Source organism: Heterodontus francisci, chromosome 3 (genome assembly GCF_036365525.1).
Source record: "Heterodontus francisci isolate sHetFra1 chromosome 3, sHetFra1.hap1, whole genome shotgun sequence".
Lineage (NCBI taxonomy): Eukaryota > Metazoa > Chordata > Chondrichthyes > Heterodontiformes > Heterodontidae > Heterodontus > Heterodontus francisci.
In genome coordinates, this window is record NC_090373.1 from 70,345,839 (window position 1) to 71,499,271 (window position 1,153,433).

At 43.2% G+C, this 1,153,433-nt stretch overlaps 3 protein-coding genes across 9 annotated transcripts; 1 reads left to right on the forward strand and 2 right to left on the reverse strand.

Annotated features, from left to right (window-relative positions):
* Positions 1–60,674: 60,674 nt before the first annotated feature.
* On the reverse strand, positions 60,675–89,461 carry LOC137357104 (uncharacterized). 4 transcript variants are annotated; one of them, XR_010971141.1, is made up of 3 exons: positions 88,357–89,460; positions 66,709–66,759; positions 60,675–61,037 (listed from the first exon to the last, which is right to left on the reverse strand). XR_010971141.1 is itself a non-coding variant. In XM_068023141.1 (3 exons), exons 1-3 carry the CDS (start codon positions 89,029–89,031, stop codon positions 64,973–64,975), a joined length of 1,011 nt encoding a protein of 336 aa, XP_067879242.1. In that variant the 5' UTR covers positions 89,032–89,460; the 3' UTR covers positions 61,105–64,972. The 4 variants fall into 4 exon arrangements, 1 of the variants encoding a protein (XP_067879242.1); XR_010971140.1 differs by having other exon boundaries at positions 88,369–89,459; XM_068023141.1 differs by lacking the exon at positions 60,675–61,037 and adding an exon at positions 61,105–65,289 and having other exon boundaries at positions 88,389–89,460.
* Positions 88,839–251,663, forward strand: atad2b (ATPase family AAA domain containing 2B). Of its 2 annotated transcripts, XM_068023118.1 has the most exons (28): positions 88,841–89,174; positions 133,858–134,024; positions 135,417–135,466; positions 136,889–137,042; positions 138,148–138,256; positions 141,429–141,555; positions 143,390–143,503; positions 145,105–145,180; positions 145,448–145,549; positions 148,748–148,859; positions 158,933–159,048; positions 163,120–163,294; positions 163,402–163,490; positions 180,271–180,430; positions 182,893–182,983; positions 190,568–190,879; positions 192,917–193,058; positions 198,246–198,432; positions 198,584–198,769; positions 199,884–200,019; positions 211,337–211,533; positions 213,848–214,007; positions 215,741–215,863; positions 218,841–218,957; positions 237,276–238,037; positions 245,178–245,305; positions 246,205–246,333; positions 249,709–251,663. In XM_068023118.1, the coding sequence occupies exons 1-28, from the start codon at positions 89,073–89,075 to the stop codon at positions 249,748–249,750; spliced, it is 4,365 nt and encodes a 1,454-aa protein (XP_067879219.1). In that variant the 5' UTR covers positions 88,841–89,072; the 3' UTR covers positions 249,751–251,663. The 2 variants fall into 2 exon arrangements, with proteins under 2 accessions (XP_067879230.1, XP_067879219.1); XM_068023129.1 differs by lacking the exons at positions 245,178–245,305; positions 246,205–246,333; positions 249,709–251,663 and adding an exon at positions 241,855–245,164 and having other exon boundaries at positions 88,839–89,174.
* A 31,781-nt stretch (positions 251,664–283,444) lies between these two features.
* On the reverse strand, positions 283,445–828,252 carry LOC137357118 (kelch-like protein 29). 3 transcript variants are annotated; one of them, XM_068023165.1, is made up of 14 exons: positions 828,161–828,252; positions 631,483–631,796; positions 509,281–509,428; positions 477,466–477,987; positions 473,551–473,628; positions 413,811–413,949; positions 399,639–399,835; positions 382,251–382,510; positions 369,042–369,240; positions 363,553–363,735; positions 361,937–362,117; positions 330,743–330,936; positions 325,958–326,102; positions 283,445–285,975 (listed from the first exon to the last, which is right to left on the reverse strand). In XM_068023165.1, exons 2-14 carry the CDS (start codon positions 631,753–631,755, stop codon positions 285,792–285,794), a joined length of 2,703 nt encoding a protein of 900 aa, XP_067879266.1. In that variant the 5' UTR covers positions 631,756–631,796; positions 828,161–828,252; the 3' UTR covers positions 283,445–285,791. The 3 variants fall into 3 exon arrangements, with proteins under 3 accessions (XP_067879266.1, XP_067879274.1, XP_067879281.1); XM_068023173.1 differs by lacking the exon at positions 828,161–828,252 and adding an exon at positions 824,339–824,397; XM_068023180.1 differs by lacking the exon at positions 473,551–473,628.
* Positions 828,253–1,153,433: the final 325,181 nt, after the last annotated feature.

Here is a 1,153,433-nt window from a genome sequence, read left to right on the forward strand (position 1 = left end):
TCAATAAACAAACAAATGACAGGTTTTCTTGTAGGTTCAAAGAAAGATAAATGCTTATTAAACAATACCTGAAAATATTCGCAACTTCACCCACTCACACACACCCATGCACACACACAAGATAGAAATTAAAACATAGCATGCATTTAGGTCTGATGGTGTTAACAAACTGTTCATTGTGAAACCTTGTTTTTTTTTACAGGTGTAAGATTTAAAAACAGGGCAGGCTTGTTTTTCCTTTATCCGGGTTCACGGCCGTCAAACGTTTAGAAGTTGTAGGTGGACAGATGCTTTGCAGATTCTTTGGTTAAATCGCAATCACAATGTAATGGCAGAAATCCTGTTATAATTGCTCAGATAGGGAGTTTCAAGGTCTCCTTGCATCACTACCTCTAAATAGTTTAAAGATGGTATTCTGACAAGGTCCTTCTTCTTGCTGGGATGGATCTCTCTTCCTTCTGGCTTCTGGATTTCTCTCTTTCTGCACAGAAGATGTCTCATTAAAAACTCCTTATCAGTGACTTGGTTTCTGTCAGGTGACTCAAGTTTCTATACCATTGTGTTTGATGGTGTTTGATGGTGCAGCCATTGTTAGACAATAGGTTTGGACGTTGCTCATCTCTGTGGCCATCCAGATAAAGTGGCATTTTTTTCACACCCATTATCCTGAGCTTGAGTCTGGAGTCTCCATGTCTGCCAAGTCATTGTTAGTCCAACTTCTTGAAGAGAGGTAGCCATTAACATTGAATGGGCCATTTACATTTCTAATTCTTTCTTCAACACTTGACTAGACATAATGATTGGTCCAGGGTTCCAGCAGTTACCATGTATATTCACAGTGCAAGAGAGGTCAGCTGACCTCTTACTCCATTTTGTTTTACAGCAAAAGGTGTTTATTTTGAAATCAATTCATCAGTTTACTTTATAGTTCATAATTTGTCCTTGCGTGAGCGGAACACCTCCCTGATTGCAATGTCCATTTTGTCCCTCTCTTCTGTGAAAACAGATGCAAAGTATTCATTAAGAACCTCCACACACAGGTTATCCCTATGGTCTCTAATAGTCTCTACCCTTCCTTTAGTTATCCTCTTGCCCTTTATGTATTCATAAAACATCTTTCGTGTTTTTGTTGATTTTACTTGCCAATAGTTTTTCTTGCCCTCTCATTGCTTCCCTAATTTCCTTTTTAATTTTGCCCCTACATTTTTTATACTCCTCTAGGTTTTCTGCAGTATTGCGCCCTCAGTATCTGTCATAAGCTTCCCTTTTTTTCTTTATTCTCTCCTTTAAGTCCCAGGTGGCTCTGGATTTGTTAGTCCCATCGTTTTCCTTTAAGGGAACATACTTGTTCTGAACCCTCACCATCTTTTCCTTGAATGCCTCCCACTGATCTGGCACTGATTCACCTTCAAAAGTTGTTTCCAGTCCATTTTAGCTAAATCAAATCTTAGCTTAGTAAAATTAGCTTTTCTCCAATTGATAACTTTTAATCCTTGTCTTTGTCCTTTTCCATAACTACCCTAAATCTAACTGAATTTTTATCACTTCCACCAAAGTGCTCTCCAACTGAAACCCCTTCCATCTGCCCAGCTTCATTCTGTAAAACTAAGTCCAGAACCATACCCTCTCTTGTTGAGCTTGTTACCTACTGGCTAAAAGGTTCTCCTGAATGCATTTTAAGATTTTTTCTCCCTCTGTGCCTTTCATGCTAATTTTTTCCCAATTAATATTAGGGTAGTTGAAATGCCCTATTGTTTTTGCACTTTTCAGAGATTTACCTACATATTTGTCCTTCTCTCTCCCTCTGACTGTTTGGGGTCTATAGTACACTCCCAGTAGTGTGATTGGCACTTTTTTCTTCAGTTCAACTGCCTTGGCCTCATTTGATGATCCTTCTACCATATCATCCCTCCTCATAGCTAAAATTTTTTCTTTAATCAATATTGCAACCCACCTCCTTCCTTTTTATCCTCCTTTCGATTTCGTCTGAAAATACTGTAGCCAGCAAATGTTGAGCTGCCATTCCTGCCCTTCTTTCAGCCATGTCTCAATAATAGCTATAATATCATACTCCCACATGTCAATCTGTGCTGTCAGCTCATCTGCCCATTCTGTAGACTTTTAGCATTGAAGTATTTGTCATTTAGCACTGTCAAACTCCCTTGTTGTCTATTTTCCAGCTTTTGTTTCCTCTGCCTTTCAAACATGCTTACTAATTTCCTGCCTTCCATTTCCAAATTTTCTTCTGTCCCTTCAGAATCTACTCTCAGGTCCTTGAACATCAGTGAAGAATAATGTGAGAGATGTCTGCGCTTCAATAAGGTGGTCCTCACTGCAATCTGCCACCTGCGGCAGCCACAATTTCAACTGGAGTAGGTAAGGACTACATTTCCAGTGGCTGTGAAGGTGACCACGGATGAACTTCTATACGCATCACTCCTTCCAGGCTGGAGCTGGAGATATTAGCAGCATCTTGCAGTTTGCTGATCGCTGTTGTGTAAGGGCAATCATTGAGGCTCTCTATTTAAAGAGAGCTGAATACATTTCATTCCCTCTTGCCAGAGAAGATTGCCAGCTTTTCCATGGTGCAGGGTGGCATTTACTGCATGCACGCTGCTTGCAGGCACCAAATGCCAACTCTATCATGTACCAAAACTGAAAGGGCCACTCCCTCAACGTCCACCTGGTTTGTAACCATAGGTGGCATATCATGCCCGGTATCCTGGCAGCAGCTATAATGTCTTTATTCTGCAGCATTTTGCCGTGTCAGCTCCATTTGAGCCACCACGGCAGGCCAAAGGGTGGCTACTGGGTGACAAGGGCTACCCACTGACAAGATAGCTCATGACTGCAGTTTGCAATGCACACACAAGTGCACAGCATGTATACAATGAGAGCCATGCTTGCACAAGAAATGTGATAGAGCAGGCTACTAGTGTGTTGATGCAACAATTCTGCTGCTTGGGCTGCTCTAGAGGAGTCTTGCAGTATTCAGCTGAGTGGGTCTCATACTCATGGTGGTCTGTTACATGCTGCACAACATCGCCATCATGAGCGGACAGGCCTTGCCACTAGCTATATGGCAAGCAGTTGAGTTGCAGGAATATGAGCAGGAGGAGGAAGAGGAAGAGAAGAACGAGGAACAAAGAAAGCAACCTCGATAGCCCCTTCTCTGGCTATATATGAAGAACTAATTTGAGTGAAATACAAGTATCCGCAACCCCAATTCCCCATTCACCACAGTCCCACAATCCTTACTTTCCCTCTGTCACTGAGCATCACATCGTTGTCTTGGGCACAATGCAAAAATAAAAGCCTCCAAAGATTCCGAAAAAAATCAAAGCATGCCATATGGCATGCAAATGTAAATGAATCACCTTTGTGCAATCCTTTCGTGCCTGTCTTTTGTGTGCTTTTGCATGTCTTCAAGCTCCATATATGAGAGGACAGCATGCTCATGCTTGGGGTGGCACCTTAGCAATACTAGTGATCTGCTGGAGGACAGATTGCTGGGCTGCTGTGACACCGTGCACGCTTCTTTGAAGACTGGTATCTGCAGGCATGATGGGACAAGTCTGAGCCTGCATATGAGCAGTCTATTCGGCCATCAGGTGCTGCATCGTGGTAGGGTCCACAAGTGTGTTGATGGAATTGGTCACCACTTCCAAACTGGGAAGGATGGACTCCAAGCTTTGTGCAAAGCCCTGTGCCAAATTGGTGCCACCATGCCCCTTTATATTGAATGCAGGCTTTCTGGCAGGCTTTCCAATGCACCAAGCACTTTTTGTTCGGTAGATTCATCAACCTTCTTCCTTAGCCTGCCTCACTGACAAAAAAAAACAACAACTTGTATTTATGTAGCACTTTTAACATTATAAAATGTTGCAAGGTGTTTCGCAGAAGCATTTTAAAGGAAATATGACCAAGCCACATAAGGAGATATTTGGACAAATGACCAAAAGTTTGATCAAAGTGGTAGGTTTTAAGGAAATGTCTTAAAGGAGGAGAGAATGACGGAGAGGTTTAGAAAGGGAATTCTAGAACGTAGGGCTTTGGCAGCTGAAGGCATAGCCACCAATGGTGGTGTGAGTAAATTTGGGAATGGCAAAGCCATTGAAGGATTTGAAAACAAGGATGAAAATTTTAAAATCAAGGCAATACTTAACTGGGAGCCAATGTAGGTCGGTGAGCACAGGAGTGATGGGTGAACGGGACTCAGTGCTAGTCAGGACAGCAGCAACAGAGTTTTAGATGACCTGAAGTTTACAAAGGGTTGACGTATGATGCTGACCAGGACTTTCATGGAACAGTCAAGTCTAGAGGTAACAAAGGCATGGACGAGGGTTTCAGCAGCAAAAGAGCTGAGGCAGAAATGAAATCGGGTGATGTTATGGAGATGGAAATAGGCGGTCTTAGTTATGGAGCAGATATGTGGCTCGGAAACTCATCTCAGGGTCAAATGTGAGAACAAGGTTGTGAAAAGTTTGGATCAACCTCAGACAGTTGTCAGAGAGAAGGATGGAGTTGGTGGCTAGGGAACAGAGTTTGTGGAGGGGCTGAAGACAATGGCTTCATTCTTCCCAATATTTAGTTAAAGGAAATTTCTGCTCATCCAGTACTGGGTGTCGGACAAGCAGTTATGTTTTTAGATGGTGTTGTCGAGGGGCAGCATGTAGGTGAGAAATAGGAGGGGGTCAAGCATCAATCCTTGGTGTGGTAAACCAAAGGTAATGGTACGGGAGCGGGAGGAGAAGCCATTCAGGTGGTTTTCTGGCTATGTTTCAATACAGGAAAGGGAGGTTGGAGACAGGGCGATAGCTTGCAAGGATGGAGGTTTGAAGGGCTGTTTTATTGAGGAGAGGGATGATGAATACAGATGTGAAGGAACAGGGGACAGAACCTTAGGAGATGTAACTGTTAATAATATCAGCTAACATGGGAGCCAGGAAGGGAAGTTGGGTGATCGGCAGTTTTGTGGGAATAGGGTTGAGAGAGTAGGAAGTGGGTGTCATGGACAGGGTGAACCCAGAGAGGGAATGAGGGGATAAAGGAGAGGAAATAGAGAAGGATTCAATTTCAGGGTTAGGGCAAGGGGGAATCTTAGAGGAAGTCTAACCTGGTAGGCTAGGGGAAGGGAGGAAAGTAGCAGGGGCAGCTGATCTCAAACTTAGTAACCAAGAAGTCCATGAGCTTATTTTTGCAGGTGAGGGTGGAGGAGACAGAGGAGAGGGGTTTAAGATGGTTTGCAGTAGATAAAAAAAGCCAGGGGTTATCTTTGCATTCCAGGATGACCCTGGAATAGTAAGCAGTTTTAGCAGATGAAAGCAGGACCCGATAGTGCTTTATATGGTCTTGCAGATCTGGAGGTGGATAGCTAAAACAATTGTCTACCATATTTGTTCAAGTCTGTGACCCTTGGGGATGAGGGCAATACCAGGCAGAATGGCCAGGATGAGAAAGCATAATTGTTTTAATGGGGACGAGGGAATCAAATGTATAGGTGAAAGTGTGGTTGAACAGATCGCTAGCTGTCGAAATGTTTAGTTTTAGTTTTAGAGATACAGCACTGAAACAGGCCCTTCGGCCCACCGAGTCTGTGCCGACCAACAACCACCCATTTATAGTAATCCTACATTAATCTCATATTCCCTACCACATACCCACCATTCTCCTACCACTTACCTACACTAGGGGCAATTTACAATGGCCAATTTACCTATCAACCTGCAAGGCTGTGGGAGGAAACTGGAGCACCCGGCAGAAACCCACGCAGCCACAGGGAGAACTTGCAAACTCCACACAGGCAGTACCCAGAACTGAACCCGGGTCGCTGGAGCTGTGAGGTTGCGGTGCTAACCACTGCGCCACTGTGCCGCCCGAAAAGCGGTTGTGGTGAACAGATGCCTAAAGGCTAGACAATTGGGAATTTGCAGGTGTAGCTTTAAGTGAATTGGGAGCAAGTTTTTGCATGGACTAACACAGAAAGAAGTAGAGTTGGAAGGGGGAAGGGGAATGTGGGTGGAGAGCAATATAAGAAAGTTGCGAGAGTTGGCCTTATCTGTTAATGATATGACAGGAGTAGCCAGGCCATGTGAGATGGCAAGGTGAAGGGCCATGAATATGGGTTGGGCAGGTGACATGGAGGGAGAGATTAAAGGAGAAAAGGAGGGGCAGTGAACTCAGAGGAGAGAGAACATGGTGAGATGGAGGTTGAACTCACAGAGGATGAGAAGTCATTAGGTACGAAGGCTGAGGGAGGAAAGCAATGAAGATAGGTCGGTGAGAGAATTGGCCTGGTACTTGGCTGGGTGGTAGAGAACGGGGGTTTTAAATGAGAGGTGAGGGGGTGGAACAAGGTGAGATGCTCAAAGGAGGAGAAAGTGCAGAGGAGTAGGTGGACAGACCAAGGTGTGAATTGGTGATATGTGCCACACTGCCACCATGACTGTCTGGGTGGGGTAAGTGGTAGAAGGTCTAACCTGGCGGGGAAACTCCATCATTTATGGGGAAGGTATCATCACCCTCAGCCAAGTTTCCATGAAGGTCATAGTGTCAATGCAATCATTCACAATAAGTTAATGGATGATAGGGCCTTGTTTACAAGTGATCGGACATTCTGGAAGAAGTTGCAGAGAGGGGCAGGGAGAGCTGATTGCTGGCAGAGTCCACCGTATCAGCAGTGAGAGGGATGAGTTTTACGGGGAGGAGATTGGCAAAATTAGCCCCCAGCGGGCATGCTGGGTGGGAAGATCGGCAAGAGAGTAGGATGGGGCAGTTGGGGTTGCTGTTCGTAAGGAGGCAGACAAGACTGCCTTGATGGGCCCTTCAGAGGATTATCTAAGATCCAGTCAAGCCTGGATGGCAGTAAGAGAGCAGGAAGGTCGAGGAGCACAGAAACGTTGGGGTAGGCATTTGGAAGAGCAGAGTACCTGAGAGGGGAAAAGTGAAAGGAGGCATGATGACAGGAGTGAGTGGTCTAGGAGGATTAAAGAGAAACGAAGTAAAAAAGGGGGAGAAAAAAGTGGAAAGAGAAGTGATGGGCTCAATATGGAGCAACAGCCGAAATGTGCATGTGAATGGTCACAGATAAAGCTCAAGTTTGGTTACATAGTGTCATGAATGTGCTGAATGATGATTTTTAATTCATCGGTTGGAAACCTAAATTCAACTTTTAAAAAGAAAGCAGCAAAGATGGCCACCGCAGTTTGTATTGCAATACCTCACATTCCAAGGTATCAAGGTGGAGATGCATGTCTGAATAGCCCTCATCCAGCACAATGGCTTGAGCAGCTTGAATGAGCTATTTGGAATCACGTTCATTAGCAAGACATTCAAAGCCATCTTGGAATATTATCACTAGTGGAGACAAGCCTCCAAGGGTAAACACTGAAACAAGGAGACCTGAGAGAGATTGGAATTCTTTGACTTGGATCTCATTGAAGTGCAAAAGAGAAAACACTGGGACATCAGTCTCTCCATCTGTGTGAAAATTTGGAGTTTTGTTTGGCATATCAGACAAGTGTCAGGCAAACCCCCCGCCCCCCACCTGCCAAGAATGAGAGAAATTAATTTTGCCACATGAACATTGATTTTAAACAGTTGTTGGTGAAGAAAGAACTTGCTTTAAAAAGCAATTGGAGACTTTGGCTGGAGAGAGACATTAGCATATCCACAGACAGTACTTAAAAGAACAAAGGGGCTATTTCATGCTCCAATTTAATCCACAATGGACTTTTGATTACCAGACATTGAAGGTGGAAAGGCTAGCATTCCAGGTTAACTGCTAAGATGGCCAAATACACATACAGATGTGGTCGGACCAGTTTGGCCACACGGCTGGCTGACTGTTGGAGTTGCTTGAATTTTGAACTTGCCACAGAGTGTTTGAAACTCAGCCGGCTGTTTGCTCCTGGACTGAGAACACCTCTCTCCTGTTTGCTCTCATCTCTTTCTCACAGAACTGAAGAACCACTGAAACCACACAAACTCAAAAGAGAGAAAAGTCTCCTACGTGATAAGGTTTAAGAAGAATCCTGGGCCCCAAAGAAAAGTAAGAGCTGTCTACAATCAAAGACTCTATGGTGAGCTGGAAACAAAGAAACAGTAACAAGAAACCCTCTTCTGACATTGCCTCAAGCCTCTCCATTTTAGTTTTCTCCTGCTCTTTTCTGTCCCTATTTGCATGCGTGTATTGTGTGTGCATGCTAGCATGGACGCGTCATATATTCTTGGGCGTTAACTGTGTTAGAGTTTAAGTTTAAGGTTTAATAAATTTTATTTTTCTTCTTTAAACCTAAAGAAAACCTGGTGTGTTCATTTCTTTGCCTTATAATTGGAAAGCTGTGAACAAGGATTCACAAAAAGGGGGAGCTCAAAACACAGTTTGTTTAAATTTAAACCCTGTTACAATAAGACCAGGTGAAGACAGTAAGAGACCCCTAAACACCTTTCTCACCTTGTTGTAACACAAGCTTTTGAGTTTAAAGCAGTGCAGGACCCAAGTGGTCTGTCTCTCTCTCTCTCCAGGCAACACTGTAAGTTTTGAACCCTGTCTATGGGCTGCAAAACAACCAAGTCTATCATTGTTGCAGACAGAGACTCCGGGGAGAAAATTATCTACATCGTGGTTTCCAAGAAAACCCTGAACCAGGTGGCTACCTCTACCAGCCAGAAAGTTCAGGATCACGAGTTCAGCCAGAAGACAACTGAATTACCAGACACAACAGACTTATTTGTTCTGGATTCTAATCCAATCAATCTATTCTTCTTCACTCTGTAACCTATTTGTATGTGTGTGTGATTCTCATGTATGTATGTGCGTGAAAGTTGGAACTTTGCTTATTATTTTTACTTAGATTGGGTTTTGATTTTAAGTACAATAAACTAACCTCTTGCTTGTTTAAACTCAAGAAATCCTGTCCGATTGGTTCTTTTATGATCATTGTACATAAAGGATTAAGCACCCACTGAATTGGTAAGCACATTCACTGTTTCACAGAAATAAACCCTGTTGTGGTCAAACAAGGAGAGGGACAAGAGTGGAGCCTTTTAACCCCTCTTCACCTGATCATAACAGAAATTCAGGTGCTCTTGTCTAGGATCGAAACCAAAAGGCAAATGAGAAATTTGAAGTGGGAAACCAAATTGATCCCGAGCAAAAATTTTAAAACTTCAATACAGGTTTTCTTGTAGTTTTCAGTGCTAGAGTACTCAAATGTCCACGTTCAAGGCCAGTACCTAGACCAGAGTGAAGTAACTTGGGACAGGTTAAAAGCCCTATCAATTGAAGAGTTGAGGAATGTAGCTGGGCATATAGGGATTGCTATCCATCCAAAAGCTAGGAAACCCGAAATCCTAAAACATAGCCAACCATTTTGCACTTGAAACTGAAGAATCGGAGTCAGGTTTAGAGTCAGAAGCAGACAAAGTAGCATTAGTTAAGGTACAGCTAGAACAAAGGAGAGTAGAATTAGAATTCCAGAAGGAGAAAGAGGAAAGAGAAAAAGAAAGAGCTTTCCAGAAGGAGAGAAGAGAGAGAATTTCAGGAAAGGGAAAAAGGAAGAGCTTTCTAAAGGGAGTTAAGGTGGCTCAAATTAACTAGGCAAAGACACAATGCACCCAGTGAAGGTACCGCTAGTGAGGGAACTACCCCTAGTTCAGAATCGAGTGCTGAGCTCTTAATGTTCTCCCAGTTGATACCAAAGTTCAATGAGGGGGATGTGGAAGCCATTTTGTGCCTCTTTCAAAAAGCTTGTAAAACAGCTGAATGGTCAGCAGACAGCTGGACTCTAATTGCAAAGCAAACTAACAGGAAAAGCCCATGAGGTTTATTCACTGTTGCCTGATGAGAGTTCATCAGACTAAGAGATAACCAAAAATGCTATCCTGAGTGCATATGAACTGGTACTGGAGGCTTACCGGCAAAAATTCTGAACCCTCTGAAAGCAACCCGTACAAACTTACCTCACGTTTGAACTCGCTTTTGATCAATGCACATGGGCACTCAAGATACAGCCCACGTATGAAAACCTCAGAGAAGTGATCCTTCTTGAGGAGTTCAAAAACTCGTTTCCCCTTTCCATAAGAAACCCACATAGAGGAACAAAAGGTTCCAAGAGCCAGCAGGCAGCAACCCTGGCTGATGAATTTACACTTGTCCACAAGCCCTTACCCCAAGGGAAACCCTTCCCTAGTCACCTCCAAAAACCCAAAAAGGATAAAAGGTGGGAGGGTGATAGGATCCTGAACAGCCATGGGTGAGAAGGGAAAGCTGAACACATAGGGGGACCACCTCAGGTAGAAAAGGATGGTGCTGAAAGCAGGAGTGATGCCCGAAGCCTGTGTGTTTCCATTGTAACAAGGCAGGACACCATCGAGCTGACTGCTGGAAGTTACGGGGAAAACCGGTAGGATTAATTAGGGTACACCAGACCAGTGCAGGAAAAGGGGCCCTGATGGAAAGCACAGCAGAGCAGGCTGTGGCTTTAACTGCAGCAGGAAGACCTAGTAAACATACTGCTGAGAGTGGGGGTAAAAGTAACAAAATCCCTGAGAGTTACCAGGATTTTGTGTCCCAAGGAAAAGTGACCCCATACCCCTTGAGTGAGGCAAGCAAGCCCATAGTCATACTTAGGGATACAGGGGCCTTCTGCTGGGAAAAGGAATGACCTTTCCCCCAGAGAGTGCATTGAATGCTAGAGTGCTAGTAAATGGTATTGGAGGAAAGTATATGCCCATACCTTTATATCGGGTGCACCTGGATTGAGACCTTGTTGCAGGATGGGGATTGTCCTTAGTTTACCTGTGGACAGGATTGACTTGCTCGTGGGTAATGATCTGACGGGGGCGAAGGTGGAAGCTTCCCCAGTGGTTTGAGAGAGACCGAAAGAGGTCAGGGAGACAGAGCAGTTACAGGAAAAGGTCATCAACATTTTCCCTGACTGTGTGGTGACCCGGTCCATGGCCAAACAAGCTCCATCAGAGGAGGCTGAACTGGCACGGCAGACAGATGACCCTACTGTCTGGTTATCTGAAAACTTCTTTGGGAAATTAGAGGACCCAAAAGATGGTTTAAACAGGTCTTCCTTAGTTGAGGCTCAACAAGCCAACCCAGTATTAAAAAAGTTAGCACAGACTGCCCAAACTGAAGCCAAGGCAGAGGGAGTCTCAGAGTGCTACTGTTTGAAGAATGAGGTGCTGATGAGGAAGTGGAGACCTCCTCACAGACCTGTGGATGAAGATGGACAGTGGTTCATCAGATAGTGGTGTCACTGAGGTACCGTACGGAAATTTTAAGAATAACCCACTATCTTCTAATGGCAAGACAAGTGGGTATATGAAAAACCCAAGCCCACATAAGGCAGCATTTTGACTTGCCAAAAAATAAACCCTGTAGTGGTCAAACAAGGAGAGGGACCTTTCAACCCCTCCCTACCTGATTGTAACAGTAGCAATTATTAGATTGCATATATTCTGGTAGTAAGTGGGGAAACAGAGAGGAGACAATAGGAGGGAGTCCAGAGTTTAAAGTCAGAGTTCCCGTGGGGGGATAAAGTTGAGCTAGGTAGGGTGGAGTTGGCATGGAGCATCAACAATCTGTTGTCCAAGTTTGGAGACAGGCGTGGCAGGCGAGTGAAGTCCAAAGACTATATGAGGGTAGAGAATCAGAGGATGGACTTATGGAAATATTTTCCTGGGAATGAAGGAGGTGTGAAAATCAGTTGCAGGGCAGAAAGGTGATGGCAAAGTTGACGGCCACCATAAGATCCAGAAGCAGTGAAGAAATGCACTGGGGCACAGGAGAGTGGATCTCTGGCCAGTAACAGCTGAAGAATCTAAGTCTTCATTTTAGTCCTCTGCAACCAGAAATTATGTGCGACCTCACCCTCCAGTGATCTGGCATGTGTGCTATGCTAGCCCCCTACCCTGGCTACAGCACACTCATGCCCAGTGTCTCATCACATGCAGATCTCACCTCAAATCTAGCCTCTGTGATATACACAGCACCAGTATCTGAGCTGTTGGGTGTGAAATTAAGTTATGGTGTGTCTCCATCATCACTCTCCTCTTGATGTTCCTCCACTGCCTGGCCAGGTTGCACTTCTTGAGTATCTGAAAGAAGAAAGGCACAAGGATAGGATTATAGTGAGGTGAGAGAGGAAGTAAGAGTTGCACCATCTCCAGCATGTAAGTCAGAAGAGATTGAGGGAAGAGGAAGAAGTGGGATGTGAGAAGGAAGATTAGGTATGAGGATATTGTAATCTGCAATTGATTCAGCCCCACTGCTGGCCAGAGCCTTAGGAATGGTCATTCCAATCATCTCCTCCAAGCAGGGTTAGGACAGGCAGGTGCTCCTCTCCCCCTCTGTTTAGTTCCTGCTGCCTCCAGTTGTACACCACCTTGTCCTAAGAGAGAGGGACATTTGTCAGTGAGTGTTGTGCAGTCTGTGTGATGTGGCTGTCATGGTTGAATAGCTGGAAACGTGTGCAAGTTGTGAGATGTGGGTGTGAGGTCTACAGCAGCACTAAGTGTGTGAGGGTGAGGTGAAGCATTGCAACATCAGGTATGAGTCCTGATTGATAGAGGTTGTTGGTAGCTGAGTGATGGGGAAGTGATGAATTGAAGAATGTCTGAGTCTGGTGGTACAGTTGGTAGGATATGGCATTTGAAAATGCATTCACTGACCTTAGCCATGAGGTAATTGAACTTCTTGCAGCACTGCATTCAAGTCCTCAGGGCTATACACGTGGCATTGACCTCCACGGCTATCTGCTCTTACTGCCTTTTGATCATGTGTCTCTAGGTCCTCCTGCCCCCTGTGCATCTCTTCCACAAGACCTCAAGAGCAGTGTCTGAAAATCTTGGAGCCTACTTGCTTCCCTGTTGTGCCATTCTTCAGTGTTTCCCAGGTCAGATTCACTTCCTGCAAAACTCCAGCACAATGTGCTCCCCCATAAGAGGTGCAGGCTAGCTTTAAGCAAAAGAGTCTAGTTTTAAGTGGTGCTGACAAGTTAGGATTTTGAGCCTCTTGCTGATGCATGCAGCTAGTGACCATTGTGGTTACTGCTGGCTGCATGCAGAAATCATGTTAATCAGCAGGCAATGTAAAGATGGCATTCTGCCTGTATTGCAATCAACCTGCTATGATATTGCTTTAACTGCCTGAATACTAGTTAGCATACTACTGAATATTTAAATATTTGATATACATCATTATAGGAAGTAATGCAAGCTAACATGTGATACAATAGTTGGATTAGTGTTCGTCAACAGGTAACATGTGTATTGAAGAACTGTCCTGTAATTCTGTTATCTATAATAAAGAACCCTTCATTCAACTTACCAAACATCCTCATAATGTTTGGTACATTTGTGTTCGAAACCAGTAACATAATATGGTGGCAGTGGAACACTACAAGATAGCAGCGATGCAGAGGTGCTCGATATGTTAGTAGCGGTGTTAGACTCTGTGACAGTGATCACAAGCGCAATATTGTGGACGACGGCTTCTGCCATGTAAATCCATAAAAGCCACCTACCACTGAGTGGCTTGCTCGACCACTTCAGAGAGCAGTTAAGAGTCAACCACATTGCTGTGGGTCTAGAGTCACATATAGGCCAGATGATTTGCTCCCCTCAGGGGCATTAGTGAACCTGATGGGTTTTTATGACAATCTGGTAGTTTCATGATCATTATTAAGGAAACTAGCATTTTATAATTGAATTTAAATTCCTCCAGCTGCCATGGTGGGATTTGAACTCATGTCTCTGGAACATTAGTCCAGGACTCTGGATTACTAGTCTAGTATCATTACCATGATGCTATCGTCTCCCTGCACATTGGAGTCATAGAGTCATTTAAGGCATAGAAGGAGGCTATTCAGCCCATCAAGTCAATGCCAGCCCTCCATGGAGCAATCCAGTCAGTCCCCCTTCCCCACGCGATCCCCATAGCCCTGCAAATTTATTTACTGCAAGTGCTCATCCAATTTCCTTTTGAAATCATTGATTCTCTCCACTTCCACCACCCTTGTGGGCAGCGAGTTCCAAGTCATTACCACCCGCTGTGTAAAAAAGTTCTTCCTCACATTCCCCCTGCATCTCTTGCCAAAAACTTTCAATCTATGTCCCCTAGTCCTTGTACCATTAGTTAATGGGAACAGTTTTTCCTTATCTAATTTATCTAAGTCTGTCATAATCTTATACACCTTGATCAAATCTCCCCTCAATCTCTTTTGCTCCAGGGAGAACAATGCCAGTTTTTCCAGCCTAACCTTGAAACCAAAATCCCCCATTCCTGGAACCATTCTGGTAAATTTCCTCTGCAACCTCTCAAGGACCCTTACCTTTCCTAAAGTGTGGTGACCAGAACTGGATGCAATACTCTATTTGGGGCCTAACCAGTGCTTTGTAAAGGTTCAGCATAACTTCCCTGCTTTTGTACTCTATGTCTCTATTTATGAAGCCCAAGATTCCATATGCTTTGCTAACTACTCTCTCAATATGTCCTGCCACCTTCAAAGATTAATGCACATGTACCCCCAAGTCCCTCTGTTCCTGCACATTCTTTAGAACTGTGCTATTAACTCTCTATCCTTTCTGCCAAAATGTATCACCTCACACTGGTCTGTATGAAATTTCATCTGCCACTTGCCTGCCCATTCTGCGAGCCTATTTCCTGTTGCAAGTGGTTCGTATCATCCTCACTGTTTGCAACTTCTCCAAGTTTAGTATCATCGGCAAATTTTGAAATTGTACTCTGAATTCCAAGATCCAAGTCATTTATATATAACAAAGAAAGCAGTGGTCCTAGCACTGACCCTTGGGGAATACTACTCTCTACCATCCTCCAGTCTGAAAAACAACCATTTACCACGACTCGCTGTTTTTTGTCCTTGAGCCAATTCTTTATCCAATTGGACACTGACCCTCCTATTCCATGAGCCTCAATTTTGTTAACCAGCCTTTTATATGGTACTTTATCAAACACTTTCTTAAAATACATTTGGCCAACATCCACTGCATTCCCTTTACCAACCTTCTCTGTTACTTCATCAAAAAATTCAATTAGATTAGTCAAGCATGATCTGCCTTTTACAAATCTCTGCTGGCTATCCTTAATTAGCTCAAACTTCTCCAAGTGCCTGTTGATTTTTTCCCTGATTTTTACCATCCCTGTCCATTTGCAGGGACTATCCAATTTATAAATACAAGTTGTTATTGTTGTTGTTATTTGATGACACCTGCAGGAACATATCCAACCAAAGTTGGGAACCCTACAAAGCGTATCTCGGATCAGTGCTGATCTAGATTAGGAAAACAGCTGGGCGCATGAGAGTTGGCCTCAGTGTCCTCTGGCTGTATGAAAAATTCGTTCGGGCTTCAAATTTTGATCACCTTTACAGTAATCATGATGGAAATTGAGCTTGTGTACATCAGGTGAGGATTGAACAGGGCCCCATCATGATGCCTTCAAGCATGAATTACCATCTTCTGGAAAAATTAAAAGAATAATGAACTTCATAAATATCTCTCCAAAACATGTAAACAACAAACTTAAAGATCGCAAATAAAAAGACAAACTGCAGATTGGTTAATTTTGTGTGTGTATAACACAAATGGTATTCGCAATGTTTCTTTTTGTCTCAAATTTTCAAGTTAAGAAGTTGGCAAGTTGGAAATTAGGAAGTCACCCATAAAAAAAGTCAGGTAATCTTTTATCATCCATAGAATTATAGATAAGTAGAATAATTGACCAGGGAATGCAATTGATACAGACAGTATAAAGAAGTTAGGAGGCAACTAGATGCATTTCTGGACAAGAGATAAAATTGAGGGCAATGGTGAAGGGTGGATGGGACAATTTTGAAAAGGACCAGTGGACTATCACAGGCATTTCCCAATGCCACTGGGACCAAATATCACTACAATTCCCCTGTTTAGGCAGGCAGCATTAATATATCATTAGCACAAATGATGCATTAACATGCTACAAATAAAAATAAAATTAAATCATGATTTCATTCTTTTCATTGATAATACAGTTGATGTCTTGTGGTGCTCACAGGTCACGTACCGGTGGAGATTAAATGAACGCGCTCAAGGGTCAGTTCGGTATGCACAGGCCGCAGAAAAAGAGCACATACTTGCAGCAACTCCAACCACCAAAATAACAGCACGCTTGTATATGGCACCTTTAATGATATAAACATTCTGAGCTGCTTTAAAAGAATTATTAAACAAAAATTGGCACCGAGCCACATAAGGAGATATTAGGCCAAATGGCCAAAAACTTGGTCATAGGGGCCTTAAAGAAGGAAAGAGAGGGAGAGAGGTGGAGAGAGTTAGGGAGGAAATTCCAGAGCTTAGGGTCTGGACAGCTGAAGGCACAGCCGCCAATGATGGAGCAATTAAAATCAAGAGGCCAGAATTTCCTTCGCTCCATAGATCTTATGCGACCTGGATCTATGAGTTTTAGCCAGGCCCAGGAGTAGACCCATAAGGAGGTTCTCCAATCTACTTGCCCATTCCACAAACCAGGTGAATAAAGACAAGGAATGTTGAACAAAAATGCAACCAAATGTTGCGAAGAGGTCCCTTTAAATATTGAAAGAGGGGCTGCAGCCTCTGGCATTGTAAAATAAATATGGAAAATTTCTTCATCCCTACCACAGAATTGACAAATGATCTGGGTATCTGTAAAGTGGCTAACAACAATATTCAAAACCACTGCATGATGCAGCATTCTCCACCCAGGTCCCCAGTGATGCCGGGAAGGATCCTCAATGGCAGGGCTTTCCATACAGGTAAACCTGCCTCCGACGGCAAGATGTAACACCAACGTGAAGTGGGAACAGGATTGTTAAGTCCCATTGCCTTTTCTTGCTTTTAAAACCTCTTATGTTCCAACTGACTAATTCCATATTACTTTCTTTGTGCATCTCCAAAACTATATCTCAAAGCTCTAATACAGCACAGAACATCTGAAGGGAAACTAAGAAAGAGATCTGTGTCACCAGATAACAAGAGGAAAAATTTAAAGAGGCAGCTACAGGTGCCTGACGGCAATTCCTGCAGAATAATGAGCCTCCAAATTGTACAATTTAGCTTCTAAGACCCACCACACTTGTCCATGTACCAGCACTCCAAGTACTTGGATCAGGCAGTTTCATCTGCACCGTATCACCAGGATGTATTGCTTTAAGTAGTTTAACATGCATGTTGTAGTAATACTGTTTATGTTGCTTCATGTCGGCAAGCACACGAGTATTGAGGCTGCATAAGTGTTCCAACTATAGGAAGTAGTGTCCTGTGCCTATAACTCATAAGTCTCTTTCAAGAGCTTGAGCCCACACCTTCACTCGGCATGTACCGTTGATCTAACAGAGCCAAGAACTCTAACTGAACATTGATCGTGAAAAGTCATTTGAAGGTCTTTATGGCATGTTCAGTTTTGCCATTGGACTGCAGGTAGTGTGGTGATTATGTCATGTTTTAAATCCCCTCATCTTGGCAAATTCTGCTGATGCAAATTGTGGACCATTATCCATTACTAAGAGGTCTGGTAGTCCAAATCCCACAAACATTTCCTTGAGTTCTCTCAGAGCATAAGAACATAAGAAATAGGAGCAGGAGTAGGCAATTTGGCCCCTCGAGGCTGCTCCACCATTCAATAAGATTATGGCTGATCTGATCATGGCCTTAACTCCACATTCCTGCCTGCCCTGCATAACTGTAGACTCCTTTGTAGATCAAAAATTGTCTAACTCAGCCTTGAGTATATTCACTGACCCAACCTCCACTACTGTCAGGGTATAGAATTCCAAAAATTAATGACCATCTGAAAGAAAAACTCCTCCTCATTTCCATTTTAAATTGGAGATCCCTAATTCTGAAACTGTGCCCCGTAGTTCTAGATTCCCCCATGAGGGGAAACATCCTCTCAGCATCTACTCTGTCAAGTCCCCTCAGAATCTTATATGTTTCAATAAGAGCACTTCTCATTCTTCTAAGCTCCAATGAGTATAGGCCTAGCCTGCTCGACCTTTCCTCATAAGACAACCCCTTCATCCCAGGAATCAAACTAGTGTACCTTCTCTGAACTGCCTCCAATGCAAGTATATCCCTCCTTAAATAAGGAGATCAAAACTGTGAGCAGCACTCTAGGTGTAGTCTCTGTTGTGTGATTGCTTTTAAGCGTGATATCCCTTTAAGAGCTTAGTATGTTAATGAGCTGAATGCCAAGATGCAGTCATGTGATTACATGCCAGTCTCACTCTGCTACTGTAACACCAAGAGGAAAGTTCTGTAAATAGTTAGCTCTGTACTGTATAATAGTTTAGCTGTAAATAAACCTGTTTGAGATCTTCAACTAACTGAACTCCACCCATCTCATTTATGTTGCATCAGACAACATAAAAAGCTTCTCATTACATGGTGGCAGCTGTGGTGAGAAGACAGAATCCAAGATTGAAGACCACAGGAAAACAGCTTTAAAAATTACCTCCCAACAGCTAAAAGAGAGAAAGTAAAAAAAAAATAACTGGCTCAAACAGAGAAAGAAGAAAATACTTTTCTCATGCTCTAGAAGACAGAGCTCTGAACGATAGGCTGCAAATCGATCACTGTGATCGGGTGAGTCAGTGTGCCGTCGGTACAGGAATCCCTATTTTAAAAAAAAGCTTTGAGGTGCTTCCAAAGTTGATTTTTTTCTAAAAGTAAAAGAAAAAAAAAGGGAAAACCCAATCCCTATCCTAGGCTGATAGATTGTTTTCAAAGTCTCCTCCAGGCTGATTGAGGTCTGTGCCATTACAGGAGGTGTCCAACAGCAAAAAGTGTGGGAATCCTCCATTCATGCAGCTCACAACCTAAGCTATAAAAGTAAACTATTAAACCACTCCAACACTGCAGACCCTTCACTCACTGAGCCAAAGTTTTTTTTTAAAAACCATAAACCACTCAAGCATGAAGAATTACCTATTGGTTTACTGTATAAACAAACTCTAGCAAAGAAAAGCACTTGAAATGCCTATTGCACTACTGTGTAAACAGACAGACTAGAGGCTGGAAGCTAGAAAAACAGACAAGCACTGATCAACACCTGCTGCTGTCAATCAAAGCAGCCAAGAGAGTTTCTTATAGGGAAAGCAGTACAGAGTCATAAAGCAAGTTCTTAAAGCAAGTTTTAAAGTTAAGGAGCAGCAGGAAGGTGGATACCAAATTTTCCAGCATGAACTGGAAAGCCATAGATATCCTATCCGAGTTCCAACTGTTCAAACAAAGAATACAGTTATGCTTTACAGACCAAGTAATTATAGAACCAGAAAAAAACAGACTGTAAAATACTAACAGCAATTGGAAATGAGGGCTTGCACAGAATTGATATCTCAGGCATATCTGAAGAGGACCAGAAAGATCCTGCAAAGATATGGAAAGTGCTGGAAGATCAACTCCGATTATGAGTGAATTTTAGCATTCACCGCCTGGAATTGATGTCTTACAGGCAACAGCCACAGGAAGCAATAGACCAGTTTGTCAGTAGATTCCCTAGCAAGGGCAACAAGTGCAATTTTTCAGAATTTCAGCTGTCAGGCTGAATAACTGAGCTAGTGAAGCATTTCAGAAAGACCTCTTGAGGAAAAAGAAAGGTCACAGCATTGATACACTGCTGGAAGATGGCAGGAAATACTAAGCCATTGTAGCTGGACAACAGCACTTGCAAGTACTAGGTGCAGCCAACAGTATCGGCATCATAACCAGTTCGAAAAGAGCAAGCAAGCTGTGTGGTAAGCATGGTTGGTCCCACCCACGGCGAAGCTGTCCTGCATTTCAAGCCCTGTGCAAGGCGTGCGATGCAAAAAGACACTGGGCCCAGCTATGCAGGAATTCCGGCTCCAAAGACATGGCCAGAAGTCACAGAAGGACACATGCAAACAGAAAACAGAGCAACAGCTACAAGGAAAACAGCAGCGACCTGTATAAACGCAAGGGTTCCACAGCGAAGCAGACCTGAGACTAAACTCAGAGAGAAGTAGTTCTCAGACAGAAGTCAAACAGGCATTCCATAGTGAACCTGACACATCACGTCTATTTATTTATTTTTTTTTCATTCATGGGATGTGGACATCGCTGGCTAGGCCAGCATTTATTGCCCATCCCTAATTGCCCTTGAGAAGATGGTGGTGAGCTCCTTCTTGAACCGCTGCAGTCCATCTGGGGTAGGTACACCCTCAGTGCTGTTATGAAGGGAGTTCCAGGATTTTGACCCAGCGACAGTGAAGGAATGGCGATATAGTTCCAAGTCAGGATGGTGTATGACTTGGAGGGGAACTTGCAGGTGGTGGTGTTTCCATGAATTTGCTGCCCTGGTCCTTCTATTAGGCAGAGGTCGTGGGTTTGGAAGGTGTTGTCTAAGGAGCCTTGGTGTGTTGCTGCAGTACATCTTGTAGATGGTACACACTGCTGCCACTGTGCGCCGGTGGTGGAGGGAGTGAATGTTTGTGGATGGGGTGCCAATCAAGCGGGTTGCTTTGTCCCGGATGGTGTCGAGCTTCTTGAGTGTTGTTGGAGCGCACATCCAGGCAAGTGGACAGTATTCCAACACACTCCTGACTTGTGCCTTGTAGTTGGTGGACAGGCTTTGGAGGTGGAGTTGCTCGCTGCAGGATTCCTAGCCTCTGACCTGCTCTTGTAGCCATGGTATTTATATGGCTACTCCAGTTCAGTTTCTGGTCAATGGTAACCCCTAGGATGTTGATAGTGGGGGATTCAGCGACGGTAATGCCATTGAATATCAAGGGGAGATGGTTAGATTCTCTCTTGTTGGAGATGGTCATTGCCTGGCACTTGTGTGGTGCGAATGTGAGAGTTCAGGGCCAACATGTTCCCGTAAAGGTGAAGAGTAGGGAACAAATCCAGGGAACCCTGGATGTCAAGGGATATAGAGGATTTTATCAGGAGAAAAAAGGAGGCTTATGGCAGATTCAAAGCACTGAAAACAGCGGAGGCCCTATGGGAGTAGAGAAAGTGTAGGGGGGTACTTAAAAAAGTAATTAGGACAGTGAAGAGGGGACATGAAAAAACACTGGCGGGCAAGATAAAGGAAAACCTCAAGATGTTTTATAAATATATTAAGGATAAGAGGATAACCAGGGAAAGAGTAGGGCCCATTACAGACCAAAGTGGCAATTTGTGTGTGGAGCCGGAGGACAAAGGTGAGGTTTTAAATGATTACTTTTCATCTGTGTTCACTATGGAGAAGGATGATGTAGGTGTAGAGACCAGGGAGGGGGATTGTGATGTATTTGATAAAATTAGCATTGAAAGGGAGGAAGTATTAGCAGTTTTAGCAGGCTTAAAAGTGGATAAATCCCTAGGCCCAGATGAGATGCACCCCAGGCTGTTATGTGAGGCAAGGGAGGAGATAGCAGGGACTCTAACACAAATTTTCAAATCCTCTCTGGTCACAGGAGAGGTACTAGAGGACTGGAGGACAGCGAATGTGGTACCATAATTCAAGAAGGGTAGGAGGGATAAACCAGGTAATTACAGGCCAGTGAATCTAACATCAGTGGTAGGGAAACTATTGGAAAAAAATTCTGAGGGACAGGATTAATCTCCACTTGGAGAGGCAGGGATTAATCAGGGATAGTCAGCATGGCTTTGTCAGGGGGAGATCATGTCTAACAAACTTGATTGAATTTTTCAAGGAGGTGACTAGATGTGTAGATGAGGATAAGGCAGTTGATGTAGTCCACATGGACTTCGGTAAAGCTTTTGATAAGGTCCCTCATGGGATATTGGTTAAGAAGGTAAGAGTTCATGAGATCCAGGAGAATTTGGCAAATTGGATCCAAAACTAGCTTAGTGGCAGCAGGCAGAGGGTGATGGTCAAGGGTTGTTTCTGCGAGTGGAAGCCTGTGACCAGTGTGCTGCAGGGATCTGTGCTGGGACCCTTGCTGTTTGTAGTGTCCATTATTTGATTTAAGCGTGAATATAGGAGGTATGATCAGTAAGTTCGCAGATGAGATGAAAATTGGTGGCGTCGTAAATAGTCGGGAGGAAAGTCTCAGATTACAGGACGATGTAGATGGGCTGGTAAGATGGGCGGCGCTCTGGCAAATGGAATTTAATCCTGAGAAGTGTGAGGTGATGCATTTTGGGAGGACCAGCAAGGCAAGGGAATATACAATGGATGGTCGGATCCTAGGAAGTACAGAGAGTCAGAGGGACCTTGGTCACTGAAGGCAGCAGCACAGGTAGATAAGGTGGTTAGGAAGGCATATGGGATACTTGCCTTTATTAGCTGAGGCATAGAATATAAGAGCAGGGAGGTTATGATGGAGCTGTATAAAACGCTAGTTAGGCCACAGCTGGAGTACTGTGTACAGTTCTGGTCACCACACTATAGGAAGGACGTGATTGCACTGGAGAGGGTGCAAAGGAGATTCACCAGGATGTTGCCTAGGCTGGAGCATTTCAGCTATGAAGAGAGACTGGATAGTCTAGGGTTGTTTTCCTTAGAGCAAAGAAGGCTGGGGGGGGGACCTGATTGAGGTAAACAAAATTATGAGGGGCGTTGATATGATACATAGGAAGAAACATTTTCCCTTAATGGAGGGATCAATAACCAGGGGGCATAGATTTAAGGTAAGGGGCAGGAGGTTTAGAGGGGATCTGAGGAAAAAAATTTCACCCAGAGGGTGGTTGGAATCTGGAACACTCTACCTGAAGGGATGGTAGAGGAAGAAACCCCCACAACATTGAAGAAGTATTTAGATGAACACTTGAAATGGCACAGAATACAAGGCTATGGGCCAAGTGCTGGAAAATGGGATTCAAATAGATAGGTGCTTGATAGCTGGCACAGACACGATGAGCCGAAGGGCCTGTTTCTGAGCTGTATAATTCTATGACTCCATGATTCTATGCCACTTATCAGCCCAAGCCTGGATATTGTCCAGGTCTTGCTGCATTTCTACACGGACTGCTTCCGTATCTGAGGAGCCAAGAAATGTGCTGAACATTGTGCAATCATCAGAGAACATCCCCACTTCTGACCTTATGATTGAAGGTAGGTCATTGATGAAGCAGCTGAAGATGGTTGAGCCCAGGACACTACCCTAAGGAACTGCTGCAGTGATGTCCTGGAGCTGAGATGATTAACCTCCAACAACCATCTTCCTTTGCTCTAGGTATGACTCCAGCCAACAGAGGGTTTTCTTCCTGATTGCCATTGACTCTAGTTTTGCTTGGGCTCCGTGATCCCATACTTGGTCAAATGCTGCCCTGATGTCAAGTGGAGTCACTCTCACCTCACCTACCTCATACTAGCAAAAGTAATATATACAATACAGAGCAAACTATATGCAGAAACTTTGTCTAAGATGTTACAATTGCAGAGCGACTATGGCTTCTAGGCACATGACTACATCCTGGTACTTAGCTCATCAGCATACTGAATTCTTAAAGGGACATCACTCTTTCCAAAGATAAGTCTCCTATGTTACAAGTCAAAACACATAAAATTGGAAAATATCAAAATGAGTTATATGGATAGGTATTGTAAAATTTACAAGTATAAGGATAGGGGTTGTGAAATTTACGAGTGCAGAAGCTTAAGAATCCATATATCATTTCGGTGGTTTGACAACTCTTCCAGACCTTGTTATGGTATAACCTTCTGGGGATGTGGATTTCACCCTTGGCAGTCTTTGGTTTGCCGACATGTTGTTAATGTGTTGGTTGTTGTCCTGATTGTTCCATCACACCCTCATCGTCGGCATGTGTTCTTTTGAGTCCGCTGTGCACAATTGGAGTATTGCACACTTCTCTTAATTGGCTTCAGTTCCTCCTCAACACTGTTCCATTAGATGTTGTAACCTCATAGGACCTCGGCTCACTGCATACTTGGGATACCTCTGCGGGTAACCACGTTCTCATTGTGGAGTGTATGACCCTGACCTTTTGTCCTACGTGTAGCTGAGGAAGTTCCGCCCCTGCATGTCGGTCATGCACCATATTCATTCTACCTTGTTTTTTTAGCAGTGTCTCCTGCATCTCGGAGAATTTGGACAGTTGATGGCTTGGAAGAATCATTCGCACTTGTCTGTCAAACATGATATCTGCTGGTGATGGTCAGCCCATATCTATAGATGTAGGTCTAAGGTGGAGCATGGCAACACAAATATCTTGTTTTGTTGTCCAACACTTCAGGATAAGTGATTTAACTGTGTGAACCATTCGCTTGGCAAGACCATTAGATCTAGGGTAATGTGGTGAGGACGTCACATGGTTTACTCCCCATATGCACACATATCCCTGAAAGGTTTGCCCGTATACTGTGGCCCATTGTCAGAAATAATTTCTGCAGGTGCACCAAATAGACTGAATATGACATTCAATGTGTCTGCAACAACCGCGCTTGAGTGTCTTTTATCTGTCTGACAATTGGAAATTTGGAGAAATAATTGGTGACTAAGATAAAGTCGGCTCCATTAATCGAAAATAGATCAGTGGCGATTTTGGACCAAGGGACTGACAGAATCTCTTGAGGGTGTAAAGGCTCTTTATGTTTTTGTGGCTGGTGGTTACAGCTGACAATGTTTGTTTGAGAGACTTAAACATATACTGATAGACCTCGTGACACACATATGGTACATCTTTCTTTAAGAGCTTCCTCAATGATGATGCTTTGTCAGAAAAATTTGGAATGTATGGTGCTAAGAAGTTGAAAAATACAGACATCTCTGTGGATCTTCTTTGTCTTGTGGGGTAAGCATATGCCTTACATCTTCGACTTTGCCTGGGTCAGGATGGATTCCGCAACCTGAATAGATGAAGCCAAGGAGAGGCAAAGGACACACAATGTACTGAAGAGGCAGAGGAGGAATGAGTTGAAGCATTGTCTATTGGCTCTTTGAGATGAGGTGCTGAAGCTTTCCAAGAATGGCAAGACCTCAAAAGTGGTCATCTTGAGAAAAGCAACAGAGTACATTATCAGGCTGAAGGCAGAGCAACAGAAACTGAATACAGAAAGGAAGAAACTTCAGAAAGAATAGCAACAGATGAGACGCAAACTCCCTGAGCAAAAGTTGTCAAACCACCGAGACAATATATGGACTTTTGAGCCTCTATATTTGTGAATTTCACAATCGCTATCCATGGATAAATAATTTTGATGTTATCAATTTTAAGTATTTTTACTTTTAGCATACGAGTCTTATCTTTGGGAGATGTTTAAGAGCGATGTCACGTTAAGATCTTAGTATGCTAATGAGCTAAGTGCCAGGATGCAGTCTTGTGACTCAGAGCCAGAGTCACTCTGTAACTGTAACACCAAAAGGCAAGACCTGTTTGAGATCTTCAATCAACTGAACTGCACGCATCTCATTTATGTTGCATCAGACAACATAAAAAGCTTCTCACTACAATTTCTTCCTTGAGATTTTAGTAACAGAGGGCTGGTATGCTGGTGACTGCTACTTTGAGTCACTGCATGCCAATTCTTGTGATTCTCTCCAGAAAAATCCTGTGTCCTCTGCATCAAATCTCTGAGCTGTTTTGTGATGTCTGATAGATGCAGAATAAACTTACGCAGATATAAAGCAAGTCTGAGCAGTCCTGGATACCAGCGACAGCATTCGGTGATGGCATCTACAAATTGCTTTAACTTTGGCTGGATCATTACAAAGTCCTCTCCCTGTAGCAATGCATCCAATAAAAGGAACTTGTCCATGCACTTTCATTTTGTCCATGTTTAACGCAACACCACATTGGTTTTATCGATGAAGGAAAGCTTCCAGATGTTGGTCATGTCTCAAATTGCTCCTTCAAACATCTCTCCAAAACCAACTATTACAAAACCATCTGCAATGACCGCTATCCCTTGCTGTGCTACCAGCAGCTTTTGCATCTTGTGTTCTGCTGGTTCTGAACAGATTCCAAATAGGATACGATTCCAGTAATATTGACCAAAAGGTGTGTGGAATGTGGTTAGATATGATGATTGTTCATTGAGACTCACATGCCAAAACCCATTGTAGATGTCAAGAATTGTGGAGATTTTGGCACCATTTAGACATATAGCTACATCTTCAATCGTTGGCAGAGGATAATGGTCTCGCTTGATAGCCTTGTGTAAATCTTTGGGATCTAAGCAGGTGCATAGTGTGGCATTCTTCTTAGGTTCAACTACCAACGAACTGATCCATACGGTCAGCGTTGTTACAGGAGTGATGATGTCCTGTCTGACCAAACCATCCAAGGTTTCCTTCAGCTTATCACAAAAGGCCACTGGTACTCAACATGAGACATGCTGGACTTGATCTACTGCAATGTCAAGCCTGACTCAGTTCTCGCCATCAACTTGTCCTACAGTATCACTGAAGACTCGAGGATGTTTCTGTGGTAAGCACTCCTTGGTCAGTGATTTGTAGTCGTTGAGCATGAATACTGATACACCAGTAGAGGGTGTTCTAGCAATTTCATCATTATCTGTATACTTAACGATGGTCATGCTCAGACAGGCCTTTCTACCCAGCAGAGGGCATACTGTCGTGCTATTGACAAGCTTACAGTCCAGCTTACATCTAAAGTCCCCACATTGGACCTGGATTGGTACAGGGAGAGTTGAACTGCCATAAATTACAATCTTGGTTTTAACTGGTTCAACCTTTGTCAGCTTAGAATATCTTGTTGCCTTTTGACACAACTGCAGCGGAATCACCACATTGTGCACCCCTGTCTATTTGAAATTTGGTGCAGTTACCTGACTCCAGCTTAAGGGTATCATATTACAAATCAATCAAACCAATTTCACTGACCTCACTGATGATGAAGACTTCTTCTGTCCTTGGTTCATCATTTATTGCTCTAGCTGTCTGTCTATGTGCAGGTGATTTGTTTCCACTGTATTTCATTGCAAAATGGCTACTTTTTGTCGTATAAAGGTAAGAAAGGGTTAATCTCGAGCGAGTGTAAAGATTACCGCCCACCGTGATGGTGTAAGAGCTGAGGGCAGTCGGACCTGTGTGGTAACAACCAGAACCAGGAGCGGATAAATCCAGCGCAGGGCTTGGGGCCTTCACTTACCTTCAGGAGCAGAGTGCAGTCAGACCTGTGTGGAAACAACCAGAACCAGGAGCGGATAAATCCAGCGCAGAGCTAGGGGCCTTCACTTACCTTCAGGAGCGGACAGCAGTCGGACCTCTTCAGCCTCTTCAAGCATGCCAGAGTTTTGAAAAAAAAGAGAAAAAAAAAAGCCAACAGTGACATCACAGGAAAGCTGCAAGGTGATTGGTTGGTGAGTCACTGCTGTTAGGGAATAGCTCTAAATAGCTGGGTAAGTATCTAAGGTAAGAAAGGTTTACAGTTTATTTTCATATATAGTAAGTAGTGTTTTTTTAAGGAGTTCTGTAGTATTGAGGACCAGGGAAGAAGGGCCCAAGAGTAATTGATATTATTTGACATTAAGATCTTCCAAAAGGTTAATTTAAAGGGTTAAGTCATGGCAGGAGAGCTCAAAGCCGTGGTGTGCTCCTCATGCTCCATGTCGGAAACCGGAAACATTTCCAGTGCCTGGGACCGGCATGTGTGCAGGAAGTGTCTCCAGCTGCAGCTCCTGGAAGCCAGGGTTTCGGAGCTGGAGCGGCAGCTGGGGACACTGTGGAGCATCCACGAGGTGGAGACTATCATGGATAGTTCGTATAGAGAGGTGGTCACACCACAGGTTCAGGCAGGAAGGGAATGGGCAGCGCAAGAGGACTAGGCAGGCAGTTCAGGAATCTCCTGTGGCTATTCCCCTGCAAAACAGATATACTGCTTTGGATACTGTTGGGGGGAATGACCTCTCAGGGGAAAACAGCAACAGCCCAATTCGTCGCACCACGGTTGGCTCTGCTGCACAGGGGAGAAGTAAAAAGTGTGAGATTGCAATAATTATAGGGGATTCGTTTGTAAGGGGAATAGATAGGCATTTCTGTAGCCGCAAAAGAGACTCCAAGATGGTATGTTGCCTCCCTGGTGCTAGGGTCAAGGATGTTTCAGAGCGGTTACAGGACATTCTGAAGGGGGAGGGTGAACAGCCAGTGGTCGTGGTACACATTGGTACAAATGACGCAGGTAAAAAAAAAGGATGAGGTCCTAAAAGCAGAATATAGGGAGCTAGGAAGTAAGTTGAAAAGTAGTGATCTCAGGATTACTACCAGTGCCACGTGCTAGTCAGAGTAGAAATAGCAAGATATATCGGATGAATATGTGGCTGAAGAGATGGTGTGAGGGGGAGAGTTTTAGATTCCTGGGGCATTGGGGGAGGTGGGACCAGTACAAACTGGACGGGTTACACCTGGGCAGGACCAGGACTGATGTCCTTGGGAGAGTATTTGCTAGAGTGGTTGGGGAGGGTTTAAACTAAAATGGCAGGGAGATGGGAACCGTTGCAAGGAGTCAGAGGAGGGGGGAATCAAAGACAAGTACAAAAGAAAGTAGGGGGAATAAGAAAAGTGATAGGCAGAGAAATCAAGGGCCACAATGAAAAATAGTGGGAAGGGGACAAGTAATGTTAAAAAGACAAGCCTTAAGGCTTTGTGCCATCACGCACAGAGCATTCACAAGAAAGTGGATGAATTAATCGCGCAAATAGATGTAAACGGGTCTGATATAGTTGGGAGTACGGAGACATGGCTGCGAGGTGACCAGGGATGGGAAATTAACATCCAGGGGTATTCAGTATTTAGGAAGGACAGACAAAAAGCAAAAGGCAGTGGAGTTGCATTGCTGGTTAAAGAGGAAATTAACGCAATAGTGAGGAAAGATATTAGCTCTGACAATGTGGAATCTGTATGGGTAGAGCTGAGAAACACTAAGGGGCAAAAAGCGTTAATGGGGGTTGTATATAGACCCCCAAACTGTAGTGGTGATGTTGGGAATGGCAATAAACAGGAAATTAGAGATGCATGCAATAAAGGAACACTGTAGATTGGGCAAATCAAATTAGTCACAATACTGTAGAGGAGGAATTCTTGGAGTGCATACAGGATGGTTTTCTGGACCAATATGTTGAGGAACCAACTAAAGAACAGGCCATCCTAGACTGGGTATTGTGTAATGAGAGAGGAATAATTGACAATCTAGTGGTGCGAGACCCCTTGGGGATGAGCATAATATTCTTCATCAAGATGGAGAGTGACGTAGTTGATTCTGAGACTAGGGTCCTGAATCTTAATAAAGGATTGGGAAATGTTACTTAAAGGGATGACGTTGGATAGGTAATGGAAAACATTTAAAAAGCGCATGGATGAACTGCAACAATTCTTTATCTATGTCTGGCACAAAAGTAAAACGGGAAAGGAAGCCAAACCATGGCTTACAAGGGAAATTAGAGATAGCATTAGATCCAAGGAAGAGACATATAAATTCGCCAGAAAAAGCAACAGACCTGAGGATTGGGAGCAGTTTAGAATTCAGCAAATGAGGACCAAGGGATTAAGAAGGGGAAAATAGAATACGAGAGCAAGCTTGCGGGGAACATAAAAACTGACTGTAAAGGTTTCTATAGGTATGTGAAGAGAAAAAGATTGGTGAAGACAAATGTAGGTCCCTTACAGTCAGAATTATAGGGGAATTTATTATGGGGAACAAAGAAATGACTGACCAACTAAATGCATACTTTGGTTCTGTCTTCACAATGGAGGACACAAATATCATACCAGAAATGTTGGGGAACATTGGGCTTAGTGAGAGAGAGGAACTGAAGGAAATCAGTATTAGTAGAGAAATGGTTTGGGGGAAATTGATGGGATTGAAGACCGATAAATTCCCAGGGCCTGATGGTCTGCATCCCAGAGTACTTAAGGAAGTGGCCCAAGAAATAGTGGATGCATTGGTGGTCATCTTCCAAGATTCCATAGACTCTGGAACAGTTCCTACAGATTGGAGGGTAGCTAATGTAACCCCACTAGTTAAAAAGGGAGGTAGAGAGAAAGCAGGTAATTATAGACAAGTCAGCCTGATGTCGGTAGTGGGGAAAATTCTAGACTCCATTATCAAAGATTTTATAGCAGAGCACTTAGAGAACAGTGGTAGAATCGGGTAGAGTCAGCATGGATTTACAAAAGGGAAATCATGCTTGACAAATCTACTAGAATTCTTTGAGGATGTAACTAGTAGAATTGATGAGGAGGAGCCAGTGGATGTGGTTTATTTGGACTTTCAGAAGGCTTTTGACAAAGTCCCACCTAAGACATTAGCATGTAAAATTAAAGCGCATGGGATTAGGGGTAGTGTATTGCAATGGATAGAAAATTGGTTGGCGGACAGGAAACAAAGAGTAGGGATAAATGGGTCTTTTTCCAAATGGCAGGCAGTAACTAATGGGGTACCGCAGGGATTGGTGCTAGGAACCCAGCTATTCACACTATGCATGAATGATTTAGATGAGGGAACTAAATATAATATCTCCAAATTTGCAGATGACACAAAACTGGATGGGAGGGTGAGTTGTGAGGAGGATGCAGAGAGGCTTCAGGGTGATTTGGACAAGTTCAGTGAGTGGGTTAATGTATGGCAGATGCAGTATAATGTGGATAAATGTGAGGTTATCCACTTTGGTAGCAAAAACAGGAAGGCAGATTATTATCTTAACAGCTATAAACTGAGAGAGGAGAATATGCAGCGAGTCCTGGGTGTTTTCGTACACCAGTCGCTGAAGGTAAGCATGCAGGTGCAACAGGCGGTAAAAAAGGCAAATGGTATGTTGGCCTTCATAGCGAGAGGATTCGAGTACAGGAGCAGAGATGTCTTGCTGCAATTATACAGGGCCTTGGTGAGGCCACACCTGGAATATTGTGTGCAGTTTTGGTCTCCTTTTCTGAGGAAGGATATCCTTGCTATAGAGGGAGTGCAGCGAAGGTTTACCAGACTGATTCCTGGGATGGTGGGACTAACGTATGAGGAGAGATTGAGTCGGTTAGGATTATATTTGCTGGAGTTCAGAAGAGCGAGGGGGGAGCTCATAGAAACCTATAAAATTCTAACAGGACTTGACAAGGTAGATGCAGGAAGGATGTTCCCGATGGTGGGGGAGTCCAGAACCAGGGGTCATAGTCTAAGGATATGGGGTAAACCTTTCAGGACTGAGATGAGGAGAAATTTCTTCACCCAAAGAGTAGTGAGCCTGTGGGATTCGCTACCACAGAAAGCAGTTGAGGCAAAAACATTGTATGTTTTCAAGAAGGAGTTAGATATAGCTCTTGGGTCTAAAGGGATCAAAGGGTATGGGGCGAAAGCAGGAACAGGTTACTGAGTTGGATGATCAGCCATGATCATAATGAATTGCGGAGCAGGCTCAAAGGGCCAAATGGCCTATTCCTGCTCCTATTTTCTATGTTTCTAGATCATGTAGGAGAGACTCGAGAACAGATACAATGTGGCTTTTGAAGGAGTCACTCAGGCTAGTTGGAGTGTATATAGTTGTTATGAAATAAATATTACGTTTAAATACTACAATCTAAGAACCTTTCTGGCAGACTCAATAACGTGGCAGCATACAGATCCAAGCATATAATATGGCGAACAGTGGTTGGATGGTGAACAGCAGAAAAGTTTGACGCAACCACCATCCTTCAGCCAGAAGAGAAAATTTAAAACAACTGGCTGAGAAGAAAAAAAACTACAGACCTTAAGAGGTGGAGAGAAGCTCCACAGAACGGAAGAGTGGCTGCCTGCAAATAAATCGATCGGGTGAGTCATAGTGCCAGTGGACAAGGAATTCCAGTTAAAAAAAAGCCTTTGAAGAGCTTAAAATTCTTTTCTAAAGGCATTGTGTGAAAAAATCGGGGAAAACCCAATCCCTCACTCGGACTGAATGTGAAGGCAAAGAGCAGGAAACCCCCAAAAAGTGTGCGAACTGCCGAAAAGTGCATGAAACACAGCAGGGAGACTCCAACATGGGTACAGTGCTGCAAGAGGATCAATGACCTCCTTCATTCTGCCAAGGTGACTGCTCCATACCTCTCTCCTTTTTGGGTTTGCATGTGGCTATGCAGGAGGAAGTGGGACATGGGGAAGGAGGCACCACAAAGGTGATGGCAAAGGGTGTTAACCATCACCTTATCCTGACAGATGCATGACTTCATCTCAGCCACAGGCCACCCTCTTTCACCGCAGTGGTTAGCACTGCAGCCTCACAGCTCTAGTGACCCCGGTTCAATTCTGGGTACTGCCTGTGCGGAGTTTGCAAGTTCTCCCTGTGACTGCGTGGGTTTTCGCCGGATGCTCTGGTTTCCTCCCACAGCCAAAGACTTGCAGGTTGATAGGTAAATTGGCCATTATAAATTGCCCCTAGTATAGGTAGGGGAATGGTGGGGATGTGGTAGGAATATGGGATTAATGTAGGATTAGTATAAATGGGTGGTTGATGGTCGGCACAGACTCGGTGGGCCGAAGGGCCTGTTTCAGTGCTGTATCTCTAAATAAATAAATAAATAAAATAAACTCCTGAGAGCTGACAGGAGGATGAGCTATAAAGGGTATCCCAGTAGGGGACAAGGGCCTGCCACTAACAGAACTGTCATGTTGATCTTTCTGCGAAGTATGACTAACTCCCTCTTTCCACTTGCAGGACAAGAGGGCTCACAATAGCAGGGATACACCACAGACCAGTGGAGGCATGGCAGACAACAGGCCTCTCTTGACAGCTGAGGAGGAGGCTCTTGAACTAGTAGGTACCCAGGGCGGCCGCTCTATATCAGATGGAGAGACTGGAGTCTCTGCACAAGAGAGTGAAGATTGTCTTCCATCAACATACAGTTCACTTCTGGAGATCCATATCACGCAGGGCTGGCATGATGAGATCTGCACAGCCTAACCCATACATGTTTTTTTTCTGTCATGCAAATTGACGTCCACAGGAGACTCTAGTAGAAGAGGGACCTAATTCCAATGCACCATCACATGGCTCTCCTGCATCTTCCACTTTCACTTTGATGGGTTTCCGCTCGGCTTTAAAATCGGGGTCACAAGCTGCTGAGAGCACCGCACACGCACCCAAGCAACTGGCTGAGGGTTCTTTATATTCTGACTAATCATCTGACCTGTCACTCATCCTGGTGCAATTATATGCCTTTTCCTTAAGTTTGATGCTTTCTTTAACTTCTTTAGTAACCATAGATGGTGGGTCCTCCCCTTAGAATTTTTCTTTATCATAGGAATATGAAAGGGAGGAGGAGAGGCTTGCCTCCACAGCTGGGGGCTCCCCTCAGGGCGCTCTGAGTGTGGACAGTGGGTCCTCGGCCCCTCTGCCAGCGAGCCCATCTTCAGTATCCGTGACACCTGAGGAGAGTCCTGCAGTAAACCCTCAGGCAGCAGGGCCCTCCAAGTTTCAGGCAACCAGAGGATTCCTGCCGAAGTCATCATAGGCCAAGGGGCAGCATGATCAGCAGCCTGCCTCCAGCCCAGCTGCTAGCACTCGGGTCACACCTCGTAGAAGTCCTTGTAAACACATAAAGAAAACAACCTAGAGACACTTGGGTTTCAAGGGTGTTTGACATTTGACATTTGTTTTCTCTTGTAAAGTTCTTTTGTTTTTGAAATTAACTTTCACTGTGGAAAATTATTATTCTATCATGTCTTAATTGCGAGATGGTGACTTCACCCTTCCTCCTTAGGAGCTGCCCTCATTTGATTAGCATCTCCCAGCGGCCATAGCGCGTGGTTCAGCTGGGCGTTAGGCATGGAAGAGAAGTAGAAAGGAGGCGACAGACTGCATGCATTGAGGTGAAAATGAAAAGACAGCATGACTCAATCTCACACTTGCAGCCAACAGCTCAGAGACTGATACTCGGATAGTTTTAGTGTGAAAGGAACTGAGGGAGCAGAATTCTTGACCTGCATTCAGGAGAACAAGAGAGGGCGCAGTTTTGGACTTAGTTTCAGGAAATGAAGATGGGCAGGTGTAAGGAGTGGGTGTGGGAGAGCATTTTGGTGGTAATGATCATAATTCGGTCAGTTTTAACATAATTATGGAAAAGGACAAAGATAGGAGTTAGAGTTCTCAACTGGGGCAAGGCCAATTTTACTAAGCTGAGGTGTGACTTAGCAAAAGTGGACTGGAGACAGCTACTTGAAGGTAAATCAGTGTCAGAGCAGTGGGAAGTATTCAAAGGGGAGATTCAAGGGGTTCAGAGTAAACAAGTTCCCACAAAGAAAAAGGGTGAAATGGCCAAATCTGGAGCCGCTGGATGTCAAGGAACTTACAGTGTAGGATAAGGCAGAAAAGGAAAGCTTATGTCTGACATTGTGAACTCAATACTACAGAGAGCCGAGAGGAGTATAGAAAGTAGAGGGGTGAAATCAAAAAGGAAATTAGGAAAGCAAAGAGAGGGCATGAAAGAATATTGTCAAGCAAAATGAACCCAACAATGTCTTATCAATACATTATGAGAAAGAGGATAACCTAAGGAGAGAGTAGGGCCCATAAAAGACCAAAAAGGTAACCTATGTGTAGGGGTGGAAATGTTGGTAAGGTTCTAATGAATACTTTGCGTCTGTCTTCAGAAATGAGATGGACAATTCAGATTTGTAGTTAGGGAGGAGGAGTGTTAAGTATTGGATGTGATAAACATAGGGAGAGAGGAAGTATTAATGGATTAGCATCCTGGAAAGTGGGTAGATCACCATGGCTGAAATGTACCCCAGGCTATTAAAAGAAGCCAGAGGGGAATAGCGGAGGGTCTGTTCATCATTTTCCAGTCCTCACTGGATACAGGTGTGGTGCCGGAGGATTGGACGACTGCAAACGTTGTACCTTTGTTTAAAAAGGGAGCAAGGGATAGACTAAATAATTACAGGCCAGTCAGTCTAAACTCAGTAGTAGGCAAATTATTGGAATCAGTTCTGAGAGACAGGATAAACTGTCACTTGGAAGGGCACAGGTTAATCAAGGATAGTCAGCATGGATTTGGTAAGGGAAGATCTTGTCTGACTGACTTGATTGAATTTTTTGAAGAGGTAAAAAGGAGGATTGATGAAGGTAATGCAGTTGATGTGGTCTACATGGATTTTAGCAAGCCTTTTGACAAGGTCCCACATGGCAGACTGGTTAAAAAAATAAAAGCCCATGGGATTCAGGAAAATGTAGCAAGCTAGATACAAAATTGGTTCAGTGGCAGGAAACAAAGGGTAATCATTGATGGGTAGTTTTGCGACTGGAGGGCTGTTTCCAATGGCGTTCCGCAGGGTTCAGTACTAGGTCCCCTGATTTTTGTGGTATATATTAACAATTTGGACGTAAATGTAGAGGGCATGATCAAGAAGTTTGCAGACGACACAAAAAATTGGCTGTGTGGTTGATAGCCAGGAGGATAGCTGTAGACAGCAGGAAGATATCAATGGACTGGTCAGGTGGGCAAATGGAAATCAACTCAGAGAAGTGTCAGGTGATGCATTTGGGGAGGTCAAACAAGGCAAAAGGGTACACAATTAATGGGAAAATACTGAGAAGTGTAGAGGAAGTGAGGGACCTTGGAGTGAATGTCCACAGATCCCTGAAGGTAGCAGGACAGGTCAATAAGGTGGTTAAGAAGGCATATGGCATCCTTTCCTTTATTAGCTGAGGTATAGAATATAAGAGCAGGGAGGTTTTGCTGGAACTGTATAAATCATTGGTGAGGCCACAAATTGAGTATGGTGTGCTGTTCTGGTCACCTCCTTAGAGAAAGGATATAATTGCACTAGAGAGGGTCCAGAGGAGATTTGTGAGGATGTTGATAGGACTGGAAAAATGCTGCTATGAGGAAAGATTGGATAGGCTGGGGTTGTTCTCCTTGGAACAGAGGAGGCTGAGGGGAGATTTGATTGACATGCACAAAATTGTGAGTGGCCTGGATAGAGTGGATGTGAAAGGCAGAGAGGTTAGTGACTTGGGGACATAGATTTAAAGTAATTGATAGAAAGATTAGAGGGGAGATGAGGAAAATATTTTCACCCAGAGAGTGATGGGTGTCTGGAACTCACTGCCTGATAGGGTAGTAGAGGCAGAGCCCTTCAATTCATTTAAAAGGTGTCTGGATATGCACCTCAAGTGCTGTAACCTACAGGGCTATGGACCAAATGCTGGAAAGTGGGATTAGGCTGGGTGGCTCATTTTCCATCTGGCACAGAATCGATGGGCCAGTGGTCTCTTTCTGTGCTGTAAACTTTCTATGATTCTATGTCCCCAGTGGATCCTTGCACACAAAAGTTGTCACATGGTGATCTTCAAGGCCACTGGCATAGGGTGACCACCAAATCCCATAGGTTGCAACTCATCCTGCAGCAGGGTGCATAAGTCGGTGATGGTCTCCCTGGAGAGCTGTAGCCCTCGCTGGAAATGCCGCTCAGACATTTGGAGGTAGCTGATCCGAGTCTGGTGCAGTCTCTCGTGCAGATGGGCCCTTTTTGGCATGGCCAGCTGCTTTCACTTTCGTTGTGGAGTTTCAAAGGCAGGTGCAACTGCATCTTGGCCCTCCCTCCGTCGGAGACACTGCATCACATCACGGGAGTCAAAAAAGACAGGGTGTATGAGACCCATGCCTGTGAGCAATAGAGAGCCCTGTTCTTGCAGAGACAAAACTGCATTGGCAGCTTTTCCATTGCTACTTCTCTCAACAGACTTGCTCATGGCCCTCAGTGCCCACCCTTGCTGATAGCTGACCCTCTCACCCAGCAAATGTGCACCCGATAATGCCATCCAACAGTATGGGCACCTGATACTACCACTCAAAACCAAGCCCCCCCCACCCCCCTGCAGACCACCCGAGAACCAGCCCTCCCCTCTGCAGACACCCGACACCCAGCACTCCCTTGCAGACCACCCAAGATGAAGCTCACCCGGTACTGCCACCCGAGACCCAGCCCACTCATTTACAGCACACAGCACTGCAGTCCGACAATGGCCTCCACTTCACCCCTTCCCCTATGCAGTGCTGGTCGTTGCTCCCTACTTGTCGCAGCACTGAGGCCTCACCTCGGTCCCACCAGTTTTCAATGGCCGGGGTTCTGAAGGCACATGAGGGCTGCCCATCGTCCACTTAATTTGAAACCCACCCACCCCCTCAATTGAATCACTTTAAATTACATGCAAATGCATTAAATATAACTGTTCTACAATTTAAATTGCAGTCCCATCGCGTCGGGGAAGCAATGCAGCCTTGGTGCTTTTCCACAGCTGACTAAATCCGGAACCGACATCATGACGCCGAATGTTTGGGCGGTTTTGTCCAGAACTATTCTTCATCCCCCATGATTCCATTCCACTCAAAACGGCCTGACCAATCACTCACAATCACTCACCTATGATTTTCCCCAACCTGGCCAATTAGTGGCCAGAGGGCAGGCTTGCCATCCAATTAAGGATGGCAGGTGGACTCTCAAAGCTGCAGGGCCAATAGGAGGGCCTCCACCTTGAGAAAATGGCAGTAGGATGCCATGGCAGGTAAGTGAGGGAGAGGGTGCCCCAAAATGGAGGCACCCTCTCTCCAACATTTTCAAATTTAAACTAAGAAAAAGGCCTTTATAACGGGGCAACAGTTGTCAGGATGAAATCCCTCTACAGGGTGGCCTGTGGCTGCTGCTGCACCAAGGCCTGCGGGGACCTGGAAGCTGACTGGAAGATCCCAGTCGACCTCCAACAATAGGCCTTTGATTAGCTTAATAGGCTACTTGCCAGTTGCAGGTGGGTAGCCCTACCGCTCCACCCCCCCAACACCACATCCCACCTCCTGGAAAATGGCCAGGGGATGGGATGACGCCGGGGAACAGGTATGCTGGCGGGCAGCCAGAACTTTTCACCCACCCACCTCCATTCTCGCCTCTGATGGGGGCTAAAAGTCAAGCCCCCATTATATGCTTTTCTCATCATATGAAAGTAGTAGTATGAATAATTTGATCATGCACAGCTTGGGCAGAAAAATGTTCTTTATGTTGTAGCCTCCCTTCCTCTGCCTGTTCCTCCACTTCCTGGTGCAATTCCTCCTCCTCAACTTCCACCACTTTCTCCTCCTGCTCCTGCTTATGCTCCTGTTCCTCAGCTTCTCTCCAGCTATGTGGTGGCCAGGGCCAGGTTGTGCAACATGCAGCATGCTACCACAAATCTTGATACCACTCAGCTGAGTACATAAATTTGTGTGCAAATCTTTAAGGTAGCAGAATAGGTTAACAAAGCAGTTAATAAAGCAAATATGAACCTGAGCTTTATAAATAGAAACATATGGAAACTTGGATTGTTTTCTTTAGAGCAGAGATGGCTAAGGGGAGATTTGATAGAGGTGCCTGAACTCATGAAATTATCTAGATGGAGTAAATAAAGAGAACTGTTTCCAATGGCTGAAGGGTCAATAACCAGAAGGCACAAATTTAAGGTGATTGGCAAAAGAACCAGAGGCAACATGAAGAAAAACTGTTTTAAGCAATGAGTGGTTTGGAATGCACTGCCTGATAGGATGATGAAAACAGACTCAACAGTAGCCTTCAAAAGGGAGTTAGACAAATACTTGAAGGAGAAAAAAATACAGGGATATGGGGAAAGAGCAGAATGGGACTCTGGATAGCTCTTCGAAAGAGCCGCCACAGACTCAATGGGCCGAATGGCTCCTTTTGTGCAATGCTATTCTATGATTTGATGATTCTACTGCAGGACTCCTCCAGAGCGGTCCAGGCAGCAGAATAGTTGCTTGAGAACGCCAATGGTGTGCTCTATAATATTCTTTATGGCAGCATGTCTCTCATTGTCAGCCTGCTGTGCATGTGTGCATGGGTTCCTGAATGTAGTCATTAGTCATGTCATGAGGTGATAACCATTGTCACCCAGCACCCAGCCTTTGACTTGCCCTGGTGATTCAAATACAGGTGGATCAGAGGACTGCCACAGAATCATGCCTGGATACTGGGCACTCACCAGCATTGTGCATTGCCTATGTTTCCCATACCAGCTGCATATTGAAGGAATGGCCGAATTCACATGAGGTGCACGTACAGCAATGTGCATGCAGCCAATGGAACCCTGCACCATGGAGAAGCCTTCAATCTAATCAAACACTTGTTTTTGCTCCATCTGATTTTCTCTAGCATGAGGGAATAAGACAAAACTGCTTCTCTATGTGTGAGCCTCAGAGCCTTCCCTTATGTAGCTGTGCACTGCAAACTGAGAGATGTTGCTTATGTCTCCAGCAGCAGCCTGGAAGGAGCCGGATGCATAAAAGTTAAGATCCACCGTCAACTCGATAGTCAGAGACAATGTTGTCCTTGCCCTGTTTTGATATTGCTGTTGTGATTATAGCAGTTCTCAGATTTCACTCATAACCTCTTTTGTGAAACAAAAACATCTCAAGCATTGGTTGTCACTGAAGATGAGGTAAGAGAATTGCTCCCTGAATAATCTCGGCAGATATGGCCTCCTTCTGAGAGGCTTTCTCCCCTTCTCCTCTTTCTTCTTCTAGCAGCTTGTCCTGTTCTGCATTGCCTATCTTCATTCTCCCAGTCATCTTCAATTCCAAATGAAGGCCTACCAGGCTTCCCATGTCTGGAAGCAACTTGTTTCAACACAAGATTTTAAATGACCAAAAAAGTACTTCAGAGCAGCAGTATTGAAATGTTGGCCATGTAAGAAAGCTTCAAAAACACATATAATGGTACTAGCAGCCAGAAGAAATAATCTAACAAGTAACCTGTAAGTAGTTCACGATCCCTTTAAATGGCACTGGTGGGGGTTCCTGCATTCTGTTTAATGCTGTCTTCAGCTGTGCAAGGTTAAGACAGGGAGTTGGTTGGAGTGCATAACTTGAAATGCCAGAGCTGGCACCAAATCAGCATTGCACACTGATTCGTGTCATGATCTACCTGCTCTGCATGCTACTGGTGGTCATTAGGTGCACGCACGCAAACTCCTTTACCAAGATGGCGTTCTGTGCATTTACCATCAGAAGTGTGTGTGTGCATCTCAAACCTCATTTTTGAGCATTGGGTTGCTGCATGATGCCTTAAGAAAGGGTACTACATGGCCCAATTTAGCCCCCATAAAATCTTTGATTCTTTTGGAATATTAACAAACAACTAGATCATGGCTGATCTTCTAAACAAAATATCTGGCTGCTTTATCTCTGAGATATTCTTTAGAACTATGCAACAGACCGATGCAAGTTAAAATCTATATATCCAAAAAAGACCAAATACAGTTGTGCATTGTACCATCAGCATCTCTTTTGCCATGATCACTTGATTTGAAAATGGTAAATTTCATGTATTTTATTCAAGACTGTAAAGTATCACTAATGGTTAATGTGGTTTTGTATCATAAACTCAATAACCTGAATACTTAATTAACTTGGAAAATTAAGTAAAATACACAATAGGTTGCACTTGATTTGCAATGCAAAGAAGGGTTGCTAAATTCTGTTTCATCTCAAGATACCAGATTTAGTATTACATCAGAGAACAGTTAGTGTTCTCTGGTGAGGGGATTCTCCTCTTTGAGAGTTCAAGTGGAAAGGACCTCTCCCTCCCCTTCCATATCCATCATAGCCCCAATTCATTTTCCTGGATCAGGACTCATAGCAGGGTTCCTGACATAGGAATACGGGAACTAGGAAATAGGATCAGGAGTAGGCCATTCAGCCCCTCAAATCTGCTCCACCATTCAACTAGATCATGGCTGATCTTCTATTTCAACACCATTTTCCCGCACTATCCCCATATCCCATGATATCTTTAATATCTAGAAATCTATCGATCTCTGTCTTGAACATACTCAATGACTGAGCCTCCACAGCCCTCTGGGTAGAGAATTCCAAAGATTCCCCACCCTCTGAGTAAAGAAATTCCTCCTCATCTCAGTCCTATATGGCCTACCTCTTATTCTGAGACTGTGACCCCTGGTTCTGGATCCCCCAGCCAAGGGACACATCCTTCTTGCATCTACCCTGTCAAGCTGTGTAGGAATTTTGTATGCTTTAATGAGATCACCTCTCATTCTTCTAAACTCTGGAGAATATAGGCCCAGTCTCCTCAATCACTGCTTCTCGGACAATCCCGCCATCCCAAGAATCAGTCTGGTGAACCTTCGTTGTACACAAAACTCAACTCAATACTTCAGGTGCGGTCTCACCAAGGCTCGATACAATTGCAGCAAGACATCTTCACTCCTGTACTCAAATCATCTTTCATTTGCCTTCCTAATTGCTTGTTGCAGCTGCATATTAGCTTTCAGTGACTTATGAACAAGGACATCCAGGTCCCTTTGGACATCAACACTTCCCAATCTCTCACCATTTAAGAGTGGATAACTTCACATTTTTCCACATTATATTCCATCTGCCATGTTCTTGCTCATTCACTTAACCTGTCTAAATCTTCCCAGAGCCTCTTTGCATCCTCCTCACAACTCACATTCCCACTTAGTTATGTATCATTAGCAAACTTGATTCCCATAGCCAAGAGGGAACCCAGCAGTGTGAGTGAGGAAACTCTGACATTGCTGCACAGGCAGTGCAGTGGGACCTTAAAGGGGCAAAAGCTATCTGAACATTGGACAGTAGACTCCTATTGACAGCCTCAGACAAAACCAGAGGGAGCAGTGGGGAGGGAGGTGGGGGGGAGGAGCAGTGGGAGGGGGGGAGGAGGAGTGGGAGGGAGGGAGGAGGGAAATTCCTAGTCATGGAGGTAGACCTCAACATGCAAAATTTTGCAATATTGTTTCCTACAATCACGTCCAATTTAGGCAGGATCAAGGAGAGAATTCCTGTCCCCCACTTAGATCTGACACATGCCAAATTATCAGATCAAGTGGGCTGGATTTTATAGAGCCCTTGACGTCGGGATCCGTGGCGGGGGCGGGTGCATAAAGATTGCCCCGGATGAGGCCCGCCATGGACCTCGACGCAGGCAGGGCCCGGCCCAGCCCGATATTTCCAGCAGCGGGACCGCCATTTAAATAATTAAATAAATCAAATCACCTGAATTAATGAGTCTCGTGTTGCCTCCTGATCTTCACCGTGATCTTCACCCTGGCAACCGGCACTGCTGTGCCATCGGATCCCCGTCCTGGGAAACGAGGCACAACACTGGTGGGGAAGAGGTATGTTTCTCAGCGCGGAGGAGTGCGGGGGGGGTGGGGGGGAACAGGGTAAAATTAGTGCCATGGGTGTAGGGAATGGTGGAAAGGGTTATAGTTTAAAGTTTATGTAGTTGGGGGAAGGTCGGATAGTAAAGTTAAGGGTTTTGTGCGGGGGGGGGGGAAAAGAGCAAATAATTAATTTAATTGTTATTGGGGGTGGGAGAGGGGCAAAAGAGATGTATTTATTTTATTTCATGTAATCTATCTTTAAATATTTAAATTTACCGGTAGGGCTGACAGGCCTTTAAAAATGGCGTCAGCGCCTCGCACAGTACAATTAGGCACGCTACAGCCAGACTGAACATTGAATTAAATAATTTCAAAGCATGACAGGTCCCCCTTTTTATGTTTAGTTATTTTTTCTTTTTTTCTGTTTTCTTTTTGATTTGGTTATTTGTTTTGGGTCTTTTTTATGTGGTTATTTTATTTTAGGTTTTTCAGTGTGTTTAGTTTGTTTCTACTGTGCCTACCCACTGTTTTTGTTCAAAAAAAATTTTATTTAATGTTTGTCCTTGGAGCTCTTTGTGCTTTACTGTCCATTCACACCCTCTCTGTACTAACGCTTTGTCTTTCAGCATACTATTAACATACTATTTGCCTTTGCTCCATGACCTACTGGTCAGTTCTTCTCTGTGACCTTGTCCTATCAACACCTTCTCTTTTGTAATCTCTTGCCCTACCCCCCGCTTTACTTGCTTAAAATCTTTTACATTTCTAATATTTGTCAGTTCTGATGAAGAGTCACTGACCTGAAATGTTAACTCTGCTTCTCTCTCCACAGATGCTGCCAGACCTGCTGAGTATTTCCAGCATTTCTTGTTTCTATTTCAGATTTCCAGCATCTGCAGTATTTTGCTTTTATTATACAGCTGTCTCCATTGCCAGGGACGGACAGCCCACCACTTCCACATGATCGGGGGGTGGGGGGGACGGCTCATCCCGGCTATTTAAATGAGTTGCCATGCTTGAAATTGCGGCGGCTCTTTGATGTACGGCCCGCACGAGTGGGATGCCATTTTTTTCAGCAGCAGACTTATAAAATCCAGCCCAGTGTCTTTGAATCTGGTAACGTGTCAAATAAAAAATTAACTGAAACAAGCTCCCTATGTGTGCACATAAGTAGAGGGGAAATAGGAAAATTGAGACCAGTATAAAAAGCTTCAGTTATGCAATAATGATGCAACAAAAACACGCAAGTAAATAATTGTATTGTGAATGCTTTAAAAAACTCATTCCTTAAAAAGAATAAATGCTTAGCTGTTTCCTTGATTGTCTAGAGGGAAAGGAGCAGCAATAACATTGTCTGTGTTAACATTTGCACTTTGAAATGTTTTATCCTCCAAATTGAGGAAAACAACATGGACCATGGAGGGCGAGTATAACCTGGAGGGGAAAGAAATAGTCAGAGGAAATTTTACAAAAGCAATGCTTTTTCTTAATTCTTTTCTTTAAATAGCCTTGCATCATACTGGTTTCCATCAGAATGGTCTTTAACACACAAAAGCTATCCATATTTACTTGAATCTGGTGTTACTATCAATTATGAAGCTGCGCTGAATTAACACATTTTGTGGTACTGCAGAGCAACAACAAATAGGATCACATAAGTCTACATAGATTCAGATCGTGCAATCATGTGTTTTAACAAAACAATCACCTGTGCGAGTAAAGTGAGCACATATGTGAGCATGTACTTGTGCAGTTGGTTGCCCAGAAAAGGAAGCTAACAATAATTAGCAGCCACTGATGCATGCTTTAAATTACAGCTCTGCAGTTTCCTTTAATCTAATATACTGTATCCCAATGTAGTTGAAGCTTGGCAATATTACATAGTTGGAATAAGTTGATACTAATCTCAAGGAATATGCAACGTTAGTTGTTTTCTGCACAGTTGCATCAAAATGCAGAATACAAATGGGATATCTAAAATTTGGGGGATAGAAAGTAATTTCTGACAGTAACTGATAATCTCATCAAATTCTTATGCTTCTTATTCTCTAGACAAACAGAGAAAATGAAATGGGTTCTTTAGTCACTTGAACTAAAAAAGGGATTGATTTCCAGGTCCCTGGGTGAAAATGTCAGGAGAAAAGGGGTTTTTCAGGGTATTGCTGAGGGGTGGGAAAGAAGGCCTATCAAAGGCATTCATATGAGCCAGGAAGGCCATCGACAGCGAGAAGATCCTATTCTCCAAGAGCAACATGTAGCTGTAAAAACTGCTCTTTCCCAATCCCCAATCCAAAGAAAACCTACACATTTTGTGTTTCAAGTAATATTTAGTGTTCTTTCTTGAGGACTAATATAAGTAAGACTGAAAATGCTTAACATAAAGAAAATAAGTTGTTTGTTGGTACACATGAGTACTTATGAACATGAGTCGGTCATTCAGCCCCTCGAACTGAAGTCAATGGGAATCAGGGGTAAAACTCTCCGTTGGTTGGAGTCATACCTAACGCAAAGGAAGATGGTTGTGGTTGTTGGAAGTCAATCATCTGAGCTCCAGGACATCACTGCAGGAGTTCCTCAGAGTAGTGTCCTAGGCCCAACCATCTTCAGCTGCTTCATCAATTACCTTCCTTCAATCATCAAGTGAGAAGTGGGGATGTTCGCTGATGATTGCACAATGTTCAGCACCATTCACGACTCCTCAGATACTGAAGCAGTCCATGTAGAAATGCAGCAAGACTTGGACAATATCCAGGCATGGGCTGATAAGTGGCAAGTAACATTCGCACCACACAAGTGCCAGGCAATGACCATCTCAAACAAGAGAGAATCTAACCATCTCCCCTTGACATTCAATGGCATTACCATCACTGAATTCCCCACTATCAACATCCTGGAGACTACCATTGATCAGAAACTGAACTGGAGTAGCCATATAAATACCGTGGCTACGAGAGCAGGTCAGAGGCTGGGAATCCTGCAGCGAGTAACTCACCTCCTGACTCCCCGAAGCCTGTCCTCCAACTACAAGGCACAAGTCAGGAGTGTGATTGAATACTCTCCAATTGCCTGGATGGGTGCAGCTCCAACAACACTCAAGAAGCTCGACACCATCCAGGACAAAGCAGCCCACTTGATTGGCACCCTGTCCACAAATATTCACTCCCTCCACCACCGACGCACAGTGGCAGCAGTGTGTACCATCTACAAGATGCACTGCAGCAATGCACCAAGGCTCCTTAGTCAGCACCTTTCAAACCTGTGACCTCTACCAATTAGAAGGACAAGGGCAGCAAATGCATGGGAACACCACCACCTGCAAGTTTCCCTCCAAGTCACATACCATCCTGACTTGGAACTATATCATCGTTCCTTCGCTGTCGCTGGGTCAAAATCCTGGAACTCCCTTCCTAACAGTACTATGGGTCTACCTACCCCACATGGACTGCAGCTGTTCAAGAAGGCAGCTCACTACCACCTTCTCAAGGGCAACTAGGAATGGGCAATAAATGCTGGCCTGGCCAGTGATGCCCACATCCCATTAATGAATTTAAAAAAACCTGTTCCACCATTCAAGTAGATCCTGGCTGATTTAAAGCATGCAGAATCCCCCATTATTTCATGATTCATTATTCTTTTGACTAATTTTGTGCAGAGGATTCCTCAGAAAATTAAGTACCCAAACTGAAAGAAAACATTGAAAAACAACAGGCTTCTAAACAAAATGGTCATGAAATAGGGAGGCTGAGAAAAAGAAGCACAGTGCAAGGAATTAAACAAAATTACAGAATCTAGTAAAGATGAAAATACACAGCAAATCTTCCCCTGAAGGCTCCATTCAAAAATAACACTAAACAGGTGATCATATGGAAGCTTAAAAGATAAAGGTAGCATTTTGTGGACCTTGCCAATAATTTAAGGAGTGAAAAATAATACAATCATATAATAATATTTAATTCCACAAAATAACTGAGTGAGTGGTGACTCTATTTAAAATGCACATTTTCAAACTGGGCTCAGCAAGAGATATTAGAGGCTTACTGATTTCATCAGTCTTCTGCTCATTTGCTGAATTTTCTGACATGTTGGGTTGGATTTTCCCATTTGGTTTGCAATCCTGATGTCAGTTTCAATTCCGGGTCGGGGACTGGGAAGTAGGCATGGCGGAAATTCGATCTCAATCTTCCCAGAGATGGCCAATTAAGAAGCTGCCTCTGGGAGCCCTGTCCAATTAAGGATGATGTGCTGACCCACAAAGCAGGAGGCCCAGAGGGACAAGGTTGCAGCCTTTGATCTCCATGGCCCCGTCATTGGGACATGGAGCCAATGAGTTGGTGGCCTCTGCACATGGTGGGGGCTCGCTCCAACGATGGGAAAATACCAGCGCCATTACATAATTGTCCTAACTGGTTGCTCACCTCCATGGAATGGGCAGCCGACCCAGTTCCCAGCCCTTCCCTGGGATAGTCACGCATCGAGGAGCTGTCCTGACACAGTTCCCCATATTTTCCTGACTGCACTGCTTCCAACCTTGTCTTCACAGGGCTATTATTTCTGTATAGAAATTAAACAGTTTTTCTGCAATGTTAGCAGTTTTCCTTCGGGTAGCTAAAACTGTATTTTGGAAGTTTGAACAGGAAGTCTCTGTCAATATTAGTAGGGGATCTGTCAGACAGAAAAGTTTAAAAGTTACAATATAAATTGTTCTTTCCCAATTCCCAATCCAAAGAGAACTTCCGCATTTTGTGTTTCAAATATGTGCAAACACTATTTAGCATCCTTGCTTGAGGACTAACATAAGTAAGACTGAAAATGGTAAACAGAAAGAAAATAGTTATTTGTTGGTACAAATTCAACAAACAGAACTCAGAATTGCATCACATTAATGGTTAAAAGTAACATCAATATTTCCATTGTCTTTCTGCTGCTGCGTGTAGGTCTTGATGAAAAAGCTTGCAATAATAGAAGCAAAAATCTCAATTAGTAATTCCTGAAATTTTCAGCCAGTTTTATCGCACTTATGGCTGCTTTGTGTAAGTTTGCTTCCTCCAGTGACAGTGACTCATTTCTCAATTCCCTATAATGATATTGCAAGTATGAAACAACCACTACTTCAGGCTTGCTGTTTTTTTGTAATGAAGTTCCAAATATAAGAAATCCTGCCAGATGAGAAGAAAGGAAGAAATTTAGGTCAAATTAGATCATGAGTAGGAGATATCAAGGTAAGAGCACAGGCTCTGTCAAATTCTATGCTGGAACAGAGAATCTCAAACTGAGCCGATCACTCAATATTTCCAAAAGAACCTCTTTTCTTCTGTTCTTTATATTCTCCCCTCTTTTTTAAACTTCTCCATAACGCAAAACCTAAAAGGACTTACATGCATGCTGCTTTCAGGCCCCTACCAAGGCCATTGTTAAACTAGCCGCTAGAATGTTTGGGCCTCACCTCTGATTTCTCTGCTCTGTGAAGAATCAACTAGACATGGGCTTGTTCCCACCCTTGATGACCATAAGATAAGCAGTAAGGGGGAATTACAGAGAAAATCTGTCCCTTACTATGCATATCAGAGAACATTGGAGTAGAACTACACCAAGTATTTTTTTTATTTGTTCGTGGGATGTGGGCATTGTTGGCTAGGCCAGTAATTATTGTCTATCCCTAATTGCCTTTGAAAAGGTGGTGGTGAGCTGCCTTCCTGAACCGCTGCAGTCCTTGGGGTGTAGGTACACCAACTGTGCTGTTAAAAAGGGAGTTCCAGGATTTTGACTCAGCGACAGTGAAGGAACAGCGATATAGTTCCATGTCAGGATGATGTGTGGCTTGGAGGGGAACTTGCAGGTGGTGGTGCTCCCATGCATCTGCTGCCCATATCCTTCTAGATGGTAGAGGTTGCAGGTTTGGAAGGTGCTGTCAAAGGAGCCTTGGTCCGTTGCTGCAGTGCATCTTGTATGTGGTACACACTGCTGCCACTGTGCGTCAGTGGTGAAGGGAGTGAATGTTGAAGGTGGTAAATGGGGTGCCAATCAAGCAGGCTGTTTTGTCCTGGATGATGTCGAGCTTCTTAAGTGTTGTTGAAGCTGCACTCATCCAGGTAAGTGGAGAGAATTCCATCACACTCCTGACTTGTGCCCGGTAGATGATGGATAGGTTTTTGGCAGTCAGGAGGTGAGTTACTCGCTGCAGCATTCCCAGCCTTTGACCTGCGTTTGTAGCCACAGTATTTATGTGGCTGGTCCAGTTCAGTTTCGGGTCAATGGTAACCCCCAGGATGTTGATAGTTGAGATTCAGCGATGGTAATGACATTGAACATCAAGGAGAGATGGATAGATTCTCTTTTGTTTGAGATGGTCATTGCCTGGCACTTGTATGGCGCGAATGTTACTTGCCACTTATCAGCCCAAGCTGGATGTTGTCCAAGTCTTGCTGCATCTGGACACAGGCTGCTTCAGTATCTGAGGAGTTGTTAATGGTGCTGAACATTGTGCAATCATCAGCGAACATCCCCACTCTGATCTTATGATGCAGAGAAGGTCATTGATGAAGCAGCTGAAGATGGTTGGGCGTAGGACACTTACCTGAGGAACTCCTGCAGTAATGTCCTGGAGCTCAGCTGATTGGCCTCCAACAACCACAACCATCTTCCTTTGCGTCAGGTATGACTCCAACCAACGGAGAATTTTCCCCCTGATTCTCATTGACTTCAATTTTGCTAAGATTCCTTGATGCCATACTCAATCAAATGCTGCCTTGAAATAAGAGCAGAAGTAGACCAGATGGCCCGTCGACCCTGCTCCGCCATTCAATACGATCATGGCTGATCTTGGGCTTTCTCACATCTGGAGTTCAGCTCTTTTGTCCATGTTTGAACCAAGGCTGTAATGAGGTCAGGAGCTGAGTGGCCCAGGCGGAACCCAAACTGAGCATCACTGAGCAGGTTATTGCTGAGCAACTGCAGCTTGATAGCACCGTTGATGACCCCTTCCATCACTTTGCTGATGATCGAGAGTGGACTGATAGGATGGTAATCGGTCAGGTTTTATTTGTCCTGCTTTTTGTGCACAGGACAGACCTGGGCAATTTTCAACATTGCTGGGTAGATGCCAGTGTTGTAACTGTACTGGAACAGCTGAATAGGGGCACGGTTAGTTCTGGAGCACAAGTCTTCAGTACTATTGCTGGAATGTTGTCTCGGCCATAGCCTTTGCAGTATCCAGTGGCTTCAGCCATTTCTTGATATCACATGGAGTGAATCGGATTGTCTGAATACTGACATCTGTGATGCTGGGGACCTCAGGGGAAGGCCGAGATGGATCATCCACTCAGTACTTCTGGCTGAAGATGGTTGCAAATGCTTCAGCCCTGTCTTTTGCACTGATATGCTGGGCTCCCCCATCAATGAGAATGGGGATATTTATGTAGCCTCTTCCTCCTGTAAGTTATTGAATTGTCCACGACCATTAATGACTGGATGTGGCAGGTCTGCAGAGGGTTGTGGGATTGCTTATCCCTGTCCATTGCATGCTGCTTCTGCTGTTTGGCATGCAATTAGTCCTGTGTTGTAATTCCACCAGGCTGACACCTCATTTTGTGCCTGGCTCTGCTCCTGGCATGCCCTCCTGCACTCTTCATTGACCCAGGGTTGATCCCCGTCTTGATGGTAATGGTTGAGTGGGGGATATGCAAGGGCATGATGTTACAGATTGTGGTTGAATACAATTCTGCTGCTGCTGATGGCCTACCACGCCTCATGGATGCCCAGTTTTGAGTTGCTAGATCTGTTCAAAATCTGTCCCATTAGCACAGTGGTAGTGCCACACAACACAATGGCGGGTATCTTCTATGTGAAGAAGGGACTTCGTCTCTACTAGGACTGTGCGGTGGTCGCTGCTACCAATACTGCATTGACAGGTGCACCTGGGACAGTTAGATTGATGAGGGTGGGGTCAAGTATATTTTTCCTTCTTGTTGGTTCTCTCACCACCTGCCACAGACCCAGTCTAGCAGCAATGTCCTTTAGGACTTGGCCAGTAGTGGTGCTACCGAACTGCTGTTTGTGACGGACATTGAAGTCCCCCACCCTGAGTACATTCCGTGCCCTTGCTATCCTCAGTGCTTCTTCCATTTGGTATTCAACATGCAGAAGCACTAATTCATCAGCCGAGGTGGGTGGGGCGGGGGGGGGGGGAGGGGGTTGGGGGGAGGGAGGGGTGCTGTAGGTGGTAATCAGCAGGAGGTTTCCTTGCTCATGTTTGGGCGGATGCCATGAGACTTCCTGGGGTCCAGAGTCAATGTTGAGGACTCGCAGGACATCTCCCTCCCAATTGTATACCACTGTGCCACCACCTCTATCAATGGTACAGGACATACCCAGGCATGGTAATGGTGGTATCTGGGACATTTTCTGTAAGGTATGATTCCATGAGTATGACTATGTCAGGCTTTTGCTTGACTGGTCTGTAGGACCGCTCTCCAAATTTTGGCACAAGCCCCCAGATGTTAGTAGGTCAATGCCGGGTGGTACATGCGGTTTCATTTCTTTTCTTAGACGTCGTCGCAATTTGATACAGTTTGCTAGGCCATTTCAGAGGGCATTTAAGAGTCAACCACATTGTTGTGGATCTAGAGTCACATGTAGGTCAGATCAGGTAAGGACAGCAGATTTCCTTCCCTAAAGGACACTAATGAACCAGATGGGTTTTTACAACAATCAACAATGGTTTCATGGTCACCTAGATTTCATGGACTAGATTTTAATTTCAGATTTATTAACTAAATTCAAATTTCCCCATCTGCCGTGGTGGGATTCGAACCCATGTTCCCACAGCATTAGCCTGGGGCTCTGGGTTAATAGTCTAGTAACATTACCACTATGCCACCACTTCCCCGTTGGTGCAGGCACCAAAAAATATAACTGCAAATCGTAGCTTTCCAAAAACTGAGTAGGCGGGATTTTATCAGCCTCCCAACATCAGGGGTCGTGATGGCGGGACCCAGAAAATACCTCTGGGAGAGGCCCACCATGGGCCTCGATGCCGGGAAGGCCCCACCCCATATTACCGGCCGTGGCGTTGCCTCATAGCAGCCCCTCCCACCGCTCGGCAATGGGAATCTCATTTAAATATGGAAGTAAACGTTAATTAATGAAAAAATACTTACCTTATTGCGATGGCCGTCCCACTCTGATATTCCGGCAACCAGCCGTTCTGAGATCCGAGGCGGAACACTGGTGGGGAGGGGGAAGGAGTTACATTTTCAGGGTGGGGGAGTGGGGAAAACTCGCGCTTGGTGGAGGGGATCGTGGGAAGGGGTTGTAGGTGAAAGTGAATAAAATTTAGGGGGCAAAGGATGGGATCGGAACGTCAGTTGTTTTGGGGGGAGAGGGCAACTAATAAAGTTGTTACTCATGGTGAGGGTGATAGAGGGGATTGCAACTGTTAATAAAGTTGTCAGTTTAATTTTTCATGTCCTGCAACTTTAAAAATATAAATCGAACTGAAGGGCTGGAAGCACTTTAAAAATGGCACCGGTACCTGCACGGTGGCACTGGACGCCATTGCCAGGGATGGAGTGCCAGTCCCCTCCACATCCACCAGGGGTGGATGTTCCGGCCCCTCCGTGTAAATGAGCTGCTGCCCTAAATATCACAGCGGCTCTGCGGAGCGAATCCCACATGTGCGTCCTGCCATCTTTGAAGCTTGCTGTCGATCTCTGGATAAACTCCAGCCAATGTATGTAGTTTTCCATTGTGATGAGGGCTGTGGAATCAATCCTGAAGTATAAACAGGAATGGTTGGGCAACAGTGACAGCAAAGCCTCAAAACTACCACAGAACCATTTCTGATGGGTGGTGGGTAAACTGGATAGATGTGGCGGGAATTATTGTGATCATGCAAGCACTCACTCTATGCAAGAATGCTGAGTTGCAACTTATATTGCAAGTATCTTGCCGCTGTCAGCATTAATTTGACAGTCTCCATCATACCTAAACTTCCTGGTCTTAGCTCTGATTGGGGGGAGTTGACCAGCTTGTCAATTATCATGCTGCATTGATGGGTAAGTCGTTGCTCATTGGTTTTATCTGGACTCATAAACACACGAGAGGTTCCTCCCATGACCAAAGCAGGGAGAGAACTGCAGGATTCAACTCTACATATTCATTACTTCCACACAACAGTAACCACTGCATTGGTGAAAAAGAATCCAATTTTAGAGAAACTCCTTTTGGTTCCTCTGTCCTTGATGCAAATGAATCCAAATGTTATAAATAGGAATGGCCATTTGTTCTACCACATCAGCACATGCCTTCCTGGTGTTCACTCAGCTTGAAGAGCATTGGGAAGGGGTTAAGGAGATCATTTCTGGCTGGCAGAGATGACTTCTGGAAATGGAACCAACCAGTGGAAAAACGGTCAGAGATCCGGAGAAGGAAGAGAGAGCGGGACCAGGAAGATAGGCAAGGTGGAGCTGAAAGAGGTTAAATGGGGACTGGAAGCATGGAGGGAATTTATGCTGGAAGAGAGAGAGGATTGGAGCTTGCGGGTGGTGGGGGAGAGGAAAAGGGAGACCGGGGACTGTGGCTTGGGTGGGGGAGAGGATAACTGGAGGCTGGCAGGAAATTGGGAACTGTGGGAGTGAGGAATGCGGCTCAGTGAGGGGAAAGAAGGAAAGGGTACTGGGGCACACCAAAACAGTTTTAGCATTCACCAACGTGGCACAGTGGCGCAGTGGTTAGCACCACAGCCTCGCAGCTCTAGCAACCCGGGTTCGGTTCTGGGTACTGCCTGTGCGGAGTTTGCAAGTTCTCCCTGTGACTGTGTGGGTTTCCTCCGGGTCCTGGCGTTTCCTCCCACATGCCAAAGACTTGCAGGTTGATAGGTAAATTGGCTATTGTAAATTGCCCCTAGTGTAGGTAGGTGGTATGAGAATTGAGGGAAGGTGGGGATGTGAGAAGAAAATGGGATTAATGTAGGATCAGTATAAATGGGTGGTTGATGGTCAGCATGGACTCATTGGGCCAAAGGGCCTGTTTCGGTGCTCTATCTCTTGATGATTTGATAACCTCCCCATCATCACCACCTCAAGTAAAAAGCAAAACTGGTAAGTACACAAAGACAGGCAAATCTTACTGACTGAACATAAAGTTATTCAAATTTCTATGACATTTTACATTTAATAAAAACATTTCATTTTGGCATTTTACAGCAAATAAAACTTGATTAAATCTTTAGTTCCCCATCACTCAAAATTTCGCAATGGGTAGGCCAGATGACTGAGGTCATGTTGTGTAAGATTTAAGGGAACGTTATATTCAAAACTGCAAGAAAAGCACCAGGATGAGGCAATAATCAAGTTGTAGCTGTAAAGCCAGAAACACTCCACAAACAAGACAAACCACAGAAAGTACAGGGTGTACCCTCGATATTCAACTGAAAAAAGAACTGTTACAGTGTTAATTGTTTTGGTCTGCAGTGGCCAGCATTTTACTTTTACTTTACTATTTGATTTGTGCTTATATGTACATGGACAAAAAGAAATAGTGACCTCATTTTTAAAAGGAAACCCAGGTTTGAAAAGAAGTTGCTGAATGGGAAGTGGTCCTGGGTGTTATAGTACATGAATCTTTGTAGGTTGCCAGTGCTGTGAGGCTATTGCAAGAGTAAATGGAGTGTTCGGCTGTAATGTCAAGACAATTTAATATGAAATAATCAATACTATTCTTTCTGGATACAAGGCCTTGGTCAAGCCTTATCTAGAATTCTGTGTCCAGTTTTGCTCCCCTCACAGGGCTGATCATATAAAGGACTGGGGAAAAGTTCAGAGAAGGGCCACTGGATTGATACTTAGTTCAAAGTCCTTCAGTTACTACAATAGGCTTAGAGAGATAGCGAGCTGGAGGAGGGGGATGTAGTCGGGGGAACGTGGGAGATGGGAGAGGTTTACTCAAGAGAAGCATAAATTTTGAGGAGGCCTGGAAGGGTTTTGATCCCTTTATGTACATATAAGAAAAAAATGTATGTCAACATGTTGGCAAATGTACCAAATAAAGTGTTAAAATCAACATTTTCTGGTTAAGCATGACCACAGACTTTAAAAAAAGAAATTCCTGTCCATGTTATATATGAGACCCACTTCTAAAGTTGTCACCACACCACGGTTCAGCCACAAAGAACAAGGGTACAGGGTCAAAGCTCCTGCCTTATTTGTTGAAATACCAGAGTAATTTCTTTTTGCCAATTTGTCCCCTTCTAAAGGTTTTCTGAGATATGATTCCATGAGCACCCTACAGTACCTCATCAAAGTGGCCAAATATAACATTCATCTTCCTAAACCTCAAACTCCACTTTTACCATACACCCAGTCCCACTCCACACATCACAAAAAACATGGAGAACAGCAACTCAACTCACCCACTGAGGATTTGGAAAATTTATAATTTTGATTACTTATCTAATCATTTTGTGTTCTTGAAAGAAACACCTGATTCTAATCATATAACTTTTCTCAAATCATTAATGACAGAAGGATTGTAGGTGGTTTATTATCTGGGTGCATAACCACTGGCACACAGAAACCTTTTGCCCCAACTGGGGAGCTCAAAGCCGGCCCTGAAATTGGAAGATGAGCTTCATTTACATTAGCTGGATGAGCTGCCAGTGCCAGATGTGCCTCCATAGCCAGCGTGCCCATTTCACATTGTTTAATATCAATCTGCAGCATTCCTAAGATAAGTCCCAGAAGTGGGGCAGGGGAGCTACTGGGGAGGTGGTGTTGGAGCGGCAATGGTGGGGCAGGGGATGATCATGCGCACCCTGGAGATGGGGAGAGCTCCTTTGGCTCCACAGTAACATTTTCTGTCTTTAGAAGCTAAAGCATTACGATCTGCATACAAAATTTCCGAGTAATGGATTTGTTTCAACAGACAAGAGCAAGCAGGAACTTTCAAGATGGTGTTAAAGCTGTCCACATACGTAGAAGATCTGTCCACACTTCGTTGAAATTATTGAAAAATTCACATTTCTTAATGCAAAAACCAACTTCAAATTATCAGGAGTGGAATTCTGAGGTGATGGGTGGACTGAACATGTTTCTACAACTGATAGCAGATATCAGAGCTATTTGTCTGACTCAGAATATGTTTTCCACTACACTCAAAGGCAATAGAAATGTTTCCATTCAGTTACTAATTATTAAGTATTTTTAAACTTAAGTGGTAATTTTTTTGTTTCGAAGTTGTGGATTCAAGCCCCATTTCAGAAGTTGTGCTCATAGCCTGGGCTGACACTTCAGTTAACTGCTGAGTGACTGTTGCATTACTGGATCTGCAGGTCCTGAAATTCTGTGGGAGATTGGAGTAAGCTCCAGAGAAATTATGACGCCACTGTATTTTGGATATTAAACGGAGGCCATGTTTGCCTATTCAGGTAGATGTAAAAGATCCTCTGGCACTTTTTCAAAGAAGAGCAAGGAGTTCTTCTAGTGTCCACTGTCAACATTTATCACTCAGCCAACACCACCAAAACACATTAACAGGTTATTTATCACATTGAGATTGGTGCAACTTTGCTTCGTGCAAATTGGCTACTGTGTTTTTACATAACAAGTGGCTGGAGCTGAAAAAAGTGCAGCTGTGAAGCATTTTGGGACATCCTGATGCTGTGTAATGTGCTAACTACAACTACCACAGGATTACTGGCCAATCTGCTTTAACATACAGTTCACTGTCTCTGCAATGGCATTCACTTTAGTCTCTCGCAAACAAAAACTGCTGTTATCATATTTCCTTGCACATTTATCTAATAATGGAATCTTTCACCACTTTTATTTGCCTTTCGTGTATATTTATTATATGTTCTCCTTTCTCAAATGTCAGTCATTCCATTCATTTTGACATTATGTAAGGGTTTACATTGATTAGTCCTTTAAATTGCTTTCTATTTTTGCTTCCTTCTGTCTTGTTGGCTTGACCTATAGCAGATATCAAATACGTCTTGTGATTGTTTCATTTCCATCCATGATAGTCAGGAACATTTTTAAGGCATAAGAGAAAAAGATTTGGTGCATGTTTCTTTCATTTATTTGCAAACATATGCCACAGCAGCATAAATAATATTTTTTTTAAATCACTGTGTCTTTTGCCATATGGTACCAGGGGAAATGTAGCAACAATAGGAAGTTGGTTGTCTGATAGGAAACAAAGAGTAAGGATTAATGGGTCTTGCTTTTGAGAAGGGCTGGAGAGTGTACCACAGGGATCAATGCACTTTTGTTCTTGATATATGTATATATTGGATAGGCACACTCAGCAAGATATTGAAATTTTCTGAAAGCAAATTGGGGCTGTAAAGGGGAAAACGTGTGGCAGATACAATTTAGTTTGGAGAAGTGTGAAGTAATACATTTTGGTAAAAATAAAAGGAATGGAAGTATACACTCAATTAAAAAATGCTGAAGTGTGTCAGTGAATAGAAAGATTGAAGAGCTCAAATATAAAGTTCCTTTACGTGCCGGTAGATAAAGCCATAATAAAGGGCAATAGCATTTTGGGTTGAATGAATATAGACATATAGAAGAAGAATAAAGAAGTAATGATAATTTTTTATAAAGCAATGATTAGGCCCCACTTAGAGTCCTGTGTGAAGTTTTGCACACCCATTCGAGAAAGGACATTAAAGTCATATAATTTGTTCATTGTAGATCTGCCAAGATGATTCAAGGGACAAGAAACTATAAAACTACAGCTATGAGAAGAGACTTGAGATTCTGGACTAGTTCCACTGGAGAAGAGGTTATGAGATGGTTTAATAGAGGCTTTGAAAAATTATCAAAGGCTTTGATTAAATGAATAGGGAAAGACTATCTCCTTTGATTAAAGAGTCAGTGATCAGACAGTCATCAATTTAAAATTATCAGTAGGAGTGTGGGAGAGGAGTAATTTGTTTATGCAGAGTGTTGTTAAAGTATAATATCCTTTGTGGCAGTGAATAATTGAGGCAGAGAACAATGGAGTAATTTCAGCTTCACAGCCCTCTGCAGAGGAGCCAAAACAGTGAGGGAACAACCACACAGCAACATTCTTTCATGAATCCTCTGACAGGCACCATTGAGGTTTTGAGCAACCAGTTACAGGATTTCATAGACTGGTTGATTCATTGCAAAGAGTAATTATTGCAGGCCTAACCCACATTTCAAGATACCATATATGCAGACCATAGGGCATGCAGCTGGGACGGAGTGTGTGGCAGGAGAAAGGTCCCATGTAACATATTCCTTTCAGTCCTTGTGGAGATGAAGTCTCATCTTTACATTGAGGATACCCACCATCGTGTTGTGTGGCACTACCACCATGCTAAATGGGAAAGATTTCAAACAGACCTAGCAACTCAAAACTGGGCATCCATGAGGCACTGTGGGCCATCAGCAACAGCAGAACTGTATCCAACCACAATCTATAACCACATGGCCCGGCATATCTCCGATTCTACCATTACCATCGAGCCGGGGTATCAATCCCGGTTCAATGAAGTTGCAGAGGGATATGTCAGGAGCAGCACTAGGCATACCCAAAAATGAGGCGTCAACCTGGTGAAACTACAACACAGGACTGCATGCATGCCAAACAGCAGATGCAGCATGCAGTAGACAGGGCTAAGTGATCCCACAACCAACGGATCAGACACAAGCTCTGCAGTCCTGTCGCATCCAGTCGTGGACTGTGGTGGACAATTAAACAACTAACAGGAGGAGGAGGCTCCACAAATATCCCCATCCTCAATGAAAGGGGAGCCTAGCACATCAATGCCAGAGAAAAGACTGTAGCATTTGCAACCATCTTCAACCAGAGGTCCATCTCGGCTTCCTCCTGAGGTCCCAAGCATCACAGATGCCAGTCTTCAGCCAATTCCAAATTATATCAAGAAACAGCTGAAGGCACTGGATACTGCAAAGGCTATGAGCCCTGACAACATTCCAGCAATAGTACTGAAGTCTGTGCTCCAGAATTAGCCGTGCCCCTAGCCAAGCTGTTCCAGTACAGCTACAACACTGACATCTACCCGGCAATGTGGGAAATTGCCCAGGTATGTCCTGTGAACAAAAAGCAGGACAAATCCACCTCAGCCAATTACCACCCCATCAGTCTGCTCTCGATCATCAGCAAAATGATGGAAGGTGTCGGTGACAGTGTTATCAAGCGGCATTTACTCAGCAATAACCTGCTCACTGATGCTCAGTTTGGGTTCCACCAGGTCCACTCAGCTCCAGACCTTATTACAGCCTTGGTCCAAACATGGACAAAAGAGTTGAACTCAAGAGATGAGGTGAGAGTGACTGCCTTTGACATCAAGGCAGCATTTGACTGAGTATGGCAACAAGGAGCCCCAGCAAAACTGAAGTCAATGGGAATCAGGGTAAAACTCTCCACTGGTTGGAGTCATACCTAGCACAAAGGAAAATGGTTGTGGTTGTTGGAGGTCAATCATTTCAGTCCCAGGACATCACTGCAGGAGTTCCTCAGCGTAGTGTCCTAGGCCCAATCATCTTCAACTGCTTCATCAATGACTTTCGCTCCATCATAAGATCAGAAGTGGGGATGGTCACTGATGATTGCACAATGTTCAGCAACATTCACGACTCTTCAGATAATGAAGCAGTCCATGTCCATATGCAACAAGATCTGGACAACATTCAGGCTTGGGCTGAAAAATGGCAAGCTACATTTGCGTCACACAAGTGCCAGGCAATGACCATCTCCAACAAGACAGAATCCAACCATCTCCTCCTGATATTCAATAGCATTACCATTGCTGAATCCCCCACTGTCAACTTCCTGGGGGTTACCATTGACCAGAAATTGAACTGGACCAGCTACATAAATACTGTGGCTACAAGAGCAGGTCAGAGGCTTGGAATTCAGTGGTGAGTACCTCACCTCCCCAAAGCCTGTCCAGCATCTAAAAGGCACAAATCAGGAGTACAGGAATATGTTGGAATACTCTCCACTTGCCTGGATGAGTGCAGCTCCAACAACACCCAAGAAGCTCGACACCATCCAGGCAAGTGGAGTGTGTGGCAGGAGAAAGGTCCCATGTAACATATTCCTTTCAGTCTTCCACTTGATTGGCACCCCATCCACCACCTTCAACATTCACTCCCTCCACCATTAACGCACAGTGGCAGCAGTGTGTACCATCTAAAAGATGCACTGCAACAACTCACCAAGGCTCCTTCGACAGTACCTTCCAAGTCCACAACCTCTGCCATCTAAAAGGACAAGGGCAGCAGATGCATGGGAACACCACCACTTGCAAGTTCCCCTCCAAGCCACACACCATCCTAACTTGGGACTATATCGTCTTTCCTTCACTGTCACTGGGTCAAAATCCTGGACCTCCCTTCTTAACAGCACCATGGGTGTACCTACACCATGAGGACTGCATCAATTCAAAAAGTTGACTCACACCACCTTCTCAAGGGCAATTAGGGATGGGCAATAAATAAATGCTGGCCTAGCCAGCAATGCCCACATCCCATGAAAGAATAAAAAAGAGACCATGTAAGTTCCCATTCTAGTATTTAGCAGCACGCACAAACATGGATACTACACACTCAATTAAGTGGTCAAGAAGCATGTAGTTGATCAACTATCACAAACAACTGTGTCTGGGAAGACCCTCAGAAAGTCCTAATTTATTGGACTGGACTTTCAAAACATGGCAATGTGATAGGACATTCTGTAACTGAAGCAAATTACAAAGTAGCTTCTAAAAGAATAGTTATCATAGCTTTCTTCCCAACTGAAGGTAACAGTACTAGCTGACATTGAAGGCTACATACCCTCAATATTGTAACAACTTATGTTACTTCAGTCTGGGAAGGCACTTCATAATATAAGACTTCAATAATCAAGATAATTTTCTGCACAAGATGTACTAGTTTTTTTTTATTTAGGTTGAAACAATGCCCCAAAAAATATAACAAACATTTTTTTTTAGATCAGATACATTTTTAAAGAAAACTGTCCAGACCTTCAAAGCATGACATGCATTTGAAATTCAGACTCTCAACAGACAGCAAAGTTACATAGTTTATGCTCTTGCTCGCGGCGGATTTTGTGGCAGGGCAAGCATGTAATCAGATGGGATGGTGACGGCGGGGGGGGGGGGGGGGAGGGGGTGGGGTGACCTCACCACCTTCCCGCCTCCGCCCAAATTAAGTCCGGGGTGGGAAGGCCTGTGAATGGCCTTCCTGCCCTGCTGCAAATTGAGTCGCTTAAGTGGTAATTAATACCCAATTTAGGACCTCATTCCACCGCTGCCGCAATTATCCCAGTGGCAGGTGGGCCTATCGCCACACAGGGAGCACAGCAAGAAAAACCATGTGGGTTGCTTGCCGGTTTAGGGGATGGGCCCCTCATTAAAAGGCACTTAGTGCCTTAATGAGGAACCCAGTATCGGGAATGGTGGTGGGGGCGGGTGCCAGGGCGCTGAGAGCCCACCCCTCTGCTCTTGCTGACAACCCCCCTACACCCCTCTCCCTGCAACCCCCACCCCGCAAGACCCCTCCCGTCCTTATGTACATGTGGCCGGGGTCCAACACCGCTCCTAGACCTCGGGTGGGTACTCCACTGGCAGCAGCCCTGGCGCTGCTCAGTTAAAGAGCTGCCAGCCTTGGGGTCCTTGATTCTGTCGAAGGCCTACTGCTGTCCAGTTAAGTGCTTAATTGACACGATTCGGGGGGCCTCCCACAGAAGGGATGACACGGGGCTCTCGCCGGCATCTTGGCCAGAGGTCAAGATCCCCATAGCCCAGATAAATTCTAGTCAGTAATGCTGACAAGGTTACAGATGGACGTAGAAATAGATTAACTGTTATTTTTTAGCACCCCTCGGAGCTTTTCATTCTTCAAAGACGTGAAAACCCCTGTTATGTCTCCTGGTTGTCTTCTGGTTCCTATAATTTAGAAATAATCACACTTTAGACTTGGAAAGGATGAAGCTCTTTTTTATTTATTCAGCTTCCATGCTGCCTGGTAAGGACTGCTCTAGAGCGGTATAGTGTTACACATCAAATGACTGCAATACAGCAGTGAACATCCTCTTTCTTTAAAAAACACAATGCCTCCATATCAATATAACTGCTCCAATCAGTAATGTTTAGAAATAAACTAAACCGCTTTTACAGTCTTTTTGTACAGCTTGTTTTCTTTTCTAAAAATATTATTCAGAATAGGTGGTAAGATGTTGTGCCTCCATCTTGTAGATTTGGCATTCGGCGCTCTCAGTGGTGAGTTGGCACACTGCACAGGCGATGTGTGTGTTGCTCCTGGCATTGTAAGAGTCTTGCTTACTGTTGCTAATGTTGTGTCACTTGCTGGTGACATTGTTAATGTTGGCTCGCTAGGTAATGATGTTTCCTGTGTTGTTGATGATCATTTCTATTTTTCCAGCTCAGGTGTTGGTCGAATATGGACTCTGTTCCTTCTCATTGGCTTACTAGTTTTGGTCTCAATGATGTATGACCTTAGAGTCGCAGCTTCACCAATAACTTTTGCTGGGCTCCAGATTTTCATGATTGGATCCTGTACATGTACAGTTTGCCCTTTCAACAGCTTGGGTAGGGATTTAGCCTGCTTGTTGAGTGTTGATCTCCTTCTACCTGTGCTTCAGTGAGTTGTTGTCTCACGTCTTCCTGGTCATTTGGAGGATGCATTTTGTTTGGCAGAGTTGTCTTATACTTTCTTTCATTCAACAGCTCGGCTGGTGATTTCATGTTAGCCTTAAGAGATGTGGATCAGAGTAACAAAAAGGCAAGGTTTGGATCTTCCTTCATCTCTCCGTATTTCACAAGGGTTCTTTTGACCGTCTGGAAGTCCTGTTCTATAAATTCGTATCCCTGTGTGTAGTGTGGTGATGAGGTGATAGTGTTGAACCGAAACCGTTCAGAAAATTCCTTAAATTCTTTGGATGTGAATTGGGTGCTATTGTCACATATTAATCTTCAGGAATCCCTTGATCAGTGAACAGATCTCGTACTGCTGAGAGGATTGTTGTGGCTCTCAAATCTTTCATCTTCTGGATAAAAGGGAACTTTGAGTAGTATTCTGCGACGATGAGATACCATTCTTGATTGCATGTGAATAAATCAGCTGGTACAAAAGGTGAAGTCACATGGGATCAGAGGTAAGCTGGCAAGATGGATACAGAACTGGCTCGGTCATAGAAGACAGAGGGTAGCAGTGGAAGGGTGCTTTTCTGAATGGAGGGATATGACTAGTGGTGTTCCGCAGGGATCAGTGCTGGGACCTTTGCTCTTTGTAGTATATATAAATGATTTGGAGGAAAATGTAGCTGGTCTGATTAGTAAGTTTGCGGACGACACAAAGTTTGGTGGAGTTGTGGATAGTGATGAGGATTGTCAGAGGATACAGCAGGATATAGATCGGTTGGAGACTTGGGCGGAGAAATGGCAGATGGAGTTTAATCCGGACAAATGTGAGGTAATGCATTTTGGAAGGTCTAATGCAGGTGGGAAGTATACAGTAAATGGCAGAACCCTTAGGAGTATTGACAGGCAGAGAGATCTGGGCGTACAGGTCCACAGGTCACTGAAAGTGGCAACACAAGTGGATAAGGCAGTCAAGAAGGCATAAGGCATGCTTGCCTTCATTGGTCGGGGCATAGAGTATAAAAATTGGCAAGTCATGCTGCAGCTGTACTGAACTTTAGTTAGGCCACACTTAGAATATTGCGTGAAATTCTGGTCGCCACACTACCAGAAGGACGTGGAGGCTTTGGAGAGGGTACAGAAGAGGTTTACCAGGATGTTGCCTGGTCTGGAGGGCATTAGCTATGAGGAGAGGTTGGATAAACTCGGATTGTTTTCACTGGAACGACGGAGGTGGAAGGGCGACATGATAGAGGTTTACAAAGTTATGAGTGGCATGGACAAAGTGGATAGTCAAAAGCTTTTTCCCAGCGTGGAAGAGTCAGTTACTAGGGGACATAGGTTTCAGGTGAGAGGGGCAAAGTTTAGAGGGGATGTGCGAGGCAAACTCTTTACACAGAGGGTGGTGAGTGCCTGGAACTTGCTGCCGGGGGAGGTGGTGGAAGCAGGTACGATAGCGACGTTTAAGAGGCATCTTGACAAATACATGAATAGGATGGGAATAGAGGGATATGGGCCCCGGAAGTGCAGAAGGTTTTAGTTTAGGCAGGCATCAAGATTGGTGCAGGCTTGGAGGGCCTAATGGCCTGTTCCTGTGCTGTTCTTTGTTCTTATACAGTATGCTATGGTCTGGGTGGTATTTCAGTAGCTATCATCTCTTTCTGCTGTGTGTTTTTGTACTGCTGGCATACATTGCATGCAGACACCATATTTTCAATGTTTATGTATAAGCCTGTCCAGTGCACAGCTGATCTGGCTCTGAGCTTACACTTCTCTATTCCCATGTAATCTTCATGTATCTTCTGGAGAAGTTCTTCGTGCCTTGTTTTGGCTATGATTATTCTGGATCCGGCTAGCAGAACACCATCTTCTAGTGAGATGTCATCTCTGATAGACCAGTACTGTCATATTGCTGGCTGCGTTTGCTGAATCTTATCAGACCATCCCTGGGTCATTTGCAGACAGAGCAGCTGTAACTCCTCATCTTTGCTGGTCTCATCTCTAATTTGACTCAGTTTTGGTGGTGTTACGTTCACTAGGTGATGATTCTTTATACCTAGATCTTCTATCTTGTGTTTCTCCCTGAGATAGAGTATCTACCAGCATCATTTCTCTTCATGGCCTGTATTTCAGAGTGAAGTTGTAACTCTGAAGCCTCAAGAGTAACCTCTACCGTCTACTTATGTTTTACATAGAGTTTTCTTGTAGATCTGCTCCAGTGGACGATGATCACTTTCCACTATGAACTTTCTCCCATAGATATATGTATGGAACTTATCACATCCATACATGACTGCCAAAAGCTCTCTTTCTATGTTCACATATCTGGTCTCAGCTGAGGTTAGAGCTTTGGATGTGAATGCTATTGGCTTTCCCTCTTGTACCAGGGTTGCTCCCAGTCCTTTTGGAGAAGCATCTACTTGCAGAGTGACAGATTTCTTTCTGTCCTAGTATGACAGACTTGTCTTCTTGCACACTACCTTTTTGAGTTTGTTGAAACTCCTGTCATACGACTCTGACCACTAGTACTCTACATCTTCTTTCATCAGCTCTCGCGGGTTTGCTGTGCATTCCGATATGTGCAGTATGAAGGAGCTCATGTATTGCATCAAGCCAAGGGAACTTCTCGGTCTCGCTTCTCTCTTGGGGCTTCCATCCCAGAGATGGTTGAGATTCCTTCAGGACTCAGCTTGACTCTGTCAGGTGTGTACACCATTCTGAAGAACTAGCATTCTATCACTTTCACAATGTATTTGTCTGTGTTTAGCTTGATCCCAGCTTTCCCAGTTCTCTCCAAAGCTTCATGTAGATAGTAGTCATAATCTTTTCCATCTACACCATGCATCTGGGTATCACCAGCTATACCGACTGCTCCTTTACATCCTTGGCATGTCTCATCTACTTTCTGTTGGAACACATCCTGGCTCACTTTAAGGTCAAAAGGTAGACGCAGGAATTTGTACTCAAAGGATGTGTTGAATGTTGTCAACACGAAGATTCCTCATCAAGCTTTACATTCCAATAGCCATTTCTGGCATCAAGCTTACTGAAAACTTTTGCTCCTGCCTATTCTGGTGTGATCTCTTCCAGTGTTGGAATAGAGTAGTGATTTATTGCTTGATTAAGATCTTCAGGATCCAGGGAAATTCTTAGCCGTCCATTTGGTTTCTCTCTCACCACGATGGAATTTACTCAATCTGTAGGCTCAGTGACTTTAGCGATCACCTTCTTTCTTCCATCTCATGGAGCTCTCTTTCAAGCTTTTCTTTTAGTTCTATTGGTACTTTACATGGGGGATGAATCACTGGTTTCATCACTGGGTCAACAGTGATGTGATATTCAAAATCTTCAAAGCATCCAACTGTCTCATTAAAACACCCTGGGTACATTTGTACCAGATCTTCTTTGCTTTTGATTGGAGGGTGCTCTTCAATGGGTGTACTATCTTCAACCTTCAGTGTCACCTCCTTCACCTCATGGTTTACTAAGATAATCTGCAGCTCTTTGCAACTGCTCGAACCCGGGATAGCAGGACCATCTGTTTCAGAAACATAGAACATAATTTAACATCTTTTCCTTTGTGTGTCCCTCTGATTTGGGCTGTACCTAGCTGTCGAATCTCAGTCCCCCCGTATGCCATTAGCATGACATTGTTCGGTTTCAGAGCACCTTTCCTTGGATAACCATTTTTTCCAAACTTTCAGGAAAGATCTTCTGGTATAGTCTGAGAGGGATGATGTTACTCTATGCTCTGGTATCAATCTTCACCTTCAGATTTATCATTCAGGGCTATATTTCACCTCCCTGATCTGAATGGTTGTCTGAATTTCTTTGCTCTGGGAACTGTCGCATGCAGACATTTCATGCAGTTGTTTGGTTCCTTGGTCTCTCCAGTTCTCAAACTCACTGTCATCTTCCAGGGTATGGATATTTCTTTTCCTACTCATTCTCCCTGTTGCTCTATCTCTGGTGACTCGTCTACCATCTTCTTTCATTGTTCTGCACATCTTTCCACATTGGCCTTTCCACAAGTTCTGCAGATTGATCCATATGTGGGACATTTCCTTCTGCCTGTGAATTCATGTGGTCGTTCACAGCTGCTGCACATCTTTCTCTCTGTCTGGTGTACATTCTTTTGTTTCAGTTTCACTGCATCAACCCTGCTGCCTATCTCTTGGCTTAAATGAAGGCTAGTCATTTCGGTAGTCAGTGTCTTTATCTATCTGCTCGTGGCTTCATGTGCTCTGGCAGTGTCTACAGCCTGCAATATCCCACTATTCATGGAAATCTTATATGTCTCTGCAAGACATGTTGACATTTAACAACAAGGAGGTCAGAACTACTGCAGGATGAGTTCCTGCTACAGTAGACACCTCTTTTGAGGTTAGGATAATAGAGCTCCACCAAAAGCTTTTTGTACTTCAGGGTGTGCAGAACCCCAAATTAGCTGATCTATCAGCCTTTCATCTGTGTATTTAAATTTACATTTTCTGGCTGCATTTTTCAATCTCATCACAAAATTGTCAATCGGCTCACGTAATTCCTGTCTAAGGCCTTGAAATTCATATCATTAGATCTGAAGATTTAATTTTGGCTGCAGATGGGTGCTTAATTTCTGCTGTCCTCTTCACTTAGCTCCTAGCTATTAAACAAATGTAATCCTTTATCTCCGGCCCACAGAGGGTAATAGCTTACCTTCTCCTCTTCATTCGTGCCTTTTAGAAAACTACTGAATGTCAATCTGCACTTTTGTTTAAACTTCTCAAATGCCTCAATGACATCATCAGCTTCCCAATTCATTATGGACTGTAGCTGTGCATTCATAGCTGTGCCGGCTGTCATTTTTGTTTTCACGCGATTCACTCAGCCTTTTCTCTCTCTCTTCCTGGCACTAATTTGGGTCGATGTTTTGCAATCTGATTCAGCAATAAATTCATTAAAAAATGTTTAGGCTTACTCATAGACACTTGCTGCCACCATATTATGTCTCCTGGTTCTCTTCTGGTTCCTATAAATGAATAATAATCACACTTTAGGCTTGGAAACACTGGACCTCTTTGTTTATTTCATTTAGCCTTCATGCTGCCCGGTAAAGACTGCTCTACAGCAGTGTAGTGTTACACATCACATGACTGCAGTGCAGCAGTGAAATGTGGCCCCCTGTAACACACTTACACATGACAATTAGTTCCCAGCTAATTAGTTCCTAGCTCTTTACGAATAATATAATATATAACACCCACTATTTATGGAAATCTTATATGTCTCTGCAAGAGATGTTGACATTTAACAACAAGCAGGCCAGAGCTACTGCAGGTGAAATTCCTGCTACAGTACAGAGCGCATTTGAGGTTAAGGTAATAGAGCTCCATCAATGCAACTTGAGAGAAGTGGCAACTGATGAGGGTGGGGATGCCTCCACAGAGGGTTCATTTTCTCTTTCCAACCAGTCCTGGGTAATGTGCCTGAAAATATAAACTTTCAGGAACTTCTTGTGTGATTGAGCATGATGATAAAATCCAGAAGTATATGTTCACCTTTTAATGTACCTTTATGTTTGTCTCTTTTCATGTTTTGAAGGAATGCAGAGCAATTAGAGGCTAGACCCTCCATGGAACCTGAAAGAAGCATTTCATTAGGTACCTTGTCACAGTCTCAAGGCTTGGCATGCAGAAGCTCAGTTATGTCCACTCAGGAGGTTATAAATAATGAGTATGAATGGAGGAGTGAAGAGAATCATCACAGAGAAATGGAGAGCAGGAAGAAGAAAAACTGGAGGGGGGAAGAAGAGGAGACCCATTATTTGAAGATAAGTGAGGATTGTTTAGCAGCTGTACAGGCAAAGCACACAGGTCTCCATAGATCTTCATTCAAAAGTAGAATGTTCTATTAGACTGTCGCAGTCATTGGCAGGTGTACCTCGCAGTTTTAGCGACATGGTGACAGATGTGGCGGCATCAACATCCCGCTTCTGTAAGGTGTTGATGTTCAGTAATGAAAGCATGTAGATCTCCTTGGAGCAGCTGGCAGATTGATGGCCATAGCTGAGGCCTTGTTTCTGCTCTTGGGTTCGCACATGAATGCTCAGTCTGATGCAATACAGGCCCTCAGTTGCACGATGGCAGCCTTATTTGCCAAGTTCACAGAAGGGGTAAAAAAGCGAGTGCTATAAATCTGGAGTGAAAACAGAACATGCTGGAGACACTCAGCAGCTAAGGCAGCATCTGTGGAGGGAGAAACAGAGTTAGCGGGCTGCATTTTTGCCACAGAGGCGGGAAACAGGAGTTGGAGTTGTTTTTGGGTCAGGAACTCTCCTCTGGTGGGAAACTGAATAAATTCACGATTTTCACAGGAGTGGGCCCTTAATTTATATGTAGATAGGTTCCCTGTCAAATTAGAGCCAGTGGGGCAGGGACGGAGGTGGGTCAGATGAAGTGGGGTCTGATTTAGACTCCCCACAGTAGACATCACCTAGGCTGCCGTTATTCTGAGGGGAAATCTGCTGATTGTGTCAAAGCCTTTCACAGCACCAGAGGGAAGCAAGATGTCACAGGGGAGCCGGAGGCCTGGCACTCAGGGCAGGATTGCCCCTCGCTTCATCGATGCTAACTTGGATCTAATGTTGGAGGCCATGAGGGAGAGGAGAAAGGTCCTCTCCCGGAGGGTGGCAGCAGGAGACCACCAGGTCATATGGAGCACTGAACCCTGACAGGAAAAATGGTACAAGGTGGTGAAAGAAGAAACGGGATCCATCATGGAGGGCAAAGCCTCTGGGAAGATGTGCTTCCTTCATTGGCGGTAAGTGATTAGATGTTCCAGGCTGCGTCTTCCATGCATGTGTTAGCACAGGTATCTGAGTCTCCTTTCCATGCCATGCCCCTCAACCTGGGTCAGAGGGGCTCAGGAGATCCCTGACATTCTTGGCATCCTCACGAGCCCTTCACACCCTGAGCCGTGCCGGGCCACCATTTGTTCAGCATCATCTCTATCCACCTCATTTTCCTCCTCCTCTCTCACATTCTCCTCCTGCTCTTCCCCTGATGAGCTGTCTTCCTCCAGGGCCTCACCATCCTCAAGGTCCACACCTGTCTGGAGGTCCACGTTATGGAGAGCACAGCACCACTACAATGACAGAGATCCTTGCAGGGCACCAACTGACCGGTCCAGGCACCGGAAGCGCATCTTCAGAAGCCCGATGGCCTACTCAATGGCTGTTCTACTGAGCAGGTGGCATTGGTTGTATTGCCTCTAAATGTCTGTCTGTAGTTCAGGGAGAGGGGTGAGTAGCCATCTCTTCAAGGGATATTCCTTGTCCCCTAGGATCCATCCAAACACTTTGGGGGTTGGAGTGAAGATCCAAGGCAGCCTGGAGTGTCGGAGGATGAAGGAGTCATGGCAGCTGCCATTAAAGCAAGAGCACAAATGGAGGAAGCCCTTCTTGTGGTCACAGAGCACATTCCATGTGGACGTTGAGGCAGTGGAAGCCCCTCCTGTTGATGGATCTGAGTGGCTGGTCACTGGGTACCTTGATGGTCACATGGGTGCAATCAATGATGCCCTGCAGCTAGGGGAATCCAGTGATGGAGGCAAAGCTCAATGCCCTCTGTCCCTGCAAGGCTGCGTCTGCCATGGAATGAATGTACTGTCCAGTTCTGGAAAAGAGTGACCTACGAGATGCAAGGGTGTGCTGCCATTTCAGAGGTTCCACCAAGGTGCACAACTGATCCTGGGAAGGAGCCAGAGGCAAAGTAGTTCAAGGCCACAGTGACTTTGCAGGGAATGGTAAGCAGTGCTTCAAGGTGCAAGGTCTTTGGTCTCGAGGGCATGGATCTTTGTGACCATCCGTCTGGAGAGTTGCAGTCTCCCGTGGCACTGAGTCTCGGTCATTTTTTTTTATTCGTTCATGGGATGTGGGCATCGCTGGCCAGGCCAGCATTTATTGCGGTTAGATACAACTGAGTGGCTTGCTAGGCCATTTCAGAGGGCATGTAACAGTCAACCGCATTGCTGTGGGTCTGGAGTCACATGTAGGCCAGACCAGGTAAGGACAGCAGATTTCCTTCCCCAAAGGACATTAGTGAATCAGATGGGTTTTTACAACAATCGACAATGGTTTCATGGCCATCATTAGACTAGCTTTTTAATTCCAGATTTGTTAATTGAATTCCGCCTTCTGCTGTGGTGGGATTTGAACCCATGTCCCCAGAGCAATACCCTGGGTCTCTGGGTTACTAGTTGAGTGACAATACCATTACGCCACCGCCTCCCCGTCTTCGGCGGTAGATCCTGTGTTGAGGGATTGACCTCCATTATCTGGCAGCCTCTCTTTCCTCTCCCATGCCCTCCTGCTGCTCGGGGTTCCATCCTTCCTGTGGAGGGTGTTGCCATTCATCGCCTCAATTTCTGACAGTCAGTCCCCCATTGCCAGCTGCAGCCTTCCGTGTTGACAGGTGGCCACCCCTATTGTGATTGGCAGCCTTGCCCCCTGCTCCTCTGCCCCGGTGATGCCAGGGGATACTGACTCTGTTGAATGCCCAGGCACTGAGAGCCCACTCTCCCTGCCACCTGCGCAGTGCCAACGGCACCTCCTTTGCAAATGCCGAGTCCTCCTTTGCCCCGCTGACCCTCTTGGGACCAGGACAATTCCCTGTGTGGCCATGAATGACTCCCCACTCTTTACCCACCTCCCTTCAGCTGATCTGTTACAGAAGGCATGTGCAACCCATGCGCCCCTTTAAAAATTCCACCATCCAACCTTGACAAGCTCTTAATGTTTCTAAAATGCTTTAATTGGTCTCAATTGGGAGGAGAGTGGGATTCTTGTCCCACCCTTCCCCGCCCTGGTGAATATTGCCAGCACCGGGTACGGCGTCCCGCAACTGACACGCCAGCCAGCACTGGTATTTTCGGGGTCCCCCCCCTTTATTGGGCCCCGAACATTCAGCCCAGCATTTCAGGTCGACCAAGTTCTGATAAAAGGTCACTGACTTGAAATGTTAACTCTGTTTCTCTTTCCACAGATGTTGCCTGATCAGCTGACTATTTCTAGCATTTTCTGTTTTTATCACAGAACAGGTAGCTCAAACAAGGTGGGAAATAATGCTCGCACCCCATCAATCTAGCATGGGGTCTAACAACCCTCAGATCGACATGCAGAATAGTGAGAGGCCAGGAGAAAGGGAAGGTTAGAACTGATACAAAAACAAGAAATGCTGGAATCACTCAGCAGGTCTGGCAGCATCTGTGGAAAGAGAAGCAGAGTTAACGTTTCGGGTCAGTGACCCTTCTTCGGAAGGTTAGAACTGATGGCTGATTTTGGTGCTATTTTCGAGAAAGCTCTATCCTTTGACTGCACAGGAGCTTTGAAGCAAGCAGGGTCAGATTGTCCACACTGGAGCAGATGATCTGTAGCCTACAGAGGAATGCTAAGAGGGATGGATGGAACATAGGGGTTATAGTGATGCTGACATTCAATGAATGAAGTTTTGAAAAATACAGTTTAGTGGAGGCTGATGTTCTCTCCATGCACTGCTCTGACAATCTTATTACTAAAGCAGAGCTTCCAGAGGCAGGCACCTCACAAAGATCTGGGAGCACTCATTGACATCTATAAACCCATTGTGTTCCTCTGAATTGGTGTTCTTCCCCTCTGTTCCTATCTTCCTGCTCTTAAAGCCAAAAGAGTTTCCTGCTCATCGTCATTATCATCATCAACATGATCATCATGATTATCCTGTTCCGCCTCTAAATTGCACAAGTACAGAGTGATTCCAAAGGAGATCTCCATCATGTAGTTGTAATGGTAATCCTTACTGCAGCCAAAACTTTTGAGAGACACTATTCCTTCATTGTTTAGAATAAAACAAAGTGATTAGGCTTTCTCAGCGACTAAATTCTTATACCTTAGAATTCAGACTACACAGTGCTCAAAAGCTATTTGTTTTTGCCAGCGTACTCCTTTTATGTGGGCAGCTATCACATGACATACAACTGTTGTTGTGACAGGAAATTGTGTCGCAGCTCGTTCTGATGTTACAAATGTAAAAAACCAGATTAATTTTAAAACCTGCACCTCCATCAGGTACAGCAGAAGCCCAAGTGCTGCTTCCTATTGCCACTTACCTCCTTTCACCCTTTACCACTTCACCTCCCCTCCCTTTATCTTTTATCTTTTTTACACTCTTTTCCCTGTCTTCCCTCCACTTCGATTTTTATTAGACAGCACTGAAATAGAGGACTGAATGCTCCTTCCTAATAGTGTTCACCTGATTCAGCGTTGTTCCAATGCCTCTGTCAGATATGTCTATGAAGTCAATGAACTCTTGGGTATAATCTGGTCTAGCTAACACTGGTAGTAGTGTTTGTCCATAGTCAAAGATGACCATGACATCAACTGGAATTCACTGAGTTAAGTTCCAGGTACAATGTGTTTGAAGATGACTAACCAGTCCAATTTGAGCATGAAAAGACGTGTGACATGTTGGAAACACATACATTGTTGGTGTGGAAGAGGTGCTTGCGACTCTGGACTTGTGAAGCTCAAAGTTCTCATTGGCCAGTGAGACTCTGTTCTGTTCACAGGAGGTGGCACCTTTGCTGATGCAACTGATGCAGATATAGAGTGATCTTCCATGTCTCAGAGGTGATGTTGAAACTCGTCAATGAAACCTTCAGGGTGTCCTTGAAGTGCTTTTTCTGGTCTCCATGTAAATCTTTCCCTTCAATTAGCTTTGCCATAGAAGAGCTTTTTTGGCAAGCACTCATCAGGTATTCTGGCAACATGTCCTGCCCATCTTATCTGAGCTCTCTTCAGCAGAGTGTGGATCTTAGTCTTGTCGGTGAGGGAGAGAATCTCAGTATTAGGAACCTTGTCTTGCCATCTGATCTTGAGTAGTCTCTGCAGTAAGGTCATGTGCAAGTTATGTAGCTTGTTTGTGTGCCTGGAGTAAACTGTCTACATGTCACAAGCAAACAAGAGAGTGGGAAGGACAACTGCTCTGTATACTTTCACTTTTGTTGAAAGACTAATTACTCTTTACTCCCAGACAGCTTTCTATAGCTTGCCAACGGTAATGCTGGCCTTTGCTAAAATAAAAGCAAAATATTACGGATGCTGGAAATCTGAAATAAAAACAGTAGGTGCTGGAAATACTCAGCAGGTCTGGCAGCCTCTGTGGAGAAAGAACATCTGTGATGCAGACCTGAAAAGTTAATTCTGCTTCTCTCTCCACAGTTGCTGACAGATATGCTGAGTATTTCCAGCACTTTCTGGTTTTATTACTGGTCTTAGCTATTCTGGTGTTGAGGCTACATCATCAATGTGAACTGCTGTGGAGAGGCTGTTGCCAAGACAGGTAGACTTGTCGATTGCTGCAAGCCTTTGACCATTGATGGTAATAGCTGGCTTCACAAACTACTTTTGTGGGGCAGGTCGGTGCATGACTTCAGTCTTTTTGGTGCTGATGGCGAGACTGACGTTATCACATGCTAATGAGAAGCGATCCATGCTATGTTGCACTTCTTGTTCTGAACAGGCATTTAGGGTACAGACATCAGTGAAAAGAAAGTCACTAACCACAGCTTCATGCACTTTGGTTTTGGCTCATAGTCTCCTCAAATTGAAGACTTTGTCATCTGTGTGATATCTAATGTAGATACCACTTTCGCTAACACAGAATGTTTCAGAAAGCATGGCAGAGAACATCATGCTGAACAGGGTAAGAGCCAACACACAGCTCTTTCTCACTCCATTTGTTACTGGGAAGTAATCAGAAGACTCTCCACTGTCCAGGACACGAGCAAACATGCCATCGTGCAATTGTTGTACCATAATGAATTTTTCTGCACAGCCATCTTCCTTAGTGCTCATAACTAACTGTGTTGAAGATTATAGTGAAATCAACAAATGTTGAGTATAAGTTGCAGTTCTGCTCTTGGCATTTCTCTTGGAGCTGACATGCAGCAAACACCATGTCAACTGTACCACGATCTTTTCTCATGCCACATTGACTGTCTGGTAGAAGGTCCTGTTTGAGATGCAGTGTCAAGCGGTTTAGCAGGACTCTTGCAAGTACTTTCCCAGCAATACACAGTAGGGAGATTTGTTGGTGGTTGTCGCAAGCTCGACAATTTCTCTTCCTTTTGTAAAGGTAAACAATTAATGCATCCTTGAATTCCTGAGGAATGAGTTCCTGGTTCCACATTACCTGGAATAGTTTGGTGAGTTTGTTGGTGAGTATTGTGCTTCCCATCTTACATATTTCACCTGGTATTGCATCTGACCCTGGTGCCTTGCCGCTCAACAGGAGACTGATTGCTTTCATGGTCTTGGCTTTGTTGGGGGTGTCAGAAAGTGGTATGTTGACTGCAATTTGGGGCAAGCAGGCAATTGCCTCATTATTGATTGTTGAGACCCGATTCAGAACATTGTTAAAATATTCTGTCCGTCTCTCCAGGATTTTGGTCTTGTCTGGAATCAGTGTGGTTCCATCAGCACCGAGAAGAGAATTTCCAGAAGCCTGCGGATGATAGATTGTCTTCTAAGCATCATAGAAGTGATTAGTATTGTTTCTGAGTGTGTATGATTGTAGTTCTTCTGCCTTTTTGCTTAGTCAGCGATCCTGCATCTCTCTCTCTCTAAGCTTTGACTGGATGATTTTACGCAGATGAACAGTCATTTTGGTAGGATCTAAGGAGATGGTGTTTCTCATCCAGCAGAGTTACAATCTCCTCATTGTTTTCATCAAACCAGTCCTGGCGCTTACAGGTGGTGGGTCCCAGATATTCTGGGGCAGTAGAGTGCACCAGGTCTCCATGCAGTGCGAGACAAATTTAAGACCATCTAGCTGGCAATCCAAATCTTCTTAGAAATTATGCCTCACAGTATCCATTTTGAGTTTTGAGATGTTCAGTCTCATTGATATTTTCCCCTGGGGGCATCGCTTGGGCTGAATATGGATTTTGAGCTTTGAGACAATGAGTCTGTGGTCACTCCAACAATCTGCTCCAACATGGCTTTGGTCACTCTGACATCCTGCCTGTCCTTCCTTCTGACTATAATGTAATCAATTAGATGCCCGTGCTTAGAGTGAGGTTGCATCCAGGATGTCATGTTTTGGTTTGGCAGACAGAATGCAGTGCTGGTAATGAGGAGGTCATGCTCTCCACATGTCTTCAACAGAAGGCCATTGCTTTAACTGTTACCGAAGGTTTATGGGGTGCATCTGGGAGGGGTGATATCTCTGAATTTGTCATACTCTTCAGAGTGGTTCACCTTTTGATGGTCCTCACTGGCATCCAGCTTTCATCTGTGGCTCCAAGTAGTAGTTTGCGTGCAATAGTAACCACACCATAACAAACTGTCTCTACAGGTAGTCAAAATCAGGTGAGGGTAGCCAATGTGTCTCCCCGTTGGTGAGTTAGGATTTGACTATCTTTGCATGTGAATTCTTACTTGGTGGAGTGCGCAGAAGAGTGTTCAGCTAACACTAAGTCTACATACAAGATGCAATTTTATAAAGACATGCTTTTGACACAGATCCTCCCTTGCCTTGGGTACATATTAAGAAATAACAGGCTTAAGGTAAGGAAGGATCTGTGCCCAGAACATGTATTTGCAAAATCAGCCCTGTTAAGTCTCTTTCAACTTTGTAAACATGATTTCACAATTGACTTGGCTTCGGCTTTCAGGTCAGATTATTCATGGCACACCTATAAAAGAACTTACATTTACATAGCATCCTTCACTTTCTCAAGACAGCCAATAAATTATGTTGAAGTGTCGTCACTTGTTTTTTAATCTCCCAAAAACAGCGAAATATATGGTGCTGTTGGTTTATTAAGGACAACTCCTCTGTTCTTTGAATAGCATCAAGAGTTCATTTACACCCACCCGACAGTGCAGACAGGGCCTCAGTTTAACATCTATCTGAAAGTGAAAACCTCTAGCAATGCAGCACTACCTCAGTACTGCACTATAATATCTGCCTGGATTATGTCCTTCAAATGGAACTTGAACACAGAACCTTCTAACACAAAAGTAAGTGCTAATCCTGTGCCACAGATGACATTATGGCTGGGAATAAACATCTTCTTAGCTGTTCCTGCTTCACCATCATGTCTTTGCTGGAAAGGTTGGAGAAGAAATGTTTTCTGCACTTCCAGCAAAGTTTTGGCAGCAGAGCGTGAGCCATTCCAAAGTAATTCCCAGCTACATTTCCAATAATGGTCAGCCACTTCAAGGAATGTGTCAACATGGGTCCTTTGTGTGATGGTGTGCACAATCACTTAAAAAGATTAATACAAAAGAAAAATACTGCAGATGCTGGAAATCTGAAATAAAAAGCAGAATATGCTGGAAATTATTCAGCAGGCCAAGCAGCATCTGTAGAGAGGGAAACAGAGTTAACGGGCTGGATTTTGCTGAGACCGTTGGGACCCTGACATTGGGTGGAAACTTGGAAGCAGCTGCGATGGGACATTGGATCACAGTCTTCCCAGAGACAGCCAATTAAGAAGCCACCTCCGGGAGCCCCATCCAACTAAGGATGGTGGGGAGGGTTCTAAGGCTGCAGGTTCAAGCAGGGGACCTGCAGCAAAGCCCCACTGGGAGACGTGGGCGTTGTTGAGGCAAGCAGCGAGCTTGAGGGCGCCTCAAGATGGAGGCGTCCTCTGAAGAATTCTAAAAGTGTAAAAGGTAAGTGTGGCCATAGTTGCCAAGCCATCAGTGTGGAGGGGGGCCCTCTGGAATCTGGAACTCATGGGGGGAGGGTTTTTAAAGGAGGACTCGCTGGCCCCTTGGCCTGATATTGGGAGGCCACCTCCAGACAAGCTTCAGCCTCAGCGAATGGCCCATCCACCCTTGGGAAGATCCCGGCGGTGCCACAATTTGACCCCAAGTGGGGACATAATTGAGCATAATTAGCTACCCGTTGCTGCCAGGCTGGTAGCTGGTGCCGGTCAGACCCCACCTCTGGCAAGATTGCTTGGAGATGGGATCGCACCAGGGAGCTGCCCCAAGGCAATATTCTCTAATTTGCTTCAGGTCCCACCTCCAAACCCATCTCCACGGGAATGGGAAAATTCAGCCCAATGTTTCAGGTAGTTTCAGATGTTGCTGAGTATTTCCAGCATTTTCTGTTGTTATTTCAAGTAAAAAAAATTCTGATCCACATTATGACTGAAATACAACATCTCAGCTATACTGGTGCTTTTTTTTAGCTTTTGCTGTAACCTTGCCTTCTTCAACTTCCATCTGCCATCTGTGGCATCTACGTCTGTGGGCAAGATATTTGTTCCGTGCCTACAATTGGTGAACTAAAATTGAACTGAGTACTGCTACAGAGTGGGTAGTGGAGATATACTGAGCTTAACCATATGGCTTGTTCAACCAGAACAATGTTGCATGTAATATGTTAGGATATAGTCTTCAGCTTTAGCCAGGAAGAAATTGCAGCAGTGCTTGGAATGTTGAGGTATTTTTTATCCTGAAGTGCAATTGGGCTTCTGTATTCATGATTTCTGCCAATGATCAGGTTGACCATTATAAGAATTATAAGATAATTAGCACCCCTAGATTCTTAAGAATCTCCTCCATGTGAGGCATATGGTGCACATCAGTTCCTGTAAATTTGGGTCTTAATAGTGTAGCCTCTGAGCCTTGATAATGCATTCCTGGAAGGACAAGCAACTCAGTTATATTTGTATTTATAGTCCTTATTTGCTGGTTTGTCCTTTTTTGAATTTTGTGGGCCTGGAGGTTCATAAATTCTTAGTGCTGTTGCCTCATTGGTGGATAAACCCTAAATTGGAATGCCAAGAGCAGTTAGTATCAGAGTTTGTGATATAGAGAAGTGAATGGAAATAGGCTACAGAGAATGGAGCCAAGAGGAGTGGCATTCCTGTGTGCACACTTTGTGCTTGCTTTTCAGTTACAGACTATGCTCAGCATGGGAAATTTGTCACTTTTAACTTTCAAAAGCTGTATTGACACAGAGCACCCTGCAAATAAACAATGCACAAAGAAAAGAAAATAAGCAAAAAAAAACTTTTGGGTCGTCTGGGCTGCTGTTATTACTGTTTTCGAAGATCTCTGGGCAAAAGTGAGCCAGCAGCAGTGTAGAAGAGAGAAAAGTCTGTCAGTGATCAAAAGAAATAGAGAGATCAACCAGGGAGAAGATGAAGAAGTGGAAAGAGAGAGAGAGAGATTAACCATAGGGTTCAACCCAGATAGAAGAGTTGACAAGATCCAAGAACTTCAAAAAATACTCAATAAAATGTGAATTGGACATAGTGAAGCCTGATTTTGTTTGAGTCAAAGCTGATTTATTAATATGCAGTATACTCACTAGCTCTGACACATGGATCCAGCCCATTACTCTGTAAGCTTAGATATCCCTGCCTAATGTGACCTAGGACTGAGTAAGTGCAATGACACCAGAACTGGAATGATTACATTGTTGTGCATGATCAGATTAGTCTGTAAACAGTGACTGAAAAGTATGTAATAGTTCCTTAGCATGCTGTTCCCACGTATGAGATAGCTGAGCTGATAAATTAATCTTATGCATCTTGGAGTTCTTTCTGCTTTCCTGGGAAAAATACTGTCCTCTGGAGTGGTAATCTTACACATTACCACCTCTTCCTGCCCAAGATAAGATTTCAGCTTGTAAACATGGTAGACCCTTCATTCGTGCCAACCTTGAGCACTGTCAAAAGCTAACTGACAGCCTGAGAAAAGTTGTCACTGCTCCAAAAAAGCCCTAAATACAGGCAAAGGAGAGAAGTTAAACTGAAAGTACAATAGGGCATGGGTTAGTCAACACTCAATCATTTTTTATTAGAGGTCAAAAGGTCATGTATTCCTGCAGCACTTCGCTGCCTGATCGACTGTGTAGTCCTTGTTTCCAAAAGTCAGAATGCCTTTGTAAATTTTAAAAATTCTGTTTTATTCCTGACTTTTCACAGCCAGGATGAGATCAAAGAACTCCCAACTCAAGCAGTGTCAGGTGTTTATCCCTTCTGAGGTTTATTTTCTTGTACTGAAAATAGAACCACTATCATAGAAAAACTAAAATGCACCAAAACATGGCTTGCAAGAATGGCAGCTGAATATTGTGTTTTCAGTGGACCTGACTAACCTCCTTCTTCTATACTCAAGGGAATACATGTCTAGTCTATGCACTTTACCAGGTCCAATCCATCTTGTCACTCCTTTAAACTCCTCGTTCTCTACTGCCCAATCAAACTCCACTCCAAGTTTCTCACTGAGATAAGCTCACTCCTTTCCTCTGTCACTCTCTACCGAGTAATTTGTTTTTATACTCAGGGATTTCATCCTCCAAATCAATTGACCATGACTTCTCTCCTCTGAGTGCACTGCTCTCCTGTCCTCTTTTAACCTCGCCCTCCATATAAACTCTCCTACCAAATTACAGTCATTCACCTTACCATCTCACGTGGCGCCCCTATTCCCATCGTCTCAATCAGAGACATGGCCATCTCTGATCACTCCCTCATATCTCTCACTACCCACATCCCTCTTCCAACCCCCATCCACTTCTGCACCTACTCCTGCAGAAATCCCTTTCCCAAGTCACATACAACAGCACTTTCTAGTCTTTGGCCCTCCTTTCACAGTACATCTGCAGCTAACAATCTGCTCAATCACGCCTAAACTCCACTTTTCATGGCTTTGTCTGTAATAAAACCCTTACTCTCTCTATACTGATCTTTCCCTTAAGTCAAGGGCCACACACTTGAATAGATATGCTCTTTTCTGCTGAGATGGCTCGCTACTCCTGGATCATCCTGAAATTTTAAAAAACGGTCTTTTTCTCTCCAATATCAACATTCTCCATAAATTCCTCTCCCCTGGCCCCGTCACCCTCTTCTCCAACAAGATAAAAGGAGTTCATAGACTTTTTTGTCATTAAGATTGAGCTGTCTGTGCTGCATCCCTCCTTTCTCCTTGTTCATCAAGCTATCTCACCATCACCTCTCATATATCCAAGTTTGTCGATGACACAAAGATTAGTGATATAGTAAGTAGTGTAGATGGAAGTTGGAGTGACCTTTGTTTGAGTTTTAATCACACAAAACCAACTTCACTGGACGGGCCATGTCACTCGCATGCCTGACACCAGGCTCCCAAAGCAACTGCTCTACTCTGAGCTTTGCTATGGCAAGACTTCCAGGAGAACAGAGGAAACACTTTAGGGACATTCTCAAGGCATCCCTGAAGAAATCCAACATACCCACCGACTCATGGGAGTCCCTGTCCCTTGACCACTCAAAGTGGAGAAGGTGCATTTGGGAAGGTACTGAGCTACTCATGAGATTTAGATCGGAGCATATGGAAGCCAAGTCCAGGCAGTGGAAGGAGCGCACAGCCCCCCAAGTAATTTGCCTATCCAACTCTTCAAACACCACCTGCCCCACATGTGGTAGAGTCTGCAGTTTGCACATTGGACTCGTAGCCATGCTAGAACACAATGAACTTGGGTGTGGTTGTACAAGGAACACAGAAAGTTAGCATGCAGAAACAGTGTGCAATTAGGAAGGCAAATGGCATGTTGGCCTTTATTTCAAGGGATTGGAGTACAAGAATAAAGAAGTCTGGCTATACTTGTACAGGACTTTGGTGAGACCACACCTGGAATACTGTGTGCAGTTTTGTCTCCATATAGGGAGGATATACTTGCATTGGAGGCAATACAGCGAAGGTTCACTAGATTGGTCCCTGAGATCAGAGGGTTGTCCTATGATGAGAGACTGAGTAAACTGGGCTTATATTATCTGGAGTTTAGAAGAATGAGAGGTGATCTCATTGAAACTTACAAAATTCTGAGGGACTTTACAGGGTAGACACTGAGAGGTTGTTTCCACTGGCTGGGGAATCTAAAACACGGGGACACAGTCTCAGGATAAAGGGACGATCATTTAGGACTGAGAGGAGGAGAAATTTCTTCACTCAAAGGGTTGTGAATCTTTGGAATTCTCTACCCCAGAGGGTAACAGATGCTCCATTGTTGAATATGTTCAAAGCTGGGATAAACAGATTTTTGGTCTCTCAGGGAATCAAGGGGAGCAGGCGGAAAGTGGAGTTGAAGCCCACGGTCAGCCATGATCATATTGAATAGTGTAGCAGGATCGATGGGCTGTATGGTCTACTCCTGCTCCTATTACTTTTGTTTTTATTTCTTATGTTCTTATGTGAACACGACTGCCAAATTCAGCATTTATTGTCCATCCCTAATTACCCTTGAGAAGGGGATGGTGAGCTGCCTTCTTGAACTGCTGCAGTCCATTTGGTGTTGGTACACCCATAGTGCTGTTAGGGAGGGAGTTCCAGGATTTTGACCCAGCAACAGTGAAGGAATGGCAATATAGTTCGAAGTCAGGATAGTTGTGATTTGCAGGGGAAACTGCAGGTGGTGGTGTTTCCATGCACCTGCTGCCATTGTTCTTCTAGGCAGTAGAGGTCGCAGGTTTGGGTGGTGCTGTTGACGGAGCCTTGGCGAGTTACTGCTTTGCATCTTCTAGATGGTACACACTGCTGCCACATCTGGAATACTGACTGCAGTTTTGGCATTGGAAGAAGTGCAGCGCATATTCACCAGACTGTTACCAGGGCTCCAAAGGTTAGATTGTGTGGAGAGATTACATAAACTAGATTTGTATTGTGTGGAATATAGAGTGTTAATGGATAATTTGAAGTCTTAGGATGTTGAAAGGAATTTATTGGGTAGGGGAGACGGTGGCGAAGTGGTAATGTCACTAGACTAGTAATCCAGAGGCCCAGGCTAATGCAGCTGGTGGAATTTAAATTCAATTGATTAATAAAATTCTATAATTGAAAGCTCGTCTCAGTAATGGTGCCATAAAACTATCTTTGATTGTTGTAAAAACCAATCTGGTTGACCAATGTCCTTTAGGGAAGGAAATCTGCCGTCCTTACCTGGTCTGGCCGACATGTGACTCCAGACCCACAGCAATGTGGTTGACTCTTAACTGCCTTCTGAAATGGCCTAGCAAGCCACTCAGCTCAAGGGCAATTAGGAATGGGAAACAAATTCTGGCCTTGCAAGTGGTGCCCACGTCCCATGAAAGAATAAAAAGCAATATAGAGAAACTTTTTCAGCTGGTGGGGGAGTCTAAGGACAAGCAACACAACCTTAAAATCAGAACCAGGCCTTTCAGGAGAGAAGGTAGATAAACCTCTTCATGCAAAGAATAGGAGAAGTGTGGAACGTTTTTGCATAAAATGCAGTAGGTGAGAGCTCAGTTAATAATTTGAAATCTGAGATCGATAGATTTTTGCTTGTCAAGAATATGAAAGGAGATGGAGCCAAGGAAGATGGATGAAGTTAAGACACAGATCAGCCAGGATCTGATTGAATGGTGGAATAGGCTTGAGGGGCTGAATGACCTATTCCTGTTCCCCCCACTTCCTCTGTGATGTCAGAGAGTCCTGGATGAGCTGCAATGTGCCCCAATTAAAAACTGGGAAGACCAAAGCCATTGTCTTCTGCCCTTGCCACAAATTCTGTTCCCTTGCCACTGTTTCCAACTCACCACCTACCCCCCATCTTAGGCGGAAACAGACTGTTTGTAACCTCTGCATCCTACTTGATTTGAGCTGGTTTGAGCTTCCATCTCCATAGATTCACCATCACATTGACTGCCTACTTCCACCTCTGTAGAATTGCTTACCTCGTTCCTTGCATCAGCTGAATGCTGCTGAAACATTTATCTATACTTGTGTTACCTCCAGAAATGATTATTCCAATGCTCTCTTAGCCTGCTTCCCATTTTCCACCCTCCAGAAACTTGAGCTTATCCAAAATTCTGTTGCCTGTGTCTTAATCCGTACCAAGTCCTGCTCTTCCATCGCACTGTCAGCTGACATACATTGGCTCCTAGTTTAATGACACCTTGATTTACATGTTCAAATGTTTCAATGGCCTCCCCACTCCCTATCTCTGTAACCTCCTCCATCCCTACAACCCTCCAAGAACTCAGGGTTCCTTCAATCATGGTCTATTGAGTATCCCCACTGTCATCGCCCTGCCATTTGCAACCATGCCATTAGCTCTATAGGCCCCAAGCTGTAGAATCCCCTCCCCAATGTTCTCTATCTCTCTCTCATCCTTTTAAGAGCTTCTTTAATACCTACCTTTTTGATCAAGCTTTTAGCTACCCCTCCTGATATCTTGTTTTTTGGCTTGTTGCCAATTTTTGTCTGATTACACTCCCATGAAGCACCTTAGAATGATTTCCTACATTAAATGTACTAGATGTTTGTGAGGACAGGAAGCCAGGGAGGGGTGTTGAGCAGAGGGTTCCAGTTATGATGTGCATTGTTGCATTCAATTGAGTATCAACAAGATGTGTGTGTGATGACCTATGCCAGACAGGTGCACAGTACTCTGCTGCTGAGTATGATAGGGCAAGTGCTGAGGTCTAGCTTCCTAACCTCGCAAACATCACTCTCCAACACATCCGCCGACTGACGAAAACCCACAAGCTGGTTGAAACCATCCGTGTTGCACATCACTTACCACTCCATAATGACATCTTCAATCCACCTACTGCCCACCTTCCATCTTGGCGCCCCATATGAAGCAACCTTCCTGAGCAAGATCTACCAGCAGACATCCTTTGGATCAAGGAATGGGAAACATGGGAAGTCACTAACAAGGTCCTTGTGAAAAACGTTGAATGGCAGGCTTTGAACTACCACGTCGAGAGTGGTCCTTGTTAAACAGGTTCAGGACAAGCCAGGGCCCCTGCACAGCCAACCTCCACTGCTGGGGCCTCAGTATAAACCTCTTATGCTTTTTTATTCCCAAAAATATACTTTATTCATAAAAATCTATAAAAAATACATTACAAAACAGTTCCAAGCTGACATTCCAGAAAGTGCAAAAGAAATCAGTTTTCTTCAATACAGAATGTGAGTTGCCTCACAACCCTTCCATTCTATTTTACATGCAATGTACATTTGCATTTCATAGCAAAAACATATTTTGGTGCATACAGCCCGAGGGGTTTTACACAGGTTCCAGCCCCTTGGTTCACTATGGCGGGAGGACCTTACACAATGGCCTTTCCCCATTGAGCCTTTGCGGCGGCTGCCCCAACCTTACTGCGTCCCTCAGCACATAGTCCTGGACCTTGGAATGTGCCAGTCTGCAACACTCTGTTGTGGACAACTCTTTGCAATGGAAAACCAGCAAATTTCGGGCAGACCAAAGAGCATCTTTCACTGAGTTGATGGTTCTCTAGCAGCAGTTGATATTTATCTCAGTATACATCCCTGGGAACCGACCGTAGAGCACAGACCCCTGTGTTACGGAGCTGCTCGTGATGAACCTCGACAAAACCCATTGCATCTCTTGCCGCACCTGCTTTGCATAGGCACATTCCAGAAGGATGCCTTTCCTCATGGATTCTGACATGCTGCTGGCCAGAAGCATACTCTTATATACTTCCAGCTGATCTGGGCCGATCCAGTCCCACAAAGTCGAATACAACTTAACTGGTAAGCCATCGCTTCCGGGAGTTTTACTCTTCTTGTAGGACCTGACGGCTTTTGTCAGCTTGTCCAGAGTTAGCGGTTTGTCCAGACTCTCCCGCGTACTGTCATCTAAGACCTCCGCGATAGATGACAGGAAGGACTGCGAGACCGTGCTGTCCGTGGGCTTCACGTCATACAGCCCGAAATAAAAGGATTTGCTGATCCTTAATATGTCAGGCTGCGATGATGTCACTGAGCCATCCTCTTCCCTCAGGCTGCTAATCACAGCTCTCTCTGTGCACCTTTTGGAAGAAGAAACGTGAGCATGTCTCATCCTGCTCAACGAGTGGACTCTGGACCGGAAGATGATCTTGGAGGCCTCCGTGGCAAACAGCGAGGCCTGCCTGCTCTTCACCTCTTGGAGATCCTCCTTGACCTCGACCCCCATCGACTGCAGCCGGAGAAGATTCTGCATTCTTTTCTGGAATTGGGACATTTCCCTCTGTCTCTCTCTCTCACCTTCTGAACAACTTTGAGGATAAAGAACTTCTTGATGTTTTCCTTGATCACTTCCCATCAGTGCACCAGAGATTCAAAGAGGGGTTTCACGGTTCTCCAACCTTTTTAATCCCTTTTGAGTTTCTCAGTGTTTTCTGGGGTCAGCAGTGCAGCATTGAGCTTCCATGTCCCCCTGCCATCCTGCTGATCCCCCTGTAGGTAACAGTAGGCCAGTAGGAGGCAGTGGTCAGAGAAGAACACCGGCTTTGTGTCGGTGGATCTGACCGTGAATGCACGGGACACAAATAGGAAGCCAATCCTGGAACGGGCAGAACAGTCCGATGTTGACCTGGTGTATCTATGCTGTGCTCCGTCTGCAGGGTTGCTGAAGACGTCGTGCAGCTTGGCATCTTTTACTGTTTCCATTAGGAATCTGGACGTAGCATCCAGTTTGCTGTCGTCACTGCCGATCGTCCAGCTGCATCAATGATGCAGTTGAAGTCACTGCCTAGAATGACTGGTCTGGACGTCATCAACCGCTCGCTGTATTGGATCGGGGCGTACACGTTGATTAACCGGAGTGGAGCATTGTTGTATAGTACATCTGCTACGAGGAGGCGACCGCCCACCATCCCCTTAACTTCGGAGATAGTGAAGTTGCCTCCCCGGATACCCAGGCCAGAGGAACGGGAATCATTTCTCCCGATCAGATCGATGGCCCGTGGGACCACCATTGTGACCACTGCCTGTAAGTGCTGAGGTGCGGTATCCCACACTCCTGCAGAAACAGCAGGTCGGCTTTGACCTTGGCGAGGTAACCCAAGGTCGAAACACATCGCATGGTGGATTTAACTCCACACCCGTTAATAGAAGCAATCTTTATACCCATTTAAAACAGGATGTTGCTTACCACACCAGGTGTCCTTACTAGTCCCAGTCCTAGGGTATTTTCCTGCACACCCATAGTGTGCACAAGCTGTTGCACATGTGTTGGGCTCAGAAAGCCCTTCTGGTCACTCACGGGGGGTTTGTTCAATTAGGGTGACATCGGGAGGGGGGGGGGGGTGGTGGTCTTGTAGGCAGCAAGGTTTGGACTGTCCTCTGCTGGTGGTGTCTTTCCCCTCTGTTCCTCCTCAAGGACATTTCTGCTCCCGGCTTCCCGGAGCTGTAGTGCGCTGGACTCTTCGCTGCTCTCAGTCTCCCGGAGCTGGAGTGCGCTGGGCATCTCGTTGGGTTCAGCGCTTTGGGGTTGGGGCATGCTGGGCGCATCGCTGCTTCCAGTGCCATGGAGCTGGGGGGGGCTTTCTCTTCCAGTTCCTTCGCGTTCTGCTGCTTCTTTTGCATGTGCCATCTTTCCGGCCCTTCCTTGTCCAATGAGGAGCAGCTGCTGTAGTCTGTCTCAGATGGTAGCCTCCTCTTGTCACTGATCTGGGTGGTGACCTGTTCCTCCTTTTGACCACTTGCCACTCATCTTATTGTCCCACTGCTGCCTCCTCCTCCATGGATTCTGTGTGTTGAGGAGGAGTTTCACAGGGTAGGTGTTGGGTCGCTGGTTGCAGTTGCCTCTCTTTTCCTCTGCTTCTCAGATGGATTTTCCTCGCTGCTGGGAGGGTTGCTGATCTCCTTTGCAACACAAGGCGCTTCACCGTTCCTTTGCCCGGCCTTTCCTGTGATCTTGCCGCCTGTGCGCAACTGAGGCAGCGTTTGGGGCAGGTCTTGTAGAGGTGGCCTGCCCCACCACACAGGTTGCAGCACTTACTCTGCTTTCCGTCCTTTGTGATAGCCTTCCTGCTTGCAGTTCTTGCAGAGCACTGATGTGACCAGATTTGCCACAGGCTGCGCCGCGTAGACCAAGAAGCCTCGACTTCCCCCGGTAGAGAAGCTGGAGGGAGGATGGATGATGGCTCCATTGGCATCGACCTTCAAGGTCACCTTGACCTGCCGCTTGCTGGTCCAAATCCCAAAGGGGTCCTTGACCTCGGTGCTGCTGCTGGCCACCTTGACGTACCTGGTGAGGAAGATGAGCACATCGATGACAGGGACATGGGAGTTGTAGAGGTGGACTATCACTACCCGGTTGTGTTGCAACGGCAGCATGAAGAGCAGCTCCACTTTGAGGATGGACAACGGTGCCTGGTTTCTTCCCTCCTTGAACATCTTCAGAAACTTGATGCATCCTACCACATTCTTGAAGGTTACGTCGAAATATCCACTGCTGGGGAAGTCCTGCAGGCAGAAGTTGTCCCCAGCTAGGAATCCACAGCATTCGATCAGGATTTTCTTTATGAAGACGCAGTCAATGGGTGCACCTCCTTCGCTATCTTTCACCACCAGCCCAACAGTGTTACGCACCCCTCTGGTGTTGGTTGCAGCCATTTTTTGCTTGAAGCTTTCCTGGGTCAGGCATTAAAACCCCACCCAGTAGGAAAACAATAACCACGGTAGATCTCCAATCCCAAAGGGAAAAATGCTGTAAAAATGGCGCTGAAACCCCCCCAACAGCCCCCAAAAAAACCACGAAAACAGCACCTCCAGGATCAAAGGCCTGATCATAGTTTCTCCCCTGCCAGTTAAGTACAAACCTCTTATGCATTTGTGGAGAGACACAAACATTGCTGCACATTACTGAGGAGTATCCCCTCTACAGACCAAGTGGTGGACTAATCACCTTAAACTCATCAAATGAGGAGGCTATCGCTTGGCTCCAAGGATTTGCATTCGCTTAATAAATAATGTACTAGAAAAACGCAAGTTTCTATTGCAACTCTCAGAGATCATCAGCTCATCTGAAAACATTTCTGCCTTAAATTAAATGCGAGAAAAAGTAATGTATCATTGGTAGATTCCTTCCAATAGCCTTCAATCCCATCATCCAACCAATGTATTGATCCTGATAACCTAGACTCATGATGAAAACGTTGACTTTGCTTGTAGAACATTGGTGGTAATTTATAAAGCTGCTTTGTAAATACTTAATGCACTTGACCCCATCATTCATCTTGTTATATTTTCTTTCCACTGTGTATGGACAGTGTCCGTTATAATTGGTTTTGCCTCTAACACCCTCTGGCCTAGCACATACTTTCAGTAATAAAAACAAGAAATGCTGGAAACACTCAGCAGGTCTGGCAGCATCTGTGGAGAGAGAAGCAGAGTTAAAGAAGGGTCACTGACCTGAAACATTAACTCTGCTTCTCCCTCCACAGATGCTGCCAGACCTGCTGAGTGTTTCCAGCATTTCTTGTTTTTATTTTAGATTTCCAGCATCCGCAGTATTTTGCTTTTACATACTTTCAGTACCTCATTTCACAGTCTTTGCCAACACTACAGCTGGTACGTAACGCATATTGGGACATTTTCCGATGTTAAAGGCGCTACATAAATGCAAGTTGTTGTTGAGTATGTAAACGCTTTTTAAAAAATTAAGTTTTAAAAATGAATTATTTACTTCGAAAAGACCTAAATTAAAAAGTGAGGTTAACCCAAGCGCCTCACTGTCTGGCAGTAAGCTGTCTCATTAAAATGTTTTGATTATGCCAGCAGGCGATGTCAGATTCGTGCTGCCCAGCCCACACCACTTTTAAATACCAAGAATAATACCAGGCCTCCGCTCCTCTTGCCTGTCACTGAACACTGAGCGTTGTCTGGCACAATCTTCCTGAGTTCCCGATCCTCCTCAGCCCGAGCCGAAGGTTTCCGATTGGAGCCGATCCCCCCAGCCCGAACCAAGGCTTTCCGATTGGAGCCGAACCTCCCAGCCCGAACCAAGGCTTTCCGATTGGAGCCGAACCTCCCAGCCCGAACCAAGGCTTTCCGATTGGAGCCGAACCTCCCAGCCCGAACCAAGGCTTTCCGATTGGAGCCGAACCTCCCAGCCCGAACCAAGGCTTTCCGATTGGAGCCGAACCTCCCCAGTCCGAGCCGAGGGTTCCCGACTGGAGCCGATCTCCCCCAGTCTGAGTCGAGGGTTCCGATCGGAGCCGATCTCCTCCAGCCCGAGCCGAGGGTTCCCGACTGGAGCCGATCTCCCCCAGTCTGAGTCGAGGGTTCCGATCGGAGCCGATCTCCTCCAGCCCGAGCCGAGGGTTCCCGACTGGAGCCGATCTCCCCCAGTCTGAGTCGAGGGTTCCGATCGGAGCCGATCTCCTCCAGCCCGAGCCGAGGGTTCCCGACTGGAGCCGATCTCCCCCAGTCTGAGTCGAGGGTTCCCGATTGCCGTTCCGTTGAGTGACACAAGAGGAGAAATGGCGCCCAACGATCCATAGAGTCGGAGCGGTCGGGAGGCAAGGGGCTGGCAGAGGAAAATGGTGCGGACTCGGCGGAACTCGGTGTTGGATTCGGAGCTGATCAGCGGCCGCATCTCGTCCAGGACCCGCTCCTCCGCCAAACATGACGACAGTAAGCGGGTAAGTGCGGGCCCGGCTCTCCTCGCCTGCCCAGCCCGGTCGGTGGCTCAGGAGAGTCCGGGGATGTGAACCTGGGCCCGGCGCCGACTCTTTTGTTTCGCCTTTTAGTTTCTCCTCAAAGGGGGAGTGAGCGCTACGACAGTCCGGGGTTGTGGTGTCAAGTGTCGGCCTGTCTGGCAGCTGTTATCCGGAGCGTTTTTTTCTCTCTCTCAGTCTCCCTCTCTTCTGGGGAAAAGTCTTTGTGTGTTTGCCAGTAAGAGTCTGTGTGCGGGGGGAAGGGACAGGGAGGCGCCATCAGCGACCAGCTGCAGAATTACAAGCAATAATAAAACTTCAAATCAGCTTGACAACCGAATCTCCTCCGACTTGTTATTAATTATAAAGCACGTTTGGAAAATAAACATAAATGTCTTTATTATTTTCTGTCAACTCTGTTGTGGGATGAACTGTCGAAATCATGTCGTGGTTTCACCAGCTTTTAGATGTTCGTAAGACGGAAATATATAGTCTGTTTTAAAGTTTAAGAAAAATGCTGTGATACTTGTGCCTACGTGTTTTTGTTATATTTAAAATATTGAGTTGTAGAAATTTTGATCTTTGCAGATGTTTAGAGAAGGAAAGCTTATGCGATTGATACGCCATTAAGTACTTTGAAACTTCTCAGTCGGCAAGAAAATTACATACTTGTCAGGTTGTAGGTTTTTGCTCCAAGCTCTTGTTATCTAGACGCCTGGAAAATGCATTTCAGAACGGCATCTCAATTTGGTATTTTATTTTTAATGAGATAAAGTCTGTGTTACAATGGTTTTGTATGGTTTGGTTTAAGCCCTAAACGAAACTGATAAAGGTTTTTAAAATGCTAAACTGATCAACATTAAGTTGACTTTGAAAAGCAACTTCACCCGTACTGCTCGAAAGTTCAAATGTCTTAAAACAGATACTTGATAACGTGAAAATATTTCATATGCTACGAACACAATATATAATAAATTAAGGATTTTGGATGTAATCTATAAAAGCTAGTTCCATGACACAAGGAATTAAAACGATATATTTACTGCATGGTGTCTTGTCCTTCACAAAGATGAATGCCAAACCCAAAAGTCTAAATGTGGTTCCTATTAATATACAGTATTTACAAATATTTTGCAGTGTAAAATTTGTTTTGAAGTATAGCCATAACCATGTAAGCAAAAGCTGAGCACATAGGGCGGCGCAGTGGTTAGCACCGCAGCCTCACAGCTCCAGCGACCCGGGTTCAATTCTGGGCACTGCCTGTGTGGAGTTTGCAAGTTCTCCCTGTGACCGCGTGGGTTTCCTCCGGGTGCTCCGGTTTCCTCCCACATGCCAAAGACTTGCAGGTTGATAGGTAAATTGGCCATTATAAATTGCCCCTAGTATAGGTAGGTGGTAGGGGAATATAGGAACAGGTGGGGATGTGGTAGGAATATGGGATTAGTTTAGGGTTAGTATAAATGGGTGGTTGATGGTCAGCACAGACTCGGTGGGCCGAAGGGCCTGTTTCAGTGCTGTATCTCTAAGTAAGTAAACTAAGTAAGTAATGCATCTTTTTCCATTTTTAGTGGAACATCTCTTTGCTCGCCCCCCGCCTTTTGGTTTCTGTCCTCTGGCCTTCCCTTTCCAGGTCTTTGCCCTTCTCTTCCCAAAGCCCAGCCCCCAAGTTTTCCCATTGCCTTTGTATCATTCCCTACTTCAAGTATTTATCCAAATTTTTTTAAAAGAAGCAACAATCTCTGTCTCAACCACTCCTTGTGACAAAGCATTCTATGTAGCTTTCTGTGGCCACAATTGGGTTCTTACAACCTACACACAGTACTTGAAGGTGGTATAACCAGTATTTTGCATAAATTCGTCTTTACCTATTTATGCTACTTGCCTGGATGGGTGCAGTTCTAATAACACTCAGGAAGCTCAACAACATGGACGGCACAGTGGCTAGCACCGCAGCCTCACAGCTCCAGTGACCCCGGTTCAGTTCTGGGTACTGCCTGTGCTGAGTTTGCAAGTTCTCTCTGTGACCTCTTGGGTTTCCGCCGGGTGCTCCAGTTTTCTCCCACAGCCAAAGACTTGCAGGTTGATAGGTAAATTGGCCATTGTAAATTGCCCCTCGTATAGGTAGGTGGTAGGAGAATGGTGGGGATGGGGTAGGGAATATGGGATTAATGTAGGATTAGTATAAATGGATGGTTGTTGGACGGCACAGACTCGGTGGGCCGAAGGGTGGTTGTTGGAAGGCACAGACTCGGTGGGCCGAAGGGCCTGTTTCAGTGCTGTATCTCTCTATCGCTCAATGACCATCCAGGCCAAAGCAACCTACTTGAAAGGTATCCACCACCTTCAATATTCACTTCCTCCACCACCGATGCAGATGACAGCAATGCAGAATGGCAGCAGTGTTATCTATAAGATGCACTGCAGCAACTCACCAAGGCTCCTTTGACAGCACCTTCCAAACCCGCGACCTCTACTACCTAGAAGGACAAGGGCAGCAGATGCATGGGAACACCACCACCTGCAAGTTCCCCTCCAAGCCACACACCATCCTGACTTGGAACTATTATCGCTGTTCCTTCATTGTTGCTGGGTCAAAATCCTGTACCAACACACCAGCGATTCAAGAAGGCAGTTCACCACCACCTTCTCAAGGGCAATTAGGGGTGGGCAATAAATGCTGACATAGCCAGCGATGCCCACATCCCCTGAACAAATAAAAAAAATTCTTGTGTTCTGTGCCTTGCTTTATAAAACTCAAAATTCTGTTGGCTTTTTTAGGAATTTATTTATCAGCACTCATTTGTAGGAATTATGTATTTCAACCCCTTGTTCTCTGTTCATCTATACCCTTCTAACAGGACTTGACAGGGTAGATGCAGGAAGGATGTTCCCAATGGTTGGGGAGTCCAGAACCAGGGGTCATAGTCTAAGGATACGGGGTAAACCTTTCAGGACTGAGATGAGGAGAAATTTCTTCACCCAGAGAGTGGTGAGCCTGTGGAATTTGCTACCACAGAAAGCAGTTGAGGCCAAAACATTGTATGTTTTCAAGAAGGAGTTAGATATAGCTCTTGGGTCTAAAGGGTATGGGGCGAAAGCAGGAACAGGTTACTGAGTTGGATGATCAGCCACGATCATAATGAATGGAGGAGCAGGCTCAAAGGGCCAAATGGCCTACTCCTGCTCCTATTTTCTATGTTTCTATGTGTCTTTTCATTAAATGTATACTTATTCCTTGTTTTCAAAATGTACAACTGTACACAATTCCACATTAAATTACATATGCCAGCTGCCTGCCAGATTTGTGTATGTTTTCTTGAAGTATATTATAGTCCTGTTCATTTTTGTTCAAACTCTTAATTTTGTGTTGTCAGCAAATTTTGACATGTTTCTAACCCAAGTACAATCATCTTCATATACAGAGAATAAAAGTGGACCCAGCACTGACCCCTTGGATACAACACTTCTATAAGTGTTATGTTTTAAATGGATCTTTAATCATTTAACTTGAAGCCTGGATTAAAAAATAAACACATTTGAACTTAATTTAAAAAAAGATAATATCTAAAATAATTGCTTACTTTGTAATTTAGGTTGAGATCTGAGTAAAGTAATGGCAATGATATGAAATGGTGTGTTTCCCTCCCCACCTTTCTCTGAATCTGGAGACTAGTATTAAATATAACAAATGGTAATCAATCATCTGTATAAGAATATTTTTTTTTATATATTGTTTTAGTTCTTTAGTTTCCTAACTCTTAGAATGGCTTTCATATAATTCAGTATCATTGTTGCAAAACACAATGTTGCAAATAAACTAGTTTTCATCTCTTTTTACTAACATTCAAGTCAGGATAACATTATGCCAGAATCAGGTGTCCAGAATTGTATATTTTAAGATTGGGATGGGAGGGAAACAAGGCCTCTCTATGAAAAGCAACTGACCTGGTAGTTGTTTAGCGATCATTTCTGTGGCCTCGTTGATGTGGGTGGAACATAAGCATGTGGTCTGTAATACATTCCCTCCTCCATCTGCATGCTACGTGTCCATAATACATTGAATGCAATTAACTCAAATTAATACCCAATGCATATAGAAATCAAAAATCTGAAATGGTTTTCTGTACATAGTATTGACAGCATAGAAACAGGTCTTCACCCCCAACTGGTCCAAATTGGTGTTTACACACTACACGAGCCGCCTTCCACCCTTCTTCTAACCCCATCAACACATCCTATTCCTTTCTTCCTCGTGTGTTTATCCAGCTTTCCCTTAAATATATCTATGCTAGTCACCTCAACTACTTCCTGTGGTCACAAGTTTCACATTCTATGGATAAAGAAGTTTCTCCTGAATTCCCCATTGGATTCATTTGTATCCAGTGGATCTATATCCTTTTCATAATATGGAGAATAGAACTGTTATGGTCTAACCAAGGTTCTATATAAGTTTAATATAACTTCTCTGCTTTTCAGTACTATTGCTCTAGAAATGAACCCCCAGTTCTTTGTTTTCTTTTTTTGATGTCCTTATTAACCTGTGTCACTACTTTTAGTGATTTGTGTAACTGTACCACAAGATTCCTCTGCTGTGCAACCCCTTTAGACACTTCTTTTCCAAGGAATATGTAGCTGCCTTCTTCCTACCAAAATGAACCACCTCAAACTTGCACAGATTAAAGCTCATTTTCCAATTACACATCTGTTCTGCAAGTTTATTTAATATCTTCCTATAATTTGTCGCAGTCCTCATCTCAATGATACCCCCCAAACTGGTGCGAATGACAGATTTTTTGAAATTGTGCTTCCGAGTCCAAATTGTTTATGTAAATTGTGAACAGCCGTGGCCCCAACACTGGTTTTTGTGCAACACCCTTTCCCATCTTTTGCCAGTCTGATTAATTAGTTTTAACTGCTATTCTGTTTTCTATTTTGTAGCAAGCTTGCTCTCCATTCTGCTAATTGTCCTCTGACTGCACATGTTCTGGCTTTAAGTCATGAGTCTACTATGTGGTACCTTATCAAAGGCCTTTTGAAAATCCAAATATATTACGTCTGCTACATCATCCTCGTCTACCCTTTCTGTTATTTCAAAGAATTCAATAAGGCTTGTCAAAAATGACCCCTTTTGAAATCCTTGCTGACTACTCTTCATTATATTTTCAGTTTCTAGATGTTTTTCTATTGCACCTTTGAGCAAAGATTCCGTTATCTTTCCTATTACCGACATCCCAAAACTATCTCATTCAGGTGAGAGAATATATCTAACAGGTAGCTCAGAAGAGCCAGGAGAGAGAATATATCTGAAAAGAGGCAGGCTGTGTCATGCAAACAATGAGAGTGGGAATTTGTGGTCTACAAAGAATAACTTGACCTCGGAGTGAAATTGAATGGAACATACTAAGACCTTGTCATGTGGTAGCCATCAAATCTCCGTGTGGCACAACAGATTGACTTGCTTGCTTCCTGCCTCGTTACATAGAGTGGAAAATATTCTGGAATTCAAAGGTTGTGCTTTTACAGAGTTCACTATCTTCACAGTATTGTCCAGCACCTCCTTCAAGTTAGTAGACATGCTTTTGGCAGTGAATACTTTCCTTATGTGTACTGCAATGCACCCACATTACTTTAGAATCAACTTCTCTGATATGTGTCACTTCTCCACCATGCTTATCAGCCATTGACTTTGTTCCATCAGTGCAGATGTCAGTACATTGTGACCAGATGATATTGTGTTGATTTATGAAGCTATCAAGCAACTGGAAAATCTCCTCAGTTATTCTGGTAGCCAGTGATCGGCAAAACAAAATGTCCTCATTTATTGCGCCTTCATAAATGTACCGGAAGGTGAGCTAAGCCTGCCATGTCTGTGGATTCATCCAGCTGTAAGAGCAAAGTACTGGCTGCTAATGACCCAGGTCATGAATTGAATTAGGACGATGTTGACCAAGTCATTAATTTGGCCTGACACTGTTGTTTGATAGCATTAACAGAATTACTTTTGGGCCTGCTTTCCAAGCATAGTGCTTACCATATCTCCAGCCACAGATAGTATTAGTTCCTCTGCTATGGTGTGAGGTTTTTCTGACTTCGTAACTGTGTATCACAAAATATTCTCATCAGGAATGTGCAAAACTGTCTTGCTCGCCATTCGCTGTCCCCACGTCCATTTGAAAAATTTGGGGGTTTGTCTTATGTTAATATTTTGTTTCCAAGTGTCTGTGTAGAAGAGTCCGTTATTCAACAGGACTTTACCACATAATACACTCTAGCTGAGGGTATTCATCAATTCCAGTCTAAGTAATCAATGTTCTTTTTCTCATATTTACGTCTCATTGATCTCAATTCTGCTTTGTGCATGGTCTCAACATTTCACTTCAAAGGCTGAGATTCATATGCTGAATTAGTAGTCGTTGTCTCACCAGCAATTTCAGCAAGTGCACTGGTATTACTTAGCTTCTCATCACTGATACTTTGTGTGTTCTTCTTAACAATACCAATCTTTTCGCCATCACTTTTACATCCTGGTAGATATAGTTATAGTGCACCATATATAACCAAAAAAAGGACTTAGTTCTGTTGACTGGACAGTTGTTGGGAAACTGAAACCATACTAGTGTACGGTGATTAGAGGCAAGGGCTCTGTATGCCATTGTCAGTATATCTGTGTTCTTATTGGTACATCTTGAAGTGAATTAATTACTTTATGTAATAAATTTCCAGAGTTTTAAAACTTTGTCTGAGTGACTGATTATAAAAATGCGATGAATAATTAATAAGATCCACCATTAGACAATTTCTGGGGGGACACATACCACAGTTTGGGAACCTCTGATTTAAATCAATGTGACAAATGAATACTCAGATTATACATTTTATCATGTATAATCTTTCAGGATTATCATGTTATGTATAATATATTTCTTAGCCTTTTGCATGAGATGTATAAACTAGCTTACGTGAAGTGCAAGATTAAAAAAAGTGCTACAAATTTAAAATAAAATAAAAACAATTACTGCTGGAGATACAGAGCAGGTCAATCAGCATCTGAAAGAAAAGACCAGTTCACATTTTGTGTGGGATCCTTCAGCAGGGTTCAAGATACTAACAGTATCACATGGGAAATATTGTTTCTTTAACACTTCCATGTTGTTACTATATCCTGTGCCCACACTGTTAGAGTTTCAGATTTCCAGCATACGCAGTATTTTGCTTTTATTCTGTTAGAGTACCCTATGGATCTGTCCTTTCCCTCCTCTAATTCATCATCTTGTTGCTCCTTGGTGTTGTCAACTGCAATCATGGGAACCAATTTCTGCATGGGTGCTGATCACAGCCTGTTCTACCTTCCTACTGCCCCTTTGTTGTTCGACACATTGTCCAGTCAAGTCAGCCTAAATTTCCTGCAGTTCATCACTGGGAAGACTGAAGCCGTCATCTTTGACCCCTGTCACAAATTCTGTACTCTCTCCACTTGCATGCCCCATACTATTGTCTTGGTTTGTTCACAATAGGAACATCCTTTGTGACCTAGGTAGAGTACCCAACCCTGTATACACTTCATCACAAAGACTGCCTACTTCTACCTCGATAATATTGTTTCTCTCCATCCTCATTGTAATCCATCAGCCGCTTAAACTCTCATCCATGCCTTTGTCATTTCCAGACTTGACTATCCCAGTCAGTTATTCTCTGTAACCCTGTCCTGTCAACACCTCCTCTTTGGTTATCTCTTGCCCCACCCCCGCTTTATTTGCTTAAAACCCATTACATTTCGAGCCTTTGCCAGTTCTGATGAAGGGTCACTGACCTGAAACATTAACTCTGCTTCTCTCTCCACAGATGCTGCCAGAGCTGCATTTTCCAGCATTTCTTGTTTTTATTGCTATTTTTCCTGACTAACAATGCATGTGGAATAATATGCAGAAAAAGTCAAGCTATAATATAACTGATTTGTTTAGATATCACCATGTACATGTCATTTTTGGAAGATCATGTATGACATCATGATCCTGGTATCAAAAGAAAAAAAATGTTTTTACGAACGTGCAACACTTACTATTTCTCTTTGCATCACCAAACTTAATTTCACTGCTTTATTTTTCACTTATAAATGCTATGCTTTTGTGTTTTTTTTTAACTGATTACAAGGGATCTTAATTCTCCATATTCCTACTTGGTTATATTATGTACAAAGTGCGATTCTGTAGCAGTGCATTGTGAAATAAAGCTTGATGACACTTTCGGATTAAATGTTATAACATCATTGTACTTGATTTCAAATTGTGATTTTCAATAGGTTGTGCTTTCTGATGTCCAACAACAGAAAATAATACTTGTAAGGCAAATAATAAAACTGCTTCAAACCCCACCTGTTCAATCTCTAGCCCCTGCTGTTAACGTGTCTCACCTGGAGTCTTAGTAGTAGAGATGTGACAGTTTGTCTCAGTGCCCTTTGGCTGTGGGAGTGGAGAGAAGAGAAATATGCTAGTGTTCAGTTTGTCTGATTTAATTTATGTCAAAGATTGCTTGTTCTGTTTTTTAAAAGATAGGATGAGAAGTTAACAACAACAACTTATAATTATATAGTGCCTTTAACATAAAATGTCACACAGCACTTCACAGAGGCATTATAAAACAGAATATGACCCCAAGACACATAAGGAGATATTAGATCAGATGACCAAATTCTTGATTCAAGAGGTAGGTGTTAAGGAGTGTCTTAAAGGAAGAACGTGAGGTGGAGAGGCAGAGAGGTGTAGGGAGGGTATTCCAGAGCCTGGGGCCTGGGCGACTGAAGGCATGGCCACCAATGGTGGAATGATTAAAATCGGGGATGCTCAGAGACCAGAATTAGATGAGTGCAGATATCTCGGAGGGTTGTGGGGCTGGAGGAGATTACAAAGATAGGGAGGGCCAAGACTATGGAGATATTTGAAAACAAGAGTGAGCATTTTAAAATCAAGATTTTGCTTGACTGGGAGCCAGTGTAGGTCAGCGAGCGCTAAGGGCTGATAGGCGAATGGGACCTGATGCTAATTAAGACATGGGCAGCAGAGTTTTGAATGACTTCAAGTTCACAGAGGATAGAATGTATGAGACCAGCCAGGCGTGCATTAGAATAGACAAGTCTAAAAGTAACAAAGGCATGAATTAGGGTTCAGTGGCAGATGAGCTGAAATGGGGTGATCTCAGGCAATGTAATGGAGGTGGTAATCAGTGATCTTAGTGATGGTGTATTCGGAAGCTCATCTCTGGGTCAAATACAACACCGAGGTTGTGAACAGACTGGTTTAGTCTCAGATTGATGCCAAAGAGAGGGGTGGAATCAGTAGCTAGGAAACAAAGTTAGGAGTGGGGACGAGAAACAGGGACTTCAGTCTTCCCAATATTTAATTGATGGAAATTTCTGCTCTTCCAGTACTGAGTGTTGGATAAGCAGCCTTAAAAGGAAAGAGAAATATGATTTCTACTTTGTGAAACATACACTCTTTTCTGTACAGCTGTTTGTATTTAATCTTTTGATAATGCCTCTGTGTAAAGTGCTTTCCTGTGTTAAGAGCACTAAGTAAATGCAAGTTGTTTTTGTTTAAAACAATAATCCTAAGGTTTTTTAAAATATATATATATAAACCCACCCAGTTGTTTCTACTGTTCTGAAGTCAATGACGCTTTCTGGTAACTTGCCCAAAGGGTTGATTTGAATTAATTCAGCACATGCTAAGGAAACAACCTAAAACTTTCTTGAGTGGCTGACCTGTGCTGTATTGTGCGGTACTTTTATCCCCTGAGCCATAAGGGTGGTGGGCCGTTGTTAGACTTTCGGCTACACATGGGATGTTACGCCACAAAATAGTGGGATGCTTATCTGTGCCTGTGACTTCTTAATCTCCGTAGCTGTTAGATATTTAGTGGTCGTAAATATTTCTGCTCTGGGGATAACCAAGCCAATTGGCAAGCCAGTTGTGTCATTATATCACAGAATAATACAGTGCAGAAGAGGCCCTTCGGCCCATCGAGTCTGCCTGTCTACCTAATCCCATTTGCCAGCACTTGGCCCATAGCCTTGAATGTTATGACGTGCCAAGTGCTCATCCAGGTACTTTTTAAAGGATATGAGGCAACCTGCATCTACCACCCTCCCAGGCAGGGCATTCCAGACCGTCACCATCCTCTGGGTAAAAAAGTTCTTCCTCAAGTCCCCCTTAAACCTCCCGCCCCTCACCTTAAACTTGTGACCCCTCGTAACTGACCCTTCAACTAAGGGGAACAGCTGCTCCCTATCCACCCTGTCCATGCCCCTCATAATCTTGTACACCTCGATCAGGTCACCCCTCAGTCTTCTCTGCTCCAGTGAAAACAACCCAAGCCTATCCAACCTCTCCTCATAGCTTAAATGTTCCATCCCAGGCAACATCCTGGTGAATCGCCTCTGCATCCCCTCCAATGCAATCACATCCTTCCTATAATGTGGTGACCAGAATTGCACACAATACTCCAGCTGTGGCCTTACCAAAGTTCTGTACAACTCCAACATGACCTCCCTGCTTTTGTAATCTATGCCTCGATTGATAAAGGCAAGTGTCCCATGTGCCTTTTTCACCACCCTATTAACCTGCCCTTCTGCCTTCAGAGATCTATGGACAAACAGGCCAAGGTCCCTTTGTTCCTCGGAACTTCCCAGTGTCAGGCCATTCATTGAATACTTCCGTGTCACATTACTCCTTCCAAAGTGCATCACCTCACACTTTTCAGCGTTAAATTCCATCTGCCACTTTTCTGCCCATTTGACCATTCCGTCTATATCTTCCTGTAACCTAAGACACTCCACCTCACTGTAAAGCATTCGGCCAATCTTTGTGTCATCCGCGAACTTACTGATCCTACCCCCCACATAGTCATCTATGTCGTTTATATAAATGACAAACAATAGGGGACCCAGCACAGATCTCTGTGGTACGCCACTGGACACTGGCTTCCAGTCACTAAAACAGCCGTCTGTCATCACTCTCTGTCTCCTACAGAGAAGCCAATTTTGAATCCACCTTATCAAGTTACCTTGTATCCCATGTGCATTTGCTTTCTTGATAAGTCTCCCATGTGGGACCTTGTTGAAGGCTTTGCTGAAATCCATGTAAACTACATCAACTGCACTACCCTCATCTACACACCTGGTCACATGCTCAAAAAATTCAAGCACATTTGTTAGGCATGACCTCCCTCTGACAAAGCCATGCTGACTATTCCTAATCAAATTTTGGCTCTCCAAGTGGAGATAGATTCTCTCCTTCAGAATTTTCTCCAATAGTTTCCCTACCACTGACGTGAGACTCACTGGTCTGTAGTTCCCTGGCTTATCTCTACAACTTTTCTTAAATAGTGGGACCACATTAGCTATTCTCCAGTCCTCTGGCACCTCCCCTGTGGCCAGAGAGGAATTAAAAATTTGGGTCAGAGCCCCTGCAATCTCCACCGTCGCCTCCCACAGCATCCTGGGACACAAATCGTCCGGACCTGGAGATTTGTCCACTTTTAAGCCTTCCAAAACCTCCAATACCTTGTGACAATTTGCTCAAGAACCTCACAGTCTCTCTCTCTAAGTTCCATATCTAGTATGTCTTCTAACACCTGATTACAGAGTTAGATTGCAGCGGGAGTAAGTTTTCTACTTCCCCTTTGGTAGGGAGGCACAGTGTAAGCTGGAAAAAGTTGTGATTGGGGGGCAGAATTTAACAGAAACAAAACTGATTAAGAAAGGGGATTATTGTCATGTATTTAACTTTTTTGTTAACTTTGTATTACTGAATCTTGGTATTTTACTGTTGGTAAAACTTATTCACTTTCAGATACTGGCCGAAGCCTGGAATTGTGTTCAAGTCTTGAAGTGCCGCTTGAGTGTTCTAGATTGCTTCTTGCAATAGGAACAAAGGAATAGGCAGTTCCACCACTCAATTAGATCGCGACTGATCATACCTCAACTCCACTTACCTGTCTTTGATCCATATCCCTTGACACCCTTTCCGAATAAAAATCTGTTGATCTGTCTTGAAAATTTAAAATAATGAAGCATCCACAGCCTTTTAATGGAGAGAATTCCACATTTCCACTACCTGTTGTGTGAAAAGGTGCCTCCTCTTTTCACTGGCCGAGCTGTAATATTAAGATTGTGCCCCCTTGTTCTGGATTCTTTCATCAGAGGAAATAACCTTTCTGTATTGATTCTATTTATTATTTTAACCATTTCCAATTAGATTACACCTTCTATACTCATAGGAATACACCCAAAGTTTATGCAACCTATCTTCATAACTCAACCCCAATGTTCTTGGTTTTATGGTTACTTTGACGTTTGGAGTTGCTCCAGTTTATTGTGTGTTCAAAATGTATTCTTTATTTACTGAATGAAAAAGATCTTAATTTTAATCGAAGCGTGTTGTCATGCTAAGCCCCCACCTGCCAAGAATGAGGCACATTAATTTGTCATGAACATTGATTTTTAACTGTTGTTGGAGCGAGGAAATGACTTGTCAAATGGATCAGCCGTGGCTGAAAAAAACATTTACATACTAGAACAAAGAACAAAGAAAATTACAGCACAGGAACAGGCCCTTCGGCCCTCCAAGCCTGCGCCGATCCATATCCTCTATCTAAACATGTCGCCTATTTTCTAAGGGTCTGTATCTCTTTGTCCTGCCCATTCATGTATCTGTCTAGATACATCTTAAAAGACGCTATCGTGCCCGCGTCTACCACCTCCACTGGCAACGCGTTCCAGGCACCCACCACCCTCTGCGTAAAGAACTTTCCACGCATATCCCCCCTAAACTTTGCCCCTCTCACTTTGAACTCGTGACCCCTAGTAATTGAATCCCCCACTCTGGGAAAAAGCTTCTTGCTATCCACCCTGTCTATACCTCTCATGATTTTGTACACCTCAATCAGGTCCCCCCTCAACCTCCGTCTTTCTAATGAAAATAATCCTAATCTACTCAACCTCTCTTCATAGCTAGCGCCCTCCATACCAGGCAACATCCTGGTGAACCTCCTCTGCACCCTCTCCAAAGCATCTACATCCTTTTGGTAATGTGGCGACCAGAACTGCACGCAGTATTCCAAATGTGGCCGAACCAAAGTCTTATACAACTGTAACATGACCTGCCAACCCTTGTACTCAATACCCCGTCCGATGAAGGAAAGCATGCCGTATGCCTTCTTGACCACTCTATTGACCTGCGTTGCCACCTTCAGGGAACAATGGACCTGAACACCCAAATCTCTCTGTACATCAATTTTCCCCAGGACTTTTCCATTTACTGTATAGTTCACTCTTGAATTGGATCTTCCAAAATGCATCACCTCGCATTTGCCCTGATTGAATTCCATCTGCCATTTCTCTGCCCAACTCTCCAATCTATTTATATTCTGCTGGATTGTCTGACAGTCCCCTTCACTATCTGCTACTCCACCAATCTTAGTGTCGTCTGCAAACTTGCTAATCAGACCACCTATACTTTCCTCCAAATCATTTATGTATATCACAAACAACAGATGTCCCAGCACGGATCCCTGTGGAACACCACTGTTCACACGTCTCCATTTTGAGAAACTCCCTTCCACTGCTACTCTCTGTCTCCTGTTGCCCAGCCAGTTCTTTATCCATCTAGCTAGTACACCCTGGACCCCATGCGACTTCACTTTCTCCATCAGCCTACCATGGGGAACCTTATCAAACGCCTTACTGAAGTCCATGTATATGACATCTACAGCCCTTCCCTCATCAATCAACTTTGTCACTTCCTCAAAGAATTCTATTAAGTTGGTGAGACATGACCTTCCCTGCACAAAACCATGTTGCCTATCACTGATAAGCCCATTTTCTTCCAAATGGGAATAGATCCTATCCCTCAGTATCTTCTCCAGCAGCTTCCCTACCACTGACTTCAGGCTCACCGGTCTATAATTACCTGGATTTTCCCTGCTACCCTTCTTAAACAAGGGGACAACATTAGCAATTCTCCAGTCCTCCGGGACCTCACCCATGTTTAAGGATGCTGCAAAGATATCTGTTAAGGCCCCAGCTATTTCCTCTCTCGCTTCCCTCAGTAACCTGGGATAGATCCCATCCGGACCTGGGGACTTGTCCACTTTAATGCCTTTTAGAATACCCAACACTTCCTCCCTCCTTATACCGACTTGACCTAGAGTAATCAAACATCTGTCCCTAACCTCAACATCCGTCATGTCCCTCTCCTTGGTGAATACCGATGCAAAGTACTCGTTTGGAATCTCACCCATTTTCTCTGACTCCACGCATAACTTTCCTCCTTTGTCCTTGAGTGGGCCAATCCTTTCTCTAGTTACCCTCTTGCTCCTTTTATATGAATAAAAGGCTTTGGGATTTTCCTTAACCCTGTTTGCTAAAGATATTTCATGACCCCTTTTAGCCCTCTTAATTCCTCGTTTCAGATTGGTCCTACATTCCCGATATTCTTTCAAAGCTTCGTCTTTCTTCAGCCTCCTAGACCTTATGTGTGCTTCCTTTTTCCTCTTAGCTAGTCTCACAATTTCACCTGTCATCCATGGTTCCCTAATCTTGCCATTTCTATCCCTCATTTTCACAGGAACATGTCTCTCCTGCACGCTAATCAACCTCTCTTTAAAAGCCTCCCACATATCAAATGTGGATTTACCTTCAAACAGCTGCTCCCATTCTACATTCCCCAGCTCCTGCCGAATTTTGGTATAGTTGGCCTTCCCCCAATTTAGCACTCTTCCTTTGGGACCACTCTCATCTTTATCCATGAGTATTCTAAAACTTACGGAATTGTGATCACTATTCCCAAAGTAGTCCCCTACTGAAACTTCAAACACCTGGCCGGGTTCATTCCCCAACACCAGGTCCAGTATGGCCCCTTCCCGAGTTGGACTATTTACATACTGCTCTAGAAAACCCTCCTGGATGCTCCTCACAAATTCTGCTTCATCTAGACCTCTAACACTAAGTGAATCCCAGTCAATGTTGGGAAAATTAAAATCTCCTATCACCACCACCCTGTTGCTCCTACATCTTTCCATAATCTGTTTACATATTTGTACCTCTATCTCACGCTCGCTGTTGGGAGGCCTGTAGTACAGCCCCAACATTGTTACCGCACCCTTCCTATTTCTGAGTTCTGCCCATATTGCCTCTGCTCGAGTCCTCCATTGTGCCCTCCTTCAGCACAGCTGTGATATCCTCTTTGACCAGTCATGCAACTCCTCCACCCCTTTTACCTCCCTCTCTATCCCGCTGGAAGCATCGATATCCTGGGATATTTAGTTGCCAATCGTGCCCTTCCCTCAACCAAGTCTCAGTAATAGCAATAACATCATACTCCCAGGTACTAATCCAGGCCCTAAGTTCATCTGCCTTACCTACTACACTTCTTGCATTAAAACAAATTCACTTCAGACCACCAGTCCCTTTGCGTTCATCATCTGCTCCCTGTCTACTCTTTCCCTTCGTCACGCTGACTTCATTATCTAGTTCCTTACAGGCTTTAGTTACTACCTCCTTACTGTCCACTGACTTCATTTGGTTCCCATCCCCCTGCCACATTAGTTTAAACCCTCCCCAACAGTGTTAGCAAAAGCACCCCCAAGGACATTGGTTCCAGTCCGGCCCAGGTGTAGACCGTCCAATTTGTAATAGTCCCACCTCCCCCAGAACCGGTCCCAATGTCCCAAAAATCTGAACCCCTCCCTCCTGCACCATCTCTCAAGTTACGCATTCATCCTGACTATTCTTTCATTTCTACTCTGACTATCACGTGGCACTGGTAGCAATCCTCAGATTACTACCTCTGAGGTCCTACTTTTTAACTTGGCTCCTAACTCCCTAAATTCTGCTTGTCGGGCCTCATCCCGTTTTTTACCTATATCATTGGTGCCTATGTGCACAACGACAACTAACAGACATCGAAGGTGAGGAAGCGCATTCCAGGGCCTGCTAAGGAGGATACAATCCACAGCGCCAGGACTGGTTAGACCAGCTGGTCACATGACTACCTGGCTGTTCCAGGGTTTTCTTTTGAACTGGCCAGAGCTTGAACTCCGTGTTTGTTTGCTCCTGTATTGAGAAGATCTCTCTCCTGTCTGCTCCCATCTCTTTCTCACAAACCTCTGAATCAACTGAAGACACAAGAACCCCAAGAGAGAAAATTCTCCAACAGTGAACAAGAAGAATTCTGGGCCCCAACGAAAAGCAAGATCTACCTACAGTCAAGGACTCTACAGCGAGCTCTAAGAACTGTAACAACAACTCTTCAGATATTGCCTCAAAGCTTTCCACTTTATTTCTTTTCTCTTTCTGTCTCTACCTGCATGTGTGTATAGCGTGTGCACGCTAGCATGTGCGTGTCGAGTATCCGCGGGCGTTAACTGAATTAGAGTTTGTTTAAATAAATTTCAATTTCTTTAAACTTAAGAAAGCCTGTTTGTGCTGGTTTCTTTGCCTTATAATTGGAAAGTGGTGAACAAGAATTCACCAAGGGGGAGCTAAAAACATGCTGTGTTTAAAATTGAACCCTGTTACAGTAAGACCACGTGAAGGCTCTCACCTGGTCGTAACTGTGTGCTTGCATCATAATATGTGAAGGGTTTTTCAATACATGTTTTTGAAGCATGTCAGAATAAATGTATATGGTGAGATGATGGGCTGGAATATTTTAAAGATTAATATTCAGGCCTTATGAGAACATTTTTAACTCAACTAGTTGATCTTGTGTGTTTTTAAAATTCATTCATAGGATGTGGGCATTGCTGGCAAGGTCAGCATTTATTGCCCATCCCTAATTGACGTTGAGAAGGTGGTGGTGAGCCACTGCCTTGAATTGCTGCAATCCATGTGGTGAAGGTACTCCAACAGTGCTGTTAGGTAGGCAGTTAAAGAATTTTGAACTGGCGATGAAAAAACGGTGGTATATTTTCAAATCAGGATTTTGTGTCATTTGAAGGGTAGTGGTGTTCCCATGTGCCATATGCCCTTGCCCTTCTAGGTGATGGAGGTCACGGGTTTGGGAGGTACTGCCGAAAAAGCCTTGGTGAATTTCTGCAGGCATTTGGTAAATGGTATGCACTTTAGTCATCTTGCATTGGTGATGGAGGGTGTGAATATTTAAGGTGGTAGATGGGGTACCGATCAGTTTTTTTAATTCATCCATGGGATGTGGGCGTCGCTGGCCAAGCCAGCATTTATTGCCCATCCGTAATTGCCCTTGAGAAGGTGGTGGTGAGCTGCCTTCTTGAACCGCTGCAGTCCATGTGGGGTAGGTACACCCACAGTGCTGTTGGGAAGGGAGTTCCAGGATTTTGACCCAGCGACAGTGAAGGAACGGCGAAACAGTTCCAAGTCAGGAGGCTATGTGACTTGGAGGGGAACTTGCAGGTGGTGGTGTTCCCATGCATCAGCTGCCTTTGTCCTTCTAGTTGGTAGATGTTGTGGGTTTGGAAGGTGCTGTCTCAGGAGCCTTGGTGCATTGCTGCAGTGCATCTTGTAGATCTTGCTGCCACTGTGCGTCGGTGGTGGAGGCAGTGAATGTTTGTGGATGGGGTGCCAATCAAGTGGGCTGCTTTGTCCTGGATGCTGTCGAGCTTCTTGAGTGTTGTTGGAGCTGCACCCATCCAGGCAAGTGGAGAGTATTCCATCACACTCCTGACTTGTGCCTTGTAGATGGTGGACAGGCTTTGGGGAGTCAGGAGGTGAGTTACTTGCCGCAGGATTCTTAGCCTCTGACCTGCTCTTGTAGCCACGGTATTTATATGGCTACTCCATTTCAGTTTCTGGTTAATGGTACCCCCTAGGATGTTGATGGTGGGGGATTCAGCGATGGTAATGCCATAATGGGGAGATGGTTAGATTCTCTCTTGTTGGAGATGGTCATTGCCTGGCATTTGTGTGGCGCGAATGTTACTTGCCACTTATCAGCCCAAGCCTGGATATTGTCCAGGTGTTGCTGCATTTCTACGCGGACTGCTTCAGTATCTGAGGAGTCAGTTGGTCTATTTTGTCCTGGATGATGTGGTGCTTCTTGAGTTTATTTGGAGCTGCATTCATCCAGCCAAATTGAAAGGATTCCATCACACTCTTGATGTGCCTTGTAGATGGTGGAAAGGCTTTGGGAAGTCAGGAGGAGTCACTCACTCCAGAATATCTAGCCCTCTGATCTGCTGTTATAGTTACAGTGTTTATTTGGTTGGTTAAGTTTCTGGCGAACGGTGAGCCCCAAGGATGTTGATGTAGGGGATTCAGTGAAGGTAATGCCTTCGAATGCTAAGGAGAGATGGTTAGACTCTCGTTGCAGATGGTCATTGCCTGGCCCTTGTATGGCATGAATATTATTTGCCACTTGTAAACTCAAACTTGGATGTTGTGCAGGTCTTGCTGCATGTGGGCACAGACTGCTTGATTATCTGATGAGTTACAAATGGAACTGAACACTGTGTAATCATCAGTGAACATCCCTTCTTCTGACCTTGTGGAGGGAAGTTCGTCGATGAAGCAGCTGAAGATGGTTGGGCCTAGGCCACTGCTCTGTGGAACTCCTGCAACAATGTTATGGGGCTGATATGATTGGCCTCCAACAATCACAACCATCTTCCTTTTGTACCAGGTATGATTGCAACCAGTGGAAATTTTTCCCCGATCCCCATTAACTAGAACAATACGTTGTGGTACCAACTAGGGTGAAAGCTATTTTAGGTCTGGTACTGTATAATAAAGCTGGATTAATGAGTAATCTCATAGTAAATGATCCTCTGGGGGGGAAAAAGTGATAATTGAATTCCACATCAAGTTTGAGAGCGACATGAGTCCAAAACAAGAATCATAAACTTAAACAAAGCCAGTTACATAGATATGAGCGGAGAGCTGGCTAAGGTTGATTGGGTAAATAGACTAAAAGGTATGGCAGTCAACAAATAGTGGGAAACATTGAAAGAAATGATCCAAAACTTTCAACAAGAATACGTTCCATTGAAAAAAAAACTCAGCAAGCAGGATCCATCCATGGCTTACTAGGGAAGTTAAGGGTAGTATCAGATTAAAAGAGGCCTATAATGTTGTGAAAAATATTAGTAAGTCTGAAGAATGGGAGAGTTTTAGAAACCAGCAAAGGACGACCGAAAAGTTGATGAGGGGGAAAAATAGATTTTGAGAGTCAACTAGCCAGGAATGTAAAAATGGATTGTAAGAGCCTTTACGAGGATTTAAAAAGGAGAGTAACCAAAGTAAATGTTGGTCCCTTAAAGGCAGAGATGGGAGAAAATTATCATGGGGAATGAGGAAATGGCAGAGACATTGAATAAATATTTTGTCTGTCATCACAGGAGAAGGCACAAATAGTAAACTAGAAATAAAGGGTGGCCAAGGTGCTAATAAGAGTGAGGCATTTAAAGTAATTAATAGCCAGGGAAAAATTATTGGAGAAATTGAAGCTGACAAATCCCCAGGACCTGATGGCCTATATCCAAGGGTTCTCAAAGAGGTAATTGCAGCGATAGTGGATGCACTAGTCATGATTTTCCAAAATCCCCTCGATTCTAGAAAACAGTCCCAGCAGATTGGAAGTTAGCAAATGTATTGCCATTATTCAAAAAGGAGGGAGATAAAAAACAGAGAACTAAAGGCCAGTTAGCCTAGCAGCAGTTGTCAGGAAAATGCTGGAATCTATTAAGGAATTCTTACTATGGTTTTTGAAGTGCATGTTATGATCAGACAGAGCCAGCATGGCTTTGCAAAAGGAAACTTGTGTTTGACAAATTTATTAGATTTTTTTGAAGACATGACTAGGAGGGTAGATAATGGGGAGTCAGTGGATGTCGTATGCTTGTATTTCCAAAGGTATTTGATAAGGTGCCACACAAATTGTTAATATGCAAAATAAGGGCTTGTGGAGTTGGGGGTAATATATTGGCGTGGATGGAGGATTGGTTAACTGAAGTTGAGAAGGGATAAATGGGGTATTTTCAAGTTGGCAGGCTGCAACTAGTGGTGTACCATAAGGATCAATGCTAGGACCTCAGCTATTTACAATCTATATTAATGACTTAGATGAAGAGACTGAGAGTGATGCTAATGATCCAAAGCTAGGTGGGAATATAAGCTGTGAGGAAGCGACAAAGAGGCTGCAAAGAGATACCGACAGGTTAAGTGAGTAGGTAACAAGGTGGCAGATGGAGCATAATGTGGGGAAGTGTAAGGTTTTTCACTTTGGTAATAAGAATAGAAAAACAGGTTTGTTTTGAAAAGGCGTGAAACTTCTAAATATTGATGTTGAGAGAGACTTGGGTGTACTCGTACAAGGAGCACAGAAAGTTAGCATCCAGGTACAGCAAGCAATTAGAAAGGCAAATGGTATGTTGGCCTTTATTGCAAGGGGACTCAAGTACAAGGAGGTCTTGCTACATGGCTTTGGTGTGACCACACCTCGAGTACTGTGCGCAGTTTTGATCTCCATATCTAAGGAACAATATATTCAATTTGGAGGCAGTGCAGCAAAGGTACATTAGATTGGTTCTTGGGTTGTCCTATGATGAGTAAATTGGGCCTATACTTTCTGGAGTTCAGAAGAATGAGAGGGGATCTCCTTGAGACAAACACAATTCTGAAGCGGTTTGACAATGTAGTCACTGAGAGGTAGTTTCTTCTGGCTGGGGAATTGAGAACATGGCGGAACAGCCTCAAGATTAAAGGGTCGATCATTTATGACTGAGATGAGAAATTTCTTCAGTCAGAGGGTTGTGAATCCTTGGAATTTTCTTCCCCTAGAGAGTTGTGGATGCTCCATCATTGAGTATATTCAAGGCTGGTGTGGATAGATATAGATTTTTGATCTGAGTGAATCAAGGGATATGGGGAGTGGGCAGGAAAGTGGAATAGTGGAGCAGGCTCGAGGGGCCATATGGTCTACTCTTATTTCCTATGTTCTTCATCTTACTAGGGCTGTTTAGTGCCACACACAGTTAAATGTAGCCTTGATGTCAAGGGCAGTCCACTCTCATCTCGCCTCTGAAATTCAACTCTTTTGTCCATGATTGGACCAAGGCTGTAATTGTGTCTGCAGCCAAGAGCTCCTGGTGGAACCCAAACTGGGCATTGGTTAGCAGGTTACTGATGAGTATGTGCCATTTAATGGCATTGTTAACGACACCTTCCATCACTTTGCTGATGACTGAAGTAAGCTGATGATGTAGTAATGGATTGGATTGGATTTGTCCTTTTTATGGATGGGACATACCTGGGTAATTTTCCACTTTGTCATGCAGATGCCATTGTTGTAATTGTATTGGAACAGCTTGGCTAGAGGTGCAGCTAATCTGGAGCATAAGACTTCAGCCGGGATGGTGTCAGGACCCATAGTCTTTGCCATATCCAGCACACGCAACCATTTCTTTATCATTTGGAGTGAATGAAATTGACTGAAGACTGGTATTTGTGATGGTGGGGACCCCAGGAGGAGGCCGAGATGATCTTCCACTTGACATTTCTGGCTGAAGATAGTGTGAATGCTTCAGCTTTGTCATTTGCATTCATGCTTGGCTCTGCCACCATGGACATCTGCAATGTTGGCTGAAAAATATGATGCTGTGAGTATAACTGTCAGACGATTGCTTGACTAATCTGTGGGATAACTCACCCAATTTAGGTGCAGGTCCCCACATGTTACTTAGGAGGACTTTGCAGGGTTGGCTGACTGTGCCTTTATGGTGTCTGAATCCAATGCCTGCATTGATGCTGGGTGGTCCATCTGGTTTTGTTTTTCTTTGTCCAAGCAGTTTCTAACAACTGAGTGACTTGCTAGGCCATTTTGGAGGGTAGTTAAGAGCCAACCACTTTGCTGTTGATCGGGCTCACATGTAGGCCAGACCAGATCAGGATGGCAAATTACTTTCAATGGAGGAAGAAGATTAGTGAATCAGATGGGTTTTTGTGACAATCCGATAGTTACATGCTTTTATTTCAGATTTATTTATTAACTGAATTTAAATTGTCCAATTACCATGGTAAGATTTGAACTTGTATTTCCAAATTATTGTTTGAGGCCTCTAGATTATGAGTTCGGCAATATAACACTATGCTATTGTACCTTGTGTTATTGCACAAAGGAATTAAGGCCAAGTGCATTCTTTCACTTAAACAGGTCTGGAGGGTTAAAAAATAATTACACCACGGTGGGGAAAGGTCAACCGGGTGGTAGGAGAGAGGAGAGTTGTTGTGGACGAGAGGACAGTAAGGATGGGGGAAGAGTGTTGGAGGGAGGGATGAATGAGTGGCCAAGGATTGGATCCCAGATCTTAAAAACATGCTAAGCATGGGAGGTGGAGCTGGGGGGTGAAGGGGACTGTTGTGGGTCAGAGTGCGAGGTCTGGTCGAAGGGCTTAAAATACATTTTTGGGAGTGAGGTGGAGCAGTTGTAGCTGCTGAAGATCGGACCCAAGGTCTGAAAGCACGCATAGCAGGGGCAGGGAGGAAGAGCAAGTGAGCGAGAGAAAGAACACATTGACAATTTATGTTTCCTTTGCTTTCCTTTACCAAAATGGCTAACACCACCAGAGGAGTTCAGAACTTTGGCTGCTCTATTGTTTATTCCTTGGGCAAAAGCTGCAACTTCATGTTGACTCTCATTCTCAGTTTAAAATAGCAACTAGGGTGTTACTGGTGTTAGCTATGACTAGCATTGAAACTACTTTTGCAGTGGCAGATGTAACAGCTATTGTAGCTACAGGTAATGGAAAAATTACGTTGCCTTTATGAAGAGGATTTCAATGCATTTTGAACTGGAATGTTGCAACCCCTCAGCAGTTTTATTATATGGTAGATTTTTTTTCATTAAAAATGGAATGTCGCTTCTGTATTCAAGTTGAGCAGAAAGCTGATGGACAGCTAGTCAGTGCTACTTCATGAAACTCCGGTCTGTCTGCAGAATAAATTCCAAAATTTTATTAATAGTTGTGGAAGTTTTAACCAGGACTTTATAAACTTTGGGACATTATTGGCAGTCAGAATATCTGTTGGATGGTGGTGGGTTTGTAGGGGAATAGAGATCTCATTTACTTAATTACTCTTAATTATGCATTGTGCTGTTATATAATGCAGTTTTAAAAGGTGGTAGGCGATCCGAGTTATTAATTTCACATTCACCATTATCCTCATTGTATTTTCTGTGGTACAGTTAACTAGATAACTTTTTTTCTTCTCGAATTGCTGGTGCTAATGAATCTGTAGGAAAAGACTAACATATAATCTTTGGTGATTGGCTTGAAGAAGCAGCTACCTCTTGTCGAGTGGGGCGGGGGGGGGGGGGGTGGCGGCGGGTGAATGAAACTGAATATTCTTGTATTATTCATGAACAAATATCCTAGCAAATAATTTCTTTCTTTAATTCTTCACTGTGAGTGTGGTAGTAGTTGTTACTAGTTTAACTGAGTATGGGAGGACCTCGTAGAAAGCCTGGTCCTGTCCTTACCCAGTGTTCATATGTTCACAGCTTCTAGGAGGAAGTGGCACGTGGTGATGCAGAGGAGGAGCCCTGGCTATTCTTCCAGTTTCACTCGTCTGTCCACCTTTCCCCTAAACAGGGTGCTGAGATCAGTTGTAGCACTTGATTTCACCCCCCTGCCCTGCCCCCCCTCCCCCCCCCCACCCCCATCCCCATCCCTGTTGAGATCAGCTAACTCGCCCATCTCCAACTTGAGTGCCAGCATGTGCCTTCATTCTGCCAACTCCCCCTCTGGTGCATACCCTTCCTGTTGCTTCATTTTTGGTAGCTGTCCATGGTGATTTTATACTCTGGAACTCTTCTATAAACCATTGTCTTACTAGCCCTCAATACCCCCAATAGCCTCCTCCAAACCTAGCTCTTCTACTAATACCTGTTTAATGGTCTATCTCCACTGTCTTGGGATATTTTCTATGTTAAAGTTACATTGTAAATGCAAGTTGTTGTATATCTGTTTCTATCATCTCTGCCCTTCACAGCTACAGTTTCATATTCCTTGGAAAGGCTGATCACAGATCTTTTACTTTTTCTTGGTTCTGATGGAAATAATTTCCTTTATCTTTGGTTTTCTCAGCACAGGTTTTCTTATCAGTGCTTCCATATCCAGTGGGGAGGGGCAGAAGAAGGATTCTAGGATGTCTGATTATAAGTTCTTCCAATTTCTATCCACCTTTTTATTTAGAGAATTTCTTCACAGACTCTGAAGAAGACTTTTTTCAGTTTTGAAACTGTAGTTGAATTCTGTAAGAACTAACTATTGATATTAATTGTGCCAACTGTAATTATAATTACTTTAGTAATGGATGCATTTTAATTCCTCCTTCTGTCTCATTTCATCCATTGTTGTTTGTAAAAAGCATTGCTTCTAGCAGTCAATAGCAGTACTGGTGGAAAACCTTTGTCAAAAGTCCCAGTGAGAACTGATGCAAATCTGTGTCAGATTTGTTATGATCTGCTATGCTTCTTAAGCTTGTCAAGGAGAACTGTCTTACTGTATTAATATTTATTTCCAGAACTCTGGTGACCATTCATACAGACTTATGCCTTTAGTCTTTTTTTTAAACTGTGGCACCAGTGAATGGATAAACAGGTGCATAAGGTATACATTGAAGCACTTAATAGTAGTACAAATTTCCTTGGTTTCTGTTTTTGAAATATATGTGGTTACACTGTATTCTTTTTAAGCATTGTTATGTAGCAAACCAAATTTCCAGAAGGTGATCTTCATTGGATACTATTGAGTGAATTATTTTACTAGATCTACCAACCATGTTTAGATTTAAAAATTAACATTTCTTCACTGATTGCTTTGTTTATAATTTGTTTTAGCTCGTATACTTTGTTGCAGACAGAAAATCTGGCAATATTCCTTCCATCATTAATGTTAGCAGAAAAAAGTTGGGTTCAGTGGTGGTGCCCATTTTATATATACACACTGACTGACTTATTCCACCAATAGAGGTCAATATACTCTGCCATCTTTCTAGTATTCTCATTTTTTTCTCTAGAGATTTTCTTAATACAGACCATGCTATCTCACCAAAATATAACTTAATTCTTTGTCACAAGTTGTCTTTGTAACAAGTCATGTTGTTCAGTAGATTACAGTCCCATTCACTACTTGCAATTCCTATTAGGCCTTAAGAAGTTATAAATTTTTACATTTAATGTCTAACATCCTATTCACACTTTTCATTGCCTGCAAAGATGTCACTTCAGTAACGTCATTCCCTTAAAATAGTGATAATTAGCTATATTCACAAAGAGTTTCCTCTGATATTGGATTTCTGTTCTCCCTAAAGAAAAACATGAGTCAAATACGTTGTATTTGAAATTTAATTTGTTTTACCAGCAGCTGGAAAAATATTTCAGATGCCGAGTGTTGTGTCCTGATATAAAGATGTTAAAGCATTTAAATGTGTACAGTTATGCTGTAAATGATATCCCATCATAATAGCAGACATCTTGGTTTCAAACAGTCTTATGTGACTTCCTGTCATCACACACATTTGTTTGGAAAACAATTAACATGGTGAGAGCTTTGACATGTCAATCATCAATTAGTATCAATATTGACCACATACTTAAAATACCTTATAGATTATAGGTTATATTGGTCCATAATTTGTTGTCAGAATACTGACAAAGCTAACAACAATTGTCATTATTTATGCGCAAATGTTACATCAATTTCAGGCGAAGGCAGATGCATGGCTTCTCTGCTTCACTATTGAAATACGTTGAGCAATGTGAAGTTGCTGTAGTTGTGTTGTAGATACGATCTAAGCTACTGCAGAAAGTTAAATCTTGTCCATTTTGGTCTAAGTACACTTTTAACAACATGATAAATGTTAGTGCCAAACAATCTCATTGCTGAAAATTAACTATTATAAGTTTGGAGTCTCATTTCTTCAGGTTTTAATTGTTGGACATTTTAGAAATGTAAAATGTAATTTTTAAAAACTTTCTCTCTCTCTCGTAATCCAATTTTTCTTTCCCTCTCTTCATTTCTCTTTCTTGTAACTGGGCATTGAATTCACCTCCTCTGATTTATACTTTCTGTTCAGTCCTTGCGCTGTTAATTTCCCAATACTTCCTTCTGATTGGTGTTACGCTGAGGTGGGAGGAGTGCACTGTTTATTCTAGTCCCACTTCTCCACAGGTCGCAACAGATTTTAAACTTTTCCACTTATTGATACAGTCAATCATATACTCTATTTCCCCCAGAATAGAACACTAACCAGTTTCTTTAATGAACAACCAAATTATCAGTTTATTATAAAACAAGTCTTAACTAGTAATGAAGTAAACCATAAACACACAGATTTAAATTTTTAAAGTTCCCTTTTTACCCTAGTCCCTTCGCACTCATATGCACGCGCGCGCGCGCGCACACACACACACCGGTTAACTGCAAAGATAAAAGGAATTTTTATAAATTTGGAGCTCTGTTACAGACAAAAAAAAAATACATGCAGCGATTACTTGCTCAATTTTGAAGAAAGCAGCAGATGAGATATGTTGTTCCAAAACTGGCAGACAGTCTAACTTCTGAGTACACTTGGACAGGTCACTAGGATCTTCCAGAACAGTTCTTTTCAGGTGGTGTTGAAAAGTAATTTAGCAGGCTTTTTTCAAATACAAGAAATGAGATGTATTGACACAATGAACTTCTCAGGGTCCTTCAGAGATATTGGAAAACGAAGCTGGTTGTAGACTTCTTTCCTTTTTGCACTTCTGCAGCAAACTTGACTTTATCTCACTCCAGAAGGTAAAACACACTGACAGACAAACAGAAAGCTTGTGTTTTCTGCCCATCCAGACGTGCTCTGCTGCTACTGGGCTTGTCCTGTCAAAAGGCTGCTTGTCACTTCTCTGCCCTTGTTACCAGGGTTTCTGTTCTATCTTTAACTTGAGTCATGTGACAACCAGTAACATTGTTGCCAATCCGGCTCCCTCAGTGTCCTCTGGATGCTCTTTTTTTTTAAGAAAAAAAACTGGTCCAACATTTATTCAGTTTAACTATAAATTCCTTAAAAAAATATTTTAACAAAAAACAGAATCACTTTCATAACATTAGCTAAAGAGATACACAGTTGTCTGTTCACTTGGGCCGCAAATGCCAATTTTCCTTTCCTGTGACTTTAATGACACGTATCTCCAGAAACTTGCACCACAAAATATCTGATTAAACGGGCAAGATGAACTAACAGTGGATGCAGTTTGTTCCCTGCTATAGCAAGTTATGGTCCATTATTATTACTGTGTTCTTTACATGTTTTTTTTAAAAAAATTTTTCAAACAGTCCTTTTAATTTACATTTTATAAACAATCTTCTGTCTACTTTCAAATGCTTTTCATAGTTTTATTAGTTTTAGGATAATTTTTTTCACATTTATAATTGCTTTTTGTTTTTACTGAAATTAAGTAGGTTTGAAATGACTTTTGCTGTGGAAATGTTTTTGATGCTGATTGTTCAAAATTTTGCTGGCATTAGTGCACCAATATATGTTGGACAACCTTTTCTTGCAGCGCCTGTTTGTCATACCTAAAGGTAAATTGTTCCTGTGACTCTTAAACAAGCAATTGACAATCAGTAAGGAATTGCAAATAAACAAGTGGTTTGAAAAAGGGAAATCTGTGGTAATATTTACCATTATAGTTGGGAGTAATAACTAAGAATTGTTTAATAGGAATGTATTATTGATCTATGGAATGAGGCTTTGGCAAGTTGACATTTATTAGAATTATTTCCAAGTGGTTAATTGTAGGTGGTATGCTCAGTTTCATGGCTTGCATACAATATTGATCTTAATGCTGTAGAAAGCCAAGTCTGCTAAGGCTGCTTTATCCCTTGATGATTTAAATTTCTTCTAAGTTTGAGTAAAATATAATTGGCAAAGGTTTTGTCCAAACTTCTATGTTTAAACCAAGAATCTTCAATGATTTCTAAGTATGTCTGTTTTTGTGCCAGTCCAAAGCAGTTTTCAGCTGCTTATCATTAGAAATCATCAGTATCCCTTTATTCAGCTTGATGATCTGTTTCCACCACTAAGCTCCAAACTCTGTTCCTTAGCTACTGACTCCATCCTTCTCCCTGGCAACAGTCTGAGATTAAGCCAGTCTGTTTGCAACCTCCAGTGTCACATTTCACCCTGAGATGCCATCACTAATACTGCCTATTTTCACCTCCTGTACCATCGCTTACTTCGCCCCCGTCTGCTGCTGGAACCCTCTTTCATGCCTTCGTTACCTCTAGACTTGACTATTTCAGCGCACTCCTGGCTGGCCTCCACATTCTACTCTCCATAAACTTGAGGTCGTCCAAAACTCTGCTGCCCCGTCTTAAATTGCACCAAGTCCTGTTCCCCTATCACCCCTGTGCTCACTGACCTACATTGGCTCCGGTAAAGCAAGGTCTTGATTTTAAAACATTTCATCCTTGTATTCAAATCCCTCCATGGCCTCGCTCTTTATCTATGTTATCTCCTTCAGCCCTCCAACCCTCTGATATCTGCGTTCCTCTTGTGCATCTCTGATTTTAATCATTCCACCTTTGGTGGCAGCACCTTCAGTTGCCAAGGCCCCAAGCTCTGGAATACCCTCCCTATACCTCTCCACCTTGCTTTTGTTCTTTAAGCCACTCCTTAAAACCTATCTCTTTGACCAAGCTTTTGGTCATCCGACCTAATATCTCGTATGTAGCTCAGTGCCATAACTTTGTTTTATATGCTCCTGTGAAGCGCCTTGGGATGTTTTATTCCATTAAAGGTCCTATATAAGTGTAGGTTGTTGGTAGTTTCACACTATTTCAGAATTCCGACTGAGCGAAGTATCACTCTGAACTAATGCAAAGGCACACTTTAAAACAGTCCAGTTAGGATTTTCTGGAGAATTTAGAAAGTTTTTATTCAATACTTTTAATATTTGGAGAAAATGGACATTGTTGCCTGCACTTGCATAACATTAAAATATAGGTGCTTGAGAAGCAGTGCTCTGCATCTGCATCCATGCATGTGTCCATTTAATTTCAGTGTGAGGTGTATTTATGGACTGCGAACTGATTGCACCTTAAATAAAGTTAATGCAAGTTTATTTCCTTTTGCTAAATAAGTTGCAACCTGAGAAAAAGGTTTGGAATTCATGTGTGCTTTCCTGTGGATATCTCAATGCAGTTGGCATTGGTGCATTATGTTGTAATATAATTGGCACTTGACATTCCAGAATAATTTTATCAAGGGCAAAAGGTTCTTATGCTTGTAAATAGATCTTGTTACTCAGTTAATCAGTTACTCAGTCAAAAAAACGTTTTTTGACGAATACAAAGTATAAATATTCACTTTGGCAAGCTTCCAATTAAACTTGGCTTCTCTTTTGTTATCTAAATGTGATGTATGTAGATGGTCAGGCAGTATTTAGAGTAAATAAAAACAGAAAATGCTGGAATTATTCAGGTCAGGCAACATCTGTTGGGAGAGAAACAAAGTTAACATGTTTAAGTACCTGATTTTTCAGTGAACTGGAAGATAGTAGCAAGTGCAGAGCTGGGGAAAAGGTGGCAGGGCAGGAAAAGAATGAGAGAGAAGTATGTGATAGGGTGGAGGGCAGGAATGAATTCCTCACAGATTAACAACATTGCTAAGAGGCAGTACCTGTGAACGCCAGTTCATGTCATGGTTGTTTCTTTGGCTGGGAAAGAAAAATGTTTATCCAGAATGGATATTGTTTAAAGTCAGTCTCCTCCTTTTCTTTGCTACCTTTAATTTTCACTTTTTAAAATTTGAGACTTGGAGGAATTTTTGGAAAACAACTTGGAAATTGCATAAACAATGATCCTTTGCATATTGCAAAGCAGTTTTTGTTTGTGGCATCTTCCTTACTAAAGACTTTATAAGTCGAGAAATTTACTAATAGTGCGCACAATTTTCAATTTCTCTGCTCCTGGCATTTACTGGAGGTTGTATTTTTTTTAATTCATTCATGGGATGTGAGCGTTGCTGGCAAGGCCAGCATTTATTGCCCAACCCTAATTGCCCTTGAGAAGTTGGTGGTGAGCTCCTTCTTGAACCGCTGCAGTCCATGTCGGGTAGGTACACCCACAGTGCTATTAGGAAGGGAGTTCCAGGATCTTAACCCAGTGACAGTGAGGGAACAGCGATTATAGTTCCAAGTCAGGATGGTGCGTGGCTTGGAGGGGAACTTGCAGGTGGTGGTGTTCCCATGCATCAGCTGCCCTTGTCCTTCTAGGTGGTAGAGGTCATGGGTTTGGAAGGTGCTGTTTAAGGAGCCTTGGTGCATTGCTGCTGTGCATCTTGTAGATGGTACACACTGCTGCCACTGTGCGTCGGTGGTGGAGGGAGTGAATGTTTGTGAATGGGGTGCCAATCAAGCGAGTTGCTTTGTCCTGGATGGTGTCGAGCTTCTTGAGTGTTGTTGGAGCTGCACCCATCCAGGCAAGTGGAGAGTATTCCATCACACTCCTGACTTGTGACTTGTAGTTGGAGGACAGGCTTTGGGGAGTTGGGAGGTGAGTTACGCGCTGCAGGACTCCGAGCCTCTGACCTGCTCTTATAGCCACGGTATTTATATGGATACTCCAGTTCAGTTTCTGGTCAATGGTAACCCCCAGGAGGTTGATAGTGGGGGATTCAGCGATTGTAATGTCATTGAATGTCAAGGGGAGATGGTTAGATTCTCTCTTGTTGGAGATGGTTATTGCCTGGCATTTATGTGGCATGAATGTTCCTTGCCACTTGCCAGCCCAAGACTGGATATTGTCCAGGTCTTGCTTCATTTCTACATGGGCTGCTTCAGTATCTGAGGAGTTGCAAATGGTGCTGAACATTGTGCAATCATCAGCGAACATCCTCACTTCTGACTTGTTGATTGAAGGAAGGTCATTGATGAAGCAGCTGAAGATGGTTGGGCCTAGGACACTACCCTGAGGAACTACTGCAGTGATATCCTGGAACTGAGATGATTGACCTCCAACAACCACAACCATCTTCCTTGGCGCTCGGTACGACTCCAACCAGCGGAGAGTTTTCCCCCTGATTCCCATTGACTCCAGTTTTGCTGGGGCTCCTTGATGCCATAATCTGTCAAATGCTGCCTTGATGTCAAGGGCAGTCACTCTCACCTTACCTATTGAGTTCAGCTGTTTTGTCCATGTTTGAACCAGGTTTGTCATGAGGTCAGGAGCTGAGTGGCCCTGGCGGAACCCAAACTGAGCATCATGAGCAGGTTGTTGCTAGGCAAGTGCCGCTTGATAGCACTGTTGATGACACCTTCCATCATTTTACTGATGATTGAGAGTAGACTGATGGGGCAGTAATTAGCTGGGTTGGAATTGTCCTGCTTTTTATGTACAGGACATACCTGGGCAATTCCCCACATTGCAGGGCAGATGCCAGTGTTGTAGCTGTACTGGAACAGCTTGGCTAGGGGCACGGCTAATTCTGGAGCACAGGTCTTCAGTAATATTGCCGGAATGTCGTCAGGGCCCATAGCCTTTGCAGTATCCATTTCCTTCAGTCATTTTTTGATATCACACAGAGTGAATCGCATTGGCTGAAGTCTGGCATCTGTGATGCTGGGCAGTTCAGGAGGAGGCCGAGATGGATCATCAACCAGTCACTTCTGGCTGAAGATTGTTGCAAATGCTTCATCTTTATCTTTTGCACTGATGTGCTGGGCTGTCCCATCATTGAGGATGGGGATATTTGTGGAGTCTCTTCCTCCAGTTAGTTGTTTAATTGTCCACCACCATTCATGCCTGGATGTGGCAGGATTGCAGAGCTGAGATCTGATCCATTGTTTGTGGATCACTTAGCTATGTCTATCGCATGCTGCTTAATCAAGTAGTCCTGGGTTGTAGCTTCACCAGGTTGACAACCTCATTTTGAGGTATGCATGGTGCTCCTCCTGCACTCTTCATCCCCCGGCTTGATGGCAAGGGTAGAGTGGGGTATATGCCGGGCCATGAGGTTACAGATTGTGGTTGAGTACAATTCTGCTGCTGCTGATGGTCCACAGTGCCTCAAGGATGCCCAGTTTAGCGTTGCTGGATCTGTTCGATATCCCATTAAGAAGCTGTATGACCCCAGCCCATAATTTTGGTTCCATTAATTTTAAGTAGAAATTTACACTTGTGCCTTTGCTTTAAGGCAAGACAATAAAAGACAGGAACTGGCTGATGGAGCATTCCTGAGGAGGATGCAGACATGGGAACATGTGGATTTGGGGTGGCGGGTTGGCTACTATAGAGAGAGAGCCAGGGCCAACCAGGCAGTTGAGTACAACTTTCTTGGACACTTCTTTCATACAAGGCTGTTACAGCCTGCTCCCTCAATACTGCCAGATTCCAGCTGCCCAATCTTCTCCTCCAGTCCTGCTGGACTTCCAGACCCCCTTCCCCAAATTTGCCCTCACTGCCAGATACATGGTTTCTTGCCGGTGCTCACAACTTATAGACCACATTCCCAGAGCTCACAGTTGCTAGAACCACCCTGTTGAACTGAGGCCTTAAGACTTCCCTCCCCAGTGCCCTGAAACCCCGGAATTCCCCCTCTCAGATATTCCATATTTAGTTTTTTAGTTTTAGAGATACAGCATTGAAACAGGCCCTTCGGCCCACCGAGTCTGTGCCGACCATCAACCACCCATTTATACTAATGTTACACTAATCCCATATTCCTACCACATCCCCACCTGTCCCTATATTTCCCTACCACCTACCTACACTAGGGGCAATTGCTAATGGCCAATTTACCTATCAACCTGCAAGTCTTTGGCATGTGGGACGAAACCGGAGCACCCGGAGGAAACCCACGCAAACACAGGGAGAACTTGCAAACTCCACACAGGCAGTACCCAGAATTGAACTCTGGTCACTGGAGCTGTGAGGCTGCGGTGCTAACCGCTGCGCCACTGTGCCGCCCTGACCTGGAGCTTTGGGGCCCCATCAAAATATTGCTAGAGCCATGTCCAATACTGCCTTCCTGCTGCTCACAACTCGCATGGTTGCCTCTAATGCTATAGGCCGGTAATAGTTCCAGTTCTGACAAACTGGGTCTGAAAGGTTAACTTTTGTTCCCCCTCTCCACAAAAGCTGCCTGACCTGCTTAGTATTTCCAGCATTTTCTGTTTTTATATCAGATTTCCAGCATCCACAGTATTTTGCTTTAGTATTTACAGGGACACTGACTTAACATTTGTTTTCTTAGCAAACGTTTAACTAGCTGTGAGCAATGGGAAATCTTCTAGTATTATTAAATTTCTTAAGATTGCATGCTCTTCCTGTATAACACTTTATTACTTTGCATGTCAGGGCAGTCATGCATTGCAAAACTGTTGATACTTGGTAAAGAAGTCACGTCTAAGTAATGCTTCATCACATTAATTTGTCACACCTATGAAATTTACCATTATACTTGCATGTAATTGCCTTTTAGTACGTTTGCCATTGACAGCTCTGTTACATTTAACACTGCTTCACTGGAAGAAGACATGCTTTTCAATTTTGCTCCAGAAAATAAGATACTTTGTTACTAACTTAATTCTTCCGAACTTTTATCCTTCCAAGCAATTTTAACACTCTCTTCTTATTCCCCCTTGGCTATCTGGCTGGGAAACAAATAATTAAATATCTGGTACCACCATTCCTAAAATAAATAAATGGCACTGTCCACATGTATTCTTTTAATAAATCTCCTCAACTTTAATGTCTGTCACTTCAATTCCCAGTACTTCTCTTTATTAAATGAACCACCTCACTGTCATCATAAAGCTCTCCATTCACTTATTTGTCTTTATATAAAATTCTTGGGACTCTTGTTTGCTATTCCTATGTTCTGTTACGATTTAGTAACATTTTTCTCACATGAGCTATGCCTTGAATATAGCAACTTTTGCATCTTTTAAATAAGTAACAGTGTATCTTCTATTCAGTCCTCCCACCACTGGTGGTTTGAGTCATTCCATTTTGTCTCGTTAAAACAAGCAGTTAGAAGACTAACAGTGAGCAAGGACATGGGTCATCCACTCATTATATAAATTATATATTGCACATAGAGGGGATAGGATGATCACAGTATGTTACATGAAAACATGCAAAACTTGAAGGAAGGGGTGCAGGATGAAAAAACAGCAAACAAGAGGGTAAGTAGGAAAGCAGAAGTATTTTGAATGTTTAATAAAATGAAGGAACTGTTACCAAAGCTTAATTGACTGCAGAATAGTTCTTGTCAACTGCTGGATTAAATATATTTAGAAATGTGATTGCAGCTGTAGCTGAATTCTGTACAAATGTTTAAATATTTTAGAGAATTTAAACAAAAAATGATTTCTTACTGAAAATCTGTTACCTAGTAATTTTCAGCAAAAGTGTTCAGGCTAGGAAGTTGTGTGCACCATTTTTCCTCTTGACTGTGCATAACATAGGTGAAGGCATTCTTGGAATTGTAAAATTCAGTAGAAGCTCTTGCATATTTCTTTCAAGTTGGCCTGCAGATCTTTTCGTTCCTACAGTGCCATTGGATCTTTTTTGTTGCCATGAGTTTTTCTAGAAATACAACTTCACCCGGTTTTTCAAGGGGGATGTCACTTGTGGTTGGAAAATGTGACTGACAGAATTTTAGCATACACCCAAATCTAATTCTGATTTAATTGCTGGGTTAGGTAACAAGCTTATTTTGAATTGTGTGCACTGATGGATTATGGTTACCTTTGTGCAATATTATAGTTTTTCTCTATATTGAAATCCAATACTTCTTTGTTTTTATTCTGACAATATTTCTTGATAAATGATCCCAGATGGGAAATGGAAATGTTACTCAAAATACTGCTGAGAACTGCAAATTATAAAATGTATGGACCATTACTTGGATACTGATTCATGATAACCCATGAGGAGTTCCAGCTTCAACCTCTGGTCTGTGGTGAAATTAGCAGCAGTGTGTGGGTGTTGGTAAAGATTATATCTGGCTTGGCAGTAATGAATCTCAGTTGAAAGCCTGCCAATATTTATTATGCAGGCTTACGAGTGAAGAGTAGTCCCTTGTGTAAAGTTCCGGAAGGTTGTGGCACATGCTCACCTATATTGCAAAAAATTGTAAGAGGGAAAAAAATTTTTTGGTATGGGCGTTGGGGTGGTAGTGAACGTTCCTCACATTTTACATAGGATTTTCCCTTCATCACCCACTAGGTTCTGTTCTAGTATACTGAACACCTGTACACTTGGATGCTTCTCTGTCAGTAGGAAGTGCTCTCCTACTGATTTTTGTCAAATGCAGTAGTTCTGCTTTTTATTTCTGAGCCTAACTGTTACTTAAGCCACTTTTACCCTGGCACTTGTCTAATTGGTTATTTGTCTCTTTCCTTTTTGTGAGACATTGTTACGAGCAAAATAGTTGTTGTATTTTCCTATATCCCGCACTACAGAGTAATTTGTGATGTTCTCTCGGACATCCGAGAGATGATAAGGTACTATATAAATGCAGGTTTCTTTTATTCAATTATGAACTTGCAGTTGTTTGCTTGAAGTGACGCCTTCGGTAACTTCCCCTCTTTTATTTTTCTCTGTTGTGTGTGGCCTATCCGCTTAAGTGTGCAGGGGCTGACTTGTGCTCGGCTTACGCGAGAACTTTAGGGTTTGCAGCTTAGAGGGAACTTTGAACTCTGTAAGTGAACACATATTTTCTTCGTAAAACTCATGGAATTTGCACCCTTGTGCATGTGCACTGAACTTTATGTTTAAAGTCTTTAGGGTTCATTGCAACGCTGATACTTTGCTTATGAATTGTATGATTTGTTTGTTCATTCAACCAGTATTTTTTGGAGTCAATGCAATAATAGCTGAGCATGAGATAAATTTAGGTTTTCCTGGATGCTGTTGGTTCTCTTTAAAATGTTAGATTTATGAATCTGATTTGTGTATTTTGAGCTGGATTAGAAGTTATAGTTCTCTTGAACTACATAATGTTTTTGCCCTTTTATGTATATTAATTGGTTCTGCCAAGTGAATTACATAGAATATAACCATTCGGTCCAACTAGCCTGAGCCGCAGTTTATACGTCACACTAGTCTCCTCCATTGTACCGACCTCATCTCAGTCTTTCAGCTTATCTTTCTATTCTCTTTTCTGTCATGTTTACGTTCTGTTTGAAAGCACCTAAGCTGTTTGCCTCAGCTATTTCTTGTGTAACAAGCTCCATATTCTAACCACTCACTGAGTAAAGAAATTTCTCCTTATTTCCCTATTGGATTTATGAGTGACTGCCTTGTATTTATGGCCTCCAGTTGTGGATTCTCCCACAAGTGGAAATGTTCTTTCCACATCTACCCTGTCCAAGCCATACATAACTTTAAAGACCTCCACCAGGTCTCCTCCAAGTCTTCTCTTTTTCCTGAAGAGAAAGCTCCAACCTGTTCAGTCTATTCCCAACAGCTATAATCTCTTAGTTCTGGCAGCATTTTTGTAAATCTCTCTTTTTGCACTTTCTCCAGAGCTTCTATGTCTTTTCTATAGTATGGAGACGAGTACCGTGGAGTGCACTCTTGAGTGTGGCCAGACCCGGGTTCCTATACATAACTTCACCACTTTCCTCTATTGCCCCCAAAGTGTAGGTGATATTTCTATTTTTTTCTACCAAAGTGTATCACCCCACCTTTCTCTGTTAAAAGTTCATTTGCCACTTAACTGCCCAGTCTGCAATTTTTCTAATGTTGCCTTGTATTATGTTGTATCCTTCCCCTCCCAGTTTGGTATCCTCTACAAATTTTGTTACTGTATTGCTTGTTGCCAAGTCCAAATCGTTAATGTAAATGATAAATTACAGTGGTCTGAGCAGTGATCCATGTGGAACAATGCTTTCTACCTTCCTCCAATCGGAATAGCTTTTGTTCTAGCTGCAGTCCCAAAGGACCATAGGCATCTCGCTTCATTAGAGAGACAGTTAGTAATGTATAGCTTGAGGGGCACCACTCCTCAAGCGTGGGGCAAGGCAAGGAGGCAGGTCTCCATGAACAGCCAGTAAGGGGATTGAACCCACACTGTTGGCATCTTTCTGCATCACGCTGTAGCCGTCTAGCCAACTGAGCTATCCAACCCCTAATGGGAATAAATGCCCTTTACCCCTACACTCTCTCTTCTGTTTTTAATCACTTTGCTAGCCATTCAACTATTTATCTTCTGATTTCCCATGCCCTAAACTTTGTAATGAGCTTATTTTGTTGTACCTTATCGATGGCTTTTTGAAAATCTAAGAATATGATGTCTATTGCATTACACTTGTCTACTTTTTTCCATTACCTTTTCAAAGAATTCCATCAGGTTAAACATGACTTAGAGTTTTGGAGTCCATGCTATTTTTATTACGCTTTCTGTCTCTTGGATGCTATTCTATCACTTCTTCTCAAATACATTGCAGTATCTTTCCCATCACTATGTTAAGCCTACTGGTGAGTAGTGTTCAGGTTTTGTTCTGTCTCCTCCTTAGTTTGAGTATGGGTGGGTGCGTGCCATCCAGATCTCTCTTAATTTTGCTAACTTGTCAATTATTTTCTCTCTTTATCACCATCTGTCTTAAATCTCTTAAAACTCATTCTCTAATGAGATGTCTGTTTTGTTACTTTAAGAAAAACTGAAGTGAAGTAGTTATTCAACACTTTGGCTAATTGTTTGTCATTATCTGAGAGTATTTTGCTCATTTTTTGGTGGCCATGTCCCTACTTTAATTTTCTTTGTGCTATTTGTGTCTGTTTGGCACTTCAATTTCTTTTTATATTACTTGATTTTGTAATTTCTCTTTGCCTTCCTTAATAGGTTATTTTAAAAAACTTCTCTCCTAAGTTCTTTGTATTCCCTTTTTTGTCCTCTGCTTTAAGCACTTCTTATATGTCTTTTTCTTTAGATTCAGTTTTTCCTTCAGTTCTTTATTCATCTATGGTACCTCGTATTCAAAGAACAAAGAACAGTACAGCACAGGAACAGGCCATTCGGCCCTCCAAGCCTGCGCCGATCCTGATACCTGTCTAAACTAAAACCTTCTGCGCTTCCGGGGACTGTATCCCTCTATTCCCATCCTATTCATGTATTTGTCAAGATGCCTCTTAAACGTCGCTATCGTACCTGCTTCCACCACCTCCCCCGGCAGCAAGTTCCAGGCACACACCACCCTCTGTGTAAAGAACTTGCCTCGCACATTCCCTTTAATATTTGCCCATCGCACCTTAAACCTATGTTCCCTAGTTACTGACTCTTCCACTCTGGGAAAAAGCTTCTGACGATCCACTCTGTCCATGCCACTCATAACTTTGTAAACCTCTATCATGTCGCCCCTCCACCCCCGTCGTTCCAGTGAAAACCATCCGAGTTTATCCAACCTCTCCTCATAGCTAATGCCCTCCAGACCAGGCAACATCCTGGTAAACCTCTTCTGTACCCTCTCCAAAGCCTCCACGTCCTTCTGGTAGTGTGGCGACCAGAATTGCACGCAATATTCTAAGTGTGGCCTAACTAAAGTTCAGTACAGCTGCAGCATGACTTGCCAATTTTTATACTCTGTGCCCCGACCGATGAAGGCAAGCATACCATATGCCTTCTTGACTACCTTATCCACCTGCATTGCCACTTTCAGTGACCTGTGGACCTGTACGCCCAGATCTCTCTGCCTGTCAATACTCCTAAGGGTTCTGCCATTTACTGTATACTTCCCACCTGCATTAGACCTTCCAAAATACATTACCTCACATTTGTCCAGATTAAACTCCATCTGCTATTTCTCCGCCCAAGTTTCCAACCGATCTATATCCTGCTGTATCCTCTGACAATCCTCCTCACTATCCGCAACTCCTCCAACCTTTGTGTCGTCCGCAAACTTAGTGAAATTAAATTCCTCCTTCTCACACCACTCTTTTAGCCATGTGCTAGCTTTCTTCATCTGTTTATCCCTGTACCAATTTGTATGTAGCTCGGGTAATAACTTTTAACTCCTGATACTCCCTTAGCAGGACCTCTTCCCTTATCTTTCCTATGTCATTAGTTCTGACATGGAGCAAAACAACGGGATTCTTTTTCTCCCTTTCCAGATTCTTTTCCAGCCATTTCTAGATATCCTTTGCGACACCAATAGGCAACATGCCCTTCAGAATTCTCAATCCTGTCTGTAAAAAAATTCTATCTCTTTTTCTCTAATTATAACTACAAGCTTTCTACTCTGCATCTTATCACTTTGAACAGATTGCTGGTCCTGCCTTGGTTGGCATTTTGGCTGTCCTTTCCACACTCTTTTTCCTTATCTTCACAGGTGTTGAATATTTGTTGGACAGGAGCAGTATCTGCTGGACCTCCTTCACCACTTCTACGTTCACCTTGCCCAGCTGATTGTCGGTCACACACTCCCATTCTTGCACCAGTGCTTTCCTCGTTTGTGCGTGACTACAGTAAATTATCCAGTAATTCCTCCTCATCCTCCTCCCTTGTGTGTCGGACTCTAGCTCTGATCCAAAACGTCTCGAGGCAGAGACAAATGCAGGTGTGGCAGTCTGCGACAGTCTTGTTGTCCACAAACTTCCCACACGCTGCCTGCACTACTATATGTTATTTATTTATTTATTTGTAGCTGTGAATTCACACCATTCCCGACAGATTCTGATCTCCCTAGTATCTTCCCAAACTAGTTTGTGTGAGAAGATTACTTTGTCTGTAGTTCGTAGTCTGTTTATCTAGTTTGGAATAAGCGACTATGAACTAATTAAATACTTGGCTGTTCTATACATGCCAAACAAAAATAAACAAAAGCTGGTACCGCCCAGAGCAACTCTCAGCATCAGAGAAACTGTCACATCAATAAGGTCTTATAATATGTAAAGACATGGGATGGCATTAAAATTACCTTGGGAGATGGACAGTCAAAACTGAAGCTGCAGATATATCCAAAATATGATTGCTTTTATTTTAGCAGCAAAGTTCTAATTTGCACAAAAGTGCAGTTTGCAGCAGTGGTACTAAAGGAAGTTCAGAAGATAGCAAATTTATTTTCATGAGGATCTGTATCTCTGCCACCAAGTTTTGAATTTTGACATTTCGTATTTTATATTATCCAGCATTTTGGAGTCTACTAAATTTTGCCTTTCAAATCCGTTTCTTTTTCCTGGAAGAGTTGAGACATTTTAAATGCAATGAAAACAAATGCAGTTGTGTAGGCTTTGTATTATATAGTTAAAATAAATGAGTTAATGCCCCTTTGCGAAAATATCAAAGCATAAAAATGTTATTTGTACACTAAGTTTTCATTTATTATTGTCAGTAAGTTTTTATCCTATCAATTCTTTTGAACCTAAGATTTATTTTCTGCTCATGAAAAATCATTGCCTACTGCGAATATTAAATATTCAAAAATATGGTTTCTAGTAACTGGCACGGGGGCTAATATTTACGCTCAGTTGCACCTGTCTGAAGTTTACAATTTTTTTTTGGTAATGTTACTCATATTTCCCCATGGATGTTTAATGTTTTCATATCGGTGGTGTGGGCTATCTTCCCAGTTGTTCTATAGTGATTAAAGGTCTTCAACCATATGCAAGTAAACAGATTGAAAACAGCTAAGTTGCATAACATTACTAAGCATTTCCAATTAGGCGCAAGGCAGCGGTCAGCATCACGCTGCACAGCAGTACGCTGTTAAAATCCTAAATATGTGGATCTGTATGTGTAATTTGCTTAAATTAAAACTGATCACTTCTACCTCATTTTCAAACTCCATCATTTCCACCAACAAAGTGGCAGGAATGTTCAACAAAGCCAGTTAATGCATTTACATCAAGGAACATCATCTTTATCTCAAAATAATTGCTACAACCACTCTTCCAAAAACTTTCAGGAATTGTCACTTGGATTGTGGGTGAAAATTCAGCATTTCAAAGTCCCACCAGAATTCCCATGCCTGCTGGGTCTGTTGTACTTAATTTGTGCCCTGGATCCATTGTTGGACCTGAGGATTTTCAGGCACAAATTGTGGGACAACCACGAAATAATCACATCTGCAGATATGATTTTAAAACTAATCAGCTCAGGTAAACTCTGCCTCAAGTTTGTGCTCAAGCAATGGGGAGAGAAAAAAATTGGTTCTAACAGCATTTGGTTCTGCTCTCCAACTGAAAAGCAGGGCAGTTCTCTGGTTTTCTGACAAACATTTATCCCTCAACTAACATTAAAAACTGTTTAATCAGTCATTTATCACATTGCTATTTCTAGGACCTGTGTTATGCAAATTGGCTGCTTTTAATTGCAAGTTTGTTTTTTGTTTTTCTCTTTTCCAGAATAATGTATTTGTGTTGGTACTCAATACATTTTAGCAGTGGTGCTTACAATGTTGCTTCCTATTGTTTCACTCATTTATACTCAGTATGACTTTGCTCCATATGACTTCAGGTGTTTGTTCTTCATTGACTGTAAAGCACTTTGAACCATCCGGTGGTCATGAAAAGCGCTATATAAATACAAATCTTTCTTTATAGTCTTTTTAACTTGAGGGTATTAACGTTTTTGGGATTTTTTTAACTATCCCTCTTTCCTTTTGCTGTAGTACGTTGATGTGACGTTGGTTGGCATTGTGGCTTTTTACAAAGATATAGTGAATGACACTGCTCTATATCATGCTGTATCTGGGTAGAAACACAATTTTGCATTTGTCATCCTTTTTGTCATGTCCAAGATAGGACTGTGAATGCCGAAAATCTAATTTAAATACAGAAAATGCATGACAACTCTATCAGCATATGAAAGGGGAGAAAAGGATTAATTGTTTGGGTGAAGATGCTAAACTATCCTTTGCTGCAGGGTGTTCTAGTCTAATTCATTATTTTGGTTGATATAAACTTGCTTCTTGCAGCCTACTGTCCCTTCTATAATCTTCAGGCTTTTAAAACTCAATCTAGATATCACCTAATTACCACTTCCTGGTTTGCATAATTTTATTTCTCTTTTCAGCTTTGATTATCATTGAGAAACCAAGATGAATATCAAAGAAAATCAGGACTGCTGTGTATATTTCTATTTGAGACACTCCACATTCAGATCATCAGTTTGGATCATGTAGAGAATTCAGATTTTGGAGTCTTTAAATCAGAATGTGTTCTTTATACCTGCCTTGTAGACAGGGTCATATTGTATTAGGAAAGCATCTTCCATGAGGCTGAAGGAAGGAATTGGTGGTTTGAAGTCACAGCTGATAACAATATCCCCAATTTTTATCTACCGGTACTATTTGAGGGGAGCGTACTGGAAGTTCACTGAGCCTGCAGGTAACTTGTTTGAGAGCAAGATCCTACAAACAGCATTGAGAACAATGACCTAATGATCTCCCTTGGTGATGTTGGTTGAGGGATAAATGGGGACCGGACAGATGTCCAGCTTCATTCAAGTAATATAGGTGTAGATGAGGTCTCACTATTGAATGTAGCCATGAAGGGAACCGTAAGCATCTTGCGACATTTTGCTACGTTAAAGGCACTATATAAACCCTCTCAGTCTGGGTTGTAAAAGCTGAAGGTTGGAAAGGTTGAAAGATAAGCCGCATAAAAGAGAAATAGGTTTTTATAGATTTCTGTTTTAAAACAGCAGCTAATGAAGTGTTGAAATCATTGAAATCCATTTTAGGGTGGTTATATTTGTTTAAATGTTCTATTATTTGTGACTGTGTGCATGATCCTATGCTATTGGTTGGGAGGCACTTTGCAATAGGGCAGTACAGTGATGATATACAGTTGGTAGAGGAACTGGGATAATGAGTGTAGGTGTGAAGAATGAGTGTATGGCTAAAGGAAAGGGGTAATAGTTTGACTGAGGCTGCTTTCTGTATTCCACATGGCCTGGAGAAGGATCGGGAGATTATTCTTCTGTGATAGGGGACCAGCTATTAGTGATTTAGGAGAGGACCAGGTAAACTTGTTAAGCGGCTTGTGATTGTTTCTCATTATCTACCTTTAAATAAGTTGTGGTACAAGAAGGGGGTGGTAGAATACTGAAAACTCCCTCCATCTAAGTGTACGTGCCCAGTTGCATTTAGCAACTGGACAGTAGCAAAACCATTTGTATTCAAAAAGCTAAGGATAAATTTCTTTATTGACGATATTGGGCTGTTACTTGAAGGCCAAAAGCACCTAAACAGCAGACCAGTTTGGTGCACATTTCCTCTCTGCACTCATGGTTTTTTTTGGACATTATTTATAAGTCATGTAGAGGGAAATTTGCCCTTCTATTTTGTTTGAGAATTCACTGCCTCTGTTCCAAATCACTGACTTCATTTTTCAATGCTAAGTTAAGATAGTACCACTAGGCAAATTTAGAAACTGGGAAAGATCATTTGGCTTTATAAGCTTGCCCATTTTTCTTGTTCTTCACCCACCTTCCTACTTCCTCACTATATTGCACTGTTCCTTTTGCTCCTGGCCAGTTCCTACTTGAGCTCATTTATGGTATTTACTTCAACGGCTCTTATTGGTGATTTGTACTTTCATAGGTCTTTCATCCTTTGTGTGGCACAGTTCTCAACTTCTCAATTTTAACATTCCTATTTTTAATTTCTAGTTTGAGCCCAAGATTTTGTCACTAACATATTTATCCCCTTCATAATTTGAAATATTTTGTTAATCATCTCAAAATCTCTTCACTGATAAACCATCTTCCTGATCTTTGCTTGTAACTTAAATTGGCAGGACCTGGTTCCATCTTTATTGCTCTGTTGTGGGCTCTCAGAAGCAGTAACATGATTTCTATACAGAAGCAAAATACCGCGGATTCTGGAAATCTGAAATAAAAGCAGAAAATGCTAGAAATACTCAGCCGGTCAGGGACCATCTGTGGAGACGGAAACAGAGCTAACATTTTAGGTTAATGACCTTTCATCAGAACTGGAAAAAGTTAGAGATGTAACAGGTTTTAAGCAAGTACAGAGGTAGGGGAAGGGGGAGAAAAAAACCAAAAAGGGAGGTCAGACACGGAAAAGGAAACAAAAGCAAGTAAGGTCCTATTTCCTTTGATGTGACGAACACATTTCTCTATCTGGGATGTAACCTTGTACAGTAATGATATTAACTCTGGTGGGGGGGGAGGAGGGGCACAGTGGGATGGGTGATGGGAGAAAAGACAGACATACTAGTGACAGAATACAGATTGTTACTATTATGTACCGGATGATGATTTCAGTTACTTTTCATAACTGATCATTTTACTTCTTGACTGTTCCATTCAACACAGATTTCCCATTTTGGTTTCTTGCTGCCATGGAATTTTATACTTCTGTACAGCGAATTGCATTTGCCATCGACTGGCAAAATGCTGAAGAGACAGGATTGGAAAGGAAATCATAATGAATCCTATAGACTAAGCTAACTTAGAATCGTTGCTCAGTTTAGATTTGTAAAGACCTTAACTTGAACCACATGTTTGTACTAGAATTATTCTTGTAATGTGGTGTCTGATGTGAACATGTTGGCTGTGAGCAGGAAAATACTTGTTCAATAGGTAGGAATAGATTATTTTTAAAATAGTTATTTCCCCCCCTCCCTCATTAAAGTTTGATTAGCATTCCCTAAACTTTTTTTAAAGCAAAAATATTAATTTTTGCAGCTGGATGCTGGTAATGACGAAGCAAGTTTGAGCGATAGTCAGACTGAACCACCGGCAAAACTTAGGCGAAGGAATGCAGATCCAGTTTCTAGTGATCTTTCAACTGAGCGCAGTCCGCATAACAGTGGTCCAGCTGAAGAATGGTGTGGCTCAACAAGGCAATCCAGGTGAGGTGAATTTGCAGCACTTTTTGTATCAAGTGGTAATAGGAATGCATTGAGTGATTAAACCAATATTCCTGTATTACAGTTCTTTCAGATTTTCTTATTATATAGCTTTGGAAATATGTATAGGAAGCATTTTTAACTTAGAATTTGAAATTCAGCACAGGAGGTGATCATTTGATCCAAAATGCATGTATTGGTGCTAGTTCCCCCATGAGAACTAAAGTCTTTAATTCCTTTGTTATCTTTCACCTCCATATCTTTCAATTTTTAATTCCTTCTCCGTTTCAATAACTACCTGAGATAAATAAACCTTTGCTAGGAAAATATTTCTCCCGCCTTTCCTTTTATGTTCTGGTACTAATCCTAAGTGAAAACCCCTTGTTCATTGGCCAGTGGAAATACCATTTCACTATTTGCCTCCTTAATATAGTTTTGAGCACTTAACTTAGATCAGATGTCCTTAAATATCTCTTCCACTGTATACAGCGCTGTCTTTTTAAAGTCTTTCATCATGACTATATATCCTTTCATCCCTGGTATTCCAGTGAATATAAATTTAACCTTTTCATGGCTTCAGTATTTTTATAATGGGTTGCCTAAAACTGCTTCAACATATATGGAAGCATCCAAATTGTTGTATGAATTTTTCTTAAATATTTAATTCCATTTACGCTGCCAGTAATAGTGATAAATGATTGCTTCTTCAGATGTATTCTGCATGGAATTTATTTCATAAACCTGAAATAGCCACTCCACTAACTTGCTTGCAAATGGCTGTCAGTTAAAAGGAAATGCTGCTGTGCACATGCTGTCAGCACTGATGAGTGCCAGTTATAGCCATAGCAACTACAGCTGAGCCTTCTGTGTTGTTTGTATCACAAATTGTACTTGCACTACACGACTAACATGAATTTAAAAAAAAATCACAATTATTCTTGGAACCTGAGTGTGAGTTCTGTTACTGTCGTGTTACTGTAACTGCGCACTCATTACCTCCATCACTATATAGAATTAAATGCACAACAGTACTTCTTCAAATTGGCAGAAATATACATAAACATAGACCAGTTCAGAGACTGAAGTGTTGGTGGTCATATCCTTTGTTTGTAAGTGATATGAATGGTCACTGGGCCCATTAAAGAACAGGAAGAGATACTCGGACTGACTTCTGCTAGAAAGTATCAGAGAAATTCACCAAAAATGTTATTGTCCTTGATACCTTACTGGAAACTGACTTAAAATGTATGCAAGCTTTCATAACTACTTCAAGGTAGTCGATGTATAGTGTGACCTGAAATCTACTTCAATATCACACTTGACATACCCTTGTCAAATTTACAAGAAATCCTCCTTTCATACCACAATAATAGTTTTGAATTTTTACTTTTCCAGGTTAACTACTCGTGCAGGTGCTTCAATGCAAAATGGTCACAGTAGTTTGGGTAAGTTGCTTATCTTACAGTGAAAGAGTGTCAAAAAAGTTGTATACAGCTATCTCAAAGGGAGCACGTTTCCATTTTAAGCTGAGTTGCTTGAGGAGAAACAGGCCCTTCGGCCCATCGTGTCTGTGCCGGCCAAGCACCTATCTATTCTAATCCCATTTTCCAGCACTTGGCCTGTAGCATTGTATGCTCATCTAAATACTACTTAAATGTTGAGGGTTACTGCCTCTACCATCCCTTCAGGCAGTGAGTTCCAGATTCCAACCACCCTCTGGGTGAAAACATTTTTCCTCAAATCCCCTCTAAACCTCCTGCGCCTTACCTTAAATCTATGCCCCCTGGTTATTGACCCCTCCACTATCCTATCAATGCCCCTCATAATTTTGTATGCCTCAGTCAGGCCCCCCTCAGCTTTCTCTGCTGTAAAGAAAACAACCCTAGACTATCCAGTCTCTCTTTGTTGCTGAAATGCTCCAGCCCAGGCAACATCCTGGTGAATCTCCTCTGCACTATCTCCAGTGCAATCACATCCTTCCTATAGTGTGGTGACCAGAACTGTACACAGTACTCCAGCTGTGGCCTAACTAGCATTTTATACAGCTCCATCATAACCTCCCTGCTCTTCTATTCTATGCCTCAGCTAATAAAGGCAAGTAAAAGCTGGTCAAGAAAGGATTGCTTCCTACAAGGATCATGTGTATCTGCATGGGAGTTGTCATGCTGGTCAATGTAATCTGTGCAGATTGGAAGCTCTTGTCCATCATATGAGGATTTAAATAGTATTTCTGTTGTAACCTGCGAAGCCCACGAGTTTAGAAATTATGTGTTTGGTAACACTAAAATTTTTCTGCTCGCCCTTCCCATGCTGCTGCTGTTGTTTACTTTCGTATTTACGTGTAGATCTATTTTGGAGCACCATCCCTTCTAGATGCCATATTTTATATAAAATGACAACAAATAAGTACTGAGTGACTTATGCTGAATGATGAAAGTTCATCGACCTGAAATGTTAACTATGTTTCTCTTTCCGCGGATGCTGCCTGACCTGCTGAGTATTTCCAGCATTTTCTGTTTTTATTTACAATAACTGAATGACTTTTTTTTTTAAAAAGAGAAATAAATCCAGCTACTTTCTGTAGTTCAAATAACAAAGAGGAAGATCAAGCAGCTGCAAATCCACAGAAACTTCAACACTAGTTAGCCTATATTTGACTTTGGACTTAGACCATTTCTGAACAGGAAATGCCTGAATAGTGGTCTTGCCCTGTTCTGTGTCTCTGTATCAGCTAAAAAAAAAAGAGTGCTGCAGACCCAGACTCCCCGTGAGCAACATCACATATCTGTGTATACCTAAGTACAACTACTTCTAAAACATATAAATCAAAATGATAATTTATAGTAAACCATTACTATTCTAAAAAGTTCTCAGAAATCCTGGAAGCCGACGCGAAAGCCAAGAGGATGGGGACCATTCTCACATGAATGGTGATTCAGAAGTTAGAAGAAGTGGACGAGCAAGGAGGAACAAATTTGAAACACTCAACCAAAGCCTCCTGTTTGATCAACTGGTAAACAGGTATAGTACTTGTGCTGTAGTTCTCTTGTTATTAAGCAGCTTTTAAGGTAGATTTTCTTCTCTCATAATGGCTGTCTGTATGCAGTGGGTTTTACCTTGATTAACAGCTAAAATGGGAGAAATCAGCCTCTGTTTAATAATTCAAATGTTTGCCATATTGTCAGAAGAAGGTGTCATGTATAAATCAAGGAGGCAGAAAGTGGAGGGCAAGTTAGCCAGGGCTGCTCTTCTGTACGTTCCTGCAGCCAGCTGAAAAATGACATTGGTAGACGATTGGAAGCAGGTTGTCTGGCTGCACCCTTAGCTTTAATACATATTTTGTCCTGAAATACCTCCAAATAAATTTATATTTTGTTACTATATCTTAGCACAATATGGTATTTCCATGCACTCCAGAAATCACAGCAACAGGTTTCTTTTGGGCCAGTTCTGTATTAATAGGTTCATAATAGTTTTTGAGTGGGTTTCATCCACTTCAGGGGGCATTAAGAGTCAACCATGTACTGTGGGATTGGAGTCGAGTAGTAAGAGTGTCTAGGTTCCTTCACCTGAAGTACATTTGTAAACCAGTTAGTTTTTTTTATGACCATCCAGCGGTTTCCATGGTAATTTTTTCTGGTGCCAGCTCACAAGTTACCAGATTTTGTTGAATTCACTTTCATAACTTGCCATGGCATGATTTGAACTCCTGACTTTTGGATTGTTTGTCCAGCACCATAATCACAAAATGTGTATGTTTCTAGGAATAAATACACTGAACGATTACTACACAATTTGCAATTCCATTTACAGTGTACTTGTGTAAAGATGTTTGGATTTCCAGGTCTGCATCTCCTGCCTGACTCCTTTTTTTTTTGAAGTTCTTTTTTTCATAAATCAATTTGTGATTCCAACGTCCAGTTTGCTACCTGCAGATCCTAAGGCTCAACCAAATATCAACCCTCATATAAGCCTTGGTAATGGGGACTACCTGGACCTGTCATCTCCACACCTGCCCTCCTGAGACACAGCCTTACCTCCTATTGTGTTAATTATTTTCTGTGTGCATTATAGAAAAGATCATATTTTGAACTCATTAAATATTTTTTGTATTGTATTAATCTAGTACTGCAGAAGCTGTTCTGCAAGAAATGGATAACATCACAAGTAACATTAGACAAAACAGAAGACCAGGAGAAGTGGAGCGTCTCAGGATGTGGACAGATACAGAGTTTGTGAGTATCTGTTGTTTTTGATAAGTCAGCAGACAGATCATTCTGAAGATGTAGCACTTCATTAAAAATCACAAATGTGATTTTAAAGTTGCCAGATTACAGTAGGTTTTGAATACTTAAATGTAGATTGTGCAGAATGAAGAACATCTATAAATACTCTACCATGCAAACCTGGTACTAGTCTACATTTAGCCAGTGAACTAAAATATGACAGGTTTCTAGATATTTGACTTTATAGAAACTTTGAAATCTTAAAGGGTTCCAGATTTGGAAGCAGATTCTCCATTTGAGTGCATTTACTTTGAGGAGATGGATTGGTTGGCATCCTCCCATCTACGAAAGATGATGGAGCAAACAATTCATTTCGATGAGGTGCCTTCTCTTGGTGCACCTGTGCTGATGGCTGTCGAGGGCAGTCCTTGAGAGGCAGGTTCAGTCACAATTGCCGCACGTGAAGTTGCCACAATTGCCACCCGTGAAGCTGCCAAGTGATGCTGTGAGTTGTTTTCAGCATTGGTGCCTGTTGCCAAGCTGCTGTAGCCACTGGACGTCATCATAGTACACGCCAGGATGTGTCGCCATTTCCCTCTTTCGCCAGCTGGTGACTCCCAGGTGCGGTAATCGACATTTAGGGCCTTCATGCCACGCTTGCAAGCATCCTTAAAGCGGAGATTTGGGTGCCCCACTGGCCGTCTGTCGTCGTCCACCTCACCATATAGGAGGCCCTTGGGTATGTGACCGTCTTCCATCCTGTGGATGGGTCCAGTCCACTGAAGCTGCCTGTGTTTGATTAGTGCCAACACACTTGGGAGCTCTGCCTTTAAGAGGACTGCCGCATTTGTGATTTTCATCCTGTCAGGATATACCAGTTATGCGCTGCGGACTTTTGTTGGGAGATGCATTAGAAAAATGAGCACATGCAAAATGGGCGGTTTCTTGTAAAAAGAATTTAGTAAATCACAAGATGATCACACAGCATTTATTAAAACAACAGACAGTGTTCTACAAAACTTTTGTTATGCCTTCATTCTTCATGTTTTCAGTATTGGTGCTTCACACATTATCAACACATTTGTAAACTCCAGCTCTGATTATGATAGTACAAGTTATATTGCAAGCTATATCATTATCATTGAATATATTTAAAGTTTATTTTTCATATCTCTCCTGGTGCTTTAGTGGTTAAGGCACAGCCTGATGCGATACTAAGCTATGCTAAGTTAGCTGATTTCAGCCAGGGACACAGTATGGAATACTTCCACACTTGTGGGTTCGAGGGAAGAGCAAGAAAATCTCTGCTGGAAACTACATGTTGGTGGATGACATAATTAGATTCAGCTGTGATGACTCATGGTCCAATAGTTTGCTGACACTGAGCACAGCTCAGGGTCAAACCTGGAACCGTGCCCTTTTATATGGCTCAGTACTGCATACAGTGTATTTGAGCTAGAATCAATGTTTCTTTAGTTTATACTAAATTTTAAATGTATGACCATGTTTTGTAATTGATTGCATAACTAATGTTGGTTACTCAATACTGTTCTGGTTTTATCAGGGTAAATTTGGTGTACTTGAATTGCTTCTGCTCTCTCTATTAATTAAAATGCATTAAACTAATTGCAAACAAAAAACAGTTTATGAAGAAAGCACTTGGAAATGTGATCTCTGAATTTTAAAAGCTTATTATGTTGACTTCTAGAATGTTCTCAAAATTTAGTAGTATCTTCCTGTTTTCATACTGTCCAACCTCTGCATTGCAATATTATATTCAACTGACGGAATAAGAGAATTATTAATCAGTATTGGATGAAAACTAAGTTATACAAGTGAATGTTTATGATAGATAAAATGAACTGTCATACCTGTAGATTGCCTTTTTGCCTCGAGGCTTTTACTATTTACTCATCTCAACAGTGATCTCCTGTGGCAAAACCTCCGACTGAAGCACTTCAGTGCTGGACAGAAGTGTGCAAAATTTATAGGAATGCAATCGTAATGACACTTTCAGGTCCTGGATAGTCAGTGCATTTATCTAATAAGGTCTATTACAATCATCATGTTGTACATGCTGAAGCGTCAGCTTTACTATATTTTATATATATATTTTATGTATTAAAGCATGTTGTTCATGCACTATAGGGGAGAAAGGCAGTGAATTGTAAATAAGTTCTCTGGAACTTAAAAGTGCCAGTATATTCCGGCAGGAATGTTCTGTTCTCTAATGTTCAGCTCTCATCTTAATTACCAGAAAAATAAGCCCCCACTGTCACCCTGACTTGCTCGGTCCACCTGACCCCGATCTATCTAATCAGTTAAGTCACAGTGGCTTAGATTTGTTTTCAGTGACAATATTTAGAAGCATTAGTTCAGAGAAACACCTGAATGCCTCCAGGCTTCTATTTTGGATTTAAGTTGCTATGGAGCATCTGTTTTCAAGAAGGACTGAAGACTTTTAACAACTCCAGATTAAGAAGTAACATTACTTGATTATTTAGCTGTTGATTTGCTTTTAGCTTCTTTAATTGAAACCTTATTTTCTGTTCGTTAATACTCAGTAGTAACTAAGATATTACAGTGATGTGATGTTTGGTCACATTTGTGCTCAAAAGCTGCAGTTCCATGGAAAGATAAAAAGAAAATACTTGTGATTAATCTTAGACTCTTGCTTCATTCACATACTAAATAAAGTTAAAAAGTTCATTTATTTCATAAGTGGTTTGCCTTCAGTTCCAAGTATTAATTTAACGTGTCCTTTTCTTAAATTAGCCATTTACTTGTGTTTTTTAACCATAAATATGATCTGGAACCTCACATTTTGACATTAGAATTCACCAATTCCTAGGCTGGTACTATTGGTCAGTCAGGATCTTTCCCACGATGCTGCAGCTTCTGATTGGAGTGTGGACTTGCATCACATTAGTTATTTTGAGGTTCGTCTGGGAGTTCTGGTGAGTACTTGTGATTAAAAATTCTTCTTATTTTCTTTGTTTAGGTTTAAATAATTTAAAAACAATATTTATTCCAGCAGTGATTTTATTTCTACTTGACCCTGGTTATTGGAAGCCTAAAGTACTCTTTTAATACAGTGAAAATGTAAACTTGTAAACATTTCTGAAAAATGTGCTTGTATAACATTGTGTAATTTGGAAAGATTTCTATAACTTAATCATAGGAAAACATGGATATGTATTCCCGTGTGAAGAGGAAAAGGAAACCTTTGAGAAGAAACATGTATGGAATGCCTATCCATGTTGAAGAAGCTAGTGAAGGAGAAGAGGAGGAGGAAGAAGGAAGTGAAGGTATGGTATATCTTTTATTTGACTAAAGTTTTCTTTATCTTTAATTTGTTGGTACCTGTCACCTTTTGTCTTAATCTTCAATGATAAGCAAAAGGAATAGGATTTTTACTCTTAGGAATATTACTACATGCTCTCCTTCCTATTTTGTGCCCAGAAATATGGAAAAAGAGTGTAGTATGGCTGCCATTCAGGTGTGCAAGAGTGGCTAGAGGACATCATACACTGATTTGCCTATGGGCCCAGTAGAAAAATGTAGTTGCCTGCACTCAGGTTCTCGCTACAGTGATGTAGCTAAGATCCGGAATTCAGTGTGGGATATCAAATCTGTATTTGATCATTTTGGAGCACAGCATATTGATGCTCCCTTCCTAACAGCACTTACCCCACATGGACTGCACCCACATCCCATGAAGGAATAAAAAAAAATGCTCGATACTCCAATATATGGCATCGGCTTCTATCTACTTGTGACACAAAATTCTGAATGTTTGTTCGTGTGGTACCTTTTTTTTGTTGCCAGATCATGGTGCTGTGAACAGTTCAGTGCAAATGTTTCATGTGTCTGGAATGGATTAATAATGCCCGTTCATAGGTGAATGCAAATGTGAATATTGCTCATGAATGTGGCTTTAGCAATTAATACTGCAGAGATAAGGTGGAAGCTGCATCTAAACTTGCACTAGTGCTTCCCTGAGTTTTCACCGAGTATGTGTGCACCAAATTTGTAATAGTTAATTACCAAATTACCAACAAAACAGTGTGCAAACATTCTTTACTTGAGAAAAGTAGCCCCTGTGCACACGTCTGAAAGTTCCCAGCTTATAAGCTACTTTTTAAAAAAAAACTTTAAAAGCCACATAAGCTACTTGGTTACTTTAAATGTGGTAGAGGATCCCTGTTGACAAAATGAACTGTAAATTCTTCTTCTGTTTTACACTCTGGCTTACTGAATAGACTTGTTTTGAAATTCTGTAAATTTTACGTGCTGAACTTTTGGGCCTAACCCTTCCAAACCTTGGCATCATTATAAATATATTCAAATAAGCTCTGGAAAGTGAAGCCTGCTTTCCGTTCATTCATTGCTAAAAAGGAAGCATTGCTCACAATGTTGCAGTGGCACTAAAATCAGGATACTAGTCCTGGCAGTGTGAAGGTGATTTGTGTGCGTGCATGTGTGTGGAAGATGGAAATGATCTGCTAACCAGAGTTGTTTGATTAGTTAAGTGGTAGCACTTGGCAGGCAGCACTAACTGAACCCACCGGAGTGTCTACAGCCAATAGAGCCTATTGTGCGAGAGTTGACTTCAGTTTCTGCCAGTTAAACTCTAATAATATTTAATACAACGGAAAGTTCAACAGTCCATCTTGTTTCACATTTCCATTATTAATTTGCATGCTATATTTATTTAAGAAGGGAATACTAATATATAGCATTAATATTACAAAGGCAATTCTAACTAAACACTTTTTTTTAATTCATTGACCACAGGAAACAGTACCAGATACACCTGTGTTCAAAGAAAATAAAACAGATGACAAACTATGCTCTCAATCTACCACTTAAAGTGAAAATAAGATATAATCTTTACACTGTAACAAATTAATTGAATGACTAATATCTTCAAAGAATGAAAACATAAGTTATTAAAACTTAAAGCAGTAGCTTATATCCAATTAATCATATGCCCTTTCTTGTTTAGGTTAAGGGATAATTAGCATGTGTCTTTAATATTAAGTAAAGCAATGTTTGGTAAAACCAATGATTATTACACGTTCAATTTGATAGTTGCAACCATAAAATACATTTTGATCTTTATTGTTTGTGTTTTAATAGAATCTCAGGAAGAGGAGGAAGATGGAGATGAAGTAGAAGAGGCTGAAGAAAACGACAGACCGTACAACTTGAGGCAGAGGAAGGCTGTACAAAGATACCAAGCCCCTCCAATAGGTAAATGTGAAATACCATAATGGTCACAGGCACAATAATATTTCTTTTCATTCTCATCACACTATTGAATAGTTTTTCATTAATTGTTTGCAACATCCTACATACCTGCTTTGACATACTCAAATTTCAGTGATGTACACTAGTCCAGATTTTAATAAAATTATTTTAAAACTTTCTGAAGTTTTTTTTAAGAGCATATTTGTTTCTGGTTGTGAAAGATGCAGTAAATCCATTATATTTTCTAGTTGAAATCACAATCATGAGAATTGACTTTCTGAAAATAGCTTATTTTTTATGATTTTACAAACAAACGAATTAGGAGCAGAAGTAGGCCATTCGACCCCTCTAGCCTGCTCCGCCATTCAATAAGATCATGGCTGATCTGATTGTGCCTTGAATACCACACTCCCATTATCCCTGAAAACCTAAGATTCTTGTTAAGCAAGGGAATCAATCTACCTCCGCCTTAAAAATATTCATTGATCCCACCTCCACTGCATTGAGGCGGATTGTACCAAAGTCGCACAACCCTCAGAGAAAAAAAATTCTCCTCATCTCTGTCCTAAAAGGGTGACTTCTAATTTTAAAACAGTGCCCCCTAGTTCTGGACTCACCCACAAGAGGAAACACCCTTTCCACATCCAGCTTGTCGAGACTGTTCAGGATCTTATATACTTCAATCAAATCTCCCCTCACTGTTATAAACTCCAGTGAAAACAAGCCCAGTCTGTGCAACCTTTCCTCATAAGACAACCCACTCATACCAGATATCGATCTAGTAAACCTCCTCTGAACTGCCTCCAACGCATTTACATCCTTCCTTAAATAAGGAGACAAAAACTGCACACAGTATTCGAGATGTGGTCTCACCAATGCCCTGTATAACTGTAGCATAACATCCTTACTTTTATTTTTAATTCCTTTCGTAATATAGGATAGCATTCCATTCGCCTTCTTTATTACTTGCTGTACTGGTCTACTAACACCTAGATCCCTCTTCCCCACCGAAATTCTGCAGTCGTTCTCCATTTAAATAATTCTCTGCTTTTTTAGTCTTCCTGCCAAAGTGAACAACTTCACATTTTCCCACATTATACTCCATCTGCGAGATATCTGCCCACTCACTCAACCTATCAATATCGGTCTGCAATCTCTTTATGGCCTCTTCACAACTTACTTTCCTACTTATCTTTGTGTCATCTGCAAATTTAGCTACCATGCCATCGCTCCCCTCATCTAAGTCATTGATATAAATTGTAAGAAGTTGAGGCTCCAGCACAGACCCCTGTGGGACTCCACTCGTCACATCCTGCCAATCAGAAAAGAACCCAATTGTGCATACTCTGTTTTCTGCCAGCCAGCCAATCTTCTATCCATGCTAATGTGTTACGCCCTACACCACGAGCTCCTACTTTGCGCAATAACCTTATAAAGTAGTGAGTAAAATGTTTGTCTAAAAACTGAAAATAGTGCATTTATTTTACACAAGAACACCTCATAAGTTGTTTCAAACATTTTGTGTGCCTGATGTCATCGTTATAAGGCATTGTTGTACCCAAGCTAACAGTTCTTTAACTGTAGGGATTGATTTGTGTTTTTAGAGCCTGTTCATCGGAGACAAAGACAAAGCACACTATTTGATACACTCCGATCTCCAGCAAGAAGAAGTCATATCAGGTAAACCCGCTCAAAAAACATGAAACAAATTTGCCAGTTTAACTTATTTGTGAGGAAGGCAAGAGTGGGTTATAGAAAACTCTGATTTTTTTTTTTGCTTTTTGTGTTTGGCAGCATAGATAGCAGATGAATGGGAACATTTTCTGGGATCATATGAACATACAAAAATGGCAGACAGGAAAAGTCAATCTGGTCCATCAAGCTTATTCCACAAACCTATTTTCAATTGGATGCCTAGGTTGATTACTTTTTGTTTGTCTTATAAAGGAGAAAGAAGCATGCAATCCATAGCAGTGACACCACTTCCTCATCTGACGAAGAACGTTTTGAAAGAAGAAAATCTAAAAGCATGGCAAGAGCCAGAAACAGGTGAAGCATATCATTAGTGATCTTTATGATTTTAAAAGATCTGACCAATTGAGAGTTTTTGCATGGTTTAAAAGAATTAACATATAATTTTGTACGTGCTGTCAAAGCAGAAAGGCAATGTAATTATTTTTAAAATAGGCATTACATTATGGTTATAATTTATATAACTTGTTAGGTTTTTGTTCACTGTGAATTTGCAGTTGATAAACTAGTGTAACTATTTTCAACTATTTCAGTTTTTTGAGCAGTTTATGTGCATGCTGTCGAATTTACCAGAGTCTGTTGTGCTACTGTATGCAAAACATTTAGTCAATGAGCATTAATTTTCAGAAAAGTAAAGGTGATGTGATGCATGTTATTCTTAGAATCGAATTAGGTCAAATTGATGTGATTGCTGTTATTTGTTGGGCAGTCTCAATCCAATTCTGAATAGTATGGTTTCTTGCTCCTAATTTCACACTAATTACATTCTTACTCTCACAGACCACAGAAGGGCTGGTATACAAAATGGAATATGATACACTAGTACCACAGGACTTCATCCTCTTAGACACCAAAAACAAAGTGCTGGAAATACTCAACAGGTTAGGCAGCATCTGTGGAGAGAGAAACCGAGTTAACGGTTGGAATTTTACGTCACCCCAGCGGATCAGATGGTGGCATGGGGGTGGCGTAAAATTGAACGGCAGGCTCCAGGAGGCCTACCCGCCCCACTTGCGCCTCCGGACAGGTTTACGGCGGGGGGTGGGAAACGACCCGCCCGCCCGCCCAAGGCCAATCCAGGCCGGAACATTGGGTAAATTTAAGTAGGAGATAGACAGATTTTTAATTAAAAATGGGTTGAAGGGTTATGGAGAACGGGCAGGAAAGTGGAGTTGAGGTCAAGATGAGATCAACCATGATCGTATTGAATGGCGGAGCAGGCTCGAGGGGCTGAATTGCCTACTCCTGCTCCTAGTTCTTATGTTCTTATGTTAAGTGGCCACTTAAGGGCCCTCACCCACCTCCACGGGTATTTTACCGTGGCAAGCGGGTGTGCTGGGGACGTGAAAGACCACCCAGCGATAGCTGCCGGCCTTTCTGCGTCCCGGTGGGAGGCCATGGCAGTTGGGCACAGGGTGCTTGATTGAGGGGTGCCCCCGCCTCCCAACCCACCCCCGGGACCCAAGACACCCCCCTCCCCCCCAAATGACCACTCCAGCCTCACTAGGGAAGAACCGAGCCCCCTGGTGAGGCATGCCCCTACTTGCCTTCCCTCCTTGATCCATGGTGTTGGCTGGGCTGCAGTCCCAGCAGTGGCCACCGCTCCCGGTGGTGCTGCTGGGACTAAGCTGCCGGCCTGCTGATTGGCCGCCTGCTCACTGAGGCGGGACCTCCTTCGTCAAGTGGGTGGAAGTCCTTCCTCGGGACAATTAAAGCCCGGGGACCCGTAAAATATGGGAAAGATCCCCGGGCTAGGCGGAAGCGGGTTCACCACCGACATTCACGTCGGAGTTCGGCTCCCATCCATCCACTGTAAAATTCCGGCCAACATTTCAGGTCGTGACCTTTCATCAGGACAGTTCTGATGAAAGGACACGACCTGAAATGTTAACTGTGTATCTCTCTCCACAGATGCTGCTTGACCTGCTGAGTATTTGCAGCATTTTCTGTTTCAAATTTCCAGCATCTGCAGTATTTTGCTCTTGTATTCTTCCTCTTAGGTTGGACCAAAATTAGAGAGCTTTTAATCTACATTTAACTGTGGTATGGCCTGATGAGAGTTGTTGATATTGGCAGTGTTGTCGACAGTGCTATCAAGCAGCGCTTAGCAATAACCTGCTCAGTTTGGGTTCTGCTAGGACCACTCAGCTCCAGACCTCATTATAGCCTTGGTCCAAACAGGGACAAAAGAGCTGAATTCCAGAGGTGCGGTGAGAGCGACTGTCCTTGACATCAAGGTAGCAGTCAACTGGATGTGGCAATAAGAAGCCCGAGTAAAATTCAAGTCAATGGGAATCAGGTGGCTGGATGCATACCTAGCACACAAAGGAAAATGGTTGTGGTTCTTGGAGGCCAGTCATCCTAGCTCCAGAACATTGCTGCAGAATTTCCTTAGGGCAGTGTCCGAGACCCAACCGTTTTCAGCTGCTTCATCAATGGCCTTTTGGACAGACGTGGGTATATTTGCTGATGATTACACGGTGTGCATTTCCATTTGCAACACCTCAGATAGTGCAGCAGTCTATGCCCACATGCAGCAGAACCTAGGCAACATTCAGGCTTGAGCTGATAAATGGCAAGTAATATTTGCAGCACACAAGTGCCAGGCAAGGACCATCTTCAGCAATAGGGTGTCTAACCATCTCCCCATGATATTTAAAAGGATTGTTATTGCAGAAACCCCACCATGAATAGCCCGGGGGTCATCATTGACCAGAAGCTTAATTTTACCAACCACACAAATGCTGTGGTTACAAGAGCAGGTCACTGGCTAGGTATTTTGCAGCCAGTAACTCGTCTCCTTGCTCCCAAAAGCCTTTCCAGCATCGACAATGCACTAGTCCGGAGTGAGATGGAATATGCTCCAGTTGCCTGGATGAGTGCAGCTCCAACAAAACTCAAGAAGCTCGACACCACTCAGGACAAAGCAGTCTGATTGATTGGCATCCCATCCACCACCTTAAATATTCACTCCTTCCACCATCATTGTAGTAGCAGTGTGTTCTATCTGCAAGATCCAGTACAATAACTCACCAAGGCTTCTTTGATGGTGCCTTCCAAATATGCGATCTCTGCCTCCAGGAAGGGCAAGGACAGCAGGTGCATGAGAACACCACCTGCAAGGTCCCCCTAAGTCGCACACTATCCTGACATGGAAATATATCACTGTTCTGTCATTGTTATTGAGTCAAAATCCTTCCACTCCCTCCCTAACAGCAGGTGTACCGACACCACATGGACTAAAGTGCTTCAAGAAGGCGGCTCGCAACTACCTTCTCAAGGACAATTAGGGATGGGCAATAAATGCTGGCCTTGTCAATGATGTCCACATCCCATGAACGAATAAAAACAAATTTCCCAGCAGCAGTATGTCTCATCTTGATGAGCAAAACAGTGTAAAGTAAAATTTAAAAGAAACCTTTTTTTAAAAAAAAGGTAGAATTTGGAAGTTTTCAGAAAAAAGGTAAACAGTGTGCCAATGTATTTACTAACCAGGTGTCTTCCGATGAACATTAGAACAGAAGATTTAACAAGTGAAATCCTTAGGGAACGTGTCAAAGTTGGTGCCAGTCTGGCTGATGTAGATCCGATGCATTTGGACGCGTCAGTAAGTATTCTTATTTAAAAACAAAATTGCTCTTGTACAAAGTTGTTGCACAAGACTTTGTTTCAATGTGAATTCAGAATTTTGGACAATGTTTGGCAGCATAGCCCAATGATATAATTGGTCTGAAGGTTCCAAAATGGTTGGCCAACATAAAGTATACGAACAGAAACGTTTCCTGGCCAGTTCCAAAATCAAACTTCTCTCAGTTGTCCAGTCTTTTTAAAATTTTTATCCATTTTTCCTTGTATCTTGTGCATTATCTTTCTCTACTACTTTCCTGGACAGTCCATTCCACACATTCACCACTATATTAGGTAGTTGTTTAAGCTTATGTCTATTCCCTCGTTCTGGAGTTGGTGACAATTTCCAACATATTATCAGGTTCAATGTCCCTTGAGCCTACTCGCAAGAGTAAACAATCCCATGATTTTTAAAATTCTCAGTTGCTTTAAGCTAGGTATTAGCTTGGCTGCTGTTTTCTGCATTGCCTTCCATGCATGGATGTTGTTACTGTGCTATAGTGTGGCATTTTTTACAGATTCATTATTGTTGTATGAGGTGTTATGTTTTGGTATGTTAAAGGTGCTATATAAATATAAGCTGTTGTTGTACCCTGTCCCTCTGTCTTATACATATCCAAGTTAGTTAGCTTTCCTTGATGTTGCTATACACCTTTGGGTTTCAGTGAGCTGCACCAATACCGCCAGATCCCTCTCCTGTGTTGTATCCTACAGCCTGGAACTGGTTAGTTTATTGTCTTCCCTCGCCTTGCAGTTGCTCACATTAAGTGCCATTGTCACCTATTAGTCTATCTCCCCAACCTTTCCTGATATGTGTATTTAGTTTGCCACTGCTTTGTTGTTTAAAATCTTCCCTCGTCCTAAGTTTGGTGTCTGTATATACGAACATACGAATTAGGAGCAGGAGTAGCCTGCTCAGCCATTCAATGCGTTCATGGCTGAACTGATTACTCCACATTTCCACCTACCCCTGATAACCTTCCACCTCCTTGCTTATCAAGAATCTATCTACCTCTGCCTTAAAAATATTCAAAGATTCTGCTTCCACGGCCTTTTGAGAAAGAGAATTCCAAAGACTCACGACCCTCAGAGAAAAATTTCTCCTCATCTCTGCCTTAAATGGGCGACCCCTTATTTTTAAACAGTGACCCCTAATTCTAGATTCTCCCACAAGGGGAAACGTCCTTTCCACATCCACCCTGTCAAGACCCCTCAGGATCTTGTATGTTTCAATCAAGTCGCCTCTTACTCTTCTAAATTCCAGCAGATACAAACCTAGCCTCTCCAATCTTTCATAGGAAGATAGGAACAGGAGTAGGCCATTCAGCCCCTCGAGCCTGTCCCGCCATTCAATGAGATCATGGCTGATCTGCGTCCTAACTCCATATACCTGCCTTTGGCCCATATCCCTTAATATCTTTGCTTAACAAAAATCTATCTCAGATTTAAAATTAACAACTGTTGTAGCTTCAACTGCTGTTCGTGGGAGAGAGTTCCAAACCTCTACCACCCTTTGCGTGAAGAAGTGCTTCCTAATATCTCCTGAACGGTCTGGTCCTAATTTTTAGACTATGCCCCCTAGTTTTAGAATCTCCAACCAGTGGAAATAGTTTATCTTTATCTAGCCTGTCTTTTCCTGCTAATATCTTGAAGACTTCGATCAGATCACCCCTTAACCTTCTAAAATCTAGCGAAAACAGGCCTAATCTCTCCTCATAACGTAACCCCTGTAGTCCAGGTATCATTCTTGTAAACTTACATTGCACTCCCTCCAAGGCCAATATATCCTTCCTAAGGTGTAGTGCCCAGAACTGCTCAGAGTACTCCCAAGTGGGATCTAACCAGAGTTTTGTACAGCTGCAGCATAATCTCTGTGTCTTTATACTCCAGTCCTCTAGATATAAAGACTAGCATTCCATTAGCCTTTTTGATTATTTTCTGCACTTGCTCAGGGCATTTTAAAGATCTAGGCACTTGAACCCCCAAGTCTCTTTGGACATCCACTGTACTTAACCTCTTGCTGTTTAGAAAGTACCTGCTCTGTCCTTCTTTGGTCCAAAATGGATAATCTCTCACTTGCCTGCATTGAAATCCATCTGCCACAGCTTTGCCCACTCACCTAGTCTGTCAATATCTCTTTGCAATTTTATGCTATCATCTAGACTGTCTACAATGCTGCCTAACTTTGTATCATCAGCAAATTTGGATATATGACTTACTATGCCATCATCTATGTCGTTAATGAATAATGTGAATAATTGAGGCCCCAACACAGATCCCTGCGGGACACCACTAGTCACATCCTGCCAATCGGAGTACTTCCCCATTATCCCCACTCTCTGTCGCCTACCACTCAACCAACTTCCTAACCATGTCAATAATTTGCCCTCAACTCCATGGGCTTCTACCTTAGTTAACAGTCTCTTATGTGGAACTTTATCAAATACCTTCTGGAAGTCCATATAAATAACATCCATAGACATTCCCCTGTCCCTACCTTAGTCATCTCTTCAAAAAATTCAGTGAGATTTATCAGGTATGACTTTCCCGTCATGAATCCATCTGGCTGTCCCTGATTAACTGAAATTTTTCTAGGCGTTCAGTCACCCTATCCTTGATTATAGACTCCAGCAACTTGTCCACCACAGATATCAGGCTAACTGGTCTGTAATTTCCTCGGTTCCCCCTTTCACCCTTCTTAAAAAGTGGAGTGACATGCAACTTTCCAATCCAGAGGGACCACTCCTGAATCTAGGGAACTCTGAAAGACTATAGTTGGGGCATCTACAATGTGCTCCCCTACTTCCTTTAACACCCTCGGATGGAAACCATCAGGTCCTGGGGATTTCTCACTCTTTAATTCCGTTAATTTCCTTGTTACTGATGTTATACTTACAGTAATTGTATTAAGTCCCTGTCCCCTATCGGCGATTAATTTTTTCGGGACTTCCGGCAAGTTTTCAACTGTAAACACTGAGGCAAAGTAATTGTTCAACATGTCTGCCATTTCCCCATTATCAATGACAATATCTCCATTTTCAGCTTTTAGTGGGCCTACATTGCTCTTGACCATCCACTTTCCCTTTATGTAACTATAAAATTTATTATTGATTTTGATGTCCCTTGCAAGTTTCCTTTCATAATCTCTTTTAGTAGCTCTTATAAGCTGCTTTGTGACCCTTTGCTGGACTTTGTATTGATCCCATTTGGCTGGATCTGTGCTGTGTTTTGCATTTTTGTAAGCCCTATCTTTTTGTTTTATGCGATCCCTAATCTCTTTAGTTGTCCATGGCTGTTTTTTCCTTTGAAGTGGAGCTTTTTCCTCTTAGGGGTTTATACACGCTCTGTATTTCGTTAAATGTTTCTTTAAATATTCTTCACTGTTCTTCAGTTGCTTGACCCATTAACAGATCTACCCAGTTTACCGTGGACAGTCTCTGTCTCATCCCGGTAAAGTCAGCCTTACCCAAATCTAAAATTCTAGTAGCTGAATCATGCTTTTCACTTTCAAATGCTACCTTGAATTCGATCATGTTGTGATCAGTATTTGATAAATGTTCACACGCAGTTAGGTTACTAATTAAATTTGGCTCATGACTAATAAATAAATCTAATATTGCCTGTCCTCTTGTTACATCTAGGACATATTGCTGTAGGAAACTATCCTGGACACATTTCAGAAATTCACTACCTTTCTGACAGGTGCTAGCCTGCCTCTCCCAATCTATGTGTAAATTAAAATCCCCCATTAATACTACTCTGCCTTTGTTACACACTTGCCTAATTTGTGCATTTATACAATCTAACACCTTAGAACTGCCACCAGGGGGTCTATACACAACACCTATTACAGTTTTAGATCCTTTTCTGTTCCTCAGTTCCACCCATAAGGTCTCTACTGGATGTTTTCCCCTCATTATATTCTCCTTCACCAATGAGGTGATATTATTTCTAATCAGTAAGGCTACTCCACCCCTTCTGCCATTTTCCCTGCCCCTCCTGTAGACTTTATAACCAGGTATATTTAGTTCCCAGTCCTGACCACCCTGCAGCCACCTCTCAGCAAAGGCCACCACATCATAATCTACCATTTGAATTTGCGCCTGCAGCTCATCTAGTTTATTCCTTACACTCTGTGCATTTGTATATAGAGCTCTTATTTGGGCTATACCCCCTAACCTGTCACTCAGCACTGCTGCTTTATTCGCCTGTTTATTATTTCTCTCTTCTGGTTTAACCAGTATACTATGGCAGTTTGGCAACCATCAACCTCACCACTAACCTGCACTCCTACCTTCTCCTTTAACTTCCTGTTTTTCCATGCAACTGAACCCCCTCCCCCACTATTTAGTTTAAAGCCTGCCTATAGCCCTAGTTGTGCAATTCGCCAGGACTCTGGTCCCAGCATGAGTCAGGTGGAGCCCGTCCCATCGGAACAGCTCCCTGCTTCCCCAGTACTGGTGCCAATGTCCCATGAATTCGAACCCATTTCGCCCACGCCAATCTTTGAGCCACGCATTTACCTCTTTAATCTTATTGACCTTTTGCCAATTTGCTCGTGGCTCAGGTAGTAATCCGGAGATTATTACCTTTTTTTGGTTCTGCTTTTTAATTTAGCCCGCAGCTGGTCATATTCCCTCGGCAGAACCTCTAACCTCGTTCTACCTACATCGTTGGTACCTACGTGGACCACAACAACTGGATCTTTCCCCTCCCACTCCAGGTTCCTCTGCAGCCCAGATGAGATATCCCGAACCTGGCACCAGGTAGGCAACAGAGCCTTCGGGAATCTCGATCCTGGCCACAGAGAACAGTGTCTATGCCCCTAACTATACTATCCCTGATTACGACTACATTTCTCTTTTCTCCCCCCATTTGAATGGCACCCTGTACCACAGTGCTGTGGTCAGTTTGTTACAGTCCCTGCTCTCGTCCACACAGGGAGCAAGAATCTCGAACCTGTTGGACAAGGACAGTGGCTGAGGCTCCTGCAGCACTACCTCCTGGACCCCTCTACCTGCCTCACTCATAGTCACACCCTCCTGCCCCTGACCACTGGCTGAATTCACGGTAGTTAATCTAAGGGGTGTGACTGCCTCCTGAAACACAGCGTCCAGGTAACTCTCCCCCTCCCTGATGTGTCGCAGTGTCCGAAGCTCAGACTCCAGCTCATCAACTCTGAGCCGGAGTTCCTCGAGCAATCAACACTTGCTACAGATGTGTTCACCAGGAACCACAGTGGGGTCCACCAGCTCCTACATGATGCAGGTACAACACATCGCCTGGCCCTGCATCTCTATTTTATTTAATTAGATTTTAATTTGTTTTTTAAATTTCCGACTGATATTTAGTTTTTAATCTGTAAAATATTTCTCCTATTCACCTTTAATCTGAAATCAACTTAGAATAGGTCATTCAAATTAGCAGTTACTTACCAACCAATGAACTTACGGTTTTCCTGTGATGTCACTTTGTTTTTTCACTTTGTGTTTACTCCCTTAAATTACCCAAAAATTTGATTATTTGCACTAACCTTGATTTTCCCCCCCAAATAAAACACTACCTATTATATTAAAAAGAACTGTAGATCTTCCTCTTTACTTTAGTTACTAACCCAGCTATTTAGAGTTATTCCCTGACAGCAGTTAGTCACCAACCAATCACCTTGCAGCTTTCCTGTGATGTCATTGTTGACTATTTTTCAAACCTCCGGCGCTGTCTGAGTGAACTCTCTCTCTCGCTCTCTCTCTCTCTCTCTCTCGCGCTCTTTACCCCCCGGGTCTCTTTGTGCTCCGGATCCGCTCTCGCTGTTTCCCGCTGTCTGAGTGAACTTGCTCGCGCTCTCGTGCTGTCTCCCTTGGAATTTTTCTTCCTCGTTGAAATGTATCTATTCTGTGTATTCTGAAATATCCCCTTAAATGTCTGACACTGCATCTCTGCTGACCTATCCTTTAATCTGATTTGCCAGTTCACTTTACTTTCACGTTCACTCTGCTTTCATGCCCTCCTAATTGCCCTTATTTAAGTTTAAAATACTAGTCTTGTACCCACGCTTCTCTCCCTCAAACTGAATGTAAAATTCAATCATGTTATGATCGCTGCTACCTAGGGGTGCCTTAACTATGAGGTAATTAATTATTCCTGTCTTGTTGCACAATACCAGGCTTGGTTGGCTCCAGAACGTATTCCAAGAAATTATCCCGAAAACATTCTATGTACTCCTCATCCAGGCTACCTCTGCTCATCTGATTTTTCCAGTCTATGTGTAGGTTAAAATCCCCTGTAATTATCGCTGTACCTTTCTGACAAGCTGCCATTATTTCTTCCTTTATGCCCTGCCCTACAGTGTGGATAATGCTAGGTGGCCTGTACACCACTCCCACAAGTGACTTCTTGCCTTTATGATTTCTAATCTCTACCGAAACTGCTTCTATATCCTGGTCTCCTGAACTTAGGTCATCCCTCTCTATTTCACAAATACCATCATTAATTAACAGAGCTACCCCTCCACCTTTTCCTAGCTTCCTATCTTTCCTATATGCCATGTATCCTTCAATATTCAGGTCCCAATCTATGATCCTGCAGTCATGTCTCTGTGATGGCTATCAAATCGTACTTATTTATTTCTATTTACGCTCTCAGTTCATCTGTTTTGTTTTGAATGCTATGTGCAATCAGATACAGCGCCTTTAGTTGTGTCCTTTTATTATTTTTGTAACCTCTAGCCTTATCTGTTGATTTATTCTTAGATTTGTACGTTCTGTCCCTTCCTGTCACAGTCTATCATTTCCCATTCTCTCTTGCCTTGCCTCTACCCCTGACCCGTAGCTTTACTTCTGTCCACGGCAACAAATTATTTATACACACTGTAAACAGCAGGGCCCACACTGATCCCAGTGCCATGCTGCTCTTAAGATATTCTTTCCTATTGCGCTCACTAGATTCTTGAAGTGGGCTACAAACTGATGTGCACTGCCCGACTGTTGAGAGTTGGATTTGCCTTAGAAATAGCTCATCATTAGCGATAATGCAAATAATATTGCCCAACTATAATGACCACCACCTCCTTCAATCTTTAGTCTGCAGGGTGAATGATTCTAACATTAATTGGCAGGTCAGTGAGCTACAGATGAGGGTTTTTTTCATGAACGTTACAGTTCAAGATTATAAATTGGCCTGCATTTTTAAAAATCTCAATCAGAAGCCAATATACAGATTGGAAATCACCTATGTGAGTACAGGTACCAGACATTTGTGAAAATTTTAGAGATCAGGATGACTTTTTTTTTTAAAAAGGGAGAAATTAGAATGTGAGAGTAAATTAGTAAGAAATATAAAAACAGATAGTAAGAGCATCCACAAGTGTATGAAAAGGAAGAGAGTAGCTGAAATAAGTGTTGGTCCATTAGAGGATGAAAGTGGGGAATTAATAATGGGAAGCTAGGAAATGGCAGAGACTTTGAACAAGTATTTTGTATCTGTCTTCGCGGTAGAAGATACTAAAAGCATCCCAATAAAAGTAGAAAAATCAGAGAGCAAAAGGGAGGGAGGAACTTAAAACTATCACTTGAGAAAAAATACCAGGCAAGCTAATGGGACAGGCTTGCCAGTCCCCTGGACCTGATAGCCTGCATCCTATGGTCTTAAAATAAGTGGATGCGGAGATGGTGGATGCAATGGTTGTGATTTTCCAAAACTCTCTAGATTCTGGAAAGGTCCCAGTAGATTGGAAAACCTCAAATGTAATGCCTCTATCCAAGAAAAAAGGGAGACAGCAAGCAGGAAACTATAGGCCAGTTAACCTAACAGCTGTCTATTGGGAAATGCTGGAATCCAGTATTAAGAAGTAGGAGCAGGACATTTAGAAAATAATAGTACAATTAGGCAGAGTCAACATGGCTTTATGAAAGGTAAATTGTGCTTGACAAATTTACTAGAGTTCTTTTTGAGGATGTAACAAGCAGAGTGGATAAAGAGGAACCGTTAGATGTTGTGTATTTGGATTTCCAAAAGGCATTTGATAAGGTGCTACATAAAAGATTACAACACAAGGTAACTCATGCTGTAACTCATCCATTTGCATGGATAGAGGATTGGAAAACAGAGTGAGGATAAATGCGTCACTTTCAGGTTGCAAACTGTAACTAGTGGGGTGCCATTAGTGTATGGTAGCCAAATTAGTTGCTGATACAAAGATAGGTGGGAAAACAAGTTATGAGGAGGATGCAAGGAGTCTGCAAAGGGATGTAGATAGGTCAAGTGTGTGGACAAAAATTTGGCAGTTGGAGTATAATGTGGGAAAATGTGAGGTTATCTACTGGGGTAGGAAAAGCAGAGTACTATTTAAATGGAGAGAGACTACAGGATGCTGTGGTACAGAGGGATCTAGGTGTCCTCGTACATGAATCACAAAAAGCTATCATGCAAATACAGCAAGTAATTAAGGCAGCAAATGGAATATTGACATTTATTGCAAGGGGGATGGAGTATGAAAGTAGGGAAGTCTACAGCTGTACAGGACATTTGTGAGACCACACCTAGAGTACTGCATCTAATTTTGGTTTCTTTATTTAAAGAGGCATATGCTTGCATTGGAGGCAGTTCAGGGAAGGTTCACCAAGCTGATTCCTGGGATGAAGGGGTTGCCTTACAAGGAAAGGTTGAGCAGGTTAGGCCTATACTCATTGGAGTTTAGACGAATGAGCGGTGATCTTATTGAAATGTACAAGATTCCAAAGGGGGCTTGACGGGGCAGATGCCGAGAGGAGGATGTTTCATCTTCAGGGGGAATCGGGAACTATGGGGCATAGTTTCAGAATAAGGGGTCGCTCATTTAAGATTGAGATGAGGAGGAATTTCTTCTCAAGGGTCATGAATCTTTGGAATTCTGTACTCCAGAGAACTTTGGAGACTAAGTCATTCAAGGCTGAGATAGACAGAATTTTTGAACTACAGGGGATTGACGGTTAGGGGAACAAGCAGGAAAGTGGAGTTGAGGCCAAAATCAGATCAGTCATGATCTTATTAAATGGCGGAGCAGGCTCAAGGGGTCGAATGGCCTACCCCATCCTATTTCGTATGTTCATATTACAGAAATTTAACTTAATAGTGCAGATTTAATTAGAAATTGAGATGTGAAAAGTAACGTTTCATTAAATCATTAAACTTTTTTTTAAATGGGGGAGTGAGTCTCCTTGAAACCCCGAGCAAGACAGACAGGCACGCTGCTCATAGCCTTGTGAAAATCTTAGTGTAACTGACCACTTAGTGCATGAGCAGGTTGAGTGCAATTCCTTTCAGGCTTTCCCTTTTCCTTGCTGCCTTTTATGTGCCCAACTGAGATTGCAGTTATATCATGTAGGCAGAATCCTAAGTCCTTCCACTGCCTAGTGTACCCCATCACTACTCTACGGTTATATAGTGCTGGGCCAGTCTATTTCTACACAAATAATTTGTTCTTGATTATTTGTGTGCATATCCTGTTGCTTTGATTAACAATGCAATTTTATCTTAAAACTCTTAAGCTGCCACTATTGCATTTGGTAAATCTCTTAACACATACAAGGGAACCAACAACAGTCATGTTACATAAAAAACATAGAAAATAGGAGCAGGAGTAGGCCATTCGGCCCTTCGAGCCTGCTCCGCCATTCATTATGATCATGGCTGATCATCCAACTCAGTTACCTGTTCCCGCTTTCCCCCCATACGCTTTGATTCCTTTCGCCCCAAGAGCCATATCTAACTCCTTCTTGAAAACATATAATGTTTTGGCCTCAACTGCTTTCTGTGATAGCGAATTCCACAGGCTCACCACTCTCTGGGTGAAGAAATTTCTCCTCATCTCAGTCCTGAAAGGTTTACCCCGTATCCTTTGGCTATGACTCCTGGTTCTAGACTCCCCAACCATTGGGAACATCCTTCATCTTCCAGCTGACTTTATGTGCCATTTTTATTCATGTACTGTGGTTTACTTTTCAGTGAAGTAGTTCAAATCAAAACCTCTGAGCTGCATGATTGCTCATTTAAATTTTATGGACTTGGTTTTATTAGGTGCGGTTTGATAGTGTGGGAGGGCTTAGCCAGCATATTCAAGCTCTCAAAGAAATGGTCGTTTTTCCTCTGCTGTACCCTGAAGTATTTGAGCGATTCAAGATTCAACCACCCAGGTATGTATTTCTAAAGGAGCTAGGAATTGATAAATCTGACAGGTTGGTCTTTCCATATACCAGTTATGTACTGAAGTTTGCAATAAACACACTTGTGTTGCAAAAGTAACTTGCTAAATAGGCCTTATCACATTTACATCAAGCATTGTAGTAACCATCTCTTGTCACTTGGAGACCTTTCCAGAATGGATCTGCTGAGAATTGTGTGGATATCCTGATTGGTTGTCTGATATGTTATCTTATTAACTAACCTTTCTTTTAATTGCATTCCTATTGGACTTGTTTAGAGATCTGTGTTGAATAGCCTTTTGCAGTGTGTATTCCTTTGTTTCACTGTCCATTTTTGTCAGTTTACATTTTTGTGAAGCACCTTGTGAAACTTTCCTTCCAGTAATGAGGCAATATCAACCCAAGTTGTTCTGCTGGAAATCAACTGTATATTGTTAACAAGTTTGAATGCTGTTTTTTCACTGTAACCAAAGATATTTTATCAGTTTTTGTGAGACATCGCTTCTTCTTGCACATATGCTGTTTTGGAAATTTTGTTGGAAACTGTATCATCTCTGTCAGCTTCCACACAGACTTCTGACATAGAGGCCCCATGAGAGCCTTGCACTGCTCATCATTTTGCTGTACACATCTACTGTGCAGTCTGTGGTCTCCACTCTGTTCCATTTATTCCTTCTCTGAGGGAATTAATTAACCACTTGCACTGCTTTCTGAGACTTCTAATGTCACTGTTTGAGTGTTCATTGTGTTTTTGGACAGTTACCTGTGGCTATTTATCGATCATGGCTAAAGTATGTTTTGTTTCCATCTTATATGTTGCCTAATATTTCTGTTTTCTGTTAACTTTACTGCCTTGCATTTCACAAAATCAAATACTTTGAAACGAAAGAGGTGATTTAAAATATGCCCATTTGGTAGAAACAGGATGGGTAGACAGTTAAAATTGCCCGGCACATTTGCCCTATGACATCCTGCTCCCTTCCTGCGATCTTCCATTAGCTGATAGAACATATGCAGGAACTGGTGGGGTGCTTCCTTTAATATGCAGGTCAGACTCTAATTCTTGGGGCCTCACTACTATTTTAACTAGTGGGCAGAGTGGGAAAGTAGTTTTAACATTCCTGACAGGTTAACCTAGTGGGAAGAAGAATTGAGGCCATGCAAGGAAGTTTTCCAACATAACTTTTCATGTGGAACCTGGAGGAAGTCCTCAGTGATGGTCTTCTGCCACCCGTCTTTATGTCTCATCTTGCCAGCCAGGTGCAGTTTCCAGATTCTACCAAAAACAGTATTTTTAGAGACATTACAGAACAGAAGGAGACCATTTGTCCTATCAAATCCATGCTGACACTCTGTGGAGCAATCCAGTCAGTCCCATTCCCCTGCTCTATCCCTGTAGCCTGCAAGTTTATTTCCCTCAAGTGCCCATCAAATTTCCTTTTGAAATCATTCATCGTCTCCTCTTCCACCATTCTCGTAGGCAGTGGTTTCCAGGTCATTACTACTCGCTGTGTGAAAAAAAAATGAAGTTCTTCCTCAAACACCCCACTACATCTCTTGCCAAAAATCTTAAATTTGTGTCCCCTAGTCCTTGAACCATCAGCTAATGGGAACAGCTTTTCTTCATCTATCCTATCAGAACCTGACATAATCTTGTACACCTCTATCAAATATCCCCTTAATCTCCTTTGCTCCAAGGAGAACAACCCAGCTTCTCCAACCTAACCTTGTAGCTAAAATCCCTCATCCCTGGAACCATTCTGGTAAATGTCCTCTGTACCTTCTCAAGGACCTTCACATCCTTCCTAAAGTGTGGTGACCAGAGCTGTATGCAATACTCTAGTTGGGGCCCAACTAAAGGTTCATATTGGTTCAGCATAACTTCCCTGCATTTTGTTTTTTGCTCAATATCTCTATGAAGCCCAAGATCCCATATGCTTTGCTTACTATTCTGTCAATATGTCCTGCCACCTTCAAAGATCTATGCACATGAACCACCAGGTCCCTTTGTACCGCCACACTCTTTAGATTTGTGCCATTAAGTTTAAATTGCCTCTTCCTATCCTTTCTGCCAAAATGCATCACCTCTCGCTTCACTGTGTTAAATTCCATCTGTCGCCTGTCTGTCCATTCTGTTAGCCTATCTATGTCTTGTTGCAGTTGATTGGTATCATCTTCACTGTTTGCCACAATTCCATGTTTGGTATCATAAGCAAATTTCAAAATTTTACTCTGTATTCCAATATCCAAATCATTTACATATATCAAAAAAGCAGTGGTCCTCACATTGATCCTTGGGGAACACCACTGTCTACCATCCTCCAGTCTAAGAAACAACCATTTACCAGGCCTTGCTGTTTTTAGTCTTTAAGCCAATTTTTTGTCCAAACTGATGCTGACCCTCCAATTCCATGAGCCTCAACTTTGTTAACCAGCCTTTTATGTGGTACTTTGTCAAACACTTTCTTAAAATCTATTTGGACAACATCCACTGCATTTTCCCTTCATGAACCTTCTCTTACTTCATCAAAAAATTCAATTAGATTAGTCAAGCAAGATCTGTCTTTTACAAATGCATGCTGACTCTCCTTAACTCACTCTCATCTCTCCACACTTGTTGATTTTTCTCCCCCCCCCCCCCCCGATTATTATTTCTAAAACCTTACCCATAACTGATGTTGAACTGACTGGCCTGTAGTTACTCAGAATGTCCTTGTTCCTTTTCTTGATCAAGGTTGTCACATTTGCCACTTCCCAACGTTCCAGCAACTCTCCTGTATCAATGGAAGATTATGACAAGCCCTTCTGCTATCTCCACCCCTGCTTCCCTTAGCAACCTTGGATGCAAGCCATTCAAACTAGGCGACTTATCTACTCTAAGCCTTTCCAGTACATCCTGCCTATAAATTTTCACCCCATCCTTTTCCCTCTACCATCTCCGCTTCTACCAATATTTACTGATTTATACCATTTGTGAGTGAGATTGGATTTGTATTTAACATTAATACAAAAGCAAATGGAACAGATTCTGGAAATCTGAAATAAAAACAGAAAATGCTGGAAATACTTGGCAGGTCAGGCAGAATCTGTAGAGAGAGAAAAACAAAGATTATCAGCCTGAAATGTTAATTTTACAAACGTTTTCCCAGCATTTTCTGTTTTTAATTCATATTTAACATATTCTATATGTTGAACTGTGGTCGTTTTCAGTTGACAGTGTACATGTCAGAACATTAATCATTAAGATGTAGGAATAATCCAAGTATCATTGTCAGTATCCCCCTGTTGATTGTTCTCTACTATTCTTCCTAGTAATATCATAAAGGAGACATGGCTGCCTTTGCCAACCATGACAACAATAACTTGCATTTATATTATGCCTTTAATGTACAGAAGAAATCCCTGAGAGGCATGATCAAAAAAAGTAAAAGTTTTGTTCAACAGTCTCGATCAAAACCAAATTGAAGTAATTTTAAGCCATTTATTACCTAAGCAATGCTTTATTTACATGGATATCTGTTCATTCAACAAAAGTAATGTTTTTATAGACCAATTTTTAATTTTAAAAGTTGCTCAATCATTTATGTTTAAAACTAAACATGGGGGCTATTTCTTTTAGAAGGTTAAACTGCAGCAAGCCATAATGTCTGACCATTTACATAAAACACTCTCCCTGAATACTTATTAGCCCATCCACATGTAGAAAAACTCTGATTATTAACTAACTCTTGGCCTTGCCTCAATGGTTGCACTCTTGCCTCCGAGACAGAGGGACCTGGATTCAAGCTTCTATTCAGAGACCTGAACGCCTAATCTAGGCTGACACTTCAGTGCAGTACTGAGAATGTTCTGCGCCGTCTTTCGGATGAAACATTAAACAGGCCCAGTCTGACTTTTCAGAGGGGTGTAATAGACCCCATGGAGGGAGGGAAGGGAAATGAATAGCCGAGCCCAGAAGTTCTTTGGAGTCATGAATTTCAAAATCAGAAGCAAATATTTACAATATATTTGAAATATTGATGTACATTTATAAATTCTTTTCTTTGTTGTTGGATGATATAGGGGTTGTTTATTCTATGGACCGCCTGGAACTGGCAAAACATTGGTGGCTAGAGCCCTGGCTAACGAATGCAGTCTAGGAGACAAGAAAGTTTCATTCTTCATGCGGAAAGGTGCAGATTGTCTAAGCAAATGGGTAGGGGAGTCTGAACGACAACTTCGGCTCCTGTTTGATCAGGTAAAGAAAGCAAGTGGCAGCATGTTTCCCGTTTTCTTCGAATGCACAATTATAATTTCTAAATTTAATTTGTAGACATAATTCATTGTTACTTTAATTTTTTTCAGGCCTACTTAATGCGACCCTCCATTATTTTTTTTGATGAAATTGATGGTCTGGCACCAGTTCGTTCAAGCAGACAAGATCAAATTCATAGGTATGGTTTTATGAATTCTACAGCAACTATTTAAAATCTAATTGAGCCTTTAAACATTTAGAATTATATTAGATTAGAAAGCAGAGCTGTAATTGAGAATTGCAGTGCTTGCTATGTGTAGGATCATTTTGAATACTGTTATTTTTTTCAATGCTTTTACAATGTTGCTACATCCAGAGCAATTCTTTCTCTCGTGTTGATGGAAATGTCAAGAAAACTAATTGTTGAGCATATATGTTTAATCTGTTTTCCCGATGTCTGCTATTCAATAATTTTTACAATATATAACAGAATTTTCTTAACTACTTACTACTCTGTCACCATGAAATTACCTAATTTGACTTTATCTAATACTTCAGTGCTCACTTAACATATTGGTCTGTACCAGAAAATTGACAATTCAGATTGAATCTTAAACTTAGCATCAAGTTTGTTGGGGAATTTCTAGCTATCTGGTCCAGTGAGGGGTGGGAGGGTGGGAGCAAGCATTACCAATCAACCACTTGATAAAGTTAAATATCACCGTTTTCTGCTTGAATAAATTGTTCAACACAGTGTGCCTAGCTCGAGTCAACTAAAGCAAAAGATTTGTCCTCACAAGAACACAGGAAATAGGAGCAGGAGTAGACCATATGGCCCATTGAGCCTGCTCCTCCATTCAATACGATCATGGCTGATTTTAGGCTTTCAACTCCACTTACCCGCCCACTCACCATGTCCCTTGATTCTAAGGGGTGTGACTGCCTTCTGGAACAAAGTGTCCAGGTAATGTTTCCCCCTCCCTGATGCATTGCTTTGTTTAAGAGGCTTGGATACATTACTAATAAGTAACAAAAAATTGAGCAGAATACTTTGTATAGGGAGTACATTTGTGAATTTGTTTCCAGCACCTTTTCGTCATGAATTATTTAGCATTGCCAAGCTGAGAAACATCTATTTGCCCTGCTGGTTTTCTGTCCTGTAGCTGTTCCGTTCATGCAGTCATTGCACTTTTGCTACAATGGATCTTAATTTTTGAAACAAATCTCTTGCAGAAAATCTTTTTGAAAGTTCAACTATACCTTGCTCACTGAATTCTTTGTGTTTATATACTTAATTTAACAAATTTAACAAGTTAAGCTTTAGTTGCTCTTTACAAATTGACAGTATCACAAAGTATTTATAATTCCATTTGGTTATATGAGTACTGATAAAATGAAAGCTACTTCATTAAGAATTGGTATGATAGACACTTTTCAAGCAAAATACTTGAGTCAAGACAGAGTTCTTGTCAACCCATTCCAGATTTCACTTATATCAGTCTGGAAATGCCAAGTTTAAAACTGTTCAACAGTGTTTTCACTAAACTTCATAAGTGTGTTCTTCCTGGTCAGACATTAAAAATAAATTTAGTTAGAATTGACATCTTTATAGGAAGAGATGGTGCCTTAGTAAACTCTTCCTATACTGTAATGAGACTTTATGGTTGATTTGTTACAAACTCTACGGTTTCTGTCAATATTTTACTTAACAGCTCTTTGTTGCTAAGGTAACTGGCTTACTAAGCTTGATGAGGAACTATTTCTGATCAGGTTGTTTTTCCTATTCGGCAAGCTGACCACTTTATCCTGATATTTGTGGATCCATAGGGCTGGATTTTCATGGCGGGTGGGAAACTGAAGTCTGGACTGTTTCTGGGTGCCGAACCTGCCTGCAGTGGTGGTGGTGGCAACAGAATTGAGTTATGATTTTCACAGTGACGACCCCTTAATTGATGTGGAGATGGGTTTGGTGGTCGACTAGCGGCCGCAGCGTGTGGGGGAACAGAGGTGGCCCAACTGAAATATGCGCCTGATTTAAACTCCACTGCTGAAGGACGACAGAGAAGATTCTCATTGAGCTTTGGGCTGCATTGTTGTTTTCATGATGTCTCAGGGGAACCAGAGGCCTGGCACCCAGGACAATAAGCTCCTCGTTTCTTTGGACAGCGATGGTCATGTTGGAGGCTGTGAGGGAGAGAAGGGAGATTCTCTTCCTGGGAGGCTGACAGGAGGAGGCCACCTGTTCAGACCGAACAGACCTGGGTCGAAATCGCAGCCACAGTCAGCGGCAGAGGTGTTGTAAAATGATCCTGGTTCCAGTGTAGGAAAAGGTTCAGTGGCGTCATATGCTCTCACAAGGTGAATGCAACCCCAAATAGCAGGACAGGCCTCTGGGAAATGGACTCGATTCTCTGCCCATGACTCTGCACCGCCTCAGGGAGCTCAGACGTGGGCACACATCTGCTGCTGATCTAAGTAGAGCCTTCTTCCCTGGGACTCCTGAGGCCCTCCATATATCAATCCATGTGTCAAGCTGAAAAGGGCTGTGTCTATCCTCGAGGGGAACTGACCACAGTTGCCTCTGTCTCTGGCATCTCCTCCTCAGGGAGCATGCTGCTCCTGAACATGGGAGGGGGTTTGGGCACAGGACACTTCCTGACACCTCTGAATGGCTGAGTCATAGTGCTGCAGAGAACTTGCCAGCACTGAATTATGCAGATTCTAATGAACAGAAACATAATGCTCGCAAACAGGCGGAAGGGTACCATAATTTAGCATCATCACAGGATTGAGCGATGGAAATATCCAGGATTGCGAACCTGGAGGAAATTAGCCTTGGTGGAATGGGCACTCCCGGTGGAGATGGTGATTACTGAGGGCAAAACACTCATTGTGTTCCACCTCAACCTACAGCATGCTGAACACTGAGTTGCATTGGGAGGCCTCAGCACTGCAGAGGCTTAAGATCTCCAAGGCTAGCTGTCATGATTTCCTCTTGTGTCTCCCATGGGTGCAGACATCTGCCCCATGAGACCTTCTCCGTCCCCCTCCGTGGCCCTAGATGACCACCAAGGAACCGAAGAAGCACCATCACACCTTACAAGTGCACCATCCATCAGCTGAGCAACTGTCAGCTGAGTGGGTGCTTGCACATTTAGATAGGGTGGCACTGGGTAAGGAGCACAGCACAAGTGTGCAGGAGGAGGTGCCAGAGACAGAGGTAATGTGGTCAGTTCCCCTCGGGAGGATCGAGGATAGACACAGCCCTGCTCAGCTTGACACATGGATTGATGGATGGAGGGCCTCAGGAAGAAAGCTCTACTTTGATCAGCAGTAGGAGATGTGTGACCTCATGTCTGAGTTCCCTGAGGCGGTGCAGAATCCTGCGCAGAGGATTGAGTCCATCCAACTTGTGCGCCACAATGGTCAGGGTATGAGCACATGAACTACTCCATTGAGAGTGGCCAACCTCATGGAGAGCCATATGCAGTAGTACTTGGAGTCCGTGCAGGAACTGTGCACTGACGCCCATGATGCACTGTCTAGCCTGGACCGATGAGTGGCACTGGTGATGCTGATACGTTTGGAGGCGTTGCCTATTGCATCCCAGCTGGCACCCCCTCCAGCCTCCGGAGTGCCCGCCAAGCGCTGAGGATGTTAACGAGAAGGATGAGGGTGCTGCTGCTCATTGGGCGCCATCATCATAGAACATAGAACAGTGCAGCACAGTACAGGCCCTTCGGCCCACGATGTTGTGCCGAACCTTTAACCTACTCTAATATCAAACTAACTACCTACCCTTCATTCTACTATCATCCATGTACCTATCCAAGAGTCGCTTAAATGCCCCTAATGTATCTGCTTCTACTACCATCGCTGACAGCGCATTCCACGCACCCACCACTCTCTGTGTAAAGAACCTACCTCTGACATCTCCCCGAAACCTTCCTCCAATCACCTTAAAATTATGCACCCTGGTGATAGCCTCCTTGGCTCCTCTGACAGTGGGAACCTCTGCAGCAGGACCAAGTGATGGAGGCTGCCCCTACAATGGTGTAGGTGCAGCAGCCTCTGGAGATGCCCCCACGGAAACCTCCATGATCAGGATGGCTGCCATATTCATCTGGGCCGCAGGCGAAGATTAGCGAGCAGCCTGTTTCCACCTCCGAGGTCACGGAGCACCATGTAGAAACGGCCGAACGCGGAGGTCACACCATTGTGCTGAGCACTGAATGGGTCACGAGGGTGTCTTCTTGCTATGTCTGTGCATGAACACTGTTGATAACACTTTAAACCACACATCTGAGACTCTTTTTATTGATGGCGGGGCAAGAAGAGGTTCATGGTGGTGAATGAGATTAAGGCTTCCTCAATGTTGATGGCAAAGCCTCTGGTTCGATGTGCTTCCCTCATTGGTGGTAAGAGTTTACATGTTCCAGACTGCATCTTCAATGGATGTGTTAGCACAGGTACCTCAGAGTGACTTGCATTCTATGCCCTTTATCCTGGGCTGAGGGGCTCAGCTGAAATCTTCCTGAATAAGATGATCCCTGACATTCATGGCATCCTAATGAAACCTTTGCGCCCCGCGCAGTGCATGGCCACCTCCCTGTTCAGCCGGAGAACCTCTTTGTTCTCCATCTCCTCTTCCTCCTTCTCCTCCTCCCACCTTCTGCTCTTCCTCCAATGAGCTGTCTCCTTCCAGGGCCTCAGCATACTCAAGGTCCACACGTCTCTGGAGGTCCATATTTTGAAGTGCCCAGCAGACCACCACAATGAGCAAGATCCTTGTAGGAATGTATTGAAGGGCACCACCCGAATGGTCCAGGCATTGGAAGCATGGTTTCAGGGCTCAGTGGTTGCCCTTACAGGAACGGTGGTGGTGTGGTAATGTTATTGGACTAGTAATCCAGAGGCCCAGGCTGGCTCTGGGGACAGGAGTTCAAATACCACCACCAAATTCAATTAATTAATAAATCTGGAATAAAAAGCTAGCCTTAGTAATGGTGACCATGAAACTATCGATGGTTATAAAAAAAAATCTGGTTCACTAATGTCCTTTAGGGAAGGAAATTTGCCGTTCTTACCTGGTCTGGCCTACATATGACTCCAGACTGTCATGATTGTGGGTGACTCTTCACTGCCCTCTGAAATAGCTTTGCAAGCCCCTCGCTTGTACCAAACTGCTACAGAAAAATTGAAAAGGAATAAAACTGGACAGACCACCCAGCAAAGCTGGGAGAGCTTTCCCACAGCTGGTTAAGCAACAGCCTGACAAAGGTATGATTTGGTGAGTATGACTTGTAGCCAATGTCCCAGACTCCTCCAGCACCATTCCTGGATATGTCCTGTCCCACCGACAGGAGAGACCCACCAGAGGTGGCAGAACAGTGGTACACAGTCAGGACGGAGTTGCCATGGGAGTTCTCAACATTGACTCCGGACTCCATGAAGTCTCATGGCATCAGATCAAACATGGGCAAGGAAACTTACTGCTATTTACCACCTACCGCCCTCCCTCAGCTGATGAATGTTGGACACTACATGGAAGAAGCATTGAGGGTATCAAGGGCACAGAATGAGTGGGGGACGTCAATGTGCATCACCAAGAATGGCTTGGCAGCACCACCACTGACAGAGCTGGCTGAGTGGTGAAGGGCATATCTGCCAGACTGGGCCTGCGGCAGTTCGTGACGGAACCAACAAGAGGGAAAAACCTGCCTGACCGTATCCTCACCATTCTACCTGTCGCAGATGCATCTGTCCATGGCAGTATTGGTAGGAGTGACCACCGCACAATCCTTGTGGAGGCGAAGGCCCGTCTTCACACCGAGGATACTATCCATCGTGTTGTGTGGATCAACCATCATACTAAGTGGGGTGGATTCAGAACAGATCTGGCAGCTCAAAACTGGGCATCTAGGAGTGCTTTTTTAAAATTCATTCATGGGATGTGGGCATCGCTGGCTAGGACAGCATTTATTGCCCATCCCTAATTGCCCTTGAGAAGGTGGTGGTGAGCTGCCTTCTTGAACCGCTGCAGTCCATGTGGGGTACATATACCCACAGTGCTGTTGGGAAGGGAGTTCCAGGATTTTGACCCAGCGACAATGAAAGAACGGCAATATAGTTCCAATTCAGGATGGTGTGTGACTTGGAGGTGAGCTTGCAGGTGGTGGTGTTGCCATGCATTTGCTGCCCTTGCCCTTCTAGATGGTAGAAGTTGTGGGTTTGGAAGGTGCTATCTAAGGAGCCTTGGTACATTGCTGCAGTGCATCTTGTAGATGGTATATACTGCTGCCACTGTGCGTCAGTGGTGGAGGGAGTGAATGTTTGTGTATGCGGTGCTGCTCAAGCGGGCTGCTTTGTCCTGGATGGTATCAAGCTTCTTGAGTGTTGTTGGAGCTGCACCCATCCAGGCAAGTGGAGAGTATTCCATCACACTCCTGACTTGTGCCTTGTAGATGGTGGACAGGCTTTGGCGAGTCAGGAGGTGAGTTACTCGCTGTAGGATTCCTAGCCTCTGACCTGCTCTTGTAGCCATGATATTTATATGGCTACTCCAGTTCAGTTTCTCGTCAATGGTAACTCCCAGGATGTTGATACTGGGGGCTTCAGCGATCATAATGCTATTTTATGTCAAGGGGAGATGGTTAGATTCTGTCTTGTTTGAGAGTCATTGCTTGGCACTTGTGTGGCACGACAATCATTGCCATCTTCATCAACAGAATTGTATTTGGCCACAGTCTGTAACCTCAGGGCCTGGCATAATCCTCACTCTACCATTACCATCAAGTCAGGGGATCAACCCTGGTTCAGTGAGTGCAGGAGAGCATTCCAGGAGCAGCACCAGGCATACCTGAAAATGAGGTGTCAACCTGATGAAGCTACAGCACAGGACTACATGCATGTTAAACAACGCAAGCAGCATGTGGTAGACAGAGCTAAGTGATCCCGCAACCAACAGATCAGATCAGTTCTGCCACATCCAGTTGTGAATAGTGGTAGACGATTAAACAACTAACCAGAGGAGGCGGCTTCATGAACATCCCCATCCTCAATGAGGGGGCGCCCAGCACGTCAGTGCGAAAGACGAGGCTGAAGCATTTGCAACAATTGTCAGCCAGAAGTGCCAACATGATAATTCTTTTCAGCCTCCTACTGAGGTTCCCAGGATCACAGATGCCAGTTTTCAGCCAATTCAATTCATTCCACATTATATCAAGAAACGGCTGAAGACTCTGGATACAGCAAAGGCTATGGGCCCTGAAAATATCCCAAATGTAATACTGAAGATTTGTGCTCTAGAACTAGCTGCGCCCCTAGCCGAGCTGTTCCAGTACTGCTACAACACTGGCATCTATCTGCCAATGTGGAAAATTGCCCTGGTATGTCCTGTCCATAAAAAAAAAATGGAACAAATCCAATTTGATCAATTACCGCCCCATCAGTCTACTCTCAGTCATCAGCAAAGTGATGGAAGGTGTCATCAACTGAGCTATCAGGCGGGACTACACAGCAATAACGATGCTCCGTTTGGATTCTGCCAGAGCCAGTCGACTCCTGACCTCATTACAGCCTTGGTCCAAGCATGGTCAAAAAAAAGCTGAATTACAGAGATGAGGTGAGAGTGACTGCCCTTGACATCAAGGCAGCATTTAACTGAGTGTGGCATCAAGGAACCCTAGCCAAATTGAAGTCAAAGGGAATTGGGGAAAACACTCCATTGTTTGGAGTCATACCTAGCACAAAGCAAGATGGGTGTGGTTGTTGGACGCCAATCCTCTCAGTCCAGGACATGGCTGCAAAGGTTCCTCAGGCCCAACCATCTTCAGCTGCTTTGTCAGTGACCTTCCCTCCATCATATAGTTAGAAGTACGGATGTTTGCACAGTGTTTAGTACAATTCGCGACGACTCAGATGCTAAAGTAGTCTATGTCCATATGCAGGAAGACTTGGACAGCATTCAGGCTTGGGCTGATGAGCGGCAAGTAAAACTCGTATCATATAAGTGCCAGGAATGACCAGCTCAAGTCTAGTTTTTGTTTACATTTAGCAATTAACTAAAATTATGGTTTAAATTAAGAGGCAAGTTGTTTCTTCAGTTTTAAATAGGGATATACATGCTTTCTTAGAGTAGCTGTAACTAGTTAATACTGGTTTCTGAGCTCTAGCAAAGCTGACACTGTTTTTCAGAGAGCATAAATTCAGGGGTCTCGAGTGCTGCTTGAGTGCACAGTGTGAAGAAGCGAGTTTAGTGAGTGGAGTGAGGGAGTTTTGTGAAGAGGGGAACTGTAAATTTAATTCAACCCGGAGAAGTGTGAGGTGATGCATTTGGGGAGGTCAGACAAGGCAAAGGAATACATGATTAATGGGAGGATACTGAGAGGTGTAGAGGAAGTGAGGGACCTTGGGGTGAATGTCCACAGATGCCTGAAGGTAGCAGGGACAGGTCGATAAGGTGGTTAAGAAGGCATATGGGATATTTTCCTTTATTAGTTGAGGTATAGAGTATAAGAGCAGGGAAGCTATGCTGGAACTGTATAAATCATTGGTTACTGTGTGCAGTTCTGGTCACCTCATTACAGAAAGGATGTAATTGTACTAGAGACGGTACAGAGGAGATTTACGAGAATGTTACTGGGACTAGAAAAATGCAGCTATGAGGAATGATTGGATAGACTGGGGTTGTTCTCCTTGGAACAGAGAAGTCTGAGGGAAGATCTGATTGAAATGTACAAAATTGTGAGGGGCCTGGATAGAGTGGATGAAAAGGGCCTATTTATCTTCGCAGAGAGGTCTGACTCGGGGGCATAGATTTAAAGTGATTGGTAGAAAGGTTAGAGGGGCGATGAGGAAATATTTTTTTAACCAGAGGGTGGTGGGGGTCTGGAACTCACTACCTGAAAGAGTAGTAGAGGCAGATACCCTCAACTCATTCAAAAGGAGTCTGGATATACACCTGAAGTGCCATAACTTGCAGGGCTAGGGACCAAATGCTGGAAGGTGGAATTAGACTGTTTTTTGGCTGGCGCAGACACGATGATTCAAATGGCCTCTTTCTGTGCTGTAAACGTTTTATGATTCTAACACACCAATAATGGCAGGACAGGTGATGTGTTGCAGCTGCAGAATGTGGAAGTTCTGGATTCCACGGCAATCCATGGCAACCACGCCTGTAGTGTCTGTGGCTTGAGGAGCTTCGGCTCAGAGTAGATGAGGTGGAGACTGAGCTGCAGATGTTGTGATGCATCAGGGAAAGGAAAATGTACCTGGATACTTTGTTCACATCCCTTAGGATAGGGCCGTCTGATTTGGTAAGTGGTCAGGGACAGGGGGGTGTGACTGCGAGTCAGGCAGGTAAGGGGATCACGAATGTGGGAGTGGAGCAGCCTCGGCCCTTGCAACTGAGCAACGTTCGAGGTTCTTGCAGCTAGTATGGACAAGAGCAAGGGCTGTAGTGTGGCTGAGCAGACTGACCATTGCTCCATGGTAGAGGAAGCTGTTCAAGTGGGGATGTTAAAAGGAATGTAGTGGTAGTAGGGGACATTATAGTCAGGGGGATAGACACTCTTCTCTGCAGCCGAGAGTGAGAGTCCAGAAGGCTGTGTTGCATGCCCGGTGTCAGGACTCGGGACATCTGCTCAGGGCTTGAGAGGAACTTGCAGTGGGAGGGAGAGGATCTAGTGATTGTGGTCCACGTAGGAATCAATGACATAGATAGGACTAGGAAAGAGATTCTGCATAGGGAGTATGAAGAGCTAGGCACTAAATTAAGAAGCAGAACCTCAAAGGTGGTAATCTCTGGGTTAATCTCTGGAGCCATGTGCAAATTGGCATAGGGTAAATAAGATTAGAGAGATGAATGCGTGGCTCCAAGACTGGTGTGGGAGAAGTGGGTTCCGGTTCGTGGGGCACTGGCACCAGTACTGGAGAAAGTTGGGCCTGTAATGTTGGGGCAGACTTCACCTGAACTGTGCTGGGACCAGTGTTCTAGCGATTCGTAGAATGAGGGAAGTAGAGATGCTTTACACTAAATAGGAGGAGGAAGGGATCATGTAGGGGAGGATTGAGTAAATTAAAGGGAAATGGCAAGACAATAGATCAAGGTAGCAATAAAGGTAATGATGATCAGAGTATGGCAGGAAGGGACAGTGATTGCAAACTTAAGAGTGTGCCAGCAGATAGGGCCAGAATTTACAAAAACAGTAAAAAAAAAAAAAAAAAAAAAAAACCTGAATTAAGGGCTGTGTATCTGAATGCCCACAGCATTCGCAATAAAACTGATGAATTGTCAGCTCAAATAGAAATTCATATGTATGACCTGTTGACATTACAGAGACGTGGCTATAAGGAGACCAAAGCTGGGACCTGAATATCCAAGGGTACGTGACATTCAGGAAGGGCAGGAAGCTTGGAAAAGGTGCTGCTAATTTAAGAGGGCTGTAGTGAGAGAACATAACGTAAGAAATAGGAGCAGGAGTAGGCCATTCGGCCCCTCAAGCCTGCCCCGCCATTCAATAAGATCATGGCTGATCTGCCCCAGACCTCAACTCCTCTTTTGTGCCAGCTCCTCATAACCCTCAACTCCCCGATATTTCAAAAATCTATCTACCTCCTCTGTGATCTAGCCTCCACAACTCTCTGGGGTAGGAAATTCCAGACATTCACTACCCTCTGAGAGAAGAAATTCCTTTGCATCTCAGTTTTAAATGAGTGTCCCCTTATTCTGTAACTATGTCCCGTAGTTTGAGACTCCCTCACTAGTGGAAATATCTTCTCAACATCTACCCTGTCATGCCCCCTCAGAATCTTGTACGTTTCAATAAGATCACCCTTCATTCTTCTAAACTCTAATGAATAAAGGCCTAACCTGTTTAGCCGTTCTTGATAAGTCAACCCCTTCATCCCAGAAATCAGCCGAGTGAATCTCTTTTCAACTGCCTCCAATGCCAGTATATCCTTTCTTAAATACGGGAACAAAAACCGTACACAGTACTCCAGGTGCTGCCTCACCAACACCCTGTACAATTGTAACAGAACTTCCCTATTCTTAAACTCCAACCCCCGAGCAATAAAGGCCAAAACTCCATTTGCCGCCTTAAATACTTGCTGCACCTGCATGCTAACCTTTTGTGTTTTATGCGCAAGAACACCCAGAGCCCTCTGTGCTGCACTTTTTTGTAGTCTCTCTTCATTAAATAATAGTCTGCCTTTTGATTCTTCCTACCAAAGTGCGTGACCTCACACTTTCCTACATAAAACTCCATCTGCCAAGTTTTTGCCCACTCACTCAACCTATCTATATCCCCTTGCAGATTCCTTATGTCCTCATCACAACGTGCCCTCCCACCTATTTTTGTATCGTCAGCAAATTTGGATATATTATACTCTGCCCCCCTCCTCCAAGTCATTAATATAGATAGTAAATAATTGAGGCCCTAGGACTGAACCTTGTGGCACTTCACTAATTATGTCTTTCCAACCTGAAAAAGACCCATTAATTCCAACTCTTTGTCTTCTGCGAGTTAACCAATCCTCAATCCATGCTAATACGTTACCCCCAATACCGTGAGTTCCTATCTTGTGCAATAATCTTTTATGTGGCACCTTATCGAATGCCTTCTGGAAATCCAAATACACTACATCTACCCGTTCCCCTATATCAACTCTGCTTGTTATATCCTCAAAGAACTCTAGCAAATTTGTCAAACATGATTTCCCTTTCACAAAACCATGTTGACTCTGTTTAATTGCATTAAGCTTTTCTAAATGTCCTGCTGTTTCTTAATAATGGACTCTCGCATTTTCCCAATGACCAGTGTTAGGCTGACTGGCTTATAGTTTCCTGCTTTTTGTCTCCCTCCCTATTGGAACAGGGGCGTCACGTTAGCGGTCTTCCAATCTGCTGGGACCCTCCTGGAATCCAGTGAGTTCTGGAATATTTCGACCAGTGCCTCCACTGTCTCTTCCTTTACAGGCTCGAGGGGCTGAATGGCCTATCCCTCGTGATAGAGACTGTTACAAGATCTTTCCTCCCATTAGCTCCTTGCTTATCTGATATCTGTGGGATGTTTATAGTGTCCTCCACCATGAAGAACGATGCAAAATATTGGTTTAAATTATCTGCCGCTTCCCTGTTCCCCATTATCAATTCTCCAATCGCATCCTTCAAGGGTCCCGCGCTCACTTTAGCTACTCTCTTATATACCCGTAGAAGCTCTTGCTGTTTGTTTTTATATTTCTTGCCAATTTGCTTAATCAATTTTCTCCCTCTTTATTAGCTTTTTAGTCATCCGCTACTGGTTCCTAAAAATAATTCCCAATCTTCTGGCCTCCCACTTGTTTTCGCCGCTTTGTATGCCTTAGTTTTTGATTGGATACTCTCCTTGACCGCCTTTGTAAACCACGGGTGGTTAATCCTTCTCATCGAGTCCTTTTTAACCGAGATAAATTTTTGCAGAGTGTTATGAAATATCTGCTTAAATGTCTGCCACTGCTCATCCACTGACCTTCCCCTTAGTTTATTTTCCCAGCCCGCTTTAGACAACTCTTTCTTCATCCCTTCGTAATTGCCCTTGTTTAAGTTGAGGACACTGGTTTGAGACCGGAGTTGCTCCCCCTCAAACTGAATTTGAAATTCGACCATGTTGTGATCGCTACTCACTAGAGGATCCTTAACTACGATATCTCTTATTAATCCTACCTCATTGCACGTTACTGGATCTAAAATATTCTGTTCCCTGGTAGGTTCTGCAACATATTGCTCTAACAATCCCTGATGCACTCTACAAATTCGTCTTCCATGTTACCTCTGCTAATCTGATTTGTTCCGTGTCCAGATGACCTTCGTTCTAAAGATTAAGATGTAGAATCAGTTTGGATGGAAATAAGAAACAGCAATGGGCAGAAAACATTGGTCAGAGTTGTTTATAGGCTACCAAACAGCAGCGGTAATGTAAATCACTGTATAAATCAGGAAATTAGAGGTGCATGTAACAAGGGTAGTACAGCAATCATGGGGAATTTCAGTCTACATATAGACTGGGTGTACTTTTAGTACTAATGTTGTGGAGGAGAAATTCTAGGAATGTATTCTAGATGGCTTTCTAGAGTAGTTAAGAATAGGAAAATAGAATTTGAGTAAATTAAGGAGAAACATAAAAATGGATTGTCAAAGCTTCAAAAGGTATGCAAAGACAAATATGGGTACATTACAAGCGGAGTCAGAGGAATTTATATTGGGAAATAGGGAAATGACAGAGAAACTAAACAAATACTTAGTGTCTGTCTTCACGGAGGAAAATACTAAAAACCTCTCCGAAATAATGGCGAGTCACAGGAGTAGAGTAAACGAGGTACTGCAAGATGTTAATATTAGTAGAAAAATAGTACTAGAGAAATTAATGGGACTTAAGGTAGATAAATCTCCTGGACGTGATGGTCTACATCCCAGAGTGTTGAAAGAGGTGGCTGTAGAGATAGTAGATGTATTGGTGGTCATCTTTCAAAATTCTATTGACTCTGCAGATTGGAAGGTGGCAAATGTAACCCCACTATTTAAGAAAGGAGAGAGAGAGAAAATGGGGAACTACAGACCTTTTAGCCTAACATCAGCCGGAGGAAAAATGCTGCAATATATAATAAAGGATGTGATGACAGGACATTTAGAACATGATTGGACAGTCAACATGGATTTATAAAAGGGAAATCATGTTTAACAAACCTAATGGAGTTTGTTGAGGTTGCAACTAGCAGGATAGATAAGGGGGAACTGGTGGATATGGTATCTTTAGATTTTCAGAAAGCTTTTGATAAGATCTCACACAAGAGGTTAGTAAACAAAATTAGAGCATGGGATTGGGAGGAATATACTGGCATGGATTGAGAACTGGTTAACGTAAGAAAACCGAGTAGGAATAAATGGGTCATTTTTGGATTGGCGGGCTGTGACTTGTGGGTACCACAAGGGTCAGTGCTTGGGCCTCAGCTATTCACAATTTATATCAATGATTTGAATGCTGGGATTAAATGTAATATTTCCAAGTTTGCAAATGACACAAAGTTAGATGTAAGTGTGAGTTGTGAGGAGGATGCAAAGATGCTTCAAAGGGATTTGGAGAGGTTAAGCAAGTGGGCAAAAATTTGGCAGATGGAAACAATGTGGAGAAATGTGAGGTTATCCACTTTGGTAGGAAAAACAGAAATACGGAGTATTTCTTAAATGATAAGAGGCTGGGAAATGTTGAATTTCAAAGGGACTTGGGTATCGTCGTTCATGCGTTACTGAAAGCTAACATGCACATGCAGTAAGCAATTAAGGCAGTTGGTATTTTGGCCTTCATTTCAAGAGGATTTGAGTATAAGAGTAAAAATGTTCTACTGCAATTACATAGTGCTTTGGTGAGACTGCACCTGGAGTATTGTGTACAGTTTTGGTCTCCTTACCTAAGGAAAGATATACTTGCCATAGAGGGAGTGCAAGAAAGATTCACCACACTAATTCCTGGGATGAAGGGATTGTCCTATTAAATAGACTGGGACTTATTCTCTGAAGTTTAGAAGAATGAGGTGATCGCATTCCAATATACAAAATTCTTACAGGGCTCCACAGGGTTGGTGCAGGAAGGATGTTTTCCCTGGCTGGGGAGTCTAGAACCAGGGGACACTGTCTAAGAATAAGGGGCAAGCGATTTAGGACTGAGATGAGGAGGAATGTTTTCACTGAGGGTGGTGAATCTTTGGAACTCTGCTCCAGAGGGCTGTGGAGGCTCAGTCATTGAGTATGTTTAAGACTGAGATTGATAGATGGGGACAGTGCAGGAAAATGGTGTTGAAGTAGAAGATCAGCCATGATCTATTGAATGGCAGAGGAGGCTTGAAGGCTGAATGGCCTACTCCTGCTCCTATTTCTTGTGTCCCTGTAACCATCTCCCCTTTGATGTTCAATGGCATTGCCATTGCTGAATCATCCACCATCAAAATCCTGGGGGTTACCATTGACCAGAAACTGAACTGGACCAGCCATGTAAATACTGTGACTACAAGAACAGGTCAGAGGCTGGGAATTCTGCAGCAGGTAACTCACCACCTGACTTCCCAAAGCCTGTCCGCCATCTAGAAAGCACAAGCAAGGAGTATATTGGATATTCCCCACTTACCTGGATCATTGCCGCTCCGACCACATTCAAGAAGTTCGACACCATCCAACAAAGCGGCCCATTTGATCGGCACTTTATTCACCACCTTCACCATTCACTCCCTCCTCCACCACCGGCACTCTGGCAGCAGTGTGTACCATATACACGATGCACTGCAGAAAGTTGCCAAGCCTCCTTGGACAGCATCTTCCTGACCCGTGACCTCTACCACCTAGAAGGACAAGGGCCGCAGATGCATGTGAATACCACCACCTGCAAGTTCCCCTCCAAGTCGCACACCATCCTAACTTGGGACAATATCACCGTTCCTTCACTGTCGCTGGGTCAAAAATCGGAACCTCCCTTTCTAACATCACCTACACCAGATGGACTGCAATGGTTCAAGAAGGTGGCTCACTACCACCTTCTCAAGGGCACTTCGGGATGGGCAACAAATACTGGCCTTGCCAGCGACGTTCATATCCCATGAAAGAATTTTTTTTAAAAGGTGCTGGCATTGGTTGTAACGCCTCTGTGCCTCCATCTGGGCGCCTCGTAGAGGTGTGAGTAGCCGTCTCTTCAAGGGATATCCTTTGTCCTCGAGGATCCACCCACAGGCATGTGGGGGTGGTGGCGGTGGAATGAAGAGCTGTGACAGCCTGGACTGGTGGAGGATGAAGGAATCATGGCAGCTGCCAGGAAAGCAAGTGAACATATGGAGGAAGCTCTTACGGTCGCAGAATGTTGAAGAGTGGAAGCCCTTCCTGTTGATGAATCTTACTGGGCAGTCACTTAGTACGTTGGTGGCCACAATGGTGTAATCGATGATACCCTGCACCTGGGGAATCCAGCGATGGAGGCGAAAGGGCTCATCTGTTGTGAACTGAATGTACTGCCCAGCAACTAGGGCACCAGTGACCTGAGATGCAGTGATGTGCAGCCATGGTCACCAACGTCCGCAGCTGATCCTTGGAAGAAGCCAGAAGCGAAGAAGTACAAGAGCACCGTGATTTTGATGGCCACTGGTAGACATGGCAAGCAGTGTTGCAAGGTATGAGGTCTTCAGCGATGAGGGCACAGATGTCTCTGACTGTCTGGCTGGAGAGTCTCCGTATCCTGCGGCATTGGTTCTCCGTCTTCTCCAGGTAGTTCTTTCTTTGTCGGTAGATCCTATGCTGAGGGTATAGCCTCCATGTCGCTCCTGCCTCCGCACCCCCCACACCCCCCCGCCGATGCCTGGGCCTCTGCCCTTCCCGCTGAGGGTGTTGCTGCTTATTGCCACTGGGCTGAAAATCTGTGTCATGCCCACCATTGCCAGCTGCTGCCTTCCTTGTGGTCAGCTGGCTGCCAATTGCTCTTGCAGCCATACCCCAGTCTTGTGCCCTGTGATGCCAGGAGGGTGACTACCCAGCCTCGTCACCTGCGCCAAGGGCACCTTTTTGTCAATGGCTGAGACCCCTCGCGCCATTCACCACTCCCCTCCCTTCATCTGGTCTGCCCCAGACAGTGTGCAACCCGTGCACCCCCTTGAAAATCTCAGCACCCGTCCCATTAACGAGCTCTTAATGAGCCCGTCAATCACGTTAATTTACCTTAATTGGGGAGTTTCAGGCCCCATCCAACTTCGTTCCTACCCCCGGTGGGATCCAAAAATTCAGCCCATAATTTTTTTTAAATATTTGTGGTTGTGGTGAACAAAATGGTTAAAAAGTTGCAGATTCACATCTAACTTTTTTTCTCCTAACATTGTACATATATTTGATATTCGAGTTAATCATAATGTGTTCTGGTTATTTATAATTACTGTGGAAAAAATGTTTACCTATATTTCTTTATCAGCTCTATAGTGTCTACGTTGCTGGCACTGATGGATGGACTGGACAATAGAGGGGAAGTAGTTATAATTGGTGCTACAAATAGACTTGATTCCATTGACCCTGCGCTCAGGAGACCTGGTCGTTTTGACAGGGAATTCCTTTTTAACCTGCCTGATAAAAAGGTACTTTGGAAGGTCTCGGCATCCTGTTTCTTTCCTGAAGCTTTATATTGCAGCTTTCCTGTGGTTCATGGATAATGTCTGAGCTGGGTTGAAATTTATGATGCTTCCTGTGGTCTCTTAGCTGTTTCATAATAGCAGTGACTCAGTTTTTGCTGTAATACAGCAAGTTTACTGAAGCAATATTACATGAGTGGTGTAAGGTAAAAATGTTAATGGACGTTACTGGTACTGAAATATGGATTTCTCATTTTTAATACTCCTTGATTTTCTGTGTTGGTCCAGCATCTCCACAGGAATTTATAATGGTAAATGTTGGCAGGAGGTGCATACGGATGCAAGAGTAATAGAAGCAAAGTTTAGTTTAGAGATACAGCACTGAAACAGGCCCTTCGGCCCACCGAGTCTGTGCCGACCATCAACCACCCATTTATACTAATCCTACACTAATCCCATATTCCCACCACACCTGTCCCTATATTTCCCTACCACCTACCTATACTAGGGGCACTTGCTAATGGCCAATTATCCTACCAACCTGCAAGTCTTTTGGCATGCGGGAGGAAACCAGAGCACCCGGAGGAAACCCACGCAGACACAGGGAGAGTTTGCAAACTCCACACAGGCAGTGCCTATAATTGAACCCGGGTCGCTGGAGCTGTGAGGCTGCGGTGCTAACCACTGCGCCACTGTGCCGTAACTTTGTTTTTCCCTCTCCAAACCCCTCTTTAAGTAAATTTAGTATTTTTTTTTAACCCTACTGCCACAATTTGTAGTATTTTTACGAGAATGTACAGCACAGAAACTGGCCATTTGGCCCAAAGGTCTATGCCTGTGTTTATGCCCTGCTTGAACCTCCTTGCTCTTGACTTCATCTTACCGTGCCAACATATCCCCTATTCCTTTCTTTCCTCATGTGCCTATCTAGCTTTTGCTTAAGTGCATCTATGGTATTCACTTCAACTACTCAATGTGGTAGAGCAAGTTCCTCAATCTAACCACTTTCTGGATAAAGAGGTTTTTCTTGAATTCCCCATTGGGTTTATTAATGAATATTTTGTATTTGAGTCCCAGACTTGAACTGCCCACGAGTGAAAACATCTCTCTGTTTTTCCTATCAAATCCTTTCATAATTTTAAAGACCTTTATCAGGTCATTCCTAAGCTTTTTTTTCCAGAGAGAAGAGCCCCAGCCTGTTCAATCTGTCCTGAGAGTTATAGCCACTCAGTTCTGGTATCATCCTTGTAAATCTTTTTTACTCCTTTTCCAGTACCTCTACATCCTTTTTGTAATATGGAGACCAGAACTGTGCATAGTACTCCATGTTATGTGCATGTTTAACTTAACTTATTTGCTTTTCAATTCTATTCAAGAAATGAACCCCAGTGCTTTGGTTGCATTTTTATAGCCTCTGTAACCTCTGCTGCTGCTTCTAATTTGTAAATCTGTACCCCGAGATCCCTTTGCTCCGCTACCCTATTCAGACTCTTGTTTTCCAAGGAGTCATAGAGTCATTACGGCACAGAAGGAGGCCATTTGGCTCATCTAATCCAGGCCAGCGTATGTGGCTTCCCTATTTCTCCTACCAAAATGCACTACTGTAAACTTACTTGCTTAAGGTGGAGTTGCTCCATTATCGCTTGACAAAAACATTACCTAATTATAAAACATACTTTTTAATTCAATTTTTTTCCTCAACTGGATTGGAAGTTTTTATTGATGCTATTTCAAATGCAGCCTACACTCTGGTTTCTAATGATAGGAACTTCAATAGGTGGTCATCCACCTTGGTCCAGACTTAACAGGACAGCAACAGTATCTGAGCTCAGTATCTAAAGTGTCTCATAAGCATCCTATTCTGTCTCAGTGCAAATTTCTCCTCTTTCCCTTTTTCCTTTTAAAAGGAAAGCCCCAAACCACTATTTGGTTCTGACTTCCTACATTTTACTGCTTATATTATATAACATGATGTGAGGGAAGGGGTGGAATACAAATATTTTATTTCATTCCTCCTGTGTCTGCTTCATTATTGCTGTTCCTACATTTTGTCTGGTTGTCGTGTGAGTCACTTTATAATGGTGCACCCTTGGTCGTTTCACAGTGGAGGTGTGAACATTGTAGCTCCCATGTTGTATCTCTCAGAAACTAAGGTTCAGGTAAAATTGCTGACACTAGGACTAAGGCAGTTCTCTAGGAGGATCTCCTTGCAGGAATTTCTAATACTAAATGATTAATTTGTATGTATAAATTCTAAATTATTGAAGATATGCTTTTGTTAGAAACTTTGTTTTAATACTGTACCATCCTGTTACTGAAAAAGCAAGATGATGGCTGAAAACATTTTTAACATTGTATTTTTTAAAAATAAGTAGTTTAAATAGTACAATTCTAAATTTGTTCCATTTTACAGTGTTATGGGAGCCAAAATCTAAGGTTACATCTTGTTGTTTTTGTTAAACATTTAGGCAAGAAAGCACATATTTCAAATACATACCAGAGACTGGAATCCAAAACTGTTGCAGGGTTTCCTTGACGAATTAGCTGAAAAATGTGTAGGTGAGTAACTTAAAATCCTTTAAAATATATTTACATTATTATTGTATATTGCAGTTTATGATTACATTAGATAATATTTGCTTGAGCAACTGCATTGCTGTATTACATGTACTGAAGGTGGATGAATAAAAGTAGGGTTGAGTCTAGTTCAATGGGTGGGTGTTTAGCATATCCTGAACATGCAAGTATCTGCACTTCAACTAGATTAGCTCCAACCAAATTTGGAGTTCTTTTACATTTCAGCAAGCGTCTTAACCTTTATTTGTTATTTTGTTCATTATTCCTTTTTTAATTTTGTGGGGATGAGCTTCTTGTTTTCTCAGTATTAATGAAATTCAGTTTTTAAAAAGTTCTTTCTCTGAGTGTCGCTGGCAAGATTGGCATTTATTGTCCATCCCTAGTTGACTTGAGGTAGTGTGGTGGCAACTCCCTTCTTGAACTGCTGTAGTGTGTGTGATGGTGCTAGCACAGGATGTTTCAGGATGTTGACCCAGCAATGCTGAAGGAATGGCAATTTCCTGACACCAAAGGCCCATTTATACTGCCAGATCGGTCTTGGGATAACCTAGAACACTACTTTCCTGTACTTACACTGCACTTGCTTTGCAAGTCTCCCACTCATCCTGCTGCTGTGAATTGCACATGGACAATGGTTATGACAAATTAGTTATTGTGTACGTATAGCATAAGGGCATTGTTTGATATCACAACACGCCAGATGTCTGACTCAATAAAGAATTGTCATGATCCTGTCAATAATGTCATGCTGTAATATGATGACGTCAACAGCAGGCTTTGTCAATTTTCGTGCAGCTGCTAAAAGAGCGTCTTTGATGACCAGAGTTAGACTTGTGGCAGGTGCTAAGATCCAGTGGAAAAACAAGACTTTATGGCCATTGGCCTCACACAATCTGGCTGGCTGGAGGAGACTCAGGCTATGGGAGCCAGCAGCCGAAGATCAATATTAAAGCAGCTGTGTATGGAGAACCGCACAATGGAAGTATTACAAACGAGTGGCTATTACATAATTGTCATTTTGGTATGGCCACAGATTCATTTCATTCATAGGTTAACAAATCCTTCAAACCCCAATGCAGTCCTGGTCAATTGCATTTAGTGTTGCAGCTAAATCCCTTTATATGTATGTGGTGTTGCTGAGTACGCTTAACTATGCAACCTGTCCGAATTCAAAAATGGGCAATAGGAGTACAGCTTTCTTTTGTAGTTGATGACATAAGTATACATTATTTAAGTTTTAGCAGCCAGTTGCTGCCATTCAGGAGTGATTAATCTTGAGACAAATACTAGAGAGTTCCTTCGCATTCTTTTTAAATAGTAAGGCATGTTGATAAATGGTTTTGCGAGAGTAGATAATGTAGCCTTGGTCATTGATTCTGCATTGTGCAGTTCTATGTATTTTGGATTGTAAACTAGAAAACGTTTTGAAAAGCTGCTGTTTAATCATCATGTCGACCACTCAACAATCCTTTCAAAATCTTAGATTAATTAAAGGATCTTTACTGCAAGATAAGGCATAAACAGAAAATGTGGGACATACGTAGCAAGACCTCCAACATCTGAATAGAGTACAGCTAAGTTAGTAATTTGGATGCCGATATTTCGGAACTGAAAACCAGATTATCAGTCGATGTGTAAAATTTAACTAATTGGTTTTCTTTTTGGATGTGAACAGGCCACCTGTGTATTTCGTGTTCTTATTAGATTTTCTGCATTGGCATTTTTTTTTCTTCTTTACTAAAAGGTCAAAGCAGTTCTTCCTGCCCTATAGCATGCTGTTTCTTTGCTCAAAGACTGTACCTGAAGTTTTTGCCAGTGTTGTCTTTGAATTAGCTGTTGAGAGCTACGTAAAAGAAATGTGGTGGTGAGACCAGAAGTTCTTTTTGAAATTCTGAAGTTGACCTGAAGCCCTCGATGTGTTTTTTTTTTAACCACCGATTTAATTTGTCTTAAAGTCAAAAATATTTTTGTTAAAAGGCTGCACTAGGTGCATACTGCAAAATATTTATAAACATGACTCTCAGTAATAAAGAGGAAGTCATAAGGTCATAGGAAATAGGAGCAGGAGTTGGCCATTTAGTCCTTTTGAGCCTGCTCTGCCATTCGAATAGATCCTGGCTGATCATCTACCCCTGCGCCGTTTTTCCCCAAATCTCTTGATGTCATTAGTATCCAGGTATCTATCGATTTCTGTCTTGAACATGCTCAATGATTGAGCTTCCACAGCCCTCTGGCGTATTACAGAATTCCACAGATTCACCACCCTCTGAGTAAAGAAATTCCTCCTCATTTCAGTCTTAAATGGCCTGCCCCTTATTCTGAAACTGTGTCCCGTGGCTACAGACTCACCAGTCAGAGGATACATCTGATCCATATCTACCCTGTCATGCCCTGTAAGAATTTTGTAAGTTTCAGTGCGATCACCTCTCATTCTTCGAAACACTAGAGAATACAGGCCCCGTTTCTGCAATCTGTCCTCGTAAGACAATTCTGCCATCCCAGGGATTAGTCAGGTGAACCTCTGTTGCACTCCCTCGGTGACAAGTAAGGAGACCAAAACTAGATACAGTACTCCAGGTGTGATCTCACCAAAGCTTTATACAATTGCAGCAAGACATCCTAACTCCTGTACTCAAATCCCCTTGCAATGAAGGCCAACATACCATTTGCCGCCTTAATTGCATGCTGCACCTGCATACTAGCTTTTAGTGACTCATGAACAAGGACACCCAGGTCCCTTTAGACATCAACACTTCCCAAGCTCTCACCATTTAAGAAATATTCTGCCTTTTTTTTTACCAAAGCGGATCACTTCACACTTATTCACATTATATTCCATCTGCTATGTCCTTGCCCATTTACTTAGCCTGTCCAAATCCCCTTGAAGCCTTGTTGCATCCTCCTCACAACTTACATTCCCACCCAGATTGCGTCATCAGCAAATTTGGAAATATTGCATTTGGTCCCCAGATCCAAATCATTGATATAGATTGTGAACAGCTGTGGCCCAAGCACTAATCCTTGCAGTATCCCATTGGTAACAGCCTGCCATCTTGAGAATGACCCATTTATTCCTACTCTCTGCTTTCTGTCTGTTAACCAATTCTCAATCCATTGCAGTATATTACCCCCAATCCCACATGCTCTAATTTTACTATTACTAACCTCCTGTGTGGGACCTTATCAAAAGCCTTCTGAAAATCCAAATACACCACATCCACTGGTTCTCCTTTATCTAGGCTACAAGTAACATCCTCAAAAAACTCCCAACAGATCTGTCAAACATGATTTCCCTGTCATAAATCCATGTCAACTCTGCCCAATCATATTGTTGTTTTCCAAGTGTCCAGTTATCTCATCCTTTATAATAGATTCTAACATTTTCCCTACTACTGATGCCAGGCTAACAGGTCTGTAGTTCTCTGTTTTCTCTCTCACTACCTTGTTAAATAGTGGGCTTACATTTGCTACTTTCCAGTCCACAGGAACCCTTCCAGAATCTATAGAACCACCAATGCATCCACCATCTCTGTAGCCACCTCTATCAATACTCTGGGTTGTCGCTCATCTGATCCAAGGGATTTATCAACTTTTAATCCAGTTTTTCGAGTACTACCTCTTTATTGATACGATTTTCTTTCAGTTCCTCATTTTTACAAGTCCCTTGTCCCCTAGTATTTCTGGGAGATTTTCTGTGTCTTCCTCCATGAAGACAGACACAAAGTAATTGTTTAGTCTCTCCGCCATTTCCTCATTCTCCACCACAAACTCTCCTGCCTGCGCCTGCAATGGACCCACATTCATCCTTGCTCATGTTTTCCTTTTTACATACCTAAAGAAGCTTTTACAGTCTGCCTTTATGTTTCTAGCTAGCTTGCATTCATAATCTCTTTTCCCTTTATCTGTTTTTTTGGTCCTCCTTTGCTGGATTCTAGATTGCTCCCAATCCTTGGGTTTACTACATTTTCCGGTGACCTTATAAGCCACTTCCTTTGACCTAATGCAATCTTTAACTTCTTTTGTTAGCCACGGTTGATTCACCTTTCCTGTTGGGTTTTTGTGTTGTAGAGGAATGTGTATTTGTTGAAAACCATGTAATACTTCTTTAAATACTAGCCATTGCCTGTCTCCTGTCAGATCTTTTAATATATTTGTCCAATCCACCATAGCCAACTTGCCCCTATACCTTCATAGTTTCCTTTGTTCAGATTTAAGCCCGAGTTTCAGAATGAACTATATCTCTTTCAAAGTTAATGTAGTAATCTATCATATTGTGGTCACAATTTCCCAATGTCTGTTACAGCAAGGTTATTAATTAGCCCTTTCTCATTACATAATACTAAATCTAAAATAGCCCAATCCCTAGTTAGTTCTTCAACATACTGCTCCACAGCATTAGTGCTTATTAGGTTTGCCCAATCTATATGTAAATTGAAGTCGCTGATTATTACTGTATTGCCCATGCTACATGTGACTCTAATTTCCTGATTTATACCGTGCCCAACATTACCACTACAGTTTAGTGGCCTATAAACATCTCCCACCGATGTTTGCTGCCCCTTGCTGTTCCTGAGCTCCACCTTTGATCCAGGATCCTCTCCCACTAATGTACTGATCTCATCCTTTATTAACAGTGCAACCCCTCCTCCTTTCCCCTCTGCCTATCCTTCCTAAATGATTAATATCCCTGAATATTCAGTTCCCAGTCCTGGTCACCCTGTAACCACGTTTCCGTAATAGTAATTAAATCATACACATTTACCTTTATTTGTGTCTTTGAATCACTTACCTTGTTGCGAATGCTGCATGTGTTCAGATAGAGTGCCTTTAATTTTGTCCTACCATTTTTTTCTCATTCCGATCCTATTTGATGTTTGCCGCCTTCTCGTCTGTCTTCTAATTTCACTCAGTACTTTTCTACTTCCTGTTAGCAGTTTTGCTTCCCTCTAATTTGAGCTCCCTCTTAGGTTTCCAACCCCCTGCCAATTTAGTTTAAACCCTTAAACCCTCCCCAACAACACTAGCAAATTTTCCTGCCTGGATGTTAGTTCCAGTCCTGCCAAGGTGCAACCCATCCATCTTGTTCTGGGGTAGGTGGAACCTGTACAAGTCCCAATGCTTCAGAAATTTGATGCCCTCCCTCCTGCACCGATTCTCCAGCCATGTGTTCAATCGCTTAATCCTCTTATTTCTGTGCTCACTAGCACGTGGCACTGGGAGTAATCCTCAGATTACTGCTTTTCAAGTCCTGCTTTTTAATTTCTTTCCTAACTTCCTAAACTCTGCTTTCAAAACCTCATCCCACTTCTTACCCATGTCGTTGGTCCCAATGTGGACCATGACCTCTGGCTGTTCACCCTCCCCCAGAAGAATATCCTGCAGCCACTCAGTGACATCCTTGACCCTGGCACCAGGGAGGCAACATACCCTCCAATTGTCAAGTCTGCAGCCACAGAAATGCTTGTCTGTTCCTCTAACTAATGAATCCCCTATTGCTATTGCCCTACCGCTCGTCTTCCTCCCCTTAGAAAGGCTGGCTGTACTTAAAGTTGATAAGTTGTTAGGACTAGATGAGATGCATCCAAGGATGCTGAGGGAAGTAGGAGTGGAAATTGCAGAAGCACCGGCCATAATCTTCCAATCCTCCTTAGATGCAGGGCTGGTGCCAGAGGACTGGCGAATTGCAAATGTTGCATCTTTGTTCAAAAAAGAGTGTGAGGATAAATCCAGGAACTACAGGCCAGTCAGTTTAATCTCAGTGATGAGAAAGCTTTTAGAAATGATTTTTTTCCAGATTAATAGTCATTTGGACATGTGTGGCTTAATTAAGGGAAGCTAATATGGATTTATTAAAGGCATATTGTGTTTAACTAACATGATTGAGGGTTGATGAGGGTAATGCGGTTGATGTGGTGCACATTGACTTCCGAAAGGCGTTTGATGAAGTGCCACGTAACAGGCTTGTCAGCAAAGTTGAAGCCCATGGAATAAAAGGGACTGGCAGCTTGGATACAGAATTAACTAACACAAGAAATAGCAGCAGGAGTAGACCATATGGCCCATCGAGCCTGCTCCACCATTCAGTACGATCATGGCGGATATTGGGCTTCAACTCCACTTTCCCACTCACCATATCCCTTGATTTCCTGAGGGACCAAAAATCTATCTATCCCAGCCTTAAATGTATTCAACAGTGGAGCATCCACAATCCTCTGGGGTAGAAAATTCCAAAGATTCACAACCCTTTGTGTGAAGTAATTTCTCCTCAACCTAGTCCTAAATTATCAGCCCCTTATCCTGAAACTGTGCCCCTGTATTTTAGATTCCCCGGCCAGCAGAAACAATCTCTGTGTCTACCCTATCCAGCCCTTTCAGAATCTTGTATGTTTCAAGGTAAGGCTAAGTGCCAAGAAACAGAGAGTATTGCTGAATGGTTGTTTTTCAGACTGAAGGAACATATGCAGTGGGGTTCTCCAGGGCTCAGTACCAGGATCACTGCTTTTCTTGATATATATTAATGACCTAGACTTGTGTGTTTACAGGGCACAATTTTGAAATTTGCAGATGTGACAAAACTTGGAAGTATTATGAACTGTGAGGAGGATAGTGATAGACATCGAGGACATAGGCTGGTGGACACGTGGCAGATGAAATTTATTGCAGAATAGTGTGAATTGAAACATTTTTCTAGGAAGAATAAGAAGCAACATAAAATAAAGGATACAATTCTAAAGCGGGTGCAAGAGCCGAGAGACCTGGGGGTATATGTGCAGAAATCGTGAAAGGTGGCAAGGCAGGTTGAGAAAGCGGTTAACAGGCATACGGGATCCTGGGCTTTATAAACAAAGCCATAGAGTACAACAGCAAGGAAGTTATGTTGAACCTTTATAAAATACTGGTTTGGCTTTAACTGGAGTATTCTGGCACCACAATTTAGGAAGGATATGAAGGCTTGATAGAAGGTTTACGAGAATTGTTCCAGGAATGAGAGACTTCAGTTACATGGATAGATTGGAAAAGCTGGGGTTTTCTCCTCAGAGGCAAGAAGGTTTAGAGGAGATTTAATAGAGATGCTCAAAATCATGAGGGGTCTAGACAGAGTAGATAGAGAGAAAATGTTCCCATTGGCAGAAGGGTTAAGAACCAGGAGACACTAAGGTCATTGGCAAAAGAGCCAACAGCGACATGAGGAAAATCTTTTTTTACACAGCAGCTGGTTAGGATTTGGAATGCACTTTCTGAGAGCTTGGTGGAGGCAGATTCAATCATGGCTTTCAAATGAGAATTGTTTAAGCATCTGAAGAGAGAAAATTTTCACCGTTACGCAGAAAGGGCAGAGAAGTGGAACCAGCTGAGTTGCTCTTACAGAAAGCTGGTACTGATAAGATGGGCCAAATGTCGTCCTCCTGTGTTGTAACCATTCTATGATACTACAGATTTAACTCACTATCTGTGAATAAAATATCTTACATTTTAGTACAGTGATACTACTTTACTTTTGAATTGTTGTCAAATTGGTGATTTGCTTTGATTTTTTTAAAAAGAATATTTTGATTTTGTTTTAAGGGTACTGTGGGGCTGATATTAAAGCACTTTGCACTGAGGCAGCCTTGTTTGCCCTTCGCCGCCGCTATCCTCAGATTTATGCAACTAGCCAGAAACTGCAGCTGGATGTCTCGTCTATTGTTATAAGTGCACAGGACTTCTACCTTGCCATGCAGAACATTGTGCCTGCTTCACAACGAGCTGTGACCTCTTCAGGAGAAGCACTATCACACATCATTAGGCCTCTGCTGGAAAATGTCTTTACTAGAATTCTGATTGCTTTGTACAAGGTTTTTCCCCACGCTGAACAGACACAGAATGACAGCAAAGATGGTCTGTATATAAATTGTTTATTTTATAATTGTCATATAACTGCTGTATTCATAGAATGACTAGTAAATTGTTTTGAGATTAGGGACCATCTGATCCATAAAATGATGGTATAAAATAATTACTTTAAACTGCGCCCTAGTGTACAAAATATTAATGATTTGGAATACCGGAAAAGATGGTGTAGGTTCCTCTTTATTTGTTGAAAAATCAAGTTGTAGTATTGATAGTCATCTTGGCCAGTATACTTCCAACATATATCCCATGTCATACCTCCAGGCATAACTCCAGCGTTGTAAGATTAATTATACAGTTAATATAACAGAATATACCTGACATGGGTTTATTCTAGAGTATTTTCATTTTTAAATATTCTGTGGTGGTTAAGGTAACTCTGGCACTTTCACCATTAAATGGTATTGGAAAATCTCAGCATCAATGAAATAGTCTGCAATACTATACCATAATGGTATGAGAAAAAGATAAGCGTTAAAGAAAACTCAGTGTCAGGTTTAGATTGTGAGCTTTAACCAATAATTTGTGGGAAATTCAAGTCACTAATCCAATCTTGGAAAATCAGATGACATTTTTAAACTGCTTAAACTTTATTCTTGTTATCTGAATCCTCTTGATCGTAATACTATGTAATTCAATTAGGAAATCAATTCTCTTCTACATATCATAGTGTTGTTTAACATTTGTATTTTCCATTGTAGTATAGTTATTCAATAGCTTTTTGTGTAGATGTATTTTGTCTTTTCAATCAAAGTGGAAATAATATATTCCACTTTGGTATACTTGGGCTGGGCTCTGTAAAATTCTAGAAGTTCTTGGTCATTCATTGTTCAGGTAGTGTTTGTAAATCAAAATAATTTGGCAGTCTTGATCTGTTCATATTATCCAACAGAATATATATATTTTCTATATATATTATGAATAAAGTGCTGTAGAATATATCAGGGCCTGGTTTATTTCCAGTGGCAATCATTCTATCTTAACGTCCATACAATTTAAAAGAGTGCTAAAATTATATGATGTATAATGTTAATAGAACAGTTGGTGCTTTTTGTTTCTTCCCCATCACTTCCTGAGGAGAATATCTGTATTCCACTTGACAACTGCCCACAGTGATAAATTTAAAATCAGGAGTTCACTGTGCATGGAACCACAGGTATAGATCTGTATGGTACAGAGCATTGGCATTCATAAAGAATTCATGGAAAGAACTACATGAGATTATAAGCCTGAATGAATGTTAGTAACATTGCAATAAGTACCTCAGCAACAATACTACAAATGACTAGGAGAATTTTTCTCTAAATGTAACTTTATATTTCATTACTTGAAATTTATAACAAACTCTTTTTTTAACATGACACATTTCGTAAAAAAAAATTAAAATAGCAACCCCAAAGTAAGTTTTGAACTTCTAGTTAATGATCATTATACTATTATTTCTATTTGTCATTTCTGGAACATTTCAACATTTCTTCTTTGTTCCAAAACTTGGGTAACTTATTCATTATTTAAAATATTTTTCAAACATTTATTTTAGGACCTTGCTTAAAGAACATTTAATTTGCCCATTTAACTGGCATAATGGTAATTCCACTAATTTACACCACAGTTGAATTATCTGTAATTGGTGATGCGTTGATTTTGCTAACAGTACAGAGAAACTTGTCAAAGATAATAATTAAGACTTGAAGTTAACGCAATGCTTGTATTTTTTGGGTGGTGAAGAGATATTAAGTCCAATAGTTGAGGATACCTAGTAGTTGACTCTATGGAAATAATAATACCTTGTTTAGTCTAACGATAGTAATACAAAGGAGGTTTGCAAAGCTTGAATTCCTCCTTGACATGATCATAATGTTGATCTAATATTTTGAAAACTTGCATAGAAGGCTAAAAGTTTATTGAAGAGTAAACGTTTGAGACATGCATGTACTTTGAACAATTTTTATCTGTATTTTACTTTATTAAATAGTCTTAAGATAGTGTTCATGCTCCATTACATTTAATTCATTGCTTTGTCAGATGCTATGAACCACATTCTGGAAGATTACATCCCCAGTGATGATGAGGTTGAACCAGCAATTTTTGACAGTAATTCTTCAGTGGGATCACCAAAGAAACAGCCACCAGCTGCTAAACATAAGCCCTTTATGCACTTCTCCATGTGAGTAATTGCATATAATATACTAAAAGTCATTGTTTTAGATTGTTGATTGGATATTTCTTACCTTTAAAAGCAAATCCACCATAATTAAAAATTCCCCTGTCTTAAAAAGCTTGCTTGCTTTCTGCTTTATTTTTGGCACAGTAATAAAAAGTATAAAACTCTAAGGGATGCAAGAGGCAAACATTGGTAATTATACCATGCTTGTTGATTTTAGCAAATGTTTAAATTCTCCCAAGATATTCTGTGAATTGCATGATAACTTAGCAAAAGACATTTTTACTTTTTTTATTCGTTCATGGGATGTGGGTGTCACTAGCAAGGCCACCATTTGTTGCCCATCACTAATTGCACATGAGAAGGTGGTGTTGAGTTGTCTTCTTGAAGCACTGCAGTCCATATCGTGTAGGCACACCCGCAATGCTGTTGGATCCAGGTTTTTGACCCCGCCACAGTGTAGGAACGGCGATATAGTTCCAAGTTCTGGTTGGTATGTGGCTTGGAGGTGATTTTGCAGGTGATGGTGTTCCCATGTGTCTGCTGCCCTTGTCCTTCTGGTAGTAGAGGTCGTGGGTTTGGAAGCTGCTGTCGAAGGAGGCTTGGTGAGTTGCTGCACTGCAGCTTGTAGATGGTACACACTGCTGCTACTGTGTGTCAGTGGTGGAGGGAATGAATGTTTAAGGTGGTGGATGGGGTGCAATCAAGCAGGCTACTTTGTCCTGGATGGTGTTGAGCTTCTTGAATGTTGTTGGAGCTGCACCCATCCAGGCAAGTGGAGAGTATTTAATCATGCTCCTGACTTGTGCTTTGTAGATGGTGGACAGGCATTGGAGAGTCAGGAGGTGAGTTACTTGCCGCAGAATTCCCAGCCTCTGACCTGTTCTTGTAGTCACAGTATTTAGGTGACTGATTGAGTTAAGTTTCTGATCAATGGTAACCCCATGGATGTTAATGATAGAGGATTTTGTGCTTCTAATGCCATTGAACTTCAAGGGGTAATGGTTAGATTCTCTCTTGTTGGAGATGGTCATTGCCTGGCACCTATGTGGCCTAAATGTTAGTTGCCACTTATCATCCCAAGCCTGAATGTTGTCCAGGTCTTGCTGCATTTTTACACGGACTGCTTCAGTATCTGAGGAGTCGCGAATGGGACAGAATACTGTGCAATCATCAGTGAAAGTCCCCACTTTTGACCTTATGATTAAGGGAAGGTCTTTGATGAAGCAATTTAAGATGGTTGGGCCTAGGACACAACCCTGAGGAACTCCTGCAGTGATGTCCTGGGACCGTGTTGATTGGCCTGCAACAACCACAATCATCTTCCTTTGTGCTAAGTATGTTATCTAGCCAGTGGAGAGTTTCCCCCCGATTCTCATTGACTTCAATTTTACTAGATGCCACACTCAGTCAAATCCTGCCTTGATATAAAGGGCAGTCACTCTAACTTCACTTCCAGTGCAGTCACTCTTATCTCACCTAGGCAGTGCACTTGAGTATAGTTAATGGCATTCTCAAGTATGAGCAAAACAACCTCCATATAATCAATGTCAGTGGATGCCCCCCTTTTGTCAATCCCTCATCTGTCATAGAGTCATAGTTGTACAGCATAGAAACAGGCCGTTCGGTCCACCGCGTCATTGCTGACCATAATGCCTAACTGTACTAATCCCACCTGCCTGCATTAATTCCATATCCCTCTATGCCTTGCTAATTCAAGTACCTGTCCAGATGCCTCTTAAATGTTGCTACTGTTCCTGCCTCCACCACCACCTCAGGCAGCTCATTCCAGATACCCACTATTCTTTGTGTGAAACATTTACCCCTTTGATCCCCTTTAAACCTCCTCCCTCTCACCTTAAATCTATGCCCTCTAGTTTTAGTCACCCCTACCATGGGAAATAGACTCTGGCTATCTAGCCTATCTGTGCCTCTCGTAATTTTATGTACCTCTATCATGTCCCGTCTCAGCCTCCTTCGCTACAGGGAAAACAGACCCAACCTATCCAATCTCTCTTTATAACTCAAGCCCGCCAAGCCAGGCAACATCCTTGTGAATCTTTTCTGCACCCTCTCTAGCTTAATCACATCTTTCCTGCAGTGCGCCCACCAGAACTGCACACAGTACTCCACATGCGGCCTAACCAACGTTTTGTACAACTGTAACATGACGTCCCAACTCTTCTACTCAATGCCTCGGCCGATGAAGGCAAGCATGCCGTACGCCTTCTTCACCACCCTGTCTACCTGTGTTGCCACTTTCAGGGAACTGGAATAGCGACGTCAATCTGAAGCTTGTTAAATGCATTGAGATGGTTCAATGGGCAGAAGTTTATTGGCAGGGTGGTTGGGGAAGTCCCGATGTCGGGACTATATGCGGGTCCCAAATCCGCACCGGCGGGCAGGGGACCTCATCAGGAATTTTACACAAGGTGGCCTTTTAATTCGCCAGCGCCAGGCCTGCTGACCTATTAAGGATGATTGGGCCGGCAACATCAGCAGCAAGCCTGTCAGAGGGCTGGCAGCTCTGGAGCCTCAGCTGTGCCCATATTACCCCGTGGCGCTGCTGAGGCAGGCCAGCGAACATGCGGGCGCCTCAACATGGAGGCGCCCTCGAGAAGCTAATTTGAATTTTTAAAAATATTAGGTGGCTAAAGGCAGCAGTCCCCACCAATTGGAAGGAAGATCCCTCTGGATACATCCTTGGAGCCGTGGGGGTGGCCTTTTCTGGCCGCAGCTCCCTCTTCGGAGACTCCAATGCCCACCCGATAAGCCACTAGGAGTCTGCCTCCATGCAGCTGGCGCCCTTCCATGTGACAGGGGTGCTGCTCATCTGCTGGCAAAATGCCAGCGGCCCGGGAAAATGTCCCTTAATTGGGCCTTTAATTATTCAAATTTGCTGCCCGTCTACTGGTGAGCACGCAGCCCACCACTGGGAAACTTCCCCACTTTTCTAACTGCATCTGGGCACTCTCCCGACGTGGCTCCCTGGCATTTTGCTGGTCCACCTGTCTCCCAGTCCCTTGTCCCAGACCTGGTAAAATCCTGGCAAATGTGTTCACAGGCTTGCATTGTGTGACGAGTATTGACTTTGCATTGCAAAAGCATTCCAACTAATGAAATTTAACTTAGCAGCAATTAAATCAGCCTGATTTTCAGGGTGAATTGTTTTGGAAAGTTCTAGTTTTAAAAAGAATGGTTGCGACTATTGTGAAAACACTGCAACATGTAAATATCTCCCTCTCCTCCTTTAAGACCATCTTTAAATCTGACCACTTTGACCAAGCTTTTGGTCACTCCTTGTATCTACTTTGTTTCCACAACTATTTATTTCTGATTACGCTTCAGTGAAGTGCTTTGGTATATTTTTCTGTATTAAAGCTGTGATCTAAATAGATGTTGTTGTTGCATTGGGGAGCAGCACATAAGTTTATATGTATTTCTTCAATAGAGATATTAAGGCTGTATTTAAAAATGATTGTTATAATGACTGGATTATTTTTGCAAGACTTTCCCTGAAGCAAATGTATCAGTGAATATTTGTTTAATGATACTTTATTAAATCAGTTTGAATGGTAGTAATTTTACTTTCCATGAATCAGAATAATTTTAAGGGTGTAGATAGTTTGCGTGTAAACAGAAACAGAGGTTGCTACAACAAAAAGGAATGCATTGGGAAAAATGTGAAAAGATGGTTCTGGATTCCAGTTTAGTACATTTACTCTGTACTCAAAACTTTTTGGCAACCCTGACCTTCATTCTGTTGGTTTCGGCACGGCAGTTTGGGTAGCGAAGATTCTAAAATCCAAATTATTATTGTTTTAAATATAGCAGTTTTACAGTGAATCAAAAGTGATATTTGGAGCTAATAAGTTTTACCTGCTAAGCAGATGTGCACTGTTTCTAATGGTTTGTTTAACTGTTCAGAACAAATATGTACCTAATCATTTATGAATTACTGGATTGTGTAACTGATTTTCCTAAAAAAAATGTTGTAGTCTGTTGCCATCTTCTGGAAGGTTTCAGCTTTGCAAACTATATTCATGGTGAAAGTAAAACATAGAGCTAGTTCTTCCCATTTGTAAATTTTAAAGTTCTTGAAGATTGTCTGCTATGAACAATCAGTTCTAGAGGTGCTGTTAAGAAGTCCAAGACTATCAGGGAAAATTGTTAAAAACATCCACAGAAGTTTTTTATACTGTACTTAGTAAATGCATTCTTCAGAATTGCACTTATACTGGAATTTTTATTGCATGATGCTATTCTTTGATTTTTGTTGTTGCCTTAAAGGATCGTGCTTCTAAATAGCCTCTAACAGATTATGCCAAAAGTGTCCAACAGAAATATGCAGCCATAGATAAAGGGAATTAACTGCTGTGTCACTTGTTTGGGCAACAATATTTTAACAAGTGCCAGCATACCGTTATTGGATATTAATATTGGAATAATTTAGTTTTTCTTTTGAGAGTATGATAGCTTGTTAATTTTTTTTTCACTTGGCATTTTTGCAACTGATACGGTTGAAACCAGGAAGTTGCTGTAAGGGAAATTGTAGGAGCATATTGCTTTTGAATGCAAAGGTAATGTGTGTTCTGCACTCGCCCCAGAAAGTTAACATTCTAAGTTTGTGTGCTAAAACCTAATATTTTGGTTATCGTTACAATCACTGCTGTTGAGAAGTGAATCTTGGTTTCTGAAGGGTTTAAATATTTAGCTCTTCTGTTAACCTAAAAATGTGGAGTTGTTCCAACTTTATTCAAAAGAAAGGCACACTTTTTTATGTAGTGTAGGACGATCACAGGACCTCCTAAAGCACTTTACAGCCAATGAAGTACTTTTTGTAATTTGGAAACGTGGCAGCCAATTTGTGCACAGTAAGCTCCCACAAACAGCAATGTGATAATGACCAGATAATCTGTTTTTGTGATGCTGATTAAGGGATAAATATTGGCCAGGACACCGGGGATAACTCCCCTGCTCTTGTTCAAAATAGTGCCATGGGATCTTGTACGTCCACTTGAGTGGGCAGATAGAGCCTCTGTTTAATGTCTCATCCGAAAGACAGCACCTCCGATAGTGCAGCACTCCCTCAGTTATCTGAAAAGTTAGACCTGCAGTCTTACGAATACAAAACATGATAATATGCATATGTTTTAATTGGGAAATACTCAGTCTGATTTCTTCTGGCAGGTCAGCACATCACCAGCCAACATCCCATCGTCCTAGGTTACTTCTTTGTGGAAACAAAGGATCTGGTCAGAGTTCACATCTTGCTCCTGCTTTGCTGCATTCACTTGAGAAATTCTCCGTGCATAGGTTAGATTTACCAGCATTGTACTCAGTTAGTGCCAAAACACCAGAGGAGTCATGTGCACAGGTGAGGAAGTGAGAAAACTTAGTACATATGATTCATATGGATAACTTTTAAACGAAGTGTTGAAAATCTTAAACTACTTTGTTTTTCTCTCTCCCTTTCTGTCTCTTCTTTCTCCCTTCATTGCTCTCCTTCCCTCGCCCTCTTTCTCTAGGTTTTCCGCGAGGCACGTCGGACAGTACCAAGTGTAATTTATGTGCCTCACATTATAGAGTGGTGGGATGCAGTCAGTGATACAGTGAGAGCTACTTTCTTGACTCTGCTTCAGGACATACCACCCTTTTCCCCTATTTTAATATTGGCTACCTCTGAAACACCGTATTTTGAGTTGCCAGATGAGGTAAGCTATCAACTTCACTAAACTACATATAGGATCATAGAATGGTTACAGCACAGAAGGAAGCAATTTTTGCCGTTATGTCTGTGCCGGCTCCCTGCAAGAGCAAAACTCATGCATACTTGAGAGCAACCTGCATAAACTGTGTTGTATGATAAGTATGTTCATCTTACATCCTGCAAAAATGTATATTAAATCTAAAGTATAATGGAGATACATAGAGCTAGGGATTTTTTTGAGTGAATTGTTCAACTCCTATAGAGAGGGTGAGTGAGAGAGACTACAAGCAATAGGATCATCAAGAATTTTTCCATTGAGAAAATATCCTTTAGTGTCTGAATTTATTTCATTTGCTATTCAACTTCAGATCTTGGAAGATAGGAAGTGATGCTGTAGTTCAGATATGCATGCTCAGTGAAATTTGCATGGTGTCACGGTGACACAAACTCAGTGTTTGGGTGTTCTGTGCAGCGATAACAATTTGAAGCCAGAATGTTATCTACATTGTGATTCAACCTAAAAGTAATGGCAGTGCTTTCATACGTTGTTTTAAATATAAGCATGGCTCATTATATTTGAGGCTCTGATATATGGCTGAGCATTTAAAAAAAAAAGTGTGTTCGAATTTTAAACTTCTGTAAAGCTAAATTTACAATTGATATGTTCAGTTCAAAGTACTTAGAGCAACTTGCATTCTTGTAAACTTTCTGCCAGTCCTGTTGTTCACTGTCACAAATGTACATGCAATGCCCTTATTCAGAGTTTCCATGGTAAAAAAAAATGACGAGCCTAATGTTTTAAAATATGCACATTTATTTTGAATTCAGGTATTCAGCAGCAGTTCTGAATGTCAGAGTAAAATATGCACCATAACAGTGCTGTATGTACATACTAACAGTAATGTACAACAAATGTGCATGAATATGTTGCTATTTTTCTGAGTAGTAGAAACTTAAATGTCATTTGCTAGGCCTGACCTATTAACCTGCCTATTCTTTTGTAATTTCACATCCTATAATTTATTTAGTGGTACGATTATCTGCTGTTCTTGAACTGAACTATAAGTTCGTTATGCGGACAAATATTTTTAATGAATTTTCTTTTTTCTTAAATTAAGGTTAGATGCATTTTTGAGATCAATTATGAGGAAGTTGTAGATTTACAAAAACCTAATGAAGAGGAAAGAACTAAGTTCTTTGAAGATTTGATATTAAACCAAGCAGCAAAGCCTCCACCAAGGAAGAAGAAAGCTGGTAAGAGCTAATGAAAAGAAAGAAAAGCAAGTTATGTGTTTATCAAGATTTTGAAATTACAGATGATGCAATACCATGATGGCCAAACTAAATATGATGCAATTAGAGATGAAACTGTTTCTATATTGGTAGCACCAGTAATGAGTATATTACCCTATCATTCTTTACACATCATTGGATAGTTGGTAACAAGTCACTTTTTACTAAGATTTAGATCACAGGAAAGCTGACTTCCCCTTAAGATACTTTGATACAACATCCATATGACCAATTCCACTGCTATAAAACAGCTAATGCCATTGTGAGGCACCAATTTTCCTTTGTATGGAATGCTTTTGGCATTCACGTGTACAACATTATATTGTTTACTCATTCATATCACCACCGATAATAGTCATTTATCTCATTGCTGTTTGTGGGATCTTGCTGGGCACAAAATGGTCTTGCATCCAATTAAATAAATCTCAGCAGTAATTTTTTTGTTCATGGGATGTGAGCGTCGCTGGCTAGGCCAGCATTTTATTGTTCATCCCTAAATTTCCCTTGAGAAGGTGGTGGTGAGGTGCCTTCTTGAACCACTGCAGTCCTTGGGGTGTAGGTACACCCATAGTGCTGTTAGGAAGGGAGTTCCAGGATTCTGACCCAGTGATAGTGAAGGAATGGTGATGTAGCTCCAAGTCAGGATGGTGTGTGACTTGGAGGGGAACTTGCAGGTGGTGGTGTTCCCATGCATCTGCTGCCCTTGTCTTTCTAGGTGGTAGAAATCACTGGTCTGGAAGGTGCTGTCGAAGAAGCCTGATGAGTTGCTGCAGTGCATCTTGTAGATAGTACACACTGCTGCCACTGTGCGTGGGTGATGAAGGAAGTGAATGTTGAAGGTGGTAAATGGAGTGCCAATCAACCGGGCTGCTTTGTCCTGGATGGTATCAAGTTTCTTGAGTGTTGTTGGAGCTGCACGTATCCAGGCAAGTGGAGAGTATTCCATCACACTCCTGACTTGTGCCTCGTAGATGGTGGACAGGAGGTGGGTTACTCTCCACAGAATTCCTAGCCTGTGACTTGCTCTTGTAGCCGCAGTATTTATGTGGCTGGTCCAGTTCAGTTTCTGGTCAATGGTAACCCCCAGGATGTTGATAGTGGGAGATTCAGCGATGGTAATGCCAATGAATGTCGTGGGGAGATGGTTAGATTCTCTCTAGTTTGAGATGGTCATTGCCCAGCACTTGTGTGGCGTGAATGTTACTTGCCACTTATCGTCCCAAGCCTGGATGTTGTCTAGGTCTTGCTGCATCTGGACATGGGCTGCTTCAGTATCTGAGGAGTTGTGAATTGTACTGAACATTGTGCAATTATCGGCAAACCTCCACACTTCTGAACTTATGATAAAGAGGTCATTGATGAAGCAGCTGAAGTTGGTTGGGCCTAGGACACTACCCTGAGGAACTCCTGCAGTGATGTCCTGGGACTGAGATGATTGATCTCCAACAACCATAACCATCTTACTTTGTGCTAGGTATAACTCCAACCAGTGGAGTGCTTTCCCCCTGATTCCCGTTGACTCCAGTTTTGCTAGGGCTCCTTGATGCCATACTCCGTCAAATGCTGCCATGATGTCAAGGGCAGTCACTCTCATCTCACCTCTGGGGTTCAGCTCTTTTGTTCATGTTTGGACCAAGGCTGTAATGAGGTCAGGAGCTGAGTGGCCCTGACGGAACCCAAACTGAGCATCACTGAGCAGGTTATTGCTGAGCAAGTGCCGCTTGATAGCACTGTCGCGACCCCTTCCATCACTTTGCTGATCGAGAGTAGTCTGATAGGGCGGGTTGGATTTGTCCTGCATTTTGTGCACAGGACATACCTGGGCAATTTTCTACATTGTTGGGTTGATGCCAGTGTTGTAGCTGTACTGGAGCAGCTTGGCAAGGGACACAGCTAGTTCTGGAGCACAGGTCTTCAGTACTATTGCTGGAATGTTGTCAGAGCCCTTAGCCTTTGCAATATCCAGAGCCTTCAGCCGTTTCTTGAAATCATATGGAGTGAATTGATTTGGCTGAAGACTGGCATTTGTGATGCTTGGGATCTCAGTAGGAGGCCGAGATGGATCATCCACTTGGCATTTATGGCTGAAGATTGATGCAAATGCTTCAGCCTTATCTTTTGCACTGATGTGCTGGGCTCCCCTGTAGTTGAGGATGGGTATATTTGTGGAGCCGCCTCCTCCGGTTAGTTGTTTAATTGTCCACCACCATTCATGTCTGGATGTGGTAGGCCTGCAGAGCTTAGATCTGATCCGTTGTTTTTGGGATTGCTTAGCCCTCTCTCTTGCATGCTGCTTCCGCTGTTTGGCATGCAAGCGGTCCTGAGTTTTAGCTTCATCAGGCTGTCACATCATTTTTAGGTATGCTTGGTGCTGCTTATGGTATGCCCTCCTGCACTCTTCATGTGAAGCCCCTTTTGAAGTTTGGGAGTTGTGATAAGGCCTTATGTAAATTAAAGCTTTTTTCTTCATTTTCAGTCATCTCATCTTTGATCATTGACACTGGTTTCCAGTCTTCTTCAAATAAGATTGGTACTAATCTTACTGAATTTTTTTTTTAAAAAGCTGATCATGACTCATATCCGTTTCAGTTAGTGCACCAATTGTTACTCAGCCTTCAGGTTGGCAGATTGCCACAATAGTTGGTTCACATGCCTTTCCATCAAATATGAGAGTACTACTTTGTGGTGGAAACCTGACAGTACCTTGGGTCTTGAAGACCATGACCTTATATACATTCTGTATCCCTCTGTGTGGAAACCTTAGTTTTTGCATCGATGTTAGATTAGTTTACCTGAGGGACCTTGGCTGTGGCTATCCTGGTAGCCAAAATAATTTTGTTATCAGTAGCATTTGAGTCAATCAATCAAGATCACAACTGGCTTATTTCTATTGGAGATCCTACATAGTTCCACAAAGTGGAAAGGATGCTGTTCAGTTCTTGAACTGATATCTCTGTTACTGTTGTTATGGTCAAGATAACACTGCTGCAGAATATTTAGGCAGTATGCCTAGGAGACTGGTTGGCTGCAGTTAGGCTTGTAAGACACTAAGTTTCATATTGCTGAATAGTTATCATAGCTGCAACCCTAAAAATTGAGCCTGTTAAAATACAGTATGTTCCCCTTCAGTCTTTCTTCATTTCCCAGGCTTTCACGCAATGTCCAACAGTTATTGTAGTGCGTTTCGTACAGTGGCATCTGTAAATAGGCAATTGGCTCATAAGAGCTTTCTGTTCAGAGAATGCTCAGCTTGAATCCAGCAAGTAGTTATTACAGTTTAGCAACTCAGCTTGGTCAACTGTCTGCATTCTTTTGCAGAGCCAAGGTAGGACATGACATTAATAGAGGTTTTTCTTCAAACAGCCATGTCGTTTTGCCCCCACTCTGATTTGCAGCTATCTCGATTGGTTTCTCTTCCTCACAGGTTTTCACAAATCACAAATGAAACTGTTTGTTTATGTCTAACTGCCATCTTCTTCATTCCAAATGCTGGACTATTTGTTAGATCTCTATGGCTGAATGCACAATGTGCTTGGTCTTCTTAGAAACCATCTTTATGTTGTCTTATGAGGAATGGTTGGACAGGCTAGGCTTGTATCTGCTGGATTTTAGTAAAGTAAGAGGTGACTTGATTGAAACATATAAGATTCTGAGGGGTCTTGACAGGGTGGATGGGGAAAGGATGTTTCCCCTTGTGGGAGAATCTAGAACTAGGGGTCACTCATTTAAGACAGATGAGGAGAAATCTTTTCTCTCAGACAATTGAGAGTCTTTGGAACTCTCTTCCTGTAAAGGCCGTGGAAGCAGAGTCTTTAAATATTTTTAAGGCAGAGGTAGATAGATTCTTGATAAGCAAGGGGATGAAAGGTTATTGGGGGTAGACGGGAATGTGGAGTCGAGGTTACACTCAGATTGCCATGATCTTCTTGAATGGCAGAGCAGGCTCGAGTGGCCTACTGCTATTCCTAATTCGTATTTTCGTATTTCCATGCGTTTGAATAGGTTAGTCCTTGGCTCTTGATCTGGGTTACTGCTCCTAGGAATATTGTCCTTCAGAGAATTTTGCTACATACAAGATCTGCTCAGTTAGCACTGATGATTCCTTGTACTGATGGGAGACTCAGTTACGGGATGAGTGAATCAAAGCAGATAGCCTAAGGGCAAGTCTATCTGACACATCACTGTGCTCAAATTCAAAGTGGTATGCTTTGGGATTCTTTTGCTGCATACCACACAATACAACAGTCATGTTCGGCAATGACCATCTCAAACAAAACAGAGCTTAACCATCCCTCATTGAAATTCAATGTCATTATCATCATTAGGTCTCTCACCATCAAGGTTCTGGGGATTACCATTCACCAGAAACTCAACTGGACCAACCACATAAAGGGCGTGGCTACTAGAGCAGGCCAGAGGCTGTGTATTCTCTGTCGAGTGGCTCTCCACTTGACTCCCAAAAACTTTTCCAGGTACAAGTCAAGAGTGTGATGGAATACTGCCCACTGGCTTGGATGGTTGCAGCTGCAATGGCATTCAAGAAGCTCGACACCATCCAGGATGGATCAGTCCACTTGATCACATCGACGGACCTAAACATCCACCCCCTCCACCACTGCTGTACTGTGGCTGTAGTGTATACTAGAAGGACAAAGACAGCGAGTGCTTGGGAACATCACCTGCAAATTCCCCTGTAAGTTGCACACTATCCTGACTTCGACATATATCGGCGTTCCTTCATAGCTGCTGTGTTAAAGTCCTGGAGCTCCCTACGTAACAGCATTGTGGGAGCATCCTCACCATGTGGACTGCAACAGTTCAAAAGCAAGGTCATCAACCTGAAATGTTAATTCTGTTTCTCTCTCCACAAATGCTGCCAGACTTGCTGAGTATTTCCAGCACTTTCTGTTTTAGTTCAAAAAGAAGGCCTACCGCCATCTTCTTAGGACAACTAGTGATTGACAATGAGTGCTGGCCTTGCCAGCGATGCTTTCATCTTCTTAGATTTTTTTTTAAGTTGTCAGTTACACTAATAAGATTGGGACAGCCTCTGTTAAGGCACTTTACATCTTCTACAGTTGTAGGTTTGTGATTGAGCCAGAGGTAGAATTCTAGGCACGACTCCAGGCATTGATTAATAAAGCAACAGCTGGTGCTCAGTTTAGTTAGTGACCCTCTGGCAGAAGATGTACGCCAAAATATTTTCTACATTTGGGGGTACCTCTTTCCATCACGGAAAATATGTAACTCCCTTGTTTTTGCTCAAAAAAAATGATAGTGGCACTGAATGGTCTTTCCTGCTAATGGAAACAATTATTTATTTGCACACTTCCTGTTTTTTTCCCCAAATCCAAATATATTGGAAAATCGGTCAGCTTTATTTATCTTGGTGTTGAGAAGTGAGATGTTGAATCAAGATATAGCACCAAAGGTAGTGAATGCATTATAGGCTCCATGGAAATCATCAAATTGGACTTGTAACTGGAATTGAAAAAAAATGTATATTGCTTCTTTAAGAGCTGAAAGGGAAGTTGTACCTTGTCAAATTTAATTTCTCTTTTATTTCATGGAATGTGAGTATCATAGGCAAGGCCAACATTTGTTGCCCATTCCTAATTGCCCTTGAGAAGGTGATGTTGAGTCACTGCTTTGAACTGCTGTAGTCTGTGTGGTGTAGGTACACCCACAGTGTTGTTAGGAATTGATTCCAGGTTTTTCACTCAGTGATGACGAAGGAGCGGTGATATAGTTCCAAGTCGGGATGGAGTTTGGCTTGGAGGGGTACTTGCAGGTGGTGATGTTCCCATGAGTTTGCTGCCCTTGTCCTTCTAGGTGGTAGAGGTAGTGGGTTTGGAAGGTGCTGTCAAAGGAGGCTGGGCGAGTTACTGCAGTGCATGGTATAAATGGTACACACTGCTGCCACTGTGTGCCATTGGGGAAAGGAGTGAATGTTTAAGGTGGTAGATGGGGTGCTGATCAAACGAGATGCTTTGTCCTCGATGGTGTCGAGCTGCTTGAGTGTTGTTGGAGCTGCACTCATCCAGGCAAGTGGAGAGTATTCCATCATGTCCTGATTTGTGCCTTGTAGATGGTGGACAGGCATTGGAGAGTCAGCAGGTGAGTTATTAGCTGGAGAATTACCGGCCTCTGACCTGCTCTTGTAGTCATAGTATTCTCTGGCTGATACAGTTCAGTTTCTGGTCAATGGTAACACCCAGGATGGTGATGGTAGGGAATTCAACAATGATAATGCTGTTGAACGTCAAGGGGAGATAGTTAAATTTATTCTTGTTGGAGAGGGTCATTGCCTGGCTCTTTTGTGGCATGAATGTTACTTGCCACTTAACAGACCAAACCTGAATGTTGACCATGGCTTGCTGTATGCGGGCACGCGCTGCTTCAGTATCTGAGGAGCCACGAATGATACTGGGCACTGTGCAATCATCATTGACTATCCTCATTTCTGACCTTATGGTGGAAGGAAGGTCATTGATGAAACAGTTGAGGATGGTTGGGCCTAGGACACTACCCTGATGAACCTTTGCAGTCATGTCCTGGGGCTGAGAGGATTGGCCTCCAACAGCCACAACCATCTTCCTTTGTGCTAAGTATGACTCCAAGCAGTGGAGAGTTTTCCCCTGATTCCCATTAACGTCAATTTTACTAGAGCTCCTTGATGCCACACAGTCAAATTCTGCCTTGATGTCGAGGGCAATCACTCTCATTTGGAATTCAGCTCTTTAGTCCATGTTTAGTCTAAGGCTGTAGTGAGATCTGGAGCTGAGTGACCCCAAACTAAAGATCGGTGAGCAGGTTGTAAGTGCTACTTGATCGCGCTGTCAGTGACACCTTCCATCACTGTGCTGCTGATTGAGAGCTGCCTTCTTGTTGGGGGTACTTGGATTTGTCCTGCTTTTTGTGGACAGGACATAACTGGGAAATTTTTCACATTGTCAGGTAGATGCCAGTGTTGTAGCTGTACTGGAACAGCTTGGTTAGGGGTGCGGCTAGTTCTGTAGCACAAGTCTTCACCACTATAGGCAGAATGTTATCAGAGCCCATGGCTTTTGTTGTATCCAGTGTCTTTAGCTGTTTCTTGATATCCAGTGGAGTGAATCAAATTGGCTGAAGATTGGCATCTGTGATGCTGGGGACCTTGGTAGGAGACCAAAATGGATTGTGCACTCAGCATTTCTGGCTGACGATGGTTGCAAATGCTTCAGGCTCCTCTTTTGCTCTGATGTGCTGGGCTGCCCCATTATTGAGGATGGGGAAGTTTGTGGAACCTCCTCCTCTGGTTAGTTGTTTAATTGTCCACCACCATTCATGACTGGATGTGACAGGACTGCAGAGCTTTGATCTGATTCGTTGATTGTGGGATTGCTTAGCTCTGTCTATTGCATGCTGCTTCCGCTGTTTTTTCACACATGTATGTATTGTAGCTTCACCAGGTTGGCATTTTTTAGACATGTCTGGTTCTGTTCCTGGCATATTCTCCTGTGTTGCTCATGGAACCCGGGTTGATCCCCTGGCTTGATGGTAATGGTAGAGTGAGGGACGTGGCAGACAATGAGTTTACAGATTGTGGTTGAATACAATTCTGCTGCTGATGAACCACAGCATCTCATAGTTGCCCAGTTTTGATCTGCTAGATTTGTTCTGAATCTATCATCTTTAGCATGGCGGTTGTGTCACATAACACGATGGAGGGTATCCTCGATGTGAAGACAGGACTTGATCTCCACAAGGAATGTGCAATGGTCACTCCTACCAATACTGTCATGCGCAGATGCATTCATGGGATGTGGGCGACGCTGGCCAGGCCAGCATTTATTGCCCATCTCTAATTGCCCTTGAGAAGGTGGTGGTGAGCTGCCTTCTTGAACCGCTGCAGTCCATTTGGGGTAGGTATACCCACAGTGCTGTTAGGGAGTTCCAGGATTTTGACCCAGCGACAATGAAGGAACAGTGATATAGTTCCAAGTCAGGATGGTGTGTGACTTGGAGGGGAACTTGCAGGTGGTGGTGTTCCCATGTATTTGCTGCCCTTGTCCTTCTAGTTGGTATAGGTCGCGGGTTTGGAAGGTGCTGTCTAAGGAGCCTTGGTGCATTGCTGCAGTGCATCTTGCAGATGGTACACACTACTGCCACTGTGCGTCGGTGGTGGAGGGAGTGAATGTTTGTAGATGGGGTGCCAATCAAGCGGGCTGCTTTGTCCTGGATGGTGTCGAGCTTCTTGAGTGTTGTTGGAGCTGCACCCATCCAGGCAAGTGGAGAGTATTCCATCACACTCTTGACTTGTGCCTTGTAGATGGTGGACAGGCTTTGGGAAGTCAGGAGGTGAGTTACTCGCCTCAGGATTCCTAGCCTCAGACCTGCTCTTCTAGCCACGGTGTTTATATGGCTACTCCAGTTCAGTTTCTGGTCAATTGTAACCCCCAGGATGTTGATGGTGGGGGATTCAGCGATGGTAATGCTGTTGAATGTCAAGGGGAGATGGTTAGATTTTCTCTTGTTGGAGATGGTCATTGCCTGGCACTTGTGTAGCGTGAATGTTACTTGCCACTTATCAGCCCAAGTCTGGATTTTGTCCAGGTCTTGCTGCATTTCTGCAGGGACTGCTTCAGTATCTGAGGAGTCATAAATGGTGCTGAACATTGTGTAATCATCCGCGAACATCCCCACTTCTGACCTTATGATTGAAGGAAGGGCATTGATGAAACAGCTGAAGATGGTTGGGCTTAGGACACTACCCTGAGGAACTCCTGCAGTGATGTCTCAGATGATTGACCTTCAACAACCACAACCATCTTCCTTTGCGCTAGGTATGACTCCAGCCAGCGGAGGGTTTTCTCCGATTCCCATTGACCTCAGTTTTGCTCGGGCTCCTTGATGCCATACTCGGTCAAATGTTGCCTTAATGTCAAGGGCAGTCACTCTCACCTCACCTCTTGAGTTCAGCTCTTTTGTCTATGAATCAAGGCTGTAATGAGGTCAGGAGCTGAGTGGCCCTGGCGGAAGCCAAACTGAGCGTCACTGAGCAGGTTATTGCTAAGCAAGTGCTGCTTGATGGCACTGTTGATGACACCTTCCATCACTTTACTGATGATTAAGAGTAGGCTGATGGGGCGGTAATTGGCCGGGTTGGATTTGTCCTGCTTTTTGTGCACAGGACATACCTGGGCAATTTTCCACATTGCAGGGTAGATGCCAGTGATGTAGCTGTACTGGAACAGCTTGGCTGGGGTGCGGCAAGTTCTGGAGCACAGGTCTTCAGTACTATTGCCGGAATATTGTCAGGGCCCATAGCTTTTGCTGTATCCAGTGCCTTCAGTCGTTTCTTGATATCATGAGGTGTGAATCAAATTGGCTGAAATCTGGCATCTGTAATGCTGGGGACTTCAGGAGGAGGCCGAGATGGATCATCAACTCGGCACTTCTGGCTGAAGATTGTTGCAAATGCTTCAGCCTTATCTTTCGCACTGATGTGCTGGGCTCCCCCATCATTGAGGATGGGGATATTTGTGGAGCCACCTCCTCCAGTTAGTTGTTTAATTGTCCACCACCATTCACGGCTGGATGTGGCAGGACTACAGAGCTTAGATCTGATCCATTGGTTATGGGATCGCTTAGCTCTGTCTATCGCATGCTGCTTCGGCAGTTTGGCACACAGATAGTCCTGTGTTGTAGCTTCACCGGGTTGACACCTCATTTTGAGGTATGCCTGGTGCTGCTCCTGGCATGCCCTTCTGCACTCTTCATTGAACCAGGGCTGGTCTCCTGGCTTGATGGTAATGGTCGAGTGGGGGATATGCTGGGCCATGAGGTTACAGATTGTGGTTGAGTACAATTTTGCTGCTGCTGATAGCCCACAGCGCCTCATGGATGCCCAGTTTTGCATTGCTAGATCTGTTCGAAATCTATCCCATTTAGTACGGTGATAGTGCCACACAACACGATGGATGGTATCCTCAATGTGAAGGCGGGACTTCGTCTGCACAAGGACTGTGTGGTGGTCACTCCTACCAATACAGTCCTGGACAGAAGCATCTGCGGCAGGCAGATTGGTGAGGACAAGATTAGATTTTTAGATTAGAGATACAGCACTGAAATAGGCCCTTCGGCCCACCAAGTCTGTGCCGACCGTCAACCACCCATTTATACTAATCCTACACTAATCCCATATTCCTACCAAACATCCCCACCTGCCCCTGTATTTCCCTACCACCTACCTATACTAGTGACAATTTATAATGGCCAATTTACCTACCAACCTGCAAGTCTTTTGGCTTGTGGGAGGAAACCGGAACACCCGGAGAAAACCCACGCAGACACAGGGAGAACTTGCAAACTCCACACAGACAGTACCCAGAATCAAACCCGGGTCCCTGGAGCTGTGAGGCTGCGGTGCTAACCACTGCGCCACTGTGCCGCCCTAGGTCAAGTAAGTTTTTCCCTCGTGTTGGTTCCCCCACCACCTGTCACAGACCCAGTCTAGCAGCTATGTCCTTTAGGACTCGGCCAGCTCGGTCAGTAGTGGTGCTACTGAGCCACTCTTGGTGATGGACATTGAAGTCCCCCACCCAGAGTACATTTTGTGCCCTTGCCACCCTCAGTGCTTCCTCCAAGTGCTGTTCAACATGGTGGAGTACTGAATCTTGTAGAGTATCTGAATCTTGAGTAGAGAATCTTGATTCTCTCTCCACCTGCTGCAGGCCCGGTCTGGCTTGGTAACTAATGACTTCAGGCTAAACAGGATGCTATTTGGAGAATGTAGATGGATCTGCAAGCAGTCAACCTCTGAACCACCTCAGAATGCATGATATTTTTGATTTGAGCAATGTGGTTTGTTACTTCACTGCACACTAACACGTAGTGTACTGTTCAAGACTGAAATATTTGCCTGAAAATTTCTTTTATAGATATATAATTTTTGTTGATTGCTACACAATGGCTCAGTGGATAAGTGCAATGCATTATACATACTTGGGAAAGTCCAGGGCTTTTCTGTGTCTGTGTGACTATCTGATTCGTTTCATCTCTGGTTCCTAGAGTTGTTGGATCCAACAATATAAAGCCTACAATTTTGCTTCGAGAAGCTGAAATTATTCACAGACTATTTCTAAATGTGACATTTAGTATACTTGCTACTGTTTATTTTGAAGATAATCATTGGAGAAAACTATATAAACTTTCAAAAGATAAAATCTTTAAATTCACATTTTGAAGAAACTTTATACAGACAAGTTACATTTTACCATTGTTGCATCTTTTTAAGCTTTACTTGCCTTGGAAGTCCTTCCACCAGCATTGCCTCCTGCACCGAGACAACTGTCAGAGGAAGAAATAAAACGGTTGGAAGAACAGGAGGAAAATACCTTTCGAGAACTTCGACTATTTCTCAGGGATGTTACCAAAAGACTCGCCACTGACAAACGTTTTAGTATCTTTAGTAAGCCTGTGGATATTGAAGAGGTATGTTAAGGTAGCTTTTAAAATTCTTCATTTGTTACTGCCGATATAAGGAGAATTTTCTGCCAGGGACCCTTGCAATAATTGGCTATGCTATGACTCCCCAATGTATCAAAGTGTAAATGCACTATGATGTAATGATGGGTCGTATGAATCACGATCATCCTGCATTTGATTCCTGATATTTGCTGAGTTATTGCATCTCAGGAGTGGCAGTACAGCAAGAGAGTGGGGCATGAAGAAAATCATCAGAGTTCTTGCTTCTGATCTCCATCTAGTAATCCCTCCTGGGACTTACATGATTGCCACATGAGAAAAGGAATGAGCTTGGTTGCGTACCCACATTGGATGGCTAATGAGTACAGTTGAGAGATGTTAAATTAAAAGGCAAGTGCAAGTTGAAGTGAACCATCTGCATTAAGCTAAAGTGATAAAGTTGCAACCAAGGGAAGTAAAAGTTAAAAAGGACTACCTGAAGGAAAATTTAAAATTAAAACTGAACATGCAAGTATTGTAAAAGGAGGCACCCAAAAGATATATCACCTAATCTGGAGCATTAGAGAAGTAAAATTAAAAGTGAGTGGATGACAGAAGTAAAATTAGAAGGGGAGCAGCTGAGAGTCATTTAACCAAGATGAAAGCTATGAGTTATGCTCGATGGGCGAAGAGATGCCACATTTATTTTAAAGAAAAAGTTATGGCTTTACAGAAAAGGTAAAGAGTGAATGAAAGCACGACATTTAGAGGGTTCTCAGGTGTAAGTGGGTAGTGCTAGATCCTAAGTGAATCATCACACGCTAGTAAAATGGCTGGCTTAGTATTGCACCTAGAGAGTTAATCATTATGGATAGCAGTTGAAGTATAATACAGTAGCAATGTTGCCATGAAACAGAATCAAATGCTGGGAATAACTAAGAAAATGAGGATACTGACTGAATTAAGGTTGGTTTGCAAGGCTTATTCTTTAAAACACTAAATTAAGAACCCCTGTGAAGCTACTTGAAGTTACAATAAACAGCAGGTAACAGACACTGTCAACATTCTAGAAGGAAAAAAATGTAACTAGAAAGCTATAGAAGATGGCTAGGTCAAAAACTTAACAACTGGACATTGTAGGCCTGGGAGACTCTGCTCAGCAAAGTGCATCAACAGCTGTGTCAGTTTACCTGGTGCTAGAATAGGACGTATTGAGGAAAAGTTTGAGATACTAAAGTAAACAGGATGGGATGGAATACTGAGGGGTAAACAGCATAAGGAAAAGTAATATTGGAGCCTTCAAAGTCATGCAAGTAAGGATCCTCAAAATCTCAAGATAGGAAATGCAGAAAAATGTTCTTTGAAAAACTTTTGGTGTTTGGGCAAAGAGGGGAGTTGAGCAGAAAATTGAGAATGTGAATGAGTGTCTGGCAACCTGGTGTGAAAATATCCTGACATACGTAATTAGAAATACTTTCAGAAAAAAAGTACTAATACAGGAGAGATGGATGCACCTGAACCAATTAGTAACAATGAGAACTTGTGAGGAAATTGAGGTAGCTATTAAATCATTTAAACTAGATGGTGGTTGGCGAGTTGGGGGTACAGGGAAGGAAATAGATCCCAGGGTGGAATGGAGGCAACACTGAAACATGACGACATAAAGGAGCCAGAGACCAGGAAAAGGCAGACATTACATCAAGAATGAAAATTAATCTCTGATGAGATGCAAAGATGATTGCTAGAACCATTAGAAATAGAGATGCTGGAACTGGAGGCTGCTATGATAATTGATGGATATGATGTGGAATATAGATAACTGAAGATGGTAATGAATATACATTAGGATGTAAAGAGTGTTCAAAAAAGTAGGTGGTGTAGCCTTATGTACCTGGGTATATGGGAGGTAAATGAAGTCAATTCTGTGGGACGTGGAAGATGACATAATGAACTGCTCTGGTTAGACATCTCTAATGAAGAGAAAAGCAAAGCAAAGTTAACACAAGGAGTATCTTAAAAGCTACCTATCAGCATAAGAAGGAAGAGCTGTTCTGTGAATATTTAGGGAGGATAAGTGATAACAGAAGAGATATTTGATTAGGTGTTTTCAATCAGCCAACTAAAAATTGCAAAAACCCAAGTGATTTAGAATCAGCTGATAAATGTATGACTCAGCGTGTCAAAGAATCCACAAGAAGCAGTGTTGAATCTTAGAACTCTTCAATTAATATTGCAGAACCACTTCTAGTGGTTTTTTAAAGTTTTAACTTCACATGTATTTTCTTCTTTCATGAGTTCAATTTCTTTGATCACCACTTAGTCTTTAAAAAAATATTTGTAGGTTTCTGACTATCTGGAAGTCATCATACAGCCAATGGATTTATCAACGATGATGATGAAAATTGACAACCACAAATATGAAACTGTGAAGGATTTCCTGATAGATATTAACCTCATCTGTAGCAATGCTCTTGAGTATAATCCTGATAAAGTTCCTGGAGGTAAGATGGGATTCACAAATGAACTAACAAAGCTAATTTTGATTGCAAGAAATAAATACAATTCTTACTAGGATCACATCTCAAAATCTTATTAATCCAACCATAATGGAACAAACATTGTGCTTATTGCTATTGTGGAGTTGCTGATAAAAGTATGAACTAACCATAAGAGTATAGAAAGCAACAGTAGTACAGTGGTTTACTCTCTGCAATCTAGATTCAAATCCATCTGTTGGCTGTAAGAGTATTGCATGACATTGGTTCTGAATGACCTCAGTTCCTTTTGGATGAAGATCCACAATCCACTGCTGATAATTTGGCATCAATAAAGCTAACAGTCTCACCTAAAGTTTGGGCTTGCTGGTGTAGGGAAATGAAAAATCATTACATTAGGGATTGCAGACTTTCGAGGTTGGGATTTAGATGCATTGTTATTATTTAAAGAGGGAGTTCTACATTCATTCGACCATGTTGTGCATGATCTGGGAGTGTTTTATAATGGAGTGCCCAAAATGGAAAGCATTCCATTCCCCAACACCAATGCTCACCCCTGGAACACAAAAAAATCACTTTGAAAGAAAGTGAAAACTTTAATTTTAAGTGACCTTTACCTTTTTTGAAGAATATTTACACCACTGTATATTTTGTCAAGTTTAGTTCAATGTAACATAAACTGTAAGCTCACACAAATTTTTGATTTCATTGCAACGTTGCTACTGGCACCTCTTGCCTTAAGCTAAATAGAAAAAAGTTGCTAATGACCTATAGCAATTAACATTTAGTAATGGATTAATTTATAACACATTCATTTACTGTGAAAGGAGAGGTCATCTGCTGGTAAGTAATTGGGAACCAATGTGACTTGTTCCAAGTTGGATGTGATAGTTGATTTGAAGCCAGAATTGCCTTACTTATGGGATTCTAGCCATGTTTCTATCTTTTTGTATCAGAGAAATATTTTATGTTTTTAAAAAAAAACTGTATGGGTTAATTTCAGATGTGATTCAAAATACAGATATCTGGATATTTTATTTTGAGCAGATGAATTTAATTATTTGTAGTAGCAAGAGCTGAGGTGTCAGGAATTTCTAAATTACCTGTTTTATTTCCCCTTCACCAATCTTTCTCTCCCAAGTTAAAATTTTCCCCCTTCTAAGTTGCATTATACTTCTACGCAAGAAGGTTGTTGGGTAATCTGCACCCAGGTTTTTGGCAAAAGTAACCTTGAGCCAGCCCCTAGGAGCTGAGGGATCTCAAGTCACAGTAGCTTTTCTTTTTTTTCCCCATCTTCCCTGGTTAGCATAGATAACCAACTCAACAGAGCCATATGTTGGCATGTCAGGCTGCTGCTCCATTGCACTACCCTGTAATTATTGGTGCATTCCAGATGTTTGAATAAAATCAAAACCATCTGATCTTTAAAATGTGCCAAGGATGGCCTGAGTTCCCTTCAAAAATTAAACTAACAGTGAGAAATCATATGCAATACTGTGAATGTTTTGATGCCTTGATTGTACTCTTCAAATTAAAGAACACAATTCTATGTTTTGATGGTACAGTAGTATTCCAAAGTAGTATTTTATTTAAATTGATCAGAACATCCCTTCTTGTTGAGCTCAATTTGTGCAAATCATTTGCTTGACAAGTATAGGAAAACTTTTATTTCCATTCAGGAATGTTCAAAATGCATTTTGTTTTGTGCAAAAATAACTCCTTGGTGTTTGTTTTTGTAGATCGCATAATTCGACACAGAGCCTGCACACTCAAGGATACTGCACATGCAATAGTTGCTGCTGAGCTAGATCCTGAGTTTAACAAACTCTGCGAAGATATCAAAGAGTCCAGGAGAAAGCGGAGTGAGTAGCCACTGAAGCAAATAATACCTCTAATAGGCCAGAAGTCTTTAAAGAATAGATTGGAACCAGCAGCTTTCCATGTTATGCTACTTGAATATATAATATATCCTATAACATGTAATAATTAGTGCACTTAGGATGGGTATAATGTAGACCAGTGGGAGTGCCTTTCTCCCCTTAGCTGACCTGACTAAGCATGCTTTTATTTTCTGAAATTATTTAAATGGCTGTTGTAAATCTTTAAATTGTGGACCAACCAGGATAGAGGTATATTATTTAATACCAAGATCAAATAATTTAATATTTTGTATTGTGTAGTAAGCTTGGGTCTTTTAATGATAACTGATAGCATTGCTTCAATTTTCTTGTACTTGAATATGACCTCAATTGATCTGGATCATTTCTTCCCGAGATGGTCCCATCATCTCCTCGAACTGTAGTTTAAGATACAGCCCTTTTACTTCTATGACCGTTTACTTGTACTGATGTATCTTATTTTGGTGTTAAGGGAATTGTGAAAGTCAGTGCTAACTGTTTTTAGAGAAAATTACTTCAGTACATATCCGTCAATTCCACTTAACCATTATCTGAGTAAGGTAGACTTAATGGGCTGAATTTTACTTGGGCGGATGGGACTTCGCCACCGACGTACAAGTCGGTGGCGAACCTGCACCTGCCCAGCCCAGGGACTCAACATGCATTTTACGGGTCTCCGGACTTTAATTGTTTCGAGGCAGGACTTCCACATGCTTGAGGGAGGAAGTCCCGCCTCATTGAGCTGCTGGCCAATCTTCGGGCCGGCAGCTCTCAGTCCTAGCAACGCCACCGGGAGCGGTGGTCACTGCTGGGACTGCATCCCAGCTGAGGACACTGAGCCAGGACTGAGGTAAGTTTGGTTTGCCTTGCTGGGCAGATCAGTCGCAGCCCAGCGAGGCAAGGCTGGTCATTTGTGGGGTGGGGGGGGAGGGGTGCGTCTTGGTTGGGAGGTGGGGGCGGCCCTCTGTTGGGCACCCTGTGCCCGACTGCCATGGCCCCCACCGGGGCACGGAAAGGCTGACAGCTGTCGCTGGACGGCCTTTCACATACCCAGCACGCCTCCTTGCCACGGGTAAAATATCCGTGAAGGGCCCCCCCCCCCCCCCCCCCACCACCGACCGCCATAAAGTTGACCTGAGGCAGGAACAGAGCGAGAAGGCCTCCCAGAGCCTCCTGCTCAATTTTATGGCACTCCCACACCACCATCAGGCCTGCCAGGGCGGCTGAAAGTTCAGCCCAATGTATCCCAAATTCACATTGTGATGGCTGTCATTTGTATGGTACAGATTTATTATAGCAATGGACTGGGGGTATTGTTACTGAAGCTGATTGATCCCTATGTTTTTCTTTCTGCACTGTTCATATTCTTTGATTATATTTTGTACTCTTACATTAACAAGCTGGAAAAGCTCTCATTGCTGACCAGGTTGTAGCTGAACGTACAAAAGCAGAAAGAAAAATAACTTTATTTATACAACACCTATCACATCCTCAGGATGTCCCAAAGTGTGTTACAGCAAGTTTTGAAGTGTAGCCACAGTTGTAATGTAGGAAACACAGCAACCAATTTACACACAGCAAGGCCTCAAACAGCTAATGAGATAATCACCAGAGTTTTTTTTATTCTTTCATGGGATCTGGGCATCACTGGCAAGGCCAGCATTTGTTGCCCATCCTTAATTGCACTTGACAACTGAGAGGCTTGCTAGACCATTTCGGAGGGCAGTTAAGCATCAACCACATTGCTGTGGGTCTGGAGTCACATGTAGGCCAGACTGGGTAAAAGCAGCCGATTTTCTTCCCTGAAGGACATTAGTGAACTTGATGTGTTTTTATGACAATCGATGATAGTTTCATGGCACCATTACTGAGACTAGCTTTCAATTCCAGATTTTTATGAATTAATTAATTGATTTTAAATTCCACCAGCTGCCATGGTGGGATATGAACCCATGTCCCCAGGGCATTAGCCTGGGCCTCTGGATTACACCACCATCTCTCCCTCACTACGCCACCATTGCTGGAGGGATAAATATTGGCCAAGTCTCCCTGCTCTCCAATTTTTTTTGAACATTTCCTATTATTCTGCTGTGGGCTTCTCATAAATTTTCAATTCATTTTCTGTTCCTTCGGTATCTGAATCCTAAAAGTTTAATGTCTCAAGTGCCATTGCACTTTCTACATGTCCTCACATCCATTTCAGATCTGATTGATAATAAGATCACCAGATCGTGTTGCCTCCCAGTTCCAATTTAATTTATAATACCTGAGTCATTTCTCAATGTGTGGCTGGAGTGGCCTCTGACCCTTTTAACTGTTCATTATGTGTAATGAAGCAATTCTACACTACCCCTCAGAACATACATGGTTAGTTTTTTCCACAGCTTATACCCAGTTAATTATCTGGAGAACTGAAATCTCCATTATGCAGATTCAGTAGCATTATATACGGTTGTGTTACAGGGCTAGTAATTCAGAGGCCTGGACTAATAATCTTGAGGTGTGAGTTCAAATCCCACCATGACAATTTGTGAATTGAATTCAGTTAGTGAATAAATCTGGACTGTAAAGTATCAGTAATGGTTACCATGAAGCTAATGGATTTTTGTAAAAACCCAACTGTTGCAATAATCTCCTGAAGGGAGGAAACCCACCATCCTTGCCTCTCATGGCCTAACTGTGACTCCAGGCCCACATCACCTCTTAACTGCCCTGTGAAATGGCCTAAGCAAGCCACTAAGGCAGCTCACCATCACCTTCTCGAGAGCAATTTGTGATGGGCAGTAAATGCTGGCCTTGCCAACGATGCCCATGTCCCTGAATAAATTAATATGATTTAAAATACTGCTTAGTGACTTAAAAGGTTTATTTCTTGCAATATATCTGGTAAGGTACTACATTGAAGATTGTTTGTAAAATCATGTTTATTTACTGTGTGCAGACTTACAATCAATAGCAGAGCAAACAAATCACAATATAGAAACAAATAGAGACGTGGCTCAAGACTCATCTCGGAATTTAGAAGCAAGTACCATAAATGGGGAATGCAAGCATACAAGTAAGTACTAAGAATGGGCATGATGGTTGTAAAACGATCCTGTTCAGTTTTTAATCTTTTATTATCCTCGCTTTTTGGAGGTATAGTTTTGGTACCTTTGTTCCATGACCAAATTTTTGAAGTTTTGCGCATTGTCCCATGATTTGTGTGCCATGAGCATAAATATTCCACTTTGCCTATAAAATTTCAATTTTCTCCCCATATGCTAACAATTACCTAACACTTACTCCTGCTACTTGCCATGTAACATATGCAAAATTATAATTTTGTACTCATTGTGGTTGTAACTCTTTGATTCCCTTGGGCAATAAACATCATTTGCTCCAGCATACTCCATAGATCTGTAAATATGCCATCCAACATTAAATGGGTGTGAGCTGTGGGACTTTGCCTCTAATCACTAAAATAAATCAAAATAGTTTTTCTTTTTAAAAAAAAAAACCTGTACATAACTACTTCAACTACTTCATTAACATCATTAAAACATTTGAGTAAGGTCTTCCATAATGGGTGAAATGTTGCAGATGTTACAAAAGTGCCTCTGTTTTGTTAAATATATTTTTTGAGGGTTCATTTTTGAAAGACTGAAGAAATGTTAAACTTTGGGGTTTTCAAAGTTTGTAAAGGCCACTTGATTTAGAAAAACAGTCCCTGGAAATTTTTTTTTAAAAGGGGCACTGAGAGGTCTTGTGAGGAAAACAAACCTTTTCAGGAAATCACTTGGCTTCCAGCAACAACACCAAGCCTTTCTGGGAAACCGCCTGACTTCTAGCTCAAAAAACAACAGAGAACTTTGGACACCTGGAGAAGTTGTTTTTAAAGAAGTGACAGGTCAAAATTGATGGAGGTCAAAAGGTTGACCTCTTGTCGGTTTCGCTTTTGAATTGTTTTGAGTTAGGGTTTAACTGTATAAAAAGAGAGAGAACTTCCAAGGAGAGAAGAGAATTCCCAAGGAAGGAGAGAAGACCCCAACCCAGCTCAGCTTTCCAGCACCCCTTTAAAAGACCCTGAGAAATCCACTGTGTCGATTCATCTCGTCTCCTGTCTTTAATTATTAATGCCACCTGAAAAGAACTGTTCTAAAAGATCCCAGTGACCCGTCTACATGTACTCGGAGGCCAGACTGCCAGTTTTGGACACAGTATATCTCATCTGCTGTTTCTTCAAGAATGAGCAAGTATTCAGCCCGAGTGGGTTTTTTTGTCTGTAATAGAGCTCTAAATACAAAAATCCCTTTATTTTTCTGGTTAACGTACGTGTGTGTGTGTGTGTGTGTGTGTGTGTGTGTGTGTGTGTGTCTCTAAGGTAAAAAGGGAACTTTTATTATTTGGATCTGTGTGTTTATGCTTTGCTTCATTACTGGTTAAGACTTGTTTTGTAACAAATGGATAATTTTGTTGTTTATTAAAGAAATCTGATTGGTGTGTTTTATTCTGGGATAAAAATAGAGTCTATGATTGACCACATCAGTAAGTGGGAAAAAAATTAAATATATTTTGTGACCTGTGGAGAAGTGGAACTAGAATAAACAGTTCACTTCTCCTGCCTCGGTCATAACACAGGCCATCTTGGATCTGAACATGTAGCTCATTGTCTGTCATGGTAAGGTGATTTGCGTGAGGAACCACCTGATCTAACCACAAAGGAAGTGATTAACTATTACAATGCAGACAAATTTTGACTGACCTGTTTACTGTAGTAAAATGTGATCAGAGGTGTTGTCTAAAAATGCAGATTTGAGTGAACAAAAGTTGTTGTTGATGCAGATGACTTCGTCAAAATCTGTGCTCAATTATTGTAATAAACCAGGAAACTGTTAATATAACATCAAATGATGTAATACAGACGCAGTGCCATCAAATTTCTCGGCCCCTGTATAGTAATTGTGTATCCAGTTTACCAATTGGGGGAGGAGGAATCGACTTGCTAGGTTCATCAAATTTTCGTAATCCTTATTTATATTCCTATTTGTCCTGACTAAATTAATACCTCAGCCAGTACCACTAAAATGGATTAACTAGGCATTTATCTCATTGCTGTTTGTGGATCTTGCTGTGTGCCAATTGCCTGCCACTTTGCCCATATATCAACAGTGACTTTCCTTGAAAAATAATTCCTTGGCTGTAAAGGACTTTGGGACGGACTGAGAATGTGAAAGATGCTAATATAAATCCAAGATCTTTCCTCCTCTTGTCTTCCTTTCGAGGTTTGATCTTCATTTTAAGTTTAGTTTTTCATATACAAACACTGCTTATATAAGTGAAATCACAAGGTATTGTCAGGCGGGCTGTGAGATCTCACAAATGTTATAATGTCATGTATAGAAGGAGCCATGATGAAATAAACAATGAAATGGAAGAATTATGAATTTAAAAAGCTAACTGCGAAACAAAACCACAAGAACGTGGACACTTGTACAACAGTCAAAATGGAGTAGCGGTTTGAACCTCGTCTGAAATAGCTCTGGGGAGAACCCCTTTGAAATTGGAAGGAGGATTATTGCATACTAATGACTGAATTGACTTGAATAGATTAACAAAGGGTGCTGGAGACAGTCTGACTCAGAGCCAAAACCGGAATAATAGGTGTGAAGTAGCCACATCATAAAAGAATGGTACCCATCCAGACGTCAATAGATAGCTGTAGATTCCACATCCTAGTCCATTGTGTGGTCACACCAGAGGAGAAGGCCCTAACTGTGGAAAGAGATCCAGCGAAGCAACAAGCAGCCCTTTGCTAATTTTACACTTCAGTTTGCTGCAGCAGAGAAATTAAAGTGACCACCACCTCCAGTCTGAAGTTTTAACCACCCGGAAATCTATAACATCTCAACAAGTTCAAGACTGCAAACATCCAGGCTTGCACCTTTAAAAGAAACTGCCCTCCTGAGAAAATTCAGCAGGTTTTTGAACTTTAAACCATTTATCCTTTTTCTCTATTTATCTATTCTTGTGTATGTGTGCGTGTGTGAGTTTGTGACCATTTTGGGTATTGTGTAAAAATTGGTAGCTTTTTTTTAAAACCTACGAGAAAACCTATCATTTGTCTGTTTGTTTGACCCTAAAAAATTACTCGGGGACTAACATCATTTTTAACAAAACGGGATTGCAGTCAGTTGGGAGGTGAACAGCGGGAACCACCCACACCCCTTTCTGCCTGTCCGTAGCAGTAAAATGCTTACTCCTGATTTTGTTTAGTCCCTATAAGGGGTTAAAGTCATAAATCATTTCAGTTTCAGCCTCTGTATTTTGGAATATTCTCATAGGTGAGTTTTTAACTCCTAATAGACTTGACACTCGGTGAGCCGAAGGGCCTGTTTCAGTGCTGTATCACTAAACTAAAAACTAAAAACTTCATCAATTGAGGCAAGATGGGAGCTGGAAGGAAGGAGGAGCACAGCTCAGGGTTAATTTCCCAAGAACTGGAGCAACATAAATGCAAAATTTAGATTGGCTGATTTAAGAGTAATACTTATGAGAATTGAATTGATTACTTGGGCTACTTTAACGAATCCTTAACTAGCAAAGGCTTTAAGACTTCAAATTTGTTTCAGTGCTCAGCAGTACACGCTGTTAATGTTGAAGTTTTTGTTTAGTTGACACAAGTGCTGAGCAGAAGTACAAATATTTTAACATTATACATTAAAGAACATTTGAAAAAGGCAACTTCAAGATTTAAGACACTTTTCACAGATAAATTCAGATTTCCATTATTATTCAGTTGTCGTGTTCAGTTTCTGTTGGAAAAACGGTGATTTTAACATGTTTCTCTTATAATTCTCTTTGTTTTTACTGACGACTCATTTTTCATTACTATTACTGCCATTGTAATGTTGCCCAAAAGTTTAGTTTTTCTCCTTGTGTTTAACACTATATGACCATCTCTAGATACTTTAAGATCATACCATTATAAAAAGACAGGAATTTACAGTTTCATTTTACATCCACTTCTGGCCACCTAAACTGAAATTGAGCAGTCTCTTATGTCAGATTCAGTTGAATTTACAAATAAGATTACAAAGGAAACACATTGGAGTATCTGTGTAGAATTAGTAAAATAACACTTTTAAAAAAAAAAAGTATTTAGCATTGGTAGATATTTCTCCACGATGGGTTAGAGTTTGGCGAGTCATTATTACAGTCTTATTCCAAAAAAAGGATTTTAATTTGAGTTGGCTAAGGGAGATTGGGAAACTAGATTAAAAGATATGACAGACAAACAATGGAAAACATTTAAGTAAGTAGTTCATAATTTGCAACAAATATACTTCCCTTAAAGAATAAAAATTCTACAGGAAAAGTGGTCCAACCGTGGCTAACAGGAGAAGTTAAATATAGTTTAAGATTAAAGGAAGAGCCTTGTGATGTTGCCAAAAACATAGAAACATCGAAAATAGGAGCAGGAGTAGGCCATTCAGCTCTTCGAGCCTGCTCCCCATTCATTATGGTTATGACTGATCATCCAACTCAGTAACCTGTTCGCGCTTTCCCTCCATACCCTTTGATCCCTTTCGCCCCAAGAGCTATATCTAACTCCTTGAAAACATACAATGTTTTGGCCTCAACTGCTTTCTGTAGTAGCGAATTCCACAGGCTCACCACTCTCTGGGTGAAGAAATTTCTCCTCATCTCAGTCCTGAAAGGTTTACCCTATATCCTTAGACTGTGACCCCTCTGCTGGTTCTGGACTCCCCCACCATCAGGAACATCCTTCTTGTATCTACCCTGTCAAGTCCTGTTAGAATTTTATAGGTTTCTATGAGATCACCTCTCACTCTTCTGAACTCCAGTGAATGTAATCCTAACCCACTCAATCTCTCCTCATACGTCTGCCCCGCCATCCCAGGAATCAGTCTGGTAAACCTTCGCTGCACGCCCTCTGTAGCAAGAACATCCTTCCTCAGATAAGGAGACCAACCGGGATAGTGACCATAACTCTAAGATTTAAGGTTGTTATGGAAAAGGACATAGAGGGACCAGAAATAAGAGTACTGAATTGGGGGAAGGCAGATTTCAATGTGATGAAACAGGATCTGGCCAAAGTGAACTGGGAGCAGCTTCTTATAGGGAAAGTCTACATCAGACCAGTGGGAGTCATTTAGAAGGGAAATTGTGAGTGTTCAGGTGCAGCATGTTCCTGTAAAGGTGAAGGGTAGGACCAACAGGTCAAGGGAACCCTGGATATCAAGGGATATGGAAGATTAGATAAGGAAATAAAAGGAGGCGTATGGCAGATTCAGAGTGCTGAAAATCGCGGAGGCCCTAGAGGAGTATAGAAAGTGTAGGGGGGTACTTAAAAAAAAAAAGTAATTAGGAGAGCGAAAAGGGGGCATGAAAAATCACTGGCAGACAAGATAAAGGAAAATCCCAAGGCGTTTTATAAGTATGTTGGGGCAAGAGGATAACCAGGGAAAAAGTAGGGCCCATTAGGGATCAAAGAGGTAATCTAATCTGTGTGTGGAGCCGGAGGACATAGGTGAGGTTTTGAACGATTGCTTTTCATTTGTGTTCACTATGGAGAGGGACGATGTCGGTGTAGTGATCAGGGAAGGGGATTGTGATATACTTGATCAAATTAGCATTGAAAGGGAGGAAGTATTAGCTGTATTAGCGGGCTGAAAGGTGAATAAATTCCCAGGCCCAGATGAGATGTATCCCAGGCTGCTATGTGAGGCAAGGGAGGAGATAGCGGGGGCTCTGACACAAATTTTCAGATCCTCTCTGGCCACATGAGAGGTACCAGAGAATTGGAGGACAGCAAATGTGGTACCATTATTCAAGAAGGGTAGCAGGGATAAACCAGGTAATTACAGGCTGGTGAGTCTAACATCAGTGGTTGGGAAATTATTGGAAAAAGTTCTGAGAGACATGATTAATCTCCACTTGGAGAGGCAGGGATTGATCAGGGATAGTCAGCATGGCTTTGTCAGGGGAAGATCGTGTCTAACACATTTGATTGAATTTTTGAGGAGGTGACTAGAGGTGTGAATGAAGGTAAAGCAGTTGGTGTAGTCTACATGGACTTCAGTAAAGCTTTTGATAAGGTCCCACATGGGAGATTAGTTAAGAAAGTAAAGCCCATGGGATCCAGGGTAATTTGGCAAATTGAATTCAAAATTGGCTTAATGGAAGGAGGCAGAGGGTAATGGTAGAGGGTTGTTTTTGTGAATGGAAGCCTATGACCAGTGGAGTAACACAGGGATCCGTGCTGGGACCCTTACTGTTTGTAGTGTACATTAACGATTTAGACGTGAATATAGGAGGTATGATCAGTAAGTTCGCAGATGACACTAGAATTGGTGGTGTCGTAAATAGTGAGGAGGAAAGCCTTAGACTACAGGACGATATAGTTGGGCTGGTAAGATGAGTGAAGCTGTGGCAAATGGAGTTTAATCCTGAGAAGTGTGAGGTGATGCACTTTGGGAGGTCTAACAAGGCAATGGACTATACAATGGATGGTAGGACCCTACGGAGTACAGAGAGTCAGAGGGACCTTGGTGCGCTTGTCCATAGATCACTGAAGGCAGCAGCATAGGTAGATAAGGTGGTTAGGAAGGCATACGGGATACTTGCCTTTATTAGCTGAGGCATAGACTATAAGAGCAGGCAGGTTATGATGGAGCTGTATAAAATGCTGGTTAGGCCACAGCTGGAGTACTGTGTACAGTTCTGGTCGCCACACTATGGGAAGAATGTGATTGCACTGGAGAGGGTGCAGAGCAGATTCACCAGGATGTTGCCTGGGCTGGAGCATTTCAGTTATGAAGACAGACTGGATAGACTAGGGTTGTTTTCCTTGGAGCAGAGAAGGCTGAGGGGGGACCTGATTGAGGTATACAAAATTATGAGGGGCATTGAAAGGATAGATAGGAAGAAACTTTTTCCCTTAGCAGAGAGGTCAATAACTAGGGGGCATAGATTTAAGGTAATGGGCAGGAGGTTTAGATGGGATTTGAGGAAGAATTCTTTCACCCAGAGGGTGGTTGGAATCTGGAACACACTGCCTGAAGAGGTGGTAGAGGCAGGAACACTCATGACATTCAAGAAGTATTTAGATGAGCACTTGAAATGTCATAACATACAAGGCTACGGGCCAAGTGCGGGGAAATGGGATTAGTTAGGACGGGTGCTTGATGGTCAGTGCAGGCGCGTTGGTCCGAAGGGCCTGTTTCTGTGGTGTAAAACTCTATGGCAATATTCCAGGTGTGGCCTCACCAAGGCCCTGTACAATTGCAGCAAGACATTCCTGCTCCTGTACTCGAATCCTCTCGCTATGAAGGCCAACATAGCATTTGCCTTTTTTACTGCCTGTTGCACCTGCACGCTTACCTTCAGCGACTGGTGTACGAGAACACCTAGGTCTCGTTGCATTTTCCCCTCTCTCAGTTTATAGCTGTTCACATAATAATCTGCCTTCCTGTTTTTGCTACCAAAGTGGAAAACCTCACATTTATCCACATTATACTGCAAAGAGAAGTAAGCCTGAGGGTTGGGAAGATTTCAAAATTCAGCAAAAGATAACCAACAAATTGATAGAGAAAATAGCATACTAGTAAAAGACATAAAAATATATTGTGAAAGTTTCTATAGGTGGATAAAAAGGAAGATTAGCGAGAGTAAATGTGGGCCCCTTACAGGCAGAGACAGGAGAAATTATAATGGGGGAAATAAGGAAATGGCAGAGATATCAAACTGTCTTCACGGTAGAAGAGACAAAAAAACGTTCTGGGAATAGTGGGGAACCAAGGGTCTAGTGGAAATGTGGAACTCGGGGTATTATTATTAGTGAAGACATAGTATTGGAAAAATTCATGAGACTTAAAGTCAACAAATCCCCTGGACCTGATGGCCTGCATCCTAGTGTTTTAAAAGAGGCAGCTACAAAGATGGGGAATGCGTTGGTTTTGATCTTCCAGAATTCCCTAGATTCTAGAATCATCCCCTTGGATGAGAAGGTAGCAAATGTAACCCCACTATTCAAGAAAGGAGAAGAAAACCGGGAACTATACGCCAGTTAGCCTGACATCAGTAGTAGGGAAAATGCTTTATCTATTATGAGGGACATGGTAACAGAGCACTTAGAAAATCATATTATGATTAAGTAGAGTCAACATGAATTTATGAAAGGTAAATCTTGTTTGGCAAATCTATTAGAATTTATGGAGTTTGTAACTAGCAAGGTAGATACCAGGTAATTACAGGCCAGTAAGTCTAACATCAGTGGTAGGGAAACTATTGGAAAAAATTCTGAGGGACAGGGTTAATCTCCACTCGGAGAGGCAGGGATTAATCAAGGATATTCCGCATGGCTTTGTCAGGGGGCGATCATGTCTAACAAACTTGATTGAATTTTTCTAGGAGGTGACTAGATGTGTAGAAGAGGGTAAAGCAGTTGATGTAGTCTACATGGACTACAGTAAGGCTTTTGATAAGGTGCCGCATGGGAGATTGGTTAAGAAGGTAAGAGTCCATGGGATCCAGGGCGATTTGGCAAATTGGATCCAAAATTGGCTTAGTGGCAGGAGGCAGAGGGTGGTGGTCGAGTATTGTTTTCACAATTGAATGTCTGTGACCGGTGGTGTACAGCAGGGATTGGTGCTGGGACCCTTGCTGTTTGTAGTGTACATTAATGATTTAGATGTGAATATAGGAGGTATGATCAGTAAGTTCGCAGATGACATGAAAATTGGTGGTGTCGTAAATAGTGAGGAGGCCTTCTATTACAGGACGATAAAGTTGGGCTGGTAAGATGGGGCGGAGCAGTGGCAAATGGAATTTAATCTGGAGAAGTGCGAGGAGATGCATTTTGGGAGGACTAACAAGGCAATGGAATATACAGTGGGTGGTAGGACCCTAGGAAGTACAGAGGGTCGGAGGGATCTTGGTGTACTTGTCCATAGATCACTGAAGGCAGCAGCAAAGGTAGATAAATAAGGTGGTTAGGAAGGCATATAGGATACTTGCCTTTATTAGCCGAGGCATAGAATATAAGAGCAGGGAGGTTATGATGGAGCTGTATAAAATGCTGGTTAGGCCACAGCTGGAGTACTGTGTACAGTTTTGGTTGCCACACTATAGGAAGGATGTGATTGCACTAGAGAGGTTGCAGAGGAGATTCACCAGGATATTGCCTGGGCTGGAGCATTTCAGCTATGAAGACAGACTGGATAGACTAGGGTTGTTTTCCTTGGAGCAGAGAAGGCTGAGGGGGGACCTGATTGAGGTATACAAAATTATGAGGGGCATAGATGGGAAGAAAATATTTCCCTTAGCAGAGGTGTTAATAACCAAGGGCCATAAATTTAAGGTAAGGAGCAGGAGGCTTAGAGGGGATTTGAGGAAACATTTTTTCACCCAGAGGGTGGTTGGAATCTGGAACACACTACCTCAAGGGGTGGTAGAGGCAGGAACCCTTTCAACATTTAAGAAGTAACTAGATGAGCACAAGAAACTCCATAGCATACAAGGCTACGGACCAAGTGCTGGAAAATGGGATTAGAATAGATAGGTACTTGATAACCGAGAGGGACACGATGGGCTGAAGTGCCTGTTTCTGTGCTGTGTAACTCTATGACTCTATAAGGTTGAACCAGTGAATGTAGTCTATTTGGATTTCGAAAACGAATTCAGTGTGGTTCCACACAGATTATTATACAAAATCATGGTTCATGTGATTGGGGGTAATATATTAGCTTGGATTGAGGTTTGGTTAATGGATAGAAGGCTGAGAGTAGGTATACACAGGTGATTTTCAGGTTGGCAGCGGGATACTGCAAGGATCAGTTCTTGGGTCTCAGCTGTTTACAATGTAAAGCAATGACTTAGATGAGGGGACTGAGTGTAATGTATCCAAACTTGCTGAGAGTACAAAATTAGGTGGGAAAGTAAGCTGTAAGAAGGACGCACAGGCTGCAAAGTGATGCAGGAAAAGTTAATTGGGCAAGAACATGGCAGATGGAATATAATATGTGGAAGTGTGTTTGGAAGAAAAAAAAATAGAAAAACAGAATATCTTTTAAATGGTGAAATGTACATCTTGTACATGAATCACAGAAGTTTAATATGTAGGTACAGCAAGCAATTAGGAAATCAAATGGTACGTTAGCCTTTTTTACAAAGGAATTTAAGTATACGAGTGAAGAAGTCTTACTGCAATTGTATAGGGCCTTGGTGAGACTATACCTGGAGTACTGTGTACTGTTTTGGTCTTCTCATCTAAGGAAATGGCTCAGGGACAGAGGGAAAGGGCTCACAGGTTCTCGGACATGGCACTGGTGGAGGAGGTCCAGGAAGTAGGGATGTCCTGTAGACACATTGGGGGATAGGAGTCCACCTCGCCCTCTCGAACAGCTGGTGCTGCTTTGCTTGATTTCATGTCTTCCTCCTGCAGATCAAGGGGAGGTGGAAGATGCCCGTGACCAAGCCCACTCTTTCTTCTGGTGACTTCTATAGAGTGTTCCGTTAAGTAGAGTAGCAAAGCAGTTGATTGTTTAAGTGAAGTCCTCAGAGAATTTGCAGAATAAATGTTGATAGAATATTGAAATCTTGACAAACTGTCCCAGAGAGTTTCCTGATGTGTTTCAGAGGTCTTCTTCACAGCTCCCAGCAGCAAGTGAGCAGTAAAAGGTGAGTGTGCCTTAAAGTAGCACTTGCAATCCTCAGCAATGACTTGTTTACTCCTGTTCAGCTGGTCAGTTCAGGAGAAGGCAGTAGGTCGAGCGCTGGCCACCAAAATGCCACACGACCTCTTTAATGAGTGCCAGCAAGTGGTTGAAATGGCATTCAAACCCTAAACCATCCTCTTTGCAGCCATTCCGAGCACATTGTTCAACTCCTTTACCTTCTGCTAAACAAAGGTGTTTCAACAAGACCCCATATGGCCACCTTGGAAGCTCTTTATTTCCTAAAGCAGCTGGCAAAAATCGCTGTCACTTTGACTCCAAAGGAAGTACCCACAGCTAGATATGGCCTTTTTATAATTTGAAGCTGATAGAACTTCTGCCAAATTCAACCCATCTGGGTCCTAAGCAGTATTTCTTTCAAAAATGTATTTGTTCTATTGAAGTTCAGTATTCTTTTCTTCACCATGAATAACATTTATCACCATAATGCACACACATTCACAATGGTTTTTCCTTATGCGTTGCTTGAACTCTTGTGAGGTTGTACATATGGGGCAGTATTTTATGTTCTCTCTGGTGGTGAGTTTGGAGGCAGGGAGGGCATTTAATGGGGCGGGATGGTGGTGGGTGGGGACCCCACCTCCACCCTGATTAAGCAATTAATGTCCAATTGAGGGCCTCTTCCCACTGCCATTGGTATAAGCTCTAACATTTCATTCATTTTCCACAGTTCTATGTTTTTGCTGTTTATAAGAACTGTTCTTTGTAAAGTATTAAAACAATGGGCTAGCAAATCTGGGGTTGCTTATGGTCTCCTGGAGTTGGTGGGGTGGGTCCCTCATTCAAAGGCAGGGAGTGCCTGATCGAGTGTCCTGGCATCAGGAAGGGAGGGGCCCATTGAGAGCCATCCCTCTGCCCTCTGCCAAATTCCTCCCTCACGACCTCCACCCCGTGAAACCCCTTCTGCCATCACTTACTTCTGGCCTGGGTCACTCTGTGATCCCGGGTCTCCGGTGGGTGTCCTTCCGACAGCAGCCACCGCCTCCCTGGTAGCGCTGCTGAGCAAAAGACCTGCAGGCCTCAGAATGTTTGGCAGCTCTCGGCGGACAGGGTTTCCCAACTCTGGGGTCCCGATCCCAGGAAAGGCCCGGCAGTGGCCTCTCAATTACCTGATTGGCTCGTCATTCGGCGGGCATTTCCCAAAGGGGGAAACGCATGTCTCGCTGGCTCTGCAGCCGGTGGCCGAGATCCCCGTCGCCTCCGTAAAATTTTCTCCGAGGAGTTAAGGAAATGGACTCTTCAGGTCAATCATCGTTAGAGAATGGTGGGGGAGGTTTAAAATAGTTTTAGGGGTTAAGAATGGCTTATGATTGCAGACAAAATGTGCCAAAGTGGGGAGGAGAGAATTTAGTGAGATACCTTTTTGTGGGGTTGGTGTGGTGGCAAAAAAGTAGAGGAGGGTAACAGACTGCGGGGAAAGAGAGAATAAAGTAGAATATGGTAATTAGATAGAGAGGGGTAATGTGGTTTTGGGGGATAGTAGCATAATATTAGAGGTGAGGGGATGGAAGACTAGGGTTAGGGGGAGTGGGAAGGACGGGGATAATAGTACTTGATAAGAGGGTAGAGGAGAAATAGAAACTTGGGGGGGGGGGGGGGGGTATAGGAGTGAAGAGAAGAAGAATTGAAAGCAATTTAATGATACCAGGATGGGGCTGGAGCCCCAGAGTAACAGCTGCTCTGTTTATATCAGTACTGTTTTGCTGTTCAGAGTGGAACTGATGGGGAGAAGTTGGGATCAGTGTAAGTATGTTGACATTGGGGAAGGAAGGAAGAATAAATGAGGGAGGGAAGGGACCAAATGGGGTAAGGAGAAGGAAGTGAGCTCCCAGTTGGCTCACTAGAAGTCAATCACTCCATTATAGGACCTAGGCCAGCAAAATGAAAAAATAAATTCATAGTTTCCCTTTATCTGTAAGGCCCTGTTAGTCACATCTGCCTCCCAGCTCCATATTATTCTGCTTGCCCGCCTGCTGTTCTGATTGAAATTCCTCAATGAATGCTCAAATTGGCTCTGTTCTAGCATAGGCCATTTGCTTGGCGCTCTTCCTGATTTGAGTTTACAGTGATACCAAGGGGTCTTCAGAGGCGAAATTAGTTAGGCTCTCTGATCTTTGGAGCTCCAGGCTCCATTCAAACTTTGACTAGCTGCATGGGCTCATTCCTGGCTGCACCTTTCTAATCTTTTCTGAGAGTGGGTTTGGGACTCCTATGTTGGCAGCTCTGAATGGATTGGTCTCTTGTAAAGTGGCAGTGGGGTGGGGGGCCGTATGAACCGTGCTTAGGTGGTTCTTGTTCTGGGATGAAATTGTTTTTCTTTCCCTACAAGTACCAATGAGGGAATAACTTTTTTTGCAGCTCCTGGTGCTCTGGGCCAAGATAGCAACACCACTGCTAATTAGAGGGAGCTGCTAATAAATGGGCAGCAACCTGACAGGATCAAATATCTTCTCTTAGAGCATCCAGCAGTAGTCGAAAAGCTGGCCTGTTGGGGGAAGAAGGAGGAACTAAAACACATGCATTTAAAACAAACTTATAAGTTTAAACAAATGTTGCAAAACAACTTGCCTGGAAGCTTACTCACCTCAAGCCAGAAAAACATGGCAACCAGCACAAAAGAACAGATCAGAATTTGTGATTTAAAAATAAAAAATGTTGGTAACACTCAACAGGTCAGGCAGCATCTGTGCAGAGGGAAACAGTTAATCTTTCCTTTCATCAGGTCTCCAAGAGCTCCAAGTATAAAGCACTGGCCGGATCTTACTGGAAAAATAGCTGCCTGTTAACACCACATGCCATTAAGAAATATGCCATGAGTTACAAAACTCCAGAATTTGTTGGTTGGTTTACATCTTGCACTCAGCCTTCCCTTTTTTTTAAAAAAAAAAACTTGCTGGATTTGCACATTAATTGCCCTTTAAACTCAAACATAGAAATTTACAGCACGGAAGGAGGCCATTCGGCCCATCATGTCCGCGCTGGCTGACAAATAGCCATCCAGCCTAATTCCATTTTCCAGTTCCTTCAAATCTGCCGTCATCACCCCTCTGCTCAAAAAAAAAACCCTTGACCCTTCCATCCATGCAAACAACAGCCCCCATTTCCAATCTCCCTTTTCTCCAAAGTTGTTGAACATATTGTTGCCTCCCAAATTCGTGCCCATCTTTCCTGGAACTCCATGTTTGAATCCCTCTAAACAGATTCCCACCCCGCCACAGTAGCAAAATGGCTCTTATCAAAGTCACAAATGGCATCCTATTTGACAAAGGTAAAGTATCCCTCCTCATTCTTCTTGACCTGCCAGCAGCCTTTAACATAGTTGATTACTCCTCCAATGCCTCTCCATTGTCGTCCAGCTGCATGGGACTGCATTCACCTGGTTCCACTCATAGCTATCTAATCATAGCCAGAGAATGGCGTCTTTTCCCATTCCCACACAGTTACTTCTGGTGTCCCCCAAGGATCTATCCTTGGCCCCCTCCTGTTACTCATCTACATGCTGGCGTTCAGCAACATCATCGAAAAAACACGTCAGTTTCCACATGTATGCTGATGACACCTAGTTCTACTTCACCACCACCTCTTTCAGCCCCTCCACTGTCTCTAAGTTGTCAGACAGCTTATCTGACATCCAGTACTTGAGCAGAAATTTCCTTCACTTATATATTGGGAAGACTGAAACCATTGTCTTCGGTCACTGCTGCAAACTTCATTACCTGGCCACTGACTTCATCCCTCTGCTGAGCAACTGTCTGAGGCTGAACCTGACTGTTTGCAACCTCGGTGTCATTTTTGACACTGAGACGAACTTTCAACTATTTATCCACGTCGCCGCTAAGACAGCCTGTTTCCACCTCGGTAACCTTACAATGTCCCAGACACCGCCATCACCATCCCCATCCCCAGGTATGTCCTCTCCCAGCAGCAGGACTGACCCCAGCACTGATGGAGGCACAGTGGTATACAGTCAGGAGGGAGTTCCCTGGGAGTCCTCAACATTGACTCCAGACCCCATGAAGTCTCATGGCATCAGGTCAAACATGGGCAAGGAAACCTCCTGCTGATTACCACCTACTGCCTTCCCTCAGCTGATAAATTAGTACTCCTCCATGTTGAACAGCACCTGGAGGAAGCACTGAGGGTGGCAAGGGCGCAGAATGTCCTCTGGGTGAGGGACTTCAATGTCCATCACCAAGAGTGGCTCGGTAACACCACTACTGACCGAGCTGACTGTGTCCTAAAGGACATAGCTGCTAGTCTGGCTCTGCGACAGGTGGTGAGGGAACCAACGAGAGGGAAAAACATACTTGACCTCGTCCTCACCAATCTGCCTGCCACAGATGCATCTGTCCATGACAGCATTGGTAAGAGTAACCACCGCACAGTCCTTTTAAGACAAAGACCCGCCTTCACATTGAGGATGTCCTCCATCATGTGGTGTGGCACTATCACCGTGCTAAATGGGATAGATTTCGAACAGATCTAGAAATGCAAAACTGGGCACCCATGAGGTGCTATGGGCCATCAGCAGAATTTTACTCAACTGCAATCTGTAACCTCATGGCCCGACATAAGAACATAAGAACTAGGAGCAGGAGTAGGCAATTCAGCCCCTCGAGCCTGCTCCGCCATTCAGTACGATCATGGCTGATCTCATCTTCAATGTTGAAAATTGCCCAGGTATGTCCTGTACACAGAAAGCAGGACAGGTCCAACCCGGCCAATTACCACCCCATCAGTCTACTCTCAATCATCAGTAAAGTGATGGAAGGTGTCTTCAACAGTGCCATCAAGTGGCACTTGCTTAGCAATAACCTGCTGAGTGACGCTCAGTTTGGGTTCCGCCATGGCCACTCTGCTCCTGACCTCATTACAGCCTTGGTTCAAACATGGACAAAAGAGCTGAACTCCAGATGAGATGAGAGTGACTGCCCTTGACATCAAGGCAGCATTTGACTGAGTATGGCATCAAGGAGCCTGAGCAAAACTGGAGTCAGTGGGAATCGAGAAAAACTCTCCACTGGTTGGAGTCATACCTAATGCGAAGGAAAATGATTGACGTTGGTGGAGGTATATCTTCTCAGCTCCAGGACATCACTGCAGGAGTTCCTCAGGGTAGTGCCCTAGGCCCAACCATCTTCAGCTGCTTCATCAATGACCTTCCTTTAATCATAAGGTCAGAAGTAGGGATATGCGCTGATGATTGCACCATGTTCAGCACTATTCGTGATTCCTCAGATACTGAAGCAGACCATGTAGAAATGCAGCAAGACCTGGCCAATATCCAGGCTTGGGCTGATAAGTGCCAAGTAACATTTGCGCCACACAAGTGCCAGACAATGACCATTTCCAACAAGAGAGAATCTAACCATCTCCCCTTGTCAATCAACAGCATTACCATCGCTGAATCCCCCACTATCAACATCCTGGGGGGGTTACCATTGAGCAGAAACTGTAGTGGAGTAGTCATATAAATACCGTGGCTACAAGAGCAGGTCAGAGGCTAGGATTCCTGCGGCAAGTAACTCACCTCCTGACTCCCCAAAGCCTGTCCACCATCTACAAGGCACAAGTCAGGAGTGTGATGGAATACTCTCCACTTGCCTGGATGGGTGCAGCTCCAACAACACTCAAGAAGCTTGATACCATCCAGGACAAAGCAGCCCGCTTAATTGACACCCCATCTACAAACATTCACTCCCTCCACCACTGATGCAGTGTGTACCATCTGCAAGATGCACTGCAGCAACATACCAAGGTTCCTTAGACAGCACCTTCCAAACCCACGACCTCTACCACCTAGAAGGGCAAGCAAGGGCAGCAAATGCATAGGAACACCACCACCTGCAAGTGCCCCTCCAAGCCACACACCATCTTGACTTGGAACTATATCTCTATTCCTTCACTGTCCCTGGGTCAAAATCCTGGAACTCCCTTCCTAACAGCACTGTGGGTGTACCTACCCCAAATGGACTGCAGCGGTTCAAGAAGGCAGCTCACCACCACCTTCTCAAGGGCAATTTGGGATGGGCAATAAATGCTGGCCCAGCCAGCAATGCCCACATCCCATGAATGAATTAAAAAAAAAATCACCCTTCTCCACCCCTGCTTCTCTTTTCTGCTGCTGAAACACTTATCCATGCCTTTGTTACCTCCAGACCTGACTATTCTTTCGTACTCCTGGCTGGTCTCCCACATTCTACACCCCGTAAACTTGATGTCATCCAAAGTTGTGCTGCCGTGTCTTAACTCTCACCAGGTCACCCATCACCCATGTGGTTGCTGACCTACACTGGCTCCCGGTTGAGCAATGTCTTGATTTTAAAATTCTCATGCTTGATTTCAAATCCCTCCTTGCCCTGGTCGCTCCCTCTCTCTGTAATGTCCTCCAGCCCCTCAATCCTTTGAGACATCTGTGCTCATCTTATTCTAGCCAATTGAGCATCCTTGATTTTAATCGCTTCACCATTGGGGGCTGTGCCTTCAGCTGCCTAGGCTCTAAGCTCTGGAACTTACTCTCTAAACCTCTCTGCCTCTCTGCTTTTTTCCTTTAAGACACCCCTTAAAACCTACCTCTTTGACCAAGATTTTGGTCATCTGCTCTAATATCTCCTTATATGGCTAACTGTCATACTTAGTTTTATAATGCCTCTGAAACACCTTGGGAAGTTTTATTCTATTTAAGGCACGATAGAAATACAGGTTGTTAAATTTCAAGCATTGCTTTCACAGCTGCCTGGAATACAACCTTTGGATCCATAGTCACTTAAGCATTTTGGTAACTTTTAACATATAAGTAATACATTCCTGCTTTTAGCAACCAATTTTCCACTTTAAGTACAGTAACAAACCTTAAACTAAATACAAATTAACCAGCACGATGGTCATCTTAATCAGTCACTTTATTAGAGAAATGTTACTGTTTCAGGACCTTGGAAAAAATAAGTTCTGTTATCTAGGTGAGGAAGTGTTTGAAAGAAAAACTGTTGGTTCAAGTTCGAAGACTATGACGGTGACTTGCTTTGTATATCATCTGTACTACAGATAGGCAGCTGGTTAATTTATTCTGGTGGCACTGTGCACTAAGTGCTGCAACAAAGGAACTCTGCATGCATGCTTGTATGGAGCAGCTTTGCTCTTTGGGAAATTAACTTAATGTTAGAGCAGCAGCTCTCTTAGCATTCCACGCTAAATTTCAAGTTCCCAGGAGATCAGAAGAATTAGCTGGTCACTTTTTAAATGTGCAGTGAGACGGAAACGCATATTTAAGTTTAATCTGAATTAGTCCCTTCTAGTTTTTATTGTGCCCCCATCTCTACTGTTTGAAATGCTCAGGTTTTTAAAGCATAGAACAATATTTGGAGCATGTTACTGTTCATAACCTGGATCTAGGTTGGGATGAAAAACATGGTAATGTTTAAAGAGAATTGCTTCATTCAAAGTTATGACTCATTAATGTTGAATATAACCAGCTGAGAATTTGTAGCTATTCTTCTGCACTGTGGGGCATCTACTGGTAAACACTGAAGGCAATTATGAAGTGAAGTAATTGCTTTTATAGGAATGTAGTAGTCAGGTCTAATGTATAGTTTCACTTTAGTATTTCATATTAATTTCTGTTTTATGTTACTGAACAGTTCACATTAAAAGGAAACCACGTCGGCGTTCCAAATGGGGTCGAGGTATTATTAAGAAGCCAAAAAAGGTGATCCACCTGAAGAAAGAAGACGATGATATTAAAAATGGTGAACATGATGGTGACCAAGGTGAAGAAAGTGAGCTAGCAGAGAATGGAGAACTGGAAGTGAGTACAGATTATCACGAGAATGGTGATCTCTCCCTGACCAATGATGAGTCGTCGTGTGACATCATGGATGTTGCCCAGGTGGGAAATAAACTTGAAAATGGTACAATGGAAAAAGGGAGTGGTGATCTCAAATCCACAGGAAAAGAGGACTATCAATTAGATGGGAATAATGGTTTTTCCATAAGAAAAACGAATGCTGCCCCAGGAGAACAGTGTGTACCTAATGATGCATGCACTCCTGGCAAGAGGTTGGTACCTAATGAGTGTACGTGGAGTGATGAATCTATGGCAAGTGCTGAAAGTGAACCTGTGCAAGAATGTTTGGCTAGCAGGACGTGCATATCTGGTAATCCTGCACCTGGTAATGATTTGTCTGATGCAAAACATGAACCTGGAAAGGAACGTGAACCTACCAAGGAGTCCATGACTCAGCTTGTGCCAAACTCAAAGTTACCTGTAATGGAAAAAGACAAAAATCAGCTGGTTGAAGATAGTTCTCACACTGTCACTGGTGCAGCACAGGCAGCCATTGCAACAAAGTGTTCTCAAAATGAAGATGTTGATCTAAAATCACTAGGACCTGAAAAAGATGGTAATCTTTTCTATTTATTTATAGGCACTTTATGTGTAATACACAGGTTTGAATGTCTAAAGTTATTGTAAAGTCTAATATATATGTTTTTGTCAGTTGTAAGTTACTCCACTATTTTCAGTTGTCACTGGTAAAATAAATTTGTACTGGGTCGTTATTTTCCTGTGTGACATAAAACGGTATAAAGCTATTAATTGTTAACACATTATGGTATACGAAACCATGAACATGAAGTACTTAATGTAAAATGGGTTGATGGATGACAAACTGACTGAGTTAAAAACTTTCATTTCTGAATTTAAATCCAACCCAAATCAGTAAGAGAAGTCTTTTCATGATGAAAGCTGCAAAAACTGTAAGTGAAGAGTCTAGATAATTGTAAGCCACTTCCTATTAAATATGAGTCTGCATCCCTCGATATTCAAACACACTGGTGTGTGAAGTGTATGTGTCACTTTGAGGTTGGTGTTGAGGCAGGGTAGAGGACATTTGTGTGTCATTGGAGCAGAGTAGAGTAACTTTACACTGTATCTCATCCATGATGGACTTGACCAGGGAATACTAACTAAATGTGGAGAGAAAAGAAACTTCTATTCCTTAGCACTCACTTTGTTCTTTTTGGAAGTACAAAATTTGTCTGCTTCAAAAGTAAGGTGACTAGCAAACAAATTGCTGATTTGCTGTCCGTTCAAATTATTAGGCTAATTAATTATTACAAAAATATAATTAAGTTTTGTAATACAATGCTGAACATTATTAAAATCATAGTATCCTAATAACTTAAAAATCAGTTTTAAAATTTGTTGTTTCTTTTGGTTTAAGATTTGGGTTCAAGGGATATCGGCATTCTCCATTGCATTTTCTTAGTGTCAGTATGTTAATCAGTGATCTGTAGGGTAAAGTTACTTATACTGTGACTGGCAATTTGCTTCAAGTGCAGCTGGAATAGTTTGAATTTTCCATTTTGCATGCTCAACATCCTTGGAACCTCTAATGGCAAATTAATAGTGACTTTTTTTTCTACGAATGCATGCTTGCTGAGAATGGAACGGAAATTTGATTTATCGCAGCCTTACAGCTGGCAGGCAAAAGAGATTCTGATATAATCAGTCTGACTCAGAGCAGGGTTTAGGGCCAAGCTCTTTCTGCTTTAAACTAAATAGTTGGGAGAAGGGGTGTTGGGAGGGTTCAAGTAAGGGTAAATTTGAAAGGTTAAAGAGAAAAGACAAGGCAGTAGTGCAGAGTAGCGATTATGGATAATAACCAGAGTGTGATGGGAAGGGACAGAGCATACAAACATAAGGGTTAGAGTAGGAAAAATGTTTGTTTTAAAAGACAAAATTAGAATCATAGAATGGTTACAGCACAGAGGGAGGCCATTTGGCCCATTATGTCAATGCCTGCTCTCTTTAAGAGCAACTCAGCTAGACCCGCTCTCTTTCCGTTTCCCCATAGCGCTGCAAATTTTTTCTGTTCACATAATTATCCAGTTTCTTTTTGAAACCCAAGATTGAATCTGCCACCACCACACACTTGAGCAGAGCATTTTAGATCCTAATTACTGACTGCATAAAGTTTTTTTCTCATGTCGCCTCTGGTTCTTTGGCCAATCACCTTAAATCGGCGTCCACTGATCCTCGACCCTTTTGCCAATGGGAACAGTTTCTCCCTATCTGCTCTGACCAGCCACCTCATGATTTTGAACACCTCTATCAAATTTCTCAACCTTCTCAAGACAGCAGCCCCAGCTTCGGCAATCTATCCATGTAACTGAAGTCACTCATGCCTTGAACTGTTCTGTAAATCTTTTCTGCACCCTCTATAATGCCTTCATGTCTTTCCTAAAGTGTGGTTCCCAGAACTAGACACGATAGCCAGAACTTTCCTCTTGGCAGACGGAAACCTTCCGCTGACTGAAAGGTCAATGGCAAACCCTCCTCCGCCTGGCCTGGGGATCCAGACTGCATTTTACGGTCCACAGGCCTTTAATTGGTCTGAGGCAGGACTTCCACTCATTGAAACAGGAAGTCCCGCCTAATGGAGCTGCCAGCCAATCAGTGGGCCAGCAGCACTTGCTGCTGGGACTGGTAGCCACTGCTGGGACTGCAACCCAGCTATCGGAAAGATGATGTCAGGGAGCCCCAGAACGAAGGTAAGTTTCTGGTGCCTCGCCGGGGGTGATCAGTCGTAAAGCCTGGTTTGGGTATCAAATTAAAACCTGACCTGACAACAGCCAAACCGACCCGGGCCCAAGTCTTTAATTTTTTTTAAATGCCCAACCTGACCTGAAAATAACAAACAGAAATAACAAATAATGAAACAGAAAAAAAATCATAAATTAAAATGAAAACAGTACGAAACAAAATAGTACAGTCCAGCCCGACCCGACCAAAGTCCAAATGCTGGCCAAACCAAAGTTTTATAAAGGTTCACCATAACTTTCTTGCTTTTGTGTTCTGCCTCTATTTATAAAAAACAGAAGTCTGTATGTCTTAGCTGCTTTTTCAACCCGTCTTGCTACCTTCAATGATTTGTGCACATATACCCCCAGGGCCGCCTTCTCCTGCACCCCCCCCCCCCTTTAGAATGGTATCCTTGGTTTTATATTGCTTTTCCTCATTCTTCCTACCAAAATATATCACGTCACAATTCTCTGCATTAATTTTCTTCTGCCACATGTCCACCCATTCCACCAGCCTGTCTGTCTTTTATGAGTCTTTATTTTAATGCACAGCATTCATAACAAGATAGATGACTTGATGGCACAAATAGAAATAAAATGGTATGATCTGATAGCCATTACAGAGATGTTGCAAGGTGACCAAGGCTGGGAACTGAATATTCAGGGGTACTTGACATTTCGGAAGGATAGACAGAAAGTAAAAGGAGGGGGGTAGCTCTTTAATAAAGGATGAGATTAGTACATAGTGAGAAATGATCTTGGCTTGGAAGATCAAGATGTAGAAGATGTAGTTTGGGTGGAGATAAGAAATAGCAAAGAAAGAAACCATTGATGCGAGTAGCCTACAGTAGCACTGTAGGACAGAATATAATTCAGTAAGTAATGGGAGCTTGTAAGGAAGGTACTGCTATGATTGTGGGAGACTTTAATCTCATAGATTGGACAAATCAAATAGACAAGGTAGCCTTGAGGGCGAGTTCATAGAGTATGTTCGGGACAGATTCTTAGAACAGTATGTTATGGAACCAACCAGGGAACAGGCTATTTTAGATCTGGTAATGTATAATGAGCCAGGATTAATTAATGATCTCGTAGTAAAGCATTCTCTAGGGAAGAGTAATCATAACATAGAATTTCACATTCAGTTTGGAGTGAGAAACTTGGTCCTGAAACTATTGTCTTAAACTTAAATAAAGACAATTACAAAAGGTTGAAGTCAGATTTGGCTAAAGTGAACTGGGAAAATAGATTAAAAGATAAGATGGTGGATAAGCAGTGGCAGACATTTAAGGAGGTATTTCATAACCCTCAATAAAGATATATTCCATTGAGAAAGAAAGGCTCTATGAGAAGGATTAAACATCTGTAACTAAATAAAGAAGTTAAGGATGATATCAAATTGGAAAAAGAAGGCATTCAATGCTGCAAAGATTAGTGGTAGGCCAGAAGATTGGTAAAAAATATAGAAACCAGCAAAGGATGACTTAAAAAAAAAAAAAGAGGGAGAAAATAGACTGAATAAATTAGCAAGAAATATAAAAACAGTAAGAGCTTTTACTTAAGAGTATATAAAAAGGAAGAGAGTTAAGTAAACATTGGTCCCATTTAAATAACTTTCTTTTCTATTCTTCCTAGGATGAGATTGGGGAATTAATAATGGGAAACAAGGTAATGGCAGAGACTCTGAGCAAATATTTTGGTTGTGTCTTCACAGAAGAAGACACTAAAAGCATCCCAGTAATAGTAGAAAATCAGTGGGGAGAAGGGAGGGAGGAATTTAAAACATTATCACTAGAGAAAAAGTACTGAGCAAATTCATGGCACTAAAGGCTGACAAGTCCCCTGAATCCTAGGGTCTTAAAAGATGTGGCTGCAGAGATAGTGGATGCATTGGTTGTAATCTTACAAAATATTTTAGATTCTGAATGTCCAGCAGATTGGAAAACTGCAAATGTAACGCCGCTATTCAAGAAAGGAGGGTGACAAAGCAGGAAACTATAGGCCAGTTAGCCTAATATCTGTCATTGGGAAAATGTTGGAATCCATTATTAAGGAAGTAGGAGCAGGATATTTAGAAAATCACAATACAATTAGGTAGAGTCAGTATGGTTTTACAAAAAGGAAATCATGTTTGACAAATTTATTACAGTTCTTTGAGGATGTAATGAGCAGGGTGGATAAAGGGGACCCAGTAGATATAGTGTATTTGGATTTTCAAAAGGCATTCAGTAAAGTATCTCAGAAAAGGTTACTGCACAGGATAAGACCCATGGTGTTGGGTAATTTATTAGCATGGGTAGAGGATTGGCTAGCTAACAGAAAACAGAGTCAGGATAAATGGATCATTTTCAGGTTGGCAAACTATCTAGTGGGGTGCCACAGGGATCAGTGCTGGGCCCTCAACTATTTACAATCTATATTAGTGACTTGGATGAAGGGACCGATTGTATTGTAGCTGAATTGCTGACGATACAAAGATAGGTGGGAAAGCAAGTTGTGAGGAGGATGCAGAGTCTGCAAAGGGATATAGCTAGACTGTGATTAGGCAAAAATTTGACAGATGGGCTATAATGTGGGAAAATGTGAACTTACTCACTTTGTTAGGAAAAATAGAAAAGCAAAATATTATGTAAATGGAGAGAGACTACAAAATGCTGAAGTACAAAGATCCTCGTACATGAAACACACACATTTAGCATGCAGGTCCAGCAAGTAATTAGGAAGGCAAATAAAATGTTAGCCTTTATTGGAAGCGGGATGGAGTGTAAAAGTAGGGAAGTCTTTCTACAACTGTACAGGGCGTTGGGGGGACCACACCTAGAGTACTGCATATAGTTTTGGTCTCCTTTCTTAAGGAGGGATATACTTGCATTGGAGGCAGTTCAGAGAAGCTTCACTAGGTTGATTCCTGGGATGAAGGGGTTTCCTTATGAGAAAAAGTTGAGCAAGTTGCACCTATACTCATTGGAGTTTAGAAAAATGAGAGGCAAGCTTATTGAAACACAAGATTAGGGGGCACAGTTTCAGAATAAGAGGTCATCCGTTTACAATGGAGATGAGAAGGAACTTCTCTGAGGGTCATGAATCTTTGGAATTTTCCACCCCAGAGAGCTGTGGACGCTGGGTTACTGAGTATATTCAAGGCTGAGAGACAGAATTTTGAAATATAGGAGAGTTGAGGGTTATGGAGAACAGGCAGGAAAGTGGAGTTGAGACCAAGATTAGATCAGCCTTCAAACATCTTGTACTATTGTCAAATTTAACCCATACTGTTTCTCAAATAGTTTGTATGCCTTGCTGGTTAAGGTATTCTGTTCAATTTGCACAGCATGTCACACGGTCAGTCAACCAGACTATAAGAAACTCTGTGGTCACAGTTCAAGAACAGGTCACACTTGGGATAGGACTATTAATTGGCTGCCATCCTTTGCAATTGACAGCTCAGTGGTCAGCGATTTCACCCCTCAATTGTTTTGGCAGCCTTTTGGCGTTTCATGGGTCCAGATATCTATCAGTTTATGTGAACCTTGCAACCAACAGTCAAAAGGCTGTTTATTTGTGTTTTAGAAGTCTTAAGAGAAATGTGCTAAATTGAAATTTACAATAAGTGGTCTTTTGTTTTGAAGTACCACTCTGGAGAGAAAATGAGTTGTTTCTTCATTGTTTAATATATTGAGAATGGAAATCTGTTTTATTGTTCAAAGCCTGCCTCTTAATTTGTTATATTTAAAATTTTCAAAAACCTCCAGAAATAATTTACGAGCAGGACTGAGCTTCCACAGTTTCACTTGTGAGTTTGATGGCAAGCTGCTGTTTTTTTGAGGCTGATGACATTTGCCCAGCAATTTGTGGTGATTCGCAACTCAGTGTATTATTTCCTCGCCAAAAATTGCACACGAGTTTGCTGTTATTTTTCCAATAATTCTAGGCTAATATAATGGCCCGGAGTTTGCAGTGGTAATGACGACAAACCGCCAGCGTTCACCGTTGTTACCCCACTGAAACTGAGAGGAACTTCTAGAGTTCACACATGCGCAGTTAGAAGCGGAAATCCAGAAGTTGCTCTCATTCATTCTCTACTTCTCCAGAGGGCGCACTATTGAGGTGCCCCCTCTACTATCCAGAATGCAATCCCAACTAGAAATTATTGAAAGTTTGCTTATGTCTTTCAGCTTCTACCGTAATCACATATGTATGTCCCTATCTTTATTTTGCTCTCTGTGAAATTATATTAAAAAGTGAAGGATAATCAGTGCTTATAACTTCCTGATTGCTTTCTGAGAATTCTTCAATGCAATTGGCTGCTTACCCTGCTTGATGACATCATTGTTGCTGGATGTCTGGAGATGCCCTTGTCAGTGCCAGATTCAAATCAATGTCGGGAAAGATGAAATCCACACCTTAGATCACTATCTTTGTTGGCAGCTTTCTTTAAGCTCAGCAATGAGCGCAATCGCTTTGCTGCTGACTTCAAAATCTGGGCTATTATACTTGTGCAAAAGGGTAAGCATATGTCTGTATAAAACTCCAAAGACTCATTTCTGTTAAGTAAAACTGACATGACTTCATACAGAGCTTAATTAAGAGGTTGCAGTGTTTGTTTTTCTGCAAAGTTCCTTTTGGACTTGTTTTTAAAATTCTGTCACTTAATGTGTAGCAGGCAGGGAATGTTCTTGAGACGTATGATTTTAATTTTAAAAAATCAATCCATGTGCTTGTATGTGGCTACCTTTCTCAAACCGAGGTCAGGACAAATGACTCAAAGATGAAATACAGAACTGGTATATGTTATTGCAATCTTTGTGAAAAGAGTAGGATACTCATTTGGCTTTACTGTTAGTAATTTAAGGAAGTGCTTTCATAATTTCTGTGCATTTAATCTGTAAAATTACTTAATAAGTTATCTCTGGCTGTTGGGGTAGAAGAGTTTCAATGTATTTACTAAAAACCTACTTTAGTTTTGGGCAGGATGAAACCAGATCATCCAGTACATGTAGAACAGAAGACAGTTGTGCACATGGAGCAGGTCTCTGAAGATTCTTCAGAACCCATTCCCCCAATAATTGTGGATTATGCACGACTAAAGGTAAGTGGCAGTTGATTGATATCTGAAAATCTCTGTTGGAGTCAGTTTGCAAAAATATTCTAGGACTTATGTTTGTTCGTGCTTGATGAATTCTTATCACAATAGAAGAGGGAATATTAATCAATGTTTTTATTCTGCTTGTATTATGGAGGCAGCCCAGTATCAAATTGTAGAACCACAGAAATAATACGTGTCCACCACGATATTTTTTAATGTGTATATATTTATACTAGTCATCTGCCATGTTTGTCTGTATTTTTCCCTTTTGCATGCTTCCTTCCCCTTTCCACATAGCAAACTATCTAGATATTTGTTTGCTGTTAAAAGGGATGTGTAAGAACAAAAGAAATAGGAGCTGCTTTAGGCTATTTGTCCCTTCAAGCCTGCTCTACCATTCAACTAAATCATGGCTGATCGCCTACCTTAACTCCAGCTTCCTGCACTATTCCTATATCCTTTAATTCTTTTAGTACCCAAAAATCTATCGCTCTCTATTACTCATGAACCTTTGCACTCCCTCAAGGGCAAATATGTCCTTCCTTAGGTAAGAAGACCAAAATTGCACATAGTACTCCAGGTGTAGCCTCACCAATGTCCTATATAATTGTATTAAGACTTCTTTACTTTTATACTCCAGTACCTTTGCAACAAACGCTAACATACCATTTACCTTCCTAAATGCTTTCTTATCTGCATATTTTGAAATTTAAATTTTGTCAGAAGTTTGAAATATTCCTTTAAAAAGGATATGATGAATATCTATCAAAGGTTTTGAAGTCAAAAGGTGTAACCATTGATGATCTAATACTGTAGAGGTTCATAACTCCTGTGCTGAAGTCATCTGTGGTTTGCAGGAAGTCAGGATAGCCTAACAAGATAACTTGCATCTTGTTTTGTAGCATATTCTCCAGTTCGCCACTAAGACGAGCAATAACTTCATGGTTGATCAACTCGAAAAGCTTTACTCCTTGCTTAGTCAATGCATCTATCGTCATCGCAAGGAATATGACAAATCCCGTCTACTTGAGGTAAGCAGTAGGTTTAAATTCAACAGGATGATTACTCTGTCAGAGCTGTTTACAGTTGGGCCAACAGAAGTATTATGTCTTGAAGATTAATAATTACACGATATGTTTTGTATGTTTACTTCAGACATCTCGGATATTGCAGTTAGCTTGTGAATGGTGTAACATTGCTTCTTTAGTTTCTGCAATAAGGTGCTTGTTTTTCTATTTTTTAAACATAAAAGTGACTTTCATGTAAAAAAAAAATCTGATAACATTACAAGTGGTGCTGCTTTTATTTGGTAGATAAGAGCCTGTGTAAACAATAGAACCTTATTCTGGTTTGGGCTCAACATAAGGATGAGTCATGAATGGATGCGAACCCCCTTGTGAATTATGTTGTGCATTTGAGTATTAATGTCAATCCCCATTTTATACAGCATGTTTTAAGTTTGTACCTCTGCGTTCTGATTGCCAAAAATGGAGGAGAAAGGTCAAGTGGAACAGCCACTTGAGAAGAGTCTAGCTTTAGGACCCAGGAGATCCCAATCCAACCTGTGTGGCCTCGAAACTGTAACCGTTTGTGAGTACAGCCTGTTCTCCATTATACAGCTGCTGTGTGCCAGAGACACAATTTCCCTGCAAGAAGCTATAGCCTGTCTTCAAGCTGCATTGACTTTTCTCTCTCTAAGGCCTTCTCAACAAGAAAAATTAAAGAGAAGCCACACTTTGAAAAATCCAGCAAGAAACAAACCAACACGAAGACAAGCTGCCATAACAGCAGAAAAGGTCTGATTTCTACCCATTTCCTCTCCGACCAAAAAAGGTGTCTTCAGCGATTTAGTGGCCTCTATTATTACCTTTGAGAGTGCAAAGACAAAGAAATTTGCAAGAGAAGCGATATCTCCAACAGCTCCTCCTCTTTTCGGCATTTTTCATCAGTGATCTCCAATCTTTGGACTTTTTTTTGATATTCATAGACACTAGTTTAGATGAAATCCATATTAGCTAGTAGTTGAGATAAGTTTATATTAGTAAATGTCCTTCCTTTTTAAAATATTTTTTAACCTTTCCCTGAATGTTTGTAAGCGTGCGTGGCAAAGTTAAGCCCCTTTCCCGAGTTTGAGTGTGTTAATAAACCCTACTTCTTTGTTTTAACTTTAAAATCCGTTTTGTTGAAGCATTCATTTATTATTAGTGTTTAAGGGAGGGAAAGAAATTCACTCACAAATCTAGTTATGGACAGGTGGTTGAAAAAACAGGGAAATTTGATCAGAGGAAATAAAAAAAAATTAAATGAGCTGCCAGTTCAGAACAGATGATACAAAATCTGGCATGCGTTACAAGGCAGTGACTCATTAAAAGGGTGCAAGAGTGTACCTGGATCAGTGTATTAACCTCATCCTGGTCCAGATATATATTGTTGCATTGGAACATATTCCAAAGTGTGTAATTTAAAATAAATGCAATTGTTTTGGTGACTGATAGTCGAGGAATATCATTATTTTCAGTGTGTTATAATGCAGTGTTCTCAACTCACCCTTACGCTGAATCTTGAAGTCTTGTGATGACAAACTAATCACATAATGTGTGCAACTTCAACTAACCTTTAAGAAAATAAAATGCCTAAGTTTTAGAGAAAATGATAACTAAGTATTAAATGCTACAAATTCTTGCCCTGTAATTGTAGACGATTGATATATTTTTCACAATTATAAGTATCAGGAAATGTCATGTGTTGCATGTTTTGAGAAACTAAATTGGATATGATGATCACCTTGTGTATGGTATTTGTCCAGAAATTTCTGGTAATAGTCATTTTAATTTATGTCCAGAGGTAAACAGCAAAGGACAGCCAGCTGTTTAGAAAAAGATGGTGCTTTGATGGTTATGGGAGGTATGAGAGCAATGGAATTGATATTTACTTAGATTTGTAGAAAACTCTTGAAGGTTTCACACATATAGTAAATGTCCAAGATGTGGAGTTGCAGAATATTCGGTGAAGAATGACCCAAGATAGTTACCTGAAAAACTGGAAACAAATTAGTCATAAATGGGAACTTTTAAAGTGGAATCATTTGGTCCTAACGTACAGAAGTAAAATCATGCGTTTACAGATGATAAAATAGAATGAGCTAATGTGCAGGTACAGGCCCTGACCCTGAATTCAAACTGTTGGTGTGAAGCAACATCACTTTGCATTAACACGACAGGTGTAGTGTAAATTCACCTTAAAGTCAACACTGGAACTATCCTATCCTATAAAATACACTTCTGTTCAGTCAGAATAAAGTTGCATTCATAATTGAAGCAGTCAGTGGTCAGTATGATCATGCTGTTGTATATGAAAGTGCACTGTATTAAGGATATGAATATGGATTATCTTAAAATACTGCTTACCTGGATAGTATTTTCAATTATTTAATCAATCAATTAGTTAAGAAAATGGACTTCACTACTAAGTTGTGCAATTAGTTATTATAGAATTCAGCATCAATCATTGCCATTGAAAGTATCGTGTTCATTACTGCAAGTTGGGACAATTGGTCACATTCTAGTCAGTAATTTATGAAGCTGTAAGTAATAGAGTAGCCAATGTGAGTAATGTAAAGACCCTTTTTTTAAAAAAAAATGTTTGCGGTTAAATACAGAAAATACTGGAAATACTCAGCAGGTCTGGCAACAAGTGTAGAGAGAGAAAGAGTTAATGCTTCAGGTCTGTGACCTTTCAGGACCTGTGACGTTCACAGACCTGAAACGTTAACTCTGTTTCTCTCCACAAATGCTGCCAGACCTGCTGAGTATTTCCAGGACTTAATGGTTTTATTTCAGATTTCCAGGATCTGCATTATTTTGCTTTTATTTTATTAAAAGTCTTTGGTTCTAAGAATAATTACCCACAATTTAATTCTGGTGCCAGCTCTACCCAAACATCTTCTCCAGCCTGCTAATCCATGAAGCTTTCCATAGCTTAAACCTTGATCTTCTGTGTGACTTTAAAGTGTCTTTGATACCATTTAAACTTTTATAGATGTTCCGTGTTCCAGATTGTGTTTGAAACTAATTATTCCTCAAGTTTACTATTTCATGAAACTGACTACATGTCTATTTTTCTCTAAGCAGTTAATTTTTAATTTTTTTATCTGTTTTCTGCCGCTAGAATGATAGGGGAATTTATAAGAGTTACCATTTTTAAAAAGTTAAACAGGGAAAACGGTTTTCATTGAAAAGAATGCTCTTGTCCTTCATTATTTATGGCTCACTTCACCGTTTACTTCACTGTTTAATCTGGCGAGATTTGCAAATCTCTTCACTGCCATATTAAACAGTGTTCTAGCATAGCTGTGGTGCAGTTTGAAATCTGCTTATTGATGCCTTTTATGATTTTGATTGATTTAGGAAATGGAGAATCTATTAAAGACCTTTCATACATTCCTGTGAACCTAAGAAGAGGAGCAGGTTCATCACACAAACTGCTTGCAGGGAAGCAGCCTTCTGAGCCATTCAGCAACATTCAGAGCCTTGGTCTTAATCTCTCTTTTAGTGAATTGGTGCTATTGTCTCAGGTACCTGGAACAGACCAGCCTACAGAACCAAACTGGACATAATTGAGATTACATATTCAAAACCACTTGCCATCACTGTCGCACAGTCTGGTGCTATAAAATATAAAGGTGGTTCTCATTGGTTTTCCTCCCCAACATTAACTTGCCATCATTGAATGCAATGGAGCAAAACATATAATTTAAGAAACTGGATAGAATGATTCAGGCTATTTTATTAATTTTTGATGGCATTTAGCTTAAGATTCGCTTTTATATTGATGGATTTTAGAGTTTTGAATGTTCATTTTGTAGTGGATTAAACCCTGTCAATGCTTGCGTCACGATAAATAGCTGGAGTAACTGGATGCAATTTTGAGAGTGATTTTAAAGCCACCGACTGCTGTCATAGTGTAGGCTTTAGTCCTGAATTAAAGCTGGTGTTTTGTTTTCTTTCCTTTATAAGCACAGAATGTGAGGATTAACACACAATTGCAGGTCCAGTGTTACAAAACCCACTATCCAAAACATCCACTACAGATTTTTCAAAATGTAAGGTGCATTATAACAAAATATGCAAAACATACTCGCTTGCAAAAGAACAGTGATCTTGGACTACTGCAGCTATATTGTTGAGCTACCTCAGCTTTTTCAGTCACACAGTTTACCAGTTACCATCAGTGTTTACTGAATACTGTAAGTAGTGTGTGCATACTACAGTTTACTTTCTAAAGCTAAGGTACTTGATTATAAGACATTTTTGCAGCTCCTTATACAACTTTTTTGGCTTCAAGAAACTGCAGTAATCCAAAGTGCTCTTCAGAATTCCCATTTGAATCTTGAACTCCCAACTTGAATAAATTTCAGTAAAATGACTGCTTGGGACGATCTATTTAAAATGTAGAGAAATAAAAGTTTATAGAAATTTAATAAAACTAATAGGAACTCACATGAATTTCATTGACACCCATTTTCACAGTGATGTTTTCCTTACCTATTTATTGAAGAAGTATAACTGCAAGAGGGTATTTTACAATCTAAACTACACTAAACTAACAGCATTTTTTATGGAGCAAATTTGGGAAATTGTTATTACAACTGTACATTTGTTGAAAAATATAGCTGAATTTTGTAGCAAGTTTCTGATTAAAAAGGGTTAAATAGGTCTCAGGAACTGCTGCATCCTTACTGTTTTTGAAATGAATTCTTTGTTCTCTATTCCATTTGCAATTTAACGTCCTGTGCCAGTAGCAGCATTGGTAGCATCAAACAAAATTTACAAATGTTTTTACATGTGTTTACCAAATTTAATAATCTTTTAAATCTCCTCCCTTACCTGATTTTCCCCCATGCCAACATGTTCTATCTAAGATTCCTTTCAGCAGAAGATGTTTCTCATCTTTCATGTTTGTTTATGTCATGTGTTTCATAATCCCACCTCTACTGAATATGGGAATGCCAGGTCATGTAGATGAACATGGATTTCATCATAATATAAGCTTGAATTCCTTTGAAAAGCAGCATTGGCTGTTGTATTTGTACATTTATTTTCCTAGTCATTGGTGTCTTGTTTTGGTTTCATATATAAAGGTGTGTCCATTTTTGTTTGAATGCTTAGCTTTGCAACATTAACTATGATATAATATTGAATTCTATAGTTATTGAGCATTGTATTAAAATGACTTTCCATTTTTTGAATCTCACAATAGTGAGAGATAATAAGTTATTTAAATGTTTTGTTTTTAAACTTTGGAATTTGGAATACTTTTACTGTAATTTGTAAGCCAACTGCTGTGAAATACTTGAATAAAGGTGAGAAATAAGAATATTGTGACTGTATTTAAATCATTTAATGTAAAAGAGATTTACAATCTGTAGATGTCCTCAGCTTTAGTTGTTTGAGTCAGTGTTGATAGTCATTTAACAGATTACTTTTAACCAGCTACAGATTAATTAACTTCGTATCTGTGCACCATCAAAAATACAATTCTTAGTTAATACTGCAGAACTACTCACTGGAATTAACTTTTCCTGTTTATCTATAGGAATAGTTCTGCAGTTCTTAATACCTTATTTTAAAAAAAAAAACAGCTTTGTGTTTGTGTCCTCCTACTGGTTTGCAACTCACCTTTCAAATAAAGGAATGAGTTTTGATATCAAACTCTAATGGTGGACAGATGAAATTTCCAGTGTCCTCGTGAATTGTGGAAGAGCACCAGAATTACAATTATAAATGTTGCCCTTCCAAATGTGAGTTCATTTTGGAGAGAGTATTTTGAACTATACAATACTGAGGGAAATTATTGGTGACCACATGTCTGTCACTACTGCTATGAGCAATTTAAGGTGATAAATTCAGTGTCACATAAAGAGTATTGGCACAGCACTAAAGGTTTAAGTTTAACTATTCCTACAGTAGCTTGGCATCAATTGATTGAACCTACAAAATAAAACAACATAATTTTCATATGCATTATTACTATAGGGAAAGTTTGCAATTTGTAGTTTGTTTACAAAGAACAGTACAGCACAGGAACAGGCCATTCGGCCCTCCAAGCCTGCGCCGATCTTGATGCCTGCCTAAACTAAAACCTTCTGCACTTCCGGGGACCGTATCCCCTATTCCCATCCTATTCATGTATTTGTCAAGATGCCTCTTAAATGTCATTATCGTACTTGCTTCCACCACCTTCCCCGGCAGCAAGTTCCAGGCACTCACCACCCTCTGTGTAAAGAGCTTGCCTCGCACATCCCCTCTAAACTTTGCCCCTCTCACCTTAAACCTATGTCCCCTAGTAACTGACTCTTCCACCCTGGGGAAAAGCTTCTGACTATCCACTCTGTCCATGCCGCTCATAACTTTGTAAACCTCTATCATGTCACCCCTCCACCTCCGTCGTTCCAGTGAAAACAATCCGAGTTTATCCAACCTCTCCTCAGAGCTAATGCCCTCCAGACCAGGCAACATCCTGGTAAACCTCTTCTGTACCCTCTCCAAAGCCTCCACGTCCTTCTGGTAGTGTGGCGACCAGAATTGCACGCAATATTCTAAGTGTGGCCTAACTAAAGTTCTGTATAGCTGCAGCATGACTTGCCAATTTTTATACTCTATGCCCCGACCGATGAAGGCAAGTATGCCGTATGCCTTCTTGACTACCTTATCCACCTGCGTTGCCACTTTCAGTGACCTGTGGACCTGTACGCCCAGATCTCTCTGCCTGTCAATACTCCTAAGGGTTCTGCCATTTACTGTATACTTCCCACCTGCATTAGACCTTCCAAAATGCATTACCTCACATTTGTCCAGCTAAAACTCCATCTGCCATTTCTCTGCCCAAGCCTCCAACAGATCTATATCCTGCTGTATCCTCTGACAATCCTCATCATTATCCGCAACTCCTCCAACCTTTGTGTCGTCCGCAAACTTACCAATCAGACCAGCTACATTTTCCTCCAAATCATTTATATATGCTACAAACAGCAAAGGTCCCAGCGCTGATCCCTGTGGAACACCACTAGTCACATCCCTCCATTCAGAAAAGCACCCTTCCACAGCTATCCTCTGTCTTCTATGACTGCGCCAGTTCTGTATCCATCTTGCCAGCTCACCTCTGATCCCGTGTGACTTCACCTTTTGTACCAGTCTGCCATGAGGGACCTTGTCAAAGGCTTTACTGAAGTCCATATAGATAACATCCACTGCCCTTCCTTCATCAATCATCATTGTCACTTCCTCAAAAAACTCAATCAAATTAGTGAGACACGACCTCCCCTTCACAAAACCATGCTGCCTCTCGCTAATAAGTTTGTTTGTTTCCAAATGGGAGTAAATCCTGTCCCGAAGAATCCTCTCTAATAATTCCCCGACCAGTGACATAAGGCTCACCGGCCTATAATTTCCTGGATTATCCTTGCTACCCTTCTTAAACAAAGGAACAACATTGGCTATTCTCCAGTCCTCTGAGACCTCACCTGTAGCCAATGAGGATGCAAAGATTTCTGTCAAGGCCCCAGCAATTTCTTCGCTTGCCTCCCTCAGTATTCTGGGGTAGATCCCATCAGGCCCTGGGGACTCATCAACCTTAATGCTTTGCAAGACACCCAACACCTCCTCCTTTTTGATAATGAGATGACTGAGACTATCTACACTCCCTTCCCTCGGCTCATCATCCACCAAGTCCTTCTCTTTGGTAAATACTGATGCAAAGTACTCATTTAGTACCTCGCCCATTTCCTCTGGCTCCACGCGTAGATTCCCTTCTCTGTCCTTGAGTGGGCCAACCCTTTCCCTAGTTACCCTCTTGCTCTTTATATATGTATAAAAAGCCTTGGGATTTTCCTTAATCTTGTTTGCCAATGACTTTTCATGACCCCTTTTAGCCCTCCTGACTCCTTGCTTAAGTTACTTCCCACTGTCTTTATATTCCTCAAGGGATTCGTCTGTTCCTAGCCTTCCAGCCCTTACGAACGCTTCCTTTTCCTTTTTGACTAGGCTCACAATATCCCTCGTTATCCAAGGTTCCCGAAACTTACCAAACTTATCCTTCTTCCTCACAGGAACATGCTGGTTCTGGATTCTAATCAACTGATGTTTGAAAAACTCCCACATGTCAGATATTGATTTACCCTCAAACAGCCGCCCCCAATCTCAATTCTTCAGTTCCTGCCTAATATTGTTATAATTTGCCTTACCCCAATTTAGCACCTTCACCAGAGGACTACTCTTATCCTTATCCACAAATACCTTAAAACTTATGGAATTATGGTCACTACTCCCGAAATGCTCCCTTACTGAAACTTCGACCACCTGGCCGGGCTCATTCCCCAATACCAGGTCCAGTACAGCCCCATCCCTAGTTGGACTATCTACATATTGTTTCAAGAAGCCCTCCTAGATGCTCCTTACAAATTTTGCCCCATCCAAGCCCCTAGCACTAAGTGAGTCCCAGTCAATATAGGGGAAGTTAAAATCACCCACCACTACAACCCTGTTACCTTTACATCTTTCCAAAATCCATCTACATATCTGCTCCTCTACCTCCCACTGGCTGTTGGGAGGCCTGTAGTAAACCCCCAATATCGTGACTGCACCCTTCCTATTCCTGAGCTCCACCCATATTGCCTCGCTGCACGACCCCTCCGAGGTGTCCTCCCACAGTACAGCTGTGATATTCTCCTTAACAAGTAATGCAATACCCCCACCATCCCCCTCTATCCTGCCTGAAGCCTCTAAATCCTGGAACATTTAGCTGCCAATCCTGTCCTTCCCTCAACCAAGTCTCTGTAATAGCAACAACATCATAGTTCCAAGTACTAATCAAAGCTCTAAGTTCATCTGCCTTACCTGTTATACTTCTCGCATTGAAACAAATTCACTTCAGACCACCAGTCCCGCTGTGCTCTGCAACATCTCCCTGCCTGCTCTTCCTCTCAGTCTTACTGGCCGTGTTTACTAGTTCCCCCTCATTTATTTCTCTTGCTGTCCTACTGCTCTGGTTCCCAACCCCCTGCCACACTAGTTTAAACCCGCACGAGTGACTCTAGAAAACCTCGCAGCCAGGATATTTGTGCCCCTCCAGTTTAGATGCAACCCATCCTTGTACAGGTCCCATCTGTCCCTGAAGAGATCCCAATGGTCCAGATATCTGAAACCCTCCCTTCTACACCAGCTGTTCAGCCACGTGTTTAGCTGCACTATCCTCCTGTTTCTAGCCTCACTGGCACGTGGCACAGGGAGTAATCCGGAGATTACAACCCTAGAGGTCCCGTCTTTTAACTTTCTACCTAACTCCCTAAACTCCCCCTGCAGGACCTCGTCACTCTTCCTGCCTATGTCATTGGTACCGATGTGTACCACAACCTCTGGCTGTTCACCCTCCCCCTTCAGAATGCCCCCTGTCCGTTCAGACATCCTTGACCCTGGCACCAGGGAGGCAACATACCATCCTGGAGTCTCTTTCACGTCCACAGAAACGCCTATCTGTGCCCCTGACTATAGAGTTCCCTATAACTATTGCTCTTCTGCGCTTTGTCCCTCCCTGCTGAACAACAGTGCCAGCCGTGGTGCCACTGCTCTGGCTGCTGCTGTTTTCCCCTGATAGGCCATCCCCCGCCAATAGTATCCAAAACGGTATACTTGTTCGAGAGGGGGAAAGCCACAGGGGATTCCTGCACTGACTGCCTGCCCCTTCTTGCGGTCACCCATCTATCTGCCTGCACCTTGGGTGTAACCACTTCTCTAAAACTCCTGTCTATGACACTTTCTGCCACCTGCATGCTCCTAAGTGCATCCAGTTGCCGCTCCAACCGATCCATGCGGTCTGTGAGGAGCTGCAACTGGGTACACTTCCTGCAGATGTAGTCGTCCGGAACGCTGGAAGCGTCACGGACCTCCCACATCTCACAGGTGAAGCACTTCACCCCTCTAACTGACATTTCTAGCACTAATTAATAAATTAATTTAAAATAAATAAATACTTATTAAATCCTTACTAAATTGTTAGAATTAACTATATGGTCCCTCGTGCTAGATTCCTACTATAAATATTAAATGCTAAGTAAATACAGCAACCTCCTCCCTCTGGTTTAGTTACTCTATTTATTAGTTAGTTAATTAGGGTTTTAATCAATTTTTATCAATCTTTTATTTTCAAATTCAGTCAAAAAAAACAATTCCCTACCAGCCAATCAGGTCACAGCTTTCCTGTGACGCCACTTTCAGGTTTTTTTTTTACCAGAGGTAAGTTTTTTTTTATACTTACAGGTCCGGAACTCCGTCCTCCGAGTCTTCTCCCAGTCAGCTGTGCTCTTTGGAAACTCTCGGCTCCCCTCACTCTGAGGACAGGTAGGAAATAAAGGAGCTCCTTGCTCCCTCCTTACCGAACATCCTCAGTTACCAAACTTCCACTATAGCACTCTAATGCAATCCAAGTCAGCACTCCAGTGCAAACAAAGTCAGCACTGTAAGATGGCTCACTTTTATACTGACTGACTCTAGCCCCTTGAAAACTGGTTTAAGCCAGTACGGAACCAACATATTTGGGTATGGAGCACAGTGAACTCCTCATTGTATCCAGATTTAAAAATATAAATAGCAGCACAAGTAGGCCATACAGCCACTCAAGCCTGATCCACCATTCAATGAGATCATGGCTGATCTGTGACTTACTTTATATGTCTGCCTTTGCCTCATAATCCTTAATTGTGAACTATACAGGAAATGGAAAAGTTCTGGGGAAAATTGATGTGCAGAGAGATTTGGGTGTTCAGGTCCATTGTTCCCTGAAGGTGGCAACGCAGGTCAATAGAGTGGTCAAGAAGGCATACGGCATGCTTTCCTTCATTGGACGGGGTATTGAGTACAAGAGTTGGCGGGTCATGTTACAGTTGTATAGGACTTTGGTTCGGCCACATTTGGAATACTGCGTGCAGTTCTGGTCGCCACATTACCAGAAGGATGTGGATGCTTTGGAGAGGGTGCAGAGGAGGTTCACCAGGATGTTGCCTGGTATGGAGGGCGCTAGCTATGAAGAGAGGTTGAGTAGATTAGTATTATTTTCATTAGAAAGACGGAGGTTGAGGGGGGACCTGATTGAGGTGTACAAAATCATGAGAGGTATAGACAGGGTGGATAGCAAGAAGCTTTTTCCCAGAGTGGGGGATTCAATTACTAGGGGTCAAGAGTTCAAAGTGAGAGGGGAAAAGTTTAGGGGGGATATGCGTGGAAAGTTCTTTACGCAGAGGGTGGTGGGTGCCTGGAACGCGTTGCCAGCGGAGGTGGTAGATGCGAACACGATAGCGTCTTTTAAGATGTATCTAGACAGATACATGAATGGGCAGGAAGCAAAGAGATACAGACCCTTAGAAAATAGGCGACATGTTTAGGTTGAGGATCTGGATCGGCGCAGGCTTGGAGGGCCGAAGGGCCTATTCCTGTGCTGTAATTTTCTTTGTTCTTTGTTTAATATCTTTGGTTAACAAAAATCTATCAATCTTAGATTTAAAATTAACAATCGAAGTCCTCATCTGAGTCATGTGCAACAGAACCTCTGTGTGACCTCACCCTCTGGGGAGCTGGCATTCATGCGATCCTTTCCCCTGGCATGGATATAGCCTGCTAGTGCCCACTAACTCGCCACGTGCAGATTCTGCCTCTATGCTACCCTCAAGTTCACACAGTGCCAATAACTGAGCTGATGGCTGAGAATGTTAAATCGAGTGGTGTGTTTTTTCCTCCTCAGCTTGTTCTCCCTCTAAGCCTTTGGCCTCCTGCACCACTGACTGGCCAGTTCTTGGGTATCTGAAAGCATAAAAGCACAAGGGCAGGGTTGTGGTGAGGGTAGCAAGAGATATATGTTTACACCATCTGCAGATTGTACATTGTAACAGTTTGCAGAATGAGGGTGGAAGTGGGATGCGAGCAGGTAGAGTAGGCAGGAACATACCATCTGCCTCGGTGATTTCAGCCAGGCCGCTGGTCACTGCCTCAGTGATGGCTGCTCCAATTATTTCCAGCACCATCTCCTCCATGGGGGTCAGCACATGCAGCCATGCCTGACCCCCTTCCACTTAACTGCTGCTGCCACCTATTATGTGCCACAATAGAGAGGGAAGTGTGTCAGTGAATATGGTGCAATGTGTTTGGGTGCTGTGCCTGCTACAGTTGAATAAGTGGTGATGTGTGCAAGCTGTGAAATGAGTGTGCTAAGGGTGTGAGAGCGAGGTGAGACAATGTAAGGTACACATCAAGGTTGACCAGGATTGTTGGACAATGAGTGAAGTTGCTGTGATGAATGGGGCAGTGTATGAGGCTAGTGGTGTAGTTGATAGGATATGGCATTTGAAGGTGTATTCACTGACCTTGACTACTTGTGAGGCCATTAAACCTCCTTTCAGCACTGCGTCCAGGTCCTCGGGGCTAGACTGCTGACATTGGCTGGAATGGCTATCTGCTTTCACGGCCTTCTCAGTATCTGAGGAATGTTGGGGCAAGCTTTCTGCCTGTTGCACAATTTTCGTACATTATTGCAGGTCTTCAACTCTTCTGTAACCTGTACCAGCCCTTGCTGCAGCCAGAATGTGTTTCTTGCCTTTCAGAAGTTTTAAGTAGTGCAGGCTAGCTTTAAGTGGTGCTCAGCTCACATGAACTTGGGCTGCCTGCCAAGGTGTGCAGCTACTGAACTATGCTGTATGAGTCACTTCAGTCGGGTGCGCTGGGAAATCGTGCATCGTGGTCCCATGTCTGATTTCAGGAACTATCCCATTTAGCCCCATATCTCCTTAACCAATGAGATTATAAAGAATTGAGAAAGAGGAAGTACTGAGAATTGGAGTGGATGAATCCAATGTCAAATCAGGCACAGAGAGAGAAAGATTAGGTTAAGAGTGCAAAGCTGAAGGAATTAGACTCTGCACTTTTAATTAACTTTCTGGGCCAGAGAGGTTGGCGGTCATTAATAGTTATCATGTCATTAAGAGGGTGCTTATGCTGATAATTACAAGACTTCACTTTCTGTGGTGAGTTTAGTGGCCAATTTATATGCAAATGCAGGAACATCATGAAAATCCTGGAGGCTGAGGGTGAGGTGCCATTTTCATGAAGCTAACAATGGAGCAGCACAAATCAGCGAGTAACTTGAGGCGATTTGCAATTCATAGGGTATCTCTTCCTTGCTGTAAGTTGCTGGCTGATTTGTACATTAATAACGGCATGTGTTAATTTAGATATGGGAATTTATTTCCTTGTTGCACTTCATCGAGTTCTAAATTGTTATGCAAAGTAGAAGCTCATTCTATTTATGCTATTTTTGCATATGGGTCACTTAAGTGTTTCTTTTGGACTTTATGTAAAGAGTAATTCTTAGATAAATTTCCATGAATACTATCTTGATCTGCAATATAGCAAGCAGATATATGCTCCAGTGTAGCCTTAATATTACTGGTTGCCTACCTTTATTATTAAAGTATATGTGACAAAATAGGGAATATCTTTATATGACTATCTAAATATGGTTTAAAGCTTGAAACCGCTAGCTGTATTTCTAAGAGAAGCTCATTGTTTTGTGGCAAATGTGACTAGTACATGTATGTAGCTGTACAGTCAAACCATGGCAATAGGAAATGTCTGTTCTTGATTCTGTCAACCCCTTTGCCCAAAAATTGTGATAAGTTGCTTGAAGGCTAACACTGATGTTTTGAATGGTTAACTTAAACAGGTTAACAAACAATGAAGGAGTTGAATTTAATTATATTGGCTAAACTTTGAGAGATATTGCAGATGACAGTATTATTCCTGACGTTTAACATTTCCCCACAACATGTTGGTTTTTGTGCTCTTTGCCTATAGACTTCAAAGGGATGAAAGGTTTCCCATGACTTATGGAAACCACCATTTTGCTCTGAATGCAAGACGGAAGTGATGAGTGGCATTATGGCACAGAGGAGGCCATTAGGCCCCTCAGGTCCATGCCAGCTCCCTGTAGACCAATTCAGTCAATCCCATTCCCCTACTTTATCCCCATAGCCCTGCAAGTTTATTACCCCCGTGCCTATCCAATTTCCTTTTGAAATCATTGATCATCTCTGCTTCTACCACCGTTGTAGGCAGCGAGTTTCAGGTCATTACCCCTTGCTGAATTAAAAAGGTTCTTCCTAATCTCCCCTGTATTTCTTGTCCAAAACTTTAAATCTGTGTCCCCTAGTCCTTCTATCATCAGCTTTTCTTTGCCGACTTTATCTAAACCTGTCACAGTCTGTACACCTCTATTAGATCTCACCTCAACTTCCTTTGCTGCAAGGAGAACAGCCACAACTTCTCCAACCTAACCTAGCTAAATTCCCTCATTCCTTGAACCATTCTGGTAAATCTCCTCTGCATCCTCTCAAAGACCCTTCTATCTTTGGCCTCCTTGTCTCGAGAGACAATGGGTAAGCGCCTGGAGGTGGTCAGTGGTTTGTGAAGCAGCGCCCAGAGTGGCTACAAAGGCCAATTCGAGAGTGACAGACTCTTCCACAGGTGCTACAGATAAAATTGGTTGTCGGGGCTGTTACCCAGTTGGCTCTCTCCTTGCGCTTCTGTCTTTTTTCCTGCCAACTGCTAAGTCTCTTCGACTCGCCACACTTTAGCCCCGCCTTTATGGCTGCCCGCCAGCTCTGGCGATCGCTGGCAACTGACTCCCATGACTTGTGATTAATGTCACAGGACTTCATGTCGCATTTGCAGACGTCTTTAAAGCGGAGACATGGACGGCCGGTGGGTCTGATACCAGTGACGAGCTCGTTGTACAATGTGTCCTTGAGGATCCTGCCATCTTCCATGCGGCTCACATGGCCAAGCCATCTCAAGCGCCGCTGGCTCAGTAGGGTGTATATGCTGGGGATGTTGGCCGCCTCGAGGACTTCTGTGTTGGAGATACGGTCCTGCCACCTGATGCCTAGAATTCTCCGGAGGCAGCGAAGATGGAATGAATTGAGACGTCGCTCTTGGCTGTCATACATTGTCCAGGCCTCGCTGCCATAGAGCAAGGTACTGAGGACACAGGCTTGATACACTCGGACTTTTGTGTTCTGTGTCAGTGCGCCATTTTCTAACACTCTCTTGGCCAGTCTGGACATAGCAGTGGAAGCCTTTCCCATGTGCTTGTTGATTTCTGCATCGAGAGACAGGTTACTGGTGATAGTTGAGCCTAGGTAGGTGAACTCTTCAACCACTTCCAGAGCGTGGTCGCTGAAAGTGATGGATTGATCATTTCTGCCGTCCTGTCCCATGATGTTCGTTTTCTTGAGGCTGATGGTTAGGCCAAATTTGTTGCAGGCAGCCGCAATCCTGTCGAAGAGTCTCTGCAGGCACTCTTCAGTGTGAAATGTTAAAGCAGCATCGTCAGCTAAGAGGAGTTCCCTGATGAGGACTTTCCGTACTTTGGTCTTCGCTCTTAGACGGGCAAGGTTGAACAACCTGCCATCTCATCTTGTGTGGAGGCAAACTTATTCTTCTGAAGACTTGAACGCATGTGAGAGCAGCAGGGAGAAGAAGATCCCAAACAGTGTGGGTGCGAGAACACAGCCCTGTTTCACGCCACTTAGGATAGGAAAGGGGTCTGATGAGGTGCCGCTATGCTGAATTGTGCCTTTCATATTGTCATGGAATGAGGTGATGATACTTAGTAGCTTTGGTGGACATCCGATCTTTTCTAGTAGTCTGAAGAGACCACGTCTGCTGACGAGGTCAAAGGCTTTGGTGAGATCAATGAAAGCAACGTAGAGGGGCCTCTGTTGTTCGCGGCATTTCTCCTGTAGCTGGCGAAGGGAGAACAGCATGTCAATGGTGGATCTCTGTGCTCGAAATCCACACTGTGCCTCAGGGTAGACACGTTCAGCCAGCTTCTAGAGCCTGTTTAAAGCACTCGAGCGAAGACTTTCCCCACTATGCTGAGCAGGGAGATTCCACGGTAGTTGTTGCAGTCACCGCGGTCACCCTTGTTCTTCTGGAGGGTGATGATATTGGCATTGCGCATGTCCTGTGGTACTGCTCCCTCGTCCCAGCACAGGCAAAGCTGTTCGTACTGTGATGAAAGTATAGCAGGCTTGGTACTCTTGATTATTTCAGGGGTAATGCCGTCCTTCCCAGGGGCTTTTCTGCTGGCTAGAGAATCAATGGCATCAGTGAGTTCCGATTTTGTTGGCTGTACGTCCAGCTCATCCATGACTGGCAGAGACTGGGCTGCATTGAGGGTGGTCTCAGTGACCATATTTTCCCTGGAGTACAGTTCTAGGTAGTGCTCCGCCCAGCGGTCCATTTGCTTGCGTTGGTCTGTGATTGTGTCCCCTGATTTAGATTTGAGGGGGGCGATCTTCTTGATGGTTGGCCCAAAAGCTCTCTTAATGCCATCATACATTCCTCTTATGTTTCCGGTGTCGGAGGCCAGCTGAATACGACTGCATAGGTGTTGCCTGTAGTCATTTGCACAGTGCCTGGTTGTTCTTTGTGCAGCAATTCTGGCTGCTTTAAGTGCTACGGATGTTAACACGCTGGGGGCTTTCTTGTAGTTCAGCAGTGCAATGCGCTTAGCGGCTATGACAGGTTCCAGCTCTTCAAAGTGAGATTGAAACCAGTCTGCATTCCGCTTCTCATGTTTGCCATAGGTGGTCATTGCTGAGTCATAGATGGCGTCTCTGATGTGGGCCCACTTGGTCTCAGCATCCCCTGTAGGAGTGTTTTGAAGGGCTTTTTCAAGTGAATTTAGAAACTTATGTAACAGCTGTGGATGAGAAATTCTGCTAGTGTTGATGCGCGGGCGGCCCTTCTGCTTGGAGTGATGCAGCTTCTTTGGTTTGAGTCTAACCTTGCTGCACATCAGGGAGTGGACGGTGTCACAGTCCGCACTGTGGAAGCTGCGTGTGATTTGAATGCTGTTTAAAGAGGCTCGCCTTGTGACGATGAGGTGCAGCTGGTGCCAACGACGTGATCCTGGGTGCCTCCAAGAAACCTGGTGACAGGGTTTAGTGTGAAAGAACGAGTTGGTGATGCTGAGGTTATGATAGGTACACAACTCAAGCAGTCTCTGTCCATTCTCATTCATCCTTCCAATACCATAGCGCCCAAGGCAGGAGGGCCATGAGTCATGGTCGGCCCCAACCCTGGCATTAAAGTCCCCCAGCAGGAACAGGTGTTCGGTATTGGGGATGCCACTAATGATATTATGGAGTTCCTTGTAGAACTGGTCTTTAGCTTCAGGTGGGGAGCAGAGTGTTGGAGCATAGATGCTGAGTAGGTGTACTTGACCAGAGGCGGTGAACAGTCAGATGGACAGTATGCGTTCCAAGCCATTTGAAGGTGGCTCTATCATGCTGAGCAAAGAGTTTCTGATGGCGATGCCCACTCCATGCTGTCTTGGTTCTTCAGGATCCCTAGCCTGCCAGAAGAAGGTGTAGTCTTGCTCTCTTCGAGATCCGCTCGCAGGGAGGCGTGTCTCCCGAAGTGCTGCAATGTCCACATTGAGTCTACTGAGCTTGGCGTTAATGATGGCGGTCTTCCGAGAATCGTTGATTTGTGTAAGGTCTTCTGACAGGCAAGGACACACAGTTCTGGCGTTCCAGCTTGCAAAACGAAGGGCTGGTACCTTCTTTCCTTTTTTTTGTTGTTCTGCTTGGTGCGGTGCTACCGTCCACTTGTCGAGCAATGACCCTGAGCTCCAAGCACCCATTGAAGCAGGTGGACTATGGCGGGACAGAACCTTCCTGACTGGGGGCTGCCCGGTTTGAGGCGGGTGGTAGCTGTCCAGTGAGATGCGATGACCTCCCCCGCCGACAAAGGCAACCCGTGGTGCCCAATCTCTACGCCAATTGAGCTGGACTTATAACCCGTAACTGCTGCCTTCCGTGTTGTTTTGGTCGCTGTGAGGCGACTATGGAGTGACCTCTCCATGGCGCATGCCTGGGCGGATGTATGGAGGTTGTGAGTTGCCCAAGCGTAAAAAGCCCTCTCTCGGCCTTCCTGGTGGGGTCCAAAGGAGTGCAGATCACAACGTTTGGCACCGATATGGCTGCAGGAACTACCGGAAACATGCCAAAGGTGACACATGACTGCCTTTGGGGTTCTGCTCCGGATTTTCTGTTAGGGTTTACTCCCTTAGCCTTGTTGTCTCCCGAGGCGCCCACAAAGTAGTGGGGTTGTTAGGGCCCCTACTCAGGGGTAGGTGGATGCCGGTGGGAGGAGGTGGGGGAAAGGGGGTGCGTGGGGGGGAGGGGTGCGGTGGGAAGGGGGTGCGAGCGGAAGCTGGGAAGGGGGCTGCAGGGGGTAGGGGAGGGGTTGCGAATGGAAGATGGTGCGAGGGGGGAGCTGGGAAGGGGTGCGAGGGGGGGGTGAGGGGGGAGGAGGTGGGGGAAGGGGGTGCAGGTAATAATACATTTTATCAGCTCCCACCATTGTCCACTAGTGATCCTCACTCACTCAGAGCGGCGTCCTCCCTGGAGCCCGGCATGGCCGCGCCACCCTTCACACTCGACACTCCTTACATCCTTCCTAAAGTGTGGTGACCAGAACTGAACACAATACTCTAGCTGTGGCCTAACCAGAGTTTTATAAAGGTTCAGCATAATCTCTCGGCTTTTATACTCAATATATCTATTTATGAAGCCTAAGATCCCATATGCTTTGCTAATTATTCTCCCAATGTTTCCTGCTACCTTCAAAAATCTATGCACATGACCACCCAACCCCTCCCCCCTCCCCCCCGGGGTCCCTTGGTACTTACACACTCTTTAGAACTCTGCCATTCAGTATATATTACCTCTCCCGATCTCTTCTGCCAAAATGCATCACCTCAAGTTACTCAGTATTAAATTCCATCTGCCACTTGTCTGTCCATTCTGTTAGCCTATATATGTCCTGTTGCAATCGGTTGGCATCATCCTCACTGCCACACCTTCAAGTTTGGTATCATTGACAAATTTTGTAATTTTACTCTATTTCAATATCTACGTCATTTATATACATGACATGAGGAAAAACTTTTTTCATGCAGTGAGTGGTTAGGATGTACTGCCTGAGAGTGTGGTGGAGGCAGGTTCAATCGAGGTATTCAAGAAGGAATTGGATTGTTATCTGAAAAGGAAGAATGTGCAGGGCTACGGGGAGCAGGTCGGGGAGCTGCACAAGGTACATTGCTCTTACAAAGAGCCGGAGCAGACCCGAGGGCCCAATGGCTTCCTTCTGTGCTGTAACAATTCTGTAATTCAGTGATATGTAGAGCAGCAGTCCTAACACTGAGCCTTGGAGAACGCCGCTGTCTACCATCCTGCAGTGTGAAATACAGCAGTTTACCATGACTCCTTAAGCCAATTTTTTTTATCCAAGCTGACACTGATGCTCCTATTCTATGAGCCTCAATTTTGTTAACAAGCCTTTTATGTTGTTCTTTGTCAAACGCTTTCTTAAAATCCATGTGGACAGCATCCACTGCATTCCCTCCATTAATCTTCTCTGTTACTTCATCAAAAAATTCAGTTAGATTATTCAAGTGTGATCTGCCTTTTACAAGTCCATGCTGGTTCTTTAATTAACTTAAAGCTCTCCAAGCGCCTGTTGATGTTTTTACCTGATTATAGATTTAAAATTTCTCAAACCTTACCCACCATTGATGTTAAACTGACCGGCCTGTAGTTACTAGGAATGTCTTTACACCTTTTCTTGAATAAGGGTGTCATGTTTGCCATTCTCCAATCCTCTGGCACCTCACCCTTATCAAGGGAGGATTGGAAGATTTATGGCAAGCACCTCCGCTATCTCCACCCACAGTTCCTTTAGCAATCTCGGATGCAAGCCATCTGGACCAGGCGACTGATCCACACTAAGCATAGCCAGCCCTTCCAGTGCACCCTGCCTATCAATTTTCACCCCATCCATTACCTCTATCATCTCTGCTTCTATCAGTATTTTGTCATCATCCTTTTCTTTAGTAAACATCGATACAAAATACTCGTCGTGTTCTAGCCTTGCCTATGTCGCTAAGCATAACCTTTATCCCTAATAGGCCCCACCCTGTCTCTTAGAATCTGCTTACTATTTGCACGATTTTTGGGTTTCTTTGTTTCATCATATTCTCCATCTCCCTCATCATCTAAGAAGCCCTGTCTTTAGTACCCCTGTCTTTCACTCTTGTTGGAATGTACCTAGCCTGTACCGGAAACATTTCTTCCTTAAAGATCTGTGTTAGGAAAAAGCTCTAATCATTACATTACAGCTCAGCTGCATGTTGTGGATGAAAGTAGAAATGTGTCTTGAGGGTATAGTCTTCCTCATGAGTTTTTGAATGCTTTCTCGTTTTTGATGTGTGTGATTGTCCTGGTATCAACCTGGATTCCTCTAGTGCTGTCTCAGAACTTAGAAGAGAGGCCAGAAACAAGTCTTCGGTACAGATTGAAGGAGATTCCACATTCTCACTGGCATCCAATAGAATTTCTCCATACTTTTGTCTGCTCTGAGTATTTAGCTCAAATATAACCCAATTCCTTCATCATGGTTGAGTTAAAATCCTGGAACTCCCTACCTAACAGCACTGTGGAAGGACCTTCACCACAAGGACTGCAGCAGTTTAAGGAGGCAGCTCACCACCACCTTCTCAAGGGTAATTAGGGGTTGGGCAATTAATGCTGGACTTGCCAGCAACACCCACCTCACATGAATGAATAAAAAAAAGTAATGCCTGAATAATGGCAAGTTTTGGGAAGTGGTTGCAGTGTGTCATTTTACTCTGTTAAGTGTAAGTCCATTGAGAAACTTTTATTTCAAATTTAACAGTTTTGATTCAAAACATTTCCTGAATATGACCTCAACTCTAAGGCTTTTGGACATTAACCTGAAGTATGTTTTTGTTTGCACTGAAATAACATTTGCAGTATGACAGATTGGTTGATTTCATTCCTGTGATTTTACAAAACTCGACTTGATTCTAGGGTAGATCAGGCCGTTAAATTGTTAATCATGTCATTTGATGTAAAATTCCTATATCATGAAGCAACTCATTGCAAATTTTCCACACTGCTGACATATATCTGGAAATATGAGGATGCAAGGAATGCACACAAATATGATTTTTGCTATATAAAGTGTAAAACTGCAGTAGTTACATTCTACATCAGATATTTGTTGCATTATTGGTATTAATGTAAACATTACAAATTAGAATTAAATGAATAACTAAGTATTTACTGCTTAGATTTGGTCAGCAAAGAGAGGATTCTTTTATGCAGATGATTCAATTCCTGCTGACAGCAAGACCAGAAGGGAGTCAGAATTTGGTAAGCCATACCTTGATAACCAAATATGTTTTTTAAAGGGTAATTACCGATTACAGATTCATCTCATTTATTTGTGTTGTATTGATGGAATTTACCAAATTTGTGGTTCATATTTCCATCGAACTGTGTATCCATTAATTCTAAGTCTGAGCATACTGTGCTCGTGTGTAATCTCCGCTTATTCAAAAGAAGTTTGTAGTTCAGCACAAGAATAGATTTAATCCAGTTTACAGATTACTGAAAATAGGGTAATCGTCAATGCTTGGGATTGTAGAACTCTGCAAACGTTATTCAAAAGTCATGGATATGCCTTTTATGATTGCTGACAGGAATTACACAATATATTCCAAGGAAGATCTAACAATGCGTAACCTGAAGATTTGTATTCTACTATGTAGGACATATATCTCAGCATACAGTTTATTGTCGAGATATTGAAAATATTCAGCTCTCATTCCCAGGCCCATGTCAGTGAGACACTGAGTAATGCAGGATTTGACACTGTTGAGGACTGCTATAGTATAGAATTCGGGCTCTTGGACACCACAGTTTTGTGCCAAAATCAGTCATGTGACATCTGAGTTAGTATGTAGATGTCAGCTATGACACACTCACTGCTGAGTCAGAAGGTCAATGGATTCAAACCCCTCTCCAGAAATTTGAGCATATAATTCAGGCTGACACTTCAGTGCAGTACTGAGGGAGTGCTGCAAGGTCTGCGGTGCTGTTTGCTCTCTCAAAATTGACATAAAAAGTCCCATAGCACTATTCAAAGAAGGGCAAGAGAGTTCTCTGTGTTCTAGCCGATAGTTATCCCTAAACTAACTCCGCTAAAGCAGATTTTGTCATTTCACTTATTCGTGGTTGTGCGACCTTGATGTGCGCAAATTGGCTGTCAGATTTCTTAAATTACAATAGTGAATACAGCCAATTAAGTTTGAAATGTAACATGTCCTCCGGATATCCAAAAACATCCAAGACTCTTTATAAGTGCAAATTCTTTCCTTTAGTATGAGTGACAGTTGCAGACAAGGAAATTGTACAAGTAAATGTTTCAAAACAGGTATAAATATGTAATAAAACTCTGTCAGGTGAGCTCAGCGTTGGGGATATCCTCGACTGCTCCTAACACCTGCGAGTCACTTGCTGTTGAGTGCATAAAAGTATTACTCGCATGCTGTCTGATAAAATGTCAAGATGATCTGATTCTTGGCTCTCAAGTCTTTATTCACGAAGTGTGGATCACACCAACAGCTGGCTGGAACTGAGCAGCACCAGCATGGGTCCAGTGCAAAATATAAGTGTCTTTAGGGGTGTTCCTTTGCACAGTATTCATGACTAACAGAGATTCTATTCCACATGTCCACAACTCTGATGAATTGAGGGAGAGAAGAGAGGAGTCTCCGAATCTCAAATCTAGTTTGAAGCTTGTTAATTTTATATGCATGTCCTAGTTTCAGTTAAATAATCTGTTTGTGTCCACATTATCCTTTCCTCTCTGGTATCCTTTCCTGTAAAGTAAAAAAACAGCCATGATCTTATTGAATGATGGAGCAAGCTCAAAGGTCAAATGGTCTACTCCTGCTCCTATTTATGTTCAATGTTTTAATGATCTGAATCTCGTTTTATCATTCTTGCTCACATAGTTGAGGCCTGATCATTGCTTTTTCCTGTGCCTAAATTGAGATGCAGTTCAGAAATAATCCTTGTATAATATGGAGAAGGATTCTTCTCTCTACTCTCTTGAATTCTCAGCTTAAACCTGTGAACCTCTCTTCTCCATCATTAAAAATCTTCTAAAAATCCATCTTTCCAACCTTGCTTTCAATCACCTGACTTTTCCATCATCATTTGTAATCCATTCCTTTATATAAATTATTTTCTATAAAGTACCTTGGTTATTTTCCATGTTCAAGATCTGCATGAACTTCAAGATGTTACCAATATGACAGTGATTACTGTTTTTATTTGAAGTACTGTCCCTCTACTTTTTATTTACTGTAGTCCCCTTTATTTTGACAATTACATTTCACTCCCCAACTCCCCATCTTGAAGACACTGTATCCTTGCTGGAGTATGACTCCATGGGCGTATGGCAGCCATAGAGTTGTACAGCATAGAAACAGGCCCTTCGGTCCACCGCGTCCATGCCGACCGTAATGCCTATCTATACTAAGCCCATCTGCCTGCATTAATTCCATATCCCTCTATGCCTTGCTCATTCAAGTACCTGTCCAGATGCCTCTTAAATGTTGCTACTGTTCCTGCTTCCACCACCTCCTCTGGCAGCTCATTCCAGATACCCACTATTCTTTGTGTGAAAAATTTACCCCTTTGATCCCCTTTAAACCTCCTCCCTCTCACCTTAAATCTATGCCCTCTAGTTTTAGTCACCCCTACCATGGGAAACAGACTCTGGCTATCTAGCCTATCTATGCCTCTCATAATTTTATATACCTCTATCATGTCCCCTCTCAGCCTCCTTCGCTACAGGGAAAACAGACCCAGCCTATCCAATTTCTCTTTATAACTCAAGTCCTCCAAACCAGGCAACATCCTTGTGAATATTTTCTGCCCCCTCTCTAGCTTAATCACATCTTTCCTGTAGTGCGGCGACCAGAACTGCACACAGTACTCCAAATGCGGCCTAACCAACGTTATGTATAACTGTAACATGACGTCCCAACTCTTCTACTCAATGCCTCAGCCGATGAAGGCAAGCATACCGTACGCCTTCTTCACCACCCTGTCTACCTGTGTTGCCACTTTCAGGGAACTATGTACTTGCACCCCCAAGGTCTGTCTGCTCAACAACACTCCCTAGGGCCCTGCCATTCACTGTATATGTCCTGCCCTGGTTTAACTTCCCAAAATGTATCACTTCATACTTGTCTGTGTTAAATTCCATTTGCCAATCCCTTGCCCACTTTCCCAGTTGATCTATATCCTGTTGTAACCTTAGACAACCTTCTTCACTGTCCACTATACCACCAATTTTCGTGTCATCTGCAAACTTACTAATCACGTCCCCTACATTCACATCCATGTCATTAATATATATGACAAACAACAGAGGGCCCAGCACCAATCCCTGCGGCACACCACTGGTCACCGGCCTCCAATCTGAAAAACAATCCTCCACTACCATCCTCTGCCTCCTATCACCAAGCCAATTTTGTATCCAATTGGCTAGCTCACCCTGGATCCCATGTGTTCGAACCTTCTGGACCAGCCTACCATGCGGGACCTTGTCAAAGGCCTTGCTAAAGTCCATGTAGACAACGTCCACCGCCCTGCCCTCGTCAATCCTCTTGGTCACCTCCTCAAAAAACTCAATCAAATTTGTGAGACATGATTTCCCACGCACAAATCAGCCCTTGCATGCCTTAAACAGGGATGAGCCTGGAATGTGTCAGAAAATAGTTTCACTATGAAAGGCATGTACATGTGACAGCAAAGGCACTGGACACCGGAGCTAGAATTCTGGCTGAATTTTCTTTTCCAAACCCCAGGAGAGTTGAGCCTATCTGCGTCTGTTGGTGAATCTGGTTTATTTGGTGTAGACTGACTGTTGAAACTTGTCTGTATGGCTTAGTGCTACAGGTAATGCATTTCCCTACATTACTCAGTCGACTTTAAAAGTACTTCATTGGCTGTGAAGTGCTTTGGGACATCCTGATGTGGTGAAAGGCATTCTTTTCTCCCATCTGGCCCTCCTTTATCTCTATCGCTGTAGGTGGTTGCTGGAGCTCTCTGTATAGCAACTCAAGAATGGCGGCAATTCTTATTTGTATGTGGAAGTTGAGCTTTCTTTAAAGAATAAGGAAGCCAATGATAAGTCATATAAATAGTTGCTTGGTAGTATAGAACTTGAGTCTTGCTGAAAAAAAAATCTTGCACTCATCAGTATAGTTGCAAGGATGTCAAATTTCAAAGGCAGCAACAATTTATACTGCATGCGATAAGGAAAATTGGTTGGCAACTTTTGTTCAATTCAAAAAAGCACAACGCCTGCAGAGGACAGCTAGCATGGGAACCAGGTAGGAAGGTTAGGCGTTTCGTAGTTCAGTGGGAATAGGAGGTGAGGCTCATGTACAAGATGAGCTCCTAGCGTCTATTGTCTCTATTAATACTGACAAGTGTGAGGTGATGCATTTTGGCAGAAGGAATAGGGAGAGGAAATTTATACTTAATGGTACAGTTCTAAAGTGTGTGCAGGAACAGAGGGACCTTGGGATGCATGTGCATCAATCTTTGAAGGTGGCAGGACATATTGAGAGAGTGGTTTGTAAAGCATTTGGGATCTTGGGCTTTATAAATCAAGGCATTGAGTACAAAAGCAGGGAAGTTATGCTGAAGCTTTGCAAAGCTCTGGTAAGGCATAACTGGAGTATTGCATCCAGTTCTTGTCACCACACTTTAGGAAGGATGTGAGGGCCCTCGAGAGGGTACAGGAGATTTACCAGAATGGTTTCTGGGATGGGGGATTTTAGATCCAGGGTTAGGTTGGAAAAGCTGGTTTGTTCTCCTTAGAACAAGGGAAGTTGAGGGGAGATTTAATAGAGGTGTACAAGATTATGACAGGCTTAGATAAGTTTGACAAGGAAAAGCTGTTCCAATTAACTAATGGTACAAGGACTAGGGGACACAGATTGAAGGTTTTGGGCAAAAGATGCAAGGGGAATATGAGGAAGCACTTTTTTAATGACCTGGAGATTGCTGCCCATGAGAGTGTTGGAAGTGGAGATGATAAATGACTTCAAGAGGAAGTTGGATGGCCACCTGAGTGAAATAGACTTGCAGGGCTTACCAGGATTGAGCTGGGGTGTGGGACTGACTGCATAGCTCTGTGGAGAGCCGCATGGCCGCCTCCTATGTCATAAATGACTCTATGGCTCTAGAGGGCATGAGGAGAGGTGAGAGAGATGCTGGAGATAGACGTAGGTTCAGGGCTAGGACAGGGGGAGTCTGGTGGGAGGTTTGGCTCAGTGGGCAAGGCAAAGAAGGAAAGCTGTTGGGCAGCTGAATGGATGATCTCAATCTTAGTAACAAAACAGTTCATGAACTTCTCACACTTAAGATGAGCGTGGAGGAGGTTTAAGGAGATGGTTAATGTTATCCTTGTTCTTCAGGATGATGCTGGAGTCATGGGTGGGAAGTTTTGGAAGAAGAGAGCAAGGCCTGATAGTGATTGATGTGATCCAGTCAGAACTGGTGATGGATAGCTCAACCATTTGTTTAGAGATACAGCACTGAAACAGGCCCTTCAGCCCATCAACCACCCATTTATACTAACCCTGTACTAATTCCATATACCACATCCCCACCTGTCCCTATATTTCCCTACCACCTACCTATACTAGGGGCAATTTATAATGGCCAATGTGCACCAGATAACTCATATTTGTGCCTGTTGGACTTGAGGGAGTGCAGATGGAGCCATACCAAAGGGTTTAACTGGAATGTGAGAGACTGAAGTGTTGCTCAGAACGAGGGCTTCAAAGGTAGACATGAGAGATTGAATCAGCAGATCAATAGCTGCAGAAGTAATGTGGCAAATGGAGTGCCAAAGGCTAGGCAGGTGGGATGTCTGGAGAATTTTTCCAGGGATGAGCACAGAATTGGGGTTGGAAGGGTATAGGTGATGTGGCTGGTGTGTGACACAAACCTGAACAGGTAAGTCTCCTGAAGATAGATGTACAAAGTATTGGACACAAGATCACATCTGTAATCCCTAAGCAGATGAAACGAAGCATAGACCGGGTACTTTCTCACAGAGGGAAAAGAGATCAGTCACCCTGAGCCACATCTCGATGCATTTAGCAGCATTAATGAAGAGCTGGGAGCAAGATAAGTGCCATTCTATGTTAATCATGCCTGTACCAATGTGAGGAAAGCTTCACCTCTCAAGCTAGTGTCTCGGAAGAAGATAAATACAGAATGTGAAATATAGTTTCAGTTGAAGAATGATGACAATGACTTATCAAAGTAAGGTACTTTGCTTCTTTTGGTCACATTCTGCATAATAGGCTACCACTTTCATAATTGTGCCTTTATGGAAGATTAGAACACGCTTATCTGGGATTAGGGGAAGAGCTCAGCACAGTTCTGCCAGACTGAAGATTTTTTTTAAAGCACTTGGATTTAAGCAGCAGCACTTGATCACAGGGTACAGAGTACATCAGATAACCTTGCAGATGTAATCTTGCATATACCTTCTTATTGATCAATCCTGTAGATATCTTCAGGTGCTATTTGAACCAATTAACAATTACTTTGTAAATATAATTTCCCTAATCCACACATTTCTCTCCTGTGGCAGCTAAATCCGTGTTCATATAATCGGTTAGGATGATTGGTATTTTCTTGTGTCAACATAGTACCACTGCTTTAATTTTGAAAACGTATCTGTCCTCTCCTTTTTGTCTCTTTTTAACATGTTGGTTCAGGACTGAGGAGGTAGGCAGATGACCAGCTCTCAGGCCCCTCTGGTGTCAATTGAGTGCAATTGCAGCTTTCAATTATTTACTAGTAGGTGTATTCCTAGTAATAGGAGTCTAGTTCATGGAAATGTGCCTCCATTTGGTTTATTCTGAAAACAACCTGGGCGGCTCAGTTGTTGTTGGTTTATTCACCTCTTTCTTTTCTTGATATTCTCAAAATATTTTTCCTCATGTTTAAATCCCTCCATGGCCTCACCCCCGCCTTTCGCTGTACCCTTATCCAGCCCTACAGCTCCCCTTGAACCCTCTGTTCCTCCAACTCTGACCTCTTTGCTTTACCTTTGCCAGCCATGCCTGCAGCTGGTTGGGCCCCACACACTAGAATTTCATCCCTACGCCCTTCTGCCTCCATCTCCCTCAACATATTTAAGATCCCCCTTTAACCACAGCTCTTTGACCAAGCTTTTAGTCACTCCTCATGTCTCTCATTGGCTCCACATCCATTTTTGTCTGATTACACCTCTGCATTACAACTTGAGATGTTCTTCCTATGTTATAGGTGCTATTTAGATGCCACTTGTTGAAAAGGTGCAACTGTGCCAAGTGCTGTCAATTCTATGTAATAATATAGAAAACTTAAACACAAGGTCTAAATTAACATTTCACTTTATTGCATACAAAAATGATGTATCATATAGTATAATTTAATAGTCATCTCTACGTAAATGCAAAAAAACTTTTCTACAGACATTATTTTCTAAAACATTCTTCTATTGTTAATACTGCAATCAAGGAAAAAACATTTCAGATATAATTCTGTTACTGTCCCATGTTCACTTTGCATCATTGTGCTTTTTCTCAGCAAATGATAAACATTAGCTATTGTAGGTCAAAAGAGTGACATTTTTAATACCACACAATTTCTATTTGATTCCCTCAATGGGGAAAATTGTTTCTAATTAAACCACTAAATAATTGTGATGCTGATTGTATCGAAATTCTGGGCGATGTTGGGGAGGGGGAGAGGGTTTGCAGAAACTTGGACTCCAAGTTCCTGTTGACTGGAATTACTTAGATGGCATAAAGAGCTTCAGTTTTAAGTCTTTGTAGATGAAAGTAACACTGATGTAACAAAATTAAATTTGACACCTTTATTTTGAATATAAATGCAGGGAATATGAAATGGGGTGCAAAAGCTGAGCATTTTAAGGTTGTATAGGCGGAGACTTTATCAAATCTGCATTGTTAGTACTTTTTGCTTTCAAAAGAAACCAATCTTGAAATTCAGTTTAGTAATGGAAATAGATCCCTAACCATAAGTGGTGTCCTGAGAGGCAAATGAAATGTCGACTTTGAAAGGGAGTTTTTTTATATGGTTCATCCAACAATGTCTGAGCAAAAAACACTTTTATGCGATTAAAGTAAAGGGTTAGTGTTTACTTCAATACTTTCTAATATGCCATCTCTTGACACTTGGCTCAGTGCTATATCAGCGCAAATGCAAATGTGGGAGAGGAAAGTAAGGCAGTTTCTGTTATGAAAACAAATTATTAAAATTGGTGTGGCAAAGTAGTTTCTTTCTAATGACATATTTTGTCTGATCTTTGGATTTCTTTCAAATGAATTCCATTCAAATCAGTTATGGAATATATTGATGGAGATTAAAGCTCCTTTTATATTGCTTGATAAAATGTACCAGCCTCAGAAGAGGCTCTACTGCACCTATATGAATTTCTTTTCCAATTCCATAGTTGCCATCCTTGGTCTCTGAGTGAGAATGCTAATTTAGTGCCAAATTAGATTTGTTAGGAATGCATTTTCTTTTCCACTTCAGGACCGGTATTCTGAAAGATCCAGGAACAGATGTTATGGAAGTGTCAACTGCCGAGTAGGAACATCTTCATTCTTTCTAGGTATAGCCTAGATTTCTCTAATTGTTGGGAAACTGCACAATTGAAAACATTATGACAATGCAAATGGTCAGTTCAACACTTTTTTTTGTTGTGTGCATCTATTCGCGAGTTAATTTCTATCTGGAACCAAATTGAATCTAATCACTTAATACAAACTGCCAAAAACACTGCCTGTAAAAAACCTGGTGGAATGAATGTGTGTGTGTAGTGTGTGAAGTGGGGATGCATATTATTTGAAGGATAAAGACACTATTAGGCAGGCTTATCTATCTTTCATTCTCAGCACGCCAAAGGAGCATACCAAAATAGCACAAATTTTGAATGAGCCGTAACATCTCCCTTGGAGTTCTTTCGTACAACGTGATGGCAAAGGTGCACATAACCACAATCGACGGTTTGCCTTTGGCGTTTGCACCATGAAAATGAAATTCTTTCTACATGAGTCTGAATGAGAGACATAAATGGCCCAGAATTTTGCAGTAATAATAACGGTGAAGCTTTCAGCGTCACCATTATTGCTGTGTAAAACTTGACAGCAATTTCTGGCATCCGCACATGCCCAGTTAAAAGTTCAATCTCAACCTTTGTCAGTGATACCCTGATCCTTCACAGGGTGCGATGTTGCAGTCTTAGCAGATGGTATTGTTTCAAAATCACAGATTTCCTGTGAACTTCAATTGTTCACACACTATTCTCACAGTAAGGAGCAATAATAAAGTAAGTCTTGTTCATTTGGGAATAGTTGAGTTTTTAATGGTGTACTAAATTATAATTACTGTTGAGCAACCTCTCATGACCCTGAAAAACTAATTTTACAAGTGTGGAGTCTCATTCATTCAGAAAGAAAATATAAAAATTGCAGATTTTTAATCAAATAATGTTTTTGTTCTGATTTTGCATTTCTCCCTTAATCCCACGTGTATGCCCCAATCTTTGTTTATTGTACAATGATTGATCTCTAATTTTTTACTTCCTGCTTTACTGTGTCAGAATTCTTCAATTTGATTGGCTGATTAGTCTGTCTGCTATCTCCCCTGTTGCTGGACTGAACAGATCTCATGCAGGAGGTGCAAAATTCAAGCTGCTGCCAGAAAAGAGGAAGTCTACATTCTAGAGCCTACTGAACCTTTTGTGGGCCGCTTTGTTTCCAGGTCAGCGTTAAGCACTGTTCCTTCGCCATTGACTGCAAAATCCAGGCGAATAACCTGTTGCATTTGGTCCCTGATTAGGAACAGGGGCGGCGCAGTGGTTAGCACCGCAGCCTCACAGCTCCAGGGACCCATGTTCAATTCTGGGTACTGCCTGTGCGGAGTTTGCAAGTTCTCCCTGTGACCGCGTGGGTTTTCGCCGGGTGCTCCGGTTTCCTCCCACCGCCAAAGACTTGCAGGTGATAGGTAAATTGGTCATTGTAAATTGCCCCTAGTGTAGGTAGGTAGTAGGGAATATGGGATTACTGTAGGGTTAGTATAAATGGGTGGTTCTTGGTCGGCACAGACTCGGTGGGCCGAAGGGCCTGTTTCAGTGCTGTATCTCTAAATAATAAATAAATAAATTATGAATAACTGTTTAAAGGTATTTTCATGATTTTTTGTTTAAGAGGACTGCAGCATCTCTTTAGGTGGATGGGAAGTGGTGAGCAGAAGGCAATAAATTTGCTTGTTTTTATTTTGCTTTGTCCTGAAGAATATGTGTTACCAACTGACACTGACATTCGTTCAGTAATATTGTCTTGTGTGATGCTGGAATCTATAAACTGAGGAGTCCCTGTCTGAGGGGAGATGTGCTACCCCAGACATTAGCTATAATCTGCCCTTGATTTGCATAGACTGTGCCATTGTTCAATGCCAACAATATATTGGTACTAGTGACCTCTTGGCATTAAAGGGTCTTTTCAGCCATCTTGACATTGCTAGTGGTGAGTTCCCAATGTTACTCAGCAATGGGGGACAAAAGGCAGCCATTCCGTATGGATGCTGTTTGTGAATCTGAGGTTAAGTTGCAAGTGTTGTTGAGGCGAGGACCATTTTGTATGATTGTGAGCATCAGGGAATGTCAATGGACTTCTGCATTTTGCACAGTATATTTATGTCAGTGCTGATATTGTAAGCCAACTATGGAAGCAAATAGTTGCCAACTGCTTGCATTTTGCATGAGCAGCTAACTTTTTCATTGGCCACTGTGAGGCCCTCAGATTATCTCAAGACCTTATATTGGGTATCTTTTTTGCACATGGTATCATTGTGCGTGTACAGAAGAGATCATTTGCATGTACCTCTTGTGGGGCGATTCTCAAATGCTACCAGTGGCAGGTAGGAAGGTAACTTCAATTCAGTTGACTTCAGATTATGAATTAAGTTTATTGGCTCTGCTGTAATTACAATTAAAGTCTCACTCTTATAAAACAAGGAATTCCAGCTCTTGGGGACCAAATGCAGCAGGTTATTGGCCTGGATTGTGGTCAGTTGGGAAGGAACGGTGCTCACCACTGACCTTGCAAAAAGCTGCTCACAAAGGTTTAGACAGCTCTAGAGTGCAAACCTCCTCATTTATGATGTCAATTCGAATTTTGCGTATTCTACAGAGGATCTGTGCTGTCCAGCAACAGAGCAGGCAGGCCGATCAGCCAATCAAATCAAAGAATTATCACAGGCACTAACTCTGAGTCCATATAATGATCTCCCCAAGGTCTGGTGCATGTGTATGAGCAAAAATTTTAAATAAAGCAGCTACATAGTTGACTACATGAACTTACTGTAACTCTTGTAACCTTCGAAACTAACTGAACAACAAAATGGTATTGCTTCCACAGGCCATAACCATTGGTATTGAGCTCCAATTCCAGTCCTGGAAGTTCTCATCAATTACACAGTCTCAATGTGTAATTGTGCTACCGCAGAATGTGATAGTAATGATGGCAGCTGGGATTGCTAAGCCTGACCACTGTCCTGCTATCATTGCTCTGCTCTAAAACGGTGTGACTCAAGGATAAAAACTGGAGAATGGCAGCTGCACACAAGTATCGATCCGAGGTGCCTGATGCATCCATGCAACATGCTGAGAATGGTGACAGCATCGATATGTGCAGTATTTAAATAAAGTTGCCTGTTTTACTGTACTGTTTACTGAGGAGCCCATTTAGGGCCCGTGGGACAAAACCAGAAAATGCTGGTCGCACACTGCAGGGTCAGTCAGCATCTGTGGAGAAAACCAGACAAATTTACAGATTGGGTTTGGATCCTTTCATTCTGAAGGAGGGTCTACACACAAAATATAAACTCCTCTTTTCTTCACAGATGCAGACTGACCTGCAATACATTTCCAACATTTTTTGTTTTTTGTTTCAGATATCCAGCATCTGCAGCATTTTGCTTTTTACTTATGAATATATTGAGTTTCAATTTTCATTAAAAAGAAACTCAAAAATCTTGAAATCCAAATGTAATAATAAGGAATCTAACTTATTCAGATGCCTTGAAGTAGTGGCCCTGGTCATAGGCTTCAACTCAGGCCTCTTTTTCCATTGTCAGCTTTTCTTTTTGAAGCTGTTTGAAAGCATTTCTGATTATGGTAGATTTGCATGTATGGAGGCACTGAGTTTGTTCTGAGTCTGTACTGAAAGGCATACTTATGATAGCCCACCTGACTGAATATAAAATTACAGTTTGTCCCTTAGCCCCTTGTATGCTTGTACTTATGTTTCTGCCCACTTCATTTAGTCCCCTATGATTATTTAGAGAACATAAGGCTGGGTTACTGCTCTTAGCATAAAGAAAAAAAAGCTTTTCTTGTTTTTGTATGGTAACAGCATGCTCAGCCTACGAAGGACAGCCTAAGCACAATATTTCCTGGTAATTTTGGTGCTCAGTGCTGACTGGTGTCAATACCTTAGGCACCTGGGAAACCTGACGAAGAAAACATAAGTTCAAGAGGACTGGTTTAAATAATAGAATATTTGATGCTCTGTCTTTCTAATCAAACCTACTTCTGTCGAGAACTAATGTATTTGATCAGAGCAAAGAACATTTAGTTGGTGAGAAAATGCACTGTCTCTATGATGCCAACCATGTATAGCTTGGCTTCTCTTCTGGAATTTGGTTAGCCAGTTAGCAACAGCAAAACTATTTTGGTTGGATTGCACTGGTCTATGAAGCATGAGGGCACAGACCTATGGTGGTGTATATTGAGCCAAGAATACATAAAGGTCAGAAATCTATGCAGCTTCATGTGGAAAAATAACGGACAGGTGTTAAGAGAAATTAAGGTTGATGTGTAATATATCCCAAAAAACTAATCTGTATTTGACTGCTACTTGAAACAAAAATGTTGCTCTCACAAAGCATGAGAGTCAAAGACTGGTGGAGATTCAACAGCAATGTGACCACAGATTATTACGAGAGGAACAGATCAGCAACATTGGAGATGCATGTTATAATGTGGTGTGTCATGTCCAAAACACTTATTGTGCATTTTTTATTTCATTTACTTAGATTTTGGCATGGATAGAAGATTAGCTAGCTAACAGGAAACAGACAGTAGGCACAAATGGGTCATTTTCTGGTTGGCAAGATGTAACGAGTGGTGTGCCACAGGGATCTGTGCTGGGGCTGCAACTTTATACAATTTATATAAATGACTTGGATGAAGGTATCAAAGGTATGGTCGCTAAATTTGCTGATGACACAAAGATAGGTAGGAAAGTAAATAAAACTGACCTGACCTGACCTGAAACGTTAACTTTGCTTCTCTCTCCACAGATGCTGCCAGATGTGCTGAGTATTTCCAGCACTTTTTAGTTTTATTTCAGATTTCCAGCACTGCAGTATTTTGCTTTTAGTTAGTTAGAAATACAGCACTGAAACAGGCCCTTCGGCCCACCAAGTTTGTGCTGACCATCAACCACCCATTTATACTAATCCTACACTAATTCCATATTCCTACCAAATCCCCACATTTCCCTACCACCTACCTATACTAGGGGCAATTTATAATGGCCAATTTACCTATCAGCCTGCAAGTCTTCTGGCATGTGGGAGGAAACCGGAGCACCCGGAGGAAACCCACGCAGACACAGGGAGAACTTGCAAACTCCACACAGGCAGTACCCAGAATTGAACCCGGGTCGCTGGAGCTGTGAGGCTGCGGTGCTAACCACTGCGCCACTGTTTTATATATGGGTAGGAAAGTAAGTTGTGAAGAGGAGGTAAGGAGGCTACAAAGGGATATAGATAGGTTAAGTGAGTGGGCAAAAATCTGGCAAATGGAGTATAATGTGGGAAAATGTGAAATTGTCCATTTTGGAAGGAAGAATAAAAAAGCATATTATCTAAATGGTGAGAGATTGCAGAGCTCTGAGATGCAGAGGGATCTGGGTGTCCTAGTGCATGAATCACAAAAGGTTAGTATGCAGGTTCAGCAAGTAATTAGGAAAGCTAATAGAATGTTATCATTTATTGCAAGGGGAATTGAATACAAAAGTAGGGAGGTTGTACTTCAGTTATACAGGGCATTGGTGAGACCACATCTGGATACTGTGTACAGTATTGGTCTCCTTATCTAAGGAAGGATGTAAATGCATTGGAAGCAGTTCAGAGAAGGTTTACTATACTAATGCCTGGAATGTGCGGGCTGTCTTATGAGGAAAGGTTGGACAGGCCAGGCTTGTATCCGCTGAAATTTAGAAGAGTAAGAGGCATCTTGATTGGAACATACAAGATCCTGAGGGGTCTTGACAGGGTGGATGTGGAAAGGATGCTTCCCCTTGTGGAAGAATCTTGAACTAGGGGTCACTGTTTAAAAATAAGGGGTTGCCATTTAAGACAGAGATGAGGAGAAATGTTTTCTCTGAGGGTCATGAATCTTTGGAATTCTCTTCCTCAAAGGGCGGTGGAAGAAGAGTCTTTGAATATTTTTAAGGCAGAGGTAGATAGATTCTTGATAAGCAAGGGGGTGAAAGGTTATTGGGGGTAGGCGGGAATGTGGAGTTGAGGTTACAGTCAGATCAGCTGTGATCTTATTGAATAGCGGAGCAGGTTCAAGGGGCCGAGTGGCCTACTCCTGTTCCTAATTCATATGTTTGTATGTTGATTATATGTGACTCCTGCTCCCAGCAGATGCAGAAATGCATCAAGAATTACTTTGTGTGACTAACTATTAAAGTGATAGATCTGAGAAAGGACAAGGAGGGAAATAAAATAAGTGAATGCAGAAGTTGAAAATAACAGAAGATGAGTAAAAAAGGAGGAAATGAGGAAACGGAATAGTGAGAAAGAGGAAGAAGATAAAGAAATGAAACATAACAATGGCTGAAATTAAAAATGCCTTTTTAAATAGTGTTTTAAAGATGAGTTTTAACAAACTCATCAACTGAATTCTTTAGTTCTAAGTCAAATTTTGAAATGTAGAAAGATACATGCAACACTTCAGTCAATAAATGCCAAGAGGCTCCAATCTTAAATGTGAATGGGCTTTCTGTCATGCCATATTGGTCTTTTGAATTACAGTGCCAACTGAAATTGGTTTCAGCACCCAGGCTAGCAGGAAGAGCGTAAGAGAGAGAGATGCATTGAGGCTAGAAGAACCAACATTGACTCCCATCTAGACCTTTGCTAGGTTGGTGAGGGAGGTAAGTAGAACCTGTCTGAATTTAATTGGAGATTCATGACCTATGGGGCTGGATTCTAGTAGCATGCCACAAATTGCAGCGGTGCACTTTAAAGTTGGTGGTCCGCCCACTTGGATCCGCTGTTGCTGAGCCCCCGTGATATTTCATTTAGGAGCTCAATTAAATGGAGTGGGTGGCATGGCCACCCCCAATGATGTAGGTGCCATTTTTAAAGGGCTTCAAGCCCTGACAGATTATTTGAATTTTTAAAGCCACTATCACCTTTGAATAAAATCAGTTCATTACACATCAAAGCCCCTCTTCCACCTCCGCAATGAAGAAACAATGTATTTATTTCCCTCTCACCCTAAACTTTGCACTCTTTTCCCTTCAACCCCTTTCCATCATCCGCTCAGCCAAATGAATCAGTTTTCACCGCTCCCTTCCCTGTCTCCCACCCTGAGAATTTCATTGCTCCCCCCTCCCCATCAGTGCAATGCCTTGGATGTCCATGCAGACATCTGAAGGCACAGAAATTCTGGCCAGCGGCCAAAATATTGGTATGGGACAGCCGTTGGATCTAGGTAAGTTTATTTGCATGTTTTAAAATTAATTTTAACATTAAAATGAAGGCCTGATGCTTGGCGGGGTGGGGGGGAACCGCACTGAGGTCTTGCCACCACTGGTAAAATGCAGCCCGGCCTTCTCGGCATCGGGGGCCGTGGCAGGTCTCTCCCGGAAGAATTCTCAGGGTCCTCCCACCATGACCCCCGATGCCGGAGGGCTAGTAAAATTCAGCCCACACTATTTGTAGTCTCATGACAACATGCTGAGCCTCTGGTTGAGTTAAAATGGATGAAGCCCCAGGGTATACTCTTGCAGTGTGTGGCAGAAATGCAAGGAAGGAATAGGGGAATCTTTCAGAAGTCATTAGTTATGTCCAAATAGGATTAGCTGCTTTTTAGTTTTTATGTCTTTATCTGATGATGTCTGTTTCATTCATTAAGTGTTACATTTTTAAATTTCAGTGTAAATATGTGCTTTACTTGCATATCAATTGATTTGGGAACTCCTCTTTGGACATGGGCCCATTGCAACATGTGGCTGAAAATGCCCTAATAATTTATTAAATAAGATTACAATTTTATCAGAAAATACTGTACAGAAGTATTTTGGTCCATACATTGCTGTAGATCTACCTTACATATATATATATATTTTAATATTGGAAGTTTACAAAAAACCATACACACTGCTAATGAAAAATTGTGCCTATATTTTGAACTACTGTACATGGTATATTCAATATTCAGAGGGTTGAAACTCAGGACACTACCTAATATGTCAATAGATAAAGCATGTTCATATAGTACGTAGTACAAAGCTGAAACTAGTCTGATCATCGCACTAGATTTGTACTGGAAATCTAAACTATCAGTACAGGTACACACCGATGCATCAATCCAAGATCATAGTACTCATAACAATCAGCTACTCTGCCATAGATGGAGAGCCAGTATAGATTATCTGTTACTCCGACGAGTTGCTATTGAGCCATGAATACCAGACGTAAATGCTTCAGTAGCTTGTTTCCTTCTCCCCTTATTCATTTACAGATGTGGGCGTGGCTGGCAAGACCAGCATTTATTGCCCCTGAGAAGTTGGTGGTGAGCCAACCTCTTGACAACCGAATGGCTTGCTAGGCCATTACAGAAGGCAGTTCAGAGTTGCATTGCCCACATTGCTGCGGGTCTGGAGTCACGTATAGGCTAGACTGGATAAGGACAGCAGATTTCCTTCTCTAAAGGACAATAGTGAACCAGATGGGTTTTTACAACAATCTGATAGTTATATGGTCACCATTACTGATACCAGCTTTTTATTATTCCAGATTTATTTAATTAACTGAATTTAAATTCTCCTTACTGCCATGGTGGGATTTGAACTCATATCAGCAGTACAGGCCTCGGGATTGCTAGTCCATATATATATATATATATATATATATAATGAAGCAAATTCATCACGTGATGGCACTTAAGTGTAAAATTGAATGGAGAGTTATTTTACCAGGATAAAATTTGTACTATTTTAATTTTTTTTCAAAGCCTTGTGATTTTGCCTTGTTTAACTTTAGCATTTTTTTATAATAAAATGGTGCTTTTCGTCTGATAACCTAAAATGAAACATGCCAAATAAGTAAAAATATCCCCCAGCTAAATGGCACTTTTACATAGTCTGCTGTAAAAGGGATCACAGAAACCAATACTAGGTCTATGCATATTTATTGTAGTGCAGCATGTTTGTCAGATATCATTTGTGATATAAACATGGAAAGAATCAATGCAGATGGCAAGGTAAGACATCACAACTACACCCTCTGAACATTTATGACATTAATCTCACTGCTCCTGCTTCTCAATAATAATTCAGAAACAGCATTGCACACCTCTAGGCATTGTTTAAAATCACCACTAATGGGGGCACTGATAATAAAACAAAGGGAATCTAAAATTCTTCTTTCAAATATAGTTGCTCCCCCCCAAAATCATTTGGATTTTCAATGTTTTTTTGACTGGCTTTGCAGCTGATACTTCACATAATTGGAGAAAACTGCCTCTAGACATGATTTGCTATTTTTTAGTATACTGATTGCAAAACTTTCAGTGCAGTTTTCTGCGGCTGTACATTTTAGCCATGCACAACTTATGGAACTATCCAAGCTTTCTGTCAGTGTTGTCCCAGTGTACAATTGGATTTCTTGAGATATTCCACCATGTTCTCTAGGATTTCTTGTGCTCTGCGGGACTGCGTCTTGCTTTTACTGAATAGTGTACATGCTGCTACACTCTGGTACTGTAGATATCACACTCTACAAACCAATTTACCTTCTAAATGGCCTTTAACAATATAAAGGTAACTGTTTGAAAGCAAAACTGATGATTGTTATAAAGCAGGCATTCAACCTGAATTGCCCAATATCTAAAACAAGTGCCAGGTCTTGTGACACTACTAGAAGTACCATAAGTTATACTATATACATCCATCGGGATTTTGTCCCTATTTCACCTAATGGTGAGTATGGAATCTACATTCAATGTAGACAGTAAAGAGCAACATATTCATTGTTTTAAAGCACTGCTACAGCAGAATAAAACAATTCAGGAACTGTTATCATGTCACAGTGTCAACCACTTTGAATGTATTTTTTGATGACTACGCACCCATGCCTGAACACTGGGCAAGGCATGTTTGGCAGGAGTGTCCAATTGTTAGTGTGGGGATCATAAGTTTCCATATTTCCCAATGCAGGTCCTTCACTACTGACGATTCCTCCTGTAGCATAAATTTTCCCATCCAGTACGACGGCACTGTAACAGAGACAATTGTTTTGAGTGAACCATTCAAGTGATCATCATATCATTTTCAAAGCACAAGAATAAATTTTCAATTGTCAAACATACCGTAACCCCTGTGATAGATATAGATAGCTGAATGCTTACGTTTTTTTTTATCATTACTGTCATGCCACAGCAACATGACTTATCCCATTCTTACAATTATGTGTCGACAATATTATAGAATATCTTTCGACTGATCAGTGTATTGAGATCCCATTGAGTACCATCTGAGTAAACAGCACCTACAGACAGTTTGATGAAATGATAACACCAAGTTTTAAAAAAGAACTGTTGGAATTTGTAGCATTGATGACACTGATTCAACAACTCTCTAATACAAAGAAAGTGCAGCACTCTCAACATTTTCTGGTTGTGAACAAGATTAGAAACTGACTTCAGCTTCTTCAGTATTCAATTATCAGATTGAATCCCGAAACAGAGTTCTTTTTTTAAAAAAAACTAAGTTTCTAAAATGTGTAACTAATCCTGTTGCATGCCGTGTTTAGTTGCGTCAGGCCTAAAAGTGCAATGAAACACTCCAGTTCCACCGTCCTGGTGTCAATGTAACTTGACTTTGGGGGAGGTTGTTGCATAACTGAAGCTGATTTGAAGCTTTGCTTTTTCTTCTTTTATCTGTATTTAAACAACATTTTTAACATTATTTTCAAACTTGTTCCCCCCAATTAATAGCAATGCATCTGTACAATGTTGTGTACGTAGTGTTTTTTAAAAATTTGTTTCATGGGATGTGGACATCACTGGCCAGGCCAGCATTTATTGCCCATCGCTAATTGCCCATGAGAAGGTGGTGGTGAGCAGTCTTCTTGAACTACTACAGTCCATGTGGGGTAGGTACACCCATAGTGCTATTAGGAAGGGAGTTCCAGGACTTTGACCCAGCGACAGTGAAGGAACGGCGATATAGTTCCAAGTCAGGATGGTGTGTGGCTTGGAGGGGAACTTGCAGGTGGTGATGTCCCCACGCATCTGCTGGCCTTGTCCTTCTAGGAGGTAGAAGTCGCGGGTTTGGAAGTGCTGCCTGAGAAGCATTGGTGCGTTGCTGCAGTGCATCTTGTAGATGGTACACACTGCTGCCACTGTATGTCGGTGGTGGAGGGAGTGAATGTTTGTAAATGGGGTGCCTATCAAGCGGGTTGCTTTGTCCTGGATGGTGTCGAGCTTCTTGAGTGTTGTTGGAGCTGCACCCATCCAGGCAAGTGGAGAGTATTCCATCACACTCCTGACTTGTGCCTTGTAGATGGTGGATAGGCGTTGGGGAGTCAGGAGGTGAGTTACTCACCGCAGGATTCCTAGCCTCTGACCTGCTGTTGTAGCCACGGTATTTATATGGCTACTCCAGTTCAGTTTCTGGTCAATGGTAACCCCCAGGATGTTGATAGTGGGAGATTCAGTGAACGTAATGCCATTGAATGTCAAGGGGAGATGGTTAGATTCTCTTGTGTTGGAGATTGTCATTGCCTGGCACGTGTGGCGCGCTTGTTACTTGCCACTTATCAGCCCAAGCCTGGATATTGACGAAGTCTTGCTGCATTTCTACACGGACTGCTTCAGTATCTGAGGAGTCGGGAATGGTGCTGAACATTGTGCAATCATCAGCGAACATCCCCACTTCTGACCTTATGATTGAAGGAAGGTCATTGATGAAGCAGCTGAAGGTGGTTGGGCCTCGGACACTACCCTGAGGAACTCCTGCAGTGATGTCCTGGAGCTGAGATGATTGATCTCCAACAACCACAACCATCTTCCTTTACGCTAGGTACGATTCCAACCTGCGGAGAGTTTTCCCGTTGTTGGCACTATATGAGCAATACCAATGCCACAGGATAAAGTAATCTATTAATACATAATGACCAGTTGTTTTGTAACTACAATCATTGTTTTGTATTGATCTCATGAAGCACATTTACTACTATTTATGAACTTAAAAAAATAGATGATTTCCATTGTAACAGGAATATTCTAATCAGTTATATAAGTAAAGTACAAGGTAAGAATCTTCTCTTAGAAGTGGTGCTTTAATATATTTAGGTCCTTTTTAGGCAATTAGTACCAATTTAGATGCTTTCATTGCAAATTAAAGCATTTTATTTAGTAAATATGCCTAATATGAACATGATGGCATATTTACTTGTCAACAATCAATAACTTGCATTTGCAGGGTAATATCCCAAGGCATTTCACAGGAGCGTAAGCTGACAAAAAGAGACTCAGAACCAAAGGGGAGATATTAGGATAGGTGACCGAAAGCTTAGTTAAAGAGCTCGGTATTAAGGTATGTCTGAAAGGAGGAGAGTGAGGCAGAGGGGTTTAAGGAGGGAATTTCATAGCTTCAGCTATACAGCTGAAGGAGTGGCCTCCAATGGTGTAATAAAAGGAGTGGGATTGCACAAGAAGCCAGAATTGGAGGAATACAGAGGTATAGGACTGGAGGACAATTTTAAAATCAGTGTGTTGGTCGGCCGGGAGCCAATGTAGGTCAGTGAGCATGCTGTGTTGTGTGAGCAGAACATGGAAGATGCCTAACAGAACATTAGAATAGTTGAGTCCATTGGTACCAAAAGTACGGGTGATGATTTCAGCAACAAATACACCGAGACAGGGCAGAGAACAGCGACGTTACGGAGTGGATGTGGCAGTGAGGATATGGGGTCAGAAGTTCAGCTCAGGGTCAACTAGAATGTTGAGATTGCAAACTGCTTCAGCCTGAAAGAGCAGAATTGAACTTGGAGGGAGTCTCTCCAATATTTGCTTCAGGTTTGTAAAGTCAGCTCATATTAGCACCTTGAAAACCCAACTGAGTTAGTTAGGAGTCACTTGCTGATATCACAACACATATATTAACAATATTGTTAATTTTGGAGCTATTAAAAATATGAAGATTATCCCAAGAGTAGCAACCAATTGAAAGATGATTTTAGATATGATTACAATTTTTCATCTGTAGCACCCCCCCTCAACTTTGCAACCTGAGCCACCGAAAACAAATTTGTGCTGCAATCTATAGTTCAGGTCTGAAATCACCAGGTATTGGGTGTTTCACAAAGATTTAGGTTTACAGATCGCTTAATCTGACTTCCATCCTGCTTATGTGCGATCTCTTGAAATATAGTGAAGTGGTTTTTGCTTCAGTGTGTCTCAATCTGTGTGGATACACTGAGTTTCAAAGTACAATAGATAGGCATATGCATCCGCAAGGTCTTTTCACCTGTGCATGCATTACTTTTATATTGCTATTAGCATTAGGGGTATATGTGCTTGCATGATGAATCAAAACATAACATATATCTGTAGATAATTATGGCGCTTTCCTTGAAATTATGATGAAGTGTCGTAAGTAATTTTAGAGTGATGTTGTCATTTACGGCATAGAAGCAGGCAATTTGGCCCATCGAGTCCATGCTGGCTCTCCACAGAGCAATCCAGTCAGCCCCCTCCCCCTGCTCGATCCCCTTAGCCCGGCAAGTTTATTTCCTTCAACTCCCTATCCAATTTCCTTTAGAAATCATTGATTGTCTCTGCTTCCACCACCCGCATAGGCAGAGTTCCAAGTCATTACCACTCGCTGCATACAAAAGTTCTTCCTCATATTCCCCTGCAAGTCTTGTCCAAAACCTTCAATCTGTGTCCCCTAATCCTTGTTCTTTTCTTTCTTTTGGGCCTCCTTATCTCGAGAGACAATGGATACGCGCCTGGAGGTGGTCAGTGGTTTGTGAAGCAGCGCCTGGAGTGGCTATAAAGGCCAATTCTGGAGTGACAGGCTCTTCCACAGGTGCTGCAGAGAAATTTGTTTGTTGGGGCTGTTGCACAGTTGGCTCTCCCCTTGCGCCTCTGTCTTTTTTCCTGCCAACTACTAAGTCTCTTCGACTCGCCACAATTTAGCCCTGTCTTTATGGCTGCCCGCCAGCTCTGGCGAATGCTGGCAACTGACTCCCACGACTTGTGATCAATGTCACACGATTTCATGTCGCGTTTGCAGACGTCTTTATAACGGAGACATGGACGGCCGGTGGGTCTGATACCAGTGGCGAGCTCGCTGTACAATGTGTCTTTGGGGATCCTGCCATCTTCCATGCGGCTCACATGGCCAAGCCATCTCAAGCGCCGCTGACTCAGTAGTGTGTATAAGCTGGGGGTGTTGGCCGCTTCAAGGACTTCTGTGTTGGAGATATAGTCCTGCCACCTGATGCCAATTATTCTCCGAAGGCAGCGAAGATGGAATGAATTGAGACGTCGCTCTTGGCTGGCATACGTTGTCCAGGCCTCGCTGCCGTAGAGCAAGGTACTGAGGACACAGGCCTGATACACTCGGACTTTTGTGTTCCGTGTCAGTGCGCCATTTTCCCACACTCTCTTGGCCAGTCTGGACATAGCAGTGGAAGCCTTACCCATGCGCTTGTTGATTTCTGCATCTAGAGACAGGTTACTGGTGATAGTTGAGCCTAGGTAGGTGAACTCTTGAACCACTTCCAGAGCGTGGTCGCCAATATTGATGGATGGAGCATTTCTGACATCCTGCCCCATGATGTTCGTTTTCTTGAGGCTGATGGTTAGGCCAAATTCATTGCAGGCAGACGCAAACCTGTCGATGAGACTCTGCAGGCATTCTTCAGTGTGAGATGTTAAAGCAGCATCGTCAGCAAAGAGGAGTTCTCTGATGAGGACTTTCTGTACTTTGGACTTCGCTCTTAGACGGGCAAGGTTGAACAACCTGCCCCCTGATCTTGTGTGGAGGAAAATTCCTTCTTCAGAGGATTTGAACGCATGTGAAAGTAGCAGGGAGAAGAAAATCCCAAAAAGTGTGGGTGCGAGAACACAGCCCTGTTTCACACCACTCAGGATAGGAAAGGGCTCTGATGAGGAGCCACCATGTTGAATTGTGCCTTTCATATTGTCATGGAATGAGGTGATGATACTTAGTAGCTTTGGTGGACATCCGATCTTTTCTAGTAGTCTGAAGAGACCACGTCTGCTGACGAGGTCAAAGGCTTTGGTGAGATCAATGAAAGCAATGTAGAGGGGCATCTGTTGTTCACGGCATTTCTCCTGTATCTGACGAAGGGAGAACAGCATGTCAATAGTCGATCTCTCTGCACGAAAGCCACACTGTGCCTCAGGGTAGACGCGCTCGGCCAGCTTCTGGAGCCTGTTCAGAGCGACTCGAGCAAAGACTTTCCCCACTATGCTGAGCAGGGAGATTCCACGGTAGTTGTTGCAGTCACCGCGGTCACCTTTGTTTTTATAGAGGGTGATGATGTTGGCATCGCGCATGTCCTGGGGTACTGCTCCCTCGTCCCAGCACAGGCATAGCAGTTCATGTAGTGCTGAGAGTATAGCAGGCTTGGCACTCTTGATTATTTCAGGGGTAATGCTGTCCTTCCCAGGGGCTTTTCCGCTGGCTAGGGAATCAATGGCATCACTGAGTGGTTCCTAATCCTTGTACCATCAGTTAATGGGAAGAGTTTTTTTTGTCTAACTAATCTAAGCCTGTCATAATCTTATACACCTCTATCAAATCTCCTCTCGATCTCCTTTGCTCCAGGGAGAACAATCCCAGCTTTTCCAACCTAACCTTGTAACAAAATCCTCCATCCCTGGCACCATTCTGGTAAATCTCCTCTGCACCCTCTCAAGAACCTTCACATCTTTCCTAAAGTGTGGTGACTAGAACTGGACACAATACTCTAGTTGGGGCCTAACCAGAGCTTTATAAAGGTTCAGCATAACTTCCCTGCTTTTGTACTCTATGCCTCTATTTATGAAGCCCGAGATCCAATATGCTTTACTAACCACTCTCTCAATATTTTCTGTCACCTTCAAAGATCGATGCACATGCACCCCAACTTCCCTCTATTCCTGCACACTCTTTAGAACTCCACCATTAAGTCTATATTGCCTCACGCTATCTCTTCTGACAAAATGCATCACCTCACACTTGTCTGTATTAAATTCCATCTGCCACTTGTCTGCCCATTCTGCTAGCCTATCTATGTCCTGTTGCAGGTGGTTCATATCATCCTCACTGTTTGCAACTCCTCCAGGTTTGGTATCAGCGACAAATTTTAAAATTCTACTCTGTATTCCAAGATCCAAGTCATTTATATATAGCAACAAAAAAAAAAGCAGTGGTCGTAGCACTGATCCTTGGGGAATACCACTGTCTACCATCCTCCTGTCTGAAAAACAACCATTTACCACGACTCGCTGATTTCTGTCCTTGAGCCAATATTTAATTTAATTCTATTCCATGAGCCTCAATTTTGTTCACCAGCCTTTTATATGGTACTTTATCAAGTGCTTTCTTAAATTCCATATAGACAACATCCACTGCATTCCCTTCATTAACTCTCTCTGTTATGTCATCAAAAAATTCAATTGTATTAGTCATACTTTCATTCCCTCCTGACAAACTGTTGATTTTGACTGATCTCCTCAGTCAAACAGAACTTCACATCAATGGTGAAAAATTATGGTTAGCATTTACTATTTCCTGTTGATTACTGATCACAAATTATATGATTCAATGGAGATGCACTTTCCTGAACTATAATTAAAAGATAAACAAAAACATACATGAATGCACCTCAAGGCTATATATTTTCCAAATCTCATTCAGACCTCAGTACCCAGCAAGATCCACTGGTGTATCCTTCTCGTTTGACTTAGTTCTTCACACGAGAACATTGGTCTCGCCAATCCTCTTTATGTAGTGCTACCAGAACTAAGCAATATTTTCAATGTAAGTATCTATAACTATCATTAATGCAAACTGTAATTAACCACAGCACATGTATGAACTTTACTGAATTACATTAAACATTTATATGAAACTAACTGTCCTTGAAAATAGCTCTTGCAATTTTCTCTGTGTTGCTTCTCTCTTTTTCCAGAAGGTGCTGACTTCTTGCTGGGGTATGGTTTCGCAGCGACCATTTGTTGCCTCTCCCAAGTGCCCATTTTTTTAATGAGAGTCTCGGTAGTAGGTGACAATATATTATTTGAGTGTTTGGAGGAACCTCAACTGAACCTGTGACTGTCCTCACCTTTGCACTTTAAGCAAGGGTTGCTGGATAGTGATCAGGAGCAGTTAACCTAGAACTTTCCTTGCCTGTATCACTCAGCTACCAATGGGAGAAACTCACTCAGCTGTTGCTGGAGTAAAATAATGCTACAATATATTGAATATTTGATGCTTTTAAAAGTTTCACTCATGAGGTAGACTGGGTACAACTAATTGTTCCTAAACTACTTTTGACTATGGTTCTTCCATCTTACAATGAAATACATTTGACTCACTGATAGTGCTCTTGCCTCTGAGTCACAAGGCTGTGGGATCAAGCCCCACTCTAGAGATTTGAGCGCATAATCTAGGCTGACACCTCACTGCAGTACTGAGGAAGTGCTGCACTGTTGGAGGTGCCACCATTTGGGTGAGATGCTAAATTGAGGTAGATGTAAAATACCCCATTTTACTATTCAAAGAAGAGCAGGAGAGTTCTCCTGGTGTCCTGGGCAACATTTATCTCTCAACCATCACCAAGAACAGATAATTGGGTCATTTATTTCATTGCTGTTGGTGGGACCTTGCTGTGCATAAACTGACTGCCATTCTACTCACAGTAACTATACTTAATTGGCTGTAAAACAATTTAGGATGTTCTGAGGTCATGAAAGGCACAATATAAATGGAAGTTCTTTCTTTATCCTCTTTAATTCCTTAGACATGAAATGACTTGCATTATTTAATGCGATGGCTTCAAGTATACTATGAGAAATTTGCTTAGGGAAGAATCTCTTAAATGGAGGCTCCTTTACTCTGAATAACACTTCATAACAAACTGTATATATTATTCATGAACGTAAGTACAACTTCCCATAAGTAGAAAACAAAATGATAATTTGTTCTTTCAAGATCACTTTGGTTTTATTGATTTGTAACCACTTGTAGTCTATTGAATGGAACATGATTAACTCTAAGACAAGAAAAAATGTATTACTGTTCAATTGAAGAATATCATTTTTGTGGAAAAAAAAGTGTTTTGCATACAGCCGGAAGGTTAATTGCTGGCATTTGCTGAGTTTGCCTGCACTTCAAAGTAATTAACTGCATGTGAAACATTTTGGGATCTTTATGAAAGAGATTATAAATGGATTATTAATTTATTAGTACAGGTTCCTTTATTCAACTTACCTGATCTCAGGCTGATTATAGGGGCACTGCATTAAGTGTCTCCAGGCAACGGAAGAGAAAAAATGACAGTGTTCCTGCTCCTCCTTGTTATGAATGTTGAGTGAGGACAGGGTCAGTCTTTGCTTTGTTAGTTGACTATCTTGGCCACTTATATTTTTTGGACTCATACATGAAAAAGAGTTACTTTGGTTAGGTACTCCAGAGGTTTGCCTGACCTTTGCAGCCATTTCCTGATATAATTCACTGCTTTTGAGAGAGAAGCAGAGAAGATTTTTTGGAATTGTGCAAATCTTTGTCTATCAACTCATAATGTAATGATGTGAATGACTTAATTTCACCTGAGAATGATGTAATTTCATGAAAAAGGATGCCCAGTTCTTCTCCCTCCTTAACTGAAACTGCTTCGCTAAACACTTTTGGCAGTGCCCCATTAAAACAGGGTTCAGCTTTCGCTCTTCCAAAGCACAGCTTGTTTGCATGCCCCACAGCTAGATGTCACTGCTGCATTCTGTACACACTGTACAGTATGAGATTAGATGCATTCCTTGAGCTTTTTCAATAAGTGTAAAATTGGTATGTGATGGAAATTATGCCATGGTCACATTCTCTTTTCTATACCATATGCATCAGCATATTTAATTATGAAAATGTGTATTATCTCCCAAGATGATGTTGCATGAAGGAAAAATAATTACATCTGTGCCTGTTGACTATTAGTCCCTAAGACCCCTTTTATGTCATATTCTTGTTGTAGGTACAATAATGCTATAAAGTTGTGTATAAATACTGTTATGACCCGGTGAGAAAGAGATCTAGGGTTCCCTTTCAGCCTTCACCTGGTCTTACTGCAATAGGGTTTAATTTTAAACACACCGTGTTTGGTGAATCCTTGTTCACCGCTTTCCAATTATAAGGCAAATAAATCAGCACAAACAGGTTTTCTTAGGTTTAAAGAAGAAAAGTTGAAATTTATTAAACTTGAACTTAAACTCTAATTCAGTTAACGTCTACAGATACATGACGTGCTCATGCTAGCATGCATACGCGATACATACATGCAAATAGAGACAGAAAAGAGCAGAAGAAAAAAATAAAGTGGAAAAGTTTGAGGCAATATCTGAAGAGTTTTTGTTACGGTTCTTCGAGCTCACTGTAGAGTCCTTGATTGTAGGTAGTTCTTGCTTGTCATTGGGGCCCAGTATTCTTCTTGAACCTTGTTCGCTGAAGGAGATTTTTCTCTCTTGGGGTTCATGTGTCTTCAGTGGATTCAGAGACTTGTGAGAAAGAGTTGGGAGCAGACAGGAAAGATCTTCTCAGTCCAGGAGAAAACAGTCTTTCTCAGTTCAAAATCTCTGTGACTGGTTCAAAAAAACCCCTGGAACAGCCAGTTAGTCCTGTGACCAGCTGGTCCAACCAGACCTGGCCCCTGTGGATTGCATCACCCCAGCAGGCCCCAGAATGCGCTTTCCCCACCCCCCCCCCCCCCCCCACCCCCCAGATAATCAACATCCATTGTGGGTTGAATGTGTCAGGAAATGGTCCTTTGTCTACACAAGCACGGTCTGTTAGTATGCAAATGTTTTTCAGAGCCACGGCTGAATTGTTCAAGTTATTTCCTTGCTCCAGCAACAGTTAAAAATCAATGTTCATATGACAAAACCAATGTGCCTCATTCTTGGCAGGTGGGGGCCTGCGTGACAATAGAGATGATTAAAATCTGAGAGGGAGCTATATACATTCATGACTATATTCTCTGATGTTTTGTGGATTAAGATATAAAATAATTTATCTGAATGATATATATATATAAAACCTTAATCCAAAAGCAAGAGTTCTGAAATCTGAAATTGTAGCATCTACTATAAGGATTTTTAATTTTAAATTAGCTTCTAATTAGTTTCTTTCTTTTATACATCAGAACCTTGGGAGATAATCTATATTTTCAGCATTAAACATGCAGTACATTTTCTAGCATGACAGACAATATCAACTTTCATTTTAAGTACTATGTTTCAAAGAATGGGGTGGTGGGCAGTGAAAGACAGTCCTTCTTTAAGACCTTTCCTTCCGCATAATTTGCCATCTTTCACGTTTTTTTTTAAAGTAGCCTCTTCTGCTAGAATAGTAAGGATTACATGTCTCCAGAGTTTGAGGAATACTTATTGTGCCTCAACAAGATGCCTGAATCTCAACCTCAGGAGAATACCGGCTGCAACACTGACATTTCCATTTCCACAGCAGCCATCCTATCCTCATAGTTCTTTTGATAAACTCCCAATTTCTGCAACATTTTTGGGCAGATTTATGGTGTGAACTCCATTAAACTGAGACTGTTTAAACCCATTTAATTTAAAACTGCTGCAGTCATCAGAGATCTTAACCCTGCTTCCAGACATGAAAGGATCCAGTTTACACTCTCAACACATGTCTAATCTGTAGTTATTTATGAACATGATGCTGTTAGCTGAAACTCCTCCTGGTGTAATATATCTTCCACCAAGCCAAAGGGTTAGGGACATCAGCTTCCTGCTTGGACTGTTGCCATGGCAGAGAATATCCTTTGAGTATAACTACACAATAAATCGGGGAACCGTGAGACACTGGAAGTTGGCTGGGAGCACAGATCCCGCCTGCTTATTAAGAACAAAGAACAAACAAAGAACTGTACAGCACAGGAACAGGCCATTCGGCCCTCCAAGCCTGCGCCGATCTTGATGCCTACCTAAACTAAAACCTTCTGCACTTCCGGGGACCGTATCCCTCTATTACCATCCTATTCATGTATTTGTCAAGATGCCTCTTAAATGTCGCTATCGAACCTGCTTCCACCACCTCCCCCTCTGTCTTCTATGACTGAGCCAGTTCTGTATCCATCTTGCCAGCTCACCTCTGATCCCGTGCGAGGGTTTATTTCCTGAGCTATTTCTGATTCCAGATAAAAGTGTAAATAAGTTATGGATGATAAAATAATGAAATAAGAACTATCTGGAAATATAATTAATTTATAACTTTTTTATTGAATTCCAAATTGACTGACTAAAAATTATCAGGAATACTGGCAGTTAAAAGAGCATTTTGTTTTTGGAAAAATCATTTTTTTCTCTTTGTGAGAGAGAAGGGCTTTCTTAATGTTATTATCTGCAGGTGTCCCAGTAACACCTTTCAATGCAATTCATATTGTTTTGCCTTAGGAACAGAGGAACAGGAGTCGGCCATTCAGCCTCTCGAGCCTGTTCTGCCTTACAGCCTAAACTCCACATACCCACCTTTCATCCCTAACCCTGGATACTCTTACCTAATAAAAATCTGTCAATCTCAGTCTTGAAATTTCGACTGACCCAGCAGCCTTCTGTGGGAGAGAATTCCCGATTTCCACTATCCTTTATGTGACGAAGTGTTTCCTGATATCACCTCTGAATACCTACCTCTAATATTAAGGTAATGCCTCTTGTTCTGAACCCCCATACCAGAGGCAATATTGAATCCCTTTATCATTTTAGTACCTCAATTAGATCATCTTTCAACAGTCTAAACACAAGGAACTACAAGCCAAGTTTATGTAACCTGTACTCCTAAAATAACCCTTTAACCCCCTGTGTTGTTTGGTAAATTTGCCCGTTACCCCCCTCCATGGCCAATATAACCTTCCTGAGGTATAGTACCCAAAACTGAATGCGATATCCAAATGGGCTCTGACCAATGTTCTGCAAAGATGAAGCATTATGTCATCAACTTTGTATTACAGCCCCTTTGCGATAAAGTCTAACTTTCTATTTGCCTTATGATTACTTTTTGTACCTGTTCATTCGCTTTTAGTGATTTCTGTACTGGACCAAAATCCCTTTGCTCCTCGACAGTTCTTATTCTTTTAGAATTAATAAAATGTTCTGCTCAGTCTTTCTTGGATCCAAAGCGGATGATCTCACACATTCAACTCCATTTGCCATATTTTTGTCCACTCACTTAATCTGTCTACGTCACTTTGTAACTCCCTGATCCCAGCTACACAACATAAGGTCTACAGGAAAAAGAGAAAAATTCAGAGAGAGAGGAGTAACCTTACTGAATAAGGATGAAATTATTTCAATAGTAAAAGAGGATATAAGGCAGCATTAGAGACTTTATGGTAGAATTAAGAAATAGAAAAGGATTTAAGAATGTGGTGGGAGTTGTGTATAGGTACACTGGTAGCAGCTGTGAAGTGGCAGATTGTATAATTGCAGAAATTAGACAAGCATGTGGCAAAGGCAGAGTGGTTTTAATAAAAAAAAAATAAGCATTTGCATTTATATAGCACCTTTCATGACCACAGGACATCACAAAGTGCTTTAGAGCCAATAAAGTACCTTTGAAGTGTAGTCACTTTTGCAATGCAGGAAATGTGGCAACCAATTTGTGCACAACAAGCTCCTAAAAACAGTAATGAAAAAATAACCAGATAATGTTTTTTGCAATGTTTATTGGAGGATAAATATTCGTCAGGACACCAGGGATAACTTCTCAGCTCCTCTTTGAAATAGTATCATGTCTCATCAGAAAGTCTCCTTCAATGCTGCACTGGAGTGTCAGCCTTGATTTTTGTCCTGGAGTGTGAACCCACAACCTTTTGACTCATGTTAGGACCAGGTCAGAAGGGGTCTAAGGGTTCCCCCTCAGCCTTTGCCTGGTTTAACCGTAACAGGGTTTAATTTTTAAAAACACTGTATTTTTTGTTTCCCCCTTAGTGAATCCTTCTTCATTGCTCCAATTGTAAGGCAAAGAAATCAAACAGGTTTCCTTAGATTTAAACAAGAAAGGTAGAAGTTTAATCATCTTAAACTCTAATTCAGTTAATGACTACGAATATGCAATGCGACCATGCTAGTATGCATACGCGATAAACACACACGCAGCTAGAGACAGAAAAAGTAGAAGGAATAAAGGGGTAAAGTTTGAAGCAATATCTGGTAGTTGCAGTCCTTTCAAGTTCAATGTGGAGTCTTTGGTTGCCGATAAGTCTTGCAATTTGTTTGGGCCCAGTTCATGCTTCAACTTGTTCCAATGTAGGAGTCTTTTCTCTCTTGAGGTTTACATGTCTTCCCTTGGTCCGGTGGCTTGGGAGAAGGCGAGAGAGAGAGAGAGAGAGGCTTCCTTGTTCCATCTTCAGTTGCACACTGCCTTCTGAATTCAAACTGTCCTGTGGCTAGTTCAAAAAAACTTGGACCAGCCAGTTAGTCATGTGACCAGCTGGTTTAACCAGTCCTGGCTCTGTGGATTGTATCATCTTAGCAGGGCCTGGAATGCGCTTCCTTACACCTTCAATGTTTGATGATCAAAATCCATCTGGGTTAATTGGAGCAGGGGATAGTGCTTTGTCTCCACAAGCAGGGTCTCTTAGTATGCAAATGTCCTTCCAGCCCAGTGTCTGGTGATCTTCAAACAAGTAATTTCTTCACTCCAGCAACAGTTTAAAATCAATGTTCATATGACAAAATTAATATGCCTCATTCTTGGCAGGTGGGGGTCTGCATGACACTTAGAAGCTACCAGCTGGGCCACAGCTACACCTTGGGGGGATTTAAACTTTTGAATAGATTGGGATAAGCAGATTAGCACATGTCAGAATAGTAGTGAATTTCTTGAGTGTGTCCAGGATAGTTTTTTGCAGCAATATGTCCTAAAACCAACATGGGGGCATGTCATATTAGATTTAGTAATGGGTAATGAGCCAAATTTAGCTAACAGCCTAATGGTGCATGAACATTTATCTAATAAAGATCATAATGTGATCGAGTTCAACGTAGTGTTTGAAAGAGAGAAACGGAAAACAGCTACTAAGATTTAGGTAAAGCTGACTTCAATGTGATGAGACAGAGACTGTCCAAGATAAACCGAGCAAATCTGTTAATGGGTAAAATAATAGATGGTCAGTGGGAGGTGTTCAAAAATAATTTAATGTGATACAGAAATAATCTGTACCCTGAAAGGCAAGAGCTCTACTTGCCAAAAAAGCCATTAATAAATAAAGGGATAAGAGACAACAAAAAACTAAAAGTATAAAAATGCAAAAAAAATGCACAAATCCTGGAGAAAGGGAAAGATACAAAGAATGTTAAAGGGTGACAAAACAGGTAGTAAGAGATACAAGAAGGGAGTATGAAAATAAACTTGCAAGGGATATCAAAGTCAACACAAGTTTTTTACAATTATATTTGGAAAAAGAGGGTGGTCAGAAGCAATGTGGGCCCCTTGAAAAGTGATAATGGTATATTGTCAATGAAAATAAGGAAACGGTAGACATGTTGGATACTTACTTGGCGTCAGTATTTACAGTAGAGGGAGAGGAAAGCATGTCAGAAATCCCAAGGGAACTAATATTGAATCAAGGACAGTGACTCTCAAAATTAACACATGCAAAATAACAGGAATAAAGACAATAATGGAACTAAAGAGTGACAAATCTCGAGGATGGGTGTCCATCCCAGGGTTTTAAAGGAAGTGGGAAAGAGGATTGCAGATACCCTAACTATAATCTTCTGAAGTTCTCTCAATTCAGTAACCTTTGCTTTAGATTGGAAAATTGCATATGTCATTCTGCTATTTAAGAAAGGTGTCAGAAAAAAACAGGGAATTATAGACTAGTTAGCCTAACGTCCGTTGTCAGGAAATTACTAGAGTCTATAATTAAGGATAGGGCGACTGAACACCTTGAAAATTTTCAGATGATGAGAAAGCATCAGCATGGATTTGATGAATCTGATTGAATTTTTTGAAAAGGAAACTGAAGTAGGGGACAGGGGAATGTCTATGGATGTTATTTATATGGACTTCCAGAAGGCATTTGATAAAGTCCCTCATAATAGTATGTTAACTAAAGTTGAAGCACATGGAATTGAAGCAAATTATTAGCCTGGTTAAGAAATTGGTTGAGCAGGAGACAGTAGTGATAATGGCAAGTGCTCTAATTGACAGGTTGTGACTAGTGGCATCCTGCAAGGATCTGTTTTGGGGCCTCAACTATTCACTGTATTCATTAACCACTTAGAAGATGGGATAGAAAGCTACATATCCAAATTTTCCGATGACAAAAATATGGGTGGTATTGTAAGCAGTGTAGATTGAAGCCAAAAATTAGAAAGAGATATTAATAGAGTAAATGAATGGGCAAATTGTGACAAAAGGATTTCAATGTAGGCAAATGTGAGGTCTCCATTTGGACCCAAGAAGGATGGAACAGAGTACTTTCGAAATGGTGAAAAACTAGAAACAGTGGTGGTCCAAAGAGTCTTGGGGGTCCAGGTACACAGATCATTACAATGTCATGAAAATAATCAAAATAGGCTAACAGAATGCTGACCTTTATATCTAGAAGACTGGAACACAGAGAGTAGAAGTTGTACTTCAACTACACACCTGGAGTACTATGAGCAGTTCTGGATACCACACCTTAGGAATGCAATGTAGGTTGACCAAAATGATACCTGAACTCCAAGGGTTAAATTACAAGGAGAGATTAAACAAACTAGGGTTGTATTTCCTGGAATTTAGAAGGGGTGATTTGATTGAACTTTTCAAGATATAAAATGGAACTGATAGGGTAGATAGTGAAACTATTTCTGTTGGTTGGGAGTCTAGGACTAGTGGGCATAGTGTTAAAAATTAGAGCCAGACCTTTCAGGAGTGAAATTAGGAAACAGTTCTACACATAAAGGGTTATAGAAGTTTGGAACTCTCTTCTGCAAATGACAATTGATGCTAGATCAATTGTTAATTTTAAATCTGAAATTGATGGATTTTTGCTCACCAGAGGTATTATGGGATGTGAGGCAAAGGTAGGTATATGGAGTTAGGTCGCAGATCAGCCATGATCTCACTGAATGATGTAACAGGCTAGAGGGGATAAATGGCTTAGTTATGTTCCTATAACTTCACAAATCAAACCATTGTAAAAAAAAAACTTTGCTAGTACTGGCGTCCAGGATGGACTTTGGGTTGAGTATGTGGCTGCTATCATTGATCCCTTGTACTTTGGAAAATAACAGCAATGAGATGACACAGGGCAGCTGTGTGGAGCAGAAATGCCAAACATGGACTTGTTGGGTTGGGTTGTATAGTCTTTTACATACTTTAAGTTATATGTATTTCTGTATCCCATATTTATATAACACGTAGATCTATAGAAATATTACTGCCACAGCCATCAAACTATTAAATCCAGGGTCAGTCATTGAGATCAATGCAAGGGAAATGGAACTTATGACTGTTGGGGGGGGGGGGGGGGGTTACAACACTTATCTGCTAAAGGAAGGAGATTCTTTAAAGATCAAAACAGATTTTAAAAATTCTGATCAATTGGCCTGAAAAGATCATTAGTTCCTGCGCCCTACTTAGTCAACCTGAGAGAAAAGGATTCAATAAAGCTATAGGATGATGAACTTAATTTTATACACCAGAAAACTAGATCAGACTGTCGCAAAATGACAGACAAATCAAGAAAGCAATCTATTATTTAATAGTCAGCAAGGTCTATGGAAATTACAGGAACTCAACAGTGGCTCTGTTGAATTGTGAAAAGAAATTCATGGTTAGGATATTAAGTATGTGTTCAAAGATAAAGAGATTGTCACTGATATTGAGACACAAAATTTACCTCCATTTTCAGATTAGGGACATGCTGTAAGACTTGTATAATGTGCTTTTAATAATGAAAAGGTATATTTTAATTTGTGAAATTAAGTTTTGGTTTCTTCGCATTTGGGGAACAGAGGAGTTAAATGTTATATAGTCTCATGAAGAACAATAGTTTTGAAAAAATCTACTGCAGAAAAGTGATATAAGTAGCCTAGAAACAGAAACTGCTGGAAATACTCAGCGGGTCAGGCAGCATCAGAACCCTGATGAAAGCTCACAGACCTGACACATTAACTTTGTTTCTCTCTCCACAGATGCTGCTAGAAATTGAAAGCTGATGGAACTATATTCTGCCTAAGAATATTACATTCAAGGCCTCACACTTGATTGTGCAATGATGTAGTAACGTGGCTGATGCCAGCCTTTTTGCTTTTCCTTCACAAGTGGCTTTCTCAGCAGAATCAAAAATGGCAAAACAGGCTAAAATATCGCTTTTTTTTGAATTAAGCAAAAAAGCTATGCTACAGTGGCAGATCCTATTAAGCTACTTGATTGACTGGTACATAAGCAGAAGCAGCTATGCTAATATCCATATGATAGGGGTTAAAAGATGGAGATGGGGCGGATTGCCACAGGGGTCCTGGAATTCAGGGAGGAATGTTTTTATTGCCCATCCCTAGTTACCTTGAGAATTGACCGTAAAATGTGGGACTTATGTCACATGTAGAACAGACTGAGTAAGGGTGACAGGTTCCCTTTCTTGAAGGACATTAACAAGCTGTTGGGTGTTTATGATAATTCAGCAGATTTCATAATCACTTTTTTATCTGGTCCTTTCAGTTTGGAAACTTGGTGTGATTTGAACATAGGGCTGCAATATTTATGGGGAGGGAGCAGGGGAACGTTATTGTGGGAGTGGGGGGGGGGGGAGGGGGGGAACCCAGAAATCCTAAGTACGTGGAGGACCTGCTGAATGTAATGCCAGGACCTCATTATAATTTTCTTTTTCTACTTTCCACCTGACAGCCAGCCAGAACAACAGGCTGACCGGGTGAAAATGTCAGTGACACGAAGCCGCAGCCAGGCAAATGGAAAGGTCAGTGTTTCTTAGAGGTGTTTGGGGAGTTGCAGTCTGGCAATTGGACAGGAAAGATTGGTTTTTTTTGGAGGGTTAGTGGGGAGGTAGTGGTTAGAGCTTGGGAAATGGGACAGAGTAAGGGAAAGATTGGTGTTGGAGGATGGATATTTGGAGCCCAGCAAACGGGAGAGAGGAAGGATAAGATCAGGGTTTTGGGGGTTTCAGGAGGCTAGAGAACATGGCTTGATTGGGGATGGGGTTGTGTGCTTATCACAGGGCAGGCTGAAATTTGGGGATTGGAGTGTGGAGGAGATCACTAACCAGGGCTGTGTGGAAAGGCCGCGATTGGGACATGTGAAGGTTTGCTTGAGTAGCCAGGATAGGGTGTGGGAAGGACTGCAGCTCCTTCAAGTCCACAAGCTGTTCTCTGAAAATGCTAACTTGCTGCAGTTGGCCACTCCCGTTTCCATTTTACTGTCGGATTTCCCGAACGTATTGTGGGAGTCTGATTTAATTATAATGAAGTGTCCTGCTCTCCCAGATGGGAAGCACACACAGTGTACACACTGCTGTAAAAATGGTAGAAGGTGGTTGGGGACAAGTTCCCTGATTTTAATTTTTTACCCCCACCCCCCCGTTGACCTTCCCTCACCCGTTGTGGAATGTTAATATCAACCCCAGGATCTCCGAGTTGCTAGTCCAGTACCATCATCACCAGGCTACTGTTCCCATGAATAAATAGGAAAAGAAGTGGTGGGAGATGGTTTATTTAGCTCAGACACATTAATAATCTGCACATTTATAGAGTGGAATCCCTTCTGTTCGTAAAGCCATTGGGGTCCATACGGGGAGTCCTGGTGATCCAGTCAGTTTGACTCTACGATACCCCTGCAGTCTGAGGAAAACATTCTGTTCAATGCAGTTTCTGGGTTCTCCAAAAGACTGTGGCTGCTGGGTCAGTTGAAATTTTCAAGGCTGAGGTCAATAGATTTTTGTTAGGTAAGGATATCAAGAGGTGTGGATAAATGAAGTTAGTCTTCAGATCAATCATGATCTAACTTAATAGTGGGAATGGTTCATGGGCCTGACTGGCCGACTTCTTTTCTTATGTTGATTTCCACATTGAAAGCTATGAAAGTGTTTTCTTTGGTGAACATGGTGTCTGTTATTTATTCCATCTCTGGACAGAACACTGGCTGAGTTGGTGATGTTTCTTGTGGTAGCATCCTACAGCATAAAGAGGCTCTTGCTGTTGTTACCTTCACAGCTATGGAGAACACTGGACAAGACCACGAGGGAGTCTGCTCAGCCTGCAGCAGGCGGTGAAGCATGATCAATGCCTCTCTGGTAAAGTGGAAATTATGGAAGATAGAGGTCCTCTGACCTCCCCTGGTATGACCAGGGTACTCAAATACTTGGGGTATCACTAAAGCCTATGTAGGCCCTGAGGGGCCTTTGCATCTGAAGATGGTGCACCCCCATTAACTTATCCTTCTCTTCCTTGTGACACAATGTGATTATAATACCCAATTGAGCTCCCATCCTTCCATCTTACTGCGTTACATCTTGTACAGTGCCAGTAATGGCTTAGACTGCAAACTTGAAAAATGTAAGCTGCAGTATAAACCCAAAAAAACTGACAATAAATGAACTATGTAACATGTATAATAAAGCAAAACAGTATTTATCTGTCACCAAAAACTACACTGAGATCACCAATGAAAATCCAACAACTGAGCTTGAAGAAAATGTCCAAAGCTGGCTAGGTCCATTTCCCAGAAAAGTGTCCATTTTATATGAGCAAAGAGCATGTTGTAGGTGATATCACAGTTGACCTTCAGAAACTTGGCACATTAGATTAGAGATACAGCACTGAAACAGGCCCTTCGGCCCACCGAGTCTGTGCCGAACATCAACCACCCATTTATTCTAATCCTACACTAATCCCATATTCCCAACAAACATCTCCACCTGTCCCTATATTTCCCTACCTATACTGGTGACAATTTATAATGGCCAATTTACCTATCAACCTGCAAGTCTTTTGGCTTGTGGGAGGAAACCGGAGCACCCGGAGGAAAACCCACGCAGACACAGGGAGAACTTGCAAACTCCACACAGGCAGTACCTGGAATCGAACCCGGGTACTTGCAGCTGTGAGGCTGCGGTGCTAACCACTGCGCCGCCCTACGTTTCCTCTAATTTTGCTTTCAGAGCACATGGACGATTATTTAAGTGCAAGGCCCCTTTCAATGTTTTTGCATGGTTGTACATGTGCAATAATTTGAAGGGGCTGACTTGTGATGGGCCAGCTTGGAGACTTTCAGGCTGCTGCATGGCCGTGCCGCTTAGAGGGAACATTGCACATGACCACATTTTAATAATTTGAACATGTACACTTGTGTTTTGCAGACCTTGAAAGGTGCCTACTTTTGGACAACAAAATTGCCAGTCTGAAAATCCGACTTGGTACAAATGCAGTACACAGAACTATGAAGCTCAAGTTGCTAACCATCATAGCTCTGCACTACCTATGGTATCTTGGAGAACTTATCTTTATAACTCAGGAGTCAAGCTTGAATCTAAGTGTAACTGCGCTCCTGGCAAAAGATGTGAGACCATCTCAAAAGGTCATCTCATCGCTTATTGGCTTTCATCTGAAGTGAAATCCAAAGATTCAAACTTAAATTTTTAGAAGTAGATCTATTCAATGTTAGTTATGAGCCCATGCTCTTCTAACACTAAAATTTACCAGGCTGGCAAATGCAGCTTTCTGTTGCTGGGTGGAGTGCGATGCTGTCCTTTACTTCAGGTCTGCCAATGTGCATTCACTATCTGCGCCTGGCTCCTATGCTGGTAGTGGAGATGAAGCTTGAGGGCAGTTAGCCTGGGGCTGAATTTTTAGGCCCTACTGGGGGTGGGATTTGAGGTGGGCGGGTGCAGAACTTCAGCAATCAGCCAGCATGCCCGTTTCCTGCTCCATCCTGCCCCGGACCATCATCCCAGCGGCAGGATTGGGGGGGGGGGGGGGGCGCTACCTGCATGCAAGCGACGGGTAGCCAATTCACCTTGTTAATGGCCACTTAAGGTCAATTGTTGGAGGCTGACTGGGATTTTCCATTCGGCCTCCAGATTCCTGCAGGTAGCGGGTAACAGTGCAACTGCCTGGAGGCAGCCTCCCGGTGGCAGATCAGCGGGCCACTGCTCCAGGCAGGCTTAGAGAGCCTTCCTCCCTGCCTGCCTGGGTTCAGCTGCAGCTGCAGGCCACTCTGTAGAGGGGTTCCCTTCATAATCCTAAACACCTCTATCGTATGATTCTGTGATCCCCTCTGTTCAAGTCTTTTGTTGCATTTGTACTTCTTCATACTTACCAGCGTCTAGTGAACCTGCACTAAATCCTGTCTATTGCCTCAACATCCTTTCTCTAGTGTGGAGCCAGAAACTACACACTATGGGCTGCACTTTATTCTCCCGCCAGCGGGAGACGAAAAAAATGGTGGCCCGCATGTATGGGCCACGCAGCAGCTCATTTCCATATGCAGGGCGGTCTGCCCCCCCAATCACATGGCAGAGGCGGCCTCTGTGCAGGCGCTGGCGCCATTTATAAAGTGCTGCCAGACCTATATAGTGAGTACAAAGTTCAACTCTGGAACCACCACCTCCCCCAACCACACTGTACTTAAATGTGTGACCTGCTCTCCGCCCCATCTCTCCCACAATGCACAGAAAATAAATGGTAACCGCGTTTCCTCTCCCCTCAAAACACTTACATTAAATAGTTGACCTTTCCCCCCAACAACTGCACAAAGTGCAGAGGTCACTCCCTTCCCCCCCGCCCCGCCCCCACACTAGTAATGCAGAGTTGACCCCGTTTCCCACCGCCCCTCCCCCAACACACTAAAAATCCTAAGTTCCCCTCTTCCCCACCTTGGTGGCGCCAGCTTTCTCTGGACGGGAAAGTGAAGGGGCGTGAGTGCTGGCCATTGCACAGAAGATTGCAGACAGCCAATAAGATCGCGGGAATAGTATGCTAATTTATTTATTTATTTATTTTTTAGAACATTACAGCGCAGTACAGGCCCTTCGGCCCTCGATGTTGCGCCGACCTGTGAAACCATCTGACCTACACTATTCCATTTTCATCCATGTGTCTATCCAATGTCCACTTAAATGCCCTTAAAGTTGGCGAATCTACTACTGCTGCAGGCAGGGCGTTCCACGCCCCTACTACTCTCTGAGTAAAGAAACTACCTCTCACATCTGTCGTATATCTATCACCCCTCAACTTGAAGCTATGTCCCCTCGTGTTTGCCATCACCATCCGAGGAAAAAGACGCTCACTATCCACCCTATCTAACCCTCTGATTATCTTATATGTCTCTATTAAGTCACCTCTCCTCCTCCTTCTCTCCAACGAAAACAACCTCAAGTCCCTCAGCCTTTCCTCGTAAGACCTTCCCTCCATACCAGGCAACATCCTAGTAAATCTCCTCTGCACCCTTTCCAAAGCTTCCACATCCTTCCTATAATGCGGTGACCAGAACTGCACGCAATACTCCAGGTGCGGTCTCACCAGAGTTTTGTACAGCTGCAGCATGACCTCGTGGCTCCGAAACTCGACCCCCCTACTAATAAAAGCTAACACACCATATGCCTTCTTAACAGCCCTATTAACCTGGTTAGCAACCTTCAGGGATTTATGCACCTGGACACCAAGATCTCTCTGTTCATCTACACTACCAAGAATCTTCCCATTAGCCCAGTACTCTGCATTCCTGTTACTCCTTCCAAAGTGAATCACCTCACACTTTTCCGCATTAAACTCCATTTGCCATCTCTCAGCCCAGCTCTGCAGCCTATCTATGTCTCTCTGTACCCGACAACATCCTTCGGCACTATCCACAACTCCACCGACCTTAGTGTCATCTGCAAATTTACTAACCCACTCTTCTACACCCTCTTCCAGGTCATTTATAAAAATGACAAACAGCAGTGGCCCCAAAACAGATCCTTGCGGTACACCACTAGTAACTAAACTCCAGGATGAACATTTGCCATCAACCACCACCCTCTGTCTTCTTTCAACTAGCCAATTTCTGATCCAAAGCTCTAAATCACCTTCAACCCCATACTTCCGTATTTTCTGCAATAGCCTACCGTGGGGAACCTTATCAAACGCCTTACTGAAATCCATATACACCACATCCACTGCTTTACCCTCATCCACCTGTTTGGTCACCTTCTCGAAAAACTCCATAAGGTTTGTGAGGCACGACCTACCCGTCACAAAACCGTGCTGACTATCTCTAATGTACTTATTCTTTTCAAGATGATTATAAATCCTGTCTCTTATAACCTTTTCCAACATTTTACCCACAACCGAAGTAAGGCTCACAGGTCTATAATTACCAGGGCTGTCTCTACTCCCCTTCTTGAACAAGGGGACAACATTTGCAATCCTCCAGTCTTCCGGCACTATTCCTGTCGACAATGACGACATAAAGATCAAGGACAAAGGCTCTGCAATCTCCTCCCTAGCTTCCCAGAGAATCCTAGGATAAATCCCATTTGGCCCAGGGGACTTATCTATTTTCACACTTTCCAAAATTGCTAACACCTCCTCCTTGTGAACCTCAATCCCATCTAGCCTAGTAGCCTGAATCTCAGTATTCTCAACAACATTTTCTTTCTCTACTGTAAATACTGACGCAAAATATTCATTTAACACTTCCCCTATCTCCTCTGATTCCACACACAACTTCCCACTACTATCCTTGATTGGCCCTAATCTAACTCTAGTCATTCTTTTATTCCTGATATACCTATAGAAAGCCTTAGGGTTTTCCCTGATCCGATCCACCAATGACTTCTCGTGTCCTCTCCTTGCTCTTCTTAGCTCTCCCTTTAGATCCTTCCTGGCTAGCTTGTAGCTCTCAAGCGCCCTAACTGAGCCTTCACGTCTCATCCTAACATAAGCCTTCTTCTTCCTCTTGACAAGCGCTTCAACTTCTTTAGTAAACCACGGTTCCCTCGCACGACAACTTCCTCCCTGCCTCACAGGTACATACTTATCAAGGACACGCAGTAGCTGCTCCTTGAATAAGCTCCACATTTCGATTGTTCCCATCCCCTGCAGTTTCCTTCCCCATCCTGCGCATCCTAAATCTTGCCTAATCGCATCATAATTTCCTTTCCCCCAGTTATAATTCTTGCCCTGCGGTATATACCTGTCCCTGCCCATCGCTAAGGTAAACCTAACCGAATTGTGATCACTATCACCAAAGTGCTCACCTATGAATAGGGCACCTATTCATGCCCTTTATTTCAATATTTAAGTTGGGTCCCGTCGCCAAGTGATTGGGGGGTGAAGTTGTAGGGGGGGTGGTGGTGGTGGTGGTGGTTGCCACAGAGCCTCGCCGTCACCACGAAGATCAGGCCCGGCAATCCTGGCGTTGGGCTCCGTGGTGGGCCACTGTGATCTTCTGGCCCCCATGCCACGGAGACCAACGTCAGGAGTTTCACAAAATTCCATCCAGTATTCCAATTGGTGGCTTACCTATATAAATTCACTATTACATCTTGATGTTTCAATTATATACCTTGTCATAAACCCAGTACATTTTATAGCATTATCCACTCAAGGTGGTGCTTTTAATATCTTGTGAACATAATTGGTGCAGTAGAATCTGCTCTTTTGATGTTGAGATTAAGGGACTCTGAGATACAGAGGGAGCTGGGTGTCCTAGCGCACGAATTGCAAAAATTTAGTATGCAGGTACAGCAAGTAATTAGGAAAGCTAATAGAATGTTATTGTTTATCGCGAGGGGAATTGAATACAAAAGTAGGGAGGTTATGCTTCAGTTATACAGGGCACTGATGAGACCACATCTGGAATACTGTGTACAGTACTGGTCTCCCTATTTAAGGAAGGATGTAAATGCATTGGAAGCAGTTCAGAGAAGGTTTACTAGACTAATACCTGGAATGGGCAGGTTGTCTTATGAGGAAAATTTGGACAGGCTAGGCTTGTATCTGCTGGAGTTTACAAGAGTAAGAGGCGTCCTGATTGAAACAGGGCGGCACAGTGGCGCAGTGGTTAGCACTGCAGCCTCACAGCTCTAGCGACCCGGGTTCAATTCTGGGTACTGCCTGTGTCTGCGTGGGTTTCCTCCCACATGCCAAAGACTTGCAGGCTGATAGGTAAATTGGCTATTATAAATTGCCCCGAGTATAGGTAGGTTGTAGGGAAATATTGGGACAGGTGGGGATGTGGTAGGAATATGGAGTCAGTGTAGGATTAGTATAAGTGGGTGGTTGATGGTCGGCACAGCCTCGGTAGGCCGAAGGGCCTGTTTCAGTGCTGTATCTCTAACTAACTAACATAAGATTCTGAGGGGTCTTGACAGGGTGGATGTAGAAAGGATGTTTCCTCTTGTGGGAGAATCTAGAACCAGGGGTCACTGTTTAAAAATAAGGGGTTGCCCATTTAAGACAGAGATGAGAATTTTTTTCTCTCAAGAGGGTCGTGAATCTTTGGAACTCTCTTCCTCAAAAGGTGGTGGAAGCAGAGTCTTTGAATATTTTTAAGGCAGAGGTAGATAGATTCTTGATAAGCAAAGGGGTGAAAAGTTATTGGGGGTAGGCTGGAATGTGGAGTTGAGGTTACAATCAGATCAGCCATGATCTTATTGAATGCCGAAGCAGGCTCAAAGGGCCGAGTGGCCTACTCTTGCTCCTAATTTGTATGTTCATATGACATTGCTGGGACAGAGTAAAGGGCACACAATGCTGCAATCTAGAGTTAAAGGTGGAAAATTGTTCCTTTTCTCAGCAATGACCTTGAAAAGCATATACATTCATTTAAAAATATCTATATAATTTATTTTATGCATCAGCATTAGACCATTCAGTACAACCTTTCAGGTTCAACTCTCCCGTTTCTTGATTTGATTGTTTTAATCTGGTTGGCCAAAATAAATTCTGACAATGAGTTTTGGCAGCCAATTCTTCATATAAAAACAGAAAAATGTCACATTTTGCAAATTTTACATTTTTTCTGAGACTATTTTTATATTGTTTAACCTCTGTTTGAGAAATATTGCACTCTTTTTCAGTAACAGTCTTGTTGAATGTAAGTGGCACTAAGCAGCTTCAGCTCAAAATACTTGAGCCTCCCTATCTTTGACAACCAGCTGCTTTGCAGGAAAGCTGCCATGTATCCTAATTCTTTTTGTGATGTCTTTTCATAGCGTCGTCCATAATTATTGACTTGGGATTGTTGAATGTGTGATACATAATATATTGTACTGCCTTATTACATTCAGGAATGTGTGGTTTCAGTGGAATAAATACCACAGCATTCATTCTTCAGAAATATCCAATAACCCCTGACTTCAACACTAACAAATGTATCAGGCCTCTAGAAGACTTGTAATGTTAAATGGCTCTTTGAATAATTACACAGAACACCCTCTCTCTGTGGCATTTACCTTTTCCAAATATGTATTTCAGCTGAATAACTTCAAAGTGTGAATTTGTATCAATAATAGAAATCTGAAATATTTTCTTTTAGTAAATAATTTCTCACAGGTGCATCTACTATTTCTGGAGCTTAGTGTATTACTAATGCTGAAATGTGATTTGAGGTCATTGTTCACATCAGGTAAGCACATTTCATTACATTGCTATGTGGTTAATCCCGATTTCTACACAAATATCATTTATTACAAGACAGCAAACCACTACATTAGCAAGAATGCTTTCCATGTAATTAGAAAACAACCTCACAAATTATTCAAATCTATAAAGCATTACAATACATTACAATGGGTGGGATTTTGCTGTAGAAATAACATTGACGCTAACAGAACTGAAGTGTAAATTGGACAGTCACATCCAGTAACTGCCTGTGCGCAGTGAAACGCGGAAATAAGGAAGTGACTTTCCGAATTACCCTGCTTCTCCAGAGCTGCACGACACTGGTACCTTGTTAAGAGACTCGGCATTGAAATGCATGGAATGGCATGAAAGTGCTGTACTTATGTGTAAGATACCAACTAAACCTGCCAGAGAAAGGGCTTGTCCATTAAAATCTGTTCATTCCTTCAGACAAGTTACGCCGATGATATGAAAATTGGTGTTGTAAATGGTGAGGAGGAAAGCCTTAGATTACAGGATGATATGTAATGGATGGTAGGACCCTAGGAAGTACAGAGGGTCAGAGGGACCTTGGTGTACTTGTCCATAGATTACTGAAGGCAGCAGCACAGGTAGATAAGATGGTTAGGAATGCATATGGGCCGAGGCATAGAATATAAGAGCAGGGAGGTTATGATGGAGCTGTATAAAACGCTAGTTAGGTTACAGCTGGAGTACAGTGTACAGTTCTGGGCACCACACTGCAGAAGGATGTGATTGCACTGGAGAGGGTGCAGAGGAGATTCACCAGGATGTTGCCTGGGCTGGAGCAGCTCAGCTATGAAGAGAGACTGAAAAGGCTAGGGTTGTTTTCCTTAAAGCAGAAAAGGCTGACGGGGGGACCTGATTGAGGTATACAAAATTATGAGGGGCATTGATAGGTTAGATAGGAAGAAACTTTTTCCCTTAGCGGAGGTGTCAATAACCAGGGGGCAGAGATTTAAGGTAAGGGGCAGGAGGTTTAGAGGGGAATATGAGGAACAATCTTTTCACCCAGAGGGTGGTTGGAATCTGGAATGCACTGCCTGAAGAGGTGGTGGAGGCAGGAACCCTCACAACATTTAAGAAGTATTTAGAAGAGCACTTGAAATGCTATAGAATACAAAGCTATGGGCCAAGTGCTGGAAAATGGGATTAGAATAGTTAGGTGCAGACACGATGGGCTGAAGGGTCTGTTTCTGTGCTGTGTAACTCTATGACTCTAATTTATTAATGAAAATTTTTTTTAAAGTATATGGTTTAGTCAATTTTTCTGTCTCTTTTACATCTCTCAATCCCATCTTTCATTCCCTCTATTTTGCTTTCTGTACCTGATTTGACATTGAACATAATATTCTAGTTTACACCTCTTGGTTCAGACTGTGAAGAATTGTTAATGACGAATGCAATGTGATTGATTAAGGAGATATTCGGTTGCTTGCCCTGTTCACACAGGTCTCTGATCCCCTGTAGAGGGCGCTGTGCCAAAGTGGATGTCTCATCACAAAGTCTATTGGTAAGTGCAAGCGCAATGAAGGACTGGCAGTGTTCGTTCGACGCTGAGAGCAAAATTCGGCTCATTATATTTGGAATCTTTTTAATAGGCAACATAACAGGCCCACTGACTTACATAATTCATCTTGCCTACAACCAGGAGTTTTTCTCTAATTGGTTTTGAGTGGGTATAATAAAATTCCATGGTACATGGTATATGTTTATATATGTTACCTTTTTTGTGTACAACAATTTTCTTTCCTCATTCAGAATAATAGTTAACTTGATTAAATGTTAAGAACACTGAATATATTATTTGTTCAACTTTTAAAATTTTAATGAATTTCCTTAATTAATTAATTCTTCTAAGGTTTCCCTTTCCCTAGGTCTGAACTCCTATCTCCACTCAGGTCGTCTTTGAACTCATCTTGTTCATGAAACCCAGCAAACTGCTTACCACCCTCCTTCCCTTCCTGGCGCCTGATATTGTTAATGGCATCCTTAGGTACCTCCACCCCACCACCCCCCCACACCCAATAAAACTTGCTGCCATATTACCTCTTCTCAAAAAAAAAACATGCTTGACCTCTTTGTCCTTGCAAGCGAGTGCCTTCTTTTCCTTTCCAATATCACTGAATGTATTTTTACCTCCCAAATCCATGCTCATCTTCCTAAAAACTCCATGTTTGAACCCGTCCAATCAGGTTTCCACCCTGCCACGGTACTGAAACAGCATTTATTAAATTCACAAATGTGATAGTCACCATGATAAACTCTCTCTCCTCATCTTTCTCCACCTGTCTGCAGCATTTGACATGATTGACCATGCCATCCCCTTCTATGCATCTCCTCTGTTGTCCAGCTGGGTGGGACTGCCCGTGCCTGGTTCCATTCGTATCTATCCAACATAGATGAAGAATCATCTGCATTGACTTCTGTTCACGTTCCTGTAAGGTTACCTCTGGAGTCCCCTATGGATTTATCCTTGATCCCCTTGTATTTCCCATCTATATGCTGTCCCTCAGCGATATCTGAAAACATAATGCCAGGTTCCACATGCACACTGATGACACTCAGGTCTGCCTCACCATCACATAGAGTCATAGGCAAGATTTTTCTGAGGTGGCAGAAGTCCTGCCGCTGGGGCCATAAGTGGGAGGTGACCCTGCTTCGATGGGCAGCGGGAAATGGCTCCACATTTTGTCTGTGGTAGTTAATTAAGTTGCTGTCGTCCCATTAAGGATGGTGGCCTGTCCCCAAGAGCTGCCGGCTCATGAGAGGGCCAGCAGATCAACAGTGCCATCCTAGCTAGTGGTGGCCATTGCTGAAGCTTCAGCTGCAGGATGAGGGTGCCTCAATGGCTTGGTACCCCAAAGAGGTGTAGGTGGGGTTGGTGGTACCTGGGCCCCAGTGATTTGGGTGGGGTGGGGGGAGGGGGTGGTTGCTGAGGCCAGGCGATGCTGTTGCCCAGGGGCAACCATTACCACTGGGGCCCCTCTGTGGGTCAAGGAGGCCCACGCCCCAGAGTCTGTTGGGAGGCTGCCAAATTTCATTGAGCCATCGCCCCCATCTGGCAGAAGACCCTCCTGAGGCAGGAAATGGCCCTTAATTGACAACTTAAGTGCCTCAATTGGTCTCCCAGTGGGTGGCCGATCTGCGCTCCCCCCACCCCACCCCTATGCCTTCCCATGCCATTTGCCTGCCTTCCCTCCTCCCAGGCTGAATCCAAAGCGCTGGTAAAATCCAGCCCATAGAGTCGTCATGGCACAGAAGGCGGCCATTTGGCCCATCAAGTGCATGCTGTCTCTCTGTAGAGCAATCCAGTCAATCCCATTTACCTGCTTGATCGCCGTAGCCCTGCAAATTTATTTCCTTCAACTGCCTATCCAATTTTCTTTTAAAATCATTGGTCGTCTCCACTTTCACCACCCTCATAGGCATTGAGTTCCAGGTCATTACCACTTGCTGTGTAAAAAGGTTCTTCCTTACATCCCTCACATGTTGCTTGTCCAAAACCTTAAATCTGTGTCCCCAGTCCTTGTACCATCAGTTAATAGCAACAGCTTTTCTTTGTTGTATCTAAACCTGTCATAATCTTGTACAACTCTATCAATCTCCCCTCAATCTCCTTTGCTCCAAGGAGAACAACCCCAGCTTCTCCAACCTAACCTTGTAACTAAAATCCCTCAATCCTGGAACCATTCTGGTAAATGTCCTCTGCACCCTATCAAGGACCTTCACATCCTTCCTAATGTGTGGTGACCAGAACTGAACACAGTACTCCAGTTGTGGCCTAATCGGAGCTTTATAAAGGTTCAGCATAATAGTTCTCCTTTTTTACCCAATACCTCTACTTATGAAGTTGAAGATTCCATATGCTCTGCTCACTACTCTCCTTAATATGTCATATCACCTTCAAAGATCGATGCACATGAACCCCCAGGCTCTCTGTCCCTGCACATTCTAGAACTGTGCCATTAAGTCTATATTGCCTTTCCCTATCCCTTCTGCCAAAATGCATCACGTCACACTTCTTAGTATTAAATTCCATCTGCCACTTGTGTGCCCATTCTGCTAATCTATCTATGTCCTGTTGCAGTCGATTGGCACCATCTTTACTGTTTGCCACACCTCGAAGTTTGGTATCATTGATAAACTTCGAAATTTTACTCTGTATTCCAAAATCCAAGTCAGTTATATATATCAAAGAAAAAGCAGTAGTCTTGGCACTGACAGTTGGAGAGCACCATATCTCTTGACCCCCTCCACTGCCTCTGATTTGTCATGCACTGGATGGACAGAATTTTCCTCCAATTAAATATAAACTTCTTCCCTAGCCACAGACTCCATCCCTCTGCCTGGCCACTGTCTGAGTCTGAATCAGACCCTTCACAACCTTGGCGTTGTATTTGACCCTGAACTGAGCTTCTGACTCCATATCTTCACCATCACATAGACCAGCTACTTCCATCTCCTTGACATCGCCTATTTCTGTCCCTGCCTCAGCTCATATGCTGCTGAAACCCTCATGTATGCCTTTGTTACCTATAGACTTGCCTATTCCAATGTTCTCTTGGCCTTCCTCCCAGCTTGCACCCTCCATAAACTTAAACACATCCGAAACGCTACTGACGGTATCCGAACATACAAGTCCTGTTCACCTTCTCATCCTTGTACTCAAATTCCTCCATGGCCTTGCCCCTCTCTATCAGTATCTCCCACTTCAGCCTGATAACCCTTTGAGATATCTGTGCTCCTCCAATTTTGGCCTTCTGCATTTCCCTGACAATCTTCGCTCCACCTTTGGTGGCCTTGTCTTCAGCTACCTAGGCCCTAAGCTTTGGAATTCCCTCCCTAAATCTCTCTGCCTTGCTACCCGTCTTTCCTCCTTTAAGACTCTCGCTAAAACCTGCGAGAGTCTTATGCGGCTCAGTGTCAAATTCTGTTTGATCACTCCTGGGGGTGTTTTACTATGTTAAAGGTGCTATGTAAATGCAATTTGTTGTTGTCCATTATCCATTCTATTGCTGTCTACCTGAAGGATGCATTTAATCTTCTATTGAAAGGGTTCATGTTGTATAATCTCTCACAACACTGCCCCCTCACCAATCATTGGCTAAAAATGAATTGTACCAATAAAAAGCTGAAAATTCAAGCTTGCAATTCTTCTTGAAGTAAGGTTAAATAATACCCTATTATAAAGCAATGTCCAAGATGTCAGAATTATATATTTGTATCATATAAAATGCCTTATACATGCAAGACTATTTTGAATAATTGGGGAAAAGTCAGAGGTGATTAATGCAATATGTTTACATTATCACAGTTGCTAAGGAGTACTGTAGAAGTAGTAGTAATGGAATCACTGTGCAGTCATTGTCAGGAAATAGCAATATTTCCTTCAGAAATATGATTGGAATGGTTTATGTACATAGGCGGTATCATATTTCTTTTGCTTATTATAAAATAGGAAATAAGATTTAGTTCCTTATTGATTCCTCAGATGGTAGATTTAATTTTAAATACTAAATAGGTAATTAGAAAAATAAAAGAATTGACTCTATTGAGTGATCACAAACAGAATTTTGATATCCTATGCTTATATGCATTTAACATCCTCTGTATGTTTTCCACAAATTGTTTTCGAATATCATTCACAAAACTAGTATTTTTAAATGGTACAGTGCTGAAAAACTGCATATGAAAATATTTAAATTCATTTTTTTTTTATACATGTAATTAACCTTTTTTTATATACCAGATCTCAGGAGAGGTGCCAGCTGGAAAGAGTTATCCCAGGCTTCAAGTACCAAGATTGCTGTTAGCAATTCAAAGCATTTTAATGAGAAGGTTGTGTCACAAGTATTAGATTCTGGGATAAGGGTGAAGTGAGTAGAAAAATAGATTGAATAAAAGTTTATGGCTTGGAATCATGCTGAGCAAAATATGAAATGTTGCATTTGTTAAGCCATTAGTTCATTTATATATAAATTGATGAATAATAACTTTGTTGAAGCATTGAACAGAAGGATTTATCCAAATATATCACTGCATTTGATTCTAATATTGCAATTTCATCCCTTTGTTTTCGTAGTCAACATGAGGACTGTAATGCCCTTCATGAAAGTCCATCAATTTTCTTCTTTACACATCTGTTTCATACTTCCTCATTGTTTAAGCCACTGGGGTGGATTTCCCCCAAGTGGACATTAGGTGACCTGCCAGTGGAACACACCAGCCAGCGCCTGGCAGACCTGGCATGAGGCCCAGTCCAGCTTATAAACAATGCAATGCAGTACAGGTCTTCCCACATCTCCAGCAGCCAATGCGAGATCTAGCTCTCCATAAGAGTCTCCAATCTCTCAATGGAGGAAGCCAGACACACACCTGTCAGACAGAGTGCTGCATCCAAGGCTTGGAGGGACTTCTCCATCGTCCACACTTGGGCAGGCATAGCCTCTGGCATCTCTGCCAGATGTTGCCTAACCTCTTGCTGCAGCATTTTCCATGTTGATGAAAGCAGATGCTGCCTGACCTGCTGAGTATTTCCAGCATTTTCTGTTTGTGTTTCAGATTTCCAGCATCCACAGTATTTTGCTTTGTAACAGTGATTGCAGGGCTGGCAGCCTTTTAAATATGGTGCCAGCAGCCACTGTTGAGTCAGATGATGAAACCATCAGCACCTTGTTTCCCGCCTCTGGTGATTGGCTGCACAGGTCCCTTGGCCGGCCACCACGTGATGGCAGTCATCCATCTGCATTTACCTCGTGTGGCAATGGCACCTGCTTCTGGTGCCGCTGCCAAGACCCACGCCACTCAATCAAAATTTCGGCCCAAGTATCCATGGGCAGCCTCTGGGCCTCAAGATAGGTAGGTAAGAAGAGGTGGCCCCGGGCTCTGGAGGGAGGGAATACCAGAAGAGTGGTTGAAGATCAGGCATATTTTGAACAGCCTGGAGCAGCAATCCTGCTCCTTCCACATCCATGAAAATAACAAGGAAATGGGATTCTCTTTGGTTACGGACTGCCAGCTGATAATGATCCGGGTGGGATGACAATAGGTCTGTCCAATTCAGTCCAAAAATGCCAATTGGGGTCGTAAGTACATCGCTGGAAGTGAGTGTCATTTAAAGTGGACCTACCACATGACTCGGGGGGGGGGGGGGGGGGCTGCTCCACTTGCTCCGTGGAAGGCTTTCACGAACGTTGCCACTGCCTTGCTGGCATTGGGCCAGTAGATCTCTACCATAATTTTCATGGTGCTAATGCCTTGTTTCCACGAGGCAGGAAGCCTGAGAATTCAGCCTACTGTGTTTCTTTCTCCTTTCTAAATGGTTTTGTTGTATTTTTGTGATATGCTAATCATATTTCAAAAAGTTTTCACCCCTGCCAAACATTCTACAAAATCATATCACAGCAAAAAAAATCTCCAAACACAGCTGCATGGTAGTTCCTCAAAAAGCATGTTCTAAGTAATAAGCACATGGACAAATGTGGATTAATTAGGGAAAGCCAGCATGGATTTCTTAAGGGAAAATCATGTTTAACTAACTTGCTGGAGTTTTTTGAGGAACAGAAAGGGTTAATGAGGGTAATGCCTTTGATGTGGTATATATGGACTTTTAAAAGGCATTTGACACAGTGCCACACAACAGACTTGTGAGCAAACCTATAGCCCATGGAATAAAAGGGATGGTAACAACATGGATACAGAATTGGCTGATTGACAGAAAACAAAGAGTAGTGGTTAATGGACGTTTTTTGGGCTAGAGGAAGGTTTGTAGTAGAGTACCCCGGGGTCAGTGTTGGACCCTTGTTTTTCCTGATATGTATTGACATTTATTAATGACCTAGACTTTGGTTTACAGAGCACAGTTTCAAAGTTTGCAAATGATACAAAACTTGGAAGCATCGTGAACTGTGAGGAGGATAGTGTAGAACTCCAAAAGGACATAGACAAGTTGGTGAAATGGGCAGACAGGTGGCACATGAAGTTCATTGCAGAGAAATGTGAAGTGATTCATTTTGGTAGGAAGAACATGGAGAGGCAATATAAAATAAAAGGTACAACTATAAAGGGGGTGCAGGAGCAGAGGGACCTGTGTGTATATGTCCATAAGTTATTGAAGGTGGCAGAACAGGTTGAGAGAGCTGTTAACAAAGCATACAGTATCCTGGGCTTTATTAATAGGGGCATAGAGTACAAGAGCAAGAAAGTTATGTTGAACTTGTATAAAACACTAGTTCGGCCTCAGCTGGAGTAGTGTGTCCAGTTCTGGGCGCCGCACTTTAGGAAAGATGTGAGGGCATTGGAGAGAGTACAGAAAGGATTCATGAGAATGGCTCCAGGGATGAGGAATTTCAGTTTTGAAGATAGATTGGAGAAGTTAGGACTGTTTTCCCTGGAGAAAAGAAGGCTGAGAGGTGATTTGATAGAGGTATTCAAAATCATGAGGGGTCTAGACAGAGAGAAACTGTTCCCACTCGTGAAAGGATTGAGAATGAGAGGGCACAGATTTAAAGTCTTTGGTAATAGAAGCAAAAGTGACATGATGAAAATCTTTTTCACGCAGCGAGTGGTTAAGGTCTGGAATAAGCTGCCTGAGAACGTGGTGGAGGCAGGTTCAATTGAAGCATTCAAAAGGGAATTCGACTTATATGAAAAGGAAGAATGTACTGGATTACGGGGAGAAGGAAGGGGAATGGAAGCGAATGAATTGTTCTTTCGGCGAGCTGGTGCGGACACGATGGGCCAAATGGTCTCCTTCTGTACTAACAATTCTGTGACTTAGTGGTTGGGAAATCATGTGTATCACATCAGCATTTCTGATATGTACACTCAGCAGGTGAGGCTTTCCACAGGATATGTGTATTGCAAAAATGACCCCCTATAAACTAGTAAAATATATCACATATAAAATATTTCAAACAAAATAAATCTCATACTTATCCATCCCACCACTCAATTGTACTGATGTCTCCTTCCTCCCCATGAAAAATTAACAGCCTCGAACCTGGAGACATTATCTCCTGCTAGCAGATAGAACCATATCTGCCTACAATGCTGAACTGCAGGGTCCAGTACAACTCGGTCTTGAAGACCTAAAGCTCAACATAAAAAACACAAGGGTGTGCTTTGGAGTAAAGGCTAACATGGTGATGATCCTAGCTTCTCTCTGTCCTGTCTACTGACTAACTGGTCTGTGATCTCTTGCAGCTGGCCACTCAATTCTGGTGATTCCCCAATCCTCCAAATCTGGTCAACATAAAAGCAAAATACTGCAAATGCTGGAAATAATCAACAGGTCAGGCAGCATCTGTGGAGAGAAAAGCAGAGTTAATGTTTCAGGTCGATGACTTTTCATCAGAACAGGCAAAGGTTAGAAATGTAACAGGTTTTCAGCAAGTGAAAGTGGGGAGGGGAGAAGAAGAACAAAAGGGAAGGTCTGTGATCGGCCGGATGGCAGCAGACATTAAATGATAGAAGGTTTCATGGTACAGAGCCAAGTAAAGAAACAAAAGATGTGTCTGGATGAGGTGTAGACAGCAGTACAGCAGCAGTCCAAACACAAAGTAAAGGGATAAAGAAAGAAGCAAGTTGGGGGGTGGAAAAACAAAACAGCAAAGAACAAACGAGAAAAGGAAATGGAAAAAATGGAGGCAGAGGTTATGAATTTTATATTTTTTTTATATTTAGAGGTACAGCACTGAAACAGGCCCTTCGGCCCACCGAGTCTGTGCCGACCATTAACCACCCATTTATACTAATCCCATATTCCTACCACATCCTCACCTGTCCTTATATTCCCCTACCACCTACCTATACTAGTGGCAATTTATAATGGCCAATTCACCTATCAACCTGCAAGTCTTTTGGCTGTGGGAGGAAACCGGAGCACCCGGAGGAAACCCACGCAGACACAGGGAGAACTTGCAAACTCCACACAGGCAGTACCCAGATTTGAACCCGGGTCGCTGGAGCTGTGAGGCTGCGGTGCTAACCACTGCGCCGCCCCTATCTAAAATTATTGAACTCAATGTTGAGTCCAGAAGGCTGTAAAGTGCCCAGTCGAAAGGGTGGTGGTGGGGGAAGCCTTAGTTGAGGAAAAAGGAAAACATATCGTAAGTGCTTGTATAGAAGGCTGCATCATCTGAACAGATGCGAAAAAGACGCAGAAACTGGGAGAATGGAATTGAGTCATTGCAGGAAGTGGGGTGTGAGGAAGTGTAGTCCAGGTAGCTGTGGGAGTCCATGGCTTATAATGAATATTCGTTGATTGTCTCCATTTCTGGCGATCAGCTAAGAAGTTGAGGAAGGGAAGGGAAGAGTCAGAGATGGACCATGTGAAGGTGAGAGAGGGTGGAAATTGGAAACAAATTCAATGAAATTTTCCAGTTCAGGGCAACAGCAGGAAGTGACATCGATATAGTCATCAACATACCAGAAGAAGAGGTGAGGGAAGGGGCCTGAGTAGTACTTGAACAAGGAATGTTCCACATATCCCACAAAAAGGCAGGTATAGCTAGGACCCATGCGGGTGCCCATCGCAACACCTTTGATTTAGAGGATCAAATCTGGTCTTGGCTCCTGCATCCATCAGAAATTATTGAAGGAAAAGGCAGCAGTTGAAGATTGCTGCAGTAACACAAAGTACTAAAAGCAGCAAAAGTCAAAGAAAAATAAACACAGAGAAAGGAAAGTGTATAGTTTGCAGATGAGAAAAATGTGGCAACAGAAAGATTGACAGGTTGTTGGAGAGAGTGACAATGAGAGAATAAAAAAAGCAGAGTAAGGGAGACAGTAACCTAGAGCATGGGGAAAGGACATCACAGATCAGCTCTTGCAGAGAGCTCTTAAACCTTTTGACTTAATTGTAGAAACCAGGCACCTCCAAGGAGGCCACCTGAGTTGCAGTGGCAGTGAAATCTTCTAAGACCCTCACATGCTTTGTGTTAGCTTGACTCAATTATTAGCCTTCTGACCTGAAGTGAGAATGCTGTGGGTTCACATTTCAGTGCAGTGCTGCATTGTCAGAATGCTGCTAATTTGGGTAGACAGTAAAAACTGCAGTGGGAAGACAGTAGGGTTTGTATTCTAGAAGGATGTGATCAAATTGACTGAAGGGCCTTTTCACTGTAACTTATCTTGTGATGAAACTGCACGCTTAAAACTTATCTGACCTCAGCTTCATAGGTCTGAAATTGATTCCCAAAAGCTATCTGTTCCCAAACAATCCTAACAGATAAACAAATTCAAGGAATAACTACAGGACCTTAATGAGAATCACAGCTGTAATATCAGATCAGAAAGAAGTAACAAATGTAAAGACCATATTCCAAACTACTCATGAGCAATGCCACAAGGACCATCTCATTCCCAACATGAGGTTCCCAAGACGTAGTTTAGTCCCACCTCCCAATCTCCTGTTAATGGGAGTTCACTTACAAGCAGGACTAGGACTGGTAACATTGCACCCACATAACCATCATGGAAAAAGTGGGTCAGAGGGATTCACCCTGTTGATAAGTCAATGTTGGAACTCAATCACTTTTCTATTATTCACAGAAAAAACAAATGTGAATGTATACACAGATTTAGGGTTAGGAGGAAAGTTTGATTGGGTGGATTGTTTTTATAGGATATGGGGTGGAGCAATTTATAGAAAGGTGGAAGGAGGAGTCCTGCCCTTTATCAGTGATGCAGTTGCTGATAACTCTGGAGAGGGACAGATGAAATATCTTCAGCAGCTATCAAGACAGCTTGTGCTTGTCGCTTAAAGCATCTTGCAAAAAAGAGGGAAACCCACTGCACCAAACATGGGCCGAGATTTTCAATCGCCCATGGGGGTGAGATCGGTACAGGTATGCTTTGAAAATAGTGCTCCTGGATAGCATATCAATGTCCTGACGTCTTCGGGACAGGCTGCTATCTTCAAAGTGAGGGTGGGGAGGGGCAGAGAAAGGGCCGGGAACCCACTTGCATCCAATTCACTACCCATTGAGCTCTTTGAGAAGCCTGTTAACAGGCTGGGAAGGGCCAGGTGATTTTGAAATTGCAGACTGGCGAACCCCAACAGTCTAGTGCATGTTACTTTACAGCTGTCGGGTGCAATGCGGGGAGCCATTAAGTCATGTTAATGGTGAAGAAAATGGTTTGGTGAAAAGGGCTATTGTGTCAGAATACCTTCTCGTTAGCCGTTTGATCACTTCTCTGCACTGAGAGACTGCTGGTCCTCTGATCTCCTGCCTCCTCTATTATGTAAGGCAGCGACAAGCCCAGTCATGGCTGTCGTGTGCCTTTGATGATTGTACTCAGCACTCAGTTCCGACCTCCTGGCAGCGCTTGGTGCCACTAACTGGGCGCCGAGCTCGTCTCCAGCCCAATTAGGTGATCTACATTTGAAGATAGTGTCGCGTCAGCGGTGCAAATGCGGTATGGGGTGGTAACCTGGAAACCATCCGGGCATTGGGTTCCTGACCTCGCAATGAAAATCAAGCTCATGGTGTCTATGTAGGAGTGAGATAAGTTCTAACTTTCTACCATTTCTGAAACTGAAAAGCTACTTTTGGCTTTTCAAAGAAAAGTGAAGATCTTTCACAACAGAAACGGTCTGTCTCTTTAAGATAGATAACACCTAAATGGCTGCTTTGGAAGCTATAGTGCCAGTTTTCTTTGGGGAGCAGTTTGTCCCTGAACTGCATCCCATGCAAGAGAAGGAAATCCGAATACGCATGTTCGATACTTATTTGCATGCAAATTTACTTTGGGGCACCCTCTTCAAGTGACATCACCTGAAAAGCCTTGCAGGAAATTAAGATGTAAAATAGGGACAATATATTAGCACCCACTTTTCCTGTGCAGATGGTATTTGGGTACTAAATCCTGGAAAATTGCCTTTATGAAATCCACATGGCTACTGCCAGTCACCCTCATGTTAATTTGACAGGAGATCGATATTTGTAGGTTGCAACTGAACTTATTGGTCTTTTATTCCCCCTGGGATGGAGTATTTCGGTTCAATAAAGTAGGCCATTTATTCAGTCCTGCTGAGGATCAGTGCAAATCAAGCATTCAAGGGCAAATAATGTTCAGATGAGAGTTGACACTGGGATTCAGAAGTTGTCTGAATCAGGACAAAATCTTTACTACTTGAACAATCAGGTGCCAACCATTTCTCTTTGAATTGAACTTAAAGTAAATGTTTAATTGTGGTGCAGAATTTAAATTGGCCCAAAGCTAGACCTTTCACTGTGGCTGACTACAAATACTTCTGCTAAAGTGTTGAGAACAAAAGATGTTAAAGGCAACAGAACTAAATTTTTATTTTTCCAATTGATCTGCTTATGCTAAGTGTAAAAAGGCTGCTGTGTCTGATTATTCATACCTGCAGAATTGCCTCGAGTGATTCATGTTCGGCCCTGCTTTGATATTGCCTTTATCAGGATCATAGATAGTAGTAGCTCTGGCATAGGCACCTCCAAGAATAAAGACGAAACCATTGAGTGTGACTGCTGGGGCGTACTTGTTATCTGTTGCCGGAACAAAATAAATCCAACACTTACTACATGTGGAATTTTCTCATATGATTATCTTAATCATTCAGATAGCTCATTTCAAAATAATGTAGGTCTAAAAATTATGAATACAATACCTTTCTAGAATAGTTAGTATTCTGCTTTCTAATGTATTTGATACATGTTTCTGCTTAAATCTTGAAATTTCTGCTGTATTAAAAATATTTCTACCAAAAATAACTGATGAGACCAATAAGCTTATTGAAAGAAATCAGTGAAAACAAAATTTGTGACAAACAAATTCTCATAGAAAGCTGGTAATGAATAGCAAACTTGTAAGTTAGTGAACATTTCTTTCTTTCTTTGGCCTCCTTATCTCGAGAGACAATGGATACGCGCCTGGAGATGGTCAGTGGTTTGTGAAGCAGCGCCTGGAGTGGCTATAAAGGCCAATTCTAGAGTGACAGGCTCTTCCACAGGTGCTGCAGAGAAATTTGTTTGTTGGGGCTGTTGCACAGTTGGCTCTCCCCTTGCGCCTCTGTCTTTTTTCCTGCCAACTGCTAAGTCTCTTCGACTCGCCACATTTTAGCCCCGTCTTTATGGCTGCCCACCAGCTCTGGCGAACGCTGGCAACTGACTCCCACGACTTGTGATCAATGTCACAGGATTTCATGTCGCGTTTGCAGACGTCTTTAAAGCGGAGACATGGACGGCCGGTGCGTCTGATACCAGTGGCGAGCTCGCTGTACAATGTGTCTTTGGGGATCCTGCCATTAAAATTACAATTAGTCCTCAGCGGTACTGCAAATGGGCGATAACAGATTGGCAGCCCATTTTATACCCCTGTCCAATTTTCTTTTCCAAGATAGAAAATTGTATGGGGAGGGGGGTGGTGTAAAACAGGCCACCAATTTTCTGTTGTCTAAAATGCCATGCAGGGTTCAATGCAAGTCATAGGACCCCAATTTGCATATTAAAAGGAGCCTATTGCCTGAAGCAAGTGCTTTGCTTGCCCAGTGGTAGGCTCCTTTAAAAATGGCAGCAGCTGCAACAGAGGCACCGACAGCCGTAAGTACAGCATCACCATATTTTATGCATTATTGCCTCATTTGTATCAGTCAGGACAAGGTAAAATCGGCCCTCTGGAACATGATAAGCCTCAAGAAAATTCATCCATATTGTAACATTGGGATGACATTAATTACGAAATGAGGAAAAAGTATAATACAATGCTCCAGAAAGAATGGGGACTTAAATTTTCAAGCCAGCTTGGATTACAGCAAAACCAAATCAGTAATTAGCCCGAGATAGTCATTCTAATCACTGTTGTTTCCTTAGTACAAATATGTACGAGGCGAGACTCGGGAATTTGGGAACTTCCCTCCAAGAAAATTGGCAGTCCTGTCCAGGGCTTGCATCCTGAGATCCGTGAAATTGGAGTAGAAATCTGAAAGCCTCTTCCTTTGACTGGTGATTTCACAATGTACACAGCTGGTGAGTGAGACTCACCATTAGCAACTAATCATTAAATTGGTCCTCTGATACTTTCATGTTCTTGTCTGCACATCCACCTTAATATACTGTTATGTCAATGTGCTTTGCTGAATGATAACTTCCTTTCATCCACTTACTGGCGATCTGAATTTATATTTAAAAATAAACATTTTTAAAAGACAAGCTACCAGCAAAGTCATCCTTTCAGTTTAACATGATCACCTAGTTTGCTACACTGTATCCTACATTATGGCTGGCGGGCAGCCATAAAGACAGGGCTAAATTGTGGCGAGTCGAAGAGACTTAGTAGTTGGCAGGAAAAAAGACAGAGGCGCAAGGGGAGAGCCAACTGTGCAACAGCCCCAACAAACAAATTTCTCTGCAGCACCTGTGGAAGAGCCTGCTACTCCAGAATTGGCCTTTATAGCCACTCCAGGCGCTGCTTCACAAACCACTGACCACCTCCAGGCGCGTATCCATTGTCTCTCGAGATAAGGAGGCCCAAAGAAGATCCTACATTGCAAAGGACTGTGAGGAGAGACATGAAATGTCTGTTCAGTCCCCAGCAAGAATCAAGACCCAGGAAGTTTAAAGGAACTACCTCTTCTCTCAGCAAGCAGAGAAGTACTGCTAACTGCTATGCTTGAATGACTGAGTGACTGTCATGTGACAAGCCACTCCCCACCTGTGGTTTTAAGCTAGTATTTTCTCTGCAGCAAAGGAGAAGTAACTGGACTCTGACATGAGCAGACCCTAAGTGGGAGTGTCTCTCTCTCTCTCTCTCCGTTTCAGCTTGAAAGCTTTCAAATCCTGCTTGTTGACTGACCACCTTTGCATACTCCGGCTTCAATCAGAAACCCCATTGGAGGAAATCATCCCACATCACTGTTTCCAAGAGACCAACCGAACCAGTCATCTACCTCTTTAAACTAAAAGCCTCAGGACCACCGAACTCAGCTAGAAGACAGCTGAATCACCAAATGACACAGACTATATACTCCTTTTTAAATGGACACTAACTCAAGCAATCTACTTCTCCCCACTCTGTAACCAATTTGTGTGTGTGGAAACCTCCAGAGTGAATGTGTGAATGAAAGTTGGCACGTTGTTTATTTTTTTAAAAGTTCAGTTTCGGTACAATATAGTTAACATCTTTCTTTATTAATTCAAGAAAACCTGTTTGATTGATTACTTACTTACTATGATCATAACAAGAACCAAACACCTACTGAATTGGCCAGTACATCCACTTTAAGAAAGAATTAAACCTGTTGTGGTCTAACAAGGAGAGGGAAAAGAGAGAAGCCCTTCAACCCCTGCACACTCGACCATAACAATACAGTAATAATTCTGATGGAACACGTGCAGTTTAGTGATAGTCAATCATATAGTATAATAAATAATACACAAAATTAAAGGACCTAGTATTTTTTGACATTTGCAAATAATAAATACCTCACTATTAGACATTTAGGTGAGATACTGAGGAACAATATCAGTGCAGTCACTCCTCTCATCCTATAAATAATAAAAATTCACTATATCATGAGACTTCAGAGACTGCACTGTGCATTACAATATTTATATTAAGAACTATACTGACAAAATGAAACAAAGCTGAATTTCATGTGTGGTTTGATTCCATCTATCCCTATCTATCTGTGGGAAACACAGTACATTGAATCACAAACACAGCACCATGGGGGAAAGGGACACATGTTTGAGCCCTTATAGCTGTGGAATATGTATAACTCACAGGTGACCTATGAGGGAAAACTAGAAAATGGGAGAAGGGATGCAAAATGGATATACACCCTCAAAGATAATATTTTTTAAAAATGCTGAATTAACTTCTTCATCCTCTTTTATCTTTCTTTTCCTTCAATGAAATCACACTCTGACATTCAAATATAGTATTTCCTAGCAGCTCCAATACACCTATCCAGTCAGTACAGTTACAGAAGACGTTATTTATACTTTGAAGGTTTATTTATTGTATCCTTATTATTTTTCCTGATTAGGAAGCACATAAAACCGTGAAATTGTGAGTTCACACCTGTGGTCTTCCACTCTGCTGATTTCCCACTCAGCCATGCTGCTATGGACAGGTGCTGAGCAGAGACCAGCCACTTGGAGATGAACATGGGTGTGACCTGAACATTTCATCTTTCAAATTTCTCTCTGTCCCTGTGGAAAACTGCCTTTCCCCTGCTCAGTGCTTCCCCCTTCTTAGAGCCCAGTCAAGATCAGGACCTGATCACAGGGGGAATCAAACGCAACTTTACAAGCTGCCTTCAGATTCACACTATCAATAAATTAATACAAACCTTGATTAACATTCAGAGAAAGGAAGTAACTTATTTCCATAGTGCATTAATCATAATCGTGGAATATTTAATAATGAAGTTCTTTTGTATAATTCTATCCTAGTATTCCACTGATACAGCAGGTAATCAACATCCATTTGGCTGAAACGCTACTTTTGATTGAACAGGATGATGAGGGATAATAATTAGCCAGCTAATTCTCATTGGTCTTCATGTGAAACATTGATAAAAGACTATGGCTTGCTTCCTTATCACTTATTATAAAGCTAGTGGCTGCCCTAGTCCAGCTCAGTGCTTTCGGACATGTAAGAATATGTTCCATTCTCACCTGTCACTAATTCTAGATAATGCTGCTTTTGGTAAAACATGTAAAAGTTTTACACAATGGAATAAGTCAAGGTGTCTGTGATCAAGAACTACCAGCTGCCCAAAATCTCACACTGATTTACTATGTTAAGGTTTTTAGCACATTTATTCTCAACTATTTATCTTTGCTACATATGTTAAATCAAGTTATATAATGATTTCTTATGAAAACTGGTAGCATAAAGATAGAACATCTCTCTGAACCTGAGTTCCTGGACTGACTTAACAGAAAGATGGGATAATTGGCTCTGAAATTCTGTGTGGGTTTTACTGATCTCCTGTATTAATGCTGACAGGTAACTGCAAGAACCCACTCAGAATTTCTTTGATATGTATTCAAGTGAAGAGGTTACAAGCATCCTGCAGGTCTATTAAGGGAAACAAAGCTACTGCTCGTCTTGTTACAAGCACGTCTTATGCCAAGCAATAATTGGGAACCTGTGCCTTTCGGGTTGATTTCTACTTTACCTATCATAGGAGATTCAATGAAAGTCCATGTGTTTGTTTGAAGGACATATGACTGTAAAACACCAGCTGCCCGTCCTGCCTCATTCACGCCACCAAACACGTAGATTTTGCCTCCGCATACAGTTGCAGCTGCAGAGTGCACAGCTTTAGGAAGAGGAGCCACTGTTTCCCACTGATTGGTAATTGTGTCATACCTGGAAGAATAGAATTTTCAAGCATCATTAACCACTACCCACAGTGATTTGACAGCTACTTTTCTCTAAATGCTGAAAGTATTCAGCTATTGCACAATAAATAACATCAATTTTGTCACTCAAAGAACAGCAATTCAATTGAACAACTGTGCTTGTAAGAGCCAATTACAACCTAAAGGTCTGAATAAAGTTAATACATTGTATTTATTAACACATTACACAGCAGGATTTTACAGTTGTTCTGTGTTGCTTCGCCTCATTTTTTGTCCTTGCTTGCTGTTTGCTACAGTATATTCATTTTAGCCGTAATGACAGTTTAGGACATGGAATACTCTCCAGTCCTATCAATACTGCTCTGCGTTTATGTGACTGTATTTTAGTGGAACTAACAGTTAGCAAATCACCATAACCATACTGACATCAAACACCTCACCCCAGTATTCAGCAGTGTGGCCCCAGGTTTTAACTTGTCACCTGATTGGAAAACAGTTGCTGTATTAGAAGGTCTGTGGGATGGTACAGGTTGATTTATCTTCAATTTCTTTTCCACATCACACCTCGCCCCCCGCCCCAACCCACTTCTAGAAATGTATCATGTTTCTGCATGGCTCCTTTACTACGCCCTGGTTAAGACCAAGAAGTTGCAGCCTGGTGAATCATTAAGCCGAACCTGCAGTCTGTCATTACACCACTAAACTCCCTCAGGAATGCCACCATTTAAAAAGTTAATATTACAGTATTGTGGTGCTTGCTGTGTGGCAGCTTCAATGCACTGTATTTCCAAGAATAGTTTTTGGACTGTAATCAGATTTGCACATTTGGGGTTCCTAATTATAGACATGCAATAAGGAGAGGGAAAGCAGTGGAGAGGGAAGACCCTTTTCCTTGAGAAATGAGAATCCACATCACTTGAGAAAACTCTCTTAGCTGCCAGTTGAAGAGCAGCACTGGCAGAGGCCTGGGAACACATTGGGGGAGAAATTCATTTGCATAGTGCTGTTGTAGACTTCGCAGGTGGCGGGCAGCATTGCGGGCTGTGCAGGTAGTGGCCCACATGGTGTTCTTCACTGATATCATTGAAGAAAACTGCATGGGTCGCGCAGGTAGTAGCCAACAATGCTGCCTGTCCCCAGGGAATCAAGGGAAGTCTGCAGTGGCACTACATGAATGAATTTCTCCTTCATTGCCTGCCTAACTTTTCAGTACAGCACCCTGTATTGGATCAGTCAGAAGCAGAGCGATAGAATGAATATACAGAAAAACTCAAATGACTAAAATCATTCTGTTCCACTTCTACACAGGTCTGTATATACTTTATCAGTTTTATCTAAAATTAGCAGTAAGTCTTTAGAGATGAGAAACTGCAGTCTTAAAATAGAATAAAGTCACAGATGCAAGCCCCTTTTTTCTGATTAATGTGTTAGAGGGGCTTGAGAGGGTAGACACTGAAAAGTTGTTTGTTGAATGGCACAGCAGACTCAATGATCTACTCCTCCTATTTCTTATGTTCTTAATGACAGCTGAACTGACAATCCAATATTTTGCTTCACAGAATTTCATCTGGAATCAGAAGCCTCTGACAGAGCTCTATTCATGTGTACTTCAGTGCATTTGTAAAGCTGTGCTTTGCTTGTGCAGACTGATGTGAGTGGGGCAGCGTAACTCAATGTAACAGCTGGTAGAGCATTCAGAACTATCCTGGTGTCAGTCTGGCAGTTGCAGCATAACTATCATCATTAGAATATAAGTTTAGCATAACTGAGATAATATAATACAGTGCAGCAAGATTCCTTTAAGTGGCATTGTTAGTATAACCTGACCTATTGGTGTATAATTGCCCTACTTTGGGGATCCTTTGACAAGTTGTAGAGCCCATCTTGTTAAAACATTGAATCAAAGAGAGCCTTAATACTATGCATTACCAGAAAATCATCACTTAATACTTTTACTACTTTTATTTAGATCATGTGGCTATTATTTCTCACAATCTATAATATATTAAAAAATCTCATTTCCTGTGAAAACCTTTTCCACTATAAATTAACATGTCCACATTTATATTGGAAACTATCTATGTGGAGGGACCAGAGAAGCTGGGCTTAAGGTTAAGGGGAAATTTAATAGACCTGTTCAAAATTATAAGGGGGTTTTGTGTAGATAAGGAGAAACTGTTCCCATTGACAGGAGAGTTGGTAACCTGAGGAAACACATTGGCAAAAGAACCAGTGGTGAGATAAGAATTTCTTTTTCACTCAATGAGTTATGGTCTGGAATGCACTGCCTGAAAGGGTGGAGAAAGCAGATTCAATACTAAAGGGGATTGGATACATACTTGAAAAGGAAATTAAAATAGCAAGGCTATGGGAAAAGAGCACAAGAGTGGGATTAATTGGATAGCTCTTTCAAAGAGCCAGCAGAGGCATAATAGGCCTGAATAGCCTTGTTCTTTGCTGTATGGTTCTATGTAAACTTCTGACACTGTAATGACATCTTCCTGCCAGTGGTGGTTGTTTCCCTGAGATTCTATGTTTGCACTGCAGAGAAACTCCTACTTCTTCGCTTCCCATATTGCCATAGGTTTGTCAAGATAATATAATAAATATGGGCATAACATGTTGGAAAGATTGGGAAACCAAAGACGTTGTCTTCGTTCCCCGCCACAAACTCAATTCCCTCGCCACAGAGTCCATCCCCACCCTGGCCACTGCTGAGGCTGAAACAGATTGTTTGTAACCTTGACGTCCTATCTGACCATGAGCTGAGCTTCCAACCCTACACCATATCCGCTCCATCACCATAACCGCTGACTTCCACCTCTGTAATATTGTCAGTCTCCACTCTTGCTTCAGCCAATCTGCTGCCGTAACCATCTTCCTTGCTTTGTTATCTCCAGGTTCAACTATTCCAGATGCTCTCCTGGCTGGACGCCCATTTTTCACCCACCGTAGACTTCAGATCATCCAAAACTTTGCTACCTATTAGCTGACTTGCCCAAGTTCTGTTCACCCATCACTAATGTTCGCTGTAAGGTGTGCACATGTGCAGATGTGCAGCAACTCGGAAGATACCACACAGGCAGCTCTCATGTTGTCCCATTTAAGATAACACATGTGCCTGACCCACAAAAAAATGTAAAAGGTACCACACATTGAAACATACAAGCCATACACAACAAAAAACAAATTGGAAGGAACATTGCCCATCAGTTCTGTGTTTACTGGCCTACCATGGGTTCCAGTCCACCAACGCCTGAAATTTAAGATTCTCATTTTGTATTCAAATCCCTCCATGGCCTCACCCCTCTTTATTTGGGTAACTTCCTCCAGCCCTATATTCATCTGAAAACTTTGCATTCCTCCAATTCTAGCTTCATGCATCTCCAATTTCCTTTGTCCCTCCATTGGAGCCAGTACCTTCAATTATTTCAGTCCTAAGCTCTGGAAATCCCTCCCTAAACCTCTCTTTCCTCCTGTAAGATACCCCTTAAAACTTACCTCTTTGACCAAGCTTTTGACCACCTGTCCTATTTATCTCCTTATGTGGCTCAATGTCAAATTTGTCTGATAACACTCCTGTGAAGCAATTTGGGATGTTTTAATATGTTAAAGGAGCTATATGAATGCAAGTTGTTATTGTTGTACAACTCAATTATGTCTGCACACACTGGTCTAATTTATCCCCTCTCATAAACCCCCTTTCAACTAAAGGCACTTGGGATAGAATCTTATGAGCGTCGGGGCGTTCCCAACCGCGGACCGGATTTGCCGTAACTTCTGCTCCCACTACAAATCCTGTTTCCCATGCAATTTTGTACTTAAATTAGCCATGCAGTGACGGGCACAGGGAACACATGGGATCATGTGGCGGGGGAGGCCTTTCATTGGTGGAACCCACTGTCATTGCCCCAAGCACTATGATCGCCACAGATGTAAAACATTCTGTGCTTGCAGCCTGAAAGAGCAGCAGCCTTTCTTTCATGTATGTTCAGACTAACTTAAGTTGAAGCTTTTACTTAAATCAAAATGTTTTTGCCTCACTTATTTTTTGAAAGTCACCACCAACTTCATATCATTTACTATATCTGCAGCCAAAGTAAATGACATGGCAGCCAGCAGGCAGCATCCTGCCCCACGGTTCAGTGATGCCTCCCTGCAGGTTCTTCTCCAGGCCATCAGGGAAAGCAGGGAGATCCTCTTCCCTGCAGATGGAGTCAGAAGACTCTCCCGCATCACCAAGGCGGCCTGGATGGAAGTAGGAAAGGAGGTCTGAAACTGTGGGGTCACTCATAGAACATGGGTAAAGTGCCACAACCGCATCAATAACTTCTCAGATCAGTGAGGGTAAGTGGTTCTGGCAAAGCTGCTCCATTGTTTTTTTTCCATGGCTCCGTGTCTTTAAGGCAGAGGGTACGCAAGGGATGCAGTGGAATGCATGTGCAGCCTTGGTGTCATTCACTAAATGATAAACATTGGTATTGTTTATGTGATTGGATGTGTCATTTGAAAGCCAATGCAGAATGAGTGATGTTGATGCATGTATGTAATGGTTGCGAAGCATCATTTGCCATGTCATGAAATCTGCACTGTCTGTTGCAGGATAAGCAAAGCCACAACCAGCGTGAGTGTGCCTAATATCAGGCTACTGACCATGGTTGAGGAGGAGGCCTCTGAGATTGAGAGAGAGGAGGGAAGCAGGGTGAGTGGAGATGGCAGGCAGGAGCCACAAGGCGTAAGGATGTAGTGTCATCTCTGCTCTTGCAGCCATGTGTGGAAACTGAAGAAATTGTTTGAACTCATGTGAATCAGATGCTGAAATCGACTCTACTTGTGTCTCCACTGCAGGTGCTTGCACTCGACTAACAGAACACCGTGTGGCCCAAGAATCCTTCTCGGAGGAGGAAGAAGCAGCCAATGCCCCAGAGGGTGCACCGTCACCTGCCTCTTCTTCCACCTCCACCAGCACAGATACATCCACACAGTCCACGGCGAGTCTAAGATTAGAATCTGGATCACAAGCTGGTGTGCACGACACAGGCACGTCCCAAAGCTGAGGGAGCATGTGCAGCTGGGTCCCCTGACAATCGGAGGACTGCTGGGGAACAGGCCTCTGCTCAGTCCCGCACTCATGATGATCCTCTGTTTGTTGCCACAACAAGTCTGCTGGATGTGCAGCAAAGCCATGTGGAAAATATGTTGGAGATGCCTGAGGTCATGCGTGGCTTTGCAAGTGCAGTCCATGCAAGCCATGTCCCAGGTATTTAAGCTTATGGCTTCCCAGTCGAGAGTCTTGCGAGCTCCGTGACGAGTCTGGTTGATCATTTGAGCCGTATGCGATCTGACCTGCACTCCATCGCTATTGCCGTTGGCTCCGTGCAGCAGAGTCTAAGCGAGAGGGGGACAAGGAACTTGGACCTCCCTCCCAGTACTCCTTCCCCTTGCAGACAGGCAGGTGCCATCATGCACACAGAAGGAGGAGGAGCACGCACCAGCTGCGCCGGAGCCTTCCTCTCAGGACACCCCCAGGGTAAGTGGTGTCCGGTCCTCCCCCATCCCCGACATTGACTCCCTTACCTCCAGCAGGTGAGCACACGGGGGATACTCAAGCACCAGTGCTGCAGACCCCAGTAGGATGGAGCCATCAAGGCCCCGCTCCTCCAGAGGACGCCCGCCACAGTCATCCACAGCAACATGACAGTGTACTGAGCAGACTGCCTCACCTCAGCTGCTAATGTCGGGCTAGCAACTAGACAGTGGGAGAAAAAGAAAATTGAAACAGTTTTGAGCATGAAGGTGGCAAGGGTGATGTAGAAATTTTCACGATTGCAAAGGTGTATTTAAATATTTTTATTTCATGCAAAATTTGATCTACTCTCAGTAATGCCTTGCTTGGTTACAGATGGATACAAAGAGGCTTTTTGGAGGCCTATGGCAGGAAAGCAATGATGTTTGCAAAGCATCTCAGGAAATGTCCAGTGTCCATATCACATTGGAATTTGAAAGTTCAATCTTCAATGATGGCTGTTTTCCTACTGATGATGAATAACGTTTCCCAATACTGTCATGCCTTACTTTTATTTTCTACAGTCATAACTTAACACTGCTTGCAGTGGTGTATAGTCACATTCATCGTAGCCCATGGATGCTTTCAAATGCCAAAGTGCCAAATGCTTCATTAAGATTCCAGAGATAAATAAGACGCCATGTAAAAGGGAATTTCTGTGGGGAATTGCTATGTTTCTCCTCCCAACATTCCTTGATGATGTGGCTTATTGTTGGCTGAAACGTGTATAAATGAGGTTCTCCCTAATGTCCCTTACATGTCTCTCCATGGCTCTCATATCAATGACAGCATCGTTGTCATTGTTGTTGTCCTCCTCACCCTCTTCATAGTCATTCTCATCTGAGGAGGACTGGTGTTCCTCCTGTTCCTCCACCCGCAGAATGTTGCCGCGTCTATTTGCAAGGTTGTGCAAGACACAGCAGACAACAATTATTTATGACACACTCTGTGGCGTGTACCGAACAGCCCCTCCAGAACGGTCAAGGCAACGGAATCGCATTTTCAGCATGTCAATGGTGTGTTCAATGATGCCTCTGCTAGATGCGTGTGCAGCTTTGTACCTCTCTTCAGTAGCACTTTGAGGATGACATACTGGTGTCATCAACTATGTACAAAGTGGGTAACCCTAGTCACCCAGGATCCATCTGTCCACTTCGGCTGGTTTCTCGAAAACTGTTGGCTGTTGGGAGTTCCTCAAAATGTAGCAGTCATGACAGCTCCCTGGGAAATGTGCACAAACATGCATGAATCTTCTCCTGTGGTCACAAACCAGCTGTATGTTTAAAGAGTGGATGCCGATGCGATTGAAAAAAACAGCAGGCTGGTTTCAGGGAGCTCCAATGGCCACATGTGTGCAGTCGATCACCCCTTGTACTCTAGGGAACCCATCGATGGTGCCGAAGGCTGCCTGGCTCTCCTCATCTACAGGTAAGTAGATGAAATCATTGGCATGTCGAAAAAGGGCATTGTTCACCTCTCTGATGCACCTGTGGGTCGCACACTGCGAGATGCCACATATGTCGCCTGTGGATCCCTGGAAGGAGCCGCTGGAGAAAAAATTGAGTGCAGCTGTCACCTTGTGTGCAACTGGCATGGGATTCCCACTGAAGCCGAACGGCTGCAGGTCATGCTGCAAGATCCTACAAATTTCAGTGACCATTTCATGTGACATCTTTTGGCATCTCTGGCATTGCCTCTCTGACATTTGAAGGTAATTTGTCCTTGTCCTGAGGATGCAATGACATGCCAGTCCCCATCTCCAAAAAGTCCGCTCCTGGTTGTTATAATTCAGAGCATCCTCACCTTCCTGTTCTGTCTGTTGCTGGCGCTCAGGCATCATGAGTGAGGGAAAAGAGCTCTCCTAGTCTCTCTCTTGTATTTCTTCCTGCAGTACTAGACAAATTGAGTGTATGAGACCCATGTTACTGCAGCTTTTCTGAAGAATAAATAAGCAGAGCATGGTGATTCAGCCCTCCATTGCTAGTGAGCTGAAAAATCAAGGCAATGAACAGCTCCCTTATATTTGCCTTCAAATTGCAGCCGGGCATAAGACACACCCACTGTCGTTTGCCTCCTCCCACTATCCTTGCAATCCTTGAGTGTCCACGTGGTTCCTATTATCATTGGAGAAAATGTTGCACGTGGAATTCAGAGCAAGTCTCCACACCTTCCAATCTCCTCCTGCAACCTTCCAGCTTGAACCAATCACCCATGACCCACCCAATGTTACCGTTACGTTCCCTCCGTTACCATAGACCTCACCCCATTACCGTGCACAGGTAATCATCAATGTATTCATACCATCCCTCCCTCCTGTTCCTACTCCTGTTACTATCGACATGCCAACTCACATTGAACTGACCATTGTTGCAGAGTCCCGTTCCCCTCCCTATGAAGCTGACAAATACCCATCCATTAGCCTTGACCTTCCTCCCTACAGAATCTATTTTCCCCCATTGACTGCGATCGTTCTCTCTGCTAGCCAGTACCTTCAATTTGCCCCACAGCTCCCCGACATCAACAGCATTCATCCCTCCCTTAAGGCCCCTGCCAAATATCTTCACACAGTACTGATCTAATCCACCCACCACCCCAAAGCCAATAAAATGCAACTTCATCATCAACATCAACAGCCTGGACGCTCTATTCCACCCTCCGCTACTCCTCAATGCACCCGATCAGCCCCACCCTTCCTTCCCTGACTACCCTGCCCTGTTCCTCCATGTAGCCCCCACCAATACTGTTGCTGCCATTCCCTGAAATGATTCACCCTTGTTGGTGCCGAGCCTGGAGGCAAACATCTATTCCAAAGGTGGTGTGGAGGTAAACATCCATCGCAATGCTGGCCTGGAGGCAAACATCCATTCCAATGCTGGCGTTAGTTTAGCGGATGAGTTAAAGAGAGAACAGCACAGACCTGAGACTCAACTGCACAAATCTGACTGTTGCATGCCATGTTGAAACATTCGTGAACTGGGTGGCAAGGGAATATTGCTCACCGTTCACTTTATCTGGCAGGTAGGACTAAATCGTAACTATGTGTATGGTAATGAGTATTCATGTTATTTAAATCAATGCAAAGCTGCAATCCGCCACTGCACTGGTGGAACCCTGCAAACCCACTGCCAACTCAATTCCTCTAAAATATCCCACCGTTGGGAATCCAAAAAAAACCTTCCACCTAATTATATCAGCCCATACACCACCAAATCCGTTGTGGCAGACTTCATAAAATTTCCAGCATCCGCAGTATTTTGCTTTTATTATTCATAAAATTCTCCCCTTGGTCTTCACTTCCCAGGTGCAACACGACAGGACACTGATTAATTAATCCAGAAAGGTCCAATTTTAGGCTGGCTAGTTGGTTTCCAAGACATCATTTATTATTGTTGACCCTTTGTTTAAAAATTATAATGACTAACTATTATGTTTCAGTTCAGTTGTAAGCAACATCATAGGATAAATGCGAAAAGCTTATGTTCCATGTATGAGCAATATGACCAATATCCACTTCGTTCCTGCAGTTCAGTGCTTTGCCATAGCAATGTGTCAATGGTACACTTTAACAGCCATAAATTTGGTGTTTCGAACAAACACAGACACAAGTTATATTATCAACAAAATTACAGCCATTGTCAACATAGAATGACTTAGAAACTGCCATGACATACTGTAATGCAAGAACCAGCAATATATGAAGGTCAATTAAGATTTTTAGTTAAACTATACTTGATCTTATGTGGTGTTGCTAACAGAAAATATAAAAGTAAAAATCATATCAGTCTGCCTGTAACTATTTCTGTTTCCCTCTCTGTCCTTGGTTGTCTTTAATTATTTCTCTCTTTCTGTATGGCTCTCGTATACTTTCTCTCATTATCTTCCCTGTACCTTTGTTGTGTTTCTCCTAATCTCGTTCTGTTTCTTACACATGTTCTTTTATTGATTTCCTGAATTTGTATCTTTTACCATCCATAAAGTCCAGGGTCAGGATTTTCCTGCGGGCTTCAGGACCCCGCCATCAGGCTCAAATGGAGGTCAAAAACTCAGACTGTGTGGGAACAGTCACTCAGCTGTGATTTTCCACAAATTGGCCAATTAATGACCAGAGGATGGGCTTGCCATCCAATTAGGGATGGTAGGTGGGCTCTCGAAACTGGAGGGCCAATGAGAGGCCCCCCAACTTGAAAGAGGCAGCAGAATGCCCTGGGAGGCAAGTGAGGGAAAGGGTGCCCAAAAATGGAGGCACACTCTCTCCAACTTTTTCAAACTTAAAAAGTTTTTAAAAAGTCTTTTTGCAACCAAGAGGGGAGCATTTCCACAGGGTGGCCTGCGGCTGCTGCTGAACAAATGAGGCAGGGACGGTCTCTAAGCCTGCCTGGAGTGCTGGCCTCCTGGCTCTAGGCAGCTGCACTGCAACCCCCCCCCCCACTCCCACCTCGCCACCTGCGTGGACCTGGAGGCCGACTGGAAAATCCCAGGAAAATGGTCTGGGGACGGATAGAGTCAGGAAACTAGCACACTGATCAGCAGTGAAAAATTCCACGCCCGTCTTCATTCCCGCCCTGGCTGAGGCTAAAAATACAGCCCCAAGACATACAACAAGATCATGTACTGTGGTGGAGGTGGTTACGGGGTTTGGAGGAAGAGGAAGAGGCTTAGAGGGCGAGGCTATCTAGCAGCTGCTGTAACATACATGACAGACAGACAAAATCAAGACTCAGGCTTAGATTAGAAGGCCCTGGCCAGTACTAGTGTGTCCAGGAACACAGTAGGTGATGAAGAACAGTAGGGGCATGGTCCTATCCAGGGCATGAGATTAAGTTGGGAGGAAACATCGCAAGGCCTAAACCCTGTGCAAGGAGGGAATACAGTAGCACCTGAAACCCAAAGATGGAAATGTGTGAGAAATGACAGACATAAATAAAGACAGACAGACAGACACAGACACACACATATAGCTCAGTGACGTCCTTTGTGTTTGGGAGTCATGGGAGATAAACAGACAGAATAAAAACTTGACATAGTATCTGAGAATATCTCCAAATAATAGTTCCATGCTTCAATTTTACTTTTTGTCAGTAATACCTGAATTACTCATTTAGCAAAGTAGTAATTTAAGCACGGCACACCAGGCTCACTTGCTGTTAGGAATACAGGGTCTGATGGTTTTCTGAGTGCCAACCCTGCTGCTTCAAAAAAAAATTAGCATAAGAGGATCAGCATTTTGAAAATCAACTGTTCTGCTGGGTAGAATTGGCCTTGGATGTGATGTTCTGTGTGTTCAAATAGCTTGCCAACATTCATTCTCTCGGCTCAAACAGGAAAAGATCCATATGCCTGAGGTCCTGAGATTGTCTGGCACTGATGGTTAGCAGTGATGGCGCAGTGGTTAGCACCGCAGCCTCACAGCTCCAGCGACCTGGGTTCAATTCTGGGTACTGCCTGTGTGGAGTTTGCAAGTTCTCCCTGTGTCTGCGTGGGTTTTCTCCGGGTGCTCCGGTTTCCTCCCACAGCCAAAAAGACTTGCAGGTTGATAGGTAAATTGGCCATTATAAATTGCCCCTAATATAGGTAGGTGGTAGGGGAATATAGGGACAGGTGGGGATGTGGTAGGAATATGGGATTAGTGTAGGATTAGTATAAATGGGTGGTTAATGGTCAGCACAGACTCGGTGGGCCGAAGGACCTGTTTCAGTGCTGTATCTCTAAATCTAAATCTAAAATCTATATCTGACCAAGGGCAAGCAGTAAGAATTTGAAACTGCAATCTAAACCCATCTATTTAAGGAACTCTCTATTTAACCTCATGATGACATTAAGAATTAAAAATGTGATCATTTCCAAAGTAAACAGTAGCACCAGCATAAATAAGTTGCAATAAGCATAAGAAATGTAGTCTGTATAATAATTATTCCAATATGTATTAGAATCCATTTTATTTACGGTTTGCTTGGGTACCTGGGGCTGGGGCTGGGTGGCATGCCTAGTGGAATTGGGTGGCAAGGAAGTGCATCCAGTCAGAAGTTTCAAACTGGTGAGGCTAAACTGTGGACTCAGACTGGTATGCACATGAAATGTTGTGCTGTTTATAATATAATCCAAGGTTACATACCGTTGCTTGCAATTTCTGCAGGTTTTTCCCAATCTCTAGCCGTAACTTTGGTGGAATATTGGCAGAAGCTGTGTAGAAGTTGCAATTTTTAGCTATTTACTCCATTTCTACAGGGGTTACACTTTTCCTCCACTGCAGTTAATGCTGGGAGATCGAGAGAACCCCCTGCAGAATTTCCAGACGGGATATTCCTCCTTTAGGAACATAAGCGCTGGATTCTGACACATTACATGATTTTGAATAAGAGATTTTAGTTGAATGCTGACTGTCATGAAGGCTACACTGAATGTGATTTTTTGGAGAATATGAGAGGCATTTTTGTGGTTTGAAATTGGTGCTGTAGATTGCTATATAGATGCACTTTTAGAAACTACTGACACAAGAAATACATTGGATGGATCGATAAAATAGATGAGAAAATGATACCATTAGTATATTTGTATTGTCATATGCAGAGTACATCAATAGCAAAAAAAAAATACCATATTGCAGTTTTTAAGAAGATTGATGGATATGTCGTGTGTTTATTATTTTGCAAATACTGGACTCATTACTCGCACACTATCTATTAGCTCAGCAGTGTATTCTCAGAAGCTATTTGGAAAGCTGCCAAATTTGTTCTGATATGTGAATTGCTGAATTTGCAATGTAAAATTTCATCCATGGTTTATTCACTGCACACCCCCGTGGTCAATGTCTTAATTAGATCTCAAAATGACCTTAAACTAATTTAGTTATAGTGGTGCATGTTTTAAGGTGGCTAACGTGGTAAATAGAAGACACAATGGAAAACCAATGGTTCAGCAGCAACCGCCAGTCTGTACCATGACCGCTACTTTTTAAAAAGTGCATCACAGAGCTGTTCAGCAGTTCATTGTTCACATGTAATTGGATTCCTGTCACATTCGCATGCTAACATCACTGAAAAAACAAAACAATCCATCTGAAATTACCACCTTAAATAAACAATTCATTCTCACAATGATACAATCCACAACTTATTAATGTCAATCTACAGTAAAATACTGCAGATGCTGGAAATCTGAAATAAAAAGAAAATGCTGGAAAACGCTAAGCAGACTATCCAGCATTTGTGGAGCGCGAAATCAAGTTTTAAGTTTCAGGTCGATGACCTTTCTTCAGGTTTTGTGAAATCAATGTCAAAATTTCAGAAAAAAGAATAATGCAAAGCTTCAAATAACTTGCACTATTCATGGCTATTTAAATAGTTTAAATGTTATCCATGTCATCTCTTAATGCAAACTGTTCTGATCCTTGAAAAACAAATCTTTAGGTGCTGTATGAAATGTAGATTAGACTCACATAGCATAAGTACCTCTCAACAAACTGCATATCTTTCTTCACAGGCTGTTAGGCAGTAATGTGTGTACATAAATTTTGTTGGGCATCTTGGCTACAGAACAGAGCACAGAAACTTATTGTTATGGTGTTGGGTAAGATGCCTGTACCACTAGAGCATGGAGCTCATCCATTCTCTCCATTAAAGCCAAAAGTAATGCTGTTCCGAGGCAGGAATCTAGTGAGGCATGAAAGATGAATCTGCTTTTACAATTGTACGTTAAAATATCGTGACGCAACTCACTCAAAGGGTTGTGAATCTTTGGAATTCTCTACCCCAGAGGTAGTGGATGCTCTAACGTTGAATATATTTAAGGCTGAAATAGGTTTTTGGTCTCTAAGGGAATCAAGGATACGGGGAGCGGCGGGAAAGTGGAGCTGAAGCCCAGGATCAGCCATGATCATATAGAATGGCGCAGCAGGCTTGATGGACTGTATGGTCTACTCCTGCTCCTATTTCTTACGTTCATATGTGACTATGAGCTCAATAGATGGTTAGATTTTCTGAGAAGGATTCTTGCCCTTTTCTGAGTATTTGTTGGAACTTTGGAGTCCAAGAAAGAAGAAATGAAAAATTTGCATTTATATACTGCTTTTCACAAAGTGCTTTACAGTCAATGAATACACGTGAAGTGTAGTCACTGTTGCAATGCACAAAATGTGGCAGCCAACTTGTGCACAGCAAGGTCCCACAAACAGCAATAAGATGATGGCCAGAAATGTTTTTTTAAAGTGATGTTAGTTGAGAGATAAATATTGGCCAGGGACAACTACTCTGCTCTTCTTTGAAATGGTGATCACTGCGGAATCTTTTATGTCTGCCTGAGAGAGCAGACAGGGCCTTGAAAAACACCAATATACTTCTTGTGTCAGGAAAATGGTCCATCAAGCACTAGACCACTCAGGCCAGCATACTACAGAAAAACCAATAACTGTGTGCTCTTAACAGAAGTAAATTATTAATTAATCTGATATTTGACTACATCATGTCAGCTAGGCCCTGTAAGCGTGTCTCTATCCAGGTCAAAGACTGGATTATTCATTCCCTTTTCAATGAACATATTGCATAGTTCATCTGTAGAACTGAAAAACTACTGGGCCCAAATTTTTATGGACAGGCATCTTGCGGCATATTCCATTAGTTACATTTACAAATGGACGTTTAGGTTAGAAAACCATTTGCCCACAAAATTGCTGGAAGTCCGAGCTGATAATGGCTTAGGGAGGGTGACAGGGCGTCTACAACTGTGGTGAGCAATGGTACAAAAAGGGTATCTCTTAACCAATGAGATTAAAGGATTGAGAAATAAACAGAGGAAGGACTGAGAAGGAAGGTGAATGAAAGTGGTGAATTCAACATCAAATCAGCTATAGAAAGAGAGGGAAAGAAAGATTGGATTAAGAGAGAGAGAAAGAGACAGAAAAGGAAAGTCACAATCCTTGATGTAGGGGTATCATCCTTGTGTGCAGTGAAATTACTCGGTAGTATTGTGTACTTGTTGAATTAATTCATTAAACTATCTAAAGTAATTGGCTTAATGTATATATTAAAATAGGGCCCAGATGAGTTTGTATAAAGCATTAGCTGCAAACCTCACGGACAGTAATTTCATCCATTTGGTTGCCAAAATGGGAGTCTTTCTTTTAACTAGGCCTTCTGAAGATGTGTACCTAGATAGATCTGCTAGGTATCAGACAGATTCCTGAGTTGACAGTCAATGCCATAGTGTCACAGAATCTTATAGCACAGAAGGCGGCCATTCAGCCCATTGTATCCATCCAATGTAGCCCCACACCCCAGCTCTTTACCCACAAACATGCAAATTAGTATACGTCCAATTGTCTTTTGAAAGTTCTAATGAAATCTGATTCCACCACCCTCTCAGGTAGTACATTCCAGATCTTCACAGAATCACAGAATTGTTACAATGCAGAAGGAGGTCATTTGGCCCATCGTGTCTGCGCCAGCTCTCCGAATGAGCGATTCACCTAATGCCATTTTCCTGCCTTCTCCCCATAACCCTGCAATTCTTCCTTTTTAGATAACCGTCTAATTCCCTTTTGAATGCCTCGATTGAACATGCCTGCACCACACTCTCTGGCAGTGCATTAACAACCCTGTGTGAGAAAAAAATTCTCCTCTTTTTCCAGCTAGTTCTTTTGCGAATTATTTTAAATCTATAACATCTGATTACCAACTGACTTGCCAGAGGAAACAGTTTCTCCCTACTTGCTCCATCAAAACCCCTCATCATTTTGAATAGCTCTGTTAGGTCACCTGATTAACCTTTTTTGCTCTAAGGAGAATATTTCTAGTTTCTCCAATCTCTCCACATAACTGAAGTCCCTCATACCTGGTAAACCTTCTCAAGGTTTTAACTTATTCCTAAAGAATGGTGCCCAACATTTATATATAATACTCCAGCTAAGTCAAAATTAGTGATTTGTAAAGGTTTAGCACATCTTCAATAAAAGCAAAATACTGCGGATGCTGGAAATCTGAAATGAAAACAAGAAATGCTGGAAATACTCAGCAGGTCTGGCAGCATCTGTGGAGAGAGAAGCAGAGTTGTCAGTGACCAAGGTTCTGAAACCAGAGTTCTGAAGAAGGGTCACTGACCTGAAACGTTAACTCTGCTTCTCTCTCCACAGATACTGCCAGACCTGCTGAGTATTTCCAGCATTTCTTGTTTTTCTTTTAGCACATCTTCCTTGCTTTTGTATTTAACGCCCTTTTTAAACAGCAAAGTATCCCATATACTTTCTTAATCGCTTTATCAACTTGCCCTACCACCTTCCAAGATTTATGAATATTCACCCCCAGGTCCTTCTGCCCTTGCATCTTCCCTCTGCTGTCAAATTAGTACCTTTTAGAATGTAATGCCTCTCCACGTTGTACCTCTCAAAATGTATCACTTCACACTTAAATCATTAAATTGCATCTGCCAAGTGGCTGCCCATTTCACCAGTTTGCCTGTGTCCTTCTGAAGTCTACTATCCTCCTCACTATTTGCTATGTTGCATCATCCGCAAACTTCAAAACTGTACTCCTTATATCCAAGTTCAGGTGAAAACTCCAATCCGGTTTCCATCCCTGCTACAGCACAGAAACAGCCTTCAAAAATCACAAATGACATTCTTTGTGACTGTGACCATGATAATCTATTCCTTCTGATCCTTCTCAACCTTCTCACGGCTGCAGTACTGTGTACAGTTCCGGTCGCCACGCTATAGGAAGGATGTGATTGCACTGGACAGGGTGCAGAGGAGATTCACCAGGATGTTGCCTGGGCTGGAGCATTTCAGCTATGAAGAGAGACTGAACAGGCTAGGGTTGTTTTCCTTGGAACAGAGAAGGCTGTGGTGGGACTTGATTGAGGTATATAAAATTATGAGGGGGATAGATAGGAAGAAACTTTTTTCCCTTGGCAGAGGTGTCAATAACCAGGGGGCATAGATATAAGGTAACGGGCAGGAGGTTTAGAAGGGATTTGAGGAAAACTTTTTTCACCCAGAGGGTGGTTAGAATCTGGAACACACTGCGTGAAGGGGTGGTAGAGGCAGGAACCCTCACCACATTTAATAAGTATTTAGATGAACACTTGAAATGCCATAGCATACAAGGCTATCCCTGGCAACAGTCTGAAGGTGAATCAGACTCTTCACAACCTTGGTATCACATTTGACACCATTATAAGCTTTCAATCACATATCTAAGCCATCACTAAGACTGCCTATTTTCACCTCCGTAACATCGCCCAATTCTGCCCTGCCATAGGTCATCTGCTGTTGAAACCCTCATCCATACCTTTGGTACCTTTAGACTTGACTATTGCAATGCATTCCTAGTCTGTCTCCCACATTTTACCCTCTGTAAACTTGAGATCATCTGAAACTCTGCTGCCTATGTCCTAAATTGCACCAAGTCCTGTTCACCTATCATGCTCATTGACCTATATTGCTTCCTGACAATGCCTCAGTTTTTACATTCTCATCCTCGTTTCCAAATCCCTCTATGACTGGATCTCTTCCCATCTCTGTAATCTCCTCCAGCCCTCCTCCAATTCTGGCCTCTTAAGCATTCCAATTTTAACCGCTCCACCATTGGCATTTATGCAGTCAGCTGCCAAGGCCCTAAGCTCTGTAAGTCCCTGTACTAACCTCTCCCCTTCTCTTTCCTCCTTTAAGCCTTTCTTAACCAAGCTTTTGGCAGTCTGCTCTAATATCTCCTTATGGGGCTCAGTGTCAAATTTTGTTTGATAATGCTCCTGTGAAGCACCTTGAGACAGTTTACTACATTAAAGATGCTATATAAATGTAAGTTGTTGTTATTTATGTATAACAAGAAAAGAAACAGTCCTAATGCCAATCCCTGAGGGACCCCACTACATACCTCTCTCCAATCAGAAAAATAGGCATACACCATTATTCTCTGACTCTTATCCCTGACCTAATTACATCCCAAGTTACCACTGTCCCTTTAATCCCATGTGCTTCCATAGTCTGAATAAGTCTGTTATATGGTACTTTATCAAATGCGCCTTTTGGAAGTTCCTATCCATAACATATACTGCACTATCTTCATCAACCTTCTCTGTTACTTCAACGAACTCGATTAGATTAATCATAACATGACTTGTTTTCAACAAAGCCATACTGACTCTCCTTTATTAACCTATGCTTCTCCAAGTGAATTTTAATTTTGTCCTTGACAATGGCTACCACTGACAATAGACTGATTGGCCTATAGTTACCGGGTTTAAACATCGTTCCTTTTTTGAACAGGGCCATCCTCTAGTTCTCTCGCACTACTCCCACATCCAAGAAGGATTGCAAGATTGTGGTCAGACTCTATCTCCACCCTAGCTTCTCTCAGCAACCTACGATGCATCCCATCTGGATCATAGATGCATTAACTTTGAGTGATGCCAACCTATTAAGTATCTCCTTTCTATCTATTTTTGTCATATCTAATACCTCTACTGCAACATTAACTTCATCCTCTACTTTTATGAAGATAGGTGCAAAGTACTCATTCAGTCCTTCAGTCATGCCCTCAACCTCCACAAGAAGATTTCCTTCTTTGTCCCTAATTGACCCCATCATTCCTTTAACTATCCTTTTACTTTTGAACACGTTTATAACAGATTTTGGGTTCCTTTTATGTTACCATTAGATTTTTCTCATATTCTCGATTTGCCCTTCTTATATTCCTTTTCAATTTTCCCTTGCACTCTCTGCATTTTACCTGGTTTTCTACTGTATTCTGTACCTGACATTTATCGTAAATCTCCTTTCTCTATTTTCCCAGTACAACCATCACCTCTCTTTTTGCCTTCCCTAACCCTTCTGAATACATTGTAGCCAGGAATGTTTAGTTCCCATTCCTGCCCATGTTTAAGCCAAGTCTCTGTTATAGCTACCATATCATAACCCCCATGCGTCTACTTGTGCCTGCAGGTCATCAAACTAATTTGTAACACTCATTGCATCAGCACACATGCATTCCAACACCATACTAGTCGGCTTTGCTTTTTTCCTCCAACTAATACCTGCTTTTTCTACACTATTCTTTATTCTGTTGTCCTGCACACATTTTTGTTAAGGATTCGTCATTGGTACCAAGCCAAGGAAAGTCTGGTGGGCATTAGTTAAGCTCCACAAAAATGCTACTTATGGATGTTTGCAGTCTTTCTCTGATGTCCACGTACCGATCTTGACAGTCGATCACCAAAATCAACTCACCCAGATCCTAGAACAGTTTTCATTCTTTGCTAGCCATGAGTCACAGCGCTGTATAATTATGGCATATGTGCCCATATATCTGAGTCAATTCTATTTGTAATAATCATCGGGTCGGCTGTCATGTCCAATGAACAGTCCATATTGCAGACATAGTTGGGTCATTACATTATATATTCCAAAAAGGGAGGCATTTATCTCTGAAATTAATAATTCTCAACAGATACTTTTCTCTATCCTGAGAAATCTCTGGTGTATCCTACTGTCCACCTCACCAACAGCATTGCTGATATCCTGTCATTGCTTCAGTACTCTTAATTTGAAGACTTGCTCCCTGCCCTCCATTGTCACCTGTTGTTTCTGATTCTGGTGGTGATCAAGGCTCAACTCTAGTCTCTCCAATCTGTCTCTGAAGAGCAGAGTCCTTGCATCTTCTGTGCAAGCAGGCATTGACATTCTGGCAAATCACTGAACCCAATTGGCAAGAGGTGTATTATGCTGTACATGTGTGCACATGTGAAATTTGTGTTTGTGTCTGTGTTTCACAGAGCCCTGGCTCCTCAGTGGAGAGAGATCAGGTAACTGAAGTGTCTCCATAGTTTGCATAGATTATACTTGCAGTCCATATTTATGCTTTTCCAGAAGAATACAGTACAACTTAATGCAGTATATTAGCAGAGTTATCTTCCTCCTATGCATTTAGTAGGTGTTTAGAATTTCATCGTGAAATGGTTTCAAGGGACAACAGCACATAGTGAAGCTACTTATTAGAGTCAGTGCTGCTGCCAGTGCCTCAGTTTCACCTGCTCTGACTCCCTCTCCACGAGAGCAGCAAAATTTTCTTTTAGCTCTTGCTTTCTACCAATGGTTCTTCTTGCAGTTGAGCACACTTTTCTCAAAAGTGCTTTCCTCAATGTTGTCAAAGCACTTTCTGCCATCCTGCCATATTACTCTTCATGGAAATTGTGTTCAACTTTCAAAGTTTCCTTCCTAGTCTGTTGGGTGAAGTTGCGTCCAAAAATAGTTGACTTCATGGCCACTGCCTCGCTGATGATCATGACAATCTCCACTCAATGAGGCTTGGCTTCCTGTATCTTCTTGTCATTTTAGTAATTTCCAAACCGTTTAGTTGGCTGAATTACCACAAAGCCACCACTAAAGGTCAAGTTCTAACCTGTGATATTGGAGCTGCAATCTGATTGAATAAGAAGCAATTGGTTAAGGCAAAATTATACTAATGCTTTCTCGATATATTACAATACACCAGAACACTATCTCGAGGCCTTAACATCTACTATATTTCTTCTAACATCAATAAAAATATATCAAACAAGGTTCGGCTCTATTTAACTTGACCCCAATGAAACAAGCACTTCCTTTCCACTGTGGTAAACAGAACCCTCAACGGGGTCTGTTTCATTTCCTGTGCTTCTACCTCATCCCTTCTCTCTGCTCTCACAACTATGATAGGTTCCCCATCGTCCTTGCCATCCACCTCATCAGTCTCTGCATTTGACTAATCACCTTCCTCATTCTTGAGCATGATCCCACCAGTAAACTCATCTTCCCCTTCTATTCCCACTTTCTACAGAGATCATTCCCTTCGTGACACTCTGGATCAGTCTTCCACCACGCTCATCACTTGCTCTTCCTCATCCGGTACATTAACATGAGAACATGGGATCAAAGAAGGCCATTTAGCCCCTCAAGTCTATTCCGCCATTCCATGAGATCATGGCTGATCTGTGGCCTTACTCCGAATATTTGCCTATGCCGCATATCCCTTAATGCCTTTGGATAACAAAAATCAATCAATTTCACATTAACAATCAACAATTGACCCAGCATCAACTGCCATTTGCAGAAGAGTCCAAACTTCCACCACTGTTTGTAGAAGTGTTTCTTAATTTTATTCCTGAAAGGTCTGGATAATTTTTAGACTATGCCTCCTAGACTGAGAATCCACAACCAGGAGAAATAGTTTCTCTCTATTTAACCTATCTGTTCCCCATACCATTTTGAAAACTTCGATCAAATCACCCATTAACCTTCTAAACTCCAGGAATACAACCCTACTTTGTGTAATCTCTCCTTGTAATTTAACTGTTGGAATCCAGGTATCAGTCTCGTGAACCTCTGTTGTACGCCCTCTAAGACCAATATATCCTTCCTCAGGTGCAGTGCCCAGAACTGAACATAGTACCCTAGATGTAGTCCAAATAAGGCTTTGTATAACTGTAGTATGACTTCTAAACCCTTGTATTCTAGTCCTCTAGATATAAAGTCCAGTGTTTCATTAGCCTTTTATGCCCGTCCATATTTTAACAATGCAGGTACATGGACCCCAAATCTCTCTGGAACCCCCCCACTTCTTCTAGCTTTTCACCATTTAAAAAGCACACTGATCTATCCTTTTTTAGGTCCAACGTAGATGAACTCGCACTTGCCTATACTGAAATCCATTTGTTTCAGTTTTGCTCATTCATTTAATCTATTCATATCTCTTTTTAATTTTATGCTTGAATATGGCTCTTTAATCTTGTCATCTAAGTCTTTCATTAATACAGTGACTATTGAGGCCCTGATACAGATCCCTGTGGGACATCACTAGTCACATCCTGCCAAATAGAGTACCTGCTCATGATCCCTTTGTTCTGTTTCCTCCCTCTCAGCCAATCTCCTAACCAGGTCAATAATTTACCCTCAATTCCATGAGTTTCAACTTTAGCTACCAGTCTCTTCTGAGGGGCTTAAATCAAATGCCTTCTGGAGATCCACATAAATAACATCCATAAAAATTACCCTGTCCACTACTTTAGTCACCTTCTTGTGCAAACTCAAGAAATACAACATCTGCCCATTCGCTTCCTCCCACACCACTGGCCAGGACCACAAACACTTCTTCTGGGTGAGATATGGATGTCCTCCAACTAGCATACTGTAGTTGTTGCTCAAGATCCTTTGCACTTGGATGATCAAACACAGAATATGCAACCACATTGCTGATCATCTGTGGTTCCTTGTTATTTGCCCATTTAATTACCTGAATCACTCCCAATGTGACTTCTCTTGTCTTTCACCTTCTATGCTGTTCCACTTAAGGTCAATGCAACACATGTATCTCCCTTAAAGCTGTAGGACTGCAAAGTGCTTAACACTGACTTCAATAATTTCAGACCTTAACTATATATAGTTACAAATTTCTCTTCAGCAGGAAGTGCTGGTGTTGTGGGTGTGTCAGCATTTCTGGGGGTGGGCGTTGTGCTGGATGGATTGGTGCTTCGGTCAATCTGCTTTTGTCTTCTCCCAGGTGTCTGGACCTGTTGCAATCTTCTCTCCTTAGTTCCCATTTTGTCATGTTTCCATTTCTACCCGTCTCATCCCTCACTACTTGAACTACTCTTACATTCTCTGGGCTGAATTATAAATTGATGGCGCAGCTCTCGGTGGCGGTGCCAGAAGTAGGTGCTGTCGCCGCAAGAGTGAAATGAGACTGGCTCTGCCAATTAAGGATGGTGGGGCCTGTGCAATCAAGGGCCTGCTGGCGCCGTCATCTCACACAACAGCAGGTGCTGGTACCATATTTAAAAGGCTGCTAGTCCTGCATTTATTCATACCTGGATGGAAAGAAAGCCTTACTGAGTGTTTTCCCCTGGACCTTGTCTGCTGCCTGTGTTGCCAAATAGGCAAGGTGCTGATCGCGAGCCTGCACTGACCATGGCTGTAGGAAGATCCCGGGTGGCCCTGCTGTTTAACGATGCCTCCCTGCAGGTTCTCCTCCAGGCTGCAAGGGAAAGGTGGGAGGTCCTCTTCCCCCAGGAGGAGACTTGCCTGCCTGAACAAGCAAGCCTGGATGGAGACTGTGGAGGATGCCAGCAGCCATAGGGTTATTCCCAGGAAATAGATCCAGACTAGGAAGCGGGCCAATAACCTCACCTGGGCTGCTAAGGTGAGAACTTCAAACACTTTGTACCCTTTGAGCATTTCATATGGCTCAGCTTGAGGGAGCATTCGTTTGTAAGCAAGTGGCCACCCATCATGTTCTTTGAGGAAGGGCAGCAGGACATGATGCCTGTGGCTTGGCTGCATCATGGTGAGGCACACATCAGTCATTGTTAAACCCCACACTGTCCTCCGTGTGGGCCCACATGCAGGAGGCATATGTGCAGCCCCTTCAAGGGCCACTGGACTATCACCGTCAGAGCTATGGGGCCATTCCCCAATGGGAGACTTTGTTCATCTTTGGGTCTGCAGAAGAAGACAGCCCACAATAGGAAGGAGCATACCAAGACCGGCAGAGGAGTGCCCCATCTCCATGTCCTCACTTCAATGGAAGAGGAGGCCATGGAACTGGCAGGGCTGCAAAGGGGCCACTTCATAGCTGATCACGAGACAGGGTACCTACCCAAGAGAGTAAGTGAGCATCTCCTGGGGCACAAGGGTGTATCTGGTACCAATGAGCCATGCTGCGCATGTGATTACCACTGCATCAATGAAGCTGCACAGTAGGGGTGGTTGCAATGTAACTATGAGCAGACCCTAGCCCTTCAATGTCTATGTTTTCTCATGCAGGTCAAGATGAACGACAAGAGTGAGGAACAGGAGGGAATCTCTGAGGGTGCACGTTCACATCATTCCCCCGCACTCTCCACCACAACAGCTACTCTCACTTTGGTAAGTATCCATTCGCATTTAGATTTGGAAACATAATCTGGTGAGCACAGCACTGATGCGCCCAGACAACTGATGGAGGCTGAGAGAGCCCAGGCCACTGACAATTGGAGGACTGTGGGAGGTCAGGCCCATGCTGATGTCGTGTCTCTGGTGCCACCAGCAACATGGCAAATGCTGCAGCTAAAGCGAGAGGTGAGGCAACATCTGGCAGAGATGCCAGAGGCTATGCATGGCCAAGTGTGGATAATGGATGAGTCCATCCAGGCCTTGGATGCTGACTTGTCTTGCCAGTTGTGCATCTGACTTCCTCCATTGAGAGAATGGCGACTCTCAAGGAGAAGCAGATCCAGCAGACCAATTAGTGGCTGTCGGAGATGCACACTGACTTGCACACCTTCGCATTGTCCACAAGCTCCATGCAGCAGTAGCAAGGCAGAGGGGGACGAGACACCCGGAGTCTCCACCAGGTCCACATCCCTCTCAGGTTGGCAGGGAAGTACAAGTGTACCTTATTGGTGGGGGTGGGGGGTTGCGGGGTGCTGGGAAGGACAGCGGCCGCCTGTCGCATCTGGGGACTTTTCTCAGGATGCTTCCGGTGTGGACAGTAGCTCCAAAACACCTCTACCAGTGACAGCAGTGTCTCCATCATCCCCAACAACAGAGGGATCCCTGTACGTGTGCAGCAGGCCCTCAGTGTGTCGGGGTCCTCAGGTAACCAGGGTGGCTGCCAAGGTCATTCCAAGCCAGGGCAGCAAGGTCAGCAGCCTGCCTCCACCTCATCTGACAGCAGAGGGGGAGAACCACATAGGAGTACCCACAAAATATTTAAGCAGAGCACCAAGATGCACTTATGGGATCATGGGTGAAGATGCAGTCACAATAGGTAGTACTGCATTTGGTGTGATGCAAAATTTAAAAAAATGATGTTCACTAACTATGTCTCCTTTCTGTTGTTGATGACCTTTAGGAATTCTTTGAAACCTTCCTCCCAAGGGGCTGGAAGTGGGGCACCAAGCCCCAAGTGCCACAGTGCAAAGTGCACCTGGGTGCTGCAGTACAGAAGGAAGAAGGCAACAGGGCTGCTTAAAGGTAAGACTTCATTGTTGCAGTTCCATAAGGTGGTAAAGCTCAAAGGAAATGTGAATGTAGAAGGGTGTATCCTTGCATGTATCTCATGGCACCTTTCCTGCTGTGCCTGGGACCCTTTATCTAGCACTGCCTGGGCAACATCCTTGTCATTGGAGAATGCTGCCCAGGCATCATCCTGGTCAATGCCTCCCCCCTCTGTAGTGTCAGATTGTGCAGTGCACAGCAGTCCACCACGATACACGAGAACCTTGCCGGCATATACTGAAGGGCTTCACTGGATTGATCTAAAGACCTGAATCTCATCTTGAGTAGAACAATGGCCTGCTCAACATTCACTCGGGTTGACCCATGCCAAGTGTTGTACCTCTCCTCTGCATCTGTGTGCGAGTTCCTCACAGGCGTCAGTAGCCATGTTCCCAGTGGGTAGTCCTCGTCTCCAAGGATCCATTCCTGAAGGCGCGCAGGGGCATGGAAAGGTTCCGGCACCTGGGACTGCCAAAGTATGTAAGTGCCATGGCTGCTTCCTGGAAATCATGCACACACCTGTAGGATTCATTTGCGGTGGTCAGAGACCAGTTGCACATTGAGCGAGTGGAAGCCCTTCCGGTTAATGAAGGCAGCAGGCTGGTCAGTGGGAGTCTTATGGCCACATGCATGCAGTTGATGACCCTCCACACCTGGAGGAATCTAGCGATGGCACTGAACCCTCTGGTCCTCTCAGTTTGACTGTTTGGATTGGTGTGTAAGCGCACATAGTCGCTGGCCCTCCCGAAAAGGACACTGGTGACTTCCTTGATGCAGCGATGCACTGCAGACTGGGAAATTTCACACACATCTCCAGTGGATCCCTGCACCGATCATAAGGAGTAGGAATAGGCCATTTGGCCCCTCAAGCCTGCTCCACCATTCAATAAGATCATGGCTGATCTGATTGTGGCCTTGACTCCATTTTCCTGGATTCCCTTGTGGATCAAAAATCTGTCCAATTCAGACTTGAATATATTCAATAACCTAGCTTCCACTGCTCTCTGGGGAAGAGAATTCCAAAGACTAACAACCTTCTGAGAGAAGAAATTCCTCTCATCTCCGTCTTAAATGAGACACCCCTTATTTTGAAACTGTATCCCCTAGTTCCAGATTCCCCCACGAGGGGAAACATCCTCTAGGCATCTACCCTGTCGAGTCCCTTCAGAATCATACATGTTTCAATAAGATCAACTCTCATTCTTCTCAACTTCAATGAGTATAGGCCCAACCTGCCCAACATTTCCTCATAGGACAACCCCTTCATCCCAGGAATCAGCCCAGCATACTGGACTGCTTCCAAAGAAAGTATATCCCTCCTTAAATAAGGGGACCAAGAATGTACGCAGTACTCTAAGTGTGGTCTCACCAATGCCCTGTACAGTTGTGGCAAAAGTTCCCTACTTTTATACTCATCCCCCTTGCAATAAACACCAATATTCCATTTGCGTTCCTAATTACTTACTGTACCTGCATGCCAACATTTTGTGATTCATGTACAAAGACATCCAGAACCCTCTGTACTGCAGCATTCTGCAATCTCTCTCCATTTAAATAATATTCTGCTTTTCTATTCTTCCTGCCAAAGTGGACAATCTCACATTTTCCCACATTATGCACCATCTGCCAAATTTTTGCCCACTCACTTAACCTATCAATATCCCTTTGCAGACACTTTGGCGGGGATTTTGTGAGACCCTCTCAGGTGGGGGGGGGGCGGGGGCGGCACAGCATATTGCGACATGTGGTGGGGAGGCAGAGGACCCGTCACCTCCCCATTGCCCAGCGATCTTCCTGGTGGGGGTGGGGGGGAATAGATCGACGAAGGCCTTCCCGCCCAGAGGCCAATTGAGGCCCTTAAATGGCCTGTTAATGGCCAATTAAGGGCTTATTCCTGCCGCGCTGGGATCTTACCAGAGGTGGGAGGGGCCTCCACCACACGGGGATGACGCCTTTTAAAATAAGGCGCCCTCCCTGTGGGCAATTTGTGGCCCTCGAAGGACCCCCATTGACCCCCCCTGACCTGCCTCCCCCCTGGACTGCACAACCACACCCCCTACTCCCCACTTCGCCAGGGCCTTCCAGACTGGCCCCGGCGGCCCCGCCTTACCTACCTCGGGGTTCCAGCATTGGGCCTGGTTCGGAGGCCTCTGCAGTACCGGCAGTGGCCACTGCACCCTGTGGCGATACTGCTGAGCTGCCGACCCTCTGATTGGCCGGCAGCTCTTGGAGGAGGGTTCCCTGTCCCTTTAAAATCTTTGATTTAAAAAGATCAGTGGATCGCTCCGGAGGGGCACGAAAAGACAGAGGTGGAGTTTCCCCCCGCCTTTTCGGCCTGGCACCAGAAACTCCGCCTCCAGCACTTGTATCCTCCTTACAACTTGCTTTCCTACCTATCTTTGGATCATCTGCAAATTTGATACAATACAGTCAGTCCCTTCATCCAAGTCATGAATATAGATCATAAATAGTTGAGGCCCCAGCCCTGATCCCTTGGCACTCCACTAGTTACAGTTTGCCAACCTGAAAATACTCCATTTATCCTGACTTTTTGTTTGCTATTAGTTAGCCAATTCTCCATTCATGCTAATATATTACGCCCAACCCAACGCCATGAGCTCTTATCTTGTCTGCCTTTTATGTGCCACCTTACTGTATGACATCTACTGTTTCCCTTTATCCACACTGCTTGTTACATCCTCAAAGAACTCTAATAAATATACAGTGGCAGTAGTAATTCAGTCCCACGGTGAACTTCAGCGCTACTGGCATTGGGTGCCCACCAAATCCCATGGAGCTCAGCCGATCCAGCATCATGGGACATCGATCATTGACGGCCTCCCTGGAAAGGTTTAGTCTTCCAAAACACTGCCTCTTGGATGTCTGCAGGTAGTTGAGCCTTGGCCAGTAGACCCTCAGTGTAGGGTAGCTTCTTCTGCACGCAGGAGGCAGCTGGTGGGCCCCTCTGTATTCTTCTCCAGCCTCCCGCTCCCAAGGCTGGCCCTCCTGTGTGCCCGCAAACTGCAGCGGTGCATGCCCCTGTTGTTTCATGCGCCTCCCTTCCTCTCTGCAGTTCCTCCTCAATGTGGAGCTCGAAACCAGGGTGAATGAGGCCCATGAAATGTTGCCTCTCTCTGAGCGCAAGGCCTTCATGGCAAAGTGGCACCACTCCACCCCGACCCCTACCCCTCACTTGTGACCTGTAATGAGGTGGCAGTGCCCCAATGGCACCTTGGTATGGCAACCCCTCCTCCACCCTCATGGCCAAGCAACACTGCCTCACCCTATAGCTTCCCAGTGAAGCCAACACTGATCTCCCGTCTCCTCGTTGCCTCCTTTCACCAGGCGAGGCCCTGAAGCCCGTGGTTCCCGTACACCATCAGTTAAATGCAAAATGGAGAATAAAATTGCTGTCTATTGGACTCTTAAGTACCGTAAATTGCCTTCCCGCCTTGTGGATGTGCGAAGTCCTCCCTCCATGTTGGATGCCGACAGTAAAATCTGGAAGGTACGTCACAATGTCGGACTTTGTGTCTGAAGTCGTCTGTCCCTACTTTATGGCCCCCCCCCCCACTGACCACCTCCGTTGCCATCTCAAACGGTCCCTTAAAAATTTGGCCCTCTGTTTCTTGAATGTCTTTGATGTCTCACTACACCTCCTTTTGCCTCATGCTAATATTAGATGCCATTCAACTATTTTGCATGCAAACACTTTACAGGTGTCTGTGTTCCCTCCCCTTTCCCTTTATTCTGTTCCTTTCTAAATGCTGCTCATCTGTAACGCCCTCCAATTCTGATGAAGGGTCCACACCTGAGACCTCAACTTGTCTGTTCTCTCTACAGACGTTGCCTGACCTGCTGAGTTCTTCTAGCACTTTTTCTCGCACTTTATTTTTGTTTACAATCAATGTAACTTAAATTCTCAAGCAGTTTCCTGGTGCATTTTTAGATCTGCTGTAGGTACCTTTTCAGGTTCAGTGGCACCAGTCTCTCCTGTAAGTAGCCAGAGTGTCTTATGTTTTACAGGAATTAATTCACACCGCCCTATATCTATTTGTATAAAATTGTAAGCTGGGAGTATTTGTGACCCAAATCAGATATTCTGGTCTGACACACAGTCATCGACCTGAAACACTGGGCTGGAGGCCCCGCCCACCAGCCTAAAAAGTCGGTGGTGAGCCCACCTCCGCCGGCCTGGGAGCTACGCTATGATTTTATGTCATCCAGGCCCTTATCTGGCCTTGAGCGGGTCTTCCAAAACGCAGGCTGGCAGCTCTCAGTCTCAGCAGTGCCACTGGGAGCAGTTCCCACTACTGATACTGCAGCCAGGGGGAGGAACAAGGGATGCCGGCCCTGGATGAGGGTAAGTCTCTACGGCTTCGCGTGGGAAAATTGGCTGGGCCCTGGTGAGGCAAGGGGGTGTTGGTTGAGGGGGCGGGGGGAAATGCATTGCTTTGGGGATGGCTTGTACCATGGGGAACCTTGAGTGGGACACGGGTGCCCGATCAGGAGGGGCCCCTCCAGCCTGCAAGGAGGCTGCCAGGTTTTACAGATTAGCCTCCTGAGGCCATGAGCTGCCGGCTCGCCGCTAGTAATTTACCAGCGATGGTGGGGGGAGGCCCTTAAGTGGCAATTAATTGGCCTGGTGTGGGCAAGCCGTTTATTGCCACGGCCACTCGTAAAATTGCAACCAGGCGAGAAGGCGACAGGAATAGCAACCCCCACCTTGCACTCAATTTTGCGATCCCACCCCAACTCCAGCCCGCTCCCATGGGGGTGTAAAATTCTGGCTGTTATTTCTGTTTTCCTTCTCTGCAGATGCTGCCTGACTTGCTGAGTATTTCCAGCATTTTTTTCTTTTATTTCAGATATTCGCTTCTTTTACTTGTGTACTTCTTCAATCTCTTTGAGGGCAGACTGAGCAAACACTTGATGATGTAAGGCTAAGTATGAATAGTTAAGCTGCTTTATTCCACAGCAATTGAACGTATATTGCAACAGTTATGATAGATTCACTTGGTTCAATAATATGCATAATAATACAAAATAAGGAACACACCACACTTCTCCACATCAGTGGGTCATCTTACTTGACTTACTCAAAACGTCCACTCATGTGAAGACGTTAAAACGTAAAGATACCCGCAGTTTTCCCTTTTACAAGTCTTGCCTGTCTTTGCAGTCTACTGTGATTAAGAACCTTATTCCAGTCATCAGCTTTTAGTCAAACTTGAATTTAGTCAAACTCAAGAACAGAATCCACCAGCTAAACTTTGCAATGACTCCTGAAGAGATCAAACAGACTTGTCACAGTAGTAATAAGTGTGAATGATCACTAGAATGTTAAATTATCTTTCCAAGTTGTCAGCACACAGTTTCACTTGGGGCATCAGGGGCCTAACTTAAAACCCTCTGACTGTTGGGCCGGAATATTACAGCCCCGACAGGAGTGGGGGGGGGGGGGGGGCGTAAAATTGAGTTGGAGGTGGGACGTGCCGTTCCTGACGCCTTCCCGTCCCCGCTGCAACTTTAGAGAGAGTGGCAGTGGCGAGAAACGGCCCGCCCCAGGCCAATCAAGTGCCGCTTAAGGGCCTCCTCCCGCCGCTGCTGGTATTTTAACAGTGGTGGGCGGGCGGCTCAGGCCCCCAGAATGCCGCCAGGTAAAACCTGCAGCCTCCTTGTGGGCTGGGATGGGCCCTCCCGATCGGGCACCCTGTGCCCCATGGAGGGCCACCTCCGAAGCCCCAATCACTCCCCCATGGAAAGAAAGCTCCCCCCCGCCCCATCGGGGCCCAGCTGATTGTTCCCGACGAGGCCCCAAAAACCTACATGTCTTCCAGGGCCGTCATCCCTCTTGCTGCTGTGGCTGGGTTGCAGTCCCAGCAGTGGTCAGTGATCCTTGCTGCACTGCTGCGACTAAGAGCTGCTGGCTCGCTGATTGGCTGGCAGCTCCATTAGGTGGGACTTCCTGCCTCAGAGAGATGGAAGTCCCGCCTAAGGCCAATTAAGGGCCTGGGGAGCGTAAAAAACCGGCGTGGCACCTCAGGCCCAGTGGAGGCGGGCTCGTCCCCATCTTTTTTTGGGCCGGTGGGCGGGGCCTCCCACCCAACGTAAAATTCTGACCTCGGTTAGCGAATTTAATCTATTGAGAGATACGTTTAGCTCAGGATTAAGCACTAACATATTTCCAGGTCTCCCCATAGCAGCATTGTTAGAAATTACAAAATATAATAGTTCCAGCAGAGGTGTTTTTGACTGGTTTCAGATTCATTTTTACTTTTATAGAAATAATAAATCAAGCAAGATAGTCTGAAGTACTTAAACGTTTGAACAGTATAATACATTGAAAGCAAGAAATTAGTTCATCCATCATTACTTGTTTTTTCATTACATTCCTATATAATTCATTTATCAGTTATTTCAGGTCAGTTTTTTTTTTACCTTTCAACGTGATTAAGATTTCCAGAGACACCAATGCCACCGAGTGTGTAAATTTTCCCATCATACACTAGGCTATTGTGTCGACACCTCGGAACAGTCATTCGTGAAACCAGGTTCCAGTTATCCAGAAGGGACATGTAACACCAGACATCAGCGAGTGTGACACCAGACTCCATGCCACCTGGAACAATGAGACCAGATATCAATGCCAAAATGAAAACAATGTACACTACCTGATTGCCAAGGAAACAAAATGCTAATTCTAATTAGAGACTTTATTACCACAATTTCTAGTTCTGCTCCATTAAAAACTAAATGTGATACAAATTAGCTTACGGTTTGCTAAAAGGGATTATACATCTGTTCGAAAAGAATCCTAGACTTCAGAAGCTGCAATACCTCATTTATTTCATTGTAAATTATTTCCTAAACTCAGATTTAAAAAAAAAATCAGCATCTCGATGGTCGCTGGCAGGGGTATGCTCGGAAGCGCAGCTGGTAGTTGACTGTGATTCCTCATTCAGCAATTTTCTACGTTTGGCTAAATTGCCAAAGGGAAAGAAAATCAAGTGAGCACTAGTAACCTGGGACTGAGAGAGACCAGTCAAGCAGCTATAAAAAGCAAAGGCAGGTTTTGGTGTTTTGGGACAGTAGCTGTCTTATTCATATTCAGCAGCCTTATGTGAGGTTTTTTAAGGACCACTTTCAGTTGCTTCAAAGTAGGATGTCCAAGCCATGACTATAACTCTTCCCCTTAAACATCTTGTATGTTTTTCCCACTTCCAGCACAGAGCTGTTTCTGCTGTTAAGCTTTTCGTAGAGTCTTTTTTTGAAATATTCTTTCTTGGGATGTGGGCATCGCTGGCAAGGCCAGCATTTGTTGCCCATCCCTAATTGCCCTTGACGACTCAGATCAACAACTAGGTCATTTCAGAGGGTAGTTAAGAGTCAACCACATTGCTGTGGGTCTGGAGGCATATGTAGGCCAGACCAGGTAAGGATGGCAGATTTCCTTCCCTAAAGGACAAGAGTGTACCAGCTGGATGTTTACTACAATCGATGATAGTTTCATGGCATCATTACTGAGACTAGTTTGCAATTCCAGATTTTAATTATTTGAATTTAAATCCCACCATCTCCCCTGCAGTACAAAAAGAATCTATTTAGCCCATCATGCCTGTGCCAGTCCTTTGAAAGTTATCCAATTATTCCCACTCCCCCTGGTCTTTACATCTCGGCCTGCATTTAAAAATAAAATCAGGGAATCTTTAAGCCGTCCGAAGTTCAAAAGAGTGCTGTGTTTTTCACAATCCCACCACAGTTCAGACTTTATTCTTACAATTGCACTGACATAAATTTGTTTCTCCAAGCAAATTCAGAATTATTGAACCATTTAATGTTGGATTTGCATAAACTCTTTTTGTTAATAGTTCTACAAGTTCAGTTTTCTGCTTTTCTTTATTTAGAAGGTACGAGTGAAGGCTTATGAGCTGAATGTTTTTTTTTCTGGTTCCATACTTGTAATTTTATCTGCAAACCTGTATGTTATTAATTCTATGTTGGCAAAGGCATTCACAGAAAAAGGTGAAATAAAAAAAATGACTGGCAAAATTTACCTGATAAATAGATGTTGTCTCCTGCACTCACAACACTGAAAAACTCCCTGTCGTAGAATGGTAGACTGGCTAATGGGTACCATTTGTTGTTCTGTGGGTTAAAGCAGCTGACAGCTGTGAGATCTCGTTGGCTCATTCCAATCATTTGACGCCCACCAACCAGGACAATTACTTCAGCCACACCTTCAAAACAATTTTTATCATAAAAAATAAGATGGATTCAAAACAAAGCACCCTGCTTGAAGGTTTAGAGCTCCTTAAGTTCACTATCACAGTTACAATCAATAACCCTTTACCTTAGGTGGATATAAAGAAATCCAGGGGTATATTTTCTGATTGACAAAGTTCGAAGTTCATGTATGAATGCTTAACATGCTCATGATAACGTTCCTCCATGCACTATATTTAGACAGGTGCTAAGCCAGTTAAATTGAACAGGTTAACACTTGCCTAAAGTAATGTCGAGAGGAATACAGCACAAGCTCATTAAGTATTGATACCTCAATGTCACCAATTAGGAAAAAAAAATAGCCTTCTATGCCTTTAATTACATTGAAACTGTTTTCAAAATTACATAATTATATTCTTTTAAAGGATTTTAGAGATGGTAAGCTTTAAATGTTTTATAGCTCAATGGCTGACAAACTGCATGGCAGCAATGATGTATAGGGACTCAGCCTCTATGGTGAATTAACGGCTTTCATTATACTTTCGATTTCTTTCTCTATTTGATCACTGTTATATCTTCTCTACTATTTCTTATTCCTCTAATCACATGATCCTACTTTACACTTCATTTATTCAAGCCTTTCGTTTGCCACTCAAAGAACAAAGAACAGTACAGCACAGGAACAGGCCATTCGGCCCTCCAAGCCTGCACCGATCTTGATGCCTGCCTAAACTAAAACCTTCTGCACTTCCGGGGCCCGTATCCCTCTATTCCCATCCTATTCATGTATTTGTCAAGATGCCTCTTAAACGTCATTATCGTAACTGCTTCCACCACCTCCCCCGGCAGCAAGTTCCAGGCACTCACCACCCTCTGTGTAAAGAACTTGCCTCGCACATCCCCTCTAAACTTTGTCCCTCTCACCTTAAACCTATGTCCCCTAGTAACTGACTCTTCCACCCTGGGAAAAAGCTTCTGACTATCCACTCTGTCCATGCCGCTCATAACTTTGTAAACCTCTATCATGTCACCCCTCCACCTCTGTCGTTCCAGTGAAACAATCCGAGTTTATCCAACCTCTCCTCATAGCTAATGCCCTCCAGACAAGGTAACATCCTGGTAAACCTCTTCTGTACCCTCTCCAAAGCCTCCACGTCCTTCTGGTAGTGTGGCGGAAGTCAAATGCAGTTGTCACAGCCTCTAATTCTCCCCGCCCCCCCATCACCCAACCCACCTGCCTAATTTTGTCCCTCCCTCTCTCCTCAACCAGATATTGACAGCAACTGCTATAAGGTTCCAAAAGGACACTCTGATGTCTTTTCCAAGTGGCCGTGCTTTATTATATAAGATTTGGCAGGCCTTTGACCATGGCAGAGGGGCTTTGCAACTGAGCTTCATCTCAGCCTAGCTCAATCTGAGAACACTGCATGATTATTGTCCTCTACTCTAGGGATGCTGAGAACAAGTGCAGCAATACTATCTGGTTGAGATCAGGTCAGCACAGATTAGAAATCAAACCTAGGATCTTCCATTCTGTTGGCTGAACTACATATTGTTTTCATCAACTGAAACATCAGAGGAGACTTAAAAATATCCCCGTCTTTTCTGTCATATTGTTCTTATTTCAGCAGTGAAACTGCAGCCTTTACAGAGGACATGCAAGTCCTTGCCTGGTTCATTTAACAATTGCTCTCTGCAGGAAAACAAATGTCATGGTAACTGAGGTAGACTGGTTACATGAGCACAGGCTGTTTTATTAACAGAAATATAAATAGAAATTGAGGAACAGTTAGAGTAATTGGAAAGAGAACTGTCAGAATAATGAGAGGAATAATTGGATTACTAGAATTTATTCTTCTTTAAATTGGTGTTGTGATGGTTTTATTTCAGCACTTCTTAAAGATATTAACATGGACCAGAACAAAAAAAAAGGAAAATGTGGGGTCCCCTCAATAACTCAGCAGGTATATCTAGTAAGTAGCTGAGACATTCACATCATGTGCCCAGCTAGTTGGTCTAAGCCAGGCTGACAGTAGGGCACAATAATTAGGTTTAACTATCCCTGTGCTAAGGAGATGGGAGGGGGGGAAAAAATCAGCCATAGTTCCCTCTCTTAATCACAACCTAAACAGCTGCTATTAGTGCACATTTAGGAATGTTGCTTGAGTGAGGGCTCAACTCAGCTGTGACCTCCTCCCTCTCCCACTGTGGAATAGCATGCAGACACTCCCTGTCAAAGTTCACACATGCAAAATGGCTACTTGATTGAGGTACCAGATGAGCACTGAAGCCTGTGAAATCCTACTCCTGCAAGGTGACTGCTTTCAGTAGTGGAGAAAATGGTAATTTCCCCTGTGCAATCCCAGCCTTCCCAACTCCCATTACAAATAAATGCATAAATACAGATGTGACAATTCCTATCATTCCCTTTTCCCTAACTACAATAGTTTTCAGTGGGGATGCAATGATTTCCAAAAGGGATGGAAGTGAAACCAATAGATTTAGAGGTAAATCAACTCAAGTCATTTCTGGGGACCTTCTGGTAGATGGCTTCAGAGCAACAATAGCAGTAGCCTGAGAGTAGGTTCACTGCCCTCTCTTTTAGGCAAAGATTGAGTATGCTCCATGGAGATCTATAACAGCAACAACAATTTATATTTATAGAGCACCTTTAACATAATAAAATGTCCCAAGGCACTTCACAGGAGCATTATAAAACAAAGTATGCCACTGAGCCACATAAGGAGATATTAGGTCAGATGACCAAAGGCTCGGTCAAAGAGTAAGGTTTTAATGAGTGTCTTAAAGGAGGAAAGTGAGGTAGCAAGGCCGAGAGAGGTATGACCTAGGCAACTGAAAGCACGCCAAACAATGGTGGTGCAATTAAAATAGGGAATGCTCAAGAGACTGGAATTAGAGGAACGCAGATATCTTGGAGAGTTGTGGGGCTGGAGGAGATTGGATAGTAGGGAGGGGCAAGGCCATTGAAGGATTTGAAAACAAAGCTCAGAATTTTAAAAATCAAGATATTGCCAGACAGGGAGCTAATGTAAGTCAGCGAGCACAAGGATGATGGTGTTCAGGACTTGGTGTGAGTTAAGATACAGGCAGCAGAGTTCTTAATGAGTTCAAGTTTATGGAGGGAAGAATGTGGGAGACCAGCGAGGACTGCATTGGAATACTCAAGTCTAGAAGTAACAAAGGCACAAATGAGAGTTTCAGCAGCCGATGAGCTAAGACATGAGCGAAGTCGAGCTATGTTATGGAGGTGGAAACAGGCAGTCAGAATATGAGGTCAGAAGCCCATTTTGGAGTGAACAGACTAGCTTAATCTCAGACTGTAGCCAGGGAGAGGGATAGTGTCAGTATCTAGGGTACAGAGTTTGGAGCAGGGACCGAAAACTATGACTTGTCTTCTCTACTGGGAATATGTAATTGGGGGAAATTTCTGTTCATCCAGTGCTGGATAAGCGGTCTGATGGTTTAGCAACAGTGAAAGAATTGAGAGGGGTGGTGGTGAGGTAGAGCTGGGCATCATCAGTGTACATTTTAAAAAATTATTTGTCCATGGGATGTGGGCATTGCTGGCCAGGACAGCATTTCTTGCCCATCCCTAATTACCCTTGAGAAGGTGGTGGTGAGCCGCCTTCTTGAACTGCTGCAGTCCATGTGGGGTAGGTACACCCACAGTGCTGTTAGGACGGGAGTCCCAGGATTTTGACCAACAATAGTGAAGGAACGATGATACAGTTCCAAGTCAGGATGGTGAGTGGCTTAGAGGGAAAGTTGCAGGTGGTGGTGTTCCCATGCATCTGCTGCCCTTGTCCTTCTAGCTGGTAGAGGTCGTGGGTTTGGAAGGTGCTGTCTAAGGATCCTTGGTGTGTTGCTGCAGTGTATCTTGTAGATGGTGCACACTGCTGCCACTGTGCGTCGGTGGTATGTGAAAACTAACGCTGTGGTTTTGGATGATGTCACTGAGGGGCAGCATGTAGATGAGGTAGGAGGGGACAAGAATAGCTTCCTGGGGGACACCAGAGTTAATGAAGTGGGATCATGAAGAGAATCCATTGCAAGAATTTCTTTGCTCTTCCCACAGCTGTCAACCTTCATCTTGGGATGGTGGTTTTGCTGCTTTGGCCCTGGTTAAAATGCCTTTGGGGTCCTATTGACATAGTAGGACCATGATTTGCATACATTCTTGAGGTTTGTGCTTACTTTAGGCAGACATCTTATCCACCTGCAGGTCAGTATCAGAGACATCAACAAAGGGTCAGGTTCAAGTGGGTAAGTAACCTGCTCATCTTCAGCTGCTCACCTGTCCAGTTTCTGTTGGTGGGTCAGCACTTAAAACTAGGTGTGTTACTTACTCATTCACAGGAACATAAGAAATAGCAGCAGGAATTGGCCATCAGGCTCCTTGAGCCCACTCCGCCATTCAACCAGATCATGGCTGATCCAACTCAACGCCATTTTCCCACACTATCCCATTATTCCTCGATATCTCTAATATCTAGAAATCTAACCATTTCTGTCTTGAACATACTCAATGACTGGAATTCTCTACCCCAGAGAGCTGTGGAGGCTCAAAGATTCACCACTCTGAGTGAAGAATTTCCTCCTCATCTCAGTCCCAAATGTTAAATTCACCGCTAAATTTCATCAACTTTAGTAAGCAATTTCAAACAGTACTACTGATTTTAACTAACGTACGTTCTATTTTAAATAATTCTTAATCGGGCAGGTAGAATCACATCCTAATGCTGCATAGTACTCATTTCTATGTCAAAATGTGCTGACGTAAAGAAGAATTTCTTTCTAACATCCGATGCCCATTGTAGTTCAGCCTCTAATGCTACTCATCCCATCTGTGTATTACACTCAAATCGATGAAAAAAGCCTGATGCGTACAAACAAAGCAAAATCTCGCATTCTAAATGTTGATTTGAGTTTTGTATCTGCAGGAGTAATATTGGTTTAAAAGTAACTCAGGGTCATATGACTGTAATTCATTTGCATTAATCTACATAGAATATACTCAGTAGTTGGAAATTTCCTGCCATATACTTGCTTGTCAAGGAGCAGTAATAACCTCTGTAAACTCCAATCAGTATTACACTGAGAACTGGGTCAGACTAAAAACATAAATACTTGTGTCCACAAATGAGTGAGTGAAACATTTTAACATGTTCTTGTTATCTGAATCTGTTATTCTAAAAATTATACTCTGAACCATGCATACTTGTCCCACATTAAAATGTCTCTGCATAACATATATAGTACTAAGGAGTTAAGCAGAAATCCGCAATGGATGAAGTCCTACCTGCAGATAGCCTTGGCCGTGTTCGAGGTGTTTGCATTTCCTGTCGAGCATGTGGCAGCATGTGATAGCGTTTTGCTTCATTTACCAGGTCTCGGCAAGCCTCTGAGGACTTTATCAATTCCTCATTGTCAACGACATTTAACAGATAGCTTGGATGAATAAAGGGCAAGCGGACTACGGCCAGCAGCTGAGACACATGCTGAAAAGAAAATGCTTCCTATCATCAAGTAGAAATCATTGAAGGATATAACAACCAAAATATGCATGCAACCTCAAGTCTGATATTATAGACATGAAAAGCAGATTAACAGTGAGGATGTATTGATTCAAAATACCAGCCTACCTTAATCATACTATTTGTGTGGCAGCAATATGTTATACTGAGCTACATATAGAGTCCTAGAGTCATACAGCACAGAAACAGGCCCTTTGGCCCATCGTGTCTGTGTCGGCCATCAAGCACCTACCTATTCTAATCCCATTTTCCAGCACTTGGCCCGTAGCCTTGTATGCTATGGCGTTTCAAGTGCTCATCTAAATACTTCTTAAATGTTGTGATGGTTCCTGCCTCTACCACCTCTTCAGGCAATGTGTTCCAGATTCCAACCAGCCTGTGGGTGAAAACATTTTTCCTCAAATCCCCTCTAAACCTCCTGCCACTTACCTTAAATCTATATGCAAATTTAATGGCTCAGACAAATGATGAAGCACATATTCAATGGATTTGTGCCCCTCACCACATTAAATGACTGATCCATTGTAGAAAAGACATTAAATTTGCAGAGAGCTTAAAGCACAGATTTTCCAATGTAATCCCAGGGATGAAAAACTACAGTTAATAAGGAGAGTGTTGAAGATCTGTGCACCGGAGCTAACCATTTTCCTGGCCAGACTGCTCCAGTATAGCTATGACATCTGCATCTACTTAACTCAGTCAAAGATTTCTCCTTGTCCTGTTGGTAGGTTCAGATTCACCAGACTGATACTGGGGCTAAAAGGGTTAAATTAAGAGGAAAGTTTGCATAGACTAGGCTTGTATTCCCTTCAGTGCAGAAGATTAACAGGCGATATTATTAAGATGTTTAAGATGGTTAAAAGGGAGAGGGAGAAACTATTTTCTCTGCTGGGGGAATCCAGAACAAGGCAACATAACCTTACAATAAGAGCCAGGTGTTCAGGAGCAATATCAGGAATCAACTCTTCACACAAAGGGTAGTGAAAATCTGGAGCTCCAATCCTTCAAAAGCTATTGAAGCTGGGCCAATTGAAAATTTCAAAACTGATCTTGATAAATTGTTAAGCAAGAGTGGCTACAAAATCAAGACAGGTTGTTGGAGTTAAGATACAGATCTGCCATGATCTATTTGATCATGGTCTTCTCCTGTTCCTAATTCCTTACCTAACACCATTGCAGGAGCACCATTACAAAGGCCTGCAGCAATTCAAGGTGGCAGCTCACCACCACCTTCTCAAGGGAAACAAGGGATGTGCAATAAATGCTGGCTTTTCCAGATCATCCAGAGAGATTTGAACACTATTTCCACTGCAACGTATGAACATATGAATTAGGAGCAGAAGTAGGCCACTCAAGCCTGCTCCACCATTCAATAAGTTCAGGCTGAACTGATTTCTCCACGTTACCACCTACCCCCAATAACCTTTCAGCCCCCCCCCCACCCCCACCCCACCCACCCCACCAAAGAGAAGGTTTAACATATGTTTAGAAATTATGAAAAGTTCTTACGGAATGAATACAGAAAACTCTTTTATCTGTATGGGGGTGGGGGGTAACTGGCAAGGAGTGGTCAATTTAGGAGAGAGGTTAGGTGAAATTCGATACTCAGAGAACTGTTGGAGCATGCAGCACTATGCCACAGGTGAAGCTTGAGGCAGAAAACATGACACTTTTTTTTACAGGAATATCAGATAAATGTTTAAAGCAGAGAAAGATAAAAGGTTATGAAGTGAGGGTGTGGCAGTGGGATTAGTACTGGATTCCTCTATTAAAGAACCATGATGGACTGAATGGCCTCCTGCTGTGCTGCAAATATCTATGGCTCTATGACCCAATAAGCCACTCTATCTGGAAAGAGCCATTCAATCTAGCTTTATTCCTACTTTGAAAACAATTCTAACCACAACATTTCATTGTAGCACTATGTTTATTTTTAAATTCCGCTGTTACCCACTAACAGTAGTCAGCTGCTGACTTGAATCTGGAATAATTAGGTATTAAAGGTTCAGCATCTGAGGGCTTATAGTTTTAGTAATGCGTGAATGGGCATCTATGCCTGTACTTGAATATTAATTGGAAACAAAAATCGATTGGAGTTTGCACAAGATGGAATGGGTACAATTCCATTCAGCAGTACTGTTAAAGAACCTATCAAATGAATTGCTGCAATAAAGCATTCATATCCCTCCCACAACGACAGACCAGAACAGCTTATTTGACAAGAAAATAAAATGGAGTCACGATCATCTGCTGAGTTACTCGTTGCTGTTTGCTTGACAGTTAGATTCTCAGCCAAGCTTTGTATATGTACAAATTTCATCACATGGATGACTAATCACATTTTAAAAAGCAGCATTTAATTGCATTTGCTATGATTAACTTGCTGAATATTCAATTACAACTTGAACTACATTCTGCATACACTTTGAGGAACAAGATAAACATTCGATAAAAAAAGTGGTAAGAAAATTTAAGTAATGATGTTTATGTAATTATATTCTGACTAGTCAATCTCATATGGCATTCGAAATGGGGAGTTACGAACAAATGCAGTTTTCGGGTCAGGCAGGGTTGGAGAACAATAATTGGAGCAAAGTGTGGGGGAGGTGAGGAGCATTGAGCGAGAGGGGAAAGAGGATGATAAAAGGAATAGGGAAAGAGAGAAATGGGGCAGACGAGGTAGGAGAAAGGAGTAGAAGGGAGAAAGGGAAGGTGAAGTGAGGGTGGGCAAATGGGAATATATGAGGAGCCCAAATGTATGGGGAAGGAGGGGTGGGGAGAGGAAGTAGCGGAGGGGAGAGAAAGGAGGGGAGGGGAGGGAGCGAAGGGGAGGGAAAGGAGTAGAAGGGAGAGAAAGAGGGGAGGGCAAGAGTGGAGGGGACAGAGGAGAAGGGAAGGAGGGGAAGAAGGGGAAGGGAAGGAGGGGAAGAAGGGGATGGGAAGGAGGGCAAGGAGGGAACGGGAAGGAGAGGAAGAAGGGTAGGAGGGGAAGGAGGAGAGGGGAAGGAGTGGAGGGGAAGGCTGTGCTCCTTGGTGGGGGTGAAAGCCATGGGCAGGGAGTGGGGAGGAACATACTCAGCAAATGGTTGGGAACACCATTACCTGCAAGTTCCCCTCCAAGCCACACACCATCCTGATCTGGAACTATATTGCCATTCCTTCACTGTCACTGGGTCAAAAGCCTGCAACTCCCTTGCTAACAGCACTGTTGGTGTACCTACAACCCAAGGACTGGAGCGGTTCAAAGAGGTAGCTCACCACCACCTTCTCAAGGACAATTATGGATGGGCAATAAATGCTGGCCTAGCCAACAACACCCCCATAAAAAAAAGACAGAACCTCAGTTGTCTGAGGAGATTGTTTTTTGGTGGGGCGAATTATGTTGCGGATAAATTAAATCACAGTAATAGAATGGCACTTTGAAATTGTCAATTTTGTCAAAAGGTTAAAATGTACCTGCTGTCAGTTTTGCTTCATGGAACAAAATTGGTAGAGAGTTGCCTAGTGGTCAGCATATGGAAATTCACTCATGTGACTACTTGGTAAGATATGGGCATCTGTGATTGAGAAGTGTGACAAAGGGCTGAATGCTCTAAACGTAGAAAACCATATTAGACTGCTACCTGCAGCATTAGAGGTTATTACAAATACAATATGGGGTTGAATTGTTGCTGTGGAGGCAGGAAACAGGGGTTGGATATGTTTCTGGGTCAGATCCTGCCTCCAGTGGAAAACTAATTAAAGTTCAGATTTTCATGAGAGTGAACCCTTATTTGGTATGCAGACAGGTTTCCTGTCCACCTAGAGCAAGTGGGGGTGGAAACAGAGGTGGAGCAGATGAAGTGTTATTTAGACACCCCTAATGTTGGAGGCCGTGAGGGAGAGGAGGGAGATCCTCTTCCTGGAGGGTGGCAGGAGGAAGCCACCTTGTCGTGTAGTAGATGCACCTCTCTGTTCAGCATCATCTCCCTCTGCCTCATCTTCCTCCTCCTCTCTTACCTCTTACTCCTGTCTCGATGAGCTGTCTCCTTCCAGTGCCTCACCATCCTCAAGGTCCGTACCTCTCTGGAGGATGTTGTTATGGAGAGCACAGCAAACACCACAATGACAGAGACCCTTGCAGGAAGGTATTGGGGGGCACCACCGAGCAGTCCAGATATCAGAAGCATATCTTCAGAAGTGCAATGGCCTGCTCAATGGTTGTCCTGCTGAGCAGGTGGCATTGGTTGTTTCACCTCTGTGCCTCTGTCTGGGGCTCCTGTGGAGGAGTAGCCATCTCTTCAAACGATATCCCTTGTCCCCGAGGATCCATCCACACACTTTAGGGTTGGAGTGAAGATCTGAGACAGCCTGGACTGGCAGAGGATGAAGGAGTCATAGCAGCTGCCAGGAAAGCGAATGCACACATAGAGGGTACTCTTGTTGTGGTTGCTGACCAGTTGGACATTGGAAGTAATTCCTGTTGATGGATCTCACTGACCGCTCACTGGGTGCCTTGATGGCGACAAGGGTACAATTGATGATGCCTTGCGCCTGGGGAAATCCAATGATCGAGGCGAAACCCAATGCCCTCTGTCTCTGAGAGGACATGACCGTCATTAAATGAATGTCCTGTCCAGCTCTGGCAACGTGGGCATCAGTGATCAGCGAGATCCAGTGGTGTGCAGCCGTTTGTGAGATGACACCAAGGTCCGCAGCTGATCCTTAGAGGGAGCCAGAAGCGAAGAAGTTCAAGGTCACAGTGAGTTTGATGGCCACTGGTAGGGCATGGCAACCAGTGCTGCAATGTGTGAGGTCTTCAGAGACAAGGGCACAGATGTCAGTGATCATCTGCCTAGAGATTTGCAGTCTCCTGTGGCACTGGGTCTTGGTCATCTCCAGGTAGCTCCGTCTTTGTCAGTAGATCCTGTGTTGAGGGTTTAGCCTCCATTGCCTTCCTGCCCCTCTTTCCTCTCCCATGCCATCCTGCTGCCCGAGGGTTCAGTCCTTCCTTCGGGGGTGCTGTCCCTCATCCCCACTGGGCCCAAAATCTGATAGTCGTGCTCCCTATTCCAACTGCAGCCTTCCTTTTAGACAGGTGGCCATCCTATTATGATTGGCAGCCTTGTCCCTTGCTCCTCTGCCCCCGCATTGCCAGTGGTGTGACGACCCCATTTGATGCCTGAGCGCTGAGTGCCCACTCTCCTTGCGCAGTGCCAAGGGCACCAACTTATCAAGTGCCGAGTCCCCCTTTGTCCCACTAACCCTCTTATGGGGCCGGGGTGATATGCTGTGACTGGCTCCCCAAAGTATACCCACCTCCCCTTAGCTGTTCAGAAACTGAGCTTCCAAAAACTGTTCATCCTTTTAAATACTCCACTCTCCCCCTTTAACGAGTTCTTAATGAAACTTTTAACTGGTTAAACTGGCCTCAATGGAGAGGAGAGTGGGATTTCAGTTCTGCCCTCCCCCTGCTCTGCTGATTTTTGATGGTGTCAGGATTGGTGCCTTGAAATTAACACGCCGCCTGGTGCCAGCATTTTCAGGGCGCCTGCACCCCCTGCCCCCGCTTCTGTTCCTGACTTCAGTCGGACCCTGAAAGTTCAGCCCATGAAGTGGAAAATATTAACATAAAAATCTTCATAGGCTGTTGACAGGTAAGAGTACATGACCATTTAAAAAATACAACATACATAAAGTTTGAAATGAATAACTGCATACTATCAATGTCAATTTTTAATTGAACTGTGAACTGCATTTTATTTGTAAGTTAACCCATGAATTTTTAATGCACACTTTCTCACTCATTACTTGGATCAATAAAATGGCACTTAATACTCAAACAGAAAAGCTTGCCATAATTTACTGAAGTCAGTATTTTTCAAGCGCAGTGTCTTCAATAAAAAAAAGAGAGAAACTGCCCATAAATGGAGCTTTCAGCTCAACTAACTATTTCTCAAGATATTATTTCAATACCAATTAACAGTAATGTAATGTGACAAATTGCACACCAATTGAAGATTCCAGAGGTGTACCTATTATGTTCAAAGATTTGTGTTTAGTATGGATATTGGCATGTAACATAACCATATTTTGCATGGTTTGGTACATTGAATGCATGAACAGTTGCTAAGACAATTTAGTACAAAATTCAGGCAAATGGCTTTCTAACTGAAGGTGGTCAAATCCCCAGGGTCTGGTGGCTTACAAAGGGAAGAACCAGTGGAGGTTCTGGCCATAATTGCTGAAAGTTCTGGTGATTAAAAAACATGCCAAAGAACTGAAAAGTAGTATTTATGGCGCTCCTATTCAGGAAAAATAGACAGTGGTGAACAAATTAGAAATTATCGGCAACTTAGTCTTACTTGTTGATAAGCTACTAGGGTGTATAATAGAGCACAAAATTGCTAAGTAGTTGGAGAACTATGAATTAATTGGGGTAATCAGCACAGATTGCTGAAAGGTGGAAGTGCAAATAGGCAAAGGAAATGCAATGGTTGTGGTTATGGATTTTGAAAAGCAATTGATAAGATACCATACAAGAGATTTATGGCAAAGATATAACACAAGGAATTCGTGGAATGTATTTTATTGGTTTGAGAGGGGAGTAAAAACAAAGGTTTGTGTTCAAGGTCAGTCTCAGGCCAGATAGAGGTGGTGAGTGGTATTTCACCTTGGTCTATGTGGGTACATAAATGGTCTGCCCTTAGAAATTGAGGAAAATTGAAATTTGACAGCAAATTGAAGAGGTATAGCATATTGTAAAAAGTCTGCAGGACATAGAAGAGCAGATAGGTGACAGATTCAGTTCAATGCAAACAAAAGTGAAGTTACAGATTTCAGAAATGAGACTAAGAGGAGAAAACATGGTATTACTTCAAATGGAATAGGAGAACAGAGGAACCTTGATGTGAAGGTATATGAGTCATGAACGGTGACAGCAGAAGTACATGCGGTGTTTTAAAGAAAATCCTTGGTACTGCATCTAAAGGCACAGAATACAAAAGCAAGCATTTGTACCAGACACTATTTGGATCACATCTGGAATATTATGTACAATTTATGGCATATTATAGGAAGGATATAAAGCAACGGAAAAGGTACAGGACCAATTTATTCGCATGTTACCAGGGATGAGGGTTTATAGTCATGAAGACTCAAAACGTTGGGCCTTTTTCACATTTTCTGAGGTTAGTGATCTAATGAAGATTTTTAAGATTTGACTATCATTTCAACCTAGTTTCTAGTGGACATAATCATAAAACTGGAACTACTCAGAGAAAACTGGAATTCTTGCTTACAGAAGTTATCGACAAGTTGGTCCAAATGTTGTTCTCAGCCCAAAAGTGAGTTTTATGGCGGGGAGGGCCGGGTGAATTGCCAGTCACGGAAGCAGACACCGGGATCCGCTGCCGCCGACCTTTCCGCCTAGAGGCCAAATAAGGGTCCCTTCCCACTGCTGCTGGGATTTTACCAGCAGCGAGGAGGTGCCTCTACCACATGGGGAGGCCACCTAGAAAACAAGGCACGAAAACAAGAAATGCTGGATTCACTCAGCAGGTCTGGCAGCATCTGTGGAAAGAGAAGCAGAGTTAACGTTTCGGGTCAGTGACCCTTCTTCCGAAGAAGGGTCACTGACCCGAAACGTTAACTCTGCTTCTCTTTCCACAGATGCTGCCAGACTTGCTGAGTGAATCCAGCATTTCTTGTTTTTGTTTCAGATTTCCAGCATCCGCAGTATTTTGCTTTTATTTTAGAAAACAAGGCACCCTCCCTGCAGGTTTGGAGGTGGTGGGGGTGGGGGGGGGCCTCTTTCATGGGTAATTTGTGGCCCATGGAGGAACAGCACCTGGACCAACTGTACCCTCCTGGACACCCATCCCCAACTCCCAGCCCTTGCCAGGGACTTCCGGATTGATCCAGGTGGCCCCTGCCTCATCTACCTCTTTTCCCGGTTCCAGTGCTGGGCCTGGGTCTGAGGCCTCTGCAGTAACGGTAGTAGCCACCGTTCCCGGTGGTGCTGCTGATACTGCTGAACCGCCGGCACTGTAATTGGCCAGCAGTACTTGGAGGCGGGATCCCCGTCCCTTTAAAGACTTTAAAGGGATGGGAATCACGCTTCCTTAAACTTTGATCCCAAAAGACTGAGGATTGCTCCGGGAGCCTGAAGAAATGCAGAGCTGGGGTTCCCCCGACTTTTCAGCCCAGTGCTGGGAGCCCCACCTCCTGCACAAAATCTAGTCCCTAGTGTGAGAATTGGAAAAAAAAAAAAATCACACAATCATTCTCTTTTGAAATTAGGACAATTATGCTCTGTTAAGGCAGAGCAAAACATAGCTTGCTCTGCAGCTGGCTGTGGTACATCCAACCTGACTTACATCATCCTGACGGGAACCAACTTCATATCCTCCAAAAATACATAAATACTGGCAGCATGATAAATGTTTTGACCACTAGTAAACTTGTTTTTAGAGCAGTTTAATTTCAGAAGATTAAAACATTTATAAACACAGTAGTATAGCTCATTGGAGCACAAATGCAAACATATCAAAGAATGGTGGAATGCATCTCAATCCTCCACTCTGTTGAGCTCCCAATCCCAGGCAAGGGGTTTTAGGAGATACTTCACTGAGTCCGGATAAGAGAAAATCTTCACAAAATTACTTTAACACATCACGTAATGGCTGTCCAAAAATATCAGTATTTACCCTATCGTTGTGGGGTATAGATACTGAATAGAGATGAAGAAATAGCAAAAGGAAGAGGGTGGTAAAGAAATTAACATCCTCTAGAAACTAAAACTGTCCTTTTGAAGTTCTACCAAGTTTTACTGGTAGCCATAGATGAAAATGGCTACAGTTCTGAACTATTTAACAACAGAACTTTCTCACACTAAATAGGGGGTCATTATTATCTCAAGGAATTCACGGGCTTATAAATATTATAGTGTAACCAGTAACCAGTGCTAGTTTAGCTGATTTTTATCATTTGGGACGCTACACCCAACCTAACTCCTGCCCCTGGTTGTAATCCAGTTACTCTTAGTACAAATTAATAGGCATGCATGTTTGTGAAGGAAAAAAGAAATATTTGTAATTATATAGCACCTTTCATGACAACAGGATATCCCAAAGCACTTTACAGCTGAAGAAGTACTTTTGAAGTGTAGTCACTATTGTAATAAGGAAACTCAAGAGCCAATTTGTGCAGCAATTTTAGTTCAAATGAGGAATAACCACTTGGGCCAGGCCTTGCAGGACTGGCGGCATCCCACTAGAACTATACCCCAGCAAGAGAAAATGGGCTGGACTTTACCATGGGCTTTGGGACTTCAACATTGGGATGAAATGTAGGTTCTGAGCCTGCACTTGCTGGCAGCAGGACCAGCTTGTGATTTTACTGCAGGTTGCCTCCTAATTGTCTGCCTGTGGGCTCACCATCCAATTAAAGAATGGTAGGGAAGCTGCTGATGCTGCCGGCCCAATGAGAGGGCCAGACACTCTGAGGCCTCGGCAGCGCTGAGGTAGGTCGGAGACCTCAGGGGGTTCAAGATGGAGGCAGCTTCGTAGAGGTAAGTACAAATTAAAATTCAGGATGGCCAAGGGAGAAGGCCCTGCCAATTGTAGGGCAAACCCCTCAAGGGGGATCATTGGGGCCATGGGCACTGGCCTTCCTGTCCACGATCCCCTCTTTGGGCCATGAAGCCTCAGGCTCCGAAGGCCCCCACCCAGATATCACAGGGAGGATGACTCCATGAAGCTGGAGGCCTCCCCATGTGATGGTGGGCTGCTCTGCCATTGGCAAAATGACAGTGGCCCTGTAAAATAGCTCCGAAGAGGACCTTGAATTATGAAAATCAGCTGCCCACCTGCTTGGAGTGGGCAGCTGATCTACCTCGCAGCCTGCCAGCGGGAATCTTCCCTGGCGGTGGGACTGCATTGGGGACTAGTCCAATGCAGCTCTCCGCTATTTTACCGGCACCCCCCACCTCTGTTCCTGCCACCCCGGGGCTGGTAAAGTTCAGCCCAATACCTTCTGATACACTGCTTTGTTTTGCTAATGGGGAATATTTAGAATTTAGAACATTACAGCGCAGTACAGGCCCTTCGGCCCTCGATGTTGCGCCGACCTGTGAAACCATCTGACCTACACTATTCCATTTTCATCCATATATCTATCCAATGACCACTTAAATGCCCTTAAAGTTGGCGGGTCTACTACTGTTGCAGGCAGGGCGTTCCACGCCCCTACTACTCTCTGAGTAAAGAAACTACCTCTAACATCTGTCCTATATCTATCACCCCTCAACTTAAAGCTATGTCCCCTCGTGTTTGCCATCACCATCCGAGGAAAAAGCCTCTCACTATCCACCCTATCTAACCCTCTGATTATCTTATATGTCTCTATTAAGTCACCTCTCCTCCTCCTTCTCTCCAACGAAAACAACCTCAAGTCCCTCAGCCTTTCCTCGTAAGACCTTCCCTCCATACCAGGCAACATCCTAGTAAATCTCCTCTGCACCCTTTCCAAAGCTTCCACATCCTTCCTATAATGCGGTGACCAGAACTGCACGCAATACTCCAGGTGCGGTCTCACCAGAGTTTTGTACAGCTGCAGCATGACCTCGTGGCTCCAAAACTCGATCCCCCTACTAATAAAAGCTAACACACCATATGCCTTCTTAACAGCCCTATTAACCTGGGTAGCAACTTTCAGGGATTTATGTACCTGGACACCAAGATCTCTCTGTTCATCTACACTACCAAGAATCTTCCCATTAGCCCAGTACTCTGCATTCCTGTTACTCCTTCCAAAGTGAATCACCTCACACTTTTCCGCATTAAACTCCATTTGCCATCTCTCAGCCCAGCTCTGCAGCCTATCTATGTCCCTCTGTACCCTACAACATCCTTCGGCACTATCCACAACTCCACCGACCTTAGTGTCATCCGCAAATTTACTAACCCACCCTTCTACACCCTCTTCCAGGTCATTTATAAAAATGACAAACAGCAGCGGCCCCAAAACAGATCCTTGCGGTACACCACTAGTAACTATACTCCAGGATGAACATTTGTCATCAACCACCACCCTCTGTCTTCTTTCAGCTAGCCAATTTCTGATCCAAAGCTCTAAATCACCTTCAACCCCATACTTCCGTATTTTCTGCAATAGCCTACTGTGGGGAACCTGATCAAACGCCTTACTGAAATCCATATACACCACATCCACTGCTTTACCCTCATCCACCTGTTTGGTCACCTTCTCGAAAAACTCAATAAGGTTTGTGAGGCACGACCTACCCTTCACAAAACCGTGCTGACTATCGCTAATGAACTTATTCTTTTCAAGATGATTATAAATCCTGTCTCTTATAACCTTTTCCAACATTTTACCCACAGCCGAAGTAAGGCTCACAGGTCTATAATTACCAGGGCTGTCTCTACTCCCCTTCTTGAACAAGGGGACACCATTTGCTATCCTCCAGTCTTCCGGCACTATTCCTGTCGACAATGACGACATAAAGATCAAGGACAAAGGCTCTGCAATCTCCTCCCTAGCTTCCCAGAGAATCCTAGGATAAATCCCATCTGGCCCAGGGGACTTATCTATTTTCACACTTTCCAAAATTGCTAACACCTCCTCCTTGTGAACCTCAATCCCATCTAGCCTAGTAGTCTGAATCTCAGTATTCTCCTTCACAACATTTTCTTTCTCTACTGTAAATACTGACGAAAAATATTCATTTAACGCTTCCCCTATCTCCTCTGATTCCACACACAACTTCCCACTACTATCCTTGATTGGCCCTAATCTAACTCTAGTCATTCTTTTATTCCTGATATACCTATAGAAAGCCTTAGGGTTTTCCCTGATCCTATCTGCCAATGACTTCTCGTGTCCTCTCCTTGCTCTTCTTAGCTCTCCCTTTAGATCCTTCCTGGCTAGCTTGTAACTCTCAAGCGCCCTAACTGAGCCTTCACGTCTCATCCTAACATAAACCTTCTTCTTCCTCTTGACAAGCGCTTCAACTTCTTTAGTAAACCACGGCTCCCTCGCTCGACAACTTCCTCCCTGCCTCACAGGTACATACTTATCAAGGACAAGCAGTAGCTGCTCCTTGAATAAGCTCCACATTTCAATTGTTCCCATCCCCTGCAGTTTCCTTCCCCATCCTACGCATCCTAAATCTTACCTAATCGCATCATAATTTCCTTTCCCCCAGCTATAATTCTTGCCCTGCAGTATATACCTGTCCCTGCCCATCACTAAGGTAAACCTAACTGAATTGTGATCACTATCACCAAAGTGCTCACCTACATCTAAATCTAACACCTGGCCGGGTTCATTACCCAGTACCAAATCCAATGTGGCATCGCCCCTGGTTGGCATGTCTACATACTGTGTCAGAAAACCCTCCTGCACACACTGGACAAAAACTGACCCATCTAAAGTACTCGAACTATAGTATTTCCAGTCAATATTTGGAAAGTTAAAGTCCCCCATAACAACTACCCTGTTACTCTCGCCCCTGTCGAGAATCATCTTCGCTATCCTTTCCCCTACATCTCTGGAACTATTCGGAGGTCTATAGAAGACTCCCAACAGGGTGACCTCTCCTCTCCTGTTTCTAACCTCGGCCCATACTACCTCAGTAGACGAGTCCTCAAACGTCCTTTCTGTCGCTGTAATACTCTCCTTGATTAACAATGCCACACCCCCCCCTCTTTTACCAATACGTGCTAAAGAAATGATTATTCAGAACAGCAATAAAACTTCAAAACAACAAAAAATATTAATTAATTTACTCTTAATGGAGCAATAAACTAAAGGGAGACATTTAAGGGGGAAATATTTAAAGCAGGATGTTAGAAAGTCCGTTTTCAGTGACTGCAACCAAGGAGAAATGCCCACTTCGGATTTCTAGGCTTTGTAAAGAAAATGATACCATTGTTAGAGAAATGTTAACAGTTTTTCAAATTCAAGAGATATACCTGTGTTCGGTTCGTTGGATCTTTCTTGATCCATTTAATTACAGCCTCATACACAAGTTCTTCAGCCTTTGTGTTCAGGTTGTCATTGGAGAGAAAAGCAATAAGATCGTCCTTTGAGACATTCAGAACCTCGTCTTGAGTTGTTACTTCTGAAAAGTTTTGCAGTGCATAGGCTTTTGCCATGTTGTGTAGTTCATTACACTGCATAGCCTCAGCCATAGCTAATATTCCTAAGCAGTTAGTAGCTGTTAGCTGTTTCTCTGAAAGAACAAAACACAGATGAAAGGGTGTTAGAACCAATTGTTAACTAAATAGATTTTTCATTAGCTGTACAATTCACATTATTAAACATATCCCTCACATGAATTATAAAGTTCTCAGTTCCAAGGCTTCTGAACCTTGGTATAGGAGCTCAGCTTCCAGATCCACCTTCTGCAGCAAAAGGAATTTCCTATAATGCACACATGTAGAATTATACTTTTCAGCTCCTGGTGATCATGTTATAATGAAAGCAGAGAATACTACTTATTTTGATACAATGCTTTGTTTTGCTGATGGGGAATACTAGCTGAAGAAAATGGTTATTCAGCACAGCAATAAAACTTCAAAACAAGAAAATGTTAATTAATTTACTCGGAGCAATAAACTCCAAAAGTCAATATCTTCAACTTTAAACACATACTCCAAAATCTGCTCCTCGTATCAATTTTGTTTTTTAAATCTCATAATATAAAGGAAAAAAAATAAGGGCCTCTCCTTTGAAGATTGAAGCTGAGCTTTTTTATGGGGGATAGAGTGAAGAAAGGGGCACTTGGGTGATATCAGCCATTGGGGTCCTGAAGAAGCATGTCTGCATTATGACTTTGCTATCTGTGTGCTCAGTGCAATTCTAAGCCATATGGATATGTTTCAGTATTGTTAGCATACAATTACTCACATATCCTCATTCCTGAATTTTATTGCAACTCATTGTCAACAACTCCAGGTCAATAGATTTACTAACTTTAGCTCATATGACTAGACTATGAAATCACTCTCAAAGCTGAATGATTACAGTCTTGTATACAATAGATGGGATTATTTTGGCAAGTATATTCTCATCTGCAAAATTACATATTTAGCAGTGTAATTTCCAATGGGAACTAATAAAACTTACTTTTGCATACAGTGATAGCCCTCATTATGTGGCCTTGGGGTTACTATTGCATGTCTCCCCTTTATCCATGGCCTTTTGTAGAACTGCTGCTTTAAGTATCAACGGTTCTTCTTTGAAGGCCTGCCTAGATATAGAATATTGCCAAACATAGTTTTCATCATACTCTTTCACCTCTTTGAGTGAGCAAGTGAAAGTTATTAGAAATAAAAAATGGTGCAAATACTCAGCACATCAGGCAGCATCCGTGGAGATAGAAGCAGAATTAACGTTTCAGGTCGGTGGCCTTTCAGCAGAACTGTTTTGACAAAAGGTTGTTGACCTGAAACGTTAACTCTGTTTCTCTCTCCACAGAAGCTGCCTGACCTGCTGAATAATTCCTAGCATTCTCTGTTTTTATTTCAGATTTCCAGCATCTACAGCATTTTGCTTTAATATTATTTGGAAGAATGGCTATCTGAGCATGTACAGATCAAGTGAAAGAGCTCTGTTAAAACTATGTGACCAAAAGCTTCAATAGGTTTTTTCATTCTGTAATGAGTTTGTTGTTTCTCTTGCTGTGGTAAAATGCAGGCTTTCACTCAGTAACTATCCAGCATGACATGCTTGAAATCAAAAGGCTATCTCGTGGGTAACATAATTACTTCATTTGTGTAGTATTTTGGAGTAATCTCAAGAATAGCCCTTGAACAACACTTTGTTTGGGATTGTGGCTTTTGTGAAACTTCAATGTGAACCATCAAGATACCCTTAAATTCTCCAGTCTCCTGCAGTTATGGTAGGAGACTGGGGTCCCTCATGGAATTTTAAGGTCACTATTTATAAACTAATGGTAACAACTTATAATTTACTGAACATTTATAGATATTAATTAAGTTTGTTTGAAAGTCTCAATTACACAGCAGAAAACTAACCAATGTAACAATTCTATCAAGTTGTTAATAAGGGTGACTCAGTCATAAGAAATACATTGCAATTTGCTGACTACTCCTCACCATTACTGAGCATGCATTGGATAGTACTGAAGGGTAAGAGAGGTTTTCTGTTTTAAAAAAAAGACAGTAATGCAGCTCAAGATGCAGTAGCACTCAAGATGGAAACGTTATGGCACCATCAATTGTACAATATAATTGCTTTGTAGACAAAGTAACATTGTCAGCTGAAGACAGGCTATTAGAATATGTCTGCAGCAGACATGGACAAGATTAGTGTCAACTTGGATGTTTCAGAAAGTCTGTTACATCAGCTATGCTCTGCAAAACATGAACTTTTGTCGGGTGGAGTCTGCTAAGGAAACTCACTTCTTGCTCATTGTTTTACATTAAACAATTTATTAATATAAAGTGGGAATGGTTTACACTGTGTTTAGGAATGAATAATAATTTTTCAGTCGTGTTTAGGTTTGCATTTACAGTTTGCTGTACCGCTACCTTTCTGCAAACTGAACTGCACTTTGGAAGACTTAATTATTCTAAAGAAATAGCTGAAATAAATGTGATTACTGAAATGATCAATACATAAAGCAGACAACGAAGAGCTCTGGACTATTTTTGAAGAGGCAGGATGGGGGTGGGGCGTGGGGGGGGGGGTGGCAGGGCTACCGACCAGCATGCGGTAGGTAGCTGTCAAGGCTCAAGAGCCTACTGAGGCCAATGAAAGGAGGCTGACTGGGATTTTCCAGTCATTCTTCAGGTTCCCACAGATAGTGGGGCCAGTTAAAGTGCCTGGAGGCAGCGGCCTGGCAATAGGCCAGGGGTGGGGGGTGGGGTTTGAGTACTCCAGGCAGGCTGAGGCCTTCCTTGCCTGCCTAGGTGCATGTGCAGCCACAGGCCTCCCTGTGGAGGGGTTCCCCCGCCCCCTCCACAGCGGTGGTCTGGCTGCCAAGATCCATTTTGTAACAAGTTTAAATAAGTTGGGGAGAGGGTACCTCCATCTTGAAGCTCCCTCTCCCTCACTTACCCTCTATTGCAGCCTGCTGCTCCTTTCAAGCTGGAAGGCCTCTGATTGGCCCTCCAGCTTTCAGAGCCTGGTTGCCATCCTTAATTGGATGATGAGCCCAGCTCTAGGCTAATCCCTGTGAAAATCCCAATGAGCGACCATTTCCCCCAGGGGTGGGTTCGGGACCTGAAAACAGTCCTGACCTCAGTTTCCTGCCCCCGGAGGGTAAATCCTGCCCTTCATGTCAGGAATAGCACCAGGCATGCCTGCAAATGAGGTGTCAACCTGGTGAAGTTGCAACACAGGACTATAGGCATGCTAAACAGTGGAAACAGAATACTATAGACAGAGCTCAACGATCCCCACAACCAATGGATCAGACTGAAGCTCTGAAGTCCTGCCACATCCAGTTGTGAATGGTGGTGGACAATTAAACAACTTAATGGAGGAGGAGGATCCACAAACATCCCCATCCTCAATGATAGTGGAGCTCAGCAAATAAATGCAATAACCAAGACATGTTCTAGAACTAGCTGCACCTCTAGCCAAGCTGTTCCAGTACAGCCACAACACTGGCAGCTACCTGACTAAGTAGAAAAATGCCCAGGTAAGCCCTGTCCACAAAAAGCAGAACAAATTCAATCGGGCCAAATCAGCCTACTCTCACATCATCAACAAAGTGACAGAAGGCGTCATTGACAGTGCTATCAAGCGGCACTTACTCATCAATAACCTGCTCACCGATGCTCAATCTGGGTTGCGCTACAACCACTCAGCTCCAGACCTCATTACCAAACATGAACAAAAGAGGTGAGATGAGAGTGACTGCCCTTGACATCAAGGCAGCATTTGACCATGTGTGGCATCAATGGGCCCTAGTCAATGGGAATCAGGGGGGAAACTCTCCACTGGCTAGAATCATAGCTAGCACAAAGGATGACGATTGTGGTCGTTGGACAGCAATCAACTCACACCCAGTACATCACTGCAGGAGTTCCTCAAGGTAGTGTCCGAGGCTCAATCAGCTTCAGCTGCTTCATCAATCACCTTTCCTCCAACATAAGGTTAGAAGTGTGGATGTTCACTAATGATTGCACAGCATTCAGTACCATCTGCAATTCCTTAGATACTGAAACAGTCTGTGCCCACATGCAGCAAGACCTAAACACCATTCAGGCTTGGGCTGGTAAGTGGTAAGTAACATTTGCACCACACAAGTGCCAGGCAATGACCATCTCCAACAAGAGAGAGGCTAGCCACCTCCACTTTACATTCAATGGCATTACCATAGTACTGTGGTTACAAGAACAGGTCAGAAGCTGAGTATTCTGTGGAAAGTGTCTCAACTCCTGACTCTCCAAAGCTTTTCCACCATCTACAAGGCACAAGTCAGGATTGTGATTGAAAACTCTCCATTTGCCTGGATGCATGTAGCTCCAAAAACAGAAGAAGCTAGACAACATCCAGGACAAAGCAGCCCGCTTGATTGGCACCCCATCCGCCATCTTAAACTTCACTCCATCCCCCATTACAGCCATGTGGCTGCAATATTCACCATCGACAAGATACAGTGCAGCAAAACACCAAGGTTTCTTCAATAGCCCCTCTCAAACCCACGACTTTTACCATCTAGAATAACAAGGTCAGCAGGTGCATGGAAACATCACCACTTCCAAGTTCACCTTCAATTCACACACCACCTTGACTCAGAAACATATTGCCATTCTTTCTCTGTCGCTAGGTCTAAATCCTTGAGCTCCTGACACTAACTGCTCTGTGGGACCACCTTCACAACAGGTGGCTTATCGCCACCTTCTCTCGAGGGCTATTAAGGGTGGGCAATAATTGCTGGCCTTGCCAATGACCATCCACATCCTGTGAATAAATAAATTAAAATAAACATGGAACAAAGGCATTGATCTTTGTCATGTATATTAAAAAAGTTACATCTCTAAACATGACGCAAGGATTAGTAATTTTTCTAATTCAGAATCTAAGAGTTGTGAACTTGAGGCACAGTTCTGTCCATGAACTATTCATTTTGAAGGTTATCCTCTCTGCAGTCACAGAAGACAGCAGATGATTGTCAATAAAATATAACAGATTGGTAATTGATGTGTTACCATGGTTTTCACAACCAGCAGTGTTATGACCGAGGCTGGAGGAGTGCACGGTCTTTCTCTAGTTCCACTTCTCTAGAGGTCGTAACATATATTTAAATATTTAACCCAATTACCGAAATGGCCAATTATACACATTATTTTTATTTCAGAATAATATCCACCAACCAGGTTTCTTTAATAGACAACAAAATTATTAATTTATTATAAAACAAGACTTATTCAATAAAGATGCAAAGCATTAACACGCAGGTTGAAATATGAAATTTCCCTTCTAAATTAACCCAACAGTCACAGTGGTTAAAGAAAAAAACAATAAAGACTGCTCTGCAGAGATCTCTTTACAAAAGGACATAAAAAAATACTTTGGCCAAATACTTATTAATTCTTGAAGAAAAAAAAGATAAGATACGTGATATTCTTCGCTGACCCTTTTAGTCTGGCGTTCAGATACTTGTAGATGGCTGTCACCAGGATCTTGTTTTGGAGCAGTTCTCTTCAGGCGACGTCAAGGATTAGTCTGGCAGATTTTTCAGGAGAAATGCGGCATCAATTTCTCCAGTCCTCACACTGGATTCTCAGGGTTTCTCAAAGAGGTGAGAAAGAAGGAGCTGGTAGCTTCTCTCTTAGCAGGTTTACACCCAACTGATTCAAAACAATATCCAAAATGAAACCAACTCTAGAGGATCAATAATCTTGACATGTCACTTCTCTGTAAACAACTTCCTTAGTCACCAAAGCTCCTGCCTGTTTTTTTAAACAAAATCTCAAGTCCTTGCAGTGACCATTAAAAAAACAAGTCCAGCATCTATGGAATCTCTTCAGTCTTTCAAATGAATCCATTTCCACAATTTTTAAACACGAGTCCTCAAAAAATATAAAAAAAGGGAACATTTTCAGAACAGTAGCTCAACAGTACAACTTTGCACTGTGCTTGTAACAAGCAGAATTTATAGATATACAGCATAAACACACTGAGAAGAAAGCAACACCAACATATTTATATAGTGTCTTTAATGTAATAAAATGCCCCAAGGGGCTTCATAGGAGCAAAACAAAAAAAAAAAAATGACACTGAGGCACATAAGGAGATATTAGGTCAGATGACCAAAAGCTTTGTCAAAGAGGTAGGTTTTAATGAGTGGCTTAAAGGATGAAAGTGAGCTGTAGGGAGGGAATTGCAGAGCTTAGGGCCTCGGCAACTGAAGGGTGGCCACCAATGCTCGAGCGATTAAAATCATGAATGCTCAAGAGGCCAGAATTAGGTATCTCAGAGGGTTGTGGAGCTGGAGGAGATTACAGAGTAGGGAGGGGTGAAGCCATGGATGGATTTGAAAACAAGGATAATTTTAAAATCAAGACATTGCTTGACCGGGAGCCAATGTAGATCAGTGAACACAGAGGTGATAGGGGAACGGGACTTGGTGTGAGTTAAGACACAGGCAGCAGAGTTTTGGATGACCTCAGGTTTATGAAGGGTAGAATGTGGGAGTCTAGCCAGGAGTGCATTGGAATAGTCAAATCTAGAGGTAACGAAGGCATGAATGAGGGTTTCAGTAGCAAATGAGCTGAGGCAGGGGCAAAGTTGGGCAATGTTACAAAGGTGGAAATAGTGATGGCACAGATATGTAGCCAGAAGTTCATCTCAGAGTATGACATCAAGGTTGTCAATTGTTTAATATTTTGTTTTCTATTGTGGTTACTTATCCCAGTGGTATCTGACACAGTCCTGTGAGTTGATCCAACATGTATCACGAAAATGTTTCACTGTGACTCTGTTAGGGACTACATTATCTGAGCGTTTCTTTTGCCACTTGCACACCTCTCCATAACTCTTACAAAGAAACATAGAAAGGAGGAGGCTGCACGTCCCATTCTATCTGTGCCGACTGAAAACGAGCTATCCAGCCTAATCCAACCTTCTAGCTCTTGGTCCATAGCCTTGTAGCTTACAGAACCTCAAGTGCACATCCAAATATTTTTAAATGCAATGAGGGTTTCTGCCACTACCACCCTTTCAGACAGTGAGTTTCAGACCCTCACTACCCTTTGGGTGAAAAAAAACTCTTCAACTCTGCCCTAATCCTTCTACCAATTACTTTAAATCTGTGCCCCCTGGTTATTATCTCTCTGCTAATGGAAATAGGTCCTTCCTATCCACTTTATCTAGGCCCCTCATAATTTTGTGCACCTCAATTAAATCGCCCTTCAGCCGCCTTGGTTCCAAAGAAAACCACCCCAGCTTATCCAATCTTTCCTCATAGCTAAAATTTTCCATTCCTGCAACACCCTTGTAAATCTCCTCTGTAGGCTCTATGAGTGTGATCACATCATGTGGTGACCAGAACTGTACGCAATACCCTAACTAGTGTTTTATACCGTTCCAGCATATCCTCCCTGTTCTTATACTCTAGGCCTCGGCCAATAAAGGAAAATATTCCGTAAGCCTTCCTGACCACTTTTTCTACTTGTCCCTTCAGGGATCTGTGGACATGCACTGCAAGGCCCCTGTGTTCCTCTACACTTCTCAGAATCCTATCATTTATTATGTATTCCTTTGCCCTGTTTGCCAAATGAAAAACCTCACACTTCTCTGGATTGAATTCCACTTGCCATTTTTCTACCCACTTCACCAGTCCATTGATATCTTCTTGCCATCTACAGCTTTCTTCTTTAACATCAACCCTTGACCAATTTTCGTATCATCTTCAACTTCTTAATCATGTCCCCTACATTTGAGTTTAAATCATTGATATATACCATAAACAGCAAGGGACCCAATACTGAGCCCTGCAGAACCCCAGTGGAAACAGCTTCTGTCAACCATAACCTTTTGCTTTCTGCCACTGAGCCAACTGTGGATTCTACTAAAATAAAAGCAAAATACTGCGGATGCTGAAAATCTGAAATAAAAACAAGAAATGCTGGAACCACTCAGCAGGTCTGGCAGCATCTGTGGAAAGAGAAGCAGAGTTAACGTTTCGGGTCAGTGACCCTTCTTCGGAACTGACCCGAAACGTTAACACTGCTTCTCTTTCCACAGATGCTGCCAGACCTGCTGAGTGGTTCCAGCATTTCTTGTTTTTATTTTATATAATATGTGGATTCAACTTGTCACTTTCCCTTGGATCGCATGAGGTTTTAATTTTCTGACCAGTCTGGTGTGTGAGACCTTGTCAAAAGCCTTACTAAAATCCATGTAGGCTGCATCAAATACACTACCCTCATTGACCTTCTTGTTACCTCCACAGTTGCTGCCAGATTTGTCGAGTATTTCTAGCACTTTGTTTTCATTACCGAGGTTAGGCTGACTGACCTGCAGTTACTTGGGCTATCCCTTTTGAGCATCCTCAATTTTAATCGCTCTACCCTTGGTGGCCGTGCCTTCAGTTTTCCTTTTTAAACAATGGTACAATGTTAGCAGTCTTTCTGCACCACAACTGTAGCCAGAGATGATTGGAAAACAACGGTCAGCGCTTCTGCTATTTCTTCCCTTGCTTGCCTTAGCAGCCTGAGATACATTTCATCCAGGCTTAGTGACTAATCCACTTTCAAGGATGCTAAACACCTTAGTATTCCCTCCCTCACTATGTTTATCCAATCCAATATTTCAGACTCCTCCACGTTATCTTCAATGTCTTGGTAATCCCTGTCTTGTGAAAATAGACACAAAGGGCTTAAGTTTTTGGCGCCACTCGAGGTTTTGGGACCGAAAGCAGGAGGCTTTGCTGTATGGGTGGGATGGGGGTGATGGGCTGGGTTGTGGTATTCTGCACGACTGGCCAATTAACTGCCAGCAGGCAGAAGAGGCATCCAGTGAGGCGCTGGTGGTGATGTGAGGTCACGCCACCGGGAGTGCTAGCGTCACGGTTTAGCAATGCCTCCCTGCAGGTTCTTCTCCAGGCTACCCGGGCAAGGGAGGAGGTCCTCTTCCCCTGGGACGAGTGGAGGAGGGGACCTGCCTGCCAGACAAAGCAAGGCTGGATGGAGTTTGCAGAGGTGGTCAACAGCCATGGGGTCCCTAGAACCTGGCTGCAGCGCCACAAGTGGGTGCATGATCATGCAATCCGCCAAGTTACGTGCACCAAACTGCTCTCCTTAGGGGTGTCATGTGGCAATGCGTAAGGAAGAGTTAGCTAGAAGATGAATGCTAACCTAGCCCCTGCAATGGGACCAGGCAGTATTGTTGCCTGTTGCAGACATGACATCATCTCAGTGAATGGCCCTAGCCTGACACAGCTGACTCCTGCACTGCCGTTTCTGAGTTGCTGCATGCAGGAAGCATTCCTGGCACCTTATGGAAAGTCAGCCAGCCAACAGCAAATGCATTGAGCACGTCTTCATCAGGCGACTTTTTTTTTGTTCCTGGTATGTGGGCGTCACTGGTTGGGCCAGCATTTATTGCCCATCCCTAATTGCCCTTGAGAAGGTGGTGGTGAGCCGCCTTCTTGAACTGCTGCAGTCCATGTGGGGTAGATACACCTACAGTGCTGTTAGGAAGGAAGTTCCAGGATTTTGACCTGGTGAAAGTGAAGAAATGTCAATATTGCTCCAATTCAGGATGGTGTGTGGCTTGGAGGGGAACTTGCAGGTGGTTGTATTCCCATGCATCTGGTGCCCTTGTCCTTCTAGTGGTAAAGGTCACGGGTTTGGATGATGCTGTCTAAGGAGCCTTGGTGAGTTGCTGAAGTGCACCTTGTAGATGGTACACACTGCTGCCACTGTGCGTCGGTGGTGGAGGGAGTGAATGTTTGTGGGTGGGGTGCCAATCAAGTGGGTTGCTTTGTCGAGCTTCTTGAGTGTTGTTGCAGCTGCACCCATCCAGGCAAGTGGAGAAACCTCCATTACACTCCTGACTTGTGCCTTGCAGATGGTGGACAGGCTTTGGGGAGTCAGGACTAACAATGGTTATCAATGTGCTTGTAGGAGAAGACTGCCCACAATGCAAGGGAAAGGGTGAAGACTGGCAGTGGCTCCCCCTTCCTCGCAATATTGACCCACCTGGAGGACGGGGCATTGAAACTTGGAGGACAGCATGGGGATCGTTCCATCGCACATGGGCAGGCGTCAGTACTTGTGGTTGTGACCAACAAAATCTTCTCTTGTGCTGTGAATATGCAATCTTCCTTCTGGTATTGAACTCTTTTAATGTCTTGTGCATGCTTCGCTTGACATACTCTTGTGAAATGTCCCATTTTTCCACAGGCTTTACACTTCCTTCCTCTTGCAGGACAAGGTTTGTAATGAGGACATGCACCACCACATAATTGCAAGTTCGAAAGTGATGTGATTGTGATCTCTATCTTGGTTTTCCTTGACGTGCCTCGGACCTTTCTCTGGATTTCCTCTGTGCCCTTGTGTTTTGTGTGTTTTCTTGTGGCATTCACGGATTCTGTTGACGATACTGACCTCACCTCAGGAAATTCTTTTATGATGATATTTGCCTCTTTCTTGTCTAAGACTTTGGCTTGTCTTTCACTGGCTTCCAGTTTTCTGCCAATATCAAGTAACCTTTGCAAGTTTAACAATTCATCCTCTCTAAAAGCTTGCCGTCTTAGAGCTGGATTTTGGCGCCTGCCTGTGCAGGCTGTACGCCAAAATGCCTCCGCAACCTTAAAGTGCAGTGGCTTATTTAAATAGCCGGGGAGGCCTGCCCCTCCCAATCACATGGAGGGGGTGGGCTGTCCATTCCTGGCAATGGTGGCAGCTGCCTGTGTGCAGGCACTGATGCCATTTTTAAAGGGCAGTCATCCCTGCTGGCTTAAATATTTAAAGACATATTCAACAACATTAAATAAATTTCTTTTGCCCCTCTCCCACCCCACCAATAACTATTACATTAACTATTTGCCCTCCCCCAAAAAACTTACCTTTTACTTATGACCTTCCCCCCCCCCCCACAACTGCACAAAGTTTAAAGTACAACCCTTCCCATCATCCCCTACACCCATGACATTTATTTCACCCCATTCCCCCCCCACCCTGCACTGATAAACTTACCTCCTCCCCCTTCCCTACCAGTGTGGCGCCTCATTTCCCCGGATGGGGATCTGAAGGCATGGGAGTGCTGGCCGCCCGGCTGAAGATTGCGGAGTGGGCCCCCAAGATCTGAGATAAGTATATGTAAATGCATTAATTTTATTCATTTGAATATGGTGATTGTGGTCCTGTCGGATGGGTGGGGGGGGGGGGTGGGATGCCACGGTGCCTCGCCGCCAATGGGAGGATCGGGCCAGGCCCTGCTGGCATCGAGGTCCGTGGTGGGCCTCATCTGGAACCATCTTCAGGCCCACCACCACAGATCTCGATGTCAAGAGCTGCATAAAATCCAGCCCTTAGACTTGGTGATTGGTAGGTCATAATGATCTGGGAAATGATTTCGTTGTCCACGTCTGTGAAGTTGCAATTCAGGATCAGACTTCTGAGTCTTGTCATACAGCAGTCAAAGGTCTCACACTTGTCTTGTTTTGCTTGCCTGAAGACATAAATTTCCTACTGAGGATTTGCCCACGGTTGAAAATATCTTTTTATTTAGAGATACAGCACTGAAACAGGCCCTTCGGCCCACTGAGTGTGCCGACCAACAACCACCCATTTTTACTAATCCTACATTAACCCCATATTCTCTACCACATCCCCACCATTCTCCTACCACCTACCTACAGTAGGGGCAATTTACAATGGCCAATTTACCTATCAACCTGCAAGTCTTTGGCTGTGGGAGGAAACCGGAGCACCCGGCGGAAACCCACATGGTCACAGGGAGAACTTGCAAACTCCGCACAGGCAGTACCCAGAACTGAACCCGGGTCGCTGGAGCTGTGAGGCTGCGGTGCTAACCACTGCGTCACTGTGCTGCTTGTTCGAGCATTCTTTGCTGCGTCATAATCATCGTCGGTTCCGGTGTTAGTGAGTGTATTACAGTTAACATCAACTTTGGTTCAGCATATTACAGGAGTAACACTTTCTTTCTTCAGGGTGTATTGATATCAAGTGCCACCATTAGGCATTCGAATCTTGCTGGTCTTTTGCTTCAGTGTGGCCCTGGGTTGCTGTCAGTCTCTGTAAAGGCTGGAAAGACTGGCAATTGTTGCACACACATGGTGAGTATTATTTTTAAAGCTGGTATCCTCAATGTAATTGTTCTGTACGTTCCTGGGTTGGCTGTATGGTTTGCTTTCTCGGTGAACTCTTTTTTTTTTCTTAAAATGGCTAGTGTGTTCAGATTTGCACCCTTTTTAATAATGAATTTATGACTGCATCACGTTTATTTCCCTTATTTCTGTGTACCTGCAAAATGTTTTTTTTCTGTGCCAGTCCACGTTTTCTGTCTGATCCAGTCCTGGTTTTTTCTCGACCTTTATACCCCCCCCCCCCCACCGACTTTCTTAACCTTGGAACCTTCCGTACTTTGTCTTTTTTTTTTCCTCCTCATTGCCAGAAATTGTAGTGTTTTGCTCTGTCCTTAAGTTCTTTAAATGACAACTGCTGGCTTTATATTTGGATTCAACACAAACACTATTTATTGTCTTATTTACTTAGACTACATGATTTCAGGTACAGGTCTTTTCCTTGCTGGAGTTCGCCTGCCTATGTAAAGCCAGGTGCTGTGTGAGCCTCTCAAAATGGTGTCTTCTCCTTATATATGTCTGTTGAATCAGTGGCCTGGTCTCTTAAAGATACAGTTTCTTAAAGGTGAAGTCACCACTGCACCACATTACAGTCAAAAACGTGCCTCCACCTCAGCTAACAGCACAGGGGGAATGACACGCAGGAGCACACGGAAGAGATTTAAGAAGAGCACCTAGCTGCACTCGGGGTTCACAGGTTACTTTTCCTTGGAAGCATGCAGCCTTGCAATTTTTTGTTCCGCCAATAAATTTCTGATGTGGCAAGGCTTGAGGTCTCCTTGAATTTTTTGTGGGCTGCTGGGACTTCAGGTGTACCCTGGCTCCATTAACGGTTTGATGGGTGGGAGCACAGTGCGTGAGGTCCAGGCACTCCCCATGTGCCACAGTGTGATATCTCACTGAGTGCAGGTAAATGGCAAGGAGGTGGCAACAGGGCTGCAGAGTGCTGAAGCTTTATTGAATTGCATGGATCTGTCACTAAGGAACATGTAAACCCTGTGCCTGATGTGTCACGAGCTTCCCTTGCCTGCTGCTCATGGTGCCTTGCCTGTGGCCCCTGAGGCTATCCTGCACTTGGTCATCATTTTCCTCCATCTCCTCATCATTGAAGGAGGCATCACGCTCAATGATATCCTCACTGTTAAAATGCTCTCCCCACTGTTGCACCGATTGTGCAGGGTACGGAAAACCACCACGATATGCAAGACCCTTGCTGGGGCATATCAAAGGGGCTCCACCCGATCTATCCAGACATTTGAACTGCTTTGGCAGGTGTTGTATCTCTCCTCTACTTCAGTGCTTGGGCTCCTCACAGACATCAGTAGCCATGTCTTCAATGGGTTGCCCTTGTCACCCAATATCCATCCTTGAAGCCGTGTTGGGGCCTGAAAAGGTCTGGCACCTGGGACTGCCTTGGTATGTAAGTGTCATGGCGGCTTCCCGGGAACTGTGCACACACCTGAGGAAGTCATTGTGGTGGTCGCAAACCAGCTGCACATTGAGCGAGTGGAAGCCTTTCCTGTTGATGAAGGCTGCTGCTTTGTCTGTGGGAGCATGGATGGCCATATAGAGTCATAGAGAGATACAGCACTGAAACAGGTCCTTCGGCCCACTGAGTCTGTGCCGACCATCAACCACCCATTTATACTAAACTTATATTAATCCCATGCGTGCAGTCGATGACACCCTGCACCTGGGGGAATCCAGCGATGGTCCCTGAATGCCATAGCCCTCTCAGCCTGGTTGTCCGGATCAGTACGAAAATGCACGTATTGGCTGGCCCTCTTGAAGACTGCATTGGTGATCATCTTGGTGCAGTGAAGAGCCGCAGACTGGATCCCACACATATCTCCAGTGGATCCCTGGAATGATCCTGAGGCATAAAAATTCACCACCACGGTGGCCTTCAGTGTCACTGGCTTTGGGTGCCCACTAATTCCCATGGGTTTCAGCTAGTTCTCCATCATGGCATACAGCTCTGTGACGGTCTCCATGAAGAGGCATAGTCCTTGGTGACACTGCTACTCTGATATTTGAAGGTAATTAAGCCTCAGAAGCCTCAGTGTGTAAACCTCTTCTTCACACAGGAGGCTGGTTGCGTGCCCTTCTCCTCTGTTTTCCCCCCCGTACCCCACCCCAAGGCTGGCTCTCCTGCTGCCCCTCTGGTTGCTGCTGCCCTGCTGCCTGTGGCTGCAGCTCTGTCCTTCTCTGCTGCTCCTCCTCACTGGGGGAACCAAACCTTGAAAGAATGAGACAAGGCATGTCGATTCACTCAGTGTCCAGGGCCCCTCGCCACCTCTGCTTTACCCACACAAGTGCCAGCTTCTTTATGCCACTCTGGCAGTACATCACTGCAGCTTCACTCCCCTTCTCCCGACAATGCCAATGCCCACACTGTTCCACTCTCCCTGCCAAGGCTGGCTTTTGGAGCCAGAACTGACCTCCCGCTAGCTCACCGCCTTCTTATACTGGCAAGGCTCTGAGCCCTGTGGTTCCTATATACTTGCAGAATATTTAGAAAACCCTGGTAAAATTCAAGTTAATTGCCTTTTAAACGAGCTTAATTATCTGCCTGCCCTGTGAAGCGTGAGGTCCGGCCGCCCTTCAGAATATCCGGTTCTGACGCAAAGACATTAGGGTCTGGATTTTTTTCTCAGCCCAACGTAGGGCTCCGTGGCAGGAGGTGGGGGGGCCACAGAATCAAAGTAGCAGCGGCCGCCACGGAACCAGACGGCGGGATTGCTGGGCCCAATCTTCCCGATGGTAAGGATGCACCATGGCAGCTCCTCCGCTGTTCTGCGACAGGTCCCGGGTTACCATATTTAAATTACATATTAGCATGAATTAAAATGTAAGCCGCAGCAATCTAACCTTCAGTTCCCGATCCTCAGCACAACGTATGGCACTCACATGCCTTCACTTTCCCATCCAGGGAAAGTTGGCGCCACAAGGTGGGGAAGGGATGAACTCTGCACTCTGATGAGTATGGGAGGAGAAGGGTTGAACTCTGCACTCTGTTGGCTATTGGGGTGGTGAAGGGGTGAGCTCTGTATTATGGTGTGCTGTTGCAGGGCTGGTAGCCTTTTAAAAACGGTGCCAGCACCTGTTCCTTCAACAGGGCGGCACAGTGGCGCAGTGGTTAGCACCGCAGCCTCACAGCTCCAGCGACCCGGGTTCAATTCTGGGTACTGCCTGTGTGGAGTTTGCAAGTTCTCCCTGTGTCTGCGTGGGTTTCCTCCGGGTGCTCCGGTTTCCTCCCACAAGCCAAAGACTTGCAGGTTGATAGGTAAATTGGCCATTATAAATTGCCCCTAGTATAGGTAGGTGGTAGGGAAATATAGGGACAGGTGGGGATGTGGTAGGAATATGGGATTAGTGTAGGATTAGTGTAGTATAAATGGGTGGTTGATGGTCGGCACAGACTCGGTGGGCCGAAGGGCCTGTTTCAGTGCTGTATCTCTAAACTAAACTAAAAGTTGCGGCAGCATAGGTCCCATGGGGAACGGCCGCTGTGTTTCGCGCTCACTGCTGGTCCTGGTGGCGGGACTACAAAATCCAACCCCAGGTTTCCATTCTGACGGTTTCTGTCTCGACGCCTTCCATCCCAATATTCTAACCCTTCCCTCTTCAATGGGCTGGAAAAATTCAGTCCAAAGTATTTATTAAGAACCATACCCACATCCTCCGTTTCCACACATGTTACCTTTCTGGTCTCTAACTGGTCTTACTCTTTCCTTAGTTATCCTCTTTTCTTTATGTATTTATATAACATCTTTGGGTTTTCCTTGATTTACTTACCAATATTTTTTCATGCTCTCTCTATGCTTTCCTAATTTTGTTTTTAGTTTCACCCCTGTATTTTCTATACTCCACTAGGCTTTCTGTAGCATTTTTGGCATTTGACATAAGCTTTCTTTTTTTACCTTATCCTACTCTGTATGGTCCATGGGCATCTGGATTTGAGAGTCCCACTCCTTTTTCTTTGTGGGAACATATTAGTTTTGAATCCTCATTAGCTCCTCCTTGAATGCCTCCCACTGCTCTGACACGGATTTACCTCCAAGTAGCTGTTCCCAGTTTACTTCTGCCAAATCACATATCAGCTTAGTAAAATTGCTTTTACTCCAATTTAAAACTTTTACTCTTGAGGATGTTGACACCTTGCTTTGGGAGAGCTCCAGTAATTCTCCCAAATGAACACTGTTCATGTGTGAACTTTGATAGTGTCAGCAGATTATTTAACTATCGAAGTCATCACAGACAAGAAGCGTTTCTGCTGGCCTGATATCCATACCATACACTTCCAGCAGAAGACACTAGATAGAGATCTAAAACAGGAACTTTGGCCAATATTGCTCTCTCTACATCAGGTGTGCTGAGGACAATTGTAGTCATTGAAATCTGGAAAGCTCTCCTCCCAAAAAACTGTTGAGGCTAGATAATTGAAAATTTCAAAACTGACATTGATAGATTGGTAGGCATGGGGATTAAGGGTTATGGAATCAAGGTGGGCAGATAGAGTTCAGATACAGGTCAGTCGTGATCTAATTGAATGGCGGACCAGGCTCGAGGGCCTGAATGGTCTACTGCTATCATTATATTCCTGTGAAGTACCCCTATCACGGGAGTCGGTTAGCTCAGTTGGCTAGATGGCTAGTGTATGATGCAAAAGGACGCCAACAGAGCAGATTCAATCCCCGTACCGGCTGTGGTAATTCATGGAGGCTTGCCTCCTCGACTTGCCCCATGCTTGTGGAATGGTTATTCTCAAGCTATACATCGCCAACTGTCTCTCTCAAATGGGAGAGATGCCTATGGTCCTTTGGGACTATGGTGGCAACAACAACAACAACCCCTATCACAGGCAGTGGGTGATATCATCTATCTTGAACATCTGACATAAACATGGAACTTTCTTGGTCAGCATGACTCAGTTATTACTGGATAAAATTGCTGAGCCACAGGGACCACATTAAAGTTTTGTATATGGCATAAAGAAATTATTACTGCATACATTTATTTATGTATATATGGTTAATTTACCTACCTAAAAATGAAACACAAACTTTGCAGAAGGTTCGGAACTGGAATTTACTGGCAGCTTCCAGTAGAGTTTTTGCATTTCCAGAATTGATGATGAGTGAACCAGTATATACAAATTCCAACAGCATTTCCAGTACATCTGCATTTATGTTTGAAATTGTCAGCTCCAGCTTCTCTCCATTCTTGTTGTCCTTTGAAGCCCTAACAACAGCAGGCAATAAATTAGAAGTTAGATCCATATCCAATTATTTACATAGTTCATTGAAAAGGTGGCTCCATTTATCACTCCACTTACTTTGTACTAAAATGTTCTACTATTTTTTAGAATGTGAGCTGAAAGAGAAAGAGTAAGCAATGCCCAGTGCAAAAAAAGTCATCATGCAAAAAGTTAATAATAGAATGAGCCAACTTAAGGATGAAAAATGAAATAATTGCTCATAAACAAAAAGCGAAGCCCTAATGACACAAATTTGTAAACCGAGGAATTTGAATAGATAAAATGGTTAAAGCAGAAAGGTGGGAAAAAGGACTAATTCTGCCACAGGAAGCCAGCAGCCATCCTTTAGGAGTTCCATGACTGTGGCCTAGGCTGTCTGTTAAACAGGTGTTCCCCTGTATAAAGTAAAACACTGAAGTTTCAAACAGTCCTGTATCTTAAATGTACATTAATCATGTTAATTTAGGAAGACAAAGTTTGACACCAAACATACTTCAAAAGCATCTGTAAATAAAAATGATTAACCCTGTTAAAAATAATGAGAAGTAAAATCTGTTTACTTAAAGAAAAACATGATGTTAAGTGTCAGTGTGCATCATATTTCACCAGCTTTCACCAACATACCAATGTTTCTTTTGCATAACTTTTGCATTTCCTAATTACAACTGTTCAATCATGTTTCGCTTCCAATTCTAATAGAAATAGTCTCCCAACTTTCAACTCCCCTATAATTTTTCTTTTGTGTACACAGAACTGTACAGGATGCTTCCAGATATTGGTATTATATCAAGCTATGAACAGCAATGCCTAGTCCAAGCTGCCAAAGGCTTCATGAATACGAATGACATAAATATTTGGAACAAAAACCTCCAATGTGCATCATCACTATTTCCATACTATATCTGTATTTTAATTGTGAAATAAATGTGGAAACTTTGCCAGCTTCTAATTTCTTGTAGAGAAAACATCTTGTAAATTTAAAATAGCTGAGATTTAACTATAGATGGAATTTATTGGCTGGAAATTTCAGACATTTCTATAAATGCATTCTGTGTCACACAGGAGTTCTATCAGCTGAAACCAACCTCTCAATGCTCCTTAGTGCAAATGTGGGATAATGGTGTTGTTCGCAATGAAAAATAGAAATTCTCTTTAACAAATCTCAGCTTAGACATATTGTGTGATGCTTTAGAGAAAACACCAGGGATTTTAGTGTGCTGCTCCTGTCCAGCCCCAGGATCATCCAGATTTCCAGCACTGGGCAATTTAAATAGCCTGTGGGAACCCCCAACACAGCCCAACCCCTGACGAACCATACACAGGTGATAGGGCCACAAAAGTCAGAACAGGTAATTAACAGTTTGAAGCTGTTAAATCTGGTCACGGGGATTCTGGCTGCTGATGGAGACTGACAACCAGAAGGTTGCAATTGGATTAAAACATTTGTGAGGAAGGAAGGGGTAAAACATTTTCAGAGGAGTGCTCGTCTTAATTCTTCAGCTTGCACTTGGGGTCTTTGTGCATGTTCCAGTTGGCAAGGTCTGGAAGCAGACTATAACTCCAGCTTTTTGGGTGCCCCACAGGAATGAGGCAGAAGGCTGCTAACAGCTCCTCCCACCTCATTAGAATCACTCCATCAGGTCTGTTTTATTGCAAGAACAAGGCAGGCTCCGCTGTGCCAGGAATACCCTGGTAATCCTAGGACAATGTTAAGGGGAACAGACCTTCCTATCTAATTCTCTGCCCCTTTTTCCCTGACTTTTGCACTTGGGACACCGTGCATTCCATGGTGGTAAAGGTGTTGCAAATTGGCCTATTAAATTAAAATGAGGCAAGTTTTCTTCCCACTTCTTGTACATCACAAGAAATTATGGGCTGAATTTAGTGGAGCTAGGGGAGGGGGAGGCTGAAAAGGCTAGGGGAACCCTGGCCTTGGTCCGTCGGATCGCCCCGGTGCAATTCAATGGCGCTCGGCAGCTCCCGAATCTCTGTCCAGAGCTACCAGCCAATCAGAGGGCCAGCAGCTCAGTAGTACTGGTAGTGCCGCCCAATGCTGATACTATAACTGGCCTGGGACCATGCTAGTGCTGGAGCTCCAGATCCAAGGTGAGTGTGGTGGGGTCACCAAGGCCAGTCTGCAGGCCCTGGCAAGGGGGAAGGATGGTCTTTGAGGGCGGGGGTGGGGGTTAGAGGAGGGGTGGTCTTTGCCCCAGGGGGCCCTCTGTGGTTCACAGATTGCCCACAGAGCAGGCAACTCCTCCGAACCACCAAGCCCGCAGGCAGACCGCCTTGTTTCACTGAGCAACTCCCCTGTTCGCCGGGCGGTGGAGGCACCCCCCTCCCCACTGCTGGTGTAATTTCAGCGGCAGTGGGAAAGGCCCTCAAGTGGTTGGTGATTGGCCTCTTAAGGGCTTCAATTGGCCTCTGGGCGGGAAGGCCGTCTTCAGCCTTTCCGGCCCCCGACTTGGTTGCAGTGTGACGGGAAGGCAACGAACCCTCCGACCCCCCACCTTCCATCATGATTCTATGGGCAACCCCCTGCCTCCTGTGGACCCATTAAATTCTGCCATATATTTAAGCAACTACAGGACACTGAAGTATTAAGAAGTAATGATGCTGTGGCTCTTAGTAAACTTAAAACATTGCAAATATCATTTGTAGCCAATGGCAACCACAACTTTAAATGGACTAGCCATATTATCCATATACAAAATCTGAATAAACTCAAATAAAATGACCATACAAGTATGATATGTTGTTGCATTTCTTAAGCTATGGACATGGAGTTTGGTATATGCATTTTATTTAAGTTTCTCAATGTTCTCCTGTGTTTTTTTTTAAGGTGATGACTTATGCTGGGTTAAACTAATACAGCTGCTGGCAGCTCTCTTTTTCCTGACACAGGCAACTATTCTTCATACACGTGATGTTGGCAGATATTGTGACAGAGGACATCAAAGCTGAACTTAACCCTGTCCATATCAGACAGCTACAAATAGGCATTTTCTAGTAGAATCACTCTATACTTCTTGTGCATCTCTCCTCCCTTCACCCAACCTTTGGAGTTTTCAGCTGCCTAGGCTCCATGCCCTGGAATTCTCTCCCTAAACCTATCTGCCTCTCCATCTTCCATTCTTTCTTTAAGACCTTCCTTAAAGTCCACCCCTTTGACCAAGCTTATGGCCAGTTCTCTTCATATCTCCTACCTTAGTTCGGTGTCCATTTTCTTTGCCTGTGTGAAGCATGTTGGAATATTTTGCTACACTAAAGGTGCTATATGAATGCAAACCGATCACACATTTGCACCATAACGAAGACCGCATATTTCCACCTCCGTAACATTACCTGACTCTGCCCTTGCATCAACTCATGTGCTGCTGAAACTCTCATCCCATCCTTGTTACCTTTAGATGTGAGTACTCTGATGCACTCCTGGCCGGCCTCCCAGCTTGCATAAACTTGAGGTTATTCATGCCTGTGTCCTAGCTTGCACCAAGTCCCATTCGGACATCACCCTTGTGCTTGCTGACTTACATTGGCTCTGGTTAAGCAATGCCTTGATTTGAAAATTCTCATCCTTGTTTTCAAATCCTGCCTTAGCCTTGCTCCTCCCTATCTTTGTAATCTCCTCCGGCCCTATAATCTGCCAAGTTATGAGCACCCTTTCAATTTTGAACTCTTGCATATTCCAATTTTAATCGCTGCACAATTGGCAACCAAGGCACTAAGCTCTGGTTTCCTGAACCCCTCTGCCTCTCTTTCCCCCTTTAACATGCTTCTTAAAACCTACTGCTTTGACCAGGCTTTTGGTTATCTGCCTTATTACCTCCATATGTGTCTTGGTGCCACATTTTGTTTGACAAACCCCTGTGAAGCATCTTGGGATGTTTTACTACGTTAAAGGCTTTATATAAATACAAGTTGTTGTTGTATAGCAATAAGCAGGGAGACTAAATTTTCCCCTCTCAAATTTAGCAACATAGAAGCCAACTGCACCATCCTTATCGATGCCTTGTCTAAGATCAGCTAGTTCAACACAGCTAAGTGATCAAACTGGGATAATGAACTATGCTGAATGTGGTAACGGATGAGAAATTTATGCACATGGATCAGGCATTGATATATAACCTTTTAAAGAAACATAAGCAAACAGTTTTAATGAGGAACACAAAAACTGCACAATCCAAATCCAAAACCAAAGGAAAGTTAAACAAATGCCCTTTGGAATTTAGGATCTTGCACTTTTAGCATCTCTGTTAACCCAAAGATTATTTTTGTTTTCTTAATCTAAGCTAATTAGAAAAAAAGAAGAAAGACTGCATTTATATAGCATTTTCTCAACCTCAGGATGTCCCAAAACACTGTACAGTCAATGAAGTGCAGGTTGATTATTTAATTAGAAAAGTTAAAGCTACAAAAATCTTATTCATGCAGTGATTTGATTAACAGGTGTGATAAGAAAGCATGGAATTTAATTTTGACGATAGATGAAAACTATGCCCAAACATTTCAGTTGTCCAGCATTTGATAAAATACAGCCTGGACATTACTATGACTGGTATGAATGTATGAGTACAGAACATGTTTTTATCAAATTCTTCTCTCTGCTATTTTAGTAGAAAGGTTAATGTAAATGGGTTAATAGCAGGGAAATTTGATAAAGCATGCCAAATATTTGAATGGTAATATTTTACACAGTGGCTCATATTTTAATCAATATATTTTCACTGCAATGAAAGGTTACAGTAATATATCTGGAATGCGCAGAGAACATTACACTGGTAGCAATGTAATGTTGCCCTTATTTCACAAATGTGAAAGATCTAGTAACTGAGAAGCATCAGCAGTGAGTGAATTATAATTTATTTCATAACTTAAGTCAGCCTATCAATATTCCACTAACTGTGAAATATTCTATATATCTGTTAAGAGTATTTGTGTGAAGGAGATAATAGAATCCAATTTTTCATGACTTGGACTGCAAAATTTAACTAAACTCTTTATATGTAATAAGTGGAGCTTCCACCAGTGATGAAACTTCAGGATCTGCTGTGCTAATGATGTGACAGTACAACAACATGAAGGGATATTCAATTTTCTGAGATGAAATGACTGCAGTCATTAATTAGAATGGGAATACAGTGAAAAACAAGGACTGTACATGCTTTTTATAGTTGAGTATCTAATGTTGTCAATGGTACATTAGTGTCAGATATCACACACATTTATATTAATTTTGTGCAATTTATTCCATTCTCATCAACCCATCCACATTATCCTCTTGATCATGAGGACAGAATATTTCAGCATATAGATATCATCAATAACAATCAGAGCAGATACTTATGCTAAGCAGAAAGAAATCCTTTCCTGATGGTTTCTCTCCTTTTCTCCAGACTCATCTGAAACTAGTGAACCTGCAGCCTTGATAAAACTGTCAAAAATGTATATCTTGGAGTAGAACATGCAATATTTTTGTATTACAACAATCAGAGGATTTTAGGATGGAGTTAAATCACAATGGAGTAGATCTTAAGTAGTTTCCATTGAATCTCTAGCACATCCTCTATTAAAAGTGATCTTAACCCTTTGAGTACTGAATATTTTCAAAAATTCATTCATATTTTCAGACATATGGCATTTATAAAACTGATTGCCAGTTTCCGATGCCAAATATTGTGGAAATGCAGAAACATGCAGAACTACAAATTTCTTCATAGTGAACATTTTCTGAATAAATATATATCTGTTAATTATAAAAGATTTGTGGTTAAAGCAGATGGAAACAGAAATACAATTAGTAATGAAGACATCAGGAAGGAAGGAACATGGGATAAGTTCAGCTGAGGGAACATTGTGCAAAAGGCAACACGTTCATTTGGACATGTCATAGGTCAACCAAATGATTTGCAGACAAATACAACAGTGACTAATCCACAAGGAAGGCCACATTAAAGACTCCTAGATAGCATAAAATAAGTAAAACAATGGGAAGAGGTGAGAAACAATAGATGGAATAACAAACAACGTTGACTGTTGTGGTCAATATTCCCATCCTGCAAATAAAGCCCAATCCTGGGTATTGGTCCTTCAATAGAAAGGAAAGGAATTGTAAATTCTATTCGGATGTAAAATGCTACTTCAGTCCTCAAAGGATTACTTGCTGTATGTAATATATGACTTATGTTGAACTATGACTTGAATAGCTTTTATGTTTGAACTTACTAAACATTTGGGAATTTAAAAAAAATTATCACTGATCATCCCACTTTTCATTATTGGGATACTTAAAATTATCAGAAAATTATATAAATATGTTCAGCTTACATTCACAAATGTTAGTAATTAGAAAGTGGAAACAAATGATTATTCAATTAGAATTACCAACATTTTCTTTTTAGTCATAGTCTTTTAAAAGCCACTCTACCCATCAACACACATTTTCGAACATCTGCACCTACAAAATAAAATATTTAGTGGTATTCAATATGAAATCTACAGAATCCATTATACTTTTATATTTTGCATTAGATTTCTTTCCATTAAACAGAGAAGTGAGATCCAAAAAGCTATCCTTAAATTTATTTTTTGTAGGTTTTGTATTTCAGCCATGTGTAACAAATATATAATCTATATACTTCTGAAACCGAATGATTTGTCAACATACGATTCAAAGCATTAGACTTTTCCTTCATGCAGTTTCTCAAATGCTGATGATTTGATCTGAACTGCACAAACCTTACATGTAGCCAAGTACAACAGAACATATTATTTCACTTTCTCAAAGGACTTCTGTGTCAGGAACTTCAATAAGTCACCCTTGTGACAGCTATCAAAAACTACAAACTAAATGACAAGCACACATACTCAAAGGAAACAATATGCCTTACCATAAACATGTTTAGTCACTTTCAGTTTATGAAAACTAACACTGATGCATATCATGCATATCAATGATTTTGTCTTACCTAATTCAAAACTGACATCAGAGGAAATATTCGAGCAGTTTATTTCAACATTTCATGCATGGTTAGGTTTGCACTTCATATTTCATAACAGAACAAAGAAAGTCTGTCTGTTGGATGCAGGAACCATAATAGGTTCTCTGAAACACATATTTATTTTCTTCAAATAGAATTCTGGAACTGTTCACCCTTTCCTCTGATGATTATTTTTCCTGCAGTAATGTTTAAACAGTGTTACCCATTTACTGCAATCCTCAAGTTAGCTGCACCACATCTCAGAAAGAAAATGGATTTGCACTGAAATAGCTTCAATGTTGTGCTGTAAAAGGTAACATGAAGTTTTAAAAATCTTTTCAAATTCATACAACATCCTGTGGACAAAGTACCCTTTGTTTACTATTAGTAGATTCATCTAAATGCATAACTGAAAGCAAGGCAAAAGACTTGGAGGGTCCCATGAAAGATTTAATCTGCTCAGATTCGTGTCAGAAAAATGCTGCAAGCAAAATCAGCTGAATGATTTCACAAAAAAATGAGAATGTAACTCCTTCTGCTATTCACTGTGCAAAAGTGTACAATAAAAACATTAGTTTTCTATTAGGTTAAGAATGAAATATTATACATAATTCAAACTAGTGAAGAAAATTTTCTCATCCATCTTTTCAGGACCATTTAAAGTAGAAATATATCCATCAGGCTATTTACAGGAGAACAGTACAGGCAAATGTATCTGAAAACATGACCTACCTTTGCTAACATCGTTCTCATTCTTTATTTGGTAATTATATTTATCGTTGTCCAGAATTGGGAGGAACCCAAAAGGACCGTTTCCTTTTAAAAGTTTTGCTCGATGTAGCCTTACAAGAGCTATGCAATTTTCCCTCACTCCTATGGTGTATATGAACTTTCACATAGACAGGTCCTCAGTTTCATTTGACAGAGCAGTGCATACTACCTTTGCAAAGCAAACAAACTACTAAAATGTACGCATCAGAATCAAAAATATATGAGGGAAAGACAATGAACAAGGAGGAATAAGTATTAAAAATGAGTAAGAGAAAATCAGAAGTAAGTTTTCTAACATTATTCCTCATTCTTTTATTCTCCACAAACATAGAGCGAAAAAATTGAAATAAGCAATTTACGAATTGATCTATGGTCTGCCATAAAAACCTATGCAATTGAATGCATTTCTCTGTAAGAGATAGATCCAAACAATATCTGTTTATTAATGGTGTGGGAGTTGCTTTACAAGATTGTGCTGTAGTAAAATCGTTGGATGTTGACCAACAGCTTTACTGAAATCGGCTTTTACTTTGTCTAGCAGTTTTCAGCCTTCCAATTCACTATAATATGAAACTATGTGGTCATAAAATGATCTGCTAATATGTTGCTTAGTAATTGAATTACTGAAAATGTAATTTAGATATGGCAATAATTGTCGAGCTGCATAAATGTTTTTCCTGCTGAAACAGGATTCAAGGATTTGAAATAAAAATGATACTGTAAAATATTGGGCTGAATTTTATGAGCCCCTCGACGTCGAGGGTCATGGCAGGGGCCTGTAAAATTCTGCCGGGAGCGGCCCGCCTTGGCCCCTGACGTCTGGAAGGCCCCGCCAGATATTAGCGGCAGCGCCGAGACCTCGGTGCGGCCACCCCCCCGCCACTTCATCTAAATATTTAAATGAGCATTAATGAAATGCAAATTAACTCACCTACAGACAGCGGCTGTCCGACGCCGATTTTACGTTCCATCAGATGCGACTTGTGCGCCTTCGGAACTCCATTGGAGTTCCAAGGCGAGACACTGGTGGGGAGGGGGGAGGAATAAAATTATCAGGGCGGGAGGGGTGGGGGAGTGGGGAAAACTATACCTGTTGGTTGTGGGGATGGTGGGAAGGGGTTGAATGGCAAAAGTGAAGAGGTTGGGGAGTAAAATACATTACAAACACAACAGACAGTAAACACACCATTGTGGGAGTTGGGAAAGGGCCTGCATGTTTTAATTTTTTATTTGAAATAAAAATATTGCTAAACTGCTTTAAATACTAAAATGTCTCCTAAGGGCTTGGAGTCCTTTAAAAATGGCACCAGCGCCTGTGTGGTGGTGCCAGATGCCATTGCCCCGGTCCTGGCAGTTCCCCCCTCTATATCATCGGGGCCGCTCCACTCCCTCCATTTCAATGAGTCCCCGTGCATAATATCGTGGGGGCTGTGCGGCGGCACTTCTGTGTTTGATGGCCGCTGTCTTCGCAGCACGCTGCCGTGGAATACGGCACGCTGATAAAATTCAACCCATGATGTTCAGTCTCCAAGTGAGGTGGTGGCAGGAAACATTTTTTGTCACCACAGTCCTTTGGTAAGAGGTAACCCTGAAATTGTTTTCGTCAAAAATCTTCGATAGGGCCGACGAATAGTAAATCAGAGTGCAGAATAATATGCCAGACTCTCAAAGCTCAGTGACTCAAAGTACAGCCACCAAAAGCAAGTTTGTGACTGTTTCGAACCTTCATATCACAGCTGGAAAGAAAATTCATATGTTCATGGAGAATAATATGTACTCCATGGTATTGTTATGGATTGAACAAAGGGTGCTGAATTTTTATTAGCCCCTCGAAGTCAGGAGTTGTGGTGGGGTGGGGAGTCGCTGTCAAATACTTGCAGGAGAGGCCTGCCATGGCTCATGACGCCAAGAAGGTCCCACCGCATTTAACTGGAGGCACCGAGGTCTTGGTGCGGCCACCCCTGCTGCACAGTGGCGGGGCCTTCATTTACATATTACATTAATTAAAACAAAATTCTAATTACCTTACTTGCTCCCAGTGGCCGTCCCACGCCGATTTTATGGCCGCCAGCCGCAATTCGCGTGCCTTCAGAACTCCTTTCAGAGTTCCGCGGCGAGACCCTGGTGCGGAGTGGGGAGGATTGAAATTATCAGGGCGGGGGGGGGGGGGGCGGAAAAAGAGTGGGAAAAACAATTCTTATTGGTGGTGGGGCTGGTGGGAAGATGGTTGAAGAGCAAATTTGATGAGGTTGGTGGTGGGGGGGTGGGGGGTGGGGGGCGGTGGGAGGAGCTCGTGTTGGGACTGAAATACATTTTATTTATATCAAACAATAAAAAACCATTGTGTGGGTTGGGAAAGGGCCTCCAGCTTTTAACATTTTTTTCCAATAAAATGTGTAGTGACAACCCGTTAAAAATTCAAATTTATCCTAAGGGCTTGAAGCCCTTTAAAAATGGCACCGGCGTTATTGCTGGGGATGGAGCAGCTGCCCCCCTTTATGTCATCGGGGGCAGTCACTCCGCCCTTCCATTTAAATGAGCCCCCGTGCAAAATATCGCGGGGGCTCAGCAGCGGCGCTTCTGTGTCTGAAGGACGCCAACTTCAAAGTGCACTGCCGCAATGTGCGGCGCGCTAATAAAATTCAGACAATGGTGTCACCTTCGAGACACCTCTCAAACTTTGAGACCAGGTGATATTCTTTCCAAGAGTGCCTATGCAAAGAGTGAACCAAAATGGATGGCAAATAAATAATGGAGCTTGACTTAAAAGGTTCTAATCGAATAAAAAAATGCAATTAAAACAAAACTGTCAAGCTATCACAACTTAAGTCACAGAATTCATTATTCTGACACCACAAATTAATTTTTTACTTGGTATTTTACACCTTTGGAGTGGATGATTTTCTAGGCACCATGGGATTATCTACACTGAGAAGAAGAAATCATTATTGAATAGCCCAAGGCACCAAGCTGTCAGTTAAAGACTCTGAGAAAAAATAAACCAGACTCCTCATACATAAGCACCAACAAAGTTAAAGCAATTTTACAGACAGTATAATACCAGCAGATGGGCACAGGAGGTCCGGGACCTGCTGACTACATTTTGATTCTGCACCATCTGTTAGCAAATATACATTCCCTAGTATTTTATGCCACCATTCTGAAGGAATTTCCCTGCTGTATGCATCCAATATTTTTGATTCCTTTTCAGGGGAAAAGAAGATTCACTCTTTGTGCAAGAGACACAGTATGCTTTTGCTACATAAGGAACATCACTGCTATTTTCTCAAAAAAGGAAATTAAAAAAAAAATTGTTTCCTCAGTGAAAAAGATTAGTTTAGCGATACAGCACTGAAACAGGCCCTTCGGCCCACCGAGTCTGTGCCGACCATCAACCACCCATTTATACTAATCCTACACTAATCCCATATTCCTACCACATCCCCACCTGTCCCTATATTTCCCTACCACCTACCTGTACTCGGGGAAATTTATAATGGCCAATTTACCTACCAACCTGCAAGTCTTTTGGCTTGTGGGAGGAAACCGGAGCACCCGGAGAAAACCCACACAGACACAGGGAGAACTTGCAAACTCCACACAGGCAGTACCCAGAATTGAACCCGGGTCGCTGGAGCTGTGAGGCTGCGGTGCTAACCACTGCGCCACTGTGCCGCCCTAAATCAAATTGGTGGTGGACAGCACTGCAGTGAGCACTGGGAATCCTGGAAACCCTCAGGATGTAAGTAATTCCAACGGGTTATAAACTGAGTCATGAAGTACAGCACGCTCATCAGCATCAGTGTATCAAACTAAATGCAATTTACATATTGAGCTCATCAAATGAGATCTATCCAGGAAGTAACGGGGAATGTGGTTGAGGAGACAGTTCTTCCTTCACTCTCATTTCTTTTAGGGAAAGGAATTAGCAAGTATGCAGAAAGGTCAACACAGAAATAAGAGACACTAAGATATAATAGCTGTTACAGACTGTCCTGTGTTCCTTTTGGTTCTGAAGTCTTAGGGCAAAATCTGGAGGAAAGAGGTTAGGCTCATAGAAGAGCTTGATTTTCTTTTTGTCTGCTAATACTTTTAGAGCTGCTGTTTTAGAGATTAGTCCCACGCTTGGCTGCTCTGTACTTAGCTGGATGTATACCTGGGTGATTTTGTTTTATGATTTTGATTTCAAAGAACATAAACTTTAAGTGAAAAAATATTGATATCAAAACCTTCTTTACATTGACCTGAGTTAACAAGATGTCACTAAAAGACATAAGCTGTGACTCGCAAGAAAATATAGAAACAATTCACAAAGTGAAAAAAAAAATTCCGAATGGAAGAGCAACAGTAACCAATTCCTGCTGACAGAAGAAGAACAGGATTGTTTGGGATTGTGAATCATATACAGCATGGGAAGAGTAACAAGCCATGTAGTTCTCACAAAGCTACAGTGAGCAAAGATCACAAAGAAGTACTGTACTGCTCTATGATTTTTTCCCCTTCAGATGACACATCTATCCTGAGATATGTGCAGGATAAATAAAAGAGGATGATCATCAAGTTTTACCATCATTCATCCCCCTAGTTTGGATTGTGTGCAAACGTTCTAAGATTAATGCTTTATATAAGAAATCGTAAAATATCTCAAATAAAATAAACAATGATAAATTGGAGTCTAAAACCAATGAACATGTTTTAAAAATTCACTGCATATATTGTAAAATGAAAGCAGAGCTTTCTTTGAGATATTTTAATAGAAGTAAATTAACAGCATGTAAACCCCATCTTATACTGAATTACTTGTAGAACTAACACCAGATGCATGAAAGGATTTTAATTCTAACCAGTCCTAACCTCTAAATTATTATACACGACTGCTTGCTCCACATAGTTTACTTAGTCCCACAGAGGAAATATTCATGAATAACTGAGTCATGTAAATAGCCTGTATAATAGTAATGCTGAAAGAAAGGATATCCAAGTTATGCCAAAACATATACATTTCATAAATAAAACTTATAGCTGTATTGTATAAATGATAATAGTTTCATTATACCAAGTGTCTTTAACTAGCTATTCTTAAAAGTTCATATAAACCCTTAACAATTTACTCTGCAATACAACACTTTGATTAAGAAGCATTACTTTAATTAATCTCAATGATACTTAAGAGTTTAAATAGCTAATTGAAAATTCAGTTCACTACATTAAGAATATAAACCAAAAACTGATATTAAATTTCAAATATTCAACTAACATAGGAGCATTTTCCCTAATCTTACTTTTGTCTGATGTCATGCAATCTTCAAGGAGTTATTTGTCCAACTTGTGCATGGTACATCTAAGGATGCAATATTACACTAGACTTTATGGAACAGTTAATGGAAGTTTAAGCAAGCTGAAAAATAATTATACGGATTAAAAATTCCTTAAAACCAAGTCTTTTCAGACATAATTTCCATTTACATCCTAGCAGCAGAGTTGAAAAAATCCTTAAAATCAGCATTATGCTCTATTTCCACGCCATATATCAACATATGCCAATTAAATAACAATTTCATAACAGATTATATTAATCCAAATTATAAGGATGCTCAAATCAAATAGGGGTGCAACATTATATGATGTATTTGGTTCGCACATATTTTATTTACTTGCTATGTATGTAAATTTGCACAACTGTAATATTTAACCTGCCAAATCTTTTTGACATAATGCAAACTAAGGGCTTCAATGATTAGGTCGTTTTTGTTAGTTATGTGAAGAGCACCATAGTAATTCTGTTGTCAAGGTGGAGCAGAAGTAATATATTTCTTGGTAAACTGCTGCTGATCGTTGAAAATGATCTTTCCAAAACTGCAGAATTTAAAAAATGAATTTAAGGCAACAATATAGCATTCTTGTGTTATTTAAAATAAAACAAAGAAAAGTCTCCAAAGAGCAAGACTTTGTCAAATAAATGGGATCCTCAGTCATGGAATATCTCATTTCTTCACTCCAAACTGAAGCAGCTATTAATCAAAAATATAATAGGCAAATAAACCTGGATTTAGTTTCAATTTAGAAATACATTCATCTGAAATGATAGAAAGAATGGCTACTGGCCCTGTGACAGGAGGTTCTATCTTCATAACCCTGTAAGAGAGGAAAGCAACACGAATGAACCCTACAAAAGAACCGCCCAGATCACAGCTTGAGGAAGGCAAACCTTTTGATCAGTTCCTTGAAATATAAGCTGCAGGAAGCTAGAACATTTTGATGGACTTCAAACTCTTTGCCTTCAACAGTTATTTTCAGGTCTGTAAACTCTTTCGCTCTGCGCTGCTGGTTCAACTCCTTCAACATTTCTGCAGAACAGAGAAGACAGACATTGCCAGGATTCCGATGACGAAATTTTCGAATGAATTAAAGAAACAGATACCTGGTGAACTCTAGCTGAGTCGCATATGTTGACATTTGTATATAACACTCATTTGACAATAATAAAAATCATTTGACACAATGTAAAAAACAAAGCACGCACCATTTGGTTTAATAAATGAAAGAATAAAATAAAAGCCTCACGAGGCTTTAAGGGTAAAAAATACTTCTCCTCATCAACAAAAGTAAAGACAATATGTGTATCACCACAGAAAGACAAGAGAAGAAAATGAAATAATCAAAACATTTCTAATATCTGCTAACTGCTATATAGCGTCCCCCCACCAAAAAAGTGAATACCTTAGTTTGGGAACTTACTGTAGCATTAAAAACATGGCACAGTACACTGCAAATGAAAGATACTAAGAACTTAATTGGTTAAAGAAAAAAATGTACCTGGAGGAACAAGATTCATTTATTAAAAATGATAAAACTCACTTCCTAATTTACAAAACTGTCAAGTAACAGATGCTTTTCCCATTTTTGTAATGGCCAAACATTTTGAAAGAGAATATCAAATTCAAAATCTAAATATGATGGTTTGTTTTACCACTTTGGAACAAAATTCAACAGAACAAGTTTGAATTTAAACAAGTTACTTGTCAGATTTTTTTAACCATTCAACGTTCAGCTTTTAGCTCACTATAAAATAACTTTGGTCTGATACAGCCTTGTAGATAGAAGTTTAATAACAAAGAATATTTTGCCAGACATCTCTAATCATTGTTTATCATGAAAAAGTTGTAGTATGCTCACAATTATTAAAACTTATTCTGTGCCAAAAAGTACCTGAAGCAGCCAAATTGATTGAGTGACTTCAGTCAAATTTTCAGTCATAATTGTGAAATTGATCTTTGGCGATCGTGTGAACTGGCAACCCATCTTACACTTCTTTTCCATTGAAGTCAACAAAGAACAAAATGGGGCAGGTTGCTGATTCCCCCATCATCCATTTTGCGTTATTGCTGAAGATCAATTTCACCCCCGGTGAACCCTGAACTGAGGATGTACTAAAACAATTACTGCTGGTGTTTGGCATGTGGATCTCTATTATTATTTTACTAGTGAGGAAAGGATATTTTCTGTTACAAAGACATGGAAAACTTGTAGACAACTTACCCAGGTAAGGAACCCATGGTCATCTTTTGTTTATTAGGGTTTAACAGTTTTTATATTGTACATAATGCGCAAACTTTTAGGGTTAGAACTTTGTACAAAAACATTGGCCGGAATTTTATGCCTCACCAAAGAGCAGGAAGGTGGTGGGGGGGGGGGGGCAGTAAAATGGAGCAGGAGGCTTGGAGGGGGGGCCCTTCCCAACCCGCTCCCACCTCCGCTGCACTTTACGCAGGGCGGCGGCAGCGAGAAATTGCCCGCCCACCCCAGGCCACTTAAGGGCCTCCGTCTGCCTCCACAAGGATTTTACCCGTGGCTGGTAAGGTGGCCCAGGCCCAGGAGAAGCCATCTGACAAAGGCAGATGGCTCTCTGACGGCCTGCAGGGGGGCTGTCATGGTCAGGCACCCTGTGCCCGACGGAGGGCTGCCCCCGCTGCCCCAACTACTTCCAACACACTCCCCGTCCCCCCAATCGACTACCCTTGCCACGCCGGTCACGCCTGGCGAGGCACCAGAAACTTGCCTTCGTTCTCCGGGCTCAAGATCTTCTTCCCAGTGGCTGGGTTGTATCCCAGCAGTGGCCAACGCTCCTGGTGGCGCTGCTGGAACTAAGAGCTGCCGGCCCGCTGATTGGCCAGCAGCTCCATTAGGCAGGACCTCCTGCCTCAAGCAGGTGGAAGTCCTGCCTCAGACCAATTAAAGGCTGGGGAACCATAAACGTGGATCGGATCCCCAGGCCAGGTGGAGGTGGATTCGCCACTGACTTTTCAGTCGGTGGATGGCTCCTGTCTACTGAGGGAAAAATCTCGGCTATTTTATTTTCAGTTTGGAGGTTCTGCCGTGTCCCTACTGAAGCTTTTAAAGCATTATTATTGTGTGGGAAGAAGGAGGACAGAAAAGACATTTCTTACTTTGGGAGGACCTTGACATCCTCAAAGTATGAAAACTTTATAAAATAAATGTGATAAACATTTCTGAAACAATTGAATTTCTTTTCAAGGCCATATATGTCCCTAATTGTCCGGATTTCATAGTCAATGGCGAAGCTGACCTTGAAGAAAGCTGCCTACAAAGACTCAGCGATCTCTATGGCATAGATTTCTTCTTTCTCTATGTTAGTTTGTTTCTGGTGCCATGTTAAGGGGATTGCCAGGCATCTAGCAATCGCAGTGTCATCAAGCAGGGAAAGCAGCCAATTTCATTGAAGCATTCTAACAGACAGCAAAGCAGGAAGAAAAATGCACTGATTATCCTTCGCTTTTAATGAATTTTTTACAAAGAGCAGAATAAATGATTGGGGGGTGGGGGGGGGGGGGGGTCATACATACAGGATGAAGATAGAAGCTGAAATATCATGAACAAACTTTATAAAAATTATCTTAATATGTGGAATTTCTTTTAATCATAAAGGAGAAATTTGACAATGGACAAAAATATAAAATTAGTTTTCCAGGGCCAGAGAGGTTTATCAGCAGTAATTATGAACTCAGTATGCCATTAAAGACCCAGTTATACCACCAAGGTGCAACTTTTTCAAAGGTTTTTACAGTGAGACTAATAGCATAAAAGAACAAGTTCTCATCAGTTCAGTGATTTCTGATTGATTTCAGTCTGCTGAGCTTCAACAACACACCCTATGGAGGAGCATAAGATCACTGACAGCAACTTCTGGATTTCAGTGTTTAACTGTGTATGTGTGGACTCCGGTAGTTGCTGCCAGTTTCAGAGGTTTACTGACAGTGCTGACAGTTTCACCGTCATTACTACCACAAAATCTGGACCCATATGTCCATCACAGTTGTTGCCCACATATTACTTAATATTCGTGACACTTTGCATGTTTCAATGCAAGGAAATATTGAAGCTGAATTTCACGTAAACCATAAATTTCAAAACCCAAAGGCAACACTATTCATTTTTAATGTGTGTATGGCCTATAGGCCTCCAAAACTACCTCTTGATGTTGAGCCTCCTCTTTCAGTGACAGGGCTGAATGGTCTTGGCTGCAAAGATTTCCACAGTCTCAAATGTTGCTCCATAATGGCTAGCGGGATTATACAATTTAGCTGGCCAGGATTGAAATTACAAGTTTCTTTTCTTTTTATAATGAAGGACATCATTAATGCAAAGCGCTCCTTCAAGAACACAAAGAGAAGCAGCATTGAAGAAATCTGAGCTCAAATGCAAGTTGAGACTGAAATTTTATCTTTTCCTTCAGCTGGAGGAAGTTCAATAAATATCAGTGGAGAAATCAGATGATCAAAGTCAAGATTTTGATCCCAGTGTTTTTAACGGTTTTCTCATTACAGATCTCACTATCAGTTAGCTCTAGACCACATGTTAACCTTTTAAGGATTGCAACACCATCTTTCATTGTTAGTTTTGAATATTACATTGCAAATTAAGCCATGTTTATCTCTCTTCTGACTCGGTTCCAAATCTGTCGTCTTCTGCTATTTACTTCTTTTGTAGTAATTGTATTTTGTCTTTGAATGATTTAAACAAGAGCAACATTCCCTTCCCTATATAACAGTTTATTTTCAAATCTACATGGCATGTGAAGTTACTTCTTTTGCTATCTTTAGCTTGCAGTTTCTTTCTTTTATAATGATGTCCCCTGCCTTCTCACAGAAAATGTAACCATCAAGTCCATTCATTTTATAATTGAATGAGGGAAATTATTTATTTTCTCCTCAATCTTATTTCCAAGAACAAGGAGAGCTTCTATATATTGCCTTTATAACTCAATGTTCAGGACGTCAAACCATCCTGGTTCTTCTTTGAAATTGAATACCTCTTTATGTCCTCATGATAAAAATGGAGGCCAAAACTGGACACTGAACCTCAAGCATGGTCAATGCTTAGCACTTTTTTTTTTTTTATACAGACTATCAGTATCACTCCCCTATGCATCAGTAATATGGATCTACCCAGATGTCCTATTTTTAATGGCAATCAATGCTCTATCGAATGTGGCAATGCCTCTAAATATCATCCTTCTCTTGCTCCATTTTCATATACCCAAAATTATGCAATTTATCATTTTAAAACTAATAATAAAGTAGTTTATTTTTAGACTGTCTAAGACCCTATTGATGCTTGTAGGTCCCCATGTAGATCCTATATCTAATACTGAAATTCTCCTGCAACAAGTGTTCAATTTTTATTGGTTTTTATTCTCAATAGTAGTTTATCAAGTGGTTTTTTGCTTTGAGTTCTGAATTTTTATCTTGTGTTTTGTTTTATTTGTAGGCAAAAATGTCAACAAAAAAAATGGAAAGGTGGCATAGTGCATTGTTGCATTGATGTGTGGTGCCACAGAATGGTGCCTTACATCACTCCACTGTACACCCACTCTCAGCTGTGATAATATGGGTGAGTCACCTAGTTGAGACCAAGTACTTTCCCACAGGGATGAAGAGTAAAATTAAAAGGTGAATGGTTTGCTAGCATCTCCTTGAAGAGTAGCATAGGTTGAGGTCTGGGAGCAGGTCACTCACGTATCTTCTTGACCACAGGTGTGCCCAACAAGACTTGAAGAAGGAGAAAATAGGGAAGAAAAAAGCAATTAAATGACAAAACGGTTCCAGGGATCCAGAGTGCTAATCTCTCAGAATTACGTTATTTCAGATTTTTAAAAAATGTACAGTTCTAACACAATTTTTATTCCTTGTGAATGTATCCATCACTTGTTTGCCTATTTGAATGTCAAAAGTTAATAGCTCAAAGGCTAATCACAGTCTGTTAAAGTGGATCAATAGTCCCTGAGAGCTGAGATTTTATTTGCTACATTACAGAATCCATAGGCTCATTTCAATGGAAATGAGGTAACTCAAGTTTCCCAGGAAGTCACTGTGAACTTTCCAGTCAGCTAGAGGCCACCATAAAAAGGCTTGCAAAGCTGAAAGCTGAAACCCAAAGTCCAGCCATAAATTTACAGGCAAGTGCTGCAGTAGCCCAGCACCCAACCCTTGGTTTGCTTGTTGCTCAAGTGAGCGTGGTGCACGATGAGCTGGTTGCGAGGAGACTGTTCCTTTGTGCTCCTCCATCCACAGAGATGAAAAGAAATTGAGCACTGTGGGATTCCTACAAGGAAGTGGAGCCATGTTTCAGGTCACAGCTGCTCATCATTGTCACGAATATGCCAGCCATAGGCTGGATGGTAGCTCCAAATTTCTTTACAGCGATTGGCACAGTTCTGCATCAGTCTCTCTGCTGACCCAGTACATGAGACATTAATTATCTATAGTCACTGTCAGTGGGTTGCATCAGGGCTTGCAAAATTAGTTAGTGGTGTCTTAGCAAGTGTTGTCAATGAGGCCACTGTGTCCCTTTATTATTTGATATATCTTTGGTGCAATGCTACTGAAAGCACACCATACTGTGACTGTGGTATTTCTGAGGAGATATACATAACTAGTAGTGACAATAGGTCTACTGTCCCAGGTCCTTTGGGATAAAACATCTTTACCTGCACTGTCTGCCAAGCAAAATAGTTCATCTCTGTCTGGAGGTGTTGGTGTGGGTGAATTAGCAAAAGAGTGGTACCCATGGGTACTACAGAACACGTCTTGCACAGCCTGACCTGCCAGGCATTCTTCTTAGACTTCCCTATTTTTCCAATCAAATCTGAGAGGGGGATTTCCATCACTAACAGTAATAAAAAAGTACAACAATTGGCACAGAAGATCTAAGAACCTAAACGCCAGCAGGAAAACTACACTTACCTCAATATTACTGTGTCTGCCAGTATTAGTATCACCACCCAGGAACCTTAGACACTCAAGTCACATAAATGTGATTAATATAGTCATTCTGCACACCAGAATGGCAGGAATCAACATGCAGGAATGATAACCCTCAAGTTAATATTTAAATGAAACAATTGCCTGTTTGAGGTGGATGCTTCTATATTAGTGACTAGTGTAAGCTAGAGGTTGCAAAGTTAATGGAGGATTCAGACAACCACCCATTTTCTGCACCCTGTCAGCTGACTACTACCTAAAATCAAACAGCCTGCAGCAGGAAATCCAGGCTGTATTTCGCAAATGAGTTTCTTCTTGTTTTTCATTTTAAAAGATTGAACATACCCAGAGGGTTGAATTTTAATCTGCTGATGCAGGTGGACTTCTGTTAAAACACCAGAAACTACCAGTGTGTTGAGAAGCCAGCAGGAAGCTGCCCACTCCCACATTTAACTTGAGTGTATTCGTTAGCATGCAGGAAACCCCATTGGGACAGGCGGATTTACCCTTTACAAATGTTAGAAGGCAGAAGTGGAGTTTTAGCCCTGGATTCTGTCTTAAACTCTGAGCACACAGGATTTCCGGGCTTCCTGGAGCTCACCAGACTGAACAAGGCAAGAGGACAATACGACGGATGCCATGTTTGCTAGGGCTGGGATTTAAGTGCACTTCACCACTGATGAGGCCAGTCAGAATGAGAGTGCCCTTGGATTTGCTGGATTCTCACAGGTCCAAGGATTCTTAGACTGCATACGTGTGGCACAATGTGCCCTCAGATCACCCAACAGTATTCATCAACCAAAAGGGATTACACTCCATCAATGTTCAGCTAGTATGCAACCACCAAAAGATCATGATGAACATCTGTGCAAGATAACCAGGAAGCTGCCATGATGCCTTCATCCGGCACCAGTCTAGTCCCCCACCAATATTTGTGCCTCCAAGCAGAGTCAGCAGAATCCTCCTTGGAGGCAAGGGCTATCCTCTAAAAATGTGGGTGATGACACCTGTGAAGAGCCCTACCACTGATTCACAGGAAAGGTACAACCGAAGCCACATGGGTACAAGAATTGCCATTGAGAAAGCCATTGGAATGTAGAAGATGCGATTTAGATGCCTGGACATACCTGGGGTACCCTTGAGCATGCACCAGCAAGGGTTTTCAGAACTGTAGTAGTCTTCTGTGTCTTGCAAAACATCCTGCAGCATAGAGAATTGGAGCTGCAGGAGGAGGAAGACGACGACCGCTCCTCATCCTTGGAAAAGGAGGAGCAGCTCGAAAAGGAGCAGGAGGAGGTGGAGCCTGATGTAGCCAGGGCATCTATAGCCACAGACTTAGCTGCAAGGGATGCCCAGGACGGTATGATTCAGGCATGTTTCAATTAATCTGAGGCAGTGCAGCCATCTGACACAACAATTCTGAGCTGACTGTGCCCCCCTGCCTCTCCAGTGCCCAGCACACAGCAGTCCCACAATCAACAATCCATCCCTTTCCCATTCACCATTACTCATCTTTTAATCTTGCCATATGAATTAGCAGGCACAAAAGTAGCAGCTCGAGACAGAGTGTGAGCTTCGGAATTTGGTAAGTGAGGGATTTTGGTGTAGTGAGGGGAGAAGGTGCTGTTCTGACCTTTTACAAAAAAGGAGTGGTCTGAGAAAGGGAGCCGGAGACCAGCAGCGAGATGTTAGAACTAAAGCCCGGAAGCATTAATTAGGTGAGCAGGTAGGTGAGTGGTTAATAAGTTTTATTTTCTCTCGAAACATGGGCAGTAGCTTAAGTTGAGAATGGGGAGATACAAATATCGCATTAAATTTATAGCTTAACTAGTTAAATCAATTGAAGTAACTACAGATTATTGTTGAGTGATATTTTTACACCTCACTTGTTAAAAAAATCACAGTAAAGATGACAGGGCAGGTGATGTGTAGCAGCTGTAACATGTGGGAGCTGGTGGACACCTGTGTGATCCACAGCAACTACATCTGCAATAAGTGTGTGCAGCTCGAGGAACTTTTTAGAATTAGAATTAGAATATTACAGCGCAGTACAGGCCCTTCGGCCCTCGATGTTGCGCCGATCAGCATAGAGTTGATGAGCTGGAGTCCGAGCTTCAGCCAATGCGATGCGTTAGTGAGGGAGAAAGTTACCTGGACACTTTGGTCCAGGAGGCAGTCACACCCCTTCTGATTTGGCTACAAGAGCAGGTCAGAGGCTGGGAATTCTGCGGCGAGTAACCCACCTCCTGATTCCTTAAAGCCTGTCCACCATCTACAAGTCACAAGTCAGGAGTGTGATGAAACATTTTCCACTTGCCTGGATGATTGTGGCTCCAACAACTCTCAGGAAACTCGACACCAACCAGGACAAAGCAGCCCGTTTCATCGGCACCCGATCCACAAACATTCACTCCCTCCACCACTGAGGCACAGTGGCAGCAGTATGTACTATCTACAAGATGCACTGCAGAAACTAACCAAGCCTCCTTTGACAGCACCTTCCAAACTTACAGCCTTTACACTTGCTGCTGTTCAATATTCAGTGCATTAACACCTAATCTGAACTAACGCTTTGTCTTTCAACACACCATTAACATATTGTTTGTCTTTGCTCCATGACCTTTTGGTCAGCTATGTGGCCTGGTCCAATCTACACCTTCTCCTTTGTTATCTCTTGCCCCACCCCCACCTCACTTGCTTATAACCTGTGACTTTTCTAATATTTGTCAGTTCCGAAGAAGGGTCACTGACCCGAAACGTTAACTCTGCTTTTCTTTTCACAGATGCTGCCAGACCTGCTGAGTGGTTCCAGCATTTCTTGTTTTTATTACAAATCCTTTCTCTTCCTTTTCCTTTTACTCCTCTGTGGTGCAATCCGTGTTTCCAGCAGAGCTACAGGCAGGCTGCTCATTTCCCTGCCATGACTGCTCTGATGCTCATGGTTGATGTCCTCTGGGTTTTCGAGCCCATGAGTGCCCTGACAAAGACTGTCCAATTTGCAGGGGCAGACTCAGCCATTGGAACATGAGGCAGCATGTGGGGCTCTGACTGAGGTAGGGTCAGGGGATAGGATGGAATCACTTTGAGCAGAGTAGCCACTTCCATGTGCTCGTTTGCTATCTTCCCTCTCATTGCTCATCCACACATCCCTGCTAGCCAAGAGCTGGAGAGCTGCTTTTCAGTGAGGCAATGAATAGCCGAAGCTAGGCTTTCCTCCATCCTGCTTAAGGTAGCAGACTGGGGGCTGAATTTTATGGGTCTTCCTGAGAAGGGTCCGTCGCCTCACCTTCGTAAACCAATTTTGTTGGGGTGGGATAGGCTGATGACGGCCTTCCCGCTTAGAAGCCAACTGAGGCCCTTAAGACACCTACTGACCGCCACTTCATGGCGTCTTCCTGCCTCTGCTGGGAGTTAACCAGAGGGAGGGTGGCCTCTGCCATGCGGTGAAGTCAACCAGTACAACGAGGCCACCTGTCTTTGAGCTTGGGGTGGGTGGGCACTTCTGCCAGCAAACAAACATCTCCCTGTACCCCTGTACTCAATGCCCATCCTATCTATCCCAATCGCCGTTGCCTTCCAGGCTGGCCCCAGCGGCCCCCCTCACTTTCCTGTGGTCCGGGTTTCCAGCGCTGGGCCTGGGTCTAAGGGCTCCGTAGTATCAGAAGTGGCCTCTACTCCTAGTGGTGCTGCCTATACTACTAAGTTGCTGGTCCTGTGATTGGCTAGCAACTCTTGAAGGCAGGATCCCTGACTTTAAAGGGACAGAGATCCCAGCACCATAGAATCGTGCCGGGGAGGCTCCAGCTGACTGAGGCGGGATTTTCCCCGTCTTTTCATTCTGGCACCAGGAGCCTTGCTGTGGGCACAAAACTCAGCCTTGGATGTGCAAGTCATTGGTGAGGTCCAGCATGCACTCGGTTGCTTGCTGCATCTGATGCTCCATGCACGTGGTCATTCTTTCCAAGGACATAGACAACAGTGCAAAGGCCTGAGACATCATGGCATCCATGCAGAAGATGGACTCTTCCAATCTCTCTCCAAGCATGCACAGGGCCTCTGGAAAGGCTGACAGAACCTCACACATTTTCTACTGCTGCTGCAGAATTACCCTCTTCATCGACAGCACCTGAGGCTCAGCATCTTTGTCCAACTCTCTTCAGGGATGTGCATCTGAGCTGGTAGGGGATGGAGGAGTCCTGAAGGTGTGCATGAGTCATCTGAGGTGCTTCCTCAGGGTGTGTGACCTCTTCTGGTACCAGCTCCTGAGGGACACTTACAAAACCTGTGGGAGATGAAGGACATGATAAGAAGGGAAAGATGAGAGGGTTATTAGTCAGCATTGTGGAGATCATCACATTTCAGTGACTGTTGACATCATGTCAACACGTGTGAGTGTTGTATGCCATGTGTCTGTGTTATATTTAGTTCTGTCACCAGGTAGCAGGGAGAACCCCATCTCTCTATCACCAAAGGCCAGGCATTCTATCTCCAACTCCTCCTCCTCCTCTGCAGATATCAAGGTAGAGATAACTGGAGGGCCACCTCTGTTTCTCTGCCCCTCCCTGGTGTTCTGTGCTCTCTTCCCCTGCCAGGAGAGAACAAAGATAGTAATGAGTGTGAGAAGTGGGTGTTTGTACAGGATGGAAGGACATCATTTGTGCAGGGTCACTGTGAGGGATGGGCATGATATTGTAATAAGATAAGGGTGAGTGTCAGTGATGGCTGACCAGATGGGGATCGAAGAGGTACTACGAGAGATAGGTTTGAGTGCACCTACAAGGTTTTCTGGTATGAGGAGTGATATGCAGGAGAAGGCTGGGGAAGGCAGAGTGAGGGAATCTGTACTTTAAATGTGCCATGCCGCTCACCTTTCATGCTCTGATCAGGTACTAAACCTCGTGTGGCACTGTATCCAGGAGAAAGGCACGACACGCCAGCTGCTGATCTCCTCAGCAACCTCTAGCCATGCCTGCTTGTTCTCTGTGGTAGGATTCTTCCATCTGTGGGGAAAAGTCCTTACAGCCACAGCATGATGTCCAGGGACAGATTTGATAAGTGTGCACTGCCTTTGCACATTGACATTCCAGGTCTCATGCTGGTTCTATTTTGACACTTTGACAATGCTTCCATTCTGACCCTATAAAGGTCCAGTTAAATAGTGGAGCTGAAAAAGATTGCTGTGGCTCATTATAATGCCCACCTGATCTAACTGGTCAGGAAACCCGGAAGTCAGCAGCAAATCATGTGGCTGAGCTAAATAGCCACTGATAAACACGCTGCCAAAACTTACAGGTTCTCAATACGCTGACGGCCCTCCCAGCCACAAGCAGGTTGGAAAGTTAAAATTCAGTCCATAAATTACAAAACTGTATCTTTCCCAATAGCTAATCAGTGCACTACTTCTTTTGGAAACATTCATCATACTTACTGCATACAAAAACTCCATTCATACAGCACTTTTAATAGGCCCTCACCAAGTGCTAAGAAAGGATAATTCGGAGTATTAGAGAAGGAGAAATAACACTGTTTCTATAGTTAAACAACATTAATAGTAAAAGGATCATCAAGGTCGGGGTAGCTATGGTATCAGATGAAAGAGGTAAGCTTGCAACGGAGAATGAGGGAATAGCAGAGATAGCCTCATTTTTCACAGAGGATGTCAAATGTTGGGATTGCAGAACTGACAGAAGTGATTCCTTTTAATTCCTTGAAATGTTTCTCTACATTAAAGGAGCTATATAAATGCCAATTGTTGTAGCTATTCAAAGAGAGTTGTTATTCAAAGGCACTAAGAATGCTACTCAAACTCAAGTGCATAAATCATTAAGACCCAATGGTTTACATTCTAGGGGAGAAACACTGTAGGCTCAGACATAATTTGCCAAAATTCTGTAGAAATGAGAAGCAGCAAATGCAACACCCACCTTCAAAACAGGAGTAAAGGATAAATCACAAAATTATAGGCACTAAGTTTACCTTCTGTTGACCTAGCAATTGTACCCAATGTCAAAATATTTCTCTTCAAGATACATCTTTTTTATTTGTTCTTGGGATGTGGGTAATACTGGTAAGATTGCATTCATTGCCCACCCCTAACTTCCCCTAGAAGGTGGCCATGAACTGCTAGCAATTATTTTTACAACCGAATCACTTGCTCCACTTCAGAGGGCATTAGGAATCAATCACGTAATGTGGGACTGAAGGTATGCATAGGCTGAAGTGAACAGGTTCCCTTCCCTGCGGTACAGTAATGAACGGACCGGGTTTGATACCAAACTTGCAGCTTCCCTGTTTTTTTGTCTTCCTTGTGCCATTCTACAAATTATCTGATTAATTTAATTCAATTTCACTTACCATGGTAGGATTTAGAACCTATGACCTTTGGGTTGTGAGTCCAGTACTATACCATTACACTCAGGTATCCATGAACAATAAATACCCATATACTTGTTTAATTTGCTCCTTCCTATAATCTCCCTTTATAAGCTATTCCATTGAGAAAAGTCTCAGTTCTGTGAATTTATCCTCATGTTTTATTATCCAGCTCCTTTATCATTCTAACAGCTTCTGTACCTTTTCGAGCTCAGAAAAAAATAGACCCTAAAATTAGATCATGCAATACCAGGATTCAAACACAATGCTTTCCAGTAATGCTCACAGTATTCTGTGAGGCCTGAGCAATACTCTATATAGGGCAGGATAACCTTATTAAAATAACAAAGTCACAACTTATTAATTCCATAAAAGTAGACTCCAGCTAAGAGAGAGAGATAGAAATTGATGGATAGATTTCAGAAATGCTGTAATTTAAGTCTCTGAGATGGAATGTTTGGTCTGCTGTTCTATCAATCTGCAGGAGGACGTCGATAGCCCAGCTGGATGGACAGATGTGTGAAAGAGTTCAATGTGGAAGAAGGCAATATAGTATACTTTCGAAGTAAGAAAAAGGAAAGGAAATACATCTCTATGTCCTCCTGCAGACTTTCATAAGTCTGATCACGATCTGCTACACCTCCATAATTTAGGGGTTATCAGCAAATGCTAACATTGTTCCCTCAGTTCCTAAGTCTAGATCATTATGCATGTTGTAAAAAAAATGCAACCACAACTGAAATCCTTGTAGAATACCACTCACATCTTTTCAGTTCAAAAACTACTTTCCACTCTTTGCCTTGTTAAGTGGACCAGAGGAACCTGGATGTTGAGATACGGTAGTCATTAAAGGTGGCGAGTAAGTAGATAAGGCTACACAAAAGCAACAAAATCATTGGGGGCAGGTGGGGTGGGGGGCTGTATTTTAACACCCCAATATCGGCAGCTTTAAGTCAGGTGGAGTGTACTTCCTCAGGGCACTGTCCTAGGCCCATAAACATCTCCAGCTTCTTCAGCAATGACCTTCCCTCCATCATAAGGTTAGAAGTGGCGTTGTTCACTGATGAATGCACAGTGTTCAGTTTCATTCTTGATTCCTCAGATAATGACGCAGTCTGCGCCCGCATGCAGTGAGACCTGGACAACATTCAAGCTTGGGCTGATAAGTGCCAAGTAGAATTCGTGCCACAAATTGCCAGGCAATGGTCATCTCTAACAAGAGAGTGTCTAACCATCTCCACTTGACATTCAACAATAATACATCGCTGAATGCCCCACTAACAACATGCTGGGAGTCACCATTGACCAGAACCTTAACTGGACCATATATATATATACTGTGGCTATAAGAAGAGGTCAGAAGCTATGTATTCTGTGATGAATGACTCACCTCCTGACTCCCCAAAGCCTTTCCACCAGCTATGAGACACAAGTCAGGAGTGTGATAGAATATCCCCCACTTGCTTGGATGAGTGCCGCTCAAACATTCAAGGAGCTTAACACCATCCAAGACAAAGCATCCAACATGACAGACACCCCATCCAACACCTTAAACATTTAGTCTCTCCATCACCGGAGCACCATGGCTGCAACTCGCCAAGTCTTCTACGACGGCATCTTCCAAACACATGATCTTGATCAAGAAGATTAAGGGCAGCAGGTACACAGGAAGACCACAACCTGAAAGTTCCCCTCCATCCTGACTTAGACCTGAATTGCTATTCCTTCATCATCACTGTGTCAAAATCCTGGAACTCCTTAACCAACAGCACTGTTGGAGTATCTGCATCACATGACTGCAGCAGTTCAAGGTGTGTTCTCATTGGAAATTAGTGATAGGCAAATAATTCTGGCCTTGCAGCAATGCCCAGATCCCATGAATGAATAAATAAAGAAAGAAAGTTGACACCATCACTAAGATGACCTATTTCCACCTCTGTAACATCACTGCCCTGCCCCTACTCTTGCCTCAGTTCATCTGCTGTTGAAACTATCATCCATGCCTTAGTTGCCTGAAAACCTGACTATGCCAACACACTCATAGCTGGCCTCTCATGTTCTGCCCTTTGTCAACTTGAGGTCATCCAAAACTCTGCTGCCTGTGTCCTAACTTGCACCAAGTTCCATTCACCCATCACCCCTGTGCTCACTGACCTCGAACAGCTCCTGGTTAAACAACACCTCGATATTAAAATTCATGTTTCAATTTCAACATATCGGATATACACTATCGGAGGTTTAATCTTGGAAATTTCTCTCAAATGCTTTCAAAAGTATCAGATTGCAAATTGAGTCTCTGGTATCCAATCATATATATTTGCTATTTTTCTACATTGATCTATATTTTTATTTTTAAAAAATGCAGGCCCTAAAATTATGCCATAAGATATTACCATCTGAACACAATGCGTTCATCAGAATGTGCTCCAATCAGCAGTCCTTTATGAAATAATGTGATTGCATGAAAAAAGGTAATGTTTTCTCATGCTGTCATCAGCATTCTATTTATAGAACTTGAACTCACGATGGAACCTTATGACATGATATGCAACTTGCCTTTCTCCCCAATTTAAATATAGCAGATCTCTTTCCTCTTCCATTTTAACCTGAAGAGGAGACCAATATAGTCTCAAATTTAGTGCAGGATTTTTCAGTTAAATAAAAGAGCTTTTATTTCCGAACTCTATGATGAAATGTCATCGACCTGAAATGTTAACTCTGTTTCTCTCTCCACAGATGCTGCCAGACCTGCTGAGTATTTCCAGCACTTTCTGTTTTTACTTCAGATTTTCAGCATCTGGAGTATTTTGCTTTTTTTCCCCTCAACTTCGGCTCAAATTTCCTCCAACGTCTCTTAAAACTGCCTCATGCTGTGGTTTAGACAAACAATTTGGGGATCGGGCCAGTATCTCACTCAAGTGGGAATTCTTAATGTGTGAGCTTAGGCAAAATTGACCACTCCATATTCTTCCAATGCCTCTCCTTTAAACCCATCTTGAGCTCTTACTATTTCATTCTTGCCCTTGTTTACAAATCCCACCATGGTCTTGCTTCAACCTACCTTAGTGATCTCTTCTTGCCTTACATCCCTGAAAGTATCCCTTATTTTTTCTAACATTGGACTTCTCCTCATCCCTCGCTCCCTATTCTCCATCATTAGAAGCCACTCATTCAGTATTATTCCATTACCGTCTTTAATTCTCTACCCATTTCCCTTTGCCTTGTGACCTCTATTCCTGTCTACAAAAATGCTCCCCAAACCCTCCTCTTTAACTGTCATTTTCGTTCCGCAGCCTAATCTTTCCATTTCTTTTCCTTTGCTTCATGCTTGGTCTTGACTGTATTCCTTTTTCACTCATTGTAATGAGATGCCTTTCTGTATATGAGGAGTGCGACATCAATAGAATGAGGTATTTTAGTTACATGAAGAGACTAGAGAAGCTGGGGTTGTTCTCCTTAGAGCAGCGAAGTTTGGGAGATTAGATGGAAGTATTCAAAATCCAGAAGAATTTTGATAGAGTAAATAAGGATAAACAGTTTCCAGTGGCAGAGGATACAGATTTAAGTAAGAGTAAATAATAAAATTAAACTGCTTTAACTTTCCATATTTAAATGAACCTTATTTGGGATATTGAAAAAAAAACAAGCACAGCTCATAGTTTTAATTAAGAACAGATCTAACCACACACAGCATCTGAACAGCTTTGTAAATTTCCCTGATACGGAAAAGTTACAATGGTAAGTTTTGATGGAACCATGAATGCAAATTAAGCAGGCTAATAATTCTTCAGCTGCACTCTCTAGATATATATTACAGATATAAAAGTTCAGAAACAGCACCGCTGTCATCATAACATTTTTAGTAGATGTATGTGGAACTTTGTTACAATATGAAATGAAAGGGTAAGCAGAGAACTACAGTTTTCCACTTCATCTACCACCATGGAGAAACAGTCCAATGAAATGAGATGTTTGTACATATCAAGCTTGTGAGAAAACTAGTTATGGCCAAGCCATTAAAAAAACAAAATTAGTGCAATTTTTGATTTTCAATTCATAAATATTAAGTGACTAAATGCACTAAATGTTTTTTTTAAAAATCCCTTTATCCGCTGCAATCATTTGCAAGATACCAAAATTACTAAGGACAAGTTGAACTATAGTATAAGAGAACTATAAATTATCATCTGGTCTTTTCTAGGAAGACATATTTTGCAGGATTTTCAAGTCTAACCAACTTGAAAGATTACTAGATCTTACAAAGCTTTTTTGCTTCCTCAGGCCATTAAGAATGTTAATTTGCAAACGGCAAACTCTGAACAAGTAACAGACTTTACTGCATTAATTATTTAATGTCCATGTGCACTAAAAAAGCAATTTATTGAGTTATAATCCAGCTCTATCTTGTAATTACAGTGGTCTTGATATTTCAGGAACTGTTGGAATAATGCCCTGGGTTAGTAAATCATCCTTTCGTTACTAAATTAGGAAGACTGTAGCTATCATCTATGTCCCCTGCCACAAATGCTGTACCCTCAGCACTGACTTCATTTCCTTCCACAGCCACTCTTTCAACATGAACAAGATTGAATAGAAAGCTAAGACTGCGACCAAATTAGAGCTCAGCTTCTAACCCTATATCCTCCGCACCACCAGGACCGCTTACTTCTCCCTCTGTAATATTGCCTGCTCCAATCACAACCCAGACAAGCTGCCACTAAAACCTTCATCCCTGCCTTGTCACTTTGAAACTTGACTGTTCCAGAGCTTCCAGGTCAGCCTCCCATTCTCCATCCTCTATAAACTTTAGCTCATCCAAAACTATGATGCCCATATTCTATTCCGGACCGAGTCCTGCTTGCTCTTTGTCTCTATCCTCACTGTTTCTGTTCTCCAACACCTCAAATTAAAACTTCTTATAGTGTGTTTAAATTCCTCCATGGCCATGCCCTTCCCTATCTATGTAACCTTCCCCACAGGTTCTCATTTCCTCTATGATCCGTTGCACATCCCATTCTCTTCACACCATTAGAAGTCATTCCCCATGCTCTGGAATTTCCTTCCTAAACCCTTCCACCTCCCTATATCTCCCTCTCATCCTTTAAGGCACTCATTAAAACCCATCTTTTTGAACAAGCTTATGGTCACCCCATATCTCTTTCATTGGTTCAGAGTCCAATGCTTCTTTATGTCTCTTTGAAGTGCCTTGGGATGTTTACCTTTGCTAAAGTACTAAACACAGATTATTGTTGTTAAGGCTGAATTTAACACAGCCAGATGGGATGAGAATCTTGCCTGAAACTTTGCTTGAATTCTTAATTCAGTTTCTAAATGATTTGCACACTAACTTACAGCATTTTGATAACAGACTCACAATCGACATCAGCTATTAAATTTCTTCTCTTTGGGCAACATTTTACTCATCAAAATGAGGGACATGAATTCTGAGAAATGACTACCTTTCTACTTTTTGCACCTTGCATAAACATCAAGCTTTTCCTGGTCGAAAATAGGTATGGAATGAAGGAATGGTAAACTTCTGTGTACACTGTCCAGGTTGCCTTCATGCAAATCTTAAAAGAACATCCTCTACTGCACTGATGGTAAAGTTCTATTGCCGACACAACTCCTTGCTGGCTGAACAAGACTGCCAATATAGTGCCAAATTATGAGCAGTTTCATGTTATGTTATGTTGGGGAGGCAGTGGCGTAGTGGTAATGTCACTGTACTAGTAACTCAGAGACCCAGGCTGCTGCTCTGGAGACATGGGTTCGAATCCCACGACAGCAGATGGTGAAACTGGGAATTAAAAAGTTAGTCAAATGGTGACCATGAAACCATTGTCAATTGTTGTAAGAACACATCTGGTTTGGCCTACATGTGACTCCAGATGCACAGCAATGTGGTTGACTCTTAAAATGCCCTCTGAAATGGCCTAGCAAGCCACTCAGTTCAAGGGAAATTAGGGATGGGCAATAAATGCTGGTCTAGCCAGCGACGCCCATATCCCATAAATGAATTTTAAAAATCAGGAAAAATACATTAACTGGCAAAATATAGCTATATATGTGATACATATGTACATGATTTCATGTCATCTCCCTAAGCACATTGGGACAGTTTTACTAGTTAAAGGTGCTACATAAATACAAGCTGTTGTTGCATTACCATCATATTAAACTGAGAGGGTGGCAATTAAGTCTAATCAACTACAAAAAGACTAAGATAACATTTACCAGTGGGCAGAACTATGGCAAATGAAATTCAATATGGTTAAGCGAAAGATGTTACGGATTGAAGGAAAGAATGGGGAACATACTTAATGAATGGAGTCAAATTAGAAGTTGGAGAGGCTGAATACCATCTTGGAGCGAAAGTTGCTATTTAAAATACCCAGTCATTCTGGAACAGCAATCAGCAATGCAAGTAAAATGCTGAGTTATATTACCAAATCAACAGTATATACATCAGCCTCTCATACTGAAGCTCGATAGTCTTTTATTCACTGAGTTATTCCACACTCCGAGTTCCGGTTGCTGAAGCTCAAGGGAAATGTGCCGAACAGTGGTATAAAGAAACCTATGAAAAAATATTAGAAAAACATCGATTCTTCAGCCTTGAAGAGGATGAATAAGAAGGGACCTTGTAGAAATATATAAGATGCCAAGTGGAGAACAAAAGATTAATCCTGAGCACTATTTCACGAACCACAACTTACTTGTTCTCAGGGTGTGAAAGATGCTGGCAAGGCCACATTTATTCCCCATCCCTAAGAGCCCTAAGAAGCAGGTTGTGTGCCTTTGGTGTCCATTGTTTTTACAACTTAGTGGCCTCCTAGGCTACTTTAAAGGATAGCAAACGTTAACCAGGTAATGTGGGATTAGTTCAAGATTCTAAGTAGAGCTCGCCACATCTGAACAATTCAATATTGCCGATACCTTACAATACCATCTAACACATTATTGATGGATACATTAGATAATGGTGTAACAATGAGCAACCTTGCCCCAGTGAATCTTTCATATACCCTTAGTACAGATCTTAGCACACATTTCTGGCTTATTTTTAATTCATTCTTGGGATGGGAGCTTTGCTGACAAGGCCAACATTTATTGCCCATCCCCAATTGTCCTTGAGCAGGTTGTGGTGGACTGCCTTCTTGATCCGCTGCAGTCCATGTGGTGTAGGTAAACCCACAGTGCTGTTGGGAAGGGAGTTCCAGGATTTTGACACAGCAACAGTGAGAGATCAGTGATATAGTTCCAAATCAGGACAGTGTGAGACTTGATGGCGAACTTGCATCTGCTGCCCTAGTTTGTTTAGGTGGTAAAGGTTGCAGGTTTGAATGGCTCCTTTGAAGTATTCTTGGCAGGTTGCTGCCGTGCATCTTGTTATTGCTGTACACTGCTGCCACTGTGCGCTGGTGGTGGAGGAGTGAATATTTAAGATGGTGAATGGGGTACCGATCAAGCAGGCTGCTTTGTCTTGGATGGTGTCGAGCTTCTTGAGTGTTGTTGGAGCTACACTTATCCAGGCAAGTACAGAGTATTCCATCACACTCCTGACTTGTGCCTCGTAGATGATGAACACGTTTTGGGGAGTCAGGAGGTGAGTTACTTGCTACAGAATTCCCAGCATCTGACATGTTCTTGTAGACACAGTATTTATATAGCTGATCTAGTTAAGTTTCTGGCCAATGGTGACCCCCAGGATGTTGATAGTGGGGGATTCAGTGATGGTAATGCTGTTGAATATCAAGGGGAGATGGTTAGATTATCTCTTGATGGAGATGGTCATTGCCTGTTTTTGTGTGGTGTGAATGTTACTTGCCACTATCAGCCCAAGCCTGAATGTTGTCCAGGTGTCGCTGTATGCAGAAACGGACTTCTTCAGTATCTGAGGAGTTGCAAATGGTACTGAACACTGTACAATCATCAGCAAATATCTCCACTTCTGACCTTATCATGGAAGGAAGGTCATTGTTGAAGCAGCTGAAAGTGGTCGGGTCTAGGGGACACTACCCTGAAGAACTCCTGGGGCTGAGATGACTAGCCTCCAACAACCACAACCATCTTCCTTTGTGTTAGGTATGACTGCAACCAGTAGAGAGTTTTCCACGATTCCCATCGCCTTCAATTTTGCTAGGGCTCCTTGATGCCACACTTGGTCAAATGCTGCCTTGATATCAAAGGCAGCCACTCTCACATCAACTCTGGAATTCAGCTCTTTTGATCATGTTTAGACCAAGGGCGTAATGAGGTCTGGAGCAAAGTGGCCCTGGCAGAACCCAAACTGGGCATTACATACGAACGTACGAATTAGGAGCAAAAGCAGACCATTTGGCCCCTCAAGCCTACTCCGCCATTCAATAAGATCTCTTGTGATCTCTTTGTGTCTCAAATTCCACACTCCCATCTACCCGAGAGCCATTAAAACTTTGGAATAACAGCAGAAATTCAACCCAGTATGTTTAGATGCAGATTTCTACAACAACTTTGATGCCAAAAATATCAGTGGACTAATAATTAATGCAATCACATAGCACTTCTCCATCTTCTATCTTAATACAGAATTAACTTGATTTTTTTTTAAGTGGGTTAAAGTCTCAGTAAAATAGTAAACAAAGAAATGTCACATGAATGGATTAACCACTCATCCACTGATATTATGAACAGTAATTTCCAGGCTTAAGTCTGATAATGACTGGGAAGGAGGAGAGGGATGATGAAATGGCAAAGAATTATTCTGGTCTATTTGTAATGACACTGTAAATTCATTCAAAAAGAACATACTTATGATTTCACTAGGTACAGTGACCTGAGCAATTTATCCTTGTTGCATCTAGTCTTACTATCTACAGTAAAAAAGCAATAATTATCTGATTTGTGCACTTAACCATAAACATGGCGACGTTTCAGTGGCCATTTTATAGATATCCAGTAACTTGCTACTCCATCAGAGGATAAGGCATAGTTGCATGAATTAAGGCAACCTTAGGTGACTATAACACAACTGATCATATATTAACAGAATGATACCAGAAGTTTAGATACATGTCCTCAACAGTCCCACCCGCCTATGATGAGATGCTGCATAAAGGTGCTAATTGAATAGGTACAAGTTCATTCAGTGAGGATCTGCTTGCTGAAGTGTTGTAAATGTTACTTTACAGTAAAATTAGGGAAAAGTGACAGGAAATAATGCTCTTCTTGCAATGTTGATTAGAACAGCCTTCATTTTAAAATACAGCATTGCAGAATCATGCATGGACTTCATTATCATATCCAGTTATTCATGAGTATTCACTATGGTTTCAAGAAGTCTTCTCCTGGTACATGAACACATCTAAGTCAGCCTTATGTCGCATTGGTGGGCAGGTTGATGCTGAGTAAGTGCCACTTGACAGGACTGTTGATGATAACTTTCATCACTTTGCTGATGAGTGAGAGCAGATTGGTGGGGTGGTAATTGGTCAGATTGGATTTATCCTTTTTCTTGTGGACAGGACATACCTGGCCAATTTTCCATATTGTCCAGTAGATGCCAGTGTTGTAGCTGTACTGGAGCAGCTTGGCTAGGGGTATAGCTAGTTTTGGGGCACAGGCATTCAGTACTATAGCCAGAATGTTGCCAGGACCCATAGCCTTTGCTGTTTCCAGTGAGTTCAGCTGTTTCTTGATATCACATGGAATGAAGTGAATTGGCTGGAAGAGGCTTAGATGGATCAGTTACTCGGCACTTATGGCTGAAGATGGTTGTGAATGCTTCAGCCTTGTCTTTTGCACTGCCATGCTGGGCTCCCCCATCATTGAGAACAGGGTTATTTTTGGAGTTTCCTCCCATTAGTTTAATTCTCCACCACCATTCATGATTGGATGTGGCAGGACTGCAGAGCTTTGATCCATTGGTTGTGGGATCATTTAGCTCTGTCTACAGCATACTGTTTCTGCTATTTGGCATGCATGTAATCCTGTGCTGTGGCTTCATCTGGTTGGCACCTCATTTTTAGCTTTGCCAAGTACTGCTCATCGCATGCTCTTTCCTACACTCCTCATTGAACTAGGGTTGGTCTCCTGACTTGATAGTAATGGTAGAGTGAGGAATATGCTGGGCCATGAGGTTACAGGTTGTGATGGAATACAATTCTGCTGCTGCTGATGGCCCACAGCACCTCATGGATGTCCAGTTTTGAGCTGCTAGATCTGTTTTGAGTCTATCCCATTTAGCATGGTGATAGTGCCACACAACACGATGGAAAATGTCCTCAGTGAGAAGACGGGACTTAGTCTGCACAAGGACTGTGCAGTGGTCACTCCTACAAATACTACCATGGACAGATGCTCTGTGACAGGTAGATTACTGAGGACAAGGTCAAGCAGATTCTTTCCTCTTATTGGTTCTCTCATGACCTGTCGCAGGCCCAGTCTGGCACATATATCCTTCAGGACTTGGTCAGTTCAGTCAGTAATGGTGCTACCGAGCCACTCTTGATAATGAACATTGAAATTCCCCACCCAGAATACATTCTGTGTCCTTGCTATCCTCAAAGCTTCTTCCATGTGGTGTTCATGGAGGAACACTGATTCATCAGCTGAGGGAGGGCAGTAGGTGTTAATCAGCAGGAGGTTTCCTTTCCTGAGTTTGACCTGATGTCATGAGACTTCATAGGGTCTGGAGTCAATGTTGAGGATTCCCAGGCAACTGCCTCTCGACTGTATACCATAGTGCTGCCACTTCTGATGGCTCTATCCTGCTGGTGGGACAGGTCATACCCTGGCATGGTGATGGTGGTGACTGGGACATTGGATGTAATGCATGTTTCTGTGAGCATGACTATGTCAGGCTGTTGCTTGACTAGTCTGTGGGCCAGCTCTCCCAATTTTGGCACAAGCCCCAGATATTAGTCAGGAGGACTCTGCAGGATTAACTGGACAAGGTGTGCCTTTGTCAATGCCAGATGTTCTCTCCAGTTTTATTCTTATTCAACTTTTCTGTAGCAGTTTGGTACAACTGAGTCGTTTACCAGGCCATTTCAGAGGGCAGTAAAGAGTCAATCACATTGTTGTGAGGCTGGAGTCACATGTAGGTCAGACGGGGTAGGGTGGCAGATTTCCTTCCCTGAAGGACATTAGTGAACCAGATGGGTTTTTTATGACAATCTGGTAAATTTCATGACCATTATGAATGAGACTGGTAAGCTATTCTAGATTTTATTAATTGATTGAATTTAAATTCTCCCAATTGCCATGGTGGAATTTGAATGCACGGCTGGAATTTTATGTTGGGCAGGGGGGGTGCCCTGGTGCCCCGCCGCCCCCGCCTCCCAGCAAAAAAGTCAGGGGCAAGCCCACCTCCACTGGGCCTAGAGTGCCACGCCAGGATTTTACACCTGCTAGGCCCTTAAATGGCCTTGGGCAGGACCATCCGCCCCTCTGAAGCAGAAGGTCCCGCCTCCAAGAGCTGCTGGCCAATCAGCCAGCTGGCAGCTCTCAGTCTCAGCAGCGTCACCGGGAGCAGTGGCCACTGCTGGGACTGAAGCCAGTTTCAGCAGCAACAGAGATACCGGCCAGGAAACAAGGTAAGTCACTGGGGCCTCGCCGGGGACAATCAGCTGGGCCCCGGCGAGGCAAGGCAGGGGGGTGTTTGCAGAGTTGGGGGAGGAGTATTGTAGGAGTGTTGTGTAGTGGTGGCAGTTGGACCGTGGCAGGGTGGGGGGGGGGGGGGGGGGGCCTCTGTGGGGCACAAGGTGCCTGATCAGGAGGGACCACCCCAGCCCGCAAGGAGGCTGCCAGGTTTTACTTTGCAGCCTCCTGGGGGTCCTGAGTCACCTTCCGCTGGTAAAGTACCAGTGGCGGCGGGAGGAGGCCTTTAAGTGGCAGGTAATCGGTCACTTAAGGGCCTTGATTGGCCTGGGATAGGCGGGCCATTTCTCACTGTCATCTTCCCTCGTAAAATTGCAGCGGGGGCTGGAAGGCACGGGAACGGCAACCGCCCCCACCCCCCACTCAATTTTACCGACCCCCCCCCCCCACCCGCCTACTCCTGCAAGCGGGGTGGGGTGGTGCCATAAAATTCCGTCCCACGTCTCCAGGCCATTAGTCTGGGCCTCTGGATTACTAGTCCAGTAACTATACTATCGTCCTCTGTTCTTCGTGAAGTGATGATTTGAAAGCCTTCAGCAAATAAACTAAAGCAATATAAGTGCGATTCCCTTGAACCTGATGATATTCTGCAATCTTGCATAATGCCACAATGTGTCCTGTACATTCATGATGAGTCAAACTGCAGCTGGTCCTTTTCTGATTACTCAGTGAGGTCCAAAATATGTAAATACCATGCTGTGACACTATAAAGATCTAGTGTTAATGATGAGATTTCTCAGTAGTTTTCAGTCTTGATAGGACCCCTATGTACATAATAACCAGAATTAAGAGGCATCTGGACAGGTACTTGAATGAGCAAGGCATAGAGGGATATTGAATTAATGCAGGCAGGTGGAATTAGTATAGATAGGCATTATGGTTGGCATGGACGCGGTGAGCCGAAGGGTCTGTTTCAATGCTGTACGACTCTATGACCACAATTTAGAATACCAATGATGTACTCGCCTCAAATTAAATACTATTTAACAGTTCCAAGACAAGAAGGTTGTTTTCATCACTGTTTAACAACATTACTGCTCCCCTCCCCTCACCTACAGAGATATGGGATGAATACTGTTGGAATCTGCAGCCTGATCATTAGCTACACAATGCACAGTAAACATCCTCCCATCAAACTAGTTCATTAAGGCTGTTTATATACGTCAGGTATAGTCCCCAACTTTTCCATCCTCCTTGCAGATGGCTTCTTACTATGCATTCGCAGAGGTGTATGAAAGAATGGGCCTTAAGCTAAACATCCAGAAGACAAAGATCCTGCTCTGGCAGTGCAACACTGGCCCCCAACTATCAAGATCCATGGCGATCCACTGGACAATGTGGATCACTTCTCATACCGTGGGAGCCTTCTCAGCCAAGGCAGACATCAACGATGAAACTCAGCATCGTCTCCAGTGTGACAGCACAGCCTTTGGTCGTATGAGGAAAAGAGTGTTTGCCCTCAAACCTGGCACCAAGCCGCAGTGTTACCTGCCCTCCTGTATGCGTCAGAAACATGAACACTGTACAGCACACATCTCAAAGCGCTGGACAGATATCACCAGCGGTGCCTCCGCTAGATCTTGCAAATTCAGTGGCAGGACAGGCACTCCAATATCAGTGTTCTCTCTCAGGTCAACATCCTCAGTAATGAGATACTGGTCATGGCTGGTCAGTTATGCTGGGCCAGCCATATCGTCCACATGCCTGACACAAGACTCCCAAAACAAGCTTTCTACTTCGAGCTCCGTCACAGCAAGAGGCTACTAGGAGGACAGAGGAAATGCTACAAGGATATCCTAAAAGCCTCCCAGAAAAAATGTGACAGCGCCACTGATTTGTTGAAATCTCTTGCCTGAGACTGTCCAAAATGGAGAAGCATCTGCGAAGGTGCCAGCCAGTTTGAACAAGGTTGACAGGCCCGGACAGCGACCAAGTGCAAACTGCGGAAGAAACGTTTGAAAATTCGTGCATTCCATCCTGGAGTGGAAGAAAGTCATCCTCATTCCCGAGGGACTGCCTGCCTGCCTGCCAATGGCCTGTTATGTCAGACTAGGTCCAATGCTTTCTTCAGACTCTAACACTGCCACTTTTGTTGGAAAGCAACACAACTTGTCAGTCATTAAATGAGCCCAGGGGCATCCTCCTGACCATGGTTAACAACAAACTTCAGCTTATGATGAAATTACTTTGTTTCTTTTGTAATTGTGCACTCATGCAAAGGAACATAAACCACTGATTGCACTTCATCTTGATAGTGAACCTCTTGGCCACATGATGCACTGAACAATAAGCTACCTTTGCAGCTTCTCTCATATGCTTCAAAGAGACATGAGGTATTGCTCTAAAGAACATTTATTCCACTAATAGTCTTCCCCTTTGCTTTAACAGGGTGCTGCTTAGTAAATGAATGGCTACCTGAAGCAATGAAATCATTAGCCACATCATCTGCTGTTCATGGGAAATGGCATGCAAGAAGGGCACATCCTACAATTGATGCACTGAAATAAACTGCTACTGGCTCACCAGAAAATATGGTGGGCTACAAAGTGGGTGGAATCCCAGCATAGTAGGAATGGTACTCATTTCTGCTCAGGGCTGCTCACTTTATACTGGGAAACAAAGTGCAGAAAATCTAAGTCATTGTGTTATGCACAGAATTTGATATTTTCAATCTATAACCTTTTCCCATCTCAAATCCAACCATATAATTGGCCACCTTTTCAAACAATTAGCCCACACACCTTCAGTTGTTTTTGTTGAGCGTCTGTTCCCATATGCACTACTCTATGGAAAAGGCAATGCAAAAGATGATCTGCATTAAATCAAATATGCTGAGCACATATAATTACCCTGCTGCAGATTTAACTTTTCAATGTCATCAGGACTTTCTTTTCAGGATTTATGTTTCATCCATAAACATAAAGAATAGTGTTTCTCAAATAAACCAAAAAAAAATTACACAGCATTTGAGGTGTAAAACATTTTCAGCTGCAAATGGTTAAGAATGCTTTCTATAAATACCATAACCTGATAACATGTTTCAGGTACTACAACAAACTATTGTTCAACTATTTACTTTAGATTTTCCACCAAGGGTGGAAGGTAAAGAAAATCGAGTGGACAGGTGTGCACGACCGAATGGATGCCTACCCAATTCTTGTCAATTTAAATTAAAAACATATAAACTATATCAGTCACTGCCCTGCAGACGGTTGGGAGAGAAACTTTCTGAATGTTGACCCATGAACTGGACAATTAAAATTAGCTCTACTTCCACTCTGCAAAAAGGTAACACTAATAGTGAAATATACCACTAAAAGATAGTGAAGCAGATTATGTTGGCCTACAGGTTTGCAATGACAAGGGCCAGATAGCATTAACACATAAATGCAGGTAATGAGTATTTCCAACAAGATAATGCCCAATCATCTTCCCCAAATTTTAGCCATTGTTAAGTCCCCTACCATCAACATCATAGAGGTTCCCGTTTACCAGAAGCTTAAATGGACCAGCCGACTCAAAACCTCTCTTCAAAGCTTCAAGGCCGAAGTCAAAAGTGTGATGGAATACTCACCACATTTGATTGGCATGCTCTGCCATTGGCCTTAATATTTACTCCATCTAACACCGGCTACAGTTGGTGCAATGTAAAGGATGCACTGCAGCGACTCATCAAGTCTATTTCAACAGCACCTCACCTTGTGACCTCTGCTATTGTGAAGGACAAGTACTGCAATACACTGGAAACACCATTACCTCCACTTGTCCCTCCATTCACACAGTATTCTGATTTGGGGCATATCACATACATCAAAAGGGCTGGACAAGTGTAATTTGTTGATAATATTCTTACAGTTATGTCAGAGTGCAAAGATTGATCTAGTGCCTATACTTCTAATGGTACAATATTTAACTTACAGTATCTAGTTTTGTTTTATTTTATTTGAGATTACGGGCAACATTTAAGGTTAAAGGCACTAGCCCCGTCCACCGGCTGGAAAACCAGAAGGGGGGGGGGGTGGTGGGGGGAGGAGGGCTGGCGAGCCTGCCGCCACTGGGCCTGAAAGCCATGCTGCTACTTTGCGTGGCTCAGGCCCTTTAATTCACTTCAGTTGGGGCTTCCGCCCCTCTGAGGCAGGAACTCACATGTCCGAGCTGCTGGCCAATCAGAGGGCTGACAGCTCTTCAGTCCCAGCAGCCCCACTGGGAGCAGTGGCCACTGCTGGGACTGCACCCAGCAAGAAAAGGAACATGGAGATCAGACTCCAAAAAGGTAAGTAGGGGTCGGGCCTCGCCAAGAATAATCGACTAGGCCCCAGTGAGGGAAGGGGGGTTCAGAGTGTAGGGCAGGTGGTATTGTTTTAGCAGGGATGGCCCTTCCTGCTTTTTGGGGACCCTCCATGGGGCACAGGGTGCCCGATCAGGAGGACCCTCCCCACCATCCCACCACAAGCCTGCAAGGAGACCGGCCATGTATTACTCGGCAGCCCCCTCAGGTACCAAAATGCCCATCCACCGCTGGTAAAATGCTAAAGGCAATAGAAATAGGCCCTTAAATGGCCATTAATTCGCCACTTAAGGGCCCCAATGGGCCTAAGGGTGGGCGGGCTGTTTGCCATATCCCCAGCTGCTGGTAAAAAATCAGCGGGGGCGGGTAGGTGATGGGCACAGCACCTCCCTGCCTCCCATCTGATTTTACACCCTCCACCTCCTAGCATGCTCCAGGTTGGGTGGGTGGGGGGGAGGCGTGTAAAATTCCAGTCTGATCAAATCAGAGTTTGATTCTACAGTCAGTGCAAGAAAACAATTGTTATGTTTTGCTAAGCTCACATTTTCACTGCAAACACAATCTCAATTGCCTCTTGTCGACATCAATTTAATATACACTCATTGCAATCACTTATTGTGTTCATTCATTCCAGGTATCCAGTTGATAGTTCAGATAACACTCTGTACTCACTGCTTTAAACTAACTCACCCATATATACACACAACGGGCTGGATTTTACTAGCGCGCGGCAGCTTGCAATGGCACGCTTTGAAGTTGGCGGTCCGCCCGCATGCACTGGCCACCACTGATATTTTGCGCGGGTGCTCACTCGCATAATGGTGACGCGACGCGCCGCGCCCCCATATTATATGAGGAGAGGCGGGACATCTGGCGCCATGATGGACGTTAGCCGACTTCAAAGCATGCCGCCACGACGTGCTAGTAAAATCCAGTCCTTTGTGTGTATATATGGGTGAGTTAGTTTAAAGCAGTGAGTACAGTGTGTTAGCTGAACTGTCAACTGGACACCTGGAATGAATGATCACAATAAGTGATGGACGTTGGCTCAGCTGTGTAGCAGGTGCTGGGGCCCTATTTAAAGCACCTCAGCACCTACTTCCTGACAGCTGCCTAATAAATACTTACCTCACTATTGAAGAGGGAGGATGCTATCAATCTGGCAGCAAAGCAGAAAGTTCTGGAGAAACTCAGCAGGTCTGGCAGTATCTGTGTAGAGAGCAGAGTTAACTTTCAGGTCTGTGACCTTGGTTAACTCTGCTTCTGTCTGCACAGATGCTGCCAGACCTGCTGAGTTTCCACAGCACTTTCTTCTTTACTGCCACATACTTACTCTGCTTTGTCCCAGTGACCTGTGCCGTTGAGATCCTCTTCTTCCACGCAAGTGTAACATTCCTTCTTGTAGGCGTGCTGCACCTGGGTGAATAATCTTAATTTTGCACATACCAGGACGTGAATTGTATCATAAAAGGCAAATACACAACAGAAATAAAAGCTTAATTTAAGAATATCTACATACTATGGGCTTGTAATCACCTGACTGTGAAAAGCCACAGACTAATATGCATTTGGAATCTGTAGTCATTTCTCTGCTGTTATGTGAAAAGACATGCAACTGGAATTAAAAGTACTTCTTAAAGAACCAGGAAAATATGTTTATATTCTAGCTGCATTGCAAACCAGAAATGTTATATCAATAATTATGATCAGCTGCTGCAGAAGCAAAGTGTACGTGAACATGTGTCGATCTGTCATAGATGAAAAACCAAGCCAACAGCACAGGTTTTCTCACTGGTCCTGCATTAGTTTTCAAACATGTGCAAGATAAACCTTGCAGCCAGAAGTTAGAGCAGATACACTGTGGAATCACCTTTGCATTTAAAGGATCAGAGCAAAAACCAAAGATGGCAGAGGGGGGCCCCACAGTTCAGCGATGCCTCCTTGCTCACTCTCCCCCAGGCTGTGTGGGCAAGGCGGCAGGGTCCTTTCCCCCAGCGATGGTAAGGAGGCCCTCTGCCCAACCAAGGCAGCCTGGCTGGAGGTGGCAGAGGATGTAAATAGCTGTGGGGCCACCCGGTGTCAAAGGATCCAATGCTGGACGAGGATGAACGATCCCCCAGCCAGTTGGGGCCCTCCAGGTCTCGTGTGCACACAGTACAGCCACCAAAGTCATCCACAGCCAAAGGGAAATCTGATCAGCAGCTTTCCTACAGTCAGGTTGCTAGGTCAGAAGTTGCACCGTGAAGGAGCACCCACAAGTGTTTCCAAAAACCACGGTGACACAAATGGGTCTGCATGGGTGACACAACACAGTGAAAAGTTCAATCTCTAAATATTATTCACTAGCATGTGTGTTGCTTTTACTGTGTGAATGAAGTGTGCCAGCATGTACCGATTGTGTCTCCTCCCATTACATCATTGGCCTTTCAGAACTGCCAATGTACGGAATAACATCACTGCCATGCTAGTATCACTCATGTGTGTCGCCACGGTTGCAGTAACATGGACAATCGCTCAGTGTGCTGCTGCCTCTAATGGTTCAAAGATGTTGCAGATGTGGACTGCTACACAGCAGGTGATCAAGGGTGCTGTGTGGCTTGCAGAGCTCATGGTGGTTCCTATGGAGCAGAGACCCTTTGTCTGAAAAGCCGCTGCCATGCATCCCTAGCTCGCTGCTCACCCTGAAAGCAGAGTCTAGGTGCCCTCTGCCCTCCCAAGAGCCTTTTCTGTTGTAAGTCCTCAGCGTCCAAGGAGGATTCCTGCTGATGTCTCTCCTCATCATGCCAGGATTGCCCCCTATTGGGTGCATAGTTGTGCAGAGCACAGCAAGTAGCAAAGAAAGGAACTGCCCTTTGCGGCTCATAGTACAGGGCACCACCCGAACTATCCAGGCAGTGAGAGCTCTTTTTCAGCATGCCGATTGCCTGTTCAATGGTGGCTCTTGTAGCTCTGTGGCTGGCATTGTATCTCTCCTCTGCAGCAGTGGTGGGGTCTCTCACTGGTGTCCGGAGCCATGTCTGCAAGGGGTATCCTATATCTCCAAGCCACCCCCTCCATATGAGCCAGTTCAGTGAACAGCGATGGCAGTTGGGACTGGCGCAGGATCCAGGTGTCATGGCGACTGTCTGAGAAGCAGGCACAGATTTACATGAAGCATCTCTGGTGATCACATACCAAGTTCACCTAGATTGAGAGGAATCCTTTAATGGTAATGTCTGCAGCTGGTAGCCTGGAGGGAGACCTGATGGCCACATGGGTGTAGTCTTTGACCCCTTGCACCTTTGGTTATCCAGCAGTAGTGCTGAAACTGATGGCCCTCTGGGCCCAGCTGTGTGGGTCCGTCCTGAAGCGGACATACTCATTGGCCCTCTGGTACAGGACATCGGTGACCGCCCTGATCCAGCAGTGCACAGCTGACTGTGTGACCCCACAAAGGTCTTCGGTGGGCCCGTGGAATGATGCATAGGCGTAAATGTTAAGAGCTGCTGTCATTATGAGGACCACAGGCAGAGGATGTCGACCGAAGCCCATGGGCCACAGGTCATCGTTCAGCAGGGCACAGAGATGTGTCACCACCTCTCTCTACATCCGCAGCTGCCTCTGACACTGGCGCTCTGACATCTGCAGGTATGTCATGCGGGACCTGCAGATGTGCAGCGTTCTATAGTGGCGAGCTCTCTTTGGGGGCCGTTGCTCACGACCGAGGGCCTCTACGTGGGCTGCACTGCCTGTTGGTTTTGCCTGCGGCGCATATGGATCCTCAGGAGTAGCGGATCACACAATCTAGGATGAGCCATATCCATCTCCATGTGATAAATAAAGTTGCATCCTTCGCTTTTTCGGAGGTTCCTAACAGGACAGGCATTGTTTTGACAGATACATCAGGTGCTTTCATGGATCAACTACGTGGCGTAGCATGGAATTGCCCATCTTAGCTCACACTAAGACTGCCACAGCATGACCACAAAAAGATTCTACCAGCTGCATCGAATGCCCCTACCAGCCTGATAACCTTTACACTCCTACCGTTTCTGGCACCCTTCCCACATACAGGGTGACTGGAATGCCATTGCTCCTTCACACACACTAACAAACAATGGTGCAGAGCGGACACTGTATACGGAGGGAGGTTGCACAATACCTCCCTTCATGCCTGCAGAGCTGTGCCCCCAGTAATCCCATCCCCCCTCCCACCTCCCTTCAACTCTGCAGAGCTGTGCCCCAAATAATGCCATCCCCCCTCCCACCTTCCTTCCAGTATGCAGAGACCCCAGTTTACAGAGACTTACCTGCACTGTCTGCGATTGCTCCCCCTTCTGCTGTCCCATGGGCTTCTCTCATTCATGAACGGGACAGAATGTGACAGCCGCCCGTTCAGCAATAAATCAAGAACCGAGGAGCGACGAGCAACAGGATGCATAATCAGGCAAGGTGAGTAGCGCTTACCATATTTAAATTAGGGTTCCGCCACCGAGCGGCAGGGGGGTGGGGGGTGGGTGCACTAAGGTCCTGCCGCCGGTAAAATGGGGCTGGACATATACGGCACGGTGGTCATGGCAGGCCTCCCCCGCTAGAATATTCTGGGCCCCCCTGCCACGACCCCCGACATCAGAGGGCTGGTAAAATTCAGCCCAACGAACTTGAATTAGTGCTGAACAAATGAGGGGGAAGAAAAAAAAAAAAATCTTGCTGTGCTCATCCCACGTTACTTTAAAAAAACTAGCTGATCTCTCATTGACCTAAAATTATGGCAATTGGAGTGACAACAGGAAGTAGGTTATTGTGGAAAAGAAGTGTGTGCAGACATGAGGTGATGAAAGCGGTCTACGTAGCAATGCAAAATGGGCTCATAGCGAATCGGCAGCTGATTTTTCACCTTGTCCGATCTTGCTTCCAAGGGAGTTCACATAACAATAGTTCAAACTCTCTTTGGAGTCTAGTTTCCTAGTCTCAATATTGCTTTTACTGGTTTGAAATTTAAAATATTGACAATATTTTCCGAGTTAATGGAAAGTAAAAGTTGTCATTGTGAAAAACCAGCTGACAATTCACTACAAGCCCATTTCGTGCTGCAGACGTAGTCAATTTCACCTCCAAGATTTTTAACAAGATATAAATATAGCATGAAGTTAATTTCCTTGTAAAGCATGGTGACATGAGTTTGGGGCGGCACAGTGGCGCAGTGGTTAGCACCGCAGCCTCACAGCTCCAGCGACCCGGGTTCAATTCTGGGTACTGCCTGTGTGGAGTTTGCAAGTTCTCCCTGTGTCTGCGTGGGTTTCCTCCGGGTGCTCCGGTTTCCTCCCACATGCCAAAGACTTGCAGGTTGATAGGTAAATTGGCCATTATAAATTGTCCCTAGTATAGATAGGTGGTAGGGAAATATCGGGACAGGTGGGGATGTGGTAGGAATATGGGATTAGTGTAGGATTAGTATAAATGGGTGGTTGATGGTCGGCACAGACTCGGTTGGGCCGAAGGGCCTGTTTCAGTGCTGTATCTCTAAACTAAACGAAACTAAACTAAAATCATTCTTACGTACAGTTATGTCAGTAAGGCAGTGTGGAAAAGGTTGAGCATTAATGTACATTGACCTTGTGTGTGCACATGTATTGGGGTAGTAAAGTGCAGATATTTTTATTAAAATAACAATGCCATATGTTGATCCAAAATGTAAAGAAAATATTATATAATAACATGTAAGCCCCCCTCCCACTGAGTGTTCAGAATCACTAAGTTGACAGCGCATGAGTAGTGCTATTCGTTGTTTCTGGCCGGTCCTGCTGACAATTTTTCATGACAGGCAATAAAAAAGTACAACAGACACACTCATTATTTCAGAATAAAGTATTGTTTGAACCCATGTTTATCATTTGGCTTAAAGAAGTATAGTCAGCCTTCATGCTTTATTGGCAAAGCTTTCTTTTTTTTTTAAACAGAATATAATAGTCACACAATAATTGGCATTCATTCGAAAATTATCATGTTGCTTCTGTGTGATATCATTACAATGGCAAGTACATCTTCCCTCTGAAAACAGCTCCTGTAAATAATATCCCCTCTGCAGCAGACTTAATGGGCAAAATGATCTTTTGTCATTCTGCATTTTCTTATGTTCTAAATCGTTTGGTAATGCTTTAGCTTTAGTGCCTTTAACAACAATGATTATTTACATATTATGTACATGCATTAGGCCTATTATATGTTACCTTGGGGGTGCAGGGCTACAGTTATATTGGGAAAAGAAATGTTGTGCTCCTTGGGATGAGAAATGACACTGATGAGAATCAACAGTCTGACAATTTTGCAGCATCTTCCGAACCAAACGTTGCCAGGTCGAAAAAGGCAGGTTTGGATAAAGGGTAAACTTCCCTTAGCGTTATTACCAACAATGCTCAAACTCAACCACAAAAGAGCAACCTACACCACATTTCTGACATTTACATTTCTCATTCTAGCCTTGTGGGCTATCAGCCAATGTTAATTATGTTGGATTATAATCATCATTCCCTTACTTTTCTGTACTTCACAAGAAAACCTTTACATATTGAGCAGTGTTATTTTTTTCGGATAATTACTGACTAATATTTTAATGAGATTCATGCCGTGTACAGCCAATTTATACTTCATTTCACGTAGACATGAAATAAAGATACACTTCCCTCACCACACAGAGAAAAACACAGCTTGACACATGGGGCTGAATGTTATTACGGCCCCGCACATCGCGGCGGTGCGCATTGAACTCGGCCTTCCGACACGGAAGCGCCGCCGCTGAGCCCCCACAATATTTCTCGCAGGGGTTCATTTAAATGGAAGGGGCAGAGCGGCTGCCCCCGATGACCTAGAGGGGACGGCCGCTGCGTCCCTGGCAATGGCATCCAGTGCCACTGAGCAGGTGCCAGCGCCATTTTTAAAAGGCTTCAAGCCCTTCAGGTTCATTAAAAATTTTAAAACTGCTGGCGCCCAGATGTGATAAAGAAAATGTCAACAACACTTCCAATCACCTTTCCAACTCCCCCACTGAGTTATCAATGAATAAAATAACCAATTCCCACTGAAAAAGCAATTTGTAAAATAATGAACTTTAAACGTCCACCTTCAGAACATTTGACCCTCAACCCCTTCCCAACATCCCCACAACCAGTAGAAAAGGTGTTCCCCGCTCCCCACCCCCTCCCGCTCTGATTATTTCACACCTCCTCCCCTCCCCACCAGTGTCTCGCCTTGGAACTCTGTATGGAATTTCGAAGGCGCACGAGTTGCAGACAGTGGCCATAAAATCGGCGTAGGACTGCCACCGGAACCAGGTCAGTTAACTAGCATTTGATTTTAATTAATTTCAACATTTCAATAAAGGTCCTGCCGGCTGCACCGAGGCCTCGCCACCACCGGTAAAATGTGCACGGCCTTCTCAGCGCAGGAGTCGTGGCGGGCCGCTCCTGCAAGTATTTTACGGACCCCTTTGCCACGACCCCCGGCGTCGAAGGGCTGGTAAAATTCAGCCCCTAGTAGGCTAAACTTAAATGCTTCAGACTGTCACAATTCACATCAAAAAATATTGTATAGTTTGTGCATATTGGGGGAAATTTATGCTCTCCCCTGTGGCTAGTTTGGAGGTGGGGAGAGCATAAAATTGGGTGGGATGGTGGCGGGAAGGACCCCGCCACCTTCTCACCTCCACCAAAATTATGTCCGGGGTGGGAAGGCCTGTGACCAAATTAATGGCCTCACCTGCTGCCGCTGCAATTAGTCATGTGGCAGGCGGGTTGCTTCCCGGCTCCAGATTTGGCGGAGGGTGGGGGAGAGAGTCATTCGTTAAAAGGCACTTAGTGCCTGAACAAGGGACCTGGCAAAGGGAGTGGGGGCCCGCTGAGAGCCGCCCTCTGCTCTTGCTAACAACCCCCCTACACCCCCCCTTCCCCATACTCCCACCCCGTGAAAACCCTCCCGCATTAAGCTACCTGGGCCTCTGTGGAGAGGGCAGCCGATCTGCACTCTGGCATGCCAGTAGGAAACGCCCGGCGGCAGGGCAGTTTCGGGAAGCCATCCCGACATGGGTCCCTGCTATCATACCTGCTAGTTTTTGTGTCATTTCACAACCAGTGTCTAGATATGGGTATGGCACTACCATGGTCCTATATAGCTCCTATCATATCAGGACTGACCTGGAAGAAACTTTCTCAAGAATATCGGATGCCAAACCATTCCTTTGATGACCTCAGGGTGTAAAGGAAAAGGAATGGAAATTGATTATTTGAGGTTGCACTGCACACAGAATATACAGAAAAAGAATTATAGACATTGTTTTTCAGAGTCATAGATTTCTGCATCAACAGATGAGTGAGCATTGAATTTTAAATTTCCAAATGTTGATCGGATTTCTGAAATTTCTAGGTTTATTATATGAAAGTTCCCCTTTGATGAAGGTAGCATGAAACTGATTATTTTATTCCTACTTTGTCAAAGTATATATTTGTTACCACTTTTGGTATAAAAATAACATCCATTCAGGACCAATGACACACACTGTGATCTAGTGGCTGTTGGATACCTTTCCGTGTTCAGTGGTTCTATACTGCATATCTTCTCCAACAATTGTTCAAAAAGCAATCCATTCAGAATATTTAGGTTTCTCCAGCAATAGACCTGGACTGTCATTACCACTGTCATTGTCTCCACCAACAAGGTCACTGATATTACAGAATTTTCAATCTCAGCACTCAAATACATGGACTCATAACACCTCAGGAAATTGCCTACGAAACAGCATTCCTCATTTTGGCAGCTTGTGATTGAGAATTTAATTGCAGACTTACAGTATCAGTCAGAGGAACACATTGACTGGACAAGAGTAGCAAGTATAGAATTAAAATGAGAAACCCGAGCAATTCACCAATAAAAGTATCTCAGTAAAGGCTGATAATAAAAGAAGGTTGCTGAAATTATTAAAAAGCAGTCAAAAATGTCATGAGTTGAAAGAACAGCAATGCATGCACAATTAAAAATAAGACGAAAATTTAAAATACATTTATTCTAAATAGTGAGGCGCCAAATTTCCTTGAGCAGTCCACCGGAGTCCCGCCGTGACTTCAGCAGATTCCACTACATCCCTTCCATTTCGTGGCAACTTAGTCAGGGTTGGACTCTCTTGCCACCCATTACAAGGCAAGTGACATCAAGGTGCCTTCCTGGGATAGAACTCTCTAAACTGGGAGTTCCTGCTTTTTCATTACAGTTGGGACTTGGCATAAGACTGGAACCCGGTGCACTGAGATAGATGAGAAGGGCAGAAAGAGGCCCACCAAGTAGTCTGGAGCTCCAAAAACTAGAGATATTTTTCTTTTGAGGATTGAGCTCCTTTTAAAGGGGGCTGAGAGCAGTTTCATGGAGTCTGGGCTGGTGGCTGCACAAATCTCCCCCTCCCAAAGGCACTAGATGCCAGATTTTCCAACCACACAGGGCAGGCAGATACCAGAGATGTGCCCATAGTGGTGTTCACCTGCCAGTCCTATGCAAATTAGATGCCCTCTTGCTGATTTCACAGATTTCAGGATAGTGGTACACAGATTTACAGCTTCTGAACATTTAAATTTGTGCTATTTTGATCACTACACATTTTCATTTTGGTGTCAGCTATGGCTCAGCTGGTAGCACATTCATTTCCGAGTCACAGGGTTCTGGGTTCAAGTCCCACTCCAGGACTTGAGCACAGTGCAGCACTGATGGAGCGCTGCACTGTCGCAGGTGCTGTCTTTCAGATGAGATGTTAAACTGAGGTCGTATCTGCCTGCTTGGGTGAATGTAAAAGATCCCATGGCATTATTTTGAATTGGAGCAGGTGAGTTATTCCCAGTGTCCTGGCCAATATTTATCCCTCAATCAACATCACAAAACAGGCTAACTGGTCATTATCATAATGCTGTTTGTGAGAGTTTGCTGTTTGCAACTTGGCTGCCGTGTTTCCTACATTAAAACAGTGACTACATTTCAAAAGTACTTCATTGGCTGTAAAGTGCTTTGAGGTGTCTGGTGGTTGTGAAAAGCACTATATAAATGGAAATCTTTCTTTTTTTCATCTTCTACTTGCATTAGAGCTAAGCGTCAGGGTATTTAGTACAATTTTAGGAATTTAAATTGATAATCAGACATACAGGGTTCTAACCAGCTTATATTTTCATTCCAAGTTGAAAAGGGCTGTACAAATGTATTTGTTGATAGCACTCTGTCATAACTGTAAAAATATTTCAAAGATTGACCTGGTGCCTATATTTCTAAAAGTGCAATATTTAACTTTGTTTCCAATTTTGGTTTGTTAAACTAGATTACATTTAAGTTATTTTTCTAATAGGATGTACTATAGAATCATAGAAAGTTTAAGGTACAGAAAGAGGCCACTTGGCCCATCGCATCTGTGCCGGCCAAAAAACGATCCACCTATTCCAATCCCACCTTGTAGCATTTGGTCTGTAGCCCTGCTTACGGCTCTTGAGGTGCATATCCAGACTCCTTTTGAATGAGTTGAGGGTCTCTGCCTCAACTACCCTTTCAGGCAGCGATTTCCAGAATATCACCACCCTCTGGGTGAAAAGGTTTTTCCTCATTCCCCTCTAATTTTTCTACCAATCACTTTAAATCTATGCCTCCTCGTCACTGACCTCTCTGCTAAGGTGAATAGACCCTTCACCTCCACTCTATCCAGGCCCCTCAAAATTTTGTACATTTCAATCAGATCTCCCCTCAGCCTTCTCTTTTCCAAGGAGAACAACCACAGCCTATCCAATCTTTCCTCATAGCTGCATTTTTCCAGTCCTGGCAACATCCTCGTAAATCTCCTCTGTATCCTCTCTACTGCAATTACATCCTTTCTGTAATGAGGTGACCAGAACTGCACACAGCACTCAAGTTGTGGCCTAACCAATGAGTTATACAGTTCCAGCAAAACCTCCCTGCTCTTATATTCTATACCTCGACTAATAAAGGAAAGGATTCCATATGCCTTCTTAACCATCTTATCGACCTGTCCTGCTACCTTCAGGAATCTGTGGACATTCACTCCAAGGTCCCTCACTTCTCAGTATTTTCCCATTAATCGTGTATTCATTTGCCTTTTTTAACCTCCCCAAATGCATCACTTCACACTTCTCCAGGTTGAATTCCATTTGCCACTTTTCTGCCCATCTGACCAGAACATCAATATCTTCCTGCAGCCTACAGCTATCCTCCTCGCTATCTACCACACGGCCAATCTTTGTGTCATCCGCAAACTTCTTACATTTATCTACATTTATGTCCAAATCATTAATATATACCACAAAAAACCGGGGGCCCAGTACTGAGCCCTCCAGTCGCTAAAACAGCCAACAATTACCCTTTGTTTGCTGCCACTGAACCAATTTTGTATCCACCCTTGCTGCATTTCCCTGGATCTCATGGGATTTGTTTTTAAACCTGTCTGCCATGTGGGACCTTGTCAAAAGCCTTGCTAAAATCCATGGAGACCACATCAACTGCACTACCCTCATCTATCTTTCTTGTTATGTCTTCAAAAAATTCGATCAAGTTGGTCAAACAAGATCTTCCCTTAACAAATCTATGCTTTGTGAGAATGCTAATGTATAGACTGATCGAATTAAAGCTTGATTTTTTTCAGCCTAAATACAGCCAGTGCAAGAAAATAATTCTTATCTTTTGGTGAACTCACATTTTCACTGAAAACACAAACTCAAATCTTGTCAAATGCTTGGTAAAAGAATCTGCAATTCCCAGTTGCAATGTTTGTGAAGGTCATCCATTTACTCCAGAAGTAGCTTCATGTGATGTTTGTTTCAGCAGCCATTCATTACACTTTATAGGTCATGTTCCAAAGAACTCCATCATTATAAAATAACATAGTGTGGGTTGAACTCATTTCAGTTATAGTAGTCGACAGCCAACATAATTTCATTTAATGAGTTGTAACTTTGGGATTGCTCATCTTTGCTGAATTGTAATCTGTTCCAAAGACTAAACAAGGGCCTTAATTTATTACTGTAGGATAGATCTGTTTTGACAGACAACACAAAGTTTTAGCATGCAAGGAATTTACAATTTTACCAGTTATTCAGTTTAAGACATAGTTTATGCTACAACGGTTGCTGTAATATGACATATTTTAACAATGCAAAAGTGGTGTAACTCGGGAATCAGTTCCTAGTCTGACTTCCAAATGCACTGAAGCAGGATCTCAGGAGTAATATAACTCTAGAGAAGAGCAGAACCACATGTTAACAGTTCCACTGGAACTCCTGGGAACATTTTAAAATTGGCGTAGAGTGATTTTAATGTTAGAAGACAGATGCTCTCACCTGTGTTGCCAGATGGCTTCTATAATTCTTGCAATATAAAGGGTTATGTTTAACTTGTATCAAGCACTCCAACTTCCTTTGTAAGTTATGTAGAATAGCTAATTAAATTAAGCAGCAGCTTTGCATTGCATTTTGTATAGGCGGACACATATTAGGTGATGTGTTCATAGATAATTGTAAAGATTATAACATAACTGACCCTGACTGTTTACTGGAAGCAAAATGAAGCCTCAATAATTTGTGCTGGGATCCTAGGGGGCTCTTGGAATCTTAACATGCTCCAAAATCCTGTTTCACCAGCTGATGGCAAACTATATTTGAACTTTTAAATAAAACAAAAAACACAATTTTAACTGATGTCTGTCTACTAGAAAGTTCCACATGCATAATAAACAAGCCTACCAATTCTACTACAGTCAGCAGGAGTCCGATGTGATCCACTACCCTTTAACCTCACACCTGCATGTTGTGATCATTCCCAACATTTCTTGTGCTGGAGATAACAGGGAACAAGAAAAACCTGCACAAACCCTACAACTAGGGTGCCTGGCATGTTTCAATGGTCCATAAATTTCTTTTTTTTAACCATATCCTTAAATATATTTATTGAAATGCTTGACATTTCTTTTAATACTCCTTGCTTTCCTAACCTCATTTTCTATTAAAGCTCTTCTAATCTATTTAACTGCCTTCACCTTGCTTTCCTACTCACCTCAATCCATGACCTGCTGATACTCACTTTAGTGATAAGTGCAACCTTGGCAATGCCACTCACAGCCAGAGAATATTTTTTTTTAAAAGGCCCTGACCTCTTAGGGACCTGGGGAACACTCTTGGTCCAAAATGATTGGGAGAATAGGGAGGAAGCAGAAAATCAGGTGAGACCAAGCACTAAGGTGTCTTTGTTCTGACATTCCATGAAAGGGAATTCCTGCTGGTGAGCATGCAAAAGATCAATTCACCCCATACAAGGCCATACCAGAAAGATACTGGTGTCCAAGTCAATCGAGGGGCACAAGTGGGAATCACAGCTTTGTTCAGGCCTGAAAGAGATCAGAAGACTGCTGGCAACATCAGAAAAATTGGTCATCTTATAAAAGGAGTTCAGATTACATTTTGAAATACTTTTTAGTTGGTTGAACTGACTTGCCAATCGCACGTCATCTTCGCCTCTCCTCCTTGGCACAGATGCCTTCTGGAATATTTAAATTAGCTGACCCTTCCCTGATCCTTAATTCTCAGTGGGAGTAGGATGTCATGGGTACAGCAGAAGCATAGCAAGTCAAAGCATTTTTGGCCCATTCTCTCTTATTGTTATCTCCTTTATATTCCATTGACCTGTTCACCCTGATACTTAATTCACAACTCTGTACTTTGTACATAGTGGGGATTTTCACTGATTTTCTGCCGAAGTTACAACAGGATATTTGGAGAAACCCTGGAAATGTTCTATCCCCTTGTCCCAGCCCAACAGAGGTTCTACCCAACCCTCTGTATTTCAAAAGATGATCAACTTTTAACCAACATTTATCCCTCAACCAACACCACCAAGAACAGGTTAGCTGGCCATTTATGTCATTGCTGTTTCTAGGACTTTGCCATTCGCAAATTGGTTGCTGTATTTTCCTGGAAAACCACAGTGACATGTCGAAAGTAGCTGTAAACATCTTGGGGATGTGAGAGATGCTACATAAATGCAAGCTTTTTTTTGGTTCCATGCTCTTCCCTTCTCATAGTTTCCTCTTCCAATAAGAAGGAAAATGATTAGATTATCATGATGGCCGAGATAATTTTATCCTGAGTCAAGCTTGGTCATTTCTCTTTACCTATATAGTATGGGACATTTATACAATTGATCAATTTCCTTCAAATAAAATATAATTGAACTTCTACAATGCATCAGGCACTTTAAAAACAGCATTCTATGTGCAAAATATTGCCACAAAATGATTCTGATTATATGTAAAATTTTATAAAATGCACCTGAATTATCTAGTGTTGTTATTTTATTGTTATTGCTATGAGTTTGATTTTTTAAACAATAAATCTTAACAGCACTTGTACTTCAAAACACTGGCTGGAATTTTACATTAGGTGGGTGGCCCCTTCCGCCGGCCGAAAAGTCGGTGGCGAGCTGCCTCCACTGGGCCTGGGGAGCCAGGCCGAGATTTTTCGCTACCCAGGCCCTTAATTGGTCTCTTTGAGGCAGGAAGTGCCGCCTAATGGAGCTGCCGGCCAATCAGCAGGCGAACAGCTCTTAGTCCCAGCAGCATCATTGGCCACTGCTGAGAGTACACCCAGCCATTGCAGGCAAGAGGAAGGATGGCCCCGGAGCTTAGATATTTTTTGGGGCATCGCTGGGGACAATTGGCTGTGCCCCGGTGAGGCAAGGTGGGTCGGTTGGGAGAGGTGGAGTGGGGGGGGGGGCTGGGGGGGAAAAGGTGTTGTGCATTGGGGCAGTTAGGGCTTTGAGGGTGGCCCTCCATGGGGCACAGAATGCCCGATCAGGAGGGCCCTCACACCCCGCAAGAAGGCCGCTTGGTTTTACCAAGGGTGGTGGAGCAGGTGGTTTCTCGCTGCCGCCCCACGTAAAATTGCAGCGGGGGCGGGAAGGGGGTCAGTATCAGCCCCCTCCGCCTCCCACTCAATTTTATGCTCCCCGCCACCAGGCTGTTTGTTGGGGGGGCGTAAAATTCCAGCCACTGTCTTTCATTCCTATAATTCTGAGGTTTAACTGTGAATTAAATACTGAATTTTTAACATGGTCTTAACATTAAGTCATTAATAAGCATTTTTCCTTTTAGCTAGTTTTCATCAACATATTTTAGCATGAGAGGCAGACTTTGTGTCATAATAAATGGTTGACTTTCTACTGGTCTTGCTCCTCTGTTTACTTACATCTAACTTTTTGCTAAACTTCACACCTAGAAGAAAATGCAGGAATAAGTAACTAAGCTAAGAATTAATTGGAAAACTATTTCTGTCTAAGTATGTCGTAGAGTAGGATGAATGAACGTCGATCTTTGCTCAATACCCAGACCACTGAAGACTGCACTTACGGTAGTACTTCAAGCAAAGCATTTCATAAAACCAGCTGAAGATATAAAACCTGCCATAAACAAGGGTGCAGGACTAGAGGGAAATGATAATTTGTTTGAGTATAAGTTGGACTCTGAATCTTCTGAGTCATCAAATATCAACCCTGTTCACTGCAGCTTGGGAGGATCCTACTGGTCGGGGAAACCTTGTTTGAAAAAATAAACTGACTGGAAGGTCAAAGCAGAGGTCAACTCAGCAATCTTCTTTACATCAAGCAACTAAGATGTCTTGATCCATAAATGCTTTTCTACATAACCATCAACCTCTTCAGGTGTATGATTTAGAAGCATAAGGAATGGTGGAAGAATACATGCCAACCTGTCTGTCCATGGGTCATGTGAAAGCATCCACCACTCAAGCCATGGCCTTGAGCAGAAAGCAGCAGGATTCGTACACCTGTTTAAAGTAAACAGACCAGCCACTGGGTAAATGCACCCTCCTGGCTATCAGTTATTTTCTATTAGTGAGTCCTATTGCACCAGAAGCACACACCCTAGCAACTTAAAAAATCTGCATGGATGGTCAATATCCCTACCAAATAATCTACCAAAATGACAGGAGTAAACCTGCTGTCCCCATGTCATTGCTGATACTACCCTGAATCATTACTGAAATTAATGGCATAGTCATTATACAATTCAAGTAGTTAATCAGCCAATCAGTTGAAGCATTACGAATTGCCGGCGTGCAACTCATCAAAAGCTGCTACTCTAGTGTTAATGAAAGGTTCTTACAAAGAAAAGAACAATGATACCATAACCCTTTAGCTTAGCAGCACAGGTTGATTTCAAACAACAACTTCAGGCAGCAAGCCACAGGACTGCTAGAAGGTTGTACTTCATGGGTGAAGAAGTGACATCATCAGAGGACCTGATCCATTCGCACATTTGCAGGGAGTGATTCCACCCAAGGTTATTAAAACTTGAAGTAGCTGCATACTGTTGCTAACTCTTGAGTCAGAAGGTTGTGGTTCAAATCCCACCCCAGAGTGAACACAAAAATCTAAGCTGAAGCTCCAGTACAGTAATGTTGGAGATGTGTCTTTCAGACCCCATCTGCTGTCTCTGGTGGACATAAAAGATTCCATGGAACTACTTGAAAGAAGAACAGTGATTTATCCCCAGTTTCTTGGCCATACCTATCCCTCAATTAACAGCACTAAAAACAGATTATCTAGCTGTTATCACAGAGTTGTTTTTGGGAGCCTTGTCATGTGCAAAAAGCTGCCACATTTGCTACATTACAAAAGTGACTACACTTCAAAAGTATTTCATTAGCTACAAAGCACTTTGGGATGTCCTGAGGTTGTAAAAGACAGTAGATAAATGCAAGACTTTCCTTTCTTTCTTTCGAATCAGTCTGTTTGAAAATCCCATCACCTTTCTCTGTACAGTGGTGCTCTGAAAATATGTGGGTGGATTTTCATCCCCATATGGGAGCACGTGTAGAGGTGGGTGGGCACGAAAATTTGTGTGGCTGGCATCATCCTGCCCAGGCCACTTTTCTGGAGGCAAGATTAGCGCTGGAAAGGTTACCCACCCACAAGCGGCAGGTAGCCAACTGAGGAAGGTAAATGCCACTTAAGGCCAATTAACAGGGTCTGATTGGAATTTTCCAGTCGGCCTGTGAGCCCCCCGATGCACTGGGGACTCAGCCAGCTGCCTGAAGGCAGCCTGCCAGCGGTCCAGCCAGGCTTTGAGGGCCTTCCTGCCTGCCTGGCCACAGCAGTGGACATGGGCCACCCTGTGGAGGGGTTCACCCTCTATAATGATGGCCTGGCTGCTGAGGCCACTTTTTAATTTAAAATTGTTAAAGGTTGCAGAGAGGACATCTCAAGATGTAGGTGTACTCTCTCTGTCTTACTTGAACAGCAGACTGCTACTCCTTCCAAGCTGGAGGGCCTCTTCTTGGTCTACGAGCTTTGTGAGCCCGTCTGCCATCCTTAATTGGGTAGCACACCTGCCCTCTAGCCACAAATTGGCCAATTTGGTGAAAATCACTGCTGGATGACTGTTTCCCACACATTGCGCGTTTGTTTGACCCCAAAGTTGGGAAGCCGACCAAAAACCTAAAATCCTGCCCGTGGAGTGGGATTCAAATTGGTCTTTGATGGTAGTGCAAAATAACAAATTGGCAGCTTATGTTACACCTGACTTCAGTGTCACCCGTCTCTACCTATCTGTTACTTTGCACACTGCTACTGTCGCATGCCTACCCTCTCCCTGCTGAAGTCAGATGGCAGCACGAGCAAAATAAAAAGGCTTGGGTAGCGTTATCCTGCTTGCTGGTGGGATTTGGAACCTATGCTGAGAAAACATGCTCTGAGTTCAGGGCAAGGGTGGTCAAGAGCACTGTGAGGAGAAACAGCTGCAGAATTCCACATAAGTTTGTAGTGCCTGTGAATGAGATCATATATTTGAAGGGGTCCATGAGTCAATTGGTGATTTGGCCTGGTATCGGCAAACAGGTTAGTGCTGGTGTTGTTTGGTGATATTCTTGTTGATTTCTACCATCACTCTACTGATGATGGGAGAAGGCAGTACATAGCTAGGTTAGAGTTAGCCTGGAGCAGCTTAGATAAGGTAGTGGTAAACTTTGGCATGAGAGTTTTCTGCATCTTGGCTGGGATGTTCTCATGGCCCAAGTACTATGGTCTGTGCACTGAGCTGCTTCCCAATATCTTGTGCAATGAACCAAATAGGCTGGGCACGGGTACCTGTGATGATTGGGACTTTGAGCAGAGTACTTTGGTTGATGACACTTGTGTTTACTTTAGCCAGAGTGTTCATTACCCTAATGTAAGTCTCCACTCTGTTTCAGGATGTGGGAGGTTCATTGAGCCTCTTCCTCTCATTAGTTGGCAGGTTTCCCATCACCTTTCTAGATAACGATGAGGCTTTGTTTCGATCCATTGAATGTGGGACAGCTTTTTCGTGTTTAACATGCAGCCAATCCTTGAATACAGCTTCACTAGGTTCATAGCCCATTCAAGGGTACACCTATTGCTGCTCCTGAGAGCATGTTGAAGTAGGTTTAATCGTCTGAAATAATGGTTATTCAAAAGCCTGGTCCATGAGGTCAAAGAGGACGAGGAGTGATTGTGCATGATGGCCACAGTGAGTCCCTCATAATTTGTTGGAGGTGAGGGTGGAGGGGGCAACAGGGAGAGGGAGAGGTTTAAAGAGGTGGTAGTCGGGTAAAGAAATGGAAAATTATCTTTGCTGTCCAGGGTGATCCTGGAGTAATGTGCAGTCTTTGCAGAGGAGGTTGTGACCTGCTAGTGCTTGATGTGGTACAGCTTGATGTGGTAACAGATGGTTAAGCCTGTTGTGCAGATTCACCCATTTCTGCACCCTTGGACTTCTAGGAGTGAAGATGGGAGTCATGCCAAAGGCGAATGAGCAGAATGGTAGAAGAGAAATTTTTTAGTTGGGATGAGGGGATAAAAGTTGAAGGAGAGAGTGTGGTTTACAACTGGGAACTTGCTAGGCTAGACTGGAAGGCTTGACAAGTCATCCACATTACGTGAGACTGGAATCATATGGAGGCCTGACCAGGTGTGGGTGGCTCACAAAAGATTTTTCAATTGGCTCCACCCTTTCAGCAAGTTACTGTGATTGCAGCTATTGAAGTCCATATTGCCAAAGCAACAATCTCAGCCTGCTATGATGCATATTGCGTTCTGTCGCAGGGCACCTTGCTTAACCCTGAGGTTTGGTGTACTCTTGACTGACAGGCCACACCATAGGTCTCAGTGTTTTCAATAACTTCTAATTTTTGTGGGACTAATTAGTTTGGAGTGGTGCTTTGCAACTGCTTAGAATGGCAGTAAGTGCAATTTCAGGTGCTTTGTCAGTCTGCAACACTTTGCCTCCTTGGGGTGCGGGATCAGCTTCAGTCAGCATGTTGCCTTGGGATTGTTTGTTGCAGTCAGGGTGTTTGCAGTTCTGAATTGTCAGTTTAAGGAGCTGAATCAGTTGTTTCTAGAAAACAGCTAGCAAACGCAATTGGCCAAATTTTGGGAGATTCTAGTGCCTTTGCTGCATTGACAATTTGGGTATCATCCCTGCTGAAAGTGTCAGTTTGGGTGTTGGATCTGTCGGTGCAGCAACACTGATGGGTGCTTTGTCAGTCTGGGCAAAATTAAACTCAGATCAGAATTTAGCAATTGTATCTCTTTGCTAAAATGCTCAAGTTTTCCTGATGGTGTTAGTAAGGTTGCAGGGAGGGACTTATAAAGAAAGAACAAAAGAAACAAAGCCAACACACAAGTACTTGCATTTATATAGCTCCTTTCGCAACATCAGGTCATCCCAAAGCATGTTACAGTCATTAATGTACTTAAGTCTAGTCATTGTTGTAATGTACGAAACGTGGCAGCCTATTTGAACACAGTAAGCTTCCACAAACAGCGATGTGGTAATGACCAGATCACTTTTTCAGTGATGCTGGTGGAGGGATAAATATAAGCCAAGACACTGGGGATAACTTCCCTGCTCCTCTTCCAAATAAATTCCATGGGATCTTTTACATTATACCTGCCCATGTAATCCCACCAGCTGCTGGCTGCAACTTGTGGATGGCGGCTCACTGAGAATTCCAGTAAGAAACCAATCCCTTACTGTTTGCTGCTGCTGGGAAGTAGGGAAATGTGGGGAGGCACCAACTGCTGAAAGGCTGAAATATCCATAAAAATAGGAGGGTGAATTTTACGGCCAACCCCCAGGGACAGGAACGGAGGTGGGGGGCCCATAAAATTACATCGGAAGACATGAGGGGGCTGGTGTGGGGGCAGAGTGCCCACTACCTTCCCGACACCTTCCAAATTAGTCTGGGTTGGGGAAGGCCAAGGATAGCATTCCCACCCCAAGCCAACTGAGGCCCTTAAGTGGCCAATTAAGGCCTTTTCCCGCCTCCATCTCAATGACCATGGAACTGTCACAGGGTTCCGACAGAGGACTGAGGCAGGGTGACCCCCACCTTCCAACCCACCGTTGAGACTCTCATCGCCAAAACAAAATTCAGCTCAGGGTGTCAGCAAGAGAGAGAAAGTTATTGCTACATGTGAACACTGGACAGAGATCCTTCTGGCTGCTCCTGGCATGCCCTCCTGCACACTTCAATGAACCAGGGTTGGTCCCCCAGATTGATGGGTAATGGTAGAGTGGGGGATATGTTGGGCCATGAGGTTACAGATTGTGGTTGAATACAATTCTGCTGCTGCTGATGGCTGATGGCCCACAGCGCCTCCTGGATGCCTAGTTTTGACTTGCTAGATCTGTTCGAAATCTATCCCATTTAGCACGGTGGTAGTGCTACACAACACGTGGTGGGTATCCTCAATGTGAAGAAGGGACTTCGTCTTCACAAGGACTTTGCAGTGGTCACTCCTACGAATACTGTCATGGACAGATGTATATTTGACAGGTAGATTGATGACAACGAGTTAAGTAGGTTTTTCCCCCAGTTGGTTCCCTCACCACCTGCCACAGACCCAGTCTAGCAGCTATGTCCTTTAGGACTCAGCCAGCGTAGTCAGTAGTGGTGCTACCGAGCCACTCTTGGTGATGGACATTGAAGACCCCCACCCAGAGTACATTTTGTGCCCTTGCTACCCTCAGTGCTTCTTCCAATTGCTATTCAATGTGAAGAAACAGTGATTCATCAGCTGTTGGGGGGAGGGGGGTGGTGGTAAGTGGTAATCAGCAGGAGGTTTTCTTGTCCATGTTTGACCTGATGCCATGAGACTTCATGGGTCCAGAGCCAATGTTGAGCCTCCCAGGCAACTCCCTCCTGACTATATACCACTGTGCCACCACCTCTGATGGGTCTGTCCTGCTGGTGGGACAGGACATACCCAGGAATGGTGATGGTGGTGTCTGGGACATTGTCTGCAATCTCCGTGAGTATGACTATGTCAGGCTGTTGCTTGACTAGTCTGTGGGACAACTCTGCCAATTTTGGCACAAGCCCCCAGATGTTAGTAAGGAGGACTTTGCAGGGTTGACAGGGCTGTGTTTGCAGTTGTTGTTTCCACTACCTAGGCTGATGCCGGTGGTCCGTCTGGGTTCGTTCCTTTTCTTCGACTTCGTAGTGGCTCAATACAACTGAGTGGCTTGCGAGACCATTTCAGAGGGCATTTAAGAGTCAACCACATTGCTGTGAGTCTGGAGTCACATGTAGGTCAGACCAGGTAAGGATGGCAAATTTCCTTCCCTAAAAGACATTAGTGAACCAGATGGGTTTTTACAACAATCGACAGTGGTTTCATGGTCACCATTAGACTAGCTTTTTTAATTCCAGATTTTATTAACTGAATTTAAATTTCACCATCTGCCATGGTGGGTATGCTGCCAGTAAAATGATTAAGGCCACATGGCAGAAACTGGGATGGCCAATTTCGAGTCAGTGTTTCGGCTGTGGGCTCCCACCCTAATTCACTTCCAGATCACCCAGAAATAGATAGTTTTTATACAGGCCTTTATGTCAGAGGAAGTTGTGATCAAAGTGCTCAGCCTTCTGCTCAAACCACACTTTCACTACCTTGCATAGTGCAGATCACCAAGCTATGAGGGAGATACTGATGTGCCTGTTACAGTACAGAGAAGAGCCACAAACCAGATCCCCAGTATAGGGCAAAAGGACACAAATTGAAATCACCCGCACACAAAGAGGTGGCAGCACATGGTTCAAGAAGGGCCATATGGTCCTGCTCCTGAATGTTTATTTGGGGATCTCGCTTTTCTGAATGAGCAACAGAAGGAGCAATAGAAGAAGGATGACCAGCATAGAAACAAATAACATAACTGGTACAGTGGCTCTCGGAGTATAGATGTGGCAATGTGTGATGTGTGCTACCTGTGATTCCCAAGAGCTATTGTCTGTATTGCCAAAATATATTGCGCATTGTCTGCAGTTGTAAAGTAGAAGGCAATACTGCTGTTCATTGGCCCTATGCCTGCCTGCCATGCTAAGGCTCTCAGCATAATTGTGCCTGGAGTACAATGTTCTGTCCACCTTGCAACAAATTTTAAGCCTGCCTTAGATACTCTCTTAATGCAGGTGTGTGCCCATAGTGACCAGTGACAGCTGGAGAAAATCTAACACATTCCTGCATAACCTCAGTCAGCTCCTTCCTCATGCAGAAGAGAAATATGAAATTGTGTTTTTCCATTTTGGTCAACAGACTACAAGTATGCTTTCTGTGGCCATCTGTGTGTTAGCATTAACAAAATGCTGGCTCATCTACTGTAAGCATTGCACGTTGCCACTTCCAATATTAGCATTTGGGTCTCTAAGCAAGGCATGTTGTCTGAGTTGTGGGGAATGTTAGCTCTGTGCAATGTCTGGACTCTGAGCAGCTATGACTACATTTCCACAATATATGGAGAATTACCTGTCGACTGCACTAATTGGATCAAATTACACAATGGTGTCTATACACTTGAGGTCACCACATTGCCCATAGACGCATCTACACAGTGGCGCAGTGGTTAGCACCGCAGCCTCACAGCTCCAGCGACCCGGGTTCGATTCCGGATACTGCCTGTGTGGAGTTTGCAAGTTCTCCCTGTGTCTGCGTGGGTTTCCTCCGGGTGCTCCGGTTTCCTCCCACAGCCAAAAGACTTGCAGGTTGATAGGTAAATTGGCCATTATAAATTGCCCCTAGTATAGGTAGGTGGTAGGGAAATATAGGGACAGGTGGGGATGTGGTAGGGATATAGGATTAGTATAAATGGGTGGTTGATGGTCGGCACAGACTCGGTGGGCCGAAGGGCCTGTTTCAGTGCTGTATCTCTAAATAAAAAAAAAAATAAAATAAAAAAATCTATTTTTAAAATCAACTTTTTATTTTCATTCATGGGATGTGGGCGTCGCTGGCCAGGCCAGCATTTATTGCCCATCCCTAATTGCCCTTCAGAAGGTAGTGGTGAGCTGCCTTCTTGAACCGCTGCAGTCCATGTGAGGGAGGTACACCCACAGTGCTGTTAGGAAGGGAGTTCCGGGATTTTGACCCAGCGACTGTGAAGGAACGGCGATATAGTTCGAAGTCAGGATGGTGTGTGACTTGGAGGGGAACTTGCAGGTGGTGGTGTTCCCATGTATGTGCTGCCCTTGTCCTTCTAGTTGGTAGAGGTCGCGGGTTTGGAAGGTGCTGTCTAAGGAGCCTTGGTGCATTGCTGCAGTGCATCTTGTAGATGGTACACACTGCTGCCACTGTGCGTCGGTGGTTGAGGGAGTGAATGTTTGTAAATGGGGTGCCAATCAAGCGGGCTGCTTTGTTTTGGATGGTGTTGAGCTTCTTGAGTGTTGTTGGAGCTGCACCCATCCAGGCAAGTGGAGAGTATTCCATCACACTCCTGACTTGTGCCTTGTAGATGGTGGACAGGCTTTGGGGAGTCAGGAAGTGAGTTACCCGCTGCAGGATACCGAGCCTCTGACCTGCTCTTGTAGCCATGGTATTTATATGGCTACTCCAGTTCAGTTTCTGGTCAATGGTAGCCCCTAGGATGTTGATAGTGGGGGATTCAGCGATGGTAATGCCGTTGAACGTCAAGGGGAGATGGTTAGAGTCTCTCTTGTTGGAGATGGTCATTGCCTGGCACTTGTGTGGCGCGAATGTTACTTGCCACTTATCAGCCCAAGACTGGATATTGTCCAGGTCTTGCTGCATTTCTACAGGGACTGCTTCAGTATCTGAGGAGTCACGAATGGTGCTGAACATTGTGCAATTATCAGCGAACATCCCCACTTCTGACCTTATGATTGAAGGAAGGTCATTGATGAAGCAGCTGAAGATGGTTGGGCCTAGGACACTACTCTGAGGAACTCCTGCAGCGATGTCCTGGAGCTCATATGATTGACCTCCAACAACCACAACCATCTTCCTTTGTGCTAGGTATGACTCCTTTTGCATTGATGTTCTGGGCTCCCCCATCATTGAGGATGGGGATATTTGTGGAACCACCTCCTCCAGTTAGTTGTTTAATTGTCCACCACCATTCACGGCTGGATGTGGCAGGACTGCAGAGCTTAGATCTGATCCGTTGGTTATGGGATCGCTTAGCTCTGTCTATCACATGCTGCTTACGCAGTTTGGCATGCAAGTAGTCCTGGGTTGTAGCTTCACCAGGTTGACACCTCATTTTGAGGTATGCCTGGTGCTGCTCCTGGCATGCCCTCCTGCACTCTTCATTGAACCAGGGTTGGTCTCCTGGCTTGATGGTAATGGTAGAGTGGGGGATATGCCGGGCCATGAGGTTGCAGATTGTGGTTGAATACAATTCTGCTGCTGCTGATGGCCCACAGCGCCTCATGGATGCCCAGTTTTGCATTGCTAAATCTGTTCGAAATCTATCCCATTTAGCACGGTGATAGTGCCACACAACACGATGGACGGTGTCCTCAGTGTGAAGGCGGGACTTCGTCTCCTCAAGGACTGTGCGGTGGTCACTCCTACCAATACTGTCATGGACAGAAGCATCTGCAGCAGGCAGATTGGTGAGGACGAGGTCAAGTATGTTCTTCCCTTGTGTTGGTTCCCCCACCACCTGCCGCAGACCCAGTCTAGCAGCTATGTCCTTTAGGACTCGGCCAGCTCGGTCAGTACTGGTGCTACCGAGCCACTCTTGGTGATGGACATTGAAGTCCCCCACCCAGAGTACATTTTGTGCCTTGCCACCCTCAGTGCTTCCTCCAAGTGGTGTTCAACATGGAGGAGTACTGATTCATCAGCTGAGGGAGGACGGTTGGTGGTAATCAGTAGGAGGTTACCTTGCCCATGTTTGACCTGATGCCATGAGACTTCATGGGTCCGGAGTCGATGTTGAGGACTCCCAGAGCAACTTCCTCCCTACTGTATACCACTGTGCCACCACCTCTGCTGGGTCTGTCCTGTGGTGGGACAGGACGTACCCGGGGATGGTGATGGCAGTGTCCGGGACATTGTCTGTCAGGTATGATTCCGTGAGTATGACTATGTCAGGCTGTTGCTTGACTCGTCTGTGGGACAGCTCTCCCAACTTTGGCACAAGCTCCCAGATGTTAGTAAGGAGGACTTTGCAGGGTCGACAGAGCTGGGTTTGCCATTGTCATTTCCGGTGCCTAGGTCGATGCCGGGTGGTCCGTCCGGTTTCATTCCTTTTTATTGACTTTGGAGCGGTTAGGTACAACTGAGTGGCTTGCTAGGCCATTTCAGAGGGCATGTAAGAGTTAACCACATTGCTGTGGGTCTGGAGTCACATGTAGGCCAGACCAGGTAAGGACAGCAGATTTCCTTCCCTAAAGGACATTAGTGAACCAGATGGGTTTTATGGCCATCATTAGACTAGCTTTTAATTCCAGATTTATTAATTAAATTCAAATTCCACCTTCTGCTGTGGTGGGATTCGAACCCATGTCCCCAGAGGAATACCCTGGATCTCTGGGTTACTAGTCCAGTGATAATACCACTAGGCCACCGCCTACCCTATCCTATCCCATCTTCTACCCTGAATTTTTGCATCTTTTAGTTCTACTTAAACTAAACTGTGTGAAATTTTGTAAAAAATTCCTTTAAGTCTAAATAAATTATAAACAGAAGGACTTTCACAATCTACTTTCTCTGTAATGTCCTCAAAGAAGTCACAGAGGGTTGTCAGGAAGCAATTTTCCATTCTAAATTCAGTTCCTTACCAAGTTGTTCCTATTTAGGATGTTATCCCAATTGCTTGCAAGAACCAGCTTAATGTACAAGTTCTGAAGAAGGGTCACTGGCCTGAAACGTTAACTCTGCTTCTCTCTCCAAAAATGCTGCCAGACCTGCTGAGCATTTCCAGCATTTCTTTTTTTTATTTCAGATTTCCAGCATCCGCAGTATTTTGCTTTTATATTAAGGTCCAAGTTACTTCTCTTCAAAGGGGATCTTTAAAAGCATTTCATTCAAAGTACTGTCCTTGATTATAAAGGAAAATGATAATTATATTGGCAAACTTATTTGAACAGACTCTCCCTTTCTGCCAGGCTGTGTTGGTAAAATCAATTATAGAGATAGGACCTATTTGATTCTGCTGCAAACACTGAGTGCAACTTAAAATTGGTTTGATAGCCACTTGGGATTGACCAATTCAGGCAAACCATACTGGCGATGCATATAAAACCATTGATGTTTACAGTGTAGAAGGAAACCATTTGACCCATTGATCTGGTTATTGACAGGGGTAGGTTACACAGACAGGCTGGGTGAAATTTCAAACTGGATACCCGGAAGTTTATTTTCCCTGCATGCTGTGCCACAGCATGCGTCTATTGTCATCGATCGTTTCCCTGGCCGTTAGTCAATTTGTTTGACAGGCTTGGCTTCCAATTGGGCGGGGAGGCCTCTTGAGCAGGCTGCAGGAATGGGTAGGTCCAATTCTCAAGCCTGGGGAGGGGGTAGTGGATCTAATTCCACTATTCTCCTGACCTTTGGGGGTGTCAGAAGGGGGAGGGAGCTTGAGGCTGGGGGAAGCACTCCTGCTCCTCCTGGGGCAGGTGCTGTAAAGGCAGCTATCTCCTTCCCAAAGCTGACCTTGCCTCCATTTGCCTGCCGGGTTTCCCAAGCCCTGGGAAACCTAGCCGCGTAGTGTAAAACCTGCAAAGCTGGCTAAATCGGAGGCTTCAGCCTCATTAAAATATTTAAATTGCTAACCCTCCTCCTGGGAGCGGATTGGCTGCCCACCCCTTGCCCAATCTCTGTTAAAACTCAGAAGTAAGGCAGGTTGGAAGTTCTAGGTTCAGAATTTTAACATTTTGACATCTGCCCCAAGCCCAACCCACTCGTTTTTGGCTGCTAAAATTCAACTCATCATGTCTGTTCTAGCTCTACGACAGTAATCGAAATAAATCCCTCTGTCACACCTTCCTCTTTATCCTATTTCCCTTCAAAAAATGCAATGTTCTCAATCTTAACCACACCCTGTGGCAAAACTTTCCATGTGCCACTACCCCTCTGTGTAAAGAAATATCTCATTCCTCTTTTCTTCACTCTCAGTGATAATTTTAAACTAATGATTCCCCTGGCCCCTATATTCATTGGAAGGTGGGGAGCATGTGGGGAGGCCAGAAACAGTTGAAGAAGCCAACAAGGCCAGCGTCACTGAAATTAATGGCAGGACCACATTATCATTTTTTGGACGCGTTTCCCATCCAGCGTTCAGCCAAATTGACAGCTTGGCTTTGGTGGGGGTGGGGAAGAGAACCAGTAAAAGGAGGCCATAATTGGGCACCTTTGGCACAGTCTCCAGCAATCTGGAAAGGGGGGAAGTCAGCGGTCGGGACTGGAAGTGGGAAGAGAGGACATCACGGCTGAGGGGAAAGAGAGTTCATTACGGCTGGGGGTGGTGGAGGGAGATAGGCAGTTGCAAGGTGTGTTGGGGAGAGAAACAGTGAGATCGGCATGGTGGAGGGCGAAGGCTACTTTGAGGGGCTGAGGGGAACCATTCCTGCTCCTCCTGGTCCACAAGGGCCACTGCAAAAGGTACTTATCTTGTGGAGCTTGCAGCTCCCGCCACCATTTGGCTGCCGGGTTTCCCAACCCCTGGGAAACTCGCATAGCAGTAGTGAATTTTAAATTGGGCTCCCAACTGCACTGTGGGGAGTCTGATTTAAATATGTTAATAACGTGTTCTGTTCCTCCACAGCAGCATACCTGGATGCCACAAAATCCAGAGTTTGTGCGGCTAGGGTTGCGTTTCGTTTATTTGATAGTTTAACTCCACATCTAACCAGAGGAAATAGTGTTCCTGTACATATTTTATCAAAACTCATCATAATTTTAATAACCTTTATGAAAAGTCCTTTTAGCCTTCTCTGTTCTAATAGATGTTGAATCTATATTGTGTGAATTCTATGATTTTGACATTTTTTCCTTGACGGTGGGGAGGAGGGGTGTGTGGGGTATGGTCCAACATTACACGGAGAGCTTTAACTATGGTCTATCCAATATTTTGTGTAAATTCAACTTTATTCTTTTACTCTTATGACCCTATTTACAAACCCAAAATTCTACTCACCTTTGTTTATGGCTCTATCGATCTCCAATTGAACTGCCAGGGAATTACAAGGCTCATTTTAAACTTGCCCACCCAGCAGAAACTGAGGGCTGGACTTTACGGGCCCCGCTGAGGTGGGGTTGGAGGTGGTGGGGGTGGCCCATAAAATCGCAATGGGTGGTGGGGGAGTTGGGGGTGGAGGGCCTGTCACCACCCCATCGATAAACGATTTTTCTGGTGCTGGGATAGGCCGACAATGGCCTTCCCACCCAGAGGTCAATTGAGGTCCTTAGGTGGCCTATTAATGGCCACTTAAGGGCCTCTTCCCCCCCCCCCCCCCACCCCACCGCCGCCGCTGGGATTTAACCAGCGGCAGAGGGGGCCTCCGTGTCACGGGCTTGGGAGTGGGGTCTCTCCTCCGTGGGCCACCTATGGACCCCAGCCGGGAAACAATGCACCTCCTAATATACACCTCCCCCTGGACTTTACTACCAAACCACCCCCCCCATCCACCCCCTTGCTGGGGCCTTCCAGACAGGCCCCAGAGACCCTGCCTCACTTACCTGAGGTCTGGGGTTCCAGCGCTGAGCCTAGGTCCAAGGCCCCTGCAGTACCACAGTGGCCACTGCTCCTAGTGGTACTGCCAATGCTGCTGAGCTGCTGGCCCTTTGGTTGGCCAGCAGCTCTTGGAGACTGGATCCCCATTTTTAAAGGGTCGGAGATCCGGCACTGGAAACTTTGCCTCCAGAACAATGGAGGATTGTACCGGGGTGGGGTGGGGGGCAGGATGGCGCAAAAAGGCCAAGGCGGGATTCCCTGGCCACCTTCACACCTGGCACTGGGAGCCCCGCCTCCTCCACAAAATCCAGCCTAGAATGACTGGGCAGTTAAAATTGGCCTGGAGACTTACCCATTGACATCTTGTTCCCTTCCTGCAGTCTTCAATTTGAACTGCCCTTCTGAGCAGATGGCAAGGGCATCCACCAGAAACCAACCTCCCAATGATAGGCTCTGAAAGGGCCTGCCTGCTGTTTTAAACAGTGACCTGAGTGAGGAAACCATTATGGATTTTCCATCAGGTGAGGCTGCTGAGAAGCAGAGTCAGGGCTAGAAACAGCCTAAAGAGGTAAGGTTTCTAAACTTTTTTTGAAAAAAAACTTTCCTTGTGGTGCCAGGAGTGCTCATCTAAACCCACAAGTCTAGGTTAGGCCTCCCTGCCCCAGGCTCCCTCACTTACCAATTGTGAGACGCACCCAGACTCTAGTCTGTGATCTATCTGAAGGGTATTTTGAAAAAAAAAAGTCCCCTGGATTTTACTTCTCCTTTAACTCACTGGTTCTGCTTCTGTGGCCTTACTTCAATTAGGGTGATTGAAGTTATCCACAATTACAACATTATTGTCTTTGTACACTTTATCTAACTCATCATATACTATGTTGCAATTGTCTTTATTCTGTCCAGGGTGTCTGTAGCATTTTGTTTTATTGTTAACCCCATACTCTGCCTGCTTGTTAACTTATTTCAAGCTATTTCATTTTGATCTTCTATTCGAATAGCAATTCAGCTCACTTAGTTTCCAAATGATCCTGAACATACAAGCATCTTGTCTTTTCCTTAACAGACTACACTCTGAGACCATCATCTTTTTTTTACCTGCTATTTGTCCTTAACTCAAGCACATCCTACTCTGAATACGCCTATGATTCCATCATGCGCACTGGCGAGATAGTAATTTAAAAGTCTAAAATGGACAAACAACTGAAGAGGTTACAACTGCTTTCATATGGGCTTCTTAAAAGATCTCCACAACTGATGGGGACATTAGAAAAAGAGATGGAAAAGAAGTGAGAGTCATAAGCTGCTGATCACAGAACTGGCAATGCTCAAGTAAAGAAACTACAATAAAGGACTTCTGGAGGACTATATCACCTTCTTAACAGAGTTAAGAGCAGCCTTTGTATGAAGGAATAATGAAACTGTACAAAAGGGAAACTACAACTAAATCCAGTTCACGTGTGACAATACATTGGACACATGTATATTATGCTGAGAGCCTGTAGATCCCACTGATAGCCTAAGGCATAATTGCCTTATTGTGCCCTACACCAGACGAATAATTTTATAGCAGGACAGCAGACTCTGCTCTAAGTTTCTAAAAATATCTCTAGCTCTACTCTGGCTTGGATTGTTCATTAACATAGTCATGGTTCATTTTGCTAGGAACTGAATTTTATTAGCTCCAACTCATCATCACAGCAAAACTCTGAGCATGGACTTCTTAACTTCTTACCTGGAATAACCAGGGATGGAGGAGGCTAAGGTAGGGGTGGATGAAGTGGGGAGAAAAAAAATTAGTCGGCAGATTTTCAATGAAAGGCCTGCTGTTCTCATACCTATAATGGTCTAAAAGTAGCTTGGAAACTCTTGGGAAGACTTTTACTTCCTGAACCCAACAGTTAACTGCAACTAGAATAATTAAGGACACCAAAATATTTACATGGGGAGCGTGAGAGGCCCTGCTATCAAAGCTAAATTTCTTGCCATCAAAATTCCCATGCAGATGAATGCAAACGACATGGGTCGAATTAATGCTCATGCATTGGAGGGCAGAATTCTACTTCTAATCTATTTTTCTGAGTTCTATCCAATCTTTGTTGAGGAAGTCATACTGACATTTGTTGTTCCTGAACACTGTATAAATGGCCAACCAAAGAGAAAAATCTCTGGGTTTGAGGTGGTAAATTATGTCAATGAGGATCAGGCCACGGAACTTATCCATAGGCCATTTATGGCCACTTTGTCATTCAGTTAATAATGGCGCTCATGGCTGACAATCTGAACCACCCAAGGTAAGCAATTTGCTGGAGACTCAGTCCCCATTAGGCCTGATCAGCTGAAGATACCTCACCTGTTTGAAGTTCCTCCGTGGTATCAAGTCTGGGCTGAGCTTGGTCCATGTTGTTGACAAGGGACTCGCATCGATCACCTCCAGAGATTTTCCAGGGCAAAGTCAAAAGACACAAATTACTCAGAGTTATTTTGTGATGAGGTCATGAAATTGTTGTCACATGATCAACTCCACATGTCTTACCTAGAGATAAGCGGCAAACTGCGCGAGACTGAAAACCTGAATTGATCCATATTGAGCCATTTCTGGTTAATTCACAAATACTTGGATCAATTTAAGTTTGAACGAGTAATCCCTTTAAAAAATAAATGATGCTCATCTACAAAGGGTAGATGCCTCAATATTATCTTTGCCCCAGAAATTAACTCCCCACTGTTATAGCAAGTGGCTGAAACCACACAAGGTTTCATCAGCCGGCTGATACAGCAAAAGCAAAAGTCAACTTTTAAATACATTCAAATGTCATATCTGTTCTGCCAGGAAATAGGCTGTGATTTGCAATGGGTTATGGTCAGTCTATTAGATGTTAACCAACAATCTCATGGTGAGTTGTATTGCATATTTCACATCAGTGGAGGGACAAGAAATGATATCCTCTGGTGGTATAGTGACAAACATATGTTAGATAACTGGAAGTCTAGTAATGGAGTGTCCCTGGCAACACAACTTCAACTTTGAACATGTGCAAAGTACTCTAGATTGCATTTCTAACACCAAAGTCAATTGGTGATAAAACCTATACATTAGGCCCTGCTGAGGAACATTAAATGCTGAATTTTTATTTAGAATGGATGCTGTAAACTGAAACCAGGTGAAGAAATTATGGGACTGATTCTCCTGACTCACTCCCCTCCTTGCCCCAATGCTGGACAGAAGTAGCTTCCAGCCTCATTGTGTCACTATTTCCTATCTCAGGCAATTATCCTAATTTGGTGCACCCCATTGGAGCAGGCCCACCCTCTGGCTGAATCTTGCCCTGCAAAAACAGCAAGAATTTTAAGCATAGCCGTAGGCTTCTCAAGCTTATAGCTGCGCATTAATATTCTGAGATTGAGGCCATCAGGCAGCTGATGGAGCATCCTAAGTAGCGTCACTCATCCTGGTTAGGATCTTAAACTGCAATTAATGTATGTAGCCCTCTGTCTTCAGTCTGCCCCTGGTGTTGTCACAGATCTTCTGGCCTGTGGTGGAACAAAAGAAGTCCATAGTGTCAGGTTTCACTAAGCATTCCTGTACTGGAGAGACCCATGTGTGGTATCTCAGGAAAGGCGGGTAATCAGGAATGCCATCTCCTGCCTTATTTACACCTCTGTGATTGGCCAGCCCCTTGGTAGGTGCAGTACCACCTCCATCCCATGGGGAAGCCCTGGAACAATCCCTGACCATGTAAAAAGGCAGGAACCTAGCAAAATGGGCTGCCACCTCTTTTTCCTGACCTTTGTCCCTGTGAACATGACTGCCCAGGAGAAAAAGTCAGGAAAATTAGTCCCACCAACTTCTGTGCTTCCTCACGAATATGTGAAGGTGGTTGACCCAGTTGGCAGGTCAACCATTTTATTGAGTGTGTTTAGAAGGTTACCTTATAGTGTGATGGATTGTTTTTAAATTGTATGTGATTTTCATACAAATTCTTGATGTTAAGACCAAAGTAATCCGGATTATTCCTTTAATACATTTAGCATTTCTAAACTCAAACAAGATGGACTATAGTCAGCAGTGAGATCAGTCTCTGTGGATAATGGTTTCCCCCTGTCTCTCTCACTTAATTTCATTTGAATTCAATAGTTCTCACAAATCTTCACACAACTCACTGATTGTTTTGGTACACAGTGTTCCACATCATACGTGTTACTGGAAATTTATATTTTAACTGCTTCTTATAATATTGTGAAACTTTGCTGCCAAAACGACATAAAAAGATAATAATTTGTTTGGCATTGCAGATTAAGATTTCCCCAAATGATTTATATGCTACAAATTACACTATTCCTGCAATGAATGTTTAATGTGTTTCCACTTACAATGAATTTAATTGATTTAAAACCAATGGGTTAATACCTTGGTAATAATAGCAGAGGAATGTCACTCAAATGCATTAGATATCTACCATATGTTAATAACATAACAGTAATTATTAGATTTACGGGTTTGCCTCATTGATCAAAGGAAAGAGTGTTTTAACAACTGAAAATTAAGAACAGTATAATGGTTTCTTTATTCTCCCTTCTTCCTCTTCACAGTCCTTCTATGCACCAAAAATGAGCTCTTTCAAGATTATCCAAACCCACAACATACTTGTGTGTTAACTCAATCCCTGCTGAATCCAACTGCAGCTATTATGTTACACAAAATTAGAACAAATCGTCCATCACTCCTGCCGTTGGCGTCCAGTCCCCAAAACCTATTTTCTATTCCTGATCTTTAAATCCTTTTTTGGCCTCGCCTGTCCTCAACTCTGTACCCTTCTCCAGACCTACAACCACTCAACCCAAACTCTTCATTTCCCTGAAGCTGTCCTTTTTCACATCCACCTCACTTTATGCCCTACTGTTTGCGGCTGTGTCTTCAGCTGCCATAATGCTATGCTCTGGATTTCCTGTCTAAGGTTCTGCATCCCTCCATCTCCCGCTCCTCCTTTAGGACCCTCAGTAAAACTCAACAACCTGGTTAAGATTTTGGCTACCCTTACTAATATTTCCTTCCTTAGCTCATCATTTATTTATTTCTGAAGCACCTTCGTACTTTTACATTAACAGTGCTATATAACCACAAGTAGATGCTTCTTTTTAATCCTACAAATGATTCAGAACTGCCAAAATAACGAATTTTCTGTTGGACAAATGGAAGAAAAACTTCCAACCAATCCAACTCAGCAGTATTATCTTGTAGATACGGAGTTGGTGTAATGGAGAAATGTATAATAGGTCTTTTCACATTTAATTTTATTTTAAATCAAGCTTTTATTACACTGTATTTGAAACTCTTACCAGTAAAAATTGAATAAGGACATACTGGAATAATAATAAAAAATTGCAGCAAAAGATAAAACAATAGGAACAGGAAATGCTGGAAATTCACACCATTTGAACAAACTTAAAGGGAAAGATAAGCTAACATTTCAGTTTTGAAAAAATCATCTTTCTCTTTCAGATTTTCATAGTGGCCACACCTCTCCTGTATTTTGCTTCTGGTTTCAGATTTATAGCATTATTCCTTCTTCTTTTTATCTCTGCAAAGTAACTTTTTTTTGTTTTTATGCAGCAGGTACATTCCTTTGACCCTTGAATGTGTTCTTTATGAACATACAAAGACTTACACAGAAGATTCAGAATTTAGAGTGTGCGAGAGGCTTTTTGTCTCTATTAAAGACTTGCTGCTTCAGATTCAATTCCTTGATGAACACTTGACCTTAAAGCACTCAACAGTCTTCCATGCAACCAATTACGTTCTATATTTAAATAAGCAGTGAATAGGGAAACAGATAAGCACTTGGACGTTACTGAAGCTACAACACAGGATGATTAAGGATAACAAACTGTGCAGCTACAAAGACAGTTCATTAAAAATTGCAAAATATTACCATTGTCCTTCCTGGGTAATAAGACTTGATATTTCACAAATGACACCTCTTGCCAATTATCTCAAATACCTGAATTATTTGATTGATACAGGAAGGAATGATTATAACTAGGAGACATCTATTAAGGCTGCTTTAGAGTCATTGCTTTAAAAGAATCATTTAATCATCTCAAAAATGGTTTAAGTGTCATAAGCACAGAGAGTTGCATAAAATCCAATTTCTTAAACTATCACCTTCTTCTACAAGTCTGTAGACCACGCTGTACCAAATCAAAAAGGTATCAATGAACCATGGACAGATATTGAATGGATAATAAAGCATCCAACTGGACCTACCTTTTGGGTGCCAAGGGTCCACAAACTCGTACTTTCCCATCCCAACGGTCCGTAACATCTGCACACCATTTCTGTTGTCTTGAATTTGTGGTGGATTTAAAGGAAGATGGGAAACAACCTGCTCATTGACTCCTTGAGCATTACTAGGAAGAGCTGCTGAGGGCACAACAGATGGATGCAGGATGGGGCAACTCATGTGACCATTCCCTATTGTGCTTGGGGCAGGCTGAGTCACCTGACCCACCCCAGTGAGAGGGGACATGGTAATCGGCTGACTAGTTGTGTACATAGGCTGACTCTGCAGATTCACAACCATGTTGGTTAAAGGCTGTGAAGGATGTTGTACTCGATAATGTGCTGTCATAAGTGGAAGCTGAGGGGGAACTGGAGGTGGCATTGTGGGTGTAACTCCGATCACTGGGCCTTGAACATTGAAAGCTGGTGGCTGTGCCATCCCATACGTGGGAGGTATTAGGGCAGGCTGGCTGACTGCTGCAACTGAAGGAACCCATGGTGTTGGACCTGAAATTAAAAATAAAATAAAATGTTATTTTCCCTCACTAAAACATTCATATAATTCTACAATCATGCCCATTAACTGGAAGTGGAAGCTATGTAGTTGCTCAATAATCTTCAAACACATATTGATGCTTCAAAAGCACCTTATGAAATTTTTAATATTCAAATTTTTCCATAAGAAATGCTAATAATTTGTTGGACTCTTCCTTGGAACTTGTGGAGGGGGTGGGGGGGGGGGGGACAGAGAGAGAGCATGTGTGCATGTGTAGGATGGGGTGTATGGGGCATGATGAGTGGGTGTTGCTGTTAAATACCCTCAACCTATGAGGGTCATAATTGCTCTGTGTTAAAAGGATAAATTTTAAATAAAGAATGTTGCATAATGTCAATACTATGCTACTTCACGATCAGTGCACAGTGGCAGCAGTGTGTACCATCTACAAAATGCACTGCAGCAACTCACTCCTTTGACAGCACCTTCCAAACCTGCAACCTCTACCACAAAGAAGGGCAAGGGCAGCAGATGCATGGGAACACCATCACCTGCAAGTTCCCTTCCAAGCCACATGCCATCCTGACTTGGAAATATAATGCTGTTTCTTCATTGTCACTGGTTCAAAAACCTGGAACTCCCTTTCTAACAGCACTATGGGTATAGTTACACACACGGAGTACAATGGTTCACCACTACCTTTTCAAGGGCTGTTAGGGATGGGTGACAAATGCTGACCTTGCCAGCAAAGCTCACATCCCATGAACAAATAAAAACATTTTCCATAAGCAACTTTAGCAGTATAGAACCTAGGCACACGCAATTCCACATATTAAACAATTTTTTATGGGTCCTTCTCATCTGGAGCCAAATATTTAAAAGCAGTCATATCATTCTAATCCTTTCTGACCCTATTCATAAAAACTAGTTGCAAAAATTCTATCGAAACATGACATATGGTCTACATAACATTCAAGCTCAATCATAACAGAGACCATAGTGCAAATGAAACTTCCCAGTGGCACAACGCTAATAAAATTTAATTTTCAAGGCATTAGATAGTTTACAATAAAGCTATGCTTGGGTAATTGCACTAAGACTTTGCAGACCCATAAGGTCCACGGCTCAATCCGTGGTCTGTACTAAGTTATCGGATGTCAAGTGCAGAGATGCCAGTCCTCAAGAAATTGCATTCCTGAATCACTTCCCCTTCAGGGCAAGAGAGAGTGTTGGATTTTGATGGCAAAGCTCAATGAAGGTAAAAGAGCTACAAAGTTCATAATACAGATCAATCAATAGATTATGGGACTATGGCCGGAGTTTTACATTGGGCGGGCAGCCAAAAAGTCAGAGCGAGCTCGCCTCTGCCGGGCCTGGGAACACGCTATGATTTTATGTGACCCAGGCCCTTAAATGGCCTGGGGCAGGACTACCGTCCCTCTGAGACCGGAAGTCCTGCCTCCAAGAGCTGCTGGCCAATCAGCGGGCCGGCAGCTGTCAAGGCAGCGCCACCGGGAGCATTGGCACAGCTGGGACTGCAGCCAGGGAGAAGAGCAAGAGGGATGCCGGCTCCGAAAAAGAGGTACATTTTTGGGGCCTCATTGGAGACAATCGGCCAGATCCCAGTGAGGCAATGGGGGTGGGGGGTGTTGGTTGGGAGGGGAGGGGGAATGTAGTTCAGTGGCGCAGGTTGGGCCATGAGGGGGGCCCTCCGTGGAGTACAGGGTGCCCAATCAAGAGGGCCCCTCCAGCCACAAGGAAGCCGCCAGTTTTTACGGGGCAGCCTCCTGGAGATCCTGAGCCACCCGCCTGCCAATGGTAATATACCAGCAGAGGCGGGAGGTGGCCCTCAAGTGGCAGCTAATTGTCCATTTAAGGGTCTAATTGGCTTGGGGTCGGCCGTTTCTTGCCACCACTGCCCCTCGTAAAATTGCAGCGGGGGCGGGAAGGTGACGGGAATGGCACCCCCCACCTCCCACTCAATTTTACACATCCTCCTGCCTCTAGCCTGCTCCTGCATAAATTTCTGACCTACATATATGACTAAGCCATTCATTAAAAAAATAAAAGCCACTTTTAAAAGATAATGGCAGTGAAACTGTTTTTTTGCCAGCAACGAGCAACAGACTCAGTGAATTATCAAAGGTAGGATATACTGGCCTTGGCGGCAGCGTAACGAAGGTTCACTAGGTTGATTCCAAGGATGAGAGGATTGTCCTGTGATGAGATGTTGAGTAGATTTGGCCTGTACTCTTGTAAGGGAATGGAATAAGCCTTCTCTTTTTTAATAAAAGTATTTACCAATATTATGTGAGCAAGAATTAATTAGTTTGTGATTGTCACATGAGGTGTAAAAGGATGCGTCAAAAGTAAACTAAACTGTTGATAAATGCATGAAAAGAAAGTAGAGCTGGAGAACAGATGTTTCCTGGTATTAACCAGTGTGAAATGCATGCCACGTGATGTGATCAAAGCTGTTTTCCTTAAAATGATGAATGAGATTTTCATGGATTAATTTACTAATAATTGTTTTACTGATTCATTCACTGATGATATGTAACAAAGAGAGGATTTTTGTCTTTGATAATGTAGTAATCTGAGTAAATTTTGAAGGTGCCTAACCCAAACAAATAGTTTTATAAATGCAGTGGTTTGAATAATTCAAAAATGTAAGCTGCATGTCTGAACAGCCTATCCTATCAAAACAGGATGGGATCTTAAAGGAAATACCTGTGATTGATAACTGAAGCTTGTGATCCACGTCAGCTATTGCTACTGTTTGTGAAAGATCGATAATATACACAACAATGGTGGTTCTTGGTCCAGTCCAGAGATTGGCAGGATAAGATAGGGGGCTGGATTTTCATTACGGAGGCAGTAAACAGGAACCGGGTCTGGTTTTGGGTCAGAATCCCATCTGCTGTGGGAAACTGATTCAGATTGCAATTTTCAAATGGGGAAGCCCTTAAGTTGTGTGGAGGCAGGTTTCCTATCCACTTAGAGCCAGTGGGATTGAAAATGAAGGTGAGTCAAATCAAGTGTGGGGCTCATGTAGCCACCCCACGGCAGCCATCACTGAGGCTGCTTGTTGTCGTGAGTGAGAGATCTGCCTTCCACAGCACCAGAGGGAAGTGAGATGTCACAGGGAGCTGGAGGCCTGGCACTAGGGGCAGGGCAGACCCTCACTTCATCACTGCCCATCTGGATTTAATGCTGCAGGCTGTGTGGGAGGTCCAGCTCCTGGAGGGTGGTAGGATGAGGCCACCCTGCCATGCAGCAGGCGCACCTCTCTGTTCAGTGTTAATCCCCTCTGCCCCCTCTTACTCGTCCACTCTTACCTCCTGCGCCTCCCCTGATAAGCTGTTTCCTTCCAGGGCCTTATTGTCCTCAAGATCCACACCTCTCTGGTGGGCTATGTTATGGAGAGCGCAGCAGACCACCACAATGAGTGACAGCCATGCGGGAGGGTATTGGAGGGTGCCACCTGACCAATCCAGGCACTAGAATCACATCTTCCGAAACCCAACAGCCTGCTGAGCAGATGACATTGGTTGTTTCACCTCTGTGTCTCTGTCTGGGGCTCTCGTAGAAGGATTTCCCTTGTCCCCTTGATCCATCCACACACTTTGGGGGATGAAGTGAAGTACTGAGGCAGCCTGGACTGGTGGAGGATGAAGGAGTCATGGCAGCTGCCAGGAAAGCAAGTTCATACTGTTATGGAATGTTGTGGGAGTGGAAGACCTTTCTGTTGATGGATCTTACTGGCCAATAACTGGGTGCCTGGAGGGCCTGGTAAGCTGCTGACTGTGGTTAGCCACGTATGTCCACAGCAGATCCCTGGAACAACCCAGTTGCATAGAGGTTTAGGGCAACAGAGAATTTGATGGCTGCAGGTAGGGGACTGCCATGGGAGCTGTGAGGTGTCTAGTCATTGTGGATCAGAGCACATAGGACTGAGACTATCTGCCTGGAGAGACGCAGATTCCTGTGGCACGGGTGCTCCGTCATTTGCTGGTAGCTGACTCTTGGACTATGCACTCAATATCCTGGGTAGCACCTTCTTCCCCTTGCAGCCCCCTGCTCTGCTCCTCTGGCCACCTGCTGTCTAGGAGCTTGCATCTGCCGCAGCTCATCCTGGCTGCTCTGTCCAGTGTCAAGAGTAGCCTCTTTCCATCTGAACTCCCTTTGCTGGGCTTAATAAGTTCATCAAACCTTCCCCTGCCAACCCCAGCTGCCCAAGTGATGCCAGCGGCCTCACGTCCGTCTCTGGATTCCTGCCACTTACGAGAAAAGCAAGTCTTACAGCAGCAGCAATTGCCACTCTGTGGCACTTCTGAAGCAGCTGAGTTTACTTTGTGCCTCTGCAATATTTTAATCAGCCCTTCCTATTGCCCTCATAGTCCTCCGCTATGTTCATGACTTGAATGTGTTCCCCACATGGCGTCCTCCCTGTTCCTAGACTTTGAAAATTATAAACTGCTGCTGACAAGCCTGTTAACGAGCTCTTCAATAAGCTCTACAGGCAATTAATTAAAGGCATGTGCTCAACCCATTCTCTCCCTCCTGGCATCCCTTTAAAAATGGCGTTGTGTTACGGAGGTGGCAGGTCCTAGTGCCAACCACCGAGCCGAGAACAAGATCTTCACGCTCACCCTCGCACCTGCACACAGAGGGCTTTAAAAATCTGGCCCAAGGTGTCTTAAATAATGTTGAATATGAGAAGGAATTACCTTTTTAAAATTGAGCTCAAGATGTTTAAACTTGCTGGGTAAGGAGAAAAACCAGATTTTGAGCTGGTGTGGTCTTATTGAGGCAGATGACCAGCACATTTGACCATAAAAGAAGAATTTTGATAGTCAAGCACAGAAGTCAAGAAGAAGAAACAAAAAGACGCTTCTATAGGCAGACTATAATGCTGGATGATGCCTAACGCCTAACTTGCTAAAGAAGTTAAACAAGAAGAAGTAGACAACACGTTACCCTGTCCAGTTACCGAGCAGGTGATGTATGATCTGTTTGGATCTCTAAATTACTGCCTAGACACTGTAATGTGTTCATTTCTGATGTGTGCCAATAAAAGGTTTGCTGTGAACAATTGGTATCAAGTTCGAATCCCTTGGAATCTGACATTTTCTGGAGTTCCATCTAAGTTTGCAGTACCGTTGTTCAAATTCTTTTTGGAGACTAATTTCCTAGTCTCACTAGAAGACTGGGTGACCGCTTTGCGGAACACCTCCGCTCAGTCCGCAAACAGGACCCCGAGCTTCTGGTTGCTTGCCTTTTAAACACTTCCCCCTGCTCTCATGCTCACATCTCTGTCCTGGAATTGCTGCAGTGTTCCAGTGAACATCAACGCAAGCTCGAGGAACAGCATCTCATTTACCGATTAGACACACTACAGCCTGCCGGACTGAACACTGAGTTCAATAATTTCAGAGCATGACGGGCCCCCCATTTTACTTTTATTTTAGTTATTTTTTCTTTTTCCTTTTTTAAATATTTTTTTGTTTATTTTGTTTTATTTTATTTCATCTTAGTTTGCTTACCCACTTTTTTTTTCATGTTTGTACTTGCGGCTGTTCAATTTAAGACCCTATCTGTACTAACGCTTTGTCTTTCAACACACCATTAACATATTGTTTGCCTTTGCTCCACGACCTTCTGGTCAACTATTCTGTGACCTTGTCCTATCTACACCTTCTCCTTTGTTATCTTTTGCCCCACCGCTGCTTTACTTGCTTATAACCTTTCACATTTCTAATATTTGCCAGTTCTGAAGAAGGGTCACTGACCTAAAACGTTAACTCTGCTTCTCTCTCCACAGATGTTGCCAGACCTGCTGAGTGACTCCAGCATTTCTTGTTTTTATTATCCTAGTCTCACTGTTGCTTTTAGTTGATTTGAAATTAAAAATCTTGGCAATATTTTCCAAGACAATGGAAAATAAAAACTGGTGCAATGTATAAGAAGCTGCCGATTTTCTACAAGCCCGTTTTGCACTGCTGGCGTAGACCAATTTCAAACCCCATGTCACTATTTAACAATATACATATTTGCAAAATCTAGAATTTCAGAGTTTTGGACATGTAAAAAGGTTCATGTGCTCACAGTTAATTTTTTTTTTGAGTTTAAAGTACATGGAAATGTATTTACTATTTACTAAATCTAGTAAAAATTATAACATTTGCTATGTGTTCACAAGGTCAACAAATTACACATTGCCACAATTATTAGAGAGCTTCAGTAATTTTCCATTAATGGAATGTCTAGAATTATATATAAAGTGAACCCTTGCCTTAACAGAACAATGAAGCTAATTTGTACAATTTCATTCATGACTTAACAGTTATTTTTAAAAATGTGAATATTCAATAATCCTGAAGGAGTTAGCCATCATTATTGTACTCTTTCATTCAAGACATACAGAGACATCTATATTTTTAAACTCAGAATTGGGAAGCATCTTTGGGTATGAAATGGATATAACCAATTTGAAACCAAAACAAAATATTTCTGCCATTAAAAAATCTATTTTGAACTAATATGATTTACTTTTAACAAAAACCAGAATACTTGCAGTTATATATCACCTTCATGCTAAAAAAACCTCAAACACTGACACATTTGAAAACATTTTTTAATTGCAGCGATTGTTACAAGTAGGCAAATAAAAAACCTTTCTGTGCAAGCAATATTCCATAAACAGCAATGAGATGATCAATTAATTGTTTTTTTTTTAAAGACAGCACTGGTTGTGAGATGAATGTTTGCCAAGAAAACATCTTGCTGTTTAAATATTGCCATGAGATCTTAAACATCCATCCAAAGAGACAGACAGCATCTTGGCTTAATATGAAGCTGGAACTGGCAATATGTCTCCAGTAGGATTCAAGCTTCACCACAACAAATTCACTTCCACCTTCTGACACGATTTTAAGTATGTTATTGGACTATTTTCCCTTTCAATGCTTTCATAGTAGTTTCCATTAAATATAAATATTTAATTGAAATGCAATGGAATTTTAAAACATAAAATAATTAAGTAAATTCTGCCAAGTATAGCCTGCTACAGGCTAATTACCCTTTTTAAGAAAGGCACAAAGCATTCGTAACAATAGATGAATTAATGACACATTAGAGATAAATGAGTTTGATCTAGTAGCCATTACTGAGATGTGGTTGAAGGGTGACCAAGGTTGGGAACTAAATATTCCAAGGTATGTGACTTATAGAAAAGATTGGCAAAATGGAAAAGGAAAAGGGTAACCCGGATAATAAAGGAGGAGGTAAAGACAACAAGAAGAATTGGTTTTAGCCCAGAAAATCAGTATGGGTGGAGCAAAGAATTAACAAAGGGCAGAAAACACCAGTGAGAATAGTTTATAGCTCCCACAACAGTATTCATCGTGTTAGAGTATAAATCAGGAAATTAGAGGAGCATGTGACAAAGGTAATACAATAATCCTGGGGGAATTTAATCTTCATTTAGACTGGGCAAAACAAATTGGCAAAGTAGCTTTTAGGACAAATCCATGGAATGCAGTTGAGACTTTTTTCTAGAAAATTATGATGTTAGGAACCAACTAGGGAACAGGCAGTTCTAGATCTAGTATTGTGTAATGAGACAGGGTTAATTATTAATCTTATGGCAAAGGATCCTCTGGGGAAGAGTGATCACAACATGACAGAATTTCATTGGTTTGAGAGCGTTGTGATGTAAATCCATAATTAGGCTCTTAAATTTAAGTAAAGGTTTATACATAGGTACGAGGAGCAAGTTGACTGAAGGGGATTGGGAAATTAGATTAAAAGATATGACAAAAGATAAGCAAAGAAATAATTCATAATTCTCAATGAATATACATTCCCTTCAGGAATAACTCTCCTGGATGGCTTACACGCTAGGGACTGGATTTTATGCTCTTCCCCGCGGCGAGTTTGAAGGCGGGGGGAGCTTTAATCGGGGTGGGTTGATGGCAGGTGGGGACACATCCACCTTACCGCCTCCACTAGAAAATTTGTATAACCATGGCTAACTGGATAGTTCAGGATAGTATTACATTAAAAGAAGAGGCTTAAAATGTTGCCAAAAAGCATAAGGATTCGGAGGGTTTTAAACATTAGCAAAGGATGACCAAGAAACTGATACAGGGAGCAAACAGAATGAGAGTAAACTAGCATGAAATATAAAAACCGATTGTTAAGAGCTTTTACAAGTATGTAAAATGTACGTATACAAGATTAGCAAAAATAGAGGCAGACATAGAAGTTATCATGGGGAGTAAGGAAATGGCAGAGACATTCATATTATGTGTTTGTTTTCACAGTAACAAACAACATACTGGAAATTCCGGAGAACCAAGAGTCCAGTGAGAATTAGGAACTTAAGGTAATTAATATTAGTAAAGAAAAAGAACTGAAGAAATTGATGGGACAAAAAACTGCTCAATTCCCTGGATGGTTTACACCCTAGGGACTAGATTTTATGCTCTTCCCCGCGGTGAGTTTGAAGGCGGGGCGAGCATTTAATCTGGTGGGTTGATGGCGGATGGGGACACCGCCACCTTCCCGCCTCCAGCTGAATTAAATTGGGCAATGAATGCCCAATTAAGGGTGTCTTCCCGCCACTGCCGGTATTAGCCCAGTGGCGGGCGAGCCTGTCCCCATGCGTGAAGCACAACGAGCAATCCTGTGCAGGTTGCCTGATCGAGGGAGCCGGCGTCAGGAAGCTGGGGGGGAGGGGGGGGTGGGTGAAGGTGCCCCACTGAAAGCCAACCGCTGCCTTTGCTGCTGATTCCCTAAGCAACCCTCCCTCGCAAACCCCACACCACGAAACCCCTCCCACCCATCATTCATCTGTGGCCTCAAGTGGGTGCATTATCAGCAGCAGGCACTGCCTCTGATTGGCTGGCAGCTCTCGGCAGGCGGGACTTCCATCCCTGAGGACTTTATTCCCAGGACGATCCACTGCTGCCCAGTTAAGCATCTGTTTGGAAAAGAGATGACGTGGGGCTCTTGCCAGTGGGACAGACCCAGTTGCCTCCATTAAATTCCACCCTAGGGGTTTAAATGTGGTGGTTACAGAGATAGTGGATGCATTTGTTTTGATCTTCCAGAAATTTAGATTCTATAATGGTCCCCATAGATTGGAAGGTAGCAAGTGTAACCCTGCTGATCAAGCAAGAAGGGAGAGTGAAAACAGGGAACTATGGACAGGATTTTGTGAGGCCTCCTGAGGCAGAGTCAGAGGCAGGGGGGAATGGAGTATCACGAGGGGTGGTGGGGGGGGGCGGGGCAGAGGGCCCGTCGCCAACCTGAGATCCAGCAATCTTCATGGGGGCGGGATAGGCGGATGATGGCCTTCCCACCCAGAGACCAATTGAGGACTTTAAGTGGCCTATTAATGGCCAATTAAGGGCCTCTTCCCACCACTGCTGGGATCTTACCAGTGGCAGAGGTGCCTCCGCCACACAGGGAGGACGCCTTGTAAAAGGGGTAGGGGTGCTCCCTCCTTCATGGGCAATTTGTGGCCTACAGAGGACCCCCACTGGGAACAACTTTACCCCCCAAGGAACCTCCTCCCCCCCCCACCGGACTGCATGACCACCCCTCACCCACTCGCCGGGGCTTTCCGGTTTGGCCCCGGCAACCCCGCCTCACCTACCTATATTCCGGGGTTCCAGCGCTGGGCCTGGGTCCAAGGCCTCTGCAGTAGTAGCAGTGATCACCTCCCTGTGGCTCTGCCAATACTGCTGAGCTGCTAGCCCTGTGATTGGCCCGCTTCTCTTGGAGTTTAAAGTCTTTAAATGATGGGAATCCTGCCTCCTGAAATTTTGATTCAAAATGTCAGGACGATCTCTCGGGCAGGCATGAAAAGGCAGAGGCGGGGCTCCTCCTGCTTTTCGGCCCGGTGCCGTGAGCCCTTCCTGCAGCTCAAAATCCAGCTATATAGGCCAGTTAGCCTAATATCAGTAATAGGAAAAAAGCTTGAATCCATTATTAAAGACATGGTAACAGGATACCTAGAATTCATAGGATTAGGCAGAATCAGCAGAGCTTTATGAAAGGGAAAAGCAAAATATTGTGGACGCTGAAATCTGAAATAAAAACAGAAAATGCTGGTCTGGCAGCATCTGTGGAGAGAGAAACAGTTGACATTTCAGGTCTGTGACCTTCCATCAGAACCGGAAAAGTTAGAAATGTTTTGAGCAAGTAAACTGGGGAGGGTGGAAAGAACAACAAAAGAGAAAGTCTGAGATAGGGTGGAGGGCAGGAGAGATTAAATCACAAAAGGTTTCATGGTGCAAGGCAAAAGGAGTGGTAATGGGAGGAGTAAAGAAACAAATGAAGTGTCCAGAGGAGGTGTGAATGGCAGGATGGCTGTTGTCCGAATGTAAAGTAAAGGAACTAAGAGAGAAACAAGAAAAAATACAGCAAAGAGACACGAAACAGAATGCGGGCACAGGTTAAAATTCCTGAACTCAATGTTGAATCCACAAGGCTGTAAAGTGCCCCGTTGAATGATGAGGTGTTGTTCCTCAAGCTCATGTTGAGCTTCATTGGAACACTGTAGCAGGCCAAAGACAGAATAGTCAGACTGGGAGCAAGGTGGAGAATTAAAATGACAAGAGACAGGAATCTTGGGGTCGCTCTTGTGGACTGAATGGAGGTGTTCCACAAAGCTGACACCCAATCTGCGTTAGCCTACCCAATGTAGAAGGGACCACATGGTGAGCAGCGAACACAGTATACTAAATTGAAAGAAGTACAAGTAAATCGCTGTTTCATTTGGAAGGAGTGTTTGGGAGCCTCAGATGATGAGTATGGAGGAGGTAAGGGGGCAGGTGTTGGAGCCATCTGTCCTGGGAAATGTCCGGTCTTGGCAAGAACAAAGCTTAATTCATGCCATCCACTTAGTATATGAGATTGCTTGGAACACCTGAAGATATGTTTATCAAACAGATGATGCTCAATGCTATTAAATTTCAAAAATACAATTATTTTCTGCAACATTAATCTCAGTAATTTACAGAAGATATAACTTTGCATGTCTTTATCTTCGTTACATGTCATCAGATAAACGCAATGGATCTCCATAAATTGGCTCTGGAAACTTTATATTTTGCTCCTTCCATTGGCACAGCGTGCTAATGTTGTCTTGCTCTCTATTCACCCCCACCTTCTCCAAGCACCATTGGACCCTCATGCCCCAGTATTTCAAGTTAATAAACGTCATCACTATTTTTAAATTTCTCCTTGAACTCATTCCACTCTGTCTTAGTGAACGCTTTCTGCCTTACATCCCTGCATGCGTCCTCTGGCCCTCTAACACAGAACTACTTCTCTATCCTCATCCTATCCTCTTCACCACTGGTAATCATTCATTCAGACATTACAGCCCTAATATTTACGGGGAAGCAGAGAGGGTGTGGATGAGACTGAAAACAGCCAAAGAACCCGGCAAGCCCGGTGACACGGAGATCCTGCAGAATTTGACAGATTTACAGTACCCCTGCTCCTCCTGACCCACCAGGCATGCTGTAAAAGGCTTTTACCTTGTGCAGCCAGCAGCTACCGCCCTGTCACTGCTGGGTTTCCTGAACCATGGGAAATCCATACAGTAACTGTAAGTTGGGTTCCCAATTGCAACAGGGGAGCCTGATTTAAATATGTAATGAGGCACCCTGCCTCTCCACAGCAGGGCACTCAGACACCAGTGAAAACTACTGCTGTAAAAATGGCAATAGGTGCGTTTGCGGTGGGTTGGGGTCACTTTCCATGATTTTAACCTTCCCCATGCACTCCAACCTGAAATAGGAGAGGGGGCATTCATAGCAAGGACAATCCATCTGTCCTCTAGAGTTCTACCTGGTTCTCTCCACTTTTCCCTTTCCCTCTGTTTTTGTGCCTTTCCAATCTAAGCTTCGTCATTTCCCTCCTCTTTCCCTAGCCTCACTGTCCACAGTATTCCTTTTCTTCTTTTTCAATAAAGGTCTATAAAAATCCTTATCTATCAATTGTGAAGGAAAGCTCAAGGTTTCATGCAGGTTACATCTCTACCCAGAGGAAAACTGGAATAACTGCATTTATTTCTATATGTTACTACTGCTAGAGACATCGGGGACAATTTTCCCTCAATACGTACGTCACGAAAAAGCCTTTGAGATGGTCATCATGGGGTCTTAAGCTGAAAAGCCAGTTTAGAGCTTGTGTAGCACAGGACACCATCTGGGTAAAGGAATAGAAGCTTGTGCTAAGAACAGCCTGACTACCCCTTAAATTAAGAAGGCCACATGGTATTTCGGTGGATAGTGCTTGACTTAACCACCCCCACCACCCTGCTCCCCCCACCCCTCGCTCTTTTAACAGCAATCAACTAAGTCAGACTAAAAAAGTCGTTGGAGGATTTTGACCACTGCTTGAAGGTCTATCATCTTTTACTGTTCACTTGCTGCTGGAGATTTGAAGAAAAATTTTGAAACACATTGGGAGATTTTCTGGGACACTTAGTCAAAATCTCACCAACATTCCATCAACATTTATTACAGAAATCTCCGAGAACTTCACCTATAAAGAGTGAGTGCTGTGCTGCTCTACCTGACTGGATTCTTTCTTTCTTCTTTCTTTCTTTTGGGCCTCCTTATCTCGAGAGACAATGGATACGCGCCTGGAGGTGGTCAGTGGTTTGTGAAGCAGCGCCTGGAGTGGCTATAAAGGCCAATTCTGGAGTGACAGGCTCTTCCACAGGTGCTGCAGAGAAATTTGTTTGTTGGGGCTGTTGCACAGTTGGCTCTCCCCTTGCGCCTCTGTCTTTTTTCCTGCCAACTACTAAGTCTCTTCGACTCGCCACAATTTAGCCCTGTCTTTATGGCTGCCCGCCAGCTCTGGCGAATGCTGGCAACTGACTCCCACGACTTGTGATCAATGTCACACGATTTCATGTCGCGTTTGCAGACGTCTTTATAACGGAGACATGGACGGCCGGTGGGTCTGATACCAGTGGCGAGCTCGCTGTACAATGTGTCTTTGGGGATCCTGCCATCTTCCATGCGGCTCACATGGCCAAGCCATCTCAAGCGCCGCTGACTCAGTAGTGTGTATAAGCTGGGGGTGTTGGCCGCTTCAAGGACTTCTGTGTTGGAGATATAGTCCTGCCACCTGATGCCAAGTATTCTCCGAAGGCAGCGAAGATGGAATGAATTGAGACGTCGCTCTTGGCTGGCATACGTTGTCCAGGCCTCGCTGCCGTAGAGCAAGGTACTGAGGACACAGGCCTGATACACTCGGACTTTTGTGTTCCGTGTCAGTGCGCCATTTTCCCACACTCTCTTGGCCAGTCTGGACATAGCAGTGGAAGCCTTACCCATGCGCTTGTTGATTTCTGCATCTAGAGACAGGTTACTGGTGATAGTTGAGCCTAGGTAGGTGAACTCTTGAACCACTTCCAGAGCGTGGTCGCCAATATTGATGGATGGAGCATTTCTGACATCCTGCCCCATGATGTTCGTTTTCTTGAGGCTGATGGTTAGGCCAAATTCATTGCAGGCAGACGCAAACCTGTCGATGAGACTCTGCAGGCATTCTTCAGTGTGAGATGTTAAAGCAGCATCGTCAGCAAAGAGGAGTTCTCTGATGAGGACTTTCCGTACTTTGGACTTCGCTCTTAGACGGGCAAGGTTGAACAACCTGCCCCCTGATCTTGTGTGGAGGAAAATTCCTTCTTCAGAGGATTTGAACGCATGTGAAAGCAGCAGGGAGAAGAAAATCCCAAAAAGTGTGGGTGCGAGAACACAGCCCTGTTTCACACCACTCAGGATAGGAAAGGGCTCTGATGAGGAGCCACCATGTTGAATTGTGCCTTTCATATTGTCATGGAATGAGGTGATGATACTTAGTAGCTTTGGTGGACATCCGATCTTTTCTAGTAGTCTGAAGAGACCACGTCTGCTGACGAGGTCAAAGGCTTTGGTGAGATCAATGAAAGCAATGTAGAGGGGCATCTGTTGTTCACGGCATTTCTCCTGTATCTGACGAAGGGAGAACAGCATGTCAATAGTCGATCTCTCTGCACGAAAGCCACACTGTGCCTCAGGGTAGACGCGCTCGGCCAGCTTCTGGAGCCTGTTCAGAGCGACTCGAGCAAAGACTTTCCCCACTATGCTGACTGGATACCTTATAGGATTCACCAGAAGAAAGGCAGTGCTTGGTCATCGACATCTTGTTTGGCCTGTAGGTGGAATGGGAGGAGGGCAAGAGCACAGGCAGAGCAACACCAGGAAAGAGGGATAGGAGGGCAAGATGGACTCCTTCATCTCTGCAGGTACAGGACATCCCTCTTTCTCTCGATCTTCTCCAGTGCTATGTCCAAGAACCTGTGTACCACCTCACTCGGTCCCTGAGCCATCCTCAAATCTGCCACTATATTTTTGCCAGCCCACTCCACCTTCAGTGGAAGTAGATGCATAGATCCAACATAAACAGCTCCATGAAAATTACGCCGAATCAGTGCTCAAGTGCAAAACCATCAGGCGTCTGTTTTAGCATCTCCAGGCAAGTTCAAATCATGGTGATCAGCAATTAAGATCAAAATTGCATGCTAATGGCAGGTGTGCCATATTAGCACAGTACCCACTTAGTGCCTGATTTCACCCTTTCATCAAAATAACCCCCATTGAACATTTCAAGATTTTGTCCAACACAGTAAAAGATTATGTTGCAACCATATTTAGTGCTAGATTTAAATTCTCTTATGGCAGAATGCATTATTAATGTTGAATAGTTTTGAAAATTAGTTAAGCAAGGATTATGAATTGTAACTAACTGTTGTTATGATGGAGGTAGGAGGAGTGCACTGTTAATTCAGTCCCACTTCTCCACAGGTCACAACAAATTTTTTTTAATGTTCCCACTTACTGAAATAGTCAATCAGATACAATATTTTTTTCCAGAATAGAAAACACTAACCAGGTTTCTTTACTGAACAACAAAATTAACAGTTTATGATAAAACAAGTCTTAACTAGTAATGAAATAAAACAATATCACATAGATCAAATTTTCAAAAATCCAACATTAAATTTTGAAAAGTCCCCTTTCTACCTTAACCAAATTTTTAAGTCCCTTTTTACCTTAGTCCCATCACACTCACATACATATGTCGCCAAGACAAAATCCCGGTCAATATATTGCCACCTGGAAATGTGAAGATAATCTGTTCATTCTCTGGGAAAGAACCTCTGGAATTGTAGACGGCCTTGAAATTAATTCTGGCATGAGGAGTCAATTGGGTCAGATGATAACTCAGATGTCATTTTTTTCTCTTCCATTGGTGTAAATATCACTTCATTGATTGCAATTTATCCGCCAGAGAATATCAAAAAGTCAACAATATAAACTCTAAGTATTCTATTAATTGAAACATATATTGCAGAGCATATAAAGTTGGAATGCATATAAAGCAGTGCTGCTCACTAACTTTTCATGAATGATTACAATCCCTAGCACCCTTTTGTTCATGTAACAATTTCACAAAAAGGCTAGTGGAGTTATGGAATTCTGTCTCCAAAGGCTGTGGACGCTGAGTCATTTGAAGTTTTGAAGACTGAGATTAGCAGATATTCATTTGGTAAGGGTACAAAGCGATATGTGTCAAAGGTGTGTAAATAGAGCTGAGGTATAGATCAGCTATTGCTTAATTCAATGACAGAGCTGGCTTGAGAGGATGAATGGCTTATTCCTGTTTCTACCTTCTGAACTTTGCTTAGCTGCTACTCTGCTCATTGCCAAACAATTTTGGCAAGGGGACCTTAAACACATGTTGATCCTTTCATTTACATATGTAAATATATAACACTTTTTAGCTGGCCACCAGGGATACCGAAGGTAAGAAGGGACATGGCAAAAATTAAGTAAGCAGCAATGATGGCAAGTAGGTAAATGGACTAGCAGTAGGAAATCTTCAAATAGGAAATGGATAGATGGACATCTATAAGGTGAAAGGAGGTGCAAAGAATAGAGTTACGTGGATAAATAAATTAAAACTAAACTAAAATTTAAAAGATAATATGATAACATTTGGGCTAACAATGCTAACAATGACCATAGTAATGTGGAAAGTGTAATAGGGAGGCAAAAAGGAAGATTAGAAGAGCCAAAAGGACCACTTCCTGCTCCCTTTACCCATTTCATACTTTACCTTCTACATGATGACACATAGCTCTACCTCTCCACCATCCTTCTTGACCCCTACACTGTCTCCATGTTGTCTGACATCCAGTGTTGGATGAGTCACATTGGGAAGCCCAAACCCATTGTCTTTGATCCCAGTCTCAAACTCTAAGGTTATGCCATTGAGCAGAGAGATCTTGGTGTCCAGGTACATAAATCCCTGAAAGTTGCCACCCAGGTTAATAGAGCTGTTAAGAAGGCATATGGTGTGTTAGCTTTTATTAGTAGGGGGATCGAGTTTAGGAGCCACGAGGTCATGCTGCAGCTGTACAGAACTCTGGTGCAGCCGCACCTGGAGTATTGCGTGCAGTTCTGGTCACCGCATTATAGGAAGGATGTGGAAGCTTTGGAAAAGGTGCAGAGGAGATTTACTAGGATGTTGCCTGGTATGGAGGGAAGGTCTTACGAGGAAAGGCTGAGAGACTTGAGGTTGTTTTCGTTAGAGAGAAGGAGGAGAAGAGGTGACTTAATAGAGACATATAAGATAATCAGAGGGTTGGACAGGGTGGATAGTGAGAGCCTTTTTCCTCGGATGGTGATGGCAAACACGAGAGGACATAGCTTTAAGTTGAGGGGTGATAGATATAGGACAGATGTCAGAGGTAGTTTCTTTACACAGAGAGTAGTAGGGGCGTGGAACGCCCTGCCTGCAACAGTAGTAGACTCGCCAACTTTAAGGGCATTTAAGTGGTCATTGGATAGACATATGGATGAAAATGGAATAGTGTAGGTCAGATGGTTTCACAGGTCGGCGCAACATCGAGGGCTGAAGGGCCTGTACTGCGCTGTAATGTTCTATGTTCTATGATTCCATCCTTGGTCACCATCACAGCTTTGGTGGCCTATTCAATCCTGATCTAGGCTTTCAACCCATATTGCCTCCATCACAAAGACTTTTACCTTCCACCACAATAACAACAAGAGCCTCTTCCCCTACCTTAGCCCATCTATTACTGAAACACTCTTACACTCCTTTATTCTATTTTAACATTCTCCTGAATGATCCTGCACCCTCCAAAAACATCAGCTTATTGAAATCTCTGTTGCCTGAGCCATTTCTCGCAACAAGTCCACTCTCCCATCACTGCATCCTTACTGACCTACATAGGCCCCACCATCTAATGCCATCCCTAAAGCCCTCAGCCTTTACCCCACTTCTTTAAAATCATCTGCAAAAGGGATCTTTGATCAAGCTTTAGATCATCCCTTCCAATATCTGCTTCTTTAGCTCAGCATCTGTTTTTCGATCCTGTCTCTGTGAAGCGCCTTGGGATATTTTTCTACACTGAAGACACAATATACATGCAAGTGATTTTCATTGTTAATTGGATAAAGAAAATGCAGTTTATATGCTTTTTATTTGCAGAAGTTCAATAATAAGTCTTAGAAGAAGCTTGCTTAAAAATTCTGATGAATAGTGTGAAAGAAAATGTAGGCACAGTCAAGAAAGGAAATGGGTAAATGGGTGTTCCATAAATACGATTAGGGTTGGAAGTAGTGTACCCAATGGTGAGTGCTTGATTCACCTTTCGTCTTGGTACATATAAATGACTTGGACATGTATATCTCAAATTTGCTGATGACACAAAGTTGGAATGTGGTAAATAGTAAAAGACTTCTGGAAGACTTAAGAATGGTTTAAAATGGGTCAACAGGTTTAATGTAAATAATTATGAAGTTTTTTTTATTCATTCCTGGAATGTGAGCATCACTGGCAAGGCTCGCATTTGTTGACCATTGGCCTTGAGAAGATGGTGATAAGCCGCATTCTTGAACTGCTGCAGTCCATGTGGTACAGATACACCCACAGTGCTGCTCAGAAAGGAGTTTCAGGATTTTGACCCAGTGAGAGAAGGAATGATGATAGATTTCCAAGTCAGGATGATATGTGGCTTGGAGGGAAACTTGCAGGTGGCGGTCCTCTAATGCATTTGTTCTTCTGGGTGATAGAGATCATGGGTTTGGAAGGTGCTGTTGAAGGAGCCTTGGCGAGTTGCTGCAGTGCATCTTGTCGATGGTACATATTGTTGCCACAGTGCGCTGGTGGTGGAGGGAGTGAATGGTCCAGTTAAGTTTCTGGTCAATGGTAACCCCCCCCCCCCCCCCCCACCCAGGATGTTGATGGTGGATGATTCAGCAATGGTAATGCCATTGAATGTCAAGGGGGAAGATAGTTAGATGCTCTCTTGTTGCAGATGGTCATTGCCTGACACTTACGTGACGCGAATGTCCAAGCCTGAATGTTATTGAGTTTTTGCTGCATATGGACATGGACTGCTTCAGTATCTCAGGAGTTGCATATGGTGCTGAACACTGTGCAATTATCAGCGAAGATCCCCACTTCTGACCTTATGATGGAGGGAAGGTCATTGATGAAGCAGCTGAAGGTGGTTGGGCACAGAATACTGCCTTGAGGAACTTGTGCAGCAATGTCCTGGGGCTGAGATGATTGGCCTCCAAAAATCACTTCCTTCCAACAATCATCCTTTGTACTCGGTCTAACTTCAACAAGTGGAGAGTTTTGTCTGATTCTCATTGACTTCAATTTTACAAGGACTCTTTGATGCGACGCTTGGTCAAATGCTGCTTTGATGTCAAGGGTAGTCACTCACACCTCACCTCTGGAATTCAACAACTTTGTCCATGCTTGGATCAAGACTGTAATGAGTTCTGGAGCTGCGTGGCCCTGGCAAAACCCAAACTGAGCATCAGTGAGCAGGTTATTGCTGAGTAAGTACCTCTTGATAGCACTGTCAACAACACCTTCCATAACTTTGCTGATGATTGAGAGTAGACAGATGGGGTGGTAATTGGCCAGATTGGATTTGTTCTGCTAGTTGCTCAGGTGGAAGCAGTATCACTGCTCAATGACCAACGTTAACTCAACACCTTGCATCATCCACTTTTACAGTGGCACATGACAGCATTGATATAGGGGGTTAAATCATCTTAATTCTACTCTGCTACCATAACTGCAAGGGAGCAGGACTCATACCATTGATGATCCATACTCCCGATCCCACCAGATTATTTGGGGGTGAGGATGGAGTCTTGAAGTATAATAAATCAGATGCACTCATAACGGCATGTTGGAGGAGAGGAAGCGGGGGAGACAGGAAGATGAAAAATGGCTCCTGGATGGTTAGCTCCCTAGGGAGCTCTTTATTGTGCACCTCTATCATTGGCCATCTGCCGCCATCTTTATCCCATTCTCCCCTAATCTCCACTCTTCAAGTTCCCTTGCTCTCATAGTGGGTGCATTTTTTAGCACTAACTACAAGTTAATTGCTCGTTAAAACTGCACAGACTGCTAGTTTGAACTACCATCCTCTGACTTCTGGATCTTTTCTCAAATTTGGCTTACAAATTCCTCGACTTCTCTGGACATCAAAACTACACTTCTGCATTGGATGTCTCTGGACTACACCGCAAGGCTCAACTGCTCTTCCTCTGATCTGCTGCCCAATTGCTTAAATTTTAAAGTAGCTTGGATCTGCTTACACATCTTCTCCCCACTGCTTCTGTTAACTGGCGAGCCTGTGATTGGACTACTGGTTTTTGAGCTTTAGCTATAGTCTGTTCCAGTTAGAGCTTCACATTTCTGTGTCAAAGTATACTTCTCTGCTGCTTCTGGATCTTATGGTGACCTCCAACTATGCCACTGTTTTTCTTCTGCCCCGCAACTGATTTTGCGTACCTCCTAGATCTTCATTCCAACTTAAATACTTCATCAGTGTGCCCTCCGATACTCTACCCTTTAAATAGCTTCTAGACTTCAATTGCCCTCCACACCTGTCTCCAAACTTGGACAAAAGTCTGCCAATACTCCATACCAATCTCTAACTTTAACTCTGGACTCCCTCCTCCCATCTTCTCTCTATTCCCCATTTACTACTATTATATATGTATCTTAATAACTGTTATATAACCAGACCTAGATAACTTGAGTTTTCCCTGCATTCACTAGGTGTGCGTTTTTGGCTTTAGCCCCAAGCTCATCACTTCTATTTCCATTTTTTTCTACCCCTTTTTCACTTGTTATGACCAGATGTGAAAGGGATCTAGGGTTCCCTCTCAGCCTTCACCTGGTCTTACTGTAACAGGGTTTTTTTTAAACACTTTTTTTTAGCTCCCCCTTAGTGAATCCTTGTTCACTAACTTCCAATTATAAGGCAAAGAAACTAGCCAGATAGGTTTTCTTAGGTTTAAAGAAAAAAGGTTGAACTTTATTAAACTTAAACTCTAATTTGGTTAACGCCTACGGATATGCGACACACCCACGCTAGCATGCATATGCGATACATACATGCAGATAGAGACAGAAAAGAGAAGAAATAAAGTGGAAAAGTTTGAGGCAATATCTGAAGATGGTTTTGGTTACTGTTCTTCGAGCTTGCTGTAAAGTCCTTGATTGTAGGTAGGTCTTGCTCTTCATTGGAGCCCAGTATTCTTCTTAAACTTTGTTCGCTGTAGGAGACTTTTCTCTCTTGACGTTCATGTGTCCTCAGTGGGTCCAGAGGCTTGTGAGAAAGAGATGGGAGCAGACAGGAGAGGTCTTCTCACTCCAGGAGCAAACAGTCTTTTCCAGTTCAAATTCTTTGTACAATTCAGAAAAACCCAAGTTGCCAAGCAGGTTAGTCATGTGACTAGCTGGTCTGACCACGTCGGTTTGTGGATTCTCTTGTCTTAGCCAACTCTGAAATGTCTCTTCTTACACATAATACCTGGTGCTCAAAGTCCATTGTGGGTTAAATCGGAGCAGTGAATAGCCCCTTTGTCCCTCTAAGCACTGTCTGTCAGTATGCAAATGTTTTTCCAGCCAAGGCTGATCTGTTTAACAAGTCATTACCTCATTCCAGCAACAGTTTAAAATCAAAGTTCATATGACAAATTAATATGCCTCATTCTTGGCAGGTCTGCATGACATACTTCTTTTCTATTTTCCCCTCTGAGATCTCTCTCTCCTGTTGTCATGACTCCTTTTATTTCTTCCCTTTGCAGCATCATTCTTCACCTACATCCCACTTACTCTTCCTAACCCTACTTCTTTCTGAGTCTGAATCTAGAAAAAAGCTCTCTCATAATTCACTAACAATTGCACTTTCAAAATCCTAACTGTCTACAGCCTTTGGCCCTTCATTCACCATGACATTTCAGCAGCTATCGATCAGTTCAACCACACCTTTATCTCCATCTTTGATATTCTTGTCTTTAATAAAATCATTACTGTCTCTCACACTGGCTGTTTCCCCTGGTATGGCTCTCATCTTTGCTCTCTTAAGTCCAAGGGACACAGACTTGAATGCATATGGCGTCTAACTTATTTAGCCATCCACCACCAGATATGGCTAGACTACAGAAAGCATAACTGGGTCCTGTCCTCTTCTGCCAAAATTGCTTACCATTCCAGGATCATCGTGGAATGCAAAGATAACACCTGCCTTCTTAAACCCCTCTCCCCTGCCTCCTCGACACTTGAGCTCTCCATTCTTGTAAACTACCAACCCATCGCTAACCTTCCTTTCTTCTCCAAAGTCCCTGAACATGTTCTTGTTTCCATAATCCATCTTTCCCAGAACTCCTTGTTTGAATCCATCCAATCAGGATTCTGACCCTGCTACAGTACCATAATGGGTCTCATCAATGTCACAAATGCCATCCCATGTGACTGTGACTAAGATAAACTATCCCTCCTTGCCCTTCTTGACTTGTCTACAGCCTTTGACATAGTTGACCACACCTTCCTCCTCCAACACCTCTCAACTGTTGTTCAGATGGGTGGGACTGTACACGCACATTTCTATTCTTATCTATATAATGATACAATCGAGGTGGGAGGAGTGCTCTGTTAACTCAGTCCCACTTCTCCACAGGTCACAACATATATTTAAATTTTCCCACTTACCGAAACCAATCAGATACACTATCATTCCCCCAGAATAAAGCAAACCAACCAGGCTTCTTTAACAAACAACTACATTATCCGTTTATTATAAACAGACACACGACTGGAAATATTAAAGCCCTTTATTTTATCCTAGCCCTCACGCTCCCACACTCACACACAGATCCGGTTAACTGCGGAAAAAAAGGGATTTTTGTTTACAGCTGTTACAAAGAAACAGAAGAATAAAAAAACACAGGCTGAAAAGAAGGTATGTAAGTCCTTTGTTTTGGCGAGATGTCCCAAAGGCGAATAGGCAGCTGTCAATGGAATCTTCCTACAACTGTTATTTCCAGGCGATGTTGATGATCTGTTTTGGGTAGGCTTTCAAAAGATGCAGCACAGAAAGCTCGAGTCAGGCTTTACAGCAGGAAGCAGCAACAAGGATTTTTTTCTTAGGTCTTATAGCAGCAATATAGTCACAAAGGTTTCTTCAAATTCAAGGGAAACAGTACAACTTGATGCAGGAATTCTTCAAAGGTGCAGGGATTCTTCTAAGAGAGAAAGATATCAGCTGTCTTCTCCTGGCAGGCACACAGCAACAGCAACTCCTTCCTTCTGCTTTTAGCCAAACCAACTGGCTTTTAACAGTACAAGAATGAAATCAACTTTTTCAGAAATAAGTCCTATGACAACCATAAATTCTGACTTGCAATTTTCTTGTAAACAGCTCTTCAGGTCAAAACACAACCCCCGCTGGATTCATCGCAAATGGATGCTCACCAACCAAACTTCTGTTGACATTCCCATATGTTTTTTTAAATGACAAAGTTCATCAATCTCCATATGACTCAATGTCCAGAATTCAACTATAAGTTCTACAAGACATAATTTTGTTACGATCAGGTGAGAAAGAGGTCTAGGGTTCCCTTTCAGCCTTCACCTGGTCTTACTGTAACAGGGTTTTTTTTTTAAAACACTCTTGTGTTTTTAGTTCCCCCTTGGTGAATCCTTGTTCATTGCTCTCCAATTATAAGGTAAAGAAACAAGCTCAAACAGGCTTTCTTAGGTTTAAAGAAAAAAGGTGAAATTTTATTAAAACTTAAATTCTAATTTGGTTGACGGCTACGATACACAACGCACCCACGCTAGCATTCATACGTGATACACACATGCAAATAGAGACAGAAAAGAGCAAAAGAAATAAAGTGGAAAAGTTTGAGGCAATATCTGAAGAGTTTTTGGTTACAGGTCTTCGAGCTCACTGTATAGTCCTTGCTTGTAGGTAGATCTTGCTTTTCGTTGGAGCCCAGTATTCTTCTTAAACCTTGTTCACTGTAGGAGACTTTTCTCTCTTGGGGTTCATCTGTCTTCAATGGATTCCGAAGCTGGTGAAAAAGAGATGGGAGCAGACAGGAGAGAGATGTTCTCAGTCCAGGAGCAAAACTGCCTTCTCCCAGTTCAAACACTGTCTCTACAATTTAAAACTCCCCAAGTTGGTCAGCAGGGTGGTCAAGCGACTGACTGGTTTGACCGGGTCTGTTCTGTGTATTGTATGGGAACAGGGGATAGCTTCTTTTTTCCAACACTGTTTGCTAATATGCAAAAATATCTTTGCGGCCAGGGCCCTGGCAATTCCTTGCAACAGGCCTTCTCTTCTTCCCAGTAACAATTTGAAATTTAATGTCCACGTGGTGAAATTAATGTGCCTCATTCTTGGCAGCTGAGGGCTTGCATGACATTTTACAAAAGAAACGGACGGAGTCTCGTAACAATAATCGTAGCCAGATAATCACCTGCAATGGCTTCGCTTCCCACTCGTGCACTGTGCTCCAAAGATGTATCCTTTGCCCCCTCCTATTTCTCATAGACATGCTGCCCCTCAGCAACATCATCCGAACAAACAGCATCAATTATCACATGTATGGTAGTGAGAATCAGCTCTACCTCACCACCACCACTCCTAGCACCAATTACATCCCTTTCCCTGGAAATTGTCTTGAGGCTGAACCAGACTGTTCACAGCCTTGGTTCATATTTGACCTGGAGGTGAGCTTCCAACCTGTGTCATCACTAAGACCACCTATTTCCAACTCCGTATCATTGCCCGACTATTCCCACCTCAGCTCATGTCTGCCAGCCATGGCTCAGTTGGTAGTACTCTGGAATGAGAGTCAGAAGGTTGTGGGTTCAAGTCCCATGCCAGGACTTAAGCACCAAAAACAAGGCTATCACTCCAGTGCAGTACTGAGGGAGTGTTGCACTATCAGAGATGTTGTCTTTCAAATGAAATGTTAAACTGAGACCCTGTCTGCCCTCTCAGCTGGACATCAAAGGACCCACAGCACTATTTCAAAGAAGAGCAGGAGTTATCCCTGGTGTCCTGGCCAATATTTATCCCTCGATCAACATCAAAAAAACAGATTATCTGGTCATCATCACATTACTGTTTCCTGATACTTGTTGTGCTCAAATTAGCTGCTGTGTTTTCTACCTTACAACAGTGAACACACTTCAAAAGTATTTCATTGGCTGTAAAGCACTTTGAGATATCTGGTGCTCATGACATGTGCTATATAAATGCAAGTCTTTCTTCGATTTTCATCTGCTACTGAACCCCTCATCTCTAGACTTCACTATTCAAATCCACATCTGGCTGGCCTCCCATCTTTCACCCTCCAAAAGCTTAAGCTCATCCAAAACCCTGCATGTCCTAATTTGCACTAAGTCCCATTCAACCATCATCTCTGTACTTGCTGACCTATTTGGTTCCTGGTTAATCAATGCCTCAATTTCAAAATTCTCATCCTTTCTTTTCAAACCCCGTCGTGATCTCACTCTTCCTTATCTCTGTAACTCCTCCAGCCCTACAACCCTCTGAGATATCTGTGCGCCTCTAATTCTGGCCTCACGAGCAACCCTGACTTTAATCGCTACATCATTAGTGGCCATGCCTTCAGCTGCCATAGCCCTAAATTCTGGAATTCCCTCCCTAAAACTCTTCACCTCTCTTTCCTCCTTTAAAATGCTCCTTAAAATCTACCTCTTTGACCAAGTTTTTCATCAATCACCCTAATAGCTCCTTATGTGGCCAATCTTTGTTTGATAATGCTTCTGAGACGTGCCTTGGGACATTTTACTCGTTTAAAGGAGGTATGAAAGGTAACAGACCTGGAACGTTAACTATGTTCCTCTCTCCACAGAGGCTGCCAGACCTGCTGAGTATTTCTGTTTTTATTTCAGATTTCCAGCAGTGTAATGTAGCTATAAGAGCAGGTCAGAGGCTAGGAATCATGTGGCGAGTAACTCACCTCCCGACTCCCCAAAGCCTGTCCTCCATCTACAAGGTACAAGTCAGGAGTGTGATGGAATACTCTCCACTTGCCTGGATGGGTGCAGCTCCAACAACATTCAAGAAGCTCGACACCATCCAGGACAAAGCAACCCGCTTGATTGACACTCAATCCACAAACATTCACTCCCACCATCACTGACGCACAGTGGCAGCAGTGGGTACCATCTACAAGATGCACTGCAGCAATGCATCAGGGCTCCTTCGACAGCACCTTCCAAACCCATGACCTCTACCATCTAGAAGGACAAGGGCAGCAGATGCATGGGAACACCACCACCTGCAAGTTCCCCTCCAAGCCACACACCAACCTGACTTGGAACTATATCGCCGTTCCTTCACTATCGCTGGAGCAAAATCCTGGAACTCCCTTCCGAACAGTACTGTGGGTGTACCTACCCCACATGGACTGCAGCGATTCAAGAAGGCAGCTCACCACCACCTTCTCAAGGGCAATTAGGGATGGGCAATAAATGCTGGCCTAGCCTGCGACGCCCACATCCCATGAATGAATTTTTTTAAAAATTGCTTTTATATAATTGAAGTTGTTGTTTGTTGTTGCCTATCCCAAACAGCCAGCACTGTTTGGGGTCATCAATGAAGAATTCTACAAGCTGCATTTGTGCAGGGCTGAATGACTGAGCCTGACCAAGCTGCAGGCCATAGTGGAAAACATGGGACTCCAAGACCCTCTACAGTGGAGCCCCACTTGACCTAGTTTGTAATTTCAGGTATTACTTTCATGAATGCTTTGATTGAGGTTCTATAGTCCTTGTGTTTCAATTTACAGCAGCATGTGTTATCTACATTTACCATGTCGGGGAATTCTATTCATCACACAGGGCTTTAATAAATTAATTACTGCTCAGCAGCCTGCTCCTACTCACCTCTGGCCAATCTGAGGAACTATGCAGGAGCAGGGGGAGTTGGAGGAGCTGACATGGATTATGGAGGTAGATCTACATTCATAATACATGGCCACCCTTTTCAAATGATTACAAATGTGCTGCATAGCAAAGTGACCAAGACAGCTTCCATAACAAATGCCATAACATCTGTAGCTTCAAGGCCATCTACTGAAGCACAGTGAGATTACACGTTGATTGATTATACTGCTGTTTGAATGCCTTGAGTTTCAATCATCAAGAAACTTTGTGGTTTGGATTCAGCATGCTGTGGAGATTAGATATTGAATAGGAATTCAGGGAGCTCACTGATATTCACGAGTCTGTTCCAATGCAGATCAGTGGATATACTGAGGGAATACTCAGCAGCAGAGGTATGGCTGGAAAGGGCACTAATGAGACAGCTGTATATGAAAGTGACACCAAATCCAAATCCAGCCCCTATGCACAAAATGTGCCAGAAAATGGGCAGGTTTGGCCAACCACAGAAATAGCACATATGGCTGAATCAGTTGTGGAGATATTTTAGGAACCATCATAGGGAGCTACAAAGCTATCTGAACCCGGAGCATCTTCCATTGAAGCCCTGCTGCTAGCTACCATGGGGGATTCATTCAGAAATTGTTACAGGTTGAGAGGTAGGAGTCATACCCAATACAAGCAATAAGAGGAAGCACTGTGGAGAAAAAGACACTAACATCCCTGACATTAATATCAAGAACTGTACTTGAAGTTGGTCCAAACAGTTCTTTTTTATTTGTGTTGAAGAGGTAGCAGCACAGCACGGAATGGAAATTGATATTCAGTTGAGAATCTGCAGAGGACAGTTTTGTAGAAAGTACTTGGAGCCACTTTCTCTGTACTGTGTTCCTTAAAAGAGCAGCTCAGATATTTAGCTGAATGTTTCATGTACGAGTCCTTGCCACACTGGCCTTGCTGCTTGAACTGATATTCCTGCAGCAACATTCTCTTTAAGAGCATCCTGCTTTGGCTGTAATTGCAGGTTGGTTTCTCATTCTCCATGGTTAGGCCTTCTTACATTGAAAAATTGTGCAGTATGCAGATGACTATGATCTTGGGAGCACTGAAAGTACTGGAATATAAGGTATCAGTATTTCTGCTGAGGCATCTGTAATACTGCTTCAAGATGCCAATGGTATGTTCTATATTGACCATGATAGTTGCGCAAATCTCATTGTAACTGTACTTTTCATTGCTGCTGCTAGAATGTCATTAGCCATGGCTGAGCAGCATAGCTTTGATCCTCAGACTAACTGCAGTTAACTTTCACATTCCTAACCTTCACCTTCAAATAAGCCTGGCACTGATGAATATCTTAAAATGAAAACATTGCGACTGCTACTTGGTACATGGACGCAAACCTGCATGACACAATATCAGTGATCAATGGCTAGTCACACACTGATAGAGTAGGAGTCCTTTGTGCAGATAATCTTATAACATCTGGGGGCTCAGATACCACCTTGGTTCCATCAATAAACCTCTACAGTTTAGGAAATCCTGCTGTGTGGGCACATTGAACCCCATATGCAGCTGTTGTTATTCAGTGGGAAACAAAAGGTGAATGTTAGTCTTACTGAACAATGAAACATTAGCATTCTGGACATATCTGTAGACAGCAAGCTGAGACTGCAAATGTCCCCATGGTAGCTTGGAAGGAGGCAAAGTTACAGATTTGAAGGAGGTGGTTGGTGACCTTGTCTGCCACTGGCAGTAACGTCGCTATGCTAGAGGTTGCCACTGCTCTGTAAGTAACACTTTACTAACTAAGAGCCTGTGGAAGCAGCTTTCCTTCAGCCAATTAATTGTGCATGGGATTGTAGATAATGTCATAGCAGAATGGCATCCGTCTCTGGTGCCCTCTAAGATCCTTGGCATGCCTTGCTTGTCTTTATTTGTTCTCTTCAATCAAGGCAACACTGAAAACAATTCCCAATGGAAAGATGGCAAAATAAATGAGCTGTGCAGCTTTAAAGGATTCCTTTCCCATCGGCAAGAACCTTTTGATGCTCAGTTCATATGTGTGCTTAATGACTTTGGAAAAGAGTTAGAAAACAGGAATTTTATTCAAATCCCGTGTTCTGAAGACTTGCATGGAATTAGATTTGAAATAACGCACTTGAAGAATGTGTGTGAGACACAATGGAGGAGAAGTTTAACACGTCAATTCCCTTTGCCAAATGGGCAACGTGATCTGAATGTACGTCAGATACCCAAATCATACACAGCATTGGCCTCATTTGGCTGAAATAGGTGAGCTGCGAATGAATGCAGTTCACCAGTGAGGCCTAAAAATTCAGGCAGTCTCTGGTGCCAAGCCAGCCCACAATTATGTCCAGGGGAGGGGTTCAACATTAGGCGTTAGGAGCCCGATTTTCATTTTCAGGATGTCTCAGGCCTGGTTCAGCTGGGCACCTTACAGTCTTAAAAGGTGCCCATTTTCACTATTGTGACTGGTTTATTTCACGGGGCAGATTGGGTGCAGTTCATCATTCAAAACGTGCAGGAACAAATGCCATTTTATGCCTGAAAAATAGGCATGTTGAATTTCACTCCCGATGCATTGCGGCAGATAGCAAGGTCCAGAATGTTTCGAAGCAGGCAGGAAACCCTCAGATCTTACCACCAAAAATACTTTTGCTTGCTGGAATTTCATATGCCACATAAAATAAAGGTGTGTCCCCTTGCTTTGCACAAACTGCCTGCTGTGTTAGCCTACAATACAGCATTGGCTCTATTTCAAAAGTAATTTATTAGCCGTAAAGCACTTTGGAACATCCTGAAGATATAAAAAATGCAATGTAATGTTTTTCTTTTAAAACTAATGATATTATTTTCATTTTTTTGCACAAATAGGAGATCTGTGTAAGTTTCCTTCAGGCTTTGTTGCTCAGGAGCCTTCCTTCAAAAGTGTAATATTGAGAAACTTTGAATGCAATTTTGTCCTGTATTTTCTACTTTTGTCCTTGCTTGTCTACTACGTTTTCATTTGCATGAACTGCAACTTGACCACAACTCTACCCTACTCTATAACTTGATTCTTTAACATTCCTGTCCTTGCCAACCTCCATTGACTCACCATTCCCCAACTTGTCCATCAAAATCCTTGTATAAGTCCCTCCATGGCCTTGCCCATCCACATCCAGTCTTAAATGCCAGCATGTCTTCTCCTGTTCTTCCGAATCTGTCCTCCTTTGCAGTACTCCCTTTCTCTGCTCTGCCTTAAATTGTTGAACCATCGGTTGTTACACCCTCAGCCAGGTCACCTCTCTTCCCTTCTCTCAAAACCCTCATCGTTGCCCATGTGTTCCATGGTATGAGCACTGTGACCTCACCCAACTCTTCTGCCTTCATGCTCGGTGCCCATTTCTACATCGTCCACAGCATTAGGATGTTGTATTACATTAAGAGCATTATATAAATGCAAGGGCCTGGGGTATTCCTCTTGGGACGCAATTGGTGATCCAGGCACAAACTGTGCTCAAAATCGCGCTAGTTTTGAGAAGTACGTTTTCATAGTCAGAGTGATACAGCACTGAAACAGGCCCTTCGGCCCACCGAGTCTGTGCCGACCAACAACCACCCATTTATACTAATCCTACATTAATCCTATATTCCCTAACACATCCCGACCATTCTCCTACCACCTACCTACACGAGGGGCAATTTACAATGGCCAATTCACCTATCAACCTGCAAGCCTTTGGCTGTGGGAGGAAACCGGAGCACCCAGCAGAAACCCACACAATCACAGGGAGAACTTGCAAACTCCGCACAGGCAGTACCCAGAACCGAACCTGGGTTGCTGGAGCCGTGAGGCTGCGGTGCTAACCACTGTGCCACCCTAAACGTCTCCTGAAGTTTCTGCTCAAACTCATTTCCATATCAAGATCAAATCTACCATCAACCAGTGCAATCGGGCGGCGTTTTAAAGAAGGAATTTGCATGAAAAAATATTCCTTGATATATTTAACAGTGGTAACCTGGTGCAAATTTATGAATACAGCTCCAAATGGTTTAGCACAAAAAATTAGCATTTTTAATCAGACTGTCTAATCCACCACCTGTGAGTAACCTGATTATTAATAACAGGAACTCACTTTAAAACAACCTATACAGAAACGTTTACTAGTTATATTGGTATACAGTAGTCAGTTTCTTACTAAATTAAAAAAAACCTCTTTAAACGTTAGTGCCTGAAAAAAACTATTTAATTATTAAGAGCCTCCTGGAAGGTCTGCAATGGGTGCAATTAGCGTAAACCCGCATGGTGATTAATTTGATCGGGCGAACGGGCCTGTTTTGTGGGGGCCAGTTTCTAGCACAATACTTGTTAACCAGCGCAAAAAATCCCAGAAAAATTACATTCACTGCAAGTCAAGTTTCTGTGATCTTTTGCATTGGTTTGGCTGATTTCTGCTGAATTGCACTGAAAAATGATTGGGAACACCTGCCCACATTGCTGTAAATTGGGGAGACGAATACTGACAGTGCCTTGGAAAAAGACTCCATTTTCAATTATAAATTGCTAACAAAAGGGTACCTCTGCTAATCACCACCCAAATAAATAATGTTTGGGTTAGTGACAACTTTTGACAACATCCCTCATATTAATGGTAATGTAATGGTAATTAATAATAAGTACTATTATTAGTTAGTTAAATTGAAACCTCCAGCTTGAGTATTTCATACAGCTTTTGGAGAGGGACAACCTCGGCCATTTTCTTGCTCGGAATGTTTACAGCAAAAATTAGCACTGAGCTTTGATTGGAAAAAAGACTCAGCCTGCAGCTTTGCCATTTAATCAACACAGGATCTGTTCATTGTTTCATGCACAAGAGAACCGCTCAATTACTTCATTATTAAAAAAAGAGGAATTTGTGCTTTCTCTTGGGTTTAAAAAAAAAAATACTTACCGGCATTTTCTATTTCTCTCATTTGCTTGGATGGAGGTTCATCTGTGTCCCAGGGAGTTGATTGATTGATAGGAGTTTGTCCCCATCTCACACTTTTACTCAGCATTTGTCCTTGTGTCTGACTGTCAATCTTCGAAATGCTTGTAGGCTATATTTGGGAAGACAAAAATATATACATTTAGACATTGTGGCTACTAATGTGCACCACATAAAACCACCCTTATGTCTGGACTCTATCTGGAAATATTTGACAATATATTTCAAAAATCTACTGTGTAGTCTGCTGCATTCCACCAATTACACTGTTTGAATTAATACTTTCCATTTATACTATTTCACATCAATAAATTGAACATCGAACTGAATTACATTAGTCTTTTGGCAAGGTGACCTTTTTAGAACTATTGAGCCCACTGTGTTCTTTGGTTACCTGTTTATAGTCTCTGACTTTCTGAAGGCTGAAATACACAACTTAGATCCAACATTTGAATTTGTTTAAAATTTCAATTTTTGCCAACAAAAGCCTAAGCTGCAAGCAGTTCTTAAGTATTTTGTTCTGTAAAACAAAAAGGACCTGGAAATTTCCAGAATACATTTTCTATGCAAATAACCAGAGTGCAGTCCCAAGTGTGTAATAAATACAGCAGATGGATTTTGAGGGAGTCAGCAAAGTAAAAATTGGTTGAACTCAGACGGGAATCGTAGGTGAAGATAAATATTTTTACTATGTCATAATTCTTCTTCATACCAAACAAAAATGTTAATGAGCAGAGACAAACATTTTTGAATGTATTTTAACACTAATAATAAACATCACACAATATATGCTTTTACTAAAAATAATCCAGTGGCTATGTATTGCCAAACAAAATAAGGCAGTATTAACACTGCACAACAGTTTTAAATAAGCTCACCTTAAATATTCTTTCTGCAATATATACTCTGGAAACAGCAGATCGACTAATAAATAGCAGAGTGACAGCATCGGTGACATAGAATATACAGGAAGCATTCAAGCATCAGCAAATTATTTAGGAGCATTAAATACTTTATTGCAGACACAGGTAAAGTGCAGTTGTGGGATTTTTATTAAGAGAGCTTTTAGAACTACTTGTACTAGATTGTAGCCAGAGAAGCTCTAATTATTCAATGCAGCACTTTATTATCTGAGTCAATGTGGCAACAGTTGAAAGAAACCAGATTAAAATCAAGCTGTTTGGTTCCAGACAGGGATGACAAAACAAATAGGTGAAAAATGAACAAAACAAAAGCTCAGCAGCTATTGGCAATGTGCCTGACGTCTCATTATATATTTACAAAGGGCAATCTCATTCACCATTCAGCACATTAGATTACAATGCAAAGTAACATTCAGCGGATATCCAAAGGTGAACTCTCAATCTTCAAAATAGGCCTAAAAACTATCCCAGTTCAAGATCCGAGATATGAACCAATTTGGAGGCATGTACAGATTTGATGACTGAGTCCCGTGGATCTTGCCATTTTTTGTCTCTTACCTATACTGAAATTTCATGAGAAACACATAGGGAACACTTTTCAATTGACAGCCATGCATTCCAAACTCACGACCTCTACCACCTAGAAGGACAAAGGCAGCAGATGCATGGGAACACCACCACTTGCAAGTTCCCCTCCAAGCCACACATCATCCTGACTTGGAACTTTTATCGCTGTTCCTTCATTGTCACTGGGTCAAATTCCTGGAACTCCCTTCCTAATATCACTGTGGGGGTGTACCTACCCTACATGGATTGCAGCAGTTCAAGAAGGCAGCTCACTGCCACCTTCTCAAGGGCAATGAGGGATGGGCAATAAATGCTGGCTTAGCCAGCAACGGCTACATCCCATGAACGAATAAAAAAATTCTTGCCTGAGAAACAAACAGTCGGCAATTAAAAATCATAGGGTGTCACCATGGCCACCTCATTGATGTCCAAGGTTCACCTGATGCAATTTTCAGGCCAGTCTGTATATGGGCAAGCAGCACATCATCCAGTTTAGGATGGGAGGCTACTTAAATAGGCAATTAAGGGTCCTACATAGGACTTTGCTTGCAATTTTCAGATAGAAATGGGTAGTGTGTTGAGTGGCCTGATCAGCAGCTCCCAAAGGGTTGACTCATGGCTGCTCAAGTAAAGGTCCAACCCCAAGAATTTTTGGGGGGCGTTTTTGTGGGCCCAGGGGAGCAGGAGTGGGCCTCGCTGCCTTAAAAAAAATGGAGAATTTTTACAAATCACCATAGATTTTTAAAAATTTTGCACATGCCACCAGGCCATTGTGTACACTGGTTAGAGGAGTACTGCTGTATTAGCCGCAGGTGGCAAATGCTTTTAAGAGGTGTCAAGAAAACACGATAATGCAAATGAGGGATTATTAATTAATTGGTTGGAAACTTACATTAAACTTTTAATGCAAAAATTCCTGCAGTTAACTTTTTAAAAACTAGCAGCCAAGATGGCCACCACAATTTGCATCTGAAACACCTTTCCACATTCGGAGACAGAGGTTAGAGCAGCATGGACCCAGAACAATGGCTTGAAGAAATTGAATTACCTAAGATTGCTTCATTAGCAAGGCTGCCAAGGTAATCTTAACACCTTGACTTTGAAGGAGGAAACCCCCTCCAAGAGTAAATATTGGCATCGTGGGGCCTGGGGAGCTAATTTCAAACCTTGAATATCATTAGAAGGTTCCAGTGAATAAACTGATGCTGTCATGTGACTGTCCATCTCTGTGCAAGCTAAAAGTTTCCTTGATAAAAAACAGAAGGGCAGTAACTCAGATTGTGCAGCAGGAGAAAGGCTGTGTGCCTCTCCCTCTCTCTCTTTCCTTCTTCAGATAACACAAGGTTGAATCCTGTCTGCTACTGTGGACCCTCCAAACCTACAGACTGCTACAGACAGAGACCAGGGGAAAAAAGCCACCTACAAGTCTGCCTCCAAGATAGCCTTGAGCCCAGTGGGCAAGCCACAAAATGCACTTTGACCAGCCAAGGACTTGAAGAATACAACTTCAGCCGGAAGACCACCGAATCATCCAACAGGCTATGTATTTGATTTCCATTTATTCTGGACTCTAATCCAATCACAAATCTACTTTTCCCTCTGTAATCTATTTGTATGTGTGTGAGTCTCCTGTGACTGTGTACGTGAATGTGTAGCATACATTTATTATTTTTGTAAATTGGTTTTAGATTGTTAAGTATAATAAACTCACCTCTTGCTTGTTTAAACTCAAGAAAACCTGTCCGATTGGTACTTTCACGATTACATTAAAGGTAAAACACTCACTGAGGTGGTAAGCACAACCACTGTTTAAAAAAGGAATAAACACTGTTGCGGTCAATTAAGAGGAAGAACAAGAGGGGAGCCTGGGACCCCCTCCTCAACTGGCTGTAACAGAGGGGAAAATAGTAAAGTAGTCATTTCAAAGGCATACTATTTAAAGAGATGGATTCCATACTGAGAAACAAATTAGTGACTGAAAGATAATGCAATGATAAAGTTGGTGAGGGACAGCTAATTTATTCATACCTGTGCAGCAGTTTTAAGTGGCAAAAAGGGGAGGCCAAGAAACGTACTTACTACATAAATACAAAATTGCACCAGAAAATGCCTCACTATGACCTCTGCACAATTCAAGGGTACTGACAGGAAATGTTGATGGTTGCTTCCTTGTGAAACTACTATATCCCTGGGAAGAGTGCATTGCTGACTTTAACTGGCCTGAAACCCTCAATGAAATTTGCCTCCTAGATCCACAGTGATTGTGTTTGTCTAGTAATGGTGTACAGAGGGCAGTAGCTCTATTCAGGGTTCAGGTCCCTCCCCCATCAAAGGTATTATGATGACTGCAAGCATGTTACATCACGTATGGTGCAGTTTATTTTTCCCTTTGTACTCTTTTGACTGATAAAGGCAGCTCAGTGGCACAGGCCAGGAGGAGCCATGCAGGCAAAATCTGCATGCCCAACTGTCACATTCACAGAGAATTCTCATTATCCTAGAAACATAAACACAAGGGGACACATCATTCAGCAATATCAGTACAAGATCAGGAGGTGGATCTAGTACAGTCTGCTATATTATGCTACAAATTCCACAGTTTCTGCCCCACCACCAGAAGTTGGGCAGAGCGTGTTTCCCAGCAACCTGTAGCCGCAGACACAAACACTGTCCCAAATTGCAGGGACAGGCTCATTTGCATGCATTGCCTCAGAACGTAAATCGTTTACATAATCTGTAGTCAGCAATGCACATGGATCAAAAGTATGCTTTATCAGCCAGCATTTCAATAATGAAAAGTACATAATAGGAAGTACTCCAGTCCCAGCTGATTCGTAAAATGAGGAATTCTTTTGAGGAACATTATCGATGCATTGTTCAGAAGATGAAAAACTGTATACTCCCATTGTGAATTATATTCTTGAAATATACAAGGCCAATTGCTGTTTGCTTGCTATTAAATAATTAACTTGTTACTTGTTTAAAGAGGATTATTACAGGCCTCATTATATTCTCACTGCTTTAGAGGTGACTGTACCACGTTGGAGGAGAAGGACCAAAACTGTGGAGCCTTCAATGCTTGAAATATTTTCTGTTGCACCAGAGGCACTAGTCATGTGAGCTTAAAGCATATGGCAACCATCTTTCATTTTCAATCTTATCTGTGAAGAATAAGATGGCTTACAACAATATGAAGGAGATAAACTGCTATAAAGCATCTGATCATTGCAGAAATTAATCACTCCCTTGTGCTTTGAAAGCAGCAGCATGCTACTCAATATATTTGATTGTATTTTCTCCTGCATGCTCGCTAAATATGGGAACAGCACTTAGCATAGTTTATTTTAATTTACTTAAAAATATAGATAAATATTTTCAGGCCTGACTATCTACCACAAATACCAAGGGCCAGGAGTTTACCCCAACCAATGTACTAGATAAACACCTCTTCACAGTAAGCAAGCTTGCTCTAACCAACTCACACAGGGGAGCACCTGAAACTACACCAGCATGCAGTCAGCACCAGTTTAAAAAAAAAATGTGAATAAATAAACTAATGTCAAAATTTTCAAGTTATCCATATTTACCCTGTGGTAAGTATGGAAGTCAAATGTGGACGTGTAGTCTGATTATTATTAGTCTTGTAAGTTTCAATCATACGGTTAGACCACAAGTCCCACTAGATTCAAAGTTTTATGGAGATGGAAACAGGATAAAGACACTTTTCTAGGGTTATCATGTTGTCAGTGGTAATAAGGCAGCAATCCTGCCATTAACAGCACACTTCAGAATGAAGGAGATGAACCATTGGTTCCTGATGGTGTCTAGGACCCAAACTTTCCTTGGTTCCAAGAACAGCTCTCAAGAAAGATAGGGAACAGGGCTCATTTTTCCATTCGGCACTTTGTAGACTTCCGGACTCAACATTGAGTTCAACAATTTCAGACTGTAATCTCTGCACTCACATTGTTTCCTTTTCTTTGCATGCTTCAGTCTTAATCTTGTTTTTCTCTTGCTTTTGCTTTTGGAAAGCAGCTGTTCATTATTCTGCCATTCACACCCCTTCTGGACGCATCTTTTGTTTCTTTACTTGTTCTATTACCACTTCCTTTGGCACTGCACCACCAACTCTTTTATCATTTAATGCCACCTGTCTTCCACCCTATCATAGATCTTCTCCATTTCACCCACTTAAAACCTATTATATTTCTCAATTTTTCCAGTTCTGATGAAAGGCCATCGACCTGAAGCATTAACTCTGTTTCTCTCTCTACAGGTGCTGCTTGACCTGCTGAGTATTTCCAGCATTTTCTGTTAGAATGAAAGTTCTATGTCTGAGGCAGCAGCTAACTGGCACCAAGCCAGATTGCCAGAATCACAGGGGAAATACTGGATAAAGTCTGAAAACAGATCCAGGTGTGAGAATAAGAAATACTGAAATGTTGTTTCTACAGCTTGTGGAAAGTTACCAAGAAGTCATTTGTGCACAACATAATGAAATCACTGAAAAAGAGAACTGATAAGGGTATGTAAGTGGAGACCTTAAGACAGTACATCACTGACAAAGAGAACTGATAAGGGTATGTAAGTGGAGACCTTGGGACAGTACATCACTTAAAAATTGTGCTTAGGCAGATAAAAGAGAAACAGCAAGAGTTAGAACAAAGGATGTAGTGAATAAGAAACTGCCCCACTAAGATAAAGGCTGACAGCTGCAAGTTAAAACACACAATGGAGAGCCAAATAAGGTAAAACAAAAACAAGAGTTAGGGGCTAGAAAGTTAGAGTAGGGGGAGAAGTAAACAGAGGAGGAGACTGTAGCAACCATAGGATAGGTTAGTGTCATAATATGTTATAACCAATAATGTAAAATAAAGGCGTGGACAAATGGATTTGTATTGTATAAACATGAACTGAATATGTTGATCGGTGTGCCTGCTTGTAGGACACCCGATCTTGCAAGAACGTTAAATAAACTTACTTCTTCAGAGTTTGACTTGGTGTAAATTATTATTAAGTGGGCTACGTTTTTCACAATTGGGGGCTCGTCCGGGATCTCTTCATCATAGCCGGGACCGCGGCCGACGACAGACGAGAAGACGCGTCCCGTTAATTTAAAAACGGTCTCGTTTCTCTCGTTGGTAGCGGACCCGAGTAATTGACTGAAAACGATCCTAGGGAAGTCACTCTGAACGAGTATTTAGTGCGGCAGGTACACATGTGAAGTCAGGCAACTCCGTGCACGGACCAAGGTAAGAAAAACGACTTTTAAGTATTATCTTGGTGACTTATTGTTAACTGTAGGATAAGACCTTCTAATTACTAAAAGTCCTTGAGGAGTGAATTTTACAGTCCTGCAGTATAAGACCCTTCAGCTAGGAGGTGAGTACTGTTTGGTATAAGACCCTTCAGTTAGGAGGTGAATACCGTAAGGTATAAGACCCTTCAGCTAGGAGGTGAATACCGTAGGGTACAAGACCCTTCAGTTAGGAGGTGAATACTGTGGGGCAGTATAAGACCCTTCAGCTAGGAGGTGAGTACTGTAGGGTATAAGACCCTTCAGTTAGGAGGTGAATACCGTAAGGTATAAGACCCTTCAGCTAGGAGGTGAATACCGTAGGGTACAAGACCCTTCAGTTAGGAGGTGAATACTGTGGGGCAGTATAAGACCCTTCAGCTAGGAGGTGAATACCGTAAGGTATAAGACCCTTCAGTTAGGAGGTGAATACTGGTTAACTGTAGGATAAGACCTTCTAAGTACTGCAGTATAAGACCCTTCAGCTAGGAGGTGAGTACCGTAGGGCACAAGACCCTTCAGTTAGGAGGTGAATACTGTGGGGCAGTATAAGACCCTTCAGTTAGGAGGTGAGTACTGTATGGTATAAGACCCTTCAGTTAGGAGGTGAATACCGTAAGGTATAAGACCCTTCAGCTAGGAGGTGAATACCGTAAGGTATAAGACCCTTCAGCTAGGAGGTGAATACCGTAGGGTACAAGACCCTTCAGTTAGGAGGTGAATACTGTGGGGCAGTACAAGACCCTTCAGCTAGGAGGTGAATACTGTAAGGTATAAGACCCTTCAGTTAGGAGGTGAATACTGGTTAACTGTAGGATAAGACCTTCTAAGTACTGCAGTATAAGACCCTTCAGCTAGGAGGTGAGTACCGTAGGGCACAAGACCCTTCAGTTAGGAGGTGAATACTGTGGGGCAGTATAAGACCCTTCAGTTAGGAGGTGAGTACTGTATGGTATAAGACCCTTCAGTTAGGAGGTGAATACCGTAAGGTATAAGACCCTTCAGCTAGGAGGTGAATACCGTAGGGTACAAGACCCTTCAGCTAGGAGGTGAATACTGCCGGGTATAAGACCCTTCAGTTAGGAGGTGAATACCGTAAGGTATAAGACCCTTCAGCTAGGAGGTGAATACCATAGGGTACAAGACCCTTCAGTTAACCATGGGAAATAAATCGTCTAAAAAGGAAGACGATGGGAGACAAGGAAAGTCTGCCGGCAACATCCCTCCAGAAAGTCCATTGGGACGGATGTTGGAGTATTGGGATTTAGAGTCAAAAACCAAGGAGAAAAAGACCCAAATATGATCTAAGGACAGCAAGAAGGACCACCCCTAAACCCGACGATAACGACGACGATAGAGACAGAGAGTCTCCTAAGACAATGATGCCCTTGAGAAAGGTACCAATAGGAAATAATGAAATTGGATTTGTTAGTGCACCATTAACGTCAGGAGAGGTAAGAATGTTTAAAAAGGAAATGAAAGTCCTCGTAGAAGACCCCTGAAAATTTGGGAAAGAGAAAACCCTCCCGGGGTAGGGGGAAACGAACCAGCTGAACAAAAATACCCTAATCAAGACCCGCAGTGGCAGAACAATAATATCGGCCATAGGGGCCAGATGAAAGACCTTAGAAATCTGATAGTAAAAGGCATTGTTGTAAACAAGTAGTTGAAGCCCCTGCAAAACTTATGCCTTTACAGAGTTACCGCAGGCTCCTCTTATGGCACAAGCAGGCGACGTATTGAGTGCGACCCCTCTGGGTGTTGAAGGCTGTTTCTAGACAAATAGAGACCATTAAAGGCACCTAGGTGGGATCAAGGGATTGATTTTTTAAAATGTTTTGAAGAATCAAAGGGGGGACTGTGAGAACAGAATTTAGATTTTAGAATTTTTAAGAACAGAATTACATGGGAACATTTAAGATGAAACAATTAATCAGTCATGTATTGCTAACAAGCTAGCTTCAGTGCTGCAGGGAGGGACAGCTTATCAGAAATGACTTCACAACTTCAGGGCTGCAGAGGCAACTTGGCCTTGCAGCTGGTACAGAGAGAGAGAGAGAGAGAGAGAGAGAGACATTGTACTTCAACAGCACTCTTCTCATCACCCAGACATGACAATCCTAGGGAAAAGTTAGAATGAAAAACATACCGACCAGGCTAATACACGCCCCCTTGTTAGAGGGTGGCTCAGCCTACCCTTCTGATTCAGCTGAGTTTTTTTTTATATTTGCTTTTATATTATACTGTTTAAATGTTATTTAAGTAAATAGATCCACATAATCCTAGTGAATATAAATAATCATATATAAGTTGATCAGTAGAGAGAGAAGGTTATCATAGAATGATCAAAGGGGGGAATGTGGAAGTGAGCAGAAAGGCATGGCACAATGCTTAATGGGAAATATAGCCAAGTTAGGAATAGTAGCTTTGCTGAGCTTTGATTTTAAGTGGCAGAAACCACAATGAAATAGCTAAAAGGGATGGCCAGAGTGTGTGCAAGCTGTGACAGCCACAGCACTTCAGACCAAGGAAGTCATTTTACCTCGAAGCTATTACAAGAAATAGTTAGGGGATTGGGAATCCAATGGGACTTCCATACCCCTTGGCACCCTCCCTCTTCAGGGCGGGTGGAAAGAATGAATCAGACCTTAAAGAAACACCTGGCCAAACTGATACTTGAAACAAGGTTACCCTGGACAAAATGTTTACCTATAGCGATACTCAGAATTCGGACAGCCCCTAGAAAAGATGTAGGACTGTCCCCCTATGAAATGCTATTCGGATTACCCTATATGGGAACCAGGGACAAGATGCCAACCTTAGAAACTAAAGATTCGTTTCTAAAGAACTATATACTGGCGTTGTCTTCCTCATTGTCATTCCTCAGGAAGCAAGGCCTGTTAGCACAGACCCCACCTCTCGAATTTGCAGTGCACAAGATCCAACCAGGAGATTGGGTTATGGTGAAATCGTGGAAAGAGACTAAACTACAACTGAACTGGGAAAGACCATACCAGACTCTCCTAACCACTGAAACAGCCATAAGAACGGCAGAAAGAGGTTGGACCCACTACACAAGAATCAAGGGGCCGGTACAACCCCCAGGCCGAGAAAGGAACTTGGACAACCGAATTAACAGAAGAACCATTGAAAATAAAGCTAAAAAGACTTTGAGTAACGAACTTTTTTTTTAATATAACGGCGCGAGCGCGGAAATACTGTCTGTAATATTGTGTGCCTTCTCTCTTTATTTTCAAAAGTAGCCAGGACAGAAGAACGACAAATCAAAACTACCCACTTCCAATTAGACAACAAGGTGTTTGGAGTAACAGTTAGAGAAGGGAAAAAGAAAGGTGAATTAAAATGTTGTTTTCAGGTAACAATAGATAAGACTGGTAAACCATCTAACAAACTAAAAGGGACCTCTCATAACGATCCAAACATAGTAAAAATAATAGAGGTAAAAGACTTGAGAAAGACAATTGAGATAGAAACCGGTTACGGGGACACAAATGCCTGGGTAGAATGGATAAAATATACTGTAAAAAGTTTGAACAAAAACAATTGCTACGCTTGTGCATCTGGTAGACCGATAGCTCAAGTAGTACCTTTCCCGCTGGGGTGGGAGCGTGACCGAAAGGGCATGGAATGCATGTTAGCCCTATATCAGGATAAGACGGCTTGGGGTATTCAAACTTGCATATCCTTGTCATTAATGTTCCCTCCCCTAGAGAAAAAAGATTCAAGGACTCCCCCTTCATTTTTAGCCACCAGTGTGAATCACACATCATGCGTACGTCGACACGATGTGGAGCTAACCAGAAATATGGGAGAGTTGAAGTCATGCATAGAGACTGAGGACGAAACTGGAAGAGTCAGGGGAGGGAACTACTCATCATTGAATGTCCCCAGAGCGGATTTATGGTGGTATTGCGGAGGAAAAATCCTGAGACAGACCCTACCCTCCCAGTGGAAGGGGACGTGCGCAATTGTTCAATTGGCAATAACATTCACCTTGGCATTTGAGAAACAAAAGATAATAACGAGGGAAAGGGGTAAAAGGGAAGCGATAGCGAACTCTTTTGACGACCAGGTATACATGGATTTCATAGGGGTCCCAAGAGGGGTACCTGATGAATTCAAGGCCCGAAACCAAATAACCGCCGGTTTCGAGTCTTTGTTTTGGTGGGTCACTATTAACAAAAATGTAGATTGGATAAATTATATTTATTACAACCAACAAAGATTTATAAATTATACTAGAGATGCGGTAAAAGGTATAGCTGAACAATTAGATGCCACTAGTAGAATGGCTTGGGAAAATCGACTGGCTCTAGATATGATCTTAGCAGAAAAAGGAGGTGTGTGTATAATGTTCGGAGGGAAATGTTACACATTTATCCCAAATAACACAGCACCCGATGGTTCAATCACCCGAGCACTGCAAGGGTTAACAACTTTAGCAGAGGAGATGGCCGAAAATTCAGGAGCAGACACTTCCCTGACGATGTGGCTTGAATCCTGGTTTGGAAAATGGAAAGGCATGATAATCTCGGTTTTTACCTCCCTGATCATGGTTGTCGGAATACTAATAGCCATCGGGTGTTGTGTAAGAGGGCTGACACAGCGATTGATTGAGACAGCTTTGACGAAGCAGATGTCAATACAAAGAGGCCAGGAAGAGAGTATGTACCTGTTAGGTAATGACAAAGTGGATAGTATCAACGGAAATACAGACATTGAAAAGGCGGCTGAAATAATGCTCAGAGGATTTGAGAGGACATATGAGAACCCTCCGCAGTATGTAGAAAACAACAAGGATTAAGTAAAAGAAAAGGGGGAATTGTGAGAATAAGAAATACTGAAATGTTGTTTCTACAGCTTGTGGAAAGTTACCAAGAAGTCATTTGTGCACAACATAATGAAATCACTGAAAAAGAGAACTGATAAGGGTATGTAAGTGGAGACCTTAAGACAGTACATCACTGAAAAAGAGAATTGATAAGGGTATGTAAGTACAGACCTTGGGACAGTACATCACTTAAAAATTGTGCTTAGGCAGATAAAAGAGAAACAGCAAGAGTTAGAACAAAGGATGTAGTGATTAAGAAACTGCCCCACTAAGATAAAGGCTGACAGCTGCAAGTTAAAACACACAATGGAGAGCCAAATAAGGTAAAACAAAAACAAGAGTTAGGGGCTAGAAAGTTAGAGTAGGGGGAGAAGTAAACAGAGGAGGAGACTGTAGCAACCATAGGATAGGTTAGTGTCATAATATGTATTAACCAATAATGTAAAATAAAGGCGTGGACAAATGGATTTGTATTGTATAAACATGAACTGAATATGTTGATCGGTGTGCCTGCTTGTAGGACACCCGATCTTGCAAGAACGTTAAATAAACTTACTTCTTCAGAGTTTGACTTGGTGTAAATTATTATTAAGTGGGCTACGTTTTTCACACAGGGATCGCAATGTGTGATTAACTGTGCCCTTTCACGTCGATACAGACAGCATGCGAACTTTATGCTGCCTGCTCAGTTGCATGATTGCAGCGTGTGACCAGAGTTAAGCACGCTGTTGAATGGCTGCATGCTTGAGCGGAAGTGCAAAAATCTCGAGAAACTAGCACAAGTTCAAGCTAGCCTGCATTACTTAAAGTGAGCTTGCACCTCTTAAAGATGAGGTGCATTTTGGCTGGAGTATGTGCTGGAATTCATCGTAGAAGTGACTTAGAGCTTGGAAAGACACAGGAATTACAAAACATGATAGACAGTGGACTTCAAAGTTCTCCGACGCAGCACTGGAGGCTTTGGTACAGAATGTAGACAGGAGAAGAGAGTTCCTCTATCCCCAGAGCGGCAGGAGGCAATGGGAAGACATAGCCATGCAGGTCAATGCAAGAAGTGTTACCCCGAGGAACTGGATGCAGTGCCACAAGAAGTTCAGTGATCTCACACGAGTGGTCAAGGTTAGTGAACACATCTTCAAATGCCACATTCCACCTACTGCACCAATACCCTCACACATTGCTCAATGCACCAAAGGCCCATCATGCACCCATCAACAATCTCCATCAATCATGACTCATAGATAACATTCATAGCTTCACCTCATCCTCGTACACTTAACACTGCTACAAGCCTCACACTCACATCTCAGTTATACAACCATGATAACCACATCACCCAAACACATTACACTATACTTTCCTCTCTCAAAGGTGGCGCATAACCGAAGGCATCAGCACCTAACCAGTGGGGGATAGATGTAACTGCATATCTGAAACTGAACTGGACCAGCCACATAAATGCAGTGGCAACAAGAACAGGCCAGAGGCTAGGAATTCTGCGGCGAGTAACTCACTTACTGTCTCCCCAATGCCTGTCCACCATCTACAAGGCACATGTCAGGAGTGTGATAGAATGCTCCCCACTTGCCTGGATGGATACAGCTCCAACAATACTCAAGAAGCTCAACACCATCCAGGACAAAGCAGCCTGCTTGATAGGCACCCCATCCACCACCTTCAATATTCACTCCCTTCACCACTGATGCACAGTGGCAGCAGTATGTACCATTTACAAGATGCACTGCAGCAACTCACCAATGCTCCTTCGACAACACCTTCCAACCCCGTGACTTCTACTACCCAGAAGGACAAGGGCAGCAGACACATGGGAACAGCACCACCTGCAAGTTCCCTTCCAAGCCACAAACCATCCTGACTTGGAATTATACTGCTGTTCCTTCACTGTTGCTGGATCAAAATCCTGGAACTCCCTAACAGCACTGTGGGTGTACCTACACCCAAAGGACTGCAGCAGTTCAAGGACTGCAGCGGTTCAAGAAGGCAGCTCACCATCAGCTTCTCAAGGGCAATTAAGGATAAGCAATAAATGTTGGCCTAGCCAGCAGTGCCCACATCCCACGAAAGAATTTTAAAAATGTCCTCACTCTGATGGAGGAGATGGTACTCGCCATCATTCCAGTGGCCATGAATTAGGCTGTGGCCAGTGGCGGGGCTGAAAGGATTGAAGATGTCAATATGGTCTTACCTAAATCCTCCTTCTCACATCCCACTTTCCCTTAAACCACAATCTGTTCTGATTCCCAAGCTGTAAGCATGCACCTCTTGCTTTTCTCCTTTCTCCACATTGAAACTCTACCCTTGTGCCTTTCTTTTTTCAGATACCCAAGAACTGCCAGCTGGTCAGGCAATGGTACAAGAGACTGAAGTGCAAGAGCAAGAACAGACTGATGATGAAGCAATGACACTCGATTTCACATTTGCAGCCACTAGCTCAGATACTGGCATTGCAGGAACTTTAGAGGGTAGCACAGAGGCAGTATCTGCTCATTGTGAGTCACCAGGCGTGAGTGGCCTTCAATCAGGGGAGAGGGAAGGGTAGCGCAAGTGCCAACTCCCCAAAGAGCTAGGTTGGACACAAGTTCTGCTAAAGAGGACTCAGTTGAGGCATTAGCAACAACAGTTTGATTGGACTAAAGTATAGAAAAAGGCTGATAGGGCATGCAGAATGAATGCTTGACGTATTGGTGGGCCTGCTAGAAAGTCTGCTGTCACTGTCAAGGAGCAGAGAGGAGCCTGGCACTAACTTGGCAGAGGACTTTGCGCTGAGTTTGGAACCTATCCCTTCCAGCGTGGAAGTGATGACAGCCAATTCCATGATTACACTTGCATCATGGTTGGGTCTGCAGCATCTAATGGCTGATGTCTCAGCTTCTACTGCAAAACAAGCAGAAGCCACCCACCGTCTTGAGTGCTGCAGTGGAAGCTTAGACTGAAGTCCTGCAATCACACTTGTACCAAGGAAGTACAGCTTGGTGTAATGCAGGCTCAGACTGCTGCCATTTTGGCTGTAGCTACTGGTGCTCAAAGGGGCTTGCAATCTCCAACAAATTACTCCGATTGTTGAGGTGCCTCCCTGGGGACTGGCAATGGCACATGAACTTGTTGTTCATCCCGTGATGACAGAGTTCATCCTCCCAGCACTGCTACTCTACCAGTATCCTTGCTGTTGCCTGTCTGCCAGCCAGCTCAGACTGTTGTTGTTAATGCTGAACGATACAATTCAAAGCCAGGCTTTCCAGGGCCAGAGCTGCTTGAGGTCTTCCTGCAAAGCCATCTGCAGTCTCCCCAACTGAAAGTCAGCAGCCTTCCGCAAACCATCCAGTAACCACTGGGGTAGCACTGCAGTGGAGCACTAGCTCAGGCAAAGGCGCACACAAGACATACACTAAGGGAATGCACAAGGGTTATTAGTTGACTTTTGTATGCAATATTGGATGGTTTGTTTGATAAATTTGACTTGGAATGGTAGTTTTTATTTCAGCATTGTGGTCAAGAGATGATGAATAGGGAATTGGGGTTGTGTTCACTGGTACTGCAGTTGGATGAGTCAATCAAGTATAGTCCCAAGGAAAGGTGATGTGTTGGTTGTCTCCATCTCCTCCTCTTCCACCTCCTCATCTGCTTCCTGTAGATTGGCAGCAAGGCCTGTGCCCTCATGATAGCGAGGTTGTGCAAGATGCAGCAGACCACGACAAATTGTGACTCATGCTCTGACAACTACTGCAGTATTCCCCCATTGCAGTCTGGGCAGCATAAAAGTTGTTTAAGTACCCTAATGTCCTTCTCAATGACATTTTGTGTGGCAGGATGGCCATTGTTATATGCATGCTATGCACGTGTGCTTGGGTTGCACACCAGAATCACGAGCTAGGTGGTCAGTGGATAGTCCTTGTCGCTCAGCAACCAACCTCTGGTTTGACATAGTGACTCAAAAACTGATGCTATAGCAGACTGGCGCAGAATAAAGACATCATGACAGTTGCCAGGATACTCGACATTCATCTGCATGATGTGCCGAGCATGGTCGCACAACAACTGCATAATCAGGGAGTGGAACCTTTTGCAATGGCGGTACATCTCTGCATTTAGATGCAGAGCCCAAAAGTCATGTGTGCTGTCCATGGCACCCTGCCCCTTGGTGAAGCTCGCTATCCTGGCAAAGCCATAAGCACCCTCTGCCTGCTTCTCTCCGGTCAAAGAGAATGCAACGTACTCCTCTCTCCTGGCATAAAGAGGGTCAGTGACCTCCCTTATACAGCAGTGGACAGCAAACTAGAGATGTCACCTGTTCCAGCCTGGAACAATCCCAACATGAAGAAGTTCTTGGCCATGATCACCTTTAAAGCCACTGGCAGTGCAAAACCTTGCCCTGCTCTAAGCACCTCCTTCGTAAAACAGAAAGATTACACCCATACTCTTGCTCGCTGAAGTTGAGATGAGAATTGCTCCCTGAAAACTCTGGGTGGTTAAAGTCTCCTGCTGAGAGCCCTTAGCCTCCTTCCTCCTCCCTCAGTGAGCAGCTTGTCCACATCTGTGTTGCATCTGCTCAATGTCCCTTTCATGCTGCAGACCAAGGGAGATGGTAATGACAACATCAATGACTGGGAACAAGTGGTCTGATCAGAACCAAGGCCTTCACCATATGCAAAACCATTCCCTTTAGACTTCATCACCTTTAAATAGCACGAGACAACTCCCAGCATTTCTACTATCTCACCAATAGCCAGTAGAAATCAATCAGCAACTAACCTAAAAGTAGATGACCATCTCTTCAATTAGCACTAGAGGGGGTGGGGTGGTGGTGGTGGGTGGTGTCCTTCCTGCTGCTGAACACATGTTCAGCTGTGCATGTTTAAGACAGGGTGTTTGCTGGAGCAGTGAGGTGAAAAATGGTACCATGGGTGCCAGATCAGCTTTACAAGATGACTGATATCACAGTCTGCCTACTCTGGATACTTCCAGTGCATGCTCCTAACGTCCGTGCTAATGTCCTCACCAAAATGTTGTCTGGCGTGGGCCACACCAGAAGTGTGCGCATGCAGCACAGATGCCATTTTGCAGTCAAAATGGCACCAAAAACCCAAGTGCTAGAGTCGAATTTTGCAGAAGTATGTTGAAGGGAAGTCTGGAGGAGTACTTCTTATTTAAAGTACATTCTTTTTTTTTTAGGGAAAATTAAAGAACTGCTGAGAATTTTCTTTGACACTTGGTCAGAACCCCCACGGAGCCACTCAAGTTAGATTTCTCTCTTGGGCTATTCTAGTAAAGTTACTTATGGGGGGGGGGCATCGTTATGCATCTTGAAAGGGGTTCAATGAAAAGACCACTGGCCTGAGGGAATGTGAATAATTTAAAGTCACGCTACACGCTGTATATGCAGAGTACCTATTTGGTATTGTAGTTTTTCAGTGTCTGATGCCCTCTCAGGTTGGCCTGAAATGATGGCTCCCATTGTTTTCTATGGAACTGCTCTGAAGCGGAAACTGGCAATGCTCCTGGTAGCAGTTATCACCAAAATGGCCTGACAGGACTGGAGACCAGACTTGATTGAAAAAAAATCAGCTGATTCCTCTGAGCAATGGTCATTCAGATATTCTCGTCCATGTATTTCTGCCTTCAAAGGTAGCTAAGGCCACCTTCCCAGCAAAATCCAAATTCAGGTCCTTTTGGATGAAGTTGTGCAGGATGTAGCTGACTACAGCAATGTAAAATACATGAGTTGGAGCATACTGCAGTAGCACCCCCTCCTCCTCTCATCTCAGGCCAAGGCAGTTAAAGCGCCCCATAAAGACCTTTATGGTTCTCTCACTGATCACTCTGTTGGAGGTGTGTGACTTGCTGTCGAGTTCATCTGCTGCTGTTAGGGCCACTCTTATTAGGGCCAATATCTATTTGGGTACACCTTGTTACCCACAAACTGTCAATGGATACAATATTCTTGCTTGAAAAGGTTAGGGAGGGACAAATTTCAAACGATGAATCAATCATGACAACTGTAGCAAATCTCACACTGATGTGCAGTATCCTTTGCATGTTGTCACCCACAATTTGTATGTAAACCCAGGGAATGGAAGCTCTTTCTGTTGAGGAATTTAAGGGAGTTGACTATAGGAGCTAAACAAGTAAATTTTCACAAGGATCTTTGGAAAGCCAGCAAACCCATAAAACTGGACGGCCCTATATCACTGCTGCCTTGCTTTGATGCTAAAATCGATGAATGTACCAACTCACCCGAAAAATACATCAATGACCTGATGAATATATGCCTGCACTGCACTCTGGCTGTTATTACAGATATCTCCCTTGGATGCCTGAAATGACCCGGTGCTATAAAAGTTCAATGAGAACATCACCTTCACAGCCACAGCCAGTTCAATATGAGCAGGTCCTCGTGCAGCAGTTGGCAGAGCTCCCCTAATGCCTCTTTGGTAAAAGGCACTCTTTTCACTAAAAGTCCTTATATTCTTTATGGAGGCATTGACAAAATCTGGTGAAGTGTATTCTTCTAAAATGCTGCTGAATTTCCTTTTCATCATAATAATATCATACAAAGGTGCGTCCAGAGTGAATGCCATAACTGGCCCTGTTAGGCACTGGGGGAGAGGAGGGGGAAATCAAAATCTCCTGGTGGCCTCACTGTCCTGCAGTCAGAAGCAAGCCCAAGGCTGTGCAATTTGAATGCAAACATAAAGCTCAAAAAAGTAATTCCCAGCTGTCATAATTACTGATCAAAGATTCAGGAGTTCACACTCCATAAGTACAAAATTTCCCTACTTCCACCACTCTCAACTGTTCCTATCAATAGCTGCACCTTGTATTTCTCATTGTAACTTACCCCTCGTGGATTGTGAGCCCAAAACCAGGAAATACGGGGCTAAGTGCCACTGGCTCTTACCATATCATGATTAGGTGATCGGGGACTCAGTGGGCAGGTTGTGGGAAGAGTTGAAAGGGCTGAAAACTAAAGTTAATGGCTTCTGCTCCAATTTTCATTCAGGACAAACCATGATATTACGCAAAACAAACATCCCCGTGTGGAATTTCAGGACCTAATTATTTAAATTACATTCTCCCAAGAAAATCAGTCCAACTGGTGGAATATTGGGAAAGTGTATGTTAAGGCTGTTCAACATTTTAAGTGAAAATATATTGTAATAAACCATGAAAAATTAGTTTTCAGCACTGCATGAAGTATAGCTCATCAAATATGTACTTTATATATTATTCAATTTTTTTACACCCCCATTACAAGAGCAAAGTAAGTGTACCACTAAATTGAAGGAGATACATCCATATTCTTCAGAATAAAATGCACATTACCATCACATTTCTACCATGATATTTTGAAAAAAATTGACATCTTGCCTGATTTATGACAATTTTCCAATGTGAAATGCCCAAGGCTTTTCTAGATTATTTTTATCATATAGATTCATTCAAGGACCATCCTGCCACAAGGAAAATCAATAAAAAGTAATGCAACCGTCTTAAATATTACACAGGAGTTTAGAATAGGTTGTTACCTAGCTCAGTTGCCTTATATCATCAAGCTTAATGTACACACTCCAGAACAAAAAGGGCCACATTTTGTGGAACAAAAAAGTCACAATGCTGATGAGCCATACTTCAGCACTCTCCAGAAAGGACACTGCATCCTTTATTTTATTCCTACATCAATCCCATGTTCTTTTGTTTACCTATAAATGTACCTTCTCCATATTTACTGTTTCAGCTGGGAGGCGAGACAGATTAAAATCCTCCTTAGTACCATTGCTTTAAGTACATACAATACCAGTATCATTATTCATGAATATATTTTGCAAATTGATAATTGAAAATGTAATGGAAATAATAGGGAAGTTATCATTTTCTAATTTGTATGTACTGCTTTAATTTAATAGCTTTCAAATATCTAACATTAGAAGAAGATTTGGCTATGTGGTCCATTTAGGTTCTCTTCCATGGCCTGTAAGGGCCATATTTCATCTTTCTCCTACAAAGATCTGTACAGTATGTATCTGCCCCAGCTGACTTAAAAAATCATCCACTTCCTGTTCAAATCCTTCAACTGATTTGACATCACTGTGCTAGGTGACAACGGCTGTCTGGCTAGCAAATGTTATCAATGCATAATTGGCTAAGATTTCAAAACAAGGACATAGGCTATACACTTAAATCAAATTGTAGGAGTTCATTTTAAAACTAAGATCACTCAAATCTCTAAATGTTTGGTGTTTATATGATAATTGGATTGTCTGATTTGTCCCTACAAACCATTAGAACAATACGAATGGTCTGAATGGATTTATATGTCAGAATTATATTTCACAACAAACACAGAAGGCAGCACTGACAGCTCCACACCAAAAACCAAAAATGAAAGCAAGATAAACTACCTTCATTTCTAGGTTGTAATTATTAACTTGGTAGCTAGGACTACTTTGCCCAAATCTTATGTTGAAGTAAATTTGAATGGATGCATGAGCATGAGTGTAATGTTTGATCATTTGGGGCTGAAGTTTCAAGTTGAGAACTTGTCTAATCTCCATCTTTACGTGGTTGTTTTGTTCAGTTATGCTATTTTCCAAAGTTCACCAAAAGAAGCAGCAAACATTTACTATCCTTCTGAGCAACTTATGTTAATCAGCAGAGTTAGCACTAATTACTACTGCTAACTTTCAACATTAGTAGTGTAATAACTTTAATAGAACTCAAGGCTGTCTTAACACCACTCCCATTAGTAAACAACTAACACCAGGTTGTTTAGGTGTGAGAGTCATGAAAAGATATAAAGGCAAATGACAATGTTGAAATAAAAAGACAAACTGCAGCTTACAAAGGGTACGTTATTGTACAGAATTTATTCTGTAACTCGCACTTAAAAGTTTAGTGAAAGAACAGAATGCAAGCATAGTATCAGGCCACTATGGTATATAGGAAATGTGAAGGTCACAAAACAGAGTGAAATAATATGCTATTAAAGAGACAGGCACTTTGAAAAATGTTCCTTCCTTGAGCTACAAAGTTTTGGATCATATGGGTACAATGAGGAAGATAACTGAAGAACTTCCTGTTTAGAGCCTGTTTCATCAATGTTGTGAGGATTGGATATAAACAAGAGATATTTTTCTATGCACGTATTGCAGGATATACTGTGTCATAGGGAAAATGTGGCACTGGCCTATTGACCCACATACTCATGTTTAAAAACAACAAATTTTAAGCTCATGTACACTTGGCCTGTTCTCACAGAAGAGGAATCATACTTCTCATGAAATTGAGGGGTTAAGTGTTTTCAAAATTCTGTAATGCCGAGCTGTCAAATTCATATCCCCACTGTACATAATTGATTTTCTGACAGGCAGAGGAAATTATCACATTTTGCTCAAGGACCCAGCACCATAGTCATCAGTTTTGGGCACTGTCCTTTGAAAGAGTGGTTGTTTTCTATCTAACCTTAGATGTTTCATGGACAGAATATATTCTAATTCTGGAATGAAATCGCTGGAATTATTATTTTCACCATGACCCATGTGTTTTGTGAGCATTCATCTCAACAAGTATTCAATACTTAAGATTAGATAGGCAGATAGATCGATAGAGATAGTGATAGCGATATATATTATATATATATATATATATATATATATAGACAGAGAGAGAAAGGTAGAGAGAGATAGATATACAGAGAGATTGATAAAAGTATACAGAGATTGATAGATATAGAGAGATAGAGACATTGGCGCTAAGAGATAGAGATAGACAGAAGAGAAATATTTCAAGTTTTTCCCAAATTGCAGCTGGACAGTAAGTAATGTGCCCTGACAGTGAAGATTTCTCCAATTCTGTAAACCATGGATTGTCTTGACAAACCACATCACAATTATTAAAATGGCAGTGTAATGCAAGCGCCAATGTTTTGTGAGGAATATCTAGCATTATTGGTTGCTCAATACTATGAGGGCTGGAAGGGAGACAGAACTCTGCATACATATTCCAGTTGGCTTGCTAATTGCATCATATCCACAAAGCAAAATTATTGGGTTGCCAATAACCTATACCCAATATATATAATTGATTTTCTGACAGGCAGAGATAATAATGGCTCGGATTTTGCGATGGCAATGATGATGAAACTGTCAGTGTTTGCTGTTATTACTCTACTGAAACTGACAGCAACTTCTGAAGTCTGCACACATGCAGAATAAAATCCAGAAATTGATGTCAGTGATTCAACACTTCTCCAGAAGGTGTGCTGTGAGCCACCCCCATATCACAGAGATTGCGAGATTTTTGTGGGCAGCTTTTATCGAGGTCCATGCCGAGCACATTTGCACTGGTATTGCCGCTGACTACAAAGTTCGGGGCAATGTTGTAGCAGGGCTTATAATAGCATCTGCCTTTAGTTAGACTAGCCCTTGCAAAATTAGGTTTTTAAATTTTGACTGTGCAGTTTGTTGAAAGTGCAAACAGATAATGGCATATTGAGGGAAACAGGGCATCTAGGACCTAAGCAATCAGGGCAAGCAACTGTGTGCCCCTTTAACCAATCAGATGACTGATTGAGAAATAAACAGTGCAAGGACTAAGAAGGAAGTCTAGGTTAGATTGAGAGAATTCAATGCCATATTAAGTACTTCCGCCTAGCCCGGAGATCCATCCTGCATTTTACGGGTCCCTGGGCTTTAATTGTCCCGAGGCGGGACTTCCACCCACTTGAGGTGGACACTGCTGGGACTGCAGCCCAGCTGACATAAGGGAGCCGGGAGGGAAGGTAAGTGGGCTTGCCTCACCAGGGGGATCAGTCCTTCTCTGGTGAGGCTGGAGTAGTCATTTGGGGGAGGGGGCGTTGTCTTGGGTCCCGTGGGTGGGTTGGGATCCGGGGGCTGCCCTCAATCAGGCACCCTGTGCCTGACTGCCATGCCCCCCCCCCCCAGGGCGCGGAAAGGCCAGCAGCTATCGCTGGGAGGCCTTTCGCGTACCCAGCACGCCCGCTTGCCATGGGTAAAATACCCGTGGAGGCGGGCAAGGGCCATTAAGTGGCTGTTAAGTGGCCACTTAAGGGCCTTGATTGGCCTCGGGTGGGCGGGCCATTCCCCCCCCCCTCTCACAACACCGAAAACATGACCGGAGGCAGAAGCGGGGCGAGCAGGCCTCCTGGAGCCTCCCGCTCAATTTTATGCCGCCACCACCCGACCCACTGGGGTGGCGTAAAATTCAGCCCTCTATCTCCCTTGACATCCAGGGTTCCCTGGACTTATTGGTCCTACCCTTCACCTTTACAGGAACATGTTGGTCCTGAACTCTCACTATTTCCTTTTTAAAATGACTCCCACTGGTCTGATGTAGACTTTCCTACAAGTAGCTGCTCCCAGTCCACCTTGGCCAGATCCTGTTTTATCATATTGAAATCGCCTTCCCCCAATTCAGTACCTTTATTTCCGGTCCATCTTTGTCCTTTTCCATAACCACCTTAAATCTTACAGAGTTATGGTCACTATCCCCGAAATGCTCCCACACTGACACTTCCACCACTTGTCTGGCTTCATTCCCTAAGACTAGGTCCAGTACCGTCCCTTCTCTTGTAGGACTTTCTACATGCTGACTCAAAAGACTCTCCTGGATGCACTTTAAGAATTCCGCCCCTTTTAAGCCTTATGCACCAAGACTATCCCGTTAATATTGGGGAATTTGAAATCCCCTATTATTATTACACCTCTCTGAAATTTGCCTCCATATCTGCTTTATCTCTCCCTGACTGTTTGGAGGCCTGTAGTACACTCCCAGCCAAATGATTGCCCCCTTTTTGTTTTAAAGTTCGACCCATATGACCTCATTTGAGGAACCTTCTAAGATATCATCCCTCCTAACTGCAGTAATTGACTCCTTGATCAATAGAGCAATGCCACCTCCTCTTTTACACCCCCCTCTGTCACGCCTGAAGTTTCTATACCCTGGAATATTAAGCTGCCAGTCCTGCCCTTCCGTCAGCCATGTCTCTGTGATAGCAATAATATCATATTCCCATTTGTTAATCAACACCCTCAATTCATCTGCCTTACTTGTAATACTTAAAATAGATGCAACCCAGCCTTGCACTATTTGCTTGTGCCTTAACAGGTCTATATTTGCTCTGCCTTCCAGACTTAATTTCTCTTCTATATTTGGCTGTGCATCACCCCCTACTGTACCTCCACTCTGTATCCTACCACTCCCCCCCACCCCCACAACAGCATTAGCAAACCTCCCTGCAAGGATGTTGGTCCCGTTCCGGTTCAGGTGTAACCCGTCCAACTTTTACAGGTCCCACCTTCACCAGAATCAGACCCAGTGATCCAGGAAACTAAAGCCCTCCCTCCTGCACCATTTCTTCAGCCCTGCACTCACCTGCTCTATCCTGCTATTCCCATACTCACTAGCACCTGGCACCGGGAGTAATCCAGAGATTACAACCTTTGAGGTCCTGCTTTTTAATCTGCTACCTAGCTCCCTAAATTCTTGTTGCAGGACCTCATCCCTCTTTCGACCTATGTCATTGCTGCCAATGTGAACACGACCTCTGACTGTTCACCCTCCCCCTTCAGAATGTCCTGCAGCCGCTCTGACATCCTTGACCCGAGCACCAGGGATGCAACATTCCATCCTGGAGTCACGTTTGCGGCCAAAGGAATGCCTATCTGTACTCCTGAATTCCCTATCACTATAGCTCCTGCACTCTTTCTCCCCCCCACTTCTATGCAGCTGAGCCACCCGTGGTGCCACAGACTTGGCTCTTGCTGCATTCTCCTAAGAAGCTATCTCCCCCTACAGTTTCCAAAGCAGAAAATCTGTTAGAGAGGGAGATGGACCCAGGGGACTCCTGAACTACCTGCCTAGTTCTTCTATGCTGCTTGGCGGTCACGCATTCCCTTTCTGCTTGAGCAGTCTTTACCTGCGGTATGACCACCTTCCTGTACATGCTATCCACAATGATCTCAGCCTTGCGAATGCTCCACAGTGTCCCCAACCGCCGCTCCAGATCCGAAACGTGGATTTTGAGTAGCTGCAGCTGGCGACACATCCTGCACACGTATTCACCCTGGACACTGGAAGTGTCCCTGACTTCCCAAATTGCACAGGAGGAGCACTCCACGCTGCCGAGCTGCCCTGCCATGACGTACCCTTAATTTACTCAAAAATTAGAGATTTACACTAGGGACCCTGATTCCCCAAAAAAACACTACTTATTATATATAAAAAAAACTGTAGACCTTCCCTTTACTTTTGTTACTAACCTAGCTTTTTAAAGATACTCCCTAACAGCAGTTTCGCACCAACCAAGCACTTTTCAGCTTTCCTGTGATGTCACTGTTCGAATTTTTTTTTCAAACTCAGTCAGCGTGCGCCAACTCCTGAAGAGGTCCGACTTCTCTCCGCTCCCGAAGGTAAGTGAAGGCCTCGAGCCTGGTGCTGAATTTATCTGTTCCCAGTTCTAGGCATTCCCACACAGGTCCGACTGCTCTCCGCTCCCAAAGGTAAAATACAGCCATTCAATGCATTTTAATGGTGAAGCAGACAGCGAGATGCTGTTTTCGCAGAATAACTTGAACAGCAACTTTTGAATATTTGACTTCAACCATGCATCTGCCCATAGCCTGAAGTTGCTAAACTGTTTATGCATAATAAATGGTGAACACCATTAGCCTCATTGTTATTTTGACAGCAAATTCTGGCCAAATACTCATATTTTTCTCAAGGACCCAAAAATTCTCTTCCTTGATCATTCTTGCACGGACATTTGAGAAACTTTATCTTTCAACAACAGCTTACAGTGATATCGTGTCTTCAGAATAGTAAACATACAAAAGTGCTTCACAGGAGTGTTATCAAACAAAATCACCACCCAGTAACATTGATATCATCAGTCCTTGGCATGCCTTCACTTTGGAAAAGGTGTATAATGGACAGTGTGAAAATGAGAACAAATTGTCTAAGAGCACCACATGGAAATAGTTTTTGTTTACATTACCACAGTTTAAAATAAGGCAGCATTGAGCATTCTACACTACACGCTCTAGCTAACTGAAAATGTTTCAGCGATATTGTTCTCAAAATGTAGTGTAAGAGGGGCTATTAGTATTAGCAAATTATAAGTAACCATGTTGTCCAATAATAAGTGACTTTATGCAATAATCTACAAAGATCTGGGGAGGAGTAGAAATATCAACTGATATTGCTTGGCTGAGCTGAAACCAGCCACTGAACCTCATACCTTCCTGGTCTGTATGCCTTATCACATGATTTGGTACATTTAGTGATTGATCCATCACAAAAGCTCGCATTGAAAACACCTAGTGTGATAATGAGGGTTGTTGTCTGCTGTCCATTTTTGGGTATTGGATCTGTTTTATGTAGAGAAACCTCAAAAGAGTTACAATTTTAACAATTGGAGGCACAATTTGAAAACCAGCATGTCCTGCAGTAGCTAACAACAGTTATGATGCACTCGTGAGGATAATTCCAGGAAAAATTGATTAAAAATTGCAGATTACTTGATGTTCTCTCTCTCTCTCTAGGTTTAATTCCTTCATTTCTGGAGTTGTTGGTGGCAATGCTGCGAATCGGGCAAATAATTAGCGGCCACAGTAGCAATCAAGATATGGCCCAAACTCTCCTTTGGGCAACAATTTAACAATCCATTGAAGCTAGTAGCAAAAACAAAAATCAGCTAGGATTGTACAAAGAGCTGTGGACAGGGGAAGAATAGAAGAGATTAGGGAAGCAACCTTCACAAGGAAAGTACTTACTGTGCTGGTGAATCAAGTGTTGCCTCACTTGAAGCAAATATTTGGGTCAGTGGGTCACGGAACCAGTAAGCCCTGCCAATTTTGTGCACAGGAAGAGGCAAAACAATAGGTCCATTAAGGAGATACAGAAGGAATTCAATGACATCAAGAAAGTCGTCAAGGTAAATGATTACATTGCAATCTTTGCTCTGCAGACCATTCTAATTTGCACAGCCTATAATGCTGGTCTTCTGTCCGGCAAGAGAATGGCAGGCTTCCTCATCTTCAAAAGCATGAAAGAAGAGTTCTGTTGATACAATAATATGATATTCCTTAAAGAAAAAAATGATTGAAGCTATCATCTCAAAGGCATATGAAGAAGTAGGTTCAGTATTTATGGATGAGTGCAACATGAAACAGTTGAGTACTTTAGGCAGAAGTGAGCCTACAATACAATGATAAAATTGGTGAAGGCCTGTCAATTCTCTCCATTCCTGAATAAAGTACAAGTGTTCGACGTAGCAAAATAGAATTATGTGAGTATTTGCAGGATAATTAAGCTAAGTAGCAAGCGTGTTATTAAAAATGGCAAAGAACAACTTTTGTTCCATGATATACACTGCAATGATTTCCATCATTCTGCGTGTTGCAGACTGATGCCACTTATAATGCAAGAACTTGGGCTGCAAGTGGGTGTTTGTTTCCATGGAAAATCCTTAGATTTCCTCATGCATAGCAAATTGGGTGAATGTGGGTCTGAGGTTCCGGGATGGATTTTATGTTGATGCTAGACACATGAGGTACAAGTGTACCTGCTGATCTTCCCTTTGCTTCCCTCCACTTCCTCTTTCAAAGCTGTGACAGTGATTGACAAGTGTAAGGATTAGAGCCAAAATAATTTTCTAGTTGAAAGAATATTATGGCTAAAGGTATTTTTAGAAGATGTCCTGTGTTGTATAAGCTAATCAACAAACAGCAAAAAGAAATGCAAAATCAAAAATGCAGGAACAGGTATGAAGGAATCAAAGAAGCCAGCAAACTGTAACTTGCAAAAAATACAATTTAGTTCAGCTTAACAATGGAAGTGCATTACTACAAGAAGACAAAAGTAAAATACTGTGGATGCTGGAAATCTTAAATAAAAACTGAAAATGCTGAAAATACTCAGCAGGTCTGGCAGCATCTGTGGAGACAGAAACAGAGTTAGATGAACTGATGAAAGGTCATCCACCTGAAACATTAACTCTGTTTCTCTCTCCACAGAAACTGTTCAACATGGAAGCAAAGAAGTGAATGAGCAGCACCTAAAGAATGAGGAAACAAGAAAACAGCAAATTTGTTGCAGAACCAACTAAATCAAAATTGCAAATAAAAACAGAAAGTGCTGGAAAAACTCAGCAGGTCTGGCAGCATCTGTGGAGATAGAAGCAGAGTTAACATTGCAGGTCAGTGACCCTTCCTCAGAACTGGCAGATATAAGAAATGTAAAAGATTTTACCCAAGTGAAGCGGCAGTGGGGCAAGAGATAACAGAAGAGAAGGTGTTGATAGCACAAGGTCACAGAGAATAGCTGACCAGAAGGTCATGGAGGAAAGGTAAACAATGGGTTAATGGTGTGCTGAAAGACAAAGCATTAGTACAGATAGGGTGTTAATGGACTGAAAACTGAACAGCCACAAGCACAAACATGAAAAAAAAGTGGGTAGGCACGGTAGAAACAAACTGAACAAACTAAAATAAAATAAACACAAAAAAGAAAAAATAACTAAAGATAAAAGTAAAATGTGCAGCCCATCATGCTCTGAAATTATTGAACTCAATGTTCAGTCCAGCAGGCTGTAGTGTGCCTAATCGGTAAATGAGATGCTGTTCCTCGAGCTTGCGTTGATGTTCACTGGAACACTGCAGCAATCCCAGGACAGAGATGTGAGCATGAGAGCAGGGGGGTGTGTTGAGGTGGTGGCACAGTGGTATACAGTCGGGAGGGAGTTGCCCTGGGAGTCCTCAACATCTAGATCCCATGAAGTCTCACGGCATCAGGTCAAACATGGGCAAGGTAACCTCCTACTGATTACCACCTACCGCCCTCCCTCAGCTGATGAATCAGTACTCCTCCATGTTGAACACCACTTGGAGGAAGCACTGAGGGTGGCAAGGGCACAAAACGTACTCTGGGTGGGGGACTTCAATGTCCATCATCAAGAGTGGCTTGGTAGCACCACTACTGACTAAGCTAGCCGAGTCCTAAAGGACATAGCCGCTAGACTGGGTCTGCGGCAGGTGGTGGGGGAACCAAAACGAGGGAAAAACATACTTGACCTCGTCCTCACCAATCTGCCTGCCGCAGATGCTCCAGTCCATGACAGTATTGGTAAGAGAGACCACCGCACAGTCCTTGTGGAGACGAAGTTCCGCCTTCACATTGAGGATACTGCCCATCGTGTTGTGTGGCACTATCACCGTGCTAAATGGGATAGATTTCGAACAGATCTAGCAATGCAAAACTGGGCATCCATGAGGCGCTGTGGGCCATCAGCAGCAGAATTGTACTCATCCACAATCTGTAACCTCATGGCCCAGCATATCCCCCACACTACCATTACCATCAAGCCAGGAGACCAACTCTGGTTCAATGAAGAGTGCAGGAGGGCAGGCCAGGAGCAGCACCAGGCATATCTAAAAATGAGGTGTCAACCTGCTGAAGCTACAACAGAGGACTACTTGCATGCCAGACTGCATAAGCAGCATGCAATAGACAGGGCTAAGCGATCCCATAACCAATGGATCAGATCTAAGCTCTTCAGTCCTGTCACATCCAGCTGTGAATGGTGGACAATTAAACAACTAACTGGAGGAGGTGGCTCCACAAATATCCCCATTCTTAATGATGGGGGAGCCCAGCACATCATTGCGAAAGATAAGGCTGAACCATTTACAACAATCTTCAGCCAGAAGTACCGAGTTGATGATACATCTCGGCCTCCTCCTGAAGTCCCCAGCATCACAGATGCCAGACTTCAGCCAATTCGATTCACTCCGCGTGATATCAAGAAATGACTGAAGGCATTGGATACTGCAAAGGGTATGGGTCCTGACAATATTCCGGCAATAGTACTGAAGACCTGTACTCCAGAACTTGCCGCACCCCGAGCTAAGCTGCTCCAGTATAGCTGCAACACTGACATCTACCCGGCAATGTGGAAAATTGCCCAGGTATGTCCTGTACACAAAAAGCAGGGCAAGTCCAACCCAGCCAATTACCGCCCCATCAGCCTACTCTCAATTATCAGTAAAGTAATGGAAGATGTTATCAACAGTGCCATCAAGCGGCACTTTCTTAGCAATAACCTGCTCAGTGACGCTCAGTTTGGGTTCTGCCAGGGCAACTCAGCTCCTGACCTCATTACAGCCTTGCTTCAAACATGGACAAAAGAGCTGTACTCAAGAGGTGAGGTGAGAGTGACTGCCCTTGACATCAAGGCAACATTTGACTGAGTATGGCATCAAGGAGCTCTAGCAAAACTGCAGTCAATGGGAATCAGGCGGAAAACTCTCTGCTGGTTGGAGTCATACCTAGCACAAAGGAAGATGGCTGGGACCAACACACTGAATTCAATCCCGTCGTTCCACAGATCAGCTAACATATCATTTGAAAACTTTCCAAATTAAAGACCCATCAAATTGTACCATCTATTAACCCCCGAATGAGGCTAACCAAACCAACAAATTAACTCTTTAATTAAAAGAACTAAATTCTTAAATACTATGAACATTTAAAAATAGAAAAATTGGAGTCCTTGCAAACTTACAGTCCAATGTTGTTCAAAGTCCCACGAATTTCAACAATTAGCAACTTGCAAACACTTTCAACAGAATCAATCTGACTTTAGAGTTTTTTTGAGGGATAAAAGATTGTCACAGTCTAACTTCCCTTTCTTCAATTTAAATTACCAGAGATCTCTCTCTTGGCTTGACCTTTTAGAATTTCGAGAGATAATAATTAAACAGACTAAAATCCTATTTCCTTCAGTTTAAATGGTTGAGAGCTCTGTTTCAGTGCTGACACCATAGCTGTCTGTGTTCAGTTAGGACAAGCTGTCTTACTAACTGCTAGATAAAACTGAATTGTAACAAATGTATCGCATCAGGCTCACTCCCAGTGGCTATATCTATGGTAATGAGAATGCACTCTTTGACTCGCAGTCTCCAAATGGCCGTTTCTAAGACAACGAAACAGCACCTTCCTATAACTCCTAAGGCTTGCCGGCTCTTAAAGCAATACTGATCCCTTGCAAGTCTTAAAGGCAAACCGCATATTCTGAAAAAAAAAGTACAGGATCATGACAGTATACCACTGTGCCGCCATCTCTGCTGGGTCTGTCCTGCCGGTAGAACAGGACATACCCAGGGATGGTGATGGCTGTGTCTGAGACATTGTCTGTAAAGTATGATTTGGTGAATCTGACTATGTCAGGCTGTTGCTTGACTAGTCTGTGGGACAGCTCTCCCAACTTTAGCACAAGCCCCCAGATGTTAGTAAGAAGGACTTTGCAGGGCCGACAGGGCTGGGTTTGCCGTTGTCGTTTCCAGGCCTAGGCCAGTGCCGAGTGGTCTGTCCAGTTTCATTCCTTATTGACTCTGTAGCGGTTTGATACAATTGAGTGGCTTGTTAGGCCAATTCATGCTTATATGCTTACTTGAAATGCATTGTTGTAAACCATAGGAGCAAGGAGGTTGAATGCTGACAATTGGCAGTGAAAATTTCTGATTAGATTAAAAGTACATTTTTCAACGAAAATTTTGAACAGGAACTAGGCGCAGATTGAGCAGGCACTGAAGAATGCATGTCTGTAGAAATAAAAAGATTGTTGATTGAAAATATGCCTGTTTCACCAGAAAATGAAGAAAAGGAGAACATACCCATTGCCAGAGCTTAGTCTGGGAATTTGTGCCTTTTGTAGGCAGCATGATCAGACATATATTGAAAGTAGGATACTGAAAGGAGAAATAGAGCAATTTAGGAGGAGTATGGTGCAGTCACAGTGCATGCTGTGCAAACTACTAATTCCTGCATGATAATATGGAGCAAATATGTGATGAGAAAGAGGAACTGCAGAATAAGGAACAGAGCTTAGAAGGTGAGATAGACAGAAAGGCACTGGAAAAGGCATGCCAACAGAAATGAAAACAAAAACAGAAACAAAGACAGTGACCTTCGGCTAATGAAAGTGGAAGAAAACTCCGAGTTGTTATTCATGAATTTAATGAAGGACTTCATGAAAAGTTAAAATGTGGAAGTTGTAAGCATTGTTTAAAGGGATATGGAATGCGACTTGGAATGTTGAAAATGTTGAGAGAGGCATGTATAGCAGTTCCAGAGGTTAAACTATGAAAATAATCATACATCTCAACTGGGCCTTCAGTGTTCCATTCACCCTTTACTCTATGCTTTCTGGGAGGGGTGAAACGTCAGAAAAAAAGTTAAGAATTGTGCAGGAGCCAACAGATTTGAATAAGGACACAGACTGTGAGTTTAAGATCTTGAATCAGAACAGAATGGAATTAGGTAGAAAACATTAGAAATTGAAATTTGCTCTAAGTGATAAATTAGTCCATGATGGAATAAAGGAGAAAAGGGAAGATTATGAATCTTTTCTACTGTTGTACTGATTTTTTTGTTTTGTTTTCAGTGTGAATGTCTCTTTACAAAACGTGAGTGAATGTTTCTTTGTCACCAACTGTGTCAGCACCCTCTTTTCCAAGCTGTAATGTTTAGTTTAAGATATTGGTTTGAATTAAATTGGAATTAATGATGTTAATTAAACTCTTAAATAGTGAAAAAGACTTTTATTATGGCCACAGTGAAATTCCAGTGGTTGTAAACTATGTGAACATCTCTAATTCCAGACATAAGATTATCATAAACAATTGACTTTTTTTTTAAATTTCTCACTGATGTCGAGGACTCAGTGATTTGAGATGTTTCTGATTGTTTAATCATCTTTGTGGTAATGGAATGTGTGACCAGGGAAAAAGGAGAATGCCACTGCTATCTGTATGATAACGTTCTGGAAACATCTTGTAGTTGGATTGTACTAGAGAATTGTTTCACAGAATGTTAACTTATTGGCCGTGTTGCTCACGATTTCTACTGTTTTGAACTGATTTTTATTTCCTAGCGATGAATAAGAAATTTGGTAACATTTCTGTGCCTTTATGGTTCATGCCTTGAAAATTGGAAGTAAAAGAAAAGCTGAAATTTATTTCTGAATTTAATTGTATCAGGATCTTTGTGCACATTTTTAAGACACAAACTTCTAAAAAATAACAGAGTTTAGATAATTATTATTTGGCTTTATTTTTAAGTTGCAAAGCTGCCAGCAGCTGTGTGATGCAAGCTTACATTGATTGATGATGTCTGGGTTTGTCTTAACATAGAACAGTACAGCACAGTACAGGCCCTTCGGCCCATGATGTTGTGCCAACCCTTTAACCTACTCTAAGATCAAACTACCTACATACCCTTCATTCTACTATCATCCATGTACCTATCCAAGAGTCGCTTAAATGTCCCTAATGTATCTGCTTCTACCACCACCGCTGGCAGTGCATTCCATTCCACGCACCCACCACTCTCTGTGTAAAGAACCTACCTCTGACATCTCCCCTAAACCTTGTTCCAATCACCTTAAAATTATGCCCCCTGGTGATAGCCCTTTCCGCCCTGGGAAAAAGTCTCTGGCTATCCACTCTATCTATGCCACTCATCATCTTGTACACCTCTATCACGTCACCTCTCATCCTTCTTCGCTCCAATGAGAAAAGCCCTAGCTCCCTCAACCTTTCTTCGTAAGACATGCCCTCCAGTCCAGGCAGCATCCTTTCTTCGTAAGACATGCCCTCCAGTCCAGGCAGCATCCTGGTAAATCTCCTCTGCACCCTCTCTAAAGCTTCCACATCCTTCCAATAATGAAGCGACCAGAACTGAACACAATATTCCAAGTGTGGTCTAACCAGGGCTTTATAAAGCTGCAGCATAACCTCGCGGCTCTTAAACTTAATTCCCCCTGTTAATGAAAGCCAACACCCCATACAACTTCTTAACAACCCTATCAACTTGGGTGGCAACTTTGAGGGATCTATGGACGTGGACCCCAAGATCCCTCTGTTCCCCCCCACTGCCAAGAATCCTGTCTTTAAGCCTGTATTCTGCATTCAAATTCGACCTTCCAAAATGAATCACTTCACACTTTTCCAGGTTGAATTCCATCTGCCACTTCTCAGCCCAGCTCTGCATCCTGTCAATATCCCGTTGCACCCTACATCAGCCCTCCACACTATCCACAACTCCAGCAACCTTCGTGTCATCGGCAAACTTACTAACCCAGCCTTCCACTTCCTCATCCAAGTTATTTATAAAAATCACAAAGAGCAGAGGTCTCAGAACACATCCCTGCGGAACACCACTTCTTTGGAATAGCAAAATAAGTTAAATCTTTCCACAAGCAATTGTGTGTTCTTTTTTCCTTTGTCATATCAGATTAACTTGATTTTTAATTCATAAGGCAACATCCTTTACAATGCTGAATGTAAACAGATGTTTGCATTATTAAATTTGTAGTTTCTTAATTTGAGTGGATACTTCCCCACAGTGACCGAAGGGAATTAGGATTTGACAAATTAACCTATTGGTTAAGAAAAACCTGGATGGATTTTCTGTTTTGTTTTTCTTTTAAACAGGGGTCCATGACTTTAGAACCACAGGTGTGTTGATGGTGCAAGATTACCAAGAGTGGTTCTTTGACACAAAAATGATATCACATTATGGAACAATCTTTACTGGAAACATGTTGATGCAGTAGGAGCTCCAGTAGCATTCAAAATTTAAGTTCTTACTTGCAGACATAGATAGATCCCACATGTCACAGTATGGTGACAAAATTGGCCTTCAGATTTTACTTCTTATATGCTTGGATTCAACCGATTCAGAGTAATTTGTTATCTTTCAAGACAGACTGCTCGAGGTGGGGAAGATAGATAAGTTACATCCAAACATAATTGCAAGCATTTTTGTCTGATGTAAAACCAACAAACCTGAGCATAATTTGTCTGTGAAATTAAAACTGATCAGATAAGCTGATATGGGATGCTATACAAACACTCGAGAAAGGAAATTTATCTGAAGCTTAAGGGCATAATCAAATATTAATTTTGAAAAATTCCCATCTAAGTGATTCATGTCCAATACTGTATATATTAAGGAAGGAAGATTTTTGGAGGAAATGTTGTTGAAAAGTGACAAGTCCTGTTAGTCCAGGATATTTTGAAAAGGGGTCCAATAAGACTTTAAGTAAAATGAACAAATATATGTTGACAACCTGGATTGATTTGGGAACTTTAAGTGGTAATGATCATATTGTCTTGGACAGTAAAGTTCCTCCAGACTTATGAATGAGATGAAATGGTAGTTTCATGGGATGTGTAAAATTGAATTAGAGGAAGTGATTGAGGATATAATGTAGAAACAGGGAAATTACATCACCAAATGAAAATTTTTCTAAAATAATTTTCTTAGGTGATTATGGGCGAATTTCAGGAATCCGGAAAGGGGTTAGGAAAAGAAGTGTGAGTGCATCCCTGAGTAACATAAATCACCCAGGCATGATTCCCGAAAAGATGTCAATTTGGCATTGATGTACGTTAAATTGAAAGTCAGAAAAGTCATCGATCGATAGGGCTATCTAGGAGATATTTGTTCAGTATAGGCAGGCACAAGAGAAAAAACTATTTGATAGCCTGGCCAATACCCAACATTGGTAACATGCAGGGGGAGATAAGCAAAGACCTTCAGTCTTTTGATAAGATAACTTAAAACCCCAGGCATGGCTTGTATCTTGTGTTGAGTGCATATGCAAATATGATGTTATGCATGAGGTAATTACGTGCAGAATTGCCTGATGAAGATACACTGAAGAACGGGTTCTCAGACATGTTCAGTTAGTTGACTACAGCAAAGATATGTAGACAGGTTAAGTGAGTGGGAAACAAGATGGAGTATAATGTGTGGAAGTATGAAGTTATTCACTTTGGTTGCAAATATAGAAAAGCAGAGTACTTTTTGAAAGGTGTGAAACTTTTAAATGTGATGTTCAAAAAGACTTGGGTGTGCTTGTACAAGGAATGCAGCAAGTTAGCATGTAGGTACAGCAAGTAATTAGGAAGGCAAATGGCATGTTGGCCTTTATTGCAAGGGAATTGGAGTACAGGAATAACGTCTTCTTGCTACAATTGTACAGGGCTTTGGTGAGACCACATATGGAATACTGTGTGCCGTTTGGTCTCCATATTTAAGGAAGGATATCCTTGCATTGGAGGCGGTACAGCAAAGGTTCACTAGATTGGTTCCTGGGTTGACAGGGTTGTCCTATGATGAGAGGCTAAGTAAATTGGGCCTATATTCTCTGGCATTTAGAAGAATGAGAGGCAATCTCATTGAAACATTCAAGATTCTGAAGGGGCTTGACAGGGTAGATGCTGAGAGATTGCTTCCACTTGCCGGGGAATCTAAAACACGGGGGCACAGTCTCAGGATAAGGGGCCAATCATTTAGGACGGAGATGAAGAAAAATTACTTCATTCAAAGGGTTGTGAATCTTTGGAATTCTCTACCCCAGAGGGTTGTGGATGCTCCATCATTGAATACATTTAAGGCTGGGCTAGAGAGATTCTTGGTGTCAATCAAGGCAATCAAGGGATATGGGGAGCAGGATGGAAAGTGGAATTGAAGCAAAAGATCAGCCAGGATCATACTGAATGGCAGAACAGGTTTAACAGGCCATATGGTCCACTCCTACTCCTATCTCGTGTTCCTGAGCACATGAAAAGGTTACTGTGGTTCAGGAGAGTAAAGAAACTTTTCATCAAGACACAGACACATGCTTCATAGTGAAACTGATTGATTAATGAAACAAAAGGTACCTATTAAATTAAAGAGGGATATAGAATTTGGATTTTTAAAATTCCAGGTTGAATGCCTGTGATCTAACAATTAAATCGGAATGATTAAATAATACTTAACAAGAATATCCAGAAGAGGAAAATGGTAAAAAGAGAGCTGGAGAATCTTTTAACTTCATGATGATTGATAATATTGCACACTGTAGATTTCTGTACAATGTATTATGCTTTTCCTTGTCTGCATCATGGTGTAATATTAACCAAAGGAAACTTAGACTAGATGAGCAAATGGATTGAGACAGTTGTGTGATATTAATAGGATTAAAATCTTAAGTAGACTTATGAGAGGGTCACCAGGGGCTAGCGGAGATTCAGATTGGGAGGAAGTAAAGGTAACAATTTCCTTGCATTACTTCTGTTTTTTAAAAACTCATATTAAATAATCAACAAAGTATATGAAATGATTTATTACTGACATTGAAAAGGTGACATCTACCTTTGGAAATCATGAATGTCGGGTGATAGTTTAAAACATAGGTCAGTACCTATGGACTGGAACTATACTGTATGAACAGCCTACTATACGAGCATGCAGTAGAATAAATGAAAAGTGGTGGCTATGTGGACATCCTTGACAGTTATGCGTTGGACATCTTGGGAAGTCAAGAATTAATAGTCAAACATCTTTGTATCGTGGAGCAATAGACTTTCCAAGATAAACAAATGGCTTTGAATCACAGCTCATCTTCTACATTTAAAGTCTGAGTGTTATATGAGAAGTGCTTGTGCAAGGAAATATGTCTCCATAATGAAGTCACCCATGTGATTAAGGTCTAACTTGAATGGGTAGGTAAAGGGGTCCATTAACTATAATAGACATATAATGGCTAATAAGGCCTGTTCTTCAAAGTGGCTAAGAACGGATAAGTCAGGAAGTCTTGTTTGAGGGAAGTAGCTTTGGAGTAAACAATTTTGTTTTATTCATTCTTGGGATGTGAGCATTGCTGGAAAGGTCAGCTTGCCTATCCCTAATTGCCCTTGAGAAGGTGGTGGCAAATTGCCTTCTTGAACTGCTGCAGTCCATGTGGTGTAGGTATACCCACAGTGTGCTAGGGAGGGAATTCCAAGATTTTGACTAAGTGACAGCGAAGGAACAGCAAACGGTGTTTGACTTGGAAGAGGATCTTGCAGATGGTGGTGCTTCCATGAGTCTGCTGCCCGTCTTTCTAGATGGTAGAGATCGTGGGTTTGGAAGGTGCAATCTAAGCAGCCTTGGCGAGTTGCTGCAGTGCATTTTGTAGGTGGTACACACTGATGCCACTGTGTAGCAGTGATGAAGGGAGTGAATATTTAAGGTTGTGGATGGGGTGCTGATCAAGTGGGCTGCTTTGTCCTGGATGGTATTGAGCTTCTTGAGTGTTGTTGGAGCTATACTCCTCCAGGCAAGTGGAGAGTATTCCATTACAGTCCTGACTTTTGCCTTGTAGCTGATTGACAGCTCTGGGGAGTCAGGAAGTGAGTTACTCGCGGCAGAATTCCCAGCCTCGGACCTGCTCTTGTAGCCATGGTTATTATATGGCTGGTCTAGTTCAATTTCGGGTCAATGGTAATCCTCAGGATGTCGATGGTGGGGGATTCAGCGATGGTAATGCCGTTGAATGTCAAGGGAAGATGGCATTGCCTGGCACTTGTGTGGTAAGAATATTACCTGCCACTTCTCAGCCCAAGCCTGAATGTTATCAAGGTCTTGCTGCATTAGGACACAGACTGCTTCAGTATCTGAGGAGTTGTGAATAGTACTGAACACTGTGCAATCATCAGCAAACCCATCGTCACTTCTGACCTTATGTTGGCAGGAAGGTCATTGATGAGGCAGCTGAAGATGGTTGTGCTTAGGACACTACCCTGAGGAACTCCTGTTGCGATGCCCTGGAGCTGAGATGATTGGCCTCCAAGTACCACAATCATCTTCCTTTGTGCTAGGTATGATTCCAACCAGTGGAGAGTTTTAACCCTTGATTCCCATTGATTTCATTTTTGCTAGGGTTCCTTGATGCCCCACTTGGTCAAATGCTGCCTTTATGTCAAGGGCAGTCACTCTCACCTCACCTCTGGCTTTCAACTCTTTTGTCTATGTTTGCACCAAGGACGTAACGAGATCTGGAGCTGAATGGCCCTAACAGAACCCAAACTGAGAATCAGTGAGCAGGTTGTTGCTGAGTAAGTGCCACTTGTTAGCACTGTCAATGACACCATCCTAATGATTGGAAGTAGACCGATGGGATGGTAATTGGCCGGATTGGATTTGTCCTACTTTTTGCGGATAGGACATACCTGGGCAATTTTCCACATTGTCAGGTAGATGCCAGAGTTGTTACAACTATTTACATGAATGGACTGCCTTTGAATGGGTTTGCGAACAGAAATGCCATGATGTCTAATCTGTAACATTATCCTTTAGTGTAGGAAAAATATGGTGTCCAAAGGAACATGGTTTTCAATAGTTCTTCAGAGAGTTCAAAAGAGATAGAGACCAAAAAGCTGTTCTCTTGTATTTAGTTGAGTCAATCACTCAAACTAGACATCACGTCTGTCCATGTACTCCACCATCAAGTGAACTAAAGGAGGAAGGAAGCTGAATGCTAACATCCAGCTTTGGTCTCCTAACATAGTGGCGATATTGAGGCTTTGGAAAGGGTGTAGAGGAAGGCAACCAAATTAATTTCCAAATTAAAACACCTTCATACCTAGATATGCTCAATGAGCTAGGTCTGTATGCTTTAGAAAAGGGTACACTTAGGGACAATTTAATGGAGGTTTATAAAGTAATGAAGAGAATAGACTGTGTATATGTACACCAATTATTTCAACTGGATATGTTAGGGAGGACCGGAGACCACAAACTAAAGGTATGGAAGAGCGGAACTAGGTTGGAAGTCAAGACCGTTCTTCTCCCAGAGAATAAATGAACCTGCAGAACATGTTGCCGGCTCGTGTAGTGACTGCTGCTTTGCTGCATTCCTTCAAGAGTAAGTTAGACCAGTTTCTGGCTGAGGCAGAGATCACCTTGTACAAATTTAGGTATCTTATAAATCAGTGTCAATGTGATCTAATTTTCATTGCCTAATGGGGTGGAGATTTTTTTCTCCCCTAATTGGGCTGACTTTTTAACCATTTTTGCCTTTCCCAGGAGTTTGCACGCCTTTGGCTGGGAGGGACTGTCAGTATTGCGATGTACAAGGTATAACAACCGTAATGGACAGGCTTGATGGACTGGTTGGTCTTTTCCTAGCTTTCATTTTCAAATGTTCATAATACCTATTCCTTATTGACTACCTGCGAAAGGAAGACTGAACTGTTTAGATACAGCAGTTAATGTGCTGCCTGATGAAAGAAGTCTTTATACGAATGTCACTCAAATGATGTACTTAACAATGGAAGCTTATCAGTGTTATCCTGCAATAAAGATGACAAAAGTTAATCTTGTCAAGCATATACTGTAATCTTAGAAACAGTTGCATTAAATTGAACCCAGCCACAGCTGTACTATTGTAATTTCCAAGTTGTTACATTGAAACTAGCTAAGGGCAAAAAACACCTCCCATTGAAAATGCATCGGAAATGTGTTGCTTAATTCGTATCTCCGAACTGAAATCATTACTTAGCTTAAACTCAAATTCCCATTGCAAATAGGCACTTAATATGCCACTAAACCTGAATTGACTGTGTAATCAAAGTCAGATGCAGAGTTGTAGCAGCTGTCCTTTACTCGGGGGTATTGCATCATTGAGTAATGACAAAGAGCAGTTTCAGAGCATAGCTAGCCAGAGACCTTTACCACTTATGAAAAATGCAAAATTTTCAACATGTGGTAGAACATACTGGTGAAATAGAGAAAGTTTTTGCACAAAAACATAAGTTTCCACCCACCACACTGTGCACAGGGCGGAATCATTGCTGCTGACCAGCAGAGGTTTTGCACCCCAAAGAAAGAGAATGGGCACTTCAAAATGTCTTGATATCCAATCAGTTTTGCTGAGCAGGTTTAAGCAGGCCAGAGCAGCTAACCTTCCAACTTCATCTTGCAGGAAAAAGCATATTTATTTGCCACAAAAGTTGGAACAAATTAGTTGGGAATCGTGAATCAACCCCTTCAAAAATGCCATCAGGTCCACATCCACACAAAGGGAGATAAACTACGTCCCTGACGAAAAGTGTTGATAATTGGGTTCATGATGTAATTCCTCAAATTTTGTCTAATTATAAGCCTAAAAGCATCTTAAATGCCAATGGAACTAACCTTGTGTACAAGTTTCACCAAAGTAGAATGCTAGCTTTCTTTAATGAAAATTTTCATGTAAATGCAATGGAGCTAATATTTTTACTAAAAGGTAGAAAGTCCATGCTCCAGCCAATGGATGCTGATGTGATTCATGCTCTGAAAAAGTGGTTTATGCTCTGAAATTCCATGCAACGGGATTGCGGTGTATGATGACAGTTTGCCATTTTCATTCGATGTTCTGCAGACGACGCATGTGATCCATTCTTCACAGCAGGAACTGAGAGCAGAATCCTTTTCCAACTGCATCTGGCACAAATACATCCCACTAATAGAGAAAGCAGCTGATTTAGATACAGTAGAGGATCTCGCACGGGCAATTGTGGCCGACTCTAAAGCAGCGAACCCTCTTGAGTGCATGAGTTTTATTGCAACTGGCAAATGTTAAAAAGTTTTGAGCCCATTTCTGGTGTTGATAAGAATGTCCTGGGCCTTAAAAATTAGATTGTGCCTGAATTGTGGCATGGCACACGTTGTTTGCACCTTTATAAGGCTGGAGACAGCCTCATTAGTATAGTGCCAAGGAGCTGTGAGTGCCAGTCACAGCCCTTGGGCAGCAACAGTGGTTTGGAGTCGGTGAGGGGGGAGGCGGGGGGGGGGGGCGCGGTGAGCAACATTGGCCAGCTGAGATGCCTTCCGAGTATCTAGGGTGAGTCGAGATTGGGGAGGTAATCAGGGGAAGGCTGAAGGTGAATGGCATTCCTCCGCCTTCTGGCGCCACATTCAGGCAAGTATGTTTAAAAAAAAAATCCCTTTTTGTTGGTGGTCTCCAGTGGTCACATTAAGGACCACTAGTTAGGCTGCATGTAGACCAGGTAATCAATGCACTGCACTGTCTTACAACAGAAAAAAAAAAGCCAAACACTTTTAAGATAAAATAGCGTGTTCCTTCAAATATAAGACTTGGGAGCACAAGTAAGAAAATAAGAGCACAAATAGCACATAAACCAAGTGCTCAATATCAGTTGTTGCACAAGTAGTCCAATTACAAGGGATTATAAAGCTACTTTTGATCAAGGGAATTTAAATTCAGTGCAATTGTATAGCTAATTTCAAATTCAAATGATGTTATCAGTATAGTAATAACATTTGTACTGACATGTATCCTGTATATTTTTGTATGTTACAGTTCAAGTCAAATGAAGTAGCTCAAATCATCCCGATAATTCAAAATATTTTCACTAAATTTATTTTGCTGTCACTTGCATCAGTTAATTCAAATTATTGGATACTTCCATTTTTAAAGCACAAAATACTTAAGATAGCAGGAATAAACTGGCTAACACAGGAAAAACATTGGACTGACTTTTGCACAACAATTACTAAAATTCAAATTTTAAAATCTCTTTTCAAATTGAATTATGCCCGCAATCCACAGAGGAATTAATAAATTCTATGCTTATGTACCTTACTACTTAAAATTAACATCTTATATAAGGTCCAAGCACAGAGAGCAATTTTCCAACTGTACTGACAGCGGACACCTCACCTGCTGATAGCACAAATCTATTTAATTAATTGTATTTAAGTTCCCCAAGTGCCGTGGTGGAGTTGAACTCAGGTCTTTGGATCATTTGTTCGAGCCTCTGGATTACTAGTCCAGTAACATAACCACTAGGCTACAGAACCCCTAGTTCTGTTCCTAGCTTCTCGCCATTTAGAAAATACTCTGATCTATCTTTCTTGGGTTCAAAGTGGATGATCTCATATTTTCCAACATTGAACTTCACCTGCCACAGTTTTACCCATTCACCTAAACTATCAGTGTATTGTTGAAACATTCTGCTCCCATCTACACTATTCACTGTGTCACTTAATTTAGTGTTCTCAGCAAACTTAGATATATGGTTCTCTATCCTTCATCCAAGTCACTTATAAACATAGTGAATCACTGGAGTCCCAGTACAGATCCCTGGGCAACACCACTAGTTATATCCTGCCATCTTGGGATGTGAGCATTGTTGACAAGGCCAGGATTTATTGCCCACCCCAAATTGTCCTTGAGAAGGTGGTGATGAATCACCTTCTTGAACTGCTGCAGTCCATGTGGGGTAGGTACACCCAAAGTGCTGTTAAGGAAGGGACACCCAGGATTTTGACCCAGTGACAGTGAAGGAATGATGATATAGTTCCAAGTCAGAATGCTGAGTGACTTGGAGGGGAAATTGCAGGTGATGGTGTTCCCGCACACCTCCTTCCTTTGTCCTTCTAGGTAGTAGAGGTCGTGGGTTTGAAAAGTGCTGACGAAGGAGCCTTAATGAGCTGCTGCAGTGCATCTTCTGGATGGGAGTGCACACTGATGCTACTGTGCATCGATGGTAGAGGGAATGAATGAGGGTAGATGGAATGCGAATCAAGCAGGCTACCTTGTCTTGGATGGTGTCAAGCTTCTTCTGTATTGTTGGAGCTGCAATCTCCAGGAAAGTGGGGAGTATTCCGTCACACTCCTGACTTGTGACTTGTAGATGGGAACAAGAATTGGGGAGTCAGTAGGTGAGTTACTCACTGTAGAATTCCCAGCTTCTGACCTACTCTTGGCTGGTCCTGTTAAGTTTCTGGTCAATGGTAAACCCCAGGATATTGATAGTGTATGATTCTGTTGAATGTCAAGGGGACATAGTTAGGTTCTCGCTTGTTCAAGATGTCATTGCCCGTCACTTGTGTGACATGAATGTTACTTGCCACTAATCAGCCCAAGCCTGAATGTTGTCCAGGTTTTGCTGCATGCAAGCACGGACTGCTTCAGTATCTGAGGAGTTGTAAATGGTACTGAATACAGCGCAATCATCAACGAACATCCCCACTTTGTTGGATGGAAGGTCAGTGATGAAGCAGCTGAAGATGGTTGGGCCTAGGACACCACCCTGAAGAACTCCTGCAGCGATGTCCTGGGGCTGAGAGGATTGGCCTCCAACAATCATAACCATCTTACTTTGTGCTCGGTATGACTCCAACCAGTGGACAGTTTTCTCCCTGATTCCCATTGACTTTAAATTTGCTAGGGCTCCTTAATGCCATACTCGGTCAAATGCCGCCTGATGTCAAGGGCAGTCACTCTTGCATCACCTTTGGAATTCAGCTCTTTTGTCCATGTTTGGACCAAGGCTGAAATGAATTCTGGAGTTGTGTGACCTGGCGGAACTCAAACTGAGCAGTGAGCAGGTTGTTACTGAGTCAGTTCTGCATGATAGCACCGTCGACGACACCTTCCATCACTTCACTGATGACCAAGAGGAGACTGAAAGGGCAGTCATTGGCCAGGTTGGACTTGACCTGCTTTTTGTGGACAGGACATACCTGGGCAATTTTTCACATTGCCAGATATATGCCAGTGTTGTAGCTGTGCCTCGGGGCTTGGTAAGTTTTGGAGCACAAGTCTTCAGTACTACAGCTGGGATGTTGTCAGGGCCTTTGCTGTATCCAGTGCAGTCAGCCTTTTCTTGATACCACATGGATTGAACTGCATTGTCTGAACACTGGCATCTATGATGGTGGGGAATGCAGGAGGAGGCCGAGATGGATCATCTAATGGGTCCTTCCAGCTGAAGATGGTTGGAAATGCTTCAGCCTTGCCTTCTGCACTGATATGCTTGGCTCCCGCATTATTGAGGATGGGGATGTTTTTGAAGCTGCTTGTTCCTCTTGTTAGCTGTTTAATTGTTCACCACCATTCGCAACTGGATGTGGCAGGACTGCAGAGTTTTGATCTGATCCGTTGGTTATGGGACCGCTTAGCTGTCTATAGCATGCTGCTTATGCTGTTTAGCATTCATGCAATCCTGTAATGTATCCTTACTGACCAATTTTCCATCCAAGCCAATAGGTAGCCTCCAATTCCATGAAATCTCATTTTTGCTTTTATATGGAATCTTGTCAAATGCTTTCTGGAAGTCCATATGAATAACTTCGAGAGACATTCCTTTATCCACGTTTGTTACCTCCTCAAAAAATTCAACTATGTTCATTGAACATGATTTACCCTTTACTCTGTCCCTAATCACAGGGACATATGCCTCAAGCACATTATAAAAACAGTGTGATTCCACTATTATTTCATTACCACCCATTCTCATCAGCTAAATGGAGAGATTAATTATTTTGTCCAATTTGTGTCAAGTTGTGCACACTGTTGTATTGTAGGCCCACACTCTTTGGATGAAGACACCCAACTTCACTTGACTTAGGGGTAGAAATTCATTCATGGCCAAACTCAAATGCGAACCCAGTGGCAGCAATACTGATGCACAACAGGAACAGGCAAAACTGGTCCCAACAAGGGTGAAAATTATTTACACTGGGTCTATTGCAGTCTGGAGATCATTGTCATTGTGGAGCCAGGCAGAGCTCTTTCTGGCTCCAAATTCAGGTAACTAAAACATTTTTACTTACCTTTTTGATAGCAGCCTTCAGAGGCCCCTTTAAGGACAGCTGGTTCAAGGCCGATGAAAACCCATTGCTTCACGCATAGCTCATTTCAGGCAGGCACTCAGGACTACTAAGAGGCAGCCTGATCAATAAGGTGACTGAAGTACTTTCTGTGCACATTGCAGTCATGGGGCTGATTATAATGACCCCGATGGTGGTCTCAGTGGTGGAGCCGAAAATGGGTGCTGTTCTCATCTGTCACATCGGCAACTCCTGCACCGTGATCACACGGCAGGCAGCCATTTTGCGTAGTGGCAGCACGCAACCCCCCCCCCATTACGTGGCGGGGGAGGGAGGTGAGATGGCAATTATAGCGCCAGATGACTCTGGAGCAGGTGCTGACGCCTTATTTAAAGGCCTGCCAGCCCTGCATTCACCCCTGCCTCACAGTCACTGGCAGCTTTCATTTTGATTGGTGGAAATGTTGTTGAACTGATTCATGGATTCCAAACTGCCCGAGGAGGACACTAAAGGATGGTTGAGGCAAAACATAGGGTATCTTGTGACGCCTTCCTGCAGATTCTCCTCCAGGCTGCAGGGTAAATGGGAGATTCTCTTCCCCAGTGATGGAAAGGAGACCATTCCGCCTAACCAAGCAAGCCTGGACGGAGATTGCTGAGGAGGTCAGCAGCCATGGGGGTCACCCGCTGGAACTGAGTTCAGTGCTGAAAGAGGATCAACAACCTCCTGTGTTCAGCCAAGGTGAGTGCTCCATAGTACTCTTCTTTTTGGGGATTGTATGTGACTATGTGGGAATTTGTATGAAATGGGGAGGGTGGCACTCTCACGGTGATGGCAGAGGGGCTTAAGGCATCACCTCATCCTGACAGATGCACAACTGTATCTTGGCCACAGGCCACCTTCCTTCAGAACTCCCCCCACCACCACCACTGCCCCCCCCCGCCCCACCCCACTTAACTCACCTGACAGTGTGCGTCATCATGAGATATATCAAATCATCCAGTAGGGGACGAGGGACTGACACTAGCAGGACTGTCATGTTGATCCCTCTACGAATTCTTACCATCTCCATCCTTCTTCTTGCAGGACAAGAGGGCACACAAGAGGAGGGAGGTGGCAGGATTGGCAGAAGACTTCCGGATCTGCATCCTCTCACCACCGCTAAGGAAGAGGCCTTGGAATTAGTGGGAACCCAGGGAGGCCGCACAATTTCGGACAGGGAGACTGGAGTCTGTGCGCAAGAGAATTAGGATTGGCTTCCATCGACATACTCATTAATTTGGAGACCAACATCACACATGGTTGGCATTACATGATCTGCACAGCCTAACTCGCATTTTGTGTTCTCTCATGCAGGTCGGCGTCTACAGGAGACTGCAGTCACAGGGAGAAAGCCGTTCACCTCTGAGGAGCAGCGCCACTCAGAAGATGCACCGTCACATAACTCTCCTGAACCTCCACCAGCGCAGGTACTTTCACCTCAGTGGGCAACTGCTCAGCATTAGAATTTGGGTCATAAGCTGGTGAAAGCACCACACACGCACCTGGGCAGCCGACTTGAGGCTGAGACAGTCGAGGCCTCTGACGGTCAGAGGACTATGGATGGCCACAAGAACACAAGAAATAGAAGCGAGAGTAGACCATATGGCCCGTCGGGCCTGCTCCGCCATTCAACAGGATCATGGTTGATTTTGGGCTTCAACTCCACTTTCCTGCCTGCTCCCCATATCACTTGATTCCCTAAGGGACTACAGAATCACAGAATTGTTACATCACAGGAGGAGGCCATTTGGCCCATAGTGTCTGTGCAGGCTCTCGGAAGGAGCAATTTACCTGCTGTCACTCCTCGCCTTCTCCACTTAGCCCTACACATTCTTTCTTTTCAGATAACAATCCAATTCCCTCTTGAATACCTCAACTGAACCTGCCTCCACCACACTCTCAGGCAATGCATTCTGGATTCTAACCACTCACTGCGTGAAAAAAGTTTTTCCTCATGTTGCCATCGCTTCTTTTGTCAATTACCTTTAATCTGTGCCCTCTTGTTCTCAGTTCTTCCACCAGTGGGAACAGTTTTTCCCTATATACTCTGTCCACACCCCTCATGATTTTGAATATCTGTCCTAACTACTCCAATCTATCTACATAACTGAAGTTCCTCAGTGAAACTTTTCTGAACTCTCTCTAATGCCCTCATATCTTTCCTGAAGCGTGGAGCCCAGAACTGGGCACAGTACTCCAGTTGAGGCCGAACCAGTATTCTATACAAGTTTAACATAACTTCCTTGCTTTTGTACTCTATGCCCCTATTAATAAAGCCTAGGATACTGTATGCTTTATTAACTGCTCTCTTAACCTGTCCTGCCACCTTCAACGATGTATGCACAAATGTCCCTCTGCTCCTGCACTCAATTTAGAATTGTACCCTTTATTTTATATTGCCTCTCCGCGTTCTTCCTACCAAAATAAATCACTTCACACTTCTTTGCAGTAAATTTCATCTGCCACTTGTCCGCCCATTCCACCAACCTGTCTATGTCCTTTTGAAATTCTACACTATCCTCCTCACTGTTCACAAATGTTCCAAGTTTCATATCTTCTGCAAATTTTAAAATTATGCCCTGTACACCAATGTCTAGGTCATTAATATATATCAGGAAGAGCATGTGTCCCAACACTGACCCCTAGGGACCTCCAATACAAACCTTCCTCCAGCCCAAAAAGCATCCATTAACGACTACTCTCTGTTTCCTGTCACTCAGCCAATTTTGTATCCATGTTGCCCCTGTTCCTTTTCTTCCATGAGCTATAACTTTGCTCATAAGCCTCACTTTATCAAATGCTTTTTGGAATTCCATGTACACCACATCAACATCATTACCCTCCCATCAAACCCTCTCTGTAACCTCATCAAAAAAATTCCAGAAAGTTAGTTAAACATGATTTGTCCTTAACAAATCCATGTCAGCTTTCCTTAATTAACCCACACTTGTCCATACAAATTGACTCCTGACAATGCAGCAGCCCGCTGACGTCATCAGAGTGCTCAAAGCTGCGTACATGTGCAAACGGACTCCTGCGCTCTAAGATGCTGCGCATGCGCAGCCTACGTCTTGCCACAACTAACTGGCACAGGAAAATGCTACCTATCGCATGCGCAGGAAAATGCTCCTCCCCCCTCGGCCACACTTCAGGCTGCTCGCGCCCCGCTCTCCAGCTGTTCGTTCCCCACTCCCCCCTCCCCCCACCACGCTCTCTGGCCACTTGCTCCCCATCCCCCACCACCACCCCCCCCGCTCACCAGGCGCTTGCTCCCTGCTCCCCCCCACTTTCCCTCCCAAACCCTCCAGATGCTAGCTCTAGGACACCCCACTTCCCTCCTCTCAGCCACTCGCTCCTACGTTTGATCGTTGCTCACTGCGCCGCCTGAAGAAGCAAGGTGGGTCGCAAGGGGTGATGTAGGAGCGAGTGGCCGAGAGGAGGGAAGTGTCACGGCCCACGGCCTGGAGCTAGTGTCTGGAGGGATGCGGGGAGGGGAAGCGGGGAGCGAGCGGCTGGAGAGCGGGATGTGGTGGGGTTGTGGGGGGGGGGGGGGGAGCGGGTAGTGAGCGGCCAGAGAGTGGGATGGCACTGAAACCTCACTGAATTACGGAGGCTGTGCAGCACTGTCAGAGGTGCTGTCCTTCTGATGAGACTTTAAAAAGCGCAACGTTCTCCGAGTACCAAGCAAAACCTGTCCATTGTATGCTGCTATATTCGCTTATGAAATGACAGTCACTGCTTCTAAAGTAATTCACTTTAGGTGAATTAAGATGACTAGGTACTATATAACTGCCGCATGCGCAGGAAGGAGCAGGGGACTGTTGGAGATGGGATGGAGGCGGCAATGGCAACCTTTGAAGGGATTTTTGGGTTGAAGTTGTTTTTCTGTGATAAATTGAGCAGTGCCATCTTTAATCCTGGCAGCTGCCTGAACGTTGCAGACAGTGGAACAGGCTGCATTTGCGCATGTGCCAGTACAGCGCCTCCTAATGATTGCGCTGTTAGCAAATACAGCCTTGTCCATGTGACTAATAATTTTGTCCTGGATCATTGTTTCCAGAAGCTTCCCCACTGTCAAAGTTAAACTGACTAGCCTGTAGTTGCTGGGCTTATCTTTACAACCTTTTTGAACAAGGATGTAACATTTGCAATTCTCCAGTCCTCTGGCACCACCCAAGTCTAAGCAAGACTAGTAAATTATGGCCAGTGCCTCCACAATTTCAATTCTCACTTCCCTCAGTATCCTTGGATGAATCTCATCCGGTCCTGGTGCCTTATCAACTTTAAGTACAGACAGCCTATCCAATACATCCTCCTCATCAGTTTTAAACCCTTCAAGTTTCTGAATTACCTCCTCTTTCACCATGACCTGCACAGCATCTTCTTCCTTGGTAAAGACAGATGCAAAGTGTTCATTTAATACCTCAGCTTTGCCCCCTGTCTCCATGTGTAAAACCTCTTGTTGGTCCCATTCCTCCTTTTACCACCCATTTACTATTTATATGCCTATAGAAGTCTTTTGGATTCCCTTCTATATTAGCTGCCAGTCTCTTTTCATACTCTCTCTTTGCTTTTCTTATTTGCTTTTTCACTTCCCCTCTGAAACTTCAATAGTCATTCTGCTTATCAGTTATATTATCCACCCGACATCTGTACATTTTTTCTTCTTCATCTTAATCGCCATCTCTTTTGTCACCTAGGGAGCTCTGGATTTGTTTGCCCTACCTTTCCTCTTCACAGGGATATACCTCGACTATGCACGAACAATCTCAGCTTTAAATGCAGTCCATTGTTCAGCTACTGTTTTGCCTGCCAACCTTTGATTCTAATTTATCTGGGTCAGATCCATTCTTACCCCATTAAGTTGCCTTTCCCCAAGTTAATTATTCTTACTCTAGATTGTTCCTTGTCCTTTTCCACAGCCAACTTAAACCTCATGATACAATGATCACTGTCCCCTAAATGTTCTCCTACTGACACTCGATCCACATTCACAAGAACCAGATCTAGCAGTGCCTCATTTCTTGTAACTGTAAACATACTGCTGTAGGAAATTTTCCTGAACACACTCTAGGAACTCTTGCCCTCTCTACCCTTCATACTACTAATATCCCAGTCTATGTTTGGATAATTAAAGTCCCCCATTATAACTACCCCAATAATTTTTGCACCTCTCTGTAATTTCCTTGCAAGTTTGTTCCTCTACATGTTTTCCACTAGCTGGTGGCCTATAAACTACATCGAACAATGTAATTGCACCTTTTTTGTTCCTTAGCTCTGGCCAAATAAATTCTGTCCTTAACCCCTCTGGGACAACCTTTTTCTCCAGCACTGCAATGTTCTCCTTAATCAATACTGCCACCACTCCCCATTTCCTTCCTTTCCTATCTTTCCTGAACACTTTATATCTAGGAATATCTCATACCCAGTCCTGCCCTTCTTTGAGCCATGTCTCTGTTATAGCCACATCATCATATTTCCAGATGACGATCTGAGTCTGTAACTCACCAATCTTATTTACCACACTCTTTGCATTCACATACATGCACAGTAACCCTAATTTAGACTTTATTACTTTTTCCCTTACTCTGAACCATCCGAATAACTTACTATTCTCTACCCTAATGCTGTCTCTCCCAGTGTTCTGTGCACTGTGGTATTCCTGTCTGATATTGCCTCTTGGTTCCCACACCCCTGCCAAGTCAGTTTAAACCCTCCCCAATAGCACTAGCAAATCGTCCCACAAGGAATTTGGTCCCAGCTTTGTTCAGGTGCAACCTGTCCGGCCTGTGCAGGTCCCACCTTCTCCAGAACTGGTCCCAGTGCCCCAGGAATCTAAAGTCCTCCCTCCTGCACCATCTTTCCAGTCACACATTCAGCTGCTTTATCCTATTTCTATACCCACTTGTGCATGGTACTGGGAGTAATTTGAAGATTACTACTTTTGAGGTCCTGTTTGCCAATTTTCTACCTAGCTCACTAAATTCTGACTGCAGGACCACATCCCTCTTTCTGCCTATGTTTTTGATACCAATGTGGACCACGACTGCTGGCTGTTCACCCTCCCCACTCAGGATGCTCTGCAGCCATTCAATGACATCCTTGACCCTGGCACCAGGGAGGTAACACACCATCCTTGATTCACGTCTGCGGCTACAGAAACGCCTGTCAATTCCCTTAACTATTGAATCTCCTATCAGTATTGCTCTTCCAGTCTTCTTTGTGTCCACTGTGCAGCTGAGCCACCCTTGGCTGCACTCCCCAGATGAACCATCATTTTCCTTAGTATTCAGAATTGAATACTGATTGGAGAGTGGGATGCAGTCAGGGGACTCCTGCATTACCTGCCTGTTTCTTCTTGACTGTCGGGTGGCCACCCATTCCCTTTCTCCCTGCATACTCTTAAGCTGCTGGGTGACCACATGTATGAGCATGCTATCCACGAAGCTCTCAACCTCACGGATGCTCCGCAGTGATGCCAGCTGCTGCTCAAGTTCCAAAACTCAGCTCAAGCTGCTGCAACTGATGACATTTCTTTTTTTAATTTTTTTATTTTTAGAGATACAGCACTGAAACAGGCCCTTCGGCCCATCGAGTCTGTTCCGACCAAGAACCACCCATTTATACTAACCCTACAGTAATCCCATATTCCCTACCACCTACCTACACTAGGGGCAATTTACAGTGGCCAATTTACCTATCACCTGCAAGTCTTTGGTGGTGGGAGGAAACCGGAGCACCTGGCAAAAACACACGCGGTCACAGGGAGAACTTGCAAACTCAGCACAGGTAGTACCCAGAATTGAACTCGGGTCCCTGGAGCTGTGAGGCTGCGGTGCTAACCACTGCCCACTGTGCCGATTTCCTGCACATATAGTTTGTTTCACAGTGATCCTGACCTGCTGCACACTCCTCAAAAATAGGTCTATCCCAGCCCTAAATGTATTCAACGATGGAGCATCCACAACCCTCTTGGGTAGAGAATTCCTAAGATTAACAACTCTTTGAATGAAGTAATATCTCCTCATCTCAGTCCTGGAGGATCAACCCTTTATCCTGAGATTGTGCCTAGTGTTTTACATTCCCCGACCAGCAGAAACAATCTCTAATCATCAACCCTATTGAGCCCCTTCAGAATCTTCTATGTTTCAATGAGATTGCCTCTCATTCTTCAAAACTCTAGTGAATATCGGCCCAATTTACTTAGCCTTTCATCAACCCTTTCATCCCAGGGACCAGTCTAGTGAACCTTTGCTGTACTGCCTCCAATGCAAATATATCTTTTCGTAAATATGGAGACCAAACTGCACACAGTATTCTAGATGTGGTCTTACCAAGGCTTTGAACAATTGTAGCAAGACTTCTTTATTCCTGTACGTCAATCCCCTCGCAATAAAGGCCAACATGCCATTTGCCTTCCTAATTGCTTGTTGTGCCTGCATGCTAATTTTCTGTGTTCCTTGTACGAACACACCCAAGTCTCTGAACATCAATATTTAAAAGTTTCACACCTTTCAAAAAGTATTCTGCTTTTCGATTCTTATGACCAAAGTGAATAACTTCACACTTCCCCACTCCATCTGCCATCTTGTTGCCTACTCACTTAACCTGTCTATATCTCTTTGCAGCCTCTCTATGTCCTCCCCGCAGCTTACCTTTCCACCTAGCTTTGCATCGTCAGCAAACTTAGAAACATTACTCTCTATCTCTTCATCTAAGTCTTTAATATAGATTGTAAATAGGTGAGGTGCCAGCACTGATCCTTGCGGCAGTCCCCTAGTCACAGCCTGCCAACTTAAAAATGCCCCATTTATTCCCACTCTCTGCTTCCTGTCCGTTAACCAATCCTCTATCCATGCTACTATATTACCCCCAGCTCCATGAGTGCTTATCTTGCCTATTAATCTTTCGTGTGGCACCTTATTGAAAGTCTTTTGGAAATCCAGGTATACAACATCTACTGGTTCCCCTTTATCTACGCTGCTAGTTACATCCTCAAAAAACTCTAATACATTTTTCAAACAGGATTTCCCTTCTGTAAAACCATGTTGACGTGTTCTAATCATTCTGTACCAGGCCCATGCTGAGCCCCAGGCTGATGACAAGCCTCTGGTGTTGACAGCACAGGGCATGCTGGAGTTGCGGAGAGAGGTGAGGCAACATTTGGGTGAGATGCCATGTGCAGTCATGAGTAGATGATGGAAGAGACCATCCATACCATGTGTGCTGCCATGTCTCAGGCATGTGAGTGCATGGCTTCCTCCATCGAGAGGTTGGCGACCCTCACTGAGAGACAAATCCCACAGATGTGCGCAGACCTGCCCACCATCACCTTGGCCGTGAGCTCAATGCAGCATAGGCAAGGTGAATGAATGAACAGGAACCCAGAGACTTCTCCAACTCCTCGCCCCTCTCTGGTGCACAGGGAGGTTCACGATAGCCTTCAAAGGGAGGAAGAGAGGCTGCCCTCCCCATCTGGGGGCTCCCTTTAGGGAGCTCCAAGTGTGGATACCGGCTCCTCAGCCCCTCCGCCATTGAACTCAGCTCCAGCAGCCACAACACCCGAGGAAGCCTTCCAGGCCTCAGGCAGCCACAGGATGCCAGCCAAAGCCATCACAGCCCAACGGCAGCCTGATCAGCAGCCTGCCTCCAGGACAGGGATCACACCTCGTAGGAGCACCTGCAAGTGTATTAACACATAGCCACACTTTGGGACTCATGGTTATATAGTGATTAATTAGAAGTTCTTTTGTTCAAATCATTAGCCATCATTGTCTGAGGCCATGTTCTACCAAGCCTTAATTGTGAGCTACTGACTTTACCCTTCCCTCTTAGTGCAATGCCAGTGTGACCAAATGCCTCATCATATGGTCTCCCATGGGCACTAGCATGCATAGCAGCTGGTCGCCAGTCAGGGAACACAAATGGAAAAGAGGCAACAGGCTACATGCATGAAGGAGAGTCTTTATTCGATTCTCAGTGAGTGGACACCAGGGTGGCTGGAAATGAGTAATTATGAGGTTGTCTCTTGTATCCTTTGTGCGTCACTCAACCTGTCTGGCCTCCAGCACCATGCCTTCAATACCCACTGGCTGCTGGCCCCTCTCCCTCTTCTGCGTCCTCCTTGTCTGTGGAGGAGTGTCGCTCAGGTAACTCATCGTCATGTAAGGCCTCCCACTTCTGCAGTGCTAGATGGTACAGAACACAGCAGACCACCACAATAAACAAGTCCCTGGCTGGGACATACTGCAGGCTTCCACCAGATCGATCTAGGCAGCGGAATCTCATCTTCAGCAGCCCAATAGCCTGCTCGATGGTCGCTTGAGTTGAGTCATGGTAATTGTTGTGCCTCTCATCCGCTGCATTGGGAGGGTTCCTCACAGGTGTAAGAAGCCAAATCTTCAATGGATATCACTTGTCCTGGAGAATCCATCCCTGAAGGCGAGCGGGAGACTTGAAAAGCTGTGGCATCTGGGACTGTCGAAGTATGTAGCATCGTGACTGTTTCCCAAGAAGTGGGCACACACCTGCAGGAAACACTTTCCGTGGTCACCGACCAGTTGACCGTTGATTGAATGGAAGTCCTTCCTGTTGATGAAGGCAGCTAGTGGTCTGTGGGAGCCTTGATGGCCACATGCATACAATCTATTATGCCTTGCACCTAGTGAAATCCAGTGTCGGCCCCGAATCTGATGCCCTCTCGGTGTGACTGTCAGGGTCAGTCCGGTAGTGCACATAGTCTCTGGCCCACTTGAAGAGGGCAATGGTCACCTCCTTGATGCAGCGGTGGGCTGCTGCCTGGAAGATCCCACACATGTCACTGGTGGATCCCTGGAAAGATCCAGATGCATAGAAATTTAGTGCCACTGTGATCTTCAGGGCCACTGGCACAGGGTAACTCCCAAAGCCCACAGGTTGCAACTCGTTCTGCAGCAGGGCACATAAGTCGATGATGGCCTTCCTGGAGAGCTGTTGTCTTTGTTGACAATAGCGCTCAGATATTTGGAGGTAGCTGAGTCATGTCCAGTACGCTCTCTGGCAAACGTGGAGCCTTCTTGACAAGGCGAGCTGCTGGTGCTCTGTTTGTGGAGCTTTTCAGACAGGTGCTACCTCTTTGCCCTCCCTCTGTTGGAGGCACCACATCATGCCACAGGAGTCCAAAAATACAGGGTGGATGAGACCCATGCCAGGTGACCTGCAGATCACTGACAATGCAGAGATGACCCTGCCTTGGCAACTGAGCTTTTGACAGTTCTCTTGGTGGAGTCCCTGATGAACCTCAGAGGCCAACCTTGCTGATGGCCCACCCTCTGTTGCAGCAGTGTGAGTGATCAAACACACCACACAGCCATTTGGTAACACAATACAGCACCCCCCACACCCACACTAAACCCTTGCAGAACCCCCCATACTCATACTTTACCCTTGAAGAGCTGCCAAAGACCCTGAACCCCCTTATAGAGCCCGAGATCCTGAACCCCCTTGCAGACACTACAGGAACACAGTCTGACAATAACCTCCAAACCCCCCTCTTTCCCATTGTAGCAATGCTTGGGCTGCCTCCCTGTCGCAGCAATGTGGCCTTTCACCTCAGTGTCACCGGCCTTTCAAGCTTGTGAACCCAAAGGCACATGAGTGCCCTCTGCAGTTCACAAAATTGACGGCCAATCATTAAATTGTAATTAATTATACTTAAATGCATTTTAAAAAGTAGTTCAGGAATATAAAACAGCTTCCCATCGTGTCGGGGCGTCAATGCCACCATCGTGCTTTCCCACCGCTGACAAAATCCGGAACCGACGTCATGACGTCCGATTTCCAGGCAGACGGTTCCAACGCACTTCTCCGTTCCCCCTTGCCACCATTCCCATCTTAAATGGCCGCATTAAATTCTGCCCAGGTGCTTTGACGATAAAAGTTGGTAGGCTGTGGACTAATTTTGCATCCAAAAAATGGGCAAAGCAAGGCCTAATTTCACCCTCATACCGCTGGCAGAAAATCATCCACTTGGGGCTAGGTTTGTACCCAGGTTATTACATAGTAGCAACAAACTTTTATTGCAGTTTCATCAAACTGAAGCATTTTTTCAACTTGTTTTCCAAGGAGGACTTTTATTCTTTAAGCAAACTTGATCGACATCTCCTGAAGATCCTCAGGAAGACTTGGGAATGTTACTTGGTATATCTATGAAACAGGATGCCTTGTGCAGTAAGACGTGCCTCTGCATCAAGAGATTTAATAACTGAGGTACAGTTTCACACTCTGTAAAATACTATCCAACAGAAGAAAAATATTATTGCTCACGGGGCTTGAGCCCTATTGGCAATACATTCTCTTAAAGTCAATTAGATGTATGATCCAAGTTTGTTTGATTCCTTCTCAAGGCAGGGATGGAGACTTTTTTTTAAAACGGGAGTTGCCAGAGCAACCACCTTGGATATTGTCAGCTTTTCACGCACTGGCCCCTTGGAATTGTTTCCAGAACTTTTGGCATAAGTTGCATAATTCTAACTAGTATGCACTTGCCTTCCTGCAGCTGCAGCAGATTTTAATACCTGACATAAATCAAAAATGTTTTGAACGAAAATTCTGAAATTGTTTTGCTGAAAGTAATTTGAGCTACGGGTCTAGAGTTCAGAGAAAATATTTAATTCGGTCTTAGAAGTAACAGAAATGTAATTCACTGCAACAATGAAAGATAAACTAAACATAACTACAACATATTTTGTAAAGGACATGGAATGAGGAAAAAAAAATCACCTGCTGCAAGATTAAGTCTATTGAAAAAAAACAGATGTCCCTTATTCAGTTGCAGTAGGCTTGTCTATTTTATGTGAAGAATGACAAATGGAGAAAGAAATGCTTTCTCAATTGGGTAGTGAATTAGTTTCACAAATTACCTAGATGAACTCATAAAACAAATGTTTAGTGGAACACAAAACAGGAATAACAATAAGGATAGTTAGTTCTAGTCTTGTGCTGCTAACTGTTTAATATTTTCATTATGAAAGGCAATCAGAAATGACTGTTGCAAGATGACATTTCAAGAAACTCGCTTAATTTGAATAGTTATTAAATTGATTTGCTGAAAAACAATTATAAACTTCATATTAATTACTACAATGCATCTTTGTTAATTCAGAGATCAAATAAATCGCTTTCACTGAGGTATTTGGGTTAAGATATATAAAATGGTAAAGGTATACAATATTATTTTGCTTTGTCTTTTAACAATAATGCAAGAAATGCTCATTTTGATATAGGATTCATTTTTACGTATTTGCGATATCTTTTATTACATCAGTGAATATAGGGAGTTAGGCCGAAGGTTAAAAAGCGGGACCTCTAGGGTTGTAATCTCAGGATTACTCCCTGTGCCATGTGTTAGTGAGGGTAGGAATAGGAGGATTAGGCATATGAGTGCATGGCTGAGGAGTTGGTGTAGGCAGGAGGGCTTCAGCTACTTGGATCATTAGGATCTCTTCTGGTGCAGAGGTGACCTGTACAAGAAGGATGGGTTGCATCTAAACTGGAGGGGGACCAATATCATTGCGGGGAGGTTTGCTAGTACTACTCGGGAGGGTTTAAACTAGTCTTGCAGGGGGGTGAGACCCAAAGAAGTAGTCTCTCAGATGAGATAGTTGAGGCAAATGTAGAGGTTAAAGCAAGCAAGTCCAGTAGGCAGGCCGGGCAGGGGCAGGACAGGGAGCATGGAAGGTCTGGTAGGCAAAACTGCATTTACTTTAATGCAAGAAGCCTTACAGGTAAGGCAGATGAACTCAGAGCATGGATCGGTACATGGGATTGTGGTATTATAGCTATTATGGAAACGTGGTTGAGGGATGGGCAGGACTGGCAATCAATGTTCCGGGGTACCGATGCTTCTGGCGTGACAGAGGTGGAGGTAAGAGAGGAGGGGGAGTTGCACTATTGATTAGGGAGGACATCACGGCAGTACTTAGAGAGGATATCCCGGGGGGAATGTCCAGCGAGGCCATATGGGTAGAACTGAGAAATAAGAAAGGAGTGATCACTTTGATGGGATTATACTATAGACCCCCCAATAGTCAGAGGGAAGTGGAGGAGCATATATGTAAGGAAATCACAGATAGGTGTAGGAATTATAGGGTTGTAATAGTAGGTGATTTTAACTTCCGTAATATTGACTGGGACTGCCTTAATGATAAGGGATCAGATGGGGAAGAATTTGTTAAGTGTGTCCAGGATAGTTTTCTGAAGCAGTATGTGGATGGCCCTACTAGAGAAGGGGCTACACTCGACCTCCTCTTAGGAAATGAGGATGGGCAGGTGGTTGATGTGTCAGTGGGGGAGCACTTTGGGACCAGTGACCATAAGTCTATTAGTTTCAAGATAGTTATGGAACAGGATAGGACTGGTCCTCAGGTTGAAGTCCTAAATTGGGGGAAGGCTAATTTCGATGGCATCAGACAGGAACTCTCAAAAGTTGAATAGGAGAGGCTGTTTACAGGTAAAGGGATGTCTGGTAAGTGGGAGGCTTTTAAAAGTGAGATAGGAAGAGTTCAGGGCCAGCATGCTCCTGTTAGATGGAAGGGCAAGGCAGGCAAATTTAGGGAACCTTGGTTGACGAGGGATATTGAGGGTCTGGTCAGGACAAAGAAGGAGGCATATGTCAGGTATAGGCAGCTGGGATTTAGAGTCCCTCGAGGAGTATAGGGGATGTAGGACTACACTTAAGAAGGAAATTAGGAGGGTGAAAAGGGGCCATGAGATTTCCCTGGCAGATAAGATAAAGGAGAATCCTAAAAGATTCTATAAGTATATTAAGAGTAAAAGGGTAGCTAGGGAGCAAGTAGGTCCCCTTAAGGATCAGTGTGGTAATCTATGTGTGGTGCCACGGGAAATGGACGAGGTCTTAAATGAATATTTCTCATCCATATTTACCATGGAGAAGGTCATGGAAGCTAGTGAGTTCAAGGGAGGAACACTGATATCCTGGAGCATATCAACATTACAGGTGTATCCTAGGATGCTATGGGAAGCAAGGGAGGAGATTGCTGGGGCCCGGGCAGAGATTTTTGTACCATCGTTGGCCATGGGTGAGGTACCGGAAGACTGGAGGATAGCTAATGTTGTGCCTTTATTTAAGAAGGGCAGCAGGGTTAAGCCAGCGAACTACAGGCCGGTGAGCCTTACATCAGTGGTGGGAAAGTTATTGGAAGAGATTCTGAGAGACAGGATTTATATGCATCTGGAAAGTCATGGTCTGATTAGGGATAGTCAGCATGGCTTTGTGCGTGGGAAATGATGTCACACAAATTTGATTGATTTTTCGAGGAGGTGACCAAGAGGATTGACGAGGGCAGGGCGATGGACGTTGTCTACATGGACTTTAGCAAAGTTTTTGACAAGGTCCCGCAGGGTAGGCTGGTCCAGAAGGTTCGAACACATGGGATCCAGGGTGAGCTAGCAAATTGGATACAAAATTGGCTTGGTGATAGGAGGCAGAGGGTGGTAGTAGGGAGTTGTTTTTCAGATTGGAGGCCAGTGACCAGTGGTGTGCCGCAGGGATCAGTGCAGGGCCCTCTGTTGTTTGTCATATATATTAATGACTTGGATGTGAATGTAAGAGGCATGATTAGTAAGTTTGCAGATGACACCAAAATTGGTGGTATAGTGGACAGTGAAGAAGGTTGTCTAAGGTCACAACAGGATATCGATCAACTAGGAAAGTGGGCAAGGGAGTGGCAAATGGAATTTAATGCAGACAAGTGTGAAGTTATGCATTTTGGGAAGTTAAACTAGGGCAGGACATATACAGTGAATTGCAGGGCCCTGGGGAGTGTTGTTGAGCAGAGAGACCTTGGGGTGCAAGTCCATAGTTCCCTGAAAGTGGCAACACAGGTAGACAGGGTGGTGAAGAAGGCGTATGGCATGCTTGCCTTCATCGGCCGAGGCATTGAGTACAAGATTTGGGACGTCATGTTACAGTTATACATACCTTTGGCGAGGCCACATTTGGAGGAGTGTGTGCAGTTCTGGTCGCCACACTGCAGAAAAGACTTGCAGGTTGATAGGTAAATTGGCCATTATAAATTGTCACTAGTATAGGTAGGTGGTAGGGGAATATAGGGACAGGTGGGGATGTTTGGTAGGAATATGGGATTAGTGTAGGATTAGTATAAATGGGCGGTTAATGGTCGGCACAGACTCGGTGGGCCGAAGGGCCTGTTTCAGTGCTGTATCTCTTAAAAAAAAAAAGATGTGATTAAACTCGAGAGGGTGCAGAAAAGATTCACAAGGATGTTGCCTGGTTTGGAGGGTTTGAGTTATAAAGAGAAATTGGATAGGCTGGGTCTGTTTTCCCTGGAGAGAAGGAGGCTGAGAGGGGACATGATAGAGGTATATAAAATGATGAGAGGCATAGATAGGGTAGCTAGCCACAGTATGTTTCCCATGGTAGGGGTGACTAAAACTAGAGGGCATAGATTTAAGGTGAGAGGGAGGAGGTTTAAGGGGATCAAAGGGGTAAATTTTTCACACAAAGAATAGTGGGTATCTGGAATGAGCTGCCTGAGGAAGTGGTGGAGGCAGGAACAGTAGCAACATTTAAGAGGCATCTGGATAGGTACTTGAATGAGCAAGGCAAAGAGGGATATGGAATTAATGCAGGCAGGTGGGATTAGTATAGATAGGCATTATGGTCGGCATGGACGTGGTGGGCCGAAGGGCCTGTTTCTATGCTGTACGACTCTATGACTATGCCTCTATCAGTATTTCTTTGCATTATTTAGGTTTTGTGCTTTTTAAAGTAATTTAGGTATCTTTTATTTTGATCCTGTTTTTGTTGTAAAGGGCAATGAGCAGTTTAAGGTTTAGTCCACTTGTATTTCAATATACTTCTGGATCAACTTTCACTTCAAATACTTTTGTAACAATTTTCTAATCTTTTGCTAGGAATTCATTTCTAGTGTCAGCAAAATCATTTAGCAGGTTGTCCATGTGCGTAATGTGAGTTAGCCATCTCTTTCTGTTGTTGACAAATCAGCATGCAGCTAGTTCCACACAGTACAGAACATCTGCAATAATGCCCTCAATTTCCTGCCCCTTCTAAAGCCAGTTGATTTCTTTCACCATTCAGCCATCTTACCAGAATTTAAGTACACTTTCAAACTTCAAAGTCTTCCAAATAAACAGCTGCATAGTAACTGCTTTACAAAATAGACAATAGTTCCATTCACTGATGGCAACACAGGAAGAAAAAAATTCTCCCAATTTGCTTGATCCGTGCAATTATTCCCTTGTACATTGTCTGGATACAAGCTGTGCTTTCAGCAGAAAGAAAGACTTGCAGTTATATAGCATCTTCTCAGTATACCCCAAAGCACTCTACAGCCAATGATGTACTTTTCAAGTGTAGTTACTGTTATAATATAGGAAATGTGGCAGCCAATTTTTGCACAGCAAGCTCCCACAAACAACAAAATGATCATGACCAGATAATCTATTTTTGTCTTGTTGATCGAGGGATGAATATTGGTTAGGATACCTGGAATAACTCCCCTATTCTTCTTTGAAATGGTGCCTTTTATGTCCACTTGAGAGGATAGACAGGGTCTCAGTTTGACATCTCATTCAAATGACAGCCCCTCTGAAAGTGCAGCACTCACTCAATACTACAGTGACGTTTCAGCCAAGATATTTGTGCTCATCTCAAGAAACACAATAGTCTCCCCATTACATTTATGAAGGGACCCAGTAGTGAACAAATTATCCAGGAATAACAGCAATGATAGCAGACCTATACTTGCATTGAATTTCCTTTAACTGAAGGAATTATGTGTCTTCAGACCTAGCCATTAGCAATGCAGCAGTCATTGTTAAGACTGCCCATAATTCAAAAACAGAACTTCCATGTTTAAATCACTAAGAGTTAGAAAACCAAACCACAAAACAATTTTATAATTATAACTACAAGGCATGAAAGCATGACTAGCTAATTCTTTATTAATCCATAACACTTTGTGTCAAAGTTGAATCCAGCAATAAGTTCCAAAACAGCCAGGTGTATGCAAATAAGGAGCCTAATGCCGAGGAGGCCCGTTTTACCAAACTGATTTGCAATGAATGCAGTCAGTGCCAGACTGGCTACATTCAGGAAAATCAGGTCTAAATGTGACCTTAAATGGACCACGGAAGGCAAAAAGCTAAAGAACAACATTCAAACTGATACTGCAGTAATAACCTACAACATTAGGTTATTGCCTGGGGTTTCAGTGAAAAGTGAAGAATAAATTAACATACTTCCTTGGGCAGCATGCCACCTCTGACTGCATTTTTACAGTTTTATGCATAACACGCAATGCAACATTTTAAATGCAGGTCGCCAAAGAGCGCATTAAAATATCCCAAAGGTCAAACTAACAAAGAGATGATGTGAACACCCAAGTTCATAGATATCAGTATGCCTCCTTTAGCCTTATTTACAGAAATCTATATATTAGTTTGAACAAAAGGTCTCTCAACTGTGCAAAGATTCTCCCTGAAATGTTAACCTGGCCTTTCTCACTCTTCAGTTGTTGTCTGATTTTTTTAAAAATGTGTTCATGGGATGGGGGCATCACTGGCCAGGCCAGCATTTATTGCCCATCCCTAACTGCCCTTGAGGTGGTGGTGGTGAGCTGCCTTCTTGAACCGCTGCAGTCCTTGAGGTGAAGGTACACCAACAGTGCTGTTAGGAAGGGAGTTCCAGGATTTTGACCCAGCTATAGTGAAGGAACAGCGATATAGTTCCAAGTCAGGATGGTACCTGGCTTGGAGAGGAACATGCAGCTGGTGGTGTTCCCGTGCATCTGCTGTCCTTGTCCTTCTAGTTGGCAGAGGTCGCGGGTTTGGAAAGTGCTGTCGAAGGAGCTTTGTTTGCTGCAGTGCATCTTGCAGACGGTACGCATTGCTGCCACTGTGTGTCGGTGGTGAAGGGAAAGAATGTTGAAGGTGGTGGATGGGGTGCCAATCAAGCGGGCTGCTTTGCCCTGGATGGTGTCGAGCTTCTTGAGTGTTGTTGGAGATGCACCCATCCTGGCAAGTGGAGAGTATTCCATCACATTCCTGACTTGTTCCTTGTAGTTGGTGGACAGGCATTGGGGGAGACAGGAGGTGAGTTATTCACTGCAGAATTCCCAGCCTCTGAGCTGCTCTTGTAGCTACAGCACTTATGTGGCTGGTCCAGTTCAGTTTCTGATCAATGGTAACCCCCAGGATGTTGATAGTCGGGGATTCAGCGATGGTAGTGCCATTGATCAAGGGGGGATGGTTAGATTCTCTCTTGCTTCAGATAGTTATTGCCTGGCACTTGTGTGGCGCGAATGTTATTTGCCACTTATCAGCCCAAGCTTGGATGTTGTCCAGGTCTTGCTGCATCTGGACATAGGTTGCTTCAGCATTTGAGTCGTCGCAAATGGTGCTGAACATTGTGCAATCATCAGCGAACATCCCCACTTCTGATCTTATGATGAAGGGAAGATCATTGATGAAGCAGCTGAAGATGGTTGGGCCTAGGATACTGCCTTGATGAAATCCTGCAGTGATGTCCTTGGACTGAGATGACTGACCTCCAACCACACAACCATCTTCCTTTGTGCTAGGTATGTCATGTCTCTGCCCCTCTTGCATTGCTCTAGAATTTCTTGCCATTCTCCAGTGCATGTAAATGGGCTTGCCCTTGTAGTAGGTGCAGGCCCAATGTTTGCATTAAATGAGGTACCGTGGCATTTGTGGCCTCCCATATCATTCCTCCTCTTGTAATGATCACAAGCTGCCCCCATGGAGGGACACCTGAAAAACTTTGGCACCAGGGTCTGCTCCCAAACCAAATTTGTACCAAGCCACATAAGGAGACATTAGGGTAGATAACCAAAATCTTCCTACATTACAGTCAAAGTTCACGGATGCCCTGAGGTGGTGAAAAGTGTGATACAAATGCAAATTTCTTTTTTTTTTTTTACAGGTAATGCTCTGGTGCAAAGGGGGAGGGGGTAAGGGTTGCAGTGCTCTATTTAAGCTCTCTCTGAGGTCTGTTGTTCAGAAAACTTGTGGAAGACATTCTCTCACTGAAATAAAACCCTTATAAATTAGAAATGAATATTTTGGGCAGGATTTTCCTAGCCATGGGATGGTGGACTGGGAGGTGGGGGGTGGGGCCAGGAAAATAGTGGAGAGTCGCTTTGGTACAGCTCCGCAAAGCAGTCCCACCACCGGGAAGTTTCCCAGCAGCGGGACCAGAGACAGATCAGCTGCCTGCCTCTGTTCAGCCAGCAGCCAATTTAAATCATTAAAGGTCCTTTCTTGGGTGATTTTTCCAAGCCACCGGCATTTTGGCGGTGGCACAGCAGACCCCACTGCATGGGGAGGGCACTGGGTTCATGTAGACTGCCTCCCTGTGGCCATCTGGGGGGCCATTGGAGCTGGAGGCTCCATGCTCCAAAGAGGGGGCCGCAGGCCAAGAAGGCTGCCCCGGTGGCCCCAGTGGGTCATCCGGAGGGGCCTACCCATCTGGCCCCATCTGATTTTAAATTTTCTTCTTACCTGTTCAAGATCGTCTCCATTTTGAGGTGCCCTGTCAATCCCTGACCTGTCTCTGCATCACCCAACTCTCCCAATGGGGCTGCCTAGGCTTTAGAGCTGCCAGCTCTCTGATTGGACCAGCAGTATCTATCCCCGATTGGACCAGCAGTATCTATCCCCCGCCCACCGCCCTTCGTTGGACAGTGAGCCCAGAGGCAACCAACTAGATGGCCACTTTCGGGAAAATTGCTGAGCTGGTCCCACTGCGGGCAAGACAGAATTGAATCACTGTAGCAACTGATGGGGAGAATGAAGAATTTCAGAAGGTGATAATATCAAAAGACTGGAAAAATATTTTATGGCAAACAAAATCAGAAATAATTTATCTTCCTGTCCATGGAAATCATATTATAGTTCAATTAGATTAAAGAAAGTGACAAAGAAATTGCTGAACTGGAAAATCTGAAGAAAGAAAATTTCAGTTCCAAACTCCTAGCTATTGCTGAATGTTTCAAAAGATGACATAGGTTGAGAATGAAATTGTAAATCAACTTTTGACTGAATTGATGAGATTCCAAAAACTAACAATTTGGCTTAATTTTGCAAAGAATCCTGAGAGACATACTTGTATGCAAGCTCAGTTAAATGCAATTTGAAAAACAAGATTTAGCAGAAGTAGACATCAAAAAGAACCTGACATTGTCTTGAGAATGGGATTTGCAGATAGGTAAACTTAAGCATTTCAAAATGTGATGAGATCCTTGAGGAGAATGGTTTTGTTGCAGGAAAACAAATGGTGATGCAATTTTTTTTTACTACCATGTTTTGAGGAGTATAAGTCGATCCAGTGTACAAGACAACCCCAATTTTCCGGTACCAAAAATCATGTTTTTGTATATATTCAGCATATAAGTCGACCCCCCTTTTTCAGCCGTGACATGCTATACTCGCATTAGTAGTCAGCCTCAATTTTATTCCCCACAAATGCTTGTTTTTCTTAGCTTAGTAACTGGGCACGAGGGATTCAGCAGGCAATATGGGCTGCGTTGCGAAGATGTGCAGGAGTTTAAGACACGCCCACACAGAGCAGACCCCATGTGGCAAACGACAAAGAGAAATGGGTCCTTCAGCAAGATGAATGAACTATGAAGCTGGTGTCAAGCTAAAAGTCATAACATTTGCTAACCCGTCAAATAACAGTGCAGCAGCAAGGGAATTTGGTGTTGGTGAAAAACTGGTGCGAGAATGGAAGAAGCAGGAATCCACCCTGAAGATGCCCAAGAACAAATACACCATGAGAACAGGGACAAGTCACTGTCCTGATCTTGAGAAGCATGTATCAGAATGGATGCTTGAAAATCATCACAATAGTTACATCACCAGAAATGCAATGCGTATATACACACTTATGTGGGCCTGAGTCCAGCAAAGATTTCAGAGCAACAGCTTGTTGGTGTAGCTGCTTTATGGAATGAAAATGTCTATAGTGTTGTAGCAGAAGACCAAGATTGCTCAAAAACTACCAAAAGACCTCGATGCTAAAATTACCAGTGTCCAGCAATTCATCATCAGACAGCAGCAAAAACACGAGTACCCATTATGCCACATTGGCAACATAGATGAAACGCCCATGAATTTCGATGTGCACAGCAACCGAACTGTGGAGTGGAAAGGTTCGAAAACAGTTCTAGAGAAAACTACAGGACAGGAGAAGACAAGATTCACAGTGGTACTAGCCTGCATGAACAACAGAACAGAATTAAAGCCTATGATAATTTTCAAATGTAAAACCATGCCGAACATCAAGTTCCCTGCAGGAGTTTTTGTGCATGTCCATGACAACAGTTGGATGGATGAGGATGGAACAAAGTTATGGATCAATAATGTATGAATAGATGTCCCAGTAACCTATGTAAAGAATGCAGCTTAATCGTGTGGGATACGTTCAGATCCCATATAACCGATGAGATCAAGAAATGCCTGTGAAAAAAACAACGCCCACATTGCAGTTATACCGGGGGTCTAATGTCCATAGTTCAACATTTGGCTGTGTGCCTCAACAAGCCTTCCAAGTATGGAATAAGTGGATGGTTGATGGAGAAAAAACCTTCACAAAGTGTGGAAATACAGGCGCTGCCCCGCTTGATCTTTTGTGTCGTTTCGTCATCAAATCGTGGGATGCTATTAGTGCACAAACTGTCATCAGATTATTTAAAAATGCAGAAAATCCAATTCAATGGACAGAGAGGAAGATGATTTGTTGGGGAGGGATGATTATGAAACTGTAAGTGCCATATCTGATCCAGAGTGGGATCCTTACGATGATGTCAAAGTGACCCAGAATGAATTCGATGAACTCTTTGCATCGGAGGGCAAGGACAATGAATTTGACGGGTTTTTAAATCCTTTGACTGTGGTCAAAGGTATTTTTGTAGAATTAATTTATTCAGTAAACTGTGCCACATTAATTTAATATGAATTACCAATGTTATTTCGTTTTCACATTTCAAAATGGTGACCACCCACCCCTACTCTGGAGGATCACATTTTATAATCAGCATATATGTTTGGAATGATATTTGGAGGCATCAAAGGTTGACTTATATGCAACGATCCATGGCAAGTGTGAAAAGGTCACCAATAATTGGATGTAAAAATAGAAAGTGTTCCACTTTAACTGAAAAAGACAGAAGTACTGAGAAAACTTATGGAAAAATGGAAAAACAAAATTAGCATCAGTAAAATCTCTGCTTACTGAAGGTCTAATGTGTTCAGAGCACTGTACAATCTGATCATGGCTTCCTCTGACTTATACTGTGCTATTTTTGGCTGTGTAGGTTGACAGTCTTCTGGCTATCTTGATTGTTCTGCATTGATTGGTTATGTTGAGTGTCAAGTCAATTAAGACTCCTAGGTCTCTTCCCATTCATGCTCAACTATTTCAACACCATTCATGAAGTTTCTATGTCAACCACTTTTCCTTCCTAAATACAGTAGTTTACATTTGCCTGCATTACATTTCATCCTCTACTGTTCTGCCCACTTACATGTTCTGTCTAACTTTTCAATTACTCAAAAAACTTCAGCAAATATTCCCTCCAACCAGCCCCCTCCCCCCTACATTTTGTCTCAGTTATTTAAATTTCTAATGAGACCCAGATGTCACACCCCACTTTGTGAGCATCCAGAGTGCAAAGCCAGGCCCAAATAAATTTCCACCTGAACTCCTGCTAAAGAGGAAAATACTAAAATCCAAAAGTACGAAGCTGACAGAGTCAGCACATGGCAAACACTGAAACATCAACAGTTGTAATATGATTACTAGCTTATTATGTGATAACCTGCAATTGGAATGGCTTGGGACATTTTACTACATTAAAGGCACTATATAAATTAACAGCTAGTTGATGTAGCCACTTTATGGAATTAAATGTCTAATGTTAAATTAAATTATTCTTGTTGATTACCCAAATGTAACACAATCAATATTACATTAATGCTCATCAATGGCAACAGGAAGTATTTTCAACTTACTGATCATCATCATGCTTCACCAAAGTCATTAGAGAAGGTTTTCCTGTTATTCTTGAATTTAATTTAAATGGCTGGAAAATTGGCCATGCATTGCTCCTTGCCTGATGTTACTCTAAGTTCTGTGTCTTGCTGATCAAATGCACAGGAAAATATATCCAAGAATATGGTAATAGTTTAAACTTTCTAAAATAACATGGTAATTGAAATTTTATATTAACATATGTCAATAAAACCTCCCTTAATTAAGGATTGGTAAGATCTTTGAAGTAAATTCACCTGTCAAATTTAATCTTTGCACATTCATTTGGAAGATAAATTTGTTGTTGGGCCCTGAAAAGGCAAAATAAAGGTCATGCATAAAATTACCTTATGTGACAACAGTTGTAAATTATGAATATGAAAGTGAGCACACACACATATTCATTTATCAACTGGGGTTATTGTACCTGCAACAATCCTCTGGGAACAGCAGCAATAACATTGGACACAAATCAATCTTGAGCTAAAATAAATATTCTGGGTTAGTTCTTCAAACTCTACACAAGTAGAAGAGTAAGATAAGAGAATAGCAAGCTGTGAAAACTTGATGAGGGTGCAGCAACACAAACAAATCAAGATTGCTAAGAGGAAGTTGTGTAAACTTATTCTGTGCTGTCTCTCCCCACTTCATTACACTATTTAACTATTCTACTTTAGTGGTTACCTACAACAAATGGAAAACAGTCCATCGTATATGTTTTAAAAGCAACAACACGGATACTTGCCGAACAATAAATCTTCCTTACTTTAAAAGTAGACAAAAGAATTTATGACTAAGATCTTAAAGCACTGAATGTGTTTTTCATTATTTAGTCTCCCATGTGCAGTATAGTGCAACATAAAAGGTACAGATGGCAGTTATACTGCATTGCTTACACTAATTAGATTAGCGCACACTGTCTATTATGTACAATTTCCAGTAATTTAAAAAATATATTCAACTGTTGTGATGCTGTCATTTTAAGTTAAAGCAACAAATCCTATTCATATTAAAAACTTATATATGTTTCACAGCTAATCTTTTTGTAAATTTATTGAAAGGTGCAGTGTGATTCTAGCCATTTTGTTGAATTATGAGATCATAACTCGATTTTTCAGTTCAGAGATTATAACCATTAATAAAGTTTCACCATTATTTTTAAATCTCAGCAGCAAAAATAACCAATTGCTACTGCTGTGCAGAACTTCCAAGTGTAACACAGTGATTGAGCATTTTATTTGATAAATAATGCTAGCGGAAATTATGAAAGAAGCCGTAGACAATTCAGAGCTGCTCACTTAACCACAAATTTTTACGAGTGTTTCTTATATTTCAGAATCAGAGCCCACAAATGAATTACAACCACTCATCTCCAAGCATCCAGTATTTCATACTTATGGTATAAGACTATGACCTTGAGTGGGCTTACTTACAATGGCCCAGGAATTTCTGAAACAGGGCATCCTGTAGCGAAAACACAAATGTAACTTTTTCCTCACCCTTCAGGTTGCATTATTTTTAAGCTACAAATTGCTGGAAATGGGAGTGGATAACAGCGTAATGATGTCACTATGGCATCAAAACCTCAAGATCATTGAGTCCGATGGTCTATCTCCTTAACCAATTAAATTTAAGGACCATAAATCATGTGACAGAAACCACACCTACCAGATGGAAATATATTAATTTTGTCATATGGAGCATTATTTGAATGCTACTGCACATTGAACATAACTTGTTTTAAAAAGACCACAGAACAGCGGCTGAAAACATGGCTGCACATTTGCATTCTAAAAGACAGTTGCATGGAGAAACAATGGGAGTACTCCCAGATTCAATTAGCCAGATGGCTTTTGTCAATAGTGATAATCAAAAGACATTGAGAGTCATTGAACGTGTAAGAGCCAGCATTCCACACCCACCAGCCCCCCTCCCACCCCACCGTTCCCCACTGAAAGTGTCTGGTAAGCTTGGAGGAATCCACAAACCTCGCAGGTGAGGCTGTTCCAAACAAGGAACCACATGACTAACCTGCTGGCCAACCTGAAATTAATTGAATTGTGCTCACAGTAAAGTTTTGGAAGCGACTGCAATTGAAGTTCAAGAAGAGAGCACTCCCTTGCAAAGATCCAGGGACTTATGGAAGTAACTTAAACCTCAAGACAGAAGACAGGGTAAACAAGTTTGAAAGTGTGCACTGGGCCCCAACGAGAACTGCAAGGCTTAACTTCAATCAAAGACTTTACATACAACCCCAAACCAGTAACTGAACTCCATCTATTACTTCAAACCTTTCCCCTTTAATTCATTCTCCTCCTCTGTCTCTATTTGCGTGTGTGTTTAGCGTATTTTTAGTGATGTTAACTGAGTTAGAGTTTTAAGTTAATAAACTTACACCTTTCATGTTTAAATCTGAGAAAACCTGTCTGGTTGATTTCTTTGCAATTACAATTAGAGAGCAGTGAGCAAGGACTCACTGAGGGGAAGCTAAAAACACTGTTTTAAAAGTTAAACGTGGTTATAGCCAAACCAGGAAAAGGCTGAGAGGGCAGCCCTAGACCCCTTCCTCACCTGGTCATAACAGTGCCATTAACAGGGTCTTTATGACACGAAATACCTCTTCTAAATGTCTTCAGTGAGATTCATTTGTATATATGGCACAAGTCCAGCAATTTCTTGACACTCAAGGGGCAGTTGATGGTGAGCTCCCGTTTTTGCAAGGCTGATGGCGGAGTGGCACAAATCATCCAGCAATTTGCAGTGATGCACAATTCATGGCATTCCTCTTCCTCACCAATAATGGCAGGCACCATGATCTTGCCATTACTTTTCCAACAATTTCTGGGCTAAAATAAATTCTGTCATAACATTTAAATTTGATGGAAAACCTGTTTTTAATACTTTATGTGAGATACTAACTTTCAATTGTTTATATTAACCAAAGTTAATTAAGTTGCTGAACTCTGGACTTTTCCAGTGTTGTACATTCCAGTATCGCTATGGGTCCTGTGAGCTTCATCATCAAGTTTGCATTTTTTAAATGTAAAACTGGAAGCATTCCAACCAAAAATAAAATGCTTTACTAGATTTTTTCCTTCATTTTTTTTTAAATCTGCAGGTTAATATGGTATAAACACACATGGAATAGTAGTTGATGAAGCAGCAAAAGGTACATGGGAGGGAACACAAGAAATAGAGGCAGGAGAAGACCACATGCTGGCTCTCGGCAGAGGGCTTAAAAAATGGCAGCCCACAAGCACAGGACGTGCAGCAGTTCATTTAGATAGCCGGGCGACCGGTGCCCCCGATCACGTGGAGGAGCAGGCTGACCGACGATGGCAATGGCGTCAGCAGCCTGTGCGCAGGTGCTATATTTAAAGGGCAGCCAGCCCTGCCAGCATATTTAAATTTTAAAATACACACCCCCTCGCAAAATTTATCAAATAAAATTCTAACGCCGCTATGCCACCCCCCAATTAGAATTACATTAACTATTTTCCCTTTTCCCAAAAAACACTTAGCTTTTAAATCTGACCGTTACACCCACCCCCCCCCCCACCCCCCGACTGCACAAAGTTTAAAGTTCATCCCTTCCCACCATGCCCTACACCCATTACGTTTATTTGACCCCGTCCCCCCACCACGGCAATGAAAATCTTAAATCTTCCCCCCACACCCCAAACCACCATTGTCACACTTGCCTTCCCCAGACGGGGAATTGAAGGCGCAGGAGTGTCGGCTGCCACATGGAAGGTTGATGTGGGCCTGGAAGATTTCTGGTAAGTATATTTAAATTAATTCATTTTATTGATTTAAATATTGAAGTACTGTTACTGTCACCCAGCGGTGTGGGACCACCATGGAGCCTTGCCGCCGCTGGGAGGATCGAACTGGGCCCCCCCAGCATCGGCCTCCATGGTGGACCTCTGCCGGAACAATCTTCCGGCTCCCCCCACCAGGTGCCCAACATCGAGGGCTTGGTAAAATCCAGCCTGATATGGCCCATCGAGCCTGCTCCGCCATTCAATATGATCATGGCTAACCTTAGGATTCAACTCCCCTTTCCAGCCCACTCGTCATATCCCTTGATTCTGAGAGACCAGAAATCTGTCTATCCCAGCCTTAAATGTATTCATGATGGAGCATCCGTAAACCACTGGGGTAGAAAATTCCAAAGATTCATAACCCTTTGAATGAAGTAATTTCTCCTCACCTCAGTCCTAAATGATCAGCCCCTTATCCTGAGATTTCACCCCCGTGTTTAAGATTCCCTGACCAGCCAGAAACAATCTCTCAGTATCTACCCTATCCAGCCCCTTCAGAATCTTGTAAGTTTTAAATGAGATCACGTCTCATTCTTCTAAATTCCAGAAAATATATGTCCAATTTACTCAGCCTCTCATCATAGGACAACCCCTTCATCCCAGGGACCAATTTAATGAGCCTTCGCTGTACCGCCTCCGCTGCAAGTATATCCATTCTTAAAGGTGGAGACCAAAACTGCACACAGTATTCCAGATGTGATCTCACCAAAACCCTGTACAACTATTGCAAGATTTCTTTATTCCTGTCCTCCAATCCCCTTGCAATAAAGGCTTACATGTCATGTGCCTTCCTAATTGCTTTCTGTACCTGCATGCTAATTTTCTGTATTCCTTGTACAAGCACACCCAAGTCTCTTTGAGCACCAACAATTACAAGTTTCACGCCTTTCAAAAAGTATTCTGCTTTTCGATTCTTATGAGCAGAGTGAATAACTTCACACTTCCCTGCATTATAGTCCATCTACTCTCTTGCTGCCCACTCACTTAACCTGTCTATATCTCTTTGCAGCCTCTCTGTGTCCACTCCACAGCTTACCTTTCCGCCTACCCTTGTATCATCAGCAAACTTAGAAACATTACTCTCTGTCCCTTCATCTAAGTCATTAATATAGATTGTAAATAGCTAAGGCCCCAGCACTGATCCTTGCAGCACTCCACTAGTCACTGTCTGTCAATCTGAAAATGCCCCATTTATGCTCACTCTTTGCTTCTAGTCCAATAACCAATCCTCTATCCATGCTAACATATTACCGCCCCCCCCAACTCCATGAGCCCTTATCTTGCCTATTAACCTTTTGTGTAGCACCTTAGAGTGCCTTTTGGAAATCCAGGTATATACTACACCTACTGGTTCCCCTTTATCTACCTGGCTCGTTACATCCTCAAAAAACTCTAATAAATTTTTCAAACAGGATTTCCTTTTAGTAAAAGCATGTCGACTTGTTCCAATCATACTGTGCTTTTCTCAGTGCATTGTTAAGACCTCCTTAGTAATAGATTCCAGCATTTTCCCAATGACTGATGTTAGGCTAACTGGCCTGTAGTTCACTGTTTTCTCTCTCCCTCCTTTCTTGAAAAGTGATATAACATTTCCAACTTCCAATCTGATGGGACTGTTCCTAAATCTAAGGAATTTTGGAAAAATCATAGCTAGTGCATGTTGTATGATCGCCTTAACAGTGATGTCCCTTTAAGAACTCAATATGCTCATGAGCTAAGTGCCAGGATGTAGTCATGTGACTAGGAGTCATAGTCACTCTGCAACCCAGACGTTAGTTCTGTAAATAGTTTGCTCTGTACTGAACATACTAGTTTAGCTGTTAATAAACCTGTTAAGAGATCTTCAACAAACTGGACTCCATGTATCTCATTTATGTTGCACAAGACAACGTAAAGAACTCAGAACAGCACATCCACTATCTGCAGCTATTTCTTTTAGAACCCTAGGGTGCAGGAATTTGCCAGATTTGAGTCCCTTAGGTTTCTCAAATACTTTTTCTCGGCTGATATGAATTTCCTTAAATTCCTCACTCTTTTTAGCCCCTAGGTTACTGTGTATTTCTAGTATGTAACTTGTGTCTTCTACTGTGAAGACAGACACAAAATATTTATTCATTGCCTCTGCCATTTCCTCATTTCCCATGATCATTTCTGCTGTCTGTTTCTAAGGGACCAACGGTTACTTTAGCTACTTTGTACCTTTTAAATACATATAAAAGTTCACAATTTTTTTTTATATTACTGGCTAGTTTACTCTCATTCTATTTTTCCCTTTTTTATTAACTTTTTGGTGGTCCTCTGCTGGTTTCTAAAACACTCCCAATCCTCATATTTGCTACTCTTTTTTGCAACATTGTAAGCTTCTTCTTTTAATCTAATATTGTCCTTAACTTTCTGAGTGAGCCACAGACGGGTCTTTCTTGCTGAGTTTTTATTTCTAAATGGAATATATTTTTGTTGAACATTTTGAATTGTTTCTTTAAGGGTATCCCACTGTTCATTTACCGTCATAACTTTTTGTCTATTTACCAAATTTACCTTAGCCAGTTCTCCCCTCATACCTATGTAATCAGCTTTGTTTAAATTTAAGGCTCTTGTTTGTGATCGGAATGTCACTTTCAAACTTAGCAAGGAAATCAATGGTATTATGATCACTATTTCCCAGTGAATCTTTTACTATGACATTACTAATCAATCCTGCTTCATGACACAATACTAGATCTAAAATAGCTTCATCCTTAGTCAGTTCCACAACGTATTGCTCAAAGAAACTGTCTCAAAAACATTTTACAGACTCATCTTCTCGACCATTCTTGCCAATTTCATTGTCCCAGTCTATATGAAGATTAAAGTCCCCCATGATTATTACATTGCTTTTGTTACAAGCTCCAATAATTTCTTGTTTAATGCTCTTTCCAACATTATAATTACTGTTAGGGGCCTATAAACTACTCTCACCAGTGTTTTCTGAATCTTGCTCTTCCTAATTTCCACCCATACTGATTCTACTTCATGGTCTTCTGAGGCCAGATCATCTCTCACTAATGTCTTTATATCATCTTTTACTATCAGACTATGCCTCCTCCTTTGCCATTCTGTCCGTCTTTCCAAAATATTGTGTACCCTGGAATATTTATTTCCTAACTTTGATCACCTTGTACCTGTAATAGCAATTAAAATCTAAATCATTTACCTCTATTTGTGCCATTAGTTTATCATTTTGTAGATGCTTCACACATTTAGATAAGAAACTTTTAAGTTCTTTTTTTTTTTACTTCTATTCTTTGTAATGACCTTATTCACGAATGTACAATTTTTGTTCAACTCTCTGTCCCTTCCTGACCCATTCTACTTGTCTTTACCCACAACGTTATACTGTTCCGATGCCCTGGCCTTTCTCTTAGCATTTCTAAATCTCCCTTCATCCAAACCCTCACCTACCCCACCAACACCACCAACACCCCACCCACCCCAGCATTAGTTCAGAACCTCCAGATTTATCAGAAGTTTGTACACTCTGTCCCTTCTTGCCACACTCTGATTATCATTACCCTTATTGCTATCTTGCTCTCTTTCCTTCTCCTGTCTCTTTAAATTATCACATCTTCCCTCATTTGATCCCTCACTCCCATGATTTAGTTTAAAGCCCTGTCTACTACCCTAGTTACAGAACTCACCAGAACACTGGTCATAACATGGTTCAGGTGAAGACCATCCCAACAGTACAGCTCCCACTTTCCCCAGTACTGGTGCCAGTGTCCCATGAATCAAAACCCATTTCTCCCACACCAATCTTTGAGCCATGCATTTAACTCTCATCTTATTTACCCTACACCAATTTGCTTGTGGCTGTAATAACCCAGAGATCACTACTTTTGACGTTCTGCTTTTTAAATTCAGCCCCACGTTGCTCATACTCCCGATGAAGAACCTCTTTCCTAGTCCTACCTATGCCATTGGCACCCATGTGGATCATGATAGCTGGATCCTCACCCTCCCACTGCAAGCTCCTCTCCAGCCCCGAGCAGATGTCCTGAACCCGGACAGGCAACACAACCTTCTTGACTCTTGTTCTTGGCTGCAGAGAATGCTGTCTATCCTCCTGACTATACTGTCCTCATACTACCACTACATTCCTATTGATTCCCCCTGCTTGAATGGTTTCCTGTACCACAGTGCCATGCCAAAGCACCTCAAATCTCTTGGACAATTGCAAGGGCTGAGGCTCCACTTCTGCCTTCTCAATCCCCTTACCTGCCTCACTCGCAATCTCACCCTCCTCCTGTCCCTGACAACTGACAAAATCAGAAGTCCTTTCCCTAAAGGGTGTGACTGCCTTCTGGAACAAAGTGTCCAGGTAACTTTCCCCTCCCTGATGCAGTGCAATATTTGTAGCTTGGCCTCCAGCTCATTGACTGAGCCAAAGCTCCTCGAGCTGCAGACACTTACTGTAGACATGTTTGCCGTGGAACACACTGGTGTCCAACAGCTCCCACATACTGCAGCTGCAACACATCACCTGCCCTATCATTATTATGTGTTGATTTATTTTTCTTAATTAATTTATAGTCAATAAACCTCACTACTCCTAAGCCCCACTACTCATAAGTTTTACTACTGCTGGTAAACCTTACTAATAAATTACCTAAGTCTCAGAAAGATTCTTGTTCTTATCATTTCAATTAATGTTATACTAACTTCAATTACAATTCCTTAGTTTAGAAAAGGGAAAAAGAGAAAACGTTCACCAAACAATCACTTACCTTCTTTGCTGGATCATACGTCAATTCCTCTTTTCCCCCTCTGCACCGAATTCCCATGTGAACCAAATTCCCACCTTCACATTCTGACTATGTCTCACATCACAGTTGAAGTCTCCTATCTGTACGCCCCTTACTTCAAGAGCAAGGATTTAAAAGTAGTAGTACTTGGAAAATCAAACTGAGGTGTATGGAGAACTGAAGTGACATCACAGAGTTTCAACTCTATGTTATCCAGGTAATGATTGTGTGCCTTAAATTAGATCAAGTATTGCAGAACAAAAGAACATTGGTCCTTGTATGACAAAGTGCACTGAGTGTGAAGAATGGAGATTGGTAAGGGAGTGAAATTTAAGGGTTAATCACTCAAGACTAGTTTTTGTTTGTTTACATCTCGCAATTAATTGAAATTCCTGTTTCAGTTAAGAGGTAAGTTAGGCTTCTTGCAGTTTTAAACAGGGGTATGCTAACACTGAGAGTAGCTATCGCTAGTTAATTAGGTCGCTAGCTTAAACTGGTTTCTGAGCTGTAATAGAGCTCTAGCAGAGCTGACACAGCATTTTTTCAGAGTATAAATTCAGGGGACTCTCAGCGCTGCTTGTCTGCATTGAGTGCTGCTGGAGGGCACAGAGTGTTAAGAAGGGAGTTTGGAAATTGAGGGAGTGCGATATGGAGGGGAACATAAATTAAGAAAATAAATTTGAGTACACAGAGCATAAAGTGGGAGTTTGGTGCATGAGGGAGGGGTCCTTTCTTTCCTTCTTCGATCTTTTTTCAGCCTCCAGTAGCTGCCTCTCTCTTCGGTACAGGGGAAGAAGTTGATTGGTGAGTAACTGGTAAGATATTTTACTTCTCATTGTAATAAGTTTTTAAAGTTACGTTATGGCAGGTCAGCTCGACCAATGGAATGTACGTCCTGCGGTTTGTGGGAAGTCATGGATGCCCCACGTGTCCTAGGCGAACACATCTGCAGGAAGTGTCACCAGCTGCAGAAACTTGAGTTCCGGGTTCCGGAATTCGAGCGGCAGCTGGAGGAGTCACTGTTGTGCATCCGTGAAGCTAAATGGATAGCATGTTTAGGGAGGTGGTCACACCACAGGTTAGGAGCATGTTGACAGAGAGGAAATGGGTGACCGCCAGGCAGTCTAAGAGAACCAGGCAGGCTGTGCAGGAGTCCCCTGAGTCTTTCTTGCTTGCTCTTTGGTTTTCCATTTTGGATACTGGAGAGAGCAATGGTTCCTCAGCGGAGTGCAGCCAGAGCAGAGCAAAGTCTACGGCACCATGGGTGGCTCAACTGCACAGAAAAGGAGGACAATGAATGGAAGAGCAAGAGTGATAGGGGATTCGATAGTCGGGGGATCAGACAGGCGTTTCTGCAGCAGTAAAGGTGACTCCAGGATGGTGTATTGCCTCCCTGGTGCCAGGGCCAAGGATGACACAGAGCGGCTGCATGACATCCCTCTGGGGGAGGGTGAATAGCCAGAGGACGTGGTCCACGTTGGTACAAATGACATAGCTAGGAAGAGGGATGAGATCCTGAAAGCAGATTTTAGGGAGTTAGGAAGGAAAGTAAAAAGCAGGACCTCCAAAGCAGTAATCTTAGGATTACTCCCAGTGCCACATGCTAGTGAGCATAGGAATAGAAGGATTGATGAATTGAACACGTGGCTGGAGAATTGGTGTAGGAGGGAGGACATCAGATTTCTGAGGCATTGGGACAGGTTCTAATGGACGGGCTACACCTTAACAGGACCGGAACTAATATCCTAGCAGGGAGATTTGCTAGTGCTGTTGGGGAGGGTTTAGACTAGCTTGTCAGTTGATGGGAACCTGAGGGGTAGCTCAAATTGGAAGGAAGTAAAGCTGGTAACAGGCAGAAAAGTAGCGTGACATTAGAAGACAGACGAAACAAAGGTGAGCATCAAGTAGGCTTGGAATGCAGAATGTCAAGATGACAAGGTTAAGAGCACTCTACCTAAATACAAGCAGCATTCGCAACAAGGTAGATAATTTAAAGGCCCAAATAGAGGTAAATGGGTATAGAAACATAGAAACGTAGAAAAATAGGAGCAGAAGTAGGCCATTCGGCCCTTCGAGCCTGTTCCGCCATTCAATACGATCATGGCTGATCATCCAACCTCAGTAACTTGTTCCCGCTTTCTCCCCATATCTCTTGATCCCATTAGCCCTAAGAACTATATCTAACTATTTCTTGAATATATTTCATGATTTGGTCTCAACTGCTTTCTGTGGTGGAGAATTCTACAGGTTCACCACTCTCTGGGTGAAGAAATCCCTCCTCATCTCAGTCCTAAATGGCTTACCCCTTATCCTTAGACTGTGAACCCTGGTCCTGGACACGCCCGCCATCGGGAACATCCTTCCTGCATCTAGTCTGTCCAGTCCTGTTAGAATTTTGTAGGTTTCTATGAGATCCCCTCTCATTCTTCTAAACTCTAGCGAATACAAGTCTAATCGACCCAATCTCTCTTCATATGTCAGTCCTGCCATCCCAGGAATCAGTCTGGTAAACCTTCACTGCACTCCCTCCATAGAAAGAACATCCTTCCTCAGATAAGGAGACCAAAACTGCACACAATACTCCAGATGTGGTCTCACCAGGGCCTTGTATAATTGCAGCAAGACATCCTTACTCCTGTACTCGAATCCTCTCGCTACGAAGGCCAACATACCATTTGCCTTCTTAACTGCCTGCTGCACCTGCATGCTTACTTTCAGTGACTGGTGCGCAAGGACCCAGGTCTCGCTGCACCTCCCCCTCTCCCAATTCAGATAATGGGGAACAAAGAAATGGCAGACCAATTAAATACATTGCCATTCAGATAATAATCTGCCTTTCTGTTTTTGTCACCAAAGTGGATAACCTCACATTTATCCACATTATACTGCATCTGCCATGTATTTGCCCACTCTCTCAACCTGTCCAAATCACACTGGAGCTTCTCTGCATCCTCCTCACAGCTCACACTCCCACCCAGCTTTGTGTCGTCTGCAAACTTGGATATATTACATTTAATTCCCCCATCTATAACATTAATATATATTGTGAATAGCTGGGGTCCTAGCACCGATTCCTGCAGTACCCCACTAGTCACTGCCTGCCACTTGGAAAAAGACCCGTTTATTCCTACTCTTTGTTTCCTGTCTGCCAACCAGTTCTCTATCCATGTCAGTACCTTACCCCAATCCCACGTGCTTTAATTTTGCATGCTAATCTCGTGTGGGACCTTATCAAAAGCCTTCTGAAAGTCCAAATACACCATATTCACTGGTTCTCCCCTATCTATTCGATTAGTCACATCCTCAAAAAATTCCAGTCGATTTGTCAAGCATGATTTTCCTTTTGTTAATCCATGTTGACTTTGTCCGATCCTGTCATTGTTTTCCAAGTGCTCTGCTTTTACATCATTTCTAAATGGTTAGCACCGCAGCCTCACAGCTCCAGCGACCCGGGTTCGGTTCTGGGTACTGCCTGTGCGGAGTTTGCAAGTTCTCCCTGTGACCACGTGGGTTTCCTCTGGTTTCCTCCCACATGCCAAAGACTTGCGGGTTGACAGGTAAATTGGCCATTGTAAAAAAAAAAAATTGCCCCTTGTATAAGTAGGTGGTAGGAGAATTGAGGGAAGGTGGGGATGTGAGAGGGAAAATGGGATTAATGTAGGATTAGTATAAACAGGTGGTTGATGGTCGGTGCGGACTCGGTGGGCCGAAGGGCCTGTTTCGGTGCTGTATCTCTCTATGACACTATAATGGACTCCAGCATTTTCCCACTACTGATGTCAGGCTAACCAGTCTATAATTCCCGTTTTTTTCTCTACCTCCTTTTTTAAATAGTGGGGTTACATTAGCTACCCTCCAATCCGTTGGAACTGTTCCAGAGTCTATAGAATTTTGAAAAATGACCAGCAATGCATCTACTATTTCTAGGGCCACATCCTTAAGTACTCTGGAATGTAAATTATCAGGCCCTGGGGATTTATCAGCCTTCAATCCCATCGATTTCCCTAACACCATTGCCCTACTAATACTGATTTCATACTGTTACTCCTTCTCAATAGACCCTATGTTCCCCAACATTTCTGGGAGGTAATTTGTGTCCTCCTTTGTGAAGATAGAACCAAAGTATGTATTTAATTGGTCTGCCATTTCTTTGTTCCCCATTATAAATTCCCCCGTTTCTGACTGTAAGGGACCCACATTTGTCTTCACTAATCTTTTTCCCTTCACGTATCTATAGAAGCTTTTACAATCAGTTTTTATGTTCTCTGCAAGCTTACTCTCATACTCTATTTTCCCCTTAGAATTAGAAATGATCTAATTGCCATAACAGAAACGTGGCTACAGGGTGACCAAGACTGAGAACTGAATATTCAAGGATATTCAACAATTAGGAAGGACAGGCAGAAAGGAAAAAGAAGTGGTGTTGCGCAGATAATAAGGGATGGGATCAGTACATCATTAAGGGAGGATCTCAGATCGGAAGAACAAAATGTGGAATCTGTTTGGGTGGAGCTAAGAAACAGCAAGGGGCAGCAAACATTGGTAGGAGTTGCTTATAGGCCACCAACCAGCAGTGGTAGTGTGGGGCATGGTATTAATCAGGAGATTAGAGAAGCATGTGGCATGGGTATTACAGTAATCATGGGTGCCTTCAATCTGCATATAGACTGGGTAAACCTAATGAGCACTAATGCTGTGGAGGACGAGTTTCGGGGATGGGATGGTTTTTTAGAGCAGTATGTTGAGGAACTGACTAGAGAACAGGCTATTTTAGATCTAATGTTATGTAACAAGAAAGGGCTAAATAATAATCTTGTTGTAAAAGAACCTTTAGGGATGAGTGACCATAATATGTTAGAATTTTACATTCTGTTTGAAAGTGAGGTAGTTCAATCTGAAGCAGGGTGTTAAATTTGAAAAAAGAAAATTATGAAGGTATGAGGATCAAATTGGCTGAGGTGGACTGGGAATATACATTAAAAAGAATGACAGTATATAGGCCATGGATAGTCTTTAAAGAAATATTGCATAGTTTACAGAAACTATACATTCCTTCGAGGCACAAAAACCCCAAAAGTAAAGGCAGTCAAACATGGATAACAAAGGAAGTTAAGGATTGTATAAGATTAAAAGAAAAGGCCTATAAAGTTGCCAGAAATAGTAGTAAACCTGAAGATTGGGAGAATTTTAGAAAGGAGGATGAAGAAACTAATAAAGAAAAGGAGGATAGAATCTGAATGTAAGCTACCAAAAAATATAAAAACAGATTGTAAAAGCTTCAACAGGTACGTAAAAAAGTTTGGTTAAGACAAATGTGAGTCAGGAGAATTTATAATGGGAAATAGAGAAATGGCAGAGAAGCTAAATGATTACTTTGTGTCTGTCTTCATTGAGGAAGATACAAGAAATCTCCCAGAATTAGAGATCCAAGGGATTAGGGGGAAATGAGGAACTGAAGGAAATTAGTATCAGTAAGAAGGTTGCATTTGAAAAGTTTTTGGGACTGAAGGTTGATAAATCCCCAGGACCTGATATTCTACATCCCAGAATATTGAAAGAGGTAGCTATGGAGTTAGTGGATGCATTGGTGATCATCTTCCAAAATTCTATGGATTTTAGAGCGCTTCCTGCAGATTGGAAGGTTGCAAATGTCATCCCACTATTTAAAAGGGAGAGAGAAAACAGGGAATTACAGACCCATTAGCCTTACATCAGTCATTGGGAAAATGCTAGAATCTATTCTAAAGGATGTGATAAATGGACACTTGGATAATAATGATCTGATTGGGCACAGTCAACATGGATTTATGAATGGAAAAATCATGTTTGACAAACCTGTTGGAGTTTTTATGAGGATGTTACTAACAGAGTTGATAAAGGAGAGTCGGTGGATATGGTATACTTGGATTTTCAGAAGGCTGTTGATAAAGTCCCCCACAGGAGGTTGGTTAGCAAAATTAAAGCACATGGGATAGGAGGTAATATACTGGCAAGGATTAAGGATTAGTTAACAGGCAGAAAGCAGAGAGTAGGAATAAACGGGTGATTCTCACGTTGGCAGGCTGTAACTAGTGGGGTATCAAAGAGATCAGTGCTTGGGCCCCAGCTGTTCACAATATTTATCAATGTTTTGGATGTGGGACCAAATGTAGTATTCCCAAGTTCGTGGCTGACACAAAACTAGGTGGAAATTGTGTTGTGAGGAAGATGCAAAGCTTCAAGGGGATTTGGACAGACTTAGTGAGTGGGCAAGAACGTAGCAGATGGAATATAATGTGGAAAAATGTGAGGTTATTCATTTTGGTAGGAAGAATAGATGTGCAGAGTATTTCTTAAATGGTAAGAGATTAGAAAGTGTAGATGTACAAAGGGACCTGGGTGTCCTTGTTAATAAGTCACTGAAAGCTAACATGCAGGCGCAGCAAGCAATTAAAAAGTATGCTAATGGCATGTTAGCCTTTATTGCAAGAGGATTTGAGTACAGGTGTAGTGAAGTCTTGTTTCAATTGTATAGAACTTTGGGTAGACCACACTTGGTGTACTGTGTGCAGTTTTAGTCCCCTTACCTTAGGAAGGATTTTATTGCCATAGAGGGAGTGCAATGAAGGTTCACCAGACTTGTTCCCGGGATAGCAGGACTGTCCTATGAAGAAACATTGGGGAAACTGGGCCTGTGGTTCGCTAGAGTTTCGAAGAATGAGAGGTGAACTCATTGAAACCTACAAAGTACTTAGAGATAGATAGGGTAGATGCAGCTAAGATGTTCCCCCTGGTTGGGGAGTCTAGAACCAGGGCACACAATTTCAAAATAAGGGGGAAGCCACTTAGGACAGAGATAAGGAGAAATTTCTTTACTCAGAGGGTTGTGAATCTTTGGAATTCTCTACCCCAGAGAGCTGTGGAAGTTCAGTCATTGAGTAGGTTTAAAGCAGAGATTGACAGATTTCTAAATACAAATGATGTAAGGGGATATGAGGATAGTGTGGGAAAAAGGCATTGAAGTGGATGATCAGCCATGCTCATATTGAAAGGCAGGGCAGGCACGATGGGCTGAATGGCCTTCTCCTGCTCCTATGTTCCTAAAGAAATATAGAAACATAGAAAATAGGAGCAGGAGTAGGCCATTCGGCCCTTTGGGCCTGCTCTGCCATTCATTATGATCATGACTGATCATCCAACTCAGTAGCCTGTTCCTGCCTTCGCCTCATATCCTTTGATCCCTTTAGACCCAAGAGCTATATCTAACTCCTTCTTGAAAATATACAATTTTTTGGCCTCAACTGCTTTCTGTGGTAGCGAATTCCACAGGCTCACCACTCTCTGAGTGAAGAAATTTCTCCTCATCTCAGTCCTGAAAGGTTTATCCCGTATCCTTTGACTATGACCCCAGTTCTGGACTCCCCCACCATCGGGAACATCCTTCCTGCATCTACCCTGTCAAGTCCTGTTAGAATTTTATAGGTTTCTATGAGATAGGGTTAGATAAAATAGGGTGGGAGGAGGCTCATGTGAAGCATAAACATCAGCACAAACCAGCTGGACCTGTTTCTGTGTTGTAAATTAAATGTTATATTTATGGCCTCCAGTTTTTCTCTTCCCCACAAGCAGCAACACTCTCTGTGCCTACTTTACTAAACTTTTAATAATTTTAAAGACCTAGGCCTCAGCCTTCACTTTTCAAGAGAAAAAAAAGTCTGTTCATCCTTTCGACCTTGCAGCTCTGATATCAGCCTTGCAAATATTTTTACACCCTCTCTAGTACATCTACATCCTTTTTATAATATGGCCACCGGAACAACACACAGTACTCCAAGTGTGGTCTAACCAAGATCTGATACAAGTTTTGCATACCTTCTCTACTTTTCGATTCTATCCCTCTAAAAATAAAACCACATGCTTGGCTTGCCTTTTTTTTAATGGCTTTATTAACCTGCATCGCTACCTTTCATGATTTGTGTATTTGTACTCCCAGAACTATGTAGTGCAGGCAGCTATTCTTTATGGGAAATAGGAACAGTAAAGAGTGTGTTCCGGTAATGAGATGTGTCACTGTTTGCAGTCAAATAAATGACTGCTGATTGCAGTCATCTATTTTATACTGGCTACTGCCATTACTCAGTTTAACATCAATTAGATTTTGGTTAATATGCTGTCTTCTGGGCAGCCTTTTCAATTGTGCTGGCATGATTCCAAAATTTTAGGGGAGAATTTTCTGGGAGCTTCCCCCACTCTATCTACATAACTTTGATGGAAACCCCATTTATGCGTGCAAATGGAATTTGGGCTGACGTTATTACGGTAGAGTAGAAGCAGCCTTGAGTAAATTCACCCACTTTGAATTCTGGGTGAAGATCTAGGAATGTTAGGGTATAGGCCATAAATTAACAAATTACAATGCCAGTAGCAAATTATATAAAAAGGAACAGGCAATAATATTTAAATTCCAACCACCAGGTGGGGATGGGGGAGAAAGTTGAAATTGTTCTGCATATTTAAAATAAACAGCTTAATTGAAACAGGAATTGGATGCAAACGTGCTAATCGATGCACTAAACTTGGCACAGAAAAGCACTTCCACAGCTTTTCTTGTGTTATGAATAACAGTTTGCTAAAGTTGACTTTGCACATGAGAGAGAGAAAAATGTTAGGTCACAGTTACACACAATAGAGATAATTCAGGAATAGCTTACAGCAGTAAAAATATGGGGGATAAATTGGATAGCCTCTGAAAATGCACAGTTTTTGTCTCCTTACTTAAGAAGGGACATACTTGCATTGGAAACATTTCAGAGAAGGTTAACTAGGTTAATTTCTGGGATGAGGGGTTTGTTTTATGAGAAAAGGTTGAGCAGGTTGAGCCTAAATTCATCGGGGTTTGGAAGAATCTTAATGTGCGATTAATCCATGCCTGCTCAATGGAACGCAGGCAGCATGTAAACGTTATGATGCCTGTTCATTGCAATGACTTCTGCATGCAGCAACTGCTAACTGCACTGTAGTGTTGTAGTGTTTTGAAATTGCAATTGCATTGTGCATTATGCACACTTGTAGCTGCTGTAGAACACATATGCTAGTAAAGGGAAAGTGAAAATAAAACAGAATAAAGAAGAAACCTCTATGTTCAAAAGCCTGCTGCCTCTCTGTCTTTGCCTCATATTCTATACCAAACTCAGCTAAACCTCACTCAAGTCCCATGAGACATCACAATGACGACGAGGTAAATAGCGAGGAATGGTGAAAAACTGGAAACATTGCTTTCAGGTATGAAAAATTTTGGAAGGTTTCTGTCTACTTTTACAGACAGTGTTTTAAGTTGGAGACTGTTAGAGTGACACACAGGAAGCTTGTATAGTGTACACACACACACACACATCTCTTCAAAACAACCATCCAATCAAAGGAAAATAAAAAGAAGTGCTGGAACCACTCAGCAGGTCTGGCAGCATCTGTGGAAAGAGAAGCAGAGTTAACGTTTCAGGTCAGTGACCTTTCTTCGGAACCAAAGTTTTTGCTTAATAATATGCTGCGACCTGTGGAGTGATGGGACTGAATTGACAGTGTGTTGCTCCCACCACGGTCGTCACACGCGTGATTGAGGTAACTAGCAACCAAATGTGACTTCGGTGATCTTGAACATGTCGAATGGGAAATTAAAACACAAATATTTGAAGACTCTAGCCGGAATTTTACAGTAGGCAGACGGGAGCCGGCCACTGACTGAAATGTCAGTGGCGAACCCACTTCCGTCTCGCCTGGAGATCCAACCCGTATTTTGCAGGTCCCTGGGCTTCAATTGGTGTGAGGCAAGCGGGTGGAACGCCTAAGGTAGGAAGTCCCACCTAATAGAGCTGCCGCCCAATCAGCGGGCCGGCAGCTCTTAGTCTCAGCAGTGCCACCAGGAGCGGTGGCCACTACTGGGACTGCAGCCTAGCATGAAAAGATGATGCCTGAGAGCTGGGAAGGCAGGCAAGATTTGATTGCCTCGCCAGGAGTAATCGGTCGGGCCCCAGAGAGGCAAGGGTGCTCGACTGGGGGGGGGGGGGGGGGGAAGGAAGGCGTGTTGGGTGTTGAAGGTGGTTGGGGTAGTGGGGGCAGTGCTCCATCAGGCACGGGGTGCCCAAAAATGAGGGCACCCCCCAGGACGTTCGAGAGCCACCTGGTTTCTTTAGGCGGCTACTCCCGGCTCCAGGACGCCCGCTTGCCATGAATAAAATCTGGGTGGAGGTGGGCGAAGGCCCTTAAATAGCCGTTAAATGGCCACCTAAGGGCCTTGATTGGCCTGGGGCGGGCAGTCCATTTTTCGCCACCGCCGCCCTGTGTAAAGTGGTGGCGGAGGCGGGAGCAGGTCGGGAAGGTCTCCCGCTCCAATTTACGCTACCCCCCTGCCACCATCCCGTTTGTCTGCACGGCATAAAATTCCGGCCTGTATCTCCATTTGACTATGCTGAAAAGCAATCAGAAAGTTAGAAAGCTGTCAGAGCGGCTAGACTTAACAAGGTCACTATTGCTCTCAGAGTCCAGAGCTACTAAGTTGAGGCTGACAACAGTCACTACTACACTCCAAGCTCAACTCCTGTAAACACTGTTCATTACTCACGTGCCAGGAAATTACCTGCAATGCAACAGCAGCCATCTCACAAATACAGCTGTGACTTATCCAAAGAATTCTTCCACTACGGCAGTGCTTATCCGTTTTGGACAGAACGTCCTGCTACTGTTAAACGGTGCAAAGCCTGTGGCAAACCTAATGACTTTGCTTGTGTTTGTCGCTCATCAGCAAAATCAACTACTAAGACCAACAACAGAAGGGTGCCACGTACGCGCCACTTAGCAAAAAGGCGAGAGAATGTAGCCAAAGTAGTGGCAAATGACCTAGAACATACTTTTGAGCTCTCTCTCAGACACAGCAAACAGCCATGTGTGACAGTTACCATTGGCTACTGGCACGTTGATACGCTCAAAGACACAGGAGCATCTGACAATGTCTTGGGAGACAAATCATTCAACCAACTTCAGGATTGCTCCATTCTCTGCAAACCAGGGATTATGAAAATGTTCCCTTACAACAGTGACAAACCGCTGAAAATTCTCGGAACTTTAAAAACACCATTCTCATTCAAAGACACTAGAACAAAAGCTGCATTTTATGTTATATCTGAAGAATGTGACACGCATCAGTTTTCACACAGCAACAGATCTGCATGATTGCCGTCACCTACACAATTCCTTTGCATCACAAAAACATTCTCGAACTGTATGCTGATCGTTTCACTGGTATCGCCAAGCTGAAAGGTGTTACATGCAAGCTGCATGTTACCCCTAATGTGCCCCCAGTTCCACATCGTCAATGAATACCATTTCATGTCAGGAAACAGACAGAGAAGGAACCTCCACGCCTACTTGACCTTGACATTATTGAGAAAGTTGGGAATGCACCTACCCCTTGGGTCTCACCCATACAAGTTATCAAGAAACCCAAGAGTGAGAACCAGATTAGAATCAGCGTTGAAAGGCGATCACCAAACCAAGCCATACAACAAGAAAGACACTTGATACCGGCAATTGATATCATAGAAAAAGTGAAAGGTGCTCACTGGAAACTTCCAGCACTGGATGAGACAGATTGTCCAGAATCAAGGAAACTTCCTCGATTTGGCTGGCAGTAGCAGATGCCAGAAGGTCTGGCGGAACTGGTTCAGCTTGTTCATCCCAATCCTTTTCCTCACCTGCTCCCCCACAAAGAAAGATATAGCTGCCTCCTTGACCCCGAGGCTACTGTATGACCATTTATTTGGGGGTCAGGGCCTGCAGGTGGATCCCACTTTCACTCTTGGTTAGTGAGATATGTCTGGTCTGACAAGATGTACTTTGCCAACCATATGTCAGATCCCACTGAATGCCAATGGTGCAGGAGCCCCCAGTGTTGGAAACCCCTCACCCCATGCTATGCCAATGCAAAGGCTTTGGGCAGGCAGAAGTTCTGCCTCCAAATGATCATTGTAGAATCCAGAATGTAAGCCTGCAACCTGACTTTACCAGATTCTGGCAGACTCCTGTTAAAGATTTGCCTGGAGTAAACCATAATGCACATGGATTTCAGGATCAATTTTCCCACCTACTCCTTGATTTTGGGGTTATGATTGAGTAAATTGCATACATAGAATCTACAGTACATAAACAGATAATTTGGCCTAACTGGTTTATGCTGGTGCTTATACTCCACACAAGCCTCCTCTCCCTCTAATTTCCTCTTCCCATCTTGCCAACCTAATATAGCTTTAACACTTTAGCAGTAATCTTAGCTCATGTTTCCTCTCAGCTGCCCGAAAGTTCCTGCGTAGGCTGAGCATATGTCTGTCCCTTTATGTTACTGCGCATGCGTGGCTGGACAAGAAAATTTAAAGGGCCTGTGCACTTAAATGAATAGGCCACACACAACAAATAAAATTAGAGGGGACTTTGATTTTGGGCTTAAAATTGGTTTGCTCCTGTTTTCAGACAAAGGGTGGTGATGGTGGGGGTCGGGGGATTGGTGGGGGAGGGGAAATGTGGTGATGACGTCATGATTCATGACCAGCCTGCACCCAACTTAGTGCTGCCTCCTCCTATTTGAATAATCGTCGCATTCAACGACTCATGAGCATTCAGCCAGCCAACAACAACAGGTGGTCCAGCAGCGCAAGTGGCTAGTGCACATTCCAGTTAGCTGACACCTCTTAAAGGCAATCTGCCCCACTTAAATGTGAGGTGCACTCATATGGAAGCTGTAAGTGGCTGTAAGGAGGACACCAAATGGAGCACCAGCCAAGAAAAAGGATTCCTAGGTTCTTGGATGCTGTACTGGAGGAGGTTGACAGGAGCAGAGGTCATGTTTCGGCAGGGGGTGGTGGGTGGGGGGGGCAGGAGCAGAGGCCATGTTTCCGCAGGGGGAGGGGGAGCAGGAGGTCCTCAAGGAACAGCTTCAGCCTTCAAATGGGAGTGGGAACAGATGGCCTGTGAGGTCAATTCCCAAAGTTTAACCCCAAAGACCTGCCAACAGCACCAGAAGAAGCTCAATGAGCTTATGCTCACACTGGACAAGGCCAGTGAAAGTATCTTCACAGACGTAGGTCCAACATTCAGATGCTCCACCTCACACTCATGTAATGCGGCATCTAGTGGTAACTGTCTCAGTTTCCACTGCAGCACAGATGGAAGCCATCCGACATCTCAGTACTGCAGTGGAAGATCAGCCATTGGTCATGAAATCTGTTTTTGCTACCACCATGGCTGAGGATTTGAGTGCTCAAAGGGGCAAGCAGGGTATCAGAGCAGTACAGGAATCTGTCATCGAACAGATTATTAGCTTTGCTGAGGCGCTGGAATGGGGGGGGGGGGCGCGAAATGCCAATGGCTCTGTGGTGAACACACCCCCTGACCTCTCTCAGGATGACAGCATTCATGCACCCATTATTACTCCACCAGTCCCCTTGCCGTTGCCTCTCAGCCAGCCAGCCCAGACTGCGTTTTTTTATTCTTTCATGGGATGCGGGTGTTCGCTGGCAAGGCCAGCATTTGTTGCCCATCCCGAATTGCCCTTGCCAACTGAGAGGCCTGCTAGGTCATTTCAACGGGCAGTTAGGAGCCAAACACATTGCTCTGGGTCTGCAGTTACACGTAGGCCAGGCAGTGTAAGGATGGCAGATTTCCTTCCCTAAAGGACCAAATGAACCAATGAGTTTTTGTGACAATTAATGATAATAAAAATCTTGTGCCATGAAACTAATTGAGTTCATTAATTAATTGAATTTAAATTCCACTAGCTGCCATGGTGTGATTCGAACCCATATCCCCAGGGCATTAGCTTGGGCCTCTGGATTACTAGTTCAGTGACATTACCACGACACCGCCATCTCCCCCTGCTAACCATGCACAGATGTGGCAGTCCAAAGCCAGGCCCTTAAGGCCCCGAGCTGCTTGAGATCATCTTCCATGGTCATCTGCAGTCTCTCCCAGTGAAATTCAGCAACCTTCCATCAGGCATGCTGCAGCCACTGGGGTAGCACTGCATAGGAGCACGAGGATAGGCAAAGGCACTAAGGGATGAACAAGGGTGAATAATTAATTTTTGTTTGTATTATTGGATGTGTTGTTGGATAAAATTATGAAAAGTTTTTTTGTTGGTGGTTTTTAATTCTAGGATTTTGCCACACTGATGGATGTTGCGAATGGATTGAAAGGTGGAGAATTGTACAGCAGTGGTGATGATTGGATGACATCCTAAGGGAATCAGAGTCTCAGTAGCCACTCCCAGACTATCCATTTGGAGCTAAGGGGTCCCAGATGCCTCCTCCTCCCGAGGTGGTTCCGAATGTCTGGGGGCAAGATTGTGGAGGATGCTGCAGATCACCATGAATTTGGAGACATGCTCCAGCGAGTATTTTAGGGCCCCCCCCTCAAGTGGTCCAGGCAGCAGAACCATTGCTCAAGAACATTTATTGTTCTGCTCCATAACATTCCTGCTGGCAGCATGGATCTTGTTGTAGGACCATTGTCCTCGTGTGGTCTGGTGGCAGAGGGGAGTCATGAGTCATGTGTACAGGTGGTTATCCCTTGTATCTAAGAAGCCAGCCACTCGTTCTATGTGGCAGCCCAAATGAAGGAATTGTGGCTGCTGCCAGGATTGACATGATGGTCTGGGCATGGTATCACATTAACTGCATGTTAATAGAGTGGAACCCTTTTGTGATTCCTGTACCTCTCCCCATTTACATTTTGGGCCCACAGAGCTACATGCGTGCAGTCGATGGCTCCCTGCATTATTGGGATTCGCAGTGTTCTAACAAAGGCATGTGTCTGCTCCTCCTGCCTCTCTCTAGTTAGGCAGAAAATGATAAAGTCCCCTCTCCTCTCATACAGGGTCACCATTACCCATTGGATGCAATGATGGACAGTGAACTGGGAAATGTTGTTGATGTCACCTGTACCTGCCTGGAAGGATCTGGTTGCCTAGAAGTTGTGAACAACAGTGACTTTGATGCCCACTGGCAACACCATGCTCACGCTGGTATGAGGCTGTTGAAGGAAATGGCATAGATCTGTGACCACCTATTTGGTGAATCTCAGACATTGCTCCTGGCTGAGATGGAGGTAGATGAAGTGCGCCCTGAAGACCCTTGGTGTATCAGGCCTTCTGTTTAGAGCCCTCCTTCCTCTGCACACAGCCTCCCCTCTCTGCAGACTCTGCTCCATTTGTCTGTCTTGTTGCAGACCCATTGGCATTGCTGCAGCCTTTGCGTGAACAGGATGCAGCAGCACTCCCTTCCAATTCCAGTTAGTCACCAGAAGTCCTCCAAAAACACACCACAGAACTTCCACAAACTTTGCCAAAGCAATAGTAAATCAAAAGCATCTCAACTGCAAGTTGGATGGTGGCACTTTAAATAATGTTCCATCGGGGGGGGGGGGTTCCTTGTGTTGCTGAACGCATGTTCAGCTGCGAATGATTAGGAGGGGGCTTTTTTGGGACCTGTGTGGTTCAAGTTTGCAGAATATGCGTCAAGACAGCCTGAGAGGCTGTTTGACAGCACAATCTGCCCACTGTGAAAAGGTCCTAGAACACGCATGTCTGAGCTAGCGCCCTTCCCAGCATAGGGCACCACGCCGGCTGCACCAGAAGTGGTCGGATGTGCTGCGTTCACTATTTTGAGGGCCTCCAGCTTCCATAGCTCCAGTTCTCAAAATGCTACAGAACCGAATTTTGCAGCCCTTGTTAGTTTTTCGATGGCAGCCTTCCGCTGCTTGGACTGAGGTCCAAATGCAGCACACTTGATGGAATGAAAGTGTTTTATGTCATCCCATGTGAAAGCTGTTTTCAGAATCTCAATCCAGTTTCTGTTAGGTCTGAGCTTAATACAAAATTGTCTCTCGTGCGTAATAATTGATATCCGCCACAATTTATGTAAAACTGAGGGGAAAAAACCCATCAAAGTAGTCCAGTAGGGGAGACTGAGGCATGTTCTTGGGTAGAGTAAAGAAAGCTTTCATCTGCATTTGTTGGGCTACACATGACCTGTATTTGCAGGATGCTAACATTGGGGGTGGGAATTGGGAAGTTTTCTATTCTTCAGTAGTAACATAATCAACACAATAAACAAGGATATTTTTAAAATTGAAATTAAAAAATCAAAACTGGAAGACCTAAAATAAAATACAATAATCCTAACCAAACCAATCTTGTGTATAAAATGTTATTGTTTCCAGTGTAGTTACAACTTTGATTCCGCAATTAAACCTTTTGTAAAGGAAGTGGTGGAAGGAATCAAACATTGTTGTATGTTAATGGAAATTGGGTAGGTCGACCTTTCTAGTGTTATATTTTAAACTACTTTACTCTTACAACTTCAGAAAGGAAAACTGCAAAAATTCCCTCGTAACAAAGAAGAACTTGTTTTTACATAGAATTTTCACACGCTCAAGATGTGCCAAACGGCTTCACATAAAAATTAACACATTTGAAATATAGTCACTGTTAGATAGCTAAACATGGCAGCTAATTTATTCACAGGAAGGTCCCACAAAAAAAAAGAATGACAAACTTGATAAGCTGTTTTGGTGTTGTTGTTTGTGGGGGGGGTATGTTGACCAGGAGACCTCCTTGCTCTTCTTTGATTCAAGCATTGGAACATTTTATGTCCAGCTTGAATATGGCCTGATTAACATTTAATCCAATAGTATGGCATCTGACAATGCAGGACCTGCTCAGTACTTCATGGTACTGATAGCCTGGATCAAGAGCTCAAAACCTGTAGAGGGCTTAAGCTCAGAACCTTCTGACTCAGAGGCAAAAGTGCTACTAACTGCACCAAATTGAACATAACACCTGTAAAAACTATATTTATTTTCTCCGGTCTTTAGATCTTCCATGATCTTGCTCAGGTGGCACGCTCCCAAACTGTCTCATTGCTGATCAGCAGAGCCAGTAGTTTGCAGTGGCTATAAGTCAAATTCTGGTTTTATTTTGTGGGATTCTGGTGCTTTACTCTGTGATTTAGTCCATTTAAAATTAGGACCATAGGTTTATTGTGACTTAAAATCAAATTTAATTTTTAATACATGGATTACCAATATTTTGGAAATTGTATTTTAGAATTCTCTTATTGTTCCATGAAAACTGGCCTTGTTTTTCTGCAATGGGATAAAAATGAGTTTTCTTCAGATTTTCCCTCCCTTCTTAAATGAGAGCACCTCACCTGAATTACCATCAATGAACTATGCACAATGATAACTCATTAACTATTAGTTAATTCATAGAACCAGTGAAGAATATGCAACCATTTCTGTGATCTAAATATTCACATTAAAATATCTAGAGTTGCTGAACTCTTTCAACATAGGCGTCATCATAAAGAAAAAAATAATTTCTCAAGTATTCCAGTAACTTGTTTTCTATAATGTAGGAAGTAACAATAAACCAGAAGTTGTTGGCCCAGAATTTCCTGGAGACCTGCGTTGTTTCAATGGCGCATCTACATCATACAGTCCATTTGACGTGGCAAAAAGAGAAAATTCTGGGGTGAGTGACATACGTCATTTGAAATGCCACATCATAATTTCCTGGAACTGCTGCACCACTCCACCATTCCACCAATGAAGGGAGAATTCTATATCATGGTTCTTCATTAAAATTAACGGTGATCGCAAATTTCCTGAAATAACTACTTTTATCACCGCACCCACTTAGACTGAAAAATATTGGTACTGTTGGGCCCTTGGGATCCTGGAAAGTAGTGTGATTTCAGGATTTCAAGGATCCATCAGCAGTTCAATTCATTTTTTATCCCTGCAAGTGAAACTGCAGGGAATTAGTTTGGCTACTTTAGATTGTTAGATTAGATTAGATTAGATATACAGCACTGAAACAGGCCCTTCGGCCCACCGAGTCTGTGCCGACCATCAACCACCCATTTTTATACTAATCCTACACTAATCCCATATTCCTACCAAACATCCCCACCTGTCCCTATATTTCCCTACCACCTACCTATACTAGTGACAATTTATAATGGCCAATTTACCTACCAACCTGCAAGTCTTTTGGCTTGTGGGAGGAAACCGGAGCACCCGGAGAAAACCCACGCAGACACGGAGAACTTGCAAACTCCACACAGGCAGTACCCGGAATCGAACCCGGGTCCCTGGAGCTGTGAGGCTGCGGTGCTAACCACTGCGCCACTGTGCCACCCAATACTTGCTGGAAGATTTACAGGGATATCATCAGTTTGTAAAATCACAAAATGGTTCAAATTATTTAAAATTCCCAAGTCATCATATATTAGAAAAAACAAAATGAAACCGTATTTGTTTAATATATGTCTGAACAGTGCTGGAAGATGAAATCATCAAAACACACTAAATTATTCTTTGCACATACCTCTTTCAAGAGCATTTAGTGTACATCTTCTCTGTGCTACTTTTTCATTAGTAAACGGACTTCAGGTTAGTTCAAGTAGTGCCAGCCTGTTGTATTTTACGGAGTTCTCCTGGACTGTTAATTTGATAGGTATTTTCCCAAGCGGTCCAGGCAAAGACTTGTTAATGTGCTCTTTAACATAATATAAACAGGAAACACATTTGTTTGCCTATTGCTCTATAGGAGGTAATGTGTTCAGTTTTTGGAAACACTCCAGCATGTTTTATATTCATGGCTTGAAAGCAGTTCTTCAGATACTGTACAGGAAAGAGGCATCAAAAACATGTATGATAGTGCAGATATTCTTTAAAAAAAAACATGGCTAGAAATTGATAGCCTCATTTTTTGGGTGCGGGGTTGTGATTTATGACCTGCCTGCGCCAGTTCCAAACAAAATAGCAACGTGTAAAATAGGTGCACCCATCCGATTTTCTTGATTGTAGCGTGACCCCGATTGGCTCCTGTGCTGCACTGCTCTCTGTAGATCTGCCAGCAGCCTTTGTGTATTGTAGGGGGCTGACTAACCACATGCAGCCTTCTATTTTTAAGGGCGGAGTCCCTATAAAAGGAAAGCTGCAGTAATGCATTGCAGGCTGCTGGATACTTGCTTTGGAACAGTCAGAGTCAAGGAGCATGTCTCCCTTTGCTAGGGAAAATCCCCTTTCAGTACCACTGCCGTGGAAGTGCTAGTCAGAGTGGTGGAGGCCAGCAGAGAGGTCATGTTTCCACTGGGGGCAGGAAACCTTCCAGCCAAGAGTCTCCAAGGGAAATGGGAGCACATAGCAAGGGAGGTTAATACCCAGAGTGTGGCACCCAGGTCATGGCAGCAGTGCCGAAAAAAAGTTTAATGACCTCAGTCGGGTGGGCAAGGCACATCTGTACATCACATCTCAGACCCACCACACCAGACACCTCTCAGTCTGCTCGATGCACCACACTGCCATCACTCACCCAGCAGCGCACCCCAATACTCAGAACTCACCCCTAACATCCTTATGTTACACCTCACTCACACTCACCCTCCAATTTCCAGAAGGCATTTGATGAGATGCCACACCAAAGGTTATTGCAGAAAATAAAAGCTCATGGTGTACGGGGTAACATATTGGCATGGATAGAAGATTGGCTAGTTAACAGGAAATAGAGAGTAGGCATAAATGGGTCATTTTCCGGTTGGCAAGAGTGGTGTGCCACAGGGATCTGTGCTGGGGCCTCAACTTTTTACAATTTATATAAATGACTTAGATGAAGGGACCGAAGGTATGGTTGCTAAATTTGTTGATGCCGCAAAGATAGTAGGAAAGTAACTTGTGAAGAGGACATAAGGGGGTTGCAAAGGGTGATAGATAGGTTAACTGAGTGGGCAAAGACATGGCAAATGGAGTATAATGTGAGAAAGTGGGAAATTGTCCACTTTGGCAGGAAGAATAAAAAAGCTTATTATCTAAATGGTGAGAGATTCCAGAGCTGAGATGCAGAGCGATTTGGGTGTCCTTAGGGCACGAATTACAAAAAGTTAGTATGCAGGTACTCGTTTATCGCGAGAGGAATTGAATACAAAAGTAGGGAGGTTATGCTTCAGCTATACAGGGCATTGGTGAGTCCACATCTGGAGTATTGTGTACAGTACTCATCTCCTTATTTAAAGGAAGGATGTAAATGTGTTGGAGGCAGTTCAGAGAAGGTTTACTAGACTAATACCTGGAACGTGCGGGCTGTCTTACAAGGAAAGATTGGACAGGCTAGGCTTGTATCCGCTGGAATTTAGAAGAGTAAGAGGCGACTTGATTGCAACATACAAGATCCTGAGGGGTCTTAACAGGGTGGATGTGGAAAGGATGTTTCCCTTTGTGGAAGAACTAGGGATCACTGTTTAAAAATAAGGGGTCGCCCATTTAAGACAGATGAGGAGAATTTTTTTCTCTTGAGGGTTGTGAGTCTTTGGAATTCTCTTCCTCCAAAGGCAGTGGAAGCAGTGTCTTTGAATATTTTTAAGGCAGAGGTAGATAAATTCTTGTTAAACAAAGGGGTGGAAGGTTATTGGAGGTAGGTGGAAATGTGGAGTAATCAGTTCAGCCATAAACTTATTGAACAGTGGAGCAGGCTCGAAGGGCCGAGTAGCCTACTCCTGCTCCTAATTCGTATGTTTGTAATCATGCCAGCTGCAACACAGCTCTACACACCTCTGCAAACCTATAGCTATTCTGCTATGGCAGGGACGTTACCCAAGTATACCAACACACAGTCACTGATATTCTGCCCCGATCTTTCAGGAGAACGTTGCACACAACATACAGGAAAGCCACAGGCTCAGCAGAGGACCAGCACCATCAGGAGATTGTCATGCCCAGCCCCCACCTGCCAAGAATGAGGCACATTAATTTTGCCATGAACATTGATTTTAAACTGTTAATGGAGAGAAGAAAGGACTTAATTAAAAAAATAAGTTGCCAGATCTTGGCTGGAAAGATATTTGTATATTAACAGACAGTGCTTGGAAAGGACAAAGGACCATTCCCTGACACATTCAACTCACAATGAACTTCTGATCACCAGACGTTGAAGGTGGGGGAGCTCGCATTCCAGGTTGACTTCGAAGATGGCCCAATACACAAACAGACATGGTCAAACCAGCTAGTCACATGACTAAAAAGCTGGGCAACCTGAGTTTTTAGAATTTATACACACAGTTTGGGCAGAAAGCAGAATGCTCCTGGACTGAGAAGATATCTTCGGGCTGGTTCGCCACAGCTTCTCTTGTCTGCCTGCTCCCATCTCTTTCTCAAGGTACTCCAAATCCACTGAAGACACATGAACCCCAAGAGAGAAAAGTCTCCTACAGAATCACAGAATAATACAGTGCAGAAGAGGCCCTTCGACCCATCGAGTCTGCACCGATGCATTAAAACACCTGACCTGTCTACCTAATCCCATTTGCCAGCACTTGGCCCATAGCCTTGAATGTTATGATGTGCCAAGTGCTCATCCAGGTACTTTTTAAAGGATGTGAGGCAACCTGCATCTACCACCCTCCCAGGCAGGGCATTCCAGACCGTCACCATCCTCTGGGTAAAAAAGTTCTTCCCCAAAGTTCTTCCCCTTAAACCTCCCGCCCCTCACCTTAAACCTGTGACCCCTCGTAACTGACCCTTCAACTAAGGGGAACAGCTGCTCCCTATCCACCCTGTCCATGCCCCTCATAATCTTGTACACCTCGATCAGGTCACCCTTCAGTCTTCTCTGCTCCAGTGAAAACAACCCAAGCCTATCCAACCTCTCCTCATAGCTTAAATGTTCCATCCCAGGCAACATCCTAGTGAATCGCCTCTGCACCCCCTCCAATGCAATCACATCCTTACTATAATGTGGCGACCAGAATTGCACACAGTACTCCAGCTGTGGCCTTACCAAAGTTCTGTACAACTCCAACATGACCTCACTGCTTTTGTAATCTTTGCCTCGATTGATAAAGGCAAATGTCCCATATGCCTTTTTCACCATCCTATTATCCTGCCCTTCTGCCTTCAGAGATCTATGGACAAACACGCCAAGGTCCCTTTGTTCCTCGGAACTTCCCAGTGTCAGGCCATTCATTGAATACTTCCGTGTCACATTACTCCTTCCAAAGTGTATCACCTCACACTTTTCAGCGTTAAATTCCATCTGCCACTTTTCTGCCCATTTGACCATTCCGTCTATATCTTCCTGTAACCTAAGACACTCCACCTCACTGTTAAGCATTCGGCCAATCTTTGTGTCATCCGCGAACTTACTGATCCTACCCCCCACATAGTCATCTATGTCGTTTATATAAATGACAAACAATAGGGGACCAAGCACAGATCCCTATGGTACACCACTGGACACTTCCAGTCACTAAAACAGCTGTCTGTCATCACTCTCTGTCTCCTGCAGCTAAGCCAATTTTGAATCCACCTTATCAAGTTACCCTGTATCCCATGTGCAATTGCTTTCTTGATAAGTCTCCCATGTGGGACCTTGTCAAAGGCTTTGCTGAAATCCATGTAAACTACATCAACTGCACTACCCTCATCTACACACACCTGGTCACATGCTCAAAAAATTCAATCAAATTTGTTCGGCATGACCTCCCTCTGACAAAGCCATGCTGACTATTCCTAATCAAATTTTGCCTCTCCAAGTGGTGATAGATTCTCTCCTTCAGAATTTTCTCCAATAGTTTCCCTACCACTGACATTAGACTCACTGGTCTGTAGTTCCCTGGCTTATCTCTACAACCTTTCTTAAATAGTGGGACCACATTAGCTGTTCTCCAGTCCACTGGCACCTCCCCCATGGCCAGAGAGGAATTAAAAATTAGGGTCAGAGCCCCTGCAATCTCCACCCTCGCCTCCCACAGCATCCTGGGACACAAATCGTCTGGACTGGGAGATTTGTCCACTTTTAAGCCTTCCAAAACCACCAATATCTTGTCACTCCCTATGACAATTTGCTCAAGAACCTCACAGTCTCTCGCTCTAAGTTCCATATCTACTTCCTCATTCTCTTGGGTGAAGACAGATGTGAAGTATTCATTCAATAACCTACCAATGTCCTCTGGCTCCACCCACAAATTTCCCCCTTGGTCCCTTATGGGTCCTACTCTTTCCCTGGTAATCCTCTTCCCATTGATATACTTATAGAATATCTTGGGATTTTCCCTACTTTTACCAGCCAGAGCTTTCTCATATCCCCTCTCTGCTCTCCTAATTGCTTTCTTAAGCTCCATCCTACACTTTCTGTACTCTACTAATGCTTCCATTGATTTGCTCTCCTTGTATTTGCTAAAAGCCTCTCATTTACTTCTCATCATACCCTGAAGGTTTCTGGTCATCCAGAAAACGTTTAAGAAGCGTATTAAGTCCCAGCGAAAAGCAAGATCTACCTACAATAAAGGACTCTACAGTGAGCTTGAAGAACTGTAACACAAAAAAAACCTCCTCAGATATTGCCTCAAACTTTTCCACTTTATTTTTTTCTGTTTTCTTTCTGTCTCTACCTGCACGTGTGTATCGCGTGTGCATGCTGGCGTGGGTGTGTCGTGTATCCGTGTGCAGTAACCAAATTAGAGTTTAAGTGTAATAAAATTTCACTTTTCTTCTTTAAACCTGAGAAAACCTGTTGTGCTGGTTTCTTTGCCTTCTAATTGAAAAGGGGTGAAAAAGGATTCACCAAGGGAGAGCGAAAACACGGTGTGTTCAAAATCAAACCCTGTTAGTAGGTGAAAGTGAAAAGGGAACCCTAGACTTCTTTCTCACTGGGTTGTAACAAGACGGTTTACAGAATAATGGGCACTAAATGCCAGAGGCAGTAGCACCCAGTGCTGCCAAGGCCACTGAGCATGATGGTAAGTTGCTCCCTTATGCACCTTCTCCACTCATTTCTCATCCTGAAAGGTGACATGAAATGGAAACTGCCGATGTAGTGACCAATGGAACTCCTGCTTTCCTCTCCACCCCTCCCTTCCCTTATGCTTTGGTGCTTTCACATGGTCAAGAACTGCCAACTGGCTAGCCACTGCAGCCTCATGAGGAAGAGTGAGAGCAACACCAGACCTCTGAGGAAGAAGCACCATCAGAGAGCTTACACTTGCACCTACAAGCTTAGCTACCGGCACAATGTGTACCTTGGAGATATGTGCAGCCACGATTTGCATGTAGTGAGTCACTGGACATGAGGGGGCTGCAGCCAGGTTGGGAGATAGGTCAGCTCATGTGCAAACTCCCCTTAGGGTGAGGTCACAGACTAGTTCCGCTACAGGGGACTTAGATGATGACCTTGTTGGGCAGCATTCAGGCTGATGTGATGTATACCAAGATGATAGGTGCATTGGCAGGCCTGCCAGACAACTTCCAGTCACTAGCTCAGAGCATGAAGGAATTCAGTTCCAACATGGCACAGGGCATCGCACAGACCTTGGAGCCCATCCTATTCACTGTGGAAGTAGTGAGCAGCTCCATGGCAGCACCGCCAGATCCAGCTATAATGGAGCCTCTGCTGGCTGCTGGCTCAGCTTCCACTGCATCAAAGGTAGAAAGCCAGCCCCCACCCACCTCCCGCCCCCAATACATCAATGCTGCAGTGGAAGCTCAGACAAAGGTCATGAGATTCCTGGCTGCTGGTATGCAGTCACAGATAGCTGCCATATAGGCACAGACAGCTGCCATTGTTAATGCAGATATCAGTACTCGACGGGGCATGTAGGTTCTAACAGCAATTTGTGGTCCAGCAGATTATGAGGGTTGCCAAGGTGCTGCCCTGTGGGAGTGGCAGTAGCACTATGGAGCATGAACTTGCAGTCTTCTCAACATAACAGCATTCATGCTCCCAGAACTGCCACTCTGCCAGTGCCCTTGCGGTCACCTCTCAGCCAATCAGTCCAAACTGCTGCTGCCCATACCAAGGTGTTGCAGTACAGAGTTGGGGCTTCATAGCCCAGAGCTGCTTAAGTCAGCCTGAAAGGCCATCTACAGTCTCCCCCATGAAAGTCAGCAGCCTTCCACCAGCCATGCTGCAGCTACTGGGGTAGCACTGCATAGGAGCACTAGGCCAGGCAAAGGCACCCACATCACAGACACTAAGGGGATGCACAAGGGTGATTTGTTCTGGGTTTTTTTGTATTAGTGATGTGTTGCTGAATAAAGTTATGAGTGAAGGTAATTGCTGTTGGCCATTATTGAATGACGTTGGCCAGGGGAATTCTGAAGGGGGAGTCTGATATGGATGTACTGTTAGGGAATGGCGTGTCCATGTTAGTATGGGTAAGTTCCTTTCAAATGAAGTGAAGCCTTACAATGTGGTCCCTCTCGTTTTGTCCAGTTGCACATGGTGGATGTTGTCTTATCCTCCTCCTCCTCCTCCTGGAGGTGGCCTCCAGGTTTCAGAAGGTAGTTGCTGGGCCCTCAGAAATGCTCGGTTGTGGACAATGCAGCCGACCACCACAAACATGGACACCTTCTCAGATGTGTACTGCAGAACAATCTAAGTAGCTAAAACTGTTGCTTGAGGAGGCTGATGGCTTACTCCACAGTGTTGCGGGTGCCTCCATGGATGTCATTGAAGGCTCTCTGACCTCGCATGGTGGGATAACGGAAGGAAATCATGCACCACATATGGAGGGGGTAGCCCTGGTCACTGAGCATCCATCCTCCACTGCATTTGAGGCCCGAAGACTGGCATAGGATAAAAGCATCGCGGGTGTTGCCAGTATAGCGGGCATTCACCAGAGATGAATTTTTGGTCTGGTCACACAACAGCTACACATTGACAGAGAGGTAGCCCTTGCAGTTGCTGTATCGCTCCCTGTTGATGTAGGGGGGAAGGAACCAGCAAAGCCACATGTCCTTTCATCCTGGTGCTCTCTCCTCAGGATGTAGTCCATTTTCCTCCCCGAGGCAACTATACATGGCAAACTACAATATGTTGATGTCGCCCATTCCACCTGAAAGGATCTGATGGGGTAAAACATAAGGGCGTCAATGACATTCATTGTCACAGGGACGGCCCTCCTTGTCCTGCTTTGAGGTTCCAAGTTGGTGTGAAGAAGATGGCACAACGTTGTGACGACCTCCTTTGTGAAGCATAGTCTCCTCAGGCACTGCTCCTGGCTCATTAGTAAGTAAGAATGGTGCTCCCGCAAGACCCCATCAGGGTAGGGCCTTCTATGGAGAGCCCTCCTTCCTTGCATAGCTTCCCCTCTCTGCCTCCTCCTCCTCTCCATTTCCTGCTCATGTTGGAGAGCAAGTGGAATAACAACTGGCCCCATTCCTATGCAAGGCACTGGTCTTTCCTCGCTTCAGCAAAAAACCTCCAATTTGTTCCCGCAATTCAGCACAGACATTCCACAAATTCTGCCTCAGCAAAAGTAAGTCAAAAGCACCTCAGCTGAACTTGTTGAGTGGCCCTTAAAATAATCCCAGGATAGGGTCCACCTTACTTCACAATGCCTGGTTTTTCAGAAGTCATTAATGAAGAAGCTGCCTGCACATACACTGACCAAATTTGCAATCCAGGAGTGGTATTTTATGCTTTCCCCTGTGGCCAGTCTGGAGGTGGGGAGGGAATTTAATTGGGCTGAATGGTGGTGGGTGGGAATTTTTCTGTCTCCACCCCAATTAAGCCCGTGGCGGGGTGACCTTCCCACCATGCCGCCAATTGAGGCCCTTTAGGGCAATTAATGCTCAGGTAAGGGCCTCTTCCTGCCAGTGCTGGTATTAATCCATGGCGGGCAGGCCTGTCACCACACAGGGAGCACAATATGCAAACCTGTGCGAGGTTGCTTGTGGTCTCCCAGAGGGCCCTTCATTCAAAGGCACTCATTGAGGGACCCGGCATCGGGAAGTGGGGGGCAGCTGAGAGCCATCCCCACCCTTGCTGCTGAGCCCCCCTATATTTCCCTCCTATGCGAAACCCCGCCTGTCATCATTCACCTCTGGCTTGGGTCGCTCCGCAATCCTGGGCCTCCGGTGGGTGTCATTCCAGCAGAAGCCACCATCTTTCCCAGTGGTGCTGCTGAGCAAAAGAGCAGCTGGCCTCTGATTGGCCAGAAGCTCTCGGCAGGAGGGACTTCCTGCCCCTGGAGTCCTGATCACAGGTAAGGCCCGCCGGTGACCTCTCAACTGCCTGATCGGCACGTAATACTGGTGGGCCTTCTCTTGCTGGCTCTCCAGCCAGTGGCCGAGACCTCCATCGCCTCCCTAAAATTCCTCCCGGCATTGCATCAGCCCATTCAGGTCACCATGTCAGGATACTGCCCATTCAAGGTCTTTGGGCTCACGCAGGAGATGCACATCCACGCACCATGCCAATTCATTAACACCACACAGGAAGTGGCCAGCGGCGCACCCTGCTCATGGAAATTTCCAGTAGGTCTCCGTAGCGCTGCTAGAAGCAACTGAATTTCAAGTTCATAGATTTTCTTTTTAAAAACCACATAAGAATGTATTTGAACCCTAAAAAAAATTGACGTTCGGAACTGTGACTGATGCAAACAGACAAATTTGTTTTTCAGATTTATGTGACCTTATTGGCGGAAATGAAGGCCGCTGCAACTAGGAGTGCACTGCACTGCTTTATTTTACTATCTACACAGCTAATGCATATTCTGAAAGGTTTATTTTAATTGCAATTCAATTTTAATTCTGGAGCTGTGCAAGCTGACTCCATGGGAGACCAAGTAGAGTGCGTGGGCACAGAAAATAGGAAACCGAAGCCAAAGCTTCTGTTATTTGCGTCACTGCAGGAGACAGGGCTGTTTGCCTGACAAATAGACAGAATTAATCTTTAATGTCTTGAAATCTGTCTCCAGCTTGACAGCCAAATCCAAGAGGAAAGGTGCTCCTGGTATATTCTGTTTTATGGATAGGTATCTGTTCAGAGAAAGAGGAATTGCAGGTAACACCACGGCAGAGATAAATCAGAATGAATCCAAATATAGATTACTGCCAAATTACAATGATTATTTTGTCTTAACTTACAAAATGCAAATGTTTTGGTGCAGGGCTCTGCATTCACTATTCTGATCGGCTCTAGCTATTGTCACTATTACGCTTTTCCATCAGAGAATGGCATTGGCTGCTCTGCTTCTAATTCACCTCTATACTCGTGGTGACAGAGTCACATTATATTTACAAGAATTATTGAAGTAAATTTGCAACGACGAAATCTGTGCACGAAATGGCGAAATTTACAATGTATATCATTGATCTCGTCATTGCAGGAAATTCCAAGCCACTATATTAAATGAGCATGGAGAATGTTGATGCAATTTTACAGAAATTTAGGAACAGAAAGAGGGCAGGTAAAATCACATGGAAATACTTTTAATAATTGGGTAGAAAAATATAAGCAGTAGACTCACATTCCTTTTTTCAGAAATGCCACAAAGTGGAAAGTTTTTTCTCTGAAGCCCAACCCAAAACCAATTCCTATAAATGTCCCCATTTGGAAGGAATGTCAACTCACTATTACTGGCACTTCCTGCCGACATTCTTTCTTTGAAAGGGAAGTAATGGGTGCCAGAACGCCGCGAGTGCACCATAACTATGCTCCTTAAAACAGATGGTTCCCCCCTTCCATCTTGCACCACTTCTGCTTTTCTTGATGGATAAAATTTTGGAGCTTAATAAAAGTGTTTTTATTTATTGAAGGCAGATTTCAAGGGCTGAATTTTCGTTCAGGGGTTGGGAACCCAACATGGGGGCTAGTTCCAGGTCCCGACCATATATAGCATTTGAGATACACGCCCACTGCTATTCTAAAATGGACAGCCAATTAAAGGCCAGGGAGGAGGTTCACTGTCTAATCAGGGATAGTGGGCAGGCTCCTGACACAAGAGGGCCAATGGGAGGCTCTCCAGCACTCTCAGATTGGCAGCCCCACCGGCAAAAGTGGCAGCTGCTGATCTGAAGAGGGTGAAGGAAAGTGGGAGAAGGCCAGAGAAATTTTTTGATTTTTAGAACAGCCATAGCTTCCCAGGTATGATCCTGGAGGGGCAACAATTTCAGGGGACAATCAGCATCTGCAGCTGTGGCCCAACGGCCATTACGGATGTGGGGGGGAGGATCCCCTAATGTGAACAATCACTGTTTCTCCACCCCCACCCCCCTGCCCTGAGCCCACCACATTGGAATGTGGACTGCCCGCACTGACGACTGGAAATACCAGTCGGCATGGGAAAGGGACCTTAATAGACCCATTAAATTAATTTGCAGAATTAGCACAGTGGCGCAGTGGTTAGCACCGCAGCCTCACAGCTCCAGTGACCTGGGTTCGGTTCTGGATACTGCCTGTGCGGAGTTTGCAAGTTCTCCCTGTGAGGGGGGGGGGGGGGGGGGGGGTGGGGAGTGGCAAGGACGGGAGGAAGTGGCTGAGGGAAGGCAGCGGGGAGAAGGCGGCAAGTTGACGGGTGCTGGAGGGAGCAGCAAAGAGAAGCACGATGGCAGGAGGGAGCGGGGTACTGTTGGGGGTGAGATGGAGGCAGCGATCTCACCATTGAGGGAGTTTGGGTTTAATTTGTTATTTGTGACAAATTGAGCAGTGTCATCTTTATTAGAGGCAGCTGCCTGAGACGTTGCAGAAAGTGTTGTTTCAGTGGTTGAGGCTGCATTTGTGCATATATCAGTACTGCACCACCTAGTGGTTGCAGTCAGCAAATGCAGTCTTTTGTTATTAGGTTTTTAACCCATTTGTGTTTTATTTGTCAAATAAACTGAGAGCAATGGGTTTTCTTGTAGGTTTAAAAGAGAATGTAATTGACACCTCTTAGCTTTGAGTGTATTCTTTTGTCCTTGCCAGACAGTTTGAATATACCTTTGGCGACCATTTTTAAAAGCACATTGCCCACCTTTTTAAAAAAGTCAATTTTTATAATTCTTCTGGTTGAGTTCTTGTGGTTTTAATCGCTGCACTTTGCGTGAGTGGCAAAGCAGTATCCCTGATAAAATGGTGTATCAAAGTCGTAAGCCACTTTCAGCGGATACTCTGCACAAGTGGAGCAAGCAATGGATTCAACTTTCCTCGTACATTATTTAGTCACATTCACCTAGAAATTATTGTTGGTGGTAACAGTTTTAAACTCTTAACGCATTTGTATAACAGTCTTTTGCCCATTATATTACTGGAGGAGTAAAACCATTTAAAAAGAAATAGATTAACAGTTGCTTTCAAGTGGCAAATAGAAAAATTCAGTATGAATGTGTTTAGCAGTTACACCCCATTATTGCCAACAGTAATTTCTAGATTCTGTTACGGTCAAGTGAGGAGGGGTTGACGGTCTTCTCTCTTTTCCCTCTCCTTGTTTGACCACAACAGGTTTAATTCTTTCTTAAAGTGGACCCTTCTCTCACCTTTACATGGTCCATCTCTGACACTTCCCTTCCCTTCCTCGACTTCTCTGTCTCCATCTCTGGGGATAGGTTGTCTACCAATATCCATTATAAGCCCACTGACTCCCACAGCTACCTCGACTACACTTCTTCACACCCTACCTCCTGTAAGGACTCCATTCCATTCTCCCAGTTTCTCCGTCTCCGACGCATCTGCTCTGATGATGCTACCTTCCATGACGGTGCTTCTGATATGACCTCCTTTTTCCTCAACCGAGGATTTCCCCCCACTGTGGTTGACAGGTCCCTCAACCGTGTCCGACCCATTCCCCGCACCTCTACCCTCACCCCTTCCCCTCCCTCCCAGAACCGTGACAGGGTTCCCCTTGTCCTCACTTTTCATCCCACCAGCCTCCATATCCAAAGGATCATCCTCCGCCATTTTCGCCACCTCCAGCGTGATGCCACTACCAGTCGCATCTTCCCCTCCCTTCCCCTGTCAGCATTCCGAAGGGATCGTTCCCTCCGCGACACCCTGGTCCACTCCTCCATTACCCCCACCACCTCGTCCCCGTCCCAGGGCACCTTCCCTTGCAATCGCAGGAGGTGTAATACCTGCCCATTTACCTCCTCTCTCCTCACTATCCCAGGCCCCAAACACTCCTTTCAGGTGAAGCAGCGATTTACTTGTACTTCTTTCAATGTAGTATACTGTATTCGCTGCTCACAGTGTGGTCTCCTCTACATTGGGGAGACCAAGCGCAGACTGGGTGACCGCTTTGCGGAACATCTCCGCTCAGTCCGCAAGCAGGACCCTGAGCTTCCGGTTGCTTGCCATTTCAACACTCCCCCCTGCTCTCATGCTCACATCTGTCCTGGGATTGCTGCAGTGTTCCAGTGAACATCAACGCAAGCTCGAGGAACAGCATCTCATCTACCGATTAGGCACACTACAGCCTGCCGGACTGAACATTGAGTTCAATAATTTCAAAGCATGACAGCCCCCCACTTTACTTTCATTTTTAGTTATTTTTTCTTCCTTTTTTTTTTACATTCCTTTTTACATTTTTTACAATCTTTTTTTGCATTTATTTCATTTCATCTTAGTTTGTTCAGTTTGCTTACCCGCTGTTTTTTTCAGGTTGTTTTTCTTCAGGTTTGCACTTGCTGCTGTTCAATATTCAGTATATTCACACCTAATCTGTACTAATGCTTTGTCTTTCAACACACCATTAACATATTGTTTGCCTTTGCTCCGTGACCTTTTGGTCAGCTATGTGGCCTGGTCCAATCTGCACCTTCTCCTTTGTTATCTCTTGCCCAACCCCCACCTCACTTGTTTATAATCTGTGACTTTTCTAATATTTGTCAGTTCCGAAGAAGGGTCACTGACCCGAAACGTTAACTCTGCTTCTCTTTCCACAGATGCTGCCAGACCTGCTGAGTGAATCCAGCATTTCGTGTTTTTGTGGCCAATTCAGTAGGTGTTTGATAGTTTGATATATTAGTTTCATGGGAACTGACGAAAGGTCACAGACCTGAAACATTAACTCTGTTGCTCTCCACAGTTGCTGCCAGACCTGTTGAGTATTTTCAGCATTTTCTGTTTCTCTTTCAGATTCCAGCATCTGCAGTATTTTGCTCTTGTATTAGAGGTTCCTGTTCAAAAAACTGAAAATAAATTGACCTTCGGGAGGTATGAAGCTTTGGTTTGATATATCAGGATTTTCTTCTTGCCTGGAGCAGATTGTTACAAATTATTGCTAATAGAGTCAGAGAGATACAGCACTGAAACAGGCCCTTTGGGCCACTGAGTCTGTGTCGACCATCAACCACCCATTTATATTAAGCCTACATTAATCCCATATTCCCTACCACATCCCCACCTTCCCTCAATTCTCCTACCACCTACCTACACTAGGGGCAATTTACAATGGCCAATTTACCTATCAACCTGCAAGTCCTTGGCTATGAGAGGAAACCGGAGCACCCAGCGGAAACCCACGCGGTCACAGGGAGAACTTGCAAACTCCACACAGGCAGTACCCAGAATCAAACCCAGGTCGCTGGAGCTGTGAGGCTGCGGTGCTAACCACTGCGCCGCCCACACAGTGCTTGGTTAGAGAGTAATTGCAAATGGTGAGAATTAATGTGAAAACGCTCGAGTGCATTTGTTGTACGGCTGTGACAAGCTTTCATAGAATCATAGAATAATACAACACAGAAAGAGGCCATTTGGCCCATCAGGCATGCTCCACTCCCCTGCTATTTCTCATACCCCTTTAAATTTTTCCTCTTCAAGTACTTATACAATTCTCTTTTGAAAGTTACTATTGAATCTGCTTCCACCACCCTTTCAGGCAGTGCATTCCAGATCATAACAATTCGTTATGATTTTTCTTTTTCCTCAGATCACCTCTTTTTGTCAAATCTGTGTCCTCTGGTTACTAGCCATTTTGCTACTGAAAAGTTTCTCTTTATTCACTCGTTCAAAACCCTTCATAATTTTGAACACTTTCATCAAATCTCCTCTTGACCTTCTCTGCTGTAAGGAGAACAATCCCAGCTTCTCTGGTTTCTCCACATAACTGATTTGTGATTCTGATGTCATAGGAAACTCACAGCACAAAGTGGAATGATTTTTTTCCCAGCTGCCAGTGGATTCCAGGAAAATAGTTCTGGTCAAGTGTTACGAAATGAATTCTATATTCCACATATGTGAGATGACCATAATTTATCACATGATGTTACTGTCCATATATAAACCATTTATTGAAGAGACAGAACAATTTCTTCAGCAACACTATGTGAGCCATTAAATTATTCACAACGTGTATTTTTGCCTTTCACTGGAGTGAAAAAACAGTTCATTAGGCAGTGAAATTATTGTTCCTTCTCACAAAATAAACATTAAGGTATTGAGATGGCAAATTACTAGGATAAACTGTTTACAGAGACACAGTTGGATTCACTAATGATTCCCAGCATGCGCATTTTCATAAGGTACACAGAAGCAAAAGAAACACAAATTTACTAAAAAGTTACAAAAATCTTTCATTCCTTAAGTTACTGAGATGACAATTCAGTACAAATGGAATCCAGGGACAGGTCTTAGAAAGCTTTATTTTAGAAGGAACAAGTGCAGCACTTTTAAATTTCAGACAGATAGCATGCTGTTATCAAATTAGGTCAAGCATAGTTGAGTTTCCTTTTTTTTTGAAGAAAGTTTTGCCCCTGTAATTTTCCTCCTCTTTCTCTCTGAAGAAACAGCTTGAGAGGGATCGTAGCCTGGGAGGAGGGTATGGAGATAGGGAGAGGTGAAAACATGATGGAATTTAAATGCATGAATTAAAAATTTGAGGCACTGGGGGACAAAGACCAAGGTCAACGAGGGTGGCAATGATGGGCACGTGGGTCTTTGTGTGGGTCAGAATACGAATGGCAGAGTTCTGGATGACTAAAGTTTACAGAGTGGAGGTTTCAAGGGCAGGAGAGCATTGGAATAGTTAAGTCTGAAGGTGATAAAAAAGGAATGTCAAGGCAGCTCATCCGACCAAGGAGGATGCCATGGAGCCAGGATCCAAGGTAGGTTGTCGATGCCTCGCCGAGGGAATCGGGCGTGCCCCGGCAAGGCAAGGGTGGTCATTTGTGGGAGGCGTCTTGGGTGCAGGGGGTGGGTTGGGAGGTGGGGGCAGCCCTCAATCGGGCACTCTGTGCCCGACTGCCATGGCACTCCCCTGGCGCATGGAAAGGCCGGTAGCTATCACTGGGCGGCCTTTCACGTTGCCAGCACCCTCGCTTGCCACAGGTAAAATATCCGTGGAGGTGGGCGAGGGTCCTTAAGTAGCCACTTAAGGGCCTTGATTGGCCTCGAGCGGGCAGGTCATTCTCCCCCCCCCCCCCCCCCCCGCCGTAAAATTGGCAGGAGCAGGGCGGGAAGGCCTCCCGGAGCCTCCTGCTCAATTTTACCCCCCATCTGCCCCCATGCCACCATCCGACCCGCTGGGGGTTGAAAAATTCAGCCCATTTTAGAAGAACTAGGATAGGCAAAGGCATTCAGAAACCAGGAACTAACGGTATGCCCAAAGGGAATTAGTCCACCTTAAACATTCACTCCACCATCAGCGCACAATAGCAGCAGTGTTCCATCTACAGGATGCACTGCAGCAACTCACCAAGATTCTTCAACAGCACCTTCCAAACCCACAACCTCTACCACTTAGAAGAACAAGGGCAGCCGACACATGGGAAAACCACTAGCTGCAAGTTTCCCCCCGAAGTCGCACACTATCCTGACTTGGAATTATTTCACTGTTGCTTCACTGACAGTGGGTCAAAATCCTGAAACTCCCTCCCTAACAGCACTCTGGTTGTTATACCACATGGATTGTGCAATTTAAGAAGGCAGCTCGCCATCACCTGCCTAATGGCAATTAGGGATGGTCAATAAATGCTGTCCTTGCCAGCGACACTCAAATCCCAAGAACAAATATAAAAAAGATTTTAAATGAGCAAAATCTACTTTACTACCAGTCAAACATGTTTCTTATTGACTTTTAAACATTAGCTAATTTTTATGAAATCTCCAAAAACACCAATCCCCAGAAGAAATAATGCAGTAAGTAACCTGTAAGTAATTCATAATTCCTTTATTAGTGCTAGTGGGGGGAGGGTCCTTTATTCCATTTAGCGTCATGTTCAGCTGTGCGAGGTTAAGACAGGGCATTGGCTGGAGTGTTGAGATTGAAAATGCCAGTGTTGGCATCACATCAAAAAATAACTGTAAAATAAAAGCAGTTACGGGTTTTAAAAGTCTGTTGATGGCAGATCAGTGGAAAGGATTGTGGGAAGTATGGTGCTCTACAATTCTGAGTTCCTCGAAGAATAAGTCAGGTTGGATGATGATATTTTGGGTCTCAATTCCAATGAAGCTATGACTGAGATTCACCTGCACTGAAGTTCACTACACCACATTACAGGAAGGAGGAGGAACATAAGCTTGGGTATAATTCGAGCTTAGAAAAACTGGAAGGGAATGCTCTGAGAAGCAATTGAATCAAGAGTATTAATAAAATAAAGAGATGAGAAAGGTAGAAAGAGAGAGACCAAGAGAGAGAAAAAGGAAAAGAGAAAAGTAAAGGAGAGAGAAGTGGTAGTTAGAGGGAGGGAGAGAGAGAGAGAGAGAGAGAGAGAGAGATGCAACATTAGAGGTCACTTTGAGATATGTGCCCCAGCTAAATCCACTAACGTTCATTTTATTGTACTAATATTCTTTCTTTTGGGCCTCCTTATCTCGAGAGACAATGGATACGCGCCTGGAGGTGGTACTAATATAGCCCAAGAAATGGTTAGCTTCTACCTCTGTAGCATCTGCCCCTCTCAAATGGCTGAATATGTGATTCCTGTAAATTAAAACTTATTTTTAAAAAGTACCTGCCAACTTATCTAGATGTGTCTTGTAATTATCTTTGGCTACACCACCATTCGCATTTAAAGGAAAAATATTAAGAATGGCTTCAATAGTAAATTATTCAGCATAAGCAGCCCATCCCAAGGTTTAAACAAAAAGACTGTAAATAAATGTTTAATAAATAATCTATCCTCAAAATTTTCTAGTGAAAAGTATTCATTTCTTTTTAATACCAAAGAATGGTTTTTTGTCAAAGGAGAGTTGTGTTCTCTCTTCCTTGAGATTAGTAAAGAATCTTTACATTTAAAACCCAATCACATCCTGAGGAGGCTCTTTTCAGTTCAGTGTCACTGATGTATGCATATTCAATGCATATTTTCTTCCTTGGTATTTGAGAGCAAACAGATAGAATTCCTTCTTTATAATCCTGGGCCCTAGATATTGTGTGTTTGCCCATGGGAGAGAATCTTTACAAGGCTGATATGGTGCCAGAAGAAATACTACAATATCTCATCAGCAAATGCTAAAATTATGCAAGAATATCTTATATACATAAACTGAATGCTTGTTGTGCAATTCTTGCAACTGTAACATAATGCCAAATTGTGGGAATATGCAATAACTGACCTAAACAAGACTGATTTATTATAATTTTCATATTATATCCCTGTTGTGAGACTATCCTTATTCTGCTTGGCTTCTAGGGTCTTTTTTTAAAAAGTGGGGATTTAGTTGGTCCCACTTTTGCTGCATCAATGGTGACAAATTTTTTCTCTTGAACCAATTATATATTTTATATTTCTATTTTCATGTACAAAGCTTTAACAGTGCATCAAGTTTAAATTTACCAGGTATGCAGACTCCCATAAAGAATTCTTTCATTATTGCTCCAGTGAAGGAGAAGGCCACAGCAGTGACAATTTCATCACCCAGCAATGCAACACTGCAAAACATTTAATTACCTTATCAGGTCAGGCAAGATAGATCTGGCCACAGCTTTGAAGAATGCACTTTCAACCAGTACAAATTTCAAGGTGGGGTGGTAGACCTCTCGGTAGTGATAGCATTCATATCTTTGTGTCAAAAGGTGAAGAGTTCACTGTGTCAAAATATTTCATGACCCTACCAAGTTGTAGCATGTGGGGACCCCCGCAGCCTTCACCTGGAAGTGTTGCTTCATTTGGAGTCTTGCATGCATGCACTCAATTAAAAGCAAGTAATACACGGTATTTAACTGTCTAGTTGACTTGCCATTAACCCCCACTATGATCTACTCGCTGACTCCTGGTTTGATTGCATGTCATGGAAACTGAAATGCACACACTTTTTTTTGGATTGTTATTAAAAAGATTAAAGAAGCTTATAACGAGAGAGAGAGAGAGAGAGAGAGAGAGAGAGACTGGCTGCATGGCAGGCCCACACCCAACCTCCACACTCTCTGTATACAGTATAAGGAAGAAGCTTCAGTGGAACAAAAATTCTACAACTGGTGGCACGTCAGCTCTGTCAAATTACTAACCATGCAGTGAAGACAAAATATACCCTTCTCTTTCCAAGAGTTTCCCAGAAGGAGCTGAGCAAACGATGGATCGTTAAATAGTTAGCACATTTGTGTGATGTATAAAGTACTGGTTGTGCTCTATGTTACCTTGGATATGGCTTTACTCCTACGAAATATTTTATTTGTGAGGAAACCTGAACAGTAGTTTAACCTCTACAAAGCAGTGCATTATAAATATTTTGTCTGCTGAATTGCCAAGAGATAGAGTGGACATTCTATGCGTTAACCATGATTATGGCTAATTTTTAGACCTGAGCTATGCTAACTCAGTGCAGCACACAGTAAATGGTAATTTTAACCTAACCCCATTTGGTTTGAAATCAATGGAGAATTGGACAGGGTGTAAACCAACAACCGATCTGATTCTGTCAATTTCCCATCAAACGAGTAGGTTAAACTGACCCCCATGGGTTCTCACAAGATTTGCAATCAAGCCATTCACACAGAAAAAGGTATTGGCAAATTTTAAATTATAATATTTCATTTAGTTCAGCTTAACTCTTCCAATCATAAAGAACGTACACTTCCCTATCTCAGCATTCAGCTGTTCCTCAATAACTCCCTGGTTTTTCATTCCTATTTGGAAGGCCATCCTGCATATTGATCACTTGGTGTGAAAATGTTCCCGACATCAGGGCGCTAAAGAGAACTATTAGCAATAATTAGGATTTAACTAAATTCAGAATGGTGAGGATATTTGACACATTAGTTAATGAAATAATTTTTTTAAGTTTCAAGAATTTGCTTGCCAAACTATATTTGAATTATTTTGCTTAGCAGTAAACCATAGTTCATAATATTGGATTGGAAACAGCAAAGCAATGTTAAATGTTATACAATTATTCAATATTACTATAAATTATAAGTTAATAAATTAGAACTAAATGCTTAAAATTTTAAAACGTATTTAACTAAATGACCACCCTGCTTTAAATAAATTACATTTTTGCTTTTTTTTTTGGAACATAAAACCTAGTGATTTCCCTCTGCAGCATTTTATTTTCTCTTTCTTAAATTAAACATTTATGCCATTGTTTCTTATTAATATACTTGAACCATATTATCCAAGTTCTTCCTTCAGATTTTAGAATAATCAAGTCTATGGTCTTGAAGGCAATAGGGATGTGATTGCAAGCTCCATCACATTAACGTCACAGACTATTCTCCCAAAAACTAATGTAAAGACAGATACCTTGTCAAGTTTTAATTTCTATTGACTTTAACCCAGATGGGTTGGGTTAAAATTACACCCCATATTTTTCAATTCAGTATTATGCTGAGTTAGCATAGCCTAGGTCTCTGTTAGCAACACAAATAAAGACTGCAAAGGATAAAGTTAGGTCAAGATTAATAGTTTAGACTTGGAACAGCCTGACACTTGGAAAATTAAAAATCAATTCACAGCTATTAAAAAGCTTACTTTCAGTAGTTATGACAACTAAATTACATAGATTATTCCACTGCCTATATCATCTTACAGTGCAATATTTCAACCCTGTTTTATGCTATTAATGCTCATTTTGCTGTAAATTCACAGTGGTGCTCAATGATCTAATCAGGTCAGGAAGATCTGACCAATCAGGCCTATTGTTGTAATAAAGTGACATCACAATTTCTATCAGTGTTGGGATATCCCTCTTCTCAGAGTTCCTCTGCTTTGTCTCATTTTACGTCAAATGAAAATACTCCTAAATTCCATAGCCAGACAGGCTACAAATGCAAAAAATGTGGAAGCAGTGAAAGAGGAAGACAAGTTAACACATCATACTGACTTCTACATACATCACCATCTGTTCCCTGTCTAATGCTATTGTGGGAAAACCATCACAAATGCCAGAATTTTACGTTGCCAGCACCGTAATCAGCGGCGCTCGTACAAAATGGCGGCCTGCACGCGGGAGCTTTATTCCTCAGAGCCACCAAGATATTAAATGCAGCGACTCATTTATCATAGGGCTCACCATAGGGTGGCACAGTAGCCCAGTGGTTAGCACCGCAGCCTCACAGCTCCAGGGACCCAGGTTCAATTCTGGGTACTGCCTGTGCAGAGTTTGCAAGTTCTCCCTGTGACCGCGTGGGTTTTCGCCAGGTGCTCCAGTTTCCTCCCATAGCCAAAGACTTGCAGGTGATAGGTAAATTGGCCGTTGTAAATTGCCCCTAGTGTAAGTAGGTGGTAGGGAATATGGGATTACTGTAGGGTTAGTATAAATGGGTGGTTGTTGGTCGGCACAGACTCGGTGGGCCGAAAGGGCCTGTTTCAGTGCTGTATCTCTAAATAAAAATTTACATGGCCGGTGCAGACAGCCCCCGCCCCCCCCCCTTGATTACATGGAGGAGTGGGCACTCTGTCCCCAGCAACTGCGTCCGGAGCCATTGCGCAGGCACCAACGTCATTTTTAAAGGGCTTCCAGCCCTTCAATTTACTTTAACTTTTTAAAGAAACACGAGTGGAAAAAATTAGATAAGGTTATCCCAACCCTCTTCCACCCCCCCCCCTCAACGACCATCAGATTTATTACTGTCTTCTCCCCCGCAAAAAAAACTTACCCTGAAAGGGTCCCGCCCTTTCCCCACCCCCCCATAAAACTTCATAAACTATGAACTTTACCCCTTCCCACCGCCCACTAGACCAATCAAAAATGTTTGATCCAATTCCCCCGCCCTGAAAACCTACCTGCTCCTCCTTCCCCACCAGTGTTCCACCTCAGATCTCCAAATGGAGATCCCAAGGTGCGGGAGTGCTGGCCACCACCACCAATATGGCACCAGGATCGACATTGGGTGTGGGTTAATATTTAATTCAATCATTTAAATACATTTACATATTTAAATTTTGATACTGCCGCTAAGCAGGGAGGGCTGCCATGAGGCTTCGCCACCGCTGGCAATATGGCGCCGGGCCTTCCCGGCATCAACACCCGTGGCGAGCCTCTCCCGAGCCATTTTCCGGGCCCGCCTGTCACGACCCCTAATGTTGGGGGTCAGGAAAAATCTAGCTCCAAGAAAGAAGATTTCAATTTATGTAATGAGCTGGATTTTATTCTGGTGACAGGGGTTCCAGTCGTGGGCCAGAAGGCGAGGGCTGGTGGGGCGGGGAGGGGGGTTGTGATTGGAGACCCCACCTCAGCACTCTGTCGGACCCCATTGCTATCACACAACCAAAGCTGCACGCCATTGGAGCCAGGTCCCTTTTAGGGACAAGCTCCCGCCTCCAAAGGTGCTGGCCAATCGGAAGGACAGCAGCTCTGCAGTACCAGCAGTACCACTGGGAGTGATGGCCACTTCCGGTACTGCAGGAGGTCCCACAGAACCAAAGAATGGAGGAGACCCTGGGAGAGGTGAGTGAGGTCAGCGTCACTAGGGCCTGACTGAATGGGGATGGGGGAGGCGGTGTTTAGTGAGGGTTGGGGAGTCTTCTTTGGGGGTGCAGTCATTACCAATGGAGGGAGGGGAGCCTGGATTGCCCTAAAGTAGAGACCGCCCGACCCCACTAGGGGGGTCTTTACCTGGCAGCATCTCCCCATGGCAGCGGACCCTTCCGCCTTCAACAAAATTCAAGTGGAGATGGGAAGAGGCCCTTAAGTGGCCATTAATTGGCCAGTTAAGGCCCTCAATTGGCCTGGGACAGCAAGGCCATCCTCGGCCTTTCCAGCCCTGCATAAAATGGCAGGGTACTCGGGCGACATCAGGAGCGGCATCCCCTGCCATTTTGTTTGCCCCCCCACCTCTGTGTCCATCTCCAAGGGCAACACAAATTCCTGCCCAATGCCTTTAACGACCTCTGGATGTCCCAAAGCTAATGAAGTACTTTTGAACTGTAGTTACTGTTGCAATGTAGGAAATAAGGCAGCCGATTTGCACACTGCAAGGTACCACAAATAGCAATGAGACAATGGCCAGATAATCTGTCTTTTAGTGATGTTGGTTGAAGGATGAATAATGGCAAGGATACCAGGATGAACTCCACCGCTCTTTCTTAAAATAGTGCTATGAAATCTTTTACGTCCACTTGAGAGGGCAGATGAGTCCTCGATTTAATATCTAACCAAAAGGTGACACCTCAGACAGTGCAGCACTTCCTCAGTATGCACTGGAATCTCAGCCTAGATCACGTGCTCAAGTTTCTGGAGTGAGATTTAAATTCTGACTCAGAGGTGAGAGTGCTACCAACTGAACCACCACAGACGAATACTAGGAAAAGGCCAACAATCACCTTAATCATGGAAAATAGGAATGGGTAATAAATGTGTCCTTGGCAGTATTGCCCATATCCAGAGGTCAAATAAAAAAAAATCCACCAGCATATTCAGTCAACAAAAATCTTGTAAACAAGGATAGCAAAATGCACACAGACATTTCAACCATAAAACTGAAATTCAAACTAATTTAATTGACGATAGTTACCTTTGAAAGCGTTGGGAAGTACCCATCATTCTAGGTGCTACAATTGCCCAGTACCAAAATAACTGACCAGTAAGCAGGATTAATTCCTTCAATATGTTAAACTTATACAGAAAACTCATTTCCATTTCATGGCTGAATTTTCAATCACTCGTGGGGGCAAGCTCGGGTGTGGGCAGGCCTGGAATTGCACATTTGGAAGGTGTCACTAGTTCCCAATTAAATTTTCAGAGATTGCGGGGGTGGAGGGGGTAGCTGGCAACCTTCATGCCTCCAATTAATTGCTTTTTGAGCTTGTTGTGGAGCTCATTAGGAATATGGGGAGCATGGAGAACACGGAGGATCCAGGACACATTTGAGCATAGCTGTCAGGAACACAGCAGGGAGCCACGAGTGCTCATGACTGCAGTGTGAAAAAGTTGTATAAAAGAGGTGATTTCAACTCAGTTGCTCATGCAGTGGCCATTTATAGAGTTGCCATCGCTAGAGTTGAGAGGCTTGATTTTGTAAAAAGTGTGTGTTTGGACTCAAGAGGAACATGAGGCTGCTGGCATTCATGGCCAACTCTAGCTATGCCTGTTTGGGCTGGCTCACTGCAGCTCTTCTTCCAGATGGAGGAAAGAGTACACCTCTTCTATCTGACACAGTCTTGATCAGGGCTTCAGGGAGGCAACAGAAAAACATAGGCTGCCTGCCCAAACCACCGCAGGCCCTCTGCTCTCCCTGCTTATCCATTTCCAGTATGGCTGCTCTTTGCCTTGTAAATTATTCCCCCGTGTTTATCTCCCACCTCCTGCCTATGCCCGACGCCCCTGATTTGGCTCCAAGCCAATTAGTGGCTGACAATTTGAAAATTGCGTTGCGTCACTGACACGGTGCAGGTTGGGACCCGAAAATGTTCCTATCATCAGGTTCCCGATTCCGGAATGAAAATTCGGGCCCATATTTCTCCAGCTTCGCAAAATCTGGAGAGACTCCTTTTAGTCCAAAGTGTCACATGCTGAAATGCTCTATCATTTGAAAGCAAATCCAAGCTGTCCATTCCCCAATTTCTTCTTTAATCTTTGGCACAGGCTTTTTTAAAAAAAACTTGTTGGCCCCAAAATTCAGAGTCTCACGTTCTGCCTCTGTATGGGTACACTTGGCCAGTAGTCTTGCCACTGATCCACTCAGAAATCTTGGGATTAGCTTATAAAAATATTGCTGGGAGGGCCAAAGGTGCATGTCCCACCTTCAACTGGCTACTTATACCAGGAGGCCCAGAAAATATGTGGGGCAGCGAAGGTGCGGAGAAAGCATTTGAAAGTGCAGCATGCAAGATTTAAAGCTGAACTGCTCTTAAATCAAAACCGACATGTAGCTATTTGAAGTTAAGGATCAAAAAAGGAACCAATAAGAAAAAAGCTTCAAACTTCTCAGAGAATGACAAATAGCTTAAACAAAACTGGAGAGCAGTAGAAAAGTAGGAATAGATGAGAAGAGACTTGCAAATACAGCAAGCAAGATGACATGAAAGGAAGTGACACGCAGGTTAATGACTGACAGCTGCTAACCACCTCCCCCCATGGGGACTCCCTAGTGCTGAATGCGCTTTAATGATTCCACATGGTAAACAACGTTGAAGTGTCATGTTGGCTAGCTGTCATTCATGTACAATTTGTATGTTTTAGACATTAGACCTATATTTATGCTATCAATGCATTTACAAATGCATTACCTTTTGCACTAAGTGACCTGAAATGACACATGCACATGATCAACTTCAATCTAATGCATTCAGAATTACAGTTGGAATTTAAATGAATGTAAAATTGGCGTGTCCTCTTTATGTCTGAAATTCTGACTGCCTCCTCCCCTCCCCCCAGGATACATTTATGTCACGCCAAATTATTGGAACTTTGGGACCATTGCATTTTAAGTGCCATTGTCATCAAAATCTGTCTTTTAAAACTAATGTTGGCTGGTTCTGATTTTTCATAGATTTCTGATTTTAGTACAAAGACCATTGGGAAACCAACTTTGGTTATTTCTCTTTTTTTTTTTTCTTTTTGGGCCTCCTTATCTCGAGAGACACTGGATACGCGCCTGGAGGTGGTCAGTGGTTTGTGAAGCAGCGCCTGGAGTGGCTATAAAGGCCAATTCTGGAGTGACAGGCTCTTCCACAGGTGCTGCAGAGAAATTTGTTTGTTGGGGCTGTTGCACAGTTGGCTCTCCCCTTGCGCCTCTGTCTTTTTTCCTGCCAACTACTAAGTCTCTTCGACTCGCCACAATTTAGCCCTGTCTTTAAGGCTGCCCGCCAGCTCTGGCGAATGCTGGCAACTGACTCCCACGACTTGTGATCAATGTCACACGATTTCATGTCGCGTTTGCAGACGTCTTTATAACGGAGACATGGACGGCCGGTGGGTCTGATACCAGTGGCGAGCTCGCTGTACAATGTGTCTTTGGGGATCCTGCCATCTTCCATGCGGCTCACATGGCCAAGCCATCTCAAGCGCCGCTGACTCAGTAGTGTGTATAAGCTGGGGATGTTGGCCGCTTCAAGGACTTCTGTGTTGGAGATATAGTCCTGCCACCTGATGCCAAGTATTCTCCGAAGGCAGCGAAGATGGAATGAATTGAGACGTCGCTCTTGGCTGGCATACGTTGTCCAGGCCTCGCTGCCGTAGAGCAAGGTACTGAGGACACAGGCCTGATACACTCGGACTTTTGTGTTCCGTGTCAGTGCGCCATTTTCCCACACTCTCTTGGCCAGTCTGAACATAGCAGTGGAAGCCTTACCCATGCGCTTGTTGATTTCTGCATCTAGAGACAGGTTACTGGTGATAGTTGAGCCTAGGTAGGTGAACTCTTGAACCACTTCCAGAGCGTGGTCGCCAATATTGATGGATGGAGCATTTCTGACATCCTGCCCCATGATGTTCGTTTTCTTGAGGCTGATGGTTAGGCCAAATTCATTGCAGGCAGACGCAAACCTGTCGATGAGACTCTGCAGGCATTCTTCAGTGTGAGATGTTAAAGCAGCATCGTCAGCAAAGAGGAGTTCTCTGATGAGGACTTTCCGTACTTTGGACTTCGCTCTTAGACGGGCAAGGTTGAACAACCTGCCCCCTGATCTTGTGTGGAGGAAAATTCCTTCTTCAGAGGATTTGAACGCATGTGAAAGCAGCAGGGAGAAGAAAATCCCAAAAAGTGTGGGTGGTTATTTAGAGATAGTGAAATTACTCTGTTTACATACAAATACTTAATGCATTCCAATGACATTCCTTTTTGATAGAGGCCTCTGTTAACAGAAGCTTCAACCCATTTAAAATAAATAGATTGATACCTCCATTAAAATGGTGGATAAAGGAACTTCACATGAATATGTTAAGCAATGTACACTAATATACAAGTGTGTACAAGTGTGGCTTGCAATTTCCTGAAATGGCACAAAGGACAAGTTAAGTAGAAACCGATGTTGATCTGACAGTTGGCGAGTTACACAGAAATTTCTTTAGAATCGCACTCTCATATGCCAGAAGGTAAAAGCCAGCTTAAAACAAGCAGAAATCAGTGTAAACAATTGCGGCCTGAGTTTTTGTTAACTGCATGCAATGTGAAAATACAAACCAGTGTATAATACAGGACATTTTCAAACATATCCCACCTTAGAAGTTGTTGTTGTGGAAGGAACAGAGCTGGCCATTAAACTTGTCATCATCTCATTGCTTGTTGTAGTGCAGACAGGTGTGACTGGAGTTAAGAGACGAGAGGGAACAATTGGAAGTGGCAGAAGACCAGGTCTGTTAGTGATGTTGTTACTGTTGGCAATGCCACTGCTACAGTTGGTATTATTTACATTGCTGCAGCTGGTGTTTCGCTCCCGCCAGTCCCACCCAATGCGATAATCTCTCTCATAACGGCTGTGATGCCGTGACATCTCCAAAGTGCACTCTTCTTTTCAACGGAAGTCAACAGGATCTGGAATTTAAATATTTTAATATTAATGGATAGTAACATATTTATCATTAAAAAAAACCTTTTGTTTGCAAATTAGTTTGTAGTTTATACAGCTTGCCAATGTACAAGCGATTAAGCCAGAACAACTGAATCATATTACATTTACTGCTAATGCATCATGCATAGAAGATCATCATCTTATTCTGATGATTGTTTATTTCAGTGTTAAAACTATCCTGAAAATATGAAATATTCTAACAGTACTGTGCAAATGATCAGCTTTCCACCTTGCTGAATAAATACAAAAGAAATATAACACCTTTATGAGCAATTTTCTTAAATCGTACTACTAACGTTACACATTATGTGAAGTGAGTGGGGCCAAAGTGTCAACATTAGTAGATTTAGCATTAGAATACATTAATAATCTTAGAAGAAACACTGTAGTTGTGAGGGACCCTTTGGCCAGATGGGATATTTGACCATTATTCTAGGATTGTACAACTCACTACTTAATTGCCTCAAACAGCCTGTGTAAACATGCTGTCCTTGCTTCACGAAGAGATAAAGGGAAATTAGAGACTAGACAAGCAACAATAAACCACGGGAACTAGCAGCGTCAAGGTTGGAGGCTGAGATAACAGGAAACATTTGTTGGGGGCCATACAACCCAGTTCATTGATCAAGTCAGATCAGAAGGTCAGAAGCTAGGTATCCTGCGGCGAGTTGTCCCTCCCTAATTGCCATTGAAAAGGTGGTGATGAGCTGCCTTCTTGAACTGCTGCAGTCCATGTGAGGTAGGGACACCCACAATGCTGTTTGGAAGGGAGTTCCAGGATTTTGACCCAGCGACAGTGAAGGAGCAGCGATATAGTTCCAAGTCAGGATGGTGTGTGGCTTGGAAGGGAACTTGCAGGTGGTGCTCCCATGCATCTGCTGCCCTTGCCCTTCTAGGTGGTAGTGGTCACGGGTTTGGAAGGTGTTGCCTAAGGAGCCTTGGTGCATTGCTGCAGTGCATCTTGTAGATGGTACACACTGCTGCCACTGTGCATCGGTGGTGGAGGGAGTGAATGTTTGTAGATGGGTGCCAATCAAGCGGGCTGCTTTGTCCTGTACAGTATGAAGCTTCTTGAGTGTTGTTGGAGCTGCACTCATCCAGGCAAGTGGAGAGTCTTCCATCACACTCCTGACTTGTGCCTTGTCGATGGTGGACAAGCTTTGGGGAGTTAGGAGGTCAGTTACTCACCGCAGTATTCCCAGCCTCTGACCTGCTCTTGTAGCCCCAATATATATGTGGCAACTCCAGTTCAGTTTCTGGTTAATGGTAACCTCCAGGATGTTGATAGTGGTGGTTTCAGTGATGGTAATGCCATTGAACATCAAGGGCAGGTGGTTAGATTCTCTCTTGTTTGAGATGGTCATTGCCTGGCACTTGTGTGGCAAGAATGTTACTTGTCATTTATCAGCCCAAGCCTGGATGTTGTCCAGGACTTGCTGCATATGGACATGAGCTGCTTCAGTATCTGAGCAGTTGCGAATAGTGAACATTGTGCAATCATCAGCGAACATCCCCGCCTCTAACCTTATGATGGAGGGAAGGTCATTGATGAAGCAGCTGAAGATGGTTGGGCCTAGGACACTACCCTGAGGAACTCCTGCAGTGATGTCCTGGGACTGAGATGATTGACCTCCAACAACCACAACCATCTTCCTTTCTGCTAGGTATGACTCCAACTAGCGGAGACTTTTCTCCCTGAATCCCATTGACTCCAGTTTTGCGATGGCTTCTTAATGCCATACTCAATCAAATGCTGTCTTGATATCAAGGGCAGTCACTCTTGCCTCTCCTCTGGAGTTCAGCTCTTTTGTCTCTGTTTGGACAAAGGTTGTAATGAGGTCAGGAGCTGATTGATCCTGGCAGAACTCAAACTGAACGTCAGTAAGCAGGTTATTGCTCATCAAGTGCCACTTGATAGTACTATTAACGATCCCTTCTATCACGATACTGATGATCAAGAGTATTCTGATAGGGCGGTAATTGGCCGGGCTAAATTTGTCCTGCTTTTTGTGTACCGGACATACTTGGGCAATTTTCCACATTGCTGGGTAGATGCCAGTGTTGTAACTGTACTGAAACACCTTCACTAGGGGCGTGGCTAGTTCTGGAGCACAGGTCTTCCGTACTATTGCCAGAATGTGGTCTGGGCCCATAGACTTTGCAGTATCCAATGCCTTTAGCGATTTCTTGATATCATGTGGAATTAATCGGATTGGCTGAAGACTGGCATCTGTGCTGCTGGGGACCTCAGGTGGAGGCCCAGATGAATCATCCACTCGGCACTTATGGCTGAACATGGATGCAAATGCTTCAACCTTGTCTTTTGCACTCATGTGGATGTGGCAGGACTGCAGAGCTTAGATCTGATCCACTGGTTGTGGGATCGCTTAGTCCTGTCTATCGCATGTTGCTTCTGCTGTTTGGCATGCAAGTAGTCCTGTGTTGCAGCGTCACCAGGTTGACACCTCATTTTTAGGTGCTGGTGCTGCTCCTGGCATGCACTCCTGAACTCTTCATTGAAGCAGGATTGGTTCCCCCGCTTGATGGTAATGATAGAGTGGGGGAATGCCGGATCACGAGGTTGAAGATTGTGGTTGAATACAATTCTGCTGCTGATGGCCCACAGCGCCTGATGAATGCCCAGTTTTGAGTTGCTCGATCTGTTTGAAATCAATCCCATTTAGCATGGTGGTAGTGGCACACAACACGATGGTGGGTATCCTCAATGTGAAGACAGGATTTCACCTCCACAGAGACTGTGCGGTGGTCACTCCTACCAATACGGTCATGGACAGATGCATAGACGGTAGATTGATTGGTGAGGACAAGATCAAGTAGGTCTTTCCCTCTTGTTGGTTCCCTCACCACCTGCCGCAGACCCATTCTAGCAGCTATGTCCTTTGGGAATCGCCAACTCAGTCAGTAGTGGTGCTCTTGGTGATGGATGTTGAAGTTCCCCACCCAGAGTAAACTCTGTGCCCTTGCCACCCTCAGTGCTCCTTCCAGTTGGTGTTCAACATGATGAAGCACTGATTCATCAGCTGAGGGGGAGCGGGAAATGGTCATCAGCAGGAGGTTTCCTTGCCTACTTTTGACCAGATGCCATGAGACATCATGGGTCCAGAGTCAATATTGTGGACTCCCAGCGCATCTCCCTCCCTACTGTATACCACTGTGCAACCACCTCTGGTGGATTTGTCCTGCCAGTGAGACAGGACATACCCAGAGATGGTGATGGTGGTGTCAGGGACATTGTCTGTAAGGTATGATTCCGTGAGTATGACTATATCAGGCTGTTGCTTGACTAGTCTGTGGGACAGCTCTCCCAATTTTGACACAAACCCCCAAATGTTAGTAAGGAGGACTTTGCAGGGTCGAGAGGGCTGGGTTTGCCATTGTCGTTTCTGGTGCGTAGGCTGATGCTGGATTGTTTGTCTGGTTTCATTCCTTTTCTTACACTTTGTAGTGATTTACTACAATTGACTGGTTTGCTAGACCATTTCACAGAGCATTTAAGAGTCACCCACAATGCTGTGGGTCTGGATTCACTTGTGGGCCAGACCAGGTAAGGACAGCAAATTTCCTTCCTTAAAGGACATTAGATGGGTTTTTACAAAAATCGACAATGGTTTCATGGTCACCATTAGAATAGCTTTTTTTTCGAATTCCAGACTTTATTAATTGAATTCAAATTTCGCCATCTGCCATGGCGGGTTTTGAACCCATGTCCCCAGAGTGTAAGCTGAGGTCTCTGAATTACTATTCCAGTGACATTACCACAACGCCACCACCTCCCCGCAGAATGCCATAAGAGCTCCAGCGACCCGGGTTCGGTTCTGGGTACTGCCTGTGCAGAGTTTGCAAGTTCTCCGGGTGACTGCGTGGGTTTCCTCCAGGTGCTCCAATTTCCTCCCACAGCCAAAGACTTGCAGGTTGATAGGTAAATTGGCCATTGTAAATTGCCCCTAGTGGTGGTAGGAGAATGGTGGGGATGTGGTAGGGAATATGGGATTAGTGTAGGATTAGTATAAATGGGTGGTTGTTGGTTGGCACAGACTCGGTGGGCCGAAGGGCCTGTTTCGGTTCTGTATCTCTCTATGACTCTAGGTGTACGTGAAAAGAGTAGCAAATTCCTTTTGCACAAAAACATAATCTTTGCACAGATGTTCTACATGAGGATTCAATCCAAGGATGGTATCACAACTTCTTTTGACCCTTTCTCCTTTCTTGGATCTTCCCACAAAACACAAGAGGACAGAAGAGTGGAGCTGTTTCTAAACTTTCCACAATGCCAGCAACAAACTGCCTTCTCGGAGATGCAAGAGAGCAGCTAACATGACTATCCCTCCAATTTTTCCTAACCCTGTGTGAAGAACTTGGTCTCCAAAGACCTTGCCACAATGAACACAACCCTGATAAGACATTCAATATATGGGGAAAAGGAGACAAAACTCATTTTATTGCATAGAGTAACAAGCTTCAACACACTCTGGTGACCGTGCCATTTGTTACAACCAGGTGAGAAAGGTGTCTAGGGGTCTTTTACTGTCTTATTGTAACAGGGTTTAATTTTAAGCACACATTGCTTTGAGCTCCCCCTTTGTGATCCTTGTTCACCGCTTTCCAATTATAAGACAAAGAAATGAGCACACCAGGTTTTCTTTAGGTTTAAAGAAGAAAAGTGAAATTTATTAAACCTTAAACTCTAATATGGTTAACGCCTATGGATATATAACGTGCCCACACTAGCATGCACACGTGATACATACATGCAAATAGGGACAGAAAAGAGAAGAAAAATAAAATGGAGGGGTTTGGATCTCTAAAAGGGGGTTTCTTGTTACTGTTTGTGTTTCCAGCTCGCCGTAGAGTCCTTGATTGTAGACCGCTCTTACTTTTTGTTGGGGCCCAGTATTCTTCTTAAACCTTGTTCACTGTAGGAGACTTTTCTCTCTTGGTGTTCATATGTCTTCAATGGTTTCTGAAGCAGGTGAGAGCGAGATGAGAGAAAACAGGAGAGAGGTCTTCTCAGTCCAGGAGAAAAGTACTTTCTGATTTCAAATTCCTTGTTGGAAACTCAAATTCAGAAAACTCCAAGTCAGTCAGTCATGTGACAAAACTGGCCCAACCACGTCTGTTGTGTATTCAGCCATATTGGTAATTAACCCGGAATGCTTCAACGTCTGGTAATCAAAAGTCCATTGTGGATTAAATTGGAGCAGGGAATAGCTCCTTTGTCCTTTGAGGTACTTGCCTGTTGATATGCTAATGTCTCTCTCCAGCCAAAGTCTCCAATTGTTTTTTTAAACTAAGTTCTTTCTTCATCATCCGCAGTTTAAAATCAATGTTCATGTGGCAAAATTAATTTTCCTCATTCTTGGCAGGTGAGGGGCTTGCCTGACACATTCCTGAGGATTCAAGAGCAACGTACTCACCATCTACTTGTCTTTTATCCAAAGTAAGCTGAAACTTTCACCTTTACCTTAGTCAGTAACTTCCAAACAACATTTCTGTTCTTGATTAATGAATTTCAAAGGCATGCAATGTGTACAATTAAATTTGATGCAAGTACAGCTCTGTGCAGATATCATACTCAACTATTGGCATGTTGGTGCACAATATAATGAGGTTTCTGTACTATATCCACCTCAGTTTTGCACATGAATTGGCCCTGGCATTACGTCCTCAAAAACCAGCAGCAAAGGTGTGATACCTTTGCAGCTACCAGCAAATAGCTGAACATTATGGATCCCTTACCCTGAAGGTTGTGTGTGAACTGGTGACTTATGAGTCATCTTTTCTTGTTCAAGTTCTAACAGTATAGCATCCCCTCCCTTTGTTTATTCTGGGCTCTCTATCGGAGGATTTTTTTTCAGAATTTTAGCAGGCAAGTTATTCATTCAGCAATTAATCATATTTTATACTTAATTTATCAATGCTGCAAGGAGCTATCACAGCTTTACTGCTGTGATTGTAGTTTAACAAAATATATTTTTTTAAACATCACTGTCAAATTCCATGTCAATAAAATAGTTGGATCCTTCCTCCACAAAGGATAGCATTGTAACCATCAGAAAGCAATTAGGCTCTGCTGTAATATGCTCTTTTCCAGAATGAATTATCTCTCAACTCTCTCCAACAGTATTATAATTCTCTCTATTGTTAGTCTTTGGCATCTGGTAGCAGTGAATTAAGTTATTACCAGGTCTAGGAATGTTGTGTCACATGTAACAGGACTACAGCAGGGCCATATTTTCAAGTGGTAACCGGCCTGTCATACAGTTTGATGACTGGTGGCAGTTTCTTCATCTGCTGGTGAGATTTCCACTGAAGATAAACAGACTTTCAAGAGCCAATAAAAATTGGTTCCCTATCATATAAGCTAATTTGACCATTGCAGAGCCTTTGTTTAATACCATTCATAAAAGAAATTATCTCTGAAGGAAAAAAATTCCATCCGATGCCATTAGCCAGACCCACTCAGTAAGATGCTACAAAAACAAAGACATAAATGTTTAATAATAAAAAGGGGAAAAATTGGATAAGGCTGGAAAACAAGGACCAGCAATCATGACGCGCAATTAGCCTATGCTCATTAATAGTGATGTCGACAGCACGCAAATTTTGTATTGTCTGCAAATGTACAAAATAGTGGCAAGCAGCCCAGCGCTAAACATTGTGTCAAGTGGCTGCACGCCTCAGACGGGGGCCCAAGTTCATGCAATGCTAGCACCACTTAAAGCTAGCCTGCACTACTTACAGTCGGTGACACCATGCAGCATGGAGAAATCCTGGCAAAGTCACATGCAAGTTCTGCCTGCTTTTCTGTGGTCAGAGAGAACACCATAAACTTCACTCTCCTGACATAAAGAGCATCTGTCACCTCTCTGATGCAGCAGTGGGCAGCAAACTAGGGGATGCTATAAATGTCATCTGCTCCAGCCTGGAATGATCCCAATGCAAGGAAACTTAGGGTCATAATCACTGTCACAGCTGCTGGCAGCACTGTTCTTGCCCTGATCTGAGGTAGCCTTTGCAAAGTGCACACACTGCACCTGCCTTAGGTGGGGGCAATGGAAATTCTCCCAGAAGACCCTAGGTGGATAAGGCCTCCTACTAAGAGCCTTCCTCTTCCTGTGAACAGCTTGTCCTCCTTTGATGCCTCCACTCCATCTCCCCATCATGCTGGAGCCCTAAGGGAGTGGTAACTACAACACCCTTGTCTGGGAGCAAGGGGTCTGACTAGATACCTTGAAGTCACCACATGCAGCACCACTTACTATCGACTTCGTCAACTTTAACAAACTCCACAAACTCAAACAGAGCCAGTACAAAGTAATCAGCAACTAACTTGTCAATTGTCGATCATCCCTTTAAGTAACTTTGGTGATGGACGGCACAGTGGCGCAGTGGCTAGCATCGCAGCCTCACAGCTCCAGCGACCTGGGTTCGATTCTGGGTACTGCCTGTGCGGAGTTTGCAAGTTCTCCCTGTGACCGCGTGGGTTTCCGCCGGGTGCTCCGGTTTCCTCCCACAGCCAAAGACTTGCAGGTTGATAGGTAAATTAGCCATTGTAAATTGCCCCTAGTGTAGGTAGGTGGTAGGAGAATTGAGGGGATGTGATAGGAATATGGAATTAATGTAGGATTAGTATAAATGGGTGGTTGATGGTCAGCACAGACTCGGTGGGCCGAAGGGCCTGTTTCAGTGCTGTATCGCTAAATAAATAATAAAAAAATAAATGGAGCAGGGCCAGTCCTTCTTATTCCTGAACACATGTTCAGCTGTGCATATTTAGGAGAGAGTGTCAGCTGCAGCAGTGAAATCGAAAATTGCAGCACACTGATTGACCCCAAAATCTGCCTACTCTGCACATATTCAATGCAAGCTCCTAATGCCCGCCCAACGCTCTCAGTAAAATGCTGTTTGGCACGCATTGCGCCAGAAGTGTGTGCGTGTGGCACATGGCATTTTGGAAGCAAAATGGCACCCGTAGAGCTGACATTACGGGTGTTACAAAGCCGAATTTTGCAGCCATGTTGTCTTTAAAAAAAACTTTAAATATTTGAGCAAGTTTCAGTGACTATTTTCCACAAAACGTTAAATGTAAAGATTTGCCAACATGGTTCAAAAATGCCCTCAAAGGGTAACAAATTGTCTGGCTGTTATGCAGGTGGCACCTACTGACTCCAAATCTATCATGGCACAATCAATACATTAATTTTAGATTCACACCAAAACTACTGCAACTATAAAAATGCACTATATCCTCTGAAATTGGGGCAGATATTCCTCTTTCTCTAATTTTAGCAGATAAATTGATTTGGTTATAAAACAGACAGTTCATACACTAAGCTAATTTTTGCTGTAAAAAATGTGAACAGAGGAAAATATACCCCCGAGGGACAGATGGTCCAAGTATAAGATTTCACACCCAGATCATACAATTATTTGTGTCAATCATTTGAGGGCGGCACAGTGGCGCAGTGGTTAGCACCGCAGCCTCACAGCTCCAGGGACCCGGGTTCAATTCTGGGTGCTGCCTGTGTGGAGTTTGCAAGTTCTCCCTGTGTCTGCGTGGGTTTCCTCCGGGTCCTCCGGTTTCCTCCCACATGCCAAAGACTTGCAGGTGGATAGGTTAATTGGCCATTATAAATTGCCCCTAGTATAGGTAGGTGATAGGGACAGGTGGGGATGTGGTAGGAATATGGGATTGGTGTAGGATTAGTATAAATGGGTGGTTGATGGTCGGCGCAGACTCGGTGGGCCGAAGGGCCTGTTTCAGTGCTGTATCTCTAAACATTTTATCTGTACTCTGGGATGAGATTTTTTTTTTCTAATACTTCTCTGCACCATCAAGAAAACAACAGAAAATTAGATTGTCCCTTGTTATTTAATGGCTGTAAGAAATTATTGCATACTGAAAAAGCAATGAAAAACCTGTCACTCATACCCTTCAGCTTACTATTTCAGGTCAAGATGGCAGTTTTTAGGATTTTCTGTATTTGTAGTACATTTGGAAGCTGTTACCTGTACAATATTTTATGACCGATATATCAGTGATAGAAACATTAGTGCAAAACAAAAAAGAAAAGCTGGTAGAAATTAATCATTCACCTTTAATCTTGCTAGATATTCTACAGCATATTGAAAACAGCTCAGAGTTATTCCAAAATTTTCAGAAATGAATCCTAATCTCGGAATTTTTAAAATCAAGATCAACATAGGCACCATAGTTGGAAAGCAATTGTTGTTCATTACAGAATCTGTACCATGTTCTGAAATTCAAGGATAATTTTGAGCACCATCATGCAACTGCATTATGACATAGAGATAAGGTAATTTCTTAAAATGTTTGTACTGGCAAGTTGCAGTTGATTCAAGTAACATTCGTGCCACACAAGTACCAGACAATGACCATCTCCAACAAGAGAAAATCTAACCATCTCCCCTTGACATTCAATGGCATTACCATCGCTGAACCCCCCACTATCAACATCCTGGGGGTTACCATTGACCAGAAACTGAACTGGAGTGGCCATATAAATACCATGGCTACAAGAGCAGGTCAGAGGCTAGGAATCCTGCGGCGAGTAACTCACCTCCTGACTCCCCAAAGCCTGTTCACCATCTACAAGGCACAAGTCAGGAGTGTGATGGGAATACTCTCCACTTGCCTGGATGGGTGCAGCTCCAACAACACTCAAGAAGCTCGACACCATCCAGGACAAAGCAGCCCGCTTGTTTGGCATCCCATCCACCACCTTGAACATTCACTCACTCCACCATCAGCACACAGTGGCAGCGGTGTACCACCTACAAGATGCACCGCAGCAATGCACCAAGGCTCCTTAGATAGCACCCTCCAAACCCGCAACCACTACCATCTAGAAGAACAAGGGCAGCAGATGCATGGGAACGCCACCACCTGCAAGTTCCCCTCCAAGCGACACACCATCCTGACTTGCAACTATATTGCCGTTCTTTCACTGTTGCTGGGTCAAAATCCTGGAACTCCCTTCCTAACAGCACTGTTGGTGTACCTACCCAACATGGACTGCAACGGTTCAAGAAGGAAGCTCACCACCACCTTCTCAAGGGCAATTAGGGATGGGCAATAAATGCTGTTCTGGCCAATGACGCCCACATCCTATGAACGAATAAAAAAAACTGATATTTTACATTCTGCTATAACACAATGCTCATCTTCCTGTAGCAATCCTGATGTAACTGACGAATAACTGCATGTACTGTACAATAAATACTATCATCTTGGTAATTTACATATTTGTTGGCAACTGGATTCCATTGAATGCAGATAGTTTATTAAATTTCCAACATTGGCTTAGCATGTTCCAATGCTGCTATTTTAAGTTAATACATCTTTTCACTTGGGTTTGTCCCTTCACCCAGTTTTCTTCAACTGGTAAAGATTATTGCTTTGGTCGTCAACAACTTGGCAGCTACATTTGATGCTACGCTACAACAGTGCATCAAAAAAAAGTCTGTTTCTGTTTAAGAGGGCTGGTTCCACTTGTTCCTGTCTTTTCCCACACCACCGCCCACCCCCCAACCCCCTCCCCCCAATCATCATCACTGATCTCTTTTCAACAGACACCATGACACAGATTTTGCACTGCAAATAACAATGAGACTTTCAGCACTGACTGTCATTATGGAGTAAATCAGACAGCAATGTCCAGAGTTCAGCCATGCGCAGTTAAACACAGAAATCCTGAAGATACTGTCCTAGTTACACTGCTCCTCCTCAGGCTGCACTGTAACAGTACCTTGCCAATAGACTCGGCATTGAAACAAATGCATGAAGTTGCGATCTTTACCCAATAGTTACCCACTAAACATGACAGAAAAAATTAGGGATGGTGCCTTCAGGAGTAAATGAATTTGTAAAAGTGTGATAAGTCATAATTACTGCCAAACAACCTTTCTGGCCCTGAAACTTTAATTGTACATTACCGCATCTCATTCCTTCAGAGCTTTATTAGCATTGAAGATATAAAAAAGAAATACTTTTTTAGTTTTTCTGTTTGCCTCTTGTATCTTGCTCTCTCTCTCACACAATTTCATCTTTCTTTCCTGATCTTTATTTTGTTTTCTGTACATGATTTAAATCTAATTTATATTTCCTGGTTTGGACTCTGTGGCTGGAATTTAATGGTGAGGTGGTGGTCCCACCCATTGGCTGGAAAGCCGAGGATGAGTCTGCCTCTACTGCGTCTGAAAGCCACGCTGCTATTTGGCGTGGCTCAGGCCCTTAATTGTCTTCAATTGGGGCTTCTGCCCCTCTGAGGCAGGAAGTCTGGCCTCCAAGAGCCACTGGCCAGTCAGAGGGCTGGCAGCTGTTCAGTCCCAGCAGCGCCACCAGCAGCAGTGACCACTGCTGGGACTGCACCCAGCAAGAAGTGGACCATGGATGCTGGCCTCCAAAAAGATGTGGGGGTCAGCCCTTGCCAGGGATAATCATCTAGGCTCTGGCGAGGGGGTTGGGTCAAAGTGTAGGGCGGGGAATTGTTTTAGCAGAAGTGGCCTATGCTGCTGGAGAGGCCCCTTTGGGGCACAGGGTACCCGATCAGGAGGGTCCCCCCCACCCCACTCAGCCCACAGAAAGACAGCCACGTATTACTAGGCAGCCTCCCCAGGTGCCGAAGTGTCTGTCTGCTGCTGGTAAAATACCAGCGGCGGCAGAAAGAGGCCCTTAAGTGGCAATTAATTGGCCACTAAAGGGCCTCAATTGGCCTAAGGGCAGGGGGCCTGTTTGCCACCTCCCCCACTGCTGGTAAAATGACAGCAGGGGCAGGTAGGCAATGCACATGGCCCACCCTGCCTCCCACCCAATTTTACATCCCCCACTTCTAGCAGGCTCCTGGGGTGGGGGCACATAAAATTCTGGCCTGTGTGTTTCAGTGAGAATTCTTCAATATGATTGAAGAGCTACGCCATTGCTTAATCTGCTTAGAGACACCACAGATCCTTCATGCTGAATCAGACGCCCAATGACGGCAAGTCTATACTCAAAAGCTGACGAAAACTCTCTCGGCAGCTGTGAGTGTAGTGAATGGCAAGCACTGTACCTTCCCCACTGACTGCAAAATCCGGTCCTATGTCATTTTGACTATTTTCGTATTTTCTGGAAATGACAAAATTATAATCTGTTCACTGAAACTGTTTCAGTTGAAAGTTCTTTGGCACAGAATTTTAAGAATATACCTTCTTCTGTTATCACAAGCTAGCAATCTAATTAGCACTTGCACTGCCAATAGTTGACAGCTAAATTTAAACTTCTTCATGCACACAGATGGCTGCTTTATTAATTATATCATGAGTGGTGCCTCGTTATTGCCCAGTAAAACAAAATTAAATTAGCAATAGAATTGAGAACATAGGAAAACACATGAAAACTAGCATTATGGAATGATCAACATGGATTCTGTTAAAGTTGAGCAATTTAATGGCTTCAAAAAGTAATTTGAAAACCTATCTACAAAAGTCTAAATTTAAAGATCAGCGGCCTCTTCTGTTTCAGGAATCTCTTGCTGTTGCTTTGGTCAGCTGATCCAGACAGCTGCTAAGCCTCACTGAAGTGTGTCTAATTTATGTTGAGTACAGCAATGGTCCAACTCCAGGAAAGTCAGACATGCTCGAACATTGGTTCTCACTTTGACATCTTCAACTGAAGGCACTGGTGATTTGGTGGATGGATTGCGGGAGAAATGCAGAAGCACAAGGAAACTTGGTGGAAGGTACTTAAACATGAAAGTCGTGCGGAAACTGCTTGCAGCTAACGTGTCCTGCAAGCAAAGTTGCCAACATTATTCTACTTTGATATGTATGCTGGAAATGGCAAGGAAGTTCACACCACATTGGCTCTACTTTTCCTAATTCCAATGCATCTATATTTTGCATTGGCTTACAAGAAAAGGATGCAAATAAATGGTCAGGAACAAATGAAGACCAGTGGGTCCCAGTATGAAGAGATGGCCTGCCAAATCTGGCTCTATAGGTCACAAGGTGAGTCAGAAAGATGAAATTGGAGACTCTCCTAAGCTTAGGATTACAATCATTCTTTTCCTTCCTCTACTTCTTTATTCACCCACACTGCAGCCTATATGGAGGCGATCTAATGTGTATTCTGTTCGCAGAAGCTCATATCAACATGCATCACCCACACCAACTAGCACCGATATACCCAGTCCAGGGGGCTCTATTAGTGAGGAGCAGGAGAAAGTACTAGGGAAATCACTGAGCTGAGTGAGGAGAAACAAGTGGAGTTGCCAGCATGGGTGCAGAAACCTGTTAGCTGGAAGGCCACCTCGAGTCCTTGAGCTGCTGAGCCTAAGGATTAGGATCTCCTCTTGTTTGCAACTAGGGTTCAGAAATCTAGTTTTCTGGCTGGTATGAAATGTTCCCTTTGCCAGTGGTTATGCCTGATCCATGGTAATATCTCTTGGTACAACATACTTGTGCCATATAATGAAGGACTCCTACTAGGGTAGTGCCAATTCATAATTTTATACTTAGGGTCACAGACCAGCTGCGCATTAATGGAATGGAAGTCCCTTCAATCATGAAGGCTGCAGTTTTGTGGATTAATGGCCTCAAATGGTTGCATGCAGGGAATACACTCTGAGGAACCAAATGACATGGAATAAACAGAAATGTTAATTTGTGATGTTGCCTGCTGGTGAACCGGGAAAACGTGGAGGATTCTGCTTTAATATGTAAAAAGAAACTGTGCAGTGTCATCCAGTGGCAAGAGCCTGCAGCTACATGCAAACATAAACCATTTTTCCAATACAAATAAACAGAGCATAACAGTTTTTTTTTTAAAACATCCAAACAGTTCACGAAGCTGGGGAAGGCCAGCATAGGCAATTACAAATGTAATAGGGGTGGGGACACAAATAATATTGAGGAGGGAGAGGAAAAGGTAAAACATAATAAGGGCCTAAAAGAGAGTTTGTGGCTGCATGATGATGGGGAGGGGGGTGGGGGGGTGGGGTGGAGATGAGGATACGGAATTAGATATAGCTTATAAGGAATGTTTACAGGTCATAGGACATACTGATTTTAATGGTGTACTTGTTGATCTCCTGTAGCGTACTTGGCAGGGAGTTGGTGAGGAGGGTGGGGGGTGGTAGTGCTAAATTGGACAGTGCCTGAAAATAGATTCAGAGTTTGTGATGCACAATTAACTCGCACCCCTTGGATGGAATGTAGGCAGAATGCCAATTTCATGCTGCCTGATCATTTACATGATTTTTATGTACAGCTAGCGCTAAACATGCTGTTGATTGGCTGCATGCATCAGCACGGGGCATAAAATCAATACTTGCTAGCACTGCTTAAAACTAGACTGCACAGCGTAAAGCCAGCTGCACCTTTTAAAGAGGAGGTTCTTTGTGGCTGGAGTAGGTACTGGATGTCCTGTAGAAACTGAATTTTAAATGGGAAAAACAGCTGATGAGGGGAATTGGACAGCCAGGTTTTCCTGCACTGCACTGGAGTTCTTAATGGAGGAGGTGGAAAGGAGGAAAGACATCCATATTTGCAGGGGACCAGAAGATCCTCCAAACAGATGGTGAAAATGCAGTGGGAGCAGATAGCCATGGAGGTCGATGCCAGGAATCAAGCCCCGAGGGCATGAATACAGTGCCGCAAGAAGCTCTGCACCACTGCTTAAATCACCACACCCCCATCACTCACCTACCGGCAATCTCTATCAATCAGGACTCATACCCAACATGCATATGCTTCACCTCATCCTCACACACCTAGCACTTTTGCAAGTCCCTCACACATCTCACAGCTTGCACACGCTATTCAACCATGACAACCATATCACCCAAACAAATTGCACAACGCTCACTGATACACTTCCGTCTCTGCTGCAGGAGATGGTGGTGCACAACCAGATGCAGTAGGAAGTAACCAGAGAAGGACAGGAGCAACTGCATGCTCTAATCGCCATAGGGATGACAGTGCTGGCCATCATTGGAATGGCATTTGCTGAGTTTGTGACCAGTGCCAGAGCTAAATCAATTGAATATGATGGTATCCTCATGCTTGATCTTACTTCTCACATCCCACTTCCTCCTCATCTCATAATCGCACCTGACTTACAAAGTCCAGATGGTGTAAGTATGCAACGCTTGCTTTGCCTCCTCCCCTCAACACAACCTCACCCTTGTGCCTTTTTCCTTTCAGAAACCCAAGAAGTGCAACCTGGTCATGCAGTGGACAAACACCAAGAGAGTGATGATGAGATATACAGTTACTTGATTTCATACTCTTAGCTCACAGATATTGACACTGCGCATATCTCAAAGGATAGATTAGAGATGGGATCTGCATGTCGAGAAACTCTGGGCAGAAACAGAATGCAGCCAGTGCAGGAGGTAAGGTTAGTGCAGGTGGCAGCATACTGACAAGCAAGGGCACAATTGAGTTCTACTACAGAGGACTTAGTTAAGGACCTCGATGGACCAGACTAGAGAAGAAGGCTGATGGGATGGATATTTGGTACAGTGGGAAGGCCTGCCAGAAAGCCTGAGTTCAAGATGAAGGCGCATGGAGGAATCTGGAACAAATTTGGCACAGGACTTTCTGCAGAGCTTAGAGCCTATGCTTTCCTGTGTGAAAATGGCCAACCTCCATGAGTCTGCTTGTAGACCCAACCGTAATGCAGCATCTGATGGTCAACATCTCAGCTTCCATTGCAGAACAAGTAGCTTCCACCAAATGTCTAAGTGCTGCAATAGAAGCTTAGACTGAAGCCATGCAAGGTCAGCTTGGTGCCATCATGACTGCAGATACCAGTGTTTAAAGGGATTTGCAGGGTGTCACAGCAGTCCTCCAACAGATTGCAAGAATTGCTGAGACACCACCCTGGGAAATAGCTATAGAGCTCAAATCTATTGACCTCTCTCAGGATGACAACATTCATTCTTCCACCCCTGCTAGCCTACCAATGCCCTTGTTATTGCCTGTTAGCCAGGCAGCCCAGACTGCTGCTGGCCATGCTGAGATGGTGCAGTCTGAAGTTAGGTTTTCTAGAACCAGAACTGCTCGAGACCATCCTCCAAGGCCACTTGCAGTTTCCTTTGCCAAAAACAAACAGCCTTCCACCATCCATGCTGCAGCCAATGGGGTATCACTATATAGGAATACTAGGACAGGTAAAGGTACACAGAAAACAGGGCACTATGGGAATGCGCAAGGGTGATTAGTTTAAGTCTGTATGCAAGATGACATGTTTTCATTTATAAATTGGGTTTGAAATATTTATTTCAAGGTGGCTTTTAATTTTGCATTGTGGCCAAGAGGACAATGTGATGGTCAGTGACAGAGGGCAGGATTTTTCCTGTGGGTTTCTGAACTCCACCGTCAGGTTCAAATGAGGGTCAGAAAACCACACTGTGTGGGAAACAGTCACTCAATGTGATTTTCCCCGGAGTAACCAATTAATGGCCAGAAGGCAGGCTCGGCATCCAGTTAAGGATGGCTGGCGAGTTCTCAGACCTGGAGGACCAATCAGAGGCCTTCCAGTTTGAAAGTAGCAGCAGAATGCCATGGCAGAAGTGAGGGAGAGGGCACTTCAAAATGGAGGCACCCTCTCTCCAACTTTTTCAAAATGTAAATAAAAAATTGGCCTTTGCAACTGTTGGGGGGTGGGGGGGGGGGGGGTGGGGGGGTGTGGGAGGGTGGGTGAGCCCATATACAGGATGGGCTGCTGCTGTTGCTACACCCAGGCAGGGAGGGAGGGCCTTGAAGACTTGTCTGGAGCCTCCAGGCAGCTAAACTGGCCCCCGCCTGGGAACCTGGAGGCAGACTGGAAAATCTGTCGGCCACCTTCAATTGCTCTTAAGTGGCCCTTAGTTTAATTGGCTACCTGCCACTTGCAGGCGGGTAGCCCTGCCATCCCCCCTAACCCCATCGTGCCTCTGGGAACATGGCTTCTGTGGGATGGAGCCTGGAATCAGCACACCAGCCAGCGGCGCTATTCCTAGTGCCTACCCACCTCCATTCCCTGCCCCGGTGGGCACTAAAAATTCAGCCAAGTGGGAAAGTAAGGAGTGTGGGCCAGTTGCTGAATGGGGAATTGGAGTTGGAGTTATTGATATCACAGTCAAATGTGTTCTCCACGTATAGACCGGGCAGAAAGGGGCTAAGTACCACCTTGCTCCCTTTTCCAATTCATCCTCCTCCTCTTCTCCTGCTCCTCAGATTTTTGCTTGATAACTGGTGGCAAAGGCAGTTCCCTCATGATGGCAAGATTCTGCAGCAGGCAACAGAAATCTTGAGACCTGCTCAGCTGAGTACAGCAGGGCTACTGCAGAGTGGTTCAGGCAGTGGAATCATTGCTTCAATGCGCCTCCTATTTGCTCGATCACATTTCTTGTGGCAAAATGGTTCTCATTTTATGCATGCTGCATGTATGTGTGGGTTATGAACCAGAATCATTAGCCATGTCACCCAGTAGCCATACTTTGGTTTGCCTTGAAAGGTAGCTCTCTTTGATTGGAGACCTCCCTTATGCAACAGTGGATGGCAAACTGCAGGATGTTGCAAATATTTCCAGCTCCAGCCTGAAAAGAGCCAGACGCATAAAATTCATAACCACAGTTACCTTCACAGCCACTGGCAATATGAACCTAGTCCTGCTCTGAGGTTACAATTGTAGTTGCAGCAGTTGGTAGGTTCCAGTGAGGATGTTCTTAGTGAAGCACAGACGTCTCACATATTATTCCTCGCTCAGATTCAGGTAGATGAATTGCTCCCAGAACACCCTGGTGGATATAGCCTCCAGCTGACAGCCCTTCCCCGGTGGCAAGAGCAACTACAGCAGCCATATCTGGGAGCAATTTGTTTGTGCAGAAACCTTGAAGTCAGCTAAAAGTACTTCAACACCTGCCACACCACTCCCTGGAAACTTCTGAGACTTGTGTTACAGTCACGTGATGCGATGTGAGTGGTTCACACTGTTCAACTCCCCACCTGTCCTCAACAAGTGTTTTGTTATTAGGGTTTAAACCCTTGGTGTTTTATTTTTCTAATAAACAGACAGTGACAGGTTTTCTTGTCGGTGTTTAAAAAACAGAATATCAATTGTTTATTGATCAATACGCTTTATCCCGAAATTGTGGCAATCGTATCCACTCGCGCATTCACTCTCACACACACACACGTGGGACAGATAGAGAGGGAAGAAAAGGACAAGTGATTTTTACTGGGGTAGAGGGGGTGGAGGTTATGATTAACCTGATAAATTCTCTTGGAAATCAAGTTCTGGATGAGTGCAGGCCTGAGATGATTGTAGATTTCTCTCTTGATTGAAAGTTCAGTTGAAGACAGTGGGTCAATTCTAGTTCACTGCTGTCTAATATAGATGTAGGATTCTACAGCAGGGCACGTATCTTCTGGCTTGCTGGAAAACAAGTTGCTGGATGTTGCTTCGCTCTCTCACTCTGGCTTTCTATCTTTAGGGTGTCTTTTTTATACGGTAAAGCCGTGTTACTTCTCACCTCCTGGCAAGCAATGTTGTTATGACTGAGGCAAGAGGAATGAACTGTATTTTCTTGTTCCACTTCTCCACAGGTCACAACATTTAAAAAAAAAAATGTTTTCCCAGTTACTGATGCAGTCAATCATATACTCTACTCTTTATCCCAGAATAAAATACACCAACTGGGTTTCTTCAATATACAACAAAATTATCAGTTTATTATAAAACAGGACTTAACCAGTAATGAAGCAAAGCATTAACACACAGATTGAAATATGAAAGTTCCCTTTTTAAATTCCCCACACACAAACTGAACAAAATACAGAAATTCTCTCTGCAGAGGTCTGTTACAAAAAAAAGGACAAAAGGACAAAATAAAACTTCTAATTCTTGAAGAAAGAAATATGCATTAATGGCTGTCACTGAGATCTTTCTAGAGCAGTTATTTTCAGGTGACGTTGAGGATCGGTTTGTCAGGCTTTCCAGGAGAAATGCGGCACCGGGGTTTCTGACAGGCTTTTCAGGAGATATGCAGCATCAGTTTCTCTATTTCTTACACTTGATTCTCAGGAAATTCTCAAAGAGATGGAAGAGGGTGAGCTGATGGTGGGTGCTCTCTTGGCTGGTTTTTTCCAACTGTCTTCAAAACAGTTCACACCCCAACACACTGTCCAAAGCAAAACCAAAAACAATATCTCAAGAGTCAAGCCTCCTGACCCCCATAAATCTTGAACTGTCACCTCTCTGTAAACATCTTCCCCGGGCCACCAAGGTTTCTGTTGTTTATTGCTTAAAGTACACGAGTTCCAGCAAGGCTGTTTTTAAACATCTCAGTGTCCTTTCAACAAACTGTCAACAACAAAGCAAAGTCCGGCTTCTATGAAATCTTCAGCCTTCCAATGAATCCATCTCCACAATTTAAATATAAGTCCTCAAAAACATATACTTAACAAAAAATATAGAAGCACTTTCGTAACAATGTTCTGATCTCTTCCCCACAATGGCCCAGGATATGGCTACTTCACATCTTCTTTGTTTTAGAAGAAGGCATTCAATTCTGGAATGTTTTAGAATGGGATGCAATTGACATCTCTTAGCTTTGAAGATTTGTCCTTTGTGTATTCAAACTGTCTGACAAAAACAAAGGCCAATCCCTCTTTTTTCGGTGGCCCTTTCGGTTCATTTTTAAAATAAAGGTTCATTTTTGAAAGACAAAGTAAATTTTTCATAACTGTTCAGAGATACTCCATAATTTGTATTGTCGCACTTCCGGTGTGCATAACACTTGAAAGAACTCCAGAATGCATCAGAAATGTGTAGAACATTGGCAACAGCCAGAATAAATCAACAGCAACTACCCTGTAAGTAGGTGATAATCCTTTTAAATAGAAAATGTTGGAAATATTCGGTTGGTCTGCCAGCATCTGTGGAGAGAGGAACAGAGTTAATGGGCTTAATTATCCCGGCCCACTGGAGTCGGCTGGGAGGCAAGAGGGCTGGCAATATGGTGGGGGAAGGCGTTGGGGCCATGGAGTGGCCATAAAGAAGCATGCCCACCCTCACCGGCCCCACAAGGAACCCACTGAGAAGCCGCCAAGGTTTACCTGGTGGTTTCGCCATGTGGCGACAGATCCTCCCGACCCAGGCAATATGCGTTAGGCGTCTGAGTTGCTGAGTTCCCCGCTGCTGGCAATATGACATGGTGGCGGGAGGACATTAGGCTCCCCCTCCGCCAAATTGGCCGCCCTCCCATCTGCCAGCTTTCAGCCTGGCAGCGGGACTTCAATGTATCCTGTAAAATTTAGCCCAACATTTGCAAAAAGGTCTTTGACATGAAACATTTACTCTGTTTCTCTCTCGACAGATGCTGCCAAACCTGCTAAGCATTTCAAGAATTTTCTGTTTTTCTTTCAGATTTCCAACATCCACAGTATTTTGCTTTTGTATCCCTTTAAATAGCACTGGTGGCATTGGTGGGCGGGTGGGTCCTTCCTGCTGCTCAATGCATGTTCAGCTGTGCAAGCTTAAGAGGGGGGATTAGCTGGAGTGTCGAGCTCCAAAAGGCAGCGTTGGCATCAAATCAGCGTTATACGCTGACTGATGTCATGATCTACCTGCTATGCATATGTCCAGTGGATATTAACACAGCGCATAGTAACACCTTCACCAAGGTGGTACCCCGCACATTTTGCATGAGAGGTGTGCACACCCACCACAGACACAATTTTGAATGCCTCTACGGCACTCAAAGTGCCTAAAAAATGGAAGCAACTGAGCCCAATTTCTCATTCAGGGAGTTATAAAACTATTCCTGCCCATGGTGTGCTCAGTAGTGGGAATTTACCCGTTTGAAGCCCCCTCCTGTCAGTCAACGTGTTTACAGCTCAGTTGTCAGTGTTGATCTGCCTCTCCACCCTCATTCTGTATCTAGCCAGTTTGTGGTGTAAAAAACACTACAATCCATTCTCCTCTTTTATTGTATATTCAAAGTGAAATAAGATTTATACAGCAAGAGTGCTCGAAAACAACAGTTAGTAACCGGTCAAAAAATACCATGCTGCTTACAAAATCAAGGCCCCATTTTCCTCCATCACGAAGAACCCTATATAATTTCTTGAGAAAACTGGGCCTGACTATTCCTTAGAACCCTATATTGACTTTTTTTTCAATAATTCATAACTTCTTCATTTAGAAAGGAAGCCTATTCACGGAACAATTTTTAATGTATTTGTACTAAAACAAACCTGTCAATTTTTATCACAGTATAAATGAAGCTTTGGATCTTTTTCCATCTATTGGTAGACTCAAAGCACCAAAAGGTAATTCTCATTTTTTAAAAATGTATTTATCCCTGGTGGGTAAATGGGCTCAGAAATTAGGGCATGCCCAAAGCACCTTCGATATCGGGTCTCACAACTCATTTGCATCAAGGTGGCTCGCAGGTGAAGTAAATTGAAAAATTGGGCCGATGCTAGCATCGCAGAAGCGCACAGGCAACTGGGCACCCGATGAAGGGGTGGGCCGCGTTAGGAGATATTAATGATGAGTGGGGGAACAGGGGGGCATAGCGCTGGCCAGCAGTGGTCCAGCTTCTTTGATTATGGGCTAAGGAGGAATGCTCCTGATCTCTGCAGGAGTGAAATATAGCTACAAATTGGTGAATAGTACCCCTTTGAGATTAAGGAGTCAGGGATGCCAAGGCACCACAGTATAGATGTTCACTAATCTGGCACTGGCAAGAGGACATTGCCTTGTCATGAGCAGCATGGCCTGCTCCACATTGGTCATCATAAGCTTCTGGCTGCAGCTTATAGGTATTGAGTGCCATTTTCTACTGCAACAAGATCAAGTAAATTAGATGAAGGCTAGCAAATGAGTACGTGCCATGTGACATAGGAAGGCTGAAGTAAGAAAGTTAAGGAATATGCATACATGCAATGGATGTGAGGAGAACTATGTAGCCATACTGTAAGATCTTGAGTGTCCCCCTTAACCAGAATATATTGTGAAGTATTAGTTGCTCAGCTATTACTTTTAGAGGGTGAAGAATGTGCTGATGCCCAGGGTGCCCAAGGAAGAAAAATAAGAGTGGCCAGTTTGTTATATTGGCTGTATATAAAAGCAAAATACTTGAAATCTGAAACGCAAATTAGAAATGCTGGAAATACTCAGCAGGTCCAGCAGCATCTGTGGAGAGAGAAGCAGAGTTAACGTTTCAGGTCAGTGACTCTTCTTCAGAAACAGTTCACTGACCTGAAACGTTAACTCTGCTTCTCTCTCCTCAGATGCTGCCAGACCTGCTGAGTATTTCCAGCATTTCTTGTTTGTGTTATATTGTCTGCCCTAGTTAGGTTGTTGAGCTTATTGTGGCATTGGTCTGCATTACGGGAGATGGTGACGTAGCAGTAATGGCACCAAACTAGTAATCCAGAGGCTCAGGCTAATGCCCATGCCACAGCAGCTGGTGGAATTTAAATTCAATTAATTAATAAAAATCTGGAGTTGAAAGCTAGTCTCAGTAATGGTGCCATAAAACGATCATCGATCGTGGTCGGAAAAAAACGATCTGGTTCATTAATGTCCTTTAGGGAAGGAAATCTGCCGTCTTTACCTCGTCCAGCCTACATGTGACTCCAGACCCACAGCAACGTGGTTGACTCTTAACTGCCCTCTGAAATGGCCTAGCAAACCACTCAGTCCTGAAGGGCACTTAGGGATGGGCAACAAATGCTGGCTTTGTCAGCAATGCCCACATCTCATGAAAGAATAAAACAAAGTCCTGTGAATGAAAGAACTGGCAGTCAGTCTCAGGATCATCTCCCTCCACATAGCAAGAGTAACTCTTTTGCTAGGTTTCCTGCCACAGACAAGCAGTAGTCTGTTTCTCCTGTGTTCTATTTCAGTAGGGTTTACAGGTCAGACACCATGAAACTGGAATAATCTTCTCTGCCTCTGTCTGCGTCACACCCTGGTAGCTTGTTTGTCTGCAAGAAATTCTTGTAAAGTGGCATAAAAAAAGCTCGGACATCCAGACTAAACTAGCTGACAGTCAATTCACTAAGCCAAATACTGTTACTTAATTACCTGCTGCTCCCCCAAACTGGGGCTGCAAGTTTCAGCTGCAACTGTTTTTTTTTAAAAAAAGACTGTACTCCAATTTCCTTGCACCCCAACACATTCTTCTCATTTCAGAATGGTTTTATGCCATTTGATACGTCAATGGATATGCAAATGAGCTGAGCCATGAAATTCTTGAGTAAATACCTCCATCAGCAGCTGCAACTCATTTTCCATTGGTGTAGGTCCAGTGCAACTTACAGCCTGTAACTTCAAGAAAAATTGTTTGTTTCTGAGAGGTTGAAAATTCGATCTTTTTCAGATATTTTTGTGGATTGAGAAGTTTCATTTGATTACTAGAGGAGTTTACAGCTCATAAGTATTTTGAACTGGTGAAATTCCCACAGGAAATTAATGCTATATTTGAAACAATGCGCGAGTAGGAACCTACTTTTTATATAAATAGAAAGCATTGTACTAGCTTCTGATACGTGGTCACAATTTAATTTCCTTCCCCTCCTTCCCCAATACAACAAGTGCCCTCCAACATCACCTTGCCTTTTGTCATCTCTTCTCACTTCCAATTCTCCCATTCCACTTCCTCATCCTAAAGGATCATTTACACAGTCAACAATTGGAAAATTTTACGAATGAGGTACAAGTAATCAAAAAGAATAAGCAGCAAAATACATGGCAGTTTCAATCAAAGTGAGGTAGTCTCATTTCAAATTGGTAAGATTTGGTTTTCTCTTGAAATTTTTATATTACCTTCTATTTTCTTTCCTCCCTTCAACATATCTATTCACCCTTCACAATGACTTCTGGCACCACCATCAGTTTCCCACAACAATTAAAACAAATACTTCACTCTTTCCAAAAACTAAACAACACTGGCAAATAGAAAGCAGAAAATCTAATCAAATGGCCCTCCTTCAAGTTCTAGAGTTTGTCTGCAGTCCAAAGGTAGGTTCTTTACACAGAGAGTGGTGGGTGCGTGGAATGCAGCCAGCGGTGGTAGTAGAAGCAGATACATTAGGGACATTTAAGCGACTCTTGGATAGGTACATGGATGATAGTAGAATGAAGGGTATGTAGGTACTTTGATCTTAAGAGTAGGTTAAAGGGTCGGCACAACATCGTGGGCCGAATGGCCTGTACTGTTCTATGTTCTATGTTCAAACCCAATCCAGCCTAAATCAAGGTTTCAAGTCTCCCTCCAGTGAGCAAGAGTCATCAAAAGGACAATGTCCATCTTTTTTTAATTTAACTTTTAAGAATAATAAAATTCCAAAAAATATAACTGACAGAACTGAAGCATTTTGTCTACATTGTCATTGTTTTATTTCTTGTCACAGTCCATAAAGGATTAAAAAAAACAAATGAGCGAGAGAGAAAATGGCCCAGTTTACTTTGATGCACAATAGCCCCTCAATAGATGTTGGGTTTGAAATTGAGATGGCACTATTGCGCCCTTGGAATTGACGTGCCGCAGGACTGATGCCTGCCTTCAGGTTGAAATGCTGATCCCACCACCAATGCCAGGAATAGCTCATTTAAATGTGCAGAAGTTTGCAGGCTATGTAAGTACAAGTACAACATCTCAGATATATTGGAGATGGGGGCAGAAAACAACAGTACAGGCAAGAATTAGGCCTCAAATAGGCTTGGGTGGGGGCAGAGGTGGCGTTATTGAGCCGGAATACACCCAGTGGAGAAGCAGAGATTGACACAGTAGTCAGAAATATAAATCAGCAACTGCAGGAGGGATAGGTTGCTTGGAGTTGGGGGATGGGGAAGGGGGAGCAAGGGACAAACGCCTGCCACCAACATGATGCGCGCTGTGGGGGAAAGGTGGTCGAGGCAGTGAGTGCCACATCGAGGAACGTGAGGAATTCTTTACAGCCCCGGAAGAAGTTTACCAACCTCACCAGAGTTGCCAAAGTTATGAGCTTCCCCTCACCCGTCGACACAGATGAAAGTAGGGTCTGAAAAACAAGAAATAGGAGCAGGACTAGACCATATGGCCCATCGAGTCTGCTCCATCATTCAATATGATCATGGCTGATCTTAGGATTCAACTCCACTTTCCCTTTCCGCTTGCCATACCCCTCGATTCCCTGAGAGACCAAAAATCTATCTATCCCAGCCTTAAATGTATTCAAGGGTGGAGCATCCACAACTGCCTAAGGTAGAGAATTCCAAAGATTCACAACCCTTTGAGGGAAGTAATTTCTTCTCATCTCCATCCTAAATGATCGGCCCCTTACCCTAAGACTGTGCACCCCCCCATTCTAGATTCCTCGACTAGCGGAAACAATCTCTCAGTGTTTACTCTATCCAGCCCCTTCAGAATCTTGTATGTTTCAATGAGATTGCCTTTCATTCTTCGAAACTCCAGAGAGTATAGGCCCAATATACTCAGCCTCTCATCATAGGACAACCCCCTCATTCCAGGAACCAATTTAGTAAACCTTTGCTTAACCGCCTCCAATGCAAGTATATCCTTTCTTAAGCGTGAAAACCAAAACTACACACAGTACTCCAGATGTGGTCTCACCAAAACCCTGTACAATTGTAGCAAGACTTTATTCCTGTACTCCAATCCCCTTGCAATAAAGGCCAACATGCTATTTGCCTTCTTAATTGCTTGCTGTACTTGCATGCTAACTTTCTACACTCCTTGTACAAGCACACCCAAGTCTCTCTGAACATGACACTTAACAAGTCTCACACCTTGTAAAAATATTCCACTTTTCTATTCTTACGACCAAAGTGAATAACTTCACATTTCCCTAAATTATACTCTTATGTAATGCCTTGTTGCCTACTCACTTAACCTGTCTATATCTCTTTGCAGCCTCTCTGTATCCTCCCCACAGCTTACCTTTCCACCTACCTTTGTATCATCAGCAAACTTAGATACATTACTTGCAGTCTCTTCATCTAAGTCATTAATATGGATTGTAAATAGCTGAGGCCCCTGCATTGATCCTTGCGGCACTCCATTATTCACTGCCTGCCAACTTGAAAATGCCTCATTTATGCCCACTCGCTGCTTTCTGTCCATTAACCAATCCTCTGTCCATGCTAATATAATACACCCAACTCCATGAGCCCTTATCTTGGCTATTAACCTTTTCTGTGGCACCTTATCGAATGCCTTTTGGAAATCCAGGTATACTACATCTACTGGTTCCCTTTTATCTAGTTAGATCCTCAAAAAACTCTAATAAATTTGTGAAACAGGATTTCCCTTTAGTAATACCATGTTGACCTGTTCTAATCATACTATGCTTTTCTAGGTGCATTGTTAAGACTTCCTTAATAATAGACCCCAGCATTATTCCAACGACCAAAGACAGGCTAATGGGCATGTCGTTCCCTGTTTTCTCTCTCCCTCCTTTCTTGAAAAGCAATGTAACATTTGCCAACTTCCAATCTAATGGAATCTTCCTGAATCAAAGGAATTTTGGAAAATCAAATCTAGCGCATCCACTATCTCTGCAGCTCTTTCTTTTAGAACCCTCGGGTGTAGGCCATCAGTTCTGGGGATTTGTCGAATTTTAGTCCCTTGTCACGGTCAAGTGAGGAGGGGTCGAAGGGCTTCCCTCTCTTGGTTTGACTACAACAGGTTTAACACTTTCTTAAAGTGGATGCACTGGCCAATTCAGTAGGTGTTTGATTACTTACTTGCTATGATCATAACAAGAACCAATCGGACAGGTTTTGAGTTAACAAAGAAACTAAACTGAACTAATAAAATAATAAACAACATGCCAACTTTCACTGTCACACACATATACACACAAATAGGTTACAGAGTGGGGAAAGGTAGACTGGTTGAGTTAGAGTCCCTAAAAAGGGTATGCCGTCTGTGGAGTCTGGCAATTTGGCTGGCTTCTATATGAATTCAGGCGTCCTGAGGCTTTTAGTTTGAAGAGGTAGGTGACTGGTTTGGTGAGTCTGTTGGAGATAGCGATGTGAATGATTTCCTCCAACGGGGTTTCTGATTGTAGCTGGAGTATGCAAAAGTGGTCAGTCAACAAGCAGGATTTGAAAGTTTTCGAGCTGGAATGGAGAGCGTGAGAGAGACACAGAGAGAGAGAGAGAGAGAGCGAGAGATAGGGACCCCAATTAGGATCTGCTCATGTCAGATTCCAGTTGCTTTTCCTCTACTGCAGAGAAAACACCAGCTTTAAAACCACAGATGTGGAGGGGCTTGTTTCATGACAGCCACTCATTCATTCAAACATAGCAGTTAGCAGTATTTCTCCGTTTTCTGAGAGAACAGGTAGTTCCTTTAAACTTCCTGGGATATTAGCAGACATTTCATCTCTCTCGTCATAAGCATTGCAATATAGGATACAGTGTGGCAAATTAGGTGATCATCTTAAGCTGAAAGGATGACTTTGCTGGCAACTTGTCTTTTTAAAAATGTCTTTTAAAAAATTACAAATTCAGTTCTCCAGTCAGGGGATTAAAGAAAATTATCATTCAACAAAACACATTAGCGTAACATCCTTAAGTTTCTCCAAAATTTTATCTCTGTTGATATTAATTTCCTCACTCTTTTTAGCCCCTAGGTTACCGTCAATTTCTGGCATGAAACTTGTGTCTTCTACTGTGAAGACAGACACAAAATATTTATTCAATGCCTCTGCCATTTCCTCATTTCCCACAATAATTTCTCCTGTCTCTGCTTCCAGGGGACTAACATTCATTTTAACTACTCTTTTCCATTTTATATACTTAGAAAAGCACTTATAATCTGGCCTGAACACTACTATGAGCTGTACTCCTGTGAGTCACACATCTCCCAGTCTGCGCTCAACACTCTCCCATACTTACTGTCAAAGATGAGTCAGATGAAGAACCTCACGACTGGAGCTCAAGAAGGCCATAAACCACCTAGCAAACAGAAGGCACCGGGCAAAGGCGGAATCCCGCTGAACTGCTCCAGCACGTAAAGTCCCATCTATTGCCACACCTTTATGGCCTCCTTTTCTGCTGGAAAGTAGGCTCTGTTCCACAGGAGATGTGTGATGCCAAAATCATCACACTATAGAAAAACAAAAGGTGACAGAGGAGACTGCATCAACTACAGGGGCATTTCACTCCTTCGCGTCATGGGGAAGGCCTTTGCTAGGGTCATACTTAAAAGACACCATTTACTGCAGACCGAGTGTACCCGGAAGTGCAGTGCATTTCTATGCCAGCAGATGTACTGTGGATATGAGTGTACCCCTTTACCTTACTTTCGTAGATCTCACTAAGGCATTCAACACTGTCAGCAGAGCAGGACTCTGCAAGATTTTGGGAAAAATTGACTGTCCACCAAAGCGCCTCAGTCTCATCTGCTCCTTCCATGACAACATGCACTGCACCATATTGTTTGATGGCTCCACTTCAGCAGTTTCAGAGTGAAAAATTGAGTGAAACAGGGTTGTGTCCTAGCCCCCATTTTGTTTGGTATCTTCTTATCCATGCTTTTGACTTTTGCCTTCCCTGCATATATGGAAGGAGTCTACTTGCACACTAAGCCAGACAGCAAGCTCTACAATCTACACAGTGACCCCTGACAACGCAGAGCATGCGCAGAGCAATCGCGGACATCATCAGAACGTGCGAACATTTGCCAGCTTGCCAGTCACCATGCAATGACGTTCTCACCCCTCGAGCCGCGACTGCCACCTCCATTCCCTGGAACAGTACACTGCTCCCTCCCACCATCCCTGCTTCAATTGCCACTTTCAATTTCTCGCTTCCCCTCTTGGCCACTCGCTCCCATCCTCACACTCCACCCCACCCCCACTCATCTGATTGCTCCCCGCCTTCCCCAACCCCCGGCCGTGTGCTCCATGCCTCGCTGGTCCCCCCTCCCCAGCCGTTCACTCCAAGCCTCGCCGCTTCCCCCACTTGGCTACTCACTCCCTCATTTGCCAATTCTGCTACTCGCTCCCCACTACGCCCCTGTTGGTATGTACCTAGCCTGTACCTGGAACATCTCCTCCCTAAAAATCACCCATTGTCCCATTACAGTTTTTCCCATCAGTCTTTGGTTCCATTTTACCCTAGCTCGATCTCTTCTCATCCCACTAAAGTTAGCCCTCTTCCAATTTAGAAGTTCTACTTTAGATTGTTCCTTGCTCTTCTCCATTATTAATCTAAACCCAATGATATGATGATCACTCTTCCCCAAGTGTTCCCTCAAAGATATTTGGTCCACCTTATTCCCCAGCACTAGATCCAGCAATGCCTCCTTCCTAGTTGGACCAAGAACATATTGGTCAAGGAAGTTCTTCTGAACACATTTCAGAAATTCCTCCCCCTCCTCACCCTTTACTCTAACACTATCCCAATCGAATGTTGGGTAATTAAAGTCCCTGAAAATCATTACTCTATTGTACTTGCATATCTCTATGATTTCCATGCAGATTCACCCACCTTTCACACTATTTGGAGCCCAACAGAATAGCTCCAGTAGCATGGTCATACCTCTTTTGCTTCTTAACTCTAACCGAAAAGATTCTTCTCCTTGCCCCCTCGAGGACATCCTCTCTTTCCAACACCACAATGTCTTCCCTAATCAGTTCTGCCATCTCACCTTCAGGTTCAGGTCGGGTAGCAGGCCTTTACTTCATTGTACAAGTTGTCCAATTTGTTTGCTTTTAAAAACTGCAGTACTGCAAATCAAGACAATTTAATGTTTATCATAAGGTAAGTGTCATGAAGGCCTCCACCTGCCAAGAATGAGGCACATTGGTTTTGTCATATGAATACTGATTTTGAACTGTAGCTGGAGCGAGGAAATGACTTGAACAGATCAGCTGTGGCTGGAAAAAACAATTGCATACTAACAGACAGTTCTTGTGTAGACAAAGGACCATTCCCTGACACATTCAACCCACAATGAGTGTTGATCACCGGACAGTGAGGGGGTGGGGAAGTGCATCCCAGGGCCTTCTGGGGTGATGCAATCCACAGGGGCCAGGACTGGTTGGACCAGCTGGTCACATGACTAACTGGCTGTTCCAAGGTTTTTTGAACTAGCCACAGAGAATTTGAACAAAAAAGACTGTTTGCTCCTGGACTGAGAATATCTCTCCTGTCTGTTCCCAACTCTTTCTCACAAGCCTCTGAATCCACTGAAGACACATGAACCCCAAGAGAGAAAAGTCTCCTATAGCGAACAACATTTAAGAAGAATACTGGGCCCCAACAAAAAGTAAGATCTACCTATAGTCAAGGACTCTACAGTGAGCTTGAAGAACCATAACAAAAACTCTTCAGATATTACCTCAAGCTTTTCCACTTTATTTTTCTTCTGCTTTTTTCTGTCTCTATTTGCATGCTAGCGTGGCCACACCGTGTATCCGTAGGTGTCAACCGAATTAGAGTTTAATTTTAATAAATTTTAACTTTTCTTCTTTAAAGCTAAGAAAACCTGTTTGTGCTCGTTTCTCTGCCTTATAATTGGAAAGTGGTGAACAAGGATTCACCAAGAGGGAGCTAAAAACACGGTGTTTATAAAAATTAAACACTGTTATGGTAAGACCAGGCAAAGGCTGAGAGGGACCCCTAGACACCTTTCTCACCTGGTCGTAACATAAGTAAAGCAAAGAAAAACAGTATGTGATCATGGGAGATATCAATCATGGATCAGTTGTGATCATGGGAGATATTAATCTTCCTAATGTACAGAGAGTAAAAGTTAGAACACCCTGTATGTGTATGGGGATTACTGAAGACTTTCAAGAAACTTCTCTTGAATAGCAGATGAGAAAATAAACCAGGGAAAGGCAATATTGAATGTGCTCCTAAAGAAAAAGGATGGAATTATAAGTTAAATTACAGTAAAGTAGCATTTGGGCTTTCAAAATGGTAGTGCTGTTACTTCTAAGGTTGAAATGAGGACAGAAGAGATAACAAAAAATATTGGGAAAAATATATTTCAGAAGAGTGGATTCTGAAGGGATAGCATTTCAGAGGCAGTTTCTCTCACAAGTGAGTTGAGAGCACAAAAGGAGAGCAAAATTTGCATGGATTATAAAAAGAAATCCTTTATTTTTTCCCTAATGTCTTAAATGATCTCTACAGTTGTGAAATGTACAGCAAATGGAGGGATTAGGTAAAGCACAGAACCAAGCAGAAGAGCACAAAGAAACTGAAAAAAGGCTCAAAGAGGGAGCGTAAGTGGATAATAACAGAAAAAATAAAAGTACAAATAACAAAATGTTCTTTAAGTATAATCAGGAGCAAGAGAAGGGTACAGAGGAACATTGGACAATGTACCAGTGGCAGTGGGAAAGTGGTAACTAAGGATAGAGATATAGCAGAATTGCTAAATCATTCGTTAAGTGAGGTTGACTGAGGAGATTGCCAGTCCCCTCGTTGCTATCCTTTATAATATGTTGAAATCAATTAACATCCCACTGGATTGGAAAGCAATGTGACCATTATCTTTATTTTTTTAAAAAGACAAAAAAAAAATCTTGGGAGTTTGATGAGGAATAGCAGAAGGGGCATCGGGAAAGATAGGGACTGAGTAGAGAATATCATCAGCAGTTGTGTTGGACCAATTTACTGGATTTGTTTTGTTATAGATATAGTGGATATAGATGTGGCAGTGAAAGTTACCAATCTGAATTTCAAGAAGGCATATGCGACTATTCCACACAACAGACATATTCACAGAATGCATGCCTGTGGGACAACTAGCAAATTACCAGATTGAATTGCTGCATGGTTGGACAACAGACAGGAGAGTGATGGTGTACTCAGAAGTATGGGTGGAAAATCAGAGTGGTCAGTTTTGGGGCCATTGTTGTTTCTGATTTTTTTAAATAATGGCTTGGGAGTGTCTAATTTGCAAATTACATTCAGCAATAAAGAGATCAGGGCAGACTAGGTCAATAAGCATAGAAATGGGAAATGGAGCTCAACATAGATCCATGTAAAACCATAAGATTAAGTGAATTACATACTAAACAGTAACACGTTTGAGGTAACACAGCAAGAAAGAGATCTGGATTTGGCAAATGGTTTGTTAAAAGTATCGGTTCAGAGCTCACAGGCAATCAGAAAGGTAAATAACATAGTTGGATTCATATCAAGAGGCAATATTTACAGCTCAGGGTGCAACATATAAGGAAAAGGATTTGTGTCTGGCCTTCGACCACATCTGGAGTATTGTGTTGAGATATGGATCCCCTACAGTATTTCATAATGGAGAGTTATTAGAGGATTGAGGGGTCTGGGCAGAGTAGATAGGGAGATATTGTTCCCACTTGTGAAAGGATCAAGAATGAGAGGGCACAGATTTAAAGTAATGAGTAAGAGAAGAAAAAGCAACACGAGGAAAAACTTTTTCACGCAGCGAGTGGTTAAGGTCTGGAATGCGCTGTCTGAGAGTGTGGTGGAGGCAGGTTCAATTGAAGCATTCAGAGGGGAATTAAACTGTTATATGAAAAGGAAGAATGTGCAAGGTAGTGGGAAGAAGGCAGGGGAAAGGAACTAAGTGAATTGTTCTTTCGGAGAGCCAGTGCAGACATGATGGGCCGAATGGCCTCCTTCTGGGGTGTAACAATTCTGTGAATTCCCCTTAGTGGGCTGTGGGGCTCATTCCTGAATTTAGTGGGATTGAGTTATGGGGAAAGGTCTTTTTTGGTCTTTTTTTCCAGATTTGTTTGAGGCTGGCTAAGAGAATTATGACTGCAAGTAATAATCATAATTTAACTTGAGTGTTGGTTTCCTGGTTGACAGGTCAATATCCTTCTAATGTTGCGGTTCAGGCCATTTCATAATGTGCAACTAGAAGTACAAAAATTAGCTGATGATCTGACTGATCTGCCTGGATTATAGAAGCATTGCTAAAAGAAAATTTTGGAGAATCTCCACCCAAACATGATTGACTGTCAATGTTGATTCTGGATAGCAGTAATTTTGCAAATTTGGAACGTGGGGCAAGGACATGTTGGAGCTAAAACAGCATATGCATTGTTAACAGAGTATTTGAAGGTTTAATTTAACTGGATTGAAAAGGTGGGGGGCAAAATGAACAATATAATTTCTGTAACATTTATCACCTGTCCTCTGTACCGCACAGAGTTTAGAAACTGTGCATTATAAATAGCTTGCTAAATAACTACCTTTCACTGCAAATGCTGAAGATTAACTGCCAGCCACTACATATGACAAGAACAGGCTGTAATTGTAGAAACTGCTAATGTGGTCAGTTAGTCTCTGCCAATTTAGTCCATTTACACATAAAAACAGAAATTCATCAAGAAGATTGCATACCATGGGCAATAAATAAATATCACAAAAGGTGCAGCGGGATTTCAGAGTATTGAAGTAAAGCTGAAAACATTTGTACATTTCTTCATCTTCAAAATACTTGAAGATTTAAGTATGAATAAATTATGTGAATGAATCATTTCTCTAAAAGTATAGTTTCTATGCAATAGTCGATAATCAAAATCTTACTTCAGGTCTGAGAAGTTGAATGGGTTTGCATGTTAGCCCTTCAATTCTGGACAATAGTTTGTACTTGTGATTCCACATAATCATTTTCCAGTCTCTGCTATGCAGTGCTGAATAACTTGCATTTATGTAGCACCTCTAATGTGGTAAAAAAAAAATGACCCAAGGCATTTCAGAGGAGCATTATCAGACAGGATTTGACACTGAGCCACCTAAAGAGATATTAGGACAGGTAACCAAAAGCTTGGTCAAAGAGGGAGATTTTAAGGAGGAGAGTAAAGAGCTTTAGGGAGAGAATTCCATAGCTTAGAGCCTAGGAAGCTGAAGGCATGACAGCTGATGCTGGAGTGATGCAAATCGGGGATGTGGGAGAGACTAGAATTAAACAGATGACAGAGATCTCGGAGGGTTGGAGGAAGTGAAAGTAATAGGGAAGGGCGACACCAAGGAGAGATTTGAACACAAGGAGCAGTGTTTCAATGAATGTCAGCAAGCAAAGAGGTAATGAGTGAATGGGATTTTGTGCAAGTTAAGATATGGACAGCAGAGTTTTGGATGAGCAAGCAAGATAGGATGCCAGCATGGAGAACTTTGAAATAGTCAGATCTGGAGTTAACAAAGGCATGGTTGAAGGCTTTATCAGTGGATGAGCTGAGGCAGAAACTTGGCATTACTCCACAAGGAGGGTCAGTTACTATCAACTAGGAGATATGTGAGACTAACAGGATATTGTTTTAGGATAAAGTATTGCTTCTGGAGAAAATCAATATATTGTTTATGGTCCCGCTTTAAATTAAAAAGCACTTTAAAAAGTCATAAAAAGTCAAAAAGAAACTTAATTAAGTAAACTAAGACTTCAATTCAGATGCTTTTGCAAATGTAATGAAGTTAAGCTAGATGCACGCAAAATGCTCAGCTCCAATTGCCTGAATTTGGGAGGTGCCTATTGGCTAAAGACCAAATTAGTCAAAACTATCCAACTGTAGAGAGAAAAAAACTAAGAGGTCCTTCAGTGGGCTAATTGAGCATTTTAAATGATCTTATAGTTTATCTTTGCTCAATAATTCCCAGAGAGTTTAGTTTACATCTAAATTATTTCATCTCTAATACAGTGCAGGGCACTAATGGCAAATTTTGAAGTTATTGCTACTACATTCACATTTTGGGTATAATTGCTGTCTTCAATCTTTAAAACCTTCATAAACAGAAACATATTTGACCAGTACTTATTCTTTTCACTTGAAGATTAAGCATTTCCTGCCAAGATTGAATTATTTATTACAATGTGATAAAATAAATTTATGTTTGTATGTGATTTATACTAGCAAGTCAACCTGAAGCATATTCTCTGATTTCACCACATTCTTTACAGCCATATATGCATACAATTTCACCACATACTGCCAACAGGGGTTTGAAAGAATACTTATATTTGCAACAAAGCTGAAAATAAAAACATGCACCAACAACTTCAGGCTTGCCTTCCCTTTCCTAGGCCATCTCACATATACGAGACAACTGAGAGCAAATGTCACACATTAGGTACATTATCACACACCTTTTTTTAAATACTGAGAAACCTAGATGAAGCACCAAGTACAACATACCACCAAAGCACAAAAGAGTAGAAGGGTTGAGGGAAATCAAGTTGTAATGGGTAGGTGATGTTAAACTTGGGCTTGAAAAGTGAATGGACTGCAAGAGCAAAGGAAGATTAAGGAGTATGGAATTCCGCAGTTTTGACATCCTGGAAAAAATGAGTTACATTTTGAGACAGAATCACTGTTCCCAAAATTGAAAAACAATTTCAAATCTACCACCTGCCTGAAACTGACATAAGATTCATTATTTAACTCGTGATGAGCCAGTAAACATTCAGGGGCCTTCACTAATTCACTAATACGAGGACAAACTAGAAAGCCATTCACCCTTATTTAACAATGCTCCTTACAAATCAAAACAATGAATGAATGGACATTGGAACATTCAGAGATTCACTAAAGACGACTTGCATACCATGTGTAAACAGAACAAACAACACAAAAGATGTGAAATTTCTAAGAATTCAGGATAAGCTTTAAACATCTGGAAATTTTAAATGAACGTTAATGAGAAAAAGAAACCTGATATTTATTTACCAAGACAATTCTTAAGCTGCACTGTCAAATTGCAAAATGAGCATTTATTCCAGCTCAGATCTAGAAAGAAATAAAAACAGAACATGCTGGAACTACTCAGCAGCTCAGACACCCATCTGTGGAGAAAGAAACAGAGTTAATGTTTCAGGTCAAACGTTAACTCTTTCTCTCTCCACAGATGCTGCCTGACCTGCTAAGTATTCCCAGTTTTTTCTAATTTTTTTCCAGGTATCCAGCATCTGCAGTGTTTTGTTTTTGTAGATGAGAATGAATTAGCCTAACAAAAGGGGTACATTTCAGATTTTCATTCTGAGGATATGGCTGGTGATAGCAAGGCCAGCATTAATTGCCAAGCACCAGTTGCCCTTGAGAAAATGATGGTGTATCTTCTTGAATCAATGCCATCTATGTGAAGGTACTCCTACAAAGCTGAATTAGTAGCAAGTTCTAGGTTTTTGACCCAGTGATGATGAAGGAACAATGATACATGCCCATGTCAGGATGATGTACAATTTGAATGGGAGTGGGAAGGGAATATTGTTCCCATGCATCTGCTGCCCTTGTCCTTCTACATGATAGAAGCTGTGGGTTTGGAAGGGGCTGCTGAAGCTTTGGCAAGTTGCTGCAGTGCATCTTGTAGATAGTGCATACTACAGCCACAGTGCACTGGTCGTAGGGGGGAGTAAATGTTTAAGCTGCTTTGTCCTGGATGGTGTCGAGCTTCATCAGTGTTGTTACAGCTGCACCTATCCAGGCAAGTTGAGAGTAGAGAGTATCCCTCACACTCCTGTGTGCTTTGCAGCTGATGGCGAAGACTTTGGGGAGTCAAGAAGTGAGCCACTCACCTCAGTATACCCAACTTCTGACCTGCTCTAGTCATTCATGTGGTTCATCCAATTGAGTATAAGTTTAATAATAGGAAGTTGATGGTAGGGGATTTGATGATGTTAATGCCATTGAATATCAAAGGAAGTTGATGGGCTTTCTCTTGGAGATAATCATTGCCTGAAACTTGTGTGGCACAAACGTTACTTGCCACTTGACAGCCCAAGCCTGGAGCTTACACAGATCATGCTGCATTGCAGTCATGTACAGCTTGATTATCTGAGGAATTGTGAATGGAGCTAACTTTTGTGTAATCATCAGTGAATAGCCCTACTTCTGAACATATGAGGGAAGGAAAGTCATTGATGAAATAGCTGAAGACAGTTGGGACCCTAGGATGCTTTCCGGAGGAACTCCCACTATGAAGTTCCAGGGCGGAGATGATTGGCCTCCAACAAAAACAATCATCTTCCTTCATGCCAGACATGACTCCAGCCAATGAAAAGTTCTCCCTGATCCCCATTGACTTCAGTTTTACTAGTGCTCCTTGGTACCATAAATCAGTTAAATGCTACATTGATGTCAAGGGCAGTCACTCTTATCTGATTTCTGGAATTCAGCTCTTCTGACTATGGTTGGACCTAGACTGTAATGAGGTCTGGAGCTAACCGGAAGGAAGCCAAACTGAGCAGGTGAGCCTGTTATTGGTGAGTAAGTGCAACTTGATAGTACTGTTGACAACTCCTTCCATCACTTTGCTGACAACTGGGAGAAGGTGGTGTGTGATCAGGTTGGATTTGTCCTGTTTTTAATGAACAGGACATACCTGAGCAATTTTGTACTTTGTCAGGTAGACAGCAGTGTTGCAGCTGTACTGGTACAGCTTGGTTAGAGACATGGCTAGTTTTGGAACTCAGTTCTTCAGCACTGCAGCTGGAATGTTGTCGGAGCCTGTAGCCTTTGCTGGGTCCAGTGCATTCAGCCATTTCTTGAAATCACAAATTGGTTGAATACTGACATTTGTGATGGTGGGTATCGCGGGAGGAGGCACAGAAGGGTCATTCATTCTGCAGTTCTAGCTGAAGATCGTGCCTTGTTTTTTGAACTCGTGTGCTGACCACTACAACAGTGACTGAAGTAGGTAGTTTTATCTGTCATAAGCTTGGATTAGTGGCTTAGAGGTGAATGATGCTTAATGAGAATTATCTCAGACAATGGATGTATGGGAACAAAATCAGCCAGCTAGCTATAGTTGAGAATCAGTGTTCGAGGAGGCTCAAACTCACCTGGGAGGTTGCGACTCAGCTGTGTAATCTGATCCTCAAGGCCAGTCTGTCCTCAACTTTAATGTTAGAAGAAGCTTCCAGACACTCACCTTGGGCATGTTAGACTTGGGCTACTTTTTTGTTAACAGATACTTTCCTTTCCTGACAATGAAAGAACCGCAGACAGCAAGATATTCCAATGCTCCAAAGCTCTCTGAGGAGCTGTGGTTACCGATTGAGGATCTTATACTCGGTTGATGGAATTTTCTCACTATTTCCTGTATTAAAATAGGTGAGGAGCTGTCTTTTCTGTGGGCTGCATTACATGTGTACATATACAGTAGTCACTTTGAAGTAACACCTTTACCCAATTGACGTAAACACCTATGCTGAGCCTCAGGGGCCATTGACAAAGAGGATTATTCTGGAGCCACAGCAGAAAATGGGAGGATGCTGGCAGCCTTTCCAGCCACACTGTGCACACTTGGAGATTAGAAGTGTCCATCTCAAGCATGAGAGCCATGACGTCACAAGCATTCGCACCGATGTCTATGTCCATAGAAAGAGTAGCCACCTGCATGGAGCATATAACAAAGCAGGCAAATGTGACAGTGTAGCTCACATCAAAGGCTTGCATACGTTGAATGCCACCTTAAACAGGATTGATCAAACCTAGTCTTGCCCCTGCAGTGCTCAACTGATGTGCAGCAAAGTGTTCTGCAGCTTATTGCTAGCAGGGAAATCTGGGTGGGCCATGAGATGGAATATAGAGAAAGGGAACATGAAAGTAGGGACTCTGTTCAAAGTGCTACCATTTCTCACCTGTTGCCCCTCCCCACTGCCACCAAGTCAGTGCCCCATATGCTGCCTCGTGTCCTGATGGCTGAGTCTGCCTCTGCACAGGTGCAGCAGTCTTTGGAGGGGCCCTGATGGGCTTCAAAACCCAGAGAACGACGGTCAAGAGAAAATCAACAGTTACAGCAGGGATTTAGCAGCCTGCTTCCAATTCTGATTAAATGCTGGCCTTGCCAAAAATACCCACATTCTGAGAATGAATAAGAAAAATGAAAAAAGGCGGCAAATGCATTGTTGTCATTTATTGTAAAGGGAATGGAATATAAAAGTAGAGATGTTTTGCTATAGTTGTATCGACATTGGTGAGACCACATCTGGAGTACTGGTACAGTTTTGGTCTCCTTACTTAAGAAAGGATATAACTGCATTGGAAGCAATTCAGAGAAGGTTCACTCGACTGATTCCTGGGATGAGACAGTTATCATATATGAGGAAAGGTTAGATAGATTGCGTCTGTATCCATAGGAGTTTAGAAGGATGATCTTATTGAAACATCTAAGATCCTGAGGGGACTTGACAGGGTGGATGTTCAAAGAATGTTTCCCCTTGTGGGAGAGACTAAAACTAGAAGGCACAGTTTAGAAATAAGGGCTCTCCCATTTAAGACAGAGATGAGGAGAAATCTTTTTCTCAGAGGCTCGTGAGTCTGTGGAACTCTCTTCCCCGGAGAGCAGTGGAGGCACGGTTATTGAATGGTTTTAAGGCAGAGGTAGACAGATTCTTGACAAACAAGGGAGTCAAAGGGCATCAGGGATAAGCAGGAAAGTGGAGATATGTCCACAAACTGATCAGCCATGATCTTATAGAATGGCGGAGCAGGCTCGAGGGGCCGAATAGCCTACTCCTGCTTCTAGTTCGTATGTTTGTAAAATGTTGGCTCCTCTTCTAAACAAAACAAGCTGCTATGCTCAGATGATGTTCCATCTTTTGACCAGCCTTTACCTTTCCAGATCTTTCATTTTGGATACAATGCTGACCCTACATCTATTCCATTATTATGTGTGTTTTTTTTCAATTTACACACACCAGAGAACCTCGCATCCCATTAGGGTATAACACTTTCAACGTTGGTTTGATTTGATAAACTAGGTAATATTCCTTTCGATTCAACACTCAAGCCACCTCCAGCCTTTTGTGAAAATCTTACAGATATAGTTTTTTTAAAAATGTTTAATCTCCACAGAAGATTTTAAAACCTTTCACAACCCTGTTATAACTTACTAATAGCAAAGGGTAATGAAATGTTGGGCCGAGCTAATTCAATTGAAAGTTTTGTTGGTGTCTAGCCACAAAGATTAGTTGGGTGTTGTTTATCTACCAGGTCACCACTTTACTGCTGTGAAGTAAACTTACAGTTCGCACAATTATTTTGTTCAAATCTAGGACAAAAATAACACTTCAATTTGTGTATTTGAAGAAAGTTGTGATGAAATTCTGGAAAACAGTTCTTCAAAGAGAGAACTTCAGATTTGCCTCAGTTGATATCATCGCCAGACAGCTTCCTAAAAGTTATTAACTAAACTGTGTAGGTTGGACAAAAATAATAAAATATTGCCAATACACAGACAGCAGCGCTTATTCTATCTCTATGTTCCTTATGGCTACTAGAGGATCTACAGAGAGGACCAGGCTTGATGAGTGCTCTTCAAGAGAATCAGGAGATCATTCTCCCCAAAAGAAAGACGTGAGGATCAGATTAGAGGGTCTTGAATCATATCAGATGCCAACTATCTGGGTTTGAAATGGACAGTCAGACTTTTGGGCACTGCTGTGAGTTTTTGGATAAAAACAAAATCAGCATGAGTATCAGGCCCTCCTCCTCTCAGTGGGGCTCCAACTTCCCGTTGTTGCTATTGTTCCAACTTTGAACACAAGTTACTCACTGTGTTGGGAACTGTCAAGATCGCAAGATCCTGCCCTAGCGACAGCAGCTTTCAAAAGTAGAGCAGTTTTAACAGGAGAAAGAATCCAAGTGGGTGGAAAGAGAAAGAGCCAAGCCCAAGAACAGCACTAGATCAGGAGGAGGAGATGGGATAGTTTAAAGTACAATTGGGATAGAATTGTAGAGGAAAGGGAGCCAAAATAGTACTGGGAATTTGGGAGATCAGCATCATTTTGAAATGGATGGGTGTGGTTGGAGATTGGCAGCTGAAATTTAGGGGAAAGAGGGGAAAAAAGTGCAAGAATGAACAGTGGCACTGAAGGGGAATAGTGTCTCTGAACTGCAGCATGATAAACAGGAGAAAAGGGTTATGTGAGAGAGTGTGTCAATGAATGGAGGTGGAGAAAAATTAGTGTCTCAGAATTGTGGAAGAGGAGATTGGCGTATGGGAAGAGTGCCTTTGGAAAAGCCAAGAATGTAGATGAGGCAGTTTTTGGGAAAGTGACGGTTTTGTTGGTTTGCTGAAAACCTAAGTACAATTTGTTTTACCAGCCTGCAAATATATTCCTTTAAAAAATGGGTTTAAAATTGACCAGAATGCAATTCTTTTTGTAAAAGTTCAAAATTACCAAGGAAACATTCTTAATCTAGCCAGAAATTCACAAACTGACAAAGCAGGGATACATTTGAAAGGAATGTATACAAAAGCCATGAAGTTTTGCTATATAAAAATACTATCTCAGACCCAGCTGGAGTATTGTGTCCAACTCTGGGCACCATACTTTGGGCAAGGGCGTGGGGGGTGGGGTGGGGGGGGGGTGCGGTGGTAAGTGAAAGCTTTGGAGAGAGTACTGAAGAGATTTACTAGAATGGTTCCAGGGATGAGGGATTAAAGTTACATGAATAGGCTGGAGAAATTGGGGTTATTCTCCATAGAGCAGAGAAGGCTAAAATGGGATTTTATAGAGCTGTGTAAAATTATTAAGGGTTTAAAAGAGAGTAAATAAAGAAAAACTGTTTCCAATGGCTAGAGGGTCAATAAGCAGAGGGCACAGATTTAAGGCAATTGGCAAAAGTACCAGAGGTGACATGAGATAAAACCTTTTTTTTACACAAGTGGTTAGGATTTGGAATACAGTGCCTGCTAGGGTGGTGGATGAAGATTCAATAGAAGCCTTCAAAAGGGAATTGGAGAAATACTTGAAGGAGAAAAACTTGCAGGGATAGGGAGAGGAGTGGGGAATGGACTAACTGGATTGCTCTTCAAAAAGAGCTGGCATAGTCTTGATATACCTTCTCTGCTGCACTATGATTCTATCATTTCTGTGTGTTCTAAGGTTGGCTCTTATAACTTTGTTATGTTCAATAAGAACAGATTGAAATCCATTATTTTCTATTTGGGAATGTTGATTAAACAGAAAATTAACAAACTTGTTTTCTCCTGATAATGCATTATTTGTTAAGAAAATTTTAAGCTACATAAAAAAAGTTCCCAAATGATAAATACAGAATAGATTACAAGAATGACTTGAAAAGGCAGGTAATAAACTATTCCTGCTGGTGGGACAATCAAGAACAAGTGGGCATAATCTTAAAATAGGAGTTAGGCCATTTAGGAGTGAAATAGCTGAAATCTAGGACATTCTTCTCTAAGTGGCTGTAAATATTGGGTCAATTGAAATTTTCAAGACTGAGATCAATAGATTTTTTTTTGAAGGTAAGGGTATCAAGGGATAGGAAACAAAGGGGAGGTACAGATCAGCCATCATCAAATTCAATGGCAGAACAGACATAATACAGCCGACTGGTCTATTCCTGTTCCCATAAAATTGAACAACATGTCAACAATCAATCAATTCTTGGGGTTTTCGGTCCTGAAATAGGTAGCATGAGCTAGAAACTGGAGGCCCAAGGCTCATTTCAGACTGGAAGTTAGACCTTATTTTAACAATTGTGGTGAGCTGCAAGTGTTTGTCGTGCCTCCAGAGGGAGCTCAGTTGTCAGGAGACCAATTTGGGTCATTGCCTCACAGGTATCGGCCCTCAGGTCAGTTCGGGGTGGGGGTGAGAGTTGGAGGGAGTGTGCGATGGTATGGGAGAGAATGAGAGGGGGGGGCTAGCATGGTCCAGCAGTGACCTTCTGGAGTGCTGTGGAGCTAGCAGGAATACTCTTTCTCCTCCTGGCTCGTGCAGACAAAATACTTAAAGAATGTACCCATTTTTTGACTGCTGGTAGGCATGAGCAAGTTTTGGAAAACCCGAGTGAAGTTGACTCGCAGCGTGCAGCATTCAGTGCTGCCCAATTTCTGTGAAGGGTCCTTAATCAGGCAGTAGGCTCCTTAATAACATATACAAGTGGCCCAACACCAGTTTTAGTCAACCTGAATATTGTTTGAGGCAAATCTGATGTTGAATGCATTTCTGGCATCTTGGGAGGCAGGACACAGCCCTGTGAAATGGATCTTTTTGCCCCCATGTGCCCGTTTTCCAATCAGAAAAATGAGCACCAATTTCTCTGCCTCTGAACTGCCATTCAGACTTACATCTACTTCCATTTTCCCCCACCCATTACGAGTCTAAAAATGTTGGGTATAGGCTTTGTTACAAGCCTGCGTCCCACTGAACTTTTAAGTGTGGTTACTTCTTTTCACACATCTTAGGCTTACATTCACTCAGTCGATTTTGCAGTTGTCGTTTTTTTTTAATATTTAGGACTGCAACAGCTTTTTAAAATAAAAAAATTTCCTCAGCTTGATTTCTAGGTTGTCATATATAGTTTGAATTCATTCCAAGATGTCTTTAAAACTGGATGTCTGAAGGCGTTAATATGAAGACAATTTGGAAGGCCTCAGTGTCAAGCAGAATTATTGCATTAATGCAATTACTGCAGGGGGTGAAAGATTATTGAGGATAGGCAGGAATGTGGAGTTGAGGTTACAATCAGATCAGCCATGGTCTTATTGAATAGCAGAGTAGGCTCGAGGGGCCGAGTGGCCTACTCCTGTTCCTAATTCGTATGTTCATATGATACTGGATGGTACCTGGATGCCAATAGTATATAGCAATCTTACTGAAGTACTATTAATGAAGCTATTATATCACATGCTGTTGAACACTCTTTGCCTCTCACACAACCAGACAGCAGTTTTTCCTGGAACATTATCCCTTGCAAGCAGAAGTTTAAATATAGGAAGTAACAATCCCTTGCTGTACAAGGACTCTAGAGCATTCATTAAGCTACAGAAAATTTGTCAAGTCGTCAATGTCCTACTACAATTTCTCCAAGTCCTTCTGTACTTACAAGCAACAATAAGGGCCAATTTTCTGGGATACTTTCCTTGCTGCCAGCATACTCTGTTGCTGTATGTGTGACATAATAACAATGGAAAGATACATTTTCAATGTTCTTGCATTCAAAAGTAACCACAGAAACATGCCTTTAAGCTTTTCAGGATTAAGACAAATGTTAATGTCACAGGAAGCTCACTTACCTATGGGTGAAGACTCTCAGCTACAACAGGCACAGCAAGGGTGCATATTAGAACCTACAAAGCTCTCCTGTTGGTTAAGTTGGTAAACACACTGGTGATGTGATACTGAGCCATTTGATCTCTACCCCATGCCAACCTCCCTGATTTGAGCTAGGGGAGCAGTACAAGCACAATAACTGAACCAGGATTCTGATCTTATTGGTTGAGATACAGGAAGGCTGCCAGCATTTGTGGAACTATACCCCTATGTGAGATCCTACATTCAGGAAAGGAGCTGAAAAATGGAATGGGCCAATAAGTATACAACAACTTTTAAGATGCTTGATGCTATGCCTTTATAGTCGGGTAAAGGATTTTCTACATTGGTTCTTATTTTTGACACTTGACATGTCAAATGTTTAGTTTATTAAATCTGTGGACTAAATATTTATTACAGATTTTATGTTGCCCTTGGATTACATAAATGACCTCATGCAGAAAACACAAACCTTGTGTTTCTATGGGATACCATAATAACAAGTGTAAGTTTATAATTCATGCATGTTGACTACTGTTGAGGGATATAGAGGGACATGGTGCCAGGTTACTTTTGTAACTCTAAACAATTTATGACTACAGTCTCACCTGCAGGGAGCTTGTGTGTTATATATGAATACTTAAGTTATGATATTAAGCATCACATTAAGAAAAAGTTTCTACTCTAGATTTGTATACTATTGTCTATCAAGCATCACCATTTTTTTTTTTTAAAAGTACCTCAGATCCAAACCACATTGCAATTGCCAATTTAAACTGAATTCAGTTAAGTATTATATTTATAATGCTTAGTATTGATTGGTTTACTGGTCATAATTCTGTCCAGCAATATTTGGGAACTCCTGCTTAAGTCATTTGTTTAATCATTTGCAGCATTAGATCAAACTAAAAACTGTGAATTGCCAAGTGGAAAATCCTGTATGAGAACTATTGAGACTACAGTACATTTTTCTTTTAATTGATTCAAATGATTTCCACTCCTTTTAATTTTGCAAAGTATAAGACAGGAATATAGGATTCTTTGAATGGCTAAGACAAACCTGGCCTTTGTGCTAGCTATCTACAGTGCACTCATTCCATCTGATCACAAATCATTGGGTTGATCCAGTGCATATATGTGCATTGTTCTTGGAATAATAGAAGTAACTTTGACAAATCTGAAGTAAAATTGTTAGGACATATTTGATGCAGAAGGCGTTCACTTTCTGCATTGTAGCACAGACATTTTTTTTACAATGAGCCACAGATGTCATTTTTATTAATTATACAGTATGATAATATGTCAGTCAGTAGAGTGATCATATTTCAGTCTGTTATCATGACCATTCTGGCCAAAGACACATTAGACATCAAAATTGCACATTTGCTTTGGACAGATTTTGCAGCTAGGTGCCAAGTATCCGCTTCTATACAGGTTTTTCCTGTACTCAGCTGGGACCCATTTCATTGCCGTGGGAGAATACTGTTTTTCAGCCATACATGATAAACCTGGCCAATTATTATCCCTGGACATAATATCTAATGTTGATGCAGTATCTTTAAAATAAAAAACATCCTAATATGCTTCACAGAGGAAAAACAGATGTTCAGCATCAGTAGTAAGGTTAGGAAGTTATTGAAAATATGACCAAGTAGATAAATTTTCAGGAGGCTTTGAAAGGCTGGGAGAGAGGTAGCATGGGTGTCGTTCAGAAAGGGTGATCCAAAGAGCAGGGCCAAGTTGGCTGAAGGCTGAGCATCAATGGTGCAGCAAAAGGAGAAGGGGCTGTACAAAAGGTTTGAACAGAAGAACTAAAAAGCACAGGCTGGAGTGAGGTACAATGGATAGAATTATAAATGAAGATAAATATTTTGAATTTGTTGGATCAGAAACAAGAAGCCAATCGAGGCCTACGAGCACCTGTAGTGGAGGGGAAGGTGATGTTGAATGGGACATAGTACAGTGGGATGCAGGCAGTAGAGTATTATACAGATTGGGGTTTGTGCACGATGAAGTTCAGGAGGTCATTGAGGATGGTACTGGAGAAGTAGAGTTTGGAAGGGAAAAGCAGGGAAGGGTTTCAGCATAAGTTGAGGCATCAGAGGAGGATGGATGGTTAACCTTATTGAATGACATAGAGGAGGACAAGGCAGAATACACACCTATTTTGCAGTCACAAAGGATGACACTGATGACATGTTTTGGGATATTTTTAAACATTTTTCAACAAAATGGATTTGATTTCGGAAGAGAATTTTTTTTTAAAGTGCTTTAAAGCATAGTGCATTCAAATATGTTTTTTTTTTAAACAACACTGATGGCAAATGGTTAACATGCAAATGATTTAAGCTTGAAAATGATTTTCCTATATACTGTAAATAATAATCAATCAATTTGTTAACCTGCCTCAACAATTGACTGAACTCCTCATATTTATTGAGTTAGGAAGTTTCTGAATCTTTTTGGGCTGTGAAAACAGAAATATGGGCACAGCCTTAAATTTAAGGATGCTCTGATTGCTTAAAGGGAGCAATTAGTACCACTGTATCCGAGAGAATATCTAAGCCAAGACCTTAAACCTGGAACAATTGGTGGAAGCAATCTGGGATAGTGTGAGATACAGGTGATTATTTAAAATGACTAAACATTAGATGTGAATGGAACAAAAACAGTAATACATAAAATATCGAAATCAAAAGAATTCATACTTGAATTAGTAATTTTGACAACCAAATAGAAAGTGAAGAGAGATTCAGCTAAAAAAAAGTTTGAGTTTCAGTTTCAATGCGAGTTTCAATGATGTAAACAGAAAGAGAGATGCAGGTGAGAAGCAAGGCCAACGGGAAAGAAAAACAGCACCAGTAAGGAGACAAAGAGAAGACACTGTTACATAGGAACATAGGAAGATAGGAACAGGAGTAGGCCATTCAGCCCCTCGAGCCTGTCCCGCCATTTAATGAGATCATGGCTGATCCGCGGCCTAACTCCATATACCTGCCTTTGGCCCATATTCCTTAATATCTTTGCTCAACAAAAATCTATCTATCTCAGATTTAAAATTAACAACTGTTCTAGCTTCAACTGCTGTTTGTGGGAGAGAGTTCCAAACCTCTACCACCCTTTGCGTGAAGAAGTGCTTCCTAACATCTTTCCTGAATGGTTTGGCCCTAATTTTTAGACTATGCCCCCTAGTTTTAGAATCTCCAACCAGTGGAAATAGTTTATTGTTATCTAGCCTGTCTTTTCCTGCTAATATCTTGAAGACTTCAATCAGATCACCCCTTAACCTTCTAAATTCTAGCGAAAACAGGCCTAATTTGTGTAATCTCTCCTCGTAACTTAACCCCTGTAGTCCAGGTATCATTCTTGTAAACCTACATTGCACTCCCTCCAAGGCCAATGTATCCTTCCTAAGGTGCAGTGCCCAGTACTGCACACAGTACTCCAAGTGGGGTCTAACCAGGGTTTTGTACAGCTGCAGCATAACCTCTGTGTCTTTATACGCCAATTCTCTCGATATAAAGGCTAGCATTCCATTAGCCTTTTTGATTATTTTCTGCAATTGCTCGTGGCATTTTAAAGATCTATGCACCTGAATCCCCAAGTCTCTTTGGACATCCACTGTACCTAACCTCTTCCCATTTAGAAAGTACCCTGCTCTATCCTTTTTTGGCCCAAGATGCATAACCTCACACTTGCCCGCATTGAAATCCATCTGCCACAGTTTTGCCCACTCACCTAGTCTGTCTATATCTCCTTGCAATTTTATGCTATCATCTAGACTGTCTACAATGCCGCCTAACTTTGTATCATCAGCAAATTTGGATATATGACTTACTATGCCATCATCCAAGTCATTAATGAATAATGTGAATAATTGAGGCCCAACACAGATCCCTGTGGGACACCACTAGTCACATCCTGCCAATCAGAGTACTTACCAATTATCCCCACTCTCTGTCACCTACCACTCAACCAACTTCCCAACCATGTCAATAATTTTCTCTCAACTATATGGGCTTCGACCTTACTTAACAGTCTCTTATGTGGGACTTTATCAAATGCCTTCTGGAAGTCCATATAAATAACATCCATAGACATTCCCCTGTCCACTACCTCAGTCACCTCTTCAAAAAAATTCAATGAGATTTGTCAGGCATGACCTTCCCGTCATGAATCCATGCTGATTGTCCTTGATTAACTGAATTTTTTTCCAGGTGTTCAGTCACCCTATCCTTGATTATAGACTCCAGCAACTGGCTCACCACAGATGTCAGGCTAACTGGTCTGTAATTTCCTCGGTTCCCCCTTTCACCCTTCTTAAAAAGTGGAGTGACATGTGCAACTTTCCAATCCAGAGGGACCACTCCTGAATCTGTAGAACTCTGAAAGACTATAGTTAGGGCATCTACAATGCGCTCCCCTACTTCCTTTAACACCCTTGGATGGAAACAGTCAGGTCCTGGGGATTTCTCACTCTTTAGTTCCATTAATTTCCTTGTTACTGATGTTGTACTTACGTTAATTGTATTAAGTCCCTGTCCCCTATCGGCTATTCATTTTTTCGGGACTTCCGGCAAGTTATCCTCCTTTTCAACTGTAAATACTGAGGCAAAGTAATTGTTCAACATGTCTGCCATTTCCCCATTATCAATGAGGGTGTAAACAAGGAAGGAGCATCACCACTGATGACGCTCCTGAACTTGCAGAGAAACATGCAGTAGCAGCAAGTCTTATAAAAGTGTGGTATCAGAACTCAGGGATCACCATTTATTAAATCAAATCTTATCACAAATTTCAAAGAGGGAGATGATATTGATCGTTTATTTTTTTATTCGGACATTTGAATTTTTAGTTTGTCACTGCTAAAGGGACAAAGAATCGGCCAGCCAACTTATAAAAAAAATTGTTATTCTGCTCAAAGAATATGGTCAACATGGCTAGAAAGTAAAGGTATAACAAACAACAAAGTATTTAGGGCGGCACAGTGGCGCAGTGGTTAGCACCGCAGCCTCACAGCTCCCGGGACCCGGGTTCGATTCCTGGTACTGTCTGTGTGGAGTTTGCAAGTTCTCCCTGTGTCTGCGTGGGTTTTCTCCAGGTGCTCCGGTTTCCTCCCACAAGCCAAAAGACTTGCAGGTTGATAGGTAAATTGGCCATTATAAATTGTCACTAGTATAGGTAGGTGGTAGGGCAATATAGGAACAGGTGGGGATGTTTGGTAGGAATATGGGATGAGTGTAGGATTAGTATAAATGGGTGGTTGATGTTCGGCACAGACTCGGTGGGCCGAAGGGCCTGTTTCAGTGCTGTATCTCTAATCTAATCTATTTGCCATTTTATGTTAAGGGACTGAATAAGTTATATTTTTCAGTTTACTTATGGACCAGGAAGAGCAGGAATGCTCCAGGCACCCGCACCCAACAAAGGAAATCTTGGGCTTCAGACTACCCGGACCCCCTCCCATTGTAGGTACCGAACTGCAGCAGTTTCCTTGGTTCTCTGGTATCGACCTGCAACTGCGGGATTTCTCACTCCTGCTCACCGGATCTCCACATCATTGCTACTGGGTCGAGACAGAGTCAGTCTAGGGATATTGTAATAAGGCTGGGCCACACACCAGCGATTTGGAGCAAGTCTGCAGTCACACTGCCGGCCAGGTTAAAATCGGGATTAATGGTTCAATTTAAATGTTAACCTTGGCTCAGTGGTAGTACTCTTGCCTCTATGTAAAAAGGTTGTGGGCTTAAGCCTCAATCCAAGACTTGAGAACAAGTTCAGGCCAACACTTCAGTACAGTATTGAGGGAGTATACTATTATCAGAGGTGCCGTCTTTTGAACGAAATAGTAGCCTAGGCACTGTCTGGGGTTTCAGGGAGACATAAATGATCTGATCACAGGGGAGTTCTCCTGGTGCCTTGGTCAATATTTAGCCTTTAACCAACATCACTAAATCAGATTATCCAGCCATTTCTGCTATTGCTGTTTATGGGAGCTTGCTGTGTGCATGTTGGCTGCTATGTTTCTCTATATTACAATAGCGACTACATTTCATTAGTTTTGAAGTGCTTAGGAATGTCCTGAGGTTGAGACTAGCACTATATTAATGCAAATTTGTTTCAGTGCTATTAACGATAATTCAAAGATTAATAATTGTTAATTCATGACTTTGCTGTCTGACAACAGCTTTGATAATTAGCAGGAAAGGGTTTATTCATTCACGCAGTTGTTTGCGTGGATTGCGATTGGAGGTAGTAATGCAAATGCTAATACAATCCAAACTGGTTGATGCAAGATAGTTTGGCAAGCCAGATTTAGGCACCGTTAACTGCTGGGCATACTAACTGGTAAGCGTCAGATTCTTCCCTGATGAGGAGTGAAGGTGAAATTTGTCCTCTGCTCTTGAATATTCTCGTCAGGGTATTAATCCCAGTGTTTTTGCCACTGATGAATAGCAGATGACATTTAATGTGAATAGATGCAACATCAGGAGATTATGAAAGGATTGTAAACAATGGTAATATAAGCTAAATAATATTACAGGACACAATACAGGAGGGGGATAAGCTGGGGTGGGTGGAGAGATTGTTAAAATCTTCAGCAAATACAGAAAATAGATCTTGGACTGTATAGCTAGATGAATCAGGAACAAATCTCAGGAAGTTATTGAGGTTGCAAGGAGTGATGGTCTGCCCAACTTGGAGTTCAGTGTATAATACTACTCATCATATTTTGAGAAGGACATTAAGGCATTGAGGAGGGTACAGCAAAAGGCAACTAAGTTGACAGCTCGGATTAGGTGGATCATGTATGAGGAGATAGATCACAGGAGCTCAAAATCTTTACACTTCAGAAAAAAGATTTGGACTGATGTTATTCAAGTATTCAAGATCCTAAGGGGTATAGACAAGACAAACATCAGTATGCTTAACACGGTCATGGATTCTTTAACAAAGGGCAAAGCCTCAAAGCAGAAGAGGGAAGGTTAAAAGACTGTAAAAATTTAATTATGGCACATGGAGGGTGATGAAAGTATGGAATGGACTTCCAAGGGGGACTGCGGAAGTCAATTGCATCAGGAAACTCAAGAAAGCACTGGATAAGTATCTGGCAAAAAATGTCCGATGCATCAGGAACAATTAGATTGACTGCAATTGTAATTTCTGGCATTCTGACTTACCAGTCAGTCAATGGAGAAACCAACCTACAAAATTATTATTTTTCTTTCATTCATTCATGGGATGCGGGCATTGCTGGCTGCCCATCCCTAATTGCCCTCGAGAAGGTGTTGGTGAGCTGCCTTCTTGAACCACTGCAGTCCATGTGAGGTAGGTCCACCCAGAGTGCTTTTCGGAGGTGAGTTCCAGGATTTTGACCCAGTGACCGTGAAGGAATGGTGATATAGTTCCAAGTCAGGACAGTGTCTGGCTTGGAGGGGAATTTGGTGGTGGTATTCCCATTCTCATGCAGCTGCTGCCCTCGTCCTTACAGGGAATAGAGGTTGAGGATTTGAAAGGTGCTGTAGAAGGAGGCTGCTGCAGTGCATCTTGTAAATGACACACACTGATGCATCTATGCAGCAGTGGTGGAGGGATTGAATGTTGAAGGGGGTGGATGGGGTGCTGATCAAGCAGGCTTCTTTGGTCCTGGATGGTGTCGAGCTTCTTGAGTGTTGTTGGAACTGCATTAATCCAGGAAAATGGAGAGTATTCCATCATATCTTGACTTATGCCCTAGAGATGGTGGACAGGCTTTGGGGTGGTGTCAAGAAAACATGCTATGCTGAATGAGGACATTTTAATTAATCAGCTGGAAACCTACATTTAACATTTAAAAAGCTGTCAACCAAGATGGCCACTATAATTTGCATTAAAATACCTCACATCCCAGGACATAGAATTGGAGACACATATCTAACAAGGCTCCCATACAGGACAATGGCTTGGATAGCCGAGTAGATAGAATCATAGAAAGTTTAAGGCACAGAAAGAGACCACTTGGCCCATCATGACTATGCCGGCCAAACGACGATCCACCTATTCTAATCCCACCTTCCAGCATTTGGTCCATAGCCCTGCAGATTATGGCACTTCAGCTGCACATCCAGACTCCTTTTGAATGAGTTGAGGGTTTCTGCATCAACTACCCTTTCAGGCAGTGAGTTTTTTGGGAGGACTAACAAGGCAAGGGAATATACAATAGATTGTAGGACCCTGGGAAGTACAGAGGTACCTTGGTGTACTTGTTCTTGATCACTGAAGGCAGCAGCACAGGTAGATAAGGTGCCTAGGAAGGCATATGGTATACTTATATTCTATGCCTTGGCTAATGAAGGCAAGAGCAGGAAGGTTATGATGGAGCTGTATAAAATGCTAGTTAGGCCACAACTGGAGTAATGTGTACAGTTCTGGTCACCACACTATAGGAAGGATGTGATTGCACTGGAGAGGGTGCAGAGGAGATTCACCAGGATATTGCATGGGCTGGAGAATTTCAGCTATGAAGAGAGACTGGATAGGCTAGGGCCGTTTTCCTTAGAGTGGAAAAGGCTGAGAGGGGACCTGATTGAGGTATACAAAATTATGAGGGGCATAGAGTCATAGAGTTATACAGCACAGAAACAGGCCCTTCGGCCCATCGTGTCTGTGCCGGCCATCAAGCACCTAAATATTTTAATCCCATTTTCCAGCATTTGGCCCATGGCCTTGTATGCTATGGCGTTTCAAGTGCTCATCTAAATACTTCTTAAATGTTGTGAGGGTTCCTGCCTCTACCACCTCTTCAGGCAGTGCGTTCCAGATTCCAACCAACCTTTGCGTGAAAAATGTTTTCCCCAAATCCCCTCTAAACCTCTGCCCCTTCCCTTAAATCTATGCCCCCTGGTTATTGATCCCTCCGCTAAGGGAAAAAAAGTTTCTTCCTAGCTAACCTATCAATGCCCCTCATAATTTTGTATACCTCAATTAGGTCCCCCCTCAACCTTCTCTGCTCTAAGAAAAACAACCCTAGCCTTTTCAGTCTCTCTTCATAGCTACAATGCTCCAGTCCAAGCAACATCCTGGTGAATCTCCTCTGCACCCTCTCCAGTGCAATCACATTCTTCCTATAGTGTGGTGCCCAGAACTGTACACAGTACTCCAGCAGTGGCCTAGCTATCGTTTTATACAGCTTCATCATAACCTCCCTGCTCTTATATTCTATGCCTCGGCTAATAAAAGCAAGTATCCCATATGCCTTCCTAACCACCTTATCTACCTGTGTTGTTGCCTTCAGTGATCTATGGACAAGTACACCAAGGTCCCTCTGACCTTCTGTACTTCCTAGGGTCCTACCATTCATTGTATACTCCATTGCCTTGTTAGTCCTCCCAGAATGCATTACCTCACACTTCTCAGGACTAAATTCCATTTGCCACTGCTCCGTCCATCTATATCGTCCTGTAATCTAAGGCTTTCCTCCTCACTATTTGCATCATCACCAATTTTCGTGTCATCTGCAAACTTACTTATCATACCTCCTATATTCACGTCTAAATCATTAACGTACACTACAAACAGCAAGGATCCCAACACCGATCCCTGTGGTACACCACTGGTCACAGGCTTCCACTCACAAAAACAACCCTCGAACATCACCCTCTGCCTCCTGCCACTAAGCCAATTTTGGATCCAATTTGCCCTGGATCCCATGGGCTTTTACCTTTTCAACGAATCTCCCATGTGGGACTTTATCGAAAGCCCATGACTACATCAACTGCTTTACCCTCATCTACACATCTAGTCACTGCCTCGAAAAATTTAATCAAGTTAGTTAGACACGATCTCCCCCTGACAAAACCATGCTGACTATCCCTGTTTAATCCCTGCCTCTCTAAGTGGAGATTAATCCTCTCCCTCAGAATTTTTTCCAATAGTTTCCCTACCACTGAAGTTAGACTCACAGGCCTGTAATTACCTGCTTTATCCCTGCTACCCTTCTTGAATAATAGCACCACATTCACTGTCCTCCAGTCCTCTGGTACCTCTCCTGTGGCCAGAGAGGATTTGAAAATTTGTGTCAAAGCCCCTGCTATCGCCTCCCTTGCCTCACATAACTGCCTGGGATACATCTCATCTGGGCCTGGGGATTTATCCACTTTTAAGCCGCTAAAACAGCGAATACTTCCTCCCTTTCAATGCTAATATGTTCAAGTATATCACAATCCCCTTCCTTGATCTCGACACCTACATCGTCCTTCTCCATAGTGAACACAGATGAAATGTAATCATTTAAAACCTCACCTATGTCCTCCGGCTCCACACACACACTGCCACTTCGTTCCCTAATGGGCCCTACTCTTTCCCTGGTTATCCTCTTGCCCTTAATATACTTCTAAAATGCCTTAGGATTTTCCTTTATCTTGCCCGCCAGTGTTTTTTCATGCCCCCTCTTTGTTCTCCTGATTACTTTGTATTAGCATAGATAGGGTAGATAGGAAGAAACGTTTTCCCTTAGTGGAGGTGTCAATAACCAGGAGGCATAGAATTAAGATAAGGTGCAGCAGGTTTAGAGGGGATTTGAGGAAATTTTTTTTCATCCAGCAGTTGGTTGGAATCTGTAACACACCACCAGTAGGAGTGGCAGAGGCAGGAACCCTCAACATTTAAGAAGTATTTAGATGAGCACATGCAACACCATAGCATACAAGGCTACCGGCTAATTGCTGGAAAATGGGATTTTAATAGATAGATGCTTGATGGCTGGCGTGGACACGATGGGCTGAAGGGCCTGTTTCTGTGCTGTATAACTCTATGACTATGAGTTCCAGACCCCCACAACCCTCTTGGTGAAAACGTTTTCCCTCATCTACCCTCTAATTTTTCTACGAATCTATGCCCTCTAGTCACTGACCTCTCTGCTAAGGTAAATAGGTCCTTCACCCCAACTCTATCTAGGCCCGTCAAAAGTTTATACATTTCAATCAGATCTCCCCTCAGCCTTCTCTGTTTCAAGGAGAACAACTCCAACCTATCCAATCTTTCCTCATAGCTGCATTTTTCCAGTACTGGCAACATCCTCGTAAATATCCTCTGTACCCTCTCTAGTGCAATTATATCCTTTCTGTAATGAGGTGATCAGAACTGCATGCAGTACTCAAGTTGTGGCCTAACCAATGATTTATACAGTTTCAGCATAACCTCCCTGCTCTCATATTGTATACCTCGGCTAATAAAGGAAAAGATTCCATATGCCTTCCTAATCACCATATCGACCTTCAGGGATCTGGACACATTCACTCCAAGGTCCCTCACTTCCACTACACTTCTCAGTATTTTCTCATTAACTGTGTATTCTTTTGGCTTGTTTGACCTCCTCAAATACATCACCTCATACTTCTCCAGGTTTAATTCCATTTGCCACTTTTCTGCCCATCTGACCAGACTATCAATATCTTCCTGCAGCCTACAGCTATCCTCCCCACTATCTACCACACGGCCAATCTTTGCGTCGTCTGCAAACTTCTTGATCATGCCCCCTACATTTACGTCCAAATTGTTAATATATACCACAAAAAGCAGAGGACCTAGCATTGAGCCCTGCGGAACGCCACTGGAAACAGCACTTCAGTTGCTAACAAACCAGTCAATAATTATCCTTTGTTTCCTGCCACTGAGCCAATTTTAAATCCACCTTGCTGCATTTCTCTGGATCCGATGGGATTTTAATTTTTTAATCAGTCTGCCATGTGGGACCTCATCAAAAGCCTTGCTAAAATCTATGTAGACCATATCAACTGCACTACCCTCATCTATCCTCCTTGATACTTCTTCAGAAAATTTGATCAAGTTGGTCAAACAAGATTGTTCCTTAAAAAATCCATGCTGACTATCCTTGATTAACCTGTGCTTTTCTAAGTGACAGTTTATCCTGTCTCTCAGAATAGATTCTTGTAATTTGCCCACTACTGAGGTTAGACTGACTGGCCTGTAATTATTCGGTCTATTCCTTGCTCCCTTTTTAAACAAAGGTACAAAGTTAGCAGTTCTCAAATCCTCCACTCCTCCGGATTATCCAGTATCACCCTCGTAAGTGGGACATTCAAAGCCATCTTGGAGCATTCTTTAGTGGAGACATCCCTCCGGGGGTTAAACAATGACACAATAAAAACTGAGAGAGATTTGAGTTTTAGACTTTGGACCGCATTTAAAAAAAGGTATTGAGAGAACCATGTGGCAGTCTCCCCAGTCTGTGCAAACCTTGGAGTATTGTAACACATGGCAGACAAGCTTCGAGAGCTAACCATGCAAGAACCCGGGGGCTGGTTGGGGGGGGGGGGGGGGGGGGGGGCGGGGACTGTCTCTCTCTAGATATACTGCGAGCTGTCCAAGCCTATCATCGCTACAGACAGAGACCCCGGGGAAGAAAGCCACCTACATCACTGTCTCCAAGAAGAACCTGAACCAGGTAGGCCAGCTGCAAAGTGAACTTCTACCAGCCAGAGATTTCAGGATCAAAACTTCAGACAGAAGACAACTGAATTACCAGACCCCACAGACTGTATATCATTTTTATTTGTTCTGGACTCTAATCCAATCCAAACTATTCATCACACTCTAACTTATTTGTGTGTGTGTGTGTGTTTGTGTGTGTGTATATGCATGCGCGCATGTGTGAGCGAGAAAAAGAAAGTTGGAGCGTAGTTTTATTATTTTACTTAGATCGGGTTTTGATTTTAAGTACAATCAATTAACTTCTTTCTTATTTAAACTCAAGAAAACCTGTCTGATTGATTCTTTTATGATCATAGCACATAAAGGGTTAAACATGAATTGGTAAACACATTTACTGTTTAAAAGGAACAAACCCTGTTGTGGTCAAACAAGGAAAGGGAAAAGAGGGGAGCCTTTTGACCCCTCCTCACCTGACCGTAACAGGTGTCAGGAGGTGAGTTACTCACTGCAGAATTCCCAGCCTCTGACATGCTCTTGTAGCCATAGTATTTAGGTGGCTGCTCCAGTAAAGTTTCTGGTCAATGCTAGCCCCCAGGATGTTGATGGTTGGGGATTCAGTGATGGTAATGCCGTTGAATGTCAAGGGCAGATGGTTAGATTTTCTTTTGTTGGAGATAGTCATTGCCTGGCAATTGTGTGGCACGAATTAACTTCCACTTATCAGCCCAAGCATGAATGTTGTCCAGGTCTTGCTGCATGCAGGCACAGACTGCTTCATTATCTGAGGAGTAGTGAATGGAACTGAACACTGTGCAATCAGCAGCGAACATCCCCACTTCTGACCTTACGATGGAGGGAAGGTCATTGATGAAGCAACTGAAGATTGTTGGGCCTAGGACACTACCCTGAGGAATTTCTGCATTGATGTCCTGGGGTGTAGATGTTTGGTCTCCAACAACCACAACCATCTTTCTGTGTGCTAGGTATGACTCCAACCAGTGGATTATGCAACTTGATGGAAAACATGCTTAATTTGGAAGTTTATACTTTAAAATCTGAAGGCAACATTTTTCAGTCAATTTTATAGGTGCTGATTAGTTGAACTGGCCTAGCAAGCTGGCGGAAAAAGAAACTGACTGAAAAGAGAAAAGATTTTTTCCAAGAGTGCTAACAAACATTACTTTTTTTTTTACACACTGGTATTATACTAGATTTACTCCCTGGTTTTCCCTTTCCATATGTAATTGCAGGAAAGAAGTTGAAGTAAAAACATCAGGTTGGTATATAAACAAAAACCCAACAGGGCTTGGACTTAGTTACTGGTTTTCATTATGTAGTAGAAATTACATTCTTCTGGAGCATAGATTTGTGAAATACTTGGCTAGTTATGTTTTGCAGTTCAGTTTCAATTTTCCTTCTCTCTCAAATTGCTTTAGTTTGGCTCATGCTTTCAGTCAGCCTATTTTTCATAACAGTGTCAAGAAAAATGATATGCCAAATAAGGAAAATTAATTCATCAGTTGGGAACTTGCATTAAACTTTTAATGAAAAAAATCCTGCGGTAAATTTTTTAAAAAACTGGCAGCCAGGAAGGCCACCGCAATTTGCATCTGAAACTCCTTTTCACATTCCAAGGCTCCAACCGGAGACAGAGGTCTGGGGAGCAGAACAATGGCTTGCTCTAAATGATTGAATTACCTAAAGATTGCTTCATCAGCACAGCATTCAAGGCAATCCTAACATCTTGACTTTGAAAGAGCAAATCACTCCAAGTGTAAATATTGGCATTGTGGGGCCTGGGGAGCCAATTCAGAACTTTGAATCTCATTAGAATATTCCAGAAAATACACTGAGGCAGTCATGTTACCATCTGTCCATCTCTGTGAACATATGAATTAGGAGCAGAAGTAGGCCATTAGGCCCCTCGAGATTTCTCTGCCATTCAATAAGATCATGGCTGATTTGTTTGTGTCTTGAATTCTGCACTCCCATCTACACTGGATAACCTTTAATTCCCTTGCCTAACAAGAATCTATCTACCTCCACCTTAAAAATATTCAATGACCCCTCCTCCACCACCTTCTGAGGCACAGAGTTCCAAAGTTGCACAACCCTCAGAGAAAAATATTCTCCTCATCTTTGTCCTAAAAGGGTGACACCTAATTTTAAAACAGTGCCCTCTAGTCTGGACTCCCCCACAAGAGGAAACATCCTTTCCACATCCACCTTGTCAAGACTGTTCAGGATCTAATAAACTTCAATCTAGTCTCCCCTCACTCGTCTAAACTCCATTGAAAACAAGTCCAGTCTGTCCAAACTTTCCTCAAAAGACAAATGCTCATTCCAGATATCAATCTAGTAAACCTCCTCTGAACCGCCCCCAATGCATTCACATCCTTCCTTCAATAAGGAGACCAAAATTGCACACAGTATTCGAGATGTGGTCTCACCAATGCCCTGTATAACTGAAGCATAACATGCTTACTCTTATTTTTCAATTCCTCTTTCAATAAAGGATAGCATTCCATTCACGTTCTTTATTACTTGCTGTACCTGCATACTAAATTTTTGTGACTCATGCATTAGAACACCTAGATCCCTCTTCACCCCAGAATTCTGCAGGCATTCGCCGTTTAAGTAATACTCTGCTTTTTTATTCTTCCTGCCAAAGTGAACAACTTCATTTTCCCACATTATACTCCATCTGCCAGATTTTTGTCCACTTACTTAACCTATCTATATTGGTCTCCTTATGTCCTCTTCACAACATACTTGCCTACCTATGGTTGTGTTATCTGCAAATTTAGCTACCATGCCATCGCTCCCCTCATCTAAGTCATTGATAAAAATTATAAAAGGTTGAGGCCCCAGCACAGACCCCTGCGGGACTCCACTCGTCACATCCTGCCACCCAAAAAAGGACCCATTTATGCATATGCTGTTTTCTGCTAGCCAGCCAATATTCTATCCATGCTAATATGTTACCCACTACACCATGAGCTCCTACTTTGCACAATAACCTTTTATGTGGCACCTTGTCAAATGCCTTCTGGAAATCCAAGTACTGTACTTCAACGGGCTCCCCTTTATCCACAGCGGCATGTTACTCCTTCAAAGAACTGCAACAAATTGGTTAAACATGATTTCCCTTTCACAAAACCATGCGGACTATTCCCGATTACCTTGACTTTTTAATAAGTGCCCAGCTACAACCTCCTTAATGATCGATTCTAACACCTTTCTAACACCAGGTGTACAAAATCATGAGAGGTATAGACAGGTTGGATAGCAAGAAGCTTTTTCCCGAGAGTGGGGGATTCAATTACTAGGGGTCACGAGTTCAAAGTGAAAGGGGAAAAGTTTAGGGGGGATATGCGTGGAAAGTTCTTTACGCAGAGGGTGGTGGGTGCCTGGAACGCGTTGCCAGCGGAGGTGGTAGACACGGGAACGATAACGTCTTTTAAGATGTATCTAGACAGATACATGAATGGGCAGGAAGTAAAGAGATACAGACCCTTAGAAAATAGGCGTCATGTTTAGATAGAGGATCTGGATTGGCGCAGGCTTGGAGGGCCGAAGGGCCTGTTCCTGTGCTGTAATTTTCTTTGTTCTTTCCCACAACAGACGTCAACCTAACTGGCCTGCTGTTACCTGTTTTCTGCTTCCCCCTTTCTTGAATAGAGGGGTTATATTTGCTACTTTCTGGTCCGATGGAACCTTTCCACAATCTAGCAAATTTTCAAAAATTAACACCAATGCATTTTCTTCCTCATCAGCCACTCTTTTAAAATCCTAGGATGAAGTCCATCAGGACCTGGGGACTTGTCAGCCCACAGCTCCATCAGTTTGCTCAGTAAACAATGAGTCAAGCCAGTAATTTAGATTATGCAGCAGCAAAAACGCGGTGTGCCTTCCTCTCTCTCCAGATATCACAAGTTTGAAAACCGTTTGTGACTGTGGAACCTTCAAGCCTACAGATTGCTACAGCGAGACCGGGGAAGAGAGCCACCTACAAGACTACCTCCAAGGAAATTCTGAGCCAAGCAGGCCAGCCACAAAGTGCACTTTGACCAGCCAAAGACTTCAAGAATACAACTTCATCCGCAAGACCACTAAATCATCCAACCTCACAGACTGTGTATTTAATTTTCATTTATTCTGGATTCTAATCCAATCACAAAATCTATTTTTCACTCTGTAATCTATTTGTATGTGTGAGATTCTAATTTGAATGTGTACATGAATGTGTAGCTTTTTTTTTAGATCAGGTTTAGATTATTAAATATAATATATCACCTCTTTCTTGCTTAAACTCAAGAAAATCTGTCAAACTGATTCTTTTACAATCACATTAAAGGTAAAAGGTAAAACACTCACTGAGGTGGTAAGCACTGTGATTAGTTATTTTATGCTGTCTGATGCAACATAAATCAGATGTGTGAAGTCCAGTTGGTTGAAGATCTCAAACAGGTTTATTACAGCTAATATATACAGTACAGAACTAACTATTTACAGAACCTGCTTCCAGGTATTAGTCATAGAGTGACTCTGGCTCCGAGTCACATGACTGCATACTAAGATCTTAAAGGGACATCACTCTTAAAGGCAATCATACAACATCCCCCTTCTTTCCAAAGATAAGTCTCATATGCCAAAAATAAAAACACAAAATTAGATATCAAAATTATTTACATAGGTAGAGAGATTATGAACTTCACACATGCAGAACCTTAATCGTCCACATATCATTTGTGGGTTGACAACTCTTCCAGATCTGGTTATGGTATAACTTTCCGGGCATGTCATCCTTGGCAGTTTTGTTGTCTCTGTGTTGGTTGTTGTCCTGTTGTTCAATCACACCATCAAGTCCACTGCGCATAATTGCAGTATTGTACACTTCGCGTAGTTGGCTACGGTTCCTTCTCAACACCTCTCCGCTAGGTGTTGTAATCTCGTAGGACTTAGGCTCACTGCAAATTTTGGATACCTCCGTGGGTAGCCATGTTCTCATTGTGGGGTGTATGACCCTGACCTTTTGTCCTGTGTAGCTCTGCCCCTGCATGTCAGTCATGCACCATCTTCATTCTCCCTTGTTTCTTCAGCAATGTCACCTGCATCTCGGAGAATTTGGATGGATGGTAGCTTGGCAGAGTCATCTGCACTTGTCTCTGCTGGTGATGGTAAGCCCATATCTATAGGTGTAGCATGGCAACATGAAAATAAGAGGAAGGGCAAGAAGGGAGTCTGTGACTCCCTCCTCACCAGGTTGTAACAATAAGATCCAGAGATTATGAAAAATAAAGAAGTCCAGAAAAATATGCAAGAAGTAGCTGCCAAAGTTTTCTTCCTAGCATTAGTACTAATGAAGAAAATTAATTTTCAAGCATGGTCAAAAGGTGCCTGCTCTAGACTATTTTCTTTATTCCAGTTTTATTAAAGAAAGGACACAATTGTGAGGGGAAGAAAGGGGGGGGGGTGGGGGCTGGGGGAAGAGAAGACTTTTAAGCCTACTTTACTGGTGAAAACGATTACTCATAGTTGGCTGCAGGTTGAAGCATTGACTGTTAAAGTTTTTATTAAACTGTTTTCCTTAAAGTATTTGAGGTGAACTGAACATAACTATACCAGATGAATTAATGCTTGAACTTTTGTTTTCCATTGCAGGTTTCGAACATTGGAGAAAAACTAAGTAGTTTTCAGCCAATGGAATTTAGTCGACAAAACACCATATGTTTGCCTGCCAAGGTGCTTCCATTCCTAGCCCATGTGGATTTAATACAGTGCTGATAGAACAGTCTTAAAACTATTTTCTGAAATCATTAAGTACAGTAATTATTTAACCTCTTATTTGATCATAAACATTTAGCCTGTAAATATCCAGCAAGTTAGTTATAAAATTGAGCCCATATGTATTACAACCAATAATGGCCACTATAATAAATTTTTCATTATGCCATAGCTGGTATAGATAACGTAGTATTGAATAAACAGCAAATTTCATTATGAGCTTGAAAAATTTGTTCCGCTTTCACGCTGGAATTTGGCATTATTAGCTATATTAACATACAAAGGAGTTTTTTTTTAAAAAAGAGCTAAATAGAAAAAACTGGCAGTACAAAAAATGCATACATGCAAGATATTCTTCATTATGTTCACATCCAATTCAAATTTAGTTGAGTGGATGAAGGCTTCTGCACAGATGGTTGTTGAATACATTGGTTATTGCACAAGATAAAAAGACTTGGGGAACTCAAAAGAATTCTGAAATTATGTGTACTTAAAATTGGGTTATTAACATTGAAAGGCAATTTAGCAAAAATGCGCCTTGAAGTTATTTGGGTGCTGATGGCAGTGGTGACAAACATCACCATTTATACAGCAGCTCTAACATAACAACATCCCAAGGCAATTCACAAATAGGTGGAAGATCCTTTTTTTTTTACAAAGAGGTGACAAAGTAGTAGACAGGGGAACGTCTATTGAGTTATTTATTCGGACTTCCAGAAGGCATTTGATAAAGTCCCTTGTAAGAGATTATTAGCTCAAGTATTCAAGTCAAGTCCGCGCTGTAGAAGCAACAGATCTGCAATTTTTTTTCCCTTTCAGAGAAAGGATCAGAAAAAAAAGCAGAGGGAGCTATTTAAAGGGGAAAGTTCCAGTTAAAGATTCTTGCAGATAACAGATTTGGTACTAAGCCGCTAAGCGCATTGCACTTTTGAACTACAAGAAAGCCCCCAGCGATTTAACATCCGCAGCACTTAAAGCAGCCAGAAGTACTGCACAAAGAACAGCTAGGCGTTGCGCAAACGACTACTGGCAACACCTATGCAGTCATATTCAGCTGGCCTCAGACACCGGAAACATCAGAGGAATGTATGATGGCATGAAGAGAGCTCTTGGGCCAACCATCAAGAAGATCACCCCCCTCAAATCTAAATCGGGGGACATAATCACTGACCAACGCAAACAGATGGACCGCTGGGTTGAGCACTACCTAGAACTGTACTCCAGGGAGAATGCTGTCACTGAGACTGCCCTCAATGCAGCCCAGCCTCTACCAGTCATGGATGAGCTGGACATACAGCCAACCAAATCGGAACTCAGTGATGCCATTGATTCCCTAGCCAGCGGAAAAGCCCCTGGGAAGGACAGCATTACCCCTGAAATAATCAAGAGTGCCAAGCCTGCTATACTCTCAGCACTACATGAACTGCTATGCCTGTGCTGGGACGAGGGAGCAGTACCCCAGGACATGCGCGATGCCAACATCATCACCCTCTATAAAAACAAAGGTGACCGCGGTGACTGCAACAACTACCGTGGAATCTCCCTGCTCAGCATAGTGGGGAAAGTCTTTGCTCGAGTCGCTCTGAACAGGCTCCAGAAGCTGGCCGAGCGCGTCTACCCTGAGGCACAGTGTGGCTTTCGTGCAGAGAGATCGACTATTGACATGCTGTTCTCCCTTCGTCAGATACAGGAGAAATGCCGTGAACAACAGATGCCCCTCTACATTGCTTTCATTGATCTCACCAAAGCCTTTGACCTCGTCAGCAGACGTGGTCTCTTCAGACTACTAGAAAAGATCGGATGTCCACCAAAGCTACTAAGTATCATCACCTCATTCCATGACAATATGAAAGGCACAATTCAACATGGTGGCTCCTCATCAGAGCCCTTTCCTATCCTGAGTGGTGTGAAACAGGGCTGTGTTCTCGCACCCACACTTTTTGGGATTTTCTTCTCCCTGCTGCTTTCACATGCGTTCAAATCCTCTGAAGAAGGAATATTCCTCCACACAAGATCAGGGGGCAGGTTGTTCAACCTTGCCCGTCTAAGAGCGAAGTCCAAAGTACAGAAAGTCCTCATCAGAGAACTCCTCTTTGCTGACGATGCTGCTTTAACATCTCACACTGAAGAATGCCTGCAGAGTCTCATCGACAGGTTTGCGTCTGCCTGCAATGAATTTGGCCTAACCATCAGCCTCAAGAAAACGAACATCATGGGGCAGGATGTCAGAAATGCTCCATCCATCAATATTGGCGACCACGCTCTGGAAGTGGTTCAAGAGTTCACCTACCTAGGCTCAACTATCACCAGTAACCTGTCTCTAGATGCAGAAATCAACAAGCGCATGGGTAAGGCTTCCACTGCTATGTTCAGACTGGCCAAGAGAGTGTGGGAAAATGGCGCACTGACACGGAACACAAAAGTCCGAGTGTATCAGGCCTGTGTCCTCAGTACCTTGCTCTACGGCAGCGAGGCCTGGACAACGTATGCCAGCCAAGAGCGACGTCTCAATTCATTCCATCTTCGCTGCCTTCGGAGAATACTTGGCATCAGGTGGCAGGACTATATCTCCAACACAGAAGTCCTTGAAGCGGCCAACATCCCCAGCTTATACACACTACTGAGTCAGCGGCGCTTGAGATGGCTTGGCCATGTGAGCCGCATGGAAGATGGCAGGATCCCCAAAGACACATTGTACAGCGAGCTCGCCACTGGTATCAGACCCACCGGCCGTCCATGTCTCCGTTATAAAGACGTCTGCAAACGCGACATGAAATCGTGTGACATTGATCACAAGTCGTGGGAGTCAGTTGCCAGCATTCGCCAGAGCTGGCGGGCAGCCATAAAGACAGGGCTAAATTGTGGCGAGTCGAAGAGACTTAGTAGTTGGCAGGAAAAAAGACAGAGGCGCAAGGGGAGAGCCAACTGTGCAACAGCCCCAACAAACAAATTTCTCTGCAGCACCTGTGGAAGAGTCTGTCACTCCAGAATTGGCCTTTATAGCCACTCCAGGCGCTGCTTCACAAACCACTGACCACCTCCAGGCGCGTATCCATTGTCTCTCGAGATAAGGAGGCCCAAAAGAAAACTACGATTACCAAGTACCCATCAATAAATTGGTAAGCCCAAGATGTCCTCGATGAATTCCAACACTTCAAGGAACACATGGAGTTGTATTTTTTGGAACTTACCATCTCAGAGCTGGACAAGCAAGAGATCAAAATAAAAACTTCAATCCGTAACAAGGGCCTGCACCGAATCAACACCTCAGGACAATCTGAAGTGGACCAGAAGGACCTAGATAGACTTGACCTTTTTTTTGTTCATAGGATGTGGGTGTCAATGACAAGGCCAGTATTTGTTACCTATCCCAAAGTGCCCTTGAGAAGGTGATGGTAAACTGCCTTCTTGAACCACTGCAGTCCATCTGGTGCGGGTACACCACAGTGCTGTAAGGGAGAGTGTTCCAGGATTTTGATCCAGTGACAGCGAAGGAATGACGATATAGTTCCAAGTCAGGATGGTGTGCGACTTGGAGGGGCACTTGCAGATGGTGGTGTTCTAACGACTCTGCTGCCCTTGTTCTTCTAGGTGGTCGAGGTTGTGGTTTTGGAAGGTGCTGTCTAAGGAGGCGTGGTGAGTTGCTGCAGTGCATCTTGTATATGATACACACTGCTGCCACTGTTGGTTGGTGGTGAAGGGAGTAAATGTTTAAGCTTGTAGGTGGGGTGCCAGTCAGGAGGGCTGCTTTGTCCTGCATGGTGTCAATCTTCGTGAGTGTTGTTGGAGCTGCCTTCATCCAGGCAAGTAGAGAGTATTCCATCACATTCCTGACTTGTGCCTTGTAGATGGTGTAAAGGCTCTGGGGAGTCAGGAGGTTGGTTACTCGCAGTAAAATTCCCAACCTCTGACCTTTTCTTGTAGCCACGGTATTTATATGGCGGCTCCAGTTCAGTTTCTGGTCAATGGTAACCACCAGGATGTTGATAGTGGGGGATTCATTGACGGTAATGCTGTTGAATCTCAGAGGGGAGATGGTTAGACTCCTGTTGTTGGAGATCATCATTGCCTGCACTCATGCATGTTACTTGCCACTTATCAGTCCAAGTGTGAATGTTGTCCAGGTCTTGCTGCATATGGACAGAGACTGCTTCAGTATCTGAGGAGCTGCAAATGGTACTGAACATCGCCCAATCGGCAAACATCCCCACTTCTGACCTCATGATGGAGGGAAGGTCATTGATGAAACAGCTGAAGATGGTTGAGCTGAGGACACTACCCTGAGGAACTCCTGCAGAAATGTCCTGGGGCTGACATGATTGGCTTCCAACAACCATCTTCCTTTGTGCTAGGTAGGACGCTAACCAGTGGAAAATTCTTCCCTTGATTCCCATTGACTTCAATTTGGCTAGGACTCCTTGATGGCCCACACAGTCAAATGCTGCCTTGATAATCAAGGGTAATCACTTTCACCTCACCTCTAGTTCAGCTCTTTTGTTGGTGTTTGGACCAAGGCTGTAATGAGCTCAGGAGCTGGAGGAGCTCTTGCCAAACCCAAACTGAGCATGAGTGAGCAGGTTGTTGCTGTTTAAGTGGCACTTGATAGCACTGTCGATGACACCTTCCATCACTTTGCTGATATCAAGAATAGACTCTTAGGGTGGTAATTGGCCAAATTGTCCTGCTTTTTGTGGACTGGACATTCCTGGGAAATTTTCCACATTGTCGGGTAAATGTCAGTGCTGTAGCTGTATTGGACCAGATTGGCTAGGGGCGCAGATAGTTCTGGAACACGTCTTCAGTACTACAGCTGAGATGTTGTCAGGGCTCAAAGCCTTTGCAATATCCAGTGCCTTCAGTCATTTCTTGATATCACATGCAGTAAAATTGAATGGGCTGAAGATTGACATCTGTGATCCTGGGGACCTCAGGACGAGGCCGAAATGGATCATCCACTCAACACTTCTGACTGAAGATGGTTGCGAATGCTTCAGCCTTTTCTTTTGCACTGATGTCCTGGGCTCCCCCATCATTGTGGCTGTGGATATTTATGGAGCCTCCTCCTCATGTTTAATTGTCCACCATCAGACAGATTGTGGTCGAATATAATTCTGCTGCTACTGATCATCCACAGTGCCTCATGAATGCCCAGTTTTGAGCTGCTAGATCCGATCTGAATCTATCCCATTTAGCACAGTGGTAGTGCCACAGAACATGATGAAGGGTATACTCAGTGTGAAGACAGGACTTCGTTTTCACATGGATTGGGCAGTAGGCACTCCTAACAATACTGTCATGGATAGATGCATCTACATTAGAGGATCAGCTGAATATCAAGATTAATTTTAGAATCTATCATCTGGAAGTGATGGCATACAGACAGCAGTCCAAGGAGACCATCGATCAATTCGTAAACAGATGCCGCAAGAAACACCTGAGATTTATCAGAGGTGGAGTTATCCGAAATATCATGGAATTGGTCATTGTATCTACCCCGATAGAAGCTTTTCAAAAACAGCAATTAGACAAAGAAAAAGGGTATGACTTTGAAAGTCTCCTGAGAGAAGACAGGAAGTTTGAGGCTATAACTGCAAGTATGCAGTGTATACAAGCACTTGGAACAATGACTATAGGAAAAGTAACTAGGTCATCTCAGCAAGACAAGATATGTGGCAAGTGCAGTATGATGCACCAACCAAGAAATTGTCCTATTTATACGGACAACTGCAAGATGTGTGACAAGAAAAGGGACTGGGCAAGACTGTGCAGCAAGTCCAGTAATGGAAAATTGGCCAGAAGTCTCAGCAGGCCATGACCTGACAAGAAAACAGTGACCGGAATTTTACATCCTCCAAAAGAGCGGCCTGGTGGCAGAGAGGGGGGGGGGGGCATAAAATGGAGTGGGAGGCAGGGGTGGGGGAGACCTTCCGCTCCCACCTCCACCGTCAATTTACGCAGGGCGGTGGCGGCAAGAAACGGCCCATCCATCTCAGGCCAATCAAGACTCTTAAGTGGCCAATTAACTGCCACTTAAGGGCCTCCGCCTGCCACCATGGGTACATTACGTTTGGCTGGCGGGCAGCTGAGGCCTCAGAAAACCCGCCTGATAAAACTAGGTGGCCTTCTGGCATCCTGTGCCCCACGGAGGGCCACCCCTGCAGCCCCAAACACCCCCAATGCACAACACGCTCCCCGCCCTCCTAACTGCCCTCTCTAGCCTTGCCGGGGCCCGAACGATTGCCCCCGGTGAGGCCCTAAAAAAACATTTTTACCTTTTTCCAGGGCTCTGTTATCTTCCCCCTACTGCTGGGTGCAGTCCTAGTGGCGCTACTGGGACAAAGAGCTGCTGGTCCGCTGATTGGCCGCCAACTCTATTAGGCAGGACTTCCATGACCAATTAAGGGCCTGGGAAGATAAAATCCGGTCTGTATCTCCAGGCCTGGTGGAGGCAGGCTCGCCACCAACCTTTCGACCAGTGGACGGGATCCCCCCCCAACCCCCCGCCGCAAAATTTCAGCATAATCTTGCGAGAGAAGCAGGGATGCATTTGTAAGAGGTCAGCTGAAACACAGACATGTCCATGAGATAAACATGGACGTGAGTAACAAGGAGAGCATGGATGGTGAGCAAGCTTTTCATGCAGTAACAACTGCACACCAGATGGACTTGGTTACTCAGCAGGAAGCCTTTGGCAGGGTGAAGACTGTTCAGCACAGACTGTGACTCAAGGTCGATACAGGGCAAGTGCAAATATTTTCCTACTGAGAATACTGCAGAACATGTACCAGGCAAGATGGGAAGCCATGATGCAATCTACAAATGCAAGACTCACTGCGTACAACAGCACTCCGATTAAATGTTTGGGAGCACTAACGCTGTAATGTAGGTATGAAAATTCCTCATAGTCACTGAAAACATTCTATTTGTCAACACTAACTGTCCAGCAGTTGCAAGGCTATTAACATGTAGCGAGCTTCAAATTGTGACCATCCATGAGATCAGCAGTGTGCCAAGGACAGACGTCCAAAACAGAAGCGATCCCATTGAATCCATCCAAGACCTACATCAAATGTACCTAGGTTGTTTTGATACAGTGGGAAGTTACAAAGGAAATGCTACTCTCCATGTGAGAGTGGATGCCATTCCTTCCATATGTCCACCAAGAAAACATAGCGTTCATGTCAATGACAAACTCAAAGCCGAGCTGGATACTATGGAGAAGCAAGGAATTATTAGGTGTATTCAGCAGCACATGGATCGGTGCAGTTCTCTAACAATGGTAAGTAAAAAAAAAAAGACGACAACATCAGGGTACGCTTGGACCCTGGAAGGCTGAACTGGGCATTAAAACAATGTCCTCGTAAATTCCCCACCTTGGAAGAATTGAACAAAGTTCACAAGAGCTAGATTCTTTTCCAAGCTAGGTGCAAAGCACGGTCCAGCTCCCTTAAAGTTCACAGGAGTTAACAACTTTCAGGACTCCTTTTGGAAGGTATTGTTTTTTGCGCTTACCTTTTGGGCAAGCCAGAATTTATTTCAACAGCGTATGGATCATATAACAGAGAATGTTCCAGGGTGTGAAATAAAAACAAGAAATGCTGGAACCACTCAGCAGGTCTGGCAGCATCTGTGGAAAGAGAAGCAGAGTTAACGTTTCAGGTCAGTGACCCTTCTTCGGAACTAGCAAATATTAGAAATGTCAAAGGTTATAAGCAAGTGAGCCGGGGGTGGGGCAAGAGATAACAAAATTTCAGAGCATGACGGGCCCTCCATTTTACTTTTATTTTTAGTTATTTTTTCTCTTTTACATTTTTTACAATCTTTTTTCTTTTGTTTATTACATTTCATTGTAGTTTGTTCAGTTTGCTTACCCACTGTTTTTTCTCATGTTTGTACTTGCTGCTGCTCAATCTTCAGTCCGTTAACACCCTATCTGTACTAATGCTTTGTCTTTCAACACACCATTAACATATTGATTGCCTTTGCTCCATGACCTCTTGGTCAGCTATGTGGCCTTGTCCAATCTACACCTTCTCCTTTGTTATCTCTTGCCCCACCCCCGGCTCACTTGCTTATAACCTTTGAAATTTCTAATATTTGCTAGTTCCGAAGAAGGGTCACTGACCCGAAATGTTAACTCTGCTTCTCTTTCCACAGATGCTGCCAGACCTGCTGATTGGTTCCAGCATTTCTTGTTTTTATTTCAGATTTCCAGCATCCGCAGTATTTTGCTTTTATTTTAATGTTCCAGGGTGTGTCTGTGTTGCACACAATATAGCAGTAATGGGCAGCACAACAAGAATATGCACATCCAAATGCAAACTGCCAGAAAGGAAGGCCTCGTATTCAACAGCAAGAAGTGTGTTGTAAACGCAAGTCACGGCAACTTCTTTGGCTCGATTTACACCGTTAATTGCTTAAGACTAGATCCCAGTAAGGTGGAGGATATCCAGTCCATAAGACAAAGACTTAGGGGGATGTCTTGGTCTATTTAATTTCCTAGCTCCCTACATCTCAAACTTTTCAGAGAAGTCCTCATCTCTACGGGAACTCCTTAAAAAGGATACTCCTTATCTGTGGTATGAGGACCAGCAGCATGCATTTGATTTGTTAAAGCAAATCACTGTTGACAGAAGCATATTTACAATATTATGACTCGAATAAGGATACCATTCTTGAAGTAGATGCTTTGTTGAAAGGTCTTGGAGCATGCTTGCTGCAAGAGGATCGTCCAATTACCTTTGGATCAAACAGCTTGTCACCCACACAGGCTGGTTATTGCAACATAGAAAGGAAAACACTGGCCAGAATTTTACATCTCCCCAGCCCCGGGAACTGGCTAGGAGGCATCATTAAATTGAGTGGGAGGCAGGAGGTTGGGGGTGGTGCTGCCATTCTCGTTGCCTACTATTTTACCAGCGGCAGGGGGAGGTGGCAAACGGCCCACCCACCCCAGGCAATTGAGGCCCTTAAGTGGCCAATTAATTGCCACTTAAGGGCCTCTGCCCACTGCCGCTGGTATATTACTAGTGGCCGATGGGCACTTTGGCACTTGAGAAGGCCACTCCTTGTGGGTTGGGGGGGTGGGGGGAGAGGGGCCCTCCTGACCAAGCACTTTGTGCCCCATGGAGGCACCCCCCCCCACCCCCAGCAGCACCTGCCACACCACTAAAATTACCCTACACTGACACCCACCCCCCATCGCCGGGGCCCAGCCGATTGTCCAAAGCAAGGCCCAATCTCCACTCATCTGCTTTAGGCTAGCTGGCTCCTCTCACTGGGTACAGTCCCAGCAGTCGCCACTACAGCCAGGGCGCTGCTGGGACTGAGGAGCTGTTGGGCCTCTGATTTGCTGGCAGCTCTTGCTACCACAGGGGGAAAGTCCCGACCAAGGCCAATTAAGGGCCACTTAAAATTGTGGCATGGCTCCCAGGCCCAGCCCTGATTTTTCTAAAATTCCCCTAAAATTCCAGCCACTAGCTCTGGTATTCGGAATCACCAAGTTTCACACACTTATCTTTTTGGCAAGCATTTTGTAGTCAAGACAGATCCATAAACTACTGGCTATGTTATGGCTCACCAGCGTGCCTCCTCAACTACAGCGGCTATTAATAAAAGTGCAAAGATATGACTGCGAGGTCAGATACAAGTCTGGGAATCTTATGGTGACCTCTGACACCCTTAGCAGATGACCCAATCCCAGAAAATGAGAAGACATTCCATTAGACGTCCAGGTTAACGGAGCCAACACAACACTGCATGATGTATACTGATAGATTTGATAAGAGTCAGACAAAGGAAGCGTGATAAACTACAGGAAGAAACTTCCAAAGCAGTTTTAATTGAGTTATGGCAACTCATTGTCAAAGGATGGCCTGACACAAGACAAGAAGTTCCTGCAGAATTTATAATCTTTTGGGCACACGGAGATGAGTTGGCGGTATCTAATGGCATGATCTTCATGAAAAATGAATCCACAAATGCTTTGCCATGACATTCTTGCACAGTCGCACTTAGGTCAAATGGGCGTTCAGAATTCCAGAAGACTTGCACGCGAAACAGTGACATCGAGGGAGCACGTCAAGGGCACTGACCAAGCCAACATAAACAGCCACTTCTTCACGAAGTTCCGTCCCGTCTTTGGACAAGGGTAGCCATAGACCGCTTCTCTGTTAAAGGTGATGGTTATCTATTGCTAACCGACTGCTTCTCCAAGTTTCCCATAATCCGACAACCGAGGAACAAGCCAAGCCAATCAGCACAATATTCAGCTTATTTGACCATCCGGAGGAGATAGTACTGAACAATGGACTGAAAGACACCGACAAACCATTCAAAGACATGCAAGAAATGGGCAGTGAACCATGTTACATTGTCACTGCATTACCCCAGGTTGAATGGTCTAGCTGAAGGAATGGTATGCATAGTCAAATCACAGATTGTGAAGTGTAGAGAAACCAAGCTCGATCTGCACGTAGATTTGCACCTAAGAGTACCACCAATCAGCACAGGGTTACCAAGACCTGCAGAAATTATATTTGGAAGGCAAATTAAGATGATTCTTCCAAGTCACTATTTCATGAAATCTTCATCAATACAGGACAAATTGTTAGCAAAACAAGAAAAGATTTAGGCTGTGCATGTCAAATATGCAGGCAAGGAACTTCCACAGTTACAGATTGGACAGAAAGTCAGAGTGATCCATCCACAGGAGAAAACATGGCTTCCTGCGGAGGTGTCCAAAATCTGCAATAAACCAAAGTCGTATGAAGTAACCACCCCTAACCGAGCAGTACTAAGAAGAAACAGATGTCAGCTGAGGGAACTAGCTAACATTGTGCCGGACAACTCTGTTGCTTTGAGAACATGTCACATTCCAATCCACAGAACGTAGCAAAGAAAAGTGGCAAATGTAATGCTCAAGCACAGGATGCTACTTAACAATCAAGAACCCACTAGTTAATTACCTTTCAACTCAAGATTGTCTTGTACCTTATTGCTGAAGAAAGCAATAACACAAGTATCCCATAAGGATCTGCTTTGGGGCCTCAACTATTCACCATATTTGTTAATAACTTAGATGATGGGAAAGAATGCCACATATTCAAATTTGCCAATGACACAAATATAGGCAGCATTGTAAGCAGTGTAGATGGAAGCATAACATTACAAAGAGATATTGATAGATTAAATGAATCGGCAAAACTGTGGCAAATGGATTTCAATCTAGACAAATGTGAGGTCATCCACTTTGGACCTAAAAAGGATAGAACAGTGTACTTTCTAAATGGGGAAAAATTAATATCAGTGGAAGTCCAAAGAGTCTTGGGGTTCTGGGTATGTAAACCATTAAAATGTCATGAACAGGTACAAACAAAATCCAAAAGACTAATGGAATGTTGGAATAAAAACAAGAAATGCTGGAAATACTCAGCAGGTCTGGCAGCATCTGTGGAGAGAGAAGCAGAGTTAATGCTTCAGGTCAGTGACCCTTTATCAGAATTGGCAAATATTAGAAATTTAAAATGTTTTAAGCAAGTAAAGTGGGGGTGGGGGTGGGGCAAGAGATAACAGAACAGAAGGTGTTGAAAGGACAAGGTCACAGAGAATAACTGACCAGAAGGTCATGGAGTAACGGCAAACAGTATGTTAATGGTGTGGTGAAAGACAAAACGTTAGTATAGAGAGGGTGTTAATGGGCAGAAAACTGAACAGCCTGGCCCCAAGCACAAACATGAAAAAAGTGGGTACGCACAGTAGAAACAAAGTAAAATTAAATAAACACATAAAAAATAACTAAAAAAAAGGGGGGCCCCATTATGCTCTGCAATTATTAAACTCAATGTTCAGTCCGGCAGGCTGTAGTGTGCTGTTCCTCGAACTTGCGTTGATGTTCACTGGAACACTGCAGCAATTCCAGGACAGAGATGTGGGCATGAGAGCAGGGGGCAGTGTTGCCTTTATATCGAGAGGAATCAAATACAAGGGGATAGAAGTCATACTTCAGTGAGACAAAGTCCTGGTAGACCACACCTGGGGTACAGTGAGCAGTTCTGTATACAACAACTTATATTTATATAGCACCTTTAACATAATGAGACATCCCAAGGCACTTCAGTGTTAAGACTGAGGTGGGAGTAATACAATGTCAATTCAGTCTCATTACTCCACAGGTCACAGCATATTATTAAAGTTTCCCACCTACCAGAAATTAGCCAAATTAAACACCTTATTAACCCCCCCAGCACACACCAAACCAGGTATCTTTAAACAACAACAACAAATTAATTATTTAATAAACTAAATCTTAAACAATACTGAGATAAATCTATGTCTGAAAAGGCATTCTAGCTTCTTATTCCTCCTAACCCTCATACACACATATACATTCAAAAACCAACAGTTAACCGGTTTAAAAATGATGCTTTAAATTAGAGCTGTTTCTTCGGAATAATAAAACAACTGGGTTGCAAGTCTTAGTGGGTTATGTTCCCAGTTCAGTGAGATCTCCCAGAGTCGAAGTCAGGTGCCACTCGAAGTCTCCAGGTGAGTTTGATGAACAGTCTGTAATGGATAGGCGTTCACAGCACTTCGGTTGCAGTAGGCATCACACAGCTCTTTCAACAAGGAGTAAAACAGGTCTGTTTAGATTTTGAATTAGCAGTCTATCTTTAGAAACTTTACTGAGTTTCCAGAACTCCCAGAAACACAAAAGACAACAGAAAGTCACTCCTGAGGCAGAATCTTCCCAGAGACGGGCGTAAAAAGGAATTTGCTACCTCCAAAAATGCAAAGATTCCTTCCCAGGGGTCTGTTCATCTTTCGGCAAAATACAGCCTTCAGGCCAATTTAGATTTTCTGCTGAGAGACACAAATTCTTCCTTCAAGGAGAGCACGCTTCGCCTGTCTGCCAGTTCAAACCAGCACTAGCAAGTCTTTACACACAGTCAAACTGATACAATAAGGCATGTGACCTCTCTCTTTAGCTATTGCTTAGGAAACAGGCTTACAGCTCACACACTGTTCCCAGAGAATATTAAAAACTGCTCTCAGTCCTAAAGGCACACAGACCCCCTTTAGTTTTTAAACAGAGAAAAAAAAACACTTCCATGACAACAGGAGCATTATAAAAATGCGACACCCAGCCAACATAAGGGGATATTAGGTCAGAAGACCAAAAGCTTGGTCAAAGATATAGGTTTTAACAAGTGTTTTAAAGGAGGAAAGCGAGGTAAAGAGACAGAGAACTATAGGGAGAGTATTCAAGAGCTTAGGGTCCAGGCAACTGAACTAGGCACAGCCAACAATGGTGCAGTGATTAAAACTGGGTATGCTCAAGAGGCTAGAATTGGATGAGTGCAGGTATTTCCAAGGGTTGTGGAGGTCTAAGAGATTATAGAATAGGAGGGGCAAGACCATGGAGGGATGTGAAAACAAGGATGAGATGTTGCTTGATCAGGGGCTCCTGTAGATCTGCGAACACAGGGGTAATAAGTGAATGGTGCTTGGTGCAAGTTAAGACACGAGCAGCAGAGTTTTGGATAATCTCAAGTTTACGGAGGGTAAAAAGTAGGAGACCAGCTAGGAGTGCACTGCAATCCTCAAGTTTAGGTGTAACAAAGTCATGAATGAGGGTTTCAGTAGCATATGTTAGAGGTGGAACTAGGCGGTCTTATGAATATGAAATCAGAAGCTTATCTCGGGGTCAAATGTGACAGCAAGATTGCGAACAGATATGCTTTAATCTCAAAATGTTGCCAGGGAGAGGGATGAAGTCAGTGGCTAGGGACTGGAGTTTAGAGCAGGAACTGAAAAAGATGGTTTCAGTCCTCCCAATATTGAATTGGAGGAAATTTCTGCTCATCCAGTATCAAATGTCAGCTAAGCAGTCTGATAATTTTGCAACAGTGGAGGAGTCAAGAAAGGTGGTGGTGAAGTAAACCTAGGGTGGAAAAAGCCAATGAAGGGATTTTGAGATAATGGTAAAGATGCTAAATCTGATATTCTGGGGATCAGCTTTCAGTGTAAGGTAGAAATGGTAATAGGTAAGCAGGACCTAGTAAGGAGACAGGTAGTTTGCAGCAGAGTTTTGGGCAAGTTGCAGTATATGGATGATAGAGGATAGAAGGAATAGCCAGGAGGGAGTGTGCCAGCCAGATGATTCTTTGGAGCCTGCCAGGGACCCCCAGAATTAATTAGATAAGAATTATAAATGGGCAGAACAGAGAAATGAAATTGAACACTTAAGTGTAAAGTAAAGCATGTTGAAAGGAGATGGGCATCATAGTTACTCAATGAATAATATTGAAATAGCCAAGGATGAAAGTGAAAGAGAGATCTCTGGGTATTAATAAACGGCGCCCAACAAGTTCAATCATTGCAGTACAGTAATCAATAAGACAAACAGAATGCCACATTTTTGCAGCAATATTTCCGCTGTTTAATCATAATAGAGATGAACATATGCAAAATATAGCAAAGCCTGGATCTAAAATTCTCAAATTCTACTTTGTAAAATGACCAACCTTATTTTATTTATTTATTTAGAGATAAAGCACTGAAACAGGCCCTTCGGCCCACCGAGTCTGTGCTGACCAACAACCACCCATTTATACTAACCCTACAGTAATCCCATATTCCCTACCACCGACCTACACAAGGGGCAATTTACAATGGCCAATTTACCTATCACCTGCAAGTCTTTGGAGGCGAAAACCGAAGCGAGAACTTGCAAACTCCACACAGGCAGTACCCAGAATCGAACCCAGGTCCCTGGAGCAGTGAGGCTGCGGTGCTAAAGTTGTCAACACAGTGATATCAATTATTTATTTAGAGATTTTCTACAAATGGACCACCAGTGTTCTTTCACTTCAATTTTGCTCTGAACAGTGTATATACAATGTAACCCACATGTATCTCCTACTTGTAATCTCCCTTTGAAAAAAAAACTCACGAGTTTGAAGAATACAAAGGCCCAAGATCCTCTATATACCAGTTACTACTTAAGACAACAGGAAGCATGTCCAAACGACAGCTGTTTTACTGTCCAGCTCCAAGAAAGGAGGTAAAGTGCAGCAATGAATCAAAAACAACATATGACACTAGGAGCATAGTTGCAGAAGATTTGATTACCTTTATTTCATGTCATAACATCCTCAAGTACTTTGTAATAAATGCAAGTTTTATCACTGAGTCAACATTTCTCTTTCAATTCTTGGTGAGATGATTGTTGAATTTTGGCTAAGCTTGTGTTCACTACTTCTGTATGCCTGTTCTACCCAGGGAGACTGACTTTACAGCTTGGCTATTTTTATTTAGATTTCTAACTATCTTACCTGTATTCATTCTGACAATCAGATTTTGACTTAACTATATTTCCAAATCAATATTTGTAACCAGTAGCACAGTAAGTATTTTAAAATGGTGAAGGGATGTAAAAACTTGTTATTTATTATATGTTCCAATACAGCAGCAGCTGTTATGAAAAAGCAATGTACTTGTAAATTATATGTACCCCTGGGGAAGATTTCCAGATATTTAAAATTACAAATGTCATCTTAATAGAAAAACAAAGAAGAAGTATTCCAGTATTGACCACATTTCTTATTTTGTTACTTAAAATTCAGGAACTGAAATTTATATTTCACATTTCTGAAAGATTAAGAAAAAGGATAAAAACATTCATTTGGATGCAAATGTTACACAAAGATGTCTGTATAGGAGGTCATGCCTCAGTTGTGCAGCAATTGTTATTGCAATATCTTGCATCTAAAAATAGAACATTGTGTATTAAACACTGCACTATAGATCTATACGTCTTTGAATACCAGATCCCTCCAATTATCATAGCATGGGAGGAAATTTGCTAATACATAAATTGAATGCCAACTGCCACTTGCTGCCTACTATATTGAACTGCATCACTGAGAAATCAGGGTTTTAATTTCCAACTAGTGGCCCATGTTGCCTTTGACTGTCCCATTTCCCATGGCATTGCACAAGAAGAGAAAAAAAAGGAGTATTCAAGTCAAGCAGGGTTAGGGAAAGAAGGTGGAGGGGAAGTGGGAGGGGGATGGGGGAGAGGAGAAAGAGGGAGGGGGGGGGGGGAAGAGGAGAAAGAGGGAGGGGGGGGGGAAGAGGAGAAAGAGGGGGGGGGGAAGAGGAGAAAGAGGGAGGGGGGGAAGAGGAGAAAGAGGGAGGGGGGGGGGAAGAGGAGAAAAAGGGAGGGGGGGGGGAAGAGGAGAAAGAGGGAGGGGGGGGGGAGAGGAGAAAGAGGGAGGGGGGGGGAGAGGAGAAAGAGGGAGGGGGGGGGAGAGGAGAAAGAGGGAGGGGGGGGAAGAGGAGAAAGAGGGAGGGGGGGGGAAGAGGAGAAAGAGGGAAGGGGGGGAGGAGGAAGAGGAGAAAGAGGGAGGGGGGGGAGGAGGAGAGGAGAAAGAGGGAGGGGGGGGAGGAGGAGAGGAGAAAGAGGGAGGGGGGGAGGAGGAGAGGAGAAAGAGGGAGGGGGGGGAGGAGGAGAGGAGAAAGAGGGAGGGGGAGGAGGAGAAAGAGGGAGGGGGAGGAGGAGAAAGAGGAAGGGGGAGGAGGAGAAAGAGGGAGGGGGGGGAGGAGGAGAGGAGAAAGAGGGAGGGGGGGAGGAGGAGAGGAGAAAGAGGGAGGGGGGGGAGGAGGAGAGGAGAAAGAGGGAGGGGGAGGAGGAGAAAGAGGGAGGGGGAGGAGGAGAAAGAGGAAGGGGGAGGAGGAGAAAGAGGGAGGGGGAGGAGGAGAAAGAGGGAGGGGGAGGAGGAGAAAGAGGGAGGGGGGGAGGAGAAAGAGGGAGGGGAGGAGGAGAAAGAGGGAGGGGGAGGAGGAGAAAGAGGGAGGGGGAGAGGAGAAAGAGGGAGGGGGGAGGAGGAGAGGAGAAAGAGGGAGGGGGGGAGGAGGAGAGGAGAAAGAGGGAGGGGGGGGAGGAGGAGAGGAGAAAGAGGGAGGGGGAGGAGAGAAAGAGGGAGGGGGAGGAGGAGAAAGAGGAAGGGGGAGGAGGAGAAAGAGGGAGGGGGAGGAGGAGAAAGAGGGAGGGGGAGGAGGAGAAAGAGGGAGGGGAGGAGGAGAAAGAGGGAGGGGGAGGAGGAGAAAGAGGGAGGGGGAGGAGGAGAAAGAGGGAGGGGGAGGAGGAGAAAGAGGGAGGGGGGAGGAGGAGAAAGAGGGAGGGGGGAGGAGGAGAAAGAGGGAGGGGGGAGGAGGAGAAAGAGGGAGGGGGAGGAGGAGAAAGAGGGAGGGGGGAGAGGAGAAAGAGGGAGGGGGGAGAGGAGAAAGAGGGAGGGGGGAGAGGAGAAAGAGGGAGGGGGGAGAGGAGAAAGAGGGAGGGGGGAGAGGAGAAAGAGGGAGGGGGGGGAGGAGAAAGAGGGAGGGGGGGGAGGAGAAAGGGGAGGGGGGGAGGAGAAAGAGGGAGGGGGGGAGGAGAAAGAGGGAGGGGGGGAGGAGAAAGAGGGAGGGGGGGGAGGAGAAAGAGGGAGGGGGGGAGGAGAAAGAGGGAGGGGGGGAGGAGAAAGAGGGAGGGGGAGGAGAAAGAGGGAGGGGGGGAGGAGAAAGAGGGAGGGGGGGAGGAGAAAGAGGGAGGGGGGGGAGGAGAAAGAGGGAGGGGGGGGAGGAGAAAGAGGGAGGGGGGGGAGAGGAGAAAGAGGGAGGGGGGGGAGAGGAGAAAGAGGGAGGGGGGGGAGAGGAGAAAGAGGGAGGGGGGGGAGAGGAGAAAGAGGGAGGGGGGGGAGAGGAGAAAGAGGGAGGGGGGGGAGAGGAGAAAGAGGGAGGGGGGGGGAGAGGAGAAAGAGGGAGGGGGGGGAGAGGAGAAAGAGGGAGGGGGGGGAGAGAAAGAGGGAGGGAGGGGGGAGGAGAAAGAGGGAGGGAGGGGGAGGAGGAGAAAGAGGGAGGGGGGAGAGGAGAAAGAGGGAGGGGGAGAGGAGAAAGAGGGAGGGGGAGAGGAGAAGAGGGAGGGGGGAGAGGAGAAAGAGGGAGGGGGGAGAGGGAAGAGGGAGGGGGGGAGGAGAAAGAGGGAGGGGGGGAGGAGAAAGAGGGAGGGGGGGGAGGAGAAGGGGAGGGGGGGAGAGGAGAAGGGGAGGGGGGGGAGAGGAGAAAGAGGGAGGGGGGGGGGAGAGGAGAAGAGGGAGGGGGGGGGAGAGGAGAAGAGGGAGGGGGGGGAGAGGAGAAAGAGGGAGGGGGGGAGAGGTGGGTCCCTCTGTCTGGTTGGGTGGGAGGAGAAGAGGGAGGGGGGGGAGAGGAGAAAGAGGGAGGGGGGGGGGAGGAGAGAGGGAGGGGGGGGGGAGAGAGGAGAAGAGGGGGGGAGAGGAGAAGAGGGGGGGGGGGAGAGGAGAAAGAGGGGGGGGGGGAGAGGAGAAGAGGGAGGGGGGGGAGAGGAGAAAGAGGGAGGGGGGGGAGAGGAGAAAGAGGGAGGGGGGGGGAGAGGAGAAAGAGGGAGGGGGGGGAGAGGATGTGAGGGGGGGGGGCGTCTTGAGTGGGGGGGGAGAGGAGAAGAGGGAGGGGGGGAGAGGAGAAAGAGGGAGGGGGAGAGGAGAAGAGGAGGGGAGGGGAGGTTGGGTGGGAGGGGGGGGGGGTGAGGAGAAAGAGGCGGGGGGGGAGGAGAAAGAGGGAGGGGGGGAGTCGCCTCTTGCGTTGGCGTCGCTGGTGTTTGTCTGGGGGGGGGTGGTGTCTCGGTGGGGAGGGAGGGGGGAGGAGAAGAGGGGTGGGGGAGGGGTGAGGAGGATGTATGTTGGAGGAGGGAGGGGGAGGAGGGATGGAGGCGGGGGAGGAGGGATGGAGGAGGAGGGGGAGGGATGGAAGAAGCAAGGGGAGGGGAGGAGGGATGAGAGGGGAGGGGGAGGATGGAGGAGGAAGCAGAGGGATAGCTGGGGCATTCAGAAATACCATCTCGGTTAAGAGTGGGGTGACCTGTCTTCAGCCCTGGATGTCCTTCTCAGTGGCAGCTGGAGGATGGGCGTGGGGTGGTTGTTTGCCTTAGCTACTCTGATTTTAAAGCCAATAATGGGGAGATTCCTGTCGTCAGGTATCTTAACCTTGGCTAGGAACCAAATTCCCTGACACCAAGGAAGTTCCTAGTTAATTCCTTTAACTTACCCCTCGTCTCTCCAATACCGATTTTGTGCACATGGGGTGGGGAGCCCACCAATTCCATCGCCCAGTTGCAATCTGACAGGTCGAGGGAAAAGCCTCTGCGTGCCTGGGTTCATATTTCAATGCAAAGTATTCTGCTAAAGGGCATGAAGTATAAGCAATTGAGGCAGCGTTCTGGTTCATGGATGTTAGCTCATAAGTTGTATGAGATAGTGAGTGTAAATATCAGCATAACTGGGGAGTGCACCTTTCTTACGTAGGAGAGAGAGAAGTCTCTGCAGATATTTGTCAATGCACAGTAGGTGGCTCTCTTTAAATACCTGCATCAGGTTGGAAGGCAGAATTGCCTACAGGGCTGACAAGTGAGAGATAGAACCAATAATCTGATAGCAGCAGCTTTCGTTGTGTAGGCTTCCTCAATGGACATCTACAATGTTCAAATTTTCATGATCGAGAGGTTCGAAATGTCACTTTTAGCATTCTATTAAGTATATGAAAAAAATACTTAATTTTATTATATTGCTATATTTCTGTAAACAATTACCTTTGACCCAGAGAATCTATGATAAGATCAGACAAATTCCAGGGGATTCATTCTATTATAATGGAGCCAGCAAGTGATACTCAACTAATGTTACAGGACAGGATTAACATTGTAAAATGCAATCACATACAAGCATAACAGGTAAGCAATGATACTTTTTCAATGGGGTTTCCCATAACAAAACTCATCATAGGAGCTTTCAATGCATTTTGAAATAGAGTAGTAACCCCTGAAGCATATTAATAAATATTAAATATGTTCAGCCATTACATTAAATCTTCAGTGTCTATATCTCCTTACCAAATAGTAGCCAAACATTGAAAAGCTTTAAATTATTTTAAAATCAATACATGGAACTGGGGGTTCAGGCCTTATATTCATATGTGATGAAAGATGAACTGTTTTGATACTATGAACGTGTCTGGAATTATCCTCTTCAGGATGGAGTTCGAGAAGGGCCGGACTCCCATCTACTCTTTCAATTCCACCTCAGCTCCAGCGTACATCCCTGGAGACATATGGAGTAAGCATGGCCGCTTCTCAGTGGAAATTCAGTCACGACAACATAACAAGTCATCCATCGGCTTGAGAGAAATACGGGTGGTGCTCCAGTGCAGTCCCGCTCCAGTGCTTGAAGACTCAGCAATGAAAGAAAATGGGTAGCAGCACCCCAAAAGACCAATTACAGCCTCAGTAGAACCTGAGGCCTACACAGGTGCATCATTGAGAGTCTGAGAGGGCTGTCAGGCAGTGTCCTCTCCCTGCAATGCCTAGAGCTGTCACCACTATTTCAAGAGCTACTGCCACCTTGCACATGGTGGCCTCAGAAAATGTTGTGATGTCGAGCAAAAAGGAGGAATATCCTCTGGGGGTCTGGGCTCTCTTCCCCCACTGCTACATGCATGTGACAGATAAGAAAGGAGTGGTCAGTGTCGATCCTGGCAGGGACAGGAAATCAACCATTAAAGAAAATCCCGCTCTCCTCCCTTTCACAGCATCTGGTGGTAAGTATATGAATTTTATGCACCACATTGTACATAGTGGCATGATGAACAGAAAACAATTGGGCATTGCAATATTCTTGATATGCAAGCAATTTAATTAAAGTCATAGTAAATTACAACAGCTTTCACACTTCAGTATGCAATGAGATAACAGCTCGACAGTTGTATGTTCTTCCTTTGACTTTCTTACATCTCCTTTGTACAATCTTGATGCATAAATACATATTGAAAATATAAAATTATTCAATGCTAAATATATTAGTATTTTAATTGTGCTACCATGTCCAAAGAAACCTTTCTTTGCCAGTTCTTGATCAATTTCTCTCAATGAAACATTAGAGGTCCCTGATTTATAAAAGTTTAAAAGTGAAGGAGCAACCTCCATTTTAAGTACTAACAATGCAAGATACATTTAAATACATGAGCCCACAAAGAATGAAAATTCTACATATGTTAAGTCTCTCCCCACTCACTACAACAATTGCAAATCAAGGCTTTGGGGAAGACAGTCAAGTCCTTAAGAAACCCTTACTCACTGATGCTGAACTACAGAAGTCTTCCTGAATTTGGTTTGCCGTTTCTGAACTACCAGTAACAAATAAATATACCAGCAATATCCCCTACACAAGATAGACTGCACCTTCAGTTCTGGTATCCAAGAAAGATGACACATGGAAGCACTGGGGGCAGTGCAGAAAACAGCCACGTGTTTAATCCCCAATATTAGAACAAAGAACAAAGATAATTACAGCACAGGAACAGGCCCTTCGGCCCTCCAAGCCTGCGCCGATCCAGATCCTCTCTCTAAACATGTCGCCTATTTTCTAAGGTTCTGTATCTCTTTTCTTCCTGCCCATTCATGTATCTGTCTAGATACATCTTAAAAGACTCCATCGTGCCCGCATCTACCACCTCCGCTGGCAATGCGTTCCAGGTGCCCACCACCCTCTGCGTAAAGAACTTTCCACGCATATCCCCCCTAAACTTTTCCCCTTTCACTTTGAACTCGTGTCCTCTAGTAATTGAAACCCCCACTCTGGGGAAAAAGCCTCTTGCTAGGAGTTATGAATTAAGAGAAAGCCAGGCCTTTCAATCTGGAAATGAGGTGTCTTGTTAAGGTATACAAGATCAGAAATAGGTAACTCAGAATATTACTTTAACTTAAACTTCAGGAAAACAACTACAGATTTTAGAACGGATATCAGGAAATTCTTCATCTCACAAAGGTGATCAACATGTGGAATAATCTTCCAGAGAGAGAGAGAGTGGTAGAAGAATCATTTAAGAAGCAATTGGCTGCCGCAATGGAGACTAGGGAGTAATAACATCTCTCTGGGTGGATGTATCAAAATGAGCTGAATGGCCTTCCTGGTCATAAATGTAATAGAACAAGTATAGAATAGTTATATTTTCTAAACCAAACCTGGGGAGACACACACACACACAGTGGAAGCACAGCAAAGTAGCCGGAAAATGTGGGTTGCGCAGCGTAGCGAGGCTAAAACTTTGAGCAGCCTATACCCTCATAACTGCTACATAACCAGGCCTACGTAACTTAAATTTTGCCTGTGTTCATTTGCCTGCAAATTTTGGCTGCTGCTCCAGACCTGAGCTCATCGCTTCTACTTCGCCTTATGTAGCTCAGTGCCAAATTTTGTTTTATAACACTCCTGTGAAGAGCCTTGGAATGTTTGATTATGCTAGAGGTGCGATATAAATACAAGTTGTTGTTGTTTAAATAGTTCAATATACACAAAAATGCAAAACAAATGTGCATAAAATTACAGAGGATGTGACATCACACTATTGAAGCGCATTCAGACACAGTTTATAAATAATACAATTACCACCATTCAGGAACGTTAGCTTCTCATACCCACTGCCCATACAACCTAGTCTGTGCCAGCTCAGCGGGGATTTGGGGGTGGGGTGGGGGGGGGGGGCAGGAAAGCCAGTAACAGAGCATTATCTAACAAGTGCTGTAAGACCAGCTTTATATTTAGTCATATCTTTGTGTCCTTACATAGATTTCCTGCTTCCACTTAAAGTGAAAATTACTGACTGGCATATTGAACATAATACTGATGTTTCTTTTCTGTGGAAAATCCTTTTGAAGCTAGTTGTTAAAGCAGCAGTTACGCATTTTTGACAACCCCATTTTCACTTTACTCCAAGTCTTGCATGAGCTCTATATCATATGCCAGTCAGCGTTGGAGCTGTGGCAACTGCAGTAGTACTGTTACCATCTATATTATAGCTAACAATAAAAGAAACATTCTGGATATTTCTCTCTAATGTATTATTTAAGCGTTTAGCAGGCAGCTTTAACCAGGGTGACATTTGCTGTGCTGTACCTCATTTATGCATTAGATATATTCCAACACGAGCAAACAACAGTTAGGGTATTTGGGGTTGAGTTTCGTGAACCAAAGACTCATTTGGGGACATTGTTTGCTGGGGACATAGTACCTCATCCAGGGACTGTGCCTGAAAAACAGGGTCACCCTAGATGAGTACAAATATCAAAGTGGAAAGTTGTAAAAGATATACAGCTACAGGAATAAAGCAAAAAAGGACCAAACAATCTAGATAAGAACAATATTGCAAACTTTCTCTTTCAAACTGCCAGAGTGATCTACAAGCCACGCAGAACTGCAGGCCCAGAAACAGACTACTCCAAATACAATGTATCTAGACAATGCAAGTTGCGTATCAGATGCAATTTACCCAGACAAACCCCTACTGTATAACAATTCCAAATACAAAAAGCTTTTCTCTTAAAGACCGAAGAATCTAAATTACCATTGGACTCATGACTGATCCAAAATGTATTTGCCACCTAAATGCTTCTGTAAAATGGTTTTCTCTACTTGAGATTTTCAACACTACATGTGGTTATCTTTGGATAGTAATAATGCAAGAATCTGGGGAGAGAGACAGAGAGAGCCAAAGAATGATACAGCATAGAAGAAAGCTATTCAGCCCATCGTGACAGTGCTGGCTCTCTGGTGGAGCTAGCCAATAAATCTCACTCCCCTGCTCTTTCCCCATAATCCTGTAAGTTTCTTCCCTTTAAGTATTTATCCAATTCCCATTTCAAAGTTATTATTAGTGAATTTGCTTCCACCACTCTCTCCGGCAGTGTATTCCAGATCACAACAACTGGCTGTGCAACAAAAAATGTTTCCTCATGTCATGTCTGGTTCTTTTGCCAATCTGTTTACATTAGTGTCTTTTAGTTACTGAATCCTCTGCCACTGGAAACAGTTCCTCATTATTTACTCTATCAAAGCTGTTCAGGATTTCAAACACCTTTATTAAATCTCCTCGTAACCTCTCTGCTCTAAGGAGAACAACCCCAACTTTTCCAGCCTCTCCACATAACTGAAGTCCCTCATCCCTAGTATCACTCTATTAAACATCTTCTGCATTCTTTCCAAGGCTTGGACAGCTTCCTAAAGTATGGTGTTCAGAATTGAACATGATACTCCAGCTGAGGACTAACCAATGTTTTATTGAAGGTTTAGCGTAACTTCCTTGCTTTTATCTTATGCCTGTTAATAAAGCCAAGGATCCAGCATGCTTTGTTAACAACCTTCTCAACTTATCCTGCCACCCTCAAAGATTTGTGTACATACCCCCTAGGTTTCTCCGTTCCTGCCCCCTTTTAAATTGTACCATTTATATTGTCTCTCCTCATGCTTTCGAACAAAATGATTACTTCACACTTCTCAGCATTAAATTTTATCTATGTGTTTTCCCATTTCACCAATTGATATCCTCCCGTACTCTGTTACTATCCTCCTCATTGTTTGCTACATTTTTGAGTTTGAAATTATGGAAAACAACTGTTCACTACTACTTTCTGCTCTCTGTCCCTTAGCCAATTTTGTATCTATGCTAGCATTGTCCCTTTAATCCTATGGGTGTAATGTTGCTAACGATCCTAGTATGTGATACTTTGTTAAATGCCTTTTGAAATTCCACATACACAACATCAACCACACTACCCTTATTGACCCTCTCCATTACTTCAAAGAACTTGATCAAGTTAGTGAAACACAATTTGCCTTTAACAAATCCATTCTGATATACATTTGTTAGCCCAAACCTTTCCAAATGGCAAATGAGTATAGGGACACTATTATTGCCCATCCCGATTAGGCAATAATTGCTGGCCTGGCCAGCAACGCCCACATCCCATGAAAGAATTTTAAAAAAAATTGAGATTGTGTCCCTATACTCATTTAATGCTATTGAGAAAAGCAATAGTACCAGCACTGAGCCCTAGGGATTTAATTATCAAAAAGGTCATAAAAATAAGCAGTGTGGCTAACCAAAGAGGACTATAGGGCCTTCAAGAGGTAATAGATAGATTGGACAGATAGATGCCAAAAAAATTCAATGCCTAGAAATGTGAGTCCATACATCCATACCCGCAACCTCTACCATTTAGAAGGACAAGGGCAGCAGGTGCATGGGAATACCACCACCTGTAAGTTCCCCTCCAAGTCACACACCATCCTGACTTGAAACTATATCACGATCCTTCACTGTCACTGGGTCAAAAACCTGGAATTCCCTTCCCAACAGCTTTGTGGGTGCACCTACATCACAGCAGCAGTTTAAGAAGGTGGCTCACCACCACTTTCTTGAGGGCAATTAGGGATGGGCAACAAATGCTGACATTGCCAGCGATACCCACATCCCATGAAAAGAATAAAAAAGTGATTCCAGGATGGTACGTTGCCTCCCTTGTACCAGGGTCAAGGATGTCATTGCACAGCTGCAGAGCAGTCTGAGGGAGGAGGGTGAACAGCCAAAGGTCGTGGACCATATCAGCACTAATGGCATAGGTAGAAAGAGGGAGGAGATACTGAACGCAGATTTTAGGGAACTAGGAAGATTAGCAAGCAGGACCTCAAAAGGTAATAATCTCTGGATTACTCCTGATGCCACATGCTGTTGAATATAGGAGGATAGAGCAGATCAATACCTGGCTGGAGATATGGTGTCGGATGGAGGCTTTAGGATTCCTGGGACATTGGGACTGATTCTCAGGGAGGTGGGATCTGTACAGGCTGGAGGGGTTGCACCTCAACAGAGCTGGGCCAATGTCCTGGCTGGGTGGTTTGCTAGTGCTGTTGGGGAGGGGTGTGGGAACCAGGATGTAGCATTTGAAATAAAGAGAAACAAGATGCACAAAGGATTGGCAGAGACAGATAACACTACAGTAAAGAAATAGTAAGGTATTAGGTGTAGTCAGACAAAGAAGGAATACAATAAAAGGTCTAAATTAAGTTTGCAGTGCATGTATGTAAATGCACCCAGTGTGGAAATAAGATTGGTGATGTGCAGGCAAAAATAGCCACATGGGAATATGATATTGTGGTGGTAATGAAGACCTGCTCAAAAAAGGGCAGGACTGGGTACTAAATATTGCTGGATACATGGTGTTCAGGAAACACAAGGAAGGAATGAAAGGAGGAGGGGTAACTGTGATGATTAAGGATAATATTAGAGTGCCGGAGAGAGAGGATAAAGGGGTCAAAGACAGAATCTGTTTGGTTAGAGTTAAGAAACAATAGATGTACTATTACTCTACTGGGTGTATTCAATCAGCCACCAACTAGTGGGAAACATAAAAGATTATTGGGGGTAGATGAGTGTGGAATTCAAAACAGATCAGCCATGATCATATTGAATGGCTCGACGGGCCGAATGGCCTACTTCTGGTCCTGATTCGAATGGTCGTATATAGAGGAGCAAAATTGCAGGGAAATTACACAAAGAGGGGCAACAATTTTTTTTTTTTATTAGTTCATAGGATGTGGGCATCACTGGCTCGGCCAACATTTATTGCCCATCCACAATTGCCCTTGAGAAGGTGGTGGTGAGCTGCCTTCTTGAACGGCTGCAGTCCATGTGGGGTAGGTACACAACAGTGCTGTTAGGAAGTTCCAGGATTTTGACCCAGCGACAATGAAGGAACAACGATAAAGCTCCAAGTCAGGATGGTGTGCAACTTGGAGGGGAACTTGCAGGTAGTGATGTTCCCATGAATCTGCTACCCTTGTCCTTCTAGGTGGTACAGGTCGCGGGTTTGGAAGGTGCTGTCTAAGGAGCCTTGGTGCCTTGCCGCAGTGCATCTTGTCCATGGCACACACTGCTGCCACTTGCATCTGTGGTGGAGGGAGTGAATGTTTGTGGATGGGCAGCCAATCAAGCGGGCTGCTTTGTCCTGGATGGTGTCAAGCTTCTTGAGTGCTGCTGGAGCTGCACCCATCCACGCAAATGGACAGTATTCCATCACACTCCTGACTTGCGCCTTGTAGATGGTGGATAGGCGTTGGGGAGTCAGGAGGTGAGTTACTCACCACAGGATTCCTAGCCTCTGACCTGCTCTTGTAGCCACAGTATTTATATGGTTACGCCAGTTGTTTCTGGTCAATGGTAACCTCCAGGATGTGGGGTGACAGTAGGGGATTCAGCAATCATAATGCCATTGAATGTCATGGGGAGATGGTTAGATTCTCTCTTGGTTGAGATGTTGCTGAGCACAGCAGGACTGGTGGTCTGAAATGCATTTGTTTCAATGCGAGAAGTATAACAGGTAAGGCAGATGAACTTAGAGCTTGGATTAGTACTTGGAACTATGATGTTGTTGCTATTAGAGAGTTGGTTGAGGGAAGGACAAGATTGGCAGCTAAACGTTCCAGGATTTAGAAGCTTCAGGCGGGATAGAGGGGGATGTAAAAGGGGTGGGGGAGTTGCATTACTTGTTAAGGAGAATATCACAGCTGTACTGCGGGAGGACACCTCGGAGGGGTCGTGCAGCAAGGCAATATGGGTGGAGCTCAGGAATAGGAAGGGTGCAGTCACGATGTTGGGAGTTTTCTACAGGCCTCCCAACAGGCAGCGAGAGGAAGAGGAGCAGATATGTAGACAGATTTTGGAAAGACGTAAAGGTAACAGGGTGGGTGATTTTAACTTCCCTTATATTGACTGGGACTCACTTAGTGCCAGGGGTTTGGATGGGGCAGAATTTGTAAGGAGCATCCAGGAGGGCTTCTTGAAACAATATGTAGATAGTCCAACTAGGGATGGACCTGGTATTGGGGAATGAGCCCGGCCAGGTGGTCGAAGTTTCAGTAGGGGAGCATTTCGGGAACAGTGACCATAATTCCATAAGTTTTAAGGTACTTGTGGATAAGGATAAGAGTAGTCCTCGGGTGAAGGTGCTAAATTGGGGGAAGGCTAATTATAACAATATTAGGCAGGAACTGAAGAATTTAGATTGGGGGCAGCTGTTTGAGGGTAAATCAACATCTGATATGTGGGAGTCTTTCAAATGTCAGTTGATTAGAATCCAGGACCAGCATATTCCAGTGAGGAAGAAGGATAAGTTTGGCAAGTTTCGGGAAGCTTGGATAACGAGGGATATTGTGAGCCTAGTCAAAAAGAAAAAGGAAGCATTCGTAAGGGCTGAAAGGCTAGGAACAGACGAATCCCTTGAGGAATATAAAGACAGTAGGAAGGAACTTAAGCAAGGAATCAGGAGGGCTAAAAGGGGTCATGAAAAGTCATTGGCAAACAGGACTAAGGTAAATCCCAAGGCTTTTTATACGTATATGAAGAGCAAGAGGGTAACTAGGGAAAGGGTTGGCCCACTCAAGGACAGAGAAGGAAATCTAAGTGTGGAGCCAGAGGAAATGGGCGAGGTACTAAATGAGTACTTTGTATTAGTATTCACCAAAGAGAAGGACTTGGTGGATGATGAGCCGAGGGAAGGGAGTGTAGATAGTCTCAGTCATCTCATTATCGAAAAGGTGGTGGTGTTGGGTGTCTTGCAAAGCATTAAGGTTGATAAGTCCCCAGGGCCTGATGGGATCTACCCCAGAATACTAGGGGAGGCAAGTGAAGAAATTGCTGGGGCCTTGACAGAAATGTTTGTATCCTCATTGGCTACAGGTGAGGTCCCAGAGGACTGGAGAATAGCCAATGTTGTTCAAAGAACAAAGACAAAGATAATTACAGCACAGGAACAGGCCCTTCGGCCCTCCAAGCCTGCGCCGATCCAGATCCTCTCTAAACATGTCGCCTATTTTCTAAGCTTCTGTATCTCTTTTCTTCCTGCCCATTCATGGATCTGTCTAGATACATCTTAAAAGACTCCATCTTGCCCGCATCTACCACCTCCGCTGGCAATGCGTTCCAGGTGCCCACCACCCTCTGCGTAAAGAACTTTCCACGCATATCCCCCCTAAACTTTTCCCCTTTCACTTTGAACTCGTGTCCTCTAGTAATTGAAACCCCCACTCTGGGAAAAAGCTTCTTGCTATCCACCCTGTCTATACCTCTCATGATTTTGTACACCTCAATCAGGTCCCCCCTCAACCTCCGTCTTTCTAATGAAAATAATCCTAATCTACTCAACCTCTCTTCATAGCTAGCGCCCTCCATACCAGGCAACATCCTGGTGAACCTCCTCTGCACCCTTTCCAAAGCATCCACATCCTTTTGATAATGTGGCGACCAGAACTGTACGCAGTATTCCAAATGTGGCCGAACCAAAGTCCTATACAACTGTAACATGACCTGCCAACTCTTGTACTCAATGCCCCGTCCGATGAAGGAAAGCATGCCGTATGCCTTCTTGACCACTCTATTTACCTGCGTTGCCACCTTCAGGGAACAGTGGACCTGAACACCCAAATCTCTCTGGACATCAATTTTCCCCAGGACTTTTCCATTTACTGTATAGTTCACTCTTGAATTGGATCTTCCAAAATGCATCACCTCGCATTTGCCCTGATTGAACTCCATCTGCCATTTCTCTGCCCAACTCTCCAATCTATCTATATTCTGCTGTATTCTCTGACAGTCCCCTTCACTATCTGCTACTCCACCAATCTTAGTGTCGTCTGCAAATTTGCTAATCAGTCCACCTATACTTTCCTCCAAATCATTAATGTATATCACAAACAACAGTGGTCGCAGCACGGATCCCTGTGGAACACCACTGGTCACACGTCTCCATTTTGAGAAACTCCCTTCTACTGCTACTCTCTGTCTCCTGTTGCCCAGCCAGTTCTTTATCCAGCTAGCTAGTACACCTTGGACCCCAAGCGCCTTCACTTTCTCCATCAGCCTGCCATGGGGAACCTTATCAAACGCCTTACTGAAGTCCATGTATACGACATCTACAGCCCTTCCCTCATCAATCAACTTTGTCACTTCCTCAAAGAATTCTATTAAGTTGGTAAGACATGACCTTCCCTGCACAAAACCATGTTGCCTATCACTGATGAGCCCATTTTCTTCCAAATGGGAATAGATCCTATCCCTCAGTATCTTCTCCAGCAGCTTCCCTACCACTGACGTCAGGCTCACCGGTCTATAATTACCTGGATTATCCCTGCTACCCTTCTTAAACAAGGGGACAACATTAGCAATTCTCCAGTCCTCCGGGACCTCACCCGTGTTTAAGGATGCTGCAAAGATATCTGTTAAGGCCCCAGCTATTTCCTCTCTCGCTTCCCTCAGTAACCTGGGATAGATCCCATCCGGACCTGGGGACTTGTCCACCTTAATGCCCTTTAGAATACCCAACACTTCCTCCCTCCTTATGCCGACTTGACCTAGAGTAATCAAACATCTGTTCCTAACCTCAACATCCGTCATGTCCCTCTCCTCGGTGAATACCGATGCAAAGTACTCGTTTAGAATCTCACCCATTTTCTCTGAGTCCAAGCATAACATTCCTCCTTTGTCCTTTAGTGGGCCAATCCTTTCTCTAGATACCCTCTTTCTCCTTATATATGAATAAAAGGCTTTGGGATTTTCCTTAACCCTGTTTGCTAAAGATATTTCATGACCCCTTTTAGCCCTCTTAATTCCTCGTTTCAGATTTGTCCTACATTCCCGATATTCTTTCAAAGCTTCGTCTTTCATCAGCCGCCTAGACCTTATGTATGCTTCCTTTTTCCTCTTAGCTAGTCTCACAATTTCACCTGTCATCCATGGTTCCCTAATCTTGCCATTTCTATCCCTCATTTTCACAGGAACATGTCTCTCCTGCACGCTAATCAACCTCTCTTTAAAAGCCTCCCACATATCACATGTGGATTTACCTTCAAACAGCTGCTCCCAATCTACATTTCCCAGCTCCTGCCGAATTTTGGTATAGTTGGCCTTCCCCCAATTTAGCACTCTTCCTTTAGGACCACTCTCGTCTTTGTCCATGTTCCTTTGTTTAAGAAGGGTAGCAAGGAGAATCCAGGAAATTATAGGCCGGTGAGCCTTACGGTCAGTGGTCGGGAAATTATTAGAGAGGATTCTTCGGGACAGGATTTACTACCATTTGGAAACAAACAAACTTATTAGCGAGAGGCAGCATGGTTTTGTGAAGGGGAGGTCGTGTCTCACTAATTTGATTGAGTCTTTTGAGGAAGTGACAAAGATGATTGATGAAGGAAGGGCAGTGGACGTTATCTATATGGACTTCAGTAAAGCCTTTGACCAGATCCCTCATGGCAGACTGGTACAAAAGGTGAAGTCACACGGGATCAGAGGTGAGCTGGCAAGATGGATACAGAATTGGCTCAGTCATAGAAGACAGAGGGTAGCAGTGGAAGGGTGCTTTTCTGAATGGAGGGATGTGACTCGTGGTGTTCCGCAGGGATCAGTGCTGGGACCTTTGCTCTTTGTAGTATCTATAAATGATTTGGAGGAAAATGTAGCAGGTCTGATGAGTAAGTTTGTGGACGACACAAAGGTTGGTGGAGTTGCGGATAGTGATGAGGATTGTCAGAGGATACAGCAGGATATAGATTGGTTGGAGACTTGGGCGGAGAAATGGCAGATGGAGTTTAATCCAGACAAATGTGAGGTAATGCATTTTGGAAGGTCTAATGCAGGTGGGAAGTATACAGTAAATGGCAGACCCTTAGGAGTATTGACAGGCAGAGAGATCTGGGTGTACAGGTCCACAGATCACTGAAAGTGGCAACGCAGGTGGATAAGGTAGTCAAGAAGGCATACAGCATGCTTGCCTTAATCGGTCGGGGCATAGAGTATAAAAATTGGCAAGTCATGCTGCAACTGTAGAGAACTTTAGTTAGGCCACACTTGGAATATTGTGTGCAATTCTGGTCGCCACACTACCAGAAGGACGTGGAGGCTTTGGAGAGGGTACAGAAGAGGTTTACCAGGATGTTGCCTGGTCTGGAGGGCATTAGCTATGAGGAGAGGTTGGATAAACTCGGATTGTTTTCACTGGAACGATTGAGGTGGAGGGGCGACATGATAGAGGTTTACAAAGTTATGAGCGGCATGGACAGAGTGGATAGTCAGAAGCTTTTTCCCAGGGTGGAAGAGTCAGTTACATGGGGACATAGGTTTAAGGTGAGGGGGGCAAAGTTTAGAGGGGATGTGCGAGGCAAGTTCTTGACACAGAGGGTGGTGAGTGCCTGGAACTTGCTGTCGGGGGAGGTGGTGGAAGCGGGTACGATAGCGACATTTCAGAGGCATCTTGACAAATACATGAATAGGATGGGAATAGAGGGATACGGTCCCCAGAAATGCATAAGGTTTTAGTTTAGGCAGGCATCAAGATCGGCGCAGACTTGGATGGCCGAATGGCCTGTTCCTGTGCTGTACTGTTCTTTGTTCACAGAGCAGTTCAAAGACAACACAATAGGATAGACAACACAATGGGGTTCCGAAGAAGGGTCACTGACCCGAAACATTAACTCTGCTTCTCTTTTCACAGATGCTACCAGACCTGTTGAGTGGTTCCAGCATTTCTTGTTTTTATTTCAGATTTCCAGCATCCGCAGTATTTTGCTTTTACAATAGGATATTACCATGTTTCTTCAGTTCATGCAGATTTTTGTTAAAGACATTCAAAATATTCTCAAATATATTTTTACAGTCGTCAGACTGATCAGTTAGTCACAGCGACTAGGCCACAAGTAATATCAATCAGTAACAAAGCTAAAAAGGTCATTAACTAAGAGGGCACATCAGTGTATAAAAATGAAGAGCAGTCAATTGGAAAGTTGAGACGACCTGAGTAAATAAGATCGATTAACATATTAATGCAACAAAAGTATTAAAAAGTGTCAGTTGTCAAAGTAGATAGGTACAAAATTCTAAATGCATACACTCCATCTTTATAAACTTAATAATCCTACATAAATAGCTCACAATGGTGAAACATGCCTAGGATATTAATAACTGAAAAAAAAAAGAATTTACTCAAAGATCCTTTTTTAGCATTGCAGGCAATATGATTCATTTGCATTAATTACTGTAACTAGCTCATGAACATTACAAGGGCAATGCAGCAATAATGTGTTTTGAGTCCACCCATACATTCTGGGAAAGCACAACATCGAACCTGGCCAAAAGACCTAAGCAACTGATTCGTGAGGCATAGTGGTGTTCAGCAGTAGAAAACTTTTGGTACTTTTTGCAAACCTTGCAATTGGCATATTACATAGTGCATTTTACACAGTATTTACAGCACAGAAATAGGCCATTCGGCCCAATATGTCCATGCCAGTGTTTATGCTCTCCAAGTTCCCTCCCACCCTTCATATAAACCTTTCCTTCTTGGATTGTATCTAAAAATCCGTAATGCCTTTCAGCCCCTTAACAACAAACCAAATGGCTAGATCAATAAGAAGGGGCTCCATTTTATTAACATGCAGTTGGCGACACAATCCGAATTATGCAGATGAATGCAGTATACCTTTACACTGAAAGTATGAAGTAATCCAGCCATAATGAGGGATAATAAGGTTAAAAAAAGAGTTATTTTCCTAAGAATTAGGGATTCAAAATTAGAAGCAGGATTCAAATTAGTCAGTAATAACAAACTTGTATTTATGCAGAAAATTATTCAATTAAAATTATATAGAATACAAATAATGTCCCAAGGCACTTCTCAGAGGCAGTATATATGAATATTGTAGTGGTTTAAAAAATTCAACACAACTTTGCAGAAATGTTGAAACAATTGTCTTAGAACAACCAACAGCGAACACATTTAAAGGACAAGCGTAAAAAGGAGCACAAACTCAGGAATAATTATGGATTATTTCATACAGACCTTTAGAAAGCAATTTAATAGCTGTCTTCATAATGCCTACATAACAGTGATTATACTTCAAAAATAATTACTTAACTGTGAAATGCTTTGGGATAAACTTTCCTTAGTAGCAATTTACAAGATGTTAGACTATTCATTGTACAAGCACATCACAGTATTATTAGTTGCACTCAACATCACCGGCTGCTTTCTTTTGTTATTTTCCTCAAAATGAAGCAGCTATATACCAGTGGGCTTTCACTGATTCCAAATGATAACTGAGATTTTACTTGCTGGTTATTCTGAAAACTTTCTATCTAGTTCTGTTGCCCCAGCTGTCACTGATGATTATGTCCTTTCAAAAGAAGAGGCACCCATATAGCCATTAATGAGAGTATCCAACAGTTCACTATATTATCCTTTGTTCTTTACGGAGAACAAAAATGACTGGCAACTCTGCTCTCCCTGCCCAGCTGTGTCGGCATTATTGTTTGTAACAATTTCCAATGTTTTGCAAATTATGTAATGAATTACCTCAAGAATTACTGTCGGTAATTGTTGGAAATGTTATCAATTTTAGCAGGTTCTGCAATTAACAGTTGAAATAAGAGGTAAACTTTAAACTTTACACTGAAAGTGTGAAGTAATCCAGCCATAATGAGGGGTTACAAGGTTAAAAATAAGTTATTTTTCTAAGAATTAGGGACTCAAAATTAGAAGCAGGATTCAGTTTCCTAAAAGGTTAAAAATGTTCATGGCCATGCCTCTGTGTTGAAGGGCCTGGATCATCCTAGAGCATCGAGGCAACTTCTGATAAGAGGATTCACTCCTAAAAGACACGAACCTCATCTCAGTAAAACATTGATAAATATAGTTTTACAAACGATCATGTAAGCTACCACAATGTAATAGTTGATAAGATTGTCTTATGCAGACAGCCCTAAACCACAGTCAACTGAAATTTTGACAAAACTGACCAAACCCAAGAAACTGAATGATAATCTTGAAACAGTTTGATGACTAATAGATATTGACCATCACAAGAAACTCACAGCTGGCTGTTAGCCCAGTCCTTCTTCGAAATCAAAAAAGATGGCTCTTAACTAAAAATTAACAGTTATACAACCCTATTCGGAAAATAAAGGGTGATAAAACTACTTGCAAAAGAGGTAACACCCACATACATAAAGAAAAAAGTTATGCAACTTAGAAGAAATATAAAATATTGGAACCACACAGTGGAGTTTCAGATTCGTTGGACTTGCTCCAACATGCCTCACAGTCAAAGGTACAGCTAATGGGGTGATGTGACGATAGTTCCCCCCTGAACTGGGACAGAGTTATCTTTGTAGCCTTCAACTCGGGATTTAAAAGGTAAATCTTATTTTAACAATTGGAAATCTTAAAAAATATTTACTGTAACAATATTTAGATTTTAAAATTGAATTCTCTATCAAGAAGATGATTATACTTTTTCATTTCCTAGAAAAATTAACGTTGCAATTGGCTGCAGTGGATGCAGGAAGGATGTTCCCAATGGTAGGGGAGTCTAGAACCAGGGGTCATCGTCTAAGGATACAGGGTCAACCTTTCAGGACTGAGATGAGGAGAAATTTCTTCACCCAGAGAGTGGTGAGCCTGTGGAATTCGCTACCACAGAAAGCAGTTGAGGCCAAAACATTGTATGTTTTCAAGAAGGAGTTCGATATAGCTCTTGGGTCTAAAGGGATCAAAAGGTATGGGGAGAAAGCGGGAACAGGATACTGAGTTGGATGATCAGCCATGATCATAATGAATGGCGGAGCAGGCTCGAAGGGCCGAATGGCCTACCCCGCTCCTATTTTCTATGTTTCTATGACTCTCTCAGCAATTGTGAATTGCATGTCTGGTTCTTTAATAAAATTTTATATAATTTAGAAATTATATTGTCCCACATGGTCCACTGCGTCGCTAACTCGAGAACCCACCTCTGTACACTCTTTGGTGGGGAGATACGTTACTGAGGAGAGATTCCCGGGCCCTTATAACATCCAGGTTGTTACAATACAGCGAAAATCTGTTTAAAAAGACTATCTGGAGGACGGTAATATACTCAGCTGGTTGCTTTCCTTTGGGGAGAGTTAGATCAGTTCTTCAGACCCATTCAAGTGGAATCTGTCTTTCTCAACCTTAAGTGAGAGTGATCATCTGAGAAATACACCTGATCCAGAATAGCCCCAAAAAAGTGCTAGGATTATAATCCACCACAAAAGCGACAGCAGCTGGATGAGATATTATGGTATTGCAGCAATAGGCTTATATCTGTTGTGGTATCTAACCTCAGGCCTGTAGCTTGCAGAGAAATCCACTGAGATACAGGAGGGAACGTGATCATTTATTATTAGACTATTGCCAAACTATGTTTTTTGTGTGGTTGAATTTTCTTTAAATACTATTGCTGAATAAAAAATAGTTTTCTTGTTTTTAAAATCGGTATCAGATTAGATATATAATGAAAAAAATATTGGTTTAAAATTTTTAATCTACTCAATACGGATTAGGAGGCAGGTCCATCTGGTCCTCTGCCACAACATACAAGTAGGTCAAATTCAAGAGATTATTCCCACAGGTAGTATATTTTTCCCAATCCACCTTGCTGTGCTGAAATACAGTCATCTCTTCAAATCTCATAAGGCAGTTAAAACCTTTATAAAGGATTGCATATGCAAAGATAAGTCACATTTGTGGAAAATTAAATGCAAGACCATCCAAAAGACTAGTTTGCAGTGGCAATTTTTCTACTTTGTGCGAAAAGTTTGAATTTCTTTTTTTAAATCACATATACCCATAAAATTTGCAATAAGCACCAACAGGTGCAACAGGGATCATAACAAGGTTTACTTTGTTTGACGATCACAGGATTCAAAATGTTTGGGTAAGTTGCCAGTATATTGTGATACTGAGTCAACTAGATGAGGCAGGCCCAGGTTTAATTTCTCATCTGTATAGAGAAGTGAGCTGAGCAAGCAGTGGGTAATACAATGACTTGAACATATGCAAGCTAGGGAAGGGGGACAACAGGAAGAGTTCTTGCTTCTGATTTATGTGTATTAAATCCTGCCAGCAGCGTGTTTGTGCGAATGTTGGGTGATGTCAGGTTGCCTGCGAAAGTGGCCTCACATTTTAGGATCTTTTGAATATTTTCTGCAGAAAGGTTTGGTGGGGGGAAATTATCCTTTACATTTTATGCTTTAAATCATAGTATATTAGTTCATGTCAGCTATAAAGCACAGGGATGACAGGTAGTTAATAGACTAATGATCTCACTTTGATGGTATTTCTCCACAGGCTGTTAAAAAAAAAAGCAATTTGTTATCTTGTCATAGCAATCCCACCCATTGTGTTGTAAAGTTGTTTGATTCCTTTGTGGCAGTGAACAGCAGGAGATAAAACACAGTGACAGAGGCACAGGCAGAAGTCAAGCTTTTTTTTTAAAAAAAAGATGCAAAGGCAAGAATAAGTTAGAAATACTAGGAATTCATCTAGTTGATGTTGTCACAATCATCTAGTCTGTTGTTAGTGTTAATATTTTAGAGGTCACTTTTAGTTTTGGGGAAATTAAACGCGTAGCCGTAAGATAATTCAAATTCCAAAATTTAAAAAAGTTACAAGACCACCCAAAAAGACTTTATTTCAAAGTTCTTTCCATGTGTGCTTACAAGGAAGAAGTTAGAGAGGTGAGAGCCATAAAACAGAAGGTGGACTCATTTAGTTCGGAATTGTAGCCAGAAAGTCTGGAAGGAATTGTCCTGTCATTGTTAGCAATATCAAGTATTCATGTGGATAGCTGAAATCAAAGAGATGTTTTGGATCAGGAGGTAATTAGCTTAAATTGTTATCTGGGACATCCTATATGTGCCACATAACTATGGAGATCGATGATGCAGGGGGATGCCTGTTGGTCAAGTGTATTTTTTATTTCTGTGCTGGCTCACAGACAGGCAGTTGGTTCAGAAAGCTGTTGGCTTTGGAAGCAGCTAGACTCAGGTGCAGGAAGGCCACTGGGAACCAGGGGTGTTCGGAGTAAGGCTCGTGCTCAAGCTGGGAAATCCAGATTTGTGAGGTGTTGAATGAGTGCTGGAGGGTTGCCTCGCCGAATGCTAGAGGCAGAATCCCCAGGAGATCTTATATCTCAGAAGACAGCTGCAAAATTATTCAACAGCTGTGGTACACTTTGGATTGGTCCCAGGAAAAATGTGAATGAACTGCCAAGACCCTGTAAAGTATAGGGGAACTAATCGGGGTGGAAGTAAAAGTCAAACAGGGGTGTTCAGTTGAGATTTAGAGTTTAAAGTATACATCTTCATGTTCTGTTAAGATTTTAAGTTTAAATATAAGTGATTTCAAATTGTAGTGTTCATTTAGTAATGCTTTGTTTTAACTCTTGTACAGTAAAGTTTTTTTGTTTAAAACATGAAATCTTGTGGCATAATCAGTAAAAACTGGGAGTTTCAATTTCTTTTAAAAAACATTACCGATCTCTAATGGGACTGTAACAAAATCAAGAAAACTTGCGCAAGTATAACATGTTCTTTATTTTCTATTACACAAAGATAATTTGTACTGATTAAAATAATTAGGTTCAAACATAATCACTCCCTGTATGTTCACCTTACTGTGAAATAAAATGGCTTAGTGACTTGTATCTGCTCTTGTCTCACCAAGAGTTTGTTTGGTCCATCTTCAGAGAAATTGAAGCATGTGTCAAAATACAGAATTTCCCATTCAGATGACAAGGTGATACTATTGTTACATCCCTGGATTACATTATTTTACTGTTATATATTAGGCAGCACGGGCACATCCTGAAACACAAAATGCTCTGAACATTTAAACGAGCGCCAAAAAAAACCATGAGATCCTAAACTTAATAGGCTGTCCTGGTGAAAGGAAACAACCACTGTTGAGTTTACTTGGGTAAAGTACTACAGGATCACCACCTGTGGAAAATTTACCCACATTAATTTTTTCCAAAAGTACCAAATTTTGTAAAGTCAATATTTCAAGAACATATATACCAGTTCACCCATTTGGGGATAGAAAATCATTTTTTTATTATTTGTTCCTGGAGTATGAAGGCAGCACATTTATTGTGTATCCCTCATTACCCTCAGAAGATAGTGGTGCACCTTTGCCTTGAATTGCTATAGTCCTTGTACTGATGGTGTCCCTTAATCAATCCAGTGGCAGGGACTGATACAATTTTTTCCTGCTGGTGTGATTTCTTGATTGTTGTTGAGGCTGAGCCCATCCAGATGAGTGGTGAGTATTCCATTACACTCCTGATTTGAGCCTTGTAGATGATGGAGTGGCTTTGAGGGGTCAAGAGTGAGCCACTCACTGCCAAGTACCCAATCTGACCTGCTCTTGTAGCCACAGTATTGATACAGCTGGTGCAGTTCAGTTTCCGGTCTTTGGTGACCCTTAAGGTGTTCATGGTGGAGGTGAAGAGAAATGGTTGGGTTTTCTCTTGTTTGAGATGGTCATTGCCTTGAACTGATGTGCCACTTATCAACCCATGCTTGGGTGCTATCTAGGTGCTGCTGTAGGCAAGCATGGGCTACTTGTTATTGGAGGAGTTGTGAATGGAGCTGAACACTGTGGAATCATCAGCGAATATCCCACTCCTGACTTTGATAGAAAGAAGGCCATCGATGAAGCAGTTGAAAATATTGAGTCAAGAACACTTCCCAAAGAGCTCTCGCAGTGATCTCCTGGGTCCGAGATGACTGGGCTAGTGGAATTATCTCCCCCAAAAGGCTGTGACTGCTAGGTCAATTGAACTCTGCAAGATTGAGATTGATAGATTTTTTATTAGGTAAGGGTATTAAGGGTTAGGGGTCAAGAGGTGGGTAACTGGAGTTGTGGCACAGATAAGTCATGGTCTTACTGAATGGTGGGCAGACCAGGGTCAAGAGGCTGAATGGTCTATATCTGTTCCCATGTTGCACAGCTCCCATTTAAAAGATTGGGGCGGGTAAGTTTTCAGTAGGAAATGCAATGACCTATGGTCAAACAGCTAATACTCTGTTCTTTTTTATCCTATCACAGGAGAATACAACCCTCAATAATTGCCAGTCTAAGGCTACAGCTGGAGGATAACCCAACTTTTGATGCGACTGGAGCAAGAAATACTGCCAATCCAGGAGGCAGACAGTGCATACTGTAGGAAAATATGTGTTCGTTTGTAGCAGCAGATTTTTCATACTAGTCAGAAGTTAGTCACAATTATAACTGGCATCATGCAAATACAACTGATGAGATTTCCAGCCTACACTGCTAATATTTTTCCTTTGTTTCCACTGGTAATGGCGTCCCAGAAAGATGTGAAAGATAAGCAGGAGGAGGTACCAATGGCCCAGGGGGAAAATAAAAACACCTGGTAGGATCCAAATAGTGATGAGGTTGTGTAACTAGTTGAATCACAGTGTACCAGGGTACTGGAAGAATGATAGGTGCCTGGCTCCTGAGTCTCAGGACTCAGATCTCAGAGGTCCTGCTCATGAGAAGGATGCTGAATGAGCATCATAGTTACATGGAGACTCTGAAGATTATCTTGGAGAGCCAGAGATAAATGGTAGGAGTCATGATGGAGCCCAATCCCATTCACTTTGCCAATATCAGAGACTGATTTGAAACAATGTAGCACTACCTGGAGCAAGAAGCAGTTCTAGGAGCCTCTACACCAATCATCCTTAAACAGCGAGGCCTCCAACCTAATCTGTGACTCGATTGTGAAGGTATTGACCACTAGCATTCAGATATTGGGACATTGTAATCAACAAAATAATGGCAACTGGCTTCAGCTTGCCATCTTTCGGCATTTCAGTATGCTAAATGCAACCACCAGGTCTGTCCTTGCGCTGATCGGTGGGCAGACAGATCAAGGATAAGTGACGTGACAAGAATTTGCCCTTATGGTGCTGTCCTCACTCACTCCTGACGACAGCTCGTGGACTTTCCAGTCAGATCCCTCAGATGCCTGCGCACTTAAGTGGCATGACAAAGGAACAGGCTGCCTATGCAATACAGCCAGAAGAATTCTTTCGGGACTCAGAAGCGACCCATGATACCAAGATGTAACCAAGCACCTCTAACATATCTAGTCATCGGCTGAACCAAATGAAGTACAAAAGGAAGGATTTCAAAAATGCATAGAGACAAAACAAGGGAAAACACAATGAGAAAAAGGAAGAAATAAATGTAAACATTAATTCTGCACGTTTAAGAATTATTTGTTGTAAATATTCATATGCACATTAAAATGCTGCAATATGAAGCCCACTGCTAAAAGATATGCTTTCTCTGGGCTTGGATTTTGGGCGGAAGAATGTTTGAATGTCTGCTTGTAATAACAGAGCTCAAGCAACGCTTCCCAACTGAACCATTGCCTTAAGTTGGTATCTTCTGATATATTTTGAAGCCTGGTGCAATGGTGTACTAGTTGATCTTCTTGAGTACAACCTTTTCCTGCATGCCTGTCACATTTGCTTTTCATCCTGCTGCTCTTCTGCCTCTATTAGATGGGAACGCCCACAGGAACTTCATCGTAAGGGTTGAACAAGCTAATAAAAAGCTGCCGAACAGAAGTTAATAAAATCTTCTTAGCAATGCAGCAAAAAAAATGAAATCTTTCCGATCAAAGCTGAGATACAAGATAAACATTGTGGACAGCAAGGGCCTATGAAATCAACTATTTCCCAGTTTGGCAGGTCATACAGTTAACTCATTTATATAGTTATGCAGTTATCCAGTTCTGATGAAAGTTCACAGACCTGAAACGTGAACTCTATTGCTCTCTCCACAGATACTGCCTGACCTGTTGAGGATTTCCAGCACTTTGTTTTTATTTCATTTATACAGGCTTCAGTTAAGGATGTACAATACTATAATTTCTGACAGATCAGGTTATGCACTTGTTATCCTGTCATTTGCATACATCTGCGACTTCAACACTACTTACAACTTACAGTGCAATTCCACTGAAATATTTATTATAATTTTAGAAGAAATGGAAGTCTGGCACATGGATGATGCTCCAAATCCTGACCCACTGCTGAAAATCTGCCATTATTCCCCCTAAAAAGATTGCAACATTTCTAACTCTGAAGTAAACTTCATTGTGAATAAAACTTAGTTACTGAACATCTTTGGTTTATTGGGCTCCATTGTTAAAGCAAAATGGCAATACCTCTTGAAAGCACAAATATATTTTGTGCTGATAAGTAAATGCCCAAATTATCAATAGTAGTTAATTGCCTAACAGAGGAGCTATTTACATCTACACTGTAGCAGAAATATTGCTAAAAACGTAATGCACAAATTACTTCAAGTACTCTGGGTGGGATTTCAATTCTAGGTCAGGAACCAGACACCGCATTCATTTCCAGGTCCTGACGCGACACTGCGCAGCAACTTTAATTGGGAAGACACTTAATTGACCCAGAGTCACATTTGACATCCAATTAATGGCAGCTGACATGGGAAGGAGGTGGGACACAGGCAGGAGAGGGCCAGATTTAAAGGGCGAGTGTCAGCCATTGATGTGGTTGCCATTCAGCTCAATGATGGAAGGAGAAACTGAGCAGAGGGCAGTGGCGAGGAAGGGCCTCCATGCCAGGACATCAGCCCTCCCCAACCCGTTTAAGACTCCTCATTTGAGGTGCTGCTGGAGGTGGTGAAAGCACGGAGAAGCATCCTGTTCCCTGCTAGCAGCAAGAGAAAGCCTGAAGGTTGACCAAGAAGGTATGGTTGGAGATGGTTCATAAGGTCAGCAGCAGGGGAGTGGTGAGAAGGAACTGGGTGCAGTTTAGGAAACGTTTCAATGTCTGCTTAGGTGTGGCAAGGTGAGTCCAAAGATATCCAGATGGCATGCCTCCTGATCAGCAGTCACTAGAATGCAAAAAAAAATGGCATCCCGAGATCACCGAGAGTTCTCCTGACCATGGGAGAAATATATGCATGACATCATTGATGACCCATAAGCATAGTTCATTATATGAATGCTACTGGGCACTAGGCTATGGGGAAGTCTGCACCATCATATGCGAATGAAAAGCTGCAAGTGATGAGGGAAGAGACACATTGTCCCAATGGTGTCTTTCTTCACCTCGCAGGCCAAACGAAAGAACACCAGGGGCAGGGAGAGGGCACGCTTACACAGTGGGGTCGCCAGCTCACATCACTGACTCATTGAGGAGCTGGCCTTTATCTGGCCAGAATGGCAAGCCACTGGGACATTGGAGATGGAGAAATGGAAGTCCATCATCATCATCTTCTTTGGCCTCCTTGTCTCGAGAGACGATGGGTATGTGCCTGGAGGTGGTCAGTGGATTGTGAAGCAGCGCCTGGAGTGGCTATAAAGGCCAATTCTAGAGTTACAGACTCTTGCACATGTGCTACAGATAAAATTGGTTGTCAGGGCTGTTACACGGTTGGCTCTCCTCTTGCGCTTCTGTCTTTTTTCCTGCCAACTGCTAAGTCTCTTCAACTTGCCACACTTCAGCCCCGCCTTTATGGCTGCCCGCCAGCTCTGGCAATCGCTGGCAACTGACTCCCATGACTTGTGATCAATGTCACAGAACTTCATGTCTCGTTTGCAGACGTCTTTAAAGCGGAGACATGGACGGCCGGTGGGTCTGATACCAGTGACAAGCTCACTGTACAATGTGTCCTTGGGGTTCCTGCCATCTTCCATGCGGCTCACATGGCCAAGCCATCTCAAGCGCTGCTGGCTCAGTAGGGTGTATATGCTGGGGATGTTGGCCGCCTCGAGGACTTCTGTGTTGGAGATACGGTCCTGCCACCTGATGCCAAGGATTTTCCGGAGGCAGCGAGGATGGAATGAATTGAGATGTCGCTTTTGGCTGACATACGTTGTCCAGGCCTCGCTGCCGTAGAGCAAGGTATGGAGGACACAGGGCTTGATACACTCGGACTTTTGCGTTCTGTGTCAGTGCGCCATTTTCCCATACTCTCTTGGCCAGTCTGGACATAGCAGTGGAAGCCTTTCCCATGTGCTTGTTGATTTCTGCATCGAGAGACAGGCTACTGGTGATAGTTGAGCCTAGGTAGGTGAACTTTTGAACCACTTCCAGAGCATGGTCGCCGATATTGATGGATGGAGCATTTCTGACGTCCTGTCCCATGATGTTTGTTTTCTTGAGGCTGATGGTTAGGCCAAATTTGTTGCAGGCAGCCGCAATCCTATCGATGAGTCTCTGCAGGCACTCTTGTGTGTGGGATGTTAAAGCAGCATCGTCAGCAAAGAGGAGTTCCCTGATGAGGACTTTCCGTACTTTGGTCTTTGCTCTTAGACGGGCAAGGTTGAACAACCTGCCGCCTGATCTTCTGTGGAGGAAAATTCCTTCTTCTGAAGACTTGAATGCATGTGAGAGCAGCAGGGAGAAGAAGATCCCAAACAGTGTTGGTGCGAGAACACAGCCCTGTTTCACGCCACTCAGGATAGAAAAGGGGTCTGATGAGGCGCCGCTATGCTGAATTGTGCCTTTCGTATTGTCATGGAATGAGGTCCAACATAGGACGGTGAAAAAATCATAACATCAAGGTTCAGAGGATGCATGCCAATCCTCCTCATGCAACAAGCTGTCAGTGTATAAGCTGTCATCTCATTATTTCAAGCAGCAGAAGCATCTGTTGACTGCGCTAATTTCTCATGACCACCTTTTCTTATGTCTCTCAGCTGCAGAGGAAGAGCAGTCAAGACACCGCCTACCTGTGCTGGAGGAGTCAGAGGAGGGAGGCACCTTGGAGCCTGCATCATCACATTTTTCTTGTGCACCCTCCATCAGTTCAGATACTTGCACCTTGGTGTGTATCCCTTTGGGACAGGGGCAGTCCTGCTAGGTATAGCAGAGATGCAGAGCCTAGGAAGTCATAAAACTGGCAGCTCTACCTGGAGAGTCAGCATGAGATGTGTGCCCACAGGTCGGAATTACCTGAGGCACTGCAGAGTCATGGGATGAGAATGGAGGAGTCCATTCAACTCATGTACTCCACAACATCTGAGCACGAGCTCCTCCACTGAGAGTAGAGAACCTCTTTGGAGAGCCATATGCGGCATCAGTGTGGATGCAGGAGCAGCTCACTGACATCCACGGAGTGCATGTCATGGTCTGTAGCATTGACCGGTCAGTGGCGCAGAGAAGCATGGCGTGGATGTCAGCTGTGCCCCAGCTGGTAGTTCCCTCTAGTGATCAAGGGCATCATGAAAGGGCTGAGCAGGTGACAGATGAGGGGCCACCCCTCAAGGGGTTCCATCATTATCTAGCTCCATGGTCCCTCTGACAGGCGAAGCAGCGTCGCGGACATCTCAGTCCAGACAGCCTTCACCTCATCCTCAGCCACAGGGGGAACACCACATAGGAGTGGCCGTGAGCACAAGCTGCCACGTCAATAATGTAACTTTGTGGGCCACTTTGGTATTTCGTTTGTACATGACATCAAACTGTTATGCGATAAAGCACTGGCTGTGTTGTTGCAACAAGGCAGACTTGTGTGGTAGGAGGATGGAAAATAAATGCTGGTGGGGCAAAGGTGTTGGGGAAGAGTGCATCAGGTGGAGACTCAGGAGCCTTGCAGTGCTTGTGCCATTGGAAGCTTGCTGTCACTCAGATGAAGGAAAATCTCCTCTCCAAATGTCCTGCACACTGAATCTTGTCCGGATCAGAGTAGCCCGAGCATCACAGCCAACCTGATAAGCACCTCACATCCTGAGCCTACCATGGTGACATCCCTGCAAAATATGGGGACCATTCTGCTGTTCTTCTTCAGCCTCCTCATCCTCCGTGGAGCTGTGCCATCCAGCCCTCTCTCCAAAGTCCACACCTCCCTGGAGGGTCATGTTATGAAGTGCACAGCAGATCATAATAAGCAAGACCCTCGAGGGAGTGTACTGGAGGACACCATCTGAACCTCATCTTCAGGAGGCTAATGGCCTGCTCAATTATGACTCTTGTGCTCAGGTTGTAGTATCTCTCAGCCAGAGATGACACGGAGTCAGTCATCTCCTCATGGAATAAGCCTCATCTGTTAACAGCCATCCATGGATTCCCAATTGCTCCATGAAGAGGTGCGGCACCTGCGATTGCTGGAGGATGAAGGTGTCATGGCAGCTTCCAGGATAGCATGCACACACCTGCATAAAGTGCTTGCTGTCGTCACAGATCAGCTGGATATTTAGGGAGAGGAATCCCTTCCTGTTGAGGAATCTTCCTGGCTGGTTAGTCTGTGCCTTGATGGCCACACGGGTGCAATCGATGATCTACTGCACTTGAGACAATCAGGCGACACAGGCAAATTCCACTACTTTTTGAGCTTGTGCCGCTACCCACCTTGAATTCAAATGGAATCACCTTCCCTCTTGAACACAGCATCCGTTATCTCCATGATGCACTGACGTGCTGCTGCCTGGGAAATGCCACCAATGTCTGTTGAAATTCAATGGGAAGGACATGGTTACAATAAAGTTTAAGGCCACTGTAAATTTTACAACCACGGGAAGGCCATGGCAACGGTTTCTGCAAACCCTTGAATGACCCTCAATGAGGACATACAAGTCAGCAACCATCTGCCGGGACAGGTGCAACCTTCTGCATCACTAATGCTCCAACATGTCCAGGTAGCTTCTCCTTTGGTGGTGGATCCTCTGCTTCGTTGCCTTCCTGCCCCTTGTTGCCCAGGGGTCTGCCTTGGCTCCTGCAGATGCTGCCCCTCGATCCTGTCTTGGAGTAGCTTAATCTTATATGCTTCCTTGTTTTCGATTCGAATGTGCAGTCTTCCTGAACACCCCCCCCCCACCCCCAAACCTATGAACCCATGATGCCCTTAAGCAGAAGGGTCTGTTCACCACACGACACCCCAAAATGCCCTTGTCAAGAGTGAAATGATATGACAGATAATTCTCCTGACTCTGTACAACTGGCTGCCTGTGAATGAAGGCTTTTTCTGAGCCTTCCCTCTTTACTGGTGCCTCTTGCTGCTGTCCTTCTGCTCCAACTTGCTCCCCACTGTTTTTGCGCCTCCTCCTCCCTGTTGTGGTTGAGCCCTTGTGGGGATCCCATGCTTTAAAAAGAAAATTCAAAACTGGCCCTTAATGAGTTGACAAGCTCATTAACTGGCTTAACTGGCCATTTATCGATCTTGGGTGGGTTGTGTCCTCCAGCTCTTGGCACAGCCTTTTAAAAGTTGTGTTGGTTTCTCATCAGGAAATCAGCACGCCTACCCGAGGCGCGGGTTTAAGTGACCGCCTGCCCCTGTTCCCACCCTCATTTAAATAAAAACCACATCCTATATATTCGGAATTAAATTAGTACAATTACTTTAAGATACAATCAAACTAATTTATTTTAGAAACTTCACAAGACGGTAACCCTGTCATGATGCTAGTGCAATAGAAAACATTGACATTGTCACGAAGCAATAGAAATATATATATATTTACACCACAGGTGCAATAAAATGAATGGCCTTCTTCAGCATTGCATCATTCTATGATATATCAACAACAGGTAGGAAAAGTTTTAAAAGATTACATAAAACACTCTTGTACCTGCACAATAGTAAAAATGTGGGTGCAAAAATCAGAAGCCAAGCCTTGAACTCGAAGTGTGAATTCATCTCCTCTATTGACCTAGACATTTCTTAGTCATATTCTTTAAGCATGGTATTGATCTCGATGTTCACTAAATACTTGAAACCATCCCATTAGTTTTGCGCAAGCAACAAAACCCTGAGTGCTAATGCTTTCAGCAACCCTTCTGAAATAATTGTTGATCTAAGGGCAATTGCCGCAGACTATTTTTAACAGCTATTCTTTATCCAGACTCTGCAACATAGTCTGTCAACGACAGATGGGGAGTTCAACTGAGCAGCCTTTGAATAACACAGCTGTAAAATTGCATTGGTCCTGAATGCACAACAAATACAAATTAAAACAGTGCAAACAGTACGACAGAGTGTGATAACAAAGTCAACACCCCTGAACTTAGTTGGTCCAATCAGGTTGGGTACAACTAGCATTTAATTGCCTACTTATCGACTTCTAGAAAAAAAAAGACAGCTCTCAGCTCACAGAAACCTGAGCCCACACATAATGAAGAGCTTGGGCTTGAGCCACAATTTCAAGCTGCATTACTGACTTGGGCTCAGTAATTGCAATGATTCAGACCCTGCTTGGAGCTCAGTGAATTTGATGATTGAAATTTAGATGAAATTCCCCAAAATTTCAAAATAAAGTAAATTCACTCAACCATACTAAACAGTACAAGGCTAAATAGACTACAAGTAAACAAATGTCGTCTTCTCTGTCTAAAGCAAAATATTGCAGATATTAGAAATGTGGAGCGAAAAACAGAAAATGCTAAAACCACGGGTCAGTCAGCATCAGTGGAGAGAACAGACAAGTTCACACTCCCAGTGTGAATCCTTCTTCAGTACTGAAAATGAGAGACAAATAGTATTTCTGCATGTGTCATTTGGTGGAGGCAGGTTCAATCGAGGCATTCAAAAGGGAATTAGACTGTTATCTGAAAAGGAAGAATGTGCAGGGTTATGGGAAGAAGGTGGGGGAATGGCACTAGGTGAACTGCTCATTTAAAACACTGGTGCATGATGAGCTGAATAGCCTGCTTCTGTGCTGTTACAGTTCTGTGATTCGGTGATCTTCTATCCACCAATTTAACTCTAACCATGTGAACACTGTTAAAACCCAACAAAACTGCAACTTACTGTCCACGATGAAGGTTAAAAACTAGTTCAGTAGCACATTCATCTGAACCAATCTGATGTAAACAGTCAGATTTGAATTTCAGGACTTCTCAAACACCACGTTGCACCAGTACACACGTCATACTGTAATCTGATAATAGGACCTGTCCTTGTTCACAGTGGAGATGCAGCGCAAATAAGGAAACTGAATTCAGTTCAAATTAATGAGCTCCATAATTGGCTTTTCCCTAATGTAAAGAGGTAACAATTTAGCACTTCTTTTGGGAAATCATTCTACCATTCTACTGTACTGCTCTTAAGTCAGCTGTTCTTTCAAGCCCCATTTACTTTGCAACTACCATTCAAACACCACTGCTAGAAAACCGGTTAAAAGTTTACTGTATCTTACCCTCATTATACATTCTGTATCAAACTCTGGTGTCACTTAAATATGGTTCTTCAGATGTGAAATTATGTAAAGGGTCAATTATACTAGCCACATACACCAGCTTGTTTCAAATTAGGATGGTGTGCGGCTTGGAGGAGAACCTGCAGGTGGTCTCCGTTAAGCATGAATAGTTACTGAAAAACAAACTATTTTACCATAGTTGGACACTAACTGTATTCTACTACTCTACTCCCTTATCTGTTCATGTGTCTCTGTCTGCGTCTCTGAGAGTGAGGGAGAATACATGAGTGAGTGAGGTCACGAACATTTTTCAGTTATTGTGTAAAAGATCTTTTTTAAACCTATGAGAAAACATGTTTTTTGTCTATTTATTTGACCCTTAACACACTTGGGGACTAAAACACTATTTCAAAAACACTATCTGTGGTCAGTTGAGGTGAAAGTGAAAGTCAACCACACCACTTCCCACCTGTCCATAACACTCTTAACAAAAGTCCTTAAAAATAGAAATAGGTACCCCCCCCAACATTCTTTATGTCCTGCAAGACTGAGGATTTATTATTACAAGACAGCAACAACAAATTGAAAGCAAAATACTGCGGATGCTAGAAATCTGAAATAAAAACAAGAAATGCTGGAACCACTCAGCAGGTCTGGCAGCATCTGTGGAAAGAGAAGCAGAGTTAACGTTTCAGGTCAGTGGCCCTTCTTCGGAACTAGCAAATATTAGAAATGTCAAAGGTTATAAGCAAGTGAGCCGGGAGTGGGGCAAGAGATAACAAAGGAGAAGGTGTAGATTGGACAAGGCCACATAGCTGACCAAGAGGTCATGGAGCAAAGGCAAACAATGTGTTAATGGTGTGTTGAAAGACAAAGCATTAGTACAGATAGGGTGTTAACGAACTGAAGATTGAACTGCAAGTACAAACATGAAAAAAAAAAGTGGGTAAGCAAACTGAACAAACTACAATGAAATGAAACAAAAGAAGAAAAAAGATTGTAAAAAATGTAAAAAAGAAAAAAGAAAAAATAACTAAAAATAAAAGTAAAATAGGGGGCCAGTCATGCTCTGAAATTATTGAACTCAATGTTCAGTCTGGCAGGCTGTAGTGTGCCTAATAGGAAAATGAGATGCTGTTCCTCGAGCTTGCGTTGATGTTCACTGGAACACTGCAGCACGCCCAGGATAGAGATGTGAGCATGAGGGAGTGTTGAAATGGCAAGCAACCGGAAGCTCAGGGTCCTGCTTACAGACTGAGCGGAGGTCTTCCGCAAAGCGGTCACCCAGTCTGCGTTTGATCTCCCCAATGTAGAGGAGACCACATTGTGAGCAGCGAATACAGTATACTACATTGAAAGAAGCACAAGTAAATTGCTGCTTCACCTGAAAGGAGTGTTTGGGGCCTGGGATAGTGAGGAGAGAGGAGGTAAATGGTATTACACCTCCTACAATTGCAGGGGAAGGTGCCATGGGACGGGGACGAGGTGGTGGGGGTAATGGAGGCGTGGACCAGGGTATCGCGGAGGGAACGATCCCTTCGGAATGCTGACAGGGGAAGATGCGTTTGGCAGTGGCATCACACTGGAAGTGGCGGAAATGGCAGAGGATGATCCTTTGGATATGGAGGCTGATGGGGTGGAAAGTGAGAACAAGGGGAACCCTGCCACGGTTCTGGGAGGGAGGGGAAGGGGTGAGGGCAGAGGTGTGGGAAATGGGCCGACATGGTTGAGGGCCCTGTCAACAACAGTGGGGGGGAATCCTCGGTTGCCTTGTATTCACTATACCCTCTGACCTCCCCCTCTCTGATGCTGAACGTTCTGTACTCAGCAAAGGTCTCAGTTTTATCCCCTTACATCCCCACCTCAATGAATTTCACACGGCATGACGTTGAGCTCTTCTTCCGTCGCCTCCGTCACCGGGCTCCCCAATTGCCCTTGAGCAGGTGGTGGTGAGCTGCCTACAACCGAGTGGCTTGCAAGGTCATTTCAGAGTCAACCGCATTGGTGTGGGTCAGGAGTCACATGTAGGCCGGACTGGGTAAAGACAGCAGATTTCATCCCCTAAAGGACCAGGAGAACCAGGTGGGTTTTTGCAACAATCCAGTGGTTTCATGCTCATTAACAAGACCAGCATTGTAGTCCAGATTTATTAATTGAATATAAAGTCCCCCAGCTGCAGTGGTGGGGTTTGAACTCAAGTCTCTGGAACACTAGTCCAGTAACATTACCACTGTGCTACTGTCCCCCCCTCTACATTACAACTTAGCTCAATAAAAGGAAAAATGGGCTCGAGTGAGAAAGCAGTATTCTGAAAGGGAGGAACAGAATACCTAACAAGCAAATTGAAAAGCCAGCTAGAACACAAGCAAAGCTGTATGATCTACAGCAGGCAGCAGGAAAAAGTGAAAGACTAAGACTGAAATGAAGTGCATACCCTCAAAGCGTGCAAGTTCACAGAGATATTTTCTTTTCTTTTTACAATGCCAAAAATATACAGATAAAAAGAAACAGCCTCTATAAAAAGACAGCTCCAGAAATTTTCATAGAATCCAACATTATATCAGCAGAGCTTGGTTAAATAGCTATTAAATTTAAAATAAAACATATTTCTTGAAATTACTTGTACTATTTATTGGTAATAAGTAGTTTCTGGAACACAATAATGAGTCTAGAGCAGGGGTCACCAATCTTTTGCTTAGTGAGAGCTACTTCTGATGAAGGAAAAATATCACAAGCCACCCCAACCCTGCTCACTCCTCCCCCTCGCCACTTGCTTGTCCTGTTGTAAAGTCAGTATGTGGTGACATCAGGATACGCATATGCAGATTAATGCTGACAGGATGACGTGGGCGATTGAACTCGGTTGTCAGGAGCATTATGTGAGCTACTCAAATGCCAATGTGATGAAACCATTGTTGATTGTTGTAAAAGCCCATCTGGTTGACAAATATATTTTAAAGGAAGGAAATCTGCTGTCCTTACCTGGTCTGATCCACAGCAATGTGGTTGACTCTTAAACGCCCTCCAAAATGGCCTAGCAAGCCACTTAGTTCAAGGGCAATAAATGCTGGTCTAGCCAGTGATGCCCACATCCCACAAACGAATAAAAAAAAATATTTCACCCAATTTTAAAAAAAGCACAAGATGCAAGTTGAATCTCTTGGGGTCACCAGGTTAGTTCAAAGTATCTGTTAACATCTGGTTGGCCCAAACTTTAGAATAATGTTTTTCTAGCTTACATTGTCAAACACTTTCAATGCTAAGAATTTCTATCTAAATATAATTCTGCCTTCCAACACTCTCCTTGCTGGCCTGACATCCTTCTCCTTTTACTAACTCTAGCTCCTCCAAAACTTTGTGTCTATACCTCAACAAGTTCCATTTGTGCACCACTCCCTTTCTTTATTGACGTGCATTGGCTTCTGGTTCACAAATGTCTCAAATTTAAAATTCTTGTCCTCATCTTTAAATCCCTCCATTATCTTTTGCCTCCACGTCTCAACACCTACCACCCCTCTTCCCATCAATTCTCAGTTCCTCTAGCTTCTTTAGCATGTCTCTCTCCTTTTGCTCTACCACTGGTACTCATGCCTTCAGTTGCCCAGGCCCAACTTTGTGGAATTTTCCCTCCCTAAACATTTTCACCTCCCTCCAGAGCTTATTTAAAGCCTAATTCTTTGGCCAAGCATTGGTCACCGCTCCTAATCTATCCAATTTTGCCTTGGCAACTATTTTGCTCCCCTACCTCTGAAGTGTCTCGAGATGTTTGCCTATTAGAGATAATGGGCTGAATTTTACTTGGCCCTTGGAGACGGGAATGGAGGCAGGGGGGGGAGGGGTAAAAAGGTCATAACATTGGGATGGGAGACATTGAACCACAAGTCAGACGTCGTGACATCCCATTCCAAACTTAACGATGACAACAAACATGGAGGGCGGAGAGTGTACATCAATGCACTGGGCAGGCAATTTAAAAAGGTAGTTAAGAGGCCTATTGAGAGATTTTATTCATAGTTTTCAATCTTACTAATGGCGCATCTGAACTATGGGGCTTCAGGGCCTCACCTGGTTAAAGGAGGTGACATGGAGGTGCAAGCTCAATTTTGGCTACAAAAGGGAGGCCATCAGGAGAGGCAGCATCAATTGCCGGGCAGGGTGGAGAAGGGAGGGAAGATGGTGCCAGCAGTGAGGGGTAACCATACCAGGGGAAAAAGAAATCATCCAAGTGCCACCTCGTCAGAGATAATAAATGGGCGAAAGAGGGAGGTGGGGGATGCTGGCAGTGAAGGCCTTGCACTTAGGGAGAGGCCACCTATCATGAGCCTCATTCATCCAGGCTTCAAGGACCCCATTGAGGATTAGGTGCAGCTTGGCAGGAGGTGTTCCAGGCACCAGCAGCGGGACAGCAGTGACCTGTGAGCTCACAGCAGGGTCAACATCAGCCTCCTGGTGCTGAAGAGTGCAGAGGGGAAATTCAGCAGCCTCCTCCGTGCATAAGCAGCTACCCTCCAGAAAGGGTCTACCAGTCGAGGTTCAAATACCTACAGATGTTCAAGAGACAGTGCCAGTGAAGACTCTGCCTCTCCAGGGAAGCCATCACTAACCTATACACTATGATGCAGGATGGACTGGTGGAAATCCATTGCCTGTGGTGCTGAATGTCACCATGGCATGAACTTCTACACCTCTGGATCCACTGGGGACATATATGAGATCTTAGTCAGCAACTCATTGGTGCATCAAGGAGGTGACCAATGCCCTTTTCAGGAGGGCTGGCGACTATGTGCACTTCCGGAGGGATCCCAACAGTCAAACAGAGAGGACCATCGGGTTCAGGTCCATCGCTGGATTCCCTCAGGTGCAGGGTGTCATCAACTGCATGCATGTGACCATCAAGGCTCCTGAACACCAGCCAGTGGTCTTCATCAATGGGAAGGGCTTCCACTCACTCAATTTACAACTTGTCTGTGACCATCATGAATCGATCCTGCAGGTTTGTGCATGCTTCCTGGGAAGTTGCCATGATGCCTAAATTTTAAGGCAATCCCAGGTGTCAGTGCTTTTCCAGTCCCCTTCTGCCTTCAGTGATGGATCCTTGGCGTCAAGGGCTACCTAAGAACGTGGCTACTGCCACGCGAGAGGAACCGGCGACGGAAACCACACCTGCCAAATGGAAACACAATGTTGTCAAATGGAACACTACTTGAAACCTTTTACTGGACATTGCACAGAAGCTGTTTAAAAATGACCAGAGAGTTGGACAGCTGTAACATGACTGCACATTTGCATGCTGAGAGACAGCTGAAGAGAGGAGAGTCAATGAGGGTTCTCACTGATTCAATTAACAAGACTGGTCAATTAATCTACCTTCTTTGACTGCGTAAGAGCCAGAGCTCCACACCCCACCAAGTGTGACTGGAGAACTTTGCGAATCAACAACCCTCGCAGATGATGCAGTTTCAAACAAAAAGCTGGTCACATGACTTACCTGCTGGCCAGACTGGGAACGGTTTGAATTGTGCCTCACAGAAAGGTTTGAGTAGACTGCAATTTGAAGACCAAAGAGAAGGAAGGTCCCACTCTCTTTCTGTTTCTCTTTCAAACAGAGTCCCAGGGACCCATGGAAGCAGCTTAAGCCTCAAGACAGAGGACCTCTTCAGCCTTCTGGTACCATAGAAGCAAGCTTAAAAGTGTGCACTGGGCCCCAGCAAGAACTGCAAGACCTCAACTCCAACCAAGGACTTTACATCAAAACCAAAAGACAGTAACTGAATTCTATTTATTGCCAACCCTACTTAAACCTCCCCCTTTAATACACAGATACAGAGGGGGAGAAAGTATGTGTTTATCTCATATGCATGCTAGCGTGGTTGCGTTGCATATATTAGTAATTTTAATCGAGTTAAAGTGGTAAGGCTAATAAACTTACATCTTTCTTGTTTAAACCTGAGAAAACCTGTCTGGTTGGTTCATTTGCAAGGACAATTAGAGTGCAGTGAGCAAGGACTCACTGATGCAGTAAGCAAAAAATACTGTTTTTAAAGTTAAACCCTGCTATGGCCAAACTAGGAAAGGGCCAAGAGGGGAGCCTGAGACCCCTTCCTCACCCGGTCGTAACAAACCCAAGCACAGATGCAGAAGAGAGGTATAACACCTGTCACAGGACAATGTGAACAACCATCGAGCAGGCCATTACTCTGCTGAAGATGAGATTCAGGTGCCTAGATTGGTTCAGTGGAGCCCTTCAGTATGCCCCGGCGAGGGTCTCACGTATCCTGGTGGTCTGCTGCGCACTGCACAACCTGGCGCTAGCCAGGGGAGGCATTGGCCAGTTAGGATATAGAGAAGCGCGATGCCTTCTCGGACAATGTGGAGGAGGAAGCTGGCCAGCATTGCCAGATGAAGGACCCCAGGGACAACAGGAAAGATGCCATGGGATACGCACAAGGGAGGCTCGGAGTGCCCTTATACATTCAGTTTCCTATAATCCTTACTACCAGTTGTAGGTTGACCAATAAAGACTTACCTTTATGCAGCCCTGTTATTGCCTTTCTTCCTTTTGCAATCCATTGCCCAGCAATCAGGTGCACAGCACTCAGTTGGCAAGGCTCAAGACTTAACCCCATATAACATGATTCCTCACCTCGAGCCCCTTGACACAGGCAGGGTTAAAATGAAGCTCCAAAAGCAATAAATAAGAGGAAGGAGATCTTGTGATATAGAAGCATATCTTTATTGTCCCAGACCACAAACACTACCCTTTCTATTTACATTAAACATTCATCAGTAATCCCACATGCTTCTAGGTGCTCTTCTTTATTCTTCTGTATGCATTCCTATGTGGTGTTCCTCTGTGCTATCAGCTGAAGCAGAGACAGGCTGCTGACCTTGTTGCCCCTTAACTAGGGATGAACTTGGCAATCGTCCTTTGGATATCCGGGGTCTGACGGGCCCTGGCATGCTGTGAGCCTCCTGCACAGAAACAGTACCACCCTCTGTTGTCAGGAATGAAGGAGGATCTGGAATCACTAGCAGAAGGGCTGAGAAACTGCTCCCCACACCAGGAGTGCCCAAGAGGAGCCCCCAGCTGCGGGAGGAAGCCATTCCTCCTCTCTTGTAAACCACACTTGTACTTCCCTGTTGACCGGAGAGAGTAGATAACCGGTGGTGACCCCAGGTCCCCCGTCCCCCTCACCTTGCGACTGCTGCCTTGAGCTCATGGTCAAGATGAAGGGATGCAGGTTTGCACAAATCTCCTGCAGACAGAGTGCTCTGCTTGATGTCACTCTCCATCAGCACTGCCAATCACTCAAATGGAGGATGCCACTCATGCACCAGTCAGATACATTGCAGCACTCAAGGCCTGGGTGGTCTCCTCCATCATCCGCACTTGGACACAGCCTCTCACATCTCTGCCAGATGTTGCCTGACCTCTTACTGTAGCATTTCCTGTGGTGTCGGTGACACAAGAGGCACGTAGGATCCTGGGGCTCAGCACTGGCCTGGCCTCCCACAGTCCTCTGACTGTCAGTGACCTTGGCAGTCACAGCCTCCATCAGCTGCTGGTGCGCATCTGTGATGTGCTCAACAGGTTGCATGACCGAATCTGATTATGAGTGCATTCCCAAGTAACAGTACATCTTCTGAGGCTCCCTCCTCGTCCTCAGAGGCGGAAGGCTCTCCCACAGTTTCTGTGGCTCCTTGCTGATGTTCAGTGGGACGTGCATGAGAGAACAGACATTGAAGGATAAGAGTCATTCCAACCACCCCTACCTGGGAGCTCCCTGTATGCAACGGTTGCCACATGAGCAGCATGGCTCCTTTGGTGCAGATGCACCCTTGTGCCCCATGACATCCTTACCCACCATCTTGGGAAGGTGCGCTTTTCTTTCTTTGTCCTTGTGGGCATGACAGCTCCATGACCTCCTCCACCATGGGCTCAGTACTTGGAGATCTGGTAGTCGACCACCTGAGCTTGGCCCACTCTCTGCGATTGTGTGCTATCTTCTCCTGTAGACACAAAGATTAATGTTGTTGGTCTCCTGGGGGGGATAAGCCCAAGACATATGCTGGTGGCAGTTCCACAGTCAATGATGGAGGCACACAGATGCCTTATGCATGCAGCCCCAGCCCCTTTCCAGGGACTTTGTGGGGGTCTTCAATGACAGACGGGCATCCCTTCAGCACTATTTAGCTATGCCTCAGGCAGCGTGTCTATATGCCCTGACCCTTTGCCCATGACTGGGTGGGCACTTGCTCGCCACCCAACACACCCTCCCGCTGTGACACATGCGAGGCCCAAAGGGTCAAGGGTTTATGAGGTACTTTAGTGGTCATCAAGCTGCTTGTGGCACTGGATGCAGGTCTTTGGGGTGACCCCATGGCTGCTGACCTCTCTGCTATCTCCAGCCAGGCTTGCTTGGTTAGGCAGGCTGGTCTCCTCCTCCCATCCCTGGGGAAGAGGACCTACTGCATTACCCTTGCAGACTGGAGGGAGGCATTGTTAAATCATGGGGCCACCCAGGGTCTTCCTTCTGCCACGATTGTGTTGCCTCTCTTCCTTGAAGAAATCATCGCAGTTGAAAATCATTAAATGCAGGACTGGCAGCCCTTTAAATCTGGCGCCAGCACCTGCCACAGCATCAGTTGATGCTGCCGTCACCATCTCTGCACCCGCCTCCGTCCTCTTAATTGGATGGCCCCTGCATCTTATTCCTCTTAATTGGTCAGCTACTGCTTGATAGTGCGCGGCCGGCCGCTCATGACCCAAACGGAAGCCGTACCCACTTCTGATCCTGACCTGGGGACCTGCGACTTCAAAACAAAATCCAGCCCAATATAACATTGCAAGTTGTTTTCGGTTATAAACGCTTTCTGAGCAATGAATGGTACTGCTACTATCTTGGACTCCACCCATTTGAGGAGCTAGTTCAGTCCAGATAAACCAAAAACAAAAAGTGGAAAGTTTCATTCTGTAAGCTTAAGAAAACTTCTCTATATAAATTTGGAAACCATTGACTCCACATTCTCCCCAGTAAGTATTCTTTGAGGCCTAGCCCCCAAAATGGAACAAGTCCACCACTGGCAGCTGCCTAATAATTAAAAATCTGATCTTGTATTTTTACCTAACTTCAAAGCAACACTTGTGCGACTCCACCCAGACTAGCCTTTTGGAATATGGGTAAAATGAACAGGCCGTTCTGCATCTTTTCATTCACATTGAGTTTAAAACCAACACTTTGGATTGATAAATGAGATAAGCTAACCATTATGTCTGACACGTCAGCTGATCAGATGGGAAGCAGGCCATCTTTGATAGGGATGATGAACTAGACCAAATATTAATGGGTTGCATGTGGAATGTAGGTCTTAAGGAATACTTTTCAAAAAGATAAAATGAGCCCAGAAAATACTGTCAATGATATTAATGATTGATGAAATAATGACTTAGTTAAAACAGCTGACAGAAGATGAACATTTTGTTCATTAATATAAACAGTAATTTCGAGCTTTTGGTTCCTTTTAGAATAACAATGCAATAAGCTTAAAAATAAAATTGGGTAAACTGTAATAATAGTTCTTATAAATTAGACACTTAAGCATTTACTGTATTCTAGAGCATGGCTACCCGACCCAAACCCAATGACACGTGTTGGGTTCGGGTCGGGTCGGGCCAGGCACAGTGGCAGTGCTACCTTTTGGTCAGGGAGGGAAAGGGAAGTAAGAGTAAGAGTTATTAATTTCCACTAGCTGGGCTGAGCGTGGGAAAAAAAAAACCAAAGGACTCGGGCCCGGGTGGGTTTAAATTGTATACCCGAACAGGCCTTTACTGTATACAGCACAAATGATCAATCTCAGCATTTAAAAAAAAAATTAATCTCAGTAAAGCTGTTGTTTTATACTTCTAATTTGAAAGCTGCAGCTAATGAAAATTTAGTGAGTGAGAGAGAAGAGGTGGCATCAAAAATAATAGGGAAACTACATTCTTCAGAAAAATTGTAATATGACAAACTCTTTACAGTGCAGTTTTGGGAGCCAGTGTATAACAGAGCAGTTGTATGTCAATAGTAAAGAAATGATAAACAATGTGATACATTGCCCCATAGCCTCAAATAAAAGCTGTGCATTTCTTAGGAAATTTATTGTAATTACAAAATGCAACAGCTCCAAACTTCAGTTCAATAACAGTAACACTCCATTTTTCACATTCTCACTGAAACTAAAATAAAGTGAACCAGCAGGGCATCTAACAGATTATACTCTTACTTAGACCTGTCCCTGCATCTGAAAATGGGGCCTGAGAAAGTACAGCAACTAATCACATCAAAGGATGCAAAATAAACAGTGGCAGGACTGAGAATTAACTATAAATTAGAGTGGGTGAATTAGATACAGAAAGAGAAATAAAGTGGGAAAGAATGATTAGAGTTGGAGTGCGAGTGAAAAAGACAAAAAAGTTTTAAAAAGACATTTTAAAAATCTCCAATTAAACCCTGAAAGGAATGAGATTCCACACCTGTAATAGTTAATTTGTAGTGCCAGAGGTATTGCAGTTTTAATTTTTATTAGCCCTCAGTTTTGACATTAATGACTCTCATTTCATCTCTGAAATATAGAAGAGCAATGTAATATGAAATATCTTGGTTGTGTGTAGCAAGGGAAGTATCTAGAAAATCTCCAGGAATGTGCTGTATTATGCAGAAACCTCTAGTTAATGTACAGGAAAGAAACAGCACTGGTAATAATAGACAAATTGAGGGGGGGGGGGGGTTAATGGGAAAGAAATGTTTCTACTCTTTTGCATTATTTCTATCAACAGGCAAATGTTTTCACATGAAAAGATCAGTTTCAGACACTGTTAAAAAAGTATGTAGGAAATAGTATGTTCTGCTTGTTGTAAACAGTATTGCAGTGGTTTTGGTTCCAGACTAACAACCCAGCATTCACGAGCTCAAATTTCATCATAGTAAGCCAAGAAAATGATTTCAATAATTCTGGCTACATGTGGACTGCCACTGGAAAAAATACTCATCTAGTTCACCAATGTGTCGTGTGGGAATCATGTATTACTCCATAGAAGTATATCGTTGTCTCTTACTGCTCTCTGAAATAGCCAAGCAAGCCACCTTCTTAAGGCAAGTAGAAATGGGCTATAAATATGGCATCTACATGTCCAGGCAAATTTTTTAAAAAATCCTCTTTGCACTATAAGGCAAAAATACAATTTAAACCACTATAAATTCTAATGAGTCCTGAAGGTATTTGCATCTAATTAAAACTTAGATATAAAATATTAAAAGGCATGAGCACACTCACCAACATCTCCTGCCCCCTCCCTCACACTTCTACTACAAGACGAACCCCTTTGTATCCTTTGACTTGACCCCACTTGGAGCTACCAAGACTACACTCCTGGCCATGGACAGAAACAGATTTCCACGTTCTAATTTTAAAAACAGTTGAAAGTGTTTTAGAACTTGGAAGCTTAGAGCTCCTCACATTCACAAAAGCACAAACAAAGGAATGGGATGCAAACTAAACAGCAATATTTTCTCAAAGATTTTTTGAAATTACTAACTCAGCTCTGCAGCATCCTGTGCAATATATGTTACTGTAAGTCATTCACTTCCACCTCTGTAACTGCAATTTAACAAACTGGTTGCAAACAAAGGTAATTACAACTGTAGAACAACAAAGCAGGTTTCAGCAAATAATTAATCATTCTTAACACAAGACAGCTGCTTTGAAATTCTTACATGCTATCATCTTTCAATGTGTTGAGCTTTATTTGATTTCATCACAACATTAATGTAGAAGTTAATTAAATCTGGATTTGTTATTGTAATTTTTCAGAGGAGCTCTACCTTTCACTGTAATTAATCTTGCATTGTTCCTCCTTGTGCAGTCATCTGAACCTCATTACAGTATATCAAAGTATTGTTTGACAGTAGCGTCCACCTCTACTAAATAATAAAAACACGGTGTTTTGCATTAGAAAAAAAATCTAAAAGGAGGAAGGTTGGAAGGAGAAAAGTTGTCCATACAATGATTACTTTAAGATGTTTTTTCCACAAAATTGGCTAGAATATGCCAACATAGAAATTTACAAATATAGAGATGTGAGGGAGAGGAACTAGAAAGCAATACACATTGCAGTTCGAAACATCCCAATATAATTTGTAACCAAGTTTTCTTCAAACATATGCAAGTGTAATGATTGTGAACCTATATTCTGTGCATGGCGAAAACTTGGCTTTTTAAGCTCAATTTTAATTAACTTAAATTTATAAACTAAGAATGTGCTGGAATAGCAGTGTAAAGCTGTTAAGAAGTTTGTTAGTTACTGGTTTCCTCTGCTGTAGTTTTGGTTTCAACTCCAAGCTGGGCTACAGTTCCATAGGTGCTGTCCACTTTTCCGCAACCTCACCCAAATAGCCATTACCCTTGTGTGAGTCTTGACTGCAAGTGTTGGCAGGCTATTTCATTGTGGAAAAGGACATATACAGCCAAACCCAACCCCAACCTCATTTGCCATCCACATTTACAAATACACACTTGCAGCAAGGACTGTCAAATAGCGATCAGGAGCAGGATTCCTGGCTGATTTTCTCTCTCTCTAATCAGAGATGTGGAGGCCAACTGTAGCACCCATAGCACCAGTGGCTGAGATCAGCTTACTGGGTATATAGTGTGGATTGAACATGGGAGCTTTCTGGTCTGCACAGCCTCAACTACTTGCTGAACCAACAGGATAAACTTGCATTTTAACAAATACAAGTAACTTAGTAAGGAATATATTTTTACAGACAAGTAATCTGTACTATAGTGCTCTTGTTTATAGGGTGTACAACTAATTGGTGTAAATCTTGTATACTGCATCACATGCTTCTATTTTGACCTAAATGACTTTTTGGGAGTTCACCACTTCAAGGGGTTTTGTTTCAACATTAATCTTGAATTAATTAGTAAAAGTTTATATCATTGTTTTCATTAAATGGCATTGAGCTGAGAGTAAACTAGCAGTTCATTCAATCAGTGATTCACAAACTGCTGTCGGATTAATTTTTTTAATGACATTAAACATTTGGATATACACCTGAAACTACAAGTACCTTTAAATTGTGCCCAGTAGTCTCACACTGGCAGCATTTTCAGAGCCTCAGTAGGCAGAGACAGATTCCGTTCTCTGAATATAGAGGGGTACTTAGGAGTTGGAATGGCCTTCACCCCATATCAACTAGACTCCCACTCTCCCCCTGCCTGGCTCCTGGTCAGGCTAACAATATTGCACATAAAACAATAGTCTTCAATACAGAAGCAACTCCGAGCATGATCTGCTGGATGTCAAAGCAAAAGAAATAGGTTGCCATATGTGCTGCTAGGCATGGAAAAGGAAAAAAAGAAAATGTGTTTTTCGAGATTAGTCGGAGTAGAAAGTCCAGAGTTATAAGAAGTAATTTTACGGCATGCTGCTGTCGACAGGGAGCCTTTCCTATAGGCAGATGTCTGCACTGCACATGGTTTTCTGGCCTCTGCATTTAAACGGTCAGAAAATCAAATGCACCGTGCGCCCAAACTCTCCCTATGTGTTACTGATGAGCAAGGGCCTCATCGGCACCATGAAATCAGATCATCACCCCACACGGTCTGCTTACATGCTCTCTAATCACAAAAGGCAGAACTCACTGCAGGCATACTTAAACATATGTGCAAAATACTACACAATGAGCGACTGATTATCCCAGAGCTGCTTACCAGAAGTGAAAAATCTAATGCTGCTCAGAAAATTCCCTGAAAACCTTCAAAATAAAGCTCTTCCAACTGGTCCAGTGTCGCCACAAAAATGTTGTACAGCTCCCAGTTCGTTACGGGGAAACTTACACTACACTTCTCATAACACAGCAAAATGCATGCCACAGGTCATGCAGTATAAGTGCCCCTTATATTCCTGGCAATGAAGCTTTTGACATTACTGATTGTGTGTGAATATTTTCAAACAAATCTGTTGAGCTCGCAACAGGAATTAACAAAACTAGATTAACATTTTGTTATACCATTATGCACAAGACATAAATTGGTTCAGAAGGACTTAGTGTGTATAATATTGATGATTGTCATTAAATTAAAAATCTCATACTAACCTGTGCCTAAATTGCATTGCTGAATACTTTTGCAGACCTGATTAGTAAATTGTTACTAACCTAACTCATATTTTTGCAAGTCATATGGTTACTTATTATACCTTTTTGTGAAGAATCATATTGTTTCTTAGCACAGGCATAAACTCTCTCAACTATACTCAGTCCATGCAGCAGAACTTGAACATGATTCACTAATTTAACAGTTTCCATTTCAAACAGATGTTTGGTGGGCAGGAGGAAAGTTGGAGTCTATGAAATAATTGAGAGCTTCTAGTGTGTTCTTGGCTTACAACATTGTCATTTGATTGGATTAGAGCCCTGTAGCACCCTTCACATTATTCACTATTCTAAAATTTAACATTTCAAACAGATGTTTGGTGGGTGGGATGGGGGAAGATATAGAAGCTAGAATAAAATTGGGAGCTTTGTGTGTGTGCGCGCGCATATGATTTACAACATAGTCACTGACTTTACTCCCTCCACATTATCTAGTATTTTAAATTTCATTTGTCAGCAGCAATCAAATGTTAATAACTGTCAACCATTAAGTGTGGGCATTAGAACTGGGATTTAGTATAACTACTAGTTGTTGGGTCTAATTAACGTTCAGTACTGGCCAAGACTTTTTGTTCAGAAGTTATTTTCTGCTCACTTTTCCGGTTCCACCGAGCCACACACCAACTGCTCCCAAACCTGTGTTTAGGCCACTGCCTATGCAGTTCCAGAACCCAGTCACCAGAAATTGCACAAGATCAGCTCAGTGACAACTCAATGTACACCCATCAAACCATAACCGCAACAAGGCTAACTTATTGGTGTAAAAATTGTGGCATCTATGCATAATACTTGAGATGCTGCAGCTCTAATGTGCTGCGTCATGCGACTGAGGGAGACCACCAAAGTAAACTTAGGGTCTGATGAGAGAAAAAAAAAAGAGAGCGAGCGAGCGAGAACCACTTATAAAGTTTAATTCAAAGTTCCCCATGGATCCCCTCCCACATTAATAGCAAATATCCAAAAATGTGAAGGGTTTTGTGAAAGGGAATGCCAGTGCAGCTTTATTGCACAATTCATTTGCAACCCAGCCAGTTATTTTTTCAGGTTGGCTGGAATGGCTTTACTATTTTTTTCCTCTGGCATTACTACAGGGCCAAAAGCAATTTCTATTTATGTTACAGCATAAAACTCAAAACACTATTAAATGTCCTTGTGATTTTTTTGAAAAAGCAATAACTAATCACTAGAAACACTTACTTCCTATTAATAATTCTAGAGACCAAGTTTTTAAAAAAGTTCAGAATAGAGTGCTACACAATACTAATGGTCAGGAGCCATTGGATACTGAACAATTTTTAGATGCGAACTGAGAAATTATCTAAATGGAGTCCGAAGGTCAAAATATGTTTATTTCTAATAATGACAATAATAAAATCAAATTAAAGAATTGTACAGAACCAAAAAGCATTCTTTTCATGAAGTGAAAAAATATTTTCATCCTTTAGACCCAATTAACATTGGCAGAGTGTTAGGCTGTTCTGTAGTGATGCTGCTTTGTACTCTAAAGCACTTCAATGAGAGGCAAGTCAAAGACCTAAAATTTCCATTTAAAAAAAAAAGAAAAATGCACCTGCCAGTTTCCCAAGTTTGCATTCTCCTTGCTGTGAGGGCTATCTTGCCTATCCTGCTGAGAATGTAGAATTCTTTGCAGCACCATTCTATGGTCCTGGAGGTGAGGGAGATTGCCCTCTGAGCCAGTTCCACCTGCCTCCAGGTGGCACCCTACCAAAAGTCTGTTCTTCCTGCCTAAAATGCCCTCAAGTTGGGCTTGGAAGTCTGTCGGAGTGTGGCGTTGCATGCTCCTCTTCTCTGGCTTGGTGCCATGCTCTGCTGTTTTGAGTCCAGATATAGCTCGAGTGTTCACAATTAGATACTAAAATATATTTCTAATGCAAGCAGTAAAATTATTTCAGAGTGAAAATGAAAGATTCAAACACTGTTACTGAAGAGCGCAGGTTAAATTGTATTTTTTTTTTAAGACTGCACAGAAGTTGCCTGGCATTTCAGCTGCAATTTAGTTTTACACTAATGATTGCACCACTGGGAATGCAAATGAGCAGACCCAGGAAACCTGCATGCAACTTCTCCTGCAAGCCACCAATGTTTGCAGTATTTTTTTCAAAAAAGGGGTAGCAGAACTATGACTCATTTCAGAGAAATTCTAGGCCATGATTTTTTAGAAATGCAAGGTTATTGCCAAATAAAAAGTTCTGTAATAACTTAAAGTCTAATTTTAACACCTAAAGGGCAAAAAGTATTGGTGCTTCAAGGTAATATACTTTTTTGATTTTAGCTTATTAAAATTAACTGGCAACTGGCCCTCCATTGAAAGATTCAACAGCGTAATGATCAAACTGGGAGGTCTACTATTTCAGAAATATTGCTACAGTTCCGAAATGGTTCATATACCAAAGACGAGTGCTTAATTCAGAAACACCTTTAAAAATACTGCAATTTAAGTGGTCAAAGGAGAACTTAAATGAGATAGCTGTTTCAAATTGCTTACCCTATATATACACACCTCAATCCTGAGCACACTAATTAGTTTAACAGCTTCAGTTTTAGAATTGACTGCAAGTGGCGATGCAACATAAATTCTACATTGAAGAATTTTGGGAAAAGTGGCAAGATTAAAATAAAACATCTTTTGGAGACCTCAGCTATTAGGAATAGGGAGGAGTCTGCAATCCAGATTAGAGAACAACTCTGGTGTTTTAGAAGAGTTCTGAATCCCAAGATAACAAATATTGCTAGGTAACATGAATTAATTAGACGATGACTTTTTGAACTATTACACTGGATAAGCAGAGATTGTACGTGTGATGCAGGAGCCACAATGGAGGAAGTCATGAGGTAGGGGATGGCGTTTGGGGAAATGATGTCTGACAAATTTACTGTAGAGTTGTAATGGGTCAGTTATACTGCAGCATTGTGTTGTTGTAACATGGTTTTTATGTTGCACATATGAAAAATCTGCAGTATAACTAAGGAGTGAAGTCCCTGAACTGACTGCTCATCACAAATTTTGACAAGTAGTGCAAGACCAGATCAAATTCATAGTCTCATATTACAACTGAAAATTTAGAAATGCCAAGTGAAAAGGCAACTCTTTCCATAAAATGAACACACATACACACTGTTAAAAACCTTACAACAAATCTATAAAGTCTAGCCTCTCTGGTTTTAGTGACGTTGGTGATAAATGAGAATGTTACTCGAAGCACCAACAGGCTTTGCAAATTCTGAGCTCCATTTGCATCCATAATTTAATTATTTGACAAAAAGTGAGGTAAAAGCATTGTGATTAAAAAATGTGAATGAAACTGTGACAAATGCATGCAATTCCTAATGGGAGAAATATGATTTTGTTAGTGGTAAAGTAGCACTGGTTATAATACTTATGTGCCTGAAGCCACTGAGCAACATTGCCCTTTCTAAAATTAAGAATCCAACTATATTGTGTGCAACTATAGATGTAAATGTTTGGACAACTGTAACAAAGCCCTTTTCACAAATCCAACTCTGGAGGTGCTAGTTACCAGTATTATGGAAATTTGAAAACACATTTTTGAGAGGTGATACAAGTCCCAAATAGAAAAAGGTGCCAAATGTGGTAATTCACTGTGGGTGTACCTACATTCCAAGGACTAGAGGTTCAAGGCAGCAGCACACCACCTTCTCAAGGGCAATTAGGGAGGGGCAACTAATGCTGGCCTGGCCAGCGTTGCCCACATCCCATGATCAAATAAAAAAATTTATTATTTATGACATTAAGATAACGCGTGCCATGCAAGGAGCTGACTGCTGGACAGACCACTGCCTGACCTGCACCAAGCTGAGTCTAATGATCCAGCCAAAACATCATAAATCAACTTGCCAGACAGAGCCAAAGCTAGATAGCAAACTCAAGAAACCTACTATTGCTATAGACTTTGCTACACAACTAGACACCATTCTGCAGTTTGATCTTCTTCCCCCAAGTGACATACATGATGAATAGAAACAGCTCTGTGATCAGATCTTCAAAACTTCAGTAGATATCCTGGGACACTGCAAGCACGAGCACCAAGACTGGTTAGATGAGAATAATGAAAACATCTTCCATCTTCTCAAATAGAAACAGTTTGCACATGCAAGTCTTCTAGCAGCCCCACAGCCAACAACCAAGCATCAAGCCTATAAAAATGCTAAACACGAGCTCCAGTGTGCTTTAAGAGAAATGCAGAATGACTGGTGGAATGCAAAAGCTGAAAGGCATGATCCATGTTTTTACATGTGAAGACTGTATATGGCCTACCCACAAACAACCTTTTCCCCTATCCTAACAGCTGAAGGAAATGAATTAACCACTGATAAGTTAACTGCAATGGAAAGGTGGCATGAGCACTTCGCCGAGCTCCGCAACAGAGAATCCCACATCTCAACTAATTCTCTGCATCAAACTGAGCAGTTGCGTGAGAAAGAAAGTCCATCTCTTCCTCCTTCCACTGAAGTGGCAATTAGGGCAATCACACCAACCAAACAAGGCAAATCCCCTGGTCCAGATGGCATTCCAGCAGAGATTTGGAAGTGTAACAGTACAGAGTTTAGTAACAAGCTTACAGCTGTCTTCAAGGGTATCTGAGCTCAGGAAAAAACTTTCACAGGACCCCAAGGATGATAACAGTCAGCATCTAGAAGTAGAAAGGATTCAAAAATGTATGCAGTAATATCGATAAATAAGCCTTCTCTCAATCACAGGAAAGATCCTCACAATTGTCATATTAAACCTAGCCAGCCTCAAAACAGCTGGTATGGTGTGTGTAGCAAGAAATTACAAAAAAATGCAGAGCGCAATATCAGGATTTATATATGCTGTTCATAGTGTTACGACCACTATTCCTCTGGTCACAACATATATTTAAATGTTTTACCCAGTTACCAATACAGCCAATTATACTTTATATTAGTTTCAGAATAAAAATCTACCAAACAGATTTAATAAATGACAAAATTAATTATAAAACAAGACTTGTTCAATAAAGATGCAAAGCTTATTAACACAGGTTGAAATATGAAAGTAGAAATATATTCCCTTCTAAATAACCCAACATACACACGTGCACGCACACACCGGTTAAAGAAAAAAAATAAAAAAGCTTTCCCTCCAGAGATCAACTTTACAAAAACAAAAATACTTTGACCAAATACTTGTTAATTCTTGAAGAAAAAAAGGATAAGATATGAAATGTTCCAGATGACCTTTGCTCTGACATCCGGGTACACGTAGACAGCTGTCACTGAGATCTTTCTGGAGCAGTTCTGTTCAGGACACGTCTATGAGTAGTCTTGTAGGCTTTTCAGGAGAATTACTCAGTGGGTTCAGCTTTCACACTGGATTCTCAGGATTTTTCAACATAGGTGGCAAAAGATAAGTTGGGTGATTTCTCTCTTAGGAGGATACCCACCAACTGCACTCCAAACAATCCAAAAGTGAAAGTAAAACTCCTGACCACAATAAATCTAGACATGTGACTTCACTGTAAACAACTCCAATAGCCAGCAAGGCTCCTGTTTTTTTACTTGGCTTAAGACATGTGACTTCCCGTAAGGTTTTTTTTTTTTTAAAAGTCCCAAGTGTCCTTCCTGTGACCCTTAAAAAGTCCGGCATCTCCTCAGGTATTTTCCACAGTCTTTTAAACACACAGTCCTCAAAAATATTAATAATGGAAGCACATTCATGACATCGCCACCCTTAGAGGAATAAAACACCATTTTTAAGTGCATTTCATTATAAATTGTGGACAAAAAACAGAATATGAAAAAAAATTCACACATTTACACACTCATTCACTCTTTACCTGTAACTATTAAGTTCTGCCCTGTACCATCTTGGAACTCATATCTCAAAGCAAAGCTAAATTCTAGGCAAAGCAACAGCAATTACATTGCGGGGAAAAACAATGTGGATAATCTTTAAGTGATAGGGTGCAATAGTAAACTCCATTGAAATAGTCTTCTTTTTGACTTTTTCCACAAAAGCTAGGGGATTATGATCAGTATATACCAGTGTCTCCCTGTAGCTGTGGTGAACATATACTTCAAAATGCTTAAGAGCTAGTAGTAAGCCCAGGGTTCCTTTTCCACTGTAGAGTATCTCTTTTGGTGCTGGTTTAGCTTTTTGGGAAAGTATCCCATTGGCCTCTTTATGCCGGATTCATCATCATGGAACAGGACTGCAACTACTCCCAGGTCAAGAGCATCAATTGCAACCTTGAAGGTCTTTGTGAAATTTGGGGCAGCCAACACTGGTTCATTGATCAAAATTGCTTTCACCCTCTCAAAAGATGCTAGGCACTCCCCTAAGCACACTACCTTGGCTTTCTTTTGTAAGCAATCCATCAGTAGAGCAGCTACAGTGATGAAATTTGGTCCAAACTTACAGTAGAAACCACACATCCCCAAAAACCTCATGATTTCTAGTTTATTCTTAGGGGCAGGGAACTCCACCAATGCTTGTACTTTTGCTGTTCTTGGAAACACTTGTCCTTTCCCTACCATATGCCCTGGGTAGGTGACCAGCGCTTTTGCAAATTCACTTTTGGCAAATTTTATCACCAAATCAGCCAACTGTAATTTTGCACACAGAGCTTCTAGTTGTTCCAAGTGCTTCTTCCGAATGTCACGGTTTACCAGCACATCATCAAGGTAAACCACACAGTTAGGAACACTGGCTCATTAGTTTTGGTTCATTAGTCTCTGAAAAGTGGCTGGGGCATTTTGTTTTTAAGCCCAAATGGATTCACTGGGCTTTGGAAAAGACAGTCTGGTGTGCTGTTTTATAGGAGAGGATTCTCCTGCACCCACATTGTGTGACTAATGTTGTACATCCTGGTTTGTCCCTACAGACCCCAGTTAGGTATCCTCGTTGTTCTGCATCTAAATAATATGAAAGCATAGTATCTAATCTCTCTAACAATTCAGTGTTAGCTAACCGGATAGTATGAAGCTCAATTTGAGAATTGTCTAGGACTCCTTCTACCTCATCCTCACCATCCCTTTTGACCCTACTACCTGACATGCCTATGCTTGCTTATCCTCTTCCAAGTGATGATATTGCTTCAACATATTGATATGACACAGCTGATTCTTTTTCTAAGGTGTCAAATAATTTACTTTAGCAATCCTTTTGACTACTCTATATGGACCACTGAACTGTGGTTTCAGTAGTTCACCTTGTAAAGGCAGTAATACTAATGCATCATCCCTTCACATACTTGTCTGCTCATGGTTGTTTGTGAAGCTTTAAGGTGTTTCTGAGCCAATTTGCAGGCTCTCATGAGCCGCTCCAGGAACACGAATACATAATCTAAAATGTTCTAAAAACTTTTCTTTGATTAGTTTTAGAAGGCCTCTTACCTCATGTCCATAAACTAATTCAAAAGGGCTAAAACCAGTAGACTCATTAGGTGAATCCCGGGTGGCGAACAAATGAAATTCCATCCCTTTGTCCCAATCATGGGGATAATCATGACAATATGCCCTGATCATCGTTTTGAGGGTCTGATGGTACCATTCTAAAGCCCCTTGTGTCTGTGGGTGGTACGCGGAGGACTTTAACTGTGTTATACCCAGATTACTCATAACTGCCTGAATATTTTCAGACAAAAAATTGGAACCTTGATCCGTCTGGATCTCAAAAGCGGTAATCCACATAGAGTGAAGAACTTCTCTAACATCAGCTTGGCAGAAATAGTTCTCCAAGAGAATGGCCTCTGGGAACAGAATAGCCATATCCTTAATAGTGGGTATATCTTGATGTCCTGTTTGTTTTCAGTAAAGGTCCCACACAGTTTACCAACACCCTACTAAAATGGTTCCCCAAAAACTGTTATGGGAATTAGAGGTGCCGTTTTATGGCAGGTTGCAGCTTTCCCACAATCTGGCACTTTTACAAAACCGCACCACATCCTTGTGAAGACCTGGCCAGTAAAAATGTCGACTCATACATGTTTGGGTCTTCTGGATCCCTACATGTCCCACCATAGGAATTTCACTGGCTATCCTCAATATTTCCTGGCAATACTTGGGTGGTACCACTAATCTGGTGAACCACCATCCATTCTTCATCCACAGGTCTGTGAGGAGGTCTCCACTTCCTCATCAGAATCCCATTTTTTATATAGTAGTCTTCCGGAACTCCCTCTGCCTCAGTTTCAGTTTGGGCTGATTTTGCCACTTTACTTAACTCTGGATCGGCTTGCTGAGCCTTCACCAAAGAAGACTTACTGAACATTTGCTTCAGATTATGCAAATCCCCAAAGAAAGTTTCCGAACGCCAAATATCTGTCTGTGGTACCAATTTGACCTCTGACGATGACTTGAAGGAAGATTCCTGGAACCTCTTCCTGCAAGTGCTCGGTCTCCTTGACTTCACTTGGTCTTTCTGCGACTACTGGAGAAGCAACTACCGTCGCTCCGGCCAAATCACTCCTCAGGAATAGGTCAACTCCATCCACAGGCAAACTATGGACGACTCCTATGGTTACCATTCCAGATATTAGGTCACACTCCAGTTGCACCCGATACTAAGGTACGGGTATATACTCCCCGCCGATAGTATTTACTAAAACCTTGGCATTCAATGCGCTCTCTGGTGGAAAAGTCATGCCTTTCCCCAGCAAAAGAATTTGGGTGGCTTCTGTATCCCTCAGTATAACTATAGGTTTATCTGCCTCACTTGAGGGATAGAGTGTTACTTTTCCTATTGACAAGAATTCCCTGTAGCGCTCAGGAATCTTGTTCACCTTCCCTGCACTCAGTGGTGTCGTACTTGACCTTACAGTTGCAGTCAGAGCTACAACTTGATCTGTCGTACTTTTTTTTTCTTCATTTCATGGGATGTGGGCATCGCTGGCTAGGCCAGCATTTATTGCCCTTGAGAAGGTGGTGGTGAGCTGCCTTCTTGAACCACTGCAGTCCATGTGGGGTAGGTACACCCGCAATGCTGTTAGGAAGGGAGTTCCAGGATTATGACCCAGGGACAATGAAGGAACGGCGATATAGTTCCAAGTCAGAATGGTGTGTGGCTTGGGGGGAGGGAGGGGACCTTGCCGGTGGTGGTGTTCCCATGCATCTGCTGCCCTTGGCCTTCTAGGTGGTAGAGGTCATGAGTTTGAAAAGTGCTGCCTGAGTAGCCTTCGTGCATTGCTGCAGAGCATCTTGTAGATGGTACACACTGCTGCCACTGTGTGTCGGTGGTGGAGGGAGTGAATGTTTATAGATGGGGTGTCAATCAAGCGGGCTGCTTTGTCCTGGGTAGTGTCAAGCTTCTTGAGTGTTGTTGGAACTGCACCCATCCAGACAAGTGGAGAGTATTGCAGTACATTCCTGACTTGTGCCTTGAAGATGGTGGACAGGCTTTGGGGAGCCAGGTGAACTACTCGCTGCAGGATTCCTAGCCTCTGACCTGCTCTTGTAGCCACAGTATTTATATGGCTACTCCAGTTCAGTTTCTGGTCAATGGTAACCCCAGGATGTTGATAGTGGGGATTCAATGATCGTAATACCATTGAATGTCAAGGGGCGATGGTTAGATTCTCTCTTGTTGGGGATGGTCATTGCCTGGCACTTGTGTGGCGCTCAGGGCTTCTTTCTCTGCATTGGCCTCATGTACCCAATAGGTCCCATAGGTTTACCCCTTAACTTCCAACAATCCACACAAAGGTGTTCCCACCTTGTGACTATGGTAACACTTAGGCTTTTGGACCTCAGTTCCATCCTCAGCACTTTCCTTTCTGGCCTGAGGAGGAGATCCCAGGGTATTCCCAGCTGTCCCTTCTCATTCGTGGTTACTTGCTTTGCTTTCACCCTCCCCCTCTATCTTTTTCGGGTTTGTGGGGATGACAGATAAATGGTTTGGGCTGGTGTACAAGCTCATAATCATCAGCCATCTCAGCTGCCTGACTGGCTGTTGAAACCTTTTGGTTCTCTAAATGGGTTCTTACTAATGGAGGGAGTGAATTTTTGAACTCCTCCAGGAGAACTATTTCCCCAAGGGTCTCATACATGGCCTCTCCCCTTAGTGCCTGCATCCAACGATCAAAGTTAATTTGCTTTACCCTCTCAAATTCTCTAAGTCTGCCCAGGCTGTACTGGACGTTCCAAAATTTCTTCCTATAAGCTTCAGGTACTAGCTCATAAGCAGCGAGAATAGCCTTTTTTGCCATCTCAATCTGCAGAAGCCTCCTCAGCAAGCATAGCATAAACTTCATGAGCCCCACCTCCCAACCCACCCCCGGGATCCTAGACGCCCCCTCCCCTCTAGCCTCACCAGGGCATGACTGATCCCCCTGGTGAGGCAACACAAACTTACCCAATCTCTCGGCTCCATCAGGTCGGCTGGGCTGCGGTCCCAGCAGTGGCCACCGCTTCCAGTGGCGCTGCTGAGACTAAGCTGCCAGCCTTAGTCGCTGAGGCAGCAACTCCACCCTCAAGTGGGTGGAAGTCCTGCCTCGGGCCAATTAAAGCCTGGGGATCCGTAAAATACGGGACGGATCCCCAGACTGGGTGGAAGTGGGGTCGTCACCGACATTTATGTCGGAGTCCGGCTCCTGTCCGCCCATAGTAAAATTCCGGCCCATATTTCAGCCAACACCAGGGCACATGCTATGAGGGACCAGACATAATTGTCAATGGCAGCAGTCTCAAGGCTATAGAAAAATTCTTACACCCTCTGTCATGTGCTCTCTAGCGATGCCACTATTGAAGATATCCATGCACATATCCAGAAAGCATACTCTGTCTATGGCCAACCCCATGATCGTATCTGGAAGCAGCAAGGCATTAGCAAATTAGCATTAAGGTGAAAACTAAAATCAAACTCTATCAGACCAGTCCTTACCACCCTGCTATACGAAGCAGAATCTTGTGCCTGCTATAGGAGCCACATCAATGCTCTGGAACGCTTCCAAAGACACCCGTGGTCCATCATAAGAATTTGATGGCAGAACAAAAATCACAAACGAGGTCCTCCAATGTGCTGGGCTCGATAATATGGAGACCACACTTCAGATGTCATTGAGTCATAGAGGCATACAGCACAGAAACAGGCCCTTCGGCCAATCGTGTCTGTGCCAGCCATCAAGCACCAATCTATTCTAATCCCATTTTCCAGCATTTGGCCCACAGCCTTGTATGCTATGGTGTTTCAAGTGCTCATCTAAACACTTCTTAAATGTTGTGAGGGTTCCTGCCTCTACCACCTGTTCAAGTAGTGTGTTCCAGATTCCAACCACCCTCTGGGTGAAAAACATTTTTCCAAAAATCCCCTCACCTTAATTCTATGCCCCAAGTTATTGCTCCCTCCGCTAAGGGAAGAAGTTTCTTCCTATCTATCCTCTCAATGCCCTTCTTAATTTGGTATACCTCAATCAGGTCCCCTCTCAGCCTTCTCTGCTCTAAGGAAAACAGCCCTAGCCTATCCAGCCTCTTTTCAAGCTGTAATCCTCCAGCACAGGCAACATCCTGGTGAATCTCCTCTGCACCCTCTCCAGTGCAATCAAATCCTTCCTATAGTGCGGTGACTAGAACTGTACACAGTACTCCAGCTGTGGCCTAACTAGCGTTTTATACAGCTCCATCATAACCTCCCTGCTCTTATATTCTATGCCTCAGCTAATAAAGGCAAGTATCCCATATGCCTTCCTAACCACCTTATCTACCTGCCTTCAGCGATCTATGGATAAGTACAACAAGGTCCCTCTGACCTTCTGTACTTCCTAGGGTCCTATCATCCATTGTATATTCCCTTGCCTTGTTAGTCCTCCCAAAATGCATCACCTCACACTTTTCAGGATTAAATTCCTTCTGCCACTGCTCCGCCCATCTATGTTGTCCTGTAATCGAAGGCTTTCCTCCTCACTATTTACGACACCACCAATTCTCATGTCATCTGTGAACGTACTGATCATACCTCCTACATTCACGTCTAAATCATTAATGTATACTACAAACAGCAAGGGTCTCAGCACCGAACTCTACGGTACACCACTGGTCACAGGCTTCCACTGGCAAAAACAACCCTCGACCATCACCCTCTGCCTCCTGCTATTAAGCCAATTTTGGATCCAATTTACCAAATTGCCCTGGATCCCATGGGCTCTTACCTTCTTAACCAATCTCCATGTGGGCCCTTATCAAAAAGATGTGTATGTGTAGGCCATGTCTCCCGCGTGGATTTTTGTTTTGTAAATGGGATGTGGGCCTCGCTGGCTAGGCCAGCATTTATTGCCCATCAAATTCCATGTGTGGGGAAAGCAGGCATGAACTTGGAGCTAAGATTTTTGTCGTGGGGGAGGCGGTGGGGGTTGGAGATGGGATCAAATTAGCATCATCAGTGTAGGGGATGGTGGGTAGGGATGCACTTTCAACTTTGTGCAGTCTTTGTTGGGGTGGGGGGGGGGGGGTGAGAGGACAAAAAAAAAAAAAATTACTGTAATTTTTATTGGGGGGTTGGAAAGGGGCGTTATAATTTTATTTTGTAAATCTTGGGGGTTCACTTTAAAAATACCTCACATTCCAGGATATCGAATTGGAGATGCATGTCTTAACGAGGTTGCATCCAAGACTATGCCACATGAATTTGTAGTCAGCTAACTGCTTCACTTCTAATGGCAAAACATTCAAAGCCACCTTGGAACATTAACAGTGGAGACCTACCTCCAGGGGGTTAAACATTGAACTACAGACTAGAGAGCGATTGAAAATACCTAGACTCGAATTTAATTAAATTGTAAACAAGAACACTGGACAATCTTGTGACCACCTCCCCACCTGTGGAAAAACTAGCAATCTTTTGCAAAAGGACAAGATCCTGGGACTTTGAAGCAAACAAGCTTTGTGTGTTAACCAGACAAGACCCCAATTGGGGTGTGTAAGTGTGTGTTTCTCTCTCTCTCTCTCACGATAACATTGCAAGTTTGAAACCTGTCTGTGACTGTGTAATGTCCAAGTTTACCATTGCTGCAGACAAAGCCCCTGGGAAAAAAAGCCACCTACAACTCTTATCTCCAAGAAAAACCTGAGCCAACTGCAAAGTACTCCTACCAGCCAGAGACTTCAGAATCATAACCTCAGTCAGAAGACAACTGAATTACCAGACCCCATAGACTGTATATTATTTTTATTTGTTTTGGACTCCAATCCTATCCAAACTATCCCTCGTCACTCTGTAATCTATTTGTTTGTTTGTGTGAGTGAAAGTGTCGTGTAGTTTATTATTTCATTTAGATCGAGTTTTTGGTTAAGTACAATAAAATTACCTCTTTTTTGTTTGAGCTGAAGAAAACCTGCCCGATCGGCTCTTGTACGATCACAACAAAGCTAAAAAGGTAAAACACTCACTGAAGTGGTAAGCACATCCAACGTTTTAAAAATAAACCCTGTTGCGGTCAAACAAGGAGACGGACAAGAGGGAAGCCTTGTGACCCCTCCTCACCTGATCCTAACAATAATTATTGCAGGAATAGTTGTTTTCCAATCATGAAATTTGAGAGCATCATTTCATTAGATCAAAAGATGCTTTCTCGTACTTTTGGCCAAAATATATCTTTTCAGAAATAGTGGATTAGCATACTTCACTGAATGAGAACAACCATCTTTTAATACCTAGTCTCAGAACTGGTTTACAATTTTAGTACAGTGGTTTTTTGAATTGCATAATATTATGACAATTACTTGTGCAGTGTCATTACAAAAGGACCAATATAATCCGTGCTTCAACTGCTTTGCAAAATGCAATGCTAAAATATATTTACAATTCCAATAGGTAGCAACATACAAATTAGGAGCAAGAATAGGCCATTTGGCCCTTTGAGCCTGCCCCGCCATTTGATAAGATCATGGCTGATTGTGGCCTCAACTCTACTTTTCGGTCTACCTGCTATAACCTTTAACTCCCTTGTCAATCAAGAATCTATTTAAGTCAGCCTTAAAAATATTCAATGACCCTGCCTTCACTGCTCTCTGGGCAAGAGAATTCCACAGACTAACAACTCTCAGAAAAAAATTCTCATCTTTGTCTTAATGGGAGACCCTCCCCCCCCCCCCACCACCAAATTTTTAAACTGTGTCCCCTAGTTCTAGACTTTCCCATAAGGGGAGACATCCTTTCAGCAGTCACCCCGTCAAGTCCCCTCAGGATCTTATTGAAACATACAAGATCACCTCTCATTCTTCTAAATTCTCCAATGGATACAGGCCCAACCTGTCCAACCTTTCCTCATAAGATAACCTCTTCATCACAGGAATCAGTCGAGTGAACCTCCTCTGAGCTGCCTCCAACACAATTATGTCCTTTAAGCAAGGAAACCAAAACTGTACGCAGTATTCCAGATGTGGTCTCACCAACACACTGTACAACTGCAAAAAAAAAAAAACTGCCCTACTTTTATGTTCCATTCCCCTTGCAATAACCATGCTTCTGAGGTAACACTTGTACCGGTGTCAGAATGCCATGGGTTCAAGTGCCACTCCAGAAACTTGAGCACCTAATCTTGCTGACACGCCATTATAGTCCAGCTGATGAGTCATTAAACCGAGGCCCCATTGGCCCTCTTGTACAATTGTAAAAAAGATCCCATGGTGCTATTTAAAGAACAGGGGAATAGGGATAAGCTAACGTTTATCCCTCAACCAACATCTCTTTGAAACAAAATCGTTATCTGGTCATCTATCTATTTACTGTTTGTGGGGCTTTGTTGTATGCAAATTGACTGTCACATTTGTCTACATAATAACTAACTGCATTTCAAAATTAATTCATTGGCTCTGACATGGTTTAAGAAATCCTGCAGCTATGAAAGATGTTATATAAATGCAAGAATTTCCCCATACAGAAATACAGCAATGACTGAAGTAGTGAGGATCAAGTACCTACAGCTCCTACACCTGAATAAACTGCGTAAATGAGAGACAACTGATAATCAAAGTGTACGCCATGGTCTAACCTTTCATCTTAGAGATACTTAACGCCATTGCCAAAGTGTAGTCTCCTTTTTATGGAAACAGAAATCTTGCTTCTGTAAAAAAAATATTTTACTAATTTGAGGCTGTAGTTTCTGTCCCTACCCAGTCTTAACATTATTCCTAATACAATATGTAGCATATGCAGAACTAAATCACTGGACAAATTATACACTTACAGCGAGTTCACAGTACATATATATATATATATATACACACACACACACACAAAAATCAGTCATGTAGCAATTCTAATATAGCATGTTTCGCCTGTGAAGGTATTGAGCTGGTGAGGACATGATTTTATCATGTTAAAGTAGCTGTTGCACTCAATCAGATCATCTCATCTCTTTTTGAGAGCATTGATTTGCCCACATGTGGAACTTGAGTTGCTAACACTAGGGAAATATTTTGAGTGAGATAGATGATCAAAAACAGTGAGAAAGATCTTCAATCTATTACTTAAAAAAAAATGAGTGTATTTTTTAAAAGCAAGGTACATCAGGACAACACATTTTTTCAACTTAAGTTGATTGATGAGCGTTGATTGCTTTGGTGGGAGCCTAAAGTATGTAGAGATTAAAGCAAAAACATCATTGACATTAATGACAATTAGCCTGTGATAGTTATCACAGACTACACTAGAAGTCGCAGGCTATATTCACATTTTCACTCTCCCATTGTACGTGTAGATACTGATGGTGTGTGAAGCCAACATGTGTACAAAAAACCCACTTGCATTTACAGCACTGGAATTCACTAATGACAGATTGCGCTTTCAGATGACCCTCCTCTTCTCCTGTGCAGCTGCCATCTTTCAAGGGTATCACTCCCTTTGCAAACCACTGTCCTGCAACCATATGTACTTGTCCTGAAATCCGTACAATTCTAACATTTGGAAAAACACTGCCCATAAATGCAACATCAAGCCCAGTAAAGACATATACTCCTAACTTTAAGATACAAAATTTATTCAATGTTAGACTCTTTGAAACTGACTTTTCCTTTTAAAACAAAAAGTGGACATGATGCTGCAAAAAAGATGGTCGATGGTCAGATGATCTGGCCTGTGTATTTGAACACTACTTCACTATCTCGAAAGGACAAAAGAACACATTCCAGACTAAGGGATGTCGACTACACCCATCCTGGAACGATCAAGAGGCATTCTCGAATTGAATGGTTTTCTTCCGAGACAAAGATAATGTGAAATAGACATATCGTAACAAGATAGTACCCATTCAAACGTTAATAGATAGCCATGGATTCCACATCCTGGTTCATTGTATAGTCGCACTAGGGGATAAGGCCATATGTCAACTAACAAACTCTTGATAGATTTTTGACCTTAAAAAAGGTACCCCTTGAGGGAGGGATGGGAAAGGAAGAAGACAGAGTTCACAGCCTCACAGGAAAGAGTCCAATCTGGGGTTGTGGGAAGATCCAGCCTATACAAGAAGAAGCCCTGCTGCTAATTCTACACTTCAACTTGTCGCAGCAGAGAAATGAAAGTGACCACCACCTCCAGTCTGAAATCTTAACGACTAGAAATCTACAACACATCAACAAGTTCAAGACTAAAACACTCAGGCCTGCATCTTTAAAAGAGACTATCCTACTTAGAAGATTCAACAGGTATACCGTAAACCACAAACACCTATCACATCTTGAACACTTACCCTTTACCTTCTATCTACCTTCTCTCGAGAGTGCAAGTGCGAGTGAATGCATGCATGAGTATTACTTTGAACATTTCAGGGAATTAATATTTTTGAATAAATAGTTAATATTCTGTTTTAAACCTACAAGAAAACCTGTCACCATCTGTTTAGTTTGGCAAGTAAAATACTCAAGGACTAACTCAATTTTAAACAAAACACGATTATGGTCAGTTTGGAGGTGAACAGTGGGAACCACCCACACCCCTTACTAGCTGTTCATAACAGTAATATATGCAAAATTCCCCCCCCCAAAAAAATAATTGAAGTCCCTAGTATACATGTATAAGCCTTGTATACAGTATTACCTAGTTGCACTGTTTCTCCCCTCTACTGCAGGTCCATTGCTATATTTTACATACATACATAGACACACTATAATGTGTGTGTTGGGGTGGAGGAGGGAGGGAGAAGCATCACATGTCTCCTTCATCACAGTAACTGCACCATGCTTTTTCATCTCCTTAGATGACCAAGATAAAGCTACCAAATTTTTGATTCTGGAATTGCTGCCTGGTTATTAAGTCGAGCAATTTACCACTGACTGACATAAATGCTGTTGGTTGATCACTGCTGTTAACATTTTAGCTGTTATATTAGATCCACATGGAAAAATATGAAATCTCATCTCCCAGCAGCACGATCATGCTTACTCAGACAGCATCCACATAGCTAGCATTCAGAAGCTTCACAGAAGGGAGAGGTGGAAAAGGGGTTAGTTACAAATTACCAGATCATTATCACTCCAGTTAATAATTATATCCCTAGCACATTAATAGACTGTAAAAAGAGGTAAATCAGAGTTGAGATGTTATCTTAATCTACAATCTTGGTCCTGCAGATATTCATTCCATATTGCATTTTAAACAATAAAATGTTTTTGCTGAATATAACAAAAATAAATCTACTCTATTTAAAAGTCCAGTTTCAGTATTAAATTGAAGCTCATAACTGAGCACATAACTAAATACCATGTTTTATAGAAGATAATGGAATGCATTTTTTTCCAATTGGTGAGAATGTTTATGCCTGTGTCATTCCAGCACACAAAGCTAGGAAATGAAGCGATACAATACCCCATTTCACCAGCTCCCTGCTGGACTTGCACACTGTGCTACTTTTTGGATGCCATTAAGGTGGCATAAAACATTCTAACACAAAATGAGCAACAGCTTCATTAATGTAAACAATTGAAATATAATGAACTGTCATTCAATTTCCCTTGTTTTATGCATGGATCGATACAAGTCAGGCTTTCGCATCAGCAACATAAGCCTTTCTGCAGTGCACAGATATATCAAACAATCACTAATGATTTGTTTGCCAGCAGGAACACAGTTAATCCTTTCTCCATTCAAAAGTGGCAAAAGAATAGGGAGAAGGCAAAATTGCAGGACAAAACCTGAGAAACAAAGGAAATCCACAATATCCCTTACTAATAACACCTTAAGAAAGTCATGGTTGGAGAATGAACACAAATGCAATGAGACCCACTCATCTCCCAAGGCGACCACAGGACAGACCATTGGCAAAGCTTGAAGTGGTGCATCAGCCATCTGGACAGATCAGAGGTGTCTTGTATTATAGTCTGGCCAGGACCTCCCAGATCTATGTTGTCTGTTGCACAATTTTGACATCCAAACGAGATCTAATCATGGGGGAAAGCCAAGGTTCATCTAAAGCCAACATCAGAGGACAGTAATTCTGAGAATGTTGTCCAAGAAATGCCTATGCTGCCAGAAATAACAGCCCATTAGGCTTTCAGAGATGTTCCCATAAAACAGCCCTTTTCATTAACACACCTGCCCACATATGCATTATTCAGTGACTCAAGATACCATTCCTCAGCACACTCCTTTGCATTAACTCAACTGCCATGAAAGTCGATTCTTGGATTTGTTGCAACTTTTGTTGTATAAAACAGCAGAATGAAATTATTCAAAAAATGTTGAAATAAAATAAAACCAATTTATTTCCCTATAAAGGACGTTGAGAGGAGAGTTAATAGAAGTGTACAAGATTATGACAGGCTTAGATAAGTTAGACAAGGAAAAACTGTTCTAATTAACAAATGATACAAGGACTAGGGGAAACAGATTGAAAATTTTGGGCTAAAGATGCAGGAGGAAATATGAGGAAGCACATTTTGTTTTTACGCATTGGGTGGCAATGATCTGGAACTCGCTGCTGACAAGGGTGGTGGAAGCTGGGACGATCAATGACTTCAAGGGGAAGTTAGTTGGCCACCTGAGAAAAAGAGACTTGCAGGGCTATGGGGATCGAGTGGCAGTGAGTGCATAACTCAGTGGAAAGCCGGCATGGACTCGATGGGCCGAATGGCCTCCCTCTGTGCTGTAAATGACTCGATGACTCCAACTGATTAGTTGACTTGTGGTCTGTGTATTACTTTTTACCTTAGTGCTACCCATTGTTGACAATGTATGGCATGTGTCCTGCTGAAACCGTTTTATAGCAATTTTCTTGAAAGCTACCATTTCAGAATCATTTGTTTAGAATGATCATTCTGGAGTCCACTGAAGCAGGGATTTTCTGACATATCAGACCTGATGGGTCATCATGCCTTCGCATATAAAACAGCAATGCAATAGAGACTTCGATATGATTTTTCAAGAATTACTAACTACTGTGATACCATTCTGTGAAGGGAAAACCAAGGCATTCCACTGGGGCAGGGAAAGCAGGGCAAATCCTCCATTCACCAAACCAACCCCATGTCAACAAAGTGTATCTAGGAGAGTTTCCAGGCTACCCCAGGAAATCCTTCACAGTACACCACCTGATAGACCTATGAAGGTGTGGCTCCATGATAAGAAAAACTTTTCAAAGGTTTTAACACCAGGGGAAAAAAAATCAATTCTAGACTTTAAGAAATGACTTGTTAGCTCCTTTGGAAGCTTAAGACTTAAAGAGTAAGATTTCTGTTGGGCTGTTCCAGGCTGATTCTAGTCTCAGAGTGGCATGATGCTATTCTGATATTTCAGGTCTCCATCAGGGCAGGACCCACCAGCTTGCCCTGACCACGTTACCTCTTCCCCACAATTTGTAATGGGGTACGGCCATCAGAATCAGAACTTCAAACCATTGCACTCTTGATGCACAAATGTTGAATTACACAGTCTGAACTTGCCATGTAACACAAAAACTGAAGCACATGAAATCTGCTAAAGAATTACTGAAACTTTTTAACATTTCCAGGGGGCACAAAAACAATTAATGCTATGAGTAGCTTCACAGAAACCTCAAGTTATTTTTTCCACCCACTGCAAGCCCAACACTGATTTTTCAGAGCATTGAAAGACAAATATTTACTAAAATTACAAAGCATGCAATATATTTGGAGTTATCCAATAATACTATGACACCAAATGTTTTGAAAACCTTTCCATTATAAAAACATAGAAAATAAGAGCAGGAGTAGGCCATTCGGCCCTTCGAGTCTGCTCTGTCATTCATTACTATTATGGCTGATCATCCAACTCAGTAACCTGTTCCCGCTTTCGCCCCATACCTTTTTATCCCTTTAAACCCAAGAGCTATATCTAACTCCTTCTTGAAAACATACAATGTATTGGCCTCAACTGCTTTCTGTGGTAGCGAATTCCACAGGCTCACCACTCTTTGGGTGAAGAAATTTCTCCACATCTCAGTCCTGAAAGGTTTACCTCGTATCCTTAGACTATAACCCATGGTTCTGGACTCCCCCACCATCGGGAACATCCTTCCTGCATCTACCCTGTCAAGGCCTGTTAGAATTTTATAGGTTTCTATGAGCTCCCCCCTCACTCTTTTGAACTCCAGCGAATATAATCCTAACCGACTCAATCTCTCCTCATACATCAGTCCCGCCATCCCAGCAATCAGTCTGGTAAACCTTCACTGCACTCCCTCTACAGCAAGAACATCCTTCCTCAGATAAGGAGATCAAAACTGCACATAATATTCCAGGTGTGGCCTCACCAAGGCCCTGTATAATTGCAGCAAGACATCTCTGCTCCTGTACTCGAATCCTCTTGCTATGAAAGCCAACATACCATTGCCTTTTTTACCACGTATTTTGCATCTGCATGCTTACCTTCAGCAACTGGTGTACATGAACACCCAGGTCTCGCTGCATATTCCCCTCTCTCAGTTTATAGCCAGATAATAATCTGCCTTCCTGTTTTTGCTACCAAAGTGGATAACCTCACATTTATCCACATTATACTGCATCTGCCATGCATTTGCCCACTCACTCAACTTGTCCAAATCACCCTGAAGCCTCTCTGCATCCTCTTCACAACTCACCCTCCCACCCAGTTTTGTGCCATCTGCAAATTTGGAGATATTACATTTAGTTCCCTCATCTAAATCATGAATGTATATTGTGAATAGCTGGGTTCCTAGCACCAATCCCTGCGGTACCCCACTAGTCATTGCCTGCCATTCGGAAAAAGACCCATTTATCCCTACTCTTTGTTTCCTGTCCGCCAACCAATTTTCTATCCATCGCAATACACTACTCCTAATCCCATGCACTTTAATTTTACATGCTAATCTCTTATGTGGGACTTTGTCAAAAACCTTCTGAAAGTCCAAATAAACCACAATTCAATGGATCCCCCTCATCAACTCTACTAGTTGCATCCTCGAACAATTCTAGTAGATTTGTCAAGCATGATTTCCCTTTCGTAAATCCATGCTGACTCTGCCTGATTCTACCACTGTTCTCTAAGTGCTCTGCTATAAAATCTTTGATAATGGATTCTAGAATTTTCCCCACTACCGACGTCAGGCTGACTGGTCTATAATTCCCTGCTTTCTCTCTACCTCCCTTTTTAAATAGTGGGCTTACATTAGCTACCCTCCAATCTGTAGGAACTGTTCCAGAGTCTATAGAATCTTGGAAGATGACCACCAATGCATCCACTATTTCTAGGGACATTTCCTTAAGTACACTGGGATGCAGACCATCAGGCCCTGGGGATTTATCGGCCTTCAATCCCATCAATTTCCCCAACACCATTTCTCTACTAATACTGATTTCCTTCAGTTCCTCTCTCTCACTAAGCCCGATGTTCCCCAACATTTCTGGTATTATAAAAGCAACCTTGAGCTTGTGGAGTGACTGCTGAACACTGGCAGCACCAAGCTATCCTCGTCCATGCCAGAAACTAGCAATGCCTTAGTCAACGATCCTGTCCTTCTCCCTGAATGGCCACTCAAGATCAATCTGCATCATCACACGATCCCGCTCAATCCTAAACTGAGCTCCAAAACCCACATTCAGTTCATCACCAAGACAGTGCATTAGAGTCATAGAGTTATACAGCACAAAAACAGGTCCTTTGGCCCATCATGTCTGTACTGGCCATCAAGCACCTACTCTAATCCCATTTGATGATCCTCAACCGAGGATTTCCCCCCCCCCCCCCCCCACTGTGGTTGACAGGGCCCTCAAACGTGTCTGACCCATTTCCCGCACCTCTACCCCTCCCTCCCAGAACCACAACAGGGTTCCCCTTGTCCTCACTTTCCACCCCACCAGCCTTCACATCCAAAGGGTCATCCTCCGCCATTTCCACCACATCCAGCATGATGCCACTACCAAATGCATTTTTCCCTCCCTTCCAGTCAGCATTCCGAAAGGATCGTTCCATCCACGACACTGTCGTCCACTCCTCCATTACCCCACCACCCCGTCACCTTCCCCTGCAATCGCAGGTGTAATACCTGCCCATTTACCTCCTTTCTCCTCACTATCCAAAGCCCAAAACACTCCTTTCAGGTGAAGCAGCAAATTACTTTTACTTCTTTCAATTTAGTATACTGTATTCGCTGCTCACAATGTGGTCTTCTCTACACTGGGGAGACCAAACGCAGATTGGGTGACCGCTTTGCGGAACACCTCCGCTCAATCCGAAAGTATGACCCTGAGCTTCTGGTTGCTTGCCATTTCAACACTCCTCTGTGCTCTCATACTCACATCTCTGTCCTGGGATTGCTGCAGTGTTCCAGTTAACATCAACGCAAGCTGAAGGAACAGCACCTAATTTACCGATTCGGCATGCTACAGCCTGCCAGACTGGACATTGAGTTCAATAATTTCAGAGCATGACAGGCCCCCTTTTTATTTTTAGTTATTTTTTCTTTTTTTCTTTGTTTATTTTATTTTAGTTTGTTTAGTTTGTTTCTACTATGCCTATCCACTGCTTTTTTTTTAAGGTTTGTGCTTGGAGCCGGGCTGTTCATTTTACAGTCAATTAACACCCTCTCTGTACTAATGCTTTGTCTTTCACCACACCATTAACATACCACTTGCCTTTGTTCCATGACCTTCTGATCAGTTATTCTCTGTGACCCTGTCCTATCAACACCTTCTCTTCTGTAATCTCTTGGCCCACCCCCGCTTCACTTGTTTAAAACCTTTTACATTTCTAATATTTGTCAGTTCTGAAGGGTCACTGACCTAAAACGTTAACTCTGCTTCTCTCTCCACAGATGCTGCCAGACCTGAGTATTTCCAGCATTTCTTGTTTTTAATTTCGGTTTTACAGCATCTGCAGTATTTTGATTTTATTACCAGTCCATCTAGATCGTCCTGTAATCTAAAGCTTTCCTCCTCACTATTTACAACACCACCAATTTTCGGGTCACCTGTGTACCTACTGATCATACCTCCTATAGTCACGTCTAAATCATTAAATGTACACTACAAACAGCAAGGGTCCCAGCACCAATCCCTGTGGTACACCACTGGTCACAGGCTTCCAAACGCAAAACAACCCTCGAACATCACCCTCTGCCTCCTGCCACTAAGCCAATTTTGGATCCAATTTGCCAAATTGCCCTGGATCCCATGGGCTCTTACCTTCTTAACCAATCTCCCATGTGGGACCTTATCTGAAGTCCATGTAGACTACTCTCATCTACCCATCTAGTCACCTCCTCGAACAACTCATTCAAGTTAGTTAGACACAATCTCCCCCTGACAAAGCCATGCTGACTATCCCGGATTAACCCTTGCCTCTCCAAGTGGAGATTAATCCTGTCCCTCAGAATTTTTTCCAATAGTTTCCCTACCACTGATGTTCGACTCACAGGCCTGTAATTACCTGCTTTATCCCTGCTACCCTTCTTGAATAATGGTACCACATTCGCTGACCTCCAGTCCTCTGGTACCTCTCCTGTGGCCAGACAGGATTTGAAAATTTGTGTCAAAGCCCCTGCTATCTCCTCCCTTCTCTCACATAACTGCCTGGGATACATCTCATCTGGGCCTGGGGATTTATCCACTTTTAAGCCGCTAAAACAGATAATACTTCCTCCCTTTCAATGCTAATATGTTCAAGTATATCACAACCCCTCTCCCTGATCTCGACATCTATATCGTCCTTCTCCATAGTGAACACAGATGAAATGTAATCATTTAAAACCTCACCTATGTCCTCCGGCTCCACACACACATTGCCACTTTGGACCCTAATGGGCCCTACTCTTTCCCTGGTTATCCTCTTGCCCTTAATATACATATAGAACACTTTGGGATTTTTCTTTATCTTGCCCACTCTAATTACTTTTTTTTTTAATAGAAAGTACCCCCCTACACTTTCTATACTCTAGTGCCTCCGCGGTTTTCAGCGTTCTGAATTTGCCATACGCCTCCTTTTATTTTCCTTATCTAATCCTCTATATCCCTTGACATCCAGGGTTCCCTGGACTGGTTAGTCCTACCCTTCACCTTAAATGGGAACATGCTGGCTCTGAACTCTCACTATTTCCTTTTTGAATGACTCCCATTGGTCTGATGTAGACTTTCCTACAAGTAGCTGCTCCCAGTCCACTTTGGCCTGATCCTGTTTTATCATATTGAAATTGGCCTTCCCCCAATTCAGTACCTTTATTTCCGATCCATCTTTGTCCTTTTCCATAACTACTTTAAATCTGACTGAGTTATGGTCACCATCCCCGAAATGCTCCCCCACTGACACTTCTACCACTTGTCCGGCTTCATTCCCTAGGATTAGGTCCAGTACCGCCCCATCTCTTGTAGGACTTTCTACGTGCTGGCTCAAAAAGCTCTCCTCTATGCCTTTTAAGAATTCCGCCCCCTTTAAGCCATTTGTACTAAGACTATCCCAGTTGATATTGGGGAAGTTGAAATCCCCTACTATTATTACCCTATTATCTTTACACTTCTCTGAGACTTGCCTACATATCTGCTCCTCTATCGCTTTCTGACTGTTTGAAGGCCTGTAGTACACTCCCAGCCAAGTGATTGCCCTCTTTTTGTTTCTAAGTTCTACCCATATGGCCTCATTTCCACCTCCAATAAATTTTCCATCAGGCAGGCAAAAGGTGGGAAGTGGTGTTCCACAAGTTTCGGTGCTGGAAGCACTGTTGTTCACAATTTATATTAACGAATTGGACTCAAGAATCAGAAGCACAATTTTAAAATTTGCAGACGAAACCAAATTGGGGGGGGGGGGGGGGGGGGGAGGATACAGTTAATAGAGAGGAGGGTTAACAACAAAATGCAGGAAGACTAATACATTTGAAGAACGGACATGCAATTGGTGAATTAATTTCAAGATTGGCAAGTGGGAGGTGGTGCATTTTGGTAGGAAGAATAAAGGAGGTCACATACTGCTTGGGGCATGAATGAGGTAGAGGAACGAAGAGTTCTAGGGTACAGATATACAAGTCATTAAAGTAACACCACAGATTAATAAGGCCATAAAAAAAAGCAAATCAAGCACTGGGGTTCATTTCTAGAGGGACAGAATTGAAAAGCAGAGAAGTTATGTTAAACTTGTATTGAACCTTGGAGTCCAAAAATAAAATAAAAAGATAGTCACTTACTAATGAATCCAATTGCGAGTTCAGGAGAAACTTATTTACTTAAAAAGAATGGTTAGAATGTGGAACATGCTAACGGCCTGATCAGGTCGGGAAAAAGAACACGACCGATCCACAGTGGACCCGAGCCCGTCCCGGACTCAGTCCCTCCAATTTCGCCCCGAGCCCGACCCGACCTGAGCCTGACCCCACCCGGCCCGACCCGCGCCCAACCCAACCATCCCTTTACTTACCTTCCGACTCGGAACCTCCACAAAGCTGCAGTGCATGTGTGATGACATCACAGTGATATCACTCGCTCACTGCGCAGACTCAGTTTCGTTCCGGACTCCCAGCTCAGCTAAGTTTTTTATTTTTAATACTTACCGGCAGAGCACTTACCATGCACGTCTGGCCCGGCCCGACCCGACCCAACCACGACCCGGAATCAGCCCGTCACGACCAGAGCCCGAAAGCCGGACCTGGAAAAGGGGCTCGACCTGACCCGAACCTGACACACGTCGTCGGGTCCTGTTGGGTTCGGGCCAAGTAGCAGACCTTTAAAACACGCTACCACAAGAAGCAGCTGAGGCAAATAGCATAGATGCATTTAAGGGGAGGTGAGATATGAACATCAGGGAGAAAGTAGCTTCAATGTAACTAGAAATAATATAGCTCATCTCCATCCTGAACTCACCCCATCACCTTTGAAACCCCTCACCCCACCACTGACCAAAGCCCTCATTTATCCTTTATCACCTTGTTACGCAATTTTTCCACCAACCTCCTGAGCAGTATTCTGAGTTCCCCCACGACAAGAACTCCTACTTATGCATATTATCTGGACAGAGTATTGATTTCAAACTTCTCATTTTAATCTATAATTTTATTGTTTTGTTCACCCCCACCTTTGCAATCTCCTTCAGCCCTATTTTTCTGTACACACCCTTCCACTCTTCCAAATAAGGTCTACGGAATTCTCATCCTCCCTCCAGTCTACCATGACTGAGCCTTCATCCATCTGCACCCGAGACTCCGGTGTCCACTACTTTGCTACATTTCTCCTCATCTTCAAAAAGCTACCTCATTATCTGTGCCTTTGATCACCTCCCCCAACTGCCTTAATTTGGTTGATACTAAGACCACTGATTTTCTTGATATATAGTAATAAGTTAGAATTGGGTGTACAGAGCACAATTTCAAAAATTGTAGATGACACAAAACTTGGAAGTATAATGAACTGTGAGGAGGATATTGTTAGACTTCAAGAGGACAGAAAGGATAGTGGAATCGAGACATGTGGCAGATGAAATTTAATTCAGAGAAGAGCAAAGTGATCCATTTTAGTAGGATGAATGAGGAGAGGCAATATAATCTAAAGGGTACAATTCTAAAGGGAGTGCAGGAATAGAGAGACCTGCGGGTACATGGGCATAAACCGCTGAAGGTGGCAGGGCAGGTTGAGAAAGCAGTTAGAAAGACATATGGGATATTGGGCTTTATAAATAGAGTACAAAAACAAGAAAGTTATATGAACTTTTATACTTGACCACAATTGGAGTAGTGTGTCCAATTCTGGGCACCACACTTTAGGAAAGATTTGATGGCATTAGAGAGGGTGCAGGAAAGATTGAAAAGAATGGTTCCAGGGATGAGGAACTTCAGTTGTGAAGATAGACTGGAGAAGTTAGGGCTGTTTTCCTTGGAGAAGAAAAGGCTGAGAGGTGATTTCATAGAGGTATTCAAAATCATGAAGGGTCTGGACAGAGGAGATAGAGAGAAATTGTTCCCACTTGTGAAAGGATCGAGGCACAGATTTAAGTTAATTGTTAAGAGAAGCAAAAGTGACAGGAGGAAAAACTTTTTCATGCAGAGAGCGGTTAGGATCTGGATAGCACTGCCTGAGAAAGTGGCGGAGGCAGGTTCAATTGAAGCATTCACAAGGGGAATTAGACAGTTATATATGAAAAAAGGTAGAATGTGCAGGGTTATGAGAAGGCAGGGGAATGGAACAGAGTAAATTGCTCTTTCAGAGAGCCGGTGCGGACACGATGGGCTGAATGGCCTCCTTCTGCACTGTAACAATTCTGTGATTCTATGAAGAACCAGAAGACACTGATTTAAGGTGACTGGCAAAAGAACCAGAGGTGATAGGAGGAATATTTTTTATTACACAGCGAGTGGTTAGGATCTGGAATGCGTTGCGTGAGGATGTGATGGACACAGAGTCAATCATGGCTTTCAAATGAAAATCAGTTAAGCATCTGAAGGCAAAAAAATTCAAGGGCTACAGGGAAAGAGCGGGGGAGTGGGACTAGCTAAATTGCTCTTGTTGCAATTTACAGCCCATGCAACTGGTATGGGCTCGACAGGTCAAATGGCCTCCTTCTGTGCTGTAACCTTTCTACAAGTTCTACTGTGGCCTGACTCTTAACTCTAAAGCACCTTGGAATATTTTGTGCTGTTCAAGACATTTTATAAATGTTAGTTGTTCTTGACAGTCCAGGGATCTGAATTAATAAGTGTACTGAGACACAGCTGTTAAACATATTTTAGATACAACAGTGGATAATTTAGTGCAACATACCTTCAAATTACATTATCACTGATTGAAAGGCATAGCTGCATGACAGCACAATTAACCATTAAGTAACAGAGACATCTCAAACTATTAAGATCTTCGAAAATGAGCTTTTTCAGCTCAGGAAACTAATAGCCTGTACACATTTTATTGTAAAAACAAGCCAACTTGAAAAATTATTAGTTTAACCATTTTTGATTGTCTAACATTTTAATAAATGTACCAAGAATAATTGGCTCAATTAATTTTCTAGTGTAGGAAATACTTTAGTGTTCAGTGTTGGAATGGTGGGAGGTAAATTATGGCAAACATACCACACATCAGAATCCACAATATTGAAAATCCGATGGGCTTCCGTGATGAGCCGATTTTCCTTATTGTGGGCAAACCACAGAAGTGATATCACATCTGTGTTTTGAAGCTTGCTCATTGGGGTGGGGTGGGGGAATCCCATGCTGCTTCAGATCTTAAACACTTTCAACAGTTTAAAGGCATTCTAGTCACAAAGGAACATCGTGTTTATAGTGAAATTGTTAACATATCGACAAGCAATCCGAAATTGAAAACTGACATATCCTTTTCAAACAGGGTAGTGGACTTTTTAAATAGGACCAAGTGCACCAGAAGAGGGGTTGATCTCCTCCTTATAGATGGTTGTCATGCCTCAGAAAGTTGGATGCCTGATGGGAGGTAGAAAAGCACTTCAATGCCAATAGTGTTCGAAGGACCTGGTTTCAGTGATGGAAAAAGGTCAGTGATCTTGCCAGGTGTATCAAGGTAGGAAATGCCACTCAACTATAAAAAAGACATGACCTCCATGTATCCTTGTGTTCACATAGTCTTGAAAGCTTCCCATACTTAGCCATCATGGATCAGGGTACATTGCACTGCATCTTTCTTTTTACATCAACAGATGCTTTCCAGACATGCAGGAAGAAAATGCCGTTTTCCCTGACAACTGCTTGTTCCTGTAAATCATATTTACCATGAGAATAAGCTGGTACATGGATATAGCTGATTGGCCCCTTCTTTTAGGAGAATGCTCAGAACCAGAGAGAGAGGTCTCACACAGAAGGACACCACTCCATGCCCTTCCCTCCACCACCTCTTTTTTTCATTTACTGGAAACAAATCAAAGTGAAGATGAATTCCTTATTAGACATAATTCAAAGAAAAAAAAGTGAACACTTTCCCGTAAAGGATCCATGCTAACCTTTGTTTCTCTTCTATTTCTCTTCTATTTCTCTGGGTATGTCATTTGAGTCATTGCTGCATCTGGTTCTGGGGAATGAGGTGGGTTAAATGGAACAAGTGTCAGTGAGGCAACATTTAGCAAACAGTGATCATAGTATCGTAAGGTTTGCATTAGCCATGGAAAAGGACAAGGAGCAATCGAGAGTAAAAATATTGAATTGGAGGGGGGCCAATTTCAGTGGGTTGGGAACAGATCTGTCTCGGGTTGATTAGAATCACAGACCGGCAGGCAAAACAGTAATCAAACAATGGGATGCCTTGAGATAGGATATGGTTTGAGTGCACTTGAAGTACATTCCCATGACGGGAAAGGGTCGGGTAACCAAAGCCAGAGCTCCCTGGATGACAAAAGAGATAGAAAGCAAGATGAAGCAGAAAAAAGGGGGCTTTATGACAGATGATAATACAAGTGAGAATCAGGCTGAATATAGAAAGTTCGGAGGGGAAGTGAAAAAGGAAATAAGGAAGCAAGTATAGAGTATGAGAAGAGACTGGCAGATAACAAAAAGGGAACCAAATGTCTCCCAAAGGCATATAAATAGTAAAAAAGGTAGTAAGAGGAGGGATGGGGTGATTGGGAACCAAAAAGGAGACCTATATACGGAGGCACAGGGCAAGGCTGAGGTAGTGAGTACTTTGCATCAGTCTTTACTGAGGGAGAAGATACTACTAAAGTCATAGTGAAATAGGAAATAATAGAGATACTGGACAGTCTAAAAACTGATAAGAGGAAGTACTAGAAAGGCTGTCTGTAGATAAAGTTGAAAAGTCACCAGGATTGGGTGCTGAGGGAAGCAAGGGTGGAAACTGTGGAGGTACTGGCAATAATCTACCATCCTGTCCCCTGCCACCACCACCACCACAACCTTGTCCATATTTTTTAAATAGCTCACTGCACTTTGGGATGGCTCTGTAGACTGGAGGCAAGATAATGCTGTCCACATCTTTACAAAAATTGACCAGTAGGACCCAGGTAACTATAGGTCAAGTAGTTTCACATCAGTAATAGGAAAATGTTTGAGGAACTCATTAGACATGCAATATATGATTATTTGCACGGAGTGTATTTAGGGACACCAAACATGGTCATGAAAAGAGAGAAAGTGTCTTACAAATCTGATTCTATTTTTTGAAGAAGTTGCCAAGATGGTGGATGAGGGAAGCCCAGTTGACACTGTCTGCTTAGTCTTCCAATAAGCTTTTGATAAAAAAGGTACCACACAAAAGACTTCTCTACAAAAGCAAATGCTATGGATGCTGAAAATCCGAAATACAAAACAGAAAATGCTGGAAATACTCAACAGGTCAGGCAGCATCTGTGAAGGGAGAAACAGTTAATGTATCTGGTCAAGTATAAAAAAAGGTGCAGAAAATGAAAGGGGGGGGGGGGGGGGGGTGGGTGGAAAAGAACCAAAGGGAAGGTCTTTGATAGGGTGGAAGGCAGGAGAGATTAAAATGACAAAAAGGGTTGCCCGTGCAAAACAGAGATAGTAAAGAGACAAGAAACAACAAGGTGTGCACAGAGGAGGTGTAAATGAGAACAGAATCATTACCAGCAGCCGTTGTCCGAAAAATGGAGGCAGATGTTATAGTCTGAAATTGCTGAACTTTATGTTGAATCATGCCTCACTGAAAAAGATGAGGTGCTGTTCCCTAGCTTGTGTTCATCTTCATTGGAACAGTGTAGGAGGCTGAGGATAGAGAGGTCAAAGTGGCAGTGGGGCGAAGCATTAAAATTACAGGAGTCCAGAAGCTCAGGTCAAGCGTGCATTCAGTCCTTTAGCCCGCCCCGATCTCTTACAAAAATTAGGTACAGCAGGGAATTCAGGGGCCAGGCTGTTACCTCAACTGGTTTTGATCGCCTAGATGGGTCGGAGAAGCATTTCCCAGAGTTTTTCCACCAAATTTGCCTGGGTTCTTAAATCTGTTTTTTTGCCTCTCCGAAGAGTTGACATAGTTTTGGGTGTGCAGAGTGTATATAATGCAATACACAATATATTACAGTAATGTGGGACCAGCTGGATGGACCAGAGGGTCTCCAGCTGTCTGTCATTGTTTCTTATGTATACGTGTCACAGAGCTTTCAGCATGTGGCAGCTAGAATAGAAGATTCCACAAATAAGTGTGTGGGGGGTTCGGATGCATGGGGGAAAAAAAAAATCTCTGCAGGCAGCATTAGGATACTGCAAATTTAAAATAAAAAATACAATTCTGATTTGTCTCGTTTTACTTCTTTCATTTTAAACCCAGAGTTTCTTGTGGAATATTTTTAATTCAAACTTGAGTTTAATGCATGCTGCTGGACACAGAAAACTCCTAATTTATGCAGTGAACCTTACCTTGGAAAAGAGTAGTTATCTATTTCAGTTACTGCATTGCAAAAATTTTACTTAAAATTACCTTCCAGCCACTTCAAGAGAACCTGGCATTTTAGATCATGAATTTGGCAGAGAGCTTTTCAGCTGATAAGAGGATGAATTTCATTCCTAACCAACTCCACTGCTATACTTAGGCATGCAAAGGCTGTGTGATGTTAACAGTTGCCACCTCCCATATCCTTCCACATTCAGTAACATCCAGTCCTGCTCATGTTGGTTCAGCTATTCCAATGAGGCGCGCAGGAATCCTTAGCAATTTGAATTGGAAAAAGAACTGCTCTTTAAAAAGTGGTTGGAAAACTCTATCTCAGTAAAGAGGCTTGTTGCAAGTATTATTTGCAAGCATTTGGGTGCATATCCTAATCACACTAGCAAAGAATTAAAAAGTATTGGCAGGCATATCGTCTTGAATGAAAAAAAAAAAAATCGGTCCAAATTAGCGAATGCATTTTGAAAGCAGTACAAAACCTTTGAGAACCACTGAAGAGAAAATAGTTGGGTACTTAGGCTAATTCAGAGTTCCAAAGATCATGGTTTAACTGTTACCCTATCACAAAAAGGTGATTTAAAGCTGAATTCGACTGAACTGAGCTAGAACTGAAGCAGGAGGATGGAGTTAGTTACTAAAAGCAGAAACTGCACTATGAAACCACAGAATAAACGAACTCACCAAAACGAAATCTGAAATGAAATATAATGAAGTAAACTGACTATCAGCAAATAGTGTAAACAATGCTCGACAGGAGGCAAGATACAAAAATCAGGAACCAGGCAGAGTATAGCAGCTGGCTGAAAACAAGTATAAGCCAAGACTTGCTATTTATTACACCCAATTTGAATAGATATTGCCTGCTTCATGTTATTTTGAAAGCTTAAGAATCCTATAACATATTAAAGAAAAAAAACCTGCCAGAATTCAAATCAAATTGCTATTTTCATCCTTGTTAACTCATCATAGTTCACTTCTCACTTTCTGCTAGAAGGTGGAAAATGGGTGTTTGTGTGATTTGTGACTCACAGATAAATGAAAACAGGAGAAGTTGTATATAAGGCAATTTTTTTTTGTTATCTGCATTTCATGTCTGCTTCAATCAATAAGATTATCCTGGTTCTGGATTGCTCAACCAGGTAGCTGCTGATTTACCAAGGGAAGCTCAACAGGACTTAATGCTGATAGCTACTAATAAACTGAGTATCTGTATTGCTTCAGCAACCAGCAAGTGTTCAAAACTTGGCATTGAGTAGATTTGACAAAATTGTGCTCCTGGCACAGAGTTTCACAATTATGGAACACATATTGGGAATCTGGGGTAGGAGGCCTGTGCACCTTACAGTATTTTCCATCCATCTTAAGCAAATACTGAAAATCCACAATGAGAGAGAGATAGAACAAAAGAATAATAACGATAGTAGTACTGATGAGAGAGAGGAGTGAGAGAAAGAGAAAAGAAAAATGACACTCAGCAAAAAATATTTTCTTGTATTCTAATCAAGTATATGGGACAGATATTAATAGCGCCTCAGCAGATGTGACAACAAAACTGGGCTTTATGGAGAGTTAATGACCCAGAGGTTTGGCCATGCATATCTTTGGGCATGTGAAGGATGCAGCTTTCTTTTTCTGTGCCTTAATGATGATGCCCAAGGCCTTGGGCCTCATTATAATGGAGCCATCGTGGCATCAGAGTAGTCCAAGATCGGGCCACTATCTTCACAAAAGTCCTTAGAAGTGGGTCAGGAATCAGGGCAATGTGGGAGTGGAGAATGGGAAGAGAGTTACAGCAGTGATCAGTTCCTTTCATGAGGAGTTGGGAGGAGCACCCCTACTTCTCGCTGCTCCACATTCAGGTATGTCACTCACTTTCTAGGTTGGGTCTAGCAACCGATCCCTACGCTTGATTTCATTGAGTACAGCTGGCTACCACAGGTCAAACCACTCTTGGATAGGGGGCCATTTTAGGCATGGGCAAAAGCCATTTTTTGTCCTTACCCAATATGGTGGGTGGTGTGCTTCTGGCCAGAAAATATGTCCACATTTCTTGCCTGCCATATTAGTGCCATAGTAGTGTGCGCAGTGCCCAAAAAAAAAGTATAAAACGCAACTGCTAGGCCAAGGTATGTTGAAGGGAAAAAAAAGTGTCGACCCTTACTGAAGAGTGAAATTAAGCTTCTTGATGGTAAATTTTAGCAATGGAGGTGATGTGGGTGTTCTACTTGAAATGAGAGAAGATAGTGAAGTTTTGTTACTATTAAAATTTATTCGCTTCTGTAGAATAGCATTTAAATGACCAGCTCAAATATGCACAAAGCCAATGACAAGTCAAATACATTTTTTACTGAATAGATGGAAATTAATTAATTCCAAATGACAAAGTCCTAGAGCATGGCAAATGAAATGAAGAAATATTTTGCTTTAGTCTTCACTATAGAGGATAGAAAAAACATTCCAGAAATAGCTGTAAAGCAGGAAGTGGAAGGAAGAGAGGAACTTGGTGAAATTACAATCACCAGGGAAGCAGTTCTGACCAAACTGCTGGAGCTGCGGGCTGACAAGTCGCTGGGTCCTGATGGGCTTCAACCTAGGGTCTTAAAAGAGGTAGCTAATGGAGGTAGTAGATGCGTTGGTGTTAATTTTTCAAAATTCGCTAGATTCTGGGAAGGCTCCATCAGACTGGAAAATAGCAAATATAACACGTCTATTCAAGAAGGGTGGGGTGTGGATGGAGACAGAAAACAGGTAATTATAGGCCAGTTAGCTTGATGTCTGTCGTGGAGAAAGTGTTAGAATCAAATCATTAAAGGAGGCAATAATTGGACACTTAGAAAAACTCAAGGTAATCGGGAATACTCAGCATGGCTTTGTGAAAGGGAATCATGTTTAACTAACTTATTGGCGTTCTTTGAAGGAGTAACATGTGCCGTGGATAAAGGGGAGCCCGTTGACATTCTGTACTTGGATTTCCCGAAGGCGTTTGACGAAGTGCCACATAAAAGGTTAATTGTGCAAAGTAGGAGCTCATGGTGTAGTGGGTAACATATTAGCATGGATAGAAGATTGACTGGCTGTCAGAAAACAGAGTATGCATAAATGGGTCCTTTTCTGATTGGCAGGTTGTGACGAGTGGAGTCCCGCAGGAGTCTGTGCTGGGGCCTCAACTCTTAATTTATATCAATGACTTAGATGAGAGGAGCGATGATGTGGTAGCTAAATTTGCAGTTGATGCAAAGATAGGTTGGAGAGTATCTAGTGAAGAGTATGTTGTAAAGGAGCTTGCAGACTGATATAGATAGGTTGAATGAGTGTGCAAAAATCTGGCGGATGTGAAGTTGTTCACTTTGGCAAGAATAAAAAAAAAGCAGAGTATTACTTAAATGGAGAATGACTGCAGAACTCTGAGGTGCAGAGGGATCTAGGTGTTCTAGTGCATGAGTCACAAAAAGTTAGAGAGGAAGGATGGATAGATGGAAGGGAGGGAAGGAGAATGGAATTCTATCCTTTATTACAAGAGGAATTGAAAATAAAAGTAAGGATGTTATGGTTCAGTAATACAGGGCATTGGCAAGACCACATCTCAAATACCGTGTGCAGTTTTGGTATCCTTATTTAAAGATGTGAATGCATTGGAGGCGGTTCAGAGGAGGTTTACTAGATTGATACCTGGAATGAGCGAGTTGTCTCATAAGGAAAAGTTGGACAGATTGGACTTGTTTTCACTTGAGTTTGGAAGAGTGAGGGGAGACTTTATTGAAGTATACAAGATCCTGAACAGGCTTGACAAGGTGGATGTGGAAAGGATATTTCCTCTTGTGGGAGAGTACAGAACTAGGGGGCACCATTTTAAAATTAGGGGGTTGCCCTTTTAAGACAGAGAGGAGGAGAAAGTTTTTCTCTGAGGGTTGAGAGACTTTGGAACTCTCTGCCTCAGAAGATGGTGGAGGCAGGGTCATTGAATAATTTTATGGTGGGGGTAGATAAGATTCTTGTTAAGCAAGGCAATCAAAATGTTATTGGGGGTAGATGAGAGTGTGGAATTTAACAAACAGATCAACTATGACCTTATTGAATGGCGGAGCAGGCTAGAGGGGCTGAATAGCCTACTTCTGCTCCTAATTTCTATGTTCGTATCTCATCTAGAAAAGACAACGCAACCAGAAATAGGCCTAAAATGTCCACAAGCAGTCATTTATCTGATGCAGTTAAGGTCCCCTTTAAATAAAGCCTATGTAGCTTGCTTCCCAACTGTTGGCACCAAGGAATTGTTGGTGGATTTAATATAACCAACTATGGTGCTCCATGTGTTAAATTTGTGCAAATTAGACTGCTACACCTCAGCTATACTTAAGTGTGCCCTGAACAACTAAAAGGCTCCCGGTGCAACTCTAGCAAAGTTCGGGCACTGAAGATTGCAATGTAAAATTCAAAGATCTTATGCGTTTTTATGACTGACTGACACGGACACAAAATCAGATGCGAGTTGACTCTCTCTCTTTACAGTCACATTTATAAGAGGTGATGTTTACACCCGAGGGGCTGCGTGGGGGCCGGTAAAATGCTGTGGGGAGAAGTCCACCTCAACCCGCAATGTAAAGAAGGACCCGCCACATATTACTCGCGGTGGCGGGACCCCGATGCAGACCTCCTGCCACCTGGCGGCGGGCCCTTCATCTGCTACCTCTATTTAAATGAGCCCTCATGCATAATATTGTGGGGGCTCAGGGACGGTGCATCTGCGCAGGATGCATGCCATTTTTAGAATGCGCCGCTGCGAATTGCAGCACACTCAAAATTCAGCCTTAGGTCTCTGTGGCATTGTGGAGTGGATGACTGTTGCATTTAAATCCTGAAACATCAGATTTTTTTTAAGACATAATGTTTCAGATACAAAAATAGTTACTGTATAGGATGCTCCCTTCATAAAGAATGATTTTTGGAAAAAAGTCAGGCGCAGATGGAATTTCCAAACAAAAAAGAAATAATGTACAGTTTTATAATGAAAAGTTGCAGAAATCTTCTTTGTTTCTTCTACCAGCTCATTTCAAAATGTCAGACAAAAATTAAAATGTATTTAGGATTCCATTACAGTAGCCAGAATTACATTGATTGGGGGTAGATTTTGGCCTTGGAGGGATTGCAGCAGAGATTTACTAGAATGATACCTTGACTCCAAGGCTTAAGCTGTGAGGAGAGCTTATACAAACCAGGCTTGTATTTCCTGTGATTTGGTACAGGATTTCTGTCAGGCTCAAATAGGGGTCAGAAGCCTGCATTGTGTAGGAAACAAACAAACTCACCTGTGAGTTTTTCCGAGTTGGCCAACTAATGGCCAGAGGGTGGGCTTGTCCAATTGAGGGTGGTGGGTTGGCTCTTTAAGCTGGAGAGCCAATAGAGAGGCTCTCTAGCTTAAAAGCAGCAGTGGGATGCCATGGCAGGCAAGCGACAGGGTGCACCAAAAAGGAAGCTCCCTCTCTGCAACTTTTTCAAATTTAGAACTTAAAAAAAAAAGCCTTTTGCAGCCGGGTCATCACTGTGGGGGGGGGTTGGAGAAGCCCCTCCAGTGTGGCCTATGGCTGTTGCTGAACCTAGGGACTCTAAATCCTGCCTGGGGAAGTCTTTCCACCCACCCCCACCCCAAGTATGCTGCCAAGAGGCCACCTCCAAGTAGTTCAACTGCGCGCTGCCGTCTAAAGGGACCTGGAGGCTGACTGGAACATCTTAGTCGACCTCCCACAATAGGTTTTTGATTAGCTTAACAGGTTACCCATCCATTGCAGGTGGGTAGACCTGCCACCCCCACATCCTGCCTCCAGGAAAATAGCTAGGGATCTGGATGGGACTGGGGAACCGGAATGCCAGTTGGCTGTGCAAAATTCTCTACCTGCCCACCACCCCAGTTTGGGGGAGTGGGATTTGGGGAAAGGTTAAAAATCAAGACCTTGATCAAAGCTTAAGGCGCTCAGGGGAACAGATAGTATAGATACAAACTAATTCCACTAGTTCGGGAGTCTAGGACTCGGGGCCATAACTAAAAAATTAGAGCCAGATCTTTCAAGAGTTAAAATCGGAAACAATTCTTCACTCAAAATGGTGATAGGAGTTTGGAACTTTCTTCCACAAATGGCAATTGATGCTAGATCAATTGTTAATTTGAAATCTGAGATGGTTAGATTTTTGTTGACCAAAAGGAATTAGGGATATGGGGAAAAGGCAGGAATATATAGAGCTAAATCACAGATCAGCCATAATCTCATTGAATGCTGGAACAGGCTGGAGGGCTAAGTGGCCTACTCCTGTTCCTATGTTGACTTTGTGTGATAGAGTAAAATGGGTAATAGTGAATTGGCATCCTGTTTTATATCTCAGTTTTTATTTCCAGTGGTCAATGATTGTGATTCAAAATTTCCCAATGTAATTAGTGAGTAAAGTCTCCCATGGTATTGAAACTGTTAATGCCACAATATATAAATTAATATCTTCAGTATAACAATTGTTTAATCAATTAATTTGAATTGAATAAATATTGAGTTAATACAGCATCCTTAATTTCAAAAATGCATAAAAGTACATTAGTTATAACTAAAACCTGATCCCATCTCTCACTTGCACTAGTTCAGAAATCAGCAGTCAACCATCTTTTAAAACCAAAAGTAATATCAACCTCTGTTTGCAGACACATTTACCAGAAAAGCACTCTACTTTCTCACCCATCTATGACAGCTAACAAGGCTTATTCTGGACTTGGTAGAACCTGCTAGTGTAGGGTAATATTATAGGCTGCAGTGTGATACAATTAAGCCATTAAGCAATTAAGCCAAGTGGTTGATCCTACAACACATTACAACTGGGAACCTCATTTCAAACCATAGGCTAGAAATTACTGTGAATGTATTATATTGCTAATATATTTCTAACAATTCAACTAAAACATCAGCGATGCATTAAATCAATGCATAATTTCTAGCCTCATGTTAATCTATCATATATTTTGGGGGAGGCGGGGCAGGGGAAAAAGGATGGAGAAAAAGAGAGTTGCAGTTATGGACAGACAGAAGCTACAGGCTCCTGATCCTTAATCATATGATCTCAACAGAAGAGTTATTCTACTATGTAATTTGAACCGTAATGACCGTGCTGCATATTATAAAAGAACATTCATATACTGCCAAACACATAATAGATTGAGGTACCAGTGGAAAAAATAATGTGTATATCAGATTTGAAGTGAATTCCAAACTTCAATTTGCAATATAAGCTCCATGAACTCTAAATACTCCAAACATCCTTACTTTCAGTTGGAAATAACTCAGCAATGAAGTATATGCATGCTGCCATATTTCTAACTGCATCTATTCAATTCTTTCCTAAAAACTGTTACCATCCATGGTTTGTTCTTCCATTTCTGGTGCTTATAATGCTTTCACATCACAATAGTCGACAACAGGAATTCTCACTCTCTTTGTTATTGCATGGTTATCTGTGACCTTTAGGAAGATTAGTGCCAAAACAATGATCATAGCTGGTAAAAAATAATTTTCTGCAACTACTGAGCCATCATCACTCACAAGCATTACATGATCTTTTCAACAGATTCTTGTATACTAGCTCATAATTTGCTTTTGATGAGGTTCTCTTCAAAACATATCCCACAAGTCACTGGGGAAACATCACTGAGGTTATGCATATGTGTCACTGACATTTCTTCCCCATCACGAAACTCAAATGGTTTAACTGGAAACTCAAAGAATGTGGATTCTGCAGGAATTTGGATGAGGCATCACTTCAGCCTTTTCATTCACCAACATATCTTTGTATTCTAAAATAAAAGCAAAATACAGCAAATGCTGGAAATCTGAAATAAAGAATCAAGAAATGCTGGAAATACTCAGCAGGTCTGGCAGCATCTGTGGAGAGCGAAGCAGAGTTAACGTTTCAGGTCAGTGACCCTTCATCAGAACTCCAGCATTTCTTGTTTTTATATCTTTGTATTCGTTGTCAAAAGAAATTTATGAAAATTGGCTTTTATTCAACCAGTTTGTTTCCTATTTTAGCTTTGGTTTTCTTGTCCTATCAGCCACCTGTAAATATTTGAAATCTGCACAAATTACTCATGTCGCTCTAAAGCTATGTTCAATGCATTTGGCACTTCAGTAATTAAATAATTTACTTCATCTTAGCTTTATTCAAATTTCACATATCATAGTTATTTTAATTTTGTTCCTTCGATTTTCTGGTGATCAGAACTGTGGAACAAAAATTACTTTTAAATGAAATATTTATTGTAAAAATTACTCACAGAAAACAAAATTGTTTTTAGTAATGGATGGATCAGTGACAGTAAATTCATAAGCGTAGTTAGCATAACAGTGCAAAATCAAAATTGGCATAAAATGAGAGCAAAATCCCCTTGTGCTTAGATTTCAGATCTACCAGTGGCGAATTCACTGCCTGAATTAATTTCAACAAATTCATTACATCTACTTATTCTACAAAAGTCACACAAGATAAAATACCGTACTGCTAGTTGCACAACAGCATAGTGACTGATTCTGGTTTAGGAATTAAAACATATTTTCTTTAGAGTTTGTAATATTACCTAAAAACATGCAAAGAAGTAGCAAAAAAGCAACGAAATTCATAGGCACATGCCATTTTTTTTTTACTGCTCTTCAGATATCATTTAAAAATCTGACATATTTGCCCAGAATTTGTGGTAGTAATAGCAACGAGGTCACCACTCATTGTTATTACTGGATAAAACTGATGGCAACTTCTTGTGCCCGTAAACGCAGTGTTACACGGGGAAATCCAGAGTTAGCCTACTCCTCCACAGGGTATGCTGTTACAGTATTTGAATATGGAATCAACATTAAAAAAACTGATTTGGTGTGAACTTAAACTAATTACCCACTATTCTTGCTGTAAAGACTGATTAAAAGGTTGAGCCTCGTTTAACTCAGGACTAACTGAGATTTTAACAGAGTTCCAAGTCATAATTACTGCTTAACAACCTTTCTGGCCCTGAAAAATTAACTTTTACAAGTGTGGAGTGTCATTCCCTTAGAAGAAAACTTAAATGTTGCAGATTTAAAAAATATATAAAGTTTGTGTTTTGATATTTAAGTTTCATGCTTAATCCCATGTGTGTGACCCAATTTTTATTTTGCTTTCCATAGTGATTAAATGTGATTTATGGTCCTTGTTGAGCCACCTGTGAGAATTCTTCAATCTAATTGTTTGAACAGCCTCCCAGCTTCCTGCCCTGTTCCTGAATGCCACAGATCCCCTTTAGAAGGCACCAAATTCAAATTGTCATTGGAAAAGGGGATGTATGTGCTCTTTTTCAAGGTCAAAGGTAAACCCTGCTTCTTCATCACTAACTGCAAAATCCAGGTCATAATTTTTTTTACCACATATTAAACTTATCTGAAATGTTATAAATAATGCAGTATTGCCTATAATTCTTTCGCCGCATCTCCAACTGGCATGAGAAAACCTACCCATTTTTGGATCTACTCTCTATTTCAAATAAACTTTATGTTGCTAACAATTTCAGATAAGCAGGTGCCAAATGCAATGTAACCCCATTAAATGGAAGTGTAGGAGGAAATGGTGAGGCATAGATTTGCTTCAAGGGTACATTGAACATCTGTTGGTAGTAGCCTTATGTCCTATTGGACTCAGAACATACAATCACCACCAATTATTTCAAGCTATAGCTATTTTATCCATGAGGGTTGAATTATGCAAGGAACTTCTTTCTCCTACAGCCATACTAAAACTTCCTTTCTTGGATCTTAACTTATTAAAAAAAAGTATTTTGTTGTGCATTGTTATATTTTAATGTTGAGATTTAAATCCTCCAAAAGAGCTTAAAATTAAAAATACCAAATTTATTAGATTAGATTTGGATTAAAATTTGCCAAGGTTTTACACTCCACACCACCCCTGCATAAGTTTTCTCCTTCTCTGAAATGCTAAATCTTGATGGAAGCCAAAATGTCCTCTGGAACAGCCCAAGTGGTCATGTGTGAGGCTCTGTGGCAAGTGTCGGAGGGGTACTTGGCCTGAGGTTTCTGAGCCAAGTTCAATCCTGTCCCCACACAATGCATTTCTAGCAGAAGAGGAGCAGCTTCTTCCCAATCAGAAAGGAAACAAGCAAGCAAAACAAAAAAGGATGACTGATGGACTATTTGCCGACTATAGTCTACGATATTAAAAGTTATTGATGGGATTTTACAATAATAGAAACCAGTAAAAGATAAACTTCAATTGAAAGTTTTCAGTAGCAATATTACACTGAGTATACAGAAGGATAGGAGTAGATCACAAAGAAGTAATTAATGCAAAGAGAATTTGTAGGTTTTCTCATGCTTGTTGGAGATGCAGAGAAAGAATTATAGGCAATACTGCATTATTTGTGTAAGTAAATAATACTTGGGAGGAGGAACAGGGTTTGGGTTTTCGCGACAGGTGGGGTGGAGGTCCCGTCACCTCCTCATCACCAAGCAATCTTCCTGCGGACAGGATACGCTGACAATGGCCTTCCTTCCCAGAGGCCAATTGAGGCCCTTAGGTGGTCTATTAACGGCCTCTTCCCACCTTGTAACATGAGGCACCCTCCCTGTGGACTTTGGGAGGAGGTGGTCCCTCCTTCATGGGTAGTTTGTGACCCATGGACGACCTTCTCTGGGAAACCACTTTACTCACCGGAACCTCCCTCCCCTGGACTGTACGACCACCCCCATGACCTCGCTCATCGGGGCCTTCCGGACTGGCTCCGGCAACCCTGCTTCACCTACCTGGCCCAGGGTTCCAGCACTGGGCCTGGGTCCGAGGCCACCGCTCCCAGTGGCATTGCTGATACTGCTGAGTTGCCAGCCCTCTGATTGGCCTTCAGCTCCTGGAGGCAGGATCCTGCCACGGTAAACTTGGAGGTTAAAAGGACTGCTCCGGGGAAGGTGGGGGTCGTGGTGTGCAAAGGGAACACTGCCTTTTTGGCCTGGTGCCAGAAGCCCTGCCTCCAACACAAAATCCAGCCCAATTATGTAAAGCCTCTTATTTGAGGGAGTAGATGTAAATGGCAGTGAACACGATGGCCTTGTAGTTAAGTTTATTTTATCATATTTGTAAACATACTTGAGTATCCTTTCGCTGAAGATACTTTACTCTTGGTATCCAATGCTTCAACAAAATTATGATGGAAATATTGGTGCAGAGCGACAAATTTATCCCCAAACTTAGCTGTGTCAGACAGACAAGAAAATAATTGGAGGCCTTTATAAGAGGCTCTAATAAATAGAATTTTATGATCATGCACAAGCACAGACTTTAAAAGCACAAATGCTTAGAGCCATGAATTGGGAAATGTAGCTTTGCTTAGTTGCTGATCTGATCCGCTCCAATTAACGCTTTGGTCTCTCATGGCAGATGTATAAGCAGACAGATCATTATGCCTGGATGGCAATTGATGCTCCCTGGTACAGCGGTTCTCAACCCTTTTCCCTAAATGGTCTACAGATGAAAAAGACCCTGTGGATCATCTACCAGTTTTACCCCACCCCACTTTCACTTGCCACTGCAAAAATACTCAATTAATGGGAAGAATGGAGCTGCTTTTAATGAGACAACAATGAGGTGATGTCTGGTTCCAAGCTAGGCAGCTTTAGTCTCAAGAACATAGGAGCCATTCAGCCCATCGAACCTGCTCCGCCATTCAATACGATCATGGCTGATCGTCCACTTCAATGCCTTTTTCCCCACACTATCCTCATATCCCCTTAATGTCATTTGTATTTAGAAATCTGTCAATCTTTGCTTTAAACATACTCAATGACTGAACTTCCACACCCCTCTGGGGTAGAGAATTCCAAAGATTCACAACCCTCCGAGTAAAGACTATTCTCCTCATCTCTGTCCCAAGTGGCTTCCTCCTTATTTTGAAATGGTGTCCCCTGGTTCTAGACTTCCCAACCAGGGGAAACATCTTAGCTGCATCTACCCTGTCTATCCCTTTAAGTATTTTGTAGATTTCAATGAGATCACCTCTCATTTTTCGAAACTCTAGAGAACACAGGCCCAGTTTCCTCAATCCCTCTTCATAGGACAGTCCCACCATCCCGGGAACAAGTCTGGCGAACCTTCGTTGCACTCCCTCTATGGCAATAATATCCTTCCTAAGGTATAGGGACCAAAACTGCACACAGTACTCCAGGTGCGGTCTAACCAAGGTTCTGTATAATTGAAGCAAGACTTCATTACTCCTGTACTCAAATCCTCTTGTGATAAAGACTAACATACCATTAGGCTTCTTAACTGCTTGCTGCACCTGCATGTCAGCTTTCAGTAACTTATTGACAAGGACACCCAGGTCCCTTTGTACATCTACACTTTCTAATCTCTTACCATTTAAGAAATATTCTGCACATCTGTTCCTCCTACCAAAGTGGATAACCTTATTTTTCCACATTATATTCCATCTGCCACATGCTTGCCCACTAAGTCTGTCCAAATCCTCTTGAAGCCGCTTTGCATTTTCCTCACAACACATATTCCCATTTAGTTTTGTGTCATCCACGAACTTGGAAATACTACATTTGGTCCCCACATCCAAATCATTGATATATATTGTGAACAGCTGGAGCCCCAAGCACTGATCCCTGTGGTACCCCATTAGTCACAGCCTGCCAACACAAGACTGACCTGTTTATTCCTACTCAGTTTTCTGCCTGTTAACCAATCCTTAATCCATGCCAGTACATTACCTCCTATTCCATGTGCTTTAATTTTGCTAACCAACCTCCTGTTGGGAACTTCATCAAAGGCCTTCTGAAAATCCAAGTATACTACGTCCACTGACTCTCCTTTAATCAATTCTGTTAGCAACATCCTCAAAAAAACTCCAACAGGTTCGTCAAACATGATTTCCCATTCATAAATCCACGTTGACTATGCCCAATCAGATCATTATCCAATTGTCCATTTATCACATTCTTTAGAATAGATTCTAGCATTTTCCCAACGACTGATGTGAGGCTTACAGGTCTTTAATTCCTTGTTTTCTCTCTCCATCCCTTCTTAAAATAGTGGGGTGGCATTTGCGACCTTCCAATCTGCAGGAACTGCTCCAGAGTTTGTAGAATTTTGCATTCACTATCTCCATAGCTACCTCTTTCAACATTCTGGAATGTAGAATATCAGGTCCTGGGGACTTATCAACCTTCAGCCCCATTAATTTCTCCAAAATAACCTTCTTACTAATACTAATTTCCTTCAATTCCTCATTCCCCCTTATCCCTTAGATCTCTAATTCTGGGAGATTTCTTCTATCTTCCACAATGAAGACAGACACAAAGTAATCATTTAGCTTCTCTGCCATTTCTCTATTCCCCACTATAAATTCTCCTGATTCTGCCTGTAATTGACCCACATTTGTCTTAGCCAAACGTTTTCTTTTTACGTACCTGTAAAAACATTTTTATATTTTTTTGCTCACTTACATTCATATTCTATTCTCCATTTATCAGTTTCTTCGTCGTATTCTAAAATCCTCCCAATCCTCAGGTTTACTACTATTTCTGGCAACTTTAAAGACCTTTTCATTTAATCTTATACAATCCTCAACTTCCTTTGTTATCCACAGTTGACTGTCTTTACTTTTGAGATCTTTGTGCCTTGAAGGAATACATAGTTGCAGTAAACTATGTAATATTTCTTTAAAGGCTATCCATTGCCTATGTACTGTCATTCTTTTTAATGTATTTTCCCAATCCACCTCAGCCAATTTGCCCCTTATACCTTCATAATTTCCTTTGTTCAAATTTAACATCCTGGCTTCAGATTGAACTACCTCACTTACAAACCGAATGTAAAATTCTATCATATTATGGTCACTCATCCCGAAAGGTTCTTTTACAAGATTATTAATTAGCCCTTTCTCATTATATTAGATCTAAAATAGCCTGTTGTCTAGTCGGTTCCTCAACATACTGCTCTAGAAAACCATCCCTAACACACTCCAGAAACTCATCCTCCACAGCAGAAGTGCTCATTAGGTTTACCCAGTCTATATGCAGATTGAAATCACCCACAATTTCTGCATTACACATGATACATGCTTCTCTAATCTCCTGATTAATGCCATGCCCCACACTACCACTACTGTTTGATGGCCTATAAACAACTTCTACCAATGTTTGTTGCTTCTTGCTGTTTCTTAGCTCCACCCAAACAGATTCCACATTTTGTTCTTCCGATCTGAGATCCTCCCTTACTGATGTAGTGATCTCATCCCTTATCAGTGCAACATCACCTCCTTTTCGCCTGTCCTTCCTAAATGTCGAATATCCTTGTATATTCAGTTGCACGGGGGTACAGGCAAGAGTCATAGTGATAAGTGATTCGATAGTCAGGGGACCAGACAGGCGTTTCTATGGCTGCAGACATGAATCCAGGATGGTGTGTTGCCTCCCTGGTTCCAGGGTCAAGGATGTCACTAAGCGGCTGCAGAGAGAGTGAACAGCCAGCAGTCATTGTCCATATTGGAACCAACGACATAGGCAGAAAGAGGGATGTAGTCCTGCAGTCAGAATTTAGGGAGCTAGGTAAGAAATTAGCAAGCAGGACCTCAAAAGTAGTAATCTCCAGATTACTCCCAGTGCCACGTGCAAGTGAGTATAGAAATAGAAGGATAAGGCAGATGAATGGGTAGCTGGAAAGATGGTGTATGAGGGACATTGGGACCGGCTCTGGGGGAGATGGGACTTGTACAGACCGGACGGGTTGCACCTGAACAGAGCCGAGACGGAGTTCCTTGAGAGACGTTTTGCTAATGTTGTTGGAGAGGGTTTAAACTAGTTTGGCAGGGTGATGGGGACCTGAGGGTTGACACAGCTGGGACAAAATCAGAAATGAAAAAGGAAGGCAGAAAGTTCATAGATGAGTTTGGAAAACAGAGGAAACAAAGGATAGAATTTTTTTTTTTTTAAGTTTGGCAGTGCTCAAGGGTATCTATTTCAATGCAATGAGTACAGCAAATAAAGCAGATGAGCTGTGGGCATAGACACGTGATATCATAGCTTCAGGAGGGACAGGAATGGCAGCTCAACTTTCCTGGTTTCAGAGTTTTCAGACACGATAGAGAGGGAGATAAGAAAGGAGGGGGGGGGGGGGTGACAATTTTGGTCAATGAAACTATTACAGCTGTGAGGAGGGATGATATGTTAGAAGGTTCATCAAATGAAGCCATATAGATTGAGCTAAGGAACAAAAAAGGGGTAATCACACAGCTGGGAGTGTACTATAGACCCCCAGTCAGAGGGAGATAGAAGAGCAGATATGTACACAAATCTCTTAGAAGGGCAAGAACAATAGGGCAGTAATAGTGGGGGATTTTAACTGGGATAGTTTTAGTGTGAAAGGAATTGAGGGAGCAGAATTCTTGAGGTGCATTCAGGAGAACTTTTTTGCCCAGTGTGTAGCACAGGTGGAAAGGGTAGCAGTAGGAGACCATTTTGGTGGTAGTGATCATAATTCAGTCAGTTTTAACATAATTATGGAAAAAGGACAGAGATAGAACAGGAGTTAGAGTTCTCAATTGGGGCAAGGCCAATTTTACTAAATTGAGGAGTGATTTAGTGAAAGTGGACTGGAAACAGCTACTTGAAGGTAAATCAGTGTCCGAACAGTGGGAGGCATTTAAAAGGGGAGATTCAGAGTAAACATGTTCCCACAAAGAAAAAGGGTGGGACGGCCAAATCTAGAGCCCCATGGATGTCAAGGAACCTAAAGGGTAAGATAAGGCAGAAAAGGAAAGCTTATGTCAGACACAGAGAACACAATACTACAGGAGGTCGAGAGAAGTATAGAAAGTGGAGGGGTGAAATCAAAAAGGAAATTAGGAAAACAAAAAAGAGAGGGCATGAAAGAATATTGGCAAGCAAAATCAAGGTGACGACCCCAAAGATGTTTTATCAATATATTAAGAGTAAGAGGATAACTAAGCAGAGAGTAGGGCCGATAAAAGATCAAAAAAGGTAAGCTATGTGCAGGGCAGAAGCTGTTGGTATGGTTCTCATTGAATACTTTGCATCTGTCTTCACAAAAGAGAGGGACGATGCAGATATTGTAGTTAAGGAGGAGTGTGAAGTATTGGATGTGATAAACACAGGAGAGAAGTATTAATGGGACTAGCATCCTTGAAAGTTGATAAATCACCAGGGCCAGATGAAATGTACCCTAGGCTGTTAAAAGCAGCAAAAGAGGAAGCAGCATAAGGTCTGAGCATCATTTTCTAGTCCTTACTGGATACAGGTGTGGCACAGGAGGACTAGGGAACTGCTAACATTGTACCTCTGTTTAAAAAAGGGAGCGAAGGATAGACCGAATAATTACAGGCCAGTCAGTCTAACCTCCGTAGTGGGCAAATTATTGGAATTTATTCTGGAGAGACAGGATAAACTGTCAATTAGAAAGGCACAGGTTAATCAAGGATAGTCAGCATGGATTTCTTAAAAGATGATCTTGTCTGACCAACTTGATCAAATTTTTTGAAGTAACAAGGAAAATAGAGGATGGTTATGCAGTTGATGGGTCTTCATGGATTTTAGCAAGGCTTTTGACAAGGTCCCACATGACAGACAGGTTAAAAAAAAAATTCCACAGGATCCAGGGAAATGCAGCAAGGTGGATATAAAATTGGCTCAGTAGCAGGAAACAGAGGATAATTGTTGGGTGTTTTTGCGACTGGAGGGCAGTTTCCAGTGGCGTTCCGCAGGGCTCAGTACTGGGTCCCCTGCTTTTTGTGCCATATATTAACGATTTGGACGTAAATGTAGGGGGCATCAAGAAGTTTGCAGATGACACAGATTGGTCGTGTGGTAGATAGGTGAGGTGGATAACTGTAGGTTGCAGGAAGAGATTGATGGTCTGGTCAGATGGGCAGAAAAGTGGCAAATGGAATTCAACCTAGAGAAAAGTGTGAGGTGATGCATTTGGGGAGGTCAAGCAAGGCAAAGGAATACATGATAAACGGAAAATTACTGTGAAGTGTAGAGGAAGTGAGGGACCTTGGAATGAATGTCCACAGTCCCTGAAGGTGGCAGGACAGGTCGATAAAAGGTGGTTAAGAAGGCATATGGAATCCTTTCCTTTATTAGCTGAGGTATGGAATATAAGAGCAGTGAGGTTATGCTGGAACTGTTTAAACTCATTGGTTAAGGCCACAACTTGAGTACTGTCTGCAGTTCTGGTCACCTCATTACAGAAAGGATGTAATTGCACTAGAGGGTGTTCAGGAGATTTATGAGGATGTTGCCAGGACTGGAAAAATGCAGCTATGAAGAAAGGTTGGGTAGGCTGGGGTTGTTCACCTTGGAACAGAGAAGGCAGAGGGGAGATTTAATTGATGTGCAAAATTATGAGGGGCCTGGATAGAGTGGAGATGAAGGGTCTATTCACCTTAGCAGAGAGATCAGTGACGAGGGGGCATAGATTTAAAGTGATTGGTAGAAAAATTAGAGGGGAGGAGATGAGGAAAAACTTTTCACCCAGAGGGTGGTGATGGTCTGGAACTCACGGCCTGAAAGGGTAGTTGGGGCAGAGACCCTCAACTCTTTCAAATGGAGTCTGGAAATGCACCTCAAATGCGGTAATCTGCAGGGCTATGGACCAAATGCTGGAAGGTGGGATTAGAATAGGTGGATCGTTTTTTGTCCAGCACAGACATGATGGGCCGAATGGCCTCTTTCTGTGCCTTAAAATGATGATTCAGTTTCCAATCTTGGTCACCCTGTAGCCATGTTTCTGTTATGGCAATTAGATCATACCCATTTACTTCTATTTGGGCCTTTAAGTCATCTACCTTGTTGCGAATGCTGCATGCATTCAGGTAGAGTGCCCTTAACCTTGTCTTCTTGACATTCTGCATTCTAAGCCTAGTTGATGCTTGCCTTTGTTTCGCCTGCCTTATAATGTCACTTGCTACTTTTCTACCTCCTGTTACCAGCTTTACTTCCTTCCAATTTGAGCTAACCTTCAGGATCCCATCCCCGACAAGCTAGTCTAAACCCTCCCCAACAGCACTAGCAAATCTCCCTGCGAGGAGGTTAGTTCCAATCCTGTTAAGGTGTAGCTGTCCCACTTGCCCCAGAATTGGTCCCAATGCCTCAGAAATCCGAAGCCCTCCCTCCCTCCTACACCAATTCTCCAGCCATGTGTTCAATTCATCAATCCTCCTATTCCTATGCTCACTAGCATGTGGCACTGGGCGTAATCCTGAGATTACTGATTTGGAGGTCTTGCTTTTCAATTTCCTTCCTAACTCCCTAAAATCTGCTTTCAGGACCTCATCCCTCTTCCTACCTATGTCATTGGTACCAATGTGGACCACGACCAATGGCTGTTCACCCTCCTCCAGAAGGATGTCCTACAGCCGCTCAGTGGCATCCTTGACCCTGGCACCAGGAAGGCAACACACCAACCTGGAGACACTACCTCTATTTACTACCGCAGAAATGCCTATCTGATCCCCTATCAAATCCCCCCATCACTATTGCTCATCCACTCTTCTTCCCCCCCCACCTCCTATGCAGCTGAGTCACCCGTGGTGCCACAGACTTTGCTCTGGCTGCACTCCTCTGAGGAACCATCGGTCTCACCGGCATCCAAAATGGAAAACCGATTAGCAAGCAAGATAGACTCAGGGGACTCCTGCATTGCCTGCATGGTTCTCTTAGACTGCCTTGCGGTCACCCTCTCTGCCAGCATGCTCCTAACCTGCGGTATGACCACCTCCCTAAATGTGCTATCCACGTAGTCCTCTGCCTCGCGGGTGCACAACAGTGACTCCAGGCACTGCTCGAGTTCCGAAAATCGGAGCTCAAGCTTCTGCAGCTGGTGACACTTCCTAATGATGTGCTCATCTAGGACGCGTGGTGCTTCAACGACTTCCCACATACCGCAGGATATACTGATATACAGGTCGAGCTGACCTGCCATAACGTAACTTTAAAAACTTATTACAACGAGAAGTAAAATAACTTACCAGTTACTCACCAATCAACTTCCTCCCCCTTTTACAAAGAGAGGCGCAGCTACTGGAGGCTGAAAAGAAAAGGTAGAGGAAAGAAAGGAGCCCCTCCCTCATGCATCAACCTCCCACTTTACACCTTCTGCACTGAAATTTATTTCCTTCTTAATTTATAGTTCCCCTGCTTACCAAACTCCCTTCTTCACACTCTGTGCCCTCCAGCAGCACTCAATGAAAACCTCATGTCATGCCCTTAACCTCGTCAAGTTCCACGTTCAGCAGCTTGGTTTTCAGCCCCACAAGTTCTTGAAAATCTGATCTCGCAGATGTATGTTGTATCAGCGACATTGCTTATAAAACTATATTGTAGTCGCTCACACTTATGACAACTCAGGTCATGCACGAAGGGGCATAACCTAATTGTGTAACATCACGAGTGGTGAGGACAAGGGTTCTGGCCTCTTCTCGTATGGTCTCAGTCATAGCATTATGAGTCAGTGACCTGCATTTTGGACCAGCCCACGGACAACACTGAGAACCATTGCCCTAGTAAACAAAAAAGGCAGACAGCAATTTGCAAGTAGGCCTGTTATCAGAAGCATGAGAGTGAAAAAGAGGATAAACTTAGTGAAGGATGATTTACAGTTTTTTTGAAAACAGAAATGTCAATAGACAACTGCCCAGAAAGGAACTGTTCAAATCGGAATTTCATAAGGCCAATCCCTCTAGGCTCAGGCTTTATAAATAGGCTGACAATATATATGGGAAGGAGAAATTCTTGATTTCTCTACCAATTGCTGAGCTGACATGGTTAAAGCCTTCACAGGAACTATACTGTGTGTGTCAATTTCCTTCAGATGTACACTTCACAAGCCAACTTCATACAAATTTTAGATTTAGAAAGCGCTAAGAATTTTTTAAAAATGGAATTTTGCTATTTCATAGAAAACTGATGATATTTTGGCCTTTTGAATCATTCAATTCACCACAGTCACCTTGCCTAGAATCCACAGCTGTACAATATATAGTTTTGCAGGTTTTCTCAATACAAATTATGCATTTTAATATCCCTGTTTCCATCTCCTACTATATTGTTTCTTCTACTGTCTTCATGATACAATCAAAGCTCCACGTCAATGAAATGAGAAGAGAAAAGAAAATTGAAGCTGTTTCATGGTATATGCTGACCCAGTTTATTGCTTTTCCAAAAATTGAAATATAAAACAAGATAAAAAGCAAAAACAGAAATGAATCATGTACATATATTTTTCTCTATGTATTTTCCAGGTAAAAAAGTGCAACAGAAAACATAAATTGACACTTGAATTTACAGGATACATGGAATGAACAAAAATCAGCAGGATGACTATATTGTACACAACATGTATTATTTAATACAAACTCAGTGCATTGTACCATCTGGAAGACAAGACTAAATGATCCACCTCCCAATCCATTTGGTAAATCTAGTCATAGGATTAAACCCCCTACTAATACTTGGTTTCACAGGGAAGAAGAAATCAGTTTATACTGGGCTTAATCCTATTTGAATGCAAATGGTTTGGTTGCTCTAAAATATCCCACTAATTGTTAATGTAGCACTAAACACATTGACGGGTTACAAATCAAATGATTTTTCGTATACATCTTAGGACCTTACGCTTTTAATCCTTAAATGAGTAAACTCATCAGATTGCCAGCTCTAATATTTCTCGTGATCCAGGAAAAATCAGACAGGGTGCATAACAGACAGCCAAATTGCAATGTTCAGCGATGAAAGTTAAAATCTAAAGTTTAATGGAACTTATAAAAGCTAATAGCTCAAAAGTAACAATATTATAATGTAGAGAGTGGTAATGTATATGCAAGGTTAATTAAGTTAGGACAAGATGATGATCATGCATGCCAACTTGCTACAGGTGCTCTTAGAGAAGGCAAGCAATCCAAAAGAAAGAAGAACTTGACAACACTACAGCAGCCAATCAACTAAAAGAAAAAAAGAGGTTTTAGTCTGCGTTACAGAGGAATAGAAAACACTGGAAATTGCAGCAACACATTCAATACAAACTATAACCTTGCTAAGCTGTATTGTATTCTAACATTTAAATTTTGCTCTGTAATACGGTTAAGTAAAACCCAGAGCAGACTGGGGGAATTGCATACATTTAAATTACAAATTGTGCTTATGATCTAGACTCTTAAATGATTAGTAAAATTTAACACCAAGTACTTACTGTAGTCTTCAATGCTTAATATGGTGATGTATTAGTTGTGGTTATTGATGCTGTTAAAGAGTGTTAGTTTTAAATGCATCTCTGTGTCTCACTTCACCCGTGATGATTTTGTCAAGCACAAATTACACTTTATTCACTGTTGGACTGCATTCCACTTGTGATGCAGTAGGCTTGCATAAAACTTTACATAATTTCGCACAGGTTATGTAGGATAGTCCAAAGGCAAGCTAATGCCAGCTCCTTATATAAAGCATGGACACAAATGGTGGTTATCAATCCAATTTTCTTGTACATACAAGTTAGAAAAAGGAGGGGAAAAAAAAAACGACTTGTCTGATGCTTTTGTGCAATATTGATTCTATTTGGATTTAAAATACAATATTTCTTAAATATTTTATGGGATTTAGCAGTCATTTTACAGTAGGTGGTCCATGACCTAAATAAGATCAGCTCAAATCAATATTAGTACAGTTGCCAAGGAAGCTAGAAAAGTTCAAATTGTCATTCACATTGAGCCAGAGAATAACCTGTATAACCTGTTTTCTAGAAGGTACTAAATAGAATTGTGGTGATTTTTGAGTTAAAGCAATACTTTAAACAGAAAATAATTCCTAAAGTCTTTCCTTCTACTTTAATTAAGATAATCAATAAAATTAAGAGCTTAGACAGAAGGCACATTAAACTGCAGAGTGAAGTGCAGAGGAAAGAAATTCTTCTGTATTCATTGGATTTGTGACACCATTTATGCACAGTGGAATTTTACTGACGTTTGGAAGTTATGATGTCTGAATTCCTGCAGTTAGTTAAGACAAATCAAAAAATGGGTACAATGATTGTGCTAAGCCTCCCAAATTGTAAATAGTGGCCTTGGCTAACGTAAGTTATTGTATTTTATCTCTGATAGAATTGGGATAGATTTGTCATCTGGGTAAAAATCAGGAGTGTCTTGTGCGGGTTTCGCATTTACGAACTGGTGGGACGGAGGCCTAAACTTCCATTGTGCAACCCAAAGGAGCATTCTGTTTCTCTTGAACCAACAAAAGGGCAAATACTTACACTTTAAGTCTCTTCTTGTGCTGATGCTCTTCTTCAGTGGCTTCCCTGTTCAGGCCCGAATTAAAATTGCACTATGGTCCAAATATTGTTATGGAGGTCTTACAGACATATGTAATGAAGGACCATGCTGGCTTTTCAGTTGTGCTCGCCAAGTGCTCAGGAGAGCTGGTAATAATTGCAGACAGCGGGATCTGGCAGCTCCAGGTCATGCAAGTAACTCAAGGCATTTTAACTGACTACCTGGGCAGACATACTCTGAACAGTATCAGCTGGTGGTCCATCAAAGTGGAGTCCACCAGGTCAGTTTTAAAATTTATTTTTGTGGGGCCATGAGTAGCAGAAGTCCATAAAAGACACCCCTTCCCCAGAGCCAACTTCTTCAGAACTCCATAAATTTAGACCGGGCTGCTGCCAATATGTGCTTAAGCATTGTTACGACCAGGTGAGAAAAGGTGTCTAGGGGTTCCTCTCAGCCTTCATCTAGTCTTACCGTAACAGGGTTTAGTTTAAAACACACCGTGTTTTAGCTCCCCCTTGGTGAATCCTTGTTCACTGCTTTCCAATTATAAGGCAAAGAAACCAGCACAAACAGGTTTAAAGTTTGAAATTTATTAAACTTAAACTCTAATTTGGTTAACGCCTATGGATACACGACGCACCCACACTAGCATGCACACACGATACACACATGCAATAGAGACAGAAAAAAGAAAGAAAAAAAGTGGAAAAATGGAACGGTTTGAGACAATATCTGAAGAGTTTTTGTTACAGGTCTTCAAGCCCACTGTAGAGTCCTTGATTGTAGGTGGATCTTGATTTTCGTTGGGGTCCAGTATTCTTCTTAAACATTGTTTGCTGTAGGAGACTTTTCTCTCTTGGGCTTCATGTGTCTTCAGTGGATTCAGAGGCTTGTGAGAAAGAGATGGGAGTAGACAGGAGAGATCTTCTCAGTCCAGGAGCAAAACAGGTACACGGAGTTCAAACTGTTTGCACAATTCAGAAAAACACAGATTGCCAAGCAGGTTACTCATGTGACTAACTGGTCTTGGATTGTATCACCTCAGCAGTCTCTGGAATGCTCCTCTTACACACAATACCTGGTGATCAAGGTCCATTGTGGGTTGAATGTGTCAGGAAATGGTCCTTTGTCCTTCCAATCACCGTCTGTTAATATGCAAATATCTTTTCCCGCCACGACTGATCTGTTTAACAAGTCCTTTCTTCACTCCAGTAACAGTTTAAAATCACTGTTCATGACAAAATTAATGTGCCTCATTCTTGGTAGGTGAGGGCCTAGCATGACAGCACGGAGACACTAATTGGTGAATTCATGCACTTCTTCGGAGGGGGGTGGAGGACAGGATATCAAATAGACCAGAACAGCTTCAGTGGCATCTCATGATCAGTCATCAGTCATCCAGATGCAGACCATCCAAGGTTTGACAGCATATACCCGTCTGTGATTTGGCAAAGTGTATTTGTGTATTTAAGAACAGGGATATCTTTCTTGGCAAAACTTAGCAATTCAAAAATAATTCAAAAACAGAATGTGATAATGTACTGGTTAACTATGCAACAGAGGCTTTTGCTGAAGGAAAACTGCAGCATTTCCTGTTGTTCGCCAAGAGTCAAGCAGTTAATTTTGAGTCTGGAGATAAACTACAAGATTTCCTCTTTCTCCACCCTCCACATTTGTGATCCAAGGTAATTACATTATTCACACAATACAGCTCAATGCACAAACATGACAAGAGGATTGAGCATCAGGCAATGATATTAAAATCCTATATCAAAAAAATACAAGTGGATTTAGGAGGAATTTTAATTAGATTCACTTCCTTCAAATCAGCTTAAATATAGAGGTTTTTGCCATATGCAGCATTCCTAAAACCTAGAGCAATCCTAGCAGTAGTGTTTAATTAGATACCAGGCTTTCAGGGCTGTTGTAAATGGCACTGAACATTAGCATGCTATATCTTCAACCAATGTCTGATGCCAGTCAATGTACCAAGGCCACTTCTGCTCAAATCCTGATTTAAGCTGTATCAAATGATTAAATGCCAAGTGAAGGTTGCAGTTTTTCCCTTCCATGAGGAGAGAAAAAAAAATTGAAGGGGAGACTCACATTTTCACTGTTCAAGGCACCTCCGAGCATTAACAGCAACGTACAACATAGGCAATGCCTTACATCCACCTTCTCAGCTGCAGAGTATCAGGTACACAAAAGGAAGAAAACAAACAAATAGGAAAAAGGAAGCCAAAAATTCTATTAAAAAGAAAACTAAAGTTCTGAGCACACAATATTTTAGAACTTGAAATGTCAAGATGGATCTTGGTTGGCCCCTTCAAATTAGATTTTTAAAAAAATATGGGAAGGAAAATTAGGGCTGAAGGAGGGAAAGAAGTTTTTTCCTTTAGCACCCAGTATCAGCATCAAATACTCCCTGGTCAGGTAAAGTACACACTAGTTAACAAAGTAAACCTCACTCTGTCCGACAAATGTTGCTCAAACTAAAAAACAAAAAGAGTATCCCTTGCTGCATCAGTGTAAATCTTTCAAGTTTACATGAGATATTCTTGTCAGGGGTTGTCAGAGAAGCAGTGGGTCCAATTAAGGACCAAAATGCAGATCTACTAGTGGAGGCAGAGGGCATGGCTGAGATACTAAATGAGTATTTTGCATTAATGTTTACCAAGGAAGAGGATTTGCCAATGCTGTGGTAAATGAGAAGACTGCCAGATATTGGATGAGATAAAAATAAAGTTCTAGAAAGGTTGGAAGTACTTAAAGTGGAAAAGTTTCCTGGCTCCGATAGAATGCATTCCAGATTGCTGAGGGAAGTAAGGGTAGAAATTGTGGAGATGCTGGCCACAATCTTCCAATCCTCCGTAGATACAAAAGGTGGTGACAAAGGACTGCAAATGTTACACTTGTTCAAAAAAAGGGAGAAGGATAAAACTGGCAATTATAGGCGAGTCAGTCAGTTTCATGTCAGTGGCATGGATACTTTTAGAAATAATCAGAGAGAAAATAGTCACTTGTACAAGCATGGACTAATAAAAGTGCCAGCATAAATTTCTTAAAGGCAAATTGTCTCTGACTAACTTGATTGATTTTGATGGGGTAACAGAGGGTGGACAAGGGCAGTGCAGTTAATGTGTATATGGACTTGCAAAAGGGTTTTAATAAAATGCCATTTAATAGCCTGGCTAGGAAAATAAAAGGTGATGCAATAAAAAGGGGCAGTAGCAGCATGGATGCAAAATAGATGAAGGGATAGAAAAGAGTTGTGGTGAATGACTGTTTTCAGATCTGGAGGAAGGTATACAATGCAGTTCCCCAAGGTTCTGTACTAGGACCACTGCTGTTTCTGATACCCGTTAATGACAGACTTGAGGCTACAAGGCACAATTTCAAAATATGTAGATGACACAAAACTTGGAAGCACAGAAAACTGTGAAGACAATAATAGACTTCAAGAGGACATAGACAGGCCGGTGGAATGGGCAGACACATGACCAATGAATTTCAATGTAGAAAAGCGCGAGGTGAGACAATGGTAAAATTTTTAAGTGCTTGCAAGAAGAGAGAGACCTGGGGATGAATGTGAACAAGTTTTCGAAGGTGGCAAAACAGCATATGGATCCGAGGCTTTATAAATAGAGGTGTAAAGTACAAAAGCCAGGAGTTTATGCTAAATCTAAAATACTTTTCGGCCCCAGCTAGAGGATTGTATCCAATTCTGGGCAGCAAACTTTAGGAAGGACACAAAAGGTTTTGGAGAATGTACAGAAGAAATTTACTAGAATGTTTCCATGGATAGACTGCAGTAGCTGGGCTTGTTCTCCTTAAAGCAAAGAAAAGGAGATTTGTTAGAGGTGTTTGAAATCTTAAAGGGTTTAGACAGAGTAAGTAAAGAGACAATGTTTCCAATAGCTGAAGGGTTGATAACCCAGAGGACACAGATTTAAAAAAGGCGAATGGCAAAAGAACCAGGGGAGACATGAGGAAAAACCTTTTTACCTAATAAGTGGTTAGGATTTGGAATGTACCACCTGATTAGAATGGTGGATACATATTCAATAGTAGCTTCAAAAAGGGAATAGGGCAAATTGCTGAAGGACAAGAAATTGCAGGGGAAAGAGCAGGGGAGTGGGACTAACTGGATTGCAGTTCGAAAGAGCTGGTGCAAACTCAGAGCCAAATTGCCTCCTTTTGTGCCGTATTATTCTATGAATCTATGATCCATTACATCTTAGTGAAATTGCAACTTAGTCTCAAGTTTTTCCAATATGTGCCAATGTGCACAGTGGATCTGCACTTAAATAGAAACTAGGGGCTGGATTTAATGTTCCCGCCGCTGGGAGTTGCAGCGGGCAAATAAAAAATGGCCGTCCACACACAGGGGCAGCGTGCCACCGCAATTTGGCGCACGACAGCTCAAGATAATACACCAATGGGGCCGCACCCCCCAAAATCACACGGTGGGGCAGGCTCACTGGCAACACTGGCAACGGCATCAGCTGCCTGTGCGGAGGCACTGGTCGCATTTTTTAAAGGGCAGCCATACCTGCCTTTAGATTTAAATATTTAAACCCGTACCCCCCCCCCAAAGTATGCCACAAAAAGAAAAAAAAAAATGCCCCTTTCCTCCCACCCGATAACACTTACATACAACAGTTGCCCTTTACCCCCAAAACACTTCCATGGATGATTTGACTTCTTACTCCCCAAACTGTTCAAAGTGCAGAGGTCACCCCTCTCCCCCTCCCCTCCCCACCGCCTACACTACGCATGCTGATGTGACCCTGTTCCCCATCGCCACCCACCCCCCCCACTACACTAAAAATCCTAAGTCCCCCCCTTCCCTACCCCGGTGGCGCCAGCTTTCCCTGGATGGGAAAGTGAAGGCATGCGAGTGCCGGCCGCCATACAGAAGATCCCGTGCAGTCAGTAAGATCACGGTCAATTTTATTTAAATGTATTCATTTACTTTATTTAAATATTTAAAGTCGGGTCCCATCGTCCAGCGGTGAGGGGGGGGGGGGGGGTAAAAAAAGAGGGGGCCCGCCGTGGAGCCTTGCCACCACCAAAAGTGATTGTGCCCAGCACTCCCAGCATGGGGCTCCGTGGCGGGCCACTGCCGGAATGGTTTTCTGCCCCCCTCCCACATCCCAACGTTGGAACCTCAACAAAATTGAGTCCAAGGTTTTGACTGCCCACATTATTTTACTACATATATCTATAACCACAACAATCTAGTTTTTAATAAGCTGAGACAAAGGCCAGCCTGATGGTTGAAAAGGAAGCACAAGTCAAGTAGTAGCGGTTAGGTGGCACTATGCTCGAGCTTCAGAGGTCTCAGGATTGTAGTTGGAAGGAAATGCTGGACAGAAACAAGGAGTTCCGTGTTTTTAAGACATTGAGAAGGAAGAGGCTAGAGTAAAATGCTGTAGGATAGATTTTAATATTATTGGTCCATTTAGGGCTGCCCCTTATTAATATGTATGCAGTGAGTGCATGCCATGAACAAGCATCCCAAACAGCTCACCTGATTTCAATGCTGTGCAATAACGGGAGGCCCACAGGCCAACCCAGCAGATAAAAAGTAAGTAATTTTAGCACTTACCTTGACAGATCTCTTCTAATGTACCGCCAAGTTTTACTGAGCAGTGTGTCCATGGCACTCTTGCCAATAGCCAGTTAAATTTATATCAGGGTCCTTTGTGTGTCACAGAACATAGATTAATGAGCTTTCCACCCAATTTAGGAAGGCATCTAGGCTGCCAACAGAAGGTCCCATTTAAAAAAATGGTGACCGAACAGGAATAGAGTGACAAGTCCACTACTAACACCTGATATTTGCCAGATGGAAGGAACTAAAACCTCATTATTTGAGGTTTTATTTTAGCAAAGGGAGAATGCATTATTAGTGAAAAATATGTGGAACATCCTATGGAAGTAACAGGAGGAAAAGGAAAACTCAGCAGAATATTGCCATTGTATTAATAAAAGTTGAGAGAGCGTGAAAGAGGGGAAAAAAAAGAGGAAAAGATTGGAGATGGATCATTTATCAACAGTCAAGTTTTCATGTTGAAGGAATAATGATAATTTGTCAAGCAAGAGGAAACAAAGTTTCCTAGCAGTGGATGAGATGTAGGAGTCCCACATGAGGATTTGAGGGAGACAAGAATGTTAATGGATTTCAAAAAAAAAAGTACTGAGTGTGGAGCTAAAGGCAAGAGGCATGAGCTGCTGTCGAAGATTGGAAGAAACACAGAAAAACAACTGTCTAAAAGAAAATGAAAGAAATAATTTGTTCACTGTCTTATTAAAAGGCATGAAGAGGACAGATGTGAATGAATGGAGAGAAATGTAAGATGGGAGCATAGACAGCACATGATTTAACATTGATAAATATAGAATGGAATCAACTAAACAATGCCAATAGCCTGCTAATAAATATACATGATCATCATGAAGAATTAAAATTGGAGAGATGATTGTTCTTCGATTAACCCAGGATTTCCCAAAGCTCAGTCAACGAGCAACTTACTGCAGGACAGAATGAATTAACAGGAAACCACAATGGTGGCATGTTTAAAATGCACAGCACAAGGTCAAAGTCACATTTTAAACGAGTTAAGCTTTGCAGTATACAAGCATATTTTACCAGTGAATTGACATGTAACAAGATTATTTTGGAAAGAATACTCACGTTAGCCTTGATCATGATGCAACACATGTGTTCATCAGTTTTGCCATCAATAATCCAAGTTACAATAATTACTACTATTCTCCAGAGTCTGTTCACTGGATCTCAATAATTCATCCCCATGAAACTAATCCACCCAGCAAGTTATTACTTCATGTTCCAAGGTCTCTCAACCCATTCAGTAACTAATATATAAATTAGTATTAGAACTTTATGTGCATCACAATTGACAGAGGTTTTCCCCCTCAAGTGAAATAAAAATGCACAAACATTAGTATTTACAAAGTAAATCTTTAAGGACACCAACAGCGAACAAGTTATACAAACCCATCAATCTCTTCTGCTGGACGATACAAAGCTTACTTATTTCATGTATAGGCTGAAATACTGCAGACCTCTCCCATAGCTATACAGCATTCTTTTCCCCATTTCTTGATTAAAAACATTTGAACATGGGCATATTTAACAGCAATAAGTTCAAACACTAATAATCGACCTCCTACACAAAAACACGCCACTTAAAACTTTTACTGCTATATTATCCTTCTAGAATACTATATATTCCCATTACATATTATAATGTATCATAACAGGTAAAAAAAAAGAAAAAATCCTGATAAAAGCAAGGTTTAGAAGAGATAACTATTTCTGAAGGTTCCGATTACATTCACACACAAATGTATCGTTTTTATCCCTCCCCGAAGTATTATTGTATTTAGCACTGGATAATTTACCTGCATTTTCTTAAATCTATGGAAATAAGAATTATCCAGGCACTTTACCCATACTTCTGCAAAGTGAAAGACAGGGAGTGGTATCCCAATGGTTAAATATCTTGCCCATATTCACTGTAGAGGATCACCCTGAAGAACGGCCACTTGGGCAACACATTGCGGAGGCCCACACAATCACATGCCAAAACAAGTAAACATCTGCAACAGTGGCGGATGGAAAAAGTGTAAGAATTAGAAAGGAAAAAGATATACAGTCTACCAATGTAATTAGTTTTTTTGAATTTGACAAAGAAGAATTGCAATTACTGTTAAAAGTTTTAACGTGGATCGGATTCCAAAAATAAAATCTAACAATACACAGACAGGGATGCATCAATAAAATGTGACTGCTGTAAACGTGTTTAAATACCGACCACTAGAAGTCAGTATTGGAACTACAAACAATGAGAGGAGAGATTTCCAGGAAAGAATGCCATTTTTTTTTTTGCACGGACGTACTTGTCACATACTCATACTTTTTATAAATGAGTTTTCTCGTCAGTCGGGCAATTTTAACATATATGATCTTCAATATGAATTTTTTGGTCTGTGCACAGATGCTTGCATAAATTAAATATAATCGATTCACTGCAAATAATTTATGGTAAATATCCAAATTATCTATAACTAGATTTAAAAAGGCCACTGAATCACTGTAAGGAAAGGATTATATTCACTGTAATAAACTATTATCCATCATTGCTATGGTTGTGGTGAGAAAGATTAAAAATATAACCACAAAAAAAAACTACAGAAATAATGAGCTAAAGTACTGTGGTATTTTGTGTATATGCTCAGCTCCTGCAATCACCAATAGCAGTATTCATTTAAAATGTATTTTATTCCATTGAAATATTACCAAATTATAAAAATTGCAAGTTCCCTGGAGTATTCCTGTACAAACATTGTTTTTAATGGATGAATTGCAAACATAAAAAAATAGTATTTCATTAGTTTTGGATTTAGGTGCACATGACTTTTTACTGGAAACCATACTTACAATGCATTTTTAAAAATCACAATGCTGAATGCATTTGTAAAATTTAATACCTCCAACATTAACATAAATTATGTTGGGATTTAATTCACCCATTTTGTTTTTAATATCAATGACTCCCTAGGTAGTCAACTCCCTTACATTCAACATTAATCATCTTACACAAATGGCAACTAGGAGACAGTGAAGTCAAGCACAGAATAAAAAGTGTATCTGTATATTACTGTGTATTTTAAGGTTCAAGATGTGCATAGGTAGTTGTTTTTTTTTGGTGGCGGGAGGTAGGGCAGGGGATTTGCCTGTGCACAAATGGTAAACTGGCTTACCCTACTAGTCTTAAACCAGCTGCAGGATACAAGAATATCTACATTTGCACATCTGTAGCAGGCTTCTTCCATAAGTTTCACCCAAAGAAATAATCATCTTAGATTGGAGACAAAAGGAAGCCTTCCAGAAAAGTTGGTTTGATGGTGTTGGGTAAGATGAATAAGTGATGACCTCTTAAAAGTTGAAAAGGAAGCAAATTGATTTAGGAAGCATGCTGAGAAAAACTACAGAATAAAAGAAAAAAATTATTTTTGCCTTTTGGAATCAGATGATCCCCTTCCAGGAACAAAAGCAGCATGTCCCGTACCCAAATGCATAAAATAATACAGTGGCTTGCTAAGACTCGAGATGTTTGGCACCTCCCCAATCTACAAAGGTTACCAGAGCAACACTACCACCAACAACCCTTACAGCAGATGGGTGAAATAGAAGAGCTGGTACTGTCTCTTGCTTGCTGTCAATATAGCACCCAGCTAGGTTAGATTGATTAGCAAGAGCTTAGATAAGAACATTGGGAAGGGAACATAGATACGATTGATGAGGAGGCAGCTCATGCACGTATTCGGCTAAAGTATGTCCAATTGATGTTAACCACTTAGAAGGAAAAAATGTTTTCAGGAAGGAAGCCTATAGGATTGTTTGTTATATACCAAATGACACCCAACATTAATGACAAATACAGCAAGTAATTAGTGTAAATATAATGGTTGGGTTCCCGTGGCACTACTGGTGCACTGTTGTGCAAAATACCCAAAGTATCACAGGATATTCTGTGGAGGAATTCATTCACTGTTTATAAATAAACTGATAGGGATTCGTGCACAATGTGCCAGTTCCAAGTAGTCTATTATTCATACTTCGTCCAGTTTTGTAAAGTCTGCCGTTCTGAAGAAAATCACACAATTAATTTACATGCATCATAAACCTGTGATCCTGTTTATTTCAATGTTGAATATTTTAAAACAAAAGTTTTTTTTAAATAAAAAAGATGTCACAATTAGGATTAATAATTGCAGGTTTAACGTAATGTAAATGTTACTGTCAAGTACTCATGCATACTGAAGCAGAATTGCACTACAATCAAATAAATCAATTTCAGTATGTGAACAAACTGTACTTAGTGTGCGAACAAAAGTATTCCCAAAGCTATTAAAAACATTCTGTAAAATAAAAATAAATCATTGCTAACTTCTCCCCAAAAGTACAGATCATTGGGCATAGATACAATATGGAGAATTGTGTATTGATTCCACCATCTCTTTACAGCTACCATAAAAAAATTTAAAACATCTGCCACAGATTTTACATGAGAAACTTGAAGGAAAAGCAAGAATGCATAATTAACCACTTCCTGCTACTATCAGCTCTTCAAATGACATGTTGGTGAAGCTAGTGAAACCTACTTACACCACTGTTTATCAATGATCAAAATTTACAAACAAAGCATTACACTTCACGTTATGTACTCAATTTTACATTATTTAAAACATCAGTTACAAAAATCTGAGTTAACATGCCCATATATAGTACATAAACATATCAATGCTTCATATCTAGACTTAACTAACATGATAGAGTCTTCAGCCTTATAGTATGCCAATATATTATTGTTTAATCAATTTACACTTTTGCAGTACCTCTCGTCACTTAATAAAATCTAACATGTACAAATCAGCTACTTGCACAGAATTTTGCCACATCAGCACAGGGTCATAATTTTGGTGTATCAGCATCAAAAGGGCAATAAAGTTATTATCTGCCTGGATTATCATAAGAAACACTACATCAGACATGATATTCATTTTTTAATTCACTGTTCTAATAATCCTATTCTCCAAAGTTAAGTCAGCATCCTGTGCTGTGATTTGTCAATTGACCATTCCATTAGTTACTCTTTACTCAGTAGAACCTTGCTGGCAGTCAAAGCCCTTCAAATAGTTCTCTATTAAAGATGTTTTTAGTGCTCAAACATGGAACTTTGCTACTCAACTGAACAGTGTAATCACTCTTCCCATTCATGTGTTACTTTGGTCATGTGCTTTTCAGGCTCATTTTAATAATTTTTCATTCTTCTGTCCTGAAAGTGCCTGCTTTTCTTCAGGAGTCAACAGCTCTCGGATAGCTCATCTTTATGTATTTGCATGCTATTTAACAATGGATGTCAAAAAGGCCTCACATTCACATTTTGCAGCATGGGGTATGAGAGACCAATCAGGAGTGGGAACCTCAAGGGTGCTGAGGCCTACCACTGACCTTGCTAACAGTAACTAAATTAGCACAGCTCAAGTGATTAAGAGCAGTCCTTTACTGACCAGTTCATCAGGGAAGCTTGGCAATATCTCTTTTAAAGTTCTCATTTTATTTTGCATTTTATGACTGGAAAGTGTGTAGCTTTTCAGCATCAAAACATTTTACAATAAAATGGCTGTTTAATCCTTCACTTTTATTTTGACAAGATTCAGAAGACTTGCTGTTCACCTCTATTCACTAATTAGGATCTAGATGCTCTTGCTTATGGTAATCAGCATTCAAAAAACATGGATTAATATTTGGATTTGGTATAACCACAATGCCTATTAACTGCAATCCAGTCATGTACTGATTAATATCTGTTTAATCTGCTAATGTAAAATAATGAACTGATTGGCAGAGACAATGGACATTAGCATACAACAAAAGTACAGATTTCCAAAGCGACATCTACTAATGTTAATCATAAATGCGTTAGTATGTTTTATGCTCGAATCATCCATATCTCATGCCAGCACAAAATATGCTAAGCATCATTATGACTGGACTAGTATTTACTGAAGGTTTTGAGCCTTTCACAATATTTGTTTTTCTTTCCTTTGGCTCTGTGGGCCACAGATTTTTCACAGCTCACATGCTCTAGTAAATTGTTTGAAATCGAAACTTCTAGACATGAGGAAGGAATGTGCAATGTAGGATCAGCACACGTACGTGCATTGCTATTTAATCCATTACAGCAGCCAATCAGTAGAATTTAACTTTCTAATGGTATGTTGCACAGTGGAACAGTGCAAATTCCCAAGATAAGAAATAGGGGTGAGAAGTGGGTTGTTTTTATATTTTATTTCAAATTACTACAGAATATTAAGACAATTCAAAACAAGCAATTTATCAGAAATACTATATGGTTGATTATTTAGCATGTTAACTCTTTCCAGAAGTAAGCAAGGCAATGACATCATTCGGACTATTTGTACTCTTGTTGATGAATATTGCTGGAAAGGATTAGGTGTAATTGACTAGTTGTGAATCTTGTAAGGTGGCTTAATTATGGTTTCCAAACATGAATAATTAAACAGACAACATACTTCAAATACTGCTCCCTCAGCTTATTATTTACTGATTTATTTTTAGAAGTAGGATTTTGCCTGCCAATTAGTACATTTTGTCAATAAAAATGTGATAAATATTTATAACAGTTGTACAATGGAGTACTTCAGATTAAAAACAAATAAGCTCCTTGCATCAAGAAATTTGCAGACCCATTCGCATTTATATAGATTTCAAAAATTTCAAAGATTATTCAGTGTCACAGACATCCCAGGAGACCCACTCAAAAGTTAATCTTTCCCAAATGTTCTGCTCACTTCTGCACAAAGTATTGGCTGTGTACGTTAGTTAACAAACTTTAGATAGTATAGCTCCACTATTAAAAAACTTTAAAGAGCAAGTGAGATATTGATTATAAAAATAAGATCTCCAACATCTGGCAACATTAAAAAAGGAGACAAATTTGGTCATAAGATGGCGATATTACTGTAGATGTGATGCAACATCCTGTGGTATAACTCCAGAAAAGTGGTTTACTGTGTTTCTGGATAGGGAACAGTATGTAAAAGATTTAAAAATGTGTTTTCGATATCTATTTTCCTTTTCATACAAAGCATAGGAAGTAAATTTGAACAAATATTTTAATGTAGACAGCAGGCCAGAGGAAATGGAGGGAGGTAGTGCATAGTTACTGATCTCTTGTTCCTCTCAATTGCTGACCCAAGAATTGAAGCAGAGAGGTAGTGGGCTGGATTTTGTTCCCAGTCCGATGGAGAATCAAAGTGGCAGTGGCCGCTACGGAACCCAGCTCCAGGATGGCCGGGCCTGATCTTCCTGGCGGCAGGGAAGCTCTGTGACGGCTGTTCAGTGATGGAACCAGACTTCGCACATTTAAAATTACATATTAGCATGAATTAAAATGTAAGCCACAGAAATCTTACCTTCAGTTCCCGATCTTCAGTGCAACATGCAGCACTCGCGTGCCCTCACTTTCAAGTCCAAGCAAAGCTGGCACCACGAGGTGGGGAAGAGGTGAACTCTGCATTATGGTATACTGTTTGCAGGGCTGCCAGCCTTTTAAAAATGGCGCCAGCACCTGCTCCTTCAGCAGGTGACGCCGTGAATGGTGCCACCTAGGCTGCCCTCGCCACATAATTGGGAGGTAGGAGGGGGACGGCTGCCAACATGTAAAGTGGCTGCCCGCCACACAATCGCGGCAGCACGGGCCCTGTGGGGGACAGCTGCCATGTACCGCGCAGCAAGATTTAAAAGAAGTCAGTCAGGGCGTAGCTTGAATACTTGTGATAACTTTCACTCTTCACCACTACCTGACTATAGAACTGGCAGCAGGCAAGAAATAGCCAAGAGAAAAAAAAAAGATTGAAACCTCAAGTACACAAATCACGAGCTTGCCACTATTAATCTCTGCTGAAGCATTTTCAAAAACCGGTAGCGCATAGAACAAATCTTTTTTCTCCTGCACATTTCCTTGAAAATACAATATAGGACATGTATTTGAGACAAACTGTAATCAGTTTTTGTTTACTAAATATTTTAACAAACAATTTGGATACTACATCAAATAAATTGTGAGCCTTTGCCTTAGTGGCAGCATTCCCACGTCAAAATTTAAACGGTCCAAGCCCACTGACTGGAGGCTAGAATATGGTCTTTAAATACTGGATTTACATCTAACAGGGTACTCCAGTTGCAGTATTCCCACCTTTGAATCAGAGGGTTGGATTTTGCATCAACTCCATACAATCAAGTGATTGGAGATTGGAGCACCAACTCTGAATACTGGCTGGATGTCCAATGGGTGTACTTGTATCCACCTAGGAGAAAGTAGTCCAGAAAACTACGAGGAAGGCAACAGGAAAGCACCTCAGTTGCTCTTCCCCAGTAAGTAACTCAGGAATCTCGTGTACAAGACTTGAGTTAGGACCCGTCCATGACAGAATTCAATGAACAACAGACAAACCATAAAAATGATTCAGTACGTGAATAACTAGAGCGTCAGACTGTTGCACAAAATGGAATACTATTCTGAAGAAAAAGCAAGCCTACTAGAGTTGCCAAATAGCAAGGATCAAAAATAAAAATACTTTTTTCCCCGATCACAGTGTAACGTGAAATATTATCTGATTTGGAATGGGAGGCAAAATATCTCAATGGTAAAAATCTACTTCCTGGATTTAGTATTGTGGAAACCACACATCATTTAACAGTGATACTTTTTAAACACGTGTTAAAATTGGGTAATAATTGTCTATTTAGGGCTTTATTACATCAAAGCATTTCAAAATTTCATGCTATATTGCTTTAGAAAACAATGTAAAGAATGTCTTTGTAAAACAGGTGTTGAATGATATGAAATCTGTGCACAATACCTATACTGACAAGTTCAGTGACCAGTAAAATGTATTGTTGACTTGATATGAACTCTATGATATATTAAGAAAAACAAAACTGTCTTGAGCAGATAGTTTCATAAATGTTTTTGCATTATTACAACCAAAATGACACTGAAGACTTATTTCAGATAGATTACTACTCGAGCTTCATAAAACTTACAAATGTTAAAATATCTGCATAACACAAGCACATCGGAATAAGTAGTTCAATGGATCAAACACAAGTAAAATCATATCTTGAAAATAGCAACTAGAACTTTTTCAAACATCCCACTGTCTATCTAGTTTAAAACTTTTGGGAAATAGCAATTTAAGTGCATTTCACTTCTACTAATCTGTGATTAAATCATTTATCCAGTTTCACCTGAAGTGATTTTTATTTAAATATATTCATGAAACAGAATACACAACTTGGGAGAGGAAATAGAGACAATAGAAAATAAGTTATTTTATGGATCCAATAAAGATTTATTCAATTTGGAATCACAGAATTGTTACAGCACAGAAGGAGGCCGTTCAGCCCATACTGTCTCTCCGAAAGAGAGTGCCACTCCCCTGCACATTCTTCCCTGGGCTCCATTTCTGTAAATCATAGATCCAATCTTATATATACTTTTTCTTTAATGACTCACTGGAAACTTCCATGTAGATCTGTTGGTCAGGACTACTCAATTAAAACTTAAAGCATCACTTGAAATAATCTAAGTACGTTAGAGTTCAGAACATCTAAGACTTTTCTGTGGCCATTATGACATTAAAAATTTTTTTAATGAAATAAATAAATATAAAGCATTGCATTTACATAGCATCTATCACAACCTCAGTCGGTCCCAAAGCACTTTACAGCCAATAAGTTTTTTTAAGCATAGTCACTGCTGTAATGTCGTAAACGCAGCTCCCAATTTCCCCAAAACAGCAATGTGATCATGACCAGATAATCTGTTGTTTCGTTTAGATGCTAGTTGAGGGATAAATACTGGTCATTACACCAGAGAGAACTTAAATGCTCTTCTTGGAAATAGTGTCACGAGATCTTTTACGTCCATCGGGGGGGGGGGGGGGGGGGGGCTCGGATTATCGTCTTATCTGCAAGACGGCACCGCTGGCAGTGCCTCTGTCAGACGTAAAACAACTACAAAAGTTTTGCAGTTAAATACGCCCAGATCAGTCCCTAAGTATATAACAGCCAAAGGTGCAATTACACCTATGAGTTCTGAAATACTTCATTTACCGTATTAAACTGCACTCTGCCAGAAGGTTATCTTATTTTAGCCTGCAGTTAACAAAAAGTACCATTCGGTGAAAGTAACTAAACTAATCTACCCTGCTTATTGAAGAGTCCGAGGTGCCATCCATGCTTCTGAAATCGATTTGTTGCTTTTTTCCCCTCATTCAATGAAAGTAGTTCGACTCGGTTTTCTGCCAGATGCAAAGCTTCGTTTTTAATGCTTCCTTTAGCGCCACTGTATCTGAACAAAAATGTGTGCTCTATGTAATCACGGTTTTCAAACAGGAAGGACTATTCCGAAACAATAAATAATGGTCCAAGCAGTCCTAAACCTGTGGAGTGAACTATGCAAGAGATTTAGGGCATCCACCGCTGCTACACGTTTGGGCTGGAATGACAGAGAATCCCTAACATAAACGCTAACAATACAAAGCCGAAACTGCATAACGTCTCATACCCCAGCGGAGGCAGCTGTCACACATCCCCAAGCTACACCGGCTACCGAGATATGACAAGCTTTAAACAATTCTATCTGTACCATACCAAATACTAACCGCAGCACAGAAATCCGTTTTGGAATCTGCATTCTCCATGAGCTGTGCAGGATGGATATAAAAAGACCATTGTGCAGACAGATTATGCGAGATTAATAGCCGGGCAAAGCTACCTCAGACTTCTCAGGCACCAGGAAAAGATTCTCATCGTATGCCACAGAGCACAACAAGATCGCTCACTATACCAAAACTGGTTTAAATTCATTCGCTGTAACGCCGTGCCCTTCTCCCACACAATAATTCAATCTACTGAAAACCTACACAAGTATATCAACTTTCATAAAGTCTTACAAAAAGTTATGAAAACAAAGGGAAATTCCTGGTACTGATTCATGATCACTTTACAACATAGCTCGAATCCTCGTTTATTTTATAAATATCGATTTTTAAAAAAAAAAGACTCGTATTTCTGCTAAATAAACCTCTCACTGGCTCGTCAACAGTAAAGAGTGTTTCATTAATTCAAGCAATTCAGGAGAACATACAATAAATGGAAACAGAAAAATAGGTCAGGAACAAATTGCAGCGGAAAAGCGGAAAACACACGCGTCAAAACAACGAACTTACTCAAGATGTTTGTAACCCTGCTTTATATTCAGAGACGCTTTCAGTAACTTTAGTTGTCCTTGCTGTGCTAGGATGCAGTGTACCGGCCGCTATAAATCCTAATGTTTAATGTGTCACTTTCCCTAGCGAGCAGCAAGTTTTATAGAGTGGGGGGAGGCGCGCAGGCGCAGCGAGCAGCTGGAGCTGGCTGCAGACGGTGCGATGCTGATTGCAGCGAGCGGGCTGGAGACAGCGGCACTTCCAGCCGCTACTGATAGCAGCTCTTCCACCTTCCAGCCAGAGCAGCCGCTCAGAAACATTCAACTTTCAAACCTGAGGCCACTTTGCAAACAGACACATCTTGAGCATATCCACCATCTCCCTCCTTAAGCACAGGTCAAAGACGCTATCTTAAATGACGATTTAATGTACAGCACAGCTTACCTCCACTGTCGAGAGTTGGAGGTTGCGTCCTTGCAAATTCTTGGACGGTCGGGAAAGGAAACAAGGCTTTTTTGTGTGTGTTTGGTTAAACAGGCAGCAGTCTCTCTGAAGGACGCCCAGTTTAGTTCAGATTCCAGGTATTTGAGGATAAGCCATTTGAGCGGATCAGCTGGTTGAATTTTTTTTTTTATCTCCGGTTTTTAAGCAGTGAGGGAGCTGGACAGTAATTTTTATTTTATTTCTAAACGGTTTTATTTTCTCCCCCCCATCCCCCCTCTTTAGAGAGGATAGTTGATTGACTGACTTCTGCAACCCCTCCTCCTCCTCCTGCTGCTGTGCTGAGTTGCTGAGCTCAGCTTGCTGACAGGCGAGCACCAGCAGTAGGAGGTAGACTGGGAGCCGGCCGGCCGCTGACAAGCCGCTTCCCTGCGCGCGCTGCCGAGAACCCGGAGCGCGGGGGTGGGGGCGGGGGTGGGGGCGGGGGTGGGGGCGGGGCCGGGCGGCGCGCGTCCACCCAGACTCAGGTGTAAACCCGGCTCTGTGAGTACGTTAACGCGGACTGTTTCGAGAGTTTCTCTGGATGTTTGTTTTCGTCCTGAACCATTATTGATCACGTCCGATATCTTGGAAATCAGCCCTTTTTTAAAAAAAAATCGAAATTCTTAAATTAAATCTCTTTTAGTAGTTATTCTGTTTTCTGAAATTTAAAGTGGCATAGCGTAATAAATAGTATCTACAGTTTATAAAACTTCATTTGTAATTTAAGTATAAATGGAAGTAAATGTTTTAAAAATGAAATACTTAGTGGGAGGTAATGAAGAGGAAAATGCTTGATTCATGCCATATTGCACGGATTCCCACTCACCTATGTTTCTCCATATGCAGTGGAGAAGATTTGGCCACACCTTTCAATTTCTCAAAGTTGAAATTGTTGACCACCCCACCGATAGTGAATGATGTGCATGACACAGTTATCACTAGAGTACTTAAAGCAGCAGTGCTATCTCCTACCCATCAATCAGCTTACTCCTTATTTGCAATCCAGTATGAAAAATGGGGTGGGGAAGGGGGTGCTGGAATTATTAAAAAACATTATGCTACAGTGGATCAATACATGTTGATATGGTATGACATGTGCTAATGATGCCATCTATATCATAAAAATGTAATTCAGATGGCACCTGCCATTGCCTTAATTAAAAGTTATTATGCATGACGCTGTTGCATTGTGTGTTCTTTTATTCATGTGTTGTGGGCATTGCTGGCTAGGCCAGCATTTATTGCCCATCCCTAATTGCCCTTGAGAAGGTGGTGGTGAGCTGCCTTGTTGAACTGCTGCAGTCCATATGAGGCAGGTAAACCCACAATGTCGTTAGGAAGGGAGTTCCAGGATTTTGACCCAGTGACAGTGAAGGAACGGTGATATAGTTCCAAGTCAGGATAGTGTGTGGCTTGGGGGGAAACTTGCAGGTGGTGGTGTTCCCATGCATATGCTGCCCTTGTCCTTCTAGTTGGTAGAGGTCTTAGGTTTGGAAGCTGCTGCCTAAGGACCCTTGGTGTGTTGCTGCAGTGCATCTTGTAGATGGTATACACTGCTGCCACTGTGCGTTGGTGGTGGAAGGAGTGAATGTTTGTAGATGGGGTGCCAATCAAGCGTGCTGCTTTATCCTGGATGGTGTCGAGCTTCTTAAGTGTTGTTGGAGCGGCACCCTTCCAGGCAAGTGGAGAGTATTCCATCACACTCCTGACTTGTGCCTTGTAGATGGTGGACAGGCTTTGGGAGTCAGGAGGTGAGTTACTCGCTGCAGGATTCCTAGCCTCTGACCTGCTCTTGTAGCCATGGTATTTATATGGCTACTCCAGTTCAGTTTCTGGTCAATGGATGTTGATTGTGGGGGATTCAGCGATCGTAATGTCACTGAATGTCAAGGGGAGATGATTAGATTCTCTCTTATTGGAGATGGTCATTGCCTGTACTTTTGTGGCACGAATGTTACTTGCCACTTATCAGCCCAAGCCTGGATGTTGTTCAGGTCTTGCTGCATTTCTACACTGACTGCTTCAGTATCTGAGGAGTCGTGAATGGTGCTGAACATTGTGCAATCATCAGCGAACATCTCCACTTTTGACCTTATGATGGGGGTAAGGTCATTGATGAAGCAGCTGATGATGTTTGGGCCCAGGACACTACCCTGAGGAACTCCTGCAGTGATGTCCTGGGACCTCCAACAACCACAGCCATCTTCCTTTAAGCTAGGTAGGACTCCAACCAGCAGAGAGTTTTCCCCCTGATTCCCATTAACTTCAGTTTTGCTAAGGCTCCTTGATGCCATACCTGCTCAAATGCTGCCTTAATGTCAAGGGCAGTCACTCTCACCTCACCTCTTGAGTTCAGCTCTTTTGTCCATGTTTGAACCAAGGCTGTAATGAGGTCAGGAGCTGAGTGACCCTGGCAGGACCCAAATTGAGCGTCACTGAGCAGGTTATTGCTAAGCAATTGCCACTTGATAGCACTGTCAATGACACCTTCTATCACGTTACTGATGATTGACAGTAGACTGCTTTTTGTGTACAGGACATACCTGGGCAATTTTCCACATTGCTGGGTAGATGCCAGTGTTGTAGCTCTACTGGAACAGCTTGGTTAGGGGCGCGGCAAGTTCTGGAGCACAGGTCTTCAGTACTATTGCCAGAAAATTGTCAGGGCCCATAGCCTTTGCAGTATCCAGTGCCTTCAGTCATTTCTTGATATCACGTGGAGTGAATCGAATTGGCTGAAGTCTGGCATCTGTGATGCTGGGGACTTCAGGAGGAGGCCAAGATGGATCATCAACTTGGCATTTCTGGCTGAAGATTGTTGCAAATGCTTCAGCCTTATCTTTTACACTTATTTGATGGGCTCCCCCATCATTGAGGTTGGGGATATTTGTGGAGCTACCTCCTCCAGTTAGTTGTTTAATTGTCCACCACCATTCACGGCTGGATGTGGCAGGAATGCAGAGTTTAGATCTGATCCTTTGGTTATGGAATCGCTTAGCTCTGTCTATCACATGCTGCTTATGCAGTTTGGCATGCAGGTAGTCCTGGGTTGTAGCTTCACCAGGTTGACACCTCACTTTGAGGAATGCCTGATGCTGCTCCTGGCATGCCCTCCTGCACTCTTCATTGAACCAGTGTTGGTCTCCTGGCTTGATGGTAACAGTAGAGTGGGGAATATGCTGAGCCATGAGGTTACAGATTGTGGTTAAGTACAATTCTGCTGCTGCTGATGGCCCACAGCGCCTCATGGATGCCCAGTTTTGCATTGCTAGATCTGTTCGAAATCTAACCCATTTAGCACAGTGGTAGTGCCACGCAACATGATGGAGGCTATCCTCAAAGTGAAGGCAGGACCTTCTCCACAAGGACTGTGCGGTGGTCACTCCTATCAATACTGTCATGGACAGATGCATCTGCAGCAGGCAAATTGGTGAGGACGAGGTCAAGTATGTTTTTCCCTCTTGTTAGTTCCCTCACCACCTGCCGCATACCCAGTCCAGCAGCTATGTCCTTTTGGACGGCCAGCTCGGTCAGTAGTGGTGCTTTCAAGCCACTCTTGGTGATGGGCATTGAAGTCCCCCACCCAGAGTACATTCTGTGCCCTTGCCACCCTCAGTGCTTCCTCCAAGTGGTGATCAACATGGAGGAGTCCTGATTCATCAGCTGAGGGAGAGCGGTAGGTGGTAATCAGCAGGAGGTTACCTTGCCCATGTTTGACCTGATGTCATGAGACTTCATGGGGTCCGGAGTCGATGTTGAGGACTCCCAGGGCAACTCCCTCCTGACTGTATACCAATGCTGTGTCTGTACTGCCGGTGGGACACGACATACCCGGGGATGGTGATGGCAGTGTCTCTTTGGCTCTTCCCGCCACCAAAATAGAGAAGGCCCTCCAAAAATATATTCAAGCTCAAGAATTGTGGCCTTGAATTCACACTGTGTACTATTAGTGTAGGATTGCTTAATGTACCCATATGATATTTCCTTTCTCAGCTGTTTTAAGAGGTCTTAACCCATTTATGTAACAGGTTAACATCTCAATTAAGATTATGGGTCAATGAATTCCATACAAATACATTAATGGGTTTATATGCTAAATTACATAGTGCAATTTCAAGACCTCTGTGATTAATAGAAACAGCTAAAAAGCAGAGGCCAATCGTCTGAGAACATAAATCATTTAATCCTAAAATTCACCTATACTGTAAAAATCTGAATAATTTCATAATGGATGATGCCAGGAAGCAAATTCTTTATTTCCTGCTTATACATCAGAAAAAAATGTGATGTCATGGAATTCTACTGCTTAATACTATTAATTAAGAGATACTTTGGCAAGATTCACATTCTGAATAAAGCAATAATAAGCACTCTGTACAAATAGATAACTAACTAGACAATGGATTAGCTTCACAATTTGCAGGAATTATTTATAGGAACTCTATACATGTGTTAATAGTGGAACTAAATTAAAGGCATAGGGTTCATTAACTCAGAGCTTGGATTAGGGATCAATATTTTACAGTCTTCTATCATCAGTAATATATATATATAGCATCTTCCCCACTGTTCAAACTACCTCCTGGGCTCATTTTGCCATCTATTAATTCCTCGTTGAGCTGCTAGTCATATCTGCCCAGGAAATTGTACTTTCAGCTGTTCTGTTCCAATACCAACCATGTCAATTATTTTATAGGCCAAAATGAAAAGAAAGTATGAAAAGAGACTGGCAGCTAACATAAAAGGGAATCCAAAAGTCTTCCTTAGGCATATAAATAATAAAAGGGTGGTAAAAGGAGGAGTGGGGCTGATTAAGGGCCAAAAAGGGGATTTACACATGGAGGCAAGGGACAAAGCTGAGATATTAGGTGAATACTTTGCATCTGTCTTTACCAAGGAAGAAGATACCGCACAAATAGGTGAATTTCATGGTGAAAGAGGAGCTAATTCAGACACTTGAATGGTTTAAAATTGATGAGTAGGTATTGGATAGATTACCTGTACTTAAAGTTGATAAGGCACCAGGACTGGATGAGATGTATCCAAGGATACAGAGGATAGTGAGACTGGAAATTGCAGAGGCACTGGCCATAATTTTCCCGTTTTCCTTAGGCTCAGAGGTGGTGCCAGAGACTGGAGAATTGCAAATGTTATACCCTTGTTCAAAAAAGGGTATAAAGATAAGCCAGCAACTACAGGCCAGTCAGTTTAACCTCTGTGGTGGGGAAGCTTCTAGAAACGATAATTGGGGACAAAATTAATAGTCACTTGGGCGAATGCAGGTTAATTAAGGAAAGCCAGCATGGATTTATTAATGACAATTCATGTTTAACTAATTTGGAGTTTTTTGATGAGGTAACAGAGAGGGTTGATGAACGTAATGTTGTTGATGTGGTGTGCATGGACATTGTGCATGTGCATTGTTAAAGTGCCGCACAACAGACTTATAAGCAAAGTTACAGCTCATGGAATAAAAGGGACAGTCACAACATGGATACAAAATTGGCTGAGTAGCAGGAAGCAGAGAGTAGTGGTTAATGGATGTTTTTCGGACTGGAGGAAGGTTTGGAGTGGAGTTCCCCAGAGGTCAGTGTTAGGACCTTTGCTCTTCCTGAAATACATTAATGACCTAGACCTTGGTGTACAGGGCACAATTTCAACATTTGCGGATAATACAAAAGTTTGTAGCATTGTGAAATGTGACAAGGATAGTGTAGAACTTCAAAAGGACATTGACAGGTTGGTGGAATTGGCAGATTAAATTTAATGCAGAGCAGTGTGAAGTGATTCATTTTGATAGGAAGAACACAAGAGAGACAATATAAAATAAAGGCTACAATTCTAAAAGGGGTGCAGGGGCAGAGGGACCTTGGTGTATATGTGCATAAGTCATTGAAGCGGCAGGACAGGTTAAGAGAGCAGTAATAAAGCATACAGTATCCTAGGCTTTATTAATAGGGGCATGGAGTACAAAAGCAAGGAAGTTATGTTAAACTTGTATCAAATACTGGTTCGGCCTCAACTGGAGTACTGTGCCCAGTTCTGGGCTCCACACTTCAGGAAATATGTGAAGGCATTAGAGAGAGTTCAGAAAAGATTCACGAGAATGGTTCCAGGGATGAGGAACTTCAGTTACATGGATAGATTGGAGATGTTCGGACTTTTTTCCTTGAAGAAGAGAAGGTTGAGAGGAGATTTGATGGAGGTATTCAAAATCTTGAGGGGTCTGGAGAGAGTAGATAGAGAGAAACTGTTCCCACTGGTGGTAGGATCAAGAACAAGAGGGCACAGATTCTGGATAATTGACAAAAGAAGCAAGGGAGGCACGAGGGAAAACTTTTTCACACTGTGGGTGGTTAGGATCTGGAATGCACTGCCTGAGAGTGTGGTGGAGGCAGGTTCAATCGAGGCATTCAACAGGGAACTGGATTATTGTTATCTGGAAAGGAAGAATGTGCAGAGCTATGAGGAGAAGGCTTGGCACTAGGTGAATTGCTCTTTAGGAGAGCCAGCACAAACACAATGGGCTGAATGGCCTCCTTCTATGCTGTAAGAATTCTGTGATTCTGTGAAATTCAGATTTTCACATGATGCAACACTGCGCTAAAATATACAGACCAATTTGTTTGTAGCTCTGTATAAGTAATACATTTCATTTATCTTTCATATTGACAATTAACTATCATTTATTTTTAAATTTGCATCTTTTTCTTGGGCAATCTGCAAACTTTGCAATGAATACACCTACAGTATGATTTTTAAGAGTTCCTTTGAACAGAGTAGATAAATAGAGTGTGTGTATCAGCTGGCGCTAGAGTTTAACCAGAGTGCAGAACACTAGACAAACTGTTTCATGTTTCATTTCAGTTTCAGACAGCTAACTCTACTGTACATGTGCACTTCCACAACTCTCTCAGCCTGTGTAATTGTGAAATTTATGAGATGTCCATGCAATACTTTAAGACTTTTTATTGATTTCCAGGTACTGTCTCTGAGGTAAACAGTCACCTATGACTCAATTACATGGCCATTAATTTATGACAACCAATGATTTATCATGAGAAAGACTTTTTTTGCTCCCAGACCAATTACAGCAATAATGCAATGATTTTTCAGGCCATAAAGACTGCACTGATTTTCCAGCTTTACACTATCAGCTCATGAATTTTCTATATTATTGGTTTCAAACCCAGGAAATTTTGTAAACTTTGCAATAATCTCTGCAGTAAATTCAGAGAAAATATATCTAATTTGAAGTTGTAGTCTCAACAGCCTTCCTCTTTCTGAAAATAGATTACAGGACCAATCATAGATCCCAATATAATAGTACAGTAGGTTTTATTTTTAAATTCTTGGGCTGCAGGTGTTGATGGCAAGGCTGGCGTTTATTGTCCATCCTGAGTTGCCCCTGTGAAAGTAGTGGAAGGCTTCCTTTTTGAACTGCTGCAGTCTGTGTGGTGCAGATATTCCCACAATACTCTTGGGTAGAGTGTTCCAGGATTTTGGCCCAGCCAATAAAGGAAAGGAGCTGTATGTTAAAGTTAAGATTGTGTGGGACCAAAGAAGCCTTGGCAAATTGCTGCTGTGTATCTTGTGGATGGTACACATTGCAGCCATTCTACACCAATGATGGAGGACACAGATGTTTAAGCCGGTGGCTGGGATGCCAATCAAGTGAACTGCTTTGTCCTGGATGGTGTTGAGCTTCTTGAATGTTGTTGCAACTGTACCCATCCAAACAAGTGGAGAGTAATCCATCACACTATGACTTGTGCCAAGTAGGTGGTGGGGAGGCTTTGGGGAGTCAGGAGGGGAGTCACTCACCTATGAATACATAGCCCTGGCTGCGTTGTCAAGTATTTATGCAGCTCGTCCAATTGGGTTTCTGATTGTTGGTGTACCCCAGGATGTTGACGGTGGGGTCTCAGTGGTGGTAATGCCATTGAATGTCAAAAGGTGGTTAGACTATCTCTTATTGGAGATGGTCATTGTCTGGCATTCGTATTACACGAATGTAAGTTGTCCCTTATCAGCCCTGGCTGTTGTCCAGGTGTTGCTGCATGTAAACATGGACTGCTTCATTATCCGAGGAATGGAGCTAAACTCTGTAATCATCTGCAAACAGCCCCACTTTTGACTTTATGATGGAGGGAAGGTCATTGATGCAGTAGCTGAAGACCATTGGGCCTATGATGCGTCCCTGAGGATAGCTGCATAAATACTTGGTTACATAGTCAGAGGCTGTGTATCCAATAGTGAGTGGCTCACCTTCTGACTCCCCAAAGCCTCTCCACCACCTACAAGGCACAAGTCTGGATGTTGATGGAATACTCTCCACTTACCTGGAGCAGTGGAGTGAACAATAGCAGTGATGTCATGTACAGTGGCACGCACAAAATGTCATTATTTTCTGCATTCACCCCATTTGTTTCACCATGGCCAAAAACAGACTTCCATCTTTTGAAATTCTTTTTAACCACACTTCTTTCCGGTAGTCTTCATGAAAAAGGATTCACATTTCTGCGTAGAAGAAGTATCTTGCTGTCAGCTCAATCATAGAGTGATCATACAGTGATACAAAGCAAGGCCTTCCAATTGTAGGTTATTGTATCATGCAGCAGATATACAGCATTCAACCAACACATAGCTTTGGTGTGATAAAGCCTCAACATTCCTCAGGTCCAATTGCAAACTCAAATCTCCAACTATATCCTGAGTGGCTCAAAAACATTTTATGCCACAGAATCCAGAAAATATCTAAACCAAAATTCTATTCTGTCCTATTAAGTTTCCTGGCCTGACAACATTATAAAGTTCTCAGCTTCAGAATACTGCCTCTTTCTAAAGTGTTCAAAATTTAAACACATTTACATGCACATTGACAGATATGCATGCCTAACAGCACTTGTTGGAAAGCTGGAGTAACTGGGTATCACAAATAGAATTTAATATTCAAAACTAAGACAATGGACTGAATTTTACCTGCCCCTCGACACTGCAGGTCGCGGAGCAGGGGCTGGAAAATTCCTGCGGGGAGAGGCCCGCCTCGACCCACAACGTCAAGAAGGACCCGCCACATAATACCAGCGGCAGGGGGACCTCGGTGCGGCCCCCCCCCCCCCCACTCCGCTGCCAGACAGCAGTCCCTTCATATGTATATGCAAACCGTACTAAATGAGATACAAATAAACTTACCTGCAGGCGGCGGCCGTCCCACACCAATATTATGGCCCAAAAGAAGAAATGCTGGATTCACTCAGCAGGTCTGGCAGCATCTGTGGAAAGAGAAGCAGAGTTAACGTTTCGGGTCAGTGACCCTTCTTCGGAACTCCGAAGAAGGGTCACTGACCCAAAACATTAACTCTGCTTCTCTTTCCACAGATGCTGCCAGACCTGCTGAGTGATTCCAGCATTTCTTGTTTTTGCAACCTCCTTATGTTCTCTTCGCAACATACTTTCCTACCCATCTTTGTGTCATCTGCAAATTTAGTTACTATGCCATCGCTCCCCTCATCTAAGTCATTGATATAAATTGTAAAAGGTTGAGGCCCCAGCACAGATCCCTGCAGGACTCCACTGGTCACATCCTGCCAATCAGAAAAGGACCAATTTATGCATACTCTGTTTTCTGCCAGCCAGCCAGCCAATCTTCTATCCATGCTAATATGTTACCCACTACACCATGAGCTCCTACTTTGCACAATAACCTTTTGTGTGGTACCTTGTCAAATGCCTTCTGGAAATCCAAGTACAGTACATCAACGGGCTCCCCTTTATCCATGGCACATGTTACTCCTTCAAAGAACTCCAATAAATTGGTTAAATACGATCTCCCGTTCACAACGCCGTGTTGACTATTCCCGATGACCTTGTGTTTTTCTAAGTGCCTAGCTATAGCCTGCTTAATGATCGATTCTAACACCTTCCCCAAGCTAAGTGGCCCTATAGTTACCTGTTTGCTGCCTCTCCGCCCCCCCCCCACCCCCAACAACCTTCTTGAATAGAGGGGTTATATTTGCTATTTTCCAGTCTAACGGAACCTTTCCAGAATCTAACAAATTTTGAAAAATTAACACCAACGCATCTACTACCTCATTAGCCACCTCTTTTAAGATCCTAGGATGAAGCCCATCAGGACCTGGGGACCTGTCAGCCCGCAGCTCCATCAGTTTGGTCAGTACCGCTTCCCTGGTGATTGTAATTTCATCAAGTTCTTCCTCTCTTCCTTCCACCTCCTGATTTACAGCTATTACTGGAATGCTTTTTGTATCCTCTATAGTGAAGACAAAAGAAAAATATTTGTTCATTTCATCCACCATCTCCTTATTATCTACTATTAACTCCCCATTTTCACTCTCTAGAGGCCCAACACTCACTTTACTTACTCGTTTCCTTTTTAAATACCTGTAGATGTGAGCTATATTCAAACAAACTAAGACAAAGGCCTTCCCCCAGATTTTTCATCTCCAACTAACCTTCACTACAATGGGGTGTGAACAGCCCTCATATCCTCAAATGGGGCCATTAAAAGGCTATTGTGCAGTCCAGCAAAAACTGGAATCTAAAGTCACATAGGCAGAACTAACACTTGTAAGTTCACCTTAAAAGTTAATCATTTTGAGGAACAAAGTGAGGTCTTGCCAGTACAGAATTTCAGACATTAAGATCAGACTGATCTGTCCTCAGCCACACCGAAAAACTAAAAGCCATCTTGAAATCCAGCAAGGGAGAGAGAGAGAGATAGATATCAGTTCCAGGCAACACCATTGAACCCTGCTGAGACAAATTGGAAGCCAGCTACAGAAGAGACAAGAGACTGCCTTTGTTAAAAAACTACTCTTATGCCTGTGAGAATTAAACTAAGCCATCAGCACTTTTTTCAATCCGAAGCGGATTGCCAGAAGGTTGCAACAGCTCAGCAATTACCAGATAACCAGGAACCAGGCCGACAATTGTAAAATTCACCTTCCGAGGGGATCCCACAGTTTTCCCTGAAACAACAGGCTTTTACACCTTGAACTCTTACCCTTTACTTTCTATCTATATTCTCATGAGAGTGCATGTGAGAGTGAATGCGTGCATGAGAGGTATTGTGAACATTTCAGGGAATGAATATTGTTTATAAATAGTTAATCTTCTGTTCTAAACCTACAAGATATTCTGTTACTGTCTGTTTATTTGGCAAGTAAAGCACTCAGGGGCTCATCATTTTAAACAAAACACGATTGTGGTGAGTTGGGAGGTGAACAGTGGGAACCACCCACACCCCTTACCAGCTGTCCGTAACAATACATTGGAATGGAAAATGGAAATAGCATTACAAAATGAAAGGTAAATCATTTAATAAAGTGTTAAAATGTAGATTTAGATTGAAAACATTTAAAGTGCTGCAGGGATCTGTACTGGAGCCTCGACTTTTTACAATTTATATAAATGACTTGGATGAAGGGATTGAAGGTATGGTTGCTAAATTTGCTAATGACACAAAGATAGGTAAGAAAGTAAGTTGTGAAGAAGACATAAGGAGGCTACAAAGGGATATACATAGGTTAAGTGAGTGGGCAAAGATCTGGCAAATGAAGTACAATGTGGGAAAATGTGAAATTGTCCATTTTGGCAGGAAGAATAAAAAAGAAGCATATTATTTCAATGGTGAGAGATTGCAGAGCTCTGAGATGCAGAAGGATATGGATGTCCTAGTGCATGAATCGCAAAAAGTTAGTATACAGGTACGGCAAGTAAATAGGAAAGCTAATAGAATGTTTATTGCGAAGGGAATTTAATATAAAGTAGGGAGGTTATGCTTCAGTTATACAGGGCATTGGTGAGACTACATCTGGAGTACTGTGTACAGTGTACGGTCTCCTTATTTAAAGAAGGATGTAAATGAGTTGGAAGTAGTTCAGAGAAGATTTACTTGACGAATACCTGGAATAGCCAGGTTGTCTTAGGAGGAAAGGTTGGACAAACTAGGCTTGTATCTGCTGGAGTTTAGAAGAGTAAGATGTGACTTGATTGAAACATATAAGATCCTGAGGGATCTAGACAGGGTGAATGTGGAAAGGATGTTTCCCCTTGTAGGAGAATCTAAAACTAGGGGTCACCATTTAAAAATAAGAGGTCACTCATTTAGGACAGATATGAGGAGAAATTTTATCTCTTAGATGGTCATGAGTCTTTGGAATTCTCTTCCTCAAAAGGCAGTGAAAGTAGAATCTTTAAATATTTTTAAGGTAGATAGATTCTTGTTAAGCAAGGGGGTGAAAGGTTATCGGGGGTAGGCAGGAATGTGGAGTCGAGGTTACAATCAGATCGCCATGATCTTATTGAATGGCGGAGCAGTCTCAAGGGGCTGTGTGGCCTATTCCTGCTCCTAATTTGTATGTTTGTATGTGTTGTCATTGTTGGGCAGCAGTTCCAAAAGAAAATACAGTGTAAATGTTGCAGTGCATAAGTGCATTTGTGGAAGAAAGATCCAAGCTAGTTATACTAACACTTCATAAGGTATTAGTGATAACACACATGGCATGTGTGGCTACATATTTTATCTATTCTGGTGTGTCCCAGCTATAGGAAGGGAAAACTGGAGAGGAGGGTCATGCCTGGTTGGTCTCTGCTGCTTCCTGGCATCGAGCTACAGGCAGTGTTGAGAAGGTTCTGGGAGCAGGTCATTCACCTTCCACTTGCCTGTCCGGCTTAGAACTTGCAATTAATACCATATAAATGAAAGGAAACAATTCAAATAAAAAAATTCTCATCCCACTCCACTTCAATTCCTTTTAAAAGGATCCAATGAACTTCAGGTCCCATATATCCAGAGGCACGAGAAAGAAGTCAGTAAAGTGTAACATAGGCGGCTCCAGTTTTTAAGTTATTGAGATGTGAAGAAAGGCTTGGGAAAACAATCTTTTAGGATAAAAAAAAACAAAGTAACAACTGACCCAAATTTTTAAACAGTGAATTTGGCAAAGTGGGTGGAGAGAGGAATTTGTGCAAAACTTAAAGGGAATGGCTATACCTGATGTAGTGGATCACGGCTCATCTGAGGCATTCTATAAGGGAACTGGATCCATTTATAATTAAGTAGAGAACAGAGGGATGTGGGCCCTGTTAGTGTCCAATAAGTTCTGTTAATGGATGTTAAATACCTAGTAACTGAAGGTAATAGGGTGAACAGGTGTTGATTAGTTAATTGTCCTCAAATGTATATAGAAAGAAGAGCCAGCCAGCACGGGCTGAGTGTTAGGAGTGGACAAGTATGCTTTGTGGCAAGCAATAAATGGTTTCCATCAAAGTATCCTTGTCTCAGTGTCTTCTACATAAACAGGCTTGGAAGTTTCTCTAACAGGCCTGAATTAGCAAAAAAACATAAAATAGTCAGATTAGGCTTTGTAGCAATGCCTGGATGATCGTGAACTAGATGAGCTGAATAGTTCTGTTTTAGTTTAGTTTAGAGATACAGCACTGAAACAGGCCCTTCGGCCCACCGAGTCTGTGCCGACCATCAACCACCCACTTATACTAATCCTACACTAATCCCATATCCCTACCACATCCCCACCTGTCCCTATATTTCCCTACCACCTACCTATACTAGTGGCAATTTATAATGGCCAATTAACCTATCAACCTGCAAGTCTTTGGCATGTGGGAGGAAACCCACGCAGACACAGGGAGAACTTGCAAACTCCACACAGGCAGTACCCAGAATTGAACCCGGGTCGCTGGAGCTGTGAGGCTGCAGTGCTAACCACTGCGCCGCCATATTCTTTTCTCATTATTATGTTATTTTGTTTCACTGTCTTTACTGTTTTTCATTTTATTGTTTCCTTTTTTTCTTTGCATCTAACTTGCTCTTTCCTTTTCCATTTTATCAACTTACGGCAAACTATAGCTCAATAGAAGATCAAGGAACATCATAAGGTCTGTGTATACCCCACTTACATTGGTTTTATTGAGGCTTTTGATCTACTGTGCCATGCAACCTTCAGGAAGAAAGCCACAGGAATACATGAACAAACCTTAGTTCTGTACTTCAGCTCCAAGGTTCGTGTAAAGGTGGGTGGGAAGTTCACTGAATCTATTCTTCTCAGAAGAGAAGTGAGGCAAACTTGACCATTTTTCTTCATGCTATTCAATGTTTTCTTCAATAGTGTGCTGGATGGTACCAGAGGGGATAGACTCATTGGGGTAATTTTCAAATTTGTCACCCGATGATAATTGGGCAGATAACCTGTCCTTTATAGAACCCATTGGAACTTTGTTCCACAAATTAATGGAATGAAAATTAAGCAGATATATCTGATCCATTTATTACATACCAGGTGGGCGTGTTGAAAATTGCTTCCAGAGTGTTTGTTTTGGGCATTTCTAAAATAATTGCTGCACTCCTTTATGCAGTTGATGATATGTTGTTGGTTGACTCACCTGGGGATCTTGTGTGCTTCTCTATTACCAGCTTGAACACTGGCCCCACACCCAACTAGCTAGCTCATGGTGTGGCATTATGGCTTGTACAGGTCAAAAGGGAATTGCCAAGATATTAAGCAGATATAAGGAATGTCTGTCCAAATATTGATTTATATCAGTACCTGGTGTAAATGAGGTGTCGCCTTTGGAGAGAGTGTGCACTTTATATCAGGAAACAAACTGTAGTTTTCCGGACTTCTCAGTGGCTTGGTTTAGATTTGTCAGGTGCCTGGTTGAACTGTAAAGGAAACAAAGTAACTGTAATAGGTAACTGTAAGCAGATGTACTCAGTAATGAATAGCCTAACTTACTTTTCAGGATATCTGACTGTCACTGAACGGTAATACCATTCAGCTAAACATAGCTTTTGAGTTTAGAGTTATTTTGCAGCAGGCCTTGGAGATTTGGAGGTCTGAACTAATGTACCAAAGACAATGAAAAATAGTTTAACATTCTAGTGATGATTAACACTTATTGCTGCTGCAGCAACTCGGTTCATTTGAACTCAACAGAGGCTATTGCTAAATTAGGCTGGTGGATTCCAATCAACAACTGTTCGCATAGTTCACCATAGAGAGATTGAAGAAGCATTTGTGTTTAAGGCATAAATGCCCAGTTCATATCACAAGGGGCTATGATTATTAAAGCCCGAGGTTAAACTATCATGCAAATAGATATAGTGCAGTATGAGTCAGCTTCCATACGATTAAGTTGCTCAGACCACTTATGGGAGGATCTTAGTTAATTAACTCAATAAGAATCTATGGTACACCTGAATTTGTAATACTAATATTTTATTAACAGCTCAAACAAATTGTAGAATGCTATCTGACACTAACGTGGCCAAATAGCTTGTATTTGGCTGCATTTTTTAAATTCATTCTTGGGATGTGAGTGTTGTTGGCAAGGACAGCATTTATTGACCATCCCTAATTGCCCTTGAGAAAGTGGTGGTGAGCTGCCTTCCTGAACTGCTGCAATCTATGTGGTGTAGGTGCACCCACAGTGTTATTAGGGAGGGAGTTTCAGGATTTTGACCCAACAACAGTGAAGGAACGGCAATCTAGTTCCAAGTCAGGATGGTGTGTGGGTTGGAGGGGAACTTGTAGGTGGTGCTGTTCCCATGCATCTGCTGCCCTTGTCCTTCTAGATGCTAAAGATCGTGGGTTTGGAAGGTGCTGTCAAAGGAGCCTTGGTGAGTTGCTGCAGTGCATCTTGTATATGGTACATTCTGCTACTGCCGTGTGCCGGTGCTGGAGAGAGTGAATGTTTAATGTGGTAGATGTGGTGCCTATCAAGCAGGATGCTTTGTCTTGAATGCTATCAAGTTTCTTGAGTGTTGTTGGGGCTGCATTCATCCAGGCAAGTGGAGGGAATTCCATCACACTCCTGACTTCTGCCTTGTAGATGGTGGACAGGCTTTGGCAAATCAGGAGGTGAGTTACTTGTCTCAGAATTCCCAGCCTCCCTGATCTTGTAGCTACAGTATTTACATGGCTGGTCCAGTTCAGTTTCTGATCAATGGTAACCCCCAGGATGTTGATGGTGGATTCAGAGATCATAATGCCATTGAATGTCAAGAGGAGATGGTTAGATTATCTTGTTGGAGATGGTCGTTGCCTAGCATTTGTGTGGCGCGAATGTCACTTGACACTTATCAGCCTGAGCAGGTCTTGCTGCATGTGGGCATGCACTGCTTGGGCATCTGAAGAGTTGTGAATAATACTGAACACTTGCAATCGTCAGCGAACCTCCCCACGTCTGTCCTTGTGTTGGAGGGAAGGTCATTGATGAAGGAACTGAAGACGGTTGGGCCTAGGACACAACCCTGAGGAGCTCCTGCAGTGATCTCCTGAGGCTGAGATGATTGGCCTCCAACAACCACAACCATCTTCCCTTGTGCCAGGTACGACTCCAACTAGTGGAGAGTTTTCCCTCTGATTCCCATGACTCCAGTTTTGCTAGGGCTCCTTGATGCCATACCCTGTCAAATGCTGCCTTGATGTCAAGAGCAGTTACTTTCACCTCACCTCTTGAGTTCAGCTCTTTTGTCCATGTTTGAATCAAGGCTGTAATGAGCTCTGGAGCTGAGTGGCCCTGGCCAAACCCAAACTGAGCATCAGTGAGCAGGTTGTTGCTGAGTAAGTGCATCTTGATAGAACTATCAATGACAACTTTAATCACTTTGCTGATAATTGAGAGTAGACTGGATGGCAATTGGCTGATTGGATTTGCTCTGCTTTTTGTGGCAGAATATACCTGGGCAATTTTCCACATTGTTGCGTAGATGCCAGTGTTGTAGCTGTACTGGAATAGCTTTGCTTAGGGTGTGGCTACATCTGGAGCGCAAGTCTTCAGTACTACCACTGGGATGTTATCAGGGCCCATGTTCAGCCATTTCTTGATATCATGTGGAGTGAATCGAATTGTCTGAAGACTGGCATCTATGATGGTGAGGATCTCAGGAAGTGGCTGAGATAGTTCATCTACTAGGCACTTCTGGCTGAAGATGGTTGTAAATTCTTCAGCCTTTTCTTTTTCACTGTGGATGGAATGTTTTTGGAGCCTCCTTCTCTGGTTTTTTTTTAGAGATACAGCACTGAAACAGGCCCTTCGGCCCACCGAGTCTGTGCCGACCATCAACCACCTATTTATACTAATGCTACACTAATCCCATCTTCCTACCACATCCCCACCTGTCCCTATATTTCCCTACCACCTACCTACACTAGGGGCAATTGCTAATGGCCAATTTACCTATCATCCTGCAAGTCTTTGGCATGTGGGAGGAAACCGGAGCACCCGGAGGAAACCCACGCAAACACAGGGAGAACTTGCAAACTCCACACAGGCAGTACCCAGAATTGAACCCGGGTCACTGGGAGCTGTGAGGCTGCGGTGCTAACCACTGCGCCACTGTGCCGCCCTATTTATTTAATTGTCCACCACTATTCATGACTGCATGTGGCAGGATTGCAGAGCTATGATCTGATCCAGCGGTCGTGGGATCGCTTATCTCCTAGGCTTCATTAATAGGGGCAAAAAGTACAAAAGCAAGGAAGTTATGTTAAACTTGTATAGAACACTTGTTCAGCCTCAACCGGAGTATTGAGTCCAGTTCTGGGTGCCACATTTTAGGAGAGGTGTGACAATATTAGAGAGAGTGTAGATAGGTTACATGGGAATGTTTCCAGGGATGAGGAACTTCAGTTATGTAGATAGATTGGAGAAGTTGGGACTATTTTCCTTGAAGAAGAGAAGGTTGAGAGGAGACTTAATAGAGGTATTCAAAGTAATGAGAGGTCTGGACAGATAGGGAAAAACTATGCTCTTTTGTGAAAGGATCGAGTAGAAGAGGGCACAGATTTAGGTTAATTGGCAAAAGAAGCAATGGCAACATGAGGACAAACTTTTTCATGCAGTGAGTGGTCAGGATCTGGAACGCACTGCCTGAGAGTGTGGTGGAGGCCAGTTCAATTGAGGCATTCAAGAGGGAATTGGGTTATCATCTGAAAAGGAACTATGTGTAGGGTGACGGGGAGAAGGCGGGAAGTGGCACTAGGTAAATTGCTCCTTTGGAAAGCCAGCACAGACATGACAACTGAGATGGCCTCCTTCTGGGCTGTGACAATTCTGTGATTCTGTGACCTCTGTCTATAGCATGCTGCTTCCACTGTTTCACATGCATGTAGTCCTGTGTTGTGGCTTCATCAGGTTGGCACCTCATTTTTAGGTATGCCTGGTGCTGCTCCTGACGTGCTCTCCTACACTTGTCACTGATCCAGGGTTTGTCCCCTGGCTTGATGGCAATGGTAGAGTGAGGGATATGCAGGGCCAAGCAGTTACAGATTGTGGTTGAGTACAATTCTGCTGCTGATGGCCCACAGCACCTCAAGGATGCCCAATTTGAGCTGCTCTGAGGCTATCCCATTTAGCACGGTGGTAGTGCCACATACAATGACTGGTGTCCTCATTGTGAAGATGGAACTTCGTCTCCACAAGGACTCTGCGGTGGTCACTCCTACCAAGACTGTCATGGAAAGATGCATATGCAACTAGTAGATTTGTGAGAAGCAGTGAAGTACATTTTTTCCCTTCTTGTTCTCTCACCACCTGCCCTGGCCGAGTCTGGCAGGTATGTTCTTCAGGGCTTGGTCAGTAGTGGTGCTACTGAGCCACGCTTGGTGTTGGACTTTGAAGTCCCTCACCCAGAGTACATTCTGTATCCTTGCTACCCTCAGTGCTTCCTCCAAGTGGTGTTCAACATGACCGTATTTAACATTCTGTCCTAGTTGATCTTTTAAGAGCAGGAAAATTAACAACCTGGTAAGTGACAAAGAATTTAGAATTCAAACAAAATCAGAACAAAGTTATTTGTTGTGGTATTATAAATATGATGAGAGAATGCAGAATGAGTTAAATGCAGTAACACTTATTTGGGATTGAATAAACTAGTTAAGTAACTGTAGATATTCCAATAAATGTTTTGGGGAGAAAAGCAGACACTAGATGGAGACATCAAAAGCATTTGGTTTGGCTTGTTTTCCACATAACTTTAAGAAAAAAATTAACATTATATCTTTGCATGTCATCCATAGTTATAGTAAAGATGAATAGAATGTTTTTCTGCATTTCAAACATTGGTGCTGTAAGTAATAACAAGAGCACACTCTAAAAGCCAGATGCAGGCTTTAGGCCAACTTATTAACTTAGAGATTGATATCAAGTCGTGTATGAAAGTGGAAATGGCAGCAGTAAATATTCATTGCAAAACATTTCGTTGTTTATAAATTTTGTTCTATTAAATGTAAAAATATTCACAAACATACATTGCTTACAAAATTCATCACCCTGATAATATTGCACTCATGTTCATAATTAATGTTGGTGTGCTTTATTGGCTATAATTAATCAAAAATGCTTGTTTAAAATGAGCAATGTTATCTCTGTTAGTATGTCTGAAACTGATACTTTAGTTGAATTAATAAGGCATTATTTTTGGATTTTTGTGTTTATGGATTTACTTTTGTTAATGAAATCTAGGTACATACTGGAAGCTCAGGATCAGACTTGCAGAATGAATGGAGATGTTCTGCAAAAAGGTCAATCAATCTGCATTTGGTCTCCCAATATAGAGGAGACCTCATTATAGCCAGCAAATACAGTGTACTAGATTAAAAGAAGTCCAAGTAAGATGCTGTTTCATCTGGAACGGAGGCGGTCAATTCATTCTATTCCATTGTCTGACTTTCTCCATCTCCATGACAACCATTCTGACGATGCCACCCTCCATACCAATGTTTCGGGTATATCTTTTCTTCCTCAACTGAGGATTCCCCTCCACCATGGTTGACAGGGCCCTCAACCGTGTCCATTAGATTTTCCACACTTCTGCTCTCATCCCATCCCCTCCCTCCCAGAACCACAATAGGATTTCCCTTGTCCTCACCACACTCCACATTCAATGGATCATCCTCTCTGTTATTTCTGCCACCTGCAAACACATCACCTCTCTCCTCCCCTTTCTGCATTGTAAAGGGATCATTCCCTCTGCAAAACCCTGGCCCACTCCTGAATCACCCCCAACACCTGCCCTCTTACTTCCTACTATCCAGGGCCCCAAACACTCCTTCCAGGTGAAACAGTGATTTACTTGTACCCCTTTCCATTTAGTCCACGATGCAGTCCACTCTATATTGGGAAGACTAACGGCAGCTTGGTTGATCGCTTTGCGGAATATCTCAGTTCAGTCCACCAGCGTGACCCTGAGCTTCTAGTTGCCTGTTATTTTAATTCTCCACCTTGCTCTCATGCTGACCTCTCTGTCCTTGGCATCCTACACTGCTCTTGTGAAGCTTAACATAAGCTTGAGGAACAGCACCTCATTTTTCAATGAGGCATTTTACAGCCTTCCAAAATTTCAGATCAGAATCTCTGCCCCAATTTTTCTGGATGGCAGCTATTAGTGATGATTAAGCAATTCCCATTTGCACCTCCTCTGGACCCATCTTTTGTTTCTTTGCTTGTACCATTACCATCTCCCTTTACCTTATACCATAATTTCTTCAATATCTCCAGCCATCCACCCTGTCAGACCTTCCCTTTTGTTCTTTCCTCCTCCTCCTTTCCCTGCCTCTGTATGTCTCCCCATATCCCTTGATGTCATTAGTATCCAGATACCTATTAATTTCTGTCTTGAACATACTCAATGATTGAGCTTCCACAGTCCTCTGAGGTAAAGAATTCCAAAGATTCGCCACCCTCTGAGTAAAAAAATTCCTCCTCATCTCAGTCTTAAATGGCCTACCCCTTATTCTGAAACTATATCCCCTGGTTCTAGGTTCACCAGCTAGGAGAAATATCCTATCCACATCTACCCTGTCATGCCCTGTTAGAATTTTGTAAGTTTTTTTCGTGAGATCACCTCTCATTCTTTGAAACTCTAGAGAATACAGACCCAGTTTCCTCAATCTCTTCTCATAAAATAATCCTGCCATCCCAGAGATTAGTCTGGTGAACTGCCGTTGCACTCCCTCCATGGCAAGTAAATCCTTCCTTGGATGAGGAGACCAAAACTGTACAAAATACTCTAGGTGTGGTCTCACCAAAGCTCTATACAATTGCAGCAAGACTTCTTTACTCCTGTTTTCAAAACACCTTGCAATGAAGGCCAACATACAATTTGCCTTCCTAATTGCTTGCTGAACCTGCATGCTAGCTTTTAGTGTCTCATGAACCAGGACACCCAGGTCCCTTTGTTCTTAACTTCGCAAAGTTAGCTGAGCTGGATGCAGTTGTGACCATAGCAATGTCAGGAAGAGCTCCTGAAACAGCACTTCCAATGTTCCTGTGTCCTGTAGCACTTTCCTGTTGTGTCAATTTCCATTATACTTTTTTGTTAAGTTATATTCATCACATCTGTCTGTCATCATTAAACTTTAGTATTCATTGCACATCTCTGATCCATGGAACCATCATCTTGGAGCTGCCATAATTGAGCCAGTGGTGTAATGCTGACTGCCACCTTCCTGCTGTCACTTTTTGCAGATGTCATTATGTTCCTCCCCCAAACATCCTCATTACGACTGGACTTCCAACACAACACTGCTTACTATATCTAGGTCACAACTAAAGATGGAACCCAGACTTTCAAAATCAAGGCCCAAGGGTTTCCTGTGTTCATGGTTGTTGTCAGGAATCAGCTTAAAACTCAATTGAGCTCAGTACTTTTAAAATCAATACATTGATTAAAAGCAGTGCAAGCGCCTGAAGAACTTTAAGCCAGTTTCGTGTAATGGGCAGGAATGTGGCTTTTGGGAATGCAAGACAGAAAGGCTTGAAGTCTGGTTGCAGCTAGTCTGATCATGACAGCTGGGGGCAGGAGTGGTTCTCGGCAGTGCTTCTCTAGCAGTGACTTGGGCAAACCAATATTATTTTAAATTGATACTGTTCTGCATTGATTTTAATAATAAATATCTTCACGTCATTAATAGGGAAACTCTTAAGTAATCCCCCCACTCAATCCCACTCCTGTTGCTGCTTCTCCTACTGTAACTGAACCCCTGATGCTACACTCCTAGCAGTGACTAGGCCCTTAACTGGCTCTGTCTGGCAATTTGGGAGATGGGCATCACTAGCAACAGGAGGGAAGGTGAGAATTTCTTAAAAGCAGTGATTAGAGAAATGCTAATTAAAAGAAATTCCCTTTCCTTATACTACAGTAGCTCTCTTCTGCTTCTACAAGATCATGTGGCACCTTTTTCCAATGTTCCTAAATATCACAACCACCCTCCTACTGCTCTAAAATCCTGCAGTCTACTCCCAGTTCTTCAAAGCCATCATACTCTTCCCAGTGCTTCCAAATCCTAGGACGAACATCCCAATACTGGCAGCCTAAACAGTCCTCAACTGTTCACTACTGCTAGATCAAGTCGCTACAACTTCCCTTTTAACCTGGAATATCTTCCTTTTTTTGATTTGTTTGTGGGATATGGGCGTCGCTGACTAGGTCAGCATTTATTGTCCATCCTTAATTGCCCTTGAACTGAGTGCTTTGCTAGGCCATTTCAGAGAGCATTTTTAAGAGTCAATGACATTGCTGTGGGTCTGGAGTCACGTGCAGGCCTGACCAGGTATGAACAGCAGATTTTCTTCCCTAAAGGACATTCCCTACCACCTATCTCTGCATCCTGGTTTCCCTTTTTTAAAAAAAAAAGTACAATATAGAATTAACTCAATAATTAAGCTTTAAACATTACTCAACAGCTGATTTATAGGAGCTGAGTTTAACTTGAAGCACATTCGGGATGGGCAGGATGCAGGATCTGAGGGCAAACGCCAGCAGTGAGCTCAGCATGTGCCCTAGTCAATTTGACTTCTCGGGCCTCATTTAAATAATCCAGCATTGTCTTCCAGCCACAATGGTGGGTGTGACATCAGGGCCAACGAATGGGAGCAGAAATCGAGTCAGGAGACTCTGGACACCAGGGATACAAGGGAATAGTCCCACCATGAAGTTGATGCTGGGGATGAGAATTGGATAAGATCCTAGGGCTGGGAAGGATGGATCAGTGGAGGCTCAAGGACTTCTACTGGGGCCATGGGGGAGCACATGGTCCTTCTGGCTTACAAGGATTCGACATAAAAATAACATTTTTTAAACTTAGCGTGGCTAATCTGCAGGCTCCCACTCTGCTAGATAAGTTGTAGTTTGGCCCTCTTGATGGATGAAGTCCACATTTTGATTCCGGTAGGAGCTCTTCAGCCACAGGGAGGAGGCGGTTCAGAAGTACTCTTGCGATGACCTTCCCTGTGGCAGACATCAGAGATACCCTCTGAAGTTATCACAGTCAGTCTTGTCATCTATTTTGAGGATGGTCACAATTATGGCATCTCGGAGATCCCCTGGCATGCTCTCCTCCTTCAGATGAGGGAGATGAGACCATGTATATGCGTCAAGAGTGCCTCTCCACTGTATTTTAGAATTTTGGCAGGAATTACATCTACACCGACGGCCTTATTGTTTTTTCCTCCTCTCAACAAGGGCAAATATCAACGATGAAACTCAGCATCACCTCCAGTGTGCCAACGCAGCCTTTGGTCACCTGAGGAAAAGAGTGTTTGACGACAAAGACCTCAAACCTGGCACCAAGCTTATGGTCTACAGGACTGCAGTGTTATCTGCCCTCCTGTATGCATCAGAAACATGGACACAGCAGACATCTCAAAGCCCTGGAGAGATATCACCAGTGGTGCCTCCGCAAGATCCTGCAAATTCAGTGGCAGGATAGGAGCTCCAATATCAGTGTCCTCTCTCAGGCCAACATCCCCAGTGTCTCGACACTGGTCACGGCGATTCAGTTATGTTGGGTGGGCCACATCATCTGCATGCTTGACTCAAGACTCCCAAAACAAGCTTTCTACTTCGAACTCCGTCACAGCAAGAGGCTACCAGGAGGACAGAGGAAACACTACAAGGATATCCTAAAGCCTCCCTAAAAAAATGTGACATCTCCACTGATTTGTGGGAATCTCTTGCCCGAGATGGCCCAAAATGGAGAAAAAACATCTGCGAAGGTGCCAGCCTGTTCAAACAACGTCGACATGCCCAGGCAGCAACCGAGCGCAAACAGCAGAAGGACCGTTCGGAAGTTTGAGCATCCCATTCACTCGCCTCACCAAACACACCTGCCCCACCTGTGGCAGAATGTGCGGATTCAGAATTGGACTATTCAGTCACCTAAAGACCCTCAACCTTGTAGTGGAAGAAAGTCATCCTCGTTCCCGAGGGACTGCCTAAGAATATCATAGGTTAGAGGTTAGAGGTTCTGCTGAGGGAATATGAGCAGCTAGGGGCTAAATTAAAAAGCAGAACCAAAAAGGTAATAATCTCCGGATTACTACCTGAGCCACGAGCAAATTGGCAAAGGGTCAATAAAATTTAAGAGGTACATGCGTGGCTCAAAGACTGGTGTGGGAGAAATGGGTTCGAATTTGTGGGATATTGGCACCAGTACTGGGGAAGGAGGGAGCTGTTCCGATGGGACGGACTCCACCTGAATCATGTGGGACCACAGCCTTGGCGAATCGCATAACTAGGGCTGTAGATAGGGCTTTAAACTAAATAGTGGGGGGGGGAAGGTTCAGTTGCATGGAAAAACAGGAAGTTAAAGGAGGAGGTAGGAGTGCAGGTTAGTGGTGAAGCTGATTGTTGCCAAACTGCAAGAAGTATACTGGTTAAACCAGAAGAGAGAAATAATAAACAGGTGAATAAAGCATCAGTGCTGAGGGACAGGTTGGGGGTATAGCCCAAATAAGAGTTCTATATACAAATGCACAGAGTGTAAGGAATAAACTAGATGAGCTGCAGGCGCAAATTCAAATGGAAAATTATGATGTGGTGGCCATTGCAGAGACGTGGCTGCAGGATGGTCAGGACTGGGAACTAAATATACCAGGTTATAAAGTTTACAGAAGGGACAGGGAAAATGGCAGAGGGGGTGGAGTAGCCTTACTGATGAGAAATATCACCTCATTGGTGAGGGAGGATATAATGAGGGGAAAGCATCCAGTGGAGACCTTATGGGTGGAATTGAGGAACAGTAAAGGATCTAAAACTGTAATAGGTGTTGTGTATAGACTCCCTGGTAGCAGTTCTGAGGTGTTAGATTGTGTAAATGCACAAATTAGGCAAGTGTGTAACAAAGGCAGTGTAGTATTAATGGGGGATTTTAACTTACACATAGATTGGGAGAGGCAGACTAGCACCTGTTGAAAGGTAGTGAATTTCTGGAATGTGTCCAGGATAGTTTCCTACAGCAATATGTCCTAGATGTAACAAGGGGACAGGCAATATTAGATTTAGTTATGAGTAATGAGCCAAATTTAATTAGTAACCTAACTGTGCGTGAACATTTATCAAATAGTGATCACAACATGATCGAATTCAAGGTAGCGTTTGAAAGTGAAAAGCACGAATCAGCTACTAAAATTTTAGAGTTGGGAAAGGCTGACTTTACCAGGATGAGACACAGACTGTCCACGGTAAACTGGGTAGATCTGTTAATGGGTCAAACGACTGAAGAACAGTGGAGAATATTTAAAGAAACATTTTATGAAATATAGAGCGAGTATATACCCCGAGAGGAAAAAGCTCCACTTCACAGAAAAAACAGCCATTAGAGATTAGGGATAGCATAAAACAAAAAGAAAGGGCTTACAAAAATGCAAAACGCAGCACAGATCCAGCCAAATGGGATCGATAAAAAGACCAGCAGAGGGTCACAAAGCAGCTTATAAGAGCTACGAAAAGAGATTTAGAAAGGAAACTTGCAAGGGACATCAAAATCAATAAGAAGAAATTTTATAGTTACATAAAGGGAAAGCGGGTGGTCAAGAGCAATGTAGGCCCACTAAAAGCTGAAACTGGAGATATTGTCATTGATAATGGGGAAATTGCAGACATGTTGAACAATTACTTTGCCTCAGTATTTACAGTTGAAAAGGAGGATAACTTGCCGGAAGTCCCGAAAAAATTAATAGCCAATATGGGAACAGGGACTTAATACAATTAACGTAAGTAAAACATCAGTAAAAAGTAAATTAATGGAACTAAAGAGTGAGAAATCCCCAGGACCTGACAGCTTCCATCCGAGGGTGTTAAAGGAAGTAGGGGAGCACATTGTAGATGCCCTAACTATAGTCTTTCACAGTTCCCTCGATTCAGGAGTGGTCCCTCTGGATTGGAAAGTTGCACATTTCACTCCACTTTTTAAGAAGGGTGAAAGGGGGAACCAAGGAAATTACAGACCAGTTAGCCTGACATCTGTGGTGGGCAAGTTGCTGGAGTCTATAATCAAGGATAGGGTGACTGAACACCTAGAAAATTTTCAGTTAATCAGGGAAGGTCATGCCTGACAAATCTCATTGAATTTTTTGAAGAGGTGACTAAGGTAGTGGACAGGGGAATGTCTATGGATGTTATTTATATGGTCTTCCAAAAGGCACTTGATAAAGTCCCACATAAGAGACTGTTAACTAAGGTAGAAGCCCATGGAGTTCAGGGCAAATTATTGACATGGTTAGGAAGTTGGTTGAGTGGTAGGCGACAGAGAGTGGGGATAATGGGTAAGTACTCTGATTGGCAGGATGTGACTAGTGGCGTCCGGCAGGGATCTGTGTTGGGGCCTCAATTATTCACATTATTCCTTAACGACTTGGATGATGGCATTGTAAGTCATATATCCAAATTTGCTGATACAAAGTTAGGCAGCATTGTAGATAGTCTAGATGATAGCATAAAATTGCAAAGAGATATAGACAGACTAGGTGAGTGGGCAAAATTGTGGCAGATGGATTTCAATGCGGGCAAGTGTGAGGTTATCCATTTTGGACCAAAAAAGGATAGAGCAGGGTACTTTCTAAATGGGAAGAGGTTAAGTACAGTGGATGTCCAAAGAGACTTGGGGGTTCAGGTGCATAGATCTTTAAAATACCACGAGCAAGTGCAGAAAATAATCAAAAAGGCTAATGGAATGCTAGCCTTTATATCTAGAGGATTGGAGTATAAAGACACAGAGGTTATGCTGCAGCTGTACAAAACCCTGGTTAGACCCCACTTGGAGTACTGTGAGCAGTCCTGGGCACCACACCTTAGGAAGGATATATTGGCCTTGGAGAGAGTGCAACGTAGGTTTACAAGAATGATACCTGGACCACAGCGGTTAAGTTACGAGGAAAGATTACACAAATTAGGCCTGTTTTCGCTAGAATTTAGAAGGTTAAGGGGTGATCTGATCGAAGTCTTCAAGATATTAACAGGAAAAGACAGGCTAGATAAAGATAAACTATTTCCACTGGTTGGAGATTCTGAAACTAGGGGGCATAGTCTAAAAATTAGGACCAGACCATTCAAGAGAGATGTTAGGAAGCACTTCTTCACGCAAAGGGTGGTAGAGGTTTGGAATTCTCTCCCACAAACAGCAGTTGAAGCCAGAACAGTTAATTTTAAATCTGAGATAGATTTTTGTTAAGCAAAGATATTAAGGGATATGGGCCAAAGGCAGGTATATGGAGTTAGGCCATGGATCAGCCATGATCTCATTGAATGGCGGGACAGGCTCGAGGGGCTGAATGGCCTACTCCTGTTCCTATCTTCTTATGTTCCTGTGACTCTCCATGAACAATAGGCGGCTCAGTGGCGCAGTGGTTAGCACCGCAGCCTCACAGCTCCAGGGACCCGGGTTCGATTCTGGGTACTGCCTGTGTGGAGTTTGCAAGTTCTCCCTGTGTCTGCGTGGGTTTTCTCCGGGTGCTCCGGTTTCCTCCCACAAGCCAAAAGACTTGCAGGTTGATAGGTAAATTGGCCATTATAAATTGTCACTAGTATAGGTAGGTGGTAGGGAAATATAGGGACAGGTGGGGAAGTTTGGTAGGAATATGGGATTAGTGTAGGATTAGTATAAATGGGTGGTTGATGGTCGGCACAGACTCGGTGGGCCGAAAGGCCTGTTTCAGTGCTGTATCTCTAATCTAATCTAATACAACAGGATGTATACTTTTTACATCTTAATAACAGAAAGCATGAGTAGGTTCAATTAAAATATTGATATTATTTAACACGTATAAAGCACTTGTAAGTTTAATAATGGATTTTGTAAAATGAAAATTCATCTAAACAGCTTCAACAGCATTTAGTTTGCTTGCAAGTTCAGTAATTTTTTTTTTGTATGTTTTTTATAGGCTCTATATTTACAGAATTCCTTTGTGAAGCTTTTGTGTTATCTGCCCAGTTAGATTCAAAATGGAACAGAATGCTGAGGTGATCGAACAAAACATAGACTGTGAATGATCTCCAACCAGATTGATTCCATTGATGCCAGTGTAGAGATGCTTGAGCAGAACACTTCTTGACTCGTCAAGTTCTTGCATTAGAACTTGCATTAATATAATGACTTTCCTGACCACGGGATTCACCAAAGAGTTTTATGGATAAATAAATACTTTTGGAGAGTGGTCACATGCTATAATGTAGGAAAATATGGCAGCCATTTACACATAGCAAGGTCAATAGCAAAAGCCATTTAAGAAAATATTTTTCTGTAAAAAGCTGATTGTGAATTCTCTATAGAAAGGTCTAGCTACTTTAACCGTATGTGAAATTTTGTGAGCTCCATACGTTGAATCATTAGAAACTTGTCCGATAGTGGACATCACGTGCAGCCAGGATTGCTTTGGTTGGTATGTTCATCGACATCATAGTTATGTTGAAAAATAACCCATTCACAGTGGCAGCACACGTAACAAATGGTGCATTTCTTCCCTTTGCTTTCATTTATCTCCCAAGGATCATGGATCCAGGCTATTTATTCTTCCCAATGTTTCATTTACTGTAAAAGTGTACATAAAATAGACTGCATTAGATCCTTTAATCTGACATTAAAATGAAAGAAATAGGAATATCATGACAAAATACAATGGAACTTAATGGAATCATAATCCGACTTAATTTACATGTTCTTTACTGGATAAAAAATTAATTGCTGTTTGATACATCCCAGTATTCTAAGTCATACAAGGTATCATCAAATTCATGTTAGTAAACATACTGTACAAACAGCTGTACACATTTTTTGTTTCATGATATTTGAGGTTTTGTTGGGCTGATTGCATTGCTTTTTATAAACAAACAGGATAGCTGAGATACAAACAAATTGTTACACAGACTGGCCAGAGTAAAAGTACCTTGCAGTACCAAAGATTAACTTGAGTAATTATGATGAGAGCTGCAAAGAGATTGTAAAAAATAATTTACTGCTTAGAGGCCATTTAAAGTGTAGTTTATATATCGAAGAAGTACTGACCTCTGTGCACTAGGTGTATTTTTTTAAAAAAGTATTTTGCCAGTCAGACAGTCTGCCATAGGAATTCATAAGAAATAGGAGCAGGAGTAGGCCAGATGGCCCCTTGAGCCTACTCCACCATTCATATGATGGCTGCTCTTCTGCCTCAACTCCACTTTCCCGCCCACTCCCCATATCCCTTGATTCCTTGAGAGATCAAAAATCTATCTATCCCAGCCTTGAATATATTAATTGATGGAACATCCACAACCCTCGAGGTTAGAGAATTCCAAACATTTACAACCCGGAGTGAAGAAATCTCTGCTCATTTCAGGCCTAGAGGATCATCCCTGCGGCTGTACCCCCATGTTTTAGATTAACCAGCCAGGGAAAACAACCTCTCAGTGTCTACCCTGTCAAGCCCCTTCAGAATCTTGTATGTTTCAATGAGATCACGTCTCATTCTTCTAAACTGCAGAGAGTATAGGCCCAATTTACTGAGCCTCTTATCATAGGACAGCCCACTCATCCCAGGAACCAATTTAGTGAATCTTCACAGTACCACCTCCAAGGCAAGTATATCCTTCCTTAATATGGAGACCAAAACTGTGCACAGCATTCCAGGTGTATTCTCAACAAAGCCCTATACAACTGTAGCAAAACCGCCTTGTTCTTGTACTCTAGTCCCCTTGGGATAAAAGCCATTTGCCTTCCTAATTGCTTGCTATGCCTGCATGCTAACTTTCTGTGTTCCTTGTACAAGTACACTCAAGTCTCTCTGAGCATCAACATTTAAAAGTTTCATGCCTTTTAAATTCTGCTTTTCTATCCTTCCTACAAAAATGAATACCTTCACACTTCCTCACCTTATACTCCATCTGCCACCTTGTGCCCACACATTGAACCAGTATATATATATATATATATATATATCGTTGCAGCTCAATGTGTCCTCCTTACATCCCCACCCAGCTTTGTATCAACAAACTTGGATATTAATATATTAAGAGTAGCAAAATGACTTTTGTAAGATTGTTAAATGTGCATATGTCTATTATATAAACCTTTTGATAGAACAGGATAGGACATTGTGTAAAAGGCAAGAAAAAAATGTTATTGCCTTGGGCTTGTGTGTCAGCTTTCCTTAGTTGACCATGCTCTTGCCTCTGGGTTTGAAAGTTAGAATCATAGAATGGTTACAGTACAGAAGGAGGCATTCTGTCTGTCAGGTCCGTGCTCGCTCTCTGCAAGAGCAACTCACCTAGTCCCTTGCCTTTTCCCATAGCCATGGATATTTTTTTCACCAGATAATTATCCAGTTCTCTTTTGAAGGCCTCGATTGAATTTGCCTCCATCACTATCTCAGGCATTACATTCCAGATTCTAACCACTCGCTGTGTAAAAAAAAAAAGCTTTTCCTCATGTTGTTGCTTCTTTTGCCATTCACCTTACATTGGTGTCCTCAGGTTCATGGAACCTTCATCCAATAGGAACAGTTTCTCCCAATCGACTCTGTCCAGATCCTCATGATTTTGAATGCCTCTATCAAATCTCCTCTTAATCTTCTCTGAGGAAAGCAGGCTCAGCTTCTCCAACCTTTCCATGTAACTGAAGTTACTCATCCATAGAACCAATCTTGTGAATCATTTCTGCACCCTCTCTAATGCCTTAACATCCTTCTGAAAGTTTGGTGCACAGAATTAGACACAATACTCCAGTTGAGGCTGAACCAGTGTTTTATACAGGTTTCTCACAACTTCCTTGTTTTTGTACTCTATGCCCTTATTTATAAAGCCCAGGATCCCACGTGATTTATTAACTGTTTTCTCAACCTGCCCTGCAACCTTCAATGATTTCTGCACATATACCCACAGGTCCTTTGCTCCTGCAACATCTTCAGAATTGTACCCTTTAATTTATATTCCTCATTCTTCCTACCAAAATGTATCACTTCACATTTCTCTACATTAAGTTTCATCTGTCACTTGTTCACCCATTCCACCAGCCTGTCTATGTCCACTATCCTCCTCACAGTTCACAATACTTTCAAGTTTTGTGTCATTTGTAAATTTTGGAATTGTGTCCTGTACACCCAAGTCTAGGCCATTAGTATGTATCAAGAAAAGCAGGGGACCTAACACTGACCTCTGGAGAACCCCACTATATACCTTCCAGTCCAAAACAATGTTCATAACTCCTCTATTTCCTGTCACTCAGCCAATTTTGTATCCATGCTGCTACTGTCCTGTTTATTCCATGGGCTCTGACTTTGCTGACAAAACCTGTGATGTGGCTCTTTATCAAATGCCTTTTGGAAGTCCATGTGCACCACATCAAACGCATTATCCTCTTCAACTCTTTGTTACCTCATCAAAAAGCTCAAACAAGTTGTCAAATTGTGGTTGACACCATGACCCGGTATTAATGTGGAGGGTGTAGTAGTGAGGGAAAAACTCTGCAAAACCCATAATGTGGAGGCCCTGCTGATCTTAATGATGGGTGCTGATTTTAAATAATTGCAGACTCCCGCCCGAGTATCTGGTCAGCGAGCAGGAGCACAAACAAGCGAAGAGGCCGCAGCCCATGCAGACGGTCTCTGGCAGTCAGTAAAGGTTAAGGTTCCAGGCCACTATGGGGAGGGTGAGAAGGGGCGAAGAATGCATCAGACATGGCCGGAGCAATCGGGAAGGGGTAAAAGAGCATCGGGGTGCGATCAGGTGCGAGGAGGGGAGGAAGAGAATATTGGGGCTATTGGGAGGAGTGGGAGAGAACATCAGGGCCGTGATTATTAAGCTGCAATTCCTAATTCTGCTTAATGACGATTTTATTTCAGATTGATCTGTTGTTTCTTATGCAGTTTTGATACGTATGCCAGATTCTATGTGCACTTCAGAAAGTGGAGCAAGTGCTGCTTATCCTGTCCGTTCAGCTGTAACAGTAAGAGCTGCAGTTGGGTAGATTTCAGTTTTTGGCTACATTAGTTCCTTAGAAGCTTCCAAGGGTATCAAAGACCTTGAGGGAATAGGTAGGGAAATCAGGATAAGTGAAGTAAAGACAACAGTTAAAAATATGGCAAACTTGCATTCGAAAATTCCTGAAAAAGCCATTGATGGTGCTGACAATATTTCTGCTCATCCCACAACGACTTGACTTAACAATGCCAAATCTTAAAAGACAAGAATCATAAAACTCAGAGTCACAATTTTTATTACTGTTCTTTCATTTTGCTGTATTACATTTTAAAAATTAATTTTGAAAGGTCATTTCACAGCTTGAAAGTATAGCAACTTCAATGCTTATGCTGTTCAAAATGTTAAATGATTATGTAATTTTGATGTGTACACATTCCATATGTAACAAAGGTGAAAGTAATACAACTAATTTAAAAATATCTTTTAGGTGCTTTTACTGACATTTTGCTGAACAAATTACAAAGTGCAGGTGAGTCTAGATAAAACATATGCCTGAACTAAACAAAATAAAAGCCTGTATACCAGCCTCATCTATCTCCATTACATTGAAGTTGTGATCATGGAACGTGGCATAATTTGTTTTTCCCTCAAGGGGTTTCATTTTAATCCTACCCAGACTGAAATAATGCAAGTCTTTTGACTGTAAGGCATCAAAGTGGAATCAGTTTAGTCAGCTTCAACCCAATTTGTAGTGGATACAACCCCACAGCAAAAAAAAAATGGTTCATGGCATGTTTCCACACAGCATGAATTAAGTTGTCTTTTTCAGAGACTGTAAGGATGGCTGGGGTAGGAGCTGGTAATATTATTTAGATATTCTGTCTGTATTGTGTAGGGGTGGGGCGACTCTTAGATGTGTGTAAATGGGACACAGATCAAAAATTAGCTGTGAAAACCCAGGGCTGGATTTTGTTGAGCTCCCAACTTTGGGCTCCGTAGCAGGAGGGCCGGAAGATTGGAGCGGCAGTGGCCCGCCTCGGAGCCCAACACCGGGAATGCCGGGCCCTATCTTCCCGGCAGCAGGGAAGCTGCATGGCAGCACATCTGCCGCTCTGCGGTGGGACCCGAATTTCAATATTCAACTCTCCTATTTAAATACATTTAAATGGAGCTGGAGGAATCTTACCAGCAGTTATGGATCTTCCGAGCGACATGTGGTACTCCCGTGCCTTCACTTTCCCGTCCAGGGCAAACTGAAGTGGGGAAAAGGTGAACTCTGCATTTGTAGCGAAGTGGGGGTAGGGGTGGGAAGGGGTCAACTCTGCATTGTCAGTGTAGTGGGGGGGAAGGGTTGAACTCTGCATTTAGGTCAGTTGTGGGAGTGGGGGCTGTTGGTGAAAGGGGTTAACTCTGCACTTAGTGCAGTTGGGATGGAATAGGGTTAATCTGGGCTTTTCAGATGTGGTAGGGTTGGGGTGGGTCAACCTTTATTTTATGTTGCATTTGGCAGGGGGAACTGGGGTTAACTTTGATCTGTCAACAGGGGCCTCGCAGCCCTTTAAAAATGGCACCAGCGCCTGCACAGAAACAGCGTCGCCGTTGCTGCCCCACCACATGATTGTGGGGGACGGGGGGGCCGCCCTGCATATTATAATGAGCCGCTGGGCTGAAGATCACAGCAACGCATGGCATGTGGGGTCTGCCACTTTTTTTTCCAGCCGCCGCTTATGATAGCGTGAAAACAAAATTCCCCAGCCCTTAGACTGTAATAACATAATTACAATTAAATAGTTAAATACGGTAAATAAATCTGACCATAATTATTTATTAAATTCAGACATGAGGCACACATTTAATTGAAAACTCATTATAAATACCTGCATTACCTTTTCCTCCTTTAAGTGGCACTATAATAGTTTCCTTTCAATGTGAAAGGTGTCACACTCCCTAGTCCCTGTATCGTACACACATAGGGCTGAAGTTTATTTTCCCGCCTCCAGGAGTGGTGGCGGGCGAAGAAAATGGCGCCACCATGCCGCCGTGATCTAGCGCGCGGTGGCTCGTTATAATATGCAGGGTGGCCACTCCACCCCCCCCCCCCCCCCAATCACATGGTGGGGGCGGCCTCAGCCATGCTGTCAAAGGTGTCACCTGTTTCTGTACAGGCACAGGTTCCATTTTTAAAGGGGTGCTAGGCCTGTGTTGACAGATCAAAGTTGACCCTGTTCTCCCCCCCACCCCCCCACCAACTACACTAAAAATAAATGTTTGGCCCATCCCGCCCCCCCCCCCCACCCCCACACCCAATACACTGAAATCGCAGAGTTGACCCCTTCTCCCCCCCCCCTCAACTACATAAAGTGCAGAGGTCACCCCTTTCCCCCCAAACTAAAAATGCAGTGTTGACCCCATTTCCCGCCCCCCCACCACCCACTACACTAAAAATGCTCTGATTACCTTCCACTCCCGCCCCCCCCCCCCCCCCCCCGTTCCTTACCTCGGTGGCACCAGCTTTCCTTGGATGGGAAGGCACATGAGTGCTGCCTGTTGCACGGAAGATCCGGAACCAACGGTAAGATTGTGGGGAATTGGAATTAAATGTCTACTTTGATTTTATTTAAATATTTAAAGTCGGGTCCCATCACCGAGTGGTGGGGGGCCGCCACGGAGCCTTGCCGCCACTGGGAAGATCGGTGCCATCAGTCCTGGTGGGCGACTGCAGGTGCAATCTTCCAGCAACACCACCCGCGCCCACTCCCCACCCCCCACCCCGGCAGGGAGCCCGACATCAGGAGCTGAACAAAATTCAGCCCATAATAACCATTCTGTTATACTGATAGCATATCATCCTGTGATTATAATCTGACCACTGAGTTCCCACAAATTGCTCAGAATACGTTCTAAAAATGTTTTACACATTTCTGACTTGAAAAGAAAAACGATAAAGCCAGAGAAAGAAGCAATAAAGAGTAAAAAGAGAGAAAAGCAGAATGGAATAGAGAGATATAAGCAGAATAGGAGAAATAGAGAGAAAACAACACAAAGACAAGGTATGAAAGTAGCCATTTACTTTGATTTCTGCAATGCCACAGGAAATTGACAAATATTACATTGAAATACATAGAATGCACAGCACAGAAGCAGGAGAATCGACCCAATTGATCTATGTGATTTTTTTTTCTGCTCCACACAAATTTCCTCCCACCCTAATTCATCTGACCCAATTAACATATCCTTCTGTTCCTTTCTCCCTCATGTTTTATTATTACTAAAGTACTATCATAAAACTCAACATAAGTAAATCATTTTAATGACAAAACAGCATATTATTTATCTATCATGTAGGCTGAAAATGTTGTTGGAACTGAGTTTTTGCTAAACATTTGGCAAAGATACTGGAGCAGAATGGAAGCATTTCCGGATGCAATTCTTGGCCATAATGATTTGACACCATTATGATATCAGCTCCAGTTAGCGAGTTTTTGAACAATTTTGGTGTAAGAAAAGTAACATAGCTTAGAAAGAGATAATTTACCTTATTCACCATCATATACTCACTGCTGCAGTTTACCAGCTGAAGAGCCACTCGAGGTTATTGCACAAAATTAGGGCTCGTGGGATTGGCGGTGATATATTAGCTTGGATTGAGGCTTGGTTAAGGGACAAAAAACAGAGGGTAGAAATAAACAGGGCATTTTTGGGTTGGCAGGCTGCAGTTAGTGGAGTACCTCAAGGATCAGTGCTTGGACCTCAACTATTTACAATCTATGTCAATGACTTAGAGAAGGGCCTGTTTCAGTGCTGTATCTCTAAATAAATAAAGGGACTAAGTTTGTAATGTATTCAAGTTTGCTGATATAAAGTGGGAAAGTAAGCTATGAGTAGGAGTGAGTTGGCAAAAACATGACAGACGGAATATAATGTGGAGAAGTGTGAAGTTATCCATTTTGGTTGGAAAAATAGAAAAGCTGAACATATTTTACATTGTGAGAGATTGGGAAATGTTGGTATTGAGTGGGATCTTGGTGTCTTTGTACGCAGGTCACAGAAAGTTAACATTCAGGTACAGCAAACAATTATCATATGGCTGTTTGTTGAACCTAGCTGTGTGCAAATTGGCTGCCGTGTTTCCTACATTAGAACACTGATTACACTTCTGAAGTACTTATTGGCTGTAAAAGACTTTGGAACATCCTGTAGTCATGAAAGGCACTATATAAATGCAAGTATGTCTTTTTAAAGCAAAGGGATTGGAGTTTAAGGGTGACGATGTCTTGCTGCAATTATATAGGATCTTAGTGAGACTATATCTGAAGTACTGTGCACAGTTTTGGTCTCATTACTTAAGGAAGGGTATACTTGCCTCGAGGGAGTGAAACAAATGTTCACTACACTGATTCCTGGAATGAGGGAATTGTCCTATAGGGAGCGATTGAGAAGACAAGGTTTATATTCCTTAGAGTTTAGAAGAGGAGTAATCTCATTGAAACATATAAGATTCTTAAGGGGTTTGACAGGTTAGATCCTGGGAGGATATTTCCCCTGGCTGGGGCATCTAGAACTAGGGGTCACAGTCTCAAAATAAGGGGTCAGCCATTTAGGACTGAGATGAGGGGATATTTCTTCACTCAAAAAGTTATGAACCTTTGGTGAACCCTGTGAGCTGTGGATGCTCAGTCATTGAATATATTCAAGTCAGAGATTGATATATTTCTGGATACCAAGGTAATCAAAGAATATGGGCATAATGTGAGAAGGTGGAGTTGAGGTAGAAGATAAACCATGATCTTATTGAATGGGGGTCCAGGATTGATGTCCAAATGGCCTACTCCTGCTCTTAATTCTTATGCTCTTAGACACACAAACTCTACTACCCAGAAGGCCAAAGGCAGCAGGTGCATGGGAACTCCATTACCTACAAGTTTCCCTCCAAGTCACACAACTATCCTGACTTGGAAATATATCACCGTTTCTTCACCGTCGCTGGGTCAAAATCCTGGAACTTCCTAGCTAACAGCACTGTGACGACCTTCACCATGCGGACTTCTCAAGGGCAGTTAGGGATGGGCACTAAATGCTGGCCTTTCCAGTAATGCCCACATCCCATGAATGTTTAAAAAGTATTCTTCTTGTGTACCTGGTTTGACTGTAATTCACCCACTCTACATCACCCTCCTTCTCCATCATTCCTCTAATTCTTTCTCAATCCTTAAATTTCATTAGTTAAGGAGATACACTGTTAGTTCTCTCATTCACTAAGGTCCCAGATGTCCTGTTGCCCTCACCATGCTGTTATCATCTCGCTCTTTCAGCAAGTTACGGCGGAGAATATATTTGAGCAGAAGGGTACAGTAAAAAGTCTATCTAATGACACACATGACATGCCCTACTCCAGCAAGATTTGGCCTGATATCATTCCAATAAAGCAATAAGTGATTCTTCTCTGAACCATTTAAACTTTCTTTTTATGAAGTACCCACAGTTACATAGCCCAGCTTCATTTCATAGTGTCTAACTCATGCTATATCTGAGCTGGGCTACTTGGTACTAACATAGTGTAAAAGCAAAAGTAGGAACATTTTCTAATCTTTGGAAATGAACATCCTCATTTTGATGTGCAAAAGTTGGGGCAATTGCATCCTGCCAAAAAAAAATCAGCAAACACTATCACTGTTAGTAGCTGTAATTGAGATTTATTTGAACCTAAGCATTAACTGTCCTGATAATTTCAGAAGTTCTCAGGATTCTAGTCTTTTAAAGGTCAACTTGGTATATAAGACAGAAGAGCACAGATTTTACAGTAGTAATGACGGCGAAACTGTCAGCATTCACCGCCATTACTCTATTGAAACTGACAGCAGCGGCAGGAGTCCATATATGAGCAGAATACGTGGAAATCCAGAAATTGCTGTCAGTTATTCCATGCTCCTTGAGAGAGTGCACTGTTGAGGTCCCTCCAGAGTGCAATCCCTAAGCAGGCAGCAAATTCTCGAAAACCTCCACTTTTACGACATTAGTCTTGCTGTAGAAATCTTTAAAAATGTTGCACTGTATTGAATGAGGTGTAACTGGGTTTTTAGCAGTGTGCTAACTTCATAATTACTGCTAAACACCCTCACTGGCCCTGAAAAACTAATTTTGTGGAATGTCACATTTCTCCATATGATAAAATATCCACATATTCTTAAAATAATTTTTTAAAGTTTGTTTATATTGATATTTTAGTTTCTGTTTTAATCAAGTCATAGTCATTTATTTCACTATCTGAAAATTTAAATTAAAAGTGAAGTATAAAGTGCTTTTAACTTGCTGGTTTGTTGTCTTTGAGAATGTGATTTGCTGCTTGCCCTGCTTGCTGACATCACTACTGCTGGGCACCCCTTGGCACTAGATTTAAACTGCTATTTAAATGGCAGAAAACGGAGAAATCCATGCCACAGAGATCACAAGATCTTTGTGGGCAGCTTTCTTCAAGGTCAGCGGCGACTGCCATTGCTTTGCCGCTGACTGCAAAATCCGGGCTAACATTTAACGAATATTTAGATTATTTTATATTTAATTTAAACATTTTACATGCAGGCCTTTTGATTTTCAAGTTTTATTTATCTCTCAATTTGGATTAAAATTTAATCAATTGTAAACAAATATATGTTTATCAGGTCAAAAATAAGATACTGTTCATAACTGGAATTTTGGATTTGGTCAGGAGAACAGGAAATAAATAATAAATGTTTAAAACCATCTTCATCAACTATACTACTAAATGACATTGATGTGCATCAGTTACTGCATTCTCCTAAATGGAGCATTTTTATCACTGCCTGCCCATGATGCTACTCCTCTGTACATGAAGATGACAATCAGTCTGCTGCAGACTATCAGGGCTGTACATGATCCCTATTTATATATACAGAAGCACTGCATGCCTCCAGAATAGCAGCTATATGCACCAACCTGAACTGTAGTATTCCAAAGCTGACATTTCTTAGTTTCATGAGGTTCATCCTTAAGTTTGCAACTCACCTATGGGGAAGGGAAGAGTAAGTCAGATTTAATCTTACATAGTATTTACAGCACAGAAACAGACTATTTGGCCTAATAGGTCCATGCTGGGGTTTATGTTCCACAGGAACCTTAAAATGGCTCGGCTTGATTATGTGAATATTACCATCATGTTTTTTTTCCTTAGTCTGGGAGAGTGATGCTGTTAGGGCAGTGAATATCTCTACAATTACAGTCAGCACTGGTCTATTAGCATTGGGTAGGGAACTCTGATGATGTCAGCTAACAATCTGTAGTTAGAGTTTGTTAAGTATATTGGCCCAAAAATTGCAATCAAAATAAAGCGTTCACCACTTTTTAAGTGCAAATGCCACAGCAACTTCAGGCCAGGGCAGTGGTGTGATTAAAGGTGGAAATCAAGGTTGCTAATAGAGAGAGATGCCGTTTTTTCATCTCCATGTGGCTCCTTATTCAAATTCATCGAGCAGCATAAAGTTCCTTACTTGCACTGTAGATACAAAGTAAATAGAGTCATAGAGTTTTACAACACAGAAACAAGTCCTTCAGCCCAACGCGCCTGCGCCGACCATCAAGCACCCGTCCAAACTAATCCCATTTTCCCACACTTGGCCCGTAGCCTTGTATGCTATGGCGTTTCAAGTGCTCATCTAAATACTTCTTAAATGTTGTGAGGGCTCCTGCCTCTACTACCCGCTCAGGCAGTGCGTTCCAGATTCCAACCACGCTCTGGGTGAAATTTTTTTCCTCAACTCCCCTCTAAACCTTCTGCCCCTTACCTTAAATCTATGCCCCCTGGTTATTGACCCCTCCGCTAAGGGAAAAAGTTTCTTCCTATCCATTCTTTAAATGCCCCTCATAATTTTATGTACCTCAATCAGGTCCCCCATCAGCCTTCTCCGCTCCAAGGAAAACAACTGCAGCCTATCTAGTCTCTCTTCAGAACTGAAATGCTCCAGCCCAGGCAACATCCTGATGAATCTCCTCTGCACTCTCTCCAGCGCAATCACATCCTTCCTATAGTGTGGTGACCAGAACTGTGCACGGTACTCCAGCTGAGGCCTAACCAGCATTTTATACAGCTCTAACATAACCTCCCTGCTCTTATATTCTATGCCTCTACTAATAAAGGCAAGTATCCCGTATGCCTTCCGAACCACCTTATCTACCTGTGCTGCTGCCTTCAGTGATCTATGGACAAGCACCCCAAGGTCCCTCTGACCCTCTGCACTTCCTAGGGTCTTACCATCCATTGTATATTCCCTTGCCTTGTTAATCCTCCCAAAGTGCATCACGTCACACTTCTCAGGATTAAATTCAATCTGCCACTGCTCCGCCCATATTAACAGCCCATCTATATTGTCCTGTAATCTAAGGTTTTCCTCCTCACTATTTACAACACCACCAATTTTTGTGTCGTCTGCGAACTTACTTATCATGCCTCCTATATTCACGTCTAAATCATTAATGTACACTACAAACAGTAAGGGTCCCAGCACCGATCCCTGTGGTACACCACTGGTCAAAGGCCTCCATTCACAAAAACAACCCTCGACCATCACCCTTTGCCTCCTTCCATTAAGCCAATTTTGGATCCAATTTGCCAAATTGCCCTGGATCCCATGGGCTCTTACCTTCTTAACCAATCTCCCACGCGGGACCTTATCAAAAGCCTTGCTGAAGTCCATGTAGACTACATCAGCTGCTTTACCTACACCTACACATCTAGTCACCTCCTCGAGAAATTCAATCACATTTGTTAGACACTATCTTCCCCTGACAAAGCCATGCTGACTATCCCTGATTAATCCCTCCTCTCCAAGTGGAGATTAATCCTGTCCCTCAGAATTTTTTCCAATAGTTTCCCTACCACTGATGTTAGACTCACCGGCCTGTAATTACCTGGTTTATCCCTGCTACCCTTCTTGAATAATGGTACCACATTCACTGTCCTCCAGTTCTCTGGTACCTCTCCTGTGGCCAGAGAGAATTTGAAAATTTGTGTCAGAGCCCCTGCTATCTCCTCCCTTGCCTGACATAGCAGCCTGGGATACATCTCATCTGGGCCTGGGGAATTATCCACCTTTAAGCCCGCTAAAACAGTTCATACTTCCTCCTTTTTCAATGCTAATTTGATCAAGTATATTACAATCCCCCTCCTTGATCACTACACCTACATCATCCCTGTCCATCGTGAACACAGATGAAAAGTAATCATTCAAAACCTCACCTATGTTCTCCAGCTCCACACACAGATTGCCTCTTTGATCGCTAAATATGACATACAAAGTCATTTCAAGTCTAACTACCCTTGTAACAATATGACAAATGTTAATCACTGTCAGTTGACCTCTCTAGCATTGAAAATTAACTATTACAAGTGTGGAGTCTCATTCCTTCAAGTTTTAATTGTAAGAGTTTTTAAAAAATTGTTTTACTTTTTCTTTCTCTCTTTGTGTTCTCTCTTAATCCAATCTTTCTTTACCTCTCTTTATTTTACTTTCTGTACCTGATTTAACATTGAATTCACTCACTCTAACTTACATTTCTTGTTCAGACTTTGCGTTGTTCATTTCACAATCCTTCAATCTGATTGGTTGTCCTGTTCACTCAGGTCCTAGATGCCCTGAAGAGGGTCCATTGTTATTTACATCTCATTTCCAGCATCTTGCTATGCAAAATATCATCAATATTAAAAAGGTAAGGGCAAGTTTAACTAATGACAGATACCATTTGTTCAGTGGTTCCAGGAATTTCTGGGCAAACATATCTGTTTGCTTTCAATCATTCTGGAACACATTTGTAATCCTCCAGAGATTGACAGCTGACATTCTTAAGGTACTTAAGAGAGATGGTTCGAAGAAGCATGGCTTTGCTGAATCTATGGCCACAAAATTTGGTTGCCCAGTGCCCGTATTTTTGACACTATGGTTGCTGCTTTGGTTACAAAATGGTGTCCGCACGGCACCCACACACTTCTGGTGCAAGCCACACTGGGTGCTGTCTTGGGTAGGGAGTTATTGTGGGCTCAGGCAGTGCATGCTGAAAGTATGCAGATTTGGCAGATCGTGATGTCAATCAGTGTGTAACGCTGATTTGATGCCAGCGGTACTATTTTGGAGCTCAATGCTCCAGCTAATGCCCTCTTTTAACCATGCACAGCTAAACATGCATCCAGAAGCATGAAGGACCCCTCAGCCCCATTATTTAAAGGGAACATCAACTATTTTCAGGTTAGTTGCTGATGGATTACTGTGGCTCTTCCTGAGTTTTTACAAGTATTTGGTGGTTTGTACTCTCATTTAAAGTTGTTGAAGTTGACAGGGAGTGATGTGACAGATGCCAAAGGACTAGGTCTTGACTTCAAGGATTCTGCTTAAACCACTTGCTCCCAGATATGGGTGCAGTAGTTTGTATCCCCCTTGGTCTGCCTCATGGCAGGGAAAATTAATAGAGGTGACATAGAGGAGGACAAGTTGCTCAAAGAGGGAGGAGGGAAAGACGGGTTCTCAGCAGGAGGCCACATCCACCCAGGATCTTCAGGGAGCAATTCTCCAACCTGAACCTCAACAAGAAACAGTGTGTCAGATGCCTTTGTTTCACTCAGAGTGCTCACTGAAATCTGCCATCAGATGTAGCCAGAATTTCAGCCTCAATGTAGGCCAAGAATGGCATTGCCAGTGGCTGTGAAAGTGACCATGGCTATGAATATTTATGCATTAGACTCCATCCAGGCTGGAGTAGGCAATATTACCACCATTTCTCAATTCATCATCCACTGTTGCATAAAGGAAGTCACTGCGGCTCTGTATGCAGAGATGAACACATTTCATTCTCTCTTGCTAGAGCAAAGCAGGCAAGTGAGCGCATGACTTTGGGAGGATTGCAGGCTTCCCCAAGGTGCAGAGTACCATCAATTGTGCATATGTCTCTTTGCCGCCCATCAATTCTGAGTTGTACCACAACTGGAAGGGATTCCAATCCCTCAGTGTACAGCTGGTGTGCGACAATACTCAGCACATCTTGCAGATCAGTCATAGGTGTCCTTGCAATAGTCATGGTGCCTTAGTCCACGATACTAAGTGCATTTGAGCCACCTCGAGAAGACAGAGGGTGGCTTCTGGGTGACGAGGGCGAACTGCTGACCACCTAGTTCATGACTTCAGTGTTCAATGCATGCACATGTGGGCAGTGCCATATAATTGAAGTTATGCTGCTGCACAAAATGTGATTGAGAAGACAATTAGGGTGCTTCAACCAGGCTTCCACCCCCTGGACTGCTCTGGAGGAGCCCTGCAGTACTCATCAGAGCACGTGTCAAGAATCGTCATGGTCTGCTGCATGCTGCACAATCTTGACATTATCAGGGCACAGCCCTTGCCATCAGGTATAAGGTGGACAGCTGAGGAGAAGGAACACACTGCTAGACTGTCCATGATTGACTCATCTGACCAGTGAATACAGCCTCAATTCCTCATTCATTAGCAGTTCCACACCTTCCCTTCCCTCTCTTTCTGACCATCACAGCCCTCTTGGCCACAATGCTGAAATAAGAACCACCACAAAACCAACATTCCAAACTAACTTTCTAACCATCCAATATTGCATACAAAAGTCAACTAATCGCCATTGTGCATTCCCTTAGTGCCTGTCTTCCCTATGCCTTTGCCTACTGCTCCTCCACAGGGATACCCCAGTGGCTGCAGCATGGCTAGCGAAAGGCTGCTGATTCTCAGTGGGGGAGACTGCAGATTGCCTTGCAAGATGACCTCAACCAGCTCTGTCTCTAGATGGCCCAGTTTCAGACTGCACCAGCTCGGCATAGGCAGCAACACTCTGGGCTGACTGGCTGACAAGCAACAGCAAGGGATGGATTGCCAGTGGTGAGAGGACAAATGCCGTCATCCTGAGAGAGGACGACAGGTTTGTGTTCCATGGTGCCACTGCCACTCCCATGGGGTGGTGTCTCAGCATTCCTAGAAATGTATTGGAGAACAGATTGCTGGACTGCTGTGATATCCTGCAAGCCCCTTTGAACACTGATATCCACAGCTATGATGGCAGCAGTCTGATCTTGTGCAGCAGCAAGCTGAACTTGCATGACTTCAGTCTGAGGTTCTACTGCAACACCAAAAGATTGGGTGGCTTCTGCTTGTGCTGTAATGGAAGCTGAGACATGGGCCCTCAAATGCTGCATCATGGCTGGGTCTGCAAACGTTCTCATGAAATTGGCCACCACTTCTACTGGAGAAGGATGGGCACCATGATCTGCACAAAGCCCTGTAAGAAGCTGTAGCTGGACTCCTCTATGCTCCTTAACAGTGACAGGAGGCTTTCTGGCAGGTCAGCCGATGCACCAAGTAATCCAGTGTGTGTGCCCCTCAGCAATCTTCTATAATCTGCCTCATCAAAGTCCTCATCTGAGTCCTCTGAAACAGAACTCCTGTGTGACCTCACCCTCTGGTAAACTGGCACCTATGCTACCCTTATCCCTGCCCTGACTGCAGGCCGCTCATGCCCAGTGCCTCACCACATGCAGATACTGCCTCTAAGTTACCCGCTAAAGTCCGTGCAGTGTCAGTATCTGATCTTGTGGCTGCAAGAGTCAGATCAAGTGATGAGGTTTTTTCTTCATCACTGTCTTCCTGATCTTCCATCTCTTACTCTTCCACCACTGCCTGGCCGGGTTGCTGTTCTTGGGTATCTGAAAGGAGAAAGGCACAAGGGTAGGGTTATGGTGAGTAGATGGAGGTGGGCGGCGGACGGTGGGGGGAAGCAAGCACACTTACACCATCTGTACCCTGTAATTCATAAGAGATTGTGGGATGAGGGGGAAGTGGGATCTGAGAAGGTGGACTAGTTATGAGCATACTGTCATGCTTTAATGCTTTCAGCTCCCCCTGCTGAACATAGCCTCAGTCATGGCCACTCTAATAACGGAGAGCACCATCTCCTCCATGGGGGTAGCCCTGCCCATCCCCTACCGGTTAGGTGCTTCTGCCTCTGGTTATGTGCCACCTTGTTCTGAAAGAGAGGGAAGTGCATTAGTGAGTGTGGTCGAACTGTTTGGGTGACATGGCTGCCTTGGTTGAATAGCTGGCAGTGTGTGCAAGCTGTGAGATGTGGGTGTGACGCTTGCAGCATTGTTAAATGTGTGAAGGTGGGGTGAAACTATGAATGTGAGGTGTGAATCATGATTGATAGAGATTGTTGGTAAGTGACTGAAGGGTGTCTGGTGAATGGAGCAGTGGCTGAGGCTCATGGTTCAGATGTAAGGACATGGGATTTGGGGATGAATTCACTGACCTTGATGACTTGTGTGAGGTCAATAAACGTCTTGCAGGATTGTATCCAGGTCCTCAGTGCTATACTGCTTGTATTGCTCGTAACTCCCATTGCCTTCTCAGAGTTTGCCAGGAGGGTCTCCAGGCCCCCTGTGGATAAAGAACATCTCTCTTCCTGTCAACCTCCTGCTGTCTGAGAGTTTGGACAATTCTCTTTCCCCTTTTGCGGCATTAGTCAGTCTTCTTGCAGGTTAGACTCTCTTCCCCAGCCACTTCCACACCTGCTGTAGGCAAAATGCACCTCTTCTTTAAGAGTTGCAGGCTATTTTTAAGTGGTGCTAGCCTTGCACAAACTTGGACCACTTAATGAGGCATGCAGCTACTCAACAGTGTGTTCAGTACTGGGCTGAGCACTGCTATCAAAGAAACAGGCAGCATGAAGTTTGTGTGCTGCCTGAATTGGAAAGAGCAGGCACGGGTTAATCATGATTCCCATGCCTGTTTTTGAGGGCTATCGAATTTTGCCACCTTACTTTCTTAAATTCTTTTAAAACTGAAAAATGATGGAAAAGCTCAGAATGTAGACTTGGAATTTTTTAGTTAGGTCTAACTTGTGACTAAACTAGGTCAAGTTATGTTTAGTGATTTTCCTTGCAGAAAAGTTATGCTGTGTAATACTATCATATGAACACTACGTGCACTGGTCTGGAATTTCCCTTTCCACTGTATTAGTGGGAGCTTTAACTCGGTTTAGAATAAATGCTTTCACTAGGAGGCATTTCAGACAAATGCAATAATTATTTTGTTGTTAGTCTCCCATGTCCAACATGATGAAGCATAACAAGAGCAAAGTATCGCAGATGCTGGATGAGGTGTAAGTCGTTTGTGCATACAATGAGGAAATAAAACCTTCAAAACCTTCAATTTATGCCATACTCTTAAACACTCCTATCTTCTCATTTCATCCAGCTGGTGGGGTGATGGGCTGTATCACAGGACTAGGTGATACAGCCCATCAAACCTGCTCCACCATTAAATAACATCATGCATGATCTTCTACATCAACTCCACTTTCCTACCCAATCCCCATGTCCCTGGATTCCCTCAGTGCCCTCAAGTCTATTGATCTCAGTCTTGAATATGCTCATTAACTGAGCATCCACTGCCCTCGGGGTAGAGAATTGCAAAGATTCACAACACTCTGAGTGAAGAAATTTCTTCTCATTTCAGTCCTAAATGGCTGCCCCCTTAGCCTCAGACTGTGCTCCCTAGCTCTAGACTTTCCAGCCAGGGGAAACAGCCTCTCATAATCTATCCTGTCAAGCCCTGTAAGAGTTTTATACCTTTCAATTAGATCACCTCTCTTTCTTCTAATCTGCAGAGAATATAGGCTTATTCTACTCAATGTTTCCTCATAGGACAACCATCTCATACTAGGGAACAATCCCCATCAGTTTGGTCTGTCTTGGGGAGTGGAATCATAACCTGGAAAGGGGGAGAGGCAAGGGTCCCCCAATGGGGAAAGTTTTAAACCCCAGAAATGGGTGTGTTTGAGTTGGGTGGGATATAAAAATGTTAAAAGTCTGAAACCCAATCCTAAACAGCCTCCAACCCACCCACTTCCGTTTTTAATGGAGGTGGAATGGGGGTAGGCAACCAACCTGCTCCCAGGAGACAGATTGATCAATTAAATATACTAATATGATGCATGCCTCAAATTTAACCATCATTTTAAATGTAGCCCCAGCTGGCTACGTTTTCCAGGCCTTGGGAATCCCGATAGCTAAAGTGAGGTGAGGTCTGCTGAATCCAGGAGGTAAGTGATTTTTCACTTACCTGCTGGTTCCAGTTTACCTGCTTCACCCATCCCTATGGTTGGGCAATCCCCACCCCCACCGCTGCCACCGAACCTTCTGATCTCCCCTTCTACCCTTCCGATCTCCCCCCACCACCACCCCCGATTCTTCTGATCATCCCCCCACCAATCCTCCGAGATATACCCTGACCCTACTCTTCTGATCTCCCCCTCGACTCTTTGATCTCCCCTTGACTCTTACAATCTACCCCTCCAATCCTTCTGATTGCCCTCCCCCATGATCCTTCTGATCTTCCACCGACCAATCCTTCTGAGAACTGCCCCGACCCTTCCAATCTCCCTCCCGTGATATCCGATCTCCCCCCTCGATCCTTCTGATCTCCCCAACCCCCTCCCCTAACCCTTCCAACCTTTCCCATCTCCCCCCTGGCCTCCAGTCACTTCACTTCAGACTTCTATCTTCACCTGACCCCAGCCCAATTGCCTTCAAACTCACAGCCCGACCCTGAGGCTTTCTTCTGCCTCTCCAATTCCTCCCTTTCTCCTCTCTGTTCCTTGGCTGCGGCCTGGTGCCGAAGGCCTACCCACGCGACAATCAGCCAGCTTCTCAATCTGGCTGGTTGCGGCTGTCAAAGGAGACAAAAAAAGGGTAATCATGTATTGCTGTTAAATTCGGCAGAACCTGAGGGAAACCCATTCTCCCGGGTTTCCCGACTGCAACATTGCCCCTAGCTCCCTCCCCAGCTCTGAGATAAGATCCAGGCCAGTGTTTCCTTGTGGGCCCTGGAGGAAACAGACAAAAGTTAACATAGACTCATGTTACTGGACCCCTTCTGGTCCCAATTTGAATCCTGGCAGGTCTGGGCCTTGGGGTGGAACTCCCATTCCCCTGTTCAGGCCTGAGATTAAAATGGTAGATTGGAATCAATGGCCTGCCTTTTTAAATAGAACCCCTGGCTTGGAGTGAGTGTTCTAGCTGCCTGCAATTTAAAATTGTTGTCGGCCAGATCAGGGCAGGGAAGGAGCGGGTAAGTATTTTGCTGCATTTTAACTGCTCCCCCTTAAAATTGAGGCCTCTGTCTCTGCAACATTTCAGTTCCTTTTCTGGCAATGTGTTTTGATTTTCTTTCATTAAGTTTACTGAGGCATTCACATCCTATTATTGAATTTATTGGATTGGTTTTTCAGAAGAAGAAACAATCCCTGCTGGTCAGGCACCAGCCTGGTCTGCTTTCTCAGTAGGTGTAGGACGCCAGCTGTCAATCTCTGCAGCTGTCAATTTCATTTTTATTCCACAATATGCCAAAATAAACACAATTTTTATATTCACCAGGATACAATTCTAACTCATTAGTATTTAGAACTTCAATTTATAAAGCTTCTCTACGGCAGTATAGAAGGAAATGTGGTAAAGATATAAAATATGAGAAATACGTTTCAGATTAATCCACCTAAAATCCCCTCCTCCCAAATTATTATTTTTTGAGATTTGAAAGTAAGCATGGATTGCGGAACATGTGTCCTCTCAATGTTTATTAGAAGGTGTGCAACAAACCTTTCTAGATTTTGTCTCAAAACAGGTCAATGCATCTCTTATGCATGATTTTGCTGTGACGAAATGCTGTGTTGTTGAACTGTTCCCCCCGCCCCCCACTTCTGCAATGATACTAGTAAGCCTCTTTAAAGTGGCTGACATCTATTTATGGAGCTTTACAGTAAGCTTGGTTCCTGGAATGAAGCCTAATTTTATTTCTTTTGTGATTCTGGATTAAATGTAAATTTTTTAATCATATGCGTATACCGTACTTGTTGAAATAATAGAATTGAAGGACCCTAAATTGAATTGGAACTCGAGACAGATGTCTACAACAAGCCTTCTCCTAAACGTTGACCTTTCTCGATTCCAAAAGCACCGGTCTTTCAAAACCTCCAAAGAGATGAAGGGTTGCTTACTCGCTAGTAACTCAACCCATTCCTGTGTTGCCGATTTTTAATTTGTAGGGTTCTGCAGGTGGACGAGGCATACTATTACGTCAATAGGAACCTAATTGCATTTTAACTGGGGCCTGAGCATGGAAGTTTTCCTGCTAGTCTAAAGCTGGTCTGCAAATAGGAGAGGCCATTCAATGTCATAGAGTCATAGGGAGATACAGCACTGAAACAGGCCCTTCGGCCCACCGAGTCTGTGCCGACCATCAACCACCCATTTATGCGAATCCTACATTAATCCCATTTCCCCTCTCACATCCCCACCTTCCCTCAATTCACCTACCACCTACCTACACTAGGGGCAACTTTTACAATGGCCAATTTACCTATCAACCCGCAAGTCTTTTGCATGTGGGAGGAAACCAGAGCACCCGAAGGAAACCCGGGTGGTTAAAATTGATACTGTGATATCTATCCCTGTATCCGATTGTTCTATTGCATGATATAAATCATTTAAATACTGGAAGAAGTCCTCCTGCCTGCACACAGTGAACTTAAGTCAGTAATCACCTCAATGTAATTTTAGGTTATTTAATGACCCACAGTTTTGGATTAATGTTGAAGGGCTGATACCATACCATTGTTATACCCATTGAGTTAATGAAGGTACCTATTAATGTAACCCATTATCCACATTAGGTGAGCTTGTTTTTGAAGATAAATGCTGGATTTATCTGGGAGCACAATGTTACTAATACATTTTTACTTAACATTTAAGAGATGTCCATTATTAAAGAGATGAAATCTAAAAATAGGATTTTTCTTTGCATTTCTAAAGTACTTCCTATCTGAATATTTTTCAGGGTAAGATGTTGTGCCTTTCGATGAAACATCTGCTGTTATATAAAATTGCTGAGGCTGCCAATAAAGTAGTGCAGCAATGGAGTTTTGAAGCAAGCTATTTCTAGCTGTTTCAGGGACTGACTGGGTAATTTTAACCCTACTTGACCTTGAGAAACTAATGAGATCAGATTGGCTGCCCATCTTTCACCCCATCTGCTGTTATTCTTCATTGACTTCATTACTTCCTGAGCCTCCACAGAAGGTATTGCGATAATACTCCCTTTGATAACAAGTATGAACTAGCAGTTTATTTTTGCAAGATAGTCAAATGGATTGGAACTTCTAGGTGTGATTCTTTTCTTATCTAAGCATGATTGTGAAAATTTGCTCATCTGCATCCTTCAACTTCTAATTTGTTTCTAGTTATAGAGAAAGGCATTAATTCAAATAGCTATACAGTGAGAGAGACAACATTGTGCAATCACTACTGTCTTCAAGTACTGAAAATATTCATCTTCATTCTGCACTGTCCATAGTTGATCAATGCAGAATAAGTGTACAGTGTGTAAACATGAGTACACTACTGAGCTCAGGACCATTAGCATTTTTTCTTCTGTGTGAAACAATCTACACATTTCACTTTTAACTTTGATATCTTTTGTTTCATAGAACATAGAACATAGAACAGTACAGCACAGTACAGGCCCTTCGGCCCACGATGTTGTGCTGAACCTTTAACCTACTCTAAGATCTAAGTAACTACCTACCCTTCATTCTACTATCATCCATGTACCTATCCAAGAGTCGCTTAAATGCCCCTAATGTATCTGCTTCTACTATCACCGCTGGCAGCGCATTCACGCACCCACCACTCTCTGTGTAAAGAACCTACCTCTGACATCTCCCCGAAACCTTCCTCCAATCACCTTAAAATTATGCCCCCTGGTGATAGCCCTTTCCACCCTGGGAAAAAGTCTCTGACTATCCACTCTATCTATGCCTCTCATCATCTTGTACCCCTCTATCAAGTCACCTCTCATCCTTCTTCGCTCCAATGAGAAAAGCCCTAGCTCCCTCAATCTTTCTTCGTAGGACATGCCCTCCAGTCCAGGCAGCATCCTGGTAAATCTCCTCTGCACCCTCTCTAAAGCTTCCACATCCTTCCTATAATGAGGCGACCAGAACTGAACACAATATTCCAAGTGTGGTCTAACCAGGGCCTTATAGAGCTGCAGCATAACCTCGCGGCTCTTAAACTCAATCCCCTTGTTAATGAAAGCCAACACACCATATGCCTTCTTAACAACCCTATCAACTTGGGTGGCAACTTTGAGCGATCTATGGACATGGACCCCAAGATCCCTCCGTTCCTCCATACTACCAAGAATCCTGTCTTTAAGCCTGTATTCCGCATTCAAATTCGACCTTCCAAAATGAATCACTTCACCCTTTTCCAGGTTGAACTCCATCTGCCACTTCTCAGCCCAGCTCTGCATCCTGTCAATGTCCCGTTGCAACCTACAAGAGCCTTCCACACTATCCACAACTCCAGCAACCTTCGTGTCATCGGCAAACTTACTAACCCAGCCTTCCACTTCCTCATCCAAGTCATTTATAAAAATCACAAAGAGCAGAGGTCCCAGAACAGATCCTTGTGGAACACCACTGGTCACCGAGCTCCATGCTGAATACTTTCCATCTACTACCACCCTCTGACTTCTATGGGCCAGCCAATTTTGTATCCAGACAGCCAACTTTCCCTGTATCCCATGCCTCCTTACTTTCTGAATGAGCCTACCATGGGGAACCTTATCAAACTCCTTGCAAAAATCCATATACACCACATCCACTGCTCTTCCTTCATCAATGTGTTTTGTCACATCTTCAAAGAATTCAATAAGACTTGTGAGGCATGACCTGCCCCTCACAAAGCCATGCTGACTGTCTCTAATCATGTGTTATTATTCTTGATCATGTGAAAAACTGCCTGAGCCTACACAAGTTGAACCACAGGTGGATAACGTGGAAGAAATGGGAGCCACAGATAAAATATTATTGAAATGAGGGATATGTAAATTATAGTTTAAGGGTTCAAGGAATCCGCGGTTAAAACTAATGATGATAGATGAAGGAATAGAGCGAATTTGGGACTGGGTAAGATTCACATTCACCCTTTGCATGTAAAATGATTCTTGGAAATTTTGTACATTCTTTATTTTGACAGTTTCCACTTGAGGCTCCCTTCAGAGTATTAGAACTGCGTGAGGTCAGTTGAAATGGTCTGATTGAAGTGTATTTCAGACACTTGCTTAGTATTGGTCTCAATATAAGCTTAATTTTCAGAAGCAATGAAACTAAAATTAGGAAACTGCATGACACACTTGTTGGGGAAAAGAAAATGCAATGTATTAGAATACTTCATCTATATCTTATAATAGAACTGTTGCATCATTTCTCACAGAGAGGGTTGGGGGTGAGGGATAATGGGAGAAAGGAGGACAATGAGAATGTGAGGGAGGGTAGGTGGACAGGGGCACTGCAGAGATTGCTGTTTAGTCAACTGCAGCTCTGCTGGGGAAATATCCTCTGTGTGAGGGATAGAAGGGAAATGAAGCAGGCTAAGGACACATCTGAAAGGGAATTGAAGCTACTGGGGAGCAGGGAGTGTCACAGTATGTGGATTAGAATGGGAAAGGTGGCTGGGGAGAGGTGGTTGAGTTGGCAGGGGAGGTACTGCCAGTGGTGAATGGCAATTTGAGCCAGCGGGGGTGAGGGGGAGAGTTCAATCCACGACTTACTGCTCATTGGAGGGAGGTTGACGTTTCATACTTATTGTGGAGGGGTCCATGGATTTTGCTCAGTTCAGCAGGAGGATCTAAGTCAGAGGGAGAGGTGTGGGCATCAGGCAAAGGTTTTTCTTCTTGTTTCAATCAAATGCCAGACGTTTCATTGCTGTCTGTCTTTCCATTATCATCTAGTGGTAACAGCCCAACTTGTTTTTGCTGAGCCCAGAGAAAACAAGATCCAACAATTCTTAAGAATTTATCACCACGTCCTTTAATGTTCAATGTACGGAGCTGTTTTGTCAGCAGTTGAAAGATTTAATTCTAAATTTTCCAAGGGTCCTGAAATAAATGACTGTTTATAATAGGAACTTACAAACAGGAGTAGGCCATTCAGCCCCTCAAGCTTGCTCCACCATTTAATCAGATCATGATTGATTTGTACCTCAACCCCATTTACCTGCCTTGGTTCCACATCCCTTGATACCTTTACCTAACAAAAATGTTTCTATCTCAGTCATGAAAGCTCCAATTGTCTCAGCATCCACAGCCTTTTTGGGGAGAGAGTTCCAGATTTCTACTACCATATGTATGAAAAAATACTTCCCCATTTCGCTCCGATATGGCTTACCTCTATTTTAATAGATTATATCCACTTGTTCTTGATTCCACCAGCAGAGGCAATAGTTTCTCTGCATTTATCCTTTCAAATCCTTTCACATTTTAAACACCTTGATGAGATCACCAGCAATCAAGGGCAGTTAGGGATGGGCAACAAATGCTGGCCTAGCCTTTGATGCCCACGTCCCATGAACAAATTAAAAAAAAAACCTCAATCTTCTACACTTTAGGAAATGCAAGCCAAGCTTATGTAACTTGCTCTCATAATTTATCCCTCTAAACCCCAATATCATTAATGTGAATCTTAATTATGTAAGTTTTTGTTGTTGTTGTTGAATTTGCACTGAGCATTGTCCAAAACCAATTTATCCTTCCTGAGCTGCGATGCTTAAAACTGAATGTAGTACTCCAGATGGGGTGTAAGATTTAGAACCTTACTTATAATTTGTTCCTGGATCAGACAATAAGAATTTGGACGAGGAGATACCCAATGTAGTGATATTAGGATGACTTATTAAGGCCAAAAGCAATACTTAACAAATCCAAGGCAGTCAATATCCTAGTCCAGATGGTCTTTACTTTCCACGGCTCCGGTGGCACAGACAGCTCGTGACTGCTCTTCTCTTGTCTCTTCCTATATCATCTTCAAACCTGTGCACCGAACCTCTCCCGGTCGGTTCTTTTATCCTACATAGCCAGTGGCTCCTCCTGTGCACTGATTGGTTCATACATATCACTCTTTTGATTGGTCCTACCATTTCGTTTGTTAGTACTTCTGTTTGTACATTAATCATGATCACATGCGCAAAACAATGTGTTTAAACAATTCATTATAACCTTGTGGTCCATTAGATCATACATGTCCGGCAAGACTCATCCTGCTATTCTGTTACATTTTGATCATAACTTGTTCCATAGTTTTAAATATATATTCCTTTCTTTCCCTTTAACTGTTCATATCATTAGGTCATACATTTCCAGTGAGATTCACCTGCTTTTCTGTTACATTTTGATCACAACATGTTACATAGTTTGAAATATCTGTTCTTGTCTTTCCCTTTATCTGTTTGTTATTGGTCTGTATCACAAAGTAATTCTGGTTGACTCAAACTGCATAGGCAGCATTTGTTCCAGTAAAAATAATCCAGCCAAAGATAACTCTTCATTTACCAAAAGCTTATGCAAAGCATATATATTTATGAAATTCATAATACAACAAAAAAAAAACCCAGTGAAAATGACAGATGCACATTTCTTACAGGGGTCTGACCAAGGCTCTGTACAACTAAAGCATAACTTCCTCCCCTTTGTATTTCAGCCCCTTTACAATAAAAGCCAACATTCCATAAGCCTTTTTGAATCCCTTTTGTACTTGTCCACTAGCTTTTAATGGTTTGTTTACTTGGACTGCTAAATCTCTTTATTCCTCCAGTTTCTCGCCATTAACAAAATAGTCTTATTATCTTTCATGGGTTCAATGTGGATGACCTCAATTGCCTATTTTGATCATAATCTATAATTTTGCTGACTCACTTTGTAAGCCATGATAGTTTGCAAAATTACATTGTAGAACAGAGCTGTAATACAATTAACAGTCAAATTAAAAGCTTGTGACATTTTTCAAATATAAACTTTGTCATGCGAGGCCCCCACCTGCCAAGAATGAGGCACATTAATTTTGTCATGAACATTGATTTTAAACTGTTACTGGAGTGAGGGGAGGACTTGTTGAACAGATCAGCCGTGGCTGGAAAAGACATTTTTGCATATTAACAGACGGTGTTTGGAAGGACAAAGCAGCCATTCCCTGACATTCAACCCACAATGGACTTTTGATCACCAATCATTGAAGGTGGGGAACTCACGTTCCAGGTTGACTGCTAAGATGGCCGAATACACAAATGGACATGATCAAACTAGCTAGTCACATGACTAATCTGCTGGGCAAACTGAGTTTTTTGAATTTGTACAAACAGTTTGTGCAAAAAAGCTGTTTTCTCATGGATTGGGATCTCTCTCCTGTCTGCTCCCATCTCTTTCTCACAAGCCTCTGAATCCACTGAAGACACATGAACCACAAGAGAGAAAAGTCTCCTACAGCGAACAAGGTTTAAGAAGAATACTGGACCCCAACGAAAGGCAAGATCTACCTACAATCAAGGACTCTACAGTGAGCTTGAAGAACGTAACAACAACTCTTCAGATATTGCCTCTTTTCTTCTGCTCTTTTCTGTCTCTATTTGCATGTGTGTATCACGTATGCATAATAGCGTGGTGCGCAGCATGTATCCATAGGCGTTAACCGAATTAGAGTTTAAGTTTAATAAATTTCAACTTTTCTTCTTTAAACCTAAGAAAGCCTGTTTATGCTGGTTTCTTTGCCTTATAATTAGAAAGTTGTGAACATGGATTCACCAAGGGGGAGTTAAAAATACAGTGTGTTTAAAAATAAACACTGTTACAGTAAGACCAGGTGAAGGTTGAAAAGGAACCTTAGATTCTTTCTCACCTGGTCGTAACAACTTATTAAGAACTGTTGCATGAATTTAAATTTTTCAATGCCACCTAGTTAGGCATAAAAAGCAAAGAACTGTTTTCTGGAATCAGCTTATAATTGCTCAGTGCTTTATATATTTAGATGACACCAATTCACCATCATGTGAATTGAACTAAACAGAAATTATTTGAAAAGAACCTTGTTAAAATTTGGGCTATGACACAGTTTTAATGAAATGTTTTTGTATTGTGAATTTATTATTGTTTTATATTGTAAACTTCCTCCAGGATGAAAGTTGTTGTCACTATTGCTGGAAATATTATATTTTCATGATTATTAAGCTGCTGAAAGATATTTTATTCCAATAACCATTATGCTAGGTACCTGCTCAGAGAGAATAAGGATGACAGTGCTGGAGAGTGGATCCCAGTGCATTATATGCTCCTCCTTACTGTACTTTATATGTTTAGTTTAGTGTGAAACAGCTATAAGATGGGCTCCAGCACAATCTTAATTTAGTGTGAATCAGTTGTACAGGTGGGGTCTAGTAGAATCTTGGTTTAGTGTGAATCAGCTGTAAAGGTGGGCTGTAGTACATGACAATGATTATCTACAGTTGACATCTGAACTAGGGGAGTGCCTCCTTTTCCCAACTCCAGTCTTCCTGCTTGTTCAACAGCGGTAACAGCATTTCACAAAGTACTTAGAGTTGTTTTGTACTGTGGACCCTTGCCCATTGGGGATAGACTGACACTGCAGAAATTCAATTCAAATGCAATCAGTAACTAGTGTACCAGTGACAATTTTCCATCTGCTACCATTACCTTCCCTCCCCACCCAATGTTGAGAATTGACTGGCAATAGTGCCTTTTGTCCTTTGGCCAGTTGAATGACTACTTCCCTCAACAATTAACAGTTTTGATTTGAAACAAATAGTCCCTATACATCCATTTAATTATTATTTATTTTGAACTAACGAGTATGATATAGAAATTTATAGATATATATATATATAGATATATATACATAGCCTACACGATGTTTCCATTTGCAATAATTCTTTCACTGTACATGCCTATCTTTAAATTAACAGTTGTCACATGTTTTGCTGAATAAGATTTTTGTTGTGATATCCTACTGAATGACATTGTTGAGTCAAGAATTGATGTTGTATTCAAAATTTACAGCTAATACCAAAGAAACCTTATTAAGATGATTTTATTTTTATTATGTTTAATTGCATAAATAAACTTCTAATTAGGCATTACATTTGCATAGTTAGTTCGGGATCTTTTTGCAAGAAGTTAGAATTATGGGCATGCGAATGTTTGGAATGGAATTTGTACATTGCTACTAATTAAAGTGGTCTTGATAAATTATATTAATTTCCTCTGCATTATTTTTGCACATTGGTTAATGTGTTTGTGCTATTTTAATTAAGTCATTGATGTTTATGTAATCTAAAAATTGTATCCATTTATTTATTTTTTGTGAAAGTTGAGATATTGAGATGTTTACATGGAGTTGACTGAAAATATGTTGAAGCCAACATAGAATGGGGTAATTTAAGAATTTAAATCATCCAAATTATCCAATCTTTTTGCAATAGTATATGGGGTAAAGGCCTGCTACCTGACCCGAACCCGACGGGACCCGACTACAAGTGTTGGGTTCGGGTTGGGTCGCTCTTCCGGGACCGGCTTTCGGTCTCGGGTCGGGTTGGGCTGGGTCCGGGTCAGGCCATGTCCGGTCGGACACACACAGTATTACATTTGGGTCTGCTGGGAAGTTGAGTTTAGTATGTGTCAAAAGTTGAAAAGCCTACCTGAGCTGGGAGTCCGGGACGTCAAGGAGGGAATCTCTGAGTCTGCACAGTGAGCGTCTCTATGACGTCATCATGCTCATGCTTCAGCTTCCTGCAGATTCTGAATCGGAAGTAGGTAAAGTGAACATTCCGGTGGTCGGGTCGGGCGTGGGAAAAAAGTGGAGGGACTCGGGCCGGTTCGGGCTCGGGTCCGATATGGTTCTGTCAGGATTGGGTCGTTTTTTTTTCCTGTCCTGAGCAGGCCTTTAATATGGGGTGCATGTTCCTGACCTTCCCCCCACTCCTCACCAGGAACATTTTCATCCCTGGGTGCGAAGATAGAATTACCAGGTTTCTACCATTTTATGTTGACCATGGATTTCCTGGAGAGGTTCAGAGCTTTGTCTGCAGTGGAGTCTGGCAAGCAGGAGACATGTAAAGAAGACAGGAGAGGGTATTCCTGGCCTTCTGCCTCATTTTCCAGATCAGTTGTGAATATCAAAAATCATAGGGATATGACTTAACCTTGGGTTCCTGCCAATCAAGTGGAAGGCCACAAAATGGAGTACAACTATTTTTCCCCCCCCCCTCCCCACCCTTCCCCACCCAGATGTCCATTGGAAGCCAAAATGCTGGAAGCCTGTAATTGTATCTTGTTTTCCTGCCCCTTTCAGCAGCGCAAGACTCTGCCAGATGATAGTCTTGCATTGGTGGAGCTCCATGCAAATGGCTTGTGGCAATAAATCGGGATGTTTCTCCCGCTAGAATGGAGCTGGAGCAAGCATTGCCTAATCTTGACTGGATGTATTCCAGGAGGTTTTCTAATGTAACAGTGCCAAGCTCCCATCAACAGTCATCTCATATAGCCATTTTTGCCACACATTGGCTTCCCATGTTAATTGGAAAGCAACCAGACTCCTTTTTACCTGTTTGGATGATTCTTCACAGTTAATCAAACAGCCTTTTTCCTAATTCCTATATTTTTTATAACTCATAATTATATTCAAGGAAAATGGAAAAAAATGCATTTTTAATGGCTCCATGTTTCTCTCTCAAGTAGCTCACAGCAATGTCTGGGAAATTATTCTTTAATTCCTGGAGTTTCTAGGATAATTTGGATGGGTTAGCACACCAGTACCCTCAATACCCTGGCTGGTGCATACTGAAGGCTGCCCCCAGATCTGTCCAGGCACCTAAAGCTCATCTTCAGCATCCCAATTACATGCTTGAGGATAGCCCCTGTGATCAGGTGGCATCATTGGGATTCTAACAGGTGTCATCAGCCATGTTACAGTGGGTAGACCTTGTCTCCAAGGAACTACCCTCTGACTCTGCTTCGAGGTGTGAAGAGCTCATGGAGGTTTGACTGCTGCAGGATGAAAGCATCTTGGCTGCTCCTTGGGAATCTTGCACAAACATGCATGATTTTTTTTTGTGTTTGCACCATGACTGAACATTCTTGGAATGGAAGTCCTTGTGATTGATGAAGACTCCACAGCGATCAGAATCGCCTTGGTTGCCACATGTGTGCAGTCGATGACTCCCTGCACCTATGGGAGGACAGCCAGAGCTGCAAAGCTGAGTGCCTGCTCATTCTGACTGGCCTCATCGGTTGCAAATTGCACATAATTCCCATTCCTGGCAAACGTGGCATCGGTCACCAGTGAGATGCATTTTTGGACAGCAAATTGCAGGATTCTGCAAATATCTCCTGCAGATCTGTGGAAGGAGCCAAAGGCAATGAAATTAAGGGCGGTGGTGACTTTTACAGCCACTGGCAATGTGTGCCCACCAGGTCCACTGGGCTGCAAGTCTTTTTCCAAGAGGCTGCAAATGGCATTGACCACCTGATGCAAAACTCTGAATCTCCTGAGGCGCTGGCACTTGGACATGTTCAGATAACTGATCCTCTGCCTGTAAACTCTGTGTTGGGGGTAATGCTCCTTGCAAACTGCACCTCTGTGCTCATCCTGTGCAGCAACAGGTGAGTGAGGAGAAGGCCTTTGCTGCTCCTGCTTCTGCTGCTCCTTGTGCTGATGCTGCTGCTGCTCATCTGAAGTCCAAGGTGCATAAGCAGCACCCGTACTGCACTGATGTTTGACAGATGGAAAGTGTAGATGAGGTGCACAAAACTCCAAAGCAGTAGAAATGACCTCCGCCCAGGTAGTGAAAGTGCACTTTTAAAACAAGTCCTTTGAGCAAAAGCTTTTCACCTAAGCAAGGAAATCGGTGTGAGGTTTGACTGCTTAAAAGATTTTTTGCCTGTCATTGATTCAGCCCCCTGAATTCCCACTTTCCTCGCATCTTGCTTTCACTGGCAAGTTCCAGGAAGCCCGGGAAACTAGTGCACTCAGAATTAAATTTGGATAGCCAAGTTAAAACGGCTGTTAATTGTCTCTTTAGATATTGTAATTGGAAACCCGCCTCTCCCGAGGGGGTTTCTCATGCATAGCCGAACACATTGAAGTTAAAGGCAGATGTCGCTGGGCAGCTGCTGGTTCCCTGGTGCACTGTCAATTTCAGCCCTTTTCACAAGCTGCCCACTCCCAAACCCACTCATTTTTCTGGCTAAAATACCCCCATTGTATGAAGAGGGGTGAAGTCATTTTGGTCAGCTTGACCAATCAGAATAACATGCCTGGCCAGCAGAAGAAAGCATGTCCAGCCAATAACAAAAATCTCCAACAGGCCATGTCATGGCAAAAGGACACGCAGCATCCAGGCACATTCTGGACGGAGAGCAAGGGCGGATCAGGCATGTCTCGTTGGGTGGCTCAACTCTCTGAAATCATTCTGCTGTAGTCATAGTACTGCTCACCTCACAACTGCTGGGCAAAAACCTAGAAACTGCACTAAGATGTATTGTGTCCAATAAATTTATGACAGAAGTTCAAAATTTGGTGAAGGAGGAGGACTGCAAAGATTGACATTGGTTCATGGTAATCTTTATTAAGTAAATATACACAGGAAGTATATTTACCTGTATTGTGTGTTAGGCGTTCTCTAAAATTAGTGCATATGGCTTAAGCAGTGTTGCTGTAACCACTTTTGTGTCTAGTTAGTGATCTCTATTGGAAAACCCTGTGGTATAGGAAGCTATTTCCATTAGTGGACACTTCTTTGCCTTCTGTCTGCCATTGTTAACTGTTGCCTCTGAATCTCAGAGTTCAGCATCTTCAAACTCACTTTCAGCTGCACATGGTGTTGTGATGACATTGGAAATTGAAATCGTTAACGCAGATGGTTTGTGGAAGAATGAAAGCCAAGCACTACATTCATTTCAGTACAGCTGCTCTCTGTTGTTGCTTCCAGTGATTATGTACAGCCTCCGTATCAACATAACACACACTGGCAAGTTTGGTTGATATCTTGCTATAAATGTAAGTGATTTTTACGTCTGGTAATAAGCTGCTGAATATATTCCTTCTTCCAAAATGCAAACATAGGGTGTTTGAACCACCCTACACAAATCCATTATCATACATCTTCATGGATTAGCTTTTGAAAAGCAAGAATAATGTTTAAAAGGCTAATCAAGCACAGAGCAAAACACTGCATGAAAAATCATCACTTCTGCAAATATGCCAGGAACTGTTAAATGACAAAATGCTAACCTGCAACCACAATGTTGTTTGCATCAATTCTTGCTTCTGGATTATTGGAAGAATGATCCAAACACCTTTTAATTTTCAGGAAATATGCTTTGCAAAGTTTGCACAAAAAATTGAAATAACTACTGCATTCATTAATTCAACAAAATGAAGAAAAACCCTCACATGAAAGAAATAGAAAAAGCAAAAGAAATATGCAGAAAAAAGCATGTGCTGTGACAAAAATATTTGTGAGGAAAGTGCAATAATATCAATATCTGTAGCACAAATAATGATTGGAACATTGAAAGCAGTTACAGTCTGTCAGTCTGCAGTCACAGTTTTGCAAGCCCATGCCTTGGAGGTTATCTTTCTTTTAATTGGGCTGATATTAGCGGCATTGGATTGTAGATTACAGCATTTATATCAGGCTCTACAATTCAGAAGGGAGGCTGATATGAATTTAATGCTGGCCGGTTGGGTTTCCCAGGGCTCAGCAAACCTGGCAACATGATTGAGCCAGGAACTGCTAGATGAAGCAGGTTGGTGCTTTTATAGCACGGCTTGTGAGCCAGGAGGAGCAGTAGTGCTTCCCCGGACACTCAAGCAAATCATCTTTCGTGATCAGCGATCACTCTTCAACAAACTCATGATCCCAAGCCTTGTGGTCTGCAATCTTTGCCAACCCCCCCTTTATGTCCCACAGTCTTTGCTAAGTCCCTCTTTATGCCCTGCAATCTTGTCAAAACCCCTTTTATGTACTGCGATCCTTGCCATTACCATTTTATGCTCTGCAATCTTTGCCGACACCCTCTCTTCATGCCCCATGATCTTTGTCGCTTCCGCTATGCCCCATGATTATTGTCGACCTACCCTTTATGCCCCAACATTTAGATTTTAGATTTTTTAGATTTAGAGATACAGCACTGAAACAGGCCCTTCGGCCCACCGAGTCTGTGCCGACCATCAACCACCCATTTATACTAATCCTACAGTAATCCCATATTCCTACCACATTCCCACCTATCCCTATACTTCTCTATCAATAACCTATACTAGGGACAATTTATAATGGCCAATTTATCTATCAACCTGCAAGTCTTTGGCATGTGGGAGGAAACCGGAGCACCCGGAGGAAACCCACGCAGACACAGGGAGAACTTGCAAACTCCACACAGGCAGTACCCAGAATTGAACCCGGGTCGCTGGAGCTGTGAGGCTGCGGTGCTAACCACTGCGCCACTGTGCCGCCGCAGCAAAACATCTTTGCTGATCTCCCTTTATGCCCCGCAATCTTGCTGACTTCCCCTTATGTTCCTCGGTCTTTGCTGATTGCTGGGGACCATCCCCAATGGTTCCAGGCTTAGGCCTTCTACTGGAGGCTTTTTCGCCCAGCAGTCAGCCAGCCTGTGAATCTTGGTGGCTGCCAGGCAGGAAACAGATTTTTAAAAATGATAACAAGGTCCTACTGTTAAATTCAGCAGGACTTCCAAGATCCTGAGAGTTGCAGGATTCTCCCTCACAAACGCTCAACATAACGCAGCAGCAAGGACTGGAGCTGCAGGAGGAAGAAGGAGCTGAGTGCACTGCCTCTTTGGAGGAGGAGCAACATGAGGAGCAGGAGGAGAGGAGACTTGATGTGACAAGGGCACTAGCAGTGGCACATGTAACTGTCCAGAATGCCCGAGATAGCCTGATTCGGCATGGCTGAGTTAAGCTAAAGCAGTGCACCCATCTGGCAGCCAAATTCTGAATCTACTTGTCCCCCTCGCTCATCCCCCAACACAAAGCGGTCCTACAATCAACAAAGCATCTCTGTCACAGACACCCATTACTCATCTTGAACTCTTGCCTCACCATTCCTCACAAGTGAGAAGGGCACTTGCCAAGCAGTAGGCAAAAATGGTTAATACAGGAAAACGGTGCAAACAAATAATTTTAGTCTTACAGAAAAAAATCTAACATTGCATTTAGCACCTGTGTGCATACCCTTATGCAACTACAAAGCTTTACTCTTCCTTCTCTTCCCTCTCCTACATGGTGTAACCCCTGTGAATTCAGCAGAGGCTGAGGCAGGTTGCTCATATCCATACTCTGGCTGCTGAGATGTTCTTGCTTGATGTCTTCTGGGTTTTGGAGTCTGTGAGGACCCCACCAAAGACTACCCCATCTGCACCTGTGCAAAAACAAAACAATTTATATTTATATAACACTTTTAATGAAATAAAATGTCCTAAGGCACTTCACAGGAGCATTATAAAATTGAAACACCGATCCACATAAGGAGATATTAAGGCAGATGACAAAAAGCTTGGTCAAAGAGGTACATATCAAGGATTATCTTAAAGAAGAAAAATGAGGTAGTGAGGCGGAGAGGTTTAGGGAGGAATATTCCAGAATTTCAGGCTGAGGCAGTTGCAAGTGCAGCCACCAATGGTGGAGTGAATAAAATTAGGGATGTGTAATGAGTTCTTTATCTTGTCTGATGCAACAGAAATTAGATGCGTGGAGTCCAGTTTGTTGAAGATCTCAAACAGGTTTATTAACAGCTAAACTAGCATGTACAGTACAGAGCAAACTATTTACAGAACCTTCATCTGGGTATTACAGTTGCAGACTGACTCTGGCTTGTAGTCACCTGACTACATCCTGGTACTTAACTCATTAGCATACTGAGCTCTTAAAGGGACATCACTCTTAAGGTGATCATACAATGGGATGCTCAATAGGTCAGAATTGGAGGAGCGCAGATATCTCTGAGGGTTGTGGAGCTGGAGGAGATTATGGTGATAGGGAGGGGAGAGGCCATGGAGGGATTTGGAAACAAAGATGTGAATTTTCAAATTGAGGCTTTGTTTAACTGGGAGCCAAAGTAGAACAGCAAGCATGGGAGTGATGGATGAACAGGAGTTGGTGTGAGTTAGGATACGGGCAGCAGAGTTTTGGATGATCTCAGGTTTACAGAGGGTAGAAAATGGGAGGCCGGCAGGAGTACATTCGAATAGTCAAGTCTGGAGGTAACACATACATGGATTTGGATTTCAGAAGCAGATGAGCTGAGGCATGGGTGGAGTCCGACGATGTTATGGAGGTGGAAATAGATGGTTTTAGTGACGACACAGGTATGAGGTCAAATGTGCAGGGCAGACTCAACCATCAGGAAATGAGGCAGCATGTGGATTACTGACTGAGGGGGGAGGGGGAATCGAATGAGAAGTGAAGCGTTTTGGGCAGAATCCTCACTTCTGTGTCCCCTTTCTTCATCTTCTCTCTCGGCCCACCTGCACTTCCCTGCTAGCAATGAGCTGGAGAGCACTTTGCTGCACATCAGTGAAGCACTAAAGGGCCAAGGATATGTTTTCAGCAATTTTTTTAAGGTGGCATTACGAGTGTGAAGGCCATTGTTGAGGGCCAGCATGCACTCAGTGGACTGCTGCGTTTGATGCTCCATATGCATCCATAGCGTGTGGAGACCTCATGGCACTCATGATTGAGACAGACTCCTCCAAGCGTACGCAGTGCAACTGGAAAGGCTGACAACACCTCACACATTTTTTGCTGCTGCTTCAGATTATCCTCTTCATTTATGGCCTTTGAGGCTCAGCATCTGTGTCCAGCTGAGCAGAGCTTGGAGCATCCTGTGTACTCAGATGGGAACTCTCCACTGCTATCCCTGTCTCCACCACCTGCTTTTGTTCACTTGTGGGGCTGGATTTTGTGCAGGAGGGCTCCTCCTGCCTTTTCGGACTGGCGCTGGCAGGTCCCTCCCCTGGACCGAATGCCCACACCCCTGCACCCCACCTCGCGGGGCCTTCTGGACTCGCCCCTTTGACCCCGCCTCATCTACCTCTTCTCCGGGGTTCCAGCGCTGGGCCTGGGTCCAAGGCCTCTGCAGTACAAGCAGTGGCCACCGTTCCTGCTAGCGTTGCTGATACTGCTGAGCTTCCAGCCCTGTGATTTGCTGGCAGCTCTTGGGCGGGATCCCCATCCCTATTAAGTCTTTAAAGGGACAGGGATCCCACCTGCTTAAACTTTCACCCCAAAAGACCAGAGGATCGCTCCGGGGGGCTGAATAAATGCAGAGGCGGGGCTGCCAGCGCCAGGCCGAAAAGGCAGGAGGAGCCCCGCCTCTGCATTTATTCAGCCCCCCGGAGTGATCCTCTGGTCTTTTGGGGTGAAAGTTTAAGGAGATGGGATCCCTGTCCCTTTAAAGACTTAATAGGGATGGGGATCCCGCCCAAGAGCTGCCAGCAAATCACAGGGCTGGAAGCTCAGCAGTATCAGCAACGCTAGCAGGAACGGTGGCCACTGCTTGTACTGCAGAGGCCTTGGACCCAGGCCCAGCGCTGGAACCCCGGAGAAGAGGTAGATGAGGCGGGGTCAAAGGGGCGAGTCCAGAAGTCCCCGCGAGGTGGGGTGCAGGGGTGTGGGCATTCGGTCCAGGGGAGGGGGTTCCCGGGGGGGTGAATTGATTTGTGATAGGGCCCCTCCATGGGCCACAAATTGCCCACGAAGAAGGACCCCCTCAAGTCCACAGGGAGGGCATCTTGTTTTCCAAGGCAACTTTCCGCCGCTCTCCCGCCGCTGGTAAAATCTCAGTGGTGGTAGGAAGAGGCCATTAAGTGGCTGTTAATAGGTCACCTAACGGCCTCAATTGGCCTCTGAGCGGGAAGACTGTCATTGGCCTACCCTACCCCGGGATAATTGGAATCGGCAATCCTGGGGTTGGGTTCCGTGGCACTTGCTGCCGCTCCCATTCCCAAACCACCCCCCCACCGAACCCCCACCACCACAAAACCTGTTGTCAGGAAGAGAACAAGATCTGGCCTGTGATGTGTGACACATCATGTGACAGCCCAACTACCTGTCTTTCTGGTCCCACTAAGGTGTGTATGTATCTCAGCTGCTCGACAGTTTGCCTGAGTCTTGTGACAGTGCATTTTCAGAGTGAGTGACCTCCTCTGAGGGGTCTTCATCCTCCTTCTCCTGCTCCAACTCCTGCGAGATCCATGACGGGCCTGTAGAAGATGAAAGATGTGAATTAGAACTGTGAAGATAAGGTGTTAAGTCATCATTATACACATGATCATATTTCACTGGCTGCTGACATCGAGTTAAAATGAGTAAGTGTTGTATGCCATGTGTCTGTGTAATATTTAATTCCGTCACCAGGTAAACCCCCATCTCTCCATCTCCAAAGGCCAGACAGTCTAGGCCTCAACTTATCTCCAGCACCTCCTCCTCTGCAGCTGCCAGTATAGAGATGGCTGGAGGCCCACCTCCAGTTTTCTGCCTTTCCATAGTGTTCTGTGCTCTCTTTTCCTCACAGGAATGAGAGATGAGAACTATGTGTGAGAGTAATGGAATGCGTTGAGTGGATAGATGTATAACATTGTGGAGGGTCACTGGTGGATGGTGAGACGGGGCTGTGAGCAGGTGCACTGACAGAGAAGGATAGGTACACCTGTGAGGTAAGCTGGTATGAGGAGTTGTTGTAACAGTAGACTTGGGAAGGCAGAGTGAGGGAGGTTGGGGTTAGATACACAACTGGATATACTTGAATGTGCCATGTCACTCACCTATCCTGATATGATTAGGTCATTAAACCTCATTCTGCACTGCATCTGGCTGTGTGGCACCACACTCCTGCTGCTAACCTCCTCAGTAATTTCCAGCCATGCCTTTGTTTTCTGTGTGGCAGGCATGTTCCTCCAACCAGCAAGGAAAAGAATCTCCCTGGGGACGCTTATAGCCAGCAGCATCAGCTTTAGGGAGGCTTCAGTGAAGCAAGGCAATGTGAGTCCATTTCTGCAGCTTCCTGCTTTGTGGACACAGCTGGACAATCCTTCAAGTTCCATCCTAGCAGAGTTCCCTTAAATACTGCAGCTGAAATCGGCTCACGTAGATCGTCACCATGCCCACTCATGCTAATTGGTTGGGAAACCTGTAAGTCAGATGTAAATGTATTGGAATGGTTTAAAAACCACTGACAAACAGGCTGCTGAAACTTCTGGGTTCTCCATGTGTTACTGGGCTCCCCCACTGCCGACATTTCGAATAGTTAAAATCCAGCCCAATGCTGTTGATGTTTCCTTGGTGGCATTTTTACCTGTGTCACGCACCGTTTTAGTAGATAGCTAATAAACAATAATCAAAGAAGTAAAGCAAGCTCAACAATCAAAAACCACTCACCGGCTCTGCTTTTCATCTTACCGTTTTACCAACAAAATCTCAAAAAGATTCAAGTACACAAGCTTATACCATGTGAATGAGTATTGAGCTTGCATGGCCAAAGACCGCCTCTACTAATCATATTTATTTACTAATTAAAAATCCCATTTGGAATTCCCAGTTAGCCACATGGGGTGAGTGTTTTGGAGAGCACTGCTCCACCACATCAGTGTAACCACCAGAAACTCGATATTCAGTTTCGTTTGTCCCAGAAAAATGAAGGCCCTGTGTAAAACTTTTTAGTCTACTTATTCTGATTCAGACACAAGAATTACAGGAATAATGGAATACAGCCAGCACACTAAGACAGATACCAAACTTTATTGAGTTACTTGTTATGACTGAGGCGGGAGGAGTGCACTATCTTTCTCTAGTTCTATTTCTCCACAGGTCACAACATATATTTAAATTTTTACCCAGTTACCGATACGGCCAATTATATACTCTATTTTTATTTCAGGATAAAATCAACCCAACCGTGTTTCTTTAATAAACAACATAGTTATCAATTCATTATAAAACAAGACTTATTCATTAAAGATGCAAAGCCATTACACAGATTGAAATATGAAAGTTCCCTTCTAAATTAGCCCAACACGTGCACACACACACAGGTTAAGAAAAAATAAAGAAGTTTTCTCTGCAGAGATCTCATTACAGAAAAAAACAAAAAATACTTTGGCCAAATACTTGCTAATTCTTGAAGGAAAAGGAGAAGATATGGAATGATATCAGTTGTCCCTTTATTCTGGGTCCCAAATATGCATAGATGGCTGTCACTGGGATCTTTTTGGAGCAGTTCTCTTCAGGCGACATTGAGGATTAGTCTGGTAGGCTTTCCAGGAGAAATGCAGCATCAGGGGTTTCAGTTATCACTCTGGATTCTCAGGGTTTCTCAGACAGATGGAGAAAGGCTGAACTGGTGTCTTCTCTCTTAGCAGGCCGACACCCAACTGACTCAAAACAATATCCAAAATGAAACTAACACTTGACCACCATAAATCTTGACATGTCATTTCTCTGTAAACAACTCCCCCTAGTCACCAAGGCTCTTGCTGTTTATTTAGCTTAAGGCATGTGACATCCAGTAAGGGTTTGTTTTTAGACAAAGGTCCCCAAGTCCACCCAGTAACCTTTAAAAAAAAACAAAGTCTAGCAACTATGAAATCTCTTCAGTCTCAAATGAATCCATCTCCACAATCTTCAAATACGAGTCCTCAAAAATATTAAAAAATGGAAGTACTTTCATAACATACTCTAGATATCTGAAAATCATGCAATACAATGCTCTACTCTACAATGGATGACTTCACACTTATAATTATTTATTCCCAAAATATGAGGCAAGTGAAATATGTACAATCACCCGAGAGCAGTCAACTTCATGTTGATTATAGTTTCCTAATGACAGACCAAATTAATCCTTCCCTTTCTGTTGCAACACCAAAGTTTCTCTAACAGTTTCTTTTATCCATTAATATTAGGGAGGGACAAAACATCACACTGTCAGTGGCTTTTGTCCAATTGGTATTTGTCTTAGGTCAGAATTCTAACCACATGCTGACCCCTTTGTTTGAAAAAACCCATCCTGGCAGTGTCAATGTTCCTTGGACATCCTTTAGTAATTTTCCATCATGTGAAGGATGACTGCACATTTGGGTGTCATTTATTGGTTGCAACTCTCTTTCGTTGAACTGGCCAACTTCCAAGAAAAGGTGTTTTCAGAAGAAGTTAGCAGATCATTAAGATCTGTGTTATTTCACTCCTGTAGGACCTCTCAAGGCCTCGTTGCTCATTAATTTGAACAGTTTAGAGATACAGCACTGAAACAGGCCCTTCGGCCCACCGAGTTTGTGCCGACTATCAACCACCCATCTATATTAATCCTACACTAATCCCATACTCCTACCACATCCCCACCCGTCCCCACATTTCCCCACCACCTACCTATACTAGTGACAATTTATAATGGCCAATTTACCTACCAACCTGCAAGTCCTTTGGCTTGTGGGAGGAAACCGGAGCACCCGGAGAAAACCCACGCAGACACAGGGAGAACTTGCAAGCTCCACACAGGCAGTACCCAGAATTGAACCCGGGTCGCTGGAGCTGTGAGGCTCCGATATCTCCTTTAATTGGAAAATTTTTGTTCCTTCCAGATAGCATTATCTGGTTCCTTGCCGTTCCTGCCACAGATCAACCAGTTTAATTTAGAAACAGGAAATCCTTCTCTCAGCACAGTTCACCGGTTTTTCGCAGGGCATACAGTGAATATGGTCAAGTTTTAACATGGAGTTAGATTTTAGTAAAGCCATTACTATCATACACCTGATAATTAATTGACCAGTAGCAGGTTTTGAAATAAGTTCACTGTTTTTTGGTTTTAATCCACTGTTACCCTGGATCATGATTGACAAGTGACTCCAGCATGTCTTTGGGAGCAGGGGTTCAGTTAATATTTGGTAATTTGGCATTAACGTGGTCCTCAATGTTCCACAATGAATTGGGGGTTTCTTTAATGTATGAACTTCTGCTAACAGAACATGTTAGAAATACTTTGCAGGCCATTCAGCATCTGTGGAGAGAACAGACAAAATTGGGCTGAATTTGCCCTAGAAGATGATGGCCCGTACTCGTGGGTTTTGCTCCGCGGAGCTGCCACGATATTATATGCGTCAGCTCATTTACATGGCTGGGGCGGATCGCCCGCCCCACCCCCCTCCGATGGCGTGGAGGGGGTGGGTGAGCCGTCCCCGGCAATGGTGTCTGGCGTCACTGCGCAGGCGCCGGCACCATTTTTAAGGGCTTCCAGCTCTTCAGTTACATTTAAAGTTTTAAAGTGACAGATTTTCCAATAAATTAAAATAAAGTTTTATTCACACTTCCAATTCCCTCTCCCAACTCCCAATGAATAGTCCGTTTATTATTTGTCCTCTGCTCCCACAAAAATAAACTTTCTATCATGACATTTCTCCCCTGAACATTCTTTCCTTTAACCTTCAACCTTTTCCCACCATCCCCTCAACTAATCGAGTTTGTTTTTGCCTCTTCTCCCGCCCCCCCCACACCGCACAGATAAACTTACCTCCTCTGCCCTCCCCACAAGTGTTGCGTTGCGTTTCCCCGGACGGGGATCTGAAGGTGCGGCAGTGTTGGCCGCTGGGATGAAGATTGCGGCGGCACTTCAGGAAGTGATGGGAAAGTCATTAATTCAGGTAAGTAAATTAATTTGAATATTTAAATTACGGTCCCATCACTGAGCGGTTGGGGCTGCCACGAGGCCTCGCCGCCATCAGCAATATCGGGACAGGCCCTGCCGGCGTCGAAGCCCCTGGTGGGCCTCATCTGGGGCAATCTTCATGCCACCCTGCCACAGATCCCGATGTCTCGGCTTCTATAAAATCCAGCCCATTAACATTTCAGGTGTGGGCTCTTTCTTAGAATTATTTTTGTTTCACATTTATAACACCTGCTTTTCGTTTTGCTTTTTAAAAATTCAGTCTCACCACTAATCTGCTTTCTATCACCTAATGAGCCAACAATCACCTCAACACTGGCACCTATAGTGGAATCCAGTTACAGTGCTTAATTTGGACCAGTCACAAATAATCATCCTTGTGACCAAATGATCTCTAAATTCAAGAGTGGCAGCTTAAGCAGGGGCTTGATTTAAATTTCACCACTTAGTGAAAAACTGGGGGCAGCAGATCCACCACCCGTTATACACTCCGATTGATTTTCTTTTCCAAAGTAAATCAGGCAGGGTGTAGTGTGGATGTTGCATCTGCTGCCGCCAGCTTTCTGATGGCAGATAAAATCTACCCTCACCAGTTTACACATCATCAATTATTTAAATTGGGATATGCTGCTCAAGCTGCCAGTACTGTAACAGGGAATGCAAAGAACTGCAGTGTTTAAATAAAGAGCACTGAATGATTGTCAAGTATTCTTTCTTTTCTTTTCTTTTGGGCCTCCTTATCTCGAGAGACAATGGATACGCGCCTGGAGGTGGTCAGTGGTTTGTGAAGCAGCGCCTGGAGTGGCTATAAAGGCCAATTCTGGAGTGACAGGCTCTTCCACAGGTGCTGCAGAGAAATTTGTTTGTCGGGGCTGTTGCACAGTCAAGTATTACTGCTAAATAAATGTTGAAAAATTAATTTGCAGTCTAATGGCGGTACCTGCCCTCAGTGTTGTGTACTGTTTAATGCTGCTCACTGGTGCTTTAAATAGCTGAGGAACACTCTGGTCATTGAACCAGTGGTTTGACAGCTGCCCCACAGGACATCATAGGATTACTAGCTTCTTCTCAGCTTTCTTTCAGGGAGTCCAGCAAAAACTGATATGTACAACTGAGGAAAAATGGACGCAGGAAAAATGTACAGGATGGATTTTGGCAAAGTGAATAGCTTGTCACTAGCGGCAGTAAACATATTCTTTTGCTACCAAACTTTTACCTTAATTTTGATTATTGGAACATATCATGGGATAAAAATTTGCTCGTGTCCCAAAAATGGACACACAAGAATTAATCCCTCATTTGAAAGGATAGGCCCAAGGTGCACCTAATATTGAGTCTCATCTCGCATTGTCATCAAACCTATGTGCTGTGGACACTTAGTGGGTATCCCCAGCCAGCTTGCCAGAGAAGAGACCTCAAAAATTGGGTTGCTGCTTAATGGCAGCGGCCCTCAAGTGAGTCTGTAAGTCTTTAAAGGGGACTGGGTGGGAGGGAGGCAACTGAGGAGGGTGGTCAAGATCAGGGAGTGGTGTGGTCAAGATCGTGATCAGAGTAGGAGTGGGGGGCAGGGGGGTAGTGGTGGTGCAGCAGAGTGGTGAGTTGTGGCTAGCAGCGACCTGTGGTTTTAATATGGTAATGGGACAACCACTCCTGTTCCGGCTCCATATTACCTCTTCAATAGCATTCTGCAGAGGTCTGTTTAAGGACTATCTGTTTGGTAGACAATGCAGCTGTCATTGGCTGCCTCAAGGCAAACCGATATTCCAGAGTGGGTGACTTAAACAAGTGTTTTGCATAGGCAATTAAGTGGCTTCATGCCTGTTTCAGGCACAGGCCTTGGATGCCTTTTTGCCTTTACCAATATGGCAGACTGTGCACTTCTGGCTCAATCAGCATATTTTTCCTGCACCCCCCCCCCCCCCCCCCATATTGAAGGCTTTGACACTTATTTAGTGCCAGAAAAATGAGTGTGGTGCATCAAGTTCTTAGGCCCATGCCTCCTTTTTATTTTCTAGTGGTTCTTACACATTTCTTTGATCCACAGCAGATAGCAGCATGTGCCAGTTCTCAATTTTAATGGCAGATGACAATGCAAGACAGAAACAACTAGTGGCTTTAAGTTGTCATTGTTACAAGAACACTTCAGTTAGCTAATGATGCAAATTATGGCAATAGTAATGCTAAGCTTGGGCAGCACCATCAAGCTAGTGCTGAAGATTGTGCACACCATGAGATAGAACAGGAGCATGAATGAACACTAATCATGATCGTTCTTAATACTGTTTCAGTGAGCAAAGAAAGAAGGGAGCTAAACTGTTCCATGGTGTATTTCAATACTGCCAACAGTCCAACTATCTAACTTTATATAAAAACAAGAAATGCTGGAACCACTCAGCAGGTCTGGCAGCATCTGTGAAAAGAGAAGCAGAGTTAACGTTTCGGGTCAGTGACCCTTCTTCGGAACTGACAAATATTAGAAAAGTCACAGGTTATAAGCAAGTGAGGTGGGGGTGGGGCAAGAGATAACAAAGGAGGTCTAGTTTGGACCAGGCCACATAGTTGACCAAAAGGTCACGGAGCAAAGGCAAACAATATGTTAATGGTGTGTTGAAAGACAAAGCATTAGTACAGATTAGGTGTTAATACACTGAATATTGAACAGCAGCAAGTGCAAACCTGAAAAAAAAACAGTGGGTAAGCAAACCACCAGTCTTTGGGATGTACGCCTATATACCTAGCAACGCACTGGCTTTGAAATTCGTATATATCACATTACTCATTTGTGTGATAGGCAGGACGTCTTTTTGGCTTGACGGCAGCATCCTGTTAGTGGCGAACACTACACGTGTTGCTATTGCACAGTAGCAGCGTGAAACAGCTAGCTTCACCTATTGCTCAAATTTATTTCGCTGACAACCAATTTCAAACAAAGCTTGGCTGTTAACTGTCAGTCACCATAAACTGGTGCATTCTCCATGGCAACACCTCTACCAATCAGAAGTCACTTGCCAACCAACCAGCACTCTCTTCTCATACAGTATAAAGTCGCTGTTTTCTATTACATTGGTATTCTTGCGGATTGTCCTGATGAGTGCAAGATGAAAAGCTTCGACAATATGTGTCTCTTTTCAGCAATACTCAAATTCTTATTAATAGCTATGTGGTAGTGTCCTTTAAATTATTCCTGGGGGGACTTTCAGGAATGTGGACAAAAAATTTCCAATGCTTTGTTACTGATAATGCATAAAATCAATATACATTGACCCATAACTAATGGATTTGTGCTGAAATTTATGTTGCCACCGCCGTGATCGGCAGTGGCTGTAAACAATGGCAGCCCACACGAGCGGGCCCAGCTTCGCAGAACTGCTGCAATATTAAACGGGACAGCTCATTTAAATGGCCGTGGTGGACCGCACCGCCACCCCCCCCCCCCCCCCGCCCCCATGACGTGGAGAGGGCAGGCGGTTTCACAATGGCACCGGTGTCAGGTGCCACAGTGCAGGCTCCAACTTTTTAAAGGGTTTTTAAACGCCATTTTTAAAGGGTTTCGAGCTCTGGAGTACAATTCAGATCTTTAAAGGACTACTCATTTTTAAAAACTACATAAAGTGATCCCGACCCTCTCCCACACCCCCCAATAAGCATACTTATTCCCCACCGCAAAACAGTTACCTTGTGCTGCTGACCTCTCCCCATCCAAAGTTCCATCAACTTTGGGCTGGATTTTTTAGGGGCCCCAATGTTGGGAACTGTGGCGGGGGAGGCATGAAGATTTCTCCACATGAGGTCTGCCACTGACCGTGATGCTGACGGTGCCCCTACTGATCTTAACGGCGGGGCTGAGGCTTCATGTCAGCCCCCCCACCGCACAGCGATGGGACCCGGATTTGAATATGCAATTGGGCACTTACCATTCATTAATATGCAGGCCGCTGCAATTCAGGCAGCAGGTTGTAATCGTCATCTGGACGTGCGGCAGTCATGTGCCTTCACCTTCACGTCCATGAAAAGCCGGCGGCACCAAAGCGTCAGTCCTTGGAGCATGTGACGGTGGGTGTGCGGCTGCAATCTTCGGGTTTCAACTCTGCATGTAAGAAGGGAGATACCTCGTGCCATTCTTCTGTAAAAGGGGTCATTCTGTGCCCGCTAACGTTTGGCAGTGGGTGAAGGGGGCTGACCCTGCAATTGGCCAACGCTGTTTGGGGGAGTGCAGAGCAATAGCACTCCATGACCCCTTTGTGTGGAGTAGGTGCCAAAAATGGTTGGGGGTTGAAGGTCATGTGGCCGATGGTTGCATCCACGCAACCTGAGTAAAATGACCATGTTCATGCTGCCCCTCTTTTATTCAAATCTAAGATGGGAAATGTAATGCCATGCCATATAGGTGATGATGGAACGCAGCTGAAGCACCAATTTACATCACTCTCTGCCCTGATAGATGCCATTGACCTACTGAAGGAACCGTTCACCTGCAGCGTTCAGATGGGGCTGGTCCATTCCTGTTTCTCTTGATCCAAGTGCCGTGAGGAGCCATATCTGCTGGAGGCGGAACCAACAGACAGGCACAGGCCACATGGAAGCTCATGGGAGTGAGCAGCAGCAGCCACCAAAGTGTTTTTGATGTCAGAGAAGACAACGGACAACATACCTGCAGATGTTGGAATGCCAGTGTCAGAGGTGACTGCGGATGTTCAAAGAGAATGTGACGCATCTCTATGTCCTGCTGAATGATGAGCTGCAGCCGATGGGCTTTGCTGGACACCCTAGGCCGGCGGCCCTCAAAGTCACTGTGGTTCTTAACTTCTGCATCTCCGCATCATTCCAGGGACCCAGCGGCGGCCTGTGTGGCGTTTCACAGTCAGTGGTGCACCGCTGTATCAGGGAGGTCACCGATGCCTTGTACAGGAGGGCCAGTGACTATGTTCGCTTCAGGACAGACTGAGAGTCAGGACCAAAGGCCCGTCGGATTTTGGGCCATTGCGGGACTCCCACAGGTGCAAGGGGTCATCAAGGCTCCAGCCGCATTCTTGAATAGAAAGGGATTCTACTCACTCAACATGCAGCTAGTCTATGACCACAGTAAATGCTTCATGCAAGTGAGTGCCCACTTTCCGGGCAGCTGCCATGACTCATTCATTCTGCGCCAGTACCAGGTGCCGCTGCTCTTCACTGCATCAGTTCAGATCTAGGGGTGAATTCTTGGGGACAAGGGCCTCCCCTTGCAGATATGGCTCCTGACACTGGTGAGAAACCCCACCAGCAATACAGAGGAGAGATACGCCTGCCATGGTTCAACACGAGCTACCATCGAGCAGGCCATCGGCATGCTCTAGATGTACTTCTGCTGCCTGGATAGATTGGGTGGGGCCCTACAGTCCTCACCAGAAAGGGTTGCCTGCATCGTTGCTGTATGCTGTGCTCTGCACAACTTTGTAACATAGAGGGGGGAAGCCTTGCAGGATGATGAGAGACGGGAGCAAGAGACATCCTTGGACAATGAGGACACAGGGGGGTTGTAGCAGTACACGCACATGGGAGGACGAAGATCATCAAGGCATCGCAGACATTGTGAACCAAGAGCAAGGGATGCTCAGCAACGCCTTATTGCTGAGCGCTTCCACTATCCCTGGTGCAGACTATGCTCCCCATCTCACACATCACCGTGCTGCATCTTGTTGGCAATCGTCTGCATCTGTGTCTCCACCATTACCGGCAGAAGATGACTGAGCCATTGCCCATGTGACTGCATCCGTGCAGTGCCACATCACGCATACTGGCAGGGCAATGATATTATTCCATTGCTCTCAGGTCAATGATGTAATGGAAGGAGACATAGTTGGCACATGCTGGCATGTGCCATTCACACAGTAAAACGGAGACACCTGTTAGAAAAACACATTTATTGAGAAGTAATCAATACATATACATTTCACCCATGATAACCCATATGTGTTTGCGGGTGCTCTTTCGCTGTGCAACCTCTGCAGTAGCAGCTTGCCTGGAGGCAGGCTGCTGATCAGGATGCCCTTTGGCTTTGGATGACTTGGGCGGTTGTCCTCTGGGCACACGAGACCTGGAGGGCCCTGGCTGCCTGAAGGCCTCGTGCACCAGTGCAGGGCTGTCCTCAGATGGCATGGCTGCTGGAGCTGGACTCACTGGTGGAGGGGCTAAGGAGCCGGTGTCCATATTGGGATCACCCTGAGGAGAGAACCCAGATATGGACTGCTGGCTTGCCTGCTTCCTCTCAAGGCTCGTAGCAACCCCGTTGCTCCCTTGAGAAAGACCAGGAGCAGAGACACTCTCCAGGCCCCTGGTCCCTCTCTCGCCTCGTCACTGCTGCATCCAGCTCATGGCTGAGGCGAGGGTTTGTAGGTGTGGAATGTGTGTCTCCATGAGAGTCACCATCCTCTCCATGGAGGAAGTCACGCGCTCATTTACCTGGGACATGGCAGCTGTCATGGCCTGGATGGACTCCCCCATTGTCCGCTCATGGCTGCGCATGGCCTGTGGCATTTCCACCAAATGTTGCCTTACATCTCTCTCCTGCCTGCTACTCCAGCATGGCCTGTGCTGTCGACACCAGAGGGTCATCATCAACCTGGGGCTCAGAATGGGTTTGGCCACCCACAGTCCTCTGACTGTCAGAGGCCTTGGTTGTCTCAGCCTCAGCCAGCTGCTTGGGCTGCATGTATGGTGCTCTCACCAGCTTATCAACCAGACAGTAGAACCGAACGCATTCCCACCGAGGTGAGTGTCTCTGCGCTGGCGGAAAGTGCGGGAGTGTCATGGGACGCTGCATCCTTTGAGATTGTCTCCTCCTCAAAGGTGCTGGCACTCTCCAGGGCCTCTGATGCCACCTCACAGCGTCGCGCTACAAGATACAATATGAAGAGCACAGCTTTAGGTTCACTGGTATACATATCACTGATACGACAGCATTGTGTCCACAAAGGAAATGTTTTGACTCATTATAGCATTTGTCATAGAGTTGTATGTTCAACCAGGAACCCAAGTTCCACATTTGAAATGGAACGTCCTCCCTGACCGCCATGTATTTTGAAGGCCTCCTCCTCAGCCTGAGACAGTGGTGGGATGTCCGGCACCCCTCCTCCAGTCCTGGAGGACTCCCTCGCATTATGCACACTCTTTGCCTGGAAGATCGAGGATGCAGATGTAAAACATTGCCATACAACAACATGATGCTTTGCACAACAGGGGCGCGACAACAAAAGGAGGGGGACAGTCAGTATGTCAGACAGACTCAGCCTGTCATGTGGGTGCCATGCTATGGGGTGCAAATGAGGGTGGGTTCTTTCACATATGCAGCCACCCATGTGGCATCAATTCCCCTCGTGCGGCCTCCCCGTGTTTGACATTCCAGTGTCACCCATGTGCCACCCTGTGTGGGCAAACCCAGGTCAGATGGGGCTGCAAAGAATAGTACCACTTTTTTTTGCTGTGTGCATGAGATCGTTCATCCTCTTGCAGCACTGGACTTGGCGGCTGACCCCCACGGCAGCTTACCTCCTCTGCAATCTCCATCCAGGCTTGCTTGGTCAGGCAGGGGGGCCTCTTCTTGCCATCGCTGGGGAATAGGACCTCCTGCCCTGCCCAGGCAGCCTCAAGGAGAGTGAGCAGGGAGGCATTGCTGAACTTTGAGGCCACGCTTCCTCTCTCCTCTGCCATCTCCCTTGCTGGGGTCTTGGTTTCCAGATATGGATAAACGGCTCCTGTGCTAGCTTGTCAGCTCCAGCACCAAGGTTTTTAAGCCGATTCTGTCTGACTGCAGGGTTGGCTGCCATTTGAATATGGCACCATCATTAATGGTGGGGGGTAGGTGGCCAACCCGGGCATGCTAATGAGCCACCATGCTTAGTATCGCAGCAGCTCCGCGACTTGCGGCCCAAGTGTGCGGGCTGCCATTTCAGTAGTGGGCCTATAGAATCCAGCCCTTTAAACTTTATCCCTTCCCACCACCCCCTAGACCAATGAAATTAATCTGACCCACTCCCCCAGTCCCACACTGAAAAACTTACCTGCTCCCCCTCCCCACCTGACAGGTATCCGAAGGCGCGGGAGTGCCGGCCACCAGCACCAATATGGCACCAGAGCGGATGACTGGCGCAGGTAAGTACTTAATTCCTTTATTTTCATAATTTTGCCGATGTTAATTTGTCTCCTGTTGCCGAGCAGTGGGGAGGCTACCACCAGGCCTCACCGCCACCGGCAATATTGGGCCAGGCCTTCCTGATGTCGAGACCCCTGGCAGCCCTCTGCAGGAAGCATTTTTTGGCCCCACCGCACCCCCCGCCACGACCCTGATGTCGGGGGGGGGGGCCTGTAAGATCCAGTCTGTTATCTTCAACATGGGCGGCACAGTGGCGCAGTTGTTAGCACCGCAGCCTCACAGCTCCAGTGACCCAGGTTCAATTCTGGGTACTGCCTGTGCGGAGTTTGCAAGTTCTCCCTGTGACCGTGTGGGTTTTCGCCGGGTGCTCCGGTTTCCTCCCACAACCAAAGACTTGCAGGTTGGTAGGTAAATTGGCCATTATAAGTTGCCCCTAGTATAGGTAGGTGGTAGGGGAATATAGGGACAGGTGGGGATGTGGTAGGAATATGGGATTAGTGTAGGATTAGTATAAATGGGTGGTTGATGGTTGGCACTGACTTGGTGGGCCGAAGGGCCTGTTTCAGTGCTGTATCTATAAATAAATAAATACAGAGGAACTTTACCACAAGATGAGTTGTATTATATCTCTGCTGTTAAATATTTGAAGGAGTATCGAGCACATTTTTTAAACAGTAGGAGAAAGCAGACACAGAGTGTTCTGCAGAATGACGTCTCTGTTGGACAACATGGAGTACAACTGACAACAGCATATTCCACCTTCCTGGGTGGAGAAGGTTAGGTGATTGGCAATAAAAATAGAATAATGGAAAAACAACACTTCTAGATAAAAGGGTCTGCATCTAAAATCATAACCTATATATTCGCTTTTCAGATGCTGCTCTGTATTGCTAGCATTTTCTTTTTTATATACAGCAACTTGTCTAAATATTTTGCAACTATTTGACCAAAGAAGTTGCATCATTCCAAGCAGAAGGGCCACCCGCGCATCAACACGAGCAGAATTTCTCACCCACAGCTGTTACAAAAATTTCTAAATTCACTTGTAACAGCCCTTCAAAACACTCCCACAGGGGATGCTGAGACCAAGTGGGCCCACATCAGAGACGCCATCTTTGAGTCAGCTTTGACCACCTTCGGCAAAAGTGCGAAGAGAAATGCAGACTGGTTTCAATCTCATAATGAAGAGCTGGAACCTGTCATAGCCGCTAAGCGCATTGCACTTTTGAACTACAAGAAAGCCCCCAGCGATTTAACATCCGCAGCACTTAAAGCAGCCAGAAGTACTGCACAAAGAACAGCTAGGCGTTGCGCAAACGACTACTGGCAACACCTATGCAGTCATATTCAGCTGGCCTCAGACACCGGAAACATCAGAGGAATGTATGATGGCATGAAGAGAGCTCTTGGGCCAACCATCAAGAAGATCACCACCCTCAAATCTAAATCGGGGGACATAATCACTGACCAACGCAAACAGATGGACCGCTGGGTTGAGCACTACCTAGAACTGTACTCCAGGGAGAATGCTGTCACTGAGACTGCCCTCAATGCAGCCCAGCCTCTACCAGTCATGGATGAGCTGGACATACAGCCAACCAAATCGGAACTCAGTGATGCCATTGATTCCCTAGCCAGCGGAAAAGCCCCTGGGAAGGACAGCATTACCCCTGAAATAATCAAGAGTGCCAAGCCTGCTATACTCTCAGCACTACATGAACTGCTATGCCTGTGCTGGGACGAGGGAGCAGTACCCCAGGACATGCGCGATGCCAACATCATCACCCTCTATAAAAACAAAGGTGACCGCGGTGACTGCAACAACTACCGTGGAATCTCCCTGCTCAGCATAGTGGGGAAAGTCTTTGCTCGAGTCGCTCTGAACAGGCTCCAGAAGCTGGCCGAGCGCGTCTACCCTGAGGCACAGTGTGGCTTTCGTGCAGAGAGATCGACTATTGACATGCTGTTCTCCCTTCGTCAGATACAGGAGAAATGCCGTGAACAACAGATGCCCCTCTACATTGCTTTCATTGATCTCACCAAAGCCTTTGACCTCGTCAGCAGACGTGGTCTCTTCAGACTACTAGAAAAGATCGGATGTCCACCAAAGCTACTAAGTATCATCACCTCATTCCATGACAATATGAAAGGCACAATTCAACATGGTGGCTCCTCATCAGAGCCCTTTCCTATCCTGAGTGGTGTGAAACAGGGCTGTGTTCTCGCACCCACACTTTTTGGGATTTTCTTCTCCCTGCTGCTTTCACATGCGTTCAAATCCTCTGAAGAAGGAATTTTCCTCCACACAAGATCAGGGGGCAGGTTGTTCAACCTTGCCCGTCTAAGAGCGAAGTCCAAAGTACGGAAAGTCCTCATCAGAGAACTCCTCTTTGCTGACGATGCTGCTTTAACATCTCACACTGAAGAATGCCTGCAGAGTCTCATCGACAGGTTTGCGTCTGCCTGCAATGAATTTGGCCTAACCATCAGCCTCAAGAAAACGAACATCATGGGGCAGGATGTCAGAAATGCTCCATCCATCAATATTGGCGACCACGCTCTGGAAGTGGTTCAAGAGTTCACCTACCTAGGCTCAACTATCACCAGTAACCTGTCTCTAGATGCAGAAATCAACAAGCGCATGGGTAAGGCTTCCACTGCTATGTCCAGACTGGCCAAGAGAGTGTGGGAAAATGGCGCACTGACACGGAACACAAAAGTCCGAGTGTATCAGGCCTGTGTCCTCAGTACCTTGCTCTACGGCAGCGAGGCCTGGACAACGTATGCCAGCCAAGAGCGACGTCTCAATTCATTCCATCTTCGCTGCCTTCGGAGAATACTTGGCATCAGGTGGCAGGACTATATCTCCAACACAGAAGTCCTTGAAGCAGCCAACATCCCCAGCTTATACACACTACTGAGTCAGCGGCGCTTGAGATGGCTTGGCCATGTGAGCCGCATGGAAGATGGCAGGATCCCCAAAGACACATTGTACAGCGAGCTCGCCACTGGTATCAGACCCACCGGCCGTCCATGTCTCCGTTATAAAGACGTCTGCAAACGCGACATGAAATCGTGTGACATTGATCACAAGTCGTGGGAGTCAGTTGCCAGCATTCGCCAGAGCTGGCGGGCAGCCATAAAGACAGGGCTAAATTGTGGCGAGTCGAAGAGACTTAGTAGTTGGCAGGAAAAAAGACAGAGGCGCAAGGGGAGAGCCAACTGTGCAACAGCCCCAACAAACAAATTTCTCTGCAGCACCTGTGGAAGAGCCTGTCACTCCAGAATTGGCCTTTATAGCCACTCCAGGCGCTGCTTCACAAACCACTGACCACCTCCAGGCGCGTATCCATTGTCTCTCGAGATAAGGAGGCCCAAAAGAAGATTTAGAACATTGGTAATACTTGCATCTTCTTGAATGTTGCTTTCATATTGAAATGCTATTATGCTGACAAATCTGAACTATCATTGATTAGGTCTTGAACCCAGAAGTCACTGAATAATTTTTACAGCTGAAGATTTATTAATTAAATACTTAACTACCTGATATGCAACCAACCCCCGATCCCACCAACAGCTCAAACACACACACATATAGATATAAGGAATTAAAATAGAACCACGGTGAACTATAATACTGTAAAAATAACGAATTCAGAGGATGGCCTGCTATGAATAATTTCCTGTAAGCCTAGAAAAATCCAAAGAATGTTGTGGTCTACGTTTATTGAGAATTTTTCAAATACAAACTGAAACAAATCCTTAACCTCTTAAATTCTTACTGATCTAGTAAGATTATTCTCCATAGATATCCTATTTTTTTTTTTCAATTACTGTAATCATTTGCACCCAGATAGTGTATGTGATTGTTTAAATTTAATTATTTTCTGGTTTTCCTGGTTTATGTAACAGGGAAATTCCTATATTGCATATTTATTTAAGAGAAAAGGCTTGTTTTTATGGTTTATGTTTATTTATGGCCCTAACTAAGTTCAGAACTGGAGAAATGAGTGTCACTGTTTGAAGATGTATGCACAAAGCTAAACTACTTGAAAAGTATGTTTCTAAATGACATTGACAGTCTATCCAGATGAGGCGACAAACAGCAGCTATATTGAATCAATTGTATGTTTTTCAATGCTGAAGTATCACCAACCATTTGAGAATTATCCCAGTTTTATTATTAAAACACATCAAGGAACTCAAGGCTAAATTCCTCGATTTGTTGCTGACTTGAGCGCACTGATGATTATTCACAAACGCTGAAGTGGCAGGCATGAAGATAGAGCGGCAGGGATCATTAGTAATTTTATATTCAAAGGTTACTTGCAAGTCATAATTTGTGTTAAGTAAAACCCTTTGCTATTTTCCAAACACTTTTGATGTCTTCACAAGGAGTGACTTACCAGCTTATGAAAAAACAATGCTCCACTATCTTACTTATTTGCGTGACTTGGAAATCTGCAGAAGCAGCCGAAAGGAAATAATATTTAAAACATCCTTGCTGTTCTAAGTCCTAAATAAGACCAGGCTGGTCAGAGCATATTGTACTTTCCTAATAGACAGAGCGAGAGAGAGCAAGCAGCTGTTTGAAGAATTCCTAAAAGCAGCAGGCTGGATTTACCTTTGACTGAGGAGGTGGGCCCAGAGGCGGGCAAGCCACAATTTCATGTCCCCAAACAGTGTGCCGGCTTTCCAACATGGTTCCACCTGCCAACGATTTTGGAAAAGGCAGTGGGTCCTGTATACTGGCCCTTTGAGGGCTTAATTAAGGACACTCTCCCAACCACAAACAGATGTTCAACCCAGCGGATGGAGTACCCGTCACATCAGGAGGCAGTTCGTGAAACTATGGCAACCTCTCAGTGTCAGAGTCGGTAGCATGGTTGCCGGAGGCTTCAATCCATTTGGAAGGTGCTGCACAGAAAATTGGCAGCAACCGTGGCAGTGCCCATTACTGTGGTGGGCTTTCTTCCTGATGTCCAAAGACCCTAACCTTGCTGCCCTTCTTACCTACCTAATTTGTGGCTGTGACCGGGAGTGGAGGCATCCTTATGCCTCCCTACCTACTAAAGGCAGCTCCCACCTCTGATGGTGGAGCTGCCAATCTGTCAGTGCTCCTTTTGGCCTCCAGAATCAGGAGCCTGCCTTCTATTCTTAATTGGATGGGGCTCCTCGAGGTGCCCTCTGGCATTTGTGGGTTCCTAACACGCATTTCATTCTGACAATGGTATCAGGATTCAGGACTGAAAGTTTAGCCCTGCGTGTATAACATAATTTCTTCAGGCTTCAAACTTCTCTTTTACTAAAAAAATGGGAGCAATGCTTACTCTTGAATGATGAACAATCTCGATGCATCTGCAATCTCAATTTTAATCTTTTAGAAATTTCGAGCAGCTAACAAGTGGCGTAACTGGTATAAATTGTGAAAATGTTATTAATCCAGTGATACAATATATAATTGTTTTGAAAATGGCGGAAAAGGAAATGAGAAGAACTAAGGCCTTGAAATTGCATGTAACTTTTGTAATGAAATAAACATGAATATTTTTGGTGGGAAAGGACAGCTCCAAAAATATGCAGCAAAGGTGCCAAGCACGACAAAGTGAATTAAAAGTAAAATACTGCAGATGCTGGAAATCTGAAATAAACACAAGAAATGCTGGAAATACGCACCAGGTCTGGCAGCATCTGTGGAGAGAGAAGCAGAGTCAACATTTCAGGTCAGTGACCCTTCATCAGAACTGGACAAAGTGAACATTGACTGAAAGTCTGGAGAGCTTGGCCAGAAACCGAGAAAAAAACAGTAGGACTTGAAACAAAACATTACAGTAAAGCATGAAGATAACTGTGCAGTAGCAGCACAGGGCATATATGGTCTTAAAGGAAAGTAGTTATTAAACACAAATGCAAAAATGTTTTACTAACTTATGAAAGTGCTTCTATATTTTTTGTTTAGTATATGTTTTTGAGGACTTATATTTGAATTGTGGAAATGGATTCATTGGAAGGCTGAAAATTTCATAGAAGTTGGACTTTGCTTTGTCGTTGACAGTTCATTGAAAGGACACTAAGATGTTGTTTAAAACAACCTTGCTGAAAGTCATGTGCTTTAAGCGAAAAACAACAGAAACCTTGGTGACCTGGGCAAGATGTTTACAGAGAAGTAACAGATCAGGATTTATAGGGGTCAGGAGGCTTGACTATTGAGATATTGTTTTTGGTTTCGCTTTGGACAGTGTGGGGTGTGAACTGTTTTGAAGACAGTTAGCAAAAACCAGCCAAGAGAACACCCATCATTAGCACCCTCTTCCGTCTCTTTGAGAACTTCCAGAGAATCAAGTGTCAGAAATAGAGAAATTGATGCTGCATTTCTCCTGAGAAGTCTGCCAAAAACCCCTGATGTCACATTTCTCCTAGAAAGCCTACCAAACTGATCCTCAACATCGCCTGAGAAGAATTGCTCCAGAAAGATCCCAGTAACAGCCATCTACATATATTTTGGGAAGCCAGACCAAAAAGGGACAACTGACATCTTTCCATATCTTCTCTTTTTTTCTTCAAGAATTAGCAAATATTTGGCTAAAGCATTCTTTTTTGTCTTTTTCTTGTAACAGAGCGCTGCAGAGAGAATTTCTGTATTTTTTTCAGTGTGTGTGTGGGTTTTGTGTGGGGGATTTAAAAAAGGAATTTACATATTTCAATCTGTGTGTTAATGCTTTGCTTCGTTATTGGTTAAGATTTATTTTATAATAAACTGATAATTTTGTTGTTTATTGAAGAAACTTGGTCGGTGTATTTTTTTCTGGCAAAAAAAGTAAACTGACCGCATCAGTAACTGGGTTAACATTTCAAAAAATATATGTTGTGACCTATGGAGAAGTGGAACTGGAAAAGACAGTGCATTCCTCCGCCTCGGCTGTAACATGGCACAGATACAGTCCCCAACACTTACAGCGAGCACATGTAGAAAGCAGTCCATGTAGAAATGCAGCAAAACCTGGACAATATCCAGGCTTGGGCTGAGAAGTGGCAAGTAACATTCGCGCCACACAAGTGCCAGGCAATGACCATCTCCAACATGAGAAAATCTAACCATCTCCCCTTGACATTCAACGACATTACCATCGCTGAATCCCCCACTATCAACATCCTAGGGGCTACCATTGACCAGAAACTGAACTGGAGTAGCCATATAAATACCGTGGCTACGAGAGCAGGTCAGAGGCTAGGAATCCTGAGGCGAGTAACTCACCTCCTGACTCCCCAAAGCCTGTCCACCATCTACAAGGCACAACTCAGGAGTGTGATGGAATACTCTCCACTTGCCTGAATGGGTGCAGCTCCAACAACACTCAAGAAGCTCGACAGCATCCAGGACAAAGCAGCCCACTTGATTGGCACCCCATCTACAAACATTCACTCTCTCCACCACCGACACACAGTGGCAGCAGTGTGTACCATCTGCAAGATGCACTGCAGCAATGCACCAAGGCTCCTTAGACAGCACCTTCCAAACCCGTGACCTCTACCAACTAGAAGGACAAGGGCAGCAAATACATGGGAACGCCACCAAGTTCCCCTCCAAGTCACACACCATCCTGACTTGGAACTATATCGCTGTTCCTTCACTGTCACTGAGTCAAAATCCTGGAACTCCCTTCCTAACAGCACTGTGGGTTTACCGACCCCAAATGGACTGCAGCGGTTCAAGAAGGCAGTTCACCACCACCTTCTGAAGGGCAATTAGGGATGGGCAATAAATGCTGGCCTGGCCAGCGCCGCCCACATCCCATGAATGAATAAACAAAAAAAAAAAGCAGTCTGACAATTTAGAGATGGTGGAGAGATATGGTGATGAGGTAGAATTCGGTTTCGCCAGCCTATGCCATATGCAAGTTGACGTCGTGTCTTTGGATGATGTCGCCTGGGCAGCATGTGGATGAGAAATCGGAGGAGGCTGATGATAGATCTTTGGGGAGCACCAAAGATAATGGTATAGGAGTAGGAAGAGGGATGAAAAGCCATTGCAGGTGATTCTTTGGCTACAACGGGATAGAAAAGAATGGACCAATGTGAGTGCAATCCCACCCAGCTCGACCATGGTGGAGAGGCATTCGAGGATATTGTGATCAAGTATGTAAAGTCTGCAGACAGGTCAAGATAGCATGAGGAGGGATAGTTTACCTTTGTCACAGTTGCATAAGATGTTATTTCTGACTTTGATAGGAGCTGTTCCTGTTCTGTGGCAAGTGTGGTAACCTGATTGGAGGGATTCATACATGGAGTTTAGGAAAGATGGGCATAGATTTGGGGAGCAATAGAATGTTCAAGGACTTTGAAGAGAATGGGAGTTTGGAAATTGGGTGATAGTTTGCAAGGATGGTGGAGTCAGGGTTGGATTTTTGAGGAGAGGATTGATTACAGCAGATTTGAAGGAAAGAAGAATAGTACCTGAGGAGAGAGAACTGTTAACAACATCAGCTAACATAGAGACCAGGAAGGGAAGTTGTGGGGCCAGCTATATAGTGGGAAGGGGATGTAGGAAGCAAGAGATGTGACTTATGGATAAAATGAGCTCAGAGAGAGCATGAGGGGAGATAGGAGAGAAACTAGAGAAAGATGTGAGCTCAGGGCTAGGGCAGGGGGAAACCTTAGAGGAAGTTTGGTCCAATGGACTAGAGGAAAGGAGGGAAGTGGCAGAGGCAGCTCATTAGAAGGTCTCAATCTTAGTGACAAAGAAGCCCATGAGCTCCTTGCCTCCTCGCTTTTGTTGTTGGAGATGAGTATGGAAGAGGCAGGGTTTAAGAAGATGGTTTGCAATAGAGAAAAGAAGACGTGGGTTATCTTTACATTCCAGGATGAACAGCACCACTATCATCAACTCCTCCAGCATCTACATTGTGTGGTTTACCATTGACCTGAAGCTCAACTGCACCAATCTTATAAACACTGTGAATACCAAAGCAGGACAGAACCTGCGTGATCTGCTGTGAATGGCTGACCTTCTATAAATGGCTCTTTTAGCTGATGATGGTTGAAAATGATTCAACCTTGTCTTTTGCACTCCCGTGCTGGCCTCCACCATCATTGATGATGGGAATATTCCTATAACCTCCTCCTCCCATTAGTTGCTTAATTGTCCACCACCATTCACAAAAAATGTGGCAGGACTGCCTATTGCCTTTTGCCAGGGGTGCCTATTCATAACAACATGTGTTTTCCTCATTTGCTTCATCACAAGAAAATTTGAGGGAGAAAGTGCACCTTCCCTCTCCCTGGCAAAATTTTGTCTCTGTTTCTGTTTAGCAAATAGTAATAACCAAGCCAGCCACATCAGTTCTGTTTTCACTACATAAAAAAAGAAATCCAATGACCAATATATGGACACTAGCTTGCAGGGTATACAGCAAGCTGTTAATAGTAACCTCTGAGAGGAATCCCAGTACAATAGGACTCATTCTCCTGCTCTGGTGACTGGCCAACTGTTCCCTTTTCTTCCATATCCCTGCATCTGCTGAATCCAGTGAGGATAAATGCAACTAGTGCAGATCAAACACTGTAGCAAAATCATCTGTTTGAAGCAAACACTCTGCTTTAGAAATGTCCTTAAAAATACAGAATACCAAAGTGCATGCTGCTGTACCAAAGAGAAAGCTCTGCTCTGTGTGGTATGCTGTAGTATCTAATAGCCTGTAATATTAATTAGAGTGCACCAGTTATGTTGGGATGATTCTGTCATTCTATAAGTGATTTAACAGAAAGCAGATTGTTATTTATATAAACAACACACATTTACTGATTTACTTATTGGAAAGACACTGATCCTAGAAAATATACATAATCACATGCCTCACATCACATTTACAACTTCACTTTTACCTGCTGATGTAGATCTAAGTGTTTGGCTACTTGATTTGTTCTTTCCACATGTCTGTACCTGACCATGGCCCCAAGCCCCTTCAGTTTTCTAGTCGTAACTGCTGGCCACCTGTTGGTGTTATGACAGGTAAAATCCCAGAAAAGTCTGGGTCTGTATGTGTTCATAGTGAGCTGTTTATTTGTTATTTTGGCTCTTTGTCTGTATTTTCTTCTTTTCTGCCTATTTTTTAATGATAAGCTGGTAAGATGAAAGGTGACAGTTACATTATTTTACAATGAAATAAAAACAGCTCGAGCAAAAACTGCTTTGCACAATGAAAATTGTTGAGTAAGCTATTCTTTATGAGGTTCAGGATAAGCTGGTTGTCTGGTATATGTTTTAGAAGTGAATCTGTACATATCTGTTGGAAAATCAATGTATATTTGGTCAGAACTAAATCCATAGAAGACACAAATCACTGGATGAAAAGAGCTTCCTTTGAAGTCAATAAATATTTCATTTTACTTAATGAACACAGATATACAGTGTGTGTATTTCTTTCTGTTTAGTTATTTTTATTTACTTACTGCATCTCTTTAGCACATATTTTAACAATTTTATGAAGTTATTTTAAGAAAAATAATGTCATCCTCTGGTAACATAGGTTAATTCTTAAACCAAAAAACCCAATTTCATCGACTAACATGAAAGAGTTGTTTTGAAACTGACAAGTGAACAGTAAACTGAAAACTGGACCTACATTTTACACCCAAATGGTTAATTAGTTAATTGGATTTTCAACACACGAGAGTCACTACCAGACAAAGATGTTGCTTGCTGCAACCTTTGTATTCTTAATCATACTAAAATACCTGAAAATAATAGTTTGGGATATATAAAAAAATGCTAAAAGTTTTGCATCTACACACACTTCCTCTTGTGTAATGCTTACTTCCTGTAATATCACACTTTAACTACCACACTTCCCACTTTATTGATTACTTTAAAGTGTAACAGCAGGAAATCTGAACTGAAGAAGTATGTAATGTATGAATCAAAAATGAGGAAAGTGTTTAGATAACTAACAACAAGGGACTATTAATAACTGATGAGAACAATCAATCCCATTAATAAAAGAAAGAGGAAGGTGAACCTATCAAATCATTCCAAATGCATTTTGGGGAAGAAAATGTCAACTTTTTCTCAATGACTGACATTTCAATTGTTCAAACTAAGGGTTGAAACAAAATAAAAACAAAAATATACAGATTCCATGATAATCAGATTCTATTTACTGACTGAATTATCTTTTATGCCTCTTACTATATTAACTAATGTTTTTAGTTCAAAGCCTCAGCATGTCTCAGAAACCTGTGCTTTGATTGGATATTTTTCCACATGAACAGTTGAATGGAGTTAACCAACTATATAGGGGAGAAGGATAAACCTGGTGATTATAGACTAGCCAGTTTAACGTTGTTGGTGGTGAAGCTTTTAGAAACAATAATCCTGGAGAAAATTAACAACCACTTGGACAAGCATGGACTAATAAAAGAGAACAAGCATGGACTAATAAAAGTGTTTAAAATCATAAAGGGTTTGAGATAGAGAAGTTTGGATTGAGCAAATAAGGTTGAAGGGGCGTTAAGCAAAGGGCAGAGGTTTAAACTGATTGGCAAAAGAACCAGAGGAGACATGAAGAAAAACGTTTTGATGCAATGAATGGTTAGGATTTGGAATGCACTGCCTGAAAGGGTGATGGATATAAATTCAATAGCAGCCTTCAAAAGGGAATTTGACGAATACTTGAAGGTGAAAATAATTGCAGGGATATGGGGAAAGACAGGGCCGAGCGCGTCTACCCTGAGGCACAGTGTGGCTTTCGTGCAGAGAGATCGACTATTGACATGCTGTTCTCCCTTCGTCAGATACAGGAGAAATGCCGTGAACAACAGATGCCCCTCTACATTGCTTTCATTGATCTCACCAAAGCCTTTGACCTCGTCAGCAGACGTGGTCTCTTCAGACTACTAGAAAAGATCGGATGTCCACCAAAGCTACTAAGTATCATCACCTCATTCCATGACAATATGAAAGGCACAATTCAACATGGTGGCTCCTCATCAGAGCCCTTTCCTATCCTGAGTGGTGTGAAACAGGGCTGTGTTCTCGCACCCACACTTTTTGGGATTTTCTTCTCCCTGCTGCTTCACATGCGTTCAAATCCTCTGAAGAAGGAATTTTCCTCCACACAAGATCAGGGGGCAGGTTGTTCAACCTTGCCCGTCTAAGAGCGAAGTCCAAAGTACGGAAAGTCCTCATCAGAGAACTCCTCTTTGCTGACGATGCTGCTTTAACATCTCACACTGAAGAATGCCTGCAGAGTCTCATCGACAGGTTTGCGTCTGCCTGCAATGAATTTGGCCTAACCATCAGCCTCAAGAAAACGAACATCATGGGGCAGGATGTCAGAAATGCTCCATCCATCAATATTGGCGACCACGCTCTGGAAGTGGTTCAAGAGTTCACCTACCTAGGCTCAACTATCACCAGTAACCTGTCTCTAGATGCAGAAATCAACAAGCGCATGGGTAAGGCTTCCACTGCTATGTTCAGACTGGCCAAGAGAGTGTGGGAAAATGGCGCACTGACACGGAACACAAAAGTCCGAGTGTATCAGGCCTGTGTCCTCAGTACCTTGCTCTACGGCAGCGAGGCCTGGACAACGTATGCCAGCCAAGAGCGACGTCTCAATTCATTCCATCTTCGCTGCCTTCGGAGAATACTTGGCATCAGGTGGCAGGACTATATCTCCAACACAGAAGTCCTTGAAGCGGCCAACATCCCCAGCTTATACACACTACTGAGTCAGCGGCGCTTGAGATGGCTTGGCCATGTGAGCCGCATGGAAGATGGCAGGATCCCCAAAGACACATTGTACAGCGAGCTCGCCACTGGTATCAGACCCACCGGCCGTCCATGTCTCCGTTATAAAGACGTCTGCAAACGCGACATGAAATCGTGTGACATTGATCACAAGTCGTGGGAGTCAGTTGCCAGCATTCGCCAGAGCTGGCGGGCAGCCATAAAGACAGGGCTAAATTGTGGCGAGTCGAAGAGACTTAGTAGTTGGCAGGAAAAAAGACAGAGGCGCAAGGGGAGAGCCAACTGTGCAACAGCCCCAACAAACAAATTTCTCTGCAGCACCTGTGGAAGAGCCTGTCACTCCAGAATTGGCCTTTATAGCCACTCCAGGCGCTGCTTCACAAACCACTGACCACCTCCAGGCGCGTATCCATTGTCTCTCGAGATAAGGAGGCCCAAAAGAAGTGTCTAACTGAATCACTGTTTGAAAGATCCAGGGCAGACTGGATGGGCCAAATGATCTGCTTCTGTCCTGTTATGCTCTGTGATTCTATCATTCTGTATCTGTGTATCCTGAGTATGTTTAGTTTATTTAATTTTCTCGTATGCTTCAATACATTCCTCTGGAGTTTAAATAAATGCTGTTTCCACAAGTTCTATGAGATTATGTGAGTGTCTTTGCTTTTTCCAAAGGACTTTAAAATAAACTGGGCATTGAATTCTCAAAGGTTTATTTGAAACCAGTCACACATATAAGTTATGAGCAACTACTCTTTATTTTGAGCTATTCCATTTTACTACACAGGGAATTTGACAACATCTGTGATTAAAAGCACCTGTGGCTTCATTTGCTCACATTTACAACATAAATCAACAATTGCTTATTGGGAATGCACATCTTTTACTGAATTGAATAGTCAAATAGTACTTCTAAGTGATTTGAATTAATGGCTTGCTCCTGAATTGATGCTGTCAGGCTCCAGATACAGTTCAATTCTTACTTTTTGATAAAAATCCTGCATCAGTTTTAAGGCCTAAAGATACAGCGCTTGTATAAAAATTTAGAAACTGTGCAACAAACTTTTGAGTGTCTTTGCTTTTTTTTTGTTTATCAAAATGGGAAAATAGAGAATAAAAAAAAGAAAACTTGGCTTCCTCTCTGTTCCTTGCGCCCAGAATCACCTCTGGTTGATGGAGGCCTCGGGGTAGGCTTGAGCGCCGTGTTTCACTAGGCCACTTAGTAAGTAGTACAGCTGCAAAATGATAAGGGAAGTCAGGAATCCCATGCATCTCATTTGAATCCCAGTGATTGGCCCTCACCTACTGCAGACACATGCCATATCAGAACCCCCAGCATAGTTTCAGAAAGCCCAAAGTACAGGTAAAGGAATGGAGAAATGGTGAAGTGAATCTCCACCTCCTGTTTCCTCACCTTTATGCCTAGGGAAATGAATTTTCCCTGCATGCAAGGTCAATATATGTCAGTAAAGATACTATTAAATCATTAGGTATATTCTAGCCCGAACTTAAAAGTAAAGAGTGGCTGATGATGGGGAAAGCCTACATGGTGGCGTTAGGGTTATAGAGTCATAGAGTCATAACAACTCAGAAGGAGGCCATTCAGCCCATCGAGCCCATGCCAGATTACATCTCGAGGGTTTATAGATGGGTCAGGAGAGGAAGCTGACATAGGTTCACAGTGAAAGCAGCGGATGATTGTCTGAAATGGGCTTAAGCCTGTTTCATCCCCGGTATTCTGGAACACCCAACATCCTTCCGCCCCCACTCATCCCCATTCACCACTCAGTCACTTGCTGAAGCCTTCTAGGTCAGGAATAAAAACAGAAAGTGCTGGAAATACTCAGCAGGTCCGGCAGCAGCTTGGAGAGAGAAACAGAGTTAACAGAGGTTCTGATGAAAGGTCACAGGCCTGAAACGTTAACTCTGTTTCTCTGTCCACAGATGCTGCCAGACCTGCTGAGTATTTCCAGCACTTTCTGTTTTTATTTCAGATTTCCAGCATTCGCAGTATTTTGCTTTTATTTTATTTGTTTTCAAGATCAGGGTAGCCAATGCTCCCAGACCCTTCTCCCAATCCTCTTGCACATCAGAAAGTCCCTCAACGTCCCTTCCCTTCACTCTTGGATCCTGTGCACTCTCTTAGGACCTTGCGCTCCAATGGTTACTGATTACATTGCCACCTCTCCCAGTGATCCCAGATGATAGACTCTGCCCAGTGATCTCAGGAACACTTCTATTACATTGAAATACTTCTAGACCCCAAGATCCTACCCCAATAATGCCTACCCCTGGGTCCCCTTACAATGATCCCAGATTCCAGGGCTACTCACAATGCTGACATATCAATATTTTTATTGTAATTGCTTGGATGAACATCCCTGCTCTTATAAAACATGTCTCATTATGAGTAATCTTACGTATATAAAAAACTTTGTATCGGTGGCAACACTTATTTACCTGTCTTCTGGCTATTTACTTTCAATGACTTTTTGTGTTAAACCTAATGTAAAAAGTACTGTGCACCAGAATCAATCAGTACTGACGCCTCTGTATTGGTAAATAGATAAATGAAATTTTACTTGGAGCGATGGACAGAACTAACCTTCAGGCAGTTGCACATAATTGACAGCTTTGGATTAATGAGTTTTCAAATCAATTCACATGCTCAATATAGTTTTTACTTCTTTAGGCAAAAGACATTGACAATGGTGACTTAAACATAAGAGCTAACAAGTGCACCTGCTTATGACGCTATGGTGCTGAATTCCTGCAGATGTTCTCTCACTCATTTGCCAAAACTCTGGTGGAAGATCCATCAAAACCTTGGGAAAATGCTGTCTAAACCCTTTATTAAAAATTCATTTATGGGATGTAAGCATCGCTGGCAAGGCCAGCAATTATTGGCCATCCCTAATTGTCCTTGAGAAGGTGGTGGTGAGCCGCCTTCTTGAACCGCTGCAGTCCATGTGGTGTAGGTACACCAACAGTACTGTTAGGGAGGAAGTTCCAGGATTTTGACCCAGCGACAGTGAAAGAACGGCGATATAGTTCCAAGTAAGGATGATGTGTGACTTGGAGGGGAACTTGCAGATGGTGGTGTTTGCATGCATTTGCTGCCCTTGTCCTTCTAGTTGGTAGTGGTCGCAGGTTTGGAGGCTGCTGTTGAAGGAGCCTTGATGAGTTGCTGCAATGCATCTTGTACATGGTACACTCTGTTGTCACTGTGTGCTGATGGTGGAGGGAGTGAATGTGTAAGGTGATGGATGGGGTGCCCATCAAGCGGGTTGCTTTGTCTTTGATAGTGTTGAGCTTCTTGAGTGTTGTTGGAGCCGCACGCATCCAGGCAAGTGGAGATTATTCCATCATACTCCTGACTTAGGCCTTGTAGATGGACAGGCTTTGGGAGTTAGGAGGTGAGTGATTTGCCACATAATTCCCAGCCTCTGACCTGTTCTTGTAGCCACAGTATTTATATGGCTGATCCAATTAAGTTTCTGATCAATGGTAACCGCCAGGATGTTGATACTTGAGGATTCAGCGATGGTAATGCTGTTGAATGTCAAGGGGAGATGTTTAGATTCTCTCTTGTTGGAGATGCTCATTGCTTGGCACTTGTGTGGTGCGAATGTTACTTGGCACTTTTCAGCCCAAGCCTGAATGTTGCCCAGGTCTGGTTGGGATGTGGACATGGTCTGCTTCAGTATCTGCAGAGTCACAAATGGTACTGAACACTGCATTCATCAGTGAATGTCCCCACCTCTGACCTTATGATGGAGGGAAGATCATCGAAGCAACTGAAAATGGTTGGTCCGAGGACACTACCCTGAGGAACTCCTGGGGCTGAGATGATTGGCCTCCAACAACCACAACCATCATCCTTTGTGCTAGGTATGACTCCAACCAGTGGAGAGCTTTCCCCCTGATTCCCATTGATTTCGGTTTTGTTTGGGCTCCTTGATGCCACACTCTGTCAAATGCTACCTTGATATCAAGGGCAATCACTCTCACCTCTGAAGTTAAAGCGGGTCTTTGGCAGACAAGCAGGAGAGACCCCCAATGGAAATTCTCCCCCGCCCGCCAGATTCTTATTTTGTGATTGACTTATGACAGATAATCCAAATTATGATTTTGTTTTCCATTACTCATTTTTTTTAATGTTGGGTTTTCTTCATTTTTAGTGCCACCCCATCTGTTCTCCTGACTTAGAAGATGGTTAGGCAATTTGTTGCCCAGGCTATGCCACTGCCAACTGATAGCTGACGTAAAACAGCATCTCTATAGTAAGAGAAACAGAAGAAAAGTCTGTAACAAGAAAGGCCATTCAGCTATCAAGCCTGCTCAATCCAAAATCCACTTATGATTAGTCCATCATAGAATTCCCTCTTTTTATAAATGAAGGCGACTCCTTTCCCTTCTCCCAAAAAAGACCCATATATAAGGGAAACTCCCATGTATTACAGAAAAATTGGGTTCCCACAAACATATGTAACCAATTCAAATATTCTGTTATTTTATGGAATTTTGAGCTGTCATTTTCCTTCATCATTTCAAAATGGCTCTTGAGAAACTTGTAAAGTGTCCATCTGTTCTAATTGTGAAATTATCCATTGTAGAGGTAGACATATCTTTTTGAATCGGCTTCTTCTGGCTTCAATCCCACTCTTTATACTGCTCTGATGCTGCTGAATGCTATCCAGTGGAGTAGGTTGTACTGTTCCCTCAAGCTCTTGCTGCCGCACATGATCATCTGTGCTGTTTGCTACCCTAAAGCTGTTCCACAGTTCAGCTCCCTCATCTGCAATGAGCCTGTGGATTTACCCTTCATCCTCCCCTGGATTCTGTAAAAGTGTTGTTGCCTCCCAAATCCATGTCCATCTCACCCACAACTCCCTTTTCATTGCCCTCCAATCAGAGTTTCCACTTTGTCCACGGCACCAAAACAGCCCTCATCACAGCCATGAATGTTATTCTCTGTGACTGTGATGCATTCTTATTACTTTACATCCTCAATCCCTCTGCAGCCTTCAGTATAGTTGACCATGCCATCCTCCTCCAATATGTCTCCTCCATTATCCAGCTTGGTAGCACTTATTTGGTGCCACTCTTACCCATCTCATTATAGCCCTAGCATCTTTCCAAGTTTCATCTCACCACTCCAATACTGGAAGTTCAGAAGGAGAGCCATAACAAACTTTCCAACGGCAGTTCCTTCCCTAATTTGAATTGGTTACTGGCACAAGAAAGCTTGTTCAGAGATCTTGGGCAATAGGACACCTCGCTGAGGAGCATGAAGTCTTGTGAAGCAGAATCTCTTAAAGAACCATTAAAGGGAAAGTTCTGGTGGAGACTGAAAAGTGTTTTAATTGAGCACATTAGTGCAGCAGAAATAAGCGGACAAACTCTATTCCCTTTGATACTTCAGCGTTGGATGCCATGATGTAAGAAGTGCACCAAAGGGAAATGGCCTTATTTGAGGCTGAAAGCTACCCTTCTGTAAAAACACGAGTGCAAAAATGCAGTAAATATATTTACAAGTGCAAACAGAAACATATACTTCTAACAACAGACTCATTCCATCCCTCAAAAATCACCTGGTGCAAAGTGCAACACATGACAAATTGGGGTATACCAACTTAGAGAATTTTCCCAACTATCAACAAGGCACAATTATTAGTGGGAAATAAATACTTGGCATGAAAAAGGATGTCAGGGCTCTTGGAAACAGCTTGTAGAACACAAGAGTAATAGAATTTTTATTTATTTTATAAACATAAAGCCAGTAATATTGGTCCATACGAACATACATACAAATTTGGAGGAGAAGAAGGCCACTTGGCCCGTCGAGCCTGCTCTGCCATTCAATAAAATCATGGCTGATCTGATTGCAACCTCATCTCCATATTCCTGCCTGCCCTCAATAACCTTTCACCCCCTTGCTTATCAAAAATCTATTTACCTCTGCCTTAAAAATATTCAAAGACTCTACTTCCACCGCCTTTTGAGGAAGAGAGTTCCAAAAACTCACGATCCTCTGAGAGAAAAAATTTCTTCTCATCTCTGTCTAAAATGGGCGACCCCTTATTTTTAAACAGTGACCCCTAGTTCTAGATTCTCTCACAAGAGGAAACATCCTTTCCACATCCACCCTGTCAAGACCCCTCAGAATCTCATATGTTTCAATCAAGTTGCCTCTTACTCTTCTAAACTCCAGCGGATACAAGCCTAGCCTGTCCACCCTTTCCTCATAAGACAACCTGCCCATTCCAGGTATTAGTCTAGTAGATTAGTCTGGTAGATGAAGAAGGGCTAAGGATTGCAGCATTAACATCAAGGAGCTAACTGTTGGTTGTCTTGTGAGAGAAATGCAGAAACTGTTGCTGGAAAATTGAAAGTAACATGATTTTCCTTGTCGCATCAAGGAGCAAGGAGGAAATTGAGATGCCATGATTCACTTTGAGAACGATGAAGGTTGTGCACATTGAGCATGTGTAATCTGAAGGAACTTGATAAATATAGAATATAATTACCAGACAAAAGAGTTAATAGGATTAGATAAAGAGAGGAGGACATTGATTTTATGAAGAAACAGAATGGGAGAACGGATGGAAGTTTAAGCCCTTCAGTGGAAAAACAGAAGCTTAGCAAACCAATACAGCACAGAGGAATAATGTGACAGAAATGTGGCAGATAAGCATGAACATAACTTTGGTGTCTTTGGCATTAACTAAACTAAAACTGAACAGCCTAATGGAACTTAATATGTGGGGAATTATGGGCTGAAGGTTTTTCTGCTCTGGGAAATGGGAATGGAGGTGGGGGGGTGGGTGCACACAGAACGGTATGGGGTGGTGTCGGGCAGTGTTCTCGATGTTGTCCTGTTCCCATGCCATTTTGTCTGCGATGAATGAAGTTTGAGGATGGCCTTCCCGCCCAAGGACAATTGAGCCATTTAAGTGGCCAATTAAGGGCCACTAAGGGCAGCTTCCCACCTCCGCTCTCATTTCAGGAATGTCAGAGGGGACTGCCACCACGTGGAGACATCAAGCGGGCTCGATGGGTGGGGGTGGTGGTGATAGTCCTACTCTGGGGGCAATCCAGGGCCCATGGAGGTACCCCACAGTGGTGACGGCTGCGCCCAGTGGCAAGACCCTTGGCATCCTCACCACCCACCACCCCCCCCACACCCCCTCGCCAAGGCATACCTGACTGTCTTCGGTGACCCCGACCCCACTTAACTGCCTCCCGAGGTCTCCTCCATCTTTGCCACTGCAGGCCTCCTGCAGTACCAGCAGTGACCACTGCTCCCAGTGATGCTGCTGGTACTGCTGAACTGCTGGCCCTCCGACTGGCCGGCATCTGGAGGTGGGAGCTTGTCCCTTAAAGTTAATTGACTGCTCACTGTGGAATTCCACAGGGCATCTGACAGAGGACTGAGGTGGGGTCGCCCCCGGACCCCCATCACTGGGATACAATTCTGACCTATGTGTGTAAAATAGTGGTCTGTCAGTGTATAGTCTGTTGACATATAATCAAATAATCCTATCATAGTTTATATTTGGAAAGTAAATTTGTACCCTTTTTAACCCAGGCTATATTAAAAATAACACATTGAGATCAATCATAAAACAAGGCCAGCTTGTATTAAAGAATTGCTTTTCCTTTTGACTTTTTAGCAAGAAAGAGGACAGAAGAGCAAATAACAAAGTACAAATGGTTGCATTTTCTTTTTCTGTGAGAGTTGTATTTGACATGTATTTGAAAATTGTTAACTGAACAGTAGATCTCCACTTGATGGGAGTAAGCACATGGTAGTAATTATATTCCAAGATCTCTCGTATTTTTTGTTGTTGTTCTTTGACAGAATATTCTACAGGTTCAGAAATAAAAGCAGCCAGTTATTACCATGCTAATTTTAGCATTTATTTCAACATAACAGTAGTAAAGGTTAAAAAAAAACCCCACCACATTCTCAGAGCTGGTTCCGAGAAATAAAACAATGGATTAGAACTACTTGTAAATGTAATCTGATGAAAGTTGATTTGTTTAAACAACCTACTTCCACTATACAATGCTGTACCCTTTTCAAAAACTCACTACAAATGTGTAGTCAGTCAGAAGTGAAACCAATTTAAATCTGTCTGGGTGGCAGAATATCTTCGAATGCAGTCATAGTCCCTTCACTAATGGAAACTGAGTTCAATTTCAATCACAACAAGCAGAATGAAAATCTTTCTTTTGATTGGAGACATGCTGCTCCAGCACACTGATGTATCAAAGCACTTTGTCAAGAAGTGGTAGGATGTAGCTTTGTAACCACAAATCCCCACACGCTTAGTTTCCAATCGCGGGCAGGGCTTCAAGGGTAGCTGTAGAGTGGAGAAGCAGTTCCCCACTGGGGAAGAAAGAAAAATCAGGCCATTTGTGCACTTCCTAATTGCCATTACAGAGCAGCATTTGCAGAACTTTGGCAATAGTTTTATTTTCCCCTGATCCTTAGTGTAGATGAAGCTACTATCAATTACGTATAGCTGGTTGGGAAATAGTAATTTGTATTAGTAGAAAAAAATCATTAGGGGAGAAAAATTAATATAAGCTTTAAAAAATTAACATGTCCTCTCTTTGATGATGTGCTTCTGTATAAAATTAGCTTGGTAGAACTCCAAATATATGAGAGAATTTAATCCTTAAAAGAATAAGTACTAAATTATTAGTGATGAGGATGATAGTGAAGAGAAATTATAAGAACCTTTAAGGGCCTATTTTCCTGAGTTCCCCCAGACCAGATGCTAAATAAAAGCAGTAGACAGGTTCTGCCCTCTCCAGCATAGGGCAGCCCCTACTTCCTGTCTCAGGCCAGTTAAATTGCCTTAAGCTGCCTTTCTGGCCTAGGTGATTGGGATCTTCTAGTTGCTGATGGAGAAAGTCCCAATTGAACTGCACTTTTCTAGAAGGAAGATAAAAATAAATATTGTGGCCTACCTGCAAATCTTCTGCTTGTTGCCAGAAACCTGAAGAAAATCCAGTCAGAATACAGCACCAGATATTTCTGGGCACCCATTTTATGTTGCTGTCAGATTTTTGCAATAGGTGCAGGTCCATCACAGCTATGGTAATGTGATAGGAAGGGACTTCCTTGGTCTCTTGCCTCATTTTCCTGGGAAAGTGATGACTAGGTGTGCTATGTTAATGGCCCAGGATATGAAATACAATAGTTATGCTGTTCCTATCCAGCGCCATAGCAATGATAACCCAGGATAATCCACCCTTCTGTCCTAGGCTAACTGCTGGGCACATCGTAGATCGTTTTAAAAAATCGTTCATTCTCAAGTTATGCCCAAGTTATGGGCATCACTGGCTTGGCTGATATTTGTTGTCTATCTCTAATTGAACTGAGAAGGTGGGTGGCTAGGCCACTTCAGAGAGCAGTTAAGAGTCAAGCATGCTGGCGTGGAACTGGAGACATATATAGTTCAGACTGGGTAAGGACAGTGGGTTTGCTTCCCTTAAGCACAGTAGTGAACTAGCTGTGTTCTTACAATTGTCATGGAAACCACACCTGCCAAAGTGAGACATGTTGGTTTTGTCATATGGAACATTACTTTTTAAACTGTTACTGGGCTGAAAAAATAACTTGGTTTAAAAAGACCGCTGAAACATGGCTGCACATATTTGCATTTTAAAAGGACAGCGGCTGGAAACATGACTGCTTGTTTTGCATTCTAAAAGACAGTTGAAAAAAAAGAGACAATGAGAACTGCTCATTGATTCAATTAGCAGAGATTGGTCTGGGCAACAGTGATCCACATCTTGTCTGTGTAAGAGACAGCACTACCAACCACCCCCCCCCCCCCAACCTTCACCCCCCCCAACCCCCACCCCGCCACTGAGAGCTTTGAAATCTACAAACCACAGAAAAGGTTATCCCAGATAGAGAGTTGGTCACATGATTAACCTGCTGGCCAACTTGGAGTTTTGAATTGTGCTCACAGAACCGTTTGAAAACAGACTGCAACTGAACTTGAAGATGAGAGCTCCTGGCTCCCTCTCTCTCTCACACAAATTTCCAGGCACCCATGGAAGTCACTTAAACTTCAAGAGAGAAACCCCTGCAGCTAAACAAGTAAAACTGTGCACTGGGCCCCAACGAGAACGGCAAGATTTAACTGCAATCAAAAACTGTACATCTAATCCACACACAGCAAATGAACTCCAGCTATTGCTTCAAACCTTTCCCCTTTATTCTTCCTCCTTTTCTGACTTTGTTTGTGTGTGTGTTTATCACGTACCCATGCTAGCGTAGTCGTGTCGCATATTTCTAGTACTTTCAACGAATTAGAGTTCTAAGGTTACACCTTTCTTGTTTAAATCTGAGAAAACCTGTCTGGTGGATTTCTTAGAGAACAGTGAACAAGGATTCGCTGAGGGGAAATTTAAAACATAGTGTTTAAAAATTAAACCCTGTTGTGGCCAAACCAGGCAAAGGCTGAAATGGAATCCCTAGACCCTTTCTCACCTGGTCATAACACAATAATTCATGGTTACTTTTCCGAGTGACAGCTTTTCATTTCCAAATTTCAAAGAACAGAATTCAAATTTTCAAACTGCCAGTTGGGATCTGAACTTGCATTCTCTGGATTATGAGTCCAGGTCTAGTAACATCACGACAATGCTACTGTACTCTGCCATTGCTAAATTAAAAACATGAGTAGTCTGTTGATGATTTTGCTCAGGTGAGCATGAATGACTTTTGACCAAATAAAAGTAATATGGATTAATGTCAGAAAGCCCCAAGAGAAATTGATGAAACAGTTCAGGCCAGAAATAAGTACGAATTTTAATCTGTAACACTGTGTCTTTTCCGTCAAAATAGTAGTCCTACATGAAAACGGGGAACATTTATGGAATCCATTGCAAACCCTGAAGACTTTCTTGAGCTTAAAGATCGTGTATGATATCTGGATAGTAACAATTCTTCATTAAGCATCTGTTGCTACCTTCAGTGAGTACCTGTTGATGCCTTTAGTGAGTATCTGTCATGTCCTTCATGTCAGCTTCCATCTGTTCTTCCTTGAGCATCTGTCAGTGCCTTGAGTGAGCTGCTGGTCGATGACAACAAGGAACATACCACAAATGCAGACAGGATATTTAAGTTACTGGGTTTCTTGTCGGGGGTTACTGTTGAAGAATACAGTGAAGATTAAATACCATCCAGTTTAATGCATGAGGCAGCTATAGAGATATCCAGAATGAAGTCATTTAGTTTCCATTGGTGTGTGGTTCTAAAACTAGCTCAGAGTTCAGTTTTGTTTATTTTGAATTTGTTGATGGATAACTACTTGAGGGCAGATTGCTGCTCATAGAAACTGTAATAGTAGGCGACCCTTTAGTTTTATTCTGCTTTACTGTATTTTTGAAATGTTGATTAGTGAGACTTTTTAATCTCCCTTTTATGTAACTATCCTATATTGTTTACATTTGTTCTGACTTCCTTCACCTTCGGACTCCTCAAAGTCTCTTTATCATCTACAAGGCTCACAACAGGAATACGCCATGTCACCTAGATGTGTCCAACAATTAAGTTCTTGATGTTGTCAAACTTCTGAAATGTTGATGTAGCTGCATCCTTCAAGGCAAGGCGGTGAATATTCCATCACACATCTGACTTGGGCCTTGCAGATGATGGTGAGGCATTGAGGGGTGAGGAGGTGAGCCACAATCATCCAGCTAATACCCTTCTCGTGTAGTTATAGTGCTGATATTGTTACTCTTAGGATGTTAATGTTGGGAGATAAGACAATGAAGGACAGAGACAGTTAGATTTCCTTTTGTTGGAGATGGTCAATGCTACTGGTTAGTCAAGGCCTAGATATTGTCCAGGTCCTGGTGTAGGCTGCCATGAGCTGTTTTACTGACTCAATTTTATTTAGAACCAACAATGGGAGAAAACCAACTGTTCCATCAGCCTTCAGCATTTAGCTTTAACTGATCTCATTGCTTCTGACAGTCTCCAGTTGTGTATTCCAACTACTCTGATTGACTTATCCATGACAACTTCCAAACTCAGTGAAAGGGCTAATGGTGTGGAATTTATGGACTTGGGGTATAATAAATGGATAATTTTATTGTTTATTAAAGAAACCTAGTTTGTGTGCTTTATTCTGGCAACAAAATAGAGTATCTGATTGACTGTTTCGGTAAGTGGGAAAATTTAAATATATGTTGTGACCTGTGGAGAAGTGGGACTGAATTAACAGTCTCCTCCTCCCACCTTGGTCATAACATAATAATTGGGGGCTTGTCCGGGATTAAGCCCAATGCCGACAGTGTTCAATTGTAAGTGGGGTACTAATAATTGAAAAAGGAAAATAAAAGAACCAGGTTTCTTGTGTAATAGGGTAAAGTCTACACCATCTGAATGTCTGTAGCAGTTGCTGAAGCTCTTCTGGGGAAGGAGGATGTATCCCTCAGTGACTTGCAAAATTTATCCTAGGTTATACTAAAGGATTTGGCAGCGCAATTGGGGATAGAATTGAAATCAGGAGCTAAAAAAGCAGAGATAATTGAAGTAATAGCCCAACAGTTGAAATTGGAAAAAGAAAACAGTAAATCAGAGGATAGTTGAATTAGCTAAAATCCAGTTATAATTGAAAAAAACTTGAGCAGGAACAAAAAATGGAAAAACTTAAGCTTCAACAGGAAACAGAAAAAGAAATAGCAATAAGAAAGCTTGACAAGGATATAGAAAAAGAAACAGCAATAGCATTGGAAAGACTTAAGCTTGAATTTCAAAGAGAAAGTGAAAAAGAAGAAAGGGAATTCGAATTACTAAAGATGGAACTAAGACAAAGGAGTCGTCTTAACTCCAGTGAAAGTTCTGGTGGGGAAAGATCTGTCTCCAGTTCAAGTTCAAGTAGAGAGCTGTTCACATTTGTACAAGTCCTCCCTAAGTTTGAGGAAAGGGACGTAGAGGCATTTGTCATTTCTTTTGAAAAGATAGCCAAACAAATTAAATGGCCAAAGGAAATCTGGACACTGCTTATGCAAAGCAGGTGGATGGGCAGAACTCATGAAGTTTATGCCATGCTTTCTGAGGAGGCTTCTGCAGATTATAAGATGGCCAAAAAGGCTATTCTTGCTGCATATGAGTTAGTCCCTGAAGCTTACCGACAGAAGTTTCGGAACCTCCGGAAATTGGCTGGGCAGGCTTATGTAGAATTTGAGAGGGTAAAGCAAATTAATTTTATTTATTGGTTATGGGCACTAAAGATGGAAGCCATGTACGAGAAACTTAGGGAACCAATTGTCCTGGAAGAATTTAAAAATTCACTTCCTCCAGTAGTGAGAACTCAAGTAGAGAACCAGAAGGGGCCAGACAGGCAGCGGAAATTGCTGATGATTTTGAGTTTGTGTAGAAGTCCAAACCCTTTGTCTGTCACCCCGCAAACCCGAGAAGGATAGAACGTGAAAGAGTGAAGGAAGGCAAGTAGCCGTGGACAAGAAGGGACAGCTGGTAATGCCCAGGATCCCCTCCTCAGGCCAGAAAGGAAGGTGCTGAGGGTGGAAGTGAGGTCCGCAAGCCTAAGTATTATCATTGTCACAAGGCGGGACTTCTTCATGCAGAATTCTGGAAGTTGCGAGGTAAACCTATGAGACTTATTAGGGTACACAAAGTTAATGCAGAAAAAGGGGCTCTGACTGAGAGTACGGGAGCTCAAACTGCAGCTTTGATGGCAGCTGTAAAGCCAAATACAAAAACCAATATGAGTGTAGGGGTTGAGATTAAGATACCTGAAAATTCTAGGGCATTCTTGTCGAAAGGAACAGTAACTCCTTATCCCTCAAGTGAAGCAGGCAAACCTATAGTTATACATAGGGATACAAGAGACACCCAAACTCTTTTGCTGGGGAAAGGCATGACATTTCCACCAGAAAGCGCACTGAATGCTAAAGCTTTAGTGAATGGTATTGGCAGGGAGTATATACCTGTACCTTTGTATCAAGTGCACCTGAAGTGCGACCTAATGACTGGAATGGTAATCGTAGGAGTTAGATTTAGATTTTTTAGATTTTTTTTTAGATTTAGATATACAGCACTGAAACAGGCCCTTCGGCCCACCAAGTCTGTGCCGACCATTAACCACGCATTTTATACTAATTCTACACTAATCCCATATTCCTACCACATCCTCATCTGTTCCTATATTCCCCTACCACCTACCTATACTAGGGGCAATTTATAATGGCCAATTTACCTATCAACCTACAAGTCTTTTGGCTGTGGGAGGAAACCGGAGCACCCGGAGGAAACCCACGCAGGCACAGGGAGAACTTGCAAACTCCACACAGACAGTACCCAGAATTGAACCCGGGTCGCTGGAGCTGTGAGGCTGCGGTGCTAACCACTGCGCCACTGTGCCACCCACCATAGTTGTCCATAGTTTGCCAGTAGATGGAATTGATCTGCTCCTAGGGAATGATTTGGTTACAGCAAAAGTATTAGCTTCTCCTGTAGTTACAGAAAAAACAAATGAAGTTAAAGAGACAGAACAGTTACAGGAAAAGGTTCCAGGAATTATTCCATCGTGTGTAGTAACCCGAACAATGGCTAAACAAGTTCCATTGTTGGAGGTAAAATTGGCATCTCAGCCAGATAGCCAAATGTCTGAAACTTTCTTTGGGGATTTACATAATCCAAATGAAATGTTTAATAAATCTTCTCTGATCATAGCTCAAGAAGCTGATCTAGAGTTAAATAAAGTGGCACAATCAGCTCTAACAGAAGCTGAGGCAAAAGGAGTTCCGGAAAGCTAGTATGTTAAAGATGGGTTCTGAAGAAGTGTCACTGACCTGAAACGTTAACTCTGCTTCTCTCTCCACAGATGCTGCCAGACCTACTGAGTATTTCCAGCATTTCGTGTTTTGATGTTAAAGATGGGGTTCTGATGAAGAAATGGAGACCATCTCACAGACCTGCGGACAAAGAGTGGACAGTTTTTCAACAGATAGTGGTACTCGCTATGTATTACTGGGAATTATTAAGAATAGTGCATGAAATAGCAGGACATATGGGGATCCAGAAGACCAAGTTACGTATAAATCAACATTATTACTAGCCAGGTCTTTCCAAGGACGTGGTGCAGTTTTGTAAAATATGCCATACATGCCAGATTGTAGGAAAACCACAACCTACCATAAAACCGGCACCTCTAATTCCCATACCAGTTATTGGAGAACCATTTCGTAGGGTATTGGTAGACTGCGTGTGAACCCTTACCAAAAACAAAAGCAGGACACCAATATATACTCACTATCATGGATATGGCTACTCGATTCCCAGAGGCCATTCCCCTGAGGACAATTACTGCTAAGGTAGTGGTAGAGAAGTTAACCCAATTCTTTACCAGATACGGATTAACGATTGAAGTTCAATCGGATCAAGCTTCCTATTTTATGTCTAAAATATTTCAAGAAGTTATGGCTAATTTGGGTATAACACAGTTAACGTCTTCAGCATACTGCCCAAAGACACAAGGGGCTTTAGAAAGGTACCATCAAACCCTCAAAACAATGATCATGGCATACTGTCATGAATATCCCATGATTGGGATAAAAGGCTAGACTTTTGGTGGGACCCAAAGTAGTAGTCTCTCAGATGAGATAGTTGAAGCAAATGTAGAGGTTAAAGCAAGCAAGTCCATTAGGCAGGCCGGGCAGGGGCAGGACAGGGAGCGTGGAAGGTCTGGTAGGCAAAACTGCATTTACTTTGATGCAAGAAGCCTTACAGGTAAGGTAGATGAACTCAGAGCATGGATCGGTACATGGGATTGTGATATTATAGCTATCATGGAAACGTGGTTGAGGGATGGGCAGGACTGGCAGCCCAATATTCCGGGATACCGATCTTTCCGGTGTGACAGAGGTGGAGGTAAGAGAGGAGGGGGAGTTGCACTATTGATTAGGGAGGACATCACGGCAGTACTTAGAGAGCATATTCCGGGGGGGACTGTCCAGCGAGGCCATATGGGTAGAATTTAGAAATAAGAACGGGGTGATCACTTTTGATGGGATTATACTATAGGCCCCCCAATAGTCAGAGGGAAGTGGAGGAACATATATGTAGGGAAATCACAGATAGGTGTAGGAATTATAGGGTTGTAATAGTAGGTGATTTTAACTTCCCTAATATTGACTGGGACTGCCTTAATGATAAGGGATCAGATGGGGAAGAATTTGTTAAGTGTGTCCAGGATAGTTTTCTGAAGCAGTATGTGGATGGCCCTACTAGAGAAGGGGCTACACTTGACCTCCTCTTATGAAATGAGGATGGGCAGGTGGCTGATGTGTCAGTGGGGGAGTACTTTGGGACCAGTGACCATAACTCTATTAGCTTCAAGATAGTTATAGAAAAGGATAGGACTAGTCCTCAGGTTGAAGTCCGAAATTGGGGAAAGGCTAATTTCGATGGCATCAGACAGGAACTCTCAAAAGTTGAATAGGAGAGGCTGTTTACAGGTAAAGGGACGTCTGGCAAGTTGGAGGCTTTTAAAAGTGAGATGGGAAGAGTTCAGGGTAAGATGGAAGGGCAAGGCTGGCAAGTTTAGGGAACTTGGTTGATGAGGGATATTGAGGGTCTGGTCAGGACAAAGAAGGCGGCATATGTCAGGTATAGGCAGCTGGGATTGAGTGAGCCCCTCGATGAGTATAGGGGATGTAGGACTACACTTAAGAAGGAAATTAGGAGGGTGAAAAGGGGCCATGAGATTTCCCTGGCAGATAAGATAAAGGAGAATCCTAAAAGATTCTATAAGTATATTAAGAGTAAAAGGGTAGATAGGGAGAGAGTAGGTCCCCTTAAGGATCAGTGTGGTAATCTATGTGTGGAGCCACGGGAAATGGGCAAGGTCTTAAATGAATATTTTATTTTATTTTTATTTAGAGATACAGCACTGAAACAGGCCCTTCGGCCCACCGAGTCTGTGCCGACCATCAACCACCCATGTGTCGACCATCAACCACCCGTATCTCATCCGTATTTACCGTGGAGAAGGTCATGGAAGCTAGTGAGTTCAAGGAGGGAACACCGATATCCTGGAGCATATCAACATTACAAAGGAGGAGGTGTTGGAGGTTTCGAAGCGCATTAAGATGGATAAATCCCTAGGGCCTGAGCAGGTGTATCCTAGGATGTTATGGGAAGCAAGGGAGGAGATTGCTGGTGCCCTGGCAGAGATTTTTGTATCATCGTAAGCCACGGGTGAGGTACCGGAAGACTGGAGGATAGCTAATGTTATGCCTTTATTTAAGAAGGGCAGCAGGGATAAGCCAGCGAACTACATGCCAGTGAGCCTTACATCAATGGTGGGAAAGTTATTGGAAGGGATTCTGAGAGACAGGATTAATATGCATCTGGAAAGGCATGGTCTGATTAGGGATAGTCAGCATGGCTTTGTGTGTGGGAAATCATGTCTCACGAATTTGATTGAGTTTTCGAGGAGGTGACCAAGAGGATTGCCGAGGGCAGGGCGAAGGATGTTGTCTATGTGGACTTTAGCAAGGCCTTTGACAAGGTCCCGTATGGTAGGCTGGTCCAGAAGGTTCGAACATATGGGATCCAGGGTGAGCTAGCAAATTGGATACAAAATTGGCTTGGTGATAGGAGGCAGAGGGTGGTAGTGGAGGGTTGTTTTTCAGATTGGAGGCCGGTAACCAGTGGTGTGCCGCAGGGATCGGTCTGGGCCCTCTGTTGTTTGTCATATATATTAATGACTTGGATGTGAATGTAGGGGGCATGATTTGTAAGTTTGCAGATGACACCAAAGTTGGTGGTATCGTGGACAGTGAAGAAGGTTGTCTAAGGTTGTAACAAGATATAGATAAACTGGGAAAGTGGGCAAGGGAGTGGCAAATAGAATTTAATGTAGACAAGTGTGAAGTGATGCATTTTGGGAAGTTATTTATTTATTTATTTAGAGATACAGTACTGAAACAGGCCCTTCGGCCCACCGAGTCTGTGCCGACCATCAACCACCCATTTATACTAATCCTACATTAATCCCATATTCCTACCAAATCCCCACCTTCCCCTACCACTTACCTATACTAAGGGCAATTTATAATGGCCTATTTACCTATCAAACTGCAAGTCTTTGGCTGTGGGAGGAAACCGGAGCACCTGACGAAAACCCACGCGGTCACAGGGAGAACTTGCAAACTCCGCACAGGCAGTACCCAGAATCGAACCCGGGTTGCTGGAGCTGTGAGGCTGCAGTGCTAACCACTGCGCCACCCTAGTTAAGCCAGGGCAGAATATGTACAGTGAATGGCAGGGCCCTGGGGAGTGTTGTTGAGCAGAGAGACCTTGGGGTGCAAGTACATAGATCCCTGAAAGTGGCAACACAGGTAGACAGGGTGGTGAAGAAGGCGTATGGCATGCTTGCCTTCATCGGCCAAGGCAGTGAGTACAAGAGTTGGGACGTCATGTTACAGTTGTACATAACATTGGTTAGGCTGCATTTGGAGTACTGTGTGCAGTTCTGGTCGCCGCACTGCAGGAAAGATGTGATTAAGCTCGAGAGGGTGCAGAAAAGATTCACAAGGATGTTGCCTGGTTTGGACGACTTGAGTTATAACGAGAGATTGGATAGGCTGGGTCTGTTTTCCGTGGAGCGAAGCAGGCTGAGAGTGGACATGATAGAGGTATGTAAAATTATGAGAGGCATAGACAGGGTAGATAGCCAGAGTCTGTTTCACATGGTAGGGGTGACTAAAACTAGAGGGCATAGATTTAAGGTGAGAGGGAGGAGGTTTAAAGGGGATCAAAGAGGTACATTTTTCACACAAAGGATAGTGGGTATCTGGAATGAGCTGCCTGAGGAGGTGGTGGAGGCAGGAACAGTAGCAACATTTAAGAGGCATCTGGACAGATACTTGAATGAGCAAGGCATAGAGGGATATGGAATTAATGCAGGCAGGTGGGATTAGTATAGATAGGCATTATGGTCGGCATAGACGCGGTGGGCCGAAGGGCCTGTTTCTATGCTGTACGACTCGGTGACTCTATGACTTTCCTTTATTTGCCACTAGGGATTCACCTAATGAGTCTACAGGTTTTAACCCTTTTGAATTAGTTTATGGACATGAGATAAGAGGTCTTCTAAACCTGATTAGAAAAAGGTTTTTAGAACAGAGGGTTGAATCTTCTGCTCTAGACTATGTATCCATGTTCCAGGAATGGCTCACAAGAGCTTGTTATGTGGCTCAGGACCACCTTAAAGCGTCCCAAACAACTATGAAAAATGGGCATACAAGAAGGCAAAGACCTGAACATTTCAACCAGGGGATGTAGTGTTTGTATTATTACCTTTACAAGATGAACCATTAAAAGCACTGTTCGGTGGTCTGTATAAATTGGTCAAGAGAATTGGTAAGGTAAATTATTTGATTGACACCCCAGATTGCTGGATAAAAGAGTCTACTGTGTTAGAGCAATATGTTAAAACAATATTATTGCCGGGAGATGGATATGCAAGCACAGGTATGTCAGGTAGTAGGGACAATTAAGAATGAAAGGGATAGTGAGTATGAGGCAGAAGGAGGTCGAGACAATTCTCAAATTGAACCTCCTACTATCCGGTTAGCTCATACTGAATTGCTAGCAAGATTGGACACTATGCTTTCATATTTAGATGCAGAACAATGAGAAGACCTAACAAGGCTACTCCCAGCATTTATAAGAGTCTGTAGGGATAAGCCAGGATGTACTACCTTAGCCGCACATGAATCCGTTCCTATAAAAAAGCATCCTTATCACTTAAGTCCAGAAAAACAGGCCCAGGTAAAAGCAGAAATCCAATACATGCTGGAAAACCACCTAATCGAACCCAGTCAAAGCAGCTGGAGCTCACCAATAGTATTCGTGCCTCAACCTAATGGTTCAACTAGACTTTGCATAGACTACAGAAAAGTTAATGCAGTAACAAAAGCAGACTCCTACCTAATTCCTCACTTGGAAGACTGAATTGATTGAATGGGCAGTGCAATGTTTCTTACAAAGATCGATTTGTTAAAGGGATACTGGCAAGTTCCTTTAACACCCCAAGCTAAAGAAGTATCAACTTTTGTCACACTGGATGGTTTTTTCCAGTGCCAAGTGATGCCATGCAGGTTCAGGGGTACTCCAGAAACTTCTCAGAGATGAGTGGTATCCAGTGTTCCTTACTGTGTAGTTTATCTTGCTGATGTGCTGGTCTATAGTGACACTTAGAAGGAACACATGAAACAGCTGGGGGGTTATGTTTGAAAAGTTGCAGTTGCCAGAAAGTCTGATGCTGTTTACTGTTGCAGCCCTCTCACTTAAAGATTGTCCACATTTCGGAAAAAAATAATCTTATTGCAGATGCTTTGTCACGAATCTAACTTTGTTTGAGTTATTTGAGTAAAGATGGTACAAAGCAAAATTGTACCAACTACAAGTACAGAGTGAATGGAGGATGAGTGTGGAAAGTATATTTTAAAATCAACCTTTGTTTTATACATTGTAATGAAATGCATTCAAGTATGGCACTGCATTTCTCCAAGGGTGGAGGTGTTACAACAGTTTCCTTTTTTTGTTGTAACTTGAGAATCTATATTTCAAAAATAAACTAAAAAGGATTTCATGGATGCTGGAATCTTGAAGAAGCTAAACTTTGGGTTTTATTTCAGGAAGGTCAACAGGAAGTTGACCAGTAAACAAGGTTTTACTGGCAGGCACACGGTTTTAAGTTAACATAGCAGGGGGTTGTGTTTTGACCTTAAGACCTTTTGCTTATTGACACCTTTGGATTTATGGTGTCATAGGACCTACCTGGAAAATGTTGGTTTCATTTTGAACTGTTAAAAAAAACCCAGCTAGTTTGGCTAAGGACAAACAGTTGGAGTTTGCTTATTGACTTGCCAGGAACTCAGGAAATCCAGACATCTGTTACCTCTCTTTGAAGAATCCCTGCACTTGAAAAGCAAATCCTGTGTGAAGTTGTACTGTTGCCTCCCGTATTTGAAGATATCCCGCATGTTTGCAAAAAATCTTGCATCTTTAAAAGAACTTTGCACTTAATGTGTGAGAATTGAAACCTTTGTTGCTGCACACCTGATGTAAGACCTATGTGAAGCTTTCTGTGGTTGAATTTCTTTGAACACCTACCCAAACAGACTGTTCAACAGCATCGCCTGGAAAGATACTAGGTGGCAGCCACCTATTCGACTTTAGGACACTTCGCCAAAACAAAGGACTTCCATATCATCTATTCAGTATAAGTTTTTTTTAGTCCTTCTATTTCTTTGTAACAGCTGTAAACAAAAATCCTTCTGTTTCTTTTTCTCCCTGTTAACCAGTTGTGTATGTGAGAGTGTGTGTGTGGGCTAGGATAAAAATAAGGGGCTTTAATATTTCAATTCACGTGTATGTTTATTATTGGTTAAGACTTGGGGTATAATAAATGGACAATTTTGTTGTTTATTAAATAAACCTGGTTTGTGTGCTTTATTCTTGGGACAAATAGAGTATCTGTATGACTGTTTCTGTAAGTGGGAAAATTTAAATATATGTTATGACCGGTGGAGAATTGGCACTCCTCCCGCCTCGGTCATAATACTTGTCCCTTGGTATGTGAACACTTGGTATGTGAACTATTCTAAGACTCATGGGACTACAGCTAATATCCAAAGAACACTTGGGTTTTTTATTATAACTCAAACTAAAACAGATATATAGACAGTTACTACAGAAGCCACATTTCACTCTTTCGGGCTACACCCACAACCTCCTGGTCATGTGTGATGCGACATTACTTCCTCCAGTGATCTTCACTTACAGCCATTTAAAGTGGTCCTCACTTAAGGTGGCCCCACAACAGCCCCGGTGACCCCAACCCCAATTACTTGGGTCCCAGGGTCTCCTCCATCTTCGCTGCACCAGGCCTCCTGTAGTACTGACAGTGACGACACTCCTGGTGGCACTGTTGGTACTGCATAGTTACCAGCCCTCCGATTGACTGGTAGCTGTTGGAGGTGGAATTTTGTCCCTTAAAGGAATGGCATTCCCAACGGAGAGCAGTTAATTGCCTACCTGCCGTTGAATTCGGCCAGGAGTCCAATAGAGAACTGAGGTGGTGTCAGCACCCTCCACCTTCTGGCCCGTTGCTGGGATCCCCGTCGCCGATATAAAATCCTGACCAATGTTTCTTGCAAAATGCTGCTAAACTGACACATTGGTCAAAAAGCTGAATTTTGGATTGAAAAGCTAATGTATGTGAAGTAATGATATCAAATAATGATGGCTTGGATTTTGCGGTCAGTGGTGAACAAATAACGCTTGCCGTTCAGTGTGCTGATAACTGCCCACGAGCTTTTTATGGGCTTTTTAGCAGCAGCCTACAGTCATCAGGTTTCTGAAACAGTGTGGCATCCTCTACAGGGGGAGCAATAGTTCAAGCAACAGCATGTCTCCTCTATCAATCTGAATTTTCATTTTTGGGGTTGGTATCCCGACATTGGGAGCATTTCCGGGTCCCAACCCCGCATTGTGTTGGCATCTGACACGCGACACGATTTTGAAGCAGATGTTCTATCAGTGGCCGGAAGGCACGCTCACAATCCAGTTAAGGAGAGCAGGTGGGCTCCCCATGTTGGAGGGCCAATAGGATGGAGTGGAAGCCCACTGTCAGAGGTAGGCACCGCCAATATCGGTAGGAGAGAGAATGAGCCTCAAGATGGAGGCACCCTTGGATTGCACTTCATCACTTTTCAAAACAAAATGTTGTCACAGCTGTGTGACCGCCATTGTGCAGTGCAAGTTCCTCCACAGGGTGGCTTGTGGTTGCAGCTGTAGCCATCACGGTATGTCAGCTGTGAGGGGGAGTTTAAAGCAAAGCTGGAACACTGGCCCCCCCCATGTGCCTCTGGGAGGACGCCTTCACGCATCACCAAGGCTTCAGCTGCTATGAGGGGACACCGGCCAACTGGAATTTCCTCAGATCATTGGCATTACTCGGCCCATTAATTGCCTTAATTGGCTGCCCACCGCTTGGGGGGCAGGTTCATACAAACATACGAATTAGGAGCAGAAGTAGGCCATTCAGCCCCTTGAGTCAGCTCCTCTATTCAATAAGATCATGGCTGATCTGTTTGCGTCTCAAATTCCACACTCCCGTCTACCCCCGATAACCTTTGATTGCCATGCCTAACAAGAATCTATCTACCTCTGTCTTAAAAATATTCTATGTCCCCGCCTCCGCCACCTTCTAAGGCAGACAGTTTCAAAGTCACACAACCCTCTGAGAGAAGAAATTTCTCCTCATCTCTGTTCTAAAAGGGCGCCCTAATTTTCAAACAGTGTTGCCTAGTTCTGGACTCACCCGCAATAGGAAATATCTTCTCCACATCCACCTTGTCAAGACTATTCAGGACCTTATAAACTTCAATCAAGTCTCCCCTCACTCTTCTAAACTCCAGTGAAAACAAGCCCAGTCTATCCAACCTTTCCTCATAAGACAACCCGCTCATTCCAGGTATCAATCGAGGAAACCTCCTCTGAACCGCCTACAATGTATTCACATCCTTCCTTAAATAAGGAGACCAAAACTGCACACAGTATTCGAGATGTGGTCTCACCAATGCCCTGTATAACTGAACTATAACATCCTTACTTTTATTTTCAATTTCTCTCGTAATAAAGGATAGCATTCCATTAGCCTTCTTTATTACCTGCTGTACCTGTATACTAACTTTTTGTGACTCCTGCACTAGAACACCTAGATGCCTCTGCACTTTGGAATTATGCGGTTGTTCTCCGTTTGAGTATGACTCTGCTTTTTTATTCTTCCTGCTAAAGTGAACAACTTCACATTTTCCCACATTATACTCCATCTGCCAGATTTTTGTCCACTCATTCAACCTATCTATATCAGTCTGCAACCTCCTTATGTCCTCTTCACAACATACTTTCCGACCTATCTTTGTGTCATCTGCAAATTTGACTACCATGCCATTGCTCCCCTCCTCTAAGTCGTTGATATAAATTGTAAAAGGTTGAGGGCCCAATACTCTGTGGGACTCCACTCATCACATCCTGCCAATCAGAAAATGACCCATTTATGCATACTCTCTGTTTTCTGCCTGCCAGCCATCTTCTATCCATGCTAATATGTTACCCCCAACACCATGAGCTCCTACTTTGCACAATAACCTTTTACATGGCACATTGTCAAATGCCTTCTGGAAATCCAAGTTCAATACATCAATGGGCTCCCCTTTATCCACAGCACATGGCACTGCTTCAAAGAACTGCAACAAATTGGTTAAACATGATTTCCCTTTCACAAAACCATGCTGACTACTCCCGATTATCTTGTGTTTTTCTAAGTGCCCAGCTACAACCTCCTTAAAGATCGATTTTAACACCTTCCCCACAACAGACATCAAGCTAACTGGCCTATTGTTACCTGTTTTCTGCCTCCCCCACCTTCTTGAATAGAGGGGTTGTATTTGTCACTTTCCAGTCTGATGGAACTTTTCCAAAATCTAGCTAATTTTGAAAAATTATCACCAATGCATCTACTACCTCATTAGCCACCTCTTTTAAGACCCTCAGATGAAGTCCATCAGGACCCGGGGACTTGTCAGCCTGCAGCTCCAACAGTTTGGTCAGTACCGCTTCCCTGGTGGTTGTAATTTCACTAAGTTCCTCTCTTCCTTCCACCTCCTGATTTACAGCTATTTCCAGAATGTTTTTTGTATCCTCCATGGTGAAGACAGAAGCAAAATATTTGTTCATTGTATCCGCCATCTCCTTATTATCTACTATTAACTCCCCATTCTCACTCTCTAGAGGACCAACACTCACTTTACTTACTCTTTTCCTTTTTAAATACCTGTAGAAACTCTTGCTATTCATTTTTACATTTCTAGCTAGCTTCCTCCCATACTCTAATTTCTTTCTCCTGATTAATCTTTTAGTCATTCTCTGCTGTTCTTTATATTCTGACCAATCATCTGAACTGCCACTCACCTTTGCGCAATTATATGCCTTTTCCTTAAATTTGATGTTTTCATTAACTTCTTTAGTTAACCACGGATGGTGGGTCCACCCTTTAGAATTTTTCCTTATAGTAGGAATATACTTATTCTGAGTATTCTGAAATATCCCCTTAAATGTCTACCACTGCTTCTCTATTGATCTATCTCCTAGCTTAGTAGCCCAGTTCACTTCAGCTAGCTCTGCTTTCATGCCCACATAGTTGCCCTTATTCAAGTTTAAAATGCTCATCTTGGACCCACTCTTCTCTCTTTCAAACTGGACATAAAATTCAATCATATTGTGGTCGCTACTACCTAGAGGTGCCTTTACTCTGAAGGTTATTAATTAATCATATCGCATTGCGCAATACCAAGTCTAATATAACCTGCTCTCTGGTTGGTTCCAGAATGTGCTGCTCTAAGAAACTATCTTTAAAGCATTCTACGAGCTCCTCATCCAGGCTACTGTTGCCAATCTGATTTTTCCAATTTATATATAGATTAAAATCACCCATGATTCTTGCCATCCCTTTATCACAAGCACCCAATATTTCTTCTTGTATACTTTGTCCTACATTGTGGTTACTATTAGGGGGCCTGGAGACCACTCCCACTAGTGACTTCTTTCCCCTACTATTCCTCATCTCCACCCAAACCGATTCTACATTCTGATCTCCTGAACCAAGGTCAACTCTAACTATTGGACCAATGCCATCCTTGATTAAAAGTGCTACCCCTGCACTTTTACCGAGCTTCCTATTCTATTGAATGTCGTATACCCCTCAATATTCAAGACACAATCCTGCAATCAGATACAGAGCCTTTAGTTTTGTCTTTTTGTTATCTTAGTAACATCTAGTCTTGACTGTTAGTTTGGTCTTAGGTTTTTTTCTCCCTGTCCCTTCCTGCCATTCTCTGACCTTCATTTCCCATATTACTATTCTGCTGTCCTGCCTTGATTCTACCCCTTGATTTGTTACATCTATCCAGGCTTGATTCCTCTCCCCCCTTATTTAGTTTAAAACCCTCTCTACTTCCCTAGTTATGTGGTTTGCTAGAACACTGGTCCCAGCATGGTTCAGGTGCAGACCGTCCCAATGGTACAGCCCTCACTTTCCCCAGTACTGGTGCCAATGCCCAACAAACCGAAACCCACTTCTCCCACACCAGTCTTTGAGCCGTCTATTCATTTCACTAATCTTAAGTGCCCTCCGCAAATTGGCACGTGGCTCAGGTAATAATCCAGAGATTATTACTTTTGAGATTCTGCTGTTCAATTTGGTGCCTCATGCTGTCTAAGCAGAACCTCCTTCCTAGTCCTCCCTATGTTGTTGGTAGCTAGATGGACCAAAACAACTGGATCCGCCCCTTCCCACTCCAAGTTCCTGTTCAGCCCTGAGCAGATGTCCCGAACCCTGGCACTGGGCAGGCAACACAACCTTCTGGACTCACGCTCTTGGCTGCACAGAACAGTGTCAATCCCCCTCACCATACTATTGTGTACTACCACTACATTCCTTTTTGCTCCCCCCACTTGAATGGCTTCCTGTACTACAGTGCCTTGGTCAGTCTGCTCATCCACCTTGCAGATCTCATTTTCGTCCGCACAGGTTGGGAGCACCTCAAACCTGTTTGACAATTACAAAGTCTGAGGCTCCTCCACTACTGTCTGCTCGGTCCCTTTACCAGCCTCACTCGCGGTCACATCCTCTTGTCCCTCACTGCAGACCGAAGCAAATGACCCTGTTCCAAGAGGTGTGACTGTCTTCTGGAACAAAGTGTCCAGGTATTTTTTCCCCTCCCTGATGTTGCGCACTGTTTGCAGTTTAGCTTCTAGATCAATAATCCTGATCCAGAATTCCTCTAGCTGCATACACTTTCTGCAGACATGTTTGCCCTGGATCGCCTTGGCACCCAGGAGCTCCCACATACCACAGCTGCAACATAACACCCGATCTGCCATTGTTACTTATGCTATTAATTAATTTACTTTAATTACTTTCTTAATTAATTCTTACGTATAGTAGAATTTACAGTGCTTATTAAATGCTCGTACCATCTACAACTGAAGTTTCACTTTTCTTGATTACACAGACATATAGACTGCGTAGTTCACCCCTCTGAATCTGCCTGTACCAAAATGGGCCAGAGGCGGGAACATGCCAGCAAACTGGCATGCTGCTCTCCAATGCCAATTTCTGGCTCTCTCCCGCCTCCAGCTACTTCCGCATAATTCTGTCCATAGAGTTTAAACCAGGAAATATAAATTGGAATATTTAATTCATGTACATCAGCACATCAGCAAATAAGGTCCAAGCAAATCATAGCAGTCAGAAAATAAAATTAAAAGCTCTTTATCTGAATGCGGGAAGGATTCACAATAAGATACATGAATTGGTGGCACAAATAGAGAAACATGATTTAGATCAAATCACCATTACAGAGCCATGGTTACAAGGTGACCAAGGTTGGGAAATAAATATTCCAGGGTGCACAACATTTTGGAAAGACAGACAGAATGAAAAAGAAGGAGTAGCCCTGCTAGTAAAGAATGACATAACATAATAGTGAGAAAGGATCTTGGCTCAAAGGATCAGGAAGTAGAATCAGTTTAGTGGAGATTAGGAATAACAAGGGTCAGAAAATGCTGGTGGGAGTAGTTTATAGGCCCCCTAATAATAGTTATACCATTGGACAGAGCATTAAGCAAGAAACAATTGGAGCTTGTCACAAAGGCAGTATAATAATTGTGGGGGACTTTAATCTTCATATAGATTGGACCAATCAAATTGGCAAAGATGGTCTGGAAGATCAGTTTGTAGAATACTTTTGTGCCTGTTTCATGGAACAATACGCTGCGGAACCAATTAGGGATAAAGCTATTTTAGATCTCGTATTGGGCAATGAGGCAGAATTAATTAGTAATCTCATAGTAAAAGACCCAATGGGAAAATATTAGCATGGAGAGAGGATTGGTTAATAGACAGGAAACAAATAGTAGGGATAAATGGGGCATTTTTAATACAATACAATTTAATTCCATATTAAGTTTGAAAGTGACATACTCCAGTCCCAAACAAGAATCTTAAACTTAAACAAAATCACAGGTATGAGGAGAGAGTTAGCTAAGGTTGGTTGGGTGAATAGACTAAAAAATATGGTGAGAAATAAACAATGGGAAATGTTTAAAGAAACAATTCAAAATGTTCAACAGTAATATAATCCATTAAAAACTCAGCAAGAAAGATCCATCTGTGGCATACGCAGGAAGTTAAGGATAGTATTAGATGTAAAGAAGAGGCTTATAATGATACAAAGACTAGTAGTAAACCTGAGCAATGGGAGTGTTTTAGAAACCAGCAAAGGATCACCAGAAAGTTGATAAAAAGGGAAAAAATAAAATTAGAGTAAATTAACCAGAACTTTTTTTTGCTTTCTTTGGCCTCCTTATCTCGAGAGACATTGGGTAAGCGCCTGGAGGTGGTCAGTGGTATGTGGAGCAGCGCCTGGAGTGGCTATAAAGGCCAATTCTAGAGTGACAGGCTCTTCCACAGGTGCTGCAGAAAAATTTGTTTGTCGGGGCTGTTACACAGTTGGCTCTCCCCTTGCGCTTCTGTCTTTTTTCCTGCCAACTGCTAAGTCTCTTCGACTCGCCACACTTTAGCCCTGCCTTTATGGCTGCCCGCCAGCTCTGGCGAACGCTGGCAACTGACTCCCACGACTTGTGATCAATGTCACAGGACTTCATGTCGCGTTTGCAGACGTCTTTAAAGCGGAGACATGGACAGCCGGTGGGTCTGATACCAGTGGCGAGCTCGCTGTACAATGTGTCTTTGGGGATCCTGCCATCTTCCATGCGGCTCACATGGCCAAGCCATCTCAAGCGCCGCTGACTCAGTAGTGTGTATAAGCTGGGGATGTTGGCTGCCTCGAGGACTTCTATGTTGGAGATACGGTCCTGCCACCTGATTAATTAGAGTAAATTAACCAGGACTATACAGATTGGAAGAGCTGTTACAAGTATATAAAAAGGTGAGTAGCTAAAATAAACATTAGTCCCTTACAAGCAGAGACAGGAGACATTATCATGCGGAATGAGGAAATGGCAGAGACATTGAACAAATACTTTGTGTCTGTCTTCACAGTAGAAGATACAAATTACATACCAGTATTAGGGGGTAACCAAGGGGCTAATAAGAATGAGGAACTTAAAATAATTCATATCAGCAGAAATAAAATGGAGAAACTTAAGGGACTAAAATCTGGTACATCACCAGGACTGATGGCCTATATCCTAGAGTTCTAAACGAAGTAGCTGCAGAGATAGTGGGTGTGCTGGTTATGAATTTCCAAAATTCCCAAGACTCTAGAATGGTTCGAGCAGATTGGAAGTTCGCAAATGTAACTCCATAGGAACATAGGAAGATAGGAACAGGAGTAGGCCATTCAGCCCCTCGAGCCTGTCCCGCCATTCAACGAGATCATGGCTGATCCGCGGCCTAACTCCATCTACCTGCCTCTGGCCCATATCCCTTAATATCTTTGTTTAACAAAAATCTATCTATCTCAGATTTAAAATTAACAACTGTTCTAGCTTCAACTCTGTTTGTGGGAGAGAGTTCCAAACCTCTACCACCCTTTGCGTGACAAAGTGCTTCCTAACCTCTCTCCTGAATGGTCTGGTCCTAATTTTTGGACTATGCCCCCTAGTTCTAGAATCTCCAACCAGTGGAAATAGTTTATCGTTATCTAGCCTGTCTTTTCCTGTTATTATCTTGAAGACTTCGATCAGATCAACCCCTTAACCTTCTAAATTCTAGCGAAAACAGGCTTAATTTGTGTAAACTCCACTATTCAAGAAATGAGGAAAGAGAAAACGGGGAACTACAGGCCAATTAGCCTGACATCAGTCATTGGGAAAATGCTGGAATATATTATTAAGGAAGTCTTAACAGTGCACTTAGAACTTAGAAAATCATACTATGATCAGTGAAAGTCAACAACATTTTAGGAAAGGGAAGTCATGTTTGACAAATTTATTGGACTTTTTTGAGGAAATGACTAGAAGGGTAGATAAAGGGAAACCAGTAGATGTACTATACTTGGATTTCCAAAAGGCATTGCATAAGTTGCTACACAGAAGGTTACTACACAAGGTAGGGGCTCATGGAGTTGTGGGTGATATATTAGCATTGATAGAGGATTGGTTAATGGACAGGAAGCAGACAGTAGGGACAAATGGGGTATTTTCAAGTTGGCAGGCTGTGACTAATGGAGTGCCGCAAGGATAGTGCTGGGACGTTAGCTATTTACAATCTATATTAATGATTTAGATGAAGAGTAATGTATCTACGTTTGATGACGAATCAAACCAAGGTACGAATGTAAATTGTGAGGAGGACTTAAAGAGGCTGCAAAGAGCAATAAACAGGCTAAGTGAATGGGCGACAAATTGGCAGATGGAGTATAATGTGTGAAAGTGTGAGGTCATTCACTTTGGTAGTAAGAATAGAAAAGAACAACATTTTTTAAAAGGCATCAAACTTGTAAATGTTGATGTTCAGAGGGACTTGGGTGTACTCATAGAAGGAACACAGAAAGCTAGCATGCAGATACAGCAAGCAATTAGGCAGGCAAATTGCATGTTTGCCTTTATTACAAGGCGATTGGAGTACAGGAATAAAAAGTCTTGCTGCAATTGTACAGGGCTTTGAGGAGACAAGATCTGGAGTACTGTGTGCAGTTTTGGTATTTAAAGAAGGATTATACTTGCATTGGAGGTGTTAAAGAAAAGGTTTACTAGATTAGTTCCTGGGATGAGAGGGTTGTCCTATGATGAGAAACTGAATAAATTGGACCTCTCTGGAGTTTAGAAGAATGAGATGCGATGTCATTGAAACATACAGGTTCTGAAGGGGATTGACAGGGTAGATACTGAGACGTTTTTTTCCCTGCTGGGGAATCTAGAGCTTGGGGGCACAGTCTCAGGATAAGGAGCCGATCATTTTGGACTGAGATGAGCTGACATTTCTTCACTCAAAGGGTTGTGAATCATTGGAATTCTCTACCCCAGAGGGTTGTGGATGCTCCATCCTTGAAAATATTTAAGGCTGTGATAGACAGATTTTTGGTCTCTCAGGGAATCAATCAATATGGGAGGCAGGCAGGAAAGCAAACTTGAGGCCTAGGATCAGCTATGATTGTATTGAATGGTGGACTAGGCTCGAGGGGCCATGTGGTCTACTCCTGCTCCTATTTGTTATGTTATGTTACAGAAATTAAAATAAAAGGAAGAAAAAAAAGGTGCATCTAAGAGAGAGAAAAAGTAAAAAAAAGTTTTTAAATATTACAGCAATAATTAAAATCTAAAGGAATGAGACTCTATACTTGTAAAAGTTAAATTTTCACTGCCAGACAGGTTGCTTGCACATAATTTAGACTTATCATTAAAATTTACTTACACTTGTGGACAAGCACTCATTTTTTTCTGGCATGTTTAGTGGGTAACTGGAGGTTATGTGTTACAAACGCCTGCCCTTACATGTATTTTAATGCCTCATCTATTGGTGAGGTACTGATGCAGTGCAGCTTGTGGAGGAGCAGGGTAAATAGGACATCAACTTTCAGATTTACGCATTTTATAACACATCGGACATTGCTGTCTGACTTACTCCATAATAACAGTGAGTGCAAATAGACTCACTTTTATTCTTACCACAAAATCCAGATTAATCTTTTATATTTCCTTACTGCATGTATGATCATTAAAGAAACCATAGAGGTACTTCTCTGAGGAGCAGGGCATGTAGGGGGCACATCTTAGGAAATCAAAGGCATGTCCATGTATTTGGAGAACATGCCCCCTATGAGAATTTCTCCAAGTTGCGGGCACTTGATCAAGTCATTTATGGCTGAGTGTGAAGAAGGGAGTTTGGTAAATGAGTGAATTTTAAGGGTTAATCTCTCAAGACTATTTTTTGTTTTGTTTGCAATTAATTGAAATTCCTGTTTCAGTTAAGAGTTGTTAGGTTTCTTGCAGTTTTAAACAGGGGTATACTAACACTATGAGAGTAGCTGTAGCTAATTAATTAGGTACCTGGCTTAAACTAGTTTCTGAGCTCTAGCAGAGCTCTAGCAGAGCTCTAGCAGAGCTGACACAGCATTGTTTTCAGAATATAAATTCAGGGGACTCTCAGTGCTGCTTGTCTGCATTGAGTGCTACTGGAGGGCAGAGAGTGTTAAGAAGGGAGTTTGGCAACTGAGGGAGTTCGGTAAGGAGGGGAACTATAAATTAAGAAGAAAATAAATTTGAGTGCACAGAGTGTAGAGTGGGAGTTTGATGTGTGAGGGAGGGGCTCCTTTCTTTCTTTCTTTCTTGCTTGTACCTTTTTTCAACCTCCAGTAACTGCTTCTCTCTTTGGTACAGGGAAGAAGCTGATTGGTGAGTAACTGATAAGTTATTTTACTTCTCGTTTTGATAAAATGTTTTTAAAGTTACGTTATGACAGGTCAGCTCGGCCAAGTGGAATGTACATCCTGCCGTATGTGAGAAGTCATGGATGCATCATGTGTTCTAGGCAAACACATCTGCAGGAAGTGTCACCAGCTGCAGAAGCTTGAGTTCTGAGTTTTGGAACTTGAGTGGTGGCTGGAATCACTGTAGTGCATCCGCAAGGCAGAGGACTACGTGGATAGCATGTTTAGGGAGGTGGTCACACCGCAGGTTATGAGCACACCGGCAGAGACGGACTGGGTGACCGCCAGGCAGTCTAAGAGAACCAGGCAGGCAGTGCAGGAGCCCCCTGAATCTATCTTGCTTGCTAATCGGTTTTCCATTTTGGATACTTTTGAGAGCGATAGTTCCTCGGGGGAGTGTAGCCAGAGCAAAGTTAGTGGCATCAGCTGCATAGGAAGGGAGGAACAAGAGTGGAAGAGCAATAGTGATAGGGGATTTGATAGTCAGGGGATCCGACAGGCATTTCTGCAGCAGTAAACGTGACTCTAGGATGGTGTGTTGCCTCCCTGGTGCCAGGGTGAAGGATGTCACGGAGTGGCTGCAGGACATCCTTCTGGGGGAGGGTGAGCAGCCGGAGGTCGAGGTCCACATTGGTACCAATGACATAGGTAGGAAGAGGGATGAGGTCTTGAAAGCAGATTTTAGGGAGTTAGGAAGGAAATTAAAAAGCAGGAGCTCCAAAGCAATAATCTAAGGATTACTCCCAGTGCTGCGTGCTAGTGAGCATAGGAATAGGAGAATTGATCAATTGAACACATGATTGGAGAATTGGTGTAGGAGGAGGGCATCAGATTTCAGAGGCATTGGGACTGGTTTTGGGGCAGGCGAGACTTGTATAAGATGGATAGACTACACCTTAACAGGACTGGAACTAACATTCTCGCAGGGAGATTTGCTAGTGCTGTTGGGGAGGGTTTAAACTAGCTTGTCAGGTGGATGGGAACCTGAGGAGTAACTTGAATTGGAAGGAAGTAAAACTGGTAACAGACATTAGAAAAGTGGCAAGTGACATTAGAAGGCAGGCGAAACAAAGGCGAGCATCAACTAGGCTTAGAATGCAGAATGTCTAGAAGACAAGGTTAAGGGTACTCTACCTGAATGCATGCAGCATTCGCAACAAGGTAGATGATTTAAAGGCCCAAATATAGATAAATGGGTATGATCTAATTACCATAAAGGAAATGTGGCTAAAGGGTGACCAAGATTGGGAACTGGATATTCAAGGATATTTGACATTTAGGAAGGACAGGCAAAAAAGAAAAGGAGGTGGTGTTGCACTGATAATAAGGGATGGGATCAGTACATTAGTAAGGGAGGATCTCAGATCAGAAGAACAAAATGTGGAATCTGTTTGGGTGGAGCTAAGAAACAGAAAGGGGCAGCAAACATTGGTAGCAGTTGTTTATAGGCCACCAAATAGTAGTGGAAGTGTGGGGCATGGCATTAATCAGGAGATTAGAGAAGCATGTAGCATGGATAATACAATAATCGTGGGTGAGTTCAATTTGCATATAGACTGGGTAAACCTAATGAGCACTAATACAGTGGAGGATGAGTTTCTGGAGTGTGTTTAGGATGGTTTTCTAGAGCAAAATGTTGAGGAACTGACTAGAGAACAGGCTATTTTAGATCTAGTATTATTTAATGAGAAAGGGCTAATTAATAATCTTGTTGTAAAAGAACCTTTAGGGATGAGTGACCATAATATGATAGAATTTTAAATTCTGTTTGAAAATGAGGTAGTTCAATCTGAAACCAAAAACTTACATTTTGAACAAAGGAAATTATGAAGGTATGAGGGACAATTGGCTGAGGTGGATTGGGAAAATACATTAAAAGGTATGACAGTACATAGGCAATGGATAGTCTTTAAAGAAATGTCACATAGTTACATATTACAGCAACTATACATTCCTTCAAGGCACAAAAACACCTAAAGCAAAGGCAGTCAACTGTGAATAACAAATGTAGTTTAGGATTGTATAAGATTAAAAGAAAAGCCCTATAAAGTTGCCAGAAATAGTAGTAAACCTGAGTTTTGGGAGGATTTTAGAATAGAAAAAAGGAGAACGAAGAAACTGATAAAGAAATGGAGAATAAAATATGAATGTAAGTTAGCAAAAAAATGGAAAAACAGACTGTAAAAGTTTCTATACATACGTAAAAAGGACATGTTTGGCTAAAACAAATGGACTGTAAAAACTTCTATAGGTTCCTTAAAATGAAATGTTTGGCTAAGACAAACGTTGCTCCATTACTGGCAGAGTCAGGAGAATTTATAATGGAAAATAGAGAAATGGCAGAGAAGCTAAATCATTACTTTGTGCCTGTCTTCATTGAGAAAGATACAAGAAATCTCCCAGAATTAGAAATCCAAGGGATTAGGGGGAATGAGGGATTGAAGGAAATTAGTGTTAGTAAGAAGGTTGTTTTGGAGAAATTAATGGGGCTGAATGTTGATAAGTCCCCAGGACCTGATATTCTACATCCCAGAATGTTGAAAGAGGTAGCTATGGAGATAATGGATGCATTGGTGATCATCTTCCAAAATTCTATCGATTCTGGAGCGCTTCCTGCACTTTGAAAGGTCACAAATGTCACCCCACTATTTAAGAAGGGAGGGAGAGAGAAAACAAGCAATGACAGATCTGTTAGCCTTACGTCAGTCATTGGGAAAATGCTAGAATCTATTCTAAAGGATGTGATAATTGGACACTTGGATAATAATGATCTGATTGGGCATAGTCAACATGGATTTATGAATGAAAATCATGCTTGACGTACCTGTTGGAGTTTGTTGAGGATGTTACTAACAGAATTGATAAAGGAGAGTCGGTGGATGTAGTGTACTTGGACTTTCAGAAGGCTTTTGATAAAGTCCCCCACAGGAGGTTGGTTAGCAAAATTAAAGCACATGGGATAGGAGGTAATACACTGGCATGGATTATGGATTGGTTAACAGGCAGAAAGCAGAGAGTAGTAATAAACAGGTCATTCTCGCATTGGCAGGCTGTGACTAGTGGGGCACTGCAGGGATCAGTGCCTGGGCCCCAGCTCTTCACAATATATATCAATGATTTGGATGTGGGGATCAAATGTAGTGTCCAGGTTCGCAGATGACACAAAACTAGGTGGGAATGTGTGTTGTGAGGAAGATGCAAAGCGGCTTCAAGGGGATTTGGACAGACTTAGTGGGTGGGCAAGAATGTGGCAGATGGAATATAATGTGGGAAAATGTGAGGTAGGAGGAACAGATGTACAGAGTATTTCTTAAATGGTAAGAGATTAGAAAGAGTAGATGTACAAAGGGACCTGGGGTCAGAATTTTATGCCACCCTAATGAGCCAAATGGTGGCTGAGGGGGGAGGGCGGGGTGGTGTAAAATGGAGCGGGAGGCTCCGGGAGGCTTTCCTGACCCGCTCCCGCCTCCACCGCCCCCTTTACATAGGGCGGGGGGAGGGGGAAATTGCCTGCCCACCCCAGGCCAATCAAGACCCTTAAATGGCCACTTAACGGCCACTTAAGGGCCTTTGCCCGGCTGAATGCAGATCTTACACGTGGCAAGCAGGCATCCTGGAGCCGGGAAAAGCTGCCTGGGAAAAGCAGGTGGATTCCGATAGTCTTGGGAGTGGGCCCTGCTCATCGGGCACATGGTGCCTGACGGAGAGCCACCCCCGCTACCCCATCCACCCCCAAGACCCAACACGCCCGCTTCCCCCCAAACGACCACCCTTGCCTCGCCGGGGCCCGACCGATTACGCCTGGCGTGGCAACCAAAACTTACCTGCCTTCCCAGCTCCCAGGCATCTTCTGAGCACGCTGGGCTGCACTCTCAGCAGTGACCACTGCTCCCGATGGCACTGCTAGGACTACGAGCTGTCGGCCCATTGATTGGTCGGCAGCTCAATGAGGCGGGACTTCCTCCCTCAACCAGGTGGAACTACCGCCTCGGAACAATTAAAGCCTGGGCACCCGTAAAATATGGAACAGATCCCCAGGGAAGGCAGAAGTGGGTTCGCTACCGACTTTTACATCGGAGACCGGCTCCCCTCCGCCACTGTAAAATTCCAGCTTGGGTGTCCTTGTCAATAAGTCACTGAAAGGTGCAGCAGGAAATTAAGAAGGCTAGTGGTATGTTAGCCTTTATCACAAGAGGATTTGAGTACAGGAGTAGTGAAGTCTTGCTTCAATTGTATAGAACCTTGGTTAGACCACACCTGGAGTACTGTGTGCAGTTTTGGTCCCCTTATCTTAGGAAGGATATTATTGCCATAGAGGGAGTGCAACAAATGTTCACCAGACTTGTTCCTGGAATGGCGGGACTGTCCTGTGAAGAGAGATTGGGGAAACTGGGCCTGTATTCTCTAGAGTTTTGAAGAATGAAAGATGATCTCATTGAAACCTACAAAATACTTAAAGGCATAGATGCAGACAAGGTGTTTCCCCTGGTTAGGGAGTCTAGAACCAGGGGACACAATTTCAAAACAAGGGGGAAGCCACTTAGGACAGAGATGAGGAGAAATTTCTTTACTCAGAGGGTTCTGAATCTTTGGAATTCTCTACCCGAGAGGGCTGTGGAAGCTCAGTCACTGAGTATGTTTAAAGCAGAGATTGACAGATTTTTAAATACAAATGACATAAGGGGATATGGGGATAGTGTGGGAAAAAGGCATTGGAGTGGATGATCAGCCATAATCGTGTTGAATGGCGGGGCAGGCTCGATGGGCTGAATGGCCCACTCCTGCTCCTGTGTTCCTATGTTGCTATGGCATAGAAAGAGGCCATATGGCCCATCAAGTCCATGCCAGCTCTCCAAGAGCCTGTTGATTTTTTTCCCTGATTATTCTTTCTAAAACCTTACCCGTCACTTATTTTCAACTAACTGGCCTATAGTTGCTAGGACTGTCCTTTCACTCTTTCTTGAATAAGGTTGTCAGATTTTCCACTCTCCAATCCTATGGCACCTCCCCCGTATCCAGGGAAGATTGAAAGATTATGGCAAGCTCTTCCATTATTTCCACTGCCACTTCCTTTAGCAACCTGGGATGTAAGCCATTCAGACCAGGTGATTATCTACCCTAAGCATAGCCAGACTTTTCAGTATCTCCTCCCTCTCAATTTTTACTCTATCCATTGCCTCTATTCTCTTGCTTCTACTGATATTTAGTCAGATTCCTCTTCTTGGTAAAGACCAAATACAAAGTACTCATTAAATATTCCAACCTTGCCCTGTGCCTCTAAGCATCTATTGCCTTCTTTGTCCCTAATAGACCCACTCCGCCTCTTAATACCTGCTTACTATTTACAGGCCAATAGAAAATGTATTAATTCGTGGAATCACTCTTTATGAATTCTCTTAGTAGGTACATGATTTATGACTCATTTGTTAAAAATGCCATGCATAACATTATTTGATGCAATATTTTAGTATGACTAAGAGAGCATTGTCTTTGTGAGACTTGCTAAAATAAAGCAGCAAGTTTTGCATGAATTCTTTGAATTATAAATAATGTATGTACTAAGGTAAGGCTGAAATTTGATTTGCATAATATTAAAATAAGCATAATCCTGGAATATTAAGGGTCATACATGTTACAGATTTATCTAAAAGCTAAATTGTGAGTGCAATATAAAGTCTGAAAAATTGGTTTGTACTGTTTTTTGGGTGCGGGGATCGCAATTCGTGATCTGCATGCATAGGTTCAGGTGGAGGTAGACAGCATGTAAATTTGATGTTGCCACCTCATTTACCTGACCAGCAGGGAGCTGAGTAGCGTGTGCTATTAGCTTGTGGTGCAGCCAGCCTTCTCTTCTTAAAGGCATCCCTCTTAATGGGATGCTGTACTGAATGACAAAAGGCTGCTGCTGAATACTATTGCTGCAATTCTAAACGAGGAAAATGGAACATGAGGGTAAAGAGAGGGCTCCAGGTTCATGAATGCTGTGCTGGGGGACTGAGTGGTGGAGGTGGACAAAGGAGGGATGCCATGGTTCGTCGGGAGGGTTGGGGGGGGGATGCTGCAGGAGGCCTTCAAGGACCTCCCTTAGAAGGAAGCAGGAGCAGATGGCCATGGAAGTCAATTCTTGGCATCTGGCCCTGAGGACCTGGCAGCAGTGCCATAAGAAGCCTAATGACCCCATGCAGGTAGTCAAGATCAGTGAATGCATTTTCATATGACATCTCCTATTTACCACACCACCAACCCCTCATGCTGCTCAATATACCACATCCCCATCAGTCAGCCATCAGCAGTCCCTGGTACTCACAAGCCTAATATCCAGATACTCTACCTCACCCTCACACTCCTACCAATGCTGCCAGCCTCACATCCACCACTTACTGCCTTCACAGACCTCGAGTTATTCAAGCATGGCAGGCACATCGCCAAAACACAGTGTGACTCAATCACTGACATTATTCCCTCTCTATTGCAGAACAAATTGGCACACATGGAAATGAACAGAATAGAGCTGGCCGGGGACAAGGATTCCTGCATCTTCTGAGCCCTGCAGAGAAGGTGGTCCTCTGCATCATGGGGCTAGCTGTGACTGAGCCCATGGCATCCAGTGTCACTGAGAGCATTGAGGATGAGAGTATGTTCCTTCCTTATGCCTCTTCTCAGCTCTGAGCTCGCTCTTATCCTGCTATCTGGCATGATGTGCAAGCTGCTGAATGTGTGACCATGGACCTCTTGCTTGCCACCTCAACCTTCCACCGTGACCCCCCTTTCCGCATCCCAAACTTCCCCTTTCTGATTTCCTGATTTCACACACACAAGAACTGCCACTTGCCCAGCCACAGCAGCCCCAGGAGAAGAGAGAGCAACAGCACAGCATTGATGAAGATCACTTGATCTGACACTTGCAGCTACAAGCTCAGATATTGGCACTGCACTTACCTGATAGGCAAGTATAGAGTTGGGATCAGCACATGGTGAGTCTTCGGGCACAAGTGCTCTGCAGCCAAGTCAGGAGAAATGCATGATTCATGTGCCAGCTTACCAGAAGGTGAGGTTGTAGATGAGTTCTGCAACAGGAGACTCAGATGAGGACCTCGATGGGGTGGTATTCAGTAGAGCACTGATAGGCATGCACACCAAGCTGCTGGGTGCATTGGACAGCCACTTGTCACAGTCAAGAAGCATGGAGGAGTTCAGCCCCAAGTTGGCAGAGGGCATTAGCCTCTGATCCATTTTCCTGTCATGCTGCAGACCCAGAAGCACTGCAACTGCAGCCCCCATACCTGTTGCAGCCTTTGTTTGGATAGGTCACCTGCTCCTTTGCTCTCCCTGTGAGGATGCAGCAACTCCCTGACAAATCCAGGAACTCACCACAACACCTTCAAAAACACTCCAGAGTGTATTCAGATAATTTGAAATAGCAGAAGTTCTTCAAAATTACCTTACCTGCAAGTTGGGTCCCTGGGCCTTTAGATAACACCAGTGCTGGGCACCTCTTACAGCTGAAAATTTGATTTTTGTTGAGTGACATGCAAATTAATTGACTTGACCTACGTAGTCTAAATTTGGAAAATGGGCACCACGCTAGCTGGTAGGACAATGTGACATTATTATCGGATCAGTTCAGTTGCTTGCAGTGCTCACTGGGGATGCCCTTGTGAGTACCTTTCTTAAGAAAGCATGTTGCACAGGCCATGCCGGAAGTGGTCGATGGCACCGGGCGCATCCCCAGGGGAGCGATCGGCCTCCTTCCCCCTTCACTTTCCTTAAAAGGAAGGCCTCCTAGTCTATCACTCTCAACCGTCTAGCATTATAACATTTCAGAAACTGAATAGTCTAATAGTTCATTGTCTTTAAACAAGTAGCATGTTTTGCTAAAGTAGGAGCTTCCCTTCAGCTAAATAAAGCTAGTCTGGTTTTATGAGCCAGCCTATTTAGAAGAGTTAGGTTTCCCCAGACAAGAAATTAGAGGAATTTTACTCGAAAGAAATATCTTCAAACATTGGCCCATAATTCAAGAATCATCTGACACAAAGGAATTCTCATAACAGAAGCCACAAACCACTTCCCACATCCCACAACTCCAGAACAAAGAAACACCTGCTCCTGTTCATTTGGACCTCTAAGGGGGAAGAGGAGGGTCACATAAAATCTGTTCATAGTTTTTAAGTGTCTGAGCCTGAGGCAAGTGTTTCAATTGATTCTATTCATGATTTACAGATGTAGTTCCATTTAGCTGATTCAAGTCAGATCTATCGCTCATCTTGTTTTTGAAGCTCATGAAATGTCATTAGTTTAATTCATTTTGAAATGCCAGCGATTAGATACAATTCTTATAAAACTTATTAAAATTTAGAAATGTTTACAGCCCAGAAGATTGCATATTGCAGTAGTTTTAAAGTATTTTTTAAATGCATGCTTCATACTGTTTTTCAGCAATTCAGTCATAGACGGAATATTTCTTTTTCCTTTGTTATGTAAAATATTGTAAGACTCACTGGACTATAAGTAATGTCCAAAGAATATGTGAGTTTTATTGTAACTTAATTAGAACAGATATATACACAGCTACTAAAGGAGCCACATTAAAGCATGTCTCACTCTGTCGGGCTACATCCACACAACTCTCTCGTCATGTGTGACACAACATCACTTCCTCTGGTGATCTTCACTAATAGCCTCTTAAGGTGGTTTTCTCTTAAGGTGATCCCACAACTTTCCCTTTTTTTTCCAAAGATAGAAACATATGCATAATATACAATGATGTTGTGGTTTGGATTAACTATACATGATTAAAACAACATGTTATTTACAAGTAAGCAAGTTTAACACACTCTAAAACATAGAGGAGGTTTTCTTATTCATCTGGATGTTTTTATTGTAAACCTCTCTCCAGAGCTGAGCTCGTATTGATGACTCTTCTGAGATACTGGTGACTCGGAATTCTGGTTAGCATGTTCTTCCTCTGTGCTCGTAGCACCTGTATGTTCATATTCAGACTTTGTCTTTCAATGTGTCCACGATGCCACAGGGCTGTCACATGTATTGTTGTCATACAGCTCTTTTAGTTGACTTCGTTTCCATCTGGGTGTACGGACCTCGTACGATCTGGGCCGGTCACATATCCCAGCAAACTCTGCAGGATATCAAATTCCCGAGGGATGATTGAGGACTCTGACCTTCTGCCCTACTCACAATCAAGCTAATTATGGTCTTGATTGCCTGTCATATGATGCATTCATCTTCCCTTCTTTCGAAATAAGTATATCCTTTACTCTGGAAAACTTAGAGACATGGTGACTTGGCAGGGTAGTTCTTACCTGCCTTCCAAACATCAAATCTGCCGGTGATGGTAAGCTCATGTCCAATGCAGTAGCTCGGAGGTGCAGCATTGCAACCTTGAGATCTTGTCCCATCTGCCTACACATTAAAATTAGCAATTTGATGGTGAGCACCATGCATTCAGCCATGCCATTGGGCCTTGGACAATGTCATGTGACAGACTTCCCATCTGGCACACATGTCTTGGAATGGTCTTCCTGCATATTGCGGCCCATTATCAGAGATAATTTCTTCCAGCGTGTCAAATAGGCTGAACAGTTGTAGTTGCCTGATGATCGGAAACTTGGTGAAGTAATCCATAATGAGCAGGAAATCATCACCTTAAACGTGAAATAAATCTGTACTGATCTTTGCCCATGGGGGTGAAGGTGTTTAATATGGGATCAAGGGTTTCTTCTGTTGATTTGGCTGACACCTTTGACATGCCTCATAGGATTTCACCACCATCTCAATACCACTGTTGATTCCTGGCCAGTAGATCGTCTCTCTGGCAAGGCGTCTGGTACATTCTATTCCTAAATGCCCTTGATGCAGTTGGCTTAGAATATCAGAATACAGAGACTTGGGTATAAGGACTTGTTTCCCTTTGAAATTCACCCCTTGTGATATCCTGAGCTCATCTCAATACGGCCAGAAACAGCGTAGACGTTCAGTTACTTACTGTATGGTGTCAGACTGTCCTTCCACAAGCACCTTCCACAACAATGTTAGGGTAGGGTCACTTGTTTCTCATCTCTTAGTTGCTCGCATTTGTGAGGTCCAAAACTCATGTGGTCGATCTTCAAGACATCTTCAATCTCAGTATCCACACCGTGGATGTGCAAATCTAACGAGACATCTGAATCTTTATTTGGATTAGGCAACCTGCTCAGGGTGTCCAATGTGACCATGTTGCTGCCTGGTTTATATTGGGCATCATAATCATAATCCACCAAAAGCCTCTGCAACTGCAGAAGAGCACTCAGAAGTGTCTTATGGTCAGTTTCCACAGTAAAATGTTTTCCGAACAAGTAGATGTGAAACCTAGCGATGCCAAAAAACAGAGCTGAGGTTTCATGTTCAAGTTAGAATAATTGGATTGGAATGGTGACAAACTCATTGATGCATCGACCTCAAACGTGGTCTCTTTGCTCAGGTGGTAATACTGTAACACGCTGTCTTGACTTGACATTGCTAAATTTAAGGACTCAAACAGCTGCTGGTGGTCTTCCTCCCACAACTAAGGGGCATCTTTATGCAGCAGTTCCCTAAATGGTGCTGCTTGCTCAGTGAAATTGGGGGATGTATGGGGCCAAAAAGTTGAACATCCCTAGACGCCGTTGTAGGTCTTCCCTGTCCTGAGGAGTTGGCATGGCTCTGACATCTTCAATTTTATCTGGATTTGGGCATATTCCCATGGCGGAATATATTGACCCAAAGAAGTTGATGTGCCCAACGTTGACCTGGCACTTCTGCCTATTAAACACAAGGTCCTCATGATGAGCAGCCAGCTTTAGCAAATGTAAGTTTCAGTCATTCTCTGCCTTGGTCCGCCCCATCACCACAATATCATCAGCTATACACATAGAGTCCGGGACATTTTCCGTTACCCTGTCCATGTATTGTTGGAAGATGTTTTGGCTGATGCACAGACCAAACGGTAACTATCTGAAACAGGATTTTCCAAATTGCATTCTGAAAGTTGTGAGTAGCTGGAATTTCTTGGCTAAGTGAACAGGCCAATAGCCATGCTTCGTGTCGAGCTTTGAAAACTACTTAGCACCTGTAAACTTAGGATTCAACTGCTCCAGGGTTGGGATTTTATGCAGGCATCTCGTGAGGGCTAAATTCAGTTGTTGCAGGTCTAAGCAAATTCTGAGATTGCCATTTCTCTTCAGCACAGAGGTAATGGAGCTGCACCAATCGAAATGCTGGTGCATTCAGCGGATGACTCCATTGCACTCCATCTTATCCTGCTCCACTTTAAGCTTTTCTTGAATGTACTGCTGCACTTCATTGGCACGTTGATAGTAGGAACTGCATCCTCCCTTATGTGCAATATGACACCACCTTTGAAATTGATGATTTCATTGAACCTGTCTGGGTAAAGTAGTTTTAGGTCTCTAACCAACTCAATGTACTCTGTGTTGCAACCTTCCGTACCTTTCAGTGTGGTGCTGACCTCGTATTGTGACAATTCATAAATCTTGGCATACTGAAGTCCTGTGACAGCTGATCCAGTTGTGCCTACAACATAAAACATTTGTGTTAACCATTTGGAGCTCTCATAGTTGCACTGCAATGTGATCATTCCAATTCACTTGATTGGAGAACCATTGTAGACAGTCAGCCTAGCTATGGTGGGTGGTGCCATAGATTCCCATTTCTTTGAGTACATGTCCTTCAGTATACGGATGGGCAGAATATTTACACTTGCTCTGGTGTCAATTTTCACTCTGAGCTTATGCTTGGCATTCTTCTATGGACATATAATCCTGGTCATGGCGAATGCCTAAGATTGAGTGGTAACATTGACACGTTGATCCAAATTAATTATGTGGAATGCGTGCTCGCTGTTTGCACGAGTGCATTTTTCATCCGTGTCCTCCTGGCAACCTGTGCCTTTATGCTGACCTGATGTACCTGCTTGGGCTTTTGTTGTGTCTTGGCATACTCTTTGTTGCATTTCCCATTCTTTCTTGCAGACGTTCTCTCTGCATGTGATCTGCCACCATTCCTGTGTGGTGTCTGAGCTTGGCCTTCTGCACTGCCTTGCCCAATGTCCTCATATGCCACAAGCTTTGCACTGGTCCTGGTACGCTGAACAACTGTGAATTGGGTGAGTCAGGTCACATTGGCCACAAGGCTTAGAGCCTTGATTACAATAGCAATTATTGTAGCCGCCCCCAATGCCTGTAACTGTAGGTTCCCAGGCATGATGGCTTCAAATTTCCTTCCATCATTGAGTAGTGTACCTATGGTGTGCCCTTTTTTCTTTCCTAGGAGGTGTTTTTGAAAGGCCTCTATTGAGGTAAATGTGATTCCTAGCTCCATAATTCATTCTGACAATTTGATATCTGCGAAGTTGCAGTATTGAGCTTTTTCTTGGCAGCTTGCAACAAACTGGTCAATGGACTCATCTTGCCTTTGTTGGTAGGTCATAAGCTCAAGCCTATGTACTCGGAAATTGACCTTCACCTTGAGTTGCTGCTCCAGGAATGGCCACAGCTTGCTAGGTTCCTTCTGATGCTCAGCTGACAATCCTGTTGTATTGATCTGTTGCCTCATCAGACCCCTTTCCCATCCTGAGTGGCGTGAAACAGGGCTGTGTTCTCGCACCCACACTGTTTGGGATCTTCTTCTCACTGCTGCTCTCACATGCTATTAAGTCTTCAGAAGAAGGAGTTTTCCTCCACACAAGATCAGATGGCAGGTTGTTCAACCTTGCCCATCTTAGAATGAAGACCAACGTACGGAAAGTCCTCATCAGGGAACTCCAGTTTGCTGACGATGCTGCATTGACATCCCACACGGTAAAGTGTCTGCAGAGACATCGACAGGTTTGCGGCTGCCTGCCACGAATTTGGCCTAACCATCAGCCTCACGAAAACGAACATCATGGGACAGAACGTCAGAAATGCTCCATCCATCAATATCGGTGACCACACTCTGGATGTAGTTCAAGAGTTCACCTACCTAGGCTCAACCATCACCAGTAACCTGTCTCTCAATGCAGAAATCAACAAGTGCATGGGAAAGGCGTCTGCTGCTCTGTCCAGACTGGCCAAGAGGGTGTGGAAAATGACGCACTGACACGGAACACAAAGCTCCGAGTGTTTCAAGCCTGTGTCCTCAGTACCTTGCTCTACGGCAGCGAGGCCTGGACAACGTATGTCAGCCAAGATTGACGTCTCAATGCATTCCATCTTCGCTGTCTCTGGAGAATCCTTGGCATCAGGTGGCAGGACCGTATCTCCAACGCAGAAGTCCTCCAGGCAGCCAACATCCCCAGCATGTACACCCTACTGAGCCAGCAGTGCTTGAGACGGCTTGGCCATGTGAGCCGCATGGAAGATGGCAGGATCCCCAAGGAGGTATTATACAGCAAGCTTGTCACTGGTATCAGACCCACGGCTGTCCATGTCTCCATTTTAAAGACGTTTGCAAATGCGACATGAAGTCTTGTGACATTGACCATAAGTCATGGGAGCCAGTTGCCAGCAATCGCCAGAGCTGGCAGACAGCCATAAAGGCAGGGCTGAAGAGAGACGAGTCGAAGAGACTCAGCAGTTGGCAGGAAAAGACACAGCAGTGTAAGGAGAGAGACAACTGTGTAACAGCCCCAACAACCAATTTTACCTGCAGCGCCTGTGGAAGAGTCTGTCACTCTAGAATTGGCCTTTATGGCCACTCCAGGTGCTGCTCTCCAATACTACTGACCACCTCTAGGTGCTTACCCATTGTCTCTCGAGACAAGGAGGCCAAAAAGGAAAAGGATCTGTTGCAAGCCCTCATAGCCCAGTGTGATCTTAATTTTGATAGCTTGTTTCCCTTGTTTACTCACTTCTTGATCCTGGAAACACAGTTCCATTCATTGTCGATACTGTTTAAATTCATATGCTATGTTGGTTGCCTTCCCATCTATATCTGAAAGCCATTGTCTTCATGGTCCTGCTTGTTTATAAATATAGGATATTTTACAAGTTTTCTTTTCCACAGTCACATGTCTTTTACAGGCTCTCTGCTTTACAGGTCTTCTATTTCGCAATTATACAGCTTTCTGTTTCCTTTCTTGGACATGCTCATTTTTGCTGTTCAGCCCCTTTTAAGAATGAGATAACAGCAGCTTTCTTTGTTTACATAGCTTGTTCAATTTTTTTTTAAATCGAGAGAGCAGTTTTTTTCTGCAGTGGGCTGCAGATTGCAGTACCAGCAGTTGCCACATCCAGCCTGTTAATTTGTACTAGACCTCCAGTGATCCTGTTGAGCTCTTCCCTCTCTTTTTAGTTTAGGCCCCACACACAAAGCAGAAAAAATAGGGAATGCTAAAGCAGTTGTGCCTGTTCTACTTCTTCCCCAAATTTCTTGACCCACTGCCAGACTAGTTGAAATCTCTGATCTTCCGGCAATTTTCTTGCTGTACTGACAAAGTTTCAAAACTTTCCAGGATCCTGTCTGCAATCTTGGCTCACTGCAATGTTGTGGGGTCTCCAGCCAAATATACTTCTGCAGAATCTTCTGCCACTCCAGGTAGACAATTAGCTGTTCTTCAGATAAAATTAAACACTTCCACAATGTAATATTTGGTGGTCTTCAGATAAATATATACCAAGCATTGCCACCATCAATATTACTTGTTCCTTTGCTATGTGAACTATTGTAAGACTCATAGGACTATCAGTAATATCCAAAGATTGCGTGGGTTTTATTATAACTGAAGTAGAACAGATATCTACACAGCTCACAGCTACTACAGGAGTCACATCAAAGCATGTCTCACTCTGTCAGGCTACACCCACAATTCCCTGGTCATGTGTGACACACCATCACTTCCTCTTGTGACCTTCACTTACAGACTCTTAAGGTGGTCCTCTCTCAAGGTGATCCCACAACAATAGAGACATGGCACCAAGGCATAAGTCCTTGTGGACATGGATTGTTGCCTTTAGCCAAGCTAGCCATTTCAAAAAGTAGCTTGCAAAATAAAGGTGTTATTTTGTTACTTATGATTGGATCCAAAAAGTAGAATTTTATTCATAAAAAAGGAGACTTAATTAAAAATTGTTAATTTGGAATAAGAAGTATTAATGGCTTCAAAACCACTTGGAAACTGGACCTTGACGTTTCTAATACCAGGGGCTGAATTTTCAATCGGGGTCAGGAACCGAAAATGGGGGCTAGTTCTGGGTCCTGACCCTGCACAACATGCTTTAAGCATGCCCACTGGAATTTTCAATTCCTTGGCCAGTTAACAGCCAGGGAACAGGCTCCCTGTCTGATCAGGGATGGTGGACGGGCTCCCAATGCTGGAAGATCAATGGGAGGTCCTCTAGCACTCAGTGATCAGCAGCCCAACTATTCGAGATGGGAGCAGCTGATCTGAAGATGGAGAGAGAGAGAGGGAGAAGGCCAAGTAAGTTTTTTTATGTTTTAAAAATCCACAGCTGCCTGCTCTTGATCCTGAAGTGACAGTCTTTCCAGGGTACGGCCATTATGGATCCGTGTGGGAGGCAGGCGTCCTGCTCGTGATCCATCGGCTGCCCCCCCCCCCCCCCCCCCCACCTCCTGCCCTGAGCCCACTAGTGGGGCCAAGTTGTGTGCCTGCCTGCCTCCGATCCGGACCCCAAACAATTAAAAAATCCAGCCCCATGTTTCTGTGTTTTCCAAATATTCTGATTTAATGCAATATGAGTTGTTATAGCCCAGCCAGCTTTCTTTGAATCTCCATAAGATTAATTTGATAAACCTGACAATACATTTTGGGTCAGGAAGCGTGAAGGCTTCATCTTAGCTTGGGGAAAAAAAAGTCTCAATTTTAATTGTAATTCCACTGAGATTGAATTGCGTGAGATGGTTGGGATTGTAAATAATAGTATGAATATTTAATTTGCACCAAATCCTTCATTTTGTGCACCAAAATGAACTTATAGCTTGAGGAAAATCTAGTGGACAAGGTGATGACTTTCTATTGAAAAGAATACTGGGCTTCTGTCTAATTTTTATCGCTGCGTGAAAAAATGGGTGTTAGCAAATCAGTCAATTGCCTTACATGTTGCCTGATTTTCTTTTCAATTAAAATTGTGCATAGCCTTTGAGTTAACCCCATACATTCTGATTCTAGTATTACAGAAATATAAATTTTTAAAAATCAGCCCAGGCGAAAATCTATTTTTTTACACCCGCACTCCAGTGAAAAAATGCAGCTTCAACCCTCTTCCCTGATCGTGGAGCTCTTTAAACAGCTGCTGCAACACTTCACAATTCTTGTTAGCTGTACAAGTGCACCCTCAAGCTGCCCACTCTGTGGGTGAGAGCTCACTCTGATTAGTACATTTATGCAAGTGTTTAATTGCTGGTGGGAGCAGCTGTATGAAAACTGTCAGCGGTATCTCCTGCATTGCACGATTCCTGGCCAAATAACACCCCACCAGTAATTTCTATTCTTATGTAACAACTTGAACCAAAGTAAATGATTATCATTCTGCTTTTAGTGTTGCACATTTTCCAAAATGTTCACATTGATGGCAATAAAATCCTCTAAGTCTGGAGAGAAAATTACTTGAGTTGTCTTCTGGAGAGCATTGAAATGTTAAATCACAACAGTTTTTCAAGCAGTATTTTTGTGATAATTAGCTTTGCAACAGACTTTTTTTTTCCAATTTACTTCATAACATGACAGTCTTCCTCATTCCCCCACTACCTTTATTCGGGATTTGACAGCCCTTCATAATTTGACAGAAGTGAAGGAGCAGTATCATTGCATAGCAAGACTTGAGACTCACATCTACTGATCTACACATCCCCAGTCTTCGGAAAGAGCCTAATTATTGTTAGTAAATGCTTAGCCATTGCTACAGAACAAAAATAGAAACTATGACAGCCTCGCCAGGTATCCTTCCTCAGAATAGATGAAGAGAGAAAGACTTGCATTTTAGAAGCACCTTTCACAACCTCAGGATGTCCCAAACTGCTTTATGGCCAATTAAGTACTTTTTGAAGTATAGTGTGATGGACTTCGCAGTTTGCAAGACCAGTGGAGGAGCATGTGCCAGCTGTTGTCTGAACAGATGTTTTGTTGAATGTTCTTTCCGGTGTACTGAGTAGTTTCAAAGCCTGATTTTTTGAGACAATCTATAACTTAAAAGTGAAACTAAAAAAGCTTTAGAGTTCTGGGGAGATAGAACTGGTTGGAACCAGATAAGAGACATCTGACCAGTGTCATCCCCAGATCACAAGATTGGAGAGTTCAAACAGTGGCTGCAGGTAGAATGTTTTGCAGACAAGCTGCTGAGAGTGGAAGCAGATTCTGGGAACCGGCCACTGGCAAATATGAGTTACTGCAGCTACTTTCAGTGACTTCAAGAAATACTGGTGGATACACGCCATCAAGACTGTCATGCACAGAGCTGAGGAGGATCAGGAGGAGTGAGCCAGTTTTCGTGGAGACCGTACCTGTGAAGTTCAGAACTGCAGGGGAACTATTGTCAGATGAAAATCAGTGACTGTGGGCTGGATTTTCTTCTCTTGCCACTGGCAGCGGCGGGGGGTGGGGTGTGAAAAAAAAAGGCAGCCCACATGTACGGGCCATGTACTGCCATGTCACTGCAATCTTCCTTGTGGTGACCCAGAATAACGAACGTGGAGGGGATGGGCTCATCGAAGCAATGCAATGGTGTCAGCTGACTGTGCGCAGGTGCTGACGCATTTTTAAAGGGCAGCCAGCCCTGCCGGGTCATTTATATTTTTAAAGGGCTACCCATCACAATGTAGTGCCAATAAATCTATCGCCCCTTCCCCCCCAATAACAATTAAATTCAACAAAGGCCCTCTCCCCACCAAAATGCTTACCTTCAACACTTTACCTTCACTCCCCACCCCCCCACAAACCAATCAATGTGCAGAGGTCTCCCATTCCCACCCTCCCCTACACTCGTAATTTGCATTAGAGCATGTGCCCCCCCCATCCCCACTGCATTAAAAAGTCATACCACCATGGTAGCGCCTGCTTTCCCTGGACGGGAAAGTGAACGCTCAGAAGATCATGGCCCGAAGGTAAGATCGGTCTTGATTTTATTTAAATGTATTCATTTCATTAATTTAAATCTGTTAATACGGGTCCCATCGCCCAACGGTGGTGGGGGAGGGTTGCCATTGCGTAGCCTCGCCGCTGTTGGGAAGATTGGGCCTGGCACTCCTGGCGTCGGGCTCCGTGGCAGGCTGCTGCTGGAACAATCTTCCAGCCCCCTCCGTCATGGAGCCCAACGTCAGGAGCTCAGTAAAATCCCGGCCTGCATCTTGGAAGACAGGAGCTGGAAATCTACCTGAAGAATTTTGAAAGACTTTGTGGCCATTTGCTGAGTGGCCAGCCCAGTAAGTCAGTGAGATCTATGTTTGTTGTATCTGATAATTAACTTGTAATCTGTAAACTATATGTAGACTGCTATTTGTTTGTTATTTCATGTTTAATTTATGTTGATTTTGATTTGATTGTTAAAGTAAAAGTTATAAAAGAGAAATCTTGTCCATTTGGGTTTTTATTGGGGTCTTTCAGCGAATTCAATTCCTTTCGGTTGTTGATCTCAAAGGGAATCATAACAAAATTGGGGGCTCGTCCAGGATCGATCTAAATAAGGCTGTGAAATGGGTTTAATGGAATTTCCCAGAATTTAAACAAACAATATTTCGCATTTACTTTTGCTGTATTCAGTGGGAAATCAACATGAGTACCTTTGATGCTCGGCCCTTTGCGAGAAGAGAGGATTTGTCTCTTAGCATCTTGGAACAGTTGACAGAAGTTGATTTAATTGTTATAGCAGAGCATTTGGGTGTCAGTGTAAGCCCAGGAACTAAGAAAGCAGAGATCATCCAAGAATTGGCTCGTCACTTGGAGCTTAAAAAAGAAACAGATGTTTCTGCTAGTTGTCAGGTAGAAGTAGCCAAAACTGAATTAGCAAAAGACAGGGAAATGAGACAATTCAAAATAGAGGATGAAATTCAAAAAAGAGATGGTAAAAAGAGAAAGAGAAATGAAAAAAATTGGGATAAGAAAGAGAAAGAGAAATTTAAAAACTTGAATTGAAAAGGGAAAGGGAAAATCTTGAATTTGAAAGAGAAAGGGAAAAGGAGAATTTAGAAAGGGAGAAATTAGAATTTGAGCGAGAAGAGTTCAAAGTCTGAAGTCCGTAGATGTGCATTGGAGATGAAAGTTGAGGATGACCCAGAGCAAACTCCTCAATGTTTTGATTTGGCAAAGAATATTCACATGGTACCTAAATTTAGTGAGGAGGGAGTAGAAATATACTTTGTGTGATTTGAGAAAATTGCCATGAATCTGAATTGGCCTAAATCATCTTAGACAATTCTCCTACTAAGTGTTTTCATAGGGAAAGCAATGGAAGCATACTCATCTCTTTCAGAAGAGTATTCATAAGACTACGACATAGTAAAGACTGCTGTTCTCAATGTCTAAAAATGGGTACCAAAGGCCTACAGACAGAAATTCAGAAATTTAAAAAGGAAACAAGGCCAGTTTGACTCAGGTCCCCTGCCCTCAACTCTTCCTTCTTTTTATGTTTCATGGGATGTGGGCATCGCTGGCAAGGCCAACATTTGTTGGACATCCTTAATTGCCATTGAGAAGGTGATGGCAAGCTACCTTCTTGAACTGCTGCAGTCCTTGGGATGTAGGTACTCCCACAGTATTGTTAGGGAGGGAGTTCCAGGATTTTGACCCAGCGATAGTGAAGGAACAGTGACATATTTTCAAATCAGGATGGCATGTGGCTTGGAGGGGAACTTGCAGGCGGTGGTGTTCCCATGCATCTGCTGCTCTTGTCCTTCTAGGTGGTAGAGGTCATGGGTTTGGAAGGTGCTGTTGAAGGAGGCTTGGTGCGTTGCTGCAGTGCATCTTGCATATGGTACACTCTGCTGACACTGAGCGACGATGATGGAGGGAGTGAATGTTGAAGGTGGTGGATGGGATGCCGATCTAGCGGGTTGCTTTGTCCTGGATGGTATTGAGCTTCCTGAGTGTTGTTGGAGGAGCTGCACTCATCTAGGCAAGTGGAGAGTATTCCATCACACTCTTGACTTGTGCCTTGTAGATGGTGGATAGGCTTTGAGGAGTCAGGAGGTGAGTTACACGGCACATAATTCCCAGCCTCTGACCTGCTCTTGCAGCCATCGTATTTATGTGGCTACTCCAGTTCAGTTTCTGGTCAATGGTAACCCCCAGGATATTGATATTGTGGAGATTCAGCGATGGTAGTGCTGTTGAATGTCAAGGGGAGATGTTTAGATTCTTTTTTGTTGGAGATGGTCATAGCTTGGCACTTGTGTGGCATGAATGTAACTTGCCACTTATCAGCCCAAACATGAATGTTGTCCAGATCTTGCCGCATATGGGCACAGACTACTCCAGTATCTGAGGATGGTAGTGAACATCGTACAATCATCAGCGAACATCCGTCCTTCTGACATTATAATTGTAGTAGGTAGCTGAAGATGGTTGGACCCAGGACACTATCCTGAGGAACTCCTGCAGTGATGTCCTGGGCCTGAGATGATTGGCCTCAAACAACGACAACCATCTTCCTTTGTAGCTAGGTATGACTCCAACCAGCAGAGAGTTTTCCCCCCTGATTCCCATTGACTTCAATTTGGCTAGGGCTCCTTGATGCCACACTAGGTCAAATGCTGCCTTGATATCCAAGACAATCACTCTCGCCTCACCTCTGAGTTCAGCTGTTTTTTTCCATATTTGGACCAAGGCCAAATGAGGTCAGGAGCAGAGTGGCCCTGGCAGAACACAAACTGCACAGTGAGCAGGTTGCTGCTTGTTAAATGGTGCTTGATAGCACTGTCATTGACCCCTTCCATCACTTTGCTGATGATCGAGAGGAGACTGATGGGGCGGTAATTGGCCGGATTGGATTTGTCCGATACATTGATGATGATATCAGTGCCGCCTCCTGCTCTCACCCTTGAACTGAAAAATTTCATTGACTTTGTTTCCAATTTCCACCCTTCTGTCACCTTCACGTGGTCCATCTCCAAGTCTTCCCTTCCTCAACTTCACTGTCTCTATTTCTGGGAATAGACTATCAACCATTATTCACTATAAGCCTAAGGACTCCATAGCTACCTGGACTACACTTCCCCACACCCCATTTCCTGCAATACTCAATTCCTTTATCCCAATTTCTCCCTTGCATCTGTTTGGACAATGCAACCTTCGATTCAAGCATTTTTGATATGTCTTCCGTTCTCCTCAACCATGGATTACCGACCCCCCCACGCACCCCCGCAACTCCTCACAACCCACTGTGGTTGACAGGGCCATTAACCGCGTCCGATGTATTTCATGCATCTCTGCTCTCATCCCTTCCTCTTCCTCCCAGAACAACAGTAGGGTTCCCCTTGTCTTCATCTTCCATCCCACCAGCCTCTGTATTCAGCGGATCAGCCTCCTCCATTTCTGCCACTTCCAGCATGATGCCACCATCAAACATCTTACCCTCCCCTCCCAACAACTGATGATAGTTTCATGGCACCATTACTGAGACTAGCTTCCAATTCCAGATATTTATTAATTAATTGAATTTAAATTCCACGAGCTGCCATGGCTAGATTTGTATCCTTTCCCCAGAGCATTAGCCTGGGTTGCTAGATTACTAGTTCATTGACATTGCCACCATGCCACCATCTCCCCTGTTGCAATGCAAAATCTGCATCCAGCAAGCTCTCAGAAATAACAGTGTGATAATAACCAGATAATCAGTTTTTGTAATGATGATTGAGGGATAAATATTGGTCAGGACACTAGGGATAACTCCCCTGCTCTTCTTTGTCTACCTGAGAGCAGACAAAGCCTCGGTTTAATGTCTCATCTGAACTGTGACATTTTGCAAAGGTGCAGCAGTCCCTCAGTATTGCACTGGAATGACAGCCTATAATTTTGTACTCAAGTCTCCAGAGCGGCACTTGAACCCACAAGGTTCTGACTCTGAGGCAAGAGTGCTACCAACTGAGCTGAGACAGCGGGGAGGAGGCATTCATACACATGTCAATGAAGGCTATATTTAGATGTATCAAGTGTCTGTTACTTAAAGTGAGAGATGCATATGTTTTTAGTTGGCAGTGTATAGCTTCCCAATGACTTAATTGGTAAAGGTAACGTAGAACTGAGCAACACAGATCAGGGTCCCAGCTTTGATTTCTGGGTTGGGGTGGGGGGTAATTTTCACTTCCACCACAAACAGAAAATTGGTGGTTGTTTCCCAGCCATTTTTAGACACCTTGGGCTGAATTCTGTGCCCACTGTGGGACTCCTGGCACTGGACTGAAAAGGTGGGGGGAATCCTGCCTTGGCCAGCTGAAATCCACCATTCCCACCCCACCCTGCAGTGATTCTACAGCACTGGGCCAATTAACAGCCTCGTGCCAGAATTCCTGTCCCTTTAAAGATGAGGATCCCATCTCCAAGAAGTGCTGGCCAATCACAGGGCTAGCAACTCAGCAATATCGGCAGTGCCACCAGGAGTGGTGGCCACTATCAGTACTACAAGAAGTCTTAGTCCCAGGCCCAGGACTGGAGTCCAGATCCAAGGTAAGTGAGGCAGGGTCGCCTGGGTCAGACCGGCAGGCCCTGGTGAGGTGGTGGGGTTGGGATTGCGGGTGGGTGTTTAATGCAGGGGGAGGGTGGTTCAGGGAGGTACAGGTTTTCCCAGCAGTTGCCTTCCGTGGGCCACAGATTGCCCACAGAGGAGGACCGCCCACCCCCCCTCCCAAGCTCGTAGACAGTTCACCTTGTTTTACTGGGCGGCCTCCCCACGTGGCGGAGGAACCCCCTTTCCCCTGCTCCAACCTTGCCCCTGGTTAAATCCCAGCAGTGGTAGGAAGAGGCCCTTAAGTGGCTGTTAATAGGCCACTTAAGGACAACTGGCCTTTGGGTGAGAAGGCCGTTTTTGGCCGAACCGCCCCTAACAAAATTGTGTTGCGATGGAGAGGTGATGGGCCTTCTCCCCCACACCTTGGAACCCGCATCAGTGGAGCCCATAAAATTCAGCCCCATGTCTCAAATTCCTTTGCATTAAAGTCAATGGGAAAGAAAATTTGGCAGGCTGAAAGTGAAATTTAGCACCCAGGTCTGTGGTAAGCCAATTGATCTCATCTCGGGTATTGGCATGGGTACTAATTAGATCTTTGGGATGAGAGGGAAAATCAACAACAGCTTTCATTCATTTAACTCCCTGGAAAAAACTGAGGTTGACCATAAGTGTGCAAGAGAAGTTGAGCCTCAGTGTTTTTGTCGTAGCAGGGAAGAGATGAGCCTAAGGCCAGAGGTATTATATATACAGCAGGAAACAGTCTGGATATCAGAGCAAATATTGGGGTGGAAGCAAAACTTAGAACCACAGAACCATAGAAAAGTAATGACACAGAAAGAGGCCATTCAGCCCATCGTGTCTGTGCTGGCTGAAAAAACTAGCCGCCCAATCTAATCCCACATTCCAGCACCTGGTCCGTAGCTTTGCAGGTTACAGCACTTCAGGTGCAGGTCCAGGTCCAGGTACCTTTTAAATGAATTGAGGGTTTATGCCTCCACCACTGATCTGGGTAGTGAATTCCAGACACCCACCACCCTCTGGGTGAGAAAGCTTTTCCTCATGTCCCGTTTAATCCTTCTACCAATCACCTTAAATCTGTGCCCCCTGGTAATTGACCTCTCTGCTAGGGAAAACAGGTCCTTCCTGTCTACTCTGTCAAGTCTCCTCATAATTTTGTACATCTCAATTAAGTCACACCTCAGCCTCCTCTGTTCTAAGGAAAACAACCCTCGCCTATCCAATCTTTCTTCATAGCTGGCAACATTCTTGTAAATCTCCAGAGCAATTATGTCCTTCCTGTAATGTGGTGATCAGAACTGTATGCAATACTCCAACTGTGGCCTAACCAGCATTTTATGCGGTTCCAGCATTATATCCTTGATTTTGTATTCTATACCTCGGCCAAAAAAGGAAAGCATTCCATATGCCTTCTTCACCACTCTATCTACCTGTCCTGCCACCTTCAGGGTCCTGTGGACCTGCACTACAAGGGCTCTCATTTCTTCTACCCTTCTCAATATCCTCCCATTTATTGTGTATTCCCTTGCTTTGTTTGCCCTCCTCAAATGCATTATCTCACACTTCTCCAGATTGAATTCCATTTGCCACTTTTCCACCCACTCAACCAAACCATATCATTCTGGAGTCTACAGCTATCCTCTTCACTATCGACTACATGGTCAACTTTTGTGTAATCTGCAAATTTCCAAATCATGCCTCCCACATTTAAGTCCATACCATTAATATATTCCCCAAACAGCAAGGGACACAACACTGAGCCCTGTGGACTTCTGGTAGCACAGGACAGCAAAGTTAACATAAGAGCATAAGAAATAGGTGCGGGGGTCAACCATTTGGCCCTTTGAGCCTGCTCTACCATTCAAACCATCATGGCCGATCTTCTACCTCAACTCCACTTTTCTGCCCACTCCTTAAATCGCTTGAGAGATCAAAAGTCTAATTGATCTCAGTCTTGAATATGCTCAATGATGGAGCATCCACAACTCTCTGGAGTAGAAAATTCCAAAGATTCACAGCCCTCTGAGTGAAGAAATTTCTCCTCATCTCAGTCCTAAATGATCAACCTCTTATCCTGAGACGCTGTCTCCATATTCTAGATTCCCCAGCCAGGAGAAACAACCTCTCAGTGACCACCATCAAGTCCCTTCAGAATTTTGTATATTTCAATGAGATTACCTCACATTCTTCCAAACTCGAGAGTATAGAACAAATTAACTCAACCTCTCATCCTATGACAACACTCTCATCCCAGGAATCAATCTAGTAAACCTTTGCTGTACCACCTCCAAGGCAATCTTTCCTAATCCTCATCTTTCCTAAGATATGGAGACCAAAACTGCAAATGGTACTCCAGGTGTGGTCTCGCCAAAGCCCTAAACAATTGTAGCAAAACTTCTTTATTCTTGTGCTCCAATCCCCTCACAATAAAGGCCAACATGTCATTTGCCTTCCAAATTGCTTGCTGTGCCTGCATGCTAACTTTTTGTGTTACTTGTACTAGTACACCCAAATCTCTCTGAATGTCAACATTTACAGGTTTGATGCCTTTTAAAAAAAAAATTGTTCTTTTCTTGCTTTGTCGAATGATAATTTTCTTTAATCCACTGACTGGAGCTCTGAATTTATATTTTTTTGAAGAAGTTTAAAAAAACAGATATAAAAGATGACTTTGTTGGCAGCTTGGGATGGCCACCTAATTTGCAACATTGTATCCTACATTGCAAGGCTGTGAGGAGGAAGACAAAATGTCTGCTCATATCCCAGGAAGAACCAAGACCCAGGAGGTTTAAGGGAACTACCTGTCCTTTTTTTTTTAACAAGAAGTGAATCACTGCTATGCTTGAATCACTGAGTGACTGTCATGTGACAAGCCCCTCCACATCTGTGGTTTTAAGCTTGTGTCTTTCTGCAGCAGAGAGGAGAAGCAACTGTACATTGACACCTGCAGACAGAAGTTTGGGGGTGGGGGAGTTAAGCGTCCCTCTCTCTCTCTCTCTCTCTCTCTCCATTTCAGCTTACAAGCTTTGAACTCTGCCTGTTGACTGACCACCTTTGCATACTCCGGCTACAATCAGAAACCCCATTGGAGGAAATCATCCGCATCGCTGTCTCCAAGAGACCAACTGTATCAGTCGTCTACCTTTTCAAACTAAAAGCCTCAGGACCACCAAATTCAGCTAGAAGCCAGCCAAATCACCAAATGCCACAGACAGTACACCCTTTTTTCTATGGACTCTAACTCAACCAATCTGCCTTTTCCCACTCTGTAACCTATTGTGTGCATGTAAACCTCTAGTGTGTGTGTATAAGTGAAAATTAGTGTGTAGTTTATTGTTTTTACTAGTTCGTTTTAGGTACAATGAAGTTAACCTCTTTCTTAAACTCAAGAACCTATCTGATTGGTTCTTGTTATAATCATAGCAAGTAAATAATCAAACACCTACTGAATTGGCCAGTACATCCATTTTAAGAAAGAATTAAACCCGTTGTGGTCACACATGGAGAAGGAAAAGAGGGAAGCCCCTTTGGCCCCTCTTCACTTGACCGTAACAACCAAGTCTCTCTGAACTTCAACATTTGCTGATTGGATGCCTTTTAAAAAATATTGTGCTTTTCTATTCTTACCACCAAAATGAATAACCGCACATTTCCCCACATTATACTCCCTCTGTCACCTTGTTGCCCACTCACTCAGTTCTGAAGAAGGGTCACTGACGTGAAATGTTAACTCTGCTTCTCTCTCCACAGATGCTGCCAGACCTGCTGAGTATTTCCAGCATTTCTTGTTTTTATGCCCACTCACTTAACCTGTTAATATCTATTTTTAGCCTCTTTATGTCCTCTTCACAGCTTACATTCCCACCTAACTTTGTATTGTCAACAAACTTAGATACATTACTTCTGGTCTCTTTGTCTATGTCATTAATATAGGTTGCTAATGGCTAAGGCCCCAGCACTGATCATTGTGGCAGTCCACTAGTCATGGCCTGCCAAACTTGAAAATTCCCCATTGATTGCTACTGTCTGTTTTCAGGCCATTAACCAATCCTCCATCCATGCTTATATATTACCCCCAACTCCATGAGCCCTTATCTTATGTATTAACCTTTTGTGGGGCACCTTATCGAATGCCTTTTGGAAATCTAAATATACTACATCTACTGGTTCATCTTTATCTAACTTCCTCAAAAAGTCTAATACATTTGGCACATATGATTTTCCTTTCATAAAACCATGTTGAGTTTGTCTGATCATACTATACTTTCTAAGTGCATGCTAAGACTTCCTTAATTATAAGTTCCAGCATTTTCCCATTGACTGATGTTTTGGTTAAATGGCCTGGAGCTCCCTGTTTTCTCGCTCCCTTTTTCTTGAATAGACGATTGGCTAGCTAACAAGAAACAGACAGTAGGAATAAATGGATTATTTTCTGGTTGGCAAGATGTAACGAGTGGAGTCCTGCAGAGGTCAGTGCTGGGGCCTCAACATTTTACAATTTATATAAATGACTTGGATGAAGGGACAGAAGATAAGATTGCTAAATTTTCTGATGACACAAAGATAGGTAGGAAAGTAAGTTGTGAAGAGGACATAAGGAGGCTAAGTGAGTGGCAAAGATCTGCCAAATGGCGTATAATGTGGAAAAATGTGAAATTGTCCATTTTGGCTGGTAGAATAAAAAAGAAGCATATTATCTAAATGGTGAGAGATTGCAGAGCTCTGAAATGCAGAGGGATCTGGGTGTCCTAGTATATGAATTGCAAAAGGTTAGTGTGCAGATTCAGCAAGTAATTAGGAAAGCTAATAGAATGCTATTGTTTATTGTGAGGGGAACTGAATATAAAAATAGGGAGGTTATGCTTCAGTTATACAGGGCATTAGTGAGACCACATCTGGAGTACTGTGTAGTCTTGGTTTCTTTATTTAAGGAAAGATGTAAATGTGTTGGAAGCAGTTCAGAGAAGGTTTACTGGACTAATAGCTGGAATGAGTGAGTTGTAATATGAGGAAAGGTTGGACAGGCTAGGCTTGTCTCTGCCAGAGTTTAGAAGAGTAAGAGGCGACTTGATTGAAACATATAAGATCCTGAGGGGTCTTGACAGGGAGAATATGGAAAGGACATTTTCCCTTGTGGAAGAATCTAGAACTAGGGGTCACTATTTAAAATAAGGGGTCGCCCATTTAAGACAGAGATGAGGAGAAATTTTTTCTTTCAGAGGACTGTGAGTCTTTGAAACCCTTTTCCTCAAAAGGCAGTGGAAGCAGAGTCTTTAAATATTTTTAAGGCAGAGGTAGATAGATTCTTGATAAGCAAGGGGGTGAAAGGTTATTGGGGGTAGGCAGGAATGTGGTGTCAAGGTTACAGTCAGATCACCCATGATCTTGTTGAATAGCGGAACAGACTTGAGGGGCCGAGTGGCCTATTCTTGCTCCTAATTCGTATGTTCGAATGTTTGTATGTTATCAAAGTCACAAATGAAATCCTATGTGACTATGCCAAAGGTAAACAATCCCTTCTTGTTCTTCTTGATCTGCTTACAGCCTTTCACATGGTTGACCACACTATCTTCCTCCAAAGCTTCTCCACTGTCATCCAGTTGGAAATGACTGCACTCATCTGGTTTCATTCTTATCTCTCTTATCATGGCCAGAGAATCACCTGCAATGGCTTTTCTTCCTGCTCCTGCACCATTACCTCGTGTTTCCCCCAAGGATCGATCCTTGGCCCCTCCTATTTCTCATCTATCTGCTGCTGCTTGGTGACTCCATCCAAAAACACATATGTACATTGACATCCCCAGCTCTACTTCACCATTCTTCTCCCTGGCAACTGTTTGGGGATGAACTGGACAGTTCGCACATGCTTGGTGTCATATTTGACCCTGAGATGAGCTCCTGACCACATATCTGCACCATCACTAAGAATGCCTATTTTCCCCTCCATAACATCACCCAACTCCACCCTGCCTCAGCTCATCTGCTGCTGAAATGCTATCCATGCCTTTGTTAACTCTAGACTTGACTATTCCAAATCACTCCTAGCCAGCCTCTTGCATTATACCCTCTGTAAACTTGAAGTCATCTAAAACATGTCCTAACACTCGCACCATTCCATTCACTCATCACTCCTGTTCTTGCTGACTGACATTGGCTCCCAGTAAAGCAACACCTCGATTTTAAAATTCTCATCCTTGTTTTAAAATCCTTCCACTGCCTCTCCCCTCCCTATCTCTGAAATCCCCACCAGCCCTACAGCCCTACTCTGAGTTCCTCCAATTCTGGTCTCTTGAGCATTCTTGATTTCAATTGGTCCACCATTGGTGGTCGTGCCTTCAGTTGCCTTGGCTCTTAGCTCTGGAATACTCTCCCTAAACCTCTCTGCCTCGCTTTTACTCTTTCCTCATTTAGAATGCTCCTTAAAACCTACCTTTTTGACCAAGCCTTTGATCATCTGACCTAATATCTCTTCACATGGTGTCAGATTTTTTGTTTTATTACATTCCTGTGAAGCACTTTGGGATGTTTTACTATGCTAAGGATGTTATATAAGTGCACATTATTTTTGTGGGTGAGCTAGCAGTATGAAGGGAAACCTTATGTGATGTCTCCTCTGTTGTTGCAACTCCCCACATCCATGACACTCCCCCTGTCTGTGATGAAAAGCACATTTTTCCAATGGGGACAGGGTGTGCAGGTAGTTCAGCCTTGTCCCTTGTCATGACCTCCAGCTAAAGGTTGTGCATAACTGTCTCCTGCAAGAAAGAAAGGAGTGTGTTAGTAACAGCCATTTGAGGTGTTTTGAGAATGTACCTGCCATGGTTGAATAGTTGATCTGTTATGCGGAAAATGTGAGGTATGGGGAAATGATGGTTGCAATGGTGATGAGAGTAGATTTAGAGATACAGCACTGAAACAGGCCCTTCGGCCCACCGAGTCTGTGCCGACCATTAACCACCCATTTATACTAATCCTACACTAATCCCATATTCCTACCACATCCCCACCTGTCCCTATATTCCCCTACCACCTACCTATACTAGGGGCAATTTATAATGGCCAATTTACCTATCAACCTGCAAGTCTTTTGGCTGTGGGAGGAAACCGGAGCACCTGGAGGAAACCCAGGCAGACACAGGGAGAACTTGCAAACTCCACACAGGCAGTACCCAGAATTGAACCCGGGTCGCTGGAGCTATGAGGCTGCAGTGCTAACCACTGCGCCGTCCTATGGGTTTACCTTGCAATTGCTCCTTATTTACCTCTATCAAAACCCTTCCTGATTTTGAACACCTTTATGACATCTCCCCTTAACCTATCAAATCAACTCCCTCTGCAATAAAGATTTCAGTGCACTGCAATACACCTCGAAATTATAGATCAGCTTTAATGTACTTCATATAATTAGCATGCAACATTTTAATATCCTGGAACTTTTTCTGATAACACAAGGAAGCTGACCTTGTCAGCTGTTGAAGCCGATTGTGAAAGGAAGTGCAAAGGACCATATCCCACAAGCACTGCTGGCCACTGCACAAGATGAGGACTGGAATCTGGACAGGACCTCAATCCCTTGCTGCCATAGTGTCCTGCATTGCATCCTTGTTGCTGTCATTGCCCCTTTGTCTCCCCCATCCTCCAGAGGAAACACAGGTAAAAGCTCCTGATATCAATGGATGGAATATACTGTGTATTGGTAAGGGTGTCATTCCACCCATTTAACAAACAATGCAATAAGACTGTATGGGGAATCCAGCTCTGAAAGATCAAACTGTGACTAAAATCCCTTACCCTCAGACATATGCTTGCTCCCTGCCCTTGGATTCAGTATCTCCATGGTCACTAACATTTTGTCTCCCATTGGACCATGTAGGAGGTGTAGAATGTGTGATTAAGAGGAGAAGGACGTGGAGTGACATGTGTTACTCTGATTGTGATCAGATGCCACTGCTGACACTGGTGAAACGGGGTCCTAGACTAACTGAATTGTAGAGTAACAACGAGTGCATGTGGGAATCTAAAGCTAGGGGACGTTATTAAGGTGAAGGGGTGAGATGGGCATCTGAAAGCCAAGGACAAGAATTTTGAAATCAACACTTTGAAGAGGAGGAAGCAGCAGAGCTTGAAGAAGATGTAGGTATTGGAAATGTAAGACTAATACACTGGTAGCGATGCAGGCTGCTGCATTTTGCATGAGTTTTAAACTGTGGATCTTTGAAGCTGGCAGCTGGTGAGGAGAGTGTTAGAAAGTGAGCCTGGATGGTGAAGGCCTGGAATAGGTTTTGATGGCATTGGAGAGCTGTATGTATAGAGGCAGCAACTTGTGGAGGTGAAAAAAGCAGGTAGAGGGAGAAGATGAGCTTGGGGGCCATGTAATAAGCCAAGGTTGTGCACCTTATGAAGTAGCCTAATCTGGCTGACAAAGAGGTTTACAGTTTATGGTACAGGAATGTAGATGCTGTCAGAAGTCAAAGAGGGTGACTTTAGGTTGTCTACATTCATCTGGCAAAAAATTTTGGCTTATCCAGGTCTTGCTGTTGGCAGACAATTGGAGAATTTAGCAATACCCTTTGGAGTCCCAAAGGAGACAAGGAGATAGAGCTCAAATAGTACCATCACTTACATGTCACAGTTCAGAGATGTGCTGTGCTTAATGAACCAAAAATGATGGTCCTTGGTATTCGGAATTAAAATGTTGAGGAAAAATTAAGGGAGTTAGGCTCCTTTTCTTTGGAAAGTTAAGACATTGAGGTGGCCTAATGGAAACAGTTAAAGGTTATGAAGGGAACTAACTTAACTGATCTGCGCAAATTGTTCCCTGTGGTGCAGGACTCAAATGTAAGGAGTCATGTTAAAATGTGGAAGTTGTGAGTAAGAAGAAGGGTTACGTAAAGTTTTTGACCTAAAGGTAATAGAGTTGTGGAATAAATTACCAGGAAAGGCATGGACACTACCATATTACTGGTTTCAATGAAAAAATAGGTGCATTTCTGGAGAGCAGAGGGGTTGACTAATATGATGAGAAAGTCATTGATGTGAGAAAAACAATGGGTTTGTTAACTTAGATGTCACAGTCTTTTCTAAATCCAAAAGTCTTCTATTCTTATGCATATGAAATAACAAACTTGTGTTACAGCTGATTAGAACCACGTGCATTTTATGAGTCATGGTTACCATGCACAGCAAAAAATGTTTTGCAGTTCCATTGGTAAAGGTCACACATTGTTTACTGTCTGCAAAGTGGATTGTTGTTCAGATTTGTCATGTAGGCTTGTCCAAACCGTGGACTGTATTTGCAGTGTCTCATATTATTGTCTAAATCTAACCAGTTTGTTATCCTATAAAGGTCAAGATTTTTTTTTATTTAAGTCAGTGCCCTTATTGTCAGTTTAATTCATGGGTACTCCATCCTTTGTGTTCCTAAAAGTGTGCAATCGATAATGACACAATGTGGGGAGGAAACAATTACCAGCACTTAACATAGGAACTCAGCAACAGGAGTAGGCCATTCAGCCCCTTGAGCCTAGTTGTTAGGCTCATGTTAATGTTAGTGACCCATTAACCAAGGAGCTTTGTGTCTGGTGGCTCTGTTTCAACAGTGAGGCTGTGACAGTTAAGTGCAGTGCTAACTACAGCACGTGACTAGGTCACACTCGTCAGTGACTTCAATGGAAAGGCAAGCCGATCAGAGTGTAGAACGGGCACTTGACTGAATATTTTCTGTCTGCGCCTCCATCAAAGTTGGATTTAACCCCCTGTGTGTTTAAAACAGAGAAACTTCCTTTGATGTAGGAATAAGCTGATCAAAATGTATGTAAAACTCATGTCATCTGAATAATAAAATAGGTTTCTCTCATAGTGTAATGTTCCTTAAAAGATATTTTAAAAATTTACTCATTTTTAGGAACAAATTAATCTGTACATTTTTTCTTGTAAATTTTCTCGCCTCCTCTCCTGAAACATTGATTTCTTGTTTGGGTCCAGTGGCAGAGTGCCACTCACTATCCGATATATCACTCAAGGTGCCATTATTCATGTGTAAGCCTCAGCAGTGAAAGCTTTTAAGTTATTTAACTGTTGAAATTACAACTGATACTATCCTCACTGCCCACAAGTGCACTTCCAGGAATCAGTAGCACCAGAGACAGATTGATTTTTTTTCTCCCTAACTCAAGAGCTCTGAGTTCTTTCGATCATTTCTACCATTGCCTCAGCTGAGATCAGACAACTTAATACAGATGGGGATCAAACTAGGCATCATCCTGCATGCTCTCTGTGGCTCAACTGCTGAGTGGCTAATATGGCTAAGCTATTAGCTCAGCTTAGCTGTTTCATTAGCTTTTTTTTTGTTTTTCTGTTTGCTTTCCTTTCATCCATATTTTTGGTTGTTTTGTGCTTCTTCATTTTTTTAATCTTACATAGCTGACCAAAAGGTCACGGAGCAAAGGCAAACAATATGTTAATGGTGTGTTGAAAGACAAAGCATTAGTACAGATTAGGTGTGAATATACTGAATATTGAACCTGGTCCAATCTGCACCTTCTCCTTTGTTATCTCTTGCCCAACCCCCACCTCACTTGTTTATAATCTGTGACTTTTCTAATATTTGTCAGTTCCGAAGAAGGGTCACTGACCCGAAACGTTAACTCTGCTTCTCTTTCCACAGATGCTGCCAGACCTGCTGAGTGAATCCAGCATTTCTTGTTTTTGTTTCAGATTTCCAGCATCCGCAGTATTTTGCTTTTATCTATACACAGAATGCAGAGTTGACCCCTTCCCCCCCCAACATTTATACACAGGATGTAGAGTTGACCTCTTCTCTCCCCATCTATATACAGAATGCAAAGTTGATCCCTTCCCTTCCCATCCATACACAGTATGCAGAGTTGACCCCTTCCCCTCCAACATCTATACACAGAATGCAGAGTTGACCCCTTCTCCCCCAACATCTATACACAGAATGCAGAGTTGACCCCTTCCCCCCACAACATCTATACACAGAATGCAGAGTTGACCCCTTCCCTCCCCATCTATATACAGAATGCAGAGTTGACCTCTTTCCCTCCTTGGTGGTGCCAGCTTCTTGTGGATGGGAAATTGATGGTGTGTGAGTGCCACATGTCAAGCTCAAGATCAGGAACGATGGGGAGATTGTGGGGGATGACATTGAAATTAATGCCGAGAGGTATTTTAAATATTCAAACTTGGGACCCGTTGCAGAGCGGCGGAGGTGCCGCCATGGAGCTTCCACGCCCCCGGGAAGATCGAGCACGGCAATGTCGGCACGGGTTTCTGGGCGGCCGCTGTTGCTCCGATTCTCCGGCTCCCCCCACCACGGAACCCAACGTCGGGAGGCAACAAGATCCAGCCCCAAGTGTGTGAACAAAACTGTGGGAAATGGAGTTCATTGTTTTGTAACTAACACTTTGGACTTAAAAAAGATAGATCAGAGTATTTTCTAAATCATGTGAAGTTAGCAAGAGTAAAGGAGCAGAGAGATTTAGGGGTCACTAAAAACTAGTGGACACATACAAAATGTAATCAAAAAAGCTAATAGAATGTTATAAAAACAGAAAATGCAAGAAATACTCAGCAGATCAGGCAGCATCTGTGGGGAGAGAATATTAGCCTTTATCTCAAGGGGGCTGGAATAAAAAGGGGTGCAAATTAGGCTACAGTTGTATAAAGCTTTGGTTAGTTTGCATCTGGCGTATTGCATTTAGTTCCACGCACTGCATCTCAGGAAGGATATATTGGTGTTTGACGGCATGCAGTGCAGATTCATCAGAATGATACTGGAACTAAAATGATTAAATTATAAGAACAGGTTGGAAAGACTAAGCTTGTTATGCCTTGAGCATTGAAAATTATGGTGATCTAATTGAGGCGTTTAAAGATGATTAAAGGATTTGATAGGGTAGATGGAGAGAAATATTTCCTCTGGTAGGGGGTTTCAGAACAAAGGTGCATAACTTTAAAATAGAGCTAGCTGAAGCAGGGCAGCAAACATTTCGTCACATGAAGAATAGTAGAAATCTTGAACTCTCACCCCCAAAAAGCAGTTGAGGCTACATCGATTGAAAATTTGAAACTGAGAGAGAGAGAGAGAGCACCGCGAGAACAGCGTGAGGTCTGAGAGAACAGTGGGGATAAAGCAGTGACAGAGAGAGAGACAGCACGAAAACTGTGACAATAAATCCATTAAAAAAATCAACAAATGACATCAAAGGACAGCAGGCGGGTGATTTGTTGGTGAGTATCAAGGAATTTCCCCTCTAAACTTGGGCAGTGGTTTAAACTAGGACCAGGTAACTGTATAAAGTGCTGTATAAAAGTTATAGTTTAACGATATAGTTAAATCAATTAAAGGTAAAACATTTAAATTAACTCCTTATAAAATAAATTGAGATCAGCATAAGGGAAGCCACTAATTTGTGAGTAGCTGGTGAGTATTTATTTAAGTCTTAATTTTATTTCGGTTAAGTCAGTTAATAGTCTAATAATGTATGGCAGTGCATCTCAATCCCATGGAGTGCACATACGGTAACATGTGGGAACTTCAGGACTCTTCTCATGTCCAAGACAAACCTTTGTGCAAGAAGTGTCTTCAGCTGGAGCACCTCGAGTTCTGGGTTTCAGAGCTTGAGCAGCAGCTAGCATCACTGCGTTGCATCCGTGAGGTTGAACGTGTCGTGGATATCACGTTTCTGGATATGGTCATCCCACAGCTTAAGGCTATGCAGGCAGAGAGGGAATGGATGACCACCAGGGAATCAAGGAGGAATAGGCAGGTAGCGTAGGAGTCCCCTGAATGAATCTCACTCTCCAACTGTTATTCAGTGATGGTTCTGCTGGGGAATGCAGGCAGAGTCAAGTCCACGGCACTATAGCTGGCTCACCATGGTGGGGGGCAATGGCAAGAGGAGATTGGAAAAGCAATAGTGATAGGAGCTTCGATAGTTAGGGGAATAGACAGGCATTTCTGCAGCCTCAAACGTGAATCTAGCATTGTACCAGGTACCTCCCTGGTACCAAAGTCCAGGATATCACTGGACGGCTGCAGTGCACTCTGAGTGGGGGGGGGGGGGGGGGGTGGAGAGTGAATAGCTAACAGTCGAGGTCCATATGAGTATTTACCACATAGGTAAAAAGAGGATGAGGTCCTTCAGGCAGATTTTAGGGAGCAAGAAAAGAAACTAGCATGCAGGACCTCAAAGGTAGTAATCTCTGGATTACTCTTGGTGCCACGCACTAGTAAGTATAGAAATAGAAAGACAGAGCAGCTCAATGTGTGGTTGGAGTGATGGTGCAAGAGAGAGGGCTTTACATTCCTGGAACACTGGGACTGGTTCTGGTAGAGATGGGACCTGTACAGGCCAGATAGTTGCACCTGAACAGAGCCGGGATCAATGTCCTTGCGGGATAGTTTCCTTGTGCTATTGGGGAGGGGTTAAACTAACTTGGCAGAGGGATGAAAACCAGCAGGTAACATTAGAAAAGAGAAACAAGGTGCACAAATAATAGGGAGAGACAGATAGCACTAGAGTAAGAAATAGTAAGGTATTAGGTGGGGTCAGAGTAAGAGGGAATGCAGTAAGGGCTAAATTAGGTTTGTAGTGCATGTATGTGCATGCATAGAGTGTAGTAAATAAGGTTGGTGAGCTGCAGGTGCAGGTAGCCACGTGGAAATATGATGTGGCAAAAACGGAGACCTGGCTTAGACAAGAACATGACTGAGTACTAAATATTCCTGGATACCAGGTGTTCAGGAAAGATTGGAGAAGATTACAGCACTGCAGAGAGAGGATGGCCTTGAGGGGTCAAGGACAGAATCTATTTGATGAGAGCTAAGAAACAATAGAGGTACCAGCACACTACCGGATGTATTCTATGGGCCACCAACTAATGGGAAGGGTATAGAAGAACAGAATTGCAAGGAAGTGCAGAAACAATAGAGTAGTTATAATAGTGGATTTTAAGTATCCTAATATAGACTGTGATAATCATAGTTTAAAGGGCAGAAAGGAGAAAGAGTTTTGAAAGTGTTTTTAAAATACTTTTCCAGATCAGTGTTTCTGGTCCAATTAGGAAGGAGGCTCAACCTTTCCTCATAAGGCAGCCCTTTCATCCAAAGATCAATTTTTAAAAAATTCATTCACGGGATGTGGACGTCACAGGCTAGGTTGGGATTTGTTGTTCATCCCTAATTGCCCTTGAGAAGGTGGTAGTGAGCCACCTTCTTGAACCACTGCAGTCCATGTGGTGTAGGTACACCCACACTGCTGTTAGGAAGGGAGCTTCAGGATTTTGACCCAGCGACAGTGAAGGAACGGTGATATAGTTCCAAGTCAGGATGGTGTGTGACTTGGAGGGCAACTTGTAGGTGCTGGTGTTCCCACGCATCTGCTGCCCTTGTCATTCTAGGCGATTGAAGTCGCGGGTTTGGAAGGTGCTGTCGCAGGAGCCTTGGTGAGTTGCTGCAGTGCATCTTGTAGATGTTACACACTGCTGCCACTGTGTGTCAGTGGTGGAGGGAGTGAATGTTGAATGTTATGAATGGGGTGACAATCAAGCGGGCTGCTTTGTCCTGGATGGAGTCCAGCTTCTTGAGTGTCGTTGGAGCTTTACTCATTCAGGCAAGTGGAGAGTATTCCATCACATATCTGCCTTGTGCATTGTAGATGGTGGACAGGCTTTGGGGAGTCAGGAGGTGAGTTGCTCACCGCAGACTTCATAGCCTCTGAGCTGCTCTTGTAGGCACAGTATTTATATGGCTGGCCCAGTTCAGTTTCTGGTCAATGGTAACTACGAGGATGTTGATAGTGGGGGATTGAGTGATGATAATGCCATTGAATGTCAAGGGGAGATGGTTGGATTCTCTCTTGTTAGAGATGGCCATTGCCTAGCACTTGTGTGCCATGAATGTAACTTGCCACTTATCAGCCCAAGCCTGAATGTTGTCCAGATTTTGCTGCATATGGACACAGACTGCTTCAGTATCTGAGGAGTCACGAATGGTGCTGAAAATTATGCAATCATCAACGAACCTAGTGAACCTTCTCTGAACTGCCTCCAATGCAAGTATATTTCCCCTTAAATGAGACCAAAACTGCACACAGTACACTAGGTGTGGTCTCACCAATGCCCTATACAGTTGTAGCAAGACTTTCTGACTTTTATACTCCATCTCCCTTGCAATAAAGGCTAACAATCCATTTGCCTTCCTAATTACATGATGTACCTGCATGCTAATCTTTTGCGGTTCATGTAAAAGGACACCCAGATCCCTCTGGACTGCAGCATTCTGTAGTTTCTCCCCATTTAAATGATGTTCTGCTTTTCTATTCTTCCCACCAAAGTGGAAATCTCACATTTTCCCACATTATACTCCATCTGCCAAATTTTACCCACTCACTTAACCTTTGCAGACTTTTTGGGCTGAATTTCATTATCCTGCTGCCGGGTGGCGGCGGTGGGTGTACAAAATGGCAGCGGTCCTGCCTGTGATGTTAGCTGCAGCGCCACTGCGATTACGTGGCAGGCAGCCATTTAACATAAAGACAGCGGCCGTACCCCCAATCATGTGGCAGGGGTGGCATTGGCGACGCCGTTAACATCGTCGCCTGTTGTTGGAGCAGGTCCTGGTGCCATCTTAAAAAGGCTGACAGCCCTGCATTTACTCTCTGTGTTCTTTCAGCATCAAGTTCCTGAGGCTAAAAGTCTGTGCTCTTCAAAATGTTACTTTATCTGCAAGCAGACCCCGTGGGCATCATTACAACAATGGTAAATGGATGATCAAGGGTGGCCTGAGGCTTCAGTGATGCCTCCCTGATGATTCTCTTGCAGAGATCCCCTCCTCCTAACAGTATCACTTGCAGAGAATCCTCCCTCCCCTCACACCCACAACACATCTGCAGATTGAGCTTAGTGGCAATATCCAATTTGAAAATCACTTCCCCTAGATAACAACGGATAACTTACCTAACCTTTGGAGTCACTGATGACATAAAAACAAGAAATGCTGGAACCACACAGCAGGTCTGGCAGCATCTGTGAAAAGAGAAGCAGAGTTAACGTTTCGGGTCAGTGACCCTTCATCGGAACTGACAAATATTAGAAAAGTCACAGGTTATAAGCAAGTGAGGTGGGGGTGGGGCAAAAGATAACAAAGGAGGTCCAGATTGGACCAGGCCACATAGCTGACCAAAAGGTCACGGAGCAAAGGCAAACAATATGTTAATGGTGTGTTGAAAGACAAAGCATTAGTACAGATTAGGTGTTAATACACTGAATATTGAACAGCAGCAAGTGCAAACCTGAAAAAAAACAGTGGGCAAGCAAACTGAACAAACTAAGATGAAATGAAATAAATGCAAAAAAAAATTGTAAAAAATGTAAAAAAGAATGTAAAAAAAAAGGAAGAAAAAATAACTAAAAATGAAAGTAAAATGGGGGGCTGTTATGCTTTGAAATTATTGAACTCAATGTTCAGTCCGGCAGGCTGTAGTGTGCCTAATCGGTAGATGAGATGCTGTTCCTCGAGCTTGCGTTGATGTTCACTGGAACACTGCAGCAATCCCAGGGCAGAGATGTGAGCATGAGAGCAGGGGGGAGTGTTGAAATGGCAAGCAACTGGAAGCTCAGGGTCCTGCTTGCGGACTGAACAGCATCTCATCAAACATATCTTTGTTTCATCAGCAAATTTGGTTCCAATACACTTGGTCCCTTCATCCAAATTGTAAATAATTTAGGCCCCAGCACTGATCCCTGTGACACCCCACTAGTTACAGTTTGCCAATTTGAAAATGATCCATTTATCCCGACTCCCTGTTTTCTCTTAGTTAGCCAATCCTCTATCCACGCTAATATCTTACTCCGAACACCATGAGCTCTTATCTTGTATCGTAACCTTTTGTATGGAATACCTTATCGAATACCTTTTGGAAATTCAAAAACACTACATCTACTGGTTCCCCTTTATCGACCCTGCTTGTTACAACCTCAAAGAACTCTAATAAATTTGTCAAACGTGATTTTCTTTTCACAAAATCATGTTGACTCTGCCTGATTGCAATGTAATTTTCCAAATGTTCTGCTGCTACTTCCTTAATAATGGATTCCAGCATTTTCCCAATGACAGATGTTAGGCTAACTGGTTTATAGTTTCCTGCTTTCTGTCTCCCTCCTTTCTTGAACAAGGGTGTTACAATTGCAGTTTTTCAATCCGCAGGGACCTTTCCAGAATCGAGGGAATTTTGGAAGATTATAACAAATGCACCCACCATCTCAGCAGTCACTTCTTTTAAGACCCGAGGATGCCGATCATCAGGTCCAGGGGACTTGTCAGTCATTAATCCCATTAGTTATCCGAATACTTTTTCTCTAGTGATAGAGATTGTTTCAAGTTCCTCCATTCGTTTTGCCCTTGATTTTCTACTAATTTTGTGATTTGTCTGTGTCTTCTTCAATGAAGACAGATACAAAGTACTTGGTCAAAGTCTCTGCCAAGTCCCATTACTAATTTCCCAATCTCACCCTCTAAGGGACCAATGTTTACTTTAGATATTCTCTTCCTTTTTATATAGTTGTAGAATCTCTTACTGTCTGTTTTTGTATTTCTTGCTAGTTTACTCCCATATTCTAATTTTTTCCTCTTTTTTTTGTCATCCTTCGCTGGTTTCTAAAATTTTGCCAATCTTCTAGCCTACCACTAATCTTTCCAGTATAGTACACCTTTTCTTCCAATTTGATACCATCCTTAACTTCCTTTAGTAAGCCATGGATGGTGCATCCATCTCATAGAGTGTTTCTTTCTCAATGGAATATATCTTTGTTGAGAGTTATAAAATACCTCCTCAAATGTTTGCCACTGCTTATCTTCTGTGGTACCTTTTAACCTATTTTCCAGGTCCATTTTAGCTAATTCTGTCTTTATACCTTTGTAATTGCCTTTATTTAAATTTAAGATACTAGTTTCAGACCCAAGTTTCTCACCCTCAAACTGAATGTGAAGTTCTACCATGCTATGATCACTCTTGCCTAGAGAATCCTTTATTATAAGATCATTAATTATTCCTGTCTCAGTCACCTCAAGAGGTGAGGTGAGAGTGACTGCCCTTGACATCAAGGCAGCATTTGACCGAGTATGGCATCAAGGAGCCCTTGCAAAACTGAGGTCAATGGGAATCAGGGAGAAAACCCTCCGCTGGTTGGAGTCATACCGAGCGCAAAGGAAGATGATTGTGGTTGTTGCAGGTCAATCATCTGAGCTCCAGGACATCACTGCAGGAGTTCCTCAGGGTAGTGTCCCAGGCCCAACCATTTTCAGCTGCTTCATCAATGACCTTCCTTCAATCATAAGGTCAAAAGTAGGGATGTTCGCTGATGATTGCACAATGTTCAGCACAATTCGTGACTCCTTAGATACTGAAGCAGTCCGTGTAGAAATGCAGCAAGACTTGGACAATATCCAGTCTTGGGCTGATAAGTGGCAAGTAACATTCGCATCACGCAAGTGCCAGGCAATGGCCATCTCCAACAAGAGAGAATCTAACCATCTCCCCTTGACATTCAATGGCATTACCATCATTGAATCCCCCACTATCAACATCCTATGGGCTACCATTGACCAGAAACTGAACTGGAGTAGCCATATAAATACGGTGGCTACAACAGCAGGTCAGAGGCAAGGAATCCTGCGGCAAGTAACTCACCTCCTGACTCCCCAAAGCCTGTCCACCATCTACAAGGCACAAGTCAGGAGTGTGATGGAATACTCTCCACTTGCCTGGATGGGTGCAGCTCCAACAACACTCAAGAAGCTCGATACCATCCAGGACAAAGCAGCCCACATGACTGGCACACCATCCACAAACATTCACTCCCTCCACTACCGACGCACAGTGGCAGCAGTGTGTACCATCTACAAGATGCACTGCAGCAACGCACCAAGGCTCCTTAGACAGCACCTTCCAAACCCGCGACCTCTACGACCTTGAAGGACAAGAGCAGCAAATGCATGGGAACATCACCACCTGCAAGGTCCCGTCCAAGTCACACACCATCCTGATTTGGAACTATATCGCCGTTCCTTCACTGTTGCTGGGTCAAAATCCTGGAACTCCCTTCTTAACAGCACTGTAGGTCTACCTACCCCACATGGACTGTAACGGTTCAAGAAGGCAGCTCACCACCACCTTCTTAAGGGCAATTAGGGATGGGCAATAAATGCTGGCCTGGCCAGCAACGCCCACATCCCATGAATGAATAAAAAAAAAATTACATATTACCAGGTCTAAAATAGCCTGTTCCCTGGTTGGTTCCAGATTGCATTGTTCTAAGAAACTGTCCTGAATACAGTCTATGAACTCATCCTCAAGGCTACCTTTGCCAATTTGATTTGTCCAATTGAAATGAGGATTAAATTCACCCATGATTACAAAGAACAAAGAACAAAGAAAATTACAGCACAGGAACAGGCCCTTCGGCCCTCCAAGCCTACGCCGATCCAGATCCTCTATCTAAACCTGTCGCCTATTTTGTAAGGGTTTGTATCTCTTTACTTCCTGCCCATTCATGTATCTGTCTAGGTACATCTTAAAAGACGCAATCGTGCCCGCGTCTACCACCTCCGCTGGCAACGCGTTCCAGGCACCCACCACCCTCTGCGTAAAGAACTTTCCACGCATATCCCCCCTAAACTTTTCCACTTTCACTTTGAACTCGTGTCCCCTAGTAATTGAATCCCCCACTCTGGGAAAAAGCTTCTTGCTATCCAACCTGTCTATACCTCTCATGATTTTGTACACCTCAATCAGGTCCCCCCTCAACCTCCGTCTTTGTAATGAAAATAATCCTAATCTACTCAACCTCTCTTCATAGCTAGCGCCCTCCATACCAAGCAACATCCTGGTGAACCTCCTCTGCACCCTCTCCAAAGCATCCACATCCTTTTGGTAATGTGGCGACCAGAACTGCACGCAGTATTCCAAATGTGGCCGAACCAAAGTCCTATACAACTGTAACATGACCTGCCAACTCTTGTACTCAATACCCCGTCTGATGAAGGAAAGCATGCCGTATGCCTTCTTGACCACTCTATTGACCTGCGTTGCCACCTTCAGGGAACAATGGACCTGAACACCCAGATCTCTCTGTACATCACTTTTCCCCAGGACTTTTCCATTTACTGTATATTTCACTCTTGAATTGGATCTTCCAAAATGCATCACCTCGCATTTGCCCTGATTGAACTCCATCTGCCATTTCTCTGCCCAACTCTCCAATCTATCTATATTCTGCTGTATTCTCTGACAGTCCCCTTCACTATCTGCTACTCCACCAATCTTCGTGTCGTCTGCAAACTTGCTAATCAGACCACCTATACTTTCCTCCAAATCATTTATGTATATCACAAACAACAGTGGTCCCAGCACGGATCCCTGTGGAACACCACTGGTTACACGTCTCCATTTTGAGAAACTCCCTTCCACTGCTACTCTCTGTCTCCTGTTGCCCAGCCAGTTCTTTATCCATCTAGCTAGTACACCTTGGACCCCATGCGCCTTCACTTTCTCCATCAGCCTACCATGGGGAACCTTATCAAACGCCTTACTGAAGTCCATGTATATGACATCTACAGCCCTTCCCTCATCAATCAACTTTGTCACTTCCTCAAAGAATTCTATTAAGTTGGTAAGACATGACCTTCCCTGCACAAAACCATGTTGCCTATCACTGATAAGCCCATTTTCTTCCAAATGGGAATAGATCCTATCCCTCAGTATCTTCTCCAGCAGCTTCCCTACCACTGACGTCAGGCTCACCGGTCTATAATTACCTGGATTATCCCTGCTACCCTTCTTAAACAAGGGGACAACATTAGCAATTCTCCAGTCCTCTGGGACCTCACCCGTGTTTAAGGATGTTGCAAAGATATCTGTTAAGGCCCCAGCTATTTCCTCTCTCGCTTCCCACAGTAACCTGGGATAGATCCCATCCGGACCTGGGGACTTGTCCACCTTAATGCCTTTTAGAATACCCAACACTTCCTCCCTCCTTATGCCGACTTGACCTAGAGTAATCAAACATCTGTCCCTAACCTCAACATCCGTCATGTCCCTCTCCTCGGTGAATACCGATGCAAAGTACTCGTTTAGAATCTCACCCATTTTCTCTGCCTCCACGCATAACTTTCCTCCTTTGTCCTTGAGTGGGCCAATCCTTTCTCTAGTTACCCTCTTGCTCCTTATATATGAATAAAAGGCTTTGGGATTTTCCTTAACCCTGTTTGCTAAAGATACTTCATGACCCCTTTTAGCGCTCTTAATTCCTCGTTTCAGATTGCGCCTGCAATCCCGATATTCTTTCAAAGCTTCGTCTTTCTTCAGCCACCTAGACCTTATGTATGCTTCCTTTTTCCTCTTAGCTAGTCTCACAATTTCACCTGTCATCCATGGTTCCCTAATCTTGCCATTTCTATCCTTCATTTTCACAGGAACATGTCTCTCCTGCACGCTCATCAATCTCTCTTTAAAAGCCTCCCACATATCACATGTGGATTTACCTTCAAACAGCTGCTCCCAATCTACATTCCCCAGCTCCTGCCGAATTTTGGTATAGTTGGCCTTCCCCCAATTTAGCCCTCTTCCTTTAGGACCACTCTCGTCTTTGTCCATGAGTATTCTAAAACTTACGGAATTGTGATCACTATTCCCAAAGTAGTCCCCTACTGAAACTTCAACCACCTGGCCGGGCTCATTCCCCAACACCAGGTCCAGTATGGCCCCTTCCCGAGTTGGACTATTTACATACTGCTCTAGAAAACCCTCCTGGATGCTCCTTACAAATTCTGCTCCATCTAGACCTCTAACATTAAGTGAATCCCAGTCAATGTTGGGAAAATTAAAATCTCCTATTACCACCACCCTGTTGCTCCTACATCTTTCCATAATCTGTTTACATATTTGTACCTCTATCTCACGCTCGCTGTTGGGAGGCCTGTAGTACAGCCCCAACATTGTTACCGCACCCTTCCTATTTCTGAGTTCTGCCCATATTGCCTCACAGCTCGAGTCCTCCATAATGCCTTCCTTCAGCACAGCTGTGATATCCTCTTTGACCAGTAATGCAACTCCTCCACCCCTTTTACCTCCCTCTCTATCCCGCCTGAATCATCGGTATCCTGGGATATTTAGTTGCCAATCATGCCCTTCCCTCAACCAAGTCTCAGTAATAGCAATAACATCATACTCCCAGGTACTAATCCAAGCCCTAAGTTCATCTGCCTTACCTACTACACTTCTTGCATTAAAACAAATGCACTTCAGACCACCAGTCCCTTTGCTTTCATCATCTGCTCCCTGCCTACTCTTTCCCTTAGTCACGCTGACTTCATTATCTAGTTCCTTACAGGCTTTAGTTACTACCTCCTTACTGTCCACTGACCTCATTTTGTTCCCACCCCCCTGCCACATTAGTTTAAACCCTCCCCAACAGCGTTAGCAAAAGCACCCCCAAGGACATTGGTTCCAGTCCGGCCCAGGTGTAGACCATCCAATTTGTAATAGTCCCACCTCCCCCAGAACCGGTCCCAATGTCCCAAAAATCCGAACCCCTCCCTCCTGCACCATCTCTCAAGCCACGCATTCATCCTGACTATTCTTTCATTTCTACTCTGACTATCACGTGGCACTGGTAGCAATCCTGAGATTACTACCTCTGAGGTCCTACTTTTTAACTTGGCTCCTAACTCCCTAAATTCTGCTTGTAGGACCTCATCCCATTTTTTACCTATATCATTGGTGCCTATGTGCACAACGACAACTGGCTGTTCACCCTCCCCCTTCAGAATGTTCTGCAGCCGATCTGAGACATCCCTGACCCGTGCACCTGGGAGGCAACATTACTGCAATACCTTTCTTATATCCCCCATTATTTCTTGATTTATACTCTGTCTTATTTGTGGCTACTGTTAGGTGGCCTATACATTACTGCCCAGTGACTTCTTTCCTTTGCTATTTTTTATCCCCACCCAAGTTAATTACACATCTTGATCTTCCGAGCCAAGATACTGTACTGATCTTATCCTTATCAACAAACCTATCCCACATCCTTTTTCTTTCTCCCTATCCTTCTGCAATGTCAAATACCCTTGAATATTCAGTTCCCAGCCTTGGTCACCTTGCAACCACGTCTCTGTAATGGCTATGATTTCATACCCATTTATTTCTATTTGTGAATCAATTCATCCATCTTGTTATGAACGCTGCCAGCATTCAGATAAAGAACCTTTAATTCAGTCCTTTTTCTCATTTTTCCCTAGTCTGACCCCATTTTCTGGTATATTCTTATGTTTGTATGCTCTGTCCCTTCCTGTCATACTCTGGTTTATCATATCCGTATCACTACCCTGCACTATTGCCTTGTCTTTTTTCATTAACTTTCTAAATCTCCCCTCATGTGAACCCTCCCTCCAACTATTTAGTTTAAAGCCCTCTCTACAGTCCTAATCACATGATTCACCAGGACACTGGTCCCAGCCTGGTTCAAGTGAAGCCCGCCCCAATGGTACATCTCCCTCTTTCTCCAATACTGATGCCACTGCCCATGAATTGAAAGCCATTTCTCCCAAACCAATCTTTGAGCCACGCATGCAACTCTCTGATCTTATTTACCCTTTGCTAATTTGCTCGTGGCTCAGGTAGCAATCCAGAGATTATTACCTTTGTGGTTCTGCTTTTTAAATTTAACCCCTATCTGCTCATTTCCTTAGCATAACCTCTTTCTTAGTCCTGGCTATGTGTTGGTACCCACGTGGACCATGACAATTGGATCCTTCCCCTCCCACTCCAAGTTCCTCTCCAGCCTCGAGGAGATGTCCGTAACCCTGACACTGGTCAGGCAGCACTACTTTCACGTCTCATGCTCTCGGCTACAGAGAACAGTATTTATCCCGCTAACTATACTGTCCCTTACTACTACTACATTCCTTTTTACTCCCCTTACTTGAATGGGTCCCTTTACCACAGTGCTGTGGTCAGTTTGCACATCTTCCCTGCAGCCCTTGCTCTCATCCACACAGGCTGCAAGAACATTGAAACTGTTGCACAAGTGCAAGGGTTGAGAGGCCTCTAGTGCTATCTTCTGGATCCCCATACCTGCCTCATTCATAGTAACAGCCTCCTGTCCCTGACCTTGGAGCAAATCTGAAGTATCAAGCCTAAGGGTTGTGAGTGTCTCTTGGAACAATGTGTCCAGGTAACTTTCTCCCTCCCTGATGCATTGCAGTGTCTGAATTTCAGACTCCAGCTCATCAACTCTGAGCTGAAATTCCTTGAGCTGCAGACACATACAGCAGATATGTTTGCTGTGGATCACACTGGTGTCCTCCAGTTCCCACATGCTACAGCTGACTGACTGGATTGCTCTGTGGAGAGCCTGCATGGACTCGATGGCCTCCTTCTGTGCTATAAATGACTCTGTTCTTTATGGCACATCATCTGCCCTGCCATCTTTATTGTATTTTATTTAACTAATTAGCATTTCAAGTTTAGAAATATCACTCAATGATAATTTGTAGTTATATTAAGTAGTTTAACTAGTTCAGCTATAAATTTAATACTGTACTTATATATCCCTGGTACTAATTCAAACTATCAACCCAGTTTAGAGAAAATAAAAGAAACCTTAAAACTCATCAACCAATCACCTTCTTGGTTACCTAATTAATGCCTCTGGACTTCAGCTCTCAGGTCTCGCTATGTCCTGCTCCTTCTCTTGGACCATTCCTTGTTCTGTAAAAGACTAGAACAGCACCTCTTTCCACACTCACCAAATTCCCAACTTAAGCACTCTGTCAATGCAGGACTCCATTGAGTTGGACTTCATGCTACTTACTTTGTACGTAAGCAGCAGCCTCCTGTAGTCGAGCAAAAATTCCTGACTCTGCCGCTGCCAACCAGGTAACCAATTCTAACTGGTCACCTAATTAACTCTGCAGCTGCTACTAGCAGGAAGCTTATCTATCGCTGACTAACTGGTGCCAGAGGACTGGAAAATTATTAATGTTACACCTTTCTTCAAAAGGCCAGTCAGTTTAACCTCAATGGTGGCAAAGCTTTTAGAAACAATGATCCTGGAAAAAATTAACAGTCACTTGGACAAGTGTGGACTAATTATAGAAAGCCAGCATGGATATGTTAAGGGAAAATAGTGTTTAACTAACTAGATTGTGTTTTTTGATGAGGTAATAGAGTAGGTTGTTGAGGGTAATGTGCTTGATATGGTGTACATGGACTCCAAAAAGCATTTGATAAAGTGCCACATACAGGCGGGCCGTTTTCCTCCCCAGCCCGACTGCTGCAAAGTTGACTGGAGGCAGGAGCAGGGCGGGTAGGCCTCCTGGAGCCTCCTGCTCAATTTTATACCGCCCACATCCTCCCCCACGCCTCCATCCGACCCACTGGGGTGGCATAAAATTCAGCCCATGGTAGATGAAATTTAATGCAGAGAAGTGTGAGGTGATACATTTTGGTAGGAAAAACAAGGAAAGGCAATATAAAATAAAGGATACAATTCTAAAAGTAGTGCAAGAGCAGAGGAACCTGGAGGTATATGTGCACAAATCATTCAAGGTGGCAGGGGAGATAGAGAAAGCAGTAAGTAAGGCCTATGGGTTCCTGGACTTTACAAATAGAGGCATAAAGCACAAAAGCAAGGAAGTTATGCCGAACTTTTATAAAGCACTGGTTCAGCCTTAACGGGGAGATGGTGGTGCAGTGATAATATCTCTAGACTTACATTCCAGGGACCCAGGCTAATGCCCTGGGGACACGGGTTCAAATCCTACCATCACACCTGATGGAATATAAATTCAATTAATTAATTTGTTAAAAATCTGAAATTGAAAGCTAGTCTCAAGAATGGTGCCATGAAAAACTGTCACTGATTGCCGTAAAAACCCATCTAGTTCACTAATATCCTTCAGGGAAGGAAATCTACCATCCTTACCTGGTCTGGCCTACATTAGGGATGGGCAACAAATGCTGGCCTTGCCAGCAGCACCCATGTCCATGAAAGAACAAAAAAGATTCTGGACACCACACTTTAGGAAGGATGTGCGAATGTGCAGAAAAGGCTCATGAGAATGGTTCCTGGATGAGATACTTCAGTTATGTGAATAGATTGGAGAAGCTGGGGCTGTTCTCCTTGGAGAAGAGAATTTGAGAGTAGATTTGATGGAGGTTTTCAAAATAATGAGAGGTCTGAACTGAGGAGATAGGGAGAAACTGTTCTCGTTGGCTGAAGGGTCAAGATCCAGAGGCCACCAATTAACGTGAACGGCAAAAGAAGCAAAGGCAATAAGAGAAAAAACGTTTTTATACAGCGAGTGATTAGGATCTGAAATACATTGCCTGAGAGTGTGGTGGAGGCAGATTCAATCATGACTTTCAAATGGAATTAGATAATTACATGAAGGGAAAAAAATTGCAGGGGAATATGGGGAAAAGGGGAGGACAGTGAGACTAGGTGAGTTGCTCTTGCAGAGAGCTGGCATGGGCACGACAGGCTGAATGGCCTCCTTCTGTGCTGTAACCATTCTATAGTTCTATAAGATTGATAGGTTTTTGGGATTTGGCTCTTTCAAAGTCAAAGGGTGTTGATATCTTTCGATTATTACTATTGACAAAACCAATCTTGTTAACTGAATCAGGGACATCCCCATTGTTCCAGCTAGACTGAGTAATTTACATCTGTTTCTCAGCCAGCCTTTGTTTTCTCAAAAATGCAAATGTGCGTGGCCATTTTTAGCTGTTCAGTTCTGCTTTTATAAAAGTTATTTTTAGTGTCCAGTAAAAAGTTCTCAAGCAGAGCTTCATACAATTAAATTAATATTTTTCCATTTGGCATGTGTGATTTCTGTCACAGGTCACAAAAGTGGCTCAATTGGCCTCTGGGCAGGAGAGCCATCTACCACCTTCTCTGCTGCTGGCAAGATGGCTTGGCAGCAGGAAAACGATGGGCATTCCAAACCCCCACCTTGCCACGTCATCTTATTGACACCCCCTCCCCTCCTCCAAACCCATCCTCAGAGGGCTGGTAAAATTCAGCCCAGGGCCTCTGTAGAATGAGAATCCCAGATACAACGAAAGAAATTGCTACATATGCAATGCCAGGACTGGGGGGACTTCGTGTTCCTGCTTTCATTGAGGATTACAGCTGTGAAAAAATTTTTCATCGAATACTAATGAACATGCAGTACTGAATTTGCCATAGAAAAAGATGATTTACATTGTACCATACTGTGCTAGTTAACTTCTTACATTGCACTATCTTACACTGGCAATTTGTTCTGCTTTCTCCGATTAACTAATTTGTCAGTTAAAGAACCTGAACTTTTTTATCCCAATCAGATTCCATAATCTCTGTCACTATAAGATTGGCTCCAGGAACTGTTTGTTGAATAACTGACAGGGAGCTAGGCCAATTTTCATACATGGAGTAGTTCTGCACAGCATCATTCTACGACTCACAGTTCAGACCTTGTCAGATCCATTTAAAACCTGACATTTTACAGTCATCAGAATAGCAGCTGCTCTCCTAAGGGTTCCAAATTATAAAAGAAGTTGTAATTCCTTTTCCTTTTTATAGCCTATACAATAATTTTGATTGCAATCTCAATTTCTTAGATTAGCATCTAGCTCCTAAATCCAAAGGAATAAACCTCATATAGAAAACCTTTACAAAGAGTAATATCTGGCAAACTCGCCCAAAGCTTTGAATTGAGGATATAGTCTGCTGTAGGTGGGTAATAACATATCTTGGATGATCAAGCCCTGTCATAAGTAGTGAGAAAATTTAGATGAATAAATCTATTTTAATTATAGACCAGATTAGCTTCCTGTCAGTTATTCCACTTCTATTTCCTAGACCCAATCTTATAGTGACAGAGATTATGGAATCTGATTGGGATAAAAAAGTTTAGGTTCTTTAACTGACAAATGAGTTAATTGGAGAAAGCAGAATTAATTGCCAGTAAGATAGTGCAATGTAAGAAGTTAACTAGCACAGTATGGTAGAATGTAAATCATCTTTTTCTGTGGCAAATAATAGAGGTTGAGAAGGGAGGTGAGGATGAGCATAGTTTCCCTGCAACCCTGCATTCATATGTGAGCCTTGACACTAAGTGTTGGCAGTTTATTCAGTGGGCAGAATGGTTTTTACTCATGCCTGCCTTTTCTTATAATTTTATGATTACCATGACTTTTGTCCTGTCTTTCAGTGACTTATGCAGTACAATGGATGGTGTCTCCTTTCTACCATGTTAGATCTCATGAAGTATTCTACCCTTCTCGTTCAGAAACAGACTGGCGTGCTGTGTATCTTTTGCCATTTTCTGTTTTATTTTCGTTATTATTTCCTGCTCTATCATTATAAGTGCAGTTTTAAAAGTTACTTTTTCACTGACCTTTATTTAGTATCCAACAGCAAATAACAATGCTGGTAAAATATTTTCATTACCTGGGAATAACAGGCTGGAGTAATGGTGCGGTGAGTTGCTATTCTTTAAACATCATTAATCTCCATGGTGGTTTTTCCTAATTGTTTGCCATATCTTCAGATTGAAGACCTGTGGTAACCTTGGAGACATGTCGTAAATGTTTTTAATGTCATTTCTCCAGGGTTTCTATGGATTTTCTTCTGGCATTGTGCTGGACAGACAGGAGAAGCCTTGCAAAATTCAAATCCACACATGGGAGAAGTTTTTTACTGGGCCAGCTACATAAATACTACAGCTACAAGAGTAAGTCGCTTCCTGACTCCCAAACGCCTGCCCACCATGGCCGGAATTTTACGTTGGGTGGGAGGCCACGCCCACTGGCCAAAAAGTTGGTGGCAAGCCTGCCTCCGCTGGGCCCGGGGAGCCAGCATGAGATTTTTGCTCCCAGACCCTTAATTGGCCTTGTGCGGGACTTCCACCTCCTTGAGCCAGAACGTCCCATATAATGGCGTTGCCAGCCAATCAATGTGCCAGCAGCTCTTAGTCCCAGTAATGCCACGGTGGCCACTGCTGGGACAACACCCAGCCAACACAGCAAGAAGGTTCCGAAGAAGGGTCACTGACCCGAAACGTTAACTCTGCTTCTCTTTCCACTGATGCTGCCAGACCTGCTGAGTGGTTCCAACATTTCCTCTTTTTATTTAAGAAGAAGGACGGCCCCGGAATTGCAGCAAGTTTTTGGGGCCTCGCCGGGGACAATCAGCTGGGCCCCGGCAAGGCAAGGGAGATCGGTTGTGGGGTGGGGGGAAGTGATGTGCATTGGGAACGGTTGGGGTTGCAGGGGCGGCCCTCTATGGGGCACAGGGTGCCTGATCAGGAGGGCTCCCCACCCCCCAGCCTGCAAAAAGGCTGCATGATTTTACCAAGCGAGATTCATCAGGCCTTTGCCATCTGGCCGCTGAGGGTAAAATACCTGCGGTGGCAGGAGGTGGCCCTTATGTGCCAGTTAATTGGCCACTTAAGGGCCTTGATTGGCCTGGGGCAGGCGGGTTGTTTCCAGCTGCCGCCGGCCCATGTAAAATTGCAGCGGGGGCAGTAGGGCATCAGGAACGGCCTCCATCCCCCCCTCCCACCCCACCCCCCCCGGCCACCAGCCCACTCCTGTGGGGGCCGTAAAATACCGGCCCATCTACAAGTCAGGTGTGTGATGGAATACTCCCCACTAGCCTGAATAACTGCAGCTCCAACAATGCCCAAGAAGCACAACACCACACAAGACAAAGCAGCCCCACTTGATTGTCACAGAATCAGAATCACAGAATCACAGAATAATACAGTGCAGAAGAGGCCCTTCGGCCCATCCTGTCTGCACCAATACATTAAAGACACCTGACCTGTCTACCTAATCCCATTTGCCAGCACTTGGCCCATAGCCTTGAATGTTATGACATGCCAAGTGCTCATCCAGGTATTTTTTAAAGGATGTGAGGCAACCCGCCTCTACCTCCCTCCCAGGCAGTGCATTCCAGACCGTCACCACCCTCTGGGTAAAAAAGTTCTTCCTCAAATCTCCCTTAAACCTCCTGCCCCTCACCTTAAACGTGTGTCCCCTGGTAACTGACTCTTCAACTAAGGGGAGCATCTGCTCCCTATCCACCTTGTCCATGCCCCTCATAATCTTGTACACCTTGATCAGGTCACCTCTCAGTCTTCTCTACTCCAGCGAAAACAACCCAAGCCTATCCAACCTCTCTTCATAGCTTAAATGTTCCATCCCAGGCACCATCCTGGTGAATCACCTCTGCACCCCCTCCAGTGCAATCACATCCTTCCTATAATGTGGCGACCAGAATTGCACACAGTACTCCAGCTGTGGCCTTACCAAAGTTCTGTACAACTCCAACATGACCTCCCTGCTTTTGTAATCTATGCCTTGATTGATAAAGGCAAGTATCCCATATGCCTTTTTCACCCCCCTATTAACCTGCCCTTCTGCCTTCAGAGATCTATGGACAAACACGCCAAGGTCCCTTTGTTCCTCGGAACTTCCCAGTGTCAGGCCATTCATTGAATACTTCCGTGTCACATTACTCCTTCCAAAGTGTATCACCTCACTGCCATCCCATCGACCCCCTAAACATTCACTCCATCCACCATCTGTACTGTGGTGTACTATGGCTGAAGTGTGTACCATTTACAAGATGCACTACGGCAACTCGTCAAGGCTCCTTCAATAGCACCTTTTAAACCCACAACCTCTACCACGTAGAAGAACAAGGGCAGCAGATACATGGGAATACTTGTAAGTTCTCTTCCAATCACACCATCCTGACTTGGAAATATATCACTGTTCCTTTATTGTTACTGAGTCAAAATCATAAAACTCCTTCCCTAACAGCACTGTGAGTGTACCTAGATCACATGTTCAAGAAGGCAGCTCACCATCACCTTCTCAAGGGCAATTAGGGATAGACAATAAATGCTGACCTTGCCAGCGATGCTCACATCCTGGGAACAAATCAAGAAAAAAAACTGATTTTAATATGGGCTGTAAATACCATTAGTTTAACATAAATAGTAAATATCTGTGCATTATATTTTCTTCCTGGTTGGCTGACATGTTAATTTTTAATTTCTTGTCAAGAAAACATGCTATGCTGAATGAGGATTTTTAATTCATCTACATTTGGAAATCTACATTTAACTTTTAAAAAGATGGCAGCCAAGCTGGCCACCACAATTTGCACTGAAATACCTCTGATTCCAGTACATCGAATTGGAGATGCATGTCTAATAATGTTTCCATCCAGGACAATGGTTTGAGTAGTTGAGTAAATTATCACTATCACCCTCGTTAGGACATTCAAAGTCATCTTGGAGCATTCTCTAGACGTACCTGAAGGGGGTAAACATTGACACAACATGAGAGAGATGTGAATCTCAGACTTTGGACCTCATTAAAGAAAAAAATGGACTGAGAGAACCATGTGACAGTCTCCCCTAGTCTGTGTAAAACTTGGAGTTTTTTGTTACACATGGCAGACAAGCTTTTGGGAGCAAACCCATGCAAGACCCCAGTGGAGCTGTCTCTCTTTCTTTCCAGATATCATCTCAAGTTGGCCTGCCTGCAGAACACCCAAGTTTAGCACTGCTATATACAGAGACCCCAGGGGAGAAAGCCACCTATATCATTCTCTTCAAGAAAACCCTGAACTAGGTGGAGCAGCTACAAGTGCACTTCTACCTGCCAGAGACTTCAGAACCCCAAATTCAGCCAGAAGGCAACTGAATTACTAGACCCCACAGACTGTATATTATTTTTACTTGTTCTGGACTCTAATCCAACCCAAACTGTTCTTCCTCACTCTGTTACCTGTTAGTGTGTGTGTGATTTTTGTGTGTGTCTGTGCGCGTGTCTGTGTGTGTGTGTATGAAAGTTGGAGCGTAGTTTTGTTATTTTACTTAGATGGGGTTCAGATTTTAAGTACAATAAACAAACCTCTTTTTTGTTTAAATTCAAGAAAACGTGTCCGATTGGTTCTTTTATGATTATAGCAGGAGAAGGGTTAAACTCTCACTGAATTGGTAAACACATCCACTGCTTAAAAAGAAATAAATCTTGTTGTGGTCAAACAAGAATAGGGACAAGAGGGGAGCTGTTCAACTCCTCCTGATTGTAACAATCTCAAGATTTCTCAATTTTAGTGATACTTTTCCCATTGACGATAATACAGTAGTTCATTTTTATCCAATTTACTTTCATTTTTCCATTACTTTGTTTTACTTTGTAGGCAGGCAAAAGTAAAGCTTTAAAAAATCGAGCTGATTTCCCCAACAACTGAGTTCTCATACCTGGTTGTGAATTCAGTATCATGTTTCAATTTCTACAGAAATCATAATAGACCTTGCCTATTCCATTCACGACTAACCAAACAGCATAACTCAATGGATACTGATATGAAGAAATGGATTGTAATTCCCAAACAGAATATAGGAATTAAAACTGTGTTGGATGTGCTCACTGATGATAACTGTGACTGATGTCAGTGGAACTGATCTGATCTCCTGCAAAGATGGTCTCTGGTTTGCTCAGCAATAAGATTATTTTCCACAATTAGATGTTTATTGAAAAGCAGACGTCCATAATTTTCATACCAATGCATTAAGTACATGTAACACTTGAACCATATAAACTTTGTACAAATGGTCATTACATTTCCACAGTACACCTTATGTTTTGGAGAGTAAAAGAAATAGCAGTGTGGCCATGAAACCATTGTCGATTGTTGTAAAAACCCATCTGGTTCACTAATGTCCTTTAGGGAAGGAAATCTGCTGTCCTTACCTGGTCTGGCCTACATGTGACTCCAGACCCACAGCAATGTGGTTGACTCTTACATGCCCTCTGAAATGGCCTAGCAAGCCACTCAGTTGGCAGATCACTGCCACCTTCTCAAGGGCAATTAGGAATGGGCAATAAATGCTGGCCTGGCCAGCAACGCCCACATCCCATGAATGAATTAAAAAAAAATCTGTGTATTCTTATGAAGAAAATAGATAATCCTTAAATTGAAGGAGATATAAGGGAATAAGAACTAATCTTCACAAGCACCCTTTTCTTTAACCAGGCTTCTATTTTAGTTCCTTATATATCATCAGCTATTTGCGATTTGATTCCTTCAAATCATTCTAATCAAATTATTCTCATAGACTATAACATTAGTGTTGCAGAATTGATCATTTCTCTTGCAATTCCTAAAAATGTTTGCAATGCAATATTTTCCCTTGCTTTTGACAAGCACTCAAATAGCATTTCTTTCTTTCTTCGGAGATTCATGTCCAGTAGAGACCTACAACTATCATCATACCTTTAGATCGAAAGTAGATTTACTTTCAGAATAATTTCAGAATGAATTGGCTGTTAGAGTGGATTCTGCTTAATATGAAAATCTGCACAAGAACTGGATCAGAGCAGGATTTCATGTTGCTGGTCTGACTTTTCTATGACCCCATCTCTTTTTTTAGATGTGGGTCAATTAATATTTGATGGGGAGCTCCCAACACTAATAACACTCATCATTGGGAATTCACCTCTGTGGGGGAGGGGAATGCAATGCTTCTGCAATAATGCACTTACTACCGATTCTATATGGGCCATCTAACACTACAGCTTAATGGTAAATAAAATGAATGTGCAGGGACCTTGCAGAAAATTTCTACTTCAGGAAGGTGTGGGAAGTAGAAATACACAAAGCCACTGTAACACACTATGGAAAGAAACTGATGGCTAGTCACATCTTGGCACCCTTGCTTCCAATGCAACAGCAAACCTAGGCATGCCCCTACTGGTTTACCATCTTGGTTCCTTCTTTTAAAATTTGGTGATTGATCTGTTTATTCTTCCCTACTCTTCTTTTATCTCAAGCCCATTTCTGCTTCATCTACATCCATTCTATCTCTGTCTAGCCTGTAAAAGTTACTAGACTCAAGTTTATTTTGAGTTGGAGGTCTGCCTGTTAATTCATAGACATCAGCTATGATGGCTACTTCCCTGGCTCTTCTAATTCTTTGTTCTTCAATATGAATCTTCATGTTAATGGGAATGCTATTTTTAAATTCTTCTTGCAAAATCACTTCTCTCAAATGTTCATATGAGAGGTCTCACTTGAGAGATCAGATCCAGTGATTGAAAGCCATATTTTTAATTCCTTCAAATTTACTACAGGTTTGGGCAGGTCTCTTCCTAGCTGTTACCAATAGGCTTCAGGAACTAACTGCTATGCGTTTAATATAGAAGCTTTAGTCTGTTCATAATCGAGGGAGCTATCTTCTGATACGTAGACTGATTGTCGCGAGCTCTACCCACCAATTCGCTTTGTAAGAGGAGTGTCCAATATTCTTTTGGCCAGTTTAGCCTGTTAGCTATTTTTTCAAAGGAGATAAAATAGGACTCATCTTCTTCCTCTTGGAATTTTGGCATATCTCAGTACATCAAAGTTTTGTTCTGCATTGGGGATGAGGTTTGAGTGGCTGCTAGCATGCTCACCGTGTGCATGTAGCCTTTCTAACTCAAACTTTCTTGTTGCGACCTTTCTTTGCATCTCTCGTTCCACTGCCTCTTGTTTCATTTACAACTCAAACTCTAACTCTACAATTTTCACGTAGCAAGGTCCCTTTCCATTAGAATCTTAGCGAGTGCAACTTTATTCATTTCAGATTCCATGTCTCTTTCTTCTGGTTCAGAGGCAAGATTAAAATGGCCAGCTAAACTCTTCACTGGTTTCTTTGTTTTTTGTTTGAAAATGACTCCTACCTCGGTAGCTAGGGTTTTTAAATCTTCCATACATAATTTATTTAACTTATCATGGGAATGTCTTCCTGCTCTACAAACACGTCAGCATTAAACGTGGCCATATCTTTTGTTTCTAGCACCGTAGAGAAGAAATGAATGTTACCAGAAAACCTGTTGGTTTAATTTTCCACAGCTTTAGAGGTCAATTTTCTTCCCTTTTCCATATCTTTTATTTAATCTGATTGTTCAAAATCTCGGCTTTGAGCCCCCAGTTTGTTACGGACAGGTGGTAAGGGGCATGGATGGTTCCCACTGTTCACCTCCCAACTGACAGCAATCATGTTTTGTTAAAAATGGTAAGTTAGTCCCTGAGTGTCTTTTAGGGTCAAATAAACAGACAAATGATGGGCTGGATTTTACAGTCCCCCTGACGTCAGGGGTCGTGGCGGGGTGGGGCTGGGGGTGGTGGAAATGCCTCTGGCAGAGGCTTGCCATGGGCCTCAACACCGGGAAGGCCTGGCCCGATATTGCTGGCAGTGGCAAGGCCTAGTGGCGGCACCCCCCCACCACCCCTCTCCCCCGCCGCTCGGTGATAGGACCAAAATTTAAATATGTTAATTTATTAAAATAAACGAAATAATTACTTATCCACTCCCGCCGTTTGTTCTGGGGCGATATTGGTGCCAGTGGCTGGCACTTCTACGCCTGGGTATCTGAGGCAGAACACTGGTGGGGAGGGTCTAACAGGTAAGTTTTTCAGTGCGGGTGGGGGGAGCGGCGTCACACTAATTTCATTGGTCTAGGGGTGGTGGGAAGGGGTAAAGTGATGAACTTTGAAGGGGGAAGGTCGGGAGCACAAGGTAAGTGTTTTGTAGGGGGATAGGGCAGGTAGTTACTTCTATGCTTATTGGGGCGGGGGGGGGGGGGGGTGGGTGGGGAGAGGTGGGAGAGGGTCAGAATTACCTTATTTTAATTTTTCAAATCAGTATTCCCTTAATATGTAAATTGCAATGTAGAGCTGGAAGCCCTTTAAAAAGGGCATTGGCACCTGTGCAGTGGCGCCTGACGCCATTGCCGGGGATGGACTGTTCGCTCCCTCCACGTTATTGGGGGGGTGGCACTCCACCTCGGCCATTTAAATGTGCCACTGTGCTGAATATCACGGCGGCTCCGTGATGTGCAGTCCGCTCGGGTGGACCACCATTTTTGAAAGTGGCCACTGAGATTGGCGGCTAGCATATAAAATCCAGCCTGGTATGTTTTCTCGTAGGTTAAGACAAACTACTTATATTTACACAATTCCCAAAATGGTTGTAACCTCACCCACACACCCATTCACTTACACATGCATACACAAGAATAGATTGATAGAGAGAAAAGGGTAGGATGTAGTTCAAAGTGAGGTTTGTGTTCGTGGTTTATGGTAAACCTGTTGAAACTTCTCAAGATAGTCTCTTTTAAAGGTATATGCCTGGATGTTTGTAGTCGTGAACTTGTTGAAGTGTTATAGATTTCTGGTGATTAAGGTTTCAGATGAGAGGGGGTGGTCACTTTCAATCTTCTGCTGCAGCAAGTTGAAGTGTAGAATTAGCAACAGGGCTTCTTTTTTGTGCTGCTCTAATCTCACATCCTTTGGCAGGGCTGTTTTCTGAAGGCCTTGGCTTGATCTCTCCTCTCTCTACAGGTCTTGAGGCCAAAATTCATCACATTAGAGTTTCTCTTTGTTGACACATGGCCTTCTCCCCTAGTGTGATCACAAAATAGACCAGGATGTGAAATCTGTGGCTATCTATTGATGTCTGGATAGGCACCATTCTGTTATTATGTGGCTATGTCACTCCTATTCATCCTTGATTTGTTGTAAGACATTCAACCTGGGGGGGAGGGGGTGGGTTGGGTTAAGACCTTTTTTGTCATAGAAGAAACCCATTCAATTCAGGAATGTCTCTTGATGATTTCAGAATGGGTGCAGTTAACACCTCATAGCCTGGAATTTATCCTTTTGAGACAGTGAGGCAGTTTTTGAATACACAGGCCAGGTCATCTGAGGTTTGGTGGCCATCTTTGCAGCACATTGTCCACTTTGTTAAAGGAAAAGGCAATTTCAAAAAGTCCACATTGAATAAAGTTCATCTCTTAAAAGTTAAGAACATGATAGGTCTTTACTGGGCATAGCATGCCCACGCCGCACGGTTGATCACCAGTAATTATGGACTTAGTACACCTTTAAACGCCCTGTTACGTTCTCATTCAACAAGGTATAACTTTTTCAAGGGTTTCTCCATCAAGACTAATAGCATAAAATTGCAAGTTGACATCAATTTAAGTAATTTTGGAAAATTTACAACCGCAGGGACTTCAATAGCATACGCTGTGGAGGAGCAGGGAATCACTGACAGTAACTTCTGGATTTCTGCATTCAGCTGCACATGTGTAAACTCCAGGAGTTGCTGTCAGTTTCACAGTTGCAATGATGGAGAAAGAAGACAGTTTTGCCATCATTACAACTGCAAAATCAGGGCCAGTCTCTTTGTTAATTCTCATAATGTATATTTCAGGACATTAGATGCTCAGGCTCTTACCCAAGCTCCATTAAATAACTCCCAGGCTATATGCATTTTACTAAGAGTCAACCACATTCTGTGTTGCAACTTCACGTTTGTTTTTGTCTTTTGCAGCCTATACGATTCTTGCATTTACATGTTTCAGTTGGAGCAGGTGCTGCTGCAGCAGAAGGTTCTGTTCACATTTTTATGTCCACTGCTATCCTGTTTCTGCAGCTACCATGCAGACTTCTTAATGATCTGTGAAAGGGTTCGGCTGGATGATTTGAATGGCTTTTTTCATATTCCATGCTTCCTTAATAATTGCTACTTGTACTCATTGAGAGTCTACCCACAATATAAAAGGCAGGTATCAATAGTCTTTTATAATGACCACACAGTGTTTGTGGCATTAAAAACAGGCCCCCCAAAACTCTAACATTGTTTGCCAGAACAGTTAGGGAAAAAAAAACTGGGACCAGCCACTCAGCATCCTAACCTTGCACCCTAGGTTACAGGTTAGGCTTGTGGAAAAAGACACTCCATCCATTCATTAGAAGGTCATTGTATTAAAGAGGAGGCCAAGGCTGTTGTGGGGATTCTGAACATCAGCATATTTATAAAAACTACCAAAACTCGTTTTCACAGCCACATCTCCTTCCTCAGCGACTGTCTCCGGCTCTGAAATATTCCACGTGGATTCTAACTGCAGCTTCACCCATCATGTTTTGAATCCACCCAGGATTACAGGTATCTCCGAGAAATACAACGTTCCTCAAACTGCTATTCTCGCCGCATCCTGAGATCCACATTCAGTGCTATGCGCCGTCACATGTACACACTGGACCTCTCTCTCCAGCAGCACCGCCTCACCTTATCTCAAAGCTGTTCTACTCTGCAGTTTCATTTCATCCTTCGTCTCATTCGACGCATTAACAAAAAACTTTTTTTCTTCCTTTCAGGTGTCAAGGAACGCAAGCTCCAACAGCTGATGGGGACGAATGCCCCTCCAGATCCTTCTTCCCCTTCACTTCCTTCTGACCCCACCCCTTCTGATCTGATCCCTTGCCGTGTATTCACTATACCCTCTGACCTCCCCCTCTCTGAAGCTGAAAATTCTGTACTCAGCAAAGGTCTCAGTTTTATCCCCTTATGCCCCCGCCTCAATGAATTTCGCACTCGGCATGACGTTGAGCTCTTCTTGCATCGCCTCCGCCTCCGGGCTCACTTCTTTGACCAGGAGTCCTTCCTCCGCTCAGTAGACCCATTCATCCGCCTCCAGCATTCTCCCTCCACCTGGACCCCTCACCCTGGCCTCTTGATCTTTTCATTGAAAACTGTCGGCGAGACATTGGTCATCTCAATTTCTCTGGCCCCCTCACTCACTCTAACCTGTCCCCCTCTGAACTTGAGGCACTTCGTTCTCTCAGGTCTAACCCCGGCATTGTCATCAAACCTGCAGACAAGGGCTGTTGTTGTATGACGTACCGATCTCTATCTTGCAGAGGCTCAGCGTCAACTCTCAGACACTCCTTCTTACCTCCCTCTGGACCATAACCCCACCACTGAACATCAAGCTACTGTCCACAGGACTGTCACTGACCTCATCTCCTCTGGAGATCTTCCCTCGACAGCTTCCAACCTCATAGTCCGGCAACCCCGGACAGCCCGCTTCTACTTCCTTCCCAAAATCCACAAACAGGACTGTCCCAGCAGACCCATTGTGTCAGCCTGCTCCTGCCCCACTGAACCTATTTCTTCCTATCTTGACTCTATCTTTTCTCCGCTGGTCCAATCTCTTCCCACCTACATCTGTGACTCTTCTGACGCCCCACGTCATTTTGACAATTTCCAGTTTCCTGGCCCCAACCACCGCCTCTTCACTATGGACGTCCAATCTCTCTATACCTCCATCCCCCACCAGGACAGTTTGAGGGCTTTCCGCTTCTTCCTTGAACAGAGGCCCAACCAGTCCCCATCCACCACCACCCTCTTCCGCCTGCCTGAACTTGTTCTCACATTGAACAACTTCTCCTTCAACTCCACTCACTTCCTTCAAGTAAAAGGTGTTGCTATGGGTACCCGCATGGGTCCTAGTTATGCCTGTCTTTTTGGGGGGTATGTCGAACATTCTTTGTTCCAGTCCTACCTAGGCCCCCTCCCACAACTCTTTTTCCGGTACATTGATGACTGGATCGGTGCCGTTTCCTGCTCCCGCCCTGAACTGGAAAACTTTAGTAACTTTGCTTCTAATTTCCACCCTGCTCTCACCTTTACACGGTCCATCTCCGACACTTCCCTTCCCTTCCTCGACTTCTCTGTCTCCATCTCTGGAGATAGGCTGTCTGCTAATATCCATTACAAACCCACCGACTCCCACGCTACCTTGACTACACTTCTTCACACCCTGCCTCCTATAAGGACTGCATTCCATTCTCCCAGTTTCTCCGTCTCCGACGCATCTGCTCTGATGATGCTACCTTCCATGATAGCGCTTCTTATATGTCTTCCTTTTTCCTCAACCGAGGATTCCCCCCCACTGTGGTTGACAGGGCCCTCAACCCTGTCCGGCCCATTTCCTGCACCTCTACCCTCACCCCTTCCCCTCCCTCCCAGAAATGTGACAGGGTTCCCCTTGCCCTCACTTTTCACTCCATCAGCCTCCATATCCAAAGGATCATCCTCAGCCATTACCGCCACCTTCAGCGTGATGCCACTACCAAACGCATCTTCCCCTCCATTCCCCTGTCAGCATTCCGAAGGGATCGTTCCCTCCATGACACCCTGGTCCACTCCTCCATTACCCCCACCACCTCATCCCCTTCCCACGGCACCTTCCCCTGCAATCGCAGGAGGTGTAATACCAGCCCATTTACTTCCTCTCTCCTCATTATCCCAGGCCCCTAACACTCCTTTCAGATGATGCAGCAATTTACTTGTACTTCTTTCAATGTAGTATACTGTATTCGCTGCTCACAATGTGGTCTCCTCTACATTGGGGAGCCCAAACGCAGACTGGGTGACCGCGCTGCAGAACACCTCCGCTCAGTCTGCAAGCAGGACCCCGAGCTTCCGGTTGCTTGCCATTTCAACACTCCCCCCTGCTCTCATGCTCACATCTCTGTCCTGGGATTGCTGCAGTGTTCCAGTGAACATCAACGCAAGCTCGAGGAACAGCATCTCATTTACCGATAAGGCACACTACAGCCTGTCGGACTGAACATTTAATTCAATAATTTCAGAGCATGACGGGCCGCCCATTTTACTTTTATTTTTAGTTAATTTTTCTTTTTTCTTTAAAAATTTTTTTTTCTGTGGCTGTTCAATTTTCAGTGTGTTAACACCCTTTCTGTACTAACACACACCATGAACATATCTTTGCTCCATGACCTTCTGGTCAGCTATTCTGTGACCTAGTCCAATCTACACCTTCTCCTTTGTTATTTCTTGCCCCACCCCCACTTTACTTGCTTATAACCTTTTGTCTGTCTTTGGCCTCCTTGTCTTGAGAGACAATGGGTAAGCGCCTGGAGGTGATCAGTGGTTTGTGGAGCAGCGCCTGGAGTGGCTATAAAGGCCAATTCTAGAGTGACAGACTCTTCCACAGGTACTGCAGATAAAATTGGTTGTCGGGGCTGTTACACAGTTGGCTCTTTCCTTGCGCTTCTGTCTTTTTTCCTGCCAACTGCTAAGTCTCTTCGACTCGCCATGCTTTAGCCCTGCCTTTATGGCTGTCCACCAGCTCTGGCGATCGCTGGCAACTGACTCCCACGACTTGTGATCAATGTCACAGGACTTCATGTCGCATTTGCAGACGTTTTTAAAGCGGAGCCATGGACGGCCGGTGGGCCTGGTACCAGTGACGAGCTCGCTGTACAATGTGTCCTTGGGGATCCTGCCATCTTCCATGCGGCTCACATGGCCAAGCCATCTCAGGCGCCGCTGACTCAGTAGTGTGTATAAGCTGGGGATGTTGGCCGCCTCGAGGACTTCTGCGTTGGAGATACGGTCCTGCCACCTGATGCCAAGGATTCTCCGGAGGCAGCGAAGATGGAATGAATTGAGACGTCACTCTTGGCTGACGTACGTTGTCCGGGCCTTGCTGCCGTAGAGCAAGGTACTGAGGACACAGGCTTGATACACTTGGACTTTTGTGTTCTGTGTCAGTGCGCCATTTTCCCACACTCTCTTGGCCAATCTGGACATAACCTTTTACAATTCTAATATTTGCCAGTTCTGAAGAAGGGTCACTGACCTGAAACGTTAACTCTGCTTCTCTCTCCACAGATGCTGCCAGACCTGCTGAGTATTTGCAGCATTTCATGTTTTTATTTCAGATTTCCAGCATCTGCAGTATTTTGCTTTTAATCAGTGGCGGCACAGTGGCGCAGTGGTTAGCACTGCAGCCTCACAGCTCCAGGGACCCGGGTTCGATTTCAGGTACTGCCTGTGTGGAGTTTGCAAGTTCTCCCTGTGTCTGCGTGGGTTTTCTCCGGGTGCTCCGGTTTCCTCCCACAAGCCAAAAGACTTGCAGGTTGATAGGTAAATTGGCCATTATAAATTGTCACTAGTATAGGTAGGTGGTAGGGAAATATAAAAACAGGTGGGGATGTTTGGTAGGAATATGGGATTAGTGTAGGATTAGTATAAATGGGTGGTTGATGTTCGGCACAGACTCGGTGGGCCGAAGGGCCTGTTTCAGTGCTGTATCTCTAATCTAATCTAATCAGAGTATTTATATCCTGACATTTCATTGGGACCTGCTTGATGGTTAGCGTGGGTGTGCTCAGACAGACTGGCTAACCCATTGGTGGTTCCGTAACCCATCAGGGGTCCAGGCCAGAATTATTGCCTTGACCCTGAAGATTTGACAAAAAAGTTCAAATCCCATAATCTATCGACTACAACAGCATAGTCCTACCTCTGCAACCTCGTCTGCCTTTGGCCATTTCTCACACCCTGGGCTGAATTTTTTACGGCCAGGAGCTTGAGTGGAGGTGTGGGGCTGGATTTTCTTCCCGTCCCGATGTCGGGCTCTGTAGTGGGGGGTGGGGGAGGGTGGGTGGTGGAAGATTGGAGCGGCAGTGGCCCACCACGGAACCCGACAACGAGATTGCCGGGCCTGATCTTCCCGACAGCGGGGAGGATCCGTGGTGGACCATCTACCTCTTTGCGACGAGATCCAACGTTACATATTTAAATGAGCTATTTGCATTAATTAAAATCTAATCCGCAGCGATCTTACCTGCAGTTCCGGATCTTCAGCACGACAGCAGCACCAAAGTGCCTTCACATCCCTGTCCAGGGAAAGCTGGTGCCACCAAGGTGGAGAAGGGGGGATCTCTGCATTTGTAGTGTAGTGGGGGGTTGGGGGTGAACTCTGCATTTGTGGTGTAGTGGGGTGGGGACAAGGGATGAACTCTGCATGGGTAGTGTAGTTGGTGGGGGGCAGTACAAATATGTATTATTAATGCAGTGGGGGGGCAACTCTGCAGTTTTTACGCAGGGCAGGAAGCCCTTTAAAAATGGCAGCAGCGCCTGTGCAGATGCAGTGACACCATTCACCGCATCGCTGAGGCCACCCCCGCCACGTGATGGGGAGTGGGGTGGGGGGGGGTGGGTGCGGCCTCCCTGCATATGATAATAAGCTGCTGGGCTCAAGATCGTGGCAGCGTGGCAGCGCGCGGCCAATGCATGTTGACCACCATTTTTAAACCCACTGCTGCTCCCTGCGGCGGGAATACAAAATCCAGCCTCTGGGGTGCTGAGATGTCTGGAAGGACGAACTTGTCCAGAAACCCGATGTCGTGAAGTCAGGCCTGGATTTTGTCAGTGGCAGGAAAGGTTGGAGGCGCCGTTGCCGCACCGACGCAGCTGGACTACCATTTAAATTGCTGAGCATCTTGGGTTGAATTTTATCAGCACACCGTGCTCCAGGGCTGCGCGCTGTGAAAGTGGCAGCCTTCTGACACGAGAGTGCCACCATCGAGCCCCTGTGATATTACTCGCGGGGGCTCATTTAAATAGAGGGGGCAGAGCGGCTGCCCCCGTGACATAGAGGGGCCAGCCGCCGCATCCCCGGCAACGGCGTCCAGCGCCACCATGCAGGCACCGGCTTCCAGCCCTTAGAGGACATTTAAATGATTAAAGGGGCCGGTTCTTTAATAATTTAAATAAAGCTTTGTTCACACCAGCAATCCCCACTCGTCCCCCACCCCTACAATGCACACACAGTCATTTCTTGGCCTATCCCCCCCAAAAAATTAGTTAGCAGTAACGACCTTTCCCCCCGAACTTTATTCCTTTTGACCCTAAACCACTTCCCACCATCCCCACACCCAACGAAACATGTTTTCCACCCACCGCCCTGATAATTTTACTCCTCCCCCCTCCCCAGCAGTGTCTCGCCTCGGAACTCCGTATGGAGTTCCGCAGGTGCGCGAGTTGTGATCGGCGGTGGTAAAATCGGCGTGGGATGGCCGGTGGCAGCAGGTAAGTTCATTTGCATTTCTGCTTCTCTTCTTCTTTGGCCTTCTTGTCTTGAGAGACAATGAGTAAGCACCTAGAGGTGGTCAGTGGTTTGTGAAGCAGCGCCTGGAGTGGCTATAAAGGCCAATTCTAGAGTGATAGACTCTTCTACAGGCGCTGCAGATAAAATTGTTTGTCAGGGCTGTTACACAGTTGGCTCTCTCCTTGCACTTCTGTCTTTTTTCCTGCCAACTGCTAAGTCTCTTCGACTCGCCACTCTTTAGCCCTGCCTTTATGACTGTCCGCCAGCTCTGGCGATCGCTGGCAACTGACTCCCACGACTTGTTGTCAATGTCGCAGGACTTCATGTCGCATTTTGCAGACGTCTTTTAATTACTTACAGCCAGTTGAATTATTTAGATGAAGGCCCCGCCGCCAAGCAGCAGGGGGGCTGCACCGAGGTCCCCCCGCCGCAGGTAATATGCGGTGGGCCCTTCTCGGCATTGGGGGTCGAGACAGGCCTCTCCCTGCAGAATTGTACGGGCCCCCCCACCCCTGCCGCGACCCATGGTGTTGAGAGGCTGCTAAAATTCAGCCCCTTGTTTCAATACATTTGCATTGAAGTGATCGCGATTTTATGGGGGGTTTAAAATTTTGTCAACGACACATGGGGATCATGTACTTTCTGATCCCTGACCATTTAAAAATGGCGAAACCAAGGCGAGGCCTCATTGACACTGCAGGAAGGCAGCTACAGGGAGCAGTGGATAAGGGAAGGGGGGAACTGGAGGCCATTGTCAGCCTGTGGCGCTGGGCTCTCTGCCCAGTTGGGTTATATCTTGGGTCCTAGGCTATCTGCAAGGGTGGGCACAGAGGGGCATTAGTGCGTATTCTGAGGGGAGTAGCAAAGTGAAAGGTGCCAAAGCAGGTTTGTCTCTGCAAGGACAGCGCTCTTGATGTCTACTGATCAGCTGGAAGAGGACTCATACTCCAGGACTTTGTTCACCTCCATGCTACACAGCATTGGCTCAGAGGGAGGGAGGGTCACTGCGCCCACCCCTGAAGCACCAGTCGGAGAGAGTCAGTAGCCAGCCATGCCAAGAAGCAACTACCCATGCCAGAGTCTGTACCAGACTCACCTCCGCTACCTTCAACTGTCTGAGCGGCAGACTCAGTGAAGTCTGCGGCTCTACAGGGAGGCCGTCACCGACTGCAGGATGAGCTACAACCCAGGTGCTTCGAAGGACATCCTGAATATCACCGTGGTATTCAACCTATACACCTCTGGCGCTTTTCAAGGATCCACCAGGGACACATGTGGGGTCTCTCAGGCAGCAGCCCACCGCTGCTTCAAGAAGTTAACTAATGTGCTACCGGACTGACTCTGACAGTCAGGACATGAGGGGCATCAGGTTCGGAGCCATCGCTGGATTTCTCTAGGTGCAATGTGTCATCAACTGTACACATGTGGCCATCAAGGCTCCAATGGAGCCTTCATCAACAGAAGCGGAGACCAAGGCAATTGAGAGATGCACAAGGGAGACATCACGCTCACGGAGGAAACAGTGATGAAATATGAAATGAACCCGAAGAATTATGAAATAAAAGTAAACTGTTGAACTAAGCTACAGGAAAATGGACACTTTGCTCCCCCCAACATGGAGGGAGAGGTCAGGTCATCCCCTCCTGTACTGTCAATCAACATGTTTGTCTGTTGAAGATGGGACCATTATTAACGTTTGGAAACACCTTCATGAGGCACATTGGCATGTAACACAGCCCATTCAATGCTAGCAACTCCTATCATCAAAAATTGGGCTAGCAAAGTCTTTTGCAGACAGACTCACTCCGAAGCCAAGGCCAAGATAATAGGTGTGAAATAAAGCCTATTTATCAAAACTCGACAGCATTCAGATGCCATTATGTAACCATGGTCCCCACATCCTGGGACATTATATGACCAGCTCAGGAGAGAGCGTCTTGAGTCACCTGACTGAAACCAAAACCTGATAAGTTTTTACCTTAAAAGAATAACTTCTCTGAGAGTGAGAGGGAGACAGAAAGACATTCTGGCTAGAGAAGCTGTGAGATCGATTCAGCTAAGGAAGCAGCCCTGCCAGCACCATCATTAAACTACTGAGGCAGAGAGATTGCAAGGTGACCTTGAAAACTCCTCATCTGAGAAATTGAACCAAGACGTCCACCACCAACTTCAGACTGAGCTTTAACCAAAGGAGTCTGCGATGCATCATCAATTCCAAGACAAGGAACATTCCGGTCTGTGACGCTGTTAGAAATTCTGCCCGGAAAATCAAGAAGGTTACAATGTGACCTCTCTTTACAACAATTGGATTCTACTTGCATGCTACCTTCTACTGTCTATCTTTTCTTGCGTGTTTGCATGTATGTGAATGCGTGAGTGGGAGAGGTTGCAAACATTTTTGGATCTTGTTTAATAAATAGTTAATTTTCTTCTTTTTTAAACCTATGAGAAAACCTGTCGTTTGTTAATTATTTGACCCTTAAATACTCAGGGACTGAAACAATATTTTTAAAAACACTATCTGCAGTCAGTTGAGAGGGAAAAGTGGAAGCCAACCACACCATTTCCCACCTGTCCGAAACAGAGGCAAGAGGCAATCTCATACGTACCGGGCTCCTGCCACTATGATGGCCTCTCAAAGTGGTCTCAATAAAGACTCACCTCATTGTATTCCACCTGTCACTTCCTTTCTATCTTGATTCCATGCCAAGCACCCAACTGCACCACCCACTCTGGCATATCTGAGACACTTATAAAGCACGGCCTGAGTCTAGACTGGCAGTCCATTGATGGAGCAAGGTTGATGGCAGAATCTCTCAATTCAGGCATGAAAGAATGAGAATTTGACAGCAATGAATGTGATTTCCTTTTATGATGAAAGTGCAGAAAACAAAATAAAGGGAAAATGTAAGGCACCCGTGAATTCCCAAGTGCATCTAGGTGCTTTTCTTTATACATTTACAAATGCTTCTAGAAGGTGTGACACCTGCACTAGCGGCTGGGCTAGAGGCAGGTTGCTGATCAGGATGCCCCTTGTCCTGGGAAGACTCTGGCAGATATGCTCTGGCTGCCTGAGGCCTGGAGGGCTCCAGCTGGCTGAGGGGTTGCTGCACAGGTGGAGGACCCCCCCTCAATCATCGCAGCCACTGGAGCTGGGCTGACTGGTGGAGGGGCTGATGAGCCGGTGTCTATACTCAGAGTGCCCTGACGAAAGCCCCCAGATTTGGTGGTCAGCCTCTCCTCCTCCCTTTCAAGGCTCACTTGAACCACCCTGCTGACCAGAGAAGGACGAGGACCTGGAGAAGATTCCAGGCGTCACGTCCTTCTCTCACCTTGCCACTGCTGCGTCGAGCTCATGGCCAAGACGATGGTGTGCAGGTCTGCACGCATCTATGGGATTTGGTTCTCCATGAGGGTCAACAGCCTTCGATGGAGGAAGCTATGTGCTCATATGCCTGAGACATGGAGCACTCATGGCATGGATGGACTCCTCCATCGTCTGTTCATGGATGTGCATGTCCTCTGGCAGCTCTGCCAGATGTTGCCTCACCTCTCTTTGTAACACCAGCATGACCTGTGCTGTCATCAGTCTGGGGCTCAGCATGGGCCTGGCCACCCACAGTCCTCCGACTGTCAGTGGCCTCGGCTGTCACAGCCTCTGTCAGCTGTTCGGGGGTGTGTGTATTGCTCTCACCAGCTTGTGATCTTGAATCTCAGCCCGAGCACGCACCCACTGAAGTGAAAGAATCTGTGATGTTAGCAGGTGCAGGAGAACAGTGTATCATTTGACTGCTCTTCCTCCTCAGACATCGATGGCAGGCCTCTATCGCAGTGGCTGTGCTTGCCTCTAGTGTTTGACAACCTGCATTAGAGAACACAAACATTTGTGTGTTAGGTTGTGCCAACCATGTGTGATGTGGATCAGAAGTGTGGTGGAGGTCACATGAACACAATCCTCACTCTCTTGTGCAGACACTCCAGTCTCACTCTTCTCGATTGAATGGTCGCTTTTTTAACTGTACCTTTGAGTTTGCTTCACCATTTGCTGCCTTATCATGTTCACTGTTTAATGCCTCATTTGATTGTATCTATGATAGGTTCTATACCAAGTGAAATGCGTAATGCAGAATACTATAAAATATTAAGGCCACAAAACCTGGCTCCTTAGCACCTGTACTTTTGGCGCTACAAGTGCCATAGTGGGTCCAAAATGACATCTTCACTGCGCGTGCACACTTCTAGTGTGAGTCATGCCAGACATCATTTTGGTAAAAGCGTAAGCGTATGCACAGGAAGCATCTGCAGGAGGTCTTAAACACACACAGCTGAACACACTTTCAGCTACAGAAAAGCCTCTCCACCAGGGCCATTTAAGGGGATTAACAACTGCTTACAGGTTAGTTGCTGATTGGATTCTGTTGACTGTTGCTGCAATTGTAACAGCATGTGGCGGCTTCTAGAGTTCTGTAAAGTTGCTAAAGTCTACAGGGCTGACCAGCCAGCAATGAAGTCTGAAGAGTCCCATCTGCAAAGGAACTACCCCTGCAAGGCACCGGAGATGGCAGAGGTGCGAGGAAGGGTGGCCCCATGGTTCAGCAATGCCTCCCTGCTCGCTCTTCTCCAGTCTGCAAGGGAAAGGCAGGAGGTCCTTTTCCCCAGTGATGGTAAGAAGAGGCCCTCCCGCCAGACCAAGCAAGCCTGCATGGAGATTGAAGAGGAGGGAAGCTGCCGTGGGATCATCCGCGGAGTCTGGGTCCAGTGCCGCAAATGGATGAACAATCTCATGCGTGCAGCAAAGGTTAGTGGCACTTTGTTGTACAGCTCCATTTGACCTGGGTGTCCACACACAGAGTGCACATGGGTGCCACTGCCATGTCAAAGGCAGGGAGGTCGGGCAGGAAGGATTGATTCCACACGAGTGTCTGCATGTGTGAAAGAACTCACCCATGTTTGCACCTCAGAACATGGCAACTACATGACAGGCTGAGTCTGTATTAAAGACTGAGCTTCCCACACCTTTGGTTTTAGCACCCCTGTGTCATGTTGTTGTTCGGCAATGCTCAAAATCTGCATCCTTGCTCTTCCAGTCAAAGATGGCCCACAATGCGCAGGAGGCTTCCAGGACTGGTGGAGGGATGCCAGACATCAGACCACTATCACAGGCTGAGGAGGAAGCCCTCGAGCTAGGTGGCAGCCAGGGAGGATGTGTCATTTCGGACTTGGAGCTTGGGGTCCCGGGTAAACATACAGCTCTTTGACAAACAAAATGATTACTCAAAACATTTCATTTTTGGAGACAATGCTGTCGTATTCGTGACATGTGCACCATACAATCTAATACTGGGCTCTTCACATTGTATCTTGCAGGGTGACGCTCCAAGTCAGCATTGGAGGCCCTGGAGACTTCCAGCACCTCTGAGGAAGTGACGAACACAGAGGATGCAGCGCCCCATGATGACACTCCCGCACCTTCCACCAGCGCAGATACACTGTTCGACTTTGGAGGCTGGGTCACAAGTTGGTGAGAGCACCACACACGCATCTGAACTGGAGGCTGAGGCTGAGGCTGAGAAAGTCCTCTGACAGTTAGAGGACTGTGGGTGGCCAGGACCATGCTGAGCCCCAGGCGGCGGGGGGGGGGGGGGGGAGGGGGAGGTGGGGTGGGGAGGTGGAGGTGCCACCACGGAGCCTCGACGCCACTGGGAGGATCTGGCTGGGCCCTCCCGGCGTTGGCTTCCATGGTGGGCCTCTGCCGCAACCATCTTCTGGCCGCCCCCACCACGGTGCCCGACATTGTGGGCTTGGTAAAATCCAGCCCAGTGCAGGCTTCTGATCCACATTTCAGCCTGACAGCAGGTTTCAGAAGCCCTCAGGGAAAATCCTGCGCTAAAGTCGATATTAACCCGACCACAATGGGAAAGAGAGGGTTGTGGGGGACTTACAAATTAGAAATTGCAAAATGCGATTCTAACCTGCTGTATATGTGCCTGTCGCCATTTTTATGCCGTTGGTTTATGTGGCACGTAGGTGTTCTGTCTTGGAGATAAGGGACACTTTATTATAATATTTTATTTATTTATTTAGAGATACAGCACTGAAACAGGCCCTTCGGCCCACCGAGTCTGTGCCGATCAACAACCACCCATTTATACTAATCCTACATTAATCCCATATTCCCTACCACATCCCCACCATTCTCCTACCACCTACCTACACTAGGGGCAATTTATAATGGCCAACTTACCTATCAACCTGCAAGTCTTTGGCTGTGGGAGGAATCCGGAGCACCTGGCGGAAACCCACGCGGTCACAGGGAGAACTTGCAAACTCCGCACAGGTGGTACCCAGAACTGAACCCGGGTCACTGGAGCTGTGAGGTTGCGGTGCTAATCACTGCGGTATTTAATACAGGCTCCCACAGTGCAATTGGAAGACTGATTTAAAATGGTTGCAGACCGGGCTTCCCAGGGCCCTGGAAATCTGGCAGCAAAGTGCAAATAGAGCAGCTGGATGCCGAATTTAAAGTGTTTTTTAGAGCACTCCTTGTGAGCTAGGAGGAGAATGTGTTTGCCCTGCCCCTCAAGCAAACTTCTACTGATTGTGGTCTCTTCTCACTTTTTCATTTAGTGACAGAACACTCATACCAAACACAGCAATACGTTTGCTAGTGTCAGTATAATATGATTCAGAATTTATTGAAATATGTAAAGCAATAGATCCTGAGGAGTTCAGCAAGGTCTCTTGCCACTCTTGTTTGAGTGCTTATGAGAGCAGAGCCAATTTTTATAGAATCAGGCCTTAAATGGGAGATTAAATGAATTAAGTGAGATGCACTGATCTTACCATGACAAAGGCTGGCAGCATCAGTCCAGCAGTGGCAATGGTAATGGCACTAGTACATGTATTGCCTTGTTTGGTACTAGTCTGTTGTTTTATTGTTCTTGCTCCCCCTCCCCCCACTTCCAAGCCCTGATCTCTTCTTCCCTCCCTCCTCGTTGCCATCCTCCAACCTCCCCCACTAAGCCCTATCTTTCCCGATTCCCTTAGATGATCCAGCGGTCCCCGGCTGTGGCCTTCTACTGTTGGTTTTCCTGCTCAGCAGCTGTCAATCTAGCCAATTGCCAGGCAGGAAACCGAATATAAAAATGATAACAGGTCCTGCTGTGGCAGGACCTCCGCATCCTTAGGATTTCAACGTTTCCCGCTCACAATTGTGCACCCCGGCTGGCTCTCCACACTTAACTTTGTTCAAAAGAGAACTGGATAAGTTGTTGAAAAAGAAGTGTATAAAAGGATATGAGGAAAATGTATGGAACTAGGGGTCCAGCTGACGACCTGAAACCAGGACAAGCATGATGGGCCAAATGGCCTCCTTCTGTGCTTTAATTCCTGAAATTACTATGATATTTCCTTGGTTCAGTTTCAGAAAATATAACTTTTATTTGTTATGCTGGAACTAAGTCCATTTGATCTTGCTTGCTGTCAAAACCCTAACCTCAGGTTTGGGACAAGCAACTTCATAGAAAATCAAATTGCAGTTAAGCCTAATCCACTGAGGTTTCCTGTCTGAATAAATAATTTCAAAATCTCCAAGTAAGTGTATCCATTTTAGCAGTTTTCTTCCTGTAGTTTCTGGTACAAATGTGAGGAGCACATTCTAATGCACTCCTGGCTGGCCTCCCACATTCTACTCTCTGTAAAATGGAGATCATCCAAAACTTTGCTGCCCGTGTCTTATGTTACAATCAGGTGAGGAGATCAGGTGAGAAGGGGTCACAAGGCTCCCCTCTTGTCTCCTCCTCCTTGTTTGACCGCAACAGGTTGTATTAATTTCTAAACAGTGGATGTGCTTACCAATTCAGTGAGCGTTCTGCCTTTTATCTTTGTTGTGATCATAAAGGACCAATCAGACAGGTTTTCTCGAGTTTAATCAAGAAAGAGACGAGTTTATTGTACTTATAAAAAAACTAAACCCGATCTAAATAAAATAATAAAATTACGCTACACTTTCACTCACACAAGAGTCATACACACAAATAGAGTACAGAGTGATAAGAAATAGTTAGGTTTGGATTAGAGTCCAGAACAATTAAAAATTAATACACAGTTTGTGGGGTTGGGTAATTCTGTTGTCTTCTGGCTGAAGTTGTGATCTTGAAGTCTTTGGCTGGTAGAAGTGCTCTTTGTGACTGGCCCACCTGGCTCAGGGTTTTCTTGGAGACAGAATTGCAGGTGGCTTTCTTCCCCTGGTGTCTCTGTCTGTAGCAATCTGTAGGCTTGGATGGTCCACAGTTGCAGACAGTTTTCAAACTTGCAATATTATCTGAAGAGAGAGAGAGAGACATCGCCACTGGGTTCTGCCTGGTTAGCACTCAATGCTTGTCTGATTCAAAGTCTCAGGAGCTTGTCTGCTGTGTGTAACTAAACTCCCAGTTATACACAGCCTGGGGAGACTATCACATGGTCCTCTCAATCCCCTTTGTTTTTAATGAGGTCCAAAATCTAAAACCCAAACCTCTCTCAGATGCTATTGTCAGTGTTTACTGCCTGGAGGAACGTCTCCACTCAAGATTGCTTTGAATTTCCCACTAACGAGGGTGATATGGATAATCTACTCCGTTAGCCAAAGCATTCTGCTGGATGGGATTCTTGTTAGATTTGTGGCTCCAATTCAATGTCCTGGAATGTGAAGTGTTTCAGATGTAAATTGTGGTGGCCATCTTGGCTGCCAGTTTTTTAAAAGTTAACTGTAGGATCCCAGCTTTCATTTTTAAAAGTTTAATGTTGGTTTCCAACCAATGAATTAAAAAAAATCCTCCTTTGGCATAGCATGTTTTCATGACACTTAACTCAAAGCACGTTCTGTTTCCCTATCATCCTGTGCTCACAGACCTACATTGGGTCCCTGTCAAGCAACGTTTTGATTTTAAAATTATCATTCTTATTTTCAAATCCTTCCATAGCCTTGCCCTTCCCTATCTCTGTAATCTCCTCCAGTCCCATAACCCTCTAAGATATCTGCACTCCTCTAATTCTGGCTTCTTGAGGATCCTGATTTTATTTGCTTCACCATTGATGGCCATGCCTTTGGCTGCCTAGGCCCAAAGGTCTGGAATACCGTGCTTACACCTCTCTAGCTCACTTTCCTTCTTTAAGCCACTCACTAAAACCTATCTCTTTGACCAAGCTTTTGGTCATCTGACCTATTATTTCCTTTTGTAGCTCAGTGTATACTTTGTTTTATAATGTTCCTATGAAGTGCCTCGTGATGTTTAAAGGCGCTATATAAATATAAGTTGTTGTTGTTGTTAATCACTCTCTCCACCGACTCACGGCAGTAGCTCATGCTTTGTGACCCAACAACTCGTCCTTTGTTGTCCGTATACATTATTACTTTGGTTGAAATTATGCCAGTTTGGGATGACTGCCTCACCCCCTCTGGTTTTGTTGTGTATTTCCTAAGAGAGAGCACTTGCTGCAGATCTAGTCGTACTCAATCTTGTTGATCAACCACTTGTGTTCAATATAATAAAAGTGCTCCTTCTTACACTGCTTCCTTTGATTTGAAGAAGCTGGCCATCAGTATAGGGTGATTACTACTTCAACATTGTTGGATTCTAAAGTATTTAGTCTATTTATATTTTCTTTTTTGATGGCGAATTAGAGTTTATGTAATATGCCTGCTAACAATATTGTATGCCTATGCTTGATTGAACCATGATTAAAACATAATTAATGGTTTATTGTAAGCATATTACCAATTGTTTTAAATTGTATAGTAATTATTATTTTTTTTTATTTGTTCATGGGATGTGGACGTTGCCAGCAAGGCCAATATTTATTGCCCATCTCTAATTGCCTTTGAGAACGTAATGGTGGTGAGCCATCTTCTTGAACCATTGCAATCAATGCATTGTAGGTATTCCCACAGTCCTGTTAAGTAGGGAGTTCCAGGATTTTGACCCGAAAACAATGAAGGAACAGTGATATCTTTCCAAGTTAGGATGGTGCATGATTCAGAGGGAAACTTGCAGGTGGTGGTGTTCCCATGTGCCTATTGCACTTGTCCTTCTAGGTGGTAGAGGTTGTGCTTTTGGGAGCTGCTGTTGAAGGAGCCTTGCGAGTTGGTGCAGTGCATCTGGTACATGGTATACACTGCTGCTACTGCACGCTGATGGTGGAGGGAATGAATGTTTAAGTAGGTGGATGGGGTGCCAATCAAGGGGGCTGCTTTGTCCTGGATGGTGTTGAGCTTCTTGAGTGTTGTTGGAGCTGCATTCATCCACGCAAGTATTCAATCACACTCCTGATTTGTGCCTTGTAGATGGTGGACAGGGTTTGGGGAGTCATGCGCTGAGTTACTCGTCACTTATTGGCCGTCACTTATTGGCTGCCAACCCCGCTTTCCAGCCAATTAGGACCAAGCTCAGGAAAAATCATGGCCTGCAACTACCTCCTGCTTGGAGTAGGGTCAGGACCTGGAAATGGTTCCGACGTAGGGGCCCAACTCAAGACGGCTGCCCACGGTATGGGCTCCCAGACAAAGTAGCTAATGTCATTTGACACCGTTGGAAAGAATTTATTGAATAATTAGTTCTGAAAAGGATTGATGGTTGTAAGGGGAAATACAGATAGTAATTATTGGATCGTGTATGTGATACAATGGTTTAATGGATCCATGGAAATGTCATGAAAGGGTGGAAACCGGTCCAAACTGTACATTGTAGGATGTGAGGTCAAGTTCAAAAGAAAAGTTGTAAGAGCAAATTTTGAACATTCCAGCCAATAACCTCCATTTTCAATGTCTTTATAGGAGTGACAATATGCACAACCATTTTTAGATGATGCTGCATTGAACTTATGATGAAATAATAACTTATTATTATTTTGAAGCGTATTGAGACAGTACAGCTGAAGTTGTGTTGTCAGTGATTAGTACAGGTTGTTGCTCATAGTGCACTGGTTATGTTGGCAGTTGAACTGGTGGACATTATATTTTATCAGTAATGCCTTAACTAATGGTGGAAGAAGCCAGTTTTGTCGGTAGAGGCTGTGAACCGTGGCAGATAGATGGCACAGAGCCACTGGCTGATGTTTCATCTTCTGGGACACATATCTTTTGTCATCTCATAGGACTGCATACTCATTTCAGTTATAAAAGCAAAATACTGTGGATGCTGGAAATCTGAAATAAAAACAGAAAGTGCTGGAAACACTCAGCAGGTCAGGCAACATCTGTGGAGAGAGAAGCAGAGTTAACATTTCAGGTCTGTGATCATTTTGATTTTAATTATAAAAATCACCATTTTGTTTGTTTCTTCATTTTCAGTTTAGTTTTCATATTATTGTTCCTGCCAGGCTTCTTGTATTGTGCTACCGCAAAGGGAAATGGATGCTTTGCTAATATCCCTCTTTGAAGATAGCCAGGGGATGTATGACAGTGACCTGCTGAGAATCCTCCATGCTGATTTTCACTTCCTCTCTCTAGGGCAATACTTTAGAAAGCAATGCGTCTATGATCAGCAACTGAGCACAGTGGGGATTGAACCAGGCATCTCTCTGAAATGACTATCAAACATTGTAAAACAGTGTTAATCTGGATCTGTATTTCATATTTTTTTTAAAGTGTGACCTTTTTGAAAACATGATTTCATTTTGCTGAAATCAGAGTTTTCCCATTATGACTTGGTCCTGATCACACAAAAAACATAAGAGACAGACAATGTGGTTTGTAATTTGCTTTTCCATTTTGGTTTGAATATCTAAATAACAGTGCCATAATTGGCCTGGATTTTGTGGTCAGCAGCACCATCATTAAATTTGCATTTGCCCATAAACTTTCTGTGGTCAGGCATTAAGCGCCTATTTGCATATTCAAAAGAACTAACGCCTAGTCCAGGCACGGGCCCTGGATATCTATGGTGCAGAGTCTGAACCAGGAAGTGTCAGTTAGAATATTTAATTCAACGTCAGTTCAGGTACAGAAAGCAAAATAAAAGGAAAGAAAGACTAGATTAAGAGAGAGATGAGACAGAAAAAACATTTTTAAAAAATGATTGAAATTTTATTTTTTTAAATTTCCAACATTAATTAAAATCTGCAGAATGATTGTTAAAGTTACTTTTTACTACAAGAGAGGGTGTTTGACAGTAATTACAACTTATTACACCATTAACAATTTACTTATGCTAGAATGGACAAGTCCTAACTTTTTCTGACAGCTTTAGTGAGTATTTACCATGTAAGTATAGCAACTTCACACCATTCCATTTGTTTCAATGCCAAGTATAGTACCGCTTTTGGAGAAGCAGTGCATCAACGACAGCAACTTTCTGATTTCTGCATTTCGCTCTGTGTACCATCACTGGAAGTTGCTGTCCAATTTACACTTTAATAATGGGGAAATGGTGTCAGCCTCATTACTTCTTCCAACAAATTCTTCCCAAGGTTTTGATTGTTGGTCTGTGATGTGAACAAGCAAATACAAAATAATCTGTTTAATCTGTCTGAAATACTAAACTAATAGAAAATCTGTTTTGTTTTAGATGTTTATATTGGTGAACACTACTGATTTCAACTAGAAAGATATTGGAGTCATATACCTCCAACTGAGGGAATACCACAGTACTGGGAACAGTGTGTAAATAATTCTTGGCTTCAACTACCTGCACGAATTCATCTGAACCTATGGCAGATCATCAGGAGAATTCCTATAGACAATTGATCTCCCTCCTTGTTTATATTCCTTAAATCTAATGGAATCTGACAAACTGATAACTAACACAAGAAACCACTGCCTTATGAGCCTCTTGTTGTGAATGGTCTATCTCATTAATGAGCAAATCCATAGGATGGTTTGTTTTTGAAAATTAACTAAACCCTAGAGACAGACCAAATTGACTATCTGCCTTGAGCAACCGGCAGCATTTCCTTCTCTTTAGAGGAGATAAAATTCTTTAGAGGAGATAAAACCAATGAAGCTGGCTTTATCTATTCTCGGGGGGTAGATTTCAAGAATTAGCGTTCCCAGTAAAGAGGTTTGTGTGATAGGAGTGCAGATTGGAAATTCAGAAGAAGAGGTCAACATGTCTCATATAATAGTCTGTTTGCTAAATTTAATGCCCAGAAAATTGCATTGAATACACTGACCCCAATGCCTGGACCCCTGATATGTGATCCTGTCAAAAAACTGTGCCAGGGTCTACCTACTCAAAGGGTATTTTTGAAACATGTAAGTGCACATTCATCTTAGGATGGATTCTGCTATCGTTTTGTGTGTTTTCTCTCTCCTCAGTTATTTTTGCATTGATGCATTGGACATTCATTGACGCAGATTTGGCAGTGTGAGGTATATTTCAGAGGCCCCATTGGTGGTGGCGAAGCTCAGAAGCAATGGTTGGGAGATCAGGCCTGTGGCTGTGGCACACCATTTTCATAGTAGACTCTAACTAACTGGCAATATTGTGTGATAAAAATGAGGCCATGCTACTGCTATGCACAACTTCATTTTAGTTACATATTTATTTAAACTGAGTCCCTCACCCAAACTTCTAACTGGTGACAAAGATGAGCCATGAAATTGGGTGAACCATGAAGTAAACAACGAAGATGAGTCAGTTGAAACCTAAGGGCAGTTCCGTGAGATATGTAATGAACAGGGAATATTGGGTGATTTTTAACTGACACAAGGTGGACTGGAGTAAAGGTAGTACATTCGGTAAAAATCGAGTATGCTTTTTATAATGCATCCAGGATTGATTTCTAGGAAGAAGCATTTCTTGATTTACTTCTGGGGAGTGAAGTGGGCCAAAAAACTGATGTCAAAATAGAAGACTGATAGTGACTACAGTATAGTTAGGGTCAATGTAACAACAATAACAACTCATATTTTTACAGCACTTTTAATGTGATAAAACATCCCAAGGCATTTTACAGGAGCATTATAAAACAAAGTATGACTCCAAGCCACAAAAAGAGATATTAGGTCAGATGACCAAACATTTGGTCAAAAAGGTAGGTTTTAAGGAGTGTCTTAAAGGAGGAAAATGTGGTGGTGAGGCAGAGAGGTGTTGGGAGGGCATTCCAGAGCTTAGGGCCTAGGCAACTGAAGGCACGCCCACGAATGGTGAGTGATTACAATTGGGGATGCACAAGAGGCCAGAATTACAGGTGCACATATATTTTGGAGGGCTGTGGGGCTGGAGGAGATTACAGAGATAGGGAGGAGTGCAGCCATGGACGGATTTGAAAAAAAGGATGAGAATTTTAAAATCAAGATGTTGCTTGACCAGGTGCCAATGTAGGTCAGCAAACACAAGGGTGATAGGTAAACAGGACTCGGTATGAGTTAAGACATGGGCAGCAGAGTTTGGATGACCTCAAGTTTACAGAGAGTAGAATGTGGGAGACCAGCAAGGAGTGCATTGGAATAGTCAAGTCCAGAGGTAACAAAGGCATGAATGAGGGTTTCAACAGCAGAGGAGCTGAGACGGGGTGAAGTCAGATGATGTTACAGAGGTGGAAATAGGCAGTCTTAGCGATGGCACGAGTATGAGGTCAGAAGCTCATCTCAGGGTCAAATGTGACACCATGGTTGTGAAAAGACTGGCTTACTTTTAGACTCTTTGCAGGGAGCGGGATGGAGTCGGGAGCTCGAGAATGGTTTGGAGGGGGGAGCAAACATAATGGCTTTGGTTTTCCCAATATTTAATTGGAAGGAAATTTCTGCTCATCCAGTACTGGATGTCAGACAAGCTGTCTGATAATTTAGCAACAGTGAAGGAATTGAGAGAAGTGGTGGTGAGGTAGAGCTGAGAGTTGTCACATGTATGCTGACGACAAACGCCGTGCTTTTGGATGATGTCGCCAAGGGGCATCATGTAAATGAGAAATAGGAGGACAGAAGGATAGAAAAAGATAATGAGGAGTCACAGGGTAAAAGTTATGCAACCCCATCAGGGATTGATCCCTGCACCTTAAAGGATAGGCCCAGGGTGCAGCTAATACCGGCCCTCACATCTCATTATCATTGAACCGGCAAGCTGTGGACATCTAATGGGCATCTCCAGTGGTGGACTGATGTAATCTTCTGCAACCTGAAAGGATCCTGTGATATACAAGTTAAAGGCCGCAGTGACCAGTGTCTATGCTGTACATGCCCTGGAACAAGGTTTAAGTTGTGGTTACAGCAAGTGACATAGCTAGGTGACAGTCTGCTTGCTGAAGTGAAGGTGCCCTTTGAATATCTGCTGTGAGTATGGCCTCCTGCACAGTGCCCTGCTCCTCCTCCCTCCAGAGGTAGCAGCTCCTGCTCTCTACTGTCTTTCTTGCTGCTCCCCTCATTCTCCAGCCCAAAGGTAGACCTACCAGATTACCTATGACTGCAGTCAAACTGTTTATAAGGCAACCAAAAACAATGGAATACCAGCTAAATTAGATTTTCAAGAGTCTAAATTCCATTTCCAGAGTCAGAAAGCAGGTCAAAAGACACCAAATGTTAACCAGCAGCCTGAAATGACAAACCAGCAGCCAACCTGAAGTCTGGGGCAGCAGTAGTCAGCGGTGGACCTGGGAGTAACCGGGACTGGAGCAGAGTTGTTTAAATAAAGAGCGTGGCTTGAGGCCCTTTAATTACCTGAAGTCCGGACCAGCGGCAGGCTCTCCGGCTGTGTCGGCGTGCGCTGGGATTGAAGGATGGAAAGGGAGACTGCCAGTGACATCACGGGAAATCTGTGGGCTGATTGGTTGGTGGGTGTCAGCTGCCTGTGGATAGCTTAGAAAGATCAGAGAAAAAAAAGATATTTAAAAAAAAACCTTTGGATAGCTACCTTGTGGGTGAGGAGGTTAGTACTACTAGATTTTTTTAAATTAGTGTAATTTACTAGTGATTACTATTTGGAATAGTGCTATTTGGTCAGAGTGAAGCTGTGACTTGTGTGTGGGGGATTCACTGGCTGGGGAGGGAGGTGCTCTTCGGACTCTTCCTTTTCTGCCTTTTCAGCCTCCACATTACAGGGGGAAAAGCTGATTGGCAAATACTGGTAAGTTATTCCACTTATTGCACCAGCAATAATTAGATTGTAAAGCTAAGTAATGGCAGGGCAGCTCGGCCAAACGGAATGCGCCTCCTGTGTTAAGTGGAAAGTCGTGGACGCACCTTGTGTCCTTGAAAAACACATCTGCAGCATGGGTCACCGGCTACAGAAGCTTGAGATCCGGGTTTCAGAACTCGAGTGGCAGCTGGAGTCACTGTGGTGCATCCATGAGGCAGAGAACTACATGGATAGCACTTTTTAGGAGGTAGTCACCCCGGAGCTCAAGAGAGCATAGACAGAGAGGGATTGGGTGTCTGCCAGACAGACAAGAAGGCCAAGGGAGGTAGTGAAGGAGACCCCGGAGGGCATCGCACTTTCTAACCGATATTCAGTTCTGAGTGCCAATGGGACAGAGGGTTCCTCTGGAGAGTGCAACGAGAGTCATGACCAGAGCACCATGGATGGCTCAGCTGTGCAGGGAGGGAGGATAAAAAACAAGAGAGCAATAATGGTAGGGGATTCTATAGTTAGGGGAACAGATAGGCATTTCTGTGGTCGCAGCTGTGGTTCCAGGACAGTATATTGCTTCCCTGGTGAAAGGGTCATGGATAACACCGAGCGGATACAGAGCATTCTGGAGGGCGAGGGTGAACAGCCGGTGGTCGTGGTCCACATTGGTACCAACGATATAGGAAGAAAGAGGGATGAGGTCCTGCAGGCTGATTTTAGGGAGTTGGGAATGAGATTTGCAAATAGGATCTCAAAGGTAGTAATCTCCGGATTACTCCCAAGGCCACATGCTAGTGAGTATAGTAGAAAAATACACTAGTAGGGCGGCACAGTGGCGCAGTGGTTAGCACTGCAGCCTCACAGCTCCAGCGACCCGGGTTCAATTCTGGGTACTGCCTGTGCGGAGTTTGCAAGTTCTCCCTGTGACTGCGTGGGTTTTCGCCGGGTGCTCCGGTTTCCTCCCACAGCCAAAGACTTGCAGGTTGATAGGTAAATTGGGGCCATTATAAATTGCCCCTAGTATAGGTAGGTGGTAGGGGAATATAGGGAAGGTGGGGATGTGGTAGGAAAATGGAATTAGTGTAGGATTAGTATAAAGGGGTGGTAGATGGTCGGCACAGACTCGGTGGGCCGAAGGGCCTGTTTCAGTGCTGTATCTCTAAATAAATAAATAAAATAAATAAATAAATGCATGGCTGGAGAGATGGTACAGGAGGGAGGACTTCAGATTTCTGGGGCATTGGGACCAGTTCTGGGGAAGGTGGGAACTCTACAAGCTGGACTGTCTACACCTGAACAGGACTGGGACAAATATCCTTGCAGGAAGGTTTACAAGTGCTGTTGGGGATGGTTTAAACTAGTTTGGCAGGGGGATGGGAACCTGAGCACTGTCTTAGATAGGACAATTTCAGGGCAGGGAACAGGAAGCAGAAAGTTAGCTCTGTGACTCAGAAAGACAGAAGAAGCAAAGGTTAAAATGTGTGCAGCACAGGAATTTGGCAGCATTGAAGGGTATTTATTTAAATGTATGGGATATAGTAAATAAAGCCAATGAGTTAAGGGCACAGATTGACACATGGCAACACGACATAATTGCTATAACGGAAACTTGGCTTAAAGATAGGCAAGAATAGCAGCTCATCATCCCTGGATATAGAGTTTTCAGGTGGGATAGAGAGGGGGATAAAAAAGGAGGGGGTGTAGCATTATTAATTAAGAATCAATAACAGCTTTGAGAAGGGATGATATGCTAAATGAATCATCAAACGAGGCCATATGAGTGGAGCTCAGAAATACAAAAGGGGCAGCCACACTACTAGGAGTGTACTATAGACCCCCAAATAATGAGTGGGGGATAGAAGAACAAATATGTAGGCAAATTTCTGAGTGCAAAAACTATAGGGCAATAATAGTTGGTGATTTCAACTACACCAATATAAACAGTGTGAAGAGCACAGAGGGGACGAAATTCTTGAACTGTGTTCAAGAGAACACTTTTAGCCAGCACGTAACAAGCCCAATGAGAAGGGCGCAATTCTAGATTTAGTCTTCAGTAATGAAGCTGGGCAAGTGGATGACGTAACAGTGGGTGACCATTTTGGAGATAGTGACCATAATACAGTTAGTTTTAGCATAATCATGGAAAAGGACAAAGATAAAATAGGAGCAAAAGTTCTAAATTGGGGGAAGGCAAATTTTATGAAACTGAGAGGTGACCTGGCGAAAGTGGACTGGATACAGCTACTTGAAGGAAAATCAGTGGCAAACCATTGGGAGGCATTCAAAAGTGAGATACTACAGGCACAGTGTAGGCATGTCCCCACTAAGATAAAGGGTGGTACTGCCAAATCTAGAGCCCCCTGGTTATCTGGAAGCTTACAGGGTAAGTTAAAGCAGAAAAAGCTTATGAAGATCACAAAAAAGTTAATACTTTAGAAAGCCTGGAGGAGTATAGAAAGTGCAGGGGTGAAGTAAAAAAGGAAAATAGAATAGCAAAGAGAGGACATCAAAAATTATTGGCAGGTAAAATCAAGGAAAACCCAAAGATATTTTATCAGTACATTAAGAGTAAGAGGATAACTAAGGAAAGGGTAGGGCCTAACAGAGATGTACAAGGGAACTCATGCGTGGATGCAGAAGATGTGGGCAGTGTTCTTAATGAGTTTTTTGTCTCTGTCTTCTCAAAGGAGAGGGTTGATGCAGACATTGTAGTTAAAGAGGAGGAGTGTGAAATATTAGACATGATAAGCATAATGAGAGAGGAAGTACTAGAGGGTCTGACATCCTTGATTGCTAGACAAAGACCTAGCAGATAAATTGCTAGGACCGGATGGATTGCATCCCAGGTTGTTAAAGGAAGCCAGGGAGGAAATAACGGATGCGCTGAGGATCATCTTCAAATCTTCACTAGATACAAGAGAGGTACCAGAAGATTGGAGATTTGCGAATGTTGTACCATTGTTTAAAAAGGGTGCGAGGGATAGGCCAAATAATTATAGGCCAGTCAGTCTGACCTTGGTGGTGGATAAATTATTAGAATCAATTCTGAGAGACAGGATAAACTGCCACTTAGAAAGGCATAGATTAATCAGGGATAGTCAGCATGGATTTGTTAGGGGAAGGTCATGTCTTACTAATTTGATTGAGTTTTTTGAGGAAGTGACAGGGAAGATTGATGAGGGTAGTGCAGTAGATGGGGTTTACATGGATTTTAGTAAGACATTTGACAAGGTCCCGCATGGCAGACTGATCAGTAAAATGAAAGCCTGTGGGATACAGGGAAATGTGGCAGGTTGGATCCAGAATTGGCTCAGGGACAGGAAACAAAGGGTAGTAGTCGACAAATGTTTTTGCGAATGGAAAGCTGTTTTCAGTGGCATTCCACAGGGCTCAGTGTTGGGTCTCATGCTGTTTGTGGTATATATTAATGATTTGGACTTAAATGTGGGAGGCATGATTGGGAAATTTGCTGATTACACAATAATTGGCCGCATAGTTAATAGTGAAGAGGATAACCATCGACTCCAGAATTATATCAATGGTTTTGTGAGTGGGCGGGAAAATGGCAAATGGAATTCAATCTGGAGAAGTGTGAGGTAATGCATTTGGGGAGGGCAAATAAAGCAAGGGAATACACAATAAATGGGAGGATATTGAGAGGGGTAATAGAAGTGAGAGACCTTAGAGTACTAGTCCATAGGTCCCTGAAGGTGGCAGGACAGGTAGATAGAGTGGTGAAGAAGGCATATGGATTTCTTTCCTTTATTGGCCGAGGTATAGAATACAAAAGCAGGGATGTGATGCTGGAACTGTACAAAACACTGGTTAGGCCACAGCTGGAGTATTGCTTACAGTTCTGGTCACCATATTACAGAAAGGACATAATTGCTCCGGAAAGAGTACAGAGGAGATTTACAAGAATGTTGCCAGGGCTTGAAAATTGCAGTTATGAGGAAAGATTGGATACGCTGGAGTTGTTTCTCCTGGAGCTGAGGATGCTGAGGGGTGACTTAATTGAGGTGTACAAAATTATGAGGAACCTAGATAGAGTAGACAGGAAGAACCTGTTTCCCTTGGCGGGGAGGTCAGGTACCAGGAGACACAGATTTAAGGTGATTGGGAGAAGGATTAGAGGGGACATGGGGAAAAACGTTTTCACCCAGAGTGTGGTGGGTGTCTGGAATTCACTGCCAGGATTAGTGGTGGAGGCAGAAACCCTCAATTCTTTTAAAAGTTACCTGGACTTGTACCTGAAGCGCTGTAACCTGCAAGGCTATGGACCAGGAGCTGGAAGGTGGAATTAGATTGGGCGGCTAGCTTTTTCCAGCTGACACGGACTCGACGGGCTGAATGGGCTCCTTCTGTGCCGTGATTGTTCTATGGTTCTAACTTGTAAATATAGCATTATCCCTTTAAATAGCACGAGTGAAAGGTCTGTTCTGCCTGTTAGCAACACGAGTTGTTGGATAAGTTTATCCTGTGGCTAGTCAGGTGCTGGGGAACCCCACTCTAACAAAACAGTTCTCCAACAAGCACATTATTGTCTGTTTTCCATATGTGTTGTGTGCCCTGACCACCGACTGAGAAGCCGGGTGCCGCACTTCTGGTTTGTAATGAGTACCCGTTTACTGACCCCCATATTGGATGCTAATATGCCCATTTCGTGCCTGAAAAATGGGTGCAGCGCAAACAAAATTCTAGACCTAATTCTGTAAATGTTCTAAATCTCTAGCCACCTCAGATAAGTGTCAAAGGGTTAAGGATAAATAACAGAAAAGTAATTGTAATCACAGTAACATGATCCGAGTTGCTGCAAGTGGAATGGGTTGTTGATGTTTCCATTGCATTCAAATTGAATGTGTGGCTGGAGTTACAGTGATAAATAGGCCTATACTGTTGCAGAATGATGTGAGTTTAAAGCATAAATACAGCACAAAATGTTAACCACAACGTCCTGAGTCTCAATGCAACCATATTGTTAGGTTATAACTGCGATTTTGCTAATTTTTGTTAAAATAATTTTTGAGCAGAACAGGAAAACAAATTACACTCTTGCAAAAGTACACACATAAACAACATAGTTGCATTCAATTTCTCTTCTTCAGATATCATTCTACTTGGAATAAATCTTGTGCTGACCTCCCTCCCTCCCATGGAGACCAACATGTAGTTTTGTTAGCCAGAGTTCATCTCCTTCTTTAGTCACTTGATGTCCATTTGTTTTCATGATTGAAAACTCCCCCGATAGAAACATTTCTCAACATGAGGTGACTTTTGCCATTTTTCCTGATTTCCTTCAACTGTACAAATCAATGTCTCTGCTGCATGAGCCATCTGCGTTACCCAATCATAAAGCAATTATGTTAATACCTTTCCAGGAGCTGAAAATGTACTAGCAGGCTGCTGAAAGGCTTAATATTAGCAGCATTGTTTTGTTCTCTGGTCTGCTGTAATCATTGATTCATCGAATCATACAGCACGGAAGGAAGCCATTCGGCCCATCCTGTCTGTGCCGGATATTTGCAAGAGCTATCCGATTATTCCCACCCCTATGCTTTTTCCCCACAGCATCCATTTTGTTTTCTTTTTCAAGTATATATCTAATTCCCTTTTGAAAGTTATTATTGAATCTGCTTCCACCATCTTTTTGGACAGTGCACTCAAGATCATAACAACCCACTGTGTAAAAAATATTCTCCTAATCTTGCCTCTGGTTTCATTTGCCAATTACCTTAAATCTGTGTCCTTTAGTTACTGACTCACCTGCCACTGGCAACAGTTTCTACTTATTAATTCTATCAAAACCTTTCATTATCTTGAACATAATACAGGACAGTTCTTAACATTTCAGCTGCATGGCAGGTACAATTTATGAAACCTGTTTTATTTAGGAACAGGAGTAGTACATTTAGCCCCTCAAGCCCGTTCTGCTATTGGATCAATTAGATCATAGCTAACTTGTATCTTAACTCCATACAAGTTAAGAACATGAAGGGGAAAAAATGCAGGCCTACAGGGAATGGGTGGGGTTGTGGGACTAGCTAGATTGCTCGTGCAGAGAGCTGCCAAGGGATCAAGGGGCTGAATGGCCTCCTGTGCTGTAACTATTCTATGATTCTCTGATTTTGTCTACCTATCTTAGTTCTGTAATCCTTAATACCCTTGCTTAACAAATATCTACCAAGCTCAGTTTTGAAATGTTCAATTGACCTAGACGCAACAGCATTTTGGGGGGAGAGTTCTAGATTTCCACTACCCTTTGGTTAAAAATTGCATTCTGACATCACCCATAAATGGCCTAGCTCTAACTTGTTCTGGAGACCTCATCATTGGAAAAAAGTTTCTTTCTATCTACCTTAGTAACTCCTTTGATCATCTTAAACATATCAATCAGATCACTTGTTCATCTTCTATGCCCAAGGGAATACAAGCCTAGTTGATGCAACCTGTCTTCATAATGCAACCCTTTCAATGCCAGCATCATTCTGGTGAATCTGTGCTGCACCCCCTCCATGGCCAATATATCCTTCCTGATTGGAGTACTCCAGATGGGGTCAAATCAGATCTCTGGACAGCTGTAACATAACTTCCACCCCTTTGTATGCCAGCCCTATTGAAATAATGTCCAAAATTCCATTCACCTTTTTAATTATTATTTGCACCTGTCCACTGGTCTTTAGTGATTTCTGTACTTGGACCCCTACATTTTCCTGCTTATCCACAACTCCTAGCTTCTCGCCATTTGGAAACACTCTGATCTATCTTTCTTAGGTCCAAAGTGGATGATTTCATACCTTCCCACATTAAACTTCACCTGCCACAGTTTTGCCCATTCACCTAATCTATCAATGTCTTTTTGCAACTTTGTGTTCCCATCTACACTATTTACTTTGCTACCTAACTTAGTGTCATCAGCAAACTTAGACATATGGCTCTCTATCCTTTATCCAAGTCATTTATAAATGTAGCAAAAGGCTGAGGCCCCAGTACAGATCCTGGGGAACACTATTAGTCACATTCTACCAAGTTGAGTACATACCCTTTATCCCTACTATCAAGGGTAGGATTTTATATCTGCGATGGGGGTCTTGGCAATGGGTCAGAACGTGGGGTGTGGGGAGGGGGGGGGGGGGGTGGTGACCCCGCTTCAGCAGTTATTCTTCACAGACCAAATAATTGTAGAACCAGGAAAACAGGCTATAAAAATATTAATAGCAGGTGGAAATGAGGGATTACACAGAATCAACAGCTCTGGACTATCTGATCAGTACCAGAAAGATCCCACATAGATATGGAAACTGCTAGAAGATCAGCTCTGATTACGAGTGAATTTTAGAATTCACCGCCTGGAATTGATGTCCTACAGGAATCAGCCACAGGAATCAATAGACCAGTTCTGCAGTAGATGCCGTAGTAAGGGCAATGAATGTGACTTCTCAGAAACTGAGCTGTTGGACCGAATAATGGAGCTAGTGATTGTATCGTCACCCATTAAGAAAGACCTGTCGGGGAAAAAAAAGGTCACAGCATTGACGTGCTGCTGGAAGATGGCTGGAAATACGAAGCCATTGTAGCTGGACAATTGCACCTGCAAGCACTAGTGCAGCCAACAGTATCGGCACCATAACCAGGTCGAAAAGTGCAAGCAGGCTGTGTGCTAAGTGTGGTCTGTCCCACTCATGGCAAAATTGCCCTGCAATTTGTGACCTGTGTAAGGCATGTGGTGCAAAAGGACACTGGGCTCACCTATGCAAGAAATCTGGTTCCAAAGACACTGCCTAAAGCCGCAGCAGAACACAGACAAACAGAAGACAGGCACAGCAACAGGGCAACAGCAGCAAGGAGAGCGCCAGAGACCTGTGCAAATGCAAACCGTTACACAAAGTCCATAACGAAACAGACCTGTGACAAGATTCAACAAGGAGTAATTTTCAGCCAGAAGACGAACAGGCGTTCCACATTGTGAACCTGACACACCATGTTGATCAAGTCAAACAACTGGAAGCTTTTGCCACTATGAACATCATATGCCCAAAAAAAGCTGGGAAACACACACTCAGGATCAAGATTGACACCGGCGCTACTGCAAATATCCTACCAGTCCGAATACTCAAAAATATGTACTGGAGTCATTGGAAATCAATGATACAACTGACAACTGCCAAGTTATCGGCATACAACGGGTCATCCCTTCCTTGCAGTGGCACACTAACAATGCAATGCAGCTATGGCAAGGTGGCATGGAGACCACAAACGTTCTAGCTTGTAAACATGAATGGACCAGCAGTCAAAGGACATACTAGTGTGTTAGGACCTCAAATCATGACCATCCACGAGGTCAACATGTACCCATTACAGGAGAAGAGACCATTGAGTCAGTCCATGACTTACGACAAATGTACCTGGACAGGTTCAACGCCATAGGAGATTTCAAAGGTGATGCTCCACTGCACCTCAGAGAGGATCCAATTCCATCAATCGTTTCCCCCCACCCTGCCAGAAGGTGCAGCGTGCACATACAAGTTAGATGATATAGAACGCAATCACATCATCCGTCGTGTGTATCATCACACAGACTGGTGCAGCTCAATCACGTGCATATTGAAGAAGGATGGAGCAATCAGGGAATGTCTAGACCTGAGCTGTCTAAACCTCTCCCTAAAGAGATGCCCTCACAAGATTCCGACATTCAAGGAATTGAATCCCAGGTTCACAGGAGTCAAATTCTTTTCCAAGTTGGATGCTGAACGTGGATATTGGTCAGTACACCTAGCTAAGGAATCTTAAGAAGTCACCACCTTCAGGACACCATTTGGAAGATATTGCTTCTAGAGACTACCCTTCGGCTTATCTGTCAGTCAAGATCTGCTTCAGCAGCATATGGACAGAATTATAGAAAACGTGCCTGGATGTATATGCATTGCCGATGATATTGCAGTAATGGGCAAAACCAAAGAAAACATGATCGAAATCTTCATTCCCTGATGGCAGTAGCTTGTCGTGAAGGGCTCGTTTTGAACAGCAAGAAGTGCCAGGTGAATGTAAGTCAGATCAATTTATTTGGATCCATCTATTCAGGTCGCAGAATCCGTCCTGATCCAGGCAAAGTCGAAGATATAAGGCATATGTCTATCCACAAGACAGAGAAGTCCTCCAGAGATGTATTGGATTTTTCAACTTTTTGACATCATACATTCCAAATTTTTTGACAAAGCATCATCGCTGAGAGAGGTCCTAAAGAAAGACGTACCATTTGTTTGGCAGGAGGGCCATCAGCATACATTTGAGTCTCTCAAACAAGCATTGTCAGCAGAAACCTGTACCCTTCCAAAGAAGAAGTCAATCCTGGAAGTTGGCGCCTCACAGAAAGGGTTAGGAGCGTGCATCCTAGAAGAGGGCAAACCAATTGCATTTGGATCCAAATGTTTAACCTCAGCACAATCTAATTACTCAAACATATGGAGCACAGAGCATAAGATTCTGAGGGGTCTTGCCAGGGTGGATGTGGAAAGGATTTTTCCTCTTATGGGAGAATCTAGAACTAAGGGTCACTTTAAAAATAAGGGATCATCCATTTAAGACAGAGATGAGGAGAGATGTTTTCTCTCAGAGGGTCGTGAGTCTTTGGAACTCTCTTCCTCAAAAGGCAATAGAAGCAGAGACTTTGAATATTTTTAAGGCAAAGGTAGATAGATTCTTGATAAGCAAGGGGGTGAAAGGTTATTGGGGGTAGGCGGGAATGTGGAGTTGAAGTTACATTTAGATCAGCAATGATCTTGTTGAATTGCGGAGCATGCTCGAGTGGCCGAGTGGCCTATTCCTGCTCCTAATTTGTATGTTCATATGAAACACTTGCTCTGGTGTTTGGAGTCACACTACCTGCTCGGCAAGCAGTTCACATTGGAAAGTGACTACAAACCACTGGAGATGATCTGGCGCAAACCATTGACAAGCACACCACCTCGACTACAGCGGCTCTTAGTGAAAGTACAGGGATACAACTTCGACGTCTTCTACAAACCAGGTACCAAAATGGTCACCTCGGATATGCTGAGCAGATTGCCAAACCCGAGCAAGAATGAAGAAGTTCCACTAGATCCATAAGTGAACAGCATGGACATTGAGGTGGAAGATCAAAATCGATATTTTGCATTTTTTATTTATTTTTTTATTTATTTATAGATACAGCACTGAAACAGGCCCTTCGGCCCACCGAGTCTGTGCCGACCAACAACCACCCATTTATACTAACCCTACAGTAATCCCATATTCCCTACCTACACTAGGGGCAATTTACAACGGCCAATTTACCTATCACCTGCAAGTCTTTGGATGTGGGAGGAAACCGGAGCACCCGGCGAAAACCCACGCAGACACAGGGAGAACTTGCAAACTCCACACAGGCAGTACCCAGAATTGAACCTGGGTCCCTGGAGCTGTGAGGCTGCGGTGCTAACCACTGCGCCACTGTGCCACCCCTTTGGTCAGCACTAATGTGACCAATTACATTCAGAAACAGCAAATGACCCACAACTGAAGCCACCGTGGAGAGCCATCATAGAAGGCTGGCCTGACATGGTAAAAGAGGTGTCAGAAACCCTCAGATGCTTTTGTCCTTACAGAGATGAACTCAGTCTCTCAAGAGGCGTCACCTTCAAGGGAAAACAAATGATTGTTCCCAAAGCTCTCCAACAGGACATCTTGTCACAACTTCACCAAGGCTGTATTGGCATAGCGTGAACAAGATGACTGGCACGAGACACTATTTATTGGCTGGAGATCAACAGTGATTTTGAAAGGTTTGTGAGGATGTGCGAGGCATGAAAGAGCCACCAACTACAACAACGCAAAGAACCTCCACTCCCTACGAAATTCCGTCAGTCCCTTGGTCCAAAATCGCCACTGACTTGTTTTCCGTCAATGGAGATAACTCTATCTTAGTCACTGATTATTTCTCCACGTTTCCAATTATCAGCTAGGTAAAAGAAACTTCAAGCGGGGTCATTGCAGACATATTGAGCGCCATATTCAGTTTATTCGGCGCACCTGAAGAAATCATTTCAGATAATGGGCCACAGTATACGTGCAGAAATTTCAGGGATATGTGTGCCAAATGGGGTGTAAACCATATGATGTGCTCACCACATTACCCTAGATCTAATGGTCTTGCCGAGCGAATGGCTTGCACAGTCAAGTCACTTATCCTGAAGTGTAGGACAACGAAACAAGATTTTTGTTTTGCCATGCTCCAACTCAGAGCTACACCTAGGGATATGGGTCTACCGTCACCAGAAGAGATCATACTTGGCAGACAAGTGCAGATAACTCTGCCAAGCCACCATCTGTCCAAATTCTTCGAAATGCAGGAGACACTGCTCGAAAAACAGGGAAGAATGAAAATGGTGCACGACCGACACGCAGGGGTGGAACTACCTCAGCTACTTGCAGGACAAAAAGTCAGGATCATACACCCCACAATGAGAACATGGCTACCTGCAGAGGTATTCAAAATTTGCTGTGAGCCTAGGTCCTTACGAGATTACCACACCTAGCGGAGCGGTATTGAGAAGGAACCGTAGCCAACTAAGAGAAGTGTGCAATACCCCAAATATGCATACAGTTGACTCGAGAGAACACACTGACGATGAGGGTGTGACGGAACAACAGGACAACAACCACCACAATGACAACATGCAAATCCAAAATGGCCAAGGATGACATCCCCAGAAGGTTATACTATAACCAGATTTGAAAGCGTTATCAAACCACCGAAACAATATATGGACTATTATGCTTCTGCACATGTAAAGTGCATACTCTCTATACCTGTGTAAATAATTTTGATGTTATCTAATTTTATGTGTTTTTGCTTTTAGCATATGAGACTTATCTTTGGAAAGATCTTACTATGCTAATAAGCTAAATGCCAGGACACTGTCACTCTGCAATTGTAATACCAGAGTAAGGTTCTATAAATAGCTCTGTATGGTAGAGATTTAGCTGCAATAAGCCTGTTTGAAATCTTCAACCAACTGGAATCCACACATCTCATTCATGTTGCATCAGACAACATAAAAGAACTCATTACATTTTCCTATCCAAGCCAATAGATTTCCACTAATTCCATGTATTCTCATTTCTGTTAACAGTATGGAACCTTGTCAGATGCCTTCTGGAAGTCCATATAAATAGCATCCACAGATACTTCCTTCTCTATCTAGATTATTACCTCCTCAAAATATTCAACTCATTTCGTTAGACATAGCATATCCTTTACTAGTCCATACTGGTTCTCTCTGGTCAGCTCATATTTGTCCAAATGCTCCATCACTCTGTTCCAATAACAGATTCTAGTAATTTTCAATTACAATTGTGGAAACCATGGGTGTCCCCAATGGCAGATACGCATTAATATTTAATATTTAAGATCTGTTCACAAAAGTGTCCATAAATAGTAATTTGTAATAGATTTGGCATATAGGACCTCTGTGAGTGCAAATGAATCTTTTTGTTTTCTGCTTAGAATGGTGAGCATTTCTGTTTGAAAAAATCATTGCAACATTTGTGCATATTTATCCTATTCAGAATCGGAATGCTAACACAGATAGGGATACAAAAATATCATTACAAATAAGAAAAAAAATTCCAAACGTATGAACGTATAAAAAACAGATAATGCTGTACATTCACAGTTGGTTACTCAGCATCTGTAAAGAGAAAAGACAAGTTAATGTTTCAGCTGTAAGACCCTTACATCCAAAATGTTAACATTTTTTTTCACAGATGCTGAGTAATCTGATGCACATTTTCAGTATATTCTATTTTTGTGAAAATATCAGGCAGGATTTCTACTTCTTGTCGCTATCCAGAGATTACCTCTGGAAACTAATCCCATATTGATTTTGGGTAAGGGCGCATATGTGATGCATCTCAATATACAGCAACTTGCTGAGGCTCGAGGAACAATTTTAACCTTGCTCTCCGGATGGAAATCAGACAGACATGCAGTTAAAATCGGCCAGGTGACTGATCCGCCAGCGTCCTACACGGATCTCACTGTCTTCAATTGCAACTGTTTCTTCTGAACAGCTAGCAAAGATGCCTGCCTGAAACTGGCGGGGTCCTTTTTAAATATCCAGATCAGGATCCAATGACATTATTAGCCCCGGCTACAATTTTAACTGTGGCCTGTGCCCATAGCTAGACCCACGCAGATGAGGCCCAGGAGTTACAAACACCCAGGCCTCTTACTGTTGGTGTTGGGGAGGGTTGGAAGATCATCCCACCGCCTGCAGATCTGATTCCTTCACCCATTTAAAATTGGGGTTTCACTGTGTTGTCCAGTAAATGAAGAATATATAGGGAATACATTAAGATAAAGAGGGAACTGAAAGATGGCTGGGGCCCATGAAATTGTACAGTTAAGTCAGTACCTTCAGGAAAGTAGGTGAGAAAACTGAGAAGGTGGAAAAATCAACAGAAATTACATTATCCCTTTGAATGCTTCTTAATGGATCCAATCAAAAACATCTACTGGTGAATAATATGAATATAAATTTAGATATTAATATCACTGACACTATATTTTTCCAGTAAATCTGAAATGACCTCAAATACACAAGTTTGCTATTGAACATGTGGCATTGCCTGGAAAAAGGTAAATTGGGATTGTGGTGATTGTGTGACAGTCGTATTACATTTTTTTTTGCCATTTTTCAAACATTGAGTGCAATGTGTGGTAGCACTCAAAAATAAACTACCTTATTATTCATTGTAATATAGCTGTGTGTGTGGGCATGCCATCTATTTACAGGGTAGGTTTAACAGCACCAGGGGAGATTTCATTTAATAAGTGTGTGGGTGATACAGAAATCATTTCCAGGCATAAATAAGACAGCACTTTTAGCAGTGCACTGAGGGCACTACACCACAAATTAATTCATCAAAAAACAGGATGGCACTGTGGGTCAGAGCACTGACCTCTTCAACCAAGGTTCACATCTAGCCTGGACTGATAATCCAATGATTTATTTCTTGTGCTGGCTGTCAAAATTGAATTTGGGCACTCTCAGTCTGCTTGCACAGCACAGAACGAGCCAGAATTTTCCACAAATTGAAGCTCTCCCTTGGAAAAGCAACAAGGATGACTGGTGTGGAATTTGGAAACGTGAGACCTGTAACTGTCATTGCATTGACTGTTGCTGGAGTTCAAAAAATTATTAATTTATTTGGCTAAGCAAGTAATCTGTGCAGACATTAGGCAGAGACAAAAGTAATGGAGCAAGCAAAAGCTGGAGCATGGCTGTGTGGTATTAACTCTGACAAAAGTTAGTTATCATGAGTTGTATGATGACTACTTTCTGAAACAAAGATTCTATGGAATCCTTGGGGGTAATTATAACCTAACGTGTCCATCGGAAAACTGATGGGATTGGTGCACAATGCTGATTTACACCCAGCTTGATTTTACTCTCCATTGAAACCAACAAAGAGTCATATTGGATATGGTGTAAAACCAGCATTACACCAGATCCTGTGCAATTCCTGCTTGGTGAGTTAGGTTGAAATTACCTCTACTTTCTGAAGTTCAGCTGTTGAGGGAGAATGGTGAAAACTAATCTGCATCTGACCATACTACTCTTGCTTTAACAATGCTTGATGCCGGTCTCAAACTTTTCTGCATTCTCCGGCACTGAGATTCCTCATCTTGATGAGTACAAAAATTCACCAAAAATATTCTTAACATTTATACAAAAATCTGTGATCAAAACTACATGCCACAACTTCAAGATACAAAGATTGATTTTTAAAAATTGAAAATAGAGGGAATGTATATAAATCAAACCAAAATTAAATTAAATAGAAAATGTTGATGGAGTTCATTAATCTCACACTTTTCATTGAGTCAAGATGTTTTACTGGTATTCTTTCTTTTGGGCCTCCTTATCTCGAGAGACAATGGATACGCGCCTGGAGGTGGTCAGTGGTTTGTGAAGCAGCGCCTGGAGTGGCTATAAAGGCCAATTCTGGAGTGACAGGCTCTTCCACAGGTGCTGCAGAGAAATTTGTTTGTTGGGGCTGTTGCACAGTTGGCTCTCCCCTTGCGCCTCTGTCTTTTTTCCTGCCAACTACTAAGCCTCTTCGACTCGCCACAATTTAGCCCTGTCTTTATGGCTGCCCGTCAGCTCTGGCGAATGCTGGCAACTGACTCCCACGACTTGTGATCAATGTCACACGATTTCATGTCGCGTTTGCAGACGTCTTTATAACGGAGACATGGACGGCCGGTGGGTCTGATACCAGTGGCGAGCTCGCTGTACAATGTGTCTTTGGGGATCCTGCCATCTTCCATGCGGCTCACATGGCCAAGCCATCTCAAGCGCCGCTGACTCAGTAGTGTGTATAAGCTGGGGGTGTTGGCCGCTTCAAGGACTTCTGTGTTGGAGATATAGTCCTGCCACCTGATGCCAAGTATTCTCCGAAGGCAGCGAAGATGGAATGAATTGAGACGTCGCTCTTGGCTGGCATACGTTGTCCAGGCCTCGCTGCCGTAGAGCAAGGTACTGAGGACACAGGCCTGATACACTCGGACTTTTGTGTTCCGTGTCAGTGCGCCATTTTCCCACACTCTCTTGGCCAGTCTGGACATAGCAGTGGAAGCCTTACCCATGCGCTTGTTGATTTCTGCATCTAGAGACAGGTTACTGGTGATAGTTGAGCCTAGGTAGGTGAACTCTTGAACCACTTCCAGAGCGTGGTCGCCAATATTGATGGATGGAGCATTTCTGACATCCTGCCCCATGATGTTCGTTTTCTTGAGGCTGATGGTTAGGCCAAATTCATTGCAGGCAGACGCAAACCTGTCGATGAGACTCTGCAGGCATTCTTCAGTGTGAGATGTTAAAGCAGCATCGTCAGCAAAGAGGAGTTCTCTGATGAGGACTTTCCGTACTTTGGACTTCGCTCTTAGACGGGCAAGGTTGAACAACCTGCCCCCTGATCTTGTGTGGAGGAAAATTCCTTCTTCAGAGGATTTGAACGCATGTGAAAGCAGCAGGAAGAAGAAAATCCCAAAAAGTGTGGGTGCGAGAACACAGCCCTGTTTCACACCACTCAGGATAGGAAAGGGCTCTGATGAGGAGCCACCATGTTGAATTGTGCCTTTCATATTGTCATGGAATGAGGTGATGATACTTAGTAGCTTTGGTGGACATCCGATCTTTTCTAGTAGTCTGAAGAGACCACGTCTGCTGACGAGGTCAAAGGCTTTGGTGAGATCAATGAAAGCAATGTAGAGGGGCATCTGTTGTTCACGGCATTTCTCCTGTATCTGACGAAGGGAGAACAGCATGTCAATAGTCGATCTCTCTGCACGAAAGCCACACTGTGCCTCAGGGTAGACGTGCTCGGCCAGCTTCTGGAGCCTGTTCAGAGCGACTCGAGCAAAGACTTTCCCCACTATGCTGAGCAGGGAGATTCCACGGTAGTTGTTGCAGTCACCGCGGTCACCTTTGTTTTTATAGAGGGTGATGATGTTGGCATCGCGCATGTCCTGGGGTACTGCTCCCTCGTCCCAGCACAGGCATAGCAGTTCATGTAGTGCTGAGAGTATAGCAGGCTTGGCACTCTTGATTATTTCAGGGGTAATGCTGTCCTTCCCAGGGGCTTTTCCGCTGGCTAGGGAATCAATGGCATCACTGAGTTCCGATTTGGTTGGCTGTATGTCCAGCTCATCCATGACTGGTAGAGGCTGGGCTGCATTGAGGGCAGTCTCAGTGACAGCATTCTCCCTGGAGTACAGTTCTAGGTAGTGCTCAACCCAGCGGTCCATCTGTTTGCGTTGGTCAGTGATTATGTCCCCCGATTTAGATTTGAGGGGGGTGATCTTCTTGATGGTTGGCCCAAGAGCTCTCTTCATGCCATCATACATTCCTCTGATGTTTCCGGTGTCTGAGGCCAGCTGAATATGACTGCATAGGTGTTGCCAGTAGTCGTTTGCGCAACGCCTAGCTGTTCTTTGTGCAGTACTTCTGGCTGCTTTAAGTGCTGCGGATGTTAAATCGCTGGGGGCTTTCTTGTAGCTCAAAAGTGCAATGCGCTTAGCGGCTATGACAGGTTCCAGCTCTTCATTATGAGATTGAAACCAGTCTGCATTTCTCTTCGCACTTTTGCCGTAGGTGGTCAAAGCTGACTCATAGATGGCGTCTCTGATGTGGGCCCACTTGGTCTCAGCATCCCCTGTGGGAGTGTTTTGAAGGGCTGTTACAAGTGAATTTAGAAATTTTTGTAACAGCTGTGGGTGAGAAATTCTGCTCGTGTTGATGCGCGGGTGGCCCTTCTGCTTGGAATGATGCAACTTCTTTGGTCTGAGTCTAACCTTGCTGCACACCAGGGAGTGGTCGGTGTCGCAGTCCGCACTGTGGAAGCTGCGTGTGATTTGAACACTGTTTTACTGGTATAGTTTCAGTAATTCAATTGTGCTTATCTGTGCAGTGGATGTAAATGTCCTGCATAAGCCATGACAAATGCATAAGGGTCGGTCATATGGCGGAAGCGGATTAATTCACCAAAAGAGAGAGGCTTTGTTGAAATTAAAACAAAAAATGTGGGCAGTTCTGCTATTTCCTCTTCTAGTACACCTGGCTCCCTACCCGTCCTCTTCACACCAAGAAAGTATCCAGCCCACAATGGGCATTCAGCCCACCTTCAGTTGGCTGTTGGCAACTGATAATGTCACCCTGGCACCTCGTGAGGGATATGCCAAGACAGCCAGTAAATTATCTAAATAAGCAGATCCTCTATGATGTTTCTTTCATGCACAAGTCCATGGGTACTCTAAAAGCACTGTCCCAGCAATGCTGCATTGGAGGCAATACTATTGACCTCATATAAACCATTCTTTTAATCATTTAAGTAGTACAGTAATAGTTATGGTTCTTTGGATTTTTATATTTTATTTGGGTCTTTCAGCATTGCTCAATGAAAAAAGATATATTTTACATCTAAAGATGCAGCTATCTTTCCTTGGAAAGAATCAGAGTTTACATTAAGAATGTTGATCATATGAAGTTGAAGGAAGTGTTTCTGTAAACTTATATTCTTTTTGAAAAAAACATATCTGATTATAGCTATTTGGCACAAAAATCATATTTAGATCCAGCTTTTAACTGGGTTTCTATAGATAGATTGGCAAAGTGACTTAACTGCCAATTAAATCAGTGCATTTATGGTTGCGGAAATCTTGTCACTAGGTATATAAACTGCTTTCAGTGCAATTCAGAAAGCTTGTCATCATTCACTTGTATTTTCAAAGTCTACATTGGCTTCAGCAGAAAAAACATCTGCTTGAGTGCAAGTTTGAACCTTCACCTGGAAGCAAGGGAACATGCTGATGGGGTGCAGGAGATGGGGGGCGGGGGTGGTGTGAGGCAGGCGGATGGGGTAGGGGAAGGTGTTGGAAATTTAAGGTGGAGATTTAAATAGCCAGGAATGGCTACAGATTTCAATAGCAAGTTGGGGGAATTGTAGGTAAATAATGAACATTTGTCAGCATTCAGTTGATTTGTAGGTAGTTGTTTTTGATGGTTCATGCATGATCCTGTGGCACTTTTAAAGAATGAGGTCAACTTTCAGGCACTGCCAGATGAAATGCAGCACAGGAGAGAGAGACTGATCACAGGGGAAACATCAGACAAGTGTCTTGCATGCCAAATGGAACAAGGTGGCAGTAGCACTGGGTGCCACCTGCCTCACCCCCAGAATTATAGATCAATACCAAAAATAATTCAGTGACCTGATGGCAGGCAAGCTATTAAGTCAGCCATCATTCATTATAATCCCATTCATCCAATCTAGTTTTTAAAAATTCTTTCATGGGATGTGAGTGTCGCTGGCTAGGCCAGCATTTATTGCCCAACATTAATTGCTCTTGAGAAGGTGGTGGTGAGCTGCCTTTTTGAACCGCTGCAGTCCATGTGAGGTAGGTACACCCACATTGCTGTTGGGAAGGGAGTTCTAGGATTTTGACCCAGCGACAGTGAAGGAACGGTGATATAGTTTCAAGTCAGGATAGTGTGAGGCTTGGAGGGGAACTTGCAGTTGGTGGTGTTCCCATGCATTTGCTGCCCTTGTCCTTCTAGGTGGTAGAGATTGTGGGTTTGGAAGGTACTGTCGAAGGAACCTTGGTGAGTTGCTGCAGTGCATCTTGTAGATGGTACATAATGCTGACACTCACCATTGATGATGGAGGGAGTGAATGTTGAAGGTTGTGGATGAGGTGTCAATCAAGCAAGATGCTTTGTCTTGGATGGTGTTGAGCCTCTTGAGTGTTGTTGGAGCTGCACCCATCCAGGCAAGTAGAGAGAATTCCATCACACTCCTGACTTGTGCCTTGTAGATGATGGACAGCTTTTGGGTAGTCAGGAGGTGAGTTATTTGCCGCAGAATTCCCAGCCTCTGATCTGCTCTTGTAGCTATAGTAATTATATGGCTGGTCCAGTTCAGTTTCTGGTCAATGGTAGCTGCCAGGATGTTGATAATGGGGAATTCAGCAATGGTAATGCCATTGAATGTCAAGGGGAGATGGTTAGATTCTCTCTTGTTGGAGATGGTCATTGCCTGGCACTTGTGTGGTGTGAATGATACTTGTTACAGGAGAAACCTCTGCACAATGTCTGAAAAAAGATCAGAAGTGGCATTCTGGATATCACAGAGCTGACCATCTTTGAGGAGCAGGTCAAAGACCTGTTGGAAAGGTACTCCACTCTAGTCATGCGATGTAGCAAGATTAGCGGTACACTGCAGGAAGCAGGCTTGTGGCCGCAGACCCAAACAACCGCAAAGGCATTCCTATGTAGCAGCACACAGGCAAAAGATTCCTCAATCTTCACTGTCTTCGTACTCTCAATGGGTTATCCTTACCCATTTGTCAGCTTTTTTTTCTTGTAGGTGCACCACAGCAACAGGATGAATAGGATGATGAGGTCAGTGGAAAGAAACTTCTTCCTTGTTGACTATGATGGTAATGATGAGAAGGAGGAGAATGATGAGGAATAGACAGGAGAAAAATGCATTTTCCTCTCACCAAACCCCTCAAGGTTATTCCGTGTGTCACATGCATTCTTACTCCTACGCACCAGCTCAAATACTTTTCCCAATGGAGGAGCAATTAGAAGATGTTCGTGAGAATGTGACACCAAATGATTCACAAACAGAAGGGAGACAGAGGAGTGCAAAGTAAACGGGGATGTGCCACATTCCCAGTGGAGGCTGAGGAGAAAGCTGCCCACGATTTCAGAGTTGTGAAATTCAGAACTCATGGGTACTTGCCTGAAAAGAAGAATTTTGAGCAATCTCACACCCACATATTAATGATTTTGATGACAGAATAGAGAGTTGTACAAACAAGTTTGCAGTTGACACTATATTAATAGGCATAGTAAATTGTCTAGATGGGAAAAGGAACTTACAAAGGCACATAGATATTAAATCAGTAGAAAACTATGGCAGATGGGGTTCAATGTGGAGAAGTGTGAGGTAATTCACTTCAGATCCAAGAAAGAACACCTGAGTATTTTCTTAAAGGGAGAGATTAGGAACTCTAGAGTTGCATAAACTTGGCTTGTATTCCCTTGAGCTTAGAAAGTTGAAGCATGATCCAATCAAGGTCTTTAAAATGATAAAGGGTAGATACAGAGGGCTGGATTTTAGTTCTGGGGTCGGGACCTGCAGTGTTGGGTGCATTTCCATGTCCAATCCAAACAATCCGTCGGTGCACGATGCCCAATGCTATTTTTTACAAGTTGACCAATTAGTGGGCAGGGAGCATGCTGTCATCCAATTAAGGATGTGGGTGGGCTTCCGAGGCTAGAGGGCCAATAGGAGGCCTTCCAGCATTCAGATTAGCAGCCCCACCTTCAGAGGTGGGAGCTGCCGATGTATGTTGGAGAGAGAGGACGTCTCAAGATGAAGGCGCTGGCTATGTCTTCTGGTTCCCATAAGTTAGAAATAATCACACTTTGGACTTCGAAAATGCTGGAGTGCTTTCTTTTTAATATAGCTCTACATGCTGCTTGGTAGGAACTTGAGAGGTGTAGTCTTACACATCACATGACTCTAGTGCAGCAGGGAATATGGCACACTGGAACACATTTACACTTAACAATTAGTTCCTAACTAATTAGTTCCTAGCTCTTTACGAATGATATGACAGCGTAAAAGGTTAAATTAAAACTGGCCACAGCTCCCCTTCCACAGGCTGGTCAGTGGCCGCAGCTGTGGCCATCTCGGTCTGTTGGCTGAGGGATGGGGAGTAATGGTGGGGGGTTTAAAATACTGCTGGAGAGCTGGATTGCTGGTCTGCCACTGGGAATGTCAGTTGTGTGGGGGATGGTGAGGTGCTTAAAATAATGCTGGAGAGCGGGGCCCCTGGTTTGCTGCCAGGAGGCTGCCACCATACATCGGCTGGGATTTGGCTGCCCCAGGATTGTGGGGTGTGGGGGGGGGGGGGGGGTGGAGCCCTCTGGCTGACTGAAAAATCCCAGTCGGCCTCAGAACATTGGAGTTAATAGGCCCTTTAATTGCCTTATTAGGCTATCTGCTGCTTGCGCGTGGATAGATGTAACCCACCCTCATCCCTCAAGCCTGCCTCTACCAAAAGGGGGAGGAGGCTAGAACATGCAGACAAACAGTCATGCTACTCTCCAACACCAATTTTTTGGCTCTCCCGCCTCTGGTCCTACCTCTGGTGGGAATCATAAATTCTGTCCAAGAAACCATTTCCCCTGGTGGAGGAATCCAAAACAAGGGGGTACAATTTTAAAATCAGAGCACGGCCATTTAGGAGTGAAATCAGGAAGCAATTTTTCACACATACGGTATTAACAATTTGGAGTTCTCTCTCCCAAAAGGCTATTGATGCTGGATGAATTGAAAACTTCAGGACTGAGATCAGCAGATTTGTGTTGGGTAAAGAAAATAGGGATATGAAACAAGGGTGGGTAAATGGATTTGAGGTGCCAATCAGTCATGATTCATTGAATGGTGGAATAAACTTGAGGAGCTTAATCGCCTACTCCTAGGTGTACACCATACAATGTGTGTTATAAGTGTCTGAAAGGGTTAATCTTGAGAATACCTCCAACCATGATGATGTAAAAGACCACATGTGAGAAACACTCGAGAATAGATGCAGCTTGGCGTTTGGAGTTGTCACACAGGCTAGCGTGGAATGTAAATATTTATAATGCAATAAAGATTAATGTTTAACTACCACAGTCTAAGAATCTTTCTGGATAGACTAAATAAGGTGGCAGCATACCAAACCAACATATAACACAATGGGCTGAATTCTATAAGCCCGTCGCTGAAAAATGCTGGCCCGCCTGTGTGGGCTGCACGCCAAAGAGCCGCTGCGATTCCAAGCGCAGTGGCTCATTTAAATAGCTGGGGCAGGCCACCCACCCCGATCATGGGAAAGGGGAGGCTGTCCATTCCTGGCAATGGAGTTAGCTGCCATCCCCTACACCCATGATGTTAATTTGACCCCTTCCCTGCACCCGCACTGAGAAATTTACCTCCTCCCCCTCCCCACCAGTATTGCGCTTGGCTTCCCCGGACGGGGATCTGAAGGCTGGCCGTCAGGGTGAAGATTGCGGCGAGACTTCAGGAGGCGATGGGAGAGTAATTAATGCAGGTATTTAAATTTATTTAAATATTTAAATTGCGGTCCCATTGCTGAGTGGCGGGGGGCCCACCACGAGGCCTCGCCGGAGCTGCCGTCAATATCGGGGATTGAGGTCCGTGGCAGACCTCATCCGGGGCCATCTTCAAGCTCCCCCGCCATGGGTCCCGCCGTTGAGTGCTCTATAGAATCCAACCCAATGTTTCAAATATTTTTTGTGTCTGATTGTACATAAATGTTGGCCGGAAATTTATGAGCGCGCCGCAAATCGTGCGACATGCTCTCATCTCGGCGGTCCGCTTGTGTGGATGCGCTGTCACTGATCCCCCGTGATATTTTGTGTGGGGGCTCATTTAAATGGAGGGGGCAGAGCAGCTTTGCCCGATGATGTAGATGGGGCGGTCGTGCTGTCCCCGGCAATGGTGTCTGGTGCCACCACGCAGGTGCGGCGCCATGTTTAAAGGGCTTCAAGCTCTTGATGTAAATGTAAATGTTTAAAGATATGGAACTTAGAGAGAGAGACTGTGAGGTTCTTGAGCAAATTTGCATAGGGAGTGACAAGGTATTGGAGGTTTGGGAAGGCTTAAAAGTGGACAAATCTCCAGGTCCGGACGATTTGTGTCCCAGGATGCTGTGGGAGGCGAGGGTGGAGATAGCAGGGGCTCTGACCCTAATTTTTAATTCCTCTCTGGCCACAGGGGAGGTGCCAGAGGACTGGAGAACAGCTAATGTGGTCCCACTATTTAAGAAAGGTTGTAGAGATAAGCCAGGGGACGACAGACCAGTGAGTCTCACATCAGTGGTAGGGAAACAATTGGAGAAAATTCTGAAGGAGAGAATCTATCTCCATTTGGAGAGGCAAAATTTGATTAGGAATAGTCAGCATGGCTTTGTCAGTGGGAGGTCATGTCTAACAAATTTGATTGAATTTTTTGAGCATGTGACCAGGTGTGCAGATGAGGATAGTGCAGTTGATGTAGTTTACATGGATTTCAGCAAAGCCTTTGACAAGGTTCTACATGGGAGACTTATCGAGAAAGCAAATGCACATGGGATACAAGGTAACTTGATAAGGTGGATTCAAAATTGGCTTAGCTGTAGGAGACAGAGAGTGATGACAGATGGCTGTTTTAGTGACTGGAAGCCAGTGTCCAGTGGTGTACCACAGGGATCTGTGATGGGTCCCCTATTGTTTGTCATTTATATAAACGACACAGATGACTATGTGGGGGATGGATCAGTAAGTTCGTGGATGACACAAAGATTGGCGAGTGGTTAACAGTGAGGTGGAGTGTCTTAGGTTATAGGAAGATATAGACGGGATGGTCAAATGGGCAGAAAAGTGGCAGATGGAATTTAACGCTGAAAAGTGTGAGGTGATACACTTTGGAAGGAGTAATGTGACACGGAAGTATTCAATGAATGGCCTGACACTGGGAAGTTCCGAGGAACAAAGGGACCTTGACGTGTTTGTCCATAGATCTCTGAAGGCAGAACAAAAGAAAGAACAAAGAAAATTACAGCACAGGAACAGGCCCTTCGGCCCTCCAAGCCTGCTCCGATCCAGATCTTCTATCTAAACATGTCGCCTATTTTCTAAGGGTCTGTATCTCTTTGCTTCCTGCCCATTCATGTATCTGTCTAGATACATCTTAAAAGACGCTATCGTGCCCGCGTCTACCACCTCCGCTGGCAACGTGTTCCAGGCACCCACCACCCTCTGCGTAAAGAACTTTCCACGCATATCCCCCCTAAACTTTTCCCCTCTCACTTTGAACTCGTGACCCCTAGTAATTGAATCCCCCACTCTGGGAAAAAGCTTCTTGCTATCCACCCTGTCTATACCTCTCATGATTTTGTACACCTCAATCAGGTCCCCCCTCAACCTCTGTCTTTCTAATGAAAATAATCCTAATCTGCTCAACCTCTCTTCATAGCTAGCGCCCTCCATACCAGGCAACATCCTGGTGAACCTCCTCTGCACCCTCTCCAAAGCATCTACATCCTTTTGGTAATGTGGCGACCAGAACTGCACGCAGTATTCCAAATGTAGCCGAACCAAAGTCTTATACAACTGTAACATGACCTGCCAACTCTTGTACTCAATACCCCGTCCGATGAAGGAAAGCATGCTGTATGCCTTCTTGACCACTCTATTGACCTGCGTTGCCACCTTCAGGGAACAATGGACCTGAACACCCAAATTTCTCTGTACATCAATTTTCCCCAGGACTTTTCCATTTACTGTATAGTTCACTCTTGAATTGGATCTTCCAAAATGCATCACCTCGCATTTGCCCTGATTGAACTCCATCTGCCATTTCTCTGCCCAACTCTCCAATCTATTTATATTCTGCTGTATTCTCTGACAGTCCCCTTCACTATCTGCTACTCCACCAATCTTAGTGTCGTCTGCAAACTTGCTAATCAGACCACCTATACTTTCCTCCAAATCATTTATGTATATCACAAACAACAATGGTCCCAGCACGGATCCCTGTGGAACACCACTGGTCACACGTCTCCATTTTGAGTTCTCCATCAGCCTACCATGGGGAACCTTATCAAACGCCTTACTGAAGTCCATGTATATGACATCTACAGCCCTTCCCTCATCAATCAACTTTGTCACTTCCTCAAAGAATTCTATTAAGTTGGTAAGACATGACCTTCCCTGCACAAAACCATGTTGCCTATCACTGATAAGCCCATTTTCTTCCAAATGGGAATAGATCCTATCCCTCAGTATCTTCTCCAGCAGCTTCCCTACCACTGACGTCAGGCTCACTGGTCTATAATTACCTTGATTTTCCCTGCTACCCTTCTTAAACAAGGGGACAACATTAGCAATTCTCCAGTCCTCCAGGACTCACCCGTGTTTAAGGATGCTGTAAAGATATCTGTTAAGGCCCCAGCTATTTCCTCTCTCGCTTCCCTCAGTAACCTGGGATAGATCCCATCCGAGCAGGTTAATAGGGTGATGAAAAAGGCACATGGGACACTTGCCTTTATGAATTGAGACATAGATTACAAAAGCAGGGAGGTCATGTTGGAGTTGTACAGAACTTTGGTAAGGCCTCAGCTGGAGTATTGTGTGCATTTCTGGTCGCCACATTATAGGAAGGATGTGATTGCATTGGAGAGGGTGCAGAGGCGATTCACCAGGATGTTGCCTGGGATGGAACATTTAAGCTATGAAGAGAGGTTGGATAGGCTTGGGTTGTTTTCGCTGGAGCAGAGAAGACTGCGGGGTGAACTGATAGAGGTGTACAAGACTATGAGGGGCATGGACAGGGTGGATAGGGAGCAGCTGTTCCCCTTAGTTGAAGGGTCAGTTACCAGGGGTCACACGTTTAAGGTGAGGGGCGGGAGGTATAAGGGGGACTTGAGGAAGAACATATTTACCCAGAGGGTGGTGACGGTCTGGAATGCCTTACCTCGGAGGGTGGTAGATGCAGGTTGCCTCACATCCTTTAAAAAGTACCTGGATGAGCACTTGGCACGTCATAACATTCAAGGCTATGGGCCAAGTACTGGCAAATGGGATTAGGTAGACAGGTCAGGTGTTTTTAATGCATTGGTGCAGACTCAATGGGCCGAAGGGCCTCTTCTGCACTGTATTGTTCTGTGATTCTGTGATTCTGTCCCGCTAAAATTATATCTGAAATAAAATTTTATTCAAACTTTGTATCCCCTCTCCCACCCCGTGCAATGAGTTCATAATACATAAAATGACATATACCCCAGGAAAACCAATTTTTCAAATAATGACATTTAACCCCCCCCACCTTTAGAACATTTGACACTCAACCCCTTCCCACCATCCGCACAACCAATCGGAGTGGTTTTCCCCGCTCCCACACACCTCCCAACCTGAAGATTACACTGCTCCCCTGCCCCCACCAGTGTCACGCCTGGGAACTCGGAACGGAGTTCCGGAAGCATGGGACTTCTAGACGGCAGCCGTAATATTGGCATGGGACGGCCGCTGGGACAAGGGTAGTTGATTTGCTTGTACTCTCATTAATTTAAATGCAGTCCCTGCCACCTCGCCACTGCTGGTAAAATGTGGCGGGGTCTTCTTGGCGTCGGAGGTCGTGGTGGGCCTCTTTCGGAAGAATTTTTCAGGCCCCTCCATCACGAACCCCGACAACCGGAGGCCTCATAAAATTCAGCCCGTTGTCTCCTTAGTTGCTGTGATACACATACATAGAATGCCTCCTGTCCTCCTGATTATGCCAGAATGTTGCCATTTAGAACTTAGAGTCAGCTAAGGCCATTATGATGTGATAGAGCTCTTTTCTGGTTTTCAAATGTTTGTGATCCTTCAGATGATGAGGATAGTTTTGCACACTCGTGTTCCTGGCATAGAATCTCACAGCTGCTGCAAGTACCAGTGTTGTAAAATAGATGTGGAATCCCCCAATTTTAAAATTTATGGGGATTAATTTTCTTGGGCTTTCTCCTGTTTCACCGCTGCAATGTCAACAGAAAAGTCTTTGTGGGCAGACACAGGTTTTCAGCTAAACCTCTGCTGAAGTTACAATAGCAGGGTGGGAGGACCTCCAAGGCAATCCACCTTCCATGTATTAATTTTCCATGCGTTTTCTAGTCAACGTCTCTTTCTCTCACAGGTGCCAATTGACCTATTGTGTATTTTCAAAATTTTCTTCTGTTATTTTTGGAAATGTGAATCCTATGAGGGCCTCTTTCATGCAGAGCCCTGACTTTATTTACATATGGAAGTAGCATGTGTTTTAGATTGCATCATTTAACAAATGCATATTCATTTTTGTCATAGCCATAAATTTTCACAAGCACATTTTTCATAAAAATGTTCCTTCCATTTAAAACAGGGATAAGATTGTACTGACAAGATTTATAAACTGTAAAATATTAGGACTCAGCAATGTGTGCAAGAATGACTGATTTACTGCTGCAAGCACTTGGTGGGGGGGGGGGGGGGTGGGGTGCGGGGGGGGTGGGGCGGTGGTGGAACAAACCAACTGTATAATGCAGCAGATTATAATGTGTTAGAATTTGGAAAACAGTTCTGTGACAGATAATGGAGTTTTGAAACTACAATCTCTTCTTTCTTTTTAAAATCTGCTCAACAATGGCTAAAATCAAGGTAGACAAATATAACTCTTTGACAGTTGATTGACCTGCTTCCAATAATTTGCTAAATTGATGGATTTCAACATTGGGTCATGGAATGGGCTCTTTTACCCAAAACACAGAGCAGGATGATTTGAGTTTCCAGATACTTAACGAAGATGGAGATTTCTGTACAAAATCTGAATTTGTTGCTTTCTAGAAACTGGGTGAATAGTTGCTGAAATATAGAAATGTCCTCACCATGCCTACAAGCATAAAACTGTTCTGTTATTTTTGTGTCCAGCCAGCAGGATCCTCGGACCAAGTTGTCACCCCCGGTACATTATGCAAGGGCAGCAATAACATAACACATATGGGCGGCACAGTGGCGCAGTAGTTAGCACCGCAGCCTCACAGCTCCAGGGACCCAGGTTCAATTCTGGGTACTGCCTGTGTGGAGTTTGCAAGTTCTCCCTGTGTCTGTGTGGGTTTTCGCCGGGTGCTCCGGTTTCCTCCCACATCCAAAGACTTGCAGGTGATAGGTAAATTGGCCGTTGTAAATTGCCCCTAGTATCGGGAATATGGGATTACTGTCGGGTTAGTATAAATGGGTGATTGTTGGTCGGCACAGACTCGGTGGGCCGAAGGGCCTGTTTCAGTGCTGTATCTCTAAATAAATAAAATAAATAATTTAAGATTAACCCTGCCCCCAAATCAAAACTCTCAAGTTTCCTATGTTAAATTCCAAGTTTAGTTCTAGCCTCTTTAAAATTTGTCTTGCAAGATTACACCAGTACATAACAATATTGCGAAAAATATCTTGAAAGAAGCAAAATGGTGGTGTCAGATAGCAGTCTGAATGCTCTTGTCCGGAAGGACAAGTGGACACTTGGGTGGATTGAAACTGAGGGGAGCAGCTTAAGCCTATATGGTTGGCATCCTAGATAAAGCAGCAGTAAAGGCTGAGGGAAGGAAACTGGGCTGTGGAGAATCTATGAAAATTAAATCTTTCTTTTTATAGCTGTTAAAAATCCACTGCTGCTTCCTTATTATATATTCTTGAAAATAATTTCCAACTTTAACAAGAAGAACAGATTCTTCTAAAAGCGTTAACATTAGTTTTCATTGTACATGTTCCAAGTGTAACATTACCTTAATGTTGCTAAGGTATGCCTTCAAGCTGTAACTGTATCTACTTAAGTAGATTATGGTGTGAATACAGAAAACTTTCACGTAACAGTATTGTGTGCCTACTGCTAGCAGCTAGCTTGATTACACAAAATGAGTAATGGGTACTTGATTCATGAAAACACTTTCATATATATAAATATGTTCAAATGTCTGTGGAGTTTGTTTCAAAACTGAAAGGTGATCCCTTAGAATGAAAGCTTAACGCAGCTACAGTTGAATGGTTCTGTTTACATTTGCAGTTCAGGCCAAATTTTTAAAGCATGTTCAAAAATCCCAAGGACAATGAGCACTTTCAAGCTGCATGTTTTGTAATAAAGCAGTCTGTGTTTTTTTTTCCAGCATGTGTGGGAAAAATCCAATGGATGCTCTTTTCAGTGCTTTGAAATCTATTTGCAGGTTATTAAACCCTTCACTGTTCTTTTGTAAGAGTACAATTTCTGTATCACTCATCTTTTCCTCTTGTTCTCCACTCCACTTGTTATTTTGGTGAGTCCTACAAAAGGGTTTTTGACTGCCTAAAAAGTACCACCCCAACAAATGCTAACTAATCTTTTTCAACTGCTGACAGATCTGTTGTGTATTTCAATGTATGTTTTTGTTTTTATTTTAAAGGTTACAGTATTCACAATTTTCCTTTGTATCTATGGAAAATGCTACTTAAGCAATGCACATATAAATCACGTGAACAGTGCCCATTCTCAGAATTCACAGGCCTGCCATTTTCTGTACATAGAAAACTGCAAACAGGATTTGGGATTTTTAAAGGGATAGGTTCAAGCCCTTTAGTTTTACGTCCAGTGATTCACCACCAGATGTGGCAACTGGGCAGGTCTTCAGCCCGCCAATGGTCCTGATGCTGAACCCATTCAACAATTAGATTAGATTAGAGATACAGCACTGAAACAGGCCCTTCGGCCCACCGAGTCTGTGCCGAACATCAACCACCCATTTATACTAATCCTACACTAATCCCATATCCCTACCACATCCCCACCTGTCCCTATATTTCCCTACCACCTACCTATACTAGTGACAATTTATAATGGCCAATTTACCTATCAACCTGCAAGTCTTTTGGCTTGTGGGAGGAAACCGGAGCACCCGGAGAAAACCCACGCAGACACAGGGAGAACTTGCAAACTCCACACAGGCAGTACCCGGAATCGAACCCGGGTCCCTGGAGCTGTGAGGCTGCGGTGCTAACCACTGCGCCACTGTGCCGCCCTATTGTGGGGTCAGGTCATCATAATGCTACTGGGTGGGACAAAGGCACAAGACCTTACCAGCATTTGTAACAGTACCTGGGATGGATGGAAAATATGTTTGGGTGGGGGTTCTGAGGGCACAGCTGCAACATTTGAAGCTCGACTGCTCTTAAAACCAAACTAGCATGCAGGAAGGTGACAATATGGTTGCAACAGAAAACAAGCAGCGAACTTCTCAGAGAGTGGCATAAATATTCGTCTTACTGAAATTAGGCCCAGGGGGAATGAAATAATGTGAATAGATGGCAAAAGATCTGCTAACCGTGCAGCTATTACCATGTAGAAGTGGTACAGGTAGTGAGTGGCAGCTCCCTAACTCCTAAGGCTCTCTCCGATGCAGGCTGAGGTTTAATGACCCCCAGAAGATCAGTAGATATATGTGTTACAGATGCAAGTTGCCATGAATGTATATTCTGTACTTTGAGATGGTAGACCTTTATTTAACCTAAAAGTGCATTCACAACTCTAAGGGCATCAGTCTGTGCATTAAACAAACTGTACTGACACCTGCATATGGAAGACTTCCATTAAATGGATACAGCATCATGCAGTGCATGGATGTCTGTTGATCCCTCACTATCTCTGGGAATTCTACAAGAGAAGGGATGAGAATTCTCAAATAGTTCTAAAATTAAACAGCCTGTGACTGACAATATTAAGCATTCTATTGTCAGGCAGGAATAGAATGTGCACAGTTTCCGAAAAGGACAGGATACAGGTAGAGGAAGCAATACAAATCTTTGCAACTCACTCAATTAATGCTGCAGATGATGGAGGCTTGGACCCACAAATGGTTTGTACTGAGCTCATACTAAAGGCCAAAGGTCAGATTTTTTTTTTAAGAGGCATGCTCTGAAGAAACCATTTCATGAGTAGAACAAGAAGGAAGAATGGACAGCAGGAAACTAATTATATTCCTGTCACCACAGAAGCCAGCAGCAAGAAAGATGTTGCTGAGATTGAGTAAGGGAGAGAGAGAAAGAGCCTTCAATGGCCTGTCACCAATTCTGTTATTTGCATTCACCAAGACAGATAGGTTAATTTGGTGTGATATATGAGGAATTGATATAGGATGATTCACAACTTACAAGGAAGCCAGAGGCTGAAATATTGGAGGTTGAGTATGATATACCTAAGCAGTTACCCCAACCTGGCTATTCAGCATTTGGAAGATGATCTCAAGATTTCTGCTTTGAAAAGACAAAAGACAAAAGTTGGTAGGGCATAAAGGAACTGCATCTCTTTAAAGATGTGCGGCAGATGGCAGGGATGTCTTATATCCAATGCGATCCTTTTCAACACTAGAACTCTACAATGCAGAGCATCCTGGAATGAATGGCAGCTCCAGGAATGTCTGCATGCAGCCCACCATACACAGCTACCTTGTGACACGTAACTCCATGAATATGATGAGGATTGATATTCTGGTGCTGTGCACCTTGGTGAGGCGGGGTGGGGGGTGGAGGGTATCTGCAGAAGGTCTGGTTGTCCTGCAATGCTACCTTATCATTTTGGCTTCCCAGTTTGTCTGCTTTACCCCCTCCTCTTCCTCAAGTAACATTTGCACCACACAAGTGCCAGGCAATGACCATCTCCAACAAGAGAGAATCTAACCATCTCCCCTTGACATTCAGTGGCATTACCATCTCTGAATCCCCCACTATCAAAATCCTATGGGCTACCATTGACCAGAAACTGAACTGGAGTAGTCATATAAATACCGTGGCTACAAGAGCAGGTCAAAGGCGAGGAATCTTGCGGCGAGTAACTCACCTCCTGACTCCCCAAAGCCTGTCCACCATCTACAAGGCACAAGTCAGGAGTGTGATGGAATACTCTCCACTTGCCTGGATGGGTGCAGCTCCAACAACACTCAAGAAGCTCAACACCATCCAGAACAAAGCAGCCTGCTTGATTGGCATACCATCCACAAACATTCACTCCCTCCACCACCGATGCACAGTGGCAGCAGTGTGTACCATCTACAAGATGCACTGCAGCAACGCACCAAGGCTCCTTCGACAGCACCTTTCAAACCCGCGACCTCTACCACCTCGAAGGACAGGAGCAGCAGATGCATGGGAACATCACCACCTGCAAGTTCCCCTCCAAGTCACACACCATCCTGACTTGGAACTATATTGCTGTTCCTTCACTTTCGCTGGGTCAAAATGCTGGAACTCACTTCCTAACAGCACTGTGAGTTTACCTACCTCACATGGACTGCAGCAGTTCAAGAAGGCAGCTCACCACCACCTTCTCAAGGGCAGTTAGAGATGGGCAATAAATGCTGGCATAGCCAGTGACGCCCACATCCCATGAATGAATAAACAAAAACAAATGTAGCTAATAAATCATAAAGAGGGGAAATCTCCTGGGGAAAACATTTTCCAGCCTTTCACTTCATTTGAAGGAAATTCGCCAAATAAGAACGTCTTGAGGCAGACTCCTAAATTTCTTTCTTTGTAAAATAAACTATTTACAGGTACGCTAACTAAACAACTTCAAAAACAAGCAAATCTTTGAGAATATGCACACAGTGGGCTGAAATCTACCCTTGGCGGACGGGAGACGTCCACCAACTGAAAAGATGGTGGCGCGCCAGCCTCCGCCTGGCCTGGGGATCTGGCTCGCATTTTATAGTCCCCAGGCTTTTAAGTGGTCTGAGGAGGGACTGCCACCTCATTGAGGCAGGAAGTCCCGCTAATGGAGCTGCCGGCCAATCAGCTGGCCGGCAGCTCTCTGTCCCAGCAGCGCCACTGGGAACGGTGGCCACTGCTAGGATTGCAACCCAGCCATTGGAAGGAAGATGAAGGACGGCCCAGGAACGAAGGTAAGTTTTTGGGGCCTCGCCGGGGTGATCAGTCGGACCCCATCAAGGCAAGGGTGGTCAATTGCGGTGACGGGGGTGGGGGGAGGGGCCGTGTTGGGTGATGGGGGTGGTTGGGGCATTGGGGACAGCCCTTCATCAGGCACAGGGCGCCTGATCATGAGGGCACCCTCCCACCCTTGACCATCAGAAAGCTGCCTGCTTTTGTCAGGCAGCTTTTCTTGGGCCTGGACCACCCAACCAGCCAAGGGTAAAATCCCCGTGGTGGCAGGCGGAGGCCCTTAAGTGGCCATTCAGTGGCCATTTAAGGGCCTTGATTGGCCTGGGACGGGCGGGCCATTTTCCGCCGCCGCTGCCGCCCTACGTAAAGTGGCGGTGGAGGCAGGAGCAGGTCAGTAAGACCCCCCCCAAGTCTCCCGCGCCATTTTATGAAGCCCCCCCGCCCCGCCACCTTCCCGCTCTTTGTGGGGGGGGCATAAAATTCAGCCCAATATCTATAAATCGTGTAACAACTGATTTATGAAGTCTTCGTGATCTTTTCACAGGTAGTGGACTGTCTGGTTTCAGTTCAGGATTTACAGGGGATCTTTGTTCTTTTTCTGAAACTGGTACTACAGACACAGAATTCTGAACTGGTTCACACACTGACAAAACCTCATTATCAAGTAGGTCATGCTCAAGTTCTGGATCATCCCTCGCTGGAATCATGTGCTCTACATGGACTACATACAAATCTTGAGAGGTCAGTTGTGGATATTGCTCATAATCCACTGCCTGGTTGACTGTGACTTTGTAGTCTCTGCATAGTCTCATGGTTTTGTCTGACTTGGGCACTGCTACAATTGGGGTTGCCTAATCACTGTGGTCAGTTTTCACCAGCACACCATTTCTCTCTAGCTTCTTTAGCTCCTCTTCAACCTGGGTTTTGAGAGCATAAGGAACTAACCTTGTAATATACTGGGTTTGCATCAGGCTTAATTTGGATGTGCACCACCACACTGATTATACCTTCATAGCTATCCTTGAAAATGTTCCTGTAACTATTCAATAGCTGATCAAGCTTATTGGTCATCTCAAATGGAAAATATGCTTCCAGTCTAACTTCAGCTTATGAAACCAGTCTTTTCCCATTAACATTGGTTTGTTTACATATCTTGCTACAACGATGGTTAACTTGAGGGACTTGCCCTTATATTGTACATTGCATTCCATTTGTCCACATGTTTCCAAAACCTCAACAGAGTAGGTTTTCAATTGAAACAAAAACAAGAAATGCTGGATTCACTCAGCAGGTCTGGCAGCATCTGTGGAAAGAGAAGCAGAGTTAACGTTTCGGGTCAGTGACCCTTCTTCGGAACTGACAAATATTAGAAAAGTCACAGATTATAAACAAGTGAGGTGGGGGTTTTCAATTGAACTGTGCTTTCATTTGGAGGTACGTCGCTGAACTTGGCTTCATATATGTCTACTCATACTGGAGCAACCTGCAGCTGTATCGAAGCACATGCTGATATACCTTTATTTAGTAACACCTTTGTACAAAAGTCTCTGTCATTTAAGTGACTGCTGGTGGCATAAATGCTGTACAATCCTAGCTCCTCTTCGCTTAAGCACTCTGGATTTGCTTCAAGATTGTGAACTCCACCCTTGTCACACCGCTTCTTTCCATTACTACTGGAAAGATTTCTCTTTCCTACTTTGGCCTTTGATCGGCAAGCAGTTGCAATATGGCCTTTCTTTTGGCAATTCAAGCATTTAGCATTCCTGTATCGACATGCCGTGATGTGTGGTTGCTATTACAGCGATAACAGGTCACTAAACTTTTATCAACAATACTCTTCTGATCAGGATTCCCTGCTTTTGACTTAGCAGAAGCCTTCTAACAGTGGACAGAAGCCATTCTAGTCGCTTGCTTGGGACGAAATTCCCGAGAATTCTTTGATGCCATCTCCATGGTAGAAGTAATCTTATATGCCAGCTCAAAGGTAAGATTTTCTGTGTTTAGTAACTTCGATTGGATTCTTTCATCCACCAATCCACACATGAATCTGTCTCATAATGCATGGTTTAAGAAAGTACCAAAGTTGCAATGTAATGATAAACTGTTTCACCATTTTTCTGGTTTCTCGTTCCAAATTTGTAGCTTTCCGTTATTTCTAATGGCTTATGATTAAAATGTTCCTCAAACTTGGTGATAATTATTTTGAATGGCACACCTTTAGTTAGCGTGCCAACACTTCCAGTCCAATCTCCGTTAGCACTTCCCTTAGGACAGAGCTCAATCACCAGGTGGCACAGATTTAAAGTAATTGTTAGAAGGATTAGAGGGGAATTGGGGAGTATTTGTTTTCACTCAGAGGTTGGTGGGTGTCTGTAACTCATAGCTGAAAGGGTGGTAGAGGCAGAAACCACCATTGCGTTTAAAAAATACTTGTATATGCACCTGAAGCGCTGTAATCTACAAGGCTATGGGCCAAGAGTTGGGAAGTGGGATTACGCTGGATAACTTTTTTTCAGCAGCCGCAGACTCAATGGGTTAGCTTACCTCCTTCTGTGCCACAAATTTCTATGATGCTGTGATTCCATCACTGAGCAGATGATTGGGGTGCTGAAGCAACGGTTCCACTGCCTCAACCGCTCTGGAGGTGGCTTGTCTTCACCCGAGAGGGTGTCCAGTTTCATGGTGGTCTGTTGCATCCTCTACAACTTGGCCATCATGAGGGCAGAGCCATTACCATCAGGGATTTGTTCAGCACCTCAGGAGGAGGAGGAACAGGGAGGCAGTCAGCACATCCATGTTCCAGATAGGCTGTCTCTGAGCACATCATTCAACTCCAGTTCCCCTAAACAAAACTCTGGATCCCCATTGAACAACAGTCACATAACTTACCCTCCCCTCTGTTACTGACCATCACAGTTTCCTCTTGGCCACAATCCTGAAATAAAACCCACCACAAAACAACCATTCCATACAAAGCTTACCTAGCAAAACATCCATAGCAAAACATAGAAGTTCGCTAATCACCCTTGTACATTTCTTTAATGCCTTCCTTGCAGGTGCCTTCTCCTGGCCTAGTGTTCCTATGCAGTAGTGTAGTGGCTGCAGGATGGGCTGGTGGGAGGCTGCTGACTTTCACTGGGGGTGACTGCAGATGGCCTTGCAGGATGACCTCGAGCAGCTCTGGAGTTAGAAGGCCCAGCTTTGGACTGCACCACCTCGGCATGGGTGGCAGCAGTCTGGGCTGGCTGGCTGACATACCAACAAATACACTGTCACAACACTACCTCAGGGGAGTGGCAGAGGCTCTGTGGAGCATTAACCTGCTGTAGTCTCTCAGGATGTCAGCATTTGTGCTCCCATCATTGCTACTCCGTCAGAGCCCTTGCTGACTTTCACTGGGGGTGACTGCGCATGACCAGTTTGACACGGTTGGGAATTTCTACGGGTACACAGTCCTACACCTAAACAAGGTGCAATGCCATCAATCGATCTGCTGGGAAAATGCAATGTGCACATTATAGAAAAGTTGAAGATGGAACTGGATGGAATGGAAAAAAAAGCCATCATTTGACAAGTGCAACATCACACGAACTGCTGCAGTTCTATCAAGAAGGGTTCGACTACATTTAGACCAGAGGAGGCTAAACAAAGCCTTAGAGATATCCTCATAATATATCAAATGCTGGAAGACTTAAATCCAATGTTTGCTGGAGCAAAACACTTTTCCAAATTTGACACAAAAAAGGGATATTGGTCCATACACTTGTTAAGAAAGTCACAAGAGCTAACAACATTCAGAACTCCTTTTGGCAGTTTACCATATCCTCAATTTACCATTTGGGCTGTCGGTCAGCTTGGATATATTTCAACAGCATGTGGACCAGATAACAGAACAAGTCCTGGGTTGTGTGTGTATGGCGGACGACATTGCCATAGTGGGATGCACGGAAAAACAGCATGGCAGGATCCTACACTTGTTATTAGAGACCACCAGATGCGAATGTTTGGTTTTCAACAGCAAAGAATTCTCCGTTAAGCCAGAGCATATACATTTTTTCAGTGACATTTACTCAAGCTCAGGTATCCGCCCGGATCCTGGGAAGATCGAAGATATCCAGTCAATGCTGACAATGCATTGTTACAATCTCATTAGGGACTGTTAACATTTCAAAAGGAGAAATTCTAATTCCCAGTTATTACTGAAAGAATTATGCCACAAGATTTCAAGTTCTAAAGAAAAACTTTACTGCATAAAAACACTACTAAAAACACTACAAGTTTGAAACACATATTCTAAACTTAAAATCTTAAACAGAATATGAAGGTGAATACTTTAAACTCTAAATCTCAACAGAACAGAACACCCTCGATTGACTAGGTTTTCTCAGGTTTGCACTTGCTGCTGTTCAATATTCAGTGTATTAACAGCTAATCTGTACTAATGCTTTGTCTTTCAACACATCATTAACATATTGTTTGCCTTTGCTCCATGACCTTTTGGTCAGCTATGTGGCCTGGTCCAATCTAGACCTCCTTTGTTATCTCTTGCCCCACCCCCACCTCACTTGCTTATAACCTTTGACTTTTCTAATATTTGTCAGTTCCGAAGAAGGGTCACTGACCCGAAATGTTAACTCTGCTTCTCTTTCCACAGATGCTGCCAGACCTGCTGAGTGGTTCCAGCATTTCTTGTTTTTATTTCAGATTTCCAGCATCCGCAGTATTTTGTTTTTATTATACCCTCGATTAACTGTTACTTCCACCCCAAAAATTCCCCTACACGTTACAGGATCTTCGTAGTTTGTTCAGTTCTCCTGGGACCAATCCAAAGTGTACCACAGTTCTTAGGAATTCACTTTGATTTCCTTAAGTTCTCAGCTGTCTTCTGAAGTTTGAGATTTCCTGGGCATTCTTCCTCTAGCTTTATCTTGGTAAATCCTCCAGTTCACCTTCAACACCTCGCAAATCTGGATTTCCCAGCTTGAGCATGGGCCTTTCCAAAAGCCAATCTGCTTTTCCAAAAGCCAATTGATTGCCTGTCTGAAATCCAATAGCTTTCCAAAAGCCAACTGCTTGTTCCAAAGCCAACTGACTGACCATCTCAACAAACACACAGATCAAAAAGCACCTCTGACCTATAACCCCAGCATCATCGATCTCCATCGCAATGTGGTACACGTAGGCTGTCCCAGATAGCAATTTAAGCTAATTACCTCCAATTTTAAATCTTCTCTTTGTTCTGGGAAATTATATGAATATTTAAACCCTGGATGATGGCAGCTGCAGACACACAGTCTCCACACTTCCCATTATGACCTTACTAAATAAACATAGGCTACCCTTTGATTTGTAACCACCCCAGGGTTATTTGTCAGCTTCTCAAACTAGGTGTTTTCATTTATTTTGCATGAAAAATATTCAATTTCCAAATTAGAAGTTACCTCTAAAATATTAATACAAATCGTGAACCAGGTGATCATAACAGCAGGACAAAAACTACCTTCAAAGGTGTCTAGGTCTATTCCACTTCCTTGCTGCATACATACTGAGCTTCTAGGAGAAGGCACCACCACTAAAAGAATTGCTGAAAACACACCATTCCTATGGTAGGACGATCACCAACATGCATTAAATGCATTGAAACAAGTACCGTCAGCTGAATCATGTCTTCAATACAATGACCCTCAGACGGCAACAACATTAGAAGTGGATGCATTGCAGAAAGGTCTCGGTACATGTCTTCAAGATTGCCAAAAATTCAAAAGGTCTGTCGCCAGCCCAAGACAATAACTCAAATATTGAATGAGAAACTCTTGCTTTTGTCTTCGGGATCACGAGGTTCCACACATACTTATTCAGGAAAGATATCATGGTCGAGCCACTGGAGAAAACCACTAACGAGTGCACTGCCTCAGCACCAGAGGTTACTTATCAAGATTCAGGGCAATAACCGTGATGCCAGATACAAACCTGGTAGTCAGATAGTCCTATCAGACACTCTCTCTAAGTAGACTGCGCAACCCTGGGAAGGCGCAAGACATGCTAATCGACTTCTAGGTGGACAAAGTCTGTGCAAGGTTGGAGGATGTCTACAGAGTAGATCTCATATGCTTTGGTCAAACAAAAGAGAGGAACACCAAAGGGAGATTTCTCAAGATCCCATACTCCAAGCTCTGTGGAAGATTGGTCTCAGGCCAACCCTCTATAACATTCAAGTGTTATGACTGAGGCGGGAGGAGTGCACTGTTAATTCAGTTCCACTTATCCAGGGGTCACAGCATATCAATAAATTTTACCACCTATCGATAAACAGCCAATTACATACTCTATTTTGTCCCCCAGAATAAAGCACACCAACCAGGTTTCTTTAAGCAACAACATTAACTATTTATTATAAAAACTAGTCTTAACTAATGAGATAACTCTATATATGAAAAGCTCCTTATTTCCCTAACCCTCATGCACACATGCATACATTCAAAACAACCGTTTAACCAGGGAGAAATGATTTTTTTGATTTACAGCTGTTTCATAGGAATTAAAGGAATAATAAAATAACTTAGGTTGTCGCTTTCTGGTAGGAAGTTCTTTGGTTTGGTGAGGTATCCCAGAGTCAAATAGATGGATGCCACTCACAGTCTCTCCACGCAAGGTTGATGAGTAGTCTGTGATGGGTAGGCATTCAAGGCAATTCCACTGCAGCAGGCTTCACATAAGTCTTTCATCGGGGATGTAGCAGCAGGTCTTCTTAGGTTTTACAGCAGCAGTATAGCAGTAGAAGATTGCTACAGATTTCAGGATTTCTTAAAACACAGGAGGCAACAGGAACCACACTTGATGCAGGGGTTCTTCAGAGACAGGAGGCAATAGGAATCTGCCACCTTTGAAATACAGGGTTTCTTCTCAAGAGATGCAGGATTCCTTTACAGAGAAAGGTAACACTTTTTCTGGGTGTTCCTCTCTGATCTCCAGGCAGGTGAAAATCAAATTTCAAATGCCTGCTCTTTGTCCAACTTACTGGCTTTTTAAATGGTCCAAAGTGAAAGCAAACCTTCCGGAACAAGTCACATGTCTAGACGTAGAGTCTCCCTTGTCAGTCAAAGTGTTGATCTGAGGAGTTCAAACCCTTGCTGGTTTGTTTGAAATTCCTAGCTTTCCTGTCCTTGTATACAAGTTCAGCTTCCTTTTAAAACATCCAAAAATTTCAGCTATTTGCAGGTGCCTCAATGTCCACTGAAAAATCCTTTTTCAGTTTTTTAAAACACACAGAATTCTATGTTTTTAACATAGAAACAAAAATCTTGCAACACAAGGCATCCTTACAGATCTGAGAACATATTGGCCTTATCAAGACAAAATCGTTATATCCAATGGAGTACTATTCAAAGGAGGCCAAATACTCTTTCTGGCGACACTTCAGTGTGACACACTTGGATAGTTCCACCAAGGATACATGGGAATAGAGAGGACAAGACGATTTGCTCACGAGTCAGTGTTCTGGCCCGGCATCAGCAAGGACATCGACCAGATGGTGAGATCTTAGGATGTGTGTCGGAACTCAAAGCTAGTCAACAGAAAGAGCCTCTCCAACTGTGTGACATACCGTCATCACCATGGACCAAGCTAGCAACAGATTTGTGCTCTGTGGGCAGAGAAGACTATCTGCTAGTGACTATCACTCCAAATTTCCTATTGTGCAGAAGTTTTGAGACACATCGAGTACAGCAGTGTCTCAGTAGAAGTGGTATTCGAAAATGGTCCACAATACATGGCAAAATCATTCCAGGATATGTGTTAATGTTGGTCCATCAACCATGTCACATCATCACCCCGATATCCTTGTTCGAATGGGATGGCCGAACATATGGTCAGGACAGTCAAATCCCAGTTCAAAAGGTGTTCGGAAACCGGGCAAGATATCCAAGTTGCATGATTGCATCTTTGCGCAACAACATTAGACTCCGGATTGTCCTCATCTGCTGGGATTCTGTTTGATCGGCTGGTGAGAATCACATTACCAAGTTATCATCTCACCAAGCCATCCTTGATCACAGACTGGTTATGTCAGAAACAAGATAAGATGAAAGACGCATGTGACATGCATCAGGTGCAGAATTACTGTCACTAAACGTTGGCCAGAACGTGAAGGTCCTACACCTGCAAGAACAGACATGGATCCCTGCAGAGTTGTCCAAGGTGTGCAAAGAACCATGTTCATATGAGGTGACAACAAATCGTGCCATTCTGCAAAGTAATCAGTGTCACCTTAGGAGACTCTCTGCTAGCCATGCACCAAGGTGACCAACCAGCATCGCCTACGTGTACCCTAGACAAAGAGACAATAAGCAACACACCTTGAACTGAGGGCAATCCTCCCAAAGACAATCTTCAGGAGGACAGGATAGACAGTTCAAGAACACACCATGTCATTGTCACAAAGTCTGGTCAAGTCAGCAGATGACCAGTACGGTTCCAAACATAGACAACACCTTGAAGAGGAGCGTTCCAAATGTTCTGTGAGATGGCCAAGCCATCTCAAATGCTGCTGGCTCAGTAGGGTGCATATGTTGGGGATGTTTGCCGCCTCGAGGACTTCTGCGTTGGAGATACGGTCATGCCACCTGATGCCAAGGATTCTCCGGAGGCAGCGAAGATGGAATGAATTGAGACGCCGCTCTTGGCTGACATACGTTGTCCAGGCCTCGCGGCCGTAGAGCAAGGTACTGAGGACACAGGCTTGATACACTCGGACTTTTGTATTCCGTGTCAGTGCGACATTTTCCCATACCCTCTTGGCCAGTCTGGACATAGCAGCGGACGCCTTTCCCATGCGCTTGCTGATTTCTGCATCGAGAGACAGGTTACTGGTGATAGTTAAGCCTAGGTAGGTGAACTCTTGAACCACTTCCAGAGCGTGGTCGCCGATATTGATGGATGGAGCATTTCTGACATCCTGTTCCATGATGTTCGTTTTCAAGAGGCTGATGTTTAGGCCAAATTCACTGCAGGCAGCCACAATCCTGTTGACGAGTCTCTGCAGACACTCATCAGTGTGGGATGCTACTGCAGCATCGTCAGCAAAGAGGAGTTCCCTGATGAGGACCTTCCGAACTTTGGTCTTCGCTCTTAGACGGGCAAGGTTGAACAACCTGCCGTCTGATCTTGTGTGGAGGAAAATTCCTTCTTCTGAAGACTTGAATGCATGTGAAAGCAGCAGGGAGAAGAAGATCCCTGTGTAGGTGCGAGAACGCAGCCTGTTTCACACCACTCAGGATAGGAAAGGTGTCTGATGAGGTGCCGCTATGCTGAATTGTGCCTTTCATATTGTCATGGAATGAGGTGATGATACTTAGTAGCTTTGGTGGACATCCGATCTTTGCTAGTAGTTTGAAGAGACCACGTCTGCTGACGAGGTCAAAGGCTTTAGTGAGATCAATGAAAGCAACGTAGAGGGGCCTCTGTTGTTCGCGGCATTTCTCCTGTAGCTGGCGAAGGGAGAACAGCATGTCAATGGTGGATCTCTGTGCTCGAAATCCACACTGTGCCTCAGGGTAGACACGTTCAGCCAGCTTCTGGAGCCTGTTTAAAGCACTCGAGCGAAGACTTTCCCCACTATGCTGAGCAGGGAGATTCCACGGTAGTTGTTGCAGTCACCGCGGTCACCCTTGTTCTTCTGGAGGGTGATGATATTGGCATCGCGCATGTCCTGTGGTACTGCTCCCTCATCCCAGCACAGGCAAAGCTGTTCGTACTGTGATGAAAGTATAGCAGGCTTGGTACTCTTGATTATTTCAGGGGTAATGCCGTCCTTCCCAGGGGCTTTTCTGCTGACTAGAGAATCAATGGCATCAGTGAGTTCCGATTTTGTTGGCTGTACGTCCAGCTCATCCATGATTGGCAGAGACTGGGCTGCATTGAGGGTGGTCTCAGTGACCATATTTTCCCTGGAGTACAGTTCTAGGTAGTGCTCCGCCCAGCGGTCCATTTGCTTGCGTTGGTCTGTGATTGTGTCCCCTGATTTAGATTTGAGGGGGGCGATCTTCTTGATTGTTGGCCCAAAAGCTCTCTTAATGCCATCATACATTCCTCTTATGTTTCCGGTGTCGGAGGCCAGCTGAATACGACTGCATAGGTGTTGCCTGTAGTCATTTGCACAGTGCCTGGTTGTTCTTTGTGCAGCGCTTCTGGCTGCTTTAAGTGCTACGGATGTTAACACGCTGGGGGCTTTCTTGTAGTTCAGCAGTGCAATGCGCTTCGCGGCTATGACAGGTTCCAGCTCTTCAAAGTGAGATTGAAACCAGTCTGCATTCTGCTTCTCACGTTTGCCATTGGTGGTCATTGCTGAGTCATAGATGGTGTCTCTGATGTGGGCCCACTTGGTCTCAGCATCCCCTGTGGGAGTGTTTTGAAGGGCTTTTTCAAGTGAATTTAGAAACTTATGTAACAGCTGTTGTTAAGAAGAGCCCTTCTGCTTGGAGCGATGCAGCTTCTTTGCTTTGAGTCTAACTTTGCTGCACACCAGGGAGTGGTCGGTGTCACAGTCCGCACTGTGGAAGCTGCGTGTGATTTGAACGCTGTTTAAAGAGGCTCGCCTTGTGACAATGAGGTCCAGCTGGTGCCAACGACGTGATCTTGGGTGCCTCCAAGAAACCTGGTGACAGGGTTTATTATGAAAGAATGAGTTGGTGATGCAGAGTTTGTGATAGGTACACAACACAAGCAGTCTCTGTCCATTTTCATTCATCCTTCCAATGCCATAGCGCCCAAGGCAGGAGGGCCATATACATATTAATATACATATACATATTAATGTTATACTATATGGGGCTGTCATTTAAAGGAAGGGAGAAGTTGTGCTAGTGTATTCGGTAGTACGATAAATACAATCATTTAAATATATATTTATGCTAATTTGTATGTCATCACAGGAAATGATGCAATATCAAATGATTCACTTCTCTTGCACAGTTCAGTTAGCGTGTGTAAGCTGAAGCAACAAGTCTCCATTAAAGGAGTGCATTCAAACCTTTTTACCTGCCCTTCAGCTTCATTTGTATTAATCTGGAAAGAGGTAATGCAACAGGTGGGCCCTCAGCAATCTGAGTAATCTGTTGGAGGACAGATTGCTGAACTACTGTGACACTCTGCAGACCCCTTTGAACACTAGTCTTCACAGCTATGATGGCAGCAGTTTGTGCTTGCATGGCAACAAGCTGAGATTTCATGACCTTAGTCTGAGCTTTCACTGCAGTCTTCAGACGTTGGGTGACTTCTGCTTGTGCTGTAATGAAAGCTGAGACATTGAATATCAGATGTGGCTTCAAGGTTGACTCCACAATTGCTCTCATGGAGTTGGTCATCACTTCCACAGTGGAAAGGATGGACTCCAATCTCTGCACAAAAACTAGTGCCAGCTAGCACTGCTGCCTCACAGCTCCAGCGACCCAGGTTCGGTTCTGGGGGGGTACTGCCTGTGCGGAGTTTGCCAGTTCTCCCTGTGACCGCGTGAGTTTCCTTCGGGTGCTCCGGTTTCCTCCCACATGCCAAAGACTTGCGGGTTTATAGGTAAATTGCCCATTGTAAAAAAATTGCCCCTGGTGTAGGAAGGTGGTAGGAGAATTGAGGGAAGGTGGGGATGTGAGAGGGAAAAAATGGGATTAATGTAGGATTAATATAAATGGGTGGTTGATGATTGGTGCTGACTAGTTGGGCCGAAGGGCCTGTTTCAATGCTGTATCTCTCTATGACTCTCTATGACTTTGAGCCAGATCCCTCCACACCCCTTGACAGCCACCAGAGGTTTTCTGGCAGGCCTGCAAATACATCAAGCATTTCTATATGCATACACAACAATCTTTTTCTATACTCCACCCCATCGAATTCCTCATCTGAGTCCGCTGTAGCAGAACCCATGAGTGACCTCGTTCTCCGTGGAGCAAGGACACGTGCCATCCATTTCCCTTGTCCTGGCTGTTGTCCGCTCATGGATCAGGTAGGAACATGCTGTCATCCTTGATGGTTTCAGCACCACTGCTGGCCACACCTCAGTCATAGACACTCGAATGATTTCAGCACCATATCCTCCATTGGAATAGAGGCATGCAGTCGTTTCTGCAACCCCCCCACCCCCCCCACCACCCCTCTCCCTCCCCCGCCCGCCGAGTTCGGTGCTGCTGCCTCCTGTTATGTGCCATCTTGTCCTACAAGAGAGAGGGAAGTGTGTCAGTAAGCACGGTGTGATGTGTCTGCCACAGTTGAATAGCTGTCAGTGTATGCAAGCTGTGTGATGTGAGTGTGCGACTTGCAGCAGTGATAACTGTGTGATGGTGAGGTGAGATTATAAATGTGCGGTATGAATATTAGTTGATGGAGATTGTTGGTAGGTAAATGAAGCGGGTGTGGTGGATGGAGCAGTGTGTGAGGCTCGTGGTGCAGTTGATAGGTTATAACATGTGAAGATACATTCACTGGGTTTGACCATTCCTTTGGAGTCATTAAACTTTTTACAGCACTGTTTCCAGCTTCTTGGGGCTAGACTGCTGGCATTGTTTACAGTGGCTACCCGCTCCCACTGTCTCCTTAGCACTTGTCTGGAGGACCTCCTCACCCCCTGAAGTAAGGGGAACTTTCTCCTGCTATACACTTTCTGCATCAAGGCCTCCAGCACTGCATCAGAGAACCATAGCATATGCTCTCTAGCTTTTTGTATCATTTTTCAAGACTCTCCCTAGTCTCCAACTCACTGTCCACAACTTCCAGCCCTTGCTGCAGCCAGAGCTGCCTTTCAGAGGTGGAGTTTGGTTTTAAGTCGTGCAGGCTAACTTTAATTGGTGCTAGCCTTGTATGAAATTGGGCCTGCTGCTGAAGTGTGCAGCCACTCTGTAGAGGGTGCAGCGCTGGGCTGCATATCACAATTATTATAATTAGCAGGCATTAGGCAGTTTTCATGCTGCCCACATCACTTTGACTGGGTGTGGATTAATTATATATCATGATCAACTTACCTGATTTTGGGGGCCTATCTAGTTTTTCCCCCATGACTTTTAAAGACAAGGCAATGTAACAAAACTCCACCTTGGAAGCAGAACGGTATAGTATGTATGATGTGATATTGCACTCCTGTTGCTACAAAACACCTTAAGACCAGACTTACAGGGCACAATGCAATATGATATCCGTTAGTATAAACAAATGAAGCTCAGGATTGTGTGCTGTTTTAAACAAGATTTTTGCTGAAGGGTCCTGCCTTACATGTTAACCTATCTTTTTTTTTCAGATGCTGAGTTACCTGCATGTATTTCCAGCATTTTCTGGTTTTAAGCTCATACCTCGTTTCTCAGCTGCTTGTAGATTGCTGCTTCCAAAAGTCTTTCCTGCCTTCAGCATTTCCTGGCTGAATTATGAATTGTCACATATTGTTCTTTATAATTTTGGTTATTGTGAAACATGACAGAGAAAAATAAATGACTTCACACATCTTTTACCTGATTGAAGTGTTCCATATCAAGACTAACAGCACTGATAGGGTGACCTGCTGTTACTACTGGTACATCCTTGATGGGAACAATTTTTGCCAAAGCCATCTGTTTCATAATGTTGTACTTGTTTACGGTTTTGAAGCATTAACAGCTTTTCCTTGACAGTTGGAAAATGAAATCTTCAGGGTTTATTATTGTTATGAATAAGATATGTATTTAAAAATAAATCCTTGCAGTACTGCATGGTAATCTAAACAGATCAATCTTGTCTGCAAATTGCAACTGTTCCTTGCATATTAAATTATTTAAGAACCTTTTGAAGTCACCTTAATTAAGACCCTTGTGTTATTGGGTCATGTGGCAAAAATAATTGCTAAGTGCATTCAAACTGTTAGCTTAACAAGTGCCACAATTTCATCTTTACACATGCACATGGAGTAGTTGAAGTGAAGAGCATAGATGCATTTAAGGGGCCATTAGATAAGTATGTGTGGGAGAAAAGGTTAGATGAAGTAGGGTGGAAGAAAACTTGTATGGAGTATAAACACTGAATTAAAATTTAAATTCATATTAAATTTTTACATTTAATTTTCTTTACACTTTTAAATATCAACAAAAGAGACTTGCATTTATCTGAAGTGTCATCCTTGATTTTTGTGCTGAGGTTCTGCAGTAACATTTGAATTCTCAAATGTCAACTTTTTTTTTATTCGTTCCTAGGATGTGGGTGTCGCTGGCTGGGCCAGCATTTATTTCCCATCCCTAACTGCCCTTGAGAAGGTGGTGGTGAGCTGCCTTCTTGAACCGCTGCAGTCCATGTGGGGTAGGTACACCCACAGTGCTGTTAGGAAGGGAGTTCCAGGATTTTGACCCAGCGACAGTGAAGGAACGGCGATATAGTTCCACGTCAGGAAGGTGTGTGGCTTAGAGGGGAACTTGCAAGTGGTGGTGTTGTTATAATTATTTCTGACCCACCCGCAAAGCCATGGGAACACATGGTTTTGAAATGTACAGTTGATGAGAATGCAATTTTGATAGCAGTGATGAAAAAACAGTCTATCACAACGCATCTCTGAAGCAGTAATTGAGCCACTTAACCAGAATAAATAGTGGAATGTGCTGTGATACACTGAAATGCTTTCACAAAAGACATAGATATTTCAGTGCCCATAATTTGAATAAACTTGACCCGGTCCTGATTTTGTGATGCTCTGCACTGCCGGTGGAACCTCACCAAGGGCAAATGCGGTTGAAAAATAGGGAAGGCAGGGACTGCCTATCTAATTTACCAGAGCACTATGTTTTGTAACAAAGGAAAATGGCATGCAGTAGGAGACTGTGCGATTGGCCAGTACCAGCTGCATTGTAAAATGATCATTTTATTGATCAAGTCCCATTTTCACATTCTTTGAGTTAGTTCTTCCTTTGGCACTTAACTCATCCACAAAAAACGAGTGTGACTAATCCACTTCCTTGGTCTGCTGAAGCTGAATTATTAAAGCTAAGTTCCTGCAGGAAAAGTTCATAATGTAGTTGCATTTTTTCAACAAGCTGTAATGTTCACTTGCAGTTTACTCCCTGTATTAGTTTGTGTTGCTGTGGAAAGTGCCATTTCTGTATAAAACCATTTTTATGCAAGTATTTTCTAGTATAATTAGAGCAAAATGCTGAGGATGGGAATTCCTTTGGAAATCCTCACACTTCATGGTTTAGATGAGGATTATGATCTCATGAGCGAAAAGCAAATATAGCTATGCTAACATCTGAGACATCATGCCCAGACCCATCAATGCCCTAAGGCCATGTCAGAAGAAATTTATCTTCTTTGCTTACCAGAGAATCTGTCATATGCTCCATATAGACATGTAAATATCTTCAATAACAGGGATTGCTGCATCTCTCAGCTCCTCTGAGACTTACCCACTCTGAAGCCCTCAAACTAGATGAAAATGATGTGGCAGGTATAGAGATACCCCTCCCATCTCAAAGGCTCTGTGAATGAATGCTTTTACCCATGCCCAGTGTAAGCAACCAGACCACCTCCAGGGGGACTATGGATACAGGTATGCAATGCAAAAGCAGCCATAAACTGCTCCAGCTTTATAACGGAGCTCCTTGAATGGTCTCCCCTGATGACCCTATACAGTGTGCTTCTTCTACTACCTAACCTAGTGCTATGGCTAAGTGCTGTCTGAGTGGGAGGAGCGTATGTGGTAGCAGGATGCTGATTTTCAAGACAAACCTCATGGGATGGAATTATTGAGCCATGAGGTGGCTCTGTTGCAGATGGAGCTAAATCCATAAAGTTGATGGCTACCAGCACCTGCCCATTATTTGCAGGTCATCTCCTTTGAGGGGTGAGCTGGGTGGAATAGCTCTTATCCTGAGATGAAGCTGCCTTATCTGTTCTTTCTCCTGCCATATCCTAAGTGCTGGGTATCCCTCCAGGATGGCCAGTGATCTGTGTGGAAGCACATCATAGGTTATTATTGAGTAATGTGAAGCCAGCATCTAACCTACCAAATGATAAGCAATAGAGTCCTGTATGTTGGAGCTCAAAGTCTGCAGTGTTTCTCGACCCACGGAAATCGAAAGAGTCAACAATACCATGGATGGCCAATTTATTCTTTTTCAGGCAAACTTCTGCTCAAAACACAATTAAAATTGCTTATGTGCAAGTCATTTTTGTGGAAAAAATTGCCACAGAATTCCAACCTTTGACAGGAGCATTAAAATGAACTGGTCTTGTATTGCTTCCCTTTGAACTGTCTCTCAATCTCTGTATCCTTCTGTCTTTACTACAACCCTAATCCTCTCATCTACTCCTCCTCTCAGCAGGGTCACCACTGGCAGGAAAGACATAGTTACAATGTGATCGGTTTACATAAGTAGTTTCCATTATAAATGGGGATATTGGAATTTATCATACAAATATAAAAAAACAGACTTGCATTTATATATCACTTTTCATGACCACCATACATCACAAAGCACTTTACAGCCACTTTACTTATGAAGTAGTCATTGTTGTAATGTAGGAAACACAGCAGCCAATTTTCACACAGCAAACTCCCACAAACAGCAATGCAATAATGATTGATAATCTGTTTTTTTGTGATCTTGATTGAGGGATAAATATTGTCCAGGACACCAGGGGATAACTCCATTGCTCTTCTTCGAAATAGTGCCATGTGATCTTTTACACCCACCCGGGCAGGCAGACGGGGCCTCATCTGAAAGTTGGCACCTCCGACAATGCAGCACTCTCTAGTACGGCACTGGACTGTCAGCCTTAATTTTTAGTTCTGAAGCTCTGGATTTTTTCTTCAACCTGGAACCTTGTGACTGAGAGGTGAGAGTCACAGTCATATACAAATAGAAACAGACTTTATGACTTTAAATTATGGACTGAATTATATCTGTGGACTCTGAACCAATTTTCCTTGACCTCTAACCCCTGAATAGTACACTTGAGGGCTGATTTAAACTCCTGGTGGGAGTCATGCAGGTAGAGGCCAAGGCAGACATAAAGCTGTCTGGCCCTCCATAGAGTGGAACCAGCATATTTTCATTCTTGGGTCTCATTTGCATAGGCCCAGTTAAACTCCCACAAAAACCTGGCAGAGAGCAGAGCAGTTGCTGTCCAGTCGGAGGGAGTGGAATGTCAGGAGGAGCAGGCTGCCACTGAGGACATGTGGGAATGGTTTTCAGCACTCTGCTAAGCGTTGGGGAGGGGTAGGGAGGGGTAGGGAGGGCACTGTGGTTGGCGGAGAAGGGGAATCCCAGGGCAGGGAAGGCCTAACCTCTTTTTAGGGAGTTAGGAGGATCATTGGTGCTCCCCCTAGCCGCAAAAGAGTTAAAGAAAATAAAACTACTTCCCTCTTTGGGCCCCTTCTGACCCTGTTTCCTCTTCCCGACAGATTGTCTTGCTGGGCAAAATACAACTGCTTCCCCACGCAGGCCTCTGGTTAAAATGGCAGTTGTTCCTGATGATATCATTAGTGACCAATCTGCATATTTAAAAGAAGAACCTCCCTGGCTTCTGGCAGGTGTCCCTCTCCCCTTCTCAGAACAGCAGGTTAATATGGGAAATTACAGGACAGCACGGAATTGGTGTGGGTATATCTAGCGAGCAACTTTAACTGTGTTTTTATCAGTTTCCACTGGCTAGGCAGAGTTAAAATCAGTCCTTTGGTCTTGACTCCCCTGCCCATAGATTCTCTGAGGTTTTCACCTGGTTTCCTTCCATACCTTTGATGGGTGACTGGTGGAACCACTCGAGTTAAGGCAGGATTCTGGGAGAAACCCCCATGGAATTTCACATGGGGACACTGCAATTCCATGGCATATTGACCAGTTTATATGAAAAAAATGCACTACATTATTCATAGGGCATTGAGCAGGTTAATAACTTGTCCATCATGAGCCTGTAGGGCTCAGAGACGATTTGCTGCAGGTTAAATATAAAGCTAGTGATTTGCATGAATCTGTAACTCCCCATTCAGATGTCAATCAACGCTAATAGCCAAGCTATCAACCAATGTATGCCTCTCTTTGCCTCATGTCGTGAGTCCAATTGACACAGCTGCTGACTGCATCCTTCTGTGAGAAATTAAAAGTACTGAATGTTTTAAAAGTTTACCTCAAGGGTACATTGCTTGTCTTGCTGTGCACCTTTTGAGTCTCAAGCTGTCAAGTTTGTGAAGTAGGACTTTAAATATATAAGTCTTATCACTTCTGCATTTTGTTACCTTTAACCTGATCTATTATCTCAAGCTTGTCAGGTAGGAATGATAGAAATGTTGGGGAATTCTGTCATTTTCTCTACATGATGAGTGACTGAGTGCAGTATTTAACTTAGTGGAGAATATGCACGAGAGTCCTTGTCTGTGCAACCAGTTTTCCTTACCTTCCTGTGAAAATCTTCCTTATTGCCAAGCATATGAATCCAGCACATCATGCAGCATTCATATTATTTTTATTAATTCCATTCTAATGGTGCTTTGTGACATATTTGATTTATTAGGTGGTCTGTTTTTCACCTAATACTAACATTGTGAAAAAGACATTTAAAAGTGTGAAATAATCTTATAAAGAGGGAAATTTTCATCTCATTACCTTCCTGTTTGCTCAATGATAAGTGGGCTGATAATAAAGTGACAGCAAGAAAAGATGATTCAGCTCCACCTGATGGTCACACTGTACAATTACATGATAACAAGTTTACATAGGGGGTTTCCATTATAAATGTGGATCTAGGAACTTATAAGGAAAAAATCTGATGCAACAAAAAGTGACAATGGCAAATAAGATTTTGTAGATAGGAAATGCATGCAGATAGAAAAGATTTAATAAACTGTAGATAGATAACCCTTTATGTATGTCATTTTATTCCATACATAGCACAATAGTGTGCAAAATGCATCTGTTCGAATGAAATATCTTGTGGAGAATTCCAATAGAACCAGGGTAGCACTCTTTCGTCATCCAAGGAGCTCTGGCTTTGGTTCCCTTACCTTACACCCTTGTTGGAATTACCAAGCCTAAACTTGAAACATCTCCTCCTTAAAGATCACCCATTGTTCCGTTACAGTTTTTTCTGTCAATTTTTGGTTCCACTTTATGCTGGCTAGCTCCCTCTCATCCCATTGAATTTAACCCTCTTCCAATTCAGAAGTTCTACTTTAAATTGTTCCTTGCTCTTCCGTGTTCTCCCATATACGTCCACTTGGCCCACCTCATTCCCCAGCATCAGATCCAGCAATGCCTCCTTCCGAGTTGGACTGAGAACATACAGGTCAATGAACACATTTTAGAAATTCCTCCCCCTCTTTACCCTTTACTCTAAGATAATCCCAGTTGATATTTGGGTAAAGTCCCCCAATATCACTACTCTATAGTTCTTGCACATCTCTGTGATTTCCCTGCAAATTTGCTCCTCTATCTGCCTCTCGCTATTTGGAGGCCTGTCGAATATTCCCAGTAATGTGATCATACCCTTTTTGCATCTCTAACCAAATGGATTCAGTCTTTGCCTCCTCATGGATATCCTCCCTTTCCAACACTACAGTGTCTTCTCCAATCAGTACTGCTACCCCACCTCCTTATTTACCTTCACTAAATTTTCTGAATACATTGGGCTGAATTTTATGTTGCTGTCACCGATTACGGCGGCAGCCTAAAAGATGGCAGCCTGCACGCACGGGTTTTACTCTACGGAGCCGCCGCGACCTTATACGTGGCGGCTCATTTACATGGCCAGGGCAGACCCCAACCCGCCCGCCCCGCCACCCCCGGTAACGGTGTCTGACACCACTGCACAGGCGTCGGTGCCATTTTTACAGGGCTTACAGCCCTTACATTTAATTAAAATGTTTAAAAGGAAAGTTTAATGAAACTGATTTTTAAAAATTACATATATGTTTCCAGCCCCTCTCCCACCCCCCATTAACAATACACTTCCAAATCCAACCTATTGAATATTAAGCAGCCAGTTCTCAACATTTTTAACCTCAACATTTTAACTACATCATATTCCAACATGGTCCCCCAATCTTATTCACCACACTTTGTGCATTTATATACATATGTGTAAACCTGTCTTTGTATTCCTTGTAGTCCTTCTCAGTCCGCTCCTATCTAATATGGTACTATTTCCTTCTCCAGTACTATGCAACACTCTCACTCCTTTCTGCACCTTATTCCTCTTTTCTACTTCTGTATGCTGGTGCCCCTCACCGAGCCAATTTAGTTTAAACCCTCCTCAACCAGACTAGTGAACCTCGGCATGAGGACATCGGTCCCAGTCCTGTTGAGGTGGATCCCGCCCTTTTTGAATAGGTGCCTCTTGCCTGGAACTTGTCCCAATATCCCAAGAATCTGAAACCCTCCATTCTGCACCATGCTTCATACCACGCATTGATCCTCTCTATCTTCCTATTTCTATTCTCGCTAGTGAGTGGCACTGAGAGTAATCTAGAGCTTGCTACCTTCAAGGTCCTACTTTTTAACTTCCTCCATAGCTCCTGAAAATCTGACCAAAGGGCCTCAATACCTGCCCTCTCTCTCTCTTGTTGGTACCAATGTGTAGCACAACTTCTGGCTCACTCCTTTCCCCCTGTGCTGTCCTTTACCCTGGCACCAGAGAAGCAACACACCATGTGGGACTCATGATGACGGTTACAGAAATGCCTGTCTACCCCCCTAACTATGGAAGCTCCTATAATGATTGCATTTCTATGCTTTGCTGTTCTGTCCCTTGCAGTACCTTGCCCATTGGTGTCATAGTCTGGATTGCACTCCCTCAAGGTGTTGTCACTCCCAGCAGTCTCCAAAGCTGAGTACCGGTTTGAGAATGACACAGATCCCAAAGTCTCCTGCATCTCCTACCTCTTCCTACTCTTCCAAATGGCCACCCATCTACTATCCTGAACTCCCCCTGCCTGTGGGACGACCACTGCCTGGAACATATGATCCAGGAAACTCTCCTGCTCCCTGATGCTCTGCAGTGACTTCAGGATTTCTGGGCTTGAGCTCAAGCAGCTGGAGACACTCCCTGCACACGTGGTCCCCCAAGACACATGAAGTGTCTTAAAGTTCCCACATGGTGCAGTAATTGCAAGTAACAGGTCTCAGCTGCCCATCCATGAGTTAAGAAAAGAATCTCTCTTCCCTCTTTTATAATCTAGTTAGTCCCTTGTATAAACTATTAATTTTAATTAATGCCTCTAGATCTGCTCTGTGCAAATACTCTTATTAATTCTGCTACTGCTATACTTGACCTGATTGAAATTTTATGAATTAAGTTAAGCTGTAAATTTAATTCAGTACTCTATAGTTTCCCAGTGCTTGTTTACATCACTGCCCTAGATTAGAGAGAAAAAGAAAAACTTTAAAGCTCACCACCCAATCACCTACCTGCTATGATAAAAGCAAAATACAGCGGTTGCTGGAAATCTGAAATAAAAACAGAAAGTGCTGGAAATACTCAGCAGGTCTGATGAAAGGTCACAGACCTGAAACATTAACTCTGTTTCTCTCTCCACAGATGCTGCCAGACCTGCTGAGTATTTCCAGCACTTTCTGTTTTTATTACCTACCCGCTATGCTCTGACTTCATTCCTTGCTTTTTAGGAAAACGCTGTAGAAGGTCTGCTCTTCCCCAACTCTGACTGAGCAGCCGCCGCTACTGCTGCCAGGTCTTGCTACTTCCTGCTCCCTCACTAGGACCGCTGCTTGTTTTGTAAAAGACCAGAACAGCATCTCTTCCCTCTGTGTGCTGGATTCCCTCACTCACCAAATTCCCTGAGTTAAGTACTCTGTCGAAGCAATACTCCATCAAGCTGGACTTTGTGCTACAAGTAATGTAGGCTGATAGTTTGGAGCATTACTGAGAGAGTACTGTACTGTTGGAAGTGCCCTCTTGCAGATGTGACATTAATCCAAGTGCCACCTGCCTTCTTATGTGGACATAAAAGATTCCAGGCACTATTCGAAGAAGAGCTGGTGAGCTGTCCCAAATTTCGGCCAAATTTATCCCTCAACCCACATCGCCCAAAGCAGATTAACTGGCCATTATTTCATTGCGAACTGTGGCACTCTGCTGCAAACAAATTAACTGCCATGTTTTCTTACATTGGACAGTGGCAACACTTCATTGGTGTAAATCACTTTGAGACATCCTGAAGTTGTGAAAGGTGCTTCATAAATTCAAGTTATTTCTTTGTACCATTTCTGATTTTAATCTGCAGGGAGATGAAGCGTCCACCAAAATAGGTGGGGTCTCATTAAGTTATAATGTCAATCGCACTCTGATTGCATTTTAACTGGGATCTTAGTTGAGAAGGTATCATGGCTTTCCCAGCAGACTGAACCAGCTATTCAGCAGACAGAAGGGGTCTTCCATGATAAGTGTAAAACTTTCCTTTTTGTGGGCTGGAGGCCCCACAAGAAAAGTCCTGGACTCCCCCCTTCCCTCATGCGTGACCCTCCCGAAACCGTCTCCTTGCCACTTACCTACAAGTAGGAGGGCGGACATGTGCTGCTTGATCTTTCCCTGTTGGAAGCTGCTTCAGACTTTACTCACCTGTTCTGGATGTGGAATGGTAGCATTTAAGTGAGGCTGGACCTGAAACATAGGCCAGCGAATGTGCTTCTCACTCATCCACTCCCTGCCTACCTGTAACTTTCTTGAGATTAAAATCAATGGCTTTATTTAGGATGTTGAAATTTTAGTCACTGAACCAAAGTGGGCATTTTGAGTAAATCAATTGGTTTATACACAAACTGTGATGCTAAAATGTTTGATGACATTTTTCCAATTACAGGACGTTTACACACAGAATCCCATTACAAATGTTAATGTTAGAATTTTTAAATATAAAATGTGACAGAAAGTAATGTTTATTGACAGGAAATGTGCACAAATGCAAGATTTTTAATAAAATATAGGTTTATAAGGTGACCATTTTGTTCATCTTCTTGTAATATAAGATGTACTGGAATTGGGAAAAGATATCAGGCTGGTTTTAAGGAAACCTCAATGTCGGGATCCGTGGTGGAGGGGTGGGGCCTGAAGATGGCCCCGGATGAGGCCTGCCACAGACCTTGACGCCGGCGAGGCCTGGCCCGATATTACCGGCGGCGGCGAGGCCTTGTGGCGGCCCCCACGCCGCTCGGTGATGGGACCATAATTTGAATATTTACATCAATTAAAATAATTAATTAAAATAAACTTACGTTGCCTCCTGATGTCCTACTGCCATCTATGGCCTGGTGGCCGGCATTCCCACGCCTTTGGATCCCTGTCTGGGGAAATGAGGCGCAACACTGGTGGGGGGGGGGGGGGGGGGCGGGGGAAGGAGGTAAATTTCTCAGTGTGGGGGGGGGAGGTAAATTTATCAGTGTGGGGGAGGGGGGAAATGTGTTCAAATTAACGTCATGGGTGTAGGGGATTGTGGGAAGGGTTGAAGTTTAAAGTTTGTGCAGTTTGTGGGGGTGGGGTGGTCAGATGGTAGCAGTAGGTGTTTTGGAGGGGGGAAAGGGCAAATATTTAATTTAATTGTTATGGTGGGGGGTAGGAGAGGGCCATAAGAGATTATTTATTTATTTTAATTTAATCTTTCTTTATATATTTAGATTTCCGAGATGGGCTGAGAGCCCTTTAAAAATGGCATCACACTTGTGCATAGGCAGCTGACGCCATTGCCAGGGAAGGACAGCCCGCCCCATCCACGTGATCGGGTGGGCGGCCCGCCCCGGCTATTTAAATGTGCCGCCACGCTTGGAATCGCAGCGGTTCTTTGGCATGCGCGGGCCACCATTTTTTTAAATTGGCGGCAGACTTATAAAATTCAGCCCATCCTTTCCTATTTCAGGGATGTGTTGTCAGCTTCTGGTGGTGCCAGGCTTTGAAAATGAAAGTGCTGCCCTGTGGAATTATCAGTGAGAGAAAGAAGTTAACGGCCGGAATTTTACCGGTAGGAATTGGGTCCCGTTGGGCTCAGCGGCCCGACGTCATTACGCGCTGACGCAATTTAACCAGCGTGAGAAGTTGGGCGCGATCGAGTTTGCGCTCGCCGCCCAACTAACATCAATTGAGAAGTACTTAAGGTACTTCAGAATCCAATTGACAGAGATTTTACGCTACCTATTTGATTTTATGGCCGTTAAACAGGTCATGGGGCGTGTCGGGAACCCGGCAGGTTCAAAAGGGCGGCAGGCATTGAATCATGAGGGAGTTGGAGGTAAAAATGAACTTATTGAACTTTATTAATGCTGATGTTATTTGTGTGCCCTAACAAGGGGTGTAACTTGCAGGTTGTGCAGAAGGTTTAATCTGAATGTTATGCACTGCTGATCGGGACCCATCTAATATTAGTTATTGCTTGAAGGAAGTACCTGAAGTGAGCCAGTCACAAAAGCTGGAAGCTATTACCTGTGGTCAAAGCATTTGTTCTGCTGTTCAACAATGGGAGTTGTTCACTCTGGAGGTGGATCATCAGATGAGGAAGACAGTGATTCAATGAGTGACAGAAGTACAAGTGGTCAGGGAAACGTACAGCAAGCTGCACCAGTGCATCCTTGTGCTGCTGGAGGGAGAGTAGTTTGCAGAGTCGCCCGGGAGCGACCAAATGTCAGGAGACGTGCCTCCCCAGTAGTAAGGGCATACCGAACGCATTTGAACTACCTGCCGCTGTCAGAACGCCAGTGCAGAAGAAGACTGCGGCAGTCACGGGAGACTGTCACATCTCTTTGTGAGATGCTGGCAGTGAATGTTGCATCAAACTGTCTCGGTGGCCATCCAATGCCAGTCGCTCTAAAGGTTACAATAGCTCTTAACTTCTATGTATCTGGCTCCTTCCAAGCCTCAGCTGCTGACCTCCTCTGCAACCTCCAGCCAGGCCCTCGTGGTCACTTTGCAGGGTCTCCTTCTCCCATCTGAACTGAATAGAACGTCTCACCTCTCCTCAATGGCCTGGAGGAGGACCTGCAGTGTATCATCATAGAATCGGGGGCCAACGCGATTGCTTCTGCCCTCCATCACCTCTACCAGTAATATTGTTGTCTCCCAGTCTTTTTGTGTTTCAAGGTATGGAGCCTTTGAAATCTCCAGAACTTATGACACTTGTATCTTCTTTGACATCCAATGAAGAACTCACTGCTCTGTTTAACTTCAGTATTCCTTTATATAGGGCTTACAATCAGCCTTCCACGTATGTGGCCCCGCCCCCAAAGATGCTGACGTTCCCCCCTGCGCGCGCCATTTCTTTTCGGAGTTACGCCGCGGGCCCGCTGATTAGGTGATCAGCGCGTTATGCCGGCGGCCAGGGGACGCGGAGCGGGATCGGGGGCCTGATCCGCGTCGGGCGCATTGGCCCCGGAGCCACCGGTAAGCGAAAAATTCTGGCCAACATTATAGTAACAGGCAGGACACATAAAATAGTACAAAAACTGAAATTCAGGTACTGACTGCAAGTTATTTGATGGATTGCAAGCTTATTTCGGTTGACATCAACTAAGATTTAAACAGGTTGTTTTTTTAACAGTGTGAATGTTATTGAATGGGGTCAGAAGCAACAACCTCATCAAAACACAAAATTAAAATTGATTTACAGCACAGTACCAGTAGAGTAAGCAATATGGACAAAATAAAGTTCTGGAATCTTGGAAACATTTTATATATCACACTTAATGCTTACATTTCTTCAGTAACTAATTGCAAGTAAATCATCTTGTAAATCGTTACATGATGATTGAAGTTTGAAAGATGAAGACAGGCCCATCTTGCAATGCTGACATCTAGAGAATAATTCTTACCCTGGAGCAAGCCAGACAAAGGAATGAAACTGAGACTCGCACAAGGAATTTCCTTGGACTCCTCCTGATCGGCCGATGTGTAAACAGGGTTTCCGCTGTTCTTCTTCTGCAATTACAGAGACCAATCGGGAGAATACCGAAGGAAATTCCAAGTAGAAGTTTTATGAAAAAAAAATTACTAAAGGAATTAATATTAAATGCACAAGATCAAAAACAAACAAGGCTGATTGTTGCTGCAAGATTAATGTCAGCTGAAAATAAAAATTTCCTGTTGAATCACAATTTTTTTCAGTATCCATTAATGTTGAGCGAATGGAAAAAGAAATATGGAGGATAATTTTCACCTTCATCATTTGGATGGGAAAATGCAGGGATGGTTTGCCCGTTCATCATAGAACCCAACTGATTTTAATTTTCATACGTAATTGCCTGGTGATTTGCTCCAGATGTTTACTGCCCAGGCAGTAAAGGTGAAAATTATTCCCACAAATTTATGCTTGCTTTTTTAAAGCATGGTGCAAGTTCATTTTAAAATTAATGTTCCATGTAAATACTGAATGTGAATTGTATTGGCATCTAGTTTCAATGTGAATGTTTTATTCACGTAGAATCCGCAGCTTCAACACACACTGTAGCAATTTACTATTTAACGAGCGCTCATATCCAGCATGGGCTTTGAATATTCAAGTTTATTACTTCAGAAATGTGAGGGGAGGAACAATTTATATAATGTCTTATTCCATCTTTGCCTGAATACTAAATCAGCATCTTCCCAAAAGCTTGTATCTGATTGAACAGTTGAACAGACAATCTTTGACCCACAATGGAAAATTGCCCAGGTATGCCCTGTCCACAAGAAGGACAAATCAAATCCAGTCATCATGTTGTGTGATACTATCAACATGCTAAATAGGATAGATTGGGAACAGATCTAGCAGCTCGAAACTGGGCATCTATGAGGCACTGTGGGCCATTAGGAACATAGGAACATAGGAGCAGGTGTAGGCCATTCAGCATGTCGATCCTGCTCCGCCATTTAATCAGATCATGGCTGATCATCTACCTCAATGCCATTTTCCTGCGCTATCTCCATATCCCTTGATGTCATTAGTATCCAGAAATCTATCGATTTCTGTTTTGAACGTGCTCAATGATTGAGCTTCCACAGCCCTCTGGGGTAGAGAATTCCAAAGATTCATCAGTCTCTGAGTGAAGAAATTCCTCCTCGTCTCAGTCTTAAATGGCCTACCCCTTAATCTGAGACTATGTCCCCTGGTTCTAGACTCACCAGGGTAAATATCCAAGCTATATCCACCCTGTCACGCCCTATAAGAATTTTGTAAGTTTCAATGAAATCACCTCTCATTCTTTGAAACTCTAGAGAATACAGGCCCAGTTTCCTCAATCTCTCCTCATAAGACAATCCCGCCATCCTAGGGATCAGTCTGATAAACTGCCATTGCACTCCCTCTATGGCAAGTATTTCCTTCCTTAGATGAGGAGACCATAACTGTTCACAATACTCCAGGTGTTGTCTCACCAATGCTCTATACAATTGCAGCAAGATTTCTTTACTCAAAACCCCTTGCGATGAAGGTCAACATATCATTTGCCTTCCTAATTGCTTGCTGAACCTGCATACTAGCTTTTAGTGACACATGAACAAGGAGCAGCAACAGAATTGTATTCACCCACAATCTGTTACCTCCTGGTCTGGCATATCCCTCACTCTACCATTACCATCAAGCCAATTTCAATGACGAGTGTAGGACAGCATGCCAGGAGCAGTACCAGGCATGCCTAAAAATGAGGTACAACACAGGACTACACGCGTGTTAAACAGTGGAAGCAGCATACTAATGACAGAGCTAAGTGATTCCACAAGCAACTGATCAGATCAAAGCTCTGCAGTCCTGCCACATCCAGGCGTGAAACGTGGTGGACAATTAAACAACTAACAGGAGGAGGACGATCCACAAAAAAACCCATCCTCAATGATGGGGGAGACCAGCACATCAGTGCAAAAGACAAGGCTAAAGCATTTGCAACCATCTTTAGTCAGAGGTGCCAAGTGGATGATCCAGTCCAGTCCCCAGCATCATAGGTACCAATCTTAAGACAATTCATTTCACTCCACATGGTATCAAGCAATGACTGAAGACACTGGATACAACAAAGGCTATGGGTCCTGTTCCAGCTGTAGTACTGAAGACTTGTGCTCCAGAACTAGCTGCGCCCCTAGCCAAGCTGTGCCAGTCCAACTACAACACTGGTATCTACCTGACAATGTGGATAATTGCCCATGTATGTCCTGTCCACAAAAAGCAGGACAAATCAATTCCGACCAATTACCACCTCATCAGTGTACTCTCAATCATCAGCAAAATGATGGAAGGATTCATCGACAGTGGTAACAAACAGCGCTTACTCAGCAGTAACCTGCCTCACCGATGCTCAGTTTGGGTTCCGCCAGGGCCACTTGGCTCCAGACCTTATTACAGCCTTGGACCAAACAAGGACAAAACAGCTGAATTCCAGAGCTGAGGGGCGAGTGACTGCCCTTGACATCAAGGCAGCATTTGACCGAGTGTGGTATCAAGGAGGCCTAGTAAAATTAAAGTCACTGGGAATTAGGGGAAAATCTCCACTGACTGGAGTCTAACATAGTATAAAGGAAGATGGTTGTAGTTGTTGGAGGCCAGTCATCTCAGCCCCAGGACATTGGTCCACAAGTACCTCAGGGCAGTATCCTCTGCACAACCATTTCAGCTGGTTCATCCAATGTAAGATCAGAAGTGGGGATGTTTGCTGAAGATTGCATAGTGTTCAATTCCATTCGCAGTTCCTCAGATAATGAAGTAGTCTGTGGCAGGAAGCAACAAGACCTGGACAACATTCAGTCTTGGGCTGATAAGTGGCAAGTAGCATTCATGCCACACAAATGCCAGACAATGACCATCTCCAACAAGAGAAAGTCTAACCACCTCCCCTTGACACTCAACAACATTACCATTGTCGAATCCCCCACCATCAACATCCTGGAGGTCCAGAAACTTAACTGGACCGGCTACATAAATACTGTAGCTACAAGAGCAGGTCAGAGGGCTGGATATTCTGTGGTGAATGACTCACCTCCTGACTTCCCAAAGCCATTCCAGCATCTGCAAGGCACAAGTCAGGAGTGTTATGGAATACCCCCCACTTTTCCGAATGATGAAGGAACAGTAATATATTTCTGAGTCAAGATGATGCGTGGCTTGGAGGTCTTAGATAAGGTAGACAAGGAAAAACTGTTCCCATTAACTGGTGGTACAATGACATGGGGAGATGGTAGCATAGTGGTAATGTCACTGGGCTAGTAATCTACAGGCCCAAACTAATGATGGCCATGAAACTATTGTCGATTGTCATAAATAAAAGGTCTAGTTCACTAATGTCTTTCCTTAGGGAAGGAAATCAGCTGTCTTTACCTGGTCTGGTCTATATGTGACTCCAGACACACAACAATGTGGTTGACTCTGAAATGCCCTCTGTAATGGCCTAGCAAGCCACTCAGTTGTATCAAACTGCTACTAAGTCGATAAGGAATGAAACCGGACGGACCACCCAGCATCGACCTAGGCACCGGAAACGACAATGGCAAACCCAGCCCTGTCGACCCTGCAAAGTCCTCCTTACTAACATCTGGGGGCTTGTGCCAAAGTTGGGAGAGCTGTCCCACAGACTAGTCAAGCAACAGCCTGACATAATCATATTCACTGAATCATACCTTACAATGTCCCAGACACCACCATCACCACACTCGAGTATGTCTGATCTGACACGCACAACAGACCCAGCAGAGGTGATAGCACAATGGTATACAGTCGGGAGGGAGCTGCCCTGGGAGTCCTCAACATCGACTATGGACCTCATGACGTCTCATGGCTTCAGATCAAACATGGGAAAGGAAACATCCTGCTGATTACCACCTACCACCACCCCTCAGCTGATGAATCAGTACTCCTCCATGTTGAACACCACTTGGAGGAAGCACTCTGGGTGGGGGACTTCAATGTCCATCACCAAGAATGGCTCAGTAGCACCACTACTGACCGAGCTGGCTGAGTCCTAAAGGACATAGCTGCAAGACTGGGGCTGCAACAGGTGATGAGGGAACCAACAAGAGGGAAAAACATACTTGACCTCGTCCTCACCAATCTGCCTGTCGCAGATGCATCTGTCCATGACAGTATTGGTAGGAGTGACCACTGGATAGTCCTTGTCGAAACAAAGTCCTGTCTTCATATTGAGGATACCCTCCATCGTGTTATGTGACACTACCACCGTGCTAAATTGGATAGATTTTGAATAGATCTAGCAATGCAAAACTGGGCATCCATGAGGCTCTGTAAGCGATCAGCAGCAGCAGCAGAATTGTACTCAACCACAATCTGTAACCTCATATTCCAGCATATGCCCCACTTTACCATTACCGTCAAGCTGGGGGATCAACCCTGGTTCAATGAAGAGTGCAGGAGGGTATGCACGAGGTCAGCCTTGATTGTTGTTGTTTCCTTCTTTAGAGCAATTTGCATTTTATCGCAATCTATGAGGTAGTTCTGAGTAGTTGCAATTCAGTGGGTTTGTCTGCAACAGTAACAAATGAGGCACACAATGGAATCTTCATTTATTGCCCATTCAGCAGGTGGTGTTCATTTTCAACACTGTAGAACTTAAAGATCAATAACTATAAATACTGTGGCTATGCCTCAGTCATAACTAGTCAATATGTTACTTAAACCCCACCCAAAAAAGCAGTTAATTGTGTGTCAATCGACTTCAGTAGAAAAGAACTGGATGAATACATGGTTAAGGATGAATTTGTGTGTTCTTAGTACTTCATGAAATACAATGCTTCCTGGGTGCTGACGCCAAGGAATCTGTGGAGAGCAACCAGACAAGGCTGAGCAATTCAAATTTGAACGAAGGCAGATATTCTGCAGCTCTCGCCTGAGAATCTTGTGAAACTCTCCTTTGGGTGATTAAATAATCACACAAAAATTTATATCGAACTTTTAACATAGAGCATGCCTTCCCACAAGAGGAAAACAAAAATTGAAACTTAGTGCAAGAGTTAAGCAAGATGACCAAAAGCATGATCTAAAAGATAGGCTTTTAATGTTGAAGAGGGAGCTTTAAAGGTAGAATGATTTACGTAGGGAATTGTCCAGTGATTTCTGAAAGGTCTGTCATTAGTGATGGAGCAGAAAGAAGGGAGGTGCACAGTCCACAGTTAGAGATCTGAAGAGAACAGGTTGGTCTTAGGACTGGAAGAGGTTGCGGAAGAAGGACTGGCTTGGATTGCGCAGGCATGCATAAAAGAGAATGAGGATTTTGAATTCATTATGTTGGGGAAGGGATGATAGGTGACTAGGATTTAGTGCAGGACAGAATCATGTTGCCTTGAATTTAACTACACACACCTGGCAGAAACTAACTGTAATATTTATGTTTATAAAATGGCCAAGGTTAAGCAAGCCAGTTAAAAAGATGGATCGGTGGGCAACTTGATATGCTGTGACATTGTAGCATGTGTTTAATTTTGTGGAACCATTGCTGAATATTCATATTGTCCCCCCAGCTTTCCTGTGCGTTGTGTCAGTTGATTTGTTCAGCTTATGCCTAGTTTTACGCTGTTTATTTTTGATTGCAGTAATGAGTCTGTCACCTGCTGTGAATGTATCAACTGCAAAAGGGTTCATCTGGATGCATTCTATACAATTCTCCAATCTTCAAACAGACTTTCTGCATCAATTCCAAAATGTGGTCACAGTTCTCAGGTGCTGTAGGTACATTTTTGAAGATTGTACCAAGGTTTAATGAAACATTTTCCTAATCTGCCATCTTAAAATTAAACTGATCATGAAACAAGGCAGTCTTTGGGGTGAGAGCCACATTGATCTTAATTCCAATAGATTGGTTTGGTGTTACAAATTTGTGATGGTATCTAAAACAACTTTCTCACATTGATTGGCAATGGTGATGCTGACAAGCACATAATTGGAGTTGAATCCACATCTCCAACGATTGACTGACTTGGGAATCTTGGGATCATACATAAGGGACAGCTGATTTGCTTCTGCCTAGGCTTCAACCAATTCACCATCTTCATTCGTCTCAGAGTAGCACCACTGCACACTGTGGGTATCAAATTTGCCATTCATAGCATGAAGTATGTTGTTAAAGTCAGCTGTGTAAGCAAATTTGGTGTTGGGTGGTTTACATACAGCATCGCTTGAGCGACCACTGAGTTTCACTGAGAAAATCACAAAGTTATTTACTTCAGACTCTGACACTTTCTGAATAGTGGTCCCATTCTGCATAAACATAGCATTGCCACATTGTCATATGTGGGAACTTTTGGATGCCAAGCCGATCCAGGGCAAACACGTCTGCAAAAAGTGTAAGCAGCTAGAGGAATTCCGGATCAGGATTATTGATCTGGAAACCAAACTGCAAACACTGTGCAACATAAGGGAGGGGGAGAAATACCTGGGCATTTTGTTCCAGAAGATGGTCACACCTCTTAGAACAGGGTCATCTGTTTTGGTCAGCAGTGAGGGACAGGAGGATGTGACTGGGAGTGAGGCAAGTAAAGGGACCGAGCAGATAGTAGTGGAGGAGTCTCAGACTTTGCAATTGTCAAACAGGTTTGAGGTGCTCTCAACCAGTGTGGACGAAAGCGAGGTCGGCATGGTGGATGAGCAGACTGGTTATGGCACTGTGGTACATGAAGCCATGGGGGGAGCAAAAAGGAATGTAGTGGTAGTACAGGATAGTATAGTGAGGGGGATTGAGCAGCCAAGAGCTTAAGTCCAGAAGGCTGTGTTACTTACCTGGTGCTAGGGTTTGGGACATTTGCTCAGGGCTGGACAGGAACTTGGAGTGGGAGGGGAAGAATCCAGTTGCCATGGTCCATGTAGGTACCAATGACATAGGTAGGACTAGGAAAGAGGTTCTGCTCAGACAATATGAGGAGCTAGGCACCAAATTGAAGAGCAGAAGCTCAAGGGCAGTAATCTCTAGATTATTACCTGAGCCATGAGCCAATTGGCAGAGGGCACATAAGATTATTGAAATTAATATGTGGCTCAAAGACTGGTGTTGAAGTGGATTTTGGTCCATGGGGCACTGGCACCATTTCTGGGGAAACTGGGGGCTGTACCACTGGGACGGTCTGCATCTGAACCGTGCTGAGACCAGAGTTCTAGCAAACCTTATTACTAGGGGATTTGAGAGGGCTTTAAACTAAACAAGGGATGTGAGGAATTAAGCTTGGGTAGCTGTATCAAATCAAGGGGTAGAGTCAAGGCAGGAGAGCAGAATAGTACTATGGGAAAAGAAGGTCAGAGAATGGCAGGAAGCGACAGAGAGAAAAAACCTAATAACGCACCAATAGTCAAGACTAGATGTTACAAAGATGACAAAAAGACAAAACTAAAGGCTCTATATCTGGATGCACGTAGCATTCATAACAAAGTGGACAAACTGACAGTGCACATTGAAGAAAATACAGCTGTATAGAACCTTAGTTAGGCCACACTTAGAATATTCCGAGCAATTCTGGTCGCCACGCTACCAGAAGGATGTGGAGGCTTTGGAGAGGGTACAGAGGAGGTTTACCAGGATGTTGCCTGGTCTGGAGGGCATTAGCTATGAGGAGAGGTTGGAAAAACTTGGATTGTTTTCACTGGAACGATGGAGGTGGAGGGGCGACATGATAGAGGTTTACAAAGTTATGAGCGGCATGGACAGAGTGGATAGTCAGAAGCTTTTTCCCAGGGTGGAAGAGTCAGTTACTAGGGGACATAGGTTTAAGGTGTGAGGGGCAAAGTTTAGAGGGGATGTGCGAGGCAAGTTTTTTACACAGAGGGTGGTGAGTGCCTGGAACTTGCTGCCAGGGGAGGTGGTGGAAGCAGATACGATAATGACGTTTAAGAGACATCTTGACAAATATATGAATAGGATGGGAATAGAGGGATATGGGCCCCAAAAGTGCAGAAGGTGTTAGTTTCGGCAGGCATCAAGATTGGCGTAGGCTTGGAGGGCCGAATGGCCTGTTCCTGTGCTGTACTGTTCTTTGTTTTTTGTTCTTTGTTCTTTTGATAACCATCATGGAGATGTGGCTGCAGGATGACAAGGATTGGGTCCTGAATATTGATAGGTATATAATCAATAAAAATAGGAAGTAGGTAAAGGTGGAGGGGTAGCACTCTTAATCAAGGATGGCATTGGTGCAATAGTTAGAGATGACCTTGGTTCAGGAGATCAGGGTGTAGAATTGGTTTGGGTGGAGATGAGGAATATAAGGGGAAAGAAATCACTCATGGGAGTTGTCAACCGGCCCCCTAACAGTAACCATAATGTAGGACAAAGTATACAAGAAGAAATATTGGGTGCTTGTGATAAAGGGACATCAATAATCATGGGTGATTTAATCTACATATACACTGGAAAAATCAGATTGGCAATAGTAGCCTGGATGAGGAGTTCATAGAATGCTTTCGAGATAGTTTCTTAGAGCAGCACATTCTGGAACCAACCGGAAAGCAGGTTATTTTCGACTTAGTATTGTGTAATGTGACAGGATTAATTAATGACCTGAAAGTAAAGGCACCTCTAGGTAGCAGCGATCACAATATGCTTGAATTTTACATCCAGTTTGAAAGTGAGAAGAGTGGGTCTAAGACGAGCATTTTAAACTTAAAAAGGGCAACCATGTGGCCATGAAAGCTGAGCTAGCTGAAGTGAACTGAGTTACTAGGCTAGAAGATAGATCAATAGTGAAGCAGTGGCAGACATTCAAGGGGATATTTCAGAATACTTAGGATAAGTATATTCCTACTATAAAGAAAAATTCTAAAGGGAGGACCCATCATCTGTGGTTAACTAAAGAAGTTAAGGAAAGCATCAAACTTAAGGAAAAGGCATATAATTGTGCAAAAATGAGTGGCAGGTCAGATGATTGGTCAGAATATGAAGAACGGCGGAGAATGACTAAAGGTTAATCAGGAGAAAGAAATTAGTGTATGAGAGGAAGCTAGATAGAAATGTAAAAAAGAATAACAAGAGTTTCGACAGGTATTTAAAAAGGAAAAGTGTAAGCCCACCGACTCCCACAGCTACCTCGACTACACTTCTTCACACCCTACCTCCTGTAAGGACTCCATTCCATTCTCCCAGTTTCTCCGTCTCCGACGCATCTGCTCTGATGATGCTACCTTCCATGACGGTGCTTCTGATATGACCTCCTTTTTCCTCAACCGAGGATTTTCCCCCCACTGTGGTTGACAGGGCCCTCAACCGTGTCCAGCCCATTCCCCGCACCTCTACCCTCACCCCTTCCCCTCTCTCCCAGAACCGTGACAGGGTTCCCCTTGCCCTCACTTTTCACCCCATCAGCCTCCATATCCAAAGGATCATCCTCCGCCATTTCCGCCACCTCCAGTGTGATGCCACTACCAGTCGCATCTTCCCCTCCTTCCCCTGTCAGCATTCCGAAGGGATCGTTCCCTCCGCGACACCCTGGTCCACTCCTCCATTACCCCCACCACCTCGTCCCCGTCCCATGGCACCTTCCCCTGCAATCGCAGGAGGTGTAATACCTGCCCATTTACCTCCTCTCTCCTCACTATCCCAGGCCCCAAACACTCCTTTCAGGTGAAGCAGCGATTTACTTGTACTTCTTTCAATGTAGTATACTGTATTTGATGCTCACAGTGTGGTCTCCTCTACATTGGGGAGACCAAGTGCAGACTGGGTGACCGCTTTGCGGAACATCTCTGCTCAGTCGCAAGCAGGACCCTGAGCTTCCGGTTGCTTGCCATTTCAACACTCCCCCCTGCTCTCATGCTCACATCTCTGTCCTGGGATTGCTGCAGTGTTCCAGTGAACATCAATGCAAACCCGAGGAACAGCATCTCATCTACCGATTAGGCACACTACAGCCTGCCGGACTGAACATTGAGTTCAATCATTTCAGAGCATGACAGCCCCCCATTTTACTTTCATTTTTAGTTATTTTTTCTTCCTTTTTTTTTACATTCTTTTTTACATTTTTTACAATCTTTTTTTTGCATTTATTTCATTTCATCTTAGTTTGTTCAGTTTGCTTACCCACTGTTTTTTTTCAGGTTTGCACTTGCTGCTGTTCAATATTCAGTGTATTAACACCTAATCTGTACTAATGCTTTGTCTTTCAACACACCATTAACATATTGTTTGCCTTTGCTCCGTGACCTTTTGGTCAGCTATGTGGCCTGGTCCAATCTAGACCTCCTTTGTTATCTCTTGCCCCACCCCCACCTCACTTGCTTATAACCTGTGACTTTTCTAATATTTGTCAGTTCCGAAGAAGGGTCACTGACCCGAAACGTTAACTCTGCTTCTCTTTTCACAGATGCTGCCAGACCTGCTGAGTGGTTCCAGCATTTCTTGTTTTTATTTAAGTAAAGTGAGGGTTGGTCATCTAGAGAGTGAGAATGGGGAGTTAATAGTAGATAATAAGGAAATGGTGGATGAAATTAACAAATATTTTGCTTCTGTCTTCACCATAGAGGATACAAAAAACATTCCAGTAATAGCTGTAAATCAGGAGGTGGAAGGAAGAGAGGAACTTGGTGAAATTACAGTCATCAGGGAAGCGGTTCTGACAGATTGGTGGATCTACGGGCTCACATGTTCCCGGGTCCTGCTGGGCTTCATCCGAGGGTCTTAAAAGAGGTGGCTAATGAGGCAGTAGATGCATTGGTGTTAATTTTTCAAAATTCGCTAGATTCTGGAAAGGCTCCATCAGACTGGAAAGTAGCAAATATAGCCCCTCTAATCAAGAAGGAGGGGAGGCAGAAAACAGGTAACTATAAGCCAGTTAGCTTGACATCTGTCATGCGGAAGGTGTTTGAATCGATCATTAAGGAGGCTATAGCTGGGCACTTCGAAAAACTCAAGGTAATCAGGAATAGTCAGCATGGCTTTGTGAAAGGGAAATCATGTTTAACCAATTTATTGGAGTTCTTTGAAGGAGTAACATGTGTCGTGGATAAATGGGAGCACCTTGATGTACTGTATTTGGATTTCCAGAAGGCATTTGATAAGGTGCCACATAAAAGGTTATTGTGCAAAGTAGGAGCCTGTGGTGTAGGGGAGGGTAACATATTAGCATGGATAGATGATTGGCTGGCTAGCAGAAAACAGAGAGTATGCATAAATGGGTCCTTTTCTGAGTGGCAGGATGTGACAAGTCGAGTCCTGCAGGGGTCTGTGCTGGGGCCTCAACTTTTTACAATTTATATCAATGATTTAGATGAGGGGAGTGATGGCATGGTAGCTAAATTTGCTGATGACACAAAGATAGGTAGGAAAGTATGTTGTGAAGAGGGCATAAAGAACTTGAAGACCGATATAGGTAGGTTGAGTGAGTGGGCAAAAATCTGGCAAATGGAGTATAATGTGGGAAAATGTGAAATTATTCACTTTGGCAGGAAGAATAAAAAAGCAGAATATTACTTAAATGACTGCAGAACTCCGAATGCAAAAGGATTTAGGTGTTCCAGTGCATGAGTCCCAAAAAGTTAGTATGCAGGTACAGCAAGTAATAAAGAAGTTGAATGGAATGCTATCCTTTATTATGAGAGGAATTGAAAATAAAAGTAAGGATGTTATGCTTCAGTTATACAGGGCATTGGTGAGATCACATCTCGAATACTATGTGCAGTTTTCTGTGTGCACTGAGATGAGGAGAAATTTCTTCATCCAGAGAATGGTGAACCTTGGAATTCGCTACCACAGAAAGCAGTTGAGGCCAAAACATAGTATGCTTTCAAGAAGGAGTTAGATATAGCTCTTGGGTTTAAAGGGATCAAAGGATATGCGGTGAAAGCAGGAACAGGTTACTGAGTTGGATGATCAGCCATGATCATAATGAATGGTGGAGCAGGCTCGAGGGGCCAAATGGCCTACTCCTGCTCCTATTTTCTATGTTTCTACGTTTTGGTCTCCATCTTTAAGGAAGGATGTGAATGCATTGGAGGTGGTTCAGAGGAGGTTTACTGGATTGATACCGGGAATGAGCAGGTTGTTGTATGAGGAAAGGTTGGACAGACTGGGCTTGTTTTCACTGGAGTTTAGAAGAGTGAGGGGAGACTTGATTGAAGTATATAAGATCCTGAACGGTCTTGACAAGGTGGATGTGGAAAGGATGGTTCCTCTTGTGGGCGAGTCCAGAACTAGGGGGCACTGTTTTAAAATTAAGGACTGCCCTTTTAGAACAGAGATGAGGAGAATTTTTTTCTCTCAGAGGGTTGTGCAACTTTGGAACTCTTTGCCTCAGAAGGTGGTCATTTAATAATTTTAAGGCGAGGGTAGATAGATTCTTGTAAGGCAAGGGAGTCAAAGGTTGGTGGGTAGATGGGAGTGTGGAATTTGAGACACAAACAGATCAGCCGTGATCTTATTGAATGGTGGAGCAGGCAAGAGCGGCCGAGTGGCCTACTTCTGCTCCTAATTCGCATGTTCATATGTTCGTATGATCATGGGGTCTCCCTATTGCTGGAGACATTCCCAGTACCTTCAGTTGAAGTTTGTGTCTTCCTCAATGAGTTTGCTGCAAACGGAGGATATCACCATGGCCTCTGGTACAGATGTCCGCTATTATCTACTATTTTGTATTCGAGAATCCCTCTACTTTGGCAGCTCTAACAATGCCCGATGCTTCTGATAATAATGTCTGCTTTAGTTTTGAGATTGCCAAGAAGTCATTAATAATGCGACTGATGTGAAGTAGTAGAAGAACTTGCAGGATGATTAACAGCCCGAACAGAGGCTGTGATGTAAATACTCCTTCTCGGGCCCCCATAGCTAAGTTGAAAACTTATTTGGCATGCTTTTCGACTGGTACGATATGTGAAATGTGATTTAGCACAGCTCATGAGATGAAAGACAGCTCATCAGCTCAAAGATTATTTTGCAGACAAAAATCAAGGCACTCCCAAACCGACTTCCGAAACCAAGACTCATAGATGGTATAAAAGAGAAACAGACCCAGTTCTGTAAGAAAGGAGCTTGTTAAAAATGAAGAAGTCATCAAAATTCAGTCAAGAGGAAAAAAGTAACAGATGCAAGTAAAAGTGCAGTGGATATCAGATCCTACCGTAGAAATAAGTGAAGACAATAAGGTATTTTGGAGGAATCAGGGAATCTTCAGAAAACAGCATCATAATTTATTGAGATATCTGTGATCAGTGGAGGCCAATCATCTTTGTCCCGGAATATCGCTGCAGGAGTTTCTCAGGGCTTAGTGTCTTAGGCCTGACCATCTTCAGCTGCTTCATCAATGACTTTCCCCTCCAACATAAGGTCCGAAATGTGGAGATTTTCTGATGATTGCAGTGTTCAGTTCCATTTGCAATTCCTCAGATACTGAAGCAGTCCATGCCCACATGCAGCAAGACCTGGAAAACATTCAGGTTTAGGTTGATAAGTGGCAAGTAACATTTGCACCACAAAAATGCCAGACATTGACTATCTCAAACAAGAGAGAAGCTAACTAACTCACCTTGACATTTAACCATGTTACCATCACTGAATCCCCCACTATCAATATCCTGGGGGTTAACATTGACCAGAAACTTAACTGGACCATCCATATAAATACTGTGGCTACAAAAGCATGTCAAAGGCTGGGCAATCTGTGGTGAGTAACTCACCCGACCCCCCCCCCCCGCCAAAGCCTCTCCACCATCTACAAGGCACAAGTCAGGAATGTGATGGAATATTCTCCACTTGCCTGGATGAGTGCAGCTCCAACAAAGCTCATGAAGCTCTACACCATTCAGGACAAGGCAGCTTGCTTGATTGGCACCCCCATACACCACATTAATGGCAGTTAGTATATAATGTGAATAAGTGTGAAGTGATCCATTTGGCAGAAAAAACAGAAAGGCAGAGTATTTCTTAAATGGTGAGAGGATGGGAAGTGTTGATGCCCAAAAGGACCTGGGCATCCTTGTTCATGAGTCACTAAAAGCTAGTATACAGGCATAGCAAGCAATTAGGAAGGCAAATGGTATGTTGGCCTTCATTGCAAGGGAAGTTGAGGACAGGACTAAGGATGTATTGCTGCAATTGTATAGAGCCCTGGTGAGACTGCATCTGGAGTATTGTGTACAGTTTTGGTCTTTTTATCTAAGGAAGGATATACTTCCCATAGAGGGAGTGCAAAGGAGGTTCACCAGACTAAACCCTGGGATTGTCTTGTGAGGAGAGATTGCAGAAACTGGGACTGTATTCTCTAGAGTTTCAAAAAATGAGAATTGAAACTTACAAAATTCTTACAGGGAGTGACAGGGTAGATGTGGATAGGATGTTTCCCCTGGCTGGTGAATCTAGAACTAGGAGACACAGTCTCAGAATAAGGGGCAGGCCATTTAAGACTGAGATGAGAAGGAATTTCTTTACTCAGAGGGTGATGAAGTTTTGGAATTCTCTACCCCAGAGGGATGTGGAAGTTCAAACATTGAGCATGTTCAAGACTGAAATCGATAGACATCAAGGGATATGGGGATAATGGGGAAAAATGGCATAGAGGTGGATGATCAGCCATGATCTGTTTGAATGATGGACCAGGCTCGAAAGGCCGAATGGCTTACTCCTGCTCTTATTTCCTATGTTCCTATGTTAAACATTCACTCCTTCCACCACCAGCACAACACGACTGCAATGTGTACCATCTACAAGATGCTTTGCAGCAATTCGTCAAGGCTTCATCGATAGTATCTCCCAAACCCACTATCTCTACCACTTAGAAGGACAAGGGCAGCAGGTGCATGTGAACACCACAATCTGCAAGTCACACACCATCCCAACTTGGAAATGTATCACTGTTCCTTCATCCTGGAATTCCCTACCTAACAGTGCTACTTTCTCAAGGACAGTTAGGAACGTGCAATAAATGCTGGCCTTGCCAACAATGCCCACATCCCGTGAATACATAAATAAATTAAAACAATGACTACAACAGAATACAAGAAGAAGATTTTGGGGCTAATCAAAAAAGCAGTAAAGCAACACAGCAATCGGAATCTCTGATGGAAAATGTTCCCATTAACAGTCTAATCAGTTAGTCGCCCATACAACTGTTCTACAAAAGCTATGCCACATTGATCCTACCCAGCAATAACTTTGGTCGAACAATTAATATTGAAACTGTGGACTTTATGATTGATACAGATTTTGTTAATGTTTGGGATGACAATTCCTTATCTAACTAAATCTTGAATTTCTTTTGATGGGAAGATATATTAATATTGATCAACCTTGGTCTTCATAGTTAAGAATAGAAAGTTCCTTGAATGTTTCTCCTGACTTGGAAATGTTTGTATGATTGACAGCTGTAAGCTGATGACTACTAACCACAAATATTTTGAAACTCTCCAGTGTCCTCCATTTTGTCATATAACCATGTGAACTACTGGCACTGCTGGCATCTTTGCCCCACTCTATGGATTTTCCCCCCAAATTCTCTCTGCTTAGTTATTTTTTCCCCTCCTGTAGTGTTTGATCAATCAAGGGTTTGATTGTATCAGCCTGTCAACTATCGGTGTTCACTGTGTTTGATTGTTTAAGCCTCTGGGTGGAGCTGCAGAGTGTAAGTGAAACTAAGAGATTGCTAGAAGCTTCCACAGAATACAGGCTGTTCTCAAGACATGTACTGAAATCCTGTAAGAACTTTTATAGTTAATTTGTTGTAAATAAGCCAGTTGGTTATTTAACACAATTGTGATATCTGCATTGCTGGAATGGGTGGCCTGTCTTAGGAGGAAAGATTGGACAGGCGAGGTTTGTATCTGCTGGAATTTAGAAGAGTAAGAGTTGACTTGCTTGAAACATATAGGATCCTGAGGGGTCTTGACAGGGTGGATGTGGAAAGGATGTTTCCCCTTGTGGGAGAATCTCAAACTAGGGGTCACTGTTTAAAAATAAGGGGTCGCCCATTTAAGATAGCGATGAGGAGAAATTTTTTCTTTCAGAGGATCGTGAGTCTTTGGAATTCTCTTCCTCAAAAGGCAGTGGAAATAGAGACTTTGAATATTTTTAAGGCAGAGGTAGATAGACTCTTGGTAAGCAAGGGGGTGGAAGGTTATTGGGGGTAGGTGGAAATGTGGAGTAATCAGTTCAACCCTGGCTTGAGGGATTGAGTGGCCTAGTCATGCTCCTAATTCAATTGTTCATATGTTCGTATTGCTCTGAGTTAAATCAAATATTGCAAACTAAACCCAGGAACCTAGTGTAAACATAATGCCACCTTTAAAAGCCTCCCCCAAACCTGGGTCTTGACCATGACTTTTGTTCCTCAATTCTAACAGTTGGATTACTGCTCTATGCCCATTTGTAATCTATGAAACACCTCAGGATGTTTGGTATGTTAAAGCTGCTGTAATAATGCAAATTGTTGTTATACTCATTGTAAATTCTAACTGTTCTAGACAAGAGTGATTGATTAAAAGGTTGAAGTTATTTAAGACTGAGACACTAAACCCTGCAAGTGTTGTAAGTCAAATTTCCAAAGCTAAGTAAAAAACTGATTTTTATGCAATCAACCACAAATTAATCAAGAAAACAACAGAAAAACACAATTTCTGTAACATTTCCCATTTTCAGTGTAATGAAGGAAAATTCATTTTTAACACAGTAGGGGATGGAACTACGAATGGATTAGTCGGCAATTAGTCTCCAAAAACTGTTTTGGTACAAATTCCCTAATACAAACAAAATACAAGAAATTTCACTAGTATAATTGGCTTTCAGAACTCAGCTAAAATTCAATATTTTAGTTTATCATGTTAAATCTTTTGGGCTAAGAAGTGTTCATTCAATATTTATTGAGTGATTAATTTTAAATGAGTTTCAGTACATAGCCTGCTTTCACCTCTGGAGAAATTGGATTATTTCTTGGTCATCTATAGCACAGAGACAGCTAATCTATACTGACTGAAGATGGAATCAGTTGGGAGTATTCACAATCTGAGGAGAAGGGACAGAATATCTTAATGTAGAATTAGATAGGCCAGATCTGATAGCTCTAGGATTAGTCTTCTGTATTTCCATGATGAAAGGTCATCAGCCTGAAATGTTAGGCTGAATTTCCCCGGCCCCCTGGAAAGGGGGTTGGAGGCAGGTGCAGGTAAATACGGGGGAGTCACATTGGGATGGCTTCCCAGCACATTCATGCCTCCAGGGAACTTTATCAGAGGCAGATTGGGAACCAGGTTGGCTACTTGCTCCATGGACGCAGGTAGCCAATTAATCCAATTAAGGCCGCACTTGGGGGCCATTTTGCATCAACATCGGTATTTTACCGGGGGTGGGGGGCATCGAAGGCGGAGGCATCCCATTGACAGGGCCATGTGGATGTCTCTACTCCTGTGGCTGGGTTTTCCCTCCGATCCAATAGCCCTACTGGCTTCAGGCCTCACTAAGTGATCACTTCCATGTAGGCAGCTGAGTGCATCTCCATATTGAGGCACCCTCCTGCTCACCTATCTGCCTGCCTTGGCAATGCTCACCTCTCCTGATGGGGCTGCCTTCTAGACATCACTGCAGGCCTAATGATTGGGATTGAAGCCTTGGGAGCCTGCCCACTGTCCTTGATAGGAGGCCGGCTCCCGGAAGGTTGCACCGGTGGGTGCACTGCTGACATGGACAGGTTCTGGACCGCGGGATCAGCCCGAAGTCAGGGTCCCAATACCTGCTGCAAAATCCAGCCTGTTTACTCTGTTTTTCTCTCTACAGATGTTGCTTGACGTGCTGAGTATTTCCAGCATTTTCTGTTTTATTTCAGATTTCCAGCATCCACAGTATTTTCCTTTTGTTTGAGCAAATGAAGGAAACCAGCTTAAAGAAAATGGCAATAGAACAGACTAATCCTAGAGTTATTAGATCTGAACTGTCTAATTGAGCCTATTCTACTTTAAGGTTTTGTGTCCCTTCTGTTCAGATTGAGAATTCTCCCAATTGATTCCATCTTCAGTCAGTATAGATTAGCTGTCTCTGATGAAAGGTCATCGACCAGCCCTACAGAAATGAACAGAATTTCACCTTTTGGGTCCCTTTTGGCTGGACTGCTGACAGATACTGGCCAGAGGCTGTACCTTCTCCTCTGCCTTTGCAATGTTGGATCCCAAAAAATCCACAGCACTCATGATGTCTGGTGATGTCAAGGTATTAATGTTGTTTCACTGTCCTGTAGTTTTTTTCGGAATATGCGGTTTACCTATAAGGTTTGCTGAGGATCAGCATTGCTTTAAGAACCGGCAAGCCTCAGGAGTTATAGGAAGGTGCATTTTCGTTGCCTTAGAAACAGCCATTTGGAGACTGCGATTCAAAGGGTGCATTCTCAATACCCTAGAAACAGCCACTGGGAGTGAGCCTATCAATCTTTATCCCTCAAAAAAAAAACTGTAAAGTCAGACTGATTCTGTTGAAAGTATTTGCAAGTCGTTAACTGTTGAAATTCGCTGGAGAAGGAGAGCAGCATCCTGTGAGGACTTCGGGCAACATCATGTGAGGACTTCGAGCAACATCCTGTGAGGACTTCTAGCAACATTTTTTTTTATTCATTCATGGAATGTGGGCGTCGCTGACCAGGCCAGCATTTATTGCCCATCCCTAATTGCTCTTGAGAAGGTGGTGGTGAGCTGCCTTCTTGAACCGCTGCAGTCCATTTGGGGTAGGTATACCCACAGTGCTGTTAGGAAGGGAGTTCCAGGAATTTGACCCAGCGACAGTGAAGGAACGGCGATATAGTTCCAAGTCAGGATGGTGTGTGACTTGGAGGGGAACTTGCACGTGGTGGTGTTCCCATGAATTTGCTGCCCTTGTCCTTCTTGTTGATAGAGGTCGTGGGTTTGGAAGGTGCTGTCGAAGGAGCCTTTGTGCTTTGCTGCAGTGCATCTTGTCGATGGTACACACTGCTGCCACTGTGCGTCGGTGGTGGAGGGAGTGAATGTTTGTAGATGAGGTGCCAATCAAGCGGGCTGCTTTGACCTGGATGGTGTCAAGCTTCTTGAGTGTTGTTGGAGCTGCACCCATCCAGGCAAGTGGAGAGTATTCCATCACACTCCTGACTTGTGCCTTGTAGATGGTGGACAGGCTTTGGGGAGTCAGGAGGTGAGTTACCCGCCTCAGGATTCCTAGCCTCTGACTTGCTTTTGTAGCCACGGTATTTATATGGCTAATCCAGTTCAGTTTCTGGTCAATGGTAGCCCCTAGGATGTTGATAGTGGGGGATTCGGCGATGGTAATGCCATTGAATGTCAAGGGGAGATGATTAGATTCTCTCTTGTTGGAGGTAGTCATTGCCTGGCACTTGTATGGCGCGAATGTTACTTGCCACTTATCAGCCCAAGCCTGGATATTGTCCAGGTCTTGCTGCATTTCTACATGGACTGCTTCAGTATCTGAGGAGTCACATTAACTGTAAATTTGTCATGACTCTAATTTTTTCTATTTTAAATGTTGTTTATATCTTCATAGTGTTTATGAATTTAGTTCTTCTAATTAAAGAGTTAATTTGTTGATTTAAAGACACCTGGTTTGGTTAGGCTCATTTGGTGGGGGGGGGGGGGGGGGTGGAGTTAATAGATGGTACAATTTGGCTGGGTCTTTCTTTAATTGGAAAGTTTTAAATTATATGTTAGCCCATCCATGGAACGACGGGATTGAATTAACAGTGTGTTGGTCCCACTACAATCAGAATCGTATATTTTGATTGGGGGCTTTGACAGGAGCGGTCGGCCGTAACAGTTGGAAAATACTTTGGTTGACATATTCCCATGATTAGCATTTCATTTGAATCTGCCAACCCACTCCCAAAATTTGGCAGGTATATTTCGCACCAGCCTTCACTTCTGCTGGAAAACCTCTCAATTGGTGGCACAGACTTGGGGAATTGCTCCCTGTCTTATTTTGTTGCTTCTGCTTACCAGAAACTATTGAAAGCAGGTGGTAAATCTACACTAAAAAAAGCTCTTAGAAGTCCATTCTTTGGTTTATTTCATGATATATTGTAGAGTTCTCTTTTAATCAGTTCTTATTAATCATTAATTAGCCCTTTCTTCACCAAGTGCACTCAGACATTATTAAGCTTTTGTTATTATCTTTGAATGTTTGCCTGTTTCAGTGCTGATTTTTTTCTTAAACCTGATTGCATCCATTTTATTCAGAAATAGCTACATGGCTGTAACGCCTGGCTTGACCTGAGTTACAAGACTATAACAAAACATAGGAGTCTGCTGGGGCCCTGAGATGGTTCTGCCAGTCAGCACAGTAATAAATAAGTCATTAGTTGCAATATATACTGGGACTTCCTTATAGCAAGCCCAGATATAGCCAAATTTTGTTCCAAGACAATACAGCTACAAATATATACACATTTGTTTATTTTTACACATGCACAGACTTCCTCTACTCTCTTTTAACAATTGTTTCTGTATGTTCTACCACTAGCATATTTTATCATTGGACTTCAACTTAACTGCTGTCACCACAGCTGTTATTCTGTAAGGATTCACATAGAGAGATCAGTGCACATCAGAAAGAGAAAGTAAGATTTAAAATACTTTTATCCCTTTTGGATCTGTGCCTTAGCTGTGCATTTGGCCATCTGTTGTGCCAAATCTGTCATTAACATAAGATTTACATAAGTTATGTTAGTATAGAAACTTTAAAACTAACTATATATAATGGTTTTTCACTATGATGCAAGGATAGAATAGATCATAGTCTACCTGCATTGATTCTGCAGCAAATACTATTCATTCTGAAAATCAAACAATAAAAAGAAAGACAGACTTGCATTTATATAGCACTTTTCATGACTACCGGATGTCTCAAAGCGGTTTGCAGTGAATGAGGTACATTTCATTGTTGTAAAGTATAAAACGCCACAGCCAATTTTGCACACAGCAAACTCCCACAAACAGCAATGTGATAATGACCAGATAATCTGCTTTTATGATGTTGATTGAGGGATAAATATTGGCCAGGACATTGTCAAAAATTATATTAAACTCTGCATGTTTTATTCATAGGGAACATAGGATCAGGAATAGGTCATTCATCCCTATGAGGCTGTTCCTCCATTCAATTAGACCACAGCTGATCTGTACGTCAAATCCATTTATCATTCTTTGTTCCATAGCCCTTAATACCCTTACCTAACAAAAATCGATCAATTGCTGTCTTGAAAATTTCAATTGACCCAGCCTCAACCTGGAGAGAGTACCACATCTCCACCTCACTTTTTGTGAAGACGTGCTTCCTGATTTCCCTCCTAAATGACTGAATAATCAGTGTTATTCTATTGTAGCTATCATCAATCTTCGTCATCCTCTACTGAATAGTTTTGCAGCATAATTTGTACCATATTTCCATTTCCCTCTGTTACTGGAAAATGTTTGTATCAATGTAATTGACTAAAACAGCAAATTACTGAAAATACTTTTACAGATACCAAGGGCTGGATTTTCACTTCGGGATGAGAAAACAAGAGTTGGGTTTGTTTCTGGGTGTCAGACCCACTCCCGGGGGGAAAGAGTCATTCTTTGGGATTTTGATGGAGGCGGCCCCTAATTGGCATAGAGGCAGGTTCCCTGTCCGATTAAGGGCGGCAGGCGGGCTCTCAAAGTTGAAGGGTGAGTCAGAGGCCTTCCAGCTTGAGTAGCAGCAGGCTGCAGAAAAGGGTAAGTAACTGAGAGGGTACTTCAACATGAGGCATTCTCTCACCAACTTTTTTAAAACTTAAAGTAAAAAACAGAAAAAGCAGCCAGGCCACCACTGTGTGTGGGTTGGGGGGGGGGGGGGGTGGCGGGGTGGTGGGTGGTGGGGGGGTGTAGTGGTGGTGGTAATCCATCTACAGGGTGACCTTTGGCTGCACCTGCACCCAGGCAGGCAGGAAGGACCTCAACATTTGTTTGGAGTGCTGGTCCTCCAGCCTGCTGCAGGGTGCACACATATAGACAGTTAAACCTTCCCTCGTCATGTCAGGAAACAGGAGGGGGACTAGAAAATCCCAGTCAGCCTCCTTCGACTCTGGTTATCAAGGGTTTTAACAATCTTAATTGGCTACCTGCCTCATGGGGGCAGGTAGCCCTGCTGGCCCCAAACCCACCTTGGCAAAAATGGCTGGCGCCAGGAACGGGATTGGGAAACCGGCACTCCATTCCCAACCGCGGCGGGGCCTGAAAATTCAGCCCAATATACATTTCTTCCAGCTACATTCATTCCAATGAGCATATTATTTCTGCAAAGCCTGTCTCCCTTTCTAACCAACATATCACATAGTCTTCTGAGCTGGTGCCTGATCTCTTAGGCAGACAAGCAACTGCAGAATTACCCCTATTCCCAGCTACTAAATTAATTAGATGCCAGAATAACTAATGCAGTGAATGTAATACAAAATTGAAAAGTTCAAGGCCACAATTTCATGTGTAGATTGTAATCACTTACATGAACTGCTTAAGCTTTGTTCTTATGACTCAGGTATCCTTTTAGACTTTGTCCAAATGACTTCCTTCAAACATACTCCTCAGTGACTTTATTCTCCAAGTACTATTCTTATTTCAAATATTAATAGATCTGATTTAATTTGCAGCATTATCTTTGAACTTTTACATTTTATGTATTTTTATTCCCATTTGCTGTTATTCTTAGCTTCTTGAATAATGCATCTGAATTTTCAGCTTTGAAGGTGACATCATTATGGCCTCCAGAAATCATGCTCCATGTCTAGCTAGTACGATGTGCTGAAATCTTGTTTAAGTTGCATCTCTTGCCTTTACTCTGAACTGGGGCTGGATTTTATTTGGAAGCTGCAGGTCACGACTTTGGGACCATAAGCGGGTGTGGCTTCCATCGGGGCCATGAGTGGCCAGTGCAGGGCTGTCCAATGAAGTGGACGGCGTGGGGTTGTCCTATGGAGGGAATGGTCCGGGGCTGTCCAATGAAGTGGACAGTGGCAGAGGCGGAGGTGAAGATGCTGGCTGAAGCCATGGCAGGTGCTGGTGGCATATTTAAAGAGCTTCCAGCCCTGCATTCAATGTAGGATCTGCAATTGAAAGAATTTCTTCAGGCGAGAGAGGTTGCACAACAATGGTGGAAGGAAGACCACAGGTGGCCCCACGCTTTAGTGATGTCTCCCTCCAGGTTTTCTTACAGGCTGCTGGGGAAAGATGGGACGTCCTCTTCCCCAGGGACAGGATGAGGAGAGCTGGGCACCTGATCAAGCAAGCCTGGCTGCAAATAGCGGAGGAGGTCAGCGACCGGGAGGGGTCACCCCAAGGACCTGGATACAGTGCTGCAAGTGGCTCAATGACCTCATCTGGGCAGCAAATGTGGGTACCTCATAAACCCTTAACCTCTTAGGCCTTCCATTTGTCAGAGGAGAAAGATACATTGGGTAGAGAGGGAGTGCCCACCAGAATGTGGCAAAGGATCATAAAGACAAGTGAGATGGCGTTGAAATGCCGCCATTTGTCATTGGAGACCTTTGATGTCCCTGGAAAGGGGCCACATGCAGGAGACATCTGTGTGCTCCCATCAGTAACCGCTGGACTGCCGCCAGCATATGACTTGGGTGTGTCCCTGCTGGGAGATCAATAACATTCATCTTTGTGTCTACAGCAGAAGATAGCACGCAATCACAGACAGAGGGCCAAGACTCGCAGTGGATTGTCAAATCTCCATGTCCTGAGCCTGATGGAGAAAGAAGCCATGGAGCTAGAATGGCTGCAGGATGGACATTGTGTTGCAGAGGGGGAGCCAGGGCACCTTCCCACGACAGTGGGTAAGATTGCCATGGGGCACAAGAGTGCCTCAGCAGCAATGGAGCCATGCTACTCATGAGATATCCAGTGCCTACAGTGTTCTCCAACATAGGGTGTTTGCAATGTTGGGAGGGGAGGCCCTTCAATGTCTTTGTTTTCTCATGCAGGTCACACAGAACATTAACAAAGAGCTGCCAAGACTGTGGGAGAGCTGGCCACCCCTGAGGGGGAGGACAAAGCCTGAGAGAGTTCATAGTTACCTCATACCCCCGCACCCTCGACCAGTGCAGATACTCTCACATCGTTGGGTATGTATGCCCTCGCGGTTCGATTTGGCCACACAACTGGATGAATACATCAAGGACATACCCGGGTATCTGATGGAGGCTGTAACAGCCCAGGCTACTGACGGCTGGAGGGCTGTGGGAGGCCAGGCCCGTGCTGAGCCCCAGGCTGATGACGTGCTCTGGCGTTACCAGCATTACAGGAAATGCTGTAGCTGCAGCTAGAGGTCAGGCAACATCTGGCAGAGATGACAGAGGCTATGTGTGCCCAAGCATAGAGGATGGAGGAGCCCATCCAGACCTTGAATGCTGCGCTGTCTCTGAATGGTGCACGAGTGGTGTCCTCCATTGAGAGATTGGCGGCTCTCCTGGAGAGCCACATCTAGCAGTGCACTCAGTGTCTGCAGGAGATTTGTGCAGACCTGCATACTTCCTGAACTCACGGCAATAGTGGCAAGGCGAGAGAGGTACAAGGGACATGTAGTCACCGCCAGGTTCTCCACCCTCTCAGGTCAGCAGGGAGGCACAGATGTGCCATCTAAGGGAGGAGGAGCCGCAGCTGGGAGCTCCTCTTACAGTCCTCCTGGTGCGGGTAGCAGTTTTTCTGCCTTCTGTCAGTGATGCCACATCCTCCTTCATCCCTGACGACAGAGGGTGGTACTGCTTCTGTGTAGGAGGCCCTCAGCATGCCAGGGCACTCCAGGCCTAAGGCATCCGTAGGATAACCGCCAAGGTTATCCCAAGCCAAGGGGCAGCAAGGTCAGCAGCCTGCCTCCGCTTCAGCTGACAGCCCAGGGGGAGCACCACATAGGAGTGCAAGTAAAAGAATGAAGAACGGCACCTAGAAACACAGGGGATTCACAGGTGAATGTCTACTTTAAATAGAAAGGGTAACATTTGGTGTCAGGGATAATAAAAATAAGCTTCAAGATCTCCTGGTTTGAGATGAGAGATCGTGCTGCGAGGAGTCAAGTCTGGAGCCTTGCCAGCTGAGCACTGCACACCTGGGCGCTGAACAAATGCTTCCTAAAGGAAGGAAGGCAACAACAGGGTTGCATAAAAGTAAGTCTTTATTGGTCAACCTACAAATAGTAGTAAGGCTCAAAGGAAACGCGAATGTATAAGGGTATCGTGAGCCTGCCTTGCCCGTATCTCATGGCATCTTTCCTTTTGTCCCTGGGTTCCTTCATCTGACAATGCTTGGCCAGCTTCCTCTTCCACATTCGTCATTGTCCGAGGAGGCATCGCGCTCCTCGATATCCTCACTGGCCAATGCCTCCCCTCTTTTTAGCGACAGGTTGTGCAGTGCACAGCAGACCACCAAGATACGTAAGACCCTCGGCGGGGCATACTGAAGGTATGAAGGACCAATCTAGGCACCTGAATCTCATCTTGAGTAGACCAACGGCCTACTCTATGGTCGCTTGCATTCTCCCATGGCAGGTGTTGTACCTTTCCTCCACATCGATGTGTGGGTTCCCACAAGTGTCAGTAGCTATGTCCTCAGTGGGTAGCCCATGTCTCCAAAGATCCATCGCTGAAGGCGCGTAGGAGGCCGGAGAAGCTCTGGCACCTGGAACTGCGTCTCTGGCCTCAGGAGATGTACCAGAGGACTGGAGGACAGCGAATGTGCGACCATTATTCAAGAAGGGTAGCTGGGATAAACCAAGTAATTACAGGCCAGTGAGTCGAACATCAGTGGTAGGGAAACTATTGGAAAAAATTCTGAGGGACAGGATTAATCTCCACTTGGAGAGGCAGGGATTAATCAAGGATAGTCAGCATGGCTTTGTCAAGGGGAGATCATGTCGAACAAATTTGATTGAATTTTTCGAGGAGGTGACTAGATGTGTAGATGAGGGTAAGGCAGTTGATGTAGTCCACATGGACTTCAGTAAGGCTTTTGATAAGGTCCTGCATGGGAGATTGGTTAAGAAGGTAAGAGCCCATGGTATCCAGGGCAATTTGACAAATTGGATCCAAAATCGGCTTAGTGGCAGGAGGCAGAGGGTGATGGTCGAGGGTTGTTTTTGCAATTGGAAGCCTGTGACCAGTGGTGTACCACAGGGATCGGTGCTGGAACCCTTGCTGTTTGTAGTACATTAATGATTTAGACGTAAATATAGGAGGTATGATCAGTGAGTTCGCAGATGACACGAAAATTGGTGGTGTTGTAAATAGTGAAGAGGAAAGCCTTAGATTACAGGACGATTTAGATGGGCTGGTAAGATGGGCGGAGCAGTGGCAAATGGAATTTAATCCTGAGAAATGTGAGGTGATGCATTTTGGGAGGACTAACAAGGCAAGGGAATATACAATGGATGATAGGACCCTAGGAAGCACAGAGGGTCAGAGGGACCTTGGTGTACATGTCCATAGATCACTGAAGGCAGCAGCACAGGTAGATAAGGTGGTTCGGAAGGCATATGGGATACTTGCCTTTCTTAGCCGAGGCATAGAATATAAGAGCAGGGAGGTTATGATGGAGCTGTATAAAACGCTAGTTAGGCCACAGCTGGAGTACTGTGTACAATTCTGGTCGCCACACTATAAGAAGGATGTGATTGCACTGGAGAGGTTGCAGAGGAGATTCACCAGGATGTTGCCTGGGCTGGAGCATTTCATCTATGAAGAGAGACTGGATAGGCTAGGGTTGTTTTCCTTTTGAGCAGAGAACCTTGAGGAGGAACCTGATAGAGATATACAAAATTATAAGAGGCATTGATAGGGTAGATAGGAAGAAATGTTTTCCCTTAGTGGAGGTGTCAATCACCAGGGGGCATAGATGTAAGGTAAAGGGCAGGAGGTTTAGAGGGAATTTCAGGAAAAAAATTTTCACCCAGAGGGTGGTTGGAATCTGGAACACACTGCCTGAAGGGGTGGTAGAGGCAGGAACCCTCACAACATTTAAGAAGTATCTAGATGAGCATTTGAAATGCCATAGCATACAAGGCTATGGGCCAATTGCTGGAAAATGGGATTAGAATAGGTAAGCTTGATGGCTGGCACGGTCACGATGGGCGGAAGGGCCTGTTTCTGTGCTGTATAACTGTATGACTCTATAAAATGTAGACATTGTGGCAACTTACCAGGAAGCAAGCACAGACCTGCAGGATCCATTCACAATGGTCTCAGACAAATTGCACATTGAGGGAAAGGCAGTCCTTTCTGTTGGTGAAGGCCATTGACTGGTGTCCAGGAAACTTGATGGCCAAATGTATGTAGTTGATGATACCCTGCACCTGAGGGAATCCAGCAATGGCCCCAAACTCGATGGGCCTCTTAGCTTGACTGTTGGGATCCCTGCAGAAGTGCACATAGTTGCCAGCCCTCCGGAAAAGGGCACTGGTGGCCTCTTTGATGCTCCAATAGGCCACTGATTGTAAGACGCCACACATGTCCCCAGTGGATCCCTTGAATGGTCCAGAGCATAGAAGTTCAGTGACATGGTGACCTTCAGCACCACTGGCAATGGCTTTCTACCAAGTCCCCTGGGGCTTAGCTCATCCTGCATCATAGCGCAGAGGTCAGTGACAGCCTCCATGGAGAGGAAGAATCTTTGTGGGCACTGCCTTTCGAACATCTGTAGATAGTTGATCCTCGACTGGGAGACCCACTGGTAGCTTCTTCTGCATGAAGGGGGCTGCTGGCTTTCCCCTCTGCGCCCTTCCCCACCGTCTGGAGGCCGATGCTCATTCTCCTGTGGGCGCACAGGTCATTGCGGTGCTGCTGCTGGTGCCTGAACCTCCCTCCTGCTCTGCTGCACCTCCTCTTCAATGAGGTTACCGAAGCCTGGATGACTGAGTCCTATGATAGGTACTCTCCCCTTAACTTCACTGCCAACGGCACCCCCCACTTCCCCCCCACTTGTCACCTCTGACAAAGTGGCACTTGCCTATTGGTCCCCTGGTATGGCACCCCCACAGTGCTGGCACCTTTACCCCCACTCCTCAGTCAAGTCCCGATGCCCTCCTTCTCCACCTTGCCTGGCAATTGATGCTGCCTCTTCTGATGGCCTCCCTTTGCAGCCAGCAATGAGCTCCCACCTCCATGTCGCCTCCGTCAACCAGGCGAGACTCTGACCCTTAATTCTGGAGCATTGTTAATAAATTTTAAAACTGAGAATAAAATCTCTGTCAATAGACCTATTAACTTCCCTAATTGCCAGCCTTCAACGTCGATGTCAGCTCTCCGCCCTCCATGTTTGCTACCATTGATAGAATTGGGATGGGACGTCACAAAGTTGGGCTTCCAGTCTGCCATCTCCCATTCCGATTTTATGTCCCCTCGGCCTCTGCTCCCATCCCCAAGGGCCAGAGAAAGTTCAGCCCTATGTCTTTTATTTCCATTATGTTCTGTGTCCAGTACCAGGAAGAAATTTGTTAGCTATCGTTGTAGGAGCATGCCTAATGATTATGTAAACAAGAATAATATCAGATAAACAAATATGTCATACAACATGGGTTAGATTTTTCTCTGAATTACAACTTGTTTTGGGATGGAGTTGAGGTTGCAAATAGAGTAAAATAGGGTGGAAATGCCTAAAGCCTCATAACCATCAGTTTAACATTGCACTGGAATTTGCTAATTGAATTAAAATCCACTGGAGGCCTGCTCTACTACATTTAAATTGGGCCAAGTGGGTGTGGTAAACCCTACCAACACATTTTTCCCAACTTCTGCCTCACGCCCACTGCAATATAAATCACCATTACATTAATGGTAATAAGGGCCCACTCTACAGTGCTTAGAGACCAAGAAGACTCTGCCTGGACTTCTCTACATATTACTGCCTCAGAAAAATGGGGTTGCAGCAGAGGTCCTTGGGGAGAAATGCCAGTTGCTGAATGAAAGCATGCAGCTCACTTCTACCTGCAGATTAATATTGCCACCACCTTGGATTTCTTTGCTTCTGGATTTTTCTCGATAACATCTGGAGTTCTTTGTCCCGTTAGTCAGGCAGCAGCTCTGTTAGAAAGTTCACTGCCCTTACTCTGCAGTTCTATAGAGTGGCAGTGTTCCCATGGGAGCAAGGAACAATTGACAGAACAAATGTGGCACTTGAAGGCCCAGATGACAGCTCCCTAAATTACATGATCAGGAAAAGCTGTCACTCCATTAATGTTCAGCTAGCGTGTGATACCCATGCATGTGAGTGCCTGCTACCTGGGAAGCTGCCATAATGCTCTCATCGTATCTACCATATCAACCTAGATCATTTTTAACGTTTAACAAATGTGCAAGTTCTAAAAGACATTTATGACTCAAAAGAGTTAATCTGTGCCATTTCACTTCAATATTGTGTGCCAAAGGCACCCAGATGACTTGGAGTTATGTATCAGAATGGTTGATTAAAGATCATGGCTTATGTCATCAATAAGGTTCCACAGAGGGAGTGAAAGAGATATAAGGAGGCTTGTGTTGCTGCAAGGTGTAATCAATCAGACTATAGCCATCTGAATTCTAGTTTTATGTCTCTGGATAAAGTACCACAGCAATACAGGATAGTCAGAAGCTCAAAAATTATCAGATAGAAATTTGTATGTATTTTGCCCATTTTCCATGCATAAAAAAGGTGCAAAACATACCAATTTAGCAGTGGATAGTCTGTGCCTAACTGATTGGTCCACAGCTTAATTTGAGGGACCATTTCTTAGGTGTCCCTATCAGATGCCAAATATAGGCAGTAAGCCCCTAAAATATGTTAATCAGGGAACTATGGCCTCTACAAAATTTGTTACTGATGAACAGGCAGGTATTGGGCCTGCCCCCTTAGGACCCTGAGTGACCCCTGCAGCTGCCAATGAAAGGTGTTCCCTGGGTCCACAGCCCTGCTGATCAGCCTGCCTATTGTCTGATGCAACCACCCTTATGGAACGTATCTGAGGAACTGTCGAGGTATGATAGGCAATGGCAGCTTGCCCTGAAAATATAGCTGAGGCTTAAGGCCTATTTTTGGGACAACCTCTCTGTCTTGTCCCAGTAAAACCTACCCTGTTTTATCTTGCAGTGTATTAAATAATAACGATGAAGAAAGGCTTTCTGCTTCCAGAAACTGAAGGTCATGATGATGGTGGCTGGGTAAGGGAACAGAAAGGAGAGGATGTGAAATAGAAGAGGCACTACTTGCTTTCAATGAATAAAAGTTGATAATCAAAATAAAATCACTTCACACCTGTCCATGCTTCCCCAAATTAAGTCATTTATTGTCAAAAACTTGAATTTATTTCCTTCATAAAACAGAAGCTTGCTTTTTCTCTGCCATCATCTAGGTTGCAAAGTCAGCAAGCATACACAGAAATGAAATCTGAACCTTCTTTATTTAAACAGTATTTATTTTGCAGAGAAATGTTTATGAAAAGATACTAACAAAATCATTCACATCAATAACTACTTGCCACCATTTCTTCACTTTGTGCCAGCTACCTTACTTGCTGTTGCTCTTAATCTACTTTTCCTATGATGGACTCCCCAGTTGAAATTAATTTGAGTGGTGGGTGGCTGGGATAGTACTCCTGGGGCTGGATTTTTCTGTGGGCTACAGGACCCTGATGTCGGGTCCAAATAAGGGTCACGAGTTCATACTTGCCAGCAGCAAGACCAGTGCTGCAATCTTACAGGATTGGTCACTTCTGCGTTCAATACGTGTCCCCGAGACTGGAGACCCAATCAAAGGGCCAGCAGCTCTGGACCCTCGGCAGCCCCACTGGAAGAGGTGGGCTCTGCTGAGGCAGGTCGGGGACCATAAAGACGCCTTAACGTGCAGGCAACCTCGCTGGCCAACACAGAAGGGCTGCACTGAAGGCTCCTGAAGCCTGTAGGGACATTGGGATGGAAGGGAAGTCCCACCATAGGCCTATTCATGGACAGGCCTCCAGATTTTCATTCCTGCAGCCCCGTCATTAGGGCATGAAGCCCCTCGCTCCAACAGCTCCCTGACCTGCTGCTGGGAGGCCGTCCAGATTGAGCCGGTGGCCTCAGGACACTGCAGAAGGCTGCTCCAAGGTCAGTAAGAGACCAATGGTGGCCTCTGTGGAGTGGGAAGTTGACCCTGTTCCCAGCCCGCCCCAGGAAAATCCTCCAGAGGTGGGAATGCATTGGGGTGCCGTCCCGATGCACCTCTCCCTATTTTCCCATACCCAACCCCTTCTCCATAGGGCCAGCAAAATCCAGCCCCTAGAGTCTGAGATAGCTAAGGTGACTCTTGTCTCAGTGAAGGCGTTGCCCCAAAGGTACCTGCTTCCTGCAGTCTTTTGCTTACAGGGGAAGGGCGTGCTCTCTTGTATAAAAAATGGAAGGGGCCTTAAGGAACCAGGTTCATTGGTACTTTCAGGTTTAGGCTTAATTTGAAATTAACTGGCAAACTGGATTCTCAAAATTGTCTGCCTTTTACATGGATGAGAATGGGCTGGCAGTGGGTCAGGAAGATGACTTGAATCAGGTATCATGATAATGTATCAGTGGCCTAAAACACAAATATATATTCACAGATTCCACCAAACAATGGAGATTGCCATTTTCACAGACTTTGTATAGTGGTTAACCTGTCCCCAAGACTGACCTTCAAAGCCTGGGCCTGTCCTCAAGAGGAAATGATGCAAATAATTCAGTTTTGCCTGAGGATAGAGAATGGCTCCTGGACCGGTGCCTTGGTAAACATTACAAAAACTGTATCGTGTTGCTTTGCTGAGGAATCAGACTGTAACTCTTCCTGAAAATTAGTTGTTTATTCCAAGTTCTGCATAGAAGTTTTCAAAGATCTAATTTGATCAGTTTGTCTGATTAGCCCTTTGTGCAGCTTCAGACTGCTGTATTTGAACAGATTCAATATTTCACCTCTAAATAACTATTCATACATAAATTTGTTGGTTGGTTTAGTCTTTTATGAAGAGTATCTGGTGCGACTGATGTTATCCAAATGATGTGAGATGGAGCGGAATTCCTACATACTATCTGGCAGCAATAAAAGAGTCTTTATTTGTCCAGAATTATACAGGATTATTTTGTGAGAGGGTGCAAACACTTACCCATGGAAGTGGACTTTTTGTGTTCGGCACAAGAAAAAAAGCAGATGGTGTGATCTTGAATTGTAATAATAATGCTCATATCTGTTTGGTTGGCATCCTTCCACCTATGAAAGATGATGGACACGCAGTAAACAATCCATTGAGCTGGGGTGTCTTTTCTTGGTGCACCTTTGCTGATGGTTGTGAAGGCCAATCCTTGAGAGGCAGGCTCTGCCACAAGTGCCGCACATGAAGCTGTGAGTTGTTGTTTTTGACATTGGTGTCTGTTGCCAAGCTGCTGTAGCAACTGGTCATCATGGTAGTGCACACCAGTCCACAGGATGTGTTGCCCTTTCCCTCTTTCACCAGCTAGTGACTCCAAGGTGCAATAGTCGATGTTTAGGGCCTTCATGTCATGGTTGCAAGCATCTTTGAAGTGGACCTTTGGGTGCCCCACTGGTCGTCTGGGCCCGGCTACCTCACCAGACAGAAGGTCCTTGGGTATGCGACTGTCTTCCATCCTGCGGACATGTCCAATCCACCGAAGCTGCCTCTGTTTGATTAGTGCCAACACACCTGGGAGCTGTGCCTTTGAGAGGACTGCCACATTTGTGATTTTGTCCTGCCAGGATATACCCATAATGTGCCGCAGACAGCGAAGATGGAAATTTTGAGCTTCTTTTCTGGTCGCCCATGTTTCACAGCCATACAGCAAGGTGCTGAGAACATAGGCCTTATAAACCATCAAATTGGTCCTAAGGAACAGCTTGGTGTATCTCGTGCATTTTGCAAGTTGGCCAAAGGAGGTAGCTTCTTTCCCTATGTGTGTATTGAGCTCTGCATCAAGGGACAGACTGTCTGTCACCATGGACCCAAGGTGGCAGAATTTGCTGACCACTTCCAGTGCGGTGTTATTTAGTGTGATCAGGGGTGGAGATGCAACACCTTGTACCAGGACCATGGTTTTATTGACGCTTATAGTCAAGGAGAACAAGATACAGGCATGAGAGAGACAGTCCATGAGTTTTTGTAGCTGAGTTTCCATGTGAGTGACAAGTGCATCATTATCAGTGTAGAGGAGTTCTCTGTTCAGGACAGGATGTGTTTTTGTCTTTGCTTTCAGCCTTGATAGATTATAGATTGCTCATATCTAATAGGCATCAGTAGAGAAATGAGAATCACATCTACGTTCAGGCTCTAGTTGTTAGTGAGTCTTACACAAAGGGGGACAAGGCAGCGGATAAAAGTTGCAACAGTTTCTTTCCACCAAGTTATTACAGTGAACAATTTGTTGATAATCCTACTTATAAATGGAACCCCATATAAAGAGGACTCATGGGATTTTTGTTTCAATATTGTATATACATTTGCTTGAAGTATACTGAAAATTGCAAGTTTTCTTTTGGTTTACAGGCGAGCCCGCTGTCATATATAATTGGCAACTGGCATATTGCTGAGTAATGCATTAGATTGCACATATTTTGCAAAGGTCATGAGAAAGAAATGTATGACACCCATTAAATATTAGACTACAGGATGAACTATTGATTAGTTCAATCCAAAAATAGGTGTATTAAGAACTACTGCCAATTCACATGAAAAGCTTATTTACTACTTTTTTTCCCAAATCTAAATTACTTCCTAAGTGAGAACTCAGGAGAAGGTTTAACTGCATCTTGCAATAAGTAACATATCACCTGAAGAGATGAATGCATCATCACCTCTAATGAGAATTGCTGCTGTGAAAAAGATGTCTGGAGTTTGGCAGGTGTGGTGTGTTAGGATAGTGCTTCTATATTTTTGTTAGATTTTTTTTGAGGACTCGTATTTTAGAATTATGGACATTGTTTTATTTGGATAAACTGAAAATGATTCCATGGATTTTTTTTCACTGGGATCATTGAAAGGACACTGAAAGGTCCTGTTTGAAAACATTTACTGCAAGTCACCCATCTTCAGATAAATACCCAGCAGGGGCTTTTTGACATAGGGGAGATATTTACAGAGAAGTGACAGGTCAAGAATTATAGGGGTCAGGAGGCTTGACTCTTGAGATATTGTTTTTGGGTTCGCTTTGGACAGTGTGTTGGGGTGTGAACTGTTTTGAAGGCAGTTGGAGAAAACCAGCCAAGAGAGCAGTCACCATCAGCACTCTCTTCCATATCTTTGAGAACTTCCAGAGAATCAAGTGTAAGAAATAAAGAAACTGATGCTGCATTTCTCCTGAAATGCCTGGCAGAAACCCCTGTTACAATTCTCCTGGAAAGCCTCCCAAACTGATCTCCAATGTCACTTGAAAAGAACTGTTCCAGAAAGATCCCAGTGACAGCCATCCACACGTATTTGGGATGCCAAACCAGAAAGGGACAATTGACATCTTTCCATATCTTTTCTTTTTTCTTCAAGAATTAGCAAGTATTTGGCCAAAGTATTCTCGAAAGAAAAAATCCCTATTTTTTCCCTGTTAACGTGTGTGTGTGTGTGTGTGTGTGTGTGTGTGTGTGTGTGTGTGAGTGAGCGGGTGATGGGCTAAGGGAAAAGGGAACTTTCATATTTCACTCTGTGTGTTAATACTTCGCTTCATTACTGGTTATGTCTTTTTTTTTAGAGATACAGCACTGAAACAGGCCCTTCAGCCCACCGAGTCTGTGCCGACCATCAACCACCCATTTATACTAATCCTACATTAATCCCATATTCCTACCACATCCCCACCTGTACCTATATTTCCCTACCACCTACCTATACTAGGGGCAATTTATAATGGCCAATTTACCTATCAACCTGCAAGTCTTTGGCATGTGGGAGGAAACCGGAGCACCCGGAGGAAACCCACGCAAACACAGGGAGAACTTGCAAACTCCACACAGGCAGTACCCAGAATCGAACCCGGGTCGCTGGAGCTGTGAGGCTGCGGTGCTAACCACTGCGCCACTGTGCCGTCTTGTTTTCTAATAAACTGATAATTTTGTTGTTTATTAAAGAAACATGGTTGGTGTATTTTATTCTGGGATAAAGAGTAGAGTCTATGATTTACTGCATCGGTAACTGGATAAACATTTAAATATATGTTGTGACCTGTGGAAAAGTGGAACAAGAAAAGACAGTACACTCCTCCCACCTCAGTTGTAACATATAATTGGCGGCTCTGTCTGGGATAACCCAACACTGATGATGTATAATTGTAAGTGGGGTAATAATGACTGAAAAAAAAGGAAAAGGGAAAACCAGGTTGCTTGTGCATTAGAGTAAAATTTACACTACCGGCATGTCTTTGTTAGTTGCTACGACATTTCTGGGGAAGGAGGATGTATCCCTGAATGATTTGAGAAAATTAACCAAGGTTAGACTAAAGGATTTGGCAGACCTGTTGGCATTACAGTTAAAACCAGGAGCTAAGAAAGCAGACATATTTGAAGTAATAGCACAGCAATTGGAAGAAGAAGGCAAACCAGATGGTAGTGCAGCTGAATTCCCTAAAATTCAGTTGCAGATGAAGCAGCTTGAGCTTGAGGAAAGGACAGAACAGAGAACATTTCAAAGGGAGCAAGCAGAGCGGTAGGAGAGAGAAAGGGCAAGAGAAAGAGACAAAAAGGAAAGAGAAAGGAAATACCAGATTAGAAGGCTGGAACTAGAGAAAAAAAGGATACCATTGACCCCGATGAAAATTCGGGTGAGGAAATACCTGTCGCCAACCCAAGACCCAGTGGACCACTCTTTAAATTTGTCCAAGCTTTCCCGAAATTTCAGGAGAGGGACATAGAGGCATTTTTCATTTCTTTTTAAAAGATAGCCAGACAGATGATGTGGCCGAAAGAAAGCAGGTTGATGGGCAGATCTCATGAAGTTTATGCCATGCTTTCTGAGGAGGCTTTTGCGGATTATGAGATGGCGAAAAAAGGCTATTCTCACTGCATATGAGCTGGTCCCTGAAGCGTACAGGCAGAAATTTCGGAACCTCTGGATACAGCCTGGGCAGACTTATATAGAATTTAAGAGGGTAAAGCAAATTAATTTTGATCATTGGATGTGGGCAATAAAGGTAAAGACCACGTATGAGAAGTAGGGAACCAATTCTCCTGGAAGAATTTAAAAATTCACTCCCTCCATTAGTAACAACCCATGTAGAGAACCAGAACACTTCAACAGCCAGACAGGCAGCGGAAATCGCAGATGATTACGAGGCTTGTTTATAAGCCCAAACCCTTGATGTCACCCCACAAACGCGAAAAAGATACAAGGTGGGAGGGTGAAAGGAAGGCAAGAAGCCGGGGACAAGAAGGGACAGCTGGGAATGCCCCAGGAGCTCCTCCTCAGGCCAGAAAGGAAGATGCTGAGGGTGGAAGTGAGGTCCGCAAGCCTAAGTGTTACCATTGCCAAAAGGTGGGACACCTCCATGCAGAATGCTGGAAGTTGCAGGGTAAAGCCATGGAACTTATTGGGGTACACAAGGCCAATGTACAGGAAGGGGCCCTGACCGAGAGTATGACAGATCAGGCGGTAGCTCTGTCTGCAGCTGTAAGGCCAAGTATAAAAACTGTGGTGAGTGCAGGGGTTGTGAATAAGATACCTAAGAGTTATAAGAAATTCTTGACAAAGGAAAAGTGACTCCTTATTTCTCAGGTGAGGCAGGTAAACATATCGTTATACTTAGGGATGCAGGAGTCACCCAAACTCTTTTGCAGGGGAAAGACATAGCTTTTTCATCAGAGAGTGCACTGAATGCCAAGGTGTTAGTGAATGGTATTAGCAGGGAGTATATACCTGTACCTTTGTTTCGGGTGTACATAGAGTGTGACCTAATGTCTGGAATGGTAACTAGGAGTTGTCCATAGTTCGCTAGTAGACGAAGTTGACTTTCTCCTGGGAAATGATTTGGCTGGTGCAAAGGTAGGAGCTTCTCCAGTAGTCATGGAAAGACCAAGTGAAGTCAAAGAGACAGAACAGTTGCAGGAAAAGGTTCCAGGACCTTGTGTAGTGACCTGAGCAATGGCTAAACAAGTTCCATTTTTGGAGGTAAAATTGGCACCACAGTCAGGTTGTCGAATATCTGAAACTTTCTTTGGGGATTTGGATAATCCGAAGGAAATGCTCAGCAAGTCCTCTCTGATCAAGGTTCAGCAAACCGATCCAGAGTTAAATAAAGTGGCACGATCAGCTCTAACTGAAGCTGAGGAAAAGGGAGTTCCAGAAAGCTACTATATTAAAATGGGATTCTGATGAGGAAGTGGAGACCTCCTCACAGACCTGCAGAAGAAGAATGGACGGTCGTCCACCAGATACTGGTACCGCCCAAGTATCGCCAGGAAATATTAAGGATAGTGCATGAAATTCTTATGGTGGGACATGTGGGGATCCGGAAGCCCCAATCACGTATAAATCAACATTTTTACTGGCTGGGTCTCTGCAAGAACGTGCTGTAGTTTTGTAAAACGTGCCATATGTGCCAGATTGTAGAAAAACCATAACACCTCTAATTCCCATACCAGTTTTTGGGAACCATTTAGTAGGGTGTTGGTAGAACGTGTAGGACCTTTACCAAAACAAAAGCAGGTGTTACGACCAGGTAGGAGGGATCTAGGTCTTTTTTTTTTCCCTTTCAGCCTTTGCCTGGTTTAACCGTAACAGGATTTAATTTTAAAATATCGTATTTTAGCTCCCTTGTTCACTGCTCCAATTGTAAGGCAAAGACACCAAACAGGTTTCCTTAGATTTAAACAAGAAAGGTAGAAGTTTATTTATCTTAAACTCTAATCCGGTTAATGACTACGAATATCCGACACGACCGTGCTAGCATGCACATGTGATAAACAGACAAACAAATAGAGACAGAAAATGTAGAAGGAATAAAGGGGAAAAGTTTGAGTTAATTTCTGGTAGTTATAGTGCTTTAAGTTCAATGTGAAGTTTTTGGTTGCTGGTAAGTCTTGCAATTCGTTAGGGCCCAGTTCACACTTCAACTTGTTCCAATGTAGGAGTCTTTTCTCTCTTGAGGTTTACATGTCTTCTGTGGGTCCGGTGGTTTGGGAGAAAGTGAGAGAGAGAGACAGCCAGGCGAGGGACTTCCTTGTTTTAGCTTCAGTTGCACACTCTTGTCTGAATTCAAACTGTCCTGTGGCTAGTTCAAAAAAACCTGGATCAGCCAGTTAGTCACGTGACCAGCTGGTTTAACCAGTCCTGGCTCTGTGGATTGTATCTTAGCAGTGCCTAGAATGCGCTTCCTTATACCTTCAATGTCTGGTAATCAAAATCCATTTGGGTTAATCGGAGCAGGGAATAGCCCTTTGTCTCCACAAGCAGTGTCTCTTAGTATGCAAATGTCCTTCCAGCCCAGTGTCTGGTGATCTTCAAACAAGTAATTTCTTCACTGTAGCAACAGTTTAAAATCAATGTTCATATGATAAAATTAAGATGCCTCATTCTTGGCAGGTGGGGGTCTGCATGAAAGCGGGACACCAATATATATTTACTATCATGGATATGGCTACTCGGGTACCAGTGGCTATTGCCTTGAGAACAATTTCTGCTAAGGTAGTGGTAGAGAAGTTAACCCAGTTCTTCACCAGATATGCATTACCGATTGAGATTCAATCAAATCAAGGTTCCAAATTTATAACTAAACATTTTCAGGAAGTTATGGGTAATTTGGGTATAACACAGGTAAAGTCTTCAGCATACCACCACAGACACAAGGGGCTTTAGAAAGGTACCATCAGACCCTCAAAACGGTGATCAGGACATATTGTCATCAATATCCCCGTGATTGTGATAGAAGGCTAGAATTTCTTTTGTTTGCCACTAGGGATTCACCTAATGAGTCTACTGGTTTTAGTCTTTTTGAATTAGTTTATGGACATGAGCTAACAGGTCCTCTAAAACTAATTAAAGAAAGGTTTTTAGAACAGAAGGATGAATCTTCTGTGTTAGATTTTGTATCCATGTTCCGGGAGTGGCTCACAAGAGCCTGTAAAGTGGCACAGAAACACCTTCAAGCTTCCCAAACAACCATGAAGGAATGGGTAGACAAGCTTACCAAGGCCCAAACATTTTAACCAGGGGATGAGATGCTAGTACACCTTGAACTGCTGAAAGCATGGTTCAGTGGTCCATTTAAATTGGTTAAAAGAATTGGGAAAGTAAATTATTTGACACCCAGATCGCTGGAAAAAGAATCGGCTGTGTCACATCAATAGGTTGAAACAATGTCATCGCCGGGAGGAGGATAAGCAAGAACAGGTCTGTCAGGTAGAATGGACAGCGAAGGATGAAAGAGATAGTGAGGCTGAGGCAGAAGAAGGCCTAGACAATTCTCAAATTGAACCTCCTACTATCCAGTTAGCTCATACTGAATTGTTAAGGAGATTGGACATTATGCTTCCCTATTTAGATGCAGAACAATGAGCAGACTTAACAAGGTTACTCATTACATTTAAAAGAGTCTGTAGGGACAAACCAGGATGTACAACCTTAGCCACATATGATGTGGATGTAGGGGAATCCTTTCCTATAAAACAGCATCCTTATCGCTTAAGTCCAGAGAAACAGGCCCAGCTTAAAGCAGAAATCCAATACATGCTGGAAAATCAACTAATTGAACCCAGACAAAGCAGCTAGAGTTTCCCAATGGTGTTAATGCCTAAATTTGATGGTTCAACTAGATTCTGCATAGACTACAGAAAGGTTAACGCAGTAACAAAGACAGACTCCGACACAATACCTTGCTTGTAAGACTGTATTGACAGTGTGGGCAGTGCCATGTTTCTTACAAGAATAGATTCGTGAAAGGGATACTGGCAGGTTCCTTTAACACCCAGAGCTAAAGAAATATCGGCCTTTGTCACACCAGATGGCTTTTCCAATGCCGAGTGATATCACCTGGGCTAAAAAATGCCCCAGCCACTTTCCAGAGACTAATGAACCAAGTGGTAGCCAGTGTTCCGAACTGGGTGATTTCCCTTGATGATGCGCTGGTTTACAGTGACACTTGGAAAGACCATTTGGAACAATTAGAAGCTCTGTTTAGAAAATTACAATTGGCTGATTTAGTGATAAACCTTGCCAAAAGTGAATTTGCAAACGTCAGAGTAACCTACCTCGGGCATGTAGTAGGACAAGACGAAGTATTGCCAAGAACAGTGAAAGTACAAGCATTGGTGGAGTTCCCCACGCCTAGGGCTAAGTGAGAAATCATGAGGTTCTTGAGGGTGTGTGGTTTCTACCATATGTTTTTTTACCAAATTTTAGTAGAGGAGCTGCTCCACTGACAGCTGCAAAAAAAGAAAACCAAGATAGTGTGGTCAGGGGAGTGCCAAGTATCTTTTGAAAGGCTGAAAGCCATTTTGATTAATGAACCAGTGTTGGTTGCTCCAAATTTCACTAATCCCTTCAAGGTAGCAATTGATATTAGTGACGTGGACGTCGGTGCAGTCCTGTTACAAGATGACGAATCAGGCATAGAAAGGTCAGATAAGGTCAATAAGCCCAGAATCCCTGGCCTTTTTACTATCTCTTAAGCATTTTGAGGTCTATGTCTGCTATGATTACAGAGAGGCACTGGTATATACTGATCATAACCCATATCCCCCTAGCCTTAGTGGAAAAATTCAAAAACCAGAATGCCAGACTATTGTGAAGAAGTTTACTATTGCAACCTTATCACTTAAAGATTATCTACGTTGCAGGAAAAAATAATGTAATTGTGGATGCTTTGTCTAGGATTTAACTCTGCTTTGAGTTATCTGAGTGCAAAGACGGTACAAAGCAGAACTGTATTAGCTACTGGTAAAGAGTGAATGAATGAGTGTGAAAATGTGTTTTGAAATATTTTTCATCTTCTGATTTTTCCCCACTCTTTGTAAGGAAACGCATTTGAAAATGGCATTTCATTCCTCCAAGGATGGAGGTGTTATGACAGTGCTTCTATATTTTTTGTTAGTTTTTTTTGAGGACTCATGTATTTTAGAATTATGGACATTGTTTTATTTGGGAAAACTGAAAAGGATTCCATGGATATTTTTTTTTCACTGGGGTCATTGAAAGGACACTGAGAGGTCTTGTTTAAAACATTTACTGGAAGTCACCTGTCTTCAGATAAATACCCATCAGGAGCTTTTTGACATGATGGAGATGTTTACAGAGAAGTGACAGGTCAAGATTTATTGGGGTCAGGAGGCTTGACTCTTGGGATATTGCTTTTGGTTTCACTTTTGACAGAGTGTTGGGGTGTGAACTGTTTTGAAGGCAGTTGGCGAAAACCAGCCATGAGAGCAGTCACCATCAGCACCCATCTCTTTGAGAACATCCTGAGAATCAAGTGTACAAAATAGAGAAACTGATGCTTCATTTCACCTGAAAAGCCTGGCAGAAACCCCTGTTGTTGCATTTCTCCTGGAAAACCTGCCAAATTGATCTTCAACGTTGCCTGAAAAGAACTGTTCTAGAAAGATCCCAGTGACAGCCATCCATGCATATTTGAGACGCCAAACCAGAAAGGAACAACTGACATCTTTCCATATCTTCTCTTTTTTCTTCAAATATTAACAAGTATTTGGCCAAAGTATTCTTTTTTGTCTTTTTTTGTAACAAAGCTCTAAAGAGAAAACATCTATTTATTTTGGTTAAGCGGTGTGTGTGTATATGTGTGTGAGGGGCTAAGCTAAAAGGGAACTTTCACATTTCACTCTCTATGTTAATGCTTTGCTTTGTTACTGATTATGTCTTGTTTTATAATAAACTGATAATTTTGTTGTTTACAGAAACCTGGTTAGTGTGTTTTGTTCTGGGATAAAGAGTAGAGTCTATGATTGACTGTATCGGTAAATGGGTAAACATTTATATATATGTTGTGACCTGTGGAAAAGTGGAACTAGAAAAGACAGTGCACTCTTCCCACCTCGGTCGTAACAAGTGCCTATTAAATTGTAGGAAGAAGAAGTCCTCTACAACAAGTCAGGCAAGTTATACTATAGTCACAGTACTGGTATAATGTTATGCTGCATTGATTGTTACTTTTTGCCCATATCCTCTTGAACTAATAGATGAATTGAAATATACATCTCTTTGTATGTGATTAATAGTTCCAGGAATGTAACAGTTACTGTGTGAATAATCTCATTCTCATATCCATTTTTATGGGAAGATTAAGCCTGGCATGCAATTGCTATGCAAATTTTCTAACTCATAACTATGGGCTGTCTTTCTTTTTGTTGATCTTCATATGATGTTTTGCAAAACCATTCATAGGGAAACCTTTACAACCTGATAAAAAAAAAGAGCAACTGTTGCCATGGCTGCAGCTGTGACTTTTTCCACAAGTAGACAGTCATCATGGGGCCAACATGAATTTATAAGCAGGATCTGTTGTAAATTGATAATTTATGAGGTCAGAGACTCAAATAAAGAGTTTTGTACATTTTTAAAGAATGCAGATTTGTTTCATTCATGAGGACACAGTTTACAAAGTGCATGCACATATACAAATACTTAATACATTCTATCTAGCATATATCCTGATATTGAACGAGGAACCTATCTGAAATACAATGGGACATGAAAGAAGGATGTGGATAAATAAGAAATAGTGGTGTATATAAAAATAAGACTGAGGTTTGATGATATGTTTTATTGTAAGATCAAGATCGGGTAGCTTTGAAGACATTCATAATTCATTAAACATGTCCTTTAGGCAAACGATAATTGAACTTTTACAATGTAAAAACAATATTGCATCACATAAAATTTCATTTCTTGCTTAATAAAATGTTGTCATTACTTTACTTTGGTTTTATAATACACAGTTGAATAATATATAGTACAGTTGTCTTGTTATTGGACAATGCCATACTTAGATTACCTTTAAACAATAGATACAAACTGTGCTGACAATTTGAAATATTTCCTTTCCTTCTTATAACAAATCCTTACAAAGTTGAACATCAGAAGGGCTTTTTTCAAGCCAGTGCATATTAGGAATTGAGTGTTCTATCACTCCTTCGACTGAGTCAATCTGGATATTTAAGAGGGAATTAGATAAATCACTGGAGAAGAAAAATATTAGAGGAAAAAACAACTTGCATCTATATATCACATTTAAATGGAATAAAGCGTTCCAAGGTGCTTCACAGCATTATACAGCAAAATGTGCCTCCAAGCCACATAGGAGATTTTTGGCCAAATTCACAAAGCTTGGCAAAAAGGTAGGGTTTAAGGAGCACCTTAAAGGCAGAAGGAGAGGTAGAAACATTTAGGCCGGGAATTCCAGAGCTTAGGGACTAGCTAGCTGAAAGCACAGCAACAATGTTGGCGCAATTAAAATTGGGGCGACCCAAGAGGCCAGCATTCGAGGAGAACAGATACCTCGGAGGGTTGTAATGCTGGAGGAGATGATAGAGATAGGGAGGGGTAAGGTCATGGAGGGATTTGAAAACAAAGATGAAAATTTTAAAATTGGGGCGTTGCTTAACCGGGAGCCAATGTAGGTCAATGAGCACAAGGGGATGGGTGAGCAGGATCTCATGCAAGGACATGGGCATTCCAGTTTTGGATGACCTCAAGTTTATGAAGGGTAGAATGTGGGAGATCAGCCAGTGGTGTGTTGGAATAGTCAAGTCTGGAGGTGACAAAGGCAAAGATAACAGTTTCAGCAGCAGATGAGATGAGGCAGACGTAGAGTCAGGCAATGTTATGGAGTTGGAACTAGGTGGTCCTAGTGATGGCACGGATATGATACAAGCTCATCTTGAGGTCAGGTATGACACCAAGGTTGCAAACAGTCTGGTTCAGCCTCAGACAGTTGCTAGGAAGAGAGATGGAGTCAGTGGCTTGGGAATGGAGTTTTACTGAGACCGAAGACAATGATTTTGGTCTTCCCTATATTTAATTAGAAGAAATTTTTGCTGATCCAGTACTGGATGTTGGATAAGCAATCTGACAATTTAGAGGCATTGGAGGAGTTGAGAGAAGTGGTGGTGACGTGTAGCTGGGTGTTGTCAGCACACAAGTGAAAACCGATGGTGTTTTTGGATGATGTCTCTGAGGGCAGCATGCAGATGAGAAATAGGAGGGGGCCAAGGGTAGATCCTTGGGGGATACCAGAGGTGCAGGAGCAGGAAGAGAAGCCATTGCAAGTGATTCTCTAGCTACGAATAGGTAGATAAGAATTGAACCAGGTGAGGACAGTCCCACCCAGCTGGGCGACAGTGGAATGGTGTTGGACGAGGATAGGGTAGTCAACACTGTCAAAAGCTGCAGACAGGTTGAGGAGGGATAGTTTATGTTTGTCACAGTCACATAGCATGTCATTTGTGACTCTGACAAGAGTTGTTTTGTTAGTGTGGCAGGGGTGGAAACCTGATTGGAAGCATTCAGTCATGGAGTTCTGGGAAAATTGGGCATGGATTTGGGAAGCAACAACACATTACAGGACTCTGAAGAGGAAAGGAGAGCTGGAGATGGGATGGTGGTTTGCAATGACAGAAGGGTCAAGGGTTGTTCTTTTGTAGAGGGCATGATGCTGATAGATTTGAAGGACAGTTTCTGAAGAAAGGGAATCGTTAGCAATATTAGCTAACGTGGGAACCAGGAAGAGAAGATAGGTGGTCAGCGGTTTAGTGGGAAATGGGTGAAGGGAACAAGAGGTGGGTCTCGTGGACAAGATGAGCTTGGTGAAGTCATGAGGGGAGTTAGGAGAGAAACTAGAGAATGAAGTGAGTTCAGGGTTAAGGCAGGGTGAAATTTAGAGGAAATTTGGTCCAATGGGCTTGGGGAAGGGAGGGAAGTAGTACAGGCAGTTGATTGGATGGTCTCAATCTCAGGGACTAAGGGCCAGATTTTGTAGCACAGATGCCGGTCCTAGCACGTTGAGGGCAGGTGCGGATGGGCACACGCAATCCAGTGGCAGCAGGCCAATTAACGGCCTTGAGACGTGGGGCCCAACTAATTGTGTGGTCGGAATTGGGCTTGGAGGCGGAGAGGCCAGTGTCAGCTGATGCCTTGGCAGGTGCTGGAGCCATTTTTAAAGGACTGTCAGCCCTGCACTTAATCTTGCTGTCTGCAGGCATAAGAGAAGAAGAGGTCATAGAAGCTGTAGAGAGATGGTACAGAGCTGACCCCGGGCGGCCCCATGCTTCACTGATGCCTCCCTCCAGTTGATCATACAGGCTGCCAGGGAGAGGAGGTACATTCTATTCCCGAGGGATGGGAGGAGGAGACCTAGAAACTTCACCAAACAGGCCTGGCTGCAGATAATGGAGGAGGTCAGCAGCTGTGGGGTCATCCCAAGGACATGAATAAAGAGCTGCAGCGGCTCAATAACCGCATTCAGGCAGAGAAAGTGAGTACCTCAATGCCTTCACTTCTTGGACCTCGCATCTGGAAAAGCAGGCAGTTGTGTTGGGTGGAGAGGGTGTACCTACCCAGATGTGGGCAAATGGTCAGGGAATACATGCAAACTGACAGTGTCATGGCGCAGGTCCTAGCGAGGTCCCTGGAAAGGGGCCGCATACAGGAGGCATCTGTGTGCCCCTGTTAATGGCAGCTGGACTACCACCAGCCTATGTTTTGGATTGATCTCACTGGATGACCCACAGTTTCCTTCCCTTGTCTGCAGGAGAAGATTGACACAATCTCAGAGAATGGACCAAGGCTGGTGGTGGGCTGCCAATTGTTCATGTCTTGACCCTGATGGAGGAGAAGGCCATGGAGCTGACATTGCCACAGGATGGATGGAGTGTTGTGGGCGGAGACACAGGGCACCTTCCCAAGGTAGTGAGTAAGGTCATTGTGTGGCACAAGGGTGCATCAGCAGCTATGGAGCCATGCTGCTCATCAGGCATCTGGTGCCTACAGGGATCTCTGACATGGGGGTTTGTGCTGTGTCAGGAGGGGAGGCCCTTGACACTTAAATGTCTCTGTTCTCTCATGCAGGTCAGGTGATGCCAACTCCAAGAGCCTACGAGACTGTGGGAAAGCCTGCCACATCTGAGAGGGAGAATGGCACCTTAAAGTGTCCATCGTCATCTCAAAGCCCTACACCCTCCACCAGCACGGATAGAATCATAGAGTCACAGAGTCCTTTATGGTACAGAAGGAGGTCTAACGGCCCATAGAGTCCATGTCGACTCTCCACGGAGCTATCCAATCAGTCCCACTCCCCTGCTCGATCCCTGTAGCCCTGCAAGTTTATTTCCTTCAAGTAGCCATCCAATTTCATTTTGAAGTCATTGATTGTCCTCACCATCCTCATGGGCAGTGAGTTCCAGGTCATTACCATTTGCTGCGTAAAAAAAGTTCTTCCTCACATTCCCTGGCATCTCTTGCCCAAAACCTTTAATCTGTATCCCCTAGTCCTTGTGCCATTAATTAATGGGAACAGCTTTACCTTGTCTAACTTATCTAAACCTGCCATCATCTTGTCCACCTCTATTAAATCTCCCCTCAATCTCCTGAGGAGACCAAAATGGCTTCTCCAACCTAATATTGTAACTAAAATCCTCCATCCCTGGAACTATTCTGGAAAATCTCCTCTGCACCCTCTCAAGGACCCTCACATCCTTCCTAAAGTGTGGTGACCAGAACTGGATGCAATACTCCAGTTGGGGCCTAAGCAGAGCTTCATAAAGGTTCAGCATAACTTCTCCACTTTTGACTCTATGCCTCTATTTATGAAGCCCAAGATCCCACATGCTTTACCAACCACTCTCTCAATATGTCCTGCCACCTCTAAAGATCGATGCACATGCACCTCTAGGTTCTGCTGTTCCTGCACACTCTTTAGAACTGTGCTATTAAGTATATATTGCCTCTCCCTAGTCCTTCTGCCAAAATGCATCACCTCACACTTGTCAGTATTAAATTCCATCTGCCACCTATCTGCCCATTCTGCTTGCCTATCTATTTCCTGTTGCAGGCGGTTCATATGGTCCTCACTGTTTGCCACACCTCCAAGTTTGGTGTCATCAGAAAATTTTGAGATTCTGCTCTGTCTTACAAGATCCAAGTCCTTCATATGTAGCAAAAAAAGCAGTGGTCTCAGCACTGACTCTTGGGGAACACCACTGTCTACTATCCTACAGTCTGAAAAACAACCATTTACTACAACTCTGTCAGCATCTGTGGAGAGAGAAGCAGAGTTAACGTTTCAGGTCAGTGACTCTTCATCAGTTCTGATGAAGGGTCACTGACCTGAAACGTTAATTCTGCTTTTCTTTACACAAATGCTGCCAGAGTTGCTGAATATTTCCAGCATTTTTTGTTTTTATTTCAGATTTCCAGCATCTGCAGTATTTTGCTTTTATTTTAATTTACTACAACTCCCTGTTTTCTGTCCTTAAGCCAATTTTTTTATCCAGTTGGACACTGACCCGCGTATTCCATGAGCCTCAACTTTGTTAACCAGACTTTTATGTGGTACCTGATCAAATGCTTTCTTAAAACCAACATAAACAACATCCACTGCATTTCCTTCATCAACCTTCTCTGTTACTTCATCAAAAAATTCAATTAGATTAGTCAAGCATGATCTGCCTTTTACAAATCCATGTTGGCTCTCCTTAATTAACTCAAACCTCTCCAAGTGTCTGTTGATTTCTTCCCTAATTATTGTTTCTAAAATCTTACCCACCACTGATGTTATACTAACAGGCCTGCAGTTGCTAGGGCTGTCCTTACACCTTTTCTTGGATCTGGGTGTCACATTTGCCACTCTCCAATCCTTTGGCACCTCCCCATATCCATGGAAGATTAGAAGATTATGGCAAGCCCTTCCACTACTTCCATCCCCAATTTCTTTAGCAACCTGGGATGCAAGACATCCGTACCAGGTGATTTATTTACCTTAAGCATAGCCAGTCTTTTAGTACCTCCCCCACCTCTCAATTTTTACCCTATCCATTGCCTCTACATTCTCTGCTTCTATCGATATTTTGTCAGATTGCACTTCCTTAGTAAACACTGATATAATGTACTTTTTAAGTGTATTAGCCTTGCCCTGCACTCTAAGCATATATTACCTTCTTTGTCTCTAATAGGCCCCACTGCACCTCTCACTACCCAGTTACCATTTATATGGCATCATAGGTCATTGTGGTGCTGAGGCAGGTGCCTGGCCCTCCCTCCCACTCTGCTGCACCTCCACTTCCATGGGGTCCCTGAAGCCTGGATGAATGAGGCCCATGATAAGTGGCTTCTTCCTAAAATACAAGTCCTTCACTGCAATCAGCCCCCATCATTCCCCCCATTTGTCAGCTCTGATGAGGTGACATGCCCGTTGCCCCCCTTGCACTGGCCTCCCCATAGTTGTGGAACCTTTACCCTCACTCCTCACATAAGGCCTGATGCCCTCCCTTCTCCACCCTGCCTGGCAGTCGATAGTTCCTCTCCTGATGGCTTCCCCTTGCAGCCAGCAATGATCTCCCACCTCCATGTCGCCTCATTGAAGGAGGCGAGCCTCTGAAGCCCCATGAATCCCATGCGCTGTTTATAAAATCCAATCCCAAGAATAAAATCGCTGTCAATAGGCCTCTTAACAATATTAGTTCCCTGCTCACTGTGTCACCATCTGAACTCTGCCCTCCATCTTTGCCGCCATAGGTAAAATCGGGATGGGACATCACAACGTCAGACGTCGGGCTTCCCATCCGATGTGTCCCATCCTGATTTTATGTAGGACCTCGCCTCCATTCCTGTCCCCATGGTCCACCCTAAGAAATCCATGACCTTGTTGGCAATGAGGGCGGAGGAGACAGGGGAAAGGGATTTAAGAAGATAGTTTGCAAAAGAGCGAAGAAACCAGGGTTATCTTTGCATTCCAGCAAGATCCTGGAATAGAAAGCAATTTTGGCAGGTGAGAGTAGGACCTGATATAGAAACAAGGAGAACAGGGGATTAGACTTAGTGCAGACCATTTCAATGGGAGAGCTAGCAACGGCAAAAGTCTAATGTATCAAATTACTTTCCACTGTTTCAAAATAGATACAATTCTGAAAGTGGGGCTAGGCCCTACTTTTAGTTTATTCCTCTCCTTCCCCCCTCCCATTCAAGCTCGTCTGCACTACTTTCTGAGCATATGCCTTTTCAAGAAGAATAATTTCACTGGTAAGTTCCTTACACACTTTGTAAGATTGAAGCAATGCTCAAAGTGGTGGTAATAATAAGCAAGATGTTCACTATGCTTTCTACCAGCCTTTAACACCTTACTCCCAGAGGAAAATACAGCTTTGGATTACCTCAAATTTACAGTATATATAAACAAGCATGCTTTCTGAAACTGTCTGACCTCACAAATAATTTGAACATCTAAAGAGCTGAATGCTATGATCATATAAATGCTGATCTGTGGAAAATTTCACTGCATAAATTTAAAAGATTAACATCTATTTGGAACACTAACTGTAGCAAGAAACTATATCTGCACATTTTCTGCTTAGTTTTCAACACCTTTTGGCAGACTCAATTAAGTGATCAGACTTGTCATTTTGATGAACAGCACACTAAAAGAAGTTTAAAAAAATTGCTGAGCATTTGAGTGCCTTAGGATTGCAGAATTCCTACTTTACTCTGTGGTGCACAATGTTATCAATTGCTAACAGAATGACGTTCAGTAAGACAATGCTTCTTGTCAAACTACAATCTGTTCTCTCATTCTTTGCTTATTTATGCTACACAATGGTAAATTAGAACAATTTGCGACAAAAGACTTGCATAATACCAAATTCCAGCTTTAATTAAATAAACATTGCACCCTATCAACAGTATACAATAAACCAGCTTATGGCACGACAGACTGATTTCTTTGTAAAGCCGGTATAATCAGTGAAAAGTAATGGGCTGCAAACATATAAGATTTGCTTTGATAGGATAGTAAAATTTTATCTCAACACAGTATAATGAATCTTACCTTGAAGCATGGACTAATTGGTATGATAGTGTGAGATTTTCTTGTGTGACAGCATGGAATAGACATGGAAGCAAGTGCTCCAGTGTTCATTACACAAAAAATGTAAAAGCTTATAACTGCTAGATTAGGCAACATGGCTAATTTTCCAAATGTGTGCTCCTGCAAGAAGCTTTGTGCGCTGAACCCCATATCAGGAGCTCATGGGTGTGCTCCCTGTAATTTTCTGTCTTCTTCTTCTTTGGCCTCGTTGTCTTGAGAGACAATGGTTAAGCACCTGGAGGTGGTCAGTGGTTTGTGAAGCAATGCCTGGAATGGCTATAAAGGCCAATTCTGGAGTGACAGACTCTTCCACAGGTGCTGCAGATAAAATTGGTTGTCGGGGCTGTTACAGTTATCTCTCCCCTTGCGCTTCTGTCTTTTTTTCCTGCCAACTGCTAAGTCTCTTCGACTCGCCACACTTTAGCCCTGCCTTTATGGCTGCCCGCCAGCTCTGGCGATCACTGGCAACTGACTGCCATGACTTGTGATCAATGTCACAGGACTTCATGTCGCGTTTGCAGACATCTTTAATGCAGAGACATGGACGGCCGGTCGGTCTGATACCAGTGGCGAGCTCGCTGTACAATGTGTCCTTGGGGATCCTGCCATCTTCCATGCGGCTCACATGGCCAAGCCATCTGAAGTACCGCTGGCTCAGTAGGGTGTATATGCTGGGGATGTTGGCCGCCTCGAGGGCTTCTGTGTTGGAGATATGGTCCTGCCACCTGATGCCAAGGATTCTCCGGAGGCAGCGAGGCCTGGACAACGTATGTCAGCCAAGAGCAACGTCTCAATTCATTCCATCCTCGCTGCCATAGAGCAATTTTCTGTACATTCATTGTAATAGATGAAAAATTGTGGGCAACCATTCTGCAATTTTCCAATGCACTCCTGGTGAGCAAAAATGTGCATTTGAAAATAGACCCTTAAATATCCAGTGCTTTCAATGGAATTAAAAATCAGGAGAGATGTATAATGGGCAGCTGATTTGATATTAGCCATTTTTCCTACTGCCAAAGTCAAAATTATCCTCAATATCGAGGAAAGAGGGCCCTTTTTAAAAAAAAAACTAAAAAGTAATTTAGCAAAGTTAACTGCACTTTAATTTTATGCATCTCTAAAGTGAAAACTTATTTACATATCTGTGAAAAGTTGTATACTGCTCAAAATATTTTCTTGTGGTTATCATTTTATATCCTGTGCCATTTATGTCTTCATTCAGGCTGTCATCTAATTAAAGAACTAATAACGTTACAGTTTCTGAAAGTTGTGTAATAAAAAGGAAATAGGCAACAAGTCGATAAGCGTTTAAAAAGGAAAATTACTAATTAATGTAAATCATTACCAGAAACCTTGCTTTTTATTTCATTAATATCTTCATGTGGATGTGCTTTGAACTGTGCCAGCTGAAACATAACATATTTCTGCATCAAAATACCTTAAAAACTTTCCTTAAATATTCATTAGATTACCACAATAACAAAATATAATGCCAATAGATTGGTTATTTATAGCAAACATCCAAAGATACAAGAAAACGATTGTAAAAGACAATCATTACAAACTACAAAAGCAAAATATTGCAGACGCTGGAAATCTGAAAAAGAAATAGAAAATGCTGGAAATACTTTGTGGGTCTGGTAGCGTCTGTGGAGAGAGGATTGGACTTAACGTTTCAGGACGTGAAAAGTCACAGACCTGAAACTTTGGACAGAATTTTCTGCCACCCCAAACAGCGGGATGGTGGCCGAGGGAGGGAGGGTGGGGGGGTGAGGTGTTTGCCGTAAAATGGAGCAGGAGGCTCCGGGAGCCCTTCCCGACCTGCCTCCGTCTCCGCCGTCACTTTATGCATGGCAGTGGCGGCAAAAAACAGCCCACCTGCCCCAGGCCAATCAAGGCCATTAAGTTGCCACTTAACGACCACGTAAGGGCCCTCGCCCGCCTTCACGGGGATTTTACCCATGGCTGGTCAGGCAGCTGAGGACTGAGAGAAGCCACCTGACAAAACCAGGTGGCTCGCATCCAGTCTGGAGTGGGGTATTCATGATTGGACACCCTGTACCCAATGAAGGGCCACCCCTGCTACCCCAACCATCCCCAACACGTCGCCCTTTCCCCCCAATCGACCACCCTTGCCATGCCGTCTGATTACCCCCACAAGGCAACCAAAACTTACCTTTGCTCCAGGCTCCCCAACATCTTTTCTTGATGCCTTGCTGTAGTCCCAGCAGTGGCCACTGCTACCGGTGCCGCTGCTGGGACTATGAGCTGCCGGCCTGTAGATTGGCCGGCAGCTCTATTCGGCGAGACTTACTACCTCAAGTGGGTGGAAGTTGTGCCTCACACCAATTGAAGCCCGGCAACTTGCAAAATATGGGTCAGATCCCCAGGTGAGGCAGTAGCAGGTTCACCACCGACTTTTCAGTCAGTGGCCAGCTTCTGTCCGCCTAGGGTAAACTCTGTTTCTCACTCCACAGATGTTGCCAGACCTGCTGATTATTTCCAGCATTTTGTGTTTTTATTTCATTTCAAACCATTAAGTTTATCCAAATTTAGAATGCTTTAAAATCTAATTATAAGTGAATCATGGCACTTGTACTGTGAAAGCTTTCAAAATTTAGAAAATGACAGATTGGGCTATGTTCAGATCCATCTTATAATTACTGGCTTAATTAGAATTGCTACGATAGAATTAGCATCACTAACTGCTGTGTTAAACCCTTAGTGAAAAATGCAGTGTGGTTGTGATATCCCCAAATATTACTGCTTCCAAGTTATCATTTTTAACTGAGCAGTAAGTGAACAGTAACATGACCCCATATTCAAAGATCCTCACTTTCTTTTGCATTAATACAAAAATTAAGGGGTTTATCAGTGAATGAATCTAAATTTAAAATTTAATCTATATTCTAACCATATCCTTTAAGGTTTAAAACCCAGCTGCAATGAATTAAAACATGAAAATTCAATCGCAAACACCATTATATGTGATCTGCCAATAATGGACTGTTGGCAAATTGTAATGATTTATCAACATGCTGCACCACTGAATGACATTGCCCCTCCAATTCCCACATAGGGGCTCAATTTCCACTAGTAGTTCACTGGTTAACATGTTTATATAAAATTTAAATAGACAGAATATTGGGCCTACTCCCATATACATTCAATGCATAATGTTATGACCAGGTGAGGCAGGGGTCAAGGGTTCCCCTCTCAGCCTTTTCTTGGTTTGGCCGTAACAGGGTTTAATTTTTGAAACACTGTACTTTTAGCTTCCCCTCAGCGAGTTCTTGCTCACTGCTCTCTAATTGTGGCAGCAAAGAAATCAACCAGACAGGATTTCTCAGATTTAAACAAGAAAGGTATAAGTTTATTAACCTTAAAACTCTAATTCAGTTAAAACTACTAAAAATACGGGACGCGACGATGCTAGTATGCATATGCGATAAACATACATGCAAATAGAGACAGAAAAGGAGAAAGAATCAAAGGTGAAAAGTTTGAAGCAGTAGATGGAATTTAGTTACTGGTTCTGTATGGGATATAAAGACTTTGATTGAAGTTAAGTCTTGCAGTTCTCATTGGGGCCCAGTGCACACTTTCAAACTTGTTTTGCTGGTTTTCTGCCTTGAGACTTGAGTTACTTCCGTGGGTCCCTGGAACTTTGCGTCAGAGAGAGAGGTGCTCTCTTCTTGAAGTTCACTTGCAGTCTCTTCCAAAACTGTTCTGTGTCAGGCTCAATTCAAAAATCCCTAGGTTGGCCAGCAGGTTAGTCATGTGACTAGCTTCTTGTTTAGAGCATCCTCGCTGTGAGATTTGTGGATTTCTTTAAGCTTACCAGACATTCTCAGTGGAGGCAGGCAGGGGTGGAATGCTGGCTCAATGACTCTCAATGTCTCTTGATTGTCACTATTGTCAACAATCCATCTGGCTAATTGAATCAGGGAATATTTCCATTGTCTTCTTCATGGAACTGTCTTTTAGAATGCAAATGTGCAGCCATGTTTTCAGCCACTGTTGTCTTTTTAAACAAGTTATTTCAAGTGCAGTAACAGTTGAAAAATAATGCTCCATATGACAAAATTAATATGTCTCATTTTGGCAGGTGTGGTTTCCGTCACACCTTCACATCCAATGGACTCAAATGCGCTATTAGGAGAGCATTTCATTATGAAAATAGAAAGAAGAGAAAGTACAGGAAAACACACCTGTATTTCTCTCATTCATTCAGAAATCCTAAAAATTGTTACAGGCTCTCTTTCCTTTGTAGCAGTGCTACTTTAAACTGCGCCTTTTCCCTTGGTGGGTCTGAGATAGTTATGTATAGCCCAAAGGGGTTTGATGTTTCTTCACTATCAGCCTGCAATACATTAGGAATGGGCATCCCAATAAACATGTGATTTTTGGGGAGGTTTGCAGTTTGCACATTTGCATGACTGCCGAAAGTGCCTTTGTTCCTGTTGAGGTCTGCAAGGGGAGGGCTAGATTTAGTTCTCCCTGGTTTGGAGTTCTGCTCATGAGAGTTGGCAGTGGGTCGATCCAGTCTGATCTCTCTTTCAGTGCTTTGATGAGTCATGCAAGGGCTTTTCACTTTAGGTTGGTTCCCTTTTCTCCTGACTGTGGGTGGATTCTTTGCTAATCTTCCCTTTGTCCTCTGGTGCACTCCTGCTTGCAGGTATTTGTCCAGATTCCACTGCATTCCTCTGCGGCACTTCGACTAGGTGAGGCATCACCCTCACAGTTTCTCTGCTCTCTTGAGGACTCTCTTTGTCCATGCAGGTTTCTGTAAATGCTGTTAGCAATTCTGGTGGGGTGCTTCTAGTGTCTGAAATTACATAGGAGGATGTGGGATCTAACCTTTCAAACATTTTGGGTTTGGCTGACCAGACAGTAGGGGTTTTCAATTGGGAATCCTCTCAGATTTCCTTTAACCTGTCCTCTTTGTCCCTTTTTCCCCTTTCCTCTCTAACTTTTTGCCAGCTCTGTGCCTGTCTGTCCCCTTTTGTTCTCAGCAGGGGTCCCTTACAATTCACGAGCCCTCTGCTGGAGGATTTCCCAAAAGCCAATACAGGACTTAGGGGTGGAGATTTCACTGTAGGTTGGGGTTTCCTCTCAACCTGGCACATGTGGCAATTCCTACAGTACTCCACCACATCTATGTGGAGTTTTGGCCAGTCAAACCGCTGTCTTATGCAGACTTTGGTTTTTCATACACTGACAGGTATAGCCACTGTGATCTCACAGGCCATTTTTAATATTTCTCTCCGGTACCTATGCAGTACCACTAACTGGTGAACCACTGTCCAGTCCTTGCTCTCAGTTCTGTGAGGAGAACTCCACTTCCTCATCAATGCACCCAATATAAAGGTTCAGGTGTACACTGCTATCCAATACCATTTACCACCATTCTGGCATTTACTGCACTCTCTGGGGGAAAGGTCAGGCCTTTTCCCAATAAAAGGGATCTAGTGGCCCCTGTGTCCCTGAGGATTACTATGGGCTTGCTTGCCCTATTCAAGGGGTATGGAGTTACTCTCCCTTCAGACACAAAATCCTGATAACCTTCAGGAATCCTATTAATTGTTTCTGCACGCAGCAGAATGCTTTCTACTGCTGCAGTTAAAGCCACAGCTTGTTCTGCTGTGCTTTCCATCAGGGTCCTTTCTCCTGCACTGAGCGGGTATGCCCTCATTAACCCTACAGGCTTTCCCCGTAGTTCCCAGCAGTCAGCCTTGTTACAATGGAAGCACACGGGTGTCCAGGTCTCCTAATTACAGCACCTTCCTTTTTGGCTGGAGGAGAGCCCTCTGTGTCTCCAGCTTTTCTTTCTCTCCCAGGATTGCTTGGGCTCCTATCACTTTCCCACGCTTTGTCCTTTTCGGATTTGTGGGGGTAACTAGGAAAGGTTTTCCCCTGGGGAGCCAACTTGTATATTAGAGCAAACTCATTAGCCAAAACTGCGGCTTGCCTTGCCCTATGATTTTTTAGTTCCTCCACATGAGTCTTTATGGAGAGGAGGAGAGAGTTTAAAATTCTAGCAAAATTACCTCGCCGAGGTTTTCATAGCTGGGCTGCACTTTAACAGCCCTCAACCACGGGTCAAAAGCCAGCTGCTTACTTCTCTCAAACTCCAAGTAAGTTTGATTAGCTTGCTTCTTAAGGGTTCAACACTTCTTGCGGTAGGCTTCCGGTACTAGCTCATATGCCCCAAGGATAGCATTTTTTGTCAGTTCATAATTTTATGAACTCTCATCTGGCAACAGGGAATAAACCTCATGGGCTTTTCCTGTTAGCTTACTTTGCAACAGAAGAGTCCAAATCTCAGACGGCCACTTTAACTGCCTTACCAGTTTCTCAAAAGATAGAAAAAATGCTTCCATGTCTCCCTCATTGAACTTGGAATCAATTGGGAAAATTTTAACAATTCCATACACAGTCCTGAATTACTATTCTCCATATTGGCCATGCTTTCACTGGGATTACTCTGTAATCCCCAGTTAATTCAAGCCACCTCAGCTCTCTTTCTTCCTGTTCCTTCTGGAAATTTCTTTCTCTTCCTCTTTTTCTTTTTCTTTCTCCTTTTCTCTCTCTCTTTTCCTGTCTTCTAATTCAAGTTTTCTCTGTTCCAATTGTATCTTTGCTAGCAATACCCTGTCGGAGTCTATTTCTAACCCTGTCTCTGCTTCTTCAGATTTGAGGGAAAAATGGTTGGCCACTAGTCTTAGGAGTTCTGATTTCCTAGTCTTGATATGGAAAGTGATCCCGCACTGCTCAGCCATATTCCTCAACTCTTCCATAGACAGTGCCTTTAACTTATCCCAAGTTACTTCATCCTGGCTTGGGGAGTTACTGGCTTCAGTCGCAAATGTGTTAGCAGACACAACCACAAGAAAATCTGTATTGAAGTATTTTCTCTTTTGATTAGATCAATTTGATTTCCCACTTCCAATTTCTCGTTTGTCTGTGGGTCCAATCCAGGACGCTATCCCCCAAATTCTGTTACGACCATGTGAGGAAGGGGTCAAGGGCTCCCTGGTTTGGCCGTAACAGGGTTTAATTTTTAAAACACTGTTTTTAGCTTCCCCTCAGTGAGTTCTTGCTCATTGCTGTCTCATTGTAATTGCAAAGAGATCAGACAGGTTTTCTCCGATTTAAACAAGAAAGGCATAAGTTTATTAACCTTAAACTCTAATTCAATTTGCCTAGCAATGCAGAACTGGGCATCCATGAGGCGCTGTAGGCCATCAGCAGCAGCAGAATTGTACTCAACCACAATCTGTAACCTCATGGCCCGGCATATTCCCCACTCTGCTGTTACCATCAAGCCAGGAGACCAACCCTGGTTCAATGAAGAGTGCAGGAGGGCATGCAAGGAGCAGCACCAGGCATACCTCAAAATGAGGTGTCAACCTGGTGAAGCTACAACCCAGGACTACTTGCATGCCAAACAGCATAAGCAGCATGCAATAGACAGAGCGAAGCGATCCCATAACCAACGGATCAGATCTAAGCTCTGCAGTCCTGCCACATCCAGTCGTGAATGGTGGTGGACAATTATACAACTAACTGGAGGAGGTGGCTCCACAAATATCCATACCCTCAATGATGGGGGAACCCAGCACATCAGTGCAAAAGACAAGGCAGAAGCATTTGTGACAATCTTCAGCCAGAAGTGCCAAGTTGATGATCCATCTCGTACCCCTCCTGAAGTCCCCAGCATTACAGATGCCAGACTTCAGCCAATTCGATTCACTCCGCGTGATATCAAAATATGACTGAAGGCACTGGATACTGCAAAGGCTATGCGTCCTGACAATATTCCGGCAATAGTACTGAAGACCTGTGCTCCAGAACTTGCCGCACCCCTAGCCAAGCTGTTCCAGTATAGCTAGAACACTGGCATCTATCCGGCAATGTGGAAAATTGCCCAGGTATGTCCTGTACACAAAAAGCAGGACAAGTCCAACCCAGCCAATTACCGCCCCATCAGTCTACTCTCAATCATCAGCAAAGTGATGGAAGGTGTCAGCAACAGTGCCATCAAGCACCACTTGCTTAGCAATAACTGCTCAGTGATACCCAGTTTGGGTTCCGACAGGACCACTCAGCACCTGACCTCATTACAGCCTTGGTTCAAACATGGACAAAAGAGCTGAACTCAAGAGGTGAGGTGAGAGTGACTGCCCTTGACATCAAGGCAGCATTTGACCAAGTATGGCATCAAGGAGCCCTAGCAAAACTGGAGTCAATGGGAATCAGGGGGAAAACTCTCTGCTGGTTGGAGTCATACCTAGCGCAAAGGAAGATGGCTGTGGTTGTTGGAGGTCAATCATCTCAGCGCCAGGACATCACTGCAGGAGTTCCTCAGGGTAATGTCCAAGGCCCAACCATCTTCAGCTGCTTCATCAATGACCTTCCTTCAATCATAAGGTCAGAAGTGGGGATGTTCGCTGATGATTGCACAACATTCAGCACCATTCGCGACTCCACAAATACTGAAGCAGTCCGTCTGGAAATGCAGCAAGACTTGTCAATATCCAGGCTTGGGCTGATAAGTGGCAAGTAACATTTGAGCCACACAAGAGCAGGCAATGACCATCTCCAACAAGAGAGAATCTAACCATCTCCCCTTGACATTCAATGGTATTACCATCACTGAATCCCCCACTATCAACATCCTATGGGCTACCATTGACCAGAAACTGAATATAAATACCATGGCTACAAGAGCAGGTCCGAGGCTAGGAATCCTGTGGCAAGTAACTCATCACCTGACTCCCCAAAGCCTGTCCACCATCTACAAGGCACAAGACAGGAGTGTGATGGAATACTCTCCACCTAACAGGATGGGTGCAGCTCCAACAACACTCAAGAAGCTCGACACCATCCAGGACAAAGCAGCTCGCATGATTGGCACACTATCCACAAACATTCACTCCCTCCACTACCGACGCATCTACAAGATGCACTGCAGCAATGCACCAAGGCTCCTTAGACAACACCTTCCAAGCCAATTACCTCT

Bases quoted from the DNA above. Each gene is read 5' to 3' on its own strand.
- atad2b (XM_068023118.1), top strand. From the start codon at position 89,073: ATGGTGCGGACTCGGCGGAACTCGGTGTTGGATTCGGAGCTGATCAGC. The intron at 143,504-145,104 runs GTAAATGTGAAA...TTGTGTTTTTAG, and splicing joins ATACCAAGCCCCTCCAATAG to AGCCTGTTCATCGGAGACAA. The intron at 238,038-245,177 runs GTAATCTTTTCT...AACCTACTTTAG, and splicing joins ACTAGGACCTGAAAAAGATG to TTTTGGGCAGGATGAAACCA.
- LOC137357118 (XM_068023165.1), bottom strand. From the start codon at position 631,755: ATGTCACGGCATCACAGCCGTTATGAGAGAGATTATCGCATTGGGTGG. The intron at 382,511-399,638 runs GTAGGTAAATTA...TTGTTCTTTCAG, and splicing joins AGTTTGTGTTTCATTTTTAG to AGAAACAGCTAACAGCTACT. The intron at 362,118-363,552 runs GTAAATTTTGCC...TCATTGTTCCAG, and splicing joins AGACAACATCTATTTATCAG to GTGGCATGGAGTCTGGTGTC.
- LOC137357104 (XM_068023141.1), bottom strand. From the start codon at position 89,031: ATGGATCGTTGGGCGCCATTTCTCCTCTTGTGTCACTCAACGGAACGG. The intron at 66,760-88,388 runs GCAAGAGGAGCG...ATTCATTTATAG, and splicing joins CGCTCAGTGTTCAGTGACAG to GAACCAGAAGAGAACCAGGA. The intron at 65,290-66,708 runs GTAAGCCTAAAC...TTTCTGAAACAG, and splicing joins GTGGCAGCAAGTGTCTATGA to ATGGTCCTGCTATCCCGGGT.